We start from the raw sequence: 1099551 nt of genomic DNA, 5'->3' as shown, positions 1-1099551 counted from the left end.
TGTTTATCCTTTCAGCATGTAACCAAAACGTGTACTCAGAAGCACCTCGGAGTTCATCTCTTCCCACAGGCCCTGCAGGTGTTGTTGTTCAGCAGCTTTCCTCCCCAAGCCAGCCTCCTCCAGGGGCACTATTGTTGGGCATGTCCTTGGGTTGACGCCCTCAGCTTTTTTCCTCCTGGGTTTCTGGGCGCCCCTCGCTGGGGGTGGGGTGGGGTGGGGGTGGGGTGGCAGTACTCAGGGATCCCAGGTAGAGGGCGGAGGGGGAAGGGGTGTCTTTCTGCACGGGGCTCTGAGTTCCTCAGGGGCTTCACTGATCAGTGGCGAAGTCCCAACTATTCTTTTTCAATTTGCACCCACTTAAGGCTCGCCGTCTGTATTACCTATCCGTGGACAGTTGGTGCAAAGCTATTTATTGAGTGGGTCCGGAGGCCTCCAGGCACAGGGTGGGCGGCCGGGCCCATAGGCTTGGAGCCACAGGCGACCTTAGGGCCCTGGAGCTGAGAGCTGGCGATAGCGCCCTGGGCACTGAACTCAGGGCAGCGTTGCACTTTCCCTCCGTGACAGCCCTTCCAGTTGTCCCCCGATTTGTTCTGAGGGCAGGTGCTGAACTGAGTGTGCAAGCCGCCTGGGATCACTGGGCTCAGACCCAGACCATTCGGGTAGCCGCCGTGGATTTCCCATTGCAGGGACACGGCCTACCAAGGAACCCAGGGAAAGAGGGAGGGAGCTTGGTCTCATCAGCTCCAGCGGAGCCTGCGCTGGCATGTCTCAGAGGGGTCGGGATGGGTCCCCTCTTTGGGTGCGCTCTGGCCTCCGTGCCCTCTGGTGGCTGTGGCTGCCTAGCACGTGACGGGGCTTAGTACGACTGGGGAAGGGGACAATTTCTGGAGGACAGTGGCCCACCCAAGGCCCCGCCCCAGCGAGGTGGCTAGCGAGACCCGCTCCCGCTAGGCGGGTGCTCGGAGGACTCCAGTGACCTGGTCACCCGCCCCGAAGTAGGACTCCTTCCCAACCCACGGGGAGAGTGCAACGCCGGGTTCTCAGCACCCAGGCCTGCTTTTCCACCCTAGTCTTTGTACTTCTGTTTTTGATTGTACCTGTGTCATTGTGATAATATCAGGGTCAGCTCTTTTCTACGCTGCTCTTGGCTTTCACCGCTCCCTTTCTATCCCTCCCCACTTCCGCCCTCCTCCGCCTCGTGTGGGCAAGTGACCTGATGCTTTAACCGAGATTTTGGTAGGACCCAGGTTTATGCAACATAGCGAACTCATTTCTAAGACGAGAGCGATTTATTGAGCACCTGTGAGGGCGCTTATCAGCAATAGGGCCTGCAGGCGCTTTGTCTGTGATGCAGGCACGTTGTCTGTGATGCTGTCCAAGGCCCTCGAGACACAGATACCAGAAGGGAGAGCAAAGGAAGGACTGACCCTCGTGGCTCTGCTTCCAGAGTGCAGGGTGGCCCGGTCTGTGAAGGGTCACGGTACTCTGGGAAGGTGTCACAAACACCCAGGGCTTGAGAAAGAGCTTGGAAAAATGGGCAGTAATATATTTGTTAACGTTTTAAAGTTATAGAACATCATGAATGAAATAATGCCATTTACAATAACATGGATAGACCTAGAGATTATCATACTAAGTGAAGTAAATCAGAGAAAGACAGATAAGGTATCATATCACTTATATGTGGAATATAAGAAAATGATACAGATGAATTTATCTACAAAATAAAAATAAACTCACAGACGTAGAAAACAAACTTAATGGTGACTAAAGGGGAAGGAGGGGAGAATAAGAGTTTGGGATTAACATGATACACTACTGTATATAAAATAGATAACCAAAAAGAACCTACTGTATAGCACAGGAACTATAATCAATATCTCATTATAAAGGAAAAAAATCTGAAAAAGAATATATATATGTGTATATATATATATATATACACACATGTCTAATTGAATCACTTTGTTGTACACCTGAAGCTAACACAACATGGTAAATTAATTATACTTTAGTAAAAAAAATTGAAAGATATAACATTAATAATATATAGCTGGATAAAATTTTACATATGTGTGTACCCACCTGACAACCAGATCAAGGTACAGAACACTTGGGCACCCCAACAGACATTTGCATAGCCTCTTCCAACAGTAACTATCCCTAAAGGTAACTGCTATTCTGACCTCTCCCGATAGATTAGTTTTGTCTGTTTTTGAACATCACTCAGAAGGAATCAAACAGTATGTACTTTTTTGACCAGTTCCTTTCATTGCACATGATGTCTGTGAAATTCATCCACGGTCATGCATGTAGAAGTAGTCAGTTACCTTTGCCTGCTGTGTGATACTCGACTGTATTTAATATACCACAGTTTCCTTATTGATGATACTGGGGTTGTTTCCAGGTTTGGGGTATTATGAATAAAGCTTCTATGCACATTCTTGTACATGACTTTTGGTGGACATAAATGCTCATTTCAGTTTGGTATATAACCAAGAAATGGAACTGCTGGGTCATGGAGTTTCTTATATTTAGCTTGAGCAGATGCTGCCAATTTCCCAGAATCAGGGTATCAAGTTACACTTCCACCAAGAGGGTATGAGAGTTCTAGTTGCTGGACACTCTCACCAAAACATGGTATTGTCACTACTTTCTTTTTTGGCTGTGCTGTGGCATGTGGGATCTTGGGGTCAAACCCAGGCCCCCTGAAGTGGAAGCACAGAGTCCTAACCACTGGACCACTGGGGAGGTCCTGTCAGTGCTTTTAATTTTAGTCCATCTGGGGGATGCAGTGTGGTGTAATTTGTATTCCTTGATAGTTAATGAAGTGGAACGCATTTTCATATACTTATTGGCTGTCTGGATGTAGCCTCATTTGTGAAGTACCTTTCAAATTTTTGGGTATATTTAAAAAATTATGTTGTCTGTTTTTTTGTTATCAATTTGTGGGATTTCTTTATGTATTATAGGCAAGATACATTGCAATAATCTTCTGGTCTGTGGCATGCCTTTTCACTCACATAATGGTATTTATTTTATGTCTTTTTAAATTGAAGTATAGTTGATTTACAATGTTAAATACTGCTATAGAACAGAGTGACTCAGTTATATACATATATATGTTCTTTTTCATATTCTTTTTGTTCACATAATGGTATTTTGATGAGCATTTTAATTTTAATGGAGTTCAATTTATTAACCTATTATTTTTTTACAGTTAGTGATTTTCCTTAGTAGATTTTATTTTTTTGGAGCAGTCAGGTTCAAAGCAAAACTGAGCAGAAGGCAAAGAGGTTTCCCATACACTCCTGGCCCTCATACATACACGGACCTCCTCCCCATTATCAACATCCCCTCATCAGAGTGGTACAATCAGAGTGGTATCATGCTTTGAATTTCAAATTCCTATAGTTCATTGTCAGTATAGAGAAGAGCAACTGACTTTTGTCTATAAACCTGTATCTTGCAACCTTGCTATAATCCCTAATTAGTTCCACTAATTTTTCAAAATTTTTTTGATTTTCTACATAGATGACCATGTCATCTGTGAATAAAGAGTTCCATTTCTTCCTTGTCAATCCTGGGCTAGTGATTTTTCATGTGTGTCTTGTTTAAAAAAATCTTTGTTTATTCCTTGGTCATGAAGATTTGTCTCTATTTCATTTTTGCTTTTTTAGAATGGAAGCTTTTTTTGCTTTATCATTCACATTTAGGTCTATGATCCATATCTGATTAAATTTTACAAATGGAGTGAGGTAAAATTGAGGTTTATTTTTCCCCTATGAATGTACAATTAACCCCACACCATTTATTGAAAGACTATCACTTCCCCTCTGAACTGTGGTGGTTCTTTGGTCATCTGTTGCTGGTGACCATATATTTATGTCTGTTGTGGACTCTTATTCCATCAGTCTGTTAATAATTCTTGTGCCAATGCCTTAGCATCTTGGTTGCTGTAGCTTTAAAATGAGTTTTGACATCCAGTTTTACCCTTCCATGTCAAGATTGCGTTTACTCTTCTAGGTTCTTTGATTTTACATATACATTTTAGAACCACCTTGTCAATGTCTTTCAAAAAATCTAAGATTCTGATTAGGACTCCATTGAATTTATACATCAAATTAGGGAGATTTGACATCTCAAAACATGGAGCCTTTCAGTCCATGAAAGAAAGTGAAAATGTTAGTCTCTTAGTAGTGTCTGAATCTTTGTGACTCCAAGGACTGTGGCCCACCAGGCGCCTCTGTCCATGGGGTTCTCCAGGCAAGGGTACTGGAATGGGTAGCTATTCTCTTCTCCAGGGGATCTTGCCAACCCAGGGATCAAACCCAATTTTTTGCATTGCGGGCGGATTCTTTACCATCTGAGCCACCAGGGATGCTCCTTTCTGTCCATAAACATGATCTATTCTTCCATTTTATTGGGATTCTTTCATTTTTTTCAGCAATGCTTTATATTTTATATTTTTCAGTGTAGAGGTCTTATGCATCTTTTATTATATTTATTCCTAGGTAGTTTTTGGTTTGGGTGCTGTTATAAATGCTCTTTCCAAAAGTTTATTTTCTATGTGTTTATTGACAGTATATAGAATGCACTTACTTTCTTTTTATTTAATTGTGATAAAATATACATAACCTATAATTGACATTTTAACTATTTTTTGGTGTATAGCTCAGGGGGATTAAGTTCATTCAAGTTGTTGTACAAACATTCAGTTGATTTCTTTTTGGTAACAGCCTTACTGAGATAGAATTCAGACACCATATAACTCATCCATTTAAAGTGTACAATTCAGAAAGTTCCCTGCAGGTCCAGTAGTCAGGACTCTGTATGTTCGCTGTGGAGGATCTGGGTTTGATCCCTGGTCAGGAGAAGGAAATGGCAGCCCACTCCAGTATTCTTGCCTGGAAAAGCCCATGGACTGAGGAGACTGGTAGGCTACAGTCCATGAGGTTGCAAAGAGTCAGACACGACTGAGCAACTTCACTCACTCACTCAGGAAATTAAAATCCTTTAAGCTACACTTCATGGAAAAAACGTGTACAATTCAGGGGCTTTTAATATATTCACAGAGTTGTGCAATCGCCACTCTAATCCATTTTATTTATGTATTTATTTGGTCTCGAGGTTTGTGGGATCTTAATTCCCCAGCCAGGGATCAAACCCAGCTCCCTGGGTCCCCTGCATTGGAAGTGTGGTGTCTTAACCACTGGACCACCAGGGAGGTCCCTACCATTTATTTTACAACATCTTCATTACCCTGTAAAGAAATCTCGTACATTTTGGCTGTCACTTCCCAACCATCCTCAGCGTCCAGTCCATGAATCCACTTTCTGCCCATATTCTTAATTCACAGGTATTTAAGAGTGAGAAAGAGTGACTGGAGCTTTCTTTGTCTTTAGGCACTGCCTCCCTTTCCTCCTTTTCTTTTTTTTTTTTTTTTGGCAAAGGATGGGAGGGAAGGAGTCTGTGGTCTGGACAATGCCCCATGTTGCCAGGAGAGGGCAGAAGTCAGCTCCCTATCCTGCAGGCGCAACCTCAGCGCCATCTAGGACTCGTCCACTCTTCCAGGGGTCAATGAGTGCCCACCAGGTGCCAAACTCTGCTCTGGGCACTGGGGGTGCCAAGCTGACTCTCCGCTCTGGAGGAGTCCATGATCTAAAAGAGTGGGTCGGCATAAAAAGAATGAAATAATGCCCATTAGCAGCCTGCTGAAAAGCTCCAATACTTTGGCCACCTGATGGGAAGAGCTGACTCATTGGAAAAGACCCTGATGTTGGGAAACATTGAAGGCAGGAGAGGGGGACAGCAGAGGACGAGGTGGTTGGATGGCATCACTGACTCGATGGACTTGACTTTGAGCAAGCTCCAGGAGTTGGTGATGGACAGGGAAGCCTGGCGTGCCGCAGTCCCTGGGGTCTTGAAGAGTCAGACACGACTGAGTGACTGAAGAAGAACAAGCAGCGACGTGGATGGACTAGAGACTGTCATACTGAGTGAGGCAAATCAGAGAAAGACACGTATCATGTGACATCACTTATATGTGGAATGTAAGAAAGTGGTACAAATGAACCTATTTACAAAACACAAATAGAGTCTCACAGCCCCCTTCCCTGCTGTTTCAGAACCAGCCGAGTGAGCCTGATCCTCCATGGCCAGCTCAGCTTGAACAAAGGGTGATGGGGAGGGACTGAAAGACTCAGAAGTGGGGGCCACGGAGGGGTCATTGACTGCTGTGCTGCAGATCCTGAGCCAGAGCTATGGAGAAAACAGGAAGCCACAGGGTTTAACTAGGGGTTTAACAGGAGTTAAACTAGGGGTTTAAACAGGGGTTTAAGTAGGAGAATGTTGAATGTGTTACAACATTGCTTCTGTTTTATGTTTTGGTTTTTTGACCCCGAGGCATGTGGGATCTTGGTTCCTTGACCAGGGATTGAACTTGCACCCCATGCATTGGAAGGTGAAGTCTTAAAGCACTGGGCTGCCAGGGAAGTCCCTATCCTCCATTCTTATTACCATTCTTGAGGTCCAAGTCCCTATTGCATTGTCTGGTTTATTGCATAACCTGACTTGTTTGCTTGCTTCTGGTCTCTTTCCCCTCTAAGCTATTCTTCACCCTGCTGCTGGCTTATTATTTCCAAGACACTGCTTTTGCAATTTCACTCCTCTGTTAAAAAAACATTTCAGTGATGTACAAATGGCTTATAAGATAAAGTCTAAACTTGTTAGCTTGCTGTTTAAAGTTTTCTGGGCTTCCCTGGTGGCTCAGCTGGTAAAGAAACCACCTTCTATGTGAAAGACCTAGGGTTGATCCCTGGGATGGGAAGATCCTCTGGAGAAGGGGAAAGGCTACCCACTCCAGTATTCTGGTCTGGAGAACTATACATATACAATCCATGGGGTCACAAAGAGTTGGACATGACTGAGCGACTCACTTTCACACTTTAAAGTCTTCTACAAGCAGACCCCAAGTATTATCATCTTCTATTCCTCCCATGATGGTTCTTAGAGAATTTATACCCTAGGAGTGTGTGTGTGTGTGTGTGTGTGTGTGTGTAGAATGGGGTGGGGGGACTTTGAAGAAATAGACCAAAATGCAATACATTTTCTTGAAGTGTCAAGTTTACCAGATGACAATTACTTTGAGACAATTTTTAAATGTGGAAACAAGCAGTGGTTGTATAGTAAATGCAACATTTACATAAACTTAAGACTGAAGCATCAGAGACCTTTTCAGGATATTGATGGGCCTCATTCCAAAGGGCCCATTCTCCAGGGGCTTCCCAGATGGCACTAGTGGTAAAGAATCAGCCTGTCTTTGCAGGAAATGCAAGAGTTGTGGTTTCGATCCCTGGGTTGGGAAGATCCCCTGGAGTAGGAAATGGCAATGCACTCCAGTATTCTCGCCTGGAAAATTCCATGGATAGAGAAGCCTGGTGAGGTGTAGTCTACGGGACCGCAAGGAGTCGGACACAGCTGAACACAAACATGTATATAGAAGACATTAATCCATGGTTTGTGTTAGGAACTGAATTGTGTCCGATTTAAAAATTAAATGCAAAAAAAAAAAAATTAAATGCATTCCAAAGGGTGACAGTACTTTGCCCTTTTCAAACTACACCAATCAGTGATAGTTGGAAGTACTGACAAAAAACAGACTCTGGAATCATCCTTTTGTAAATTCCCACCCCCAGGTTTTTACACAGCTTGTCACACCGGCTCTTTTTCTTGAAAACCTTTCCTTCAAGCCTCAGAAACTGTCCCTAAGGTTTCTTATCTTGCCAGGAAATCATTTTGCCAAGGTCATTCCCAGGGACCACTTAGCATAAAATGCGCCCAGTTGTAATGTCATAGGCCCATCCTGAGACATTGTGATAATAAATATATTTTTGGCCTCTGTCCCAGCTCCTAGCAGAGCTCCTAAAACCCTTGAAATTTCCCTAGTGAGGAAAGAGATACAGGTGTCTCTTGTTATGTTAACGCTGTGATTCTGGGGAAGCCCCTAGGTAACCAGCCTAAGGCTGTGAGCCAGGGGAACAAACTGGGTGACTGGAAGGTGGGAATGGTCAGGTCCATCCCCTAAGCCTCCTGGGAGGGGAGGGGGCTGGAGATGGAGTTCAGTCACCAGTGGGTTCCTTGGTGGTCCAGTGGTTAAAACTCTGCCTTCCAGTGCAGTGGACGCTAGGCTAGTTCAGTCCCTGTTTGGGGAATGAAGGTCCCATGTGCGGCAAGATATGGCCATTTAAAAAAAAAAAAGAAATGACCAATGATTTGATCAACTTGTGCCTACGTAACGATGCCTCTGTTAAATACATGGAAAGATGAGGTTTGGAGAGCTTCTGGGTTGGTGAACTCATGGAGATGTGGGGAAAGTGGAAACTCCGTTCCCTCCCCATACACTTGCCCTGTGCATCTCTTCCTCCTGCTGCTCCTGAGTTATTTCTTTTTATATAAACTGATGTTCTCGTAAGTAAAATGTCTTCCTCAGTTCTGTCAGTCTCTCTAGCAAATTAATCAAACCCAAGGAGGAGCTTGTGGAAACCTCTGATTTACAGTCAGTAGCAGCTTTCAAACTGTGGTGCTGGGAAAGAGTCCCTTGGACAGCAAGGAGAGCAAACCAATCAATCCTAAAGAAAATCAACCCTGAATATTCATTGGAAAGACTGATGCTGAAGCTCTAATACTTCGGTCACCTGATTCGAAGAACTGATTCACTGGAAAAGACCCCGATGCTGGGAAACACTGAGGGCAGGAGAAGAAGAGGGCAACGGAGCATGAGATGGTTGGATGGCATCATTGACTCAATGGACATGAGTTTGAGCAAACTCTGGGAGACAGGGAAGCCTGGTGTGATGCAGTCCATGGGATCACAAAGAGTCACAAAGACATGACTGAGTGACTGAACAACAAGGTGAGCAGCACAGATGACGACCTGGCCTTGGGGTTGCTGTCTAATGTTGCAGTCCTATGGGACTGAGCCCCTAACATGTGGGATCCCAGTTACCTGCAGGTAGTGTCAAAACTGGATTACTGTGTGGTGTTGGAAAACACACACTGGACATGCCTTCAGAAAAGCTCACAGGGGTCATGCAGTCTAATCCCTGAGTGGACAAAGAAGAACCACGTCCGAGGAGGTGAAGATGTGCACCTCCTGACCAGGTGAACCCCCCGAGGCAGGACTGGGGCCAGTAGCAACAGTCCTCAACTTGGCTTCCAGAACTGAAAGTGTCATTTCACGGGGGCTCTGAAGAGCTTTGGTACCATAGTCCTTTTTGTCTCAGTGCAGAGAAGAATTCAGTAAGAGCAAAGTGGTAGACAAGTGATTTACCAGAATAGGACATGTGTGAGGCTTTTAAGCAGGCCGGCAAGAAATGCCATATGCTGAGGACGTACTGGGCTACAGTTTGATAATCAAAGGAAAAGTGGGGAGGGGGATAAGACCTTTTTTGTCTTTCTTGAGTAGACGTCATTTTCATTATTAGTTCCTCCTCCAGGTTAAGCAGGGGAGTTTTCTTGTCCCTGCATGGTTAATCTAGGTCCACAAACAATATTATTTTTCATCTGTGCAGAGAGCATGTCCTAGGGGTCACTAACTTACTGAGCTCACTGGGCCGGATGTGGGGCTCATGCCACCATTGTCTTATTGTTTGGGGGCATGTCTCGTGCTTCTGTTGCTTGGTTGTGTTGCTAAGCACACCTGCTTTCTTGAGTAATCATTAACTTACAGGAGTCTCCCATCTTTCTACTTAGAATCCCTTTGTGGGATTAACTATTTAATCACTTAGTCTGTCTCAACCCTGCTGAGGTGGGCTGGGGAGGTGCGGTCCATTCTAGAGGTAAAATAACTGGGTCTCACGTTAAGGTCAGACAGGAGCCGGGTCTATGACCAGATTGAACTTCCGGGCTGCTCACCCTCCACACTGCGTGGTGGTCCATGGGATTGCAGAGTTGGACACGACTGAGCGACTGAACAACCACCCTCCACGAGGCAGAGTCAATTTCCTGACAGGGGGTTGTGGTGAGGGAGAGTACAAGGCTGACTGCCGGACTGAGCCGGGAGCACAGCGGCTGTAATCTGATTGGTTGGAGGTGAGGTAACAGGGCAGTGTTTCAGGTTTCTTAATCTTCAACCTTCTGGTTCCAGGCAGTCTGGGTTTCACGCGCTTGTGCTCAGCTTGTAGCCACCATCCTCCCCGGAGTGAGGGTCTCAGTTCCCACCGAACTACTCAAAGATGGGTGTCAGATTATTATGTATACGTCTTGAGGAGGCTCTAGGGCTGTTTTATCAATGAACGATGGTCCTAACTTCTGTTTAACTGCTCTTCCTGGTTCTGTGTTCCTTTATCCGTAATTGCCTGTGCCTTCCCTGTGGAACTCAGGAAGGGTATCAAAAGACCAAAGCCTTTTTCTACAAACAAGAAGGAGAACACGGAGAGGCTTTTTCACCTGGGAGACCCCTGTAGGGTGCTTCTGGGTTCCAATCCCCCCTTTTCTTGGATACTTTTCAATCCTGAGGGCAACAGGTGCAGGATAAGGAAGGGAATAAAGTTTTAGATAAAGAGGTTAATGAAAAACTGGGCAGAGTAAGCTGGTTTTACCAGGCTCAGTTCCAGGGCCAGAATACAGGCTTCCTTAGTCAGCTACGCACCTGGTCCTTAAGTGTTTGATGTGCTAGGTCGCTTCAGTCGCATCTGTTTGCGACCCCCATAGACTGTAGCCCACCAAGCTACATGGGATTCTCCAGGCACGAATCTTGGAGTGGGTTGCCTGTGCTTCTCCTCCAGGGGATCTTCCCAACCCACGGATCGAACCAGTGTCTCTTAAGTCTTCTGCACTGGCAGGCGGGTTCTTTACCACTAGCGCCACCTGTTTGATAAACATGGTCAATTGAAGTCAACCGACTGCGCTCAGTATTTATGGCTGCCAGCTGGCAAAGAAACACCCGCCACGGATGGCGGCGGAGGGCGCAGAGAAGGAAGTGTACAGAGCGCAGATCACGATCCCTCCGCTGGGGTTCCCGCCCCAGCTGAACCCGCCGGGCACGCGCAGACACCAAACGCGAACTCCATCACCAGGAGAGCCAAGGAGCGCGCACGCACAGTGACCCCAGAGCGCAGCGGCGGGGCGCTCTACTGGGCTATGGAGACAGAGCCCCGGACCAACCGGCCGCGCAAGCGCAGTGGCGCAACACGGGAACCCGCCCCACCGAGCCCGGGGTGCGCACGCGCAGTGCTGCGGGGGGCGTGCAGCGCGGCGTGCTGCCCAGGGAGACGCTGACACCGGCGAGGAGCCGGAGTTTCAGGTTCAGCGGCGTCCGCCTGGACTGCTCGCCGGTCTGGCCTCGGCGGAGCAGCCCTGACGACGAGGAAGGTGAGCGCGTTGCCGAGGACGTGGAACGAGATGAGAAAGGGCAGACTGGTGGATAAGCCGGGGAGCGGGACTGGCCGGTGGCGGGAAAGCGTCCTGGGGCGGGGCCGCCGTGTGATCGACAGGCCAGGCACCAATGGGAGGGCGGGAGAGGCCGCGGGGCGGGACCTGACCGTGAGCTGGCGGCTACAAGGCGGTTCCGCCGGCGGTGCTGAGCGCGCTTTGCACGTGGTAGTACCTGCTGGTCCCTGCAGGGCCACCGAATGCGCCGTTCCCCGTCCCCTGCAAGGGACAGAGTCCCTTGGACTGCAAGGAGATCCAACCAGTCCATACTAGAGGAAATCCGTCTGAATATTCATTGGAAGGACTGATGCTGGCTCCAATACTTTGGCCACCTGATGCGAAGAACTGACTCATTGGAAAAGACCCTGATACTGGGAAAGATTGAAGGCAGGAGGAGAAGGGGACGACAGAGGATGAGATGGTTGGATGTCATCGCCAACTCGATGGACATGAGTTTGAGTAAACTCTGGGAGCTGACGTTGGGCAGGGAAGCCTGGCGTGCTGCAGTCCATGGGGTCGCAGAGTCTGACACGACTGAGCGACTGAACTGACTGCCCCCTGCAGCTGGGGAAACGGAGTCAGAGATGTGGACTTAAGCGGGGATACAGGCGGGATCCCAGATTGGGCAGTCTGACCCCCAGAGCCATCCTGCCACTCAGCGAACCCGGGTGGAGCAGTGGCCAGCCAGGAGGCCTGGGACGGATGGAATTGACCAGACTGTGGGAGGCAGTGCCGTGAAAAGTGCAGCTAAATCGTCACACTTTGTGACAGCTCCGAAGGTGTAGCTGGGTGGGAGAGAAGCAAGACAAGGCCGTGGGGTTGGAGCCAGCTGGCACCTCTCAGCCCCGCCATCCCAGATTCACAGCAGGTGGGCTAGAGCCGGGTTGTCTCCCAGGTGTGTGGAGTTAAAGCACTTTAGGGGGGGAACAGTAGGATGGTACCTGGAACACAGGCGTCTCACCTGCTCAGGCTGCCATAGGCTGGGAGGCCTGAACAGAGAACTTCTCTCTCCCAGGTCTAGAGGCTGGGAAGTCCAAGGCCCCCAGTCCTATAGAGGTCAGGACCCCACTATTAGGACTCCATGTGATCCTAATTACCTCCTTCACTTAATGTTAAAATGTTAGTCGCTCAGTAGTGTCTGACTCTTTGCAACCGCATGACCTGTAAGTCCACCAGGCTCCTCTATCCATGGGATCTCCCAGGCAAGAATACTGGAATGGGCTGCCATTTCCTTCTCCACATTTAATATTAATGACTCCCTAAAAGCTCTTTCTCCTGATACAGCCTCATGATGAGGGTTAGGGCTTTTAACACATGAATTTGGGGTCGGGGGAACACCATCAGTCTGTAGCAAGTTTGTACCCAGGTAAATAAGTGATCATCGAAGACTGAAGTAAATGAGCGCTTTGACGACTTGTGTGCACCCTGACGCTGGGAAAGATTGAGGGCAGGAGGGGAAGGGGACGACAGAGGATGAGATGTCTGGATGGCATCACCGACTCAATGGACATGAATTTGAGTTAACTCCGGGAGTTGGTGATGGACAGGGAGGCCTGGCGTGCTGCAGTCCATGGGGTCGCAAAGAGTCGGACACGATTGAGCGACTGAACTGTGTACCTGAGGTGCCTTCACGTGTCAACCCATTGAGTGAGCATGAGATTGCCGTTCCTTGTGTCTTTACACTGGTGGGGAATTCTAGGGACAACTTGTGTGTGTGTGGCCTCATGTCCAAGCAACCAGCCTGAAGAGATTGGAAAAAGTTATACCAAACATCTTTAAACAGCACTTAGTGAATCCTTTATTTTTGGATTTAGCTAAACCCTTTTTTCACTTATGGTTTAGCTTGTGCTGCTCCTGGAATAATGAGATCCCTAATTACCACCCACAGAGAAGTGAAATAATAATTACTTTTGTTCTTTATTGTTTCGTGTTGTCATTCTAAAGTTTGGTAACCAAGTCTTTTCATCCTACTTACCCTGGTGGGAGGAAGATTAGAAATCTACAGCTCAGGAGCTCAGAGGCTGCTGCTGCTGTTTAGTCGCTTCGTTGTGTCCGACTCCCTTGTGACCCCACAGGCTGTAGCCCGCCAGGCTGCTCTGCCCAGGCAAGAATACCAGAGTGGGTAGCCATTCCCTCCTTCCGGGGGATCTTCCTGACTCAGGGATCAAGCCCAGGTCTCCTGCTTGGCAGGCGGATTCTTTAACCACTGAGCTGCCTGGGAAGCCCCGGCTCAGAGGCAGATATACGTTAAAATCTTGGATTCAAGCCCTTGCTGAGCGATTGTGAGCAAATCACTTAACTTTTCTGAGCCCCTGTTTCTTCAACTGTGAAATAGAACTAATAAAAATCCTGACAAAAAAAAAAAAATCCTGACTGCATAGGGTTGTGAGGTTATATGAAAACAGTTTGAAACCATCAAAGAACTGGCCCTTGGACTAGATACTGAAGTCATAGATCTCCTCTCCCCATCCCTCTGAAGAACAGAAACCCCCTCCCACAGCCCCTACCTCAGACTGGCTATTCATTTATCACCTGTTTATTGATTGCCTGCTAAGTGCCAGGGCACCTGTTCTGAATGCTAGGGGGCAGGGAAGAGCAAGGCAGACAAGGTTCCTCCTTTTATGCTATTTATATTCTAGTGGGGGAGGACAGTAAATAAGTTCAGATAGTGCTGAGAGCTATGAACAACAAAAATACAGTGTTTCAAATAATGAGATAAAAGAATGACAAAGAGCAGTGTGTGTGTTTGGAGGGGAGGTGTTTGACCATTAGAGGGTGGCAGATAGAGTGAGAAGCCTCTGAGGAGCTGAGTCCTAAATGTCCAGGACTCCGGTCCCCAAGCAGAGAGGGACGGCAGGCAGAAGGCCCAGGCTGATTAGATCATGGCTCAGCCAGTGGTCTCTAGGCTGTCGAGTGATCTATCTTTAAAGACAGGAGATTTGCAGGGCAGGGATAGAGATGCAGATGTAGAGAACAGACACGTGGACACGGGGTGAGCAGGGACGAAGGGAGAGTGGGACAAATTGGGAGATGAGGATTAACATATATGCACTCCCACGTGTGAAACTGATAGTGGGAAGCTGCTCTTCAGCACAGGGAGCTCAGCTTGATGTTCTGTGATGACCTAGAGGGGTGGGATGGAGGAGGGCTGGGAGGGATATCCAAGAGAGAAGAGAGATGTATCCATATACATGTATCCATGTAGCTCATTCCCGTCATTACAAGTTAAGTGTTAGTCACTTAGTCATGTCCAACTCTTTGCAACCCCATGGACCGTACTCACCAGGCTCCTCTGTCCATGGGATTTTCCAGGCAAGAATACTGGAGTGGGTTGCCGTTCCTTTCTGTAGGAGATCTTCCCGACCCAGGGATTGAACCCAGGTCTCCCTCATTGCAGGTGAAGTCTTTACCGTCTGGGTCACCAGTTAAATGCCAATTAAAAAATAAAAGTAAAAAATAAAAGGGTCGGGCGGTGGGGGGAGCTCAGATTTCTCTCCTGGGATTTAGAACTAGGAAACAGAAGACTTTGCTTGACAGTGGGAGCTGAAGCCAGAAGTTAAGGGGGCTGCAGAGGCAGCATGCAGGCCAGCGTTGGGGTAAAGCTGAAGCCGCGATTGAGCAGAGGAGGCTGGGCAGGCTCCACGTGGCATGTGTTGGAGCAGAAGAACTGGGAATCCGAAGGCATTTATTGCTGGTGGACTTCCTGGAACCGTCTTAAAACCTGAACCACTCTGCAGTTCTGGTCTGCAAGAAGTAGTACCCTGTCCATGGCTTCTGCTCTTGGATTTCCCAGATTGGCTGTATTCTTAATCTCTCAGTATGTATCTTTTCAGTAAATCTCCCTTTTTTTTTTTTTTTTTTTTTAGTAAATCTCCCTTTTATTGATGCTAGTTCTCTTTTGCCGACACATGAGTTGGACTAGAACAGCCATGTGAACCTGGGCTTGGATCCCTGGGTTTCCTTTCTGAGCTGAGTCTTTGAACAGTTATTTAATTTCTGTAAGTGTCAGGATCCAACAACTATATCCTTACAATGTTGTGCAGATTAAACAAGACGACAAAAATGGAAGGGCCTGTGGAGTGTTTTACACAGGGCAGGTATTTGGGGTTTGTTAGGGCCTGTCTCCTTTCCCTCCATGTTTTAGTGGGTTTTTGATTACAGGCCTACCTCTGCTATTGAACTGTCCTGGGTTTGTCATCCTTATTTTTATCGTTCCACCTCAGTTCTTGTTTTAACTATCCCTAAACTCTTTAACTGGAAGAACACCGGGCAACTCCCTCTCCTCATAAATGAATCAATATGGTCACTGGTCTTCCTGAGGCCACTTGTGTAGCAGAGGTGTACATGGGATTTAGATTTATTCGTATTTGTACTGAGGTGAGCTGGTCCTGTTTACCTAGCTCAGAGCAGTGACTTCCAAAGAGAGAGAGCGGGGGCCAGGATGGAAGATGGTGATTAAAGGAAGAAAGGGTGTGTAAAAGCTGTCTCAGAGAAGCCAGGGTCAGAAGAAGAGGAAAAGATGGAATAAACATGGAACAGAGAACTTTTTCTTGGACCTGGGCATGCAGAGGCAGAGCACTGCTGCGACCTCAGTTCTGGGACGCCCTTCCAGTCGGTCAGGCCAGGGCCACGCAGAAAGCTTTCAGGAAGGAGGTGGGACCGTGGTTAGGGGGCGGCTCTAGTTTGTGCTGGAAGTGGGGGCTGGGACGAATTAGAAACAAACTGAAGATGCCTGTCTGGTAGGGGTGGGTGTGTGACATGTGGAAAAGCTATGCTTGTGATGCTCTGCCTGTGGATCACGACCTCTTAGGTCTTCACGGTAGAGGGAGAAAAGCAGTGTCCTGGGATGCCGGGAGGCGTGGCCGGGAGGCGGGGCGTCGGAGAAGAAAGCGAAATGGCTGCAGAAATAATGACAGGCCGTCAGGGGAAATCTCCAGGCCCTTAGAAAGGTGTGCAGGCAGGTGGGGCAGCAGGGGTTTCTGTTAGGGCTGCCTGGGCCAAGTTCCCCTGTGTCCAGTTTTGATGAGTGTCTCTGGATGAACTGCGACTCTGGCCAGGCCTCATGGGGAGGCCCACAGTTGGAGAGAGCATGACTTTTGCTTGCCAAAAATGGTCCCCCCTGGGGAGAAAGTGGGTAACTACTACTGAGGCTGCTCTTAGGAACTGTTCGATATCTCAGGCCAGTACTTGTCCATCAGAGAGCTGCTGGCTTGCTTTCCCTCCAGGATTATGGCCGACAAGACCCAGGAGGCTGGTGGCGTCCACTTCCCGTTTCCCTTCACACCGTATGCCATCCAGAAAGACTTTATGGCAGCGCTGTACCAGGTGCTGGAGGCGGGCAAGATTGGGATATTTGAGAGTCCAACCGGCACCGTAAGTATGACCAGGGGGGGCCTGAGAAGGTCTGGGGAGACGCTGATGACGAGTCAGAGGACGCCAGCATGCCCGTCTGCCTGCACAGAGAGTCATGGTGTGAAGCTTAGAAAGGTCATTCTTTCTATTTATCATTCTGAGTAAGTCACTCCTGTCTATTTATTAAACAGTTAAACACAGCCCCGGGGTCACAGAAAAATTAGGCTGGAGGCACCTGAGAATTTGAATGGTGTAGAAACCACGACTCGGAGCACTGAAACCGTCCATCTTGTTCTGAGCACACAACTGAGAAACAGAAATTACTCTGGCTTACTCACAGATCACACACGGGTTTATTCTCCACAAACTGGGTCACCAAGGGCCAGAGTAACCCAGTCTGGAGCCCCTCAGTTTTCCTTCCTGGCCTGGAAGGAGGGGGTTTGTTAGAGGTTGACCACTGAGGACTGTTGGGGTCCTGCTCCTCTCTCGCACTTTATTGTTGCAGCAAGTGCCGTGTGACAGTGGGCTGCCCGTGTGGGTGTTGCTGTGACCTCCTAGAGGACCTTTCGGGCCTCTCCTCTGTGTCCCTGCCACCTGGGGAGCTTGGCCCAGTTGGCCCGGGATGGTAATGTGTGTGTTGAGTGAATGAACAGAGGAAAGGGACTCATGTCGTCTCATCCGCTGACGGGAGTGTGTCATCCTCTCCTGGGGAGACACAGGTGGGGCTGCTCTCCTGGTTCCGTTTTGTTCCTTCAGACGCAGTGAGTGGGAGGGAGACTCCCTCCTGCCGATTCACACAGTGTGGGTCACGAAGATGCTATGCGGGATGAGGATGTTGTGTGGGACGAGGATGCTGTGCAGGTTGAGGAGTTGTTAAAGCAGCTTCTTGCTGCCAGTCTCCAGCCCTCCATTTACAGCCAGTGCACGTGGGGAATTCCCTTGTGCTTCCACTGCAGGGTTATGGGTTTGATTCCTGGTTGGGGAACTAAGATCCCAGGTGCCATGCAGCGTGGCCAAAAATAAATAAATAAATGCAGTGCATGGGACTTCTCCCCTCCCAACCCACTGATATACTGATTGGGATCAGGAGCAACTTCCTGTAAATAGATCTGAGGAGGTTCAGGTCCTCGTCTGACCATCTGCCTCACCTGATGTCATGAAGCATCTTTTCCTCTCTCTCTTTTTTTCTTTCCTTATTTTTTAAATAATTTTTTGTATTTATTTTTGGCTCTGCTGGGTCTTCATTTGCTGCTTCGGCTTTTTGCTGGTGGTGAGTGGGGGCTACTCTCTAGTTGCACTGTGCAGGCTTCTCACTGCAGTGGCTTCTTTTGTAGCAGAGCACGGGCTCTCAGGCATGTGGGCTTCAGTAGTTGCAGCTCCCAGACTCTGGAGCACAGGCTCAGCAGCTGTGGTGCATGGGCTTAGTTGCTCTGCATCATGTGGGATCTTCCCAGATCAGGGATGGAACCCGTGTCTCCTACACTGGCAGGCGGACTCTTTACCACTGAGCCATCAGGGAAGCTCTGTTTATTTTTGGCCACGCCATGCAGCATGTGGATCTTAGCTCCCCGACCAAGGATCAAACCTGCACCCCCCTGTTTGGAAGCACGGAGTCTCAACCACTGGACCACCAGGGAGGTCCCTTGTCCTCCTCTCTTTAAAGTCAAATCAAAGAACAGTGTGTGTAGTTTAAAAAGTCACATTTATCAAACTTGGTTCCTTGGGCCGGTGCTTTTAACTTTCTTATCTATTTCTTAAATACTCTTGGTTTGCATATGTTGAAATCACAAGCCGATGCTGCTGTTGTTCGCTTTATTGGCTGTGGTTGCTGGGGCCTCTTGCCATAGGTAAGATGGAGCTTTCTGACCGTCTCTTTCCTCTCCCTCTGCCCACCCTCCTGCTGCAGTTACATATTTTCGGTCTCTTTTTCTTCTCTTGAATAACTTTAAAGTCAGTAGTTGTCTTTTAAAGGTTTGCATCACTTTCAGTGTGCTTACACCTGTTCTTCTCTTCACCATCCAGTGGTGTCTCAGCATCGCAACTCATCATACAGTCATCCTCTTTGCCTGCCTGCCTGGGCTGCCGTGAGAACACACCACAGACAGTGGCGTAAATGTGGGAATTTATGGTCTCACAGTCTGCAGACTAGATGTCCAGAATCAAGGTGTCGGCAAGGTCCCTCCTGAGGGCCTGGGAGAAGGATCTGTCCACGCCCCTCTCCTGGGCATGTGGACAGGAAGCTTCCTCCTGTCTCTTTGCATTGTCTGTCTTCGTTGCCTCTGTGTCCACATTTCCCCTTTTTATTATGCAACGGTACTGTTTTATACACAGGCTTCCCTGGTAGCTCAGCTGGTGAAGAACCTGTCGATACAGGAGATGCAAGAGACATGGATTCGATCCCTGGGTCGGGAAGATCCCCTGGTGAAAGGGAGTGGAAACCCACTCCAGTATGCTTGCCTGGGAAATTTCATGGACAGAGAAACTTGCCGGGCTACAGTCCGTGGGGTTGCACAGGGTCGGACACAACTGAGACACTGTCTCTCTGGATCAGGGCCCACCCCCTCTTAACTCAGGATGTCTGTTTTCAAGCAGGGCCACGTTCTGAGATACCGGGGTCAGGGGGACACAATTCAATCCACGTCAAGGACCTCCAGGGAAAAGTCTGATGTTTAAACCAATAGATGTATTCTCCAGAACAATTGGTTTGCTTCAAAATTTCATAGCATTGGGACTCCTGGGGCCGATCACCTTCTGTCTGCGCAGATATGTTGACTGCATCCCTGCCTCAGCAGGTCGTATCCAGGATTTCATGATGTGCCCCTTTTTTTGGGGGGGGGAGCCTTAATTCATTTTCTGGGCTATTTATTCGGTTTCTGCCGTTCTTCTCATTGTGGTGGCTTGCAGTACTTAAAGGTAGCTTGATAAACCTCTTTTATTCTTTGAAGAACACAGTGAAGACATATAATTAAAGAATTTCGCTTTTATTTTTCTTTTGTTCTTAGCTGTGCTCTAGGAAAAAGCCAGTTCCCTTCCCTTTTCTTCCTTTCTGAAGTGGGTCTTGGAGCGCCCTCTGATACTTAATGTCAGATGCTTTATTACGACAGGAAAGGTCATTCGGGAAGCTGGGTCTCTTGGCCTCTATGTCTGAGGGGGTTTTTCTCCCTGTAGGGAAAATCCCTAAGTCTCATCTGCGGGGCCCTCTCCTGGCTCCGCGACTTTGAACAGAAGAAACGCCAAGAGGAGGAGCGTCTGCTGGAGGCTGGAGCCCCCGCCTCGAACGATGGGCTGGCCCCAGCCCCGGGTCTCCCATCCTCCTGCCAGGGGAACCCAGGCACCCCAGAGGCCACCGGAGAGCCCGACTGGATCACTCAGTTTGTGCAGAAGAAGGAAGAAAGGGACTTGGTGGACCGATTGAAGGTGAGATTGGGTTATGGGAGATAGGGCGATCTGGGAACGGGGCATCCGTGGTGACTTCAGGTGAATCCCAAGGCTGGACAGCGTGTGTCCTTGCTGTGTGTCCTCTGGCCACCTCCCGGGTGGCTGGTGCTGCGCCCTTACTGTCCGTGTTAAGCTGACGTCACCAGGCTTTCTCTAGGTTGGCATTCATGAGTACGTGCTAAGTCGATTCAGTCGTGTCTGACTCTGTGCGACCCCATGGACTGTAGCCCACCAGCTCCTCTGTCCATGGAGTTCTCAAGACAAGAATCCTGGAGTGGGTTGCCATTCCCTTTTCCAGGGGATCTTCCCGACCCAGGGATCAAACCCGGGTCTCCTGCATCGGCAGGCGGGTTCTTTACCAGCAGTTCCCTTTCACTGCTGGGAGAGGAACCTCACCGTTGCCAGTGGCAGCACGGACCTGGCGTCCCTGGCATCGGACCCCTTAAGGGCCATGCTGGATGGAGAGTGTGTCCTTTCTACAGTGCTCAGGGTCTGCTGGCCATGCTGCAGCCGACGAGGCCAGCAGGGCAGGGCAGGCTGCCCAGAGGCGAAAAGCCCTGGACTGGGGCACCCTGGCTCCAGAAGGGGCGTGCTCCGGGGCTTCCTGCAGGAGTCTCCCTTCTGGCGTCCCCCCTCCAGGAGGAGCAGGTCCGGAGGAAGAAGCGAGAAGAGCGCCTGCAGCAGGTCCGTCACAACGCAAAGCTCCGGTTCGCGGCCAAGCGCACGGTGAGTGTGGTCCCCGGGACCGCGCCCGGGCTGTGTCCGCCCACGCAGCTGGTCGGGGTGAGCAGCCGGGCCCTCGGCCCCTTCCCCGGGAGTGGGGCAGCCTGAGCTGAAGGACAGGTCCTGGGGCGTTGGCACCAGTCGCTCGAGGCCCATGTCAGTGGTGGGCGCACTGCCATGGCCGCCTGATGCTGCCTCGTCGGGGGCGGGGCACCGGCATCAAGGTTTCTTTCTCTTTGCCCCACAGAGACAGGAAGATGAGGAAACAGAGCGTCTGCTCCGGCTCAGCAGTGAGATGCTGGCCACAGGCACAGAGCCCGAGGAGGTGGCCTCTGGGGAGGAGGAGCTGGTCCTCGCAGAGTATGAGAGTGACGAGGAGAAAGGAGTGCCCAGTGGGTAAGAGCATCACCTCCACCCACTGCCCTGCCTGCGTCTGTGCAGGTTTCCAGGGAGTAGCTCCTTCCTCCACCCCGAGAGGCGGGCCCCCTCTTCATGGCATGGAGGACGCCCACAGCGGCAAGCCCTTTCTCTGCCAGCTCAGGCAGCTCCCTCCTCTTGGCGGTATTTGCATCTTGGCTCTGCATTCAGGGCACCATGGTCCAGCCGGGGACTTGAACCCCACTGGTCTGACTCTTAAGTCTCAGGCTCTAGCACCAAGTCAAGCTGTGTAAGGCTTGTGAGGTAAGCCCTCGAGTTGTCCTCAGGCTGAGTTTTTCTTAACCTAAGGCTTCTGTTGGTCCACACTCATAGGTTTCTAATTTGTGAGCTGTTATTCCTGAGTGAACTAGAAATGCTGGCTTTGATTTGCATTTCTGTGTTGATTAGCGATGTTGAACACCTTTTCACGTTCAGCTCTGCTTAGTCGCGTCCGACTCTTTGCAACCCCATGGACTGCAGCACGCCAGGCTTCCCTGTCCTTCACCAACTCCCAGAACTCGCTCAAACTCAACTCCATTGAGTCAGTGATGCCATCCAACCATCTCATCCTCTGTCATCCCCTTCTCCGCCTGCCTTCAATCTTTCCCAGCATCAGGGTCTTTTCCAATGAGTCAGTTCTTCACATCAGGTGGCCATAGTAATGGAACTTCAGCATCAGTCCTTCCAGTGAGTATTCAGGACTGATTTCCTTTAGGATTCACTGGTTTGATCTCCTTGCAGTCCAAGGGACTCTCAAGAGTCTTCTCCAACACCACAGCTCAAAAGCATCAATTCTTCGGTGTTCAGCTCACTTTATAGTCCAACTCTCACACCCATACGTGACTACTGGAAAAGCCATGGCTTTGACCAGGTGGAGCTTTGTCAGTAAAGTAATGTCTTTGCTTTTTAATATGCTGTCTAGGTTGGTCAGCTTTTTGCTTTTCTTCCAAGGAGCTAGCATCTTTTAATTTCATGGCTGCAGTCACCATCTGCAGTGATTTTGGAGCCCAAGAAAATAAAGTCTGTCACTTTTTCCATTGTTTTCCCATCTATTTGCCATGAAGTGATGGGAATGGACGTGTGGACCACAGCCTTGTCTAACTCAATGAAACTGTGAACCATGCCATGTAGGGCTACCCAAGATGGATGGGTTATGGTGGAGAGTTCTGACAAAACATGGTCCACTGGAGAAGGGAATGGCAAATCACTCAGTATTCTTGCCTTGAGAACCCCATGAACAGTATGAAAAGACAAAAAGATATGACACTGAAAGACATCTACAGGCAACAACACAAGAGACGACTCAACACATAGACATCACCAGATGGCCAACAGTGAAGTCAGATTGATTATATTCTTTACAGCTGAAGATGGAGAAGCTCTATACAGTCATCAAAAAGAAGACCGGAAGCTGACTGTGGCTCCGATCATGAACTCCTTATTGCAAAATTCAGACTAAAATTGAAGAAAATAGGGAAGACCACTAGACCACTAAGGTATGACCTCAGTCAAATCCCTTATGATTATATAGAAGTGACAAATAGATTCAAGGGATTAGATCTGATAGACAGAGTGCCTGAAGAACTATGGACCGAGGTTCACAGCGTTATACAGGAGGCCGTGATCAAAACCATTCCCAAGAAAAAGAAATGCAAAAAGGCAAAATGGTTGTCTGAGGAGGCCTTACAAATAGCTGAGGAAAGAAGAGAAGTGAAAGGCAAAGGAGAAAAGGAAAGACATACCCATCTGATGTAGAGTTCCAAAGAATATCAAGGAGAGATAAGAAAGCCTTCTTCAGTGATCAGTGCAAAGAAGTAGAGGAAAACAATAGAATGGGAAAGACTAGAGATCTCTTCAAGAAAATTAGAGATACCAAGGGAACATTTCATGCAAAGATGGGCACAATAAAGGACAGAAATGGTATGGATCTAACAGAGGAAGAAGATACTAAGAAGAGATGGCAAGAATATGCAAAAGAACTATACAAAAAAGATCTGAATGACCCAGATAACCACAATGGTATGATCACTCACCTAGAGACAGACATCCTGGAACGGGAAAGTCAAGTGGGCCTTAAGAAGTATCACTATGAAAAAAAAAAAAGAAGCATCACTATGAAGAAAGCTAGTGAAAGTGCTGGAATTCCAGTTGAGCTATTTCAAATCCTGAAAGATGACCCTATGAAAGTGCTGCCAGCAAATCTGGAAAACTCAGCAGTGGCCACAGGACTGGAAAAAGTCAGTTTTCATTCCAATCCCAAAGAAAGGCAATGCCAAAGAATGTTCAAACTACTGCACAATTGCACTCATCTCACACACTAGCAAAGTAATGCTCAAAATTCTCCAAGCCAGGCTTCAACAGTACGTGGACCGAGAATCTTCCAGTTGTTCAAGCTGGATTTAGAAAAGGCCTCTGCCAATATCCATTGGATCATCAGAAAAGCAAGAGAGTTCCAGAAAAACATCTACTTCTGCTTTATTGACTATGCCAAAACTTTTGACTGTGTGGATCACAACAAACTGTGGAAAATTCTTTAAGAGATGGAAATACCAGACCACCTTCCCTGCCTCCTGAGAAATCTGTATGCAAGTCAAGAAGCAACAGTTAGAACCAGACATGGAACAATGGACTGATTCCAAATTGGGAAAGGGGTATGTCAAGGCTTAATATTGTCACCCTGCTTATTTAACTTCTATGCAGAGTACATCATGAGACATGCTGGGCTGGATGAAGCACAAGCTGGAATCCAGATTGCCAGGAGAAATATCAATAACCTCAGATATGCAGATGACACCACTCTTCTGGCAGAAAGTGAAGAAGAACTAAAGAGCTTCTTGACGAAAGTGAAAGAGGAGAGTGAAAAAGTTGGCTTAAAACTCAGCATTCAGAAAACTCAGATCATGGCATCTGGTTCCATCGCTTCATGGCAAATAGATGGGGAGACAATGGAAACAGTGAGAAACTTTATTTTTTTGGGCTCCAAAATCACTGCAGATGGTGACTGCAGTCATGAAATTAAAAGACGCTTGTTCCTTGGAAGAAAAGCTATGCCCAACCTAGACAGCATTTTATTTTATTTTTTTCCACCCTAATCTCTTCAATTTTATTATAGGACACACTGGGGACAGAGGAGGGAAGTGGAGGAGGGGTGACAAGAAGGCAGCTGGGGGCCTCCCCCACCGTGCGCCTTTGAGCACAGCAGGGGGTCAGGCAGAGGCTTCAGGAGAGGATGCAAGAAGTGCAAGCGTCACCTTCCATGGGACAAGGATCCCTCATCATGGCGTTGGCCTTCTTAGCCCAGCGTGAAGGGGAAGAGTCTGCTGGGTGGGAGGGCTGAATGTCTGCTGACACCGGGTGGCTACTGGGATGGGCTACTGCCACCCACGCCTGGAAGCACCGAGACATGTTTAGTACCCTCCCTCGCTGTAAGCGGCGTGAAAGCACTGGCCCCCAGGAGGGACACAAAGATCCTGGCCACGCTTGCTGGCTCATGCCTCATTTGCTCTAGAGAAGACAGGGGAACCCGACATTTTGGTTTGAAAGGCTTTCTTTTTCCCCTCGGTGAAAACAGGTGGGGGAGAGGTGGGAGGGACAAGACAAAACACTCCCAACATCAAGACACAAGTGAAAGTGAAGTCGCTCTGTCGTGTCAGACTCTTTGCGATTGTAGCCTACCAGGCTCCTCCGTCCATAGGATTTTCCAGGCAAGAGTACTGGAGTGGGTTGCCATTGCCTTCTCCAGATAGACAGGATTTTAAAAAGCAGAGACTTTTGCTGACAAAGGTCTGTCTAGTCAAAGCTGTGGTTTTTCCATAGTCATGTGTGGATGTGAGAGTTGGACTGTAAAGAAAGCTGAGCGCCGAAGAATTGATGCTTTTGAACTGTGGTATTAGAGAATACTCTTGAGCGTCCCTTGGACTGCAAGGAGATCCAACCAGTTCATCCTAAAGGAAAGGACTGATGCTGAATATTTGTTGGAAGGACTGATGCTGAAGCTGAAGTTCCAATACTTTGGCCACCTGATGTGAAGAACTGATTCACTGGAAAAGACCCTGATGCTGGGAAAGATTGAAGGCGGGAGGAGAAGGGAACGACAGAGGATGAGATGGTTGGATGGCATCACTGACTTGAGCAACATGAGTTTGAGTGAGCTCTGGGAGTTGGCGATGGACAGGGAAGCCTGGTGTGCTGAAGTCCATGGGGTTGCAATGACACGACTGAGCAACTGACTGGATGGATGGGACTGGATGCCATGATCTTAGTTTTTTTAATGTTGAGCTTTAAGCCAGCTTTTTCACTCTCCTCTTTCACTTTCATCAAGAGGCTTTTTAGTTCTTCTTCGCTTTCTGTCATAAGGGCGGTGTCATCTTCATATCTGAGGTTATTGATATTTCTCCCTGCAGTCTTGATTCCAGCCTGTGTTTCATCCAGTCCAGCATGTCGCATGATGTACTCTACATAGAAGTTAAATAAGCAGGGTGACAAATATACAGCCTTGACATACTCCTTTCTCAGTTTAGAACCAGTCCCTTGTTCCATGTCTGGTTCTAACTGTTGCTTTTTGACTTGCATACAGATTTCTCAGGAGACAGGGAAGGTGGTCTGGTATTTCCATCTCTTAAAGAATTTTCCACAGTTTGTTGTGATCCACACAGTCAAAAGTTTTGGCATAGTCAATAAAGCAGAAGTAGATGTTTTTCTGGAACTCTCTTGCTTTTTCTGTGATCCAGTGGATATTGGCAATTTGATCTCTGGTTCCTCTGCCTTTTCTAAATCCAGCTTGAACATCTGGAAGTTCATGGTTCACATATTGTTGAAGCCTGACTTGGAGAATTTTGAGCATTACTTTGCTAGTGTGTGAGATGAGTGCAATTGTGCAGTAGTTTGAACATTCTTTGGCATTGCCTTTCTTTGGGATTGGAATGAAAACTGACTTTTTCCAGTCCTGTGGCCACTGCTGAGTTTTCCAGATTTGCTGGCAGCACTTTCATAGGGTCAACTTTCAGGATTTGAAATAGCTCAACTGGAATTCCAGCCCTTTCACTAGCTTTCTTCATAGTGATGCTTCTTAAGGCCCACTTGACTTTCCCATTCCAGGATGTCTGTCTCTAGGTGAGTGATCATACCATTGTGGTTATCTGGGTCATTAAGATCTTTTTTGTATAGTTCTTCTGTGTATTCTTGCCATCTCTTAATATCTTCTTCCTCTGTTAGATCCATACCATTTCTGTCCTTTATTGTGCCCATCTTTGCATGAAATGTTCCCTTGGTATCTCTAATTTTCTTGAAGAGATCTCTGGTCTTTCCCACTCTATTGTTTTCCTCTGTTTCTTTGCACTGATCACTGAGGAAGGCTTTCTTATCTCTCCTTGATATTCTTTGGAACTCTACATCAGATGGGTATGTCTTTCCTTTTCTCCTTTGCCTTTCACTTCTCTTCTTTCCTCAGCTATTTGTAAGGCCTCCTCAGACAACCATTTTGCCTTTTTGCATTTCTTTTTCTTGGGAATGGTTTTGATCACGGCCTCCTGTATAATGCTGTGAACCTCCGTCCATAGTTCTTCAGGCACTCTGTCTATCAGATCTAATCCCTTGAATCTCTTTATCACTTCTGCTGTATAATGGTAAGGGATTTGACCTTTTCATGTACCTGTTGGCTATTTGTATGTTGCTTTGGGCTTCCCTGGTGGCTCAGAGGTTAAAGTGTCTGCCTGCAATGCGGGAGACCCAGGTTTTATCCCTGGGTTGGGAAGATCCCCTGGAGAAGGAAATGGCAACCCACTCCAATATTCTTGCCTGGAGAATCCCATGGAGGGAGGAGCCTGGTAGGCTACAGTCCACGGGGTTGCAAAGAGTTGGACACGACTGAGCTACTTCACTTGGAATAATGTTCATTCAGTTTCCCTGCCCATTTTTAAATTGGATTATATGGGTTTTTTATTTGGTTTTTTGCTATTGAGTTGTAGGAGTTCCTAATATATTTTGGAAATTAACCTCTTATCAGATGGATGGTTTTCAAATATTTTCTCCCATTCCATAGGTTGACTTTTCATTTTGTTGATTTTTTTTTTCTTTTGTCCGGAAACTTTTTAGTTTGAAGTAGTCCCTCTTGTTTATCTTTGCTTTGTTGCTTATACTTCTCGTATATTCCAAAAAGTCATTGTCAACACCAGCGTTAAGGAGCTTGTTCCGTGTTTTCTTCTAGGAGTTTTGTGGTTTCAGGAGTTACATTTTAAGTCTTTAATCAAGTTTGAGTTAATTTATGAGTGGTATGAGATAGGTGTCTAATGTCATTCTTGTTCTTGTGAATGTCTAGTTTTCCCAGTACCGTTTGTTGAAGACACTGTCTCTTCTCCATTGGGTATTCTTGGCCCCCTTTTCAGATCAGTTGACTGTATACACAAGGGTTGATTTCTGGGCTCTCAGTTCTGTTCTGTCGGCCTGTGCATCTGCTTTTATGCCAGTTGTTGTTTTTCAGTCATTAAGTAGTGTCCGAGTCTTTGCGACCTCATGGACTGTAGCCATCGGGGCTCCTCTGTCCTCCACTGTCTCCCGGAGTTTGCTCAGATTCATGTCCATTGAGTCGGTGATGCTGTCTAACCAACTCGTCCTCTGCCACCTTCTGCTTTACTGAACTTGTGTATTAGTTCTAACAGTTTTGGAGTCACGTCTTCATGGTTTTCTACATGTAAAATCATGTCATCTGCAAACAGAGAATGCAATTCTTCCTTTCCAAATTGGATGCCTTTCATTTCTTTTTCTTGCCTGATTGCTCTGGCTAGGATTTCCAGTACTGTGCTGAGCAGGAGTGGTGAGCGTGGGCCCCCTTGGGTCTGATCTTAGAGGAAAAGCCTTTACCACTGAGTGTGATGGGACCTGCCGGCTTGTCACAAATGGCCTTCATTGTGTTAAGGTAGGCTTCTCTTCAGTTTGTTGAGAATTTCTATCATGAGAGGACATTGATTACTTTTTTAGAGCTGTTAGCTTTTTTCTTTTTTAAACAGAAATTTTATTTATTTATTTTTGGCAGTGCCGGATCTTCATTGCTGTGTGGGTTTTTCTGTAGTTGCAGTGCTTGGGCTTCTCATTGCCGTGGCTTCTCTGGTTGCGGAGCATGGGCTCTAGGGTGTGTGGGCTTCCATAGTTGCTGCTCCTGGGCTCTAGAGCACAGGCTTTGCAGTCGTGGTGCACAGGCTTGGTTGCTCCATGGCATGTGGGGTCTTCCCAGATCAGGAATCAAACCTGTGTCTCCTGCATTGGCAGGTGGATTCTTTACCACTGAGCCACCAGGGAAGCCCCAGATGTTGACTTTTGTCAAATGCTTTTCTTACACCTATTGAGATGATCATATAATTTTTTTTCTTTCATTCCACTAAGTGATTTATGACATTTATTGATTTACTTATATTGACACATCCTTGCATCCTAGGGATAAATCCTACTTGATCATGAAGCATGATGCATTAACATGCTGGTTTGCTGGTGTTTTGGTTGAGGATTTCTGTGTCTGTATTCAGTGGGGATCTTGGCCAGCAATTCTCTTCTCCTCTGTGTCATTATCGACTTTGGTATCAGAGTGACACTGGCCTCATGAAATGAGTTTCGGACTGATCCCTCCTCTTCAGTTTTTTGGGAAGCGTTTGAGAATGATTGGCATTATTTCTTTATTTGGTGGAATTGACCGGTGAAGCCACCTGGCCCTGGGGCTTTTCCGTGTTGGTGCTCAAAGGCCTGCCCTGAGCCACAGGTTTCAGCACCTGGACAAGAACTGACACTTGTGACCCCGCCCAGGGCTAAGGTGCCAGGCTGCTCTCCACACCCCATCCTGCTCTGGGGAGACAGGAGCAGCTAGTGCCCCACGGCCCTTCCCCCTGCCCCCCCATCCCCGGATTGCTGGCCTGCTCTCCTGCTCCTTGCCCGGGGACCCCTGGGGGACACGATAAAGAACTCGAGTGCAGTTTGTCAATATTCAAGCAGAAAGTGCACCTCAGGGTCCAGCCAGGCACCTGATCCTGCAGCTTAACTTCTGTGGCTTCGATGCCCTGCGTCCTGAGATGCCAGCCTCTGAGGACACGCCCCGCTGGTTCTGACCCACAGGATGTGTTTTGCCTCCTCCCACATCCAGCCCCTCACGGAGGTCATGCTGACTTTGTCCTGGGTGGCCTATGGTTTAAATCCCAGAGCTGCCCGAACAGCCCTCCACAGACCAGGAGGCCGGCCCTGTTGATAACTCCTCTCTGAGAGCCTCAGGCAATGCACACTAATGCCTTTAAAAAAAATTGAATTCTGGGTGGATTAAAACAAAAACCAAAGTCTGAGAAGACTTTCTCCGTGTGTGTGTTTTTTCCTCTCAGAGTGGACGTGGATGAGGATGACCTGGATGAAGAACACGTAACGAAGGTGAGACACAGGGTCCTGGGTCCCAGGTGAGCCACCCGGGTCTGCAGATGAGGCAGGAGCTTCGTCTCCATGTCTCCAGCCCCCAAGTTTCCGGGTGCTTGCCAGGCAGGGCCCCTGGGAGATGCCTGCGCCCCAGGGCGTTGAAGGGCAGCCTCTGGGCCAAGGGCCCAGGTCTCCATGGGGTTGATGGGAGGTGGATGAGGGGTGAATGCTCTGCCCCTGGTCTCCAGGGGTTGGTGGGCGGTGGCAGGTCCCTGTCCTTGGTCTGAGTGTGCATTTGCCTGGGGGCTGGGAGGCCTGTGTAGTTCTGACGCTGCTCCGGCTTCCTGCACTGAAGACTTTTGGTTTTCTCTGTTGACATTAGATATCCCCCCCTCTCCTTTCCCTCTCCTGGTTCTCAGAGGGGCACACAGAGAGAACTGAGCTCAGCCTCCTCCTGCTTTATCCCCACCCAGCCCCCAGCCCCTGAGCCCTGGGAGGTGTGTGTGGACCTTCACTCCCACCCCCATACCTCTGACTCTCAGAGTCCTTCTGGTGTCTGAGTTACCACTGAGGGGACACTCCCTCTCCTGACATGACCGAGCTCCCCAGTGTGGCCGGAGCAGAAGCCGAGTGTGACCCGGGGCAGGGGTCACCTGGGGTCTGCCGGGGGTGGGGGGGTGAGGGGTGGTCTCCTTCTTTAGGTCTGAGTCCTGGCCGCCCTCCCCATTCCCTTGGCCTCTTGGGCCCCGGCCCTCCTCCCTGTGCAGAGTGTTTGGGGTGATGGTCTCCCCCGACCCCCACCTCCCCCGGCAGATTTACTACTGCAGCCGGACGCACTCCCAGCTGGCCCAGTTCGTGCACGAAGTGCAGAAGAGCCCCTTCGGCCAGGACACCCGGCTGGTCTCCCTGGGCTCTCGGCAGGTGAGAGCCTGGTGCCATCCCGCTGGTTTCCATCCCAGAAGGCCAGGACCACCGTGGGGCTGAGGCGGGGCGCAGGGCAGGACGGGCCGTGCTGGTCCCTGGAAGGAAGCAGGAGGGCGGGCAGGCCAGGGGGCTCTCTCTGTGTTGCTGAGGCAGCCCCGCTTCTCTTGCCCTCTCCTCGGTCTTACAGAACCTGTGTGTTAATGGGGACGTGAGGAAGCTGGGTTCGGTGCAACTGATCAATGACCGCTGTGTGGAGATGCAGAGAAGCAAGCATGGTAGCTGCCAGTGGCCCAGGCCTCTGGGACTCTCGTGCGGCCCAGGGCGGTGCTAGGAATGGTGGGGGGGAGTGGCTCCAAGGACGTGGGAAATGGTGGGAATGAGGGTAAGGTACCCGGCTTCCTTTCTAAAGAGCCTCACATGGGGAAAAGGGGCCTGTCTGCTTTTTGGTCCAGATCTAGCCCAAAACCCTGGCTGAGAGATGGTTTTGTAGGCCTTTGCTAGAAAGACAGTAAGATGCTGGGATGTTTCAATGAGACCATAAGCAGCAGCTCTGGAAGGTCCCGCCCTGTGGGAACGGGTCTGGATGGTACAGAACCAGTCCTGGCCCCAGGGCAGCTGTGGCTTTCTGCCTTTGCCCCCGTGCCCCTCAGAGAAGAAGAGCATCACTGAGGAAGAGGAGCCCAGGAGGAGGAGGCGGAGGCAGGAGCCGAGGGCCACCTGCCCCTTCTACAGCCATGAGCGGCTGCAGCTCCTCCGGGACGAGGTCCTGGCAGGGGTGAAGGACGTCGAGCAGTTAGTGGCCCTGGGCGAGGAGGCTCGGGCCTGTCCCTACTACGGGGGCCGGTTCGCCATTCCCGCAGCCCAGGTGAAGACCGGGGGTCGGGCGGTGGTGGTTTTATGTGAGTGTATCGAGCCCACTTTGCAGATAAGGAAACCAAGGCTGAGAGGTTGACTTTCCCAGAGTTGCATGGCTCCAGGACTAGAACCCAGGGCTGTCTTGGGAGCACAGAAGGGGCTCTGCAGCCAGGGTCCCAGCTCCCTCCCCATGTCTGCCAGTGGTCCAGTGGACTCCAATTTTATCGGTTTCCCGTTTGGTCCACACAGGCTTTCCGGGCAGGGCTTCGTGCTCAGAGCACAGTGCGCTGCTCTGGCGGTCTCTCTGCTGTGTCCCTGCACGTGTTCTGGGCAGGAAGTGGAACCAGTGCACACTTGGGCTGCAGGGTGGCTGGGCCAACCCCTCTCGGGGAGAGAGGGGGTCCCGCCCCCTCAGGCCCTCTCTCCCCCTCCAGCTGGTGGTGCTCCCCTATCAGATGCTGCTGCACGCGCCCACCCGCCAGGCGGCGGGGATCCGGCTGCAGGGCCAGGTGGTGGTCATCGACGAGGCCCACAACCTCATCGACACCATCACCAGCATCCACAGCGTGGAGGTCAGAGGTTCCCAGGTAGGTGGGCCTCTGTCTTCCCGGGCCAGGGCGTGTGCTGAGCTGAGGCTGGGACCCCCCGCCATCCCCCCCCAAACAGCAGGATTTAGGACTGGGCCCAGCCTGGCAGCGGGCACTCTGCATGGTCCTCCCTGGGCTGTGACCCGAGGCCTCCAGGTCAGAGTGGCAGGGTGTGAGAAGCAGGGGTGATTGTGCAGCTGGGTGTTACAGTTGACACTGCTGTGAGGGATGCTGGAGACGGTTGACAGCCGCTGTTTGCTCATTGCTTGTTATGTGCCCTGCACCACGTTGCGGGGGGGACCCCTGACTCTGCATCAGGCTAATCCTATTGATGCTGAGAGCTCAGAGTCTAAAGGAGGTTAAGCGCTGTCTCTTGAGGGCTTCTGTGGTGGCTCAGACAGTAAAGAATCCGCCTGCAACATGGGAGACCTGGGTTTGATCCGTGGATTGGAAAGATCCCCTGGAGAAGGGAATATGTAGGTACCCACTCCAGTATTCGTGCCTGGAGAATCCGTATGGACAGAGGAGCGTGCTGGGCTACAGTCTATAGGGTCACAAAGAGTCGGACACGACTGAGCGACTTTCAGTTCAGTGGATTTGACCACTGGCTCCTGATCCTTAAGCCCACATGACGCTCCCCTTGACAGACCAGGGTGTGAGGGTCGCCTTGAACCGTCTCTCTCAGCAGATGGCGTGTCCCTCCTGTCCCAGGAGACACTAGCAGAGATGTTTGTTACGTGCGAGCATCACTGTCTGGCCTTTTCCCCGACCCTCACTGGACGCCCCAGCAGTAGTCTGCCTCCCCCTGTCTCTTGGCCCCACCAGCTGAAGGGCCTTGAAAACCCACACCTTGGTCTGCCCCAGCTCCCCCTGCATTTTGACTGCCCCCGAGTGTCCTGGGCTGGCACAGTCAGGCATCCAGGGGTCACTGGCATCACGCAGGGGGGCTCGCCCAGGCCTGCTCTGCCCTCTCACCCATGCTGTTTTCTCCCCCAGCTCTGCCAGGCCCACAACCAGCTGCTCCAGTACACGGAACGATACGGGTGAGATGCTGCCTCCTGGGGGGTTGGGAAGGCCCCGCTTAGCCTTGGTGCCCCAAAGCCCACCTGCAAGAGGAGGCATCGTGGGGTGTCTCTGGCCCGGGCTCAGAGCGGTGGGCTGGCATGCCCTTCACCTCCTGGTTCGTTGGGCTTACATCCCACTAGGCCGTGGAGGCCTTGGGCCCCGGCCAGCCTGTCTTCTGGGAGAGCTGGCTGCAGCCCGTGCCCCATTTGGGAAGGCGGTAGGTGGGAAGGCCTCAGCTCAGACCAGGAGGGGAGTTGGGATCCCTCCCACTGACGTGCTCGGGCTTCCCCCCTCCCAGGAAGCGCCTGAAGGCCAAGAACCTGATGTACATCAAGCAGCTCCTGTACCTGCTGGAGAAGTTCGTGGCTGTGCTGGGCGGTGAGGAGCCTCCCCGCCCCCCCACCCGAGCCTGCCGGAGCCTGGTCCGCAGATGCCAGTCAGCACCCCCGGGGTTCCGTTCGCAGGCATTGTCTGGGCCATTGATTTAGGAATCCTCATCTGTCCCTGCTTAGATCTTTTTTAGAACTTGGATGTGTATGCCTCTGTCCTGAGTCCTTTTTACTTGGCCAGGCCCTCTCCTCGGGTGGCAGTACCCATCACATGTTGTGCTATAAACGTGTATATGACCCTGACGGTGCTGGGACTCGGGGCTCGGTGCTCCCGCGACGAGGGCGGCATAGGCGTGCTCACCCTCAGGGCAGTAACTGAAGCCCAGCGTGGCCGGCCGCTGGTTCGGGAGCCCAGCGAGAGGGACTGGAGCCCCTGGCTCCTGGCCCCACGCGCCTTTGTCTTACTCTGTGCACCAGCGTCCCTTTACTGAGTCGCTTTACCCATAGAAGCTGAAGTGCAGAAGGGCGGGGGAGTTTCCAGGGGATGTCCCAGGTCGGCATCTTCGCTTGGTTTCTGCCCTGCAACCTGGGAGTCTCCTGCTCACGCCTGTAGGAATGGGGTGTGGGGGTCCCTGTCCTTTCCTTGCAAAGGGTGACATCGCCAGGCGTGGGCTGCACATGCAACACTTCCGGGCCCCTGGGACATCCTGCCCACCTCCTGTGGGTCCTTTGGGTGCTGTAAAGGGCAGAAGACCCCTTCAGACAGGAATGTTCTTGCTCGATAACTACAGAGTAGAGGGAGAAGACGGGGCCGGGCCCACTGTCCTGACCTGTTTGATTCTCTTTTTTTAGGGAACATTAAGCAAAATCCCAACACGCAGAGCCTCTCACAGGCAGGTAAGAGCAGGCGGCAGCTGTTGGTGAGCTTCCCTCCGGGATGCAGGCTGTGGTCCCCGGAGGGGATGTCAGGCCCGCATGTTTGTTCTCAGGGACAGAGCTGAAGACCATCAACGACTTCCTCTTCCAGAGCGAGATCGACAACATCAACCTGTTCAAGGTAGGTCGTCACCTTCGGGGCTGAGCACCCCCAGGTTTCTTTTTTGCTCCCCACCCGTGGGCAGGACTCTGCATGAAGACTGTGGAAGGAATCAAAAGTGAGTTCCTTTTGTCCTTGAGCAGCTCAGAGGCCTGAGGGTCTATGGGATAACTTAATCCTTGCACACAGCTCGTGTCAGAGGAGAGGGATCGTCAGCTTGGGGTGAAGGGTCACTATGATGACAGCCGTGCTTTTCTCTGTGTGTGATAAGCCGGTGCTTCCAGGTCCCCCCTTTCTCCTCTCTGCAGTGATGGGGGCAGTGGCAGAGGAGAGGCCCCAGGCTAGAGGCTGATGTGGCCACGGGAGGCTTCGGGCACCGGGGGATGGCGGTGGGCCCGCTCCCGGGTGTATGGAAGGTCTTTCTCCAGCTGTAGCCATTTTCACGGCGCCTCTGGCTGGGTGTGTTTTTGCAGGTGCGGCGCTACTGTGAGAAGAGCAAGATCAGCAGAAAGGTACCCGACCCTCTGCTCAGCCCGAGGCTGCCCTGTGTGCCCCTCACTCCTGCCCTGCAGAAGCGCCAGGGCACCTGCCCCCGTGTTCACTGGGGGCAGCTCGTGGGCGGGCAGGGAGGCCCATCCGTCTCCCCTCACGGCCGCTGCTTTCATCCCATCCCAGCTCCTTGGCTTCACAGAGAGGTACGGGGCAGTCCTGGTGCCCTCCGTGGAGCAGCCCAAACTATCCGGCTTCCAGGACTTCCTGCAGAGCCTGCAGCCCGGGGCGACGGCGGGTGAGTGGGGACGGGGAGCCTGGGCTGTGGCCTTCCTCGCATACGTGGTCTCTGTCCGGAGTCGCTGACCCTCTTCCTCTGCTCTGTGCAGCCCCTGCCGCCCCTGCGGAGGCCGGAGAGGACCGGTCGCCGCGGCCTACTTCCCCGCTGATGCACGTCGAAGGCTTCCTCGAGGCTCTCACCACCGCCAACCAGGACGGCCGGGTCATCCTGAGCCGCCAAGGTAACTGGGAGGAGCCGGTTCACCTCCAGTTGGTGTTCATACCTCGCTGGGTTAGGACATGGAAACGGCTGCCTGTGACCCATGCCGGTGGTCGAGGGGGCGAGGAGGAGGACGCGGAGGTGCTGGGCTGCTGACCGGCCTCGGCGAGGTTACCTGAGAAGCTGCGTGGCCCGGTGTGAAGGTCGGGGGGCTGCGTTGGAGTCGTGGCCCCGTCACCTGCAAGCTGCGTAACTGGGACCAGTTTCTTCCCAAAGCTCAGTCCCTCGTGTGGCAAGCAAGACGATTGTGCGTCTCCCTTGGGGTCGTCCTGGGGATGAAGTGGGTCTCATTTAAAGAGAAAGCAGCATCTCTGTGACTCCTGCGTGGACCCGACTGGACACTGTCTTTGTCTCAGACAGATGGAGGTTTTGGTTGGCTTGCACCTGCCCGCCCTTCTCCACGTGGCTGTCTTTTTTTTTTTGTCTGCAGGCAGCCTCAGCCAGAGCAGCCTCAAATTCCTGCTCCTGAACCCAGCCGTGCACTTCGCCCAGGTGGTGAAGGAATGCCGAGCGGTGGTCATTGCGGGGGGCACCATGCAGCCGGTAAGGATGGGGCCCAGCCTCGCGCCTGGGTATTGGGAGGGGAAGGATCCCTGGCCCATAGGGCCGGGGCTGGAAGGGTAGGAGGGTGGGGTGGGGGTGCAGCTTGAGTTGGCCAAGCGGTGTCCACCAGGTGGCATTGCTATTCTGTCTCTGGGCCAGTGTCTGGGGTCAGGCAGACCCAGATGTTTCTGCAGCCTCTTCTCCAGAGAAAGCCATCCTGCAGTTTCAGACCCAGAATACAGTGCCTTTCCCTTGTACCCACCCTAGATACAACCGTCTCTCTCTCTCTCTTATAGACTTAAGTTTTAATATACACATTTTAGGGGAGTCTAATAGGAAATCAAAAATAGATCGTAATTCCACCAGGAAAAAACTGATTTTGGTGTACAGCAATATTACAGAATTTGCGTACGTAATTGTTACAGATATACAGACACATTTTGAAAACAAAAATAGTGTCTCCACACACTGCTATTGTCATTTGCTTTTTTCACTCAGCAGCAAAACGTCTTAACGTTTTTTCTTCTCAGCAAATTGGCATTTATCCTGCCCAACTCTGGCTGCCCTTCATTCTCTTATGTGACTGTGTTATTATATATGATTGCTCTTCAGTGGACAGACTTAGGACATAGTTTTCTGAAGTTGTGAATCCACAGTGATGTTTCTGTATCAAAACCAGTCATTTTACTTGACTTTACACAGTGCCTCTTAAGCTGCAGTTTGGTTTCTTACAGCACATTAACATAATTCTTTGCTTTGTCCCACAATATACTTAGAACAGTTGTAAAATTACACCAACCCTCAAACACTAAACTGCGGATTGAGCTCGTTTATCTGCATTTATTCTTTGCCCTTGAAGTGCCCCACCAAGGAGGTGTGGTCACTAGGCGTGGAAAGTCACTTGAGAGCCAGCTCTTCTCCGTGCGGTTGTGTTCTGAGTTTGATAGGTAGCCAGGCTTTCTTGGTTTCGGTTTGTTTTCAGTTTCACAGTTTGCCTTTTTACTTTCTTATGTTCTAAGAGATGTCCGCATCTGCGTGGTTCAGAAGTCAGAACTGTAACAACGCATGTTCAATCTCCCTACTGTTCCTCTCCAAACTTCCGTTCCCTGTTCCCATAAGTAATCCTTTAGTTAGCTCCTGGTCTGTCTCTCCAGTGTTTCACTGTGTGTGTGGCTATCACTCCTCAGCCTTTTGACCAAGATGAATTTATATTACGGGGCCTTTCCTGGTGGCTCACTGGTAAAGAACCTGTCTGCCAATGCAGGAGATGCAAGAGACGCAGGTTCGATCCCTGGTTCGGGAAGACCCCCTGGGGGAGGGCATGGCAACCCACTCCAGTATTCTTATCTGAAGTATCCCAGGGACAGAGGAGCCTGGTGGGCTACAGTCCATGGGGTCATAAAGAGTTGGGCACAACTGAGCAGCTTAGCACTCTGCAACAACTATATATATAAAATATATAAACTATATATATATATGTAAGTTTTATTTTTTGTAAAAATGAGCAGATATTTTCCCCTGTCCATCCTTACTTGCCTCAGAGGTAGCACATGCAGCCCTGACTTCCCCGCCCACCCCAGCACGCCCGCCTTCATGCACGGGCTGGTCTGCCTCCCTCCTGGGGCTGCATGTCCTCTGCTGGGTGGAGGCAGGGTCGCTCCTTCAGCCAGACTCTCTCTCAAAGTGCAGATTATTATAAACAACCTCATGGGAACTATCCCCGTGCATGTGTTTGGTTTGTGGAGCTGTGCTTCAGAGGAGATGCCCGGATGTGGGATTATGGGTTAAAAAGTAAAAATTGTCTGACTTGTTAAGTGCTATCAAATTCCCCTCACCAGGAGTTGTTCTGCTCTGTATCCCACCAGCAGCCTACAAGAATACCTGTTTCTCCAGAGAGTACTCAAATTCAGGGATTTTTGCCAGTTTGATAGGTGAAAAAACCTGGAGCTCTTTAAAAAATACAAATGTGTACATCTTCTCACTACAGATTCTTACTCAGTAGTTTGGGCTGGGCTTGACCATGTATATATATTTTTTCGAAATGGTGATTCTGTTGCACAGCCAGGGCTGAGACCCACTGTGCCAGGTTGCTGGATTTCCCCTGCTGTTCCCTCAGGTGGTTGGAATGAGGCTGCCAACACCGGGTATCATTAGTTTTGTCTTCTTTCAGCGAATCTGTTCCCAGGCTTTCCCTGGACCTCTCCCTCCTGTTCTCACACACTTGCCCCCTCCCGGCCCAGCCCTCTGGAAGGTGACGGTGTTGGCCTTCTGGTCTGCAGGTGTCCGACTTCCGGGAGCAGCTGCTGGCCGGTGCCGGGGTGGAAGCGGAGCGCGTGGTGGAGTTCTCCTGTGGTGAGGACCCAGGCCGGTGGCGGGGGCCCTTGTCACAGTCCAGCCGTGTGCTGTGATCAGCCAGGGGCTGAAGCCATGGCGGAGAGGGGGTAAGGGAGGAGCTTCTGGCTCTGAGTCCGTCCGTCTGCACGCAGAGGCCTGGGCGTCCCAAGTTGGTTCTCTGTGGGAGTCAGGTGGAGGGTGGGTGCTGTAAGTTGCTGGTCCGGGTCTGGGAGACAGGGCTGGGTGGGGGGCCGGGGGGACGTTCTCCATGGACTCAGCCTCAATGGGTCTTGCCCAGGTCACGTGATCCCTCCAGATCACATCCTGCCCCTCGTCATCTGCAGCGGGCCTTCCAACCAGACGCTGGACTTCACGTATCAGAAGAGGGGGCTGCCTCAGATGGTCAGTTCAGCCAGCCTGCCCGCCTGTGGCCTTCGTGGGGGTGGGAGATGGATTTAGGGCTGGGGTGCTCTGGCCAGTCCCGGGTGTTTAGGCTCCGGGTCTCCCATCTCAGCTGGCACAGGCTGAGCAGTGTCTGTGTGGACGTCCACCAGGGAGGGTCTGAGCCGCCCCACCCTCATCCAAGCTACGAGCAGGCTGCTCACTACCTTGCTTCTCTTGCCGTGTGGCCCTGTGGGTGCCACCTGGCCAGGCATGGGGGTGCTGGGCACAGCTCTAGGGGCCTGTCTGCAGTTTTCTGTGCCCTATTTGTCACAGAAGCATAAGCTGGGCCTGTGGTAGGGAGGGTGGATGACCCGCTCAGGTGGCGCCACCTGGCCGCACCCCACAGCCCTGATTGCCGCCACCTGTGGTCTTGGTCCGTGGCTTTGAGCCTTCCGGGAGGGGCTGCAGGATTGGCTTTCGTCTCCCCTCGCTAGATGGACGAGACGGGCCGCATTCTCTGTAACCTGTGCAACGTGGTGCCGGGAGGGGTGGTCTGCTTCTTCCCCTCCTACGAGTACCAACACCAGGTCTGCGCCCACTGGGAGAAGAGTGGCCTGCTGGCCCGCCTGACCATCAGGAAAAAGGTGAGTGATCGGCACTCAGCTGGATGTCCCCCTGAGAGGACGGTGGCACCCAGAGTTCCTCCCGGGGTTTCTCGTGTGTGGGGGCTTCCCCTACTGTCTCATCCCTACTTCCAGTCCTGATACCAGCTGGTGGGGGTCTCTTCAGGACCCCGGCTCTGTGGGCTTTTCCGGTCCCCATTCTGAAAAACTTCAGGGCCAAGAGTGACTCAACACCCTTTTCTGGGAGATGTTCTCTGTTTACCTTCAGATATTTCAGGAGCCCAAGAGAGCAAATAAGGTGGAGCAGGTGCTGCTGGAGTATTCCAGGTGCATCAAGGTGAGGCTGCGGGTCCCCAGAGCCCCTGGAGGGGGCACCCACACTCTGGCGCTGCAGCTCTGGGCTGGTGTTCCCGCAGCACTGCGGCCAGGGCCAGGCCCGGGGCACGGAGACGGGCGCCCTGCTGCTCTCCGTGGTCGGGGGAAAGATGAGTGAAGGCATCAACTTCTCTGACGACCTTGGGCGGTAAGCAGTGACTGCTCACCCCTCGGGCTCTGACTTTGCACCTGGGCTGATGGCTCAGGTCCACACCCTTGAGGGGCCTGGACTCACCAACTCTGGATTGGGCCCTCTGGGGCCAGCTGGAAAACCAGGCTGCCCTCACTGGATCAGGACTCGGTTCCTTGGTCTAGATTGGACGTCTGCGCTGATGAGATAACTTGCTCCAGGTGGCAGGGATGAGGGGAGGGAGAGGCTGAAGGAAGCTGGTGACGGTGGGTGAGGACGGGCCCCTCGTCCTGCGCCTTGGGAACCGCCCACGTGCCCCGGCTCATGTGTGACTCCGTCCTAGGTGTGTGGTCATGGTGGGCATGCCCTACCCCAACATCATGTCTCCAGAGCTGCAGGAGAAGATGGCTTACCTGGACCAGACGCTTGTGAGTACCCCCGTGCCTCCCACAGCTGCGGCTACCCCTCGACACGTGTGCCTGTTTGCCCCAGAGGGATGGACGGTGCCTCCATACTGCTGGGTGTTTCCGCACCGTCACCTGTTGTATCGGCTACTGGTGCCCGCGAGGCCCACTGGTCTCGCCCCAGAGCCTCGGTCGCTGTCACAGAGAACCCCTCGCAGGAGGCAGGCATCAACCCCGATGGGTCCTCTCTGCCCTTTGCAGTCCAGAGCCCCAGGCCAGGCCCGCCCCGGGAAGGTGCTGGTGGAGAACCTGTGCATGAAGGCTGTCAACCAGTCCATAGGTAGGCCTGGGGCGGTGCTGCTGGCGGGAGGGGTGGCTGCGGGCTGAGGTGACAGGAAGGAGCAGTTTCACCTGCCGTCTCTCCAGCCTGAGTGCTGAGCTATGGGAGGGGCATAGTAGGAAGACCCGTCCCCATTCTGTCCAGGCAGGGCCATCAGGCACCAGAAGGACTTTGCCAGCATAGTGCTCCTGGACCAACGGTACGCCTCCCTGGCCATCCAGGCCAAGCTGCCGGCCTGGATCCGGGACCGTGTGGAGGTCAAAGCCACCTTTGGCCCTGCCTTTGCTGCTCTGCGGAAGGTCAGTCCTGCCCTTCTGGCTCCCTGAGACTCCCGCCCCTGCCCCAGTCTGGTGTCATGGTCTTTCCCTCTCTGCAGTTCCATCGAGAGAAAGCTGGCCTTTCCTGACTGGTGGTTGCACCAGGGTCGCCAGGCCCTCCCTTCACCTGCCCACGGGCAACATCATCGTGAGCTTGGCCTGCAGGGATCCTGCCTGAGAAGGGGGTGCCGTGGGAGCCCCTCAGGACTCAGTGGGCTGCCAGGATGCAGGAAGAGGTGGACCAGCCAGCAGGAGACAACGAGGCTGACCCCAAAGAAACAGTGACCCCGCCATTCCTGGCCCGACCCCCGGGCAACTGCCCTGCTTGGAACGGAGTCTGTCTTCTGCTCGGCCCAGCCCCGTGTCCAGCTCTCCGCTGATTCCTGGCTGGTCTGTGAGCGGCTGTGGAGGCTGCAGCCACTCTGCCCTGGCCTGTTTCTCAGAATCCACATTCTCAGAGATGGAGCAGGCTCTTCCAGCCTCTCCCTTACTGAAATAGCTGTTCCAGACCTTTCACCCTCGGAAACTCAGAATGTCATCCATTCCCACCCCCTGGTATCCACAGGGCTGTTCTGCCCCAGCTTCGGGTCCTCTCGGCCACCTTTTCTCTAAGTCTTTAAGAACTGCTCCCCAACCTCCCGGCCTCACTTCCTCCTGCACTGCCAGCCCTCACCTGCCCCTGGCCCTGCCAGCAGGATCATCCTCCTGGCCTGGCTCCAGGGCCTCCTGCTCAGCCACAGAGCAGACGCCAAGACACCGCCTCCCCTGACATCAGCGATTATGCCGAGGGCCATTAGGCTCTCAGCACGGCTATTTTTAGAGACCCCGTGTCTATCACGGAGACACTTTCCCGTGTGGAAACAGCCCTCCCTCCCTGCACCCCCCCAACCTAAGCCCCAGCTCCAAGGGCCGTCTGCACAGCCAGGGTTCCTTAATTAAAAGCGCACTGTTGGTTTAGGCTCGCATCTGGCATCACTTCTTTATTGATTCATGTACTGTTTTACTGCAGTCTAAGGAAGAGACGCACACGCTGGTGAAGGCGGGTGGAGCACAGGCAGAGGGCACCCTCACCACCACACCTCCCCCGCCCCCCTGCAATTTGGCCTCCGAAAGCAGCCTCCTTGCTCCTTGAAGATCCTGGCAAGAGAGCTGGAGAGTCCTCCACGACCCTGTCCCCCCAAGGAGCCTGTCTGGCTGTTCTGCATGGGGGCGTGGTGCTTGGGGGAGGATGAGCTGAGCTCTAGGACTCCCAGTCATCCTCGTCCTCTTCGCCCGGGGGCTGTTGTGGGGGAGGCAGGGGCGGGATGGAGTCTGACATCCGGGCGAAGGCTCCCCCTGGCCCCTCACTGGCCCCGGACCCAGGTCCTTTCCCGGAGATACCTGGGAGAGCAGATGCCGGAGTGAGGAGCTGGTCTGGCCAGCCAGGCCCTACAGACCTGAAAACCCCGAGGAAGGAGGCGGCACCAGGGTCCTGCTTCCTACCTTTGCGCCTCATGGCCAGCTTGTTGAAAAGGTCTGACATCAGGTCCCCGCCCTGGCTGGTGGCTCTCACTGCAGTGGGAAAGCATGGGGACAAGGTGAAGGGACCCGGGGTGGGCTCAGTCCAGCCCATGTGACGCCCCAGGGCTCAAGCATGGGGTCCTCTGCACTGTCAACACTCCGGCCCCTCCACAGCCACCAGGCCAGCACAGCCCCTGGAGCACTGGTCAGTGTTACTGGGAAAGCAGGTGACCTCTGAGTAACCGAGTCACTGACCTCCTGAGACAGGCACGGAGGAGCGGAGTCGCCTCCGTCCTGAGCCGGGCACAGGGAGCAGGACTGGGCAGAGAAGGAGCCTGCCCAGGGTCCCCGTGCGCTGCTCAGAAGCACAGCTGGGATGACTCAGGGCTGGGATCCCAGGGAGCACGGCTGCTTTGGGCCCAGACGTGGCATCTGTCAGCACTGGATGCACTACTGACGTAGCCCGGAGCCTCAAGGGGCCTCGAGAAGTGGGACGCAGCCAGGTCCCCGTCTCTAAAAATATCCCTAGCCCCCGACTGTTTCCTTGGACCATTGGCCGAGGCTAAGCAGGCTCCAGCTCCGGGCAGGAGGGCCTGCACAGCCCCTGGAGATGCGGGCAGAGCGCCCTCCCGCAGCGGGTCCGGCCTCACCTTGCTCCTGCTCTTTCTGCTTCTTTTTCTCCAGCTTGCGCTCCTTGACACTGCGGAGCTTGGCCTTGCCGATGCCCCCGGCCTGGCGGATGGACTCCAGCAGGGTGGCCCGGCCACTGGAGGGGTCAACCACTTCCTTGGGTGCTCCTTGGACTGGGGCTGGAGGGTGGAAGGTGCAAGGAAGAAAGGCTGCGGGGGCAGAGCTGGGCTGTGGGCCAGCACCGCCCAGGGTGGGTACCGAGGTAGCCTGGGAAACACATCACTGAAGGGCCACGCGGGGGCTCTGGCTATATTTTCCATGGTTACTAGTAGCCCCCTCTGTCACTGGTTCAAGGGGAATGGGGGATCCAGGCTCCCTCTACCCTGAAGGTTAGAATTTCAGGGCCCCAAAGATACGGTTTGAAACCACTACTTTATGAACTCGGGAGAATGTAATTTTGAAATCAGAACTATTCTGAAAATCTAGAATTGATGACCACTTAACTAAGCTACAGAAAACCCTTCAGGGATCCAGAAGTTGGAGGCACCCCTCCCCCGCCCACATGCCCTGGGACTGCCCCTACCTGAAGGGGACGTGCCCCCACTGTCGTCCCTGCTGGCGGGCTGTCCTGATGGGGCCATGGGTGGGGGCGGAGGTGGGGGGGCGCTGACCAGCACGGCCGGAGCTGGGGGAGGTGGCGGGGGTGGTGGGGGCGGTGGGCGTGCCGTCAGCACCCCATCCTCGAGGTCTGGGACAAAAGGCGAGGTGTCAGGTGCCTTAGGAGGCAAGAGGCCGAGCAGGGGAGCGCCCACCCCAGTCTGCCCCCAGCTCTCGGCCCACCTGGCTTGAAAGGCTGGGCCACCTCCGTGTGGAAGGCGGGCAGCTCGGGAATGGCGCCGGGCGCAGAGGGGGCGATGCCTGGGCCCAGGTCCGCGCTGTACATGAGGTCGTCGGCCACGCCGGGCAGGTCAGGCAGGTAGGACGGCACATCGATGTCTGGCACCTGGCCCAGGTCAGGCACGTAGAAGTAGTTCTCCGGGACCTGTGGGTCGGGAGGGTGAGGGGGGCCAGGGAACAGGCCTTGGAGTTTCCCAGGCCCCCAAGCACAGCTGGGCATGTAGGGGGCTCATCAGACCCCTGGTCCAGACAACACTGGGGGGGCCACGCCCCCCGCCACCGTCTCCATCCACCTGTTGCTCCAGCTGCTCCCTCCTGCTGATGGACAAAGGGGCATCGAACAGCTTCTCCTCTGTCTCGGCCCCCAGCATCATGTGGGTCTTTGTGACGGCACCAGCCAGGGGGTCCAGGAAGACATACTTCTTGTACCTGGAGAAGGTGGAGGTCAGGGCATGCAGCACCTGTGCTCGGCCCTCAGGCTGGACCACCCTTCCCACATCATTAGGGCCACGGCTCAAGTTAGGATTACAGCCTCCCAGGCCTTGCGAGGCAAAACCAACTGATCAGGAGCCTCCTGGCTCCCAGGCCATAGACTTCTGCTGCACCCAAGCCGGGAGCCCCCTGGCCCCCCACCCCTTCCACTCACAGGTTCTCAGTGGTGTTGAAGAGCAGCAGGGAGCTAACGGAACTGATGTTGCTGGGGAGCCCGCCCAGCCCCTCCTCAGCCTCGTCCTCAGGCTCCGGCTTGGTATTCACACACACGGGGAAGAATTTCAGCTTCTCCTGGGGGTGTGGGGAGATGGGAATTGACTGAGGGAGGCGGGTTTTGGCTCCAGGCCAAAGTGATCCCCCAACTCCTCCAGCAGTCAGAATCCTCTGGGGCCTCGGTTCCTCCAGGGTGCAGGGCACTCCCGCAGACCTGCAGGGCCCGCTCATCCAGGGGGCGGTGCTTGCTCTGGATCCTGTGGCGGGGGCGCCTCTGCAGGCCGGGGTCCTGGGCCCCCGTGAAGATGGAGCCGTACTCCCGCAGACGCTCGGGGGCAGGGTACTTGGCGCTGGAGAACACCTGTGGACACACGGCGTCTGGTCACTCCTGCTGGGCCTGAGACGCTCCAGAGCCTGGGGCTGGGGTGGGGGGACTGTGGGCAGGGAGAAACCTGACGGGTAGCTGGAGCAGGCACCCGGCAGCTTCGGAGGCATGGGGAGAGGAGAAAGAAGAGGACTTTTGGGACCACTGACCAGCCAGAGGACAGGGCCACACGCTTGCTACCTTGATGGCTTTCTTGCTGCCCTTGATCTTCTCGATCTTGGCCTGGGCCAAGGATACCCTCTCCCCGATGGCCTGCAGCTGACTCCGGCTGAGCTCTACTCGCTGGGAGATCCTGCCACCAAAAAAAAAAAAAAAACAGAAACTAATCACCAGGGCTGGAGGCTCCTCCCCAGGCCCCTGCAGCCTCTGGTCCCGCTTGTTTCTAACGGCAAACAGGCGAACGGGGACTCGGGTAAGGGCTTGTGCCTGAATTTTTTGTTTTGGCCACACCCTACAACATGCGGGATCTTAGCCCCCGACCAGGGATTGAACCCGTGCCCCTGCAGTGCAAACACAGAGTCTTAACCCCTGGACGGCCAGGGAAGCCCTCGGGTAAGGGCTCTTAAAACCTGCTTGTCAGGGCCGATCCTGGAACTGCCCAGGTGACCTCGGTCAGGACCACCCAACCTGAAGGGTCTGGGAATGGACTGTGTTCCTTCCCTGGAGCTCTGAGCAGGGACGGGCAGTCACCCTGGCACCCAGCTGGCACCCGTACGTGCCACCTGAAAGGATGCAGGGCCTACCCACCAGGGCTTTCCTTCTCAGGCCCAGGTGAGCGGAGACAGAGTGTTCATGACTTACATGGAGGAAACCAGAGCTTAGAGAGGCTAAGCAACAGGCCAGACTGGTCCTGATTCCAGTCCCAGAGCTGACCACAAGGAACCGCCCGACTCAGGGCAGGCGGCTCTGGGTAAACCCTAGTCCCCGCTGAGGTTCTCACAGTTGTGGGTGGTCTGCCAAGGGGCTGCCCCACCCCTTCCCAGGATTAGCGGGCTCCAGCAACAGGGTACCCTGTTAGTTCCTGAATATGCCCACTGCTGCCTTGTCATATGGCCCAGCCGTCTCCCCACACGGCTGGTCCTTCATCTCACTAAGTCCCACGCCAAGGCCTGCCTGAGACGGAGTTTAAAACTCACGGTCACTTTCCAACCCCCAGCCGGCTCTATTGTTACACACTGCCACCTGTCACCATTACAGAGAAGTCATGTGGTCGACAAAGGTCTACAGAATCAAAGCTATGGTTTTCCCAGGAGTCATGCAGGGATGTGAGAGCTGGACCATAAAGGCTGAGCGCTGAAGAAATAATGCTTTCGAACTGTGGTGCTGGAGAAGACCTCTGAGAGTCCCTTGGACTAAGGAGATGAAACTAGTCAATCCTAAAAGAAGTCAACACTGAACTGACATGAAGAGCCAACACATTGGCAAAGACCCTGTTGCTGGGAAAGACAGAGGGCAAGAGAAGCGGGTGACAGAGGATGAGATGGTTGGATGGCATCAGTGACTCCATGGACGTGAATTTGCGTGAACTCAGGGAGATCGTGAAGGACAGGGAAGCCTGGCATACTGCAGTTCATGAGGGTGCAAAGAGTTGGACATGACTTAGCAACTGAACAAGAACCACCTGTCACCATGTGTCTCCTGCCTGTGGGCTCTTGGGCTTGGGGCTCTTCTTTGCTGTGTTCCCAGCACCTGGCACTGTGCCGGGCGCCTGAAGGGCTCCTCTGCGGTCACTGAATGGTATCACCTCGCGCCCCAAGGTAAATGCACACGCGCCTCACTCTCACTATTCAGCAGCACAGGGTTCTTCTCACTTCCCAGGAGCCCCAGCCCACCCCACCAGGGTGTCCTCTGCCCAAGAGCCCCCCTACCTCCAGGAACGCCAGCCCCGACCATGGCCACAGCTGGTGGATGGCAGAAGGGCCTGCGGTCCCTGGTCAGAGACCACACAGTGAGGGACCTCAAGGATTTTTTTTTACCAGCCATGATCAGCCAGTTTCACAAGCCCAGGGTCTCCACCCCTGATGAAGTTTCCTTGATTACTCCTGTGGCTGCTCGTGTGTGGGGGCTTAGGGGTGCAGGGGCTGGGCTCCAAGCAGGTACCCAAACCAGCTTAGTTTTCCTCGACAGGCTAGTCTGAGTGGGGTGGCAACGCAGGCCAGAACAAGAGGCCCAGCTTCCTTCTAGGAGATGTGGAACCAGCGACCTGTCTGGGCCCACTTTCTGGCAGGGAGAACGGGTTCCCTACTTGCACACAGGCCACTTCCTCTCATTCCCAGCTCAGCCCCATGCTGCCAGGAGATGAAGCAACCTCACAGTTAACATAACGGCAGCGTGGAGGGTTGTGTGGGTGGATGTCGGAACTGGACACAGACAGAGCCTGCTCTCTGATTTCTCAAAGTTGCAGACATCAAGCTTAATAGTGAACCCTGGCAAATTTCCAGGATGGATTATTAATACAGGGTCCTAAGCAATCTGAAATGGAAGAGGTGGATCCCCGGGGCCAGCACTGTTCTAAATTCACAGCGTCTTCTTTTGTGACAGGGTTATTAGCCTGGCGTATGGAGGGGAAAACCTTACACGCGGTGCAGCCTGAGTCAGCTGCTGATGGCTTCTTGCAAAGTCCTCTGGACGAGACGGAGCTGGGGGCTGGAGGAGAGCACACTTAGGAAGTATCAGAGCGAGCCAGAGAACAGCAGCACCCGGACAGCACCGTGGGCTGATTTCAGTCGTGCACAAAGGTCTCCGGCAGGGCCCCGCACAGCTCACCCAGTGCTTGATTAGGAAGCTGGGCTATCCAATGGGAAGGCCCCCAAATGGTCTGCATGGCGGAATCAAGACCCACGTGAGCTGAGAGTCCAGGAAAGGTGAAACTGATAAAGAGGGACTGTGAAGCTCAGCACTCAGGTTTAAAAAGCCAAGTGCACAAACACGGGGGACAGAGGTTGAGCAGGAGTTCAGGTGAAGGAGGACGTGACGGCTTTGGTCACCTAGGTGCTAATGGCAGCCTGGACGAAGGAAGTGAGTCCGTGGAGCACACAGCACCATGTTCCTCTCCCACCTTCTTTCAACAAATGGGACGTCCACTCTCTTGGAGGCATGGCAGAGGAAGCAGAGCCCTGGATTCATGAGCTCATCTCCTGGACACCCCACTCACCCACAGCCATATCCCCTTCAAACCAGGTCCACACGTTAAGAGGACCCTGAATACCCTTCCGGGCTACAGGCTCTGCCTGAGTCACGGTTGCATCGCTAGCACCTGGGACAGCGCCTGACACATAACACAACACAGTGGCTGGGTAAGTGAGGAGGTAACGAACGTCCAGAGGAGGGTGAGGAGCAAGGTGAGGAGTGAGAAGCTCACGTCATACAAGGTAAGTGAAGGACATTCGGTCTAAAGATGAGAGGACTTGGAGAATGTAACTCCCTTCCATTACCAGAAGACCTCAAGTGCTGTCAGGTGGGAAAGCAATCGTCACTGCAGAGAGTGGGTTGCATCAGAGTCCGTGGGGGGGTGGGCAGTGTGTGTGACATGGATGCCGACCTCAGTGCTGCAGAGGAGAACGTCCTTGTAAACCACTGACTGGCCGGGGAAGCCATCAGACTCCAGCCGGATGCCCGCTGTCAGGGTGCTCCGGGGTGGATTCCTGTGAGGGACAGGACGGAAGACGAAATTCCCAGGGTTCTATTCTTATCTAAGTAATGTCCTGCTTGTTGACAAAGGCCCTAGGCAGCCCGATCTCAGACCAAGGGTGAGAGAAGAGGTTTCAGCTGGCGGGTCACCTCTCCTGACTGGCAGGGACAGGCTGGAAGGCAGTGTTGTGAAGGCCTGCGGGGCCATGTGGGGCGGGGACCAAGAGCCAGGACTGATCAGCAACATCCACTGTGAACAGGACAGTGCCAAGAGGGCGGCTTGTTTGTTCTGCATCTAGACCCCATGGCTCAGCTTCCAGGCTCATCCCTGCAGCTGCGTCCCCACAGTGTCACCAGGACCCCAGCAGGGAGGGGCAGGCTCAGCGGGTCTGCTCAGAGCCTGGGGCAGAGAGGAATCAGCAACACACTCCTACTCCCAAGGACGCAGACAACTGCCATGTCCCCAAGCCCGGGGGACAGCAGCAGTGTGGCCGTGGGCAGGTCACTTAACCTGGTCCATGTCCCACCTTCTTCAGCTGAGAAGCAAGGCTGGTAACTTCCACATCGCAGAACTCCAGTAAAGGTCAAAGTCTGTGATGTGTGTCTCATGACCCAGAGAAGCCGACAAGTCCCCAGAACACGGTCAACACCTGCCTGGACCACCCACAGACTGGGTGGGGTGACGGGCCCCAGGCAGTGCTGAGTAGACCTGAGAAGAACATTCCAGACTCCAGACAAGGACACAAGACGCAATGCAAGGAAGCGCTGTGGAGGGCAGAGGGCTCCCCTGCTGGGGCCTGGGGCCTGAGGCGGTCAAGGTCAACGAGGCCCCCAGGGGGTCAAGGTCAACGAGGCCCCCAGGGGGCCAGGACAGCACCTGGGTTGCTCCTCCTCCTCCGAAGCTGAAGCTGATCCCCACGACCCTCTGTGGAGATCACCTATGAAGCCAGGCAGGCCCAGGGCCCCCTTGGGTCTGCTGCTGCTCCCAGCCTCACACCAGTCAGCTGCCGGTGGGGGGCAGGGGAAGACCCCCAGCCCTAACTGCTGCTCCCCTCCCCTCCCCGGTGCCCCCCCCCACCCCCATCAGCCCTCTGAGCAGCTCTTGCTTTCCCCTGAATCTTCTCCACTCGCTGGGGTAATTAAGAACGATCTGCTAATTATGCAGGCGGCTGATTGAGGCCTCCTAACCCTGGGAGGCACCAGGTGCCAATCAGCAGGGAGGAGGGGAGCAAGGAGGATGGGGAGAGGAAGGAGGAAGTGAGGAGGAAGAGAGGGGAGGGGAGCTGGAGGGGGGAGGAAGAAAAGACAAGGGAAAGCTCTGCAGAGGGCAAGTGGTCAGGCTGGGGCCGCTGGGAAGGGCCGTCTCTAAACCCACCGTTCACGCAGTCCACTCCACTCCTCCTGCAGCCCCTCTGCACGTCATCTAAGTCATGTGGAGCAGGTGACGTCTCTGGGTAGCTATTTTGGGCCTGGCATCTCCCAGGTGACGAGGGGCAGGTGAGGGCGGGAGGTCTGCTAGGCAGGAGGACAGGCCAGGGAGGGGCTGTGAGGAGCAGTCCAGGCGCCAGCGAGGTCCTTGTCATTCTCTCTAGCTCTGCAGACTCGGCTGCGGCAGAGTGGGAGAAGGACCCGGCTCAGAATGCTAATATCCCATGAGTTCACCTGCCTGCAGAGCTGGGCACAGGCTCCAGGGCAGCCGAGGGCTGGGCCTGGGCCTGGGCCTGAGGGGAGGAGAGGGGGAGGGGAGGAGAGGGGGGAGGGGAGGAGAGGGGAGGAGAGGGGGGGGGGGAGTGGGGAGGGGAGGAGAGGGGACGAGAGGGGGGAGGGGAGGAGAGGGGACGAGAGGGGGGGAGGGGAGGGGAGGGGGCTCTTCTCTGCAAGAGGAGTACATTCAAGGGGAGCGATTCCAAGCTGGGGTCACATCCCTACTGCAAAAGCCCATAAGGACAGAAGAGCTTCAGGCCCGTAAGCGGCTGGGGGATAGGGGGGAGGGCTCAGCACCCCCACTCCCTGTCATCCCTGACCCCTCCCTCCCCTCTGACCTTGTTCCCAATCTGTCACCATGTCCTGTCACCGTTCCCTTTGAAGCGTCTCTTATCCGCCCGCCCTGCACCGCAGCCCCCCTCCTTGGCCCCTGTGCAGCTGCCTGATGACCCCTCCCCAGCTCTCTGTCCCATCACTTCCTGCTCAGAAGGCATCAAGGCTCCCAAAACCCTGGGCTCAAGCTCAAGGCCCCGTCCAGCTGGGAGAAGCCCTCACAGCCCTGACATGGCCCTGCTCTCCCCTCACCCACTCCTCCCACCGGGGACTGTCCTAGCGCTGTGGGGACAGTGGCCTCTGGGGTGGGGTGCTCAGGCCTCTGCACCCTCCAGTCAGGCCTCAAGCCCCTGGTGCCCCTTTCCAGGTGCCAGCAGAGGGCCTCGGGCCGCAGTCCCCACCCTTCAGCAGAACCTGCCCCGTGTGGCCCCCCTTCAGGGGGCCTTCCCTGACCCGGGAGCAGGCAGTCGTGTTCCTCTCACCATCTGCTCCCTCATTTCATCACAGCCAGTCTCCACTGGGGATGCTGCTTCCACAGGCCTGGTCCCCACATTTCGGGTTAAACCCTAGGGCTGGGGGTTAGGCATGTGACTGCCGTGTCATCCCCACCCTGCCCCAGCCTTGGCTCTGGGACCGCCACGAGGCTGGGGCTTCTGGGGAGGCGCCCTTTCCTGCTGGACCTGAGCTGTAGGCTCACTGGTCACCTTGCCAGAGTAAGGCCTGTCTGGGAGTGGGGCCAACCCAGAGGCAGCAAGCAGGGACGGATGAAAGCAAACCAGTTCCTCACATCACCCTGCCGCTCCACAGCCTGCTCTGCCGACTGGTTACTTTTGCTTCAGTTGGTTTGGGGAATCTAACTGATAAATGTGCTGCCAAGTCTTGCTTCTCTCTCCTCTGGATCCCCAGGCGCCCACACAGTGCACGCTATGTGGCTCTGACTCAGCTCAGACGGCGGCTCTCCCCTCCGAGACGATGCCGCCCCTGAGCACAGGGACCATGTGGCTGAGCATCATCGGCATCCCTCGGTCCCGAATGCTGGGTGTCTGCTGGAGAGGGGCAGGGGCACCCGGAAGCTGGCTGTTTAAGGGAGCATCCTGCCAGCCCTGGGCCTCAACGAGCCCACCACCCCTCCCTGTGAGATGGCCTTCCTGCCCTCTGCTCCCATCCAGGAGCAGAGGAACCTGGAAGTGTCTACAGGAAGGAAAAGGAAAGCATGCTCAGAATCCAATGTTCCCCTTACAGACAGGCAGGCCTGTGGTCATGGTCCTGGTGAGGAAACACAAATATCTGACGGACTGTTTCATCACGAGGCGTGGAGTGACCGGAATCTGGCACTAGTGGCTTTTAAAGGTCTGTGTCCTCTTGCTTAGGTGACCCCTGGATATATTTAGCACCTAACACTTTCTATAACTAGGGACAGCAGGTAATGGAGGGCTAGCATAGGTGGCAAATGAGCAGAGATGACATCCCTAGATAACAAGAGGGAACATTTACTGGATGCTTACTATACACCAGGCACTTCGGTTCCGTTCTAAGTTTCAATTCATTTCATCTTAACAACGATCCTCTGAGGAAGGCACCATTATCACTGCCATTTTATGGATGGGAACACCGAGGCTTTATAGGGAGGTTAAGAGCAAGTAAATGGGGAAGCCAGATTGGAGCCGGAAGTCCGCTCCAGAGTCAACCCCCTTAACTACGTCACGGCCCCACCCTCGGTTACATTCACATCCTAGAGAGGCCTGGGGCAGCCAGGTGCATTAGAGGGCAGCTCAGAGGCAGAAGAGTCAAGTGGATCTAACGTTGGGACTGTCCATCTGGAGACAATGGCCCCATTTTCTGCCCCCACTGGGGAAGGCTTCTGGGAAGAGGTGGGGTTCCAACTGGTGGAGGAAGAGACTGCACGTTGCAGCAGTGGGGGTTCCTGGTCTGGGATACGAGCAGGGGACAGTGGGGGAGACTTGGCCAGGAGAGGGACCTGAGTCAGGCAGTCAAATACTCCAGCCGGGGACGCATGGTGGGGGCATCCAAGGAGGAGAAGCGCCAGCCCATCTTAGCTTGCTCATGGCCAGAGAAATAGGACCTTACACAGGACAAAACTAGGGAACCTTTGCAGAAAACAGCAACCACCACTCACACACGTTCAATCAACATTGAATGAAAAATCATAAGAGCCTGAGAGCTGAGCTGGATCAGCGCTGGGGTACAAACAGCCACTACTCCCCACCCGGAATCGCTGAGGATCCAAGGCCACCCTGCCAGCCTCACGAAGCCCCTTGCTCCAACCACAATGGCTTCCACTCAGGCCCCTCTCCACTTTAGCTCATGCCCTTCCTCCTTTCTTGAAGGTTTCTCTCCCAACCTACCCACTCACGATACCTCCCCTTCCACCAGTCCGGCTTTTCCTCACATATGTCTTCCCTGACCCTGCAGACCAAGTCAGGCCTCTTATCACAGAGACAGGGTAATTCCAGAGCCTGGAGCCCATACACCTGGGTGTGACGCCTAGCTCCACTGCTCAGGCAAGTCTCCTGACCCTTCTGCCAGAGTTTCCTCATTGACAAAGTGGAAATAACAGAACCTCAAACAAAAAGTTGTTGAGGGACTTCTCTGGTGGTCCAGGGGCTAAGACTTTGCGCTCCCAGTGCAGAGGGCCTGAGTTCGATCCCTGGTCAGAGAACTAGATCCCACATGCTGCAACTAAGACACAGCGCAGCCAAATAAATAAATACATATTAAAAAAAAACCCAAAAACTGTTGAGAGTATTGAATGAGTGAACACACTCAGGTCAAGGGTGGCACACAGTTAATGTGATACAAATATTAGGTGTTACAAAATAGTAGAGATTGGTTTTCTCACAACACAACTGATCACTTAGAGTCTGTCTCTGCTGCTGGATTGGACCCTCCAGCTGGGCAAGGATGCTGTCTTATTAAAGGGCCCAGAGCCTTGCACACAAGAAATGTTGGATAACCAACCACAGGCTGACTGGGGGAACAGGCGCAGGAGCAGGGCCCCCCAGCAAGGGAAGAGCAGTTGGGAGAGTCATACCACCGCCAGGGCCCGTGGATGCATGGGGAACCCCAGGGCTAAGCAAGACGGTTAAGAGTGAGCACTTACAAGAAAAAGTTCTAAGCGGGGCACCCAGCTTGGCCCCCTGGGCACAGGGAAGCCAGCTGGGTCCCCCTCAGGACCGACAGTCACCACAGAGGTGCTCCGAGAGGGTGCCTTTGGGACTGGAGAGACGACTGCCTGGGCCAGGGAGCAGCACCCACCTGCTGAAGATGTCTCCGGAGACCTTCTGTAGGTACTGCAGGGCATCCGCCACCTGCTGGATGGCCTCCTCTCGCCGCAGGTCTGGCTGAATGAGGGGCACTGCGTAGGTCTGACCGGCCAACGAATGCTGGGTCCCCGTGGGGGTCATGGTGCCTAGAGGAGGGAAGGGAGCATCAGGATCCCCCCATACTTGCCCACACCCTCCCGGCACAGGGCCAGGTGCTGGGAAAAGAGCATGCACGCAGCCCCCCATCCCAATGGTCTGCACGGCTTCAGCCTGGGTGCCAGTCAGGGGCTCCCAGGAGCTGCTGTTCTGGCAGTGCTGGTTGAGGGAACAAGGGAGACTGTAAGGACCAGAGACTGACACAAAGCCTTCAGAGGGCAATGACTGGCTGCCACAAGGTGGGTGCGTGGTACCCAGCTAGGTGCCCCTGCCCTACCTCATCTCACCTCAACCTCCCAAGCCTGGATGAACAACAAAGAAACTGTGGCTGGGGAGTGAAAAAGAGGGATGGATTGTGGGGGAGTGGGGAATTGCCTGTGTCTACTGCTGGGTACTAGCAAATGGTACCAGTTCTGCAAAAGCACAGAAAATATGAACTCTGGGTTCTTCCCCTTCTGGTCCCTGGGACCTGCTCCCAGGAAAGGACAGGCAATGGCGGGAGGCAGGGATGTCCGGGCTCTGCTCTCCCAGACTTGAGCTGGGCGTGGGGTGGCGGTAGGCAGGAGGAAGGAGGGACACATGGGCGGTGGACAGGAAGGAAAAACCCTCCTTTGAACTGCAAGAGGAGGGCAGAGTCAGTCTATTTATACTGGCTTTAATTAACTCCGCTCCCTGGTGCCACCAAAGCAGCAATCACACTGCAGACGGTACTGATGTGATTGGCAAGAGAGGCATGGGGCAGAATATTAAGGCACCAAGCCCCTATAAATAGGCCTAATCATGGCCCCTCAGTAGAAGACCGTGAAGAAGACATTAATCAGGCCTGGCACTGTGCCCCAGACCTGCTCTCCTAGGTGGCAACAGAAGTGTGGGTGGGGCTGGGTAAGTAAGGCCAGGGTAGGTTTAGGAGGCTTTGTTTGAGCTTCAAGTGCTATGTGACCTGGGGTAAGTTACTTGCCTTCTCTGAATCTGATTCTTTCCACTTCTCATCCTACAGACTGAGAATGGCATTGCCCTCTGGGAAGTGGTTATCCTCAGTGCTTCACACCAATATCCTCACCAAGCTGGAGCTTACTCCTCGCCCTCTGCTGGCTTCCCCCACTCTTCTTCCCACCCAGCTTGCTCTCTCCTATCCTTCCCAGGCCAGCACTCTTCCTGGTCTGAGATGACCAGGCTGCTCTCCAAGCTTTTCTCCAGCATGAACATCTCAGCTTCCTACACCTGAGCCTGCCTAGCACCCTCATCAGGATTAACTCATTCCCAGGATTAACTTACATCCTCATCGGAGTAACTCCTCACCTCCCCACCTCTCCTCCCACCATCAAGTGACCAAAGTGGAGCCAACTGATCCCAAACCATCCCCAGCCCTGCTCCTCTTTGCATTTACACTGACGCGGCTCTGCTGGGCATCCTAGCTTAGTTCAGTACCTCAGTTTTCCCACCTGTAAAACAGAGAGGGAGGAAAAGGCAGAAAGAAGTTACTTTCTGTGCTCATCTTGAGATGCACTGCTCATGGTCAGTCACCCACCCAACGTGTGTCTGTCCACGCACCAGGGGGGTGGAACAGGCACAAAGCCCCCAGGCAAGGAAACAGCAGGTCTGTCCAAGAACTGGGAGCCTGAGTACAGGTGTCCAGAGCTTTTACTCATTCTGTCTGCTAACAAGGGCTGATCAACTACCAGGTACCAGCCATGACCACAACGAAGAGGAATAAGACGCTATGCAAGCTGTGAAGACAGCCTGGAAAACAATTAAACAGCAGGTGTTAATGCTCAAATCAAGCTGTGAACCCAGTGCTAGGGGACACTGAGGAAGGAGCAAGTGACAAACCCCTGCTGGGGTCAGGGAGTCTGGAAAAGCTCTTGGCAGAAGCTGTGCCTCCCTACCAGGCCTGGGAGAGAGGGCAGGGAGAGCACCGCAGAGAGAAGGGACAGCTGAAGAAAGGTGTGCAGGGAAGGGCAAGTGGTTTGGGCAGTGAAGATAAAACCATCCTTGGAGGAGGAGCAGAAAAAGATAGTGGCCAGACTGTGAAAAACACCGATGGCAAGGAGTACGACTTGAGCCTGAAGGCCAGGAATGAGATCCTCAGACCTGCCATCTGGTATAGGGGCAACACCTGAGCACCTGAAATAAACGGAGCTCCTCTGAATGCAGATGGAGTCTAACTGTAAAATAAACACGGAATTTCACACTTCCTACCGAAACGAAGAAAACCTCATTAAAAATTTAAATACTGATGACATCGTTGAAAAGACCATACTTTAGATACAGTGGGCTAAGTAAAGTGTATTACTAAGTTAATTTCGCTCTTCTCTTTTAAAGTCACACATGTAACTGGTAGCTAGCACAGTAATTTTTTTCCTGGACGGCGGGGCGCTACCTCAGACTCTACGGCTTAAGAGAATCCTGGTAAACACTGTGGATTCTCATAAGGGAGTGAACATACAGCAAACTGACTCTCACAAGTTCTGCTTATACAATAAATTTGCAAGTGTCGGCATACCGACACCCACACCAGGGGCGGGCAGGAACCCAGGCAGGGTTATAGTGGTGTGGGGTCAACCAGGGGCCGGGAGGAATGGCCACAAAGGGAGGGTTCCGAGAGCCGGGCCGGTGCTGGGCAGGCCCGCGGGGCGGGAGCCGGCCAGGGTTCCCCGGGGCCCCGGGTCGGGGATGGGGTGGCGGGCGAGGACGCCTACAGAGGCCCAGTCCGGACCCACGGGCCAGTCGGCGTCAGAGGCGGAAGTCACCCGGCCCGGGCCTCCCGGCCGGCGTCCCCCGAAGCCGCTCCCACCTTCACCCGTCCCCTCGGAGACCCGCCCCTACCTCCCGCTCTCCAGTCCCGTCTTCCCAGCCAGGCCCTCGCCCTCACCTGCGTTACGCCCGCCGCTTCCGCGACGCGCCGGGGCCCGTCGCAGCCCGCTCCGCCTCCCTGGTGATTCCGGCCCGGAGCTCCGGCCCCGCCTCCAGCCGTCAGTTCCGCCGGCTCCGCGCTGCGGCTCTGGGCCACCTGCAGCCGCCCGTCCCCTCAGCACCGCCTTGCCCCGCGGCCAGAAGCGACCCACACGCAGCCCCACCCCCGTGCCCTCTGCCCCCTCTCCCGGCGCAGCCGCTCCCGCGCGGCCCCGCCCTCCGCGCCCGCTCCACCCACTTCTCCTTTGTGGTGCACTTATTTGTGCCCCTCGCTGCCCGGGTTTTCTGGGCTTGGCCTCTGCGGGCCGAGCTCCCCAGAGTCCGCCCAGTGCCCGCCCTCCCTTAGATAGTAAATGCCAGACACAGAAGGACAAACGCGCTGTGCGAGGTGCCCCGTAGCCGCCAGATCCAAACAGAACCAGAGCGGTGGTTGCGGTGGAAGCGTTATGGTTTAATGGGTTCAGAGCTCCTGACAACCTCTCCTGGACCACACTTTAGTCAGGCTCCTCTGAATCCTCTTCCCAACTAGGCCTCCACTTGCGTAGCCCAGTTTTAGCAAGAATCCTGTCACTCGATTTAGCCGGAAACCTCCGCCCTCTTATCTGGCCAAATTCCTTCCTCCCTTACCTGCCACCTGCCCCACATCCCTGTCCCCAAGTGATGTTCCATTCCTCACCTGCCCGCCTGCGGCAAGAATCCTAGCCTAGAATTACTCGTAACTCTTAAGTAATTTTCTATCCATCCCATCCCCTACCCTACTGTTTGTCCAGAAGTCCCCACTTGTCTGCTGTATTTGGAATTGACCCCGGGTCTCTAATGACCTCTCTTTTCCCCTGTTGCCAAGTCCCGAATAAAATCTGCTTTTACCACTTTAATGACCGTGTGGCTCTGGTTTCCTTTCACATGTCGGTTTGGGACGATGACAGAGTTCTGGATATTTCTGATGGTTGCACGACGAGGTGAATGTATGTAATGCCACTGCACTGTACATTGAGAAATGGTTAAAATGGTAGATTTTATGATATGTCTTTGTTTCGACAAGAAAAAAGGCCTTTTTAAAGACTTAAAAAGTTAAATACATAAAAGCAGCATCAGTGCAAAGATCCTGTAATAGTCTCTCCTGGGGTGCATTGACTTGCCTCAGAATTCTCCTCCCCTCTCTTTTAGGGTTGCCAGATGAAAACAGAAGATGCCAAGGTCATTTGAATTTTAGACGAAAAAAAAAGTTTTTTATTTTTATTTTTAGTACAAGTATGTCCCAAACTAAGCATGGGGCATGCTTACATTAAAAAAAATCATTTTTGTTTATTTGAAATTCAGGATTAAGTGTTTTATATATATTTTTTGCTGAATCTGGCACAATTTTCTCTCTACTCTCTTCCAGTTATTTTCAGAATTTTGTCCTCCTTCCCTACCCATCTCTGCATCCTTCCCTGGGAGAAAGTTAGGATGAAATGTCTTTTTTGCTGCTGCTGCTGCTAAGTCACTTCAGTCGTGTCCGGCTCTGTGCGACCCCATAGATGGCAGCCCACCAGGCTCCACTGTCCCTGGGATTCTCCAGGCAAGAATACTGGAGTGGGTTGCCATTTCCTTCTCCAATGCATGAAAGTGAAAAGTGAAAGTGAAGTCACTCAGTCGTGTCCAACCTCAATGATTTGCAGGCTGCAGCATACTGTCCCCACCAATGATGGGAAAGAGATGGGTTTGCACCTGTATTATAGACCAAATGTACAGCCCCTCCAATACATTAACACCCTAACCCCCAAGGTGACAGCATTTGGGCCGGGCCTTTGGGAGGTAGTTTGGGGCAGATGAGGTCATGAAAGTGGGGCTCTCATGAGGGGAGACAGCCCTGATGAGAAGAGATACTCTGTCTCTCTGCAACACTAAGGACACAGACAAAAGGGAAAAGGGCTCTCTCCAGGAACCAAACTGGCCGGTACCTTGATCTTGGTCTTCGGAACCTCCAGAACTGTGAAAAATAAATTTAAGCTGTTTAAGCCACTCTATGGTATCTTGTTTTTGATTAAACAATCTGCAAGCTCATTTCCCCCTCACTCCACCTGAGCAATGACTGATCGGGTTAAGGTATCCATCAAAGAGGGACCCATGGGGCCTCGGCTGCCACATTTATAAACTGGGGTTAACGGTTGAGCACAGGAGAGAAAGGATGTCTAAGCGCTCTGTGATCTGTGAAAGGTGTTCAGACACGAACGGCTCGGGACGTCTGTCTGTACATAGACATGTGCCCACGTACTTCATACATCAAACCCGGCTATCTTCTCACAAAAGTGCTGCAAGACAGCATACCCAGCCCCGAGCAGCCAGTTCACCCTCCAGACCGCTTACCCTCACTTCGTCCAAGTTCTCTACCTCATCTACCGCCGACTGGCTACCCCATACTTCATTTCAAAATTTTCCCAGGACCTGGATTGCAAAGACATTTAACCTCAGCCACTTGAGCTGTAATGATAATGCTGAGGATAAAGAAAATCTGAGTGTCGTCTTAATACCTGCCGCTGGTGACCCCATCATGTAATTATATTCACACAAAATATCCAAAAAAGTCGATGCAGGTTGGTTGTTTCCAAGAATGAGGGGGAGGGGTAATGTGAAACGGCTGCTATAGGGTACGAGTGTGCTCAGCCGTGTCTGACTCTCTGCGACCCCATGTACTATAACCCGCCAGGCTCCTCTGTCCGTGGGATTCTCCAGGCAAGAATACTGGAGTGGGTTGCCATGCCCTCCCGCAAGTGAGCTTCCCCACCCAGGGATCGAACCTGAGTCTCAGTTCTTACCACTGAGCCACCTGGGATAACCTGCCTAACGGGTGATTTTTTGATTGGGGGTGATGAAAGGTTACAGGGCTACACAGAATGAGGGGTTTCACAGCATTGTGTGTGCACTAAATGCCACTGAACTGTTCACTTTATTTTAATTTGTTTTACATTTATTGAATCTTTATTACAAGCACATCTACAAGGCATTTTGTTCGATGGTTTGGGGAATGAAAAGGAATTTAATGGCCTGACTGGGAAATGAGAGACACAGATGAAAAACAACACAAGGCCATATTTTACAAATTTAGGTGATAAAGAGTAAAGCAAGGCTGTATCATTGACTGCATGATGGTTAAATTTTTTTTTGCTTTCTTTTTTAATATAATTTTTATTGGGATGTAGTTGATTTACAGTGCTGTGTTAGGAGCTGTTCACTTTAAAATGGTCAGTTTGTATGGCTATCACCTCACTCTAAAAAACGAAACTGGCAGACAAGGCTGGGGCATGAGAAATGCTGTCCAAGCACTAGGGGAAGAAAGGAAGCAAAAAGGTAAAATACAGACATGAGCCCAATCTACTTTTTTTTAACAAAAATTCCCTAGGAATCTCCAACAAGCAACTTTCTCTTACATCTTATTGACCAGGTCTAGACCACATGACCTTGGCCAGCTGCAGAGGAGACTTGGGATATGAGTCTTTGTAACTGGGGATATTACTTACCTGAACAAAATAGGATTCTATCCCTGGTGGCTCAGTGACACAGAACTTGCCTGCCAATGCAGGGCACGTGGGTTCAATCCCTGAGTTGGGAAGATCTCCTGGAGAAAGAAATGGCTATCCACTCCAGTATTCTTGCTTGGGAAATCCCATGGACAGAGGAGCCTGGCAGGCTAGCATCCATGGGGTTGCAAAGAGTCAGACACAACTTATCGACTAGACAACAGTTAGGAAGGAGTCGATAGAAAGAGGGTATTCAACTGTGCAGTGTCTGCTAGAGACACCTAACCTTTGCTCATGTTTGCTCAGAGAGGGGTTTCTGAAGGATGTGATGCCAGACTTAAAGGATGAGCAGGAGTGACCCCAGGGAAGGAGGGTGGGGTTATAGGCATTCCAGGACCAGGAGACAGCAGGAGTCTATTCATCAAGGCGAGGCTGGCTGCTGCAGCAACTGGAAACAATCCCATCACTTCTCACCGACGGGACATCCAAATCCATGGAGGGCTTTCCTTCAGGCTTTAATTCAGGTGCCTGAGTTCTTTCCATCTATGGGTCTGCCACCCTCAACAAGGGGCTTCTGGGGTTGGGAAGGGAAAGAACATGAACAGCACATGCAGGGTTTGATGGACCAGGTCTGGCAGCAGCACAGATCACTCCTGTTTATCTTCCACTGGCAGGACTCTGCTCAAGTGGCCACATCTAAGTGCAAGGGAGGCTGGCAAACAGAGTCTATCTATAGATGAGCCAGTTTCTGCTACAGTGATCAGGAGGTGAGAAAGTGCGCAGAGGGGGATGTGACACTAGGCTGTGAGCAGTTTGGTGTTGGTGAAGTTCAAGGTGAAGTGGCTGGAGATAAGATTAGAAAAGAAATAGTAACCAGACCACAGTACTGGGTACATTTTCTGAGCTCCTGTTCTGTACTGGGCAATGCACTTGGTACTTTACATCTATAACCTCAGTTATGATAAGGGGCCTGACCTGAGGAGAAGAGGTGGGTGATCTTCTGTGTTTATTTGTTTTGTATGACAGTTCTGTTGCTGTTCAGTTGCTCAGTCGTGTCAGACTCTGCGACCCCATGGACTGCAGCACGCCAGGCTTCCTTCACCATCTCCCTTTCTCAAACTCATGTCCATTGAGTCAGTGATGCCATACAACCATCTCATCCTCTGTCATCCCCTACTCCTCCTGCCTTCAATCTTTCCCAGCATCAGGGTCTTTTCCAATGAGTCAGTTCTTCGCTTCAGGCGCCCAAAGGATTGGAACTTCAGCTTTGGCATCAGTCTTTCCAATAAATATTCAGAGTTGATTTCCTTTAGGATTGACTGGTCTGATCTCCTTGCTGTCCAAGGGACTCTCAAGAGTCTTCACCAGCACCACAGTTCAATGGCATCAGTTCTTCAGTGCTCAACCTTTTTTGTTGTTCTGCTCTCACATCCAAGCATGGCTACTGGAAAAACCATAGCTTTGACTAGACAGACCTTTGTAGGCAAAGTAATGTCTCTGTTTTTTAATATGCTGTCTAGGTTTGTCATAGCTTTTCTTTCAAGGAGCAAAGTCTTCTAATTTCATGGCTGCAGTCACCATCCACAGTGATTTTGGAGCCCAAGAAACTAGTCTGTCTCTGTTTCCATTGTTTCTCCATCTATCTGGCATGAAGTTATGGGACCGTATGACAGTCCTACTTCCTAAAAAGTGTGTAGTGTTTCCCTGGGTGCAAAGCACATGTTGGTACACAATAGTTAATACTTATAAAAATTTGGTAAGGAAAATATTCCCATCATTCCTATGTACATTTGGAGGAAAATGAGGCTTTGAGAAACTTAAGAACTTGTCCAAGTTCAGCCAGGGCCACCTGTTAGTAGACACTCTCACCCACTCCATTGTATCAACTCCTGAAGAGGGCTGCATATGCCACAGTGGGCAGTCAGGACTTCAGCCAGAAGTCCAGTGGCTGGTGGGTTCAGAAGAAGCCATCTCTTTCTGATGCCAAAATTGGGCTCCCTCAGATTTGCTCAGACTTGTCTGTCATCAGTGGCATCTGGGGGGTGGGACAGACTCCATGAAACCATGAACTCATTCTTTTTGGGTGGCACCAGGTTCTCCCAGCTAAGGAAACTCTCCTTTTTCAGAGGGAGCAAACAGGGGGCTTTCAGGCCTCCCTCTGACCCCCAAATGACCCACTTTGGGACCTCATAGCTCTCCTGACACCCCCAATCCCAGCCTCCTCTGCAGCTTTGGAGGACCAGAGCTGGGAACACAGTGGGGCAGGCACCAGCCAGCCACAGGTGGCGCCAACTTCCCCCATCACGCACAGTAAGACAGCACTTTCAGAAGACCACAAATGTATTTTCATTAAGAATCAGAGGAAAAAATGAACTTAAGATTGAAGAAGATATTTGAGTATTAACATTTTCATCTGTGTACCAACTTAGTCAGAAAATATGATATTTTTTTATGGAGTAAGATTCCCACAAATGTAAAAGAACCCACCCAGTCTATGAGAGTTGTGATGAGGCTGGTGTGTGAAAGTGAGGAGGAGGAGAGGATGTGGATGTGTGTGTGTAGAGAGGGGTGTGAGTGTGAGTGTGGAGAGGGGGGTGTGTGTGTGTGTGTGTGTGTCTGTTTCAGAGCAGAGACTGAGGACCTAAGACCTCAGGCTCTGACTCTCCAGCCTGTAGCCCGGCAAGCTGCCTACATCCTTCTGCTCAACTCCACACTCCAGGATGTGCTTTTAGCCCAGAGCCCAGAGCCTGGTGCCCAGCGCCCCGAGTGTATCTGCATGTCAGGAGCTGCACCCCCGTTCCTGGCCCAGCGTCCACAGTTCTGAAATCCCACCCTGTGGTAGCTGGGCACTGGGCAGCAGACTAATCCTCGAAATAGCTCAGGGCAGATTATCCCAGCTTCTCGCCCGGCTCGGCCCCAGGGAAGGGGAGGCTGGAGCAGGGTGACTGCCCAGAGTGGGAAGACCCAGGAAGGCGAATGAATGCCCAGGAGAGAGCCTTCCCTGCTGGACCAGCAAAAAAGGGACTCCTAAGGGGTGGGGCTAAATATCAGAGGTGGGATTATGCAAATCAGGCCAATTCCAGCCAGAGATCTGAAGCTTGGAAAAACCTAGCCTAGGGGAAAGAATTTAATTTATAAAAATTTAAAAGTATGAAATGTCAAATAATCCCTTAAGGTGCTTATTTAACAACCAAATCATTCTGACACAATGAATCAAATGTAAAATGCTCCTCCCCCCAAGCTCCCCCCACCCCACCCCCTAAGTGGTTTCTCTCTCCAGTGGTCTCCCACCCATGCTGTTCACGCTCCTTCCCATCTCACTAACCCAGAAAATTCTGAAATCCCACCGCCGGGGGTGACTGGAGGACAAGACCCGGTTTCCTGGGGCCCAAGTCAGTGGGGGTAACTGGAGAGAGCCCAGACACCAGAGGCTTACTCCTTGGTGGTCATTGGTCACAAGTGGGTGTGGAGCATTAGAAATGCGGCCTGTGTGTGCAGCTGAGGAACTGACTGAACTCTTAATGTGCTTAATTTTCAGTAAAAATCAATTTAAGGGTCGGTTGCAGATGAACCAGACTGTCACACAGAGTGAACTAACTCAGAAAGAGAAAAACACATATCGTATATTAACGCATATATGTGGAATCTAAAAAAACTGGTATAGATGATCTCATTTGCAAAGCAGAAATAGAGACAGACATAGAAAACAAATGTATGGAATGTATGGGTGCCAAGTGGGAACGGGTGGGGTGTGTGTGTGAGGGATGAACTGGGAGGTTGGGATTGATACATACACACTGTTGGTATATTATGTATAAAACAGGTAACTAATAAGAGCCTACTGTATAACTCGGCGCTCTATGTGACCAAGGTGGGAAGGAAATACAAAAAAGAGGGGATGTATGTATGTGCGTGGCTGATTCACTTTGCTATACAGCAGAAACTGACATAGCAGTGTAGAGCAACTGGATTCCAGTTAAAAAAAAAGAGAAAAAGTTGATACTCCCTCCTTTCAGTTATCAGAAAAAAACATGGGTGAGACAACTTGAATTTTTGATATGTGGTGAAACTAAATACAGGCCATGTATTTCCAATAAGAATTTAGCATCCACACTGAAATGTGCTGTAAGTGTAAAATGCACACAAAACCTCTAGGACTTAGTATGAAAAAATAATTTTTTCAAGGACCTCATTAATCATTTTGTACTTGATTACAAGTTGAAATGATAATACTTTGTATACACTGAGTTAAATAAATATATTATTGAAATTAATTTCAGTTTTAGTTTACTTAAGCATTTTTTAAAAATATTTTTTGTTGTTGGAGTATAGAACCCAGTCCTGGCCAGCACCCTTTTGTTTTTAATCGAGCTATAATCTACATACCATAAAGATTTTTAGTATAGTCATAAAGTCGGCAACCATCCTCAACAGTCTCAGAATATTTTCATCACACCAAAAAGAAATCCCTTACCCATCAGGAGTCCTCCTCATCCTTCCCTCATGGAAACCCCCTGGAAACCATGAACATGCTTTCTTTCTGTCTCAGGACATCTCACTGCAGTTCCTTCCTGCCGGCATATCTGCCCTTCACCAGCTGCAAGATAATAAACATGGGGACTTCCCTGGTGGTCTGGGGGCTAAGACTCAGAGCTCCCAATGCAGGAGGCCCCAGGTTCGATCCCTGGTCAGGGAACTAGATCCTGCATGCTGCAGCTAAGACCCAGCACAGCTAAATAAATAAATAAGATTTTTTAAAAAGATAATGTGTGTGCTGTTTTAAGCTTTTTAGTTTGTGGTTAAATTATTACACAGTGATAACTAATACAGATTTCAGTAACGGAAATGGGGCTGTGCTCTAACAAATCCATAAAAATGTGGGGTGCAGAGGGCAGAGGCTGGAAGAGTCCTGAGGAGCCTGACAGATAGCACCTTGGATCCTCAAAGAGCCTGTTGGAACTACAGGCTTCCAGCACTTGCCAGACAGGCCTCAACAGAAGTGAAGGGTTTACTATGAGAGCTGGAAGAAGGAGACCCTTGCTGAACAGGGGCAAAGAGCTTAGAAAAACTGTCTCCTAGCAGGTACATGGAAAACAGAAAGGGTAAGTGATACACTGGTTAACAGAGTGGAGGGGAACGAGGGCTGCAGGTTGCTTCCTGTTTTTTCCTACTAAAATGTGAGACGAGAGATTAATGGAAGAGAAGCTGTTTGGTTTTTTAAAAAAATTTATGTATATTTTTTGGCCGTGCCACACGGCTTATGGGATCTTAGTTCCCCAACTGGGAATTGAACCCAAGCCCTCAGCAGTAAGAGCGTGAAGCCTTAATCACTGGACCACCAGGGGATTCCCAAGCAGAAGCTGGTTTAAAAAGCCATGGAAAGAGAAGGAGCACTTGAGGATTCTGAGAATTTTCAGCCTCCCCACATGGCACAAGATGCGAACGTTAGGAAACGACCTCCAGGTGGTGACTGAGTGGAGCCCAGTGACAGGATGGCTGGGCACAGATTGGTGTTGGTATTAGGAGTCCTGGACATCCCACATCGGTGCAACAGTTTGCCAGCTAAGTTCAAAAAACTGCTGGTGCCAGGGAAGATTCAGCACATTCTCTGCACTGGAAACCTTTGCACCAAAGAGAGTTACGACTATCTCAAGACTCTGGCTGGTGATGTCCATATTGTGAGAGGAGACTTCGATGAGAATCTGAATTATCCAGAGCAGAAAGTTGTGACTGTTGGGCAGTTCAAAATTGGTTTGATCCATGGACATCGAGTTATTTCATGGGGAGATGTGGCCAGCCTAGCCCTATTGCAGAGGCAGTTTGATGTGGACATTCTTATTTCAGGACATACACATAAATTTGAAGCATTTGAGCATGAAAATAAATTCTACATTAATCCAGGTTCTGCCACTGGAACATATAATGCCTTGGAAACAAACCTTATTCCTTCATTTGTGTTGATGGATATCCAGGCTTCTACAGTTGTCACTTATGTGTATCAGCTAATTGGAGATGATGTGAAAGTAGAATGAATCGAATACAAAAAATCTTAAAGCCAGGACTGTCCTGTTGATTTTTCTGCTGGGCTTTTTTGTTGTTGTTGTTCCCCTGTTCAACTCAAGTAATTAAACATTTAAGAGCCACAAAATTGTATCACTTTTATAATACTTTGCAGTAAAATATATTGTCTTCTGTTAATACAATGTTGGAGCTTCTTGTAAACTATAAGATTATATTTAGTGTAAGTATATGATTTCTATGAAAAAAATGTTCACCACACAGTAAATGGTCACACGTTAAGAAAAATTTATCCTTGTAAATATCTTCATAGTTGATATTTGGAACTTTATTACCAGTAGTGCATGAAGAGGAAGAATCTAGACTTTCTTGTATACATTTTTCTCTTCTCCAGTAATAAACAGCTACCTTTCATTTATTAAAAAAAAAAAAAAAAGAAAGAAAGAAATGACCTCCAGGAAGATGGAATAGAGAGGAGCTGTCTAGAGGAAAAGCAGAAAGTGTACAATTTTCCCTTAAAGCCTCACGAAGGACTTCCTTGGTGGCGTAGTGGATAAGAATCCACCTGCCAATATGGGGACACCAGCTCGATCCCTGGTCTAGGAAGATCCCACAGGCTGAAGAGCAACTAAGCCCATGCGCCCCAACTACTGAGCCAGCGCGCTCAACTACTGAGTCAGCACTCTAGGGGCCATGCACCCCAACTACTGAGCCAGCACTCTAGGGGTCATGTGCCCCAACTACTGAAGCCAGCGTGCCCCAGAGCAGGTGTTCCACAACCAGAGAAGCCACCGCAATGAGAAGCCCACGCACTGCAAGGAAGAGTAAGTAGCTCCTGCCTCATTGCAACTAGAGAAAGCCAGCACAGCAACAAGGACCCAGCACAGTAAAAAAGAAATACATAGAATAATTAAGGGAAAAAAAAACCTCATGGAGCTCAAAGCATCACAGCAGCATTGAATCACTCAAAGGGCTGCTTTGGGAGACTGGGGGTGTGCCTCCCAGAACCAGAACCTCTTAGTCCAAACACAGGGCCTCAAGGCAGCCAGAGGGGGTCAGCCCTTGGTGACCTCAGCTGGGGCTGAAGGGAGGGAGTGCTCATCTCACAAAGATCTGGGGTGTGGCTTTCGACAGGTGGGGTGAACCCCTGTTGAAATCCAGGGAAGACACACACAGTATGTTTTATTTAAGGCTTTGTTGAGTTTGTTACAATATTGCTTCTGTTTTATGATTTGGTTTTTTGATCAAGAGGCATGTGGGACCTTGGCTCCCAGACCAGGGATCGAACTCACATCCCCTGCATTAGAAAGCAAAGTCCCAACCCCTGGACCACCAGGGAAGTCCCAGATGTACAGTCTTGACAAAAGCCTATTCAGCAAAAGCACTGCCTGTCTGGACCGTCAGGGCAATGAGAATGCAAAATGGAAGGAGGCTGTAAGATCTCCCAAATTCTACTGGCAGGAAAAAGCTGAGAGAACGACTTAGCTGCCTTTCAGTGGAAAGATGACCCCAAGAGCAGAGCGTCGAGCCAAGAGACGTGGAATCGTTCTCAGGTCTTGAAATCTAGGCAGGGAACATGCAACATGGGCCCAGCGGATTCCAGAATCACTGTGGACCAGCAGTTCCCCTGTGCTTCCTCTGTTACCCCTTTTCGAGCTGTTGTGCGTGTGTGCGTGGGTAACAGGTATCTTTACTTTTACAGATCAGGTAAGAGGAACACCTCAAACCAGCTCACCGACACCTGCACCTCAAAGAATATGAGTTAGGGGCCTTCTTCTTGCTTGGTGACCGGGCTCAGCATGACCCAGGCCTGGTTGATGGCTCTGGGTTCAAGCCCCAGCTTTCCTCCCTAGTACTGTGTGGCCTTGGGGAAGGCACTCCACTTCTCTGAACCTTATTTTTCTCATGTGCAAGATGTAAGGACACGTGTTAACTGTTGGTGAAATTATCAGTCGACTCCTCCACCGTTCTCTTTTCTTCTCACTCTATCCTTTCCACTCAGTGAATCTTATCTATACTCATGGCTTCAGTTTTTAAATTTTTTTTTTTTAAATGTATTCATAGATAAGCTTTATTCCAATGTTTACATAAAAATGAGTTGATGTCGAACAGGAAAAGGTTTTTATAAAGGGTTAAAATTTATCAAACAACAGAACTTGGTCCTTCCCTTTAGTTTGAATTCAATTGGCTGACACATCATTATTAGTATCCACCCTCACTAATCATTTTCATCACACACAATATCTAAATGCCTTTGGATGGCACTTCCTATTTCTCTGGAAGTCTCTTAAACTGCTTTCAGTTACAAGAGAAGGGCAGGGATTTTATGGGCTCATACTCTACTCCACTGGAGGCAAAGATACACCCCTCAATTCTCTTGTTTAAATTGTGGCTGTTGGCAAAGTGTCCAAATGAAGGATTTAAGGCTAACACACAAAGAACATAGTATAATCTATGTATAACAGTAACTTTGCTTCTTCAAATTTTTTCCATTAAGAATTATTTCTATTATCTCTCCACAAGGAAGTTATAAAAATACCTGTAAAAACATTGAAAAGGCTCTTTAAAATCCTGGAATGAAAAATTCTGAAGTATAAATTATGATACATCTTCTATGATTTGCAAGTAAAGAATAAAATAAATTCTACAAGTTGGAATTTCTGAATGATTTTGGCAGGAATTTACCAGAAGGAGCCAGAACATCAAACCTTAACAATTTTCTATTTTCATCCCAATTGAGTTTTTGAAAAGCTGTATAATCTGTTGACAGGTATAGTCCACATACGAACTTGCTTCTGCTGTTAATGATGAAGTCAATCTGAAGGACAGAGATTTGTACGGTGGATGCGCCAGCCTCTTCCATGCAACTGACTGGTCTTCTCTTATTTTTTCCATAATGTTTTAAATAAAAGTAAATATATATATGGTAAAAAATTTAAATGGTACAAGAAGATTTAAAATAATCAGTAAATATCCTTTTTGCCCATAACCTAGAAAATCTGATGTCTTCCAAATCATCAGTCACATGAATAATTTGCAAAGTGAAGTCAACCTTAGAGTCTCTTCATCTGAAAATTATTCTCAGGATTTCTGGAATGTGTTGATTCTCTCAAATATTACCTCTGTTACAGAGGAAAGCCATGCAGTCTTCTTCTAAAAAAAAACTAACTATGAAAGCAACTCGCACGCTCTGCTCCAAGAGGGCAAGTCCAGGCAACACCTTGTATTCCGTGGATCTGGTCCTGGCTACAGGCAGGGGCTCTGGTATCAACCAGAGACTCGGGCGGGTGGCCAGAGCTCAGCTAAGCCCTTCCTGAATGCCTCGGATCCTCCGGGCCAGCTGCACATCCTTTGGGAAGAGCGTGACGCGGCCGGCGTGTAAGGAGAGGAGATAGGCATCCTCGAAGAGATGAACTAGAAATGCTTCTGCTGCCTCTTGTAGGGCCAACAGGGCCTGGGCTTGCCAATTGAAGTCCACACCACGAGTGAATTGAACACATATTTCTCTTGCCAGGCGGCAGAAGGGGGTCTTTCTTAACAGCAGGTGTGTGGTCTTCTGAAGAGTTCGGATCTCCTTCAGGATTCTATATCTCCGGCGAGCAGGTGAACGGGAGGACGTGCCTAAGGACGGGGCCGGCCGGCGGGCGGCGGGAGCCGGGCTCGCGGGGCGCCTCCTTGGTGTTTCGGGCTTGCGGCTCCGGCGCGGGCCCATGGCGGGCGCGCAGAGCTGCGGCCCCGCGGCTCCTTCTAGATCTTCTGGGTCCGGGGACAGAGGCTGGGAGGGCCGGGACGACCCGGCAGCGTGCCCCGGCTGGGTGCTGTTCGAATTCTAAATTTTTTTTTTAAGGTTTAAAGTTACAGGCAGTAAAATTCACACATTTCCACGTACAGTTCGGAGAGTCTTGACACGCATACAGCTGTGTAACCACCGCCATAATCATGGCACCAAGCAGCCCCATTACCCTCCCAAAACCCATGCCCTCATCCCCATCCCTTTGCAGTCAATTCACGCCCCTCTCTGCTCCAGGCAGTCACTGATCTGATTCCTATCAGTAAAGATTAGTTTTGCCTGTTCTAGCATGTCATGTAAATTGAATTAGGCATATGTACTCTTTTATATCTGATTTCTTTCCCTAAGCGTACTATTTTTGAGATTCATCCATGTTGTTCCATGTAGCCATAGTGTTTCTTTTTGTTGACAAGTAGTATTCCAGAAGGTGCATACCCACAGTTTGTTCCTCTATTCACAAGTGAAGCACATTTGGTTTGTTTCATTTTGGGGTTGTTACGAATAATGCTGCAGTGAACATTATTTGCAAGTCTTTGTGCAGCTGTCTATTCCAGCCTCTGGCATGGCTGTAGTTTTTATTAGCTGAGAACTCCAAACCTCACTTCTGGGCTCTGAATGAAGATGCCAATGGCATTCTCGTTACTCTGTCAGGATGTTCCAAAGGAAACTTAACTGAACATAAAGGAAAACTCATAAACTTCTCTCTCACCCTTCCTCCACTCTCCAAACTTGGCCTCTATCACTAATACATGTCTTGTAAATGACCTCACCACCCACACAGTGGCTAGGAGCAGAAGCTTAGGGGTCATTTCCGATGTCCATTCTCCTCTCTTCTTGCACCCTCCATTCACTCCATCGCTTTTCCTCCTCCTTGCCTCTGAAACCCATTCAACCCTCTCTCCCCACTGCAGCCTAAGACACCATCGTCTCTCACCTGGATTATTGCAATAGCCTCCTTTTTAACTAGACTTACTCCTTTCAGGCTGTTCTATCTGTTGATGAAAAGTCAATTAATTACCAAGTTAAGAAGAAAAAGGAAAAGGGAATTTTATTTGAGTCAAACTGAGAATTATAATCCAGGGAGCAGATTATCAGAAAGTTCCAAGAACTGTTCTGCTGTTAGAAGCAGAAGGCACAGTCATACATGTTTTTGAGACAAATGATCACACATCAAAATGACATACTGATATTTTACATAAAGCTCACCAAGGATGCATAGTCCAGCACATACAAAGAGGGGGTCAGCTCTGCCTGACCCCCTGCAGAGCTGGGAAAGAATGCTCTTCTTTTAAGAAATTACATTGCTAGCGTCAGAAGAAAGGAAAAAAATGATCTTCACAGCTAAGAAGGCACTCCCATGTTTTCAAGGTTCTGGTTAATGGGTAATGTACATGACGGGGAGGCTCAAACACACAGAGAGAATTTTATGTTCTCTCTGTTATTTTTTTGCCCTGCCTTAAAATATAAATTTGATAGCATTACATTGTAACCAAGAAGGAACTTTTCACTTTTTAAAAAAAAATTAAAAAAAAAACAACGCAGATTTTACCCCATTACTCTCTTACTTAGATTCTTTGTGTGTCTGCATGTACCAGGAATCCTATTTAGATTCTTCTGTTTGTTTATGTGTTTTAATTTTAATTTTTTGGCCATGCCACACAGCAGGCAAGATCTTAGTTCCCTGGCCAGGGTTAGAACCCACACCCACTGGGATGGAAGCATAGTCTTAACCACTGGACCGCCAGGGAAGTCCGCTATTCAGATTCTTAATGGCTTTCCATAACTCCTAGGATAAAGATCGTTTCCTCGATGGGACTTATAAGACTGGACCATGTCTAGTCAAGTGGCCTTTTTTTCCTGGGATGCCAGCCTCTGTCATGCCTCAGGGCCTTCATACACACTGTCCCCTCTATCTGGACCACTTATTCCTTTTACTTTACTTCATGAACACCTGCTTATGCCTCACATCTCTGTTCAAACATCACTTCCTCTGACCCCCAGACTAGTTTAGGTCCTGCTACTATGTGCCCTGAGGTAACCTTCTGATGTTTTTTACTTAGCACTGATCAGCTTGTACGCATGTGTGCTGTTACTTCAGTCGTGTCTGACTCTTTGCGGCACTATGGACTGTAGCCCACCAGCCTCCTCTGTCCATGGGATTCTCCAGGCAGGAGAACTGGAGTGGGTTGCCATGCCCTCCTGCAGCAAATCCTCCCAGACCAGGGATCGAATCTGCGTCTCTTAGTTTCCTGCATTGGCAGGCAGGTTCTTTACCACTAGAGCCACCTGGAAAGTCCACTGATCAGCTTATGATGATGTATTTCTAGGATCATTCATTTCACCTGTGTTTCTCTCACTAGACTAGTAGGCTTTATGAGGACAGGGACTGTATTTTGTTGATCCTGGATCCCTGGTGCCTCATCCCTAGGGCTACTATGTAATGTGTGGGCCCCAAACAAAATGAAAAGGCAGTGCCCTGTTCAAAAAGCAGGAAAAAAAATGCCTTTAGAGACAGTAAAACAGACAGCTTTTCCTTTTCTTCTGTGTTCTCTGTCTTGACTTGTCATAGCATTTAAAAAAAGATTGGAGGTCTTTTCCCTGGTGGTCCAGTGGTTAAGACTTCACCTTCAAATGCACAGGGTGCAGGTTCAATCCCTGGCTGGGGTGCTAAGACCCCTACATGCTTCACAGCCAAAAAATCAAAACATAAAACATAAGCAATACTGTAACAAATTCAGTAAAGACTAAAAATGGTCCATATCAAAAATAATTTTGGGGACTATAGTTAATTTACAATGTTGTATTAGTTTCTGGTGTATAGCAAAGTGATTCAGTTTTATAATATATATATATATATATATATATATATATATACATATATAATGGAAAAGAATCTGAAAAAGAATACATCTATATTTAAGAATAAATACATGTTCTTAAAAAGAATATGTATCTATATATACTCTTTTAAGATTCCTTTCCATTATAGTTTATTAAAATTTTTTTTATTGAAGTATAGTTTGTCATAGTATTTTTCTTTGCTATTTAATGCCATCCTAAGCTAAAAGGTTAAAAACATAAATTTAAATGATCATCACGAATTTTCATTCATCTTTATGTCGTACCATGAAAATTTTAAATGGAAATATGAGCATTTGACTCCTATGTGGAATCACCAAAATCACACAGTTGCCAGCTGGTTCACGTGTGTTTCACTCTTCTGGGAGCAGTGGGAATGCTGCATGAACTGGGATGTCTCTCTCTACACTTGCAGCTCCACCCCCACACTCTGCCTGGGGTCACTGATGACTCAGGCAGGGCTGTGAGGACAAGGAGCTGGTGGCTGCTCTGTCTTTTCCTTTCCCTCCATGTCACCATTTTCAGCATCACTGCTGGTTAATAAGGATGTGACATCAGTAGGAAAGGACGTGATGGGGTTCCTCGGTTATTTGCGTTTCTTCGAATATCACTGCCTCCTCCCTGCGCACAGAGCAAGCTCTGGGTTGGATGTACAGTGGCCTCCCCCCCGGCCTCTGAGTGACCCACCCCTCAGTCGGGGACCCCACACCCCTCCCTGTGCTGACGCGAGTCTCCCTATGCTGTGCCCACGTGGGTGTCCCTCGGAGTTCTCTGCTCACAGGGCATCAGGAAGGCTGCACTGGAGTAGGAGGAAGGGATGGGACATGCCTGCTGGCTGTGTGCAGGCTCTTCTGTGCCCAGCTTCCCTACAACCTCACATAACAGCCCTGTCGAGATAAAATGAGTAACGATTTCAAGGTTCTGACAGCAGACCATTGAATCAAATGTGGGTCTTTCTGAGCATGAGACCCTCCCTGTATGACTGCACAGGTCACATGCTTATGAAGGTGGCCCTTCCGAACTTACACAACAGTTGCTCAATAACTGTGTTAAACGAATGAGTGAAGGTTGTCACTTGATGTAAGGGACACAGTGTGTTTGGTTTTGATAAAAACTAAAGACCTCTTCTGCTCTGTCATCTTGGAGATGCAACATAAACTTCAGAGGGGCACCCCTGCCTGGAACTGTCTGTTTGTGGAGACACTTCCTCTCCTGTTTCAGAGTGAGAGAGGGGAGAGGGGGCGGAGAAAGCCTGGTCTCTGGACTCATCTGTCAATTAATCACTGCACCTTGTAAATACAATGTGACAACTTGTAGCCTAATCTCTTAAGACCAGGTCTAAGTGTGAATTAAGCTTCACAGCTCATTGCCTTCATTCACCTCCTCCCCACCTTTCAGCCTCCATCCTTACTTAAAGAGGCCTGAAGTTGCTACTTTGTCAGCAGAAGCCCTCTGGGACCCACCCTTGGGCGAATGGGGAGCAGCACCACTCAGCCAAGGTCAGACCCGCTGGCTGCTGGGTGAGGCTGAATCTTTGTCTCTGGCCTTGCCTCAGGTCCACAGCTTGGCACATGCAGAAAGACCTCTGAGAATTGCAAAGTCCAGGAGGCAGGAGACCTCAGCTCAAGATCTGGGTTTATTCTACAACACTCCATCATGTGACCCTCTAGAGGTCTCTATCAAATGAGAAAATGAGCTAGATAAATTGTCTACAAGCAGCGTTCCCAGAATCTTCAATGTTTCAAGAATTACAATGGTTCGAGGAAGGGAGAGCCTCCCCAAGTTCAGCCATTAGTAATCATCTTCATTATTGCCATCATCATCACCATTGCCATCATCATCACCATCATCACCACCATCGTCACCATCATCACCACCATCACCATCATTGTGGCAGACACTCACTATGCTAGGGGTTCTCTTAAGGCTCTAGATGCAATAACTCATTTAGTTGTCACAATATTCCTATAAGATGGGTTTTAACCATTACACTCATTTGCAGATGAGGAAACTGAGGCACTGAGAGGTTAAGTCACTTGCTCCAGGCCAGTAACTAGTAAACAACAGAGCAAGGACTTGAACCTTGTAGTCGGGCTCTGTAGTACTCCTACATAACCACACCACCCCCACTTTATCTAAGCACCTACCTCTCCATTCATCCATCCAAGTTCCACATAAGAGTCTATTTGATAAAAAAGAATTCTTCTGAAAAAATTATTAAAAATGATAAAAAGGTGAAAACTGCTAAATATTGTCATTCAAACTGGAGAAGCCCCAGGGGGTGAGGTGCTATGATTGCTTCCCACTTCCTGGGTCATTCTGAGAGCAGTGTCAGTGGGTGGGGGGGGGGGGGAGTGAAGAAGAGTTGGCAGCAATCAGAAAAAGAGAATATTTTGAAACAATTTGTCAAACGTGACACCCACAGCTTCTGTGAGAGGTGGAGACAATGCTATATGAAAAATCTCAGGCAGTTTGCAGGTCGTTTACTCCCTCCTCCCTCTCTCTCATCTCCTCTTCCTGGGAAGGCAGAGCTGGAAGATATTGGCTGGTATAATGAGACTTCAGAGGGCTGAGTGTGACCCATGGGAGAAAGGTTAAGGAAGGCAGATCACAGCTCAACATAAGAAGAATCTTCTTTGGATTTCCCTGGTGGTCCAGTGGCTAAGACTCTGCACTCCCAACACAGGGGGCCCAGGTTCAATCCCTGGTCAGGGAACTAGATCCCACATGCTGCAACTAAGAGTTTGCACGCTACAATGAAGACTGAAGATCCCCTGTGCTGCAAGTAAGACCTGGCATAGCCAAACAAACAAATATCTGTAGAAAGGAAGAATCGTCCTAGCCATGTTGTCATTCTGGTATTAGACAACCATGTTGTGGTGCAGAGACTTGTCCATCCTGGGAAATTTGGGGCAGAGCCTGGTGATCAGGGATGACATGGTGGGGTGCTTGGGCTTGAGGGGGGAGGGTGTCCTCGGGTACGTGAGCTCCCAGAACCTTTCTCTGGATCTAGTGAGTCCACCTCCACCCTGACTCCACTCGGAACTTCTGAGGTCCAGAGAAGAGAAGACCTTGCCCCCAGACCATGGGCTTCTCAGGGTCAGAGAGAAGGGTCAGAACCAGTAGCCAGTGTTCTCAGAGCTGTGGCTCCAGCTGGAAGCTTCTCAAATGTTCTCAGTGACACCCCACTGCATGCACACTCCCCTCAAAGACAGAAGATAATTCTCTCTGTGCCCTTCTCACTACAGGGCTTTCTGACACATCTCTGAGAGTCTGTCATGGAGCCTTCTGACCTCCACATTCAAGGCGGGCCATATGTTGGGGCTGCAGATGAGGGCACAGAGGTGAAGGGGTGTTCCCACCTTCGGCTGGTCCCTCAGGTCCTGTTTGGACCTGCACTTGCTCCTTGAACAATGTGTTCACCACTTACAGTTCATAAAGGACAACCACAGGTGCGGTCTCAGGCAGTGCCGCTACTCACCCCTCCACGGACGGGGTGGGGGGGGGGGGGGGGCGAGAAAGTGCCAGACCCCAGGGAATCCTTCACCGCTCCTGCTCCTCAACGAGGCAGCATTTCCCCTACGGCAGGTGTCCTGGAACCAGACGGCTTTCTGGAACATCTCTAAGAGTCTGACGTGGAGGAACCACAGCACCTGCCTGAGACCCACGTACAGGTGAAGAATGGAGACTCAGAGAATGTGACTGATTTCCTCAGGGTCGCCTGGGTAGAAGGGGCAGAATGAGGGATCAAACCCATGTCTGCCTTTTCCAGAACTCATGTTCTTTTTTCATCCCTAAATCCAGAGACACCCCAAGGAAACAGCATCTTGGGAGGAGGGATGTGGGGCTCTGTTTAGGCCAGAAAGCTTGGGGTGCCTTTGGAATGGTCCAGAAGGATTGGAAGGGCTGGGCTGATCCACTGGGGGCAATGAGGCTGACTAGGGCTCCTACAGCCCAAATCCTGACTGCAGGAGGGCCTTGGAGATTCCCTCTGGGCCCAGGCCATGAACTGCATCCCACCCACTGACATTCACTATGTGAGACCCAGAAACACCACTCCCTGGGCCGCACTTGAAAGAAGCCCTGACAGGAAATCCAGGGCAGCCTGGCCTGAGCGGGGCCCTGGGCTCCATCATCTGCTAGCCTTGGGAATAGCCTACGTTATTCCCGTGTGCCCCTGCACCCTTTTCTATAAAATGGGGTTAATACAAATACTTTTTTGAGGATGGAACAAGCCTGTGTATCCTTCAAAGTACTCTGCTCATGGTATGGCATTGCTATACTTATTACGGTATTCATTCAAGCTTTATTAAAGTAAAACTGATCTTACTGGGCATATGCCCTGTGCCAGACATGGTTCTGAGTACTCTGATGGTTTATCTCATTTAAACACACATACAAGAATAAGGTCGGGGCTTCCCAGGTGGCGCTAGTAGTAAAGAACCCGCTTGCCTATGCAGGAGATATAAGAGACTAGGGCTCGATCCCTGGGTCGGGAAGATCCCCTGGAGAAGGGCATGGCAACTCACTCCAGTATTCTTGCCTGGAGAATCCCATGGACGGAGGAGCCTGGTGGACTACAGACCATAGGGTGGCAAAGAGTCAGACAGGACTAAAGTGACTTAGCATGCACACACAAGTATAGGGTCACTGTTGACCACCCCTCAAAGTATTCTTTCCACAACCTGTCAGGATGTCTGAATATGTAGTGCCGAGGAAAAGGAATAGGGGCTTAGAACAGGAGACCTGGGTTCCAGTCCTAGTTCTGACATCATTGGCTGTGTAACTTCAGAAAAGCTACTTGCCCTCTCTGAGCCTCATTTGCCACATCTGAAAAATGTTGATGTCTGGCTTACCATTCCTGAAAGTCAAATAAAATAAATACATTAGTGATTGCACATATCATGCACTATTTATTTAGCCTTACAATACCCTTACAACTTATGATGGGGATTCAGTTATTATTCCCACTTTATAGTTAAGAAAACCCAGGCCCAGAGAGTGAAAGATAAACGCTGGCTAGGATTATCAACACTGTTATTAAATAACAATAAGGCAAATGCCAGTGAAAACAGACCCGAAAGGTCACGGGGAGAGGCCATGTTTGCTTTACTTCCCCGTAGGCTTATAGCTCGATTTCTTCCCATTCCCGGCAACAGTGCATAAGAAGCATGTGTGCGTCCGAGTTCAGGTTTGCATGAAATCCAGAGGTAGAGGGTTGAACAAAGAGCTCCTGAGTGCCCTCACTAGTGATCCGACATACCCTGAATCTTGTGGGCAGCAGCAGACACAGCCACTGTTTCCTCCCCACCCCTACCTGCCCCTCTGGCAGGCTGTCCAGTCAGAGCCAGGTGTGAAATCTGTGTGGGTCTTCTAGGATCCCCCCTGCTCCTCACCCCGTGGACAGAAGGGGCAGTGCCTTCTGCCCTTGTCAGGTCGCTGAGGGATAAGAAAGGCACAAATTCATATCCTGGGCCAGAAAAACTGAATCCCCCACTGTCCACTGGGCATCAAAGCCCTTGTCAGTATCCTTCCTGCTGCCATCATTACCCTCGAATTCTAATCTTACCTGCACACACATCATAGCTAAGAGACAGGTCCTAGAATCTCACCTCCTACAGGAAGTCTTCCTGAACTGATCTCAATGTTGAAACATTTTATTGTTGATTATGCATTGCATATGTGTAGAAACGTACACACACAATTTAACCTGGTGTCCTGCCTATCTTTTTTTTTTTCTTTTGCGGTTTTAAGTAGCAAGAGTCAATCAAGCAAAGCAAAAGTCCACTCCCAAGAAATGAGAGTGGGCTGTCCAGAAACCAGAAGCAGCCCTGTAACTGGGTGCGTGTGTGTGTGCTCAGTTGCATCTGACTCTTTGCGACCCCATGGACTGTAGCCCACCAGGCTCCCCTGTCCATAGGATTTCCCAAGCAGGAATACTGGAGTATTCCTACCATGTCATTTAAAAAGAGAGAGATCTGAGGCTCAAGGAAGTAAGTGCCCTTTTCTATGGCTGGATTCTTCCCTATGACTACCCATAATTGCTCACTGGTGTCTCTCTCACTCCTCCCAACCATTTCCATGACTTCCTCGGGCTTCAACATGCGTGTCCTGAAAGAGGAACGGGAATCCCTGCCTGCCTTTCCCAGCGGGAGGGTGGGAGGATGAAATGATAACAAACATGAAGGTGAAGGTGTCCTGTGAACCACAGAGGCATTCCTTTTGTTGCTTGCTAGCCCAGGATCTCTCCACATTAAGGTGCATCGGAATCACCTGGGGTGCTTGTTAAAAATGTACTTCTTGGCTCCTGGCCACAAAAAAACTGGCCAGAAGCCAAGAACTATAACTGCATTTGTCCTCCTTCTATCAACGGCTAGGGAATTGTTACATTCCAGTATACACATGTATTTGAAAACCAATTTTCAGACATTGGAAAAGCAGCGGCACGGGGCGATGGTTCCTAAGAAAAGGAATGCAAACTAGGTGAGCCCCGATCACCCTGGCTTGTGACCTCGGGGAGGAACATTCAGGATTGCAATGCAGAGTGGGAGGCAGGCTCAAGCGGGAGGGGATGTGTGTATAAATTCAGCTGCTTCGCGCTGTTGTACAGCAGAAACTAGCACAGTATATTCCAATTAAAAAAATTTTTTATGCACCCCCATGTTCATTGCAGCATTATTCACAATAGTCAAGATATGGAAAAAAACCTAACTGCCTGTGAACAGATGAATAAAGAAGATGTGAGATACATGAATATCACTCACCTATAAAAAAAGAATGAAAGTTTGCCATTTGCGACAACATGAATGGATTTTGAGTGCATTATGCTAAGTTAAATGAATCAGGAAGACAAAATCAAATACTGCATGATCTAACTTAAAAAAAAAAAAAACCCTCATAGGTACAGACAGGTGGTTGCCAGAGATGGGAAATTGTGGACAGAAGTACAAACGTTTAGTTACAAGGTAAGTTAAGTCTTGGCAATGTAATGTACAGCATGGCAACTACAGCTAAACAAAAAGTTTTAAAAAAAAGATTGCCGTTCGGGGAGCAGGGAGCAGAGCAGAGCGTGATAGTCTCTGAGCTGAGGACATAGACACTTAGGGAGGCTGAGGCGGCTGGAACTTACAGAGCAGAGTCAGAGAAGGAGTTATATGAAGAAAGAGCTCCAGGAATCCACAGAGAGCCCTTCTTGGGTCTGATGCTAAACACTGAACTGCACACGAATATGGTAAAACTCTGTAAGACTCAATAAATAATGACTGGGATAGGGTGGGTGGTTAAGCTGGACCATTCACAGGGCTCACATAGGATGGAAGAGATTAGAGTTCAGTCGCTCAGTAGTGTCCGACTCTTTGAGGCCCCATGAACCGCAGCACACCAGGCCTCCCTGTCCATCACCAACTCCCAGAGCTCACCCAAAGCCATGTCCATTGAGTCGGTGATGCCATCCAACCATCTCATCCTCTGTCGTCCCCTTCTCCTCCTGCCCTCAATCTTTCCCAGCATCAGGGTCTTTTCCAATGAGTCAGCTCTTTGCATCAGGTGGCCAAAGTATTGGAGTTTCAGCTTCAACATCAGTCCTTCCAATGAACACCCAGGACTGATCTCCTTTAGGATGGACTGGTTGGATCTCCTTGCAGTCCAAGGGACTCTCAAGAGTCTTCTCCAACACCACAGTTCAAAAGCATCAATTCTTTGGCACTCAGCTTTCTTTATAGTTCTGCTCTCACATCCATACATGACCACTGGAAAAACCAGAGGGATAAATTAGCCCAAGAGTTGCCTTAAAAAAAAGCTTACAAACTAGTCTTGAAAGGATCAAGTGGATCCACAGATAATTTAATGACTTACAAAAGCAGAGCCCAACACTCTTCAAAAGAAAATAACAAAATTCTGCACTCAACAAAGTCACGTTCAAAATGTCCAGCATATTCTACAGTGGAAATTAATACAACACTTGCAAAGCAATTATACTTCAATAAAAAAAAGAAAGAAAGAAATTTAAAAGTCCAGTATAGAATAAACAATGACTAGATATCTGAGGAAGTATGAAAATGAGACCCAAATTAGGAGAAAAACATAAACATAATGAGGTGAGAAATGAAAGATAGAAAAAAATAACTAAGTGGAACTCCTAGAGGTGAAACCATCCTCACAAAGCTCAGAGGGAAAAAAAGATTGAGGGTAAAAAAAAAAAAAAATAGACAACTTGGTGACCCATGGGATAAAATCAATTAGTTTGAGCAGTTTCTGTTGCCTCATCTTTTAGTTTTATTGATTTTTAAAATTCTGCAGTGTTTATCTGCTTTAATCCCACCCAGTAAAACTTTCCTTTTAGATACTATATTTTCACCACTAAATGTTATCTAAAAGAAAAAACACTTTAAATGTAAAGACACAGATAAATTTAAAGGATGGGAGGAAATGTAACTTGCTGTATTTGTTTTCTGTGTCTGTCATAACAAATGATCACAAACGGAGTGGCTTAAGCCATTCAAATGTATTATCTTACGGTTCTGGTAGAAATTCAACATGGGTCTCACTGGGCTGAAATCAAGGCTTCAGCATGGCTGCGTTCCTTTCTGAAAGCTTTAGGGTAGAATCAGTTACCATGCCTTTTCTAGAAACCACCCACATTCCTGGGCTCATGGCCTCTTCTTCTATCTTCTTTTTTTTGGCCACACCATGCAGCTTGTGGCATCTTAGTTCCCTGACCACAGACTGAACCCCGGGCCCCAGCAGTGGAAGCCAGAGTCCTAACCACTGGACCACCAAGGAATTCTTTCTTTCTCTGTCTTCAAAGCAAATAAAGTAGGTCTAGTCCTTCTCAAGTTACACTACTCTGACCATTCTTCTGTAGTCAGAAGTTCTCTGCATTTAAGGAACCATGTGGTTAGACTGAACACACTTGGATAATCCAAGACACTCTTCCCATCTCAATGTCATAATTTTAATGGCACCTGTGAAGTCTCTTTTGCCATGTAAGGTAACATATTCACAGGTTCTCAGGGTGGGATATGGACATTTTTGGAGCTATTATTCTGCCTACCACACATGCAAACTAACGGTGAAAAAGCTGGAGTGGCTATCAGGCACTTGCATGTGAAATAGTCATCAAAACTAACTGCAGGGAATTCCCTGGAGGTCCAGTGGTTGGGACTTTGCCTTCCAATGCAGGAGTGTGGGTCAACCCCTGGTCAGGGGGCTAAGATCCCACATGCCTTATGGCCAAAAAAAAGCAGAACATACAACAGAAGCAATGTTTGTAACAAATTCAATAAAGACTTTTTAAAAAATGGTCCACATAAAAAAAAAATCTTAACAAGAAAAACAGACTGTAGATTGGACCATATAAAGTCCCAAACATTTCAGTAAATGAAAGAAGATTGAACTCATATATTCTCTGACCACAAAGGAATTTAATTAGAAATCAATAATGGAAAGATTTAGAAGTAACAGGGAAATTGCAAAATATTTTGCTCTGAGTGAAAATGAAAACGAAATTTGTGGGATGCAGAAAAAGAGTGCTTCATAAAACTTTAAAAACAGCAAAAATTTAGAGTTTTAAGTGCTTACATGAAAAAAGCAGAAAGGTCCAAAGTCATTAACCTAAGCTTCCATCTTAAGAATCTAGTAAAAGAAAAGCAAGAGGAAACATTGCTGCTGCTGCTAAGTCGCCTCAGTCGTGTCCAACTCTGTGCCACCCCATAGACGGCAGCCCCCCAGGCTCCCCCATCCCTGGGATTCTCCAGGCAAGAACACTGGAGTGGGTTGCCATTTCCTTCTCTGATGCATGAAAGTGAAAAGTGAAAGTGAAGTTGCTTAGTCGTGTCTGACTCTTCGAGACCCCATGGACCGCAGACTACCAGGCTCCTCCATCCATGGGATTTTCCAGGCAAGGGTACTGGAGTGGGGTGCCATTGCCTTCCCCGTGCCCTCTGGCTACCAGGTAGCAATTGGCTCACCATGACCTCTGCTTCCGTTGTCACATCTCCTCTCTGACATTCTCACCTCCCTCTTACAAAGACTCTTGTGATTCAATATTCTTAATTTTATCACATATTTAATGTGGCTATAAGTTAATACATTCACAGGTTTTGGTGATTAAGACATCTTTGGGAGGTCATTTTGCCTACAAGAAAGGCAAATTACCAAAATGGATACCCAAAGAAATAGAATATTTGAATAGCCCCATACATACTAAAGAACTTGAATTCTTCCCACAGGGGCTTCCCTGATGTTCCAGAGGTTAAGAATCTGCCTTGTAATGTAAGGGACATGGGTTCAATCCCTCGTCTGGGAAGATCCCACATGCTGCGGGGCAACTGATCCCACAAGTCACAACCAATGATCCTGGGCTCTAGAGCCTGCGAGCCACAACTAGTGAAGCCCATGTGCCTTAGAGCCCATGCTCTAAGAGAAGCGACAAGAGAAGCCATGGCAATGAGAAGCCTTTGCACCGCAACTAGAGAAAGCCTGTGCACAGAAACAAAGACCCAGTGCAACCAAAAAAAAAAAAAAAAAGGCTAAAAATACCAAGTGTTAGCAAGGATGTGAAACATCTGAACCTCTCACATACTGCTGATGAGAATAAAAAATAGTACAACCACTTTGGAAAACAATTTGACAGTTTCTTATTGTTAAATATTTGTGTGTATGTGTATATATACATATATACACATGCATTTTGTATATGACTTAACAATTCCAATTCTAGATTTTTATCTCTTATAAGACACATGTAGCATAAAATATGAAACATATGAAAACATATGTCTGCATAAATAACTGTCCATTAATGATCACAACAGCTTTATTTAAGATAATCAAAAGCAAGAAACAACCAAATGTCCATTAATAAGTGAGTAGATAAATTATAGTGTATCCATATCATAGACGACTACTCAGAAATAAAAGGGAACAAAATATTGATACCTATAACAGAATAGATGAACCTCAAAAGAATTATGCTGTGCCAAAAAAAAAGACAAAAGAATATATTTTCCGTGATTGTCATTTATGTGAAATTCTAGAATAGGCAAAACTAATCTCTCTTGACAGAAAGCAGATCAGTGGTTGACTGGGGATGAGGATGATAGCAATTGACTGCAAAGGGGCATGAGGTAATAACCTCATTTTTTGCAGTGGTGGAAATTTTGATTACACAGTGTATATTTTTGTCAAAATTCATTGAACTGTGCACACAAAGTGGGTGCATACTATCACAAGTGAGTTGTAACTCAATAATTTTTTTTTTAATCAAAGGAAAAAAGTTAAAAGATGAAAACATTTGGGCTCCACTCCAAGTGATTCCAACACAGCAGAATGAATAGGGGGCCCCATAGATAATTATGCTGCAGACTATTTCACTTATAGAAATAGTACTGGCATCTATGAACACCCAACTCTTGTTTAGACAATGAATCAACTAGGCAAGCAGAGAAAATTCAGAAGAAAAGTGTTTGCATTTTGTGTGCTCTCATTCCAGCCCCTGATCTCCAATCTTCAGTGGAAATACTGGTCACCCTCCTGGGTGCTCTGTTCTCCCAACTGTTGGCTCAGCTCTGGATAAGCTTTCTTCACTTAATGTTTACAAAAGGAAGTCTGCTAGAAAAATAAATGGGAAGAAAGCAAAATAAAAATCCAAGTGCAGAGAAACTATTGTATTTGCAGAGCACAGATCTTCCCCAGGTCATTTAAGTCTGGCACCAGATGGGCGTGACTGACCCAGCTCACTGGATTCCTGGTATCAACAGATACACCCACCCTGGGGGAGCAGCAGGTAGACAGGGAGACTGGTGGACTACCTGCGTGGAAAATACAACAGTCCAACATATATGTTAAGAGCACTCCTAGCCCAGAGGAAAGGGTCATTTACTGCCAAACTGGATTGAACAGAGGTGCTGTATTTTCATTCCTTAGTCTTTTCTTGCTGCCTGACATATCTTCCCTACCCTCCCCTATTCTATTTGATGACATACTTCCCATCCTTCAAGGCCCAGCTTGAATAACACCTCCTCCTTATCAGATCACCATAGTTAAACACAACTTCTCACTCCCCCGAACTCCTATGGTACTTGGCTTAAAGGTCCCTTACAGAAACTTTGATTTATATTCTAGTTGCTCATGTGCATGCCATATCTACTCTACTAGGTTGCAATCCTCTTGCATATAGAAATGACAACTTGTGACCTATGCTATGGCTAGCTTGTATACTTCCTAGTATGTTACTTAGCACTTAGTGTGTGTTTTATGTAAAGTTATTGTAGAAATTATTGAGTGATTCAGTCCATGCTGATTCCTGTCTCTGAGCTTTTGCTAATGCTGTTCTCCATTTCTGGAAAATCTTTCCCACTTCAAGTGTTATTTCCCCCAAGGAGCATTCTCAAATCCCCAAGCCAGTGGGCTCCTATAGCACTTGGGGCAATCTCCATCTTATCACTTACAACCACCACTGTATATTGAAATGAAATGTTTATTACCTGTTTCACCTACTTAATCATAAGCTTCAAGAAGCCAAAGAGTCCATCCTAGTCACCCTTATCTTACCACCACCCAGCACAGTGTTCCGTGCAGTATGCCTTTCATAGATGTTTTTCAAACAGAATGATCTCTTTAAGAAGCTTCTGGAAGCTCTTTAGTTCATGACACAGAGGGTCCAGTTTATTTAGTTCATGTTCCTATTAGAAGAGCTAAACCTGTCCTGAGGTCTCATTCCCAGAGAAAATCAAGCATAAACAAACAGCCTTCCCAGCCTAAGTTTCCCTTTGGCTGAAGGAGTAGGACCAGATGTTGTCTGGGGTCTCTCAGTGTCCCATGACCCTCCGGTTCCAGGGGATTCCCCCAGCAGAATACAAGATTGCCGAGTACGCAAGAGGCAAGTGTGGCCTCTCCTCGGAAGGTCTTTAAGATGGACCCTCACTCCCTGGGATGACTGGACACAGGAAAAAAGAACGCGTGACCTGTCAGCCGTCCTCTTTTTCGTACATTTCTGTCTCCTTTCGCCATCCTCTCCTTTTCTGCTTCCTCTTTCCTTATCTGCTTCTGTCCTCCCGGTCCCACCTCACTTCCACCTCGCCGGCTATCCCTTCTTGCCAGATCATGTCATCCATCCCGGGTCCCCTCCGTTTATCCCGAGCCTCTACCCGCTCCCTCACTCGCCTGTCTCCGCCCCTGCCAGCCCTGCAGGAAGCCGAGACTCCTCACGAAGCCTGGAGGGGGTGGGAGGGGGAGGGTGGGAGGGGGAAGGTGGGCCCGGGCGCCGCGGTCCCGCCCCCCGTGCGTGTGTGAATGTCGGTGTGGCGGTGACGCGGCGCCGGCGGCGGGAGGGAGGCGAGCGGACCGCCGGGGCTGCTGGGCTCGTGCGCGCCCTCGCGCTCCCCGCCGCCCGCCGAGGCGCAGGCAGGGCGCAGGCGGCGGCGGGCGGCATGGAGAGCCTGCTGGAGAACCCGGTGCGCGCCGTGCTCTACCTCAAGGAGCTCACGGCCATCGTGCAGAACCAGCAGAGCCTCATCCACACCCAGCGCCAGCGCATCGACGAGCTGGAGCGGCGGCTGGACGAGCTGAGCGCCGAGAACCGCAGCCTGTGGGAGCACCAGCAGCTGCTGCAAGCCCAGCCTCCGCCCGGGCTCGTGGCCCCGTCGCCGGCCACCGCCGGGGCCCAGGAGCCTCTCCAGGACCACGGACAGCTGCCGCCCGCCGCGCCGCAGCCCGCGCCCGAGCAGCCCCCGCTTCAGCACCACGGACAGCTCCTGGCTCAGCCCCAGCCGGGCCCCAGCGGCAGGGCTCACGCGTCCCAGTCGCCCCACCAGCACCCGGTGGCGCCCGGGGCCGTGGCCGACAAGGAGAAGGAGCGTCCCCCGAGTTGTTGCGCTGCTGCTGGAACCCTCCTTCAGCACAAATCCCCCGCCGCCCTCGGCAAGGGCGTCCTGAGCAGGAGACCCGAGTGAGTGGGGAAGAAGGCATGGGAACCTTTGTGGGAGGGAGGGAAGCTAACGGGCGTGAGTGGGTGACGAGGGGGTAATCAGGTGCACCAGAGTCTGGAGGACTAGGGCAGTGTGAAGTGGAGGGGTGAGAAGATGCTTAGGGGCAGAAGTATGTCAAGGAGATTTGGGGGGAAGGAGGGAATGACACCAGTGTTCGAGGGGGTCTGGGGGATGTTGGAGCAAAAGGGGTCAGAGGAGGAAAGACGTGGGGGTTAACTGATTAGGGTTATTGAAAACTGGCAGATTTCAAAGCGGACAAGACTGAGGGGGCTGAAGTTAGGGGGGAAGATTAAACTGAAGAAAAGAGAACAGTTGAAGAATCTTTTTAAGTTAGGGAAAATCTGGATGGGAGTTTGGGTAGTAAAATTATTTGAATGGAGAGGGAGATATGAATAAAAAAAGACATGTTAAGAGCTTTAAAAAGGGCAGGATCCAGGAAGAGTAGAACTGGGGTCTGCGGGGATTTGGGAGGCAGAACATAAGGCTGAGAGGCAGGATGATGTGAGAAGGAAGGGGGGCTGGATACAGAGGAAGAGGAGGGTGGGAGAAAGCATCTCCCAGGGGAACAAGCTAGCTCTTTAACCGATGCAGTGGGAGTCAAAGCCAGGAGTGGCTCGTTTGGGGAAGCTTACTCTGCTCTGACCTGAGTGGGCCCCTTTCTTCTGAATCCCCACAAATCTACAGGGGTGCCAGGTAACAACCCACCAAGCCTACGGAGAATCCCTTTAGAGTGTCAGGTCTGTCTGGTTACATACAGCTCTACCCTCTGATTCAAGGAGGATTTCTATGCAGGGTGTTAGCAATCGTGGAAAGGGAATAATGATGAGACAGTTGGCAAACGGAGTTGGCATTTGGATGTAATTCCTGTTATGGCTGGTGACTGCAAATCTTGTTTCCCCTTGGTTATTTGGTGATAAGTGGAATCTCACGTTAGGTTGAGAGAGAAATATGCTTATTAGCCCCTAACAAGAAACTCTAGGACTTCAAGCTCTTTTTCTTTACATCAACATCCATGAACTAGGGATATGGGAAGAAGGGAAGAAGACTGGAATATTCTCTCCTCTGTGTTGGGAAGGCTGTGACCATGTCAGCTTCCTTTCTCTGAGGAGACAGGTGATGGAAGAACAGCTCATGGGAAATCAGAAGCTAGTCAGCACCTGACCCTGACAATAGGGATGCTAAGGAAGTTGGGGGTGGGAAAGGAGGAGAACCAAGAGTCATCTTCAGTAGCCTTGGCATGCTTTAATCTACGGATACTTGTGAAGATTTGACATAGGCTCATTTCCTCCTCACATCTACTGCAGAGTTAGACAAGTTGGGTCAGGACACAGGGTAGATGTGACCAAAATCTTGGGCTCTTAAGAGGGGAAGATCCAGGATGACTCCATAGCGTTTGATTCAAACCCCAAGAAGATGCGGCTTTCTTTCTAAGCTCCCTCAATGGTCCACTGCTCTCCCTTCAGTGTCACGGTTTTCTTTCCTTATTTGGCAGAAAAAGCATAAAGTCAGTTTTCCCTCACTGCCCATGGCTCAGCAAAAGGTGGGAAAAAAAATTAAAGACAAAAAAAAAAAATCCAGAATACCATGTGTTTCCCCCCCGCCTCAAATGGGGGGGGGTATTATTCCATTCCATTTCCTAGGGCAACCACAGCTTCCAGGGAATCGTGGTTCCTCTCCTCATGCTCCTCGGTGTCCCCCTCCTTTTCCACCACATTCCCACCTTCTTTGCATCCCTTCGGGGACTGTGTGGGCAAGAAGGGTGGAGGAAAGCTCATTTCTCCTGAATAAGGACTTTGCTGTGGCCCCAAAAGCAGCTTAAAGAGCCCAAACTCTCCAGCCCAGCGGCTCTTGCTGGGAACCCAGGGGTTTTAGGTATCATCTGGATTCCTATCCAGCCTCACATGTCACAACTGGAGAGAAACCATCACGTCCTCATCTTCCCCTCGCTCTTTTCCTGCGTTTCCTTCCCAAGGGAGCAGGACAAAAATAAGTAATTAAAATGGTGGAAGAGAGTGGAAGTTGTTGGAAATCTTTCAGGAAGTTGTGCCAGGTACCAAGAGGTTAACACTGCCAGGAACCCCTTCCTTTCTTCAGATCTTCCAGCTCACCCCTGCTGCTCCTCAAGCCTAGACACCCAAGCCTAGACACCCAGAGACTTAGAGAGCTCAGAAACAAATGCCTCACCTCCTCCCTCAGCTCCCTCCCCGCTTGGGAAATCTTGGGCATCCAGGTGGACTAAATGCCTTTTGGATCACCCGTGTCTCCCCACTTTTCTGTTTAACTTCAGCTGAAGTTTACCCCGCAGAACCTCAGGAAGGAATAATCTTTGCTGACTACACATTTGGCCCCATCCTGCTCTCCACCCACGACCCCCGTTTTGCACGTCTGTCCTTTTCTACCCAACCTCTCAGTGCTGTTGGGTTAGATATGGGCAGCACTCCATGGATCAGATGAGACAGGGGAAGACAGAGTCGAGCCAGCAGCCCTTTTCCTGGGGCCTCTCCTGGGAATCTCCCTGCTGAATCAGTTCCCTACTGGGCATTCTGACGTAGGAAGAAAAGCCGGCAGAGGGGTCTCTCCATCATAATTTTGCTGAAATCCGTTTTTGTTTCTTCCTTCCCTTTTTCTGGCCTCAGTAGGGTGAGAATGAGGCCCTGGTGAGGTTGCTGAGGTGGGGGTGAGGGTTACCCGGCAGTGTGAGACTTGTGATCTCACCGCACAGCTTATCTCTTATCCCCAGAACTCATCTTCCTCCTCTAATCCAGGAGAGGAGGGAGCCCTGGGGACCCTGGGACTGGGAAATAATAGATCATTTAATTGTCATCATATCTCCATTAATATGCCGCCCAGCCTCTCCCTCCTCCAGCTAAGGGAGCTACGAAACTGGTGGCCTTGGAAGTCAGGTCAAGGAAGCAACAGTGTGGGAATGGGTGAGTGTAAAGACATCAGGAAGAATGACACCCAAGGGGTTAACATTCTTTCTCTGCTGCTTCCTGGCTCTTGCTAAGCTCCAGCCCCCACTGCTTTTGCCTCTTAATGAAAGCAGCAATCTAGCTTCCTCCTCTTTATTTTTTCAATCAAGGCTCACAGCCTCTACAGAATTGATTATCCCTTTCCTGGCTGGAGTCAGAGCTTCAGCCTGACCCAGCAAAGTCCCCTCCTCACCATGGAAGCATATGACCCAGCCTGAAGCTCCAGGCTTCAGTGTGGCCACAGCTTCTCTGCTTGAGCACGTGTCCATCTGTCCACCCAGCCGTGTTTAGAGCCAGTGGATCCCAGGGCTTGCCCAAGTTCCCACGTCCATGAGCAGAGGATTACTGGAGGCAGGTTGAGATTCTCTCATTATAATTCAAATTCAGCTCCTACCCCAGAGCTACCCATCTCCATGGGGCCATGAAGTCTGAATGTCTCGAATGTCTCAGGAGCTCCTGTCCTCTCCTCTTCCTCCTTTGTCTTTTTTATATCTTCTCTCTTCCCCCTTTCATCCCTCCCCTCAAACACACCCCCTCCCCATATTTTCTTCCTTCCATCCTTTGCTTCCATGTAACCTGTGTAGAGAAGTCTCCTCTCTGCTCCCATCCTAAGCATAAACTAAATCTTGGGTCATCTTCTGAGCACCATGATCTTGTGCTCCCCAGAGTTGGGGATGGCAGGAAGACTACTGGAAGTGACTTTTAGCCTGTTGTCTGAGACCCTGATTGGAGCAGGCATCTGTGCTCCTACTGAATCAAGGCTGACTGCCTGGAGGTGGCAGATCTCCAAGACGAGCCCCTCATGGGAGCTCTTAAGAGTGTGTGAAGGTCTGTCCGTCAACTCTATTGTATCTGTTCAAAATCCTGCACTCTCTGCTGCGAAAAGACAGAAAAGACACAGACAGTCCATGCTCAATGCACTTGAGACATGGGTCTAGAAACGTCTTGGTTAAGTGTTAAGCGGACTGCAGGTGCCCAGAGCCTCCCTCTATCAGAACAGAATGGGGTAAAAAGGAGAGCACACACAGCATATCCAGAGCTCAGAGAGAAGGTTTCCAAGGTTGGCGCCAAGGGTTTATGTGAGGAATAGTGAGATGCAGGGACAGCTGGAGGGGGACAGAGCTGGGAGGAGTCAATCCAAGGAAATGTCTGTGATGCACGCGCTTACCATTCCCCACTCTGACCTACAGCCCCTCCCCCATCACCCCCACCTCCCAAGGCCAAACCCATCAACACAGGAAGATCTCAGCACTGGTCCTTTCTTTCCAGTGGCCAAAACCCCTGCTAGCTGAGGAAGTCACACTACGCTCTTGCTCCCCAGCCTCCCTGTCCTCCTCTTGCCCAATAAGGCGGGGACGACACCAGGCTGGCCAGCCGGTAAAGGAGCCTGAGTGAAGGCTCGCTGAGAGGAGGAGGGTTTGGGCATCTTCTGCTCACCCAGAAGCTGGCACGGGCAGACACTCGTGACGCTCTGCCATCCCCTGCCTCTCTGAGGGCCCGGTCCATGGCTCCTTCCTCAGTCTCAGCCCAAAACAACAGGCCTCCAGAGAAAAGTCACCTGCAAGCCTGTTCCACTGCTGCCTCCTTCCTTCCCCAGCCCTTCTCGGAACCACACGGCCAACACCAGAGGCCCTCGCCAGGCCAACCTGGCACATCTTCCTCTTGGCCTGGAACCCAGTGAGAGGAGCAGCAGTCAGTCCTGCTGATTCAGCAAATATCTATGCGGCCCCAAGTTTCAGAGGTCACTTGTGAAAAAAGGCAGATGGGTCAGGTCTGGGGGGAGGGTGACATGAAAAATCAGGGAAAGCCAGACAACCAGCTGGATCACAGTCTGGAAAGAGGCCTGGATCTTGGACTTAAACCCCACGTCAGGAATTCTAGACACAGACGGCCCTGTTGCAGACCTTAAACGTTTTCCACTGGGGCTCACAAGAACTCTCAGAGGACTCAGAGTGGCAGCAGCTTAGCAAGGGGTTTCTTAGGAGCAGGTCCTGGGGACGCGCTCCTTGCACCTGGCAGACCCCCAAATGCAAGGCCACCACCGCAGTGCCTTCCTCCTCTGCTTCATGAGAAGCGTGCAGTGTGGGTTCCCACACAAACTGCAAAGGGCTTCTCGTGTTCACACAGGGATGGAGGGTCCTGTCCACTTCAGGCAGCAAGGGCATTAACACACGAGTAGGAGGAGGAGGAGTGGGAGGGAGAAACTAGGTTGTTCAGGCCGAGAGGAACGTAAGGAAACCTTGCTGCTGCTGTTCCGTCGCTCTGTCCTGTCTCTCTGCGGCCCCATGGACTGTAGCCCGCCAGGCTCCTCTGTCCAGGGGATTCTCCAGGCACGAATACTGGAGTGTGTTGCCATTTCCTCCTCCAGGGGATCTTCCTGACCCAGGGATCGAGCCTGTGTCTCCTGCATTGGCAGGTGAATTCTTTACTGCTGAGCCACCTGGGAGTTTTCAAGATCCAGGTGGTTCAGAACCTAGGCTTTGCAGGCGGGCATACCTGGGTATGAATCCTGCTCCACCACCTACCAGCTGGAATGCCTTACATTCATTTTTTCAACTGTTATTGGAGTGTAGTTGCTGAACAATGTTGTGTTAGTTTCCACTGTACAGCAAAGTGAATCAACTATTTGTGTACATATATCCCCTCTTTTCTGGGTTTCCTTCCCATTTAGGTCACCACAGAGCATTGAGTAGAGTTCCCTTATACCTTCTTTGAGCCTTTTTTTTTTTTTATGAAATAAGGAATATTATCTACTTTAAAGGGTTGTAAAATTTTTAAAATTTAGATTATATATATTTTAAACTGTTCTGGGCACATAATAAGTGCTCAATGTGCTGTAATATTTCTACAGATAAAGAAACCAGGGCCCAAGCTTCATCCAGAGTTAAGACCATAGCTGTCGAGGAGAATCCAGGTTCAGGATTCCTTCAGGAAGTCTTTCAGGCCACATTTCTACACGTAACCTTTCTTCAACCACCACTCAACCTCTGGACAGTATGCACTAGATACGTGAATGGGAGCCTGCCTTGAAATGCAGCTGGGCAGGAAAAACCCATCATCCCTTAGTGACTTGTGATGAGGTCTCACAACTGAATAGCTGGGAATTGCTTCCTTAAGCCCAACCTGAATTTCTTCAGCTGCATTTTCAGATTGTTTGCACTTTTCTTATGGACACTGAGGGGACCTGAGTCGCCACCCAACACCCCACAGTGGTAACAATGACCTCATCCGTCTTCTAAATGGGGAAACCACAGCGTCATCTCGTATGTGACCTTGTCAAGGACAACAGGGGAGGGTGGGGGATGGAGTCTGAACCAGGAGAATGCCTCCTGTTCACTGGAATGAAAGCTAAATCCATTTCTCCAAATTCTCCCATTCTGGGAATGGAAGGGAGAAGGCAGACCCACTCTTCGCAGGACTCTGCAGTCAGACAGGGAGACAGAGCTGGGAGGGGCTGAGAAAAGTGGGTGGCCTGACCTGACGTGGCGTTTTGGTGAAAGCTGGGCAGTCAGGGTGGCTGGGGGAGGACTCTGCTTTATTCTGGTCAAGCCCAGAGGGTAAAGGAGTTTCATCTTGTAAGGACTCTCTTAGAATAAATACCTTCTAGAAAAAAAACAAGGGAAGACTGGCGTGCTGCAGTCCATGGGGTCACAAAGAGTCAGATACGGCTTAGCAACTGAACAGCAGCAGCAAGAAAACAAATGGAAAAGAGAAGATGGAAAAGTGGTTGTGGCTGTGAGGCCATCACAGCGCCTGTGTGCATGTGTGTGTGTGTGCACGTGCGGGTGCACGCGCGTGTGTTTGGGGGTACCGGGGTGGGCCAGGGCAAAGGCTGCTGGGCTGTTGCTGTTTAGAACATCCCATTGGGAGGGTTATGTAACTGCCAGGCGGGGGCTGTGCTGAGCACTACCTTCCCTCCCCAGCAGGGGGCGGGCTGCTGTGGACAGGAGGCCTGCAGGCCAGGAAGCACCCCACCCCTGCCCCCACCAGGAAGGCGTCCACAGCCCCAGGGGCTGGAGGGCCTTGGCAGCTGTACCAGGGTTCCCCAGACCCTCCGAATGTCAGGCGAATGTCAGAGCTGGAAAGGTTCTGGAAGGTCATTTGCACCGAACTTCTCATTTGGCAGAGAAAACTATGGCCTGAGAGAGAAGGGGCTGGTGCTTCCAAAAACTGGTTAGGGGCCGAACTAGGTTTACATCTCAGCTTGTCCACACTCTTCATCCAGTGCGCTTGTCAATGTGCAGTGAGGGACCGAGAGAAACAGTCAGGGCTGCCCCATGGGTGTGGAGGGCCAAACTTAACCTACAGTTACAGGGGTTTCGGGCACCCAGGGAGGTCTCTCTGCCTTCCAGAACATCTTGCCTAGGCCGGCAATTCCACAATAAGAGACTCCTTTGGGGACTTCAAGGTTATCCCCCTTGTTAAAATGCAAATTCTCCTAGGACAGGAGAAAAACAACACGTTTGGCTCTAAAAGCATGGGGGTTTATCTGAGCAGAGCTGAGGACGAGCTTGACAAGGGAAGAGGATGTCTAACAGCTGGGACAGAAGGCTCAGAAGGTGTTGACGGGCTCACAGGGGAGGCTGATGAAGCTTAAGTGGTCTTCATGTCCACTGTATTTTGCAAGGAATTAGCATTGCCTGGCAAGCAAAGGGAGGGACCCGGGGCACTCACTCCCACACTGGCTCGTCTTGAAATTATCTGCGCTGGAGAAGGAATACTTCCCCAATGAGCCCCATGTGTAAAAGTCACAAGGCAGGAATCTGAGGAGCATCCTGGTGCTTGGTTAAGCAATTTTGATCCTTTCTAGGCCCTTAAAATAATATGTTAGATGGTAAAAATCTCACACAATTCTGATGGGGTCTGTCATGGTGGGGGGAGATGTCGGCAGGCAGTAGGTGGATGTTACGTGAGCCTGAGAAGGGTGGGGGATGGAGGTGAACTCAACACCTAGCAGTGTGTGTGATGAACAACATGAGAAGGAATAAGCTCTCAGTGCGTAGGGCACAGGCAGCCTCATCCATCCTTGAGTGGAGGGAGGGGGTACGGCGTCAGGGCTGAAGAAAGTCTCAGCTGGAGGGAGGTCCATGAGGGGGTGGGCGGTACACACACTCATGGGCACAGTTTCCGCAGCTGAGCACCTGGGAGATGCTGGATAAGAGGCTCAGGTCTGAAGGTCAACTGGGGAGTGTAGATCCCACCCTGATTCTACCCATGAGGATTGAGAGCCCCCTCCTCCTTTGCCCCAAGTCTCTGAGCAGTCCAGTCCTCAGCCTGGGAAGCTTCGGGAAGAATGAAGCATGAGAAAGCCTTGGAGTGTTCCAACAGACACACACACATACACACACTCTCTCTCTCTTTGCACATGCACACTCGCACACAGCCCATCAACAGGCTCAACTAGAAATGGAAAACACGTCTAAGAGAACAAGAGGGAAAGGAAGTCCAACTTGCTGCCGTGTCACCAGGGAGAAAACAGACAAAGGAGAAAGAGCTGGATTCTGGGGTCACTGCCTGGCCTGGGAGCAGCCATGGGAAGCAGCAGCCAGGCTCCAGGCCTCTCCCGTTTCTCCACCAGGCCGTGGCGTGAGCTCTGGCCAGGGAGCCGCTAGGACGCTGACGGGAGGAAGAGTGGGTGTCAGTCTGGCATGGCTGCGTTTGGGGGATGGAGAAGGTGCGTCTGTGCGAGGGTAGGCCCATTCCTGATTCCGGCCGGAGGAGGGGGTGAGGACCCCACCCCACAGGACAGGCTCCTCACTGCCTTCTCACTGCCCAGACTGCGCACGCTGTCCGACTCTGGCCTCCTTTCTCTGTGTACTTGCTTCTCTCTGCTGCCCAGCCAGCTCCTCCTGGTCCCCCAGTGGGGCGAGTCTACAGCACCTCTTCTTTCTCCCCCTCACTTTGCCTGGAGCATGGAGGAGATTCGGCCTCTGGAGGCTGTGAGCTCGGGAAGAAGGAGGTGGGCGGTACAGGGGCAAGGTATTTGGGCCTCTGCAGAGGTGCTGTGTTTGGACGCTCAGGTGCTGGCAGCAGCAAGATGCTGGCCAAGGCGCAGTGATCTGCTCTGAACTGGCCAGGCTGTGGCCAGGGCCTGGCGCCCCTGACCTCTCCAAGTTTGGATGCAGCAGGTCAAACCAGCTGCTTCCCTGTCTCCAATCAGGAATGCACTCCCCATCCCAGCGGAGAGGCAAGGGAATTCCACAATTTCCTCAGTGATAAATGATTCCAATCTACCACGATTTTCATTCAACACATCACTTCAACACAATGATTATTTAAAACAGCAACAAAAACTCAGCAGAGCGATTCGGAATCTCCTGGCTGTGTCTAACGTTTCCGGTGCACGGTGCACAGACTGGTCTTTAGGAACAGAGATGCCCGGGTGCTTCCAAACCGGCTTGCTGGGCATCCTGGATATTCTTGGAGCTATTCAAGTCCTAAGGACCCGTGAGGGAAGGCCAAAGGGAATTCTAGAGGCACGTGAAGGCACCGCGAGGCAGCAGAGGACGGGGTGGGTAGGGGACAGTTTCTTGGAGCAGCTCGACTGAGCCCAAAAGCCAGGACTCTGGGGTCCTGATCGCTGTGTCCACCCTCACTGACCCCAAGTGTGAACTGCTGCAAATCCACCCCGCCTCCTTCAGCGGGCCTTGGTGTCCCCTCTGCCCAGTGGGGACAATCGGTCTTTGCCCATCTCTGGATCCCTCTCTGCCCATGGGTCACCGAGGCTGGGGCAAAGCTGAGCCGTTCAGAGATCGCTGCAACAGGACCAACTTACCTTGGATGAGAAAACTGACTTCCAAACGCTAAGAGCCTCCAGAAGGGAGCTCAGAATCCGCTGGGTTTTTTTTTTTTTTTTTTTTTTTTGCGAGAAACCAAGGAGACAGACCCTGGGGCCCCGTGCAGGGCGGCCAGGGCCCGCAGGTCGGGAGGGCGGGGTGCATTCCACGGGGTCTTCCCGCTCCAGATTCTCGGTATTTGCAGGCTCCCGCCCACCGGAGCGTAAACCCCGGAGCAGCCGGAGGGGAGCGCTCGGAGCCTGGGGAAGCCCTTCCGCGGGTGGCCCGCCCCGGGGGCTCCGCGGGGGCGGGCGTGCCGGGCCGGGCTCGGGGCTGCGTGGGCGGCCTGGCTAGCGGCCGCAGCGGAACGTCCCGGCTCACGCGCCCCTCCGCGCTTCCCGCGGGGGCGGCGGGGCGGCCCCCTCCTACCCCGCCCCGCCGCGTCGGGAAGCTGTGTGCCTCGCGCCCCGCCTGGCGGGGCGGCTGCTGAGTCACGCGGCCGGGGAGCGTGGCCACTGCCCCCACCTGCGTGCCCGGCCCCGCAGGGTGGGGAGAGGCGTACCTCGCGGGTCGGCTGCTGCCCCGCAGCGCACCCCCCACCTTCCCCGGTCTGGCGCGCCGCCCGCCCTCGGTGTCTGGGAGCATCCCAGCCTCCCGCCTCCCGGGGGCCCGGCCCGGGGGGAGGCTTCCGGGCAGCGGTCCCTCCCCAGACACGACCCGCTGCCCTCCTCCGGCGGGGGCTGGAGGCTGGGGGACTGGAACAGGATGGAGGGGTGGCGCTGCCCTGCGGTGCGGACGATCCAAGCTGGATGTCTCAGCCGGGACTGTGGAAAGGGCCATCGTCTTTCTGGGAGAAGCCGCAGGGGCAGCGAAGAGGATCGCGGGTCAGGGAGGGGTCAAGGAGGTCCAGTTCTACGCAGCATCTGCCTCACTAGCCTTCCTTGTACCCGAGTCACCTTGGCAGAAGATCCCAGCCCTGCCTTAGCTTCCCATAGCTAGATCAACCCTAAAGGAAATCAACCCTGGACATTCATTGGAAGGACTGATGCTGAAGCTGAAGCGCCAATATTTTGGCCACCTGATGTGAAGAGCCGACTCATTGGAAAAGACCCTGATGCTGGGAAAGATGGAGGGCAGGAGGAGAAGGGGGCGCCAGAGGGTGAGATGGTTGGATGGCATCACTGACTCAATGGATGTGACTTCGAGCAAACTCTGAGAAATAGTGAAGGACAGGGGAGCCTGGGGTGCTGCAGTCTGTGGGGTTGGGAAGAGTTGGACACACGCAGCGACTGAAGAGCCGGAGAATCACATGGCCTTCAAGTTCTGGCCCAACCTGTGATGACTGTAGTAGTTCAGAGTGTGGCCTCGGGTTTGAGCCCTGACCCCATCATGTACTGATGTGACCCTCAGCAGTGACAGCCTTGGTTTTCTTGTCTCTAAAATGGGAGTAGGAACAGTGAAACCCCCCAGGACCACCGTGATAGTTTAGAGTCGATGCCAATAAAGCACCCAGCGATCTGGGTGCCTGGCCCAGTGGGGCCTCAAGGACAGCTGTCATCTGGGGCCCCCTCTGGCAAGAACTGGGCTGAAAAGTGTTTTTGGAAGGTGGAGTCTTCCAGAGGGCTCAGAACAGGTCTCCTCGTTCTCTGACATCCCCTCAAGTATTTGAAGGCAGTCAGTTCTCCTTGGCCTTCCTGACCACTCTCTCCAGCTGCCTCCTTTGCTTTCAGATGAGCTCACCGAAGCCTGTAATTTCTGTTCCAGGTGGGCCTGTGGGTGGTTCGGTCCCCTCAAATCTGGCTTCCAGCTCCTAGAACATTGGAGCCGCGATGAGCCCTGTAGCTCAGGAGTCAGTTGTGGCCTGGCCAGCTGGGGAAGTGGAGTCCTTTCCCCAGCCCTGCCCCAACCATGCAGGTTCTGGTTGCTACCTGGCTCTGCGTGGCACCTAGGAACTCACTGGCTTTCTCAGCCCTGGGCCGTAGATGGCGAAGCCACTGTCAGAGAAGCTCGTTCTCTGGAATGAGCCCCTGGGTTCGTTCTGCTGGAAGCAGTCTGTCCTTCCACTCTGGTCCCCTGTCCTTCTGCAGGTAGCTTTCATTTTAAAACCCTACATGCTGAACTTTTCACATGTTTGGCTTTTATTTTGTCAATCTGGTTGTGTTCTTTTTAAAGTTGAATTTACTCTTTTCAAATAGGTAGTATCAAAACATCGACATAGTACAAAATTTGAAAGATGCAAGAATTTACAGTGAAAAGTGTTTCCTCACCTCTATTTTGCACCCACTCACCCCCAGCCCCTGTTCCTAGCAGCTACTGTTAGCAATTTCTTGTGCATCCTTCCAGGGATAGTCTGTATGTGTGTGTATGTATATATATATAGGCTTCCCAGATGGCGTTAGTGGTAAAGAATCCAACTGCCATTGCAGGAGACACAGAAGAAGTGGATTTGATCCCTGGGTTGGGAAGATCCCCTGGAGGAGGAAATGGCAACCCACTCCAGTATCCTTGCCTGGAAAATTCCATGGGCAGAGGAGCCTGGGGGTGCTGTAGTCCATGGGGCCTGCAAAGAGTCGGACACAACTGAGCACTCATATGTTTATATGTATATACATTTGTTTAGATATATATATATATATTTCATTTTGGACAAATGGTAGTATATTATACACTTCTGCATCTTGCATTCTTCCCCCCTAATAATCTATCTGGGTGATGCTTCCATATTCAGTATAAAAAGAGCTGTCTCATTCTTTTCAATAGCTATAAAGTATTCCATTGTGTGACTGTGAATCTAGGCCTTTCTTTTCATTCACTGAGCGTGCGGAAAGCACGCTCTGGGCAGCCTGCCTCTGTGTAATCATTTGGGTGGGCTTTTCTGAGAGTGGGGATGGGTTGTGCGCCGGTAGGCAGGCATTATCCAGTGGCTCTGTTTGAACTTGGCCCTCCAGCAGGGAACCTGCTGGTGGAGATTCCTACAGACACTGGTAAATTGTGGTAGAAATAGATTCAGGGAGTGGGCTTTCCTACCTGAAAACTCTCCACTGCTCCAGGCTCACTGTGTTGTCTGCACTCATCAGTGTTGGGGAAGCTGCCGGGATGTTATAATCTGGTTCAACATGAGCTGAGAGTGAGTCCTACAGCCCATCTTCTCCAGGAAGTCTTCCCGAACTGATCTGAGAAATAAACTGAGGTTTTCATCATGTCTTCCCCTACTTGCCACTCCAGGCTGAACACACTCCAGTCCTTGCTGAGGGTGAAATTAATTCTTTATTCCTGTGGCTTATAAGTGCTTATTTTCTTCTCTCTGTAAGTAAATATCTATGGCATCTGCATTCTTTATTTCACTTAACAAATATTTATCGATTGTCTGCTGTGTGCCAGGTACTCAGATATAGCAGCGAGCAAAATACCCCACATCACTTCATGAAGCTTAGAGACAAAAAAAGTAAATAAACAAGGTTGAGAATTAAAACATATGTTTGATAGGATAAGTGCTCTGGGGAGAAAGAGAGCAAGGAGGCCTGGGAATAAAGAGGTTTGCAATTTCAGAAGGGGTGCCCTGGGAAGGCTGGGAGCTAAGGTAGCGCCTGAGTGTGCCCTGGAGAAGGGGTTCTATGTGGTCTGGGGGAAGAGGGCTCCTGGCAGGGTCCGCAGTGGCAAGGGGGCAAGGGAGGCAGGGGGCTTATGGAGCACAGGGAGAGTGGTCTGAGGGGAGGCAGCGACCTTGGAGGGGTGGCAATTGCAAGGGTGGGGGGGCGTGCAGGGCTGCAGCAAACCTTGTAAGAGAGTCTTGCCTGGGATTTCCAGGCCCACCAGTCAGTGTTTGGAAGTGCGTGGGGATGTTTCAGTGGCTGGCAGGGGTGGGAGGGGATCCTTTGCTGGCATTTAATGAGCAAGGGCTATGGCTGACATCCTCTACTGCTCAGGACCATCCCCACCAGGAAGAGTTTTCCTGCCCACAGTGCCAGCGTTGCTTGATGAGAAACACTTATGGAGCCTTGGAACCTGTTGTGAAGCGTCTGGCTTTTACTTTAGAAAAACTGGGAGCTGGTGGATGGTTTTGAGCAGAGAATACTTCAAAGGGACCTCGGCTACTGGGTTGAGCTTGGGTTGAAGATAGACTGAGGAGGAAGAAAGTTGGTGGCAGGGAGAGAAGGTGAAATGTTGTTGCAAGGTCCAGGTAAGAGATGGAAGTAGCTTGGACCAGGGGTTGTGGCAGTAAGTGGCGATAAGCAGGCAAACCCACAGGGCTTCCTGAGGGATTAACGTGGGTAAGAGAGAAAGAGGAGGTGAGGATGAGTCCAAGGGTTAGGGCCAAAGTTATTGGAAGGATGAGATGAGGATGTCTGTAGGGGTTGAGTTTTAGCCATGCTAAGTTGGAGATGCCTGTTAGACACGCAGGTGGAGATGGCCTTTGAATGGACTAGAGATAAAATCTGGGGAGGGTGACACCAGCAAGGAATAAGAAAAGAAAACCAAAGAGGGCCAGTATGGAGCCTTGGAGCACAGTGGTATCAAGAGGCGGGGAGGGGAGTGGAGAAGGAGCAGTCGAAGAAGGAAGAGAAGAGCTGGAGACCCACGTGGTGTCCCAGCAGAGAGGGGTCTCAGTGTGGAGGACGGGAGCGGAGTCACCCCCTGGACAGGGTGAGCAGGAAGGGCAGCCCACTGAGCAGCGTGGAGGTCATTGGTGACCCCAAAAAGCCCAACTTGGGTAGAGCAAGGGGTAGGGCAGAAGCTTGATTGGTGTGGAGAAGGGAAAAGAGACTTAGACAAATTGACCCAGTGTGAAGTTTCGCCTTAACTAGGTTCTGATTCAGATGAAAGTAAAGTGAAAGTGAAAGTTGCTCAGTCGTGCCTGACTCTTTGCGACCCCATGGACTATACAGTCCATGGAATTCTCCAGGCCAGAATACTGGAGTGGGTAGCCTTTCCCTTCTCCAGGGGATCTTCCCAACCGAGGGATTGAACCCAGGTCTCTCGCATTGCAGGCGAATTCTTTACCAGCTGAGCCACAAGGAAAGCCCTAATGAAGCAACTGTAAAAATACTTTTTTTTTTTTTTTAATGTTTTTAGCTGTACCACGAGGTACTTGGGAACTTCCCTGACCAGGGAGCAAACCCACACCCCCTGCATTGGAAGCAGGGAGTTTTAACCACTGGACTGCCAGGGAAGTCGTAAAACAACATTTTTAAGGCAATCAGGGACATTTGAACCCAATATTAGGGCTTCCTAGGTGACACAGTGGTAAAGAACCTGACTGCCAAGGCAGGAGACTTTAGAGATGCAGGTTCGATCCCTGGGTTGGGAAGATCTCCTGGAATAGGAGATGGCAACCCACTCCTGTATTCTTGCTTGGGAAATCCCGTGGACCGAAGAGCCTGGTGGGCTACAGGCCATGGAGTCTCAAAGAGTTGGACACGGCTGAGTGACTAAGCACACAGGAGAAATGTGGGGGTAGAAGACTGGCAAAGTACGTGTTTGAAATTTCCCTAAAAGGAAGTTTAGAAGATGACAGAATGGAAGGATCTATAGAAAGTGAGTATAGAAAACTCTGATGAATTTTTCTAGGAAGGAAAAGTAAAGAAATGGGCTGATACCTGGAGGGGATGAGGGTTCAGGGCAGAAGGTTGTTCTTGAAGGTGGGAGAGATGGGAACGTGCTTGTCTCAGCTAGCTGCAGGGACGGCCATCCACAGGAGAGGCCCTGCTCTGAGCTCTGCAGGGAGATTGAGGACACAGCCTCAGTGCCTGGAGGAGCGTAATAAAAATTTAATAAAAGCTAATATTTTATCCTGCACTCACTGTGGCCTGGGCATTCTCTTAAGTGCCTTACAACCTAACTTTATCTCAATATATGTCTCAGTAACTTTTATGGTTGGTGGGGGGTGAGGCACAACAGGGTCAGGAACCCCTTCTCGGTCAAGCAACCATGAGGCAGCATCCAGGTTCAAACCCAGGGCGGGTGTGACTCTGGAGTCAGTGCTCTCAGCCTCCATGTTCCAGAGCCTTCCTGCAGACAATTGCGGGAACCAGGAACAGGCATGCACATGGCCTTCACCCTGGAGACCATCGTTGAGGGGGAGGTTGCGGGGGAAGGGAAGTACCTGCATGTACTTTATTTGTTTATTTAGTTTTTTAAAAAAGCAGCTTTATTGAGAGATATGATTCATATCCCATCCAATTCACCCATTTAAAGAATATAATTCCTGGGACTTCCTTGGTGGGCCAGTGGCTAAGACTCAGAGTCTCCAATGCAGGGGGCGTGGATGCCGTCCCTGGTCAGGGCCTAGATCCCAAGATCCCTCATGCCATGGCAAGGATCGAGGATCCCACAAGCCCCAGCTAAGACTCAGCACAGCCAAATAAATAAATATTAAGAAAAAGTAAAGTGTACAATCCATGGTTTTTTAGCATCATCATAATCTTACTGCATTTTCATCCCTTTAAAAAAGAAATCCTGTACCCTTTGTCACTAGTCGAATCTTCCAACTCTTCTTAACCTCAGGCAAACACTCATCTCTTCTCTGACTCGAGAGAGTTCCCCGGGTTGGATGTGTCATGGGAATAGAGCCGTGGAAGAAGTGGTCCTGTTTGCCTGGCATCTTCATAGTGTCTTCAGGGTTCATACACACACACTGTAGCTTGTATCAACACTTGGTTCTTTTTCTTGGTAGAATACTATTCCATGGCGTGGACAGACCACACTTTGTTCATCCCTTTGTCCGTGGATGGGCATCTAGGTTGCTCCCACATTTCGGCCAAGTCTACTTTAAAGGAAGTTTTCAGGATTCCCATGCAGCTCCCTGCCCAAGAACTATTAAAGGGACTTTCTTGGTGGTCCAGTGGTTAAGAATCTGCCTTGTAATTCAGGGGATGCAAGTTCAATCCCACAAAAGGCAACGAAGATCCTGCATGCTGCAACTAAGACCCAACGCAGCCAAATTAGAAAAAAAAAGGAGCCATTAGAATAGATCAGCTGAATCAGCTAGCTGGGGGCTGGGAAAAAATGAAATTTATTGAACTAATGAGCTGAGCTGGGCAGGAAAGGGAATGTGGAGAGAGCAGAACTGAGCATATTATTATTGTTCAGGGATGGACGTTTTATTTGGGCTTCTCAAGAGCAGAGTTCTAGCTGTCCATCCATTTAACAAGTAGTTATTGAGCATCTTCTGCATGTCTGGCTCTGCTGTAGGTGCAGGGGACTCACGGGGAACAAGTCAGACAAAGACTCAGCCATCAAGGAAGTCACATTTGAGAGGAGAAGACAGATGTTCAACAAGAAAAGTAACTCATGTTTATACACACTCATTGTGACTGTGAGGAAAAATCAGGGAGGTATGGGAGGAGGGCAGTTTATAGGCAAAACCTCATGTGGGAGGTGACATTGACCAGAGTTTAAAAAAGTGAGGGATGGAACCACAGGAAGACCTGAGGAGAAAATATTCTGTGCAAAGGCCCTGGGGCTGGAAGAAACACATGTGTTCAGGGAATGGAAGGGCAAGATAGAGAGAGACAGAGACAGAGGTGGGGTTGTGGGCCTCAGGGCCCCTCCAGAGGGGTGTGTAGGGTGGAAGCTGGGGGAATTTGAGCAGGGAGCAAAGTCTCCACTCAGACAGGAAATAGTCAGGGGGCTCAAGGGGCACAAGAAAGAGAGCAGCTTGCAGAGAGAACCCTGCAGTGCAACCCACAACCATCTGATCTCCACTCATCTCGTTCATTCAGTCTTACAACATCCACATACTAACTTCTGCTATGCACTCGGCATTTATGTATGTCTTTAAATCTCATTTTATCTCTACAGTCTTAATGGGAAGGCATGATTATCCCCATTTCACAGATGTGGTAACTGCAGCCCAGAGAGGTTAAGTTGACCCACCAAGGTCACACAGCAAACCTGGTGTCTTCAGGATTCACACACAAGCTTTAGCCGCGTGCTCCCTGATGTAGCTATCCCCACTCCAGAGGAGTATAGGGGACTTTCCTGTGGTGGGGAAGTGCTTTCAGGAACTTTGCCAGGGTTCATGATCAGAAAGGCTGGTGGTCCCACGTGCCCCCCATATGACACACCCACATGACAATGGTTCATGCTGCTGAGCTTGGCCTTTGGCCCACTCATCTCTGTTGTGTCCTGAGGACTGGGTTTGAGGACGGGCAGAGTGTCACATGCAGCCATGGATGGATGATTTGCAAAGTCCCCCCAGGACATTGTGGGCTTCCCAGGCAGTTCAGACAATAAAGAATCCACCTGTAATGCAGGAGACCTGGGCTCGATCCCCTGGTTGGGAAGATCTCCTGAAAAAGGAAATGGCAACCCACTCCAGTATTCTTGCCTGGAGAATCCCATGGGCAGAGGAGCCTGGTGAGCTACAGCGGGTTTTAGAAGAGTCAGACACAACTGAAGTGACTTAGCATGTGTGAGACATCCTAGCCTTTCATGGCCACGTGGTCAGCAGGGTTCATGTAAGGGATGAAACATCCTTGGTCTCAGTCCTGTGTGTGCCCATCTGCACATGCAGGGTTGCACATGAAAATATGTGTGTGCACATGCGTGTCTACACAGCCAAGAGTGAGTGCGTGTGCATGCACGACACATGTGCAGGATTGTGTGTGCATAGGTTTAGGGTGTTCACAGACTCGCCAGAGGGGAGGCAGGTACTGAATGAAGCTCCTCCCAAACCTGCAGCTCATAGGGTGTCCAGGAACCCAGCTGCCTCCTGCGGTCAGAGAAGGGATCCCGGTGGAATTCCTCCCTAGGGCATCTGTGGCTCCCTGGCTGCTCCCTGGGGCGCTAGCCTAGGATGAGAGGAACTCAGCCCAGTGCTGGTTTCACCCGTTACCAGCTGTGCAACGTTGGGAAAACCAGGTCACCTCTCTGTTCCTTACCTGCCAAGGGGACTAACTAGATCTAACCCAAAGATGAAAAGGTGTGTGAGAAGATGCTTGTATAAGCTGCGAGGGGCTGGAATGAAGGGAAGAGACGGCAACCTGGGTGCCCAGCAAGATGCTGGTACCGAATGTCACAAGGAATGCACTGGGAACAAAAGCAGAAAGAAACAAGTGTGATGGCAACAGACTGGGAAGCTTTCGCACAGCATGGAAACCATCAACAAAACAAAAAGGCAGCGTACCGAACGGGAGGAGATATTTCCAAATCAGGCCGTGATAAGAGGTGAATATTCAAAGTGTATAAAGAACTCATACAACTAAGTAGCAAAAAACAAACCAGTTAAAAAATGGGGAGAGGGGACTTCCCAGGTGACTCAGTGGTAAAGAATCCGCCTGGTAAAGAATCCGCCTGCCAAAGCAGGAGACATGGGTTGAATCCCAGGTCCAGGAAGATCCCACCAAGGGATCTAGGTGGGAGGAAAAGCTGAGGAAAAGCTAGGGCCATGAGCCACAACCTCTGAGCCTGTGCTCTAGGGCCTGGGAAATGCAACTGCTGAAGCACTCGCTCCCAGAGCCCATGCTCTGCACCAAGAGAAGCCACCACAATAAGAGGCCCACATACTGCAGCTATAGAGTAGCCCTCGTTTGAGACAACTAGAGAAAGCCTGTGTGAAGCAACGAAGACCCAGTGCAGCCCAAAATAAATTAAAAAGATAAAATAAAAAACCACCATGAGACACCATATCACCCCTGTTATTAAGCCGATTGTAATCAAAAGGACAAGAAAGAACAGATGTCGGAAAGGATGTGGAGAAAAGGGGACCCTCGTGCACTGTTGTGGGAATGTAAATTCATGCAGCCGCTATGGAAGACAGTATGGTTCTTCAAAAAAATTAAAACTACAGCTACCGTATGACCCAGTAATTCCACTGCTGGGTATTGATCCAAAGGAAGTAAAAACAGAACCTGAAAGAGATAGCTACACTCCCATTTATTGCAGCATTATTTACAATAGCCTAGATATGGAAACAACCTGCATGTTCATCAATGGAAGAATGGGTAAAGAAGATGGATCCACATATGTACATATGTATATATATACACACACACATATATAATGGAATATTATCATCCAGCCATGAGAGAAGGAAGTCTTGCCTTTGTGACACCATGGATAGACCTTGAGGGTGGGATCCCAAAGCCAGGCAGAGAAAGACAAATAGTGCATGATATTACTTACATGTGGAATCTTAACAAGAAAAAAAAAGTCAAATTCATAGAAACAGAATGGAGAAAACTGGTTGCCAGGGGCTGGGTGTGTGGTGGAGGAAATAGGGAGAAGCTAGTAATGGGGTGTACAAACTTCCACCTGTGAGATGAATAAAGTCTGAGAATCAAGTATAAAACAGAATTGATAGCGCTGTGTTGCATAATTGAAAAGAAAACAAAAGAATGCACTAGACCCAGGGAGACCCCCAGGCCAGCAAACACTGAACGGGTAATGGGTGGCCAGCAAGGGATGGGGGTATGGAGACACAAGATGTGGTGTTTGCTGTTTGATTGGGAAATAGAGCAGCTCATTCAAGAATGAAGCCTGACCCCAAAGGCTCACTTTCAGGATGGTCACAAGCGCCGGCTGGATCAGTTGGTGTTCTTGGACGTTGGCCCCTTCCTTTTCCATGGACTTCTCTCCCCACGGGGATGGGTTCCTCCCATCACCATGGAAACAAGGCAGCAGACCACTTCTCAGGAAGCCAGGGCCAGGGTGTTTCAAGAAGGAGGGTCTGGCCGATGAATCTGTGGAAGAGTCAAGTCAATGAAGCTCGCTGAGGGCTCCCTGGGGGAAGCTCTGTTAGGGCTCCAGGGAGGAGCTACATTCTAGTGAGTTCCAGGAGATCAAGGTGAGAGGAAGTGCCTGTAGCAGCCGGCTCTTTCTCGGGGGCTGTAGAGGAGAGGAGAGGGTGTAGCCTGTGAAACGGGACAGTGTTGAAGACCATCGAGGAGGAGAAAGCCTGATGAGGGGGCTTGAAGAGAAGGGATCACCCTCCCTGAAATGGAAGGGTGGCAGAAGCAGGGGATTTAATAACAGCTGACAGTTATTTAGCAGCGAATATATAAGTGTTAGTCGCTCAGTTGTGTCCGATTCTTTGTGAACCCATGGACTGTAGCCCACCAGGCTCCTCTGTCCATAGGATTCTCCAGGCAAGAATACTGGAGTGGGTTGCCATTCCCTTCTCAAGGGATCTTCTTAACCCAGGGACTGAACTCAGGTTTCCTGCATTGCAGGCAGAGTCTTTACCACCTGAGCCACCAGGCAATCGTCTATTGTGCACCAATTTCTATTGTAAGTGCATGTGTTTTAACTCATCTCACCCTCAGAACAATGCTGTAGAGAAGCTCTATCGTTAACCCCATTTGTAGATGAGGAGACCAAGGCAAGGTGGGTACCGAGGAGTTAGGCAGAATTAAGCAAGGAGGCTTCCTCCAGTCAGTGAGATCAGGAGGGTGGGGGTGGGCCACTGAAGCTCCTCTCCAACACCCTGGAGATTGGAGAGATGGAACAGGCTTAATCACTGCAGGAAGAGAGCTTCCAGTTAGAAGAACAGTTTCCCAATTGTTTCTTAAAACAAGGAAACTTTTTCCCCACCCTCCACATCAAATCTGATGGCATCCTAACATGTAATTAGACCAGATCAGAGCTCCGGTTGGAGTGTAAGTTCCATGCCCAGCCTTCTCCACTTGCCTCCTGACTCCAGGGTGGCCCCTGGGGCAGCCGACGGGGCCCTGAGGCTCCTCAGAACCCAGGAGAGAAACACAGGGTTTCTGCAGGACCAGACTTCTTCATATGAACATCTAAGAGCCAGCAGCCTGTTTTCAGGGGAATCCTCTCTGAGAGGGAGATGCAGGTAGCTCTTCCCCCAGGCTCTGTAACCCCTATTCCTTGGCAGTGGGGGGACACGGACGAGATCGAGGGTCCTCAGCCTCCAGGATCTAATGCCTGATGATCTGAATGGAGCTGATGTAATAAGAATAGAAAAGTGCACAATAAATGTAATGCACTTGAATCATCCCGAAACCATCCCCCCTACCCCAGTCCATGGAAAAATTGTCTTCCACGAAACTGGTCCCTGGTGCCACAAAGGTTGGGGACCACTGGACTAGATGACCTTTAAAGCTCCTCCAAAGGAGACTGGGCAGAGAATGAGCAGGAAACAGAGGCTGGTGAGAGGGAGGCCCACCTGATCTTGCAGCCCTGGTCTGACTTGGGGTGGAACACAGCTGCGGGCCTCCTAGACCAGGGTGACATTTCTGTAGCTTTCTGCTCCTGGCTGCTGGGACATCTGTCATCACTTGCATTGTTATTAAGACCTTTCCAAAGCTTTCTGAGGAGGAGGTACATTTGGCAGACTGCACTGAGGAGCAAAGAAAGTCCACCCTTTCCTTCTTGCCCCTGGCCTGCAGGAGGGGCGGGGGCTGGGAGGAGGAAGTAGGGAAGGCAGCAGGCAGTCTCTGCTGGCCGCAGAGCCAGGGCCGCTGAGTCCCTCAGTTTCCCAGACCAACATCAGTAATAGACGTCCAAGGTGCCTCGAGTGGTAAAGAACCTGCCTGCCAAGCAGGAGACGTAAGAGACGCAGGTTCAATCCTTAGGTCAGGAAGATCCCCTGGAGGAGGTCATAGCAACCCATTCCAATGTTCTTGTCTGGAGAATCCCATGGACAGAGGAGCCTGGTGGGCTACAGTCCGCGGGGTCACAAAGATTTGACAGGACTGAGCGTCTTAGCACAGCAGAGTCATGTTCGTGCGTCTAGGCTGGGCTTATTAGGTTTCTCCCAGTGCAGTTTTGCACTTAAGTCTTACTGAATCCCCACAACTCAGTAAGATGCACAGGGCAGGGATAAGAGCCTGCTTTACAGTGACTTGGCAGGTTTACAAGGTGAGCTTGGTTTACAGTGCTGGCCCAGGGCCAGTGTGTGGAGAGGGGCCTGGGTCTCCATCACCAGCTCCTGCTGCACTTCTTGGAACATCCCCCCCGCCCTGCCCCCGCTGTAGGCCCCCGGCCAGCATTTTCCTGGCTCAACCACCCCCACCCCCAGCTTTCTCATTGTCCTGCTTTCTGGCCCCCTGGCCTCCTTTGGCTCAGCTGCAAGCCATCTGGTCTCTGAAAATCCAATCTAACAGTTGAAGAGAATGAAAAAGTTGGTGTTTTTTCCTGCTGTGTGAGGGCAGGGGGGTGTTTAATAATTAGGTGACCCGGGGGCAATGGGAGGAGGAAACTTAGAAATTATTCTCAAGACCCTTGATGAAGTATCAAGAAGTGAGAAGGGGAAGGAAATATTTTGGTCTTAAAAACATCAGCCATATTAAGATACAGTTACATAAAATAAAATCCTCCCATATTTAAATGTGTAGGTTGTGATTTTTGACAAATGTCTACTGCTATGTAGCTACTTCTCAAGTGACGGAACATCTCCACCACCCAATGACATCTTGTTCCCTTCAGCTTGAAACTCCCGGCTTCCGTGTCACTGAAACTGATCTGTTTCCTGTCACTATGGATTTGCCTTTTCTAGAACCTCATTCGCATGGAATCATGCAGTGTGTGTGTGGACTTTTGTGTCTGCTGTCCTTCACTTACTGTAAGGCTCTTTTGAAATTCATCCACTTGTTGCCTATATGAGTAAGCTTATTCCTTTTTATTGCTGAATAGTATTCCATTGTATAGATATGCTACAATCTGCTTATCTGTTTACCAGTTCAGGACACTTAGGTTTGCTCGGTTTTCTTTTTTTTTAACATGAGCCCCTCTCCCCTTCATTCTAAAAATACTGCCTCTATATACATTTAGAACACGTGTATGGAGGATACATCATTTACTCAACTTACTAAGGCTTGGTGTGCATATGTGTTTACCCTCCTTGAATTAACTCTGGGCCAACTCCATCCCACTCCTACTCCTCTGACCAGGGCACAGAGGCTCACAAAGCGGAAATCACTTTTCTATTTTACTTGGTTGCACAGCATGTGGGATGTTAGGTCCCCGACCAGGGATCAAACCTGTGCCCCCTGCATTGGGATCTCCAAGTCTTAACCACCAGAGTGCCGGGGAAGTCCCTGGAAACCCTCCTGTTAGTCACACAACTCGAGAAATGAATGTTTGAACCGAAACACTTACATGGATATTTAACCTTTTTACATATTTTATTTGATTGTGGTACGAACACACAAGGCAAGATCCACTCGCTTAACAGATTCCTGGGTGTACACTGTAGCCATTGGCGCAACGCTGTGCATCAGGCCGCCAGGAAAAATTCATCTTGCACGACTGAAACTTTATGTCTGTTGACCAGCAATTTCCCTTTTGTCCCCTCCCCTCCCCCATCCCTGGCATTCGTCTCTAATTCTGTGAGTTTGACTATTTTAGGATCCTCATTCATATAAGTGGGATCATGCAGGATTTGTCTTTCCGTGACTGGCTTATTTTGCTTAGCATGTCTTTAAGCTTCATCCATGTAGTCAGATACGGCAGAGTTTCCTTCTTATTTTTTTTTTGTTCCCATTTTTATTTATTTATTTCTCTTTCAGCCGCAGCATGCCATTTGTGGGCTCTTAGTTTCCCAACCAAAGATTGAACCTAAATCCTTGGCAGTGAGAGTGTGGAGTCCTAACCAATAGATTGCCAGGGAATTCCCGGAATTCCCTTCTTTGTAAAGGCTGAATGGATTCCACTTGTATAGAAAGCATTGTCTTTATTTGTCCATCCATCTTTCAGGTTGTGAGTGAATCTTGGCTTTTGTGACTAGTGCTGCACTGAATAATGTGCTGTATGTGTTCCATCCTGTCTGACTCTGTGACCCCATGGACTGTAGCCCACCAGGCCCCTCTGTCCGTGGAACTCTCCAGGCAAGAATACTGGGGTGGGTTGCCGTTTCCTCCTCCAGGGCTGCACTGAATATTGGAGTGCTAATATCTCTTCGAGATCTTGATTTCAATTCTTTTGGATAAATACCCAGAAGGGAGATTTCTGGATCATGTGGTAGTTCTATTTTTAATATTTTGAGAAACCTCCATACTGTTTTTTATAGCACCATTTTTTTCATTCCTACCAACTGTGTACAAGGGTTTTAATTTCTCCACATATTCCCCAATGTTTGTAGTCTTTGTTGTTATTATTTTTTTTAGAATAAACATCCTACCATGTGTGAGGTAACAGCCCCTTGTGGTTTTGATTTGCATTTTCCTGATAGTTACCTCGAGCATCTTTTGATATATCTGTGGGCCATTTGTATGTCTTCTCTGGAAAAATGTTTGTTCAAGTTTTTAGCCCACTTTTAATTGAGTTACTAGGTTTTGTTGCTATTGAGTTGTAGGAGTTCTTTCTGTATTTTGGAAATTAACTGCTTATCAGACATATGGTCTGCAACTATTTTCTCCTGTTCTGTAGGTTGCCTTTTCACTCTGTTGATTTTTTTTTTTGCAGTGCGGGAGTTTTTTTGGTTGAATGTAGTCCCACTTGCCTATTTTTACTTTTGTTGACTGTGGTTTTGGTGTCATATCCATGAAGTCATTGCCAAGACCCATGTCATAAAGCTTTCCCCCTAGGTCTTATGCTTAAGTCTCTCATCCATTTTGAGCTGATTTTGTGTACAGTGTAAGATATGGGTCCAAATTCATTATTCTGCATGAGGGTGTTAAACTTTCCCAATACAATTTGTTGAAGAGATGATCTCTTCCCCGTTGTGCCTTCTTGGCAACCTTGTCCAAGATCAACTGACAGTGTATGTGTAGAGTTGACAGCTTCTTACTTCTGGGAACATTTGCAGCTGTGAACAGTTTCATGTCGATATGTATTTTTATTTATCTGGGGTAAATACCTAAGCATGCCATTAGTGTTAGTCATTCAGTCATGTCCGACCCCTTTGCGGCTCTTCACTCTGTAACCCGCCAGGCTCCTCTGTCCATGGAGTTTTCCAGACAAGAATACTGGAGTGGGTAACCATTCCCTTCTCCAGGGGATCTTCCTGACCCAGGGATCAAACCAGGGTCTCTTGCAATTGCAGGAAGGTTCTTTACTGTCTGAGCCACCAGGGGGGCCCTAGGCATGCAGTGACAGGAGCAAATAGTCAGTGTGTGTGTTAGCTTTATAAGAAATGGCCAGAGTCCTTTCCCAAGAGTTGTGCCATTTTACATTCCCACCGGAAGTGTGAGCGTCCCAGGTGCTCCACAGTCTCCTCAACACTTGGTGTTGTCAGACTTTTGAACTTAGTCCTTCTCGTGGGTGTGCAGTGCTGTCTCATTTTGATTTTCATTCGCATCTCCCTAATGACTAGCGATGTCATTAGTATATTTTCTTTGGTGAAGTATCTATTCAAATCTTTAAAAGTGAAAGTGAAATTGAAGTTGCTCAGTCGTGTCCGACTCTTTGTGACCCTGTGGACTGTATGCAGCCTACTAGGCTCTTCTGTTCATGGGATTTTCCAGGCAAGAGTACTGGAGTGGGTTGCCACTTCCTTCTCCAGAGGATCTTCCTGACCCAGGGATCGAACCTGGGTCTCCCGTATTGTAAGCAGATGCTTTACCGTCTGAGCCACCAGGGAAGTCCTATTAAAATCTTTAGTACACTTTTCTATGAAGTTGTTTGTCTTATTTTTTTTTTAATTTAATTATTTATTTATTTCTGGCCATGCTGGGTCTTCATTTCTTTTCTCCAGTTGTGATGAGCGGAGCTACTTTCCAGTTGCAGCGAGTGGGTTTCTCATGTTGTGGTTCCTGGGCTCTAGGGCACAGGCTCAGTTGTTGTGGTGCATGGGCTTAGTTGCCCCAAGACGTACAGAATCTTCTCAGACTAGGAACCAACCTCTTATCTCCTGCATTGACAGGCAGATTCTTTACCACTGAGCCACCAGGGAAGCCCCTAATTACTGAGTTATAAGAATTCACTTTTCTTAACAGTGTCTTTCAAAACAGAAAATTTCTTTTTATTTCAATGATGTCTAATTTATCAACTTATTTCCTCCATGGTTCGTGCTTTTTGTATCCTACATAGGAGATCTCTGTGTCCTCTAAGTCACAGATTTTTTTCTATGTTTTCTTTGAAAAGTTTTATAATTTTATTTATAAAATCATGCAGTTCAGTTCAGTTGCTCAGTCGTGTCTGACTCTTTGTGACCCCAAGGACTGCAGCATGCCAGGCCTCCCTGTCCATCACTAACTCCCGGAGTCCACTCAAACTCATGTGCATTGAGTCGGTGATGCCATCCAGCCATCTCATCCTCTGTTATCCCCTTCTCCCCCGCCTTCAATCTTTCTCAGCATCAGGGTCTTTTCCAATGAGTCAGTTCTTCACATCAGGTGGCCAAAGTATTGGAGTTTCAGCATCAGTCCTTCCAATGAGTATTCAGGACTGATCTCCTTTAGGATAAACTAGTAGCATCTCCTTGCAGTCCAAAGGACTCTCAAGAGTCTTCTCCAACACCACAGTTCAAAAGCATCAATTCTTCGGTGCTCAGCTTTCTTTATAGTCCAAATCTCACCTCCATACATGACTACTGGAAAAATAAAATCATTAGGTCTGTTTACAAAATTATTACATCTGTTACTTTAGGTCTATGATCCAGTTTGTATTAATTCATGTATCTATGGTATAAGATATGAATTGAAGTCCATTTTCCTGCATATTGATATTCAACTGTTTCAGCACCATCTGTTAAAAAAGTTATTATCCCTTACTGAATTATCTTGGTACTTTTACTACAAACCAATGTACCAAGAATCAGTTGATGTTTGAGTCTATTTCTAGCCTCTGCATTTGGTACAACCAATCTGTATGTCTGTCCTTATGCCAACACCAAATTCTCTTAATTTGGGCAGCTTTAAGTCTTGAAAGCACACAGTGAAAGTCCTATAACTTGTTTGTTTATTTATTTAGTTATGGCTTCACCGGGTCTTTGTTGCTGTGTGGGCTTTTCTCTAGTTGCAGCGAGCAGGGGCTACTCTCTAGTTGCAGTACGTGGGCTTCTTGTTGTGGTGGCTTCTCTCGCTGTGGAGCATAGAGCATGGTCTCTAGGGCGCTCGGGCTTCAAGAGTTGTGGCACGTGGGCTCAGTAATGATGGTTTGCAGGCTCTAGAACACAGTCTCAGGAGTTGTGGTTCATGGGCTTAGTTGCTCCACGGCATGTGGAATCTTCCTGGACCGGGAATTGAACCTGTGTTCCCTGCACTGGCAGGCGGATTCCTAATCATTGGACCACCAGGGAAGTCCCTATAACTTGTTCTTGTTTCTCAAAGTTGTTGGCTTTTCTTTCTCGGTTCTCCTGCTGGCCGTCCCCGTGTCTGTCCATCCTCTGCCGCTTCACCCGCTGCAGGATTGCACATCTCATCAGTCCCTTCGACGGCTCAGCTGTGTTTATGGCTGAGCAGTGGAGTCCTGAGTCTGAATACAGACGTGGGAGGTTGTGGTTGGGCAGCCGCCCCGGTTCGGGGCCTGGCCGGGCGACGGCCTCATTAGCTCTTGGCGTTTGGTGCTTCCTCTCCCTCCGGCCAGCTGGCCTCTCTGGTCTCTGACCTTCCCCTGGCAGTACCGCCGCTCTCTTCTCCACTTCCTAGCTCTTTTGAAATAAGAAATGGGGTCCTCTTCCAGGTGAATCCCAGCTTCTCCTCTTTCAGGCCACGCTGCCTCCTTTTTGAATTTTCTGAACTCCCTCTATGCTGAGACACGCACAAAAAACTGAGCCTCAGTAAATCGAGACATCATCTATGCTCAGATGCTCAATTGTGTCTGCCTCTTTGCGACCCCATGGATTGTAGCCCACCAGGCTCCTCTGCCCATGGGATTCTCCAGGCAGGGATACTGGAGTGGGTTTCCATTTCCTCCTCCAGGGGATCTTCCTGACCCAGGGATCGAACCCGGGCCTCCCACATTGCAGGTAGATTCTTTACCATCTGAGCCTCTATGAGCGCTTTGCATCTTTGCATATGATTAGCCAAAAATGTTCACTGCATGCAATTCTGCGCATCTTGGATGAATAGAGCTAGTTCTGCCTTGCTGGCCAGACCTTAGTGGGCGGCAGGGCTCTGGAGGATTAACTGTGATTGTGACAAAAGTCAGAGCTGAATAGATGGTACTTCCACGTGGAGGAGCCTGCTGCGGGGACCAGCGTGCAGCAGTAGAAGAGGTGGGAGGGCTGCGAGCAGGAGGTGGTGTCTGCACTGATGCATGTCCTCCCCGGGCAGCGTTTGGGACCTTAGAGTTCCCCGGGGTGCAGGATGCCGGGCAGAGGCGCCTTGTGGTCGGAGGGCGCTGACCTTCTCCCTCTGCTCTGCCCTCAGGAATGAGACCGTGCTGCACCAGTTCTGCTGTCCAGCTGCTGACGCCGAGCAGAAGCCCGCCTGCTCCGACCTGGGCCCCCACAGGTGGGAAGAGCCGCTGCGCGTCCTCCCCTCCCCACCCCACTATCCTCCACCCCGAGCAGAGCGCACACCAGGGCCCCACTCCACTTCTTCCCCCCTAGCCTCACATTTTGTTTATTTGTTTTTACCTCCTTCCTCGTGTTTCCATCTTTCCTTCCTTCCTCCAGACCCCAGATGAGCCATTGCTGACTTTTAGGTCATTATACTCTACTGTTCCAATCCCAGACCTATGCTCGTCCCCTCTAAACAGCCTATAAGAAGTTCACCTGTTTAAACATCAGGGGAAATTAACTTGATTCTATCTGTATGTCTTAGTGGTGGGTTGTCTGGCACCCGAAGGTGCCCAACCAATAACAGGATCCATCTTGCCTTTCTTACGCAAGACTTGCATTTTTCTTGATAATTTTTCCAGGCTCTCCTCCTTGCCTGTCCTGGGTCATTCACCTGCCCTCTCTCTTCCCCCATCCTGCCCTGCCCTCCAGCATCCTCCCCTCATTGTCCTCCCCCCAGCCCTCCATCTCTCCTCCTCCCTGCATCTGTACTCTCTCCCTCCATCTCCACCTGGAGCCGCCCCCTCTGTGCTGCTCACACTTTGTCCTCTTCTCATTCCCCCAAGATTTCCATCTCAGTTCAACACCTTTCTCTTTCCTTTGCTCATCCTTTACTTCCCTGGGGGTCAGGACACTCGGACTCTGGCGTGGAGTTGACCCCATCTCCTGTCTCCTCTTGTTGGAGTGAACTTGGGCAAGTTCCTTAACTCCCCTGGGCCCCAGTTTCCCCATCTGTACGAAGAAGGGTTGTTCTATGTAGAGAATAACTTGATGTACCATCTCTCTGAGCCTCTGGGCTGCTCACAGTCCAGATGGGCTTTAGGTCTGTGTGGGAGGGCAGCAGAAGGTTCTGGGCTGTGAGCACCCAGGCCCAGACCTGCGCTAAGGGCCACTTCCCAGTTTAAGCCTCAGTGACCCCATGATCCTGCCCCCTTTATTCCTAGGAAAATAATGGGTAGTCATTAGAGGTGGTAGCTGGTGAGCTTGGCAATGGAAAATCTTACCTGAAAGGTGTTATTGCTTGTTTTCCCTTAGAAGGAGTCGGGGGGTTGGGAAAGGCAGGACTCTGGGCGGGGGGAATGGAAGTGGCGGGGGGGTTGGGTTGGGTTAAATCATGGGCCCACCTTGGGTGCTCACCTCCAGGGCTGTAGGAGGCATGGTTGTTCCCGGAGGCGACCGCACTGGGGATGGAAGCAAGGGGAGGACCAGATGCTGTGCTGATGCCCGGAGGGCTGGGGGCCAAGCTCTGCACCCAGGACCTTTGGAGAGAGCGGCCCCCTGGATCCCAGGGGCTCCCTGTCCAGGGGGGCAGGTGAGCCCCCACATTAGAAATGACCCTCCTGGAGACTGGAAGGAAGATGAGAAATGAGAGAAGGAGACAGTGGGAGAGGACAGGAAAGAGGGCAGGGCGTTAGTGACCCGGAGGAAGGACGGGGAGGGCTGTGCCCTGTCCCATGAGTGGTCACTGCTCAGACACATGGCCGAGTTGTCCTCCTTGGTGGGGAGGAGAAGGAGGGACTGTCTGGTCTGCCCCCCCTGCCCATCAGCCCATGTCAGTCTGGTCCACGTCTCTTGCTGCCACTCGAGCCCTGGCATCAGTGAGGGCAGACGACACAGCGCCCCCGAGACGCTGGCGCCTGGGAGGTGCCCAAGGACAGAAGTCGTCCCTTGGGTCTTCCACGCCCCCTCCCAGTCACCCCCACCCCCACCCCACAGCCCTGACTCCTGGTGGGAGGGGGTGGGAGACTGGGGCAGGGGGGGCGGGAGGGGGCAGGGGGACAGGCTTCTTCTCCAAAAAGGTAGGAAATCTCTTATCTTAGTATCCCTGGGAGGAGGTGGGAGGTTCTCTAAGTCCCCCAGGGCCTGTGTGCTCTGCCCACTGCTGCCTCCCAGCCCCCCACTCTGTGCAGGGCCGGGGTAGGGGCCCCCAGGTGTGTCCCGATCATCAACCACTCTCACTTTCTGCTCCCAGTTGTTCAAGTTGTCCTGTCTGTCTGGTTTGTAATTTCCTGGAGTGTGTTTCTGTTTGTCTGTTCGTTTGTCTGATGTCAGTGTCTCAGCTTCTCTAGGAGGAGCCCCCGGACGTTCAGTAGTCTGTGTGTCAGTCTGTCTGTCTGTTCTTGGTTTCCTGGGGAAGTCCAGCCCAGATAAGTTTCCTCCCGTCAGACACCCAGCACGCCTGTTCCCAGCTCTGCCCGGGACCTTCCCGACCCTTCCCGACCCTTTAGGCTCCAGAGGAGGTACCTGACCACCACCCCTGAGCTTTCCTAAGGAGGTGCTGAGGTCAGACACTGGGCTGAGGTCCCAAGGCCCCTGAGCCACCCTCAAGAGACCCCGGGTGGGGCTCCGGGACGAGCCAGGCTGCCCCCAGCGCTCAGTCTGGGTTTTCACCGGCTCAAGCAAGACTCCAATACTTTGGCCGCCTGATGTGACGAGCCGACTCATTGGAAGAGAACCTGATGCTGGGAAAGATTGAGGGCAAAAGGAGAAGAGGGAGACAGGATGAGATGGTTGCAAGGTACCACCGACTTAACGGACATGAACTTGAGCAAACTCAGGGAGGTAGTGGAGGACAGGGAAGCCTGGTGTGCTGCAGTCCATGGGGTTGCTGAGTTGGACTTGACAGAGCGACAGAACAACAGTAAGGCTTCAGCTGGTGGGCCTCCTCTGGGGTCTCCAGGGAGAAGCCGGATGGTCTCTACACGAGGCCCAGTGAAGACCCCACACCATCAGTCACAGCTCAGGGTCAGGGTCTCTGGTTTGTGAGTGCAGGGTTGGCCACGAGGCCCCTTACCTCCCTCCTCCGAATCCAGCCCAAGCCAGCAGTAATCCGGGTCAGCAGAGTGTGAGGTGCTGTTCTCCGCCTCACCAACCATCCCTTCCCAAGCTGTAGGACTGAGCAGGAGTCCGTTTCTGGAGCCGATGGGCTCATCCTGGCGATGTGGGTGGTGGTGGGGCAGACGATGGCCCATAGCCCCTTTGACTGGACGTACAGAGAAGAACTGCTGGAGTCTGAGGTAAACCCTCGGCCGGGGGAGGCCCTTGCCCCCTCCCAAAGCCCCAGTCCTGGGGGGGCGGGGGTGTGAGCTCAGCCTTGCCCGGCTACCCCAGGGGCAGCTTTGGGGGTAGAGTCAGGGAGCCTCTCTCTTGGGACCCAGAGCCTGCCCGAGAGCGATGCTCCCAGAAGTGGGAAGATCGGAGGCCGGGGGTGGGGTGCCCTGGGGTGGTAACGGGGGCCAGCAAGGCCTCTGAGGCTGGACCACCCATCCTCGTGCCTAGGTTCACGCAGCCCCGCACATGCGTCCCACGCTTCCCAGGTGGGAAGCAGGGCGATCAGCCTCCAGGACACCGAGTGGAGTGCGAGCCGGGCTCTGCCCCCTTCCTCGCGTCCCCCTACTGCCACTAATGACGGGGCTTTATTCTGGGTGACTGAATGGGCCAGTGATTGCAGGCCCTGCCTTTCTTCCCACAGGCTCCCCTCCCTTTGGGGTGCTCAGTAACCTGGGAACAAGCAGCCTCCAGCATCTAGAGAAAGAGAGAAATAGCAGCCCATTTGTCTCTGTGGGTGGCAGCGAGCCCCCCGCAGAGGAGGAAGACTGACTTCTGTTAGAGTGATGACAGGAGGTGGGGGGCGCTCAGGAGGGGGTCCCTGGGCAGGAAGCAGAACCAGCCCCAGCCCTGGGGGAGGGGAGGGGCTGGGGCACTCTGGGTATCGGGTCCTCCAACCAGGATGGAAGAGGCACTGGTGTTACCTAATGCGCCAGGCCCTGGCAGTAAGCAGCCCGGGTATTTTGTCTCCGTTCCCTGTGACCACCTGCAGATGACGGCTTGGGGTGGAGGGAAGTTCGGGGTCTCAGCAGAGGGACCCCTGCCCACCGGTCCTGGGGCTGGAAGGTCAGCCCAAGCTGAGTCCCCGCAGGCAGCCGCGTTACACAGAACTGCCACCGGGGTTTTCTTCAGGAGCATGGGAGGGATTCTTCCAGCCACTGCATTGACCCTGAATAACATCTATTTTCTCTGATTAGAAGTTATACTTGCTAGTTGTTGGAAACGTGGAAAATGCAGAAATATAAAGAAGAAAATAAAAACGGAACCCGGTCGTATAGAATTAACTGCTGTTAATATATTAGTGTGCAACCTGCCAGGGTTTATTTTTCTAGGCTGGGATTTATATCTCCCCCCACGAAAGAAGAAAGAAAAAATGATTCCGTAGTCTACCTTGTCTGCTCAGGGCACCGTGGCCACAAGAGAGCCTGCCCCCCACCCTGGGCCAGTCCCTCCCTGTCCCCCTCACTCCCATCACCTGCCAGTCAGCCAGGCTGGGGGCCCTGCTGGGGACCCCTGAGGAGGGGACACCGACCAGCAGTGGCGTTGCAGGGGGAGCCCCACGTCAGCATCCGCCACAGTGGCCAGAGGCCTGATCAGTGGACCAGCCAGAGTTTACTCAGCGATTACGGAGTAATTGTATTCTCAGTCAATACGGTTTAGGCTTCAAACAGCTGGGCTCAGAGTCCTGTGCCTGCTCCACCCATCACATCAGGCGCCAAGGCTGCCGGGAACACTGCCCCCTCCCCATTCTGGGAACACTGCCCCCTACCCGTCCCCATTCTGGGACTTCAGAATTGCCTGCTCTTCCCCAGACAAGCACAAAAAGGCCTCAGCTTCTGTCAGTGCATGGGTGGAGGCGGGGCAGGGGTAGGGGTGGAAGGATGCGCGCCCAGCCTACTCAGCCCCCAAGCTCCAGGGTCTCCGCATCTTTAGGCCAGGGGGGCAGTGGGCAGTGGGCAGTGGCAAGGCCAAGGGGAAATTGTCCAATGTCCTCAGAGTCCAGAGATTCGATTCCAGAGGCCTTTGCAGGGGCTGGGGTCCGGCACCCTGAGCCAGGGCTGTGAAGACCGCCCCCTGCGATGTGCTGCCCTGGAGTGGAGACTGGGTGGGAGTCCTGGGGGTCGAAGACCACCATCCACTGTGGGCACAGCAAACTGCAGAGCAGCAGGCTTGGGGAGGGGCTGCTCACCCGTATCTGGGCTCCTGTCTTCTGAGGGTCCCCAGCTTGTCACAGAAGAGCCCAGCTTGACTGACTCCATCCCCCAGGGTGGCCTCAATGGAGAGGGCAGAGAATTTGGTCCCGGAGCCGGGGATGGTGGTCTTCCACCCCCAGACCCCCTGTCACTTTACCCCTCTGTGCGCTCTGCCCCACTGAGTCTTCCCTGCCGGACTCTGGGGGCACAAGAGACAGAACAGATGCCATCTGGGGGGGGCGTCCCCTGAGTGGGGGCGGTCCCCCTAACTCCAGTGGGCATCAGAAAAGTTCTCTCCTGTGCTGGTGTCTGCCTTCTGCTCTGTGGGACGTGGGACTTGTGTCTGGAGCAATGTCCCATGTGCTTCCCGCTCAGGCCTGGCTGTCCTCTAAGATGGTCTCTCCTGTGACCTGGGTGGTCATGATGGATGCTCAGCCCCAGGGCTGCGTGGGGGCTTCCCCAGGAGCCAGGCCAGGCTGGGCCACCTCCAGACAGGCTGCTGGATGCTGGAGCTGGATAGAGAGCCCCTGCTCCCTCTGTGACTTGTGTTCCCCACCCACGAGAGGGAAGGAGAATGCTAGCCATCCTGTGCTGAGAGCCTGCTGTGGGCAATAGATACAGGTATGATTTAATTCTCACGGAAAGCTTATAAAATGCTGTTGTTCATGTTACTTATACACAAGGCTCGGAGATGACGGATGACTGGTCCCTGGACCGGTCGATGCCACAGCTGGGATTTGAACCACGTCTGTTGTGGCTTGTACCACTGGCATCAGAGGACAAAGGAAGGGAGGGATTCGTTGGTGCAGGAAGTGAAGTGTGGTCCCCCCAAACTTTGTCCCCCTGAGAGTCTGGCCTATGGTCCAGAGAGTGAGAAGGTGGAGCCCTTCCCTGTCCCCCGCCTCCCCCGACCCTTGAGCAGGAGGTTCGTGCAACCAGGCTGAAGAGAGAAATGTCCAAGAGAATACTTTTAGAGGATAAAAGCTCCAGGCTTTATTGTTTAAAGAAATGAACATGGGAGTTCCGTGTTTGGGAGTTCCCTGGTGGCCTGGTGGTGAGGGTTCTGAATTTTCACACCATGGCCCAGGGTTTGTTTAATCCCTGGTCAAGGAACTGAGATCCCACAAGTCATATGGCATGGCCAAAAAAAACCATGAAAAAAAATAAACATAACTAAGATAATACTTTCAGAACAAGAAAATGAAAGCTACCAAGAGGACCAGCTTTTATTCATGCAGTTTTGTCCAGTTTTGGGAGCAGAAACAAATTTTTGCTCCGTTTGCCGAAAACTTGTTTGAATATTTTAGAGGTTCTCTTTTCACTCCCAGGAGGGAAGGCCTAGAGATTTCTCTAACTTCACTACTGCCTGTGCTATTTTGTTTTCCCCTCTGAAAGGTCATCTTTACCTATTCATGTATCTTTTAACCCGTAACACGACCATGAAAATGACTTATCATTGCAGTAAGTGTTTCTGACGGATGACAAAAAGGGTTTTAAATGCATTTCATCAGACTCCAAACGAGGAAATGATCTTAATCTATGTAGTGAGAGGAATTGCATCAGATCAGGGATTCTTAAAGAATTTACTGCCTTTGGGAGGCCTTAAGAAAGGGGGTTTTTAGAGATTACATTTGCGGTGATTGAGAAACAAAGCAAGGGACTTCCCTGGCGGTGCAGCAGCTAAGACTCTGTGCTCTGAAAGCAGGGGGCCCACGTTCAATCCCTGGTCAGGGGACTAGATCCCACATGCCGCAACTAAGACCCAGCACAGCCAAATAAGTAAATGTGTATATATTAAAAAAAAAAAACAGGGGAGCCAGCTGTCTGTGAAGGACGATGTTTTTCAGTCTGGAACTGAGAGAAGGGTGGGGGGAGGACAGAGAAAGGGGTCTGTGGACATCAAGGTGGTGGAGACATAGGTTGCAGGCATTTGCTGTCTACAGATGGGAGATAGAGGAGACCAAGGTGCCTTGTCCTCGGGACTCAGGCCGCCTGATAGTGCTGGTGCTGACCTCCCCCCAGACTGAGACAAACCACTACCTTCTCCAGGCCTCAGTGTCCTCAGCTATCACATGGGGGCGGGAGGGGACAGTATGAACACTCTAGTCCCCAAGGCTCCTCCCCTAGAGTGATTCTACCTGAAAGCAAGGTGCTGCCTTAGCTGGAGGAGGCTTCCATATGGAGGGACCAGGAGCATTTACAAAGCAGGACAAATCAGGGTGGTGTGACCCAAACAGGAGACCTCAGGTTGGGGTTGGGAGGTGGAGGGAGCACTTATATCAGAGGAGCCTCAGCAGGCCGGGTGTGGGATTTCTCTCTCCCTCCCACTTATTGAAAGTGAAAGTGTTAGTTGCTCAGTCATGTCCCACTCTTTGCAACCCCATGGACTGCAGCCCGCTAGGCTACTGGAGTGGGTAGCCATTCCCTTCTCCAGACAGTCTTCCCAATCCAGGGATTGAACCCAGGTGTCCTGCACTGCAGGTAGATTCTTTACTGTCTGAGTCACCAGGGAAGCCTCATCTCACTTATTGTGAAAATACAAAAGGGGGTTTTAAAGGAGACCTACTGAGAGCACACACAGAGTAACTCAAATCCAGGTTCAGGTCCTGGCTTGGCCACATACAAACTCTGTGACCTTGGTGCAACTACTGAAGCTTTGGGATCCTCGATTTTCTCATCTGTCCAATGGGGACAACATTAGCACTTTAGCTCTTAGGGTGGTTTTGAAAGTTGCTCAGTCATGTCCGACTCTTTGCAACCCCATGGACTATACAGTCCATGGAATTCTCCAGGCCAGAATACTGGAGTGGGTAGCCTTTCCCTTCTCCAGGGGATCTTCCCAACCGGGGAAGCCCAGGGAAGACCAGGGGTCAAACCCAGGTCTCCCACGTTGCAGGCGGATTCTTTGCCAGCTGAGCTACAAGGGAACCCTTAGGGTGGTTGGGAAGATTCAATGACATCATATGTGCAAAGGTATCTGGTATATAGTAGGCACTTAATAAATGTTAGCTTTTTCTTTTTTTTTTTTAGCATGAGGTATGTGTCATAGAGGGCTTCCCTAGTGGCTGAGATGGTAAAGAATCCCCCTGCAATGCAGGAGACTCTGGTTTGATCCCTAGATTGGGAAGATATCCTGGAGAAAGGAATGGCTACCCAGTCCAGTGTTCTTGCCTGGAGAATTCCATGGACAGAGGAGCCTGGTGAGCTGTAGCCCATGGGGTCACAAAGAGCCAGACATGACTGAGCGACTAACACACACACACACGCATGTGCCATGGCCCAGAGCTGCCTTTATTTTTTTTAATTTTTAAATTAAAAAATAATTTAAAATTGTATTTGGCCATGCCACGAAGCATGTGATGTCTTAGTTCCCCAAGCAGGGAACAAACCTGCATCCCCTGCACTGGGAGCTCAGAGTCATACTCACTGGACCACCAGGGAATTCCTGATGCTGCTGCTGCAGCTGCTAAGTCGCTTCAGTCGTGTCCGACTCTGTACGACCCCATGGACTGCAGCCTACCAGGCTCCTCCGTCCATGGGATTTTCCAGGCAAGAGTACTGGAGTGGGGTGCCACTGCCTTCTCCGATTCCTGATGCTAGCTGTTTTAAAACTGGATTTTTCAAGAGCAGAGAGGGAGAAATCAGGTAAGATCTAGGAGAAGGGGTCTAGAAGCTCAGGCATGACTGGGAAATACTTAGAATGGGCAGACTCTTTCAGTGGATGGGGTCCCTGCAGCAGAGACCCTAGCATGGCAAGAGGAAGGAGACACGTGACTCTGGGTCTTGCTCTGGGTTGTTGAGCTGTACCCTTCAGGGAGAGGGCCCAGTCCCTCCTCTGGATGGCAGGCAATGGGCAGGGAGGAGGGGGCCGCATTCAGATGTTTCTACTCCGGCCTGGCCCGTGACACATGGAGAGTTGGCTGGAGAGAGAGAGCAGGGGTGAGGGACTCAGAACTGAGAGATCGGTTGGGGGAAGAGATCAAAGGAGCTAAAAGCCCTGATGAATGCCAATCAGGCAGGACCAGCGGGCCCTGAGAGCGGATTTTCTAGATGTCAGGGCAGGAGAGGAAATGATGTAACCGAGCACCGGGCTGTCACAGTACAGCGAGGATGCGATTAAGCGTACAGGCATTTTATCGGGCAAATCTTCTCACCAGCTGACAGTCTGGCCTCCTTCTGTCCTAAGAGGAGGAGACAGTTTAGCCCCCGCAGGGACAGGTTTGTGGCCTGCGGCTGCCCCCTGCCCTGCCTGGAGTGGGGGGCTGGCTCCCCACAGTGGGAGCTCTGGGGCTTCCTCCCAAAGCTTTTGTGTCCTGCTTCCCTTTTCATTCAAACACCTTTGGAGATGACCCAGGAAACCCATGGGCTTCCCTACAATTCAGATGGTAAAGAATCTACCTGCAATGCAGGAGACATGGGTTCCATCCCTGGGTCGGGAAGATCCCCTGGAGGAAGAAATGGTAACCCACTCCAGTGTTCTTGCCTGGAGAATCCCATGGACAAAGGAGCCTGGCGGGCTACAGTCCACGGGGTCGCAAAAAGTTGGACACAAGTGAGCGACTAAACAACTATTCAGTGCAGCTCTGAGGTGACTGTGAGGTATGTCAGGACAGGCTGCAGGCCGTGATTCTGGAGCGTCATCCTTGGGGTGGGTGAGGTGGGAACATGGGCAGGGGACTAGCTTCTGGAAGGGGGGCGGCAGACAGAGGAGGTAAGAAAGCCTGAGGTGTGTCCTGGGGCTCACAGAAGCCTGGGCTTGTGAGTGTGTGTGGTGTGTCAGGCAGCGAGCTGGGAGGGTGTCCTGAGAGCTTGATTTTGCTACCAGATCTATACCTGTTGGGGAGGAAATAAAATGCTCAAAAATATTAGACTTCCAGTGGCAATAAGATCGCATCATTGGTGTGGCCCAGCCTGTGAGGCTGTGCGGGAGGTGTCCTGAGGAAACTTCTAGATGTAGCCGCCTCCCCAGTGGGCAAAGGTGCTGGCATCCCACCATGAGGTGGGCTATGATGCAGAGATGGTTTCCATGCTGGACTCGGGGGCCCACCCTGCGTGGCACCCTGGGCTTGGTTCTGCAGAGGAAACCCCTCCAGACAAACCAGCCCGTCCAGACCCTTCTGGAACAGCCGTGCAGCCAAATCCTGGAGTCTCCACTGAGCGGACAGGAGAGGGAGTAACTTACTCTCTCGGGGTCCGTGGGAGGAAGGGCGGCCTCTGCAAGTGGACAGCAGGGAAGGGCCTCCTCCTGCGAGCCCCGGCTTCCAGCGTGGATGACGGTGGTCAGGGCAGAGAGGAAGGCAGGGAGGCCTTCACCATGTTCCTGGGTATGGAGGCCAGAGGGGCGTGGATGTGAACAGGAAGCTTCAGGGTGTGGGCCCGGGCCCCGTGGAGGGAAAGGGAGAGGGAGGAAGCTGGCCTCTCCTTCCTTCCTGTTGTCAGAGCCTTTTGCTCAAACGTCCGTCTTATGATGAGAAATCCAACGTGCAGGGAAGTCATGTGCCTATGGTTATAGCAAGCACGGCCTGCGGAGGTGGTCAGACCCTGCCTGGGGCCCAGGGCTCTCCACCACCTCGGGTGGCATTTTCCAGCCTGTGCTTGGAATCAGCACAGGGTGAATTTGTTACAGACGCTGGCCCTCTATTCACTGCAACCCCTCCCCAGCACCGTCTGCCCCCCCGCCCCCAAGGACACTTGACTCCCCTTGCTCGGCCTTTATTTTGACCATCGAAGATCACTTTATCGATTCAGGCAAGAGAGAGAAAGGAGTGTTTTAGTAAAGGCTGAAAATCTTGAGATGTGAGGCGTTTTGTTAGCTTTTGTCTGGAAAATGCCTAGTTTCTTTGTCCCAGAAGGGCTTTCAGAAAGGCTGATGGAGCCAGGATAATCTAGTGCAATTGGTCAGGCCCTCTGGGGGAACCTTGCCACACAAGGAGTCCTCCAGTCTTCAAAACACTTCTGCCTGGGTCTCAGGAACTGCTGCTCTGGCCACTGCCTGGAGGGGAAAGTGGCCCTCCATCCCTCCCTGCCTACCCTGTCCTCAAACCCCCCATCAATACGCCTCAGGCTTCCCCTCATCCCTTTCTCTGCCTTTGTGCCAGGACCACGACCCAAGCCAACCTCTAGTGGACCGGATGAACATGGGCCTGGTGCTCCCTCCCCTGAAGTCTTCCCTGTCCCCCTCACAGGGCTCTTTTATTAATTAGTTAATTTTTGGCTGCTCTGGGTCTTGGTTGTTTTGCGCGGGCTTTTCTCTAGTTGTGGCAAGCGGGGGCTACTCTCTAGTTGCGGAACTTGGGCTTCTCATTGTAGTGGCTTCTCTTGTTGTGGAGCATGGGTTTTAAGGCACAGGGGCTTCAGTAGCTGTGACGCACGGGCTTAGGTGCTCCATGGCACGTGGGGTCTTCCTGGACCAGGGGTCAAACCCATGTCCCCTGCATTGGCAGGTGGATTCTTATCCACCATGCCACCAGGGAAGCCTTCACATGGCTCTTCGGCAGCTCCTGGGCCCTGAGCTCCTGGTGGCGGGCAGGGTCTGCCTGGGAGCCCAGGGAGGCCACCACCGCCAGGACCAGCTCCTGGCAGGGACTGCATGGCCGCCCTCTCTTCCCCCTCATCCTTCTCAGGGATGCATTTTCCCAGCACACCAACCTAAGAGGTCACCTCATCTTCATCACTCTCTTGGAAAGGAGATATTTACACCCCCATTTGCAAATGAGAAAACTGAGATGCAGAATAAATATATTTTGCTTGAAATCAGTGAGTCAGAGGAACAGGGGCTCCTTCCACTCAAGCCTTCTGACCCGTGAGCGAGGACCCATCAGTGTTGAGGGAACAGTGGCTGGCGTCTGAAAGCCCGGTGGCGTGTGAACCCTGACATTTTCTTTCCGTATGACCAGAGCTGAGCTGCCTACAGCTCTTGGTGCCAGCCCTAAGTGCTTGGCGCAGTCCTCAGCACATGGACGAAACCCATGACCATCCCTCCAGAATAGTGCTTTCAGCTCGATCCATGGAGTCTGTAAAGCCTCTGAGTGTGGAGGTAGAACTCAGCATGTATGAAAAGATGCACATTTTCTGGGAAGAGAGCCCAGAGTCTTTATCAAAGGTGTCTGGAGCCCAGAAAGGTTTTACAGGTCTGGGAGCAGGGAGACCAGGGTAATCCTGGCTGACAAGGAAAAGGAAGGAAAAAGAGAAGCTGGGTGCCCATTGTTGGTTGGGTGCTCATCGTTCATTGGTGTCTCTGGGAAACAGACTCTGAGTCCAGCGTGCTGGATGTTGACTAGAGGATGCTTAGGGTCAACACGCATGGGGGGAGGGCAGGAGCATTTGGCAGGACAGGGAGAGAAGTCAATCTGTGACAGATGTCCACTAGGAGCCTGGGCTAATCCCATCGCAAGCTCTGCAGGGAGACTGACCTCTCAGATCTAGACTGGATCACATGGCTGAACCATTATAACCACTGTTGGCCACTGGATGTAGACTGCCCTGAGGAAAACATGACTTTGAACCCAGGAGCTCACCGCAGCTCAGACAATCCCAGGAGGAGCTGGGGGAGCGGACAGCTGAAGGCAAGCTTCAACAGCAGCCCCAGGGCTGGATAGGAAGTCAGTCCTTGAAGAAGGGTCTGGGGCTGTATCACCAAGCTCACCACAGTATCTCTGCCCTTGGGAAAGTGTGAGAGATTAAATACTATTCATTCACCCATCCATTTATCCTTCCATTCATCCATCCACCCATCCATCCCTCCATCCCTCTATCCATTTAACATTTCTTAAACATGTCTTTTAAGCCAGCCTAGGTGATAAGCAACTGTGATAAAAAGCTATACATGGCATTGTCTAGTGGAGGAAAGAGACACACCAGTGAATAATTTAGGCACAAAGTGGTCAGTTATGAAATAGAGGCAAGTGCCAAGAACCATTGGAGCACATTGGAGGGCGGACTCTTCCTGGAACAATGAGTGAGTCCTGAAAGAGTTGTCAAGACAGAAAAAGGATAAGGCATTTTAGGCAGGAGGAAATGACAGTACAGGCATGATGGTCTGAGGGGGTGCAGCAGATTTGAGGAAGGTTTCCAGGTGGCTCAGATGGTAAAGAATCTGCCTGCAATGCAGGAGACCTGGGTTTGATCCCTGGGTCAGGAAGATCCCCTGGAGAAGGGAATGGCTACCCACTCTAGTATTCTGGCCTGGAGAATCTCATGGACAGAGGAGCCTGGCAGGCTATAGTTCAAAGGGTTGCAAAGAGTCAGACACGACTGAGCGACTAACACTCAGCAGACAGAGTGGCCAGGTCACTCCCGGAGATGAGTCTGGACAAGGAGATTTGGTGAAATAATGAACGCCCTTGAACTATATCCAGCAGTACCAGAAAGTCACTGCTGGGTTTCGAGCATCTGCACTTTAGGAAGTCAACTCTGGTAGCTGAGATGATGGACAGCTGGGTGGTTGCTGGAACCTCAAGGAGTCCTAGATGTGCCAGGACCAGGCATGAGCAGTGAGCACCTAGAAGCCCTCTAAGCACAAGCCAGTGCCCCACATAAGTAACCCTTCCCTGATGTGATGCAGAACTTCAACACACAGATCTTTCTGGTCCTCTGGGCACAGAGTGTTCCTCTGAGCAGTTGCTTGATCCCCCAAGTTCGCAAAGACTTTCACATCCCATATTCAAATCCTATGATCTCCTGCATGGAAAAACCTCCATGGGTGGCCTCGGCCCCTGAATGAGTATGAGCCTAATGCGTCTTGAAAACCTAGGGTGAAGAAGCCTTGGGCATCAGCACCAAGGACAGTCCAGAGAAGAGATGGGTGAGAGCAAATTCTGTCCCCTGGAGGCAGGTTGTGCTATGGAGGAAAGGCTATTTCTATGTGACCCTGGGGCTTCCCTAGCAGCTCAGTTGGTAAAGAATCCGCCTGAATGCAGGAGACCCTGGTTCGATTCCTGGGTGGGGAAGATCCCCTGGAGGAGGGCATGGCAACCCACTCCAGTATTCTTTGCCTGGAGAATCCCATGGATAGAGGAGCCTGGCGGACTATAGTCCTTGGGGTCGCAAAGAGTCTGACACGACTGAGTGACAAAGCACAGCATAGCACACGTGACCTTCGGGAAGAATGGGCGTGTTCTATCTCACGGAAAGTTGAAGTTAGACCTTACAAAGAACTTCCTGGTGATACCAGTGAAAAAACCCAATACTTAGAGCTCATCCAACTATACAGCTCGATTGATGGCCACAGGAAAAATGAAGCAAAGAATTATGCAGAGACAAGGAGTCAGGCTCCTTGTTGCTAGGGCGGCCAGTGAACTCATCTTCATCCGTGTTTGAGGGCGGTGGTGGGGTACAGGGGAGGGCTGGGAGGACAGATGGAGCTGAATGAAGGACTCTTCACCCTTGGTTATTTTAGCACTAGGAGGCTTCAAAGTTAGGCAGAAGCAAAAGGAAGCAGTCCCTCTGGCACGATTTGGGGCACCTTACATGGGACAAAGCCTTGGAAGAAATAAATCGCAAGGTTGCTTGGCCCTCCAACCAGAGCCAGCCCACCTCCCTGGGCGGGGGCGGGGGGGTGGAGTTGAGACAAGAAGGATGGGCTAGATAACCTTAGGGTCCCTGTCCACTGCAGAGGCTTTGCCAGGGGTCTTGGGTTCTCTTCAATTCATCCTTCAACAAGTTTTTGCAGAGCCCTCATTGTTTGCTCAGCACCAACTGGGGAGAAAGGGATCAAATAGAATACAAGCCCCAGGCTCCCAGGGAACGGGGTCAGGTGGAGAGATGGGGAAAGAGAAGTTAATGTTTCTGGAGCACTCAGTCTGTGCCTGGGGCCACGCAAACCCCTCAATGTGCTAACTCCTTTCCACCTCCCAGGGACCCTGTAGGGAAAGTACCAGCGCCTCCCGTGTACTGATGGGGACACCAGGGCTCAGAGAAAAAGCAACTTGACCAAAGTCACAAGGGAGGGGGCTTCACTGGAGCCCTCACCGTGAGCCGAGATGCTCCTCTGTGATGCAGGCAGTGACCCTCTGGGGTTCTCGCAGATGGAGCCTGAAAGCTGGAACCACTGGGGAGGCTTCATGCTGTAGAGGGCTCAGCGCGGGGGCCTGGGGGAGGGGCAGAACTCTGAGGCTGGCCGGGGAGGGGAGCAGCCTGAGTGTCGTCTCAGAGGGGGGCATGTGGGCAGCAGCTGTGGCTCCTGTCCGTGGTTCCACCAGAGAGGGGCTGCGGAGGGGCAGCGACTTCATCTAGAAGTATCACTCCTCCCCCAGCCTCATCTCGGCCGTCTAAAAGACAGAGATGGTTCAGCGGGGGTCAGCTTCCTCTCAGCTAGTTAAGCCACTGGCCAGAAAGCAGACCACTGATAACTATGGTAGTTAACACTCTGAGCAGGCAGCAGGAGCCAGACCCTGCCTTAAGAACTCTCTAGCTTACTTAAGCCTTCCAACATCCCAGTGAGGTAGGTTCCATTATTATTCCCATTTTATACCTGATGCGAAGAGCAGACTCATTGGGAAAGACCTCGATGCTGGGAAAGATGGAAGGCAAGGGAAGGGGACGACAGAGGGTAAGATGGTTGGATGGCATCACCGACTCAATGGACTTGTGTTTGAGTAAGCTCCGGGAGATAGTGGTGGACAGGGAAGCCTGGCAGGCTGCAGTCCATGGGGTCGCAAAGAGTCGGACACGACTGAGCGACTAAACAACAGCATTTTATAGATGGGGAAACAGGAAAAGTGAGGTTAAGTAACCCAGATCGGAAGCCTGGCAGTCTACCCTTAGGGCTTCCTTGGTGGCTCAGACAGTAAAGAATCTGCCTGTAATGCGGGAGACCTGGGTTCGATCCCTGGGTTGGGACGATCCCCTGGAGAAGGGCATGGCAACCCACTCCAGTCTTCTTGCCTGGAGAGTCCCCAAGGACAGAGGAGCCTGGTGACTACGGTCCGTGGGTCACAAAGAGTCGGACATGACTGACCGACTAAGCACAACACAGCGCACATATTATGTCTAAGCAAGATCCCGAGCTCCTCTCTGGCCCCTCGGGGACCCTTCCCAAGCTCAAGCTCTCCTCCTGGCCTGGAGTTCTTGCACACCAAGACAGCCCCACCCTAATGAAGACTGCAGGAGGCCCCCACCAGCCCCTCCAGAGGCCCATAGCTGCCAGAGGGCCCCAGCCCCCCTCCCCGCACCCACACGCACCCCGCCCCCCCCAACCGAGCACCGTTGCCTTTCGTTCACAGTGACGGCGCCTGCGCCCAGGCCGGTGGGGGCACGGAGGACTCCGTGGCGGCGGCGGCGGCGGCCGGCAGACCCAGTGCCCACGCCCCGAAGGCTCAAGCCCAGCAGCTGCAGGAGGAGGAGGAGCGGCCGGGGGCGGGGGGCGCCTCCCCGCGGGCCGGCCCCTACCGCGCGGCCTCCCCTGGCCGGCAGCAGCCTGCCCTGGCGACGGCGCTCTGCTCCCGCGCCCCTGCCGCCTCCGATTACGAAATCTCCCTTGACCTAAAGAATAAACAGGTACCCAGGGCCTCCGAGGCGGGCGGGAAGGGTGGTGAAGGGCCCTGACTTGGGCACTGTCCAGGGTCCCAGGGATGTCCCTGTCTGGGCCGCCTCTGCTGCAGGCCCACCTCTTGGCCACTAGTTCTCCCAGCTGAAAGGGGTAACTGCCCCTCCCTGCAGCCAGCTCTTCCTGCAACCAGCCTTACCAGTGGCAGGGGTCACCCGTGGAGTGCCAAGCCCACAGGCAGTGTGTCCAGGGCTCTGCCCCTCTCACCACTGCAGGAAGCCCAGTGGCCCACATACTTCCAGGCAGGCGAAGCCCCCACCCCCAACCCTACTCCAGAGAGATGCCCTGCCTACCTGCCCACCCAACAGGCAAGCCCCCTGCTCAGGCACACACAGGCTCAAATGAGTTTTGAAGACAGTGGTGTCCTCCAGGTAGACTAAAGATTCCTGGGATTAGCCCAGATTGGGAGAGTCCAAGCGAAGGACCAGGGAGGCCTGGCATGCTGCAGTTCGTGAGGTCGCAGGGTCAGACAGGACTTAGCGACTGAACAACGAAAGCCCCCCTATTGGAGAACAAACTTCACTGAGGGGTTCTGGGTCTCCATCTTCCATTCTGTGAAGCAGCAAGAGAAAAAGTCAGTCACGGGGTCCCCGTTGACACCCCCCAAATGACAATGGCACAGTTGTTTTGGTTGAAAATTAAGAGACCTGAAAGGAGATGTGAGTGTGTGTGTGTGTGTGTGTGTGTGTGAGAACATGCTTAGACACAGACTTTATGACTTAGCATTGTTGAGGAACAGCATTGAGCCCGGAGCCACATGTGTGGGATTCAGTGTGTGTTCTTGCTCTAGTGACTTTGGGAAACACCAGTTAAGCACTCTGGGTGTTGGTTTCCTCATCAGCAAAACTGGGAATTATACCTTGAATCATCACTGATGTCCCTTCTAGCTCTAAAATGTGTAGGTTCTAAAGATCCATTCCTTAACCCGATGGACAGTTTTGGAAGCGAAGCTAGTAGAGAAGTCACTAAGACTGGGTTGAGCCCAGGTGAGCCCAGCCAGACTCATTCCTTCCTTTGAGCATGGATGCCAAGCAGTTACCCTGGGTCAGGGGCCAGCTGCCCATGATGCGCCACAGGGCTTTCAGTAAGGTATTTGACAAAGTCTCCTGTGATATCTATGTGGACGGGATAGGAAGTGGTTTAGTTGACAATATAGTCAGGTGGGTTGCTCTCAAATGGAATTATCAAAAAAACACTGGTTTTTCTATCAGCACCGATTCCAAGGTGATTGAGTCGGGACTTCCTTGCTTCTGCCCTGTTCAACCATTCTGAAAAGGGACTGATGCATTGCCGAAAGGGGACAGCTAATACCTTGATAACAGAATCCCAGATTAAAAAAAAAAAATCTAATTAGGACAGAAATGTGGTTAAATGGAAAATGTAAAGTGAAAGAGGGAAAAACCTCAAGTTCTGTTCTTAGCTTTGAAAATCCCGCAGCATAAAACGAGCAGGCTTGGTCCTGGGCGAGAGGCCTTAGGGCTTGAGTTGACTACAAGCTCAAGATAAATCAACAGCCAGTGAAGCCGCTGCCAGAGAAGTGGGCCCAGAGGCCTTCACAGACGTGTAGATAAAACCCCCAGTGAGAGGAGCCTGGCGTGCTGCAGTCCATGTGGTCGCTAAGAGTCAGACGTGACTGAGCAACTGAACAACCAGCAAAAAGGAGGCAGCTGCCTGGAGCCCCACACTGGGTACTGGTCAGGCTGTCTGGTTTTAGGGGCTTCTTTTAAGAGGCAACGGAGAAGGCAATGTCACCCCACCCCAGTACTCTTGCCTGGAAAATCCCATGGACGGAGGAGCCTGGTAGGCTGCAGTCCATGGGGTCGCGAAGAGTCAGACATGACTGAGCGACTTCACTTTCACTTTCACTTTAAGAGGCAACAAAGAGAACCCTGAGGTTCTGAGGTTCTTCTAAGAAAGAAAACAAATTGGCTGGGGTCACATGATGGAAAAAGACATGGCAACCCACTCCAGTATTCTTGCCTGGAGAATCCGAAGGCAGAGGACCTGCGGGCTACAGTCCATGGGGTTTCAGTCGCAAAGAGCTGGACACGACTGAAGTGACTTAGCACACACCCATTCACAGGGTCATATGGGGAAATTGTAGACATGAAGACGAGTTTTAAACATTGAAGAGCTGAATGTGAATTGGCTGGATCAGATTATTTTCTATCATTCCAGGTAAAAATAGTGGTACTTGTCTGGCAGTCCAGCCTTTAAGACTCCCTGCTTCCAATGCAGCGGGCACAGGTTTGATCCCCGGGGAACAGTGATCCCACATGCCGGGACCAAAAAAATAAAAAGTTCTAAAAAATAAAAATAGTGGTACTAGTGCATTAAACTTATAGGAGAGGAAGGTTTTATTTTCTTTTTTATTGCCTTTTTTTTTTTAAGCTTAATTAACAATAAGAGCTGCTAAAGATATAGCAGGTCCTGCTTCTGGGGTGGGGAATGCCCAAGCAGGAGCCGGGAGGCAGCCCATCTGGAGCGACACGGTGTGATGGGGTGGTCAGCTGGCTAGATGAGAGCGTCCTGTCAGTTCCCTGAGGACAGAGACCATCTCCTGTTCATCTGTGCACCCATCGCCCGGCATCCAGCAGAGGGTCTTGGACAGAGTAAGAGCTCATCGAGTGAATATTTTTTAAATAACTTTGATGAGCAAAGCAATGAGGAAGTGGGATACCCAAAAGAAAGAAACATGGAGAAAAAAAAAAAGAAACATGGTCCCTCCCTGCTCCCCGAAGAGATTACCATTCAGTTGAAGGAGTGGCCTGTTAGTAACACCAAAAGAGGCACCAAACTCCTGCCTTGGCCTGGGCAGGGAATTAGTTTAATTCTCACTGACTAGGGGCTATGGAGAGTCATGCAGGGTTCTAACAGGTACCGTGGACCTTTTTCATGTGGGTGTAGTTCTAGTAGATGGGCTTGCGTGTCAGGAGGGCGGAAGTGAGGCAAGAAAGATGAGGGCTGGTAGGGGTGCAGCCGGGTCCTCCTGTCCTGGGGAATGGCCCCCCTCCCCTGGCCCAGGGAACCCTCCAGGCCAAGCACAGGCTAGGGGTGGGAGTGTTAGTCGCTCAGTTGTGTGTGGCTCTTTGAGACCCCATGGACTGTAGCCCGCCAGGTTCTTCTGTCCATGGGATTCTCCAGGCAAGAATACTGGCAAAAAGCGATCGAGGAGTCGGGGCAGAGTGACTGAAAACACGGCATATGTTTACAAAAGATGGAACTCCACAGCTCTCTCTTCTGCAGATGAACTGTGTGGAACTTAGACAAGTTCCTTCCCTTTTCTGGGCCTTGGTTGCTGCCTATAGCCCTTTGCCTCAATTGCTAGCATTTCTATGCCCTGCCCCCCACTCCTGCACTGGTCCACACTCACTCCTTCTGTTGCTTTAGGACTTACTTCCCTGTGCCTTCCTCCTCCACTGCAGCTCTCCCAAGGCTACGGTGGAGGCCCCTTCTCAGTGATCCCCCAGCACTCAGGTACTCCCTGACATTGCCCTCCAGCCCTGGGTCACCATTCCTGTTTACTTGACTTCTCCCTGAAGGCAGGGCAAAGATGTCCATCATTATATCCCTGGTGCCCAACACAGCACCTGGCATGAGAAGATGCTCAAAAGATGAAGAGGGGGAGGTAACAGCTCAGTGACCTGAGGGGATGGAGAGGGGCATGAAGTCTGGGTCAGGGGCTGACTCCATCTCAGGTTTTTTTGAGATCTGGGATTTAGTATTCTGCTCCTGTGGTCCTCACGAGTCACTCACATCCTGCAGTTTTGAGGCTGGAAGGGATCCTGGACAATCCTTATTCCCCCAGTTCACCAACCTGCCTGGCCTACTCCATCAGCCAGTCCAAAATCCCAGGTGAGAGGGCCTGGCTGGGGCGATGTTGCAGACGAGGGGCACTGTAGTGTCCCCCAGGCCTCTGGGTATGGGGGAGGGGAACACACATGGGGCAGGGGCTGGAGTGGTGCAGCCTTTGGCCCCAAGCCTAGACATAGAAGACAGCCTGGACTGCATTCCCCTGGGGCATAGGAGAGGGTTGAGTTTAGTTCAGGGTGCAAACATTGATGAAGCCCCAGTCACAGGTCAGGATGGCGGTGGGCACAGAGAATGATGTTCTGCCTATGGGGGCCGGGAGCCAGGGGTGGGCAGCAGGCATGAGGCTGGGGTGAGGGGAAGCCAGCTATATGACATGATGGGAACAAAAGGTGAGGCTCCCAGGACTGAATTCAGAGGCCATCAGGAGCAGTGGCTCCGGGCCAGGCTCTGGGCTGAGGCCACCAGTGGAGGAGACAATGAGGACACATCGGGGCCTCCAGGAGTTTCTGCTCTAGGAGGGGTCTGGGGGAGGGCAGGAAGGGAGGGAGCCTGAGTTAGATGAGCACCACCAAGATTAGCGGGGAAACAGTGTCAGAGAAGCAGGAGAGAACCTTCTCCAGGGGACTCAGGGCAGGGAGACCCGTTCTGGTTGGGGGACTGGGAGGCTTCTTGGGGGAGGGACACTGAAAGACAGGGGAAACGTTTTTGCCTGGAGGAGAGGGCGAGGGTAGGAGCTGAGGGTGGAGAGGGGGTGACGGTGTGAGGAGGGGTGTGGGGGGGTTGGGGGTTGTAGGGGGATGTGGAGGTGGGGAGGCTGAGCAAGTGCTGGGGCAGGAAAGCCCAGTATGTGGGGGTGCGGGCAGGGGCAGGAGGTGGGGCTGGCATGTGAGCAGTGGACCTCCTGTAGTAGGAGGGGCCGGGGTGGGTGGGGCCAGGCTGCTGAGCCCCAGACCCGCCAGGACAGGGTGTTTATACTTATTTAGGGCAAGGGTCTCCTGCGACAGGAAGGCCCGTGTTTACCCTGCTCTCTGAGCACACTGCTCAGGGGAATGCAGTGCAAGGTGGGTGGTGCTGGAGGAGGAAGCAGGGAAGCAACCGGGGGCTGCCAGAGTGTCCAAGGGGGGAGTCCAGGGGCACCGCAGGTGGTGTGATGGCAGAAGGTAAGGAGGGGTGGCGCTGTAGGACTTTGCACTTGACAGATGCAGAGGATAAGCCAGAGGAGGACCCAGGGACAAATGCCAGGTCCCCAGACTGGAGCTGGGATATCACTGAGAGCTGGTTCCTTTCGGGGAAAGGGAGCAATGGACTGTTGGAAATGTAGGTCTTGGGTTGAGCCTAGGCATGGAGATTTGAAAGTCACGGAATCCACACTTCACCATCAAATTGCTACCACTTATTGAGCTTTGACCTACTGTGTGCCAGGTACCATGTGAAATAAGAATTCTCACCACAGAATGAAATCACAGAGTCAGCAGGATTAGCTTCATTTAACAGACAAGAAAACAGATTCAGAGATGTTAAGAAACGTGTCCAAGGTCAGCCAGCAGGGAAGAGGTGGATCTGGGGCTGGGTGTTTCCCCATGGGCTTGCTCATTCACCTATCGCAGTGCAGTGAAGTTACGATGGAAGAAGACGAGGTTCTCAGACAAGAGGTGAGAGGATATTAGCCCCAGAAACATCTATATAGAGTTGCCATGAAGGCTCTGCCCAAGACAGTTCCCTCTTCATTAGCTGTTAATTATCAGCTACCGGGGCTGCTCTGAAGACTTCCCACATGGAAGTCAGGATGATGTCCAGCATAGGAAAATCATGAAGATGTGCCTGCAGAATGGAAGAGGGCAACGCATATGACTCTTCGCTAGCATGGTTAGGGACCCTGTGGATCCGGGAGCTGTAGGAAGACAGGGAAACCAAGATAGACTGGGTCATGAAGGCTGAGGACAGAGTTTCAAAGGATAAAGTATCAAAGCTGCAGAAAAATTGGGGAGTGGGGGAGTTGAGGATGGGATTTATTGACTAAAGTTCACTTTGAGGTGATCCTTTGGAGAGTCAGAAGGCTGGTGGGAGCAAGAGGCAGCTGCAAGCAGTCAGGGCACACAGGGCTGGCCAGTGGTTTGGCATTCGCTCACAGATTGAGGCACAGGAGGTAGAGGAGTCTGCCTGTAGGTTTAGTGGAAAATAGAGAGTGGGCTAGTGCCCCAGAACGGGGGAGTCAAGCAGTCTGGGAGACTTAGGAGGGTCTGCAGCCTGGTGGAAAGGGACCAATGCTGGGCTGGAGGCTGGAAATGCAAGTAGAAGGGACTAGTGGATGAAGAAAGCTTACAAAAGAGGCAAGAGATGGTGAGATCGTCAGCCTGAGAGAGGAACGTTATGGTGAGGTTAGGAAGCACGTCGAAGGGTTCTGTGTACTGGGGGATGGAATTTGGCCTTTCTGTCTGTACCCCACCTCTCCGTGATCCTGGGGGAGGTTGGAGGGCTAGTGGTCTTGCCTTGAGCTGTCGACCCCAGCCACCAGTCCCGATTCTTAGTTCAGGAATGTCACTCTGTAAGTGGAGTGTACGGCACGTGACTGGCAACAGGCCACAATTTCAGAGCCCAGGAATACTTTCTCACTTCCTAAGCTTCCCAAAGGACTGATGGAACCCACCACAGTGCCACCATTTTGCCCATCCCCTTTGTCCAGTCTTTGTCTGTTGTTTACATGCAAAAAACTGCCCAGGAGGAACCACTGCTAACCTCTCTTGGTCATTCACACCTCAAAGAGAATGTTTTTCTAGTCCTTTCCCCGGAGAGATTTTTGATAAGGGAGAAAAAGTGAGTGCTTAGCCACCCAAGAAGAGAAAAGACCACAGAGTGGGAAGAGAGCTGGGGGGAGAGGACGAAAGACCTTGAGGACAGACTGGCCAGTGCCTGAAGTTTTCCTGGGTCCAGATCTGCCCAAATGAAGTAGCACCCGCTATCCCACCTCACCATCAGCCCCACCAAGCCCTGCCCTGATAGGAACAGCTCCCATTATTGGGAACAGAGGTGACTTTAATTGAAGAACATGATAGCTGGAGGATCTCCCACTGTTGAAATATCCATCCATCACCCATCTGTCTTTTTACTAAATTCACATTTACTGAGCTTTGACATGTGCCAGCCCTTGGGCTCGGTACTGGGAACACAGATGATCAAACCTCAACCCCAACTCTTATGCGGCTCCCAGAAACAGGAAACGACCCCAATTCGTGACATGAATACCGAGAAAGAAAGCAGGTGAACAGGAGTAGTGGCAATGCTTTTTAACCTTTCTATTTAATCTTCAGTTCTATTATTTAAAATATACACAAAAGTAGAAAGACCAGTATAATAAACTTCCATTTAACCATCACCCAGCTCCAATTAATATTGTTTCATCTAACCCTTCTACTTTTTTGATGAAATACTTTAATACAAATTCAAGATACCACACATTTCAGAAATAAATACTTCCATATGTGAATATATGGAAATAATCACCTACTACCATTGGCAACTGCCCCACCCTTGCCGTGGGTATCCCCAACCCCAGAATCCAATCCTACACCCCACACCTTTAGGAGTCTTGGCAGCAACCTGGCATTTGAGGCCATCACACAGAGTTTTCAGAGTTTGGCCCCTCAGTGCCGGCCTAGCTGTGCCTTCCCAGGCCTCCGCAAAGGGTCAGCCAGGTCACCCCCTGCCCTGGTCTCCGAAAGCGTTGTCACATCCCTTCCCTAACCGCGCTCCCACGCCTCTCTGTCCTCACTGCAGATTGAAATGCTAGAACACAAGTACGGGGGCCACCTGGTGTCCCGGCGCGCCGCTTGCACCATCCAAACCGCCTTCCGCCAGTACCAGCTCAGCAAGAACTTCGAGAAGATCCGCAACTCGCTCCTGGAGAGCCGCCTGCCGCGGCGCATCTCCCTGCGCAAGGCGCGCGCGCCCACGGCGGAGAGCCTGGCGGCCGAGCGGGCGCTCCTGGAGGGCTGCGGCCTCGCGGGGCTGCCTCTGGTGCGGTCGCCCTCCCTGCCGCCCACCTTTGCGGGCACGCTCACCGAGCTGGAGGACTCCTTCACCGAGCAGGTGCAGTCCCTGGCCAAGTCCATCGACGACGCCCTCAGCACCTGGAGCCTCAAGACCATGTGCTCCCTGCAGGAGAGCGGCGCTTACCAGATCCACCGGGCCCTGCGCGCGGGCGCGGGACCGCTGGGCCTGGAGAGCGAGGCTCGGGAGCCCGAGGGCGCCTCCCCGGGGGCCGGGGCCGAGCCTGCTGAGCCCCCCAGTCCGCCCCAGGGCCACGGCAGCACCCTCATGATGGCCTTCCGGGACGTCACAGTGCAGATCGCCAGCCAGAACATCTCTGTCTCCTCCTCCACGGCCCTGTCGGTGGCCAACTGCCTGGGCGTGCAGACGGCCCCGGCCCCCACAGACTCCGCGGTGATTAAGGCCGAGGAGGGCGAGGCCAGGGCACAGGAGGCCCCGGAGGGCCCCGAGGCCCCCAGTGCAGACCAGGGGGCCGCGCCCGTTGAGGACCCGAGCGTAGAGGTGGAGGCCGGCGGGGCCCTGCGCGCCAGCTCGCCCGTGGCCGCGGGGCCAGTGGTGGAGGAGGATGAAGAGGAGGAGACCGAGGAGGCGGCGAAAAGGACCGAGGCCGAACTGGAGGTCGGGGACAACTCGGAGCAGCTGAGCAGCAGCAGCACGTCCACCAAATCAGCCAAGTCGGGTTCCGAAGCGTCAGCCTCGGCCTCCAAGGAGGCCCTGCAGGCCATGATCCTGAGCTTGCCACGCTACCACTGCGAGAACCCGGCGAGCTGCAAGTCACCCACGCTGTCCACCGACACCCTGCGCAAGCGGCTGTACCGCATCGGCCTCAACCTCTTCAACATGTAAGTCGGGGTGGGGGGATGGGGGAAAAAGGGGCACCTGCACTTACCATGAGCGAGGTTCCTGGGAATGGGCCGCATGGACCCAGAGGCCTCCCCTGGGGGCCTGGGGGCCTGGGGGACACACCTGCTCCTTGAGATACTGGGTAGGGGAGCACACATTTTATTTTTAATTGGTATGAATTTACTTTAAGGACGAGGGCTAAAATACCTCAAACCGATGCTTTGACCACTAGTACTGCTGGGAAGAAGCAAGGCTTTGAAAAGTGAGAGAATTTACGAGAAAATGCAGTATTAAGTAAATAATAGAAGGATGGAACAGAAATCACTCAGGTGGGACATGAAGTTGGGGAAATGGGGAACATCAGCCCCATGGGGTTGATGATGGGAGAAGAGAGAGAGTGATGGAAGGAGGAAACGTCAGGGGAGCAGAGACCTAGTGCAAGGAACAGGAGAGGAGTGGAGGGGCGGACAGGAGGGGAGTGTGATGCAAGTGGAAGTGGAACAGAAGAGAGCAGGGGCGTGGACATACAGATATGAATGACCGCTATAGCTCAGAGCCCCCAGCCAGACTTTCCTTGCTACCAAGAGGTATACAGCTGGTGGCAAGCAGAGGAAACACACACACCCGTCCTAGGGAGATTTCAAGTACACCTACTCATCTCCACCCTCCACTCACCCCTTCCTTCATAGACCTGAACTGGAAAACACAGCATCTCTCCCACTAATCAGTGAGGACTAGGCAGAAACCATTCACCTGTGTGTTCGTTTCCTCATTCCGCAATGATTTTTGGAGTGCTTAGTCCGGAAACCACATAGATGAGCAACACACATCCTCTGGCCTCAAGCTTATATTCAACAGCCTGCCTGAGATAATACGTTGCAAACTTCAAATTTTTAGAGAGAGCATTATTATGCCATTTTATAGAACAGGAATCAGACTCACACAGTGAGGTGAGCTGAGCACTGTGAAGCAGCTAGTCAGCAGCATAGCTGGGTGAAGTCATATTTGCCTGACCCCCAGCCCAGTGCTCTTTCTTCTATATCAGGCAGCCACTGGGATGAGTGTAACCTCAGCCCTGCCTCCCCAGGCCCACACCGATGCCTGGCCCCGCAAGGCAGTGCTTCTCAAATGATGTGTACTGAAGGATCAGCCTGGGTTTTTACTCAGTATGTCGTGGGCTGATACTTTTGTAAAATTCAATAAACGTGAGTTGCTAGAAAAACAGTCACATGCTTGGTTGTCCTGAAAATGTCAGCCTGCTATAAACGGGTCTAAAGGCTTACCCTCTATTTCTGTCCTTATCTTCTCCTGGACCAGTAAGACTCAGCTCAGGGAGCAGCAGGGATTTGCAGACCAGGCTGGGAGCACATTTGCCTTAAATCACAGCACCCACACCCACATCCACACCCACTCACAGAGACTCCAGCCTGGGAAAGTAATCCCTGGGGAGCAGGGTCTTTCTTGTGTCTACAATGCACAGGGAAGAGGGATGTGGTAGGAGATCCCACCTCCATTTCCCAATTCACCCTCTTCCCGGTTCCAACATGGATCCTGAGTAGAGAGAGCAGGATACAGGTGGGAGGAGGGCTTGGGGGCCTGAAGATCAGATCCAGTGGGACTGATGCTTGAAGACAGAAAGGACGCCCCTCCACCTGCTCTGGAGCCCGCTTTGACCAGCCCTCCCCCAGCCCCGCACCATCCTCAGTCCTGGGCAGGGAGGTTCAGAAGCATGTGCTGAGAGAGCCTTTGGAAAGGGAGGCCCTCTGCAGCAGAAGCAATAGTGGCATTTCTTGGGAATTCTACCCAGGGACCTCTAGGCACGTCTATGGTTCCCTGGGCTAGAAGAAAAGGAGGAAAGGCATCACAGACCATCTTGCCTTACTCTCTACTTCTTTTCCCCACCCCACCCCAGAAACCCAGACAAGGGCATCCAGTTCTTGATCTCTCGAGGCTTCATCCCTGACACCCCCATTGGAGTGGCCCATTTCCTGCTCCAGCGTAAGGGCCTGAGCCGCCAGATGATCGGCGAGTTCCTGGGCAACAGCAAGAAGCAGTTCAACCGCGATGTGCTCGAGTGAGTGGCCGCCTCCGGGCTCCGCCCCACCCTCCTAACCCACCCTCCACTCCAGGATCTCCTGGGTGGCCTGGGACCTCAGCTAGGGAAGGACAAGGGGCAAGACAGGACTTCTGAAGTCTGAGTGGATTCCCAGAAGTCCTGGCACCAGTTCTAGGGGCTTCCTGATTGGTCAAAGAAGCCAGCATCCCCATGATCCTTAGCCAATCACCAGTTTCCTCTCCAGTTATCCTGCAGCTTACTGAGCCAGGGTGCTCCTCCCACAGGCACCTGCGATGAGGATGAGGCTAGGGGTGGGGCTAGCACAGAAATGGTCCAGGGAGACCAAAAGGCAAGAGAGTGAAACTGGAAGAGGGCTGTGTCAGTGCTAGGGCCATCACCACTTGGGGGACTGACCCCTCAGCATCACCTGCTGCCTGTCCAGTCCCCCAGCCCCTGAGCATCCACTTCATATCGTGGAGGAACCATGAGGCAGGAAAGGAAGGGGTTAGGGTTTTTAGAGCCAGAAAGTACATTCATTGTTGTGTAGTCGCTAAGTCATGTCCGACTCTTTTGAGATCCCATGGACTGTAGCCTGCCAGCCTCCTCTGTCCATGGGATTTTCCAGGCAAGAATACTGGAGTGGGTTGCCATTCTCTTCTCCAGGGGATTGTCCCAACCCAGGGATTGAACCCACATCTTCTGCTTGGCAGGCAGATTCTTTACCACCGAGCCACCAGAAACTACGATTGCGTAAAGATAGATTGACCACCAAGATCACACAATCAAAAAATTGTTTTAAAGTCCAATAGATGAGGTATTTGGTGGGGGGAGTGAGGGGGCTGCCTTGGTTCAACTTCATGGGTATGATGCTGTGGGTAGGTAGGTGAGCCTCACGGCAGGGGCAGATTCCCTAGGGCTCAGGAGCAGGACCTTGGAGCCACCTCGCCTCTCCAAAGAGGGGTGAGGCCCTGTGAAGTCTGCCCCGGACCCCTGCCTCCCCTCCTGACTCCATGCTGCTCCTCTCTTCCGCTGGCTCCCTGAGCTCACTTCCTCTCCAAAGTCACCGCTCTGTAGGGAGCCCTCCCCACTTCTCTCCCACCCCCTTGTCCTTGAGCACACTCAGCAGAAGTGTTTCCTCAGGGGTCCTGGGAGAACCCCCTCCTCCTGTACTTGCTCTTGGAGCAGCAAAGGCCCACCACAGAGGGCCAGGGATCCTGCTCCAGGTTTAGAAGCAAGAGGGTCACTGTCAGTATCCCTGGGGTGGAAGCTAGAGACCTGGCTTCTCATTTATTTATTTATTTGTTTATTTATTTATTTATTTATTTATTCTCACATTTATTTATTTGGCTGTGCTGGATCTTCGTCGTGGCATGCAAGATCTTTAGTTTTGGCATGTGAACTCTTGGGCTTCCCTTCTGGCTGCAATGTGGGAGACCTGGGTTCGATCCCTGGCTTGGGAAGATCCCCTGGAGAAGGGAAAGGCTACCCACTCCAGTATTCTGGCCTGGAGAATTCCATGGACTGTATGTATAGTCCATGGGGTTGCAAAGAGTTGGACACGACTGAGCGACTTTCACTTCACTTCATTTCACGTGAACTCTTGGTTGCAGCACATGAAATCTAGTTCCCTGACTAGGGGTCGAACCTTGGCTCTCTGCACTGGGGGCTCCGAGTCTTAGCCACTGGAGCCCCAGGGAAGTCCCGACCTGGCTTCTGTTTGTGGAGCAGCCTTGGTGCTGTGTCTTGGGACAGCCCCTGCCCTCCGGCCATGGCCTGTGCTTCCATACCTAGAGGGTGGAGGGGTTGGGCTATGAGGGGAGGTCAGCTGTCCCCTAAATCCATGATGGGGTAGTTGTTACCTGAATGCCGTCAGAAGAGAGGAGGTGGGACCCATCCGAGGGACCTTGAGATCCCTGATGGCCTTCTCCTGTCTCTGACTTGGTGGCTTTGGACAGTTGGCTGTCCCTCCTGATGCCCAGACCCACAAATGCACATGCTTCCCTTCACCCTCCGGGGACGCTTTGAGGAACTGCGCAAGAGGAGAAAGCCAATTTCCTGTCTCTTTCCTCGCCTACTTTTCTTCTGGTTCATCTCTCCGGCCTTTTCATTTGCCTTTGTCCCCTTTCCACCAATGAGCAAGTGGAGCTGCTGCATCTGATGGCTTCATTCTTTCCAGCTGCCCCACGACCCGGGGGTGACCTGGCTTTGTCCTCTCCTCTGGGGCAGCGGTGGCAGCTTCACTTCCAGGCCCTGACTGCCTTGTCTGTTCTCTCCCACCTTTCCAGGTCTTGTGTGGTCTGGCCCTGGAATTCTAACCTGCTTCCCATCCCCCTCCACTCCCAGCTCCCCCCCACCCCCGGCCTGCACTTCAGGGAACACATGGTTTTTATCCAGCCCAGGTTGTGCTGAGCAGCACATCGAAAACTTAATTGCCCATCCTCCCCGGGAGACTGAGTGTGTGGGCTGGAGACTCAGACCGGCTTCTGTGAGGGAGGGCACAGGGCTGGGGGCTGGGCTGGCGGCTGGACGGGCTCAGGCTTGGATGAGGGGGCAGTGGGGAGAGAGGAGAGTGGCTGGACCCGAGAGGCCAGCTCTGACTCCTGCTCTGCTCCTAACAGTCTCTGGAGCTTTTACATGTCACTTCTGCTCCAGGCCTCAGCTTCCTCACCTGCAGAGAAGCTGGGCTGGGCTGGGCTGGGCTGTGTTAGCTCGGTCCCTCCAGCACCAGGGGTGAATCTATCTTTTTCCCCAATCCTTAGTGCGTTTGTAACATCTTGGCATCATGCAAAATCTTCTGCCCTAAAGCATGCTTTGTCATCATGCCAGAGCCACCCAGAGCGGCACTCAGGAGAACAGGATGGCCATTCACCACTCATTCACCAAATATTGAGTGCCTACTGTATGTAGGGAACCAGGGCTGAGCTGGGTATCCCATGTGTACCTGTGTGTGTGTATATAGAAAGGGGAAGGAACAGGCATGGCTTCAGGAAAGATACAGACCTAGGTGTCAATGGGGAGAGATGAGAGGAGGAACGTGGAAAGAGAGGCGAGGGGCCCAGGAGCCTCCAGTGGGCACTGTGGGCTTGGGGAGGGTGGAGGGCAGAGCCGAGCCCGGATTCTGCCCCAGTGAATGCCCCCCACCCTGCGTGCTTTGCTCTGCAACCACACAGGCCCTGGGCTCCAAGGCCCTGGCACACCCAGCCTGCACGTGGCAGCTCCTCCCCCAAGTCTGCATCACCCGGATGCCTGGTTTGTCCCCTGCAAGGTGCCTGGAGAGGACGGAGAGGCAGAAAGAGGCAGGCATTGGCGGGGCTGCCAGGCCCTGGGAGTTCTGGCATCTCCCTGCGGCTCAAGCCAGCATCCCCTGCCCCTTCCTTCCCCCCATCAGAGGAAACACAACAGTGAGGGGATTCCGCAGCGCGCCCTGCCCCCACCCGTGACATTCAGCCCGTCGCATCCATCCGTACAAAGCTGTTTACTGAATAAAAGACATAAATCACCCCTCCTCTTGGAGACTGAGACAGCCCAAACTGCCACACTCTCCAAGATACAGCCAGACAGGAAGGGGAGAGGCGGGGAAAGGTCTCTTGGAGGGAGAGGGCCTGGGAGGAGGGCGGACAGGGTGAGCGGACCAGACGGAATCTGCCCCTGACGCTGATCTGCGTTTGAGCATCACAGAGGTGGTGATATTTGCCTCCAGAATCAGGCCCTCGGTGCTGTTAAAAGCTGACCTCTCTTTTCATTCCTTTCTGTGCTAGTCCATGAAAGCCCCATTCCAAGAAGGAATGTGTCCAACCAGGCTTTACTGAATAATAATAGAAGGCATTCTGAGCTCAAAGGGCCATGTCCATTCCCGTGTTTACCTGGGTTTTGGCTCTCCCTTTTTTTTCTTTTTTTTTAGGAGAAGCCAGCCTCAAGTTTGTCATTTGTCAAATGGGGATAATAGAACCAGTCATATGAATTAAATTTTAAAATGGATATGAAGTGCTTAACTCGGTGCCTGATGCTTAGTAAATTCTTTTAAAATGTCAGCTATTTCTGTTACTGTATTTTCTATTTAAAACCACAGGGCATAAAAAGAAGCCCAGGGCATTAGACCCCCTCACCCCCCACTCCCCCCACGGCCCCTCCCCTAACACAGGGAAACCTCAGACTCCTCAGGGCAGGTCTCAGTTCACTGCTGGGGATGGGAGGGGCCGCCCCGAGCCTGGAGGAAGCCCTCCTCTGGTGCTGAGAAGGAAGGTCAGTGGGAGCCAGAGGGCTGTGGGGGTCGGAATTCTTGGGGGGGCTGAAAGCGCTCCCCTCTCCGTTTTCACACGGCTGGGAAATTTGCCTCTGCTCTATTTCCTTCCTGAAGTGTTCGCTTCAGCAGGTTTGAAGGCCAGTGGATGGGGGGCTGTTGCGTGCGGGTTCTCAGCAGCCTCCCTCCTGGCCCGCGTGATTGCCGCGCACGTGGACAGCATCTGTCCTTCCCACGGAGAAGCAGGGAGGGCGGTTTGGGGGTTGAGCAGTCCTGGGGAGCAGGGTGGGAGAGAAGCTTTCCCTGGGGGATTCCTTCTTGCACTGCGTCTGCTCCATCCTCTGTTAGATACTGAAGTAGGACGTTTCAGTCAAATTTCATTATTTCATTTCCCTGGAAATGTGTCGGCCAGCGTGTAACAGATTTGTTCTTCTTCGGGGACACTCAGAAATGAAGACAGATTGTCTGTCAAACTCAACAGGCTGGAATGCGCTGGCCTGTCTTCGCTGGGAAGCGTCGACTCCAGAAGGTCCTGGACGTTGTCTGCTTATAGCTTCCGATGGGTTGTCTTGCTCCCGAGGAGGTCCACAGGCAAGGGGAGAGCAGGCCGGCACCCATGCCCACCCTGGTGGGTCTGGAGGGGGATGGAGAGAGGCCAGGGGCAGACACGGATAGGAGGCTTTGCACAACTCTGAAAACTTGATGCTGCCCCCACTCAGAGGGATGGAAGGAGAAGGTCTCTTCTAACAGGGGTGTCTTGGGGTTTTATGACCTCGAGCCCTCCCCTCTCCAGTGCCCTTTCCTCCACCCTTGCCTACATACACACACACACACACACACACACACACACACGGATGAGAGATTCTCCTTAACAGTTAACAGTCACTGGCATTTCAGAATCACTCACTCCTGTACACGGAGACCCTGGAACTCCAAGTTCAAGAGTGGGATGAATTCCAAGTCCAGAGTTGAGACTCCCTTTGGCTTGGTCACGGGTACAGGGAAATTGGGCTTCTGTATAAAAATGAACAAACCCAGCACCCACTCCTTTCCTGAGCCCTCCAGTCCTAGCCCAGGAGGGGTCTCTCTCAATCCTGTGTGATAACTCAGGGGTGGCTCACACTGGCTGCTCAGTGCAAGGGGGCTTCCTGGAGGGGCGTCCTGGGGGGTCACACCCGCCCGGGGTTTCTCAGGAGGGCCGTGTGTGAGTGCGTGGGCGCTCACATGTGTCAAGTGTGTATCGTGTGCCAGCAGGCATGGTTCCAAGAGCCTCATACGCAGAGCCACGTTCTTTCTTCCCGGCAGCGCTGAGGTGAATGCTGGAGTCCGCACCCAGTGAAGGAGCTGAGTACCAGAGAAGGTGGGTTGCTTGCCCACAGAGCTGAGCAGTGGCTGAGATCTGAAGCCGGGCAGAATGGTCCACAGCCTGAGCCCTTAGCTCTGCACCTTCCTGCCTTCTGCTTCATCCCAGCAGGCGTCTGGTCCAGGTGTCTCTACTGCGCATGTCAGACTCCAGTTGTGAATCATGGTGCTGAGAAACACGCCTTGGACAGTCAGTTAGTCCAGCCCCCTCATTTTCCCTGGGCAGGGACTGAGGCCCGAGAGAAGAAACGTCTAGTGCCCTGGCCAAAATTAGATGCCCTCCTGTCCCCGCGTGCGTACTAAGTCGCTCAGTCTGTCTGATTTTATGTGACCCCCATGGACTGTATGTAGCCTGCCAGATCCTCTGTCCATAGGGTTCTCCAGGCAAGAACACTGGAGTGGGTTGCCACTCTCTCCTCCAGGGGATCTTCCCGACCCAGGGATCAAACCCACGTCTCTTGTGTCTCCTGCATTGGCAGGTGGGTTCACTAGCACCACCCGAGAAGCCCCTCCCATCTCTGGTGCACCTTTATTTGCTGGCCCCGACACTCTCATCTAGGAAGAAAGCAGAGCTGAGGAACTGGTCCACAAACCTCCATTGGTCTGAGCCGACTCTGTTTCCTCTCTCTGACAGCCTATGTTATAAACAGTTGATGGGTCTGGTGATGGACTTTCAGGCAGAGTTAATTGGCAATGATGGCAAGGGTGTTTATAGCTCTGCTAGTAGAAACTTCAGATCTGCTTAACCACCGGGCACATCAGCTCTGATTTGGTTCCTAACCAAACTTTCATTTCCTTTTTAAAAATATATTTGTGTATATATACATATACTGTCTGAGTCACTATATATATATATAGGCTTCCCTGGTGGCTCAGAAGGTAAAGAAACTGTCTGCTATGCGGGAGACCTGGGTTCGACCCCTGGGTTGGGAAGATCCCCTGGAGGAGGACATGGCATCCCACTCCAGTATTCTTCCTGGGAAATCCCATGGACAGAGGAGACTGGCAGGCTACATACAGTCCATGGGGTTGCAAAGAGTCGGACATGACTGAGCAACTAAACACACACACACACATGTTTTTTATTTTATTTTTATTTTTTTTATTTTTTATTGAAGTATAGCTGATTTACAATGTTGTGCCAATCTCTGCTGTATAGCAAAGTGACTCCATTATAGAGACATTCTTTTATATATTCTTTTCCATTATGGTTTGTCACGGGATATTGAGTATAATTCCCTGGGCTATACAGTAGGCCCTTGTTGGTTATCCATTCTAAATGTAATAGTTGCGACTACCAACCCTAAACTCCCAGTCTATCCCTCCCTCCCCTACGCCTTGGCAACTGCAAGTTGGGAACTCTCTGTTTCTTATACTCTGTTATAAACTGAGAGCTTTACATACATCATCTCTTCTAAAACCCATAACCCCACCTGCCCACTGGTGGGGATGTTACCTGTAACTAGGTGTTACAGGGTTAGCTCCATTCTAGAGATGAGAAAAGTGAGGCCCAGCAAGGCTAAGTGACTGGAACCTAACAGTTATATGGTGGAAGTGAAGTGAAGTGAAATTTGCTCAGTAGCGTCCGACTCTTTGTGACCCCTTGGACTATAGCCTACCATGCTCCTCTGTCCATGGGGATTCTCCAGGCAAGAATACTGGAGTGGGTTGCCATGCCCTCCTCCAGGGGATCTTCCCGACTAAGGGACTGAACCCAGGTCTCCCGCATTGCAGGCAGATTCTTTACCAGCAGAGCCACAAGGGAAGCCCAAGAAGATTGGAGTGGGCAGCCTATCCCTTCTCCGGGGGATCTTCCCGACCCAGGAATTGAACTGGGGTCTCCAGCATTGCCAATGGATTCTTTACCAACTGAGCTACCAGGGAAGTCTAAGATTCAAACCCCAGGATGCCTGACACCAACCTGACCTCTTCCTGACTCACCCCTGTCATCGGCACAGAGCATGGGTCTCGAATAGCAGCAGCCCCTGAAAACTTGTTAGCGATGTCATTTCTCAGATTCTAGCCCAGACCCCTGGCATCAGAAACCCTGGGGTGGTGCCCAGCCTCCTGTTTGCTGATCAGCCTGCCAGGTGGCTCTGGTGAGCCCTCGAGTTTGAGAACTACCGGGTGGGGCTGCTAGCCCGGCAAAAGGAAAGTGGCCTCGGCATCCTCACTGACTCCCGATTTGTGGGGCAGGTTCAAGGTGCGTCAGCAGCCATCCCCTCTGAGGCCCTCAAATGGGATTTTCTTCATTGTTGTGTCGTCACCAGGGACCCTGGCAGGCCCTCCTGCGTCAGCCTCCTCCAGCTTTGTTTTGTTGGCCACGTCGCCCTTTTGCAGAAGGCCCTGACCTTTGTTAGGCATGTTATGAGTTCCAACTAACGAAAATAACTCTGTGGCGGATGGGGATATTTTTAATTGAATTGTATGAGACGAGAACTGCAGAAATAACTCCCGGGTTCCTCCAGCTCGTGGTGGTGGGTGGTTTCGTTTTCCATCCTAATCTTGAAACTGGCCCGGCTCCGCCTGGAGCAGAGTCCCTCATGGGCAGCGCACACATCTCTCAGCCTTGGCCCGAGCCTCAGCTTCCAGGTCTTCGCAGTCTCTTCTGGCCAATTAAAAATCCCTGCTGCCATCATTACCTATTTTCAGGTCTCATCCAGTGCCTTTGTCTGCCAGACACTGTCTTGCTATCGTTAAAAAAAAAATAGTGGAGGTGACAACATTCATTTTGATCACAGTTGTGTACGACGCTTCATTTTCCTGCAACGCAGACTGATGCCATGCGTGGATCCATGCTAACGAGCAATTTTATGCAAGGTTGTACCTGTTTATACAGATGCAGGGAGTGTCTGTGTTTATGCTTCCCCAGCCCTTGCAAGGGGCTTGCCGCATCCCTGCAGAATCTCACAGGAAGGAGGGCACAGCCCCCGCTTCCCCTGACCTAAGTGGGAGCACCACCGGGATTACCCCCTGTCAGCAGCACCTCACCAGGCAGATCCAGACATCTCCCCGGAAGCAGCCTCATCAGAGCCAGCTGGCTGGGTTCTCATCACTCCCTGGCCTGCAAAGGTGGCCGAACAGTGGGAAGTGTGTGCACTCCACTCTGCCTCACTGCCCGCGGTCTGGAATCCACTGGCCCTTCCCTTGGCAGCCGTGTCCGGGGGTCAGGTCCAGCTGATCTGGGCCACCAGGTCAAAGCCCCAGCCACAGTGATTGGAGAGCAAGGCTGCAGGACGGAGCCAGGATGCTGCAGGGGCGACTGGGAGCTACCAGGGCTGTGCTTTGCTGGGGAACTCGGGTTTCATACAGGGGGTGTGAGAAGCCCTGGAAAAATTATAAGCAGGGCCATGGATGTCCTAGAAATGTTCTTCCGGAAGATGGTTTGGAGGCAGGGAGGCTTGTCCAGAGGCTACTGAAGTCACAGTTGTGGTGAGATGCTGAGGCCTTGACCCTTAGCAAAGGCTGTGGGGAGGGGAGAGGTGGGTGGAACCCTGAGCCAGGGAGAGGCAGCAGGGCCTGCTGACCGGAGTGGGCAGGAACAGAGGTGGCCGATCTCAGGGAAGAGCCTCCTGGGCTGCTGAGAATTCAGAATGCGCAGTCTTTGCTTCAGACCCACTGCAGTACTTTGTCCAGGTTATACCAAATAAACACGTATATACTTTCAGCTTTGAGAAGAGAGAGATGCTAGGTGTGGGGACATTATCTGAAGAATTCCTCAAACCAGACATTATCAAATATTTACTCAGGTCAACTTAAAATATTAAATACTTGGTAAAACATAAAAGATATACACCCTGACTTTCCTGCAAGAATTGCTAACACAGCCTGTGGCCTGGTGAAGGCTGCCCAGGGACTGACTCTCACCCTCAGCAGCCTCCTCTGTGCCTAGTAGCACCGTTATTTAACGTGGCCTCTTATGAACCCTGTAGATCAACCAAATGAACCCTCATCTCCTCCCCCAGTTCTTCCTTTAGGATATCTCTCAGATTCTGAGCTGGCCTGGTCCATTCGGGTCCATTTGATTTGTTCCGATTTAGCCCCATCTCTCGCCTGGCCCTCTGCAGGTGCATCCTGACAGCCCCTGCTTCTCTATTGCTCCTGCCCTTCCCTGTACGTTCATTCTCCCCCAACACCAGAGAAACCATCTTCAAACAAACTGGATTTGTCAATCCTCTGATGGTACCCTTCTATTTCTTTCCCCTGTGTTCAGGAAAAACCCTCCTACTCTCTGCATCGTATGGGAACTAAGAGAGGGCAGCATGGGGCGGGTGTGGGGTGGCCAGGCAGAGAAGAGTGGAGCAGCACGTGTATGCGGAAAAGGACACGTCAGCTCCACGTGGAAGCCTCTGCGGCCCTCGGGGGCATCAGGGCTGCTGCTTTGTGGGGCCCAGACTCCTGCCCTGATCGATGCTCACGACCCTGGGGACAGGGTGCCCCAGGAGGGCAAGGCTGGATGCGCTGAGGACCAGGAGGTTAAGCTGACTTGTCACTTGCTTGGGGGTAGGCAGGCTCCTGGGGTACGAACGCTCAGACACTGGAGGGGTAGTAAGAGGAGACTCCCAAATGAAACGGAAAGCAGGGAGAAAGCCAGGCCCCTGACAGGCTTTGGAGAGGACAGGAGAGGAAACTGTGTTCACCGTTTAAACCTCTGACTTCTGGATGCTCAGGGGCTGAGAGGAGAGGCCCTGGGATTTGGAGGCAGGAGGTCTGGGCTCAGCATCCTCTTAGCCAGAGGTCTTGGACTGCCGGCCGCCGCCCTGGGCCCCAGGTTCTGGTAATGGGAGGAGGACCCTCAGCCAGCACCTTGCAGGGCTGTCTGCAGGGGGAGGCAGGGGGTGAGGAGGTCCTCTTGGGCTATGGCAGGAGACCCTGGCATGGGTAAGTCCCTCCTGGTTGGTCTCAGGCCCCCAAGTCCTGTCTTTCCTTCAGGGAGGGGTTGTCTAGCCAGCAGGTGGGCTTTGCCCTCCTCCCCAGCTCTGGCTGGTGGAGGGAGGTCCAGCCCACTGCCCTTACGGCCCCCTCCCCTCCCGGCCTCAGCTGCGTGGTGGACGAGATGGACTTCTCCGCCATGGAGCTGGATGAGGCCCTGCGCAAGTTCCAGGCCCATATCCGCGTGCAGGGCGAGGCCCAGAAGGTGGAGCGGCTCATAGAGGCCTTCAGGTAGGCTCTCCCCAGCCCTCATATATGCTGGGCGTGGGGAAAGTAGGGGGCTGCCTGCTGGGGGCAGGAGTCCCCCACACGCCCAGGGAATGGAGGAAGCAGCTGGGGCTGTGAGCTGAGGACAGGAGTCCATAGGGGGCTGGTTGGGGCTTGGGGGCGGGGGTGGGAGGGTGGCAGGAGAGGAGGAAAGAAGCGGGCAGACCTCTGGGGCTTTCTGAGCTGGACCAGCATCTGGCCTCCAGATGGCCTGCTGGCACCTCGTGTGTCCCCGTCAACCAGCAGGTCTTTCCTGAGCATCAGTCTGAGGCTGGTACTGGTGGGGAGGGGGTGCCTGGGGTCTGTGGGTGCATTACACCTGCCCCATCCCCTCGGTGGGGGTGGGGGCCAAAGTTTGGGGTGACAGGGAGGCCCCCAGGCCTAAGCCCACCCTCGAGAACCAGACACGTTCCCGAGTGCGCCCCTCTCTGGAGCCTGGGGAGGGCAGGGCCCTCATGCCCCACGCGTGTCCCCGCTGCAGCCAGCGCTACTGCATGTGCAACCCCGAAGTGGTGCAGCAGTTCCACAACCCGGACACCATCTTCATCCTGGCCTTCGCCATCATCCTGCTCAACACCGACATGTACAGCCCCAACATCAAGCCCGACCGCAAGATGATGCTGGAGGACTTTATCCGGAACCTGCGAGGTAGGGGGGAGCTGGGGGGATGGCAGGAGCACTGCTCAGAGTCTCAGTCCCCCACGGAAGGCTGTCACCCCGGTGGTCAAGGGCACTGGACACTGCTCTCTGGGCCCAGGAGGTGGCTAGCATGCTGGGCATCGGGGGAGTCCTTCATGTTCTGAGTTTCATTATCGTGTGCCTTCTCTGGCTCTTTCTCTACCCATTGTGCTGGGAACTAGTTTCTTCCTTTTATTAATAGTCTAGAAACACATGCCTCTGAAATATTGCATCTGACCATTTCCCCTCTCCTTTTTCTCTGGACTGTGTTCCTGGAACTCCTAGTTTTCAGATGTTAGACCTCCCAGTCTGAGCCTCTGACGGTAACTTTCTGTCTGCCATCTTTGTCTTCTTGTTTGACTTTCTCGAAGATGGCCCTCGGTTTTATCTTTCAAATCTCCTGCTAAACTTTTCATTTCTGCTGTCATCTTTTTCATTCTCAAGAACTCTTTTCTGCCAAGTGTTGCTCTTCAGAGCATTTTGTTCCTGTTTTGTAGATGCAATATCTTCTTATGTATCTCTGAAGATGTGAATAATATGTTTCCACTTGTTTGTTTGTTTGAGTTTCTCTTTGCTTTCTTCTAAGTTCCTTTTTCAGTTTCCCCCATACTTTCCCTCTCTTGTGTTGGAGACTTTCCATACACAGTTGATGAAGCTTGGTTGCTCATCCACATTTAGCAGTGAGCCCCTACAAGGCTGATTAAAACTCCAAGTGTGCATGGGGTTACCAACTGGGGGGCTTTCTCATGTCGACATTTCATTAAGTTGTTTCACTGGGAGAAGTGACTGCAATATCTTTAGATACTTTCCCTTGTGCTGCTCAATCCCTCAGAAATGTCCAACCTGTGGCCCAGAGTGGGTGAGTCTCTCTGCCAACACTCTGAGAGCTTCATGGGAAGTGGGCTTGCGGGGGTCTCCTGATACATAGACAGCAGCTCCACCCCCCAGTTTTCAGGCCAGACTCTCACTCTTGGTTATGCTTAGTGTAAGTTGCTCAGTCGTGTCCGACTCTTCGCAATCCCATGGACTGTACCCTCCACGGCCCCTCTGTCCATAGGATTTCCCAGGTAAGAATACTGGAGTGTGTTACCATTTCCTTCTCCAACTGGTTGTGCTTGGGGTCCGCCAGCCCAGAGTTCCTGGTTCAGCCCTTCCAAAGAATGAAGGCTTGGAGTGGAGGAAGGGGTGGGGATGTCTAACTGCCTTTTTTATTCTAATTTTCAACCGATCTTCCTATTTCGAGCCCACCTTCACCTCCAGGCCTCTGCCAGCTCCAGAGCACTTGGTGGTTCTGAGCCTTCTAATCCCTCTGCTGGTTTCCGTTTCCACATTCCCAGGTGTACTGATCCGTGCGCTCATTCACCCACTTTCAGGTCCCCTGCTGCCCCCGCCTCTTCCCCCGTCTCTGCCGATTCCTTTTTCCGCGGCGTTCAGAAGGAGCAGAGGCGTGCAACCTGCCATCTCCACCTGGGAGCCCCGTGTGCTCAGCCCCTGCCCTGCTCCTCTTGGCCACAGCCTGGCTTCTTTCAGGGGCCCTGGGGGGTGCTTCTTGGTTCATCTGCCCAACTCAGAACTAAGCTCAGATGTGGAGACACGGGGTCAATCCAGAGAGTCGCTCATAGAAGGTGAAATGTCCTCTCAACACTTAAGAAAACTGCTTGGAGACCACTTGCCCAAGATGTTTTATTTTTCATTTTTCCCTCTTGAAGAGAGGAGTGTACAGTCGTTAAAAGAAGATTTAGAAGAAGTAGAAAGAAGATTTTGTTTATTGCTTCGGTTTCTACCTCCCGGGGAAAGTTGTTTTCATGTTGGTGTACTTCCTGCTGGTGTTTCTTGTCACCAGAGTCTGATCATTACCATGAAGTGGGAGATGGGTTGGTGGTCTTGTTACTGCATCACTGCGGGGGCTGCCCTGCTCTCCTTCACTTAATGTCCCACCCCTCCTTGTGCTCCCAGCAAGGAGGGGATCTTGTCACCATCTGACAACTAATCACTGAGCTCCCTATGGAGGGGAGGAAGGGGCCTGAAAGAGACAAGACAGCACACAGGCAGTGCCCTCGTGGCGGGGCTGGAGAGGGAGATGCTAGGAGGAGCAAAGGCAGGAGCCCGGAGGCTGTGATCAGAGATGAGGAGGAGGCCCGGGAGGTAGCAGCTGAGACTGGCTGTGGGGCACCTGGAGGTGGGGCTGGGACACATGCTGAGCCCTCGTACAGTAGGTGCTCTGGCCGGGGAGGTCATCTCTAATTTAGCAGGGATGTGGAGCCAGCCGTTGAAGGCTTTGGAGCAGGGACAGGGCCACATCAAGGCCACTCTTGGGGAATGTCACTCAGGTAGTGGACTTCCCCTCTCTGGCTTCAGCCCCTGAACCCCCTGACCCCATCCCGTCCCCACTCCTCGTCCCTAGGTGTGGATGACGGTGCCGACATCCCCAGGGAGCTGGTGGTCGGCATCTACGAGAGGATTCAGCAGAAGGAGCTCAAGTCCAACGAGGACCACGTCACGTACGTCACCAAGGTGGAGAAGTCCATCGTGGGCATGAAGACTGTAAGTGCCCACCGTGGGGTCACAGTGCTCAGCTGGAGGGGGGCTGGGGGAGTGGAAGTGGAAGGGGTGAGGGGTCACTTGCCTCCCCCTCTGGCCACAGAGGCCCTGTCTCCAGCTCCTTCCCTTTCTTCCTTGCACCCTCTTCCTTCCACCTGCCTATCTCCTTATCATTGCCTTGACCAGCTCCTGCAGTAGGAGGGGTGGAAGTGAGATGCTGGGAAAGACTGCCCGGGCTCTTGGGTTGAAGCCTTTGGAAGGCCAGTTAGGGAGGTTGGGGTGGGACGGACCCTGGGCATCCTGGATGATCTACTGAAGAGAAGGCAGGACATGGGCTAAAGCAGGCTCTTGACATGGGGTCTCAAACCCTTGGGGTGCCCCTGAGCTGTAGGCTGAGTCACAGTTTGCTCCAAGTTTGCAGTGGTTTTTAAGGGCAGTCCTCTCTAGGTGTCCACAGAAGTTCCATATACCGCAGACATAAAGGTCTGGCCTCCATCTCCCCAGTGCTGATCTCTCCGGTTCCTCCTCCCCATTAGCTGGCTCAGGGGGCAGTTTGGGGACCTTGCTGGAGGCTCTGTGCTGGACCCCTCCACCCATTCATGTGGGGTCAGCCTTTCCTGGCTAGAGCCCTTCATGCTGAAGTCCCAGCCTCTGTCAGGATTGTAGACGCCCCCCTGGAGCTGGTTCACACACTAGAGCAGGTTCCCAGTGTCCCTGGGACCAACCCCCCCCCCACCTTGCACACTTGTGTCTGGGTGTGCAGCCAAAAGAGGCGCAGCCCAGAATGTGGGGGTGCCCTCGAGGAGGCCTCGGAGGGAGAGGGGTGCACAGTGGTGGGACTTGAATGATCCAGAGGCTCTTTTCTTTTTCTTTTTTTAATGTTTATTTATTTATTTTTGGCTGTGCTGGGTCTTCGGTGCTGTAGGGGCTTTTCTCTAGTTGTGGGGAGCAGGGGCTACTCCTTGTTGTGGAGCCTGGATTCTAGGGTGTGTGGACTTCGGTGGTTTCAGTGCTTGGGTTTAATTGCTCCGCAACCTGTAGGATATTCCCAGACCAGGGATCAAACCTGTGTCCCCTGAGTTGGCAGGTGGATTCTTTACCACTGAGCCACCGGGGAAACCCCCAAGACTTTATTCAATGTCCTTCCTCCACCTTTTATCCTCTTACTTCTTCCCAGCATCATGAACCCCTCTTACCCAGCCCTGCTCCCCAAGGAGCGCGAGGAAGGGGAGAGAGCCCCGGGGAGGAGAGGGGAGGTTCAGGGTCAAACCAGGCCTGCATCTGCTCTTCTGGAAACTGGTGCTGGGGGGTGACGGCCGCGACGGTGGGCCCCCGTCCGCCCCCCGCTGAGCACCGTGCGCCCCCCAGGTGCTCTCGGTGCCCCATCGCCGCCTGGTCTGCTGCAGCCGACTCTTCGAGGTGACGGACGTGAACAAGCTGCAGAAGCAGGCCGCGCACCAGAGGGAGGTGTTCCTCTTCAACGACCTGCTGGTGGTGAGCGGGGAGCTGAGCCAGGAGCTGAGCAGGGAGGGGCTCGGGGACCACTCCCCCAGGGTGCTGCACACCCAGCGGCCGATTTCCACCGCCTGGGGTGTGAGGTGGCCCGGGCAGACAGGATAACCTCCTCTGTAGGTTATGAAGCCAAGGCGCAGAGAGCTTATCTGCTCGGGGTTCCCGGTCCTGGTGGGAATGGACTAGGTCCCAGGGCGTCTGCCTCCCCGTCATGATGAAAAACCTGGGGCTGGAGGGTAGAGGGCTGCACGTCCATCTGTCCCGCAGCCTGGGAGGTGCAGGGGGTCTGAGAGCGGCCGGTACTGTTCCTGGGTCCAGGGGAATGCTGGCATGTGTGTGTGTGTGTGTGTGTGTGCACGTGGGCACACATGCGTGTGCATGTCTGTACATCTATGCGGCATTCAGCCTTCACTCTTCAGTTATGTCTGACTCTGTGTGACTCTGTGGACTGTAGCCCACCAGGCTCCTCTGTCCATGGGATTCTCCAGGCAAGAATACTGGGGTGGGTTGCCATGCCCTCCTTCAGGGAATCTTCCTGATCCAGGGATTGAACCCGAGTCTCTTACGTCTCCTGTGTTGGTAGGTGGGTTCTTTACCACTAGCGCTACCTGGGAAGCCCTTTGAACACAGGCATCCATAGAGTGAATATTTAGTGAGTGTCAGCTGTGTCCCAGGCATTGTTCTAAGTGCTAGAAAGCAGGGGTGAATGGGGTCTGGTCTCTATCTCCTCTCCACCCCCACCACCCTCTCCATCCATGACTCATCCCGGCGCTGCCTCTAACCTTGTCCCACATCTGACGATGGCACCTGAGGTCCACCTCCAAAGAGCAGCAGAGTCAGCCCACCCGCCCGTGGGGCTCACCTCCCTCCACGCCTCTCCTCCATCCCCACCCCCTGACCCACCAGCTGTTCGCCCGAGGCCAGGTTCTTTCCATCTCAGACCCTGACTTTGCTGCTCATCGTCTGCTTGAAAAGCTCCCAGACCTTGCATGACCCCCTCTCTCCCCTCATTGAGTGCAGATGTCCCCCCACCTCAAAGGTGGCCTGCCCACTCACTGCCCAGTCCTTACACTACTTCATCCTCAAAACACATACCGGGGACTTCCCTGGCGGTCCAGTGGTTGAGACGCTGCACTGACCCATTAAGGAAAAAAGTACCAGTTTCTGCCGTCACCTGTATATGCATTTCTTCACTTTGCCTTTCGGCTTGTTAGGGATTAATGGATTGACCCATTGATTGACTTATGGATCCCAAGGGTCCTCCTCCCACAACCCCGGCATCCGGAGGCTGGGATTTTTCTTCTTCCATTTTGTTTTTGTTTGTTAGAAATGGTGGTCAGGGAAGGGGTCTCTAAGGAGGCCATATTTGAGTCAAGATCTAAGCGAGGAGGGGCTTCCCAGGTGGCGCTAGTGGTAAAGAACCTGCCTGACAACACAGGAGACTTAAGAGAGCCGGGTGCCATCCCTGGGACGGAAGATTCCCCTGGGTAAGGGCATGGCAACCCACTCCAGTATTCTTGCCTGGAGACGCCCATGGACAGAGGAGCCTGGTGGGCTACAGTTCCTGGGGTCACAAAGAGCCGGACATGACTGAAGCAGCTTAGCACAACACTGAGTGAGGAGAAGCTACAAGGAAATAGTTGGTGCAGAGACCCGCAGAGGGACCCACCCACCCTGTTCAAGCCACAGAGAGGACAGCTTGGCCTGAGCAGAGCAGGGACCAGATGAGGTGGGGGTTATAGACCAGGCCGGGAGTCTGGGCTGGGTGCTAGATGCAGTGGGAGGGGCCGCTGGACTGTTCCATGCTGTATATTGTGTGTATATATGTATGTGTGCACACATGTGTATATACGTGTGTGTGAATATATCCTAAGTGTGTAAGTCTGTGTCACGGGTATATGTGTGTATGAATGTATCCTAAGTGTGTAAGTCTGCCTGGGCGTGTGTGTCCCTTTCTGCGGGTTTACTTGTGTTCACCAGAGGCCCTGGGTGTCCGTCCATCCAGGAGTGTGAGGCACGTTTATCCCATGAGCGCACACCCGTCAGTGCACGTCTGTCTCCCTCTCTTGGACAGATTCTCAAACTCTGCCCCAAGAAGAAGAGCTCCTCCACGTACACCTTCTGCAGGTCCGTAGGCCTGCTGGGCATGCAGTTCCACCTCTTCGAGAACGAGTGTAAGTCTGCCGCCTGTGGATGTGGCTGGGGGAGGGGAAGGGGCAGGCACCCCTGGGCCCAGGCCTCACCTGCGGCTGCTCACGGCCCATGGTGGCTGGGGTCTGGCTTCCAGATTACTCTCACGGCATCACCCTGGTGACCCCGCTCTCGGGCTGCGAGAAGAAGCAGGTGCTGCATTTCTGCGCCCTGGGCTTGGACGAGATGCAGAAGTTTGTGGAAGACCTGAAGGAGTCCATCGCCGAGGTGACAGAGCTGGAGCAGATCCGGATAGAGTGTAAGGACGGGGCACCCCAGACCCCCGGGTCGCTCGTAGACAGACACCCCTCTGTGGAGTGAGTGTGGGTGATCCAGGCCCCTCTGCCTTCCTGAGCCCTCCCCGCCCGGCCCCACTGCACCATCACGGCTGATGGAGGCTTCACAGTTAAACTGAGGTACTCGGGGGCATGTGCACGTGTAGCCAGGCTGCGGGGCTCCCTGTGGGCCCCTCAGCCACAGAACTCCGCTGGGTTTGAGCAGGACCAGGGAGCGAGCCAGCCCTAAAGACAGGCACGCCCACCAAGGGGATCCGGGCAGAGATTCTCACCCAGTCTTCCTGGACAGCCTCCTCCCTGATCCGGTTCAGATCCCCACACATCACAGCTGGTTGTTTCCTGTCTTTCATGCCTTTTAACCTGTAAGGGTCCCCCCACTTAACTTTTTCATAACGTCGTCTTTCTGAAGAGTCCCAGCTGGCTTTCTGACTGCCCCTCACCTCGGAGCTGTCTTTCCGTCTTCCAAGGAGTGCCTGTTCTCGGTTGCTCTCACTCAGGCATTGTAGACAATCTCGGAGCCTCTTCATCCATCCGGGTGGTTTACCGGTGGCTTCGGGGTTCAAGACAAGAGCAGTGACAACCTGCGGTCTCTGCCCACCTGCACGCTTTCCTGTCAAGAAGCGTTGAGGCAGCTTCAGAGAGCCTTTAAAGGAAATTAAATAAGAATGGATTCAGAAACTCCAACAGAAAATAAAGAGACTCCAGATCTGCCTTGCATGGCCACTTAGTTGTAAAGTAGTTCTAAATTGGTTTAAACCCCTTAGGCAGGAGGAAAGGCAGTGGGAGCTTTGAGGAGGGTGCCGATGTGCCAGGCGGTGCTGTTTCACGAGCATCCCTGGAGCACCTACTGTGTGCCTGGCGGCTTGTTTAGGTGTGCCCCGAGGGAGGCTGCAAGGACTCACGGCCTCACGGGACGAGACAGAGCAGTTAAGGGATGTGTCTAAAGTGCACATTAGAAGCCAACGACCCGACAGTTGCACTGGCGTCTGATTCCGAGGTTCACATACTTTCCAGTCTGAAAATGAGAGGCTAGTTTCTGTTTCTAATTTCCTAAGAAAGCAGTGAAATCAGATTAAAACAGAAAACTCTCCCGCCAGCGCATATAACTCAACTCATTAATGCCTGGTGCAGGGAGGGTGTAAATTCCCTTTCTGCTGTAGGTGGGCAGTGTGACTTCAGGAGCATAACAGGCTCCTTTCAATGCCATCTTAGCTGTTGGTCTGGAACATTCTCAAGGATACACCCTCACCTTGTCAGAATGTCCCAGATGCAGCTGGAGAGTCCAGCACCCAAGGCAGGCACCTGCCTGGCTGCGCATGGAGACTTTCCCCATCAGCCTGGGAGGAGTGTATCTGCCCCTCTGAGAACAAAGGGATTGATATCGCCAGGATCTGGGTGCTAAGGGTGAATATCCTCTCCTGCTGTGCAGAGGTTGAGGGAAGTGGTGGTGGGGGAGGGCTCACTTCTGCTCCTGCTCTTCCGATGGAAAGAAAGGGAAGAAAGCTGAGCAAAGAGAAGGGGTTGCTCAGGAAGGCCGGGAGGAAAGAAAAGAGAAAAAGGAAAACAACAGCCAGAGTTCCTGTTTATCGAGCCCTTATTACGTGCCTGGCCCTGGGCTGAATGCTGCGCCTGTCGAATGATTTAATTCCTGCCACATCTTTCCAGTAGCTGAGTAGTAGTATCTTCATTTTGCAAATAAGGAAACCGAGTCTAACAGAACTTAAGGAAGGGGCCCCAAATTCACAAGATCCGTGACAAAACAAGACTGGCACCTGGGTTCCTCGGGCTCCTTGCTGATTTCTCCGAAGCCAAGGCGGCCCCTCTGGGGAGAGAGGAGCACCTCTCGGTTCAGTAAAATTATTGAGTATCGACTGACGGTGTGGTTCAGACAGTCGGCACAAATGGTTCTGGTTTGGGGTTTGCGAGCCGGTGTCCCCAGATTACAGACGACTAGTTGCTGGAGTGCGTGCGTGTTCAGTTGTGTCTGACTCTTCGCGACTCCATGGACTACAGCCCGCCAGGCTCCTCTGTCTGTTGCAGGAAGGGGGACCCCTTCCAGGGCCCGAAACTGGGCTCTTGTCTAACACTCGGAAATGAATTGTCCGAGGAGACACATGCTGACAAAGCAAGAGATTTTATTGGGAAAGGGCACCCGGGTGGAGAGCAGTAGGTAAGGGAACCCAGGAGAACTGCTCTGCTGCCTGGCTCGCAGTCTTGGGTTTTATGGTGATGGGATTAGTTTCCGGGTGGTCTTTGGCCAATCATTCTAATTCAGAGTCTTTCCTGGTGGCGCACGCATCGCTCAGCCAAGATGGATGCTAGCAAGAGGGATTCTGGGAAGTGGACGGACAGGTAGTGTCTCCTCTCGATCTTTCCCGAACTCTTCCGATCTTTCCTGAACTCTTCCGGCTGGTGGTGGCCTATTAGTTCCGTATTCCTTATCAGGATCTCCTGCCATAAAACAACTCATGCAAATGGTTACTATGGTGCCTGGCCAGGGTGGGCGGTTTCAATCAGTGTGCTTCCCCTAACATGTCCATGGGATTCTTCAGGCAAGAATACCGGAGTGGGTTGCCATCCCCTTCTCTGGGGGAAATCCCGACCCTGGGATTGAACCCACGCCTCCTTCCTTGGCAGCTGGATTCTTTACCACTGGCACCACTGGGAAGCCCCCTAGAGAGGCCGAAAATGGAACCCAAGAGAGTAGCTTTAACACAGGGAACTTTAGTGATGTCTCCTGGAAAAGAGGAACTGAAGAGGGATGTAATAACAGCTGTCGAATCCCCAAGGAGGGTAACTGGCCTTTCTCCAGCACCACTGAGGACCGACAGGAAGGAATCGGCTTTTAGTGTAGAGAGAGGAATTAAAGCTGAGTAGCAGGCAGACCAACTCAATGGACGTGAGTCTGAGCAAAGTCCGGGAGATGGTGAAGGACAGGGAAGCCTGGTGTGCTGCAGTCCATGGGGTCTCGAAGAGTCGGACACCACTGAGCGACTGAGCAACAAAACAGGCAGACATCCACCGGAGCCTCAGCAGCTGGGTAACCCCTTCTCAGGGGAGCTCGACCAGTGGACACGGTGGGCGGACAGGACGCTCCAGCGCTGGTGAGGCGCTAGCTACACCATATGAGCCTTCCATGTCGTCCTAGGAGCTGATGTGTGTTAAGCTCCTGACAAGCCTGAGTGCCTTGATATCTTTTCTCCTGCCACCCTCTTAATGATCCTATGAAGTAGACACTGTTGTCCCCATAACAGAGGCACAGAGAGGTTAAGTAACCTTCCTGAAGCCACACAGCCAGGCAGCATCAGAGCCAAGATGCAGACCCGGGTGGTCGCCCCCCTCTTGTCAACCTCGTCCCCCTCCTCTCGGGCTGTCAGAGCAGGGGCTGGCATCCCTGCCTCTGGAGGGGGAACTGAGGCTTCAGCAGGCACTAAACAGGCCGTGAAGTGGGAAAGTAGGTGCCGTGTGTTCAGGAGACCCTCCCCTCTCCCCCCACTCTCCCCCATCTCTCACTCCTCTGTGTGCTGGGGTCCGGGTTTCCCTCTGTTCATGAGCTTCTCCGTTTCCCAGGGGAGCTGGAGAAGCAGCAAGGAACAAAGACTCTCTCCTTCAAGGCTGGGGGAGCCCAGGGGGACCCGCAGTCCAAGCAAGGATCGCCCACAGGTGAGTTCCAGATCTGGGGCCCCACCTGTGTGGAGGCCCCGCCCACACCCCAGCCTTGGGGTCCTGGGGGATTTGGGTGAGGGAGATGCTGCTTTCCATGGCCCAACCTCCTGGGGCCTCAGCAGTGGGAGTGGGTGGAAGGTGAGAGAAAAATGTGTCCACTGACAAAGGTCACTGTCCTCCTGGAGGTGTTGGGACCCTGGGCCCCTCGCTCTCTGCAGACTGCTGGTGTGCGGGGTGGGGGTGTTTGCGACGGGGAGCAGGAAAGAAGAAAGGTGGCCAGAAGGGTCTGGAAATCTTGGTTTGCCCCCTCTAGACCTTTTCCTAAGGGGCCACCAGCATTCTCTCATCCTAGGTCTGAGTCAGCCTCCTGAAACCCACATGAATCCTCAAACCCAGTGTCTCAAATGGTTTCTCCAGGTTGAATTATTCACTCCATATGAATTCAGCCAGCTTCAGATTTTCTGCCACCTTTGGCCATGTTCTGTAGACTTCTTCCTCCCTTCCCTTGGCCCCCCTCCTACTTTTCTACCTCCAGCCCCCTCCCTTCCCCCAGCCTGCAGGGAGAAGACTGGCCTCCACTCCCGTCCCACCTGCCCCCAAAGAAAAAGGAATCAGAGGGAGAGGTGGCATGAGAATTAAATCCCAGCCCAACAAACCCTAGCAAACCATCCGGGACTCTTTACTAATGAATTAATTCAGTCATTCATCCTTACAGTAATGAACTCTTATTGAGCACCTGCTGTGTGCCTCATGCCAAGCCCTGGGAAACCAGGCTCCCAGCAGGACGTCAGTTTGAGCTGAGCCTCCAGTGGGCTCCATGCTGGTCCCAAACCCCCCTGGTTACAGCCATGGTGCTGAGATGCTGGGACAGCATCACAGGACCAGCCCCACCAGCTGGGAGATGAGATTGGTTTTCCAAGCATGGGTTTTGCTCACGGAGACCCTCACTGTGATGTCTCCTCTGTGTGTGGGTCCGACCCGCCACCATGAGTTCCTGATTGTCCACCTGCTCTGTTGTCAGCGGCCCCTTTATGTCTGAGGTCACAGCACATGCCTGTTTTCACGGCTGTTTAAACCCTGGAGTCAGACCTCAGCTGTGGCTGATTCCCGAACACCCCGCCCCACTCTCTGCAGCACAGCCCATCTCCCGGGGTAGCTGCAGCCCCTGGCCTCCCGCCCACCCACGTGCATCTCCAGAGCCTTGTCCATTAGCTCCATCCCCAGCGGGGTCCTCGGTTCCAAACACTGGCCCGGCTTCCTCTTGTGTTACAGAAAGCAGAGGGGTGGGCATCGCAGGGAGTGGGCGCCCTCCCAGAGGTGTGAGAAATCAGAGGGCCCCGGCAGAGGGCTCTAGGATACTGCTGGGGGTGGGGGTGGGAGTCAGGGGTGACTGAGTTGGAAGAAGTCCTCTAGCTGTCCCCGGGGGGTACACAGGGTGTGCCAGGCCCATCAGAAAGCCCTCATATATATTAATGCATATATATGAAATCTAAAAAAAAAAATGGTATAGATGATCTCATTTGCAAAGCAGAAATAGAGACGTAGATATGTGGAACAAATGTATGGATACCAAGGCAGGAAGGATGAGTTGGGAGAATGGGATTGATAAATATATATATATATATATATACACTACTATGTATAATAGAGATAACTAATGAGAACCTGCTGTACAGCCCAGGGAACTCTACTCAGGGCTCTGCTGTGACCTGAATGGGAAGGGAATCCAAAAAAAGAGGGGATGTATGTATATGTATGGGGCTTTCCAGGTGGCTCAGTGGTGAAAAATTCACCTGCCGATACAGGAGACATAAGAGATGCAGGTTTGATCCCTGGGTTGGGAAGATCCCCTGGAGGAGGAAATGGCAACCCACTCCAGTATTCTTGCCTGGAGAATCCCATGGACAGAGGAGCCTGGCAGGCTACAGTCCATGGGATCACAAAGAGTTGGACACATCTGAGCGACTGAGCAGCAGCAGCGTGTCTACGTGTGGGCGATTCGCTTTGCTGCAGAAACTCACACAGCCTGTAAAGCTGTACTCCAATAAAAAGTAATGGAAAAGAAAAGAAAACCCTCATAGATAGGAATTCTCTGGAGGTCCAGTGGTCCACACTTCCAATGCAGGGGTCACAGGTCTGTTCCCTGGGTCAGGGAACTAAGAACCTACATGCTTCGGGGCTCAGCCAAAAAAAAAAATGTTTAAAAAAAAGAAATCCCTGGTAGCCATCACAGACTGCTCTTACCTGCGCCAGGCTCTGCCCTGGGGCGCGTGCAGCTCACTGAATCCTCAGCACTCAGCTCAGTAGCAGGAACAAGAAAGGAACGGGGCCTCTCCCTCACGGAGTCTGTGCCACAGACACTCAGGAGCCCCCGGGAGCCAAGAACCAAGGCCTCCTCACAGCCACTCCGCACAGTCCGTCCGGGGCTCTGATAAGGGTAAAGGAGATTCGACAATACCCAGCAAGGAGAAAATGGGCCCAGAGAGGCGTAGCATCTTGCCCAAGGTCACAGAGCTGCTCAGTGGCAGAGCTGGGCTCAGGCATCAAGTCCGTTGCCGCCCACAGTTGTGGGGCCCCTGGAGGCTCCAGAAGGATGCCAGGTCGGGAGGTGTGGGGTGGGATGGGGCGGGGGTAGGCGGGGCGGGCGGGGGGTTGGCGGGAGGCAGGGCTTTGTGCAGGAACAGGGCGGTGGAGAGTGAGCCCTGTGCTGTTTGCATTCAAAGCCAAAAGGGAGGCGGCGGCCGCGGGGGAGAAGGCGGCGGAGAGCGCGGTGGAGGTGAGTGGAGGCCTGGTCGCCCAGGTGAGTGTGTCTGCGTGCCCCACCCTCTTCTCACTGTCTCTGTTGTTTCTCTTCTCAGGTTTTAATCAATGCCTCCCCAGCCCGACTCACCATATTACCAATTTCAAGAGATACAATTAAAAGTTACTGCTAGCATGGGTAATGCCACTCTTCCAGCGCCTAATTAAGCCACAGTGCCCCCTCCAGTTCCCCGGACGCCCAGCCCACCGAGCCCCCCAGGCTGAGCTCCCAGACTAACACATGCAGATGAAGCCCCCCGCACCCCCACTGCATCCCTCCACGGTCCCCTAAACCCACCGCCCCGCACATGCTATGGTCCTGATGCTCCGTGTCCCCCTCCCACATCCTGCCAGCCTCTGTGGAGGGAGCCTGGCCCCTCTGAGAATCACCCTCAGGTCCAGTCCCCAAGTCAAAGCCTCTGGGGAAAGTGGGGGCGGCTGGGAGGGTACAGTGTCTGCCCAACACAGCTGAGCCACCTGGAAAGCTGGCAATGGGGTGGGATATGCCAGAGAAAGTGAGGCGAGGTGGGACTGGGGTTGTCTTAGGGCTTCTCCTTGGAGGGGTGGGGTGGGCGCTGCTGTGTCTGAAGACCCTCCAAGTTGGCCGGAAGGGACTGGTGGAGTGACAGTAGCAGCTGGTCCCTGCCAGCCCTGGAGCGCCACCTGGGAGGGGGCGTGCAGTTGCCCTGCAAGCCTGGGGACCCCAGCCCTCCCCACTGGCTCCCCTCGGACCCCTGTGAGCCCCTTACTCATTTCTGCCAGGCCTCCAGGGTCCCTCATGCTCACACAGACCCCCCCCACTCCAAGCTGGAGGAGCCCCCTCTTAGGGCTCTGAGGGAGGAGCCCTGCCCCCAGCCTAAGCTCGGGGAAGCCCCAGGACACCCTCACTCTCCCCGTGGCCCCCCACCCCCCACACACCTGTGTCTGGAGGAGGCACCTTCACACGGAGGAGCTTCCTGCCCCAGCAGCTGGCAAGCCCCCAGGGTGGGTATTCCATCCTCTGCGACCACCACCCCCCTTGCCCATCTTCCTGCAGCTGCCCGTTCTCCAGCCTTGCAGATAAACGCCGCAAGTTACCAGCCCTGCCCGTGCCTTCGAGCCCCTGCCCAGGGAGGACCATGGTCTGGGGGCCCTTCGCCCCCTCCTCCCCTGGTCCAGAGGGCCACGTGGCTATCTGCAAGGCTAGCCCCAGGGCCCTGCCAGCCTCCGCTCCCCTGCACCAAGGGTAGCCTTGCCTCCCACCTCTCTGCTGGACCCCAAGCTCCCCGCGTCCTCCGCTGCCCACCCCCGTCACTGCCTGGCCGCCTGCTGGCAGGCGCTTCTCCAGCTTGTCTGAGCTGTCAGGCTTGCTACTCATGTTCCATCCCTTCCCCTCTCTCTCTTCTTTCTTTCATCAGCAGGGGGTGGGTCAGAATGACAGAATGTTCTGCTGTCACTTCCTGCTTTTCACTTACTATTAAAGATAAGGATGGGCCAGCTTGGGTGGGGCGGAGGGAGGTGCAGACAGCAGAACGGGGATCAGGGACAGGGAGCGGAGGAGGAGGTGCAGGGTGAGACCAGAGCTGCGGCCACAGCGGGACTCAAGGGTCTGAACAGGGCCGTCAGGCGTTTGCCCCGAGAGGGGCTGCGGTAAAGTCTGCGGGCAGTGAGCAGAAAGCTTGACTCCATGGTCTCAGGCCACTTCCTCTCGGGGAATAACTCAGAATAGAGCAGAATAGAGTGGGGAATAACTCAGAATAACTCAAAGCAGGTGGGGAAAAGAGCCGCCCCCCCCCCCCACCCCCAGCGGATGGAAGGAAGCCTTCTGTCCCAGTGAGGACCACAGAGGACTCCTCAAGAGGGAGGGAGATGCAGCCCTGCTCTGCGCTGTCTGGGCACTGAGGGGCTTGGGGACTCCTTTGTTGGAATAGGGCAGGGAGTAGCAGGGGGAAGAAGCTCAGGCCTAGAAAACACTGCCAAGGTAAAGGTTGAGAATGGAGAGTAGAGCCCACGGCCTGCAGACCCTGGAGGTGGGGGCTTGTGAAAACCAAAGAAGCGGGGCTGGAGTGGGGGGATAGGGAGCAGGACTGGAGAGCCAAGTGACCTGTCAGGGCAGCACCCGGACCCAGGAAGGGGGAGTTCTTGACATTGCACCTTTTGCCAGTGAATAGGGTCAGGACCTGCTGGCTTAGGGCTCTGAGATAGTGTAGGGCAGGGCCATCGTGGTTTAGCCTGGCTATAGGGTCCCCTCCTTTGCAGCCTTGGTGTCCCCCATCATGAGCCTGAGGGGTGATGCCCCCAGGACTGTCGGAAGCAACCCCAGAGATAAGAGTCTCAGCCACCCCTGGAAAGGTCCAAGAGTCCAGAAAGGCGTGTGTCTCATCTACAGGCTGGAGTGCTGGAGGGACAAGGAATTAATTAAACCCTCCTCCTTCCAGAATCCTGTTATTTATTCCACCATCCCTGCTAGCAAGAGGAGGACAGGCTAGTCCCCAGTGCCCATGGAGGGAGGGGCCACCCCTCACAATCCAACCCAGGGGGAAAAATGGGGGTCCTTTCTGGGTTCCCCCCTCTGGCAGCAGGACAGATTTCTCCAGGACCCAGGTTGGGCCAGAAAGGCAGCTGAGGGCCTGACTGTGGCTGGACTCTCTCTTGAATGTGTGGGCATGGCCCTGGGGAGTCTGGGAGGATGGGGCATGTCCAGACCGCCCCTTGGGGTGCCTGGAATTTCAGGGTTTAGACACCTTTGTGATTCCACAGTGACGATGAGGCCTTGCTTTAACAAAGCTGGTAGGAGGGGAGGGGCTTGCAAGGCTGAAAGCCACCTGCCTCCTGACCCTGTCCCCATGTCCCCAACACACCCCTGGGAGACAGGGAGGCGGTAGAGATACTCCTGCTTTTCCAGCTTGAGGCCAGTGAGGAGATTGGTGGGTGATCCCATGTGGCCCAGGGCGGCCCAGAAGGTCTGTGAGGTCAGACTGCATAACCTGAGTCCATTGGTCCAACCACCCACCCCACAGACAGGAGCCAGGAGGCTCAGCTGGAGCAGAACATAGCTGTCTCTGGGCTCCGCCCGAGCCCGGCACCTCTGCCTGGCAGCTGGGTGCCCTCTAGGTGGCGGAGAAATGGGGAGCGGGGCCTGCAAACCCCTGATGGGCACAAGAGCTGGGAAAGGGGTGAGGGTGGGAGGGGAGGGAGGCCCGGGAGGGAGGCCAGTCCCAGCAGCTGGGAATTAGTCTTGTAACATTTCATACTTCTCTGGCTGTTTCTAAACTAGGTGTCAATTCACAACAGGCTTCAGGTGTCCCCGCACAGCTCCGGGCCGGGGGCCGAGAGGGGAGCGCCGTTGCCAGACCTGCAGCCTAGCCCCTCGAGGGAGCAGCCCCCACCGCCTCCGCCACCGCCGCCCACGCCCCCCGGGACCCTGGTGCAGTGCCAGCAGATAGTCAAGGTCATTGTTCTGGACAAGCCCTGCCTGGCCCGCATGGAGCCCCTCCTGAGCCAGGCTCTCTCCTGCTATGCCCCAGCCTCCTCCGACTCCTGCGGCTCCACGCCCCTGGGCGGTCCGGGCTCCCCGGTCAAGGTGGCCCACCGGCCCCCGCTGCCCCCGCCCCCACCCCCCTACAACCACCCGCACCAGTTCTGCCCGCCCGGCTCCCTGCTGCACCAACGTCGCTGCTCCAGCGGCTCCAGGAGCCTGGTGTAGACACGCCCCCCACGCCCCCACGCTGCTGCCGCAGAGGGAGGGGGCCACGCCAGGGCCCCCACTGCCCCTCCGCCCGCTGCTCCCCACGCCCGGCACGCCGCGTTCCTGGTCACCCGTCACTGTCATTTTGGAGAGAGGACTCCCGTCCCTGGTACCTGGTTTGCTGGGCCCAAGCTTCCATTCCTCAGTTGAGCAGCCCTCCCCTCCAATCTGCCGGCCTCCCTGGCTCCCTGCAGCCCCACCGGGCCCTTCACAGCTAGGCCTCTTCTACCCCGACCACCCCTCCAGCCGCTTGGACCAGGGACTGAGGGCGACAGGAGCTGAGGGCCTAACCAGCTTCCTGGGCCGGGTCTGCGGGGCCCTGGGCCTCAGGCCAGGTGGACAGGTATGACAGCTATGGGCTGGCACCCGAGCCTAGCACAGAAGGTGGTCTGGCTCCTGCCCCAGCATTGGGCGCGCCATACTGCGTGGGGGCCGGTTGGCCCTGGATCCCTGGAGCCGCCAGGTCAGGGGGAGGCCTGGGGAAAGGGGTAGGAGTCTTTGATGCCCCTCCCCGCCCCTCAGCCCAGCCATCTCAGGAGGCCGCTCCTCTGTGCCCTGGGGACGTTGACCCTTCTGGCCCTGGGGACAGGGGGCCGGCTTCTGCTTCCTCTGGGGCTTGGGTGCTGCCTGCCCCGGGGGCTGCTGAGACTTCAGGAAACGGGGAAGGGAAGGGGCACCCCTCAGCTCTTTCTCAGTCAGGTCCACAGAGCCAAGGAATCGTGAGGTCACATAGCTACAAAATGCACCCTTTATAGAGTTTCTTGTTCTCTAGCCCCAAAGAATGTCAAGTGTGCGCCCGGGGCATAGACACGCACACACACAGGAGAACTGGGTCCTGCCCATGCAGAAGCAGAAACAGGGAGAGGCTGGGTTTGCCCAGGGGCAGACGCAACCAGCAGAGCGATGACTCCCACCCACCCAGGTCAGGCACCCCCTCCCCATCCCCCGTCCCCGGAATGACTTCCGTGGCCTCCACGAGAGCCATGGATGCAGAAGTACCCATGCAGAAGCAGATGCTTGGAGACTTGCCATCTCCCCACCCCCCGCCGTCACCCTCAACTAGCCCTCTTAACTCCCGCCCCCACTCCAGAAGGCAGCAGGCCCGCCTCCAGTAGGGGTGGCTTCAAGCGTCCCTACACCCTCAAAACCACGAAGGAGAGCCACGCAGGGCTCGCTGGTCTCCCCAGGGCCCGGCAGAGCCAGAGCCAGCCTCTGTGCGACCCCTCTGTGTGCTGGCCGGCCTGCCCAGTCACGGCCCTTCCAGGGATGGTCTGTCCCCGCCAGGCTGGCCCCTCCTCTGGTCCTGAGCTGACAGCGCGCTGCCGTCCTCCGTTAAGGGTCCTGCCGCTCGGGGCCCGGGTCTGAGACATCCCAAGAGATGGCAGCTGAACACCGGACCTAGAGTGAATTCACTTCTCCCCAGCCCCACTCCATGCCCCAGCTGCAGGCCCAGGGCCACGAGGAGGCACGATTCCTCCCTCTCTCAGAGATCCCAGGTGACCTAGTTTCGTGTGTACGTGTGTGAGCACAGGCATCACTGTGATGTCACCCAGTGAGTGTATTTCTGGCTCTGTCTTTGTCAGCCCGTGTCCATAACGTGTGACCAATTTACCGCCTGAGCCCGTCTGTGCCCCCCCGCCCCCCCACCGAGTCCTTGTTGTCCTGGCCCCTCTCCCGTGTCTTTTCTGTAACAGGGTCGCTCCAATCAGAGCCTTTCCAAATGGAGCGGCTGACCAGTGGGGTGCATGGGTCAGGTTCACACGCCCGGTGCCTGAGGCCTGGGAGCAGGGGTGTGGGCTCAGAAGGAAAAGGATGTGTCTACGGGGTGGGGGTCGTGGGGACCCTTGTCATCTGCTCACACAGCTGACCAAGTGCCCCCTCCCACTCTGCCGATACCCAGCCTTTCCAGGTCGGGACCAGCAGGGGGCTCAGGGCGGGCGCATGCGTGGTCCTCTCCACTGAGGATGCGAAGCTCAGGGGTCTGAGTGCCCTTCCCCAGGTAGGGCTTCACCCCTAGCGCCCCCTCCACCACCGCCGCCCCTTCCCCCCCAACCCCCGGTCACTGCTGTGGCTGCCCTGGGCCCCAGTGGCGCCCTGGGAATGCCGGCCCCAGGAAGCAGTCCAGGCTGGAGTCAGCAGCATGTGGAGCCCACCCTGAGCTGTGAGGGGCTTTAACCCCCGCAGGCCTGGGACAGGGGGCGGCAGGGCCTCCCCAGAGTCGGGGGAGCAGGGTTTCCAGCCTCTGAACCTCCCTCCTCTGACGGACCAAACGGCTAGGCTTGGGGCCCGCCTCTGTGCCGGGCCCCAGAGCAGACCCCCAGACCACTGGGACAAGCCTCGGGCCCTCCGCACAGCTGTGGCCACGTCAGGGCCCCCCACCCTCCGGGAGGGCCCAGTGGAGGTGCTCTTGGTCTCCTGCCCCCCAGCCCCTACCGAGGGGCCCGTGGGATGCTGCTCAAGCCCCTAAGACACGGCCTCCTGGGCAGATGCACACTGACCCCAAGGTGGCCCAGCTCTGTCCATGCTCCAGGCCTTACTTTGGGGACCCGGCCCCTTCCCGGTTTCACCCATTTGTCCCCACCTGCAGAATCAGGAGATGAACCTAGCTTCCCCCACCCTGCGGGGCCAGCCCACCTCCGAGCTGGAGCTGGCGTGCACAGGTACCCGCCCACGTGCTCAGCCCTGACCCCGCCGCCCCGGCCCCCCACAGCCTGCCAGACGTCCATGTGCCAGTAGGCTTCCCCGCCAACCGCCCGTCTGTCTGTGGCTTCCCCGCCAACCACCCGTCTGTCTGTCCCCGTGTTCTGCTGCACATACATCCTCGCTGCGCCCCTGCCGTCGCCGCGTACGCCCCCTCACCCGTTGAGAGCAGCCTCTCAAGGGAAAGAAAAGCAAGGTGGCTGCACCCAGCGACGAATCCAAATGGCAAATATTTTGTAACAAAATAGCCCAGAGGTATTTTATCTGTTCAATTCATAGAGTTTTAGAGATTATATTGAAATATGTCACTTGAGCAAATGGTGTCGATTCTGTTTCTTTCGTCTACCTCAAATCAGATCTTGGTGAGACCACAGAGGCTGAGGGCACCAGCTGGGTCTCCTCTGGCCATGGGGGTGACCCCCTGTGACACAGGGAGCCCTTCATGCACAAATGGGGCAGACAGCCCTGGTGGTCCAGAGGTTAAAAATCTGCCTGCCAGTGCGATCTGGGAAGATCCCACATGTTGCAGGGCGACTGAGCCCGAGTGCCGCAACTACAGAAGCCCGCAAGACCTAGAGCCCATGCTCCGCAACAAGAGAAGAGCCCCACTCATCACAACAAGGAAAAGCCTGCATGCAGCAAGGAAGACCCACTGCAGCCAAAATAAAACAAAAATGCAAAAACAAATCAATAAAAAAAAAATGGGTCAAGGCACTATCAAGAACTATCTGATGGGCAGGCACTTGGTCAGAGCTTCGGGTGCAGGGCCAGGGAATGACCCCCACCAACACACACACACACACACACAGAATGACCCCCACCAACACAGGGAATGATCCCTACCAACACACACACACAGAATGACCCCCACCAACACACACAGGGAATGATCCCTACCAACACACACACACAGAATGACCCCCACCAACACACACACATGGAATGACCCCCGCCAACACACACACATACACATGGAATGACTCACACCAACACACACACACACGCATGGAATGACTCCCACCAACACACACAGACTCATGGAATGACCCCTACCAACACACACACACACGGAATGACCCCCACCAACACACACACACACACAGGAAATGACCCCCACCAATACCCACACACGCCTAGCCACTTAAAGCAGGTTTCAGTGGAGGCTAGGACAGCTCTGCAGGGAAGAAGCACCATGACAGCCAGCGTGCACCCCAGCAGAGCGGGAGTCCAGGGGCTAGGACTTGGTTGTCCACGATAGAGGCCCTGCTTGGTTTTCTGGACTTGGTTTCCATGATACAGGCCCTGCTTGGTGTTCTGCGACAGAGGCTGGGGGTATGTTGGGTGTCAGGGTCCCACCGACCACGTTTGGTCCTCAGCCTCAGGTGATTTTCTCCAGATGTCAACTCTGAAGCCTGACTTTCTCATCGCAAGGTCTGGGTTGACAAGCCCCAGGTGAACCCTCTTGAAGTGGAGAGGGGACAGGCCCAGGTGAAAGGGTGGGGAGAAAACTGTCAGGAAAAGTGACGGAGCCACAGGCTAGAGTGCAGCAAACCTCTGCTGAGCCCACGGCAGGCTGCTGGAGCTGGAAGGGAAGCCCAGGCCCTGCACAGGCCTGAGTTGCTGAGATGTGGGAGGCAAGACTGGAATCCCAGCTGGAGGGAGACGTGGGGGCCTGGGGCCAGTGTCACACCGCATGCAAGGCCCTTGCCTGCCACCACCATGAGGCAGGGGCTTGCCCAGAGCCATGTCTCCAGGAGGGCAGAGAGGAGAAGCCTTCCAGCAAAGCTGAGGCCCGAGGGAGAGAAGCAACTAGCCCGAATAGCTGGTCCAGGGACACCTGCCAAGAGGGTATCCGGCTCCCCTGGTGACCAGAGTGCTAAGCACCCAAAAATCCAGACAGCACCCCAGGCTGGGCCCCATTATCCTATGGAGGTGCAAAGGAACAGGCCCTCACCCTCCTTCCAGGAAGCGGGAAATTCCAGGAGAAGCCTGGGGCCAGCTCTGACCTGTCCCATCCTGAGAACTTTCTGACCCAGGAAGCTGAGGACTGGTCCCTTGGGAGCACCCCTGAGGGGACCCAGCTCAGCCCACGCCTGGGAGAGGGCCCAGAGCCAAATGGGATGCTGCTGTCCCTGTGGGGACTTGGGAGGGGGCACCATCCTCCAAGTCTTCTGGCCTCTGAGGTCGTCTAGGAGATGGGCAGCCCTCCGGTAGTAGAGGAGACACCCACAGGGGCCCCAGACCCTCTGGGTCACCCACTTAACCACTGGACATGGGGACGGATGGAGCTCTATGGCCAGTGCCTCTTGTTGTGGGACCCTTCAGATGTGGAAACAAACTCAGCAGCCCTGACTTTGGATGCTTCCGACAGGGTGGCCCCGGGTGTTACAGGTTTCTGGCTGAGAGCAAGGGGCCAGGTGCTAGTGCTAGAAGAGGGAAAATCCATCAGGCTTAAGAACACCTGGTACCTGATGTGCTTCTGGTGTGGGTCCAGGGGTGAGGGATGTGTGGTGATGGGCCGAGCAAAGTGCCTGCTCTCCAGGGGTTCACGTTGGGTGGGGTCATTGAAAATACACAAATGGGGACTTCCCTGGTGGTCCAGTGGTTAAGATTCCATGCTTCCATTGCAGGGGGCACAGGTTTGATCCCTGGTCGGGGAACTAAGATCACATATGCCACGTGCCACGGCCAAAAAAATAAATAACAATTTAAAATAGTAATAAAAATACACAAATGGACCAGTGTTTTCACACAGCAGATGGTGGTATGATAGAGTTGATGGCCTCGAGGGGCTGAGGCCTCTCCGAGGAGACATATTCAACAAGGCCCAGGTTGGGTCTGAGGGCAGGTGAGCCACTCAGAGACCACCTCTAGGCATGGAACAAGGTGGAGACCAGGCTAGTCTGCCATGTATTTCCCTTTTATGGGCATCCCTCGTGGCTCAGATGGTAGAGAATCAACCTGGAATACAGCAGACCCGGTTCGATCCTTAGGTCGGGACGATCCCCTGGAGGAAGGCTTGGCAACCCTCTCCAGTATTCATGCCTGGAGAATCCCATGACAGAGGAAACTGGCAGGCTACAGTCCACAGGGTCGTAAGGAGTTGGACATGGCTGAGCGATTAACAAAGTCACTTTCACATAAGCTTACTTATATGAAAATTCTTACTAAATCTTAAGTGCATTTAAAAACCACTGTTACTCAGGAAACAATAAAATGGGCCTCTCCTAGAAAACCCAGGACAGAGGGTCACCATTCTCTTGGGAAAGGAAGTGAGTGGGGAGCGTGCAGTCGGGCGGCTCCTAAAGCCTGAGGGCTTGGTGGGGGCAGTGCTAAGGGCTGGGTCTCTGCAGGAGGACCCCAGAAGACTAGCCAGCAGCGAGGAAAGGTGCCCACACTGGCCACCTCCTCCTCGTCACCCCAGTCCAAGAGGACTCAGGTTTGCCATTTAGAATAATAACAGGATGGACCCCATGGCCTTTAGCTCCAGATTCTGGGGTTGATGACCTCTCACACCTCAGCATGGAGCAGATAAAGTCATCACAGTTTGATTCTGTTACAGCAGGGCTGGCAGATGCCCCCCTCCCTGCCTTGGCTTCCACAGATGTGGTGACTGACCCTTGCTTTTCCGGAGTTCCCACCAAGCACCATATGTTGGACACACAGTAATTAACATGGCACCAACTAGAAGGACGGTGTTCCAATGAGGGTGGTTTAGAGCAGGAGGTGCAGACTCAGGGCTGGGTTGAGATGGGAGTGGGGAGAAGGGCCCCTCGAGGGGCGACCCAGGTCTGCTCATGTGGCCCACCACTCTCTGACTGCTCTGGGGGATGCCTGCTCTGTCTCCAGGCCCCCCACTGCCCAGTCCCTCCATGCATGCGCCTGAAGCTGCTTCCTTCTAGGGCTCCACGTGCCCCCGGCCACCTGGAAGCTGCCTGACAGCAGGTCTGCTCACCTGCTCCTCACACCTCCCAGCAAATCCATGTCCTCTGACCCCAGAGCGAGCCACCAAGGAGGACATGGCAGGCGGGCCAGGTGCAGGAGGCACCCAGAAGAGCGCCCATCCCGGGGGAAGCCTGGCTTGGAGGGGCCTAGGCTGACACTGCTGGCCTTGGGAGAGACCCTGCACCAGGACGGGTCAGGAGAGCACTCCCCCCATGGGGAGGCGAGGCCCAGCTGGAGCCCAGTGGCCTGGAAATGCAAGCTGCCTTCTTATCCTCACCCCTCCCCTTGTCAAGAACCATGGGCTTCCCTAGTAGCTCAGATGGTAAAGAGTCTGCCTGCAGTATGGGAGACCTGGGTTTGATTCCTGGGTGGAGAAGATCCCCTGGAGAAGAGAATGACTACCCACTCCAGCATTCTTGTCTGGGAAATCTCATGGGCAAGGGAGCCTGGTGGGCTACAGTCCATGGAGTTGCATAGGGTCAGACATGAGTGAGCAACTAACACTTGCACTGCTTTACTCCCCAAGAAGGCTGTCCAGTTCAAAATCAGCTCCAAGACCCAGCTTGGAGTCAGAACTGGTCCTACCAGGAAAATTCCACTCTCTGGGAGGCCAAAGGATGAGGGAGCTGGGCTCGGGAGATGGGGAGGAGGGATGGGAACTCTTTCCTCACCCCTCCTCCCATCCCCCCTGCAGGTCTGGTGGCTTCTTTCCCAGGAGAACCAGGAACCCTCACCCCACTGGCTGCCCCTAGCACCTCAGCACTTCCTGCTCCCACGACCCTGAAACCTCAAGGCAAACTCTGGAAAAATTGTGGGAACTGGCCACAGGGATGGAGACCACCAGGAGGGCCAGCTCATGTTCCCACATTCCCAACACCCCTGGACAGGCCTACTGCCCACCCCCAGAAACCCCTCAATCCCCTCTCCTCCCAAGACATCTGGGTGGGGAGCAGCTTCCCCCACCCCGCACCCCAACCCCACCAGGAATGAATGTACAGCAAGCATGAGGAAGCCTTGTCCACCATCACAGGGGGCCACAGAGTCCCTGGATGTCAGACCTGGAAGGAAGCAGGTTATGAGACAGGCAGGGACTGGGAACCTGAGGCCCTTTACTGCAGTGCATGTACCTGGACAGGTGTCCCCTCATCTCTTCAAGCAACAGATACAAAGAAACTGTGAGGAACTGAAACTAGCGGCTTGCCTGCACAGCTGGGGCAAGTCATGAGCCATAAGATGCAAAAAGCCAAAACCCAACTGCCATGATCCCTGTCCACCACTAAGGGGGCGGGCAGACCCCCTAAGCCACTCTCCCACCTGACCCACCATACCCTCACCCTAGCTCATGCCCAACCCGCCCCCCAGAAAGGAGTTGGAGAGAGCCCCTGCCCGCCCCCCGCCCCCCGTGTGCAGAGTTGCCTGCCGCCCACAGCAAGGGTCTCCAGGCTGAGGACCCAGCTGCACAACTCGGCATACTCGGGGCAGGTGGCTGGCCGCTGAGAAGCCTGCTGGCCTCCACCCCACGCCCCCGGCAGCAGGGCTGTCCCAAAGCCAGCGGACCCTCGTGGGAACACCCACTGGGGCGGTGAGGAGGAGGGTGTGGGAAGTTTTCGTTTCCAGAGGGCGCTAGCTTGCACAGGGAAGAGGAAATGCTCAGCCAGTCCATTCGTCCAGCGAGGGCAGGGGCGAGGGGGCCTCAGGAGGTGGGAGGCCAGACCAGGGAGGGGGCCCTGCTCCCATCCGCCACCAGGTGGCAGCGGAGAGCACCATGCCTGCCCCTCTCAGGTCCCCAGTCCTGGAAAAGAATCCGGCTGGAGCCGAGTTCCTCTCCATCCCTGGATGGCCTTCTTCACCCACCAACTAGCCAGTTAACTGCCGCGGTGCACAAGCAGTCCAGAGGGAGGCAGAAGGGGCCATCCAGAACCCAGGAGTCTGGACATCTGCTTGTTCCTGGCGTGCCAGCATCCTTGTTTTCACAAGCTGAGAAGTCCTCGAAGTTCTGAGCAAAGGATAGTGGATGCTCTGAGGATGCTGGGCAGTGGGGATGGAGCTCACCCTGGCTGGACCACAGACTTTTACCCCAGCCACCAGGTGGTGACTTCTACCTACACATCACTGCAGGTGGCTTCCCTTCTTCCAGCCCCCAGGGCCTCCCCAGGACACTGTCCCCAAGTGGCCCACCCCATCCCTGCTCACCCTCCCCCCTTCCCTTTGGAGCACGACCTCACAGCTTATCTAAGCCCTGCCTTCTTCCTCCAGGAAGCCTTCTTCCTCCAGGAAGCCTCCCCCAGCCAGGGAAGGGTCTGGCATGGTTTGGCAGGGGCCTGGGGAAAGGGGCATCCCCACCTCTCTGTGGGAGACTGGGGGTCTCTCACAGATCCAAGGCATCCTCTGGTGGAGAGGGTGGAACGTGGGGAGAAGACAAAAGTCCAGGGAGGAAATCTGGTCAGAGGGGTGTGGGCTGGCGGAAGAACTGCCAAAGGGGGGCTGCCAACTTGGGGGGCTGCTCACCGCCACAGAGGGGACCCTCTCTCTCCCATCCCAAGAACCACAATGGACAGAGAAAAGGTTGGCACAGGCGGCAAGCGCTCCATGGGGCTTGTTAACAAGGCAGGAGAGGGAGGTGAGGGGGGCCACTGGCCTGAGAGCAGGAGGCTTTAGCCGTGTCTCTGGCCCTGAGCAGCTGTGTGAACTGCAAAAGGGACTTTGTCTCTCAGGTCCTCAGTTTCCTCGTCCACGACGTCAGGGTTGGGACAAAGGCAGAACAGCAAATAGCTGCCAGGAGCTCTGTCTTCAGAAGGTCATGAGCTGGGGAATGTCTGTCCCGGGTGCAGGCTGTGCCACCCCGAGCCCCTGCCACCCCCACACTCCATGCATCGAGGACAACGCTGCAAGGCGGGCTGGAGCTGGGGACGCCTGGAGAGCCTGTCCCCAGGAAAATGCCAGACAACAGTGGCTGTGTCTTTCTTTGGTTCCTCCCCGTAGACTCCAGGACGCTAAGCCAGGTGAGGGGTCCCCTCCAGCAGAACATCGGGATCCAGCATGGGTGTCAGTGGTCACGTCTGACATGGCTCTACCCTCTCCAAGCCCAGAGATGGTAAGAGGAAGCCCCCCACAGAGGGCACGCGCCCCCGTGCACACTGCAGTTGTCATAATCAGACAGCGGGCTTTAGGAAGACCACCTCCGGCTCAGATCAGATGCTGAATTCCAACACGGCATGCTCCAGCCCCGGGAGGGGCTGCCCACGGACAGCACAGAGTTTCTCGGCAAGGCTGCGGGAGGGGGCAGAGGTGAAGCTGTCCGCTGGGGGCACAAGAGCCACCTGGCTTCCGGGTACATCCTACAAATGCGTCTCCTTCTCCCCAGCCATGAGGCCCTCCTTAAGTGGGGCAGGCCCGCAGTCCCGGCCACTGCCACCATCCAGACACAGGTGTCTCTTGGGCTGCGGCAGGCTGGGGTCAGGGGTGACGAGCTGCCGCAGGCGCTGTGGGGAGAAGAGGGCATCAGTGGTGCTGTTGGCGAGAGAGGCAAAGACAACATGTCTTCATGTCTGTGTCCCCAGGGCTGAGTTCAGAGCCCGCCCGTGGGGGAAGCTCAGTACAGTGAGACTGAATGAATGAGCACAGATCTCGAAAAGAGAGAGGAGGCAGTGACATGGTGACAGTCCTGACATCTATGCAGCCACAGGCAACCCACTGAACCACTCAGCGTCCCGTCTATCAGATACCACACCTCAGAACAGTGCCTGGCACAGGATCAGTGTTCAGTGTCTATTTTGTTCTTGTTATAACTATTCTTATTGCTACTGCTATCAAATACTCGGTAAATGTCTATCATTTTTCTTCCCAGTATTACTACTACTATTACTATTGCTATTGATGCCATCTCCTTGCCTTGAATGCAGATGTGATGACTGGAATCATGACCATCTTCTTGTGACCATGAGGTGATAAGTATGATGATGAAAGGACAACATGAGCAGAATGGAAGTGCAGGAACAGAGGAAGCGTCTGGTCCTTAATGGCCTCTTTAGGCAGCCGAAACAAATGCTAGATGCCCTAACTCTGATTTTCTTCATGTGTAAGCCTGTTTGTTTATTGCAGTGGGGTTTTCTGTGACTTGTAGGTGAGACAGATTCCCACATATTTAATGTCTTTGTGGGACACTGGCTCTATGTCTTCCAGGAAGGCATGTCCTATACCCTAAGCAGGGAGCCTTTTGCAGAGGGTTCACACAGGGATAAGAGAAGGAGAAAAGCTGGGAAACTGTGTGGATGAAACGTGGCTGCTGGTCACCAATTTCCAGGAGCAGGAATCTGTGCTCTGTGACCCACTGTGTCTGGCACCTTTAAGGTCTTGTTTATAACTTAGTTTCCCAGGTGGTGCTGGTGGTAAAGAACCTCCCTGCTAATGCAGATAGATGTAAGAGACGCAGGCTCGATCCCTGGGAAGACCCCCTGGAGGAGGAAATGGCAACCCACTCCAGTATTCTTGCCCAGAGAATCCCCATGGACAGAGGAGCCTGGTGGGCTACAGTTCATAGGGTCACAAAGAGTCAGACACAACTGAAGTGACTTAACATGCACACACACCCCTTAACCCTTTGAGAGTTGCTCTTGGTCAGGCTGCCCAGAAAATCTGGAGGTCTAGGACTCTTGACCATTTCTGAAAATGAAGCCATGGGTCTTCAAAGACCCTCCTCCTTAACATTCTGTTAGACAGAAGGGCTGCCTGGCCTCAGAGCTGCCCCAGCCATGATGCCCTGCTCATTGTCCAACCTCCTCAGTGCCACTGTCCAAGCCCCTACCTTCTTGAAGGAACCCCGGGTCTTCAAGAGGGTGACGATGATGAAGAGTGGGACACAGCCCATGGAGGAGCCAGCCAGGAACCAGCCGATGAAGTATCCCCAGGCCGGGTACACATAGACGTTGTTGTATTTGAGAGGTGTGTACTTGCTCAAGGAGAAGAAAAATGTGGCCTAGAGAGACAGGGGGAGGGGAAGACGCAGATGCAGGAGGGGGCCTGTGAACCCTCTCATTGGGGACGGAGCATAGTTAGATACACTGGTGCTTCTGGAGGTGGAGAGTAGAAGCCATCGCAGACGGTGGGCCAAGGCGTCAGTCACATCGAGAAGAGAGGGGAGACGGAGATGCTCCAAGCAGACAGGCAGAAGTAGACCAGCAGCTGGAACATCAGGCAGATCGACAGACTGACGGAGTTGCCAGAGGAAGGGATAGAGCTGGAACTAGGCTGGATGGTAGTGCTCATGAAACCAAGAGACAGTGAGAAAACAGGGGCAGGGGAATCAGTACACAAGAGAGGGCACAGACCTGCCCCCCAAGGAGCCCCAGAATTCAGCCCCCTGCCCCTCATCTCCCGGAATTGACTGGAGAGGCAGGAGAAGACACAGGGGGCCCTGACGGGCACATACCAGGCAAAGGCCAGGGGTCAGGAAGAGCCAGGAGATCTTCACCAGGGGCCATGGCCGGTAGCCAATCATGTCTTCAATGTTGTCATAGAAACGGTCGGCCCCTGCCCAGGTGGGTGTAGGGAGAGTGTGAGGACAGGACGGGGGCAGCGGGTGGGTTTGGGGAAGGACTTGCCTGCTCTGTCCTCCCCACCCCACCGTGTGGGGGAAACTGGATCAGGACACAGGAGTGACACTCGGGACCAACAGGGAGCCCCCTCACCTCCCAGGGCATCTCTGGCCTCCCGTCTAGGGATGAAGACCCACGTCCTAACACACGGGAGGGTGTGAGCCAGAGTGGGCTCAGCGGCCACACAGATGCTTATTGCATCACAGAGACAGATTTGGTTTCAAGTAAAAGCAGCAGAATAGCAAGGGGGCCACTGAATTGTGCGGGGGACTGGGCAGGGGCAGCGTATGCAGCCCAGACTCCAGGTATTCATAATTATTCTCACTATTCAAGGAACCCAGGCTTGTCCCAAGCCCAGCTCCGCCTGCTGTAATGAGAAATGCCTGGGTTCCCAGCGATGGATAAACCTCAAGTAAAAAGAACCAGGGCAGAGACTTCCCTGAGGGTCCAGTGGCTAAGACTCGTGTGCTCCCAGGGCAGGGCGCCTGGGTTTTGATCCCTGGTCAGGGAGCTAGATCCCACATGCCGCAACTAAGAGTTCTCATGCCACAATTAAGACCCAGAGCAGCCAAATAAATAAATACAAAATAAATATTAAAAAAAATTAAGAACCAAGACAGCAACTCAAAGAGCCACAAAGACCAGAAGGCCAGCTTGCTGGTCCTTACCTGGGGCAGATCCAGCCCTTCCAGGGACCCCAAGGCTCCCGCCACCACTTACCATACACCCAGCCGATGCAGATCACCTCAAACACGGAAAGGAAGAGCAGGCACGTGCCGCTGCAGGCGTAGTAATCAAACAGCTGAAAGAGGTACATCCCACCCTGCAGGCAGGGGATGGAGCTGAGGCTTCAACTTCCCCTAGGGCGGGGGTGGGTGGCAGGGGACACACCTTGCCCCGCCAGAGAAGACAGATGCCCACCTTGTGGGCTGCCACCCTGCTCGGCCCAAGGAAGTCGTCCCTTGCAGCTAGAGTTTGCCCTGCCTGTCCCTGCCTTCCAGGCCTCATCTGACAACCATCTCTGACCTCAGCGAGGACCCTGGGGACTGTGGTGGAGATCCACTGTGTTGTCTGCCCAGAATCCCACCTTCTGGAAGGTGCTGTGCTGTGGCCACCTCACTGTGAATGTGTGCACCCCACTCCCCTGTTTCAGGCCTGAAGAGGAGCCACGGCTAACTCTCAGGAAAAGGGCCCTGTGTCCCCAGGGTTGGCCGGTGGCACAAGGGAAGCCCGAAGCTGCCCCAGCCATCTGTAACATCCCAGGAGGAAAATCTGCTCAAGAATGACATCAGCAGAGGAAAGGGAGGGGGGGCATCTCTGATGATGTCACTGGGGCTGCTGGATCCAACCGTGCCTGAAACCGAACATCTACACTTATCGGTTCCCTGACTCAAAAAGTTCCTTTTCCTGCTTAAGCCAGCTTGTGTTTGGTTTCTGTCACCTGAAACCAAAGGAGAGGAAACCAATACAGGAAGGCTTGACCGTGTGGTCCCTCCAATCTCACAGGGAGGCTCCGCCCCTGCCGCTCACCTCAGTGACCAGGAAGAGCCCGATCAGGCAGCACGTGACCGCGATGGCAAGGATCAGGAGCTCCCGCCGCCCGCTTCTCCGGAGCTGCCTGGGGAACATGTCCATGGAGGCCGTCACCAGGCACTCCATACAGACAAACTGTGGGCCGGAGGGGGCTGGTGAGAGGGGTCACTGCCCACACCTGCTCCCTGCCCCCCACCCCCATGCTGACCCGCAGAGTCAGGGGCACAGGGGTCAGAGCTGGGGTGAGGCCAGCCCACGTCTCCACCACAGAGGGTCCCAGCTGGAAGGGGGAGGGGGAGGCTGGGTGGCCTGAGCATGCGGGAGGGATGTTTGGGAGGGCATGTCCATGTCTGCGAAGGGTCAGGCCTGGGGGTGGAGGCGGGGCAGGGTGGGCAAAGAAGGCAGCCCCTCACAGAAGAGGGTCCCTAGGCCAGGGGTACCCCCCACCCCAACCTCAAGGACGGGTCCTGGTCATGGGATGGAGGGGGAACAACCCTGGGCTGGGGCCAGGGGGCTAGGGAAAGTCCTGGCAGGGAGCACAGAAGCTGGGAAGGGGACCGCAGGGTGGGGGCAAGGGGGGGGGGTGGGGCAAACCTGGCTGTCCAGCCCGAGGAAGATAAGCATGATGAAGAAGAGGCAGGACCACAGCTGGGACAGGGGCATCATGGTCACGGCCTTGGGGAAGGCGATGAAGGCCAGGCCGGGGCCTGCCGGGCACACACAGCATCAGGGGGGCCCACCCGCACACACGTGTGCACGTGTATGTATGCCTGCGTGTGCTGGCTGAGCCCATCCACCACTCTGGGGAGCACACTTTCCGCTCATCCTCCCATTATCCCATCCGTTCGCCTCTCCCTCCTCCCTCCCCTGGTTTTGGGGTCCTGCTCTGTGCCAAGCATTGCCCCCCCAATGCTGAAAGTTTCCTAGTATCCAGTTTCTGGGACCCCCACCACCCCCCACCCTCTGTTCCCTGCCCATCCTTCCCTCCAGGTCCCAGGCAGCACCCACCTGACTCGGCCACCTCAGAGATGGGCACGCCCTGCTCCCGGGACATGAAGCCCAGGATGGAGAAGACCACAAACCCGGCCACGAAGCTGGTGCCGCTGTTGAGGAAGCAGAGCGCGATGCTGTCCCTGCGGGAAACGGGAAGGAAGAGAGAGAAGGAAGCCCAGTGTGCGAGGAGATCCAGAGACAGCGGTGAAGGGGAGGGAGAAAAGGAGGTGGGGGGACAGAGACCGAGGCCACGTACCGGGAAGGGAGGGACAAGAGTCTGGAAAGCGGACCGCAGGGTCAGATTTGTGCAGCTTGGGCCCCCCACCCGCCCCTCCATCTCCGATCACAAAGGAGGGAGGCCCCCTCCCACCCCCAGGCCCCATCCCCGCTCACCTGTAGCAGTTGTTGCGGTACTTGTTGTAGCTGCCCAGGGCCGTCAGGCACCCCTGGCAGATGGCGAAGGAGAAGAAGATCTGGGTGCCCGCGTCCATCCACACCTAAGGGAGAGAGACCCCAAGGAAGTAGCGAAAAGATGGGGGGAGCCTGCAGGGAGCCTGGTGTGCGTGACCACACAGCCCCCCACGAAGAGCAGCCACTCTGCCTCCCCTCAGAGCATCCCACGTCCACCAGCGGGTCCTCCTCCTCCTCTCCTGAGCGCGCAGCAGACATCACGTGTGTGTGTGCTGTCCGCACTAGCTCCGGGGAAGCAGCTAGTGTGGACCGTGGACTTTTGGAACCATGGTCCATCCTGGCTGAATGAGGGAGTGGAGGGATGGTGGACGGAGGAAACACTATGCAAGTGGTAAGATGACATTTACAAATGGATTTAATAACACAGAAGATGCTTCCACTGTCATTTAACTGAAAATATATTTACCTCCACATATAATTTTCACGACTATGTGAATACACACACACACACGCACCCAGCCAGAAAAAAATGTTGCAAGAAAACGGACTAAAATGCTAACAGAGGTTATAACTGAGTGGTGGGATTAAAAGAGGTGTTTAGTTCCTCTTTTTATAGTTTTCTTCTATATTATCTCTCTTTTCTGTGGTGGGCATATTTTGCCTCTACACCAAGGGAAAAGCAACCAGAGGTTTTTAGAAGTCCGGATCTGGTTTGGGGAGGGAGACGCCTAGGATAAGGGTCCCCAGAGAGGTTCCTACCTGGGGGTCCTTGAGCCGAAGCAAATCTGGTTTCAGGTAGTAGATGATGCCCTCGTAGGCTCCGGGCAGGGTGACACCTCGAACCAACAGAATGACCAGCATCAGGTAGGGAAATGTGGCTGTGAAGTAGACAACCTGCGGGGGGAGGCCAAGGTCATCCCTCTCCAGACAGCGCGAGCCTCCTGTGAGGTGGTGAGCGCAGGAAACTTGCCACCCCTCCCTTGCACGTTCCGGGGGGTCTGGGGCTCCCCGGCACAGGGTAAGACACACATCAGTGGGCCAAACTAGGGCAGGGGGAGGCTGGGGAGGGCTTATTTCACCCTGCAGGTTGCTTGCTTATGTATACAGGCCTTTGACAGTCATATCAAAAAAGAAAGACTTTCCCCAGTGTTGAGCTAAACCCCTTTCCTGGGACGTCCCCTGTTCTCAGCAGGCCCCTCCCTTCACTACTTTCTCTTTCAGGTCTCCAGGGGGATGCCGTGGTGGTGGTGGTGGGGTCCCTGCAGACTCTGGGGGCCACAAAGAGCGTGCCCGGAGCCCGAGCCCCTCACCTTGCCCGTGATCTTGACTCCCTTCCAGATGCAGAAGTAGCAGACGACCCAGGCAAGCAGGAGACACAGGGCCAGCTCCCAGCGCAGGCCGCCCAGGTGCTGGATGCCAGGGCTGATGCTCAGAACACGTCTCCTGCAGAAGAGGGGTGGGGCGGGGTTACACCGCCAGGTGAGGCCGAGGGGACAGCAAGCCGCCTCCTCCGTCATCATCAGGTGTCCTGATCCTCAGAGCTGACCCCACGGACCTCAGCGTCCAGGCCACCCCAAACCCTGCCCCTCCCCTGCCCCATGGACAGCACATTCCCCACTGTGGTCTTTAAGCCCTTGGTCATTAGGAGACCAAATCACGTAATGCCACAAGTATGTCTGTCTAACTCATCCAGCTTTCTCTGTTGTGCAGAGAGAGACAGAGACAGGGTGAGGGCGGCATGTGCCTGAGGAGCCCGCGGTGGGGCAGAGCTGGTGAGCAGGTGGGTGAGCAGATGCCTGGGGAGCAGAGGGACTGGTGTGCGTTGGGGTTGGCAGGTGACGGGTGACAGGAATGTGTGAGCCAAGGGTTGGAGGGCGTGAGGGTGAGTGGGGGCTGGGCTGGTGCCCTTGGGAGAGTGTTGGCAGCTATGTGTGTGCCGAGGTGAGTGTGTGTGTGGGGGGGGGGTAGACTCTGTAAGCACAAAGGTGGACACGTGTGGATGTGGGAGAGGGTGTAAGTGCTCGAGTGGAGGGTGCAGGTGTGAGTGTGGATGAGTGTAGACATTTGCCAATTTGTAAATACTCCCACTCGGGCCAAGTTCAAGCTACTGCCAGGACGTCAGGGCACGCAGAGCCGTAAAGGTGCGCAGGGCTGGTCTCCTGAGCTGCGAGGAGCAGCTGGATGTGTGGGTGCGGGTGGGGGAGGGTGAGCAGGCTTGAGTGGGATGGGAGTCACATGGACACTCGCATGGAGTCACTCACACCCATGTGAGTCTCAGTGGACACGGGGGTGTGGGGTGAGCGTGAGGGTGTGGGCAGTAGGTATGTGAGGGTCCCTCATCTCTTGGTGATGGGGGGTGAGTGCTGGAAAGGCATACACCTGCACCCCACATCCCAGGCCCCGAGCACCCAAATTCCCTCCCCTGGGCCCCCCGGAGGCACATCCAGGCCTGCTACCTACTCCCAGAATTCCATGACGGGGGACGTGACGTTCTCGGACGGGCCCGTGGCGCCGGCTGCGGAGTGGTTCAGGAAGTCCATGCAATGCTCTGTGGGGGACAAGGGGGTGTCCACAGTGGGTCAGGCAGGCAGACATGCCCTCACATCCTGTCCCCCACCCTCTGGCCTGCGGGCCCCATCATCCCAGTCCTCGGGAGCCCCCGCTTTCCAGTGTCAGGAGTTCCCCCTCGGGAAGCCCAGCCCCCTCTCCCGCCAAATCTGACTGCTCCTCTGGGCCCCCCACCGGCCACCTCTGACCCCATCCAGACATCAGGCCTGTCCCCTCACCCACCCTGTGGAACTGCACTCCCCAGCGATGGGGGCCCAGCCGGGCCTACCCTCTGGTCTCCGGGGTCTGGCGTGCAGTAGGCCCATGGTAAACACTGGCTCAGTGGGTGGACGGTGGGGGCAGTTAGCACCTGGCAGCCAGTTATCACCCACAGTCCCACGGGGCTGTCGGTTGTCAGGGCAGTTGGTTGAGTGACCCTCCAGGGCTGGCCTGCAGAGTGGCCCCCCAGCAGCCCCCACATCTTGGCTTGGGGCGGGTTTGGCTGGGAGCCTGGTCACTGTTGGCCCGTCGCCAGCCGCCCCGTCCCAGGCCCAACCCAACAGGTACCTGTGTTCCAGGAGTGGGCGCAGGTGGTCCAGGGCAGCTCGGAGGTGAAGGAGCTGAACAGGTAGAAGAGGGCCCAGGCCAGGATGATGATGTAGTAGATGTTCAGATAGGCCTCGATGACCACGGACGCCAGCCCAATGCCTTGGGGACAGGGTGGGGGGTGCGGGCATGGGGAACAGGAAAGTCTGAGAGATCAGAGTCAGCCCGGAACCCACGGGAGCTGTCAGCGGCGCTGGAAGGACGCGGGGCCACAGAGACACCGCTGGGCTTACTCACAGGCCTGAGAACCCTTTACTCCTTATTTTTCTAAATAAGAAGAGCAGGTGACACCACAGCACGACACGGCCTTAGGCCTTCTCCCATCACCGTGGTCACTGTGATTACACCATTGGACGCCCATGGGGGGCCCGGCCGTTTGCTTGGGAGCACATTTTACCACGAAGCTGTGAAGACTCAGCTCCAGGGCTCCTCGCTTGCAAGCACTCCTCCTAAGACTCCTAAGACCTAGTTTCATGCCTGCGTACGATTTTGTATTGTCCTTCCCTGAAGACTGCCTCCCCCCAGGTTTTATAAGCTTTGGGTCCTACGAAGCCGGATTATACTTCCTGCTGCCCCTGTAGCCCTCAGCACAGCGTGGATGAGGGAAGGGGGCGGTGGGGATGAGGCTCCTGGGGGCCTGCAGGGGGACAGGGGGAGGACACTCACCCTGGAGGAGGGGGCAGATCTTCCGCCAGGCTGTGACACTGCCCTGGCTGGTGTACTGACCCAGCGCCACCTCCAGGAAGAACACCGGGATGCCGCAGGAGAAAAAGAAGATGAAGTAGGGGATGAAGAACGCTCCTGCGGAGAAAGGGGAGGTGGGCTGAGCCTGAAGCCACCCCTCAATGTCCCTCCCGCTCCCCCAGCCCCCAGAGGCCCAAGGCAGTTCTGAGCAGGGCGGGTGGAAAGTTTCCAGTCCTCACCCCACCCAGGATAGGAAAGACCTTCCAAGGAAAATGAATGAAAAGGTAGGTGGAGATCCTAATATACACACTATTTACTTTCTCAGTGTGCTTCACAAATCTGATTCAGTTTATTATTTTTGGAACCAAAAACATGTGTTCTGTATAACTTGATATGCTTATTAAATTATCAAGTAGGTTACTTTTTAGAGGAAAACTAACAAACAAAAATATCTTGGAAAAATTATTTTCCCTCTCATTCAGAGGGTTTTTTTCCCCCTCATATTCAGAGGGTTTTCCCTTCTCTCAGGCTCTGGTCTGAACTGGGCTCCTCTGAGGAGGCCACTCCTCTGCTGGGGGGCTATTCTTGGGATGTGGTTTCAGCAGTCGAAGGCGCTGGCCTGCAGGCCATGGTGGGAGGCCAGGCCTAAAGACACCCTGGAAATGACAGCCCAAGGTGTCCACCTCCATCATCTCAGAAGTGCGTGCCTGGGTGAACACATTGCATAGTAATGCATAGTTCATTGCATAGTAATAACACTTGGCACTTGGGCTTCTGTCTGTAAAGCCTGCTTCTAAATGCTTTACCGACATCAAAACCCTCGCAAAGCAACCTCCCAGGTACTGATGTTATCCCCATTTTACAGATGAGGAAACTGAAGCATAAACTCAGGTGGTCTGACCCTGAGCCTGGGCTTGTAACCACAGTGTTACAATGCTTCTCAAGCATGCTACTGTGTAGAAAAAATAGAAAGTATAATGAGAAGGAAAGAGAAAAGCATTGTATCAGTGAAAGGTGAAAGTGAAAGTCGCCCAGTCATGTCCGACTCTTTGCGACCCCATGGACTATACAGTCCATGGAATTCTCCAGGCCAGAATACTGGAGTGGGTAGCCTTTCCCTTCTCCAGGGGGTCTTCCCAAGCCAGGGATCATACCCAGGTCTCCCGCATGGCAGACAGATTCTTTATCAGTTGAGCCACAATGGATGCCCTTCTATCAGTATATCCTTCCAATTTTCTTATAAACATATACACATATATTTCTTTTTTTTGCAAAAATAAGAACCTACTATGCATAACTTGATAAACACCTAAAAATGTACAGACTTCCCCAGTGGTCCTATGGTTAAAATTCCGTGCTCCCAATGCAGGGGGCCTGGGTTCAATCCCTGGTCAGGGAACTAGATCCCACATGCCACAACTAAAGATTGGGTTCAGTCAAATAAATAAATATTAAAAAAAGAAAATTAATCATGGATGCTTAAAAAAGAGAGCAGGATACATAGTAAATGTTCAATAAATATTTGTCAACTTAAATATAAATGGTGTTTAGAAGGATTTTCTAAACAATGGCTATTTTTAAACAAGACTGTTCCTTCTTTTTTACCTTTCTGGAATATTTCTAATATTCACATACATCGTTTCCACAAAAGAATAAAGGTGTTTTCAAAAGGCAAAAATGGATCTGGCCACTCACAAACAAACTCATGTAAATGAATTATTCCACTGATGTGAAATATTCCAAACAGGTAAAACCACAGCCACAGGAAGCAGATTTGTGGTTGCTGAGGGCAGGCCGGGAGAGGGCTGGGGAGTGACTTCTGATGGGTACAGGGCTTCTTTTGGGGGTGATGGAAAGATTCTAGAATCAGTTGTGGTGATGGTTGTACAGTTCTCTGAATATACTAAAACCACACTTAAAAAGGTGACTCTGGCCCCTCCCCATTACACCCTTGCTCATTTTTACTACTGGTGCTAAAACGTGTATAATTGCTTCTTTAATTAAAAAAAAAATCCTAGATAGGGATCGTGCCTCTTATTTGATCAACATTCCTCAATGGCTCCTGTCTCACTCAGAGCCCAACCTCAGGGTCCAGGTCCATGACCTCTGGTCTCTCCCCCACCCTCCCCCCAGCCCCATCACTCCCCTCCTCATCCCTCCTCAAACAGGCCAGCTGCTCTTCACTTGACCTTGGCCCTTGGCCCTTGCTGTCTCCTGAGTTTGGAGTGTTCTTCACCTGAAATCTACCCTTGGAACTTGCGCCTTCACCTCCTTCAATTCTCAGCTCAAAGGCCACCTCCTGGACAGACCCTCTCCTGGTCCCCTCGCCTCCCATGTCTCACCCTTCCCTTCCTGATCCAATATCTCCCCACTCCATCCCTCCACGCTGCTCTGCTTCTAGCCCGTCCACGCGTCACCACTCGGCAGACTGCGGCGGACGTGTTTGTCTGTAACCTGCTGCCCTTCACTGCAACATAGCCCAGAGTGTGTTCTGTTTTATATCTAGCAGAGTGCCTGGGGCAGGGTGGCCCACAGTAGGAGCTGAGCGAGGGACTGAGTCCTTCAATGTCTGACTTCCTCCTGGAGAGGAGCTTGTTCTGAGGAATCAAGCCCATTTCACGGCGGGGAATGCCAAGGCCAGTGGTGGAACTGGAGCTCCTCAGCTCTCCCCCACCGCGCCCACCTCAAGTGAACTCACCTCCCCCGTTTTTGTAGCAGAGGTAGGGGAACCTCCAGACGTTGCCCAGCCCGATGATCTCCCCGGCCACGGACAGCACGAACTCCATCTTGTTGTTCCACTGGCCTCGATCCTTCACCTGCTCCCTGGCTTCCTGGTCTGGCCTTGGGCCCTCCTCAGGGGTCCAGGGAACCACCGGAAGCCCCTCCTTGGGAGCTGCCGCTTTTCTGTCGTCTGCAGCCATGGATGGGCTGGGAGGCTGCAGATGGGCGTGGGCAGGATGGTGGGAGAGGCCAGCCTGCAGGGACGAGAGGAACGAGCTGGGCAACCCCAGGGGAGCTGTCACCCCTGCTCTCTCCATTCCGACCCTTCAGCGTTGCCGGGAGGTTGTCTAATAGTGTTGGACCAGATTTTCTTCTCAAATTCTCAGTGACATTTGCACCTCAAGTTACCCTTTGCTCTCATGGCTCCAATAATAAATAGGGAGCAGTTTGCTCTCTTTAAAATGTACATATGTATTTATTTATGGCTTTTAAAAAAATTTTATTGGCATAGGGTTGATTTACAATGTTGTGTTACTTTCTGCTGTACGCAAAGCGACTCAGTTATACATATACATACACCATTCTTTTTTAGATTCTTTTCTCATATAGCTTATTACAGAGTATCAAAAAGAGTTCCCTGTAATGTACAGAAGGACCTTATGAATGCAAGCATATTTTTTTTAATGGGAACTGCATCTGGATTTTATTTTATTTTTATTAATTTTTACTGGAGTATAGTGGTATGGGGCTTCCCTGGTGGCTCAGTGGTAAAGAATCCACCTGCCAATGCAGGAGATGTGGGTTCGGTCCCTGGGTCAGGAAGATCTCCTGGAGTAGGAAATGGTAAGCCACTCCAGTATTCTTGCCTGGGAAATCCCATGAACGGAGGAGCCAGTGGGATACAGTCCATGGGGTCACGAAAGAGTCGGACACGACTTAACAACTAAACAACAAAAACGGTAGTTTCTTTACAATGGGAGCAGTTTGTTCTTAATTTGCCCATTTTGCAGATGAGAAAATCCAGGCCTTGGCAGGTGAAGTAATTTGTCTGAGACCACACAGGAACTAGATGGGGATTAAAACCCAGGCTCGGGGACCGTTATCTCAAGTCTCTTTTGATCCTTGCAGCCAGCTGCCATCCCCGCTGGCCCATCTGCCTTAGGTCCCCAGTGTCCAGTAAGTGGCGCCATTCCAGGCATAAGGGGTCAGAGGCTGCTGGGGGCAATAGGAGGTCAAAGGGCTGGTGTGGCCAGGTACAGCATGGTCTTCCCTGGGCCAGCTGCATGCTCGTCACTGTGCCAGGACGATCGATTGCCTCCGGGTAAACACGGGGCCAACTCGCTCTGGGCATCTGATTAGGAGGGCAGGGGAAGGTGGGGCCACCTCATGAGGCCAGATGGGGTCAGGGTGGCCTTCAAGGGAAGCCTGGTTCTTCCCCCTCTCTCAGTTGAACCTCCATCCTGAGAGCTGGCAAGGATCCTGGAGGTGGAGGGGGTCACCAGAGAGATCCTCACGTGGGTGGTCCCCTCCAATCCAAGTGTCCCCTCAAGGGAGAGCCAGAGTGAGTACCCATCACAGGCAGGTCATTGTTCCTCCTGACTCCCTACCCTGAAGGGCTGCCGCTGTCTGCTCTCCCCTGTCCCTCCCGTGGCCCATTTACTGGCTGCCAGGAGATAAATTGATGCCTGCTCTATCCGGAATCCTTGTTTGCCTCCCCTCCCCACGCTCTGCCCAAGGCCACCTCCGATTCTGTTTCCAGGAGCTGCCAGGAAGAGGTACCTAGGCTGCAGAGGGGGGCACTCACCCACGTGCCCCCTCCCTGCCCCTGACTCCGAGGGGCGCTGGGCAACTAAAGTGACCAGGAGCTACCAAGGGCTCTGTCCCTCCAAGGCTCCAGAGAAACACAAGGGATTCTTTTTATTAAAAGAAGCGTCTGTTTACTTGTTGGTCCTTTTAATCCAGGCAACAGCCCAAGCCCAAGTCAGCTAGGAGGGCGTGGCAGGGCCATTTGAGGTTATGGAAATTTTTGAAGGTGACTTGGAGGGTGCAGATTGTCCCAGGAGTGGGGAAGCATGTCCGGGGCAGAAATTCAAGTTCTGGGACCTACGAGGAGGCTTCCCTGGCAAGCTAGGCTCTGGATGGAAGGTGAGGAGAGAGGCACCTGGTGGAATCAAAGACCTCATCCTCTGATACAGGGAAGGGGCTGGGGGAGAAGGGAAGGAAAAACAAAGAGGCCGACCCCTGGGGCTTTGAGAACCAAGTCTCAGGTGGAAAGAACAGGGTGTCTGGCCCCAGGAGACACCTGAACCAATGGTGGATGTTGGTACAGAATTGAGGCTGGGCACCCTGAAAACTGGCCCCTGAATCCTTATCAAACTAATGAATGGACTTGAAAACATGGGCGAAGACGCATCTGATAGGAACTCCAAGGTCTGGTCCAGACCTGGCTCAGAATAACAGAAGCGAACCTTTGAGTCAGCACTGTGCCCAAAACATACACATGTTTATGTGCATTATTAAGTTTCATCTTCGTAGAAATCTTTGTGCTAGGAATTACTATTAACTCTGTTTTATGAATGATGAAATGAAGTTCAGAGAAATTCAGGAACAGGCCCTGACACCCCCAGTAACTATTTTTGAATGATTTGAACAAACTTACCGGTACAGTAAGCGGGGAGCTGTGTCTTCAGGTTGCTGTGTTCTCTTAGGTAAGTCTCACCTCCTCTCTGGGCTTTAAGTCTCCCTGAAAGCGACAATGATGCATGTTCAACTGTGATACTGGGAAGCAGGGGACACAAATGAGATCCACAAGAGCCAAGGAGAGAGATTGCCTGTGTTTGCCACACCATAGGGCCTGAACACAGGGTCACCAACGGGGCGGCCAGGAGACAAGGCTCGCTGTCCCCAGACCAGAGGCAGCTGTTTCAGGGCCAAGTTGTCCCCAGCAGCTGGAGATGGGGAGAACCCCCTAACCCTGGGAAAGGAGGAAATGAAGGGAAAACCAGAGGAGAGTACAGGATGCGGGGGCAAACCTCAGAGCCCAGGGTGGGAGCAGGATTTGGGAGAAGAGAACATATACAAGCTGACCCTGATGTGAAAAGTTTTGCTCTGATTTCTTTTAAAAAAAAGAAAATATCGAGAGGAGCATGATTTATGGGTAAGGATGAAATACAGAATGGCAGGACGAAAGCAAGAACACATGAAAGGAAGCTGGCCCAGAGCCATGGCAAGTCAAGGGGGAAACAGGCTGAAACTGCAGCAAGCAGGCTTCGAGTTAGACTCAATGAAGAACTTTCCAGACAGATGTTAGACATAAAAGCTGTCTGAGCTCTTCCTTTGGGGGGTTAATTTTAAAAGCCAAAAAGAGACTTCCCTGGTGGTGTAGTGGCCAAGACTCCACACTCCCAATGCAGGGGTCCCAGGTTCAATCCCTGGTCAGGGAACTAGATTCTGCATGCCACAATTAAGACCCAGCACAGCCAAATAAGTAAATATTTGTTTAAAAGCTAAAAGGACAGCACCCTGCCCTCCTCGCCCATACTATGCCTTTCCACCTCTGGCCCGTTTGCCAGGAATACTTAAGCAAGAGTGTTACCCTCCGTCTCGATGACTTGCAGAGAACTCCCCCTTCCAAGGGCTCACCCCAGCTCTGTCACCTCTCCAGCTCCTGGCGTCACCTGCCCAGGCTGCCACCTGCTCTGCTCAGCTGGGGCAGAAAGTGGGGGTGCGAACTGGATCTCACCATCCTTCAGTGCCTCCAGAGGCAAGATACCCACACCCACGGCCGGCCCAGCCCTGCCCAGGAAGGAACTCTTCAAGAGGCTGGCAAGCCCCACATTCACCATTTTTAGGGGCTGGGCAGGTAGGTGGAGACCTGCCCAGTGTCCAGCCAAGGAGCGGACACAGGTGAAAACGCTGCTGCTGCCCAACAGGCCCGGCGATGGGGGAGCGGCCCAGGCCCCGGACGCCCAGCCCCGGCTTCAGCCCACACCCACATACCAGCTCCCGCTCTGCACACACACTGGGGCCGCTCCCGTCACGTCCCCGTGCGCTCACATACCTGTGTGCACCGCACCACGACCTGAGCCCCTCCCCCGTCCAGTCCTTCACACCCCGTGGGCTGCCTGGCTCAGCCCTCGTGGACCCCCAGGGCACAAGCCCGCAGCCTCCTCCTCCTCCGGGGAGCCTGCCTGGTGGGGAGTCTGATCAGGTCATGGCCCTTCACCTGCCAGCCTTCCTCCCCACCTGCGGGCACCACCTGCCTGCCTCCCCTTCCCTCTCCAGCCGGTGATCACCTCTCTCTCACCCGCTCCCTGGGGCCGGACCCCATCCAAGGACTTTCCTCCTGCTATGACACAGGCTTGTCCCGAGCAGCTCAGATGCTGCTGATGCAGGGAGCTGGGGAGGATGCTGTGTCCTAAGAGTCCCCAGCACCAGACTTCCCCTCCAGCCTCGCTCATAGCCAGACACACGCTTCCATCCAGTCCTCCTCCCGGGGGTCCCCTGAGCCCTCTGTGGCAGCTCTCAGTCCTCCCCATCCTGCATCCCACTCACCTCATCCCTTTATCCAGCTCCTGGGCTCCCGTGTCCCCAGCAGAGTCCCCAGGAAGACGCTAAGAGACCCAGCCTGAAAAGGAAATTGTCCCACTCCTTCTCCTGTTCCTCCCAGCTCAGAATCCCATCCAACGTGGTCCTGGGACCGCCCTCCACCCCCCAAGCAGGACAGAAAGTGACTGTGTGTGTGTCTGTGTGCGTGCACGTGCATATGAGCCAGTATGTTGGAAAAAGAAGGGGCAGAGAAATGCCGCAAGCAGAAAGAGGGACGGAGGCCAAGAGTCTGTGAACCAGGATTACAACACCCAAGCTCAGGAAGTCTCCTCCGTCCCCAGCCCCCTCCCCCACCTCCCTCCCTCCCTCCCAGCCAGGCTGGTGGTGGAGGCACTGTCTCAGGACGACCCCCCAGAGACCCACCTCCCTCCCCTCCTTTGCCCTGTCCCTTCCCCTCCCCTCTCACCTCGCCCCTCTGGTGTGGCTTCTGCTCCTCTGGAGGGAAGCGGACAGGATGGACAGGGCTGGGCACAGCCCTCTCTCACTGGGCGGTAGGGTGGGTGCTACCAACCCCCAGGCTGCAGGCTGAGCTGTGGGGAGGGCAGGGCAGGGAGGAGGTGAATCACCGCTGGACTTTTCCACCAGTACCTGCCCTCTGCGGTTTCGCGGCCAGGCCCTGGACCTTCCCAGCCACAGCCCGTTTCCTTGGGATTTTCCTAGACACAGTGCCCAGAGCATGCCTTGGGAAGCAGCATCGGCAAAGGACACAGGTTTGCAGGCAGACAGCCCTGGGTCTGCCCCCTTCTCTGTCACCTACCTGTCATGTCAGCCGGGCAGGCATCTGAGCCTCTTATCTCACCTGACAGCGCTCACTCACAGAGCTGCCCGGAGGGCTAAAGGGTGTTGCTGGTGTCTCGGGCCACTTGCTGGTGTTTGCTGAGGGTCTTCCGGAAGCAGGGGCTGGGGTGTAGGAGTCCCATGCAGCAACAATGATGCCCTGGTGACCTCTGGGCAGTAAGCACACAGCCGGGACTTGTCTGACAGCCTGGCAGCCACCCGTGGTGGACTGGTGTCTGAGTTAGCGTCTGTGCCCTCCTGTGTGCCCGGGGAGCTGCTCTAGAACAGGGTCCTCATTGATGTTTCTGCCATGTCCTCACGGTAGTGGTACAGGGCTGCCCATGATCTTTCACTCCGTACAGCCAGGGTCTCTTTCCGGACAATAAAGACGTCTCTCTGGCCCCAGGTGGTTGGAGTGGGGGGAGGAGAAGTTGTGGGGAGAAGGGAAATTTCCCTCGGCCTGGACTTCCCCTTCGTGTTCTAGAACTTCCCCGCAGGGCCGGGGTGTGAAGCTCGAGTCTCAGTCTGTAGTTTTCCATCAGCACCCCACTCAGCGTCTCTCGGGCCCCTTTCAGCACTTCCCCCAGGCTCCCCGGACAGAATCCTTACCCCGTGTCCCCTGCCCCCAGCGGGGATGGAGTGACTGTGCTGCTTGCTGTGATGCCCGGCCACTGTCCCCTGTCCCCACAGGGTGTCAACCGAACAGCAGAGGGGCCCCCAAAGTCCCTGTGATTGATTACCTGGCTGCAGCTACTCAGAACAAACGGTCCGCCTCTCCGGGAAGCGGGGAGCGCAAGGGAAGAAAGCCAGGCTGGGCAGAGGGTGAATTTCCCAGCTCAGGCATTCATTCAGAAATGTTTCTTGGTGCCAAGTGTGTCAGGCATCTCTGCGAGGATGAGAGAAGGGCTCAAAGAGAAGGGCTGCCAGGCTTCACCTGGCTGCCCTGTCTCCCACCCTCCCTGACTCAAGCCCACCGAACCCTTCAGCTTCCAGCCCCCACTGGGCATTTAGAACAACCTGTAAACTTCCATCTTTGCAAAAGGTGAGGATCCCTAAGCTACCTGGAAAGCCTGCCTAAGGCTGAGCTGTCTCCGTGCTGGGCAGGGTTGGGAGTGAAGATGGAGTAGTGAATGCGATATCTTACTGCAGTGAAAACCGTTGCATCGCCGCAGTCATCTTCTACCCCGCGCCTGCTTGCAGAGGGCCTGAGGTGGGGCCTGGTCCCTGAGTGCCTAACTCAGGCTGGATGCTTTACATGACACCCCATTTTGTCCTCACGAGAAACATGAAATGTAGAAATTATTAGCCCATTTTTCAGATGAGAAAGCTGGGGCAAAGAGAAGCTAATGGAGGTCTCTCTAGTAAATGACAGAGCTAGGATTTAAAGCTGGGCTCCAAAAATCTGTGCCTGTTCCTCTGCAGCAATGTTGCCTAGACCAGGCATATCCAGACAGCAGGGATCACATGTCATAATTCTGTGTTTCTCCCTCAAGCATTTGATATAGCGCTGGATTAGAGTAGGCACGTGGATGGATGGATGAATTTGTGGGTAGATGGATGGGTGGATGGGTGGATGGACGGATGGCTGGCTGGCTGGATGGACAGATGGATGGATGGATGGATAGATGGATGGGTGGGTGGGTGGACGGCTGGGTGGGTGGACGGACGGCTGGGTGGGTGGATGGACGGCTGGGTGGGTGGGAGGGATGGATGGATGCAACTCGAGGGAAATACTGATCTTGGTCTTCCCTCTCCAGAAAGTGTATTGCTCTCTCAGAACCAGGGGGTAGATTAGGGCCTGGAGGACTCAGGTCTTGCTTTTCTTAGACAAAACTGCTGGTGCTAAGCAGGACCCTCAGGCCATGGATGTAAGGTTATTTTAACTCTGCCTCTCTCTTGCCTCCTAGCAAAAATGCTTAGGTAATAAATGTGTAGCCTTCTTCCTGGGGTCCCTTGCAACCTGATACATGGGGCTGGGGAAGTAGAGGGGGCAGCAAAGATGTCTCTGAGCTCTTTCTGGGCTTTTCTGTTTCACTGACAACTCAATGCAGGGGTGGGGGTGGAGTCATGGGAAACAGGATGGATTTGCCTGAAATATGTCCCCAAGGCAGCTACCCCTACCCTCTGCACTGGACTCTAACACCACAATGAGGTAAATATTATTATTCTCGTTTTATAGAGGAGAAAATTAAGGATCGGAGCCATGAACTTGCCCAAGGTCACATCGCTAGTAAGACCCATGCCAAGCCTGCCAGCCTGGCAGACTGTGGTGTGTCCAGGTCTGTGCACACTCATTTGCGGAGAGTGAGGGGCTGTGTGTGTGCACACGTGTGGGTCCTAGACCTGTTGTATGTGTGAGCACAGTCTGAGGGCCCACGAAGCCTGGGGACTCAGGGTCCCCTTGGAAGCTCCCCGATCTTAGGGTGGCCAGCCCTAACTCTCTGGGAACTACTGCCTCTCCCCTTTCCTTTCAGCTTGCCCTGAGGCTCTCTGCCCGCCTCACAGAAATCTTGATACAGAGGCATTGATCTGCCCATTTTACAGATGAGCAAATTGAGGGTGAATAGAGTCGGACACAACTGAAGCAACTTAGCAGCAGCAGCAGAAGCTAAATGATGTGTTCTAAGGTCTCCTTCTCCAACAGGTGGGGTCTCTAGACAAAGGGCTCTTCTTCCTCTGGGAACTGCAGGATCTGAATCTCCCAATCAGGGCTCAAGCAGAGGGGACAGAAAGTGGCCCCACCCCAGCCATCCCTTTGAGAGGCTGAAGTCACCTCCAGGTATGGCCATTCCCTTTCCCTGACCTGAGCCCTGACTTCTAGGACAGCTCCCCCTAATCCATTCCCTACTGGTCTAATGACCTCAGGGATGGGCCTGCATGCACATGACCCCATCCAGCCCCACCACAAACCTGTCTGTGGGTGAGGCGCCCAGTATCATCTGTCTGCAAAAAATGAAGACCTGAATTCCAACAAGAAACCCAGCAGGTGTGAGGCAGGAGAGGATCAGAACCCACATCTCCGGATCTTGGTGCTGGTGGGTTATTTTCCAACTCCATCCACCATCAGCGAAGCTCCCAAAGAGGGGTTAGATCACTGTGACTGAAGTGCTTGCCTCCCTCCCTGGGACTTCCCAGACCCCTGTCCTGGGATCCTCAGGGTCCCTCCCACACCCACTTATTCATTCTCAGAGACTTTGCTTGTCTTTCATAGCAGTTGTCATCCTTTGTCCTTAAAGAGATGTCCATTTTTGCTCCTCACGTGTCCTGAGCACAGCGCCCAGTAGTTTGTGTCCTGGAAATGTCCTCAGCTGGGCGAAGACTCCAAGTGTGTATCTGGAGACCCATAAGTTCCTCTAGCAAATTTATTTCTCCCATCTTAGGATTGGGTTGCGCCTGGCACCCTGGGGTGGGGGGTGGGGGCGGCAGCTACTGTCCAGGAATGAGCTGCCATCACTGATATTAATAAACCCTCCAACAATAACAAAGAATAAAACCCGAGGGCTTCAGTGCATTTTCCCACTAGTAGGCTCACTAAAAAGCTAAGAAAATCATCCAGGAAACTCTGTGCACCTGTCTGCATCGCTAAGAATCCTTGGAGGCCCCCAGGACAAGCGCCTGCTCCAGGCACCTGCCCAGGGCTGCAAGGCCAAAGTCAGGCCCGCTGACCGCAAAGTCGCATAGGCTCTGCCTCCCCCCGCCGGCTTCTCTCTGGACGCATCTGCGCGCTCGGGCCGGCCGAGGTCTCTTAACTGCCCGCCTGGAGGCCGCGTCTTGGGTACCAAGTCCGCATCCATCCTCCTGCAAGCTGAAATGCGCGGCGGCCCCAAGGAGGTGGCGCCCTCTGCTGGCCGAGTCGGGTAGTGGCCTGCTCCACCGGGGCTTCGCGGATTGTCTGTGTCTAGAGCCTGGCGCACGATGCCCAGTGCGGAGTGCAGTTTGGGCAGGCCAGGCCAGGAAAAGACTCAACGGGGGAAATCTGACGGAAAGAAGCCCAGCCACTCTCATCCTCCTTCCTCTAATGAGAACTCCTTCTTCTCCCTTCCATCTCCTTTCTCATTCCAGAGTGAAGGAGGGGGGAAGGGACCTGAGAGAGGGGACAGATGGGGAGAGGAGACAACCCCTCTGGCCAAGGACCGTGCCTGGACCCCATCCCCATCTCCCACAGCAGCCCCTCTGCTCCTGGTCCACAAGGAGAGACCCCACTCAATGTTGGAAGGAGAGACAGTGGATGGGGTGGGTGAGGAGGTGGGCAGGGGGCAGAAACCAGGCAGACCCGCTAGCAGCTGGTGGGAAGAACGTGGATTTAATGGAATGAAGGGAAGCCAAACAGAGCTCTCGCCCCTGCCCCCAGCATCCCCCAGACTCCCCAGGCCCCTCTCAAAGGGGTTGCCCTTGATCCTGGCCCTTCTCACCTGTCCAGCCACCCCTGGAGCAGGGAAGTTGGCACCCAGCTCAGAATTGAGTTCTAAAATGTCCCCTATTATCTTGTCTAGTCTCTGCCTGCCCCCCAACCCCCACCCCTTCCCGAGCCGGGTCGGGGAGCCTGGAGAAGCGCAGAGGGGCTGCTTCTTTGTGTTCCTTCTGTAATCGTGCCCGCAGCCAGGCTCACTGGACCACCCAGGGCCTGGCCCCTAGCGGTGAAGCTCCAGCTCAGTCAGGATGAGAAGTGATGTCCTGGGTGTGGTCCGGGCAGAGGGTCCTGCTCGGTGCCCCTGGGGAAGGTCCTCAGCTGGGCAGAGGAGCTGGCGAACTCTCTGCGAGCAGAGTGGGAGCTGTCGTGAGCAGGAGGGGGTGGGCAGCACCCCTCTTCGCTGCTGTGTGCATGCCTCCTCCTACCCAGACACCCTCCTGGTAACCACAGCAGCATCTCGGTAGCCTCTTGTCTCTTTCTGAGACTGTTGAGCACTCCGTCTGTCCCTCCCCGATCCCCACACCAGGACCCCTGGCTCTCCTGTGAACCACCCTCAACCTAGGCAGGCTGCCACCTGTCAGCAAGGACGAGCCACCAGCTCATCCTCTGACTCTTTCCTCCCCTCCATCTCCCTACCTCTCTGAAAGAGCCCTTGAGGGTGCTGAGCTTGTAGCAGCTCCAGGCAGGAATGCAGACCATGGAGGAGAGGGCCAGGAGCCAGCCCAGGGCATCGCCCCACCACGGGTACTTGTACTTCTTGTTGTAGGTCAGTGGGGTGTACTTGATCAGGGAGAAGAGGAAGGTGGCCTGAGGGTGAGAGTAGGAGAGATGGGGCTGGGGGAGCATGGGTCCTCCGACCCAGCTGGGCCAGTCTACCTCCAGCCTCCATCCACAGACAGCTCAAAATCCACACCCCCGGGGAGGTATTTCCAAGGTGCCTACTCTGTCTCTGCAGGGTTCCCGTGCCCCTGGGCATCTCTACACATGGTTGGCCCTCAGTTGGGACTTGGTGCCCAGCTGTGAGCACCTGGAGTGCAGGGGTGGAGCCTCCATCCCCTGGCCTGTCATCAGCATAGTGGGCATTCAGGGGCGCTGCTGACCCAGGGAAAGCCAGAGCAGCAGTGCTTAGGAGCTCAGGCCCAGACTCCAAGCCAGGCTGCCTGGGCTTGAGTCCCAGCTCTCAGCCACCTTCCAGCTCCAGTGAACTGCTTAACCTCCAGGGCTTCAGTTTCACCTGAGAAGCGAATACAGCGGTAATTCTTAACTTCGTGGGGTTCTTGTGAGGACTGATTAAATGTGTGATGTACTCTGTGCCCAGCAGGAAGTTAAGTGTTCTAGAACTGCTATTGTCATCGCTGGACTTTATCAGTGAGTATCACCTCAACAGCCCAAGGCACCTGCCACTTTAGACTCACATTGTGGAGTAGATCGAGCCAGCTGCCCTGGCCCGCAGTTTATCCTTCTGTGAAATGGAAAGGAAGAAGCTATCTGGGTAGCATTTAGCAGAACCCAACAGGAGGATGAATGAAACCTCTAAATGATTTTCAGTCCCCACGGAGAAGTCCCTTCTAGGGTAAGGGCTCGTCTACCCTCCTGGACCACCATCTCTCTCCCTTCATCTGGCTTTTCCTCTGGAGCTTGTCTTACTGTGCACACGGCCGGCGTGAGGAAGAGCCAACAGTATTTGATGAGAGGCCACGGCCTGTACCCAATCATGTCCTCGATGTTGTCGTAGAAGCGCCCAGCTCCTGCCATGAAGGAGAGGAGGGAGGGGGAGAAAGGACCGTCTAGCATCTGAAGCATCAGGACAGGGACCACAGCCACCAGGAAAGGCAAGGACCGGTCAGAAAAAGATGTGGTGGTTGTCTTCTCTGATCGCCCCTGGGAGCTGACTCTTGCCTGGGATTCATAGACATAAACAGCAGTGGGCAGAACTCGGCTTGGGCCAAGGCATAGGCTTTCTGATGATCGAGGTTGTTAAAGGCTGAAAAGCTCTGGATAAGACGTGATATGGGCCCCTAAGGTGGGCTGGGGGCAGCCATCATTAGGAGGGTGCACAAGACCACCTCTTGGGGGCCATGTCGGATTCTTGGGATTTTTTTTTTTTTTGAGGTTGGGCCAGGGAAAGGTCGTTGTGAGCAGTGGTATCTCCTTTGTCTGAGAGCCCTGGGCAGAGGCGAGTGCCAGGGTCAGGACCGGAGGGAGTCACTCACCGTAGGCCCACGCCACGCAGAAGGACTCGAAGACGGCCACGAACAGCAGGCACATGCCGCTGGCTGCATAGTAGTCAAAGAGCTGGAACACGTACATGCCGCCCTGCCCGGGGAGGGGGAGAGACAGAACCTTACCCTCGGGCCATGGAGTGGAGGCGGGGAGGATCACAGGAGACAGAGATGAAAAGAGAGCCTGGTTGGTAAGCTGTGAAGCTCTAGGCAGACACGTGACGAGGACAGGGGCTTCTTATTGTTTTTGGAAAGAGAGCTGAAACAGCCATTGTTAGCTCAGCCCTGAGAACAAGCAGGGGGTGATGCAGAGCCCACGACAGTGTGCATTTTTGGCAGAAGGTCAGGATAAGGGGCCATCCTGGGTACCATCAAGCTACGAGCTCCATCTCCTGCCTTCTCCCCTGAGACATCACCCGGAATGTCACCCACCCCAGGGCTCCCTTTCTGCCTTTGAAGTCTGTCCCTGGAACTTGGGTCAGCTGCCTGGGAACTCATGGGGTCTTGCTGGATGCAGTTTTTTCCAGTCCAACTGCACTGGACACTTTTGATTTTCCCATCTAGGCTTTCCATACTTCTCAGCATCTGGGGAGCCAAAGCATCCCTCAGCCATGACCAGAGCTAAGATGTGCAGTGCTTCCCGGGCTAGGAAAGGACCAGACCTCAGGCCCTGAAGCCCGGATGGCAGAGACCTGGTATCACAGCAGCCCACTCCCTCTCCCCCTGTCCTTCCTGCCCACACTCCACCCCCCACCCCGTGCCTGCTTCCCCTGCCGGGAGGACAGTGACCCCCCCTTGGCTTCTCCGCCTCCCCAGGACCCACCTGCAAGCCCCCACACCCTCACCTCTGTGAGCATGACCAGCCCGACGAGGAAGGAGGTGACAGACACCCCCAGAATGAGGACCTCCCTGCGGTTCTTCTTGCGGAACACACGGGGGTACATGTCCACCAGCGCCGTCACCAGGCTTTCCACGCACACGAACTGGACGAGAAGGCGAGGAGTTGGAGGGCAAGCGCCCCCCACGAGAAGCTCCATCAACCAGCTCTGGCTCATCGCTCCCGGGGGCAGCCCTGCCTGCCTCCTGACAGTCCAGAGCGGCCCCTGCATGGTCGGGGTCGGATCCACCCTCCAAAGCACCCCCTGGTCCCTGGAAAGGCCTCGCCGCCTGACATGCGCCCAGCCCCCAGCTGTTTTAAGGGCCTTCGGGGCATCAGGTTCAATGTTGGGGAACAAGCCCGCTGCTCCCCACCCCCAGCCCCCGCACACCACTGTCTCTCAGGCTCTGAGTGGCCATCTCTCTTGATACCTGGCTGTCCAGTCCCAGGAGGACGACCATGAAGAAGAAGCAGCAGGCCCAGAGGGGCGAGAAGGGCAACATCACCACTGCCCGGGGGTAGGCGATGAAGGCCAGGCCGGGGCCTGGAGAGAGAGAGGGACACGCCGGTGCCACCCCTGAGCGGGCATCCCGGTGTGAGATACAGGACAGCAGGAGCCCTGAAGCTAGCCACCCCCACCACCGTCCTGGCCCAGAAGACACCCAGACCCTGACCTGACCCCTGCTTTTCAAGGTCCCGCCCGCTGTTTTCTCGGGGCAGGAGGAGAACGTAAAAGCTGTGTGTATTTTAAAGGGTTTTAGAAAATAGGAAGGGATCTGTTTCACCCGCCTTTCTATAATTTCTACCCCCAAATCCTCAGCACTCACTCTTCAGATCTATTACCCCAAACCAGAGGTTTCATACTTAAAAAGAGCTCACAGATGTTTGTGGAGCTGGTTGTCCCAGTGTTAAAGGGGGAGCGGGGGAGGTGAAGGATGTGGAGCCTTTGTGCGACCATAAGACAATTGATGGAGAGTGGTTTCTGTAAGTTTCCAAAGAAAATACCTTCACGACTAGACTGGGTCTGGAGCACTGCTGGCCACCTCTGCAGTGGGGGCCTTTTCTCTTGCCCGACAGCAAGCGAGCTGAAATTGGGTGTCATGATACCACCCCCCCCCACCATCCTCTCAAACACTTCATGTTGCCCCCGGCCGGCTCAGATGGCAAGAACAGGGTCACATGCCAGCCCCCGATCATCCATAGGGAGCTGCCTTTGAAAGGAAGGGCATGTCTATGGCCATACCACTCTGAACGCGCCCCATCTTGTCTAAAAGGAAGGGCAAGACTGTGAGCTGGGACGATGGTCAGCTCCTAGCCTGCTTCCCGTGCTGCCGGGGCCTGCCCCACCACTCTCCATCACGAGTCACCGCAAACGCTCAGCACCTCGCCTGGCACAGGGCAGCGCTTTGTAACAGAGAAACGCAAGCGTTCTTAATAAGAGCCCATGATGTCAGTTATCTGGTGCCCAGCACCTTGTGTGACGGGGGAGCTTGTGAACCCCATGATCAAAATCGTCTTGTTACAGGTGCCAGCAGGTGGTCCATGGGCCTAGAGGGTGTACAAGGCAAATGCTGGCCACTTACCCAGATAGGGGACCATCTGTGATTTTATTTAAAAGCAGCAGCAGTGCTGCATGGGGGAGGCAGGCCAGGCACTTAAAGGAGGAAAGCCATGTGCCGGTAATTAACTCACCTCTGAGACACACTTTAAAGGGAACAAGACAGGGCAGGATGCAGGACAGTGTATACCGCACCTTAGCAACTGGGCGTTACAAGATGTAACAAGCAGAAACAGTAATACGTATGTGTGTGTGAATGTGTATGTATAGACGTATGTGTATCCTTTTTCTGATAAAAGCTTAAACCATTCCTGGAAGGAAAAACACAAACCTGATAATACTGGTTGCCTCCAGGGTGGGCTGCTGGAGGCCAGTGTGGGAAGGAAAATGTTCTCTGCACACCCGTTCGCCCTTTGAAGCTGGAATTGCTGCTTAAGTCCACCCCATGTCTTCCCAGGACGCAGCCACCGAAAGGCCACCCAGAGTGTAGGGGACAGTAGAAACGCCTGTGAATCCCAGTGGGCTGGCGAAGATTTAGACAAAGCTCACAGAGTCCCCTGTCTTGGGCCCCCCACTCCCCAAAACACCACCCACCTGACTCAGCCACTTCAGAGATGGGCACCCCCTGCTCTTGGGACATGAAGCCCAGGATGGAGAAGATGGCAAACCCGGCCACGAAGCTGGTGCCGCTGTTGAGGAAGCAGAGCGCGATGCTGTCCCTGCGGGCAAGGGCGGGGCAGGGAACAGACGGTCAGCGGGGCTCCCAGCGCCTCTGGCCGGGACCAGGGACCTCAAGGGACACTGTCTGCCCAGTAGGGGCAGAGGACACCCTAGGGGCTGGTCCTGAGCCCCGACTCCATGGGCTCAGACTTGGACTGACCCACGGTCATCCTGGAAGAGTGAGGCCCCAAGGGAGTAACAGGGGGTGAACCACACCCACGGACACACGGCCTCCCTCTCCCACCGTGCCGTCACCGTGCCTCCTGAGACACCAACCTCATGACTCAGCCCAGCCCACACGTTAACGGGGGGAGAGGGGCACCGAGGCTACAGATGTTCCTTACTCACCTAAGTTTCGATTTTGAAATGCATGATGTGATTTTATTTAGGTAATACTAAAACCGGCTTAAATTCTCTGACATAACCCAGATGGGCCCGTGGGAACCACCATGGGGAGGGGACAGAGCAGGCAGGACCAGGCTGCTCTATGTGATGTCACTCCCGGGCAGGTCTGCTTGCACACCTGTGCCCACTGCCCTCCACGTGAGCCTGGGGCTGGGTTTCCCAGCCAACCTCAATTATCCTGTTTCCCCGGGAAGCAATTGATTGCCCGTGCTGCCCCGGCTCCTCTCATCACCTGGCAGCTCTGGGGGATTGATTGGAGAGTGGGGTGAAGGCAGGTGGGGTGCAGGGATCTCCCCTACACCCTGACATACCTGGACGGTCAGGTGCTCAGGCCCCATGCCCACTCACCTGTAGCAGTTGTTGTGGTACTTGTTGTAGCTGCCCAAGGCTGTCAGGCATCCTAGGCAGATGGCGAAGGAAAAGAAGATCTGGGTACCCGCATCCATCCACACCTACACAGAGAAAAGGCAAGAAAGCTGTTCCCCCGAGGTGCCCACAGGTGCACGGCTGAGCCAGGCTGAGGATGCCGAGCCCTGCCCTCGGCCTGGGCAGAGAGCCCCGAGATCATGCTGTCCCAATGGGCTCGACTTCCTGGGCCCCTAGATGGGGTGTCTTGGGCACCACCAGGATGGCACGGGCATCAGGACTAAAGGACCCACGATGGAGGCCAGCGGGCAGGTGCTGTAGAACCAAGTGAGGCCTGGGGACTTCCCTGGTGTCCAATGGTTAAGACTCCCTGCATGCAATGCAGGGGGGGGGGGGGCCTGGGTTCAATTCCTGCTCAGGGAACTAGATCCCACATGCTGCAAAAAAAAAAAAAAAATCTTCATGTTGAAACTAAGACCTGGGGCAGTCAGATACAAAACAAAAAACAAACAAGCAAAAGAAAAAGTGAGGCCAGGCCCCGTGCTGCCGTAATGGAAACAAAGCCTGGGACTCAGCCCCCAATTTCTCCCACCCCAGACCCCGGGTGATGTGCCCAGTTTGGAAGGAACCCAGGGACAGTCTGGGGATGTGGGTCCTCAATGTCAGAGTGTGTGCCCCACGTGCCTCAAAACCCTCAGAAAACAGAGGCGGGATCCTCAGCTCACAAAACATCCAGAGAATGAAGAGACCTCGTCTCTAAGGGGCTGTGTGCTCCTGGGGGCAGACGGCGCTTGGTGAACACAGGGCACGGCTGTCCCTCTTATTATCTCAGCTGCCGGTCTGGCCCGTGTGCGCTGTGATTTAGATTTCACAGCTAGAATAACATCCCAAAGAGAAAGAAGATCAAGGCGAACGGGGCTCGGCAAGGCTGCAGATCCACAGGAGGTGGGGTTCCTGGGGCCACAGACCCTCCCCAGGCACCTCCTGCCTTCAGGGGACGTGAGCACCGAGCTGCGGCCATGGACATCGCCAGGCCGGTGGTGGGGTCCCCACTTCGGGTCTCGCCCTCCACAGCAGCCCCCAAAGAGGTCCCTGCTGTCCTTCCACTAAAATCAGGCTCCCTGTGCCCACGGGCACCAAAGCCTCAGCTGCTCATGTCCACAGCTCCTCAGCCCCTGCCCACCCCTCCCGCCTCCCTAATCACTGCGACCACCCTCAACCTCCCTTGCTCCTGCTCTCACCACTCACTTCTCCCAAATGCCCCCCCCTTTCCTTGGTGCTCTGGCGGGTCCGAGGGACCCTATGCCAGCTGACTGCCTCTGAACATGGATTCCTCAACCAGCATCCCAGCTGAGACCCTGAACTAGGCCTAGAGCAGAACTCAGAATTTTGTGTGGTTTCAGAGCCTCCTGGGGAACCCCAGCGAACAGCCAGAAGTGGGGATCCCGCCCCTCCAGCCCTTGATAAACAGCTCTCGCTTCCTGCTCTCTTTCCACTTCTGCGGGGGTGGGGACAGACGGGAAAGAGGGTGAAGAGAGGGGGGCCATCCCTGACTGTCTGTGCCTCCTGCCCACCAGGACTCCCAGGGCATTTGGGAGGCAGGGGCTGCCACCCAAGGCAGGGGTCCTTGGCAAGAAGCACAGAGGAAGACCCCCAAGGGGGCAGGGCCAGAAAGGAGCTAGCGGGCAAGGTTGACCACCCCAGGGAAACTTTCTTAAACCTCAGGGGAAATGCTGATGGGGAGAGGGGAGGGGGACCTCGGGATTTATTTCAGAAACTGGACAAGGAAAGGAGAGAAGCCGAGCGCGGCATAGCGGGGTGCGACAAAACTCTGTGGATGCCCCAGGCAGAGGCCATGCCTCAGGAAGCCCAGTGCCTCCTTTGGGGCATCTCAAACCCTTTCTTCTTCTAAAACTGCCCCAGAGACTGTGAGGAGCATCCTCCCAGGAAACCAGTGGTCTCTGGTCTGAAGGTCACTTGTCTGTTCCATTCATTATTGTAGCCTCAAGGGCAGGTCGGTGAGGCAAGAGTCTCTGAGCTCAAAAAGAAAGGATAAGGGGAGACTTCCCTAGTGGTCCAGTGGTTAAGAATCCACCTGGCAGTGTGGGGGGATACGGGTTCAATTCCTGGTTGGGGAAATAAAATCTCACATGCTATGGAGCAACTAAGCCTGTGGGCCACAACTGGAGTCCGTGTGCTGCAAAGAAGGAGCCCGCATGATGCAGTAGAAGCCCCATTTGCTCCAATAAGACCTGCTGTGTGTGCTCCGTCGCTCAGTCGTGTCCGACTCTTTGTGACCCCATGGACTGTAGCCCACCAGGCTCCTCTGTCCATGGGATTTGCCAGGCAAGAATACTGGAGTGGGTTGCCATTTCCTCCTCCAGGAACTAAGACCTGATGAAGCCAAAATAAAATAAATAAATATAAAGAAAGAATCAGGGAGGTCTTTCCAGGCAGGTTATCCAGGACCTGCCCCAGCCTTGGGCCCTGGAGGTCTACTCCCATACCTGGCGGGGCCCATGGTCCACAGAGGGAACTCTCTGTTTCCTTGGAGACATTCCCATGGTTGCCCATGGGCAAATCCCGTTGTTAGGAAGTATTTCAAACTGGGGCTTGGGAAGAAGAAGTAAAGGAAAACTGTGACTCGGCTGTTCGATGTTCACCTCGCCCTCGGGGAACACACTCAGATCAAGCTGGGAGGAGAGGTTGATGAGTACAGAGGAAAAGGAAGCAAGAGGGCTGAGGGTTCAGAGTGCAGGGGTCAACACCGCAATTGTGACCCAGGCCCCTGGCTAGTGAGTTCGCTTGCAGCTGCTCTGGGCTGGCCTGCTGGGGTCGGGGAGCCGCAGGCTGGGAGCGGAGTGGGGAAGGGCCGGAGGACAGCAGAGCAAGCCATTCTGTTCCCACCACATCCCAGCTGCCACCTGCCTAGTACAGGAGCCCTTGTTTCCAGAACAAAACTCCATGTGCTTGGCTGGAGCAGAAGACTGCTCGACAAAACATGTGTGAAAAAAACTTGACCAAGTAGGGGACAGGGGAAGAGAGAAATTTTTAGAAGATCCAGGAAAGATGTTTTTCAACTGGAGTCCAACCCCAAGAACTATTATATTTACTATTTTCAGGAAGGCAATTATGTAACAGAAAAAGCCTGGGCTTTGGAGTCAAGCTGGGTTCATTTCCTAACTCTGTTCATTAATAGCTGTGTGATCTTAGGCAGATCACTTCACCTCTCTGAACCTCACTTGCCTCATCATGAAAATGGTAATAAGTGAAATAAAAGGGGTATATTAACAGAAAAAATGTGTAAAATAACAAATAAAAATAAAATAGTGCATGTCAAATGCCTACTACATAAAAAAATACTAGTTCCCTATCCCACCTCAGGGCTTCCTTGGTAGCTCAGCTGGTAAAGAATTCGCTTGCAATGCAGGAGACCCTGGTTCGATTCCTGGGTCGGGAAGTTCCCTGGAGAAGGGATGGGCTACCCACTCCAGTATTCTTGGGCTTCCCTGGTGGCTCAGATGGTAAAGAATCCACCTGCAATGCAAGAGACCTGGGTTCGATCCCTGGGTTCAGAAGATTCCCCTGGAGCAGGGCATGGCAACCCACTCTGGTACTGTTGCCTGGAGAATCCCCATGGACAGAGGAGCCTGTCTGGTCACAAAGAGTCGGACACAACTGAGTGGCTAAGCGCAGCACAGCACAGTGGGCTGTTTGCTGTTGCTGTCATTTTAAAGAAGCAACTCGCCTTCCAGTGACAATGAGGTTCCCTAGGTCTCAATGTGCGACATCAAAATAAAAAGCCTCATTCTAATTAATGGCTCCAACCTCCCCCCGAAATAAACCCTCCTGAGAAAAGCTTAACACAGAGATTTAAGATGTCCAACAAGGGTTCTCTGGACACCTTGTCCCCAACCCCTGTCCTTACCGATCTACCAAAGTGCAATGGACAGGGTGGGTGAGGGAAAGAAACGGAGTCTGAAGCCAGCACACGCACCAGCGGAGCCCCCGTGGCCGCTCCCCAGTGGGACGGAGTCGGTGCTGGGGAGCCCAGGAGAGGCAGCAGCCCACCCACCGCACAGCAGCCCGGCAGGCAGATAAACCCAGTCGTGTCTCTGCCTGGCTTCCGCTCCCAGACTGAGACCTTGACGGACAGAGGTGCTCTGATCTTTGTGCTGCAGGAATTTTGCACCTTTCTCAAGTGCCAGCCAAATGCAGGTTGGAACTGTCACAATTCCTGGGGAATGCCAACTGGATTTGATTGGGACTCTGGTCGGGACATCCCGCCCCACAGGAGGCCAGGACCAGCAGCTAACATGGTTGCTCGAAAGCTCAGGACCAAGCCTGGCTCTGGAAACATCTCCCTCCCATGGTCTTGGAGGACTCTGAGGGCGTCGGCTCCCTGCATGGCCTGCAGCTGCCCAGGGTTGGAAGGACAGGGTCCTGGAGAGGAGACTGAAAGAACTCTTCATCCCTGCAGTAGCCAGACACACAATTACAGCCTTTTAACTCTCAGAGCTTCATGCTCTCTGGTCCTCCTTCTTCATATTTGCCGGCAGCTGTTATATGTGGTGCTGGAGAAGGCTCTCAAGAGTCCCTTGGACAGCAAGGAGATAGAACCAGTCAATCCTAAAGGAAATCAGTCCTGAATACTCATTGGAAGGACTGATGCTGAAGCTGAAACTCCAATACTTTGGCCACCTGATGTGAAGAACCGACTCATTGGAAAAGACCCTGATGCTGGGAAAGAGTGAAGGCAGGAGGAGAAGGGGATGACAGAGGATGAGATGGCTGGATGGCATCACTGACTCAACAGACATGAGTTTGAGCAAACTCCGGGAGATGTTGAAGGACAGGGGAGCCTGGTGTGCTGCAGTCCATGGGGTCGCAAAGAGTGGGACACGACTGAGCAACTGAATAACAATAACAACAACTAACAAAGGTGGGGATACTTCACTGGCTGGCGGTGAGGATGAGCTGAAATAGTACACATGAACCTCTTAACGATGCCAGGGCTGTGGCAGGCGCTCAGCAGTTGTCGGCTATGCACAGCTGGTCAGCACGAACAGGGCATCGATTACAGAAGCCACAGGTCAGTTCCAGTGATTCTGAACCCTGTGTCCCTTTCTTCTTTCATTCCACCTGCCCATCTCCCTGTCTTTTACCCCTCCTTCTTCCTGCCTGACCCCCAAGCAAAGATACCTTCTGGCTCAGCCACTGGTCCACGCCGTGCTCCAGAACCACAGCAACTCCTCCTGCGTGAAGGATCCACGCCAGACCCACACCCGGCTCCTCTCCCCCCAGGCCTTGCCCGCTCTGCTGCTCCACCGCCTCCAGCTTGCTGCCTGGTCCCACCACGGGGTCCCCTGTGTGTCTCGGCCTGCTGTTACTTCCATGTGAGCCTGGGCCCCGTCTGCTCATCTGTGCTGGAAGGAGTTTGCACAGATGACGTCTGGGGTTTTCTAGCTGCGGCAGCTGCTGTTCTACAGTTTGGCTCCATGGCCCGACTGCACCCTCGGGCCCAGGTGGAGATGAGGCAGCTGCGTCTGTCTCTATCTGTCTCAGAAACGGGGTCAGGAGGGCACGCTCACATCCCACCACAGGTCGGGAAGGAATCCCAGGCTGAGGCTGGGGCAACGTCTGGGCTCAAGTGGTCTGGCTGCTTCTGGGGGCCATTGCAACCCCAGGACCCAGGATGGAAGAGCTTGTAGTCCATCGGGGGGGGGGGGGCGGGATGGCAGGCTGGAGAACAGTCACCCCAACCTCTGCACAAGGAGCAAACGGAGCCACTGCCTCTGTGGGGATGTCCCCGCCTCAAAGGGAGCTGGGAGAGGGGCCGTTTCCTCCTCTCCTGCACCCCTTGCCCCTCAGCAAGACAATGCCGCTGCCTTTACTATTAAAATGTTTGAAAAGCTGTCCAGTTGCTGGTCTGCCCTGAGCTGGGCAACACTTTCAGGGACATGGTCCCTCCCCACCAAGCCAAGGAGGCTCCCGGGAGGTGACCTCTGCCATAGGGATGGGGGCAGGGGGTAGCCGGGTGTGTAGGGCTCTGGGCTTCCCTCACCCATGGCCTGTTCCACCTCCACACCTCCTGGCTTTGCATACATATGCATCCTAAGTCGCTCAGTCCTGTCTGAGTCTTTGTGACCCCATGGACTGGAGCCCGCCAGGCTCCTCTGTCCATGGGACTCTCCAGGCAAGCATGCTGGAGCGGGTTGCCGTGCCCTCCTTCAGGGGATGTAACCCTAGTCTCCTGCATTGACAGGCTGATTCTTTACCACTAGCGCCACCTGGGGGGCCCTTCAAAATGGCGGGCAAACAGGAGGCGAGAAGCCGGCAGAGGCTTCTCACAACAGGCGTTGCTGTGCAAACTCTCGGTCAGCAAGCACCGGCTCCTGGAGGGTGGACCTGAAGGAAGGGCCGGGAGGGAGAGGGAGGCCGGGTGCAGCCCTCTGGACAGCAGGCAGGAAATTCAACACCAGCCAGCTGGCTCCAGGCGGGGCTGGGGACATGGCCAGGGGTGGCCATGTGGGCAGAGAGGGGGAAGCAGAAGGCTGATGGAGGGTCAGGGGAGAGAGGCTGCCCAGTGTGAAAGGAGGTGCCAAGCGGGGCTGGGAGGTGGGGCAGGGGAGAGCTTGGAGAAGGGCTTTTAGGACCTTCAGCCCCCGAGGGACACGCCCTGGGCTCCCTGGCAGCTGTCAAACTAGCAGGGGAGCACAAACAGCTGCCCGCAGATGTGGAAATATCCCCCTCCACGGACGCCGGAGATGGAGCAGAGCCCATACAGAACACAGGGGCAGCCTTCATTGCCGGTGGCTTCTTACCTGGGGGTCCCAGAGACGCGTGAGGTTTGGGTACAGGTAGAACTGAATTCCTTGGGCTGCCCCGGGCAGCGTCACCCCTCGAATCAACAGGACCACCAGCATGAGGTAAGGGAAGGTGGCCGTGAAGTACACCACCTGGGCCAAGGCGATGGAAAGACACGGAAGCTGTGAGGGGGGCGGGAGGGGCTGGAGGAGCTGCGACCCCACAGGAGAGGTCACGGAGCCCGCCAGCTCCCTCCTCCTGCTCACCCCTCATCCCGCAGCTGTTCAGTCCTGTCTGCCCTCTGCCTCCAGCCACAACCTCCCGCCTCCCTCCCTCCGGCTCCCCCGACACAACTCCCGGCAAATATTTGTGGAGTGACTGAATGAATTTAGGCATGCCCCTGACAGGGGGCTTAGAACTGTGGCCAGGGTCGTCGGGGACGACAGCTCTGTCACACGTGACCCCTGTCCTCGCTGAGCTTACGAGCTTAGCATGACTGCGCGGCCCGATTAGGAGAGCAGCCTGGTCAGAGGCCTCGGGGGCCAGAGTCCGGGAGAACTCTAGCTGCCCTGTATGACACGCTCCAGGGCAAGGCGTCTCCCTTGGGCCTTAGGGGGCTGAGAACTGTGTCGAGACGAACAGTCCCAGAGCACTGATGTATGAAAAAGGGTGCGTGCACTGTGTTCAGAGTTCGATGCACCCACTCACGCGGTGTGCTCCGAGATCCTGCCTCCCGCCCTGTCTCTGTCTCCCCTCCCTCTCTCCATCTCCCCCTCCCCCTCTGTCTCCCCCTCCCCGTCTCGGTCTCCCCTCCCCCTGTCTCCCCTCCCCCTGTCTCCCCCTCCCCCTCCCCCTCCCCCTGTCTCCCCTCCCCCTGTCTCCCCCTCCCCCTCTCCGTCTCCCCCTCCCTCTCTCTGTCTCCCCCTGTCTCCCCCTCCCTCTCTCTGTCTCCCCCTGTCTCCCCCTCCCCCCTCTGTCTCTCCCTCCCTCTCTCTGTCTCCCCCTCCCCGTCTCTGTCTCCCCCTGTCTCCCCCTCCCTCTCTCCATCTCCCCTATCTCCCCCTCCCCCCTCTGTCTCCCCCTCCCTCCCTCTGTCTCCCCCTCCCTCCCTCTGTCTCCCCCTCCCCATCTCTGTCTCCCCCTCCCTCTCTCTGTCTCCCCCTCCCTCTCTCTCTGTCTCCCCCTCCCTCCTTCCATCTCCCCCTCCCTGTCTCTGTCTCCCCTCCCCCCCGTCTCCCCCTCCCTCCCTCTGTCTCCCCCTCCCTCTCTCTCTGTCTCCCACTCCCTCTCTCTGTCCCCCCCTCCCCCATCTCTGTCTCCCCCTCCCTCTCTCTGTCTCCCCCTCCCTCTCTCTGTCTCCCCCTCCCCATCTGTCTCCCCCTCCCCCTCTGTCTCCCCCTCCCCCCCCGTCTCCCCTTCCCTCCCTGTCTTTCTTCCATTTCACTTCCCCAAATAGAAGAACATGTGACTGAGCCCAGGAGAGGCACAAAATCAAGCAAGCGAGCACCAAGCAATCTTTGTGGGGGTCATTCCCTCCCAATCCCCGACTAGGAACAACCTGAACCCGTGGGTGGCTGAGGTCCCCAGGAGGGGAGGGGCCTGGGGCTGTCTGACACAGACCTTGCCCGTGGACTTGACGCCCTTCCAGATGCAGAAGTAGCAGACGACCCAGGCGAGCAGGAGGCACAGGGCCAGCTCCCAGCGCAGGGCCCCCAGGTGCTGGATGCCCTCCGAGATCTTCAGGACCCGCCTCCTGGGGAGAGAGGGGTGAATTGCCAGCCTCAGCTCCCTGGGCAGTGGAGCCGGGCCTCTCGCTCTGATCTGAAGAAGGCTCACCGGCTCCTTCACTCTGATCCGTGAGGCTCTCCTTTGCCCAGAGATGGGGATAGACAGATAGGACGGCAAACACAATCTGTCCCCAGGTAAGTTTATTCTGCCAGGCCGAGTGCAACTGAACCCAGAGAAGGGGATGCAAACATTCTCTCAGTCAGACCGTGATGACGGCTTTGATGTTAGGAATCACTTTTTGGGTGAATGTCAGTATTTGGAGGGGGAGGAGCAGTAAAGGTAACTGACAAGAAGCTGGGGAGGAGGGTGGACACTCATGGGGCTGGCCCCAGGGGAGGGGAGGCAGGCCCAGCCCGAGGACAGTCCTGCATTAACCACAGATACAGCCACAAGGGAAAAGCCACTTGGATGGTGGGGCCACCAAAGGGGGAAGCAGAAATTCATCCCTTGCCGTCTGTGGAGTCACCACCGTATGAACCCAGCCCCATGCCCTGGACACACTGTCCACACTGGCTGAAGGGAGAAAAGGCCTCACTTACTCCCAGAACTCGATGACGGGAGAGGTGGCATTCTCAGCGGTCGCATTCAGAGAGCCATTGGTCCTCTGGAACTCCACGCAGCGCTCTGTGGGCAGCCAGGGGTCGGGGGAGCAAGAGAAAGATCACTGGCCAGTGTGACCAGAGAGTGAGGGGAGCTTTAAGAGACTGGGAAGGAAGGTGTCTGGGCTGAAGTTATCTAAACAAAACAGTCTCACAATGAGACACGAAAGACATCATAACCTCATCAAACCCATGGCACCCTTTCCCACTTCTCCATGGCAGAGGGTGTAGGGGGTGGGATGGGGGGCGGGTCGCGGCTGCATGTTCTAATTAAAGCAAGACCAGGCGGCATCAGCAAAGATGCTTTGCACACTGCTTCAAATAGACAAATATTTCTGGGCCGCCATCCTGGATGGACTCACAACCTTTGAGGAACAATCAGGACACCATCTGGGGAAATGGTGCAGTCATGGCTAAGAGCAGGGATACAGGTCAGGAGGCTCTGGCTTGAATCCCACTCCCCACCCACCCCCACTCCCCCCCCCCAACACCCCAGGTTATTCACTGAGAGGCTCTCTAAGCCTCAGTCCTGTTGGCTCTAAATGCACATGAGAAGAGTCTGTGCAGGGCCGATAAGGGGATTAAATGAAGATGAGGCTCCAGGGCGCTCCATAAATAGTGGCTCTCAATTACCCCTCTATGCCTTCAGACTTTTCACAAAGTGTTCACGCCCTTCTTTGCGTTTTATCAGGACAGCAATCCTGGGAAATACTACTATAGAGAGCATTTTCCCCACTGCACACCCAAGAAAGTGAATCTTCTCAGAGATGACTTGTGATCACCCATCTGTGAGGAAGTGAGGGCTGGGGTCCTGCTCAGCAAAATGTGTTAAGTTCCACCTGCAGAGGATCTGGGAGCTGGGGACTGCCCTGGGGGGCCAGTGGTTAAGAATCCACCTTCCAGTGCAGGGGACTCGGGTTTGATCCCTGGGTGGGGAAATGGTCCCTGGTCAGGCTTCCCTGGTAGCTCAGTTGCTAAAGAATCCACCTGCAATGCAGGAGAGCCCACTTTGATCCTGGGTCAGGAAGATTCCCTGGAGAAGGGATAGGCTACCCACTCCAGTATTCTTGGTATCCCTGGTGTCTCAGCTGGTAAAGAGTCTGCCTGCAATGCAGGAGACCTGGATTCCAACCCTGGGTTGGGAAGATTCCCCTGAAGGAGGGCATGGCAACCTACTCCAGTATTCTTGCCTAGAGAATCCCCATGGAAAGAGGAGTCTGACGGGCTACAGTCCGTGGGATCACGAGTTGGACACCACTGAGCCATGAGGCACTGCACAGGGAACTAAGATCCCACATGCCTAGGAGCAACTAAGCCTGTGGGCCACAACTAGAGAGCCCATGAGCAGCAACGACCCAGCAGCCAAAAATTAAAATAAAGGAGGGGACAGATATGGGGGGGTGGGGGAGGGAGGGAGGGGGGAGGGAGGAGGGAGGGGGGAGGGAGGGGGGAGGGAGGAGGGAGGGGGGAGGGAGGGGGGGGGAGGAGGAAACAAAGAGAGGAGAAGAAAAAACACAATAAAGAAAATATCACAAGAGAACAGATTTTTTAAAACCTGATTCACTCCACAAATATGTTTTGAGAGCTCAGGATACAGTACAGAGCACTAAGCACAAACTTGCCTTCAATGCGGGAGACCTGGCTTCGATCCCTGGGTTGGGGAGATTCCCCTGGAGAAGGGAAAGGCTACCCACTCCAGTATTCTGGCCTGGAGAATTCCATGGACTGTATAGTCCATGGGATCTCAAAGAGTCGGACACGACTGAGCGACTTTCAGTTTCACTTCACTAAGCCCAAACCAGACCAACAAACAGAGATAAAGCCAGGTGAATGCCAGGGGCCGGGGCCGGGACAGGCTCTAACAGACACATTGAGCAGAGCCTAGTGGATCAGTGATCCTCAGGGAGGGACATCCAGGACTGGACTTTTCACCTGAAAAGTAGTGGCATGGAGGTGGTGGCAGAGAGGAACAAAGGAAGGAAGGCCTGGAGAGACAGCACACAGTTTGGAGGCGAGGGGGCACCTAGTGGCTGCCGGGTCAGAGAATACCCGGACACTTATCACCCCAGACGGTTCTTCTGGACAGCACTCCCCTAGGTAACTTTTAATTTTATCTTTAATTTCATGTTTACTTTCTATTCATTAGACTCAGTAGTTCTATGGCCTTATGGGCTCCTGTCTTAAGATGGAACCACAAGAGACAATTACTTGCTATTGTAAATGATAGAGATACTGTATAAAATGGTGTATTCCCCGGTTCAGTCCAGATAAACTGGAAGTTGAAAATAGCATCAGAAAGAAGACATGAAAAACAAATAAATGAAATAATATATACATATATGTTATATATACATATATAATAATATATACACATATATTGTATATATGTATTGTATGCAGTATATATGTATTGTATGCAATATATACATATATATATGTATTATATGTAATATATACATATATATAATATATGTATTATATGTAATATATACATATATCAAACTAACCATGTCTCAGATCACATAAAGGGCTAAACTGCACAAAATGAAGTCAGTTCTTTCTTCATGATACTTGCATTGATAATGTGTTTGATGGAACCCATGAATTTTTTACAAAGTCTGTAGGGCTTTTCTGGTGGCTCAGTGGATCCTGGGTTTGATCCCTGAGCCGGGATGATCCTGCGTGCCAAAGAACAACTAAGCCTGTGTGTCACGACCACAGAGCCTGTGCTCTAGAGACCGGGAGCCGAAACTACTGTTCCCACGCGCTGCAGCCACTGAAGCGCGTGCCTAGAGCCCGTGCCCCCCAACAAGAGAAGCCGCCGCAATGAGAAACCCAGGCACCAGAACCAGAGCGTAGCCCCCACTTCCCACAAAGACAGAAAAGCACGTGCAGCAGCAAAGACCCAGCACAAGCGAAAAATAAGTAAGTAAAATTGCTTTTTGGAAAAAAGGTCTGTGACATTTTCCCTGTGATGCTGGTGGATTCTCACTCTTATCTTTGGTGTAAGACCTCCGTGATGTCCTTGGGAGACTTCTAGAGCATCCCAAGTGAGGGGTGGGGGCCTGAGTCCCAGGGTACAGGGCCGATCCCTCTCCCCGGTCACCGCGGCCAAGCAGGAGGGTGTGACCTCACCCGTGTTCCAGTCGTGGCGGCAGCTCCCCCAGGGCAGGTCGACAGTAAAGCTGCTGAAGAGGTAGAAGAGGGCCCAGGCCAGGACGATGATGTAGTAGATGTTGAGGAGGGTGACGATCATCTGGGAGGCGTAGCCGATGCCTGGTGTCGGGGGAAGGGGGCAGACCGGACTGGGGCACCAGGCAGGTGTCTCATTCCCCACCCACCCCTGCTCGGGAGAGGGTTCGTGCTCCACTGGGAGTATCCTAAGATGTGGGGTTCGGGGCCCGGGCCTCCGGCTCTCCTCCCCACCCCTGCTGCCCTGCCCTGCTTCCTGTGAACTCGCATCAGTCCTGGTGCTGAAACCTCACTGATTCCAATTCCGAGCTATTTCATACACATGTAAGGCGAACTCCGAGATTCCAATAGCTAATGTCCCCTGGAAGTCATCTGATCTATTTTTTTTTTCTGATCTATTTCTGAAACATAAAAACACGTGCTAAGAGCAGGAAGAGACAGTTCACAGAGGAGCAAGTGCACATAGTGAATGAACGTCCTCAAAATGCTCTCATGCTCCCTCATCCTGGGTGTGCAAACTGAAACGATGAGGAGGTAACATTCTGCATCCGTAACACAAGTGAACACTTCTACAGAAGCTGTCATTCAGTGATTTCCAAACTTGTCCACATGTTAGGAGAATTACCTGATGATATTTTTAAAATTCCAAAGCCCAGTCTAGATGCCAGACCAATTTAATCACAACCTCTGGGAGTTGGGTACAGGCCTCAGGATGTTTTGAAGGTTCTGGGGTGTTTCCAGTATGCCGACAAGTTTGGGAACTAGGGTTATAACTCAGAGCTGTTAAAGATATGGGAGAAAATCCTTACTCAAGTTCAATGACTGTACGTCAGTATAACACTTTCATAAGCCAGATCAAAAGACATCGACGTGGTTGTCCATTTGATCCTATGATTCTGAACTTGGGAATTTATCCCAAAGAAATAATTTCAAAAAGAAGGGGGCTATCTCTACCTAGATATATGATAGCAGAGTATAACAATTTTATAAGTGATCAAAAATAAGCAAAACGCCCAGAGCAGAGAACTGTTAAGTAAATTTTGATATATGCATCTGATGAAAGTTTATGCAATCCAATGATTGCTGTGTAGAAAATGGAAAAATAACACTAACTAAAACAGAAACACAAATAAGTAGGAAAAATTCTTAAAAATAAAAACAAAAAAATAAAAATGAAGAAAAAACTGTATATTTCAAACTAATAGATACATAAACTTTAATATAGAGAAAGAAATGGTGAAATAAATCTCTCCAAACTACAAACAACCCAAATGTTCTTCAATGGGTGAATGGTTAAATAAATCATAGTACGTTCATCCATTCCATGGAATACAGCTCAGTAATAAAAAGGAATGAACCACTGATACCAAGAGCTTCCCATGTGGCACTAGTGGCAAAGAACCCACCTGCCAATGCAGGAGATGTAAGATACTTGGGTTTGATCCCTGGGTCGGGAAGAGCCCCTGGAGGAGGGCATGGTAACCCACTCCAGTATTCTTGCCTGGAGAATCCCATGGACAGAGGAGCCTGGAGGGCTAGTCCATGGGGTCACAGAGTCGGAAACAACTGAAGTGACTTAGCACACACGCACACACGTGCGTTGATACCAGAGCAATCTGGGTGCATCTCCAGGGCACGATGCTGAGTGAAACGGTGGATCTCAAAAGTCACACACTGCATGAGTCCATTTATATAGTGTTCCCCAATGACAGAACCACAGAGATGGAGAACAGATCGGTGGCTGTCAGCGGTCAGGGATGAGGGCAGGGAGGGGGTGAATGCGACTACAAAGGGGCAGTGTGGTGGAGATCGTTGTATCATGGAACAGTGGTGGTGGTCGCACAAATCCACACAAGTGATACAGTTACACACAGTTACACACAGACACCCTCACACAAGCGAGTGCATAGAAAGGGGTGAAACCTGAACAAAGTCTGTGGGTGGTACCAATGTCCACTCCCAGGTTTTGACGTTGTTCCATAGCTATATAAAATTTTTACCATGAGGGAAAACTGGGTGATGGGTACATGTGACACTCCTGGGCTACTTTTGCAACTTTCTGTGAACACATAATTATTTCAAAATAAAAATTTAAAGAAAATCCTGAAGAGAGAGGAGTATTAAAATAAAACACCCTAAGTAACTGCTGTGTCAAGATAGTAGAATTATTTATTTATTTATTTTTGTGGTGCCTTGAGGCTTGTGGGATCTTAGTTCCCCAACCAGGGATCGAACCCAGGCCCCCAGCAGTGGAAGCGTGGAGTCTTCTTAATCACTGGACCACCAAGAAAGTCCAAAGATAGTAGAATTATTAATGGATTTTTTTTTCCATTAAAATTCTTTTTAGAGACTTCCCTGACTGTCCAATGGTTAGGACTCTGTACTCTCACTGCCAAGGGCCTGGGCTCAATCCCTGGTTGGGGAACTAAAATGCCACAAGCTGCCTGGCACAGCCAAAAAAAAAAAAAATCCCCAAACTAAAAACAAATTAAAAAACAAAAAAAAATCTCTTTTTAAATGCTTTGCATTGATTAAATATCTTTTTAAAAGCACGAAATTATTTGTATGCATTGCAAAATACACACAGGTACAGATAAAATAGCTTTGCACTCTACTTATTAGCTAAGGCCTTTGTGCCGCCCTCAACTCCATCTTCTCCTCCATCCTCTGCTGGGCTGAGTGACTAGTTCTCTCTTGGGCCCACAAGTGGAGTTGTTCAGTTACTCAGTTGTGTCCGACTCTTTGTGACCCCATGAACAGCAGTACGCAAGGCTTCCCTGTCCTTCACTCTCTCCCTGAGCTTGCTCAAACTCATGCCCACTGAGTCACAAGTGGAAGGTTTAACATAAAGACCCAGGGGCTTATCTCCATAAGCACTGCTGCTAAACCCCCCAGTTATTCCAATGCAGTTTATAACCTGGTGCGGAGACTCTGGAGTCAGGCGCGAGCGACTCACCCTCAAAGATGGGGCAGATCTTCCTCCAGGCAGTGATGCCCCCCTGACTGGTGTACTGGCCCAGCGCCGTCTCCAGGAGGAAGACAGGAATGCCGCAGGTAAAGAGGAAGATGAGGTAGGGGATGAAGAAGGCACCTGCGGGTGGGAAACAGGCTGTGTGTTCCTTGGCAGTAGCCTCCTTGTGGTCCAAGTCCAGCTCCTCCCATGACCACTGCTGTTTCCAGTCAGAACCCAAAGCGGGGGTTGGGGGGTGCTGTGCAAAACTGGGAACACTGGTCTAGATGTCTGGAACCAAGCAGAGGTCAAGAGTTACCAAGTTACTTAGGACCTGGCCAGTCCCTTTCTTCACTCTGAAGTTTCCGTCTATACCTACCAAGGGGTACTCCATATCAACATCAGTTATCGCCTAAGAAACACATAACCTGTGGCATCAAAGGAGCTCCTGGAATCCCAGAAATCACGAGCATTCACAGAGCCCACAGTCTAGCATGTGTGTTGAGGAAATGATTGCTCTAAATGTTATAGAGGGACTTTTAGCAGACTGCAGTCAGATTCCCCTTCGGTAATCCTTTCTGTTTTCACAGTCATTGGCTGAGACAAGTCTACTGACTCCACTGGCATTTTCTCCACCCTAGGCCTCTACCTGCTGGCATTAGGGCAGGGAGTTCACAGGACAGAGTCCTAGGGAGCAGAGATGTATACAGAGGGGGACTTACCCTGTGGTCCAGCTCTAAAGAATCAGCCTGCCAATGCAGGGGACTCTGGTTCAATCCCTCATCAGGGAACTATTATCCCTCATGCCTCGGGGGCAGCTAAGCGCACCACAGCTAAAGAGCCTGAGCCCTACTGAAGACTCAGCACAGAAAAAAAAAGAAAAATGTGCATAGAGAGACCCAAATATCTGCAGAGGGTCCCCTACTAGCTTGCAGCTGAGTGTTGGTCAGTAAATGTGTGTGAGGAAACCACCCAGGGAAGGGAAAGTATCTCTCAAAAGGATGGAACCCAGTGGTGCTTATGCAGGGCTGGGGACATTCCGAACGTTTAAAGAAGAAATAATCCCAGTTCTAACAAGCTCTTCCAGAAAATGTGAAAGGAATTCTTTCCAACTCATTCTACAAAGCTAGCATTACCCTGATAACAAAAGCAGGCAAAGACAAGAAAAGAAAATTATAGGTCAAACTTTCATGAACATAGACGCAAAATTCTAAAAAATTTTTAGCAAATCAGATCCAATAACATGTATTAATAAAAAGGATGATACATTACATGGTGGGGTTTATCCCAGGAATAAAAAGTTAACATTCAAAAAATCAATCTGTGTATCATATTAATAAATTTAAAGACAAAAAACCATATAATCATTTCAATAAAAGCAAGAAAAGCATTTGACAAAATCTAATAGCTATTTGTGATTTAAAAAAAAAAAAAAACTCTCAGCAAATGATGAATAGAAGAAAACCCTCAATCTGGAAAAAGGCATTTACAAAACATCTGCAGATAACATCTACAGACAATGGTGAAACACTGCTTAACTTCTGAGATCAAGAACAAGACAAGGGTCTTACTACTTCTTACCATTTCTATTCAATACTATTTCTATCAGTATTGATTCTAGTCAAGGCAATAAGGGAAACAAAAAAAAAAGGATGATAACCTATCTCGAATACCATTTGGGGTCTGTAACAAATTCACAGAAGCAGAGTATAGACTGGTGATTACCAGGGTTTGAGGAAGGGGGAAACAGGGAGGTGTTGGTCAAAGGGTACAAAGTTTCCGTCACCAAAAATGAATATGTCCTAGAGCTCTATTATAACCGCAGTGCCTGTAGTGAACAATATCTAATTATTTTCTTGAAGTTGTGCTAAGGAGGAGGTGGGGCTGCACCAGCTTGGGGGATGCACAAACTTCTGGAACCCCTGCCGCCAGTCACAGGTGAAGGTTCCTATATGTGTCTGATGGAACTACTCAACTGGATTCCTGGACTTCTGCAAAGGCTCTCTCATCTGTGGGTCTAACTGATCTCTGGGGGGCCATGCTGAAGGGCAGAAGCCAGTTAACAAGGCATTGCAGCTTCTCCTGCCAGGACCAAGCCTATATACCTCTTCTTGCTCTGAGGAGATTGTTTCAACTTCTGTATACATCAGAATATGTTAGACCTATGCTATGGTACCTATTATTCTGCCAAATCTAAGTGGTTAGACAAAGCAAAAGTGTATTCCTTGAGTCACCGGGAGCGGCAGAGGCAGTGAGGAAACTGAGGCACAGAGGAGTCAAGGAATTGGCTTGAGCTCATCTGAGTGACTTCTGACTTGAGCTTGCAGTGTGCTTTGAGAGATCCTCCACCAGATCACCTCAAGCTTGGGTCCCTCGGCACCACCCATTAGCGACAGTCATAAAAGATCAATCCCTGAGCCTTTGGAGTGGGAGCACTGACTCCAAGACCCTAGAATACCAGAGAACTAACCCTGCTGCTGCTGCTGCTAACTCGCTTCCGTCGTGTCCAAATCTGTGCAACCCCATGGACGGCAGCCCACCAGGCTCCGCTGTCCCTGGGATTCTCCAGGCAAGAACACTGGAGTGGGTTGCCATTTCCTTCTCCAGAACTAACCCTAGGGAGTATCAAATAGTGAAAACTCACACAAAGGAAATCACTTGAATACAAGACCTGGCATCACCCAAACACCAGTAGCACCCTGTGCAGGATGCCTCATCTAAACAACAAACAAAATAAAAATACAAACCAAATCATCAGCAGACAGGATTACCACCTCACTCAGCCATGCCCATCAGAGGAAAAACAAGCAAACAAAAACTCAGCACAAATCTCACCCTTTATGAAGCTTATACAAACAACTGGACCAACCTTAGGAGGGCAGAAACTAAAAGGAAGAAAGAATTCAACCTTGAAGCCTGGGAAAAGAAGACCTCAAACACAATAAATTTAAAAAAAAATAATTAAGAGGCAGAGAAATACTACTACAAGTGAAGGAACCAATTAGAAACACAGAAGTCCAAATCAATGAAGAGGAAATAGGAAAACTATCTGGAAAAGAATTCAGAATAATGATGGTAAAGATGATCAAAAACCTTGAAAACAAAATGGAGAAAATGCAAGAATCAATTAACAAAGACCTAGAATAATTAAAAAATAAACATACAGAGACAAACAACACAATTACTGAAGTTAAAAATAGTCTGGAAGGAATCAATAGCAGAATATCTGAAACAGAAGAATGGACCAGTGAGCTGGAAGATAAAATGGTGGAAATAACTTCTGAAGAGCAGGATAAAGTAAAAAGAATGAAAAGAACTGAGGATAGCCTCAGAAACCTCTGGGACAATATCAAATGCACCAACATTCAAATTATAAGGGTCCCAGAAGAAGAAGAGAAAAAGAAAGGGTGTGAGAAAATTTTTGAAGAGATTATAGTTGAAAATTTCCCCAACATGGAAAAGGAAATAGTCAATCAAGTCCAAGTGACACAAAGAGTCCCATACAAGATAAACCCAAGGAGGAACACCAAGACACATACTAATCAAGCTAACAAAGACTAAACAGGAAGAAAGAATATTAAAAGCAGCAAGGGAGAAGCAACAAGTAACATACAAGGGAAACCCCATACACTTAACAGCTGATCTTTCAGCAGAGACCCTGCAGGCCAGAAGGGAATGGCAGGATATGTTTAAAGCACTAAAAGGGAAAAATCTACAATCAAGGTTACTTTACCTGGCAAGGATCTCATTCAAAATTGGTGGAGAAATAAAAAGGTTTTCAGACAAGCAAAAGTTAAGAGAATTCAGTACCACCAAACCAGCTTTACAACAAATGTTAAATGGACTTATATAGTCAAGAAATACAAGAGAAGTAAAAAGATCTACAAAATCAACCCCCTAAAATTAAGAAAATGGCAATAGGAACATATATATCAATAATTACTTTAAATGTAAATGGATTAAATGCTCCAACCAAAAGACACAGACTAGCTGAATGGATACAAAACAAGACCCGTATATGTGCTGTCTACAAGAAACCACTTCAGACCTAAAAACACATATAGACTGAAAGTGAGAGGATGGAAAAATATATTCCATGAAAATGGGAAGCAAAAGAAAGCTGGAGTAGCAATCCTCATATCAGACAAAATAGATCTTAAAATAAAGAAGATTACAGGAGATAAGGAAGGACACTACATAATGATCAAGGGATCAATCCAAAAGGAAGACATAACAATTGTAAATATTTGTGCACCCAACATAGGAGCACCTCAATACATGAGACAAACACTAGCAGACATAAAAGGAGAAATTGACAGTAACACAATAATATTAGGAAAATTTAATGCCCCACTCACACCAATGGACAGATCATCAAAACAGAAAATTAATAAGGAAACACAAGTTTTAAATGATACATTAGATGAGATGGATCTCATTGATATCTTCAAGACATTCCATCCAAATGCAGAAGAATACACCTTCGTCTCAAGTGCATATGGAACATTCTCCATATGCACAAGGACAGACCACATCTTGGGTCAAAAATCAAACCTCAGTAAATTTAAGAAAATTGAAATCATATCAGGCATCTTCTCCGACCACAACACTATGAGACTAGATATCAATTACAAGAAAAAAACTGTAAGAAACACAAACACATGGAGATTAAACAATATGTTTCTAAATAACCAACAGGTTACTGGAAAAATCAAAAGGGAAATAAAAAAATTTCTAGAAACAAATGACAATGAAAACATGACAACTCAAAACCTATGGGATGCAGTGAAAGCAGTTCTAAGAGGGAAGTTTATAGCAACACATTCCCACCTCAAGAGACAAGAAAAACATCCAATAGACAATCTAACTTTACACCTAAATCAATTGGAAAAAGAAGAACAAAAAACCCCAAAACTTAGTAGAAAGAAAGAAATAATAAATATCCAAGCAGAAATAAATGAAAAAGAAATGAAAAAAATAATAGTAAAGATTAATAAAACTAAAAGCTGGCTCTTTGAGAAGATAAACAAAATTGAAAAATCATTAGCCAAACTCATCAAGAAAAAAAGAGAGAAGAATCAAATCAACAAAAGTAGAAATGAAAAAGGAAAGGTTACAACAGACAATGCAGAAATACAAAGGATTGTAAGAGACTATTTTAAACAACTACATGGTAATAAAATGGATAACCTGGAAGAAATGGACAGATTCTTAGAAAAGTTCAATCTTCCAAGACTGAACCAGGGAGAAATAGAAATTATGAACAACCCAATTACAAGGACTAAAATTGAAGCTGTGATAAAAAATCTCCCAAAAGGCCAGGACCAGATGATTTCACAGGAGAATTCTATCAAACATTTAGAGAAGAGCTAATGCCTATCCTTCTAAAACTCTTTCAAAAAATTGCAGAGGAACACATCCAAACTCACTCTACAGGGCCACCATCACCCTGATACCAAAGCCAGACAAAGACAACACATGAAAAGAAAACTACAGGCCAATATCACTGATGAACATAGATGCAAGAATCCACAACAAAATTTTAGCAAACAGAATTCAGCAACACATCAAAAAGCTCATACACCATGAGCAAGTTGGGTTTATTCCAGGAATGCAAGGATTCTTCAATATATGCAAATAAATAAATGTGATACACCATATTAACAAACTGAAAGATAAAACCAAATGATAACCTCAATAGATGCAGAAAAAATGTTTGACAAAATTCAGCACACAATTATGATTAAAACTCTTCAAAAAATGGGCATAAAAAAAATGGGCATAGAAGGAACCTACCTCAACATAGTAAAGGCCACATATGATAAGCCTACAGCAAACATTATTCTCAATGGTGAAAAATTGAAAGCATTCCCCCTAAGATGAGAAAGGGGATCCACTTTCACCACGATTATTCAACATAGTTCTGGAAGTCCTAGCTACAGCAATCAGAGAAGAAAAAGAAATAAAAGGAAGCCAGATTGGAAAAGAAGAAGTAAAGCTCTCACTGCTTGCAGGTGACATGATACTGTACATAGAAAACCCTAAAGATAGTATCAGAAAATTATTAGAGCTAATCACTGAATTTAGCAAAGTTGCAGGGTACAAAATCAACACACAGAAATCATTTGCATTTCTATATACTAACAATGAAAAATCATAAAGAGGAATTAAGGAATCAATCCTATTCACCATTCAACAAAAATAACTAGATTTCTAGGAATAAACTTACCTAAGGAGACAAAAGAACTGTACACAGAAAATTATTAGACACTGATGAAAGAAATCAAAGACAACATAAAGAGATGGAGAGAAATTCCATGTTCCTGGGTAGGAAGAATCAATATTGTGAAAATGACTATACTACCAAATGCAATCTACAGGTTCAATGTGATCCCTATCAAATTACCAATGGTATTTTTCACAGAACTGGAACAAAAATTTTCAGAATTCATATGGAAACACAAAAGACCCTGAATAGCCAAAGCAGTCTTGAGAGAGAAGAATGGAACTCAAGGAATCACCCTTCCTGACTTCAGATTATACCACAAAGCTACAATCATCAAGACAGTATGGTACTGGCACAAAAACAGAAATATAGACCAATGGAACAAATAGAAAGCCCAGAAATAAACCCATGCACCTATGGGTACCTTATTTTCGACAAAGGAGGCAAGAATATACAATGGGGCAAAGACAGCCTCTTCAATAAATGGTGCTGGGAAAACTGGACAGCTACAGGTAAAAGAATGAAATTAGAACACTTCCTAACACCATACACAAAGATAGACTAAAAATAGATGAAAGACCTAAATGTAAGACCAGAAACTATAGACTCTTAGAGGAAAACATAGGCAGAACACTCAATGACATAAATCAAAGCAAGATCCTTTATGACCCACTTCCTAGAGTAATGGCAATAAAAACAAAAGTAAACAAGTGGGACCTGATTAAACTTAAGAGCTTCTGCACAGCAAAGGAAACTATAAGCAAGGTGAAAAGACAACCCTCAGAGTGGGAGAAAATAGTAGCAAATGAAACAACTGGCAAAAGATTAATTTCCAAAATATATAAGCAACTCATACAACTCAATGCCAGAAAAACAAACAACCCAAGCAAACAGTAAGAAAAAGACCTAAACAGATATCTCTCCATAGAAGACATACAGATGGCTAACAAACACATGAAAAGATGCTCAATATCACTCATTATTAGAGAAATGGGAGGTTCAAAAGGGAGGGGATATATGTGTACCTATGGCTGATTCATGTTGAGGTTTGACAGAAAACAACAAAATTCTGTAAAGCAATTATCCTTCAATAAAAAAATAAATTAAAAAAACTGTGCTAAGAAGATGAATTGTGTTCTTACCACAAAAAATTAAAATTAAAAAAAAAGGACAGAAGGAAACCCTGGAGGTGACAGATATGTTTATGACATTGACTGTGGAAATGGTTTCACAGGTGTGTGTTTACCTCCAAACTCATCGAGTTGATATGTTAAATGTGTACAGCTTTTTGTAAGTCAGTCATAACTCAATAAAGTGTGTTTAAAAAGAAAAGAAGGACTTCCCTGTGATCCAGTGGCTAAGACAGTAAGAAAACAAACAACCTAATTTTTCCAAATGGTCAAAAGATTTGAACAGGTTTTCACCAAAAAAAAAAAAAATATATATATGTGAGTTGCAAATAAGCACATGAAAAGATGTTTAATATCATTAGTCATTATAAATTTAAATGATAATGAGGTAATGCTACACACCAATTAGAAAAATTAAAAAGACAGACCAGGAATTTCCCTGGTGGTTCAGTGGTTAAGACTCCATGCTCCCAGTGCAGGGACTGCAGTTCCATCCCTGGTCAGGGAACTAAGATCCCACAAGCCTCATGTGTGCATGGAGCAGTCCAAAAAAGTAAAAGAAAAAAAAAAAGACCTAGATAGCATATTAAAAAGCAGAGACATTACTTTGCCAACAAAGTTCCGTTTAGTCAAGACTATGGTTTTTCCAGTGATCATGTATGGATGTGAGAGTTGGACTGTGAAGAAAGCTGAGTGCCGAAGAACTGATGCTTTTGAACTGTGGTGTTGGAAAAGACTCTTGAGAGTCCCTTGGACTGTGAGGAGATCCAACCAGTCCATCCTAAAGAAGATCAGTCCTGGGTAGTCATTGGAAGGACTGATGCTAAAGCTGAAACTCCAGTACTTTGGCCACCTCATACGAAGAGTTGACTCATTGGATAAGACCCTGATGCTGGGAGGGATTGGGGGCAGGAGGAGAAGGGGGTGATAGAGGATGAGATGGCTGGATGGCATCACTGACTTGATGGACATGAGTTTGAGTAAACTCCGGGAGTTGGTGATGGGCAGGGAAGCCGGGTGTTCTGTGATTCATGGGGTCTCAAAGAGTCGGACACAACTGAGCGACTGAAATGAACTGAACTGATTGGTGAAGATGTGGAAAAGCTGGCACCTGCATACACCACTGGCAGGAATGTAAAATGGCACAACCATTTTGGAAAAGCATTTGGCAGTTTCTTAAAAAGTTAAAGGTGCACGTACCGTATAACCTTGTCATTCCACACTTAAGTCTTTACTCAAGGGAGGTGAAAGCATATGTTTATACAAAGACTTGTACACAAAAGTTCTTAGCAGTTTCATTTGTAATACCTAAAATCTGGAAAGAACTCAAATGTCCATAAATGGGAGAAGAGATAAATGGCAGTCCACCCATCTAATGGAATGGTGGTCTAGTCACTAAGTCGTGTCCGACTCTTGTGATCCCATGGACTGTAGCCTGCCAGGCTCCTCTGTCCATGGGATTCTCCAGCCAAGAATATGGAGTGGGTAGTCATTCCCTTCTCCAGGGGATCTTCCTGACCCAGGAACTGAACCCAGGTCTCCTGCATTGTGGGTGGATTCTTTACTGCCTGAGCTACGATACTATCCAGCAATAACAAGAAAGGAACTACTGAGACATGAAAAAGATGGATGAATCTCAAAGTAATTATGCTAAGTCAAAGAAGCCAAGTCATGATTTCATTTATAGAAAAGTCTAAGAAATGCAAACTAGTATACAGGGACAACATAGATATAGAAAATGCTATATGTATAGTGGGATATTATTCAGCCATAAGAGAGAAGGAAATTCCATGCTTTGCAACAATGTGGATGGACCTTGAGGGTATCATGCTAAGTGACATAAGTCATACAGAGAAAGTAAAGTAAATATTGTGTGTTCTCAGTTATATGTGGAATCTCAAAATAGTCAGATTCATCAAGGCAGAGAGTAGAATGGTGGTTGCCAGAGGCTAGGGGTGGGAGACATGGGGAGATAATCAAAGGGTACACAGTTCATTATAAGATGAACATTTCCTGGTGATGGAACTGTATAGTGTAGTGACTACAGTGAATGATACTGTATCATATACTTGAAAGTTCTTAAGAGTGTAGATCTTAAATGCTATCACCACCAAGAAAAGGTAATGATATGAAGGAATGGAATTGTTTACTAACCTTATTGTGATAATGATTTTGCAATATATACTTGTATCAAATCATAATGTTGTATGCCTTAAACTTACATATATTACGTATCAGTAATAAATCAGTAAAGCTGGAAATAGTTACATCTTTCAAAAACAGAGACCTCCCTGGTGGTCCAGTGACTAAGACTTCACCTTCTAAAGCAGGAGATGTAGGTTCAACTCCTGATTGGGGAATTAAGATTCCACATGCCTCTCAGTCAAAAAAAACAAACATAAAAAAATAAAATAAGCAATATTGTAACAAATTCAATAAAGACTTTAAAAATGGTCTACATCAAAAAATCTTTAAAAAACAAAATAGGTTTGCACTTGCATTGAGATGGGGTTGCAGAGGTCGGGGGTGGGAGAAAGGGGCAGGAAGCAGTTTAGGGGGGTGATGGATACATTTACGATATTTTTTCTTTTTTTTAATTTATATTTTGGCCACTCCATGCAGCATGTGGGATCTTAGTTCCCTAGGCAAGGATGAAGCTTGTGCCCCCTGCAATGGGAGCTTGGAGTCCTAACCACTGGATCACCTGGGAAGTCCCCGTTAATTATCTTGATAGTGGTGATTGTCTGAAGGGTGTGTACCTATGGCAAAACTTATCTAGCTGCACACTTCAAATGTGTGCCATTTATTGTAAGCCAATTATACCATACTAAAATTGCTAAAACAAAAGTTGGTGGTGAGGAATCAACTCCTCCAGTTCTCTGCCTTCCGAGTCTCTTGGCATGTGGTCCACGCATAATTCAGGCACTGAGGGAGACACTTGGTGACCACAAGGGCAAAGAAAGATCACAAACAATTCAGGCAAGTAAGAACACAAATCAGTACAAGACTCATTGGGCAGGAGGAGGGAATTAGGAAAGAGAGAATCCAGTAGCCAAAATGAACAGTCACTGCTGAGAGTCAAACATCAAAGAAAGAGAGCAAAGAGAGAGTGGGGGGCCAGGAGAGGCGTTTCCAAGACCCTCCTCCCATCTCTATGCCACCTGCTCTTTCCCAATAAACCAAGCCAATGTTTAACTGCACCGGGTCTGGTGGTCACTCTGTTCCCCTCCTCCTCTGCCTCCTTGAACACCTGGGCCGCTGGCCGTAAGGGATAAAGTCCACACCCCCCAGGCAGAGTCCCTGGGCCCAAACCGGGGAGGGAGTTAGAGAAGGGATGGAGCCCAAGAGGGACCCATGTGCCCACCAGGGAGCCCTGGGGACACCGCCTGTTTCCTCACCCGAGCCCTAACCACCACCCCTGCAAGAGACAGCCAGTCCTGGAGAAGGAGAATGGAGTCACGGTGACCTGCTCCCCCCAAGCCCCCATTCAGTCTCCTCCCTCAATTCTAAAATGTCCTGGCATTTTCCCCCGTGGGATGCCAGAGACCACACCCCCATCCTGGAAAAGAACCATCCTGCTTGACATCCTTCTCAGTAAGAGTGCATCCTGTGGTGTCAGCTGTCATGCTCCAGGTGACAATTTAAAAATTTTCTTATTTATTTACTTGGCAACTCGGTCTTAGTTGCAGCTTGTGGGATCTATTTCCCTGACCAGGAATCAAACTCAGGTCCCATGCATTGGGAGCTCAGAGTCTTAGCTCCTGAACCACCAGGGAAGTCCCTCCAGGCGACATTTTTTTAAAGACAAACTGTTAAATGTTCCACATGAGTAACACAGCGGTGAGCATTCATGAACTATCACACGCTGTAATCAGCACTACTGAACCAATACTTGGCACTGAGTCACTAACTAAAAACGGTAACCAGTCGTCACGTACTAATAACATAACCATGACTCTTACGTGAAGAAATGCGCTCCTCGTCTCTCTGATCCTTAGTATCTACGGACATCCTCAGGGCACAGTGGGGCTGTCTAACACCCTTGGCGTTGGCATCCTATGCGCTCTCTCTCCCTGATGTCTAGAGCTGGGGTTCGCTTGGCTGCGCCCCCACCCCACAGCCTTCCCTCTGAGATCCCACTTTCTGAGTTGCCCAGCGGTGGCACATTCTGCTGTAGTCTCACTCGGGGTCTCCAGCCCTGGGCATCCTGGGTGTTGGGAAACTCAGGGTGCCGGTAGCCCGGGATCCAGGGAGTGGGAGAGGTTCCAGCTGAAGGCCCGGGTTCTGCAGCAACCGGGATCTGGGTATTCAGGTAGAGTCAGCAGTTATGTAAGAAAGAAGGACAGCAAGGAGACTCCAAGATTCTTAGCCTTGAAACTGGTCTGCTTCCGGCCTGAGGCCTCTGCCATCAGTTCTCAGCACCACAGATACAAAGATTGTGTTCAAGTATAAGATTGGCCACTCTGCTCAAACTTCTGCCCTGACTCCCCGTCCCTGGAGCAAAAGCCGAACCTCACAGTGATTGACAAGCCCTGCATGACCCACCCCCGACAGTGACGCCCCTCCTTTGACTCCCCAGACACACCAGCCAGCCTCCTGCTCTAAGACCATTAAAACCTTTTGTTTCCTCTGCCCCAGGGTGCCCTCCCCACCTCCAATATCCCCAAGACCGGGTCTCACCCCCCCCACCCCAAAAGCTGTCACGCAAGTGTTCTCAGTGCGGCTGCCCCCACCCTGCTCCTGTAATGCTCAGGGACTTCTGATACGCTGTGTCATTTTCTTGTTTACTATGTTTACTGTCTGGCTCACCCCCACCCACACCCAGAAAGAAAGCCCCACAAAGACAGGGAGGTGGTCTGTTCTGTTTCCATTTTATCGGGCAGGTAGTACATTCTCGGTGTGTAACCACCAATGGGTGACTTACATGGGTTGGCCTGATTCTAGAAAGTCACAGGGGCTGGGGGTGGGGGGCAGGTGCTCAGGGTGGACTGGCCACAATGTCTGGACAGCAAGGAGGACACTTACCTAGAAGGCACCCCTTTTTCCCTATCTTCTGCTGGATGCTGATTTTATATTTTATTAATTTTTTTTAAAGTTCTTGGTTTTTTTGTTTTTTGGGGTTTTTTTGATATGGATCATTTTTTAAGTGTTTATTGCATTTGTTACAATATTGCTTCCATTTTGTGTTTTGGTTTTTTGACCATGAGGCATGTGGGATCTTGGCTCCCCAACCAGGGACTGAACCCACACCCTCTGCATTGAAAGCCCAAGTCCCAGCCACTGGACTTGGTTTCTTCACACCACTTTCTCAGCGTCTCTGGTTTTCAGCTACTGTGTTTCACTGCCAACCTGTCCTCCATCATATTCTTACCTCAGCCCTTGCCCTGTTCTGGGGCTCACTTCTAATTGGATCTACCCAACCTCCAGGCTGGAAGGAACCAAAGACAGCACTTGCATTTTCAGTTTGGAACTGACACTATGCTTCGGGGATGTCTTCTTCCCTGAGCTCCCCAACGAACAAACATTAGTAACAATAAGGTCCTCCCTCCAAGCAAAGAAGCTTCTATTTTCAGCTGTGAAGTTGGAGAAAGCAACCAGCAGAGGCAGGCTGATAGCACACGTGACCCTGGGGAGTTCACGCCATGACCTCAACATCCTCAGAACCTGCTCAGAACCATCCTCGAATCCCCTGGGAGTCCCAGCCCTGATCTGAGAGCCATGGGTTTAAATAAAAGCACTTAAACCGGGAGGAGGGGATCAAACCAACCTAGGAGGTCTCTGTCCTCCCCCTCCCCGCCCCCTGTCTCATGTCGGCAGTGAAGGGCCCTGTCACAAGGAGGCGTCTGTCCCTTCCAGACCAAGAGACGAGGTGACGAGACGAAGTGTGGGGCCTGTGCTCTGAGGGGGCGAGGGGGGTGAAAGGCACAGAAAAGATGAGACTCGGAACACCAGAAACCAGAAGAGCAGGCCTGTCTGGGTCCCTGCACAGACCTGGGGGGTCCTGGACGGGTCCCCATCACGCCAGCAGAGGCGCCACCCATGTGTCCATCTGCTGGCTCTGCATGACTCAGGGCCTTCAGAGCAAAGCTGGGCGTCGGCCTCCAGCCCCAGAGCCCCTCAGCGCACTTCCTCCAGCTGCTGTTGTCCATCAAGGAAAGAGAAGAGGAAGCCTGAGGCCTGGTGCCCCACTGGAGAAGACGGGGTGAGAGGAAGGGGATGGCGTCAGGATTCTGCAGATGGTCCCAGGACCCCCAAAACGGGTCCTGGGGACCAGCGTGCTGGAGGACAGGCCCTGCCCAGGGAGGAAGCAGCCACGTCCTACCTCCGTACCCCTGCTCCTTCAGTGAAGAATCAGGGGCCGTGGTCATGATCTTGGCCTGCGTTTCCTTTTCTGAGACACAGTCACACGTCCCCAGGCCTCACAGACCTAAATGGGCCCCCAAAGCAGAGCTCAGGCGCAAACCTCGTGGGGGACGCCTCCCGTAGACAGGGTGACCCCATGCTCCTGCCCTGGCCCCCGCTCCCCCTTCCTTCCCTTCCTCAGCACAGGGGTCCCCACAGACACCAGAATCCCTCCCCCACCTCTTCGTGCCAGTCCTGCTAATTCCCAGGCCGACCTCGCGGTCCCATTCCAGAGCGGCTTGCGGAAAGCAGCTCACCTCCTAATCTTCTTGCTGTGTGAGGGGCTAAGCTGGTCACCGGGTCCAGACACAGAGCCCCCAGGCCCAGCTTAGCCCCCCACCCCTCCTCCTCCCCGGACTAGCTGAATCCGACCACCCTAGGGCCCAAGGGTCTGAACAAGCTGTCGGAGGGTCCAGAGCTGGGTGGGGATCTCCTGCCTTCCCTGGAGATGCCAGCCGACCAAGCAAAGTCCTGCAGCTTCAGACTGCCGGCCAGAGAGTCTGGGGGAGGGAGAACACACCGGCCCATTCCCACCCGCTCTGGAAAAATACGAGTTAACCTCTGGTGCCCGGGCCAGTGCCCAGCTGCCACCATCCTGAGAGTAAGAATGGGCTCAGGACCTCCCTACGTTCTCCTCACTCCTGACCTCCCACCCCTACCCTGTGCTGTGGGCTTTCTCTCCCCAAAACCACTTCAATTGGGCTCACGCACAGGGAGGCTCCCACGACCCCAACAAGGGTGAGTATTGCATTAAGGTGCCCTAAAGTCCTCTTGGCCCTCAAAGCTCCCAACCTCTCAGTCTTTCCCTGTGATTTATCTCAGTATTTCCCCTCCTCCAGCCCAGACTGCATCCCCACCCCGCCCCTAAAACCAGACCTGGGAGCCCAGTCCCACTAAGCTTTACCCACCAACGAGGAGAACTTCCGAACACACTGCTCTTCCCAGAGGCCTTCAGCACCTGGGAAATCCCTCAGGGACTCCCCAGAGACCTGGCAGTGGGGGTGGGGGGTGCCTCAGAGAAAGTCCATAGTGGGAAAGTGACCCACATTGCTATGGGGGCAGTGGGATCACTACAGGCCTGAGAGGCAGGAAGGATCCATAAAGGAACTAGAATCCATGCTCCCCCACCCCATACAAACATTTCAATGGGAAAATTATAAATGAAGAGCCACTGGGATCAAAGGAGATACGTTGGGGGGGATGTCACAGTGCAGGTGGGGTGGGGCGGGGGACAGGTGGCCCTGGTTGCAGAGTCTTGAGGCCACGGGACAGCTGGGTGCCAACATCAGCACAGCTATGGTTTCTGAGGCCCTTTGCCCACGACCTCCAGTCCTGACAAACACCTTGAGGGGCAGGAAGAACCGTCTCTGTTCACTGCGCCCACCTGAGATCCGAGGGCTTGCCCCAGGACACAGGAGTGAATAGCAGAGCCAGAACCCAAACCCCCATCCATCTGGTCCCAGCCCACACCCGTGTTTCTCTGCTGCCACCATGGGTACCCAGGAAGTCACCCCCGTCCAGGTGCTCCTCCTGCAGGGTCCTGAGCGACTTCTCAGGGTTTGTCCAACTCCAGCATCCTCCGCATCCTTGGGGCTCCCCAGAGCGCAGGAGGTGCAGGAGGTGGAGACAGCCTTGCAGGGGTGAAGGGTGCAGTGCCTCTCACCTCTCCCTGTTTTTGTAACAGAGGCAGGAAACTTCCATCCACTGCCCAGGCGGGAGGCGCCGGGCAGGCACAGCTCTCCCCTATCGCGCCCATCTCAAGTGAACTCACCTCCCCCGTTTTTGTAGCAGAGGTAGGGGAACCTCCAGACGTTGCCCAGCCCGATGATCTCCCCAGCCACAGACAGCACGAACTCCATCTTGTTGCTCCACTGGTCTCGCTGCAGGGCGCCATCCTCCGCCGCCTTTTCCACACCTGGGCACACTGGTTTGGTCTCTCCATTGCTGGTGGTGCCCGAGACCTTGCTATCCATTCCCCCTGAAAGACAAGCAGGGCACTGTGCTACTGCTGGGGGCCGGGGGGGAGGGTGCCTGGAAGGAAAGCTGGCCCTTTCCTTTCCAGCAAATTCTCAAAGGAAAAGTGCCGGGGAGGAGAGTGACTCCTACTGCTATCCGCAAACCCACACTCCCCTTGGTATCTCTGGTTGGTAAAGGTTGAGTATATATGTTCCTTTCCTGCTTCAGGAAGAGCACTGACTCTGAGGCACAGACATTATACCCCTAGAAGGTGCCTTGGGTGGGGGCTTGTGGACATGGGGAGCCCACCTGCCCCGGGCTGAGTTCTCTCTGCCACCCTACAACCAGCCTCGTCTGCGTTAGCATGTACCTCAGTCTCTCTATTCCATGTTCGAGGACAGTTGAAGGGGTGGGATTTGTATGTATCCTTAAGCCACCGATTCTCCTTTGGGGAATTTACCCCCTGAAGATAACTGTGACTCTGTGTAAAGATTCAGCACTGAGGATGTTCATGCTTGTAGCAGTGAAAAATTAGAAAGTACATAAATGTTCAAATATGGTAACTAGGTTAACAAATTATGGCTCAGACAATGGACTACTATATAATCATTAGAAACTGTGCTGCAGAAGAAAGACAAAGAGGTGTTCACAAAATGTGAAGTGCAAACAGTTACAAAATAGACCACGTGCCATGATGATGCTGGGAAAAATACCTTATAAAGTATTTGGATGCATGAAAATTAGGATATTGACCAAGGCATTTCTCTCTCAGTGGATGGGTTTTAGAGATATTTTCCTTATCTATACTTTCTACATTTTCATCAAAAACATGTTTTTGTAAGAGGAATGTGAAAGTCAGCTTTTTTAGATCCTTGCAAGAAGATGAGAAAGATTGAGCAGAACCAGGGACCCTGAGTAAGATGAGCTGACCTTCCCAGGTACGCCCTGCATCTCTCTCTGAGAGCAATGTAAGAGGAAGACGACCCGTGGGCTCCTTTTCTTTTCTGATGATGCCAGCGCAAGACTCCGTTACCGCAGAGACAACTTAAGATGAACACAGAGCTGCAGGCTACACCCTGCCTGGCCCTATTCTAGACTCGCACTGGGGTTGAAGGTGAGATTGGATGTGGTCACATTCAGAGAACAACTACTGTAGGCCAGGTGCTTTACATGCCTTTATGTCATTCAATCCACGCGGCCCCGGGATGTGACAGAGTTCCCTCAGCTTTGTAAGCAGGGAGCTGCCCGTCAGAAAGGTTGGATGACAGACGTGCAGCCGTGAGGCACAGCCGGGACCTGACCCCACAATGTCGTTCAGCTACCTCCCTCTCTCACACTGGCCGGTGGGTTTCGCAGCGAGTCTAATGTAAGTATCCCTGATTGTATACAGCGGTCCCTTCTCTGCAGAAGTGGGTACATGTGCTTCTTTCTGCACGCACCCCTCCCACGAAAAGTTCCTGGGAACAGAACTTTCTCACAAGAGCCCCATCCGGCCACAGACCCTCTTGCAGCTCTGTCTCCCCAGAGTGGCTGCCCCGGGGGACCCAGAAAGCCAAAGGGAGGTCAGGAATGTGCTGCTTATTTGATGAATGAGGGAGCGGGCTCCAGAGACCATGGGTTAAGAAGGAGAAACCCAAGGTGTTGGTCCCCCAGAAGCTTCCCCAGTCCTTCTGAGATGGTCGCCTCCTGTCTTAAGCAGGTTCTGGGCCCGATGGTTGTCTTCCAATGATTAAACACTACCCCCCTCACTTCTCCACTCCCCGGAGACCCCAGGAGAACAGAAGCCTACCCTAAGTCTCTTAGCCACGTTGGGTAGCAGAGGCAGCATCATGGGATCGAAGGACAGGTCTATACTCAAACCATAGCTCTGCATCAGAGACCACCCGACTCCCAGGAAATGAATTCATCACTCTGAGCCTTGGTTTGCTTGTCTATAAAACGTCTCTTCACTTCATCTCCTGATTCCAGCTCTACTCTCCAAATATAACTACTAACAACCGTGCAGTGAATATTTCTTCAGACTTTTCTATATGCAGATGTGTGTGTGTGTATTTGTGTGTGTGTGTGTGTGTGTATGTATTTGGGAAGTTTTTCTAACTGTCTAAAGTTTCATAATCTACACATCTTTTTTCTAAATCACTGTCCATTCCAAGTTCTAAGCCGTGAAAGGGTAACATAAATGTGCGTTTCAGTTAATCTACACAGCACTTGACCAAAGAGACACTTATTCTCGATGATTTATATAGGGGCATGACAGGATACACTTAGCCATGAGGATTAAACAAAGAGATGTATATATACATACATCTATTTCATATACATGTATTTTTATATATATTTCATATATATGTATATATATTCATGTATATATATATATATGAAAGCACTTCATATATAATAGGCACTTGAATTTTTATTTTCTTTCAATCTTGTTTTATGTTCTTTCAACTTTCTTTTTTTTTTTTCTTTCAACTTTCAATCTTGTCTCAGAGCAGAGAGCCTTCATTTTCTTAGAAATAAACCCAAATATCTATCCCTTTCATCTGGGGTCCTCTTTTTCCAAGTTACATTGGTCCTTGAATCAGCAGCCACCAAAGTTTCAGAAAGTCAAGATAATAGCTAGTCTTTGCGTATCACACACAAATGTCATATTTCTAGGAGAGGATCCCCAAACCCTTTGGCTGTAAGTCTTATGGATCCTACCCACCTGCAGTCTGACACCCAGAAGCAGGAGAAAAAGAGAAGAAACAGCACAAACCTTAGTGTAGTTGCTGCCAGAGGTCCGGTCAGAGGGGAGAAGAATTATCTGGGGGAAGGGGAGGTGATGGCTATTTAAAGTGTGGTTCCCACTCCTCTGGCACTTGTAATTCTAAACTTGGCCCAGCCCACATTCCGCCCTTGTCCCCTCCCCTCAGCTCAAAGGCTCACCCTCGCTCACCCTCAAGTGTGAGCTGGTAGGCAGCACTCTCCTCCTGGGTGACCTCAGGTCTCTCGAGCGGGATCCTGCCTTCTCTCTCTCTCTCTCTCTCTCTCTCTCCCTCAACTCAAGGGCAGCCATAAATCCACCAAGAGTAGGTGTTTCTTTGGTCAGGTGCTGTGTAGATTACCTTAAACCTGTATTTATCTTACCCCTTCACAATTTAGGACTTGGAATGGGCGGTGATTTAAAATAAAGATGTGTAGATTTATAGAACTTTGGACAATGAGAAATACTTCTCAAACATACACACATGCACACACACTTATCTGCATATAGGGAAGTCTGAAGAAATAATTTCTGCACAGTTGTTAGTAGTTACATCTGGAGAGTAAGGTTGGGGTCAGGAGATATGAAGAGGCACTTATCACTTCTGCTTTTTAAGCTTTAGTATTGCTTGAATTTCTAAACAATGTGCTAGAATTGATTTCTTTAAATAATTGTCTAAACCAACACAGAAAAGGATGTGCCAAGATTCACAGCAAAGCAAAGCCCCACCCGGGTCATGGTGCAGGAGCAGACTGATCGGGGGGAGAGGAGCGGAGGGTGGAGGCAGGAGCCCCAGCCCCACCAGGGGCCAAGGAGACACACTGAATGTGTGCGGGGCTCCTCCGGCTCCGGGCTCCGAAGCCAAGGTAGTCCAGGGTCTGGGTCCCACTTCTGACCCTTCCCCGGTTGCTGCGGGGAGCAAGGTGTCCAACCTCCAAAAGTCCTGTTTTCTCATCTAGATAAAGAGGAGCATCCAATGGATCTAGAGATAGTTATACCAAGTGAAGTAAGTCAGACAGAAAGACAGATACGACATGATATCACTTATCTGCAGAATCTGAAATATGATACAAATGAACTTATCTAGGGTAAAGAATCTGCCTGCAATGCAAGAGACACAGGAGATGCAGGTTTGATCCCTGGGTCAGGAAGATCCCCTGGAGAAGGAAATGGCAACCCACTTCAGTATTGTTGCCTGGGAAATCCCACGGACAGAAGAGTCTTATGGGCTGTAGTCCAGAGGGTTGCAAAGAATTGGACACGACTGAGCATGAGCACAGACAGAAGACAGACAGGGACACCCTAGATGTGGAATGGCTAAGACTCTGCACTCCCAGTGCAGGGGGCCCGGGTTTGACCCTTGGTCAGGGAACTAGATCCCACATGCTGCAACTAAAGATTCCACAGGCCACAACTAATATCCGGTGCAGCTGAATAAATAAATAAATTAAAATATTTTTTAAAAAGACCAAAAGAATCCCACAAATGGACTTATCTATAAAACAGAAACAAGCTCACAGACACAGAAAATAAACTTATAGTTACCAAAAGGGAAAGGGGAGGGGGAGGGATAAACTAAGAGATTGGGATTAGCAGATACCCATGACTACATATAAAGTAGATAACAAACAAGATCCTACTATATAGCACAGGGAACTCTATTCAGTACATTGTAATATCCTACAATGAAAAAGAATCTGAAACAGAATATATACATACGTATACATATGTATAACTGAATCACTTTGCTGTACACTTGAAACACTGTAAATCAACTATACTTCAATAAAATAAAAATTTTTTAAAAAGAGGGGAATATTCCTTACCTTGCAAGGCTGTGGGAGGTTCTAGGAGATCTGAGTACATGTAAAGGGTCTATAACACACAGCCAGCCCTTATTTACCCCTAAGGAAGTGTTCACGGTCAGCAGGGACATATCCTGAAGGTGACGGGGCTGAAAGACCCCTGAGCAAAGCCAGCTCCTGCTGGACAAAAGGGACGAGTCAGGGGGTATGAGGGATGCAAAGGGTGGGATTGTACAGCCGTGCCAGAAATGAGGGTAAATCAGAGATGATGAGGTAGCATCTATTCCTCTTATCCTCCACCAGCCTTGAGGGCTTGGAAGCAAATCACGAAAACACAAGCGAGCCTCTAAGAGATGATTATTCTTATTGTTTCTTCTGCCTCTTTCCTCTCCCCACCTATCCATCCGTCTGACTTGAGTGTGTAAGCAATAGATAACAAGGTCCTCCCAGGGAGGCTGCAAACTCATGCAAAAAGACCAAAAAGCAATGAACTCTCATTCTTACTCATCAGCAAGCCGTACTTACTACACAGTAAGTCCCCTAACAAACAACCAAGGCTCCAGAACAGAGTTTATGAAACAAAGCAGACTCTGGAGGAGCAGCCCGGGAGACCTGGGTCTCCCTCAAATTGACCCTGGGCTTTTCAAACACCAACATGCCATGAACTAGTCTCCCAACAATTTTTTTTTTTTTGTCTCTCCTCGGAATGGAACAAGAGCAAATCAGTTTTAAAAGGAGCACAATTTGTTTCAGAAAGAACATTTTTGAGTAGCATTGGTTTCAACATTGGAACGGGTTGGCAAAGGAAGAGGTGGGTTCCTCTCCTCTGTGAATTAATGGGCACAGCCATGTTTAACCACAGCGGGGAGGGAACTTTTTGATTCCTATTGACCTTTTCGATCTCTTTTCAAAGATCATACTGAAAGGGAAGAAAGGAGCAAGCAGAATAAACGAAAAAAAAAATCATAGTTTGCTAAAACTGGAACAATTTGAGCAAGAAAATGGAAAACGATGGTACTGGATTATAACCCAAAGAATAAAATATAGTCACGATTTCATACTAATAGAAATAAACAGTCCACTAAACAAATAAATGGGGAAGAAAGGCCAACTTTTCCAGACAGTGGAATTCCAATGATTAAATCCAGAAAGAAAGAGAGAAATAGAAAATCAGCTTTAGACAGTGACATAATTTTTGTAGGCAAGTGAAAGTTGCTCAGTCATGTCCAATTCTTTGCAACCCCATGGACTATATGGTCCATAGGCAGGCCAGAATACTGGAATACTGGAATACAGAATACTGGAGTGGGTAGACTTTCCCTTCTCCAGGGGATCTTCCCAACCCAGGGAAGGCAGATTCTTTGCCAACTGAGCTATCAGGGAAGTTTGTAGACAAGATCCACCAATAAATCAGTGGGCGCTCTGGTGGCTCAGACGGTAAAGCGTCTGCCTACAATGCGGGAGACCCGGGTTCGATCTCTGGGTGGGGAAGATCCTCTGGAGAAGGAAATGGCAACGCACTCCAGTACTCTTGCCTGGAAAATGCCACGGGAGGAGCCTGGTAGGCTACAGTCCATGGGGTCACAAAGAGTCGGACACGACTGAGAAACTTCACTTCACTTAATCACCAAGATAATAAGACATCAATATTCATACCCTGAACTGTGTGAGACAGTTATTAAGAAGGACACAAGTTCTGCAGTTTTCTTGCCAAAGTTGTTCTTCACTCATAAGAAAATGTAAGACACATCCAAAGTGAGGGACATTGGGTCAAATAGGTAGCCACTCGCTCTTCAAAAGTGTCTTGGACAGGGGACTAAGGGGACGTAACAATTCAGTGCAGCGTGGATGACAGGTGGGGTCCTGGGTGGGATGAGAACAGAAGAGGGACGTTGATGTAAAAAGGCCTTGAGTTTAGTTCAACCATGCTCTACCAACGGTAACTTCCTGAGAAATGACATCACAGTTACGTGATTTGTGAACACGAGGGGAAGCTGGGAGATGGGTATGTGGAGACTCTGTATTATTTTTGCAACATTTCTATAAGTCTGAAATTAATTTAGAATAAAACTTTTAAAAAAGATAATGATTTGCTCTCTCCCCCGTGCTGGTTTCCCCAAACAAGAGAAAAATAGACAGGGCCGCTTCAGACATGCAATGTCAGCACTGGGCATCCAACGCCCACCAGGAGCACACACGTGGTTCACTGGTCATGGTGGGAGGGAGAACGCCCCCCCCCACAACTGTCCGTGAGGGGCTGCGTGGGCCCCGTGGTGTCTCCAGCACTATGATATTCATGGGAACAGGGAACACAAAGGGTTTTCCCCTTAAGGAGAAACAAACTCCTGCATCGGAAGCAGTTAGAGAACAACACAGGCAGGACTCCGGGCTGAATCAAATCACAGAAGGTCAGCCGACAGGGAGGGCAGCTGAGAGCTGTGTGGAGGCTGTGGAGTGGGAGTGAGGTCTCGAGGGGCCAGGTGGGCAGGGGAGGCCCGTGAGACAGGAGCGAGCAAGATGTCTTTGGGGGACATGGACGAGGAGTTTTACTAGAGAGGGAACTGGGGTAGGTAGGGCCAGATCACCACTTGGCCAGATTACTATCAGCTGCAATGTGAAAAAAAGGTGAAAGTGTTAGTCACTCTATGGTGTCTGACTCTTTGAGACCCCATGGACTATAGCCTGCCAGGATCCTCTGTCCATAGGATTCTCCGGGCAAGAATATTGGAGTGGGTAGCCATTCCCTTCTCCAGGGGATCTTCCCAACCAATTCAGGGATGGAACTTAGGTCTCCTGCGTTGCAGGCAGATTCTTGACCATCTGAGCAAGCAGGGAAGCTCCAATGTAAGGATCCCCAGGCATGATGCAGCTCTGGGGGCTTTGAGGGCAAAGGGAAAATGTCAGACGTGCAGTGCTTTTCTTGGAGGGCCTGCCGACGGGAAGACACCTAACGCAGGAGCACAGTCTCCTCCCCTGGAAAGCGATGCCAGCGCTGACTGCCGCGGAATCACCTGTTGAGCCGTATCATTACAGAGGTGCAGTCACTGTTGTTTGTTGTTTAGTCGCTCAGTCGTGTCTGACTCTTTGTGACCCCCTGGACTGCAGCCCTCCAGGCTGTCCATGGGATTTCCCAGGCAAGAATTCTGGAGTGGGTGGCCATGCCCTCCTCCAGAGCTTACTGGCTACCTATGTTCAATACATCCTGTATATAGCATACATATAAACTTACAGTCTGGGCCCAGCCTAAGGAACTCTAACCTTGAAACCTGACTCTAGTTCAGGCTCTGTCCTAAACACCCATAGAGCTGAGAGTCTGTTATCTGCTGACATCATTTCCAGGGAGGAAGGTCGGATCACACGGCATCACTGACTCAATGGACACGAATTTGAGCAAGCTCTGGGAGACGGTGCTAGACAGGGAAGCCTGGTGTGCTGCAGTCCATAGGGTCGTAAAGAGTCAGACATGACTTAGTGACCAAAAAATGACAACAAATGGGTCCTCTCCTAAATCATGCGACCCTTAGCACTTAAGGAGATTTACCTTCACCCTTAGCCTATGTCTTCAGCCATGGCTGGCCATGGAAACCACCCGGGAAACGTTAAAAAGTCTCCAAGGCCCGACTCCCAATCCTGAAGACTCAGCTGAATTGTCCTGGGGTATAGCTTGGACACTGAGGGCTTTTAGAGCTCCCCCTGAATAACTCTCCTGGGCAGCCAAAGTCGGAAACCTCTGCAGCCTAAACCCTCAGGCTGCTGTTACGTCATTGCTTGTTCTGTCCTCAGGGAGGAGGTGTTACAGCTGGTCTTACATTTGAAACTCTATCTGAAAGCCATGCTCAGCTTTTTCCTCTCCAAGAGCAATAAGCACAAACCCTTTCATCTTTCCTAGGCATCCTCACTTCTTACCCCACCCACTGTTTCCTTTCCGGACGCCCTCCAGGCACTCAACAGCCCCATCAGGCCAGAGCATCCGGAATGACCTCCTGACTCCCCCACTCTGTGCCCTGCTGACCAGCTAGGTTGTGTTTGCTGCAGCCGTGTCTCTGAGCTGCTGACTCAGCTCTCAGTTTCCATCGATGAAGATTTTAGCAGTTGAGGAGCTCTGTGTTCGCGCCTGAAGACTAGCAGGCAGGAGCCTGAAGAAGTGACTGTTCGAACAGGGCATTGAGGCCCGCAAGGCAATCACTGTGGGGGGAAAAGGCAGAAAGGAAGGGCATAAATGGAAAATGAGGGACTTCCTGGGTGGTCCAATGGCTAAGACTCCTGCATGCAATGCAGGGGGCTCAGGTTCAATCCCTGGACAGGGAACTAGATCCCACATGCTGCAACTAAAGATTCCACACACTGCAACTAAGACCCAGTGTGGCCAAATAAATACATATTTTTTAAAATGATAAAAAATAAAAAGAAAGTGAGGCAAAAGCACATTTTGGTGTGATGAAAACAACGGATACCCTGGGAGACAGAACAGGAACATTCAGTCCTCAACCTGATGACTTTGGTCATCTATTCCATCTTTCTGGCCCCCGTTTCTCATATGTGAAATAAGAGGATAAGACTGGGTCATCTCTCGGTTTCCTTTAGCTCTGACTCCTCCAGAGCTGATCTCGATAGAAAAAAGAGACCGCCAAAAGAGACCACCTGCTCCTTCCCCATCTACCTGTCCTACCCAGAGTCTGTCTCCCAGCAGCACCAGCTGTTCCAAGAGGGACCATCCTCCCAGTTCTGAGGGGCAGGGAGTAAAGTCCAGACCTAGCACCACTGGAATGAACTTAAGACAGTGCATTGCCCTCTCCTGAACACAGAAGACTCTTAGAGTACTCAGGCCACTCAGCAGACACTTGAAATACTTGAATGAGTTAAAGATATTTTTCTCAGCCCCACAGAAAGCCATCCGTGTTGGCAGCAATGGCCCCATCCCAGGAAATTTAACATATTTCTTCGTTAGTCCTAACTGACCACCAGGAAGACCAGCCTCATCCCTGATTTATAGGTAAGAAACCAAGCTTCCGAGAGGAGGACCAAAGATGCCAAACCTACTAAGATATACAGTTAGGATCTGAGCTCATGTCGCCCCCTGAGACCTGAGCTTTATCCAGTAGAGGTACATACACTGTTAGTAAAAGTTAATGATGCTAACAAAGCTTAAGTCTCACAGCCCCTCCCTTCCAATAAGTGAAGTCTCTCAGTCGTGTCCGACTCTTTGCGACCCCATGGACTGCAGCCCGCCAGGCTCCTCTGTCCATGGGATTCTTCAGGCAAGAATACTGGAGTGGGTTGCCATTTCCTTCTCCAGGGTTTCTTCCCAACCCAGGGATTGAACCCACGTCTCCTGCATTGGCAGGTGGGTTCTTTACCACCAGCACAACCAGGGAAGCCCCATTTCGGTCTGAGGGCATTTTAAAACTGTGTTGGCTTTCTTCTCTGTGAATGATGCTGGAGCTTTAAGGAAACAACAGGGTGTGGCTTCCCCTTGTGCCACTTGAATGCGGATCGCTCACTACTCATTCGTGGTACTCATTTCTCTTGTACCCGTGGGGTTCTTCCCACACAGCGGGTTTCCTTCCTGTGTCCCCGAGGCAGGCCGGCTGGAGGGGGTTTCAGCCTGTAGGAGCTCCAGTCTGGTTCTCACAGCCAGCCTTCATTCTGCCCGAGATCCCGGCTGAGGACCCAGCCCTGCTCCTCTGGCTTTCTGGTTCACATTCTGCTCTCTGGACCAGAGCCTGTGGATGCTGGGGATTGGACCTCAGCTGCTTTTATAACCTTCAAAGCAGTGTCTGTTGAGCCTATGGAAAGGAATGACTTGAAAAGAGAGGCTAAAAAGAGAGGACTTTCTATACCTCAGTGTCTGTAAAATGGGTGCAGAATTTTTCACGTTTCAGTCCAGCTTCTTCTCTAACCCCATCAAAATATCCTAACACGACTTCTTATCTATTGTTCCTTCCTTCATATAGACCTTAGCTACCAGATCCATCTCCTTCTTTAGATTGAAACCAATTTTCCCTCTTTCCTCCCCTCTCTGCAAACCAGAGAGAGTGCAGAGACAACTCTGGAAAAATACAGCTTAGCAAAGAAATACCTTGGAAACTGGGAATTTTGTGTGGACTCAAACCATCATGTTTCCCCTCCTACCCCCACCCCTGCCCACTCACCATTCCCCACAGCCTTGACACCTCCTGCACGACCGCAGCGGTCTCACAAAGTGGAAAAATCTTTGCTTAGTAAACAGGTATTTATTATACAATGGTAGCTTAATTTGTAATGTTATAGCCACGCTTTCCGGGAAACAAACTCACTCAGAAGGACAATGCAGATAGTGGAGTGCAGTTTATTACACCGGCGGGCCCAAGGCAGAGTCTCCTCTTAGCCAAGGGCCCCGACCAGCATTTGTGAAAATCTTTTATACCCCATGTGTACGTGTCCAAACCCACCACCCCAATCCCTTGAGGCTTACAAAGGAAGGGTAAATACAATCACAATAACCCCATCATTCACGTGTTATGTGTTCAAACAGTTAATAATCAATAAGCCCACGGTTACATTCCAACCAGTTAATAACCGATAAGCCTGTGCTTACATTCTGATGGATAGTGTCTGGAGGCAGGGGTGATTAGTGTCTGTTTTCTCTTAGGTGATGAGTAACCTGGATATGATCTTCAAGGTTCCCCTGTCCAGAGGGGGTCTTATCCTTCCATTGTCATTCCCACAGGCACTAAGCAGAGAGTTCAGAGTCCACTGGAGAGGTGGCCGAGCACGATCAGCACAGACAGGCCTGAGATGGAGTCCAGGCCCTATGAATTCCTTCTTCAGTAATATTAGAATGAAAAAGATGGAACTTGGCTATTGACACACAATATTTCCCAGATACATTTTTCATGCAAAGATTAGCTTTCTTTGAGGAATGGTTTAGATAACATCTGTTGGGAGCAGAAGCATGGAAAAGCTGATGTTAGGAGGCTTGGAAATCTTCAGTCAGTTCAGTTCAGTCACTCAGTCGTGTCCAACTCTTTGTGACCCCATGAATCGCAGCACACCAGGCCTCCCTGTCCATCACCAACTCCCGGAGTCCACTCAAACTCATGTCCATCGAGTCGGTGATGCCATCCAGCCATCTCATCCTCTGGCGTCCCCTTCTCCTCCTGCCCCCAATCCCTCCCAGCATCAGGGTCTCTTCCAATGAGTCAGCTCTTCGTATGAGGTGGCCAAAGTATTGGAGTTTCAGCTTTAGCATCAGTCCTTCCAATGAACACCCAGGACTGATCTCCTCTAGGATGGACCGGTTGGATCTCCTTGCAGTCCAAGGGACTCTCAAGAGTCTTTTCCGACACCACAGTCCAAAAGCATCAATTTTTCGGTGCTCAGCTTTCTTCACAGTGCAACTCTCACATCCATACATGACCACTGGAAAAACCATAGCCTTGACTAGATGGACTTTTGTTGGCAAAGTTATGTCTCTGCTTTTTAATATGCTATCTGACTTAGGAGATCTATCTATATATAGATATCTAGTATCTATCTGTTTATCTAGATATCTATGGATATATTTTTGACAACCTGATGCGAAGAGCTGACTCACTGGAAAACACCCTAATGCTGGGAAAGGTTGAGAGCAAAGGGAGAAGGGGGTGACATAGGATGAGATGGTTAGATAGCATTACTGACTCAGTGGACATGAATCTGAGCAAACTCCAGGAGATAGTGAAGGACAGGGGAGCCTGGCATGCTGCAGTCCATGGGGTTACAAAGAGTCGGACACGACTTAGTAACTGAACAACAAAAATGTAGTTAGATAGTACACAGATAGATAGATTAGGTGGATAGCCATAGAGCCTAGTGCAGGGGGATATTAAACATTTTCCAGGAAAGAAAAGCAACACAACATGCAGCTAGCCCTGACCTGCTGAGGGGTAAACCCGCCATGGGTAAGTGGATGTACAGGAACTGCCTTTCAGTATCAGAGACAATCTTACCACCTTGGAAAGAAATTATTATTTATTCATTTACAAATGTGGGATGAGATGCTTTAAAACTCTGAATTCTGCTTCCAGTCTCCTCCCTGACCTTATCCTTCCTTACCACATATCAAGAAATCAATTTACTAAGCTGTCAACTTACCCATTCCTAGGAACTAAATAGAAACTCTCAGGATGAAAGGGAAAGATAAAAGGAGAGTAATTTCCAAGATGAGGGGATCCTCCCATTTCCATATCTCTGAATGGAGCTCGGGAATGGGAAATAATAGGAATTTTTGCTGACAGTCTCCAGAAGCATGAGGCTGCAGAAGTGAAAAAGAAAGACATACAGAGAGGAAACAAATTTGCAAAGACTCTTCATTATGTGTGCTGTGAATCCTATGAATTAAAAAATTCTAGGAGGTCAGATTTCTTCATCTAGAATTGTGATTTAAAGATCAAAAGAAAAAAAAAAATAAAGATCAAAAGAATGCTCTGCATAGACATTAAAAAGGATACGAACAATTTGGAGCGTGTTCAGTAGAGAACTACCAGAAGGGTCGAGGAACTCAGAATAGTAGAAATAGACTTGATGAGATTTGGAGATTTCTGTTTCTCTAAGATGCAGGAAAGTTTTATCCTACTGAATGCCAGAGGGTAGTTATAATTATCTCAAATTGAGGAGGTCTAAGAAACATTTAGTCCAAGGGAAAAAGGTTACTGCTTTTCTTTTCATGAATATTCGAGAAACAAAGCCATTATCCTTCTCTTTCCAAGTCTGGCATGAATAGAATGAGTTTGTTAAGCTTCCCTCCTGGGGCACCACCATGTGAATTCGATCAGGATTTGACTCACAGGGACTACGTGAGGGGGACAGACAGAGCCCAGCGACCCCTGCCTCCTGGGGATCATGGCCTCTGTGACCGCCCTCTTTTGCTGCCTTTGAAGAAACAAGTGGCCCCGTTGGGAAGCGTGTGGGCCCAGGAGCTGAGGATGCAGCCAACAGGAGGACACTTAGCCCTCAGTCTGACAGCCCACAGGAATTAAACACAACAACCACTTGGAAGTGATTGGAAGTGCTTGGAAGTGATCCTTCTCCAGCCAGTTTCTAATGGCATCTTGATGACAGTCAGTGAGATCCCCAAGCAGAGGACCAAGCAAAGCCTGGCCCTGACTCTCCGCACAGAAACTGTCAGGTCATTAGAGGTGCTGCTTTACACTGCGAAGTTTGTCATGACATTGCTACCCAGCGATAGAGCGCCAATGCGGTGGGTGCGTTACAGGTACACAAACACACACACACACACACACACACACACACACACACACGGCAGTAGAGGTTTGAGATGACCACGTTTACACACAGAGACATGCAGGGTAGATGCTTCAGTACTTTCAAGAGTGAATGTGGGCTCTGTAAGACACATTTCTTGGCTAAGAAATGTAGCCAAGAGAGGAAGAATCTAAAGAAACTTGGCATTCCTCCCACCAATTAATTCAAGAAGGAACAAGAATTTAGTATAAATAAAGCTATAAAAGCACGAAGCAAAATCGTGGAGGTATTTTTATTATCTTGTTGAGGAGAGTCATTCCAGGCATGTCAGGAAAATCAGGGATTATAAAATTAAAGAGGTTAAATTTATGGCATGAGATTTAACAATGTCTATAAAGAAAAATATAAATAAGGTTAAAAGACCAATGATAAGTGGTCAAAATTTTGCAATGTAAGATAAAGAAATAACATCCTCAGTATACATGACTCTTACAAAATCATTAAGATTTCATTGAATGCAAAACTACATAGCCATTAAAAACAATACAAATCTACATTTATTGTCATATATAAATGTTGATATTAAGTAAAAGAAGCAAGTCAAAAAGCACTATGTGGAGTGTGACCTCATTTATGTAAAGGAGTACGTATCTATAGATAGCATACCTAAATAGATACAGAGAGCTGTCTGAAAGTAAGTTTATTGAAATCTTTTTTTTTTTTTGGATAAAATCTTAATGTGGTCATTTGGGCGTTGAAGATGATTTTTCATTTATTTCTTCCTTCTAGTATTTCTTAAAACAAATTTGCATGTATTATTTGAAAAAACAAGAAAGATGTTTTTCTCCCCCAGTTTTTGTAAATATTAGCCTGTGTATGAAGAAAAATATATATTTGGCAGAGAAGTTAGTCAGACAGCAAAACATAGGTGAGGAAACACCAACATGAAAGATTCTCAGAGGAAAATAGCTTTGTCTACGGGAGGGACACCGATGCTCTGTCATCACTTCTGGAGACACCGTCTCAGGGAGGAAGCTCTGAGAGAGGTTCTGTTGCTGTCAGTTCATGAACTACAACGGGGAAAGCAGACTAGAGATATTGTTAAATAGCCTGGGGAGAGAATGGGAGGCAACTTTGACTTTGATACTACAAGGCATGTGCTTAGTGATTTAGTCGTGTCCTACTCTTTGCGACCCCATGGACTATAGCCCACCAGGCTCCTCTCTCCATGGGGATTCTCCAGGCAAGAATACTGGAGTGGGTTGCCATGACCTCTTCCAGAGGATCTTCCCAACCCAGGGATCGAAACCAAGTCTCTTGCATTGCAGGCGGATTCTTAACCATATGAGCTACCATGGAAGCCCGCTACAAGGTATAAAGGGAAAATAATAGGACGGTCCATCAATTTTCATTATCAAATTAATGATATTACATTAGTGATGGTTATGTGTGCTGGTGTGGGCACATTGTCACAACTGTGAAAGTATGTAAAATATCCTTATTATACACAGTCCTAAAAATCACTGGTTCCTTTTCATGCGTTTAGAACTGTGATATTCAACCCTGGCTGCATTATTAGAAATCTCCTGGGAGCTTTTTTAAAAACCCTAATGCTTGGGTCTAGAAAAGGCAAATCTGAACAAACCCGGTTTTCCCAACCGGGAGATCAAACCCATGTCTCCGGCATTGGCAGGTGGATTCTTTACCTACTGAGCCACCTGGAAAGCCCCTACTCTGGAATACTCTGATCCAACAGGTCTGGAGTGAGCTCTCCAGATGATTCGAATGTGTCACCATGACTGAGAAACACCAATTCAATTAGATGGAGCCACTTCCCAGAATTGCTCTCAGGTTCTTTGATATGGAGAGTATACAGAACTTTGGATCACCCTTGGTTTCCACTGTCCATCTCTAGCTCAACAATAGAACCTTGGCATAGTCATTGTGAACTCCACCTTGTTGGGGTGACTATACACACAGTTCCACTTTTAGAATGATAGGTTGAAAGCTAAAAGGATGCTCTGAATATAGGCACTAAAGATGGGTGTGAAGAACGTTGGAGTTTGTCCAATTATATCCAGTGAGTTTGAATTTAAAGGCAAAGTCACAGCACATGGGAAAGAATTAATACTATACCAGAAGATGGAGGGTGAAGGTCGGGAAGTAGAAACAATGGCGGTTCTTAACTGTTGAAGGGCTGCCAAGCAAAGGCAGTGGAACCAGCTTCATACCCTCAAAAGAGTCAGGATTGCTGTAGAAGGTCATAGGAGCTGGATCTCAGTTCTCTCTAAGGAAGGTCATTACAATAATCCCGCTCCAGGCATTGTGTTCATCCTGGACATACAGATGCAGTGATGATGAAATAGTCTAGCAGTTCTCTACCTCCAGCAGACATCCAATCACCTGGTGGCTTGTCCAAACGCAGGTCGTCAGCCCTGCCCCCAGAGTTTCTGACTCCGAAGGTCCAGGATGAGGTCCAAGAATCTGCCTTTCTAATGAATTCCCAGGTAATACTGATGCTGTGGATCGGGAGACCACATTTTGAGAAGCTGTATGTCTAAATGTCACCAGAGCTCCGCGAAAGGACATCTGAGTCAGATCCGGAGGAGAGGAGTGACCCAAAAGACTTCTCAGCAGAGATTCAGTGTGTGCTGGATGTTTAAGAAAGAGGAGGTGCGAAGGAGAAAGGGTCAATGAGGACAGGGCAGTCCAGACACAGGGGACAATATTGAGGGTGACTGTCCAGCTTCCCAGGTGACGCTAGTGGGAAAGCTGCTGCTTGTTAATGCAGGAGATGCAAGAGACATGAGTTTGAGCCCTGGGTTGAGAAGATACCCTAGAGAAGGAAATGGCAACCCACTCCAGCCTTCTTGCCTGGGAAATCCCATAGACAGAGGAACCTGGCGGGCTACAGTCCTTGGGGTCACAAAGAAGTTGGACACGGCTGAAGCGACTGAGCGCACACACAAATCCAGGGAGGAACAGAGGCATGAAACTACATCTGCTAAAGTTATTTATCAGACGTTTACTCTACACAGGATGCTGTTCTTGGTGCCAGGTATGGAGGTGAGGGAATGAAGTCCTTGCCCTGGAGGAATTTATGAACGATCATGTTGCATGCCACAAAGCCCCATGAGGAAGCAGCACAAAGGGGGGCCTCTGAAGAGGCAGCACCTACGCTCGCATCTCAGAAATGAGAGCTGGGAGAGCAAGGCAGAGACAGGAGCCTGACATGTTGAAGGAGATGAACGTCCATGTGCGGGAAGCACAGGGACTGAGGGTGCATGGAGGCAGACGCGTTTAATAAACGCCGCAGGTTCCTTAGGACAGTGTGGTCAATGTATCGGCTCTTTACAGACAGTTTGAAAAGTGAAAAGTGTTAGTTGCTCAGTCATGTCTGACTCTTTGCGACTCTGTGGACTGTAGCCTGCCAGGCTCCTCTGTCCATGGAGGTTATCCAGGCAAGAATACTGGAGTGGGTTGCCATTCCCTTCTCCAGGGGATCTTCCCAACCTGGGGGTGGTGGGGTGGTGGGGGTTGAACCAGGGTCTCCTGCCTTGCGGGCAGATTCTTTACTAACTGAGCCATCAGGCAAGTGGTTATTCTGGTAGAAATTTGGAAGATGAACTAGAGATCAGCCTAATGACCATCATGGGAATCCAAGTAGAGTGGAGAGAGCTTCAAGTGATGCTGCCCAAGGAGAACGGAGGAGATCAAGACGAATCTGAAGGGTTCAGTGACCGTCTCACCACACATGGAAGCAAGCAGTCAGCAAGGATTGAGGATAGCGCACAGAATTCTGGCTTTTCTTATGGGAAGGGAATAGACAAACTGGCTTGGTGATGGAAAGGTGGTAAGTTCAGGTTTTGGCACAACGAGTTTGGAGTGATTAAAACAAACACAGGTGAAATGCTTACCAGTTTGATTAAAGAGTAAAACAAGGCTGGGCAGGTGAGACTGATACTGAAACAACTGAATTAAGTGTTAGTTGGTGGGGGGCAGGGGAGAGAAACGAGGCATCCAAGGAGGAGATACAGGAAGAGCCTCTGATGACACTGTCTGAAGGGTAAACAGAAAAGACTGATAAAGAGCAGCTGTAGAGAAAAATCAGTAGGAAAAAGTAGTGGCCAAGAAGCTGACGGAGGACTTGTTAAAAGGGAATGCACGGGTGTTCAGTGTCAGGTACAGTGTGACGTGTCCACCGCACTTGGCAACATGTAGTCACTTACAACTTCAGTGAGCAGCCTCAGTGGAACGTGTAGAGTAGGGTCCAGATTGCAATCGACAGAGGAGGAATTTGAAAATGAAGCAAAGGAAACAGACAGGGCTTGGCTGCAAAGGAATGATGAAGAGAGCCGGGAAGGGAGGCAGGTTCAAGGGAGACCTCTGAGTTCATGTGCTGGAGGAGGAGCGGTAACTGATGGAGTGAGGTCTCTAGGGAGGAAGGTGGGACGGGTCTCACTGACTGGCCTGTTTGCCTACACAGTCTTGTTGCCCGAGGACAGACACCTGTCCCAAGACAGATGCTGCTGGATGGACAGGTGATGGGAGCCAAGAACTCTCCCGCTGGCTTCGGCTTTCTCTGTGTTATAGGACGGCCTCTGCCAAGGGGAGAGAGGGGGTGGGGTGCGGACTGGATGAGAGACCAAGGGCTGCGGCATCTTGAAGAGCAGAAGGGGCTGCCGCCCTGCTCTGAGTCAGCTCGTGGGGCGACCGATCAACGGCATGTGCTCAGCAGTATTCAGCAGAGATGACAGCTGGCCAAACTGAGCCAGGATGAGGCCCTGCAGGGCCAGAGATATGGAGAAAAAACAGACCATAAAGCTTAATGCCAGGTAGAAATGATGGCAGGGTTCGGTCAGCAGACTGGATACTGCCAGGGCCTGGGTGGTCTGCTGCCTCGGCAGGGAGCTGCCCAGTATGGAGGGCTGGGCAGATGCTTTGGGGAAGGGGGTGGATTTCTCACTAAGGCCAGGTACTCTACCCTCTCGGGGGGCTTCCAGGTGGCTCTGGAGGTAAAGAACCTGCCTGCCAATGCAGAAGACGTGGGTTTGATCCCTGGGTCGGGAAGATGCCCTGGAGAAGGAATGGCAACCCACTCCAGTATTCTTGCCTGGGAAGTCCCATGGACAGAGCCTGGTGGGCTACAGTCCATGGGGTCCAAAGAGTTGGACACGACTCAGTTCAGCACAGGTACCAACTCAGGAGGAGGGAGGGGTTAGGGTTAGGTCTGTTGAAATGTGTTTGATGCTCATCTTTCCGAATGGCACAGCGGGGTATCGGTCTCAGGGAATAAGTGGGTGACGATCTCCACAAACTTCAGACCCAAGTGAAGTGAAAACTCTGGCTGTGCTCTAATATGGATGAAGGGAATTAACACTTACATTCTCTAAACACAGGATATTTTCCTTCCTCAAGAGACCTGAACAGATATTTCTATCACTCAGTGGGAATTTAGACATGTCCAAAATTCCTTTAAGTTTTTGGAGAAAAACATCCGTAAAAATCGATTTGTCTTACCTCCCTCAAGGAGCGGGGTAACTTCATCTTTGTATCCACGTGAACTAACCCACATATAGTAGGAAATGGACTCAGAAAAGCCAAGTAACTAAGAAAAGGCAGCCTGAAGCAGTAACACTCAGATTAGCGCATTCCTAAATCTGACATTCTCGCTTATGTAACGCTAAAGTCCTCATCTGGGCTTTTGAAGTTTTTGCTTGTTGGTTTTGGTTGTGGGGGGCAGGAGGGGGAAGAGTGTTTTTTAAACTACAGAAGATCCTGAGTCCATCCCTATGTTCCTGGCAACTCACCAGAGTTCCTTACTACAAGCTGGAACCACCAAAACATCTTTACGGCTTCCTGTGGTGCTTTTTTTTTATTAACCCCCTTTGCATTAATAAGATCATACATCCTGGCTCCAGGGATGATGTGAGAGAAAATTCTCATCTAGTAAAGAATTTTCATGGGACTTTATTGTATGGAAATATGAAACCTTTCTCCCTACTAAAAGCCCAGAGTAAAAACATACTTTAAAAAGCAAATAGGCAAGAAGAGTCAAATCCCCAAATCACTTAGTCACAGAATGCAGTCCTTGCATGGGTTCTCTTGTGCCCCTGGGTCCCTGTATCACATGAGACTTCCCAGTGAAAGATTAAGTATCCCATGAAGAGGTTCTGGGTCTTCAGCACACTTGTATCAACCACAATGCCAAGGCCCCACGAAAAATGTGGTCTGAACTGGGAGGACTCTACACCTCTTTTTAAATGTCAGACTTACAAAGATTCATATGTCTGTTGTCTTTCTTGGCAAAATTCTTTTCCAAGTTGAGATAACTAGACTTGCCTTCTTGCCACTAATTCTACTCCCCAACACATATATACAGTGACACACTTCAAGTCCAATTTCACTGCAAGCAGAACCTTTTTCATCAATGATTGGCCCCTTGAACCTATGTGACCTGGTAACTTTGGCAAAGTGAAAACAAGCACTATTCTCTGAAGTAAATTTGCAGTTTGAACTAGTTTTAAGTACGAGGAGGCCAAAGGGAAAAGGGCCTATTTCTTCATTTTCCCTGCTATGACTGGCTGGCTGCAAAGGGGTACCTGGCTCAAGAATCAGCAGTGGGGAAATGTCTGCTGGTCATCACTGGAAACAAAGTTGAAATCTGCAGGAATCACTTCTACTTCACACTTTCTGAAGACAACTATTCTCAGCAATGTAACAGGCTAATCACACCACTGGTGAAGTTATTTGAGACCAGTTCTTTATTTTAGAGACAGCAAATGCACATTAGAAACTGTTCTGCAGCAGGTTAAAAGTGGCTCTCAGGTCATCAATACGATAACCAAAATCTAGCTTGGCTTGGTTACCCTTGAGAGTTGCCACCAACGTGAATGACAGAGCAGGGGGCCTGAGTTCACACACAAAGCTTTATTTTTTTAGATGTAATGCAAATAACCGTATCTAATATTTTTTTCCAGAAAACAAAAATAAATGCAAAACATGCTCAGAAAACAAGAAATCAAGTTGTACTTTTCATAAGGCACCACCAAAAACCCTGGTAAATTAGAGTCCATATTATATTTAAGTGTCTCACTAACAGGTAAATAAATATGTAAGGGGATAGTCAATAGGTCTTGAGGTTTACAAAAGACATTCCTGTTTGGACATCTTGGAGTATTGCAAGAGTAAGACTGAGCAGGGTGTGGCTGTGAACACCTGTCACATCCTTTTCCAGTGCACGTCATTCGGTCGTTGCATAGTGGTGACTGGATACGGTCCAGGCTGAGAGAAGACGCCAACCCGAGATACACTAATATCCACTTCCCTTCTCCTGCGGTAAATGCTAACTGCCACGGCACACCCATATCCAAAGTAAAGATAAGCTTTGATTATTTGGGAAAAAAAAAAAAAGTGGGGAATTTCAAAAGGCAAAAGCAAACCAAATGCCTGTTTTTAAAAATTTATACTACTGCAAAAGCAACTTTTTACAGACACATGAAGCTAGTTCATATGTAAACCTTTACTGAACCCTGCTACGTGTGGGACTTCACCTTCGTTTTTCCACAATTTTCAAGTTCCACTTCAACTTTCCACCTTCTCCTTCGAGTGGCTCATGCATCCTTTGAAAGAAGGGCTTTCGCAGTTTTCCCTCACCCTGCCACGTAAAAGCACTGGCTGGTTCTCACATAAACGTACTACAGATTCCAGGTATCGACCAGTAGGGAGTTTCTCCTACAGCTACGGAACTGCATCAGAATTTAAAAATTAAGAAAAACAAACATTATTTCTCAGACACATGTTGAAGATAAAGGTAAAGAAAAGCACAGGTGAAATTGTTCCTGGCTCACGGGTCAGCCCTCACTGGCGTTTTGATCATTAAAGTACGTCATGGGCAACCACAGGTTTCACGTTTGACATTTCAATTATCCAAAGCAGGACATGCAGCTGCTGTCACTCCACGAAGCCCACGTCTGAGTCACAGAGAGCTGGGGACTGGCCGCCTGGCAAGGTCCTGGCCCGGTGCCTCCATGTGGCTCTGCTGTGGTCACTGCAGGCAGTGAGGCCACCACCAGCCAGAGGGGCCACGGGAGAGCTGTGGACCTACTCTTGGCCTACCGATGTTCATCTTCCCTTCTATAACCTTCGCCAAAATGCTTTATGGTGAACATAGTGAGAAATGCCTTTGAAAGAATTATTACAACAAGAAAGTTAAAGTATCAGTGGGGAAGAATTGGGACTTGGAGGAGACAGGAAGGGTGAAGAAACATTTTAAATCAAATTTTAATTTGACATGCTACACCACTGCAGAATGGGTTTAAGCTGTAACTATGTAACTTCCTCTAAGTGAAGTTTTATACTAGAGTATCAGCATTTCTTTAAACAGACGAATCTTAGTCCACTAATTGCAAAATTACACATTTTATGTATTTTTCTTCTTCTTTAAACTAATTTCACTCATCTGTTCTCAGCCTCAGTCTAAATGGTCAAAAGTGAGAGTAAATCCCTGTGACTTTCAAATTAATACAGAAAATCCCACAGTATCAATTAAAGGATATAGTTAGGCTTCAAAATGTCTGAAGATGAACAGGAACTATTCATGGTTGGGAGATTGCCTTGCAACTTTCTCAGGTCAAACATGCAGGCAAATGCCGTATTGTGGACGTAAATCATTTCCTAAACAGCCCTCTCTCCCCATCTAACACTCTCCAAGAAGCAGAGCCCCTGAGCCATCTTTCTTAGCATCCTCATGTCCCTCTGCTGACAGGTGAAGGGAAAAGAAGGTATTTTAAAGTGTGTTCCAGGCAGCCATCACTGAAGACTGCAATCAATTTTTAACCCACAAGTGTCTGAAGGCTTTTACAGAGAAGACAAAAAGGCAAAAAAAAAAAAAAAATTGTGCTTTCTTTTATAATATAACCGGATGAAATTCTTAACTAAGTAATAATACCTTTATGTACATTAGCAAAATGAAAACTTATGAAAATAGTTACCTTGCAATTTCCACTGAAAATCATACATACACTTGAGATGAAACATTAAGACCCATGCACATCAACACTGATGAACTTCTTAACACTCAAGATTTTATGATACCAGGGGAAGAGGGACAAAAAGACTGGTAATACGAACTACAGAGAAACCACGTCCAGAAACTGGATTTTACAGGAAAGGGTTTTTTTTAGGAAGAGGTCTTTTGAGTTAAATCTCATACCCACTCAAACTGTGACTCGACAGTACATTTCGCTTCTAGTTACTAGAAGACATTTTAAAAAGGGAGGACGAGAGTTTTAGCTGTTCTCTGGGCCCATCTTTCTCCCCCCTTCTTTAAAAGGAAAACTGATGAATTTATAAGCCAAACCACACATTTTCAACTCAAAATAAAGGGACACAGGATGGTGAAGACGAAACACCGTTTTTAGCTTGTTTGGTGGGTCTTTTTTGTCCTTAAAAAAAAAAAAAAAAAAAAAAGAGTCCCCTTCTAGTAAGAGCTTACCTAACACCTCCACGAGGACAGAACACGGCAGGAAGGAGGACGACACAGCACCGTCATTTCAAACTTCCACAAACAGAACAGAACAGAACCAAACAGAACCACCATTGCAGATACAGCACGATCAGGATTCCCCACAGACAGGGACGAGTCCCAACACACAAAGGAAACAGAATTATCTATTTGGACAAAAACAAGATGGACGATCTGGTTAGGTGAGGCTGGAGATGGAAGTGCTAACTCCTTGTACTACAAGGAAGGAGTGGGACTCCTTTATAAAAAGCAAGAAGAGAAAGCAAGCCCCCAAATGGATTTCTGATGCTGAGACTCCGTCACAAGCTGCTGGTAACGGTAAATATATATATATTTATATATTCATATATGTATATTAAAAAAGGAAAAATAATCTATTTATAGAACAGTCAGTAGTCAGAGACATTTAGAAAAAAGTAAAAACAAGTCCTTTTTTCTTTTTTTAAAAATGGGTTTACTAAAACAACTTCGTCACCAGAGGTACTCTATGCCCAACTCCTTGGAGGAAGCCATGGGGCTGCGGGGCAGCGCCCGTGGCCGGCCTCAGTCAGCAACTGCCAGTCCTGGAACCAGACAGAGGGGCAGGGCTGCAAGGCAAAAAGCTGTTTTGCTGGTTTTGCTGGTGGCCATGCCTGAAGCCTGGTGGCACCTGGTTCACTTGTCAAGGTTTCCCCGAAAAGCATGCATCGCTGGCTCAGTGAAACATTCTGACTCATTGTCTCTGCTACTGCAGAAGCCTGGATCCACGTACCTGCTCTTTTCTAAATGCAGACCCAAGGCAACAAGACTTCTCAAAGCCAAAAAAGGCTGCCTGCCTTTAAAATAAAACCTCTCTTCTTCCCAGAATCCAATCTAGTCAGATTTCTGAACTGGATGCTACTCTCCTCCTTAGGAAGATGGGGTGATCTGCCCCTCACTTGGGGTTTTCCTCTTGGTACACACAAGCACACGGAGCGGAGGTCTACAGGCCGGGCTCCCCTCCCATGGCCTCTAATAGGACTACGTTCGTCCTGGTCCTCTCCGAGCTGGACCTGCCAGGCGTCAAATGCAGGTCAGAATGGAAGGAAGCTGGTCCTCTGACTCCTCCCACTGCCCTAACTAAGGAGATCCAAGCAGTCAGCACCTCCCAACAGTGCTGGCCGCGAACCTCTAACTAGTATCGACTGGCCCTAAAACACACCCTTACAAGCCCCATGAGCACACCAACGCAACGATGCCAACCTGCCACCCTAGAGCTCCAGTGTCTGGCCTTAATGTGACAAAGGACCTCAGAGGAGACATGAACTGAAACCCCAGCTGCTGGACCAAGGCAGACACCCTCGGCACACGAGTGCAGACAGAGAACGCCGGTCCCATGTCCATGCGCAGAGGAAGTCGGCTGAGAGGACTTTCCCAGAAGGCCGTTCATCTTTGGAAGCAACATTCCGAGTGGACCTAAACCACTTTACTCGATGACTACGGTCTCAGTGTGGTCCGTTTTCCCCCGTGTCCCAAACCAACCCAGCGTCTGCTAACTGGTCTCTTTAAGGTCCTCCACTGGTAGCTTGTAGCTCATTATGAAGGAAGGGGGCGGTGCTGGCCCTGGGCTGTCTGGCCCCTGCTTCTTTGCACAGTTTGTACAGATGTAATCTTCACTTTCCGCCATTTCTGGAGAGACCCCCACACAAACTTGGTGAAACCACTCATCGCAGCCACCATCACACTGCACCCAGTCCACCTGTTGGAGACAAGATCGGGGATGTTTAGGTTACACATGCAGGAAGCCTGGGATACAAGCAAACCAAAGAGCTGCCTTGGCTTAAATGATAGCAAATAACGGGGATGCCCAGATAGACAATGACTTCTTATGGAGTTATTTTTTAAAGAAAGAAGCTGGGAAGTTAATCCCCCCGAATTATTTTTTTTCCGTAATGTGTCCAAAAATGAGGCCTCTTAGATACTCCATCACCTCATAAATACCTGGGGCTCCTTGCAAGGCAGAAACATGTTTGAGAAAATTTGACAAAAAAAGGAACTTCTAATAGAGCAGCCAAGTAGTTTTAGCTAATATTAACAACGTCTAGGCTCTAAGACAATGCAATTATCAATCAGGAAAGGCAGAGTACAACAATGTGAAGGCAATCCTGTGTATTAGCTTTATTTCAAAGAGATAAGCCAAAGTACTAAGAGCATTAAATACCTTTTTAGAAAAGCAGTCACATAGGCCACTTTTAAAACTAATATTTTTTATTCTTCTCTTCTTCCGTTACAAATACAACTCCCTATAAAAAGTTAGCAAATATCAGAGGTCAAATCTTACAAATTAACCAATTAAAACAGTCAAAGACACAGGTCAATAGATCACTCTGGGGTTTAAAATTAACGTCTGGGTAACTGACAGGTCAGTGGCAGAGGCCTGGCAAGCTGTGACCCTTCAGAGAGGATGGTAACTATAGGAGGCCAGAAAGGGACTATGGTTTGGTGGCGCTAAGCCTGGGGTAGACACTTAATGGTGAGGAGATCCTGGCTTTGCTATTTGGCAGGTGATTGGGGTGGTTTTTATGGCTATGCCATGGCAGATTAGAACTTTTAAGGGGCTTCTTTCTCTTCTCTACGCGAGATAAAAGCGGGCCATCTCACTAACAACGTCCGAAGTCATGCACAACAATGAACTTTTCTAGAAACCAGAGCAAAGTGAGGAGAATGAAGGGATCCACAAAGTACTCCACAGCACAGCTTGTGAGAAAGGACAGAAGGAAGGAGGAGTGGGCTAGGAAATGAGTTTCAGGGAAAGTGGGCAGTTCTCAAAATCAGTGTCCACAGGCTATAAAACTCATCAAGTATGACAGTCATGTTAGTAGTTTCCGGGTTTTTAATAAAGGGTGGGAGAAATCATTTGTCAAAATAACTTTTGCTTTAGTTGTTCTTAGAGTTCTAGCTCTCAAGGGGCCAATACTGTGTGGCATGAAGATTACTGAATTCACTCCGGAGTCCAGAGTTCTGATGTATGAGCTGAGGCAAGTCATTCAATCTCCCTAAGGCTCCACGTCTCCCTTTGAAAAACGGAGACCAAGTCTTGCTCACAGAATTATTTACAGCAAAGGGGTCCTCAACTTCCAGGATGTAATGTCTAATGACTGGAGGTGGAGCTGCTGTAATAACAACAGAAATAAAGTCTACAATAAATGTAATGTGCTTGAATCATCCTGAAACCGTCCACTGACTCCAGGCCGTGGAAAAACTGCCTTCCATGAAATCGGTGCCTGGTGTCAAAAAGGCTGGGGACCACTAATTTAGAGGATCAAATGAAGTAACGTTTGGCAAGGCACCTGGTCCCCAGGCTGGGACACTGGAGGCATTTCTAAAATCACAGTCTCCCAGCTCCACTCATCCTTCTTCACATGAAACATTCTGCAGATAAATGCCTGCAGCATGACTCATGCCGGAATCACCTGCTGTGTGTAGCTGAGGCCTAGCCCAAACCTACAGACTCAGAAGCACCTTGGGGTTCAAACCAGAAGTCTGTACTGTGATCAGCTCCCGGGTCATTCTCATATATTCTAAACTTGACCATCACATTCACTGTGCGATACTGCTTTCTGCAAGTTCAGAGTGACTTGTTTCCTCAAATGAATCTTGTTTTTGTTCTGTAATTGTTCGTGTGATATTTAGCTTCTGAAGTCTTAACTGGTCAAAGTGTTCCTATTGTGCAAACTGCACTGGAGGTATAGAAAATGGAGATAATAACTCCGGTGCAACAGATTAAAAAATAAAAGATAGCACAAGGAGGTAAAGATTTATAAAGTGCTAACCTGACAGTGGGTGAACACAGAGTCAGTGTCCGGCTGTGTGACGCTGGTCAAGGGAGCTGGGAGAATGAGCTGTGGTCCTCTGGGCTGCTCAGACTGGAGGTGCCGTCCCAGGTTATAAACACCTGAATCGACAGGGAACTAACTATTCTAACCAGTACAGTCCCCACAAGGTAAAAAAGACAATTTGTCATGATTTGCTGCCAAGAAAAGTTTCTTTTAAAATCAAATTCTGCACCCCACTCACTGGTTTCTGGTTTCCCAAAATCAAATCTACTGCTCTCTTTCAAATAAGGAAGATAGCATTTCCCCTTTTGAAATTTTGGCTAGAGGTCCATTCCTAAGCCCAGCTGCCCCACCATCCCAAAAGGCATAGTAACTTTTCCTGAGACTCGATCCCAGCCTATAGGTCAGACAACAATTTGGCCTAATAATGAGCAGGGAAAAAATGGCCCTCTCTATGAATATCTTTTGATCATGTTCATCGACTAACAATCAAAATTATACTTTTGTCTGGAACGCTAACTGAATCCACAGAGGATTCTGACAGACTGTGGCAGCCTGAACACTAGAGAACAAAGAACCTGGTTAACTGCATAGTAAGTCCTAACAGTCGTTTCCCCTTTCATTATTTCTAGGAAATGTACTTCTCAAATCAAAAAAAGCAGTTCCTGAAAAACTTCACAGCTATGAGATGTTCAACTATTAACCGATAAAGAGATTATCGGTTAAATGTGTGTTTAAAAGAGAAATATATTAAACAGAGAAAATTATGTTGGTTTGGCATTTCTTGATTTGCTAAATGGTTTCATATTTATGCTTAAGAAAAAATAAAATGTTTGGCATGTTGTATTTTCTTCAATTCTTGGTGTGTATTATTACACTGGGGAAAAAGAAAACGGATGATTTAGTGATACTCTTAATTACCCAACTGAACTCTATATTTTTGGCATTCAATCTCTTTTGCACCAAACTTTCTTGCTAAAGCCAGACATGAAAATTAAAACAATTTACCAAGTACAACATATGCTTAGAATCCCCATGTATGTTTTTTGGTGCTCTCATCTCTTCAGTCTGCCTGAGATTAACCGGTTTCCAAAGACACAGGAACTTCGGTGCTGAAAGTGACAGCTGGTCACCTTATAGTATCACCATAGTTTGTGTGTGTGAGACTCGCTCATTTAGGTAATCCAACCTTTGTTTATGCTAAAAGGAGATAAGAATGATAAAGGAACTGATAATGCAAATAGTTTTGCCTATATGATTCTCCACAAAAATCTTTTAAAATCAGAGTGGGTAATAAACAGTTAAAGTGAGAGATAGAAGTTTATAATCTCTATTTACTGTATTGGACACCTTAGGGAGGTGGTAATGGTAAGAAAAAAGCCCCAGAAAGAAGGTAAAAAAAGCTAAAGGGGGAAAAAGTCCATTTTCATAGTAAGATTAAATGTTTATTTTAATGCAGAAAAATATTCCTTATATACTGGCTTGAAAGAACTTGCTCCTTCAAGTTAACTTGTTTAACTCTTGGTACCGGTAAGACTGAATGAAAGTGGCAGGGTTCAGGGAGAAAAAGAATCTGAACCCGAAAACTAATCTTTTGATAACAGTTCATTATTTTTTTAAAAAAATTAATTTCAACTTAAAGTCAATTTGATAATGATGGAAGAGATAGTTTGGGCTTTTAAAACCTTTTACATCATTCTGATAATATTTTTCTTTTTTCTTTCTAAAACATCTTTGAAATAGAGGGTGGATACACTTAAGTAATCCTTCAAAGTTTTCTCAATCTGCACATTTTAGGTGAAAGTAATAGTAATTACTTGTTAGAAAAAATGTACATTTACCTAAATATGAATGAATCCTAGAAGTTGTGTTTTTTTGCTACATAGTATTTAAAGAACAGACTTCTTTTAAAAACATTCTTTTCTTGGCATTCTTTTGTAGTGAATATGTCATGCATTAATTTGTTTTCCTTAAAGAAACACTATACTTCAAATTGAGGAAGTTGTAAGATTATTTACAAAGTTTTTAAAGAAATACACAGGTAGTAAAATTGTGTCAGAAATAAACTTGGAGCACCACAAAAATTGCAAAACAGCAGTGATGAGCAAAATGTTTATAATTGAAATAATTCCCATTTGAAATTAAACACATTTAAGAAATAATGTTTCTTTTGTGTAGCTACTGACAGGGTGAGGCACACTTGCTCACCTGTGTGTTCAACAATCTTTTCTACTAATCTTCACAAAGTTCTGTAGTAATCTGTACAAATCTTTGTATATTTTAAACAGTAGACATTTTCTCTAAATATGTGGCTAAATTTCCTTTTGCTCCATCAAAATGGGGATGATAACTTTCCAGATTTTTTTTTTGGCCCTGCCACCCAGCTTGCAGGATCTTAGTTCTCCAACCAGGGATGGAACCTCGGCCCCCTGCAGTGGAAATGTGGAGTCCTAACCACTGGACCACCAGGAAATCCCTTTTCTAGATTTTTAAAAAGTATCTACAATGTTAGGAGCAAATCTTAGGGCTTATATATTGATCACATTATTTTAAATAAGTAAAGCAGGATGTGTTAATGTATCAATTTTATAGCAGAAGAGAGAAAACTGTCTGTAGTGTTATACGCTATAGAAAGAGAACAGAGACAGTAGATCAACTGAACTGTGTTTTAAATGCTAAGCAGAGAGAAGGGAGAGGGTATTAAGTGAAAAGGAGGGGAATAAAAAAAGAGGAAGGTTATGACGGATATAAACACTGTAGAAAGGATGATAGGTAAGCTAAAAAAGAAACACATCTTGCTGCCAATCCTACAACTGCCATAAAATTAGTTAAAGGAGAAAGAAAGGGGAGAAGGTTCTGCCAACACTAAGCTACTAATGTTTCAGGACCCAAAGAGAAATAAGGTAACCTTTCATAGCCTTTTTAATAAACAAATTCAGATGAGAATAAATTTAAATGAAAGATAAAAATACATACATAATGTATCTACTAAGATGCTTTAAAAATGTTTACAATATAGAAAAATGCTTATGAAATAAATAAAGCAAGATACCAAAGTGGACAGTATGACATGATATGAGACAAACCATACAGAAAAAGAACTGGAAGGAAGCATGCTAAAACATTCCCAGTTGTTGTTCTCGGAGAGCTGGACTACAGGGTATGTATTTTACTATATACTCATTTTCCAAAAGTGAGAAAACCTTTAATAATTTAAACACGTCATGTAGTTCTGGACTGTTTTTGTACTTGCATCTCAATTACTACAGGGGTGGGGATATTAGCAGAGCACCTGGTCTGGGAGGCAGGTTTCTTCTTGTGGTTTTGCCACTAACTAGCTCTATGACTTCGGTCACATCATTTATCCTCACTCAGTCCTGGTTACATCATTTGTAAAATGAAGAGGGTGGAGAAGGTGACCTCTTCAATCTCTAACAGTCTTTAACCGAGGAGGGAATAGTGATGCAACTGTTTTTATTCTGTTTATATATTCAAACTGAGGGGTTATTAAAATTCTAAAAACCAAGTGGCGTAAGGAGATAAAGTTAAAACCATGAACTTACTAATAATCTTGACGGGAACATCAAAAGAGATGCCTCCAGACACTTAACGAACTAGGATTTTTCATAAAGTCCATCCATTTTTCTCAGAAGTCTATAACATCAATATTGCCTTAAGAAAGATCATGTACTTAACTAATATTTAAAGTCTAGGGCTGACATTAAAAAAAAAAAAGATAGTACCTTTAAAGATCTTCATTATTTTCTGCAAGAGATTTTTAAAAGTCATGTTCTATTTAGGAGCATATACATAGGCCTGAGTGTGGCTAAGACACAGACCAAAGGGAAGATTTAACCCAAGTTTTACATCTTCACAACAAATCTCCAAGCAATTTACTCCTCGGGTCTTAGAACTCTGGCCCAGGACCTTTCAGGCCACCGTGGCTGACTGACAAGGTGCTTAGTCCTCCGAGGCACTCTACAGGGAGGGCACACAACTGCTCTGAGCCCTGCTGTGGCCTCACGTGGGGTGCACTGCTTCTGGGTACCACACAGCTTCACTCTGCTCATTTGGGAGGTTCGCTCTGTACACGAATTCTAAAACACATTTCTTCTATTAAAACTTCCTAACTGAAAAAAGTTCTAGAAACTGTATTAAACATGTGATGGTGCAAGGCCAAATCCTGGGATCAAAACAGACCATCACTACGTCACAGCCTCATGTGCCTGACTGCTGCTCCGTGTCCCCGCACACACTCGCTGGGACGCAGAGAGACTCACCTTGTCCTTGCAGGGCCTCTGGCAGTTCTGTGCAGCGCACACGGCGTTCTCATCGTCCGACTCCTCTGCTCCAGACCAGTCGTACTTGGAGGGAATGTCCAGCACCTTCTTCTCTCTCTTCTTCTCGGTGCTCTCTTTCACAAGTTCAACTTTGGCTGCGGCAGCCTTCTCCTTCTTTTTCTTCCTCTCTTCTTCTTTTGCTAGCTTCTTGGCCAGTTTGTTCAGCTCCTTTGATTTTTCTGCACTTAATTTTAACTTCTTCTTTTTAGGTTTATCCATTTTCTTTAGTTCCTTGGACTTCTGCTTTCCTTCACCAAAAAGCTGCTCTACTTTTTCTAGCTTCCGTTTCCGTTTCTTCTCTGAAGAGTCCTTTCCTTTTATTTTTAATGGTTTCTCTTCCATGCTGTCATCCTTCAAAAATATAAAAAGAGAAACAATTAAAAAGCAAGACATTCAAGAACAGTTTTATTCTCTTATATGAGGTATCATGGATATACAATTTCATAATGACAGGAAAAATATGAATTACCAAGGCTGTGGGGGGAGGGAAATGGGATTTATTATTTAACAGGTACTGTGGTTCTGTTTGGAGTAATTTAAAAGTTCTGGAAATGGACAGGGGTAACAGTTGTATAATATTATAAATGTGATTAAAACAATTGTGTATTTTAAAATAGTTAAAATAAAAAATTTTATATTGCATACATTATACAATAAATATTCTGATATTTTAAGAAGACAAACACAATATTCAAAGAAGATAACAGTAGAAAATAATGGCAAGCCCTGAATAAAATATCTGACTTATTTTTAGCTTATCAAAGGGGGGGAAAGGCCAAAAAATTGTCAGCGTATATTATACAGTCTGTAGCATCTGTCTGTAACTGAGACGAAAACATAGAAAACTCAACATACTAAATGTATGCTAAGTTATGCAGTAACTCTTTTGGTCTTTATTTACCAACATTAAAGTTCTGAACAAGGGGTGAGGTAGAAAACTAAATACTGAAAATCATAAGCTTGATAATTACTTAAGAAATAACACTTCCTAAGATTCTGCAGGTAGAGGATGAGATGATTAGACAGCATCACTGACTCAATGGACATGAATCTAACAAACTCCAGGCGACAATGGAGGACAGAGGACTGTGGTGTGCTGCAATCTATGAGGTCGCAAACAGTCGTACAACTTAGCGACAGAGCATAAGAATCTGCAAAATCATAAAGAACACTGGGTCACAAGTGTCTTAAATCCATCACACCTTGAATAAGACATTTAACTTTTCAAAACTTTGTGTTTCCTTATATATAAAATCAGATAAGACAGTGGGTATGAAGAAAAAGCTCTGACAACTGGAAGACACCATCTAAATCAGGCACCTTCAATGTGACTTCTTCCAAACCAAAGACAAACTACAGTGTGCCAGCATGACACTATACCTTCCATTTCACAGAAATAATCAGGGAAAATAAAGATGAAAAGAACAGAAATCAAATGCCAGAGTTAGAGCCTGGGTCCCTCTGCTTTTACTGCAAGTGTGACTTCAGGCAAGTTTCTGCATCTCTGACCCTTACCTTCTTCGTGGGTAGAAAGAGCTGAACACTTGTCGTGTCTGTCCCTTTCCCCTCCCGCTCAGGATTATAGTATCACAGATAAAAAAAAACATGGGTCAATTGTATAAAAATATATAAACTATGTAAAACCTCAATAAAGAAAACCATAAAGCAGAAATACTTCGGCTTGGTGAGAGAGCAGGGCAACTAGAGCACCATCCACCGGTCCTCCCCTTGTGGTGACCTGTGGAACCTCCACGGAACTGGGACATTCTAAGTGGTTTTAAACCACTGTGTAATAAGCTTCCAATCCATACCTCCATGATGTGCAGGAATCTATCTTCAGAGGGTGGGTGTGTGGCCTGCAAAATCCGCCATATGTGCTGAGTCTCATCCAGGGACACCTCCAGGAGATCTCCCACCATCATCAGCTCCTCCAGCTGAGCTTTAGCTCCTGGCGACAACTCTAGCACTGGAGGCTCCAAGCTCCGGGGCACCAAAGGGCTCTTCCGAGGCTGTTTCCGTGGGGTGCTAGAACCTTTCCCCCCAAACAGAAGACAGAACAAAACATGCAAACTACTGAAAAAAGTAATGCTTTAAAAGTAAATACTTAGAGGAACGGTCCCTCCTCCTCCAACACTTAGTTTAGATGTTTGGATTCACTGCATCAGTATGAAAGCAAAATTTTTAAAAAACACAGAGCAAAAAAGGCCTAGAATTCCAATGACACTCTAAAAAACTGGTTTAGAGTGAAAACACAGGTTCCATATTGTTTTTCTTGAGACTGGAGGGGAAAGGGAATGCTCTCTCCATTGTAGAAGATACCAAAAGATTAGACATATAACTGCCACGTATAAATAACCCATTACCTGCCTAATTAACAGTAATAACATGCTGTTCCATAAAATCCTGAATTTTACTATGAAGGCAGAGATATTCTCCATTTTCCAGAGGTCTGACCTAAAGCAGTCTGACTGATTTTCATGGGGACAAAGACTAGATAGTGAACACAATAGAAAAATTATTTACCAAGGGATGAAGAACTAATAAAGCTTTTCAAAACCAGAATGAGTATTCTTCAAAAGCAGCAAGTTCCTCAACAACTAATTATAAACAAATAGAGGATAAATAACGACTGATCAGGGGTTTGATAAAAGTGGGATCAGAAGGGGCTGGATGGACTCTAAAGGGCTTCCAATTAGGAGTGAACGATTCTACAGAAATTTTCAGGTTATGACCTAATGACAGAAAAATGCTACCAGAGACTAGATTTTCCAAAGTTGCATTTGTCAAGTTCTACTGCATTTCATGGTCAGGATTCATGCTTGAGGAGAGACTGCCAGTGTGGTGTCAGACTTCTTTTCCCCACACTGCTCCCCGGGGTGGTAATACCTTGAGGGCAGCTCTTAGAAGCGGACGAGTATGCGTGCTCTGCGCAGAAAGAGGGTGCTGTCCACATGTGCGTGACTACCTCCTCAGACTTGATGGGGATCTCTTCATCACAGAAGAGGTTGGGCTCCAGGCTGCTGGAGGACTTCACGCTGGCTGTGTCCTGAAGAAGCAGCCAAGGGGGTGCTGAGAATTAGGAACACTTAACTTGTCCCATGACAATTATCTAAGCACAGGCTTTTAATACAACAGTTGGGGGGGGGGGGGACCTTAAATATCTGGTATTAAATAGGAAAGAAAATGTCCACTGGGGAAAAAAACACTGATCACCACAGTGTCAAGCCAAAAGTAAAGCTCGAGAGCAATCCACAGAGATAATAAATCTACAAGAAAGCTATGATTTAAAGAATAACCTTTCTATAGTCTACAACACATAAAGACTCCTGTAGCCATGAGTTAAGAAACTCTGACCATTTAAGAAAAAATAAAATGGATTTAGGAGGGGAATAAATGTTCGGATGTGGTACCTTAAGAACACGGCTCATCCAATCCTCTCTAAAGGTTTTCAAATCCAGATGCTTACCAGTTGCTGCTTTTACTTACTAGCTAGCTGCCCTTACTTAAAAAGTCTGACTGACAGTGTTTAAGTTATAAATCCTGACAACTCCAAGCAGGTCTCAGAAGACTCGCCGCTGAAGTTAGGCTCTATAACCCACATGTACAGCTTTAACGGTCATAGTGCAATTAGGAATACAGAAATCTCAGGTATTTTAACTAGGAGAATTTAATTAACTGAACTGGCTAAATTATACACTGAAGGCTTGAAAAAGCAAAGAGAAACATCAAAGTAACACCAAGGTAACTACAAGAAAGAGCTGCCATCTCTAGGGCCTGAGGTAACAGAGAAAAGAAGGGGGGTTATTAAAAAAAAAAAAAAAAAAAGAAGGGGGGTTATTAGAACCAGAAAGCTGGAGGCCTGCAGAGCTGGGACCCAGACCTGTGAGGAGCAGGCACTGGCCTGTGTTCTGCTATCTCTAATAGAACACAATGTGGCTGGCTTCTGGGGTGCAAAAAAAAAACAACCAGAACTGGAACCAGCTGCCACTGCCAGGGGAAAAGACAACAAAAAACAAAACTCTAAAAATCAAACAAAAACAGAAAACAGTAAACAAAACAACAACAAAAAAACTGTAGTTCAATGATGGCAGGAATGGAGAATAAAACAGTAAGGATCAAGTCCCTTCTCACTGGGGCCTTTTAATGTTCTCTAATGCCCTCTGCTGGCAGAGAGAGGCTGCAGGCAAAGGATAAACATGCAGAGCATGGGTTGGCAAACAGCCTGTGGGCCAAACCCAGCTGGTGCCTGGTTCTTGTATGGAGTGTGAGCTAAGAACATTTTTAAATTTTTAAAGAGCTGTAAAAATAAACCAACAAGAATACATAACAGAGGCCACATATGGCTTGCAAAGCCTAAAAATAATCTACTCTACATCCCTATATAAAATCACTACACATATCGTATGTTAATATATACATGAGGTACTTTACAGGGAAAGTTTACCAAGCGCTGGGGTAAAGTCCCAGCCCCAGTACCACCAAGAAGAGGACACGGGGGAACTTAGAAGACCAGAGACAACAGCTAAGGACTAACGCAATAGCTGGCTGTAGGGTGCACGAGAGGAAGACGTACTGTCATCAGAGACTATGCTTAATTAAACAGGATACTTGCAAGGTTTCACAAAGAGACTCTGGAAGACAGTTACACTCACTGAGAATTTAGGAACAGCAGTTCACATAGGTCTTCTTTCCTGTTCTAGAGAATCTGAGTCCTAAAAAGCCACAGGCTAGAGAGTACTTTAGTACTCGCCTACTGCTGTCCCCAGGTACTTCACCTCACTGACTGGAACGGTCTTTTCTGACCTTGACTCCACTCATTTCATTGAAACTCAAGCAGGAAATTTTCTATTAAGCTTCTGAACTAGAAATGAAACTGATCAGAAAATTAATAATTGAAAGTAAAGATAGGTAAAAATAAATTTTAAAAAATTACTCCCCTGGGATGACATATGAAATATAATACATAAAAGATCAATTTAAATCCAACCATGTCAACAATTATGTTAACTATAAAAGAAATAAACACCCCCAATTAAAAGACAGATTGTAATACTGCCTAAAAACCCAGACTTAACCATATATTTTACAAATACATATATATGCAGACCGACATGCCAGAAGAATCCTACCACATGTGCTGTCTACAAAAGACGCCTTTCAAATATAAAGACAAGATAGGCTGATGGTAAAACAACTGATAAACAGCAAGCTAAAGCAAATTATACACAGAGTACATCATGAGAAATGCTGGGCTGGAAGAAGCACAAGCTGAAACCAAGATTGCCGGGAGAAATATCAACAACCTCAGATATGCAGATGAAACCACCCTTATGGCAGAAAGTGAAGATGAACTAAAAAGCCTCTTGATGAAAGTGAGAGAGAGTGAAAAAGTTGGCTTAAAGCTTAACATTCAGAAAACTAAGATCATGGCATCCGGTCCCATCACTTCATGGGAAATAGATGGGAAGACAGTGAAAACAGTGTCACTTTATTTTTCTGGGCTCCAAAATCACTGCAGACGGTGATTGCAGCCATGAAATTAAAAGACGCTTACTCCTTGGAAGGAAAGTTATGACCAACCTAGATAGCATATTAAAAGCAGAGACATTACTTTGCCAACAGAGGTCCGTCTGGTCAAGGCTATGGTTTTTCCAGTGGTCATGTATGGATGTGAGAGTTGCACTGTGAAGAAAGCTGAGAGCCGAAAAATTGATGCTTTTGAACTGTGGTGTTGAAGAAGACTCTTGAGAGTCCCTTGGACTGCAAGGAGATCCAACTAGTCCATCCTAAAGGAGATCAGTACTGGGTGTTCATTGGAAGGACTGATGCTGAAGCTGAAACTCCAGTACTTTGGCCACCTCATGCAAACAGCTGACTCATTGGAAAAGACCCTGATGCTGGGAGGGATTGGGGGCAGGAGGAGAAGGGGACGCCAGAGGATGAGATGGTTGGATGGCATCACCAACTCGATGGACATGGGTTTGAGTAGACTCTGGGAGTTGATGATGGACAGGGAGGCCTGGCGTGCTGCGATTCATGGGGTCACAAAGAGTCGGACACGACTGAGCGACTGAACTGAAAGCAAGTTACTTTTCCTAAGGGGAGAATTACCAGTCAGTTCCACTAATGGTAAATACACAGGAAGGAGGAATGGCTTCTCAGTGAGCAATATGTCTTCTAACACATCTGTCACTCCACCGTATCTGGTATCAGCAGGACTAAAGTCTGAGACAAAATCTACTCTATTTTCACCAAAGCTGAAGCCACCCAAGTATTAACAAGGGTAGAAAAGAAGAAAAATCAAAGAATCCAAGTGCTTAACTTGCCATTCTGTAAATTAAGCAATTCCTGGGATTAAAAAAGAACTTCCTAGGAGATAACAGCTACTTCTATTTTATACCCTCCTTTCTGATGTGTGATTCTACACATGTATGCATTTGGAAAATATAAACTGTACTATGGATGAACAGTCTAGTAAAGGTAAACAATATGCTTTAAAAGGAAATAATCATATGAACATCTGAAAAAAATGATATCCCAGACACAATCATACAAATCTGTAACAGACTCTCAGTCTTTGTTTCATTAAATGTATTATCTTCCCGACTAATGAGTTCTTGGAATTGCTGCTCAGATTATTTTCGTGGTGATCACATGCAAAATGAAGTAATCAAGCAATACAATGCACAAACCATCTGCTTTGAACATTTAAATGCTATGATAACTAAGATCAAATGACTGATTTTCATTTTCTAATTACCTACTCTTCTTCCTAAACCAGCAGGGACTCTTCATCTAGCAAAGGTATTAAATTTAAACTATTTTAAGGATAAATTCAGTCACAATCAGGGAAGATCATACAAAGTGAAAAATCACCAAGTCAACTGCAAATAAGTTGGCAAATTAAGATTTTCATTACACAGTAAGTGCTTTCTCTATAGGAAAATACTCAAGAGCACTTGAAAGTTTTTTAGTGCAAAATTTTAGAGCACTGAAATTTTTTTTAGTACAAAGATACCAATGTCAAGGTAAATCTGACCTTGAATTACCACAAGTCTTATCACCATTCTTCTCCTCTCCTAAAGTTGTCAATACACTGCTACCATTATAAAATCCATAATCTTATTTTCTACCCTGCCAACACCCCCTTCTAAGAGACTGTAAGTTAAGAGCCCATATACACTTTGCAAGCAAAGGACTACTCCATACAACCGTATCAAACCACCGTTCTGATCCCTAGCCCTGAAATCATGTAATACTTGCGATGTTTTATTTTCATAGGTTACTGATCTGCTTCCAAGCAAAGTCCATCATGTTGGACAATTCCAGAGTACTGGCTGATACCTAACATGCTAGAAAGACAACAACCCAGGTACTGAAGGTCTCTAAGCCAAAACTGCAAACAGGCAATTTTAGTATTAGCTAACTAACCTATACGTGCTATGGGAAGCATCCCCTTCCAGCTGCTCCTGGTCATTCTACCAGCTTCATACATACAGTCATTAACTTCACATAGCCACTAACTTCAAGGATAACAATGTGTTTCGAACCTCATTTTAAATGCTAATTCAAATTTCAACTTTTCTCAAGTCTTTAATTCATATAATTTTTTAAAAACTCCCTCATTAAAACATCCCCTGGATCCATTTTTATCTTGAGAAAAATATTTTTCAGGAGGTAATTTACAGGCATCTATGATGGATGGTTTACCTTTATATCCTGGGAGTTCTAATGCCGACAGTATTTGTCCTCTAACAGTGAGCTTACCTACCCGATGCATGCTGAAAAGGCAAAGGAAAAGAATGCACCCTAATTTTTTCACACACCAGACTATGAATTCCCTGGCTATAGGCATAGATGCTGAACATTATCTCCACAGAGAAGAATACAAAACACATCAACGGATTCACTGTGAGCTGGCAGGGTCTTTGTCCAGATCACGATGTTATCACCCGACAAAAGATGAACGTCTTGGGCCTGACACAAAACAACAGTAAATGGCTAAGAGGACCCAACACAGAACCTTGCTAAAACCTCCCCTTCATCCCAGTGTGCTGTCACTATCAAAACAATCATACTGAGGGCAAATCCTTTGTTATGTGACTGTAACTCCACAAATTCAAGTCATGGGCCCAAGTATAACGCATCCCTGAATATGACATTCTATCCAGCACCAACCAGATGAGAGATCAGAGAAAAAGACCCAAAGCACAGCTAGAACAGGATTCTTAAAACCTAACTATACAGACTTAAACAATCTAAAGGAAAGAACACCAAAATCAGCCATGAAACCTTTCAATATTAAACATACAATTTTTCCAGCCCTTCTCAGAAACATATATACAGGCATTTTAAAAACATGTCACCCTTTATTAAAAAATGTAGCTTCACCAAACTGTGTTTTTTGAAACACTGAAAAAATGCCATCACCATAAACTCAGGATAGATATGACAACTAGCTTTCTCTTCCACTTTCAGGCCTTAAACATCAGTGTTCAACAGCTTTTTAAACAAACCCAGTGATCAAACCCCCCCAGCCCATCCCTGCATTACCTTCATATCATAGCCATAGGTCTCCCGAATGTCTTCATCAGAATCTGTCTCTTCATCGTCATAGTCCGCTGTTTGTCGAGGGGAAGAAGACACACTGCTCGCCACCCGGTTGAAAGCAGACTGCTGGAAACTAGGCAAGTGTCCCTAAACAACGAGCAACCCAGAGATGAAGAGGGGCACTAAATACACACGAGTGTTAATGCATGCCTAAGTCCATCAAACTGTAATGAACTTGCAAAGTGGCTAACAGAGTTTAACAGTACAGATCAGTATCTGATTATAACGCCAAGGTCCACCTGAGTGCTATTTCCAGGTAATATTTCACTAAAATGACCTAGTACAAACCCAAAGAAAATTCTATGGGAGTCTATGGAAAAGAAGAACTCATGCATAATCTAGTTGCTGGCAACTTACTGTTATTTTCCTAATACTGGTAAGAAACTTGATTTACTGCTTACACACTGACAGATATTACCCCATGAAACAGGGAAAAAAAGAAAAAATTCTCAACTTGCCTGCAAGTCTGGGTTGGCTGCGGCTTTCTGGAGTTCTGCACTGATGATCTTTTCAGTTTTCTCCCGAGCTGCCTGCTCCACCATCCGCTGGCTCAACACGGACAGCTTGGCCAGGGCAGAGGACAGCTCATCTGTGGCCAGGGCTTGCCGGGCCCTGTCCTGCCAGCTCATGGCACGTTCCGTCAAACACTGAAGGGCCTCCCCCTCAGGCAGCCGCACTGGCAACTTCTGAAGGGACACCAGGAGGGACAGAATCGTCTCCAGCCGCGGCCTTCGAGACCGCATGCAGAGAGGACAAAGGAATTTTACTTCCTTAGCCTGCCAGCTGGACCCCTTCTTCTGGGAACTTGACTTAGGAAGAGGAACACAGCTGTTGTGAAACCAGTCTTTGCAGAGCTCACACTGGAGCATAAACCCACTTGCTGTCTTGCGGCAAATGCAAAACTTGACGTCCTCTATGCGGTCCACCATGCTCATCTTGGCAAGGTTGGCTGCCCTGAGGGAATGCATGGCTTCCAGCTCCTTCTGCTCCCGCTCTTTGAAAACTGCCACCTGCGTACAATAAACATTTAACTGAAGGGAGTTGCTGCTAAATGCTCCCAAAATACCAAATCTTCAAGGGTAGGGAACATCTCCACATTGCAGATTCATGTTGACAAAGTACTATCTTTTTTTTTGGCCACACCTTATAGTATGTGGGATTTTAGTTTCCCAACAAGGGATTGAACCCACAGCACCTCCATTGGAAGCGCAGAATCTTAACCACTGGACCACTAGGGAAATCCGAAGCACTGTCCTTAAAAAAAAAAAAAAAAAATATCCATCATTTCCTAAAATTTGGGGCAGCCTGACAGTTTCTATGCAAATACTCCTCATCTGTGAGATAAGCAAATTGCTGTCATATATGACAATGTCCAGCAGTCGAGTAGTTAATTCTTTCATAAGGGGCAGGAGAAAAACAGCATGCCTTGTGATCAAGCCACCTTGGTATCAGGCCTGGCTCTTGTACTTAACAAGACTCCTGATCCAGGATACAGGTTTTCTGAATCTCAGTTTTCCAAAAAAATGAGACTACTAGTAACCTCAATTTGCTGTTTTAAGGATTAAATACGATAACATGTGACAGTGCCTAACTTGACACCTGGCACAAGATAAACATTTCATCAGTACTGACTCCCTACCTCCTTGTAATTCCTTCTCTGGAGGAAGTTCAATACAAATCAATTTTATTTCTTTCTTGGAATTTCCAGTTTATGGAGAAGAGTAGCAGAGGCTGATGACTAATTATAGTAAGGTTTACGTAACTCATTTCAAAAAAATATATAAAAACAAAACTTAATTATCATGAATATAGTCAGGGCATTTTCTTTTTAAACTCTGGTAGCTTTGAAACAATTCTGAGGCAATTTCCAATGCTATTTGTCTGACAAGACTGACTCACCAGGCAGGCTAACAAGAAATTATTTCCATCAGCCTCAAAACAGGATCATTTGCAGGCAGGAACGGCCATATGAAGTCACTTAGTGAATGCAAATATTACATATTGCCCAAGCTCATTTTTATTTTCTACTTCCTCAGGCTCCTTGTAATCATAACATATCCCTCCTACTCTACAATAAAACCCATAATTTTAATTATCGACAAACACTTTTTTGCATACTCACTATATTACTGAATGCTACCGAGAGAGGCAGAGACTGCAAACAGCAGCTGCAGTCAGTCAGCTGGTACCATTCCTTTGAAGAGCACAACAGCATTAAGCACCATTAAACACTCTAAAATCCTAGCCTGGTAATCCCATTACTAAGAGTCAAGTGTAGGAAAACAATCTGAAAAAAGGAAAAGGCTAAGTCCACTTTCCGGTTATCTGTAATACTGAACACAGAGTAACAACAAAAATGATCAGTATCAGAAATGTGTTTAGTAAATTATGGACAGTCTGATGGACTACTGGACAACTATTAAAACAACAATAAAGAGAGAGATGGTAAGGGCAATTTTAGGGACAGAGAACAGTTTTTATACACTTTTGACTCTAAATATTAAAAAGGTGTGAAATATGTACAACCATGAAGTCAAAGATAAACTATACAAAAATAAAAAGTCAGGAACATAAAAATGATTGCTTCACAGAACGCTGCATTCACCAAGCAAATTCAAGATGCACTCTATAACTCTTACCACTGTGGCTGTATCCCTGGTTTCCTCCAGTCCCTCCTCCAGATCACTCAGAGGCTCAAGGTCCAGATCCTTTTCTTTCTCCTTTTCTATCAGTTCTTTTACTTTTTTCCTTCTATTTTTTCCACTCCCATAAATACCAATGTCAGTCCGGGGACTAAGCACCTACAAAAATAAAACCAAACATTCAGCTCTGGTTTTAAAAAATCTCAAAACTGAAAATAAAAGTAACCATTTATTGACCACTCACATGTCCCAGACATATTTTTTACAAACTTCACATGCATTATCGAACTCAAACCTCCCAACAAGCCTCTGAAGCAGGTGGTATTATCTTCACAAACAAGGGGAACAGGTTCAAAAAGGCAACAAGTTGCCCACAGACACAGGGTTAACACCAGGAATTGGTCTTCAAACATGAAACGATTCCAAAGTCTATGCTCTTAACTATGTTCAAACTGTTGAACATGAAAAGGGTAATGAGCATTTGAATTTGTGCTTCTCATTATTTACAACCACCAAGACACGGAAGCAACCTAAGTGTCCACTGACAAGAGGAATGGATACAGATGTGGTGCATATATACAATGGAATACTACTCAGCTGCAAAAAAAAGAATGAAATAATGCCATTTGCAGCAATATAGATGGACCAAGAGATGATTATACTAAGTGAAGTCAGAACAACAAATATCATATGACACCACTTCCATGTGGAATCTAAAAAAAGAAATACTTATGAACTTATTTATAAAACAGAAACAGCTTCACAGACATAGAAAACAAACATGGTTACCAAAGGGAAAAGGTAGGGAGAGGGATAAATTAGAAGTTTGTTAAAAAAAATAAATAAATAAATAAATAAAATTTAAAAAAGAAGTTTGTGGTTAACAGACACACAATACCTATATAAAAAATAGATAAACAAGGCCCTACTGTATAGCACAGGGAACTATATTCAATACTTTGTAATAACCTATAATGGAAAAGAATCTGAAAAAGAAAATGTATAACTGAACCACTTTGCTGTACATGAGAAACTAATACAACATTGTAAATCAACTGTACTTCAAGGTAAAAAAAAAATTTGTTTTTAAAATTTGTGCTTCTGAGAATAAGATGATCTTTCGGTAATAGAGGCCACGATAACAACAGAGATAAGATGCAGGCTGACACAGTGTAAGGTGAACTGGAAGTAAGTCTGTTCAAGGTTCCAGATTACTAGCCAATATCTGATACTACCCAGTAGGAATGAACTTGTATAACCACGACCAGATAAACTGACAACAACCCTCACCTTAAGTAATGAATCACCTACTTCTGGGGAGGGCACTGAAGGGCACATACATAAAAATAAACCACTCCTCACCTGTAGCAGTGTGTGGCTGGAATTCTTCTTGAGAAAGGTCCTCCCTGTCCGTTCTCTCCAGGCCCGAGCTGCTGCCACTTGAGACTCCACCTGGGGCAGTGCATCCAGACGCACGGGGATAGGACGGCCTTTAGCAGATAAGCTCTCCAGCTGCTCCAAGTAAGCATAATTGCTGCCACTCTGGGAAACAGAAGTACAGCCTTACATAATCTGTGATCTCTCATAGAGTCTGGCAATACACTGTTGGTAGATCTTATAAAGAGTTTAGTGCTAACTTCTTCCATTAACGATTAGTCTTTAAACCTAATTGTATCTCTTAAAAGTCTTCCAATGTCCTTTAAAAAATGTTTGTATAAATTCATGTCAAAGGTTTTTAAAAATGAATTAACAAGGGACCCAATAAGATGTAAAAACTAGTTCAAAGGACAATCTAAAAACAAATGTATAAATGCAATTACGAATGAGGAAAAGTGAAATTGAAGTTGCTCAGTTGTGTACAACTCTTTGTGACCCCATGGACCTGTAGGCTACCAGGCTCCCCCGTCCATGAGATTTTCCAGGCAAGAGTACTGGAATGGGTTGCCATTTCCTTCTCCAGGGGATCTTCCTGACCCAGGGATCGAACCCAGGTCTCCCACATTGTAGGCAGACACTTTATTGTCTGAATCACCAAGGAAGTCAGGAATGAGAAAAGGAATTTGCTAATTGATGAAAACAGACATTTGATATCATCCAGGTCAGTGGAATCACCTTTTCTACAGTGTGGAGAATCATTTGTTTCTTACAAATTTAACTGCTTTCCCACAGACTAATTCATTCATATTACTATCATTTTTAAATAATTGACAGTTGTAAAATAACATGGTCGAAGAAAGTCTAAGGCACAGTTCCAGTTCAGTCGCTCACTCCTGTCTGACTCTTTGCGACCCCATGAACCACAGCACCCCAGGCCTCCCTGTCCATCACCAACTCCCGGAGTTCACCCAAACCCATGTCCATTGAGTCGGTGATGCCATCCAACAAACTTACCTTCTGTCATCCCTTTATCCTCCTGCCCTCAATCGTTCCCAGCATCAGGGTCTTTTCAAATGAGTCAGCTCTTCTCATTAGGTGGCCAAAGTATTGGAGTTTCAGCTTCAACAATCAGTCCTTCCAATGAACATCCAGGACTGATCTCCTTTAGGATGGATTGGTTGGATCTCCTTGCAGTCCAAGGGACTCTCAAGAGTCTTCTCCAACACCACAGTTCAAAAGCATCAATTCTTCGGTGTTCATCTTTCTTTATAGTCCAACTCTCACATCCATACATGACTACTGGAAAAACCATAGCCTTGACTAGATGGACCTTTGTTGGCAAAGTAATGTCTCTGCTTTTTAATACGCTGTCCAGGTTGGTCATAGCTTTCCTTCCAAGGAGCAAGCATCTTTTAATTTCATGGCAGCAGTCACCATCTGCAGTGATTTTGGAGTCCCCAAAAATAAAGTCAGCCACTGTTCCCACTGTTTCCCCATCTATTTGCCATGAAGTGATGGGACCGGATGCCATGATCTTAGTTTTCTGAATGTTGAGCTTTAAGCCAACTTTGTCACTCTCCTCTTTCACCTTCATCAAGGGGCTTTTTAGTTCTTCTTCACTTTCTGCCATAAGGGTGGTGTCATCTGCACATCTGAGGTTATTGATATTTCTCCTGGCAATCTTGATTCCAGCTTGTGCTTCCTCCAGCCCAGCATTTCTCATGATGTACTCTGCATATAAGTTAAATGAGCAGGGTGACAATAAACAGCCTTGACATACTCCTTTTCCTATTTGGAACCAGTCTGTTGTTCCATGTTGTTCTAACTATTGCTTCCTGACCTGCACAGGTTTCTCAAGAGGCAGGTCAGATGGTCTGGTATTCCCATCTCTTGAAGAATTTCCCACAGTTTATTGTGATCCACACAGTCAAAGGCTTTGGCACAGTCAATGAAGCAGAAATAGATGTTTTTCTGGAACTCTCTTGCTTTTTCAATGATCCAGCGGATGTTGGCAATTTGATCTCTTGTTCCTCTGCCTTTTCTAAAATCAGCTTGAACATCTGGAAGTTCACGGTTCACGTATTGCTGAAGCCTGGCTTGGAGAATTTTGAGCATTACTTTACTAGCGTGTGAGATGAGTGCAACTGTGTGGTAGTTTGAGCATTCTTTGGCACTGCCTTTCTTAGGAACTGGAATGAAAATCGACCTTTTCCAGTCCTGTGGCCACTGCTGAGTTTTCCAAATTTGCTGGCATACTGAGTGCAGCACTTTCACAGCATCATGTTCCAGGATTTGAAATAGCTCAACTGGAATTCCATCACCTCCACTAGCTTGATTCATAGTAATGCTTCTTAAGGCCCACTTGACTTTGCATTCCAGGATGTCTGGCTCTAGGTGAGTGATCACAATATCATGATTATCTGGGTCGTGAAGATCTTTTTTGTACAGTTCTTCTGTGTATTCTTGCCACCTCTTAATATCTTCTGTTTCTGTTAGGTCCCTACCATTTCTGTCCTTTATTGAGCCCATCTTTGCATGAAATGTTCCCTTGGTATCTCTAATTATCTTGAAGAGATCTCTAGTCTTTCCCATTCTATTGTTTTCCTCAATTTTTTGTACTGATCACTGAGGAAGGCTTTCTTATTTCTCCTTGCTATTCTGCATTCAAATGGGTATATCTTTACTTTTCTCCTTTGCTTTTCACTTCTCTTCTTTTCACAGCTATTTGTAAGGCCTCTTCAGACAGCCATTTTGCTTTTTTGCATTTTTTTCTTGGGGATGGTCTTGATTCCTGACTCTTGTACAATGTCACGAACCTCCATCCATAGTTCATCAGGCAGTCTGTCTATCAGATCTAGTCCCTTAAATCTATTTCTCACTTCTACTGTATAGTCATAAGGGATTTGATTTAGGTCATACCTGAATGGTGTAGTGGTTTTCTCCACTTTCTTCAATTTCAGTCTGAATTTGGCAATAAGAAGTTCATGATCTGGGGCAGGGGCTAAATTAGGAGTTTGGGATTAACATATACCCACTACTGTACTTTCCTGGTGGTTTAGTGGATAAGAATCCACCTGCTAATGCAGGGGATGTGGGTTCAATCCCTGGCCTGGGACGACTCCATGTGACCTGTGTGCTACAACTACTGAGTCCACACACCCTAGAGTCCTTGCTCTGCAACAAGAGAAGCCACTGCAACGAGAAGCCCAAGCAGGGCGACAGAGAGCAGGCCCCAGTGCTGTGGCTACACGAAGACTGCACAAAGCAACAGAGACCCGCAACAGCAAGAAATGCATGATTTTTAAAAAGTACACACGATGTATATAAAATAGGTAAACAGCAAGGGCCTACTGTATAGCACAGGAAGCTATACTCTCTCTTGTAGTAACCTATAATAGGAAAGAATCTAAAAAAGATTTTATATATGTATATATTACCGAACCACTTTGCTGTACACTTAAAATAAGCACAACAATGTAAATTAACTATACTTCAATTTTAAAAAAGTAACTCATGTACATGCCAAGACAGTCAATGAATACAGCAGGAAATAAACTCCCTACTGCTAAGCATTAATTAAATGGCTAATTCTGTCATCTCTCATAGCAAGAAGTCAACAGAAGTAAGTAATGTTTAAATACGTAATACATGTTTAGAAATAAAAATCGGATAAAAGAACAAGTGAATTTCAAGTACACAATTATTTCAGTACAGAATTAAAGGCTTCAAGGATTCAGGTGTGAGATAGCATTCCCTGAACAGTGGACAACTCAAGAGGCTCTTTACCTGAATAGCTTCCACTTTAGTCGTCCATTCTCGGGCCTTCTGTAAGGCTTCTTTTAGGGACAATACATTGGGCAGAAAGGCTGGAATGCTCTTAGCTTCATTCACGATGCTTTCTAAACTCGCCACACTGTGCCGAGGTCTTGATAAGCATAAAAACAGGGAGGACACATGAGGATAAGTCAAACTACTACCAACACTTAAATAAAACTTTACAACATGTAAAAGAACTTTCATACATGTGACTTCACTTAATTCTCACCATAAGCCTATGGGAGAGGCAAACACCTATTACCTTCATTTCCATTTTATAGATAAGTTTAACTCAAGATCAATTATTTCCTCAAAGTCATTTAATGCAGTAAACGGCACACACGAAGCACTGACTCAGAATCAGTGTCAGATCCTGTACTCTTTCCTACACGAAACTACCTCTGTATCAGTTTCCACAGGATCTGAAACTGTCAAAGAGATGCGTAAGAGACAGCAACGTAGGAAGCAATAGTCTAGAAATCCACTGACGTTGACATTTAATTCAACTATAAGCACTAACACCTCGTTACACAAAGATGACCAAAATACAGACCTCATCCTAAGAAATATACTTGTACTGGGAACTAAGAACAAATGACTATGGGTTCACTACTAGGGAAATAGTGATTAATCTGACCTGGGAGAGTTGAGAAGGGTTCTGAACTAGGCCTTAAATAAGAAGTGTGGTTTGGTCATGTGAAGGGTTAAAGGAAAAACATCAGGAATTTAACAAACAAAGACATGGAGAAAAACCTGAAGTTGTTAAAAACAAGTTTAAGATGAGGGATAGTGAGAACGGGAGGTGGGGTGGGAGTAACAGCAAGAAGGAGAGGAATCTGGCAGAAAAGAAAGATGTAGATTAAGAGGTCTTCAGGGCTGTGAATTTAGGTCTTATGTGAAAAATGGGAAACTACTGAGAGTGGGAACTGTTTGAGCACCCATGAACCCTATTATGTGCCAGGCACTAGGCTATGTCCTTGGGACAATTAATGCACAAGATGATATAATCCTTGCCATCATGAAACCTTCTAATCTTGGGGGAGTTGATTATCAATAAAACGTTACAATACACCATAATTGCAATAATAAAGGAAAAGGAAGATGCTGTCAGAATATACAGTAGGGGGACTTTGCTGACTTGGCAGTAAGGAAGGCTTCCTAGAAGTGACCTCTAAGCTCGTTTCTCCTTTCGGAATAGGAAATAGTCAGGAACATCAGGCCCAGGCCCAGGGGAGGGGTGGTGGAGGTGCACCACAGCAGGTAGACAGAGGGGAAAGGTACACCCCAGGGTTGGCGCGGGGAGGGGGGGGGGTGTCAATATGTCTGGAACGCAGAACACAAGAGAAAGAATGGCAAGGGGTGATGGTAGGTATTTAAGCAAGAGGCTAGATTACAAAAAGTCAGGTTGAGGAAGTCTGAACTTCACCCCAAGGGGATTGGGAAACCGTGATGGGCTTTAAGCAGGGAAGTCAAACTGTCACTTCTGCACTTTAGGAAAACACTAACTTCACTGTGAAGAATGGGTGACAGAGGGGTGAGATTATAGACAGAACCTGGTGCTGTGTGCTAAGACAGCTGTAACAACAGCCCAAAGAAAAAGAATGAAAGAGAAAAACACCAAGGAAACAGCATCAGCAGGACTCGGGAGCTGAGTCAGAGGGGAAGGATATGGGAGGGCGGGGCCAACACTAATGTCCAAAGTTCTGGTTTGTTCAAATGAGTGAAAGAGGATTTAATTCAAAGAAAATAGAAACAAAGGAAGAGAACACGGGAAGCAGTGGATGAAGGTTATTTTGAATATGGGGAGTCTGAGGCACCTATAGGACATCCTCTGGAATTATTTAACAAGCAGATGATAGCTACAGGTAAAAAAAACCAATTTGTGTTCTAGATGAGGATTTGGAGTCAGTCTGCACAAAGGTGGTAAACAGAGACAAGAAGTGAGATGAAATTTCCAAGGAAGGGTACAAAGTGAGCAGAGAAGTGGCCTAGGTCAGAATCCTGGGGAAAGTGCTCTAAAAGAGGCAGAGAGAGAGGCCAAAACCAGGAGGAAGAGATCCAAAAAGGAGCAGTCAGCAGCTAACCAGCACTCAGGATGCAGAATGTGAAGGATGCATTTCAGAAGAGCTTTGACAGGAGCTGGAAAACTGACTCCATCAGTCCTCTCTCTACCAACTTCATTTTCTTCATGACACTAATTTGCTAAAACTCTGGGAAGATCTCCTGGAGAAGGAAATGGTAACCCACTCCAGTATGCTTGCCTGGAGAATCCCATGGACAGAGAAGCCTGGCAGGCTACATACAGTCCATGGGATCACAAAGAGTTGGACAGGAGTGAGTGACTAACACTTTCACTTTTCATTCATTTCTTCATCTGTCTCTCCCCACTTGGTCAATTTTAGAACAGACTTTCCTATCAAATGAATCCAAAATAAGTAACTGGCAAAGTAATTAAGCACATGGAGACTTTGGAATGAAGTGGAAAAGGCTTTAAATTTGAGCTGCATTATTTAACAACTATGCGATCTAAGCATCCCAATGGAAATTATATTAATACTAATTTTTGGTGAAAAATACTCTCATACAGAGCATGGAAGTCAAACAGACGGACACCTGACTTCAATCTTGCAAGTATACTGGGTGCTGATGCTAATGCCGCCCAGTCTCCTGCCTGACTCTCATCTCCCTCTACTTCCCAGCGTGAATCCCCTGCTGGCGTAAAAAAAACACCACTCAGCTTCTGTCACCTAGGCACACACTGACACATTCCTTAAGCTGATCTTAGGACATTTCTCTTACCTCCCCTCCCACTTCAGTCCCACTCATTCTTCAAGGCTTGACGTACGTACATTGTCCTCTTTCTCGCAACACCTTTCTCTTAAGTGTCTCTCCTGACCATCCAAGCTACAATGACCTTTCCCCCCGATTCTAGCATTTTTCTGTTCCTCTCAGTTAACAACATATTGCAGCAGAGCTTTGTATTTCTTAGATCCTAACTAGAGTAGCAGTAATGGTGAGGCTGTAAACAAACCACTACTTTGTATCACTTACTGAAGTACTTAAAAAAGGACTCTGCACACAGTGTGCTCACAAGATTTGAAACTGTCCCTGTGCAGGCCCACTTGATAACCTAGTGACCCCTCGGGGAAGGCACAAGACATTCAACTCAACAGACCTTTATGTTCTTCCTTCCTCTCTACTTTCTAACCTACATCTTAAAGAGGGGACAGTCACCAATAGATGTGTTCACCTTGCCTGTAGGCAGACCTTGGCCTTCTCTTCCCACCGCTCAGAGACTGTGAGGAGCTCCTGAAGCTCGGCCATTGCTTTCTCCACAGCATGATGGGGTGCCAAGCCGACCCCAGAGTCTATCAACTTCTTCATGACATCCAAGGTGACCTGCTGTGGGTCCGACAGCGTCAGTCTTACTTCATCCAACCAGCGAGCCTGTTGCAGCTCTTGCTTTAGTCGAGCTAACTCTGGGAGCTCCACATACAGACTAGAGCCCATATCGATCAACATCTGGAGTTTGGACGAGTCTGGGGTCTCGTCCATCATGGCCTCCTGAGCACGCTCGTGAAACTCCTCCACATCATCGAGCAGATTCTGAAAGGTCAAAGTAATGAAGAACAAACTTAGAAGATACAAAATGAGTATGGAATACATATGGTTCTGGCAAACTACCAAATTCTAGACTACTTAATAATCTCACCATCATAGCACCAAACAGACATATGATAAAGACATAAATATGCTTCTCTTTACTTACACACGCCTTTTCAATATGATCAAGTCACTTTATTTTTTGGGGCTCCAAAATCACTGCAGATGGTGACTGCAGCCATGAAATTGAAAGACGCTTACTCCTTGGAAGGAAAGTTATGACCAACCTAGAGAGTGTATTAAACAGCAGAGACATTACTTTGCCAACAAAGGTCCATCTAGGCAAGGTTACGGTTTTTCCAGTAGTCATGTATGGATGTGAGAGTTGGACTATAAAGAAAGAAGAACTGATGCTTTTGAACTGGTGTTGGAGAAGACTCTTGAGAGTTTTGAGATTCTTGGACTGCAAGAAGATCCAACCAGTCCATCCTAAAGGAAATCAGTTCTGAATATTCATTGGAAGGACTGATGTTGAAGCAGAAACTCCAATACTTTGGCCACCTGATGCAAAGAGCTGACTCATTTGAAAAGACCCTGATGCTGGGAAAGACTGAAGGCAGGAGGAGAAGGGGACAACAGAGGATGAGATGGTTGGACGGCATCACCGACTCAATGGACATGAGTTTGAGTAAACCCTGGGAGTTGGTGATGGACAGAGAGGCCTGGCATGCTGCGGTTCATGGGGTCACAAAGAGTCGGACACAACTGAACAACTCAACTGGTCACTCAAAAATATTTCATGACTGCTAACTTAGGTGCAGGCACTAGTCTAGGCACACAGCATTAAACAAAAAATACAACATCCTTGTCTTCAAGGAATGCATGTTTTAATCTAAGTGGCCAGACACTGAAGACATGAATATAATGTTTCAGATAGTTTTCACTGCTATGAAAGTAAAACAGGGCAATTCAATGCAAAAGTGATCAGAGGTGATAAGGTGGTGGGGAGGAGCATGTTACTTCACAATGATGATCACAACCAAAACTACAGTGAGGTGGTACAGGAGGAAGACTAGTTCAGGAAGGGCAAATAATAACTGCAAAAGCTATTAAAGAGAAATGAGCTTGTGTCTTGGTCCTAAGTAGATGATGGAGATTAAAGTGGATACAGGAGAAAAATGGTTAAGGAATAAACAGAGGTCAGATTACACAGTGCCGTGTAGCTTAATTACAGTCACTTTGCATTTCATTCTGATGGCTTTGGGGAACCACGAGAGGATCTTAACCATGGGGAAGTGATATGACTTGGTTTCTATTTACATAATCACCCTGGCTACTGCATGAAAAATGAACTGTCAGGAACAAGAGTAAAAGAAGAGAGACCAGTTAAGGAGCTGCTGCAGTAATCTAAAGAGCAGAGTCCCACGGTTTAGGGCATAATTTAAGCGATGGAGATGATGACCCGCAGTCGACTGTGGAAGACATTTTGGAGGCAATATAATAGCAGCACTTGTTTTGAAACTGAATGTGGTATATAAGGGGAATAAGGCAATCAAGGATTTTGATTCATTTCATCTAAAATGCCTTTCAGCCCACCACAGGCAAATGGAATGGCTGCAACTGGATGGACGAGTCTGTAGAAAAGAAGAAAGGAAGTCAGAGTTGGGCATCAACTGGATACAGGTGATATTTAACGTCACCAAGAAGACATCAGGACCTCGAGAAGAAAGGGCCAAGACTCCCAATATATTCCAAACCCAGAAGCCACGCTGAGGAGAAAACAAACAGCTTCCCTAAAGAGGAAGGAACTGTGAATCATGAACCTGAGATAAACAGAGTGTGGTGTCAGATGTTTAGAAAAAAAGTCTCTCAGGAAGGAAAGCATGGTCAACAATCAAAACACTTCTATGGCATGGGGTTCAGACAATACAACTGACACTGATTTCACTGTTGATAACCTTGACAAAAACCATTTTAGCTATCCAGCCCTGGCCAAATCACAAAAAGACACCACAACTTATCAAAAGATGGCTAACTATGCAGATTAATGTATCTGAGAGACATTTCTGAGATTTTTACTTATTCATTAAGCCACAATGGCCCTGGTAATTTCAGAGCTCTGCATTTTTTTTTATTTATTCATTTATTTTTTTTTAATATTGTATTGGTTTTTGTCATACATTGACATGAATCAGCCATGGATTTACATGTGTTCCCCTTCCCGATCCCCCCTCCTGCCTCCCTCTCCATCCCATCCCTCTGGTTCTTCCCAGTGCACCAGCCCTGAGCACTTGTCTCATGCATCCAACCTGGACTGGTGATCTGTTTCACCCTTGAAGAGCCCTGCATTTTCAAAAGTTCACGATCTAGTAATTCACTGATACACTGATTCCTTTAACTAATTTTTTTCATTTCAATTACATCTACATTAAATGGAGGTTCTGGCCTAAAAGTAACAGAGAAAAAAAATATTTCTAAACTAGCTGTAGTTCCAGAATTTTAAAGGAGGAATTAAAGACTAAGAATGAAACCAAGAGCGTTCTTACTACCTACTGAAAAACCTTAAACAGCAGCACTTATTTGAGAAAAGAAACAGAACCAAAAAAAAAAAATGAATCAAGACACACTATTCTCTTTACCCAAAACAGGAAGGATATTACCCCAAGAAGAACGTGATACTCCACCTTGACTTGTCGAGCTTGGCTGATGACACACGGAAGACTGAAGAGCTGCTGGACAAAGGCCTTCAACTCTTCCACTGTCAGCTTGGTCCGCGTCCTCCCACCATCGGGGCTCTGCCTGGTGTCAGACAACATTGAGACGTAAGTAAGAAAATTCAGTCACTCCAACACCAAGGGGGCTTCTAGTCTCTTCAGGATTCTACCCCAAGAAATCCCAGAATACAAGTGTCTGAAGGATTTCATTTTCAAATGAGATTCTTAGCTCTTCAGTTAATGACTCAAAGATTCAACTCTCTAAGTTACAGTTCTTCCAACCTTACAAGTATTAAACATTTCAAACATTTAATAAAATCTCACAGTAAAATGTTAAGTTCACTGATAAAACTAAATCCTCCATCTCAGGAAACTTAAGATGTAGAACAAAGGCCTTTAACCTGGCTTAGGAGGTAATAAACCCTGTGAAACTGACTCTAGATTACATCTGTACGTACACTTTTCTAAGAAAAGGGTCTCTAAGCTTTGGCCAGATTCTTCAAGGCGGGGAGGCGGGGGTCAGAGACCCAGTGACAGGTGCAGAGTCCTGACTGATGATTGGTCTCTCATAAAACAAAAGATTAAAAAATGTACAAAGTAATTAAAAACCCAATGTGAATTGCTATAGAAAAAACCATTCAGACACAAGGCATGTGTTAGAATGAAACACCACCACAGAAAATGAAACAAATGCGAATTACGTGAAATACAGGGCATATACTGCCATGTTCCTTAACAGCCTCCCCTGCACCCAGGTCACTCTCTGCTGCCACCTGCCTTTAGCCTGCAGTACCATCTACTTACAAACAACTATTACACACCTACTGTGTGCCAGACATGCTTCAAAGCACAGCAATGAGAAGGATGAAAATCCCACATTCTACTCTAGCATACCTTCCAGTGCGGTAGGAAAAGGAGGAGGAGATAAAGACAGTAAGTTAATTCGTCTACCAGGAGAAAATCAAAGCAGGAAAGAAGAATAAAAAGGCTGCAATTTTACAAAGGTTGTCAGAGAAGGCCTCTCCAAGAATGTGATATCTAAAAAAGACTTGGAAGAAGTGAGGGAATAAGCCAGCTGGGTATCGGGCAACACAGCCCCAAGCAGGGTCAAGAGCAAACATGCAGGCCCTAAGCAGAGGACACGGTGAGGGTGAAGGGCAGAGAGAGCATGGTGAGGATGAACGGCAGGGGGAGCAAAGTGAGGATGACGGGCAGGGGGAGGGAGTGCAGGCAGAGCAAGAGAACCAGGAGCAGCAGGAGACAAAGCTGGGGCATTACTCGGGGAGGGATAACACGGCCTCAGAGACAACTAAGACTCTCAATACTCTGGTCAAAATAAAACAGAAAACCACTGAAGAATTCTCAGTCTTACCTGTGTTTCTGCTTTTTGCTCAGAAGCAGCTGAGCCACAGAAGCACACGTTTCAGCTTCTTTTACAGCATCCCTGAGTTTCCGAAAGAGATCATTCTCTGGGTATTTCCTATCCTCAGCATCCTCCAGCATTACTCGTAGCTCAATCAAATCTGTAAAAACAAAGAGAGCCATATGTCATCACCACAGAAAACAAAAAGCCACTCACCGAACAATTAGCAGAAACACCACAGCTGTGAAAATCCCGCCAATACAACTGAAGCTTATGACTTGTTTTCTAATCAGGTGGCTTGTTTTTTAATCCTGAGTTTTTCAGTTCAGTTCACACAGTCGTGTCTGACTCTTTGTGCACTCATGGACTGCAGCACGCCAGGCCTCTCTGTCCATCAACTACTCCCGGAGTTTACTCAAACTCATGTCCACTGAGTTGGTGATGCCGTCCAACCATGACATCCTCTGTCAACCCCTTCTCCTCCCACCTTCAATTTTTCCCAGCATCAGTTCTTTTCAGATGAGTCAGCTCTTTGCATCAGGTGGCAAAAGTACTGGAGTTTCAGCTTCAGCATCAGTCCTTCAAATCAATATTCAGGATCGATTTCCTTTAAGATAGACTGGTTGGATCTCCCTGCAGTCCAAGGGACTCTTAAGAGTCTTCTCCAACACCACAGTTCAAAAGCATCAATTCTTCGGCGTTCATCTTTCTTTATAGTCCAACTCTCATACCCGTACATGACTACTGGAAAAACCATAGCTTTGGCTAGATGGACCTTTGTGGGCAAGGTAATGTCTCTGCTTTTTAATATGCTGTCCAGGTTGGTCATAGCTTTTCTTCCAAGGAGCAAGTGTCTTTTAATTTCATGGCGGCAGTCACCATCTGCAGTTGATTTTGGAGCCCCCAAATATAAAGTCAGCCACTGTTTCTCCATCTATTTCCCATGAAGTGATGGGACCAGATGCCATGATCTTAGTTTTCTGAATGTTGAGCTTTAAGCCAACTTTGTCTCTCTCCTCTTTCACTTTCATCAAGAGGCTCTTTAGTTCTTCCTCACTTTCTGCCATAAGGGTGGTGTCATCTGCATATCTGAGGTTACTGATGTTTCTCCCGGCAATCTTGATTCTAGCTTGTGCTTCCTCCAGTCCAGCATTTCTCATGATGTACTCTGCACATAAGTTAAATAAGTAGGGTGACAATATACAGTCTTGACGTACTCCTTTCGCGATTTGGAACCAGTCTGTTCCATGTCCAGTTCTAACTGTTGCTTCTTGACCTGTACACAGATTTCTCAGGAGGCAGGTCAGGTGGTCTGGAATTCCCATCTCTTTCAGAATTTTCCACAGTTTGTGGGGATCCACACAGTCAAAGGCTTTGGCATAGTCAATGAAGCTAAAGTAGATGTTTTTCTGGAACTCTCTTTTTCGATGATCCAACGGATATTGGCAATTTGATCTCTGGTTCCTCTGTCTTTTCTAAATCCAGCTTGAACATCTGGAAGTTCATAGTTCACGTACTGTTGAAGCATGGCTTGGAGAATATTGAGCATTACTTTGCTAGTGTGAGATGAGTGCAATTGTGCAGAAGTTTGAGCATTCTTTGGCATTGCCTTTCTTAGGGATTGGAATGAAAACTGACCTTTACCAGTTATGTGGCCACTGCTGAGTATTCCAAATTTGCTGGCATATTGAGTGCAACACTTTCACAGCATCATCTTTTAGGATTTGAAAGAGCTCAACCAGATTCCCATCACCTCCACTAGCTTTGTTCATAGTGATGCTTCCTAAGGCCCACTTCACTTCGCATTCCAGGATGTCTGGCTCTAGGTGAGTGACCACACCATCGTGATTATCTGGGTCGTGAAGATCTTTTTTGCAGTTATTCTTGCCACCTCTTAATATCTTCTTCCGTTAGGTCCATACCATTTCTGTCCTTTACTGTGCCCATCTTAACATGAAATGTTCCCTTGGTATTCTAATTTTCTTCGAGAGAGAATTGCTCAGTAAGCCTTTACTCTGAGTCTACTGGTAACAACGGTTCCCTAAAATATATGATACATCTGCTGTGAGTTAGTGGTCTGTCTCATTTTATATCAACTTTTATCACTTAACAAAAGATTCTCACACAGGAAATTAAGTCTACAGTCAACCCCACTGGTCTCAAATCTCTTATGAAGCCTAGGATTTTTCCTTAATAGAGGAAAAACACATGAAACAAAACAAGATCTCTTTCAAAGTGAAAACCATTTCAGTGTCTGCTTAAAAAAGGAAGAAACTAAAAAAAAAAAAAAAGGAAGAAACAACCTTTCTTGTGGTTGAAGTTGGCAGATAATGCTTCTGTAACACGACTGACCCACGTGTCATAGGACTGTGCCCTGACCTTCACACCATAGAGCAGAGAAGGGAGGTCCTCCAATGGGTAGCGATATCTAAAAAGAAGATCACATACAAAAATAAAAACTTTCAAAACCCAACAATAATTTGAAAATAAATTAACACTGAAATACAATCACCTTAACAGGTACACATAAAGAGAAAAACCTAAGAAGCTCATAGAGTTTTAATTCAGAGACAGACAAGGACTGTGTGACATAAACTTGATAAAGCAACTCATTTTATTTGGTAAGTTTAGGGCCAACTTTAACGGGCTGATCCTCAAGAAAGGAGGAGGACGGGTAAGAGGTAACCAGAACAAACACAAGGAAGGGCATTACGAACAAGAGTATTAACAATATTTTTAAAAGACGGTAATGGAAGCTTTACGAGAAACATCTGGATACCTAAGACATTTTTTCTGCATGGGGCAGGGGCACAGGTCAGTCGGATGGTAGAGACACACGAGCCGTTCAGGATTACAGGAGCACGTGAGAGCAGAGAGGAAGCAGGTGGTCCTGCAGGCCGAACACTGTCGCTCATCATCAGGCACAAGCTCAAACACCTCTTCCTCTGACATCAGGACACCCTGAAATACAACTGATGTCACCTGATCAAGTCTTTCCAGTCTTTCAAGCATCAGCAAACTTAAGTTATTAATTTTTTTCCTACTCTGACGATATAAACATGGGAGATACAATGGCACATCCTCAAAATATTTTCTAAAAACATTGCTAATTTTTTATGAGCAAGACTAACCTTAGTATCTAAGAATGCACATATGACTGCTAAAACTTGTTAAAATGCAGGAAATGCTTACAACAAAGAGATTAAAAGTCATTTGTTGAGGGAAGGAAAGGAAGCAGTAATTGGGAAGTACTTTGAAGATGGCTGATAAGTTTTTTTTTGGGCACAGTAAGCCAAGACTTTTATTTGCTAGTATTATTTTTCTAACATATTTTGCTATAAAACCTTTTTTAATATACGATTTTGAAAAGTTATCCCTATTTACAGTTATTACAAAATACTGGCTAGCTGAAAAAGTTCTATTTCTTGATCATATGAAGATGACAACAAAGGTTGCTATATAATAATTCATGAAATTTTATATATATTTTATATGGTTTTGTTTTCTATTTAACATAAGAAAAAGATAAATCAAAAAGTACTGTCCCCAGGGACAATATACCCCCAGGGACAATATACCAATAAAAATTTTAGTAGTCTGAAAATAACACTGATAGGTACAAACATATGCAAGGATAAAGAAATGTAAAATTACTTAAACTATGCAAATGAAAGTATAATCTATTTCAACAAGGCATCAAAAAGAAAGCTAATCTTTTGTATATATGATGGATAAACAACAAAGCCCTATTATATATATCACAAAAAACTATATTCAATATCCTATGATAAACCATAATGGAAAAGAACATTAAGAATGTATATGTATATGTGACTGAATTACTCTGATATACAGCAGAAATTAAAACACTGTAAATCAACTAGACGTCAATTTAAAAAAAATATTAAAACTGGAAAAAAAGCTTATCAAATTCGGTATGCCACTTTAAGAAAGTAAGGGCACCTGAAGTACATTTTACAAAGGCTTCCATTTGATAAATAACAGGGTCCCCTTTATAGTTTCTACTTACCTGAGCATGGTATTTACAAACCAATTCCACTATGAGAGCAATCTTTTTTTTCCCACTTAAACAAGGTAGTGATCTAATAGTTTATTCACTGGCAGACACAACCCAATTCCTTCAGTATTTTCTTGTCTAGATATCTCCTGGCTGAACTCTATCTTTTCATTTTCTCATAGCAGCACTTCGTATTTTCTTTAAAAGTTACTTTAATGTAAAAATGGTTCCAAAATGCATTGCAGGTGTTTCTCATGTTAACAGCTGGCAAACAGAGAATGCTAATACATCAACTGACTAAGTCCTGGCTGCTTTAAGAAATTCTGCACCTCTTCCCAAAGCATACTCCAAGGACCACTAACCCTAGAAGGTATTCCACAAAAAAACAAGGAAATTTAGGCGGAGATAAATACTATGCATTATACCTCTTCCAACTGGAAATTAACAAACACCAGCATATTAAAGGATCAGGTAAGTTTTATAGTAAAGAATTCCACTAAGGGGCCTCCATGGTGGTCTAGTGGTTAAGAATCCACCTGCTAATAACAGGGAACACGGGTTCAATCCCTGGTCTGGGAAGTAAGATCCCACAGGGAACTGTGTATCACAGGAAATAAAGTGAGCTACATGGAAAAGGGGGGAGCATGGTACACACCCAGTGAGGCTAGCTATAGCTACGTAGGGAGGGTTAGGGAAAATGGGCTAAGACTAGTCTGAAGACATATATTTTCTCATTTAGTTCCCATTTCAATATGATGCTTAGTTTATTTGAAGCATTCAAAATCCCAACACTGGGTTATTCAGTGCTTCTTATAATCATTAAAAACTTAGATTGGAGGGAAAGGCAGATTGATTAACTCGGACAATCTGCAATCACCAGAAACACAACTTTTGTTTAATTACAAAGTTGAGAGGAGAACTTGATCTTTCTTACCTAAAGAAATACTATACGTAGGAAAATTTTAAAAATAAATATATACCTAAGAAATTCTACCTGACAGGACTGCATTTTTTACAATCTGGAGATGCTGACATCGAGATTCCTAAAACTTCAACTTAAACCAAAATGGCAGAAACAAAGGTATGAAATCTCCAAACAAGCAATTTCTTTGTTCAACTTCTAGGGGGATTGAAGATGAAAATGGATTCTTTCCACCACAGGTTCAATTTTTAGTGGATTCTGTAAGCAGTGTAATCAGCAAACTCACCATCTGCACCACAGACTCTCTTAACCGTGTCTCCTCCTCAGTCAGGAGCGTCAACTCCTTGCACACCATGGCAGCCAACCCCACGTCTAAGCATTCTGGATCTGCTGCCATCTTGAAGATGAGCTCCTCATGTGAGAAGACACAATGGCGCCTCAGCCGGCGGTAGTGACTCACACACTGACGTCCAATGGGCAACTGAAAACAAGACAAGAGTCTCAAATTAAAGTACTTGCTTATAACACATTCCAGAACAGAACCACTGCTTACCCCCAGATCCTCTTTTTTATTATAAACAACCTAGAACAAGAACATCCATTTGAACATAAGAGGTAACTGTAAATATTAAACCTTTATCACCCAGCAAGAATTTCACGAAGGCCTTCCCACAGAAAATCCCCCTAATTCGTGACACTGAGCTTCTAGCCTAAGCGGCTGATTTCCACTCAGGATTTGCAGTTTTTAATTATCACAAGTAAGGAAGCCACATAAAATAGAACTGATTGTCCACTGAAGCTTATAAAAATTAGTACCATCACTTTATTCCAGATATAAAGCTGCTTTTACTTTTCAATTATATCACACCCTTCTCCTAAGGAGTATCAAGGGCTTTCATATATATTACCTCACTTGTCTGAGGTCATTAAGTGAATCTTAGCATTTTTACATAATAGGTAAAAAAGAGTTTAGGACCAGAGAAATTAAAAGTGCTGCCCAAGATTAGACAGCAGTAATAATGAATGAGCATGTTAAAGGCAGAATCATTTCCAATTCATCTCTGAATCACCTACATTTCCACACTACATCTACCTGGCCAAGAACAAGTAAATCATAAACACTTAATAAATGTAAGCCAAGTTTTCTGAAATAGAGTGCAAGTCCAAGACAAAGTCCTAAGCTCGGTCTTGCTCTTGCTACTTTCTAATAAATAAGAAGTTTAAAACGACTAGGTCGAGTAAGATTGTTCATTATTCATTATTCAATTTCATTCATTAGCCAAGGAAACAATATGACTAATTAGCCCGCCAGGCTTCTCTGTCCATGGGATTCTCCAGGCGAGAAAACTGGAGTGGGTGGCCATTTCCTTCTCCAGGGCATCTTTCCAACCCAGGGGATGAACCTGGGTCTCCTCCACAGTAGGCAGATTCTTTGCTGACTAAGCCACCAGGGAAGCCCAATTAAGAAATTTAACAAACTAAGGTGCCCACAGAAAACATAAGATCCAATATTACTAAAAAAAAAAAAATCCCCCAAATGTCAGGAGAGGTGACAAAAGAACAGAACAGTCTCACTAAAGGAAAAATGAAGTCAAATAGTACATTACAAGTTTGCAGCTTTACATCCCCACCAACAAGATGTAAAAACTACTAATTACTTTTTTATATCTACTTCATTTAAAAGCAAAATAGCAATCAATGGCATCATCATCGACACAAAAGTATAGCCCATAGAGATCTCAGTATCATGGCTACCCTTTAAAATATTCTTTTTTAAAAAGAATATAGAAAACATAAAATGGCAGGAAGAATAAAATCAGCTAATTGTCTATCAGAAGGAAAATAATAAAGGGATATTTTAAGATAAAAATCAGAACTGGATATTTTAAAATAAAAGTCAGAGCTAGCTATTTGATATGGTACAATTAATTTCCAAAAAAGATCTGGTCACCTTTATAAAATCCAAAAAGTGCTCAGAGAAACCAGAGACTTTAGAGGAATTACATTCTCTCAGAGAAGATTCAGAAAATATCAACAGCTCATTTAAAATTCAAACAGAATGAGAAAGTAATGAATGAGAAGAACTATAAAATCTTACGAATAAAAACTACCTGGAACTTTCTAAATTGCTGCAGACATTCCAATCCCTACTGAATACGCATAAACCCTCCCCTCCCAGCTAAGCAAACACAGCAATTACAATGCGTCTCCAGGGGTGTTAGTAGACGTACAACAGCCACTTGCTATAGAACAGACCCAGTCAGCAGTGCAGAAGTTCACCGCCTCAGCGAAGTTGTAGCCTTGGTTAAACCCAGAGTGATAGGCCCGAGGGAACGTCACAACAAACTCGCCAGCACACTGATTGGTCCTGTACACCTAAACACAAGTCAGAAACAGGATATGAAAGCAAAAGAAAACAACAAAAAAGGGAGACATTTCACCAGTTTCAGAAGCGTTTTTTAAACTTGACAACGATAAATTATTAAGCTACACATACCAAAAAATAACATCAGGGTTGAAGAAGCTGTCAGTTTCACCTTCTTATAATATTATGTCACTAATAAATTAAAATAATTCATGACAAGAATTCACAGCCCAAAGAAATTTTCAAGGAGAAAACATTCCTTTCACTGAGCTACTAGTTTCCTAACTTGATGACATTTTTACAATTAAGAGAATTTTTCTTTTATTCCTATGGTGTACATAATGGGAAAGGATGAATTTCATTCTGTTTTTGCATAATTTTGGGAGGGGAACTAACTGATTAGCTCCTATGTCATACGGAGAGATCCTCAAATCAGTTTTCCTAAATCTCTTGGTTTTATGATAATACTATGTCTGTTGAAAAGTTCCAGAGTCTGTGCAAATTAACTCTTTAAAGACAAGGTAACATTACTATCGCCCGATCTTCTTTCTCATTAAGGTTATGATAACTATTTGACTATATGCAGCAAACACTGAATTTATACTTTATCAAATATTAGCACAATTTAAATGTAATAATCATTTTCAAAACTAAATTTAAAAGTAGAAGAGGTATTTATTGTGTGTTTTTACTTCATTATGTCATGCAAAAAAAGGCTATAAAATCTTTATATGAAAGATGGAAATATGATCTCCACAAGAATAAACACCAGTTATTAGAACTACCACTTAAGACACTTCTACTTTGATTAAATGGGGATAATAAAGAAAATAAGATGTTTACTAAAACCAAGATATACTGAAAACAAGGTTATTCGGACAGGCTGCTGTAATAAAGGTATGATTCACATTTTATAACAACCCATTCTTAATCAAATAAATGTTGTTCCCTTCAGAGTATGAATTCTAATTTGGCTAGAAAAGGACACAATTTTATTCATTATAAAACCAAGCATATATTATGAGATACATTAACTTTAAAATATTGAAGGGAGATGCAAAAAGACTCACCGGTACCCCATGCTCCATCAACACGTTGGGGTTCATGATGGTGACCAACTGATGCAGGAGATCAGGTTGGGACTCAAACAGCTCAGGGGCCAGCTCCCTCATCACCTCCTCCAGCTGCTCTGCAGCATGAGACGGCACACCATACCATGTCTTTGGCTCTCCCCTAGCATAGAAATAACCGTTTATCTAGGCAGAGCACGGTGCCCATGAAGCCAGGGTCTCAGACTCAAATCCACTAAATTGTAATTAACTTTGTCTTGCTCTATGGCCATAGATTATGGGCCCTGAATCCTAGCAACCATTTCAAAAATCTGTGCTACTATTCACAATAGGAGGTTGCAGGGAGCCGGCCTGAATGTACAGGCCCCTTACGGCCCTAAGAGAGAACAAAAGGTCTCTCTTTGTCCTGCCACCCCTTCTTGTTAAAAGTATAGACTGGCATTTGTCTCCTTCAGGGAAAAAACACACCGGTGACCTTTTTGCCTGTTTTTCTGGTGCTGATTGATGAAGCCTGTTTTCTATCTAATGTTCTATTGATCTTAATCATGTTGGGCGCTAGGGTAATTAATGCTTTACTGATCTTGAGTGTGGGAATTTAAAACATCTGTAGCTCTGCACGTATGCAAACCCTCGATCTATTCTTAGTAACTCCTGTTAGCATATATCTAGGCGTGGTATTCTTCAATAAAGTGGGCGGAGTCAGACGCAAGCGGACTCCGTCCCTCTCAACCCCATCTTTCTCTTTCTGAGTCTTCTTTCTGAGTCTTATTTTTCCTAGGTACTCTGGTAATTGCGTTCTTGACCAGTTCGTTTGCCGGCAGGCTCCAGCAGGAGGTAAGGCAAGAGTATACAGATAGCTGGGTACATAGTTTTCACTACGGAAAGGCAAGTCGAGTGAACTCTTTAAGGTTGAGCAATAAACAGCATCTTCAAACAGAAAAGATGCTATAGGAAAAGCAAGCATTGTACCAAAGGATACTGACATATTGCCTGATTCACAGGTCCACTGGACATTCCAATTATCCGCACCATGATCAAAGTAAAAGTCAATGCCCTGTAAAATTTGTCTGTAGAACTTCATGGAGTTCAACTTTACTAACCAAGGAAATAAGCCAAGGCGAGACATTGTTGAAATCCTGACTACTACTTAAGAATCTTACAAACTGTTGAAATCCTGAGTTCTATCCCTCATGCTGGGAAAGATTGAGGGCAAGAGGAGAAGAGGATGAGATGGGTTTGAGTGAACTCCGGGAGTTGGTGATGGACAGGGAGGCCTGGCATGCTGCGGTTTATGGCGTTGCAAAGAGTCAGACACGACTGACCGACTGAACTGAACTGAGTTCTATCTATGAATCTTAAAGACCAAACACTTGGCGTTACTAACACATCAGACTTCAGTAGACTAGAGTTTACTTGTAATACTAAATCGAAGCTCAAGGAAATTGATTTAATTAGTCGTGCCATCTACAGAATAGCTTAATCGTAATACAATTCACAGTGCTGTCTCTAATAGAAACTTACAGCAATGACTGAAAATGTTCTGTATCTATGCTGGCCAATACAAGGGCCACCGGTCACAAGTGACAATAAAGCACTTAAAATGTGGTTAATGCAAATGATGAAGTAAACTTTTAATTTTACTTAATCTTAACTAATTTAAACAACCACATGTGGCTAGAAGCTATCATATTGCAAAGCACAGGAATGAAAGAAAGAAAACCATTAGTTTGCACAGTCTGATCTGAGCAGTATCTTTCAAATGGAAAGAAAAATACCATTTGGTTAAGATTGGAATACTGGACAAGGAACTGGGTAAGTAAATAAAAGCTGTAGGTGAAATACAAACAAAAACCAACAAAAAAACTTAATACACATGTAACATAGACATTTCATTTCAAATACTAAAGGTTAGTCAGATCTTGACTATATAAACTTTAAATATGCTGCCTTGCATATCAAAAGTTAAACCAAAGAAATGTTCATGTACACTGAATACTAAGAATCATCTGGTCTAAAACCCGGGGCTCGGCTGCACACACGTCAAGAGTGGAAGTGTCAGACATGCTGTACCCTGAGACCTCTACTCGGTACCTTATCCTACTTTGGATAGGACATGCTTTAAAGTTAGTTCTCTCCAACACATCACCTAATATTATCACACCTTTAGAAAGGTCACCAAGTGTGCATGCTGTTAACAAAGACTGCATACCAGTGCAGGTAGTTGATGGAATAGCTCCAGTGATCTTCAATGTGCCAGCAAAAGGAAGAGAAGCACATCCCCACATAGAGCCATGGCACCTTCATGCCAGAGATGTCCACGTTGATGTGTGCAAGAACAGACTGCTCTAGCACAGGCATGTTATTCAAGTTCCAACCAGAAAGCGCATATTCCTACAGAAGGAGAACAGTGTAGATGAGAGCAGGAATGACAAGAGCCCAACAGATATCTCAAGAAGAGTCTTTAAAAACAAAAGTAAAAATTGTGTTAATAGTCACAATCATCTAGTCCACAGAATCTGTGCTCCTTGTTCTCCACACATACTCATATTCCTAAATATTTAATCATATCTCCTAAGTGATATTTACATTTCCCTTTAATTATTTCAGCTATCTCTGGCTTACTCTGTGCATATAAAGTTTATTATTACTCCCCATCCACCCCTACAGCTTACCAGTAAAATACTGTGAGATTCACTTTAATAGGTCGATACTGTATTTCTACTTTATCCCTGGTAGCATAACTTACCAAAATGTTTATCAGTATATTTATGGTGCCAAGATACTGTGAGGACAAAACAGAATAGGATACAGAATCCTGAATCTGTGGCAACAGTGAAGACCAAGATGGTGCAGAAAGTCAGCACGCCCAACCCCAACTATGTGCTCAGTCATGTCTGATTCTTTGCAACCCCATGGACTGTAGCCCATCAGGCTCCTCTGTCCATGGGATTTTACAGACAAGTATCCTGGGCAATCCCACTACAAACACATCTATTAACACCACCAAAAAATGTTTCACAAATGAGTTTAAAAGAAAAAAGAAATTGCAGTTTCTAAAAAAACAAAGAAAGCACAGTCAGAATGAAAAAGGAAAGGTGCTGAGTTTTCAGAAGTTTCTAACTGGATATAAGCTCTGTAATGTGTTTCCAACACCCACTTCTGAAGCTATATGTGGCAGAGACTTAAAATGCTATCATCCTTGTGGCAAGCAGTTCTCAAAGTGGGGCCTAAGGAACCCAACAGAAGTGTAAAGAACCCAGGAGACCCACAAAGTCAAACTACTTTCATAACTCTAAGACGCTATCTGCCTTTTTCACTGTCATTCTTGCAGGAGTGTGGTGTGAGTTTTCCAGAGGATATGTGATGTGATACTGCAGAAGTCTGAATGCAAAAACAAGAGACTCCAACTGCCTTCCATTAGAAGGCTGGTAATGGTTGAACCTGGATGCCAGGGAGGAAGGGAGAGAAATTCATTACCATGTTAACTTTTAAACATGTGAAAATTTCTATAATACAGAGATTAAAACCCTCAAAGTAAAGAGGTTAAATAACCAGTGACAAAGCTGAAGAGAGACTCTATGAACATTCTCCTAACATGATTATCTTAACCTGTGCTCAACTATGACAGGAGGGGAAAAATCAATAATAAGGCTAAAATAAGAAGACAGCCAAAAGACACAGCTTTTGATCATAAAGAAAACAAAACAAAATGAAAACCCCATTCAGCACATATTAAATAGATATTTCTGAGAGGATGGTCGGCATGATAAAGAATGAAACGGTACCATGAATAAACTGGGTTGGTGATACTGTAAGGAGTTACAATGGACTGGACAGGGCAAGATGGGACTCAAACAAGGGAAGCCAGGGTTGGAATGATATGAGCACGTACACTCCCGGTTCCTGTTTTAGAACATGATTCTGTAGGCATGATGCTTACCTGGTTCACAGAGACACACTACACAGGGAAGGATACAAGAGAAGATCAAACAGTGTCCTCTGTCTAACTACAGACCCAGGTAGGAAGGAGACTTCTAATCATGAACAACTTTTGGAAACAGTGATGTGGGGAGGTTGGGCAATTCCCTCCACAGAAAACAAGGATAGAACTGAACAAAATTATCAGAACAACCATTTCAAGAAACTAGAACACAAAACATCAATACAGTATACTAATGCAGCATATATATGGAATTCAGAAAGATAGTAACCATAACCCTATATGCGAGACATCAAAAGAGACACAGATGTATAGAACAGTCTTTTGGACTCTGTGGGAGGGCGAGGGTGGGATGATTTGGGAGAATGGCGTTGAAACATGTATATTAGTATATGTGAAATGGATCACCAGTCCAAGTTCGATGCATGGGACAGGGTGCTCGGGGCTGGTGCACTGAGATGACCGAGAGGGATGGGATGGGGAGGGAAGTGGGAGGGGGGGGTTCAGAATGGGGAACACATATACACCCATGGCTGATTCATGGCAATGTATGGCAAAACCACTACAATACTGTAAAGTAATTAGCCTCCAATTAAAACGAAATTTATTAAAAAAAAAAAAAAAAAAGAAACTAGAACACAATCAAAAGCAAAAACTTGAGAAGTATTTATTTAGTCTTAAGAAACTAAAAGAAGGCTAAATGAAGACATTCTCACGTAAGCAAAGACAAGAATTCATTGCTAGCAGAACTGCACTACAAATAGAAACAGTCCAGGAGGCTCAAATAAAAAGTATCCTAGACCCAAAGGAATGAGAAAAAGAGTACCAGAAAGGGTATATATGTGTAATGATGTAAAAGACTGTAAAATTCTTTTTTCTGAGTTGTCTTAAAGACCATAAGATGGTTTAAAGCAATACTATACTGCCGTGTTGGTGTATTATACAATATGCAGATACAACACACAATACACAAAAGAGAAAAACAAATGAAGAGACAGTTTCCAAGTTTCTAATTTACCAGAAGCCATTATTAAAATGAAGTAGAATGTGATTAAAGATGAACACCATTGATGAAGCTGTTTTTTTTAAAAAAAGCTGTATACTGTAATTCTTAGAGAACCACTAAATAACTCAAAATATATATCTCTCCCCCCAAAATTTCAGGCCAATTAAAATGATATGATGAAAAATCCCTCTTTAACACCAAAAGAAGGCGGTAAAGGAGAATGAGAGGCGCAGAAACAGGAAAGAGAAAGCAGCAAGATGGCAGATATAAATCAACCACATTAAATTTATATGGACTGGACACTCCAACTAAAGTCAACCTTCACACTAGATTTTTAAAAAGCAAGATTCAAGAATATGCTGCCTATAAGAGACACAGGCCAGATTCCAAAATACAAACAGCTTCAAGGTAAAAGAATGGAAGAGATATACCATGGCAATGGTAACAAGAGACCTAGAGGGGCCATATTTTTAACTGTGTATCCTTCTCCACTATGTACCTTTTTTTCCCTTACCATGTGTAAGAAAACAGGAAATAAAATTCTCAACTATTGCCAAATATAAAGGAAAAGAAAGTGACAAAGACCAAAGTAAGAGAAAAAGAAATAAATAATCATCTTAATTCTGCTTTGCACATAAACATAAAGATCACCCCCATCTGACAGTACTTCATTATATGTTACAATTTAAATGCATATTTGAAAACCTACCTGCCCAGATGTTGAAGGGAAACATAATTGTGGACCTACCGGTGAAATGTAGTAATTTTTTTCTAAAATCATTTTCTACATTTCCAAACAGAGAGAGCTACATAAAATCTTTTAACTGGAGTTAAGTTTTAAACTAATTAAACTGGTTTTAAAATGAAAAGTTAAATGGTTTTTAAAGGTACTTTGAATTTACTGTTTTCAAACGGAAGATTATTTGTAATGTCCAAATTCTACACATTTAGTGTTGTAAATGAATGTGGTCCCTAAGGTTAAAGAAAGGCTGTTTTCTACTAGCAAAGGCTGACTTGGCCACAGGTAAGAAGTATGGATACTACTACATGCTCTGCACCTCTTCTTCCGGCAGCATCTTTCTCCGGCCATCCTTTACAGGAAATCCGCTCCCGAAGTCTTTTGAGGAGATGTCAGCGCCATACTCTACAATAACGTCTTCTTCAATGCTGCTCACCAGCCGCCAGAATTCCTTCTCTACCAGTTCTGTGGGGACCATCTACATGTGGAAAACAGAGATGACAGATTACAAACTCACTACAATCATAACCTACTGTAACATAATACACAGGTCAACTGAATAAAACTCATGAAAAAACAGAAAACCCTCTCAAAATTCTCAGAGTTGAAAAAAAGACTGCAGTCTTGGCTGTTCTGATTGAGGATGGGGAAGGGAAAAGCTAAAGACAACTTAGATGACTTAGATGAAAAACACAATGAAAATTTAAAAAAACACCAAAAACACAATAAACTTGAACTGCTTTCTTCTGTAGGCGGGTTTCCAACTAAGAAAGATAAAGATGACCCAGGACATAATGAAGAAAAAGGAAATAAAAAAATCAAGGCTGCATTTTAATAGCTTTAGAAAATTATTTTGATGGAGATTTTTTTAAGTCCAAGAAGCCCCAGGAAAAGAAGCAAACCTCGTAGTACAAATAACTAAATAAAAGCAGAAACTGCCACACTTTCCACACTTGTGTGAAAAGGACTGCGCTCAGAGGTTCACAAACAAGGGAAAGACAGAAGTCAATTTCTCAACAGGAGAGTGAATACTGTCACAAGAGAAAGTCGAAGAAACAGAAGCAGACCCCAGGCCCCTGATCCTCAGATCTAGTGTTCTGTCATCTTTTTCATGCTGATTCTGTTTTCCACAAAATAATGGAAGTTTTTAAAAAGCAAAGCAAAAGCTTTGGACTCAGATAAATCTTTCATACTTCCCCAAAGTGACCTAAATACTCACATGGACTGGCATATTGAAATAGTCAGACTTAAAATTATCTGCCATCTCTCCAAAGCTCTGAAGTGTATACTCTCGTACGGCTTGTTCAAATCCAAAAGCTTCTCTAGGTTTATTACATTCCTAGGAAGAAAAAAAAATCTAAGATTAACTTACTGAAACTGAAGAAAGTATAAGGCTCTCAGGTATGACCTTCTTTGATCATTTTCCAAGGTGAAGCAAATCCAGTCAACTCTAGACCACAAAACATGTATTAATTACTTTCAGTGTGGAAACAGGAAATAACATTCTGAAACCTCAATTGCATTTTCATGCCTTCCAGAGGAAGATGGCCATGGGACAGCTTCAGGCTCTGGAGCTGGCATTAAGCTCTGGCACCAAGACACACACCTGGAGGGCTACCAACCTGGAATCAAGCCCAGAGATGTCTATCATCCTTGGTGGAAAAAACAAACGTTCAGGGAGGGAGGAAAGGTAACGGAGAAAGGGACAGTCACTGGGTTGCTAGGACACCCAGGGAGAATAATGATTTCTACTACCAATCATCACAATAATGTCTTAACACAAGAACTTAGAAAGGAACTGCTTCTGAATCACTTAATATTGAAAATAATAAAAAATAATTAAAAGATCATACACATATGCTTTGAATGTATCTAAATACACCCAGCCAACTCTTTTCCTTCAATGTTCTATCAGATTTTGTTAAAATAAACAAACACATCAGACATTTCATGACAGTGACATCTACAGTGACATTACTATAATCTTTCAGTAACAAATTTAGTACAATCAAGCTAAAATTTAAACAACGTAATAGATACCACCAGTTTATGTGGTAGCATGAACATGAAAACTGGATGCATAGATCCAAAGTTCTAGAGCTTCATATCTGATTTTTACTTTTTTTTCTAATTAAAAAAGAAAAAACACAAAAAAAATAAGAAAAAAAAGAAAAAACAAATAACCTATGGATTTTCTCCACTTTTATTGTTTTCCCAGAATATGAATAGTCTAGCAAAAGTCTCATTTATCTGCAGCAATAAACAGAATTATCAAACCAGTCAGAAAGAGACACTTTAAAAAACAGAATTGTTACATTTCCAGTCACTATCATTCTTTTAAAAAGCCTAGCAATTTAGAGCTCTGAAAAACAAAGAGGAGAAGCAGCTTCATGGGAAGTGTTAACTGTACACCTGTATGCAGGTTTTCTTCATTTTAAAAGGTAAGGTTGGGCATGTACCTCGGCCACACACTTAGGACACCTCCAGTCGCCCTTGGGCACATCGGGCAGTGGGGGAATTAAACAGAACGTATGGTAGCTGTCATCACACCCATCACACAGCAGCAGCTTATCTTCATTGTTTCCCCGACCACAAAACATACAAACATAGAGATCAACCTGTTAACAACAAAGTAAAGTAACATGAAAGTTTATTAATAAGTTTATTAAAAAGCAGTACTAAATCTTTACCAGGAATGCCTTAATTGAAACAAAATACTGTACACTAAAAAATAAACGTAAGTCCTGAATACTTATTTTAAATAACTGTATATAAACAGCTTTGCATAAAACTTCCTGAATTTCCTCAGAGCTTCTACAAGCAAGTTAATAAAAGTGTATCAAGGTATCAGAATAAATGACCACTACAAATCTAGGGTACTTGAATGTCAATTTCTATAAATAAAACATACCATGTCACTCTTCCTACACACAAATGCTCTTCACTGGTAGAGGGCTGAGGACTGAGCACTGTCTAATACAGCTAAGGGTTGACAGAGTCATCCTCTCACTCACTCATTCACTAGGTATATTACTCAGGAACTGTCTGTGTGTATGCCACAAAGCAAGGTTAATGTGATATACACCAAAGCTGAAGCTTCAGATGCACTAAGTCTTCTGACTAAACGAACTAACTAAACGACATACCGGACACAGCAAGGTAAAAATGCAAAACTAAAATAAAAATAAATCCTTTCCCTCCTAACACATCTCAGAACACTTACAAAGTTAACAGAGAGAGTTCCTTTCCGTTGTCTCATTTGCATGTTAAATGCGTCTGACCTGTTGGTAACTTTTCGTCTTCGGGAGACCTCATCTTGAAATAAAAATAATTATATAATAATAGTAAAAACTAATGTTGAGAGCTTACCATGGACCAGACACTATTTTAAATTATTTAAATTAGTTAAAATCTCACAACACTATGAGGCAGATAAACTATTATCCCCCAGTGAAGATAAAAGAATCTGAAGAACAGAGAAGTTAGGTAACCTGCCCAAACTCACACAGTGAGTCAGCAGCAGATTTGGGATTCTAGTCCAGGCAATTGAGCTGCAGAGAGTTTAAGTACTAATTCTGTATTGCCCACATGTAGAACTTATCAGGAACTAATTTGAGACTAGCATTAAGATCACTGCCAGCCAATAGAACTACAAACATAAAAAAGATGAGGTGCTTAATTTTTAAGAGTAATAGTAAACACTGTAATGATATATCAAGTAAGTCTGATCACACTGAGTATTTGGTGATAGAATATTATCTGATCAACCAGAGTTCAGTCCAGAATTGGAATGATGACTTAAGTCATATCATAAAATGCACAAAAATCAGTATGACTTGTGATTACAGTATTCCATTAAATTCTTATACAGTAAAAACACAGCCAACACAATCTTTGTTAAATTGAGTCTTAAAACTGACATGTACTTCTCTCTCAATTAGCAATTCTACTCACATGCTAATTCTAACATGCTAAGCTGGGAGCACCAGCCATTCTTCAAATAAATCACTTAAATGAAGTAATACATCATGGCAATTACAGAAAAATATAATTAGAGTTAGAATCTAAATTATTAGCTCTCCCTAGTATATTCTGATTCTAAAGGTCAGAGAGACTCCTCTATTTCTTTTTAAATTTAAAAACAGCAAGCTTTAGATCACTAGGTGAGAATCATTAATTTCGCCATTCACTTATAAATTAGCCTTTAGAAAGAATAATTTTTGTGTCAAGTGGAAGGAGGAAATGAAGGAGGAAATTTTCTCCGAAAATAGTATAAAAATTTAACATACTACGGCTTCTCACACCTTAAGATTATCTGCCATTAAAAAGGTGATTTGTCTGGGAATCATGCTGCAAGTCTACAATACAATCCTTAGAAAACCCCAGAGCAGACTACGATTCAAGCACAACCTGCATCTGTTATAACCACACCACTGCACCTTAATACTTTCCATGACCAAATAACAGATTTACCTTCCTTTTCTTTTACTCCCATTGCCAAGCCCACAACCTTAGGCCCAGCCCCAAAAATCCGAAGTTTCTTCAGTTCCGTACTTCTATTCACTTCTCCAGATTCCGACTAAAAAAATAAATAAATAAAAGCCACATTAGTCTAATTTTGTAATGCATTACTTTCTTACCTAAGAAAAGTTTCAAGAGCCAGGTAAAAATAAAAGAAATTTTTAATTCTCTCTAAATTGGCTTGCTACCTTATCCCTGATCCAGGAACTAAGATTACCCCCAAAACAAAAAACAACCTCAAGGACCACAAAAAAAATGGGAATAGGAAAGTGGGAGAGGAGCAGACAAAAAGAAATTATGGGCATTTTTCTTCTGATGCTTTCATTAGGCTTTAAAATTATTCTAGGTCACAAGAACACTATAGAAATTACACTGGAATGATTCAGACACTAAGAAAATTATATTCTGGTTTTTAAAGGAAGGATGTGTGAAAAATAAAATCTCTCCTTCCTACTCTTCTCATTTACAGTAACCATGAAAATAAAATGTACTAGAAATCATCAGCATGTCTGTGAAATTGGTCTAGTATCCAGAGTCACTCTTATTTGCCATCTCTGTCAAAGTTGTTTAATATTAACAAAGAACTCTCTAAATAAAATCAGACCGAATTTTACAATTTCCTCCTTATTTATCTCAAAAGTGAATGAAAAATATGTCTTTCAAGCTTTAAAGAACAGTACGTGAATGAACTCCCAAAACCAGGCACGTGTTCTGCACAGTCAATGAGCTAAAATTCCTGTCAAAATGGCCCATAGAAATTGATACCTGAGACTTGACGCGTCTTGTTCTCTTCGGCAGAATGTTCATTCTTGTTCCTGGTTCTGGCGAAGTCTGGACATCAGTGCTAAGAACCTCAGGCTCCACTGTTTCCTTAAGGTCTAAATTAGGCATCTGTACGCCCTAAAGAATTGAGAGCACAAGAAGAGGGCAGATTCACTGACAAGAAATCAGATTCGAGAATCAGGAGAAAAATAATAAATTTCTCATATATCCCTAAAACTATTAACACATGAAACCAGATGATAATTCTCCTGCCAAATTGATCTATAGCTCAAGACAATCCCTATCAAAATCCTAGCAGGCTTTTGCCATAGAAATGGAGTAGATTCTAAAATTTATGTGGAAGTGCAAATTTTTTGGAAATTTTGAAAAAAGAACCAAGTTGGAGGACTTATACTACCACAAGATACCTAAACTTACTATAAAGCTATGGTACTCAAGATAGCATAGTATTGTTAGGATGAAACATACAGATCAAAAAACAAAATGGACTAGAAATAAACCTATATATTTACAGTCAATTGTTTTCAACAAAGGTGCCAAGGTTAATCACCTTGGTAAGGTAAAATCACCTGGGCAAGGTAAATCACCTTGGCAAGGTAAATGGGAAAAAGGCCATCTTTTAAACAGATGCTGCTGGAACTATTGGATAGTCCTACATCTTGATGCCCTCAAAACAAACTTATAGCTTTACCTAAGACTATACACAAAAATTAATCCAAAATGGGTCACAGACCAAAACATAAAAACTAAAAAAAACTATAAAACTTCTAGATGAAAACAAACTTTTGGCCTTAGGTTAAAAGAAGATTTCTTAGATATAACAGCACAATCCATAAAAGAGGCAGAAAATCGAACCACAGACTAGAAGAAAATACTTATATGAAATCATACATCTGATAAAGAGCTTATATCCAGAATATTTAGCAAAATTTTAAAACAAGTATAAGATGGCAAACAATCCAATAAAAAAAATATTTGAGCAGACACTTCATCAAGATATACAAATGGCTAATACACACATGAAAAGATGCACAACACCATTAGTCATTAGGGAAATAAAATTAAAACCACAATGAGATACCACTACACACCCACTAGAATGGCTGTAAGCAAAAAAACTGACAATACCAAGTGTTGGCAAAGATGTGGAGAAACTGGAAGCCTCTACATTATTGGTGGGAATGCAAGATGGTTCAGCCACTTTGGAAAACAGTTTGGCAGTTTCTTAAAAAGTTAAACACAAACTTACCGTATAACCCAGCAATTCCACTCCTAGGTATCTACCCAAGAGAAATGAAAACATATGTCCACACAAAGACTAGTACATGAATATTCATAGCATTATTAATAATAGCCATAAACTGGAAACACTGAAATGTCCATCAACTGATAAATGAATAAACAAATGTGGTATAACCATACAACAGAATATTATTCAGCCATAAAAATGAATGAAGTACTGATACTAAAATACAGATAAACCTTAAGAATCATTAGGCTCAGTGAAAGAAACCATACACAAAATCACACTGTATGATTCCATCTATGTGAAATTTCTAGAAAAGGTAAAACTATAGAATCAGAAAGCAGATTAGGAGTTGTCCAGGTTTGAGGGTAGAAGCAAGAACCAACTATAAACAAACACAAAGAAATCTTTTGGGCTAATGGAAGTGTCCTAAAACTGGATGGTGATGACAGCTGCATAAATTTATAATTTATCACAGCTTACTGACTGTGTACCTACAACGGGTGAATTCTGTAGTATGTAAATTCTACCTCAATCAAGCCGTTAAAAGAAAAAACATGAATCCAAGTGGAGGAATTTTTTTAAAAGCTTAAGTCTTGCCTAAGTGTAAATATCTTATGTAAGTAAGAAGACATTCTTCACTCCCATTAGCCTTTATCTTGTAAACCATCAAAAAAACAGTTGTGATTTTTTAAACCTGCTCCCCCAAATTTTGGCACCTGGAGAAACCACAGCCAACTGCTAGCTAACCTGTTACAATGAACAGTCTAAAGTGTGTTTCTATATCTGGCAGACACTGCATTTATTCACGCCTAAGAAAAGTGATGCATCTCACCATAAGGCTGACCCCTGACTGGAAAAGCTCATACGGGTAGAGAATTCTTTCATAATGCGACTTCAAAAGGGACCCAGTTCCTTTTCCTGGCAGATATCCCAAGCGGCTACCCACTTTAGACCATTTCTTCTCTTTGGTGACCATTTCAAAACCACCTTTGCTGGCAACAATCTGAAAAGAAAGTAAAAATTATTTAGGGAAAGAGGAAGATTCATGTATTTTGACTCGACATCTTGTCTGCTAAATGGAAAAATTATTCTGGGCCTCAATTTTAGATTTGTTTTCAAGAAATATGTGACAAAATTGAAACTCCTTAATATTTAAAGTATGAAACGGAAACAATGATTTTGCTAAGTTTTAAACACTATTATTCATTATTGTGACTACCTTCAATGAACCAAGCATTCAAAAACATTTGATGAATTTATACACTTTACATAATGCACCATGGAAATTCTAAACACATGTATGTATTCTATATCCACAGGGAACTCAAAGTACAAATAAAAGTTAAGAACAGACCAAATATAGACATAAGAATGTTACATAATACAAAATGAACATAAATACTGATACTAGAAAATAAGCAACTTAAGAGAATTTTTTAAAAATGTCAAGCCAACAGTGGCTTCAGAGGATATTTTGAAAAAGAGGCCATCATTTTTAAAAAAGAGAGAAGTTTTACAAGAAAGATTATAAAGAAATGATAAAGTTCAACTGCAGTAACTATACCACAACATAGGTATTAAGGTAAGAAGTGATGGGAGAAATTGGCCAATTTTTGCTGAATGCTCATATCAAACCAGGGCTTCACTGGCAGCTCAGCTGGTAAAAAATCCGCCGGCAATGCGGGAGACCTGGCTTCAATCCCTGGGTTGGGAAGATCCCCTGGAGAAGGGAACGGCTACCCATTCCAATATTCTGGCCTGGAAAATTTCATGGACTGTATAGTGCACAGGGTCGCAAAGAGTCGGACACAACTGAGCAACTTTCACATCAAACCAGGAGCAGTACAGAATAGACCTGTACCAAGGCCTCCACCTTCCAGAAGCTGACACTGTACATCTCTCACACTTCTAAAATGTACACAGTTTTTGGAAATAAAAGCAAAAATAAACAAATGGGACCTAATGAAACTTAAAAGCTTTTGCACAACAAAGGAAACTGTAAGTAAGGTGAAAAGACAGCCCTCAGATTGGGAGAAAATAATAGCAAATGAAGAAACAAAGGATTAATCTCAAAAATATACAAGCAACTCCTGAAGCTCAATTCCAGAAAAATAAATGACCCAATCAAAAAATGGGCCAAAGAACTAAACAGACATTTCTCCAAAGAAGACATACAGATGGCTAACAAACACATGAAAAGATGCTCAGCATCACTCATTATTAGAGAAATGCAAATCAAAACCACAATGAGGTACCATTACACGCCAGTCAGAATGGCTGCTATCCAAAAGTCTACAAGCAATAAATGCTGGAGAGGCTGTGGAGAAAAGGGAACCCTCTTACACTGTTGGTGGGAATGCAAACTAGTACAGCCACTATGGAGAACAGTGTGAAGATTCCTTAAAAAACTGGAAACTGCCATATGACCCAGCAATCCCACTTCTGGGCATACACACTGAGGAAACCAGATCTGAAAGAGACACGTGCACTCCAATGTTCATCGCAGCACTGTTTATTATAGCCAGGACATGGAAGCAACCTAGATGCCCATCAGCAGACGAATGGAAAAGGAAGCTGTGGTACATATACACCATGGAATATTACTCAGCCGTTAAAAAGAATTCATTTGAATCAGTTCTACTGAGATAGATGAAACTGGAGCCCATTATACAGAGTGAAGTAAGCCAGAAAGATAAAGAACATTACAGCATACTAACACATATATATGGAATTTAGAAAGATGGTAATGATAACCCTATATGCAAAACAGAAAAAGAGACACAGAAGTACAGAACAGACTTTTGAACTCTGTGGGAGAAGGTGAGGGTGGGATGTTTCGAAAGAACAGCATGTATATTATCTACAGTGAAACAGATCACCAGCCCAGGTGGGATGCATGAGACAAGTGCTCGGGCCTGGTGCACTGGGAAGACCCAGAGGAATCGTGTGGAGAGGGAGGTGGGAGGGAGGATCGGGATGGGGAATACATGTAACTCCATGGCTGATTCATGTTAATGTATGACAAAACCCACTGAAATGTTGTAATTAGCCTCCAACTAATAAAAAAAAATAAAAATAAAAAAATAAAAAATTTAAAAAAAATAAAAAAAAATAAAATGTACACAGTTTTCAGTTTCATTGATGAAAGAATAAAGAAGGCTGTGATGAAGTTACCCAAATTGAAAAAATTTTCCTCTTTGAGTATACACTATCATATTCTACTACACCAAACAGCTAAAAGAGAAAAACAGTTACCATAGGATCCAGGAATTACACATATTTAGTGATATACCCAAAAGAACTGAAAGCAAGGATTCAAACAGTATTCGCACACCAGTGTTCACAGGAGCAATCACTCACACACAGACGGTAGGTAGAAACAACCCAAATATCCATCAAGAGTTGAGCAGATAAACAAAATGTGGTAAAGACATGCATGGAATATTATTCAACCTTAAAAATTAATGAAACTCTGATACATGTGACAACATGGATGAACTTTGAAAACATTACACAAACACAAGAAGATGAATATTGTGTGATCCCATTTAAATGAAATAACCATACACAAGCAAATTCGTAGAAAGAGGTTTTACCAGGTGCAAAAGGATAGGGAAAGTTCTGGAAATGGATAGTAGCAATGGGCTGTACAACACTTTGAAAATACGTAATGCCATTAAAATTGTACACTTAAAAACAGTCAATCATGTGCATTTTACCATTTTTTTTTCAAAGACTAAGAACATGGATTCTGGAGCCAGATTGCCTGAGTTCATACCCCAGCTCTGCTAACAGCTGTATGACCTTGGGTAAGTTACATAATTTGCATCTCAGATACCTACTATTAACATAGTAGCAGTATTATTAAAATATTATTAAAATAATAGCAGTACCTTTACCTCATTATGAGGCTGCTGTGAAGACAAATGAAATAAAACATGAAAAGCACCAGGATAAAGTAAGAGCTGTATCAATGCTGGCTGTATTACAAATGTCTGTGTGAGCTGGCAAATTGGGGGTGGAGGAGAAGTGTACAGACTATAAGTAAGGACGCATTTTCTGCTCTCGTGCTTAGCACTTTATTATAACAAAGATGAAACCACAGCCCAAGCAAGACACTTCTCTAGTGAAGTATCTGAAAGTATGGAAGAAATGAATAAGTTCACGTGCACAAGAGTAAAACCCATCTCCAATTCTTTAGCTTTTTTTTTTATCATACCCTCAGAGAGGCTCTTGTCTGTTAATAAGAATCAACCAGGGAAAAATTAAAGAAAAAACTTTTATTTCTCAAATTCTGTAGTGTGGAGGAAGACACACCAAGGGTGGCATGGATAGAGGGCTGTCTGGAAGCAAATGGGTGATGAGAAGGTCTTTCATTCACGGCTCCCAGGGTCTCTACACTGTCAGCTCCGTTGCAGGTGCTGGAGCTACAGCTGTGAATAAAATAAAGACCTCTGCCCTGCTGGAGTTTATATCCTAGTGGGAGACTAAATGTCAATTTTGAAATGACAGCGCCGGTGGAAAAAACCTGAGAGTAGTTTAAAAGCCTCCACAGTAGGAGAATGAGGGTAAACTGAATCATTAAACAGTCACAAAAGCCTCATCATAAAGGTATGAGGTGTGAGCAAAGACCTGAAGGAGGGGAAAGCAGTGACCCAAGCTGATCCACAGGAAACAGCCAGAGTCAAGGCCCACATGAGAAGCCTGCAGAGCATACTGAGAAACAAGAAGGAAACCAGTGAGGCTGAAGCAAGTAGGGAGAAGCAGTACAGAGAAGAAAGAGAAGCCTTCTCGGTAACGTGTGTTACCCAACACAATTACCACCATTACATAACAATCTGCTCTGTATTCTAAGCACTTCCAGCTAAATTTCCATCAGTAACGATAGAGCTCCATGGATCCAGTCATGCTTCTCACCCAGGTCTGCCAATTTCTGACAGCAGCATGATCAGGGTGTTGACCAGAGTAAGACAGAACTGACTCACAAAGACATCAAAGCCACGACTCTGGCTTCATGTTTGCAATACTCCAACAATCTAAGCAGGCCTAATACTTAAAAACACACAAAACCTTAATACTTGCATTCCGCAGTTGAGAGATCCAGAGATTATCACGCATAATTTCATTTACTCCAAACACTTGCCATGCAAGGTATCACACCACTGTCATTAGAAAACATCACATGACCCATGCCCTAAAAAGAGATACATGGCACACACTTAAATTGAACACAAAGAATACAAACCCTTAGTCAAACTTAACAAGAGTAATGTCAATCAAGGCCAAAATTTCAGTCCAATGAAAAACAAAGTCCAGTTAGCAGGGGACAATTTTAACAGACAAAAAAGCAGCAGCAGTATTCAACTTAAAAGCTCCCTCTCAACGTTCCACTAAAAAGTTGAAGGACAAAAAGCCATGCTCCCAACAGGGCAAGAAGACCAAGGAAAAAGCAGATGTCTGAGTGACGCTCTAGCAAGCAGAAACAACAACCAAAAAAGCCCCAAGCAACAGAAGTGAGCCAAAGAGCAGCAACATACAACCTGGAAAGGCTTAAGAAATGGAAGCATCAATATCTTCAAAATTAAATTTAAAAACAACAGTGTTGACTGAAAGCCTGTATAAAACCAGTCAGGCCTCCCCCAGGCAGCACACTCAGGCAGCCATCCCTCTTCAACCCCAGCAGAAGACTACAGATCTACTCTCAGGAGAGTCTGAAAGGACTTGAACCTAAGAAAGAAACAGGTTAGTAAACTAGACAATCAGTCTGACAGTCTCATATCCAACTAATGGCAGTTCAAAAAGAGAAAAAAGATAAATGGAAGAAATTGGCAAAGAATTAACACAAGTTACAAAAACTCAAGGATGGGAGTTCAGATTAGAAAGATTATCAAGTGCAATAAACATATGCAATGAAAATTAACACGTACCAGTGCGTATCACTGTGAATTCTCAAAGTACTGGGAATAAAGATCAGACTTTGTGTCTTAGAAAAAGTCACGTACAAAGAACAAAAATTAACATGGCATCATTCTTCTCAATAACAATACTAGAAGCTAGATAATGGAGTACAGCTTTCAAAATACAATTTTGAAGTGAAATGATCAACAATTTAGACTGCTATACTCACCAAACTACCAATGAAATTTAAAAGTAGAACATTTCTAGACAAGCAAAAAATTTACATTTCGTTTACTTTCTTGCCATCAAACTAGCAGAAGAAATGTTTCACCAAAACAGGAATAAACCCAGTAACAGGAAGACTTAAAACAAGGAGAAAGGCAAATGGAATTCCCAGAATGATGCTAGTGAAAGTTCTAAGCTGACAGCTGACCTTAAAAAAACCACCAATCTGGATTGGGGTAGGAAAGAGAACTCCAGAGGAGTAACTCCAAGAAGGAAATGTACCGGACAGGTTTTCTGCTGGGTGAAACCATACTGAGAGATTTTATACTTCTGGAACGATCTGAAAATAAATCTTTGATACTCAAAGAGAAAACTTACAAAATAAAAAAATATAAGGGGACTATTAACTCCAAGGAAAATAAAAATTGGTTCAAGGAAACAATCATAGCATGCTATTAAGCACAAGGACAAATAAATTTATATTTATGCAGTCACAGCAATAATTAAAAAAAAATTTATCTAACTACATTATAAGGGACTAGGGCACTTGAAGTATGAAGTACATAAGGATTTAATTTTTATACCCATTGCCCATCTCTTATAGTAAAAAATCAGTGTGGATTTTTAAAACTAAAACAATGAAAAAACAGCATGATCATGTTATTTGGAAATATGGAGATCAAAATCAGAAACAGCTAAAAGAAATGAAAGTGATTAGCTCTAAAGAGCGCTAATAGGAGTGGAGAGATGGAGAAGGGAGAATGTTAGTTTTTACTATAAGCCTTTTTAAAAATGTGTTACTTTAACAAAAATTTCTCTTAAAAATGACTAGAATCAATGTTCCTTGCTGCACTGATGATAAACCATAACTGTTTATGTAAAAATTCCACTGAATTATAGGCATTCCAAGTAACACTTTTTACAATCAAAAATAACCACTGAAAAAGACAAAGTGATTTAATCAAAACAGGAAACAATCACACTGACAATTTAACGTCTCAGGAAACTTAAAACCTGCTTCCCATTAAAAAACAGTGGGAATCAAAGTATGTTAAAATCATGTCTAAAATAACAAAAATTCAAGAGATGTTCATCAGTTGTGAGCCAAAGATGACTTTTTTCCCAAAGTAAAGGGCATACCGAACAACCTAAAAATATTATCAGAGCTCTCAGTATTCTGTGCAGTTTTCAGCCTTTGCCTCTTGCTAGAAAGTAAAATGTCCTGTTAATGAGACATTCACCAAGGGACAGAGGGCAGAGCAATGGTCACCTTTGGGGAGAAGTACTGACTGGGAGGGAGAGGAAGGAGCTACAAGTGTTTGGAACACTCGCTGTCTTGATCTGGGCGGTGTTGAGACAAGTATGCACTCCTATAGAAAGATCAACTCAGCTGGACATTTAGGACTTGTGCATCACACTTTTACCTCAAGCCTCAATGTAAAGGAAAAAGTTCATGTGGAGAGAAGCAGCAATCTCACTATGACATTTAAGGAAGAAAAGTATTATAAACTACAAACAAGATAACCACAAGTCAAAATGTCTGCCTTTCAGCTTTAAATCTCAGATTTATAAGCATTTTCATAGGTTAGAGGGAAGAGACATCCATGGGAACTTGAAGATGAAATTCCAATGAACTCCAGGACAAGCAAACTTATCACAAAATATTTGCTAATTAAGATGTACTTCATAAGCAGTAGCCCCTCCTCTATGGTCAATCAAATCCTACCTAGAAAGCAAGCAATGTTTGCCATCAAGTATATCTGAAATTCTAATTTCACAAATTTTCTAGCCTCTGTTCTAGTATCTTAACCAACTACAAGCCTCACCTTGCTCAAAGCATACAGATCCAGAATTTTTCTCTCCACCACAGGGATCTTGAGAGTAGATCCCTGAAGTTCCCAAAATTTTGCTAGTTGATCCAAGAAGTCCAACCTCACTCTGGTCATAGCCTAAGATTAATAAAATAGAAAAGTCAAAAATAGGAACTAAGTTATGGTTGAAAAATTGAGTTTTACTTAACAAAGGTACTCATCTCTCAAAAAAAATTCAGACTTTTCAGCACTGCTTAGGCGAACCTTATAAAATAAGTTTAAAAAAAAAAAGCAAACTTTACTAGGTTAGCTAAACTTTACTAAGGCAAAAAAGTTAATTTATGTGAAAGGTTCTCATCTAAACAAAGCAATTTTTTATAAAAGTTAACTTTAAGCTAATCAGAAAATTTAATAAATCAAATTATTCTGTTTCTAAGCATTCCATGCCTGACATTTCATCTGTAGATAATATGCACACTTCAGGGACACCAACTCTCTACCTCACTGACATTGAGACTCTTCATCAACTATCTTATTATAAGAACCTAAAGGAAAACAATAGGTATTAAAATGAAAAAAATTATCAATGTTTTATGAGCATCATAGAAAACAAACAAACAGGGTAACACGTTAAGCCTTAACGATCTTTAAGATCTCTCTCGTATTCTAGAACAGTTTTTATCCACATTGAAGCATCCTCTGAAAATCTAGCAAGCGGAAGGAACAACTATTTAAACAAATTTCAAGTTGGAAATTTAAGACAGATCAGTAATATTTAAAAAAAGATCTTAATAAATCAGATTAAGAGTCCTAGAAAAGTTCTGTCAGAGGGGGGAAAAAACCCTCTGAAACTAGGTTTTAATAGAAGAATTTTTAAAACTATTTCCCAAAAGACTACAGGATACAGAATCTTCCAACACTAACGACAATAAAAAAATTTAGTGGAATAATAAGCACCGAGGAAAGCAGATAGTTCCCCATAACCCCAGTTAAGTAGAAAAAACTCTATTATAAACAACTTTTTTAAAAATCAGAAGCATCCTTCCATTCAGTCACAATTCACATTAACTCTGAGCCTCAGTTCATGAGTTTCTCAAAGGTCTCCACCTGAAGTCCTGATATGAAGAAATCAGGAGACAAAACAGTGATAAGACAATACTCACCTCAAGTTCATTCAGGCGCTGGACTCTGGGAGTAAAACGGAAGCTTTTGACTTCACATGCAAATGGAGGCTGCCAATCCTAAATAGGGGGAAAAAAAATTCTTCACATTCTTATATTGGTTAATAAGAAAGGAATTCATTCTCTTAATTTATGGGATGAGTTGCCACAAATCATGATGGCAACACACCAACTTACCAGTCTTCTCTAGTGAGAGACAGAACATTTTTAAGATAAAATAATTTATTACTATCTCCAATTACTTACCTCTAACATTCTAATACTAAAATTATCTTATCTGTTTCCTCTTCAAATCTCCCACTCCCATACTGCACAATTATGCTTTCCCCAATCACTCAAGTGGAATCCAATCAGCTCATCTCAATACAGCATCGAATAATCATCCAAGTTTATCAAATTAAAAAGAAAATAGAATTTGAAAGAAATGAAAAAAGAGTAAAATTAAAGACCAAAAGATAACGTTTTAAAAGTACTTATGTAATTGGACAATGTGTTTTTTCATTCATGTGGAATGTGACACAGCACTTTAAAGTCTACGTTACATAAATGTTCTCTTCAAAGCCCAGCTTCTGGGCAACCAAATTTTTTTTTTTTTTTTAATGAAAATAAAAAAAAAAGTAAGCAAACCCACAAAACAAGGACAATTTCCAGATTGGAGACGTGGTATAACTGAAATGAGATAGCACATTTCAAGTAGAGTTCTAGAGACCATAGTTTGACTTGGCCTAAATAATACTAAATCTATTTTAAAATGTGAAAAGAAGTTTACAAAAAATTATCTTACCTTGGAAACTAAAGAAATCCAACAATACTGAAATTAAATTCTGCTTGTAAACATTTATTTTCAGTAATGTGACACAAAGAGAAGGTATATTATTTCAATTTTTTTAAGTAACGAAAAGTAGTCAATTTTTTTTGAACCAAAAGGAGCCTTGAATAGAATTTCTATTTCATTAAGACAACAGAGTAAATGAACATATAGTTCAGGAAAAGCTTCACTGCTTAAGGTTTTGTCAATTAGGGAATCGTGAAAAACAAAGGATTAAATGAAAATAAATTTTTCATAAAAGTGAAGTCCTAAGAGGATGGCAATACACATACATCATTCATGACAGCACTTATTTCTTAATCTTTTGCTTGTGAGTGATGGTCAATAATCTTAACCAAACTGACTGAGCACAAGAGAAGTAGCTTGTCTGGGTTTCAGAATCAAACTGAGTGATCCAGATTCAAAAATTTACTTTGCCCAAGATCACACATCTGATAAGTTATTTAACTTATCCAGACTCACCTCATCTTGTAAAATGAGACCTTATTTACCTACTAGGGCTTCAAAGAATATTAAACAAAAAAATCTGTAAGTGCTACATTAGCTGCTCCTCCTCCTCCCTCTCAGCTAACCTCTTTTTATTCACTGCTCTACATGCTTCTGTGGTAGTAAAAACCGAAACTTTTTAAAATACAACGTGTAAAAACAACAAAATTTTAACTACTAGGAGACAAAACATAAAGCAAAGTATCACTTTAAGAAGCACTCAGGCATGGCTCACAGACCTTCACCAGCACTGCGAGTACTTGCTAGAAATGCAAATTCTAGAACTTCCATATCCAGAAACTGGTTCTAGACTGGGAATGGGGCCCAGAAATCTGCATTTTAACAAACATTCGGGTGCCCCTGGGGCAAGCAGACCAGAAACACCAGCTGGAAAGCACTGAACCTAACGGGCAGAGGAAAAAAAAAACAAAACACCTTCTGACCTTGAGCAAATCCTCAACCTCTTGGGGCACTGAGGCCCACAAAACAAGGCACAGTATCAGCTTTCTCACCGGAAAGATTGAGGATTGTAACCAACCTATGGGCAAACCCAGCTAGCTGCAATAGCTGCGACTCTATATCTTTTAAGATTTCAACGTTTTCTTCCACCTCCATTATGGACCAATTCTTTCTAAACCTCCGAATTTTTACAATAAACGCTGCTCCTTCTCTTCCCCGGGGAAGACTTTTTTCATTACAGCAGTAATCAGTCTGGGGTTCTAGTTTGGTGACACCACCCCAAGGGCCTAAGAGCTCAGATTACCACTTAGTAAAGAAATCTTAGCCCTGAGATGAGGCCTGCGAACATTTAATCAATTAAGCGTCAACAGGGCTGGGAGAAAAGCAGCAGCCGTCGGAACCACAGCTTTTCCTATCGCACAGAAACGAGTGTACAACACACACACAGACACACACACACCCCACCCCACCCCCACCCCCCCACCCCCCGCGGGCCGGGCTGTCGCGTCACAACACTTCCATCACCTCACAAGAAAAACGAAAGGCTAAAAGCCTTTGCCCACAACCCAAGACGGGAAGGAGAGTATCAGTTCCCAAGTTCTGGGCGGAAGGGCCCCGGGGACATCCTTCTCTCCCCTCCGGACCAGCCGGCATTAAAACCCCAAAGAAACCAAAACGGAAACAAACAGAGAAACTCAGCGTCCAGGTGTCGAGAGACCAGGGCGAGCGAACGTGAAAGCACAGGGGACCGGGAAACCGCGCTGAGGCGATCAGGACTCCGGTACCTTGGGAGGTCGGATTTTGCAGATGCCGGTTTTCTCCGCCATGGGCCGGATGCGGCCAATGAAGCTGAGCGGATCTGTGAACTCCTCCCAGCTGGGCTCAAACACCGGGCACTCCGGCGGCGGCACGAACTCCGCCGCGTAGCCCCCCGGCCCCACGCCCGCCATGACGGCACCAGGGCCCGCGGGGCGGGTGGAGAAGGGCTGGGCTGGGGCCCCGCCGGTCGCGCTCACGTCCCCTGACAGGGGCCGAAGCTCATCTTCTCGAGAGAGACCCGCTCCACACTCGCAGACCGACCCCGCTTCCTCTGGCGTTTGTTATTGTTTCCTTCAGAATTTTTCCCCCCCTCTCCGGACGACGTTCGCCGGAAGTAAGCGTGCGACCAAATCCCTCCGCCGACAGAAAACAGGATTCCTCCGCAGTGGCTCTCTCCTGAGCGACCTTCCTTCCCCTTCCCTCTCCCGGCAGTTCGGCTCGCTCCTGAGTTCCTCGTGTGCCGAAGTTCCGCGCTGTCCACGACTCCCGGCGGCACAGCCCCGCGGCCCCTCCTACTGGGCGGTAGGGGAGCGGCCGGCCTCACGGGGCGCTCTTCCGGCGCGGAGGACGCGTAATGCGCCGGGGGCAGAGGTTCTGCTTCCGTCAAGCCGAGCTGGGCCCCTCTTTGTGTATGTACGGACCGGAACACAAGCTGCCTGTCTTCGCCCGGCTGCCTGTTTCAACTTCCGTGTCCGCCTGTTTCCAGATAACTACGCTTTCCAGCGTCTGTTTTTTTTAGTCCTTTCATTGTTACTGTCTCTTTCTCATCCCACTCGGCCACTTTAACCCGCCCCATCTCCATGGCAACAGTTTCAGGTTCAGCCATCCCGGCGAATCTCTCATCGACCGGCCCTCGCCACCATCCAGGAGTTGATTTTCGTTCACAGAGAAGCAAAGGCTGTTGACTTTGCTTTTCCAACCATTGACAACCCCCACAGCTTTTCAACAGCAATCGCTCTCTGGCAGCCACGCGCCGTAAGCCTTTCTCAGCTTTCTGTAACATCTACGCCAGCTGTTGCGGCCCTGCTTGTCAAACATTCTACGCCAGAGTCCATCTCCACTTCCTGCAAGTTGTGGAGAGTAACACAGGAAGGACTAAAGAAGAAACCGTGAAAGGGCAGTTCTTGTATCTATTGGAAGGAAGACTTATTTCCCAGGGCTTGTTCTCATGCTCCTTGTGCAATCTCAACTTTCCCCACGAACTAAATTAGCAGCTATGACTCTCAAATCTGTACTTCCGGCCTGGACTCCTCTCCTAAGCTACAAATCAATATATCTGCCTACCTACCAGACAGCTCCACTCTGGTAAACCATGAACTTGTAGTTCCCCACTGGTTTTTTTTTTTTTTTCCCCAGTATTTCCAGTTTCCATGGATGACTTCATTCATCTATTCATTTGGCCTGAGCCAGAAATCTAGAAATAATCCTTAACTCCTCCTCCCTCACTATGCATAATCTGATGTTGAGGAGGTTGCGAGAGAGGGATGGATTGAAAATGCCCCTGGGGCATTTGAATGGATGGTAACGCTTTGACCTAGAGCTAGAATATAAGAAGCAGAGCGCTGTTAACTGTAGGGGCCACACACGGGGCGGGGCGGGGCGGGGGAGAAATGTTACACGTGGGTTCATGCTTTCTGCAAGTTACTGAGCATCTGCATGTATGTTCCCTCACAGAGCACTTATATTCGGATGGTGGAGGGAGACAAAATCATGAGTACTAGCAAATAAATATACTATTTTCGGTGGCCATAAGGTCTTGAAAAGTAGTGAAGGTAGAGTGTGGAAGGGTGTTAAGTGGGGATAGGGCGACCAGAGAAGTGCTCAAGGCTGATGACATCTGAATAGAGCTATGTTATATATAATGACAACTTACTACCTCAATATCAAGGGGTAGGAGTTACTTCCAATTAAGGAGATGATATTTGCATTGGCCTTGGTAAGAATTTTATGGGTGAGGGTTCATGGAAAGGGTGAATTCAGATTTTTTTTAAAAAGTGTGAGCGAAAGCTGCAAAGTGCATGCTGCATTTAGGAAAAAACTGGTTATTTATTGTAATAGAGATAGGTGGGGTCAGATTATGGCAAAGTTTAAATGCCCTGTTAGTATCTGGATTTCATCCTCTACTCTGGGGAGTCACTACAAGTTAGGAGACAGCCTGGGCCCTGGGTCCCTTTTCTGCAGTGTTTGCACCTGGACAAGTCTCCTGGGCAACAGAATACAAAGAAACCACAAGGGACTAAAAATAACTGTGGTGCATGCAGCAGTTGGGGCAAATTATGAATTTTAAGATGCAACTTTTTAAGATGCAAAAAGACCAAAACCCAACTGCCATGATCCCTGGACACAGTACCACCAAGGAGGCAGGCGACCACCTAAGCCACCCCTCTGGCCCATCCACCGCTACCCTCACCCTCACCCTATTTAAAGGACCTGCTGGGTGGGTGGGCAGGGGTGGCTTTGAGTGAGCCAAGGAAAAGTGTTACTTGTTTTCACTTTATTGAGCCCCAATAAAGCCCTGCTGGAATTTTTCTTCTGGACCCTTTTCAATTTCTATTGATTAAAGGGTCCAGGAACTCAGGTAGGTAATAGTATGACCTGTCCAGAGTATGCTTTAAAAAAAAAAAAATCATCTTTTATAGAATGGATTGTAAAAGGGGGGAGGGGAATCTTTAGGCAAAAATGCCAGTTAGAAATCTATGGAAATAGTCCAAGCTAAAGATAATGCGACATGGAGTGGAAATAAGTAGTAAGATATAAATTTGAAAGCCAGTAGTATGACAAGATCACCATGATTTTTTTTTTTTTTTTTTAATGCGGGTGCCAAAGTGAAAGTCGCTCAGTTGTGTCTGACTTTATGATCCCATGGCCTATACAGTCCATGGAATTCTCCAGACTAGAATACTGGAATGGGTAGCCTTTCCCTTCTGGAGTATATTACTGGAGTGTTCCCTTCTCCAGGGGATCCTCCAAACCCAGGGATCGAACCCAGGTCTCCCACATTAGCAGGCAGCTTCTTTATCAGCTGAGCCACAAGGGAAGCCCAGGAATACTGGAGTGGGTAGCCTATCCCTTCTCCAGCAGATCTTCCCCACCCAGAAATTGAACTGGGGTCTCCTGCATTGCAGGTGGAATTTACCAGCTGAGCTACCTGGGAGACCCCAGGTGCCAAAAGAGAAAAATACTGAGCTAAGGTGTCTGGGAATATCTTGACTGTAACTAACAGAAAATCAAAAAAGAGGTGGAAAAGAAGATTTAGAAGATGGCAAGTTCCTTTTAGACATGCTTATGTGTCAGACCAGTGAAGAGTCCCAGGTTTTCCTTAGCAGTAGTGTTACCAACCAGGGTCCTTGGACTCTAATCAATAGAAATTGAGGCCAGGTAAGAAATTCAGGCAAGGCTTTATTGGGGCTCATTCTGCAGCAGGAGGGAGTGAAAACAAGTGACTTGCCTCTGGACCAAAGGGGTGGCTTATGTGGTCTGTCTGCCACCTTAATGGTTCTGTGTGCAAGCAGCAGTTGGGTTTTGGCCTTTTTGTTTCTTACTGTTCATTATTTTCCACAACCCTGCATGCACAGTTATTTTTATTCCCTTATAGTTTCTTTGTATTCTGTTACTGGAGGAGTCATTTATCAAGGTGCAAGCATAGCAGTAAAGGGTCCCCTGTCCCAGCCCATTCCAAAAGTTGTAGCCCTGAGACTAAAGTGCCTTTCCCCCTACTTCTTGTTCTTCTGCAAAGATGAAACCACAATTGGCTTTTAACTAACTATATGATTTAAGGAAGTTTCTCACACCTCTTAGGAAAAGGAGGTAGTGTCTGCTACCTGATAAAAAGCGCATTCATATACATAATCTTCTGACTGTACAAACTGATCCAACAAATCCTATCTTGGCTCTAAGCCACCAGATCATTGAAGGAGAAGCTATAATGTCTTAGACTCTTCACCTCCGTAGAGATAAATTCGTATATCACAACTCATAATAATCCTGTGATTATTTACTGCATTCATGAAAACAAGCCTAAACTGGGAGACCTAAACTGCGCCAGAACTAGCACGACTGACCTCAAACATCACACCCCCCCGGACCTCCTCCACCAGGAGTGCTGTGTGCAGAGGTGAAACTATATTTCCCAGTAACCTCTGCGGGGCAAGGAGCGCGAGAGAGGGCGGGAAGGGGGCGAGCCTTTGTATGAACAGCTTTCCTATTGGTGCTCAATCCAGGGGCTGTGTAAGCCAATGGGCGATTGGGCGGGCTCATGCCCGCCGCGCCGCCCCCCGGTTTGAGTGTTTTTTTCTGTTGGGTGCTTGGCGTCTGTGGCTCCCGGCAGGGTGAGTGGAGTTCCGGGTTCCAGGAGGGGGAGGTCAGGGAAGGGGTCTGGGGAGGAAAAGAGGGATTGTGCCCGGGGCTGGGGTACTAACTGTGTGAGCAGTGCGGATGGGGAGGGGTGGGAGCCTGAAAGGGCTCGTCGGGAGGCCCGGGCCGTAACGGACAGTTAGCATCTTTAGGGGGAGGATAGGTGGCGCGGGAGGATGGGGGCTCTGGTCTCCAGGGGGTCAAAACAGGACGAAATGGAGAAAGGAGTACGGAACGTAGGCTCCTGGGATTCCCTCATCGTCCCCGCCGGGCTCAGCCTCACGTTCCTCATTTGTGAAGTTGAGGGATAAGATCCTTCACGGAGTTGTGGGGTTAAACTAATAAATGCCCAAGTGCTAAACAGATTTTAGTTTTAAGTAGACAAGCTATAGAAAATGTAAACCCAAATAAAAATAGGGATGGGTAGAAGCTGATTGAAACACTGTAATTTGTGTTATAAACAAGGGCCAAGTTCTTTCAGGAGCTGGGACGATGCTTCCATCTGCAGATAGTACACACGGTCGTGGGAGAGGTGGGAACCCCAGAGAACCTATTCCGTCCCCTCTTAGAGAATGACAAATGCGCTCCCTCTACAGGTAGTTCGTTTTGGATGGAGAGACTCAGGGAAGAGATGGAGGAGGTGGTACTTGAGTTTATCGTGTGCAGATTGAATTTCATTAAGTGAGGTTATGAGTGGAGGGAACTGTGGACCAGCTGAAGGGAAGCTCCTGAACAAAGATATTGACGCCGGAGTACATTAGGGGAGTGGAGGAAAACAAGGCAGGAGAGGTAGGTTTGGGCCATACATTTAAAAAGCCGTGAGGGTTAGGCAGAGTTTGATTTGGAGCATTAGACTAAGAGAAACACCGATGAATCTTAACGACTTTTTAGTCAGGTGAGGGGTTGGGTAGAACAGTTAAGTCATTGTAGTAGGTTAGGTAAGAAGACATGGAGGATCCCTAATTAACACCCGTCCTTGTCAGAAGAGGGTCAAGAGAAGGAGTAATGAAATGAGTACATTTTCAAATCCAGGTTACTTGAAAGATGCTGAATTGGTAACTGAAATAGGAAGGTCAGAAGGAGCATGTTTGGGTGACAAAGGTGATGTATTTGGGGAGCATTAGCTTTAAGATGCTAAAAAATATGTGGCTTGAATGATTTTTTTAATATTAAGGAGTTTCATCAGTCAGTTATGACCACATTTCTGGGTTCATGACCCAGGAGTGAGCTGCTTCATTCTGGTTTTTTCTTTTTTTGAGTTAAACATTTCAAGCTCCAATGGGACATATATAGATGAAAATATGTTACATAATTGAAAATTCAAGTCAGGAGATTGAAAGATCTCATTTATTCATTCTAGAAGTCATTGTAAGTTATTCTTTTCCAGGTCGTGTTTTAGATGATATAGGTAATTATCAAAAAGAAGTGGGACTAATGTTCCCAAAGAAATGGAGAGAGGAAGTAGTAAAGAAAGTTGAAGACAAAGCCTTTTGAACCAAGGGAGTAAAATTTTCAGTGAAAATAGTAATTGTATGCATTTATTGAGTGCTTAAATGTGTTGGACATGTGCTCTGCTCTTTTATTCATTTAATCCTTACACCAGCCTGTGACATATATGCTATTATTATCCCCATTTTCTAATGAGTAACTGAATTTTAAAGAGGTTAAGTAAAAACTTCCTCAAGGCCACACAGCTAATAGGGGACAGAACTTTGGCTCAAACCCAAGTCTGCTTGATTTCAGAACCTGTGCTCTCAACCACAAAGCAATATTTTAAAAAAGAAGTTAACATTGTCAGGCACGCAATCAATGCACTTATTGAATGGAGAAGGACAGAAGCAAAAGAAAATTGGACTTATGAATGTGGATGTCTGCTGATGAAGAAGGCAACTTCAGATGTAGTAGCAGAGTTGAGGTCTTAGAGATTATAAAGCTAAATGAGACCTGAGTGTAGGCAACTTTTTGTAGATGTACAATAGGTCAGGAAGGAGTAAGAAGAGAGGGAGGTGAGAGGTTGCAGGTTGTTAGAAGTTCGTAGAAAGCTCAACTTGCTCTTCACTGATTTGAGGACAGTGGCATTTCAGATACCATCCAGATACATAGACAGGAATGGAGTGCTGCAACGTAGAGGAGCCTTAAAAACGTTAGGCAAAATAAAAGCAGTCAGTCAGAAAGACTACATACCATACGATTCTGTTAGGTAGTTAGAATAGGGAAAAGGAATCCAGAATGGCAGTGCCTAAAAGACCTGGAAGGGAGAAGCCCGCGAAAATAGAACAAAGGAAGGTCCGAGGACCGGAGTGAGAACCTCAGATAAAACAAACAGCACTCCTGGCTGGCCCAATTTACATAGGACAGGCCCAGGGAGAGAAAAACATATAAAAGAGGAGCCAAAGCTAGCTCTCTCTCTCTCCTACTCACTGGGGCTCTCTTCTCTTGGCGTTTTTGGGTCGACATGCCCTCATGCCTCGAAGATGGATTTTCCTGCTATTATCTAAATAAATTAGAGCTGTAACACTGATTTATCTAAGAGCTATAACACGATCTGTTCGAGACCTGAGAGCTATAACATGATCTGTCCAAGACCCAAGAGCTGTGACAACCGAGGGGGGCTTTAATGTCCGTCGCTCCAAATCTTTGTTGTGATGAGACAGAAACTGAGGAGCATACACTCCCCTGACAATTCCATGGGCATGCAAGTCCAGAACAGGAAGCTCTGTGGAGACAGGAAGTAGATTGGTGCTTGCTTACGGCTGCAATGGAGTGGAACTTAGGGGAGAGCTGAAGGTTACCTGGGTTTCTTGAAGTGCTGAAGATGTTCTAAAGCTCCTGATGGTGATGGTTGCATGTGTCTGTAACTCTACTAAACTCACTGAGCTGTACATTGAAATGAGTGAATTGTTTGGAATGTGGATCATACCTCCTGAGAGGGCAGGTTTGGTGGTGGGAGGTCTGTGTTGGGGGGCTCAGTTTGGGGCATGTTAAGCTTGAGAGACCTGCTCAGGCAGAGGTGCATGAGTCTCTTGAGGGCACTCAGGAATAGAGGCTGCATTTGAGAACCACTGGTGTATTCCTGGTATTTAGCCTTATTCCACAAGGCTTCATGAGGTCGCCAAGGCAGTAAAGATGAGAACTAGAGTGACTGAAGATCAGTGGCCAGTGAGGAGGGAGGGAAATGAGGAGCACGTGGTGTCTGGGAGGCTAAGTGCAGGAAAGCTCAAGGAGGTTGGGGGAGGAGGGGGGAGAGCACAGGGTTGTGAGCAGGAAAACGGCACCTGGAATTAACCAAAGTGGTGCGTGCTTTCGCTCCTTTTCACAGAATTCCTCCCAAGGGACTGAAGATTATAGGCAGACATTTATCAAGCAGAAGAGCGCTGGGATAGACCGTTATGTCACCTCTCGCCTGCTCACAGTCACAGTGGAGTGACAGCAGGCTTGATGAGAAAGCTTTCCCCAAAGCCAAGTTTACGAAGAACCCTTCCCATGCCCCATCTTCCCCTCTCCCCCTCTTCCCCTCTCTCCCCTTCACATAACATGGCATTCCCTCTTTGACAGTGAAGTTTATCTTCCTGAAAATTACTGTGACAAGATTGATCTGTGTAGAAAGATGGTACTGACAGTCCTACTTGCAGGACAGCAAAGGAGACACAGACATAAAGAATAGACTTTTGGGCTCCGTGGGAGGAGGAGAGGATGGGATGATTTGAGAGAATAATTGAGACATATACATTACCATGTGTAAAGTAGATGACTTGTGTGAGTTCCATGCGTGAAGCAGGGCACCCAAAACCAGTGCTCTTGGACAACCTAGAGGGATGGGGTGGAGAGGGAGGTGGGAGGGGGGTTCAGGATTGGGGGGACACATGTATACCTATGGCCGATTCATATTGATGTATGGCAGAAACCATCCCAATATTGTAAATATCCAATTAAGAAATTTGATTGATCTGTATTATCAATTGAAATGGAAATTGTGCATGAACTTTTTAAAGATAAAACAATAGATGCAGCACACCAAGTAAAGATAACATCAGTGCCTTTGTATTTAACTGAAATTTACCATGTTGAGTCCTCTACCTGAATTTCCACTTAATTTCTCTTGGTTATTAGAAAGTTTTCTATATTTCCCTATGCTATGATTTCACGGAAAGAATTGTCAATTTGTTTTGCATGTAAATTCATTGCAGAAAACTTTCATACTAGGGCTTTTCTTTTGTGTGCTTGCCATTGAAATGTTAAAGGTCAGTCTGATTGTATTTAAAAACAATGATGAGGAAGAATGCCTGAGTAGGATCCCAGGATTTGGAACTGCTTTAAGTAATACTGCATTCTAAAACATCACATTCTGATGATGTTGGGTGGACTGGTCTGCACATTCTGTACTGTTTTTCTGTTCCTGATCCCTGGTTCTGGATCTTTTGTGTATTTGACAGGTGTGAAAGGACAGCATGAACTTTACCCCTACGCACTCCCCTGCCTGCAGAAAGTAAGACATTTGCTTATTTTTGAGTTGTTGAAATAAAAAACTTAGACGTCTGGCACCTCAGTGCCCACTGGCTTAAGAACTAGAAGGGTTTTGGAAGAGAACTTCCCAACTCTGGATTTGAACTATGTTAGACCTCACTTCTCTATTCTTGTTATGTGGAATTTAGATTAAGAACTAGGACATGGTAAATGTTAATACCAGAATCCAGGCAGTTTGAGTGGGCCTCGATTACAGGAGAAACAACCAACAGACAAAAACAGGAGGCTGTGGACTCAGCCTGCATGACCCCCCCTCTTCGTCACCCTCCTCGTCATCAGCACACTCCTGTTTATAGAACTTCAGAAATCCATTTAGTTAGTTTATCCATTAACCTATTTCCCAGAGGTGTCAGAAGGCAGCACCTTTTTAAAACATGAAACTAAGTAGTATTTCTGTCATGAGCTTTTAATGATTTATAAAGTAGTATTTTTTTCGTCATGCTCATCTATTAAAAGTGCTGCCCATAACTTTCATTAACTACAACTCTGGGCTTGTTTAAACTCTGGTATTAGAAACTCTGGTAGAGTTTCTCTGCTCTGTGATCTATTTTGTTGTAAACTGCAGGCAATTAGCTAAAGTGAATTAATTTTCACATGAGAATTTCTCTGCTTCTGTATCATTTGTTTTCTATAACTTTCATTGTCTCTTGTTTGCTGAAAGCAAACAAACCAAGAAAACCCTCTGATCTAGCCTTTGCTCTTGGCTGGTTTTGGTCTGTATAATTCAGGTCTCTGTTGTTAGACGTTGGGGTCTGATTGGTTGTGTGATTATTGATGAGGCTTTATTTTTTTTAGTTTTTAAAAAATATTTATTTACTTGGCTGCACTGGGTCTTAGTTGCAGCATGCAAACTCTCTCTTAGTTGCTATATGTGGGATCTAGTTCCCTGACCGGGAATCAAACTCATGCTCCCTGATTTGGAGCTTGGAATTACCCACTGGATCACCAGGGAAGTTCCAAGGCTCTATTTTCTAATCCTGAATCTTGATCCACTTAATAACTTATCTAATCTTTAACTCTTGTTCCACTTATATGTCTATCCCTTAAAGTAAACTTTTATTTTGCAAGTACTGATTATAAATGAGTGGTAATATCTTCTGTATATGCATCTACATGCATTTTCCCATTTAATATTCAGATGATTCACTCAGTCATACATGTATCTCAAATTCATGTTTTCTCTAATTTTGAAAATATTCCATTGTCTGAATACACCGTTTATCCATTATCCTATTGAACAGAAATTTGGAAGGTTTACTGTTTTTGTTATCACAAATAATGTTTCTATGAACATTTTTGTGTTGTCACATTATACGTATGTGTAGACAAGAGAATTGCATTTTACTAGATTTAACCAATTTACTTTCTGTAGTTTAACCACATTACCCTCCACCAACAGCATATAAGTGTTCCTGTTGCTGTCTTCTTAATAGTATCAAATTTTCTGACTGTCATTCTCTGGCCTTACTTAGTTGATATTCCTTTTTTTCTTTTAAATGATCTCTTTTTACTGTTTAACTTGTAATTTGAATCCAGCTTTAAGCCTTTAATACCTGGAGAGCAGTTCATAAGATTGATTATTCATGAACCTGTAATATCAAACTCTCAGGTTTGTGAGCACCTTCATTATGAGCACTTTAAGAACATAAGCCTTATTTTTAATTTGAGGAATTGTAACATCTCATAGATGTTCACACAGTTTTATGAATGTATCCTTCCCCTACTCTCACAGGCCTGCAGCTATCCACAAACATGAGGCTGCCGGCAGCTTCAGCAGCCCCGCCAGGTGGAAGGGCGTGTCCTTCTCCGATTCTGTACAGTCGACTCCCCTGCCTTCAGTGGAGGATCGTCTGGCTGTCCTCTGCCCCTCTCAGGAGCTTCTGGAATATTATCAGAAGAAGATGTCTGAGTGTGAGGCAGAGAATGAGGACTTGTTGAAGAAGCTGGAGCTGTACAGGGAAGCGTGCGAGGGGCAGGTAAGGAGGACCCGGCGCGGCCATCCTGGACGCTGAGCGAGCCCGTCCAGTGCTGAGAACACCCGCGAGTGCCAGCTGGCGTCAGAGCACACATGTCCGTGTTCTCTGTAGATCCCTCCCGCCTTGCCAAGCTGCCCTCCTCCCGAGTGCCTCACTGGATCGTGATGCCCCAGACCGCTCTGTCTCTGAAGTCGTGACTCTTCCTCAGCCTTCCTGTGCCTCTGGTTCTTTCCCCGCCCCACGCCTGACTTCACTCCAGTGTTGCCTCCGCAGCTCCCTGACTTCTCAGTTTTCCAAGTGCCGTGTGTCAGCTCCTGGCCGCCCTGTCCCTCTCTAAACGGCACCCCCTTGGCTTCACTCTAGGAGTCGCTGCACTGCCTGCATGTGGCCCTGCTGGTCTGTGCCCCTTGCTGGCACAGCCCGCCCTGTGGCTTACCCCGTCCACCACCTTTGTCCTGGATCAGGGCCTCTCGGCCATGGCCTTATCCACGGCGAGGGCTGGCCAGTTCTTTGTCACACAGACTGTCCTGTGCACAAAGGACCGGTACCAGAATCCCTGGCCTCTGCTCGCTGGATACCAGTAGTCCCCACCCACACCCCCAACTGGTGACAGTCAGCAGTGCCCCCAGACAACACCAGAGTTCTCCTGGGGGCTTAGGCAAACCCCACCCCCCCCACCCCCAACTTGGGTAATGTGGTTACCCAACTTGAGAACCACTGTCCTAGAAAGGTCATTGGAAGATATATTCACAGGAAACAAATCATGGTGTTCTTAGACACCACATGGAAGTTTTACCCTTTAGTGGTAGACTCCCGGTCCCGGCCCCCACCCTTCCAGGCCCGGGCCCTGCCTTCCCTGCTCCTCTTTGGCCCACAGGCCCCTCTCTCCTCTGGCAGCCTCACTTTCCTCCTGACCACGCTCAGTCACCTGCACCCATATCCGTCCCCTCCTCCTCACTGCTCCAGGGAGCATAGTGAGGCTGAACAGATCCAGCAGTTTCTGTTTATTTTTTGGCCATGCCACGCAGCTTGCAGGATCTGATTTCTAACTAGGAATTAAACCCGGGCCATGGCTGTGAAAGCCCCAAATCCTAACCACTAGGCCACTGGGGAACTCTCCTTTGTCTTTGTCTTTAACCTCTTCTGACATTAGCTTTTCCTCCTCAGTATACAGGTAGACTCAAGTCTTTCCCAACAAAAGAGAAAGGTCCCCCTCTAGCCAAGCTTCCCTAACTCTTCTCTTGGGGCAGGGGTAGCTTTCTTTCCCAGCCAGCCTTCCAGAATGGTTTGACTCGGTCACCTGCTCAGCGACTCCTTGACTGCAGCTGCTCCTCCCATGGCTCCAGGACCTGTTGCCTCAGTGACTTCTGCAGTATGTTCCCTATTGACCTCTCTGAGAGGTCTGCTTCCGTTTTGATTCCAGAGTTGTTTTTCTTTCCCAGTGTCTGGCTTGCCTCCCTGACCAGTTCTCAGTCTTCACTAACAGCTTTCTTTCCTAACACCTTTTTTTTTGGGGGGGGGGGGGGGGCGGGGAGAGTGAAGTGAAAAAGACTTAAGTTACTGCCCTCAAAACTGTGTCCCTTTGGAGAAGGTAGGAAGAAGTTCTATCATAATGGTTCAGAGAAGGCGTGGCTAGCTCATGGACATTCTTATGATTGGCTGGCGGTGAGGTCATCAGGAGTCAGCATCATCCCCCTGCTAGTTCCAGCCTGTCTGGGGTCTGTGTACTTGTGGGCAGCATACTGTTAGCATACAATACATTAACTGCTAACTTCTCCCACCTGGAGGGGGTTTTGGTCTTCAGTCTCAGGGCTTAGTAAAACTCAGGTTCTTGATGTCTCATTGCAGAAGAAATTCAGTGAGAGACAAAATGAGACTCAAGAGGTAGATTTATTTAGAGGGAAACTCCACAGACGAGTATGGGCCACTCAGAAGGTGAGAGTGGCCTCTCCTTCCTTAACCTTAAATGTCAAAGTTCTTTGTGATTCTACTGTAAGTGATCTCATTTTGTCCACGCGTTGTCCTCCTGCCTATGGTGTTGTAGCCACGCATTCCGGGAAACAAACTCACTCAGAAGGACAATGCAGATAATGGAGTGCAGTTTATTACACCAGTGGGCCCAAGGCAGAGTCTCCTCTTAGCCAAGGGCCCCAACCAGTGTTTGTGAAAACTTTATATACCCTAAGTGTAGGTGCTCAAACCCTCCTCCCCAAATTCTCTGAAACTAGTCTGAACAAAGGAAAAAAAGATACAATCAAAGTTAACCCATGATTCGTATGCCTTAAGCCTAGGTAGTTAACAGTGGACAGTTATCAATAGGCCTGTGGTCATACCCCAGTAAGCATAATAGAATTTATGATTCTATTCAGTTACACAGATAATTAGGGTATTCTTTAAGGGGAGAGTCTAGGGACCAGCCGTAAAAGCCCTGGGGCTTTTCCATCTGGGGGGTCTGGTTTTCCAGTTGGTATGTCGTTTCCATAGATACTGGGCATATAGCTCAAAGTCCATAGTCCAGCTCAAAATGGAGTCCTGCTTTCAAAATGGAGCCTGTTGTGTTTCCTCTTTCAGTGGGATGGTGACACCCAGGTAACTAGGGCTGACTCTTCCTGCTGAGCTCCATGGTGCTGTGTCCGTATCCAAATTCAAGAACCCCCTTTCCCCCAGCCTGTGCGTACACGTAGACCCCTGTCATCCCCTCCCTCCACTCCTGTCTCTTAAGGCTTCTTTCTTCTTTGTGATGGCGTCAGCGCCTATGGTTCTGCCCAGCCTCCCCCCAGTCGCTTGCTGAGACCCGCTGATCCTGCCCCCCAGACATCCCTCAGTCCCTTCCCGCCACCTCAGCGTCCTTGCTGCCGCACTGTCCAAACTCCTGTCTCGTCTCAGACTCTCAGGCCGCACTCTCACACTCCTGTTCATCCTGAACAGCTTCTCGGATCCAGCCCCTGGGGTCACCCTGCTCCATCGACCTCTCACTTTCCACTCCAGTGATGCTGTGTGTTAGTTCCTCAGTCCTGTCTGACTCTTTGGGACTCCAGGCACTGTAGCCCACCAGGCTTCTCTCTCCATAGGATTCTCCAGGCAAGAATACTGGAGTGGGTTGCCATTCCCTTCTCCAGGGCATCTTCCTGACCCAGGGATGAAACCTAGGTCTCCCACATTGGAGGCAGATTCTTTACCATATGAGCGACCAGGGAAGCCTATTTTTAAGAATACTGGAGTGGGTAGCTGTTCCCTTCTCCAGGGGATTTTCCCAACCTAGAGATCAAACCCGAGTCTCCTGTATTGCAGGCAGGTTCTTTACTGTCTGAGCCATCAGTGATACTGAGGTCCTTGCATTTCCAGCCGTTTCCCAAGAGCACTGCCTTCCTCCGTCTCTGTCTTCCTCTCAAGCTTCAGCTCTCTGGTGGTCTCTGATCCCCCAGCAGCTGTCAGAGATTCTTCGTGTGCCGTGCTTACCCTTCCCCCATGTGTGCTCCTCCATTCAGTCATTCGTTCCTTTTAATCATTGGCATGTGTCTCCCCACACAATTCCTCCTGCTCTGTAAGCAGGAATCACACCTTTCATCTTTGTTTTCCAGAGTTTTATAATGCGTATTACATAAAAAGCATTAAAGTGTGACTTGGGAATTCCCTGGTGTTCCAGTGATTAGAACTTTGAGCTTCCTCTGCAGGGGGCACTGGTTCAATCCCTGGTCAGGGAGCTGAGATCCTGCAAGTTGCACATTGTAGCCAGAAAAAGGAGTGACTATAACAGGTGGATCATGTGGTGTCCTGGGTTCTGTTGTTTGTAAGAGGAGGTGATGTGAGAGCTCTGATGTCATTCACCTTGTGGGTTTAAACTCGTCTGTACACAGCCTGTTGTCATTTGGAGGCTGCATTGCTGAAACTGTCCACTTTGTAATATTTCTACATAAACTGACGCCACTGCATGCAATAAGAGCTACTCCTCTGAAGCCCAATATCTTGTCAGCTGCCTTTTTTTTCCCACCAGCATAAACTGCAGTGGGATTTGCAGCAGAGGGAGGAAGAGATTGCCGAGCTACAGAAAGCTCTGAGTGACATGCAAGTCTGCCTCTTCCAGGAGCGAGAGCATGTCCTACGCCTCTACTCGGAAAATGACCGCCTAAGAATCAGGTACCAATGGGAGGAAGGAGATGCTGGGGGCATGTTTCTAAACCGCATGGAATGAGATGCATTTCTTCCGTGGTCCTCCTCTTGGCTGCATTCCCAGGGATCAGGCTCTGAGATAGGGGTTTGCCTGGACGATGGTGAGTAGGGAGACTCTTAGGGGGAGCAGCTCTGAGCAGATTCGGGTTGAGGGAGAATTTGAATTACAATAGAGTCCACCAAGGAGTTCCCTGGTGGTTCAGTGGTAAAGCATCCATCTGTAGTGGCAGGAGACACAGTTTCGATCCCTGGGCTGGGAAGATCCCCTGGAGAAGAAAACGGCAACCCACTCCAATATTCTTGCCTGGTAAATGCCATGGACAGTGGAGCCTGGTGGGCTACAGTCCATGGGTTTGCAAGAGGTGACACAACTTAGTGACTAAACCACCACCACCAGAGTCCGCCAAGGGACAGAGGTCTTAGTCAGCCCCACAGGGAGTGATCTGTCATTGGATGCGCTCCCACCAGGGAGGGATATAAACTTGGGAAAGGCGGCCCCCTTCAGTCCAGGGCAGTTGCTGGAGAAGGACCGAGCCCCTTGGTGGTGGGCATCTGAGCAGTGTGCCAGGGCACCCGCTATAGCACAGTTCTTTTTTAATTCTGGTAAAATATACTTAACCTAAAATTTACCATTTTAACCATTTTTAAGTGTATAGTTCAGTATACACTTCAGTTAAGTGCATTCATGTCATCGTGCAGCCACACCCCTGTCCATCTCCAGAACTTTCTCACTGTGCCACACAGAGGATTTTTTTAGGACTTGCATGGAATCTGTAGATTGCTCTGAGCAATGTTGACATCTTAATATTATGTCTTCCAATCCATGGACACAGGATATCTTTCCATTTGTTTATTTCATCTTTAATTTCTTACTAGAGTGTTTTCACTATACAAGTCTTTCCTTTTCTTGGTTAATTCCTGAATATTCTTTCTGACGCTGTTGTGCATCAAATTCTTTTCCTAATTTTCTTTTCAGATTTTTCGTTGTCAGCGTATAGAAATGCATGTTGGATTTGTGTTGTGCTCCTTTGCTGAATTCCTTTACTAGTTCTAACAATTTTTAAAATTTTTAAAAAAATTTTTTGTGGAATCCTTAGGGTTTTCTGAGTATAAGATCATGTCATCTGTGAACAAGGATTATTTTATTTCTTGCTTTCCAACTTGAGTGTCTTTTCTTCCTTTTTCTTGCCTACTTGGTCTGGCTAGGACTTTAGTACTAAGTTAAATAGAAGTTTCACAATGGGCAGCCTTGTTCTTGATCTTAGTAGAGAATTTGCAGTTTTTCACCATTGAGTGTGACTTTAGCTGTGGGTTTTTCATTTGTGGCTTTTATTGTGCAGAGGTTGTTTCCTGCTCTTCTTAATTTGTTGAGTGTTTTTATCTAAAAAGGGTGTTGAATGTTGTCAGATGCTTTTTCTGTATCAGATGATGATCATGTGTTTTCCTCCTTCATTGTGTCAGTGTGATGTATTACTTTGATCAACTTTCATATGTTGAACCATGCTTGTATTCCAGGAATAAATTCCACTTAATCCTGGTGTATCCTTTTAATATGCTGCTGAATGCAGGTTTGCTAATGTCCTGTGGAGGATTTTTGTATTGAAGTCTGTAAGGTCTGTAGTGGTTTTCATGTAGTGTCTGTCCAGCTTTTGCATCAGGGCAGTGCTGGCCTCATAGAAAGTAAAAGGAACTGTTGCCTCCTCTTCAGTTTTTGGAAAAGTTTGAGGATAATTGCTGTTAGTTCTTTAAGTGTTCAGTGGAATTCACCACAGAAGCCATCAGGTCCAGGGTGTTTCTTTGTTGGGAGGTTTTTGATTCCTGGCTCAATCTCCTTAATAGTTTCAGCCTTGACCTAATGTAGCACTTCCTTTCAGCTCTGGGATGCAATGAAAGGTCACCTTCCACGACACCTGTTCCATGGGTCAGCACGGTGTCCCAGGTCACCGTCCACGACACCTGTTCCATGGGTCAGCACGGTGTCCCCCGGGTCACCGTCCACGACACCTGTTCCATGGGTCAGTGCGGTGTCCCCCGGGTCACCGTCCGCATCACCTGTTCCATGGGTCAGCGCGGTGTCCCGGGTCACCTCCCGCATCACCTGTTCCATGGGTCAGCGCGGTGTCCCGGGTCACCTCCCGCATCACCTGTTCCATGGGTCAGCGCGGTGTCCCGGGTCACCTCCCGCATCACCTGTTCCATGGGTCAGCGCGGTGTCCCGGGTCACCTCCCGCATCACCTGTTCCATGGGTCAGCGCGGTGTCCCGGGTCACCTCCCGCATCACCTGTTCCATGGGTCAGCGCGGTGTCCCGGGTCACCTCCCGCATCACCTGTTCCATGGGTCAGCGCGGTGTCCCGGGTCACCTTCCGCATCACCTGTTGCCTGTGCAGTGTCCCCGGTCACCTTCCGCGTCACCTGTTCCATGGGTCAGCGCGGTGTCCCGAGTCACCTTCCGCATCACCTGTTCCATGGGTCAGCGCGGTGTCCTGTGTCACCTTCCGCATCACCTGTTCCATGGGTCAGCACGGTGTCCCGAGTCACCTTCCGCATCACCTGTTCAATGGGTCAGCCTGGTGTCCCGTGTTACCTTCCGCATCACCTGTTCCATGGGTCAGCGCGGTGTCCCGAGTCACCTTCCGCATCACCTGTTCCATGGGTCAGCGCGGTGTCCCGAGTCACCTTCCGCATCACCTGTTCCATGGGTCAGCGCGGTGTCCCGAGTCACCTTCCGCATCACCTGTTCCATGGGTCAGCGCGGTGTCCCGGGTCACCTTCCACATCACCTGTTGCCTGTGCAGTGTCCCAGAGAAAAGACATGTTGTCTTCAGACACTGAGCAGTTCCTCTGGCATTAGGAGTCCTTCTTGGTGGTGGTAGGCATGAGGTACAATAATCTGTCCTTCATTTTGAAGGGAGTGTCCTGGCATGCCTAGATCAGACCCCTGAAACCACTGACGTGCTATGTAGGGTTGCCTCCAACCCTTTGGAGCATGCATGAGGGTTCTAACCCACTTGCACTTTTTGTTTGTCCCATCTGATTTAATCTGATAGTTCAGTGGTGAACAGATCCAGGTCCCTTTGGACAAATTTGGTAATGAACAGAAGAGCTAACAAGGTCCTCAGAAAGCCTGTAGAAGTATCCTCTTGTTCACTTCACCTGAACGAGAACTGCTCTGGTCCTATAACTTTTTGAAGGGAGTATGTTTGCTTAACCATAGCCACATGCTGTGTACCCAAGACCAGGTTCCCTGCTCTAGCAAAAATGCTACTGCAGCTGGCGCAGTCACCAAAGTTGTACCTACTTGGTAGCAGTGCGTTGTTGCCTGTCTGGTTTTGCAGGGTCATACTTGTGAATTAATTGGGATTTGATGGGGACCCTCACCCTTACGTCCTTTAGTCTTTGTTTACCATTGTGGCTGGGGTGCAGAGAGGCAGCTTCAGACGCTTCCACTTGCTTTAACACAGAAACCAAGAAAACAATTTGGAGATTTTGCCAACTGCCAATTATGTTCATTTCAGTTATACATTTGGAGATGGGGAAATGACCCCTGACTGGGTTTGGATCCAGTGGACCCACTTTGAGCTGGACCGGAACCAAAATTCTATTTATTACCTGGTTCCTGTATGCCCTAGATAATGCTTCATGTCACTAGGTGTCAAAGTCAGCTCAGACTGTCCAGCAGTCCTTGAAATGTCTGGGTGTTTCCTTCCCCACAATGCACAGTTACTTGAATAAATAGCCATAGGCCCTTGGAGGAAGGGCTGAGGGATCATGACCATGTACTCTCGCTGTGGTCTCACCAGGTCTTACCTCTCGGAGATTCAGCTTCTTCTTTAGGTAGTAGTCTTGATAGCTGGCTGGGGTGTGGGAAATGGGTCAGAGATTGTGAGTTTGTGTAGAATGCAGCCCAACCCTCCTCCTACCTTTACTTTTACTTGATTGTTTAGGCTCTACCCTGTTGACCACTCACCTGTCTTGCTCCTAAGAACACTGTAATAGGTCTGCACATCCCAGGCTCTGAAATCTCATTGTGTTTTTTAAAGATTTTTTAATAAAGTCTTTATTGAATTTATAACATGTTACAATATTACTTCTGGTTTATGTTTTAGTTTTTTGGCTGCAAGGTATGTGGGATTTAGCTCCCTGACCAGGGATCAAACCTGCTCCCCTTGCTTTAAGTCTTAACCACTGGACCACCAGGGAAGTCCCTGGCATCTCTCTTAAAGTTTGCTTCCTTGATCCATTTGTGGTATCAACTGTCTGGGGTCAGTTTCCTGGAAAATGAACTCCACAATGGAGATTTGCTTGCAGGAGCTTTGCGGGGAGTATGCTCAGGAGTAAACCACTACAAGGCACTCAGGAAGGTCTGAGTGGGCAGAGGCTAAGTGGCGATTCAGTGACAGCAGGCCTCAGCCCCTGCCACAGGGTGCCCTTCTAGATGGTCCTCAGATCCTGAAACGAGGTAAGAGGACTGGGCTTCCTACCCCCTCAGTAGCCAGGCCCCGGGTGCAGGCTGCTCTTTGAGCATACAGTTGGGGAGGCAGGCTGCCTGGACTCAGGGCAGGCCTGGGGAGAGATCCAGCTGTGAGCTGTCAGCTCCCACATAGCTGAAGAGGCAGATTTGAACAGTATGCCATGGTGTCTGCCTTCACGCTCTTCAACCACCTGATTGAGTTTTTTTCTGCTGGGTTCTCTGAATTCCTGAATCTAAATGCCTGATGCTCTTAAAATTAGAGCTGAAGTCTAGATAAATCCTATTTAATTTAATTTAGTGTAGTTAATTTTTTGGAGCCTATTGCTGATGCTCTCTCCTCTCTGTTGACACTTTTGATTTTCAATGTTTCAGACATACAGCAAAGTGATTCAGTTATGCCTAGGTATGTGTATATACCTATACACATACATTTATCTACACATATATATTTACTTTTCAGATTTTTTCCCAGAGAGGTTATTATAGAATACTGAGTAGAGTCCCGGCACTACACAGTAGGACTGCTTTATCTCTAGTGTGTATATGTTGATCCAGCTCCCAGTTCACCCTCCCCCCTTCCTCTTTGTTAACCATGAGTTTGTTTTCTGCATCTATTAGTCTGTTTCTGTTTTGTAAATAAGTTTATTTATATCATTTTTTTAGATTCTACATATGAGTGATACCATGATATTTGTCTTTGTGTGACTTCACTAAGTATAATAATCTCTAGGTCGATCCATGTTGCCACAAATAGCGTTATTTCATTCTTTTTTATGACTGAGTAACATCCCATTGTGTGTGTGTAGTGAAGTAAAGTGAAGTGAAAGTCACTCAGTTGGGTCTGACTCTATGGCCTACAGTCCATGGAATTCTCCAGGCCAGAAAACTGGAGTATTCTAGAGTATATTACTCAAGTATTCCCTTCTCCAGGGCATCTTCCCAACCTAGGGATCAAACCCAGGTCTCCTGATTTGCAGGCAGATTCTTTGCCAGCTGAGCCACAAGGGAAGCCCAAGAGTACTGGAGTGGATAGTCTATTCCTTCTCCAGCAGATCTTCCCAACCCAAGAATCGAACTGGGGTGTCCTGCATTGCAGGTAGATTCTTTACCAACTGAGCTATCAGGGAAGCCCTGTGTGTATAGTATATCTTCTTTATCTATTCACCTGTTGGTGAACACTTAGGTTGCTTTCATGTCTTGACTATTGTAAATAGTGCTTCTGTGAACATTGGGGTACATGTATCATTTTGAATTAGATAGTTTTCGTCTTTTCCAAATATATGCACAGGAGTGGGATTGCAGGGTCATATGGTAGCTCTATTTTTAGTTTTTTAAGGAACCGCCATAATGATCTCCATAGTGGCTTCACCAGTTTTCATTCCCACCAACAGTGTAGGAGGTTAATCCGATTTAATTTTAATTTGAGGTTATCATTGCTTTAAAAATAAATGAGTCAGAAGGGAGATCCTTTAAACAAACATTTACTTACTCTGGACACAGTGTATGTTTATTCTCTGTGAGAATTGCAGGGAGCTAGAAGACAAGAAGAAGATTCAGAATCTCTTGGCTCTTGTGGGAACAGACACTGGAGAAGTGACCTATTTTTATAAGGAGCCTCCCAACAAAGTAAGTCCTCCTTTGTATAGCAGAGTAGACAAGGCTTTTACAAAATGCAGGCTGGGGTCCATAATCAGACAACTTTGGTCCTTGCTAAAGAAGCTCAAATGAGAATTAGCTACCATGGTCTCAGTTTGCTTAAGTTTTCAGAGCATTTTCTACAATTACAAACAGGTTTGTGATTTCATTCTTTTTCTTCAAAAGCCTTGGAAAGTAGCATTGTTTACCCCATTCTGCCATTTGGAAACCTTAAGCTTAGAGGAGGAGGTGTCTTGGATGAGACTAGAGAGAGCAGCAGGAACAGACTTAGTGTGGGAGCAAGTTTCAATACTAGGTTCTTTTTAAGTCTTCATTTACACCGATTACAAAAGTAATGTGTGGTCTTTGTTAAAAACAAACACAGATTTCAGGAATCTAATAGAAAAGTGACAGTTTCCCATAATCCTGTACCCTAGAGATAAAGCTTTTTTTCTACTCATATAGAAATATTTCTGTGTATAATTGAGATTTCCACTTTTTCACACTATAAACAGTGCTTCAGTGAACATCTTTATATACATATCTATATATGCATGCTTCAGTGTTTCTGTTACTTTCCTAAAGGACCTTTTCAAAGACCACTTTTCTTTTTTTTTTTTTTTTTGGTAGATATTGCCAAATAACCCTGAAATTTTATTTTTCCATTTATATCACCAGCACTGGTTTTAGTCAGTGTGTATTCAGTTTGTTAGTGGGTTTTATCCAGTTTGTCTTCTCTGGTCTCCCATATGCATGGCATCCTTATATGATTATATAAGTTTTGACTAGTTTAATTTATGAATGGTGTTTGATCTGCAGAACTAAAGCTAAAAAATGAAATGCTATATTTATAAGAAGACTATTTCTGTACTTTTTGTTGTTTTTGCTTCTTCAGGTCAGCATTCTCCAGAAGACTGTCCAGCCTGTAGAAGTATGTGAAAAGAATGAATCTTCAGCTCTCAGAGCAGGTCCCAACTGTATTTTTAGAAATTCTTATTGATGCAGAATTAAAAAGCACAGTGCAAATAATTAGACATTTTTTCCTACTATACAGTGATAATAAATATTCATAATCATGCTGCTAGTGGTCTCAGATCTTACTGAGCTTTTTTTAAAAAACCTTTGTATGATGTTTTAATAAAGTAGAATAAAAAATATATCTAATTAATATGCTTATGGTGATAAGTCATAAAATATATTTGGATAATGTATGGAATCACAGCCTATTAATTATTCTCTCTAACCCTCAGTCTTCTTATCCTTTTCTCTTTTATTAATGGAAAGCCCAATTTTAAAAAAATTGAGATATAATTGACATATAATGTTAGTTTTAAGTGTGCAAAATAGTAAATTGATATTTGTATATACTACAAAATATTCACCACAATAAGTCTAGCTAATGTGTCACTACACATGTGGAGATAAGCACTTTTGAGGTCTGCTCTTACAAAGGAAACAAAAATTCTAACTCGAAATAACATGCACCCTAGTATTCATAGCAATAGTGTTTATAATAGTCAAGATATGGAAGCAGCCCAAGTGTTCATCAATGCCATGAATGGTTAAAGAAGATGAATGGACTACTACTCAGGCATAAAAAAAAATGAAGTCTTGCCATTTGCAGCAACATGGATGGATTTAGAGGGCATAATGCTAAGTGAAATAAGTCAGAAAAATATTGTATGGTATCACTTATATGTGGAATCTAAAAAATAAACTAGTGAGTATAGAACAAACACAGACTCACAAATGTAGAGAACATACTAGTGGTTACCTGCAGGGTGAAGGAAGAGAAGGGGCAGAATAAGGGTAAGGGATTAAGAGGAACAAACTACTATGTATAAAATAAATAAGCCTCAAAGATATATTGTACAGGACAGGGAATATAGCCGGTACTTTATAATAAGTATAGACAGAGTATAAAATTTTTGAATTGCCATATTGTACACATGAAACAAATATAAATTACTGTACCTCAATAAAAAGAATAAATAAGCTTCTTGAATCATCTAAATCATCAAATTATGTTTAGTGCAGTTTTAGCATTGCTTGTTTTTAAAATCATTTTGTCCATTGAAAATTGGGTTATACATGATAGCTAAAATGTTTAGATTTAGTTTTTTTAATTCATTACCCTTTTTCATTAAATAAGATTTTACAAAGAAATTAGATACAACTCCAAAGGAAAATTTAGTAGTTTATTCTTCAGAAAGATCCAGGTGACATCCTAACAGAATTCCGTTAAGAGATACCTCTTTGCACAGTTGAGCATTGTAGTTATTGTATGTTGTCGTTTTTCTTCCTTTCCTTCTCTTCCATATAAAGAAAACCAAACTTCTCTGCAAAGATAATGTTGATGCTTGAAAAGCAGAAAGAAAACCTAAGTGAAGATCTCCACTGTTTTCTGTTTTAGATTCTAAAGGCAGCAGGAGGAAATCAGCAGGGAGAGAAAAGGAGGTCAGCATTGGGCTGCATCAGAGAGACATCCAGACCCTCACCCTCCAGGTATGACTGCAGCCGCTCTGCACACGGGCCTGGAGCGGGTCCTATGCCCTCATTAGCCTGTGCCACATGCCTCCTGGCACACGTGTTTCCTCTGGGCATTTTGGGATTGGAAATTTGAGGTTGTTCCTAATTTTCCAGAGCTCTGTCTTTACAACCGTTACTCTGTACTGCACCATTCTAGAAGTGCTGGTGTGAACCTGCAGTTCATTCAGCTCATAGGCCGAACCCTCCCACCAGAGTCGTCACTGTCAGAACTCCCTGTGCAGCTGGCCAGGGACACGCAGAGCTGCAGCTGTCTGTCCCGAAACGGTGACCTTTGGGGGTACATCCATTTGTCTGGTGCATGTATTCCAAAGTCTAGGAAAGTAATGAGTCACCCTCTCACCATCTAGTCATCATATGTCACCTACAACCGTGATTTTTCATCTAACCGCACTCAAGTTCCTGTCCTTGTCACAGGGCATGTTGATGTAAATGGACAGTTTCTACCTTTGGCCAGTGTCGCCATGTGGGGTCAAGACAGCCTGACTCAGACAAGGAAATCACATTATACTCATTTTGCTGCACCTTTTAAATTTAAAAATGAAGAAATGAGTCTTTCTCTATGCAACTAGGAAGTCCCAAAAGGGAGACAGTCTTAAAAGCCCAGAGAGAGAGATGGTGAGAAGGTGAGCATCTCGGAGAGGGGAGATGGGCTTGTCCAGCCTTTCTGGTGTGACATGGGTGCTCTGCTTGGTTGGACGGAGTATGCTCTTGTGTGGCGTGAGACCATATGTAAGACGTAAAGAGGAGTCCAGTCCAGATTTTTCTCCTGTTTGTTTTGCTGCTGCACATCTGTTTTTTTTGTTTGTGGGATTTTTGTTTTTCTGGAAAGAGGCTCACTGTTAGAGGTGAGAAGTGAGCAAGAGTAGAGCGGAAATGGATGCCTCGCCCCTCCGGCCTGTCCAGGTGGAGGCCCTGCAGGCGCAGCTGGAGGAGCAGACCCGGCTCTCGCGGGAGCAGGTGGCAGGGCTCATGGAGGAGAGGCGGATCCGCATCGAGGAAGTGGAGATTCATCAGCAGAGAAACCGGGACAGAATCACAGAGCTCACCAGAAGGTGAATACTCACGAGCCACACTGGACAGGTTTCACATGTCTCCCATGTGGTTTGGAAGGTCCAGGGGTCAGGACACTCACACTCACTTTCAAGGTCACAGGTTCGATCCCTGGTGGGGGAGCTAAGATCCTGCAAGCTGGCAGTCCTGTCTAGTAGCAGCAAGGGTCCTGGTGCTGAAGGAACTGTCTCAGCAGTTCCACCCCCCGCCTCTCTCCCAGTTCCCTGGTGTGCTCATGTGATGCTTTTCCTACAGGACTGGGGGCTCTACACTCTCCCCTCAACCCCTCTGAGGGTTGTAGTCTGATCTTACCGTCCTGGAATGTCCTTTTCTCTGCTGATGGGTTATCTAAGTCAGCATAACAGTCCTTTTCTCTTTTTTGACTTTACATACCTACACCAGAAAATGGAAACTATCTGTACTGCTGTTTTTACCCCATTCCTGCCTGCCTGTCCCCCACTTTCTGCAGTCTGCTCTTGTTCCCTGTTTTGCTCAGCATGCCGTCTAAAGTCATCACTGAGTTCATTCATGTCTTTCTGTGTGTCTGGGCCTCTGACCACCCCCTCTTTGAAATCCATCTCCCTTGGTTCCTGCAGCACCTGTCTTTCTTGGTTCTTTCCCATTTCACCCTCAACTGTTTGTCCACTTCCAGTGACCAGAGCTGGGCTGTAGAGACATCTTCAATAGAGTATGTTTGAAAACCTCAAATTCACCACGACTGAAACTCAACTTCCTCTTTCCTGACAAGCACCCCTCCCCACCTCAGACCTGCTGCTCCATTCTTTCCCATTTAGCCCAGTGCCGTCCCATCCATGTGGTTTCTCAAGTTTGGACACTCAGGGTCATTTTCTGCTCCCCACTCTCCAATTTCTGATTCCAAACCCCATCGTCTGTGAATCCAGAAGCCTCTCCTGTCCGTTCTCTGCCCTCTCATTCCTCCCACAGTGGCTCAAGCTGTGTTCTGGTTTAAATCATTGCTGTCACCAAGCTGTGTTTCCTGTCGCCCATCCCCTTGTGCCCTGCTTGCTTCCTCCCTGTGAGTGTCTCCTGCTGCCTTGGCCCTTGGGAGTCTCGGCCCTCAGTCTCTGCTCCTCTGGCCGTAGCTCACCTCATTCTTCCGCCGGACTCCTGAGGCTTTGGTTCATGCAGCACTCCCGGTGCAGCAGCCCTTCAGTCACCACCTCTCTGACCTTCCCAGGGAGGGGTGCACTGTTCCTTACACGTCTCCCCCCCATCGCCTGCGATGACCAGCGTGACTCAGTGATGGGCCTTTTCACCTTCTATTTTAATGATGTCTCTTCCCCAAGGTCTTTTCCTTTGTGCAGAACAGGTGCATAATAAATAATTCTTGACTACCTGATAACCTTTATCTTACCTTTTCTATCCTGCATTAAACATCCTACGTTTTAAAATATTTTTTCACAGGAATTCCCTGGTGGTCCAGTGGTTAGGACTCGGAGCTTTCACTGCCAAGAGCCCAGCTTCAATCCCTGGTTGTGGAACTAGGATTCCATAAGCCATGTGGTGCGGCCAAAAAAAATTGTGTGTGTATATGGGCTTCCCTGGTGGCTCAGATGGTAAAGAATCTGCCTCCACATTCAGTTTCAATCTCTGGGTTGGGAAGATCCCCTGGAGTGTGTGTGTATATATTCTTTTTCACCTTGCAATCTTCATCCTGTTGGTTTTTTTATTGCTTCGCAAACTTTTTTAGTGTCTCTTCCTCCATTCTAAAGCGTGGTCACTAAACTAGACATGATACTCAAGTTGAACTCACTGACCAGTGCAGGTAGATGCCCTTGGCCCTTGGCAGGCTCTGTTGCTTCCAACATCATGTCGTGTTTGTGTTTGGCTGGTACCTCTCCATCTTTATTTTTGGTGTTTTGTGCTTAAGCATAGCATCTCCACTTTGTATTGGATTTGAATTGTTTTTAAGGGGACAGTATTTTTAAATTGTCAGAATAAAGTATAATTTTACATCTGTCAGATTATTAATAACCTCCCTAGTTCAACGTATTCTGCAGATCTGAGCATTTGATGTGCTCCTTCCAGTAGATTGGCATCCTGAGGGTGTTGAATGGCAGGAAGTCCAAGGCCATTAATGGCTGCCTGTTAGGTGTCACTTGGAGACCATTTGCAAGAGCATGCTTTCCCTTTTTGTAACTGAGATCATAACACAAGATAGAGTAAAATAATCTGTTGGAAGCAAGAGTGGTCCTTGTGGGAACTGAGTCAGTCTCTCCCTGTTTATACAGACACACACGTACCTGAATGTATTCATCTGATGACGGTTACTCTTCTGACATTATGTAGTCATTGTCCCCTTCTCCATATAGTCTGTTACTCATGAGAAGAACTAAGTGGATCTCACCGTATGTGTTGAGTGGAAAACTGCAGTTTGGTATTTAATACCCTTTGCAAGCAGTGTGATCATTTGATACAGTATATTTCTAGCTGCTGATGTTAAACTGATGAGTTGCTAACTCTTAAGGAAATTTTTTTTTTTGAAGACAGAAACGTCATTTGTCTATTCCCAAATCTCAGCAGGAATCTATTTAGTACCTGTGTATGTCTAGTAGCTGGTACTGTCCTTGATGATCTGATGGCATCTGGCAAAAATAAATGATAAATGAGGTTAAGAAGTGTTGCACTACGCACAGGGGGTAGAGTGAAAGCACTCGGGTTTCGGAGAGTGGAGGGGCCACACGGGCCGAGGCCACTGAGGTGCCTCCACCGAGGAAGCCTGTCTCGGAAAAAGGACAGGGCTTGCTCTGGGGCAGCTCGGCCCAATAGCTCACGGGGGAGCTCGGCCCAGACAGAAGCAAAGCTGTGCTGACATTTTAGAACTTGTGTTAACCTTCAGTCAGAACCCCATGACTTAGTTTATTGTAAAGTCTGGTGCCTTGGAAAAGTCCATACTTAGGCTGTGTGTAAATATTTCTGTGGTCCTTCTAATTATATAACCTGAAATTAGCACCCAGAAAAATACCTGTAAAGACCGGTCTATGAACCAATGTAGATACTTTATACGTTGTTCAGTAAAACGTGTAAGACTGCCAGTGATCAGATAAAGCGTGTTTTTAAAATGCTGGTGGTATTTACAGAATCTACATATTACACAGTTTTTAAAGGACTGCATCTTAGCTGTGTTTGGAGTAACTGTCACATGTACCGGGGAAGCATCTTCATGTCCATGTCTGTACTTTCTTCCCTAGTCTACACCACACCCAGGAGCTGCTCTACGAGAGCACCAAAGACTTTCTGCAACTCAGATTTGAAAACCAAAATAAGGAGAAGTCCTGGATGCTTGAAAAGGATCACTTGATGTCAAAGATTAAGGAATACAGGGTGCAGTGTAAGAAGAAAGAAGAGAAAATGGGGAAAATGTGGCTAGTTCATGAGAGTCATCACAACCAAAATGAATATATTAAGGTAGTTTCTTCTATCTTACAGAATTTTTTTTTTATTCTGGAATTGTTGAAAGAACTCAGAGAATTTCAAAGAACCTAATCATTGTCATATAAGATCCAGTCCAGGAAGCTGTTGTAGCAATGATCTCAAGAAATAGGTCTCAAAGAGTAGCTCTTTGTTACTGTGTTTGGGGATTTAGAACATTAAAGTGTTGACTGATTGATAGATTCATTCAACAGATATTTGTTGAAGTCCTGTAGTGGGCGGGACTCTCAGTGTACGGCAGCAGACAGGCTAAACCAGGTCTGTCTTCATGGCATTTACATTCTAACAGGTGAGAGAGACCAGAAACATTAACAAATAACCAAGTATCGGTTATAGGAAAAGTGGTCCTGGGAGTTCTCTGGTGGCCTAGTGGTTAAGATTTTGGGCCTCACTGCTGTGGCCCAGGTTCATTCCCTGGTCAGGGAGCTGGGATCCCACAAGCCAGGTGGTGCAGCCAAAATACATTAAATTTAGGGAGGAAAAAAGTGGTGTTACGGAAATAGAAGGGATCTGTGAAGATTGTATGTTGCTATTGGAGGTCTGCTTTTGTCGAGAAGCACTGGGACACCGTCTGGAGTCTGGCATTTTTGCTGAGACCTGGAGAATGGAGCTTGCCAGGCAGACCTCGGGGAGGAGCATCAGGCAGGGGAGAGCAGGTGTGAGGGAGCATGTGGCCGTGAGGGGTGCGCACGGACGGTGGAGGGAGGGCGGCCGTCACGCTCCTGCCGAGGACGCGTGGCTCTGAGCGTTGTCGTGTCTGAAGGATCCCGTGTAAGGAAGTGACATCCAAGCTGGGACTTTTGAATCCTAGCTCCTCAGTGGAACATGTGTTTTAAGTGCTGTTGATGTTTCTTTCTTTTCAAAGAAAAACTTAAGAAGCGTATCCCCAAATAGGTTGTGATGTCTTATTTGGTACAATTACGAACTCCATTATCTGACTCTTCCAAGAGCCAAAAATATTTGTTTTATTTTTAAAAACTTCTAAAAATACAAAAACAAAGGAAAAAATAAGATTTTCCTACTCTGTACACATTAATAAAAAAGCTCGAGTATCCTCCAGAAGTAGGTTTTCAGATGTTCTCCTTGATGTCTTGTTCCTTCACTGATTTAGCACTTCTAGAAATCCTTTCTTTCTTTACCTCAGTGCTATTTGGATTACCCAAATTAAAGAACAAAGATGAATTTTTCTCTCCTTCTGACCCACAGTCCCTAAAGGATAAGCTCATACAAGAGAGAAGGCTGTCCAGCATGTACCAAGAGCAGTGCATTTCCTTGGAAGAAGAGCTGGCCCGGATTCGTGAGGAGGAAGGAGTGAGGAGAGAGATCTTTAAGGTGTGGGGTTCTCTGCCTGTCATGGAGGGGGCAGCTGGCTAGGGGTGCCCCTTCTGCTCACAGAGGCCTTCCTGTACCCCATGTATAGGACCGCACCAGCAAGATGGGGAGACGCCTGCAGGCCATGACTAAGCGCTACGAGGCCTTGGAGACCCGGCGTGTCTTGGAGGTAGAAGGCTTTAAGACAGACATTAAGATTCTCCGGCAAAAACTAAAAGATGTGGAGCAGATACTCTATAAGGTAATTGATCCTGAATGACCAGGAGGGAGAAGAGGTGTTGGTGAGCAGACAGGGTATGGGGCCCCTCTGAGGGAGGCTGGGCCGCATCACCATCCTCCTGGTCTCGCTGAAATCAGTGTAAACAGGGCGGGCGTGCCAGAGGGAGACAGGACAGACTGAAGCGACTGAAGGACGATGTCAGCTCAGCACAAGTATTCATCCCTCCCAACTCAAGGAGTGGGTTCAAAGAGCCGTGTCTGTGGGGAGTCCCTGGGGGTCCCGTGGTTAGGACTCTGCATTCTCACTGCCAGAATCCCTGCTCAGGGAACCAAGATCCACAAGCTGTATGGCCTGGCCAAAAGAAGAAGAAGAAAAAATTGTCTATTTTACAACTGGAGAAAGTGAGTAACTGGGTTAGAAAGTACTTCTTCCCTGTGAGAGACCGCTTCACATAGAATGCGAGGTGCCTCCAGCGTCATCTTAAAGAGATGTAACTGTCCATCCACACACCCTGAACGGTCACTCTGTGCCAGGCAGGTTCATACAGAAACAAAGAGATGCTGCCTTTCATGCTTTGGCACGTTTACTAATAATGTCTATATTGGTGTCTTTTTACTCACTGGTGATTGTTGATTGTCCTCTGACTCAGGCTCCTCTCCTGTTGTGTGGGGAAGCAATGGTCTCGAGCCTTTTCTGCCCTAACTCTACATTTTCTTTCTCTCAGCAAGTCTCTAGACTAAGCATTGAATCTACTCTGTGAACTAAGAGTATCAGAGAAAGGAGCTGGTGTCGTTGGGGCTTCATGCCAGGTTTCTCTCCTTTGGCATCTGCCATAATCACTTCTTTTTTTTTTTAATCTCTAGGCCACACTCAACGCCCAGGCAAACCAGGATCTTGCCATTCTCTGTGAGGTTCGTGATAGCAATCGACTGGCACACAAGATACAGGGAGAACTGAGGAACCTCAAGTCCAAAGTGTTTGGCCTAGAGAACGAACTTAGGCTCTGCTGATGTTACATTTAAGGAATGGCACAGGTCTGGAGTAGGTCTGCTTCCTGAAATTCAAGAAGGTCATCTATTCCCAGCACAGAGTTGTCCAGAGTAGTGGTGTCCGTTGTTATGAAGACAGGGGGAAGAATCAACTTTTTTTTTTTTTTTTGCATCCTAAGATTTATGGGTTTTGCTGTCCTGTTAACTGATTTGGGTTTTTTTTTATTATTTGATTTTTTTTTTTTTTTTTTGGTCTGGATTACAACCTGAATTACTTAGAGACTTTCCCACATTACTTGGGAGTTTATAATAATAGGGGTTTTTTGTTTGCTTGTTTTTGTGTTTTTAAGAAGGCAATGACAATAAGTAAAGTGTTTATTTTTGCTGTCAGTTTGGCTGAGTGTTAAGGGAGGAATACTTCCCCCGGGAGGTCAAGATGCCCTCTAAGATTGCCTTTCTCCTGGGCAGGGGGCAAAGGCCACGGAACACAGGCCAGTCAGACATGAACTGGCCTCCATTCTCTCAGCCCTGAGCTGAGGGGCCCTTCTTCCTTTCTGGACAGCAGTCTCAGAAAGTGTCACCGGAGGGCACCAGAGACCCTCCTCTTAAGAAGAATAATCATCTGGAACATAAAGATGCCACTTTGGCAAGAGTGAGTGAAAAATTCAGTATTTTACCAGTACTATGTGTTTTTGTTTTTTAAATGTATATATTTTAAATTAGCTATTTTTCAATAAAACATAATTGAAAATGTTCTATTTGAGCTTTCTATAATTTCTTGTTAAAACCACATTTATACTTTGTTGATGACTCTGCTTACTTACCTTTTCATGGTTTCTGCAGTGCTATACATTTATGAAAAGTTTCCTAAATGCATCCCTTGAGATTGTCTTAGAGGAAGCAGGAAAGAGAATATGAGATGATGGCACTAAAATCATACCCATTTTTTTCATCTCTGTCCTTTTTTCAGCAAATAACTGTGCATCTAGAGCAAAGTAATTGTGAACATACCTAGACAGCCTCTGAGAATTCAGTTGGTCTTGACTTAGTATGGTTTAGCTATGATTTTTCCAGTAGTCATGTACAGATGTGAATGCTGGACCATAAAGAAGGCTAAGTGCCAAAGAATTGATGCTTTCGAATTGTAGTGCTGGAAAATACTCTTGAAGAGTCCCTTGGACAGCACGGAGATCAAACAAGTCAATCTTAAAGGAAATCAGCCCAGAATATTCATTGGAAGGACTGATGCTGAAGCTGGAGCTCCAGTACTTGATATGAAAAGACTTGATACAAAAAGCCTTGATACAAAAAGGTATCTGTACCTGATATGAAAAGCCAACTCATTGGAAAAGACCTTGATGCTGGGAAAGATTGACAGCAGGAGGTAAAAGGGGGGCAGCAGAGGATGGGATGGTTGGATGGCATCATTGATCCAATGGACATGACTTTGAGCAAACCAGGAGATAGCGAAGGACAGGGAAGTCTGGCGTGCTACTATTTATGGGGTCACAAAGAGTCAGACACGACTTAGTGGCTGAACAACAACAATGGCTTAGAATAGCATCATTCTAATGTGCACACGACAGAGGAAAGGACTCAGGTTTTCATATTTGTGTTAAAGAAAACTGTCAGTAGGAGATGCTGCCTTTTATTTTTTTCCCAAAGCTGATGGTAGCAGATCAACACTAATAAACTGAGACAGGTTCCCAGAGGGTCCAGTCCTGGGCTTTCAAGGGATGTTGGTCAGTGGGTGGTACTTCCTTTTGTCCTGACACTCAAGGCCTTGGCTGCCCGTGATTGTTGCTGTTTTGATGCTGGCGAAACAAAAAGGCTTATTAAATCACAGAATTTCAGAGTAAGAAGGAATCTCAGAGATCATGTCGAGATCCAGCATTTTTATTTTATGTGCAAATCAGGCCTGCCACCACTGACTTGAGCAATCAGTCAGTAATGTTTCTAACACCCTAGCCTCAATTCCAATGATGTTCTTCACATTAACCACACACTAAATCTCATCATCACCAAAAAGCAGTATAATGTGGTGGAAAAGCACGGGCTACAGAGAGTCACGGTAGTGGATTCTGCCATGTCTCTCTGGAACTCCAGGCTCTAGTCTCTTCATCTACAGAATCATGGTGAAACTACCTGCTTTAGCTGGGTGATCATAAGTATTAAGAAAGAGGAAATCTAGTACAACTTATCAATAAAAAGACAAAAAGTGGCCAAAGGGTCTGAAATGGCATTTCTCCAAGAAAATATACAAATGGCCAATAAGCACATGGAAAGATGCTTGACATTCGTTACTGAGAGGTAGAGTCAAAAAGGAGATACCACATCCATAGGATGGTTATCATAAACAAGATAGTAAGATAAAATAGATAACTAATGAGGACCTACTGTATAGCACAGGGAACTCTCCTCAGTACTCTGTGATGGCCTTTATGGGAAAAGAATCTAAAAAAGGGTGGATATAGGTACACATACAGCTGATTCACTTTGCTATACAGCAGAAACTAACACAACATTGTAAATAATACTCCAGCTAATCAAACAGCGAGATAGGTGCTGGCAAGGGTGTGGAGAAACTACAGGTTTCGTGCATTGCTGGTGGGATTCTAGAGCGGTGCTGCCACTTAGGAAGGCAGTCTAACAGTTACTCAAAAGTTAAACACCTATCAAAGGAGGAAACGGGAGGAGGGATAAATTAGGAGCTTGGGATTAACATATGCACACTACTATACATGAAATAGATAACCAACAAGGACTTACTGTATAGCACAGAGAACTCTAATCAATATCCTGTAATAACCTATATGGGAAAATAATTTGAAAAAATATATATACATATATATGTGTGTGTGTGTGTATGTGGAGTATATATGTATGTATGTCTAACTGAGTCTGTGCTGTCCACCTGAGGCTAACATTGGGAATCAACTTTCTTCAATAAAAGAAAGTTAAACACAGTTATGTGATCCTGCACTCTGACTCCTTCGGTGTACACCCAAGATAAAGTACCCATCCACAAAAATTGTACAGAAATGTTCAAAGCAGCATTATTCATAGTAGCTAAAAAGTAAAAGGAACCCATGTCCAATTGTAATCAACTGTCTTGTTTTTTGGCTTCAACTGACTTCCTATGAATTTCTCGCCATTGTCATTCAGATTGCAGGGTGTATTTAATACCATTCATTCCTTCATTCAGCATTTCATTTTTAGGTGCTTTGTCCTAGAAATTCTGCTGGATCTTAAGTTTGTAGAGAACACAAAAACTGTGCTCCAAAGGTTGGCCGGAAGGTGAGCGCTGTGGGTGCCGAGGACAGGAGGCAGAGAAAGTGGCTCAAATGAGGTAATGTTTGAGCTGAATCAGCGGTGATTTTGGAGGCAGAGAACTGGGTATTTCAGATGGAAAAACAACAAGAGCAAAGGCAGGGAGAACGGAAAGTTGGGGGAAGTGCGATGTGGGAGACAGAGGCATAGAACATAGGCCATAAAACATAGTATGAAATTTCACTTGATACAATAATATAAATGTTACATATTTCAAAATCTTTTTCAATAATTGGAAACATTTGGTTTTGCTTAAAAATGGGAAAAAAGACCCAATAACCAAAATCAGAAGCATAGTGATACCAATTCATGCATGAAGAAAGAATTTGAAACGCAAACTCACTTTCTTAAAAATTAGGAGTGAAAAGTAAGTATGATGCAATAATATATGAAACATTTATTTCTTGGGAAATCTTTGAGGGTAAGCTACAGTCCAGTGTTCTTGCCTAGAGAACCCCGTGGACAGAGGAGCCTGGTGGGCTGCTGTCCATGGGGTCGCACAGAGTCAGACATGACTGAAGCGCCTTAGCAAGCAAGCAAGCAAGCAAGGTACAGTCAATATCAGGGTTTGCTGCAGTATCTACAGCAACCAAGCAAAAGATAGTCTTTAGATCTTCAGAAAAAAGCCTTATCTGCTTTGTCTTTTAAAGTTTCTCTTTTAGCTAGGTAAAAGAGCTGCTTAGGAATAAATCACTTTTAAAAATTTATTGAAATACAGTTGATTTATAATGTGTTAAATTCTACTGTACAGCAAAGTGATTCACATACATACATATATTATTTTTAAAATATTATTTGTGCTTTATCAGCATACTGAATATAGTTCCCTGTGCTATATATACAATTGTTTAGTTGCTAAGTCATATCCACCTCTTTGCAACCCCATGGACTGTAGCCTGCTCAGCTACAGCCATTCATAACATGGAGTTCTCCTGGCATGAATACTGGAGTAGGTTGCCATTTCCCTCTCCATAAATCCCTTTTTTATCCATGAAATTTATGTGATTTTGCCCAAGAGAAAATAGCTCTGGCTATGTTATTTTTGGTTCAGTCTTATGATTCCCACTGTTCTCCACCCACACCACACTAGGTTGGCTACCAAGATTCACCCTTAATATTTGCAGCATAGCAGACGGTCCTGTCACCACTCACTGTACACAAGAACAGAAGGAAATCGACGGCTGTAGCCCTGATCCAGTAGAGGAATTCAAGGCCAGGTTTCCAGGGAGACATTAGGACTGGAGAGGAAGGGGCAGGTCTGAGGACCATTCAGGAATAGAAAGGACGTCGTTTCTTTGTGATGGAGAAGTGTGTTAGAAAAGAGTTAAGGGGAGTTCTTTTTTTGTTTGTCTAGCTGCATGAGAGATCCTAGTTCCCCAACCAGGGATCAAACCCAGGCACCCTGCAGTGGAAGCACAGAGTCCTAACCACTGGGCTGCCAGGGAGTCCGGAGAGTAGTTCTCTAACTCCAAAGTTTCCAGCTTGGGGCACCACGCATATATGACACTATTAAGTTAGATTTAGCACATATGAGAAGTAGCAGTTTTCCAATAAACTTGAGAAAAGGGATATGGAGGTTCAAAGAGAAGTTAGGATTAAAGATAGAGATGGAGAATTATTAGCATATAGAAAATTACTGAAGTCTTGTATCTAAACCATGGATGCAGATGAGATCAGAGGTGGGAAGCATAGAGAATATGAGAAGGAGGCCAAAGAAGGGAAACCTTAATGGCTAGAGGAGATAAACCTAGAGAAATGAGAACTTCTAGAAGTGAGAGTTTGGCAGGATTGTCAAAGGATGCAGAAAAATAAGGTGAATTAGAATTGAGATAATGGATTTGGCAAGTTAGTAGCAGGTGGAATCAAAGCAATTCCAGGGCACTTCTGTGGTGGTCCAATGGCTAAGACTCTGAGCTGCCAATGCAGGGGATGTGGGTTCAATCCCTAGTCAGGGAACTAGATCCCACATGCCATAACTAAAGATCCTGCATGCTGTGACTAGGACCTAGCACAGCCAAATTAAATAAATAAAGCCATCCCAATGAAGTGGAGACAGGAGTCGACCCATGTTCAGCTCAGGAGTGAGACAACGAGGAAGCTGTGAAACAGCTTTAGAGATGAGAAAACCAAGGAATGGAGTGTGATGGTTTCAGGTTGGGGACGACGTGCCCACATGTAGAGGCTGAAAGGAACAAGCCGGAGGACGGTGTTGAAGACAAAGGGATGGAGGGCGAGAGGGTGTTTGTGGAGGAAGGCACTGCTGGAGGGTATGGGCTGGTGCTGATGGAGGCGATCAGAGCAGAGAAGTGGGTGGACTGTTAAGGCGTGGCTGCCTCATTCTCATATAGGAAATAAAATCAAAGCCCTCCATCGAGAGTGAGAAGAGGCATGGATGTGACAGGGAGCTTAAGAAGTGTGAAACTACTTGGGAAGACAAGAAGGAGGGAGGAGGGGCGAGCGATAGAATTGTTAGGAGTAGGTCTTTGTTTCTTTTAAAGATTTTTCTTTTCTTGATGTGGACCATTTTAAAAGTCTTCACTGAATCCGTGACAGTATTGCTTCTCTTTTACGTTTTGGTTTTTGTCTGCAAGGCATGTGGAGTCTTAGCTTCCGGGACCAGGGACCGAACTCACACCCCGTGCACTGGAAGGAGAAGTCTTAGTCATTGGACCACCAGGCAAGTCCCTAGAAGCAGGTCTTGGTGAAGGCTGTTGAGCTGAGTTGATGGCCAATAGGAAAATGCCTCAGATGACAGCATGTCAGTCAGCTTCCCTCTTCCCTCATGCCGCCCCACCCTCACCCCTGTCCAGCTTCCCAAGGATGAGGACACAGAGCCCCCAGAGGATCAGACTAGGCAGACCAGCAGAACAGAAGGCAAGTGAGGAGATGGAGCTACAGGGAGGGCTTGGCTGCCAAGCAAGGGGAGAGGCACAGCAAAGAAGGTGTTTGGAAAATGGGTGTTTTTTTTTTAACCTCTTTTTTAAAAAATTTATTTATTTTTTAGTTGAAGGATAATGGCTTTAGAGAATTTTGTTGTTTTCCGTCAAACCTCAGCATGAATCAGCCACAGGTACACATACACCCCCTCCCTTTTGAACCTCCCTCCCATCTCCCTCCCCATCCCACCCCTCTAGGTTGATGCAGAGTCCCTGTTTGAGTTTCCTGAGCCATACAGCAAATTCCCGTTGGCTCCTTTACATATGGTAATGTAAGTTTCCATACATCTCACCCTCTGCTCCCCTTTCCCCAAGTCCTTAAGTCTATTCTCTATGTCTGTTTCTCCATTGCTGCCCTGTAAATAAGTTCTTCAGTACCATTTTTCTAGATTCCGTATATATGCATTAGAATATGATACTTATCTTTCTCTTTCTGACTTACTTCACTCTGTACAATAGGTTGTAGGTCCATCCACCTCATTAGAACTGACTCAAATGCATTCCTTTTTATGGATGAGTAATATTCCATTGTGTATATATACCACAACATCTTTATCCATTCATCTGTCGATGGACATCTAGGTTGCTTCTCTGTTCTAGCTATTGTACATGGTGCTGCTATGAACAATGGGATACATGTGTCTTTCTCAATTTTGGTTTCCTCAGGATATATGCCTAGGAGTGCGATTGCTGGGTCATATGATGGTTTTATTCCTAGTTTTTTGAGGAATCTCTATACCATCTTTCAGAGTGGCTGTATTACTTTACATTCCCACCAATAGTACAAGAGCGTTCTCTTTTCTCCACACCCTCTCCAGCATTTATTGTTTGTAAGACTTTTTGATGAGCATCATTCTGACTGATGTAAGGTGATATCTCATTGTAGTTTTGATTTGCATTTCTCTAATAATGAGCAATGTTGAGCATCTTTTCATGTGTTTGTTAGCCATCTGTATGTCTTCTTTGGAGAAATGTCTGTTTAGGCCTTTTCTCCACTTTTTGATTGGGTTGTTTGTTTTTCTGGTTTTGAGTTGTATTTTGGAAATTAATCCTTTGTCAGTTGTTTCATTTGTTATTATTTTCTCCCATTCTGAGGGTTGTCTTTTCACCTTGCTTATAGTTTCCTTTGGTGTGCAAATGCTTTTAAGTTTAATTAGGTCCCACTTGTTTACTTTTGTTTTTATTTCCATTACTCTAGGAGGTGGGTCATAGAGGATCTTGCTTTGATTTATGTCAAAGCAAGTGTTCTGCCTATGTTTTCCTCTAAGAGAAAAAATTTTTTAAGTCTCTCTATTGTCACCCTGCTTATTTAACTTATATGCAGAGTACATCATGAGAAACACTGGGCTGGAAGAAGCACAAGCTGGAATCAAGATTGCTGGGAGAAATATCAATAACCTCAGATATGCAGATGACACCATCGTTATGGCAGAAAGTGAAGAGGAACTAAAAAGCCTCTTGATGAAAGTGAAAGAAGAGAGTGAAAAAGTTGGCTTAAAGCTCAACATTCAGAAAACTAAGATCCTGGCATCTGGTCCCATCACTTCATGGCAAATAGATGGGGAAACAGTGGAAGCAGTGTCAGACTTTATTTTTTTGGGGCTCCAAAATCACTGCAGATGGTGATTGCAGCTATGAAGTTAAAAGACGCTTACTCCTTGGAAGGAAACTTATGACCAACCTAGATAGCATATTAAAAAGCAGAGACATTACTTTGCCAACAAAGGTTCATCTAGTCAAGGCTATGGTTTTTCCAGTGATCATGTGGATGTGAGAGCTGGACGGTGAAGAAAGCTGAGCGCCGAAAAATTGATGTTTTTGAATGTGGTGTTGGAGAAGACTCTTGAGAGTCCCTTGGACTTCAAGGAGATCCAATCAGTCCATCCTAAAGGAGATCAGTCCTGGGTGTTCATTGGAAGGACTGATGCTGAAGCTGAAACTCCAATACTTTGGCCACCTCATGCGAAGAGTTGACTCATTGGAAAAGACCCTGATGCTGGGAGGGATTGGGGGCAGGAAGAGAAGGGGACGACAGAGGATGAGATGGCTGGATGGCATCACCGACTCGATGGACATGAGTTTGAGTAAACTCCGGGAGGTGGTGATGGACAGGCCTGGCATGCTGTGATTCATGGGGTCGCAAAGAGTCGGACATGACTGAGCGACTGAACTGAACTGAACTGAACTGATGAAAACATGGTTTCATGGTTCTGAGCTGTGAAGTCTCCCCCTCCTGCACTGGCTGGTGGCCTAGTTAGCCCTATAAAAGACTGGTGTGGACCCTGCCTGAACTTCTGGAGAATTACTCACCTCCCAAGGTAACTATGCAGTTTACCCACGTCATAGTGTAGAGACGGTCCTTCATTTAGGACTTGACGCACCTTTGTTTTGGAGCTACCAGACGATAAAACTCATGTCTGAAGTGGTGTGTACTGTGTGGAGTAAGATGGTCCCTGAGATACCCATGGCCCTTACAACCCTCTGGGCAAGTGACCTCAAGGGCGGCTCAACCTTGAGTCAGTGCTTCTGTTTGCACATCTTGGCATGTCTTTGCTTCCTGGGCTGCGTGGCCTCTTTATTAAAACAACCACTCATTTTTTAAAAAAATTAACTGTGTGTTGTATTGACATAGAAACTGACTAGTCAGTGGTGAAGAATATGAGGTTAAGAAACAGAGCCAATTAACACTGGAATTTGAGTTACAGAGGCATTTCAAGTTGGCAAGCTAAATATTTGTCTGAAATACATATTTTTTTATTTTGGACAAATATTTATTACAAAATAATATGCTTAATAATGTCAGCTTACCTCTATCTATCTACTACCTACTTACTTACCTATCTATCTATTTTTTAAAAAATATTTTGAATTATCTATCTAAACGTTTTAGATAATTCTGAATTCACATGTGATTGTAAGAAAGAGCAGAGTGATCCTGTGTACATTTTTCCTGGTCTCCCCCCAATCAGCTACTCCATTTGGACATGGTTAGCCTGCAGTTTTTGCATCCCAATAACTCCAGATTAGACCACAGTGTTGAGCTTGCGTTGGTTTTGTGACATTTTCCTCCCTTTTCAGCTCCCAATTGTCTCATACCCACTGAGCACCTTAGTATCTGGCAATGTTCATGCTAATTTTAAATGAGCACAATTTTGATACTGTCGTGTTGACTGCTCCAGAGTCTCTTAGTTGACCACCTCATCTTGACATGTGTAAAGTGATAATTAAATATTAAATGACCTATATGAGAAAGGGATTTTTAAAAGAGTGGATATATGTATACGTATAGCTTTGCAATACAGCAGAAACTAACACAACATTGTTAATCAACTATACTCCAATAAAAACTAAATATTAGAGGGATCCAGAATCTGGATGCTGTAATAGCGTTGTCTTGCAGATTGTTAAAAGATTTCCTTTGGCACCAAGCTCACTGGTAAGTCGAGGCTGAACTGGTCTGTTCAGGGTTCTTTTATTTCGAGCGATTCCCCACTGCAGCACTGCTTCTCCTGTCACTCCCGGCCCCAGCTAGCACCTGATAAGCTTCTGCAGAAAATAGCTCTACTCCCTTGGGAAAAGAGCTCTGTTCTCTTTCTTGCTTCATGTCAAAACAACAAACTCTACCCCCCTAGAAATAACCTTATAAAACTCTTCTTTCCCTATATATTCCCTGCCAGTGTGCTCAGTCGATCAGTCATGTCCAATCCTTTGCAACCCCATGGACTGTGGCCTGCCAGGCTCCCCTATCCATGGGTTTCCCAGGCAAGAATACTGGAGCAGGTCACCATTTCCTTCTCCAGGGGATCTTTCCAACCCAGAGATCGAACCTGTGTCTCCTACACTGGTAGGCAGATTCTTTACCACAGAGCCAAAAGGGAAGCCCTTAGAGGGTAAGATGCCTGGATAAAGAACAGAATCTTTGTCAAGGCAGAAGAGTTTCTCATTAGCTCTAAAGGCTATCACTTTCTCCAAAGACGGGACCTTACACTGAACACCCTCCCTGACAGCCCTCCATCACCTTCACCTACGGGATGAAGGTGGGGAGAACATGAGAGGCCAGGAAAACAGAACCCAAACCACACCCCCAGACTTGTTTCGTTGTCTTGTTCCAAGTTCCTAAACTGGGCTGGTCTCCTTTTTCCAGAGCTTGGCCAGAGGAGAATGTTCTGTGTCAGTCAGTCCTCGAAAATGGACTTTAAATCAGTCTCTGGAAGGAGATGGGAGCTTCTGCCACTACTGAGGGTCAGACGTGGTTCTCCACCCCACCCTAACCCTTCCCAGTCCCAAAAAGTCTCAGCTAACGGAGTTTGCCGCCTGCAGAGGGCGCGGAGAGGGGAGCGGTATTGCTCTTAGCTTTCCCTCTCCAGGGCCAAGCTAAATTCCGGAGAACCACATACAGTGAGGATTTGTGTTTTCTTTCTTCCATCCCCAGTCTGGGCGGCGGCAGAGCTCAAAGAGCAGTCTGTTCTGGGGAAAAGGCGGCGTCTGCCTCTCTCTCAAGCCAGCCCTGATCAAACCCTGAGCAGCCGGTCCTTAGATAACACAGCTGAGAAACCTGAAACCCACAGCTCGCCTGCCTCCCATCAGAGGCCAGCATCGCTGTCTGGAACCCGAGCTGGGCCTCTGAGATGCGGCTGTGATTGAGCGCTAAGCGGCACGGCTGGGGTTCTCGCTCCAGGGTTCATAGCCTGGACCTGTGAACTTACACAAAGAAGGTTTTCAGAAAGTCTGTCTGGGGCTTGAGCACTTGAGCTGTTTGGTGGCACCCTGAACATGTCCCAGGCTTTGGCATCATTGTTCTTCCCCAGCAAAGCCATAAGGTAGGTTAACACGGCCAAGCTGAGCACTTGCCTGGGGAGCCCGCAGCATCCCCAGCAGAAGAGCAGATTCAGTGGTACTTGAGGCAAGAGGAGGAACATCCACACTCCCATTTTTGCTTCATGAGAGGAAGAAGTCCTTACACAAATGGACTTTGGAGGAGGCACAAAGGTCTGTATAGTCAAAGCTACGTTTTTTCTGGTAGTTATGTATGGATGTGAGTTGGACCGTAAAGAAGGCTGAGCACTGAAGAACTGATGCTTTCAAATGTGGTGTTGGAGAAGACCCTTGGTCGTCTTGGCGCTGAGAGTCCCTTGGACAGCAAGGTGATCAAACCAGTCAGTCCTAAAGGAAATCAACCCTGAACATTCATTGGAAGGGCTGATGCTGAAGCTGAAGGTCCAAAACTTTGGCCACCTGATGCGAAGAACTGACTCACTGGAAAAGACCCTGATGCTGGAAAAGACAGGGCCAAAGGAGGAAAGGGAGACAGAGGATGAGATGGTTGGATGGTATCATTGACTCAAAGGACATGAGTTTGAGCAAACTCAGGGAGATAGAGAAGGACCGTGAAGCCTGGCAAGTTGCAGTCCATGGGATCGAAAAGTTTGAAGACTACTTAGCAACTGAACGACAGCAGCCTCCATGAACAGGAACTAAGAATATTTTCTGCGATTATAGTGTTTACTGAATGACTTCTAGGTGGGATGCTTCAGAAGCAGTCCAGATGACAGACCATAAGACAGACGTGGTCACCGACAAGCCCTGTTGGGGAGAAGTGTGAGGTCCAGAGTGGGAGACGCACATGGAAGAGTTTATCTTTCTAGGATGAAAGAATAAGAGCAGGAAATCCAACTTTGCTCAGAGGTCTGGAGACCTACAACTTACTCAGCAAATGCTGAGAACACCCTCAGCGCTGCAGGAGGTGGTGCCAGAGAGCTCAGGCATGAGAGCAAGCTGACATCTGTGTCACAATCCTCAAGGATTGTGCATTCACCTGTGTGTTTGTGCACATGGGGAGCAAGTCTGTGGGATGTGTCCCGAGGGGAGGAAAGCAGGACTGAAAGCTTGCTCAGAGACACGTGGGGACTTCCCAGGTGGCCCTAGTGGTAAAGAATCTGCCTGCCAGTGGAGGAGATACAGGTTCAATCTCTGGGTGGGAAAGATCCCCTGGAGGAGGAAATGGCAATCCACTCCAGTATTCTTGCCTGGAAAATCCCATGGACAGAGAATCCTGGTGGGCTATAGTCCATGGGGTCGCAAAGAGTCGGATACGACTGAGTTAGCCTGTGTGTGTCTGGAGCCATGGCTAGCCACGTGCCTTCCAGACACCACACGTGTACTCTGAGCTGTGGGCTGTCACCCTCATGTTCAGTACAAAGCCTGGCTGTTGTCCGTCAGCAAATAGGAGGCCACAGACAGGAGAGACCATCTTCGCAGAGGTGAAAGAGTATCTTTCCACTGCGTTTAGCGTCAGAGAGACATGGGGTGGAGCTTCAGCAAGTGCTGATTATCTTCTGTTTCAGCACCAGCTGACCAGCAACCAAGACTACTGCTCACTCTTTCTCTCTTCAGTTTCCCAGCAACCACGCAGACCTGAGTGGAGGGAAACAACTGGCATCACTCAGGTGAAAACCCCATGAGTCAAAGTCCGTTTTTCAACTTGGATAATTGTCTGTTGACTTGCTGGGGAATCCTCTTCCCCAGGGCGCAGACTGCTGGAGGAGCATCTGTAATCGTTTGGAGGCGATCACAGTGCCTGAAAGGGGAGCCAGGCCCAGCCATCGATGCCAAACAAGCCTCAAAGCATGTAGCTCTGGTCTGGGTCACGCCTTGCTTTTGAGGGCTGCATTCATGACTGGAGATGAAGTCACAAGCACTCAGTGTGAGCTGCCCGGGATCTTTCCCAGCCAATGAGCTTTGTTCTGACCCTTCAGCATCATGTCTGTGTCCTCTTCTTCAGGTTCCCTTGACTCAGTGGTGCAGTCTTCTTCATCCTTCTACAGTCTTACCACCATGCAGTCTTACCACCATCCTTCTACAGGGGTGGTAAATATTCATCTGTTTCCTATTCTGGTGTGTAGAATGATTTAGGACCACAGACGGTGGAGCTAAGGCTTGGAGCTTGAACTGGGCTCATATGATTCTTTCTACCAGCCAGACAGAAGGGCTCAATTGCATTAGAAATCAGAAGTGGACAAGAAGAAGCATTCAGTGAGGGTCTCCACCTTCTCCCGGGAGTGGCCTCTGCGGTAGCAAACTCTGCAGAAATATGTGTGAAAGATGGGGACTTCCCTGGTGATCCAGTGGTTAAGACTTTGCCTTCTAATGCAAGGGGTGCAGGTTAGGTAGCTAAGATCCCACATGCCTCAGGCAGAAAAAACAAAATGTAAAACAGGTGCAATATTGTAACAAATTTAAAAAAAAAAGACTTTAAAAATGGTCCACATTTAAAAAAAATTTTTTTAAGGAAAAAAGAGATTTGTGAAAGATGGACTCCTGGAAGAAAGGGACAGGAAAAAAGATGTCTTTAGCAATGAGTGGCCCAGGAGGCAAGGATGAGGGTGGGGAGGAGAGGTTGAGAAGAAGGATCATGTGGCTGAGTGAGTTACGGATGTGCTGAGGGTGAGCTCACAGTTTCCAGGGTGAATATATTTCTCCAGGGGAACTTCCAAGGTAGCAATATGTGCAAAGGGGGGAAAAAAAAAGCATTGGGTCTGAGGTTAGCAAGCCTGAGTTTGAATCCCATCTGAGACAGAGTTACCTTTATTGCCTTGAATAAGCTATTTACCATTTCTGAGCCCATTTCCCACGTGCAAAATGGAATCAGAGAAACCTGCAGCATTGGGTACGGATGATTTATGTGAGTTGGTCATGGCCCTTGGGGATTGCACTGTTCAGAGCTCTCTCTCGGAAATTCTCTCCAAGGAACTCAGGCCTCTATGTCTCGGTCTAAGCCACTGGCTTAGTGATGGCCCAGAGCTCCCCATGGACTTATGGTTGGAATTTCCAACCAAGGTATCTCCAAGAAATAACATGTGAATAGCAGGGAAGCTCCTAAAATAAAAGTGAGGAGGAGAAGGAGGTCTGTATAGGCGTAAGACTTTGGAAGGTCGGGCTGAGAGAGGACAATCTGGGTACAACAGAAAGAAGCCAGAGGCCAAGATCTGGTTTTCGTCCTGATTTCATCACTTACTGGTTGAAATACCAGTAAGTATGGTATACTATAAGCTCAAACATGCTACATTATTATTGTTATTCCTTGGCCAACCAAAATAGCCTGTGGGATATTAGTTCCCCAAACAGGGATCAAACCCAGGCCCTGAGCAGTGAGAGCACAGAGTCCTAAACACGGAACCACCTCAGGTGCTGTATTATAACATAGACATCGGGTTTCAGGAACTGAGAAGGCTAGTGCTGGGGTTACAGGAGTTAGTATATTCTGACATCTCTGTAGTCTAGAATAAGAACTGCTCTGGGACTTCCCTGGTAGTCCAGTGGTTAAGAATCTGCCTTCCAAAGCAGGGGACAGGGTTTCAACCCCCAGTTGGGGAACTAAAATCCCACAAAACTGCAGGGCAACTGCGCAGCAACTATAGGAGCCCATACACTGCAGCGAAGACCCAGCACAGTAAAAATATAAAAAATAAATAAAAATGAAAGCTGAGTCTGAAGAGGGAAGCAGAGTCCCAGGGTTTTCCTGACCACCTCACCCCTCCCCACCCTGCGTCCTCTTCAAGGACACCATTCAAGGTGTAAGAACAGAGAAGGAGTGAGAAGAGGCGGGCACAATATTGAGAGGTGCAGAAAAGATCAGTCTTTTTCCTTTTTCTTTCTTGTTTTCTGAATTTCTCTGGAATTCACTATTTGGACTAGAAACTTGACCTTTAAAGTGTTAGCTGTCTCTTTCGGTGGAATATTTTTTTCTCTTAAATGGCATGCTCTGTGTTTTATTTCTCCCCTTGTTCCCACATAATAAACACTTCAAGGCTCTGGTTCATTGAAGCAGTTGCATCCGTCTCTCTGGAGGGCCAAACTTTAAGGAGAGAATCATGGGGCTGCCACCAGTTTTCATGACAAAATCCTGAAAGTGATTCAGCCTAATATCCAGGGCGGTTGCCCCAGTGAGAGAGAGACTTCACATGCAGGGATCCTGGTCATCTCCCTCCTGCCTCGGCCAAGCTTCTACACTCTGGGTGCTCCTGTCTTGGTCTCCTGGAGAGGAAGAAGGGGTGGCAAGTGTCCGTATCTGTGGTCTGGACCTTCACAGAGACATTCCCCTGAGGCTACTGGTACAGAATTGTCCTCCAGACTCACCTTTGGCTAAAGAACTACATGGAGTTCTGGGGATGTTCGCTCCTGGTGCTGCCTTGGTCCTCAAATGGTACCAATGGTACTGAGTGCTAAATGGATGCCGTGCTGTATCCTAAGCATGCACAGTTCCCACTTTTGAAGGCTTACAGCGAAGGTGGAAGACAAATTGTTGTTGATCAGTCGTTAAGTCATGTCCGACTGTTTGCGATCCCTTGGACTGTAGCACACCAGGCTTCCCTGCCCTTCACTATCTTCCAGAGTTTGCTCAAACTCATATCCATTGAGTCGATGATTCAAGGACTCAATCTTGGAAGACAAGACTCAAACTCAAAAGAAGTGTGTACCTATCAGTGAATGGCTATGTATCATGCAGGCAATTGTGTTAAAGCTCCAAGGAGGGTGGGGTTACTCAGGACTGGGCTGGTCCAAGAAAACTTCATAGACCTGAAATGGACCTTGGAGTAGGAGTCAGACCTGACCAACTGGAAAAGAAAATGTCTGGGAGGCAGTGAATAGGCTCTAATTTTAGCTGGAGCAGCTTTCATATGGTCTTAAGAAGTTGGACGAGATTTTGGAAGGCCTTGAATTCTGCACTTTAATTCATAGCCGTTAGACATTTCTGAGCAGGTGTAAAGGAGTTTTATAAGGACGATCTGGTGGTAGTGGAGAAGATGGGGGGGGGGGGGCGGTGCAAGTGGGGAATCTGGAGTTAAGCGCTAGTTAGAAAGTTACAATAGTCCAGTGAAGCCTGTGGGACAGTGCGACATCCAGCTACTCTCAGTAGTAACCTAGAGAAGGGGATCGGCACTCAATTATGTGAGCTTCTGTCTTTGAGCAGTATTTTGCATGTAGTTCATTTGGCTTTAAAATATCTAGGAAGGCTTGTAATCCTCCACTTTCTCTATAGTCTCCTGAGTGTCCTCCCCAGGAGAAAAATGGAAAAAGAAAACTGCACTGTTCCTTTAGATAGTCCACTCTGCCCCTCTGAACTCTTAACCCTCATTTAAATAAGAGGATAAAATTTTACCTTCCTGGAGGAATATCTTGATGAAGTTTTTAATTCAAGGAGTGAGTTTCCTTTTGCTTTTTTGTTTTTTGACTTGTAATTTTTTCCTCAGAACCCTCCAACATCCACTCTCACACCAAGCTCTGTCATCCTAGTCAGAACTGCTTGGGGTCACCCTGGGGGCTGTGTAGCTCTCCTAGGGCCTCTTGGAGATGTGCTGGGAGAGGGGACCGCGGCTGAACGAAGGGGCCCTGGCTCCCGCACTCCGATGTCCACTCTAAGGCAGGAACAGGGTCGCTGCAGGCCACGAAACGCCCCCAGACGAAGCCTCCCCGCGCGCCCCCGCGCCCCGCGTGTGCCCAGTCCGACACCACTTGCACTTTGGGAGCAAACCTGCCGGGTCTCCGTCCCGCGCAGAGTTTGGATCACAACTGCCCGCTGCGCCCCACGCACCCCGATCTGCGGAGGCGCCGGGGAGTGACCAGCAAGGCGGGAGCAGCAGTCCCCCTCCCGCCGCTTCTCGGGGGCGGGGCCCCCCTGTGGCCGGGGGCGGGGCCGGGTCGGGGGCGGGGCAGGTGGGTCGCGGGCGGGGGCGCGGGGCGGGGCGGCGCACCTGGGGAACCTCCTCGTGGGCAGAGCGAGGTCTGGCGGCTGCAAGCCCACAGCCCGCGTGGGCAGGAGCCGGGGGCCGGGGCGGGCGGCCGGGGCGCGGCGCGGCGCTGAGCGAGCGGGCGGGCAGGCGGGCCGGGGGCGCGGGGCCATGGGGGGCCCCCGGGCCGCGCGGCTCCGGCTGCTCCTGCGCCCGGTCAAGCTGCTGCGGAGGCGCTTCCGGCTGCTGCTGCTGCTCGCCTTGGTGTCCGTGGGGCTCTGGACTCTTTATCTGGAACTGGCGGCGTCAGCCCAGGTCGGCGGGAACCCCCTGAACCGCAGTGAGTAGCGCCGGGGCGCGCGGTGGGGAGGGGCAGGGCCGGCGGCCCCCGCCTGGGAGTCGTCCCCCCCATCGCGGACCGGGTGTCCACTCGCGGGGTCCCCAGGTGCCGGGCGCCAGTGGGACCCGGGTCACCCCGGCGGCGCTGGGCTCGCAGACCCGCTACCGGAGACACGCGTCCACGCGGGCTGGGTCCATGTCCCTCTGGGTCCCTCGGCCGCCTCCGCCAGGCCGCGCGCTCCTGTCTGCGGGGCCCAGACTTTGCTCCCTGCCGTGTCTCCACGGCTCGCTGGGTTCGCTCCCCAGGTGCGTTTTCGGGGCGGTTGGGAGGGGGTTCTTTAACGATAAGGCCGAGAGCCACCCTCCTCTCCCCCCTCCCCCCGCCACCTTCCCACAGGCCACTCCCCTCCCAGCCCCTTCCTCTTCCTCCAGTCGCCCACCTCCCGCTGAGTGGCCCCCTCTCGGAGTCCTGACCGCGCACTGTCCCCACACAGCGGGTTGTCTGCAGCCCCCAGACCACCCTGCAGAATGGGCTGAACCCCGGACCCCGGTCAGGGCGCAGTGGGCAGCTCCGTGGACCGGACGGTGGGTGGATTCCTACTCTTCCTAGGGAGCCAGAGCCACTTAATTTTTCTGTGCCTCGGCTTCTTCCTAGGAAAACGGGAGAGGATTGTCTTGAGAGAGAGCTTTGCTTCCACAGGCATGGCTAGCCGAGGCGATTTTCAGTTTACTACTGATGGAGTGAAGTAAAAATCCTCAGTGTCAGGACTGTGTGAAAGGTCACTGTCACAGTTGGGATAAAGAGAATCTTCCAGAACTACCAGGTGTCCTTCCCGGGGCTGAAGGGTGGAGGTTTATAATCCCAGAATGTTGTCTGGAATTCTAGATAAACATTCCCCCCATTCAGGAAACCAGAGGAGCCGCTGGTTCTGAAGCTCTGCTGAGAAGATGCTCTGAGTTCTTGTGTCAGCTGCTCTCCCCCGGGTTGGGCGTGGTGCTTTGCCTCCTCTTGTGGCCAAAGACAGGGAATTACTCGGGTCAGTAATTGAGCCGCTTCAGGATCGAGATAGATACTTGTGGCAGAACCTCTGCCTCTGTGGCTGTGGAAATATTTCTGGCTGTGGTGAGGAGACTGGGGTTCCATCCCTGATTCTGCTGCTAACGAGTTGGGGAATCCAGGGGCAGGTGGCTGCTGCTCAGGCCCAACGGGGAAGTTGGTCCCTTTCCGTGTGGGCAGTCAGATTGTGTGATCTCTCGCCTGAGCATTGCTGGGGTCTGGGCGCTCCGAACGGCATGAGGAAGGGTCTTCCCAGTCAGGTCCATGGCTCTAAGGAGGAGGGTGCTTCCCTCTGAAGACCGGTCTGCCGTCCCGCAGCTGGTCTTCCCTCCCCAAGCCTCGCTCTTCCCTCTGAAGGACAGAGTGGGTGGACACTCCCAGACCCATGGCCACTCAGACCAACCCACGTGGGTGAGCCCGGGTGAAGTGTGGGTGGGTGGGAGGTCCGGTTGAGATCTGCCTTCTCTCCTCCTTGGGACACTCCCTCTTAGTGTGGCCACCATCTTGTCAAACGTGGGAGCCTGTGGGGTCCTCTGCACAGATTAAAACCAGAGGGGAAGGCTGTTGCTTGGTGACCTGAGGTGAATGGCCTCCCTTTCCGCTCCCCCACCCTGTTTCCCTCAAGAGCACTTTCTCCTCAGAGAGCTGGGGTGCCATAGTCATACTCTCTCACACCTGCTCCCAACCTCTGTCTCCTGTCTGCTGCCTCATCCTTCGCCATCCGAAGTTCCTGGGTCTGTTTGCTTTCCCTTCTCGATGCACCGTCACTCTCTGCCTGGGTTTCCTTATTCTTTGTTTCCTTTTCCAAACTGACCCTTCTCCAAAGGAATGTCCCCAGCTTCCTACTCCACAGTCAGCTTTCCGCTTCTCTAACCCTCGTCTTTAAGGGTCCTCGGGGGTCCAAGCCTCTCCTTACCGACTCAGTGGACGTGAGTTTGAGCAAACTCCGGGAGAAGGTGAAGGACAGGGAAGCCTGGCATGCTGCAGTCCATGGGGTCACAAAGAGTCGGACACGACTTAGCCACTGAACATCGAGCCTCTTCTCAGCCTCTTGGAACTCCTCAAGGCCACCTGCTGTCAGGGTGGCTTTTCATTCCGGGCTGTCCCATCATATTCTACTCTTTTCTTCTTCTTTTAAAAGTTATTTATTTATTTATTTTTGGCCATGCTGCGTTTTCATTGCTGCGTGAGGACTTTCTCTATTTGTGATGAGCAGGGGCTACTCTGTTGTTGGGCACAGGCTTCTCCTTGCAGTGGCTTCTCTTGCTGCGGAGCATGGGCTCTAGGGCTAGGGAGCTCAGTAGTTGTGGCTCTCAGGCTCTAGAGCACCAGCGCAGGCTCAATAGTTATGGCTCCTGGGCTTAGCTGCTCCGGGGCATGTGGGATCTTCCCGGACCAGGGATTGAACCCGTGTCCCCTGCACTGGCAGGCAGATTCCTATCAAGTATACCACCAGGGAAGTCCTCTACTCTTTTCTGATTTCCTGTTGGAATGAGATTTTTAGACAGTGGCTGTGATTTCTGGCTCCCTGACTCCCGTCATTTGTCTTTAAGAAGCCGAGACACCAGGCATTAAGGTCTTCTCTTGTCTTCTAGGTCTTGCTCCCAGCTGTTCCTCTGGAGGGAGAGTGGGGGAGGAGGACTTGGGAAGCAGAAGGGTGGGAAGAGGGCTGCAGGCCTTCCTCGCTATATACCCTGGCACACAGCAGCAACCGGAACCCCATCTTGACCACCCTGCCTCCCTCTAGCAGTCCTGCCAACTCACCCCACCACCAGCCTTCCTGTCATCTGTAAGGCCAGCCTCCATTACCAGGAACCTTTCATTTGCCTGTCCCCGTGTGGCTGCCGCCCTGATCTGGCACTGGGAGAAGTGTGGGGAGAGATGGCAGTTAACAGACTCCAGGGTGGTAAGGTAATGACAGGGAGCATGCTTCCTGCTGCTTCTCGGAGTAACCCCATAGTTTGACATGGGCGATGTGCAATTTGAGCTTCATATTAGAAAAAGATACGCCACATGGGGAGTATCCAAAATCGTTCACAAATATAAAAATGGGTTCCTTAAACAAAAGACAGAGAGCTGTTCACTCCTCATTTAAACAAATATTTGTTCAGCACATAGCTCGAGCAGGGCATTATGCTCAGTCACTTAGATGTGGTGATGACTCCGTTATGGTTTCTGTCTCTCACAGCTTTCCCTCTTGGAGGGCAGTTCGGGTGCATGTGTGAAAATAATCACAGTATGAGACAACCATCATGTTTTACATGGGTAGAACCTACCTGTTGCTGTGACACTTGTGAAAATGAGACATGGCTCTTTGAACTAGTAATTCTTGGAAGTGGTGACATTTCAGGAGAACTTGAGGAGTTGGTAAGACTTTAGCAGATGTAGAAAGAGAACGATGTTCCAGGCAGAGAGGTCAGCAGAAGCCCAGACCAAGAGTCAAGAAGTTCGCGTTTGGGAGTGTTGGGTGTCTGGGTTTAGTGAAGGAGAATGGTGCCAGATTAGGGAAGACTTTTAACAACCTTAAAGGGTGGTGTTTATTCAGTAGATAAGAAAACATTTCAAAGTTTTATAACAGAATAGGAGCAGGAAAGGAAATAGTGAAACTGTTTAAGAAGACTGTACTTTGCTGTGGACAGTGGTGCTGGGTTGGGGTGGAAGTTTCCATGCTGTGGCTGCATTGGCCTTTAGCTGTTGGGTCATGGAGCTCCACTGGGGACAGGTCAGGGCTCTAGTGGGACATTCAGAGGGTCTGGGGCAGTCACTATATACCAACATGTTCATAAATGTTCCAGTGTTTCGAGAACTGGCACAGCTGTACTGGTGTGTACTGGCTGAAAGCAACGCTGGGCACAGACTATTACTGGAAGTTAAGGAGTCCGTTCTGGCAGGTTTTAACGAGCCAGACCCATTTGTTCAGATTGGTTTAGCTTCGTCCTGCCCGAGGGCAGAGGTCTGGACTAGAATGGTTTCTAGGTTCTCTGATCTGTAACTGACCTGCTGCTGTGACCAACTTGATGCTGGAACCAAGCAGTCATCTCTGGGCACAGAGCCAGGGCCGAGCAGTCGTGCATACCAGCCTCTTTCCAGATCTCACAAGGCTGGGTCTGCAATGTCCCCATGTAAAGGCCCAGTTTACCTGCCGAACCATCCAGAGTGTCCACAAGCTCAGGAATTCATTGGCTTCCACCACCTGAAACCTAAAACACCTCTCTCTGGCTGGCCTTGCAACTCCTAATGGACTCTGAGCGGACTGGGGAGGTACAGCCACAGAGGTCAGGCTGGCCCTGCAGCTCCTGGGGTCACCACAGCCATTCCGACTTGGAAGGGATGCAAACCCTCCAGTCATGGAGGTAACTCAGGGTAGAAGAGTAATCTGAGACGCAGACTGGGAGAGAGGGAGAAGCAGGAGAGACGGATGTGTGGGCTGAGCCGGGATGCTGAGACTCGGAGCAGCAGAGGCAAGTGGGGACGGAAGCCCAGCTGCTCCGTGGCTCCTTGTGGCCCCTGGAACCTGTCCACGCCGCCCTGGGCTGGGCTGTCCCTCTGTCTCCTGGACGCTCTGGCTCCTGTCCCTCTGTCCTTACGTTGAAGGACACAAGTCCTCTGTCTCTTTATGCTGCCATTCTGGCCATCCAGCTGCCGCGTGCAACTTCAGATCAGTATTCAGTTCAGGGAAAATACTGGGCACTCAGATACCTCCTGGGTATGGATGGTAAGCTCTGAATTTCCAAGCACCTGATATTTTCCACTGGCAGATACTTTGTTTATCAGTGATGGATCCAAGAATAGAACCTAGGAATTCTTGCTCCTCGTCCATAATACATAGAAACAACAATAGCCTTTAAACGCAAATGAAAGGATAAGAATGATGCCTTCAGTGCTTTTTTATTAGAAGTGTGTTTCCTTTGGACCAGTGCGGTCTGCAGCAGGCCTGGGGGAAGCAAGGACAGGGACTCAGCTGTGACCACTCCTTTCCCTGGGTTCTGTAGTCCTCTTTGACGTGGGCGCAGAGTCCTGCCAGCCTGGCAGGCCCTGCTCTCCTCCTGCCAACCTGAGACCCTCTGGTGGGCTGAGCCCCGATCTGTGGTACTGTAGATGCCGACTGTGTCCTGGGAGTCATGTGTCCAAGCAGCATGAGATCTTTGCAGTGGCCACTCCTGTGCTGGCTTGCAGAGGGGCTGGGCTGCCTGCAGTAGTTTTCCAGGCCCCAGAGCCTGGCCTTGCCCTCCAGCCTGGGCTTTATGGAGCGGAGCAGAACAGCCGCCAGGACAGGGCTTGCTTTGGAATGGGGCCTGGAGGCTGCTTTTGGACTTGGCCTCTCACTGCCTGCTTCTCCACTGAGTTCCACCAGTCTCAGGGCCTTCCCTTTAAGCTTCCACGAGCACATTTCCTTCTATCCGAGGATGATGAGGCATCAGCTAGGCCAAGCACACGTTCTGAGCTTTCAGACAATCCTTCTTGGACCTTGTGACCCGCAGTTAATGGGTCTAAATGTTATCTGATGTAGAAAGGACCCCTGGAAGAGCCGAAGCAGTTTGGACAGGGTATATAAAGGCCATTGCACTGAAAGTGTCAGTGCATCTGAGCAAAGCATGATGGATACATCTTTACCTTTCTACAGACTCTTAGGTTCCTACAAGTGCTACATTGTATTAGAAGTATCCATGAGATGAACAAAAATGAATTTAAAAAAAAAAATTATTTATTTGGCTGTACAGGATCTTAGTTGGGCATGTGGGATCTTTGATCATAGTTGTGACTTGCAGGATCTAGTTCTGGGCCAGGGATTGAACCTGGGCCCTCTGCATTGGAGGCCTGGAGTTTTAGCCACTGGACCACCAGGGAAGTCATGAATATTTTTTTTTAATCTCTGTAATATTTTAGTATGTGATTAATTTTTTATGCTAAACTTTTAAATTTCTTAACTGTTGACCAACTTTTTTAGAAAATAAGCATGTGAATTGTCCATGTGGTCCCTGTTTTGTTTGACCTTTCATGGAAGTATATTACATGTACAGAAAAAGGCACATGTAAGGAAGCAGCTTGATGAATCTCCACAGACTGAACATACCCCTGTAGGGAACACTCCAAGGAAGAAACAACCTGACCAGCGCTTTTTGTCACTACCATAAACATAGGTTAATTTTTATACTTTATGGAAGTGAATCACACAGTGTGTGATTTATTTTTTAAATAGTATTTCCTTATGATTATAAAAGTGATACATGTTCATTATACCAGATAATGTCTGTGTGCCTGGACCACATTAACCCCCATAAAATTATCTTTTTGTGCGCTGAGCTTTCCACACAACTGATCCAGTAACTTAAGGAGGGGTCAAGGAAGACCAGGACCTCAGTGCTATGTGTATAGCCCTGTGAGATTCTCCAAGGATGGGATTGAGAGCCATCCAGAAATGTTTCTTCTGGTCTTTATTTTCTTCTTCCCGTTTCAGAGATATAATTGAAATGTTAAAGTATACATCTAATGGGTTTCCCTGGTGGCTCAGTAGTGAAGAATCCTCCTGCAGTGCAGGTGACATGGGTCGGGAAGATCCCTTGGAATAGGAAATGGCAACACACTCCTGTATTCTTGCCTGGGAAATCCCATGGACAGAGGAGCCTGGCAGGCTGTAGTCCATGGGATCGCAGAAGAGTGGGACATGATTTAGCAGCTAAACAACAATAACACAACATAATGGTGTGATATATGTATATGTTGCAAAATGATCACTACAATAAGTTCAGTTTACATCCATCATCACATAATTACAATTTTTTTTTCTTGTGATGAGATCTTTTCTTCTGGTCTTGATAACTGAACTAGCCATGCTCTCTTGAGCAATCCATTCATTTTCCTTTTTATTGGCCATGTAAGTTGTACTACCACTCAGGTTTCTCCCTTTGTGTTGGTTACTAGAAAGCTTCAGTTTTTGGATCATTTGGAAAAATGTGTAAAAGATTTTATGAACTGCATTTTGGCATCAATTTTATGCCTATATCTTTTCATTTTTTTCCCTGCAACTACTCTAATTTATGTCATCTTATCTTCTGTGGTACTTGAAAACCATAAAAAACTTCAGTATTTTTCTAGACTAAATCAGGTTTTAAAGAAATCAGTAAATCAATGGGATATATAAAAATATGAAGAAGAAACTAACCATCACCTGTAATCCCACTACTTTGACATAAAGATTGTTGAAAAGAAAAAATAAAGTATAATAGGTGTGATAACCAGATGCCTGATTCTGGAAAGAATTCTAGATTAAAACCCCCTAGAACCTGAAAAATTATTTTCTCTTCTTTTTTAGTGTATTTAGGTATTGAAAAATTTAATTACATTTAAAAATAAATTCTTGGGACTTCCCTGGCAGTCCAGTGGTTAAGACTCCATATTACCAATGCAGGGGACACGGATTTGACTTCTGGTTGGGGAACTAAGATACTACATGCCATGTGGAGTGGTCAAAAAATAAATAAAAATAAAAATTGGTGCAAAAAAAGAAACTCCCGATGAACAAAAAATCAATAATTAAAAAAAAATTACCTCCTTGTATATGAAGAAGATATCAAAAGCTTGAAATTTACTGACAAATGCTGGGACCTGAGTGATTGTCTTTGAAAACAATGACATAAATGTAAGGAATTTAATAAAGCTTGGGGCACCACTGACAATACTACTAAAACAACACATGGGACTGGACAGGAAGGCCAAGAATCTCGTCTGTCCTGGGGGTCTAGCCCCTCTCCCTGAGGCCAGTCCAGGGAAGAGCGGGAAGAGCTGTGGCTTCTGGATGTCACAGACATCAGCGGTCCAGCGCCTTTACTAACATGAGAAAACAGGCCTGGGGACGAGGTGGTATCTGCCTCCTACCAATCTCTTCTCTTCTTTTAAACTGTTCTTGGGAGTTCCCTGGCGGTCCAATGGTGAGTTAGGACTCATTGCTTTTATTGCCAGGATCCAGGTTTGATCCCTGGTGAGGGAACTGAGATCCTGCAAGTGATCAAAGGTGGAGTTGTGCTTTATGGCACCAAGACTGGGGAACAGGGCCCAGGGTGGAAAAAGGAGAAGGGAGGCTGAGGGAATAGAGAAATGGCATTCCAGAAAGACCAAGGATTTTATACAGGCATGCCTCAGAGATACTGCGAGTTTAGATCCAGACCCCTGAAATAAAGCGAATATTACGAGAAAGTGACCCACACAAAGGTTTTGGTTTCCTAGTGCATGTAACAGTTGAATTTATGCTCACTTGCATCTGATTCTCTGTGACCCCTTGGACAGTAGCCCGTCAGGCTCCTCTGTCCATGGAATTCTCCAGGCAAGAATGCTGGAGTGGGTTGCCATTTTCTACTCCAACGTAACAGTTATGTTTATACTATACTGTAGTCTATCCTGAGAAATCTGTATGCAGGTCAAGAAGCAACAGTTAGAACCAGACATGGAACAACGGACTGGTTCCAAATTGTGGAAGGAATACCTCAAGGCTATATATTGTCACCCTGCTTATTTAATGTATATGCAGAATACATAATGTGAAATGCTGGGCTGGATGAAGCATAAGCTGGAATCAAGATTGCCAAGAGAAATATCAATAACCTCAGATATGCAGATGACACCACCCTTATGGCAGAAAGTGAAGAGGAACTAAAGAGCCTCTTGATGAAAGTGAAAGAGGAGAGTGAAGAAGCTGGTTTAAAACTCAACATTCAGAAAACTAAGATCATGGCATCTGGTCCCATCACTTTATAGCACATAGATGGGGAAGCAATGGAAACAGTGACAGACTTTATTTTCTTGGGCGCCAAAATCACTGCAGATGGTGACTGAAGCCATGAAATTAAAAGACACCTGCTCCTTGGAAGAAAAGCTATGACCAACCTAGACAGTGTATTAAAAAGCAGAGACATTACTTTACTGACAGAGGTTCATCTAGTCAAAGGTATAGTTTTCCCAGTGGTCATGTATGAATGTGAGGATTGGACCATAAAGGAAGCTGAGTGCTAAAGAATTGATGCTTTTGAACTGTGGTGTTGGAGAAGACTCTTGAGAGTCTCTTGGACTGCAAGGAGATCCAACCAGTCAATCCTAAAGGAAATCAACCCTGAATATTCATTGGAAGGACTGATGCTGAAGCTGAAACTCCAATACTTTGTTTACCTGATGCGAAGAACTGACTCCTTGGAAAAGACCCTGATGTTGGGAAAGATTGACGGCAGGAGGAGAAGGGGTCAACAGAAGATTAGATAATTGGATGGCATCACCAACTTGATGGACATGAGTTTGAGCAAGCTCTAGGAGTTGGTGATGGACCGGGACATGGTAATGGCATGCTGCAGTCCATGGGGTTGGAAAGAGTTGGACATGACTGACAACTGACCTGAACTGAAGTGCACAGTAGTATTATGTCTAAAAACCCCTACGTATATAGCTTAATTAAAAATACTTTATTGGTTGAATTCAGGAGGAAAAAAAAATAAATTTTACTAGTTAAAAAGTGCTGGGACTTCTCTGGCGGTCCAGTAGTTGAGACTCCATGCTTTTACTGCAGGGGACCAGATACCTGGTCTGAGAACTAAAATCCTACATGCCATGTGACATAACCAAAAAAAAAAAAAAAATGCTAACCATTGTCTGAGTCTTCAGTGAGTCATAATTTTTTTGCAATAGTAGCATCATTAAAAAAAAAAGTAACATCAAAGATCACTGATCACAGATCACCATAACAAATAAAATAATAATGAAAAAGCTTGAACTACTTCGGGAATCACCAAAATGTGACATAGAGACACAAAGGGAACAAATGCTGTTGGAAAAATGGTGCCGACAGACTGGCTCAACACTCAACAAAGGTTGCCATAAACCTTCAATTTGTAAAAAATGCAATATCTGCAAACTGCACTAAAGCAAGTTATGCCTGTATAAATGCTAGGAAATTGAGTGAGGTGTAGTTTTCAATTCTTTTCTTTTGCAAATCTTGAATGGCTGCAGAGGTGATTTATTTTAAAACTTAAGTAAAAATATTTCTGGAGTATTTACTTTTCTGGGGGGCTGCTGACTGGGATAAAAAGCATGGATAATTCTTGGAAAAACGTATGGAATTTGAAGACAGGGCAGAGTTCGTATCCATGCTTTATCCTTCACCTGTTGCAGGACTTTGTATAAAGTGTTTATTCCTTCTCAAGCCTCAGATGCTTTGTCTGGATAATGGGCTTCTGTGACCTCCCTGCAGAGCTGTTATGATTAAGTAAGACTCAGTGACCCTCACACATGTTAAGCGCCCAGTGAGACTCAACATAAGCCCAGCATATGTCAGGAGCTCGGAGAGTGTGGGTTCCCATTTCTTCCCCTTTGGAGTTCACAGTCTGATGGGAGTTACATACAGAAAGGCTGGACGGGAGTGTGTGGACATGGTCCTCAGCCAGCCCCTTGCTGCTGCCTCTCCAGCTTCTCAGCCCACGACACAGCCATGCCGAGAACCCTTCACCATCACCAGACCCTGCACGTCTGCACCTGCCACCACCTCCTTCCACCAGTCTTCTGTTTTTGATGATCGGTGCCGCCTCCTTCTTTCCATCTGCGCTGATGGGGCGGGGCGGGGTGGGTTAGGAGTCAAGGATTTTGCTGAGAAGGAGAGTCATCTGGGGGCTGGACCAGGGCACCAAAGCTCTGCAGTTGGGCAATATGGCCCGTGGCTCAGCTGCCCGCCCCCGAGCATGCTCAGAGGATGTCCGGGGCTTGGAGGAAGCAACACTGGACTGTATCTCAGTTTTAATCCCAGCTTTGAAACTGACTTATCACGGGCGCTTTCACAGGTCCTGTGTCTCTTGGGGGCTTCACTTGGGTAATCTTGCATTCAGTGGGGTGCCTGTTTCAGGGGCAGGTTTGGAACCTCTCTTGGGTCACTGTCCAGGGGGCCAGTCCATCCTTGGCCTTCGGGCCTTCAAGACTCAGTTGCCTGGTGGAGGGGTGGTCACTGTCCCAGTGCTTCTGGCTATTTGGCCTCCAAGGTCACCCATGATAATGTGGCCTCCACACAAGCAGTTGCTTCAGAGATTAAAGGCCTCTCTGCTGAGATCTCCTTACAAATCCTCTGATCCTTTCCTTTCCACCCTTCCTGCCAACCAGGGTCCAAATGGATGTGTGCAGGCCTGTACACACACACGCCCCCCCAACTACCTGCCAGCTGGTGTCCAGATCCCTCATCATCACCCCTGAGCCAAAGATTGGCAGGGAGAGCGAGGACATGGAGGGGGTCCTGGGGAGTCAGGGCGAACGCTCAGTCCTGGGTCCTCTTTTGTTATATCAGCTGAGCAGAGTGCTGGGAGTACATCTCAGATGAAGGACTTCCAGCAGCAGAAGGAGGGGAAGTTGGACAGACACAAGTGGGAAGTGGAGGCAGAGGCATCTAACCCATTTTTTAAATTTGATTCAGTGACTGTGTTTTTCATATCTGTGAGTTTTATTTGGTTCTATTTCTGATTTGGTTTCTTTTGTAAAACTGTTCTTCTAGGGACTTCTCTGACAGTCCAGTGGTTGAGACTTTGCCTTCCAGTGCAGGGGGTACAGGTTCGATCCCTGGTCAGGAAGCTAAGATCCCATATACTTCATGTGTGATCAAAAAAATAAAATAAATAAAACAGAAACAATATTGAAACAAATTCAATAAAGACTTCAAAATACTGGAGTGGGTTGCCATTTCCTCCTCAGGAGAATCTTCATGACCCAGTGATCCAACCCATGTCTCCTACATTGCAGGTGAATTCTTTGCCCACTGAGCCAGCTGGGGAGCTATATAGTACTGCTCTGTAATAGGTTTATAATATTTTTCACACAAATAATACATGAAAAGCAAGCACAAAAAAATTTTTTTCTTAATTTTTAATCTTACAGTACAGTACATTGCAAAGTACAGTAGTTCAGTATAACAACTGGCATACAGGGGCCAGCATCAAGTAACCAGGGGCAAAGTTACTGACTGGAGAAGGGAGAGGAGGTGGGAGATGGTGGAGCTGAAGGACTGTCAGTGACAGGAGATGGAGGGCAAGCTGCCCAACATTGATGGAATGCGCATTCATGTCTTTGAAAGTTCACAACTTGACGGCTCATATGTAGGGACTTCCTGTAATGGCTGTTTTTCCCTCATTGCAAACTTGGATCCTGAAACCAGGATGAGGGGAGGACATCCTACAGACAGCCCCATGGGAATGAACCTCTGCCCCTCCCGCCCCCCCCCACCCCCCGCACGTTTGGTGCTCTGTTAGCATACTTATCAGAGGCTGCCTTGCCTCTGAGTTATTTCTGTCCGTCTGTCTTCCTCCACGAGATTGAATTTCTCGAGTGCCGGACCTGGGCACTTTCCCCTGGTCTCCTTTGTGCAGAGACTTTTAATCTTTTGTGGCTTGTGTACACTTGCAAGAATCTTGGAAAGGACCTGGAGACCCTCTCCCCAGAAATGTGTCTGCCCCTCATATTTTGAGTGCTATTTATGGGAGGTGCACAGGCCCCTGGCCCCTCTCCATAGATCCCTAGTTGAGAACTCTGCCTGTGTGCCTTGCCTGATACCTGTGGGTGACAAGTTCTCAGACTCTGGTTGGCTTGGAGACATCCTCCCGATTAAATCCACCTATGAGAGAGTTGGACCTTGAAGAAGGCTGAGTGCTAAAGAATGGACACTTTCAGACTGTGGTGTGGATTCTTGAGAGCCCCTTGGACTGCACGGAGGAAGTCAACCCTGAATATTCATTGGAAGAACTGATGCTGAAGCTGAAGCTGCAATACTTTGGTCACCTGATTGAGAAGAGCTGACTCATTGGAAAAGACCCTGATGCTGGGAAAGATTGAGGGCAGGGGGAGAAGAGGGTGGCAGAGTATGAGATGGCTGGATGGCATCACTGACTCAATGGCCATCAGTTTGAGCAAACTTCTGGAGATAGTGAAGGACAGGGAGGCCTGGTGTGCCGCAGTCCATGGGCCTCAAAGAGTTGGACATGAGTTAGTCACTGAACAACAATAGCCCTAGTTGCAGAGACACATGTCAGGGTAGAAAGAGAGCCGGGATGCAGCCCTGCTGCTGGGAGATGTGAGGGATTGGGTATAAACTCTGGGGCCGAGCACCGGAGAGCAGCAGCTTCAAGAGTGAAGAACGGAGCTGGGCCTCCTCTCCCCCAGTTGGTCTTCCCTTGGACTCTTTTTTTTGGATGTGCTGGGTCTTCATTGTGGTGTGTGGGCTTCTCTTGTTGTGGAGCACAGACTCTAGAGCACCTGGGCTCTCTAGTTGTGGTGCCCAAGCTTAGTTGCCCCAAAGTGTGAGGGATATTAGTTCCCCGACCAGGGATCAAACCCGCATCCCCTGCATTGGAAGGCAAATGCTTAACCACTGGACCGCAGGGAAGTCCCTTCCCTTAGACTCTTGACTGCCGCTCTCTAGGCTCGTGCTACCCTTCTGCCTGCCGGTCTTTCAGCCGCATCCTTTCCCTGAGCCTTCCTTGTTGTTTCATTGTTTTGGTACCAACTGACCTCACCCTTTCTGGAATGTCAGTTGAACTATCTGAAACTCACAGCTGATGATTTTCTTTGATCCCTTTCCTTCATCTGGGTTGGGCTTGTGAATGCTGGCTTAGGTTGTCAGAGAAGCCGGAGGTGGCTCTGAAGTGTCTGGGTACCACAGTTGGCTTCATGCTCCCCATGAGCATGGATGGATCCTGGGACAAGGCAGGTGGTCAGGTTAGAATTCAGCTCACACAGACTTCATCAGGCCCAATTCTCCTCCCTGTGGACACTGCCATCCCTCTGCCTTCTGAAGTTGCTGTGGTGTCCTGCATGCCACCTGCTACTGTCTTTACTCCTTCTCCCTCCTTTCCTCCTTCCCGTCCTTCCTTCCTTCTGATTGAGAGCAAGTCTCTGATGTCAGACTACCCAAGTTTAAATCCATGAGCAGATGACTCAGCCTCAATGTGCCCAATTCCTAATATATAAAATGGGAATATTAAGAGTAGTACCCACCTCATTGGGTTTTGTTGTGACAATATTAAGAGAAATAACACATAGAAAGTACTAAGAACAAACACTTATTAAATGTTAGATGCTATTTTTTTTATCACTTGATCAGTTTGTAAAGCCCCTTCGTCTCTCTTTTGATTGGTTTTGGGTGCGTTCTCTCACATATCATAGAGTCCTAGGATAGGAATGGACCTCAGAGATTTTTCAGTTCTGAGATGGAAAATGTTTGGGGTCAGTGGCACACATCTCCAGTAGAATGTGAAATTCTCTTCCTGAGCCCAGATGCAGACTCAGAACCTTTCTCAACACAGCTTACCAGGCTGTCACTGCAAACTGATTGGAGTTGCTTCTTCAAGTGTAATGTTTGCCCAGCCTTACTGATTTTACCAGGGCTTCACAGGTGGCTCAATGGTAAAGAACCTGCCTGCCAATGCAGGAGACGTGGGCTCGATCCCTGGGTCGGGAAGATCCCTTGGAGAAGGAAATGACAACCCACTCCAATATTCTTGATGGGAAATCCCATGGACAGAGGAGCCTGGATGGCTACAATCCATGGGGTCACAGAGTAGGATGCAGCTGAGCAACTGAACAGCTGATTTTACCAGTGAAGGATTTAAGGCCGAGAGTGTTTTCCTCCCCTGCCCAAGGAGCAGTGCTGGGTCCAGAAATCCTGGTGCTCACGCAGTGCTCTCACCATCCCTTTTAGTTTGCTGGGAAGCTTCTTTTTATCTTAAAAATACTTTTATTTATTTATTTACTTATCGCCTGTGCTTTCTCTAGCTGTGGCGATCCCGGGCTCAGCAGCTGTGGTGCACGGTCGTTGCTCTGCCATACGTGGGATCTTCCCGGTCCCAGGGTCGAACCCATGTCCCCTGTATTGGCAGAGAGATTCTTAACCACTAGGCCACCAGGGAAGTCAAGAAACTTCCTTTTAATATCTGGGTTTCATGCGGTCCTTTTCCCCCCCAATGTGCACTAAGTATATATATATAATTGGTTCTCAGATCTGTTTATCTTTTCTTGCCAGTCAGCTTGCTTTGAAGTTATTGCCACTTGGCTGGGGGTGGTCATGTGCCTGACTCAGAGGCTGTTGTGGGTAATCTGTGGCTTTTCTGAACTTTCTCCAGTGACGCTGTATATTGATACTCTACTGTTACCTGAAAGTCAGCTGCCAGGAAGTTCCTATTGATGTTAAATTCTCATATTGCAAAGGATGGTCAAGACATGATGTGACATTCCTCATCCAGCAGGTCCCTTTGTCCCCTGCACCCTTCCGTTCTCAGAACAGAGCCCATTCTGCTAAAGAAGCATAGACTTTTAAAAACAAAAAGAAGCAATTGGAATTATGACTTCCTATCTCACCTCCTTGAGTTGAGGAGGGACGGGAATAGGAATACACAGATGAAGCTGATTTTGCTGATTTTTAAAATTTTCTTTAGGTATTTATTTGCTTTTGGCTGTGCTGGGTCTTCATTGCTGTGCAGGCTTTGCTCTGCTCTCCAGTCGTGGTGCATAGGTTTGTTGCAGTGGCTTCTCCTGTTGCAAAGCACAGGCCTAAGGCAACTGGGCTTCGGTAGTTGCAGCTCCCGGGTTCTAGAGCACAGACTCCGTATCGTGGCCCAAGGCCTTAGCTGCTCTACAGTGTGTGGGATCTTCCCGGATCAGGGATTGAACCCATGTCTCCTGCCTTTGCAGGTGGATTCCTTACCACTGAGGTACCAGTTCAGTTCAGTTCAGTCGCTCAGTCGTGTCCGACTGTCTGCGACTCCATGAATCGCAGCATGCCAGGCCTGCCTGTCCATCACAAACTCCTGGAGTTTACTCAAACTCATGCCCATTGAGTCGGTGATGCCATCCGGCCATCTCATCCTCTGGCGTCCCCTTCTCCTCCTGCCCCCAATCCCTCCCAGCATCAGGGTCTTTTCCAACAAGTCAACTCTTCGCATGAGGTGACCAAAGTATTGGAGTTTCAGCTTCAGCATCAGTCCTTCCAATGAACACCCAGGACTGATCTCCTTTAGGATGGACTGGTTGGATCTCCTTGCAGTCCAAGGGACTCTTAAGAGTCTTCTCCAACACCACTGAGGTACCAGGGAAGCCCAAATGAGAAGAAACTGGAGCCCTTGAATCACGAAAGTCTTTGGTAGGAAAGTATGTAACAAGTTTTAAAAAGATGTTATCTTCTTTCTTTTCTGTAGAAAGATCCTAGCTGATGCGGGCTGATATTTTTGTAATCCTAATTTTAAGATTATGGAACTGGCAATTCTTTGTGGTGTTAAAAGATGAAATGGATGACACATTGAAGAAAAAATTGCAGATAGGTAGCAATAAGTGGGGTCAAACACCTTTGAAAGAGTTCAGAGAGGAGGTGGAAAAAATAATACTCAAGCTTGATTTAGTATGTTGAATAAGAATTCAACTTTATTCTGATGCATGAAAATTGCAAAAATATTTGCATAGGGAACATTTTACAATAGTGAAGCTTTCATTATACACTTAGGAAATACTACCTGTTTGGGGGCAATACTGATGGAAGAGAGCGCTATTCAATTGGAAGTTGATATTTACCACTTTGAGGAAAAGAAGTGGGCACACACTGTCCACAGTGCTTGTTGATATAAAACTTAGTGGGGGTTTGATTTCTGGGAAATGAGAATATAGTGTCATATTTTTAGGGAAACAACCATGAAATACTTTTGGCACCCCTTACAGACCCAAAGTCGTTTTCTGTTAGTTTAACAAGATAAATATATATTGTACATAACTTGGTTTGCTTCAATGATTATGCTTGGTATATTTAGACATTGGAAAGCTTGAAAGGCAGAAAAAAACCCTAAAGTTGTTTCTTCTAAAACCAAGAGAGAAAAAAATCCCCCAGAAAGAGTTGTTTTTCTATACTTTTCTTCTCCTTTATGTCTCTGAGAAGGTCTGGAAAGTTCTAGAGTGATCAACACTTTCCCTAACTGGCAGGGCACTCATGAATAGGTCACGTGGGGGATGCAGTGGCCGCCCCACAGAACAATGGCTCTTGTTTCACCAGGCACTTTGCTCTGGGAGCTTGGAGCTACTCCGGCCACAGGCTAACTTTAGGACCAGAGGCTGCCCCTTCTCCTGAATGAAGGTTGGTCCTTCCCACCTGTCGGGGAAGGTGTCCTCGGCTGCAACCTGTGGGTGGGGGCCAGGTGAGGGGACATTTGCATGCTGGGCCCTGGCGTTAATGGGGAAGACTGCTGCTCCTTTATTAGAGAAGAAGGGAGGAGGAGGTGCCTGGCACAGAGACCCACGAGGCCCCTGAAGGGTTCTGACTCTCAGATCAGGTGAGAGGTGTGGATGGGTCGGGAGTCTGTGGTCCAGACTCTCTCCAGGGGCAGCTCAGCTCCTGCTCAGGACCTTTGGCTGTGCCTTAAGGGTGTCACCATCCTTTCCTGCCCAGACCTGTTCCCTCCACCAGCTGATGGATGCTTCCTGGACTGCCAGAGCTGGGGGGGAGGGGAGCAGGACATGGAATCTGGTCTTCAGGAAAAGGGGCTGCACCTGGGGGGTAGGGGGGCAGGGTTCTGGCTGCCTGGCTGTGAACAGCCAGGCAGTGAGGGAGACAGAATGAACTGTGAGTGGGGGCATCATACTGCTAAGGAGAAGGTGAGCAGGGGTGTCAGGTGCAGAAGGGAGGCCTCACATGCTTGGCCGAGGAGTGGGAGGTCACTGCTGAGTGGGATGATTGACTGGGTGTGTCCTAGCGGAAGAAGGAAAGGAGAAGCCAAGTTACAGAACCAGAGTATCTGGGCTGGATGAGGACTTGGGAGGGGAAGGACCCTGGGCTGGAGTCAGGGGACCTGGCCTCCAGCCTCAGTTCTGAGATGAACTGGCTCTGTGATGTTGAGCGAGTTGGTTTCACCTCCTGGGCCTCAGTTTCCTTTTCTTCAAGTAGGGCAGACTCGGCTCCTTGGTCCACGAGATGCCCTGTTGCTCTGACATTGTTCCCAAAGGAAGCGGTGTTTGCACCAGCACTGGGGATTCTGCACTGGAAGGGGCTGGAGAAAGATTGGGGAGCTGGAAGCTGCCTGGACTCAGATCCATCTCCACTCCCTTCCCGGCCCTGTGATCTTGCCTTCCCAGGCAGGCAAGGCTAGGAGGGTGCTGGGTCCTGTTCCCACTCTGGAGACAGTGGCCGTCCCCCACCTCCCCTCCTGCATTCTCTCCCACTTCCCTGGGTGGAGTTGATGAGGGAGGGGTGAGGCTGGGTGAACCCTGGGCAATGATGTTTTAGGAGGTGGTCTTGGAAGCTCCTGGATGGAGAGGCTTGGTGACCCTGAGGGCCTTTCACAGGCCCTGGTGACCATGGGCATATCTCTGTTGTGGCCCCCCTCTCCGCCTCTGCCCTGCTGGCCAGGCCCCACCTCGGAGCCTCACCCTGCCCCTCTCCACCTCGGCCCAGCCCTCACTAAGTGCCTCTGTGTGCTCCGCCCAGGGAGGCAGGCCTGCTGCCCAGGATCTGTCACTTGTTTTGGCCAATCCAACCACAGGCTCCCTGACCAGACCGTCAGAAGCCAGGGACCTGGCGGTGGGGGTCTTGGGGTCTCTGGCTTGGGCTCTGCCTTGAGAGATGCCCCTTCCCAAGAAGGGGGCGGGCGCTTCTGGACTCCCCCTCCCAGGGTCCCAGGCTCAGATCAGCGGACACAGTGAACATCCCATCTCTGAGGCTTCCGTGTGATGGGAACAGTGTCTCTGACCCCACAGGACTGTACTGGTCAGTTGAGGCCCTGGCACGTTCATCAGGAAAGCATGTGTTCCTCTCCTCGTGGGCCTCCAGTGCAGGTCAGGGTGGATGCAGAGGTACCCACGAGGAGAGGCTGAGGTTGTGCACAGATGCTCCTGGGTCCCCAGCCTGGTGGGGGGTGGGGGGCGCCCACTGGGGAGGAGGACCCTACCCCGTGCTGTCGCCCCACCCGCTCGCTGTCCCCGTGATTACCTCACCGCAGGGCCCGCCTGCCAGAGCGAGCTGCCTGGGTGGAGAGCAGGAGGCTAATTTTAGACCTGGAGACTCCCTGCCAACAGCTGCGGCTGCCGGCCCGCGGGGAGCCCTGGACACGGCCCTCCAGGTCTGCTCTCCCAGTGGCAGGGACCACTGGGGCAGGGACAAGTGTTCCTCTGCACAGGGGTAGGATCTGAAACCCTGGCCTTCTCCAAGTCTTCCTTTCTCCTCCTTGCCTTTAGATAGCTCAGTCCTTGGGACGTCCCTGGTGGTCCAGTGGCTGAGACTCAGTGCTTCCACTGTGGGGGGGCTGGGGTTCGATTCCTGGTCAGGGAGCTCGATCCCACACGCTGCAATTAAAGATCTCATAGGCCTGGAGGAAGATCGAAGATCCCTTGTACTGCAAATGAGACTCAGCGCAGCTGAATACTTTTTTTTTTTTTGCAAAGGAATGGAGGATAATTCAGTCCTCCATCTCTTTCTAGGTCGCTCTGTACCCCGCAAGCTACTGACGGGCACCTGCATTGTGGGCCAGTGGGCCTCTGAGTGGGGCATAGGGGGCAACGTGGAGAAGAGAGAGAAGCCCCAGACTGTCCTGATCTTGGGCTAAATCTAGCCTCCTGCTCGCCACCAGCCTAATAGTCTACTATTGTGCTTCTCAATCTTTTCCCTATGAAAGTGTTAGTCACTCAGTCATGTCTGACTCTGTGACCCCATGGACTGTAGCCCACCAGGCTCCTCTGTCCATGGAATTCTCCAAGCAAGAATACTGGAGTGCGTTGTCATTCCCTTCTCCTTTTTTTTTTTCCCCCTATGGGCTCACATAAAAAATGATGGGAAAATGTATTTGCATCATACATGGGGTAAAGAGAGAAGCATATTTGTGGTTGAAGTCCTGCTGCTCCAGGAACCCAAGGGGTTGACACTAAGCAGGCACCTGTGTCACCCACGCAAAGTCCACTAGCGGCCAGAACACAGAGGTTGGAACCTGTGAGGTCATCTCCAGCTTGCTCAGTCCCAGCCCTAGGAGACAGCTGCTGGGTTCACTGATGACTTAGGCTGGAAGGGAGGCCAAGGAGCAAGGAAACCGTGGACCAGAGAAGCTTGCCCAAGGTTAAACAGATGAAAATTTGTTTACTTACTTTTGGCCATGCCATGTGGCATGCAGGATCTTAGTTCCCCGACCAGGGATCAAACCCAGGCCCCTTGTCTTAACCACTGGACCACCAGGGAAGTACCCAGATGAGAATTTAAAAAGCCTGTTCTGGTTCTACTTCTGCTAGGACATTCCTTCATTTATCCAATATTTATAGAATACTGTAAAGTTCAATATTCTGGGGATACAAAGATGAAAAATAGTTGCTGGGAGACAATCTATTTTTCTTTAAAGAAAATCAAGGAAAAAACAACAGCAACAAAAAGATACTGTTTTTTCCACCATCATGTTGGCAAAAATTAAAGATTTTGACCTTCAAAGGAAAAATCAAGGAAACCTGCAGGAAGGTGGTTATTTTGTGGGAGGAGATGAACAGAGGCACAAAGGGCTTCACAGGAGTTGATTATGTCTATTTCTTTGGTATAATGATGGACACATGGGTGTTAACTAAACCATTTCTGAAAGTGAAAGTCGCTCAGTCGTGTCCAACTCTTTGCAACCCCATGGACTATACAGTCCATGGAATTTTCCAGGCCAGAATACTGGAGTGGGTAGCCTTTCCCTTCTCCAGCAGATCTTCCCAACCCAGAAATCCAACAGAGGTCTGCATTGCAGGTGGATTCTTTAACAACTGAACTATGAGGGAAGCCCCTGATCTCTATCCCTTTATATGTATGATATGATTCTTATAAAACATTGAAAAACTACAGGGAGTTTAGATAAATGTTTAGAGAGTTAGGTAAGGAGGAGAGAGGTAAATGTTATCACCTAGCAGGTGAGAAGTGCTGTTGTAAGAAGAGCCCACTGTGTGTATGTTGTACCGAGCTCATTCCGTGTTCACAATTGCTCTGTAGGGGATTTGAGCCTTTATATAGATTCCATTTTATGGGTGAGAAAACTGAAGTTCACAGAGGTTACTTACCTTGTTCAGGGCTTCATGGCAAATCCTCTTCACAGTCAAGTTTGAGTGCAGATATCCTAGCCATTCCTTGGGTTGATGTCTTAGTCAGTTGGCCTGTGGGGTGGGATGGAGGTTGGAAAGATGGATAATCTCAATCTCTCTAAGCTTGTGCTCCCAGTGTAGGATATGGAACTCATTTTACTGGGTGCTCCTTCTTGTGCAAATAATTTGACTATAAAAGCACTGTGTCAGGGTGAAGCTGACATTTATTGAGAACTAAAGCTGTGCCAGCTGCTTCTCTAGTGGTACCTCCTCTGATCTTCCGGCTCCCCTCTCCCCGCTCCTTCCCCCACCCAGAGCAACACAGGATTCCTATTTTACTGAGCAGTCTGCCTGACAGCTCAGAAAGAATCTGCCTGCAATGAGGGAGACGTGGGTTTGATCCCTGGGTCAGGAAGATCCCCTGGAAAAGGGCATGGAGAGTCCTGTGGACAGAGGAGCTTGGCAGGCTAACAGTTTATAGGGTCCCAAAGAGTCGGACAGGACTAAGCGATTACACTTTCACTTTTTTCCTGCCTCCTCCTCCTCCTCCTTCCTCTGTTATATCTCTCTTCTTCCTGCCTTCTCTAGGGGGAGCAGCTTCAGCTTTGCCTTGACATCCATTCTGGAGCTGAGTTGCTGAGGGTTTGAAGCTCTGTCATTAGCCCACCCCCTAAGCTAGTGCTGCTGTCTTTTTGGCCTACGCCAATTTCTATGGTTATCTGTGGGAAGGGACCGTCACCCTCAGCTGAGAAGGTGGAGCTTTCGAAGTCCTTAGTCTGTCGCAGTGGTTCTCAATCTGGCTGCACGTTTGAATCACCTGGGAGCCTGAAGCACTGTTCTGACTAAGACCTCACCTCAAGTCAATCAGCTTGGGGCGGGGTGGGACCTGAGCATCAGCTTCCCTGGTGAGTCTAACGAGCCGCCAAGGCAGACCACTTAAGATATGCGCTTCCTCTCCAGATGCAAAGAGCTAAGAAATAAAGGGCGGCGATGAAGGAAGGGAGAACACAGCTGAGCAATGATCAGGCTCCCCCCGGGCCCCAGACTGGTCCAGGGTTAGGCCAGGGAGGACTGGAAATGGGACAAGGAACAGGGAAGGAAGGAAGGAGACCATGAGCAGGAAAGAAAAGAGAAAATGAAAAAAATTCAGAAAGCTTGGTGATTGAGGATGCTAGGTTGCCCCCTGTAATGGCCTTGTACTTGTGCAACACTGCCTGTTCTGTGAATTCAGGTCCAGCCAGTGAGCTTTCGATGAGGCAGTGTGTGAGAGCCGCAGGAGGCACAGAGAGGGTGAACCCAGCCCCGCTGGTGTCCCAGGACCTCTGTTTTTGCACAGCCAGATATAAACATCGGAAATAGTGCATGCCTTTGACTTGTTCTCCCCAGCACCCAGCAACCCCTCACCTTGGGCAAAGCTTATTACTCTTGTTTAGAGTCTGTCATGTGAGAGCAGGAACTCTGTGTATTTTGTGTCTTAGTCCCCATTCTATTATTGTCCACAACCCAGCATTATGCCTTGTCCAAGGAAAGCCCTCAATTGATTCCATGTTTGTTTAATTGAATTTGATTACTTAAAACAACTAGAGCAAGGTGAAGGCCAAGGGCATCTGGAGTGTGATTATGTGCTCACGTGCCTGGTACCAGTGATTCTAGCTGGGGGAGGAAGGCTTCATGGTGGAGGTGGGATTTGAAACGGGACTTCCATGAGACAGAGAACTTAGATTAAGGGAGGTGAGGGAAGATGAAGACAGAGGGTCAGCCCAGGCTGTTCATTGTGCCCTGATGGGAGAGGAGGTGACTGCATTCCCCAGGGAAGGTGAGCAGGAAAAGGAAAGAAGTTCTTACAATCCAAAGGCAGCTAAAGTTGAGAGGTAGGGAGGCAGGAGCCAGCAATGGGAAATTGGTACAAGCTCAACACGTGTGTGAAGGACTGATGAACTGGTTTTTTTTTTTGGCCACACCACATGGTATGTGGTATTTTAGTTCCCTAACCAGGGATCGAACCTGTGCTCCCTGCATTTGAAGTGTGGAGTCTTAGCCACTGGACTAAGGAAATCCCTGTTGAATTTTTTTTTTTTGTCTGTCTCTCTTTAAATATTTATTTATTCGGCTTCACTGGGTCATAGTTGTAGCATGCAGGATCTTTGATCATCATTGAGCCATGCAGGATTTTTTAGTTCAAGTTCGTGGGATCTAGTTTCCTGACCAGAGATCGAACCCGGGCCCTGCCTGCGTTGAGAGTGCAGAGGCTTAGCCACTGGACCACCAGGGAAGTGCCAGGGTTGATGAATTGACCATGTAAGTAAATTTTCTGTGTTCACTTTTAGCCTGATTCTATAACATTAGGGATCAGCAAATTGGTACTCTTGTGGTGGGCTTGTGCTCACAGATGTCCCATCCAATTTCAGAGGATATGAAGAAACTAAGCTCCAGAAATAAGTGAATAACCTCAGAAGTGGTAATCCCAAGCCCTCAGTTGTCAATGAATGACAGAGAGTAACAGAGTGTGGTTCTCAGGCCTAGCTGCATACTAAACCATCCAGGAAGCTGAATAATCCAGGCAAAGGGGTGGAGGTTACACAGGCATATGTACGTTTGTCAGCACTTACGCAACTGTTTACTTAAAATGGGTACATTTTATTGTATATAAATTATACATTCAGTTCAGTTCAGTCGCTCAGTCATGTCCGACTCTTTGTAACCCCATGAACCGCAGCACGCCAGGCCTCCCTGTCCATCACCAACTCCCGGAGTCCACCCAAACCCACATCCATTGAGTCGGTGATGCCATCCAACCATCTCATCCTCTGTCATCCCCTTCTCCTGCCCTCAATCTTTCCTAGCATCAGGGTCTTTTCAAATGAGTCCAATCTTCACATCAGGTGGCCAAAGTATTGGAGTTTCAGCTTCAACATCAGTCCTTCCAATGAACACCCAGGACTGATCTTTAGGATGGACTGGTTGGATCTCCTTGAAGTCCAAGGGACTCTCAAGAGTCTTCTCCAACAGCACAGTTCAAAAGCATCAATTCTTCAGTGCTCAGCTTTCTTTATAGTCCAACTCTCACATCCATACATGACCACTGGAAAAACCATAGCCTTGACTAGACGGATCTTTTTTGGCAAAGTAATGTCTCTGCTTTTTAATATGCTGTCCAGGTTGGTCATAACTTTCCTTCCAAGGAGTAAGGTTTTTAATTTCATGGCTGCAGTCACCATCTGCAGTGATTTTGGAGCCCAGAAAAATAAAGCCAGCCACTGTTTCCACTGTTTCCCCATCTATTTGCCATGAAGTGGTGGGACCGGATGCCATGATCTTAGTTTTCTGAATGTTGAGCTTTAAGCCAACTTTTTCACTCTCCTCTTTCACCTTCATCAAGAGGCTCTTCAGTTCTTCTTCACTTTCTGCCATAAGGGTGGTGTCATCTGTCTATCTGAGGTTATTGATATTTCTCTTGGCAATCTTGATTCCAGCTTGTGCTTCCTCCAGCCCAGCATTTCTCGTGATGTACCCTGCATGTAAGTTAAATAAGCAGGGTGACAATTTACAGCCTTGACGTGCTCCTTTTCCTATTTGGAACCAGTCTGTAATATAGTTAATTTAAAAACAAAACATAGCGTAGCAGAAACCTCCATGGGAGCCAGTGACAGTGTAGGGAAACCTAACCTGTAATTGTCAAATTGCTGGAGGCTCAGTGTGGACAAGCCTGAGAGCTGAAAACTTCAGGTAGGAGAGGTAATGCATCACATAGTGATTACGGTCCACAATACTGAGTCATAAACTTCAGAGTTGCTAAGAGACTAGATCATAATTGTTCCCCCCACCCCGCAAAAAAAAGAATGATAATTATGTGACGTGATAGAGCTGTTAGTGAACACCACGGTGATAATCACATTGCAACATATAAATGTATCAAGTCAACATACAGTACACTTAATTATGACAATTGAATCTCAGTAAGAAAAAACAAAAACACATTCTAAACTTCAGGGGTGCCCAGTCACTGGAGGTGGAACTTACACTTTTGTGAGTTTTTTATTTCCTGGAGCTCCACCAGGTCCTCACTCATCTGCAGTGAATAGTGAAAGTCGCTCAGTCGTGTCTGACTCTTTGCAACCCTATGGACTATACAGTCCTTGGAATTCTCCAGGCCAGAATACTGGAGTGGGTAGCCTTTCCTTCTCCAGGGAATCTTCCCAACCCAGGGATCGAGCCCAGGTCTCCTGCATTGCAGGTGGATTCTTTACCAGCTGAGCCACAAGGGAAGCCCAAGAATACTGGAGTGGGCAGCCTGTCCCTTCTCCAGCGGGGAATCAAACCAGGGTCTCCTGCATTGCAGGTGCATTCTTTACCAACTGAGCTCTCAGGGAAGCCCCTCCAGTGAATACTGGAGGAAAATGCTTCCAGCAGGAGGAAGGGAAAGGACCACTTTGAAATGTGCCAGAGACTTCTGTTCTTCTCAACAAGGTCTGCTGCAAGGAGAAGCTATTTTCCCAGAGCCTGACCTACCTGGGGGAAGGGAAGTACCAACTCCAGGCCAGTCTAGCTATGCTGTCCCACCTACGGGTGGGGAGTGAGAACCGAGAAGCAGCAGTGAAGGGCATGGTCCAGGGCCACCAGCTCACCAAAAAATTGAGACCTGATAGCAGGATTATGCAACACTTCCCTACTCCAAACCTTAACTCTCACATCACTAAGGGTCTGTTGACTGCAATGTAGCCTGTCTACCTAGTATATCTTGTCTACCTTTCAGTAAAAGTTTACAAGGCATTCTGAAAGGCAAAAACATAGTTTGAGGAGACTAAGCTTCAGAACCAGATATGGTGGAAATGTGGGAATTATCAGATTAGGAATTTAGAAACCTACAGTTAATATGTTAAGAGCTTTAATGGGAAAAGTAGACAATATGCAAAATCAGATGATATAAAGAGAAAGATGGAAATTCTAAGACAGAATGAAAAAGAAATGCTGGAGATCAAAACCACTGTCACAGAGATGAAGGGTGCCTTTGATGGGCTCATTAGTAGACTGGACATGCTGAGGAAAGAGCTTTGAGCTTGAGGGTATGATGCTAGAAACTTCCAAAACTGAAAAATAAAGAGAAAAAAGACTGAGGAAAAAAATCTCAAAACAGAACAGGACAAACTATCCAAGAACTGTGGGACAACTACACAGGTATGACAGGCGTAATGGGAATACCAGAGGAGAAGATAGAAAGGGACAGAAGACATGTTTAAAGCAATAATGACTGAGAGTTTTCCCCGATTAATGTCAGACATCAAAGTACAGATCCAGGAAGCTCAGAAAACACCGAGCAGGATAAATCCCCTCCCCACAATCATATTCAAACTTTAGAAAGTCAAATATAAACATTCTGAAAGAAGATGGGGGGGGGAACGCCTCACTTATAAAGGAGAGAGGTAAGAATTGCATCTGACATCTCAGAAACCATGCAAGCAAGCAAGAAGAGAGTTCAGTGAAGTCTCTAAAGTGTTAAAAGGAAAAAACAAAAGCAAAGCACCAACTTAGAATTCTGTACCCTGTGAAACTATCCTTCACGAGGGAAAGAGAAATACTTTCTCAGACAAAAATTGAAGAATTTATTGCCAGTATACCTACCTTGCAAGAACTGTTAAAAAAGTTCTCCAGACAGAAGGAAAACTATATAGGTGAGAAACTCAAATCTACATAAAGAAAGGAAGAGCATTGGAGAATGAATACATAAAAATAAAATAAAAGCTTTTATGTTTCACAGATAAGTTGTTCAAAATAATAATAGCAACAGTGTATTTGACTGTGAATGTTTATGTATGCTTTAAGTATCAATGGTCTAAATATACCAATTAAAAGATGGAGAGTCACATGGATTCAAAAACAAGACCCAACTACAGGAAACCAACTTTGAATATAAAGATATTTAGATTAAAAGTAAAAGAATGGAGAAAGATGTATCATGCTAACATCACTCAAAAGGAAGCAGGAATAGCTGTATTAACTTCAGACAGAGAAGAAATTTCAGAGCAAAGAAAATTATCAGGGATAAAGAGGGGCATTATATATTAATACAACAGGAAGACATAACAATCCTTAATGTTAACAACAGCATATTACACTTTCTTCTTACGCTTACACCAAACATTCACCAAAATTACTTTCTGGGTCATAAAGCACACTTTAACAAATTTAAAAGAATGGAAACCATACAGTGCCTGCTTTTGGACCACAGTAGAATTACACTAGAAATTAATAACAAAAAGATTGCTGGAAAACCTCAAATACTTCGAGATTAAACAACATACTTCTAAAGAGTCAAAGAAGAAATTTCAAAAGTATTTTGTACTAAGTGAAAGTTAAAATACAGTCTATTGCAATTTGTGGGGTACATTGAAAGCAGTGCTTAGAGAATTTCTAGCATTGTTGAAATGTATGTATTTAAAAGGACTTCCCAGGTGGTGCAGTGGTGAAGAATCTGCCTGCCAATGCAGGAGACTTGGGTTTGATCCCCGGGTTAGGAAGATCCCCTGGAGAAGGAACTGGCAACCCACTCCAGTATTCTTGCCTGGGAAATCCCATGGACAGAGGAGCCTGCAAAGCTACAGTCCACGGGGTCTTAAAAAGTCAGACACAACTGAGCGCATACACACACACACACACACACACACATTTATTAGAAAAGAAAAAAGATCTAAAATCAATAATCTAAGCTTCCACCTTAGGATACTAGAGAAAGAAGAGCAAATTAAATCCAAAGTAAGCAAGAGAATAAATTTTTAAAATTACATCAGAAATATAAGTGAAATTGAAAATAGGAAGTCAGTAGAGAAAATCTACAAAAACAAAAGCTGCTGGTTCTTTGGAAAGATCAATAAGGTTGACAAGCCTCTAGCCAAGTCACTAAGAAAAAACAGAAGACACAAATTACTAGTATCAGAAATGAAAGAGAGGGCATTACTGTAAATTCCATGGGACATTAAGAGGATAATAAAGGAATATTTTGAACAACTCTCTGCCTACAAATTTGATAACATGGGGGAACTAGACCAATCCCTTGAGAGATCCAGTCTGCTAATACTAGCTAGAAACAGACGATCTGAATAGGTATGTATCTATTAAAGGAATTCAGTCAATAATTAATAACCTTCCAAAACAGAAAACACAGTACTCAGATGGGCTTACTGGTGAATTCTAACTAGACATTAAATGAAGAAAGTATACCAGTTCTCAACATCTCTTTCAGAGGATAGAAGCAGAGGGAACACAATTGACCCTTGAACAATGCAGGGGTTAATTGGTGTATAACTTCTAGTTGGCCCTTGTATCTGCAGTTCTTGTGTATCCAAGGATGCATCCATGGATCCAACCAACCACAGATCATGTGGTATTGTAGTGTTTACTACTGAAAAATATCCATGTGTAAGTGGACCCACACAGCTCAAACTAGTATTGTTCAAGGGTCAACTTTATTTAAAATTCATTCTATGAGGCCAGCGTTCCCCTACTACTAAAACAGGGCAGAGGGGCGGATTATAAGAAAAGGAAACTTCGGACCATTATCTCGCATGATCAGGTGCAAAAATCTTTAACAAAATATTAGCAAACAAATCTACAGTGTATGAAAATAATTATACACCTGTAGTAAAGTGGAATTTATCCTAGATATGCAAAGCTGGTTGAGTATTTAAAAATCCATTAATGGGAGACTTCCCTGGTTGTCCAGGGGTTAACAACCCAACTTGCCACGCAGGGGACATGAGTTCAATCTCTGGTCGGGGAGCTAAGATCCCTCATACTGTGGGGCTGCTGAACCCACAAGCTGCAAATAGCCACAACAGCTGAGCCCGTGAGCCACAACGAAAGATCCCACATGACCCAGCAAAGATCCTGTGTGCTGCAATTAAGAACCAACATAGCCAAATAAAATAAAATTTTAAAAAATCAGTGTTATCCATCACATCAACAGGGTGAAGAAGAAAAATCACATGATCATATGAATACACACAGAAAAAGCATTTGACAAAATTCAACATCTATTCATGATAAAAAGTCTCAGCAGTAGAGATGAACTTTGTGAGCTTGATAAAGAACATTGACAAAACACCTGCAGCTAATATTGTACTTAATGGTGAGAAGCTCGATGAATCTCACCTTGGATATAACAATGATTTTCAGTACGACCCCAAAGGCACAATCCCTGGAAGAAATAATTGATAAACTGGAATTCCTCAGCTGGTAAAGAATCTTCCTGCAATGCAGGAGATCCCGGTTCGATTCCTGGGTTGGGAAGATCCACTGGAGAAGGGAATGGCTACCCACTCCATTATTCTAGGGCTTCCCTGGTGGCTCAGCTGGTAAAGAATCCACCCGCAATGTGGGAAACCTGGTTCCATCCCTGGGTTGGGAAGATCCCCTGGAGAAGGGAACAGCTACCCACTCCAGTGTTCTGACCTGGAGAATTCCATGGACTGTATAGTCCATGGGGTCACAAAGAGCTGGACCCTACTGAGTGACTTTCACTTTCACTTTTCAGACTTCATTGCAATTAAAATCTTCTGCTCTGCAAAAATCAGTGTCAATAGAATGATAACACAAGCCACAGACTAGGAGAAACATTTGCAAAAGACATATCTGATAGTGGACAGTTATCCAAAATATGCAAAGAACTCTTAAAATCAACAATAAGAAAAAGAATAGCTCAATTTTTTAAAAATGGGCAAATTACCCAGGCAGTTACCTCATCAAAGAAGATATCCAGATGACAAGTAAGCAAATGAAAAATATGTTCAACATCTTTTATTAGGGAATTGCATGTTAAAATGACAGTGAAGTATCACTACACACCTGTCAGAGTAGCCAAAATAAAAGAACACTCAGAACACAGATGCGGGTGATTCTATGGAACAGCAGAAACTCTCAGCCATTGCTGGGGGAACGCACCATGGTGCAGCACTTTGGAAGACAGCTTGTTTGTTTCTTATAAAACAAAATCTACTTTTACCATCTGCTCCAACAGTCATGCTCCTTGATTTTTACCCAAAGGATTGTGTCCACACCAAAACCTAGTCACAGATGTTTATAGCAGCTTTAGTCATAATGACCAAAACGTGGAAGCAACCAAGATGTCCTTCAGTAGGTGAATGGTTCAAATAAACTGGTATATCCAGGCAGTGAACTAGGAAGAAATGAGCTGTCAAGCTATGGAAAGACATGGACGAAACTTAAATGTGAATTATTAAGTGAAAGAAGCCAGTCTGAAAAGGCCATGTGCTGAATGATTCCAAATATTTGATATTCTGGAAAAGGTGAAATTGTGGAGACTGAAAATGTCACTGGTTGTCTGGAATTAGTCAAAGGGAGGGATGAGTAAGTAGAGTGAGAGGAGCCTTTTTCTTTTTTTTAACCTATCCTTTGGTTGCCTCTTTAAAAAAAAAGTGTTTATTTATTTTTTTTGGCTGTGCTGGGTCTTTGCTCCTGCACAGGCTTTTCTCTAGTTGCAGAGAGCGGGAGCTACTTTCTTGCTGGGGTGCTCTGGTTCCTCTTGTTTTGAAGCATGGGCTCTAGGCACAGAAGCTTCAGTAGTTTTTGTAGTACAGTCTCAGTTGCTCTCTGGCATGTGGAATCTTCCTGGACCAGGGATCGAACCGGTGTCCCCTGTATTGGTGGGTGAATTCTTAACCACTAGAACACCAGGGAAATCCCCAGAGGCGTCTTAGAACAGTGAAGAAAGCCTCTTTTCAATCAGTTCCTCCCAGGCTACCACTGTTCGGATTTCTCCAGTAGATCTACTCTGTCTGTTCTTGAACTTTGGTTAGACATTCCCCAGCTTACGATGGTTCGACAATTTTTTGACTTCATGATGGGTGCAAACGCAACAGGCATTCCGTAGATTGTACTCTGCATTTTGAATTTTGATCTTTTCCAGCGGTAGCGATACGTGGTCCACTACACTCTTGCGATGCTGGCAGCGGCAGTCCTGCCATCTCAGCGTGAACCACTGATACACTCAAACGATTCTGGACCCAGACAGCCATCTGTTCTTCACTTTAAGTACAGTAACCAATAAATTACATGAGATATTCAGCACTTAGGCTTTGTGTTAGATGATTTTGCCCAACTGTTGGCTGATATGTGTTCTGCACTTGGCTAAGCTGTGATATTCGTTAAGTTAGGTGTATTAAATGCATTTCTGATTTATGGTGTTTTCAACTTAAGATGGGTTTTTTGGGATGTGACCCCATCACTAGTCGAGGAAGTTCTGTCCATGAATGGAGTTATACAGTAATGGACTCTTGTGTCTGGTACTCTCATTAGAAATGGTTTTGAGATTTGTCCATGTTGTTGCTTGCATCAGTTTTGTTTTGTTTTGTCTTTTAATTGATGAGTAGCATTCCTAATTTTGGCTAAACCACAATTTGTTTATCAACTCTTCTCTTGATGGGAATTTTAGTTCTTTCCATTTTGGGCTATTATAAATAAAACTACTATAAACTTCCTTGTATAAGACTTTGTGTAGACACACTTATTTCTCTTGGGTATATAAGAATAGGATTGCTGGATCATAGGGTAGGCATATGTTTAGTTTTCATAAGAAATTGCTAAACTCTTTTTATAGTATCTGTATCATTTTATACTCTCACCAGCAAGGTATAAGCAATACAGTTGGTCCACATCCCTGCAATGTTGGGCAATATCAATCTTTTAATTTTAGTAATTCAAGTGGGTATGAGGTGGTATCTCGTTATGGTTTTACTTTGCATTTCTAAGATGACCGGTGAGGCTGAGGATTTTGCCATTACCTGTTGATTATTCCTGTATCTTTCATGAAGTATTTAAATCTTAGGTCATTTTTAAATTGAATTGTCTTCTCATTGACTTTTAGGAGTTCTTTTTATTTTCTGGAAATGAGTCCTTTGTCAGTCATGTTTTACGCATTTCCTGCTCACTTTCAGCCTTTTTCTTTGTCTTTTTTTTTTCCATTTATTTTTATTAGTTGGAGGCTAATTACTTTACAATATTGTAGTGGTTTTTGCCATACATTGACATGAATCAGCCATGGATTTACATGTATTCCCCATCCCGATCCCCCCTGCCACCTCCCTCTCCACCCGATCCCTCTGGGTCTTCCCAGTGCACCAGCCCCAAGCACTTGTCTCATGCATCCAACCTGGGCTGGTGTTTTCTTTGTCTTTTAATGAGAAGTTTTTAGTTTTGATGGGGTCCAGTTAATTTTTTTGTCTTTTATCATTAATGCCTTTTATGTCTTGTGTAATAAATCCTTTCCTGCCCCAAAGCTATGAAGATATGATTTTCTAGATATATTTTCTTCCAGAAACTTAGCTCTTGACTTTAGTTCTGTGGTCCATTATGAATTAATTTTTCTGTATGGTGTGAGATATGAATTAAGGTTAATTTTTTCCATACAAATATCTATATGTTCTAACTCTGTTTTAAAATATTTTCATATTTTCCTTTCCCCACTGAATTGCATTAGAATCCTTATTGAAAACCAACTGTGACCAATAGACTCCCTTTTGGACTATCCAAAAAAATTTTTTTTCTGGTTGTGTCATGTGGCCTGTGGGATCTTAGTTCCTGACCAGAGATTGAGCCCACACCCCCTTCAGTGGAAGCCCGTCTTAACCACTGGATGTGGGAAGGGAAGTCCGTGGACTATCCAAATTTGATACCCATATGACGCTGTCTTAATTGCTGCCTCTTTATTTTAAGTTTGAAATCTTATAGTATAAGTCTTCCAACTTTTTTCTTTTCCTTTATGATAGTCCTAGCTATCTGTGGTCCTTTAGCTTTCCAGAAATTTTTAGAATCAGCTCATTAAGTTCTAGAAAATGTCTGCTGGGATGTTGAATGAAATAAAATTGGGAGAGAATGGACATCTGAGTAATATTGAGCCTTCCAACTCACAAAAATGGAGTATTTCTCTACTTACGTAGGCTTTCTCTTTTCTTAATGACACTTTCCTTCCTTTCCCTTTTTTCTTTCTTTTTTTTTCTTATTTTGGCTGCACCCTGTGACTTGCAGTCTTAGTTCCCTGACCAGGGATTGAACTTGGGTTCTGTCTGTGAAAGGGCCAAGTCCTAACCATTAGGCTGCCAGGGATTTCCCTGTAGGTTTTCTTTAATTTCTCTCAACAATGGTTTGTGGTTTTCAATGTTAAGCTCATGCCCATCTTTCACTAAATGTATTCCAATGCATTTAATGCTTTATGATATTCTCATAAACATTGTATTTTAAATTTCATTTTCAATTGTTTATTGGTAGTATATAGAAAATACAATTATTGACTTTTGTATATTGACCCTGTATCTTGCGATCCCACTACATTAATTCATTAATTTTAATAGTTTGTCAATTACTTTAGGTTTTCTAAGTATATAATCTTTCAATTAAGAATAAATGTAGTTTTATTCATTCCTTTCCTGTCATTATGCCTTTTATTTATTTTTCTCGCCTTACTGTGGTGACTACGACCTTCAATGTTGAAATACAATGAATGTTGTCTTTTTTTTTTTTTACAATGAATGTTGTCTTGATCCTAGAAGGAACGCTTTCAATAATTCACCACTGTATTTATCAAGACTTTAAAAACTGTCAGTATCTCAACCAATTTCCTCAGTAGTTCCTGCCTTTATCTATGAGCTTTAACATCACTTCAGGTACATTTTCTATCTCATTTAAACATAAATCATGAAGATTGAGAGGTGGTTTTAAAAATTAATAAAAGTAACAGCAGTCATCGAGGTAGGTGGTGGGTTTTCTGGCGCAGCGGCCATGGAGTTCTTGCTGGAAAGGTTTGACAGTGCTTCTCATTGGTCACTTAGTCTAAAGTCTTCTTAATGCAGTTCTCATCTTCATGGGCATAGATCAACTTTAGAAAAGGGTCTTAATGCCCATTCTCCAAAATGCACCAGCAGTCAGAGAGTCCACATTGCAGGCAGGCTCTGGCATTTCACACAGCCAGGACTTTACGTTAAACTGAACTCTGCTTGTTGTTCAGTCACAGCCATGTCTGACTCTTTGGGACCTCACGGACTGCAGCATGCCAGGCTTCCCCGTCCTTCACTATCTCCCAGAGTTTGCTTAAACTCATGTCCATTGTGTTGGTGATGCCATCCAAGCATCTCATCCTCTGCCACCCACTTCTCCTTTTGCCTTCAGTCTTTCCCAGCATCAGGGTGTTTTCTGAGTCAACTCTTCGCATCAGGTGGCCAAAGTATTGGAGCTTCAGCTTTAGCATCAGTCCTTCTGATGAATATTCAGGTTTGATTTCCTTTAGGATTGAATGATTTGATCTCTTTGCAGTCCAAAGGACTCTCAACGGTCTTCTCCAGTACCATAGTTTGAAAGCATCAATTCTTTGGCTCTCAGCCGTCTTTATGGTCCAACTCTCACATCTGTACATGCCTACTAGAAAAATCATAGCTTTGACTATATGGACTTTTGTTGGCAAAGTGATGTCTCTGCTTTTAAATACGCTGGCTAGGTGCTTACCCAATCCTGATCCTGACTTTAAGAGCCAGGAGGTCACAAGGTGAGTCCTCCGAAGTCTCTTCTCCCTCCTCCTCATTCTGCAGCAGTCCTGAAGGATTGGAAGGATGGTGGCTTAAGGCAGGGAGGCCCACATTCAGGTAAAACTAGTTTGACTTGGGACAGCTTCCCGAGGAATGTGGCTTTCCTTGCCTCGGAGATCCTGTGAGTAGCAGCAGAGGCTGAGACCCACCCTTTGATCTTAGGCTAATGGTGGTCCTGACTGTGTTGGAGCATTCAGGGTTAAGTCTTGCCTTCGGGTAGCACTTTTTTCTTAAAGTTGTGTCCCAAGGAAATGATGGAAGCAGGGGACTCATGGTTACTAAGAATGACGAGAATATCAATGCTCTTGAATGATTTATTTTAATTAATTAGTTGATTAGATTGCATCAGGTCTTAGTTGGTGCACTCAAGATCTTTGTGTCAACGCACAGACTCTCGAGCTGTGGCACGTGGGATTAGCTGCTCCGTAGCTTGTGGGATCTTAGTTCCCTCATCAGGGATCGAACCGGCATCCCCAGCATTGCAGGATGGAATCTTAACCACTGGACCACCATGGAAGTCCCCATGAATGGTTTATATCATAAAAGTATGTATACATTAGTACATACTTTGCTGGTAGTGTATATTTTTTGTTTGCATCAGTTCAGTTCAGTTCAGTTCAGTTCAGTCTCTCAGTCATGTCCGACTCTTTGCATGCAGACCCATGGACTGCAGCACGTCAGGCTTCCCTGTCCATCACCAACTCCTGGAGCTTGCTTAACCTCATGTCCATCGAGTCGGTGATGCCATCCAACCATCTCATCTTCTGTCGTCCCCTTCTCCTCCTGCCTTCAATCTTTCCCAGTGTCAGGGTCTTTCCCAGTGAGTGTTTACATGTGTATCTGTAAATTATTGATAAAAGCTATTTTGTGTCCTTTTCCCTCACTTGTATTCCAATACCTTTTCTTGAGGCCTGGAGAAAAGGATGGCATTTGTTAGGTCCTTGGGAACCAAGGAGAGCCCCAGCTATGCTCACAGCCAGGTACCCTGTCTGTGACTGGGGCAGAGAGAAGGCTGAGTGCTGTGGACTCAGACAGCAAGTCGTGTTGACTCAGTCTCTGGCCCACCTCTAGTTCCTGTTTTCTCTTCTGTCATCTCTCAGCCTTGTTCCCTGGGCTCCCTTACTGCCTCTATTCATTCATTCATTCTTCTTTCTTTAACTGAAGTGAAATTCATATAACACTGACCTTTTAAAATGTACAGTTCAATGGCATTCAGTACACCCTCCATGTTGTGTAACCATCACCTGTGCCTGGTTCTGAAACGTTTTCATCACCCCGCAAGGAGACTCTGTACGCCTCAGGCAGACACTCTCCTCTTTCTCCCAACCCTGCCACCTTCTAATCTGCTTCCTGTCTGTGGATTTACCTGTTCTGCATATTTCGTATAAATGTATTCATAGAGTATGTGACCTGTTATGATTGGCGTCTTTCGCTTAGCATCATGGTTTCAAGGTTCATCCATACTGTAACATGTTATTAGTACCTGTTTCCTTTCTATGGCTGAATCATACTCCATTGTGCGGGACAGACCACTCATCTGCTGATGGGACATTTGGGTGGCTTCCACCTTTGTCTGTTGTGAATAGTGCTGAACACTGGTGCATAAATATTTGTTTTGACACCAGTTTTCAGGTCTTTTGGGTGTGCACTCTAGAAGTGGAATTGCTGGGTCACGTGGTGACTGCATTTTCTTCTGGAGGAATCTCCTTTGTTCATTCTGTCTGAGCACTGAACCAGTGCTTAGCTGCCATGCTTAGCTTTCCCGTCCCCATCCTTTCCCCTTCACCTGTCTCAGTGCTGGGAGGTAGACATCCTGTTCTTGACGAGGTCTGCCTGTCATCTCCTCATTGCTCCTCTCTTGTGCAGTAGAACGGCCATCCTCCAGGGAGTCTGGGTTTCCTGCCCTAAGCACCTCCTTGCCATTGTGATCCTTGAGTCACCTTCTGGGTACAGTGTCCTCTGGCTTTCTTTTTTCTTTTCTTTTTTTGGCTGTTCTGTGCAGCATGTGGGATCTTAGTTCCCCTACCAGGGATCAAACTCGTGCCCTCTACATTGGAAGCGTGGAGTCTTGACCACTGACTGCCAAATTTCTTAGTCCCTGCCCTCCCCTATCCCCCAACTGGGATGCCCACCCCAGATTTTCAGAGCAGCGGCTAAGCACTAAACAGACCTCCCTCTGCTCCTCTGGTTTAATGCCCCTCCCCTGCCCTGGCCACTTGCCAGGTCCTCTGTGCTTTCTGCTGGGCTTATTAATACCTTAGCAGTGCCCCACAGTTGACCCGAAGAGAGATTGTTTTCCCTCTTCCCGCTTGATGCTGCCTCTGATGGGTATCATGAGGCCTGCCTTTATACCTTTATGCCTCTTAACGCTGAAAGGTGTTTTGTTGTGTTTTGATATGGACCATTTTTACAGTCTTTACTGAATTTGTTACAATATTGCTTCTGTCTTTCTTATGTTTTGGTTCTCTGGCCACAAGGCACCTGGGATCTTAGCTCCCCAACCAGGTATTGAACCCACACCCTCTGCACTGGAAGGTGAAGTCTTAACCACTGGACTTCCGGGAAGTCCCTGAGAGGTGGTTTTGAATGAGATCCTGTGTCCCCACCCTCAGCTCCCACACCCGACGTGGTCACACACTGCTGGCTTTGGATGCTTCAAACCAGTGTCCTGGACTGTGTACTCGAGGGATGTTCTTGGACCCAAGATAAAGTTTAATAGTTACATCTGTGGACCCATGTGATGCTGATTTCCTGATTCCTGTTTGTTCTTGATATGTTTCTTATTTGGGGGTTTTTGTTTGTTTTGGTCCCCTCCCATGTCAGTTTTCAATGAGCTCTTAGGAAGCAAAGGGCTTCCCAGGTGGCACAGTTGGTAAAAACATCTGCCTGCCAACGCAGGAGACATAAAAGACACGGGTTTGATCCCTGGGTTGGGAAGATCCCCTGGAGGAGGAAATGGCTACTCACTCCAGTATTCTTTGCCTGGAGAATTCCATGGACAGAGGAGCCTGGTAGGCTATAGTCCATGGGGTCACAAAGAGTCGGACACAACTGAGCATGCACACACACTCAGGAAGGAAGGATTCCTGCATGTGTGGGATCATGGGTCGGGGTAGGGGGATTGGCAGGTATGGCTGGAATGGAACCTACAAGGAAAGAAAGTTTCCTGCCTGGAACAACAAACTGAGGGAAAGCAGATGTGTGGGGCTGAGTTAGAAGACCTAGGACACCAGAGCTGAGGAATGGATATTGATAAGTCTGCATTTATAACTTTGTCTTCCTGGATGTTCCCAAGTCCATCCTTAAATAGGCTCCTCCAGCATCTGGATGGCCATGGGGGCACTGCCCTGCCCTGGACGTACAATTGGGAAAACCGGTTCAGTGGTGAGTTGGTGAGTCTAGGAACCCAGCAGTGGAGCTTTGACTAGAAGATACAAAATCTTGGGGGGTGGGGTGCTCTGGGTCAGAGCCCAGAGACCCCAACAGTGTGTTAATAAAATCTGGGGACAATACTCTGAGGGGCCTGGGGAGGTTTCTAGAGGCTGGTCTTCCCCCTCTGGAAGCTTGAACTAGCAGCAGGATGGGCTAGCTAGCATCATGGGAGTCTCCTGTCTGGCTATGGCCCTTCTGACCTTTGTTTAGGTCTGGGGTTGGGGTGGTCAAAAAGTTAAGGGCCAAGCAGGTGACTTAAGTAAGGATGCTAGCCCTGTGTGGATGCAGGCACACACTGGGTGTGGCGTGGGTGGTGTTTCAGCCAGCTAGGGTAGGACCTTCTTGCACTCTTTGCCGCTCCTGTCACACATATTTGCCCCAGCCCCGGAAGGGATCTAGGCCCCCTAAATGCTGACAGCAAAGGCCCGAGGAGAGGAGTCCGGGCATCTTGGGCTTCAGGATAAACCAGACACTCAGGGTGAGGATTGGGTGTTCTTCCTGGAGGGGAGATCCGGTCCAGGCAGAGGAACTCGTTTATGGGCGGTTTCGCCATTGCCTCTCATGGGGCATGGGCCCAGTTGGCTGGCCTGTGCAAGCCACCTGTCGACAGGGCTTCCTGCACCCTGGTGCCCCTGCCCCCTCGGAGTTCTGAGAAGCAGCTGTTGCCGGGCCCCTCGCCTGCCCGTGGCCGGCCTCCCGGATGGAGGATATTGTCACAGCCCGCGGGGACAACTTGTTAGTTCCCAACAATCAGGACATGGAAGGTAGCAGAGGAGTCGTGGGGTGGAGACCCTGCTGCAGAGGACTCAGAGGAGGGAGGAGGGGCCAGTGGGAGGAAGGACAAGAGGGACAGAAGAGCCTCAGGAAGAGAGGCCACGCCAGGCCTGGGAAGGAGCTGGGGGAGTCTGGGATGGGGGTGTTCTCAGTGCTGACGTGGATGGAGGGTGTGACCACCCCTTCGCCTGATTTCAGGATGGGTGACATCTTTCCTTTTGTTTAAATAAGTTCCCGAGGGACAACTCCTAAATGGATGGGGTGACTCAACAGAGGCCAGCAGTTGGCCTGTGGGGTTCACCCACTGCTCCCTGGCATTTCCCATGAGATCTGGGTGCTGCGGGGAGTGCGTGTGACTCATGCCCCGGGGCCTCCCTGTTGGATGGCCACACCTGGCCCACCTCTTTCTTTTAACTACACACCGGTCCTCCACCTACCCAGTGGCCACACCTCCCAGCTCTGCCTCCCCTGCCAGGGCTGTGACTTTGGCTCACCCCCACCCCCCAACAAGCCCGCCTTTCCTGGGAGCCCCGACATTGCTGCCATCGGGGTCAAATCCTCCCGGCTCTGGCACAAAGCGTCTTTTCCTGTCTGTGTCTCGGATTTCTGACCTGTAAGATGAGCCTCGGGCTCACTGCTCACGCCTCCTTGCTGTGTGGAGCTGTGAATTCCTGTCTTTAAGGAGCTTGGAGCTTGTCAGAGGTTGGCCAAACTCGGCTTCTGTCCCCCAGCAGCCCTGCCTCCCTTCCTGACCGCCTACCATGCAGACAAGCGCTGACTCTGAGGCAGGGCCCCCGGGGGCCTCAAGCCTCAGCAGTCTCCCCTTCTCCAGGTCTCACTCTGCTCACCTCCAGAGCATCTGAATGCTGCTTACCACCTGTGTCCTTCTTGCTAAAATTATGCAAATAATACATGCTCACTGTTTAAAAAAAGAGAGAAAGAAAAAGGAGAAAAATCCAACATTGTTGACTTATGTTTAAGTAAAATGTAAGAATCACTACTTCTCCCACGTCTTCTTGTAGAATCATGAAATGTGCCTCAAATCCAGCCCCCTCTCTCCACCCGCTTCTCTCAGCATTTACCAGATTCTCATATTCAAGTGTCTTTAGCTCGTCTTTGAGGTCAGGGACTGGTCGTCTCTCTCTATGTCTTCGGTGCTGGGCACAGTGCCTAGTGTATTGTGGGCATTTGTTAAGTATCTTTTGAAAGAATAAGTGAATGAAGGAACAAGTGAATAAGGAGAAGATCTAGCATTCAAATCTCTGCTGCTTCCTTGTTGAGTGAACCTCAGTTTCTTCACCCTTAAAATTGGGATAATAATTCATATTCTTTTGAAGTTAAATACAATGCCAATGATGGTGCCAACACAGTACCTGGCACAGCGTGAGCCTTCAGTAAGTGCTATTGAATTCGATTGTGAGGGGACCCAGTTGCCCTTCCTCCCCAAACCTGGGCTGCCCCCCGCTACTGAGTGTCCCCTATCCAGCCAGCCACTCCCCTTCTAGTGTAGGGCCTGTGAGGCCAGCTATTGAAAAAAAGGATAAGAAGCTGCCAGCTGCCCTCAGGGAGCTCATGGTTGGGCTCGGGAGAGGTAAGCAAGCCCCAGCCAGGGGAATGGTATACAGATGCTGAACCTGAGCCCAAGGGTGGGGGAGGAGGGGCGCCTTGGGGTGATGGGCCAGGGAGTTTCAGAAGAATGGACACATGAGTGTCAGGCCGTCACCTATAGATTCAGACAGGATATTCCATGTAGGAGCCAGGTGTGACATCACCTGCCACGTCTTCCCCAGATCTTAGCTGATCCTTCTGTGTCAAGGTCTCAAACTTTGCCATGATCCACAAAAAAGTACACTTTGCGTTGCCAGTACAAACACACACACCTACGTTCTAGATATAACAGGAGCAAGCTAACAGCACAATAGTTCCTCCAACTACAAGTTAGGGGGTGACAGTGATGTTTTCCTTTCTGTACAGATACTGTTTGTGTCCCACTAAAATGATTTCATGGACCACTTATGTGTGGTGGTCCTCAACTCGGAATATACTGCCTGGCTCAGCAGTTCTATATGAGGTTGTCTTCCAGTCCCTTTCTGTCAGAGTTCTTGATCTCCAGTGTTCAACTGAGAAGCCCACAGCTCACAGAGGGTCAGAATTTATCTGGGATGTACACCAGCTAAGTGGCAGAACCAGGAGTCACATGCAGGGGTATATGACTCCAAAGCCCACCACCGGGTCATGTCCCTTTCTCTGACACTTTGCATGGGGGTTCTGCCAGCCCTGCACTGGACTGCAGATCAAGGAACATTCAACGTGGCCCATTTCTTTGTGCCCCAGGAAGCTTGGCCGAGATGACAGCTAAGCCTGCCGTATATTATCAAGTGCCACTCAGCCTAAAACTGAACAAGCAGCCCTCAGGAAACAAAGTCTTAATACATACCCCACCCCCACCAACATGCAAGAGTTGGTTATTGAGAAAAGGTGCAGTAAGATGAACCTACTGCCCCATAGCCAAATATAACATATATAACAGGATCAAACCGTGTCTTCACTTCCCACTGGGGCTTCCCTGGTGGCTCAGACTGTAAAGAATCTGCCTGCAATGCAGGAGACCCGGGTTTTATCCCTGGGTTAGGAAGATTCCCCTGGAGAAGGGAAGGCAACCCACTCCAGTATTCTTGCTTCAAGAATCCCAAGAACAGAGGAGCCTAGTGGGCTACAGTCCGTGGCGTCCCAAAGCGTCGGCGATGCCTGAGTGACTAACACTCTCTGCCCACAGCACTGGCCTCATGACTCTCTTCCCCTCCTTTGGAACCCCTAACTCAGAAATTAGGGGGTGGTCTCCTGTGCTACCCCAAGGAAAGAAGGAAAGCTGGGGAAAGGCAGGGAGAGAAGAACAGATGAGTTGGGAGGAAAAGAGCTGAGGAAACCAGGAGTACAGATGGGCCATGGGCCTCTAGTATCTGAAATCCTAAACCCGTGGAAGGCAGTGAGTTTTATACGAAGAAGGAGGGGATTAAAGGGGTGTCCTGTCACAACTGTAAAATCATGGGCGGGCAGAGGGAGAGGGGTCTGAGTGCCCTGTTGAGATAAGGGCAAAGCAAGTGAGACTGTGAGCAGGACTGGTGTCCTACTACGCTGGTCTGTCCTCTTCTTTGTGCCAGACAGCGCGGGTCATTGATCAGATTATCATGCATGCTGACCGGCACGGGCTGGAAGTGTAGACCTTGTAATGGAGACCACTGTTATATTCGGTTTGCCTTTGTATATATATATATATATATATGTTTTTTTAATTTAAATTAATTCATTTTTGGCTGCACTGAGTCTTTGTTGCTATAGTTGGGCTTTCTCTAGTTGCGGAGAGCAGGGGCTTCTCATTGTGATGGCTCCTCTTGTTGCAGAGCATGGGCTCTAGCTGTGGATCACGGGCTTAGTTGCCCTGAGGCACGTGGAATCTTCCCGGACCAAGGATAAGATATTTTAAAAATGTTTTTATTTATTTATCTGGCTGCACCAAGTCTTCTACTTATTTATTTATTTGGCTATGAGGGTCTTAGTTTCAGCATTCGGGGTCTATAGTTGCGGCATGCAAGATCTGGTTCCCTGACTGAGGATGGAACTTGGGCCCCCTGCATTGGGAGCATGGAGTCTTAGCCACTGGACCACCAGGGAAGTCCCAGTACTTCCCTGGTATGTACACGGTATTGTGTACATCCCAGTACTTCCCAGTACTTCCTTGGAATGTACACGGTATTGTGTACATCCCAGTACTTCCCAGTACTTCCTTGGAATGTACACGGTATTGTGTACATCCCAGTACTTCCCAGTACTTCCCTGGAATGTACACGGTATTGTGTACATCCCAGTACTTCCCTGGTACGTACACGGTATTGTGTACATCCCAGTACTTCCCTGGTATGTACACGGTATTGTGTACATACTATGTTAATTTCTCTCTATTGATGCTTTTGTAACATCTTTCCCCTTTGTGTTCACAAGGTTAAGCAGACTTCTACGCTAGTTAATTCACTCCTAAGCAGTGAGTTAGCTGGTTATCTGGTAGCTCTGCTTTGACTCTCTGTCTGGGATAAATAAAAACCAAGTGAAAGGGTAAAGTGGGGGACGAATGAGCACCATGCTGACCGTCCCCAGGAACCAGCGTTGACCCCAGTGTTCTTTCCCACCTGGGACCCCGAGAGCCCAGTGAGGGAAAGGAAGGCCTGTCTACACTGTCTCCCCAACCCCATCCTCCTTGGATCACAGAGTTTCTTTGGATAAACCCCAGATCGATTAAGAATTGGCTCTTGCTGAAATTTGCCAGGAAGAGACATTTGTCTCCATCCGTGGGGTGATCTTTTGCAATTTCTGGCCTTTCTCACGCTTTCTCGCCCCATTTTTGTAATGTTCCAGTGGATGAGATACTGTCTCCCCACCACCCTCCTTTGTCTCTGGGGGAGGATCCCGAAGACCCTCGTTTCACCTGGCCCAGGATTGCTGTCTGCCAGGAGATAGCTCTCTGAATGGATCTGCCTCTCAAATCGCTGGCATCCGGAGCTGATAGGAGTTGGGGGCGGTGGGTGGGGAGCTGGAAACAAAGCTGTGTGGAGCCCGCCAAGCGTTTTCACTCCTCTCGCATGAAGAGCCCTAGATCAGTGACAAGCGGGAGGCCTGCCACCTGCAACTCCATCCATGGTTTTTTGTCTTCTATTTGCATAGATTTGAGCCAGTTAAGCCTCAGCCAATACTCTTCGTTTAAATCAGATTGTAACCCAATTTCTCTTGCATTTTTTAACCTCAAAAACTATACTGGTACAGTGTGCCTATAGAATTGTCCCTGAAAAATTCTGTGTAGTTCAGAATGTTTTTTAGGGACCAAACTATTTTAAACGTATCGTGTTGTTGTTGTTGTTTAGTCTCTAAGTCATGTCCACTTCTTTTATGACCCCATGGGCTGTAACCTGCCAGGCTCCTCTATCCATGGGATTCTCCAGGCAAGAATACTGGAATGGGTAGTCATTCGCTTCTCCAGGGGATGTTCCCCCTGAGGGATCGAACCCATGTCTCCTGCATTGCAGGTGGATTCTTTTCTGTCTGAGCCACCAGGGAAGCCCATTAAATGTATTGGGGGACTGTAATCTGTAATATCTAATGGAACCCATGATAGATCTGCCAACAAAATGCAGTTTTCATTTATGTGTGTTTATCACCGAATCTCAGAAGGTAACATTTGGAATATCCCTTTTTTTAAAATTTATTTTTTTAATTAATTAATTTTTTTATTGAAGGATAATTGCTTTACAGAATTTTGTTGTTTTCTGTCAAACCTCAACATGAATCAGCCATAGGTATACATATACCCTCTCCCTTTTGAACCTCCCTCCCATCTCCCTCCCCATCCAAAAAATTAATTTTGGTTGGAGTGTAGTGGATTTACGTTGTGTTAATTTCAGCTGTACATCAACGTGAATCAGTTATACATATGCATAGATCCACTCTTTCAGATTCTATTCCCATATAGGTCATTATAGAGTGTTGAGTAGAGTTCCCTGTGCTGTATGTACAGTAGGTTCTTGTTAACTGTCTTTTTTTTAGTTATCTATTTTATATGTAGTAAAGATGATTATTATTAAAAATGCTTATTTATCATTTATTTGGCTGCGTCAGGTCATCATGCAGGATGTTTCCTTGCAACAGAAGCACTCAGTATTGCAGCGTTCGGGTTTAGTTGCCCCACGGCATGTGGGAGCAAACCCCGGTCCCCTGCATTGGAAGGCGAATTCTTAACCACTGGATCACCAGGGAAGTCCCTGGAATATCCTTGAAAGTCATCATTTGATAGAGGAGAAAAGCAAGGGTCAGAGAGGTCACAGAGCTCATGAGAGAACAAGGACTCCTATCCCAGTGCCCATCCTATCACAGGACAGTGGAATACAGCACCGGTTTCTAATTTTGATTCTCCTCTATTTTATTTCTATCTCCTTCCATCTATTTAAAAGCTATATTTTTTAAAAACTTGAAGGCATATAATGCAAACAATGTCTTCTGAGAAGTAACCAGCACAGAGGTCTGGCATGCCTTCTGCTTGGTTTTGTTTATGCCTATACAAACCCCTTTATTTAAAGACAAAGTGCATTTTTAAATAAAGCTTTTGTTTCAGAATAGTTTTATATTTACAAAAAATATAGATAGTACAGGGAGTTGTAATTTACCTCACATCTCCATGCTAAGGCGCTTCAGTCATGTCCAACTCTTTGCGACCCCATGGACTGTAGCCCACCAGCCTTCTCTGTGCCTGGGATTTCCCAGGCAAGAATACTGGAGTGGGTTGCCATTTCCTTCTCCAGGGGATCTTTCCAATCCAAGGATCCAACCTGTGTCTCCCGCATCGGCAGAAAAGTTCTTTTCCACTGAGCCACCAGGGAAACGCACCTCACATCTAGTTTCCTTTATTATTCACATCTTAAGTTAGTTATTACGGTACATTTTTTACAATAAACCAATTTGGGTACATCATTTCTTTTTAATACTTTATTTGGCTGCACTGGGTCTTAGCTGTGGCCTGTGAGATCTAATTACCTGACCAGGGATTGAACCCAGGCCCCCTGCTTTGGGAATGCGGAGTCTTAGCCACTGGCCCACCAGGGAAGTCCTGGGTACATCATTTCTAACTGAAGGGCACACTTCACTCCTGTTTCCTTTCAGAGGGCCCTTTTCTGTTCCAAGGTCCCATCCACATCACCACACGCCATCTACCCACCATGTCTCCTTAGGCTATGACGGTTGTAAATGTTGCTTGGCTAGCTTCACTTCTGTAATATATGAGATGACTTTTTCCCACATGACTCAGATGTGAGCATCTTTCCAGGTGAGTGAGTGAGGCCTTCCACGCCTTCCTAAGTCACCAGTGTTCTACTGAAAGGCTCCTCCCCATCCCTTTATCTGCTCTTGGCAGACAGCCCGACTGGCAGTGTCCTGGGGCCTCCTCCTGGGTAGTGAACTAGACGCTTCCTGCTGCCTCGGAGTTTTGACATGACAGGAAGCAGAGACCCAGGGTGTAGATGGACTGATGGAGCTTGGAGGAAAGGGTCTAGGAGCCTGCAGTGCTGCCAGGCAGCCACCTGCACCCCCTGCCCATACTAGCTCCACCAGTTTGAAGGTCTACACCGCTGGTTGAAGTGCTTCCCCATAAGAGGGTTGGGCTTGTTCTGGGAAGTCCTTCAAAAGGAAGGGATGCTGACAATGGGAACCACCCATCAACGAGGCCACCACCACCCAACCACGCACGCAGAACACCCCTGACTGGCCCTGGGCGTCTCCAGCAGGGGCTTGGTGGCCACCTGTCAGGAGCACTTGAGTAAAGGCTTGGTATTGATCTGTGAAAGGAATTTCTGATGATTATCAGTTTTTGGGGTGGCGGGGAGCATGGGCCTCCCTAGTGGCTCAGACAGTGTAAGAATCTGCCCAAATTTTTTAGTTTTTGGTGTGGTTTTTGTTTGTTTTTTTGGTTGTGCCAAATGGCATGCAGGATTCTATCTCCCAACCAGGGAATCAAACCTGACCTCCTGCAGTGGATGCACAAAGTCCTAACCACCGGATTTCCAGGGAAGTCCCTGATGATTCTCAAATGAAGTGGAAAAGAGCTGAAAAATTATGTAGCCCAGGTCCCAGGCAGTGGGGCCAGAATGTCTCCTCTTGCAGTCACTTCTCACTTTCTCTGCAGCCCCAGGCTGGTCCAAGGGTGGGCGTTCAAGTAATCTTAGTTGATAAATGGAAAGCTTCCAGATCTTTCACATTGTCTCTGGATCCTCAGAAGGGCCCAAACTTACCTTCAGACATTTTCTATTTCACCTGTTGAGCCCAGGCTGGGTTCTCTGCAGACATCCCCTGGAGCATCAGAGCCTCTGTGTGTGTGCTCAGTCATGTATGACTCTCTGACTCCTTGGACTGTGGCTGCCCCAGGCTCCTCTGTCCATGGGATTCTCCAGCCAAGAATACTGGAGTGGGTTGCCATGCCCTCCTCCAGGGGATCTTCCCTACCCGGGGATCGAACCTGAGTCTTCTGCATTGGCAGGTGGGTTCTCTACCACTGAGTCACTCTGATCTGCCTCAAACCCTCTCCACCATCCCAAGTCCCATACCCACCTCCTCAGTTCTCAGTTCAGTTGCTCAGTCGTGTCCAACTCTTTGTGACCCTAGGCACTGCAGCACGCCAGGCTTCCCTGTCCATCACCAACTCCTGGAGCTTGCTCAAACTCATGTTCATTGAGTCGATGATGCCATCTAACCATCTCATCCTCCGTCATCCCCTTCTCCTGCCTTCAGTCTTTCCCACCTCCTCAGCCCTGGCCTTTTCCCTCTGACCTCTGACCTCTCCTTTACACAGTCCCCTAGAGCAGAGCTCCACAGTCCTTGCTCCCCTGACCAGGGATTACACACAGACTCCATTTAGGCCTGACCTTCTCCGGCTGGGGACTTAGGCAAGCCAGCATAAGGGAAGAAAGAGACAGCCCTCTGTCTCCTTCCACAAATATCCCCCCAGGAGGCTTCCCACACTGCAAAATAGAACAAGTTCTTTCTCAGAAGGGAGTGAGGGAGCCGAAGTCCTTTCTCCCACGCAGCCCAGGAAGGCTGACTGGACATTGTGTGACCCATGCTGGTTGGAAGCGCCAGGCTCCACTGGGAAAGGTGGAGACCCTACTGGTTTTTCTCACCCGACCGGGAGTCTCTGCCAGCTCCAAGCAGATGTCTGAGGCAGACACACTCCCGGGATGCTGCTCTGCAGCCCTTCACAGGTGAAGGACACTTCGTCCCGAGGATGTTTGTACCTACTGATCCCTTTGGTCCTCTACGCCCCCTCCTTCTGGAACCAGGACCCCATTTAGGTGGGGGGGTGGGCTCCTTTAGCAAAGGGCTGACAGCCTAGAAGTACTTTGCAGAGTGTGTTTGCTTAATAATAAATGAGCATTAGAGGGCTTCCCTGGTGGCTCAGGTGGTAAAGAATCCACCTGCAATGTGGGAGACCTGAGTTTGATCCCTGGGTTGGGAAGATCCCCTGGAGAAGGGATCAGCTACCTACTCCAGTATTCTGGTCTGGCTTCCCTGCCCATGGGGTTGCAAAGAGTCGGTCACAACTGAGCGACTTTCACTTTCTGGGGCCACTGTGTTTTAGGAAACTCAGCATTGAGAGGACAGTGGCGGGGGTGGGGGGGCTGGCCAACAGGAGAAGCCGCCCTGGATTGGGAGGGAGCTCTCCTGGAGGACTGGGCTGATCCTGAAACCCGGATGTGGAATGGGAGGACTAAGAGCAGCTTTGCTCCAGGAGTCTTTACTTTCCCCAATGCTCATTTCATCGACCCGAATCAGGTCTCTGCTCCTGTTTGCTGGGACCTATTTTAAGAGAGTCTTATAAATATACAAAGGCGGAAATGTCTGGATCAGGGCGGGGTGGGGGGCAGGAGGATGTGGTTCACTCTAGGACAGGATCTGACTCAAATCACACCTCCCTCCCGGATTCCAGACTGGGGGTGGGGGGGAGGTGGTGGCTGCCTCCGAGGTGGTGTTTGGAAGGAGGTGGTGTTTGGAAGGAGATGCTGAGAGCAGGTGGAGAAGGAAATGGCAACCCACTCCAGTATTCTTGCCTAGAGAATCCCAGGGACAGAGGAGCCTGGTGGGCTGCTGTCAATAGGGTCACACAGAGTCAGACACGACTGAAGCGACTTAGCAGCAACAGCTGAGAGCAGGACTGGGTGGTTCTAACTGTGGTCTCCATGGTGCGTGTCCCCAACCAGAGCCCTAGACTACAGGGCAGAGAAGGGTGCTGTGGGCTGAGATGGTAGAAGCAAGGAGCAGAAGGGACCCCAGACCCTCTTGTCCTCTCTTCCAGAGAGCCTGTGTCTTGTCCTGAGAGAGTCTCCTTAGGGATCAGCCCTCTTGTCTTCCCCAAGGATGGAGACTTTATGACAGTGGTCCCGTCCAGGACCTGGTGAATGTAGTCTGTGTAGTCTGAGTCTTAGAAGCCGGAGAAATAATCCAGCACCCGACCCTTGTTTTTCAGGTAAGGTGAGTGAGGGTCCCCCGCTCCTTTCTTAGCCAGCCAGCTGCAGGACCTCTGCATGCCATCCAGCCCAAGCACATTTTGACAGGCACGGAGCAGCCGTGGACAGGGCAGTGGGTGCCCTCTGCGCGGGGCTAGCTGTGGCAGCAGAAGGCCGGCAGGACAAGGTACCCTCCTGGCCACGTTGCACCAGGACAAGTGTTTTGGAGAACTGGGAATCCTACGTGCATTTGCCCAGAAGCTGAGCTGGTGGCCTGCTGGCTTTGTGAGCAGTGGAGATAAGACTGTTGTGTCAGCTCTTTGAGGGGTTGGTGTGGGCTTCCTAGGGGGAGAGAAAGCATTAGGTGGGGGCGGCATCTCATGTTTCCTCCCGCCATCTGAGAAGCTCTTTGTGGGGGCTGCTGGGAGTTGGGGGCAGGCGCTGGTAAGGAGAGTCTGGGCTGAGACAGAAACAGGCCCTTTCAAGCAGTGCAAGTCAGACTCTTTGTGAGCTGTTTACCTCCCTCCTGCCTAAGGGTGCGGCAAGAGTCATTTAATCTAATTGGTTTAATAAGTAAATGATCTGGGCACAGAGAGGAGGGGGTGCGTCTGAGAGGCGGGCAGCGTTATCTACAAACCCTACTGCGCAGCTTTGAAAAGAAACCTGTTGCCAGCTCTCTAGGGATGAGTATCCGGAGCCAGGGGGGAGATGCTGGGGTGGGGGGGCGGGGCAGTGGCGGAGATGCTGTGGAAGGGAAGGAGGGAGGGCAGCGGGGAGCCCCAGATGTTGGGTGGAAAGAGAAGTGGAGGTCTTGTGGGTGTATTTGCTCATTAAAGTGTACAATTCTGTGGTTTTAGTATATTCTCGAGATTGTGCAACCATCACCACTATCTAATCCCAGAACATTTTCATCATTTTCAGAAGAAATGCAGTACCGGTCAGTGGTCACTCCTTACTCCCCTCCTGCCCACCCCAGCACTGGAGACCTCTCATCTACTCTCTATCTCTTGTGGACATTTCACATAAATGGGATCACATGTTACATGACCTTTTGTGCTGGCTTTTACGTAGCATCATTGGAGGCCCATCCATGTTGTAGGCTGGACCTGCATCTCATTGCTTTTTATGGCTGAATAATATTCCATAGTGAACACACTACTGCATTCTGTTTGTTGTTCATCACTGATGGACATTTGGGTGGTTTCCATTTGTAGGCCACCTGAGTAATGCTGCTGTGATGTTTCTATTTCTCCTGGGTATACATCAAGGAGTAAAGTTATGGTATTTATGTTTAACTTTTTGAGGAACTGCCAGACTGTCTTCCCTAATGTCTGCACCATTTTGCATTCTCCCCAGTGGTGTATGAGGGTTTCGATTTCTTCCACCTCTTCCCCGGCACTTGTTGTTGTCCATCTTTTTGCTGGCTGCCGTCCCAGTGAGTGTGAAGTGATTCTGTACTTGTTTTGAAATAATTTCTACCTTCTCCTGCCAATTAAGGCAGGTCAGCAGCAGCATCCCCATTTCATGCATAAATCAGCTGTCCCAGGTGGAAAAGAAATGTGTTCCAAGTCACAGAGGTGAATCTGTGACATAAACGGCAGCGTTTAGAAACAATGGAAAAGATGGCCTTGGTATTATTGTTGAGGGGAATAAGGCAAGTTGCAGGATAATGTTGTATACATAAACCCATCTGTGTTTTCAAAAACACATACTTCCATCAGATTGGCAGAAATATTAAAGATGAATACGTGGTGCTGATGAAGTTGCCTGGAAACACACACTTGTAAATAACACAGCTGACAGCATGGATTGTTTTCAAACCATATTGGAAAGTAATATGACAATTACTAAAATTTAAAAAAAATGCTGTACCTCGACGTCTAACTTTGAAACTTGATCTGTAAAAATTATAACAGCCACACAAGCTACAGGCATCATTTGGAAACCAGTTAACATCTGTCAGTAGGAAAACAGTCCGCTAACTTGTGCTATAGCTGTATACATGAAATATTGTTACAAGTATTTTTTTTAAATGGATTGCATATTTTTAATTATTTATCTTTAACTGGAGGATAATTGAATCCACCTTGGGTTCAAATCCTGGTTCTGCCCCTTATCAGTTGTGTGGCTCTGGCCAAGTTACTTAACCTCCCTGCATTTCAGTTTCCTTATCTGTAAAATGGAGCTAATAATAGTGCCTACCTCAAAGGGTTTCTATGAGAATTAAATGAGATGATATTTATAAAATGTTTAGTACACTGCCTGGTACATAGTAAATGCTAAATGTATTGACTCTCATTTTTTCTATTATTATCTCCAGTATTTCGGTGCACTTATATGCTCCTCTCATTTGATCCTCATAATCAGTAACCCCATAAGGTAAATCCTACTAGTGTCATTACTGTAGAGAAGGAAACCAAGGCTTAAACATTGAGGTCGCATAGCCAGATACCATCGCATCTGACTCTGGACCTTTTCTTTAAAAAATTTATTTGGTTCACTGGTTTTTGTTGTGGCATGTGGGATCTTCAATCTATTTCACGGCATGTGGGATCTAGTCCTCTGACCAGAGATCAAACCCACACCTCCTGCATTGAGAACTCAAGAGTCTTAACCACTGGACCACCAGGGAAGTCCCCTGTAGGACACTTTTTAAAAAATTTTATTTTACTGGAGTATAATTTACAGTGTTGTGTCAATTTCTACTGTACAGCAAAGTGACTCAGTTATACATAAGTGTGTGTGTGTGTATATATATATATTATTTATATTCTTTTTCAGATTCTTTCCCACTGTGGTTTATCACAGGATATTGAACACATTCCCTGTTGTATACAGTAGGTCTTTGTTGTTTTTCCATTCTATGTATAATAGTTTGCATCTGCTAGCCCCAGACTCCCACTCCTTCCCTTTCCCTCTTAGCAACCACAAGTCTGTTCTCTGTTTCATAGATAAGTTCGTTTGGGTCATATTTTAGATTCCACATGTGATATATGATATTTGTCTTTCTCTGGCTGACTTCCTTCACTTTGTATGATAATCTCTAGCTCAATCTGCATTGCTGCAAATGGCATTATTTCATTCTTTTTTTGTGTCCAAGTAGTTCAGTTCAGTCGCTCAGTCGTGTCCAACTCTTTGCGACCCCATGGACAGCAGCATGCCAGGCTTCCCTGTCTATCACTGAATCCCGGAGCTTGCTCAAATTCATGTCCGTCGAGTCGGTGATGCTATCCAACCATCTCATCTTCTGTCATTCCCTTCTCCTCCTGCCTTCAATCTTTCCCAGCATCAGGATCTTTTCCAAGGGGTCAGTTCTTTGTATCAGGTGGCCAAAGTATTGGAGTTTCAGCTTCAGCATCAGTCCTTCCAATGAATATTCAGGGTTGATTTCCTTTAGGATGGACTGGTTTGATCTCCTTGCAGTCCAAGGGACTCTCAAGAGTCTTCTCCAACAACACAGTTCAAAAGCATCAATTCTTCGGTGCTCAGCTTTCTTTATAGTCCGACTCTCACATCCATCCATACATGACTACTGGAAAAACTACAGCTTTGACTAGATGGACCTTTGTCGGCAAAGTAATGTCTGCTTTTTAATGTGCCGTCTAGGTTGGTCATAGCTTTTCTTCCAAGGAGCAAACATCTTTTAATTTAATGGCTGCAATCACCATCTGCAGTGATTTTGGAGCCCAAAAAAATAAAGTCTGTCACTGTTTCCATTGTTTCCCCATCTATATGCCTTGAAGTGATGGGACCAGATGCCATGATCTTAGTTTTTTGAAGCTGAGTTTTAAGCCAACTTTTTCACTCTCCTCTTTCACTTTCATCAAGAGGCTCTTTAGTTCTTCACTTTCTGCCATAAGGGTGGTGTCAGCTGCATATCTGAGGTTATTGCTATTTCTCCCGGCAGTCTTGATTCCAGCTTGTGCTTCATCCAGCCAGGCATTTCTCATGATGTACTCTGCATATAAGTTAAATAAGTATTCCATTGTATATATGTACCACATCTTCTTTATCCATTCATTTGTCGACGGACATTTAGGTTGCTTCCATGTCTTGGCTATTGCTGTTTTGAACATGGTGTTTATTTCTTTTCAAATTATAATAGTTTTGTCTGGATATATGCCCAAGAGTAGAATTGCAGGATCATATGGCAACTTTATGTTTAGTCTTTTAAAAAATATTTAGTATTTTTAAAAATATTTATGTATTTATTTAGTTTTGTTGAGTCTTAGTTGCAGCTCGAGGGATCTTTGCTGGGTCATGTGATATTTTTCATTGAGGCATATGGACTCTCTAGAAGCAGTTCATGGGCTTAGTTGCTCCTTGGCATATGGGATCTTTGTTCCCTGACTGGGGATCCAACCCACATTCCCTAAATTGCAAGGCAGACTGTTAACCACTGAACCACCAGGGAAGTCCCTATTTTTAGTCTTTTGAGGAGCCTCTGTGTTGTTTTCCATAGCGGCTGCACCAACTTATATTCTTTGAGACACTTTTGACAGTGAAACTGGATGCTGATAATAACTCTGCCAGAACAAACAATGTAGCCCGGGCCTGCCCCTGGCAAGCCTCACCTATAGGACCTAAAGGACCTTGGATTGTACTCTGAGTGAGCTGAGAAGGACTTGGCGTGTTCTGAGCAGGAGGCTGACGTGGCATGCCTTTTAGTGGGGTCACTCAGCTGCTGGACTGTAGGGTCTGAGGGTGGAGGCACACAGACCAGACAGAGGTGTGGTGGCCAGGACGAGGTGGAGGCTGTAGAGGTGTCAGAAGAAGTTGGGTTTGGGTAGTTTTTGAAGGTTTAGATGAAGGGACCTGCTGATGCATTAAATGTGGGGAGAGGAATCCAGAATGATTCCAAGATTTGTGATCCTGGCAGTTAGAAGTCTGGAAATGCAGTTACTGAAATGGGGAAGATGGGGAAGAGCAGGCTTGGCAGGAAAAATCAAGAGTTTGATTTCAGGCCTGTTGAGTTGGAGATGTCTCTTGGGTCTCCAGGTGGGGGAGTGGATTCGTCACTCAGAGACACAAAGGTGGACTTCAGGGGGCGTCCAGGGGGCAGCTAGGGAAGCCATCGTCATTCAGACGGGATTCCAAGGACTGGATGAGATTGGAAAGTAGGGGTGTGTAGACAGGTAACAAGGGGTTCCAGACTGAACCCCAAGGTGGGTTGTGCAGATGTGAAAGTAGGAGAAACGAGGGGTGCTATTAGCCATAGGACTGGGCAGTGGCTGGAAGTGGGGCAGTGGGTCTGGCAGGGGTCATCGGCTTCTACCTGGTACATGTCTGCACTGGGAGAGGGTGGTGCTCATAGGCACTTTCATTTTAGTGAAACGCTTCTGTGTTCCAGGTGGAAACCAAAGCAGGTGCCTGGGTGGGGCTTAGAGCTGGAGACAACCCAGGTTGCCCCATAAAAGTTGTGACTCCTTGGGAGCAGTGACTCCCTTCCCTTCCCAGGCCCAGCAGCTCCACCTGCTTCCCAGAACACCTGCTCTGGATGCTCCTCCACCACGAGGTCTTCCCGGACTGCCAGGATCCTTCTCTGTGAACTCCAGGGGCCTCGCTGTACCCTGAGTGTGAGGCAGACCGGGGTTGAGGAAGCAGGTCTCATGGGGCTACCAGGACGACTGTGAACTTTGAAGCCAAACAGGACTAGTCTAGTTGGAATCCCAGTTGGGCCATTTACGGGATCTTGAGCAAATCTTGTAAACTCTTTAACCTCAGTTTTATTATTGGGAGAATGGGGAGAAAAACATTAACCTTACGGGGTTAGTGTGTGTTGGATGGTAATGAATGAAATATGCGGGGGTGGAGTAAACAATCAGTAAACAGCAGCTGGGGCCCCCGGTGCTGAGGAAGCTGTCTCTTATCCTGCCTACAGGGAGGAAATGTTGCTTTAATTCATTCACAGACCTAATTATTAATAATCTTCCCTAAGTGAACAATCAGTGGTGGTGGCGAGGCGAGTGGCCTGAGGCCCTGAGAGGTTAAGGAACTTGCCCAAGGTCACACAGCTAGAAGTGATGGGCCTGGGGCTCGATTCGATTCCAGATCTTCCCGGCTCCTGCACTGGTACTTCACGCAGAGCTGGGCAGAGCGGCTACTGTGTACATACTAGATGCTTAATAAATCCAGTAAGTGACCGCCATGCAGCTTTCACTTTCCTTCCACAGGTCTCTTTTTAAGCTTCCTTCCCACTGTGAGCCATTTAGTGTAGCCCTTGCAACTCTAACAAGCTGATCCAAGAAGCCACTTCAAAATAAACATGAGACTGTGCCTTCTTTGTGTGAAGCCTGCATGTGTTTTTGTGTGCTGGTGAGCTCCGAGGAAACCTAGTGCGGTGCTCAGCCTGCTCAGGGGAATATTTGCATCTTACTCTCCAAATTGCCTACAACAGGCTCTTTGAAAGACGGAAAACATATTCCCCTAAGACCTGGGAATGCTAAACAGTTAATAGATCCCCAAGGGTCTTCTGTGTTACTAGGATACCGACCGCTATCATGGGTCATTAAATATCAAAGTTTAAGCTCAGGAGGCCAAAAAAAATAATCTAAGTTCTCTGTGCCTCGCTTGTCTTCACAAGTACCCCAAGTGGGAGAATATTCTAGAAACCATTTCAGTATCACGCAGGTGAAACGAGAGTTGCTCGGACCGAAAGTCTAAGATCTAAGAGGTTGTGATCATAGCAGGTCTTGGCTCGGTGGTCGCAAGCTCCCCTCTCCTAGTCTTTGAAGTGTGCTTGTGGTCCTGGCTCCTCTCCAAAGTTCTCTCTCTCACTTTCTCCTTTTTCGGGAAGGATCCGCATTCTGTCCAGTTCGGAGCACGAACCCTTGAGTTCCTCCTTGGTCCCTGCTGGACCTCGATGTTTTGGCTTGCTGAGGTTCTTTTCTTTTGAAGATTTTTTTTTTTTAATGTGAACCATTTTTAAAGTCTTTATTGAGTTTGTTATAGTATTGCTTCTGTTTTATGTTTTGGTTTTTTGGCCTCCAGGAAAGTGGGATCTTAGCTCCTGGAGTGAGGGAATGAGCTAAGTCGCTCAGTTGTGTCCCACTCTTTGTGACCCTGTAGACTGTAGCCCTCCAGTTTCCTCTGTCCATGGGATTCTCCGGGCAAGAATACTTCAGTGGGTTGCCATACCCTCCTCCAGGGGATCTTCCCAACCCAGGGATCTAACCCGCATCTCTTAAGTAGCTCCCTGACCAGTGATCAAACCTGTACCCCCTGCATTGGAAGGCAGAGTCTTAACCACTGGATCACCAGGAAACTCACTCACTGAGATTCTTTAAGACACTGGGCAGATGGATTCAGGTTGGGTGACTGTGCTTCTCAGCTCTGTTGTTGTTCAGTTGCTAGGTTGTGTCTGATTCTTTGAGACCCCATGGAGCTCAGTATCCTCAGCAAAAAGCAGGCAGACTGAAGCCCCCGCCCCCTTACATAGTGCCACTCTGGGGACGTTTATCCTGGAAGTCTTTGCTGCCAGGGGAGCCACTTTGACACCCTTGGCTTTCCACCCGCTTCACGTGTCCTTGACATGGGGGGATTTCAGAACTCATCCAGCCTCTCAGTAATTCCATGCTGCCCCCACTTCTGTGCCCTGCTGGGGCCGGCTGTCCTGTCCATTGCGGTCTGTGGCTCAGAGGAGGAGAGCGTGGGGAACAGCTAGGGGGTGCAGGCTGAGGGCACAGCCTGGCTACAGGGTCTTGAAATGAACTTTATCCTCTGGAGCTATTTGCGCATCTCTGGCCAGCATTCCTGTTATCCTGGCTATACATAGGCTAGACAGAGTAGTATAGATTGGTCCTGCTGGTCATTTCAACAGCAAACATAGCCAATTTGGTGAGGCTAAGACAATGACAATCTGTGAAACCTTAGTGTCAGATAAACAATGTGGCTGTTTGGCCTGGGTTTCCAGGAAAGATGAACTGTGGCAGATGTGCTGTTGCCTTGGTCAGACCACAGAGCCTGACTTTGGGTTCAGAAAGTTTGGTCACTGACACATCAGATGATCAGTGGACTTCATCAGATTTTCAGTCTTGTACTCATTGCCCTTTCCCCTGTAGACCTGGAGCTGGTGTTTTCACTGTTTGAGATATAAAAACCCTATATTAATACTTTGCTTTTTAGTACATTTATTTTTTAATTGAAGGATAATTGCTTTACAGAATTTTGTTGTTTTCTGTCAAACATCAACATGAATCAACCATTTAATCAACCATCGTAGAGGGTTTCATTGCATTTGTGAAGCCGAGAGTAGCGTGGGAGAGACTCTCTTGGGGTATTTAGTTCAGTAGTGTCAGTGCTTATGGAGATATTTTAATAACTACACTGCAGTCCAGTGAGCAGAGTCTTATTTGTGAAGGTAGAAAATAGACAAACTCAAGTTTCTGCTTGAGTCCTTTCCCACCAATTCTATATTCCTCCTTATTATCAAGTATACTTACATTTGTTCATTTATTGTAAATTTTAAAATTAAAAAAAAAATTTGGCCATGCCGTGAAGTGTGTGGAACCTTAGTTCCCTGACCAGGGATTGAACTGGCACCCCCTGCAGTAAAACATACAGAGTCTTAGCCACTGGACCACCAGGGAAGTCTTTTTGTTCATTTATTTTAAGAAGTTGTTGTTAACCCAGAGAAAAGGGTATTTTTTCCTTCCATCTGTCAATAGAATGTAGATAGATAGCCTGGCAAAGGAATATTTAATGTGCTTGTGGATATTTCTGTGAAAGTGAAAGTCTCTCAGTCATGTCCAGCTCTTTGGGATCCCATGAACTATACAGCCCATGGAATTCTCCAGGCCAGAATACTGAAGTGGGTAGCCTTTCCCTTCTCCAGGAGATCTTCCCAACCTAGGGATTGAACCCAGGTCTCCCGCATTGCGGGTAGATTCCTTACCAGCTAAGCCACAAGGGAAGCCCTGTATGTATAGATAAATGTTTTTTAATAAAGATGCTTAGAGGACAAGCTATGGTAAAAATGATGAAAGTTATTTCAGTAAAATCATCAGTCATTCATTGAACATCTTCGTTTTTTTTTATGCCATTAGTTTATTTAGAAGTGTATCTAGTGCAGCTGGATTTGTTCCTTAAAGTTGCTTTCTTTTGCACTTTACTTCAACCACTTTTTAGATCACCTACTGGAAAACATCATACAAAAGTAAGTTTGAATAAACATTTGAGTATTATGCATTATAATAGACCAAGTTTATTTTATTTTTTACTAAAAATATTTATATTTATTTATTTGATTAATAATTAATTAAAAGATGCTTGCTCCTTGGAAGAAAAGCTATTACCAACCTAGACAGCATATTAAAAAGCAGAGACATTACTTTGCCAACAAAGGTCCATCTAATCAAAGCTGTGGTTTTTCCAGTAATCATGTAGGGTTGTGAGAGTTGGACTACAAAGAAAGCTGAACACAGAGGAATTGATGCTTTTGAATTGTGTTGTTGGAGAAGACTCTTCAGAGTCGCTTGGACTGCAGGGAGATCCAACCAGTCCATCCTAAAGGAGATCAGTCCTGAATATTCATTGGAAGGACTGATGCTGAAGCTGAAGCTCCAATACTTTGACCACCTGATGCGAAGAACTGACTCATTTGAAAAGACCCTGATGTTGGGAAAGATTGAAGGCAGGAGGAGAAGGGGATGACAGAGGGTGATATGGTTGAATGGCATCACTGACCAAATGGACATGAGTTTGAGCAAGCTCCAGGAGTTGGTGATGGACAGGGAAGCCTGGCATGCTGCAGTCCATGGGGTCAAAAAGAGTCGGACACGACAGAGCGACTGAGCTGAACTGATTTATTTGAGGGCTTCCCAAGTGGTGCAGTGGTGAAGAATCCTCCTGCCAATATAGGAGACAGGGGTTCAATCCCTGGGTTGGGAAGATACCCTGGAGTAGGAAATAGCAACCCACTCCAGTATCATGCCTGTGAAAATTCCCCTGGACGGAGGAGCCTGGCGGGCTCAAGTCCATGAGGATGCAAATTGTTGGACACGGCTGAGCAAGTGAATAGCAGCAGCAGCATTTATTTATTTGGCTGCACTGGGTCTTAGCGGTGGCATGAGGGATCTAGTTCCCTGACCAGGGATTGAACCTGAGCCTCTTGCATTGGGAGTGTGGAGTCTTAGCCACTGAACCACCAGGGAAGTTCCTCCTAAGGATATTCTAAATAATCCACTCTCCCATCTTCCCCATATTCTGTAAAGTCTCTTAAGCATTATGGAACTAACTCCATGGTGTGTCTATGTCTATACTTTCAGCTGTATCTGCATTTATGTGCCCCTGCTTAAAAAATATGCCTCTCAGACAAGTCTCAGATACTTTTGTTTTAGGAATCATGGTCAATTATTGAGTTAAGCTATTTTCACATGGAAGATTCAGAAAATCCCCCATGATGAGACTGCTCACTCCCCCTACCTGTTGTTCTAGTGAAACCACAGGGGTCTTACCCCCTTTGACACCATAGGGACACCCGGCCCAAGCTGAGGCTCTTTCCTGGGAATCTGTGTTCCGAGCGGAGACACACAGGGTTTGGAGCATTGTTAGCTGGTGGGGACTCCATCGCTGCCCTGGTTTGGCCTGCTTGTGTGCTTTTCTTGATTCTGTGTGCCACACTTGTAGTCTTTCCTGAAGTCACCTCGCGTCTAAGTTAGGAAGGGAGAGAGAGAAGGAGGGAAGACAGGCAGGCATGCCTCTGATGCTAACTGGACATACTGTCTTGAGGAAGAGCCGGTTTTTCCAGTTCTGGATTTTGGCTCCCGACTCATCACCGTTGTGGCCACATTACACATTACAGTATGTGGCTTGCAGCCCACGCGACTCTCCGGGGGAGTTCAAGACATCCCAGATGGCCTCCACCCCCCTGTACTGTGTTGATGTTACAGAAACCTCAGCTTGCACTCACGGGTTCCTAATGCTTGCTCTGAGCCTCCGTACCTGTCTCCCTGAGGACCAGTTTGTGGACTGGTATTGGCACCAGGCTGCAGTTCCAGGGGCCCAGGCAACTTCGCCTCTCTCTGAGGCTGGGTTGTGTTGAAGCTGCTTGTTTCCACACAGGCTGGTGGACTAGGACGTCACTGTCCCTGAGGAGGGCCCATCCTGGGTCCACTTGGCAGTTCTGTTCTCCCTCCTAACCTGTCACCTGGGAGGCTGCTCTCTGCTCCCACCAACGGTCCCCAGACCACCTGCATCCTCAGGTGAACACGAGGTTCCCACCATGTCTCTACCATGAGGGTGGTAGCCTGATCCCCGCCCTCTGGCCTGTCTCTGCAAGAATGTCAAAGATTTAAGCAGTTTAAGAGAGTGGGTTTTCTTTTAGTATTTATTTATTTTTGGCTGCACTGGGTCTTTGCTGCTGCATGAGGTCTTTCTCTAGTTGTGATGAGTGGAGGGCTAATCTCTAGGTGTGGTGCGTGGGTTTCTCATTACCGTGTTTTCTCTCGTTGCAGAGCATGGGGCTCTAGGAGCGTGGGCTTCCGTAGTTGTGGCTCGTGGGCCCTAGAGTGTACAGGCTTAAGTAGTTGCAGCTTGCAGGCTCTATAGCTCTGGCTCAGAAGTTGTGACATAGGGACTTATTTGCTACTCAACATGTGGAATCTTCCCAGGCCAAGGATTGACCCTGAGTCCCCTGACTTGGCAGGTGGATTCTTATCCTCTGCGCCGCCAGGAGAGTCTGTTTTTAGCAGTTTAAAAGACAGTGCCTTCTGAAAAGAAGGCAGGGATTGGAACAGACACTCGCCCACCCATGTTCACAGCACAGTGGCCGAAGGTAGATATGACCCATGTGTCCATCAATGGATGAACAGAGAAACAAAATGTGGTCCATCCATATGATGATATGTGGTCCAGCCTGCACAAGGAAGGAAATTCTGACACATGATACCACGTGGATGAACCTTGAAAACATTAAGTGAAAGAAGCTGGACACAAAGGTCAAATATTGTATGATTCTACTTAGATGAGATGTCCAACGGTTACATTCATAGAGACAGGAAGTAGCATGGTGATTCTAATTCCAACGGATTTACATGGTGGGAATATAATAATGAGACCTAGTTCCTGCCAGCATGGTGCTAATGGTCAGCTCTCTTCCAGAGTGGGTGCAGACAGGTCTTCCCCCACCCAGGCTCTCTGTAGCCCACTGAATCCCACAGCCTCAGGTGAGTATGGTGCGGTGATGTGGTGAGCATCGAGCCCTTGGCTCTAGCCTGGGCTTACCCAGGCTCCTCTTTGACATTGTTAGGCAAGTCCGTTAACTAGGTCTCTATGACCCGTCAGCAAGGTGGACACGACTCATAGTGTAGAAACCCGTAATCAAGAAACCAAGCACCACATTCGGAGAGTTGGAAAACTCAGGTTTATTACACCAATGGGCCCAAAGGAGTTAACACCCCAAGCTCTGAGCCCTGAACAAAGGGGTTACAGAATTTTTATAGACCTATCATAGCGGGCAACACTAGCTGCTAATAGATTGGTTTAAACTAAGGGGTTTCACGTGTGGGAACAGCAGTCAAGATGGGGAAGGGGATGCCTAACCTTTAACTAGACAGGTGTGATTAAGCAGGCTTGCGGGGCTGGACAATTTCAAAGAGCAGGACAAGGGTGACTGAGATGAGCTCCAGTTCCTAGTATTGTAAGTCCCCACTTTCTGAGACTAGGTAACCTACATGATCCAGACTTTGTAAGGAGCAAGCTGAGTTACAGAGGCAGAATGAGCAGGAGGTTATGTAAAATTTTAACTTTCCCTCTTCAATAGGATCGGGATGCACATATAAGAGAGAGCTCTGATCTGATGGATCCCACAGATGCATCTGGATGGTATGGGATGCCAACTTGGGGCTGGGGGTAGCACATGGAGATGGCCTCCATCCTAAGTGTGGTCTTACCCTTGAGTGATATTCCAGGCACGAGGAATGCAGGCCCCAGGTTCTCCGTTGGAGATCAGAGCAGCTGTGGGCATGCCCTTCTTCCCCACTCTTTGCCTTCCTTCCCAGGACAGGTTACAACAACCTCAGCTTGACTTTGGCAAGTTAGCTCCGTCAGACCTCCCCACGTGGCAGCTGGCAGCCCTTCAGATCAGACCCTGCATCTTCCTTGTCCTCAGGCTGATGGAGAAGGGAGAAGCAAGATGTTTGAAAGAATATATTGTTTTCAGTGGAGACATCCGGGGGGAGGGGCCTTCGGTTCCGTGGCTCCAGGTACCAAACAGAATCCCTCTGTGGACCTTTGAAACTGTCTTAGCATCAGGGTTCCTCTCTCTTCGTCCTTCCTTTGGATTCTGTTGTTTTCCCACTCAACAAACAAAGGATACTTGTTATGAAATATTTTTTAAAAATGAGCTGGGGCTTCCCTGGTGGTTCGGTGGTAAAGAATCTGCCTGCCAATGCAGGAGACAGAGGTTCAATCCCTGATCTGGGAAGATCTACATGCCGTGGCACAGTTAAGCCCATGCACCACAACTACAGAAGCCCGAGTTCCTAGAGCCCATGGTAGCTCCAAACGCCAGGGCTTCCATGGGCCACGTCAGGTCTTCAGGGGGGTCCTGTCTGCTGGACTGACTCCAGGGTTTTCTTCCATCTGTGTTGCCTCTCTTGAACACTGGGATCCTAGAGACTGGTTCTCTGATCCCAAGAAATGTTTGTAGAGCACTTTGTCTGAGGTTCCTGCAAGTCTGGGAGATAGTCACAATGCTGTGCCCTTAGCTCCTGTGAACCTAGCAGCCCGAGGTGTACCTGTGTGTCGTCTGCTGTGCACCTGTGTCTGCTTGTGCTCACCCTGCATGGGGTGGGGCCTGAGTCCAGCGCAGGCACAGGAGGCCACAGACACGTCGATCCCTTTATTCACACGATGCCCACCCCAAGTGCACCCGGAGTGGAGGGAGCGGAAAGACTCCGCTTCTACCTTTTTCTCCATTGCAACACTTAGCTGAGCTCCAGGGATATAACAGGTGCTCAGTAAATGCCTGGGGATTGGTTGGTTCATTGATTCATGCTCTTCCCAGTCCCCTGACTGCTTACCCTTTACCACCTCTGAACTCCCGCTTTTCTCCAAACAGGAAAGGGTCGTCCCTCTGCTCCTCCATGTTTAGAAGCTTGTCTGTGTCCCGGTCCAGAGGGATGACTGGACAAGACAGTCTGACCTGAGGGGTCCTCATCCATGTCCACCCACCTGAGGGTTAAGTTGATGTGGGCCAGTTTTAGAAATCCTGGACCCTGTTTTGTGTCCATGTGCTAAGTCGCTTCAGTCGCGTCTGACTCTTTTCGACCCCATAGATAGTAGCCCACCAGCTTCCTCTGTCCATGGAATTTCCCAGGCAAGAATACTGGAGTGGGTAGCCATTTCCTCCTCCAGGGGATCTTCCTGACCCAGGGATCAAATCTGAGTCTTTTACGTCTTCTGAATTGGCAGGCAGGTTCTTTACCGCTAGCACCACCTGGGAGGCCCCCCTGGACCCTGTTACCTCTAGATTTTCCAGAAACCATCTCATTTCATGAAGCGTCTTTGTCAAAACTCCCCCCAGACAGAACTGTGTGTGTAGCTATGACTGTGCTATATTGATCTGGACGTGTACCCCGGGCCTGAAAGGTTGTCAGTTCTGTTTTGTTCTTTGTCACGGTGATGGTGGTGATGACAATGTCCTGGAGGTGCCCTGGGGGCCTGGTCAGACCTTCAGGGGGGCTGATGTGGGTCAGACCACGGCTGAGGGCTGGCAGGAAGTTACAGGGCGGGTCCGTGTGCTGGCAGATCCTGTGCTCCCCAAGCGGAGCACGGAAGACAAAGGGCATTTGCCCCCTCCCTCCATCTCCTTGCCTCATCCACCCCCTTAGAGTCTTTCACTCAGATCTGGGGGTCCAGGTGAGCAGGACACAGGCAGCAGGGCTCAAGTGCCCTGCACAGCTCCCTGCCCCCTTTGGGTCCCCTCAGGTGGCCCAGGCAGGGCGGTAGGAACAGTCCCTGGTATCTGACTGGCACGCCCCTGCTTGCCCTGCTCATCCAAGCCCCACAGCAGTTCCTGGGTGGCTTGGCAGGGTGCTGGGGGGTGAGAAGCTAGCTTGGCAGGGAGGAGGGGGCAGCTGGCTGTTTGAGTGCAGCAGCTGGGGGGGCAGTGGGTGGCAGGCGGCGGGGGAAGAGGCTCTTTGGGGTCCTTCCTATCTCTGCTTATCAAATCAGAGGGTCTGGGCAGACATTGGGGCCCCACCCATCTCCCATCCCGTACCCCCTTCCCTCCCATCCATGCACCTGAGCTCCGAGGGAGCGTGACCCGTGGCTGCTGCATGGTTCACCCTTGTGTTGAAACAGACAAGGCTCAGAGACCAGGGCAAGGGTAGCAGGCCTGTGCGCAGAGGCTTTCTGTCTGGTTTTCCAGCTCTTTGGGGGTGTTTGGGTCTTTCTGGGCTTCCCTGGTAGCTCAGATGGTAAAGAATCTGCCTACAATGCAGGAGACCCCAGTTCAATCCCTGGGTTGGGAAGAGCCCCTGGAGAAGGGGTAGGCCACCCACTCTATTATTCTTAGGTTTCCCTGGTGGCTCAATGGTAAAGAATCTGCCTGCAATGTGGGAGACCTGGGTTTGATCCCTGGGTTGGGAAGATCCCCTGAAGGGAATGGCTACCCACTACCATATTCATGCCTGGAGAATCCCCATGGACAGAGGAGGCTCGGGTCGCAAATAATCAGACATGACTGAGCGACTAAGCAAGCAGGTATGGCTGTTCCGGAGCTTATTTGGGGAGGTGTTATTGGCCAAATTGGAGGGGCGGGGAGCTAGTATGGGATGTGTGGGGGGTGAGTAGGAGGTGACGGTGATGGTGGTGGCAGAGTTGGATCAGGTTCTCAAGTGTGTCCCGTAGAGAGCATGGAATTTAAGACTGAGGGTTCAAACCATCTGTCACCTACTATCCCTGTGACTTTCAGCGAGGTTTTTTATCCTCTAAGCCTTGTTTTCCTGTAGGCTTGTTGTCCTGAATACAATCATCTATGTTTCTTTTACCATAAACATAAGTATGTGTATGACCCGTACATGCTAAAGTTGCAGTAATAATCGTTTCTCTTGCATCAGGTCCCCAGGGTGTCACGACTGGAAAGGAAAGGTATTGTCTTTGCCGTCTGAGACTCTCTCCCAGGTGACAGTCCCCGGCTCCATCCCTGGCGGCCTGTGCCACCTTGGGTTTCTGGTGGCGCCCGGGGCCTGCTGGCGTCCAGCCACAGCAGCTTTGCTTTGCAGGGCCCATGTGACTGGCCCTCGGGTGCACGTCAAGGTCAGAGCCAGTCTTGCTTTCTGGTCGCAGGACGCAGTGCTGGTTCCCAGCCTTGGTGGAACAGTGCCCGGGTGTCACAACCTCTCGCCCCCTGGACAGCCTGCTCTTCTCTGGTGGGACGAGGGCTCTTTCTCAGCTCGGCTCCTCCAGGCTTCATCACCTTGTCTCTGTACAGATGCTGAGTTTCTTAGCAAATCGTCTGCATTTACCTCGGGTTCTCGGTCGTTTACCCGCCCTCTTGGCTCATCCTTCAGCCCCACCTTCCTGTGGCCCTCGAGGGCTCAGGCCTTCCCGTCTTGCAAAGTGCGTCTCAGCTCAGGGCAGACGCCAGCACTTGGCAGTGCAGCCCTGCCCAGGCCGGAGGTGGTCTGTTGCCCCTGCCTGCCGGAGGCGCGCCCTCCGCCATGCTCGCCCCTCTCATTTGACACCCGTCCTCCCCATCTCAGGGATGGCAACTCCAGTTTTCCAACAGCCAGGGTACAAATCCAGAATCGGTTTTTAAAATTGGAATTTAATTGCTTTACAATATTATGTTAGTTTCTGCTGTACAACGAAGTGAATCAGCCATATATATATACCTGTAATCTGCTCCCGCCTGAGCCTCGCTCCCTCCCCACCCCCCTTCCCACCCATCTCGGTCATCACAGAGCACCAGGCTGAGCTCCCTGTGCCGTAGGCAGCTTCCCGCTAGCTCTGTTTTACACCTGGTAGTGTACACGTCAGTGCTGCTCTGTCCGTGTGTCCCATCCTCCCCTCTCCCCGCTGTGTCCACAAGACCATCCTCTGCATCTGTGTCTCTAGTCCTGCCCTGCACGTAAGTTCATCTGTGCCATTTCTCTAGATTCCTCGTATATGTATTAATGTAGGATATTTGTTTTTCTCTTTCAGACTTACTTCATTCTGTATGACAGACTCTAGGTCCATCCATGTCTCTGCAAATGACCCTACTTCGTTCCTTTCAGTGGCTGGGTACTATTCCATTGTCTATGTGAACCGCATCTTTTTTAACTATTTGTCTGTCATTGGACATTTAGGTTCTTTCCATATCCTGGCTATTGTAGATAAAGCTGCAGTAAACACTGGGGTACATGTGTCCTTCTGAATCATGGTTTTCTCAGAGTACATGCCCAGTTGTGGGATTGCTGGGTCTTATGGGAGTACTGTGGTTGTTTTTTTTTAGGGAACCTCCATACTGTTCTCCATAGTGGTTTGCATTCCCACCGACGGTGCAAGAGGGTTCCCTCTGAGTCATTCTTGATTCCTCTTCCCATGTCCAGTCCATCAGCTGAACCTTCACCAATGACCCCAGATCTGTCTAAGCAGCCAGAAGATGCCTCTCTCCCTCATGGGAACATCTCTGTGGACCACGTGACAATACCAGCAAGAAACTCAGACCAGAGACCAGGAGAAACAAATGCAAGTTTCAGATCTGCCACAAGTGCATGTGTGCTAAGTCGCCTCAGTTGTGTCCAAGAGGAGCCTGGAGGGCTACGGTCCATGGGGTTGAAAAGAGTCAGACACAACTGAGCAACACATGACCAATGTTGAAATATTGAACTGCAATGTGTTAACTGCTTGTTGTGTTCCAGACACCGAGTCCTTTACACAGATGATCTTATTCACTGTGTGACTTCACTTTTGTGTCCTCTCATCTCCAAGGAAGATGACAGTTCACAGGGAGGTGGTGAGGATGCAGTGAAATAATACACATAAGAGTTTTTTGGGAAAAAAAAAAAAAGATAATAAAGCACCATGGGCTGTGTATATGCCATGTTTTCACCAAAGAGCTGAAGAGATGGTCTCTAGGCCTTTGAAGAGTCCATGCTGTGCAGAGGAGGGGTGCTGGCAGCATGGGGGCTGATGGTGAATTTGATAGCCCAGTTCTCTGAGGGCAGAATGTGAGGCCCTTTGCTGGTGCTTTGTCACCTGAGATCGGGGTGTCTGTCTCCTGGCACAAATGTGACACCTGGTGAAGGAGAGACAGGCCCTGGCAGCTGGCTCTCTGGCCAGGAGTGGGAGTTCACTTAGCTGAGGGCAGGTGACAAGTGTCAGTAGTTGAATTGGCACATTCTTTAGCTCCTGATCCCTGCAGAGAGGCTGATCAGGGCTGGGTCTCCACTGGCAGGGTGAACACAGGAAAAGCCCCACACAGTGCCGGATGCCTACTACGGACTCAGTGAATATTAAAGGGACGGAGGGTAGGGGGGAATAGGTGGGTAATGGGAGGGGTGCAGGGAGCAGCCGGGCAGCAGAGAGGAGACTGTCTGTACCCCTACCGTGGAGTCACTGCTGGCCTGCAGTCTGCCTGCTCTGCACAGAGAGGAGAACAGTGGCTACTGGCCATCTGTGGTTCGCAACATTCTGAAGTGGCTGGAGTTCACATCTTCAGCAGATATTGTTGGAGGAAGGAGTGCTAACTGTGTCCGATTGCACACCAGGCCTGACGGACATCACTGGCTCCTTGTGGCATTCCTGTGGGGCAGGCGTCATCACCCCTACCAGCCGGAGGAGGAAACCGGGCCAAAGAGCTTCAACTAGTTGCTCACGAGGTCCGGCCACCATTTCTCATGGAGGAAAGCCAGAGAGACCTTTCTGACTCCAGAGCCTTCTTGTCTTTTCCATACTGTGACATCTGGAAAGACCATTTCCTGCTCCTTGAATTGCTAACCTGGGCTGTTGACTGTCTCGCTCCAGGTATTTCAAAGCCATGTACCTAACTGGGTCCTGCGTCTGTGACCCAGGCAGGGCCCAGTTAGGTTTAACCACTGGCCTCCCCTCCACTCAGTGGATTTGTCCTTGTTCACTGGGAAACCCACCTCTTACCCTCTTTTATTTTTTATTTTATTATTTTTTCTTTTTTTTCTTACCCTCTTTTAAAGAGAAATAAAAGGACTTCCCTGGTAGTCCAGTGGTTAAGACCCCACACTTCCACTGCAGAGGATGCAGGTTCAATCCCTGGTTGGGGAACTAAGATCCTGCATGCCATGCAGTGCAACCAAAAAAAAAGAGAGAGAGAGAGAAGCAAAGGAGACACCAGCATAAACAACAGACTTTTGGACTCAGTGGGAGGAGATGGTGGGGATGATTGAGCGAATAGCATTGAGATATACACATTCAGTTCAGTTCAGTCACTCAGTCGTGTCCGACTCTTTGCGACCCCATAAACTGCAGAATGCCAGGCCTCCCTGTCCATCACCAGCTCCTGGAGCCTACCCAAACTCATGTCCATTGAGTCGTTGATGCCATCCAACCATCTCATCCTCTGTCGTCCCCTTCTCCTCCTGCCCCCAATCCCTCCCAGCATCAGGGTCTTTTCCAACGAGTCAACTCTTCGCATGAGGTGGCCAAAGTATTGGAGTTTCAGCTTCAACATCAGTCCTTCCAATGAACACCCAGGACTGATCTCCTTTAGGATGGAATGGTTTGATCTCCTTGCAGTCCGAGGGACTCTCAAGAGTCTTCTCCAACACCACAGTTCAAAAGCATCAATTCTTTGGTGCTCAGCTTTCTTTATAGTCCAACTTTCACATCGATACATGACTACTGGAAAAACCATACCTTGACTAGATGGACCTTTGTTGGCAAAGTAATGTCTCTGTTTTTTAATATGCTGTCTAGTTTGGTCATAACTTTCCTTCCAAGGAGCAAGCATCTTTTAATTTCATGGCAGCAGTCACCATCTGCAGTGATTTTGGATCCCCAAAAATAAAGTCAGCCACTGTTCCCACTGTTTCCCCATCTATTTACCGTGAAGTGATGGGACCATATGCCATGATCTTAGTTTTCTCAATGTTGAGCTTTAAGCCAACTTTTTCACTCTCCTCTTTCACTTTCATCAAGAGGCTCTTTAGTTCTTCTTTGCTTTCTGCCATAAGGGTGGTGTCATCTGCATATCTGAGGTTATTGATATTCCTCCCTGCACATTACCATATGTAAAATAGATAACCCATGTGAGTTTGGTGTATGATGCTGGACACCCAAAGCCAGTGTTCTGGGAAAACCTAGAGGGATCGGGTGGGGAGGGAGGTGGGAGGGGTGTTCAGGATGGAGGAGACATATGTATGTGTATTCATACATGATTCATACATTCATACATGATTCAAACTGATGTATGGCAAAACCCATCACAATATTGTAAAGTAATTATCCTCCAATTAAAATAAATAAATAACTTTTAAAAAAAGAGAGACAGAAGTAGAGCCAGGCACAAGTTAAAGGTGACGGACAGATTGAACTCAGAACTGTCACAGTTTGGGAGAAAAACCATGGTACAGAGCTAAGCTCAGTTCCAAAGACAGCAAAGGCAGCTGGGGATTCACAGCGCATAGGCAGAGTGAGGGTCAGTGGATGGGAAGTGACCAGGAGGAGCCATCAGGCTTGGGGACTCCTGCCAGCCTAGCCTAACAGGACCCTGGCTATCAGGTTCAACTATCAAGGATAGGGGGAATTCTGTAAGCAGACTTAACAGTATTCTTCCTAAAACCTGGGCTGGGCAGGCCAAAGACAGGGCCCAAGGACAAGGCCTAGTCAAAGAGAGGGCTCAGAGGAGCCCATCCAGAGTTTGGTCCAGAAGCAGGTGTTCCTTGTCCCTTCCCAGCAAACGCAAGACAGGGCACGATGAGACCACGGTGAAACTCTGTTGACCATGGAGCGAGTCATCTCGCCTTCTGCGTGACTTCCAGGAGCCAGAGAATTTGGCTGGAACTGAAGACAAGTCCATGGCAAAGAATGTGGGTGTGAGACACACAGGAACTCCGAGGATGGGGTGTGTTGTGTTTTCAGTGTTGCGTCCTCACGCCTGTGTCTACAAGGAGATGGTCTTCAGTCACCACACAGAGTCCAGGAACAGATGACCCAGTTGTCCCCAGGCAGCGACAAGGCAGTGCCTGTCCACCCCTCCCCTCTCACGGTGTGAATCACATGGCACCTAGGCCCCCTGCCCCAGCCACTAACCCAGAGCCCCCAGGGCCTGGGCAGCAATGGGGCTCCATCATTAGCCGTGTCTGAGTGGGGTTAGTGGGGGACAAGCATCTCTCCTGTGAGCTCGTGCAGAAAGTCAGGAGCAGATCCCGGAACATTCTTCCTCCTTCCGCCCCGCTCCCCTGTCCTCACCTCACATCACCAGCCCCAGAATCCTGCTTCCCTAAAACATCTCTCTGCGTTTGAACTAGTCTGACCTGTTTCTGCCTGCCAGCTGGCCCGCCATGGAAACAGCAGAGACCTTGATGCGGTGGGATAAACCTGCAAAAGTCTCGATAAACACAACACCAGCAGACGGCTAATGTCTGCATAGAAACCCAGGGGCACTGATTTCCAGCTACGGCCTCTGCCCACCGGATTCCGCACAGTCTGCCCTGAACAGCATCCCCAGGAGAAAATGTAGCCTGGATAAGGAAACACTGGCTGTTGAGACAGACAGGCTCTCTGTCTGACCCCGGCTTTGCAACAACAGTGGACTCTGTGACCTTCAGCTCTCGGCGTCTCTTTCCCCATCTGTGCAGTGGGAGTAAACAGACCTGGCCCATCTCCCCAGGTTCTGCAAGGCTCAGATGAGATCATGCCTGGGAGGTGCAAAGGAAACCCTGAAGGGCCACCCCCAGGGCAAGAAAAGCGTCCACTGCACCCCACTTTCCAGCTCCCTCTCCCAGAGTCACTCACACACACACCTGGGCAAAATGCTGGTGTCCACCTGCTGTGGCCTGTGTTTGTGGGTTGTGCTCTTTCCTCTATGTCTGCTTGGCTGGCAGTGTCTCTCCCAGTGCTGGTGTTGGGGTCCTAGGACGCTTCGGCCTCCGGGCAGCTCTTGGCTCCTAGTGGCCAGTGATGCCAGTCTCACTCCAGTGCAGCACCCGCTATGGCGTCCTGGGGGGATCATTTAAAAACATTTTTGTATTTGCTTCTTTGGCTGTGCTGGGTCTTAGTTGTGGTACACGGGATCTTTAGTTATAGCATGGGAACTCCTCGTTGCAGTAGGTGGGATCGAGTTCCCTGAGCAGGGGTAGAACCCGGGCCCCCTGCATTGGGAGCGTGGAGTCTTAGCCACTGGACCCCCAAGGGAAGTTGCTCTCCTAGGGGCATCTTGAGGAAGTTGTTGCAGAGGTTCCTGCACCTTTGCAGCAAAGTGGCTTCCGTCCGAACTATAGTGGTCGCCCCAATCCATGACTGATTTCACTTTTCATGTTCCCGTTACCCAAGGTCAACCACAGTCTGAAAATATTAAATTGAAAATTCCAGAAATGGACAATTCATAAGCTTTCGGTTGTGTACCGTTCTGATCAGTGTGATGAAATCTCTCACCATCCAGTTCCGTCCTGCCCAGGAGGTGGGTCACCCTCTTTCTCCCGCACATCCTGCCGTTGGTCTCCTAGTGGCCATCTCGATTATCAGACTGTCTTGGCATCGCACTGCTTATGTTCAAGTGACCCTTATTCTACTTAATACTGTCCCTGAAGTGCAAGAGTAGTAATACTGGGAATGTGAATTTGCCAAAGGGAAGCCGTAACATGTTGCTTCTTTTTGACCATGCCATGTGGCATGTGGGATCTTAGTTCCCCAGACCAGGGATCGAACCTGTGCTCCCCGTAGTGGAAGTGCAAAGTCGTAACCGCTGGACCACCAAGGAAGTCCCTTAAGGTGCTTCTTTTAAGTGATGAGGTGAAACTTAATAGAAATCTTAATAAAAATAATGAAACTTAAAAAAAAATCATATACTAAGGTTGCTAAGATCTACAGCAAGAGCAAATCTTCTACTCCTGAAATTGTGAAGAAGGGAAAAGAAATTTGTACTGGTTTTGCTGTCAAACCTGAAACTGCTCAGGTTATAGCTTCAGTGCATGAGAAGTAAGTGCTCAGTTAAGATGGCAAAGGCATTCACTTTGTACAGTAAAGTATTTTGAGACAGTGACTCATATAACTTGTATTACGATACACTGTATTAGTGTTCTATTTTACTTTTCATATCATTAATCTCTCACCGTGTCTAATTAAACTTAATCATAGGTACGTAGGGATAAACAGCATATATATGTAGTTTGATACTATGTGTGGTTTCAGGATATCTGTTGGGGGGGGTTCTTAAACGTACCCCTCATGGACAGCAGGTTGACTGTGTTTGCTGAGTGAGCCTAGATAAGTGGGGTTCCATTTCCTCACCTGAAATGAGGACTAGGTGGTCTTGTTTTTTTTCTCGGCTGTGCCGAGTTTTAGTTGTGGAATGCGGGATCTAGTTCCCTGACCAGGGATCAAACCCGGGGCCCCTGCACTGGGCGTGCAGGGTCCCAGCCACTGGACCCCCAGGGAAGTTCCATGTAGGTGGTCTTGAAAGCCTCTCCCAGTTCCTGGAAGCCTGTGATTCTGGCTCATGTTTCCACATATCAAAGTCTCTGTCCTGCTCAAGTGTTCCCCTCAGCTGGGGGCGGCTGCAGCCCCCCGTGGGCATCAGTGCTGACGGCTGAATTCTGACTCTCCCACCCCACCCTTGGCAGCCCCTTTGTGTGATGGTGAATGCAAAAAAGCGCGTCCCCTTCTCACTGTGGTGTGGCTGTTACCTTCTCAGATTGCGTGTGAGGGCACAGGCGTCAGCTGGCTCATAGCCTCCAGGTCAATCCAGGAGGAGCTGGTCCTCGAATCTCACATCTCCAGCTGTTACTAGATCCGATTGGTGGGTGCCATGACCGGGCTCACCCTTTCCTGCCCCCACCCCAAGCTCTGGTCCATCCAGCCACCCAGCAACTAGCGGTGGGTGGGTGGGGGGGCCTCACAGTCAGACAACCCTGCAGGCTCTCTGGCTTGGAGGAGGGAAAGTTGTGGAGGGAAAAGCTAAGCTCCACCGTTCTGCGAGACTCATCCTTCCCCATGATGGTTTTTGGGCGAAATAGGCCTGGAGAGGTGGCCTGCGGTGGTCACCGTGGCAGGACAAAGCTCTGCTTTCACCCAGCCTGGCTCCCTCTCTGACTTAGGAAAGACAGCAAATCCCAACAGGAGATGAGCTCATGTCCTCGCTCTCTGCCGTGTTGACCTTGGCCGAGGTGTAACTGTCTCCTGACACCCCCACCCCACAGCCAGCCGTGAGGAGCAGCAGAAGGAACGCCATTCCCTCGGTTCTCCCGCCCTGAGTCTCACGGATGTATGTGGCCTTCGGGTCATACTGACCTTGTTCCTCTCTTCCTCTTTCCCCTCCTCAGGGTACGGCAGCTGGAGGGAGCTGGCCAAGGCTCTGGCCAGCAGAAACATTCCGGCTGTGGACCCGAATCTGCAGTTCTACCGTCCCCAGAGGCTGGGCCCCAAGGTAGATGGCAGGGTCAGCCGTCCCCTTGCTTCTGCCTTAACTCCAGTACCCCCCCCCCCCACGCCCACACACATAGCCTTGAGGGCATCCTCCGCTTTCCCGTGTTAGGAGAGGCAGAGCTGAGGGACGCCCTGGATGGCAGACTGGCATTCCCAGCTCTCCTACCTTGTGGGTAGAGATATCCATCCTGCTCTCCCTCCTCAAAGCCTATGTCATGTCTTCAAGATGCCCAAGTCTGAGCTGTCCATGGATGTGGCCTCCATCTCTGCAAGAGCAGGGGCTTGGAGGAAGGACCAGCACATCTCGCCTCCCGCTGGGATGACTGGGTTGGTCCTCCAGTCACTATCCCAGATGCTGGCAGCCAAGAGTCACAGATAATGCAGGAGACAGACACCCCTCCCTGCAAATAGGTGCAAATAATGGAGCATTTTCCTGATAGCGTTTACTGGGCTGCTGGTCCCTAGAAGCAGCTCTGGGTGGGGGTTTGGGAACTCGAGGCCAGTTCAGCCTGGAGCCCTAAGATTGAACTTCTGAGCCTAGAACAAACACTGCCCGCAACGCTGGACCAGAGCCTAACTGAGCCTGTGAACCTGCAGGGTAGGGAAGAGTTGGGGTGTCACCAGGGGGACAAATGTTAGGATAAATGAGTTGCACCCTAAGCAGGTGTAGAGGAAGAGGGAGGCAGGTCAGGAGAGCCTGGTCTAATTAGAAAAAAATAATTTTGATATGGGAAGACTGAGAAAAGTCAGGAAAGCAGAAATATCCCAGGAATATACATTGGAGGCAGGTTGGTGGGGGACGGAGTGTGGACCAGAAAAAGGAATGTCCTTAAGTTGACAAGCTTCCGATGGCAGAACTGTGTCTCTTGAACCCTTTGCATCTCCTCAGGCACGTTTAAGGGGCCCTGGTCCTATCGCCCCCTTTATATTTCCACCAAGTTCATTCTTCTCTTTTCTGTCAGGACCCAGGCTCAGCGCGTGGTGGGAGTGGAAACAGCAGCTACCTGAAGTGGAACAAGCCGGTGCCCTGGCTCTCAGAGGTGAGGCTGCTCCTTGAAAGGCAGGGTTAAAAGAACAGTGTTGATATTAGTAGGAAACTCCAGAGGCCACAGAGCATTGTATTCTAGTGGTTATTATTAAAGTTTTTCATCTAGGGGCTTCCCTGGTGGTCCAGTGGTTAAGACTCTGCACTTCCACTGCAGGGGTTTGGGTTCAATCCCTGGTTGGGGAACTAAGATCCCACATGCTGCTCAGTGCGGCCAAAAAAAAATTTTTTTTCTCATCTAATTTGAAGAAAAAAATTAGAGTTCCAGGCTCACTGAATTTTCTTCCTTAACTAACATAGAGAAGTGCTAACATTTGCAGGGAGGCTTCCCAGGTGGCTCAGTGGTAAAGAATCCACCTGTCAATGCAGGAGGTTCAATCCCTGGGTTGGAAAGATTCCCCTGGAATCCACTCCAGTATTCTTGCCGGGAAATCCTGTGGACAGAGGAACCTGGTGGGCTACAGTCCCTGGGGTCACAAAGAGTGGGACATGAGTGAGCAACCAAGCATAAATAGGGTGCCAGGCTTTGTGTGTAACCTGTCAGCTTTATGACCATGTAGGGTAGCATCGTGTCCTCATTTTATGGGTGAGAAAAGTAAAGCTCAAGGAAGCTATGGGACATTCATGTCTATGCCAGTCCCCAGTCATAAAATTCGGCTTCCCAAACTGTCTTTCTTGGACCATGAAGTCCCATAAGCTATTCCAGTCAGAAAATAATCCATTGTGAAATATGGTTTAACATCTATAGACATCCACTTCCTGAAAATACATGTTAGCACATGAAAGATGCTGAGTTCTGCCATCCTCTATTTGACTTGGTTTCTCCCAACACATACCAAACTTATTCACCTCCCGAACTGCCTTTTTCCATTAAACTTTAGTGCTCTATGAAACCAGTGCTCTGAGGGACTATATACTAGGAAACTCTTGCTTTAGAAAATTTTTATAGGAAGCTGTCCAACGTGTGAATAAAAATTGTCACAACCATCATGACACCTTTTGTTTATGTTGAACTGGACAGATTCTTTTTCTCTTGGTATAGAAACAGAGGCTCGGAGGTTTATTACAGACAACAAGATTACCTGGAGTAAATGCTTGTGCAGACATTCCAGAGCAGCATGGTGATTTGGGGGTGAACATTTTAAATTTGGGCGTCGGACCATGCAACTTGTCCAGGCCTTTCTTGGCCGGGTGGTGGCGGCCAGCCAGTTGTCTTCATCCACACCTATCACGGGTTGGTCTCTACTGCCTGGGTGATTTCATTTCTAGTCCGCCCATTTGCTGTGGGGCGAGAGTGAAGGAGGTGGTTTCATGCGAAATATGATGGTAGGTTATCTACCGTGAAATTGCCTCTGGTTAAATCCTGAGAGAGAGTGGATTACATCACTGGCACACCTGTACCAGGTGACATCATTGGGTAATTAGGCCCCACCCCACCTGGAGATAGTATTGTGAAAACCATTGGTCCAGCAATTCCGTCTTCTCTCCTTTGAGGCCAGTTTGGATCATTTTTCTTACTGAACCAATTATTTTGAAAGATTGTAACTACATCATAGTCTGCATTTATTAATCATTAATTTTCCCACTTTTCTTGGCCAGTCAAGGATGGAGATATATATGAATTGCTTGAGTGCAGTGTCCAACTCTTTATGACCCCATGGTCTATAGCCTGCCAGGCTCATCTGTCCATGGGATTTTCTAGGCAAAAATACTGGAGTGGGTTGCCATTTCCTCCTCCAGGGGATCTTCCCAATCCAGTGATCGAATCCCCATCTCTCGCATTGGAGGCAGATTCTTTATCACTGAGCCATCAGGGAAACTCCAGAGATATATCTATGTATATCTCGATGAAAACAGTAACAAATAGTAAACAGTGATTAAAATGTGATTAACTTTTAAAAGAAATAGTTGATCTTTTAGTAGTGTGTTTAGCCTTTTGGTGGTAAATGACTGATTTCCATTGGCTTTGGTATTTTATTATTAAAAGTGGCTTTTTACAGTGAATTCCCTGGCAGTCCAGTGGTCAGGACTCCATGCTCTCACTGTCAAGGGCCGGGATTCAGTCCGTGGTTGGGGAACTAAGATCCTACAAGCCACGCAAAGCAGCCAAAAAAAAAAAAAAGAAGAAGAAAAGAAAGTGGCTTATAAAATCCTCATCACAACCCTCATGAATCTTCAGGGAATCACCAATCCAGTCTTTTCATTTCACCATTGAGGGCACTTAGGTCCTGACAATTTAGATAGCTCACATATGCAATCACCCAGCTGCAGTGGTACCCTCTCCTCCAGCCCTTCGTGGGGACTTCTGTTCCTTCTCCTTACCTGTCTCCTGCCTTTGGACCTACAGTTTCAGCAGGAAGTGCTTTATTGAGCCTCTGCTAGCTGTTGGGGCCGTCAGCTTGCACTATTATCACCCCTTTCTGGGCAATGGCTTCCAAAGGGGTTGACCAGTCACTCCCCAAGGTGGCAGAGCTCCTGCAAACCTGCCCTGTGGGTGAGCACGGACAGAACCCGGGAAGGCTGCCCGTGGTCTCTTCTTTGACCAGCTCCCATGCCCAGCCTTCAGCTGGCAGCTCAGAGTCTCAGAGGCCAGAAGTGGCTCTCGAGTGCAGCAGGCTTAGTCATTGCTCTGCTGTTCAGATGAGGAGTGGACGGCTGGCAGGCTGGGCTTCGTGAGGTAACTGCCCTCAGAAACCGTCTCTGTCAGCCCAAATCATGAGACTCTGACTAGCAAGCCCCACTAATTAACAAACCTCAATGGCAGTGCATTCACTTACCGTCGGTATTCGGTCCACTGACCGAACATTGTCTGCTACTCTGCTCCCCCTACAAAGCCAACATCGTTACAGGAAAGAAATGTGGTGGATACGGAGTCGGATCAAAGCAAGTTGGAGTCCGCGGGTCATGTAGCGTTGGCTCGGTGGCTTGGTGTCTCTCCCGAGGGCTGGGATCCTGACTTCCCTTCTCAGGCTCCACCCCCCATCTTTTGTCCTCTAACAGTTTTATTGAGATATAGTTCACATACCATATAATTCATAATTTTAAAAATGTGTATTTAATGTCAGTGCTGGGTCTTAGCTGCAGCACTCCGGCTTAGTTGCTCCAACTGCATGTGGGATGTTGGTTTTCCAACCAGGGATTGAACCTGGGTCCCCTGCACTGGAAGGCAGATTCTTAACCTCTGGACCACCAGGGAAGTCCCTATAATTCACCCAATTAATGTGTATAATTCAATAACGTTTAGTATATCCATAGAGTTGTCATCCGTAACTACCAATTTAGTATTAATCGGTTTTCGTCACCACTAAGGGAAACCCCTCACCTGATAGCCTCACTACCCCCAGTCCCCAGCTCCCAGGAAATGTTAGTCTAAACTGTCTCTCTGGATCTGCCGTTCAGTTAGACTCTCTCTATGTGAAGACTCTCGTCATATAGGGAGACTTGTACTATACGTGGCCATTTTGTCTGACTTCTCTCACTTAGCATTACATTTTCAAGGCCCATCCATGTGGCAGCATTTGTATCAGAACTTTGTTCCTTTTTCTGGCTGAGTAATCTTCCACGGTGTGGATGGACCTCATTATCTTATCCTCAGAAATAGGTGTTTGGGCTGTTTCTGCTTTCAGCTCTTGGGAGTAATGCTTCTGTAGACATTTGTGTGCAGATCAGACCTGCCTTTTCTCAGGGCCCCGAACCACCACCGTCATACACGTGGTCACCATGGGAGACACAAGTGACATCCCAGTTCAGTTACAGAGCATCTATTCAAATGGGGGTCATGTCCCCCACTAGGATTTCACCAGATGGGGCTCTGGTCCCTTCTTCCATCTAGAGCAGTCTCTTATCCTCATAGATAAGAGGTGGGAGCCCCTTGATTCCCAAGGGGAGCTCACTTGAGGGGCAGGTGTGAGCAGGAATCAAGGGGCTGTAGAGACTCTAAACAGGAGTCCGGAGTGCAGGCCTCATTGTCCTGTTGGGTGGAGGTCACATGGTCCTGCCAGGTGTGCTGGTCTTGTAAGCGTGAATCTGGCTAAGCAGCAGCCTGGTCCATGCTCACACCGGTGCTGGGCTGCCCCACAGCCCCCGGGGGGGTGGACAACCTTCATGCCCTCTGCATCTCAGCCTCTGTAGTAACCCTGGCACAGGCGGCTCGTACTTCTGCAGATCTCCTCCTCCAAGGACCCCTTTCCATCTTTGCATCAACACTGGTACAAACATCTCTAGTGCTTATAGGGTAAATGAAGCCATAAATATGGCTCCAGGTTTAGCGTCTCTGAGCACTTGTTCCCTTGGATAATTAAGATGTGCAAGGAGCCCCAAGGAGGGAGCCGTAACTCTGCCTGGAGAAATTGTAGATGCCTAGAGAGAGATTTGAAAAGAGCCTTAAAGGATGAACTGGAATTTGCTGGGTGGGGAAGAAAGGAAAAGGCCTTCCAACCAGGAAACTGTCTGCAAAGGCAGAGAGGAGTGTGTGCGGTTGGAGGGAGAGGGGTGAGGCGAGGCGGGGAAGACAGGTTTTGTCCAGAAGCTTCTGGGAACTGTCAGAAGCGGCAGAGTGGCGTGGTCAGATCTGTCTCTAGAAACTTTTTTTTTCAGTTTTTATTTATTTATTGGGCTGCACCAGGTCTCAGTTGCAGCACGCCGGGTCTTAGATCTTTGCAGCCTGCAGGATCCTTAGTAACAGGGTGCAAACTTTTAGTTGTGGTGGAGTCTTAGCCATTAGACCGTGAGGCAAGTCCCTGGATCTGTCTTGGATCTGTCTTTAGAAAGAGAGTTCTGCAGGCTGTGTGAGGAAATCAGTGATGGGAGACACCTCCACCCTGTTGGGAGGCTCTGTGAGGCCTGGCAGAGGCCCTGTCGTGGTAGAAGGCAGTGGACATTCCTGGGTGAGCACCCACAGGCTGTATTTGCACCCCTCGATGCCCTCCCATTTCCACAGGGTTCATTGCTGTGTGTCCTTGGGCTGTCAGTTTACCTCTCTGGGCTTTAATAATGTCAACCCTGAAAGGAAAAGGTTCAACAGGTATTTTCTCCGCTGCTTGTGACTGGACATTTCAAGTCCGTCTTTGGCCATGGATGTGCTCTGGCCCTGGCAGTAACCAGTGCTCTTCCCTGGGCCTTAACCCTGCTGGACGGTGAGAAGGGGGCAAAGGGCAGTGCTGACCAGCCTGAGTCCTACATCCCTGCCCGACACAACGTCTCCAAAGCGTGGAGGGACACAAACCAAGGTGGGGTCACCATCAAGGCCTGGGGAGGAAGAAGGTGCTGACTAGTCCCTCGGGGGACCCCCGCCTAGAGCCCAAGAGGGGTGAGGGGTGGCTAGAGGGTGGGCTCAGCACTGAGTCAGGGCTTTACCCCCTGGGATGTGGACAGTTCCGTCCACCTGCCTGGGTTTCCCCTGCAGCTCAGGCCATGAGGGGCAGGTGGGGGCAGCCAGCTCCACCCTCCCTCGTCCTTCCCCTGTCCCAGCCCCTGTGGCCTCTGGCCCCCTGGCTGAACAAGCAGACTTCCGGGGGTGTCCCCCCGCCCTCGGTTTTCTGTGGACGCGAGTCTCCCGGGGAGGGGCAAAGAGGGGGGCAGCTTGGAGGAGACAACTGAGTCTTGTAAACTGGACTCAGGAATTTCCCCAGAAGTGGCACAATGTCCCCATTCTTTCCTTCCAAGCAGCCCCAGGCCACCCCCAACCTACGAGGCCCACATTCTCTCTCCCACCCACCCCAGCCCCCCACTCACATTCCAGGGAGCGATGGCTGCTCCCCAAGGTCCCCAGGCCACCGAGCCCAGGAAGAGCCAAGTTCTGAGGGGATGGGGAGACAGGCCCTCCAAGTGGGGATGGGGGACCCCTCCAGCTGCACCTCAGGTCTTGGCAGTCCCATCGGGCGTGGGGGGGGGGGTGTTCTGCCCAGCCCCTTCCCTCTCCCCCACCACCATCCCTCCCTCCAGAGCTCTTGCTGAAGGCCTTCTATGTGGGAAGGCCTTCCAGTTCTGGTACCCCCTCCTCTGTCTCCCTAAGGCCACTGGGATTTGGTATCTGATGCGGGGAAGAGAGGGCCTGTTCGTGTGGCCTGATGGGGTTCAGCTCCCATACTCTAGAGATGGGGGGCATGGGGAGAGGGGAGAGTAAGATGGGGTCACCTGAAGCGCTGTGTCCAGATGACTTGGCACAGGTTCCCCTCCTCCCCTCCCCGCTCCCCACCCTTCCACCCACTGGGGTCCTGGCTTCCCGGCCATCCCCTCTCCCCCCGGGGGTCCCTATGCCCACCAGCCCCCAGCCGAGGAGGGGAGGGGACCTGCTCCCTCCTACTTTCCCTTGGCTGCCCCTGAGCCCCAGGCACCTGGGCGGTGGTCCATGAGAGGCTCTGACTCTCGGGAGAGCCAGCTGCAGGACCCTCTGCCAGCTGAGGGGGCAGCTCGAAGACCAGGGAGGTGAGGTTTCACCCAGGCCAGACAGCCACGTGGCTTTCCTCTTTGGAGACTGAAGGCGTGCGTATGCTATGTCGCTTCAGTCGTGTCCGACTCTTTGTGACCCCATGGACTGTAGCCCACCAGGCTCCTCTGTCCATGGGATTCTCCAGGCAAGAATACTGGAGTGGGTTGCCATGCCCTTCTCCATGAGACTGAAGGGAAGGGGCCAAACCGGCTAAAACCCAGCCTGGCGCCTCCCACCTGCCACTCTGTCCTGCCCGTAACTCCCCCTGCCTGGGGGATGCAGACCAGCCCCCTTCCTGTGTGGGAAGAGCCTGGAGTGTGTGTGTGTGTGTGTGTGTGTGTACATGCATGTGTGTATCTTCGTGTGAACACATGCAAGGCCAGATAAAGAGACCCAGGCTTCAGGGCCAGGCCACGCAGCCATGGGGCCGAGGATGTGAAAGGGGCCGACGCAGACCGTGACCTGGAACAGTGAGGTGTGCTGGCCTGGGCGGGCCAGGCCTCTGTCTCACACTCGCTCCGCCCCATCCCCGCAGTTCCGCGGCCGCGTCAACCTGCACGTGTTTGAGGACTGGTGCGGCAGCTCCATCCAGCAGCTGCGGAGGAACCTCCACTTCCCCCTGTACCCCCACGTGAGTGCCTCCTGCCCCCTCCTGCCCGGCTCCTGGCTCTCACGACTCCTCTCCCCCCGCAACTTCTGCCTTCCTCCTCTTCCCTTGCTTTTTCTGGTTCACTTCCTTTCCTTTATCCCATGGACGCCCTTCGTCTGCCCACACTATCTCCCTTGTTCCCTCCTGAGAGATCCTGTCCATTTCCCTACCTTCCTCATGGCTCACAATACAGTTTCCCCAGGGGCTACCACATCCAGTTGTGCAGGTTCAAGGTCTGGATAAAGTAGCACATGGGAACCTGTACCCGGGTTTCACCTGCCTCACTCCCTCCCTGTCCTTCCGCCAGCCCTGAGCAGACCCGTCGCTTCACTTTCCTCTTCCCTCCCTGGGTAACGATCCCCTGATTTCCTGGCATAGATCCGCACAACCCTAAGGAAGCTGGCCGTGTCTCCCAAGTGGACCAACTACGGCCTCCGCATCTTTGGCTACCTGCATCCCTTCATGGACGGTGAGGCCGCCCCACATCCTGCTGAAGTTCTCAGGGTACCTGGGCATGTCACCTGCCCTGTGCTGGCTGGCTGGACCATTAGCCCACTTTCAGGGGAGCAGGGTTTGGACATGGTGAGGCCTCATGCATGCCCCCAGGTGGCCACTTCACACCTTGATTTGCAGGGTCCAAAACTAGCTTATCCCTCTCATGCCCTATCCATGGAGTCTCCCAGGTGTAGAAACCCCTGCTTTACAAAGTGGGCAGGCTGGGCACAAGACCCCACAGAGAATTTAGTTTCTGAGATGTGAGTGCCCGCTAGGGGAAGTTTCGTCCTGCTCTCACCTGGGAAATCACCCCCCATGCCCAGGGGAGATCCAGTTTGCCATCGCTGCCGACGACAACGCAGAATTCTGGCTGAGCCGGGATGACCAGGTCTCCGGCCTGCAGCTGCTGGCCAGCGTGGGCAAGGTAGGGTCTGCTCAGCCCCACAGACCCTCTCATCCCCTCAGGAGCCAGGTCACCTGGCCTCCATCAGGACATTCTTACAGAGGGATGGACGGGATGTGGGCGGGAACAGACCTGGAGAAGACTCAGGTCTAGGCCACACCTGTCCTAGTCCTGGTGCCAAGGATTTGTGTGGCTTCTCGGGTTGCATTGGAGGGAACACTTCGAGGAAAGCCGGCTGCTTCTCGGGTGGTCCTGAGCCCCCTCCCATTCCTCAGCATCTCCCCTCCCCCCCTCCTCCCACCTCCCTCCTTTCTCCTTGTCTCCTCACTCATCACTCCCACCCTGCCTCTCTCCCCACATCTCCAGACTGGAAAAGAGTGGACTGCCCCTGGAGAGTTCGGAAAATTCCGGAGTCAGATTTCTAAGCCGGTCAGGTGAGTATGGGTCATGGTGAGCAGCAGATCCCTCAACCTCCTTCCCGAATGGAGGCAGGCTGGGAGCTGTCCCCTGGGCGGACCCCTCTGCCACCCACCAACCATCACAGAGGTCCAGCAAGCCAGGGCCCCCTGCATTTCCGGAGAATGACAGAGACCTTCTGGCCCATCCTTCTTCACTTTACAGATGAAGACCTGAGGCCCAGAGAGGGCTGTGACTTAATGAGGGTCACACAGGTATTGGGTGGCACTCAGGGCTGGGAAACAGAATGGGTCTCCTTTGTCTCTGCCCGTTTTCTCCATCTCTGGAGAGATCTACAGCTGTGCAGCCCAGAGCCCCGCTGCGTTTTCTGTGCTGCACAAAATTCTGGATGGCAGGGACCCCTGGGCAGGCTGGAAGGAAGGCCCGTAGTGGCTGGGGCGGGAACTAGCGCAGCCTCAGAGCGCCACCTGGTGGTCTGCACACACACACACGCATGCAGGACCGCGCGCACGCGCGCGCGCGCGCACACACACACACACACACGCGCACACACACACACACACACACACACACACACACACACACTCTTGTGGGCTTGATGGTTCCTGGAGTGGCTAGGGCCGGAACTAGCCTAGTCTCAGAGCGCCACCTGGTGGTATGCGCGCACCACCCCCCACCCCCACCCCCCACGAGAACATGTGTGGGCTTGATGGTGCTGGTGCTGGTGTTGATGGTGGTGAAACAGGCCAGCTTGCACAGAGCACTGGCCGTGCCAGCCCCCATGGTCACCACTGCCCATGCGGCTCAGGAGAGTAACTGAGAACTGGGGTTGAGACCCAACTGCCTGGGTCCAAACCCCAATGTGGCCACTTATTACCTGGTGACTTTGGGCAGATTACCCAAGATTTCTGTACATAGCATTCATATCTACAGTTAGGGGTTAAGTGAGTTCGAATGTATAAAGCACTTAGTATGGGCTCCCTAAGTGGCTCAGTGATGAAGAGTCCTCCTACCAATGCAGGAGACACAGGAGACTCAGGTTCGATCCCTGGGTTGGGAAGCTCCTTTGAAGTAGGAAATGGCAACCCGCTCCAGTATTCTTGCCTGGAAAATCCCGTGGACAGAGAAGCCTGGCGGGCTACAGTCCATAGGGTTGCAGAGTTGGACACAATGAAGTGTGCACACACACACGGTGCTTACACGTAGGAACAGCTCCCTGAGGGTTAGCACTGTTATTTCACATGACTCCCCGAGTGTTCTGGGAGGTTTGTGCTGTTATTATCCCATCTCATGGGAGGGGAAAACTGAGGCTGCCCCGTCAGTAAGTGGCGATGGGGATTCTGACCCAGACACTCAGCGGCAGGTCTGAGAGACCAGGGGCAAGGAGGGAGGGACGGGGCATGTGCGGTGCTGGGAGGAAGCCCTGTACCGTCTCTCCCGCCAGCCTGGCAGCTGCCCGCCGCTACTACTTCGAGGTGCTGCACAAACAGAACGACCAGGGCACCGACCACGTGGAAGTCGCGGTGAGTGCTCGCTGTCCCCTCAGCGCCCAACTGGCCGCCCCTCTGCCTGCTCCTTTGAACCATGTTCCCAGTCAGCCACCTCCAACCCTTCATGTCCACCCTCCCCTCTTCCAGTGGCGGCGGAATGACCCCGGGGCCAAGTTCAGCATTATCGACTCTGCTTCCTTGTCCCTCTTCACAAGTGAGTGTCCTGCCCAGCCTGGGGACGAGGCCAGGTGGGCCAGCCTGCTGGGCTTTGCCCACTGGGGGGCCTGGCATGGGGAGGCCAGAGCACAGATGTGAAGGGTGCAGGACGAGGAGCAGAGGCCAGAGGGACACCATGGTCAGAGGTCCTTAGCCCTCGGGGGTCAGTGACCTGGGAGAACCCTCTGCACGCTCTCGGAGTCCTCGCCCCAGAACAATGCCCATCCACCCCCAGACAGCATTGTCTGCATGATTCCAAGGGGCTCCAGAGACTGTGAGGCTCAGTCCAGGTGAAAACACCTCGGAGGGAGGCCAAGCCCCTTCTATGCAGATGAGCTGTCACGGTTCTTGCACAGCTGTGGCCAGGGGAGAGAAAGCATGCTGACCCGCGTTCCGGCTGCAGCCGTGGACTCTCTGATCACACTCATCATGGCTTGTGATTTCCTGTCTGGAGGCCCCGCAGAGCAGTCTCCATCAGCGAGTGTAACCCGCGTGGGCCCAGGTGTAGGAGGAGTGGGCGCTCCAGAAGCCCTAGCAAGAAGGGAAGGCGGGTCTGGAGGAGCCCAGGAGATGGCGGGCAGTGTGTGTGTGGCAGGCAGGAGAGAGTAAGAAATGGCACACTTGGCTGACAGAAGAGGGTGGTCGTGGGGAAAAGATAAGGTGGGTGGATGAGGCTGCCAGCGACCAAGCAAGAGGCCACAGGGTCAAGGCAGAAGGGCCAGAAGAAGGGAGAGTTGGAGTCAGTGTGAAGCAAGAATAAAGAAGCCCACAGCAAATTCAAGTAGGAAACCTATAAATGGGCCAGAGGTTCCCAGCCTGTAGCATAGAAGGAGACCGCTCTGTGGGCCAAGGCAATTGAACCCTCAGACAGAGAGCAAACACCCCTGGAGGCCAGAGGGAGGTGCTGAGCTGGAAGTCTCATGGCGCCCTGCTCACCTGGGCATGGGCTTATCCTAAGCCTGCTGGGGAGCCTGAGGCAGACACCCTGCATTCAGACTCAGCTTTGCCAGCCTGTCAGCTGTGTGATCTCAGGCACAAGACTGCTTCCATTTGCGCGAGTTCCTTGTCTGTCAGGTAGGACTCATGATGTATTTAAGCCACAGTGATGACGAGGATTAAAGGGGTTGATATTTGCAAGACATTTTTTTGTCTTACAAATATTTTAAGAACAGTGTCTGGTTTATTATGTAGTAAGTGCTCTTCATGTATTTGTTAAACTGAACATAATTCTAAGGACAGATTTCTAGCAGGTGGCAGTAAAACATTTTGAGCAAGAGGTGGCTTTTTCCAGTTCACACAAAACTGTGGTGTGTGCCAGCCATGGGGCTGGTGGAAGGGGTCCAGGGGAGATAAACAGCTGAAACCACAAGTTGTGGGGGCACGACTCAGGCGGGCAGGGATTGGGCACATCCTATACAGTATCAGGCCTCCCTGATGTCTCAGCAGGTAAAGAATATGCCTGCAATGCAGGAAACACAGGAGATGCAGGTTCAATCCCTGGGTCGGGAAGATTCCCTGGTGGAGGAAATTGTAACCCACTCCAATAGTCTTGCCTGGAGAATCCCATAGACAGAGGAGCCTGGAGGGCTACAGTCCAAAGGATTGCAGCGTCAGACACAACTGAACAACTAAACAGACACACGCACACATATATACACACACATACGGTACCAGGTTGTGGGGCAGCTGGTACCGGAGCCTTGACCTGGCCCCTTCCTGGCCCCTCAAGAAGGCAGAGGCCTGGCTTCTGGTCTGGCTTCTCCGGGAGTCACAGCTGTCCTGCTCTTTCCTCCCTGGGCCCAGATGAGACCCTCCTGAGAATGGACGAGGTGGACCACATCCCGCATACAGCAGCCAGCCACATGGGCTCCCCAGACCCACTTCCCACTGATGAACAACCACCCGCCGATATGCTGCGGCCCGACCCTCGGGACACTCTCTATAGAGGTAAGACCTTGCCACGCACTTGACCTCCGGTCTGGGGATGTATTGCCAGGCCCATGGTGTCAGGGAGGAGACTCGGGAGGCCTCTGTCCTGCACAGTGTCCCCAAACCAGAGCCTCTTTCCCTTCACATGTGTGAAATAGAACACATGTACAGAACAGTGCAGAAATACAGACGGACCGCTTCACAGTCATACCAATCATTACAGAGCAAACGTGACAGGACAAGATGTAGAGCCTGAATCCAGACATGCCTCTGCAATCGCAGGTATCAGTTTCTTACTGGATTCTAGCTCTTGTCCGCTGAGAGAAGTATGTCTCCACCAAGGCGTTGACATCTTAAACTGTCGGGGGCATTTACATCTTAAAAGTTGACGTGGACTTCCCTGAGGGTCCTGTGGCTAAGACTCCTCGCTCCCAATGCAGGGGGCCCGGGTTTCATCCCTGGTCAGGGAACTAGATCCCACATGCCACAACTAAAGAGTTCACATGCTGCAGCTAAGACCCAGAGCAGCCAAATAAATAAATACTTTAAAATAACAATTACGCACCCCCCCACCCATGACAAGTGGAAGGAAATTCAGTTACTGACGCTGCACTCAGGTGAGGCTTTGTGGCCTCTTGGAAGTTTTGAAAACTGTTTTGAGACTGGCCATATACAGGGATCCCAGCGTTCTACTGTTCCTTGAGCCAGGGGCCGTGTCCGAGCTCCAAGGTGCCCCGTGAATGCCACCCCCACCCTCAAGGGGGGCCAGCTTGGTTTAGCAGCCTCAACCATCGGATGTGGGCTCTCTCACGAGCAAATACAGACACGTGCAGGCTCCAGGCTGCAGTCCGCAGCCCTCAGCCACCTCCTTCCACTCCCCAGTGCCTCTGATCCCCAAGGCTCAGCTCCGACACGTCTTGCCCGACTGCCCCTACAAGCCCAGCTACCTGGTGGACGGGCTCCCCCTGCAGCGCTACCAGGGACTCCGGTTTGTAAGTCTCGCCTGGGCGACAGGGGCTGGAATGGGAGGGGCTGGCTGAGGTTGACCCCCTCCTCCCCATGCCACGCCACTGGTGTTCCGTGGGTGCCCAGCCTGGACGGGCAGCCCTGCGGAGCCCGGTGCTGTGTGTGGCCTGGCCGAGGCCTCCTACCCTCTGCCCGAGGGCCGTGGTATTTATTAAACTATAGACGAGGCACTAGGGAGGTGAACTGTGGAGGGGCTTGGCTTTAGAGAACCCAGAGCCCGTGTGGAGGCCGAGAGACGGGGTGATTCTGGGCTCCTGGGCCCAGAGATGACGGCGGGGGAGGCTGGAGGCAGGACAGAGGGCCGGGGCCAGCTGTGGGGCAGGGTTGAGAGGGTTTTGGTGGCCATGTTAGAGCTGTGTTTGAAGGGGCACAAAAAGCAGTGTAGGGAGTAGCGGGGGTTGGTCCCGGGGTGCAGGAGGCGGCGGGAAAGGCCGCAGGAGGAGAGGTGGGTGGTCTCAGCTGAAGCTGGATGAGCTGCGGCAGAAGACGGGAAGTGGGCACTGGGGAGCCCGGCTCAGGGGCACGTGCCACCCAGGTCCCAGGAGGGGGTGTAAAGAGTGGCCGGAATCCAGAGGCTTGGTCCACAGCAGCCCCATGCCTTCCTCCTCCCCACCCCAGATTCACCTGTCTTTTGTTTACCCTAATGACTACACCCGCCTGAGTCACATGGAGACCCAGAATAAGTGCTTCTACCAGGAAAATGCCTACTACCAAGACAGGTGAGGCGCTGAGTGGGGGGAGCCAGGAGAGTTCCCTGGACCAAGGGGGCTGCGAGGGCGCTCCACCGTGGGCCTTGGCTTTTCCTGGGTGCTTCACACACACACGTGCGCGCATACACACATATATGCACACATGTGCACACACACTCACACCCCTCTCCCCTGTAGCCCCCGCCAGCTGTGACCTCAGAGCTCCCCTCCTCCCCACTGCAGGCTCAGCTTTCAAGACTACATCAAGATTGACCAGCCTCAGAAGCAGGGCCCAGAGCAGCCAGGTACAGAGTGATGGCCGAGCCTCTGGGCCAGATTGGAGGGTGACAGTCCAGACTGGGCCAGAACCGCCCCCAGGAGCTTAGAGTGCAAACCCTGCAGCCCCTTCCCCCAGGCCTAAGAGATGGGGAGCAGCCCTTCGCCCCCTTAATTTCCAAGACACAAGTAGGGACGTTTCAAAAGTGGGGTGGGCCAGAGGAGGAGATTCAGGGCCCTGGCGGAAGTGCCCTGAAGGCCGGAGGGCCTCACCTGCCCTGCACTGAGGAAACTGCCCTACAGAAGCACTGTCCTCCCACGGCCTCTCACCTTGCAGGGTTGGGGCCTGACCCCGGCCATCCGCTGGGCCCCTGCTAGCACTTTCTGTCCCTCATGTCACCACCCTTGACAGCAGCCCTTTATGCCGATGGAGACGCTGGGTTAGTTGAGGCTGAGTAACTCACCCTGGGTCTTGCCGGGGACCCCTGCCCATCTCACCTACCTGGTCCTCAGCTGTCTTCTGGATCTTGTTGGGGAGAGGTTGAAAAGCCCATGTGAGGGATGGTTTTAACAGCAGGTTTTGAGGACAGCCTTCTAGAAGAATCCCAGTATGGAGAAGTGGCAGAGGACACCCCTGCCCCTGATGGCCAGAATGCCAGGATGCCAGCGGGGAAGTCGGACACCCCTGACCGCCGCCTCCGAAACCTGCGGAGACTCCTGGCTCGGGCCCAGGAGGGCCTGGCAGCGCCCCCTCCCTGGCAGAACTCCACAGCCTCCCTCCCTGTGAGGCCCAGTGCCGCCCCTGCCCAGCCAGCAGACAAGAAGGCGAGGAAGCCTAGCCTCGAGCCCCACCAGGCTCCGCAGCATCCTGACAAGTGGCCCCCGGGTCCCCAGGCCGGGCGCTCGCCTCCAGCTAAGAGGCCCAGGCCCCGCAGTGCCAGTACTGGGAAGATGCTTGGGAGGTCCCAGTGGCTGAACCAGGTCGAGTCGTACATCGCAGAGCAGAGAAGGGGCGATAGGATGGAGCCTCCAGCCCCCAGAAGGGACTGGCCTGAAGAGCAGGATGTGGTGGTGGCAGTAGCCAGCCAAGAAGGACAAACGGACGGCGAGGCCGAGGGGGAGGACGAGGGGGAGGACGAGGAGGATGTGAGCGAGGTGTTGGAGTACCTGTCCATGTTCGACCCGGTGGTGAACTGGGAGCAGACCTTCAGCGCCCACGACCTGGATTTCCAAGCACTGCGGACAGATTGGATCGACCTGAGCTGTAACACGTCGGGCAACCTGCTGCTTCCAGAGCAGGAGGCGCTCGAGGTCACGCGGGTCTTCCTGAAGAAGCTCAACCAGAGGAGCCGGGGGTAAGGTAAAGGGCTCTCTGGGGCTGGGCGGGGAGGGGCGCCTGGGAGGATGCGTGCCTTTGGGTCTTGGTCCCACCGTCGGGCAAGGTCTGAAACCCTCAGGGCCTGGCCCTGGGCACGGGCTGAGCTCTGGGAAGGCGCTCGTGCAAGGAGCCGGTAAAGAGGTGGAACTAGCAAAACTGGCATTAAAAAGACACCCTGAGACCCCAGATGTGGGCTGGAAGAGCGGCGGCAGAAGGCACGACTGAGCACTTGGTTTTTTTCATTCATTCATTCATTCATTCAACCCACTGATATTTTTCTGCTTCGGATAAAAGGCATATATCATTAAATTCACCATTTAGGAGTGTACAGTTGAGTGGTTTTTAAGTATATTTAGGAATGTTGTGCAGCCACCACCCCTATCTGATTCCAGAATGTTTTCATCACTTTTAAAAGAAACCTGGTTAGCGGTTTGCCTCCTTCCTCCCAGGTTCTGGCAAGCACTTCTCTGCTTGGTCTCTGTAGATTTGCCAATGCCAGACATTTCACACGTGTCTGACTTCTTTCACTTAGCAAGTGCTTCCAAGGCTCATGCACATTGTAGAATGTATCAGTGCTTCATTTCTTTGTACAGCTGTGTAACATTCCACTGTCTGGGCAGACTACATGTTGTCTGTTTATTCATCAGCTGATGGACATTTGAGTTGTTTCCACTTTTTGCTCTTATGAATGATGCTGCTATGAACATTCATGTACAGGATATTTGCGTGACCCTGTTTTCAGTTCTCCTGGGTAAATTCCTTGGGATTGAATGGCTGGGTCATAGAGTAACTCTAGGTTTAACATTTTGAGGAACTACCAACTCTTTTGCAAATCATCTGTACCATTTTACATTCCATCAGCGGTCTATAAAGGCTCCAGTTTCTCCATACTCTCATCAATTCTAATTTTCCTTTTTTTAAAAAATAGCCATGCTAGTGGATGTGAAGTGGTATTGCACTGTGGTTTTGATTTGCATTTCCCTAGTGAAACTAATACTTTAGCCACCTGATGCGAAGAGTTGACTCATTGGAAAAGACCCTGATGCTGGGAGGGATTGGGGGCAGGAGGAGAAGGGGACGACAGAGGATGAGATGGCTGGATGGCATCACCGACTCAATGGGCATGAGTTTGAGTAAACTCCGGGAGTTGGTGATGGACAGGGAGGCCTGGCGTGCTCCGGTTCATGGGGTTGCAAAGTCGGACACGACTGAGCGACTGAACTGAACTGAACTGAACTGAGTGACTGGTGATGTCGGGTCAACCAGTCAGCATTTCCAATCGTCTGTTGTGTCTTTTCTTTTAAAATTATTCTTTTATTAGCCATATATATTAAAAATTTTTTTTAATTTATTTGTTTTTTAGCTGTTCTGGGTCTTCGTTGCTGCACACAGGCTTTCTCTAGTTGCAGTGAGCAGGGGCTACTCTTTAGCAGTGGCATGCAGGATCAAGAGTTGTGGTGCATGAGCTTAGTTGCTCTGCGGTATGTGAGATTTTCCAGGACTAGGGATCGAACGCGTGTCCCCCACATGGGCAGGCGGATTCTTAACCACTGGACCACCAGGGAAGTCCCCGTTGTATCTTTCGCACTATTGACTGAACAGAGTTGTATAGTAATGAGGGTCAGTTTCTGAAGGAATCTCTTCACTATGACTCATGGCTCTACCTTACGTGCTGAATACTTAGGGTCTTAGAGCTCTAAGAGACTAGCTCGTCCATCTCTATGGATCCTTATTTTAAAGATGATGGCAGTGCTTACTGGAGCTGGTAAGCATCGTGTGTGTGTTAACCAGCCGTGAAGCTGGGCAGAGCCCTGGGTCTCCTTACACACGGGGTGGAGTGACAGAAGCCCCCCACCCTTCCTTCCAGGAGGTACCAGCTTCAGCGCATTGTGAATGTGGAGAAGCGGCAGGACCACCTCCGCGGGGGCCGCTACCTCCTGGAGCTTGAGCTGCTGGATCAAGGCCAGCGCCTGGTGCGGATCTCCGAGTTCGTGTCCACGCGCGGCTGGCAGGGCGCCGATACCGCGGGCGGGAAGGAGGCTGAGGCCCGGAACCTGCAGGGCCTGGTGTGGAGCCCACATGACTTCCAGGGGCACGTCCCGGGTGCCCGGGCCCCGGAGCCCAAGCTGTGCTGGCCCCAGGGCTTCTCCTGGAACCACCGCGCCGTGGTCCACTTCATTGTGCCGGGTGAGCTTCCCACTGCCTAGGCGCCTTCAGCTGAGCAAAGGCCTTGTGAGATTGCGAGCACCTGGTCTCTGCTCCCCGACGTGATCTCACAGAACCTGGGGGAAAGGCTACTTTGGGAAACTGGGGCTCACGGGAGAAAAGTAACTGGTCTCAGGTGACCTGGGCCGTCAGGGCGGGGAGCTGAGAAGGACGGCTGACCGGCAGCTCTTCCCATGGAACCTGCATGCAGGGTTGGGTGTGAACAATGGGCCTGGGCTGCTGGCCTGGGGCAGTGAGACCGGGAGAGGCTTGGGGAGCGGGCTGGCTGGTTTTCACAAGGAGAGAGGGAGAGGGGAGCCGATCACAGGAGTAGAACAGGTTGGAGGGGGTCAGACAGGAAGTGCAGGGTGATCGTGGGATGGACAGCTGGTGGGTTGGACTGTCAGGGCCCAGGAGGGTTACTATGAGAGCAGATGACAAGCCCCAGCTCCAGGCCTTCTGCAGGGGCCCTGCCTGGGAGGCTGTGCAGGGAGTGGGTGGAGAGGCCCCTGTACTGGGAGCTCTCCCGCTGCCCTCCGACCCCCATTGCCCTGCTGGCCCTTCTCATAGGCACATTGCCCTAAGCAAAGGTCCAGTGGGACTCCTGAGCACGCAGGACCAGGAGTGGAGGGCACTCCTTTGCATTACTCTGCTTCTTTCTCCCCACCCGCCCTGCCTACCCCTCTGGGCAGTGAAGAACCAGGCGCGCTGGGTGCAGCAATTTATCAGAGACATGGAGACCCTGTCCCGGGTCACCAGTGACCCACACTTCAATATCATCATCACCGACTATAGCAGTGAGGACATGGATGTCGAGATGGCCCTGAAACAGTCCAAACTGCGGAGGTGAGGGTGTTCCCGGTGGGGTGCAGCCTCAGCAACCTCTTCCTGAAGTCCCATCAGTGCCCTGATTCCCAGTCTAGCTTTTCCCAGAGGATTCACCCACCCAGAGTCCCATCCCAGGAGCCTGCATCACCTCTATGCTGCCCGCCAGCTTCCTCCTGGGACCATCACAGCTGGGTCCTGAGGCTCAACCTCTCTTTTGCTCTCCCCGCAGCTACCAGTACAAGAAGCTAAGTGGGAATTTTGAACGCTCGGCTGGACTCCAGGCTGGTGTGGACCTGGTGAAGGTAAGCGGCCTGAGAGAGGCCTGGGAGACAATGAAGGCTGGTGAAGAGATCCTCAGCTCCTCCGGGAGAAAGGCACAAGACACATGGTCCTCTCTGCTACTCTGCAGGGCCAGGGCCAGGATGGGAGCACTTGTCCAGAGTCCCCAGCGTCCACGAAGACAGTCAGGCTTCCCTCTGTGATCACGAGAACTGTGCCCCAATGCCCAGGGCTGTGGAAATCCGTCCAGCACTTTATTTCATGCAAGCTTGTCAGTCACTGAAATGGGAGAGCCTGAGGATGGTCCTAGAGTGTCCTGAGCTCCTCACCCTGGTCTAGGGGGACTGCTGATGCCCCTATCTGTCCTCAGGACCCGCACAGCATCATCTTCCTCTGCGACCTCCACATCCACTTCCCAGCTGGCATCATCGACACCATCCGGAAGCACTGCGTGGAGGGCAAGATGGCCTTCGCCCCCATGGTCATGAGGCTGCACTGCGGGGCCACCCCCCAGTGGCCCGAGGGTGAGCCTGCCCTGGGCTCGGGAGGGTAGGAAAGACCTCTGTGCCTTGGTGCTTAACCCGGAGCTGGAGATAGTCCTGTCTACGGCGGCAGCACCCGCTGTCCATCCCTTCCCCTTCCCTGTCTCCGCTCACCTGGCTGCCCTGCTCACCTGGGCAGACCACGAAGTGCCCCAGGGCTGAGCTGACGGCAGCGGCAGCAGCAAGGCTGAACCCTTCCTGCCGTGTCTTCCCCTTCATTTGTTCATCAGACATTTACCAAGCACTTTCTATGTGCCAGAATGTGTGCCTGCGGAGGATGCAGGGATGGGAGGTTTCCTGCCTGGAGAGGGAGCCGGACATGGCTGCACCCTTGGGGGCGGCTGTTGTCGGAGCCTCCTGGGCCCTGTCACCAGCGCTTGGTCCCTCCCTGGGGGACTGCTGCCTTCCCTGGACCTGGAAACTTAGCTCAGAGGGCTTTCCCTACAAACAGGAAAAGGGCTCATTCCGATGAGAATCTTCTGCCTCCCAGAAGATACTCTAGGGCTGCGACCCCGGAGCCCCCTCGGTCCACCTCCTGGCCCCGGTTCAGTTCCCCCGGGGTTTGTCTGTCTGCAGGCTACTGGGAGGTGAACGGATTCGGGCTGCTAGGCATCTACAAGTCAGACCTGGACAGGATCGGCGGCATGAACACCAAGGAGTTCCGAGACCGCTGGGGCGGAGAGGACTGGGAGCTGCTGGACAGGTGACTGGGGAGGGGCCTGGGGCAGGGGCGGGGCTAGAGCCCCCCAGGCCGAGCCCCCTTGGCCCCACTGGACTGGATTCCTTTCCCTGCTGAGTCTGAGCTATTGGAGGGTATCCTGCCTCTGCCTGTGTGGCAGGGCGGGCGTGGAGGGTGCTTGGCAGACTGTTAGGGAAGGGCACAGACTCTGAGCTGTGAGGGTGTGAATGGTAATGTTGTCCCCTGGGTACCTCCCTGCCCACCTGGGAGAACACGGCTGGGGAGGAGGCCGGGGTTTTGGGGGGTTGATGAGAGAGACAGCACAGGGTCACCATAACAGCCAGTGTGGACCGTTAAAAGCATCGAGTATCCAGGAGGCTCTGGGTCCCTGGAACCCCGAGAGAAGGGAGCTTTGGGGAAGAGCACAGGCTAGCAGGACACAGGGAGAGGGCATTTCAGAGTGTGTGGGTGGTGAGGAACTGGAGGCTTAGTTTGAGATTCCTCCTCAAAATTTCTCAAGAAATTTGCTGCCAAGGGGAGGAGGGGGAAAGTGGATGACACCTGGAGATTTGAGCTTTAGGAGTGAGGGTGAAGGAGAGAGAGGAGGAGACTCCAAGAGAGAAAGGATGTAATTGCTGACGCCGCATCCAGAGGAGGTAGATGGGGCAAGGTCAGGGACTCCAGGGGGAGGGGACCCTGATGAGGAAGAGACACTCTTCTCCCTGGGAGACTGGGCACCTCCTCACCGCCTAGTCACTGGGCACCTGCCTGGGCAGGTGATGGACGTCCTCCACTCCCTTCTTAGTGGACACCCTCCACTCCCCAGACCCCGGGAGGGAAGTGTGGTCATCTCCGGTTCCCAGATGAGAAAACTGAGCCTCCAGGAGAAATTAACGACTTGCCCCAAATCTCTCAGCTCTGACTGTCTTGAAAACCCGATCTGAAAACTTGAAAATTGGATCTGTTTGATTTTCCCCCTAGAGGGCAGTCAGGCAGGCAGGAAGGTGACAATACTAAGAGAATTTAAGGTGCAAACGAGGGTGGGTGAGGGAGCTTGTGTTAGATAATACAGCTCCCATAAAGCTCCACGGTCAGATCCCAAAGCGGAGAGAAGCCTGGTGTTACCTCCACCCCTGGGGGAAGGCAGACCTCCACAGTTCTGCCTCCTCTGAGGCCCAGGGAGTGAGAAACTGCTCCAAATTCCTGTTACTTCCACCTGCTGGGAACACAGGCCTCCCAACAGACTTTGCCACTGTGCGGGTGGAAATGGGGAGGTGGGGGAGCTGGGACAAGGTCTGCTTCCGGACTCCCCCTCCCTCCATCAGACAGGGTGGAGGGACCCCTGCTGGCTAGTCTACAGGTGTGCTGAGTACTTGCGTCCTTCTCTGGTCCTCACCGCATCCACCACTGTATCCATTTACTCTTTCTAGGGAGAGAGGCTCTGAGACACGGCCGAGGCCGTTTGGCTCTCTTTGTCCCACCCCTGCCTCATGGGAAGCGGCCAGGGCCTGGTGGGGTCGTGGAAGGGGGGCTGGCCCTCTCCCCACTTCCCTCGGTGCTTCTGTGGCTCATCCCACCCCCCTCCCACCCAGGATCCTCCAAGCCGGCCTGGAAGTGGAGCGTCTCTCCCTCCGAAATTTCTTCCATCACTTCCATTCCAAGCGGGGCATGTGGAACCGCCGCCAGATGAAGACGCCATAACCCCGGCAGGGGTGGGGCGCCCGCTGGACCGATGGCTTCGGGCACCTGGACCGTGGTGGCCCGGCCAGTGCCCGCTCGCTGCCGGAGCGGGAAGGGAGGGGAGCAGGGGCCGTGGTGGGCCCGAGCAGCCTCCGAGTCGGTCACCCTTGCCCCGGCGGCCGTCCTCCACCTCTGGGCCTCCGGGGCCAGGAGACGAGACAGAGGTGGCAGAGTTCTCAGGAAGGGCAGCGGGACCAGGTTGAGGGAGGTGAGCCCAACCTGGGCAGACCACACTGACCAGGAGGCGCCTTCCAGGGCCCACCTGGGGCTCCTCAGGGGGGCAGTGACCATGGACTGGAAGCTCTTCTATTGGGCGAATTTTATTGGGGTTTTACTTTTTTTTTTTAACAGAAAACCAAAACCACACATGTCCAGACCCAGCATAGACTGTGAGGGGGGGTGGAGTTGTGCATTTAGGAAGGGCACCCCGCCTCCCCTGCATACCTCAGACCCACAGGTGCGTCCCTGGGCCCTGGGGAGCTGGCCCCACGTGGAGCTGTTCCCAGCTCCCCTGCAGATCCATGCCTCCAGGACACACACACCCTCCCAGGTAGCCAACTGACAGCTGGCCGCGGATCAGGGCATTAACCTCACCCTCCAGCCGCACTGACTCCAGGCTGGCTGGAAGCACAGAGGGGACCAACTCCTCCCAGTGCCTCAGGGGTTTGGGGCCAGGGAACCAACAGGGGGTGGTGGGCTCCTGGCTCCCCTGTGCAGGGCATGGCTCCCACATGCATCACAGGTGAGGGAGGGTGGGGGGGGAATGGCAGGGACGAGAAGCCCCCTTCTGTCCCAGCCACCTGTGAGCTGGGCCTTGGGGACCACATGAAGCAGAGCGGAGAGAGGATGAGGGGAGGTGTGAGGTCCAGGGGGAGGGATGAGAAGGGAAGCGGGAAGCCTGAGTCCTCACAGCTCAGCTCTTCCTGCTGCCTGCAGGGAGGAAGAGGAGAAAGACCCTCTGAACTGGGGAACGGGCCCCGGGGTGGGGGGGGAGGTCTGGGGAGGTCAGGCGAGGGTGTCCACAGAGCCGGAGCAGGACTGAAAAGTGAAGCCGTTTCAGGGAGCACAGCCCTCGGCCTCTGTGGCCTGGGGCGCCTTTTCTGTCACCTAGATCACATCGCACATTTCTCTTGCACTAATGATCCCAGGCGCCTCTAGGCTGGGGATGTTTCTACTGCTGCTGCCTTCTGCGCTGCTCTGACTCACCACCGGTGTGCTGGACGCGGCCTCGCAAAGCCCAGCATCTGTGAGGAAGGGCCCAGAGCGGGTGCGGCGGGGCCCGGGAGGCCAGCCCGCTGGGCCCAGGCTCGGTGTCCTGAAGGAGTCCAGGTCTCGGAGTGTGGAACTGCAGAGTCCGCCCGGTGGGCCCCGCGCTCACCCAGAGCATGAACTTGGCCTCCGGGAGAATGGAGCCCCGCAGGAACCTTCTGGAGGTTGATGAGAACCCCTGCCTCCCTCCTAAGAAATCAGGAAGGACATGGATTTTTTTGGTTAATAGATCGTGGCTTGTGGATGCTCCATCTGCCCTCAGGCTATGGCCTTTTATGGTCCTGGCTCACACGCCGTGCCTTCGGAGAAGGGCTGTAGGGGGGAGGTGAGAGCTGCGGCTGCCTGGGCGGCCAGGTTTCTTTCTGGGGCTACTTTTATCCCTGGGCGTTGCCCAGCAAGGCCTGAGTCCACCCAGAAGGCCCTCCTGCTTCACTCCTCCTGAGGACAGGTGTCTGCCCAGCCTCCCCTCCCCGGCCTGTCACCCTCTCTGCCCCAGCCAGTGCCTTGCATTCTGTGTTTATTACCTCCACACCATCTGCCTTAATGGAGGGGGCTTGGCATGGCCCCTACTCGGTAGGGAAATGTGTAGGGTGCGGGGAGGGAAAGCGTTAAATACAGCATCTTCTCAGAAAACAAAATGCCCTTGTGTCTTCCTGTTGCCCATCGGGGCGGGAGAGGCTGGGCAGAGGGCCCAGGCTCACGTGGCCATCCCTAAGTTCTGAGGCCTCTGGTGGACATGCCAAGGACGCTCCATATTACTCTTCATCACCTGTCTGTCTGTGTGTTGGAGGGGGCAGCCTTCCCTGCACTGTGGTTTACTCAGGAATGGGACCACGATGTTCCCGTCTGAGGAGCATTTTTTGTGCAATAGATTCATGCGGGTTGGAGCTTTCAGTTGAGAAACGCTGGTGGACACAGGAAGGTTGGATGAGGAGCTGAGGTGTGGCTTATTCTAAGAGAGCAGACAATCGAAAAGTATCTGTGTTTGAGCTGGGCGTGCCCTGTTGATGCATTACAGTACAAAGGTACCATCCTGGTCATATCTGATCTAGGCAGAGAATGAAATTAGTTTCTTTCCTTAAGTACATGCCCAAGACAGGGTGCTGCTGTGAAAGCTGGGGTGGCCAATTTGTTGTTAGTCACTCAGTTATGTCCAACCCTTTGTGGCCCCATGGACTGTAGCCCGCCAGGCTCCTCTGTCCATGGGATTCTCCAGGTAAGAATCCTGGAGTGGGTTGCCATGCCCTTCTCCAGGGGATCTTCCTGACCCAGGGATAGAACCCTGGTCCCCTGCATTGCAGGCAGATTCTTTACTGTCGGAGCCACCATCGAAGCCCAGGAGCAGCCAATTGGAGGTTCTCAAAAAGCATACAGAGCGGACTAGTCTGCTGCTAATGCAGCAGATGGTAATTATCCTAGGCAGGGAAACTTGACTCAGAGCAGAACCCAGAGGATAGGGAGTGACTTAAAAGCCTTTTCCCCCTCCAGGCTTGGGGTTGCTCCTTTGAGCCATTTCCAAGACACAGATGGAGACAGCCAGCCGCCCTCCCGGGTGCTTGAACCTTCACAATCAAAGACACAAATATTGACTCACGGTGGATCTGCAGAAAGCTTTATGGAGAGAAATCATTCCATCCTACAGAAAAGAGAAAACAGGCTGGAGCAGAGGGAAGGAACAGGGTGGGGTCAGAAGCAGAGTCCTTAAGCTGGGCAGACAGCCTTCCGTAGGCACGCCAAGGCCCAGGAGACAGGTGGGTGGTACTGGAGTCTGAGCTCAGGACTCCAGGCCGAGATGACTCCACTTAAGCCCGGAGAAGAGCCCGTCTTTGTTCCGGTGCCGAGGGTAGTAAGCAGGGATGTCTACACTGCCCTCCAAGTCTAGGAGCTCTCCCTGAAGCTGTACGCTGTGCCCTTCAGCCTGGCAGACCAAGGTGGAGAGAAGGAAGCAGTTCCAGGCCCAGCACCTGTAGGGGAAGCAAAGAAATGAAGAGAAGGCCAGGCCAGACCAGCACCTCAGGCCCAAGTGTCATACAATCCCCCTGGCGCCTTCCCAGGGTGCAGCTGCGGGTTCGGATGCGAACCTGAAGCAGGGCCTGTGGCTCTGTGCTGCCGGCCGGCTCCCTGTGGTCCTGTTGACTCTGTCAAGAACACCCGAGTCTCCCTCTTCCCCCACTAACCGCAGCCTCCACCCTCCCGGGCTGCAGAGAAGCTCAGCCTAGGAGGACAGAGCACAGAGGACTTTGGTGAGTCCCAGCCCACGCTCCGCTCCAGGACCTCATCCCTGTCCCAGGTCTACACTCTTCCCCTTCTGCCTAGCAAGCATCTCTCTCAGCCCAAACCCACAGAGGTGAGAAGGGCCACCTGGGCACCTCCCATCTTCCCTCACCTGGGCTCCAGGCCGTGTTCAGAGAGCGGTCCCGGCAGCCAGGAGCCCAGTGTTTTGTGCCCCGAAGGCCGTGATGAGGATGTTGATGATGACAGTGATAAAGATCAAGGCGGTGGCCGCATTGTTGAGCTGATTGAGTCGCCACTGCCTTTCTACCTCATTAAGGTTCAGTCCAGCTGTGGAGAAGAGGGAGAAGCAAATGAGGGCCTGGGGGGTGGGGGGACAGCCCGTCCAGGTGGGGACAGCCTGGAGCTTCCCCCACCACAGCCCCTCAGAGATCAGGAGTTGGTGGGTGGCCAGTGTGTTGAAATGCCTTCTCCCTCACTGACCAAGTGGGGTGTCCACGCCACCCACACCCATGTGGGGTCAGTACTCAATAGAGCCGACTTTGGAAACTTACACTGGGTCTTCTCAGAGTGGGGAATGCACGCTCTAAGGAATGCTGCTACGAGTTTGAGCAGTCATTTACCAGGCATTGTACTGGCTACTAGACGGGATGCCAGGAGGTAGGTCAGGGTGCCTGCCCGCACCGTGTCATTGTTACTTGGGCACTTGAAGGGCTGACAGCAGGTGAGTGTATGACTGTGGCAGGGAGGCATTCGGGACTTTCCTTCCCACCCACCCCCCGAGGCCAGCTCCAGACCCAGGCCCCTCACCCATGACCACGAGGAGGATTCCGATGACCGCCTGCAGGAGCAGAGAGATGCTAAGGAGGGTGACGAGGGCGGAGTAGTGATGGGAGGACGGACCCTGATCTAGCACCACTTTCAGCTGTGCAGTGTTGGACATGAAGAGTGCCATGTCCAGCAAGCTCTCCGCCAGGCTCTTCTTGGTGGCATAACGGTTCAGGTTGATGGGTCGGTTCCTCCCTGGGCTGGGGCTCCCAGGCTGTTGAGGACAAAATACAGGCTTACCGGGAAGGCTCCAGAAGGGAAGTGGTTGAGAGGCTGGGAAGGGGTGTGCTAAGTCGCTTCAGTTGTGTCTGACTCTTTGTGACCCCATGGACTTAAGCCCCCCTGGATCCTCTGTCCATGGGATTCTCCAGGCAAGAATACTGGAGTGGAGTTGCTAATCCCTCCTCTAGGGGATCTTCTCAACCCAGGGATTGAACCTGAGTCTTCTGCATTGGCAGGTGGGTTCTTTACCACTTTCACCACCTCAGTTTTCCCCTGAGAGGAGAGGGTCACAGAAGACAGGACGAGGAGTTCTGAGGCTGGGTGGGAAAGGAAAAGGCATCTTTCCTCCCAGAACGATGTGGGACCCAAGGCGGGGTGCAGAGTGCCACAGATGGAATGGGAGCTGCGTGCTAGTGGGTCCTGCTCCAACTCGACCTCGTGGGGACCCCTGGAGCCGCAGCCCTGCTGGGGCACACACCCCAGTTGTCATACCTGGCCCATCATATATACAGGTCTGTGAGCACGCATGTATGCACACAGCAATGCAGGCCTGTCAAAAGCTCTTCATTTGTTTGTTATTACTTTTTAGCTAGAATTTATTGATGCGAAATTTACATCTGATTTGCTTTTGAAATATTAAGATGAAGTTTTATTCTCAGGAAGCCACTTACTCTGAAAGAGAGGGTCACAAGCAGGGCTGTGGGGTCAGGGGGCAAACTGAATGCTGCAGGCAACCTGCAGTCACTCAAAAGAACTGGAGTGCGTTTTGAGGCGATTCATTTAGGATGGCGCTGGGGATGGATGCATGGCCTAATGAGGGCCCAGAGCAGAGGAGACACGTTGAAAGGTTCTGGTCCTGCAGGGCACCGTTGCCCCCTGTCCACGTGGTGGCGCTCGGTCAGAAGCAGTTTGGGCAGCAGGGGTGGGGGCGCTGGGGGGGAGGGTACAGGTTGGTGTTTCTCCGGGAGGAATCCACTGACAAGGCAGGGTTGGTGTGATACCTGGACCCACGGAGGCTAGGATGGGAGCCGGTTCACAGGTCTGCCTCGGCTGACCTAAAACCCACCAAAGGTGTGAAACAGGGGGTAGAAATGACCCAATGCTGACTTGGGTGGGCCGGTCACCCTGCAGGATAGGGACTATGGTTAGAGGACAGAAGGCTGAGAGACCCAGGGAGGCGCTGCCTAGAAAGGGGTCCCCGTGACAGTCATGTCCAACTCTTTGTGACCCCATGTACCAGGCTTCTCCACCCGTGGGATTTTCCAGGAGTAAAAGAGTACTGGGGTGGGTGGCCATTTCCTTCTCCAGGGGATCTTCCCGACCCAGGGACTGGACCCGGGTCTCCCGCATTGCGGGCAGATGCTTTACTCTCTGAACCACTGGGGAATCCCCCAAAGCGGGGGAAGGGTTTTCTTAAATTCCTCTGGACGGTTTAGATGCAGCCTTGCCCTGAGGCAGAGGGATGGCTGAAATGACCAGAGGGTGCCCTCCCTATGGCCTGAGGATCCGATTGGATGAACCCCCGAATCCTGATGGATGCCCCCCTTTTGTTGACAGCCGGGAGCCCAGGAGCGACCCCTTCCCCCCTCCCCCGCCCCGCCCAGCGGCCGGTGGGCGGGGACGGCCGCAGGGCGCGCGCCTGCCCCGGGCGCTGGTCCTTTAAGGCCGGGCGTCGCGGGAACAAAGGCCCGGCCTGCGCGCACCGGCCTGAGTCACTTCAGTTCCTCTGCTCGCGCCCGCGCCCGCGCCCCCCCCGCCCGGCCTGGCCCCTCCTTGCCCCTCCTGCACCTAGGAGTCTGAGGAGGCGGCGCGGTGGGCGCAGGCTGTATTTGTGGCCCCTGTATTTGTCTGGCTCCTCTGAGCGGGGGCCGGGGCCTAGGCGCTCTGCGCGCCCCCTGCCCCGGCTCTGGACCTCCCACTTTGGGGCTCAGTTTCCACACCCACAACCGGGGGTGGGGGCGGCAAAAGCCATTCGGGAGGCGTCCGAGTGAGACGGAAAGAGTTCTCCGAGTCTCGTTTTTCCCATCTGAGGTCTGTATCACCGGGAACCCGGCCCCTCAGCGTCTGTCTCAGCCCCCCTCACCTCCGCCCTCGCGCCCGCACTGTCCCTCCAGACAGGCCCCCCAGACCCCGGGGTCCTCCTTAGAGATGCGCGGCCCCCAGCCTGCCCACCGCGCCGTCTGAGCACCCAGGCCGGTTCTGCGGACACGAAGTGGGGGCTCGGCGTTCTCGGCGGCAAGGGCACGTGGGTGTGGAGAGCGGGGGTGGTTAGACCCCGCCCCGGGTCGCGGGCGCCCCACGCCGCCGCCGCCGCCGGCGGGCACAGCCGGACGCGCACTCTTCCTCGCCCTGCCCTCGGTCCGTTTCAGACTGCCCTGTCCCCAGCCCGCTCGCCAAGTCCAGCTCCCCAGGCTGGTGTGGGTTCCAACCCTTGAAACCGTGGACTGCTCCATTGTTCCTCCAGACGGTTATTTATCCCTTAATCCTTGCTGGCCTGTATTTTTGTTTCTTGAGGAAACTTGGGTTGGATAGGAAAGGAAGCCTTATTGAGTAGAAAAGTAAACACAGTTTTGCAGTTGTTTATTGACCCAGTACCTGGGTGGGCTTCCCTCGTAGCTCAGTTGGTAAACAATTTGCCTGCAATGCAGGAGACCTGGGTTCGATTCCTGGGTTGGGAAGATCCCCTGGCGAAGGAAATGGCAGTCTACTCCAGTATTCTTGCCTAGAGAATCCCATGGACAGAGGAGCCTGGCAGGCTACAGTCCATGGGGTCGCAAAGAGTCGGACACAACTGAGTGACTGAACTGAACTGTCCCTAAAGCCTTGATAAAATAATAATGCACAGTGTACAGGATAGATGATTTCTTGTGTCCCTTCCAAGCCAGGGCGGTCTAGGTGCAGGGAAGTCCCTTCTCTGAGTGGAGTCTCAGGGGCCGGGGATTTACCCTCCAAGAGGCAGAGTTCAGGTGGCTGGGCACCAGGTCAGGGTCAGAGGCCCTGAGTCACTCACTCTAGGCAGCTCCGGGGCAGGGACGACCCTCCATTGAGTCAGTCGACCCTGAGAAAAGCCACATGGCAGTTTCCTTGTGGATCAGCTATAACACAGGGCATCAGACACAACAGGCCCAGAGGAGCCGTGGGCTGTTGGCCTCAAGATGCCTGACTACCCAGAAAAGCCACCTGGCAGGAGATGGCAAAGAGCCAGGCTGGTTTCAAAAAAGGGAAAGGCGGATCCTAGCCCAGGAAGAGTGATTCCTTCAGGTGTGTGGATTGGGGCGACCTACTATGCCAGCTCACCTTTAATGAGGTGCTGTAAGGCGAGTGCAGAAAAAAGCAATCCGGGCAGTCAGGCAAGAAAAGGGAAAATCATTAGAGGGAAAAGAGAGGGTGACTGACTCTTAAGGAGAACCAGCGTCCTCCCTTTCTGACAGAGTCCTTCTTATACCCCGCCAATGAAAAATTCTCTGAAGGGATGGTCATGTAGCCGGAGGTCTGGAATCTGGTGGTCTCGAAGCTTTGAGAATATAGGCACCAGCAAGATAACAGTCTGCCATTTGGGCAATTTGGTCAATCTCAAGGATCACTGTGATTTATTCTTTGTTTGCAAGGTCAACATAATGAGCCATCTTAACTATGAGCCCCCATGTAGACCCTATCACCCGTGAGCCCTCAGCCTCTGTCAGGGTTAAGTGTGAAAAGGTGCCCGGGTCTGTCCTACTGTGGGCATGCACAGTAGGCCCCGGAACTGGGGATGACACAGTTTCCTCTTACAGATTACGGACCTTGTGCCTGACTCAGCTAAACACAGGACATGAGTCATCTTACCCATTCCTCACACAGTCCAGTGCAGTTGGTCAGGGCACCCTTAGGTTGGTTGGTCTGTCAGTCGCTCAGTCGTGTCTGACTCTGCGACCCCATGGACTGTAGCCTGCCAGGCTCCTTTGTCCATGGGATTCTCCAGACAAGAATACTGGAGTGGGTTGCCATTTCCTTCTCCAGGGTATCTTCCCCACCCAGGGATTGAACCTATGATTATTGTAGTTGAAAGAAACGGAGGGTCTCCGAGAGCCTAGGTAACTTGTTCAAGGTTTGGCAACACAGGCTTTACGCCAGTTCTCTATTTGCCAGAGTCTGTAATTGTAACTCCTACACTTCAGCCTCCCAGAAGATAGACTCCCAGCCTCCAAGGAGTTTAGGATCTAAAGATAGACTCATGTGGCTTCAGATGAAAGAAGACCGAATGTACACTTACTCAGGGGAGGTATAATACCCCTCCAGGGGCGACACTTGCCTTGGGCTCCCCTGGTCACAGCACGGCTGTGTCCTGAGCCCCTGCAGAAAGGGCCCAACACCCATAATCAAAAGGCTAGAGTTCACACTGCTAAGAGGTGACCCGGGCAGCTGGGAGAATAGGGTTGACAAAACTTTCATCTGGATGTTTTGGGTTTTGATCCCTCTGAGTGTTTGAGCTATCATAAAACAACAGCAAAAATTAAAACACAGTATGCAAGACTTCCCTGGTGGTACAGTGGATAAGAATCTGCCTGCCAACCCAGGGGACATGGGTTCCATCCCAAATCTGGAAGATTCTATCTGCTTTGGAGCAACTGAAGCTCGTGGACCACAACTCTTGAAGCCTGTGAGCCTAGAGCCTGTGCTCCATAACAAGAGAAGCCACTGCAATGAAAAGTCCGCTCACCACAACAAAGAGTAGCCCCCTGCTCAATGTAACTGGAGACCCAGCACAACCAAAAGTAAATACATTATTTTCAGAAAAAGAAGTATGGACCCCAGGAGGCCAATAATTAATATAAAGCAGAATTTATAATTCTGTCTCACCCAGGCCCCAGCTTCTCCATATGTAAAATGGGGAAAATAGGCCCTGGTTAGCTCAGAGGGCTATCCAAAAGATCAGTGAGATAACCTGGGTGAATGTGCTTTGAAGACTGAAGCCTTAGAGCAAGGAGATGAGAGGGAAGTCCCTCCCACACAGGCCCACACTCCCACCTGTGGGCGGAGAGGCATCTGAGTGCTGGGTTCTGACTTGGCCAGGCCCCGCCCACACTTCAAGATTCCCTTTTGTCATCTCAGCAGCCCCTCACACCCATCTTTGTAATGGTTCCGCACCCAAGGGGGGCTTCCCAGGTGGCACTAGGGGTAAAGAACCCACCTGCCAATGCAGGAGATGTAAGAGACGTGGGTTCGATCCCTGGATGGGGAAGATCCCCTGGAGGAGGGCATGGCAACCCACTCCAGTATCGCTGCCAAAGCCCGTGGACAGAGGAGCCTGGCGGGCTCCAGTCTGTGAGGTCACTAGGGTTGCCAAGAGTCAGAACACTTAACACTCACACACGCCCATCCCATCGGAAAACTTTCTCTTCACCCAGGGGAGCCTCTTTCAGGGTGGGGGGTTCTCAGACAAGCCCACCTACCCTGGGTTCCCTGCTGTGCAGACCCGACTCCCCCCCCTACCCCCTGCCTGACTGGCTCCCACCTCCCTCTTCAGCCCTCCCTCCCGGGAGGGGCCGAGACTCACCCTCCCTCCTGGGCCATACCACATGACTCACGGAGCCTGAACACACCCCACCCTTCCGCCAGCTCTGCTCCCTCCAGGACTGAAGGCTTTTCTTCCCGGTGCCCACCCCCCAACCCCACCCCCAGGTCAGCCCTCCCTTCTTAGACCCTCTTCTCCAACAGGCCCCTCCAGTGCTTGCTTTCCTGGGGGAAATGCATCTTCCATGTTCCTGGGTGCCCGGCTCAGTGGCTTGCCCACATTAAATGCACAATAAATGATGACAGCATTGATCTTTTTTATATGAAGGATTTACTTCAAGGAATTTTTCCAGAAAAGGCAAAAAAAGAAGGGATCTCTGAAGGTGGTGTTGCAGACCCAAGAACTGCTGGGTGAGGGGCATGGTGCTTGGACAGTGAATATCAAACTGAAGCCCCTGGCCCAGGGGCAGCCCTTTTTCCTGGCCTCCGGGAACCAATGACTCAGGCTGGCCGCTGCCACTGGCCTTCAGGCCAAAGCCCGCACAGGCCTAGAGCCCCGAGGCCTGCGTCTGGGGCCGGCACTCAGCCTGCTGCCTTGCTGTGCCAAGCACAGTGGGTCTCGCCCTTAAAAGTCAACAGTCTGTAATCCACCGCGGGTGGGGTGTCCGCGGGCTGTTCCCGTAATAACACCCAACTGGTCCAGAAGTCTCCTCTCAGGCCGGGGGCGCAGCCTTGCGAGGCGCCAGCCCTCCCCCAGGTGCCCGCTGGCCTTGCTGCCGGCACTCCGGACTCGGGCCGCTGAGAAGCCGCCCCGGGAGTGTGTGCAGCGCCTCCTCGTCCGCCAGGGGGCGGCAGCGCACCGCGCGGCCAGGCCGGAGGGCGGCTGATCCCGCTGAGGTGAGCTGACTCTCTGACAAAAGGGGGTTAGAGGGACTTCCTAGCGCTTCAGCGCTTCAGTGGGTATGGCTCGGAGTTCCCAATGCAGGGGGCCGGGGTTCGATCCTTGGCCGGGGGACCAGATCTCACGTGCCGCAGCTCAGACCTAGTGCAGCCAAATTACTCCCCCACCCTGCCAAGGTTCTGTGTGGATTTGCCACACAGATACTTCCAAAGAAATGCAGCAGGAGTTCTTTCCGAATAAGCACATTGCTCTGGGGCTTCGAGACCAGCACTTTGCTCCCGGCTTTGGCGTTCTTGGCAGCATTCCCCAAGCCCGCCTGACCCACCTCTGCTCATGGTAACCCTGCCCCATCCTTCTAGGACCAACACGCTGGCCAGAATTTAAACAATGATAACCGAATACTGAGAATGCCGTATACCGGGCATGACCCCCATGAAGTGGGTTTTTCTCTTTTTTTTGGCCACACCAAGCGACTTGCAGGATCTTAGTTCCCTGACCAGGGATTGGATTTGGGCCCTTGGCAATGAAAGCCCGGAGTCCTAATCACTGGACTGCTAGGGAATTCTTGTGAAGTGGGTATTAACAGACTCGTTTTACACGTGAAGATATTGAGGCTCAGAGATTAGCTGCCCAAAGTCACCAGGTAATAAGGGACAGTCCTAGCTCCAGAACCCTACACCTGAATTCTCTTTTCTGTTACACATCTGTGGTTCTGAAAGTGTGGTCCCTGAAGCAGCAGCACCTGGGCACTTGTTGGAAACGCAGATTCTCAGACACCACCCTAGACCTTCTGAGTCAGAAATGCAGGCTGGAACCCAGCCATCTGTGTTTTCACAAGCCTCCAGGGGATTCCAACACGGCTAAAGTGTGAGTGCCATCCATCTACTCCACGCTACCACACTGAAGCTGGCGCTTCACATGCCTGCCACCGTCTAAGCTCTATGCTAGACCCTTCCTTCCGTTGACTGTCCGTGAATTCTTTTAACAACACCCATTTTAGAGACGAGATGGGTGAGGCTCAGAACAGTTCAGTACTTTTTGCCCTGGGATCACCCAGCTGTTGATCTTAAGAGTTGGGATTTGAACCCAGACAGGCTCTGGAGCCTGTGTCCTTAACCACTATAGTCTTTGCATGCATGCTCGGTCGCTCAGTCCTGTCTGACTCTTTGTGACTGTATGGACTGTGGTCCACCAGGTCCTCTGTCCATGGACTTTTCCAGGCAAGAATACTGGAGTAGGTTGTCAAGCCCTCCTCCAGGGGATCTTCCAGATTTAGGGTTTGAACCCACGTCACTTGCGTCTCCTGCATTGGCAGATGGGTTCTTTACCATTGAGCCACCTGGGAAGCCCATTATAGTCTTTAGTCCCTGGAAACCCCTCAGAGGTGTACCCTAGTCTGAAGGATGCAGAGGGAATCTTCCCAGCTCTTCTCACGGAACAGGGAGTGAACCCAACCCTGCGTTTGGCTCCAGCTGGCAGCACAGACAACCAACCCCAGTTCCCAGTGCCAGGTGCTGCCCACCCTGTTTATAAAGCCTGACCTGATCACCCTCAGACTGTCTTCATGCCTTCACTCAAACGTTTACAGAACCTTTCTTGGTTTTGTAGAACCTTAGATTTTGTGGTGGAACGTGAGTCCAGATGGGCGACGGCACACAGGTAAGAGAAAACAACTCTCAGAACAATTAATCATAAAGCAAGTAGGTTCATCAGTACCATTTTGTAGATTCCATATATGTGCATTAATATACAGTATTTGTTTTTCTCTTTCTGACTTACTTCACCTAGAGTGATGGGAAGGGGGATGAAGGCTCAGGAGGGAGGGGAGATATATTTACATACATATATTTGTGTGAGTGTGTGTGCTCAATCCCTCAGTTGTGTCCGACTCTTTGACCCCATGGACTGTAGCCCACCAGGCTCCTCTTTCCATGGGATTCTCCAGGCAAGAACCCTGGAGTGGGTTGCCATTTCCTTCTCCAGAGGGATCTTCCCAACCCAGGGGTCGAACCCACGCCTCTTGTATCTCCTGCATTGGCAGGTGGATTCTTCACCACTAGCACCACCTGGGAAGCCATTATAAACCACCTGTATATATATATGGGCTTCACGTGGCTTCAATGTGGCTAATTCATGTTGTACAGCAGAAACCAACACAACATTGTAAAGCTGCTATCCTCCAATTTTAAAAAGTCATAAAGCAAGATATCAACATTCCACATGATGGTGCACCTTAATTTTTCCCTTCCCACTGGATGATACGTTTGCAGAAGGTGAGAATTATTTCCTTGGAACCTCAGGCAGTTAGAAGCCGCGAGGGCAGTGCCGACAGTCCCTGGCCGCCATCCAGGGGAGCAGACCTCATCGGGAGATCATATCTGACACAGAGATGGGAAAAGGGAAGGTGGTGAATTTCCCACCCCACCCAGCCATAAGCAGAGCCTGCCAAGATCCAACATGTCCTCAGCTCCCTGGCATGTCCAGAGATCCCTGCCTCTCCCATATACCCCTGCTCCCCGCATCCCCTAACATAACAAGGTTTAACAGAGAATCAAGTGCCTAAAGGGGGAAGCAGAAAGGGAGATAGCAGGGCCTTTTAGTCCCACCCCAGTAGATAAGCTTCACGGGAACAAGGACTTATCTGTCTTGCTCACTGCTGTGTCCCAGAAATCAGCACCTAGCCCAGCGCGCTGAATGACAGAATGAGGGCTCTGTCACCCCTGTGTTCATTCAGAAGGGGCTGAGGAGGCAGGACCACCGAGCAGCGCTCCCTGGACCTCCCACATGGAGCTCTCCACGGGGACAGGAGGTGGTCATCTTCCACGGGCGTGTCCACTCCTGACGCGGCCCTGGTATGACTTCACAGCCTCTGTGTGTGTGTGTGTGAGTGTGTGTGTGTCCTCTGTCTCTGGGGTGAACTGTGCCTGGTGCCGGCCCCGGACAGGCAGGCGCAGGGCAGGAGATGCTATTGTTCTCACTGCTGTACCCAGCTGCCACTCCAGGCGGGTGAGACCCAGAGAGTGGGCACTGGGTGCCCATGAATCAAAGCCAGTGCACACGGCCCTCAAGGTCAGCCAGCCCTGGGACTTCTCTGGTGGTCCAGCCGTTAAGACTCTATGCTTCCACTGCAGGGAGCGAGGGTTCCATCAGGGGTCAGGGAAACTAAGATCCCTTAGAGGCTGCACAGTGTGGCCAAAGAGTAAAAAAAGAAAAAAAAAAAAAAATCAGCCATCTCTGAGTCATATGCCCCCTTGGGCCCAGCGCCTAACTGCCCCAGCCCCAGGAATCATCAGCTCTCCCTCCAGGCCCAGCAGAGCTGAGCCATCTTCCCTCCTTAGGATCACAGCTCCCGGCCCCAGCTCCTGCAGCCTGAGCAGAGGCTCTGGTGTCGTGGGCCAGGGTCTGAAAGAGATGAAGGTCAGGGGATGGGCGGTTCTGCACTTGGAGCCAGGGCTGCCATCTCTTCCTCCGGTGACCTCAGGCAGCTCGCGAGACCCTCTGCTTCCCGGCCTCCTCTTTGGCAAAACGAGAGGATGCCAGCCCTTCAGCTCCTTTGTTGTGAGGAGCTAGTGTGTGATTAAAAGAGTGAGCCACTGCTGAACTTGGTCAAACCCTCGGCTAAGGGGCCATGGAAGCCCCAGGCCCGTCCTCACCCAACCCCCCGGGCTCCTCGGGAATGACCCACTGGGGTCACTGCCCATGCGGGACAGCCCGAGCTCCAGAACACTTAACATGTTCAGCCTCTCTTTCCATAACTGCATTTCTCCAGCTCTTATCACATTCCAGGCCCTCTTCTAAGCATGTTTATGTGTTATCTCAATTCCTTCTCATAGACCTTAAGAGGGGACATGCAGGTTTAGAGAAATTAAGCAACTTGCCTGAGGTCACACAGCTAGAGACAGGGGAGTCGAGATTTGAACCCTGGTCTGTCTGGAAAAAGTGGAAGCAGTGACAGATTTTATTTTCTTGGGCTCCCAAATCACTGCAGTTGGTGACTGCAGCCACAAAATTAAAAGATGCTGGCTTCTTGGAAGGAAAGCTATGACAAAGCTGTACAGCGTATTAAAAAGCTGAGATATCATTTTGCCTACAAAGGTCTGTATAGTCAAAGCTACGGTTTTTCCAGTAGTCATGTATGGATATGAGAGTTGGACCCTAAGGAAGCCTGAGTGCTGAAGAACTCTGGTGCTGGAGAAGACTCTTAAGAGTCCCTTGGACAGCAAGGAGATCAAACCAGTGAATCCTAGAGGAAATCAACCCTGAATATTCATTGGAAGGACTGATGCTGAAGCTGAAGCTCCAGTACTTTGGCCACCTGATGCAAAGAGCTAACTCATTGGAAAAGACCCTGATGCTGGAAAAGACTGAGAGCAGGAGGAGAAGAGGGTTACAGGAGAGGAGATGGTTGGATAGCATTGCCGACTCAATGGACATGAGTTTGAACAAATTCTTGGAGACAGTGAAGCATAGAGGGGCCTGGTGTGCTGCAGACCATGGGGTTGCACAGATTCGGACACAACTTAGTGACTGATCAACAATAAGAACTGTCTGATGCCGGAGTTCCTGCTGTTAACGTTATTTATTTATTTTTACAGAGACTCTTACTGCCGATGAGGAAAACATGCCCCTCTTTTTTTTTTTTTTTTTTAATATTTATTGGTTGTCTTGGGTCTCAGCTGCAGCTTGCAGGCTCTTTAGTTGTGGCACTCAGGCTGAGTCACTCCACAATATGTGGGATCTTGTTTCCCTGACCAGGGATTGAACCTGCGTTGGGAAGTTCTGTAAGCCTCTGGTCAGCTCTTGTCCTTTTACCACCTTCGTGGAAGGCCAGTGTGTGTGTATGCTAAGCCGCTTCAGTCGTGTCCGACTCTGTGGCCCCATGGACCACAGTGGAAGACCAGAGCCCTGAGTAAATCTTGCCTCTAGTGCCCAGCTGAGTATCTGGCCAGTAGTGTGTGCTGAGGAAAGGAGGGAGAATGGAAGGAAGGAGGGAGGAAAGGCAGGCGGGCGACTGGTCCTGCCCTTCACCACCAGCCGGGACCCAGGCTTCAAGCCCCTTTCCACTGCCCAGGGTGATGTGCAGGCCGTGAGGCGGTTGCTGGGTCACTGCTGTGCCCTCACTTTTTCTAAAAATACAAAGAGATGAGCCCTCTGAGGCCACCAAACAGATCTCCAGCTGCCCTCTGGGGCCAGTGCCTGCCACCGGGCACCCGCTCCCTCTGGGCCCCACCTGACAGCTGACCCCGTATCCCTGGAGCTGTTTACTGCCGGGCAAAGTCCAGATGTGTGGAGGTGGGAGCTCTGAGCGGCCTGTGCTGAGCTGTGGGACACCGGGGCGGTTTCAGGGTCTTTTCCCCAAGCCCAGTCAGAGCAAACCCTTCTTCGCTGGGGCTCCGTTCCTGCCCCTTTGGAGTCTTAGGAGCAGCTGGGTTCAGAGATAAGGACACCGGCCTCAGAGTCAGTACACCGGAGTCAGGCTCCAGCATTGCCCCCAGCATCTGCGGGACCAGTGACCTCTGTTAACCTCCTATACAACTGGGAGTAATAAGACGACAAAGCAGTGACAGTGTCATCCTGTTTTGAAAGGTATATTTCATGTGTGGAGATGAATCTCATGAGATTTGGACTGAAATGTTAACAGCATCATTGCTGGGCTCTCAGACTGAGATATTCTTTGGGTTCTGTCTGTATTTCCAAGTTCTTCCTCAAGGAACACACGCAGTAAAAGAGAAAAATGTTAGAACAACAACCCCACAGTTGAAATTTAAGTGTTTGTCTTGACTTACTCCTTGGAAGGAAAGTTATGACCAACCTAGATAGCATATTAAAAAGCAGAGACATTTCTTTGCCAACAAAGGTCCATCTAGTCAAGGCTATAATTTTTCCAATGGTCATGTATGGATGTGAGAGTTGGACTATAAAGAAAGCTGAGCGCTGAAGAATCGATGCTTTTGAACTGTGGTGTTGGAGAAGACTCTTGAGAGTCCCTTGGACTGCAAGGAGATCCAACCAGTCCATCCTAAAGGAAATCAGTCCTGGGTGTTCATTGGAAGGACTGATGTTGAAGCTGAAACTCCAATACTTTGGCCACCTGATTCGAAGAGCTGAGTCATTGGAAATGATCCTGATGGTGGGAAAGATTGAGGGTGGGAGGAGAAGGGGACGACAGAGGATGAGATGGTTGGATGGCAACACCAACTCAATGGACATGGGTTTGGGTGGACTCTGGGAGTTGGTGATGGACAGGGAGGCCTGGTGTCCTGCGGTTCATGGGGTTGCAAAGAGTCAGATGTGACTGAGCGACCGAATTGAACTGAACTGAACTGAACTTGACTTAAAAGGACAGTTTGGGCTTCCCTGGTGGCTCAGTTGGTAAAGAAACACCTGAAGTGCAGGAAAGGTGGGTTTGATTCCTGGATTGGGAAGATCCCCTGGAGAAAGAAATGGCAACCCACTTCAGTATTGCCTGGAGAATCCCATGGACAGAGGAGCCTGGCAGGCTACAGTCCGTGGGGTCACAAGAGTTGGACACGACTTAGCATCTAAACCACCAAAGGACAGTTTGAGGAGAAAGTTAATGAAAGCAGGTTGCAAGCTTTAAAGGGCTTTGCAAGTGTTGGGGGTTCTTATCTTAATATTTATTTTTATTTATTTATTTGGCTGTGTTGGGTCTTAGTTGGGGCACTCAGGATCTTTGACCTTCATTGCAGCATGCGGGATCTAGTTCCCTGAACAGGGATAGAACCCGGGGCCCTGGCACTGGGAGTCTTAGCCACTGGCTGGACACCGGGGAAGTTCCAGTGTTGGGGGTTCTTAACACTCCTTCCTGCAGGGCATTTAGGAACTGGGACCCCAGGTATGGGGAGGGACTAAGTCTTCCAACTCTGCACGAGGAAACCCCATATATCAGCTCTGCCGCCCTAGGGTTACCCATCCTCACCAGGTTGGAAGGGGAGAGAATGACGGTCCGGTTTGTGTGACGCCCTGGTTGAGGATGGGCACGGCCATGGAGTGGGGTGCCCCAGCCTGCTCGGCGCGTGAGTCAGCAGCACTGGTTGAGCGCCCACTGTGTGCAGTGCCCTGTGCCCTGTCCTGAGAAGATAGCTCTGTTTGCTTTCCTCGGTCAACAAGTGTATCGAGCATCTCTCTGTTTTGAGGAAGTCAGAGTACAGAGGGCGTGGCCTGGAGGTAGGGAGCCTGGGCCGGGTTACAGAGGGGGGTGGGCGCCAGGTGGGAGAGAGGAACGAAGCGGGAAAGCAGGGGACCACCCCTCTGGGGAGCCTGGAGGACTCTTGTGGACTTAAAGGTTGTCTCCGTTGGATCATGAAGGACGAGAAGAGTCCTCCAGAATGTCCTTTGTCTGGAGGGGTCACAGAGCCCTGCCTTGGGAAACGGCTTCCTGGGGGAGAGGCTAGTGGACTGTTTAAGTGGTGTTCATGTAACCCCGAGGGACCCCTGGTACAAAATGTATTAAGAATTTCAAGATGGCAATGGCCTTCAGCCAAGCACAGGGCCTTTCTTTTTTTTATCAAGGGGGGCCCTTTTGAGCAGCCCCTTGAAGCCAGCCCAGCCTGCTCACCTGCGTGCGTGCTAAGTCACTTCAGTCGTGTCCAGCTCTTTGCGACCCTATGGACTGTAGCCCACCAGGCTCCTCTGTCCATGGGATTCTCCAGGCAAGAGTACTGGAGTGGGCTGCCATGCCCAGCCTGCTCGCAAGTGCAGGGAAAAGGCTGAGGGATTTCTTTCATTGGGAGGACCACCAGCCTTGGGAAGCCCAGCAACTCTTCACAGCATCTCGGGTTAAGGTTGGGCTCCAGAGGCGAGCTAACCCGACCAGATCTGGTTCTGTACTTAACCCTTCCTGTTGGTGGTTAGGGATGTGTTCTCTTCTCTAATGGTGCCCACAAAGCTGGAGGCACCAGGCCCCCTTCCCAAGCGCCCGGACTGGGGAGCAGCAAAGAACACAAGCACACACGCCTTCAAGGGTGGACATGGCAAGAGATGCTTCTGAGGGAAGTGCTGGCCTCACGTTAAGGCCTCAAAAGATGCACACTTCTGTCTGCCAACAGGGCATCTGTTTCAGCCCTATGCCCCACCCTCTCGTCTTTCTAATGAAGAAACTGAGGACCGGAGAGGCCAGGGGGACTGTCCAAGGTCACACGACTCGCCAACACTGAAACCAGAACTCAGGTTTTACAAATGCCCTGCCAAGCGCCCTTCCCCTAAAGGAGCCCTCTGCCCTGGACTGTGGGGGCGGGAGGTGGGGGCTGCCCTCGGCAGTGGTCTTCAGGCCTCCAGACTCTCCAGGGCTGAAGAAACCACTGCTGCCCACTGGAGGACGCTGCTCACGGGGCTCTAGTGGTGTGGAGAGGAGTTGAGATCTGGGTGGAAGAGGCTCATGACCTTTTCACCCTTAGGCTCATACCCTTTCACCCTTAATTTGAGCAGACAGTAGAACAGACGGGGAAGGAGAGAGCCCTGAGCCAAAGATAGTCCTGCTGCTAAAACCTGTCGGGGGCGGAGCCTGGGCCCTTCCTGTGGGGGAAGGAGCCCTGCTGTGTCTGGTTAAAGGTGCCGGAGGAGAGGCCTAATGTGGGTCAACAACAAGACTGGGAGAACCAGGAGTGGAGACTCAGGACACAGGAGCGGGTGTACACATGGGGGTCTGGGTCCCTGTGGTGCTGCCCCCGCTTCAGACCTGAGCCCTAGGGAAAGCAGCCAGGCTGAACCCATACACGGCCCCCAGGCAGAAACAACTCCAGTCTCCAATTAGCAGCAGAAAGTGCCCAAGGGCATCAAATATTTACCTTGTACAGGGCAGAATGTTTGCACATGTGTGATCGAATAGAATTTGCACAGCCGCCTCAGGACACAAGCTGAGGCTGTGTTGTAAGGATGGGCAATGAACGCAGAGCAGTGAAGTCACTTCCTAGAGACCATCTGACTAGTTTAGTCCTGGAACTGGGAGAGAAGCTGGGTTTGCTGCCTTGGTCCAGCTCCCTGCCCTGGCCTCTGGCTGGTCTCCACCTCTCTACCTCCTCCCAGCGCTGCGCCCTGGGGCCCGTGGGCAGAGGTGGCAGGAGACGCTGGCAAGTGTTTGTGGAATCAGGATGGCACTTTCTGTCCCTGCGTTGAGAATGTTCTCTGTACCCCGACTCGCCACCACCCACTGAACCTCCTCCCAGCAAGGATGTTGGCCCCCACCCCCCCTGGAGGCCTTTGATGATACCTTTGGTCTGCTGACTGGTCTGTTCTCTCATTGGACCGTGAACTCCTTCAGGGTCAACAAATTACAGACAAACAAAGCTGTTTACAGTAAGTTCCTGACATAGGAACGAGTCCCATTCCAAGAGTGTTCCATGGCCATAACACCCTGAACGCGCCCGTTCTCCTCCAAGAGCGTGTTTGTTAAGTTCAAAAAAGTGATCCTAGATACCCAGCTAACACAGGAGGCTGTCCTGTAATAGGTTTATAATACTTCTCACACAAAAACTACATAAAAAACAAACGCAAAAATAAACACTTTTGATCTTACAGGACAGGATGTTGAAAGGTACGCCAGACATGTGAACTAACTTATGTGATTGGACGTGTGAACGCACGTTCGCATGTTTGAAAGTTCACAGCCTGAAGGTTCGTGTGTAGGGGACTCATTGTAGTTTATGAAGCAGGGTGACCTGCCTAGGCCCCATGGCTTCAGACAGGAAACAATAGCTACTTGTCATCCATTTCCCAAAGGGCCATGCGTTCTTCCTTCCCTGGCCCTTGCACACAATAGACACAGGCAGGCCTCCCCTTTAAAAACATCTTGAATTCACTTAGAAGGAGCACAGTGAGGGAGGGCTGGAGAGGGGTGATCTGTACGGCAATGGACTCCCCACAGTTCAGTTCAGTTCAGTCGTTCAGTCATGTCCAACTCTTTACGACCCCATGGATTGCAGCACGCCAGGCTTCCCTGTTCGTCACCAACTCCCAGAGCTTACTCAAACTTATGTCCATCAAGTCAGTGATGCCATCCAACCATCTCATTCTCTGTTGTCCCCTTCTCTTCCCACCTTCAATCTTTCCCAGCATCAGGGGCTTTGCAAATGAGTCAGTTCTTCACATCAGGTGGCCAAAGTATTGGAGTTTCAGCTTCAGCATCAGTCCTTACAGTGAATATTCAGAACTGATCTCCTTTAGGCTGGACTGGTTGGATCTCCTTGCAGTCCAAGGGACTCTCAAGAGTCTTCTCCAATACCACAGTTCAAAAGCATCAATTCTTTAGTGCTCAGCTTTCTTTGCAGTCCAACTCTCACATCCATACATGACTATTGGGAAAACCACAGCTTTGACTAGATGGACCTTTGTTGGCAAAGTAATGTCTCTGCTTTTTAATATGCTGTCTGGGGCTTCCCTGGTGGCTCAGTGGGTAAAGAGTCTGTCTGCAGTGTGGGAAAGCCGTGTTCGATCCCTGGCTTGGGAAGATCCCCTGGAGAAGGAAATGGCAACCCACTCCAGTATTCTTGCCTAGAGAATTCCAAGGACAGAGGAGCCTGGTGGCCTACAGTCCATGGGATCACAAAGAGGTGGACACAACTGAGTGACTAATACTTTTCACTTTCAGGTAGGTCATAGCTTTTCTTCAAAGGAGCAAGCATCTTTTAATTTCATGGCTGCAGTCACCATCTGCAGTGATGTTGGAGCCCAAGAAAATAAAGCCTGTCACCATTTCCATTGTTTCCCCATCTATTTGCCTTGAAGTGATGGGACCAGATGCCATGATCTTAGTTTTCTGAATGTTGAGTTTTAAGCCAACTTTTTCACTCTCCCACAGACTCCTTTAATTGTCAAGCCCCCTGGATATTTTTCTAATCTCAGACTGAGGAAAACCTTTGTATACATAATGTGAAATCCAGAGGTCATAACATATCAGTGAATGTGATCATGTAAAAAGTAAACCTGAAAAGTGAAAGTGAAGTCACTCAGTCATGTCCGACTCTTTACGAGTCCATGGACTATAGCCTACCAAGTTCCTCTGTCCCTGGGATTTTCCAGGCAACAGTACTGGAGTGGGTTGCCATTTCCTTCTTTAGGGGATCTTCCCGATCCAGGGATTGAACCCAGGTCTCCCACATTGTAGGCAGACGCTTTACCGTCTGAGCCACCAGGGAAGTCAAAAAATAAACCTATTTGAATACAAATAATTGTAATAACAGGGCTTCCCTGGTGGCTCAGCTGGTAAAGAACCCACCTGCAGGGAGACGGGAATCCAGTCCCTGGGTTGGCAAGATCTCATGGAGGAAAGAACGGCTACCCACTCCAGGATTCTTGCCTGGAGAATCCCATGGACAGAATCCCATGGATAGCCCTGGTGGGCTACAGTCCACGGGATCACAGTAGAGTTGAACACGGCTGAGTGACTAAGAGCGCACGTGATCATAGTAACAACAGCATATGCCCTCACAGCGGTTTTTTCATGCGAAGTGCTGTGCCCGACCCTTTCTATACATTAACTCATTTTATTCTCATAAAAACCTGTGAATCTGAGGTTCAGTAGCTGAACCCGTGGTCACTGAGCTGCTAAATTAGACAAACCAGGATTACTAAGCAGTCTGCCTTCAGAGAGGCAGCAGAGGGCTCAGCCCAGGACTGAAGGGTCCTTGGAGGTGGCCCGACGGTGGGAGGTGAGGCTGGTGGGTTGGGGGTGGGGCAGATGGGGCAGGGCCCGTAAGGAACTTAGACTTTATCCTGAGAGCCCTGGGGAGCGGTAAGAAGATTTTCCTTGGCAAAGTGACATCCTTACACTTTAGCAGGGTATCCACGGGCAGTACCACTTCCAAGCAGGTGGCGAATAGTGCACCGCGATCTGGGTTGTGAGGGTCGTGTGGTGGTCCTGGCGCTCTGGCTCCTGTCTGGATATCAGGGTCATGGGAGCGTCTCTTCTTCCCACGGCTTCTGTGAACCCACAGCGGAGCCAGCTTTAGGTCCTGCAGGCTGAAGGGCCCCCAGCCCTCAGCAAGGTCCCAGCAGGATTGTGTCTAGATTTCACAACTCCCTGCAGTCTCACCCCTCACCTCCTGCCTGCTGACAGCAATCTGCTGGGGCAGAAATAGCCCCGCACGTTCACAGCGCCTGCCTCATACATGTTGTATACGTCGGCCAGCCAGAGTGCTGAGCCTCCTGATGCGAGGCCCCTGCTCTCTTCCAGCCCAGGACCGAAGGCTGGCTGGTCTGCCGCCTTGGCCAAAGGCTCGGGCACCTCTGATTGCAGAAGTCTCTGGAAGGGCAGCACTATTGGAGCTCCAGGAGCTGGTCCTAAACAGAGGCCTCCTGGCTGAGCCCTGAGCCCCTAGGGGGATGGTGTCTGCAGCGGACGGACGTCACTGAGGGAGCTGTGGGGCGTCACCAGGCTGGCTTCTCTCCCCGGTCGCTCCTCCTGTCTTGTCTTATCATGCAGCTGGGCTGCCCGCACTGCCAGACTTCGTGGGAGCTGCCTCTGAAGGCCAGGGGTGGGGGGCGGGGTCTGGGCCTCAATGTAACAGGAGAGGTTTCAGAGCAAAGCAGCTAACCGCAGGTGTGGTCTGTGACATAAGCTGTCAGTTTTGGGCAGAGAGAGCCCTCCTCCATTCTCAGCTCTGCTCATCCCTCCAACTGTCTAAAATTTAGGTCAGGCTGTAGGAAAATGCTTTTCTTATTTGCATTCTTGTTGCATTCTTGCAAGAATCTATGAAGAGAAGTGAAAGTTAGTCGTGTCTGACTCTATTGTAACCCCATGGACTGTAGCCTACCACGCTCCTCTGTTCATGGGATTTCCCAGGCAAGAATACTGGAGTGCGTTGCCCTTTCCTACTCCAGGGGATCTTCCCGACCCAAGGATCAAACCTGTGTCTCCTGCATTGGCAGGCAGATTCTTTACCACTGAGCCACCAGGGAAGCCCCCCCAAAATCTGCAGTGAATAAAAATGTGGACTTTGAACTGAGTGGTGTCTAAGCCTGGCTTTCCTGCTCGCCGGCCTGGTGACTGTGGACAAGCTGCGTTCCCTGATGGAGACAAACTGGTCCTCACCTCACTGGGCTACGTGCCAGTGAAAAGGGAAGATACGTGTAAAACGATTGCAGTGCCCTTGGAGCAACACTGGAGATATCAATACCAATGATGATTGCTGTCATTGTTGGAGGGAGTCAGGGGTGAGCTTTTTGTGCTTTTCCCACCATTTCCAGAAGCTGTTTTGTCAATTTGTTAATCTTTCCAGGTTATTTTGGTAGTCTCTGTTCTTCCTCTCGCCTTTGAATCTTCAACTCGGTTCCTTCAAGCATGTTAGTAATTCTAAGTCTCTAGAATTCAGTGTGTGCTTTATGCTTGGAGCGCATCTCAATGGGATAGTTTTATGCAAATGGCTGAAGTTGGGCCCTGGTCTCACATCGTACAAAAAATTAACTCAAAATAGGATATAGACCTACATTAAAGAGTTGAAACTATAAAACACTTTGAAGAAAATATAGAAGTAAATCTTTGTGACCTTGGGTTAGACAGTGTTTTTTTAGATATGACACCAAAAGCATAAATGATAATAGAAAAATTAATTGGATTTTGTTGAAATTAAAAACTTTTGAGAATTCGCTGGTAGTCCAGGAGTTAGGACTCTGCGATTCCACTGCAGGGGAGAATGGATTTGATCCCTGGTCAGGGAACTTAGATTCCATTTGCCTTGCTGCATGGCCTAAATAATAGATGAATCGTTAAAAAGTAAAAAAAAAAACAAAAAAAACTTTTGTGTTTCAAATGACACCATCAGGAAAATGAAAAGAGAATAGAATGGGAGAAAATATTTATAAACCATATATCTGACAAAGGGTTAATATCCAGAATATATAAAGAACTCTTCTAACCCAATAGATGAGACGAAAACCCAATTGAACATGGCCATTTTCTTAAAAAGCTGCACAAACAGTTGATAAGCACTTGATGCTGACATAGTCATCATTAGTTATCATTGCAAATCAATGAGACACCACGTCACACCCACTAGAATGACTGCAATAAAAAAGGTTGAGATACCAGCTGTTGATGAGGAAGTGCAGAAACTGGAACTCTCATTGCTGGCAGGGATGTGAAATGGTGGGAGCACTTCGGGCTGCTTGGCAGTTCTTCAAAAAGCTAAACATAGAGTTACCATGTGCGTTCAGTTGCTCAGTCGTGTCTGGCTCTTTGAGATCCCATGGACTACATGTAGCCTACCAGGCTCCTCTGTCCTTGGAATTTTCCAGGCAATAACAATACAGGAGATGCAAGAGACATGGGTTTGATCCCTGGGGCAGGAAGATCCCCTGGAGAGTTAACCATTCTCTCTCTTGTTGCTAAATCGTGTCCAACTCTTGCAACCCCATGGACTGTAGCCTGCCAGACTCCTCTGTCCATGGGATTCTCCAGGCAACACTACTGGAGTGGGATGCCATTTCCTTCTCCAGGGGATCTTCCTGACCCAGGAATCTGCATTGCAGGCAGATTCTTTACCAACTGAGCTACGAGGGAAGTGAGTTACCATATGACCCAGTAATTCCACTCCTAGATATACACCCAAGAGAAATGAAAACATTTGTCCATGTGAAAACTTGTACATGGAGGAACCACCCACATGTCCACCAGCCAAAGCAACTTGATATAATAATCCTATTGTTCATTGGGCAAAATAGTAAGGCATGATTGCTAAGAACACTTAGAGAAAAAAAAAAGACTGAAGAGGGAAGACTTGCCCTACAAAATAACATCTATTAAATAAACAGATCAGTCAACTTTGAAACAGGTCTTAGTATAAATAAGAACCAAATTTAATGTTAAGGAAGTATCACAAACTTACCACAGGAAAAGAGATATACTATTAATGAAATAAATGTCAAATAGCTCAAATTGCTAAAGATAAAAAAAGAAACAATAAAACCAAAAGACAAGGGCTTCCCTGGTGGCTCAGTGGTAAAGAATCCGACTGCCAATGCAGGAGAAGACATGGGTTCGATCCCTGATCCGGGAAGATCCCACATGCCTCAGAGCAACCAAGCCCATGAACTACAACCACTGAGCCTGTGCTCTAGAGCCCAGGAACTGTGACTGTTGAGCCTGTACTCTTCATCAAGAGAAGCGGCCGCAATGAGAAGGCCCCGCCACAAAGAGTGGCTCCTGCTCGCCACAACTAGAGAAAGGCCCGTGTAGCAACGAAGACTCAGCACAGCCAAAAATAATTAAAATTATTTTTAAAAAAAACCCACAAACCCAGAAGACAAGACAGTGACCCTGTAAGGGGGAAAGATTTTCCAAACATTAAACCAAGTGGCAGAAATCACTAAGAAGAAGACTAATAGATATCAAAATGTTAAAACTTCTGCCACATGAAACACTTCTTAAAAGGCGAATAGTACAGATTTATATTCTGAACAAAGAAACACACTTAACACCTTTTAAGTATATTTATGATCCCAGTTTTCTAAAATAAAGTGGTTTACATACACAGGTAAAAAGTGCAGTTGGAGGCTGTGAGCTCACTAGTACTGTCTGGTTTTACCACCTGTGTGACCTTGAGGGGGGCAGTTAACCTCTGTGCCTGATTTCCTCGCAGGTGAAACAAAAGTAACAATAGTCCCTTCCTGGTAGGGTTGTTGAGAGGACTAAATGGGTTCATGCACGTCAAGGACATAAAAAACGGCACCTGGCACGTAGTAAGTGCTCAGTGACTCTAGAATCGATGTTCTCTTACATACAGGCTTCTTTTTGGTTGACCAGGATACTAAGGGTTATACTGAAAACTTGGTAACACGTGAGAATATTGACATTGACAGACTTAGAAGTTACAAGGAGTGAACAAGTGAAAATAGGTCAGGCACATCAAGGAATAACAGCAGTGCATATTATATTACATACAGCCAAGGAGATGTTTTATACTTGTGATAAGTTGCGATTGTCTGCAAAATATGGCCAAGTGGAATTCCCACTTCCTGCCAGTGGCCAAGAAGATGTCATGGAGGAGGTAGGATTTTTGAAGACAAAGAAGGGGGTTTCTTAGTTGGAATTGTGCCTGTGTGTGTGCTCAGTAACTCAACCATGTCTGACTCTGAGACCTCATGGACTTTAGACTGATGGATTCTTCTGTCCATGGGATTCTCCAGGCAAGAAAACTGGAGTGGATTGCCATTTCCTCCTCCAGGGGACCTTCCTGACCAGGGGATTGAACCTATGTCTCTTGTGTCTCCTGCATTGGCAGGTGGATTCTTTACCACTGTGCCACCAGGAGTAGTTAGCACTAGGAAGCAGCTTAGGACATGGAGGGAATTCTGGAAGGTGAGGATGGGCTGGGGTGTGGCTGGTCTGCCAGGCCACTGGACTGTTACACGCCAGAGGGCCCCAAGGCCTTTGCCTGGCTGCCCCTCTAGTGTAATGACCCTTCCAGCATAAGGGACCTCTTCTGATCACCATTTGGGTTTTCTTTATGACTCTGGGCTCTTCTGTGTAGGTGTGAGGTCCCCTCCAGAGACAAATTAATCTCTCATATATAAACACATTTCACAAGCATCTGCAGATAAGTTTTCCGCAGAGAAACGAAAACGTGTTGATGGATGGCAGGGGTGGCAGGTGGAGGTAGGGAGCTTGGGGCACAGAATCCTGGCACTGACCCTGTGTGTGAGCCTGGAGCTGTGAACCCTGTGTGCGTGTGGTTACGTGCAGACGGGTACTTTCCAGTGACCTGCTTCTGGTGTGCCCAAGGAGGATTGCAGACTTGGCTGCATCTTAGGGGCTTTGGCTCACTCCCCACCACTCCCGGCTGCGGGGGCAGGTGCCAGAGCCTGTGTTTACTGGGGGATGTCTCCTCTGCTCTGTCCTGCTGCCCCTTCCTGGCCTGGGCTGTGCGGGGCATGTGAACGGTACGGCCCTGGCCACAGGCCACCTTCAAAGAAGGAGCTCACTCATGACTCAGCCTGGGCTTCTGAGAAATGAGGAAAAAGGTGGGGAGACGTTTAAAACCTGGCTATCCATTGAGTCCAACCACTTGATGTTGTGTGTGTGTGTGTGTGTGTGCGTGTGCGCGCGTGCGTGTAAGTGTGCGTGCTCAGTCGTGTCTGATTCTTTGCGACCTCATGGACTGTAACCCACCAGGCTCCTCTGTTCATAGGATTCTCCAGGCAAGAATACTGAAGTGGATTGCCATTTCCTTCTCCAGAGGATCTTCCCATCTTAGGAATTGAACCCGTGTCTCCTGCGTCTCCTGCATTGCAGACGGATTCTTTACTATTGCACCACCTGGGAAGCCCATCATATGAGGTACTCCTAATATACACCAAATGATTAATAGCATTATCTCTAGATGGTAGAATTCAGGGAAAGTGTAAATCCTTTTTAATACATATTTCTGCATTGAAGGAAAATTTTGGATGAGAACATACTCTTTTATAAGTAGAAAAAGAGATAATATTAAACAGATAAAACACAAACATAAAAAATATTTCCTCCCCAGTTCATTCATGAGTGGGTCTCAAAAGCTTGAGGGTAGTTGTTCCATTTTAGGAATTCATCCTGGGAAAATAATCAGAAATGTGTGCAAGGATTTAGCTTTAAGAGTGTTCATAAAGAAAAAAAAAAGAGTGTTCATGACGGTACTATCTATAATAGTGAAAATTGGACATAGCTAATAGTATTGGATTGGTTAAGTCATTACGCTCTAATCATACTGTGGGATAATAGCATTTTAAATGCTAATTATTTAAAATGCTTTTATGTAAGATTTATTTTTAATATAGGTTTAAAAAATATTTGTTTGTTTATTTTTGGCTCTGCTGAGGCTTCCTTGCTGTGCGTGGGCTCTCTCTGGCTGCGGTGAGTGGGGCTACTCTTCGTTGTGGCGCCCAGGCTTCTTGCTGGCTTCTCTTGTTGCAGAGCACAGGCTTTAAGGGGTACATGCTTCTGTAGTTGCATCACACGGGCTCAGTAGTTACGGCTCGTGGGCTCTAGGGTGTGGGTTTCAGTAGTCGTGGTACAGGGGCTTAGTCCTGGTGGCTCACGGGCTTTAGTTGCTCCGTGGCATGTGGAATCTTCCTGGACCAGGGATCAAACCTGTGTCCCCTGCATTGGCAGGCAGATTCCTATCCACTGTACCACCAGGGAGATCCCTGAAATTTATGATGACATGATTAGTGTTCAAATAATTTCATTAGGATACAAAGTAGGATGTTAAAAGATGCGTAATTTATCATGTTGTGCACACAGAGCAAATAATGGGACAGTCTACATGACAGTGTTAACTGGTTGTTTCTGAGTGGTCAGATTATAGATTATTTTGATTTTGTGTTGTTTTTCTGAAAGTTTCAAAGAGTCTATAAAAGGATGTATTACTTTGTAGTCATATTGTAAAATAAGCATTTTAAGATTATAAACAAAACCCAAAAAAAACCCAGTCCCAAAGTGCTGAGAATAACAAAGCTGACTCCCAGAAATTTACGGGGCTCACAGCCCCTGAGAACAGGGTAAGGGTCATAGCACAGCACAAGCTGCCATTCCTGAGAACCGAGGCTGCACCAGGCTTTATTTACATCATGTCTCTGACCCTTGAACCTCCTGCCAGGCAGATCCTGCCTCCACAGAGCTGGGTGCTGGAAGCCCTGGATACCGCCAGGGTGGGGAAGCATGGCAGCTCTCTATTCCCCTCCTCTCGCCCCCCACGTCCTGGTTTCTGAGTGGGTAGGGAGGCGCCCAGTAGCAATTTGGCGCTGGGCTTCAACTTTACAGCCTCCTGAGTCTTGGCTGCCACCAGGCCTCAAAGCCCCAGGTCTGAAATTCTCAGTGAATCTCAGGAGTTACTTTGAAGGGGGTCCTCCGAGAGACATGCAGACAAGGTGGCCAAAGCTCTGTTGGACATGGAGCTGAAGCTGTAAGAAAATAAGGTGGAGCGGAGAAAAGGTTTGAAATTAGATGGATGGGCGGGGTGGGGAGGGGCAGGTGGCAGAATCATTGTAAACATTTTCCCATTGCTGTTAGTCTTCTTCTAACACTTATATAATTTGAAAACCTCAACCTTGAGTTCTCAAAGGGAAAAAAAGCGTGTAGATAGTTCTCTGAACCTCTTGATAGTTAAGAAACACCACCAGGTCCTCTGGCAGGGAGACCGCTGTCCTTTGAAAGCTGTGTCCACACCGACCTGAAGGCTTGTTTATTTAGCCTTTTCCTCTCTGTAATTTGCTCATCACTGCCTTCATGGTATCTGGCAGAGCAGCCAGTGCACAGTGATCGCTCGATAAATATTTGTTGAATAAATGAATGAACTGGGTGTGTATCCTCATTCAGAATGCATTCCCCTGCTGGCAAGTAGGCAGGCGCTTTTTGTATTAGTTGCTATTCATAAAAAGAGATACCTTCCTTAAAAATAAAAGAAACCATTTTCTGCCTAATGAGATAGAAAAGTCAGGCACAGTTTATTGATTTGTCTGACTCTGTAAACACCATTTTTAGATACATCCCCTAATGAACCTAATAGCAACCCTGTAAATTACCATTAGATTAAGAACGAGCATGTGACTTCAGATATGATCCCTAACAGGGTGGTAACTGAGAAACCCTTGCGTGAGACATGCTGGAGATGCCTACAGTCATGGCTGATGGTGTTGGAGACCTGCAGTTAGACGTGGTAGACTGACTCTTTTATAACTGCTTTATTGACAAGCCATATAATTTACCTATTTAGAGGGTGCAGTTACAGTAGCTTTTAGTATATCCACAGAGTTGTGCACCCATCGCCACAGTCAATTTTAGAACATTTTTATCACCCCCAAAAGAAACCCCATGCCCATTTCCTCCCACCCACAAGGCTCCAGCCTAAGCAACCAGTAATCTACTTTTGTGTCTGTATAGATTTCCCTATTCTGGACATTTTATATAAATGGAATCATACAAAAGTGATCCATTGTGACTTCTGCTTAATATGTTTTCAAAATTCGTGTTGTGGCATGTATCAATGCTTCATTTCTTTTTCACTGTTGAGTAATAGTACTCAATATTGCCATATTTTATTTGTCTGTTCTTCAGATAATGAGCATTTGAGTTGTCTCCACTTTTTAGCTGTTATGAATAACATTGCTTTACAGTCATTCACTGTGTGGATGTGTATACCTAGGAGTAGAATTGCTGGGTCATATGGTCTATGTTTAACATTCTGAGGAGCTGCCAGACTGTTTTCCAAAGTGGCTGGTTTGGAAAGTGGTTCACATTCTCACCAGTAGTATGTGTGGTTTCAGTTTCTCCATATCCTTAACAACGACTGTTATGATGTCTTTCTGATAATAGCCTCCCAGTGAGTCCTGGAGAAGGAAATGGCAACCCACTCCAGTATTCTTGCCTGGAAAATCCCAATGGACAGAGGAGCGTGGCAGGCTATGGTCCCTGGGGTTGCAAAGAGCCAGACATGACTGAGCAACTGACACTTCCCAGTGAGTATGAAGTAGTATTTCACTATGGTTTCAATTTGTGTTTCCCTGATGGCTAATGCTGTTGAGCAGCTTTTTGTGTGCTTGTTGTATATCTTATTTGGGGGAAAAAAAAAAAAAAGTTCTATTTAGATCTTTTGCCTATTTAAATATTGTGTTGTTTTGTCTTTTTGTTATAGGTTATAAGAGTTTTTTAAAAAATGTTCTGCATACCAGTTTCTCGTCAGGTATATGATCTGCAAATATTTTCTTGCACTGTGTCAGTTCTTTTTTCACGTTCTTTTTTAAATTCTGATTTAATTAATTAATTTATTTTAAAATTATTTGTTTATTTATATTGTGGCTGTGCTGGGTCTTTGTTGCTGTGCTTGGGCTTTTCTGTGGTTGTGGCAAGCAGGGGTTACTCTCTCATTGCGGCGAGTGGGCCTCTCAATGCGGTGGCTTCTCTTGTTGTGGAGCGTGGGTTCTAGGTACATGGGTTTCAGTAGTTGCAGATCCTGGCCTCTAGAGTGCAGGCTCAGTAGTTGTGGCACTCGGGCTTGGTTGCCCTGCATATATGGAATCCTCCCAGTCCAAGATTGACTCATATTTTTTTCTAAGAGTTTTTAAATTTAGCTCTTACATTTAGGTCTGTGATGCATTTTGAGTTAGTTTTTGTGTATGGTGTGAGGTAGGGGTTCAACTTCATTCTTTCGCATGTGGGTATCTGGTCATCCCAGCAATACTTACTGAAAAGAGTATTCCACACCCCGCCCCCCCCCCCAACTGAATTGTCTTGGGACCACTGTTGAAGATCCATTGATCATAGAGCTGAGGACTTATTTCTGAACTCTCAATTCTATTCCACTGACCCATATGTCTATCCGTAGGCCACTATCACACATGATTACTCAATTACTGTAGCTTTGTTGTAAGTTTTGAAGTTGGCAGATATGAGTTCTCCAAACTTGTTCTGTTTTTTCAAGAGCATTTTGGCTAGCCTGGGTCCCTTGAAATTCCATATGAATTTTAGAGTCAACTCTGCCAAGAAGTTCGGTGAGATATTGATAGGGATCCCTTAAATCGGTAAACCAATGTGGGGAGCATTGCACTCTTAGCAGCAGTAAAGGTATTTTTAAATGTTTAAACTACAAGGAGATCGCCAGTCCAGGTTGGATGCATGAGACAAGTGCTCAGGGCTGGTGCACTAGGATGACCCAGAGGGATGGGATGGGCAGGGAGGTGGGAGGGGGGTTCAGGATGGGGAACACATGTAAATCCATGGCTGATTCATATCAATGTATGGCAAAAACCACTACAATATTGTAAAGTAATTAGCCTCCAACTAATGTAAATAAATGGGAAAAAAAAAAAAAAAAAAACTACAAGGAGAAAGAGACTGGGAGCAGAAACAAGTAGAAAAAGGAGGAGTACACAGTTCGGCCGAGCAGTAGAAGCTGTGTCCTGGTGCCTGCAGAAAGGACCCAATAAAGGGACATGAGCCTTCCAGGAGGGCACTAAGTTTGGAAACACAAGGTACCAAGGCAAGTGGGAGTGACATGCGAGCCGAGGCGGGGGATGGGCCTCAGGTCTGTTTACAGAGCCATTCAGCCGAGATGGGTAAACCAGACCACCTGACCTGCCTCTTGAGACATCTGCATGCAGGTCAGGAAGCCACAGTTAGAACTGGCCATGGAACAACAGACTGGTTCCAAATAGGAAAAGAAGTACGTCAAGGCTGTATATTGTCACCCTGCTTATTTAACTTATATGCAGAGTACATCATGAGAAACACTGGGCTGGATGAAGCAAAAGCTGGAATCAAGATTGCCGAGAGAAATATCAATAACCTCAGATATGTAGATAACACCACCCTATGGCAGAAAGTGAAGAAGAACTAAAGAGCCTCTTGATGAAAGTGAAAGAGGAGAGTGAAAAAGTTGGCTTAAAGCTCAACATTCAGAAAACTAAGATCATGGCATCTGGTCCCATCACTTCATGGCAAATAGATGGGGAGACAGTGGAAACAGTGGCAGACTTTATTTTTTTGGGCTCCAAAATCACTGCAGATGGTGACTGCAGCCATGAAATTAAAAGATGCTTACTCCTTGGAAGGAAAGTTATGATCAACCTAGACAGCATGTGAAAAAGCAGAGACATTAGTTTGCCAACAAAGATCCATCTAGTCAAGGCTATGGTTTTTCCAGTAGTTGTGTATGGATATAAGAGTTGGACTATAAAGAAAGCTGGGCACCGAAGAATTGATGCTTTTGAACTATGGTGTTGGAGAAGACTCTTGAGAGTCCCTTGGACTGCAAGGAGATCCAACCAGTCCATCCTAAAGGAGATCAGTCCTGAGTATTCATTGGAAGGACTGCTGTTGAAGCTGAAACTCCAATACTTTGGTCACCTGATGCAAAGAACTGACTCATTTGAAAAGACCCTGATGCTGGGAAAGATTGAAGGCAGGAGGTGAAGAAGATGACAGAGGATGAGATGGTTGGATGGCATCACCAACTCAATGGATATGAGTTTAGGTAAACTCCGGGAGTTGGTGATGGATAGGGAGGCCTGGCATGCTGCTGTCCATGGGATCGCAGAGTCAGACATGACTGAGCGACTGAACTGAACTGAACTGACTCAGCCCTCCAGATTTCCTCCCCCTCCCCTTCTCAGCCTGGGGGCAGCTCCTCCTTCAGGCAAGAGATTTGTTCTTTTCCAGGGCAGCGCTTGTAGAGTGTGGTTGTGAACTGGCTTAGGTCCATGGACTTTGTTAGTAGCCCCAGTAAGGTATAGATGTACAAAAAAATAAGAGTGTTTAGAATTTTTAGAGAAATTTGAAGTTGCCTCCACATTCAGGTGCCTGCTCAGTGGTCTCCTCTTGCTGAATAGTGTGGTTTGGATGTTTGACCTCCTACTGTGAGTCATGTGTAGTGGTGGGTCATATGTACCATCACGTCCTGTAGGACCACTGTTGGTGCTGCCAGATTGGGAGATTAACCATCAGTGTCCAGCACAGATAGGTTGAGAAGCATGTTCTAGAGGCTGACAGGTCAGTTGTCTGTGTAGCTGGGAGAAGGCTGTTGTCCCTGGCTGAATAACTGTGTTCTTAACAGTGGGCTATTCAGCCTTCCTTCCACCCTCGTTTAAGAAAACTGTCAGCCAAGTGTATACCCTCCGCCAACATCTGTCCCCAGGCAGGAGTCCAGAAAATTCTCATCAGAAAAGACTTGATGACCCAGAGAGAAGACTCTTAAACACTGACATTTAGAAGTTCCCGCCATTTACCTACAGTGATGTTCTTCAATGGACGAGCCAGACTCACACACACGAAGCTTAAACTCTAAGAACTTTTGTTTTTTGAATAGTCTTTCTGCTGATACAACTCAGAATTCAAAAGATTCAAAAAGGTATAATGAAGAGGGCTTCTCTATGTCACCACTTACTTCCCCTTCCAGTAAACTCTTTAGTGACTCACTCACCCTTTAACATAAAGTTACATGAAAAAGACCATAATAAAGAAATCAGAAACTCAGAGAAAAGATTTAAGGATATAGAGATTTAAGAAGTTCAAAAAAGGAAAACAATATCCCTGGAGACAGAAGAGAAGCTATTACATCAATCAAATAAGAACAGTATCCTATTAAAAGAAGGAATATTCCAGAAACAAAAAAGAGAGAGAGAGCGAACTCTTAGGAATTAAAAATATGAGATATAAATATATTTAAAACTCAACTTGAAAAGTTAGGAAAAAAGGTTTATGAAATCTCACAGAAAGTAAAAAAAGAGAGATGGAAAGTTAGATACAGAAGATAAGAAGATTAAAGGATCTGGTTAAAAGATGCAACATCCTAGTAACAGGAGCTCCTGAAAGACTGAACAGAGGAGAGGGGAAAGAAATAACCAGATACATAATTAACGACTTTTTTTTTTTTTAAGAGCAGAAGCATGTAAGTTTTCAGATCAGAAGGACTCCTCAAGTGCCCAGGATAATGAAACGAGACCATCACAGGACACATCCCTGTGAACCTTGAGAGTACAGGAAGCCAGAGAAGAATCTGAACACTTTGAGAGACCAGATAAAAAAAGGACAGAGAATTGAAATGGCCTGGGTCATCTCAGCAGCCACTCTGGAAGCTAAATTTCTACACTCAGGCAGACTGCAATCAAGTGCATAGACATTTTCAGTTATGTTAGTAGCAAAAGTTTTACTTCCTTTGCTCACCTTCTTAGGACGTCCCTGGAAGGTATGAATGATCAAAACAAAGAGTAGATCAAGGATGAAGATGTGGAGTCCACAAGTGGGGAGAGCTACTTGGCACTAGCCAGAGCAGAGGGGAAGGAGGGAAGGGATAGAGGAAGAATGAAGCCGGGAAGTGGGTGCATGGAGAAAGCAGAGTCAGGAGGCTGGGAGAGGGGCTTCTGTGGTGGTACAGTGGTTAAGACTCCACGCTTCCACTGCAGTGGGCACAGGTTCAATCCCTGGTCAGGAAACTAAGATCCTGCATGCAATGCAGTGTGTGCCCCCACCCCCCCACCAAAAAAAGAGAGGCTGGGAGAGTCCTCCCCAGCTTCTCGTCTTCCCAAGGCTCAGTGTTCATCCATAGCTGGCCTTGCGAGACACTTGACATCCTCGTATTGAGTTCCCCTTCCTGCTTAACCAGTTCACGCAAGATTTCAGTCTCTTGCAACCAAAATGTTCCTCCTGATACCTCAGCTCCTCAGAGTTGGAACCAGCAGCATCAGCATCACCCAGGAGCTTGCTAGAGATGGAGGCTCACAACCCTCCCTAAGACCCACTCAACAGGATCTGCATTTTAACAAGATTCTCAGATGACAGCACTGTCCTAGTAGATCGACCTTGCGAGGATGGGCAGATTAAAGATAGTATGTAAAATACCTAACCCCATAGCGGGTCCTCTGTGAGGTGTTCTGTAGGTGGTGATGGCAAGGGTGTTGGCGGGGCTGAGAACACTTGGAATGACAATCTAGGGAGGCATTCCTGGGACCATGGCGCATGGGAGCTCAGCACCTAATTACAGAGACAAGGCAGAAGGCACGTCTGTACCAGAAAACGGGTTTCAACTCCACTCCAGGAACCTGTCGGGTTAGTCAGACCAAGTGTCAGCATGGGAAGCCATGAAGAAAACCGCCTCTCAGGTGTGGCAGCTGGCCGTGAGTGAGTGACAGGCTGGCTCAGCACCTGGGATGACATCTGATGGGGTGGGGTGGGGGGAGATGTTGGCTAGGCCACTTTCTCAGCAGAGTGGGCGGGCGTCCTGGCCCAGCGCTCAGGAAGCGGGTCAGGAGGACGTGTCCTGAATGAGCAACTCCTAAGTGCCTCTTCAGGCCGAAACTCATGGCCCCGTGGGACGGCAGGGCTGGGGAGGGGTTTAGGAATGAGAGGTGGCTGGATCGCCCTACGGGGGCAGGGGATCCCTTCCCATCTTGGCAGGAGCAGGGTAGCCTTGCACATGGTTTTCTTGGCTCCAGTCCTTTTAGCTTTCAGCCACCTTTTTTGTGCTAGGGATTCTGTTGATTTTCCAGTACTGAGCAAATGTGACATAGAGCTGGGATTTTAAAGATTTTTAAAGGAGAAGGTGATGTGCTCATGGGAAGCTGGAGTCCCATGTGAACCCTCAGCACGAGTGGATAGAGGGCGTCATCCCAGGGGCCTGCCTCATCCGGAGTTACCAGGCAGGCTTTCCACTGTCCACCAACCAGACGGTGCTATATCAGTCCTTGTCTAGCTCTACCCAGGAAGCACCCAAACCCTCCCAGTGTTTGCACAGTAGAGCCCCAGGCCTTTAGAACACCTGTAGGAATCTCACCCTCGGAAACAACAAACTGTCCTCAGCAGAAGTCTGCCCTGTACAGGCTTGTTGTGGTCACCACCTGCATAGACAGCAGCTATAGAGGCCTGACATTAGCCTCAAGGAGCTGCGGACACAGGCTGCGTGCGCCCTGAGTGTCAGGACTTCCTTGTGAGCTGAAATACAGTCTTGGTCCCATTTTACAGATGAGAAAACTGAGGCATAAAGGGATGTGACAAGGTCACACAGCTTGTGAGTGGCAGAACTCACAAGTGGTAGAACTGGCAAACCCAGGCAGTCTGGCTCCAGAACCCCTGGTGGACAGGGGTCCAAGACAGCTCCTGTCCACTAATGCCATTCTGGCCTGAATGGTGTTAGCCAGCTGAGCCTGAGGCAGTGGGGTGAGGCTGGGAGCAGAGGCATCCCCGCTGGCCCATGTAACACCTGGCCTGTCTCTATCCCTCACTGACTTCCAGTTTCCTTGCACTGTAAGTGGAGTAGGCGATCCTGCGGATTCAGGCCACACAGCGTGCACGGCAGGGTCACTACACACAGGGAGATGCGTCCACTTGTAGGTGTGGAAGGACACAGGGACCAGGGAGCACAGACCCCGCCTTTGCCGGCCGCATTCAGCAAGGCAGTTAGTGTCCCATTTTTTAAAACGGGGAAAGTGGTATTTGAATGTGGACGGTTGCTCAGTTCAGTCGGAGCCACGTAGGTGAGGCCCCGAGTGGACCTCCAGCCCAGCTCCATGCCACCAGCTCTCCTCCCACCGTGGACATCATTGTGACCGAGAGCTACGAGGTCCACCCCCAGGTCCTGCTCCTGCAGGCATTTTATCCCCTGCACTGAATCAGTGCTGCCTGAGAACTGGCGTCACCCCCGGCTCCTTTCTTGCCCAAAGTGGTGTCTGCTTGGCAACAAAGCCACCTTGTGCAGCGTCACTCCTGACACATCCATCCGCTGATACCAGCCAAGCCTCACACCCGTCATGTAAGGACCGACCGGTGAGCCGGAAGTGCGTGGCTGAAAAAAGGTCGGGCTGGAGGCTGAGAGGAGGATCAGCGGGCACAGCCTCCCCCCCATATGGCATGTGCCCTGCATGCAGAAGGCGCTCAGCACAGCCTCACTGCTGGATTCGCTGCTCCCATCACAGCGGCAGGATGGGCCCCGCGCCTGCAGGAGGTGACTTCAGCCCCCCAGGTGAGCAGCCTGCATGGGCTGCCAGAACCGCAGCCCTGGAGCCATCTCTGTACAGAACTCTGTGTTATCGTGTTATCGCAGCAGCTTCTGCAATCTGCTCAAGAACTTCCTGTTCTGCACCGGAGTGAGGGGAAGAGGCACTTCCTCCCTACAGCTTAAGAGAGCAGGAGGTTTAGACATTGCTGGCATGTGTGTGTGTGTGTGTGTGTGCACGCGCGCGCATATGTGTGGAAGAACCCTCTCTGGTTTCACTGTGATAATAGAACTGACAGTCTCTAGTTGTCTCCCATTTCAACGTTGTTCAGTTGCTCAATTGTGTCCAACTCTTTGCAACCCCATGGACTGCAGCACGCCAGGCTTCCATGTCCTTCACTATCTCCAGGGAGTTTGCTCAAACTCTTGTCTATTGAGTCAATGATGCCATCCAACCATCTCATCCTCTGTTGCCCCCTTCTCCTCCTGCCCTCAATCTTTCCCAGCATCAGGGTCTTTTCCAGTGAGTCAACTCTCCGCATCAGGTGACCAAAGTATTGGTGCTTCAGCTTCAGCACCAGTCCTTCCAATGAATATTCAGGGTTGATTTCCTTTAGGATTGACTGGTTTGATCTCCTTGCAGTCCAAGGGACTCTGAAGAGTCTTTCTCCAGCACCACAGTTCAAAAGCGTCAATTTTTCAGCATTCAGCCTTCTTTATGGTCCAACTCTCACACCCGTACATGACTATTGGAAAAACCATAACTTTGACTAGACGGACTTCAGTGAGTGATCTCAAAGGAGAGATGCAGGTCTTATGATGAAAGGACATCAGAATCTCAGAAGTCAGAGTGATAAATGACAATATATATATAGTTGTTGTTGTTGCCCTAGGTCTTCGTTGCCGTGCAAGCTGCTGTCTAGTTGGGGTGAGTGGGCTTCTCACTGCTGTGGCTTCTCTTGCTGTGGAGTGCAGGATCTAGAGCACAGGCTCAGAAGTTGTGGAGCACAGGCTTAGTTGCCCTGCAGCATGTGGGGTCTTCCTGAACCAGGGATTGAACTCGTGTCCCCTGCATTGGTAGACAGATTCCCAGCCACTGCACCTCTGGGGAAGCCCAGTGGAAACCTATGTTTAACAAAAGGAGCATGATTTTTTTAAAGGACTGACCCTGCCCTTTCAGAAGCTGTTCCTGTTCTTTGCTCTACTTGAAGAAACTCCATTTACCCCTTGGAGCCCAGTTCAACCAGGAAACCTTTCTCAGCTCCATGGGCTAAATTTCTCCCTCTTTCTCAATCGTCCCAGAGCATTGGGTTCACACACACACACACCCGCCCTGGGACAGCATGTCCTGTCGGTAGTGCAGAGGGCCACCTGTGGGCTGCATGCTCCTGGAACACAGGAAGCGTGCCCCACAGGACTTCCTGTACCTGATTCCGGATCCACAGACATGCAAGAGCAGGCCCTGCTGATTGACAGAGAGGTGGTGTGGGTGTAGGAAGCATGGGAGGGACAGGGCTGAAAAGTGAGGACTACTGTCTGAGACACGCATTGTCCATCCCAGCGGGGTAAAAGGTTACAGAGAGCTCTTTTAACACGATGTGCTAGAAGCAAACTGGTACAAAAGGTAATGAGAATTTCCAGAAACAGAGGAAGATCTCAGGAAGGTGAGGGACTAGTTCAAGCAGATTTCTAGATGTGGAAACCCAGAACCACACCACCATCCTGAGTGGCTACCTGGCCAGAATGGGGGCAGAGTCCTATAGGCAGAACAGCTCTAGGAGCAAACTTGGACTTCTCCAGGAGTGGGAGGGACGCAGGAAACAGAGGCCATGATGATGACCTGGTCATTGGGGCCAACTGTGTCACGCTGCATTGAGCAGCTGGGTGGTGCACTTACAGATTACTAACCTCCTCTGGTTTGTGCCTCACAGTGCCACACATTCTACTGATTGATTATGGGCTGCAGAGGAGACAAGTGTGTGTGTGTTCAAGGGCCTGACCCTAGACCCTTGGGTGCGTGCCTGTTCGGTAGCTTCAGTTGTGTCTGACTCTTTGCAACCTCGTGGACTGTAGCCCACCAGGCTCCTCCTTGCGTGGGATTCTCCAGGCAAGAATACTGGAGTGGGTTGCCATTCCCTCCTCCAGAGGATCCTCTCGACCCAGGGATCTAACCCACATCTCTTCTGTCTCCTGCATTGGCAGGTGGGTTCTTTACCACAAGCACTGCCTGGGAAGCCCGGATCCTCGGTTGATAGCAGCACAAAGTTTCCAGGGAGGGAATGTCGAAAAGGCATCCATACGTCTCTTTAGGACAGTGAACATGTACACTCTGTCCCAGAGCAAACAACAGCGACAGTGTTACAGTTACACCAAGAAACCCACTCCCCCCCATCCCCAAATAGATTGGGGCCTCTTGATTATGAGGTGAGCCTGTCCCCCAGCATCTAAATTAGAAGCTGAGTATACTACCCAAAGCAACCTATAGATTCAATGCAATCCCTATCAAGCTACCAATGGTATTTTTCACAGAACTAGAACAAATAATTTCACAATTTGTATGGAAATACAAAAAACCTTGAATAGCCAAAGCAATCTTCAGAAAGAAGAATGGAACTGGAGGAATCAACCTGCCAGACTTCAGGCTCTACTACAAAGCCACAGTCATCAAGACAGTATGGTACTGGCACAAAGACAGAAATATAGACCAATGGAACAAAATAGAAAGCCCAGAGATAAATCCACGTACCTATAGACACCTTATCTTTGACAAAGGAGGCAAGAATATACAATGGAGAAAAGACAACCTCTTTAACAAGTGGTACTGGGAAAACTGGTCAACCACTTGTAAAAGAATGAAACTAGAACACTTTCTAACACCATACACGAAAGTAAACTCAAAATGAATTAAAGATCTAAATGTAAGACCAGAAATTATAAAACTCCTAGAGGAGAACATAGGCAAAACACTCTCCGACATAAATCACAGCAAGATCCTCTATGACCCACCTCCCAGAATATTGGAAATAAAAGCAAAAATAAACAAATGGGACCTAATTAAACTTAAAAGCTTTTGCATAACAAAGGAAACTATAAACAAGGTGAAAAGACAGCCTTCAGAATGGGAGAAAATAATAGCTAACAAAGCAACAGACAAAGAATTAATCTCAAAAATATACAGGCAACTCCTGAAGCTCAATTTCAGAAAAATAAACGACCCAATCAAAAAATGGGCCAAAGAACTAAACAGACATTTCTCCAAAGAAGACATACAGATGGCTAACAAACACATGAAAAGATGCTCAACATCACTCATTATTAGAGAAATGCAAATCAAAACCACAATGAGGTACCATTTCATGCCAGTCAGAATGGCTGCTATCTAAAAGTCTACAAGCAATAAATGCTGGAGGGTGTGGAGAAAAGGGAACCCTCTTACACGGTTGGTGGGAATGCAAACTAGTACAGCCACCATGGAGAACAGTGTGGAGATTCCTTAAAAAACTGAAAATAGAACTGCCATATGACCCAGCAATCCCACTCCTAGGCATACACACCAAGGAAACCAGAACTGAAAGAGACACATGTACCCCGATGTTCATCGCAGCACTGTTTATAATAGCCAGGACATGGAAGCAACCTAGATGCCCATCAGCAGACAAATGGATAAGAAAACTGTGGTACATATACACAATGGAATATTACTCAGCCATTAAAAAGAATACATTTGAATCAGTTCTAATGAGATGGTTGAAACTGGAGCCCATTATACAGAGCAAAGTAATCCAGAAAGAAAAACACCAATACAGTATACTAATGCATATATATGGAATTTAGAAAGATGGTAACAATAACCCTATATGCAAGACAGAAAAAGGGACACAGGTGTATAGAACAGATTTTTCGACTCTGTGGGAGAAGGCGAGGGTGGGATGATCTGAAAGAATAGCATTGAAACATGTATATTATCAAGTGTGAAACAGATCGTCAGTCCAGGTTGGATGCATGAGACAAGTGCTCAGGGCTGGTGCACTAGGATGACCCAGAGGGATGGGATGGGGAGGGAGGTGGGAGGGGGGTTCAGGATGGGAAACACATGTAATTCCATGGCTGATTCATGTCAATGTATGGCAAAAACCACTACAATATTGTAGAGTAATTAGCCTCCAACTAATATAAATAAATGAAAAAAAAAAGAGTATAAAAAAAGAAAAACAACAGCATATGTCCATATTTATACACAAACTTTACACAGTTTTTTAGGTAACAGCTCCAAACTGGAAACAACCCACATGTTCAACAATAAATAAAAGAATAAATAAATTGTAGCATACCCATAATACTATTCAGCAATAAAAAGGCATGAAGGTCTAAGATATGCTACAACATGCATGAATCTTGGGAGGGAAGGAAAAAAAAAAACAGGCTGAGTGAAAGAAGCCAGACCACAAAAAAACTTCTAGAGACTAACATAAAGTGACAGAAAGCAGATGAGGGCCTGCCTAGGGAATGGGAGATACAGGGAGGGAGAATGGAAGGGAGGAATTACCAAGGATCACAAGGAAACTTTTGAGGGTGACAAATATATTCATTATCTCAGTTGAAGTGATGGTCTCAGGAGATATAAACATGTCAAAACTCATCAAATTGTACACTTTCTCAACATGTGCACTTCATCCTATGTTGATAATACCCCCAATAAAGCTATTATTTATTTATTATTTTTTTAAAAGCTATTTTTTAAATTAAAAAAAAAATTAGAAGCACAACTTCTGAACACTCTGGGGAAACTGCATGGCGCCCTCCTTCCTCGTACCTTTAAGATGAGTACACACGGAACACCCTTCCATGCAGCAGCCTCTTCAGTGACCTCTTCTGAAGATAGGAATCCCTGGTTAGGTTGATAAAGGACTAAAAATCCCTCAACGTTCACCTTCCCAAGTGAACGTGCCAAGTCTCTGGCACTCGCAGCTCTCAAGCCGCCTGTGTTTGATTAAGAGTGTGGTCCCCGCCGCTGTTGTCCCAGGTCCCCTGACCTAGGGAGGGGTTGTCGGGAAGCCTGGTACCTGCTTTGATGGCATCAGAAGAAAGAGGCTGGGGACCATCATATGCTGGCAGAGGCTCCCAGGCTCGTCCCCTTGGAGTCGAAGCCCTGCTGAGCTGAGAAGCCCAGTCCAGCACCTGACCCCCATCCCCACCGCCCAGTGTCCCTCGGCCTCCAGACCTATCCTCACACCAGCTGTAGAGTCCCCAGTCCTGCCCAAGCACAGTCCTTGTGCCCTGCCCTCCCGGATGTATCATTAAGGGCTTTTGGTAAAGCTCTCCGGCTCCTCGAGATGAAAGGACTAGCCTGGCCCTGGGGGTTTTCTCCCGGGTCCCCGAGTCTCCCAGTAGGTGGCTGCAGGCAGAGGCTTGCAGGGTGTCCTCCACCCCCATGGTGTCGACGGATTCTCTGCTCCTCGCGTGCTCCCCAAGCAGGATGTTCTCATTTCCTCACCAGCTCTCTCTGTTGAACTGCAGAAAGTGGGCGACTACCATGGGGTGGCAGAGCCAGGCCCTTCTCCCTAGGAACTGGCTTCTGCTTCCCAAGTCCACCGGAAGCCACCACTGTCCAACGGGCGGTCTCGGTCACCACCAAGCCCTGCTGTCCCCAACTCTGGGCGCTCCTCTGGTGTTGCAAGTCAAAGACCCCACCACCACGTGGAGGCAGTGCAGGCTCCGGGGTCATCCGCTCCAAGTATGAACCCTGGCTCTACCCCAGGCTAGCGACCTTGACTTTTACCCGCTGTAAAATGGGGCCCAAAAGAGTTCCTTCTTACAGAGATAGTTTGAGGATTAAGTGAGATAATGTTAAAGTGTCAGCCTTCAGTAAGGACGAGCACAGTGGTTTTCTTTTCTGAGAAATGTTGTCTATGTTAGCCCTGTGGTCACCCTATGGATTCTGGTCAGTAGGTCTTCCTTGGACGGCCCAGGCGAGTGGCCTTCCCTGCCTGACCCAGGGCCCTTCCTGCCGCAGAGCAGCTGACTTCCTGCCTGGGCCCGGGGACAGTGTAGACAGATGCGGAAGAGCCGCCCCGGGGTCACTGACCTCCCGCTCCAGACGGGACGTGCTGTGGGTATGGAGGTCTTGCGTCACCTTTCTCAATTTCTTTCTTTATTTTTCGGCTGTGCTGGGCCCTTGTTGCTGTGTGGGCTCACTCCAGTTGCGGCGAGCAGGGTCTCCTGTCTCGTTGCGGTGCACGGGATTCTCACTGCAGTGGCTTCTCTTGTTGCAGAGCACGGGCTCTAGGTGAGCGAGCTGCAGTCGTTGCAGCTCAGCGGGCTTTCAGCAGTTGTGGTGCACAGGTTCAGTTGCCTCAGTCACGTGGGATCCTCCCGGACCAGGAATCGAACCATGTCCCCTGTATTGGCAGGTGGATTCTTAGCCACTGGACCTCTAGCGAAGTCCTTGTGTCACCTTCTTAAGGGTCACCTTGTTTTCCTTTGCCCAGTTTGGGTGATGACATAGTTTAACTCAGTCGCCATCTTCAAAGTCTTTCTGGAGAGAAGGATTAGACTTTGCCATGTGCAGGTAGGAGGCTTGGTCCCAGCACCTGGTCCTGGAGAGTCAGAGCACGTGGATGGAGCGTGGAGGGGCCACAGCCCAGCCTCCCTCCCTCCCTGACTTCCTGTGGTGGGGGTGGCTTCGAGAAAGCTGTCACAAGAGATCCTTTCTCTTTTCCCGGCCTTCACCAGCCCAGATCCCTCCCTCCTTCCCTCCCCACAGCCTCTCTCCCCAACAAGAACTGTCAGGAGGAAGAACAGGGCAGCCAGGAAATGGCCCCATATCCTCTCTCTGCTTCTCTGAGTCCCACCTGGGGAAAGGATAGAATGAGAGCCGCCCTGTCCTTCTGCAGTGCCTCCAGGGCCACCCCTCGTGTTGTTGGCATAGCGCTTATGTATTGCTGAGCTTGGTTCTTCAGATGCTCCGCTGACTTCTCCCTGACACAGTAAGCTCCCATAAAGGGGTGTGTGTTTGTTCCTGGCTTCCAGGAACTTGTGGTTGTCACTGGGATACTCATTCTCAGCTCTGTTACTCTGGTTGGGTAACTTGGGTTAATCTGACCATTCATCTGGCCTATAAAATGGAAACCCCTGTCTTCTACATGAGGTTGTCAAGAGGATTTTAAGTTGAGTTAGTAGAGGTAAAATCATTTCATAAACTGTCAAGATGAGATAAAAGTTCCAGCTGTTATCATTATTAAAATTATTCAGCAAATAACAGTGCTGCAATCGTCTGAAAGGAATAAAACACTTTCCAGAGGCAACTGAGGATCTAACTTACTAATTCAACGTCCAACTGAGTGAAGGCCCCACGTGCCCCACCACTGCCAAGTTCTTTAGGGTGCTGGACCACAGCAGCCTTATTCTGTCAACGGGCCTGTCCCAGTGTGTCGGAACCCCTAGCAGGAGAATGCCAAGGTTTTGCCCTGACTGCCCTGTGGTCAGAAATCCTGGGGAAGTCAGTGTCAGAGTGGGGGTAGCAATGGGGTTGGTGTTGAGAAGGCCTCACAGTTTTAGGCTCCAGAACATCACTGCAGGAGGAATCTCATGTGCAGTGGTGCCCAGCCCCTCCACTTTACAGATGGAGAAACTGAGGTTCAGAGAGGCCTATGGCTGGCTCAAGACTCTGCCAGGCCTTGGTTAGCAGACTGGGTGGACCCAGTGAGGTCCGTGGGGCAGCACCCCACAGCCGAGGGCCTTCTCAGCCTAGCTGTAGCACCAGAGCGTGGGCTCAGGGGAGACGGGGCTGTTGGCTCAGCCGCTGAACTGCCTCTTACCCGAGACGTTCCGTCTTGGTCTGCAGAGGAAAAGAGGCTCTTGTCCTCCCAGGGGAGCAGAAGGCAAACACACTCGGTTCACAAGAGCCCCTGAGAAGTGACAAGAGCTAACTGCCCACACCTCTCTGGGCTCTGCCTGACCTGCCGTCGCCGCCCTGACTCCTGAGCCACCCATTCTGGTGCAGAAAAGCAGGTCTCATGCCCTCCAGGCAGAGCCGGGGGCCCACAGACAAGAGGTCCTCAAAAAGGTCAGGTTTCTTTCTGACAAAAACAGATGCCAGCAGGCTCATGAGCCCTGTGGGGACAGGGCAGGGAATGGGGTCCTGTAGTGTCTTTGGAGAGAGGGGAAGCCTGAATGACATTTCTCTCTGGAGTGGGGACGTTTGTTCTCAGGACTGTTGGGTTTAATTCAGCAAGTCCTTGTTTGCAGGCCACAGTGTGTCCAGCCCTGAGCCGGGCGCTGGGGGTAAGGGAGACAGAACATGTCTAAGACTTGGCGCCCGCTTCCAAGGAGCTCGCTGGGGTTTAAGACTCTCACGTGGGAGTCAGAAGAGACAAAAGGCAGGTGCTGTGTTTAAGACCAAAGAGAAAATGCTTTGGAAGGAGTGGAAAACCAGTGTGGTACCACATGGTTCTGAAAGTCATCATGGAAAGAGGCTTTTTTCAAAAAGAAAAATAAAAAGGTGAGGGGAGGGCTTTTTTATTTATTTAAAATATTCATTTAGCTGCACGGGCATGGGGAGCTTTAGTTGTGGCCTGTGGAGTCTAGTTCTCCAACCAGGGATGGACTCCGGCCCCCTGCATTGGAGTGCTGAGCCTTAGCCAACGGACCCCCAGGGAGGTCCAGTTATGGGTCTTACCTGAGCCCGTCCATTTTAGTTAGTGAGTTAGTGAGGGAGGGGGCCTCTTAGGACAGAGAGCAGCCTGGGTTCTCAACCCAGGTTTCCTCAAACCCACAGTTTCCTCATCTGTGACATGAAGAGCTGAAATTAGACCCATGATTCCTGCTCTGTGAGAGGGGAGGGTCCTCAGTTACCATACAGGGTCCTTGAAACCCGATGCCCACTAAGCATTGTCTCTAGAACAAATAGATCGCCTCACACAGAGCTGCTGTGCTGTTTTCCAACCACACAGATGCTGCTGTAATTTTAAGACGCATTAGAAGAATTATTGAATGCCCTGTGGCTTTCTATCATCACGCAGCTTTTTGTTCACAGACACTAAAAGTACAATTACAACTACTTGGAGGAATCCAAAAGAGTGTTTCTAAAAAAATATTTATTTATTTGGCTGAACCAGGCCTTAGTTCTGGCATGTAGGATCTTTAGTTGTGGCATGTGGGATCTAGTTCTCTTGACCAGGGATCGAACCCGGCACCCCTGCATTGGGAGCTCAGAGTCTTAGCCACTGGACCCCCAGGGAAGTCCCCAGAAGAGTTTCTGAAGTGTTCAAGAGGTACAGGCTGGAAGAGTTTGGCTCCTACAGGATGAGATGAAGGGTGAGCGCAGCCTCTCCTGGACTGGTTCCTAGTCCAGCCTGACCACTGACCCCCTCCCCTCCTGGCCTCCGTCTCTCTGCAGAGGGAGCAGAGACTGGAGCAGGTGGTGTGTGGCGGTAAGGACAGGACGGAAGGAGGGGGACAGGCGAGGAGAGGAGGACAGCTTCTGTAAGAAAACCCAGGAAGCCTCAGGATGCTGCGCATGTGAAGGTCTTTTTAAAAAAGGCGACCTGTCACTTCCCTGCATTTGTCATTGTTTCCCACTGCACATGTCCGCAGCACGTGGGAAGTGGGAGGGGTTGGAATGTCCTACGAATTCCCCCGACACCCGGTTTCCCACCTTTATCCTCTAGAAAAATGCCTTGTGTTGTTTTGTTTAACTTTTCAGGTCACAGGCCCATTAAGAATCTGATAAAGGTTACAGACCCTTGTTCCAGAAAGTATGCAGCCACACCCACCAGTGCAGGGTTCATTCTGACTGTCTCAGTGGGAGCCCCCGTGGCCCTCCCCGCCCCCCGCCGGGGTGAGGGGGTCCTGCTCTCACATGGGCTGCTTTCAATATGTTTGCATTTACCTTCTCCTTGTTTTCCACAGATCCAAGCCCTAAAGTCCCAGAGGACTTTTATTTTATTTATTTATTTAAAAAATTTATTTGTTTATTTGGCTGGGCCGGGATTAGTTGAGGCGTGAGGGATCTTTAGTTGCAGCCTGTGGGACCTTCCTTGTGGTACACGACCTCTCCTTAGTTGGGGCACGAGTGCTCTTGGTTGTGGCATGCAGGATCTAGTTCCCCAACCAGGGATCGAACCCCAGCCCCCCTGCATTGGAAGCACAGAGTCTCAGCAACTGGACTACCAGGGCCATCCCTCAGAGGCTATTAATGGGACCTCGAAGTGTCCCCTTTCCCAAACTGGTTATTACAGGCTCCTTAGGTTTGGGAGACTTATCAGACCCATGCTCCAAGATGGAGTTTCGCACACACCGGCCTCCCCTGGAGCCGGGCTCTCTGGGCGGCTGGTGGGAGGTGAATGGAGTCAAGACAGGGGCTTGGGAGCAGAATCCACCCCAGAGCCAGGAACCCCCGACAGTGCTGTTTTTGTACATTTCTATGCTTGAAACTATGGATCTGCAGTGCTGTGATCCCTGGAATAGCAAGAAGGTCTTGTCTCCAGGAAGGACCCCAGCTCCCATGCCCCTTCCTGCCCCTACTCCGCAGGGCAGCTCCCCTTTTGCCTTCAGATCCAGGTGAAGACACCTGTTCTGCTGAGACAGCCTGCTCAGTGCTGTGAGACCCCGAATGAATGAGCCAAAATCAGGGAGGGGCTTCTCCCATCCACACAAGACATTGCTCTGAATCTGAAGGTCCAGTGGTCACTTATCAACCTGGGCCCAAGCTCAGTTGGCCCAGGAGCACCCATTGTCAGACTTAGGTTCCATCCATCTTGTTCCCTGGGTGAGGGAGGGGCAGGAGGCCTGGAGGGGCTTGGAGGAAACCAACCAGGGAGGGTGTGGGCTGCTGGGCTTGGTGAGGGTGTCATGGTTCACACTGCACGGGGGAGGGTCATTCCCCAAATGCCAGGATGTTGGACAACATTGCAAAGAATGAACTTCATTTCTATTGCAGCCCTTCCTCTCCCCCCTCCCTGAACTCTGATCCCATCCTTTTCCTCTACAGTGAGCTGTGCAAATGACGCATTGTTCTCCACAGTCTCACCCTGCAGGGCCTTCTAGGACCCTAATCGCATCGTTGCCTAGACATCTTTTCAGGTTGTGTAAAGCCAGGAGCACCTCAAGGGCAGATTGGCAGGGGGATCCACATACCAATCACCCCCCTGGATTATTTTATTCTTTGATTTAGAAAATTTAATTTATCCAGTAAATACTTATTGAGTGCTAATCAGGTCAGGATGCTAGGATACGAGGAACACAGAGCTATACTAGGATGTGGGCAAATATAAGAACAAATGAGATTTGGGTTCAGCTTTCAGAGAACCAGCTGTCTGTTGGAGGAAATAAGATGCTTAAATAAGTTGTTGTTGTTCAGTTGCTAAGTCATGTCCAACTCTTTATGACCCCCATGGACTACAGCACACCAGGCTCCTCTGTCCTTCACTTTCTCCTAGAGTTTGCTCAGATTCACATCCATTAAGTTGGTGATGATATCTAACCATCTCATCCTCTGCCACCCACTTCTCCTTTTGTCTTCAATATTTTCCAACATTGGGGTCTTTTCCAATGAGTCGGCTCTTCACATCAGGTGGCCAAAGTATTGGCGCTTCAGCTTCAATAGCAGTCCTTCCAATGAGTATTCAGGGTTGATTTCCTTTAGGATTGACTGGAGGAGGAAATGACAAACCACTCCGGTATTCTTGCCGCAAGAATCTTGGCACTTACATAGCTTCTTATACCAAGTAGTCAATCAATGAATATGAAAGAAGTAGATAACCTGATAGTGAGTAGCTAGAGTGTGAGCAAGATTTTTATTTAACGTCAGAAAACCTGTCCCCTTGAATAAGGACTGGTATTTTCTTGCCTGAAGTGCTCTCTGTTCTCAGACGTACAATCCCTCTATAACTTGGCAACTCTGGTGAGACACCACGAGGCTACTGGAGGCTGGACACCTGGGGTGGCTGAGTCTGTTCTCAAGACAACGTTGTTCTCAGTGCCAGGCATTGTTAGGGTTTCCATGGGCCTGGGGGGCATTAACCTGAAGTCACTACAGCTTCTGGGCCTGTACCCAGTGGGCCTTCGTCACACAAAGTCCTCCTAAGGCCGAGCTGGTCACCTCCGTGGCCTGGTCCGGAGGAGAGAACCGGGTGTGTAAGAAAGCAGTGTGAGCTAAGGGTCAGTACAGAGTGTGTCTGGGCTCTGGCCTCCTGGACTCCTTTCCTAGTTCTGTCACCCCAGGACTAGGAACCTGTGGACAAGCCCTTCTCCCCTGCAGGCTCGGCCTGTTGGCCGCAGCTTCCCAGACACTGAGCGCTCATGACAAGTACGGGCCTCCTGCTCACAGAGGCTGAGGTGCACCAAGGGCTACAGTGCTGAGTGGAGGGATGAGGCAAGGCGCCTGCCTCCACGGGTTTCACTCTTGTTGAACAGAGAAGGTGAAACCCAAGAAAATCATGGCACAGCAGTTACGAGCACTACAGCAGAGGCTGCCTGGTTCACGTATGGCTGTCTCACGAGCTGACGCTGGGCAATCACCTGACGGTCTTACAGATCAGGAGACTAAGGTACTCAGTATCTTAGTCTCCTAATCTATAAGATAATAACACTTAACCATACAGGAGGGCTACTGCAGGTCAACCAAACCATGTGAAGTCCTTAGTATAGGGCCAGCACACATGAGAACCCCCCCCAATTGTTTATTATTATTACCGAGTTAAATAATAACATCAGACCTGAAAACATATGGCACGAGGGAGTTTTCCAGGCCATCCCTTTAGAGTATAAGTTTTTTTGTTTGTTTGAATTGTTTTTGTTTTGGCTATGCTGCATGGCCTGTGGATCTCAGCTCCCCAACCAGGGTTTGAACCTGGGCCCTCGGCAGTGAGTGGGCAGTGGTCCCACTGGACCACTGGGGAATTCCCCATAGTCTAATTTTCCTGATAGAAGATGGCCCTGTCCTTTCCTTTTAGAGATTGCCCCAACACATACCCAGGGCCTGGCAGTCAAATAGGTGCTCGAACATTGGGGGAAATGTAATGAAGCCTGTTTCTAATTTCCAAACGAATGGGCACAGATAATAGGGAATTTAGGACTGTGAGACTGGTGGTGTGAGCTGGGCAGGCAGGGAGGGCTTCATGGAGGAGGTGAGACTGACATAGACTTGACAGATGTGGGTAGGATTTGGATGGACAACGCAAAGCAAGGAGGACTCCACTTGTAAAAGCCCAGAGGAGACGGGATTCAGGACAGGTGGGGCAGACTTGGGGCACACGGCTGTGGCCCTCCACACACACACACACAGGGTGGCAGTGGTGAGCCTAGAGCCTGGTCTCTGACTGTGGGGCCAGGCCCAGAGGTGGAGCCAGAATTCTGTGGGGCAGATTTCTGGCCCAGCAACAAGAGCCCATCAGCTGCTCAGCAGACCCTGGCCAGAGCCCTGGGCAGTCGGCAAGGCCAAGTTCTGTCTGTCTGGCTCCTCTTTCACACCAGACAGCCGGCCGCCTGGCGTGAGGAGCAGCTGTCAGCAGGGCAGGGGTGCAGACCCCACACCAAGGCCGGGCGTGACCTGTCCGCAACTCGCTCCGATCCTGGGCTGAGCTGTGTCCTGCTCAGGGTGGAGAAGTGACCTCGGGCCCGAGCCTCTGACCAGCCTCTGTGTCACAGCCCTTTCCCCAGGGGTGGGGAGCGGGTTTTCTCTTCCTGCACATGCTCTGAGCATCTCTCTGAGGGGTCTGTACACAGGGCATCTCCTCAGTTTACTGACCAGGAAAGAGAACGCGTCATCACGGTGACGCTCATGTGCTGCAGACCAGGCCCGCCCTACACACTGTCGTCATCAAAATGACCCTATGAGGCCAGGGCTGCCGGGGAGGAGTTCACACAGCTAGTAAGCAGGTCACACAGCTGGTAAGGAAGTCACACAACTAGTGAGCAGGTCACACAACTGGTAACCAGGTCACACAGCTAGTAAGCAGGTCACACAAATAGCAAGATGGGGTTTAAACCCAGGCCGTCTGGCTCTGCTGGCCGGCGTGCCACCCGGCTGGAGGCAGCGCAGGTCCGCACAGCGGGCAGCAGCCTGTCTTCCTGGTCCGCCCACCAGCAAACTGAGACTCACTGACCGTCCAGGTGACAGAAACGAGACCCCAGTCCCTGGCGCCCTGCAGGCCCCTTACCTCTGCTCAGGGAAACTGAACCAGACCAAATCCTCCCAGGCTCCTTCCTAGAGATGGAGCGCATGGAGCCCGCCTGCCTGTGAGGATTTAACACCTGAAAGTAGAGTTTTTGAAGGAAAGTGACTCTCCAGTCATAATTATAACTAGAGTGGCCCGCTGCCCTCTACAAGCAGGAAAGCTGATTCTAAACATAGTGGGACGCTGACCCTCCCCTTTGTAGGTGCCCTCGCTTGGGGTGGGGGGTCGGCTGTGTGCCTGGGCCTTGGGCCCTCTTGCCTGAGACCCCAGTTCAGCCTCTCCCCTCCTGGGCAGGCGGCAACTGAGCTACCAACCCCCATAAGGGCGGGAGGAGGGGGTCGGCCTCATGCCTGAGGCTCTGGACAGGAAAGAGCTGCTGCTTAAGTAGGTGTCCAGATCCAGGGTGCATCTGAAAACAGAGATGCCTTCAACTTTTGAGCGAGGAAGGGGTTAAGCTTGGGATCTGGAGGAGAAGGGAGGCAAATGTGGGTCTGGTGGGAAGGAACCATAGCTCCTGTCTCAGGCTTGGGGCCCGGGGCTTTCAGCTCCGCTTCTATTTCTAACCCAGCGCCAGGCCCTTGAGCACCGCTTGCTGTACTCAGCCTAGCAATTTGGCGATGGCCACAGGTATGTATATAACAGAACAGGATGCTCTCAGGACAGAAGTTCTGGAAGAAACCCCAAACGGAAGGCCAGCCCCCACGCCCCCGCTGTGCAGTCTCTAATGACCCCTGGGGAATGTTCTGGACATGCGTGGGCATCTGCAAATTTACTCACCTGACAGTCGCCTCTGCCTCCTGACCCCTGGGAGCAGAAGTGGGAAATATAGACTCCTCATGTTGTGCATGATGCTTTTTAATCATTCTGATTCCATCTTCAGTTAAGGAGAAAAGGTGGTAAAAATAATAACACCAAAGCACAAAGGTTTCTAGGACATTTTGACTGAAACTCCTGGAAGGCTGGAATTAGGTATGAATAGGGTAGAACCCCAGATTTCTGCAACACCCCTTAGGGGACTGAGCTTACTCTATGCCCTTTAAAATTAGAGGAGATTTTTCACCACTTCAGAATCATAGCAGAACAGCTTGCAGATTTGAAGATAACATAACTGCATTGTGACGAAGCCCAAAATATTTGGTAAGGATGCTCAAGTTAGGGGAGTTCAGCTGAAATAGCAATTTGTGGGTGAAATATTAGCCAGGAAATTGGCTGCAGAATCACCCACAGATTGAAGGAAGGTTGGGGGTGGATGAAGTTTGTACCAGGTTCAGGACATGGAAAAGGATTCAGTAAAGCTAGGAGTTGAGTGTGCTCAGGGTTTAAAGTCCTAACGAGCCCCAGGGTGTCTGAGGCATGACCAGTAAGTAGAGTCAGAGATTCCATTCAGCAGAAGCAGACAGGAAAACAAATCTCTTTTCTTTGTTTGTCCTGGTTGAAAACCAAACACAGTAGCCATGTGAAGAGATGCCAGAGCCGGGAGTGTCCAGGCAGGGAGGGGAGGGGCAGCCAGCCTCTGACCATGGGGGATGCCAGCCTGATGGCCCTCCCCCTGCCATCGTCCCCATGCACTGCGCTCTGGAATGGTCACTGGTGTCCTTGCATCTCCCCGATTCTAGCCCACAGGACACTTCCTGCTTAGCCTTTCTTCCTGTGATCCCCCAGAATGTCACCTGGCAAGACTCAGCCTCCCTGTCTGGGACTGAGCAGCTTGAACCCCTTGAGTGTGTCCCAGGTAGTTCTCAGCTGTTGTGGGAAAGCACTGGATGAAGAGGAAGCCCCAGGTCCTGTTGAGGTGCAGCATCTTGGGAAGGGAGCCGGGAGGAGGTGGGGGGAGGGAGGAGAAGTGGGGAGAAGGTTCTCAGGTCAGCTGTAGGGTCCCCCAGTTTTCACCTCAACACAGACAAGTTCCAGCTGACCCACTAATAGCTTTAGAAAACTTGACCTTTTATAGAAATGAAGAAACTTTGTTGTTTCTTCCTTGCTTCAGTCTGTAAAATTATAGCCCTCCCCATAGCTTGGAAGTGCTGGGAGCACGGCACCGCAATGAGGCGATCTGGGAGGGTGCCAGCAGGACCGACGGTGGAAATTTTATGCCATTAACACAAAAGACTAGTGGGCTGGGTTGAATGTGGGCAAGGCGTCATAGGATCTTAGGTCAAGCACGTTTCCTAACAGCAGATTTCAATAAGCAGGGCTGTGTATACACCTCAGTCTAGAGTCGGACTTGGGGCAGAGATGGACTGCGTTTCTTTCCAAGGAAGCCCTATGAGAAATAAATCAGTTCCTCTTCTCCAGTAATTTCGCCCACATCCCCTTCTGGACCAACCTACCTATAAGGGGCCCCACACTCCTATTCAAAAAATTAGTCACACCTTTTAAGAACTTTTAAGGCTGACCTACTGTCTAAATAAATCAAGTGCACATTCCTTTGCCTGGTTATTTAAAATCCTACATAACTTAGCGCGCCACCCCCGCCCCAGCCATCCACTTGAGCTCTCTCCTACATACCTGCCCATCTAGTCCAGCTGCCTTCCTCACGTCTCCGGAGGGCTCACTCCTTCCTGCCTTTGTGTTTCAATACCCAGTATCCTTCACTTTCAACCTCGAATCTTTTTTTTTTTTTCCAAATAACTTTTCACTTTTATACAATTTTAAAGGTTACTTTCCATTTACACTTATGACAAAATGTTGGCTATATTCCCCGTGTTGTACAATACATCCTTGAACCTATTGTACACCCAGTAGTTTGTACCAACCACTCCCCCACCCTATGTTGTCCCACCTCCACACTGGTAACCCCTAGGTTTTTCTCTACATCTGTGAGTCTGCTTCTTTGGTTATATTGGCCACTTTTCAACCCCCATTTTTTTTTTTTTTTAAATTTTACTTATTTGTTTATTTTTGGCTGTGCTAGGTCTTTGTTGCTGTGAGGGCTTTTCTCCAGCTGGGGGGCGCAGAGGCTTGTCTCTAGTTGTGGTGATGGGCTTCTCGTTGGCCTGGCTTCTCTTGTTGAGGAGCACAGGCTCCAGGGCACATGGGTTTCAGTACTTGCAGTCGGAACTCTAGAGCACAGGCTCAATAGTTGTGACACATGGGCTTTGTTGCTTCGTGGCATCTTCCCCACCCAGGGACTGAACCTGTGTCTCCTGCATTGGTAGGCAGATTCTTTACCACTGAGCCACCAGGGAAACCCTTAGTCCTGAGTCTTAATTTACTTTTCCCCTTTGCCAATCCCCTGAAGACCCCACCTCTGGAGATTTTCCCAACTATTTCCATTTTCATCTCTCCGATCTCCAAGTACTCTTCAAGACACACACACACACACACACACACACAGTGCCTCTCCAACTATACTGTAAGCTACCGCGAATATGAATTTAATGTTACAGTACTCCACACAAAGTAAATAATTGTTGGTTCATTGTCATCCTCCTACTTCTGTGAGTTAAAGGCTAAACACACACCACCAGTCCTGTCCCTGTTGTGTGGAATTTCAAAACAACATAACTTGAAGCATATTTGGGTCCTCTAAGTTTGGTAACAGGGCAAAAAAATGTAGAGAATGTTTGTGCCCAAGATAGTAAGTGGATGGATTCAGATAGTATAAACAGCTTGCTCAACACTGACAATTTGGATGCTTATCAAAAATTGGGCACCTTGAGAATGTGGTACTCATGCTGGCATTCAAATCCAGGGCCCCCTAACATTAAATCCCTTTGAGGTTAAGACTTTTCCTCCTCATTCTCCTTCTCTTTGAGGGAGTGGATGCAAGTATTAGGAGGAGATTGGAAAAAACTATATATGTCTTAAAATAGAACAGAGCAAGCATATAGACCAGTGGAGTAGAGAGACAGAAATAATTTATTTTTGACAAAGATTCTGAGACCATTCAATGGGGAGAGGGCAGTCTTTTCAGCAAACTGGAAAAAGCGGATATTCTCACATGTAAAAGAATGAAATTGGACCCTTTCCTTACACCACATACAAAAATTAACTCTGAATGAATCAAAGACCTAAACTTAAGCCATAACTGTAGAACTCTTAGAAGAAAACGCAGAAGGAAATCTTTGTGACATTGGATGTGGCAATACTTTCCAAGATATGATACCAAAAACACAAACAAATAGGTAGTAAAGAAAATAGGTAATTTCAACTCCATCAAAATTAAGAACTTTTATGCACTAAAGGACAAACAAAAACAAACAACCCGATTCAAAACTGGACAAATGACTTGAATAGGCATTTCTCCAAAAAAGATGCACAAATGGCCAATAAGCACATAAAAAGACATTCAAAATTATTAGTCATTAAGGAACTGCAGATGAAAATGGTAAAAAGATACCACCTCTTACCCATAAGGATGACTATTATAAAAAATAAATACAAAAAAAGAGCAAGGAGGTGGAGAAATCATGAAATCTCAAGCCTCAGGAGAATCGCAAAGTGGTAAGAATTTAAAATGATGCAGTTGCTGTGAAGAACAGTCAGGCAGTCCCTGCAGAAGATAAAGAGTCAACAGACAATCCAGCAATTCCTCTCCCAGGTCGAATTTCAATCCCAACCCCAAAGGATTCAAAGCAGGGACTCAACAGATGCTTGTGTCCCAGTGGTCATACCAACAGTGTTTACAACAGCCAGAAGTTGGAGGATACCCAAGTTGTCTGTCAACAGATGAATGGACAAACGAAATGTGGTCCATACATACAATGGAATATTACTCAGCCTTGAAAAGGAAGGGAGTTCTGACTCATGCTACAACATTGAAAACATGCTAAGTGAAATGTCAGTCACAAAAGGACAAACATCGTATGATTCTACTTATGTGAGGGACCCTAGGAAAGGTAAAGTCATAGAGACAGAAAGTAGAATGACAGTTGCCAGGAGCTGGGAGTTAGTGTTGAATGGGTATGGAATTTCTGTTTGAGATGATGAAAGCCTTCTGAAAACAGAGTGGTGATGGTTGTGCCCTGTTATTAATGTATTTAATGCCACTGAATCGACACTTCAGCATGGTTAAGATGGTAAATTATGTGGTATAGATGTTTAAGAAAAAGAAATAGAATATAAATTCTATCATGAGGAAACAATCAGACAAATCCAGACTGGGGGTCATTCACCAGAGTGACTGACCTATACTCTTCAAAAATGTCAAGACGATGGAAGGGAAACAAAGGGGAGTTGGGTAATGTTACAGATGGAAGGAGATGTAAGAGACAGGACACCCAAATGCAATGACTAATCCTTGATTATATATATAATGTTTATTTATTTATGTGGCTGTGCCTGGTCTTTGTTGCAGCATGTGGGATCTATCAATAGTTACCTGACCAGAGACCGAACCCAGGCCAACTACATTGGCAGCCCGGAGTTGTAGCCACTGAACTACCAGTGAAGTCCTTCCTTGATTACATTTTAATTTACAAATAGAGGTCATTGTGTGGACAATTAGGAAAAGTGAATATGAGCTGTGTATCAATGTTGAATTTCTTTAGAATGAACGTGACACTGAGGCTGTGTAGGAGAATATTTATGAGAGCCGATCTATGTGAAGTGTTTAGGGATGGTAACTGCAGCTTACTTCCAACTGAGGGAGTAAATGTGTATCTATGGAAGGAGATAAAGTACTTATGACAGCACTGATGAATGTAGGTGAAGGGTTTAATGATATTATTGTACAAGCCTTTCCACTTTCCTGTACTGGAAAATTAAAAGTTAGAGGAAAAAGTGGTATAGTCATTCAGATGAGGGGGAAACGCTGACTCTCTGTGACCCCGGGGGGAAACGCTGACTCTGTGACCCAGAGAACAGAATGTGGATGTTTGCCACATTGGGCCATCCTGTCTTACCTCACTCCCTGGAGGAGCTGCTGTGAACTCTTTCTTTCTTTTTAACATTCACCTATCTATTTGGTTGTGCCACATCTTAGTTGCAGCATGCAGGATCTAGTTCCCTGCCCAGGGATCAAACCCCAGCCCCCTGCATTAGGAGCTCGGAGTCTTAGCCACTGAACCACCAGGGAAGTCCCATGGCGTGAATTCTTTAGGAGGTGAGAACAGAGGCCTGGCCAGAGGCCCTCCACCTCCAGCAGCGTGGCTTCTCTGCCCCCCTCAGCATTCCGTCCACACAGCCCACTTTGGTCACTTGAGTATCTACTGTGTTGTGCTCCTCTACACATCGAAGTTGTAAGCCCCTGTGGCAGGACCACCTCTCTCTTTTCCTATAACCCTCCCTCCCCCAACACCCCTAACCCTAGGCTTTGTACAGAGCTAAATCCATATTAAGTGCCTAGTAAATATTTCTCTGTTCATAGACTATTGACTTTGTCAACACAGAGGCATGTGTGGAAGTGTAAGTGGTCAAGGCTGAGGTTAAAAGATTTACCGCCACTAAGGTATTAAAAGGCTGCTGGGTAGGGCCTTGCAGAAGGAATGTCAAGTGTAGGCTTTGACACCCCCTAATTCTCTGAGGCAGCCAAGTGTGACTGATTTAGGTAGTGACTTGAGCTCAGGGGTGGAGTAAAAGAAATACAACCTTGGCAAAAGCTTACGAGTACCTACGCACAGAATGTCCCCAGCCTGGCCTATGGGGCAGCTATTCTCACGACCCAGGAAGCAGGGCCAGACAGGGGACGGAGGGCCTGTCATCCTGGCTCCTGGAACAGACTTGCTGTGCCTGGAGGGGTCTGCACCCCCTGGGATTCAGGCACAGCTGCACGGGCCCCCAGCAGAAGGTGGAGGGGAGGACAACCCCCAGCAGCACGTCGGCAAGAAAAGGCTGCCCACGCCTTCGAGCTGCAGGAACCACCAGGCCTGCTGCATTCCACCTCCGGCTGGGACACCAGTGCTGCTGTGTTGCAGCTTGTAAGGGAGTGCAGGCGTGTCCTTCCTGCCCTGAGTAATCTTTCAGTGAGGCTGGAAGAACTAATGGGTAAATTTCCTCTCTGTCCCTCCCAGCCAGGGCTTCCAGGAGGCAGGCCCTCAGCTGCATCGTTACAATCTATTGTTATTCCTATTAAATCACTAGCATGGACACTTAAATTTTAAATTCAGTTGAATATTTTATTACATGCCTTCTTGTATTGGTCTCTGATTATTTCATCCAAGTCCTGGGTTCCCCCACAAAATTACCAGCTTCTTGGGGAATATGCTCTGTGTGACTTTGCCATCTACGCCTCCTCTCACATCCCGTATGGACACAGTAAATATTAGGGGCCCAATAAATATATGAGAATGGATAAATAATCTATTGTATATCCATATTGTGTAATACTGTGCAGCACTTCAAAAGAATGAGATGGTCCTACACATTCTGATATGGAAGGATTTCCAATTCATATTATTATGTCAGAAGAAAAATGAAAAGCAATCAGGCATTGTATGAAACCCTTTATGGGGGCTCCCCTGGTGGTCCAGTGGTTTGAGAATCTGCCTTGCAGTACAGGGGTCACCAGTTCAATCTCTGGTCTGGGAGGATCCCACATGCTGAGGGGCAACTGAACCTCTGCATCACCACGACCAAGTCTAAGCACTTGTGACTGCTGAAGCCCGTGTGTCCTAGAGCCTGTGCTCTGCAACAGGAGAAGCCACCGTAAGTAAGTAGAAGCCCCCATAAGTAAGGAGAAGCCCCTGCACCCCTACTAGAGAGTAGCCCCCGCTTGCCACAACTAGAGAAAAGCCCTTGCACAGCAATGAAGACCCCGTGCAGCCAAAAATAAAAATTAAAAAAAAAAAAGAAAGAAACCCTTTATATAGAAAGGACTAACAGAAGTAAGGGCTTGGTCCAAATATCTGTTTATTTCCTTTCTCACGTACACCCCCAGTCACAGACATTGTTATAACTAGTGTAGAATGCAGTTATTTCCTGGATTTTCCTTTTCAAAAGAAATTGTTGTTAATGTTAAATAAAAAATATGTGTAAGGTAGCTAGCAGAGGACTTGTCATGATAATGGTCACACTCATAGAGCACTTACATGGGGCAGGCATTTCTTAGTGTTTCACCAGAATTAATTCATTTCACCCCCGTAACAATCCTATAAGAAACTGAGGCACAGAGAGGTTAAGTAATTTGCCTTAGGTTAGACAGCACAGCAAGGAAATGGAAGACCCAGGATCAAGTCCAAGGCTTCCAGAGCCAGAGCCTGCTTTCTTGACCACTGTGCTGAACGTGTTAAAATGTGTGCCCCTTCCTCACCCTTTCCCTTCCTTCTCCTTCGTATGCTCAGTGATGACACTCAAAACACTGTGTGACAGTTAACTGAAAAGAAGAATCCTGTTTCCCACCCTAACCTGTGGCTTCATCTGTGGATTTAAAGGTGTGAGGTACCCATAAGGAGCTCCTGGTACCTTCTGGAAACTGTGTGTGGGTGGTTACTGAGAGAACATGACCACCTACCACGATTGTGTTTGTTGTTTAGTTGCTAAGTTGCATCTGACTCTTTGTGACCCCATGGACCCCGCCAGGCTTCTCTATCCATGGGATTTCCCAGGCAAGAATACTGGAGTGGGTTGCTCTTTCCTTCTCCAGGGGATCTTCCCAATCCAGGAAACAAACCTGAGTCTCTTACGTCTCCAATGTACGTCTCCAATGTTGGCAGGTGGATTCTTCATCTCTAGTGCTATCTGGGAAGTATGATTGTGTTTGCGTGTGTGGTGTACACAGATTCTCTAGCAAGTGCCTCCTGAGGACAACTTTAACCCCAACTGTGGATTCTAAAGGGGCTTCCCTGGTGGCTCAGACAGTAGAGAATCTGCCTGCAATGAAGAGACCTAGGGTTCTATTAAGTAGAATCTCGGCTTAGCAGACAAGGTTGATGATTATGGGTATAATGAACCCTACCCGATGGAAGGGGAGGGTAGACTGGACAACTTTTTGAGGATGGTAGGTAGTTAGGTGTATGGTTCTGGGCTCTTCCAAGCCCTGAGGCATGACAACCAACACCACTGGCAAGTGAATCAGGGGGCTTTGCCCCAGGCTCAGGCCCCCAGGAGCCTGCATTATGTGCTGTTTCACATTAAACTCAAATGCCTCAAATTTGCCAGATCTATCATCACAACAACATGTAGCCCCAGCTCACACATGGAATGTTTGCTCTCTGGCAGCCAAATGCATTGGAACAGGCAGGGGTGATCTCATAAGGCAGGGAAGCTGAGCAGTCAGTCAGATGATTCACACATTATTGAGATGGAGGAGGCGAGCATCATTTAATGAAAATATCTGGGTGCTGCAGAATCAGGAGTCCCCAGATGTGTGGCAGCTTAGGAACCATCTTATCTGAAGTCCTTTTACAAATGTGGAAACTGAAGCTTTACAAAAGGGTAGGGGTTAGCTTCCCACCTGAGAAAAGTTAAACTGTTGTTGGTTTTTTTTGGGTACAGTACCCCTGGACCCCAGCACTATGGGCTCATATCTTCCCCTCTCTGGCTCCAGGGCCTTCAACTACAGCCATCAATTCATCTCAGGTGCCTGATAACTTTTTGGTTCCTCCTTGCCTTTTAACGGTGTTTTTACCTTTTGAATACTCTGTTCATATCATTTTACTCATATGTAGAGGGAGAATCACCCCCCACCCCACCCTCTCTGTAGCTCTGAAGTTGCAGATGCCCCCACCCATCCCTGCTAGATGGAGGGCTGGAGGTTGGACATGAGATAAGAAGGGATCTGCATAAGTTGTCTGCATCCCCTTTGTCTAGGGATCTGAAGGTATGGGTCCTCCAGGTGGTTTTCAGGCTTCTCTCTTATGTAGTTATGTTTACAAGGTGGAATTACTTGGTGATTTGCTTGTACTACTTTTAAGTAGTAAAGACCAGCCATGGCCTTACAGATGTCCCATCAAAACACAAAAACCCTGTCTTCCCGGTGTACAGCATGTCTGACTTTTAAAGCTGCCACTTTCTCACACTTTTCTGTCCTCCCACTGGGAAGAGGTTTCTCCAGGGGACATGAGATGTGTCTACTACAAGGGGACAAGGAGAGGACCTAGGACCCTGCTGTCTTTCTCAGGCACTGAGCACTGGAGGGTGATTGTGTCCAAGCCTCGCTTTCTCCTCCTCTGGGTTCCCGACCTTTATGCCTGATTTGCAGATGAGCTTCAGTGGGAGAGGTCTTGGACACATGCGGGGCCTTACCTTTCTCTGCTGGGTCAGGGGGCAGGAAGGGGCATGAGGCTGGGGGGAGGAACGTGCCTTAAGCCAGGATGCTCCTCACAGAAGCCAGGAAAGAATTCCAGATCACTCGCTTTGATTAGATCCCTGCGCTGAAGAAAACAGGCTCCAGGGGAAATCTTTTTCAACAACTCCCTAGAGCTAGGTTATTTCCTAGCCTGCTCGGCCCACGCACCCCCCCCCCCCGCCCCCGCCCCCCGCAAATGTCTCTGAAGACAGTGTGACTCGAGGGTAGAATCTGGCAAACCACAACCATTCTTCAGCAGGGTCCTGGCTTGGCCTCACCCAGAGGGAGAGCAGTGCAGGGGGAAAGTGTACAGTGCTGCAGCCAGCCAGCCAAGGAGGTGAACCTCAGCTGAACCACTTCCGAGCTGTGACATTCAGCAAATTAAGTTCCCTGAACTGCATGTTTTCTCACCTGTAATGGGGGGGGGGGGGTAAGGATATCCGCACCGTTGCCCTAAAAAAATCAGCACCCCCCCCACCCCAAAAGACGCAAACAAGACGCAAATGGTCTGTTTGACATAAAGCAAGTTCTCTGAAAGCGGCGTCTGTGGTCACTGGTGAGCTAAGGGAAGCCTAGGGAAACTCAGCAGGAAGCCAAGGCCGCGGGGCGGAGAAGGAACCGAAATAGCCCCGGCGGTTCCACGGTCAGCGCGTCCGCCCGCCCCAAGGGAAGAGGCCCTCTACCATCGGGCTTGAGCCGCCGAGTGGGGAGGGGGTGTTTCACTCTAGAAAAGGGTTAGGATTGGCCTCGGCCTTCAGCGGGGGAAGGAAGCGATAAAGCCACGTAACAAAAGCTCAAGGCCAAACCCACCGCCCGCCCAGCGGAGCACCGCCGCTTCCTCCCGAAGCTCAACCGAGTCAGCTGACCTCGCTGTCACGATGCTGGGCCCCGCAGTGGTCCAGCGGTCTCCTCTCAGCCAATCGGCGGCGGCTCGGCCCCTTGCAGCCAATCGGCGGCGGTCCGGCCTCCTCTCAGCCAATCGGCGGCGGCTCTACTCCTCTCAGCCAATCTGGCCCTGCGCGCGGGCCTCTCGTGGCACTTGGGGCGGGAAAGGCCCTCTGTAGTGCATTGCTTGTAAAGGAGGCGGTCGGGTCCGTGTAAAGAATATTGCTGTTTCCACAGTGCCGGAGTCCGCAGTGGTCCTAGTCTGCTCTGGAGCCCTCAGAACACTCGTTAGGAACTGCCAGGCACGGGAAACACCGCCCATTCTCCTCTCTCCAACATCAGCCAGCCACCAGAGACCCTGGCTGGCCCCAGCTGACGGCCCCGCATCTTGCTCGCCAACAGCCTCTCAGCCCCGCAGCCTGGACTGGGGTGGGGGTGGCGTGGTCTTTGCAAGTACACATCGGAAGAAATGCTTGTAGCCCTGAGGTCCAGCCCGCGCGGGCCCAGATGCTGCGCGGGCCCGAGCCGAACTCGGGAACCTTGGCCTCTGTCTTGCTGTGTGGCCTGGGAGTGGACCTCTGGGCCTTCACTTTATCCCGACAGGAATGCTGTAGGGGCGGATCATTGTTTTCGTCCTGCAATTGAGGAACCCCAGCTGCCCAGAACAACAGTTCTACTACTGAGGGTTGGTTTGCAAAGAAGCCAGAATTAATTCTAAGTGACTGGGCTTCATACCGGCACACCACGTAGGGTTCAGACTCAAACCCCCAGGGCTCCCTTGTTTGCATGGGGGAGCAAACCGCAAAGCCAGTGGATCTAGATCTACACTTTATGTCTTATGGCTTCTGAGGTGGAGCAGTGGTAAAGAATTCACCTGCCAAGCCGGAGATGCCTCTTTGATCTCTGGGTTGGGAAGATCCCCTGGAGAAGGAAATGACAACCCACTCCAGTATTCTTGATTGAGAAATCCAACGGACAGAGGAGTCTGGCAGGCTACAGTCCATGGGGTTGGAAAAGAGTTGGACATGACTGAGCACACGTACACACACACACACACACACACACACAATAGGGCTTTGCTCCTTGGAGCAAAGTTGAGGGTCTTTAAAGCTCCTCTCACACTGTGGGAGCAGTCAGTCCACTGTTTAAGTGGGGACCACATTGCCACTTTTGGGGAGAATCCTGAGTTACTAGCTCATCTTTCAGCTCTTAGATTAAGTAGAACTTTCCTTGACTCTCCCCTCAACCCCCACCGGCCCGCGCCTGGATCAGCTGCCTCCTGGAGCACCTTGGTAGCCCTTTTCACCCCCAGCTGCTGCCCTGCTGCAGCTGCCTCTATCCTTGTGTCTCTTGCAGATGGAGGGAAGCTGCCAGAGAGCAGGAGTACCTCTTGATGGCGCCTCAGCGTTTAGCTGGGATGCACCAGGGAAGCCAGTGTTCCCCAGGAACTCCATTTGAGAACCACTGAACTAGAGTTTGGAAGTTAAAAGTAAGTCAAACAGGGAAACTGGAGACAACCGTAAAAGCTTGACTACTTTAGTAGTCATGATGATAGTGATCAACACAGTTGTCACTGAGTGTTTATCATGTAACAGGCGTTGTGGTCAGTGCTTTAGCGCAGGGCTCCACAAACTGAAATGGCATTTGAATCTCAGGGGGATCTTGTTCTGATTCAGTCCATCGGGGTGGGGCCTGAGATTTCTAACAAGCTTCCAGGTGATGATTCCTGAATCTCATTATTATGTATGAACTTGTCCTCTTAAAAGCCCCATGAGGTGGGTGTCACTATAATTCTTGTTTTACATACAAGGAAACTGAGAGGTTAAGTATCTGTGAACTTGGGTCAAAATAAATAAACTACAGAGCAGTGTGGCAGGGGACAATGGTGTGAGCATTTACAGCTATAGAAGGAAAAACAAAAGCAGAGGAAACAGTCTTTACAAAGGCCTGGTATGTGGGGTGGGGGGGGCGTGGCCCCAGCGCTGCACAGACCACTCCTTCGCCCCTTAGGCATCATGTGCACTATACTAGCCTGCCAATGCAGGAGCCAAAGGAGATGAGGGTTCGATCTCTGGGTTAGGAAGATCCCCTGGAGAAGGGAATGGCAACCCACTCCAGTATTCTTGCCTGGAGAATCCCATGGACAGAGGAACCTGGCGGGTTACAGTCCTTGGAGTCGCAGTCAGAGGTGACCAGCATGTACGTGTAGTAATTAAGTGCTTTCCAAAAACCCCAAATATTTGAGGCATGAAAAAAATGTATTAGCACCTGTGTATGAAAACTGAGTATTTTAATTGATTTTTCAACGTTCAAATGATTAAAAAGCCTTTCAAGATTTTTTTTTACATGAAAGCATTTGTATTTAGTGAATGGTATGGGTATATTTTCGTACATTTGATAAAAAACAGGATAGGGCTGCCCCCCCGGCCTAGGACCTACTGAGGATAGGTCAGGCCCTGGCCGCACTAGGTCTGGATGAGATCCTGAGGGCAGCCGGGAACCACGGCTAGAAGCAGGACAGTGTTCTCTGTGGCTGCAGTGAGAAGAAAGGGCTGGAGGGGGGCCAGACTGGAGGCCCGGCGGCTTGAGAGCAGATAGTCACTTACAGCCTCCAGAAGGCAAGAGGATAAAGCCACAGCATTATACAAGCCAATTAGTCTTTGATTCCTCCAGCCCCAATCTGACTCAGCATTCTAAATTTACTTAAGATTTGGGCACATGGGTTTTGCCAAACCCTTTTTCATTAAGGCCAGTGATATTCCAGTGGGGGTTGGGGTGGATTTGAGAGCACATGTCTGGAGCGGACAGTCAGGAATGTGAACCTCAGCTCTGCTCCTGGCTGTGTGACTTTGCATAAATGATTTAACTTCTTTGAGCCTCAGATTCCGTGCCGGGTCGCTGTTATCTTGTGGGTGCCATTGTTCTGAGACCCAAGTCGAGTTTTCTTTAGGAAGGAACTGAGGGTGGGGTACATAATTTCTCTTTTCATCATCTTCTGAAGTAGAAATTATTATCCCTGTTTTGCAGATAAGGATATGGGCTCAGAGGTGAGATACCTCAGGTCAGTGCTCTCGGGGCAGTGTGTTGGAGAGCCTGCAGGAGTTGGCAGTTCTATGTGATTTCCCTTGGGTCTGTGCACTCCCTCGACTGCTCCAGCCACTCCTTCTGGCCCCATATCTCTTCTCCTTAGTCAGGCTGTGACTCGGGCCTGATGGCCAGCAGCCACAGATGAGCACTGTCCTTGGGAGCCACGAGCCTCCATCCCCCTTCTTACCAGCCTTGCCCGACCTCCCTAACACCTTACGGGTCTAGCATTCATCGCTCAGTCATGTCCAACTCTTTTGTGACCCCATGCTCTCTATCCTGCATGCCAGGCTCCTCTATCCACAGGATTTCCCAGGCAAGAATACTGGATTGGATTGCCATTCCCTTCTCCAGGGGATCTTCCCGACCCAGGGATTGAACCCACGTCTCCCACATTGCAGGCAGATTCGTTACCATCTGAGCCACCAGGGAAGCCCCCTTACAGTGTCTTGATTTCCCTTATTAGAGAACTCATCTTTTTGACACTCAGACAGCCCTGCCCTGGACTGGGATGCTGTCCAGGGTCCCTCCCTGTAAAGGGTGTAGGTAAGTAGGTCACACTGGGGTGGCGGGGGAGGATGCTGACTCCTTACAGGAGGAGGAAAAATACTGCAGGTCCCTCCCATGGAGGATGGAAAAGGCAGCAACAGGGCTCCCCTCCACCCTGTCTCTCCATCCCTCGGTGTCTCTTTCCCTCTGTCCCTCACAAGAATGGTCTCCTGCAGGCTGCTATTACTGTGAAATGCCTGTGGGGACAGCACAGGCAATCCTGGACTCCTGGGGTCTGAGGACACCAGTGGACACTGTATTGAACGAAGCTTGTCCACCCTCTGCTCTCCTTCCCCACCCCCACCCCCGCCTCCTCTTCACTCTTTCCTGCCCCCACAACTGCCAGATTCTGGAGAGGAGAAAGCTCAGCTTTCACAGAAAGTCCAAAGTCTGCTCCTTGAGCCCCATAGCCCCTGGAGGCCCATGGGACTGGGAGGGCACTGGCTGTCTGGCCAGTGATTGCCTGGAGCTGCTGCCAGAATCCGGTTCACAGAGACTGTTGTGGCAACAGAGCGATCATGGGTTTAGCAAGATCTCTGTTCCCCACTCCCAGCCCTCACCCTGTTGAAAACCGTTCACAGCAAGGGGTGTGGATGAGCATTCAATTGTGTGGATTTCTGTGAAAACCAGAGAGGCAGAGACAGGGAGTGGCCTGAAGGTCCAGGGCTGCCAGCCCCACCCTGCCCTGGCACCCCTAGGGACTGAGCCCTGTCTGAATCATAACACGGGGCGGCCACATTTCTAGGAAACTGCAGCTGAAGGAGAAAGTTCCCAGTTGTGTGACTGAGACTAGCTAGCTGCGTGCAGAGGACTGAGGACCTGTGTCCGGGCAGTCTTCGGGTCCCTGGACTTGCTGCCCAGGCAAGCACACAGAACAAAGACCGAAGCCTGACCCCGCACCTGGGGCGGGGAACTCCCCTGGTTCCTGGATGGGGGCTGTGGAAACAGGGAGTTCACCTCGGCCAGGCCCACAGGTTTTCCATTTTCCTGGCGTGGGGCCTGGCAAGCGCCCAGCTCTGAGGCTGGCTGTCCAGGACACTGCAGCCCTTTTGCAGAGACACTCCATGTTGCATGACCTCATCTGACTGCCCTTCCTCCTCCTGTCCCCAAGACCCTGGGCTTTTTTTCCCCACCCCAAGAAAAAGCAAGCGCCCCCCAACTCAGGGCCATGCAGATTGCCCTGTGGGAAGTCCCTACTCTTGCCCGGAGTTGCCCTCTTGGTGTGAGAGGCAGGGCTGGGTAACAGAAGAGAGACATCCGTCTTCACAGTGTCTTCACACTTAATCTTCCCAGTGGGGTTGGCCTGCCTGACACCTCCCGGACTGCAGTACCCCGATGCGTCTCTCATCAGAGTGGGTGTGAATCCCCCAGCAGTAACAGTGCAGTGGTATCCGCCTCAAAACAAGAAGGTTGGACTGAGGGGCTGAGGCCTTTGTGCTCTCAGAAGGTTCAGAAGGCGACTGACAGCCCCCCTCCCTGGCATCTGCTCCAGCCTGGGCCCTGGCCTTGCCCCCAACCCTTCTGGACCTTGGGTGGGCTGCTCCCTGCAGGTCTGGTGCAAGTGCTCCTTCATGGATCTAGGAGTACCTTGGAGAAAAGAGGCCAGTCTTGGAGCCTCCATGCCGCCTCCCCACATGCCCCCCACCCCCACACCCCGGTCTCCCAACATCAATCAGCCATATCTGTAAACAGTGGCTCTGAAACTTCACGTCCATCAGAATCACCAGGGAATGTGCTAGGATACAGATTACTGGGCCTCATGCCCAGGGCTTCTGATCATGTAAATATGGAGGTGTTCAGTCGCCAAGTCTTGTCCCTATTCTTTGTGACCCTCTGGACTGCAGCACACCAGGCTCCTCTGTCCTCCACTATCTCTTGGAGTTTGCTCAAACTCATGTCCGTTAAGTTGGTGATGCCATCCAACCATCTCATCTTCTGTTGCCGTCTTCTCCTGTGTTCACTCTTTCCCAGCATCAGGGTCTTTTCCAGAGTCAATTCTACCCTTCAGGTGGCCAAAGTTTTGGAGCTTCAGCTTCAGCATTAGTCCTTCCAATGTATATTCAGGGTTGATTTCCTTTAGGATTGACTGGTTTGATCTCCTTGCAGTCCAAGGGACTCTCAAGAGTCTTCTCCAGTATTGCAATTAAAAGGAGCTCAGCCTTCTTTATGGTCCAGCTCTCACATCCATACATGACCACTGGAAAAACCATAGCTTTGACCAGATGGTCTGGAGTAGACTGAATTTGCATTTCTAACAAGCTTCCAAGTGACCGGAGGCAGCTGCCCCAGGACTGCATCTCAAAACCACTGAGCCAGAGCAGGGCAGAAAGAAAACCTGGGTTTGAGTCCTGACCCCGCCACCCTCCTGCCCTGATGCGGTGTTTGGCCTCCCTGAGCTTCAGCTTGTCCCCTGTTAAAGGCGGAGTCATGGTTGATGGGTGGGTGGGAGGTGGGTGGGAGGATTATTTGCTTCGTGTTTTTGAAGGACCCTTTCACTGTGCCTGCAAATTGAATATGTCGTTAGTCAGCAGACACCGTATTTACTGAAGCGTTGTCTGCTGTCCATTGGATACTTGGCTCAATGTGGGGCTGATGTGGACAGACTGTGTGTGTGAGGATTCTAAGGTCCAGCTGAATATCTCATGTCTCTGGACCTCAGTTTTTTTCCTCTATAAACAAGGCCTTCATTCTGCTGGGTCTGCTAGGTCTGCCCTATTTCAATGCAGGTAGCCATTTCAAACTTGGCTCTGGGAGGAAGTTAGGTTTTAGGAGGCATGGCCACGTTTTTCATCCTTGCCGACCCCTCTCCAGGGCCTCCATCTGAAAGCCCGGGTGCTTCTGCAGAGCTCAGAACATCATCTGTCACCAGAGTCACTGGTCAGTTTACCCCAGAGGAAGGTGGCATGGCCTTCAAGGTCCATCATGGTCTGGTTCCAGCCTACCTTTATAATCTTATTTCTCACTATCTTTTCTCCATTCACCATGTAGTCTAGACAAACTGGGCTACTTGTCCTTCCCCAAAGATGCCCCATGATGTCCTGCCTTTGTTCACAGTGTCCTCACGGCTAGAATGTTCTCTGCTGCTCAGTCCTGTTCATGCTTCTGAGTCTACCCAGTGACTGCCCCCTCTAAGAAGGTATCCCAGATCTTTCTGTCATCTGTCTCTCTATCTAGCTATCACCTCTGTATCCCTCTATGTAATGCAGTGATTTTTGCTTTTTTCTGTGGATGATAGCAGATGTGTTGCTGTGGTCGTCAGGCATGAGACGTAATTCCATCAGGGATGCAGCCCCCACCCCCCACCCCCCGTTTATGTCTGATAGTGTTCCTCTGAAGGAGTTTAGTGGCCTGCAGGCCTGTCCCTGGACCTCACATTTCTGAAGTCTGTTCTCAGAACATTCTCAGATGTGAAAAGCTAGAGTTGAGATATTAATACTACATAAAAATTTTAAAAAGTGGGACAACCACTTCAAAGGAGAAACCAGCTAACACAAATTAGTCAGCTGTTTATTTCCATGGTAGTCAGAGATGGGAAATAAATATCCATGTATGTATGTATCTGCTGTGGCTCATGTTCACAAATCTCATTTGCATGTAGGCACAGCTACTTCTCTTATTTTTCTTTTTTAACTTGCAGGGTTTTTTTCCTACTCTAAATATAATATATGGGTTAGAAGAAAGTGTGTAAAGGAAATAAAAAGTAAAAATAAAAGCAAGAGAAGAAAATAAGTATTTATAAGTCAGAAGTAGCCAGTATTAACATTTTGGTATATTTCTTGTTAATACTTTTCCTGTACATATTTATCCTATATGATTTTTAAAGTCAATTAGGATAAATGTTCTGTATAAACATTCTCTATAAATTAATTTTTTGACTTAAAATATAGTTAGCATTTTGCTATTCTTCCTTTAAACTTTTTGTTTTATATTGGAGTGCATGCATGTTAAGTCACTTTATTTGTGTCCGACTCTTTGCGACTCTTTGGACTGTAGCCCACCAGACTCCTCCATCCATGGGATTCTCCAGGCAAGAATGCTGGAGTGGGTGGCCATGCCCTCCTCCAGGGGATCTTCCCAACCCAGGGACTGAACCCATGTCTCCTGCGTCTCCTGCATTGGCAGGCAGGTTCTTTATCACTTAGGTGCCACCTGAGAAGTCCCATCCTGGAGTATAGCTGATTAACAATGTTGTGATAGTTTCAGGTGGACGGAAAAGGGACTTAGCCATACATATGCACGTATTCATTCCCCTCCAAACCCCTCTCACATTCAGGCTGGTATTTGTTGAAATATTCTTCCCAAACACTGAAAAAAAAATCCCATGATATCTACTTTTTTATTTTTAATTGAAGGATAATTGCTTTCAGAATTTTGTTGTTTTCTGTCAAACTTCAACATCCATGATATCTATTAACAGATGTGTCAAATTTTATTTTGGGCTTCCCTTGTGGCTCAGCTGGTAAAGAATCTACCCACAATGCAGGTGACCTGGGTTCGATCCATGGGTTGGAAAGATCCCCTAGAGAAGAGAAAGGCTACCCACTCCAGTATTCTGGCCTGGAGAAGTCCATGGACTGTTTAGTCCATGGGGTCACAAAGAGTTGGACACTGAGCAACTTTCACTTTGACTTTTCACTTTTAAAATTTATTTAACCATTCCTTCATTTTTGGTTACTCCATTTTTTTATATGAATAATATTTCAGTGAACATGCTTGGACATCTGAACATGTGTCTGATTATTTTCTTAGGCTGATTCTAGAAGTGGGGTTACTGGCTTGTTTTTAAGCCTCTTGATATGTAAGACCAAATTGTTTTCTGGATGTCGATTGCAAGATACTTGCCAAGCACTTTCTAGGCCTCCTGTTCATGAGTCACTTTTACCTCCACTCCCATTATATTCTGTCTCTTGCTGTACTACACTCCTTCTATACTGAGTTTGCATTTGATATGTACCAGTCTTGAGGGCTTCCCTGATAGCTAAGTTGGTAAAGAATCCGCCTGCAATGCAGGAGACCCCAGTTCGATTCTTGGGTGGGGAAGATCTGCTGGAGAAGGGATAGGCTACCTACTCCAGTATTCTTGGGCTTTCCTTATGGCTCAGTTGGTAAAAAACCCGCCAGCAATGTGGGAGACCTGGGTTCAATTCCTGGGTTGGGAAGATCCCCTGGAGAAGGGAAAGGCTACCCGCTCCAATATCCTGGCCTCGAGAATTCCATGGACTGTATACAGTCCATGGGGTCACAAACAGTCGGACACAACTGAGCAACTTTGGCGTTAGGAGACTGTCTCCTATCATCCTCCTGTCTCCTTCCACCTCCAGCACAGGTGGAAAAGAGGGGGCTGAGGACTGAATCCATTTAGGGGAATATGCAAGCTGGAGAAGAGCTCAGTTTGGGAAGGAGAAGGGAGAGCATCTTGGTGTCCACACTCTGGGTGGGGACGCATCACTGGTTCAAAGCGAAGAAAGGGCTGGTCCTCAGCCGTTCATGCATCCAGACTCTGGGAGCCAGGGAAGATGGAAAACAAGTTAAGTCCAGAGCCTGTGAGGGGGCAGTTCCTGTGATGCCTGGATAGCGGTAGTCTGCCTTAAGGACCCGGTCACCCTTTCCCTTGCAGCTGGCCCACTGCAGCCATCCCATGCTCATGGTCCTGACTTCGGAAAGCACCTGCATTGCTGATTGCAAACGCTTAAATTTCTGATTTTTAGGTCGGCATTTCCCAAACTTTAGCTGTACTTTATTCAAGATTTCGGGTTTTAGCAAAAGAAATCAGCAATACGCACAGTCACACACCCCCTGATTCATATCACCCGAGCCATCACACTTCGCTACAGTTAAGACGATGACTGAAACATTCAGGGTGTGCCCATGTCAGTCACAAGGTCTGCCTTAAAGCATATCATGCCACTTGCTTTAGCCTCATCCTAAGCAGTTAAAATTTTGAAATCACAGGTTTGGTAGATTTGTTAGATGTTCTATAACACACACTAAAACTATAACGAAAGCTGTGACAAAAGAAAATTGTCAGCCATTACGAATACTTTTACTACCAGCTGGTGGTAATTGCACCACATCTTTGGGAAACAACTGTTTTAACTAAACAGTTTCTTTATATTATAGTTGACTATGTGTATTTCCTTCACTTAATCATAAGCTTTCCAAAGTCAGGTATCATGGTTTCTTTGGTGCTTTGAGTGTTGAGGCTCAACAAATATTTTCCCTCCTCTAGTTTGGTTTGTTTTGGTGATGGGATATTGGGCAATACGAGTTAATCTAGGTGCTTAACATAAGTGAAGCCTCCAAGGTCAGGATTATAAAGAGGAGAGCAACATTTATATGGTCAAGGAAGTTGCCCTGGGGCTTCCTTCGTAGTGTAGTGGTTAAGAATCCACCTTCCAGTGCAAGGGATACCAATTCGATCCCTGGTCCAGGAAGGTTCCACATGCCTCAGAGCAGCTCAGCCCATGCGCTGCATCTACTGAGCCTGCACTCTCTAGCCCATGCTCCACAACAAGAGAAGCCACCGCAATGAGAAGCCCAAGCACTGCAACTAGAAAGTAGCCCCTGCTCACCGAAACTCAAGAAAGCCCATGTGCAGCCACAAGCAGCCCACATCCAGTACAGCTAAAAATAAATATTAAGAAAAAAATAATGAATAAATATGAAAAAAAAAAGCTTCCCTGGGATTTCCCTGGTGGTCCAATGGTTAAGAATAGCCTTGAATGCAGGGCACTCAGGTTCAATACCTGGTTAGGGAACTTAGATCCCATCTGCCACGGGGCAACCAACACCACACACCACAACTACTAAAGTCCATGTGCTGCAGTGAGAGATCCCACACGCCACAACTAAGACCCAATGCAGCCAAATAAATATGTAAATAAATATTTAAAAAATAAAAAGTAAATAAAATGGTAAAAAAAAAAAGGTCACCCTGATTTAAATACTGTGTCATCATAATTTGGACTGGAGTGATCAGGCTGGAAAACAGTAAGTCATTCACATTCTATCTATCCTTCTTGGAATAAATAACACCTCTACACGTTTAAGAATTAATCTTGGAGCAACATTTAGCTCATGGAGAAATTGAACCCACTATACTGACCTCATGAAATAAGAGGAATTTTCCATACCTTGAAAGCACGGAGTGCAGTATATGGCCATTGATCAGAAGACACGAGTTGGATGAATGGATAAGGTGCTGACCTACAGTCAGCAGAGCTTAACTACCCCTGGAAAAGCATCCTCAGACAGAGCAAGAACTGTTTACTCAGTACGTGACATGCCGTGGTCTTTATACGCATTGCTCCTCTAGATCCCATGAGGTAGCCACATGGGAGGAGAAGGTGAAATTCTGCCAACAGGTGACAGAGGCCCCACCACTGCCTGCCACCTCAGATGGCTGAAGTTTCCTGAAAGATCCAAGACTTAGTGTGACCCAGAAGCAGGTCAGGAATTTGTGGAAACTAGTGGATAGCCTTCTGACCAGCCAAATAAACAAAGATGACCAAAGGGAAGTGTGACTAAGATTCCAGAATAAAAGAGTGTATTAAGAGAGGGAGAGAAGGGCACCCTTGTGTCAGTCACCTGCAAGAGGTGGAGACATTTGTCAGGGTCTGGCCAACCCTGCCTCCCCTGTAGCCCTGTTTGCCTCTTTCTTTCTGAACCTCTCTCCCAAGTGCGGAGTCCTTAGCCTGTAAGTTAGGATAGCTTAGCCCAGTCGCACATAAGAAATTCGTTCTTCAGAGACTCAAAATGAGCAATACTGTTTCCCCAGCTACTTAGGATCCAGTGGAGGCAAGAACCAGATGAAGTACAAAGAGAGTACACCCCTGGGTCAGAGACCTGGGTTGGAGCCCTGAGTCTTTCATGACCTTAGAGTTGATCCCCTCTAACTCATGGTTCATTTAAAAGGTATTTTCTCCTATCCAAGTTACTAACCTGCTTAGCTTCTGAGATCAGATGAGATCGGGCATGTTCAGAGTTGTATGGCTATAGACCATTTAACAGGTATTTTCTGAGCAAAGGCTATGTACCCAGTACAGCCCTGGGCACTAGGGATCCGGCAGTGAATAAACAGGAGGTCCTGCTGGCCTGGACTTCACATCCTAATGAGAGTGATTAGGTTGAATAAGCAATAAACAGGCAGTGTAACTGCTTACCTGGTGGCTTAGATGGTAAAGAATCTGCCTGCAATGCAAGGAAACCCGGGTTCAATCTCTGCATCAAGAAGATCCCCTGGAGAAGGGAATGGCAACCACTCCAGTATTCTGCTTGGAGAATCCCATGGACAAGAGGAGCCTTCCAGGCTGCGGTCCATGGGGTTGCAAAGAGTCAGATACGACTGAGCGACTAAACACGTACACGCAAGGACAAATCAGAGGAGGTTTCTCCTGAGAGCGAGGAGGGAAGGTCTCCCCAACACAGTGACATTTGAGCTGAGACCTGAATGTGTTAGGAAACCAGTCGCGGGCAAGAGCCTTACCGGCAGAGGGAGCAGCCCACCCGAGATGGGACCACATCTGGATGGACGACAAAGAAGGAGACACAGAGATGAGATGCTGCTGCATCAGTGGTTTGGACACAGTTTTCCAGGCAATCCTAGGACGTCCCCGGTTTTGTCCCAGGAGTGGCGGAGCCAAGGCGGAGGCCCCCCTACCTGGCCCGGCACACATTACAGCTCTGCTTCAATGTGAAGCATGTACTGGGTGCTACTTAAGATTTTGCTCAAAGAACAGATTCCATGATCACAAATTCCTGATCTCCAGACTCCTCCATCCTTCCAGTTGCTGGACTCTGAAAAGTCCTCCTCCAGCCTCTACGGTCCGACTCTGTTCAGTAGACAGAGCCAGAAAGTACAAGTTCCAGGGACCTGACCCTCCTCATCGGAATCCCCTCTGCCTCCTCCTGTGGTGCTGGACTGGACTTGCTGATGCCCCCACACCCATCCCCCTGGGGAGGGACTCAGGTATCTCCCTCCTCCTGATCTTGCACTGTTGGAAGGAGACGCTGTGTCCCACGCCGGAGAGCTTTACCCGGAGATGGGGGAACGACTCCAGTTTCTTCCAACCTGTGCTATGGAGAGCTGGCCAACTGCCCCCTCCCTAACCCCAAACTCCTCTCTTTCCTCTTCTCCGGAGCAGAACGGCCCGCAGCCTTCACAGAAGCTCTGGGGTTTGGGGAAAGGCCCCAGGAGGGATGTGCAATCGTCTTCTGGTAACAGCAGCATAATTAACTTTGACTGGCGCGAGAAAGCAGAGCCCAAGAGGGATTCAAACAGTCCCTTTCTCACACATTTCAGAACAAGTGGAGAGTCTGGCAGGGAGACAGGGAGAAAAGGGATAAACCGGCGCAAGGGGAAAGTATCCAGTACCAGAATGTCCATCCTTGCTCCCCAGCATCCCCCCTCTGCCCCCGGCCCCTCTCCCCTCTGTCCCAGGAAGACCTACCTGAGGGTCGACGATCCCTCTTTCTGGTTCCATCCTGCTGCTCTCACCGTCCGGGTGCTGGTCAGACTGCGTGGGCTCCAGGCCCTGCCGTCTGGTCTCTGCCATTTCCTCCGGGTGGGAGAGATCTCCCAGCGGCAGGACAGACATGCTGTCTGCCCGTCTGATGTGGGATGCTGTGCTGGCCTCGGCCCCTGGGGAGCATACACGTGCATACACGTGTGTGTGTGTGTGTGTCCGCTCCTGGCAGTGGCATGTGGCACATTGGCAGGTGGCCTTTTGAGTCGGTGGCGACAGCACCGTTGACCCCAGTGGCCCCAATGCCCCAGAGGCGCTGTCTGAGGTCACTCATCCTGCTTTTAGCAAGAGCGTTTACTCCTGGCAGAGAAATCCTGTGGGTTTATCCCGGAAATTGAGAAACAGCCTGAAGACACCATCTGGCTTCCTGCTGGTGCAGCCAAATAGGGTCCCCAGTCACCAAGGCCGGGGGGCCTCCAGCTTATTTCGAAGATTGAGGCTCAGGGATTTCCGCTTTCCTTAGTTCCCTCTGCCCCTAAACGTTAAAAAAAATTGTCGTTTACTTAATAGAGCCAAAGCATAAGCCTTACTCTACTAAGTGTGTGAACAATACATTTGTATTGACAGTTCAGTTGTCATTTTCTCCCTTGATTAGCTAGAAAGAGAGGAGGAAGAAGTTGTACTTCTAAATTCTGTTTATGCAAGGAGTTGCATTTCCCCTGTTTTTAAAATAAAGCTACCAGGAATGAGTCTTTTTTTGGAAAGATTTTCTTCCTCTTGTTTACCTTAGAGCCAGAAACGCCTCTGGTTTGTTCCCAAAGCTGGTTTTAGACATCAGCTTGTGCGTGTGTGGGCGTGAGAGGCCGCGTGAAATGTATAACCCAGTTTAATGGTGGGGGGAGAAGGGCAGAGTCACAAGTGTACTCCCACCACCCTCAAACACAGCAGTAAAAGGGCAATTTCTCTGCTCGTATGAAGTGATGTAACGTGTTTATAAGTCCCCATCCTGCTGGACAGGTGCTGAGAGGGAGGGTGGACCGTGGGATGAGGGCTAATCTAACAGACACACTTGCATTTAATTTAAATGACAAACAGTCCAGCCGAGATAGAATACACAGTCTTGGGACTTCCTTCGTGGTCCACTAGCTAAGAATCCGCGTTCCCAATGCAAAGGGCTCGGGTTCGATCCCTGGTCAGGGACCTAGATCCCACCTGCTGCAACTAAGAGTCTGCCTGCCACAACTGAGACCTTGCACAACCACATACATAAATAAATATTTTTAAAAAGAGAATACACAGTCTTTCCAGTTTCCACTCCTGTCCCCCACAGGGGAGGGGTGTGATTTCTGTATGCTTGTTGGCAGAGGGGTGATGGCCTGTCCATCTCTGCTAGTTTCTACTCTGGAGCTGCTAGGCAGAGCCCGACTGGGTCTGCTCCTTGCTTCTGCTGAACAGCCTTGGTGGCTGGTGTCTGTGGCCAGAGTACCTCCTGGTCCTTCTCTCTTTGCTCTTACGGACCCCAGGGGCTCCCTTGCTGACTCTCCCCATCTGGACTCTGGTGGTGACTGGACCACCTGAGACTTGCTATGACTCCCATGAGCTCCTCTCCAGGTGGTCTCAGATTAGTGGTCTCCTCGCCCCTCTCCCCAGCCCCCAAGATGGTTCCCTCTAGAAACCCTCCTACCTGGCTCTTAGTCCTGAGTTTCTGATGAAGGCCAGGCCCAGCCCCACTTCTGGTGAAGAATTTACTTTGACAGGGGTGCTCCAGGTTGGTGCGGGGGCAGCCTTTAGGGTGACCTCCTTCCAGACCCCAAAATGGGAGTGAGAGACAGAGCCCACCATCTGCTGAGCCTTCTTTCCAAAATCTACAGCAACACCCACCCCCCACATCTCCACTACAAGGCCACTAAGTGACCAACACTATTCTAAGCACTTCGGCACTCACTCAGTCACTCGGTTCTCATTACAATTCTGCGGGGCAGGTGATACCATGACCCCTGTTTCACATCCGAGGAAACAGAAGCACAAAGAGGTTACGCTGCCAAGGATCGAACCAAGATTTGAACCCAGGAGATCTGGATTCAGAGTCGTGCTCCCACCCATGATTTCAGCTCAGAGAGGGGAGATTGGGACTCATGTCTGAACACCTGCCTTCTCTTTCTCTGCTTCCCTTCTTCCCATAACCCACATAACCTTGGGTCAGAAAAGGTGGGCTTTCTCTTCTTTCTCTTTCTGTTTGATTGGGACTTGCCTTATGTGGAACACCTTGATAATAATTCAAAAAGGAAATAAAGACATTTAGAAGATCCTCATTCTTGGGACTTCCCTGGAGGCCCAGTGGTTAAGAATCCCCTTTCTAATGGAGGGGTCATGGGTTCCATCCCTGGTCAGGGAACTAAGTTCCATATGCCATGGGGCAACCACTGAGCTCACATGCCAAAATTAAGACCTAATGGGGTACATGTGCTCACTCAGTCATGTCCGACTCTTTGCGACCCCATGGGCTGCAGCCCGCCAGGCTCCTCTGTCCATGGAATTTTCCAGGCAAGAATACTGGAGTGGGTTGTCACTCCCTCCTCCCGGGGATCGTCCCCACCCAGGGACTGAAACCACATCTCCTGGGGCTCCTGCATTGGCAGGCGGATTCTTTACTACTAGCCCCACCTAGAAAGACCCAATGCAGCCAAATAAATTAATATTTTTTAAAAAATCCTTATTCTCAACAAAACCTGGCTATCAAAAATACAGTCTCAGTGGAAAACCTTATTTTGAATGTAAGAAGCAAAATATTAATTATTCCTTTCTCCTTGCAGTTCTGTTTGTAACAACCTCAGTCATCCTTTAGACAGTATGATACATCTGGCTCAATAGAGGGGAAATCATAACAAAAAAACGCAAAAGAGAAAAGCACCTGAAGATATTTTCCCTCCAAACCCCTATTAAAAGCACATTGGTTTTAAAAGGAAACAGCTGTAATTGGCTACAGTAATGGTTTCGGTTTGGCAAGATCTTCTTGGATTTGGACTTTCCCCACCTCATAAGCATCGTTTGGAAGTAAATAGCAAGCAGGATTTGGGAGATGGTTTATCTCTTTTGACTGGACCAGGGCTCAGCAAACTTCTGTAAAGAGATAAAAGGGACAGAGAACAAATATTTTTTACTCTTATAGGCCCTCCAGTTTCTGTTACACCTAGTACATATGTCTCAGCTCTGCTATTGCAGCCTGAAAGCAGCCGTAGACAATATGTAAATGAAGAACTATTGCCATGTTCCAATAAAACTTTATTTACAAAAACAGAGAGTGGACCTGATTGGGTCCCGCAGGTTGTACAATCTGCTGACTTCTGTTTCTAAACAGAAAGAGGATCTAGAGTCTTCATCATCGCAACTAGGTCCAAGTTCCCAGACCATGTCTTTTTTTTTAAGAAAAACTTATTTATTTTCTATAACCTTAAAAATATTGAAACATAATTAATTTACAGTGTTGTGTTAGTTTCAGGGGTACAGGAAAGTGATTCAGTTACACTATACATATATCCATTCCTTTTCAGATTCTTTTCCATGATGGGTGATCACAAGATATTGAATGCATATATTCTATTTCAGATTCTTTCCCATTATAGGTCATTACAAGATGTTGAATATAGTTCCCTGTGCTAAACAGTAGGTCCTTGTTGTTTATCTATTTTTATATAGTAGTGTGCATATATTAAATCGAAGCTCCTCATTTATCTCTCCTTCCCGCCCCCCCCGCACCCCGGCCATCCCCCTTGGTTACTCTAAGTATGTTTTCTATGCCAGACCAGGCCTTTCAAGTCTTAGTCCCACTTGAGAAGTGCCAGCTGAGCCCCTACTGCAAAGATGTGAAAGTGTTAGTCCCTCAGTCATGTCTGACTCTTTGCGACCCCATGGACTGTAGCCCACCAGGTTCCTCTGTCCATGAAATTCTCCAGGCAAGAATACTGCAGTGAGATCTTCCCCACCCAGGGATTGAACCTGGATCTCCCGCATTGCAAGCAAATCTTTTTTTACCATTTGAGCCACTGGGGAAGCCCTGCAAAGATAATATGATATCAAATAAAAATACATGCCCTTGTGAGACACACATGGCAAGTTAAGCTGTAGTGAAGAGTACTTCTGACCTTTGTTTGTAATACTGAAACTGTACCTACACGAAGGCTGTTCAGTCTGTTTCTCTTTACTGCCAGGGTGACTTCTGCAGTGGGAAACCCATGGGACATTTTTAGGGAAACTGCCTCTTGGAAAGTATGTATTTTTTTTTTTAATGTGCTTGAACTTACAGGTAAGTAAATACTCAGAGCAACTCAGAAAGTGGTCATGGAGTAGGAGGCCCACAGTGAGACCCTAGGGCTAGCTTACCATGTAGGAGGCACAGAGAGGAGACCCCCTTAATGTTGAGTTGATGAGACAAACCCTGGGTGAAAACTGGGTGACCTGGGATCGTGTGTGCTGAGTCACCGTGTGTTCTCAGGCACGTCACTGAACCTCTCTGGATCTTAACATTCTCCTTCTTGAAAAGTAATGCTGTCCCAAAAGAGGATTCCTAACATCCCTAAAGCTCTTAAATTCTGTGTCTAAAGTGTATTTTTATCGAACACTTCCTGTGTAACAGCATACGATCTCAGATCCAAGTCTGAATTTTAGTAAAAGTTAAGAATCTCTAAGGGCTTCCCCAGTGGCTCAGCGGTAAAGAATCTGCCTGCCAATGCCGGAGATATAAGAGACCTAGGTTCGATCCCTGGGTTGGGAAGATCCCCTGGAGAAGGAAATGGTAACCCACTCGAGTATTCTTGCCTGGAGAATCCCATGGACAGAGGAACCTGGTGGGCTACAGTCCATGGGGTCACAAAGAGTTGGACACGACTGAACAATTGAGCAGTCACACCAGTGCAGGGACTGATGAGGAGCCCAGCTGGCCAAAAGGGTCATTAAGAATGAGGCCGGGTGGCTCTGGCACCATCCAACAGAGCATTTACATCTTCAGTGTTTTGTGAAAGCAGCCATTAGCCACATGTAGGGACTGAAATATGACTCGAAATATGAAACATACATGAAATATGACCAGTGTGACTGAGAATCTGAATTTTAAATTTTGTTTAATTTTAATCCGCTTACATTCAAGTAGCTGGTAGCTACCATATTGTACAACAGCCAGGAGCTTCTGAAGCAAAAATCACATTTTCAAAGCTTTGCTGAGCAATGGCCACCACTATTAAACATTCCCATCCTGGACACGCATCTAGCAATGGATGTTCATTAGGTGAAGGCTGATTTGACATGAATAGGAACCCAGGGCACGCAGGTCTCGCAGGAATGCCCCAGGAGGCCTGGGGATGCTCTTGGTTGTGGTCAGTAAAATTCCCCTTTGTTCTTTTGCATTCAGAGTACGGGGATTTTAACTGTGACTCAGAGCTCTGTGAATGATTAATACCTGGTTCTCCTTGCACTGGCACAAAACACCTCTCAACTCATGATGAAAAGGCTCCTGGCACTCTTTCGGTGGCTCAGGGGTGAGAATAGCTCATCTCTTCTTAGTCATAGGAGAGAGAGACTTCAGCCTCTTCAGAGCAAGGGGATCTTTCCTTAAATGAAACCTTGTAGAGACATTACTGTCAAGCGGCTTAAAGGGAAGCTGGTGGGACCCTAGGATCATATCACTCCTGTCCCTGCTAACCCACCGTCTGTTTCTCAAGTTATCCCTAAGGTGCCTCCTGGGAACCACTCGAATTCTGGGCAGGTAGTGTGGTTTATACACCTCTAAGCACCTCTGGGTATGTTGGGGCTGTGTAATCACAAGTCACACAGGATCACGTGGGGTTTTTCAAGTCTTGAAATGACACATTAGGGAAAAAAAGAGAGAGAGAGAATGGGAGGAAGTCGATTGTAAAAGCACAGTGAAAATTATGACTGTTTACCCCAGCAGCAGGTGGGATACTGGTCCACAGGGCCTCGTTGCTGACAGGGTCCCCAGACAGTGACGTCTGCGTGTCGCTGTCATACCAGGACTTGGGTAGGGTGTGGGGAGGGTGAGGCCAGCAGGCGCCACAAGGGAGCAGGGGCGAGGGTACAAGAGCTGCGCACACGGCCCGGGGACCAGCGGGAAGGGCGGGGGCGGGGGCTCAGACGGTACCGCTGCGGGTTCTGAGTAGACTGGAGGTCAGAGCTCACAGGCTGAGATGGAAGTGCCAGTCCAGCCACTCCATGTTACAGGTGGCTGGGGGCTCAGTGGGGAAGGTGGAAGTGGAGGTTCCTGGTTACCCTTCAATCCCATGGATGTGTACGTGTGATTGTGCGTGGGTATGTATGGGTGTGTATGTGTCGGGGGGCACCAATATGGGGAGAGTTGCTTATGGTTTCAGAGTACTCTATACACACTTTATTTCATTTGAGCCTCCCAGTGACCCACTTGCAATTTACAGATGGAGAAACCAAAATCAGAGTGACCAACCCAGGATCACTCTACTTTCAGGTGATGGAGGCAGGACTCGGTTTAAGATTTCTGCTTTCCAGTTCTTTCTCTTTTCTCTGTGGTGACTACTTAACACGCACACAGACACACCAGTGTAATCTATAATAGGATGTCACACACACACACTATCATTATTTCTGCCTGTGCAATGCAGCTCAACGAGTTTTTGAAGACAGTATTTCACCATCACCTAAGGAGACAGACCTAGCTTTCTTTTGTTGTTGTTTTTTTAAACTTTTTATTTTGTAATGAGGTATAACTGATTAGCAAACAATGCCATGATAGTTTCAGGTGAATAGTGAAGGGACTCAGCCATACAGATACATGGATCCATTCTCCCCTAAACTCCCCTCCCATCCAGGCTGCCACATACCATTGAGCAGAATTCCCTGTGCTATAGAGCAGGAGACAGACCTAGTTTTAACTCCTGGGGCTTACCAGTTGTGTCTGTCTGTGTTTAATAGACTTTATTTTTTAGAGCATCTTTAGGTTCACAGCACAATTGAGTACACACAGTGTGGAGAGTCCCCATAGACCTCCCCGCCCCTTGCCCCCGCCACACACACAGAGCACAATCTCCCCCGTTGTTACATCCCTGCTGCTGGGGTGCATTTGTTACAAATAATGAACCTATGTCACAAGTCATGATCACCCAACATCCCAGGTGTGAAATGGGGTTCCGCCTTGCTGTTGCATGTTCTGTGGGTTTTGACTCACTGTGTTTTGAGCACTTTGCCTCTTTTCATCCGGTAAGAATGGGGGCCTTAGTACCTGATTTATCAAGATCATGGTGAAGATTAAACTAAGTCAGATCATGGATGTAAAGCCAACTACCTGCCTGGATGGTGTGAGAAGGACTCCATAATGGAGCTAATGTTAATTTTCGTGTGACCCTCACCAGTGTGAGCCTGGCTATTGAGCTCCCCCAAGTCTTTCCCTTATTCTCTTGATCTCAGCCCAGAGCCTCGAGTCTGAGCCTAGAAAATTCTACCGGAGATGAGTTCTAATGGTCCTTAAAGATTGCTAGTCTATGGAGATTCAGGGGGCTGCTGAGAGCAGGCTTGGTTCTTGGAGGAGGAAGGGTTGGGTGAAGTAGGAATGAACTGTAAGGACCTTCAAGGGGCATTCATGGGGCGGGAGTGGGGGAGTGCACCAAAAAATCTAATTTTGATGCTTGCCAAGAGACACAGGCGGGGAAGAGAAAGTGCAGGAGGGAAAATCAGAGCACACGGGAGGCTGGGCTCCTGTGAGCGTGAAATAAAGAAACCATCCTGGTGGCATTTGTCGGATGTTTAATACTGTGAACTGTGGGGAACACAGTGGGATTATCCCAGCGTTCACGTCCCCTACTCCTTCATACTGCTCACCTCTGGACACCTTCGGGTGGGGAGGGAGGTTCAAAGGGAGGTTCATATTTTCCTTGTGGAGAACCTGACCGAAAAGACTGTGCTCAGTGCTCTCGGCTGCTCTTTTTTTTTTTTTTTTTTTTAATTATTTATTTGGCTGCACTGGTCTTAGTTGTGGCGTGCGGGATCTTTGATCTCCATATTCACTGTGGCATGTGACATGTGGGATCTAGTTCCCCGACCACAACTGGAACCTGGGGCCCCTGCTTTGGAAGCACAGAGTTTTAGCCACTGGACCCCCAGGGAAGCCCCTCAGTTGCTCAACCAGGTCCTCCCCGCTATTTTCACAGCATCTAGAGTGTGCACAGCCTCCTCATGCACAACTCAGCTGGAAGCCCTCTGGGAGCAGGACCGTGGCATCTGCTTTCAAAGCTCTGAGAGCAGTCAGCCTGTGCACATGCTCACAGGCCAGGGATCTGGGGCTCCCTCTGCAGAGTGTGGAGCTGGTTCCCCAGACCAGGTCAGATGCCCAGAGACATTCGTGCTGGAAACGCTGGGTAACTCAGACCGTGGTGAAGGGAGCAGGACCAGAAGGGGTTCACTTCCCCTGCCCTTGTCTTAATGTGCCCTGGTGTGAGTCATTTCCTATTTATCTGTTACCTTGGTTTCACTCATCTGCAAAATGGGGAGAACTGTTTTATAAAAGAACATGTGTTCACTTTTTTTCCCCTCAAAACCAAAGTAATAGACATTCAAAATGGAAAATGTAGACTATACAGAAGAATAAGCAATGAAACAGAAATCACCTTTAAAATAACCCAAAGATAAACTGTTAACATTTTGATGTATTGCTTTTCAGTCTTTTCCGTGTGTGTGTGTGTGTGTGTGTGTATTTTCTCAGAACCAGTGATGTAATTTGTAAGTCCCAATGTGAAAAGGTGGAGCCCCTTGTTAAAAAATCGTTACGCATTTTAAGATGGCTGCAGCCCAGCTTTAAACCAAGTTCAGAGCCCTTGCCAGGTACCAGGCGTTGTGTGACCCATGAATCTGGCTCTATCTAGTCCCTCCTCAGAATAATAACAAGATCAGTTACTGAGTGCTGTCTATCCTCAAAGTGTTTTACTTAAATTTGTTCTAATTTAATTCAACTTTCCAGAAATAAATGTAGCTCTTTCCCCACCCTTCCCATGTTGCAGATAAGACAACAGGGGAGCAGAGTGTTTATGCAGCTAGTAAGTAGCAGAGACCATATCCACACTTTAGTTCTTCTGACTGCAGGCCCATGCTTTCTCCAACTACAGCACACTGCTTCTCATACTAACTTATAAATTAGTAAAAAAAAAAAAATTCATAAAATTGAGAATATACTATATGTAAAACCTTGTATTCTTTCTGTTTTTATACCACCCGTACCTTTTTCCTAATGAGTCTGAGTCTATTCCAGCTGCTATAAGCAAAAAACACAGACTGGGTAGCTTATGAACAACTGAAATTTGTTGCTGTCTGTTCTGGCCGCTGCAGGTCTGAGATCAGGGCCCCAGAGTGGTCAGGTGAGGGTGGACTTCCAGGGTGCAGAGACCTTGCTTCATAACCTCACCTGGTAGAAGGGCTGGGGGCCTGTGTGCTTTTTTTGTTTATTTCTGGCTGTGTGGGGTCTTAGTTGCCACACTCGGGATCTTCGTTGCATCGTGCAGGGCCTTTCATTGGTGTGCGGGCTTTCTAGTTGCTCCGAGGTATTTGGGATCTAGTTCCCGGACCAGGAATTGAACCCCTGTCCCCTGCCTCGCAAGGCGGATTCTTAACCACTGGATCACCAGGAAAGGGTCAATGTTCTTTTATAAAAGCACTGATCCCACCCAGCAGAGCTCCATCCTCATGCACTAATCACCTGCCAAAACTCCACCTACTGGTATCACCTTTGGGGGTTACTATGATTTCAGCCTGTGAGTCTGGTAGGGGACACAGACATTGAGACCACAGATGGTGGCATTAGATGTAGGAGAAAAATAGTGGCTATTGGTAGGCAATAGTTCCAGATGACACAACATTGAGAACAATTCCATTGCAAGATGATGTTAAATACAAAGTGTTAGTGAACCAGAGCAGGACCACGTGGCCAGTGGAGACAGTACCTACCCCCCGCCCCCCCGCCATCTGATAAATAGACCATGAACACCTCACTGTCTCTGCTCTGGATGCCCTCCATAGTAAGGAAGATGTCTTTGCACGTTCCCAAGAGCCAAGAAGAATTCTATCAGACTTTATTTTCTACAGTTTGCAAAGGAAGTCAGTAGGGTTTGTTTTCCAAGCACTCATTAAATTATTATATTGAATATGATTTCAGCCTTCCCCTTACACACACACACACACACAAATATCCCTGTAAGTGGTGTGCACTCATCCTCCCCCCTTGGCAATCACAGAGATACATGTAAAAAGGACTGGTTCTGAAGCTCATATTAAAAGTCTCACCATACACCATTCCAGACTCTGGGGAATTCAGTCTGAGTCTCAATAGCCACAAATGTAACCTGGGGCTCTTAAGAGCTACTCCACCAGCGTAATGAGCCTTTTCCCAAAGCAGGGGGTTTCTAAGAGCCAAGCAGAAGTCACTGCAAATTAGAATTGCTTTGGAGGCCTTAACTTTTCATTGAAAACTGCCACCATATTTGTGGTCCCTGGGATTAGGAATTGGGGGTGGGGTGGCAAGTAAGGCCTGTTACTGTACACACTTCCTCTCACATGTTACAATCTGGTGTGTGTGTGTGCTGATGAGCTGTGGTTTAAAGGGAGACAGTGTATAGTTACCTTTTAGGGGAAAGAAAGATCACCCAGTGCAGCCTTAGGGGTGTGTGAGAGAGAGAACACAGGTCATCATGTCTGTCTCTGGGGTCAGTGGAATCTTGGGCAGCTGAGCAGCTGAATGAGGGACACCAGCCTGAGGCCAGTTTCTTTGTTAACAATATCTGGTGGTGTCACCCCTCCCCTCCAGAAGCCGAAGGCATTGGGGTAGGAAAAAAATCCTTCCTCGTTTGGTTTTAAGTTTCCACCTGTCAAAATGCATCTTTCTAGATGACATGGTGCCCTTTTAACCCAGTGTTGCACAAAGAAATCTAATGAGGGGACGTCCCTGGCAGTCCAGTGGTTAAGACTTCACCTTCCAATGCAGGTTCAGTCCCTGGTTGGGGAGCTAAGTTCCCACATGCTCAGGGCAAAGAACCAGACATAAAATGGAAGCAGTATTGTAACAAGTTCAATAAAGATTGTAATGGTCCACATTAAAAAAAATCTTAAAAAAAGATTTAATGAGGAATAGCATCATTAGACTTTAGACACAACACAAGAACAAAGTATTCTTACCCCAAAATGCCATGTCCTAAGGGTGTCCCCCAGGAGGATGGCCCGGGGTCAGTCACAGTGAAGAAGGTGGAACAGGCATGGGTTGGTTCCCATGCCGTGTGTGCCGTTCTGTGCCATGTGCAGCCCTCCTGTCCTGGCCCTGGCTTGCAGCTTTTTTCTCTTTGCTGTTTGCTAGCACTGGCGCCCTTTTCCCACTAATAATAACTCACATGAGTTATCAAAGGGAGCTTCAGTGTCTACCAAGTGCTTTCAAGGACATTGTTGCGTTTGGGGCTCACAACAACCCAGAACGTCACCTGCATTTCACAGTGAGATTGAGCAACCCACCCACAGTCTGTCAGAGCCCAGGCTTACAGTCGAGGCTTCGCGCACCAAATCCCCTGGCCCTCTTTCTCTGTACATGCTGCCCTGCTCAGGCAGGTGTGAAAACTCCTCCAGCACCCCCCTGAACCTGGCCCCCTCACTCCATTCTGATCCCCCTCCTCTATCACAGCACTTTTTCTCTGCGCTTTCGGTTATAGCATGTGCCCACTTCCGCCCCATCCTGGGTGAGCCTGCAGGTTTTTAGCACTTTCAAACTGACTTTGAAAAACTTACAAATGGGAAAGGCCCTTAGACTTTTCTGCCTTTGATTTCTGCCTCCTCTTGAGATGAACACCTACATGAGAAACCAAGAATCCTTGTAATCACAGTGGGTCACATTTTGGTTTCGTTTCTCATTATGATTTTTTAACTATTAATATAATATAGGTCTACTGTATCCACACTCTAGGCTCAGACAGTAAAGAATCTGCTTCCGATGCAGGAGATCTGGGTTTGATCCCTGGGTCAGGAAGGTCCCCTGGAGAATGGAATGGCAACCCACTCCAGTATTCTTGTCTGGAGAATCCCATGGACAGAGGAGCCTGATGAGCTACAGTCCATGGGGTCCTAATGAGTCAGACAGGACTGAGTGACTGACACACACAGGTCTATTACAGGATATTTGGAGACTAGAGACAAGAAAAGAAAATGCCATAAAAACATCATGATCCTAACATACGACTGCACAGAGTCAACTTTAACAATGATGATGTTTTAGGTAAAATTTGAAACTCTCCTTATTCCTATAATTTTGTTGTCATTGTTCAGTCACTAAATCATGTCCGACTGTCTGCAACCCCATGGACTGCGGCATGCCAGCTCCCTCTGTCCTCCACTATCTCCTGGAGTTTGCTCAAATCCGTGTCCATCAAGTCAGTGATGCTATCTAACTATCTCATCTTTTTTTTTTGTTTGTTTCGTTTTGTTTTCCCATTTATTTTTATTAGTTGGAGGCTAATTACTTTACAATATTGTAGTGGTTTTTGCCATACATTGACATGAATCAGCCATGGATTTACATGTATTCCCCATCCCAATCCCCTCTCCCACCTCGCTCCCCACCCCATCCCTCTGGGTCTTCCCAGTGCACCAGCCCCGAGCACTTGTCTCATGCATCCAACCTGGGCTGGTGATCTGTTTCACCCTAGATAATATACATGTTTCAATGCTGTTCTCTCAAAACATCCCACCCTCGTCTTCTCCCACAGAGTCCAAAAGTCTGTTCTGTACATCTGTGTCTCTTTTTCTGTTTTGCATATAGGGTTATCATTACCATCTTTCTAAATTCCATATATATGCATTAGTATACTGTATACTATCTCATCTTTTGCAGCCCCCTTCTCCTTTTGCTTTCAGTCTTACCTGGCATCAAGATCTTTTCCAATGAGTTGACTGTTCACATCAGGTGGACAAAGTATTGGAGCTTCAGCTTCAGCATCAGTACTTTTAGTGAATATTCAGGGTTGATATCCTTTAGGATTGACTGGTTTAATCTCCTTGTAGTCCAAAGGACTCTCAAGAGTCTTTTCCAGCACCATGATTAAAAAGCATAAATTCTTTGGCACTCAGCCTTCTTTATGGTCCAACTCTCACATCCGTACCTGACTACTGGAAAACTCATAGCTTTGATTATATGGAACTTTGTTGGCAAAGAGATGTCTCTGCTTTTTAATACACTGTCTAGGTTTGTCATAGCTTTTCTTCCAAGGAGCAATCATCTTTTAATTTTATGGCTGCACACTGTTTTTAATAGCCAGGACATGGAAGCAACCTAGATGCCCATCAGCAGACAAATGGATAAGAAAACTGTGGTACATATACACAATGGAATATTACTCAGCCATTAAAAAGAATACATTTGAATCAGTTCTAATGAGATGGATGAAACTGGAGCCCATTATACAGAGTGAAGTAAGCCAGAAAGAAAAACACCAATATAGTATACTAACGCATATATATAGAATTTAGAAAGATGGTAACGATAACCCTATATTCAAGACAGAAAAAGAGACACAGATGTATAGAACAGACTTTTGGACTCTATGGGAGAAGGTGAGGGTGGGATGATCTGAGAGAATAGCATTGAAACATGTATATTATCAAGTGTGAAACAGATCGTCAGTCCAGGTTTGATGCATGCGACAAGTGCTCAGGGCTGGTGCACTGGGATGACCCAGAGGGATGGGATGGGGAGGGAGGTGGGAGGGGGGTTCAGGATGGGGAACACATGTAAATCCATGGCTGATTCATGAACATGTATGGCAAAAACCACTACAATATTGTAAAGTAATTAGCCTCCAACTAATAAAAATAAAGGGAAAAAAATAAAATAAACTTTTAAGTTTGACATGTTAAAATATTTTTTTATGGCTGCAGTCACCATCTGCAGTACTTTGGAGCCCAATAAAATAAAACATGTCACTGTGTCCATTGTTTCCCATCTATTTGCCATGAAGTTATGGGACCATGATCTTTTTAAATGTTGAGTTTCAAGGCAGCTTTTTCATTCTCTATAGTTTTACCACACTATTATTTGCTCTTAGAATGTCTTTTAAGCTAATATTCCCTTTGCAAGATACTATTGCCAACGCATGAGCCCAGGGCACTGTTGACTGCTCTGTTGGTCTGTTAGAGAGTAACCACAAATCCAGTTTCATTTAAAGGCCTGGTCTGCTCATTTTAAGCAGTTCCATTGTCCAGTAGGGCAGAGAAAGCCTCCGTGAAGAGGGCATTTGGACTGGCTGATCTTCAGGTAACAATAACTGTAACAAACACAGCCATGTCCAGATCTGGCCATTCCAAAGTTCTCTGTAATTTAGGCAAATCCAAGATATGTCCCCTGTGGAGGGAAGAGATTGCTTAGGGATAGAAGGAATATATATAAAATGCATCTATGTATTTAGTAGAACTGTTTGCAATTTGGTTTAAAATAACTTAGCTTTGGGTATATATATGTATCTGTATCAAGTCATGACATGGATACATAAAGTATTAGAGATGAAAATGACTTAAAAAATGCTATAAATGACTTTAGTGGTGATGGGTTATATGTAGGTGGAGAATGTACTAGAATTGCCTCAAGATGCCACTTAGTAACAGTTGAATCATTAGATTCAAAATGTATAACAAATACTACAAATCCACATGAAAAACATAAACCACCCGAAAGATAAATGGGCAAAGAGCTTGAACAGTGATGCACAAAAAAAGAAATGCAATTGCTAAATTATTAAAAAATGCTCACTAAAAACAACAATGAGATGCTGTTTCCCACTCATGAGATTGGCCAAAAGTAAAATGTCTGACAATAGCAAGTGTTGGCCTAGGATGCAGCAATCCCACTCCTGGTCATATATCCAGACAACAACTATAATTTGGACCCCAGTGTTCATAGTAGCACTAGTTACAGTAGCCAAGATATGGAAACAAGCTAAATGTTCATCTACAGGTGAATAGATAAAGAAGACGTGGTACTTATATACAATGGAATATTACTCAGCCATAAAAAGAATGAAATAATGCCATTTGCAGCAGCATGGACGGAACATAGAGATTATCATACCGTGTGTCTCAATCAGAGGATTTGATGAAGTTTGTTATAACACTTCACATGTAGAGTCTGACAAGATCAGGATGTGAGCAAGGCTTGCAGTCCCTTAATCTTAGGTGGTTGGTTTCCTTGTTTTTTCATTTGTTTTTTTTATTCAGTCTCCTAATCCCGATGAGCTTCTCTGGTTGCTTAAATTTTGCCTCAGGTGTTTGCTGGCTGCTCCTCCCTTTATTAGCAACTGTTGGAATCCAATCTGGGTTCTTCCTGTGAGCCAGGGAGCACAGTTATTTGAGTGTTTTCTCAACTCTTCCAAGAATTACATTTATCTGGTATCATTCTAGATGCTTGCTATTGTTGTTCAGTCGTGAGAAGCAAATGGACTTTTCGAAACCATGGACTGCAGCACGCCAAGTTTCCCTGTCCTTCACCAACTCCTGGAGTTTGCTCAAACTCATGTCCATTGAATCAGTGATGCCATCCAACCATTTCATCCTCTGTCATTCCCTTCTCCTCCTGCCTTCAGTCTTTCCCAGCATCAGGATCTTTTCCAGTGAGTAGGCTCTTTGCATCAGGTGGCCAAAGTATTGGAGCTTCAACCTGAGCATCAGTTCCTCCAATGAAATTCAGGATGCTTAAGAGAGAAGTTAACTCATTACACATAGCAATTGCATTTTGACATTTGTCTTGTTAAACCCAACTGAGAAAGACTGCCAGGGGATGATCCCAAGTATGTTTACAATACACACTACCAGTAATTATAGAAAGTTAGAAACAGTGTGTTCGTGTGTAGGGGAGTGAATAAATAAGTCACAGTCTATAATAATATGGAATTCAATGCAGCAGATTAAATAAATAAGCTAGATCTATATGACTCAGCAGAAATAAATCCTGAAAGCAAAATGTTGGTTTTAAAAATTGCAGGGCTATATAAAAGTGTGTGTCTTCAACCAATGTTTTGTAAAATACATAAACTGGTGCTATACTATTTACAAATGCTTATTTGTAGTAAAAACATAAATAGGGTCTAGATGTGCCCCCTAGTTCATGGCAGTGACTGCCTCTGAATGGAGAGGAAGCTTGATCTGGGGATATTCATCGTGGGTCTGTCCATGAATATTCTGGTTTTCCTCCAAGGCACAGGGGGACCGCACTTGCTCACATTCTCAGCAGGTAGGCATCATCCTATGACTTACCTTAGCTAGAAAAATGTGAATAGAGGTGCTACTTCTGGGTGGAAGCTTTTTTTTTTTTTTGGCTGCATTGGATCTTAGCTGTGGCACGTGGGATCTGGTTCCCTGACCAGGGATCAAAGCTGGGCCCCCTGCATTGGTAGCACAGAGACTTAGCCACTGGACCACCAGGGAAGTCTGGTTGGAAGATTTGAGAAGCATATGGACATGACTTGGTGACTGAACAATAACAACTTCATCAAAGACCAGTCTGATGCCATAGCCACTCGACTTTGATATAAGAATCTTAACTCCAATCCAAACTTGTTATAGGAAACAGTCCTATGAAAACTTTCTGCATTTATTATAAAGCTACTGTCCTGGACATTGTTCATTATATTGCATAGTAGCCAGTAAAATAAGATCTTAGGTAAAAAAAAATTTTTTTTAAGAATTTAACTCCAGGAAAATCTTTTTCTGTTGTGGGTAATTAGTAGGCATCCACTTTTCTTTATTTTTTTATTTATTTAAATTATTGTTATTATTTATTTTATCTTTAAAAAAAAACTTATTTTAGCCCACATCCCATGACATGGCATGTGGGATCTAATTCTCTTACCAAGGATTGAACCTATACCCCCTTCATTGGGAGTGCAGAGTCTTAATCACTGGACTGCCAGGAAGCCCCACTATCCAACTATCCACCTATGTTTATGACATGTTTCCCTTTTTGCCGTGGTTGCCAGGAGGCTCAAAGACAAACGTATCCTCAGTAGGTATGATAGCCTTCCTGCTTCACTTCCTCGTACTTTCAGAAATCCTGATACTAATGTTATGGTGTTCACTGTCCTTTCCTAAAGCTGTCTCACACCTCTTGAGAAAACAGAAGTGCATGGAGCATGAATCCTCTGTCACACCACCTCCGCTTCAGGCGCTGTCTGTTGACTGTGCCCCACTTCTACAGGGAGGGAGCCTCGGCTTCGGGAGGTGGGGGACTGCTCACTGACGCTTAGGCCAGCCACTAGGCTAAGGAAGAGCCTGACGCAGCCCCGGTGACTCTCTGCTGGGCCTCGTGCTCACCTTTCACAGCAGTATAACAAGGGGGTTCCCCTGTAGAGATGTATTTTGGGGTCCATTTGTATTTCTAAAGCAAATGTTTCCACAACTGTCTCTTTTTCCTTCCCCACACAGTACTTCACATGAAGCATAAGATGAGAGACACAGAGTCCCCGTAATTCAGAGGGCTCGGTCATACCCCTGACCTGCATGTTTAAGTTGAGGAATCATTTCAGTTGTGTAAAGCAGCCTTGTGCCTGGAGACAGGGTATTTCACTTCTGTTTCTAGGAATGCTGTGGTCTTGCTATGAGACTTGGTCTCCCTAGGATTTGGCATCATTTCCTTGTAAAATGGCATATCTCCTCTCTCTTTCTATCAATATTTTATTTTTTAAAATTAGAAATAATTTTATTAAAATACTAAAATCATGCTGATAAATGTAATATAATATATAATTAATATATATTAAATAATAATTTCTTATATTATTTTAAGTTCTTTAAAAAATTAACAAAATTTAAAGTTGGGGAACTTTTTTGGTTGTCCAGTGGCTAAAACTCTGTGCTCCCAATGCAGGGGGCCCAGGTTTAATCCCTGACCGGGAAACTGGATCCCACAAACCACAACTAAAGATCCTGTGTGCTGTAATTAAAGAACTAGCATGCCTCAACAAAGATTCCACGTGGTGCAACTAAGAGCTGGTGCAGCCAGGTCTTATTTATTAAATAAGATCTGGTCTAGTTTATTTAAAAAATAACTTTTTTGAAAAAATGAAAAAATTTTTGTTAAGTTGGTCTTTTTTTTTCCTTTTTCTTTTTTAATTTTTTTGGCCATGCTACACGTTATGTGGGATCTTAGATCTCCCATCAGAGCTATAAACCATGCCCCTTGCAGTGGAAGCTCGGAATCTTAACCACTGGACTTCCAGGCAAGTCCCTAAAGTTGGTTGTTTTTGATTTTAAAAAGGACCAAATAAGAGTTGAAATATTGCACATTAGCAAGCATGTGAGGTGAGCTGTGGAGGGACTCAGCTCCCAGGGTGTATAATGGCTGTGTATTATGGGGTGTATTATGATACAGGAATGAGACCATAGTCTCTGAGGTGGGACCATGGGAGTGTGGGGGTGGAATAGCTTCAGACATGGCTATTTTTCAGCATTTTAAGAGCAGCTTAATCATATAAGGGAGTCACATGAGTAGAATTCATGCCAGTAAGATCAGCTCAAGCTCTGTTTCCAAACAAGAGCTCTGAGGGTATGTATCATAAGAATTGCTAAATAGGTAGGGTTGTGGTCATTGGAAGGACTGATGCTGAAGCTGAAGCTCCAATACTCTGGCCACCTGATGTGAAGAGTCTACTCATTGGGAAAGACCCTGATGCTCGAAAAGATTGAAGGCAAGAGGAGAAGGGGGTGACAGAGGATGAGATGGTTAGATAGCATCCCCGACTTAATGGACATGAATTTGAGCAAGCTCCGGGAGATAGTAGAGGTCAGAGTAGGCTGATGTGCTGTAGTCCATGGGTCAAAAAGAGTCGGACATGACTTAGCGACTGAACAGCCACAGGGTTGTGGTCACATGCACTAAAGTAAGTTCTCTCTGTCTCTCTGTTGGAGAATCGTAATGCATATTAGCATATGAACAATTGAAGTCTCACAGAAAAGAAACCTGTCTTAACTGTGTTTGAGTCAGTGTTCATGTATATTTTTAAAAATTTGGCTACATCAAGTCTTAGTTGAGGCATTTGGGATCTAGTTCCCTGACCAGGGATTGAACCCAGGTCGCCTTGCATTGGGCATGTGGAGTCTTAATGACTGGACCGCCAGGGAAGTCCCCAGTGTTCATATCTTATTTGTGCACAGAACCCCCTCCCTGCTCACTTCCAGAAGGCTCACAGGACCTTCCACGTCACATGGGAAGGCGGTATGGTGGCCTCTGAAGGGGGTCCTGGACTCCTCTTTGAGGCTCTGCCACTGTTGCTGAGTAACCAGACCAGGCCCATTAGGGTCTTGATTCCCACACCTGATAAAGGAGGAAGATAATGCTTGTCCACACTTACTGGGGTTGCATTCAATTATGTCCGCGAGGCTTTGAAAACCTTCAGAACAAGGTTCTGTGGAGGCAATGTCATTATCTTGGCCACTGCAGCAGGCAGAGTAATAAGTCACCTCATTAGATGCCACCAATCTGGACCTCTCAGAGGCTGCACACTTAGCTTTCTATCCTGGCCTCTGGGAGGGATCTGTATAAATTCCCTACACTTCAATAAACAAACCCACTTCATGCTGGTGCCTTGATTGAGAACAGAAGAAAGGGAAGAAAGAGGAGTGAATGTAGTGAAGAAGTGGGAGGTGCAGGGCCAGCAGCCGTGCCAGGCAACATCCACCCAGCGTTTCCTGTATGCTGGTACCATCTGCAAGCTGAATACGCTGTGTGTACCACTACCCCATTGCATCCTCACCAAAACCCTGACGAGGACACAGTTACGCTTTTATTGTTGTTGTTGTTTTATTATTTATTTTGTTTTGTTTATTCAGTTATGTTTTTATTTGTCTGCGCCAGGTCTTAGTTGCAGCATGTGAGATCTTTAGTTGCGGCCTGTGGGATCGGGTTCCCCGACTAGGGGTGGAACCCAGCTCCCCTGCATTGGGAGTGCCGACTCTCAGCCATGGACCCCTGGGAAATTGTGACAAAATTGAAGTTTACAGAGATTGAGTGACTGGTCCAAGGCCATGCAGGTATTAAATGGCAGAGCTAATACCTGAACCAAGCCTAGCTGATCCAAAACCCACATGATACTAGTGTTTCCTAAGGTGGTACACATGAGATGATCTTAGGTGGTTAAAATAAAATACATTTTTTTTTGGTAATAGTTTTGCATTTAGGTATTTATTAGAAAAAATATAATATACCTTATAAGCCCATGGTTTTATCAATGAATATTACAGGTTAGGATAAACAAAAAAATTTATGTATATATATTTTAAATAGTAACGAAATAGTACCAGTGGTATGTGGAAATATCAAAAATCATAAAAATAGTGCTAGTGACTGAGGTGGAGAATCTCTGCTCCCAACAGAAGTTAGAGGCAAAAAGCCAAAACCAGTTGGATTCCCTTTTTTCTTTTTTTCATGTTTATTTATTTATTTGGCTGTGTAAGGTCTTAGTTGCAGCATTCAGGATCTTTTTTTTTTAATTTTCTTTCTTGTTTTAGTTGCAACATGTGGACTCTTTAAGTTGCAGCATGCTAACTTAAAGCATGCTAACTTTAGTTTCGCCATGTGGGCTGTAGTTCCCCAACCAGGGATTGAATCCAGGGCCCCCCTGCACTGGAAGCATGAACTCCCAGCCACCAGACCTTCAGGGAAGTCCCTGGATTCACTTTAATAAGGTTTTGGGCTTGCTTTTGTCCCCAAACAAGCAAAAGTGTCTTCTAGGTGCTTCAGAAGGAAGTGCATGAGGGGAAGTTAAGTTCTGTGAATGCTGAGGGCTGGCGACTGCTGCTCTGTTTACCTGGATGGGGTTCGGAGTGGACAGAGGAGAATATCTCAGGTTGAGAGCCCCGATGCACAGAAAATCCAAGCCTGACCAGCACCTCTGCCTACAGAGAAGGAAACAGTCACCACCTTCCAGTCCTTGGCCAGATCGCCCTGACTTCCTAGCCAGGGTCGGCTGCCTGGTTCACCTTTCAGCTCTGGAAGGGAAGGGTCTCAGTCCAGACTTCTCTGTTGCAGAGGAAACCCGCTCGACTAGTTCAGGTAAAGCAGCAAAAAAAGAAAGAAAGGGGAATAAACAGGTTTGGTGGACTTATTGGGTTTCCTGCAAACCACAAACAGGCTTCCCAGGTGGCTCAGTGGTAAAGAATCTACCTACCGATGCAGGAGACACAGGAGATGCAGGTTTGATCTCTGGGTCAGGAAGATCCCCTGGAGAAGGAAATGGCAACCCACTCCAGTATTCTTGCCCGGAGAATCCCATGGACATAGGAGCCTGGTGGGCTGCAGTCCATGGGGTCGCGAAGAGCTGGACACAACTGAGCATGCATGCATACAAGTCACAAAGAGATGGAACCAGGAATGAGAATCCCAAATGGCTGTCTGTTTCTTTGAGTGTCTCACCTCTGCTTCTCTGAGGTTCTGCTTCATTCCCTCTTTCACAGTATCATTAGGCAAGGCCACCTGGGCCCTAACTTTGCATTACTGCATAATTCTAGCCTCCAAAGGACACGTACCAGTGTGTGAAGCCTCAATTCTAAATTGTCATGAGAGAGTCTGATTGGCCCAGCTTTCGGCAGGAGTTCCTTGCTCCCAGTGCATTATAGCTGGGTCATAATGGTTCTTCTGAAGTCTGGCGCCTTCACACTAGTGGGTATTGGGTCCTGTGAATCCTATTAGAGGAGCCTTGGGTCAGTATCCACAATATGATGTCCCCTGTGAGCCCCATCTGTCAGGCTCTTCCAGTTCAACCAGCTGTATTTTGATATTTCATGTTTCAGATAAAGGAGTGGATTTCCTGCATCAGTAGCAGTGTTTCTTTTGTTGTACCAACTCTGGCCTCCTTAAGGCTTGAGGGGGATGGACCGTCTTTGGAGGATAAAGCTAGAGTCATTTGGGACATGAGAAAGAATTTAGGGAGTGGGCCATCAGCAGTGCCACTGTGGGTCCCACGTAGGGTATTCTGGGGAAATGCTGAGTTGTGATATTGATTGAGATTTATCATGTCACCAGTAATGGTGACAAAGGAAATTTGAAAAAACAACCTCATGTAAAGATATAAGAAGAAGAATATTTGGACTTCCCTAGTGGTCTGGTGGCTAGGACTCGGCGCTCCCAATGCAGAGGGTCTGGGTTCGATCCCTGGTCAAGGAACCAGAAGATCCCATGTGCTGCGACGAAACACAAACAAAAAAAAAAGATCCCACAGTGGGCAACAGAGATCCGGAGTGTGGCAACTAAAACCTGACACAGGCAAATAAATAAGTAGATAAAGAAAAAATTTTAAAAGACATTAGAATATTGATGGAGAAAAGAAACACAAATAGACACTTTCATGTAATGAAAACAAAAGCCTGAACTGTGGACTTAGAGGCATGAGTTTTAGACTTGACTTTGTTCCCAGCTTAGGGACCTCTGACTAATGACATAGCTAGTTGGGGTCCTTATCTATTAAAAACTGGGATAATCCTCCAAGTCAGAAATGTTGATGGTCCTACTGTGTATCATTCTTTGCCTGGAAGAGAAAGAGAATCTTGGAGTAAATGGGATGAACAGAGTCTGATGATGATCAGAAAGGTCTGATTGCTCGGAAAAGCCAAAGTTTCAAGAGATTTGAAAGGTTTAAGGACAGGTTTTGGTAGAAAGGAAAAAGCAAGGTTTGGGGTTTCAGGGTGGAGAAGGAAATGGCAACCCACTCCAGTATGTTTGCCAGGAAAATCTCATGGAGCCTGGCGGGCTACAATCCATGGGGTCACAGAGTCAGACACAACCGAGCAGCTAAGCACACCCAGGGAAGGTTACAGGGAAGGCTTAAGACAATGGCTTAGGGGTTGGGAAGAGAGGAATAATGCTGGATGGAGAAGGAGCCCTGGACCCAAACATGATCTGGATCAGTCACCTCTCTTTGCTGGGTCTGAGCTGCCTCTAGCTCTGTTTTCAGAGAAGGAAACTGCATCAGGAAGGAAATACTATTAGGCTTGTCTAGCTGAAGCAGAGCCTGAGTTGACGTATAAAACAATTAAGGTGAGGAAGGCTGATGAGACATCTCGAAACCTGCATTCAGGAATCTCCCTGGCTCAGAACAGGGCAGTTGGTTTTTAACTGCTAAATTCCTGTTGGTTTTTACCAATAAAATTCCAGGACCGTAACCATCTCTTCCTCACTGTAAACATTGGTTAGTTTGCTGAGTGTTACCACTGCTCGGGGGCAAGGAATCAAGACTGTGATAAACTATTTTAGACACTGGCAGCCGCAGCAGGTCTCTAGGAAGATAGTGTCTGGGAAGGCAGTCAAAGAGGGACTGCAGTCCTAGGAGGAACCAAAAAAAGAGGCAACTTCTGGGACTTCCCTTAGTCCCTTGTGGTGTAGTGGTTAAAAATATGCCTTCCAATCCAGGTGATGCCAGTCTGATCCCTGGTCAGAAAACTAAGATCCTGCATGTTATGGGGCAACTGAGCCTGCCTGAGCCTGTCTGCTGCAACTAAGACCCAGTGCAGCCAAATAAATAAATAATTAAAAAATTTTTTTTCCAACATGCAGAATTAGATTCTCTGAATATAACACCTTGCTAGGCTCCTCTTTGATTTTGTGTGCTAAGTCACTTCAGTTGTGTCTGACTCTTTGCGACCCCATGGACTGTAGCCCACCAGACTCCTCTGTCCATGGGATTCTCCAGGCAAGAACACTGGAGTGGGTTATCATTTCCTTCCCTAGGGAATCTTCCTGACCCAGAGATCGAACCTGTGTCTCCTATGTCTCCTGCACTGGCAGGCGGGTTCTTTACCACTAGCGCCACCTGGGAAGCCCCTCCTTTGATTTTAGTGACTTCAAACTCAGGATGAAGGAAGGGCTGGTGAGTTGAAACCTGGATTCTCCCTCAGCTCTGTCTGGGGGGTCGCAGGGGTGGTTGGCAGTAGTCTGCAGTCACCCATTGGTCAAAGTCTTTGAAGATCCTAGCAAGCCAGCTGAAAGGAGTTTCTAGTTCCTTAGGCGGAAGGAAAGCAGAATGAGGAATTGCCTGGTGGAGGCAGCAGACAGGAGGGAAACCGGAAGGATGTAAGGAGTCTAGGGACCGGCTTTTTCACTGTTTATGAAGGTCAAGGAGCTCAGTAAAATAGTGTGAGTTCTCTTTAAAGGACCTCAGTGTGTTTTCGCCCCTCTAGCCACACTGACACCAGAGTCTCAGCTTTCCAAACATACACACACACACACACACACACACACACACACACACACACCACACACACGCACACACACACACACACACACACACACACACACACGGGGTAGTGGGGGAATAAGGGGAGCCGTGGAGTGGAGGGAGAGAGATGAACATAGTAATTGTTTTCTCTGAGATAAGCCCCAAGCTCTATTCTATTCTAAAGAAAGAACACTGTCTCTCTGGTTTTTTTTTTTTCTTTCTTTCTTTCTTTTTTTCCTTCACCCTTCATGTTTTGTTCAGGGATGAATACTGAAAGGGAGGGAAAGAAAAGAAAGCTAGCATTTACTGAGGGCCTCGTGTGTGCTGAGCACTTTTTCTCATCTACTGTATTTCTTTTCATCTCCATGTTTTCATCGATGAAGAAGCTGCAGGGTCAGGGTATTTCAGTCCTTTAAGGTCTCCCCGTTGTAAAATGCAGAAGTGGGATGTGACCTCTGTTCTGACTTTTAAGCCATGACTCTTTCCACACGGAAGGAGAATGAGTCAGGCCCACTGCAGGCCAGGAGCCACTGGGGACCAGAGGAAGCTGCCTGACTTAGAGAGCACTGTTCTCAAACTTGCGCATACAGCAGGGTCTCCTGGAGGGCTTCTTAAAACCCAGATTGCTGAGCCCATCTCCAGAGATTCTGATCCTATAGATCTGAGTGGGGCCCGGGAATCCACATGTTCTTATTTTAAAAATGTTTTAGTTGGAGTAGAGTTGGTTTTCAGTGTTGTGTTTATTTCTCCTCTACAGCAAAGTGATTTAGTTATGCATATGTGTGTGTGTATATATATATATATATATTTTTTTTTTTTTAATTTACTTACTTGTTATTTTTGGCTGTGCTGGGTCTTCGTTGCTTCCTAGGCTTTTCTCTAGTTGGGGAGCACAGACTCCGCGGTGCATAGGCTTCAGTAGTTGTAGCTCTCCAGCTCTGGAGCACAGGCTTAGTCGTGGTGGCACACGGGCTTAGCTGCTGTGACGCAGGTGGAATCTTCCTGGACCAGGAATCGATCCCATGTCTCCTGCATTGGCAGGTGGATTCTTAACATGGGACCACCAGGGAAGCCATATTTTTGTTTTTTCATAGTCTTTTCCATTGTGGTATATCACGGCATATTGAATATAGTTCCCTTTGCTGTACAGTATGGCTATACTGTACAGTATAGCCCACCAGGCTCCTCGGGCCATGGGGTTCTTTAGGCAAGAATACTGGAGTGGGTTGTCATTCCCTTCTCCAGGGGATCTTGCTGACCCAGGAATCGAACCTGGATCTCCTGCATTGCAGGCAGATTCTTTACTGTCTGAGACACCAGGGAAACCCACAGTAGGACATTGTGTTTATCTTATAACAGTTTGCATCTGAATTTCTAACAGTTGCATCCAGGGCCATAGTTTGAGAATCGTTAACTTTGAACCAGTGCATGGCCAGTAACAGGAAAGCATCTCCCCGCGTAGGTGGTCTAGTGGCTGTGGAGTCAGGGAACGTGGCAGTGTCACTTCTGTGTACAGTGGCCAGTGCCTCCAAAGTGGCCCTGGAATAGAATTCTCCATATTCTGAAAGCTGATAGGACCAGGATTTCTTGATTTCAGGTTCCATACAGGTTTGCCCACGGGCTTTCCTGGTGGCACAGAGGTTAAAGCATCTGCCTGCAATGCAGAAGACCTGGGTTTGATCCCTGGGTTGGGAAGATTCCCCTGGAGAAGGAAATGGCAACCCACTCCAGTATTCTTGCCTGGAAAATCCCATGGACAGAGGAGCCTGGTGGGCTACAGTCCACGGGGTAGCCAAGAGTCGGACACGATTGAGCGACTTCACTCATGGGTTTGCCCACAGGACATTCTCTACTTCATGCAGTTCCAGGATTCTGTACCTGTGAATTTGTCTCCTTGTTAAAATGTACTTGTGACCCCAGAGTCACAGCACCCTGGCAGGGCTTCTGAGGATATATGCAGATGCACATAAGTGCTGCCCAAACACATGCGTGTTCCCAGTTGCAGTGTAGGGGGGGTGGTGGTGATGCTCACCTTCTCAGTTCAGCCGCTTCTGGAAACAAGTGTCCTATTCCGTGTCTCCTCGGTGCCATGTTTTCGTAGTTGTATTCTGGTCATTGATGTTTCTGCTGTCGAGAATGGGCGTCGTGAGAAAGTGCTGCCTGGGGTTCTCAAGTGCAGAAAGGTTGGGCCAGGCCTCTCGGAGAAAATCTGTGTCCCTGGTAAACTCCAGTTGTGTGCTGTGGGCCCTAGGTTCAGTGTTAATGACCCAGCAACACGTGTCTAAGAAGATGTCTTTAAACAGAAACACACACAGTTGGTCAGTTGACAGAAATGCTGTGGCAAGAGACTTGCAGGTCCCTCATGTGGAGCGACTTCACAGAGCATGTGGACCCCAGGAAGTGCAGATTTACTATGTATCTGAGGAATCCGAGGGGTAGGGGGCCACGAAAGTTAATTAGAAATGGAGAAAAACTTAACCATTGACTCAGAGACTACATAAGGCTTTGTGTGTGTGTGTGTGTGTGTGTGTGTGTGTTTTGGTCCTTCAGCCATGTCTGACTCTTCGCAGCCCTACAGATCCTGTGGAGCTCACCAGGCTCCTCTGTCCTTGGGATTTTACAGGTGAGAACACTGGAGTGGGTTGCTGTGCCCTCCTCCAGGGGATCGTCCCGACCCAGGGATCGAACCCAGATCTCCTGCATTACATGCAGATTCTTTATCATCTGAGCCAGGCAGATGCAAATACACATATATAAATTATGCAGAACTATGTCGTTCCTCTAGTTACTGCGTGTGCAGAATATAGGAAAATATTAGTGATGACGGCTGTTGTGACTGCCCAGCCTTTCCCTGCAGAGGATGTTCTGTGTTGAACGAGTGGTCTGCTGTCCCCACCTCCTCAGCTCTCTTTGGAGAGCAGTCAGAACCGGCTGTACTAAGGCCGGGCTTCTCACATTCCATACCCGGGCCTCCGAGGAGGAAGGGCAGGGGCCTCACAGCTGCTGTTTATCCCACTTGCATTTGCAGCCGGAGGACAATGGACCTGCTGGTGGAGGGAGGAGAGGAGCGCTCCATTGTTGGCGCAGTGGAAAGCGGGGCTCTGGGCGTGGGGATCTCTGCATGTTCCTCTCCTCCCATCCCGCGTTCTCTCAGGAGCTCAGCCGCTTTTCAGAGATGTGCTATCATGCTGGAAACTCAGAGGAGAAATCGACTGTCCAGTGCAATGCTGAACCACACAGGCGCTAGGAACACAGTCTAGAACTCGGAGCACGCTTAGCCCAGAGGAGCCCCTCTCGCAGGCGTGGGTGGGCTTGCTGCGCAGGGGTGAGGCGTCTGCAGGGAATGGCCCTGCTCACGTGGATGGGATGGAGCAGACTCCTTCGAGTCAGGACAAGGAAAGCTCACCTGTCAGTTCAGTGTACACGAGTGCTCTCACTCCTTCCTTTTATTTTGTCTGTGTTCTATCTTGAAGGGTTTGTGACTTTTATACACATTGTCCGTCTCTGATCGGTCCCAGCACCAATGCTGACCAAGCTCCTGACTGTTCCCTTACTCCCACCGTTATGGGCACCTGATGCCCATGTGTTCGGCTTTGCCTGGAGCCCCTGCTAGATGGAATGATGTCTTAGTCTCTTCTTTGGTGCATCGATCTTCTTGTCCCACCTCTCGCTGACCCTTTGCATGGCATCTTCCAAGTCCTACTACAACTTGTAATAGATGTGCCTACAAAGGCAGTCCCCCATGTGGATCCGTAGGGGTTGGGACTTGCAAAGCCAGGAGGAGGAAGGAGAAAAGTAGTGGGGTCACTGGAAAGAGGAGAGGGAGCCGGAGTAAGAAGTGATTTTGCTACAAGTAAGATCCTGGAAATATTCAGAGAACCAGCTCCCAGGTCATGTTTCCAAACTGTTTTGTTTGTTGCCCTTTGATTTTAAAGTTCAATCGGATATTCTACCCAGCCATTTGTGTTATTTTCTGAGTGTCTCATTTCTTACCTCTGTGCTGCCTTGCTCATCTTTCATTGTTCATTTTAGCCTCACTCTCTGAATCCTCACCCTCCTAGTTTCCCGCTGCTTCCACAGGTTCTAGAACCCCACCTTCACTCCAAGCATCTGTGGTGATATTACACATACAGAGCTGGTGATGGGTGTCATGTGACGGTGAGTGCTTATATGAGGCAGATTCTAGCATGACCCTTGTCATAGGAGGAAACCGGAGCACAGCGGGGGTCAGTAACCTGATCAAGGTCACCCAGCTGAGGAGGACAAAGCCGAGGGTTCCTACCTAGTGCTCTGTGCTCTTCACCAACCCACACAGACCCTCTTCCAGCAAATGACCTGCTTTGTACTAACATGGCCACATTTAAAATTTATTGTACTAAAGTATAGTTGATTTACAATGTATCAATTTTTTCTGTACAGCAAAATGATTCAGTTATACATATATATTCTTTCTCTTTCATAGTCTTTCCCATTATGGTTTATCACAGGATGTTGAATATGATTCCCTGGCTATATAGTAGGACCTTGTTGTTCTTCCATTTTGTGTGTAATAGTTTGCACCTGGTAATCCCAAATTCCCAATCCATCCTTCCCTCAACCCCTAACCCCACCCCCTGCTTGGCAACCACAAGTTTGCTGTCTGTAGCTGTGAGTCTGTTTCATTGTTGTTTTTCAGTCGCTAAGTAGTGTCCGACTTTTTGTGACCCCATGGACTGCAGCACACCAGGCTCCTCTATCCTCCACCATCTCCTGGAGTTTGCTCAAACTCATGTCCATTGAGTCAGGGATGCTGTCTAACCATCTCATCCTCTTTCGCCCCCTCCTCCTTTTGCCTTCAATCTTTCCCAGCATCAGGGTCTTTTCCAATGAGTCAGCTCTTTGCATGAGGTGGCCAAAGTATTAGAGCTTCAGCTTCAGCATCAGTCCTTTCCCTCGGCTTGGCAGTCACACACCCACTCTGTGTCTGTTCCATAGACAAGCTCATTTGGTCATGTTTTAGATTCCACATATAAGTGGTATCATATGGTAGCCTGGCCACCTTCTCGTTGGTGCTTGTGGTCAGCAGTCTTTCTCAGAAACTACTATGGTGGACATGGTGATCTGCCGCACAGACTCTGCTTCAAGGATGGAGATGTGGCCCCAGCTGCTGGCTTCAGAACCCATCTCAGCTGCAGAGGGTCCCCAAGCTCAAGGTCATGTTCTTTCCTAGACAGCCCACATCCAGTGACCAAGGAGGGTGTGTAGACTGCTGTTTCGGCCCAACACAGAATTATGTGACAAGGTATTTTGGTTCCTGAGTGCCCTGCCGGGCTGGGCGAGACTGCCATCAACGCCTGCTTGGCAGCTCAATTCCTCCTTCTGCTCAATCCTGCTTCCTCCTCCACTATGGCCCCCAAAGGCATTCTCCAATAAACTGAGACTGTTACCATGGGCCTCGGGCACTTGGAGAAGAGTACCATCTTCACTCTGTAGCCTGAATTAAAGGAAAGGGACAGATCTAAGGAAAAGCCAAGGCCAAAGGAAATATTGATGATGAGTTTTAAAGATGCCAGACTTATCACCTTGTGTCACTTTAATCCAGTCTCCTCCACTGATCATTTCTGGGTGATTTTGTTATCCTCTGAAACTTTTATGTAACAGTATGGCAGTTCCTCAAAAAAAAATAAAATTAGAATTACCATATGATCCAGCAATCCTGCTTCTGGGTATGTACCCGAAGGAAGTGAAAAAATATTTAATACACCCATGTTCACAGCAGCATAATTCACTGTAGCCGAAAGGTGGAAGCAACCCCAAATCCATCAGCAGATGAATAGGTAAGCAAAATGTGGTGTATGTGCATGCTGGAGTATTATTCAGCGTTCAAAAGGAAGGAGATTCTGACACATGCTGCAACATGGATGGACTGTGAAGGTATTATGTCAAGTGAAACAGGCCACACACAGAAAGACAGCTATTGTATGATTGCCCTCAAATGAGGTATAGACCAGTCAGATTCACAGAGACCGAAAGAAGAATGGTGTGCCAGGAGCTGGGTGGGGGGAGGGGAGTTGCTGTTTAATGGGGGCAGAACTTCAGTTTTACAAGACGCAGAGGGTTCTGGGGATTGGTTGCACAATAGTGTGAATATACTCGATACTACCCAACTGCACACTTAAAAATGCTTAAGATGGCAGATTTTACGTTTGGTCTATTTTACCGCAATTCAAAAAAAAAAGGAAAAACTTTCATGTGGCAAGATGTCAAAATTAAATTTCAGCAAGGGAGCATTTTAGAGAGCATGTCTCAGACTTTTTCCTGTGTACACAGTTCTCTGAAAATGGTCACGATCTGAGATCCTGCCTGGCGTAAGCCTTTGAAGGAGAGAGGTGAATCCCCCCACAGGATACGGCCGGAGAAAGACAAAGCCCTGAAGAATCACGGAAAAGAACAAGCAGGAAGTTCTCAGGGGAAACAGGGCCAAGTGCAGGAGGGCCCGCCACAGGGTTGGCCGTGCGGTGGCTGCAGAGACAGGCACTTCTTGTGTCCAGCGAAGACGATCTGAAGGCAGGAATAGAGCGGGGAGAGCACCTGGGTTCCTGGCTGCACTCCCACTGGGGCAGGGGATGCACCATGGTCAAAGGAAACAGCCAGGAAGAGTCATTTTCCGTGCCTCTTGCAGGAGGGCAGTCACAACAGCAGGTGCTAAACAGGAAGAACCAGAACAACAGTTTTGAAGTCCATTCAGCACCTAGAAGGGCTCAAAGAGTGAGGTTTTAAAGGCAGAGGTGACAGGGGGTGTGGGGGTGGGATGAATGGAGAGACTGGGATTGACGTAGATACACTACTATATGTAAAATAGATAACTAACGAGAACCTCATTAGTTAACAGGAGTTGGTGATGGACAGGGAAGCCTGGCGTGCTGTAGTCCATGGGGTCGCAGAGTTGGACCCAAATGACGGACTGAAGTGAAGTGAGAACCTGCTCTGCAGCACAGGGAACCCTACTCAGGGCTCCATGGGTCCTACATGGACTTGGTGTGAGTCGCTCAGTGGTGTCTGACTCTTTGCGACCCCATGGACTGTAGCCCGCCAGGCTCCTCTGTCCGTGGAGTTCTCCAGGCAAGAATATTCTTGGAGTGGGTTGCCATTTCCTTCTCCAGGGGATCTTCCCAACCCAGAAATCGAACCAGGTCTCCTGTGGCTCCTGTATTGCAGGCAGATTCTTCACCATCTGAGCCAGGGAAGCCTGACCTAAATGGGATGAAAATCCAAAAAAAAAAAGGGGGGATATATGTGTACATATAACTGATTCACTTTGCTGCACAGCAGAAAATAATAACATTGTAAAGCAACCATACACCAATAAAATTAGTAAAAGCAAACAAAATGACACAAATAAAATAATACAAAAATATACAAATAAAAGCAAAGATGACAGAGCAGGATGGATAGTCAAGTGTGAGACTGAGGATCACTCAGTCACCTGCGGTGGAAGCTGAAGAGACACCTCGATGGTGCATCTGAGTGTCTCCTGAATCAGGCGGTAAGCTGGCCTTGGCCTTGGCTCATTACAATGAAAGAGCAGCCAAACAAGGAGGTCAAGAGGGGAGCTCAACCTTGAAAGAGTTGGATTTCAGAGTAACCGGAGCCAACCACCCAGCCTGAAGCTGCTTTTCTCAAAGCATCATCGTCACCAGGCACGGATGGTAGCTGCAGATGCCCCCACCTGACACACAGGTATGTACTCATCACACACCTGTCCTGCTCATCACACACCTGTCCTGCTCATCACACACCTGTCCTGCTCATCACTTGGCCTTATCGCCTATTCCAGAGGCCTGTAAAAATTGCTTTATTAAAGACGTTATCTGGGTGCCCTGGATGTTACTGAAGGGGTTCCTTTGAAGGGCTTTTGACATTTTTCTCTTTCTTCCTTCCTTCCTTTCTTTTGGCACTTTTCCCTTTTTTTCAAATTGTGGCAAAATACATAAAGCATAAAATTTGCCATTTTAGTAATTTTTAAAAAAAATATTTATTTGGCTGCACTGTGTCTTAATTGAAGCATGCAGAATCTTATTTATCTGCAGAATGTGGAATCTAATTCCCGGACCAGGAATTGAACCTGGGGACCCTGCTTTGGGAGCACAGAGTCTTAGCCACTGGACCACCAGGGAAGTCCCTGTCTTAACCATTTTTAAGTATGTAATTCAGTGACATTAATTACCTTCATCATATTCTACAACCATCACTAATATCTATTTCCAAAACATTTTTGTGACCCAGCATGGACACTCTGTACCCACTAAACAGTAACCATCTCCCTCCCTCCCCAGACCTTGGTATAACCTCTGGTCTGCTTTCCATCTCTAGGAGTGTGTCTGCTTCAGGTAAGTCACATAAGCACGTTCACTCTTTTGCGTCTGGCTTAGTTTACATAGAGTAACTTCTTCAGGGTTCATCCCTGTTGTTGCCAGCACCAGGATCTCCCTCCTATTTAGGACTGAATAATATTCCTGTGTATGGATGGACCACATTTTGTTTATCCCTCTGTCTGTGGAGTTCCTTTTGACTGTGGTGAGTGATGCTGCCATGAACATGGGTGCCAAATATCTGTTTGAGTTCCTGCTTTCAATTCCTTTGGGTGTTTACCCAGAAGTGGAATTACTGGATCATATGGTCGTACTATGTTTAGCTTTTGAGGAACTGTCAAACTGTTTTCCATGATGGCTGCACTATTTTACATTCCCATCAGCAATGAGCAAGTGTTTTAATTTCTCCACGTCCTTACCAACATTTGTTACTTTCGTTTTTTAAAAGAATATGTTATGTATAATAGCCATTCCAGTGGCTGTGAAGTGATATCTGACTGTGGCCTTGATTTGCTTTTCCCTAATGACTGGTGATTTGATCATCTTTTTATGTGCTTACTAGTCATCTGAGTATATACTTTGAAGAAATATCTATTCAAGCCTTCTGCCCATTTTTATATTGAGTGGTTTGTTTTTTTTTTTTTTTTTGGTTATTGAATTGTAGGCATTCTTTATATCTTCTGGATACTGATTCCTTATCTGATATATGATGTGAAAATATCTCCCCCCATTCTTTTTTTTTTTTTTTTAATGTTTATTTGTTTGGCTGCACTGGGTCCTAGTTGCAGTAAGTGAAATCTTTAGTAGGGGCATGAGACTCTTAGTTGCAGCATGTGGAATATAGTTCCCTGATCAGGGTTCAAAGCCGGGGCCCCTGCACTGGGAGCTCAGAGTCTTAGCTACTGGACCCCCAGGGAAGTCCTTCCCCCTATTCTGTAGGCTGTCTTTTCATTCTCTTGATAGTATTCTCAAATGCACAAATGTTCTTTTGTTTGTTTGTTTCTGAAAAATAACTTTTATTCTGAATCAGTGATAAGCTACATATTCATCTGCCACTATTTCAAGTCACAGTTATGTTGACATCTCTCCTTTGAAACACTGAACTGTTTTTTTCTACAAAAAAATATGGAACGCTTCATGAATTTGCCTGTCATCCTTGTGCGGGTGCCATGCTAATCTTCTCTGTATCATTCCAAATTTTAGTATATGTGCTGCCGAAGTGAGCACGCACAAATGTTCTTAATTTTGATCAAGTCCAATTTATTAATTTCTTTTGTTGTCTGTGCTTTTGTTGTCAGGTGCCAAGTCACTGTCAGATCCAATGTCATGAGAACTTCCCTTATGTTTTCTTCTAAGAGGTTTACAGTTTCAGCACTTATGTTTAGGTCTTTCATCTATTTTGAGTTAGTTTTTGTGTATGGAGTAAGGAGAGGAGCCAGTTTCAGGCATGTGAATATCTAGACTTCCCAGCACCATTTGTTGAAAAGACTATCCTTCCCATTTCTTATTTTCTTTTATGTTTACATATTTTTAAGTTCCCTGCTAAGGTAAGGAAAGTGGGGATTACTTAAACTGTAAGCAGTCGGTGAGCAAAATATATTACATTTACGTAAATACAATATTGAAACCAGATAACTCTTCTGTGGATCTGTGTTAATATTACAGATCTAAGTCTCACCTCTTCCATGATGCCCTACTTCTTCAACCTAAAGCAATTCCATTCTGTATCAGACTCTTAGCTTTCATGGCCTATATTTTTTTGCATGAATTTTTATTTTTTAAAGAGTCATCATTACTATTATTATTTTAATGTTTTATCTAGTTACTTACTTATTTGGCTGAACCAGATCTTTGCTGCAGTTTGCGAGATCTTTTTTTTTTTCTGGTTGCAGCATGTGGGATCTAGTTCCCTGACCAGGGGTTGAACCCAGGCCCCCCTGCATTGAGAGTGTGGAGTCTTAGCCACTGGACCACTGGGGAAGTCCCTTGTGTGAATTTTAAATTGAAATGTATTTGACATTAGCACTGTGTAATGTTAAGGTGTTTTAATTTGTAAAAAATTATCAATTGGCCACTTATTACTCCAGGACCCCAATTATTTTTCTCACAAACTCCAGAAGTTTATTTTTCACAGTGTTTGATGAGGACTCACTTCCTAGACTACACCTTCTCTGTAGCTGGCAGACTGATGCTGGCAGGAAACCCTAGCTCTTCTCCGGTTTTCTCTATAAGGATTCTCAAGTGTCCTCACAATGTGGTACCCAGCTGTCCCCAGAGGAGCGATCTAGGAGACCAAGGAAGAGGCTCCCATGATCTCTTAGACAGTTCATTATGACTCACTGAATGTCAGGCTGAGGATCCATGTTAGGCATGACTTTGCATGCATCCAATGTCCTCTAATGCAAGGTCAGGCCGAGAAGGCTCACCGTCTGCCATCTGCAAGATGGAGGCCCTGGAGAGCTGGTGCAACAGCTCCATCTAAATTTGAATTCCCGAGAACTAGGGGGGCCAATGGTTTGAGTCCTGTGGAGAATCCACTGGCTCTTCTTGGGCACAGTTCTTGGGGACCAAGGTGGGGGATACCCACAGAATCACCTCGGCGCTCAGGCACACACCGCCTGGGAATGCAGGTGAGTTGGTGCCCCGTGGGGTGAACCTTGTCCCATGGGATCAGGAACCAGTCCTTCCTGAGCGAAAGGGGTAGATGATTCTGAGGCCCTTTAGCTCAGCTCCTTGGAAAGTGCTAAGGACATGCAGCCTCAGTTCCCTACAACAGTCTTCCCGAAAACACACCTTTGTGTTGGGTTTCCTCCTTTCCTGTCTCACCCTCCCCAGTTCCTACCCACCTACTCCCACCCCCTACCACCAAAGCTTCTACTCAAACTTTGGTCTCAATCCTTGCTTTCCAGGAAGAACACAGGCTAACACAGTAGCCCTAGTCTTCTGATAGCTCTTCTTCTTTTTTTTTTTTTTTTCAGTCAGAAACAAATGATTTCTTGTAAACAGTGATACAAGACAAAAGTAAAGTAACTGTTAAGAGTCAGCAAGGAAGGGTATGGCTCTGTGATCAAGATAGAAATACTTGGTTTCTGTATCAGGCTCAGCAAAGGCAATAGCCTGAAAATAGCCACTTTTATGGAATCAGCTGTTCTGAAGACACTGTCAGTTGACCGGAAGCTGTAATTTCCCTGGTCTGTCCTTACAGCGCCTCCGCCCAGGGCATTGTTCTGTGCAGAGGCCGCCGGTGTGATAACTTCTCTTGTGTAACTTGGTTACATACCAGCCTTTTGGTTTTCTAATCAAAGGTTTATTTCCTTATTTATTTATTTCTTACTTGGTGGCCATGCCATGCGGCATGCAGGATCTTAGTTCCCTGACCAGGGATCAAACCCATGCCCCTGCAGTGGAAGCTTAGAGTCCTAACCACTGGACTGCCAGGGCAGTCCCATTCCTTATTTTTTCTAAAATGTAAAATTTAGTGGTTTTCAGTATATTCACAAAGTTGTGTAATCGTCTCCACCATCTAACTCCCAAATCTTCTCATCTCTCCGAACAGAAACCTGTGTCCATAACCCATCACTCTCAGATCCCCGCCAACCACTTGGCCACTTTCTGTCTCATAAATTGGCCCATTCTAGATGCCTAATATTAGTGGAATCATATGTGACCTTTTGTGTCTGGATTCTTTCACTTAGCATAATGGTTTCAGGATTCATCCATGTCGTAGCCTGGGTCAGTACTTCTGGGTTCTTTCTTCCTGACACCAGCCAATTCTTTGCCACCAGCTGGTTGCCCAACAATTTTATTCAGTTATTGAACTAACCCCTGGAGTTAGCTCAGACCCCACAGACGAAGTACTCAGTCCCACAAGACTGCCCCCACATGAGAAACCAGCTGCACATGGGGTGCCCAGGCTACCCACATTTCTGCCCAGGCAGCTACAAATTCAGAGGTTCCTGTGATCCCCTCCCCCACTTAAGTTTGATACTTCACTGGGATGACTCCAGCTCACAGATCGGGAGAGTGCTTGACTTACTAGTTTGTTGTAGAGACCACAGCTCAGCACACACATGGAAGAGGTTCAGGCGGTGAAGTGTGGTAGGCCTCTCAGGGCATACCTCCTGCCAGCACTTTGATGTGTCCATCAACCCAGAAGCTCTCTGAACCCTGTTATTTAGAGGGTTTGGGGGAGTTGATGATGCGATTGATTCAATCATTAGCCATTGGTCATTGAACTCAATCTCCTGCCCCTCTTCCCTCCTTGATGTTGGGCATGGACCTGAAAGCTCCAACCCTCTCACAATAGGTTGGTCTTTCCTGCTGCCAGCTCCCATCCTGAAGCCATCTAAGAGCCACCAAGAGTCAGCTCATTAGCATAGACTCAGATGTGGTTGAAAGAGGATGGTTATCAATAACAGAAGACTCTCCTATCACTTAGGAAATCCCAAGGACTTTAGGAGCTCTGTGCCAGGAGCCAGGGACAGAGACCAGACATATTTACTATTGTTCCATAATACTTTATTCCTTGTTATGGCTGAATAGTATTCCATTTGTTTATCCATTCCTCAGTTGAGAGACATTTGGTTTGTTTCTACCTTCTGGCTATCGCAAATAGGGACGGCGGAGCCTGGTGGGCTGCCGTCTATGGGGTCGCACAGAGTCGGACACAACTGAAGCGACTTAGCAGCAGCAGCAGCAGCGCAGAACATTTATATGTAAGTTTTATGTTTTCTTTTCTCTTGGGTAAATACCTAGGAATAGAATGGTAACTCCCATGTTTAACTTTTTCAGGAACTCCTAAGTGGTTTCCCAAACACTTATATATATATATTTTTAATAATAACTCTCTATATACATTATTTTGGGCTTTCCCAGTGGCTTAGCAGTAAAGAATCTGTCTGCAGTTCAGGAAATGCAGGAGATGTGGGTTCGATCCCAGGTCGGGAAGATCTTTTGGAGAAGGAAATAACAAACCACTGAAGTATTCTTGCCTGGGAAATCCCATGGACAGAGGAGCCAGCGGGCTATGGGCCACAAAGAGTCTGACGCGACTGAAGCGCCTGAGCACACACTGTTTAGGCTTTATCTTCCCATGAACCTTATAAACTCTTTGAAAGAAGGATCAGTGTTTTCCACTCTCCTGAACCCACCATCTTTTATCCTAACACCTCAGTATTTGTGTGTGATCATTTTCTTAGGACAGTGTTTCCTTCACCTTGGTTGTTGTTGCTCAGTTGTGTCCGGCTCTTTGTGACCGCCTGGGCTGCAGCACGCCCAGCTTGCCCGCCCTTCACCATCTCCCGGAGCTTGCTCAGATTCAGGAGCAACACCAGTCTTACTACCAGCGGGTTGGTGGACATACACATGGCTTTCTTTGCTTCCTTGCTCTCCATGGTGGAGGAATGCAGGCAACGGTTGGTGTGTGTATGTTGTGGAAACGGTCAGAGTGTGGTGATGGTATTTGGATGGTGGTTAAGAGGGAGTGGGCTTCCTTTGTAGCTCAGTGGGTAAAGAATCTGCCTGCAGTGCAAGAGACCCGGGTTCAATCCTTGGGTTGGGAAGATCCCTGGAGAAGGAAATGGCAACCCACTCCAGTATCCATGCCTGGAAAATCTCATGGACAGAGAAGCCTGGTGGGCTGCAATCCATGGGGTCACATAAAGAGTCAGGCACGACTAACATTAACACTTACTTAAGAGGAAGTGGGATTAGAAAGAGTGGCTTCTTTAGTTCACGTGCTTGTTCAGACCCCAGAGAATGTTGATCAGTTCTCACTCAAAGTGATGTGTACACTCATGTGAAATATGTGTACTTTGAGGGGATCTATTTATGTTCCACCGGGAGTCATCCTTTCCTGTCAGGAATCTCACCTGCTGCTTTGTCTGTTTGGTCATATTCCTGGGACATTTTTGTTTCCTGTTGTTTAGTAAAGGTGCTTTTTCTGGGATGTACCAAACCTGGTGATTTTTTTGAAGATTTTTTTTTTTCCTTTTGATTCAATATATTGAGAAAGAAATGGGAAGGTCAGATCCACTCTAGGAGTGTTTCGGGTTGTGTGTTAAATAGCCATTCATTTTGAAACACAAGGACAGGATTGTAATAAAAGGACATGGAATGGTAAAAGCAAAAAAAAACCCAACAACAAAACAAACAACAAAAACCAAAGTGATGTGTCCAGTTCTACTGTACTCATGTTTGGCAGTATCTTCCCCGTACCATCAGCTCATCTCAGCTCTCCATTCATGCACATCTCAGAGCCTCACCCCAGGCGTTAATCAGGCAGGACTCTTTCATTGGCACGTGACAAAAAAAACCAACTTCAACTTCCTCGTGAGAAAAGACAAAAGCAGAGGAGCAGTTTCTTGGCTGTAGGTCTCAGAGTTACCGTCTTCAGTGAAGCTGAGTCCGCCATCGTCAGATGGATTGCTCATGTCCACTGTCCCCCTGAGTCTGTGGGCTCTGTTTTCTTCTCTCTTGACTTTATTCTCAGAAAGATTCTTTCCCTGGCAGTACGTCGTCCCCTGGAAGCTCCCTCTGCTGCTCACTGTCTCTTTGACATAAATCCTGGGAAGTGTGGCAGCGACCAGGAGCTCGACGGGTCAGAGGAGCCCATGGAACTCACACTCCTCGTCCCACCACCCACCGGAAAGGGGAACGGGAGTGAATGAATGAAAGAAAGAGGGGGCAGGAAAGAAACGAGGAGAACCAGCGGGCCTTTACTTGGCAACCAAGCCACCATCTAGGAAACCACCCTCTCAAGAGAAACGTGGCTCCTTGTTGACCTCCTCACTGCGTTAGAGACAGGAGGCTCTGTGTACCAGGCCCGTGCTGGGCTTTGGCAGGAGCGGGCAGGACACTGGAGCTCGGGGGAGAAGGACAGCTGGTTGCTGGTGAGGCTGGAGGAAGGCCTGGAGCAACTCCTTTGTCGCTGGGAACCTGAGCCTCTTGGGAGCAGTCACACGAGGATGGCCTTGGCTGGGGATGTGCAGAAACCAGCCAAGTTCACAATCAGCCTCCCTCAGCCTGGACAACCTTTGAGAGAGGCGTGTCTCTCTTGAATTTGCAGAAATGAGCTGCAGCAGAGGGGAGAACCAACGTTTCTCATGGTTGCAATGTGCAGACTGTGTCAAAACGTGTTGCTGCATCTGTGTTGCTCCAACCTTGAGAAAGCAAGGCTCAGCTCAGCCATGAACAGAAGACATAATTGTAGGGTTGAGAACTTAAAGAGTTCCAGAATGGCTCCTCCAGATAAATTTATCTTTGCTAGTCATTATTTACTCCACTGCATTTTTCACTTTTTTTATTTGAGTGGAAATACACATTTTCCTGGTCATTAAAAAAATAAGACGTATAAGGTTTAAAATTCAAGCAGTACAGAAGGGTAAGCAATGCTAAGCAATGTTATGGATGCAGAGAGTGTCCATTATACAAACATGTACAGTCTTGCTCATTCATCTATATATTTGGTGTTTAGTTTAATAGCTAAGTCATGTCTGGCTATTTAGTTTAATAGCCCACCAGGATCCTCTGTCCATGGGATTTCCCAGGCAAGAATACTGGAGTGGGTTGCCATTTGCTTCTCCTGGGGATCTTCCTGACCCAGGGATCAAACCCATGTCTCCCGTGTTGTAGGTGGATTCTTTACTGCTGAGCCACTGAACGCTATTCCAATGAAAATGCCTTCAGAACATTTTTACAGCTAGACAAGGTGATGCCAAAGTAAATGTTGAAGGGTAAAGGTGCAAAAATTGTGATAAAATTCTGAAAAAGAAAAATAGGGTAAAGTTAGCCCTAGAAGATTGAAATATATTATAAAATTACCATTATTAAAAGTTTGCAAGTGACACAGGTATAGACAGATTAGTGGTATAAACTAGCTATTCAGAAATAGATCCAAACATACGTGTGGGCTGTATGTGTATAAGATAAACGTAGATATTTCTATCTAAAGATAGAATTTCAGGATTTGGGTGGTGGGGAGATTACTAATAAATGGAGTTGAAACATTTAACATACTATCTAGAAAAACAAAACTGGATCCCTACCTCATTCCTCATATACCAAAACAAATTCCAGATGTATCAAATGTGTTAGTGTTAAATTGCTTCAGTTGTGTCCTACTCTTTGAGACCCTATGGACTATAGCTTGCCAGGGTCCTCTGTCCATGGGATTCTCCAGGCAAGAATACTGGAGTGGGTTGCCATTTCTCCTTCAAATACTTTTTCAAATCCTTAGATGTTAAAAATAAAACCATAAAAGTAAAACACTGGGAGAATTTAAGAAAATAATCTTGGGTGATATCATGGGCTGAACTGTATTTCCTCAGTATTTGTATCTTGAAGTCCTGACCCCCAGGATCTCAGAATGTGACTGTTTGGGGAGATAGGGAAGGTAATTAAATTTAAAATAAGGTCGAGGCAGTGGGCTCTAATCCAATATGTTGCTGCTGCTGCTGCTACTCGGTCCTCAGTAGTGTCCGACTCTGTGCAACCCCGTCGACTGTAGCCCGCCAGGCTCCTCTGTCCATGGGGAGTCTTCAGGCAAGAGTACTGGAGTAGGTTGCCATGCCCTCCTCCAGGGGATCTTCCCAACCCAGAGATCAAACCCTGGTCTCCCGCACTGCAGGCAGACTCTTTACCACTGAGCCACCAGGGAAGCCCAATCTGATATAACCGGTATCCATGTAAGAAGAGATTAGGACATAGACACTCATAGAGACAAGACACAGGAAGAAGGCAGCTGTTTACAGCCAAGGAGAGAGACTTTAGAAGAAACCAACCCTGATAATACCTTGTTCTTGGACCTCCAGCCTCCACAACTGTGAGGAGATAAATTTCTGTTATTTAAGCCACCTTGTCCATGGTACTTTGTTATGGCAGCCTTGCAAGCTCGTACAGGTGACTAAAATCTTCTAAGTGGTGTATGACATTCGGAAGCTATAGAAGAAATGCTTGAAAAATTTGGCTACATAACAGTTTAAAATTTCTGCACACAGAAATAAAAACCTATGACAACAATGAAAAGCCTCCCCAAATTAAAAAGACACCCAAGGGCTAATTTCTTTTATTAAAAAAAAGAGCCCTTGATTGCCAGATCTTCCTTCCTTTCTTTCGTTTTCTTCCTTCTTTCCTTCCTTCTTGATGGTTTCCTGTTGAATCCTAATTTCAGTTGTAAGCACCCTGTACAACCTGACACTGTGGGGCTCCTAGTTTAGAACCTGTAGTCTAGACACCCACCATAGGGTGGTGGATCTTTAGCAGATCCGTGGACCTACATCCTTGTAAGTTCTCATGCCATTAAGAGATGGAGAATTGGGGTTTCTTCCTAGACACCCAGAATCATACGTACGCGTGTGCACACACACACCACGAATATTAACTCTCCAATACAGTGCTCTTTGGAGCAGCCTTATACTGAAGAAACCATTTTCTTATAAGCACCGTGATGCTTACTCACCTGGGTGGGAGTAGCCCCCGAGTCGCGGAGCAGAGCCGAGTCAGCCACTTCCTTTGCTCTCACCTACGAGAGGCCCACCTGCCTGGGAAGCAGCCTTTGTGGAGCTGTGGTTGATGGATGGCTGCAGAGAGAGCCTGAAGAGGCTCTAAAAAAAACCCCTTCTCTGTGCTTTAGGCCGAATCACACTCCCAGGCAGAAGTCTCCAGAAGGGAAAGAGGAAGCAGGAGAATCTGTGATCCCCAGGATCCCCCTCCCCTGAACAAACGTGAGGGGAGGGGAGGGGCAGTGTGCTGTCTGTGGGGGGCAGGGAGGATGAGTGGGTAAAAATGCATACTTCACACAGTTAACTGTGGTTAATCTCAGGCAGGGAAACTTGGAATGATTTTGATTTTCTTCTTTTTAATTTTCTGTATTTTCTAGGGTAAAATTGGATTGCTTTTCTAACATGAGAAAGAACAATAAATGTTATAAAAATCGTTTTGTATGTGAATCTTACCTTCCTAACTAGACCATATAAACTCCGTAAAGTCTTGACTGTTTCCCAGACTGAAGTCACTTGGACAGAAGATGCCTTGCCCGGGGTCAGAATGACCCATGGAGCCATCTGGGCAGCAGGATCGGGGGACTGGGTGTGTGTTACCTGCTTCTGATCTCAGAGGCATGTCATCATGCCCAGTGTGCACCTGGCCTCATGGTGCAGTGTTGCAGGGCTCCGTTACTTGGTGGTGTTTTTTGTTTTATTTTATTTTATTTACTTTTGTCTGTGCTGGGTCTTTGTTGCTATGTGCAGGTTTTCTCTAGTTGTGACAAGCAGGAGCGGGGGCTGCTCTTTGTTGGGGTGCATGGGCTTCTCATTGCAGTGGCTTCTCTTGTTGCTGAGTGTGGGCTTCAGTAGTTGCAGCACTATGGGCTCAGTAGTTGTGGCTGGAGGGCATTAGAGCATAGGCTAAGTAGCAGCATGCGGCCTCAGCAGTCGTGGTGCATAGGTTTAGTTGCCCTGCAGCATGTGGAATCTTCCTGGACCAAGGATCAAACCTGTGTCCCCTGCATTGGCAGGTGGATTTGTTAAAACTGAGCCACCAGGGAAGTCTGGTGTAGTTTTAAACTTTGGGTGGTACTTCCTGGTCCATTAGAAGTTTGCCACTCACAGGTTTAAGACTGGTTGGTGTGAATATCATTCATCAACTTGAATGCTATTTTATGCAACATGTCTTCTCTGATTTCCTCACAGAGAAGTAATCGTTCCTTCCTCTTAAGTTTCATCACATGTGATTCCTACCACCATAGCATCCATCACCTTCTAAATTTGTGTCAAGTCATGTACACACACATCTTATCTCCTCTCCCAAATGATGTGTTTCTTGAATCAGGATCCATCCTTCTCTTTACAAGGACACCACTCTATGAGGTGGGTGTGTTATCTTCACTTTATACGTGAGAAACCTGAGGACCCAGAAGGTTAACAACATCTAGTGCAGTAGATTAATATCTAGTATCTAGTATAGTAGGTCTTTGGGCTTCCCAGGTGGCACAGTGGTAAAGAATCCATCTGCTGATGCAGGAAATGCAAGAGACATGAGTTTGATCCCTGGGTCAGAAAGATCCCCTGGAGAAGGGCATGACAACCCACTCCAACATTCTTGCCTGGAGAATCCCATGGACAGAGGAGCCTGGCGGGCTATGGTCCATGGGGTCACAAGAGTTGGACTGAGCACACACAGCACACACATAATAGATCTTCAGTAGGTCACGCTGCTCCTGAGTGATGGAGGCTGGACTCACGTTCAGGTTGTCTGACCCGAGTCCGTGCCCTTCCTTCCTGGGCCTCAGCATCCTGCTGCCACGCTCCCTGCACCGCAGGCAGCCACAGTACAATAGACACTCGTCCAAGGAGTTCATTATTCCGTGATACAACAAGAAGACTGGGCAGCTGGTGGGAGACCCTTCCAATTTCCCACACCTCCTCTGGTGGCCAGCGTTAGGACACTTTAGACAGTAAAGAATTTCAGAATAAAGTCAGGGAATACTAAAGGGCTAGATCTGCCTCCAGACCACCATTAGACCAAGTCTGACCAATGTGGACATGAGTTGCATTAACCTAGGGCACTGCTTCACAATCATACGGAAACCTAGCTAAGCCAGTAACTTCCTAAAGAGGAGAGGTTACATATCTCAGAGAACTAAATTATGTCACTCTTTGAACCTTGGTGTTGACTGTGTGTTGGGGGTCGGGGGAGGGCATATATATTGTACATGTTATACACACATACTGGAGTAGAAAACATTCTTGCCTGGAGAGTCCCATGGACAGAGGAGCCTGGAAGGCTACAGTCCACAGGGTTTCAAAGAGTCAGACACAACTGAGCATACACTATACACACACACGTGCACACACACACACACACATATAGTGAGGTTTAATGAGAGCATGTGAAGGGCCCAGAACAGAGTGTGGTATACAGAGGAACTGCACACCTATGAGCCCTGCCCTCCGCTCCACCCTCATTTCCCAGCTAGGATGCAGGAAGGCACACAGCCGGGGAGAGATGGGTGCTGGTGATAAAACAGATGAGGACAGCTAGTGATAAGAGAGATGCTGGTCCAGCTCCACAGGACTCAGTGGATGTGAATCAAAGGTGGTGGGGTCCACTGCCAAGACCCCATAGAGCAGCTTTTATTCTTGTGAGAAAGGTCTGTCAGGAGAGGGGTGAGGGAGAGGTCTGCTGGAGGAAAGTGGGGGCAGTTTTCTCCTGGCAGAGGGTAAAATTGGTTCCTGGGATGTCTTCCCTGTAACAAGTGACTGGTTTGTTATCCAGGACTGGATTAGGTCAGGCATGTTTAGCCATCTACACCTCTCGCTGGGTCCTCGGTACCTTAGTGAGGAACAACAGGAAGATTAATTGCAGGCACCTGCCGGTCTGCTCATCCCACATAAACCAACCAACCCTGGATGGTTGCTCTCATTCCAGAACTGCTCAGTCTCCAGCCTCTGTGAAGTGTGTCCATCTGTCTGGAAGTAGGCAGTCCAGGCCATGTTTTTCCCAAGCAGTAGAAAAAGCCAGGCTGAACAAAGGAAGAAGTTTGTCCTAAGAAACTGGAAGTTTACTTAAGAGATATTTCAACAACTTATGTCTTTGGTAAGTCTCCCCTGAAACAGACTCCTAGGAGGAGACATGCATGCAGGGTGTTGGGGTTGTCTTTATTTTTGAAGTTTTTTTCTTTGATGTGGACTATTTTTTAAAGTCTTCATTGAATCTATTACAATATTGCTTCTGTTTTATTTTTTTGGCCATGAGACATGTGGAATCTTAGTCCTCCGACCAGGGATTAAACCTGTACACCCTGCGCTGGAAGGTGAAGTCCCAGCCACTGGACCACCAGGGAAGTCCCAGTTATTTTTGTTGTTCTTGTTGTTGTTTGGGAGGTGGAGTGTCCTCTCAGGAACGACACATGAATGGCGGTAAGGGAAGCAGGTTTGGGCAGAGGGAGGAGGTGAGTTTGCATGCTACAGCACCAGGGCCTCTGCTGAGCCCACGGTGGCTGGACAACAGTGCAGAGTTGTCCCCAGTAAAAACACGGTGTGGCCTTGCATCCCCAGTGACCAGCCATTGCATGCTGGCCGCCCCAGAGAGGGGTAGAGCCTTGTGCGAGGCAGTGCCCTCACCCTCCCTGACCCTTCGGAGAGGGCTCAGCTGTGAACCATCAGCAGCTAACACCTCAGCGGCTGGAACCTTCTCTAACCCACTGTGAGGTGGTGAGCCACGTTCAAAGTTCAAAATCTAGGGAACATGTCAAACTGTCAAGATTTTAGAGAGTAGTCATGAAGGAAAAATGAAGAGAAGCCCACTTAGGAGCGAAGATTTGGGAAGGGGAGGAGAAAGGGCCATTGTGTAACTGGCAGCTTTCCAGAGTGCTGACGGGCTAGAGCCTGGCCCAGGTGGCCTGACTACAGGCCAGCGAGGTCTGGGGTGTGATGGAGAAATCTGCATGTTCCTTGCCAATTAAGGAAGCAGAATCAATGGACTCCTACACCTGGGAACTTATCCCGTAGCCTAGAATCAGAGTAGTCACTCAACAGATGTCTTTTTGAATTGAATAGCGTTTCACTGGTTTGGAGTTTCTGTCTGAGGAATCCATTGGTGCTCTTAGTGGAAAGTGTGGGGTTTTTTCCCAGAGTGTGGATGCACCAGTATGCTCACCTTGATTTAACTGTATAGGGATTTAAAAGTCCTATTCATGACACGTGTCAAGCCCTAGGAAGAAAAGGTAAGAAGATGAGAGTTTGTTAGATCTTGACAAAGGAAAACAAAAAACCACAACTGAACAAACAACCTTATCCATCCAATGGCTCCCTCTGAGACTGACCCTTTACATGCCCCAAAACAGGCACCAGCCAAATCCAATGGACATGCATCTCGGCAATTGTTCAGCTATGCTGGTGCATATGGCTGAGTATCTCTTCTGCACACTGAAGGCTTCCAGTAAATGATTGTTGGATTGAATTTCATTGCTTTGGTAGCCCTGGCCTTGGCATCTGATGGCTTTCTTTCAGAAGTCAGGTTACTTTTTCTTGCCAAAATATGACCATGACCATTTTTCCTCCTTAAAATAATCCAATGGGAGTCGTCCTGTAATTTTAAAGAAATTTAGGGCAATCCATTCTTACCTGCATTGTCCAATGTCACTAGCCACACATTTAAGGTTGCTGAATAAAAAACAGGACACCAGTTACATTTGAATTTCAGATAATTAAAGACTAAATTTTTAGTGTAAATGTGCCCCATGCAATATTTGGGTTATACTTATACTACAAAATTATTGGTCGCCTACCTGAAATTAATAATTAACTCTGCATCCTATGTTTTGATTTGCTTTTTCATTCCAATCCCAAAGAAAGGTAATGCCAAAGAATGCTCAAACTATTGCACAATTGCACTCATCTCACACGCTAGCAAAGTAATGCTCAAAATTCTCCAAGCCAGGCTTCAATAGTATGTGAGCTGTGAACTTCCAGATGTTCAAGCTGGTTTTAGAAAAGGCAGAGGAACCAGAGACCAAAATGCCAACATCCATTGGATCTTCGAAAAAGCGAGAGAGTTCCAGAAAAACATCTGCCTCTGCTTTATTGACTACACCAAAGCCTTTGACCGTGTGGATCAAAGCAAACTGTGGAAAATTCTTCAAGAGATGGGTATACCAGACCACCTGACCTGCCTCCTGAGAAATCTGTATGTAGGTCAAGAAGCAACAGTGAGAACTGGACATGGAACAACAGACTGGTTCAAAATAGGGAAAGGAGTACATCAAGGCTGTATATTGTCCACCTTGCTTATTTAACTTGTATGCAGAATACATCATGAGAAATGCTGGACTGGATAAAGCACAAGCTGGAATCAAGATTGCTGGGAGAAATATCAATAACCTCAGATACGCAGATGACACCACTCTTATGGCAGAAAGCGAAGAAGAATTAAAGAGCCTCCTGATGAAAGTGAAAGAGGAGAGTGGAAAACGGCTTAAAACTCAACATTCAGAAAACTAAGAAAACTAAGTGATGGGCATCAGGTCCCATCACTTCATGGCAAATAGATAGGAAACAATGGAACAGTGAGAGACTTTATTTGGGGGGGGGGCTCCAAAATCACTGCAGATGGTGACTGCAGCCATGAAATTAAAAGACGCTTGCTCCTTGGAAGAAAAGTTATGACCAACCTAGACAGCATATTAAAAAGCAGAGACATTACTTTGGCGACAAAGGTCCATCTAGTCAAAGCTATGGTTTTTCCAGCAGTCATGTATGGATGAGAGTTGGGCTATAAAGAAAGCTGAGCACCAAAGAATTGATGCTTTTGAACTGTGGTGTTGGAGAAGGCTCTTGAGAGTCCCTTGGAGAGCAAGGAGATCCAACCAGTCCATCCTAAAGGAAATCAGTCCTGAATATTCATTGGAAGGACCGATGTTGAAGCTTAATCTCCAATACTTTGGCCACCTGATGTGAAGAACTGACTCATTGGAAAAGACCCTGATGATGGGAAAGATTGAAGGCAGGAGGAGAAAGGGATGCAGAGGACAGGATGGTTGGATGGCATCACCGACTCAATGGACATGAGTTCGAGTAAATTCTGGGAGATGGTGATGAACAGTGAAGCCTGGCATGCTGCAGTCCATGGGATCGCAAAGAGTTGGACACGACTGAGCAACTGAACTGAAGTCTGGTAACCCTACACAGGTGGCTAGCTAAACTTAAATTAATTGAAGTGCATAAAATTTTAAAATGTATTTTCTCAGCCTTGCTCGCTATATTTCAAGAGCTCAATAGCCATCTTGAATAGCACAGATATAAGAAATTTCTGTCATTGCAGAAGGTTTTATTGGACCCTAATTTGCCAAGCAAAAGATCACAGGAAAGGTTTCTTTTTACACACTTAAAAAAAGTTGTATTTGGAGCCTAGAGGAGGACCCCTTGTAACATAGCCAAGAAGCCTCAGTCTCCATTTGTTACTTTTACTGAACATGCAGGGTATTTATTTATTCCCAACAAGTGGGTCTCTATGACTGAAGCAGTTCCCGTACACTGACTTTTGTGGAGGCAGGCATCCTGCTTTTCTCCTGGGACTACCAGGAACTAAGTCAGCTCTCAGATCAGAGCAGATCAAAATTTAAAGTGTCCTAAATGAAAAAATGAATGTGTTGTTATTTGACTTATCAGTCTCCTCACTCACAGATTTTTCTTAAATTGATAATCAGATGACATCATCACCTAGATTATCTGTTTATAACCCAAGTCTGAGATGAGCTTGGAAAACACAGAAGTCGTCCCTCCCTTAATTAGCCTTTTGGGAGAAAACCTGTTTTGCACTGCTGCCTGAAGTGCTGGGAGTCTTACAAGGAGCAGGAGTCAATTAAACTTCATAAGAGACACTTGCCAAAAGTTGATTTTTCACATATGACTCGGTGGATCTTAAGTAGAAACTGGCCAACATGCCAAATGTGACCAACTTAAAAGTGAGAAGACTATATCAACATAAAGGTCAGGAATCTAAAGGATTTTACATAGTCAACAGTTGTACACCAAAATATTATAAAAAACAAAATTGAAGACAAATGACTTAAGTTTCAAAATATTGCTACATGTGTCACAGAGTTGATGCCGTCTATATATGAGAAATTCTCATAGATCAATAAGCAGAAGACAAATACCTCAGTAGAAAAATGACCAAATGATTGGAAAGTCACAAAATAAATACAAAAGTTACAATACAAAATAAATACAAATAAATACAATACAAAATAATACAAAAATAAAAAAATAATACAAAATAAATACAAATAAATAAATACAATACAAAATAAATACAAAAGTTTAGTGTCTAGGATAGTGACTGTCACACAGTGGACACTCAGTAAATACCCACTGGATGAATGAATGTCTATGAAAAATGCTTGATTTCAGGAAAAATAAAAAACTGCAAATTAAAATGACAGTGAAATATCATTGGTTGTTGCTTGTTGGGTCAGTCTTTTAATGTACCCTCCAGGGCTTAGTGGTTGGTATCTAGACATGTGCATGCATGCTCAGTCACACAGTTGTGTCTGACTCTGTGACGCCATAGACTATAGCCCACCAGGCTCCTCTGTCCATGGGATTCTCCAGGCAAGAAATACTGGAGTGGGTTGCCATTTCCTCCTCTAGGGCATCTTCCCGACCCAGGGATCGAACCCACATCCCCTGTGTCTCCTGCCTTGGTGAGTGTGTTCTTTACCACTAGCACCACCTGGGAAGCCATACACAGACATGGGATGAATCCACATCAAGCCCTTTCTCACACCGAATTTTCCTAGTTGGAGAAGGAAAAGGAGGTCTGTCTTTGTCTTTGGCATGCTGGCTGTCAGGGTGAGCTCTAGAGCCAACAGTGGCTGTAACCCCCACTTGAATGTGGCCAAAATATAGAAGTAGAAATGAGACGGAAAAACAGAGGGAGAGAGAAAGAGAAAGTGCTCTGGTGAAACTTGAGTCGATATATCCAGTCAGCTTTAAGGCTAGTGTACTTTCTTCCTTTCTGTGGTTTTGTGAACCAGTTAATTCTACTTTTTTTTTTTTCCTAAATTTAGCATGAGCTTGGACTTCCACTTCCTATCAAGATGGTGGTCAAAGGGACCAAAATTACCCTCCCGCCAGAAGCAACAAGAAAATCTGGAGAAAGTATTTTTTTAAGTAGCCATTTTCAAGATATTGGATATCAACACACTGCTATATTCAAAATGGAAAACCAACAAGGACCTATTGTTTAACACATGGAGCTCTGCTCAATGTTATGTGGCAGACTGGATGGGAGGCAGGTTTAAGGGAAAAATGAATACATGTATATGTAGGGCTGAGTCCCTTCACTGTCCACCTGAAACTACCACAACATTGTTAATCGGCTGTACCCCAATATGAAATAGAACGTTTAAAGTTTGAAAAAAAAAAAAAAGATATTGGACATCAGACCTGATGAAAGGGGAAAAGAATGAGTTAAGCCCTATGCGCGCGCAGCCTACTGCCTTGAGAGATTTTCCAGATGGTGACATGGAAAGGTGGAATCTGGGTAGAGCCTGGCAGATTCCCTGAGTTGAGAAGCTGAGCTAGAGTCCAGGGAGACCAAGACAGCCAGAGTTTGCAGGGCAGAATATCAGAGAGGAGAGCACTACACACACACACACAGAAAAATGACAACCACCACCAAAGTCTAGAGATCTGCAGAGGGTCCCCCTCAGCTGTTCAGCAAAATTGTCACCAGCACATGAATGCGAGGGAACTGTTCAAGACTAGGAAAGAACCACCTGAAGGTATTGTAGGAACAGGAACTCATCCAGGGCCTGCAGAGTGCCTGTTCCCGCCAACCAGACTGGAAATCTTATAACTCACGGATCATTAAGCAAAGTACTCAGAAGGATTTTACCTCAGTTGTAGGGGCAAAGTTGGCTCTCAATTAAATGCAGGTCTGGTCCTGCCTAACAGATTTTTAAAAATAAGATGAAAGGATCAGATTGTTTCCAAATAACCGTGCTCCAGAACATACTCAAAAATTAAAACTACAAAAATATCCAGCACTCATCAAGGTAAGTTCATGATGAATGGCATTAATGAAAAATTACTGGGCATACACACAGATAAGTGGGGAATATGGCTGGTAATGAGAGAAGTAAATAATCAAACTGACTAAGAACTGATGCAGATGTTAGAATTAGCAGGGAAGGACATTAAAATAGTTATTGTAACTCTGTTCCATAGGTTCAAAAGGCTAGAGAAAAGATTGAATATGTTAAGTAGAAACATGGATGATATTTTTAAAAGATCCAAATTCAGCTTACAGAAGTACAAACAATAGTGTCTGAGATAATGGGTATATTGGGTGGAATTAATGGCAGATTATTCATAATGTTTTCAAAGTTTGTCCATGTTGTAGCATGTATTAGTACTTCATTTTTATGCCCGAATAATATTCCATTGTATGGATATACCACAATTTATTTATTGATTCATTGGTTGATGGACATCTGTTACTACCTCTTGGCTGTTATAAACAACACTGCTATGAAAGCTCATATACAAGTTTTTGTGTAGGCATGTTTTGTTTCTCTTGGGGATATACCTTGGAGTGGAATTTTCCTAAGCTTCTTTATCCTCAGTCCCATTTATCAAGTACATAAATAGTCCAATTCCAGCTGGAATTGCTGGAATTACACGGTAACCCTGTTTAACCTTTTGAGGGAGCAGCTGCACCACTTTACATTCCTAACAGCAGTGAAGTCCAGTGAATCTATTTTTTGCTGTTGCTGCTTGTGCTTTTGGTGTCATATCTAAGAAACCATTGCCTAGCTACAGCTCATAAAGACTCACTCCTAGGTTTTCTCCTGTTTTCTTTTACATTTGGATCTATGATCCATTCCGAGTTAATCTTTGTGTGTGGTATTCACTTTCTTTTTTGTTTGTTTGTTTGCCTGTGGCTATCTTGTTGTCCCAGCACCATTTGTTGAAAAACCATTCTTCCCCATTGAGTGGTCTTGGCATTCTTGTTGAAAATGAACTGATCACAAATGGGAGGGATTATTTCTAGTCTCTCAATTCTATTGAGCTGTATGTTTATCTGTATGTCAGTTCCACCCTACCTTGATTACTGTAGTTTTGTAGTATGTTTTTGCAACCAGAAAGCTTGTTTTAATTTTATTCTTGTTTTTCAAGATTGTGTTTGCTATTCCCTTGAAATTCTATACACGTTTTAGGATCAGCTTGTCAGTGTTTGCAAAGAAGCAAGCTGGGATTTTGATAAGGACTGTGATAATCTGTAGCTTAATTGGAGAGTATTGCCAGCTTAACAATATTAATTCTTCCAATCAATGAACACAGGACATCTTTCTGTTTATTGAGGTCTTCCTTAATTTCTTTTTGTAATATGAGGACAAGTTTTACACTTCTTTTGCTAAATTCTAATTACTTTATTCTTTTTGATGCTATTGTAAATGGAGTTGTTTTCTGAATTCAGTTTGTTCATTGCTAGTATATAGAAATACAATTGATTTTTGTATGTTGTTTGTGTATCCTGCAAACTTGCTAAATTCGATATTAGTTCTTATCATTTTTTAGTAGATTCCTTAGGATTATCTATATCATATCACTTGCAAATAAGCATAGTTTTACTTCTTTTCTAATCTGTTCTTATTTAATTGCTCTAGCTTGAAACTTCAGTACAATGTTGAACAGAACTGACAAGAGCAGACATTTTTGTCTTGTTCCGGATCTTAGAGGAAAGCATTGTCTCTCACCATCGAGTATAGTGTTTGCTGTGGATTTGAATTATGTTTACTTTTAATTAAGCATTTTGGTAAATTCATCCAATATTTTACACACAGTTTTGACATTTACTAATCTCTCAATTACCTATTGAGAATGAACAGAGCTAGTTTTATCTTCTGAATGTGACTTACAAACACGTGAGCCCTTCTGCAGATTTGTTTCTATTTGGTGCTGGCAGTAACCAAAGAAAAAAGATATCTGACCTTACATTAACAATCCTCGAGGCTGTCTTAAGCCTGATGCTAATTTGGTGTAGTTGATAGTTAATTTTTATAATCCCTTTAATGGCTCTGTGGATGATCACAATGCTCTGTGCACAATAGGTTCTTGATAAATATTGATATATTGTTGGGAGTTAATTGATCATAGGGGAAGGGATAACATGGAAAAATAAAACCCAAAGATAATCCAATATTCAAATTTTAGCCACTAATTTTTATCCCAACATCGCGCTCCAATTTCCCCTCTAAACGTCTATATCCTTTTGTGCCCTTTATCGAATGTATAAGTAGCCTAGAAGATAGACACTCTGAGAAGAGAGGAGAAAGTTCTGATTAATCCACAGACACTCCAATTCGAATGAGTTATGAAAAGGGGTTTGTACACAAATCTGTGATCTTAAAACAAATCCTTATTATCAGGATTTGGCACTCAACAAATATTTGGCAGTTTAAAAAGTAATATTCTAGATTTAATATACCTGGATAGCAGACGAATTCTTGGGATGACAGTTTCCTTAGGCCATAGTTTCTACTTTTTAGAGTGGGGTGGGGTAGGGTAGGGTGTGGTGTGGTGGCGGATGGGCTTCCCGAGTGGCACTAGTGGTAAAGAACCCGCTTGCTGATGCAGGAGCCACAAGAGATGTGGGTTTGATTCCTGGGTGGGGAAGATCCCTCAAAGGAGGGCATGGCAACCCACTTCAATATTCTTGCCTGGAGAATCCCATGGACAGAGGAGCCTGGTGGGCAACAGTCCAAAAGGTCACAAAGAGTCAAACACGACTGAAATGACTTACCACACACACACGGGGTGGGGAATAGGACCAGATTATCTCTAAGGGTTTTTCAATTTTCTTCTAAGACCCTATTTTAAAATTCTATTTAAGTCATCTTTCTTTCTTGGAAGCTACTGCTTTATATGCTCCATTAATTGTAACCAAAAAACACCAGGTAGATAAAAACACTTCTCATTCTTATTTGGGGGTGGTGCAAAGGGGTGCTAAGGAAATCTGCCTGACATTGTCAAGGATCAGGGAATGAAAAGAATGTTAAGAGTTGAGAGTCCTTCGATCAATGCAAAGAAATAGAGGAAAACAACAGAATGGGAAAGACTAGAGATCTCTACAAGAAAATTAGAGATACCAAGGGAACATTTCATGCAAAGATGGGCTCAATAAAGGACAGAAATGGTATGGACCTAACAGAAGTAGAAGAGATTAAGAAGAGGTGGCAAGAATACACAGAAGAACTGTACAAAAAAGATCTTCACGACCCAGATAATCACAATGGTGTGATCACTCACCTAGAGCCAGACATCCTGGAATGTGAAGTCAAGTGGGCCTTAGAAGGCATCACTATGAACAAAGCTAGTGGATGTGATGGAATTCCAGTTGAGCTATTTCAAATCCTGAAAGATGATGCTGTGAAAGTGCTGCACTCAATATGCCACCAAATTTGGAAAACTCAGCAGTGGCCACAGGACTGGAAAAGGTCAGTTTTCATTTCAATCCCAAAGAAAGGCAATCCCAAAGAATGCTCAAACTACCACACAATTGCACTCATCTCACATGCTAGTAAGGTAATGCTCAAAATTCTCCAAGCCAGGCTTCAACAATACATGAACCGAGAAATTCCAGATGTTCAAGCTGGTTTTAGAAAAGGCAGAGGAACCAGAGATCAAATTGCCAATATCCACTGGATCATTGAAAAAGCAAGAGAGTTCCAGAAAGGCATCTATTTCTGCTTTATTGACTACGCCAAAGCCTTCAACTGTGTGGATCACAATAAACTGTGGAAAATTCTGAAGGAGATGGGAATACCAGACCACCTGACCTGCCTCTTGAGAAACCTGTATGCAGGTCAGGAAGCAACAGTGAGAACTGGACGTGGAACAACAGACTGGATCCAAATAGGAGAAGGAGTACGTCAAGGCTGTATATTGTCACCCTGCTTATTTAACTTATATGCAGAGTACATCATGAGAAACGCTGGGCTGGAAGAAGCACAAGCTGGAATCAAGATTGCCAGGAGAAATATCAATAACCTCAGATATGCAGATGACACCACCTTTATGGCACAAAGTGAAGAGGAACTAAAAATCCTCTTGATTAAAGTGAAAGAGGAGAGTGAAAAAGTTGGCTTAAAGTTTAACATTCAGAAAACTAAGATCATGGCATCTGGTCCCATCACCTCATGGCAAATAGATGGGGATACAGTGGAAACAGTGTCAGACTTTATTTTTTTGAGCTCCAAAATCACTGCAGATGGTGATGGCAGCCATGAAATTAAAAGACACTTACTCTTTGGAAGGAAAGTTATGACCAACCTAGATAGCATATTAAAAAGCAGAGACATTACTTTGCCAACAAAGGTCCATTTAGTCAAGGCTATGGTTTCTCCAGTGGTCATGTATGGATGTGAGAGTTGGACTGTGAAGAAAGCTGAGCACCGAAAAATTGATGCTTTTGAACTATGGTGTTGGAGAAGACTCTTGAGAGTCCCTTGGACTGCAAGGAGATCCAACCAGTCCATCCTAAAGGAGATCAGTCCTGGGTGTTCATTGGAAGGACTGATGCTGAAGCTGAAACTCTAATACTTTGGCCACCTCATGCGAAGAGCTGACTCATTGGAAAAGACCCTGATGCTGGGAGGGATTGAGGGCAGGAGGAGAAGGGGACGACAGAGGATGAGATGGCTGGATGGCATCACTGACTCGATGGGCATGAGTTTGAGTAAACTCTGGGACTTTGTGATGGACAGGGAGGCCTGGCGTGCTGCAATTCATGGGGTCGCAAAGAGTCAGACATGACTGAGCCACTGAACTGAACTGAACTAATGGTCATCCAAATCAATCTACCATCCATTGTGGGAATTCCCTTCAATGTCATGTACAGATCAGTCATCTAGCTTCTGCCTGAATGTTTCCTATAGCAGGGAGTTCACTGGCTCACAGGACAGTTGATCCCAATTTAGGGCAGTTTTAATTATTAGCAAATTCTTGCTTATGTTAAGCTGAAATATGTCTCCTTGTACCACCTACCAGTCTGGCCTTTGGAGACAGCCAGTTCATTTGCCTGGAGAATGCATGTGCTTAAACAACCTTGTGGGGCTTTTGTTGTTGTTATGTATTTGACTGCACCATGTGGCATGCAAGATCTTTGTCCCCGATCAGGGATCAAACCCATGCCCCCTGCAGTGGAAGCACAGAGTCTCAACCACTGGATGGCTGGGGAAGTCCCCCAGCCTTGTGTCTTAAAAATCCCAAATTCAGTGTTAAGGAAAAGTCTTGGATCATCATCTGCAGATGTAGTTTTCTCTCTCAGGATTTCGGCTCTGGTTCCAGATTGCATATCAGTCAAGGAGAATGAAAGAGCAAACTTGGCACTTCCTATTTGCCCAGAAAAGTTTTGTTTTCAGGTAGGTGAGTGTCTTTCTCACTAGCAAATACAAAGGGAAAAAAAAAATTCATAAGATACACTAAGATCCAATGCCTTGGTCTAGCTAGATGTTATAATTTGGACATAAGAGAACCCACTGGTCACTGACTGGGTGACCAGGGCATCACGCTTTCCTTTCTGTGTATTCGTTTTCTCACCTGTTTTATCTGCACCCCTCACCCCTCCTCAGAGGAAGTTCAGGAAAATAAAAATAATAGTATGACTATGTGAAAAGCTTTGAGTTTGAAAGAAACACACAGACATGCAAACCCAGCTGGAAAACCATCTCATCCTAAATTAAATGTGAGGATTAGGACTGTATTCAGGTTGAGTCACATGGATTGCCCCTGCAAGTTTGGTGACTACTGTCAATTTTAACTGTCCAGTGGACTCTTGTCAGGATTAGGCAGGTCAGACTTTACTGGACACAACATTGACTATTCCTGGTGCCTGTATTTTTACCTGAAAAAAAAAATAAAGGTCTTTAAATAAAAACTCCAGTTAATAATAAATACTGAAAGATTACAGTGTGTTAGAAGCTGGCAAATATCATAATATCTAAATGAATTTATTGACCTTTAAATGGAGTTTGGCCCACATGTCTGTCACAATTTCCTACTTATTTCCTTCCCTACTTTTTCCCCATTGTCAACTTTTGTTATTCTCAGTGGTCATGGAAAAAGAAATATATTAGTTTGAAGGCCTTAATGTGATGAAAACAACATAGGCTGGCAGGTTCTCTCTCTTCCTTTACTGAACTATTTTCTTTCTTTCTTTTAAAATATAACTGACATACAACATTATATCAGCTTCAGGTGTCCAACATAATGATTTGGTATCTGTATATATTTCAAAGTGATCAGGGCAGTAAGTCTAGCTAACATCTTTTAAGAGCTATTTCTAATTAGACTCATTACAGAGCTTCTAACAGTAAGAATCAAAGGCTCCGACACAAGCTTGTACTGACAAACACAATCTCAGGAAGAAGTTCACTTTAGTTCTCTCCCCAACTCAAGAGAATGTGCTAGTGATGATATCCAGTGAAATAATATCCAGTGAAAATACTATGTATTTTCTATGTGTAATTACAATGCAACAGTACTATCAGATTGCATTAAGTTTGAAGTGTTCTTTTCATGAAGGAAATTGGCATTAGTATTAGTGGAGAGAGAAACCAGTTTTGGGGAAGGAGGAATGAATATAAAGATGTAGGGCAAAGTGGACAAGTGAGGTTAGAAAGGCAAATAAATTGAAGCTTTATGTCCTATAGGTAGTACTTAAATAATAATAATTTTAAAAGCTGTCTTAAGGGAAGTCTGTTGATGTGCTAGTCCTGGAAGAGAGGAAGGAGGTCTCTGTCACAGTGGGGTCAGCTCACATTTTACCCTCTCTCTATTCCCCACCACAGGTAGCTTCCCCTATGGGACTGGGGATAGTGACAGACCCTCCAAAGGCATCTTGTTTATGCTTGTATATGGGGGTTAAATGTTGGTAACAACTTCAAAGTCCAAAACTGAAGTTCAGCCATGTGATGAAAGATTATTCTGACACTTAAAATAATATTGTATATTTAAAAATTAGTGATAATTTTGATGGAAATATGATTAGTGTTAGGTTAAAAATAAAACAACACATACATTTTAAAAACGAAAAGTAAGAAATATACCAACAAATAAAAGCACAGATAAAATATTGGAAGCAAATATATCAAAACATTAATGTGGTTATTTCTCTATGGTAGAATTATGAATGGTTTTTACTCCCCCCCCCCTTATATCTATTTTGTAAATTTTCTAAAAATAACATGTATACTCCTGGAATAATAAAAGTGAAGCTTGGTTTTTAAAGAGTATTAACAGATAAATAAAATGGTTTTCCATTCTTTAAAGAGATAATGTAATTTTAAAATATATGTCCTTTGCTGTTCCAATTGAATAGAATTTATTATAAACCTGGTTTGTTATGTGTGAGTATGTATAAATGTGTGTGTAAATATGTGTGTGTATAAATGTGTATAAGTGTGTATAAATGTGTCTGTGTGTGTATAAATGTGTGAGTGTCTATAAATGTGTGTGTGTTGTGGGGGTGATCTTGGATACACAGAGTTAAATTTAACCTTTCAAATTAACCACACAGTTGACATCTGCTATGACCAGGGCCCCTTCCCAGGTATTGTACAGGATACAGTTGTTAGGAAGCACATACCTTGTTTACAGAAGGCCGACACCTGATGTGGAAAAAAGGCTTAAATATGTGGGAAAGTCAGTAACAATCCCCATAGCAAGCTTATGGGTTCTTCTGCCAGTTGTTACATGATGTTCTGTTCATGTAATTTGATGAGCAGAAGATGCTTTTTTTTTTTTTTTTAGAAGATACTTCTTGAGAGAACGTGTCCACTTGAAAACATCTTAGTCAGTGTTTTTTGGGATGTTATCTGTCTTTAGGTAATAACCATGTGTCACAGGAATTTGCTGAGGTAAGACATTTTCCCCCATTTATAAAAAATTGAACTAAAATTGATTTGGCAATAAGATAGGGGCTAAGTCTTTACAAGGGTTTTAAATTTCTCTTCGGGCCAGGTTCAGCCTCTGGGCCTCCTTCTAATTACTACCTGTGACAATTTTTTTCTAACCAGGGCCTAGCACTTATGTCCTGATTCTTGGGTAGCTAATCCAACACTTCAATCTGTCCTGGTTTGTTATAGGCAGAGACAAGTGATAAGATTGCCCAGTCCTGTTCTGTCATAACTTAATACCTCTGTTGAAGCTCGGTGATCAGGGCTGCAGAGATGCGCAGATAGAGAGCTAAAATCAGCCTAGCAGTTGAAAAGGTCTGTTTTGACAAGCTGCTCCCAACATGTGCTAAGCTATGAAGCAATACTGTCTTGTCTTTTTCTAGGAAAGCCCTACATCCAAATTTAGATACCACATGCACATCCCTAACCCGGCCCTTAGTAGCACCATGACTTTTGTTACTGTTTAGCACCCTTATTCAATAATTAAAATCATATTGCACATAAAGTGTGAAATCAGACATACTCTCTCTCCAGTGGGAAGCTTATCAGGAGATGCACATAAAAGAAACTGGCAAGTGCTTTAGGGGGAGTGTGATGGAGGGGGAGTCTTGGAAGGGGAAAGAAATAATCATTTTAGGATTTTCTTAAGAGAAATTATAAACTTCACTGGAAGTCCAAAAGGAAATAGGCTGAAGTAACTTGCCACTCTGACAAAGGAAAACCAACTTGTTATGAATTCAGTTCAATGAAGAGTCCAGCTCTGCTAGAGTCTCATCCACTGTAGCCCTAGGTGGTCCAGGTTCCTCTCCCTTCATCTTTCCCTATTGTTGCCTTGTGCATGTGTGTGTACTAAGTCGCTTCATTTGTGTCTGATTCTGTACGACCCTATGGACTATAGCCCGCCAGGCTTTTCTGTCGATGGAATCTCTATGCAGTAATACTGGAGTGGATTGCCATGCTCTCCTCCAGGGGATCTTCCTGACCGAGGGGTTGACCCTGCGTCTCTTGCATTGGCAGGTATGTTCTCTACCACTAGCGCCACCTTGGGATCCTTGTACTGTGTATAATTTTAGGAGCTTTGTGATTAAACTGGAGAAAGATGAGACTACTACCTAAGGACTATTAGTATTGTCTAAAAATAATGTATACTTTTGTCTACTGTAGATCATTACTCAGTGTAGAACTTGGAGCTCTTTTCCTAATTCTCAGCCATCCTAAGAGAGCAAATTTACAATGTCTTCAATTGGTCTAAACGCATACAGACATTTGGAAGATGAACTATTATTGCTGTTGTTACTGAACTTGCTAAATATTCTTTCTAGTTACAGAGTTAATCTGACTGTGGAGATTAATAAGCAAATTATGTTCAGTAAAATCATCATCTTAAGAGAAATGTTATTAAATTATGAATGTTAAAGTAGCACATATACTTTTCCTTGATCATAAATGACTGGTTTGGCATTATTATATGCCACTGAAAAAATCTTCTTTGTGTAGTTTTTGTTGTTGTTCAGTCACTAAGTCATGTCCCATTCTTTGGGACCCCATGGACTACAGCACTCTAGGCTTTCCTATCCTTCACTATCTCCCAGAGTTTATTCAGGTTCATGTCCATTGAGTTGGTGATGCTATCTAACCATCTCATCCTCTGTTGTCCCTTTCTCCTCCTGCCTTCAGTCTTTCCCAGCATCAGGGTCTTTTCCAGTGAGTCAGCTCTTTGCATCAGGTGGCCAAAGGATTGGAGCTTCAGCTTCAGCATCAGTCCTTCCAACAAATATTCAGGATTGATTTCCTTTAGGATTGACTGGTTTGATCTCTTTGCAGTCCAAGGGACACTCAAGAGTCTTCAGCACCACAATTCGAAGGCATCAATTCTTCAGTGCTCAGCCTTCTTTATGGTTCAACTCTTACATCCATACATGACTACAGGAAAAACCATAGCTTTGACTATACACACCTTTAGTGGCAAAGTGGTATCTCTGCTTTTTAATATGCTTTCTAGGTTTGTCATAACTTTCCTTCCAAAGAGCAAGTGTCTTTTAATTTCATGGCTACAGTCCCTGTCTGAAGTGATTTTGGAGCCCAGTAAAACAAAATCTGTAACTGTTTCCACTTTTTCCCCATCTTTTTGCCATGAAGTTATGGGACCAGATGACATGATCTTTGTTTTTTGAATGTTGAGTTTTAAGCCAGGTTTTTTTTTCACTCTTTCACCTTCATCAAGAGGTTCTTTAGTTCCTCTTTACTTCCTGCCATTAGAGTGGTATTATCTGCATATCTGAGGTTGTTGATATTTCTCCCAACAGTCTTGATTCCAGCTTGTGATTCATTCATCCAGCCTGGCATTTCACACGATGTATTCTGCATATAAGTTAAATAAGTAGGGTTTCAGTATACAGCCTTGACGTACTCCTTTCTCAATTTTGAACCCATAAGGTTATTCCATGTCCAGTTCTCACTGTTGCTTCTTGACCTGCATACAGGTTTCTTAGGAGACAGGTAAGGTGGTCTGATATTCCTGTCTCTTTAAGAATTTTCCACTTTGTTATTTATTTTCTGCTTTTTGAGGTATAATTTATGTACAGTTAAAATTCACCTGTTTAAGGTGTACTGTTTAATGAGTTTTGAATGAATACAGCCCGTACAACCACCAAAATCAAGATAGAAAATATTTCCTTTACTTTAAAAGTTCTGTGTTCCTTTGCAGTCAGTCCCCTTTGCCCCTTCTCACCCCTGACCCAGGAATAGATCAGTTTCTATAATTTTACGTTTTCTAGATTGACATGTAAGTGAAATCAGTCACCTTTCACGTCTGACTTCTTTCAGCTAGCATCATGCTCTTGAGATTCATCCATATTACCGTACTCATCAGTGGTTTGTTTGTAAAGCATTCCAGTACATGGAAATACCACAGTTTACTTATCCATTCAATTCAATAGATATTTGGTGTATTTCCAGTTTTGGGCTATCATAAATAAAATTTCTCTGAAATGTCTTTGTGTAGACACACATTTCCATTTCTCTTGGGTGAGTACCCAGCAGTGGATTTGTTGGATTATATGGTTAAGTGTACATTCAACTTTATTACAAAGTCACACTATTTTCCATACTGGCTGTACCATTGGATGTGTGATAGAAACAGATGCTTTGCATTTTCGCCACCACTTGGTATTCTCTCTTTTTAATTTTAGCCATTCTAGTTCAGTTGAGTTCAGTCACTCAGTCGTGTCCGACTCTTTGTGACCCCATGAACTGCAGCACGCCAGGCCTCCCTGTCCATCACCAACTCCCCAAGTCCACCCAAACCCATGTCCATCGAGTCAGTGATGCCATCCAACCATCTTATCCTCTGTCGTCCCCTTCTCCTCCTGCCCTCAATCTTTCCCAGCATCAGGGTCTTTCCCAATGAGTCAGCTCTTCGCATCAGGTGGCCAAAGTATTGGAGTTTCAGCTTCAGCATCAGTCCTTCCAATGACTATTCAGGACTGATTTCCTTTAGGATGGACTGGTTGGATGATCTTGCAGTCCAAGGGACTCTCAAGAGTCTTCTCCAATACCACAGTTCAAAAGCATCAATTCTTCAGCACTCAGCTTTCTTTATAGTCCAACTCTCACATCCATACATGACCACCGGAAAAACCATAGCCTTGACTATACGGATTGGCTGCAAAGGATATAATCAAGCTCCTGGGTGCTCTAATTGCCACTTAAAATCCTTAGCTCTTGTGAAGGTATTTTTGCATGTGGATATTCATTCAAATTGATATTTCTGTGAGGTAGCAGTCATTGGAAACTTGTTGAAGTCTGAAAGTCAAATGACATGTTTTAAAATTTTTAATTTTCAATTGTCCATTGCTTGTATATAGAAATGCAATTGGTTTTTGTATATTGGCCTTGTATCCACTATCCATGTTAAATCACTTAGTTCTAGTAGGGCTTTTTTTTTTTTTTTTACATTCCTTGGGCTGTTTCTTTAGTCTGCATGTATCTCATCTTTTTTCCTCTCAGCACATTGGGTAGGACTGCCAGTACCATGTTATATAAAGTGGTGGGAATGAATATTCTTACCTTATCTGCCATCCTAGAAAGCATTTGTTCTTCCACCTTTAAGCATGATGTTAGCTCTAGGTTTTTTGTAGATATACTTTATCATGTTGAAAAAGTTCCCTTTTATTTATAGTCAGCTGAAGGATTTTATATATATATATATAATGAACAGTTGTTGGGTTTTTTGTTTTGTTTTGGCTATGCCATGTGGCTTGCAGGGCTCTTAGTTCCCCAATTAGAGCTTAAACCCTCAAGCCATGGTAGTGCAAACCTGAGTCCTAACCACTGCACCACCAGAAATTCCTAGTAGTTGAGTTTTGTCAAGTGATTTTTATGCATCTCTTGAGGTGATCGTATGATTTTTCTCTTTTTTGTTTGTTGATAGGGCTTCCCTGGTGGCTCAGTGATAAAGAATACGCCCGCAATGCAGGAGACACCGGTTTGATTCCTGGGTTGGGAAGATCCCCTGAAGGAAATGGCAGTCCATTCCAGTATTTTGCCTGGAGAATCCCATGAACAGAAGAGCCTGGCAGGCTACAATCCATGGGGCCTCCAATGAGTCGGACATGACTTAGTGACTAAGCAAAAAAATTAAGTATTTTCATCCTTAAAGAAGAAGGAGATCCTGTTATATGCTACAAGATGGGTGAAACTTGAGGACATTATGCTAAGTTAAATGAACCAATCACAATAAAAAAAAAACAAAAAATGGCAAATCACACTGATTACTTTTGTTTTATGTTTACTGTTAAATCTTGAGATAAACCCAACTTGGACATGATGTATTACCCTTTTAAAAAAATATCTCTAGATTTTATTTACTAAAATTTTGTTCACGGTAGGTATTGAACTGTAGTTTTCTTTTTGTGTAATATTTTTGTCTGGTTTTGCTAACTAGATAATGCTAGCCTTATAGTATGAGCTCACAATTGCTTCTATGCTTCTGTTTTGGAAAAGTTTGTGTAGAATTTGTATTATATGGCTATATTTCCTTATGTGCTTGATATAATTCACCAATTAAGTCATCAGGTCTGGAGTTTTCTTTGTGAGAAGATTAACCATAAATTCAGTTTCTTTGATATAGGGCCACTAAGTTTTCTTTTTTCTTCCTTAAGTGAACTTTGATAGTTTGTGCTTCAACATACTTGTTCATCTTATTTGTCAATATATCAACATAAAGTAGTTCAGCATGTTCTCCAATTATCCTTTTAATTTCTGTAGGATTTAATATGATGGCCTCTCTTGTGGTCCTGCTATTAGTTAGCTGAATCTTTTCTCTTTGGGTATTGCCCAGACTTTAATACATACAGAAACATAATTTTAAAATATATATGATCTTATAATTATTCTGAAACTTGAGTTCTTTACTTACTATTTTTATGTGACTACATATCTATTTATTTTGTGCTCTTCTATGGCTGTATGGTATCAAAATTTATACCGTACTTTATTTTCTTGTCAACATACATGCAGATTGTTTCACTTCTTGGTTATAGACAAAGCTGTAGTGGACCTTCTTAGAGTTATTTTTAGTGCATATGTGCAAGCATTTAAGGTGGGTACCAAGAAGGAAGACTACTGGGTCAATGGCTATGCACACTGCACATTTTAATAGGCACTAACAAACGGCCCTCAAAAATAGTCGTACTAACTTATGTTATCATTAGTAGTGCATGAGTTTCTCCACACCTCTGTCAAAGCTTGATATTATAAATCCGTAAAAATTTTGCCAATTTCTTTGAGGGAAAAATTTATATCTTATTTTAACTTGCACTTCCCTAGTTACTGGATTTGTGTTTTTTTTGGTCATATTCATTTCTTCCTGCCTCAGTTAATTTCTCCCCCTTTTCTATACAGCTATCTTTTTCTTTATATTTAAGGTGTTATTTATGTATTTTGGCTATTAGGCTTCTGGTATACAGGTTCCAAGTTTTTCTGCCAGCTCATCCTTGTGCTTTATCCATCAGCACTGTCAATTCTAACATAGTCAAATGTTTTTCTTTATGGCTCTTGGCTTTTTCTTTGAAGTCCTTTCCTATCCCATGTTTCCCTATGTTTTAAAAATTCAGAGTTCTTTTAAAAAAAAATAGCTCCCTGTGTGGATATCAATTTGTAAATGGTGTGAGGTAGATATCTAATTTCTTTTTCAAAGGAGTAACTAACTGTTCAAACACTGTTTATTAACCTTTTCCACTGACCTGAATCGCCATCTTCCTCATTTATGGACCTCCCATGCACCCAGTTTCTGTATTCTCTCCATTATCGGTGCTTATCACAATAAGCAGATTTAATCTTATGGTTTTCCAATATGCTCTGATATAGGGCAAGTCCCACCCCCCCTTTATTTCCTTTATAAGAAAAAAAGGTTTCAAAATCTGTTCTTCATTGTTTAACTGCCTGATTCTCCCTTCTTCCTTGGGTTGCAAGTGACAAAGAGGTGAAATAAGAATTACCATAGGCAAGACAAGGGAGCATGAAAAATGGGGAGAGAGAGAGACAAAAAAGCACAATTCTCTTAAGTTGGTATTTTTTTTGTTCCTCTACACTTCAAGATGCTACCCTATGAATATGCCAGATAAACATGAAATAAGTTTGTGTGTTAAGCCACTGTCGGAGTCATAGGTGGTTTTCATTGCTGTCCAGTTACCAATGGCAGGGACCACATAAACATCAAATGGGAATGGATGGGAACTAGAAAGAAACATGAATCAGGGTGAGAAAATGAACAGAGACTAAATGAGTAAAGAACATGGTGAGAGAAAATAAAATATTTGTATTATGGACCCATCTGCCAGGCAGTCCAGTGTCTGCTTAGAGCATCCACTGGGTTCTTTCTGCTACCTCTTGATGCTTTTTATATATGGATTACAGAGAGATCGATTCTTTACTGGACACCTGACGTTACAGAGAAAGGAAAAGAACGATTTGGGATATAATAGTAATGACTCATAGCAAACACCACTGAAAGTGGGTAGGTGTTAAAAAGGGAGCCCAACAAACAAGTGTGGTAGTAAAATATTCACATAAACACTTTAATCTTCAAATCTAACACTGTACCTGTTTTCCCGGTGAAGCTACCATTACACAAGTCAGAAAAGCCGTCACATGGGTTTTGAGTTAACAGTTAAATTATTTACAATGAATTTAGCTGTTCCTGACTGTCGATAGGGCCTGGTGGTTGTCATAGGGCTTGTGCTCAATGCAGTGTGGCCAGAGCTTCACGGTCCAGTAAGTACGACCAGGTAGTAACAAAGGCTTTCAATGGCCGTTCACATAGAAACATCCTCATTTTTTATGGTGCCAAAACACGAACATTGTTAGTTACTGATCTTCTTTTAACTCATCGATTTTATAATCAATTGTCTCATGTTTTAAAGTAGGCTATTTTCCCTAGTAAAAAGCAACAACTGCGTCAAGTTCTAAGGAGCTGCCTCAAGAAGTCCCATGCAAGAGGCATTTCTCCCCTTTGCACCAAGTTTACAAATGAAGACAAACCACTTAATACACCGTAATGATATTTACTATTACCACAGCAAACGAGAGAAGGGGATAGTCTCTGAAACAATGGAATTCGAACACTAAGACTTCAGTGGCCCCTACTGAACTGTGTTTTAAAATGCTGATAATCTGCTAGCTTCATGAAACCTAACAACCCCTGGTTTTAAACTTTTTTGTATACCTACAGGGTAGCTTTTGATTAAAAACATTTAAAAAATAGTGTAACTGTTCTACGTATCAGATAAATCGCTCTGGATTGTAGAGCCAGACTTCTCTCTCTTAAGTGGAGCTCATTCAGCTAGCTTTGGGCATTTGCTAGGAAACGAAGCGCTAACGAATCTTCCGTCCGGCTGCTTCCAACCGCTGCTTTTCCAATGCGGCCGCGCGGCCCGTGCGCTCCGGAGCCGGTCCGCGGTGGGCTCGGGGCCGGAGCTGGAGCCCGGGCGGAGCGCACGCGCGCTCGGAGCGGTTGCGCACGTTTCAGCGCTTCCCGCTCGTACCGTTGGGCTTAAGACTTTCAACCGCCGTCTGGGTCCGGCTTCCTGCTCCGTCGGGTGCCCCCTGGTGCTCATCACCTGCACCATCTTGAGTGGCGGCTGCGCGGAGCAAGGGGTCCAGGGAGACTGAGGATGCTTTCGAGAAAGCCGCACGTCCAAAGCCGAGGTGTCGATCACACGGGCATACTCAGGCACCTCCAGAGGAAGAGGGAGGCTGTTTTTACTAAGCACCAAGAGAGACAGGAGCACATTAAGTTTCATCCAAGTCAACTCAGCTCCCTCAAGTTTGTGGTAAAAGCCGCAAAGATACGTAGACCTCGTTTCTTCTCGAAGCCACCCCCTCCCGAGCGCTGTGCGCTTTTTCCGGGCGGAGTTCGCTGTGACCCTTGACTGCAGTGGGGCGGCCCGTCTCTGCGAGTCAGAGGATCTGTCCTGGGCTTCGAGCCCAGGATGCGGCCTTAAGTGCCATGGAAGGAAGCTTCCCCCCTCCCCCAGACAATCAGTGTTATGCACAAAGTCTGTGGCCCGAGCGGAGGGGTCCGGCACCACCCGGCTCTCCGTCCACGCTCCGGTCGCGACACCGTATTTAAATAGGAACAGCAGCTCGTTTTCCATCCATAGCAGTCCCAAGAGCTCGCTCTCGCCTCAGCACAGCATGGTGGGAGCCTCTCCCCTCTTTCTGAGTCCTTCTCCTGTTTTCTCTTCCCTTCTTCCACAATTAATGCCTAAGTCATGCTTTTCCTAGCTAGCGCCCACTAAAGGATGAGGCTTAGCGACCCGCGGTGACGCTCCCATCCGCCTTCCAGAAGAGGCGGTTTGAAAAGGAACTACAGCTCCCGTGGGGCCTCAGGCTAAGCCACCGCAGGGCATCACGGGAGTCGTAGGCGCCTTCCTGCTCAGTCCCCTTCATTACTCAAGGTGTTAACTACAAGTCCCAGAGGGTCTCGGGACGAGACAGCCTGCGCGAGAGCCCGGAGAGCGGAGTGGGGGTGGGGCGCCCCGGGCGGCGGGGGGCGGGGCACGAGCGGGCTGTGTGGAGGCTTCAGATTCCCGGCGCCATTTAGCGCGGAGTTTCGCCGGCGGACGCGGCTCTTCTTCCGCGGCCTCTCTGCACTTATCTCCGTGACAGAAGGCGCCCGACCGGGTGACTGGCCTTACTTCTCCCGGCCCTCCTCGGCCCGGAGGAGCACCGGGCTCGGGCCCTCCCCTACCGGCTCTCCCTCCGTTAGCCCCCGGCCCCGGCCCGGAGAGGAAGGGGTCCGCCCGGCCCGGGGCGGGCGGTGAGGCCCGGGGCCGGGGGCCGCTCCTCCGTGTCGCGCTTCGGCCCCTCGCGTCGGGCAATGGGCGGCCTCTGAGGCCGTCCAGCAGGGCGGAGAGGAGGAGCGGCCTCCCGCCTGGCCGCGAGCCCCAGCGCGGCCTCGTCCGCCTCCGCGCCGAGCGGCCGCCGCTCGGGGGTCCAACCCGCCTCGGGCCGCGGCGGTGGAGAGCCGGCCGCCGCCTCCTTGACTCGGTGCGGGCCGCCGCGCCGCCCCCATGACCGCGCGCCCTCGGCGCTCCAGCCCGCCCGTCCGCCGCTTGCCGCACGATGGGTGCGGGCCGTGAGGCGCCAGCCCCCGTGCCTCCGCCCCGCCGCCGCCCCCGACAAGCGCGCCTCGAGAGCCGCAGCGGCCGCCGCAGCCGGGCCCGCGGGCCCGCCTCCCGCTCGGGCCGCCGAGTCAGTGCCGAGTGAGGGGCCGTCGCCCCGCCGCCCCGGGCCGGCCCCCTTCTTCCTCGAACTCGAGCCGCCCGCCTCGCTCCCGCTCCCACCATGTCTGGCGGCGCCGCCGACCAGCAGAGCAGCGCGCCGGGCTCGCTGTTCCTCTCGCCGCCGGCGCCTGCCCCCAAGAATGGCTCCAGCTCGGACTCCTCGGTGGGGGAGAAACTGGGCGCCGCGGCGGCCGACGCCGCAGCCGGACGGACGGAGGAGTACCGGCGTCGCCGCCATACCATGGACAAGGACAGCCGGGGGGCGGCCGCGACCACCACCACGGAGCACCGCTTCTTCCGCCGCAGCGTCATCTGCGACTCCAACGCTACGGCGCTGGAGCTGCCCGGCCTCCCTCTGCCGCTGCCCCAGCCCGGCGCGGCTGCAGTGGCCCCGCAGCGGAGCCCCCCGGAGCCCCCGCGTGAGGAGACCTTGACCCCCGCTGCCGCCGCCCAGGTGGCCCAGCAGCCGCCCGCCGCCGCCGCCGCCCCCGAAGAGCCGGTCGCCGCGGGCCCGGCCACCTCTTCGGCCCCGGGTAGCGCGGGCAGAGACCGCCAGGCTGTCCAGCCCGGCCCCGTGGGGAGCCGAGAGGAGCCTCCGTCGTCTAGAAGTGGCAGCGGCGGCGGCAGCGCCAAGGAGCCCCAGGAGGAACGGAGCCAGCAGCAGGATGACATCGAGGAGCTGGAGACCAAGGCCGTGGGCATGTCCAACGACGGCCGCTTTCTCAAGTTTGACATCGAGATTGGCAGGGGCTCCTTTAAGACGGTCTACAAGGGTCTGGACACCGAGACCACCGTGGAGGTCGCCTGGTGTGAGCTGCAGGTATACCCCCACCTTTCTCTTACAGTGCTGTGGGTCCCACATTTGGTTCGGCCACTTGGCCGAATTCTCCCTTTACGTGTCTTCCTCTTAACTGTTCCCTGCGAGTGGGGGGGGAGGCCAACTTTCGAAAGAGTCACCAGGATTTGGGGTGTTGGGACAGGTGAGGCGTTAGTATTTGTAGCCAGAGATTCGCTTCTAGGGAAGGAGTGGTGAAAGTCATCCGGATACCAGCGCACTGCCTCCTCGTCATTGTTTTAGCGTCTGGCAGGAAACGAAAAGAGCGGGGAAGTTTTTGAGTTCGGAAAGTACAGTCCTCCTGCCTTGTGTTCATCAGAGGTCTGCAGCGATGAGCTGCTGGTGTGTTCGATGCCTGTTTCCATTCCGGAGAACAGGCTGTCTTTTTAAATTAAGAACGACCTTGTTCACGAATGACCTTTTCGACGTATCTTAGTTGGTGGTCTCACCGGCATCTAATAAACTAAAAAAGGCTTCCTTCTCTGAATAGTTTTGAGACTAGAGAGTTACAGTTGGGTGTTTGATATCGTTCCTCCTAACGATGTTGAAGCAAGTTTTTGATAGCCGTGAGCTGACGTTGTTATTAAAACTAGTGTGTCTTTAGCCCACTCAGCTGTACTGTGGGTAATACAGGAGCTTATGTAAAATTGTATGTGTGCTTTGAGAGTTGTAATATCATTATCATTGTTTTAATCTTGTGAAAGATTTTTAAGCTAAACTTTCTCAAGGGTACAAAAGAGTGACAAAGGCTTCAATTTTAACCTCTAGGAGATTTTCATGGTGTAAATTAATGGTGTGTCATCCTGGTTGACAAGGATATAACGGGGTTTGGGCTACTTGTTGCTTGATCTGTAGCAGCTTGACTGAAGTTGTCCTCCCATAGGTTATTGGAAGAAGCGGAATTGAACTGAATGAAAAAACCGCTGATATTATATGTGAAAAATGCCAGTATCCATATTCTTCTGGCAAAGGAAATGAACCAAGCTGAAATAGGATATGAAAATACCTGAGTGATCTAGGAATTTATCTATTATCCGTGAACCAATATGTTAACATTTAACCTTTTGAATGTCACCTTCCAAATGACCAAGGTCATATCAAGTGTGAAGGAAAATTAACATGTGGAAGGAAGTAAACTTAAAAAACTGATAAGTTTTTTAGGAATATAATTTCTTAAGTTTTATAGTTAGTGATACAGAACTTCTAAAGGCATTGTGAAATAAAAACTACTCAATTTTGTAGTGTTTTAGAGTTGGGAAGGTGGTAGACTTTTTTTTAATTGTCAAATTATAACTTTATTCCTTGGTCATTCTTACTTAGAAATTTAGGTCTGATTTGTTTTGGTTTACAGGCAGAGTTTTAGTTACAAGCAAACAAACACCTGTTACTTTTTTAATACCTAAGGTGCTTATTGCTACTGATCCTGGATTGTATTTTTTATAGTTTCATATTTGAATAGGTGCTTTTTAATAATTTTTTCCCCTCAATTAGTTACCTTACTCTCAAGACTAGACCCAAGTAAATGTTGAGCACTTTATGGATTAATTTTGTTAGTTTCAATTTTTAACTTTTAAGACTTCTCAGAATGTGTATTTTTTTTTGTCACCTGGAATCTTCAGATAGTTTATTATCTTGAAACTAATGATACAGTAGGGGAAAAAACCTCAATTTGTCTAATGTCACAATAATTTTGTCTGAGCTTCTCATTTTTTTCCTGGAACTCATGAATTTATGATTTTTGTTCTCTAGGCATGGTCATGGTTAAACAAAAGAATATCTTCTATGTGTACCATTGCCGTATTATTTTTATGCTAGTTTGGAATTTGACTGGAGAACCGAATGAAAATGCATTGAGTGGTACCCTGCTTTGGAACCTTCCTTATATGATCCTACTTCTACAGTTTTTCATTTTTGTTTTTAAAATGTGATTATCTTAGTCCCAAGATCTTTTATAGCAGTAGTTGGACAGTATTTATGATGTTTTGGCCAAAACACTTGCCTAACAACCTACTCAGTAGGTTAGTGTTTGAGTTATTGTCTTTGGATCTAAATTAAAGGACAAGCCAAAGGATTACTAAATCATTGGGGGAAAAAACACTTTTTCCACTAAAGGTATACTTACTACAAATTTTTCTGTAGGAAGATTGGAGGAATATTGTGTTAAGTTGTTGACTTAAAAATATCATGTATTTATAAAACTGGAAGAAATCTTAGGCTATTCTGCCCAGCTTCTTATTTGATAAATGAAGAACCTGAAGTTATAGAGTTACTTGTAAATGACTTGCTTCGGTTGATAAGGAATAAAATTAACTGGTTAGGATCTAATAATTTGAGAAATGTTGAAGTATTTGTAGTCTAGTAGATGGTTAATTAGTAAATCTCAAATCAAGCAGTCCTGTTTTGATGTGGAAGTTACTGTCAGATTTTTGGAGAAATCTGATCCTGTAACCCTGGCAGATTCCAGACTTATGGGTAGTGATTTTATCACTTCAAATGGAGAAATAAATAGGCTTTTGGGGATGAAGGATGGGTGAGTGTGGTATGCAAGTCAAATTTGTTTCCATCAAGCCTATTTTTAGAGTCACAATAGCCATAGTTATCTGTTAAAACAAATACTGACTCTTAATATGTGGGTAGTACTTTGATACTACAGGATCTTAAGTGATAACAGAGATTTATTAAGATGCATATTTCCTTACCCGGTTTTACTAGGCAGGTGATGTGCCTTAATATTACTTCTCTTTTGGCTTGATCAGAAAATGTTGTTACTGCTGGACTTTACAGAATTTACATTGCCTATTTTAGGGAGGGTTTGTTTTTTGTTTTAAAGAAACATAGTATAGTTGCTTTAATAAAACATAATTACACACTGCGATTCAAGAATGATTCATTTACTTTAAGCACTTTTCTGCCCATGCTGCTTCTAAATACAGAGTTCATTGGATATATTGATAAGATCGTTTCCAGATCTGCATGAAAGAAGTCAAATCATAAATTTTGATTAAACTCCAAAATACTTAGTGTGTACTTTTTTCTGGCTTTTAGCAAGTTAAGGCTCATGTCTCATCATGAGTATATGATATCAGTGCTTTATGACAAGTTTTTCAATGGTGTAGAAAATTGTTGTGGTTCTGTGATTAAGAAACCATAACTTATTCTTTGTTCTTAATTCATTGAATACTGTTATTCCTGTTTTGAATAGTGAGGATTTTTCTTACCTTAACTTTTTAAATTTGTTCCACATTCCTTGGTTTTTAGGAATCTGTACTAACTTTTAGTCTCAGAAACTAAATTTCAGAGAATAGTCTTCGGAGTCTTTTTGTTTTTTAATTCTCAGAGCCACTGATCTGTTGGAGTATGAGCAAAATTCAGGTAGCTCAAGGGTAGCTGCTGTGCAAATTAAAGAATGATTGGTGACTTGTTTGAAGGAATCCTTTGTCCCTTCTCAACAGGCAGAATAAGAATTAAAGACAGGATAATTTTGACTAGGTAAGAGTTAATTTAAAATACATGTATATTTATTGTTTTAAGAGTAACCTTTGTACAGGAGAAAGTTATATTTAGTTTTTGTTTTTTTTTTTTTTAATATAGTTCTTTGTCTTAGGGGCCTAAATGTTTTCCATTTTTCTTTTTTACCTTTTTTCAGACCCTTAGTATCACAATTGCTTGTAGTGTAAGAACATGGAAAGAGAGATTGTTTTTGTGTAAAACAAATTGGGAATCTATTGTTGCCTGGTGACTGAGTTCATTTCTTGACATTCAGATTCTAGTGCAAGATCCTGGTTGTTTAAAGTCATCTTGGTTAATCCCTGTGGAAACATTCAACTAAAACTGGGCTCTCATTTTCAGAAATCACCCTAAGTGTGTTGTTTGTGTTTCCTGACAAGTTAGTGTTTTAGATAAAGCTGTAAAAGCTGCAAGAATGGTTATGTTCAAAGTATAATTTCTGAAAATGTTCATATACTGTGAAAAATTCACAATAATTGGTTAGTGGGTTTTGCTATGCCAGTTCTTTATATTTACTTATTGTTCACATTTTGCATTTTGTTTGGTCCCGTATTAAAAATCAAGTGTGCAGGATTAGGTGAGACTTAGCATGACCTGCACTTGGATTTGGAAAAGGCACTCTTTTTCTGCAGTGTAACACAGTGATTAAGAACTAAGGAAAGCATGACTTTCCATTCAAATCCTGGCTCAGCTAATGATTGTGTATGTAACCTTGGATAAACTTCTGTGTTAGTTCCTTACCTGTAAAGTGAAATGTAATGAGTGCCTATTTTACAGAGTTGTTGTGATGATTAAATGAATTAGTATATATAAAAAACCTTTAGGACCGAGCATGGCACATACATATTAACTGTGATGATGCAGCATCTTTTTTTAGGCTGCCTTTTTGAGGGTACTGATGAAAATTTCGATTTGTTTACATTTATACCTGAAAAATATAGCAAAACTCCTTTCTTACAGGAGAAATGTTGGAATTGAATGTGGCGTCATCAGTGTTTTCACATCCTTTAGCTTTACCTGTCCTCTGCCTAACTTCCTCTTGCTAATTTCATAACTTGTTGCTCCCAAATGGCAGTCTTTCTGAATGACTAGTTTCCAGAATTTGCTGAGATCTTTGCTCTTGGGATCATTCTTACAGTTTTCTTCACATTGATTAAAAATCATTTACATTCTTTGTCTACTCCATTAGTCTTTGAGCTAGACATAAGTAGATGCTCCATATACTTTGGTAAGTACTAAATTTTTTCTGTTATTAAGTTAGAAATAGTTGTAGATCTCAGGAGTTTTTCATCCATATTCCTTGCCTTTCATTGGTCCACAGCAGATTCTCTAATCTTGTATCTTGAGATTTCACTCTGGTATAATACAACACATATAGCAGAAACCAGCTCTGAGGCAGAAAACTTGGGTTCTGTGTTACCCAATTATCTGATCCTGAGTAAGGAATTTAACTCTGTAAGAGTGATTTATTAGCAACATGTCTTACTGACTTCACAGGATTGCTGAGGAGCAACTGAAATACTATGTGAAGGTACTTTGAAAAATGTAAAGTATGATACTTCAAAGAAAAATCCATTTCGAAGGCTATTATCATTTGTTACAGATGAATTATTTTAAACTTCGTAGTTAGTTGGGTTTTAGGAGCATTTTGTTCAGTTTAAGGGTTTCATTAAATCTTAAGACAGCTTTTAGACTGAAGAGCAACTTTTGGACTGAGAAGAAATTGCCAGAAGCTTTTCTTAAGAGTTTTTTTGCTTGGAAGAGGATTATGCCTTTGACAACTGGCAGGCTTAATTTTGTGTGTGGCTCTAAAAAGATTAGTTATTGATATGTTCTACAGGAGAGAAGAAACTTTAGTATTTGCTTGGTTTTGTGGTTGACTTGATTGTAGAAAATCTCTACCTTAATTTGTATTAATTTAGCTTTTCAGGTGGGCTTTCATAAAGAATTTAGTTTTTGATGTTCTGAGTTGAGTCTTGGCATTGTAAGATTGACATATTAAATGTGCTGTGCTAAATTAATGTGCTTAATGATTTTTAGAAAAGAATCATCAGATAAGCTTTGTCATCACAAACAAATACAGTTTTCCTTGAAATTTAAGAAGTATTAAGAAATTAAGATTTTAAGAATAATTTAAGAAAATATTTGGAAATCTGCTTGGTATAATCGTATTCAGATTAGTTTAAAAAATCCACTGTTTTTGTAGATGCCTTTTGTGCAGCTAGGTTGCAGTTTCTCAGACACAGATGATCTGTGTTTTGGTCATTATGTACCTGGTGAATGGTGTTGAGTTAATCGAGCACTAATATATAAGCCAAACAGTGATAAGTGAAATGAAGTAGTGAAGCACATCATTACTGTTGTGCATTGTCTCTATTAGTTGATAGAAGTAAACATGTTGTTTGAGGTAATGATAGGATTCTCTTCATGGTTAATGGTTTTGAGCCAGACAACATGATGTGCACTCACCCTCCATATCTGCAGGTTCTGCATTCACAGATTCAACTAATTGTAGATGGAAAATATACTGGAAAAGAGAAATACCAAAAAGTTCCAAAAAGCAAAAGTTGAATTTTCTGCACTTGTAGCAACTGTGTGTATTATATCGTGTTTACAACTCTTTATGTAGTGTTCGCATTGTGTTAGGTATTACAAGTGATCTAGAGATGATTTAAAGTATATGGAATATGTGTATAGATTAAATGCAAGTAATGCACCATTCTATAGACGGGACTTGTGCATCTGTGGATTTTGTTATCCATGGGGTGGAGGCTGGGGAGTGTCCCTGGAACCAGCCCCCTGAGGACCTTGAGGGGTGACTGTATTCATCTCTGTGGATTTTCTCTCTGCTTGGACTGGGTTACGGTCTAAGCATCCTGGGTTATGGTAGACTTGGGAAATGCAACATAACATCTCTTTAACATGCTAAAGAGTTCCTAGACATTATCGTATTTACATACTCTTTGAACTTTCCACACACCCTTCCCACACAAATACTCAGTTGTAGGCAGTGGAGAGAATTTGAAGCAGAGAAGTAGATTTGCATAAAATTAATTGTGGAGAATTATTTAAGGAGTACGAATATGTAGGGTTTAGTTTTATGTATGAATGTGAGATTTCTAGGGCCTGAACTAAGACAATAGAAGAGGAGTGGAATTTTTAAATATTTAGTAGAGAAAATGAGGGCAGGGTTTATTGATGAAGTGGAATTTGGAGGAAAAATGAAGCGCAGGTGAGAGGGTGGTAATAGAAAATGGTACTGTCAACTGAGGGAGGGAATAGGAAAGAATGGAGGGTTGGCCTTTGAGGGGAAGGGGTGTGGAGATGTATTCAGTTGACATGATGAGTGTGAGGTGCTTGTGATACCTCCAGGAGGAAGTTCAACCAGGCCACTGGATACATTCCTGAAGCTCAAAAGAATGGATCTGAGGTAGAAATAGAGGCTGTCTGTATTAGTCATAGCTGAAATAATGGAAGTAAATGCAGTTATCTAAGGAAAGGATATATATGAAGAGAAACAGAGGAAAAGACAGGGAAGAATGGGCCTACGACAAAATAGGAATAATTAAAGGGTGGGTAAAGGAAAAAGGAGCCCAGGGAGACTAAACAAAACAGCAGGAGAACAGAACAGAAAGAATAAAATTTCCAGGAAGGAATATAGCAGAGAAGTCCAATTAGCATAGTAGTAGTTGTGGAGAGTGGATGTTAGGAAATGTAGGGAAAAAGTGTGGAGATAAATTTAGGCTGTTGAAATTGTTTATTGTTTTTGGCTATTAAGTCATTCACAATATTCTGGATGGTACCTAAATGAGAGGGGAGGTTGCATAAGGGGGGGCGCACATAAGTATCTCTAAGTCTCTGGTAATGTCCAATAAAGTTCTTTATCCATAAAGCCTTATGTGGCTATTTAAATTTCAGTTCGGTCGCTCAGTTGTGTCGGACTCTTTGTGACCCCATGAACCGCAGCAAGCCAGGCCTCCCTGTCCATCACCAACTCCCGGGGTTTACCCAAACTCATATCCATTGAGTCGGTGATGCCATCCAACCATCTCATCCCCCTCTGTCGTCCTCTTCTCCTACTGCCCTCAATCTTTCCCAGCATCAGGGTCTTTTCAAATGAGTCAGCTCTTTGCATCAGGTGGCCAAAGTATTGGAGTTTCAGCTTCAACATTAAATTTAAACTAGTTAGAATGAAACAAAAACTTTAAACTTAATCCTTCAGTTTTACTGGCCATATTTCAAGTGATCAAAGCCATATGTGGCTGCCATATTGGATGGCACATATAGAACATTTCTATCATGGCAGAAAAAATTGTGGGTTAAGTTGTGCTTTAAAAAGCAAAATAGCTTTATTGAGATACAATTCACAGCACAAAGAATATACAGTGTGATGCTTTTATAACTGAAGTTATACATTTTAAAAAGCTGTATTCTATTAATAAAACAGTATTTCCTTTTTTGGAAAAGATACACAAAGGATATTACCACAAATTCACATACACATGCAGAATTAACAATAACTAATGTTATGTCACATTCGCTCCAGATATTTGGTGATCTTACAGTTTCAGAAGATTGCAGTGAGTTTAAAGAGTGGCTGAGGAAGACGGGCATGGCCGCCCACTGCAGTATTGTTGCCTGGGAAAATCCCATGAACAGAGGAGCCTGGTGGGGCATGGTCCATGGGGTCGCAAAGAGCTGGACATGAATGAAGTGACTGAGCACGCAGGCGCGAGGGAGGTTAAGAAGTAGAGACGAGAAGAGTAGGCTATTTCTTTAGACAAGTTTGAACAAACATGGAGCAAGAAAGATTGGGTAAGTAGAAGGCATGATCGTGGAGAACACAATAGATGAGCAGGGAAAGCTCTTTAAAAGTTAAAGCATTGAAATATAATATTTTGTCTGCTTTCTCTGCCTTAGAACAGATGAGAGTCTGTTCTAAGCCAGTTACTGTTTTAGTTTTGGTTATTCTTTATGGATAAATTCAATGCAAAATAGTTTTCATACTTCATATGCAACTTACTGTAATACTCAATTGTTGGGTGTGATGTGCTGATTCTTAAAACAGCTCATTTCTCTCTATAGTTAGTCGCTGGCATTAATGCTGCATTTGCGTGTTAATCTGGTGATACAGACTTTATTAGTGGGGCATCTCTGAAATGACCGTCTTTGTGTGTCATTTGAGGAAGCAGATTTGACATGAAACTATTACAAGAAAGATATCTTAATTATTGTACTATTTCTAGAATATGGTTGAAATGGACATATCTACAACAAAAAGCCTAAATAACTGTGTGAACTTCTTTAAACCCTTGTCTTTTTAAAGATTGTTCCTTGCTAATTAATCTGGAAAAGTATTAATAATTACTAATACTTAGCTATTAGGACTTTTTTGGTGATAAGCATAGTCATATGCCCATAGCATATTATTTGTAATTCTCAGAGGAACAGTACAAGGCAGATTTTTAAACATTTTATATTTGAGGAAACAAACACAGGCTTAATAACATGTTTAAGATCATATGGCATCTGAGTCCTTGTTTTTTCCACTGCAAAATACTTCAGTTAAACTAGGAAGAAGTTTGAGTTATAGTGGAATTGAATTTTTTTGTTCTGTTTAGCGATTACAATTTGTTATTGAGCAACTTACACCTTTTATACTTTGAGTTCATGAAGTAAATCTCCATTTCAATAGCCTTTTAACCAGTTTACATATGTAGATGCTATAAGGAGGGAGGTGGTGTGTTTATTAACTTCTTGGTGTGTTCTAAGTTTTTTAGATATTATTTACATTGGTTATGATATAGAACGTTCTGTTTATCTTTGATTACTTTTGTTTATTTTTAATTTTTTGGCGACTCCCTGCGATATGCTGGATCCTAGTTTTCTAACCTCGTATCAAAACCACAGCCTCTGCAGTGAAAGTGTGGAGTCTTAACCACTGTATCACCAGAGAAGTCCCTTGAACGTCTGTTTTAGACTTAAATCTTTGAGAAGGGATGTTATTTTTAGTGGCCTCTGTGTATCAAATTTCCACCTAATATAGACAAATTGAGTGGTTATAGTGTTGGTGTGTGCTCAGTTATGCAGTCATGTCCAACTCTTAGGCAGGAATACTGGAGTGGATTGCCATTTCCTTCCCTAGGGGATCTTCTGGACCCAGGGATTGAACCCAAATCTCTTGCTTGTTAGGTGGGTTCTTTACCACTGAGCCACCTGGGAAACCCCTATAGTGTTGGTAAGATCTGTCTGTCTGTTGAAAGCCATGAGTTCACATTCATATCTCCAGTTCTAGACTTCTTTCTAGCTTTACCCTTTTCCATCTATATATACACCCTACTTCTGAGAGTGACAGACTTACTTCTTATTATCCTAAATGTCTGGATGAATTGGCATAATCTAGAAATACATATGTGGTCTTTATTCCTGATTCCTGACAGAGCTCCTAAAAGCCTTGAAAGTTCCAGAGGGATGGGAGTATCTTGTTCTAATGAGGTGACTCTTGACTGACTGGCTCAGAGATAGCTTTAGGGTAGGTACTAGTCACCAGGAAGACCATGCCATGATTAGAGGGTTGGAGCTTTCAGCCCTTCTTCCACCCCCAACTTCTGGGAGTGGAGGAGGAGAGGAGCTGGAGACTGAGCTACTCACCAATGGCCAATGATTTATTCAACCATGCCTAAGTAGTAAAACCTCCACAAAACCCCCTGATTTACAGAGTTTAGAGAGCTTCTTGGTTCATGACCACTTCAGGTGCCAGGAGGGTGGCACACTAGAGGGAGAGCATGGAAGCAGTGTGACCCTTCTCAGAGGCTACACCTTGCCCTGTGGATCTCTTCTGTTTGGCTGTTCCTGAGTTCTCTGAGCCACTCTGGCAAGTTCTCAAACCTGAGGAGGGGGTTATAGAAACCCTGCATTTATTGGTTGGTCAGAAGTGTAGGTGGCAACCTGGGGACTTGCAGCTAGTGTCTGAAGTGAAGGCGGTGTTGTGGGACTGAGCATCTGCACGGGTCCCTGCTGACTCCAGGTGGTTAGTGTCAGAAATGAATTGAATCAGTAGGACACCCAGTTGGTGACCAAAGAGCTGAAACATTTGTTGGTGGTGTGAAAAACACCATACAGTTGGTGTCAGGGAGTTGAGAATAGAACAGTTCAGAATAGCCAGTCTCTTAGCTCCTCTGGGCAGAGGTCCCTCAGGCACCCTTCTCACTCCAGCAAGGCTCTTTGAAAATTAATTCACTTTCTGTCCTTTTATATTATATCTGCTGCTGCTTTTGGGGATATGGTACTGCCTTTTTTTTTTAAGCCTGCAGTAAATCAGGTGACATAAATTGCTATGAATTTGCTTTGTAATTGTAGGAGAATATTGCAGTAATCCAGGAGAGTTTTTCCCTCACCCACATTCATAATCATTTCCTATAAATACAGATAACATCTATATTTAATTTCTACCAGGAATTAATTACATTAATTATTAATTCCTATTAGGTTGGTGCAAAAGTCATTGCAGTTTCAAACATGAATTTTAAATCATTATAACTGGGCTCAAACACATCTTTATTAATCTAAATAGGAACCATTACAATCAGCACGTTTTTGCCAGTAAGAAGTAAGTTTATTCCTGTAGCATAAAAACAGAGCAAGACCAGGAGCTGACTGTGGCTCAGATCATGAACTCCTTATTGCCAAATTCAGACTTAAATTGAAGAAAGTGGGAAAACCCACTAGACCATTCAGGTATGACCTAAATCAAATCCCTTATGATTATACAGTGGAAGTGAGAAATAGATTTAAGGGACTAGATGTGATAGAGTGCCTGATGAATATGGACAGAGGTTTGTGACATTGTACAGGAGACAGGGTTCAAGACCATCCCCAAGAAAAATGCAAAAAAGCAAAATGACTGTCTGAGGAGGCCATACAAATAGCTGTGAAAAGAAGGGAAGGGAAAAGCAAAGGAGAAAAGGAAAAATATACCCATTTGAATGCAGAGTTCCAAAGAATAGCAAGGAGAGATAAGAAAACCTTCCTCAGCGATCAATGCAAAGAAATAGAAGAAAACAGTAGAAGGGGAAAGACTAGAGATCTCTTCAAGAAAATTAGAGATACCAAGGGAACATTTCATGCAAAGATGGGCTCAATAAAGGACAGAAATGGGCTGGACCTAACAGAAGCAGAAGATATTAAGAAAAGATGGCAAGAATACACAGAAGAACTGTACAAAAAAGATCTTCACGACCCAGATAATCACGATGGTGTGATCACTCACCTAGACCCAGACATCCTGGAATGTGAAGTCAAGTGGGCCTTAGGAAGCATCACCACAAAAAAAGCTAGTGGATGTGATGGAATTCCAGTTGAGCTATTTCAGATCCTAAAAGATGATGCTGAGAAAGTGCTGTACTCAGTATGCCACCAAATTTGGAAAACTCAGCAGTGGCCACAGGACTGGAAAAGGTCAGTTTCCATTCCACTCCCAAAGAAAGGCAATGCCAAAGAATGTTCAAACTACTGCACAATTGCACTCATCTCACACGCTAGTAAAGTAATGCTCAAAATTCTCCAAGCCAGGCTTCAGCAATTCATGAACCGTGAACTTCCAGATGTTCAAGCTGGTTTTAGAAAAGGCAGAGGAACTAGAGATCAAATTGCCAACATCTGCTGGATCATCAAAAAAGCAAGAAAGTTCCAGAAAAATATCTTTCTGCTTTATTGACTATGCCAAAGCCTTTGACCGTGTGAATCACCACAAACTGTGGAACATTCTGAAAGAGATGGGCATACCAGACCACCTGACATGCCTCTTGAGAAACCTGTATGCAGGTCCGGAAACAACGGCAAGAACTGGACATGGAACAACAGACTGGTTCCAAATAGGAGAAGGAGTACATCAAGGCTGTATATTGTCACCCTGCTTATTTAACTTATATGCAGAGTACATCATGAGAAACGCTGGGCTGGAGGAAGCACAAGCTGGAGTCAAGATTGCCAGGAGAAATATCAGTAACCTCAGATATGCAGATGACACCACTCTTAGGGCAGAAAGTGAAGAAGAACTAAAGAGCCTCTTGATTAAAGTGAAAGAGGAGAGTGAAAAGGTTGGCTTAATTTTAATGCTCAGCATTCAGAAAACTAAGATCATGGCATCTGGTCCCGTCACTTCATGGCAGATAGATGGGGAAACAGTGGCAGACTATATTTTTTTGGGCTCCAAAATCACTGCAGATGGTGGCTGCTGCCATGAAATTAAAAGATGCATACTCCTTGGAAGGAAAGTTATGACCAAACTAGACAGCATATTAAAAAGCAGAGACATTACTTTGCCAACAAGGGTCCGTCTAGTCAAAGGTGTGGTTTTTCCAGTAGTCATGTATGGATCTGAGAGTTGGACTATAAAGAAAGCTGAGCACTGAAGAATTGATGCTTTTGAACTGTGATGTTGGAGAAGACTCTTGAGAGTCCCTTGGACTGCAAGGTGATCCAACCAGTTCATCCTAAAGGAGATCAGTCCTGGGTGTTCATTGGAAGGACTGATGTTGAAGCTGAAACTCCCAATACTTTGGCCACCTGATGTGAAGAGCTGACTCATTGGAAAAGACCCTGATGCTGGGAAAGATTGAGGGCAGGAGGAGAACGGGACGACAGAGGATGAGCTGGTTGGATGGCATCACCGACTCAATGGACATGAGTTTGGGTAAACACCGGGAGCTGGTTATGGACAGGGACGCCTGGCGTGCTGCAGTTCATGGGGTCACAAAGAGTCGGACACAACTGAGCGACTGAACTGAACTGTAGCGTAAAAGTCCATGCTTCAGGATTCAGCTAATTCAGGAAAGCATTTTTTGCCTCCTGCTGGTTGTGGAAGCATTTTCATGGAAGAAAGTTGTTGAGATTCTTGAAGAAGTGGTAGTTGATTGGCAAGAGGTCAGGTTAATATGGCAGATGTAGCCGAGGTCATTCAACTTTTGAAGTGTTGGGTGTGCCATGTGTGGTTGGTGGTGGTGTGGAGAAGAATTGGGCCTTTTCTGTTGACCAGTGTTGGCTGCAGGTGTTGCAGTTTTCAGTGCATCTTATTAAATTTCCTGAGCATATGTCTCAGATGTTATGGTTTCACCAGGATTCAGAGAGCTATAGTGGATCAGTTGGGCAGCAGACCACCAAACAGTGACCACGACCTTTTTTTGGTGCACGTTTGGCTTTGGGAAGTGCTTTGGAGCTGCTTCTTGGTCCAGCCACTGAGCTGGTCATCATCAATTGTTGTATACAATCCACTTTTTGTCGCACGTCACTATCCAATAGAGAAATGGTTCATTGTGTAGATTAAGAGAAGATGACACTTCAGAATGCTGACTTTTTCAATTTCCGGTCAGCTCACGAGACACCCACTTATCAAGCTTTTTCATGTTTCCAATTTGCTTCAAATGCCAAATGACCATAGAATGGTTGAGTTCTTGGGCAACTTCTCTTGTAGTTTTAAGAGGATCAGCTTCAATGACAGCTCTTAATTGTTCATTGTTAACTTCCCATAGCCAGCCACTGTGCTTCTCATCTTCAAGGCTCTTGTGTCCTTTGCAAAACTTCTTGAACCACCACTGTACTGCACCTTTCTTAGCAGTTCCTGGGTCAGATGTGTTCTTGATGTTGTGAGTTGTCTCTGCTGCTTTATGACCTATTTTGAACTTGAGTAAGAAAATTGCTCGAAATCACTTTTTGTTTAACATCATTTCCATAGTCTAAAATAAACAGCAAGTAAAAAAGTCTTTAGCAAAAAAAACAAAACGAGAGATGTGTATTAATGTATAACATAACCACATTTATTTAAGAATGTATTCCAGTATCAAATGGCTAATTTCAACAATGCAGAAAATGGCAATTACATTTGTATCGACCTAATAATTAGTGGGTTTTTTTTCAGTCTTTTTCTGATGAAAATTTAGCATCCGAATTAATATATTCTGAGTATTAAAAAGAGCTTCCCTGGTGGCTGTGTATTAAAATAAAGACTCATTGGATTTTGAAGACTTTGTATTTTTTTTTAAAGTTAAAAGATTCCAATTTAAAAAATTGATTACATGTTAAAATGATAATGTTTGGGTATATTGAGGAAATAAATGTTAATTTTTTTTCTTTTTAAAATATGGCTACCTGAAAATTTAAAATTGAAAAATTGCAGCATAGTTCACGTTATATTTCTGTTGGCTACCACTGACCTAGACTGTTCTGTTAAAATGTTGTAAGAGAGCTGATGCTGCAGTAAATTAAGTTTACTACTTCCTTTTAAAAAAATATCTTAGCACCTTCCTTTTTGTGGTTTCTTTCATTAGCACCCTTTGCAAAGCATAATTCTTTTGCTGTTGCTGAACACAGAAATTTGGGTTTTTAAATGTCTTTTCTTTTTGGCTTGTGGTGCTTTTAATACCTGATTATTATGAAAATTGGCATCCAGTTCATTAAAATTTTATCTTTTGTTATTTACCAACATGTCTATATCAGAAATATTTCTTGTGATCTTACTCTTTGAATACTTTATTTAGTTGTTGCCAGGAGAATGTTAGAAGTCAGTCTTTCAGCAAATATCTTGAAATATTTTCTGTAAATATTTTATTTCAAATAAAGTGCATGTCTGGATGTATATTGAATGTGTAAACTTGCTGCTTTATTTATATTCTTTCATCATTAATAGCCACTGTGGTTTCTTAAAGTTGTTGGCTAATTTGGTGTCCATATTCCTAGTTTAATGATATTGATAAATAGGTTACATTGATGTATTGGTATCTTTTGCTTGTAAAAAGAGACATTATTTATAGTTCAACTTATTTGCATTAAGTTTCTCCAAAATAGTTAATGTTTTGACTAACTGTTCCTGTACAGTAAAGAAGGTTGAAAAGATTAGTGAAGATGTAGCTACCTGCTTTAATGAAGTTGTAAAATATTTGAGATACCAAGACAAAGCTTTTCAAACTCTGTATGGTAGTTTAATGACCATGGAAAACAGTTTTTCTTTTTGTATAAGGACATTTTGGTAGTCACTTTTTAGAGCTACCCGTTAATTTGATTTTGACTCAGTTATCTGAATTATAAGCTTCATTTATTTCCACCATAGATTTTACAACCTTCCTTAAGGCACAGACAAAAAAAGGTTTATAAGAAAATTTTATAAAAGTAATGCATTCTCATAAAAATTAGTAAATTAGAGGGCAAAGAGAAAATATAAATTACCTGGAATGTGTCACTTCCTCTACAGATAAGCATTGTTAGGATTTGTAACAGTCTAATTTTTATGTGTTTGATTTTTGTTTTTATAGTGGTGATCATATTGTATGGTCCTACAGTTTGCTGGTTTCATTGCATAGCAGAAACGTTTTCCTTAAACATTTGAGGTCTTTAGATCAAAACCAACAAATTCTGTTCAAAGTTATAATTGGCATGTGTGTTAATGTCGCTGTTAATATACTGTTAAGGTCACACAATTTTCATGATTTATATAGAAAAGAGCATTTCTTATGTTAAAAATTTGAAATTTTAGATTAAAAAGTACTAAATATTTAGATAAAAATATTATTTGTGCACTGTTAAAATTGTTTTTGATACTTTTTAACCACTACATGCAGTTATGACATCAGTTTCGGAACTCATATTTTAATAATAAGTTAGTATGTAAAACACTTGAATTCCTACTTGAGTGTGTATTAATAATTCTCCTTAATTTTCAATAAGAGAAAATCAGAATGTTTGTCTCACAAATACCTACATTAAGTGGCGGCTAAATCTTGGAAACCGATCACTGATGCATTTGATCACTCAACAGAAGTTTAAAAGTCATGGTTGATACATTGCAAAGCTGATTAGTTTTTCACCTTTAGCCTTTGTCAAGAGATGAGCAGAGTTCATTCACTGCCTCTTATGATTTTGGGAATGGTCAGAGTATTATTTTAAATCAGTCATTTGCTTCTAGAACAGTTACTGTGGTTGAGAAGTTTGTAAAAGTTGAGTATTAGGGGCTTTAATAACAGTACATTGAAAGTTTTTTGAGGAAGTTTAGTTTTGTACATTGACTAAATTGCAGGGGAAAAAGCCTTAGTGTGCTTTTTTTTTTTTCTTCCTATCCACTTCAGATAACTTAAATCTGCTTCCTTTATTTAAATTTTTAGCAAAGTCTACTCCCAAGCTACTGTAGAGCTCTACAGAGAAGTTTTAAAAGTACAGGAAATTCTTAATGCCTTTAAAGTGCACTGCTTCCTAATTGTTTTTTCCATTATACAAGTTGTGTATGCTCAAAGACATCTTAGAGGACAGGGAAAAATTGGAACTAAATCCTGCTGAAATTCTATCACTAAAAAAGTAATGCTGATGTATCATTTTGGAATACTTTCCTTTTGTTTCTGCCCAAGGTGGGTTTTATATTTATTCAACAAATATTTACTGATAAACTCTTTGTGCCAGGTACTTAGTTGGCAAATAGAGGAAAAACCCTGCCCTCGTGGAACTTATGTTCTGCTGGGATCATAGGGGTGTGTGTGGGATCATGGAGGGGGGAGGGTGTGTGTGCGCGCGCGCATCCTATTCACTGGTATAATTGCTTTTTACTGCTGCATATGCTTTTGTGATGTCAGTTTCAGAACTGACATTTTGATCTTAAGTTAGTATGTACAACACTTGAATGACATGCTCCTTTATGTTAAGCCTGGAAGGTTCTTTTGAAGGCCAAGTTATAGGGACTGTTGGGTAATAGGATCTTCTCTAGAATTTTCTGAAGCAAAGTTACCATCATTTTCTCTCCCCTTACCAGCTCACCTCCCAGTCAGTGTAAGGGTACCGATAATGGTCTGGTGAATCCTCCTGTCCCCTTCTTTCCCTCCCGTCTCTACCTCCTCAAACTCCTCAGTGCTTTCACCACCCCTGCTTCTGGTGTCTCTCTTTGGGCTGTGCTTTCTCAAACAGAACCCAGTTGAAGGGATTGCCTTCTAATTGCTGGTTCTAAAATAACACAAAAGACCTGGAGGCTAGGGACTTCAAAGGCTGGGAATTGAGGCAAAGAATTTACCTATTGCTTTGTGAACAAAACATGAATTAATACCTCAGATTTCACTGTTCAGAACTATTTTCTTAGTATTAAATTCAGAAATGGAATTACTGGTTCTGAGAGTATGAACATTTATGTACTTTCTACACATAGTGAGATTATTTTCCAAAAGAGATTTGGTGACCTCAGTGAGACTTCACTGCCCTTATTATCATGAAACTCTCATTGCTTTATATTTTATGTCTCCAGAACTTTATTCTGTTTTCTTCATTACTTTTTGATTGTAGCAAGTCTTCCCTCTGAAGTTAGGTAACTATTTCTAATTTCTTATTTTTCTATTCTTAGTATTAAAATTTATTGTGTTGTTGTGGGCATATTTATGCTATAGTATTGATTCAAATTTTAATTTATACACAGATTTTTGATGAATGTATAGCTTCTTGTCACTGTTTAAAATTTTACTTTTGCAATCACATTAGTGGTTATTTCCTCATTTCTGTTTTCTTTCAAATAGTTTCAGAGAGTAAATTAAGACATTACTTAATGTGATGAGTTAAATGGCATGTCAGGTAATACTGTTTTTTTGTGACACAGTGATTTTTAATTCAGTTTGCTTTAGATTTCTGTGTTTTTATGACAAAGTTGAGTTTTCATTAGCATCTCCTTCTAGGACCTACTTTTTATCGACCAGGCACTATGTTTTATATACAGTCTCATTTAGTTCTTGTGACACATAGAGATCAGTCACCATTTGCAGGTGAAGAGACTGGAAATTAAATAATTGGCCCAAATCACAACTGGCAAGTGATGGAAGTAGGAGTTGAGTCCAAGTCATTCTTGTTTCTGTTTTTTCTTTTTGTTCTTGTTTTAAAAGCCAGTATGCTTCTCTTCAAACTTTATAATTATCTAGCAGTGCACATTAAAATGGATAATGTAGGTAGTCTGTGTGTGACCCAAAAGCCAAATTGGTAATTTTTCAGTTTTTAATCTGGCATTTGATGTTGTGTCTTAGGTACATGAGGTCAAAGTTGAATCTCAATGTATTGTTCTTGCTTTGTATGAAATTTGTAACAGGGCAGGTGCTTTGGGAGAGAAATTACTTGTTTTCCAAGGATTTCCAAAGGCAGTAAAAGAAAATGGGATTTAGAAAAGAATATGGACTATAGAAAATTAATTGGTAATCCTCTATTTGAGAGTCGTAATTGTTGACTAGAATGCAGAGACCTACTATACAAAGTACGTGCTCATTCAGAAGAAATGTGGAAGGTAAAGGCTTGGATTACATGACCATAGATGGCTCAGCAGTAAAGAATTGGCCTGCCAATGCAGGACACAAGGGTTCCATCCCTGGGTCAGGGAGATCCCCTGGAGGAGGAAGTGGCAACCCACTCCAGTACTCTTGCCTGGGAAATCCCATGCACAGAGGATCCTGACGGGCTACAGTCCATAGGGTCACAAGAGTCAGACGTGGCTGAACAACTGAGCATGCCTGCACACAAATATAACATAAACCTAGAAAAGTTGACATATTGTGACTAGATTATCATATCAGGTGAGTAATTTGTTAAAAAGTGATTTCTTGAAATTGGAAGGAAACACTCTATGTGATTAGGGTTTAGGATTATGAATGATTTAATAATGTAGGATAGGACATACCCATTTTGTAAAGAGATTAACATAACCAAACTATGGAAAAATAAAAGATTAAAAAAAAAACCCAATAGGAATATATATTCTAAACTGCAGAACAAAAATTTTAAATTCTTAGTAAACTGGTAGTAGTCTAGTAACAGGTATAACATCTCCCTGGTAACATGGTGAACCCCACCAGAGGGCCAGGGTGGGGTTCAAAAAATATTACTGTCAAAGTCACATATTGCCAGGAAATTAAAACTTAGGAAAATCTTGGAACTGAGGGAGGAATAAACATGAGAGAGGAGTAAGCAGCAGCGGGGAATATCGTTGGAGGAATGGACATGGGCAGCTCTGCTGATTTCACTACTGTAAAATGGAAAAATGAATTGATTCCTCTTGCTCCTGCCCTACCCCCACATTCAGGAGGATAGCATTCTTTTCTGTTAAAACTGCCACTGATTATATATTTCTCCTGACAGTGATGATCATATTGTCAACTCTCTCAAAAGAGTTGAACACTGTATTTATTGTTATATTTTAGAAGAATTAGTATGTGAACTTTGGCAACTCTTTGTATTTGCATATGAGGAATCCCCTGCTGGGAAAATAAGATATGTTGCTGTGAATATAATTTTAAAATATACACATACATATCTTTATTTATAAATTCTCTTTCACTTAGTATTCTAAGAGAAAAATCCATATACAGTCTTGTGAATTGAATGGACTGGAATAAAAATACTGTTTTTAAAAATATCTCTACCATTACCCTGGAAGTTTGAGAAGTAAAGAATAACTAAGACATTTTCTTTTGTTTGAGTGTGAAGGACACTATCTCAGTCAACTCCCATTTCCTCTTCCCTGCATTTGTTTGAAATATTCTATGTACTACACTAATTTGACTACTCAACATAAGGCTCAGAAATCAGAAGAAATAACTTCCATATCTCAACCATTCCCAGTGTTTAGCAATTTTTTAAATCTGGAATTTTGATGGTAATCATTAATAGAATTGTTTAAGGGTGAGCAGTTAATATTCTTTATAGAAATAATTTTGAGGTATCTTTTTTTGGGATTCCTTGCAGATGATATTATGACTTTATGGCTGTTAGGAGAAAGAATGTGGAGACCAGTCACTGCTTGTATGACCACTCCAGTATGGAGTGGTGATGATACGCCCACCACGGGCAGGGTTTAGTGTTTCTTGCTCTTTGTAGAGAGGTCACCCTTGTTTAGACTGCAGTCCTTGCACATTTCTTTTCTTACTGACTCAGTTAATTGATGAAGATTTGTTAGTAGATGGGAATGAAGTCTTTTGTATTTACATCCAGGTTTATTGTTCTGAACGAGACCACTTAAAATATTTATAATGTTTCATACTGAGTGAGATACACAGATTACCAAAACCCCCCATTTGAATTTTGTAGTACTTTGCTTCTAAAATTGGGACAGAATGTAGAAGTTTAGGAAATTTTCATTTGTATTGTGGCCCTGGTCATGCATTTTCCAAAGCAGTGAGTTGCATTCCTAACCTTAGTGTGTTGCATGCACTGCTGAGCATAATGGGAAAAGGAAAGTGCCATAAAAAGCTAAGTACCAGGTAACTAGCTGGGAAAAACTCTTAATGGGAGAGCTGGTGTGGTCATTAATCCACTAGAAGAGTGCTTGAGGAAACGGCTGCATGTGTTAAACTGCAGTTTCTTTTGGTTATTAGAAACCAAAATAGGAAATTCAGAATTAGCACTTACATACTGATAACATTTTTTCTGCTGCCTAATACAGTGCAAAGAGAATTAAAATGGGAAACTTGGTCCTAATGCTAACTATAGAAGAATGACCTTGGGTGAGTATGTTGTCTTACTGATGAAATGAGTGGAGAAATTGTTTAAGGGTCCTTTCAGCTTTCGTTTGTTGCCTTAAATATGCTTTGTTTCCGCATGAACAATCAAAAAGGAAGATTTTTACTTTGATTCAGCCTGATTTCCTCTAGTCACTTGATGCCTAGAAGGTTTGATATACACAGACTGCATTGCAGTGCTTTCAAACCTTTTTTGTGTGTTAGTCACTCAGTCATGTCTTACTCTTTGCGACCCCGTGGACTGTAGCCCCCCAGGCTCCTCTGTCCATGAGATTTTCCAGACAAGAATACAGGATTGGGTTGCCGTTTCCTTCTCCAGAGGATCTTCCCAACCCAGGGATTGAACCTGGGTCTCCCTCATTGGAGACAGACTCTTAACTGTCTGAGCCACCAGGGAAGATTCCTTTTTAACTTTTAAAGATTTCAAACCTTTTTAACTGAGCCCTATTCTAAGAAATACATTTTACATTTAGACCAGGCGTATACACATTTTAAATGACAGAAGTTTGACAAATTACCTTACCAGTGAAGAGTTATGTATCTCTTCAGTTTCATTTGTGTGTGTGTGTGTGATTTACAGTCTACTCTTTGAAAACACTTTATTTAAAGTATAAACTTGAAACTGGGTTCTTTTTTTCCTTAATAAACTGAATTAGTTAAATCAAGCAGTAAGTTGTTGATAAATATTTTCCCCAAAATTAAAAATATAGTGGCCATATGAATTTTAGCCCTGCCGGTAACACAAGCTCTGAACATAGTGTTCATTCTTAGTGAGGAACAGATGATAATGATTTTTAATAACATCTGAAGTTAGGCATATGTAAAACCTATAGTTGCTTAGTCTTCAGTATAGATAATTTAATGATGTTAGTTTTATTTCTGCATTTTCTTTAGTCCCTTATTAATAGATTGGCATTAGCTGTGACAGAAACTGGTGGCACGAAAACCCTTAAGCACCTTTTTGCATTTGAGTTTTTAAAGGTATTTTGTAGAAAACATATACAATTTTAATGCATACATGTGCTGCTATTTTAAATAAGTTCTTTCCTTTTGGGTTCTAACCCTCAAGATAGGTAGAGAGATTTAACTCAAACTTGCCAGTCTTTTAGTCCTGTCAGATTCCTTCTCTCCCCATCCTTCTGCTCCCAGGTTTGCATTTTTATGGAATTTGTGGCTTACTTTTTTAATGTAAGGATTAAAATGAACTTCTCTTGGAATATACTGACTATTGGTGACTCTGGACCTCTCATTTCCTTAAATTCTAAGTCTTTTTCCTCATCTCAAAATGATAATTTGTGTACTTGACTGGGTTTTTTTTTTTTTTTTTGGACTGGGTTATTTTAAATATCAATGAAATAATTTAAAAATGGCAATATACTCATAGTACAGTGTGATATTTTATGTAATTTAAAGTCATAATCATATGCTTCTCTGGTGGCTCAGACAGTAAAGAATCTGCCTGCAATATGGGAGCCCCCAGGTTGGGAAGATCCCCTGGAGAAGGGAATGGCAACCCACTCCAGTATTCTTGCCTGGAGAATTCCATGGACAGAGGAGCCTGGCAAGTACAGTCCGTGGGGTCGCAAAGAGTTGGATACAACTGAGAGACTTAACACACACACAATATGGAAATTAACTTCTGAGGTTAGACTTTGGAAATTAACTTCTGAGGTTTTTTCATGACCTGATTTTCATTTCACTGAGTCTTGGATTTGAATCCTGAGAGAAAATTGTATAGTATCAGTTAACATAGATAACTGTTTAATCTAGTAGCTCTGTAACAGTACTACTTTACATGTTCTGTAGTACATCATTTCATTCAGTTCTCTAAGTAACCCTGTATGTAGTATCTTGTCATTTCTATTTTATAGCTGAGAAAACCAAGGAAAATATTTGGTGGAATAATGTTTATAAAATTGAGGATCCTCCTATGGGGCTTTGGTGTATGTCATTGAGTATATCGCTGTGGGATTCCTAAGTCAGTGAAATTGATTAGAATTTAGATGTTGAAGTGAAATTCAAGGAAAATAAGACATCGAAGTAAAATTCAAGGAAAACATCATGGAAGTGAAATTCAAGGAAAACAAGGTGGAAGTAAAATTGTAGTGAGAGACTTCATATTAATTATATTTATGTATAACAAATTACACTCATCTCACATGCCATTAAAGTAATGCTCAAAATTCTCCAAGCCAGGCTTTAATAGTACGTGAACCATGAACTTCCAGATGTTCAAGCTGGTTTTAGAAACCAGAGGAACTAGAGATCAAATTGCCAACATCCATTGGATCATCGAAAAAGCAGTAGTAGAGTTCCAGAAAAAAAATCTATTTCTGCTTTATTGACTATGCCAAAGCCTTTGACTGTGTGAATCACCACAAATTGTGGAAAATTCTTAAGAGATGGGCATACCAGACCACCTGACCTGCCTCTTAAGAAACCTGTACGCAGGTCAGGAAGCAACAGTTAGAATTGGGCATGGAACAACAGACTGGTTCCAAATTGGAAAAAGAGTACGTCAAGGCTGTATATTGTCACCCTGCTTAACTTATCTGAGAAACGCTGGGCTGGAAGAAACACAAGCTGGAATCAAGATTGCTGGGAGAAATACCAATAACTTCAGATATGCAGATGACACCACCCTTATGGCAGAAAGCAAAGAAGAACTAAAGAGCCTCTTGATGAAAGTGAAAGAGGAGAGCGAAAAAGTTGGCTTAAAACTCAACATTCAGAAAACTAAGATCATGGCATCTGGTCTCATCACTTCATGGCAAATAGATGGGGAAACAGTGGTAGACTTTATTTTTTGGGCTCCAAAATCACTGCAGATGGTGACTGCAGCCATGAAATTAAAAGATGCTTGCTACTTGGAAGAGAAGTTATGACCAGCCTAGACAGCATATTAAAAAGCAGAGACATTACTTTGCTGACTAAGGTCCATCTAGTCAAAGCTATGGTTTTTCCAGTAGTCATGTATGGCTGTGAGAGTTGGACTATATATAAAGAAAGCTGAGCGCTGAAGAATTGATGTTTTTGAACTGCAGTGTTGGAGAAGGCTCTTTTTTTTTTCCCCTTAAGAAATGGAATAATCCTATTTTTAAAAAATTTTTGTTTCATTTTTTATTTTAATTGGAGGCTAATTACTTTACAGTATTGTGGTGGTTTTTGCCATACATTCACATGAATCAGCCATGGGTGTACATGTGTTCCTCATCCTGACCCTCCCTCCCACCTCCCTCCCGGCCCCCCCACCCCATCCGTCAGGGTCATCCCAGTGCACCAGCCCTGAGCACCCTGTCCCATGCATCGAACCTGGACTGGCGATCTATTTCACATATAATATACACGTTTCAAAGCTATTCTCTCAAATCATCCCACCCTCGCCTTCTCCCAGAGGGTCCAAAAGTCTGTTCTTTATATCTGTGTCTCTTTTGCTGTCTCGCATATAGGGTCATCATTACCATCTTTCTAAATTCCATATATATGCGTTAGTATACTGTATTGGTGTTTTTCTTTTTGACTGACTTCGCTCTGTATAATAGGCTCCAGTTTCATCAACCTCATTAGAACTGATTCAAATGCATTCTTTTCAATATCTGAGTTTTTAAAAAGAGTTTTTGTTGAAATATAAGTTGATTTACAGTGTTGTGTTAGTATCTTGTGTATAGCAGAAGCGATTCAGTTATGCATACACACACAAGTGGGCTTCCCTGGTAGCTCAGCTGGAAAAGAATCCGCCTGCAATGCAGGAGACCTGGGTTTGATCCCTGGTTTGAGAAGTCCATGGAGGTGGGCATGGCAACCCACTCCAGTATTCTTGCCTGGAGAATCCCCATGGGCAGAGGAGCCTGCCGGGCTACAGTCCTGGGATGGCAAAGAGTTGGACATCACTGAGCGACTAAGCACAGCACACACACAGATATGTATTCTTTTTTTACATTCTCTTCCATTATAGGTCATTATAAGATACTGAGTATAATTCCTTGCCAGCAACATTTCAAAGAAGTATTTTACTAGCCATGTTTGGCTAGTGGCTACCATCACTGGACAACTCAGTTCTGATAGTCTAAGTTTTTCTTTTTTATCTTCTGAATGTTAAGGACCTCTTGTTAAATTGTTCTTGAGCGAAGTTTCCCCACCATCTCAAGACGTTCGTGATAAAAGTTTTAGATTATCCCATATGATGGGCTGTGATTGCAAGCATAGATGAAATCTGATTCTCCTGAGTTCTCCTCATTTTCAAGTTGAAGAAAATGTTTTTAAATATTTTCATTATTAGAATAGTAATACTCTGTGTACACGTTTTGGAAGATCTAGAGATGAAAAGAAAAGCACTTGTGTTATTTATATAGAATGAAATATTATTCATAAAAAAGAATGAAATCTTGCGATTTGCGGCACCATGGATGGACCTTGCAGGCATTATACTAAATGAAATAGAGAAAGTGAAACACCATATGACCTCATTTGCATGTAGAGTCTTAAAAAGAATAACAGAGATTGAACTTGTATATAGAACAGATTGGTAGTGACAAGAGTCAGGGTCAGGGGAGTGGGTAAAACAGATAAAGGGGATCAAAAGGTACTGACTTCCAGTTATAAAAAAGTCATGGGATTTAATGTACAGCATGGTGATTATAATGAATAATATTGCATTGCATGTTTGAGTATTACTAAGAAAGTAGATCTTAAAGATTCTTGTCAGAGGAAAAAAATTTTCTTGTGTTTGGTGATAGGTATTAAGTAGATTTACGATGGCGATCATTTGTCAGTTTATACAAGTATCAAATCATTATGTTGTTTATCTTTGTGAGCCACTTCCAGGTGGCTCAGTAGTGAAGAATCCACCTGCTAATACAGGAGACACGGGTTCGATCCCTGAGTCAGGAAGATTCTCTGGAGGAGGAAATGGCAACCCACTCCAGTGTTCTTGCCTGGGAAATCCCAGAGGAGCCTGGCGGACTAGAATCCATGGGGTCGAAAAAGAGTCAGACTCGACTTAACAACTGAACAACATATTGTCTGTGTCAGTTTTTCCTACAGTTTTGTTTGTATTTGCTTTTCATGTGTTATGAATGTCATATAATTCATCACTTAACAAGAATATTTCTGCTATGATGTTTTCATTTTAAAAGTTTTATATGACATACAGTAAACTGCACATGCTTAAAGTGTATACTTTAACAAGTTTTGATGTATGTGTAGATCCATGAAATCATCTCAGCATTCAGGGTAATGAACATACGTGTCACCTCCAAAAGTTTCCTTGTGCCTCTCTGTTGGTTTTTTTTTTTTTTCCTTTCATTCTCTGTAACTGTTTAGAGTACTATCAATGTTGTGTGGAACCGTAGTTCATTCTTTTTTTTATGACTGAGTAGTATTTTGAATGGCTGTATCACAGTTTGCTTATCCATTTACTTGTTGATGAATATTTGGGTTTCTACAGTCTTTGCTGTTTCACATAAAGCTGATATGTATGTTTGTGTTCAAGTTTTTTGTACTGTTATGTGCCTTCATTTTCCTTGAATAAATACTGTGAATGGAAAGGTGGGGTTATATGTTAGGTATATGTTATATATATATTTTTTGAAATATCGTCAAGCCATTTTTTAAGTGTGTTATTTTACATTTATGCCTGCAGGATATGGGAATTCAGTTGATATCGCATTCTCACTAAGACATGGTATGGTCAGTCTTTAATTGTAGGTATTTTGATAGGTGTATAGTGGTATGACATGGTTTTTATTTGTGTTTCCCTAATGACTAATGTCGTTGAGCATCTTTTTCTTGTGCTGCTTTGCCATCTGTGTATCTTTGGTGACATGTCTTGTTAAAATTTTTGCCCACCTTTTAAAAAATCGGTTTTTTTTTTTTTTTTTTGAGTTTTTTATGTATTCTAAATGCAAGTCTTTTAATAGGTGTAAGAATTTATAAGTGTTTTCTTACAGTCTGTGGCTTTTCTCATTTACTTAACATGTCTTTAAAGAATCAATAGTTATTAATTTTGGTGAAGTCAGTTTGGTTTTTTTAGATTATCCTTTTGGTGTCATGTCTAAGAAAGCTTCACCTAACCCAGTGTTAGAGATTTTGTAATTTTAGGTTTTGCCTTTAGGTCTATTTGAATATGGTAAGAGGTATAGAGTGAAGTTCACTATTTTGCATGTGGCTATCTAATTGTGATAGCACCATTTGGTGAAAAGACTGTCCTTCACTAAATTGCTTTTGTACCTGTGTTCCTCATTCGTTTTTTCGGTAGCTTTACTGAGATACTAATATAGCATAAATTCGCCCATCCACAGTGTACAACTTTGCTTTCAGTATATTCACAGAGTCGTGCGGCTTACACCGCAAGCAATTTTACAACATTTTTACCACTCCAGAAAGAAACCCTGTACACATTATAGCAGTCACCAATGAATTTTTCTATAAATTAACAACTTTCTGCAAAAGTTGAAATATTGTTACCACCCCTACACCTTCCTGCTTAAATTTAAAACTTGATAATTTTCTGTATCACACTGACAGTTTTACAGCTTTTATTGTATAATAGTATAACCATATCATAAATTACTTCATCACTTTGAGGGAACATTTAGTCGATGTATTCAGATTATAACTGTAACAAACATATATAACTGGGGACGCATGTTTAATTTTATGATAGGTTGCTTGCTTACATAATTGGTAGAGATAAATAGTTCTGTGAGGCTTATTGCGGAAAAAGCAGCCACCATTCTCTTTCCACCTTCCTCTTCCTATTTCCTAGTCCTCAGAGGTACCTACTTTCAGGGTTCTTTTTTTTCCTTTTTTTTTTTTTTTTAAGTTATTTCTTTAGATATTTACCTCCATATATCTACTTAACATACTACAGTTGTTGTTTTTTTCAATTTTTGATACCATCTTTTTGATTCTCACCATGGGTTACTCTCACATCTGTCATGCATCCTTTTCTGTCATCTCCTGCAAAGAAGTTGAAATATTTAGTGTTTACATCCTTGTTCAGTTGCCCAGTTGTGTCCGACTCTTTGTTTACATCCTTATGACTATGGAAATGCTCTGCAAAGTTGAGCCTAGTAATATATGATTAGTTTTCATGTATTGTACAACTTTTGCTTTCTCTGGAGTTAAATGTCTGGGTTTTTGTTTAGTTTCTGTGTATTACATTTTTTCCCCCAAGTTCTTCTCCTGGCTATTTAAATCTCCTGTCAGTGTGTTGAATCTTCTAGATAGTCTTCCATTTTGGAGATTCCTCATTTGGAGACTTAACAACGTTCACCAATCCACATTGCTTGCTTTCCAGGTTGATGCCCGAGTTAGGGGTCTCCTTTCGCTCGTTCACTCAATTTGTTTATCTCTAGCTAATGGTGGGTCCTGTTTCCAGAATTCCATTTCTTTCTCTTGGTCTCTTCCCTCATTTTTGAAGTGTACCTTAATATTTGTCTGAGAAAGGGTATTTGGGAGATACATATATTTTTGAAACCTTGTATTTCTGAGAGTACTTTACTTTTCTTTTCCTCCCTTCCTTAATTGGCAATTTAGATACCAAATTCTAGATTGGAAATAGTTTTCCTAAAGAATCTCTAATTTGTTCTAACTTCCAGTGTTGCTGTGAAGTCTGATACTGGTAGGATTCTCTGTCCCGTGTAACATGCTTTTTCTCTAGCAAAGATTTTAGCTTTCTCTGCTTGTCCTCAGTGATGTGCCTTGGTGTGGGCCTAATTTGTCCATGTGTCTCTTTGTGTCTGAAAATTCCTTGGCCATCAGCAGATAATTTTCACTTTGTTGCTTTATTTCTTACCCTTTATTTTCCATGAAGTTGTTGAAGGACAGGGAAGCCTGGCATGCTGCAGTTCTTGGGGTTGCAAAGAGTTGGACATGACTGAGCAACTGAACTGAACTGATTTTCCCTGTTGCTCCTTCTGAACCCCTGTTATTACATATGTATGTTGGTTCTTCTAAAACAGTGGTCTAATAATTTCCTTGTCTTTTTTCCTCTTGTATTTTAATGTCTTTTGTTCTCTAGTTTGCTTCTTAGAAAATCTTGGCTTGACCATGCTATTGCATTTCACTTTTGCTGTCATATTTTTTAACTTCCAAAGGGTTTTATTTAAACAAAAGTCATCTTGTATCATATATACAAGATTTTCTCATTTGAGAATTTTCTCTCCTTTTTACTTGACGTTTTCAACTCTTTTCCTAGCTTTTACTTTTTTCCAGTTACTTTTTTTTATTGAGTTTAGTTGCTCCTTAATTTTAAATGTTTTCTTCAAGTTGATGAGCCTTAAGGTGCTTGCCGGCATTGGAATTAGGCATTGAAAAATGAATAAGCAGTTAAATGGCTGGGGCTTGTTTACTATGGGCCTCACTGTGATCTGACTGGGCTGTTGGAGAATCTTTTGAAACGCAGATGTTAGTATTTAGATGTTTTCATTTAGGCAAGTCAGAATCCTAGGTTTATTGCATATGGCCAGAGAATAACTTATGGTTGGTTTCTGTCATCTGCTTTAGAGGAAGTTGAAGTTCTATGATCATGTGCTCTGTTATTTATTAGAGGAAAATATTCTGCATTTGTTCATCATATTGCTTAAATCCATATATTCTTAGCCTTGTTAGACTACTTGATTAGCTAATGTTTGAGGATCATGTGTCAGCCACTGTCTTCATGTGGGCTGCCATCTTATCATGATGTTTGGATAATCTGACTGACTCCTGCATTTGGCTGCGTTAACCCTTGCATATACCCACCATATTTCCCCACCCAATCATACATAAAAATCTTCTGTTACTGTGCTGCCACGATGTGTTTTTATGAAACAACTTGATGTTCACGTTACTTTCCGTTGCCTGAAATTGCTTTTTCCTAACATTTGGGAGTTGAGTGGATATTGTGTATTGTAGATTCATTACAAGTCCTGCATTAAAGAAGCCTGTTTAACTTAGTTTTTGCCAACATTTCCCAAATGTATTTGGTACTCTTTCTTGGTATGTTTTGTAATATGTCAGACATATACCTTACACACGTGCACTAGCACAGTTATTCACGGAACATGTATTGAGATTATATTCTTAGCTCAGACACTGAGAAAATCAAGAAGCCATTCTAAGTTGCAAATAGTCTGTGATAAGTCCTGTGATAGTGTTTTTAGATACACGTACTGTGGATCACAATAAACTGTGGAAAATTCTGAAAGAGATACCAGACCACCTGACCTGCCTCTTGAGAAACCTGTATGCAGGTCAGGAAGCAACAGTTAAGAACTGGGCATGGAACAACAGACTGGTTCCAAATAGGAAAAGGAGTACGTCAAGGCTGTATATTGTCACCCTGCTTATTTAACTTATATGCAGAGTACATCATGAGAAACGCTGGGCTGGAGGAAGCACAAGCTGGAATCAAGATTGCCGGGAGAAATATTAATATCCTCAAATATGCAGATGACACCACCCTTATGGCAGAAAGTGAAGAAGAGCTAAAGAGCCTTTTGATGAAAGTGAAAGAGGAGAGTGAAAAAGTTGGCTTAAAGCTCAACATTCAGAAAACTAAGATCATGGCATCCGGTCCCACCACTTCATGGCAGATAGATGGGGAAATGGTGGAAACAATGGCTGACTATTTTTTTGGGCTCCAAAATCACTGCAGATGGTGACGGCAGCCATGAAATTAAAAGACGCTTACTCTTTGGAAGGAAAGTTATGACCAAACTAGACAGCATATTAAAAAGCAGAGACGTTACTTTGCCAACAAAGGTCCATCTAGTCAAGGCTATGGTTTTTCCAGTGGTCATGTACGGATCTGAGAGTTGGACTCTAAAGAAAGCTGAGCACCGAAGAATTGATGCTTTTGAACTATGGTGTTGGAGAAGACTCTTGAGAGTCCCTTGGACTGCAAGGAGATCCAACCAGTCCATCCTAAAGGAGATCAGTCCTGGGTGTTCATTGGAAGGACTGATGTTGAAGCTGAAACTCCAATACTTTGGCCACCTCATGCGAAGAGCTGACTCATTGGAAAAGACCCTGATGCCGGGAAAGATTGAGGGCAGGAGGAAAAGGGGATAGAGGATGAGATGGTTGGATGGCGTCACCGACTCGATGCCATGGGTTTGGGTAGACTCCGGGAGTTGGTGATGGACAGGGAGGCCTGGCGTGCTGCGGTTCATGGCGTCGCAAAGAGTCAGACACGACTGAGCAACTGAACTGAACTTTGATAAAAGTGTCTTCTGAAAGTACGATAAAGTGTCTTCTGAAAGTGCTGAGAGTTTTCAGGATGTTTCTGGCAGCAAGTAGCCAAAAGGCCAGCTTTAGTGAATAAAGATTTATAATCTTTAACAAAAGATAGGGCATTTCCAGATAGGTTGATTCAGTCACGTCATCAGCAGTATCTTTGACGTTCTCGGGCCAGTGCCCATTATGGCGCCAGTCTCAGGCATCACATGTGTCCTGGATGGTATTTAGCAGCAGAAGAAACCATTTCTTTCAGATTGTCTTTTGTTTCACTGTCCAGAGTTGTGGTCATGTGCCCATGCCTAATTCAAATCCCAGAAATGGGACTCTTGACTGGTTTAGGCCAGTCGTGATTCCTTTCCTTGGACTGGAGGTAGGACCTGCTTCTCTTCTGTCACAAGGCGGATGTTGAACCAAGTAAGTGAACACTGTTAGCAAGGAGAAGGAATGGTGAGTAGGCAGTGGGCAATGCCTGCTACTTAGTCTTGAGGGATGGGAAGGAACTTCGAGTAGGAGGAGACAGACCGCTTGTGGATAAAGTGGTTTCTAAACTGAAGTTTTGTGAACAGGGGAGGTTGGTAGAGAGACTTCACCTTAGCCTTCTAAGCCATCCTCTTTGCTGTTTGTCTTTTCTTTGTTAAGAATGGTAAACATGCTTAATATATTTCCCTGTGAATCTGTCTTCACTTTCTATGTTTGTGTGTCTAAAAGCTGTGTGGTGGGCTTTAAAAGGAACATGTAGCAACTGGTTTAGTTGAATGAAATGTCTTCTGTGAGATAGAGGCCTTATAGGAAACTGCTGATCACTGTTTTAAAGTGACAAAAATCTTTCGATGTCCCATACCTTAGTATTAACTTTTTTTTTTTAAACTTTGGGAGATTCCAGTTTATAGCCTGAATGTTACTTTGTCTCTTTCTTCCTTCCCTCCCTCACTCCCTTCCTTCCCTCTTTCTCTTCCCTTCTCTTCATTTTCTTCCTTTCTCTCTTTTTTTGGAATGCAGCTTAAGTACATCTTTGGCTCTGCCTGATCTTGTCCTTCTAATTTTAGAGGTGAAGATGTAGAAATCCCAAAAGATTAAATGACTTGCTTGATATTATTTGGCGAGTAGAGCTAGGTTTAGAAACTGTGGTGTTTAGGGAGATGAATTGCAGCTGCAGTGGAAAACTAAGGAAAATGTGCTGTTAAGATGCGAAAGATGATTGTCTTTCGATCTTTTTAAATTACAGAGAGCTAATATTTTAAAAAGGGACATAAAATTGTTTCTGTTAGGGTTGGTGGGGTATTATAAATTTTGTGGACGGCATAATACCACAGTATATCGTTATGAAGTGGCAAACTTGGAAAAGAAACGTAGAAATGTCAGTAATAGAATTTTACTGTTTTTAATTATGAAACATATTAAAAAATGTCTTTCTTGTAACTAAGAAAAAGAGGCAATTACTGCACAAATAGGCTTAAATGGAAATTTTCATGTATATACTCAAAAATTTAGCCATATCAGAATGCTGTTACAAATGTTAGTTGTTTGTAAAACTTATGTGGTAAGAACTTCTTGTACAACACAGTCCTTAATTTATCCAAAATCTAGATCTGTGCTTTTCTGTAATTCTGGTTCAAGTTTATATTTGGCCAAGAGGTACTTTGCTTGAAAGAGGTTCTTTTTTTTTTTTTTAAAGAAAAAAGCAAAAGGAGGAGGGGGAGTACACTTCATGCATGCAGTGTTAGTCACTCAATCGTGTCTGACTCTTTGCAACCCCATGGACTGTAGCCTACCAGGTTCCTCTATCCATGCAATTTCCCAGGCAAGAATACTGGAGTGGGTAGCCATCCCCTTCTCCAGGGGAGTTCCTCCAGCCCAGGGATTGAATCTGAGTCTCCTGCATTGCAGGTGGATTCTTTATTGTCTGAGCCACCATGTTGTTGTTGTTCAGTCACTAAGTCATGTCCGACTTTTTGCATCCCTGTGAACTATAGCGTGCCAGGCTTTTCTGTCCTTCACTATTTGCCTGAGTTTGCTCAAACTCACGTCATGATGCCATCCAGCCATTTCATCCTCTGTCACCCCCTTTTCCTCCTGCCTTGAGTCTTTCCCAGCATCAGGGTCTTTTCTAAGGAGTCACCTCTTTGCATCAGGTGGTCAAAGTATTGGAGCTTCAGCATCAGTCCTTCCAATGAATATTCAGTGTTGATTTCCTTTAGCATTGACTGGTTTGATCTTGTTGTCCAAGGGACTCTTGAGAGTCTTTTCCAACACCACAGTTCGAAAGTGTCAGTTCTTTGGCACTCAGTCGTCTTTATGGTCCAACTCTCACATCCATACATGACTACTGGAAAAACCATAGCTTTGACTATACAGACTTTTGTTGGTAAAGTGATGTCTCTGCATTTTAATACACTGTCTAGGTTTGTCATAGCTATTCTACCAAGGAGCAAGCATCTTTTAATTTCATGGTTGCAGTCACCCTCTGTATTGATTTTGGAGCCCAGGAAAATGAAATCTGACACTGTTTCCACATTTTCCCCATCTGTTTGCCATGAAGTGATAGGACTGGATGCTTTGATCTTAGTTTTTTGAATGTTGAGTTTTAAGCCAACTTTTTCACTCTCCTCTTTCACTTTCATGAAGAGGCCCTTTAGTTCTTCTTTGCTTTCTGCCATAAGGGTGGTGTCATCTACATATTTGAGGTTATTGATATTTCTCCCAGCAGTCTTGATTCCAGCTTGTGATTCATCCAGCTTGGCATTTCACATGATGTACTCCGCATAGAAGATAACGGTATATAGCCTTGACATGTTCTTTCCCAATTTGGAACCACTCTGTTGTTCCATGTCCAGTTTTAACTGTTGGTTTTTGTCCTGCATACAGGTTTTTCAGGAGGAAAGTAATGTGGTCTGGTATTCTTATCTCTTGAAGAATATTCCACAGTTTGTTGTGATCCACACAGACAAAGGCTTTTAGCATAGTCAATGAAGCAGATGTTTTTTTGGAATTCCCTTGCTTTTTCTGTGATCCACTGTATGTTGGCAATTTTATTTCTGGTTCCTCTGCCTTTTCTAAACCCAACTGGTACATCTGGGAGTTCTTGCTTCATGTACTGTTGAAGCCTAGCTTGAAGGATTTTGAGCATAATCTTGCTGACATGTGAAATGAGTGCAATTGTACATTCTTTGGCATTGCCTTTCTCTGGGATTGGAATGAAAACTGATCTTTTCCAGTCCTCTGGCCACTGCTGAGTTTTCCAAATTTGCTGGCATATTGAGTGCAGCACTTGAACAGCATCATCTTTTAAGATTTGAAATAGCTCAGGTGGAATTCCATCACCTCCACTAGTTTTGTTTGTAGTGATGCTTCCTAAAGCCCACGTGACTTCACACTCAAGGATGTCTGGCTCTAGGTGAATGATCACACCATTGTGGTTAACTGGATCATTAAGAGCTTTTTTGTATAGTTCTTTTGTGTATTCTTGCCGCCTTTTTAAAATCTCTTCTGCTTCTGTTAGGTCCTTCTGTTTTTGTCCTTTGTTGCACCTATCTTTGTATGAAATGTTTGTTCCCTTGGTATCTCCAATTTTCTTAAGGAGATCTCTAGTCTTATTCCATTGTTTTCTTTATTTCTTTGTGTTCGTCACTTAAGAAGGCTTTCTTATCTCTCCTTGCTATTTGCTGAAACTCTGCCTTCAGTTGAGTATATCTTTCCCTTTCTCCTTTGCCTTTTTGCTTCTCTTCTTAGCTATTTTAAGACCTCCTCAGACAACCACTTTGTCTTCTTGCATTTCTTGATGGTTCTGTCACCATAACTTGTCACAAAATGGTGAGCCATTTTAGTTTTCAGGTATTTATTATTTACTTTGTGAAAAATATTGAGTAGGGCAGATAAAGTTGTCTGTTTTGTAGCTTATTTAGCACAGAACATTGTACTAAAGTATATAATGTTAACTATTAATATGATTGGGCTTCCCTGATGGCTCAGATGATAAAGAATCTGCCTGCAGTGCAGGAGACCCAGGTTCAATCCCTGGGTTGGGAAGACCCCCTGGAGAAGGAAATGGCAATCATGGACAGAGGAGCCTGGCAGGCTACAGTCTTTGGCATTGCAAAGAGTTGTAAATGACTGAGCAACTAACACACAATAATATGACTGATGTGTCCCTTCCTGATAATTTTCTCTCCATTTCTAATCTTAAATTGGAAGAGTGTTGGCTGTTTTTAGTCTTTGTATTTTTATACATGTGGTGATACAGGAGTCATTTGTTAGTCCAGGTTTAAATGCATGTTATAATGTCCCACTTCTGGGCTTCAGTTGGGAATAGCAGTTTGATTTTACTCAGACTTGGAGCCAGAATGCCCACAATGGAAGAGAAGAATTGTGGGATTTCCCATTATACTGAACTGTCTGTCTTCCTAAGGACAGGAACTTTCTTAACCATGTGGGTAAATCCGAAACACTGCTACTTCCTACCTCCCCCTCAAAGTGCAAGAGTTTGTCAAGGACGTTTTCTGGCGGAATAAATTAGCCACATGAAAGCAGGGAGGGAAATACATGTGTTACAGGCTGAGGAAGAGCAAAGATATAAAGGTGAAAAAGCTTAGCACAGAACCATAGTAATTTTACTTCTGGTTAATGAGACTTTTTTTTTATTATTATTTTTTTAATCTGTGACTCTTGTAAGAGAAAACCATACAAATAGGAATAAATTTGAGTTGTTTAATAATAAAGCTATATGCAAATGTTTACAACAGAACCTGAAAGTTTCTCCTTGTCTGTTCCATCCTGCTTTCACTGCTTTTCCCAGAGGCAACCATGTATTTTGTACATTTTCATGTGCTTCCAGTTCTCCACGCCTTTGCACAAATACGTATTCATTTTTAAAAAATTGTAACCATTTTTCTGTGACTTTTCTGTCCTTAACTTGCAGAGTTTTTATGAAAGTCGGAGGAAAAGAGACATGATTTGGATTCAGATTCCAGCTAGGTCATTAAAAGCCTCCATTTTCTTCATTTGTAAGATGAAGATAATGATAGCATCTACCTTTTAGGGTTGATACACAGATTAAATGGACTCTTCAGTATGGTAACTAGTTCTTGGTGAGTAACACATGGTAGCTACTGTTATAAAGAAATAAGGCCAGAACACTTTTGTGTCATCCTCCTATAACTAAGGAATAAACTTGTAGCAGGGCAGAGGGCAGCCAGCCCTCTCCATCTAAAGAATAAAATCTCTGGGGTCTAGCAATGATGGCTGTTGCCAAGTGATTAAAGGGCTGTGTCATGAAGAACAAATCAGACCTTTTCTTTGTGGTTTTTAGAATCATTAAGATACCAGATTGTCAGCTGTCTATGGAAGAACTATTTAAGGCAGAGCTTAGCAAAGTTGGATGACCAGAAAAATCTATAAAATTATGAAGGAAAATGTGTTATTATATTGGTCTCCCTGTTGTTTGTTAAAATGAGACATGTACAAGAGAACTAAATAGTAAATTTAGGATAAAAATAAGGTTACTGTCATATAATACACTAAGAAAAAATGGTCGATTTCCTTTAGAAAAGATTATGGAAAGCATCCTAAAACCATAATATCACTCATGTAAATCCTTTAAAAATCTGTTATCAGCCTCTACTAACTTGGAATAATTGGTTCTCATGAGCGTCCTTTTTGTTTTTACCTTTTCTCTGCCATCTGTTGTGTTGGGCTGTTTGTTAATGGACCCTTGTAAATGTTTTCCTGCTTTGGGGAATGTTCTCATTTTTACTCCTGTTTTTTTCCCTATTCTCTTTTTTTCCTGGGGCATATTTATTTGTATGGTGGAAGGACTGATGCTGAAGCCAGAACTCCAGTACTTTGACCACCTGATGGGAAGAACTAACTCATTTGAAAAGTTACCCTGATGCTGGGAAAGATTGAAGGCGGGAGGAGAGGAGGACGATAGAGGATGAGATGGTTGGATGGCATCACCAACACAATGGACATGAGTTTGAATCAACTCCGGGAGTTGGTGATGGACAGGCAGGCCTGATGTGCTGCAGTCCATGGGGTCGGACGCAATGACTGAGTGACTCAACTGAACTGAACTGAACTGACAGTTCTAAATCCTTTTCTCTCTCCTGCCTTCCTCTCCCACCCCACGTTTTTGGCTTCATCTTTCTTGATCACCTTGCAATTTGGCAGTGAGTTTATAATATTTTAAAGAGAAAAAATAACATCATTGAGCTTTTCTCTAGCATTCAGGTTTCCTGCTGCCTGGCTGTCAACTTTTTTTCCCACCCAATCACCTGCCTTCCACATGTGTGGCTCACAGTGGGGCTATAAACAGAAGTTTGGAAGATCTGTCTTCGTTCAAGAAAAAGCCAAAAGAAAAAAGCATGGGGAAAAAAATTAGAAAAAAGCATGGGTATAAGAAGAGAATTCGGAAGAATCATGCGGGATTCAAAAATATAAATTAAAATGCTAATGTATTCAGTAAGATGCATGGAGACTTGGGTTTCTGGCATGAGAGAAAGAAGATCAGACTACTTTAAGGAGGGCTTGAGAACACAATTTAAGACAACAGTAGCAGAATTTAAATCTACATTGAATATCATTAAAAAAAAAAAGCTGATGCCATAAAAAGTCAGTAACGAGAAGTGAATTCAAAGAAGAGAGAAACAATTTATGGATAATTGTGTTTCTAAAGGGACCAATAATTGATAGCCTAGAAGATGATTTTTCTGAGTTAAAAAAGTTCTTTGCATACAGACAGAACTCATTACTTCATTCTCATAAAAAACCAACACATACACATCTTAGACAGAATCTAGCAAAATAATTGAACTCTAAAGATTTGGAAGAAGGGCAGCTTATAAATGTCTATGTGGAAAAATACAGTTATTTATTAATACTAAAGATCCAAAGTCAGACTCCCAGAAGACCATGGCATGTACTATTTAAAGGAAGTAGAGTATTGAAACAGGACTTAAGGCATCAAGAATTGAAGCCATTTTATAATGACTGACAGTATAAATGAAGTTGTTAAAAATGTAAACATGGCTGTAAAGGGAATTTGTGATGAATAATCTATGGAATCAAAAAGGAAGCACTAGTCAATCTCCAGATAACTGTAGCAAGAAGAGGTAAGGAAGGTGGTAAACATGGTTTAAACTCACTGTAAGGCACTCCAGAGAGCCTGACTCTAGATGTAAGGTGAAGAATGTTGTTGGACAAGTAAAAGGAAACTCTGATAGAATTAAATAAGGTACCTACCAAACTGCTGGGAGAAGACACGAAAAGGAAAATAATTCAGTCATACATTAGATTGACTCATACGACTGTCTGTATTCAGCCATTATGACTGACAAATCTGACAGTTTTATTTGGTTCAATAGTATTCCATTTTACATGTTTACCAGGTTTTGTTTTCCATTACACTGTTGATGGGCAGTTGGGTTTTCACATTTTGTCTACTGTGAATACTGTTGCAGTGAATAGTGGTATAAAAGTTGTTATCTGTGTGAGTCTCAACTTCAGTTTCTTTGGGTATAAACCTAGAGGTGGAATTGCTGGATTATATGGTAATTCTGTGTTTAGATTTTTGAGTAAACTTGCCAGACTTTTCCACAGTGGCTGTACCATTTTACATTTCTATCAATAATACCCAAAGGTTCCAATTTCTCTGTATTTTTGCTAACACTTAAATTTCTAAGTTGTTTTTGTTTTTTGTTTCTATGGTAGCCTCCAAATGGGTTTGAAGTTAACTTAAATTGTTAACATATTATTTGCATAAGTAGAAAACTATATATATTCCTTGTGCTTTATAGATCTTATACAACTATAAAATCAAAATATACTTTCAGTTTTGCAAATTAAACTGAAATAAAATTAATGTTTATTGTTGCAGTCTTACTTGATAAATACTTTATTCCTATGAGAATGTCTTTTTAATTACAAATGATAACTGCAGAAATACTCCCTTTAACTGCCAGAGGAATTCAGAGTAACTCATTGGGAAATTTGCTGACATTTTAGGGCATGCCAACCTGCTAACAGCCAAACTTAATTTATTAACAAAATTAACAATGACTTGAATTTATAAATTGCCACTTAGTTATCATCTGGTTGCTAATGTAATTAAAAAAGCAAACTGCCTTTAGAAATCTTTTGTTCAACTAGTTGAGCCAGAATATACATATATAACTTGGGAAACCCATAGCTCAGACAGTAAAGAATCTGCCTGCAATGCAGGAGACCTGGGATTGATCCCTGGATCAGGACGATCCCCTGGAGAAGGAAATGGCAACCCACTCCAGTGTTTTGTCTGGAGAATCCCATGGACAGAGGAGTCTGGTGGGCTACAGTCCATGGGGTCACCAAGAGTCCGACTGACACTTTCACTCTCATATGTATATAAATTTGTAATTCATTGTCTTAAGTCAGAGCACAGAATTCTTTTCAGTTCTCTTCAGTCACTCAGTCGTGTCCGACTCTTCATGATCCCATGACTGCAGTATGCCAGGTTTCCCTGTCCTTCACCAACTCCTGGAGCTTGCTCAAACTTATGTCCATCGAGTCAGTGATACCATCCAACCAGCTCATCCTCTGTTGTCCCCTTCTCCTCCTGCCTTCACTCTTTCCCAGAATCAGAGTCTTTTTCAAATGAATCAGTTCTTTGCATCAGGTAGCCAAAGTATTGGATGGAGTTTCAGCTTCGGCATCAATCCTTCTAGTGAATATTCAGGACTGATTTCCTTTAGGGTGGACTGGTTTGATCTCCTTGCAGTCCAAGAGACTCTCAAGAGTCTTCTCCAACGCTCCTGTTCAAAAGCATCAGTTCTCCAATGTTCAGCTTTCCTTATAGTCCAATCGTCACATCATACATGACTACTGGAAAAACCATAGCTTTGACTAGACAGACCTTTTAATATGCTGTCTAGTTTGGTCATAGCTTTTCTTCCAAGGAGCAAGCACCTTTTAATTTCATGGCTGCAGTCACCATCTGCAGTGATTTTGGAGCCCCCCAAAATAAAGTCTGTCACTGTTTCCATTGTTTCCCCATCTATTTGCCTTGAAGTGATGGGACCAGATGCTGTGATCTTAGTTTTCTGAATGTTGACTTTTAAGCTAACTTTTTCACTCTCCTCTTTCACTTTCATCGAGAGGCTCTTTAGTTCTTCTTTGCTTTCTGCCATAAGGGTGGTGTCATCTGCGTATCTGAGGTTATTGATATTTCTCCCGGCAATCTTGACCCCAGCTTGTGCTTCATCCAGCCCGTGCTTCATCCAGCCCAGCATTTCACATAATGTACTCTGCATGTAAGTTAAGTAAGCATGGTGACAATATACAGCTTTGACGTACTCCTTTCCCAATTTTGAACCAGTCTGTTGTTCCATGTCCAGTTCTCACTGTTGTTTCTTGACCTGCATACAGATTTCTCAGGAGGCAGGTCAGGTGGTCTGGTATTCCCATCTCTTGAAGAATAATCCACAGTTTGTTGTGATCCACACAGTCAAAGGCTTTGGTGTAGTCAGTAAAGAAGTAGATATTTTTCTGGAACTCTCTTGCTTTTTCAGTGATCCAACGGATGTTGACAGTTTGGTTCTTCTGCCTTTTCTAAATCCAGCTTGAACCTCTGGAAGTTCACAGTTCACGTACTGTTGAAGCCTGACTTGGAGAATTTTGAGCATTACTTTGTTAGTGTGTGAGATGAGTGCAATTGTGTGGTAGTTGGAACACTCTTTGGCATTGCCTTTCTTTGAGATTGGAATGAAAACTGACCTTTTCCAGTCCCGTGGCCACTGCTGAGTTTTCCAAATTTGCTGGCATATTGAGTGCAGCACTTTCACAGCACCATCTTTTAGGATTTGAAATAGCTCAGCTGGAATTCAGTTCCATCACCTCCACTAGCTTTGTTCGTCGTGATGCTTCTTAGGGTCTACTTGACTTCAGATTCCAGAATTCTTTTACCCATTCCTGATATTTCTTGTGGTCCCAAATTAAGGAAATGCTAACTTCTCCAGATGACTTCTTCAGTAGTCTGTTCCACTGCAGTGTAAAACTGGCCAAATGTGAATTATATTCAGGACTATATAGAGAGGGGTAAATCCCTATGAATGGAGTATCTGACATAAAGTTTCTGTTCTTTTGTATAATGATTTTCACAGTTTTAAAAGTTTGCATGCAGTACGTTGATTCCTCAGAATAACTTAGTCAAGAAGGATGTTTGCGTTTTACAGCAAGAAAATTCATGGCAGTTTCTTTAGTTACAGAAGTGCAGAAAAAGAGAGGAGTATGCTGTGTGAGATTACAGGATTCATTCCTACCTGTATGGGTTGTTTTGGAAAGGGTGGAAGAAAAGTTGGATCTGAGTGGCTTTGGAATATGGATTTGATGTACCTGAGGGTTTCCCAAACTTAGTGGTCGTTAAGAAATTCTTTCCCCTGTTGATTGATTCACTAGGGTGAGGGCAGTGCCTGAAAATTCTTGGCTATGAATACCACAGAAGATTCTTGTAATGAGGCAAAATTGGCTAATTTTACACTCACTATTTCAGAGCAGGGGGCTTGGTGTGATTAAAAAGTGTTTTGGAGAACATGTGAATCTGGAGAATAGAATGAGGTGGAAAAATGTGTAATTAGGCAATAGTTATTTTGATAGGACATAGTTGTACCTTTTACTGGGTTACAATAATGTAAATGAAATGTGGAAAATGATGAAATTTCAGAGATTACAGGAGATTCCACCTTTACTACTTGGAAAGACAAAGAGAAACAGGGAAATTAAAGTGGATAAGCTGATTTGTGGAAGAAACTTTGTAGAGTAGGAGATACATTGAGTTTTTGACGGTAAAATGTGCAGTAGACGTTTGTAAATAATAATTTGTACTCCAGAATTAGTAAAACAGTACATTAAAATAGTCTGACCTTGAGAAGCATGAGGATATCAAGTATTCATTCTCCATATAAAACTCTAAAGCTGGATGTACCTGTGCAAATCAGGCTTTCTGATTTTGTTTTTCATTCCTTACTCTTCAAATCTTACTGCTGTCTGTACTTTTGAGTTTCCTTGGAAAGCTGAAATATTTATTCACTGCCCCTGAAGTGGGTATGGTAAAGAGAAAGGTTAAGGCTGAGCTAATGAGAAGAATTTAGAAGAAAAGAGGGGGTATAAGTATTTAAAAGTTCATATGAATGGCTATGTTAAAGAGTCTTCTCTCCTTTTTTTTAATTAAAAGTTTTTTTTCTTTGTTCTTATTTTCTTGGGTTAATATCTTGTCAGGAACACAGAAAAGCTCTTGCATTGTATTCTTATATGCTTAGTTGTGTCTGGCTCTTTGTGACCCCATGGACTGTACCAGGCTCCTCTCTCCATGGGATCTACCAGGCAAGAATACTGGAGTGGGTTGCCATTTCCTTCTCCAGGGGATCTTCCCAACCCAGGGATGGAACCCGGGTTTCTTGCATTGCAGGTAGATTCTTTATCACTAAGCCATCAGGGAAGCCCATGTTCTTATATATTGGACTTTATTTTATTGACTTCTTTCCTGAACAAAACAAAACAGTTCGGATATCAGACTCTGAATTCTGTGATGCGACTCTGGCTGTTTTGTGATGTGTACCTACCACATTTAAGTTCCCATGCTGGTCAGTTCTTACCAGGATGACCCACTAAGTTTTTGTTTTGTTGGTCTCTCCCTTGGTGACCATTCGTCAACCCTATTTCATTTGGACTTTGTTTTCGATATCCATTGCAGAGTAACTTCTGTCTCTGAAGTGTAAAATTTTCTTCCTGTAAATAATCAAGAGTTTTTTGATCTTGGCATCCACCTTCAACTCTCCTTGACCCCCCTTGGCCTTCTTTTCTTTGCTTAGAAAGTTTTAGAATAAGTTCCTACCCTACAACAGTTGGAATTTAGCCCTCTCAGTTAACTGCATTCACATTCAGATAAATATGATTTATCTCAATGAAATCTTTTTATGAGACTAGGTAGTGTTCTGAATTTTGCTGTATTATGAACAATAGATATTGTAAGTCATTTAGTGAAAACAGCTATTTTCTGATAGGACTAAATATGTTTACTCTTTTGTGGTTCAGCTATTACAAGTATCTGCTATATTTTTTAGCCTTAACATAAAGCTTTCTATATGTACCAGGCTTTAGATATTTTTAATTTCCTTTTGGTTTTGTGCCTCTGAAAAGAGAAGGGTGGTGAGAATCTGAAGCCCCACATTTACTTATTTGTGGCCCAGATTTGGGGTGAAGTGGAGGATGCTTAGTGGTAGAACTAAATAAATTAGCACAAGTCTGGTTTGAGAGAGCACTCTAGACTTTCTTGTGTAAGTAGATTAGTTTTTCTTCCTGCTTTGAAACAGAGAATGTTTTGTAAGAAAATAAAATGCTAATTAAGATGAGCCAGAGGGAGAAGGGAGCGGTGGAGGAGGAGTTAGAACAGCTAGGTTCTTTTCTGCTCTTCTTTTGATGACCTTTTTTTTTTTTTTTTTTTAAATCTAGCTGTTGACCTATTGAGGAAAATTCAAATAGACTCTCTTCTCTACAGGATAGACCCTGTTCCTAAGGGTATCATATTGGAAGGTCATAATGAAATTTGTAGAAGGAGTTTGTTGTTTAGTTGCTCAGTCGTGTCTGACTCTTGCGACTCCATGAACTGTAGTCAGCCAGGCTTCTCTGGCTATGAGATTTCGTAGACAAGAATACTGGAGTAGGTTGTCATTTCCTCCTCCAGGGGATCTTTCCGACCCAGGGATCAAACCCGTGTCTCCTGCATTGCAGGCAGGTTCTTTACCACTGAGCCACCATGGCTTTACTCTGTAGATTTGGCCATGTAAAACTCAGGTTTAATTTTCACATGGTATTTCACAACACTTTAAAAGCCCTATTAATCTTTGTTGTTGTTAACAGTTAAGAGTTTTTGCATGAGCATCCTTATTTTGCTTCTATTAGTTATTTTCCCCACCTTTCCTCAAGCCTTCAAGCCTCAAGTCTGATTATTTGGGGATTTTCAAGAAGAAGAATATGTTACCTGTAGTTAAAAAGCAAAGTATTTAGTAGATAGACGTCTTTAGGAGTACAAAATACTTTTCTACTATCTTTGAATTGTTATTTTAGACCATGAAGGCCTATAAGAGAGAAGAATCTGGACTTAGTCATTTGCATGAAAACTTTATGTGATAACTTTCTTTCAAAATACAGAATAATTCTTTTAAATTTTTGGTAAATAGTTACTGGAACCCATGCTGCGTGGGCCCAAACAGTGGTTCAAACTGCTGTTCTCTATGCCTGAAAACAAGTTTTCATTTCCGTATTCCAGCACCCAGCAATTAGTATCACTGTAAAAGATGGAATACGTGCTCAGGTCTTTGCGAAGTCAGTGTGGTGCAGATAATGATAAAGAGGGAGGACTCCAATATTGACCTCAAATATTCTAATCAAGGAGTTCCAGACACTACTCTCCACCCATATTTTGATGTGTAGACTTATCATATGTGTTCTTATTTTAGTAGTAAAATTTTGAATATTGCTAAAAATAAAATGCAATAGAAGTTTAAATGTTAATAAGTCTCAAGTGTCAAATTTTCTGGGGGTACAGATGTTAATTAACTAATAAAAGAAATATTTCTGATTTGATTTTATGAAAATCAAGCTCACTGTTTCAGTTAAGCAATTTGTTTGGAAGGTTTGTTTCTGGGGCTGATAAAATAATCAATAGGAAGGCATAGGATTGCCATTTTAGAGAATACTGAAATTTAGGGATGAGAAAATGCCCCCAGAGGATGTTTAAAATATACAAAGCAAGGAACTGAAGATGTCAAATTGCTTTAAGCCATTATACATTGCATTTCTCACCCAAGAAGAAATTGCATCAGCAAATCTCCTGAGCACTGTTATTTGGATGGCACTGAGATGAACAATTGTTTCAGTTGTTGTTAGGCTCCCCACCTCCGCCCCTTAGCTGCCTGGAACTGTGCATGTTATGGGAGGTCATGTGACAGTGATCCTTGGTTTTGTTCATTTAGCCTGTCAAAACAATTTTATGTAGGTGGAAAGAAATGAATGAAATGAATAGAGTGGGTTAGCTGCATCAGCTCTCATTTACACCGAAGGTAATGAGTGTTGCAGTAGGGATAGTGTATCAAGCTCCCAGAAATACCCAGTTTGATAATGTTGGAGAAGAAGATGCCAAAAAGCAACAGCTGTGGTAATCTGCTCAAAATTTTCTTTGATACTTAAAGTTAAAAAGAGGGACTTCCCCAGTGGTTAAGACTCTGCTCCTAATGCAGGGGCCTTGAGTTCAATCCCTGGTCAGGGAACTAAGATGTCACATGCTGCATGGTGTGGCCAAAAAATAAAATAAAAAATAAATTTTACCATTGACTTCATGATAATTTGATTGTCACTTAGCAATGTTTTTTTTAAGTGTCCAAGTCTTTTTTTTTTAATACAACTTTTAAAGGTTACAGTCCACTTACAGTTATTACAAAATATTGACTGTTTCCTGTGTTGTACAACACATCTATGTAGCCTGTCATATACCCAGTAGTTTGTACTTCCCACCCCCCCCATGCCATATTGGCCCCCTCCCCCACTGGTAACCATGAGTGTGTTCTCTGTATCTGTGAGTCTACTTCTTTTTTGTTATGTTTGACAAATGATAGTATTTAAACAATATATACTCTTATTTTGCCTTCAACTATACTTTATAATTTAGTAAAGTTCCTAGTTCTTTTTAATGATCCCTAGTTAATAACAAATATCAACATGGCTCTTCTGAGAAGATAAATGTTCTAGGAGCTATATAAAAATTAAGATATATTTGTCTAGTTTAGTGAATGGAACATGAGCTATGAATCAAATCTTCATTTAATTTGTGCTTCTGCATCTCATTGTGAATTTGAAGAAGACACTAAATTTCTGAGTCTGTTCATCTGTTTAAAGTATTTCCTAATATCTATGGGTTTTCTGAGAATGGGAACAGAAGTAAAACAACCAGTTTTACTCTTCAGTTAGTGTAAATAGCAAACACTTGACAAATATTAATTAAAAAGCCCCAGGTGTTCTTATGGTCTGTGTGCTTATGTTAGTTTTGATCTCTTTTACATTGTTTTACAAATTCTTGTGGGTGCTAAAATAGTGTAATTCTCTGAGATATGAAATTGTCCTAGATTAAGAAGTCTTATAGATAGAACAAGTTAACAGATGATTTAAAGAAACACCAAATTACCTGGTAGGGCTTTTTCCCTACTTGGTTGGTGATCTGTTTTCATAGTTGTTGTTGTTGTTGTTTTGATTTACTCTGTATTTATTGATGCTTTTGAACTGTGGTGTTGAAGAAGACTCTTGCGAGTCCCTTGGACTGCGAGGATATCCAACCAGTCCATCCTAAAGGAGATCAGCCCTGGGTGTTCATTGGAAGGACTGATGCTGAAACTGAAACTTCAATACTTTGGCCACCTGATGCGAAGAGCTGACTGATTTGAAAAGACCCTGATCCTGGGAAAGATTGAGGGCAGGAGGAAAAGGGGACGATAGAGGATGAGATGGTTGGATGGCATCACCGACTCAATGGACATGGGTTTGGGACTCTGGGACTTGGTGATGGACAGGGAGGCCTGGCGTGCTACGGTTCATGGGGTCGCAAGGAGTCGGACACAACTGAGTGACTGAACTGAATTGATACTAATTTTTGGGTGTAGTGAGTGTTACATTGCTGCACATGAGCTTTTCTCTAGTTGCAGCAAGTAGGGGCTGCTTTATGGTGTGTGGTCTTCTCATTGTGGTGGCTTCTCTTATTGCAGAGCACAGGCTCTAGGGCCTGAGGGCTTTAGTAGTTATTAGGTGCTGGCTCAGTAGTTGCTGCAGGTGCTCTCAGTAATTGTGGCTTACGGGCTTAGTTGCTCCACGGGATGTAGAAATCTTCCTGGACCAGGAATCATACCAATGTTCCCTGCATTGCAAGGTGGATTCTTAACCTCTAGATCACCAGGGAAGTCCTGTACTCATATTTCTAATGTTAAAGACTTAAAGCAAGGTTCCCTTAAAATAAGTCATCAATAGCTTTCAGGGAGGATAAAAATCTATAACAGACACATAAAATAGTCTCCATTTACAGTATAGATGACTTTGAGGCAAAATTAGGTAAAAGTTGCATTCAGTGTTTTTATTCTGTAGAAGAAAATTGATTGTAGATTTTTGTCGAGGAAGAAGTCCCTGTTTGGTTACTAGCACGCCTGCCCCTCTTTTATATTTTCCTATAAATGAGTAGTTGGCAGACTTTACAATGGCTTTTAACAAATCCTTTTAAAAATCAAAATGGTGGCAGCCTTGACCTTTGCAGATTGGCTGTAATGTTTGAGTTGTGTTAAGTTACTGAGTCTCAGAGGCCCAAATTTAATCCTTACCTTTCTTTTAAGTCGTAAGAATTTCTTTTATTCCTTAGGAAATGCTAACTACTTGTTAAGAATGTACACACACTTTTTTTGGGGGGGGGGAAGCACACACACTTTTTTTTTTTGGAAAGCACTTTCATGAATTCATTTAACACATGGCAGTTGAACAATGCTAGGTTATCAGATGCTAAAGATAGAACACTGAAAAAACATTTTGTCACTGCTTTTAGAATAAGCCTCACTATAATATTACTTTGTGACTAAGAGCTCTGAAAGAGGCATATACATAGTTCATGTCACTGTACAGATAGGTGGGAGGGGATGATTTAACCTAGAGTGCGGGGCAGTCAACAATTCTATCCCTGTGGGAATGGCTGGACATTAACCAGGCATGAAAGGTCCATGGAAGGGCATCCTTTATAAAGGAAGCATGTGTGAGGGACCCGAATGGGAAGAAGCATGCCATGCTTGAGAAAGGAGACATGAGAGTGACAAGAAATAAGGCTCTACGAGTGGGCAAGGATTGTATTGTGTGGGACCTCTTAGGTCATAGGGGTTTTCCACCTTTATCCTAAAGGCTGCAGAAAGCTATTGGAGAGTTTTAAACAGGATTATGACATATAGTACTTCACTGAGTCTAAGATTCCAATTATATGATGCACTCTAATTTCAGAGATGTTAAAAGTGTGGAAAATGACATTTCTAAGAATCAATGAAGTGGGCATACCATAGAATTGATTAAATTGACGTTAAGATATTCTGACTGCATTTGGACAGAGTGGAAAACACATTGTACAGGGGTAACAAGATTAGGCGTGTGGAAACAGCTAGTAGGTTTACTGCAGAAATCCAGGCAGAGATCCTGATGGCTTGAATGAAATAGGATGGTGGCAGTAGAGAAAGACATGAATAAATTACTTTGGTTTGAGTTTTCTGCAGAAAAGGTTTGCAAACCTTGTATAGGTTAAAACACTTGTGAATATCATAGAAACAATCTTTATGTAGATTTTAAATTAAAATTTAAGTAACAATGTAGAGTGATTATGCTACAGTCTTGGTTAACCTCTAGTGAGTTTCTGGCTATACCAGTTGAGAGAAAACATTTTGTTTACTATTAAGTACTGTAAACTACCTTATCCTGTACAATGTAAATTCCAAGTTTCAGCTGCAGTGGTCTACTGTAAGTGATACACTTTCCAGAAGCTCTAAACTCTGGTTGAATAAACAAATTTAAGTAAATAAGTTTAAATTGCGTAGCTCACTGTTATTAAAGTTCTGAGCCTCCTTGCCTCCAGTCTGTATCCTGCATTTCCAAGCTTGCCTTTAGCACTTTCTGCAGACTCTTTCAGTCTTAAGCATTTCAAGTATTATAAAACTAGAGCTTCATGCCCATGATTTCAGTCCTTAGGGTAGCCTGCTGATGGTGGGGGCCAACACTAGCTTGTGCACACAGAGTTGGGTCTTATATCGAGTACTTGCTCTTGAAGTGCTCGTTTTATAAATAAAAATATCTTCTCTTTTTAATATCTAATAAAGTTAGCGCCTTTTCCTCTTACATTGGAAGGTCTATTAGCAGGACACTTGTCTCTTATGTTTGTTGTATCCTGTTGCCTGACACAGGGTGCTCAAGTATTTAAAATTTAATTAACCATTTATGAAGAGATGGAATAATTGCTAAAACTGAAGTGAATGTTGCATGCCTCAGAAAATAAGAGTACTTATCAAGACAAGTAGTAGACTATATATGAAAAAAAAAGTATAAAAATTAAATATCACTTAATGGTAGTTAGAATATTATAATTAATTTGGCTCATGTGTGATTAGTCTTCTGATTGTTCTGAGAGTAGATTAACGTTACAATCTCTTTCAGTTTTCATAATTCAGCAGTAATGGCAACAGGGGATCTAGGTTTTCTTTTTTGAATAGTTTCTTGAAATGAGGACGTGTAAGAATATATAGTAAACAATATTTTTTTAATAAAACATACATTAAGAAACCCTATTGTCAGTAATGGAAAACGAAACAAGCTGAAAATTCTTCCTACTGTATAATACCAGATACTTTGAACATTTTAATGAGAAAAACTAAATCCTATCCTTTAAAAACTAAAAATCCTATCCTTTTAAATGCATAGTTGAGCTTGTGGGGATGTCAGGATGATTTCCAGGGTTTAAAAACTAAGAAGAAACTAGAAACCAGAGTAGGAAAAGTGTGAATTGACACTGGGTTTTTTCTGGGATAGTTGCCAGTCTTGTTGACAAAGAGGCATGGTTTAAAAGGAAAGATATACCCATTTGAGTGCAGAGTTCCAAAGAATAGCCAAGAGAGATAAAAAAGCCTTCCTCAGTGATCAGTGCAAAGAAATAGAGGAAAACAGTAGAACGGGAAAGACTAGAGATCTCTTCAAGAAAATTAGAAATACCAAGGGAACATTTCATGCAAAGATGGGATCAATAAAGGACAGAAATGAGATGGACCTAACAGAAGCAGAAGATATTAAGAAGAGGTGGCAAGAATACACAGAAAAACTATACAAAAAAGATCTTCACGACTCAGGTAATCATGATGGTGTGATCATTCACCTAGAGCCAGACATCCTGGAATGTGAAGTCAAGTGGGCCTTAGGAAGCATCACCACAAACAAAGCTAGTGGAGGCGATGGAATTCCAGTTGAGCTATTTCAAATCCTGAAAGATGATGCTGTGAAAGTGCTGCACTCAATATGCCACCAAATTTGGAAAACTCAGCAGTGGCCACAGGACTGGAAAAGGTCAGGTTTCATTCCAATCCCAAAGAAAGGCAATGCCAAAGAATGTTCCAACTACCACACAATTGCACTCATCTCACACACTAGCAAAGTAATGCTCAAAATTCTCCAAGCCAGGCTCCAACAGTACGTGAACCATGAACTTCCAGAGGTTCAAGCTGGTTTTAGAAAAGGCAGAGAAACCAGAGATCAAATTGCCAACATCTGTTGGATCATTGAAAAAGCAGGAGAGTTCTAGAAAAACACCTATTTCTGCTTTATTGACTATGCCAAGGCCTTTGACTGTGTGCATCCCAGTAAACTGTGAAAAATTCTGAAAGAGCTGGGAATACCGGATTACCTGACCTGCCTCTTGAGAAATCTGTGTGCAGGTCAGAAAGCAATAGTTAGAACTGGACATGGTTCCAAATAGGAAAAGGAGCACGTCAAGGCTGTGTATTGTCTGTCACCCTCCTTATTCAACTTATATGCAGAGTACATCATGAGAAACGCTGGGCTGGATGAAGCACAAGCTGGAGCCAAGATTGCCGGGAGAAATACAAATAACCTCAGATATGCAGATGACACCACCCTTATGGCAGAAAGCAAAGAAGAACTAAAGAGCCTCTTGATGAAAGTGAAAGAGGAGAGTGAAAAAGTTGGCTTAAAGCTCAACATTCAGAAAACTAAGATCATGGCATCTGGTCCCATCCCTTCATGGGAAATAGATGGGGAAATAGTGGCAGACTATTTTGAAGGGCTCCAAAATCACTGCAGGTGGTGAGTGCAGCCATGAAATTAAAAGGCACTCCTTGGAAGAAAAGCAATGTCAAACCTAGACAGCATATTAGAAAGCAGAGACATTACTTTGCCAACAAAGGTCCATCTAGTCAAGACTATGGTTTTTCCAGTAGTCATGTATGGATGCAAGAGAGAGTTAGACTATAAAGAAAGCTGAGTGCCAAAGAATTGATGCTTTTGAACTGTGGTGGAGAAGACTCTTGAGAGTCCCTTGGACTATAGGGAGATCCAGCCAGTCAATCCTGAAGGAAATCAGTCCTGAATATTCATTGGAAGGACTGATGGTGAAGCTGAAACTCCAATACTTTGGCCACCTGATGTGAAGAAGTGACTCATTTGAAAAGACCCTGATGCTGGGAAAGATTGAAGGTGGGAGGAGAAGGGGACGACAGAGGATGAGGTGGTTGGATGGTATCATCAACTCAATGGACATGAGTTTGAGTAAACTCCAGGAGTTGGTGATGGACAGGGAGGCCTGGCATGCTACAGTCCATGGGATCAGAAAGAGTTGGACATGACTGAATGACTGAACTGAACTGATGGTTTTATCATCTCCCCAAGAGCAGATAAATCTCAGTTCCAAGCAGGTTATTGGAACTGAGATCCAGTAAACTTATTGCTTAAAGAGGTACATATGTGCTAAGTCACTTCAGTCGTGTCTGACTTTGTGACCCCATGGATTGTAGCCCACCAGGCTTTTCTGTCTTTAGGATTCTCCAGGCATGAATACTGGAGTGGGTTGCCATGCCCTCCTCCAGGGGATCTTCCTGACCCAGGGATCAAACCCATGTCTTTCATTTCCTGCCTTGACAGGGGGTTCTTTACCGCTAGTGCCACCTGGGAAGCCCTAAAGAGGAACAACACCTTTAATATAAAGACAGACTAGAGAAAATTTCAGTTTCTGAGTCAGGGAAACGACAGTTTTTCCCAAGTCACGTGAAAGAAAGTTTACCCTCAGAGTTCATGGTCTGGGAGCTGTGTTCATGCAAGTATGAGATAAGGATTTGAACTTGAATTACTTGGAAGTCACAGAGTCCAGCAAGACCGAGCAACTGACAGTGTCACTTTTCACTTTTAAGTGGAGTCATGGCCAAGACTAGTGATAGCACTGCAGTGCCAGGCATGGCCCCTTTGAAAAGCAGTCTCTTAATACCTGTTCCCTGTGATCCAGCAAGTCTACTGCTAGCTTAGCCTAAGAGATGTACTTACAGAGTTTTTTATGCCCCAGAAGGCTAAATAATGAAAGCTAGAATAATGTTTTAAGTTCATATAATAAAATACATAGTATATTGAAAACAAATTGTATTAAAATAGTTATTAAACCATTTGAATTTGTGATATATAGTATGCATTATTAATGTATATATTTATAAGATCTCCTATAAGATCTAATGACTAGCATAGTTTCAAAGAATGCCTGGTGTGGTATTTTGAGATAGGAATAGTAATATCTAATCAGGGTAGTAGTAATAGTAGTAGTAGTGGTGAAAGTTGGTACTAGTGCTGCTGGATCGAACCCAGGTCTCCTGCATTGCAGTCAGATTCTTGACCATCTGAGTCACAAGAGAAGCCCAAGAAGACTGGAGTGGGTAGCCTATTCCTTTTCCAATGGATCTTCCCGACCCAGGAATCAAACTGGGGTCTCCTGCATTGCAGGCAGATTCTTTACCAAGAGTTATTCAAGGGTAGCAATGGGAAAGGCCATCTGGTTACACAGGAGAGTTTACATTAAGTCTTTAGTGTTTAGACACATGATGTTATTGTATGCCTGGAATAGTTTGCTAAAATATGTATTACGTGCTTTGGTAGTTGACAGTTTCAACTTTAATTTACAGGGCAGTGCAGAGTTTGTGTGTATGGTGCTTTGTTTTGTCAAGGGAAGAACATCAGATTAAGTGCTTTTCTCCATTTATCTCAGATAAGAAGTGAATTAACCTGTAAGGTGCCAGGCACTTTAAATATGTGATAGAAATATGCCTAGTAGATTACTTCTTAAAACAGTCCTATGAGGTGAAGGCATATACAGTCATCCCTCAATTTTCTTGGTGGGGAGAGGGGAGAAATTTAGATCTCACCACTTCTAAAATACAGTCTTGTTTCATTATTAAATTGCATGTCTCTGTCAATAGGTGGCTTACATTAGAATTGGTAAGTTAACTGTACCTAAGAACTGTGTATCTGAAGCACACAATAACCGTAAAGATACCAAAATAATCTCAAGCATGACTTTATAATCGAGAGTTTTCTTAAATACACTTTAGCCTGTTCTCACACTCCTTGTAACAGGCTAATGAAGTTATTATTAGTAACTTCAGTGTTAGGATGTTTTATTTTAACATTGTTGGTCATAATATAGTACATGTTTAGCATATAAGTGTGACTATGTGGCTTGGTGTGGTTTTTTTATTTTAAATCATATTCTGTTTTGTTTTTTTGTTTTTTGTTTTTTAGTTTCAGATATACAGCAAAGTGATTCAGTTATACATATACATGTATGTATTCATTTTCATGTTCTTTACCCTTTTGGTTTATTGCAGAATATTGAGCAGAGTTCCCTGTGTTATACAGTAGGTCCTTGTTGGTTATCTGTTTTAAATATGGTAGTATACCTATTAGTCCCAAACTCCTAACCTTAAACCATATTCTCTTTTGCTTTTTGATTATAGGATCGGAAGTTAACAAAGTCTGAGAGGCAGCGATTTAAAGAAGAGGCTGAAATGCTAAAGGGTCTTCAGCATCCCAATATTGTTCGATTCTATGACTCCTGGGAATCCACAGTAAAGGGAAAGAAGTGCATTGTGTTGGTGACTGAACTGATGACATCTGGAACTCTTAAAACGTAAGTTTATCACTGTTAGAAAAGCTGACCAGGAAATAGAAGAGAACTTGAATCTCTTATTTCAGGCCTTATCAGTTCTTGTTGTTGCCCAGCATCCTAAGGAGGAAACATTAGTAAGGGAGCACAGTCCCTGCTCACAGGGTCCTCTGGTGTATAAAGTGGTCTGGTAATTATGTGTTGGTAAGTATGAACTGAGACGTCGCAGAGTAAGCCTAGTTACTTTTAAGTCATGGTGATTGGCGTTTCTAAAGTTGAGTGGCTGAGAGATCAGAAATCAAGTGACAAGGTAGCCCTCTAGTGGTTGAAATGAAGCTGAAGCTTATTGACAACTTTTACCGATTTATTTTATCACTTCATATTGGGCAGTTTTTGCTATGTCCTTGCAATTTTGTATTGAATGCCAATTGTGTTGGCACATTTATACAAATAATTCAGTTTCCCACAGGAGCATCAAAATTGAAGCCAAACAGCTAGACCTATCGCCTCTCCCGGGAATATGTAGGTCAGGTGTGGGCATCCTGTATCTCCTGGGTGTGCCCCTGTGCTCGTGCTTGTGGATGCATAAGAGTGACATGTGGAAAGCCAACAGATTGTCTCCCCCTGCAGATTCTAATTTCCCTTCCAACTTTTCTAATATTTATGGCAACATCTTTATTCTAAGTTGTCCAGAATTCTTCTTAGTCACATGTCTATTTCTTTTCTTAGACTGTGCTCCTGGTGCTGTACGTGAGACTTGATGAATATTTGAATGAATTAAGGAAAATAAGGAAAATTGTGTGGTAATAGTTATGTATATCTTCATCTTGAGATTCTTTTTCTGGTTTGAATACTTAGTGGGTTGTCATTCTGTCAGTACACAGTAGTTTTTTTAATTTTCATAAAATTGTCCTGTTTAAGGTGTACAACTCATTGGTATTTATTACATTTACAGTGTTGTATAACCACATCTGTCAAGTTCCTAAACATTTTTGTCACCCTAAAAGAACACCCCATCCCACTTCACACGCAGTATATTTTCTCTTTAATTGCACACAATTAAGTGTTTAGGCATTTTTCTTTTAAGTTTAACATTCTCTTTTCCCATCATCATCTCTTTCAGTTTCTGAGCCTCATAGCAAAGGCAGCAAGAGGTAAAGTAGAAAGAGCTCTGGACCATAGTTGGAGTCTGCTCCCTGCTCTGACTTCGGCCAGCTGTGATTTAGGGCATTGAGAGCCCCTTCTTTGGGCCTCAGTTCTCCATGTGTAAAATGCATGGTTGGACTAGCTGATCTCTAGGATTTATGGATGGGAATTTTTTTTTTTTTTACTGTGGTAAAAACACATAAAATTTACTGTCTTCATCATTTTTAAGTGTATATAGTTTAGTACTGTTAGATACATTCATGTTGCTATGTAAACAAATCTCATGAAGGTGAATTCTTCATCTTCTGAAACTAAAACCCATCAAAGAGCTCTCCATTCTCCCTACCAACTATTTTGTCTCTAAGGGTTTATCTGATCAAGATATTTCATATAAATGGAATAAAAAATATGTGTCTGTTCTTGGCTATGTTCATTTAGCATCTTGTCAAGGTTCATGTTGTGGCGTATATCTATGCTTTATTCCTTTTTATGACTAAATAATGTTTTGTGGATAAACCACAATCTGTTTATCCTTTTACTTGCTGATAGATATTTGGGCTGTTTGTACCTTTTGGCTATTGGGAATAATGCTGCTCTGAATATTTGTGTACAAGTGTTCTAGTACCTGGTTTTATTTCTTTTAGATCTATGTTCCTGTGAGTAGAATTGCTGAGTCATATGGTAATTCGTTACCTTTCTGAGGAACCACCAAACTGTTTTCCACAATTTTACATTCCTGCTGACATTCAGTTCAAAAATGGGCAAGTAATTTGAATATATATTTCTCCAAAGAAGATACAAAAATAGCCAATACACACATGAAAAGATGTTTAATGTCCTGTCATTAAGGAAACACAAATCAAAACCACAGTGTGATAACCTGTTAGGATAGCTATTATCAGGGCTTCCCTGAGGATCCAGTGGTTAAGAATCGCCCTTGCAATACGAGGAATACTGGTTCAACGCCTGGTTTCGTAAAATCCCACATGCCGTTGGCGACTGACCCTGTGTGCCACAACTAATGAGCCAGTACTCTGGAGCGCATGGGCTGCAACTCCTGAGCCCACGAGCTGCAGTTAGTAAAGCCAGCATGCCCTAGAGCCTGTGCTTTGCAACAAGAGAAGCTACAGCAATGAGAAGCCTGTACACTGCAACTAGAGTAACCCCTGCTCACCACAGCTAAAGAAAGGCCACGTGCATAACAAAGACCCAGCAACCAAAAATAAATAAATTCTTTTTTTTTTTAAAGAATGGCTGTTATCAAAAAGACAGGTAACAAGTACTGTGGAGAAAAGGAAAATCTGTTGTGCATTGTCGGTGGGGATTAAATTGGTATAAGCACTATGGAAAACAGTACAGAGGCTCCTCAAAAAATTAAAAACAGGACTACTGTATGACCCCACAATTCAGTTTCTGAGTATTTATCCAAAGAAACTGAAACACGGACTTAAAAAGATAATATGCACCCCCATGTTCATTGCAGCATTATTTATACTAGCTAAGTCATGGAAGCAACCTACATGTCTACTGATGGATAAATGGATAAAGAAAATATGGTATGTATATCTGCAATGAAATACTATTCAGCCATGAAGAAGAAAATCTTGCCCAAAACATCGATGGACTCTTGAGGGGTTTGTGTTAAGTGAAATGAGAAAGACAAATACCATATGAACAACACCAAAAAGCCAAACTCATAGGTAACAGAGAACAGATTGGTGACTGCCTGAGGCAGGGGCAAGGGCATGGGAGTATGAAATGGGTGGGTGGACAAAAGGTGTGAACTTCCAGTTGTAAATAATAAAAGTCTTAAGAATGTAATGTACAGCATGGTGACTACAGTTAATAATACTGTACTGTATATTTGAAAGTTGCTAAGAGAGTAGATCTTAAAAGTTCTCATCACAGTAAAAAAAAAAAAAGCTGGAGTTTTGTAATGGATTTTAACTATATTTACTGTGGCCATCATTTCACAATATGTACATATTTGAATCATTATGTTGTATACCTTAAACCAATATATGTTAATTACATCTCAATAAAAAAATAAAAAATGGAAAAGAATATGAAAAGGAATATATATATATGTATAACTGAGTCACTTTGCTGTGTAGCAAAAATCAAAGCAAGTTATCAACTGTACTTCAATAAAATTAAAAAAAAAATAGAATTAGTATATGGTTCAACAATTCCACTTCTTGGTATATACACAGAAGGATTAAAAGCAGGGTCTTAAAGAGATACTTGTACACCCGTGTTCATAGCAGCAGTATTCACAATGGACCCAAAGTAGAAGCAACCCATGTGTTCATCAGTGGAAGAATGGATAAGCAAAGTGTGGTGTATATGTACAATGGAATATTTTTCAGCCTTTTTAAAAGAGAAGGAAGTTTATGGTATATGCTACAACAGGAATGAACTTTAAGGGCGTTGTGCTACCTGATATAAGCCAGTCACAAAAAGATAAATACTGTATAATTCCATTTACATGAGATACTTAGAGTAGGCTAATTCATAGAGACAGAAAGTTGGGTGGTAGTTGCATGGCCTCAGAGGGAGGGGAAGTGGAGTGTCATTGTTTAAAGGGTATAGCGTTTCAGTTTCACAGGATGAGTTCTGGAGATGGATGGTGGTGATGTTTGTACATAATAATATGAACATAGCTCAGATAGTAAAGAATGCCTGCAATGTGGAGACCCAGGTTCAATCACTGGATTGAGAAGATCCCCTGGAGAAGGGAACGGCAACCCACTCCAGTATTCTTGCCTGGAGTATCCCATGGACAGAGGAGCCTTGTGGGCTGCAGTCCATGGGGTCACAGAGTTGGACACAACTGAGTGACTAATACTTCAACACTTCAGGTGGTACATTTTTTGTTCTATGTATTTATCATACTTTATTTTAGTGGAGGGGAAACAAGTGTGTTGACTTTTCTCAAAAAGACAGTGCAAGAATAGTGTCCAGTTTTTTTGAAGCCAGCATAACCCCAAAACCAAAATCCTAAGACACAGCACAAGAACTTTATAGAGCTGTATCCCCCATGAATATAGGTACCAAATTCCTTTACAAAATAACAGCAAATTGGATTCTAGCCATCACACTGTTATTCAGTCGCTCGGTCATAGTCGACTCTGTGCAACCCCATGGACTGCAGCACACCAGGCTTCCCTGTCCTTCACTGTCTCCCAGAGTTTGCTCAAACTCATGTCCGTCGAGTCAGTGATGCCATCCAACCATCTCATTCTCTGTCGCCCCCTTCTCGCCTTGCCCTCAATCTTTCCCAGCATCAGGGTGTTTTCCAGTGAGTCGTCTCTTCGAATCAGGTGGCCACAGTATTGGAGCTTCAGTATCAGTCCTTCCAATGAATATTCAGGACTGATTTCCTTTAGGATTAACTGGTTTGATCTCCTTGCTATCCATGGGACTTTCAGTATGTCAGTGACAAATAGGGTTTATCCCAGGATCGCAAAGTTGGTTTGACATAGAATGAATTAATGTTTTTCAGCACATAAACAGAATAAAAACTATATGATCATTTAAGTATATGTGGGAAAAGTATTTGACAAATCAGAATCTATTCCTTACTAAAAACTCTTAGTAGACTAGGGGTGGTAGGAAACTTCCTCAGACTAAATAAGAGCATCCATGAAAAATCTTTATACATCACTGATTTCTGGGAGATGAGGAACAAAGCACAAATGCCTGCTTTCACTGCTTATATTTCGTACTGTTCTAGAGGGCCTGCCCAGAGCAAGAATGGGGAAACCCGGAGAAAGCAAAAAGATGGGAAAGGAAGAAATAAAACTGCTCCTGTTTGCAGATTATGTAATTGTTTACCTAGAATATTCTAGTGATTCTAAACAGGTTTAATAAGGTTATAAGATAGAAGGTTAATAGACAATCTATTATATTTTATCATTTTATAGATGTGAAAGAGATACAAGCTAGCCTCATCTTTTTCCCAATAGTTTTTCTCTTAAAAAGTCATAATTTTAATTCTTATCTTTCATTGTTTTCTTCATGCATATACAAGCTTAAATGTACGTATTTATATATGTGTGCATTCTTTGTTTTTTCTTCCAGTTGTAATGAGAAATAATTGACATTTCCCAACATTTTATCTAAAAATTATTCAATTGTACAGAAATGTTGAAAGAATTACATAGTGAACACATACATGGTCTCTCCCTAGATTCTTTAATTTAGTTAACCTCTGTTGTGTCTGCTTTACCAAATATGTTCATCTAGTCATTCCCCTCTTTTTTCATTCCAGATTAAGTTGCAGACATCCATAAACACTTGAGTACACATTTCATCAAAGTTCCAATATTTGTATGCTTGATTTTTCCTTATAATGAAATTTACAGGCAGTGAAAATATTAATCATAGTTCTATCATTTGATGAGTTTTGGTCAAAACTTTAAAAAAACACCAACTGTTAACATACAGAACATTTCCTTCATTTCAGTAAATGCCTTACTCTTTTTCTTTGACAGTCTTTTCCTCATTCTCCAGGATTAACTCTTTATATATTTTTAGACCATAAAACCAACTTTCATCATAAGTTTTCTTTAATTATCTCATATCCCCCCCCAAGTGAAGCAGAATTTCATTTTTTAAATTTGTTTTTAAAATTTCGTATTAGTTTCTTTATTAGCTTTTTAGTTAAACTTCCTTGTGTGTATGTGTACATTTTAGGTATTGTTTTCACAGTTTAAATCTTCAAATCTTTATTTAAATTTAAATCTTTATCTTTTCACAGCATGTTTATGGTTGATACAGTATAATTTCATGTAAAATAAAACTTGCACAAATACAGGCCCATTTATCCATAGTACTTATAATTTACTATAAGCTTTATGTTATATATGTCTATTGTATAGATCTGGTAACACAGTGTTATAAATTTTCCTTTAGGTAGTCACATGTAACATAAAGATAGTGCTAGGAAAGTGTATTCTTTTATATTTACCATTTGTGTGCTTCATTTTTTCCCCTGAGTATTTTCAGATGAAATAGCATCTGGCCTCAGTTCATCAGAAAACTCTGTTCCTTTAGCGTCAGCTGGGTTGCTTGTAATCTGCATACACACATATTTCAGAGGGTAGCCAGAGATGTGGGCAGAGTGAATATGCAGAACTTTGGAGCGCCCCTTCTGTGCCTCCTTTCTGGACCCCCCACCCCGGCCACCTTTCTAGGTCTCTGCTGTCCAGCAGAACTGTCTGGTGATGGAATGTTCTATAATCTGCACCATCCAGAATGATAGCCACTTGCCATGTGCGGTTGTTGAACACTTGAAATGTGACTGGTGCAGCTGGGAGATGACCTTTTTAAGTTTAATGTATCTAATTCATTTAAATATAAATATTCTCATTTATCTAGTGGATATTGTATTGGACGAACTTTTGTTGTAGAAAGTTGTATTGAACACAGTGTTTTAGATGCTGCGGTCATCTTGAACTCTGTCCTCGTATTTCTTCCTCAGCCAATAAAGCAACAGGGTTGTGTACAGGTTTGAGCAACCTGCACAGACTAGTGCTTACCCTTTTTTCTCATGTGTCCTCCCTTCCAGTTTGTGCCTGATTCTGATTGGTCTGTAGAATCTTCAGGGGTGTGTGTGTGTGTTTGCTCATGCACATGTATTCACTGGAGTTTATATCTGCATCCAGTAACGGTTGCACCACCATTTACCAGAAGTCAAACTCTACCTCTTGTCAGTCATCTTGGCAGTGATCTAATTTTAAGGGATTTGTTTTTTGTGCTTTGTTATCAGAATTTGCTTGCCAACTACTTGTTATCCTATCCTCTTTTACCTTGCTAAAAGTAGTACTAACCTTAGGTTACTGAATCTTAATATTCTAAATTTGATATTCCCATCTCAGATATGCTAGAATTTAATGGAACTCTTCAAAGCAGTAAACACGTATCATCGATAACCGTTTGGTGTACCTTGCCTTCTCTAGGTACCTGAAAAGGTTTAAGGTGATGAAGATCAAAGTTTTGAGAAGCTGGTGCCGTCAGATTCTTAAAGGACTTCAGTTTCTTCATACTCGAACTCCACCTATTATTCACCGGGATCTTAAGTGTGACAACATCTTTATCACTGGCCCCACAGGCTCAGTCAAGATTGGAGACCTAGGTCTGGCCACCCTGAAGCGGGCTTCTTTTGCCAAGAGTGTGATAGGTATGTTTCACAGGTACCTTGTGAAAGTCTAACTGGCTTTCTGACATTCACTGTATTTAGAAACCTGACTCTGTCAGAGCTTTTATAATGTGAAATAAACCTTCAAAAATTCATAGCTTGAACCCAGGAAGTGATACAGAGTTCTCTGTGTTTATGCCTTTAGAAGCATCCTGAAGACAATTGTTGTTTTGTGAAGTTATATGAAGAGAAGTAAGGTGAACTTTGTCGACAAAACCTTACGTAATAGAACTATCACCTTCCTGGGTCATTTTGTTGATGCTTAGTATCATACACTTAGTTATATAATAGATAAACTGTGTTAACTTTCCCCATGAAAGAAATTGAGTTTATATATAATTTAGTTTCTGAAAAGGTCTGTTGCATATATTTGTATTCAAAAAATCTGCCTTTTAAAACTTTTAAAATGTAAAAATATAATGGTTCATTATCAACTTTTTCTTCTACTCTTCAAAAGATGTACTTAAAACAGTTTTCAGTCTCAGTACTGTTTACACTTTGGTTTGGACAGTTCTTTGTTGTAAGGACTGTCTTGTGCGTTGTAAGATGACTTAACAGCATCCCTGGTCTCTGCTCTGTAGATGCTGGTAGCATGCCCACTTGTCCATCTCCCTCCTGTCATGACAGCCAAATATGTCCCCTGTGGGGCAAATTGCCCTCCTCGACAGTCATTGATTTACAGGACAAGGCTGTGTGTTAGGGCATTGCAGCTGGAAATATAGTTCAGTGCCTATTGTTTTATAAACTTTCCCTTCTGAAGAGCGTGCGACAGTTAGAAAGCTTGAAATTCTCATGAACTCTATTCTCTCAAAAGGTGACGATGACAACAGCAAGAAAACTACTCATTTTTAAGTGGGCTAGAATCCTGTGTTTTAATAAGAAAGAACATAGAATACCAGTAATTTGCACATCCTTATAAAATAGTGTTCTGGGGAGTTATTTAAAGCTGTATTTCCCTTCTGCCTTCCCTGTTGCCTATAAAGGAAACAGTTCTTTGTCTTTGGTATGTTAATCTCTGGCCCAAGAGTTTTTTCTTTTTTCTTGTTTAAACTGTATTATGCAAGCCTGTTCTTAGAAATGTTCTGTAATTTGAGGTATCTGGGCTTAATTTCTTTGGAAACATTGGAAACTTGGTGTGTGGAATCACACACTCCACACTCTTAATTCAGCATGAGAACACAAATGCAGACTGAATGGTGTGTTGTGTGTCTATAGGGTGTCCCTCACTACATTTCTTACATCTGCAGTAGATTTGCGAACTATGGGGAGGGTGAGTGGCCTCACAGACGTTTACACTATGTTATTTTAAAAAATGCACTGAATGTCAGGTTTTTGTTACTGCACAGCTGTGTTAAGTGAAATTGATCAATGGACTGTTATTGGCAAGAGACTAGCTCTAAATGTTAACCTTACAGCTCTCATACAGTAGGGGGCAGACAAGTATTTTTGTCTTTTTAACCTATCATCCTGTCTTACAGATAGATGCCATTTTCTCTAGTTTACTCTTTGCTGTTCTCACCTTTTTCTTCCATTTGTTTTCACATGAGTTATATCAGTTTATCTTTTATGTGAGGCTCTATTTTGACATTGTATAACAGTAATCCACTTGAAACAGTAAATAAACAGATGCTTGGTCCTCTTCTTACTTTTTATAAAGGAATTGCTGTGAGAGGTCTGTAGCAGATTTGATGGAGCAAACTAATGTGATTTCTCTCCTCTCCCCCCACTTCCTCCCTGTCTTTCTTTTATCTTTACCCCTTCCACTTTCTTCTCTCTCACAGGGCAGCCCCTCTGCTGCGCACCGCCCACCCCCCCACCATGAATACATCTGCAGTTTCTCCTCACATTGAGTCTGAATCCTTCTTTTAATTTAAGGTACCCCAGAGTTCATGGCCCCTGAGATGTATGAAGAGAAGTATGATGAATCCGTTGATGTTTATGCTTTTGGAATGTGCATGCTCGAGATGGCCACGTCTGAATACCCGTACTCAGAGTGCCAGAACGCTGCACAGATCTACCGTCGAGTGACTAGCGTAAGTCCTGTCAGAAGTGACTGGTGATCTTAGGCCATATCTAAGAAGCTGGGTAATGTCAAACCATGCAGAAGGGAACAATAGTAGAAAGCATCACATGGTGTTCATCCCTCATCTCTCTGTGTCTCCTCTTTTTATAAGGACACTGGTCAGATTGCGTTGTGTCCAGCCCACTCCAGACTGGCTCTTCTAACTAATTGCACCTGCAGTGATCCTGTTTCCAGATAAGATCACATTCTGAGATACTGAGGGTTAGAATTTTAACTTATCTTTTGTGGGGGTGACACTGTTCAACCCATAATAGCTCATGAGTTCATCCAACAAATATTTAAGTCTCTGTTATAGTCCAGACTTCTTTTTAGGTCCTAGGTATTGAATATTATTGCTAAGTAAGACAAACCTGTCTACCAAGAGCTTACTACTCAGTGAAGGAGAAAAAATAAGTAAACCAGACAGCTACCATAGGGTATAAAAACAGTTTTCCTAGGGTCAGTATGTAACAAAGCATGTAGTAGTTGTGCCTGATTGAGTTTGATCAGATTAGGAAAATTATGTGAAATAGGGAGAGACTAAGATAATACTGCATGTGAAGAATTATAATTTGTGTGTCTGCAGTTTGGAAATAGGAAAAAGAAGAGACAAGGAATAAGGGAGGAAAGGAAAGTTGAGACTGTGCTTGAGCGCTGGGAGAACCACTGCAGCCAATATAAGACGTGGTAGTTGTCATGGGACTTCCCTGGCGGTCCAGTGGTTAGGACTCTGCGTCTTCACTACTGAGAGCATAAGTTCATTCCCTGGACTGGGTACTAAGACTCCACAAGCCACTTGGTACAGCCGAGAAAAGAAAATCCGACATTTGGTAGGTGTTGTAATATCAGACCTAAATTTTTAAAAGATTATTTTGACTGCAGGATAGAGGATGGGTATATGAGGAAACTCTAATAAAAGCTGAAAACCCAGTTAAGAGGTATTGCAGTATTCTGAAGGAATAACTAACAGACTGAAATAAAGGATTAGAGGTGGCCAGAGCGGATGGATGAGAGATCAGTTTTCTTTATAGATTAGAATTCAGTTAACCTAAGGTGTTGTTTTCCACTTAATCTTTATGAAAACAAAGAATAATATGAAAATACCCTTTGTAAATACATATCCTCTGAACGGAGATCAAACTAAATATTGAACTTGATTATAAGGTTAAATATCTTAATTTTAGGGCTGTGAAATTTACAGTTTGTATGTAGAATGGTTAGTGTAATATATTTACTCACTTAAACCATCTGTAACTTTTCTTCATTCCATTATACTCTAAACCAGGAATTAGCAAAGGTTCGTGGGCCAAATCCATCCTGTTACCCATTTTTGTACAGCCCATGAGCTAAGAGTGCGTTTTGCATTCCTAAATGATTGAGGCTGGAATCAAAAGAAGAATAATATGTGATGACATGTGAAAATTATATGAAATTCAAATTTCAGTATCCATGAAGAAAGTAAAGACAGCCACTCATTTGTTTCTGTATTTTCTATGTCTGTTTTCACATATTACAATTAGTAGAGTCGAGTAATTGCAACAGACTGTTTAGTTCCAAAAGCCTAAATTATGTACTCTTTGGCTCTTAACAGAAAGTTGCCAACTCCTAAACATATGCCACCAAAACTTAAAAAGTTCTCTGAAGAGTTCTGTAAATAATTACCAATCTGCTGAAGTAGTGGTAATGTTCTGTTAGAATGCCGTTAGCTTCTATACTTGGAGTAGACAGGAGAATCTCAATGTGCACAAGTAGTTACTTCAGTAATTAGCTCTGATAATTTGTAGGCAGTCTTTTCTCTTAAGAGTAGAATGATCACTTCAGTGGTGAGAACATAAGAGATTTTAATGTAATAACCATTTTTCACTGGCCATATTTATTCTTTCTATTGCCGAAGAATAAATAGCATCTTAAACCTAGTATTACTGCTTGAGGTGATCATTCTAGATTTTAAACACAAAGACCTATTCACAGAAATACTTTGTTTACCTTCCAGCAATGCCGAATGTTTTGATAGTGAACAGACCAGAAGAGTGAAGTACACATAAGCTAGCCATATACTTAAACATTCTCTACTGTCTCTTTCAGCTACTGCCCTTCTTTGTGGATCTTGCAGTATTCTAACTTGAAACTTGGTAGATTTTGTTAATAATTAACAGATAGTGCTTTGCTGTCAGAGACACTGCCCAGGTATAACTGGGTGGTCTAGGGGTAGGTGTCTCTGATTAATCTTTTGAATTCAACTCCTGATTATTTCTCTAAACAAATACAGGTTGGTACTTAAAATATCTCAAGGGGTCATGGAATTTTAGGGGTTTGTTTTTTTTTTTTGTTAAATGAAGTCCAAAAGATAACTCTGCTATGTAAAGAAATTAAGTTATCAATTACATGGTAGTACCAATTTTTTTTTAATGCAGAATGAAAAAATGACCTGTATTAAATTCTACCCTGTTCCATATTTACCCACCAAATATGCTTACCTAGTTAAAATAATGACTGTGTAAGATGAGTACGTGACGGATGTAGTCAGCCCTATTGGGTAAAAACCTGTTGACTAGGCTCAGGGCTGAAACCAGTGGTTTGAGCTCTTTGACTTCAGACTGTCAGGCACAGATAGCACTGCCATAAAATTAAGTAAAAGTTTATATGAGCGGTTATTTGGTAAGTGTAAAGAAAAAAAATTAATTTGATTTTAGGATAATGCATTTGAAACACTGTAATCAATTAACAGATGAATCTTTATTTGCAAATTCGAGCTCTAGCTCAGTTGAGAGGAGAATCCCCTTCTCAAATGAAAAAGTCTGGTGTTAGCTTAATAGACCGTAGGAAGACCAACATTACAGTTTCCATAGTCTTAGTATGGTATTCAATCTTTTTTCAGTCTTTCAATGGGTTGTGTGGGTTTTTTTTTTTTTAAGATAAAAATTTACATACCATAAAATTAACTGTTTAAATCATTTTAAGGTGTAAAATTCAGTGGGTTTTAGTGTATTCAGTGTTCTGCAGTCATTACCACTAATGCCAGAACCTTTCTGTCACCTCAAGAAAGAAGCCCTATACCCATTAGCAGTTGTTCCTCTGACAACCACTAATGTGCTTTCTGTCTCTGGATTTGACTTACCTGTTATGCACATTTCAGACAAATAGAATCATTAAATATATGGCCTTTTGTGTTACACTTTGTTTTTGTGTTATGCATTGATATAGCATAGTGTTTTCAGGGTTTATCCATGTTTTAGCATGAATTGGTTCTTCAGTCCTTTTTATGGCTGAATAATATTGCATTGTATGCATGTCCTTTACATTTCTGTAGTTTCTTCCTTCTTTTCTCATTGTTTAAACTGTTTGAACCTATAGCCACCCTCACCTGGAGAGGAGTTGGGAACAGAAGGGATGAAATGTACAGTGTTTTAAAAGGTACTGTTCTAGAGCCTGATTTATTAAACCTTTGCTTACAATGTTGTGTTTGTAGCATAGTATTCAGCGTGTTGTAGGTACTCAGTGATATTTTTAAAAATAAATGATTCAGTTAAAGGAATCCCAGATACAGTCAAGTCAGACACTAGTAAGTATCGAGGAGTTGAATTTACCCTGCAAAATAAGGTCACCTTAGAAATATTAACTTTATCCGACTGATGTGAAATCAAGTAGTGGCTTAGAAACCGATACACTTTCTATATGTACATACACAATTTATTCTGTAAAATGGGAAGAACTATTTGGTATAAATCAAGCAGAAAACAGTAACTTTGATAGAGTCAGAATTCCAGCATTAGAAAGGCATTTGATAAAGTCGTCTGTTCATGTGTTCTTCCATCAGTTCTCACATCACTATTTAGATCTTTGCTCTGCAATGTACAGTCCCCAAAAATGTAAAATTTTGGCCCTATCCCAGACTGATTGGATCAAAACCAGCATTTCACAAGATCCAAAGATACTTTGGGTGTATGTTAAAGTTTGAGAAGTGTGAGCTGGAACAGTGATCACCACAGGTCCCTTCCAGGACTATATACCTTATTTTTGGTTAAAAAAAAAAAAAGATTATTGTAATAGCAAACATTATTTGAATAAATTTTTGTTCCATTGTTCATGGAACATTTTTACTAACATAAGTAACCAAATTGACTTTGAAATCTAACCCTATTTAATTGCTTTTTTTCCTGTGTTATTCAGGAGTTGCTTTTTAAAAATGCAAAATAGTAAATAAGTCAAGCTGCAGAAAAGTTGGAATAAAAAGCTTGAGGCATTAAGTCAGTTAGAACTGTTGGAATCCTTAATTTCTAAGGATACTGAAAGCATTTATTTGTTCTTTATTTTTCTCTTAGCTGTGAAAATTGAGTTCCATATTACCTACAGTTCATTATTCTGTACTGTCAATTATTATATTTCTTATCTGGGAAGTGCTGTCTTGGTTTCACCAACCTCCATTCCCATTTTCTGACTTTCATTGGAGAAATAAAAGGGGCAATTTTTATTAGTCCTTTTTTAATTTTCTAGTGGTTTTTTTTTTTTTTCCATGTTTTGGGTGCTGAGATAAATGTGTGGGGAGTTTTTAAGTACCTAGGCTATACAGTGATTTATATGATTATATAAGCGATAGTGATGACTCTACTGAAATACACCTTGAAATAGTATACTACATGTCTGACCTTGCAGTGGTACAACTGCCATGTAAATAGCAGATGTTAGCAGTGTAAATATTAACGCATGTACATGCTAGTCTTAGACATTGCATTAAGCACTTTGCATGTATTATGTAATTTAATTCTTCCAACAACCCTGGACAGGAGCGATTTGCTAGTAGTATTATCTACATTTTGTAAATAAATAGTCTGAAGCTCAGAATGGATAGCCCATGATTACATATCTAGAATATAACAGGGTTATTTGTTACTCTGTTATTCCAGGTCCCCTGCTCATATCAAAGTTCTGTACTGAATCCATAAATGTCTAGGGCAGTGTCAGTCTGTGACCTGAGGGCCTTTAAACCTGTCTGTAACTGCCAGCTTGAAGGGTGGAGACGTGTTATTGACCAGTTGAGTGATTATATTCTGTGGTGCACTGATGATAAACTGTTGCGTGTCATTGTTGTACACGTGCATTTCATTCAGGTTCTATTCTCCGGGCTTGCTCAGAGAGGCCTTACCTGTCCATCCATCTAAAATGACCTTACATGTGCACACACTTTACTTCTGTCTCCTTATGATTTTCTTTTTCTTCATGACCTTTGTCACAACCTTACCGTGTTTACCTAAAGCCCCAATTAGAACACATTCTGGGGCTGGCGCTGTTATTTGGCTTATTCTTGGCTATATTCCTAGTGTTTAGAGCCAGCGGATACAAGGCACTCAGTATTGGTGAGATGAATGCATGAATACAGAACTACAGGGAGTGAAACACAGTGTTGCTGTGGAGGAAGTGGGCTCTGGAGGTGGGTCTACTTGTGATCAGATCCCACCACTGTCATTTCCTGGCTGTGATACCTGGGGCAAGTTAATTAACTTCTCTGAGCCTAAATTGGTAGTGAGGATAAATGAGAGAAGTGCCTAAATACAGTTAGCAGTCAGTACCTAACTCACACGCTAGTAAAGTAATGCTCAAAATTTTCCAAGCCAGGCTTTAACAGTACGTGAGTCATGAACTTCCAGATGTTCAAGCTGGATTTAGAAAAGGTAGAGGAACCAGAGATCAAATTGCCAGCATCTGTTGGATCATCAAAAAAGCAAGAGAGTTCCAGAACTCTGGAAACATCTACTTCTGCTTTATTGACTACGCCAAAGCCTTTGACTGTGTGGATCACCACAAACTGTGGAAAATCTTCAAGAGATGGGAACACCAGACCACCTGACCTGCCTCTTGAGAAATCTGTGTGCAGGTCAGGAAGCAACTGTTAGAACTGGATATGGAAAAACAGACTGTTTCCAGATAGGAAAAGGAGTATGTCAAGGCTGTATATTGTCACCCTGCTTATTCAACTTATATGCAGAGTGCATCATGAGAAACGTTGGGCTGGAAGAAGCACAAGCTGGAGTCAAGATTGCTGGGAGAAATACCAATAATCTCAGATGTGCAGATGACAGCATCCTTATGGCAGAAAGCAAAGAAGAACTGAAGAGCTTCTTGATGAAAGTGCAAGAGGAGAGTGAAAAAGTTGGCTTAAAAGTCAACATTCAGAAAACTAAGATCATGGCATCTGGTCCTATTGCTTCATGGCAAATAGATGGGGAAACAGTGGCAGACTTTATCTTTGGGGGTTCCAAAATCGCTGCAGATGGTGACTGCAGCCATGGAATTAAGACACTCCTTGGAAGAAAAGCTATGACCAACCTAGACAGGATATTAAAAAACAGAGACATTACTTTGCCAACAAAGATCCATCTAGTCAAAGCTATGGTTTTTCCAGTAGTCATGTATGGATGTGAGAGTTGGACTGTAAAGAAAGCTGAGTGCCAAAGAATTGATGCTCTTTTGAACTGTGGTGGAGAAGACTCTTGAGAGTCCCTTGGATTGCAAGGATATCCAACCAGTCCATCCTAAAGGAAATCAGTCCTGAATATTCACTGGAAGGACTGATGCTGAAGATTATGCTCTGATACTTTGGCCACCTGATGTGAAGAGCTAACTCATTTAAAAAGACCCTGATGCTGGGAAAGATTGAAAGTGGGAGGAGAAGAGAATGACAGAGGATGAGATGATTGGATGGCATCACCAACTCAGTGGACATGAATTTGGGTAAATTCCAGGAGTTGGTGATAGACAGGGAGGCGTGGTGTGCTGCAGTTCATGGGATTACGAAGAGTCGGACACGACTGAGTGAGTGAACTGAACTAAGTATTACCATTATTATTAGCATTAGCATCATTATGGCAGGTAGCGAAATAAGCTGTCTCTTGTTCAATTCTTTTATCTAGTGACATTCAACAAACAGCAGTGTTTAAAATGTGTTTAATGAACTAAGTTTTAAATGAGTGCAAATGAGCTAGCATTTATTATCTTGCCTCTTGCCAATCACCTTGCAAAGTGCTTTACATATACTATCTTATTTTCATCTTTTATATTCTGATAAGTAGATAATACTTTCATTTCATGGGTAAGAAAATAGATTCAGGGGTTAAGCATTTTGCCCAGGGAAATGAAGGAGAAATACTAACTGTAGGATCAGAAATCCTTAATGTTATGCATGTTTAATGCATGCATAAAATCCATGTTAAATGGAATTTAATCCATTTAAGATTTAATCTTAAAATCCATTTTAAACATCTGTTAACTAATACAAACCTTAGAATTTATTCCTTTGCTTGCCTTTGTTTTTAAACTCTCAGGTTTTCTCACCTGAGAGTACATGGGTTCGGTTCAGTTCAGTCACTTAGTTGTGTCCGACTCTTTGTGACTCCATGGAATGTAGCACGCCAGGCTTCCCTGTCCATCACGAACTCCTAGAGCTTGCTCAAACTCATGTCCATTGAGTCCGTGATGCCATCCAACCATCTCATCCTGTTGTGCCCTTCTCCTCCCGCCTTTATTCTTTCCCAGCATCAGGGTCTTTTCCAATGAGTCAGTTCTTCCCATCGGGTGGCCAGAGTATTGGAATTTCAGCTTCAGCATCGGTCCTTCCAATGACTATTCAGGACTGATTTCCTTTAGGATTGACTGGTTTGATCTTGCAGTCCAAGGGACTCTCAAGAGTATTCTCCAGCACTCCAGTTCAGAAGCATCAATTCTTTGGTGCTCGGCTTTCTTTATGGTGCAACTCTCATATCCATAGCTGACTACTGGAAAAACCATAGCTTTGACTAGATGGACCTTAGTCAGCAAAGTAATGTCTCTGCTTTTTATTACACTGTCTAGGTTTGTCATAGCTTTTCTTCTAAGGAGCAAATGTCTTTTAATTTCATGGCTGCAGTCACCATCTGCAGTGATTTTGGAGCCCAAGAAAATAAAGTCTTTCACTGTTTCCATTGTTTCCCCATCTATTTGCCATGAAGTGATGGGGCAAGATGCCATGAGCTTCGTTTTTTGCATGTTGAGTTTTAGGCCAACTTTTCCACTCTCCTCTTTCACTTTGATCAAGAGGCTCTTTAGTTCTTTGCTTTCTGCCATAAGGGTGGTGGTATTTGCATATCTGAGGTTACTGATATTTCTCCCAGCAATCTTGTCTCCAGTTTGTGCTTCATCCAGCCCAGCGTTTCACATGATGTGCTCTGCATAGACACTAAATAAGCAGGGTGACAATGTACAGCCTTGAGTCTAAGATTGGTGAGTCTAACATTGGTGTCATCGGTTTGAGCCCCTATTCAAAAGAGAAAAAGTTAAGTTATCTTGAAATTTCCCACTACTGGCAATGAAAAGATCCAAATAAGAGTGCTGATGTACTTAGCACAATTTTTGTCTGCAAGTAAAGGAGTCGCAGTGGCATCAGTTTTTGATGTGGAGGAGAGTGCATCTGTGTTTGGAGCAGTGCACAGGCTCCCGTGGATCCAGAGAGGAATCAGCCTCAGGGAACCAGGAGGTCAGCTACTTCCCTTGGATAGAGCCAGTCAGATTCGGTCGGGAGCTTGAAGGGCTTGTTTTCCAGTGGGATCATAAGGTTGGTTCAAATTCCTGTAAATTAATGGCTCATACCAGTGAGAATCTGGCTGAATCCAGCCTTCTGACAACCAAGGTAGAAATAATGGGGATTTTTAATTGCTTTGTGTAATTTGACTTTGTCACTGATTCCATTAGCCTTTGGATTGCAAGATTCGAACATTCTGTCTAGGAAAAACAAAATTAAAGCAGTTGGAGTGAAATGCCTTTTGGTCTTTATATAACAGATTGCATTTCAGCCTACTTTTTTACAGAAACACGTGAAGCTGATTCCTGATTAGATAGGGATTGAAAAGTTGAGGAAAACTTTGTATTTTTTTCTTTAGCAGTTGGAATTTTTTTGGTGATATCCCAAAGATGTAAATCCCAGAGATCTAGATCTGCTTGAAATTAGCTGAAATGATTGCTTTATAAATTTTATTCCTATTTCCATCCAGTAAATTTAGATTACACACATAGGCAAAAACTTTGTGTATCATCTGGTGTATCCTGGGAACATTTTGCATCATTTTCAAAGTCATTCTAATACTCTCCTGTGATTTGATTAGTATTAAAGGGTCTTAGTATTCAGATGTAATAGATCAGACCATTAACCTTAAACCACAGAGTTGGAAGTCATTGCCAACATTTTAGATGCTAAACAATAGTTGTGAAATCCTTGTTTGAGAATTTCTCAGAAAAAGTAACTTTACTTCTCCCAGCTAAATGTTGATCTGTAATTCTCACAGCATTAGACTGCAAATAAAAAGTGATAGGATGTAGAAAGATGGTTGCTGCTGTGTTTTAAGTGCAGTATATAGAGTGTTGAGCTTCCTGGGATCTTGTAGATAATCTATGTGCCAGAAGGTTGATACAATTACGTTGTAGTTGTTCCTTGTCTCTGGGTGGTTTGAGGTGTACCTTGAATACTGAGGTAGGATTCAGTTGACTAAAAAGAGGGGCAGTAGAAAGAATATGCTTGTGAAAATGTGCAGTATTCAGTGAAAAAGTAACCAGTTTGACTGGATTTACTTGGGGAGATAGGAGTAGGTAAGAAGTTGGCTTGTGAGGGCTTTCTGCCCCAGGTTAAGTTAGTTAAAAGTACTGTAATATGGACTGAAACATTGAACTAGACATTATTGAATCTGGATTCTCGTTTTTACTTTACCATGGACTAAGCCCTTAGCCTCTAGAATATATTCTGTTGTATTCTAGGTGCTGCTGCTGATGCAATATATTTAGTAGGTGTCTGATACATACCAGACTGAACTGGACATGACTCCTCATAGGTTCCAGGAGGTACTGAATTCTGCCCTTGACATGGCATTAATCTCTCTGGCCTACAATTAGTTGTCTGTGTGAGCAGGTAGGGACTCTAGCTCAGATTCTTTCTAGTTCTCTGATCCTATGGCCATCTTGTAAGTGTGGGGAATTATTAACCACATTTGAGTCATGTGATACGAATTAAATGATATCAGACAGTTGGGAATGGTTAAGTGTCAGATGATTGGATGAAGCTAGGTGATTGAATAGGCCATAGTGTAAAATAAATACTGGAGAGAAAAGCAGCAGTGAGGCCCATCTTAACTTGGTCTTAGTTTAAGGAAGTGAGATGTTGACAGATGTAGATGAAGATCTACAAGACCTTCTAGAACCAACACCAAAAAGGATGTCCCTTTTCATCCTAGGGGACTGGAATGCAAAAGTAGAAAGTCAAGAGATACCTCTAACAGGCAAGTTTTGCCTTGGAGTACAAAATGAAGCAGGGCAAAGGCTAACAGAGTTTTGCCAAGAGAAAGCACTGGTTATAGCAAACACCCTCTTCCAACAACACGAGACGACTACACATGGATGTAACTGGGGACTCAATAGTGAAATCACATTGATATATTCTTTGCAGTCGAAGATGGAGAAGCTCTATACAGTCAGCAAAAACAAGACTGAGAGCTGACAGTGGCTCAAATTGTGAACTCCTTGTTGCAAAAATCAGACTTAAATTGAAGAAAGTAGGGAAAACTTGTAGACTATTCATGTATGACCTAAATCAAATCCCTTAGGATTATACAGTGAAAGTGACAAATAGATTCAAGGGATTAGATCTGATAGACATAGTGCCTGAAGAACTATGTAGGTTCGTAGCGTTGTACAGAAGGCAGTGATCAAAACCATCCCCGAGAAAAAGAAATGCAAAAAGGCAAAATGGTTGTCTGAGGAGGGCTTACAAATAGCTGAGAAAAGAAGACAAACTAAAGGCAAAAGAGAAAAGAAAAGATATATCCATCTGAATGCAGAGTTCCAAAGAATAGCAAGGAGAGATAAGAAAGACTTCTAAGTGATCAATGCAAAGAAATAGAGGAAAACAATAGAATGGGAAAGACTAAAGATCTCTTCAAGAAAATTAGAGATACCAAGGGAACATTTCATGCAAAGATGGGCTCAATAAAGGACAGAAATGGGATGGAATACCGACAAAAGCAGAAGATATTAAGAAGAGGTGGCAAGAATACACAGAAGAGCTATGCAAGAAAGATCTTAATGACCCAGATAACCACGGTGGTGTGATCACTCATCTGGAGCCAGAAATCCTGGAGTGTGAAGTCAAGTGGGCCTTAGGATGCATCACTGTACAAAGCTAGTGAAGGTGATGGAATTCCAGCTGAGCTATTTCAGATCCTAAAAGATGCTGCTGTGAAAGTGCTGCACTCAATATGCCAGCAAATTTGGAAGACTCAGCAGTGGCCAGAGGACTGGAAAAGGTCAGTTTTCATTCCAATCCCAAAGGAAGGCAATGCCAAAGAATGTTCAAACTACCACACAGTTGCACTCAATCTCACATGCTAGCAAAATAATGCTCAAAATTCTCCAAGCTAGGCTTCAACAGTATGTAAACTGAGAACTTCCTGGTGTTCAAGCTGAATTTAGAAAAGGCTGAGGAACCAGAGATCAAATTGCCAACATCCGTTGGATCATAGAAAAAGCAAGGGAATTCCAGAAAAACATCTACTTCTGCTTCATTGACTATGCTAATGCCTTTACTGTGTGAATCACCACAAACTGTGGAAAATTCTTCAAGAGATGGGAATACCAGACCACCTGACCTACTTCCTGAGAAACCTGTATGCAGGTCAGGAAGCAACAGTTAGAACTGGATGTGGAACAATGGACTGGTTCAAAACTGGGAAAGGAGTACTTCAAGGCTGTATACTGTCAACCTGCCTGTTTAACTTATATACAGAGTACATCGTGCAAAATGCTGGGCTGGATGAAGCACAAGCTAGAATCAAGATTGCCAGGAGAATATCAATAACCTCAGATATGTAGATGACACTACCATTATGGCAGAAAGCAAAGAAGAACTAAAGAGTCTCTTGATGAAAGTGAAAGAGGAGAGTGGAAAAGTTGGCCTAAAACTCAACATGCAAAAAACGAAGCTCATGGCATCTTGCCCCATCACTTCATGGCAAATAGATGGGGAAACAATGGAAACAGTGAAAGACTTTATTTTCTTGGGCTCCAAAATCACTGCAGATGGTGACTGCAGCCATGAAATTAAAAGACATTTGCTCCTTAGAAGAAAAGCTATGACAAACCTAGACAGTGTAATAAAAAGCAGAGACATTACTTTGCTGACTAAGGTCCATCTAGTCAAAGCTATGGTTTTTCCAGTAGTCAGCTATGGATATGAGAGTTGCACCATAAAGAAAGCCGAGCACCAAAGAATTGATGCTTCTGAACTGGAGTGTTGGAGAATACTCTTGAGAGTCCCTTGGACTGCAAGATCAAACCAGTCAATCCTAAAGGAAATCAGTCCTGAATAGTCATTGGAAGGACCGATGTTGAAGCTGAAATTCCAATACTCTGGCCACCCGATGGGAAGAACTGACTCATTGGAAAAGACCCCGATGCTGGGAAAGACTGAGGCAGGAGAAGGGGATACCCAGTCAATTCTGAAGGAAATCAGTCCTGAATATTCATTGGAAGGACTGGAACTCCAATACTTTGGCCACCTGTGTTAAGAACTGACAACTGACTCTCTGGAAAAGACCCTGATGCTGGGAAAGATTGAAGGCAGGAGGAGAAGGGGCAACAGAGGATGGGATGGTTGGATGGCATCACTGACTCAATGAACATGTGTTTGAGCAAGCTGTGGGAGTTGGTAATGGACAAGGAAGCCTGGCGTACTGCAGTTCATGGGGTTGCAAAGAGTTGGACATGACTGAAAAACTGAACTGATGTTGTCAGTCTGGATTGGTGGTCACAGTTGTTATGCAGAAAAAGCAATGATGTTGAGAAGTAACAAAGAAGCCAGTAAAAATCTCACTTTTGTCCAGCCAGACACCTTTAGCCGTTGGAGGGAAAGTAGGAGTACTAACAGCTAGCTGTTACCTGCTGTTGTAAATGTTTCTCTTTGTTTAAGGAGCTCCCAGAGAATAATAGCACTTAAGTGTTGTGAAGAAGCATCTGAGAATAAGTAAGGTTTTCTGTTCTGGATCATGGAAATAATGATGGCTTTGAAAGAAATTGGTGAAGTCCAGAGAAAGGCAGAGTTAAAGAGAAGGACGATTTAGACCTATAAACTGTTACATGTATGTGAATGGTATTTTATTGTACATAGTGAAAACTCAATTTTGGTATATTAAAAATGCTGGTCTTCACAGAATTAGATATTTGTGCCTACATTTTACCTCTGTCCAAAAGCTGCCTCAGTTTTGGTTTTGTTTGTTGCACAGTAAAGTTTAAAAACATTCTCACATACTTATATATAAACCTATGAAGCAGAGAACATACCTGTAGTCCTCTGTTTCGTTTTCATTATCTAAGCATAGTCTTGAGCAGGCTTGCTCAAACACCAAAGTTAAAGGTAGTGGTGAACTGCATGCTATAGTTAGGACCAGTATTGGCCTTCTGCACTACCTACTTGGTGTGCTTGATAGTGATGAGTTATGTTGAGCAGGAAAATTGTTAGAATTAAGTCATTTCCAGCCTTTAGAATAGAGATCTTCCTATCAAATAACTTCTAAGCTGTTACGTTACTGTTCTTGAGTGATTGAAGCCTTAGTATCCACTGTCTTGATGGGGATTCAGGCTTACCACATTACAAGGGACGGCACTTTGTTATGTTACCCAACCTAACACTGCCATGAGCAGTGATTTTTCTATCATCTTTGTTAAATTCCATGAGGAAAAACCTTTCCTTAATCACCAGGATTAAAGCAGTAGTCATTGGGTCCAAGAGCTCTTCCTGGCAAATGGAGATGTCTTTAGGTAGATCTATATGTTAAGGCTTTTAGGGAAGAAAAGCAGAAGAATAAATTCTTATCACTTCTGTGTACTAATTCGCAGCTGTTTAAATTTTTTTAATGTACCATGAGACCGTGGTAAGACAGTTTACCTTAATGTCACCACTTTCTAAATTAGGTAAACAGGAACTGTTAGGCTCACTTTTCAAGTGAGTTTAAAGAATATGGCTCCAGTCACACAGACTTGGTATCTATAGGCTGAACTTTATGTACGGGGAGCTCAACCCCGGTATTGGGGTTTTCTTGTCCAGTGTTCTTTAGGCTGTATATTCTGAGTTTACATTTTGGTCACTGAATTCATTCCCCATTTTCTTTTGAAGCTTAGTTTCAACATGAGGAAGGGGAAGAGGGGTGTTTAGATAAACAGATTTCTAGTGTAGGTATTGGTGTCAAGGAGGCAGAACCTGTGGACATGGCAGGGGTGGAGCTTTGAGCAAGTGAAGAATCTTGTTTGTCTAGGGACCTGCTGCTGTTGGAGGAGAGGCAGGAGGAGGAGTAGCAGAATAAGTTTGCCTGCTATTCAGCATGTAGTTGTGTTTAAAGGGCTGATCAGTAAGTAATAAGGAGATTGTTGGCTGAGCAGAGCAAACCCATGTTTGAGAGTCGTGGAAGCATGGCTAGTGTTAAACAGGAAATTCAACTTCAGCCTGATTTTGACGTCTGCCTTGCTTATGCTGTGGGCTAAGTTATTCTGTTAACTTACATCTTATATGATCCCCTCCCCCCTCCATTTTCCTCTAACAAGTCTGTTTTGCCTTTTCTGATGGATTTTACAAAGAGAGATTTTTGCTCAGTGTTTGTCTTCGTAAATTCTCATTGCTGCTGCTGCTCTCAAAAGGATTGTGTAAATGAGGTGGGTAAGAATTTCCAATATATACCAAAGGTGTGTTGTGATATTTATGTATGGAAGGTTTCAGTTAAAGTATTGGGATTGTTAATTCAGAATGCTTTTCAAAATAGTTCTGCAATTTAGTTAACTTACACAGCATTTTCTATGAGGAGGAAGGAGACTTTTCTCAATTCTGAGTGGTTAGGAAAATTTTTACTCTTAGGAAGAGAAAAATGTTACCCTGACACACTACAGCTTAAGTTTTTAAGAATTCAAGTGCTGACAGTTTTTAAGAGCCAGAAGACTGAACCGGAGGATACTACATTATGACTCACTTTTATTTTTTATTATGACTCACTTTTATTTTTCCAGCAGATTAGCTGCAAACTATGAGTATATAGAATTGACAGAAAACTCAGTCTGTGAGATGCGTATATGTTTGGAGTTTTTCTTAGTTTAAATAAAGCAACATATTTTATAAAGATTTATGTCAGTTTTTTTTTTAAGTATCAACTCTGATGTACCCTTGGAGAATCACAACTATTGTTTTTTTCTTTTTGTTCTCCATTTAAGATTGCATAAAAGTCACCTTTTTTGTTTCGTTTATGAGTATATATAATTTTAATCCCAGAGGTGTCTTAAATGGATATACATTAGCTGTTGAAGAAGTACTTTTGTGTAATGCAGAATAACAAGCTGCTGTTTCATGTCAAAGAAACATTTTACGGCACTTCTGCCTGAAGAGAGGTCTTGTGAATCACAGCAGTGAGGAAGAGTGTTTCTGGAGTTGGCAGCTTGCTGACTCTGGAAGGGTGAAGGGACAAGGCACCAGTCTTTAACTTAGGTTTTCTAATGTGTAAAACATTAGCCCAATTTATCTTCCTTAGTACTCTTTTATGTTTTGTGTTCTTGAACCTCATTCAGAATAGATGAGCAAAACTTTGCTTCTGCTGTTCAAAACAGGAGTGAAAAAAGACTGTGTGGGGCTAAATCAGAGAGTATAGAAAAGAGGTGTCATTTGAAGGATTTTTAGACTCTTCATCATCTTTTTTGAAATAAACAAATTCAAGGAAAAGAGATGAAATATCATCATGAAAACATTTTCTTATCATTGTTCTGTTTGGTGCTTAAATGATGTTTTAGAGTAATCTTAAATCAACTTTTTAATTTAAAAATTTATCAATTATTAAAAAAACAGTTCTCGTAGAACAAGAAGCTTCTGAGTATGATACGTCTTATGTATTGAAACATGTGTTTGTTAATTTTAAGTGGCTTTCCATCAGGTGCCCCAGATGACTTCAGTAGGTCACATTCCAGGTCATTGATGTTTTATGCTTATTTTTACTTTTTTGGGGGGGGGTCACTTTTAATATACAATTCCTGTATATCCTTGCTTCTTTCCAAATGATTCAGAATACCTCTGTTTGATAGTTTGATAAGATATGTGGATAATCCTGGCTTCTTGATGCTTGGTGAAATGTCTTGTCTTTCTCACTGTCTCAGTGGGTGATGGTTGAATACCAGCCGCTGGGCTGTCTCGTGCACTGGCTGTCTCGGCGCCTGCGGTGCTCTCTAAGGCGGCAGTAGCAGCTGAGCCTGGCGGTGGTGGTTGCAGTTGTACAGCGCCGGTGCAGAAAACTTGAATCTTGGCTATACGTTGAGAAAGAGCTTACCCTAGTAGAGTCAGTGTGTTATATGATGCATAGTTGCTGGTTTTGCAACTGTGATCTGGAATCTTGATTGTTCAACTAGCTTTTTTACCTGTAAATAGAAATTCCTGTTTGTGAATGTGTTTGTCTGCATAGGTTGGATTAACAAGAGGATTGTTTTTAAGGATAAGCAAAGCTGAAAGCATGTTCACTGTGGATCTTGGTGATTATTTTTCAAAGAGAATTTTATGCTTTCTTTTTAACTCTAAGCCTTATTACCATTGGTGATTACTTTTGAAGTCAAAGGTGCCTTAGGTCAGCAAACTTAATAATTCAAAGAGCTTTCAACCTGGACAGTCACACATGAGTCTAGTTCCCATGAATATAGTTAAACAGGTATTATCCCCCTTTGCTAGACAGGGAAATGAAGCTCAGAGCTGCTTCTGCTTGTCCAGGTCGCACTGAATTCAAGTCTTATGCTCCATCCTTTCATCTTTCCAGTATGCCTGTGCTAAATTGAAATGGAGAAGTCTTAATATAGTCAGTATATGTGTGATTTATTAACTCAATATGTAGAGTTGCCAGAAGGTCAGACTCATTCCTCTAAAATGTGTGTGTTTATGAACGTGGGAACATGTTTTCTAATCCTATTCTGTAGCCTCTTTAGCTTCTTTCCTGTACATTTGAAGTGTCCTTACATGAAAGGCCAGCTGTGTATTACTGTCTAATTTTACCAAAGAACAATCTTTCAGATAGTTTTCTGCCAATAGTGAATGTTCTAGGAACTTATACAGTGTCTTATTTTATTTTTTTTAAGTATTTTAGACTGTTCTTCCCATTATATTTGTAAATGGCATCTTAAAAGTTTGCTTTTATACTTTTACATGTTTATTGTAAAAATTAAAAGCAAATATAAAAATCTCCAGTGTTTCTGCTACCAGAGAACTTTTAGTGAGCATCATCCTTTTAAAAAAAAAACAAAAATCAGTTCCTGTTTTCTTTAGCTTTAATTTAAAATATCATGCCATACCATACCAGCTTGCTCAATTAAAGCAGGCTTTTCCTTCAGTGACATTGTTTTTTGTTTTTATTAGAATGATTATGTGATGACAAGGACTGGTTGAGAAGACTTAGCTAGACTTGAAAAATAAGAAGATTGAGGAAAAATTCAAATAATATGTATTGTCACCGAGACATTGGGTGATTATTTCTAGTCCCTGTCTCCTCCTCGCTGTGTGTTAGGTGGTCATAGACTTACCTTGCCTCTTGGAAAGTATATCGTGTTGCTACTTCAGCTCAGTCTGTGTGACTTAGAAGAGGCAGGAATAGATAATGAGATGTTCTTCTCCACACCATCTCTCAGACAGGAGTAGATTGTTATTCTTCTATCTTGTATACATTTTCTACACACTGCTGAAATTTTCATTTGCAAAGAATTTACCTTTTGTGAAAATTCTAAAATATTACAATGGTGCTGTTTTATGTAATAGTGATGTTAAATTTTTTTCTGAAATTAATTGGAAAGTTTGTCTTTCAGATGTATCTGATATGTTATTTGTCATTTTATGTTTTCGTATGTACAAGACAATTCGCTCTTCAGTTACCATGCCAAACCAGTCTAAATTCTTCACTTCTTACTGAGTTTGTTAAGGAGTACTATATTGATAGAATACCTGCCAGACTAAGCATGTGAATTCATGCCCACACATGGGTCCTCTGTTCAAAAGAGTTGCATGTTACGTTGATTAATGTGTTAGGGAACAAGGTTGAACAGAAGATCTAACCAATTAGAACTTTGGGCTTTGTTTTAGCCAAAATTTCCATTACCTGAAACACAGCAAAAGATGCTAATGATAGCCTACTTTTATCACTAACAGTGTGGTGGCCATGGAAGTAAGTGACTCCGCTGTCTTAACTATTCCCTATTGTTACCTTGTAGGGGCTAAATAGCTACTACCAGCTCTGACCCTGCATGAACTAGATCCTGCAGGCAAACCAGGAAAAAGCCAGGATGGTGAGAAGGCAGTTGAGTAGAACCTTAGGAGGCAAGTTCAAATTCAGGTTCAAAGTCCCTGCCTTCATTAATGTGTTCCTGTTGCTATTTTTATGATTTTCAGGGAGTGAAGCCAGCCAGTTTTGACAAAGTAGCAATTCCAGAAGTGAAGGAAATTATTGAAGGATGCATACGGCAAAACAAAGATGAAAGGTAAGTTGCCTCTTTTGACCTGGATATTGCTTAAACAAAAACTTCAAGTATAATATGCTCTGAATAGAACCCTCAACCTAAGGTGTATGTAATACTTTACTTGTAAAAGTATTAGTTTTCTAATACTTAGTTTCTCTGTTTATGTCATTTAATATCTTTGAAAGTGAACTTCTGTCCACTCGAGGTAGTATTCAGATTTAGTATACTGAAATATTGTAAAAGTGTGGTTTGGTAGACTTTGAATAATCCAGAACCACCTTAAATGTAGCTGCTGCATTCAGTAAGGGCTACTTATACCATCTACCTGATTTGTAAAACTCACTAGGTTCTATCCTGACACAACAGATCTCTTCCTTAGCTGTTTACCAGTTGAATTCTAAAGATGAAGTAAAATTTTTGGCTCTTTAAAATCAACTCAGCTATGCAGGTATTGATTTACTGTTGCTATGCCAGAATTGAAGAAGAGCAAAATGTCAAAATTCCTTTGAGTAAGAAGAGACAACTTCACCCAGAGCTTGGGAGGAGATCTGGCTTAGTCATTATGCTAACAGAGGGCTTTTCTCAGAGGAGTGGCAAGTATCTGATCTGCCATATAGCTGATTCATCACCCGTTAGGCATGGCAAAGGTCCAGTGTCTGTTTTTGAAAAATAATCTACCTTCACCATCCCCCGTCACCATCCACAAAAGAAAAAGTAGACCCACTAGTACAAAGTGTAAATTGAACATAATCTACCTCTTGAAGAATATGAGTGATCAGGTATTTCAGCCAAATTAAAGAATTCCATATCTTCTCTTCTCCAGTCTCATGTTCTTTTCATAACTTTGTTATTTGGAAGAGCTTAAGATCTTGATCTTTAAAGCTTTTTAGTAGAAATTTAGTTTGGGTTTCTGTTTTTATATACACTGATTGAAAAAGAGACACCTTAATCTCTTTAAGAACATTTTTTAAAAAAACTATAAAGGAATATTTGTCTCCAGTCATAGAATGTGGTACTCTTGTTTCTTGTCTTGATGGAACAGTTTACTAGATTACTGGTATTTTGAGAGGATTTATCTAGAGAAAACTGTTCCATAATCAGACTTCTGCTTGCCTAGTACACTAGGTGCTGAACCAAGAATTGAGAGGATTTATTGTGTAAAGAAAAATTGCTATATTAGAAGGTAATGTACTATAGAAATAAAAAGGTTTTTGAGTTTTGATTCCATGATTTATGACTTTTATAATTGAGCAAGATGGTCAGTCTCTCTGAGAATCCATCCATTTCCTGCTGATCAGGAAATGGTATCTCATTGGATACCAGAAATCAGATGAGATCATACATACAAGAATTTGGTTAACTATTAATATAAGCACTATATAAACACATTTAAAAGTATCACTTCCAGGGAGAGTAGCACTGACATGTATACACTACCATGTGTGAAATAGGTGCCTAGGAGGAAGCTGCTGTGTGGCACAGGGAATTCAGCTGGGTTCTCTGTGATGACCTGGAGGGGCGGGAGGCTCAAGAGGGAAGGGGCCGCACGTGTACATGCAGCTGGTTCCCTTTGTTGTCCAACAGAAACTAGCACAACGTTTTAAAGCAATTATACTCCAGTAATAAGAAGTATCACTTTCAGCCCTTATTCATAATTGAGATTGTTTTGATGTTCCATAACTTGAATAAAACTATAATCACTGCTTAAATGAAGCAGTGTAGAGATGAATTAGAAAATTCCTGTTCTTCTTTTTGCAGTCCTTTTTCATTATTCTAAACATAACATACTTGAGAAGTATCTTTTAAATCTAATGGCATTTTGTTTTTTGTTTCTTTCCCTTCTCTTTTGAAGATACTCTATCAAAGACCTTTTGAACCATGCCTTCTTCCAGGAGGAAACAGGGGTACGGGTAGAATTAGCAGAAGAAGATGATGGAGAAAAGATAGCCATTAAATTATGGCTACGTATTGAAGATATTAAGAAACTAAAGGGGAAATACAAAGACAATGAAGCTATCGAGTTTTCCTTTGACTTGGAGAAAGATGTGCCAGAAGACGTTGCTCAAGAAATGGTAAATTAGCACCGATCAAGCCATTTAAATTTTATGCTGATTTATGTACGTTGATACTGTTGATATACATTGATACTGTTGAGCAGAAAAGCAGTTTATGAAGCAGTGTGTATGACATATTCTATTGATATAAAATTCCATTAATGGTCCCAAGATTTATTCTTATTTTAGAAGACATGTATATGCATAGATATGTATAGTGATAGATGGATGGACAGGCAGGCAGGCAGGCAGATATACAGAGAAGGAGTGAACTGGAGGACATTTTGAAGTCATTTTCAAAGTCTGTAGGATTGACTGACTTCTAATTAGTGTAACCTATTTAGTTAGAATGAAAAATTGTTTCTACATACTGATACATTAGCCTTTGGTCACTCATCTGGGTAATAAACCCAATAATCAGTTCACACATTGTTTTTACTTTAAAGGAAATTTTCAGGATCACTCGTTAGTAGGCAGCTTTTGGCCTGTCGTTTTCAGGGAAACACTTCGCCAAGCTTAGGCTTTTCATGGTGCCTTAATAGCCATTTACTGTGCAGAGATGGAGACAGTCTCTGCCCGAATGTGTCAGAGCCATTCAGTACTTACATTTGAGAAGGGTTCAGCATGAGAGAGGTACTTATTTTTAACTGTCAGGTTTTTATATTATTTGAGTTTTTATTTTTAACCTTCACATATTTACCACAGTTGTTTTGTTTGGTTAAGTGGTTGTCTAGTGAAAAGACGGTAAAGCGTCAGCCCACAGTGCGGGAGACCTGGGTTCGATCCCTGTAACAGGAAGATCCCCTGGAGAAGGAAATGGCAACCCACTCCAGTACTCTTGCCTAGAAAATTCCATGGATGGAGGAGCCTGGTGGGCTACTTTACTCTTTTCTTTTCTTTCTTTCTAGTGAAGAGAAGTAAAAGCAGCACAGGTTCATATTGATGGTTACATGTGAGTGGGAAATTGAGTATAATAAAATAAGCCTTTTGGTTTTACCACTTGGATGCTTAGGTTCCCTATTGATTTGTTATAATTAGTGAAAGTACATGTACTTGATGAGTTCGTATAAAGATAATAGCATCCACCCCATGAGTATCTGCAAAAATGGTGGGCACGTGCATAGTGCAGACCAGTAGTTTCACTGTTTGGTTAAGGTCAGTGCTCGGACAGTTCTTTCTTCCTCTCCTTCTCTGTTTTTCTTTCTCCAAAGACTATTGTTTGTGTTTGGTTTGTTTTCTTTCGCTATCCTGCTGTTTCCTGATGTACCCTTTCATCCTGTAGGTAGATTCTGGGTATGTCTGTGAAGGTGACCACAAGACCATGGCAAAAGCCATCAAAGATAGAGTATCGTTAATTAAGAGAAAACGAGAACAGCGTCAATTAGTGCGGGAGGAGCAAGAAAAAAGGAAGCAGGAGGAGAGCAGCCTCAAGCAGCAGGTGGAGCAGCAGCCCAGCGCCTCCCAGGCCGGAGTCCAGCAGCCCCCTGCCACCAGCACTGGCGGACCCGCTGCCTCTGCTGTGTCTGCATCCGTCTCCACGCAGGTAGAGCCAGAAGAGCCTGAGGCCGACCAGCACCAGCAGCTGCAGTACCAGCAGCCTGGTGTGTCTGTGATATGTGAGTATCAGGGGCCCAGTGAGGTTGCTAGGCACGCTCTTAGCTGATGCTCTGTCTTCCTGGTCATCATTTTGCACTGGCCTCTTGGTTTTGAATTGTGAATCTAACATATAAATAAGAGGTTTGAAATGTTTGCTGTCTCCTTTTCCTTTTGGTTCTTATGTTCACAGCTAATAGCATAGAAGAATGGGACAGTGAGGAAATGGGATTAGGATGTGAGAAATTCTGCAGGTTCCAGCATCTTGGATGTTCTATTTGTAGATTCCTACCTTTTACAGTTTCTTAAATTAATAGTGAAATGTGACAAGTTTATCTTAGCTACTTAATATTGAACCTGTTAATCTGGTTCAGCTCTTTTAGCAAAGCTGAATAACATATAAACTAGAAATTAATGAGGCCACTAGTTACTAATTGAGCCATCTTAATAGAGCCCACTGGTCTCCATGGTTAAGACTTTGGAAGCTGTGTCAAACTTCAGGCCTATTAACAACTTTCTGTTTTATTCCCCCTTGTTCATTGGGTGGTAAATTCTGTGATGGCCAGGGGATTTTTTTTTTTTTTTTAAGATGAAACTTTTCTATATGGATTCGTCAGTTAAACATAGAAATCTGCTTAGTAAAACTAGTCATTCTTTATTTAGTTCAGGTCTGTGCAAAGATAAGACCAATTAACTCTAAAATCAGGGGTTTGTGATGGGAAAAGATGAATCTCCTTTTCATGATTTGTCTCTCTGTCTTGTATTTTGGCAACGTCTCCTTCAGCTGACGGGACAGTTGACAGTGGTCAAGGGTCTTCTGTCTTCACGGAATCTCGAGTGAGCAGCCAACAGACAGTTTCGTACGGGTCCCAGCATGAGCAGGCACCTTCCACTGGCGCCCCCCCAGGGCACACAGCATCTGTTGTCCAAGCACAGGCTCAGCCCCATGCAGTATATCCACCCTCAAGTTTGGTGAGTAACTGTGCAAGAGCGCGCACACCTGTAACATGCTCAGGGCACACTCTGCCACTGAATGAGTGACAGCACGAGTCCAGAGTAAAAAGTGCAAGTGGTGCCTTTCCAGAGGAGGCAGGTTGTTTATTATAGAACCGTCAGAGTGATTCAGGCAGGGTGGGGTACGTGCCTTACTCTGTGAAGACACTGTTCACAGGATTTAAACTCATCAGCGTTTGATTAAAGATAATGCTCTCTAGCACTTTAAAGTTGAAACTGTTCAAAGCAGTCTAAGTTAGACATACAGATGGTTTGGGAGTTGGGGGCAAGGAGAGTTTTTCAGAAGTTACTTGAAAGAATTACTAAACATTTTCTGTAAGACATCTTATTGTATAAAACACAGGTAAGACCTTCAAACCATTATAGAATGCTGCATGTGAGTACACCAGAGAAAAGGAATGACCATTTAATTTAGCGCTTGTGTTTAATCATCAGTTGCTATGCGTGTTCTTGCCTTAAAGTCTGTGTTGGACACAAGTTCTTTCCCCAGTATATGTTCATTTGCTTCTTCCCTTTATTTTGGTATCTGTTTTATGACTGATTTATTTTCAGATTCAATTTGTAGCAATTATATCCTGATGTATATATTGTACATTTGTACCTATGCATATATACACACACACACACACATTATTACCCATGTTTTACATTAGCCACTCTTGCTTCTCATACAGAGAATATTCAAATAGACCAGTAGATAATACCCCATTTCTTTGGTCAACCTTCCATGAAGTCTTCAGAAGTGAACAAGATGCATCTTCTGCCTCAGGACGGAATTGAGAATTACTGGTCACTACAGTGCTCTTGTTTAGTGAGATCTTTAGGCAGATAGCTTGCCCCTCTGTCTCAGAAACTTTGAATTTGTGGAACTCTTGTTCTTCATTGAATGAAACCCTTTCTCTGGTAAGAAAATACTTCTGCTTGTTCTGGTCTCTTATCCTACAGCTTGGAATAAAAGATGTTTGCTTGTTTTAGAGTCCATTAGTTAGTTCTCCATTGGCTACATGTTAAGATGAATGGCCACAGTTACAGAAAGAAAACTTCCAGTGTAATAGCAATCTACTTCTCTGACCTTTAAAATAAGTAGGTAGGGTAGAAGAGCTTTATACAGACTGTACAGGTGTATTTCTGTGATGTAACAAATATTATTTGTCAGCATTTCTTATCAGTTTCTACTCTTGTTGATTTCTTCTGGATCATCATAACTATAGATTTCTTAAAAACTTTTTAATCTCTTGGCTTCCCACATCACAGGATATGAACTTTGGGTCTCTATTTTAGAAATGGAAAAGGACTGACCATTTATGAAGATGTTAAATATTTGAGCCACAAATATAGCTATATTTATTAATGTTCTAAAAGCATACCATTAATTAAATGAAATGAAAAAAGGCAGACATTCTTGCCTTTTAATGATAATATTCTATGGAAGTCTCATGAAGAATTACTAAATATTGAGGATTTTTCAAAGCTTTTATAATCAGTCCTTTCTAATTCCAGAAAGTATTTACCATGGCTTGCAATAGGATATCAATTACAAGTAAAATTTAAAAATACAAGAGAAGCAAGAGTGGGGAAAAAATGTAATTAATTACACAGTTCACAGTTTCTAAAAGGAAACAACAGACATGCTCAGGACAGCCTTAGAGCTTTAGATTTGCTGCTTTGTGGCTATATTGAAGCCTTTATATTAAGATGCTTTAAACTTTTAAACCAAAGTCAACTTTGTTGTGGCTGAAAAAAATTTAACGTTATTCTTTAGAGATTCACAGTTTAGATATTTTTCCATTGACTACTTTAGTAAAAATACAGAATATTTCCTGTATCTACTATGAATTATGTCTAGAAAACTAATGCTTTTCCTGGAATATGACTTTTAGCTTTATTGACAAAGATAGGCAAATGTGATAAACTATTCTATCAGCCAACAACTTTTTGTTTACTGCCTTCTAAAATAGGACTGAGAAATCCTGTATGTCTGAGGTTCCCAGAGCTCCAGAAGAGCAATTCAGTCTTAAGATCTTCTGTATCTTGTAATGTGCATTAAACTGATAGAATTTATTAACAAGTTTGCAGAGACTACAAGCCAGTATTCATCGTTTTCCCAGTCTGCTTTGCTGCCTCAGTCGGTCATTCTTACTCATACACTCATAACAGTTAATGTTATTTCAGAATGTTTAGGAAGGTACTTGATCATTATTTTGGTGGTTAATTTTTAAAAACCTGCACTTGACCAACAGTGTAGAGAGAATAGCATGGTCTGCCAAGTGCTCTTTGTGGAGTTCTGTCTCCTCAGAAAATGACTTCGTGGAATGGGGGGAGGATGGAACATTTCTTTATGTCAGCTGTGCCCTGTTACCATTGTACATTTTGTTTTGTTTTCAGAGTGCTGTGTTTTTCACGTGTGTGTTTGTTTTCTGTTTAGCCTCGTCGTGGCCGTAGCATGTCGGTTTGTGTCCCCCATCTTCCTGCTGTCCCCTCTCTGTCCCGCATCTCTCCCAGTGCTCCTTCCACCCCACCACCAGTGCTGTCCGCACCTCTTTCTCCTTCCCTCCTCCGGACTGCCCCCGAGGAAACTTTTGCCGAAAAGCTTTCTAAAGCATTGGAGAGGGTCCTGCCTATGTACTCTGCCTCTCAGCGCAAGTGCCGACGCTCCAGCCTGCCTTCCCTCTTTGTCAGTGCTGTATGTAACACCAACTTCCTGACAGATGAGCATTTATCACCAATGAATACATCCAGGCATCAGGAGTTGTAATAATGATTAAAGAACAGGACTGAACTTAGTAATATAGTACGCTTTTAGGAAATAGGTTTTTCTTGTAATTTGTTTGTTATAAGACTGTAATGGGGAGAAAAGCAAGGAGGTAATGAGAGAGAATGCTTATAACACCCTTGGCACATAGCAGTCTGTGAGCAGAAAAATTTAGCCTTTATTATAATCTCCTATCCCCACCAGTGTATTCAACTCCTTGCATTTTCATCTTAGCAAAGAGTATGTGTATTATTTAAACTCGTTGGCTTTTTTGAAAGCAAACTTTCTCTTTATCAGAAGTTATCCAAATATGTTTTCACTTTGTTCTAGATAGATACCAATAATACTGCTTGAGTCCATTTTTTCCCGTAGTCAGTGAGGAATAATTGAAGAGAGAAAGTTGCTTTTAATTTGTTACCTATTTAAAATGAGGGATCAACAACCTAAAAGGCCACATAATGTTCCCTCTTGGCAAAATTTTTTTTTTTTTTTTTTTTAGATTGAATAGTGGACCTTGACTGTAATGCAGTACATTAAGGCGCACATAAAATACTTGCAGTTTGTCTTGGCCCCATTAATGTCTGTAGATGTGTTTATCTCTTAAGGTTATTTCAAACACTGTGGGACTTTGCTGCTGCTTTTCCAGATAGAGGATTTGGTTAGCATTCTGATCTAGAAATCCCAAAACTTCAGATTTGTACCTGGGAGAGTGATTAACTGTATAGTGTCTTGTGGCCTCGGGATACTGTTGAATAAACAACAGTAAACCAGAACATTCTGATTCAAAATAGAAACCTCCTTTTAAACTGTTGTGAAGAAGTAACAGTGGAGCCGTTTTGCAATTTTGATAGGATCTTTCCTATTGAAAAAGTGAAACTGATCTACCCTTTAAAAAAAGGGCCCATGAAAGTGAACTATTACAGTGTGTACCATTTGCATTTGACAGGGTAGAATTCTAATTTTAGAGTGTTTAACCTAGAACTGCTTCTATGACCAAAAAATGCTGTCAGATCAGGGTGGCTGTTTACATTACCCTTTTCACCTGATTTGAATAGCAAATTAGTCGATCCTTAAAATGGTATCAGAAAAGTGGACATTCAGTGGTTTGGCATCTCTAACATGTTTCATGTAGTAAAACTAACTGTGTATGGTTTGGTTTCCCAAACCAAATGATGGTCACTAGCCAAGCTGTGTATCTTTTATTACCCATCAGAAATCTCTTCTGATTTCTAGTTAGAAGACATGACGTTAGTTAATCAGAAATGAACCCTGGAGCCTCTTAACACAGCAGAAGATGATAAGGCTTCAGGGTAGGAAGATTTGGTACAGTCATAAGTGAGCATGTTACTTGTGGGTAAAAGCAGAATAGTCACTCGGAAGGTTAAATTCTTCATTTCCTTTGAGGAGGGGAGTGTTGTGGAAAAGCAGCTCTTATCTAATGCAAAGATGCCCACAGAATAGTTTTATTAACCCTGGATGTATTTAATGGGTTTTTACTATGCACATAATTTCCAAAAGCATTATATTTCTTTATTAATTATAAATTTGGTGTAACCATTTTGTAGGGTTACACAGAGCTGCCCAGTTGTGCATGTCTGATGTAATTTCACATATGAATGTATGAATTACTTGTCTTATTCATGTTGATACAGCCTCAGTCCATGGCGCATCCGCGTGGGGGGACCCCAACATACCCAGAATCACAGATATTTTTCCCAACTATTCATGAACGTCCAGTTTCTTTTTCACCACCTCCCACCTGTCCACCGAAGGTGGCCATTGCCCAGCGGCGTAAGAGCACCTCCTTCTTGGAAGCCCAAACTCACCAGTTCCAACCCCTGCTGAGGACTGTCGGCCAGAGTCTTCTTCCACCTGGTGGCAGCCCACCTAACTGGACTCCAGAGACTGTAGTCATGTGGAGCCCTGCAGCCAGTGGAGTCGCTGGAGAGCTGTGTGAGGTGCAGGCCCATCCTGTGTTTGAGCCAGCTCCAGTTTACAGTGACTACAGAGCTGGACTGGTGCTTCCAGAAGAAGCTCACTACTTCCTCCCTCCGGAAGCAGTGTATCTAGCCGGGGTACATTACCAGGCCCAGGTGGCAGAACAGTTTGAGGGTATTCCATACAGCTCACCAGTCCTGTCAAGTCCTATGAAGCAGACACCTGAGCAGAAGCCAGTGCACGGGGGCCCCACCTCCAGTTCTGTCTTTGAATTTCCATCGGGACAGGCTCTCCTGGTAGGACACCTCCAAAATGTAAGATTAGATTCGGGACTGAGCCCAGGCTCTCCCCTGTCTAGCGTTTCTGCACCTGTCAGTACAGATGCCACACACTTGAAGTTTCACCCTGTCTTTGTTCCTCATTCTGCACCTGCTGTGTTAACTCATAACAACGAAAGCAGAAGCAGTTGTGTGTTTGAGTTTCACATTCATACTCCAAGCTCCTCTTCAGGAGAAGGAGAGGGAGGAGTTTTACCTCAGCGCATTTACCGAAATCGGCAGGTTGCTGTGGACTCGAACCAGGAAGAACCACCTCCTCAACCTGCAGGATTACACAGCCGCCTGCAGCCTGTGACTGAAGAGCAGCAGACGCCCCAGGCCCCAGAGTTGACCATCTCTGTGGTGGAGCCCACCGGACAGACCTGGCCCATAGGAAGCCCAGAGTACTCCAGTGATTCCTCCCAGGTCACTTCTTCAGACCCCAGTGAATTTCAGTCACCTCCCCCTACAGGGGGAGCAGCTGCTCCTTTTGGCTCTGACGTCTCATTACCCTTTATCCGCCTGCCTCAGACAGTGTTGCAAGAATCCCCACTCTTCTTCTGTTTCCCCCAAGGAGCCACCTCTCCGCAGGTTTTATCCGCCTCATTTTCTTCAGGAGGATCTGCACTCCATCCACAGGTTACAGGAAAACTTCACGGTTCTTTTACACTACCCTGCTGTGACAGTTACATTTAAGTTTTCTGTCCCTCTTTTCCATTCATCAGGGATATTGTTTAATTTATTGTGGAGTTTCTCCATTGAGTGGGGAGGGTGATTTTAAACTACTTGTATTTAAGACCAAAATATGAGACCAGAGCTTCTTGATTTACCTATAATGTGTACAAACCCTTGGAAAAAAGAACACAAAAACTTAGAATTTTAATTGCTTGTCAGAATCAGTTATTTCTGTCCATACGTATTGGGTTGGCCAGAAAGTTCATTTGAGTTTTTCTGTATGATGGTATGTGAAAACCCGAACAAACTTTTTGGTCAGCTCAATAGAATGGATGGAGTTTTCAACTAGTTATGAACATGTTAGTGTCTATAAAGTTGACAGAGCATTGATTATTTACAAACAGTATTGTAAAATGTTTCTTTCTCCCTAGAAACAAACATGGCTAGTTTTTAAAACTTGGAGGAGATAATTTTTTTTCCCCTAAAATGAAAAGAATGGAAAATAGGGAATCTTTTTTTTTTTTTTGAAGTAGTGTTAGGAATATATAGAGTTTCCACTAGTATGAAAGGATCTTAAAAAACAGGAAACACCTTAGGAATTTGTCTTAACAAATGAAGATGCCTTTTAAAAATGGCATCCAACAAGTCACCATGTGTTATATGTTCAAATAAAATGTTAATCCATAAAATTGACTAATTCTAATTTTTAGTAACTAAATTAGAATCTAGTGTGGGTGATGGGGCTTCTTTTGTCTTAAGAATTTGTGATATATGTTGCAAGGTAAGGAACATGAGATACCTCAGTTCTTAGATTTTTCCTCAACAAATTAAATGTTGTTTATGTATGTGAACATACGCAGCCTCTTACAAGTAAAGACAAAGTGATGGACATAATAGGATTCAAGAAGTGGAATCAGTATTGACTGTTTCATATATTCCCTTGATACATTATGTCAAATGTATAAGTCTTATGAAATCTTTGTAGGAGACTTTGCAGTTAATTAGGAAACTTTGCAGTTATGTATTCAGGATGTTATTTAGATGTTTTAAATGATCTCATCTCACTCTTATATAAATTACTATATGTTCTTCATACTTTCTTCCTATGTTCTTCCCTCATCTGAGGCAAAAGTATCCCCCAAAATATGCATCAAATATTAGTTACTTAGAGCAATACTAAGCAGCAGAAAGATGCAGAGCTTGAGAATTTGTACTGCGAGCACATGCAGTGTGATATGCTCACGTTGACACACTGGTTGCCAGCTGTACTGTAAATGTGTGCACTGCCACTTTCACTCTGGAAACTTCCAAAATGAAATTTTAAACATCAAGTACTCTACAGGAAAGGTGCAGCAGGAATGTATGCTCAGGTGGTTAAGATGCAGTTGGATTGGATGTCCTATCCAAGTAGGCTTCAAAGAAGTGCCTCTGAACTGAGATGAGACAGCAGAGGTGGGACTTCTCATCTTCATAACTCACCTCTGTCAAGTTCTTCTTTCACTCTCACCTTCCCGGTTAACTTAAGATCTCTTCTAGGTGAGAGTTCCTCAGATTCACCCTTATTGACATTTTAGGTTAGGTGATGCTGAGTTGTGGGGGCTATTCTCTGCGTTTGTCAGATGTTAGCAGCATCTGTGGCCTCTACTCACTATAAACACCAGGAGCAGCTACCTCTCCCAGTTGTGCCAGCCAAAGACACATTCAGATATTGCCGAATGTCCCTGGGAAGGGTGTGGGGCACCCAAAGTGACCCTGGTTGAGAACCATTGCTCTAGGTACTTGGCAGTTAATAGTAACAGGTTTTTGTTTTTTGTTTTTTACATTTTTGACAAAAGTCACTATATCACTATAAGAAATAGCAAAAGGAACCAAAGTCACATTATCCAAATAACCCCTTTTCTTTGTTCAGATAGGTTTTTCATATTGATAGTCTGGTTACTTTTTTCCTCATTTTCAGTAACAATTTTATTATGAATCTTACTATTTAGGTCAAAGTTATAGTCTGAGCAATGGGATAGGTTAGGTTTTAACCATCAGTGGTTTTTTGCATGGTATGTTCTATAATATGATCCTTCTCTACCCTTCTCTTTAAAAACCTTCCCCAGCCATCTCTCCCTCCATACTTGATCAAGCTAATGTTTCATCTTGCTCAGTCAGACTCTCAGGAACTCATATGTTTATTGCAGAACCCTGACCTCTGTATACGGGTACCTTTGGGCTGCTCTAATTTTTTGTATTCACTTCTTTCCTTCAGGCACAGGGGCAGAGCCAGGGTCAGCCATCTTCAAGTAGTTTAACAGGGGTTCCATCTTCCCAACCCATGCAGCTTTCTCAGCAGGTGAGAGCAACTCATTGCTGCGCTTTATCCAGAGCCCTGTTTACATCTTTCATGAACTGGGTTCCTGATGTAAGTGGCTTGCTAAGTTTTTGAAAGGAAAATCAAGAAGCATAACATTTCTTGTCTTCGGTAACATTTTAAAGAATCTTTCGTTTAATGTATTTTTGAACAGTCTATTAGATTAGACATATATTGATATTCAAAAGAATTTTTCCTGAAATAATTTATGTGCCTTCTTAAACAGATGATTCTATGCTATTTTAACAATGTGGTTGACCCTTGAGCAACAACAGGGGGTTAGGGGCACAGGCCTTCTGTTCAGTTGAAAATCTGTGTGTAACTTTATAGTAGGTCTTCCCTGTTCATGGTTACATATCCATGGATTCATTAATCTTGGATTATATAGTACTGAAAGAAATTCACGTATAAGTGAATCCGTGCCATTCTAATCCATGTTATTCAAGGATCAACTGTACAAAGAATATCAGTTTTATTTCTGTATATTTCATGATTTGTCCTTTTATGAGCATTTTACCATTGCTTTCCTTGTGCTTGACACTAATGATTCTACACACCTTTTTAATTATTTCTAATCTGTGGGATGAGGTGTCAGATTTTATGCTAAAATGAATGCAAGCCTAAGGAACCATTTTCAGAAACTTTTATAACATGTTCTAAACTTCTGATTGGGGGAGTTTGTTCCCAAAGGTTCAGAGAGCTTAAGAGATTGGTACAGTGCTAAAGTATTCAACAGCAAAACTGCTGATTCTAAAATTAAGAGTCTGTAGATCATCATTGCTATTAGTTAACAATAGTTAATTATAAGGAAATAATGCTTTAGGGGCACAATTGAATATTTATTATCCATTACAAATAAAATTTATAGTCACTACGTGTGTCATAAAAACTTCCCGATGAATTATATTGTTGATAGTTCCCTACAAAGTGTGTTTTCAAACCACCAAATTCTGAATTGGCTTGTTTTTATTAATTTTTGAAACGTAAGTTTTTAATTCTCATTATAAATGGCCTGCTTACCTTAGCATGTGACCATGTAGTCATGATGCTGGCTTAAGATGAGGCATTCTTTGCACAAGATTAACTTGGCTGTACAGCCAAGCCTTGTTTTATTGTGCTCGTAGGTACCACTTTTTTTTTTTTTTTTAAACAAAAAATTGAAGGTTTGTGTTAACCCTGCTTCAGGCAAGTCTGTTGGCACCACTTTTACAGCGGCATTTGCTCACTTTGTGCCTCTGTGGGTATTACATTGTGGTAATACCCACAGTATTTCAAGCTTTTTCATTACTGTTCTATTTGTTATGGTGATCTGTGATCAGTGATCTTTGTTACTATTGCAAAAAGATTACGATTTGCTGACGGTTCAGATGATGGTGATCATCTGTTAGCAATAAAGTATTTTTTTTTTTTTTAGCAATAAAGTATTCTTAAATTAAGGTACGTACATTGTCTCTTTAGCCATACTGCTATTTCACACTTAATAGACTACAGTAAGGTATAAACATAACTTAAATGCGCAGGGAATTCAGTCCAAAGAATTCATGTGACTCACTTTATTGTAATATTCACTATATTGCAGTGATCTGGAGCCAGTGATCTGTATTATCTCTGAGATACCTATGTAATCCATTTTCTCTGTGACCAACATCTCTGTCTTATAGAATGGAAGGGCTGGAAATAACTTGTTTTGTCTTGCTCCTGTCCTTTCTTCCAGACAAGTATCTTAATCTGTATGTAATTATAGTTAAATTCAAGTAGTCACATTTTTGCCACCCTTAACAGGTCTAATTATAATAACAACCTCTGATAAGAACACAGATTTAAAGTTCCATAAAGCTGGATGAGAACAGACACTGTCGTTGGTACCAGTTTCCTACCAATACCAGTAAAATGTACAGGTGTCAGTGTATGCTGTTTCTCCTTTTCAAAGGAGTTTGGTAGATGTCTTATATTCAGGCATGCAATGAAGCAGACAGTGCAGGAAGCCCTTGAGTGTAGCAGTGATAAGAGTGTGCTCAGTTAGGTGGGCAGCTCCGCAAACCCTGTCAGCTGAAAGGAATTAGGTGGTTGACTCTGGGAAAAGGTGTGACTATCTCTGCAGTACAGACGAAAGTGCCTGTTTCAGTGATGCTTTCTTCAGACACTTTTATTTTAAATATAGGATAAATTAAGTAGAATCACAGTCTGCATGAAGGTATGCAGTATGGACTAACTTTTCCAGGGTTGCACAGCCAATAGGTAGATAGAATGAAATGTTACAAACCAGAACCTAAGGTTTCTTCCAGTATTCCCCAGCCCCCCCCCCCCATACTAAACTTCCACAGGGACTCACAATTATGCAGAGGTGCCCAAGAAGCTGCATTCAGTTAGTTTTATCTTCTGGGATTCCATATATAGAAAAGAAAGATGGTAAATCTTCTGTAGTATTCAATTAGAGTGTCTTTTTAGATGTGATTTATGTTTTACATACTGTCAGGACCCAGTGCCTCCTTAGGAAACCATATCTCTAATTTTATTAGTGTAAGGAAAGAGATGAACTTTAGCTGAAATTTTCTTTATTTCTGTGTTTCTGAAATAAAATGAATAAGGCATTGCTTCTTTTCAGGTTTTCCTCAGGAATCTCTTCTAATGGTATGTTGTGTCTTAATGCGGTACCAAAAATAGATTTCTCCTGGAAAACAGTATTTTGCTGCCAAGAAGGGTCATGAGCTACACTACTGACTTAATAATTTCATCCAGCAGAACACATGTAGAGACTTAGGTATTTCTTACTTTCTGTTCAACTCGGGTGTAGGAGTATTTTTTTTTTTTTCAAGCACCCTTGTCTGACAGATAGTACAGTCTGTATAGGTTATGTGAACTGGTTTCATGAGGCAGTTTTATGCAAAGCATGATATCAAGCTGTTATGCTAAAACAATATTTGTTTGGCTAAAGTGTTGATTACTAGCCAGAGTGATTGTGCAAAAAAAACACCCTATATACTCCTGGCTTATTCAGAGGTGCCACTTTTCTATAAATGCTTTAAGGGTTAACTGGCATACATGCCTCTCAGTTACTTTAAGCAAGGAGTGAGGGTATGTCTGTAAAACTGCTTATTTTTGACAGTCCACACACACACACACAGCAACTAATTAAACAGTTTTTTTCCAAACTGAGTTCATGCTCTGAAGGACCATGTGCTGAGGGGGCAGTGATGGATAGCAAGATGGCCTGTGGAAGGTTAGTTTCAGGGAGCCTGAGTCATCTGGTAAACATGTATGTCAGCTTCTACAAAAGGATTGAGGATAATAGTAACATTATACATAATGCGTGAAGCACTCTACCTGGGTTTTTATTTGGTCCTTATATGAACCCTCCAAGTACTGTCATTTCCATTGTACAGATGGGAAAGCTGAGACGAGAGCTGGAGAGGAGAGGCTGAGTGCTTTACCCAGATGTACGCAGCTTCTCAGAGAGGGTATTTAAACCCAAGCGGTCTGGCTCCATGAAAGGAGGAAATTATATCTCTTCTGAGCAGAGAGGGGGGATATCAGTAGGTTTATGAAAGCCTTTGAACTGGACTGTCATTATGAGTTAGATTCAGATGAAGGATATAAGGAGTCTAGGCCCAAAGAGTGGGCTAGGGGGCAGTATAAGCAAGGTAAAAGGCAAAAAGGTAGACAGCTGTGAGACAAACAAACCTTGGCTTCAGTGTAACCAAAATACAGATAAGTCAGGACTTCCCTGGCAGTCCAGTGATTAGGACTCAGCACTCCCAGTGCAGACCAGGGCAGGGGCTCAATGCCTGGTCAGGGAACTAAGATCCCACATACTGCCTAAAACATGGTGGGGGGGGTGAAGATGTAAGTTTTAAGAAGAGCTAATTAAGTCCAAACCTTGATGTAAGCAAGGTTCTGCACTGATGGAGGTCGGGGGAGAGGTAAATCATACATACAAATATAAGGCGGAGGTTTTCCTCAAATTTACCCCTTATAACAAAGGGGACCACCAGATAATCAGACCTTGAGCCAGTGTTCATATCAGAGGGCTCTCACTGGTCTTTTTTGAAAAATAACATAAAAAATATGAATGGACTAAAGTAAAACTGTTGAGAACAGATGTGCCTGTAAGGACCTTAAATGGTATGTGTATGGTTGGGAATGTTTGTAGGCAATGTCTAACAGAGTTGGTTTTATATAAGCCAAGACATCATACATCTTATTCTTAGGGGAACAACCTCACTATTCCAGGTTCACTGTAAATAGCTTACAGATCACTTAAAGGTTACATGAATATGCTCCTGTGAAGCAGTTGCAGAACACTATAGCTATCCTAATATTAACCAAACAGATGTCAGACAAATCTGCTATCACTGCAAATTTCACCTCAAGACACAACTTAAAGGAAAGGCACTGTGTTGTGTGCCAGAAAAGCAAGACCATTCCCAGTGCAGGTCTCCTGAGGATAAAGGCGCTGATGTCCTACTTGTGGAGAACTAGAATGAGGCAAGGGGAGCAGTATTTCTGAATTACTCTGCTTATATAATACGCAGTCTTATTTAGCTATGTAAATTAATGACTTAGGTAACTTAGATAGTTCCATGTGAGTTCCTTAAAGTTTCAATATATTCAGGTTAACCAAAAGCATTTTCTACTTTTTTAGTTTTTAGTGCGAAAATGGGCATAATTGTCTTATATTCCGAGTTGCCTTATAGTTGGGTATAATGATATATCTTAGTTGCTGAAAATAAATTTTTTATAATTCAACAGCCATTGGTTCCTTATTTTTTAAAGTTAATAAGAATACATTATCAGAGATAATTAAATAAAAATAAAACATGATTACTGTCACTACTACACTTCAGAATTCTTTTGAAGGTTTTAATTGGTATAATAAGAAATAAGAAATAAATATCATGGAGAACAGAAATATTATTTACCGATTATTACCTAACAAAATCTAGGATGCTTATTGAGGTGTCCAGATGCATAATATAAAAACAAAAATCTTGGAAGTGCAGTATATAGCATCGTGACTATAGTTGATAATACTGTATTATATGTTTGAAGGCTGCTAAGAGAAGATTGTAAAAGTTCTCATCACAGGAAAAAAATATGATTTATATGTCGTGATGAATGTTAACTAGACTTATTGTGGTGAGTATTTTGCAGTATGTACATATATCAAATTTTTGTTACCTGTCAGTTGTATCTCAATTAGGTACATATACACAAACACATACACACAGATAGCTTATCTTTATACCAGCAATAACTAATTAGTTGTATGGACCAGGAAATACGTGAAAATCTGTTATTGTTTGTAGCGTTATTTTAAGTAACAAAATATTGAGTCAACTGAAATGTTCATCATTAGGATATTGGTACCATAGATAAATGAAATGAAAATGGTAGGTCAGAGAATAGTATTTATAAAAATGGGCTTTTTTTTTTTTTTTAAATCAATGTGTGTAAGTGACCACTTATGCATAGCAGAAAATCCATAAAGCAAGTGCACCGGACCACTAATTGTGGTTATATCTGGAGAAATGAGGTTGGGTTTTAACCCTATTTAATTAATCATTTAACTCTATTAATGTAATATAATGGTTAAAATTTTATTACAAACAAGTGTTTGTTTTGTATTTAAAAATTAATTTTTAAATCACTGATAGGTATTAGAGAATCTTGAAAGTCAGCTGTGAAGTACAGAGTTTCAGCTAGAGGGAGCCATTAATTTTACTGCAAAATTTAGTATTTGGGTACAGTTACATGGCAGCGTTGAGTGTAGATGTATTATACCAGAGTGTCCAGCACATGCTGGATTCCCAGATGTCATTCACTTTGCTTCACTTCAAATTGAGTGATTGTGCCCTTGTTTTCAAAGAAAGAAACCTCATTTTGTCAGTAAAATGAGCAATCACAAAGGTATCAGAGCTAGTCTATGGTGGAGTTCAAAATTCAGTGCTTTTTTTCTATTTTGTAGCTATTGTCAGAGCTGTTCTTTAAGCAAATTAATTATACAGTTGAGAAACTACACTAAGAGATTACAGGAAGAGATTCAGCGTCAGCATTAGTCGCTCAGTCGTGCCTGACTCTTTGTGACTCCATGGTCTGTCCATGGAATTCTCCAGTCAAGAATACTGGAGTGGGCTGCCATCCCTTTCTCGAGGAGATCTTCCTGGCCCAGGGATCAAACCTGCATCTCCTGCATTGCAGGCAGATTCTTTACCATCTGTGCTACCAGGGAAGCCCATTGGGTTGGTTTAATATGAACCGCAGTGAGAGCTGCTATCGAGAAATGGGAGCAAAGAGGGGAGGGCATTTGGAGGAGAGAACATCTATTTGAACCTGTATCTGAGCTGTTCCTGGGGTAAGGAGCATGTCAGGTGAAGAACCAGTGGTGACTCAGACTGGAAACATGGGTTAGTTCTTGGTTGTCCCATCACACAGAGCAGCAGAGGAAAAATGAAGATGTATAAAGGGGAATTGGTGAGTTTGACTTTGTGCATGTCTTGATTACTAAAATTGCCATCTCTTACAGACACTGATAAGCAGATGTACTGCCTTAGAAACGTGCTATTAACGACTTGAAATAAAACTGAGTGGTGGTTTTCTTCTCAGCAGCAAGGAGTGCAGCCGACAGCCCCCTCTCAGCAGGCGGCGCAGTATCCGCTCCCTCAGGCATCGGCCCCCAGCGAGGCCGCGATTGCTCAGCCCGTGAGTCAGCCTCCACCTCCACAGGCCTTGCCACACGTGTCCGCGGGAAAACAGGTGAGTGCCACATTTCTGGAAGGAGCACCACATGACTTTTGCTTCCCTGGTGGTAAAACTGCTAAGTGGAATGAACATTACTTCTGTGCATTGTTCCCGTTCAGTCGCTCAGACCACAGCCCGCCAGGCTCCTCTGTCCATGGTGTGTCTTTTGTATATATGAATTGGTTAATATAAATGGGTGTTTATACAGCAGTGGTAATCCAAGAATGTTCAGCTTTTAGGTTGAACAGAAAATAAGTTTGACAGATGTAGAACTGATAAGGGTGCTGCAGTGATGACATTTTCTAGAATTGTCAGTTGTATCTGTTCCAGGTTTGCAATTATGCTGTTTTCATGTAGACTTATGTGTTATTCCCTGCCCTTATTGTCTTCTGACAGTCATAAAAAAAAACACTATATGATTTTTTTTTTTTTCCTAAATAATCCTTCTAGTCACTTGAAAAGTAGCCCTGTTGAAGATACACCTTTCTGAAGGACATTTTTTCAACTTTAACCTTGGGACTTGGGCTTGTATTTTGATACAATGTATTGTTTCTGTCATATTTGGTCACATCTGAGACTCTTGTCAGTTGTAAAATGCACCATTATTTTAGGTAACACTGAGAGCTGACGCACCGTTAATTGTAAGGTATATCTTAATTTCATAAATGTTAAAATGACCATGTGGAAAGGCATGATTGCATCCTGCAATTAGTGGAATATGGTCATAGACCTACTCTTACAGGCTTGGGTGGGACATGAGAACTGTGGAAGCAATATGGATGAGCTATAAGTCCACTGGGGAGGAAGTCCTTTGAATTTCAGCCATTACCATAACAGCAGTTGTAAGTTTAGTGACAGCAGACGTGCCAGTGGATCATGGCTTGTGAAACATGCCTCATTCAGGATGTGAAGGAGACGTTTCCTATGCAAGAGCTGTCTGTTGTTGATGGTAAAGTGTGAGCGGAGTTTTCTAGCGCAGATTTAGAACAGCAGCAGTCCATCAGCCGCCCGTCTGCAGCTGCCTCTCCCTGCTCCTGTTGGCACGTTAACTTACACTAATGTATGCAGGGATTGGTGTTTGTTTTAATTTTCTTTCTTTTTGGCTAATAAACAAGTCTTGCTTTTGGCAGCCTTGCTTTTTTTCTTTTTTTTTTTTAAGTCTATCTGTTTTGTTTTTCTTTACCTTCCCAGCTTCCAGTTTCCCAGCCAGTACCAGCTCTCCAAGGCGAACCTCAGATCCCAGTTGCAACACAGCCCTCAGTCGTTCCCGTCCGTGCTGGGGCTCACTTCCTTCCTGTGGGACAGCCGCTCCCCCCCTCTTTACTGCCCCAGTACCCCACCTCTCAGCTGCCGCCCGTCTCTCAGCTCCCCTCTGCTCCTCCTCACGTGTCCGTGGCTCAGCCAGGCTTCCCACCCCTGCCCGTCACGATGGCAGCTGGCGTTAGTCAGCCTCTGCTCACCTTGGCCTCATCTGCTGTGGCGGCCGCCGTCCCAGGTGCACCCGCTGTGGTCCCTAGTCAGCTTCCTGCCCTCCTGCAGCCTGTGACCCAGCTGCCGAGTCAGGCTCACCCGCAGCTCCTGCAGCCAGCAGTTCAGTCCATGGGGATCCCCGCCAGCCTTGGACAGACTGCCGAGGTGCCACTTCCCCCTGGAGATATTCTCTACCAGGTATTGTGCTGGCTGGCAGAAGAAGGGCCACGGAGGGTTTGGTCATAATGACAGAACATCAGGGACTTAAAAAATGAATAACTGAATATCATAATAACCAGCAATAACACAGGTTGCTGTTCTCAACCAGACATGCCAAAACAGTCCACATCTGAGAAAGGACTGGGTAGAGATGTCTGGTTCATTTGCATCTTCTCCAAGACCCCTCCTTGAGAGAAAAATGGCTCTCCACATTCACTGTGAGTGAGAGCTTGGTATGACTCACAGTACATTGTATCAGGCTGCATTTTTTTATGGGAGGAGTAATGGTTGGGTAGCCAACATGGTGTCGATGGAAACCTTCAGGGTTTAGATTTAGAATACTAGCAAGTCGTTATGTGACTGGCATGACTGATACCTTCAAGAGTTTTTGCATTTTCGTGTTGGACTGCCTGGAAAGTAGATGTTTTTTTGGAGGAATTATGTTTGTTCTTCCTATTTAAAATCATCTCCAGAAGGGAAAAAAAGCAGCAGTTTAAAAGTTCAGTTACGTGCAGTCCTATCCTCTAAATCGAAATCAGTCAGTCATTTCGTTTGAAAATGTTTAAACTATTAGAGATTGGGCTACTTTTCTTTGCTGTGTGCTTTCCTTTCTTTTTCTTTTTCCCTTGCATGTCTTGCTGTTTTGCTCATTTGATGACCCAACCTGCACTAATTTCCCTTCCTCGTTTCTGTCACAGGGCTTCCCACCTCGACTGCCATCACAGTACCCAGGAGACTCAAACATTGCTCCCTCCTCCAGCGCAGCTTCTGTGTGCCTGCCTTCTGCAGTCCTGTCCCCTCCCATGCCAACAGAGGCGCTGGCTGCCCCTGGTTACTTTCCTGCAATGGTGCAGTCCTATGTGGAGTCCAGTCTCTTGGTTCCTGTGGGCAGTGTAGGAGGACAGGTCCAGGTGTCCCAGCCGGCAGTGAGCTTAGCACAAGCCCCCACCACATCCTCCCAGCAAGCAGCTCTGGAGGTAAATGGAGTTCCTGCATGTTTACGTCTGAAGCGTACGCACAATGGGATAGAAATGACAAAGGAGAAACATAGGTTCCCTGACGTAGGATTCATTTGGAAACTATTTCAAACTAACTTGTGAATGACTTTTTCTTACAGCAGAATGAAATGCCAGTGTGGGGGCCTTGTTGCCACTGGCTGTTCTGTTGGGAAGTGAGTGTGCCTTGAGAAGATTAACCTCGTTAGCACTTCACTTCTCTAGCTGGCCCTCTAGCCGTCGTTCTTAACCCTTTCTTTCACAAGTTCCTGCCATGGGCAGTCACCAGAATAGCTTCCCCTGCTATGCTCCCAGTGGCCTTTTCTGCCCCACTCCGAGAGAGCTCTGAGCCGTCTTCTGCGCTTTGCTCTGCCTGCCCTGTTGCACCTTGTGGTGAGATGCTGGCTGCATGGCAGGTTGTAGTTCCTCACTACCTAGCCGCTCCTCTGGCTGATGACACACCATGCAGTCTGTACCAGAGACTAGCTTTAGAAATTTCCTTCGCAATTTAAGACAACTGTCTGTAGGTGCTGATTTTGAGAGTTATTAGTAAATGTAGTGCTTCTAGGACTTCGGGGAGGGATAAGGAAAAAAAAAAGACTAGCTAGTTGGGGATGGTCAGTAATAAACTGCTTTACGGCCGAGGTGTGAATTTCCCTTTCTGTTCACAGAGCACTCAGGTCGTCTCTCAGGTGGCTCCTTCAGAGCCAGCTCCCGGGGCTCAGCCACAGCCTGCCCAGCCAGCCACGGTGGTCTCTTCTATAGACAGGTATGTGACAGGGCAGTTGTCCATTCTTGATGGGAGGATGGAATAGAAGGAAGGTTGAAATCGCACCGTAAACTTTGGTTTTGCAGCGCACACTCAGATGTGGCTTCAGGCATGAGTGATGGCAACGAGAACGTCCCCTCGTCCAGCGGGAGGCACGAGGGCAGGACGACGAAGCGGCTGCATCGGAAGTCTATAAGGAGCCGCTCTCGTCACGAGAAGCCTTCCCGCCCCAAACTGAGAATTCTCAATGTAAGTGTTGCTGACTTCTGGCTTCATGCAGTTGATTAATAACGTTTAAATATTTCTAAAGCTTGTGTATATTGATGAAAGTTTGGGATCTTTTTTTTAATCACCCAGATGATATTGTTAAATTCGATATTTCTATGAGAAGGCACTGTCTTATCTTTTAGGAAAAAAATAGGGTTTTATTTGTAGAACAAAGACCTTACATTTCTTCCAGACCCTTTAGTGAAAGATGTATACAAGTGCATGCTAAGTTGCTACAATTGTATCCAACTCTTTGCACCCTATAGACTAGCCCAGTAGGTTCATCTGTCCATGGGATTCTGCAGGCAAGAATACTGGAGTGTGGTGCCATTTCCTTCTCCATAAGAGGCAGTGCTTGGCCTGTGTTACCTGTCACATTAAGTCCCAGAGCTGAGTGTGGTGTTCTGAGATATGAAGTACCTTTCCTTTTTTCTTTTTAGGTTTCAAATAAAGGAGATCGGGTGGTAGAATGTCAGTTAGAGACTCACAATCGGAAGATGGTTACATTCAAATTCGATTTAGATGGTGACAACCCTGAGGAGATAGCGACAATTATGGTATGTCTCTGTCTGGAGTTCCAGACTTTTCCTGTGTCCTTGATCTTCATATCCACTGCCTTAGGCGCATGTGCAGTATTCTGTGAACTATTTTGACAGTAACGAATTTATTTCAGTGTGAATTTAACCAGCACACCAAACCTGTGATGTACAGGTGTTTTTTTCCTAGGGCGTGTGTAACTAGGTATTGAAGAACTGACTCACGTAGTAATCAAATCACAGTATGGGTGTTACACAGATGGGCAGAAGTGGTGATGGGATGACTAAAGCTCCAGCACTATACGAAAGGCGGACGTCACGTTCCTTTTACAGGTGAACAATGACTTTATTCTGGCACTGGAGAGAGATGCGTTTGTGGAGCAGGTGCGGGAGATCATTGAGAAAGCTGACGAGATGCTCAGTGAGGATGTCAGCGTGGAGCCAGAGGGTGACCAGAGCTTGGAGAGTCTCCATGGCAAGGATGACTATGGCTTCTCAGGCGCCCAAGTAGGTTCATCATTCCCATGGTGAAGCTCTGTTTACGGTAAAAGTATGCCGTATTTGCCTTGCAGAGTCTGAGCCATCTAGTCTGACACTTTGCGAGTGTCTGGTGATACCACATCACACCTGTAACTGAGATGATCAGCATTTATATTCTTTTTGCATGTGGCTGTTTGCTTTGCTTGATCATTAAGATTGAGTTAGAGAACACATTTAATCCCTTTTGTTTGTTGTAGAAATTGGAAGGAGAGTTCAAACAACCGATTCCTGCATCTTCCATGCCACAACAGATAGGTGAATTTCTTTTCTTTTTATTTTTCTTACCTTTTACCTAAGAAGTTGTGTGCTAATGATGAAATTTTGAAGCTTTGTGTTGGTGACAGTGTATGTAATAATAGCACAGTTAAGTGGTTTGTTTCTTTTTAAGCAGGCGTTCCTGCCAGTTCTTTAACTCAAGTTGTTCATTCTGCTGGAAGACGGTTTATAGTAAGTCCTGTGCCAGAAAGTCGATTACGAGAATCAAAACTTTTCACTGAAATTTCAGATACGGGTAAGAAATTGTTTCTCCCACATACATGTCTCTCCCTCATAGATTGGAAGCTTGGTCAAATGATGACATAGACAGTACAGAAGAGTAGAAAATTGAGACTAACCAACAGATAAACATATGGAGAAGGGAAATAGATGATGAATAGAGTGGATTTAAGCAAATGGGCCCGGAAGGGTGGCCGCACCAGACACAGCCTGTGTGACCTATGCTGCGTGGGATCAGCACCATGTGTGTCTCCATTTAGCGCTACCATGGATGGCTTGCAGTCCCTCCGTGTCTCTTTCAGAAGTACACATTCATACGAGATGACCTACTCTGCCCGAGCTCCCCTGTCACATGCTGACACCTGCTTGGGAGAGCTCGTGCACCTTGTGGGTGTGTGGCACTGTTAAGAAGCCCAAAGATAGGTGAGGGCACCCTTCTGAATTGGCTTTTTACAACGGACTGAGTCTGAATTTTCCTTTTCATTTGCAGTTGCTGCTTCCACATCTGCGGGCCCTGGAATGAACTTGTCTCACTCTGCCTCGTCCCTTAGTCTGCAGCAGGCCTTTTCTGAACTTAGACACGCTCGGATGGCAGAAGGGCCGAGCACGGCTCCTCCCCACTTTGGTCAGACAGGCCCCGTGTTTCCAGCAGTGCCTCCCGCACTGAGCAGCGCCCCTGGAGCCCCGGCCGCAGCAGCTGCAGCCTCAATGTCAGCCCCTGCCCCGAGCCACCCTCTTAGTGACGTGGCCACGTCGGTCATTCAGGCTGAGGTGACAGTGGCGCCTGGAACAGGTGTCATGCCTCCCAGTGGTCTCCCTGTACCCCCTGCATCTGAGTCCCTGGCACCTTCCAGCGTGGCCCCCAGCATCACCATCCCTGCGGTTCTCTCGGCACTGCCGGTGCCCCAGGCAGCGCAGGCTCCCACCCCCGGCGGCGGGGCCTCCAGTGCAGGCACTTTCCCCTCTGCACCTGCATCCCTGGCACCAGCCTCTGCTGTGGGCAGTGCTGTCGCCTCTGCTGCTCAGCTTCCACCTGTGCCGTCTCAGCCCACAGCAGGCAGCTCGGCCGGGGTGGCCACGCTGACAGCCGTGCCCGCTGCCGCTCTGGGCCCCAGCCTCATGGCACCGCCGTCCCTTGCTCTCAGCAGCAGCACCTCCGCCCCGGCTCTGGCGGAAACAGTGCTGGTCAGTGCCCACGCCCTGGATAAGACGGCTCACAGCAGCACCACTGGACTGGCTCTGCCCCTTCCTGCCACCTCGTCCTCTCCCGCCCCTGGAGCAGGAGTGTCCAGTGCTGTTTCTCAGCCTGCTGCTGCGGCTCACCCTTTGGTTCTCCCCTCAGTCATAGCCTCTACTCCCGTACTCTCCCAGGCAGGACCCGTGTCAACACCCCTGCTGCCCCAGGTACCCGGCATCCCACCCCTGGTACAGCCTGCTGTCAGCGTGCCTGCCGTGCAGCAGACCCTGGTTCATAGTCAGCCTCAGCCCGCTCCACTCCCCAACCAGCCCCACACTCACTGTCCTGAGATAGACACCGACACTCAACCCAAAGCTCCCGGGATCGACGATATCAAGACTTTGGAGGAAAAGCTGCGATCTCTCTTCAGTGAGCATGGCTCATCTGGAGCCCAACATGCCCCCGTCTCGCTGGAGACCTCGCTCGCTGTGGAGACCGCGGTCACAGCAGGCCTCCCGACCGCTGCTGTTGCACCAAGCAAGCCTCTGACTTCCTCTGCCAGTACTTGCTTGCCGCCGGCCAGTCTGCCCTTAGGAGCAGCTGGCTTACCAGTTATACCAACGGTCACTCCTGGGCAAGTTTCCACCCCAGTCAGCTCTGCGCCAGGAGTGAAACTGGAAACTCCTCCAGCAAAGCCACCTTTAACTAAGCCTCCAGTAAGATTCTTATTTTGAGATAGTCTGGAGAATACTGCTCTTCCCTACCCCCACCCCAAAGTACACTTTTTCGGTTCAGCCTTGCAGTATAGTTATAATGATGCTTGGCTTCCTTATAGTAGATACTTATTAAATTAATTGAAGGTAATTTTAGAATATATGTTCCTTGAACTTGAGATTTTTCTCTTTTGAAATGTGGCAGGATTTGGGGTTACCTGTAAGATTTTCTAAGAATGTATAGTAGGTAAAATACAGGCATTGTTTCTGAATCGGTACAGACTGGTACTGAAGAAACCCATATCCCACAGGGCGTGGGATGCTCCTGCTGGCAGCTGCACCTGGTGACAGCAGTTCACAGTCTTTGTTTCCATGAGAATGAAGCAGGTTTTCTGCTTTGCTCAGATTCCATAGACACACAATTTGGAGTTTATAAAAAGCTGGAAGTTGGTGGTAAATTTGATGGAAGGAGAAGGGAATCTAATGTGAAGGATACGATTACTAGAATGTGTTTGCTGGTTCTGCTGTGGTGCCTTCCTCTGATTCTGCCATCTCCAGTCTCTGCTCTTCTCCAACAAGGCTGTGTTTCTCCTGTTGTATGCCTCCCCCTCTTTCTGCCTTGCCTTCCGTGTGAGATCTCTTGTACAGTGGGGTAGTACAGCGGCTTCACTCAGACAGCATACAGATGACTTGATAGCATTAGATTTCTGATGCCTTTTGCTGTCAGACCTGCCCCATGGTTATTTCTGAACTGTGCTGTGCCCTCAGACACCCTGATGACACTGTGCCAACAGGCTTGCGAGGGCCTGTCTGTGCCTCGTGTCCGACAGCCTTCATCCGCTCTGCTTTCCCTCAGGAACAGCCTTTTACTAAGTTCTGTTCCTTGTGTTGGTATATCATGGTAACCCCTCTACGAGTGCCATGGTTATAATGTCCTTTATTTATGATAGATACCAGATTGTGACCCAGGCAACAAACTTCCCTTAACCAATGCGTCCTGTTCCTACGCTTCTGCATTTGAATTAGTTGGTTTGCTCTCTGTATGCTGTCTCTGCTCAGCATCTCACGGACTTGAATTTGCCTTCATTGTCTGTAGGTGCTGCCCGTGGGCACTGAACTTCCAGCTGGTACTCCGCCCAGCGAGCAGCTGCCACCTTTTCCGGGACCTTCACTAACTCAGGTGCCCTTCAACTTGGCAGATTTCTGTTTGTGCCTCTCCTTTCTTTCTCAAAGCTTATTGCAGTTCTCCACTGCATGAACTTGCCTCTGGCTGCCGTTTGGTTTTGACTTAGTAACAACTTGCTTTTAAAACACCGTAGCTGACAATATAGGTCCTACTTAAAGTCAGAAGTAAATCATCTAGAAATCATTTGATGTTAATATTTTTTCATATCTTACGGAAAAAAAATAGTAAACGTGACATTTTGCCAGAAAAGATATAATTGCTTTGTCATTCATACTTCTGTAGAATACTGAAAAGATTACACCATTGGGCAAGTGAAAAATTTTTATGTAATCAAAATTAATGGTGAAATTTCCTAAGAAAAGGGTGCCACCCTGATAACTGATAATGGCCTGTTTTTTCTTGAATTTTGACATTTCTCTCAGTGACCTCTTCATGAAGTAATTGGGTATGAGAGGGTCATGGTTACGAAAAATAGATACTAATCTTAAAATCCAAAACCCAACAGAGCTCAGCTAACATGAGATTGCTCAGAGATAAGTGAGACCAGTGATGCAACAATGAGATCCCATCTCACACCCATTCTGCTCACTTGGGGTCAGAATCACCTGCAGTCTGTGAATTAATATGGCTTTTCCCAATCTACCCCCAATCCCACACATGAGTCAAATTCCTATAAATAAAGTACTTGGCATGAGCCCATTATAACTATGTAAGAGCTTGTGACACGGGACAAGCTAGTAAACAGTGAAACTAAATTAGGGACTTACTTTAGAATAAGATGTAAGAAAAAATATGATAAATTGCTAACTTGAAGTCTGAGTTTATCCTTACTTCTTTAATCCCAGATACACAGTAAAACATAATTTAAGCAACTTGCTAAATAAGTAATAACTCCAATAGAGAACCCACTCCATCAGCTGCTAAACTTTGAAAATGAATGTGAAAGTCTTGAACCTATTATCATTAAAAACATGTATTCCAATTCCTCAGAAGGCCCAAAATGTGAAATGAGAAACAGCAAATTAGACCTATGGGAGTGAGGCTAAGGGGACGAACGCTAGAGAGGCGCACGGTTGATGGAAGCCGAGGCAGTGACAGTGTGCTGCTGCCTCCTGTTATTCACAAGGACAGGTCCTCGGGGAGGTGGACCAAACTGAAGAAGAAAATAGGGGACCATACGGCTAATCTGCCCATCAATCTTGATACATGTTTTAAAATATATTTTTACGGAGAGGACAGATATAAGAAAGAAGACCTCAAAACTGTAAAAATATAAATGTAAATGGGTTTTTGTGTGGCTTGAGAACTTGATGATACTGTTTTGAGAGCTTGGTTAATCATTCAAGCAGGAAAGTTAAGGTGAGTGTAGATTATTGGGTTCAGTACTGAGTGAGCAGAGAAGGTCACGCGTGTGGTCTGAGCAGGAAGCAGTGTGTCCCGTGTGTGTTGGCACTGGCCGTGCCCGAGAGTATGCTCACCATGCTGTGTCCTTCAGCCCCCGCAGCCCCTGGGAGACCTGGACGCTCAGCTGAGAAGAACCCTCAGTCCCGAGACTGGTGTGCTGACATCTGCCGTTGGTGTGAGTTCTGACAACCTTGATATAATCTCCCCATAACCCTCATGTCTTAACATTTCTGGGATGTAAGCTGTGACCTTGACCACTTTGAATACCTTTAGCACCAAAGCAGAGTCTTTGCTTTTGTTCCAGTCAACAGAAATGAGATGGTTAATGAAGGAGTAACACTGACCTAGCAGCGTAACCAAGCAAGACATTAGTTTTGATTTTCTTATCTTCCCTGTAGTTAGAGCTCTCCCACAGACCAGCCCTGTGGATGCTGTGTTTATGCCTGGCAGGAGGCCACACTTTTAAGTTTGAAATCTTAACGTCTTCCTTTTAGGCTTGTGACAAAATAATGTTCTGAATCAAATTACCTTTCTGTGAATCTCCATGTTTAAGCATTCCATGAGAAAAATTAAGAAAGCAATTTGGAAAGGTGAAGACTCAAAATCTCTTTAAAAAATCTCTAAAACATCTGTCTTTCTTTACATCAGACTAGTTTTTAGGTTATTAAAGAAAAATTGCCTTAGACAAAAGTGTTTCTTTACATATCCTGTCTTTCTGCTCTTTCTGACCAGCGGAAAGGCAGCAGGGAAAAGACCCTCTTACCGAGCCTCTGACACTAAAGCCGTCGTGGTGTCTGTGTGTGTCTTGCAGCCCGTGTCTGTGGTGGCTCCAGCAGCAGTTGTGGAGACAGGAGCCCAGCTTCCGAAGGATGGTGAGAGCACCCTTCTTCCTCCCTGTTCCCATGCCAGGCCTTCCTGTAGTTGATGGTGGGAGGTACACGTTCTTGAGAGTTTGCAGGTGTACTTGAGCCTGTCAGAGGACATTCTTATGTATTTCCTGATTGACAAGAACCGATACTAACATCTAGAGCAATAGTGTCAGTAGGGTCATGAGGTTTTTACTTCTTTTAGAGCAGTCGCTTGCCAGGGGGTAATGATAGTTTCTTAGCATAAGACTCTTTGTTTTTAGCTAGGCCAGATCCTTGCTAAAACATGACAAAGAAATTCAAGCATATTTATAAAAGTTAATTTATTCGCAGCCTCTTGGCTTTTGAGATGTATAGAAATATAGAAGCTTAAACAGCATGGATGGTGAAAATGCACATGTAAGAGTTCAGATTCTCAGTTTTAAACATTATTTTTATCTATTTCTGAATTGTTTAGAATTGGCATGTCCATAAAATAATCTGTTTTAAAAAGGTACATTTCCAAAAAACTTTAGTTCTGTAAAAATTATCCATACCAACAGCTTAAATGTTTTATTAGAACTTTTATCATGATGTTACTTGTAAGTTCATATCAGCTATTGTTGCTGTAAAGTTTTGCTGTAAATCTCTCTTCACCATCAGTCCCACAGAACATGGGAAATTTAACACCTTTTTTTGTTGCCTCCTCAACACCACCTGACATAAGTGTAATTCCCCGTATTACTATTAGTAAGATTGCCTGAATGCTCTTACTACTTCCTGTCTTCCTTAAAAGTGCTAAGTTTCACTTAAGACCTTTCTAAATTAAATTATTTTCAAGACAGTCACACTATGAATTGGCTCTTATTGTAAAAGAAGTGACTTGAAAATGAGTGGAATAGACTAAGAAGTGACTTGAAAATGAGTGGAATAGACTAGAAAGTCTAGAAATGGACAAACTAAAATGGAATGTAGAATATGAAAAAGGTAGCCTTTCAAATCGATGAAATGAGATGGGGTATTTCAGTAAGTGGTTTGGACAACTGGACAGCCATCTGGAAGAAAGTAAAGATGTATCACTAGCCTAGGCCAAAATAAATTCAAAGTGGATCTTTCTTTATTTTTTTCAACTATCTAGAGCAGAGCTGACAAACTTGTTCTGTAAGAGGCCAGAGAAGGAGATATTTCAGGTGTTGCTGGCCATACAGTCTCTGTCACAACTACTCAAATATCTAACCTATTGTAGCCCCAAAGAAATAATAGATAATAAATGAATGAGCTATGTTTCAATAAAATTTATTTATAAAAACAATCTGTGGGCTAGATTTGGTTCACAGATCATAGTTTGTTACTCCCTGATACAGAGAAAGATGTTATTATTATGTTTAATACCCAACCCAGAAGCATTTATAGATTTTCAATTTCTGCATGGGGGGAAAAGGACTGTTATGTCCAAAGATAAAGATAAATGAAAACCTGGGAAATGTGTGTGTTGTATATGCCTGTCACAAAAAGGACTTAGTTTTGCCAGGAAAAAGAATTTCTGTAAATTTGGCATAGACCCAAATTTTAAAAAAGATAACGGGGGGAAAAAAAACATAGACATGAAAAAATTTGACTTCCTTCATGAAACAGAACAGTAGAATAAAACTACAAGTCATAATATTTTTCCCCTGTCCTTAGTAAATTCAGAAGTTAATAACCACTGGTGACTTGGTATATATATAGCCTTTTTGGAGATCAGTTTATGTCTGTCAGAGTTTTAAATGGCAGAGATTCAGTACACCCATTCTTAATTTACTCCATGGATTTTTAATATAAGAATATACATATTAGAGCAGTTGCTGCTATAAAAATCTGCTACAGCTAGTTCCCATTTAAAATGGGTCTTTAGTGTCCTCAACAGACTCTCATGGTTTGCTTCATTTATTTACATCGTTAAGTTACAGGACAGAGCTACAGTGTCCCTGCCTGTCAGCCTTAGTATCTCTTCTTGTGTGAGTTAAGCCGGGAAGCCGCATTGCTGCTGTGTGGCTTTTATTCCCCCACGTGGTACGCTGTCCTGTGTGTGGTATACGGGGAGGCAGAGGGTTACACAGAAGGTGTCTGGTAGGAAGCCGAGCAGTAACCGTTTCCCCTTGTTGGGCGCAGTGAGGGGGGACAGATACAAGGAAGTGTTCCTCTCCTCTAATGAGTTTTTTCTTGGAATGCACAGTTTCTATTTGCTGTGTTTCTGGCTAGGGAAAGGAAGCTGCTAAAAAGATGCTGACATTCGTTCCTTTCCTCCTCCGTGTAGTTGTTTCAGTCTCTCAAGTGACAGAAGCTCCTGTCCTTGCACCCACTTCCACAGCTGGTGTTCTGAAGATGGGGCGATTTCAGGTGAGACTCTCGCTTTTAGAGGGTAGTGTGTGTGTAATGAAAAAAGGATCCCCAATACGGGGGGTAGTGGTGTATGTATGATGAAAAAGGAATTTCCCATTTCGGGGTGGGAGTGTGTATATAAGAAACACATCTGTCTTTGGGAACCGAATTGCCATCAATGACATGTCTTTTTTATAGGGAGCACTTAAGAGCTGTTTATCATTTTTCTCTCTTAAAATAATAGCTGCTGATTAAGGAAAACGAAGACTACTTAGAGTGGCAGAGAAACAGTGGACGGTTGTGCCTCTGCCTGTCCTCCTCTTTGCCCTCTGCTCTGTGCTGTGTGGGCCTGGCGTTGACCCTGCTGCTTTCTGATGGCTCTCTGTGGCTTTTCCCATTGAGGGCTAGGGTTATCCAGCCATTCTCCTGTTGTCAGTCATTAGGCTGTTTCTAATTTTTTAGTAAGTAACAGTAAACATCTTTGTATAAAAACAGTTTTCATGTTTAGGATAACTTTCTTAAGTTTGATTTCCATAGTGAAAATACTGAGTCAGCATCAAATGACACTGTGTAATTATGTTTTCCCAGTTGGGAAACAAATGAATATTTTCTGGGTTAGTGATAGGAAACAGTGCAGGCTGTAAAGATCTTTTTCTGTTTTCTTAGCTACTTTCTAATTATTCTCAGGATAGCACTTGAAGCTGGGAGTATTAGGTCATGTTCTTCTCATTTGTAAAGTGTTCTAAGAGTTTGTGGTTGCCCTGAGTTTGTATTTATAATACATTGTCAAACTAGACAGAAATATGGATCCTTCCTTTAGCACTAACTAGTTGTGTTGTTTCTTGAAGCTCAGCTGGCCTTTAACATTTATTGGATTTAATCTTTGTAGTTTCTCTTGTTCACAAGCAATCAATATTCTGTGACCTGTTGTTATTTATATTTTCACAAGATGTGATCTGAGTCCTGTGCACAATGGGAGATAATGGAAGTAGCAAATTTACTCGGCTTAGCCAGCCGCTCAGAATCTGCATCTGATCGTACATCTCAGTGCAGACATGTCTTGCTCTACAGTGCGGTTCCTTGTGTTTTCACAGTCCGAGGTGGAGGGCCTGTGCAAACAAATAATCCGCCTACTCAGACTGGGACGTAAAGTGATTCACTTTTTTTTATCATCCATTGTAAAAATGGAGTGTTCGGGAGTTTTTTAATCTCACTTTGGTCTATTTATGTCAGGTTTCCGTTGCAATGGATGATCCCCAGAAGGAGGGTAAAAGTAAGTCAGAGGACGTCAAGTCTGTCCACTTCGAATCTAGCACGTCAGAGTCCTCAGTTCTGTCAAGCAGCAGCCCCGAGAGCACCGTGGTGAAGGCAGAGCCCAATGGGCTGGCCATCCAGGGCACCTCTGCAGATGTGCTGGACAGCGCCCGCCCGCCACCCACCTCAGAAGCCGGGCAGCCTAGCAGGGTTGGCCGCTTCCAGGTGACCACCACAGCGAGCAGAGTGGGCCGCTTCTCTGTGTCCAGAACCGAAGACAAGATGGCTGAGGTGAAGGGAGAGGAGCCAGTGGCCTCTCCTCCTCTCGTGGACTCGGAACACGACCTTCCTCCCACCGTGACGCCAAAGAAAGAGAAACCCGAACTGTCGGAGCCTTCGCATCTGAACGGGCCGTCTTCCGACCTGGAGGCTGCCTTCCTCAGCCGGGATGCGGATGCCGGCTCAGGGAGCCCACACTCCCCTCCACAGCTGAGCTCCAAGAGCCTTCCTGCCCAGAGCCTCAGTCAGAGCCTCAGCAACTCCTTCAACTCCTCCTACATGAGCAGCGACAATGAGTCAGACATTGAAGACGAGGACTTAAAGTTAGAGCTTCGCCGACTACGGGAAAAGTGAGTGTGTTTCTCCCATGAGGGTGGCGACAGAGCTGTGTGAGGACCCAGCTCCTGGTGCTGGAGAGGTGACGCAGGAGCGGGGCCTCTGGATGTAGTTCTCGGGAGGACTCGGGGCATCCCTAGTTACAGAACTGCCTCAGCACCTGTGCATGACTGCTACCGTGTGGTTTTTAACAATAGCACTTTAGCGTTATTAACCTAATCTTAACCATTTCCTGGCCTACTGAATGAATCTGGTAATGGCACTGGGGTGTAGATTACCTTAGCAGGTTTTCTTGGTCACAGTTGAAAAACTGGATTTGAGTTGCCAATGTAGTATCCTGTATAGAGCCTCAAAGTCAGGAAATCCTTCTGGAACATCATCATCCATTTGTGGTTGGCTAGGAGCTTGTTGGAATTTGGCTTGGGTGATGGAGGCCAGCAAGAAGAGCTGAAAAACTAGAATCGCAAGCTAGTAGAAATTAGATTAAGTGCATTTGAGGGACAGATTCATTAGTAAGTAAAAATGTGGGTAAAGGTGAAATAATGTTAATTTTTGTTGGAACAGAGTTGGTTATTTTATTTTTAAATTGTTTGGTTATCTTTTGTAGACATCTTAAAGAGATTCAGGACCTGCAGAGTCGCCAGAAGCATGAAATTGAGTCTTTATACACCAGACTGGGCAAGGTTCCTCCCGCTGTCATCGTTCCCCCGGCAGCCCCCCTTGCAGGGAGAAGGAGGCGACCTACCAAAAGCAAAGGGAGCAAGTCCAGTCGCAGCAGCTCTTTGGGGAATAAAAGCCCTGGACCAGGTCAGCCGTGGACATCCTGTCTTATGTTTCTGTCTCCATCTGTGTATACAGTCTTTTGAATATTGGCTACTTAAGTTGACTTAATTGTGAAGGAGATTGACTTTCCCGTACTCTCACTTCCTTGCCTTCTGCTCCCCATATTTATAGCACCTCTTTTTGAGCCTGGGAGACAGGGTAGTGCTGTGACCTTTTCCTGGGTTGTCCACATCGCTGTCTTGTGGTTGCCTTCACGTGTAGTTGTTCTTGACTCACAGAACTCACATGTCCCCAAACTCCTAGGCGGCCGGAAGAAAACACGCTGTTCTCTATTTAGTAAAGTCCAGGTCAGTTCTCTTTTTAATGAGTGAAGTGGTCATAATCACAAGTTGGGATGAATGTAAATTTCATATAGGTGTTTGGGTATGTCATGTGGTAATGTCCTTGATTAAAGTTGTGTTTTATTTAGCTATATTGGAATAAAGAACACGCTAGTATTTATAGTTAAAAAATAGTTAAATCATAATTTCTTGAATTGTGATTTGCCTATTTTTTTAATTATGTAGAGAGTTTCTACCCTTTGGTGAAGTTAATGGTAATGTTAGATAACAGTTGTAAGTAAAAGCAGCTGGAACACACTTTCACTTCACACTGGCTCTTCAGTCCTCATGGAACTGTATTGGAAAGCACTTGCAGGCTTGACAGTTTCCCACTCTCGGCAAGTTTTCAGGGGCCCAAACCTTTCCTCTGGGGTGTTAGAGCCAATTCATTATGAGATGTGAGCTCATAAGTCACAGCAGGTAATTTAGATTCTGATCCCAATTTAAACCTTCTTTTGGAGTGCACTTCTTTCTGTTCCACTAGTTGCTCTAAGGAATAGCCAGGTGTCCACACTTTAGGACATCTGGCTAATGAGTGAAAGCCACTTATCAAAAATAACTCTAAATATGCATTACTCTACAATCCCTGTATCATTTCTGACACCTCTTTGTACTTGGTTTGACACATGTACCAGAAAGATTGAGGAGAGACTGTCTCTGGACCAGTCTCAGCTATAAGAGGGTAAGGGCAGGGCTGAGGCTGCACAGGGGAGTTCTCATGTCTCGTACATGTGCCGTCATCTTACCCAACTTGGCCTCCTGAGTCCCCCAGGTTATCTGCAGCTCAGCAGCTTCAGGGATGGGGCCCTGCAGCCCTGTTGCCTCTCCTCCGTCTCTTACTTCCCATCCCGTCCGGAGGCCTTTGCCCTTTGGTCTATAGCTTTTGACCCATCATCACTCCCTCAGTGGGACAAGCAGTGGACAGTAGTTGTCCCGTGCAGGGGGAAAGCGGCGCACCTCCCTCACACCACGGTATCTTCTGACAGGTACCCTGTCTGGTCAGAGCGCAGCTTCAGTCTTGCATCCTCAGCAGACCCTCCCTGCTCCTGGCAGCGTCCCGGAGACAGGGCCCAACCAGCTGTTACAGCCCGTGAAGCCATCTCCTTCCAGTGACAACCTGTATTCGGCCTTCACCAGTGATGGTGCCATTTCAGTACCAAGCCTTTCTGCTCCAGGTCAAGGTGAGAGCCACGAGCAGCCACCATCCTCTGAGAGCCTTGAAATGGAGACACAGCCACACGCAGGACAGAAGCCTGGGACAGGCGGGTGGCTTGGGGGAGCAGTGGACCTAGTACCAGCCGCCTGCTGCCCACACGGTTCTTTGGGCTATCAGGGGGGTGGGTGGCAACCCGCTTGAGTGAGATCACTGCTTCCTTCTGGTGGAAGTAGGTTTTCTTCAAGGGATTATAGCAGAAAGTGCCTCTGTGATGCCTCAGTGCAGTGCAGGACTCCTTTGGGATTTGGAACTTATGATTTAATACTGGACTAGGGTTTCCTGCAACCAGATTCTTAGGTGTTTTAGCCCTTGCTGAAAGTTAATGCATTTGTTCAGCCAGTGTAGACTTTAATAATTTCCAAGTGTGAGAGAGACATACTAAAGTGAATAGCCCTAAAATTCAAGTTGCTTCCTTTAACCTGCTTCCCAAGTGTAGGTCGTTTACTAAACCGAGATTTAATAAAATGATTACTCAGAACATTCCTGTAGAGGAAAGACCTTTTAGTAACATTAGACAGAACTTAAAAGGTGTTGGGCATCTGGGTGGAAGAGAATGAAGGGGACCAAATGGCAAATGGAGGTGCTTTTGCCGCAGCTTTGCGGAGGCTAGAGGTTAGCCTGTCTCTCGCAGGACGCGCGTGCTGGCGGGTGGTGCAGTCTGGGCCGGTGGGGGACAGGCCTGACCCCTGCCACTGGCGTGCAGGCCTGTCCTGCAAGCTCGTCCCTCTGTGTGCCGTCCTAGCACATCTGGCTCTCAGCTCGGGTTCTAACGTCTCGTAGCTGTGTTCTGTCTCTTCTCTCCCTGTTCTCCCCGTTCTTCCCCTCTCACAGGCTGTGCCAAGTTTAACTGTGCGTCCGAGCAGGTGACGTTCAAAGCTGGCGGCAGGAGGACGCGATTTCTGAGTACGCCCTGCTTGGCTCTTTGTGTGTAACACCTTTACTCCTTCCTCGTCCTTGTGTCTGCGCTGGGTCTGTTTCACGCACTCCATTTTCATCTGTGTCTGTGCGTCATCTCCGCAGTGGCTTGGCTGAACTAGTATCGCCCTCAGAAGTTTGGGCCTCTGTTAATTATGATAAAAGATGGAGAACTGATCATAGGTTTCTATAAACGTCAAAATGAATTTTCTGATAGAACTGTCTCTTCCTCAGCCTGTGCCAGAGGGCAGCCTGGTGTCCAGGGCAAGGGACTGCTGGGTCACTCAGCATAGTGATGTCTGTGCACCCAGCCATGCATAGTGCTGCCCGCTGATCTGGCATTAGAAGTCACAGAAAGCTTCCTGATCACTGGTGCAGGGAAAACTGAAACCCTGTTTTTGTATTATTTTTCAGAGTAGATTGAAAGTTGTTTTTTTTTTTTTTGTAATGTCAGTTAAGCATAACCATCTTATCAATTGTAAAGATGCTGGAATTTCTTCACTGGATGCTTTCACCACCACTGCCCTCTGATTCCATAAAGTCAGTATTTCAAAGAGGGTTTCAGTGCAGTTCGTCTTATAAATTATGCTCATTAAGACCGAGGGCCAGCACCTGCAAGCAAAGATGGGCTTTTTAACAAAATTGCTGGGACTTCTCAGCTTTCTTCCCCAAAACAAGGCATCTGCCTCTCCAGCCCACCTCCCTGTGTGAGGAGTGAGGGCGGTCCTGCACAGACCCGGTGAGATCATGGGCGCAAGACAGGAGCCCAGGGAAGCACACATCATTGCTCTCTGATGAGCCTGGCACGTTCTGGTAGTTGATAAATGTATGTTGAAATGAGAATTTTAAAAACAAAACTGAGGTTTAAATAGAAAACCTTCATTCGAGCTGAAAGATCTTCTCTGTTAAGGCCTCAAACTTCTGATGTGGTTGTTGACATACTTTTTAAGTGCATGTGTTCTGGACTGTCGTCGTTTCTTGAGTGTGGTTCAGAGATCCTTGGGCCTCATGCAACACTAGTCCAGGACTGTGTGGCCAAGAGGGAGGTAGAAGGCCTGCCCCGCTTGGTAGGTCGACAGCTTTCCTGGCAAGGCTGAGTGGGTGAGTGAAAGTCGCTCAGTGATGCCCAGCTATTTGTGACCCCATGGACTACACAAAGTCCATGGAATTCTCCAGCCAGAATACTCGAGTGGGTAGCCTTGCCCTTCTCCAGGGGATCTTCCCAACCCAGGGATCGAACCCAGATCTCCCGCATTGCAGGCGGATTCTTTACCAGCTGAGCCACAAGGGAAGCCCAAGAATACTGGAGTGGGTAGCCTATCCCTTCTCCAGGGGTGTCTTCTGGACCCAGGAATTGAACCATTGTCTCCTGCATTGCAGGCAGATTGTTTACCAACTGAGCTATCAGGGCCTGGCAAGGCTAGGTTGAACCAAGAATGTTATGTCCTCGACACTTAAGTAAGCATTTAAGTCCTGTGTCCAGTTAGAAAGATGACTGAAGAGACAGTAATAGCAGGAGACAAGTGTTTGGAGGTGTCAGTCTGTGTTATGTAGCCTGTAGTGTCTCGGGGAAGGAAGAGCACCAGGGCATTTTTGTGAGGGATGTGTCATGTGATAGGGACCTCTTCTGTTAGCTCAGAACATTCTCATCACACTCTGAAAGGTAGGTGGTGTTACAGTGTTGTTCAGATGAAAGTGGTTTGAAGTATTAAATCTGATCGCTCCCTTAGGTCTAAAATGAGAGGCCCTGCCTCCGTTGGCGGCACATCAGCGTCCATCATGTAAGCCTTTGTGAGCAGATGGCAAGATGCAGATTTAAAGCAAACAAACCCAGTGGTTTAGGACTGCCGAGCCCTGGTTCAGTCCCTGTCGGGGAACTAAAGGCCACAAGCAGTGCGGTGTGGCCAAAAAGAAGAAAAAAGGCGAAACAGCAAATATGGACGGAGATCGGGCTCTCGGGCATGGGGTCTTAACTAGTCTGGGGTGCTTCACTCAATGCTCAAAATAGATAATGGTTTGGAAGCACGGCTTGGCTTCATGCTTTATTTTTGTTCAAAAGTTGCTCGTTTTCCACATACTTTTTAAAAAAGATTTTTCTAGGGGGGACGGGGTTAGTATGTATGTCTAGGGTTTGGAAATAGTGTGTTAGCCAGTTTAAATGAGAACTGTAACAATGGTACCATCTGTCAGCCTCCTGTGGTAGAATTGCTAATGCATTTAATGCAGTGCGTCTTAACAGCCCAGCAGGAGAAGCAGGAAGGGGCCTGGGCGTGGAGAGACTGCCTGGGTACTTGAGGTTCCAGTAGTGAGGCCAGAGCCCCAGAGGCCTGGTGCAGGGTCGCTCCTGCAGACAGAGAGTGGGGTGGGGCTGTGGGCTGGGAGGGGGCCCCCTGCACAGCCTGGCGCCTGTGCCAGTCCCCGTCCTCTCCCCTCCTGCTCTCTCCTGCTGGGCCCTGGTGTGCTGTTTGGAGAGTCTAATTATTTTATACTTCTGTTTCCTTATCTTTAACACACTGCTCTCTCTTTGTGCTTCAGGGAAGATGGTGAAAAAAGTCTGCCCTTGCAACCAGCTCTGTAGTAATTATCCTTTCTTTCTGTTACTTCTGGTCCCTGACTGTGAAGCGTGTCACCCTGAGCTCTTTGCGCCCCGCAGCCTCTCGACTCCCCGACCCCAGCCCTGCACCCTTTTCTGGTGTCGTCTTCAACACGCTCAGTGGCTGAGCCACTGGCTGTCCTTCCAGATTCTGAGTCCCCTCACAGTCCATGCTCTCGGTGGCAGCCCGCACCCAGCCCTGTGACCGCTGTGGGTGGGGGCGCCCACGGGGGTGTATAGGGTGAGTGGGGCTGCCTCGCGCCCCCCGAGGAGTCAGCCAGCTGTGTAGACGGTGCGAATAGTAGCAGCTGCCGCCAAGGGACTCTTCCAGAAAACGGTGCTTGGGAGGCAGCAATAAGCGTGGCTCATAGTGGGCTCTTGTTACTAGGAGGGGGCAGGGGTGGGGGGCAGACTATGGCAGGAGAACATTTTGGTGGGAAAGCATGCACTGCTTTTAGAATTTTCGAGCAGAACTGAGAAGGGTTTAAAGGACAATGAGTGTCCTCTGAAGGCTGGCCGTGTCTCGGAAACGCCTGCTCTGCCGGTCTCGTCACCGCTTTCCTGCTGCCACGGACCACATGCACCTCCATTCTCCTGAGTTTAGTAGCCAAGCCAGCTTTTCCCAGAGTTAATTTCTGCTTGGAAAGGGGTGTGTGTGTGTCATCGTCTCACGGGAAGGCGGTTTTCAGAAGCCAGAATGAGAAGGTTGCCTGTGTGGCTGACGCTCCCCCGGTGTCCACCCCGCGCCATGTCGAGGGGCCTCGGCACCCAGCTGAGCCCAGCCTGTGACCAGCAGCACTCCCCTCCGCGGGCTGCTGACAGCTATGCTCACTTGTGATCCTTTGTGTCGTCCTCATCGTCTCACTCGCCACCAAGCTCACGCCGCCGTGGTCACTCACCCCGGGGGCGGGGGGTGAGATGGTCCCCATGCATGTGCTGCGACACCCATCCCCACTCCTGTCCCCCGCCTATGCTGTCTCCCTCCTGCCTTCCCGGAAGCCTGTGTCCTGTGCGTCCCACTTTTCCTCCTGGGTTCTGCTTTGTAGGGAACTCAGCCCCCACCCCCTGCCCCCGTGTTGCCTGGGTGCTGAGAAGCACGGGACCTCTGCGCCGGGCAGCCTCACCTCACGACAGCTGTTCCTCCCGCACTTGGGCTTGGGTGCCCAGCCCAGGCGGGTGAGCCTCCCCGTCGTGGGGCCTGGGGGTGGGGGTGGAGTTGCTTCTGGCACTGCTGGACTGTGACAGCGGGCAGTGTCCGCGTTTAGACATTCAGCCCTGGCTTTGACTGGGGATCTGAAGTCCTCTTGGCTCACACCTTACAGTGGCCGCTTACAGTTACTCCGCAGCACATGTGAGATCTGGTAAGAAAGTGGGGGTGCGGGGAATACACGAGACCCTGACTCTTCTTTCCCTCTTCCCTCAAACCTGCCTCTCGAATAATCGCCAGTGTGCCCTCCAGCAGAGCCGAAATCAGGCAGGACACAGACTCCTTTCTTCCTCATCAAACCATAGAGTCCCTTCATCACAGCCCCAGAGCCTCCTGCTCCCCGCACCCCCCACCTCCCTGGGTGCACAGAGAGTGCCTGCTCTTTGCGAAGGGGCAGGGTGGGAGAAGCCAGCCACGGTGCAGCCGGAGTCGTCCTCGGGGATGCCGCGGCTTCCTGGAGCCAAGAGGCTCGGGCGCAGCAGAGAGAACCTTCGTGTCCTCGTGCTGCTTCATTCATGGGGAGCTGGGAGAGGTTGAGCCTTCACTCTCCCAAGTTCATGTTTGCGTTCATGTTTATGGGCCCAGGTGAAGAAGCTTTCTGAACAGAGCACGCGTTCTCTCGTCTCCCTCTATGTGGAAGAACGGCTGAACGCGTCCCAGACCCCGGCCCCCCGTGGCTGGGGAGCCCAGCCCCCCTCAGGCCTGTGCTCACAGTGCTTCGGCTCCCGCGGGGACCCTGCCTGTACTCGGGGGGCCCTCGTCGCGTGCCCTGTCCTGCAGCGTCCAGAGCAGCCGGGCTTGGCGGCTACAGCACACAGCTCTCCTCAGCGGGTGCTGGGCACAGAGGCCCAGAGCAAGTGTCCGTGCTCCCGACACCGCGGGGACGGGCGCAGCGAGGCCCCCCGCCCTCATCCCTCCCCGGCAGCTCCTGAGGAGAGCCTCCCCCGGCCCTGCTCCGCCGCGGCGTTTGGCTCCTGAGACCCTGAAACCTCCTTTCTGCATGGCTCCCTGGTTCATCCCCCATCCTGGGCTTGCCGTTCATCATCGTGGGAGGTTTCTCCTCTCCCTGAAGTCACCACCCAAGTCCCTGCTAACGGGCGTGCCTTGTTGCTTCTTCTGACCTCAGGGACCAGCAGCACCAACGCCGTCGGGGGAGCTGTGAGCAGCCAGGCCGCCCCGGCTCCGCCTCCTGCCGTGACGTCCAGCAGGAAGGGCACGTTCACGGATGACCTGCACAAGCTGGTGGACAACTGGGCCCGGGACGCCATGAGTCTCTCAGGCAGGCGGGGAAGCAAAGGACACGTGAGCTATGAGGTCAGCGCGCCCCTCGTGCTTCCTCCTGCCTGTCCAAGTGTCGCTGGGCACACGGGACCCTGCCATGACCACCTCCAGGGGCTCCTGAGTTCTAGCACTTCCGGCAAGAAAGAAATCAGCCAGGTCCCTTAGTTTCTTTCCCTGGATTCCTTTCTCTGAACCGAGTCAGCCCAGCCTTTCTTCCCCTTTCCTTAACTGAATGGCGTGTGCTCGCACCACTCACACGAGGCATGCGACGCCACCCCCTTCCAGTCAGAACAGGTATGTGGTGAGTGTCAGGAGCCAGTGATGGTGACCGAAGGCTGTCTGGGAGTTGTTCCCCCGACTCTGGAAGGTCAGAGCAGCCCAGTCCTAGAACTCTCCCTCACCCTGTGCCTGTCCCACCCGCACGGCTTCACCGGCCTATTCTCTCCCCAGGGCCCTGGCATGGCAAGGAAGTTCTCCGCGCCCGGTCAGCTGTGCGTCTCCATGACCTCAAACCTGGGCGGCTCTGCCCCCGGCTCTGCAGCGTCAGCTACCTCTCTAGGACACTTCCCCAAGTCCATGTGCCCCCCTCAGCAGTACGGTTTCCCTGCCCCCCCATTTGGCACGCAGTGGAGTGGGACGGGTGGCCCGGCACCCCAGCCGCTTAGCCAGTTCCAGCCTGTGGGAACAGCCTCCTTACAGAATTTCAACATCAGCAACTTGCAGAAATCCATCAGCAACCCCCCAGGTTCCAACCTGCGGACCACGTAGACCTGAGGCGATCCTGGGGCAGGTTTGGGGGCAGGAGATGGAATGTGGGGGGTGGGGGGGAATAGCCTGTATGCTAACTACTAGTGCTGCATTTAACTGGTCATTTCTTGCCAGAAAGGAATGTTTTAATCCCGCTTAGAGCCCTTGGAGTGGACTCTACCCTGCCCTCACCGCCGCCTGGAGTGGGAGGAGGAGAGAGGGCAGCTGTCTTGTGTGCTTTGTCGTCGCCCAGACCCAGCAGTGAGCGCTTGGGAAGTCGGGTTGGTCAGAAGGCTCCTAGAGAGCTCTGGAAAAGCAGAGCCATCTGCATTTTCATGTGGTGGGGCTCTTCATTTTGGGAGCCACCCCAACCCCTTACTTACTCCCTCAAGAATATAAACCACAAGACAAAAAATTTAAACTATCGGGCTCTCTCCTACCCTGTTGCCCCCACTGTTTTTTTTTCTCCTGTCTCCCCCTACCCCCCACCTCAATCCAACCAAACTTTAGAACCCAGTGAAGACACCAGGGGAGGGATGGAGGTTTCAGCCCTTTCTTACAATAGGTCATTAGTGCTTTAAGCAAATGATACTCGCAGCTTTGACTGCAGCATTAGCAATTAGGAAAAAAATTAAGTTCCCTGCGGACATGTAACTTTGCCATCAGTTTTGATGTGGAAACACTGTGATGTATAAATGTTGTTGGACAACAGTAGTTTAAGAGTAAAATATGAAAGGCTTAAAAAGGCTAGCTCTGTCCTTACTTACTGAGGTTTCACTTTTCCCCTTTGTATCTCCATTGTACTAGATAAATAAATGTGAATGTACACTTGTAAAGTCACTCGACTTGAATCCTTCCGTCCTCCCAGTGCCGCTTGCTGGACGCTTAGTGCCTTGGACTTCTGTCGCTTCTGCCGTTGCATCAGCTTCTCGTCAGACCGTGGTCCGCGAGGGCGTGTGGAAGGACAGCGTGGGTCCGTGTGACCCAGCAGTGGACTATGTTGTAAGGAAACTGGAAGGGTATTTTTTTTCAAGTCATTTAACAATTTTGTAAGATGAGCAGGATGAGAAGTTAAGTTGACATCAGTGGTTAAAGTAGAAAACTGTTTCAGGACAAGTGAGGAGGGATGCTGTCACCAGATCGGGCAGTTAACAGACTGAGTGTGGTGTGCGATAGGTGCTGAGAGGCTGGAGGCTGGAGAACAGACATGTTCTGAAGACTTGGTGCTTGGCCAGCGGCTGCCCTAAGCCTTACTTAACCTGCGCTGGGCTTGAACACAGAAGATTGAGAAGAAATGGCTGAAGAGAAAGGAAGGGGGTGGGGGCTAGTTTTTAAGTTGGGAGGTGTGATAGTGAAACGTCTCACATGGAGAAAGTCGCTCTAAGAAAAACTGTTTGCTTGCTTTCCTCTTGGTGCAAACGTGCCGTGTATTCTCACTGAGGGGTCCTGCAGTTTGTGGGAGGTGGTCCCACATCTGAAATAAGCACTGCAGGAATGGCTGCTTGTTCCTCCTCACTTCTGTGTGATGTCCAGAGGGCTGCAGGGTCATAATCTCCTGGCTACCTGTGTTTCTAGAATGACAACGGATACTCTATTCATATAAAGAGAGACTCCCCTCAAGTAATAACTGCAACCAGCCAGTATTATTTAGTGCTATGTCTAGTTGTGATGGGCAGTTCTATTTTCAGAAACTTCAGGAAATACTCTCCCAATTGCCTGTTTTGGGGATCTCTGTTCTCCCAGCAGATGGGGCAAGAAGCCAGGACTCTTAATCTTGGGGTGCTGCTTCTCTTGACTCTCAGCCACCTCAGTGGCCCACCCCAGGAAGAGCCTGGCTGTCCCGTCCTTCATTGGCCATTTTCTTTATTAAGTTAGCAAGGCCCCAAAGATACAAACGAAAGCTGAGGTTTTAGGAAGGTAAGAGATGAGAAGGGCAGGTGCTCCAAGCTTTGCTTTGAAACTTTACTTTTTCTCTGCCTATAATCCTCGGGAAATGGTAAGAGTAAGGACAGAACAAGAAGTGCCGAGGAAGTGGGAAACGGACACCCGGACAGAGGAGACAGGACTTTGTACCAAAGGAGGGAGCCAAATGCAGCACGACTGTCTTGTCACTTTGGTTTAATGATTTTGAGGTCTCTTCACGCACATGGAGAGTAAGAACTGGTTTTACTTACTGTTGATTTTTTTTCCCCTCCTGTGGATGAAATAACAAGCCTAGAGGAATGAACCAGTGCTACTGAACTGTTTAAATTATTTTCGTGTTAATAGTACACTTTGAGTATCTTTTTCCACATTAAAAAAATCTTTCTGAATTATAAATGTTTTCCTTACATTATTTAACAATGTACACTGTTTAAACAAAAAATAAACTGAATTCAAACCTTAGGGATTCTTGGCAGCTGTCACTCCTGTTTGGCACTAACTGTGGGTTGCACTTTCTGCTTGTGGACATGTGATGAAGCCATTCGAATAAACCGAACTTGGTTTTGTTGAGCTGTGGGGATTCATTTTCAGCAGGTGCCTTTTCGTGATCACATTAGCTCTGATATGACTTATGTGCAATTTATAACTGGATTCCTATCTCCAGAAACTTTTTCAAACAGCAATTCTGACCCGAACTAAGATGTTGCAGATGAGGAAGATCGTGGTAACGATACCAAAACCAGAAAAAAAAAATCTCTGCAGCTCAGGTGAGGGGTCGGGGGTGCTGGCGTGGCCAAGGCCATGGCTCCAGCTGCCTCTGGACTGGATATGAGGCCCCTTTGCATCTGAAACAGGTAAATGTAAACAGCTGCTTACATCAGATTTTTGGTTTTCGGCTACATATGAACACTGTTGACATGACACTGTAGTTGAATGCACTAGCACTGTATCTTTAAAAAAGAATCTTTAAAATGCTCGACATGGGGTGGCCAAAAACCTTCCGTTTGTTTTTAAAAAACAATGTGAAGTGCAATAAGAAGAGATATGCCTGTTATATTGTTACAGGGTAGGATTTAATTTTGCTTTCTTACAAATGCCTTTTCTTTGGTCTTAGGAGAAAAAGGAAGTTGTTTCATGATTAGCTGATGAACGATAGTGATGAAGACTGCAATCTTGCGTGGCAGCATTAGAAAACGGGGGCCCCATAGCAAGAGGTCAGAGGTCACTCAGGGATTTACCACAGGCCGAGGTGATTTCTGTCTTCATTAACATAATAGCTTAGGAATAAAGGGAGTGAGGAGCCCAAGAAAAGGCACTGAGTCTCTGCAGAGCTTCCCAACTGCCCGACTTGATGTGAGCAGGTGCCAAGTCCTCCGGCAGAGTTCAGGATGAAGCAGGCAGGGCCCTCTCCTCCTCAGGCAGGAGCAGTCATTTCAGGACCAAAATGAAGTCCCATCAGGACCGAGTTCAGGAGGTGACCTGAGCCTTGGTTAAGGTGGATCCAGTTTCCTCTTCTTCATGTCCTGATTCTTCCTAGAGGAATCACAGTCCCCTGTGGAAGAGGAAACTGTTCAAACATAACTGCGGTGACTTTAAAATGAGGAGTAAATAACAACTGATAGAATCCAGAAGTCATTAGCTAACAGTCCTAGTTTACCTACTTTTAACCACAAAAGCCCAAGAATGAGAATTGTTACATGAGGACAGATCCCTCCATTAACACGAGACCAAGTTGCAGGAGAAATCAAGATGGGCCTACGTTTAACCACAGCTGTTAAATATAGTTGAGGAGTTACCCCAGGGGAGCTTCTGGCTCTTAAACTAGTTGTCCTCCACGTTCTTACACTGCTGCCCCTCTGGCAGGAGTCCACCGGACATCTTCAAATGGAATGTCATCCTGCTTTTAAGATTCAGTGAATCAATCACACACACCCAGGTTCCCTTTGGTGTTAGCTCCTAGAACACTCGGCTACCTGTGGCGTGTTGTTTAAGGCTGGAAGTTTGGAGGTGCCAGGGTCCAGACTGTGCCTGTGGAGTCTGGTGGCAGAGGCTTTGTGGAATCCTGTTCTGGGTCTCCATGTGGTTCTTCAGGACCGAGATGGTAGGGGTCTGCAGTGGTTCTGGTTTCAACAAGGGCTTGAGCACGCTGTCCTCTGCATCCATAGCCATGTCCCACATTTCAAGACTGTCTGCAAGGACGGCGGTCACGGGAAAACGTAACACAAACGAGAGAAAAGAGCAGGTCATGAGAAGTTCTGTGTCATGAGGGCCCCGTGACGGCATCTGAACTCCTCTGCCCGTCCTGTGGAAGTACACCAGGCCTCCACGGTGCCGCAGAGGAGCTGCACACGCGCTAGCACTCAACCCAGCACCGGGCCGCTCGCATCCCCGTGGAACAGAACCGACAGAAGTGAAGATCCCTGTGCCTCTTTTGAGATGTGTGCGTGACGGCCAGGGACTCACAGGCCCCTGACCTGTTTGCTGACTAGGCCTTAGTCCTCTAGCTCCGCCTACCTGGGAGCAGGTCTCTCTGGGTGAGTGGCTCCGAAGGTGAGCGGGTCCTGGGGAGGCTGGGCTTGGCAGGAGGCACCGGTGGCGGCTGCGCTGCAGAGGGGCGGCAGGCTGAGCTCCCTCATCATCGGGGGGCTGGGCAGCCTCAGGGGTGCGTGCAGAACTGCCCGGCTACCCCCCCCGCAGCCGCACAGCCACATCAAGCTCAGGGCCCTATGTCCCAGTCCCACCTACTCATCTGTATAAACTAGAGCTGAAAACACCATGTTCTCATCAAACTAGAGAAAAAACTGAAGTCTGGGTTGGAAGCTAGAGACTCAGAATAATAAGTCTAAGAAGAGCCCCAGCACAATCCATTGTTGGCTTTTCCTTTCATTAATTTCGGCTGGCCAGTGCTGAGGGGAGTTTTAAAGAACTAACAGGAACCAGGTCGTCAGAATCTTACTAATTTTTAAGGAGACGCTGGGAAAAATCCGTTTTGTCTTTGTTTCTAGTCTCTGGAAAAGACTTCAAAGCAATCTGTATCTACTACTCCCAATGAATCTGGACTCTGAAATAAACACAAGTTCATGAAGAAAGAACTGCCAGAAGCCCCATCACCTGCACACCCAACTTCCTGCCTTACAGTCAAAGAGCTCATGTCCATGTGGCCAGAGGAACTGAAGCCCGAAGAAGCTCTGGCACCGGAGCGGTCCAGCTCTGGTGACGTCACGGGCTGTCTGTTTCCTTCCCCCGGGGACCACTGTCTTCACCCACGGGGAAACGCAGGGCAGGACCCGGCGCTCTGAAGCCGTGGCCCCATGTGTGCCGAGCCCTGGTCTGGACCTAACCTGCCACTCCAGGCAGAGGTGCCCCCAGTCTCTCACCCTGGTCCGTCCTTCCGGCGGACAGGGCAGAGGTGGCAGCCTGCTGCTGTCTCTCCATCTGTTCCCGGAACTGCTGCTGCAGCTGCTTCTGCCGGAGCTTCCGCTGGAGCGTGGCTTCGCTCTCCGTGGTGCCGGGGGCCAGGCTTCTGCAGCAGGAGACCAGTGGGGTGTTGGGGGAGTTCCGAGTTACCTGGTCAACAGCACACAGTTCCCAAGGGGGCTCACGGCCCCACGTGCTGCTCAGAAGGTGCAAGTGGAGGGAGGAGCAGAGGTGAGGGCAGGCGGCCGTACCGGGAGCTGCTCTCCTTCTCCCCCTGCGTCACACCGTGGGGGCCAGCTGAGTGGCTCAGTCTGCACGGTGAGGTCACCTCCCGGGCTTTAGGGGGTTCCAGAGTCACATTCTGCTGGCAGCTGCTGTATCTGGCTTGTTCAACAGATGGTTCAAAATCTTGTCTCTTTGCATTAGTTAAATCCACTTCAAGAGGCGGCTAATAAGGAGAGAGAATAATTTCCTTCAGTTGCTCCTGCCCCTTCCGCATTTCTCTGCCCTCATTCCTTCAAGGTCCTAAGAAGCTGAGACAAAGGATCCACAAGCGCAAGTAACTCCAACTCTGTGTAGAGTAAAACAGCTCCATTTCCCACCTGCGCCATTCTGTGTTAACGGGGTTTTCATATGAAGGAATCACACTTAAGTTTTTATTTAGGGCAAAATACTCTGTAAAATCTAACTTCAATCTTTCCTTGGCAACTGGGCCTGACACACTTTTCTATGGAAATGATCGTGCATCATCACAGTACAGAAACCCAGAGCCTGTGCTCCACAAGCGAAGTCTCACTCAGTAATGTGAGGCTCACGGAAGAACAGAGTATTGGGTGGAGATGACTACATTTTGGTAAAGATAACCTGAAAATGAACATTACACTGTGAAATTTCTTATCTACACTGGGAAGTCAGTCAGTCAAAAAAAAATGAGCTTCTGCAGGGAGTTCCCTGGTGACCTAGTGGTTACGACTCCAGGCTTTCATGCCAAAGGCCTGGTTTCAATCCCTGGTCAGGGAACTGAGCCCCCACACGCCACATGGTGCTGCCAAAAAATAAAAGAAACTCAAGGGCAAATGAGCTCATGCCAGGAACCTTGAGGATGATGCGCTCAGTGAACAGGCCAGGAACAAACAGATGACTCCACTGACAAGAGGCACCGAGGGTAGCGAGCAGCAGAGACGAGGCAGACGGTGGTGCCGGGCTGTATGGAGAGGGAGCTGGGGTGACTGGACAGTGGGTACGAGTTGTTTTATAACAGCAAAGAGCTACAGATACAGATGGTAGTGGTGAGTACCCCACGTTAGGAATGTGGCTTGTACAACTGAACTGCACCCTTAAAATGTCTGAGAAGGTAAATTTTATGTTTATTTTACCACCACAAAAAAAACCTGAAAATGAGCACTGAAAAAAATTTTAAGACTGATAAAGCTAAATGCTGTTGAATATACAGAATAATTGGAACTCACATACTGCTATGTGCCGTACTGAACAACTGGAAGTAGAACCTACTAAAACCAAGCATATGCCGAACCCTCTGAGCTTCGCTAATAATTTCCACAGTAAATGGGTGTGGGAGCACCGAGGCATGCTTAAGAATGCTAACGGCAGCCCTATTCAACAACCAAAAGCTATGAAGATCTCCAGCGTCTATTAAGTCAGAATGGGAAAACCAACTGTAGACTTGCGTCACATAAAACACCACTACATTCAACACAAATGTATCACACAGGTAGAATGAAAGCCAGACACAAAACAGTTCATAATGTGAGTCCAAAAAGTAAAGAACAATCAGAACTAGCCTGTGGTGCACGTGGTTTCCTCAGCAGTGACAAGGGAGGGGGTGGCACACCCGGAGACTCTGGGAAGCGGGGATGCTCGACCTGATGGCAGGTGCTGGCTACGGCGGTGTCTGCCTCAGAATTCATCCAGCTGAACATTTATCACGTGTCCATTGTCTATATATCTGCTGTACTTTTTAACACAACCCTTTTTATAAAGTGCAAACCAAACAATTCCATTTATATAAAGTTTAAAAGCAGGAATAAACCTGACTAAAAGACTAAAAAAAAAAAAGTTACTTTCAAAAAAAATAGACTTCCCTGGTGGTTGAGTAGTTAAACTATGAACTCTTGCAATACAGGGGACATGGGTTCAATCCCTGGTCCGGAAAGACACCCCATGGAGCAAGTAAGCCTGAGCGCCACAACTACTGAGCCTGTGCTCCACAAGAGAAACCACCCGCAGTGAGAAGCCTGTGCACAAAAACCGCGGGGGTCCCCCGCTTGCTGCAACTGGAGAAATGCTGAGCACAGCAACGAAGCTACAGCATGGCCAAAGGTTTAAAAAAAAAGAGAAAACTGAATGGAGTGGGGGGAGCAAAAAAGTTCTAGAGAGCTGGCTATGTCCTGTTTCCCTAATCTGAGGTGTAAACAGCTATGTTCACTTCCAAAAATTCACCAGGCTGTGCCATTATGACTTTCGCAGCTTTGTGTGTATATGTTATACTTCATTTTAAAAAAAGTGAAAAAATACAGTCATGTCAACAAAACGGCCGACTAGGAAGCTCCACGCCCTCCCTCACGGAGACACCAAGGTAACAGTAAACAGACTAGAATCCCCCTTTAAGAGCTCCAGTGACCAGCTAAGACCAGCACTCAGGCCAATGTGAAACTGAAACAAAGTTACAGCAAGCAGGTGGGATGTTCATGCCACTCGCCCCCAGCCACGGCCTGGCACAGAGCAGAAGTGGAGTGGGTTGCCATTCATTTCTCCAGGGATCTTCCCGACCCAGGGATCAAACCTGCTTATGCAGTGGATTCTTTACCACTACTCCACCAGGGAAGCTCCTATTTGTTTCTTACTACGGTTACAAAACAAAACTACAATATCCCTCATGAATACAGATGCAGACACCCTAAACATTATTAATAGCAAACTGAGTCCAATGATACATAAAAAAGATTTTAAAAAAGGAAAGAAACAAACGAAGTTCTGCCAATTGACACCTCTGTGAGGGGCAGCACAAGAAAAAGGCCCCCAAGGACAGCAGAGGGAGGCTGCCCGGGCGGGTGGTGGCCCTGCAGGGGCCCGAAGAACCACAGCCACACTCAGCAGCATCAGGGGCATTCCCGCGCCTGACCGGCCCAGGTCACGCTGGGCTCCAGACCCCACTCTCCGAAGGCAAGCGTGCAGATCACGTGGCACGCACCTACACAAACAGGAATCCAGCCCTTCCAGACAGAGAGCTGCGGAAGAGCAGAAGGCTGGGCCGCTGAAGCTCTAGAGGTCTGTAAGAAGTGGCAGTGGGCTGAGAGGGCCCTGTGCTCCCATCCCGGACCTCTGCCAAGCACGCTCCTCTGCACCTTGGACTCTGGGCCTCATCGTCCTCGGCTGTAAACGAGCCCACTGGTCCCTGCTAGCTCTTATGTTCAAAGACGGTGGAAGTGCACATTCCCGACCCTCTCCAGAGTTGGCCGTGTCTTCACGTCCCTTTCCGTCACCACGTACTCAGACACAAGGGCAGCAGAGTCACCATCCCCACTTCCAACATACCTGGCATGGAAGCTTGTTCAGTGACCTCAGATAGTCTTTGTCCAGAATACAGTTTCCAAGTGCGTTCCCAAAACTTCTAAGGGTAAGACAGAGTGGAACCGGGTTGAGAACAGTTTTGTGTACACAGCGGAGAGCAGGGCTACAGCCTCTGTTCAGGCTGCTTCTCGCTGATGTTCTGAGAAGACAGCAGTGAGCGGGACAGTCGTAGGTCCCTGCCCCAGAGCATAGGGCGTGAGTCAGCCACTCACAAAGCCCACTGGTCCTCCCTGCCGCGGAACACAAGCTCCAGGGCCGAGATCCCTTCCCAGGGACTGCTGCGACCCCCAGTGCGTGAGCACATGTGCTCGGGGGCACAACCGTCACGACTAGACTTCTGTACTGGGAGGCTAGGATCCCCTACAGGCTGTGGCACTGCGAATTTTTAAAGCAAGTTTTACCTGTATTTTTTTCTGGTAATTCAATTCTCAAAGGCATCTTTAACCACCAAAAAGGTTAAAACCCTGCTCTGTGTAACTAAGTTAACTATGTTACATGCACATAACAAAGAACCACACAGGTGCGCTACAAGGAGGAAGCAACCTGTGGCGGGGAGGGGAGGGTGGGGGCGGAGGCAAAGTCCCGCACAGAACGGGATCCTACCATGTATTCCCCAAAGAGGGCCTTGGAGTAAAGGCGCAGCAGGGAAAGACAGGGAAACAGGCTGCCTGGGGCTAAGGGTGGGGCGGGGCTGGGGACAGCTCTGAAATGAATGGTGCCTGCCTACCTCAGCGCCCGCTTCAGCCCATCTGTTACTGCCTCCTTCCTGGCCTTTTCCAAGGACAAGGCTTTTGACTTGAGGCCCTCGCTGACACCGTAGCCCACATCTTCATGATACGAGCCGTCCTGGGGGCAGAAAAGGCGGTCAGGCCCCACCGTGAGGAGTTAGAGCCCATCCCTCACGGCTCTCTTCGTCTCCAGGCAGCCATGCTCAGACAGGGACAGTCCTCCAGGGCCGCCTCCTGGACTGGATCTGCGTTCTCCCCTCTCTTCCTCTTTACCTAAAAAGGCACGAGTCTAACCCAGCCCAAGTCTCACTAAGATGCACTACCCACAGCAGGAAAACCTTGTGGGGGAGGGATAGTTAGAGTTCGGGACGGACATATACACGCTGCTGTGTTTAATCAACAAAGAGGTACTGTCCAGCAGAGGGAGCGCAGCACAGCATCCTGTAACAGCCCAAACAGGAGAACAACTGGAAGAAGCAGGGATGCACGTATAACTGAGTCCCCTCTGCTGCACCCCTGAAATGGACACCATTACTGGTCAACCACACTCCATATGAGAAAGTTAAAGAGAAAACCTTTGGGATACCATTTGAAATATTATATTTAACTGATTCTAACGACTGGATAGCAAATCCTCTCACAAGTCAGGTGGAATCTGCTTCTCGGCTTCCACCAAAAAGCAAAGGTAGGCCTGATCAAGCTGTTAGCTGACAAAGAGCTGAATATAACTTCTGATGATAACACTGTGATTCTGAAATATAACTCAGAAGCAGTCAATGAATAACACTAAAATGAAACTCTTTCCAGTCCCAGTGTATGTGAATAAGGATTTCAATCTGTGTGTGTGTGCGCTCAGTCATGTCCAACTCTTTGCGACCCCATGGACCATAGCCCACCAGGCTCCTCTGTCCGTGGGACTTCCCAGGCAAGGATACTGGAGTGGGTTGCCATTTCCTTCTCCAGGGGATCCTCCCGACCCAGGGATCGAACCTGTGTCTCTTGCGTCTCCTGCATTGGCAGGCGGGTTTCTTTACCACTGCACCACCCGGGAAGCCCAAGGTTTTCAGTACTATTTACAAAAATAAGTCAGAACAGAATTAATGCTAGATGTTTAGGAATAAGTAATATTAACTATACATATATTAACAATAGAAAAAAAGCTTCATCCATCTTATTAAGAAATGCGTTTTCCATAAAATTTTATATTTTGATGCAGTTTTGCTGTCTTCAAAATAAACACAATTGACTCTATTGTGTGTTAATAATACCTGTAATATTAACAGTATCTCAATCCAAAAGAAATGTTTTAATAGAGAGCCTTAAAGTCACTGGAAATTTACTCCCCCCTCCAAATTTTTACACATACACAGACGGACACAGGCAGAAAAGCGTAATAGTTACTAATAAAAGATTTTCAACCATATAATATAAGCCAGTAGGGGACTTCCCTGGTGGCGTGGTGGATAAGAATCCGCCTGCCAGTGCAGGGGACACGGGTTTGATCCCTGGTCCAGGAAGATCCCACATGCCCTGGAGCAACTAACCCCATTTGCCACAACTGAGCCTGAGCTCTAGAGCCCACAGCCGTAACTGCGAGCCTGTGCTCCACAACAAGAGAAGCCACTGCAGTGAGAAGCCCAAGTACGGTAACCAAGAGCAGCCCCCACTCACTGCAACCAGAGAAAAGCCCTTGCAAAGCAATGAAGACCCAACGCAGCCAAAAAAAAAGCATCACTTTGCATTATTTAAAAAAAAAAAAAAAAAGCCAGTGGGGAAATGGAATGGAAATATGTGTTCGAGAAGAAACAACATAAAATTTCTAATGACTAGAGTAACTTGCTCAAAAGAAAAGTAGCTTGTATACATATTTTTTAAAATAGATGACAGCATGTAATCTATGGTATTAATATTTAGAATCCATTGGTACATTTTAAAAAGATGTAGCAGATTTATTTTAGAACGTAGAATTTTACAATATGCCAAAAAATGCACCCTTGCAAATATTTGTCTATATGGTGAAAATTCTTAGTCACTTAAAAATGTGCAGGAGAACGAGCTCCTCAAAATTTTCTCGGGCGCCTGAGTAAAGCCGAGTGAATGCACAGCCTGCTCTGGCCCAGAGCCTCCGCACGCGCTCACTCTCCCCCCGCACGTCTCCTCCATCACCCTCACCTTCAGCTGGACTCGCACAAACGCACAGACGCCCACGTAGAACTTGCCATTGTTAAGGTCAACAAAATCTAGGGTGGGAAAGACAGCCAGGTGAGGGTGTGCTGATCCTGCCTCACCCGTGTTCCTCCTGCCAGAGACGGAGCACACCCACCAGGCCCTCACCCGCAGCCCATCCGGCTGGAAGCTGGCCGATGCCAAGAAGGGACGCACACTCACCCACGTTCTGCTGGGTGATGGAATGCGCCCAGCCATTGTAGCCGAACATCTCATTGGCCAGATTAATGACCCTGTGACCCTCAATGTAACACACCTGGAAAAAATAAAGAAGAAAAAACACCTTGTTAAAATTCCTCGCCATACCTAACTGTGGATCAGAATTTACTTATTCCTTACCAGCTCTTTTGTCAAAATCACCCTAAACACTCCAGGGAAATTCCCAGTGAACTTACCTCAGAGAACTAGGGTCTGAGACTAGAGTCTCAAGGCTGTGGCTCGGCCACTTCAGAGGACAATGAAGGATGGATCCCATCCCTTTCCAGAGATGAGAAGTGATAGTGAATGAAAGACCTACTGAATCCATGAGGACCAGAGAGGGAGCCGGCAAGTTCGTCCAATAGTCAGCATCATGGGCCCCCACTTTTCAGGCAGTAAACTCGCCTACCTTCTGGCCTCCTCCAGCTATGCGGCTACTGATGTACTCTGGGCCCAGCCTCTGCCTCAGGGCGTTCTGGATGGCCTGGTGTTCTTCCACTGTGTACTGGTACTGGAACCAGAAAGGGGAAACTGAACCGACATTTCTGCCATCCCTACGCTCAGATCTACTGAGGATCCTATGAGCTGTTGTTCATGTGGGTTGTCTATCGATACAAGGAATTAAAACTTCACAGGAACACATTCCAGTAACTACCAGAGCAATGACATCGGCACATGCTATGCAGTCTCTAGAAAACTCCACCCTCACTCATGAAAGAATGAGAGTGAAAAAGGCACAGTACTTCAGTAGTATTATGAAAATAACTTTGATTTCACAGGCTCTGGAAGGTCCTGTGGACCCCAGGGGTCACTGGACCACATTGTGAGAATCACTGCCTTAGATGTGACTAGTGTGCTACCACAACTCTCTCCAGCCAAAACTAGGAAACTAAGACTTCTTGTCTCAAGAGTCTCTCGTGACATTTATGTAGACGTGCAAGAGGAGAAAACAGGACAGGAAGCCTTGCTTCCATGTGTCCTCCAATTCAGCCATTTCCCATCCTGCACACAGTGAACTGCACCACTGTTTGATTAGATTTTCATTCCCTTGGTAGTTTTCCCCTGGCCCTATTAAAGTAGAACAAATACACACAGATCTCTGGTAAGACAGATAGAATGTGGGTGGACAAAGCAAGAATCTCCCTTATAAGCACAGAGTATCTCCATAAACCCCAGAAACTTGATGCCTCCAAAAAGAGAGATCCAAGTGTCATGGGGACAGGAGTGACAGGAAACACTGAGACTTTTCACATAGAGTCTGTTCCACTTGGAATGTTAAAAGCATATGAAAATGCAACCTATCCAAAAACAGTTTATATCTAAATGTAGCCCCCAGCACTGCTAAAGCTCCCATACACGCTCAGAGCTCAACAGAAACGCCCAAATAATGTCTCTAGATGAAAACAGCAGCTTCCATACATGATGGCGCTTACTTACTGCTTCCCCAGACCGTCTTGGTTTCCACTTACCCTCATCCCTTCCAGGGAAGAGGGGGACACACTCACCTGACCAAAGCATAGCACGGGGCTGCCCCCAGCAGGCTGGCTGCCACGGCCTCCAAGGACTGCTTCCTCAGTCCCGGACATGCTGATGCAGGTGGACTCTAAATAAACAGAAGAGCAAGACAGAGATTTCAAAGGATGCTAATGGTGAAAGGCAAGTCTCCGCTACAATCAGATGAAGTCACTTTCTCCACGGACCTTAAACACAGGTCAGGGGCACAGCTCCTCAGTGCCTGGCTGTCACCAAATAGGCCTCTGAATCCCTCAGGGCCTAGTCTACCTTTCTGCTGAGTTCTTCCAGCGTGGTGCTGCTACTAAAGGTGATTTTTGCAGTAAGAATGTGTTATATGGTATAATTACAATGTCTGTAATAGAAAAAGTCAAAACTACAAAAGCATGCCAGGGAAGAGCCAATAACCAGCTTATGATCACCTACTGTATGAGCATCATGACCTTGACCTCTGTGGGGTCAAAGAGGAAACACATGCCACAGCAGCTGAACTGTCATGGAGACATGATGCCATGGGAGAGTCGCGTGGCACAGAAGACCCCGTGTTCACAAAGGACACAGCACTGAGCCCTCATGGTCCCCGCAGCTTCACTATCTCCTGGGACCGTGCTCAGGCCCCACCCCAGACCGACTGAATCAGAAGCCAGAGGCGAGGTCCAAGCCCACCCAGCGATTCTGCCACCAGCTCCAGTCTGAGGGCCAGTGTGCAGGCTGGTAGCGCACAGCCTCGCCTCAGGAGAGTCAGCTGCTCTCTGAGGCCCGGCGCCCGCCGCACACCCAGCAGATCCCACGTGGGGCCTCAGCCGACCTGCGCGTGAATCTCTGCATGTAAATCCTCAGATTACCTATAAAAGCACACATCTGTGACCATCAAATAGCACATGATTCCACACATGGCATTACAGCACCGTGTTTCAGAGCTCACATTCCTACTGCTGACTTCTGGCCCCATCACCCATGAGGTCTTGACCAAGAGAAGTTTCACATAAGCTCTCCAATGACATTTCATCATCTGGAAGATGGAGGTAACAATAGTACCTACACTTCCTAGGGGTTCTGTAAAGATTGTGAAACTGAACAAAACTGCATCAATGCAACTAGAGATGATCATACCAAGTGAAGTCAGTCAGAAAGAGAAAGATAAATACCATATGGTATCACTCACATGTGGAACCTAACATATGACACAAATGAACCTATCTCAAACTGAATCAGGGACACAGAGACCTGACTGGTAGTTGCCAACGGGGTGGGGGGGGGGAGTAGGAGGCTGAGGTTAGCAGATGTAAGATTCTCCAAACAGACTCGATAGCAACAAGGTCCTACTGCACAGCACAGAGAACTATATTCAATATCCTATGATAAACCATAATGGAAGACAACATTTTTTAAATGTTTGTATATGTGTCAGTGCATCACTCTGTAGCACAGCACTCATTAACACTGTAAAGCCACTACACTTCAGTTTTAAAACCTGCGTTAGAAGAGTGCCTAGCACATATGAAGTATTAAATAAACGTTAACTATTGCTGAGTGGTTGTTAATTTCTTTATGTAATTATGAAAATGCAGAAAACTATTTAAATGATCATAAAACATTACCTTTCAGCTAAGAAATGGTAAATTTATTTATAATCTTGCACTAAAAAGTAAAGAGTGGCCTATACTAGTCAATAATTAGTGTCTAAAATTATTAAATCAAAAAATAGTGCAGTGAGAATATTATTAGAATGTAACTGTAAATGCCAAAAAAGACAGTTAAAAGAATGAAACGTCCCTGAGAGGTGGTGCCAGTGTGAACAACAGTGCATCAAGGCTCGTCTTTTTATTTATTTATTTTTCATTTATTTTTATTAGTTGGAGACTAATTACTTCACAACATTGCAGTGGGTTTTGTCATACATTGACATGAATCAGCCATGGATTACATGTATTCCCCATCCCGATCCCCCCTCCCACCTCCCTCTCCACACGATTCCTCTGGGTCTTCCCAGTGCACCAGGCCCGAGCACTTGTCTCATGCATCCCACCTGGGCTGGTGATCTGTTTCACTATAGATAATATACATGCTGTTCTCTCGAAACATCCCACCCTCGCCTTCTCCCACAGAGTCCAAAAGTCTGTTCTGTACTTCTGTGTCTCTTTTTCTGTTTTGCATATAGGGTTATCATTACCATCTTTCTAAATTCCATATATATGTTAGTATGCTGTAATGTTCTTTATCTTTCTGGCTTACTTCACTCTGTATAATGGGCTCCAGTTTCATCCATCTCATTAGAACTGATTCAAATGAATTCTTTTTAATGGCTGAGTAATATTCCATGGTGTATATGTACCACAGCTTCCTTATCCATTCGTCTGCTGATGGGCATCTAGGTTGCTTCCATGTCCTGGCTATTATAAACAGTGCTGCGATGAACACTGGGGTGCAGGTATCTCTTTCAGATCTGGTTTCCTCGGTGTGTATGCCCAGAAGTGGTAAAGAGGGTTCCCTTTTCTCCACACCCTCTCCAGCATTTATTGCTTGTAGACTTTTGGATAGCAGCCATCCTGACTGGAGTGTAATGGTACCTCATTGTGGTTTTGATTTGCATTTCTCTGATAATGAGTGATGTTGAGCATCTTTCACGTGTTTGTTAGCCATCTGTATGTCTTCTTTGGAGAAATGTCTGTTTAGTTCTTTGGCCCATTATTTGATTGGGTCATTTATTTTTCTGGAATTAAGCTTCAGGAGTTGCTTGTATATTTTTGAGATTAATCCTTTGTCTGTTGCTTCATTTGCTATTATTTTCTATCAAATACATACATGTATTACTTAAAAATTTAAAAAGCAGGGGTCAGCAAACTTTTTCCATAAAGGGTCAGGAAGTAAAAATATGTTAGGTTTGACAGGTTATACAGTCTCTGTCACTACTTCTTTGACATTTTAGCATGAAAGCAGGCATAATGTTGGGTCATGGTGGAGAGTTCTGACAAAATGTGGTCCGTAGAAGGGAATGGCAAACCACTCCAGTATTTTTGCCTTGAGAACCCCGTGAACACTATGAAATGGCAAAAAGATACAAAACTGAAAGATGAGCTTCCCAAGTCAGTAGTGTCCAATATGCTACTGGGGAAGCGAAGACAAAACTTCAGAAAGAATGAAGACGTTGAGCCAAAATGGAAAGGATACCCAGTTGTGGATATGTCTGTGATGAAAGTAAAGTCTGATGCTGTAGAGAACAATACTGCACAGGAACGTGGAATGTTAGGTCCCTGAATCAAGGTAAATTGGATGTGGCCAAAGGAGACGGCAAGAGTGAACATCGACATTTTAGGAATCAGTGAACTAAAATGGACAAGAATGGGAGAATTTAATTCGATGACCATCAGCAAGAATTCCTTAGAAGAAATGGAGTAGCACTCATTGTCAACCAGAGTCAAATGCAGTACTTGAGTGCAATCTCAAAAATGACAGAATGATTTTGGTTTGTTTCCAAGGCAAAACCACTCAACATCACAGTAATCCAAGTCTATGCCCAACCACTAATGCCAAAGAAGCTGAAATTGAACAGTTCTAGTGAAGAAAGCTGAGTGCCGAAGAATTGATGCTTTTAAACTGTGGTGTTGGAGAAGACTCTTAAGAGTCCCTTGGACTGCAAGGAGATCCAACCAGTCCATCCTAAAGGAGATCAGTCCTGGGTGTTCATTGGAAGGACTGACGCTGAAGCTGAAACTCCAGTACTTTGGCCACCTCATGCGAAGAGTTGACTCACTGGAAAAGACCCTAATGCTGGGAGGGATTGGGGGCAGGAGGAGAAGGGGACGACATAGGATGAAATGGTTGGATGGCATCACCAACTCGATGGGCATGAGTTTGAGTAAACTTCGGGAGCTGGTGATGGACAGGGAGACCTGGCGTGCTGCGATTCATGGGGTCGCAAAGAGTCGGACACGACTGAGCGACTGAATTGAACTGATGAAGACCTACAAGACCTTCTAGAACTAACACCAAAAAAAGATGCCCTTTTCATCATTGGGGACTGGAATGCAAAAGTAGGAAGTCAAGAGATACTGGAGTAACAGGCAAGTTTGGCCTTAGAGAACACAATGAAGCACGGCAAAGATTAACAGAGTTGTGTCAAGAGAACACACTGGTCATAGCAAACACCCTTTTCCAACAACACAAGAGATAACTCTACACATGGACATGAACAGAGAGTCAATAGTGAAATCAGATTATAGTCTTTATAGCCAAAGATGAAGAAGCTCTATACAGTCAACAAAAACAAGACATGGAGCTGACTGTGGCTCAGACGATCAGCTCCTTATTGCAAAATTCAGACGTAAAGAAAGTAGGGAAACCACCATGCCATTCAGGTATGACCTAAATCAAATCCCTTATGATTTACAGTGGAGGTGACAAAAGATTCAAGGGATTCGATTTGGTAGACAGAATGCCTGAAGAACTACGGGTGGAGGTTCATAACACTGTACAGGAGGCGGTGACCAAAACCATCCCAAAGAAAAAGAAATGCAAGAAGGTAAAGTGGTTGTCTGAGGAGGCCTTACAAATAGCTCAGAAGAGAAGAGAGGTGAAAGACAAGGGAGAAAAAGAAAGATATATCCATCTGAATGCAGAATTCCAGAGAACAGCAAGGAGAGATAAGAAAGCCTTCTTAAGTGAGCAAAGCAAAGAAATAGAGGAAAACAGTACAACAGAAAAGACTAGAAATATCTTCAAGAAAATTGGAGATTCCAAGGGAACATTTCATGCAAAGAAGGGCACAATAAAGGACAGAAACTGCAAGGATCTCATAGAAGCAGAAGAGAATAAGAGGAGGTGGCAAGAATACACAGAAGAACTGTACAAAAAAATGTCTTAATGAACCAGATAGCCACGATGGTGTGATCACTCACCCACAGCCAGACATCCTGGTGTGCAAAGTCAAGTGGACTTTAGGAAGCATCACTATGAACAAAGCTAGTAGAGGTGACAGAATTCCAGCTGAGCTATTTCAAATCCTAAAAGATGATTCCGTGAAAGTGCTGCACTCAATATGCCAACAAATGTGGAAAACTTGGCAGTGGCCACAAGACTAGGAAAGGTCAGTTTTTATTCCAATCCCAAAGAAAGGCAATGCCAAAGAATCTTCAAACTACTGCACAACTGCATTCATTTCACAAGTTAGCAAGGTAATGCTCAAAATTCTCCAAGCTAGGCTTCAACAATACATGAACCAAGAACTTCCACATGTACAAGCTGGATTTAAAAAATGCAGAGGAACCAGAAATCAAACTGCCAATATCTACTGGATCACATAAAAAGCAAGGGAATTCCAGAAAAACATCTACTTCTGCTTCATTGACTATGCTAAAGCCTTTACTGTGTGGATCACAACAAACTGTGGAAAATTCTTCAAGAGATGGGAAATACCTGACCACCTTACCTGCCTCCTGAGAAACCTGTATGCAGGTCAAGAAGCAACAGTTAGAACTGGACATGGAATAATGGACCGGTTCCAAATTTGGGAAAGGAGTATGTCAAGGCTATATATTGTCACCCTGCTTATTTAACTTATATGCAGAGAACATCATGTGAAATGCCAGGCTGGATGACTCACAAGCTGGAATCAAGATTCCTGGGACAAATATCAACAACCTCAGATATGGAGATGATACTACTCTAATGGCAGAAAGTGAAGAGGAACTAAAGAGCCTCTGGATGAAGATGAAAGAGGAGAGTGAAAAAGCTGGCTTAAAACTCAACATTCCTTGGAGAAGGAAATGGCAACCTATTTCAGTATTCTTGCCTGAAAACATTCTGTGGACAGAGGAGCCTTTTGAGCTACAGTCCCTGGGGTCGCAAGAGTCAGATATAACTTAGCAACTAAACCACTATAGAAAATTTATCAGTGCTGCCAGAAGCTGGGGCAGGAGATGCAACAGAGCAAATGGGGAGTAACTGCTACTGGATACAGGGTTACTTCTCAGGGTGATGAAAATGTTCTAAAATCAATGATGGTGATAGTTCCACAACTGTGCAAGTATAAAAGCTATTGAATTATACACTTAAAGTGGGTGAACTGTATGGTATTTAAAACATACATCAATAAAGCTACTATATTAAAAAAAAAAACAAAAACAAAAACTCAACATTCAAAAACAAAGATCATGGCATCTGGTCCCATCACTTCATGGCAAATAGATGGGGAAACAATGGAAACAGTGACAGACTTTATTTTCTTGGGCTCCAAAAATCACTGTAGATGGTGACTGCAGCCATGAAATTAAAAGACACTTGCTCCTTGGAAGAAAAGCTATGACAAACCTAGACAGCATATTAAAAAGCAGATACACTACTTTACCAACAAAGGTCCATATAGTCAAAGCTATGGTTTTTCCAGTAGTCATGTATGGATGTGAGAGTTGAACCATAAAGAAGGCTGAGCACTGAAGAACTGATGCTTTTGAACTGTGGTGATGGAGAAGACTCTTCAGAGTGCCTTGGACTGCAAGGAGATCCAACCAGTCAATCCTAAAGGAAATCAGTCCTGAATATTTATTGGAAGGACTGATGCTGAAGTTACAGTACTTTGGAAACCTGATGTGAAGAGCCGACTCACTGGAAAAGACCTTGATGCTCAGAAAGACTGAAGGCGGGAGGAGAAGGAGATGACAGAGGATGAGACGGTTGGATGGCATCATTGACTCAATGGACATGAGTCTGAGTAAGCTCCGGGAGATGAAGGGCAGGGAAGCCTGGTGTGCTGCAGAGCATGCGGTCGCAAAGAGTTGGACATGACTGAGTGAGTGAACAACAAGCCACCGTCAATATGTATATGAATGAGTGTGGTTGTGTCCCAATAAAACTTGATTACACAAATGAACTTATTTACAAAACAGAAACAGATTCACATCACAGACTTATAGAACAAACATATGGTTGGGTGGAAGGGTGGAGGAAAGGGATAGATTGGGACTGACATGTACACGCTGCTACACTGATAGGTATCTATTAAGACAGAAAACCAACAAGGACCAGTTACTGTACAGCAGAGGGAATGTTGCTCAATATTCTTTAATAACCTAAATGATTATTTGATTTGATTATTTCAAAACAATTTGAAAAAGAACAAATACATGTATATGTATAACTGAATCCCTTTGCTGTCCACCTTAAACTAACACAATATTGTAAATCAACTATGCTCCAATATAAAATAAAAATTAAAAAAAACAATGAAAACCAAAAAGAAACAAACAGAAACTTTACCACAGAAGAGGCGGCAGCTGCGGCCCGCAGGTCACAGTGTGCCATCCCCTGTGGTAAAGCAAGCTATGAAGGTCACAGTCCAATGTGGCTCAGGACTGAGCTCCAAGGGCTTAAACAGGACACTTACTTAACCTCTTTGGGCCCCAATTTTCTCATCTGCAAAAGGGAATATTAATAAAACCACCCTCAAAAATGTACCTTATTAAATGATGTGGCAATAACAGCATAATCATAATCCTACCAGACTGTTTTGCGGAAACTGCTAGGACGATGATTCAAACATGTATGTGGAAAATGCAAAGGATCTAAACTAACCAAATCAAATTTGAAAACCAATGAAGTTGCTGACCTACAATGCATGACTTCAAGATTTACTATACTTAAAACAGTGGGGCAGGGAGGCCTTCCCACTACCTCAATGGTAAAGAATCTGCCTGCCAATACAGGAGATACAGATCCGATCCCTTATCTGGGAAGATCCCACATGCCATAGAGTAACTAAGCCTGTGGCCCACAACTGAGCCTGTGCTGTGAAGCCTGGGAGCCGCAACTACTGAAGCCCACACGCCTAGGCCTGTGCTCCCCGATGGGAGAAGCCACCGCAATGAGAAGCCTGCACACTGAAATTGAGAGCAGCCCCACTCACCACAACTAGAGAAAGGCTCGAGAAGCAGCGAAGACCAGCACAGCCAAAAATAAGTAACAGAACAAAAAGCAAAAAGAAAAAAAACCGTGGTGAGGACTGGAAAACTGGAACAGAAAAGAGGGTCCAAAAATCAACCGTCATCTAAATTCCAGCAAAGGTACCAGTGCAGTACAATGGCATTTTCGACAAGCGATGCTGGAACAACTGAAGATCTGTATGGGAAGAACATTTAATATTTTTCACAAAATAATTTTTATATCATCCACAAAAACTGGAGATGGATTTTAGACTAGACATAAAAGCTAAAACTAAAACTTCTACAAGAAAATACAGGATATCTTCACAACCTGGAGGTAGGAAGTTTTCTTACTTACGACCTAGAAACCAATAATTATGAAAAGAAAAAAAAAGACAAATATGACTACATCAAAATGTAAAATTCTACTTATCAAAACAACTCTAAGAGAATGAATAGGCAACCGCAAAGACTGATATCCAGGATATAAAAAGGACACATAAAAAACTCCTACAACTCAAAAATAAAGACAATTAACCCAATTTTAAATGGGCAAAAGATCTGCGCAGGCACTTCACAAAGGAAGCTATAAAATGTCAACGAACACAGGAAAAAGTGCTCAACATTGTTGGTAATCAAGGACTAAAATTAAAACCAAACATAATTCCACACCACTTTTCACCCACCAGAATGGGTAAAAATAAAGGCTGACAACACCAAAAGCTGGCAAGGATGTGAAGCAGCCCGAACCCCCACGCAGCGCTGACCGCTGTAAACACAGGACGCCCTTCCCAGGAAGAGCGTGGCTGGGAGACGGAGCCAGCGCCCCAGAGAGTCCTGGCTCCAGGCCTTGAGCCCAGAGGCTCTCTCCATACCCTGGATATCAGCGCTTTGTCAAACAGTGTCAGTGCCCACTCATTCGTAGAGTTCCTTACCTTCAATGAGAAGTTGTCACTTTTGATGTTATCCAGCCTATCTTTTTTTAAGCGGTTATTGCTTTCTCAATCTTGTCTAAGAAACCTTTGCACTCCTCCAGATCATGAAGCTATCTTGTTTTTTTATTTTTTTCTAGAAGCCTGATGGTTTTATAATTTTGCAAACAAATCTGATGATTTCTATAGAAATTAAACTTGAATTTGCCATATGACCCAAGTATTTTCTTCTGATAGGTATTTTCCAAAAAAAATAAAAACATATGACCAAAAAAAAAGAATTTTGGGGCTGGTGGGTAAGAGCCTTAACTAGGACAGTGGTTGTAAGCAAGAAATCGATGAATTCAAGTGATATTAAGAAGAAAAGGAGTACGTCAAGGCTGTATACTGTCACTCTGCTTATTTAAGTTATATGAAGAGTACATCATGCAAAATGCCAGGCTGGATGAAGCACAAACTGGAATCACGATTGCAGGGAGAAATATCAATAACCTCAGATATGCAGATGACACCACCCTTATGGCAGAATCGAAGAGGAACTGAAGAGCCTCTTCATGAAAGTGAAAGAGGAGAGTGAAAAAGCTGGCTTAAAACTCAACATTCAAAAAATGAAGATCATGGCATCTGATCCCAACACTTCATGGCAAATAGATGGAGCAACAATGGAAACAGTGACAGACTTTGCTTTCTTGGGCTCCAACATCACTGCAGATGGTAACTGCAGCCATGAAATTAAAAGACACTTGCTCCTTGGATGAAAAGCTATGACCAACCTAGACAGCATATTAAAAAGCAGAGACATTACTTTACCAACAAAGGTTCATCTAGCCAAAGCTATGGTTTTTCCAGTAGTCATGTATGGATGTGAGAGCTGGACTATAAAGAAAGCTAAGCACTTAAGAATTTGATGCTTTCGAACTGTGGTGCTGGAGAAGACCCTTGAGAGTCCCTTGGACTGCAAGGAGATCAAACCAGTCAATCCTAAAGGAAATCAGTCCTGAGTATTCACTGGAAGGACTGACGCTGAAGCTGAAACTCCAATACTTTGGCCACCTGATACGAAGAACTGACTCACTGTCAGGCAGGAAGAGAAGGGGATGACAGAGGATGAGATGGTTGGATGGCATTACTGACTTGATGGACATGAGTTTGAGCAAGCTCTGGGAGTTGGTGACGGACAGGGAAGCCTCACATGCTGCAGTCCATGGGGTTGCAAAGAGTCGGACACTAGAGAACAACTGAACCGAACTAAGACTGCCCCAAATGCTTTTATTCTTATCTATTTCCTTATCACCTAAAAGCACTTCCAATTAATGGTGGAGGGAGGAAGGAAGGTGGGAAGGAGACATGCCACATAAGGATGGTTTTCTCTTTTGTCTGGGCTTCCCAAGTGGCTCAGTGGTGAAGAAGCCACCTACCAATGCAGGAGACACAGGAGACACAGCTTTGATCCCTGGGTCGGAAAGATCCCCTAGAGAAGGAAATGACAACCCACTCCAGTGTTCTTGCCTGGGAAATCCCATGGACAGAGAAGCCTCGCAGGAGGCTTTGTGCATGGAGTCACAAAGAGTCAGACACAACTGAGTGACTGAGCACACTCTTTTGTCTGACTTCTTCTCATCTTTATTAAAAACAAGACAGGGCATTACTGAAACAGAGCAGAACCCTATGGTCCTTGCCCCCCACTATGTCCTCTGCCTGACTTTTGTCTGGGGAAAACTTCGGTCAAACTTCGGTCAAAGACTAAGTTTAATCAGAAAAGTGAAAAATGAGGAAACAAATGAAACAGTCAAAGGAGACTAAAGAATAATAATGTGGTCATTAAGCATAGTCAAAGACCTTTATCTCTTTTTCAAGGGTTATAGATACTATTCTGAGGCATATCCTATGAGCTGTCTTATAAATACTAAAACACCAGGTGGAGAAGTTAACTATATGATGACCAGACTGTACCCAGGACATGAGCTGCCACAATTCCAGGAATTGAACACCAAGTTCAGTTCAGTCGCTCAGTCGTGTCCGACTCTTTGCGACCCCGTGAACCACAGCACACTAGGCCTCCCTGTCCATTACCTACTCCCAGAGATTACCGAAACTCATGTCCATTGAGTCGGTGATGCCATCTAACCATCTCATCCTCTGTCATCACCTTCTCCTCCTACCTTCAATCTTTCCCAATATCAGGGTCTTTTCAAATGAGTCAGCTCTTCACATCAGGTGGGCAAAATACTGGGGTTTCAGCTTCAACATCAGTCCTTCCAATGAACACCCAGGACTGATCTCCTTTAGGATGGACTGGTTGGATCTCCTTTCAGTCCAAGGGACTCTCGAGAGTCTTCTCCAACACCACAGTTCAAAAGCATCAACTCTTCTGCACTCAGCTTTCTTTATAGTCCAACTCTCACATCCATACACGACCACTGGAAAAACCATAGCCTTGACTAGACGGACCTTTGTTCCAAATAGGAAAAGGAGTACGTCAAGGCTGTATATTGTCACCCTGATTATTTAACTTATATGCAGAGTACATCATGAGAACGCCAAGAAATGGGAACAAATGGATCCTGGAACTGTACCTAAAACAATCAAGATGATGCTCGTCAGACCACTGATGACCAACTGAAGATGACTGTCAGAGCTGACTGTGCTGTTTCTACATGGAGGCCCCCCCCCCAACTCTGTCTATAAAAGCTCTCACCCACTACTTGTGTGCCAGGGGAGGGGGGATGGCCTTCAGACAGATGTCCTCCGCCACCCACCCCAGTTGTCGGCATCTGAAATAAAGCAAACTTTCCACCAAACCTGGCCTGTTTATTGACCTTTTGAGTGGTGAGCAGCCAAACCCCACCTTCCACACCCTTTCGGGTACAGATTTTTGGCACCCAGTGCAGGGCTGGCTCTGGTTGCCTCTTGTGCTATCACGGCACCAGGCTCTCCTGGGTCTTCCAGGGGAGAGCTGTGGCCATGACGGTGTATACACCTGCTCGTGGTAAGCGAGCCAAGTAAGGCATTTGGGGGATATTCCCAGCAGCTGCCAAAACCTTTTGCTTTGAGGATCCTCCCTGTTTCTCCCCTGCTCAGCACTGGTTGCCAATGTACGCTTTTCTTTGGTGGAATAAAAACTTACATTTGGGACAAGCTGATGATCTCCAAGACTGGGTAAGTCCACCGGTGTGTACATGGGCAACCTTCCATTTGTGAGTGCTAGTAACTTAGACGGTAAACCATCAGCCTGCAATGCAAGAAATCCAGGTTCGATCCCTGGGTCAGGAAGATCCTCTGGAGAAGAAAATGGCAACCACACCAGTATTCTTGCCTGGAGAATCCCATGGACAGAGGAGTCTGGTGGACTACAGTTCATGGGGTTGCAGAGTCGGACACGACTGAGCGACTAACACACACAGTGTTACTTGCGTAACACACACACTCTGTCTATAAAAGCTCTCACCCCTACTTGTGTGCCGGGGGAGGGGGAGATGGCCTTCAGACAGATGTCCTCCACCACCCGCCCCAGTTGCCGGCATCTGAAATAAAGCAAACTTTCCACCAAACCTGGCCTGTTTATAGACAGTTGGTTACTTGTGTAACTAACACACACAGTGCTACTTGGGCATTCTTGACAATTGGTTCTGATGTCTGACTACCACTGAGTACAGTTTGTTCTGGGGAAGTATTTGTTTGTGACTCCGTACTGGTCACCCTCAAAGAGGGTTTTTGACAGATCTGTCAATCGGTGTGTGAGTGTGTATTGCATCTGTGTGACTGGTATTCTTGTTGCCTTGTGTGAAATGGAAATTCAGGTTCAATTCATTAAGAAAAATTTTAGCTGGAAAATTATGACTAAAGAAAGATGATTATTTTTTGGACCATGTATGGCAACAGTATTCTTTAGACTCCAGAGAAGATTGGTTAAAATGGAACTCTTAAAATTCAGTAAAAGCCAGTTTTTTTTACATATACAGTTAGGAAAAGCTGGCTTGATAAAATGCTTTTTTCAGACCCTGAGGAAACAAAAGTAAGCCTAGGGGAACACGTCCCTAAAATACAAACATAATCCATGTTGCTTGGAACTCCAGCCTTGGATTAATTGTAAAATTTAAAGCTAAGAAGAAAAAAAAGGAAAAAAACTCTTTAAAATTGAGTATGTAAACTTGGCTATTCTATTATCCATAAACTGGTGAGATTAATTGCAATGCCTAATTCATAAAATGTAAAAAGATAAAACAAGGAGATCTCTGTTTGGATGTTTCCATGTCTCAGTATGTGTTTTTGTCTTTAGATGATACTGCTGAGGTTAATTTGTAAAGAAGCTCTACATAATAGGTTTAAAAAAGTATAAGCGCTTACAAATCAAACAACTCTAAATTTACCTACTTTTGTCTTCTTATAAAACCAAGAGGAAAACTAAAGATGTTTGGGTTCATTAAATATACATGTACTATTTTAAAAAATTATGCTATTAAAAGTGTATGTTTTTTGAGGTTATGGAGTATGTTCTTAAGTTTGCCAATCAGAAAATGCTGGTATAACATTTCAATCACTTGTTTCTTGGTTTTGTTACAGTTTCAAGGCTTAAAAATTGTAACATGTAAAAATAATAAGGAAAGCATTTCGGTATGTAAAAACAAGTAGGACGTGTTGTTGGCAAAAAAAGGTATACAAAAATAATTTTTATTGAAAACAAAGATGATAGTAATTTTGTCCTACAGCTGTTTCTGGATGGGGAAAATACAGGAGTAATTTATTCAAATCCAAAAAGTGATAAAAGGTTTATTAAAAAATTTTTTTGAAAAAAATTTATGTTGTCAAGATTAAGATTAGACTAAATTTAATTAGGTATATAAATTTTGCTATTAACAGTAAACTGATAGAAGACTAACTTTCTTTCTCTTCCCCTCTGTTAAAAAAACAAAGTTCTCCTGGAATATTGATCTGATTTTGGTAACAGAGACACCCAATGGAAAGTAACTGCTTTGTTTCTAATGATATTTTTGAACTAATGTTCGGGATAGAAAAACTGTCCAGTAATGTTGTCACAAAATCACTGCAGATGGTGACTGTAGCCATGAAATTAAAAGACGCTTGCTCCTTGGAAAAAAAGTTATGACCAACCTAGACAGCATATTAAAAAGCAGAGACATTACTTTGCCAACAAAGATCTGTCTAGTCAAAGCTATGGTTTTTCCAGTAGTCATGTATGGATGTGAGAGTTGGATTATAAAGAAAGCTGACCGCCGAAGAATTGATGCTTTTGAACTGTGTTGTTGGAGAAGACTCTTGAGAGTCCCTTGGACTGAAAGGAGATCCAACCAGACCATCCTAAAGGAAATCAATCCTCAATATTCATTGGAAGGACTGATGCTGAAGCTGAAACTCCAATACTTTGTCCACCTGATGTGAAGAACTAAATCATCTGAAAAGACCCTGATGCTAGGAAAGATTGAAGGCTGGAGGAGAAGGGGATGACAGAGGATGAGATGGTTGGATGGCATCACGGACTCAATGGACATGAGTTTGAGTAAACTCCGGGAGTTGGTGATGGACAGGGAAGCCTGGCATGCTGCAGTCCATGGGGTCGCAAAGAGTCGGACACAACTGAGGGACTGAACCAAATATTGTCCCAGGATATAACTACTCATGATGTGTAGGACTGCTGGCTTTAAGTTTAATGCTTGGGGGCGGGGGCGGGGGGGCGGAATTGAAATGGAGCAGGACCATATGGTCCTTGCCCCCCACCCATGTCCTCTGCTTGCTTTTTGTCTGTGGAAAATTTCAAATAATAAGTTTAATCAGAAAAGTGAAAAATGTGGAAACAAAGGAAAACAGTCGAAGGAGACTAAATAATGATGTAGTCATGAAGCATAGTCAAGGACCTTTAGTTTTTTCTCAAGGACTATAGGTAATACTCTGAGCCATATCCTGTGAGCTGTCTTACAGATACTAAAACACCAGGCTGAGAAGTTAACTTCTTGATGACCAGACTGAACCCAGGACTTGAGCTGCCACAATTCTGAGAACTGACTGCAAAGAAATGGGAACATGTGCACCCCAGAACTGAAGATTAACTGTACACAAAACAACCGAGATGATGCTAGGAAGACCAGTGATGACCAATGTGAAGATGACTTAGAGATGACTGTGCTGTTTTTGCATGTAGCCTCCCCCCGCGCCCAGCTCTAGCTATAAAAGCTCTCATCCCCTGCTTGTGGGGGCAGGGGGTGCAGAGTCAGTCTTTGGACAGATGTCCACCACACTCCCCCTCAGTTGCCAGCATCTGAAACAAAGCAAACTTTCCTTTCCACCAACCTGGCCTGTTAATTGGCTTTTGAGTGGTGAGCAGATGGACCTCCCGTCACACACACCCTTCCGATAACATTATCATGAATAAGCCACCTTTAAAAGCTTAAAACTTTAGTTTATAAACATGGGAGAGCAGTGGAAATTTTAAGTTGAGAATGATACAATATTTTCGCCTGGAAATATTCCTTGTCAGCAGTGAATAACTGCAGGAGAGCACAGGTGGAGTCTACAACAGTCGGCAGAGGAAACCACAGAGGCTCGACCAAAGCGACAGCCACAGATGACAAGCATGGATTCTGTATGTGCGTCACTGAGGCAGAGCTGACCAAGCTCAGTGACCTGTGAAGTGCTGACTATGAGGCTCAAGACCACCAAGACTAGAAACCAAAATTCTTTATTTTCATTTACGTACATGCTGCTCACATGTTTGTAAAACTTTTTTAAATTTAGCAAGAGTAGAAAAAGCATTATTTAAGTAAGAGGAAAAAAGATCTCAAAATGTCCTCTCCTCCTTGAAACCTGACACACCTCACTACACTCTAAACAGAATTAATCCTAAATTCCCATAGCATTTAGACAGACATCACAGCACATGGGTTTCCCAGGTAGCCCAGCGATAAAGAACTGGCCTGCAAATGCAGGAGATGCAAGACACATGGGTTCGATCCCTGGGTTAGCAAGATTCCCTGGAGGAGGAAATAGCACCCCACTCCAGTATTCTTGCCTGAAGAATCCCATGGACAGACGGCCTGGTGGGCCACAGAGTCAGACACAACTGAGCACACAGCACAGGTAACACTATAATCCATTCTACCGCTGAGAACACAGGGGCCGTATACCAACTACTGACTGGATCTCTAGGACTTAGCATAGTCCCTACCCAACTTGTAGAATAAAGAGAATGGTAGCTTTATTTTTAGCTCTTTTCCACTTCAAAACTGCCAGGACTTTACTAAAAATGAATATCTTGTGTGGAAAAATGTTAGAAGTCACAGAAATGGAATAAATATCCCCACAAAGCTTTCTGAGTAATTAAACTGGTCACGTAGTCCGCTCTCACTGTTGGTGGTGGTCTGTTCTACAGGTACCCTGAGCACTGACTGATTCAAGACCCAGCCACTGCTCCTGCAGAAACACTGGGCTAGGTTCCCTCGAGCCTCCGGCTGCTTCATTTCCATCAACCAGTCAGTACAAAGCCTTGCTCTTCATGTTTCTATCAAAGGCACCCTATTGAAGTAAGACACTGCTGATTCCTTAACACTGAACTCACAGCCGACAGCACCTAACTCACACCTGAACAAAGCTCATCAGAAAGAAGCCTGCCTTCCTGCACCAACAAGCTTGGAGGACCTTCTAGACAGGGATGGACTTGGGAGGGCGTTATACTAAGTCATTCAGAGAGAGAACGACAAACACCATGTGATGTCACTCACAGGTGGAACTGAAACAACACAACACACTAGTCAACAAAAGAGAAGCAGGCTCACTAGTGAACTCAGTGGTGGTACCAGTGCGGGAGGGAAGGAGGGAGGGGCAAGGCAGGGGTAGTGGGAAAAAGAGGGTTGTTACACAACCTTCTGTGCACGATCTCGTGCGAGCGAAACTGGAAAATTGTAAAGAATTACAGAATTTAAAGAATCTTTGAATCAATTTTTTAGAAATGTGCTAAAGAAACAGTGGAATCACGAATAAAAAGCTTAAACTGTGGCACTGAAGGACAACGAGGCCGCTGGTTTACAGTCTGAAATAAGCAGGCAGAGGGGCGGTCCGCCAGACTTCGGCAGGGACAGCGCGAGGGTCACCCCGCGCCCTGAGTGCTGGTTCTGTTCGGGGGCCGGTCCGTGAACCCACAAACAACGAAGGCGCGCTAGGTCTGCTCGGAGAGGAGCCCCCCCGCCCCCGACCCCCGACTCTACTACATCCGTCCGCTCCTGTCCAGCCCACCCAGTGCCCATCACTGGACGGCCGGCCTGGCGGCGTCTCCAGCGAGCCCCGCACACGAACGCTGCTCCACCCGTGACCACCAAGCCAAGGGTCCAGGAGTGCTGTACTGAGAAAAGAAAACTGTACAAACCTTTCCGAAGAAACCAGACCCGATGCCGCCAAAACACCTGACCCGGACCCAGAGCTCCAGGCTGGGGGAGAATTTAGATTTCAGAGGTTTGTGCCTCGGTCTGTGAGTCCCCGGGAGGAACAGACCTTAAACGGACTCGGAGACCAGAAAGCGCAAAAGCCCAAATGCCCATCAGTTAACGGAGAAAGAAAGCAAGGTTCCCCCGCCTCGACGAAACGCCGCCCAGCGGCCGTGGACCAAGGAGCGCTGACCCCGGCCGGACCAGGTGAGCCGCGTCAGCTAACGAGCTCGCGGGGCTCCGGGTGCCCAACACGCTCCACACTAGCGGCGACTGCGGCGCGGCCCGGCCCGGAGAACGCGCCGAAGCCACGCAGCCGATCTCTTCAGACTGAGGGATTCCACCATGTGTGGATTCCGGCTCGGTTGTTTGAAAGCGCCACAAGAGCTGACTACGCGCTGACCTGTCAAACTCCGCCGAAACGCCAACGCATTTCCCGCCGCAGCCGCTCCCGCCTGGGGCCCGTCGGCGTATCAGCCCTCGGTCCCCGCCCCGGGCATCACTGAGCCCGCGACCCCGGCCCCGGCCGCCCGCCCGCTCGCCCGGCCCGGCGCCCTCACGGCACATCACACACCGCTGGGCGCAGAACTGCTAAGCCGGGACCAGCGACGCGAACTCCCACCCGGCGGCGACTCCACTTACGCGCCTCAGCCGCGCAGGGCGGACAGAGATCTGTCCAGACTGAACGCACAGAAACTCCCTGGGGCACGGCCGCCTGGAGAACCCTGGGAAGAAGGTCTGGGCAAGAACGCGCGGGCGGAGGGGACCTGAACTTGCGGACCGGCACTAGGCACGGCCGCCAAGAGGACTCTGGGAAGAAGGTCTGGGCGAGACCACACCAGCGGATGCGGTCTGAACGCGCGGAAGGGCACTAGGCACGACCCGCAGAGGATCTTGGGAAGAAGGTCTGGAAGAAATCGCGCCAGCAGTGACGGCCCCAATACGCAGCAGGGCGCTTGAACGGCCGCGCAGAGGATCCTGGGAAGAAGGTTTCGGAAACACCGCGACGGACGAGGAGGCCTGAAGGGCACGCAGAGGACCATTGGGAGAAGGTCTGAGCGACAACGCCCCGGGGCGGGGCGGCCCGAACCCCACCCTGCTTAGGATGGCTGAGCGGAGGACCGTGGGAAAGGAGTAGGTCCAGCTGAACTCGCGCCGGACCACTGCGGGGCATAGGAAGAGAAGCCGCAAGTCAAGTCGGCAGATGGGAGCAGAGCCGTCTGTTGAGAGCCGTAAAACAAGGTGGCAGTACGAGCCGGACCTCCGTGCCCGCCGCTCGGCTCCCGCAAGCCCTACGTCGCCGTGACCTCTGCTGCCCCCTGGCGCCCAGCGAGCTCGCCGCACCGCCCTCTGCGCCCCAAGCCCTGCAAGGACTGCCCGGTTGCTTGGCGCCCCCGGTGCTTCGAGGCTGCTATGGTCATCAGAGCCCGGCAGGGACTGCAGGGGGACGGGCCCTCCGGAACATGCCCCTTGCCGCTCGGTCCCCAGGCCAACGGACTGGTTTCAAATTGGGAAAGGAGTCCGTCAAGGATGTATACTGTCACCCTGCTTATTTAACTTATATGCAAAGTACATCATGTGGAATGCCAGGCTGGATGAAGCATAAGCTGGAATCCAGATTGCCAGGAGAAATGTCAATAACCTCGACATGCAGATGACGCCACCCTTATAGCAGAATGACTTCCCTGGTGGCTCAGACGGTAAAAGCGTCTGCCTACAATGCAGGAGCCCTGGGTTCGATCCCTGAGTTGGGAAGATCCCCTGGAGAAGGAAATGGCAACCCACTCCAGTACTCTTGCCTGGAAAATCCCATGGACAGAGAAGCCTGGTAGGCTACTATCCATGGATGGGGTCGCAAAGCGTCAGACACGACTGAGTGACTTCATTTCTTTCTTTTTCTTTCCTTCCTTCCTTCCTTCCTTCAGCAAAGAGGAACTGAAGGGCCTCTTCATGGAAGTGAAAAAGAGTGAAAAAGCTGGCTTAAAACTCAACATTAAGAAAACGAAGATGATGGCATCCGATCCCATCACTTCATGGCAAATAGGCAAACAAGGGAAACAGTGACAGATTTTATTTTCTTGGGCTCCAAAAATCACTGCAGATGGTGACTGCAGCCATGAAATTAAAGACGCTTGCTCCTTGGAAGAGAAGCTATGACCAACCTTGACAGCATATTAAAAAGCAGAGACATAACTTTGCAGACAAAGGTCCATCTAGTCAAAGCTATGGTTTTTCCAGTAGTCATGTATGGATGTGAGAGTTGGACCATTAAGAAAGCTGAGCGCCAAAGAATTGATGCTTTCAAACTGTGGTGTTGGAGAAGACCCTTGAGAGTCCCTTGGACTGTAAGGAGATCAAACCAGTCCATCCTAAAGGAAATCAGTCCTGAATATTCATTGGAAGGACTGATGCTGAAGCTCCAATACTTTGGCCACCTGATGTGAAGAGTCTACTCAATGGAAGAAAACCCTGATGCTGGGAAAGGTTGAAGGCAAAAAGCGAAGGAGAGGGCAGAAAATGAGATGGTTAAATAGCATCACTGACTCAATAGACATAAATTTGAATAAACTCCAGGAGATAGTGAAGGACAGGGGAGCCTGGCATGCTGCAGTCCATGGAGTCACAGAGTTGGACATGAGCTCAATAACACATAAAACATATACAATAACAACAACAATAACACATAAAACATATAAAAATAGGCAGATGAATATCTGAACTCCAAATGAAGAAAAGCTTTCTAACTGTAAAAGCTGATAAATTAATCATAAAGTAAAAGATGAATAAATGTAGCTGCCTATATTTAACTTCTTTAGCTTCTGAAGAATAAACAAGAAAAAGGGGGAAATACAATTGACATGTATGATGAAGTGAATTCATATATAAAAAGTTCTAAACTCAAGAAATTAGACAAATGAAGTTGAGTGGATATTTTGCAAAAGGAGAAAGATAATAAATAGGAAAAAATGTTTAATAAAACCAAAAGAATACATGTTGAAATAAGTGTACAATTTCAACCATTTCTTTTTAAATTAGGAAATTAAAATGTTTTATATAAATTTACATTAATAAATTCTTACTGAAAAATACAAATGATAAAAATTCATCTAGCATTTTACATAACCACTTGTATGGCAAAACCAAAATTATTCTCACAGTTGACCACTGTTATCTATTGATATATATAGTCTTTCTGACCTTGTATTTATGATCATACATTGAAATACTTTTGTCTGATAATATGCAGTACAGATGATACTTTCATACTGCTAGTAAGAATATAAACTGATGGAGGTTTTCAGAAAAGCAATCCTGCAATACGTATCAAAAACATACCCTCTCATCCAGGAATTCAACCTCTAGAATGTTAGCCACTAAAGAAAATGTAGCTAGCAGGGATGTACACAAAGATTTCTTTATAAGAATATTCTATATAACATTATTTATACCTGAAAAATGACTGAACACAAAATGTTATCATTATGAAATCTGTTAAATAGGACAGCCATTAAAAACCAGGTTTTAAAAAATGCCTATTGACATGGAAAAAAAAATGCTCAAGATCATTTTCTGTGGAAAAAGCAGGGCCTAAAACTATACACATATAACTGCTTGCCTACACTCATTAGGATGGCTACTATGTAAAAAAAACAAAAAACACCAAATGTTGACAAGGATGTACGAAAACTGGAATACTGTGCACTACTGATAGGAATATAAAATGGTGCAAATACAATGGTAGGCCTTCAAAAAATTAAAAATAGAATTACCATATGACTTGACAATTCCACTTCTACCTATATACCTAGAAGAACTGAGTGGAGTCTTCAAGAGGTATTTGCACATCATGTCCATAGCAGCATTATTCACAGTTGTCAAAAGACGGAAGCAGCCCCAGTGTCTGTGTCACTGACAGATGATGGACAGACAAAATGTAGTGTGTATACACAAAGGACTATGTTTCACAGCCTTAAAAAGGAAGTAAATTCTGACACGTTGGACAATATGGATGAACCTTGAGGCCATTATGAAGCCCGTCGAAAAAGAGAGACATAGTACGATTACACTTATAGGACCGGAAGAAGTCAGATTCGTAAAAACAGAAAGTGGAAGAGTGGTTGCCAGGGTCTGGAGGGAGGGGGAAACGGACAGTTGCTGTTAAGTGAATACTGAACTTCAATTCTGCAAGAGGAGAAGAGCTGGAGCTTGACTGTACAACCGTGTGAGTGTCCTTCACACTTCTGAGATGTACACTTGAAAATATTATCATGGTAAATATTATGTGTATCTTATTGCAGTTTCAAATTTTTAAATTAAAATATTTTTTTAAAAGTTTGCCTACAGTGAGGCAAATCAGAGAGCTTCCATATGAACTGATTGACTACCTTGTTCTTAACTATGAAGACAGTAAAGGATCACAAGGAATATCTTTGAGATAAAAGCTATTAAAACAAATGAAAAAAGAACCCAAGCGAGAAGGAAAACAAAAATATTTTTCCAAAGAAAACATAAATAACATTCTAGGATAAGGAGATATATGTATTCTGTTCACAAGACAGTATGCTCTAAAAAAAAGAAAGAAAAGAAAAAATATATTAGATGAAGAAGGCATTTAGAAACTTAAAATACAATACCCAACATAAAAATGTCACTAACAAGTTTGGAAGATAAAGTTAAAAAAAACAACTCCCAGAAAGTTGGTTGAGATGGATAATAAAAAAGAAACAATATGAAAATTAAAGCATTAATCAAGGAAGTCCAACATCTGAATATGTGTTTCAGAAAGAGAGTAAGAAAACGCTTGGAAGAAATGAACAAAGAGAAAACAAAAAACCTCTTACGACCTGAAAGACATAGGTCTTCAAACTGAAAGTTCCCACCCCAGAGTTCAGTGGGATGAATTAACAAGGAGCTACACTGAGAAATTTTAGATCATAAGAAGTAGAGGAAACAAGAATCTTAAATGAAAATATGCAGAATGAAAACAAAAACTTGATATACAAAGTCTCAGTTTACTCAAAAGAACCAGGAATCAGACTGGCTTTGGGCTTCCTGTGCAGCAAATAGTAGAAGCTAAAACACACTGAAGCAATGTCTTCAGGAGTCTCGGGGAAAATGACTTCAAACGCAGAATACCCAAATTATCAATAAAGTGAGAGAAAAAGCAAAGACATTTTGAGACACACATATGCGCCAAAAAACAAAAAATGTTGCCTGCCTTTCTCAGAAGGTTAGAGAAAAATGTCTTCTCTTCAAAACATAGAAAGAAACTATGAAAGAAGAAGGTGCAGGTTTCAGGAAGCATGATCCAATACAGGAGAAAAAAAAAAAAAGAGGCCTGAACTTCCTTAGAAAGTAAGAAGTGAGAATCCCAGGGAGGCAGCTTTGCGGCAGCCAGCAGACCACGGGTCTGAAGTGGAGAAGAGAGGAAGAGCTCCCTCCAGGTGAAGGATCCATAGGGGGATGTGGTGCTGAGAGATTATCTGACTGTTTTGGATGTCTGAGAATTGTGTTGAACAGAACTAATGAGTCCTTACCAATTAAAAAAAAATAGAGTGATAAGGGCCAACTGGCAAATGTTGAAAAGGCGCAAGAGTGGATCTGGCAACTATCATGGTCAAGGTTGAAGCAGGCAAGCATCATCAATAGATGCTAAATCTCAGGGGAGATTTTGGTGAGGAGCAGAATATTTGCATGATCCTAAACTGTCTCCCCCGGAGAAGGCAATGGCAACCCACTCCAGTACTCTTGCCTGGAAAATCCCATGGACAGAGGAGCCTGGTAGGCTGCAGTCCAGGGGGTCGCACAGAGTCGGACACGACTGGGCGACTTAGCAGCAGCAGCAGCAGCAAACTGTCTCCCCACAGACATAAACTGCAAAGGAGGATTGGAAAACACACAAACAGTAACGGCACAGTGGAGAAACTGGGCAAACACGAGCCCTGACTAGGTGATCAGATTAACGTCATCAGTGAGGATAGCAGGACAGTGTCTCCAGGTGTGTCACCCCAAGGAGGACACAGCTTCACCTACTCGGTATCCAATGGAGAATGCATGGCCTCAGTCGAATCACAAAGAAACCCCAGACAAATGCAGAATAAGGAACATTCAGTTACAAGGGAAAAGCTGTGTGTTAGGGGGCAGCGGTGGAGACACTGCTTTCTTCAAATGTCAGTGTCACAAAAGGTAAATATGTGAATGTCCTGGCTTCCCTGGTGGCACAGTGGTAAAGAATCCGCCTGCCAATGCAGGAGATGCAGGTTCGATTTCTGGGTTGGGAAGATTCTCTGGAGGAGGAAATGGCAACCCATTCCAGTATTCTTGCCTGGGAAAGAGGCAAGAATGGAGGCTCCTCTCCCCCATGGACAGAGGAGCCTGGCGGGCTACAGTCCACAGGGTCACAAAGAGCTGGACACGACTGAGGGACTAACAACAACATGAAAATGTCCCAGGATCAGGAAGGCTAAAGAGATCTGACAATCAAATGTAGTACCTGACCCTTGACTGGATCCTGTGCTGGAGGGAAAACTGCCATAAAGGACATTTTTCACTTAATTGATTACATTGGGATATGGATGATAGATTAAATTATTAAATCAACATAAGCTTATGAATTTGTTAGGCTGACAACTGTGGTCAGGAGAAAAATCCTTTTCCTTAGGAAATACACACTGAAGTGTTTAGGGGTAAGAGAGCCTTGATAGATGAAACTCACCCTTTAATTACAGATAGATGAATATATGATGGATGGCTAGCTGGAGACAACACAGATAAGGCAGATGAGGTAAGGGTACACAGGTATTCTTTGTGCTGTTTTATTTTTGCAACTTTGTGTCGCTTGAAACTATTTCAAGTAAAAGTTTTAAAATACTGGTAATACAATATGATACTAGTTTTGTATCATATGTATTATGTATTACTTACCTTTATAAGATGAAAAGGAAACATCAAACTTTTCTGGGGGATGGGACTATATCAGTTCAGTTCACTCAGTCACGTCCTACTGTTTGTGACCCCATGGACTGCAGCACGCCAGGCTTCCCTGTCCATCACCAACTCCCGGAGCTCACTCAAACTCATATCCTTCAAGTCAGTGATGCCATCCAACCATCTCATCCTCTTGTCCCCTTCTCTTCCTGCCTTCAATCTTTCCCAGCATTGGGGCCTTTTCCAATGAGTCAGTTCTTCGAATCAGGTGGCCAAAGTATTGGAGTTGCAGCTTCAGCATCAGTCCTTCCAATGAATATTCAGGACTGATTTCCTTTAGGATGGACTGGTTTGATCTCCTTGCAGTCCAAGGGACTCTCAAGGGTCTTCTCCAACACCACAGTTCAAAAGCCTCAATTCTTTGGCACTCGGTTTTCTTTATGGTCCAACTCTCACATCCATACATGACTACTGAAAAAACCATAGCTTTGACTAGACATACCTTTATTGGTAAAGTAATGTTTCTGCTTTTTAATATGCTGTCTAGGTTGGTCATAGCTTTTCTTCCAAGGAGCAAGCGTCTTTTAATTTCATGGGACTATATAGGTGACATTATTTCTCTTTAAACTTACACATTTCTGTATCCTCCCATAATAAGCGGGTATTATTTTTATAATAATAAAAATATAGTTTTATGGTAGTGGAGGCATTCACGTTTTCAGTGCCACCTCCACACCTGGAGCCTGACCCTTCTGCAAGTCTTCTCACAATGACTGAGTCAGCGATATTAACGCACCTGGTGTTTATCGAGCAACTTCCTTCTAAGATGCTCCAGGATTTTATAATTACACTTTATCCTGAGCCTGATTCTTCGTAGTAAGAGACAGGCCACATTGAATCATACCTGAAAACAAGAGGATTATTTTATCAACTTGGAGCCCACTCTGGCAAGTTGTGTAAATTCTCTGCTTCCCAGTACCACTGATTGTTTTTGTGAACCTGCCTGCAAGCACACACTTAAACCAGCCATAATGAAAATTGATTTTCCTTATCTGGGTTGTCAATCTGGTGTAAATGACAGAATCTTCATACTTTTCGAGCCAGAAATGAAGGAGCTGGAGAAGGGTGGATGGCAATCTAAAATACTTTCAGAGCTTACTGGTCCTTCATGTCTTTATTTCACTGGTATCCTGGGATGATAGAGCTGGCAGGTCTCCCGAGACCCTCGACTTCTTCCCCAAACCTTGGAGCCTTCCCCCGTTGCTTGACCCTCATGAAGCTCTGGCAGAAGTGAACTTAGTGCTTGGAATAAGACAAGGGACATTTTAACCAATGACTGGCTAACTGCTGTGTGCTGCAAAGCAGGGGCTGACACGCTAGAAGACGCAATATACAGGTGTGAGTCTCAGCCCAGGCGGTACACATAATGAGCCCTGGTTCCCTATGCATTCTACTGCCTATTTCTTAACAAGGAAGTAAGAGGCTTTAAGAACACAAGAGCAGCTGTCAAAGGGAAATCTCCATATTGTGTTCTTTCAATAATTATCATTTCACACCCAAACAGGTGTTCTGAGATGGAGCCGGCTGGTATCAGAACCACTCTGTTTCAATGCAAATCATCTTTTCCCAACTAAGCTACTTCCTGGGAACAGGTAGCTTTGCTGGGTCTGAGGCAGGGGCAGGCAAGGAAGTGTGGAGAAGCACTGGCTTTCTCCTGTTGCTGCAGGGTCAGTCGGTGTTTAGAGTGAAATTGAGTCTTTTATAAGCGGTAAATCTTTGGAATGGTGGAATCCTTGCCAGGCTGTGACGTGGTAGAGGGAAATGTGGGTCAGCACAGAAGCTGCTGAGAATGAGAGAGAGAAGGCCGGTGCTGCCATAACCCTGATTTTTAAAATTTAATTTTGGTTGGGCTGGGTCTTCGTTGCTGTGCCCGGGCTTTCTCTAGTTACAGAGCAGGGGCCACTCTCTAGATGTGGTGCACGGGCTTCTTGTTGTGGTGGCTTCTCTTGTTGTGGAGCACGGGCTCTAGGGCTCATGAGCTTCAGCGGTTACGGTGCTTAGGCTTAGTTGCTCAGCAGCATGTGGGATCTTCCCAGATCAGGGATGGAACCTGTGTCCCCTGGCATTGGCAGGTGGATTCTTAAACACTGAGCCACCAGGGAGGCCCCAACCTCGATTTTTTATTTCCAGAGTCTTCTTTTTCGATCAGTCTCGTTGAGTTTAAAATGTCTGGTTCTGTAAGAACTTCCTGTATTGTCAGAGGCTTTCCTCAACTTCAGCGGCATCAACTCTGAATTTCTGAGACTCTATTTTAGAGAAACCCTGACTGTCCTTTCGCAATCTCCATTTAATGCTTATGGCACCCCTTCAGAAGCTAGATGAGAGGCAGCAACTGTTGAAATCAATGATGACTAAGTATTTAAAAATAAAACAACACAGTACTTGCATGGTGCTGACTTTGCACCAGGCCCCATTCTAGGCCATTTACAGATAGGTGTTAATCCTTACAACTTTACAACCTTTATAATAACCTCAGGAGGTAACTAGTGAGATGCCACATTCACTGAATCTCAGATGCTGTCAAGTTCGAGACTTATCATTAGGTTATTAACCCTGAAGAAAAGAAAAAAATCTAGTCAACAGTAAACAGCATTCACTAATCTGAAATTTACACCCCACTGCTGTTCCCTTATCTTTCTGCATACACACACAAAAAAATGTTAATTTTCAATACCGATCTATGCCACAGTCTTTTCAAAGACCTTTTTTAAAAGACAGTCAAGCTCAGTACACATGGATTCCTACAACTGCACACAGCTCATTCCAAGTATGCCCGACACGGGTAGACAACTATGCCACTGCTACCATCTGGCTGACAATGACTGTGATCAGCATCCTGACTTAGAAATGTTGAAATAACTGCATCTTAGCATCAAAGAAAGCATTCCCACTTTGTAGACACAGAGCCTGGCACAGCCAGATTTAGTGATTTGCCCCAAAACCTCCCAGATAGTAGGTGGCTGAGCCGGACTTTGAACTGGGGTGGTCCGGCCTCAGAGCTGAGAAACATTCAACTCTCTGCATCTTCAGTGATCTCCCAGTTTCTGCTGGTGGAGACCTCACTTCATGGTAAATCTATCTTTGGACAACCGGAACTGGAAAAACAGAGCTTCTCTATCAGAGTTCTGTACTTCCTGATCCGTCCTTCGGGACCACACAGAACAAGCTGAATGTCTCTTTCACGAGACAGTGGTTTCGTTTTCCCAAATAAAAAGTGAACGGATTGTACTGCATTCATTCAGCAAATATTTATTGATCACTTAGTAGGTACAAAATACTGTGCAGGGAACTACTTGTTTATTGCTCTTCACTTATCTGTAGTTTGCAGACACTGCAGGTTTGTTTTTATAAATTGAAGAACTGTGGCAACCTTGCATAGAGCAAGTCTATTAATCCATTTGTCCAACAGCATTTGCTGTTACATTTTGTGTCTCTGTGTCACTTTGGTAACTCTCACAATATTTCAAAAATGTTCACTGTCAGTATATCTGTGATGGTGAACTGTGAGCAGTGGTCTTTGACGTTACTGTTGTAGTTGTTTTGGGACAGCGTGGACTGCACCCGTGTAAGACAGTGAACTTAACGCATAAATGTTATACATGTTCTGACTGCTCCACTGACCCACCCTTCCGCATCTTGCTCCCTCTCCCTGAGCCTCCCTAGAGATCCCCTGAGACACAATTAAGACCCCTACAATGGCCTCTAAGTGTTCAAGTGAGAGGAAGAGTCACACTCTTTTTTAAATCAAAAGCTAGAAATGAACTAAGCTTAGTGAGGAAGGCATGTTGGAAGCCGAGATAGAAAAGCTAGACTTCTTGCACCAAAGAGATAGCCAGGTTGTGAGTCCAAAGGGAAAGTTCTTGAAGGAAATTAAAAGTGCTACTCCAGTGAACACAAGAATGATAAGAAAGTAAAACAACCTTATTGTTGATATGGAGAAAGTCTGAGGGGTCTGGATAAAAGAAACTAGCACATCTTTTGACAATATGGTTTACTAAATATTTTAATGCCACTGTTGAGACCTACTACTCAGGAAAAAAGAAAAAGATTCCTTTTAAAATATTACTGCTCATTGACAATGCACCTGGTCACCCAAGAGCTCTGATGGAAGATGGGCAACGAGATTAATAGTGTTTAGATGCCTGCTAGCATGACATCCATTCTGCAGCCCATGGATCAAGGGGTAATTTAAACTCTCAAGTCTTATTATTTAAGAAATGTATTTTGTAAAGCTATAACTGCCATAGACAGTGATTCTTATTTTTAAAATTTATTTATTTAAATTTATTTGGCTGTATAGGTCTCAGCTGTGGTACTTGAGATCTTTGATCTTTGTTGTGGCATATGGGATCTAGCTCCCCGACCAGGGATTGAACCCCGGGCCCCCTGTCTTGGGAGCATAGACCAGCTGGTGGCTAAGACCCAACAGTGAATCCTCTGATAGATGTGGGCAAAATAAACTGAAAAGCTTTTGGAAAGGGTTCACCATTCTAGATGCCATCAAGAACACTTGTGACTCATGGGAAAAGGTCAAAATATCAGCATGAACAAGAACTTGGAAGAGCTGGTTCCAGCCCTCATGGATGACTTTGAGGGGTTCAAGACTAGTGGAGGAAGGCACTGAAGACTTGGTGGCAATAGCAGGAGAAGTAGAATTAGAAGTGGAACCTGAAGATAGGACTGAATTGTCACAGTCTCACAATTAAACTTCAAGGAATGAGGAGTTGCTTCTTGTGGATGAACAAAAACAGTGATTTCTTGAGATGGAATCTACTCCTGGTAAAGAGGCTGTGAAGTCTGTTGAAATGATAACAAAGTATTTAGAAAAAACTTGGTTGACAAAGCAGCAGCAGGATTTGAGAGAACTGGATCCAATTTTGTTTTTTTTGTTTTTTTTTGTTTTTTTTTTTTTTAATTTTTTTATTAGTTGGAGGTCGATCCAATTTTGAAAGAAATCTTACTGTAGGTAAAATGCAAACCAACGGCATTGCTGCTACATAGAAATTGTTCACAAATGGAAGAGTCAATCAATGTGGCAAACATCACTCTTGTCTTATTTTAAGAACTTGCCACAGCCACCCAGCCTGCAGCAACCACCACCTTAATCAGTTAGTAGCCACCGACACAGAGGCAAGACACTCCACCAGCAAAAAGTTTACAATCTGCTGAAGGCTCAGATGATGGTTAGCATTTTTTATCAATAAAAGTACTTGTATTTTTGAAAAAAAAAAAGTACTTGTATTTTTGGTGTGTGTTTTTAAAAAATTTTTAAATTCTACATTGGGGTACAGTCGATCAACAATGTTGAGAAAGTTTCAGGTGAACATCAAAGGGGCTCAGACATAAATATACATGTATCCATTCTCCCCCATGGGGTTCTCAAGGCAAAAATACTGAAGTGGTTTGCCATTCCCTTCTCCAGTGGACCACATTTTGTCAGAACTCTCCACCATGCAGAGTACATCATGAGAAACGCAGGGCTGGATGAAGCACGAGTTGGAATCAAGATTGCCAGGAGAAATATCAATAACCTCAGATATGCAGATGACACCACCCTTATAGCAGAAAGCGAAGAAGAACTAAAGAGCCTCTTGATGAAAGTGAAAGAGGAGAGTGGAAAAGTTGGCTTAAAATTCAACATTCAGAAAACTAAGATCATGGCATCTGGTCCCACCACTTCATGGCAAATAGATGGGGAAACAGTGGAAACAGTGACAGATTTTATTTTGGGGGGCTCCAAAATCACTGCAGATGGTGACTGCAGCCATGAAATTAAAAGACACTTACTCCTTGGAAGAAAAGCAATGTCAAACCTAGACAGCATATTAAAAAGCAGAGACATTACTTTACCAACAAAGGTACGTCTAGTCAAAGCTATGGTTTTTCCAGTAGTCATGTATGGATGTGAGAGTTGGACTATAAAGAAAGCTGAGCGCCGAAGAATTGATGCTTTTGAACTGTGGTGTTGGAGAAGACTCTTGAGAGTCCCTTGGACTGCAAGAAGATCCAACCAGTCCATCCTTAAGGAGATCAGTCCTGGGTGTTCATTGGAAGGACTGATGTTGAAGCTGAAACTCCAATACTTTGGCCACCTGATGCGAAGAGCTGACTCATTTGAAAAGACCCTGATGCTGGGAAAGATTGAAGGTGCGAGGAGAAGTGGACGACAGAGGATGAGATGGTTGGATGGCATCACTGACCCAATGGACATGAGTTTGAGTAAACTCTGGGAGTTGGTGATGGACAAGGAGGCCCGGCATGCTGCAGTCCATGGGGTCACAAAGAGTCGGATACGACTGAACTGAACTAAACTGATTCTCCCCTAGAATCCCCTCCCATCTAGGCTGCCAACAGCATTGACCTGAGTTCCCTGTGCTCTACAGTGGGTTCTTGTTGTTTATCCAATTTAAATATAGCAGATGTACAAGTCAATCCCAAACTCCATAACTATCTTTCTCCCATCCTTCCTGCCGGAAACTGTAAGTTTGTTCTCTGTGAGTCTGTTTCTGTTTCGTAAATAAGTTCATTTGTATGATTTCTTTTTAGATTCCACATGTAAGAGATATCATCTAATATATCTCCTTCTCTGTCTTACTTCACTCAGTATGACAATCTCTAGATCCACCCATGTTGCTGCAAATGGCATTACTTCATTCTTTCTAATAGCTGAGTAATAATCCACTGTATATATGCACCATATCTTTACCCACTCCTCTGTCCAATCCAACCATATTATATATAATACCATTTTCTTAAGATGAACATTTAGGTTGCTTCCATGTCTTGGCTATTGTAAACAATGCTATGATGAACACTGGGGTGCATGTATCCTTTTGAACCATTTTTCTCTGGATTTATGTCCAGGAGTAGGGTTGCAGGGTCATATGGTAGTTCTATTTTTAGTTTATTAAGCAGAAGAGTTCCACACTGTTCTCCACAGTGGCTGTACCATTTTGCATTCCCACCAACAGTATAGGAGAGTTCCCTGCTCTCTTCTCCAGAATTTATTTTTTGTGGAATTCTTTTTTTTTTTTTTTAACTATTTATTTGGCTGCACTGGGTCTTAGTGGCAGTTCTCATAATCTCCAACCTTCTCTGTGGCATGTGGGATCTAGTTACCTGACCAGGGATGGAACCCGGGTGCCCTACATTGGGAGCTCTGGGTTTTAGCCACTGGACCATCCCTATTGTTTATGGATTTCTTGGTGATAGACATTTTGACTGGTGTGAGGTGGTACCTCATTGTAGTTCTGATTTGCATTTCTCTAATAACCAGAGATGCTGAACATCTTTTCATGTACCTCTTCACCATCTGTATGTCTTCTTTGGAGAAATACCTATTTAGGTCTTTGGCCAGTTTTTAATTAGGTTGTTTGTTTTGATGATATTAAGCCTCATGAACTGTTTGTAAATTTTGGAGACATCCCTTGTTGGTCACAGCATTTGCAAGTATTTTCTCCTGAATGTGGGTTGTCTTTTCATTTTGTTTATTCTTTCCTTTGTTGGAAGAGGGTGTTTGCTATGACCAGTGTGTTGTCTTGGCAAAACTCTGTTAGCCTTTGACCTGCTTCATTTTGTACTTCAAGGCCAAATTTGCCTGTTACTCCAGGCAGCTCTTAACTTCCTACTTTTGCATTCTAGTCCCCTATAATGAAAAGGACAACTTTTTTGGGTGTTATTTCTAGAAGGTCTTGTAGTTCTTCATAGAACTGTTCAACTTCAGCTTCTTCAGCATTACTGGTCAGGGCATAGACTTGGATTACAGTAATATTGAATGGTTTGCCTTGGAAATGAACAGAGATCATTCTGTTGTTTTTGAGATTGCATCCAAGTACTGCATTTTGGACTCTTCTGTTGACTATGATGGCTACTCCATTTCTTGTAAAGGACTCTTGGCAACAGTAGTAGCTATAATGGTCATCTGAGTTAAATTCACCCATTCCAGTCTATTTTATTTCACTGATTCCTAAAATGTCAATGTTCACTCTTGCCATCTCCTGTTTGACCACTTCCAATGTGCCTTGATTCATGGACCTAACATTCCAGGTTCCTAGGCAATATTGCTCTTTATGGCATCATCAGATGGTCAATACTGAAATCAGATTGATTATATTATTTGCAGCCAAAGATGGAGAAGCTCTATACAGTCAACAAAAACAAGACCAGGAGCTGACTGTGGCTCAGATCATGAGCTCCCTATTGCCAAATTCAGATTTAAATTGAAGAAAGCAGGGAAAACCACTAGGCCATTCAGGTATGACCTAAATCAAATCCCTTATGATTATACAGTGGAAGTGACAAATAGATTCAAGGGATTAGATCTGATAGACAGAGTGCCTGAAGAACTATGGGTGGAGGTTTGTGACATTGTACAGGAGGCAGTGATCAAGACCAGCCCCAAGAAAAAGAAATGCAAAAAGGCAAAATGGTTGACTGAGGAGGCCTTACAAATATCTGAGAAAAGAAGAGAAGCCAAAGGCAAAGGAGAAAAGGAAAGATATACCCATTTGAATGCAGAGTCCCAAAGAATAGCAAGGAGAAATAAGAAAGCCTTCCTCTGTGATTAATGCAAAGAAATAGAGGAAAACAATAGAATGAAAAAGACTAGCGATCTCTTCCAGAAAATTAGAGACACCAAGGGAACATTTCATGCAAAGATGAGCACAATAAAGTACAGAAATGGTATGGGCCTAACAGAAACAGAAGATATTAAGAAGTGACAAGAATATACAGAAGAACTATACAAAAAAGATCTTCATGACCCAGATAACCATGATGGTGTGATCACTCACCTAGGGCTAGATATCCTGGAATGCAAAGTCAAGTGGGCCTTAGGAAGCATCACCATGAAAAAAGCTAGTGGAGGTGATGGAATTCCAGTTGAGCTATTTCAAATCCTAAAAGATGATGCTGAGAAAGTGCTGCACTCAATATGCCGGCAAATCTGGAAAACTCAGCAGTGGCCACAGGACTGGAAAAGGTCAGTTTTCATTCCAATCCCTAAGAAAGGCAATGCCAAAGAATGTTCAAACTACCTCACAATTGCACTCATCTCACACACTAGCAAAGTAATGCTCAAAAATCTCCAAGCCAGGCTTCAACAGTATGTGAACTGTGAACTTCTAGATGTTCAAGCTGGATTTAGAAAAGGCAGAGGAACCAGAGATCAAATTGCCAACATCCGCTGGATCACTGAAAAAGGAAGAGAGTTTCAGAAAAACATCTGCTTTCTTAAATATGCCAAAGCCTTTGACTGTGTGGATCACAACAAACTGTGGAAAATTCTTCAAGAGATGGGAATACCAGACCACCTGACCTGCCTCTTGAGAAACCTGTATGCAGGTCAAGAAGCAAGAGTTAGAACTGGACATGGAATGATAGACTGGTTCCAAATCGGGAAAGGAGTACATCAAGGCTGTATATTGTCACCCTGCTTATTTAACTTACATGCAGAGTACATCATGCAAAATGCCAGGCTGGGTGAAGCACAAGTTGGAATCAAGATTGCCAGGAGAAATATCAATAACCTCAGATATGCAGATGACACCACCATTATAGCAGAAAGTGAAGAAGAACTAAAGAGACTCTTGATGAAAGTGAAAGAGGAGAGTGGAAAAGTTGGCTTAAAACTCAACATTCAGAAAACTAAGATCATGGCATAGTCCCATCACTTCATGGCAAAAAGATGGCGAAACAGTGGAAACAGTGAGAGACTATTTTTTTGGGCTCCAAAATCACTGCAGATGGTGACTGCAGCCATGAAATTAAAAGATGCTTAGAAGAAAAGCTATGACTAACCTAGACAGCATATTAAAAAGTAGAGACATTACTTTACCAACAAGGGTCCATCTAGTCAAAGCTATGGTTTTTCCAGTAGTCATGTATGGATGTGACAGTTGGACTATAAAGAAAGTCTAGTGCTGAAGAATTGATGCTTTCGAACTGTGGTGTTGGAGAAGACTCTTGAGAGTCCCTTGGACTGAAAGGAGATCCAACCAGTCCATCTTGAAGGAAGTCAGTCCTGAATATTCATTGGAAGGACTGAGGCTGAAGCTGAAGCTCCAGTACTTTGGCCACCTGATGTCAAGAACCAACTCATTTGAAAAGACCCTCATGCTGGGAAAGATTGAAGGTGCGAGGAGAAGGGGATGACAGAGGATGAGATGATTGGATGGCATCACCACCTCGATGGACATGAGTTTGAGTAGGCCCCAGGAGTTTGTGATGGACAGGGAAGCCTGGCGTGCTGCAGTCCATGGGGTCACAAAGAGTCGGAAACGACTGAGTGACTGAACTGATTCTTTCCTTTGCTGTGTAAAAGCTTCTGAATTTAAGTAGGTCCCATTTGTTTTTGCTTTTATTTCCATTGTTCTGGGAGATGGACTGAAAAAGATATTGCTGCAATTCATGTCAAAGAGTGATCTGCCTGTGTTTTCCTCTGAGAATTTCATAGTGTCCAGGTTCACATTTAGTGTTTAATCCATTTTGAGCTTACTTTTGCGTATGGTGTTAAAGAATAATCTAAATTCATTTTTTTACATGTAGCCGTCCAGCTTTCCCAGCACCACTTGTTGAAGAGACTGTCTTTCCATCATTGTGTCATCTTGACTCCTTTGTCACAGACTGATGACTACAGGTTAGTGGGTTTCTTTCTTGGCTTTCTGTCCTGTTCTAATCTAACGTTATATCAACTTTGCATCCCTGGGGAAAAAACTCACTTGGTCATAAAGGTTTTTATTTTGCTTCAATTTTCTAGAGACCTCTGCAGTATATACATGGGAGATATTGGTCTAAAGTTTTCTTATATTTGTCTAGTTTTGACATCAGGTTAAAATTTGTCTCATAACATTAGCTGGGAAGTGTTCCACCTCTTGAATTTTTTTTTTTTTTTTTTTGGTAACATCTGCCATAGCAGACTTGGGCCAGGACATGACGTGGTTGGCCGGTGGCTGGCCTATTATGGACTTCACATTTAATGCAGGCTGCAGTTGGAAGCATCTGGGTGGTGTGGAGCTGACATGGTGATTCACAGTTTCTTCTGTTTTACGTGAAATGGGAGAGGGCAGTGCTTCAGTGACTGGGTGGAGTCTGGCTGCTGGAGGCTGGGAGGCGGCTTTCTCAAGCATCACTGTGTTAGTGTGCATGACTCAGCTAGGTTCCCAATCCAGTAATAACATTCTGCCCCTCTGAATACAGCCATGATCCCCAGGGGATAGGGAGTTCTTTCATTTCCTGTCCTTGTCTATTGTATGATGGCAGCTCCACTGCTTACCAAGTCACTGCCACTCCTCTCGCCAGAGAAAGAAGCATTTAGGCATATGGTTTAACACCTACACGGAGAAATTCCAAAGACATAAAAATAACGTTGACATTAATTGTTAACTCAACAGTATGCTGTGCTTAATATGCACTGTCATGCTAAATTTTCAAAATACTCTAAGAATTAGGCACTGTTACTGCTATTCATAGTTAAGAAAAGTGCATTTCAGAGAGGTGAGGTAACTGGCAAGGCTAGAAAGCATCAGAGTAGAAGTCAGGAGAGAGGTCAGAGCTAGAAACATACACACAGGTGTTGCTGGTATGTAGGTGTCAGACTGGCCAAAAAGTTCCTTCAGTTTTTAGGTAAATTAAAAGACACATTTTCATTTTCACCAAGAACTTTATTGAACAACATATTCACCATTTTGTTCCACTACTTTCTGCCATTTCTCAGGCAACTTCATAATTCCATCTTCCCAAAACTTTTTATCTTTTTGAGCAAAGACCTGTTACAGGTGACTTTTACAGCCTTCTGGGGAACTGAAATTTTTTTCCTTTAAGAGAATTTTGTAAAGACCAAAACAAATTGGAAATCCAAGGGTGCAATGTCTGGTGAAAATGGTGGATGAATCAGAACTTCCCAGCCAAGCTGTAACAGCTTTGCCTGGTCATCAAAGAAACATTCAGCCTTTATCAGCTGAGCCACAAGGGAAACACACACAGAAATCCCTTGCATTCCTATACACTAACAATGAGAAAACAGAAAGAAATTAAGGAAACAATACCATTCACCATTGCAACAAAAAGAATAAAATATTAGGAGTATATCTACCTAAAGAAACAAAAGACCTATATACAGAAAACTATAAAACACTGATGAAAGAAATCAAAGAGGACACAAATAGATGGAGAAATATATCGTGTTCATGGGCTGGAAGAATCAATATTGTGAAAATGACTATACAACCCAAAGCAATCTATAGATTCAATGCATTCCCTGTCAAGCTACCAACGGTATTTTTCACAGAACTAGAACAAATAATTTCACAATTTGTATGGAAATACAAAAAACCTTGAATAGCCAAAGCAATCTTCAGAAAGAAGAATGGAACTGGAGGAATCAACCTGCCAGACTTCAGGCTCTACTACAAAGCCACAGTCATCAAGACAGTATGGTACTGGCACAAAGACAGAAATATAGATCAATGGAACAAAATAGAAAGCCCAGAGATAAATCCATGTACCTATGGACCTTATTTTCAACAAAGGAGGCAAGAATATACAAGGGAAAAAAGACAACCTCTTTAACAAGTGGTGCTGGGATAACTGGTCAACCACTTGTAAAAGAATGAAACTAGAACACTTTCTAACACCATACACAAGAGTAAACTCAAAATAGATTAAAGATCTAAATGTAAGACCAGAAACTATAAAACTCCTAGAGGAGAACATAGGCAAAAGACTCTCCAACATAAATCACAGCAAGATCCTCTATGACCCACTTCCTAGAATATTGGAAATAAAAGCAAAAATAAACAAATGGGACCTAATTAAACTTAAAAGCTTTTGGACAACAAAGGAAAGTATAAGCAAAGTGAAAAGACAGCCTTCAGAATGGGAGAAAATAATAGCAAATGAAGAAACAGACAAAGGATTAATCTCAAAAATATACAAACAACTCCTGAAGCTCAATTCCAGAAAAATAAATGATCCAATCAAATAATGGGCCAAAGAACTAAACAGACATTTCTCCAAAGAAGAAATACAGATTGATAACAAACACGTGAAAAGATGCTCAACATCACTCATTATCAGAGAAATGCAAATCAAAACCACAATGAGGTACCACTACACGCCAGTCAGAATGGCTGCTATCCAAAAGTCTACAAGCAGTAAATGCTGGAGAGGGTGTGGAGAAAAGGGAATCCTCTTACACTGTTGGTGAGAATGCAAACTAGTATAGCCACTATGGAGAACAGTGTGGAGATTCTTTAAAAAACTGGAAACAGAACTGCTATATGACCCAGCAATCCCACTCCTGGGCATACACACCGAGGAAACCAGATCTGAAAGAGACACGTGTACCCCAATGTTCATCACAGCACTGTTTATAATAGCCAGGACATGGAAGCAACCTAGATGCCCATCAGCAGATGAATGGATAAGAAAACTGTGGTACATATACACCATGGAATATTACTCAGCCATTAAAAAGAATACATTTGAATCAGTTCTAATGAGATGGATGAAACTGGAGCCCATTATACAGAGCGAAGTAAGCCAGAAAGAAAAACACCAATACAGTATGCTAATGCATATATATGGAATTTAGAAAGATGGTAACGATAACCCTATATGCAGGACAGAAAAAGAGACACAGATGTATAGAACAGACTTTTCGACTCTGTGGGAGAAGGCGAGGGTGGGATGATTTGAGAGAATAGCATTGAAACATGTATATTATCAAGTGTGAAACAGATCGCCAGCCCAGGTTGGATGCATGAGACCAGTGCTCAGGGCTGGTGCACTGGGAAGACCCAGAGGGATGGGATGGGGAGGGAGGTGGGAGTGGGGATCAGGATGGGGAACACATGTAAATCCATAGCTGATTCATGTCAATGTATGGCAAAAACCACTACAATATTGTAAAGTAATTAGCCTCCAACTAATAAAAATAAATTAAAAAATTAAAAAAACAAAAACAAAAACATGCAGCCTTGCCTTATCCTGATGGAAGACTATGAGTTTTCTGCTGACTAATTCTGCATGGTTTTCATCAAGTGTTGCTTTCGGTTGGTCTAACTGGGAGCCGTACTTGTTGGAATTAACAGTTTGGTTTTCCAGAAGGAACTCGTAAGAGAGGACTCCCTTCCAATCCCACCATATACGCAACATCACTTTTTTAAGATGAAGACTAGCCTTTGATGTGGTTGTTGGTGGTTCATTTTGCTTGCCTTATGATCTCTTCCATTCCATATTACTGCACAGTATCCACTTTTCATTGCTCATAGTTTGTTTTAAAAATGGAACATTTTCATTAGCTTAAGTAGAGAATCATATGTGGAATTACAGTCAAGATTTTTCTCACTTAACTTTCATTGAACCCAAACACGAAAACAATGAACATAACCAAGCTGGTGCAAATGATTTTCAATGCTTGATTTGGATATTTAGAGTATGTCAGCTATCTCCTGCATGACAGATTGTTGACTTTCTCAACTAGTTTTTCAATTTGACATTATAAACGTCAATTGGTCTATCCCACGGTAGAGCAACATCCAGTGAGAAAGCTCAGCATGAAACGTCACAAATCAGGTTTGACAGGTTCAATCTTTATACACTACACAAAATCTTGTTTTGCATTTCAGTTGTGTTTTTACCTTTCTTGAAACAATAAAGCATAACATGTCAAAAATGTTGCTTTTTCTCTTCCATTTTCAATATTAAAATAGCTACACAAAAATTCATCAATTTTGATTTTTTTTTAAAAAATGCATGCTGATCTGATAGCTGTCACAATACAATCTAACAAAGTTGTTTCAAATGAAGTTAAAGACACCTAAGGGCTACCAGAGCCATCTTACAGAAAAAGGGAAACAAGCATTCTGGCCAACCCAATAATATTTAGAGCCATGAGAGTAGATGAGATAACATAAGAATAAAGTGTAGATAACAAGGAGAAGGGCCCCCAAAGACTGAGTCCTGAGCACTGCAACATTAGAGGCAAAACAAGAGAAGGAACAAAGAAAGCTCAAAGGGAATGGCCAGTGAGGTAAGGAGGGAAGCCCAGAAGCTACTTGTTGTGAACTGATTTGTGTTGCGCCAAAATTCATGTTGAAGCCTGCACCCCAGTACCTCAGAGTGTCACTGTAACTGGAGATAAGGCCTGTAAACAGGTGAAAGGTGAAAGTTCAGTCGCTCAGTCGTGTCCTACTCTTTGTGACCCCATGAACTGTAGCCTACCAGGATCCTCCGTCCATGGGATTTTCCAGGCAAGAGTACTGGAGTGGGTTGCCATTCCTTCTCCAGGGGATCCTCCCAACCCAGGAATCGAACCCAGGTTTCCTGCATTGTAGGCCGACACTTTACCATCTGAGTCCCCAGAGAAGTCCAAAGGTATGATGTGTCCTCTCTGAGGCACGAACTCAAGACCTTCAGATTATGAGACTGATGCGCTCCCTACTGTGCTAAGAGGACACAATGAGGCTGTTAGGGTGGGTCTTGATTCAATCTGTCTGGTGTCTTTGCAAGAGGAGGAAACAGAGACACCAAGGCGGGATACAGGAGCACAGAGACCACGTGAAGACAGAGAGGAGGTGGCCACCTGGAAGCCAAGGGAAGAGGGAAGAGGCCTCAGGAGAAGCCACACTAGATGTGAGGAGCACTATATGTAAGCTGTAAGAAGCCAGACTAGAGTAATGAGAGACTGGAACAAAAATAGAGCAATTTTACTTTTCACTGAAGTATAATTGATTTACAATGTTGGATTAGGTTCAGGTGTATGGCATGGTTTGCTTTTTTTTGCAGATTGTATTCCATCATACCTTTCTTGGTTGCTGTTTAGTTGCTAAGTTGTATCTGACTCTTTGCGACCTCATGGATGTAACTCCTCCATGGATGCCAGGCTCCTCTCTCCATGGGATTTCCAGGGCAAGAATACTGGAGTGGAAAAAAAAAAGAATACTGGAGTGGGTTTACTCTAGGGGATCTTCCCGATCCACGGATCAAACTCCTGCTTGGCATGGAGATTTTTTACCACTGAGCCACCAGGGAAGCAAGACAAATAATTCCTGGTGCTATAAATTTTTGTTGCTTATCTATTTTATGTGTGGTAGTTTGTATTATTAATCCCATACCCCTAATTTGTCTCTTCCTCCCACCCACCTCTGGTAACCACTAGCTTGTTTTCCACATCTGTGAGTCTGTTTTTTTGCATATACATTAACTGGCATTATTCTTTGGATTCCACATATAAGTAAAGTCATACAGTATTTGTCTTTCTGATTTATTTCACAAAGCATAATATTCTCAAGGTCCATCTGCATTGCTGCAAATGGCATTATTTCATTATTTTTATGGCAGAGTAATATTTAATTGTGTACATATATGTATATATATTTCATCTTCTTTATCCATTTATCTGTTGATGGACACTTAGGCTGATCTCATATCTTGGCTACTGTAAATAGTGCTGCCATGAATGTTGTGGTGAATGTATCTTTTTGAATTAGAGTTTTCATTTTTTCCAGATATACCCAGGAGTGGGACTGCTGGATCATATGGTAGCTCTATGTTTTGTTTTATAAGGAACCTCCATCCTGCTCTCCATAGTGGCTGCGTCAATTTACACTCCCACCACCACCTTTCCTCCACACCCTCTCTAGCATTACTTGGAGACTTTTTGAGATGGTCATTTTGTCCTCACTGTGGTTTTTGAGTTGGCATTTCTCTAATGAGCAATGTTGAGAGTATCCTTTCATGTGCCTGTTAGCCATCTGTATATCTTCTTTGGAAAAGTGTCTATTTAGGTCTTCTGCCTAATTTTTGATTGGCTTGTTTGCTTTTTGATGTTGAACTGCATGAACTCTTTGCATATTTTGGATATTAACCCCTTGTCAGTTGCATCATTTACAATACTTTCTCCCATTCCATAGGTTGTCTTTTCATTTTGTTGACGGTTTCCTTTGCTGTGCATAGAAGAAAAAGGTTTTAAAAGAAAAGTGCTCATTTATGTAGTTTAAATGGTCTTAAGCTTCCATGTGAGATGTGTGGGGCTTTGCAGGTGGCACAGTTGTAAAGAACCTGCCTGCCAGTGCAGGAGACACAGGAGACTCAGGTTCAGTCCCTGGATTGGGAAGATCCCCTGAAAGAGGGCATGGCAACCCACTCAAGTATTCTTGCCTGGAGAATCCCACAGATAGAGGAGCCTGGAGCACTATGGTCCATAGTCTCACAGAGTCAGACATGACTGAAGTAACATCACGCACGCACACATGAGATGTGCAGGTTTCTTCTGTTTTGTGTAGAGTGCTGTGTAATATGTCACTTCCAAATATATTACCAGTCAAAGGCTCCCATAGTATAGTAAATGGGTAGTACTTATTATTCATTCATTTATTCATCTTTCATCAAATAAATATTTATTAAACCATTCCTATGTGAGAGGCACTAATCCAAGAGCTGAGGATGGAGCAAAGAACAAAGCCTGGGCTCGCCTGGAACTTGTATCCTAGAAGGCAGAGAGAGGATGAGCAAGCAAAGTTATAAAGTCTGGCTGGTAGAAGGAGGTGCCATGACCAAGACTGAGGCAGAAGCCAGAGTAATGAGAACGGTGGTGCTGTTTAGATCGAGGGATGATGCGGGGAAGGCGTCTCTGATAAAGTGACTTTGCAAACAAGTAAATGAAATGAGTGAGAAGGTACATGAGAAAACCTACCCTTCTCCTCCTGTGCATTTCTCCTTTATTCTCATAATACTGACACACTCACTCTTCCAGCATCAAGTGTGTGGGTTTCCCACAGATCATGCAATTCTCTACACTGCTGGCTGACACTACAATTCCATTCAATCCTGACACTAACTGGAGTTAGGCAGGCTCTATGGGTTAAGGGTTCAGTCTCACAAGACTGCCCCTCACTTCAAATGCCATTTGCAAGTAATAGGTCCCCAGGTTACCCAAAAAAGCTGTCTGAGCTGGCTACAAATCAGAGGTTCCTATTGCCCACCTCCTTGATTATTTCCTAGAACAGGTCACAGAATGCAGGGAGACAGTTACCTACATTTACCAATGTATTATGTAACAAAGGACACATATGAACAGCCGGATAAGAAGATACACGGGGCCCCAAGCATGAGTGCTTCTGTCCCTGAGGAGTTGGAGCATCCCTCCCTCCCAATATGTGGATGTGTTCACCAACCAGAAGCTCTCTAAACCCTAGTTTTGCGGGTTTTGTGGAGGCTTCATCACAGAGTCATGATCAGTCATTAGCTCCGTCCTCAGCCCCTCTCCCCTTCTCAGAAGGGGTGGGGGGTGAACTTCTAATCATGGTTTGGTCTTCCTGGTACCCAGCACCGCCCTTGCCCCATCCTGAAGTTATTGAGAAGCCCACCACAGTCGCCTCACTAGAACAAAAGACACTCCTGTCACACAAGAAATGCCAAAGGATTCCTAAGTCTCTGTGTCAGGAACCAAGATCAAAGATCAAATATTAGAACAAAAGATGCTCTGACACTCTTACCACTGAGCAAGATACAAGGAGGTAGGGACAGAGACCAATATATATTCATACATTTTTCTCACGGTATGGCCAAAAAAATCCAGGGCTGTGGGACTTCTATGGTGGTCCAGTGGTTAAGACTCCCTGCTCCCAATGCAGGAGCCTGGGGTTCCATCCCTGGTCAGGGAACTAGATCCCATGTGCTGCAACTAAGAGTTTACATGCCACAGCTAAAGATTCTGCAACTAAAACCCAGCACAGCCAAAGACAGAAAAAATACAACTGTATAAAGTATACTCAAGTGGTCATATATAATCTATACATATGTTCATATTAACAGGAAAAAGAAAATATCGTGGGGAGGGACCTGGTATTTTTTTAAAGGGCATAGTCAAGGAGGCAGAAAAAAATGCCTTTCCTTCCAGTGTGAGAATTCTATAAGTAAGATAAATGCTAATAAACAGGACTTAGAATCCAGAGCTTGTGAGGCCAATATGACCTTTAGTGCAGGAAAACAGGAAGGAGTGTTTAAAGTAGGTTGACAAGTTCACCTTTAATTAAAGTCACTACGGATAGGAGGAGAAGGGGACAACAGAGGACGAGATGGTTGGATGGCACCACTGACTCGATGGACATGAGTTTGAGCAAGCTCCGGGAGACGGTGAAGCACAGGGAAGCCTGGCGTGCTGCAGTCCACGGGGTCACAGAGTCCGACACGACTAAGCGACTGAACAACAACAAGGATAGGTCAGAACCAAAAAGGTGAATGAACATGAGAAAGCCTGTGGGTGAGATTTTAATTTTTTAAAGTAATATTATATTAATTTATTTAAGTATACTATTGATGTTCTCATCAAAAGGAAACCAGTTTGTCTTTAATTTTTCTATCTGCTTTCGGTGATGGGTGTTCACTAGACTTACTGTGATTATCATTTCATGATGTATGTAAGTCAAATCATTAGGCTGAACACTCTAAACTTACATACTGCTGTATGTCAACTACATCTCAATAAAACTGAAGGGAAAAAAAACAACAGCACTGTTGATGGCTACAGATAAATATGGAAAAATAATCAATTTTGCTAGTCTTTCCTACAAAACATATGGAAAAGTTTCAACCAAGAGTGTCTATCAGGAGCATTACATAACTGGTTCCTTCTGCTTGGGCTCAGTCGTGTCCAACTCTTTGTGATTCCATGGACTGCAGCCCGCCAGGCCCCTCTGTCCATGGAATTTCCCAGGCAAGCATACTGGAATGCGTTGCCATTTCCTACTCCAGGGGATCTCCCTGACCCAGGGATCAAATCCACATCTCTTGCATTGACGGGTGGATTATTTACCACTGCACCACCTGGGAAGCCCCCATCTTCTACTTAACTGGCTTAAATATTTTGAAAAGCAGTCTGATAACTTTTACTAGAAGCCAAAAAATGTCTTTACCTTCTCATTTTGAGAATTATTCACAAAAGGTATCAACCATAAAATATGGAAAGAATATGCACAAATCTTTGTACAAAGCTTAAATAACCCGAATGTTCAGCATTGTTTGTTCATTCATTTAGCAATGTTTTCCCCCAAGTGCCTACCAGGTTTCAAGCACTAGGGTTAAAACAGGTAATAAAAGAAAGTTCCTTCCCTCACAGAACTTACATTTCTGTGGGAGAGATAGGAAAAAAGTAAGGAAGCACACTGCTGCTGCTGCTGCTAAGTCGTTTCAGTCATGTCCGACTCTGTGCGACCCCATAGATGGCAGCCCACCAGGCTCCCCCGTCCCTGGGATTCTCCAGGCAAGAACACTGGAGTGGGTTGCCATTTCCTTCTCCAATGTGTGAAAGTGAAAAGTGAAAGTGAAGTCGCTCAGTCGTGTCCAACTCTTAGCGACCCCATGGACTGCAGCATACTAGGCTCCTCCAACAATGGGATTTTCCAGGCAAGAGTACTGGAGTGGGTTGCCATTGCCTTCTCCAAGAAGCACACTACATCCTTGTATATAAATATACATACACAGCAAGTCAGATGGAGAAAAATAAAACAGAGGGGAGGCAGGGAGGACAGGAAAAGGTCAGGGAAGGTGGCAATAGTGGGGACAAGGGGGCCTGAAGGAAGCGGGGGAAGGGGTCAAGCTTTGTGTGCTTATCAGGAGGAGCGGGTCTTGAGGTGGGACAATGCTCAGCAAGACTGAAGAACAGCAAGGAAGTCAGTGCAGCTGGGCAGAATGAGCTAGAAGTTGAGGAGCAGGTGAGGTCAGAGTCAGGAGGACTGACTCTCTTAGAGGAATTGTAGGCCATGAGAAGAAACCAGGTTTTACTGAGTGAGATTGGAGAGTTTTGAACCAGAAGGTGACATAATTATGATCTAGCTTTTAAAAAGACAGTGGGGGTAGGGAGAAAGCAGAGAGCAGTCAGAAAAGGACGGAAATAATGGAGGTGAGGCATGATGGTGGGTTGGGTCAGCACGGTAATGACAGGGGTGATGGGAGTGACTGGATTCTGGATAGAATCTGAAGGTAGGTCTGACAGCATTAATTAACTAGTTGAATGTGACGTTTAAGAAAGAGGAGTTAAGGAGGACTCCAGCATTTGGTCTGAGTAACTGGAAGGATGGAGTGTCAGCTACTGAGATGGGGAAGAGCAGATCTGGCGGTAGAAATTAGAAGTTTGTTCTTGAATCTGTAAGATTTCAGATGCCCTTTATTTAAAACATGTTTCCACATTATAGTTCATTATAAGATACTGAATATAGTTCTCTGTGCTATACAGTTGGACCTTGTCGTTCATCTGTTTTATATATAGCAGTGTGTATCTGCTAATCTGAGGCTCCTAATTTATCCCTCCCCCACTCCCTTTCCCCTTTGGAAACCACAAGTCTGTTCTCTGTCTCTGAGGCTGTTTCTGTTTCGAAGATATGTTCATTTCTGTTATATTGTAGATTTCACATGTGGGTTATATCACATGACATTTGTCTTTGTCTTGATTTATTTCACAAAGTATGACAATCTCTAGGTCTATCCATGTTGCTGCAAATGGCATCATTTCTTGCTTTGTGGCTGAGTAGTATTCCAGCGAGTACACGCCCAACACCAGATGCCCTTTCAGTGGCAAGTGGGTGCCTCGTGCATCTTGCCCCTTACATGGACCATATCAGTGCACTTAGGACCATCAACAGCCAGCACTTCCATTTCTTAGTCAGAGGGCTTTCTCAAACTAAGACAGTCTTCAAAACAGAACACAACTCACCGAGAAGTGGTTTCCTTCCTAGTAAGAGAAAGGCACCAGAGCAGAAATTATTTCCTTGCCTTCTGCTTTCTGCCTTTGAATGCCTCTGTTTGAGACTGCGGTGATTGGCGGGAGTGTAATCACAAGGGAAAGTTTAAGGGAACTGACATGGGGCAAAGCCCTGGCATTGTAGAGATGAGCTGGTTTTAGCACCACCTAGCTCCAGGGTGCCTGCTGGTCATCTGAACAATCTCTTCTTATTTAAGCCACTGTAAGTCATGCCTTCTCCTACTGACAGTCGATTCACTGCTCAGTAATAACACACTGGCTAACTTTATCAAGGACTTACTATATACTTGTGTACGTGTGTGCCTCAGTTGCTCAGTTGTGTCTGACTCTTTGCAGCCCCATGGACTGTAGCCCGCCAGGCTCCTTTGTCCATGGATTTCCCAAGAAAGAATACTGCAGCAGGTTGCCATGTCCTTCTCCAGAGGATCTTCCTGACCCAGGGATTGAAGCCTCATCTCCTGCATTGGCAGGAGGATTCTTTACCACGAGCGCCACCCGGGGAAGCTCCACTATGTACTCAGGAAGAGTTTACTAGTCCATAGAGTCACAAAGAGTCACATGCACTAGTCTGAGTACTTTACATGCATTGATCTTTTCCTATTTAATCTTTATAACACCTTTACTATTTTTGTCTCCAGTTTCAATAAAGAAACTGGGCAAGGATAGATTAAGACACAATATGGACCCCAGCACTCATCTTACACACTAGGAATGTAATGCTCAAAATTCTCCAAGCTAGGCTTCAACAGTATGTGAACTGAGAACTTCCAGATGTTCAAGCTGGATTTAGAAAATGCAGACGAACCAGAGAAATCAAATTCTCAACATCCGTTTGGATCACAGAAAAAGCAAAAGAACTCCAGAAAAACATCTACTTCCGCTTCATTGACTAAGCTAAAGCCTTTGTGTGGATCACAACAAACTGTGGAAAATTCTGATAGAGATGGGAATACCAGACCACCTGACCTGCCTCCTGAGAAACCTGTATGCAGGTCAAAAAGCAACAGTTAGAACTGGACATGGAACAATGGACTGGTTCCAAATTGGGAAAGGAGTACATCGAGGCTGTATATTGTTACCCTGCTTATTTAACTTCTATGAAGAGTATGTCAAGCAAAATGCTGGACTGGGTGAAGCACAAGCTGGAATCAAGACTGCCGGGAGAAATATCAATAACCTCAGATATACAGATGACACCACCCTTATGGTAGAAAGTGAAGAGGAACTAAAGAGCCTCTTGATGAAGGTGAAAGAAGAGAGTGATAAAGCTAGCTTAAAACTCAACATTCAAATAACTAAGATAATGGCATCTGGTTGCTTCATGGCAAGTAGATGGGTAAACAATGGAAACAGTGACAGACTTTATTTTCTTGGGCTTCAAAATCACTGCAGATGGTGACTGCAGCCATGAAATTAAAAGACGCTTGCTCCTTGAAAGGAAAGCTATGACAAACCTAGACAGCATATTAAAAAAGCAGAGACATTACTTTGCTGATAAAGGGTTGTCTAGTCAAAGCTATGGTTTTTCCAGTAGTCATGTATGGATGTGAGAGTTGGACCATTAAGAAAGCTGAGCACCAAAGAATTGATGCTTTTGAACTGTGGTGTTGGAGAAGACTTGAAAGTGCCTTGGACTGCAAGGAGATCAAACCAGTCAATCCTAAAGAAAATCAGTCCTGATTATTCATTGGAAGGACTGATGCTGAAGCTGAAGCTCTAATCCTTTGGCCACCTGAAGCAAAGAACTGAATCACTGGAAAAGACCCTGATGCTCGGAAAGACCCTCAGAAAAGGGGACAACAGAGGATGAGATGATTGAATGGCATCACCGACTCGATGGACATGAGTTTGAGCAAGCTCCGCGAGTTGTTGATAGACAGGGAAGCCTGGCCCACTACAGTCCATGGGGTCGCAAAGAGTCAGAAATGACTGAGCGACTGAACTGAAATGTGTTGCCCCTGAGACTGCTATTAATGCCTTCTATTATTTGTGCCTGCTTAATTTGACATAAAACTGTTAACTATTAACCTCACTGTGGCAAATCCTTTTTCACATACACATAAATACAGACATTTATCAGGTATAAAAACTTCAAATATAATGGGTAAAGTTAGGTAATACTGTGTATGGTGAAATAAGGATTAAAAAAAACCATACTCATACTCCTCCCTGCAGCTTTGGAGTTAAAAAGTGCTGTAGGAGATACTTATTACTAAAGTTTAGTTATCATCTTATTATGCAAATAAAATAGGTAATAAAGGGGGATCCCAAGCTATCACACCAGCCAGTATGCCTCCATGTACAAGTCCCAAACCAGAAGTGTAGAAGTGGATGATGTCAGATGGATCTTGGAAGAGGAGAAAGGGACATGGGAGCACAATGCTGACCTCCCATCTCCCCATTCCTGTTTATAACAGAAATTCTCTGAAGAACTGCTAATACTCACAATTCTATTTCCACCCATTCCAGCCTCCCTTGAACCAATTAATCAAAGTTTCGACTGACTCACCTAAATATCTGCTCTTGTCATGGTCCATGTGATGCCATGTGGCTGGACCATACTGACTCCATTTTGTCAGCCCCATCTTAGGCCCCCAGTCCAACCCTCCCCTTTCCATGTGATTGAGCTGCAGTTCACTCACAGGCATGCATCTAAGTCCTCTAAGTTTCCTATCAACATTTACCCTTGCCTTCATCTGATATGGAAGCTGGAAGAATGCCTTGTTCTGATGCAGGTGGTTAATGATCACGAGACACCCCTGGGGGAAGAAAAACCCTGGGTTCCCATCACTATGGACGTGCTTCCCACTTGGTAGCAGGTTCTATTTTTAGCCTGGCCCCTTCCAGGCCCAGTATCCCTTCTGGTGACACAGACTGCAGCTGTGAATGCCCCTGGATGCTGGTCCACAGAATCATGCCTGTAAGTGGCAAACATAAACTTTCCGACTGCATTTCATGGGGTTGCCTCCTTCGTGTTTTGGTCACAAAGCTCCTTCTCAGATTGGAGGACATTATTCAATATCTTTGGGTCCCAACAGATGTTCACAATGTCAGTTTTTAATGTGTGTTGATTTATCAGCAGCATATGATACAGGCAGTGCCCAGTCTCTGCTGCTGGCTCTTCCTCAGCTCGATGGCCTCTTACTATTGGAAGTTTCAGAGCTTTTAGCTCATCCCCGTTGACACCTTTGGTTTCCTATCTCTGCTCACAGTTTTACCTGCAGAGGCAGCTGAATACCATGGAATGACTGACCTCAGGTGATGTCCTGTGGAACAGAAGAATTGCCTGGCTGACAGGCTTGAATTTCTGATCCACAAAAGTGTGAGTTACAAAAAAAAAAAAAAAAAGTGGTGTTTTCAGCCATGAAATTTTAGGGTAATCTCTCGTTGCAACAGATAACTGGAACAAATACCATCTTTCTGCTGATGTCTCACAAATTGTGTGAACCTCTCCTCTGAATTCCAGACTCATATCTGACTGCATGTTTGACATTTCCACAGGGACATGTCTTATTTTGAGTTCTACTAGAATGGACCTGAGACAAGGATTCAACTAGAAGTAGCTTATTTGAGAGGTAAACTCAGGAAACACCAGTAATGTCACAGGGAAGAGAGACAGGGAAAGAGACCAAACAACAGGGTGTGTCATCAAGCCAGTTATGATGGAAGGAAGTTGCTTTCTACTGTTGGGGAACTCACGGAGTTAGTTACAACCTGTGCCTCAGAGTCACCCACACAGAAGGCAAGGGACCTGGGGTAATCTATGTTCTAACTTTTATCAGTCATTGGTCATGCTGCTCCTAAAGAAGCTGACTCCCCACCAGCCTTACACAGCAGCTCAGGCATAAAACACTCAGGCAAAGAAATGCAAAATCTGGAAGAGAGACACCAAGAGAGCACACTGAGGTGGAAACGTTGAGGGAATGTGGGCAGGACACTAACAAGGTTTGCTTGGACATTAATATTTTTAAAATGCTTTTACTTCATTATTATTATTTTTGACTGCAGTGGGTCTTTGTTGCTGTGTGGGCTTTCTCTACTTGTGGCAGATGGCCTTAGTTGCTCTGCAACATGTGGGATCTTCCCAGACCAGGGATTGAACCCATGTCTCCTGAATTGGCAGGTAGATTCTTATAAACTATGACTGGTTGCTTAGAATGACCCACAAACTGGCTACTGGGAGATAGTTCTCCATGACTGAATGTTTCTTCATGACTTGTGAGTGGAAAGCCACAAATTGTCCTTTTGTTTTGAATTATCTTTTCAAAGTATTTGAATAATGATGTGAAAATTAACACAGGAAACCTCAACTACAACTAAAGTCAGGAAGTTCTTTAGAGGGAACTCTCGTGCCCCAACACTCCTTGTCAACTACCCCAAATAGGACAGATCTGTTTGCATCTCCAGCAAGAAGGTCCCTCTACAAGCCAGCAGGAGGAAGGAAGGTTTTCTTCTCGCCCAGCAACAAGCCCATCCAATGGGACACTCTGCAGCTCAGTCAATGAGGCATTAGCGCCACCATGAACTCTTACTTTCCTCCAGTGAGCTTTCATTTAGAACAGCCCCTCCTAAACCCCAATTTCTCTATAAAGCAGGTTCCCCACCTTTGTTCTCTGATGCCCATGGTCTGCCAGAGCTTGTATTCCTGAATTGCAATTCCTCTAGCTATTCCCAAATAAACCCATTTTGCTGGTGACATAATGACCTATCTTATTCTTAAAGTTGACAGTGGAGAAGGCAATGGCACCCTACTCCAGTACTCTTGCCTGGAAAATCCCAAGGACAGAGGAGCCCAATAGGCTGCAGTCCATGGGGTCGCTAAGAGTCGGACACGACTGGGCGACTTCACTTTCATTTTTCACTTTCATGCATTGGAGAAGGAAATGGCAACCTACTCCAGTATTCTTGCCTGGAGAATCCCAGGGACGGGGGAGCATGGTGGGCTGCCGTCTATGGGGTCACACAGAGTCGGACACGACTGACGTGAAAAAAAAAAAAAAGAAAAGAAAAAAAAAAAGTTGACAGTGAGTAGCCTTGGAGTTCAGAGGTAATGTACCCCACCAGAACAAGATTATTATTATTCAGTATAATAAGACAATATCTATAAGGCATAAGGCAAAAGTCAGGCATGTCTGCATGCAGCCTGTTATAAAAACCTGGAGCCCCCTAACTCGGGATTCCTCGTCTGCGACCCACCCCACAGTGTGTGCAGGTATCACCCGGCTCTTGCTGTGTTGTCCCTGCTACTGGAACTTCTCTGCTTGCAGACCCTTTGAGTGGACAGGTCCGGGGGAAAATCAGTTCACACGGACACCTTCAATCCAAATCCCACTGCAGGGTTCCTCTTCCTCTTCCCCCATTCCACATGTGAACTTCCTACCTCACATAATGACATCAGTATAGTCACTCGTTTGCTCTGTTCTACAAAAAAAAGATGAACTAGTCCCAGAACTGCTATTCCACCGATGCTACCAATAACAAACCGAAGTAACTTTCAAAATTTCTTTGTAGTTGTTAGACTATCTACCAGGGTGTACATGAGAACACCTATGTTCAAAAGTGACTTAAATGAAACTTTTGTCAATGTGGTTACATATCAATTTGATAAAATTAGGTTCATTTGCTTCATTGTTTTTTGAAGTCATACATTTAAAATATGTAAACCATTTATGTTACTAAAAATGTAAAACTTATAAATAATGATACGCTCCTAGAAATCTCATTCCTGTATCCATCCATTCCACTCAAATCCCAGAGGTAACTTACGGATTTGTGTTCCTCCAAAATGTGTATTGGGCTTCCAGAATGAGTTGGGCTTCCCTCATAGCTCAGTTGGTAAAAATCTGCCTGCAATGCAGGAGACCTGGCTTCGATTCCTGGGTTGGGAAGATCACCTGGAGAAGGAAATGGCAACCCACTCCAGTATTCTTGCCTAGAGAATCCCATGGACAGAAGAGCCTGGCAGGCTACTGTCCATGGGGTCACAAGAGTCGGACACGACTTAGTGACTAAACCACCACCAAAATGTGTATGGTGAAGCAGGAATCCCTAATGTGACTCTATCTGGAAACTGGGCTTTTACAGAGGAAACTAAGGTTAAATGAGCTCATACGGGTGAGTCTCTGATCAGAGAAGGCTGGTGTCCTTAAGAGAAGAGACATCTGAGACTCTCTCCCTCCTTGTACACTTGCACGGGGAAAGGGCCAAGTGAGGACACAGCAAGGAGGCCATCTGCAAGCCAGGAAAGGACGCCTGACCAGAACCCAAAGTTTTCTGGCACCTTGTCCTGGGCTTCCAACCTCAGAACTTCAAGAAAGTTTCTGTTGTTTAAGCCACTCAGGCTGTGGTATGTTATGGCAGCCCTAGCAGGCTTATATAGGAGATAATTTATATATGGTTTATCATACTAAATAATTAACAATTAATATATGGTTTATCCCTCCTGTGTTTCTTTTCAGGAAAATAAGCAAACACTTCCTTTTTTTTCTTACACAAAAGGTAATATACTACATGCTCTTTTGCACTTAACAGTGTATCCTATACAGCACTCTTTTATCAGTCTACAGAAATCTCTCATTTGTTTTTACCCCTGTATTTTTACAAATTGAAGTACAGTTGACTTACAATGTTTCAGATGTACAGTAAAAGTTAATATATATTTATACACATGTGTATGTATATTTTTCCAGATCCTTTTCCATTATAGGTTTATTATATTTGCATTTCTTTATTGTGTATATTTATCATAGTTCATACTATGTTTCCAATGTTTTACTACTACAAATAATGCCTGAGTGGGTAACCTTATGTGTATGTTGTGTAATGTTTGTGGAGGTGCCTATTCAGGGTAAATCCCTAGAAAATGGATAGAGGAGTTAAAAGGTGCACACAGGTAGTTTTGTTTGATAATTCTTAACGACCCCTTTGAGGGGCTGCACCATTCTATATCCTTACCAGCTGTTTATGAGGGTCTCTCTCTTTTGTTTTTTTCCTTACTGCCACACCCACAGAGTGTTGTTAAGATTTTGAATTTTTCCCAATCTACTAATTAGAGATATTTCACTGTGCTTCTAATTTACATTTCTTCTATCATAAGTTGCAGCTTGTCATATGTTTGTGTTGTTCAGTTCTCAGTCGTGTCCTACTCTTTACAATCCCATGGACTGCAGCACGCCAGGCTTCCCTGTCCTTCACTATCTCCCAGAATTTGCTCAAACTCATGTCCATTGAGTTGGTGATGCCATCCAAACCATCTCATCCTCTGTTGTCCCATTCTTCTGCCCTCAATCTTTCCTAGTGAAGTGAAGTTGCTGAGTTGTGTCTGACTCTTTGCGACCCCATGGACTATAAGCCTACTAGGCTTCTCCATCCATGGGATTTTACAGGCAAGAATACCGGAGTGGGTTACCATTTCCTACTATCAGAGTTTTTTTCCAATGAGTCAACCCTTTACATCAGGTAGCCAAAGTACTGGAGCTTCAGCTTCAGCATCAGTCCTTCCAATGAATATTAAGAGTTGATTTCCTTTAGGATTGACTCGTTTTATCTTCTTCCTGTCCAAGGGATTCTCAAGAGTCTTCTCCAATGCCACAATTTGAAAGCATCAATTTTTCATCACCAAGACTTCTTAGTGGTCCAATTCTCACATCGATACATGACTATTGGAAAAACCATAGCTTTGACTATATGGACCTTTGTTGACAAAGTGCTGTTTCTGCTTTTTAATACACTGCCTAGGTTTGTCACAGCTTTCTCCAAGGAGAAAGTGTCTTTTAATTTCATGGCTGCAGTCACCATCTGCAGTAATATGTTTATGGGTCATGCATATGTATTTTTCTCAGGTTATCATTTTTTAAAACTAGATTTTCTAATTAGGGTGTAGAATATGCTTGATTCTGTATATTTATCTTTTATACAGTACTAAATTATTTTAGTAAGTCTGATTTCAGTCTGTCAATTTTGTGTGTTTTTTTGGCCATAGCACCCAGCGTATGGAATCTTACATCCCCAACCAGGGACTGAATCTGTAGTGCAAGCATGAAGTCTTAATCACCGGACTGACAGGGAAGTTCCTAGTCTGTCAATTTTTTAATGCAAAAAAACCCTAAGATGACAATCATATCATCTGTGAATAATAATAGTTATATCTCTTCCTTTATTATCCTTATAAATTTCCTTTCCTGTGTTAGTGTGCTAGTTAGGATGAGGATAGACCACTGATGGAAGTGACAGAAGTGGCTTTGTCTTATCCCTAAATTTAAAGAAATGCTTTTTTTGTGTTTTTCCATAAAAAAAAAGTTTGCTATACACATTTATAAATAGCTTTTTATTATAGCTTTCCTTCATAATCATTTTGCTAAGTTTTCTTTGTCATAAAAATATTTCTTCTGCATCTATTGATATGATTTCTTCAATATATTATGGTAAATTGCATTGATTTTCTAATATTAATTCACGTTTGTACACTTGGGTAAACTCAACTTAGTTATAAAATACTGTTTTTTAAATACATTTTATCAGTTTGCTACTAACATCTTTGCACCTTTCTTCATATGATTGCATTGTAATTTAATGTTCTTATACTATCTCTGTCTGGCTTTTGCATCAATATTTGATAACTTCACTAAATGAGCTGGAGTGGAGAATTTTCTCTCACTCTATTTTTTTGGAGGGGCGTAAATTCTCTAGAAGACTTGGAATAAGTTTAAAATGAACTTTTCCTTGAATATTTCCAAGAAACAGATCTATAAAACATTCTGGACATTTTTTTGAGTGGAAGATTTTTGATTGATTTACTACCAACCAAATTTCTTTTCTAAAGGAACATTTAGACTTCTACTACTTCTTCAGTCAGTTTTGGGAAGTTACAGACAAATAGTGTCTGGTTAGATACATCCATGTTCACGAATTTTTCTGATCACCATCTTGCTGTCTTTCAAACCCTTTTCTAGGATTATTTTTCTCTGAAGTATCATTTAGATTTTCCTTTAATGAAGATCAGTTGGTAATAAACCATGTGCTTTTGTTTATTAGGAACTGTCATTATTCTGTCCTTGATCTCGTCCATCAGTGTTACTGGGGACACAATTCTGATGACAGTTATTTTCTGTCAGCACTTGGAGGCATTATTCTACTATCTTCTGGCTTCCCTTGTGTGTTCATAAGTCTGCCATCAGTCTAATTACTATTCCTTTGTAAGTGAGTCAATCTTTTATTTGATCTCCTGTTATAGGTTGAACTGTATTCCTCAAAAAGACAGGTTAAAGTCCTAACCTCCAGTGTTTAAGAATGCGACCTTATTTTGGACACAATTAGTTAAGGTAAGGTTGTACTGGAGGAGGATGGGTCCTTAATCCAATATAACTGGGTTCCTTATCAGAAGAGGAAAAGAGACAGATACACAGATGGGAGGCAGACAGTGCTGCAGATGCAAGCCATGGAATGCCAAGGACTGCCTGCAGATTACCAGAAACAAGGGAGGGGCAGAAGGGACTTCCCCTCCTGTTTAGCGGGAGCAAGGCCCTGCTGTCACCTTGATTTTAGACCACACACCTCTAAGGCAGAGGAACCAGAAATCAAATTGCTAACATCCACTGGATCATAGAAAAAGCAAGAAAATTCCAGAAAAAATATCTGCTTCATTGACTATGCTAAAGCCTTTGACTGTGTGGATCACAACAAACTGTGGAAAATTCTTAAAGAGATGGGAATACCGGACTACCTCACCTGACTCCTCAGAAACCTGTATGCGGGTCAAGAAGCAACAGTTAGAACTGGACATGGAAGAACCGACTGGTTCCTAATTGGGAAAGGAATTCGTCAAGGCCGTATACTGTCACCCTGCTTTTTTAACTTCTATGCAGAGTACATCATGTGAAATGCCGAGCTGGATAAAGCACAAGCTGGAATCAAGATTGCCGGGAGAAATAACAATAACCTCAGATATGCAGATGACACCACCATTATGGCAGAAAGTGAAGAACTAAAGAGCTTCTTGATAAAAGTAAAAGACTGAAAAAGCTGGCTTAAAACTCAACATTCAAAAAACAAAGATCATGGCATCCGATCCCATCACTTCATGGCAAAGAGATGGGTAAACAATGGAAACAGTGACAGACTTTATTTTCTTGGGCTCCAAAATCACTGCAGATGGTGACTGCAGCCATGAAATTAAAAGATGTTTGCTTCTTGGAAGAAAAGCTATCACAAACCTAGACAGCATATTAAAAAGCAGAGACATTATTTTGCCGACGAAGGTTCGTACAGTCAAAGCTGTGGTTTTTCCAGTAGTCATGTAAGGATGTGAGTTGGACCATAAAGAAAGCTGAGCACCAAAGAATTGATGCTTTTGAACTGTGGTGTTGGAGAAGACTTGAAAGTGCCTTGGACTGCAAGGAGATCCAACCAGTCAATCCTAAAGGAAATCAGTCCTGAATATTCATTGGAAGGACTGATGTTGAAGCTCCAATACTCTGGCCACCTGAAGCGAAGAACTGACTCATTGGAAAAGACCCTGATGCTGGGAAAGACTGGAGGAAGGAGAAGGGTATGACAGAGGACGAGATGGTTGGATGGCATCACTGACTCGATGGATAGGAGTTTGAGCAAGCTCCTGAAGTTGGTGATGGACAGGAAGCCTGGTGTACTGCAGTCCATGGGGTCACAGAGTTGGACACGAGTGAGGGGCTGAACTGAACTGAACTGAGCCTCGAGAACTGTGACTCTTAATTCCTATGAAGTTAAGCCACTCAGCTGTGGCATTCTGTTCCAGTAGTCCTGGGAAACCAACACAAGTGAATTTAAGACTTGTTGTCCTTTAGGTTCTCAGTTCCATTGCATTGTATCTAGGTTGGATTTCTTTTGACTGATTCCGTTCTTAGCAACTCCTGATCTGTAGATTTATTTTGCTTATTGGTTTGGAAAATCCTCACCTATTATATGAACAGACACTCACCTCCTTCCATTATAATCTCCTTAAAGTACTCTTAGTAGGCTTGAAGTAGGAGACTGCCTTTTCTACCCCCTCTTTAAACTCATCATATTTTCATCTCCTTGTCTCTCTGTGCTGCATCCTAAGCAGTTTGAGAGTTTATTAAGCAGTTTAATTTTTCCATTGCATCTTCTACCTCATTTTGTTCTTCAGATGCATCTAATGTCTATTTACAGTTTTTTTTTTTATTTACAGTTTTTAAATATCATTAATTGTTTTAGAGGCTTCCCTTGTGGCTCTTTGGTAAAGAATCTGCCTGCCAGTGCAGGAGACATGGGTTTGATCCCTGCGTCAGGAAGATCCCCTGGAGAAGGAAATGGCAACCCACTCTAGTATTCTTGCTTGGAAAATCCCATCAAGAGCCTGGTGAGCTATAGTCCATGGGGTCACAAAGAGTTGGACATGAGTGAGCAACTAAACAATTGTTTTAGAAGTTTCTGGCAGATTGATAGTTGTCTCGCAATCTATATTATTGTTGTTAGAGAGTAGTCTCTATACTATTTCAGTAATATAACTTCTTAATTTTAACTGGATACATGCCCATCCACAACAAAATCTGTTTTTCCAATTTGCCCTTCAGCAAGGAATGACCATGAGCTAAGCTCTTACCATGGGATATAAACAGAAGTGGTGTGCACAATTTTTTAGGCAGTTTTCTGAAGGGGAAAGGCATATACTTTCCTACACCACTACGCTGGACCTTGCTGAGTGACTTACTCTGGCTAATGATGTGTGAGCACACAGGACATACGACACACCTGAGCGGAGGTGACAGTGAGTTTCCTCGGCTTACCTCCTGTGTGCTTGTTTTCCATCACGAGGAAAACGAAATGCAGGTGACTACTACTCCTTTAGCCTGGCTCCTTGAATGGGAGGCAGGTGGATCTGGTACAGCACAGCAGCTGACTGCCCCTCCCTCCAGCTGTCAAATTCCAGCTAAGTTAGAAATAAATATTTGCTTTCTTATAAGCTACTGAGTCTTTGAGAACAATTCCTTTACTTTCTTGCAGGCCAGAAATTAAAAATTATACTTTTTGGTAATTTATTCATGATTTAGTTTCCACTGCTCAGTGACTGTGAATAATGATGCTATAGCATTCATATACAAAATATTGTGGTTTTGTGTGGATATTTTAAATTCTATTATGTATACAGCTAGGTGTAGAATTGCTGGTTCATTTTTTTTTTTTTTTGCCACACCATGTGGCATGTGAGATCTTAGTTCCTGGAGCAGGGATCAAACCGGTGCTCCCTGCAGCAGAAGGTCAGTCTTAACCACTGGACTGTCTGGGAAGTCCCTAGAAGACAAGGGTCAGACTGTTTCACAAAGTGACTGCACCATTTTACATTTCCACCAGGTGTCTATGAGGGTTCTGATTTCTCACTGACAGTTACACACCTTTTTGGTTACGGCCATCCTAATGGGTGTGACACCACCCTTCTGGCAGAAAGTGAAGAAGTAAAAAGCCTCTTGATGAAAGTGAAAGAGGAGAGTGAAAAAGTTGGCTTAAAGCTTAACATTCAGAAAACTAAGATCATGGCATCTGGTCCCATCACTTCATGGGAAATAGATGGGGAAACAGTGGAAGCTGTGTCAGACTTTATTCTTTTGGGCTACAAAATCACTGCAGATGGTGAGTGCAGCCGTGAAATTAAAAGATGCTTACTCCTTGGAAGGAAAGTTATGACCAACCTAGGCAGCATATTAAAAAGCAGAGACATTACTTTGCCAACAAAGGTCCATCTAGTCAAGGCCATGGTTTTTCCAGTGGTCATGTATGGATGTGAGAGCTGGACTGTGAAGAAAGCTGAGCGCCGAAAAATTGATGCTTTTGAACTGTGGTATTGGAGAAGACTCTTGAGAGTCCCTTGGACTGCAAGGAGATCCAACTAGTTCATCCTAAAGGAGATCAGTCCTGGGTGTTCATTGGAAGGACTGATGCTGAAGCTGAAACTCCAATACTTTGGCCACCTCATGCAAAGAGTTGTCTCATTGTAAAAGACCCTGATGCTGGGAGGGATTGGGGGCAGGAGGAGAAGGGGACGACAGAGGATGAGATGGCTGGATGGCATCACCGACCTGATGGACATGAGTTTGAGTAAACTCCGGGAGTTGGTGATGGACAGGGAGGCCTGGCGTGCTGCAATTCATGGGGTTGCAAAGAGTCGGACACGACTGAGTGACTGAACTGAACTGAATGGGTGTGAAGTGGTTTCCACTGCATTTCCCTAATAACTGATGATGTTGAGCATTTTTATATGTACTTATTGGCTATTTATATAACTTCTTTAGAGAAATATCTATTCAAATCCTGTACCTATTTTTTAAAGCGTTATATTTTATTGTTGAGTTTTAAGAATTATTTAAATGTTCTAGATAAAATATTAGGTATATGGTTTGCAAAATTTTCTTCTCATTCTGTGAGTTGTCTGTTTTTTCCTGGTACTGTCTGAATCAGTCTACTAGGGCTGACATAACTAAATACCACAGACTGTATATGACCTCATTTAACCTCAATTGGCTCTTTAACAACCCTGTCGCCAAATACAGACACATGTGGGTTAGGGCTTCCACACATAAATTTTCAGAGAACGCAGTTCAGTCCAAAACACTCTGTCCTCTGGATACCCCAAATTCTTGTCCTTCTCACATGCAAAACACATTCACCCCAATCCCAAGCCTTAACCCATTCCAGCATTGACTCTAAGCACAAAGTCTCATCTGATCCTTGGGTATGGTTGAGACTTGAGATATGATTCATTCTAAGGCAAAATTCCTCCCTAGCTGTGAGCCTGTGATACAAGCTAAGTGCTTCCAAAATACAATGCTGAGACAGGCATACAGAGATATTCCATTCTGCAAGAGAGAAATCAGAAAAGGGAATGGGTCCAAAGCATACCCCAAACAGCCTCTTTTAAGGCTCAAGAAGAACCCTTTTGGGCTTAATGCTCTGCCCTCTGGGCCCACTGGGGTGGCAACCTTATCCTCTTGGTTGGGAGTGGTGGCTCCATCCGCTCAGCCCTGGGCAGCAGTTTTATTCCTGAGGCACTGGTTGATAGCGGGCTCCACTAAAACCAAGGAGACAGCCTTGCCCCCCAGACTTGTATTCTGTGGGCTGGTGGCTGGAGTAGCAGCTGTGTTGATCTCTGAATCCCGTTTCTTGTCATTTTCCTGTTTTCTTGATGGATAATGTAACTGGCAGCCAGATAGCTCTAGTGTCCTATCCTAAGAATCTCAGAAGTCTGACAGCATCCCTCCATTTTCTTGTTTCTATGCCCTTCGTCCAAATTGGCAGCGTTTCTGCCAGTATAATCTTAGTTCTATTCCTGGCTACTTATGAGATAACTGATGAAATCCATGAATTGGACCCATGATCTCTTTATCTAATGGTTGTCCAGCTATACCCTTGACATGTTTCCCAGGACATTTTCTTTTTGTGTAATATGGATAGTAACTGGGTTCTGTGCATAATTCCAACATGTGAGGAGTGGGGTGGTTCCCCATACCAACAAGGAGCAAGTCTCAGGTACCAGCTGGGTGTCCTACATCTCGACTCAATTTTGACATTATCTACACAGAGACAGCATCAGGCTGTGCAGGTCACAGACTGCTGTACACCACTCTCCCCCATCTCAGGATGCCAGGTGCAAGCTAGGTTGTTACCTGTGCTTCTGACCCACTGGCCACAAACTATAGGTTCCAACAATCTCTCCCAACTCAGGATGCCAACTGTAACTCCAGGCTGTGACCTGTACTTCTGACTCACTGGGTTATTAATCAGAGATTGTCACAACTGCCTTCTTGTGTTTGATTAATTTGCCAGAGTGGCTCACAGAATTCAGAGAAAAATTTTTACACACTGGATGACTGGTTTATTATAAAAAGAACAGCCAGATGGAAGAGACGCACATGGCAAGGCGTGGGGAGAGGGCGCAGAGATAACAAGCCCCCTCCAGCTTGCCTCTCCCCACTTCTCCAGGCAGTCACCAACAGGCAGCTCTCTGAACCCTGTCCTTGCGGAGGGTTGTGGAGGCTTCATTACTTAGATATGATTGATCAAATCACTGGTCATTGGCAACTGATTCAGCCTCTAGTTTCTCTCCCCTCTGTGGAGGTAAGGGGGTGGGGCTGAAGTTCCAACCCTGTATTCCCTGGTTGGGTCCTTTGCTAGCGATCTCCATTCTTAGGGCTTTCCAAAAGTCACCTCATTAACATAAACACTTAAATAACAGGATATCCATTTCACCTTTATGGCTCTGAAAGTGATTTCAGGAACTGAGGAGCAAGGACTGAACACTACAAGAGAAGTTCCTATTGCTCTTGTCCCTCCGGAAATTCCAAGGGTTTTGGGAGCTGTGTCAAGAACCCTGGATGAAGACCAAATATATATGAGAGATATATTTTAGTTGTCTGACCAAATGTGTATTTCTTTTTTTAAAACTGAAGTATAGTTGATGTACATTATCATGTTAGTTTCAGGTGTACAACATAGTGATTTGACATTTAAACATGTTACAAAATGTTCACCAATATATTTTTCTTGCAAATTACAGTATTGCAGATAAGCTAAGAATTTTCCAAATCTTCAACTTCTGGTTCATTTTTGCTTAACAACTCCTTTAATTTCTCTCTCACCTCCTGTATACTCTAAGGAGTAAGAAGAAATTTGGCTGCACCACAAACACTGCTCAGAAATCCCTGCAGCTAAATATCAAAGTTTATTACTTTTAATTTCTACCTTCCACAGAACCACGAGGAAACAGTTTGGCCTTCTCTGCCACTTTATAGAGTCACCTTTCCTCCGGTTTCCAATAGCATGCTCCTCATTCCTGAGATCTCATCCCAGTCACCTTTTAACTTGCATTAATTCTACCAAGAGTGTCTCTTCAAGGTAATCTAGGTTCTTCCCAAAACGCATCTCAAAAACCTTTCAGCTTCTGCTCATTGCGTGCTGTGTTGTGCTAAGTTGCTTCAGTCATGTCCAACTCTTTGGGATTCTCAAGGCAAGAATACTGGAGTGGGTTGCCATGGCCTCCTCCAGGGGATCTTTCCTACCCAGGGATCGAGCCTGAGTCTTCTGCGTCTCCTGTGATGGCAGGCGGGTTCTTTATCACTAGTGCCACCTGGAAAGCCTCTATTCATTCCTCACTAGCAAAGCCCTTTCCACATTTTTAAGGTATTTGTTATAGTGGTACCCCACTTCTCAGTACCAAAATCTGTTATTAGCCTGGTAGGGCTGACGTAACATCACAGACTGGGCAGCTTAAGTAACAGTAAAGTATTTTACACATTTCTGGAGGCTGGATATCCAAGATCAAGGTGTTGGCAGGTTTGCTTGGTTTGCAAATGGCCATCTGCCTTTCCTCAACCTATGGCAACCACTCTTATGCCTTCTGTCTCTATGACTTTTACTATTACCAGTACCTCATGTACATCCCACGTACAGTCCCTTTGTGATTGGGTTATTTCATTTGGCATAATGTCCCCAAAGTTCACCATATTGTAGCATGTGTCAGAATATCCTTCCTTTTTAAAGCTGAACATACAAAAGTTTTGAATATTCCATTTTGATGGAGTCCAGTTTTAAAATTTTGTCATAGTTTTGGTTTCATAGTTAAGAAACTATTGCCTAATCCAAGGTCATAAGGATTTATACCTGCTTTTATCTAAAATTACTATAGTTCCAGCATTTATATTTAGGCCTGTGATCCATTGTGAATTAGTTTTTGTGTTATGAGGGAGGGGTCCGATTTCATTTTTTTTGCATGTGGTTATACAATTGTCCCAGCACCCTTTGTTGAGAAGACTATTAGTTCCCCAGTGAATCAAATGCCCACAGATGTGTGGGTTATTTTTGAACTCTCAATTCTTTTCCACAATATATACTTCTATTATTATTCCAGTACCACATATTACCTTGATGATTGTAGCTCTGTAGTCAGCTTTGAAATCAGGAAGAATGAATGTTTCAACTTTTTTCTTCATGATTCTTTCGGCTTTTCTGAGTCCCTTGCACTGCCATGTGAATTTTAGAATCTGCTTGTCAATTTCTGGGGGAAAAAAGCAACTGGGATTTTTGATAGGATTGCATAGACCCTGTAGAACAAATAAAGGAGTACTGCTTATTATAACAATATCAAGTCTTCTATTTCTTGATCACAATTTAGCTTAATTATAAACCCTATACTTTGTGTCTTCCCATCCTCTCAATAAGCCAAATAATTCCTCACTCCTTCACTGGCCACTTTTCCTACTTCTTACAGTACATTTTAGTAACTGTTTCTGATTCTGCCAACTACAGACATCTCTGGAGTGCTTTTACCTTTACCTCTACCTTTCCTCTCTCTGTTTCACATCTTCAACTGCCAGTCATATTTTTTACCTTTACATTGTCAACATCAGTATGCTTTAACTACAGCAAGATTAGAAACCTGCACTAAACTTTCTATCGAGTAATTATTCAGTTCAACTCTTTTTCAGATTTCTCTCCCAAAATGCCTATCCTTCCACTCCAATCCAGCCTAGCTATTTATTTATTAATTTTGGCTGCGCTGGGTCTTCACTGCAGCACAAGGGGGCTTCCCTTGCCGCAGAGCACCAGCTGTAGAAGGCGCAGGCTGAGTAGTTATGGCACAAGGGCTCAGCTGCCCTGTGGCTTGTTGGACATAGTTCTGACTAGATATCACACTCATGTGCCCTGTGTTGGAAGGCAGATTCTCAACCACTGGACCACCAGGGAAGCCCTAGCCTAGCTCTTGGGACATCCCTTTACTTCTGAATTAGATCCCCTGATTCCTGGTCAGTAGTGTTGTCAGATACCTCATTTCTACCTCATTGTTAAGTAACTTTGAAAAAAAAAGCCTATGTGGGCGCTTGACGTTTTCAATCTCTGCATATCTGAGAATGTTCTCATTCTGATCTTTTAATGATAGTTCAGCTAGGAATAGTTGTTGTTGTTGTTTTAATTTAAAAAATGCCTAGAATTTCAAGCTCAAGAAGTATTTCCCTCAGAAACTTGAAGGTCTTTTTTATCTTCTCATATCTATTGTTGCTGGTAAGAATTCTAATCACAGTCTTACTCTTTTATGGGTCACTTTTTTCCTGGGAAATTCAGGACCTTCCTGTATCTTCAGCGTTTTAACATTTCATAAGGTTGTTTTCTGTTTTTGCTCTCCACCAATGGACATTTTTTAGCTCTGGGAAAGTTTCTTCCATTATTTTTGGGATACTTTTCCATCTTTTACTTATGGTTTTCTCTTTCTCTTGTAATATTAGTCCTGTTGGATTGACTTTTTAAAATATTTTCTCTTGCAACTTCCATCTCTTTGCACATTCTATTTTCCTTAAAACTTCATGGACTTTACCTTTCAATAAAAGTGAATTTACATTTTGGCAATTTCTTATTTCTAATTTAAGATTTACTTTTTGTTCCTGGTGTGTTAACTTATATGAGTATATTATCCTTGTTTCATAGCTGTAATAAGTTTGGGAGCATGCTATATTTTTTTAAGTTCTCTGAAGTTTCTTTTTCCTCTATGGTCACAATTTCTCCTCTGTCAGCCCCAAGTTGGAGACTTCCCTTAAACACCTAAAAGCCCTTGGTTATCTGTTCGTATTTAAGATGAAATAGCTGGACGCTGATGACTAATCTTTAGAACCTGGGAGGGTCTTGCCAACTTCACTCTAGGGTGAGTGGGTAGGAAGCTGGCTATTGTGCCAGAATAAAGAATGCTTTACTCTTAGTCATTAAATGCTCCCCAGAGATTATAAGAACTTGACTTTTAGCTCGGGATAAATGCCTAGCTATTGTATCTGAGGCATGGGGTGGGGAGGGCTGGGGTACTGCTGTTCTACATAGAAACCTTTATTTAGTTTCCTTGTTTTCATCCCTGCTTCTCCCTCTTGGTCTGTTGTGCTGATGTCTCCAAATTTCAGTTTCTTTAAATCACTTCTTGCTGCTAGGCCTCCTTCCACAACTGCAGTACCCATTCCCTACACCTATTCCAAACTATGGTTTCTTCCATTTTGTTTAATCAGACCACACTCTCTCAGTGTAAAATTAAAAAAAAAAATTTTGGTGGCTCCCTTCCCATTTTCTGTCCTGTACTGGTTTGTATCATTTTTCATTTCTTTATGAGCATTTTAACAGGGTTTTAGGAAGAGGAGGCAATTAAAGAACTTACTCAGCCAGCTTTAATTAAAAAAAAAAACAAAAACAAACCCTGGGACTTTCCTGGTGGTCCAGTGGTTAAGACACCAAGTTTCCAGTGCAGGGGGAATGGGTTCCATCCCTGGTCAGGGAACTAAGATTCTGAATGCTGTGTGAGGTGGCCAAAAAAAAAAAAAAACCTTAAATGTAGATTTAAAAAAAAAAGACATGTAGGGCAGAGTAGGGAATAAGAAACAAGAACAGTGGAATGACAAAAAAGAGAAACCAAAAAATTTTCTAAGCCTGTGATGTGGACAGTATTCCTGTGTAGTCAGAACAATGCTTAACTTAGCATCTTCCACTCTTCAAACCCACACATTTCAGGGTTTGAAGATAAACCTGAGACATCTCGTCCACACCCCACTTTACAGTTAAGAAAATCAAGACCCAGAAGTCCTGTGATCTTCCCAAGGTCACACAAGTAGAGGATGGGCGAGGGGAAACCAAGTAGATAGCATCAAGTCCACTTTGCTTTCCTTCCGCCTCCTCACACTGCTAGGGAGCTTACAAGAGGAGCGGATCGGTAGTCAGGTGAGGAGGACCGTGAGAAACGGTCACAGGGGGATAGGCTTTTCCTGAGTGAAGAGTCTGACAAAATCAAATACTTTAGGACGCTTCGTTTGGCAGGACCGCGCTGTCCCCCGGCCGCGGTCCTGACCGTACAGAAGGGGGCGACTGTGTAGCAGGACCCGGGCCGGGGGAACCCGAGGGCGGCGACGCTGGGCGGAGGGGGACGCGGTGACGAGCGAGGACCCCGAGGAGGGGCGCGAAGGTGGCGGTGGGACCACGAGAGAACTCGCTGCTGTGACTCAACTGCTCTCAGGGTGTTTAGTTACTGATAAAACACTCGCTGGCAGGGGCTGCAAACAACCCACATCATCACTCTTGGGGCGGCGACAGCTTACCTACAGCCTCACAGTAACGGTGCGCGCCTCAGACTACGAAACCTGCCAGCGCTTCGGCACCACAATCGGGGGCGCCCGACGCGGGGCCGCCTGCCACTCGCGAGGACAGGGAAGGCCGCCGAGGTGAACCGCGGACAGGCCGCCGGCAGTGTCTCCCGGGCGGTGCGGATAGTCCGAGGGCCTCGGGGCGGGAAACCCACCTGCCCCGAGAGACCTGGGCCCTGGTTCCGCGGCACCGGTCCGCCGAGGCGGTGGTGGTTGCCCACTGTCGGTGCCGCGCCGCCTCCTACGGCAAGCGGGAGGAGACAGACGCCGAGCGCCCCGCGCAGGGAGTGTGTACGCGTGTGCACCCGCACCCGCCAGCCCCCAGCCCACCGGCCCCTTAGAAGGGGCCCGAGGCCCGCGCACGGCCGAGTCGCCCTCCCAGGAGGCTGCGGGACGGCCAGCGGGCGCGGCCGGGCGGGGGCGGGGCTCGCGCTGACGTCGGCCCGGGGCGGGGCTGAGGACTCGCGCAGGGGGCGGGGCGCGGTGACGTCGGGCGCCCGGGCCGAGCTGTGGCGGCGGCGGTAGTGGCGGCGGCGGCGCCCGGGCGGGCAGCGGCATCGGCAGCCCAGAGGAGGGTGAGACGGCCGCGGTGGCGGCAGCTCGGGATCGGGCGGCGCCTGGAGCTTCCCGCCCGTCGCTGGCGCCAGGGCCCTCGTCTCTCCTGCGCCCGCTCCTCCCCACGGCCCTGGCTGGGTCCGGGCAGCGCGCCCCCGGGGAGGGCGGAGTCGTAGGTGAGGCGCGGGGACCCCTCCCCCTCCGCGCCCTGCCGGGGGGGATGGGACGTCCGAGAGGGCGGCCCCACCCAGCCCACCGGCGGGTGCCCGTGGACCGGCTGGAGGGGCGGCGACGGCGGGGACCCGCGGGGGCTGCGGGCGGCCGGCTTCAGAGGCGTGATGTTGCGGGCGAGGTGGGGACGTGCACGCCTCGGGGAGCCCCGGGAGGCTGGGGTGCGGTCGGGTGGGTCTGAGGTTTGGGTACCGATGTGCAGCGTTGAAAGAGACGAGGATTCTGGTCTCTCCTGTGAAGTAGTAAGATAGGAGATGGAGGGTTGGCTTCCAGAAAGGAGATGAGCTGTGGATGTTGCCTTTTAGGCAGTTGGAGAAGCTATTGCACTAGGTCTCACGTTTCTACTTAGGGCTTGGGGTCTTTTTTTACCCCCCTTTAGGCGGGGTGGGGGTCGAGGAAGGAAGCGACTCCCTCAGCTTTTGGCTCAGGGTGGGGAAATTGTGGAGCGTGGACGGGTTTGGAGTTTTACAGCCTTGAAGAGGAGCAGAGATCTTGGGTTAGACAACTTCATTCTGGCAGCAACATTAGGTGATAGGTCCCTTTACACTTAATTCCTAAAAGGCGTTATCTTCCAGTCTTTTATTTATTTTGGTCCCTAAACGATCTGTGTACCTCATCTTCAAGTTTTATCCTGGCCCCTTAAGAGAAGGCCCGAGGATCTGGTGGTTCCTTTGGAAGTCACGTTTCTGAGGAGTAGTTGCAGGTGGTTGTGGTTGACTGCTTTGGATGGATGAAATGAACAATTTGCACATTCCTGTTGGCGCTAATTACTTGAAACATACTTAAATGTTTTAAAGCACTGCTGTCTTTTGCAACTCAGTTTTTAGTAGATCTTGACAGTTAGCTATTCTGTGTTTGATAATTACTGGAGATTTCTGAAGTTTCTCAATTGCATGTCTTTATTAGACACTTAAAATGAAGTGGAATAAAAATTTTTGGTAGGTCCCTCCATTTTTGAGAAACATTCTTAAAGTCAGGTGCTCCTAAAATGTTTTTGGGAGCATGTGTCTGTCACTGCATAGGGAGAGGTTACTAAGAGTAAAGGTTCTTCACAGCAGTGTTTCACAACTTAGCACATTAAATCAGAATCTCCTTTTCTGGATTTCTGCTCCCCATCAGATTACAGAACTCCCTGTCCTTACCTGTCAGTTAATATCATTTAAGCTATTTCTTGCTGGGAAAACAGGCCCTGAGATGGACATGTATTATGTAATGGATGGAAGTAGGTATGACTCTCTATAATTGATTTATGGAGGAAGAGAAACCGTCATGAAATGGAATTTAAGCAGTGACTCTCCCAAGGCTTATTCAATTTATTTGGGAACATAGCCAGAGAAGTGCTTTCCTGTAACCCAAGAGAGAAATATACAGGGTGAGTGTCAGTGGTTGCCTTTTTTAATATGTCTACTTAATAAGCAGACTGTTACCCTCCAGCAAATACTTCTGCTTGAAGAAACTTATAGGAAACAGATGACATAATAGCTATTAAGTGAAAATAGGTGTGGTCCACTTGTAATTATAAACAAAAGATGTAATTAAATATTCAGACAAGTCAAATTACAAGTTGATAGAATAATGATTTTGATACTGGATTAGTTACTTGGAAAGATTAACATTCACATACCTGGTTTTGGCTTTTGTCTTATATTTTGACTTAATTGAGTATATATGGGGACAGATGTGAACTGAGATACCAGGTGAAATTATGTGTGTATTTTGCTAAAATGACATTTCCATGGCTGACAGTGGGAGGTAGTTCTCCTTGTTGGAATGCAGTCATATAATTTCAGAAAAGTGTAGGGTGATCTATTTCTCTTTAGGATTTCTTATGCCTGAGAAAATCAGTATGTTTTATTTTTAAGAAATGTCATTTACTAGTCATTACTGTGATATCTTTGTTGAGTCTACTGGGGTATTCCCCGCCCCCCCCACCCTTTTTTGAATTACTAAAGTCAGATAAGTATGTCAGTCCGTGAGGTCAACTTTAATACTGAAATGAAAAGCGAAGATTCTTAAAGCAACAACTGCTCTTTTTCTATGCTACATTTATGCTTTTAGAAGCAGTATAAGAGATATTACATGTGTTTTGCACATACTATGACAAAAATGGAGAAAGATGAGGGAATGGAGTATTTTGGCTAATTACAAGCAGTGGATTGATTATGGATTTTCAGACATACAGTGTAATAAAGTAAATTAAGCTTAAAGGTATGTGTAATACAGTTTATTTCTATAACTTGCTTTTTCAAAATGTGAGCCTTTGGGGTGCTGCCTTATTCATTTATTCATTCAACAGTTATTTTTTAAGTATGGTTCTGGGTACATTTTTTAGCCATTGGAAATATAGTAGTGAACAACACTGATGAAAATTCTAACCTTCATAGAGCTTACCTTCTGGATACCTTCTAGGGAAATGAAGAGGAACTCAGCAAAGGAGATTAATAAGGAAATTAATAAGAGACCATTGAGGTAGAAGGAAAATCAGGAGAGTATGATGTACTGGAAATGAAGGAAAGGAAGTTTTCAAGGAGGAGGGAATGATCAACTGTGTCATTGTTTAAAGATGTGTCAGACTGTTGGGCAGGAAAGAATTCTGACTGATGTCTAATAACAGAGAGATGACTAAATGCTTTTTAGTGTGAGATGGAGGCAAATGGAAGAATCAGTTTTTTACTTCCTTGGATTGATTTAAAATAAATATATGTATATATATTTAAATTATATATAAATCATATATTTTATGATTTATATATGATAAAATAAATAATATAAAATGTATATTTTATATTTAAAAATAAAATCATATATATATTTAAAAAATATATATTTCACACTTTATTCTTTTCAGAACAAAATATGCATCCTGGGAGTTTAGTACTTGTACTAAGGAGAGGGCTTCCCTTATGGCTCAGCTGGTAGAGAATCTGCCTGCAATGGGGGAGACCTGCGTTCTCTCCCTGGGTTGGGAAGATCCCCTGGAGAAGGGCAAGGCTACCCACTCCAGTATTCTGGCCTGGAGAGTTCCATGAACTGTATAGTCCATGGGGTCACAGAGAGTCAGACACGACTGAGCAACCTTCACTTCACTTCAAGGAGAGGTATGATGTTATTGTTATTGGTCATATATACCCTTATTTTTTTAAACACATATATCAAATCAGAAGTTATAAAAATACACAGGGAAAAAAATAAGTCTCTTCTCCATTCAGTTGTTCCTGAAGGCAGACACTGTTTTCAGTTTCTTGTTTTTCCTAACCAGTGAAATTTTGTGCAATAATATGGCATTAAGCTATTTTAAAATTGCATAAAAATAACAAGTATTTTATCCTCTAGGTATTTTTTTTTCACAGGCTTAATATTTGTTTTTATAATTTAAGTCTTAACTACCCACAGATCTTTTTTAAATATAATGGCTTTATTGAGGGATAATCCACATACCACAGAATTCACCCATTAAAGTGTACAGTTAAGTTTTTTTTTTTTTTTGATACATTCATCACCATGATCAATTTTAGAACATTTTCATCCTCTCCAAAAGAAGTCCCAAACCCATTAGTGGTCATTCCCTGACGTTTGGTTTTTAAGTATTGTTTTGCATAGTATGTGGGAAAAATGTTTGTGAATTACTTTATTTTCAGTTAAGTGGCAGTGAAGCCATTTAGTGTTTACTTTTAAAATTCTCTTTTTAAAAGCAATTTTTTAAAATATCTATTAACTTGGTTGCGGGTCTTTTAGGTGGGATCTGGTTCCCTGAATAGGGATCGAACCTCAGCAAGAGTTTCGTTGTAGTGGGAAAAGAGGAAAAGTTAACAGGCTTTTGTGGTCTGCTATGTTAAGTGCTTTGATAGGTGACATACAGGTTTCTACATCAGCTTATAGGATGGATCCCTAATAGGATTGTAGGAAGATCTAAGATGAGATCTCCTAAGGATAAGTACGATTTGGCTAGATGAAAAGGATGCACGTGGAGGAAACAACATGTGCAGGACCCAAAGGCAAGAAAGCGATAAGGCAGGTGAGTGATATGAAGATGGTTTGACCGGGCTGGAATGTTGTGGGCATCACTTTTCCTTTCTATGAAAAGGTGTGCTGTCTTAAAAAAAGCAAAATAATTATAGTATTAATTTGCTTAACCTGTGGATTGCTGTCACTTCTTAGCTATAGAACTTTGGGTGAGTTACTTTATTGTCTAAAACTCAGTTAATTTTCTCATCTGTAGGATGAGAATAGTAGTCCTATCCGATGTGACTGTTGTGAAGAATAAATGAGATAGTGCTCATAAAGCTTGGAATATAGTGAGTACTCTAAATCCAGCTGCCCTGATAATGACATTGGGGTGGTGGTTTTGATGATATCGTGACACTGATCCTGAAAAATGGAATTCCTTAGGGTATTTTGGAGCCTCACAGAGTGCTCGGGAGACTGGAAGATGACCTGTCATTAAAATTTTTTTTTTTTTCCTGGGAAGAAAGAAGTGACTACCCAAAACTTGAGACTAGCACCGTTTAGCGGAACTTTGTGTGATGGTAGGAATGTTCTCTTATTCACCATCAAATACAGTAGCCACTAGTCACACGTGCCCTTCTTTTGTAAAGATTATTTGGTGTGAACCATTTTTATTTTATTTTATTTATTTTTTTTTTTGGTGTGAACCATTTTTAAAGTCTTCATTGAATTTGTTACAACAGTGCTTCTGTTTTTTATGTTTTGGTTTTTTGGCCCCGAGGCATATGGGATCTTAGTTTCCCCAACAGGAATAGAACCTGCATCCCCTATATTGCAGGGTGAAGTCTTAACACCAGGAAAGTCCCCTTATGGGCCTTTTGAACACTTGAAATGTGGCTAGTGTGACTGACAGCCTGTATTGTTAATTATATTACAATTAATTTAAATAGCTACTGTGACTATTGGCCACTATACTGGGCAGCACAGTTATACACTTAAAGGATGAGGAATCTCATATTGAATTGTGGCAGTATTATAGAGTCGATAATTCTAAAAGTTAAAAAGTAGTTTTAGAAGCCTCACCAGGGGAGTGGATTACAGCATGGGTGAACTAGGTCACATCAGACAATAATGCTGTAGTTTCCTAGAATTGACATGGCTCCTAGACTGATAAAGGAAATGTAGTAGTTGTAATGTGTCTAGACTTCAGCTAGATCTTTTCATGTTGTCTTTGTGGCAAATATGAAAAATTAAGTCGGAGATTTCATGAGAATAGGAACTATCTGTCATGTGTTCTCTACTGAGCAAATAATAGATGCTTACTAAATATTTGATGACTGAATGGATAATGGTACACTTAAGCGAAGTCCCAACTGGCTGTAAATGGCCCTCCCCAGAGAACAAAGAGTAGCTCACTGAAGATGATGGATTAGGGGAGCTGGTGTTAGATGGCACCTCATCCGTGTGTATAGTGTTGGAATGATCCAGGAGCAGTGGCACAGGAGGTAGTGGCCATGAGAACCAGTGGCCAGCCTACCCTTACTGAGCCTGGAGGATGTCCAGGTCATCACTAGCTGATGGTGAAGAGGCGGCGGTGGAAAAGACTGTGTTGCTGAGTAGCATGGAAGGTAGACTCACAGGATTTTTATACAAGGGTTCAGAAATAGTGGTCTGGAGGTGGCAGTGGAAGAAAGGAGGGTACCAGCCTCATTGCCCAGTATCGGGCGTGGCACGTGGGTGTCTTCACAGCCTCCACTTGAGAGGACTGCGTGGGAAGAGCATCCTGGAAGAGCCAGTTCTCCGTGAAGGCAGAGGTACTGAGCACCTTCAGAGGAGTTCTTTGGTAATAGAGTGAAGTTCCTTGAGAGTGTACTTCCCCACCCGAGTGGCTTCTTTTTTTTCTTTTTAAATCATCACTTAAACTTTAAGAGAAGCCTCTCTCATCTTAAACAGATTCTTCAGCTCATACTTTCTCTGTCTCTTGCTTTAAGTTGACTTTTGCTCTTTGCTTTACAGCCAGACTTTGTTGAGAGAGTTGTCTGCCTTTGCTTTATGTTTCCATTTCTTCACCTGCAGTTTTCTTCTCTGTTTCTGTCTGGCTTCTGTCTCCACAGTTTCACTGAAACTGTGTTGCTTGAATTACCAGTGTCTTTCTTTAAATGCACTGGCTGTTTTTCTATCCATTTATTTAACCTCTTAGCAGCCTTACTAATAGTCCATTGGTATGCAATGAATTACCCCCAAACTTAAAACAACAAATATTTATTGTTTCATAATTTCTTTGGGTCAGGCATCTGGGTTTCATGTGTCTGATTCAGGGTCACTCAGGAGGCTGCAATCAGGTGTTGACTAGGACTGGTTATCTCAGCACTCCACTTGGGGGAGGGTCTGCTTCCACCTCAGTTGTGTGACTGTTGGCTGGCCTGAGGTCCTTGCTGGATGTTTGAGGGAGAAGTCAGTCTCTCTGCCATTTGGGTCTCTGTGTAACATTACTCTAGCAACTTGGTACCAGTTTCTCCTTGATTGAGGGGTCTGTGGAGGAGGAGGGAGGTACTAGTCCTTCTTTTTGTAACCTAACCTGGGAAGTGACATTGTATCACTTCTGCTGTATCCTGTTCACTGAAGGAGTCCTAGGTCAAGCACAGGCAAGCGAAGATTACACAACAGCAAGAAACTGAAAGGTAGATGTCATTCAGAGCCATTTTCAGAATTGCGTACTACAGCTGCATTTGACACGGTCAACTTCTCCTTCTTGGGTAGAACTCTCACTTTTTTCAGAGCCTTTAGATCACACTTCTGTTTTCCTTTCTGGTTCTCTGGGCTGTCTTTCCAGTCATCTTTGTTGAACCTTTTTCTCACAGTCATTAAATGTTTGAATTTCTCTGGGTGATCTCATCACCTATTCATTTTTCATGTGTGTGCTGAGTATTCCTGTTGCTTTACCTCTCTCTCGTGTCAAAGAGCTGTTGTCCAGTGTTTCCACTCGAATGCCTCTTATACTCAACAGATCCAAAACTAAATGTGTGTGATTCCTGCTCTTCTCTGGGGTTCCTTAATTTGTTAAATGACACTACCAGAAATATGTGTAGTGTTAGTCACCTTGCGGCATGTGGGATCTTAGTTCCCTAAACAGGTATTGAACCCACATCTCCTGCATCAGAAGGTGGATTCTTAACCACTGGACCACCAATAAGTGTAACTGTTAGTCACTCAGTCGTGTCCGAATCTTCATCACCCCGTGGACTGTAGCCCATCAGGCTCCTCCGTCCATGGGATTCTCCAGGCAAGAAATCCGGAGTGGGTTGCCATGCCCTCCTCCAGGGGATCTTCCTGTCCCAGGGATCAAACCCACATCTCCTGCATTGCAGGCAGATTCTTTACTGTCTGAGCCACCAGGGAAGCCCCTGACAGTGTCTTTTGAACAAGGTTCTTAATTTTAGTGTAATCCAGTTAGTGTTTATGTGGTTAGTGCTTAAAAAAAATTTTTTTTTGATGTGGATCATTTTTAAATTCTTTATTGAATTTGTTACAATATCATTTCTGTTTTATGTTTTGGTTTTCTGGCCACGAGGTATGTGGGATCGTAGCTCCCCAGTCAGAGACTGAACCTGCACCCTCTGCACTGGAAGCAAAATCTTAACCCCTGGACCGCCAGGGAAGCCCCTGGTTAGTGCTTTTCCTGTGTAAGGAATCTTTCCCTACCCCATGGTCCTGAAGTTACTCATTTGTTATTTTCTTGGAAATGTTAACTATACCTTTCCCATATAGCTCCATGATCTGCCTATAATTGATTTTTGCAAAAGCTTCAAAGTTTATTTTTGTTTTTCTGATATGGTTCCTGATATTCTCAGCATCATTTATCGCCAGTTCCTTCCTTTTTCAACTGCATTGTAATAATTCGAGGCTCTGTTCTGTTCCACTCGTTTCCCTGTCTTGGTTCAGGGCCAGACTTAGTTACTGTAGTTTTATAGTAAGTCTTCATGCCTGTTAAAGTGTTCCCACCTTGTCTTTTCCCAAGAATGTCTTGACAGGCATCGTCAGTGACCATCATGGTCAGTGATCAGGAATGGTATCAACATAGGGATAGATGTAGACATCAATGGAAATGTCCAACTATGGACACCTATTTATAGTTAATTAATTTTCAACACAGGTGGGAGGGTAATTCAGTGGAGGAAAGGATAGTCTTTTTTTTGGTTATCTATTTTTTTTTTTTGCATTGGAGTATAGTTGGTTTACAGTGTTGTGGTGTTTTCTGCGATACAGCCGAGTGAATCACCTATACGATGGGCTTTGTCAATCATGTTAGAGTCTAGAGTTTGACCTTGGGGCAATGGCAGGACTTTGGAGACTTTTGAGTAAAGGAAATAGCAAACTTTATTTACATTTTACAAAGAGTGGGTAGGAGGAGGCTAAGTGGAGAGGCCGATTAAGAGGCTGGGCTTTAATCTTGTTAAAGCTTGAAACAGAAAGTAGTGACAGTGAGGATAGAGAAGCATCTGGAATTGAAAGCTTTAAAGAACACAGGACTGGCTGGCTGAGTGTCTATGTGTGTGTGTATATGTACGTGTACGTACATGTACTTTTGGGGAAGAAAGGGCAGTTGGTGGGGAGGGAGGAGACAGGTGACGCCCAGACTTTTGGATGAAGCAGATAGGTTAGCAGCTGTGCCGTCTTAATACAGTAGTCACTATATATGGGTATTTACATTTAAACTGATTTAAATGAATTAAGATTTGAAGTTTAGTTTTTCAGGCACACTAGCTGTATCTCATGTGGCCAGTAGCCAAACGGGAGTCATGATATCTGTATCAGACAGTACAGATAGAGAATATTCTCATTGGCACAGAAAGGTCTGCTGCAATTTTTGGTAGCAACTAGCTCTTTCCCCCAGAGAAGGCAATGGCACGCCACTCCAGTACTCTTGCCTGGAAAATCCCATGGACAGAGGAGCCTGGTAGGCTGCAGTCCAGGGGGTCGCTAAGAGTCGGACACGACTGGGCGACTTCACTTTCACTTTTCACTTTCATGCATTGAAGAAGGAAGTGGCAACCCACTCCAGTGTTCTTGCCTGGAGAATCCCAGGGACGGGGGAGCCTGGTGGGCTGCCGTCTATGGGGTCGCACAGAGTCGGACACGACTGAAGTGACTTAGCAGCAGCAGCAGCAGCAGCTCTTCCCCCAGAGGAAAGTCAAAATAATAGGTGGTGTTTGCCAGTCTCCAAAGAGCTCTGGCTCCAGAGTAACCTAACGGATTCTGTGAGTCAGACACAATTACTACCACCACCACCATCATCCAGTCATTGGCAGATACACAACACTTTGATGATCAGATAAGGAGCCAGAGGGATGGTGATGCTGTTCAGTAGGCTGTTGGTGACTGTGGCGGGGCAGCAGGAACCTCTGGGAAGACTGCTGTCCAGTAGACAATCGTGTGAGCCACTTATGTGATTAAAATTTGAGTAGTCACATTACAGAGTTAAAAAATAATGGTTAGAGTTCATAATCTTACAATGTATTTTATTTAACCCAGTGCATCCAAAATGCCATTTTCAACACGTTGAAACATGTCATATTTAAAATGAGCAACTTTACATTCTTTCTTCATACTGAGTACTGAGTATTTAAAATCAATTGCATACTTTAGCATAAATTAATTCAGATGCTGTGATTTATCAGAAATAACTTGATCTGTACTTAGAGTTCATAACATCTACAGTTGGAAAAGTAGGTTCACACGCCCAGCCCATTCCAAACATGCTTAAAAGTTTTCCCCGTAATTATCAGGTTTTTAAATTTAACTTTTAATTAACAATGAAATAACAAATTCAGTTCCTCAGTCTCACTAGCTCTTTTCAAGTAAACAGCCATGAGTGACTAGTGGCCACTATATTGGACAGTGCAACTCTGTAACGACCAGTGACATTCACTTGATAGTTGGAAATTCAGGTCTGGAGCTCAGAAGAGAGGTGCAGGGACAGACAGGTGGATGGTAGGGACTGTGAGGAATGTGGAAATGAAAAAAACAAGCTTGATTTTGGACAAACCATATTAAGTTCTCTGTGTGTTAGTTGCTCAGTCGTGTCCAACTCTTTGCAACTACATGGACTGTAGCCTGCCAGGCTTTCTCCATCCACGGGATTTTCCAGGTAAGAATCCTGGAAGTGGAGTTGCCATTTCCTTCTCCAGGGGATCGAACCCAGGTCTCCTGTGTTGTAGGCAGACACTTTACCATCTGAGCCACCAGGGAAGCCCTAGTTCTGGGTACTCCCTTAAAAAAATCTGGAAGTCTGTCTGGTGAGAGTAAGGTGGTTGATGAGTGTGTGGCATATTGCAGTGGTTGAGTCAGATGTGTCATCTTGGGCAACTCACTGAGCCTTTCTGAGCCTTAGTTTCCTCATCTAGAAATGGAATAATACAGTCTCTGCCTAAAAGGTTTCTTGGGAGTTTTAAAGGTAGCCTTCATGGCAGGTATTACCTATGTATAGCGCTGCGTCTCCCCACTTCTTAGTTGACGTTTCTTGTGGAATGTGATCATGTGCTCAGTCGTGTCTGACTCTGTGACCCCCATGGACTGCAGCCCGTCAGGCTCCTCTGTTTAATACTTTATTCTTTATCTGTTTGAAACTTCATTCTTTTTTTAGGGAAAAAAACATTTTCATTATGCACATTGTTATGAGCTGAATCCCAATTTCTGAAGCTTTAAATTATGAAGAAAAGTATATCTTAAAGGAAATATACTTATTATTCACATGGATGAATGCTCATTATGGTCTACACTCTATGTTAAATGCTTTATATGATGCTGTGAAAGGTTTTTTTTTTTCCCTGTAATGTGCGATGTAACATGATATTTCTTTTGTAAAGTTTCACTTAAGTAGAGTTTGTAATAGAAAATCTGTTTTCATTCTGGAACTTTGGAATGTATCATGGTCTCATTCTTTTTCTTAGTTATTCCAGGAGCCACTGTATTCTGCTTGAATCTTTTTGGATATTTTTAAAATTATGATTTGATTGTATTCTGGGCTAAATCTATAGAGTCTCTAATTCTACATATGGGTATAAACATGTAAAAAATTATGATGAAAAAATCCCCACGTCATTCATGGTATTTAGAGAGGCATGGTAATGAGAGGAGAAAAATGGACTCTACTGGGTCAAAGAGGAAGGAACTGTGATTTTTTTTAACGGCTCTGCAGATTACTTCCTCTGGTCTGTCCCTCTGCTCCCAGCTTGCACATTATATCTGGCAGTGTACCATTTCTCGAGTGTGTTGGATAAGATGACAAACATTTTTACAGTACCCCCGTGTACTGCAGACCTAGTGTCTGCTGGAAAGTCTTGCTGTCTTTTTCATATCATGTCCTGTGTACTTCCTTACATCTGATGTTAGGCATCTGTATCTGTGTTGTAAATAATGAAACATTTTAATGACGCATTTCGGGCTAGCAGATAGGTTTGCTGTTACGTGCCAACCGCATTTTGTGGTGGCAGCTGGAAGTGCTGTATGGGATGGGTTTTTGAGCCCAGATCCCAAAGGAAGAAATGCTCACCCTAAATGACAGTGGCCTTTCCCTTTCGTTTCTGTTTAAATATTTTGAACATTTTTTTCCTTTTAAAAAAGCCCTATATGCCCATTTGGAAACATCTGACAACTGTTAAGAAGAAAGCGAACAGATTGCCTACCATTCTTTGGGATGAGCTTATGTGTATGCAGTTGACCCTTGAACCAATGGGGGTGGATATGAGGGGCTCTGACCCTCCCTGCAGTCGAAAATCTGTGTATAACTTATAGCTGGTCCTCTGTAACAGGGGTTGCTCCATGTCCACAGATTCAGCCATCTGGGTATTGTGTAATACTGTAGGATTTACCGTTGAAAAAAAAATCCATGTATAATTGGATGCGTGAGGTTCAAACCTGTTGAGTTCATGGATAAACTGTATTTGCAAAATGGAGAGTATATGTGCAAATGTATGTTCACTTTTATTTACTGTATTATAAACATTTTTCATGAGACATTGGTTATAAATGTGTTTTGTAGATGGCATGTAATCATAAAGATTTCACTTAAACATTTCCCAATTGAACAAGTACTAATAAAGTTGGTATATCATAATGTAGTGTTTTTTCCTACATTTTGGATCATTTAAGTATATAGGATTTCCTGGTTTTGGAATTACTGGATCAAAGGATGAATGTTTTTAAGACACTTAACCATTTTCAAACTTATTGCTTCCCAAATGCTCTTTATTTTTTTGAGGATGAAAGCAAGCACTTAGAATACAAATACTTTTATTATTTTAAGGAAGAAAATAAAACATTGGATACTTACAGTTTTTCACCTAAACTTTTAAATTTATGAAATGTTTCTTTTCAGACATACAAAAAAGATTGAGTTGTCTAATAAATACCTGTGTACTCACCACCTAGTTTAATATATAATTATATAGTTAAAAACTTTGTGTTTAGTTCTCCCTGGTTATAAATGTGTTTTTACCAACAGTGATGTGACTGTTTAACCTTATCCCATAACACAGGTCTATATCCAGACCTTTTGGGCCAGAATTCAGAATTTCTTAGGTTTCAGAAAGGTGATCGGCTGCGTCTACTATGTATTATCTAACTTTCCAAGCAAGGTCAGGGGGCACCCTCCAGTTCCTTCATCAAACACATTAGTATTTCGATATCAGTTCAGGTGTGATTTTTGTCATGAAATTACTTAAAGAATTTGGTGGTTTTCAAAGGTTTTTAGAATTGAGACACATGGTCGTGAACATGTGTGTCTCTCCAATATACTTGTTCAGTGTGATTGGTCTGGTAGCATTTGTTGAACTCATCGTAACGTAGTATGAGATGTGCTATAAAATGGAAAGTAACTGCTGTCTAAACCGTTTAGTATTTTAGGATTTGTAGAAATCAAATAGCAGTGAGGACTGGAGTCACTGGGGAAGGCTACACAACCTAGAACTTGGCTCTTTTGAACTAAGTAAGTAGTTCAGGTCGCTCACTTAAGTAGAGAACAGCCATGATTAATAACACTGTGTTTACTCCAAGTGTCTGCTTGACAAGATATTTGTCATGGTGAGAGCTTTGATAGACCTTACAATTAGCTTAACTGATTGATAAGAATTATTAAAAGCCATCATTAAGTTGACCGTAGCTGAGTCACTCAACCTTCTCACCCTTCCATAAAAAAGAGTGAAGTGACACCTGTGACGGATGTGGTGATGGCTGCCGTTAGCAAGGGTCCTCTCTTCCCATCCGTGTGTGATCACAACATGCCCGGCCTCACAGGTCTGTAATTTTTGGTCTCCAGGAGGATCAGATCAAGATCATACAGCCTGATGTCTGGTGTTAGCAGAACTGTTAGGCCCCATGCCGGGGGTGGAAGCAGAGACATCTGTGCTTCTTTAACTTGTGGGTCTGTCTTTAACCTCTTACTCACCGCAGAGACCTTGTCAGCTTAGGGCCTAGCCCATTAATTACCATATTATAGTGTTGAATGGTCGAGGGCCTTATTGAAGCCCTTAGTTGTGGTGAGACTGTGAGTAAAAGTAATATATGCTCTCTGTTAAAACAATTGAAAAAGAAAAGAAAAAGAAATGCATGTGTACAAGGGAAAGAGTGGCTCTATTTGACCTTTGAGAAATAGCTCCTTGCCATCCAAATCATTGCTGTATATATGCGAACATACATGTCTCCTTTTGTCTGCTGTTGGGATTGTATTTTACAATTCTTCTGTAACATGATCCCTACCCCACACTTCACAATACATCATAGATGTCTTTATAGAAATTGTCAAATATAGAGATTTACTTATATGTTTGTTTGGTTTTTTTTCCACAGCAGTATTTTATAGTGTGGAAATAGGATTATCTATCTAACCAGTCTCTTGGTGGTGGAAATTTAAGTTCTCTCTTCTTGATGGTACAAAATAATACAGTAATTGAATATCATTGCACTTGTATCCTTAAACTTGTAAAATATGTTTTGCAGAGAATAACTTTAAAAGCAACACTTCTAGGTCAGAGGGTATGCACATTTAAAATTTGATAGATTCCACCAAATTGTACTTGAATTGGATTTTAAAATTTTGGTCTATTGTTAGTCTTTTAATAGAGGGCTTAATATAGCAGCACATTTCTAGTCCCTAGTGACATTTTTAACCCTTGAACAAAATGAACAGAATCTTAAAAGTTGCAGAGGAGGAATAAATTAGTTTGGGATTAACATATACACAATACTATGTATAAAATAAATAATCAACAAGGACCAACTGTATAGTACAGGAACTCTACTCAATATTTTGTAATAACCTGGAAGGGAAAAGAATCTGAAAAAGAGTATGTGTAACTGAATCACTGTGCTGTACATGAAACTAACACAACATTGTAAATCAACTATACATCATTTTAAAAAATGTTGAAATGTCTTTAAAATGTCTTTTAAAATACTCATTTTCTGATAGTTGATGCTACTTAGTAATAGTGTGACTCATCACAGCAGGTTGGAATAGTAATTTTAGGATTTGGGTCAGAATTCCATATGTAAAGCTTTAACTAGCCAACGGGCGCTGTGTTTTCTAGTTCCCCTTATAAATATCTGCTAGCATGTGTGTGTCAGCCTTTCCAGCTGTCATTAACTGGAAGTAGGTTACTGTGTTGTGTTAGAGGGTTTTCTGCCCTCCTTTGATTTATGAGTACTTGGTGCTCCGCTGGGGACTCAGAATGTGGAGCGCTGTTACTATCCTTTAATCTGCAAGGAGAGGGTGAGGGCGGCTGTGATGCCCACACTGTTTGCAGGAAGAGTGAGCGTGGAAGGCTAGGACACGACCGTCGTGTGTGTTAGTGTGTTTTACTTTCAGGCCCCTGGTTGGACTCCAGGATTCTCAGTGGGTATGTATTTGTATGTGGGCCGGAGCCGGGCTTGGAGGGTAGGTGTTCTTTATCAGCATGTATATAGATTTTTGAACCAATGCTTTTCTTGTAGGGAGAAATGATCCTGGAATTTTCCAGTATTCTTCTCTTTATGGTTTTCCTGACCTAGATGACAAGCTTCGTGGTGTGAATATATAGGAGTGGCCAGGTCTGAACTCCATTTTGTTGCTGCTGTTTTAAGAACTCACAGAAACATAGTAGTGACTATGAGAAGTAGGATTTAAAATGTTAAGAAAAATCTTCGATGACAAAGAATCGACCTCTTGTGCCTTCCATGTTCTGCTTTGTCTCAGCAGCATTTATTCCCCTCATTCCTTTTGGGGTATCAGAGTGGATTATTCTATCACTGCTGCTTTATGGCCATCTATATATTCTGGTTAAGGGAGAGAAAAAGCAGTTTTCTTCTTGGCAGTTAAGGTGGACGTTTTTTAGAAGGAACTGTACGAAAGAGCTACGGGAGTAAATCTCAAATCCTGCCCCCCATGTGTAGAAGGGTTTTTAGAATAGAAATGAGTTATTAAAACCAATGAAAGTTGTAAAACTTTTATAATTACAGAAGCAGGGTACCACATTTTTTATTCTGATTTAACCTTTAGTTGCCGTTTGCTTGATTGAGAGATCTCATAGGATATGAAGACCCAGCATAGCCCCAAAATAAATAAATAAAAGGTGAGTTCATTGTTTTAAAAATTAAGTTCATTCTTTCAGATGTTTGATGTTTGTGATTTTCAGGGCATAATATGAGAGGACAAAAATATATCACAGTGCACACAGAGAAGAAGGTTGTCAGTTTATGGAATTTGGTTAAAATTAAAAATGAAGTTTGTTAATATGAAGGAAATGACAAGTTTTCTTTACAGTTGTCTTAATTGCTTTTATTTGCCGTTTCCATAAATTCATTTCAAGGTTACCACTACCTCCTGAATGTATAAGAACTATCTTAATGAATTTACTAGAATTTAGGTTAACTTGTGGAGTTAGCAGACACTTTTGCTGTCTTGTTTTAGGCACGTTGCTGGGTTTTGAAGATAAGACTCCTTTGCCTGTAAGGAAAGTAGTTAATTAACTGAAACACAGTAAATGTATTGTTTTAAAAGTCCCTGGTACTTTAAGAGGGGCGCCTAAATTAGACCGGGGTTAAGGGTTTGTGTAGGATTGTGATGACTAAGCTTACTTTGGAAGAATGAGTTGCAAGAGGCTAGTTGATGGGGAAGAAGCAGCTCATGGAAACAAAAGAGAGGATGGTATTTCAAGAAATCGCAGGTACCTGAGCATGGTTGTTACACGGAAAAGGAGAGTGGTTAAGAAGTGACCCATCTTTAGAGAGGCAGGCAGGGCCCAGATCGTGAAACGTTTTGTCTGCAGTGCCAAGGAGTTTAGATTCTTATTTTGGGATGCCATTGCAGGAAGTATGTAGGTGTGTGTGATTATGTCATATTTAAATTTTAGAGCAGTGGTTCCTAGTTTTTTTTTTGTTCCAGCATCTGTTTGCACTCATAAATTATGCAGACTCTAAATAGCTTTTTTTATGTGGGCTGTATCCATTACTGTCTACCATATTAGACAGTAAAACTGAGAAAATTTAAAAGCATAGGACTACACATTCCATTAGCCGTCATGTAGCCTCTGGAAAACAAACACTACTATACCTTTGTGAGAATGCACAATGGAAAAGCAAGTAATGTGTGAAAATAGTTCTGCACGCACGCATCTCCTGTTTGGGCCCCTCTGTGTCACCCTGTGGGCTTGGGGGGAGCAGGGAGGCTGACTCGCTTGGGAAATCATCGCGTTAGAGGACCATTCTGGCAGTGGTGTACAGCAAGCACTTTCAGTTGTGATCCAACGTGCACATGTGTGTTCATGCACACCCCAAACAAGTTTCAGGAAACAATACTGTCTGTGTTAGTTATCTCTTAGGTAAAAAGTTATCTAAAAACTTAGCTGGATTAAGAAAATACACGTCATCTCACAGTTTTTGGAGAAGGAAATGGCACCCCACTCCAGTATTTTTCCTGGGAAATCCTATGGACAGAGGAGCCTGGTGGCTACACAAAAGAGTAGGCTCCAACTTAGCGACTAAACAACAACACAGTTTTTATGAGGAGCACAGCTGGGTGGTCCTGGCTTAAGGTGTTTGGTGAGGTTGCCGTCGTCTGAAGGCTTGACTGGAGTCAGAGGGTCCCTTTCCAGGCCTGCTCACGTGGCTGTTGGTGCTCTCTGTAGGGGAGCTGGAATACCCTTACAGCGTGGTGGCTAACTCCCCCCAGAGCCAGAGATCCAAGAAAGGGACCAAGACAGAAGCCGCTGTGTCTTTATGAGTACATTTTGGAAGTGATACATTGTCAGAAGCAAATCCTTTAAGACTGGTGGTACACAGAGGAATTTTGCCTCCCCTCTTGAAGGGAGGAGTAGCAGATGATTTAGGCAGGTACCTTAAAACACCACGGGGTACTTGTCAGGAGGGCGTGTCCTCCACGGGTCTCTTCTTCCCTGCATGCCCTGAGTGCAAGGCCCTGACTGTCTTCATCTGGGCCATTGCTAGACGATCATTCTGGCAGTGGTTTACAGCAAGCGCTTTAAATTGTGATCCACAATGGTTCATGTGTGTTCCTGTCTGTGCACGCCTGAAACAAAAGTTTCAGGAAACAATACCATGTTAGTTATCTCTTATAAAGTTATCTAAAAACTTACTGGATTCAGAAAAAGCATGTCTCAGCATCGTGTTTGCAGCAAGCCACCTTGAGGGGTGAGGTAATGCCTCCCACTGGGAGAGATCAGGCTTGCTTCCTGCTTACTGTCCGGGGGCGGGCTCCCTGAACTCGGTGTTCCTCTGCAGACCCACTGCATGCGTAGTGTCTGCCCAGGCCCCGCGGTGCCACCTTGTGGGACCTCGAGTGGGTGGGTAAGATGCTCAAAGTGCTGGCTGTGCTGTGAGTAACAAAGTTCTTCCTCTCTGACCTGGGAGGCTCATGTGTGCTGTCTGATGAGCAGTGAGGAGGTGTGAAGTAACCACAGCAGATACGGGTTAGGGAGCTAACAACATGTTGGATAGGAAGCCAGCTGAGGGGCTTGGAGAACTCTGGGGCCAGTTTATCATGAGCTCAAACTGAACAGCTGCACGTGTGTTGTTTTTTTTTTTTTTTTCCCCAGCAGCAGTCAGGAAGCCAGGTAGGTAGTCAGAGAAGGTGTTTCTTTGGATTAATTCAGGGCAGGGGAGTTTGGAACGTGAAAGTATTTTTTTCAAGCTTTTGTGGTATAATTTATGTGCAATACCCTGAACACATTTAAAGTGTGCAGTTTGAATTTTGACCTGTGTACCCCTGGGAAGGCTCACTCCAGTCAAGATAGTGAACATTTTTGTCACCACAGAAGTTTCCTTCTATCCCTCCTTGATCCCTGATCCGTCTTCATGATCCATTGCTCAACCCCCAGCCCCAGGCACATACTGATTCGCTTTCTGTCCTAATAGATTGCTTCTGGAATTTTATATAAATGGGATCATATGGCTTACTTTTTTTTTTTTTTTTGGTCACTTTTTTTTTTTAATGTGTGTGTCAGTTGTTTGTTAAAAAGTACAAGGATTATTATCTTGTGGTTGTGGATCTGGCATATTTTTAAAAGAAATTTGAATTTTTTAAACACTGTCTTCCCTGAAGCTCATATTAGAAAGCCAGGATGAAGCCTTTGGATAGAGCTAGTGGGTTTTCTTCTTTTGTGGTGTTACTAGAAATGAACACGATTCTAATAGTAACAAAGACTCCACGTGCAAATGCCGTTTTGGGTCTGAAAGTGGCTTGAAACTCTGGAGTGCACCTGCTCACGTTGAACACTCGACGTGGATTTGTGCTCCTGATCTCAGCCTCTTTAGTGTGATTTAGTTACTCGACTACAGGACAATAGAGTTTTGCAGCAAAGCACAGCTGGGAATTTTTTTCTTGAGCATGACAACTTCAGAGTTCTGGTGGCACGATTCCTGAGACTGAATTACTGCTCTTTATTTTGTTAGTTTTCCTGACTCTGTTCTTCTACCCACCATCTTTTAAAAAAGACTTTCTCCTTAATAGAGGGATACGTATGATTATTTAAGCATTATACCCGAGAATACCTAAGGTATGCCTTAAATTTTAGGTTTAGCGTCCTAGATTAGCAGGACACACTGCCTTGAAACTGGACAGTTGAGATGAGCAGATGATGGCAGATAAGCACAGTGTAATAGTTGGGAGCTCCCAGGGCTCTGGAATTAGATGCCCTAAATTCAGATCTTGGCCCTACCTCTTAAAAGCTGTGTAGCTTTAGATGAGTCACTCAACACCCATAGGCATCACCATCTTCATCTGTAAAATGGAGATGATGGTAACACCTGTGTTGTAGGAGGCTTCCCCGGTGGCTCAGTGATAAAGAATCCGCCTGCAAACGCAGGAGGTGTGGGTTCAGTCCCTGTGTCGGGAAGATCTGGAGAAGGAAATGAAAACCTACTCCAGTGTTCTTGCCTGGGAAATCCCATGGACAGAGGAGCCTGGCATGCTGCAGTCCATGGGGGTGCAAAGAGTCAGACACGACTTAGTGACTAATCAACAACAGCGAGGGGGCTTATAAATATTAAATCTTATAAAATTCTTAGCACAGTGCCTGACATATGGTAAACATTTACTGTACGTCAGCTTTTGTTATCATTTAAGGGGCTCTGGGTAATGAGTAGCTCTCTTGTTTTAAGCAATATTCAGATTACTTTAAAGAGAAAAAACTTTGCAAACCTCTTTGATCTTGAAGATGAATTTGCTTGAGCAGTAGTATGTAGATTACTGCTTGTTACCTACCTTACAGTCCAGATTGTTGCTTCCTGAGCTAGATTCCTCCTGGGAAGGAATTTCCTAACATTACTAGCAGAGTATTGCAGTGTCTGAACTTGGTGTCCTGTTGCTATTTCTGAGACAAGACTGTGTGTTTCCTGTCCTGCTTATTGTTACCTCAGGGCTGTCTTTACTGGATCACCAAAGTGGAGATGGGATTGCCAGTGTATTCACATTTCTGAAGATCTTTAACTCGTTTGAGTTTGGCTGGACTATATAGACACTTTAAAATCTTATTTTTGACCATGTGATTTACTTGGATTGTATTTTCAGTTGCTTATTAAAATATTATTTAATATGTTGAAGTCTGTTACTTGATTTAAGCCAGTTCTTTGATAGAAAGCTATTAGGAAATGACAGAGATCTAGTTTAGATCTGTATTGTTTTATGTTTGAGAGAAGTGTACAATAGATGGCTATGCTATGTGTGTTTAAATTTTGTCTTAATTACTATACTTTAGAATTTGAACATATTTTCCTATTAAAAAATTCAAGTATTTGTGCATTATGGGTATAAAGCTTTACAAGTGAAGCTAAGAGCCTCCACAGACATTTCCCCCCAACCCTTTGAATTTCCCCTTGCCTCTAACCACTGATGTTCAGATTTGGCATTTCACATGTAGGTATTTTGTATATATTTTGTATACAAATCTTTATACATATGCTAGATTTTTTTTCCACCAAGAGTTTGGGTTTTCTTTTCATTTTTGGTATACTTTGTCATTTTGACATAATTGAATGTATTAGTTGTTTTTCTTTATGTATTTTTGCCTTTTGTTTCTTAATTAAGAATCCCTACCTTTACTCAGATTCACAGGGATTCCTGTAAGTTTTCTTCTAGTACTTTTAATAGTTTAAAATTTTCTATCTTTAAAGTACATAGAATTTATTTCTGTGTACTGTGTGAAGTAAAGATGTAACTTATTTTTTTTTTTTTCAGGCACCAGTTGTTCAAACTCCATTTATTGAATGATTTATCCTTTCCTTACTGTTTTGAAATGTTACTTTTAGCATGTACTGTACTTTCATGTATAATTTAGATTCTATTCTTGGGCCAGTTCTGTACAGTTTTAATCACTATAGCTTTAAAAGGCTTCGAGTCCTTATGAGAAATCCCAGGGTTCAGATGTGGTTTTGGAGTCCAGGTTTTTTCTCCACAATGTCCAGTGGGCGTTATGCAGTGTCGTGTAATCATGTTGTTTTCTCAGTGAAGTGTATGAATAATTACACTAGGTGAGGTACCTATAAATGATAAGTGACCTCATATAAGATCATGCCAGATATTGCTCCTAAATGAGTTAAAGAGGGGAAAAAAATTATTTTCAGAGTTTAAAAAATTTTTGCATTGTAAAGAAAGGATCATGGACCTATAGTGTATCAACATCTTGCCATTTAGGGGACATCTTCCTTTGTTCTTCTGTTTCAGATTGTTTTGGTGGTGGTTGTGCCTTACTCTCCCATTTGAATTATAGAGTTTGTCAGGTTATGTGAGGAATCCTGCAGGGATTTTCATTGACTTGAAAGGAGGAGTTGGAGAAGAAACGACACCTCGGCAGTGTTTGTCTTCTCATCTGTGAACATGGATAACTTTCCTTTTGTTCAGGAAAGTTTTAGAGTTTTTCCAAAAATTTCTTGCACATTTTTGTTAGATTTATGTCAGAGCATTTTTATGGTTTTGCTGCTATTGTGAATGGAATTTAAAAATTGTGTTTTCTAAAAAAAAAACAAAACTGTGTTTTCTAACTTTTATTGCTAATGGACAGTAAAGTCTCGATATTTATATATTGATCTGTGCGTAAGTAGTTTGTTGAGTCCTGTCTTTGTCAGTTGATGACCTTGGATTTTCCAGTTAGAAAACGATATGTTGAAACATTGAGTTTTATCTTCTTTTTGCCAGTCTTTATGCCCCTTATTTCATTTCCTTTTCCATTTGCTTGGTGTGGTTTCGGTGTTCCGTTCTGAGACGTGTTGGATGTTTTAGGAATGGTGCTTACTGAGAAGTAAGTTGTGCTGTGAACAGACGCACCCGTCAGCAGATGATAAAAGGGGAAATCCTCAAGTGGGGGCAGTGAAAGTGTCTTCGAGGGGAGATGTTTCCTCCTGCAAGAGCTAACGTGCAGTACCTTCCATTACAGATAATGGCATGAGCTGTTCCTTCAGGGTTGGACAGCGAGGACCTGATACTTCCGATGAGCCTTAAGCCGACTTAGAGCCACAGCGCAGCCTCCCAGAGTTCTGTGTTTTGCTTCCTGCTGCACACCTTTCCCGGCCCCTGAACTCATCTTGCAGCCATGTATGGAAGTGCCCGCTCAGTGGGGAAGGTGGAACCGAGCACCCAGAGCCCGGGGCGGTCCCCTCGACTTCCACGTTCCCCTCGCCTGGGTCATCGGCGAACCAATAGCACCGGAGGGAGTTCTGGAAGCAGTGTTGGAGGAGGCGGCGGGAAGACCCTCTCCATGGAGAACATCCAGTCCCTCAATGCTGCCTATGCCACTTCCGGCCCCATGTACCTAAGTGACCACGAGAACGTGGGTTCAGAGACACCCAAGAGCACCATGACCCTCGGCCGATCTGGGGGCCGTCTGCCTTATGGCGTGCGGATGACCGCTATGGGCAGTAGCCCCAACATAGCGAGCAGTGGGGTCGCCAGCGACACCATAGCGTTTGGGGAGCACCACCTGCCTCCAGTGAGCATGGCCTCCACTGTTCCTCACTCCCTCCGTCAGGCCAGAGACAACACCATCATGGATCTGCAGACGCAGCTCAAGGAGGTGCTAAGGGAAAATGACCTTTTACGGAAGGACGTGGAGGTCAAGGAGAGCAAGTTAAGTTCCTCAATGAACAGCATCAAGACCTTCTGGAGCCCGGAGCTGAAGAAGGAGCGAGCCCTGAGGAAGGATGAAGCTTCCAAAATCACCGTCTGGAAGGAGCAGTACAGAGTCGTGCAGGAGGAGAACCAGGTTAGTGCGCATGTGTTCTGGTATAAATGAATCAGAGTTCATGCAAATGAAACGATTTTTCTCTTCTTGGTTCATTTATTTTCATTTTTCCTGTTTTTCTTAGCACTATATTTTGCACCCCCATTCTTGGCCTTTTCCAGACTGGTTCTGTGCCTTAACTTTTTTCTGGTTACCATGTCTGCTTGCTCATCATTCTTTCTCATTTTGCTTCTCTTTCTCTTCCTGTCTTTTCTATCAGCACATATTTTCTTTTTTCCGTTCTTGTGAGGATGTACTTTTGCCACATGCTCTAAGATTTACCGTGTGTGTGCATGCTTATTACTCCATCATGTCTGACTCTTTGTGACCCCATGAGTCTGCCAGGCCCTCTGTCCGTAGGGATTCTATAGGCCGGAATACTGGAGTGGGTTACCATGCCCTCCTCCAGGATATCTTCCCTACCCAGGGATCAAACCCAGGTCTCCTGTATGGCAGGTGGATTCTTTACCATCTGAGCCACGAGGGTAGCCCAAGAATACTGGAGTGTGTAGCCTATCCCTTCTCCCGGGGACCTTCCTGACCCAAGAATCAAACAGGTCTCCTGCATTGCAGGCAGATTCTTTACCAGCTGGGCTACCAGGAAAGCCCAAGATTTACCATAGCAAATGTTTAAAAAAAAAAGTGAAAGTCGCTCAGTGTGTCCGACTCTTTATGACCCCATGGACTATACAGTCCATGGAATTCTCCAGGCCAGAATACTGGAGTGAGTAGCTGTTCCCTTCTCCAGGGGATCTTCCCAATCCAGGGATCAAATCCAGGTCTCCCACATTGCAGGTGGATTCTTTACCAGCTGAGCCACAGAAAGTCAGTCTTAATAAAACCACCACAAGGCAAATCTGTGTTGACAGTACTGGAGGACGGAAATTAATTTTAAAAGTTGATGATGTAAATGTTTGTTAAGTACCAACACGGAGTAGCAGTTCTTTCTGTTGACATTTATAAGAAAGTTTAACTTCTGAATCTTTTTTAAAGAAAGATTCTTTAATTAGTCAAATTTGAGGATTTTAGGTGGAAGAAAGACAGCTTGGTGTGATTGGTTATGTATGAGATATAAATTACACTTTGATAGAAGTTGAAGTTAAATTGATATTATTGAATTTATCACTGAGTTAACTAGCCATCAATATACCTTTCTGTTGGTGCTGAAAATATGCCCATCACCAAGATGGTTTTTATCATTAACCAACCTGAAAAAGTCCATATTTACGAGGAAAAAAATTATCAGCTTCTTTATTTTCCAATAATTCAGGCAGCTAATTATGCCTGTATTTAAAAGCTGTGTGGATAAAAAGCAAATAACAGTAACCTTTTTAATTATCAAGCTACATTCAAAGGGAAAATATTCAAGTCTTTCGAAATGACTATGGTGGGAACTTAGCACTCGAGTCCAGTGGACGTGAAACAGTCCACAGGGCTCTGGTGCCAAAAATACCATATGCGCTGAAGGAGGGTGAACACTGCCTTATCTGGATTCCGCCCCTTGCCCTAATTAAACACCCGTGTTGGCAGGAACAGATTCTTCCTGCACCCACTATAATTACCACACAATCCTAAAATTGTATAACTTTGCTCCAAAAAACGAAGGGTGCAATTTTAAAGTAAAGTGAAACACAGCAATGAGATATAGAGAATTGAGAATGCTAATGAATAGATTACAGTGAGCCAGTCTGGGCCCTAATTAAACTCTGCATTCATCACACCCTCTGCAGCCCTCAGAGGTCGGAGATTTCCACTTTACAAAGAAGATTGGTTTAATAGGATTTACAGTAATTAAACAAATTTCCCCATTTCAGTTTGAGATTGGGGATTTAGATACATTCTCGATGTTTGATCTGATTGGACCACAGAGATCTTGGTCTAGAATCCTATCAAATGGAAAAAACACATTGCTTAGAATTGCCTGATGTGTACAGTTCATTATTATGAAGTCCTTTTAGAAGATTGGTTCAAAAATGTATATCCAGTTGTTGCTATGTTTCATACTCCTCTTGTTACTGAACTTTCAAGTACTGGTGATTGGAGAAATGGAACAATATATGTTTTCACAGGAGAAGTCTTTTCTTTTTCTTAAATTGAGAATGGGGAAGGGTTTTGGTGTGTTTATTTGATGGAGAATAAAATAAAAATCCAGCTGTGAGCTTGGCTGAACTACAAAACTAAGACTTTGGATGATTTATATTTTTTAATTTTGTTCTAATCAGTATCTAATAAGATATTGTCATACTCCTTTTTTGCTTATAATGCCTTCCTTGTAATATTCCTGCATACTGAGTTGAGTTGGAAGTTTATTTTAAAAATAATTGTTTTAGTGCTCGCTTCGGCAGCACATATACTAAAATTGGAACGATACAGAGAAGATTAGCATGGCCCCTGCGCAAGGATGACACGCAAATTCGTGAAGCGTTCCATATTTTTAAAAAAAAGAAAAAAAAAAAAAGAAGAAAGAAAAAAAATAATTGTTTTAAATCACTTTCATTGGCATTTTGTGTGATCAGAGTAATTTTTAAAAAATTACAATGTAGCAGGTGAGTTTAATGTTTTGTTCTGTGTATTTTTTTGCTTTTGGAGTTTGATTTTATTTGTGTAGACAGCAAGAGAAACTTACTATCTGTAAATCTTTGCTTTGTCATTTGTTCTCACTCTTTGGACCCTGGTGACTATTAGCATTTTAATAATTTTAGGTTCTGCCTTGATTTTTCACATGGGGAAAGCCATTATTTGAATTTAAATCAGTTTTTCCATGAGGTTGCTAATTGTTTCCCTGTCATTTAAAGTCTGATTTGAAAATATGGGATCTCTGTCTTGGACTGTTTGTTTAACTTTTCTTTCTGCTCATCCTGTTGTAACATAGAGATGAATTATGAATGATTTTTCAGAGTACTGTGGATAGATCTGTATTACAGTCTATTTTTTCAGATAGATTTGATCTTTTCTGGTGTTCCAGAAATGAGATGTGTTAGAGGCACTGTGTGGGATGCCCTGAGAAAATTAAATGTAAGATAGATATGCTCCTTTTGGGGAATTAACAATCCTTTTGGGAAGCGGAATTTGTCCAGCTTATAGATATAGAAGCTACCCATCCACTGGACTTTGTCTTGTGCAAAGATACATGAATGGGATGGCAAATTGGTTTCTTGTAGAGCTGGTAAATTTGCTTACCTGGGTTGTAGTGGACTGTTATGAAAAACGATCCAGTGAATCTAATAAAAAAAAAAGTATGTACAAATGCCTGATAAGGCTTATCTGTGAGGAAATAGAATTTGCTGGAGGACTGCAGTCTCTCTTTCCCTTTCTCTGTTACAGTTCACAGTGCAGTGTCATGGGGATTTCATCTCAGTGATGGAATTGGTTTTACGTGTCTGCTTATTTACACAGTCTTTGCAGGTGGCAGCTTAAATACTAGTTGGGAAACCCATTTTTTATTCTTTTGTGCCAAAGAAACCAGAAAATGCACTGAGTTGTTGATCAAGAACACTACTGTTGATCAAGGGAGGTCATAGTTCCATTTTACTTTGATATCATGCCACGGGTCCTCTATTTGCCTGTAAGAGTATTGGAGGGGCCCAGAGACCCTGCTTTCTAACAAGTGATGGGGGTCGGGGGGAACTCTTAAGAGACTTGTGACATTTTACTTATGCTCTGTGTTTTCAACAGGCAGCTGTGAGGAAGGAAGTTTTTTTTCCCCCAGCCTTTCTTTCTTTTTTGGCATTTTTTTGGAAGGTCAGTACTGGAAAAATGAGTGCAAATATGAAGGTTTTAGGTTCTGGCTTCGTGGAGGAATGTATTTTCTCCCAGAGCTATATCCATTTGATGGATGAGTCAGCTTCACAGAACAGTGCTTGACCACCGCTGGTCCTGGTTCCTGGGAGGCCAGATTGCCGCTGACAGTGGTGTCGGCGCGCTGGGTCTTTCAGCTCTGCAGGGTGACTCCTCCTACCCTCTGTTGCTGCTCCCTGCCTCGCTCCCTGCCTCGCTCCCTGCCTCTCTGCCTTTGTGACAACTTTATTGAGGTAAAATTTAATTGATCCTTTAAAAGTATATAACTTCTTTCTTTCTTAATATGGCTTATTCAGAGAAGAATTTGAGGAAAGGAACAGAAAGTTGCCCTAGGGAGGGAGGGAGGAAAGTTGCCCTAGAACATAACCAAAAAATTGTTTAGGAGCAGCCTTTATTGCTGATCAGCAGAGAGGACTGAAGGCAGGCAGGCAGGCAGGCAGGAAGAGCGAGTGAGTTTGCAGCAGAAAGTCTGGAGTTATTTGGGTTATAGGACTGGAGAAGAAGGTGCACATCCATGAGATGTTTTCAAAGAAATCTTTGAATATAGATGATGAGGCAAGAGAGGACTCTTTGAGAGTCCCTTGGACTGCAAGGAGATCAAACCAGTCAATCCTAAAGGAAATAAACCCTGAACATTCACTGGAAGGACTGATGCTGAAGCGCCAATCCTTTGGCCACCTGATGCACTGAACCAACTCCTTGGGAAAAACCCTGATGCTGGGAAAGATTGAGGGCAAGAGGAGGAGGAGGCAACAGAGGATGAGATGGTTGGGTGGCATCACTGACTCAGTGGACATGAGTTTGAGCAAACTCCAGGAGATGGTGAAGGGGACAGGGAAGCCTGACATGCTGCGTGCAGTCCATGGAGTCACAAAGTCAGACACAACTTAGCAACTGAACAACAACAGTGAGCCATGAGAGAAGACTAGGATGCACTTAGTGATGTGACTTAGGAATCACTTAGTGACTTAGGAATCACTAGTGAAGATTTTTGATTGAAACTGTGATTTTTAAATTTGTTCACTCTGTGGGAGCTTTTTAATATCCATAACCCTAACTAAATAAAGGAGGACTTAACGTCTTCAAGAATCACTGCATACTTTAAAAACTGTCTTGTAAGCAGTGCTTGCACGTTATAATTTGTTGCTCAGAAAAAGAGAGCAGATCATCAAGAATTCCTTGACAGTGGGAATCTATATTCCTATTGCTTAACTATTAGAAGGCAGTGTAAAATTCTGGAAGAGAGAGAGCTCAACTTTAAAGACTAAGAATATTGCCAGGCAGTGCATATGAAGCCATCCTCATGGAGAAGTTTGTATAACTTTCTATTACCTACTTTGTGCTTGAGGCATACCCATTAAGCTTAAGATGGGGAACTGCTGTTGAGTACAGAGCCCAGGATATGTGCTTTTTCTGCGGAAGTTCCATGGTGTATCTGTAGACCTGTTGTTTTGTGTGTTTCATCTTGACTTGGTTTTTAAATTCTCTGAATGGTAAAAAAGAGAAAATACATACTTTTATTTTCTGATACTGCCAGCATAAGATATGAAGAGAGGTTGTTGCCCACCAGTTTATCATACTTCGGATAAGGTTAATCTCTTAAGTTTTCCTCCATGCTGTAAAATTCTGTGATCAAGAAGAGATATGTGTCTGTAACTCAGGTATACTCATTGTTAAAAAATATCAATAACGGTACATTGTTGTTGATCTGTTTGAGGTAAAGAGTTTTGGACAGGTATTTATATATGTGTTATTCTCTGTGCACTAGTATCATTCCTGTTGTTCATCTGAGATAGTGGTATTAAAATGAAAGCAAAATTGCTTTGATTAGCTGTTCACAGATAAATCTTTGTTTAAGCATAGTATTTAAAATTTTTTATTACACAGCTGCACTATTTACATTATCAATATCCTATAGTATTCACTCTATTTCAAAGGACAGCATTCTTTGGGAGCTATGTGAAAACTTGTGTAGGATATAAAATCTACTGAGAAAGTAGAAGAATATGTTCAGAAAATGTTCCCAGTTTCAATTCTCTTTCGTAGATTTGATAATCTGAGTAATTAGTAACGTATTGTTGCCACATGGCTCATCATGGGCACAGGAACTTAGAATAGGTGCCAAGTTCCTAAGAGAGAAGCATACTTTAACGAGCTCCAGTCTTCTCTGTCTTGTGATTTCATGAAGTGTATTTCTTATTTCTCTGTGTAAACATGCTGCCCATGGTACAGAGCATTTTCAAGAAATGAGGCAGGCAGAAGATAATCTGTTTAAGTTGTATTGGATGGATTCCTGAATTTCTCTTGGCGTTTTTGGTGACAGGTGCTTGTTTTCAAGAGTAGCACGTTGGTTCTCAGTTGTTCGAAAGTCATGGGCACATTGGCTGTCAGCATAGTTTCGAGGCAGAAGGCATTTTTTAGATTTAGGGTAGAGAGGGCCTGGGATTGCTAGGTACCCTGCGATGCTTAAGGCAGTCCTGCTCTGAAAAAGTCTCCCTCATTGCAGGTGGTTTTCAAACATCTCACCCAGAAATGTGTGTAGATGAGAAATCTGTTTTTAATGACCTGAACCCATTTCTAACTACACAAGTGTGTGTAAATACATTAGCATTTTTGGAATAACTTCATTATACACTGAACTTTCCAGCATCAGAACTACTGTGTAAGTTGATGGCAGATAGTACTTTTTTTTTTTCTTTTACAGTAAATGTGATGTTTGCTGTTAATTAAAAAAAAAAAATTTACTTTGTTTTGTTTGGAACTTGACGTAGAGTTTTGTCATTTTAGAAAATGACTTCAGCATTGCATTGTTGACCAGGATGTCCGCCAGACAGTCTCTCTGTGCATGTGCCCGTGTCTTTTGGTGTGGCCATGTCTCAGCATTTCACCTGTTAACATACATGTTAGTTTCTTATAAAACTTTTCTTTTTTCTTTCACAGAGCATTATATTAATTTTTTGGATTGCCTATGAGAGTAGGCTTATTATCTATGAATTTTATTTTGAGATAATAAAGGACACATTACAAAATATTTGTTAGAAGAAGGGGGACGGGTGGCATTGGGTCTGATGAGCTTGAGAGTTGCTGGTGTAGTGGATAGGATACCTGTTCTAGAAAAGGAGACTTCTGTGTTCTCATTTCTGTCCTGGCTCTGCCAGTCAGTAAGTAGCTGTGTGACCGTGGGTTCATTGTGTAATCTTTTGGGGCCCGTTTTCTCATCTGTGATCCCCGGAGGGTTGGACATGGTGGTCTCTAGGGATTCTTTCTTTCTTGTACAGGTATCTGACTTGTTTTGACCAGTTTTCCTAATGGAATTCTCTTCAAGAATCTCTTCATTTTGATTTTAATGCCCTAGTTCGAGTTTGACTCACATAACTGAGTTAGGCTTTTCTGGGAATGAGAAGTACTTGACAGTAGATCTCCTTTTCAAAACCAGTGCTTGTATATAAAGTGCAAAGAGTTTTCATGGAGTTTCATCAGTTGTCACAGGGAGAAAGGCTTTTATGATTGTTGTGATAATTAAATGAGATTAAAGGAAATAATATGTATAAAATTATGGATAAGGCTAAATGGCACAGTAGGTATTTGTTGTTGACTGGCTAAGTTGTGTCTGCCTCTTTGTGATCCTACGGACTGTAGCCTGCCAGGCTTCTCTATCCATGGGATTCTCCAGGTAAGATTACTGGAGTGAGTTGCCATTTCCTTCTCCAGGGAATCTTCCCAACCCAGGGGTCGAACCTGCATCTCTTCCTTGGCAGGCAGATTCTTTACCACTGAGCCACCTGGGAAACCCCGTAATAGGTATACAGAGCAATAAATGTTACTTAGAATCAAGTCAAATATTTCTTAACTTCAGAGAATACTGTAGAACATTTTTGAAGTGTGGCATGTATCTTACAGTCTGCTGCAAGGAGGGAAGTGGTAGCCTGGGACCTGTACAGTGTTGCTAGAAAGTGGGTCACAATAGATAAGAAGTCTCCTTTGGATAACTCATCACAACCGATGTAACCTTAATATTCCTGAAGGAGTTACCAGAAACGTTGAATAGGGTAATTAGCTCTCAGGATTTTCAGTTACAGTCTTATCCATTATTTAAGATTTTTATTTCCACAGTGACTCATCCGTGAATTATAGAGTGCTTTCCCAAAAGGAATGTAATATTGCTGGAAATAATTTTTTTTTACCACTCTATTTTCTCTCTGTGGTAAGGAGTTTCTGGCTGGTTAGTTGGACCTAAAACCCTCTGTAAATAATTTAAACTATGTGCCTTTGTATGAAGAAGACTTAACCATTACGAAACGATGGAGAATTCTTGAGAATGGGCCACATAGAATGTTTATATTTACTCATTGTGTTTATTTAAAACTATTTCTGTGCTGTCACCTTTCTTCTAGCTGAAATTTTTATGTAACTATGTCACGAAAAAGTGCTCTTTGCTTACATTATCTCTGTTGTTACCTCACTGACATAAAAAATGTCACATTGCATCTGATGTTCTCTTTGGTTTCTGGGTGTCATCTGTTGTACCTTTAAAAGTAGTGTAGTAGGTTTGTCAGTGAAAATGAAGTCTTACAGTGACACTGTTGTCAAATACGTCTCTGAGTATTTCTAGAAACCCGGTGAACATGTTAATAATAACTGCTTTTGTAGAGCATTTGGGCTTCCCTGGTGGCTCAGCTGTAAAGAATCTGCCTGCCAATGCAGGAGATGAGGGTTCGGTCCCTGGGTTGGGAAGATCCTCTGGAGGAGGAAATGGCAACCCATTCCAGTAGTCTTGCCAGGGAAATCCCATGGACCAAGGAGCCTGGAGGGCTGTATAGTTCATGGCTTCACAAAAGAGTTGGAGATGATTTAGCGACTAAACAAATAGAGCATTTACAAATACCATACTAGCTTCTTTTGTATGTTATTTCTAATTCTGTCAGCCCTTCTCTAGGGAAGTGATACCGTGCTCATTGATAGGTGAGGAAACTAAAAATCAGGAAAGTACTCTGTTCACATCTCACATCTGGGAAGTGACATAGCTTCATCTCTCTGGTTACAAAGCCCAGTAAAATGTCGTAGTGGCATTTTCAACTAAGAACAGCTGAGTGAAATCCAAATACTCATTTAAAATATTTATTGAAAAATTAACACGTGTGCAGTCATTTATTAAATGTGAAAGTAAAAGTGTTAGTTGCTCAGTCATGTCCGACTCTTTGAGACCTCATAGACTGTAGCCCACCAGGCTCCTCTGTCCCTAGACTTTTCCAGGCAAGGATACTGGAATGAGTTGCCATTTCCTACTCCAGGGGATTTTCCTGACCAAGGGATCGTGCCTGGGTCTCCCACGCTGCAGGCAGACCCTTTTCTGTTTGAGCCACCAGGGAAGCCCATTAAATGTGAAAAACTACATTAAAATTCCTGTCTGTTTTAGTTGGAGGAGGAAATACAAGAATGGACGTCAGTAGAGGATCTGAAGGCTCTGGGAAGGAGTTAACATTAAGAGAAGGGACCGAGGAGAGAGACACAGGTGGCCAGCTTAGCAGATGCTGAAGATTGACTTGATTAGCTTACATATCAGCAGGTGCCAGTGATACCAATCACTACTCTTGCTTCAACTAGGCAGAAAGCTTTAGGTTAACAATTCCTAGACTTGGGTCTCATACACCAGTAAAATAAGAAATGAACAACAGCTACCCTCCCTGCAAAAACGTGGGAAGGGGGCAGACTTGGCTTGGGATTGTCAAATAAAGACAATTAAAAAAACTTAAATGACCCGATACTCTTAGCATCATTTTATAAGATGAAAAACATTGTGAAACCAAAGGAGTTGAAATTGCGTCATCACAAAGCAGAGGACAGTCCTCCCCAAGAAAATACAGCTTGTAAGTTTACCGTGATGACTTTATGAAGGATTGGTGGAAACCTGGTAATGGATGTGCATTTAAAAGGCACTGATTTACACCAGGAGTTTCATATCACAGCCTGTGGGCCAAATCTTGCCCACAGGATTCTTATATCCCCTGCAAGCCGAGAATGGTTTTTACATTTTTAAGTGATTGAAATAAAAAAAAAATCAAAAGAAGAGTGATGTTTTGTTAATGTGAAAAATTACATGAAATCTAAACCTCAGTGTTCATAAACAAAGATTGATGGGCACACAGCCGTGCTTATTTATTTGCCTGTTGTCTCCGGCCACTTTCCCACTACAGCGGTGTAGCTGAGTAGTTTTAAACAGAGCCCATGTGTTCTGGTAAACGTGAGGTATTTCATCTCGCCATTCACAGGGAAAGTTTGCCAACATCTGGTCTACATAGCAGGATAAGTAGTGATAACTTGCAGCTACTGCCACTCAAAGTAGTAATAGTTGTGTGGTGTTTGCTAAAAGCAGGCCCTGTTTTATGTGCTCTGCCAGCATTATCATCATAACAACCTTTTGGAGGTAGCTACTGTTATCTGTCTATCTATTTATGCCGGTTCTTAGTTGCCGCACCTGACCAGAGATCGAACCCTAGCACCCTGCATTGGGAGCTCGGACCACCAGAGAAGTCCCTGGTACTGTTATCTTTATTTTACTGATGTGGAAACAAAGAGGCTTAGAAGGAACACTGAACTCGGCCAAGGTCACACAGCTGTAGAGTGTCAAAGGCAGGATTCAAGCCCAGGTATGCTCCACGTCTATGCTCCTTCCTGCTAAACTAGGTGGTCACAAAAAAGAAGCAAACGGCACTTCAGGACACTGGATGCATGCTTCACATTTACTTTAATTTTTTCAGGAACAGAGGGGAGTAACCTTGTGCTGTAGCTGATCAAACGTTATCAATGAGGAGCAGAGTGAAGTCAACACTGATGGCTTCATTATTCATGAACTTTTTGGTTTGACTCAGTAGATTTTTTCCATAGGTTTGTTGATTGAGATGATCTACTTAGCTGACATCCTACTTAATGAACTTTTGAGCAAGTGAAGGTCATTTCTGGACCATATTGTCCAATTTTTGGTATAATTAGAATAATAACTATTAACGTGGAGAGTAACTATGTTCTTCATCATCATAAATATTTGTTATTTTGTTCTTGAGAGAAGGTATACCCCCCAAGCCACTGATTATATTAAAAGATAAACTTTTGTTGACATATGCAGATATATTCTAATTAAAAACTAGTGATATTCTTTAATTATTTATTTATTTGGCTGTGCTGGGTCTTAGTTGTGGTATGAGAACTCTTAGTTGTGTAGTGACTTTTTAAAAATAGAATAAATATGGCTTTGCAAGCCAAAGTCTGGGAAAAAATTGAATCCACCAGCAGGTGGATATTTAGGTGAATCTATTCTAGAGGAAGTAACTATTTTCCTTTTAGGTAAGAAGGTCTGAAGGGAGGAAGTGAATTTTGAAGAGTCACTTGAATGAGGAAAGGAATATTAACAAGCAAGGGACTAGACTGGAGTTAGTGTGACCAGTTGTAATTTCACAAATACTGTATTATATTCAAAAGCAGCATTCTGTCATGCATCATGCTCAGTAGTGTCTGACTCTTCTGTGACCCTGTGGACTGTAGCCCACCAGGCTTCTCTGTCCATGGGATTCTCCAGGTAAGAATACTGGAGAGGATTGCCATTTCCTCCTCCAGGGGATCTTCCTGATCCATGGATTGAACCTGAGTCTCCTGTGGCTTCTGCTTTGCAGGTGGACTCTAAGTGAGTTGAGATCTAGTGGCTACACTTAAGTTAAATGTCACCTGTATTTCGAGATTTTAAGATGATGGTAACACACTCAGTGTTGTGATCCCCTGCAGCCTAGAAACCTCCTGTGTCCAAGATCAATTTTAGTGGGCTTTCGGACCATAGGGAAGATAGGCCTGACACTTGAATAAGGTCATTTTTCCAAATCTTTTAAATTGCCCAGTGATACAACTGGTGTTCCAAAGTAGGGATCCTGGTGCTCTGCAGGGCTTGGGGTGTGACTGGGGTCTTCAGAGGGGGTTAGGTGGTGGGTGGGGCAGTCGTGAAGGTTGATCTTTGACTTGGGGTTGACTTTTACTCTCATATTTGGAAATTTGCTTTCTTTTTTCATTTTGGGCCAATGTTTATTGGCTAGAACTATAATGCAAATAAAACTTCCAGTCACTTTTATACTGGGGGACATTGAATTTGTCCAAGTGTTGACTTGTTCCTGATGTTTGGGTGTGGGTGGTTTCTCTCTACTGTGTTGTTGCTCTTCCTCATAACAAGGCAAGTGTTCCAGTGTTGGTGGGTTTTCTTCCTCTTAGCCATTCCATACATGAAGTGAAAGTGAAAGTCGCTCAGTCGTGTCTGACTGTGACCACACGGACTATGCAGTCCATGGAATTCTCCAGTCCAGAATACTTGAGTGGGTAGCCTTTCCCTTCTTCAGGGGATCTTCCCAACCCAGGGATCGAACCCAGGTCTTCCGCATTGCAGATGGATTCCTTACCAGCTGAGCCACCAGGAAAGCTCAAAAATACCAGAATGGGTAGCCTATCCCTTCTCCAGCAGATCTTCCTGACCCGGGAATCAAACCGGGGTCTCCTGCATTGCAGGCAGATTCTTTACCAACTGAGCTATGGGGGGAAGCCCTTATTAGACCATCCATAATTTGACACTAATCATTTTGAAAACTGTTGCTTATTACACGAGTTAGCTGGAATTGGAGTCTAAAACTCAACGCTGCCCAGGTTGGGTTGGAATGTTTCAGTCCTTGAGAGCTGCCACCACCTCTTTTTCTTGTGACAGATGGCTTCCCCTCCTGGTTGTAATCCACTGCTGACTTTTTTTTTCAAAGAATGAATGCCATGTGTTCCCCATGTTGGCTATGATTTTTTTTTCCTGCCCACTCATTGGTTTCAGAGGAACTTGAAATTGGATGTACTTGCTCTTGGCATTTATGGCAGGAAGTAGATACAACTGTGACTCTCTCTGCCAAGTGTTCATTTGTTAGAAGCATTGTAGCTTCCTAAAATTAAACATCATTTCTTTGTCCTATCAAGAGTTAAATGAGCTTTATTACTTTAAGAATATGCTTTTCATTTGATGTTGTATAGTAAATATTTTTTGTGGCTAACTTATTAATCAGATTTTAAAGTCTAAATTTCACATACTCAAAAGATTTATAGTATATGAGACTGCAGTCTGTTTGTCCAGGCTATTGAATGACTAGATCTAGTTGTACTGAGTATAATGAGCATAAACATGAAATGGATTTGTATCACAGACACTCCAAAAACAGTGGAAATTGTTTGTGAGTATGGTATCGAACTTTGAACTTCTGTTTAAAGACACTTTGTGGTCCACGTGGACAGTCCTGTCTGGTTGTTTTAACCTTCCTGCTCAGTCTCTGTTGTCCATTGGTGGGTGTGAATGAAATTGTGTTAGGCACTGAAGATAATCTTAAGCCTAAACCTGAGCCAATTTAATTCTATAAAAATTCTGTTTTTATTTGGAGGTCTGGTGTTTGACTTTAGAAAAGCGCCTGCCACGTCAGAGTAAACAATGGAGGGCATTCCTGACCAGAAGAAGGTTAGATAAATATAAAACAGATTTGTGCATATTACCTTCATTCGTGTTGGGACTTGGGATTTTTGTCCTCAGAAGTCCCTGTTCTGTCGATGTCCTGTATTCGGCTGAGTGACTCTCTTTGTAGGTCTCCCTAGTGGCTCAGTGGTAAAGGATCCACCTGCAATGCAGGAGACTCAGATTCAGTCCCTGGGTCAGGAGGATCTCTTGGAGAAGGAAGTGGCAACCCACTCCAGTATTCTTTCCTGGGAAATCCCATGGACAGAGAAGCCTGGCGGGCTACAGTCCGTGGGGTCGCAAAGATTCAGACATGACTGAGCAACTAAGCAACAAAGAACCTCATGCAGTAATGTCAAAAGTGTTGCCTTCCCATGGGCAGCCTCTAAATCTGTCTTGTAATCTTGCTAGATGAACCCAGGTCAGTGACTATCAACTTTGGCTGCATGTCCACGTCACCTGAGAAACTTAAGTGGGGGCCGGGGGAAGAGATGCCTGGTCTCACCCTCATCCCTGGAGATTCTGATTTAGTTGGGGCAGGGGCTTCCATGTAGGGAGTTTTAAAAGCTCCCCAGGTAGTTCTAATGTGCTGTCAAGGCTAGAACCACTAGCTGCTTCTAATGGATAAGAGCTGGTGGGTGATCTGAAACCTCTTCTTTGTCCTCTGTCTAGTAGGTTACCAAGCAACAATACACAGATAGTCAAAACCAATTTCAGTTTGGATGGATAGAGAATGTTTATCACTGGAATTTGAGACACAGATATAACCTGGAGGTGATTAGATGATGTTAGTATTTTTCAACATTTTAAAAGCATTAGCTTCACAGGGTACTGGGAGACGTGGGTGAGTGGGAGGAGACAAGAGGTCTGATTGGAGTGGAACTGCTCAATGCATAGGGCTGTTGTTAAGGAGGATGAGGGAATGAAAAGAAGAGAGCAAAGTTAGAAGCTCTTACAGAGCTCTGGCTTCTGTGAGACTTGCGATAAAGGGATGAAGTGGAAAGTCAGGATGGGTCTTCAAGTAGAAACTGCTTCTTCCTCACCCAGCAGGTGTATCTGGGGCTCATCCTTCTGTGAGGCCAGGAAGGGACAGTAGTGAAATGAATGGAGTGAGAGGGTCCTTTATACATCCAAACTTGTTTTCTGCCTAGTGACACAAGGCTCAAATACCTCTTACTAGAGTGTTGCTAAGCTTTAGTGAATAAGAATCATGAGGGAGCACTTGATAAAAATGTAAATTTTGGACCAAACTCCCAAGTTTCTGGTTTAGGACTGCTGGGGTATGACTTAGGAATCCATCTTTAACAAGCACCTTGGTTAAGGTTAACAAACTTTTTTTTTTGGTTTCCTTAGCATCTTCACCATGTTTGCCCTATCCCTTGTGTTATTCTTTTAGTTTTTTTTTTAAGTTGGCACACTTTAAAAAGTGGAATCTTATTTTAAAGTGAAATTCTCACTGCTCTATGTGGAAATCATATCACGTGCAAAAAAAAAAAAAAAAACAACCCCAAAACCCCCCTATAAAAGTAAATGCATAGCTATTTGGGGGAAAAAAAAAGTCAAACGTATGTATCATTGAAGATCATCTTAATTATCATTTTGAGAAATGTGCCCCTGGTGATTCTGATGCAAGTACTTTGCTCATCATACTTGGAAATACATCAAATAGAGACAAAAAAACGTTTATTTAGACTGAGTGGTTTTTCTGCTGACTGTACACTAGAATTGCCTGAGGAGCTTTTAAATACTTTTGGCCAGGCCCCAGCCACAGAAGATCTGACTTAATTGGCATGGGCTAGGACCTGGGCATCAGCTTTGTTGTTTGTTTTTTAAATAAGCAGCAGACACTCTACTTTTCACAGTTCTGGAGGTTGGAGGTCAGGATGCTGCATGGCAGGGTCGGTTCTGGCAAGGACCCTCTTTGGGGTTCTTTCTCTTTGCTTGTCCTCACGTGATAGAAGCAGTGGGCATCAGTATCTTTGAAACACTCTCCCAGGTCATCATAATATAGATTTTGTGCTGAGAATTTAGAGATTAAAACAGAAGTAGGATGTAAATAGACTTAAGCATAAATTTATGAGTCCTAAATAAATTTGTCTGGTAGAGTTAGAAGGAAGACGCTGGCCACCTGGGGGTGTGGCAGGAAGGAGAGAAAGAAGGTGAGTTGGTAAGGCACACATTATTTATCTGTATTTATCCTCAATATCTCCTCTGCCCCAGCCTGCTTCCCTTGTTCTCTGTTCTGGGTGAATGTTAAGGTGTTTTATCTAATCAGATGGTGCTCAGACTTAAGTGTGCATCAGAACTACACAGTTGTTCAGTCGCCAAGTTGTGTCTGACTCTCTGTGACCCCATGGACTGTAGCACCCCAGGCTTCCCTGTCCTTCACCATCCCCCAGAGTTTGCTCAGACTCATGTCTTTTGAGTCAGTGGTGCTATCCAACCATCTCTGTTGCCTCTCTCTCCTCCCACCCTCAGTCTTTCCCAGCATCAGGGTCTTTTCCAGTGATTTGGCTCTTCTTGTCAGGTGGCCAAAGTATTGGAGCTTCAGCCTCAGCATCAGTCCTTCCAATGAATATTCAGGGTTGATTTCCTTTAGCACTGACTGGTTGAGAGTTTGTTAAAACATGAATTGCTGGGCCCCACCCTCTGGGTTTCTGATTGAATGAACCTGGAGCAGACGATGTCCCAGGTGATGCTCATGCTGCTGGACCAGGCATCACACTTGAAGAAACTGTGAACTAGTCAACTGAGCCGGAAACCGAGCGCATTAACTTAGGTTTGTTTTCTCTGTGTGTGTCTAGAAAACTTGAAAAACAAAAAAACCCGGCACAAACCCATGTATACATTATGTAGAATTAGCAGATGTTAATGGTGTGTGGAGATATAGTCCTTATGAATTAGTATTCTCTTTTTGGTTCTTAATAAGCTGCTGTATCTTATTTCACACTTTTCCAGTTTATTTCACAATTTCACCGTATTTCACAACTTTCCAAGGAGTTAAGTATGGCAGGTTCCCTGGGCTTGAGGTCAGTGTTCCTTCGGGTAAACTGTCACGATCTGGGAGAGGTAACTGTGCTGTTAACTTGTTCGATCGGTCTTGTAGGCAAGAGTGAGATAAGGACAGGGGAAAAGTGCAGTCAGAATCATTATGCTCAATCTGAGAAAAACATGAAAAAGCATTATATATTTAAAAGTGAAATTGTCATATACAATCATTTTATCGTATTTTACACTTACATAATTTATTTGAATGGTTCACAGAATTAATAAGCCAAATTTATTTGTATGTTTAGAAACCCAGGAGCAGAAAGAGTAACCTGCTATGTATGGTGGTATAAAAATGTGACAGTTGTGAAAACATAGGAACCCAGAACCCTGGGTTCTGGGATGTATCATTTGTTCAGTTCTGAAACAGTTTGTTCTTCCTTAAATATAACTGACATTCTGTGCCAAATAAGGGGAAAAAAAACAAGAGGAAAAAAATCTCTGAATTCATAATCAGTGCTGTCAGCTTGATTCTGGAATAATTAGAGTGGTTTTGGTTAGTCTAACCTACCTTTTTTTGTCCTGCTTTAAATAGATGGCTCATTTTGGTAGAGACCTTCCCAGCCAAGTTAGTTTTGCTAGATTGAAATAATGCTGTTCTTCTTGATCAGAAGAAGCATTATTGATCGCCTCTCTGTGTGTGTGTGTTTTCTTTCATCTTGGAGTTAGTAACAGGATTCCCTGAACTTGCTAGGTTCTATCAGTTCTCCTCACCATTCTTTGAAGTGAGGATTTGTATGTGGCTTTGGAAAATACGGGATTACTACCTTGAGGAAAAGCTTTGTATGGCTTCAGTTCCTCTTCCTCCTTCCCATCCACCCACTTTTCTGTTGATTCTTTCTGAATGTCACATATTTCCTGTAATTATCCTGTGTACACTCTTGTTTCTTTCTACTTTCCACACTCTTTGTGTTTGTTCTTCTTCTTGGAATATTTGTTCCCTCTTGCTGAAAGTCTGTATCTTCTTCATAGAGTAGACCTTAGGAAAATGACCCTTGACATTTTCCTTTTAACAAGGAGGCAAGCTCGTATTTGCAGCTCCCATTCTGAGTATTTGTAGGTAGTAGAAGACAAAAGTAGAGTCTTTGCAAGTTACAGAGGTGTTTGCTCCAGTTACTACATAGTCTGGGAGATTGGTCTCTTTTCTCTGGAAACCCTTTTTTTTCCCCCCTTGGAAATGAGAGTGTGGTCTTTAAGCTACCCTGCCCTTCTAGGCAGTATTTGCTCTCATTATGTTTCCAGTAATTTGCTGTGTTTTCTCTAGTGCCCTGGCCTTCTACATTCAGGAAAAAAACAGGCTATTTTCTTAAAGAGAGAATTCCCTGTGTTCATGGATAAGGATCTGAAAATTCAGAGAGAGAAAATTATTTAAATGTTACATGCTATAAAAATTCCATATTCAAAGTTTGAACTGTGCTACTTCTCAGTTCCAGAGGATTAGCCAGACTTGAATCATCAGGAACTTGCCTTCCCTCGTTGCAGAGGGCTGCTTCCAGGCCATGTGGTTCTCCAGGACCCCGCCATGCCCTGCCGTGTGACAGACATCACGGAGCGCCTGGATTGGCGAGGACTGCATATTGCAAGCCTTTGCCCATCGCTTGTGTGTGACTAGGACTGTCACCTCACACCACCACTCCATCCCCCCTCCACCACCCGCCTTTGAAAAAAACTCTTCTAGTCTGTACCTTGCCTGTGTGAGTATTGACTGACCTTAGATTGTGTGGTCAAAGTTCAGCATTTACTCCAAGTGAGGGGCAGGTTGGCGGTTTTCCTCGTGGTGTGTCCCTGCGCGTCCGCTGGGATGGACTCTTGTCCACGGGGTCCATGTGGTTTCCCGATGAGAGAAAGGAGGTTCAGCCGCCTTCACTATCACAAGATGACCTTTGTTTCTGCCTGTTCTCTGTCCAGCAGGGCATTGTCCAGCTAGTCCATCAATAAGTGTTTATTGAGTGCCTACCATGAATGCCCAGTGTATGCTGGTGCTTTGAGAGTTTTCTTAAGAAAGAGAAGGGAGGAGAAGGAGAAACAGTGACAGCATTTGAGGACTTTTAAAAGCATGTTATAAAATAGATATGCTCTGGGGTTTCATAAAGATGAAGTTTTGGAGGGTCCAGAATTCTAGTGTATTTTGGCCTAGGCTATTTTTAAGAATTGAATTATTCATAAGGATAAGTATTACTTAATGGTAAAGGTTTCTTAAAATTAATATCTATATACAACTTTAAAAAATTAGCATATCAAAATATGTAGTGTATGTCCCACAATTTCAGGATTTAAGAACATTATTGGATTGGAAAACTATTCATAATATATTAGGCAATACAAATGGTATATAGGTATACTGTGGTCAGTTTTTTTGAGGCAGTGTAGAGTCATTGTCATGTAGTATTACAAGCCCAAAACTGTTGGGTCAGACTGCTGGGTGATGTGCCACTTATGATTCAGGTGACCTGCTGCTGCTGCTGCTAAGTCACTTCAGTCGTGTCCGACTCTGTGCGACCCCATAAACGGAAGCCCACCAGGCTCCTCTGTCCCTGGGATTCTCCAGGCAAGAACACTGGAGTGGGTTACCATTTCCTTCTCCAATCAGGTGACCTAGGGCAGGTTAATTTTCTTCTCTGTGTCTTGGTTTCCTCATTTATAAAATGAAAATAGTGCATCAGGGGGAGATATGAGGACTTTATGAATGAAAATACACAGTGCATTTATGTGGTAAGCATTATAATCTTTTTTTTTTTTTTTCTTAAAAGGTGAATTTCAGCTTAGGAAAAATGTTTTGAAGGATACCCAGCAGAATATTTTCAGTGATTTTTCTCAGATGGAGTATTATGGATTTTTTTTCTTACTGTTTATCTCTAATTCTTTCTTTTTCTTACAGGGACATGCATTCATTATATAATAAAGTAAAAGAGAAGGAAGAGTAAGATTTAGTCTGAGCATTTAAGGGAATTGTTACAAGACAAAAGCTAGAATCAGTTGCTAGTAAACTAGTAACTGAGTGATACTGAACAGGCTACAGACCTGTGGTTTTATCCTTCAGTTGTCCACAGTGTGGCTCAGGAAACATGGTAGAAATACAGAGGTGAAAGTCCCGAAGGCCAGCTCTTCTGCTGTCCGTCCACCTTCTCCACGGTCTGTGACAGATGTCATACTAACGTAAAATTTGGTTGTTTACAGTAATGTATTCAATTTAAAAAAATTTGTTTGGTGGACATCTAAGTGTTAGAAATTTTCTTAGATCAAACTAGACCTGCCCCTGTGTAACTCAACGTGACATTTATCTTCGATTTCTCTTTGGAGCTAGGTGGGATAAATTCGATGCTTCTTCCAGAACAGTGATATAATAGAAAAGGAGTTTATCAAATGAATATTGAATAACTCAGAGAATTACTGGTAGGGCTGGAGAATTAGGCTTGAAGCTTAGCTTTTACAACATGGCTACACGTGCTGATGAGGGACCTCCCACTATTCCTGCTGCTTTACCGAACCTTTCAAGTGATGGCAGATGCCACTTCAGAGCCAAGAATCGACCTTGTGATCCCTGGGAAACTGCTCTGTTCCCATCTCCCAGAGCCAGCTTCACCTGTCACCATCTGTATCAGTAAAAACGGAAGTTAGAGCCTCTTGACTCTTGTTACTCAGTTCCACCTCAGTCTTTGTGCACATATCCAACTGGCATAGTCTGGGTCCTCTGCCTGGGTCTGGCTACAAGGCAGTGTGGGGGTTTGAGTCTTCACTCTTGATGGGAAGCAGACCTCAAAATGAAGGGATTTCTTCACACGTAGAAAGACTACTTAGACGATTACGAACACAAACATGTGAAAAGATGTTCAGCATTACTAGTCAGTTGTTATTCAGTTGCTGAGTTGTGACTAACTCTTTTGTGACTCAATGGACTGTAGCCCATCAGGCTCCTCTGTTCATGGGATTTCCCAGGCAAGGATATTGGAGTGGGTTGCCCTTTCCTTCTCTGGGGGATCTTCCTGACCCAGGGACTGAACCTCTGTCTCTTGCTTGGCAGGTGGATTCTTTACCACTGTGCCACCAGGGAAGCCCCACTGGTCATTAGGGAGATGCAAGTCGAAACCCAGTGAGGTACCACTTCACACCCCCTAGCTTGGCTATAATAATGATTTTTTAAAAAAGGAAAAGCACTAGTGTTGGTGAGTATGTTTAGAAACTGGAACCCTGGTACCCTCCTGGTGGGAATGTAAATAAAATGTTTCAGAAAACAGTGTGACAGTTCCTCCAAAAGTTAAATATAGAGTTATGATATAACTTTGCAGTTTCACTCCTAAGTATTAATATATACTCAGAAGAACTGAGAATTGAAGGACAAGTACATGTATATGCATGTTTATAGCAGGATAATTCACAAAAACCGGTAACCATAATTCACATATTTATTGTGGATGAATGGATAAATAAAGTGGGTATATACAACAGAATGTTATTCATAAAAAGAAATTAAGTTCTGATACATACTGTGATGTGGCTGTACTGTGCTCAGTCGCTCAGTCACGTCTGACTCTCTGTGGCCCCGTGGACTGCAGCCCGCCAGGCTCCTCTATCCATGGGGATTCTCGAGGCCAGAATACTGGAGAGGGTTGCCATGCCCTCCCCCAGGGGATCTTCCCAACCAAGGGATCGAACCCAGGTCTCCCACACTGCAGGCAGATTCTTTACCGACTGAGCCACCAGGGAAGCCATCAGTGATGTGGGTGTAACTCCAAAATATTCTGTTAAGTGAAAGAAGCCGGATATAAAAGGTCACCGATTATATGATCCCATGTACATGAAATGTCCACAATAGATTAATCTAGAGAGATAGAGCACCAGTTGGTGCTTACCAGGGGCTGGGGAAGGGTGCGATAGGGAGATAGTACTTAGTGGGTAAGGAAGGAATGTTAATGTTGATGTGTTGGAAATATTTTGGAACTAGATAAAGGGGATGGTTGCACAACATTGCAGGTACATTAAATGTCTGAATTATTCACTTTAAAATGGTTAATTTTATGTGATGTGAATTTCACGTGAATAGATTATTTTTTTTTAAGTTTACAAACAGCCATTAATAAGACATGTTCTTACAAAGATGATAACTGTCATTTGTTGAGTATTTAGTAAAGGCTAGAGTCTTCACATTATTTATTCTAACCTTTATGGCAGCACTGCAAAATAGGTATTAGGAAAGGAGAAACAAAGAACTATATCTTGGGCTTAAAAAGTTCTTTAAGATACTGACTTGAATCACTTTAACCCTAGTTTATCAATCAAATTGAAGAGTGAGCTTGAAATCTAACCAGAGACTGGCCAGTAGGGAGCAGTGTTGTTCCTTACCTGGCTCTGGTATGTTTAGAGCATCTTAAGTCATAAATTTACACCTGTTGTGTTAATTTGATACTTTGGAAATGGCCAGTTTGAAGCATCTGATCATGAATATACACTGTTTAAATTCTTTTTTTACCTTCAAGTTTTCAGTATTGTAGTTGAAAAGATTTTTTTAATTTAAAAGAAATTATGAAAATTAAAATTAAAATTTTAGCAAAACTACATATATGTTGTATTAAATACTTTAAATGGCTGATTTGTTTAAAAGAAATAGTAATTTTTTTTTTATCTCTGAAAGGAATTTCCATTTTGATAGTTTATTTTCTTTTTTCCTTTTTTGGCACACAGTTCTAACTCCTGGTTAAATATATTATTTGCAGGTTTGTCAGATGTCGATATTTTAGACATGACTGGTCCATTGAGAGCATTATATGAATGAATGCTTGCCTTATTCAGTAGCACTTAGAGTTTAAAAACTGGGTCATTTTATGAAAACTTTTAGTAACTTGCAGTAGTTAATCTTCCTTTTTAAGCTGTTTAGTTATAGCTAGTATTTTGAATTACTTTAGCAATGTATATTTGGCATTAGCTAAGCACTTTTAAGACGTCCCTGGTGGCTCAGACAGTAAAGAATCTGCCTGCCGTGCAGGAGAGTTGAGTTTGATTCCTGGGTCAGGAAGATCCCCTGGAGAACGAAATGGCAACCCATTCTGGTACTCTTGCCTGGAGAATTCCATGGACTGAAGAACTTGGAGGGCTGCAGCCCATGGGGTCACAAAGAGTCAGACAGGACTTAGTGACTAACATACGTATATACAAGCATTTTTAAAATCATAATGCACTATAGAAATATTTGTATTTATATCATGTAATAAAATATGTATGCCTTAATTATCAAAGCATAAGTTTCATGATAAAACATTGGCTGTCTCTGTGGGAGATGTACTTAGGTATTTTTAAATTTTATTGTTTAACTGAAAAATACGTAGGTTGTCAACTACCAGATTGATTTTACAGCTCATGATTAATAAGGCAGGTTGAAAAGTCACCAGTGTCTCTGAAATTTTTCTGTAGGAAAGTAGTTAAAGTTTGGGGGAGACTCCTCAGAAATCTGTGCAACTTTGCAGCCACAACAGTTAGCAGAGATAATAATAAATGGTACCTCAGGAGACATTTCCAGTGGCCCCAGGATTGCAGGTCCTTGTGGCTGGAGACTGCTCCGGTGGGTACTGAAAACTCTTAAAAATAAGCAAGTGGAGGTGGAGACGGATCTCTGAGCATAAGACCAAGTGCAGCCTGGCGGGAACAGAGAGTTGAGGGTGCTTGGGGTGCGTTCCTGTCCAAAGAGAGCCCTGCTGTGGCTGTCCCAAGAGAAAGCTGGAAGGATTCCTGTCTGCGGGTCCTGCTGGGGGGTGTGACTCTGCGTCTGTTCCCTGTTGGCCCTTTGCTCTGGAAACACTGCTTATGAACCAGACGAGCTTTGATGTAATGACAGTCGTCTGTTTACCATGATTGTGTATGAGCTGATTCACAACATAAAAACACGCTTTATGGCAGAACAGACTGTGTGTGTCCTATGGAGCCTGCCACACTCAGCGTGTTCCATCGTAGCTACTGCTTTTTGCAGGAATTTCTCTAGCTGGTTGTGTCAGCTTGACATTTTGATTTCAAAGATCCTATTATAGTCTTTTTCCAAATGTCACACAGGGACTTCAGACTTTCTGAATGATAGGCATAAACTCTCCACAGTGCTTTTGTTAGGAGCAGAAGATGATTTCACAGTTTCTTTGTTTCTGTCTGTGTCTGTAAACTCTGAATATTGCTTAAGTGAGAATTTCTCTTGAGTCTGTGGATCCCATTGATTTTGCCTAATGAAGCTTTTATATATTGATCTCATGTTGTTTGCTGCCTAAGTTTTAAACTTCTGTGAACTTTGAACTTGATTAGGACCTTGATGACACTCAATGGGGAAAGGACTTCCTAGCAGGCAGATTGTACATATAGGCCAAATCTCAAGGAAAACTGTACCTTAATAGCTTCTAAATGTCCTTCATTAGTGTGTATTTGAAAGGTCAGTGAATTGCATAGTTTATGTGGTTATAATCAGTTTCTTGACTGGAGACTGACTTTAGAGTATATGGCAGGCATATTATCAGAGAAGTGCTGTTAAGAATATTGCTCTTTGTGTTCTTTAATTCAGTCTCTTTTATGAAACACAATTATGTCATCTTTAGCAAGCAGATACTGTATTTTTGCAGTGTTGCTTCTTTCTCCAAACACAGGGTAGATAATACAGTGATTTGTACAAAGTCATTTTTAGAACATTTTTTCTCATTACAAAGTAATAAATACATACGATACACATTTTAAGAATACATAAACGTGTGTAGGAAAAAATAAACTCCTGTAATTACATACCTAGTTGGGATTGTATTTATGTGTGTACTTGTCTATATGTGTACACACACACACACTCTCTCTCTCTCTCTGTACTATCTTTAAAATTTAATGTGAGGTAAATAAGCATTTCTCTTCTGTTAGTACATATTCTTCAGGAGCATTATTTTAAATGACTACATAAAATCATCATATTTTTAGCCATTCTACTGTAAGATGTTTAGGCCTTTTCAATTTTTTTGTTATATGTATTACTGTGATGGTCATCTTTATCAACACATTTTCGCATTTCTGATTATTTTCCTGTGATAGGTTAAAAAAAATGGAACCATTAATCAGAGGATTGATGTAATTATAGGAGAGTTTTTCCCATATAAATTTATGTATTCTTAAAATGTTTAACACATGTATTTATTAACTTTGTAGTGAGAAAATGTTATGAAAATGACCCTACAAATTACTATATTATCTGCCTTATATTTGGAGAGAAAAACAACATTGCTAGCAGATAGGTTCTGCTTCCTAAGGGTGACACTGTTGTGCTTGTAAAATGCAAGAGATGAGTACTGACACACTTCCCAGAAGGATTGGACCACTTTAGATGATCACCAGCAGGTGTATAAAGAATGCATGTTTTACCTTACCTGGTCATAATGTTCAAAAACTTTCTGCCTGGAAAAAAATTAGCTATTTAGGACTAGGTTAAACATATTGTTTTCCTTTGCAATTCTTTGTTTACATTTTCATGTGTTTATTGACAGTTTGCTGTGATTGGTACATTCTTATTTGTTAATCTCTCTTGGGGACAGGAAGGTCTTAGTATTTCATTGACTTATATGGGCTTTGTCAACAGTGAAGATAAGGTTCTTTCACCGTTGTGAATAATTTTTAGTTTTGTCATTTGCTCCTTAGTTTTTGATTTTTGATGTATGTAGTTCTAGGTTTCTTTTTTTATTTTTATTTTTTATTTTTTTTTTATTAGTTGGAGGCTAATTACTTCACAACATTTCAGTGGGTTTTGTCATACATTGATATGAATCAGCCATAGATTTACACGTATTCTCCATCCCGATCTCTAAGCAGTAAAGCGTAACATCCTTTTCTTACATTTGTATTTGTAATTTTTTGGTAATTTCTTACATTTATTTTTTTGTTTAGAAATCCCTTCTCTGAGTATCATTAAATGTTTATATTTTCTTCTTTTTATTTGCTGATTAATTTACATTTTATACCTAGTTCTTTAATCTTCCTGGAACTTATTTTTTATTGCATATGGGGAGAACATACTTATTTTATTTTTTCTGATAATTGAAAAGCTTTCTAATACTGTGATCAGTCTCTTTCCTTTTTGTGTGGCATTTCCTTTTTCTTAAGGGCTTAATTATTGTGAGATTTGTTCCATTGATCTCTTTGTTGATATTTTTCCCAGGACCATATTGATGGATTATAACAGGTTTATAATTTGTATTAATGACTGATTGGGCATTGAAAAAATTTTCCTTTATACACACACAGACATGTGCACACACACACATATGTATACACACATGCACACACATATACACACATACACATGTATACACACATACATATATATACACACATGCATATATGTATATATATTGCCATTCTCAACTCTATTCTTATGTGCTGTCAGACATTCTTACCACACTCTTCTTATATGCTGGCTGCCTCAGGTGTCAGCTTAAATGGTTCTTCAAAGAGACCTTCCCTGTCTAAAATAGGGCAGCCTGCACCAGTATAAGCACAAGTAAATCAACCACCCTTTCAGAGGTCATTTCATTTTATACCAAATCTTCTAGATGCACTTCTCTTGTTCTTCATCATTAGGTGAGCTGTTAAAATGAAGACAGCTGTTGATCATCATCAGCTCCTATTTAATTGCTCAGAATTTCCTTTAGGCACTATGTCGTAAGAATATCAAGAATATTTCAAAAGCATAGTTTTAAAATACATAAAAAGAAAGCTGTAACTAAGGCCTTTAAAAAAAAAGGTACAGCCTGTCTTAATATTTGCTGTTTAATCTGCCACTGAAAATTCTAACCACTAGCAAATTCTGTCATTTAAGAGAACTGACTTTTACTATATAAATTCTAAAGTTGTAGTTTAAAAATGATGTTATACAGTACATTTTTAAAAATATAGTACACTTTTGATCATGTTCTAGATGAAAAAAGGCAACCAGTGTCTGGGACAAAGATCAACAAGGCTCTGTAAAACGTTTGTCCCACTTGAAGACGAAGTATTAGGACGTCTGTGTCATGGAGCTTCCCTGAGAATTTTCAGCTGCACCAGAGCAGCCATTGCTCAACAGAATAAACTGAGGAGTGTGGGGTAATTAGCCAAGAGGACCAGACACAGCAATGACAGAGAAAGTGATGAGTTAAAAACCATCAACAGCACAAGAAAAGGACACTGAGTTTTTAGAGGTACCGATTTCAGTGAGAAAAGTCCAGGCAGATGTTCTGACGCTCTCTTAAGCGGTTCCTTCACACAGGGCTTATCGAAAAGAAAACAAGTCATTTGCACACACTAGCCAACATTACTTTTCATGGAAGAGAAAGCCCTATGTGATTTTAGTGGTGCTTAACTCTTTTAACTCTTTTCCTCACTCTTCATGGCAGTTGTAATCTTAAGCAAACAAACAAAAAAATTGCTGATTTTAAGACTGTGGTGCTTCAGTGACAGGAATGGCACTGACCCCAGTACAGTTTTCAGTAGATACACAGAGCTAGTTGATTTATAACCTTTATTCTCATTAAGTAATTATCATAAATTAAAAGGTTCATGTTAGGGATTATGCTACCAGACAAGTTGTTTTGTTGTTATTTCTTGCATATTTTACTTTGGTGTGAAGTGTTATAAGCTAATAGTGTAGATAACTTGAAAGGACTATTGAGATGATCCAGTCAGTGCTTTGGGAAAAACATTTTAAGCCACAGACCCATGTTTTCAAATGGATATTATTCAGGTATGGAAATAAAACTTCTCTGAAGGAGTAAAATGAGAAAGAAAGCAGACTGCTCGTATTGAGGCAGGACTGGGGGCCCAGGTGCCTGGGTGTGGCCCTGCCAGGCTGTCCTTGAAGATGGTCTTTAGAACCCCTGGGGCTTCTTAGGGCCGGGTTCTATGAGCCGCTAACCAGACCTTTTGATTTTATTAGAACAAACAGCAGCAGCAGCTGCCACTTATTGACAGTTGGCAGTGGGATAGGTGTTCTCTCTTACTGCTGATTATTGTATAAACCTGTAGTGCTCATAGTGTAGGTCACTCAAGTAGGGCTCAGAGTGTTTAAGGAACTTCACTCAGCTTGTCCTGTTGGAACCAGGAATCGAACCCAAAGAAGCCCAAATTGGCTTCAACCCAATTGAAGCCAAATCCTTCTTGCTTCGTGTTCTCCCCTAACCTTGAGGAAGGGTCCTTATTCATGTCCTTCACCTTCTGTGATGCTGTGTTCCTGATTTCTGCTCACTTTCCAAACTGCTCTTCTTGTCTCCTTTGCCAGCCCCTCGTCTGCCTGCGTATAGTGTTGAATCAGGCCCGTGACTATCTCCTCTTACTCTGTTTTCTTTTCCTAGGGAGGCTCCTTCACTACTTTGGCCTCAGTTGACAAATCTGTGTATCAGAGCTTCCACAACTTTTATCTTTATTTTTTTTTCCCAAGAATTTTAATAATTAGTTTAATTCATTTAAAAAAAAAAACTTTTTATTTTACATTGGAGTAGAGCCGTTAACACTGTTGTGATAGTTTCAGGTGCAAAGCAAAGCGACGCAGCCATACACACCTGTATCTTTAGCTCATTTCATTCCTCGAAGCTCTAGACCCACGTGCACAGTTGCTCCCTAAACCTTTTCTCAGCATCTCAGAAGCACCTCACATTCAGCTCAAGATCTCGTCTCAGTTCTGGTCCTTGCTTATTTTCCCCCATTTTTGTTTATGGTTCCACCAGCTTGTCCGTGGTGTTTAAGTCAGAAACTTCAGAATCTTCCTTGATTGCAACCACCCTCCTTTCCCACCCTGCCAGTCAAATCCTGATATTTTTTTCCTCTGAAGTATTTCTGTAAATCATCCGTTTCCCACCCCCAGAGTACTGTCATATTTCGGTCCTGTCACTGTTGGCTGAGGTCTCCCGATTTTATCCAGTCTTTCGTTCCCCAAGTGTGCAGCCTCATCGCAGCCAGCTGGAGCTTTAGAAAATGCACTTGTGATGTGTGAATCCTGGCTCGCTCACTAGTTATGTGACCTTCACAGGCTGCTGAGTCTCTCCAAACCTCAGTTTCCTCATCTGTAAAATGGATATTCAGTCTTACCTCATGTGACTCTGTGTGCCTGGCACGTGGCTGGCACGTGGTGACTATTAGTGACGATGGTGGAGATGGTCATTCTCTGCTCAGAACTTTCTCAGGGCTTCCTGTTGCCCTTAAAAGCCATTACACCTCTTGCCACACTTCCCTGGTGCTCATCCTCCTTCGTTCCTCTGCCCCCTCCTCCTTCAGAGTCTTTACCTAAGTAAGGATACCTGTTGTGTCTTTAAATAGTTAACAGAAGTTAACTTCTTCAGATCTCACCCAGCCCCAAATCTTCTCTTATCTCTTACTACCTTGAATTTATAGCTTTTATCCCTGTTTGCAGTTATAATTGTGTGCATGTGTATGTTTGTTGTTGCTGGGATTAAAAACTACCTTATCTACCTTGATGTGGACACAGGCTGTGTTTGTTATGCCCATCTGCCATTGTGTCTCTGGTAGGGAGCGTAATGCCTACTGCATGGTAGCTGATAAAGATCTTTCTTCCATCAGAAAGGGGTTAGTTACACTTTTATTTTCTTCTCTGTTCTTCAGTGTTTGGTTAAGTTTATTTTTCAACAGCACCGCCTCTGTGGGCAGAATTGTCTGAAATGGACTCTTTCAAGTTAATTACTAGCTCTTGTTGATGGAGAGAACTCCCAGGGTGGCCAGAGTCCTCTTAAAATCCGTTTTTCTTCTGGTACTGAAACACACTCGGGGTTAGTTTTTCCTCTTAGGAGAAAACACTCTTCTTGGGTTCCCGTAGGTTTCATGTTTTTGTGGCACTTGTCTGTAGGTTTGGATTCAAATTTTCTTCTGCTTAAATCTGTGTTAGAAATATGAAATATTTTAGGTTCACTAATGTCATCAGATATTCCTTTGTGAACCTCTTTCTTGTTTCAGTTTAGATAACCTTGGATCAAGTGTTATTTCAAAAAGTCAATTTTGCTTATAATACGGAGATCAAAGAATTTGTTCTTAAAAGTTGTCAGAAAAAAAATTACATAAGCATCTATCCCAGTTCATAATTTAGTTTAAAAATAATTTAAACATTGATTATGAATCAGGTATCCCTGTATGACTTTTTTGTTTTTTAGATACCTGATAGAAAAAAGAAACTTGCTTATTTAGTTTTTCAGTAAATAGGAAGAGGACAGAAAGGAGACTCTTGAAAGTACTGGTTATTGTTGCTTTCAGATTTTCAGTGTCCTTATCTCCAATATAATTTTTATAGGAATCTTTGACATCAAATTTTTGGTAGGAAGATAGAGGTAGTTGTATTTTGTGGGAATTCTCAGGGAAAGATGCCATTTCAGGATGTAGGATGAGAGGAGAGAAGTTAGGATTCTTCTCAGTCTTTTCTATCCTTTCTCTCATTGCTTCTTTCAGAGAGAGAAGATCCTATGGGTTGAAATTTTTTTCTTTTCTTTAAAAAGAAAAAAAGCTTTTCTTGCCGTAGAGCAAACTTTAAGCAGTCTTCCCATCTTCCAGATCAAGCTGAGTATGAGAGTGAACAGAAGCAGGCCTGTGAGGGTCGGTATAAAGTCTGGAAGGTGAGAAGTGTGAGATCACTTTGGAGAGTGTCCTGAGCGGAGTTGTCAACTAGCACGTCTCCTATTACCTGACACGTGACATCCTCCTCCGGAATCCAGCACGTCTCTTTTTGGTTGATTGTGGTAAATGTCTGTGCTGTGTGTAGCTGTGCTCACTTCGTCTTCTGTGTCACGTGCTAGAGCAGCCTGGCTTCTCGCCTCTGCCGCTTTCTCCTCCAAGGTTGTTGGCAGGGATTCTTACAAAATGAAGCTAGCTTGAATGTAGCCCGAAGAAGAAGGGGTGTTGATTCCCATTTCAGTGGAGAAAATTGCTGCATAGCCTTCGAGGTCACCAGTTCAGAGCATCGTTTTCATTCTGTATCCCAGTGGGGTGGGCGAAGCAGAGCTGAAGAAGCAGGGCGCACTGGCAATTGTATTTTCTTCCTTCACCAGAATAGTGGTTGCCATGCTAGTTTAATCACAAGTGGGTACGTGACTCCATGAGCTGTGGTCAACGTCTGTTTCTCCTGAATTAAATGAATTCGATGATGGATGTTCAGAACAGACAAACAGCTGTAACTAGGAATCAATTTCGTTGTTAAATTTAACTTCTGGTACATCCCTTTGGGGTAAATTTGGTCAGAATTTGGATTTTTTTGACTTCCAAAGATGATGAAACTAGGAATTGATTTGACTCCAGCAACTGTTGAAGAATCTTTACAGTGTGATATAGGCAGTTAAATGTATTTAAAAATGATATTCCTGAATTCAGATACCAATAATTTTTTTGTTAATTCATTTTTCACAAGAAAAAGCAGTGCTTTTCAAGAGTTTGAAGACTACCATAATTGAATCTTTACTACTTGCTAAGCATAATACTCAAATCAGAAATTATAAAAGAAAAGGCTCTTGGCATTAAAAAAATGATCCATTTAAACTTGCCATAAACTATGTTAAAAGAAAAACAGATTTGGAAATATATTTGTAACATGCACAGCACGTGGAACGTTATTTTCCAAATATAAAAACCTCTTGAAGTGGGTTAGGAGAAAGGTTAAATGTCCCCAAACAAAATGGGAAAGAACAGGAACAGGTGAGTCACAAAGGCACCTGTAGATAGATGAATAGATGTTCAGTCTCACTTGTAATCAAAGAAAAGCCCGAAAAAGAAAGAGAAGGAAGAAAATACCCTGCTGTCAAAAATATGGGAAAGTGCTCAGACATTGTTTGGCAGAAGCTGATACAAACCTTTTTAGAGATAATTTGTTGTCTGTGTTAAAATTATAACTGTTTATACCCTCTGATCCAGCATTTCCACTTTTCAGAATTCATCTCCAATAAAAATCTGGATTTATGTGCATAGAATGTACATATGAAGGTGCCTGTTACAATAGTGAAGAAGGAGGACCAACCTAATTATCAGTAGTTACAAGTAAATTATTAATATCAACACATTGGAATTCTGTGACAAGCATATTTTTTCCCCAGGTTTTAAACTGCCATAAAGTACTTCAGGCTTTCCTGGTGGCTCAGTTGTGAAGAATCTGCCTGCCAGTGTCAGAGATGCAGGACACTTGAGTTCCATCCCTAGGTTGGAAGATCCCATGGACAGAGCAGCCTGGTGGGCTACAGTCCACGGGGTCGCAAAGAGTCGGACACAACTGAGTGCACTCACGTGCGTGCGCACACGCGCACACACACATCTTACATTAACCGTCTTGAATTTACCATCTTAACCGGTTTTCAGGTGCACAGTTAATAGGTGCATCCACACTGGTGTGCAGCCGTCACCACCGTCTACCCCCGGAGCTCTTGTCATCCTGTAAAACTGAATCTCTGTGCCCATCAAGCAGTCACTTCCTGTCTGGCGCCTCCCTCCTCCTTCCCAGCCCCTGGCAGCCACTCCTGTACTTTCTGTTTCTTTAAATCTGACTGCCCCAGATCCCTCATGTAAGTGGAATTGTATAATATTTGTCTTCTGTGACTGGCTTATTTCATTTGACATAATATCCTCAGGGTTCACCCATGCTGTAGCATGTGTCAGAATTTCATTCCTATCTGAGGCTGAAAAGTATTAGTAGGCATTTTTTTTTAAAATTTAACTTTTGAGTGGCTAGTACATCCATCTATGTAGTACATCCTTCCGTTCTCTTGAACCCTTCAAATTGAAGAGGAGGGTTAGGAGGCAAGAAAGATGGGAAGTGACTGCAAATGTCTGTCTCTTAAGGGTCACGTGATGGCAGTGTTCTCGAATTAGATAGTAGTGATTGATGTAGAACTTTTAATACCCTGAAAACTGCTGATTTATATACACACTTTAAACCAGGGAATTTTATGGTATATGTGAATTATGTCTCAATACCCAGGTGGTGCTAGTGGTAAAGAACCTGCCTGCCAATGCAGGAGACATCAGAGATGAGGGTTCGATCCCTAGGTTGGGAAGATCCCCTGGAGGAGGAAATGGCAACCCACATCAGTATTCAAGGAACCTGGTGGGCTACAGTCCATGGTGTCTCAAAGGGTCAGACATGGCTAAAGCACATTAGCACACATGCACAAAGCTATCATTAAAATTTTTTCAATCTCAACTTTACCTCAGTTAAAAACATTTTTATGCAGAGTAGAATAAAGTTCCTTACAGGTTGTTCCTGTCGTTCCAGTCCCTTCCGCCTTCCTTCCCTCCTTCTCTCTCTCCCTCCTTGCCTTCTGTCCCCAAAATAACAACTAAATTGTGTGAAATTCCAGAGGTATTTTTATTTCTTATGAATATTTTATTTTTTACTTACAGTAAATACTTATTGTCTGTCCCGTTTCACCAAAGTGGTAGTAAATTGAACACAGAGAAGCAGGCATCTCTGAAGTCTTTTTCTCTGTGCATGTATATACTTTTATAAAAATTAGAATTGAGATCATCCTATACTTGCTATTATGTAGTCTGCTTTTTTTTTTTTTAATACTTAATATGTTGTGATTTTAGTTTTTATCAGTAAATATAAACCTGCATTTTAAAACATTGATGCATGGTATTAAACTGGGTGGTCATTTCTCATTTACTCAACTCATCACCTATTAATATCCCTTTAGGTTGTTTCTAATTTTGTCAGTGGTTTAAACAACAATGAGCATCTTTGTACACTTGCCAGATCATTTCCTTGAGCTATTTCTACTGTTTTAGAGTTTGCCAAAAATACTGAACAATGTATGTTTTAACGTACACTGGTTTCCATGATGTTATTAGCTCTGTGAAAACATGGTGCAGGTATTTCTATCCTCATTTTAAATACGAGAAATCTGAAACTATAAAAGATGACCATATGCCCAAATTAGGTAGCTGTTTGGTACGAGAGCTGGAACTGAAGCTGGTGTCTTCTGATTTGGGGCTAGTTTCCGTCCAACATGGCACACTGCCAGGCTTGAATACCTGCCTACAAAGAGTGATTTTCTCTTGTTGCTTCTTCATTTCTAAAAATAGGGTTCTCGATGTAACTTCCTTTTGAATTCTTTGTATAGTGTTCTAGGGGCTTCCCAGGTGGCCCAGTGGTAAAGACTCCGCCTGCTAATTCAGGAGATGCAGAAGACGCAGGTTTGATCCCTGGGTCAGTGAGATCCCCTGAAGGAGGAAGTGGCAATCCACTCCAGTATTCTTGCCTGGGGAATCCCAAGCACAGAGGAGCCCGGTGGCCTACGTTTCATCGGGTCGCAAAGCGTTGGACACGACTTAGCGATTAAACAGCAGCAGCAGCATAACGTTCTAGAATTTATCAATTCAGATTAGAGGTTCACATACTGTCTTTAGGGATATAGCTAAAGATACACCCTCTGCAACGTTTTAGGAGTTCATCTGCACAGACATCTTCATATAATTACTCACCTATATTGTTACCCTCTTCTGAATCAATAGCTCCCACAGTCTCGTTATTTTGTGTTTTGTTTTTTGTGGTTAAAGCTTCAAGTTATCTTGGTACTTGTGGGTACTGGCATCCACGGGCTGGGAGGGTCGCTTTAATTCGATGCCAGCCCTGTTGCTGTGTGATCTTGGGGTGAGTTATTTAAGTCTCTGTATGATTGGTGTCCTCATCAATAAAATTCAAATTATAGTGCGTGTGTTACAGTGAGGATTAAATGAATGAACATTTAGAGTGCTAAGCACATTCTGACATGTACTTTTTAAAAACTTTTCTTATTTTCTATTGGGATAATGTTGTGATAGTTTCAGGTGAACAGTGAAGTGACTCAGCCATGCTGGCATGCACTCTTACATTTATTATTTACTGTGGAAATTTAATTGTAAAGCACTTAAGAGTCATTTTGTATTTTGGTATCCCTTGTGGTGTCTGGTGAAACTTTTTTATGGTATGTTTGCATTCCTATAGATTTCCCCTGTCTTCTCCCTTTCCTTTCCTTCAGTTCTAGCTGATACACTCTGTTAATTTTGAAGAGTATCTTCATTTAGTCGTAGCTTAAGCACAGTGAAGAGTTGCTGGAGTCACCTTGTTTCCTGTTGATGATAAACACAAGTTAAATTACTGACATTTTACAGACTGTAAGGGCTTCCCTGGTGGCTCAGATGGTAAAGAATCTGCCTGCAACGTGGGAGACCTGGGTTCAGTCCCTGGGTTGGAAAGATCCTCTGGAGCAGGGCATGGCAACCCACTCCAGTATTCTTGCCTGGAGAATGCCATGGACAGAGGAGCCTGGTGGGCTACAATTCATGAGGTCACAAAGAGTCAGGCATGACCGAGTGACAAACACTACAGATAGGAAAGACAGTGTGGAACAGAATAAGGCGATTTCTGGTTTGTTCAGTGCGGGGTTCTCAGAGCTGTGGTAGCCGCCTCCTGCCTCCCCTGATCCCGCTCTGTTTGTGCTCCTGGAGGAGGAGAGCTGACCTGGGTCTTCTTTTCTGTCTGGACCCAGCACATGCAGATGACCATCCAGGCTCTCCAGGACGAGCTGCGGATCCAGAGGGACCTGAACCAGCTGTTCCAGCAAGACAGCAGCAGTAGGACCGGCGAGCCCTGCGTGGCGGAGCTGACGGAGGAGAACTTCCAGAGGCTGCACGCGGAGCACGAGCGGCAGGCCAAGGAGCTGTTCCTGCTGCGCAAGACGCTGGAGGAGATGGAGCTGCGGATCGAGACTCAGAAGCAGACCCTGAACGCACGCGACGAGTCCATCAAGAAGCTGCTGGAGATGCTGCAGAGCAAGGGGCTGTCTGCCAAGGCCACCGAGGAGGACCACGAGAGGACACGCAGGCTGGCGGAGGCGGAGATGCACGTGCACCACCTTGAAAGCCTGCTGGAGCAGAAGGAGAAGGAGAACGCTCTGCTGAGAGAGGTGAGGGGCCACTTTCTCAGCCGTAATGACACTCTGTCTTTTTTCCCTGATTAGTTAGCATCTTGGCCTAGAAGAATTTATGTGCTCTCTTGAGCTAGTGGAAGGGGAACTCCTTCTTTGGTACTTACATTCTGCACCGATTTCTGTTCTGATTTGCTGTCTTGTATGAGCTGACGTATACCAGCTTGTATACCATGTATACCAGCTTAATGACTTTCTGGGTTTTTCTTTTCCCCTCTTGTAGACTTATTTTGTTGCTTAGAGGGGCACAGAATATTCTTGATTGGCTACTCATCTCTTGATTTGTTCATAGAGACACACACAACAAAATCAGAATCAGAGTAGCTAACTATTGCTCAATTTTTAAATGTATTAATCTTTGAAAGTGAGCAATGACCTCAGTTTTAAGTATGCCTGTAAAGTCCTGGGCAGCAGTAATGGATGTTTGCCCTGTGGTTTCTATGGAAACTGTTGCCTTGCTGTAAAAGATACGTGATAAAAATCATCTGCTGCCATGGAGGCACAGCGGGAGGAATGACATAGAGGCAAACTATCACTTATTTTCTAGAGAGGAAACTTGGGCTTTAGCTGACCACTGTGACTACTGGTAATGTTTCACTTTTCTATGTAATACTTCATTTTAAGAAATCATAACTGAAGAATTCATCTTACGTCGAATTAAAAAAAAATTGACAGCTCTGATTCTCTCTATGAGGTCAGAGACTTCAGCTAACTTTCACATTGTGAACAATTTGAAGAAACATAGTTTCTTCAGTATTGGAACACTTGTTTTTTTTGTTTTGTTTTTTTTTTTTACTTCCCATTTTTATTTTTATTTTTTAATTTATTATTATTTTTTTGTCATACATTGTGGAACACTTGTTTAAGCAAATGTATTTTATATTCAATGATATTAAAATGTGTGGTACTGGCACAGTAATAGATAGCTAAATTGATGAGACAGAATTTCTATTCTATTCTAAAAAATAATGTAGTTTTTAAGTTATGATGTATGTTTTGGAATAATGGCCATTGGAAAATAGTTTACATAGTCACATCAAATTCAATTCTAGATGAAATAAACAGTTACTTTTTAAAAAATGAAAACAGCTAGAAGAAAATGTAAGTAAAAAGCTTTTAATATAATCTTGAAATAGGAAAAAGTCTTTATTGCCATGGCAAGACACTTGAATAATTAAATGTGTATATGTTAGAAAAAACAATTAACAAAAGTTAAAATGATTGTTTGGGGTGGAGTTTTGCAATTTGTGGCTCGACTGTTACATAAAGATTGTTTCCAAAATAGTAAGGTGCTAGAGGCACTTAGCATCACCTTTCTGTTCCCATTTACTCAGCAGGTGTCCATGGAGCCTCTAGTTTATATTCAGTCCTGGGATAGGCACTGGGTATACACTTCTTAACATTTTTCATGTCAGAACACATGGTCTGTGCCATCCCAGAACTTAAAAATCTGGTGAGAGACAGTGAACTGATAATTATGAGATGACATAAACTAGTTGAGTCTGATTATGTCGAGAGAAGGGATTAACAGGGTACGCAAGCATCTTTGAGGAGGTGCCCTTTAAGGGAACACTGAAGAAAGATGAAACGGTCTTTATGAGCATTTGTGTAAAAATCATGTCCTAACCCTAACACTAACCCAGAGAAGGTTAACGGTTTCAATGGCCTGAGGGGAAGGAGTTTGAAGAGACAGTGAGGAGACGAGAAGGCAAAAACCATATTGTCTCTGGGAGGTGGGCATGAGATTGGATGTTGAAGAGGTCGCCGGGGCCAGGTCCGTTCCTTCCACTCATCAGGTGTCCATTGGGTGCTCACCCGGTGCAGAGCACGGGGAAGCCACAGTGAACACAGTCCCTGCCCTCTGGAGACAAAGTGCTGGTCTCCATGATCTTTGCAGGTAATGCAACAGTTTTATTCAAAGTCCAAGGGAAAACTGCCACAGTGTTTAATCAAGGTAGTGATAAGATCTGGTTTAGCTTTTAAAATTTACTCTGGTTGTTTTGAGCATAGATGGGGGAGAGCGTGTTACAAGTGATCAAGGAAGTCTAGTAAAGACTCTTAATGGCTTTAATCTGTTGAAGAGTGGTGACTTGAAACGACTGTTGTACATTATAGCACCAGTGTGTGAAGAAAGGTAGAAAGAATTATAAGTTGACAACACTGAGACATCCATAGGTTTTATTCTTATTAGATTATCATCCACCTCTGAAAAACACCATTAATTCATCAATTCCAAGACTCAGTTTTCCCCATTTTAACATCGTGAAATTAAGTCTTACCTTTGATGGGGCTTCCCTGGTGGCTCAGACAGTTAAGGGTCTGCTTGCCATGCAGGAGACCCATGTTCAATCCCTGGGTCGGGAACATCCCCTGGAGAAGGAAATGTCTACCCACTCCAGAACTCTTGCCTGGAGAATCCACATGGACAGAGGAGCCTGGTGGGCTACAGTCCGTGCGGTCGCAGAGTCAGACGTGACTGAGTGACTTTCCCTCTCACTTTCCCTTGGTGGTATCTTGGAGTCCCTGTCAGCAAGGCTGCAGTCCTGCTGGAACTGGGCCCTCACACGGTCACAGCTGCTCATTTTGTCACCACTGAAGCCCATGTCCTGAGCATTGTTGCTATTTTTCTTGTTAACTTTAATTGATGTTCAGTGCCCCCTCAGTAATACTGTGGTGTGAATCTGCACTGAAACAAAAAGTTATTGGTATGAGGAAAGTTGTAAAAACAGTTTAGGGTTGTATATGGTTAAACTTTTATGGTTAAATAAGTAAATAAGAATCTTGCAATCAATATAAAATAAAAATTCTAAATGAATCTTTGAGTCACGATTTATTTGGAGGCATTCCCTTCTTTTCTCTCCAGCACATTGAACAGTAGTTTGCCATACAATTGGTGACGTCTTAGATTTGAGATACAGTAATATTAAAATGGTTTTCCCATCCAGAAATATTTGTGATTAGTTTTCCATTTTGTTCGTGACCATGATTCCGTCAATAGCAGGTAAATAATTCCCCCAAATAAAAGCTAAAGAAGGAAAAATAAAATTTAATCCTGTATTTTCTGTTTGTAGTGGAATTACATTGTTAGGTGACTTATGGTTAGATTTTGTATTGTTTACTGGAGTGTCTTTCCTTTGATGGGTAGAAGAGTGAAGACATCTATTGGACAAATACTGAACTACAGCCCAGATGTGGTTAGGGCCTGGGGCCTGGGCATGTGGGGTTTTAACAGACTTTCCAGGTGGTTCTGTGACACACCAAAGTCTGGTTCTCAATCTGTTGGCAGACCGTACCTAATCTGGCTATGGAATTCTTGGATCAGCAACCCATATGCATTCTGTGCATTGTCTATAAATGGAATAAATATTTCAGTTCTATGCGTGCGGGTTTGTTTTTTTTTTTAATGTAGATCCTATTGTGATGAATAAAATACTGGTTTGTATAAAAACATTTATTTACATGTATGCCAATTTTTGTCTGTATAATATTTCAGTCAGCAAATCTTGTTTAGAACAATTGTATTGTTCTAAAGTATTTGAGGTTAAAAGACCTATTGTGTGCCTAATTCTAGGTAGGAATTCTGACTGACTGACTAGCACATCTGAGGAATGCCTGTCTGTATTACTGGCAATTATAAGGTAAAAACAGAGGACTTGAGAGGGAAGAAAGAGAAACAAATACACATAGAGAAAAGATGGAAACAATGGACAAGGAGTAGGGAGAATTAAAAAAGGAAAAGGGTCCCCGGTGAGCATGTGCTTCCCTAGTAATTTTGGAAACTGCAAACAGCTACGTTGCTCACCTTTGTGATTCAGCTTATCCTGTCTCATTTTGTGTGTGTGTGTGTGTGTGTGTGTGTGTGTGTGTGTGACTTTGCCTCATTTTGGCAGGAGGGTGTGTTTTCTCAAAATGATGCTGTCGGTCGAGATGGTGAGGGGTTGCAGTGCAGTGCCCCCGCCTGACATCTGGAGTTCAGGTGCAGGCAGAGTACTGAGGGTTCTTTCCCACGTGTCTGTGTTGAATACAGTCAGCCCTGAACTTGTGTGGAGAATTAAATCTGGTGAAGGGACATCTACCCGAGAACCAGGGGTGCTGGAGGCTAAAACCTGAATGTTGAAAAAAAAGAAAGTTCAGACATAAGTGCTGCTTTTCAGCCCCGAATACTCCTTTCTCTCAGCTGTGTAAGCAAGTGTTGACTGACTTTGAAAAAGAAAGAAAACTACTAACAAAAGAGAGATTTTGTTTCTACCTTATTTGTTTTCTTTGTCTAGTTATTATTCTTTAGGGCATGAATGAGAGGAATTGAAGGCATTTTCTGGTGTGCACCACAGTTGACAGTATGACAGGATCCAGATAATTCTACCTGTACTTGAATTTGTTTTGAATGAAAATTTTCAGGCTAAAGAGAGTGAAATAAAGCAAGCACATAGCATATTCTGCTTTTTACATTTGTCTGAATAGTACTTTCACTTTTATTTCCAGAGCCGTCTCTCTCTACTGACAGTGCCCCTGTCAGAGGGTTGATGTGTCAGTGGGAAGGGGAGTTGATGAGTCTATGGACTGCAGGACATGTTCACAATGAGCGTTAATGTGCAGGCTGTTGAACGGAAATCTGTTACAACCGATAGGTTTTAAAATGTCTTAGTTGGAAGGTTTTATGCCTGCAAATGGTTTAAAGTACACCTAAGTTCCTTGTTAGACGAGGGTTTCTTTTTATTCAAATGGGTTTTTTTCTTTATATACTACAGGTATGCTTGCTGGAGTTTAAAATGAAATTGTAATAGTTTCACCTTAAAGCATTTGGAAATTTCCCAAAATTGGAAGTCGGTTGTGGGGAAAAGGTCAGATAAAATTAATTCAGTGTCTGAATTGTGAGATATTTCTAAGAAATGCAGTTTTAATATTTCAAGTAGATAAATGTAAAGTGTAGGGTCAGTCAGTCAGTGTTAGTCGCTCATTTGTGTCCAACTCTTTGGGACCCCATGGACTGTAGCCCGCCAGGCTTCTCTGTCCATGGGATTCTCCAGGCAAGAATACTGGAGTGGGTTGCTATTTCCTTCTCAGGGGATCTTCCCAACCCAGGGATTGAACTTGGGTCTCCTGCATTGCACGGTGGATTCTTTACCATCTGAGCCCCCAGGGAAGCCCTTAGAAGACTTTATTAATAGGTGAAGATTAGTTAACAATTAGCAGGATTCATTTTCTTTTTGTTAATACATTTTAAAGTTCTGTGCTCATTTATTGAACATATGTTATTAAATATCCATGCGCCCACTTTATCACCTGTTGATGGTGTAGGGCGTGTGGACAGACTGGAAGCCGGGAGGTCACTGATGAGTTTGTTGTCTTAATGCAGGTGACAGGTGATTATGATCTGAACTCAAGGGTTCAGATTTTGTCCTGGATTAACGTGTTGTGGATTTTTCTGTCTTTCTTAGTGGAATGTTTTGCCTGGCAAGAGTTAATTGTGGATGAACTTGACTGTTAATGAGACTTACTTTTACACTCTGTTGGGGCTGGCCCAGGTGGTTGTCTCTCCAGGGCTAGAATGTCTCTGCTCAGCGCCACTGACCTCCCCACTGGGCTGTTTGGAGCTTGACTCTCGCCAACCCCTGTGAACTCAGGCGGTTGCTCACTCATCACTCTCTGATCATTGTTCTGCCCCCAACAGTCGCTCTTTGTCTGACATCATGGAGTCTTTCCCTGTGTACCAATACTTAGCTTATACCTGAAGACTCCAGGGGACCCTGTCGGATCAGACGCTTTACCAGCTAGCTTCTTCCTCTCTGTTACTCTGCTTTGCACATTGCCAGCATCTTGGAGACTTGGACCCACTGGTCTGTGTTCCAAGCCCTGCAGGACTGCTGTTTTCCATTTGCCTTCTTCTCTGCACATCACACATCAGATAGCAAGTCTGGATCATAACCTCGTTAGTTTCTCTTCTCTCAAGGATCATGGTCCTCTGCTGCTTGTCTTCTCAATGTCTGAAAACAGTTGCTTCATGCTTTTTTGTCTAATTTTAACATAGTTTACACCAGGAGGCCAGTCCTCTGTCCGTTACGGTCAGATTGTGTTGACCTTGTAGAGAGTGATAAGAAAATGGGAAACTCATTGAAGGATTTAATGTCAAGTGCCATCATCTGTTGATGCTTTATCAAGATTACCCCATGGCTTTCTTTAAAATGGACAGAAGAAATGGAAAGAAGCTTAACTTGAGGCTGTTGTAGTAATCTAGGTTCAAACTAGACTGGAAATGAAGTGAAATGGTAAATTTGAGGAGTATTTTGATGATGGAACAGTTAGGATCTGCTCTGGAAGGTGGTAGGAGATGAGGATCTGGGAGGACCCTCTGGTGTTTGGCTTGAGCCACCAGGAGGCTAGTGCCCTTTAAGGAGATGGGCAAGACTCACCAGTCTTCCGAAGAGGGACCGGGTTAAGTAGGAGGAAATCAGAAGTTTTGTTTTGGATGAAGTAAGTTTGAGTGACCTGGTAGACATCTATATAGCGATGTCAAACGGGCAGAGCAGAGGGCAGGTCTGGGCATTCAACAACACTGTTGAGATGGAAGGCACCCATTTACCTTCCCTGTGGTCACTTGGGCTATCTCAGGGGACCTGGGAAGTACCAGCTGACTCAGAGACAATCTCAGAGTCTGACAGGAAAGGTCCGTAACCCCAGGGGGAATCTCTTGAAGATCGTAACTGTGATGTTCTTCTGCCTCCTTACTTCTTTTCTGATCCTGAACTCAAGGAAATTTGGATTAAAAAAATAACTCTGTTTTTTGACACTAGCTAACCATAGACTACTTCGGACACTCATTCAGCAGCCTTACTCTCTTTTTCTTTCTGACTGTGGCCCCTACAAAACAGGAGACGTCCATCATGGTCGGCCAGGGGCCTGTGGTTCTCGGGCAGATGTTATGCAGAGGATGCTATCAACACAGATGCTCTCAGTAGCTCGTGCCGTGCGTACTGGACTGCTGTGACTTCCCCTTCTGAAAAGGGACTGTTTCTGATCCCCTTGTTAGATTGCTTGGCGTCCTGAAATATGCTGCCGAGTCGTGTGGAAGAGTGATACGGCAACCTGGAGGCATGCCAGAGTATCACCTGTTATGATGACTGAGGCCTCTGGGACGCATTGTGTGTAACCAGGTGCTCAGAGATGGGGGCCCTCCTGCTCCCCTTAGCTGAGAGCAGTCTGTGGGCTTCCTGGTCCGCAGGGAAACGGCAGGGAGACAGGAAGTGATCAGTGTCTCACAAGCCTGGGGAAGTCATCTCTGCATGAAACTACTACTCCCTCGCCACCCCTACCTTCTTTTGAGAAAATGGGAGTGAAGAGGAGGACGCTTACTCTCTTTCTTGCTTTTTGTGTGTAGGAGATGCATCGGAGATTTGAGAACGCCCCTGATTCTGCCAAAACTAAAGCTCTGCAAACTGTTATTGAAATGAAGGTAAGTGGGAACCTAATGAGGAACCTTACTGTATCAGTTCGCACTTTCCAGTGATCACACTTTGATGTGTGAGTTTTAGAAAGTGGTACTTAGTTCACTCACATTGTAGACGAAAAAATAGTGAGACTTCATGAACACGACACATGAAAAGACCTTCAGTTTCATTTCCTCTTGCCCAGCATTTCTTGGAATGAGCTCTTCTCAAACCTTTTAATCTCAAGGTCCCTTATTCTCTCTCTTTTTTAAAAAAAATATATGTTTATTTATTTATTTGACTGCATGAGGTCTTAGTTACAGCACATGGGATCCTGTTCCCTGACCAGGGTTTGAACCTGGGCCCCCTGCATTGGAAGCACAGAGTCTTAGCCACTGAACCACCAGGGAAGTCCCCCCTTATTCTCTTAAAATGACTCATTTTGCTTGTTTTTAAGAAATTGTCTGCCAGGGACTTCCCTGGCGGCCCAGTGGTTAAGACACTGCAGGGTACCTGGTTTGGATCCCTGGTTGGGGAACCAAGATTCTGCATGCTAAGAGGCGCAGCCAAAAGAAAAAAAGAAAGGAAAATGTTCTTCTCTCAAGTAAGGCTGTGCTGTGCTTAGTCGCTCAGTCGTGACCGACTCTTTGCCTCCCCGTGGACTGTAGCCCACCGGGCTCTTCTGTCCATTGGATTCTCCAGGCAAGAATACTGGAGTGGGTTGCCATGCCCTTCTCTAGGGGATCTTCCCAACCCAGGGATCAAACCCAGGTCTCCCACATCACAGGCAGATTCTTTACCATCTAAGCCATCAGGGAAGCATAGGGTTTCATGAAAAAAAAGTACCTGATTCAGTTGCAGCCCATCGAGTGTCCTGGGAGCCGTGTCATACTCAGGACACAGCAGGCGGACCTGGCCCCTTCCCATTTCCTCACACAGAATGATGAAAAGATACATACTTAAGGGTTAAGCGTATGAAAAGTAACAATCCGGGACATCTAAGTGAGCCAGTGTTCTGAAAATGTTCTTTCTTTCTTTGTCTCTCTTCTGAGAGCTGTGACCCTGAGAACACGCTGCCTGCTAGCGCGGTTTCGTGCTGTTGCCATTGTCCTAAGGCACCCAGTCTGTTGCCTGTCCTCTACCTCCATTGCACCTATTAGCACAGTGGAAAAGGCCCGCAAGTCAGAGAATTAGTATGAAAAGACTTTCAGCTTTTCAAAAGGGTTGGGAAGCACCCCTGGGGTTCCATGGACCTCTGCTTTAAGTTACTGAGTAGTTAGAAATCTTTAGGCTGAACGTTATGGTGCTTGGTGACAAAGAGCTTGCCTTCTGTATGAAATTCCCTGTATTAAAAACCTGGCTTTATGTAATCAGCCAAATGATGTAGAACAGGTAACCTAACTTCTCTATAGCTCAATTTCTTTATTGATAAGTGGTGATGATACTAGTACCTATCCCATGGGTTGTTTTGTCATTTAAATTAGTTAAAACAACTAAAACACTTTGAACAGGGCCTGGTACATAGTAAACATTCAGTTAGTGCTAGCTGCTGCTGCTATTATAGTTTTTATTAACAGCATATTCTTTCTTACAAGAACTGAAGACTCTTTTAGACAGGGACCTTCCCTCCTCTCCTTTCCCCCATGTCTGATTCTCCTTTCACCTTCTTCATGTCCCTTAAATAGTTTGATACAATGTTTTGCATTGTGCACCTTCATTTAATATTTGTTGATGTGACACGAATATTTAGCCTTTGGTATATAAATAGTTCTGTGTAAATAGATGCTTCTTAAGTACAGTTATGATAGCTGTTTTCTTAGATGATTTCCTCTTAAAACTTATATTGTATACATCTGTATTCTTGTTGGGGAAAGGGTTTTCCAGACAAATTCCAAATTAGTGGATTCTGGGTTCTTTGTAGTCAGACAATTAATAGTCCTGAACATAATCTTGATAAGAGCCTTTAGGAGGGATGGACTGCACGCTCACGTTCCCCACACGGTTATTTGTGCATATTATTTACTGAGTTGGAACCTAAAAGTAAAGCACACGAGAGTGCCCATGTTCACAGAATCATTTTGCTTGCTTTTGACAGCATGGAAGTGCAGTGGATCTATTTTAAGTTGTGTTAACCTCCAGCCATGTTGCTAAGAAGCAAGAGACGGAGATTCCGGTGGCCCAGTGGGGTCAGGTGGATGTTATGTTGAAATCACGACTGAAGAAGCTGAGATGCAGCTTAGACACCTTTTGAAAAAAGGTTGAGGATTTGAGAAATTTAACAAGGAGTGGAGGATTTCAGTGGGCTCAGTTGATTATTGTTGGGAGATCCAGGACTAGGGAAGAACAGAGTAGTAAGATGGTAGAGAATTTATTTATCTAGTTATCATCTGTTCTAAAACCTCCTTTGGAAGGACTGTCCTCAAATAAGCCCAGCCTGAGGACCAGTTGCATTGGTGCCAAAACTAGTCCAGCTTATCAGGTATGGCAGGATCTCTTTCCGGGCAGTCAGAGCTGGAATCTGGTCCCTTCTGCGTGATCTTATGGTGCGTGAAATGGCAGCAACGGTGCTGATCCAGTCCACAGCTGCCCCCCCCCCCCCCCCCCAGTGTGTGTTGGGATTCAGGGAGAAGACGGGAAATGTGTCCTGGCCAGGGCCTTGCGGGGCTTCATAGAGGAAGGGGCTGCTGATGTATGGGGCCGGAGTTCTTAGCTGGAGGCTGTTTCACTTGTGTGGCACCCAGCGGTGCTAGAAATACCCCCCGCCCCCTGCTTCCCCTTTCATTGCTGCCTAGGCTACTGTCAGGAGAGCCATGTATCCCTTTCTTCATTGGCAAGTTAATTACATGCCTGTGTCTATTATTTTAGTCTTTTCTTGAGGGACAACATTTTGATCTATCCAGGAAGATTTATAGTCATCTTAATTTTCAGATAGTGCATTTGAAGTCATTTATTTATTCTCTGTGAGCTGAGATAATTGTAAGCAAGTAAATCAAAATCCTAGTTCAAGGGGGTTCCCCTGGTGGCTCAGTAGTAAAGAATCTGCCTGCCGAGGCAGGAGGCGTGGGTGCAGTCCCTGGTCCGAGAAGACCCCACACGCCATGGAGAAACTGACCCTGTGCCACAGCTACTGAAGCCTTTGCGCGTGGAGCCCAGGCTCTGCAAGAGAAGCCGCTGCAGTGAGAAGCCCACACGTCGTAGCTAGAGAATAGCCCGTGCTGGCCACAACTGGAGAAAAGCCTGAGCGGCAGTGGAGCCAGCACAGCCAAATATAAATAGAATCCAAAAAGTAATGGCAGTGTTCCATATGTCAGGCAAATATTAAAAAAAATCCTAGTTCAGATTTAGAATGTCTCTGACTGTATTAATACAATATGTTTAATTTTGAACCAAATATAAGTTTTATTTGAATAGTTTTATAAAAGAAAATGTTTGTTGTATTATTTTTAAAGGTAATTCAATGCAAGTCGAAGGAATTGAGCCCTTACCTCTCCCCTGAACCTAAAAATAGCTAGTTACAACTGTCTAATGATAAGTTTTTTAACTCTTATCTGCATGCATTCAGAGAGCAAGAAAAGTCAGTCACGACAGCCTGGAGGTAAAGTGAAAAAACAAGTCAGTCTCAAAATTTCTTCCTAAAGGAGTGGTTTCTCTGAATTTCCAGATAAAATAAAGTTCTACTGAATTTAATGCTCTTTAAGGTTTTTATTTCATAGGTGAATAAGCATATGCAACTATCGATGTAAAAATATCTGTTATTTGTTGGAGTTTTTCCGTAACTTATGTCATCTAAAGTAATCTGGGGATAAGTTAGGTACTGTGACAGACAAAACCAAGAAAATGGTATAGAAGGTATTGTACTGGGAGGTATTTGTGGTGAGGCTGATTTACAACAGTGATGTTTCTTCTTAAAAATGACTATGAAATATTTCAAACTCATGGTAAAGTATAGAGAATAAGTAAGATTACTAACATATTAGCACTCCCCCTTGTCTATGGGGGGTATGATCCAAGACCCTCAGTGCATGCCTGAAGCCACAGATAGTGTAATACCACACCCTGTATATTCTGTATTTTCCCCTGTACATTCCTTGGATACATTTTATAAACTAGGCACAGTGTAAGGGATTAACAATAATTAATAAAATAGAACAGTTATAACAGTATACTTATGAAAAGGTGAGTAGTCTCATGCTCTCTCTTGGTATCTTACTGAACAACTCTGATGCTGTCTCCATCTGAACTAAGTGCTTATCATGCACAGTACCCTTAACTTTGGCAGTTTGAGGTGCAGCAGCAAAGCTGGCACGAATTTCTTTTTCCTTCATCACAGTTTCACTGATGGAAGATTCATTTGTACTATAGATCTTAGCAACCTCAGCATATGATTTTTTTTCCTTATTGAGAACTTCCATTTTTTCAGTTAAAAGAAGCATCTTATGGCTTCCCTTTCGCTAGTCTGAGCTGCCAGCATCACTATGCTTGTGCTGTGGGTCACTTGAACACAAGCACTGTGATGCCAGGACAGTCCGTCTGATGACCAAGGCTCCCACTGGGTGACCAATGGGCAGGGATACAGTGGACGAAGAGATGACTCACGTCCTGGGGCGACAGAGGTGTGAGACTTCGTCGTGTTGATCCGAACAGCAGCATGCAGTTTAAAACTGATGAATCGTTTCTTTCTGGAATTTTCCATTTGATATTTTCAGACCACAGTTGATCTCGGGTAACTGAAACCATGGAAAGCCAAACCACAGAAAATATAACTGTGGATAAGGCAGAACCACTGTAGGGTAAACTGCAACTTTTGATGTAATTAACAATTCATCCCTTTGCTTTTCTGCAGTGGGATAAAATCAGGTCTTTGTGATTGTAGATAGTTGGACATATTACTGTAAGTCTTCAAAACCTTCTTACTCTTCTCCCTACTCCACTGGGGGCAGAAATAAACCTTTTAAGGTTGCCAAGTAAAATGATAAAGTATTATAACCTGGAAAGGTTTTCCCGTTAATATTACAGATGTTTTCACCAGAAGTTTGTTGGCCATAAAGTGCTCAGAAACTTGAACTAGTTGTCCATTGCTTCTGCCTCTTTGATTAATACTGTTAGCTTTAATCAGAAGGGCACAGAGGAAGGAATTAAAGGAAAAACATACTATGGTCAGGAAGGATATATTTCAGAAGCAGGGCACCTCTTGTAGTTTTTCTACATATGTGTTGATCTTTATTAAATTTCACACTGTAAAGGCCGGCTTGTTCAGCCTTGCTGATTTTTCACGAATACTTTAATGTCTCAAATCTTGCGTTGCTCTCAGGATTCAAAAATCTCCTCTATGGAGCGTGGGCTCCGAGACTTGGAAGAGGAGATCCAGATGCTGAAATCCAACGGGGCTTTGAGTACTGAAGAGCGAGAGGAGGAGATGAAGCAAATGGAAGTCTACCGGAGCCATTCTAAATTTATGAAGAACAAGGTAATGGTGTGAGATACCTGATTTTTAAAGGGGAGGGGGTTGAAAAACTGATGTGTATTCCTGCCTCTTTAGTGATGATGGACCTCACGCTGCTTTATCAGGCTTCAGGGAAGAATACTTGAAACATAATTCTTTCAGATAAAACTTTCCCAGTATTAACATCAGAATTACTGATGTTGTATGGATATTTCAGATTTCACTTAAAATTACTTGTGTGAGGCTAGGTGTGTATTATCATGATTTAGCTCTTCATGTCTGTCAGTACTTCTGAGGCAAGCAGAATTACATCCAGATGAGTTTTTCTCCCTGTATGAAACGTCACATTCTCTTGTGAAACAGTTTAAAAGTCAGAACACCAAAAGGCTGAACCCACACCTCTTTTTTCCCCCCTGAAATGGCTTAAATAAAATCGCACCTTCCCTTCAAACACAGCTCCTTAAAGGAAAGTCCTTTGCGCTTCTCCTTGGGGAAGAGCCGTGTATATCAGGTTTATTGTTTGCCACGTGCACTTGGCTATATGTACAGTAAGGAAGGCGCTGAGACACATCAGTCTGCGTTATAACCTCCATCACAGTATTCCTTCCTTAGATCCAAAGGCACTTAGTTTGATTTTCTCAACTATTTTAGGCAAGTTGGAGGATTTAGTTTATTACCGTTATCAGTTTATCAGGTTTGTGGTATTTTAATTAAAGATCATAATTTCAATGACAAAATATTAGCTAGAAAATAAGTATCCCCCCAACACCCCCCCAATATGCCAATTGTGTCAGTTCCTCAATTTCTCAGAAGTGGAAACTGTTCCAACCTCCCCCCCAATGCCCCAATATGCCAATTGTGTCAGTTCCCCAGTTTCTCAGAAGTGAAAACTGTTCCTCTAATGGTCCAGTTTCTGGCTTCTTGCTGTGATCCCCATACCTGCATATAAGTCAGTAGAATATTCCTCTGTTATCTTCAGAATCTGTTACGTGTGACCACAGCCAGTTTCATATAACTTCCAGAACTGAAAAATCCACACATCCAACTTTCTGTTAGCTTGATTTGTCCCTCTCACTTGAGAACAAAATAAAATATCGTCTCTGCTTCCCATTTGCCGGTTAGCACATTCCAGTCCCTGAAAAATGCCCTGTGAAAAGAGCAAACCCATCCAGGGGTCCTCTGAAGAGGGAATTAGGGGAACCAATCTGATTGTGTTCTATGAGTTATTGTTGCTTCCAGTTCCTGCTCTGGCTCAAAAGCAGGTAAGAAGACGACCCAGGTTGACACCTGAGTGAAAAGGAATAACGATGTCGTGACAGGTAGAGCAACTGAAGGAGGAGCTAAGTTCCAAAGAGGCCCAAGGGGAGGAGCTGAAAAAGAGAGCGGCTGGTCTGCAGGCTGAGGTCTTTGCCGTAAGATTTACCCTTTGCGTGCCGTGGTCCCGCGGCGGGACCCGCGGCTGGCTCTGGGTGCTCCCCTCTCCCTCTGCGGTCGGCATTTCTGCCCGGCGCTGCACTAACCAGCCCGCTCTGCTCTTTAACCAACTCCTCTTCTCCCCCTGTGTGCAGTCAGCCGTGCGCGCTCCGAAGGGCCTGTCCTTGGTTCTCCATCGTTGCTCTGTCACTGCGTGGATGGCGCTTCAAAGCTTGTTTTTTTTTTCCCTCGGCTTCTTTCCTGTCATCAGACACTTGATGTATGTGGATGGTCTCTTTCTCTTCTTAGGTACAAAGGATGTGCACATGTTCTAGGTCCATGACCCAGGATTTGTTTGAATCTCACTTCTTGAGTGAAGTGCTTTACCCTCCTAGGTAGACATCACCTCCTAAGTCCCTGATAGGTGATTTTCGCAACACATTATACTTTTCTGTGGAACAGATGTCTAGGAAGTAGTTAGCTTAATTTATAATTATCTAGTAAATTAGTCTCCAAATCTAGTTCCATCTCCTGTCTAGAGAAGTTGGAATTCCACTTCAAACTGTGATAAAATGATTATTAAAAAATAGCTAACACTCGAGTACTTATTATAAGCATTTTGTAACCTGCTAAGCTAGGTATAGGTAGATACATTATCAACCCACTCTATAGATGAAGAAGCTGAGGGCACACAGGGATGCTCAGGAGACTCAGCTATAAGAGGCAGTTTGATTTTTACACCAGCCCTCTGGTGCCAGGATCTGTGCCAGCAGGGCCCGCGCGCCACTGCTCTGAGCTCGTCAGGCACACGTTTATCTCACAAGTGTCAGGGGAAAAAACGCATCTGAAAATAATGGTGGGATAAGGCTGGAATGCAGCATTTAAAGAAACAAAAACAAAACACTTGTACTAATTTCGTGTGTTTGCTATTTCCTTATTGACCCCTTTATAGTGTAGACAGAAAAGTGAGATATTTTGTCTAAAAGGGTCCAATTTGGTTTGTGGTAACCATGAATTGTCCAGAGGAAAAGTTGGTCTGTAACTTTTTTTCCCTCAGCTATTATTTTTAATATCTTTTTGTGTCAAACAAAAGGCTGAACATTCCATACATTTTTTTCTTGTTTGTTTAATCTGTACACAGTACAGTGGCACAGATTTGGTTTCTCCTTATCTTACTGATTAGGAACCAAGGCTTAGAGAGGAAATTATTCTAGAGGACACATTTATCCTTACTTGGGATTGACTGCAAAGCCTTGTACTCTTAACTTTTTTTTTTTTACTTCTTATCTTATATTGGTGTATAGCTGATGAACACTGTTGCGATAGTTTCGGGTCAACAGCGAGGGGTGCAGTCATAGGTGTCATTATCCTTTCTCCCCCAGATCCTCCTCCCATCCAGGCTGCCACATAACGTTGTATGCTGTTAACTTCTAAGGAAATTTTGTGCTTCCAAACTCCTCTGTTTAGAATATTTTCTTCTCTTTCTCAGTCTTGATGGTCAGTATAGCATTATTTGAGGATTACTTAATAATGCAGATGAGGAGGAAACTGAAATTTTATGTTTATTTTTGATCACATGGTCAGAGGTAGCTGGAAATTTGAGTAATCTGTAAGCCATGGGTTCTTTTTGTTGTTGTTACCTTTTTTTTTGTTTTTTTGTTTTTGTATTGTAATTAAGCCGTGGGTTCTTTAGCTGATGAGGTGGGAACGTTCCTTCTGTATATTCATTCATACAACAAGTGCGTTTTTCATGCCTTCTGTTTGTTAGGGATGGGATAACACAGTGTGTGTTTTTTGTCGGTAAAGGGATGTCGTGAAAGATGCTACACCACCAGTACGTGGTGACTCCTGGGCACCTTTCTGTATTCCAGGGTGGAGACAGCTGCTGTTATCTTTCTCTGATGTCAATAGTATCAGCCAGTACTTTGCATTCAGTAAGCTCACAGGAATACTTGTTGAATGAATGAATAATTAGATTTATAAATAGAGATTTCATGCATATGAGGAAAATGCTTGACTTCCTGCTGAAACAGAAGAGCAAGTCAGAAATTTATTTTTAGTGCCCCTTAAAAAAGTCTAATTTTAATTACAGTAAAATTTATTTCATACTTTCTCATGGGCAGTTGTTCTCAAGTGCTTTGGCCCTGCTGCTGCTGCTGCTAAGTCGCTTCAGTCATGTCCGACTCTGTGCGACCCCATAGACGGCAGCCCACCAGGCTCCCCCGTCCCTGGGATTCTCAAGGCAAGAACACTGGAGTGGGTTGCCATTTCCTTCTCCAATGTGTCAAAGTGAAAAGTGAAAGTGAAGTCGCTCAGTCGTGTCCGACTTGCAGTGACCCGATGGATTGCAGCCTGCCAGGCTCCTCTGTCCATGGGATTTTCCAGGCAAGAGTGCTGGAGTGGGGCGCCATTGCCTTCTCCGGCTTTGGTCCTAGTGCCTAAGATTATTGCAGCCAAAATAGTTTAGATACATTCAACTTTAAAAAAAAGTATTTTTTGTTTCCTCAGTGATACTGTGGTTATTGACTTCTTACCAAGTGTATACTTCCAGTAATTAGTCTCTATTTTGGTGCATGAATGCCTTGCCAGGCAGTAGACATAATGTAAAAGCAGATGTCATTACTGTTAGGTTGGCTTACATTTAGAATAAAAGACTAAAAATTCTTAGAAACACAGTAGAATGTAAAGGAGATGTTTGAATTGAAATGTTTTCTAAGTCAAGGTGGGACTTCTCTGGTGGTTCAGTGGTTAGACTGACTTCCAGTGGACGGAGCACAAGTTCAATTTCTGGTCAGGGAGTTGAGATCCCACGTGCCATGCAGCACAGCCAAAAAAAAAAAAAAGCAAAATTGTTCACCATTCTGTCAGTTAATCAAATCTTTGGACTTTGCTGGTGGCTCGGTATTAAGGAACCTGCCTGCCAGTGCTGTAGACACAGGTTTGATCCCTGGGTCAGGAGGATCCCCTAGAGGAGGAAGTGGCAACCCACACTCCAGTATTCTTGCTTGGAGAATCTCATGGACAGAGGAGCCTGGCAGGCTACAGTCCACGGGGTCGCGAGGAGTTGGACAGAAATTAGCAACTAAGCAATAAACATGTCAAGATGAGAAAAATTTGTGGGAGGGGGTGAGTGGCACCTGTTGATTTATGGATTACTCTGTCAGAGTAATTCAACTTCAGTTTACACATATAGACTCTAACAGAATGAGATTTTATGCATTCTTTATTTAGGTTATATACTTTTATCCATTTAGTTGATATGACATGTTGTAGGTGATACAACTTTGTAGGTGGAGTCTTTTTTTTAGATCAGTATCCCTAACTCCTCAAAATGATATGATTTTTTTTTAAAGCATGTTTATAATGCCTTATAACACTAAAAGTGGCTTTTTGAGACAGAGACTTCATGTAAACTTTCATTTCAGAATGAAAAGATAAAAGAACTGCGATAGCAGCTTTTGAGTTTAAATAGCAGTGCTAGGAAGTTTCTTTTTTCTCTCTGTATTACATCTATACTAATCCTGCTTTATTTACGATTTGAAGTTTATTATGACTTAATAAAATTAAAACTGGTTTAGTCATGATCAGATGCTTATTGTTATCTCATCATCATCTAAGTGAATTGGGATTTTTCATCATTCATTCCTTTTCTAAAGGATTTCAAAAGTTTAGGAGACAATAAATGAAAGCTGGGAATTTTCCTATTAGTTGAGTAAGCTTTGATTTTTTTTGGGGGGGGGGTGGTCATCTAAGATTAGATGATGCAAAAAGATGATTTGTGCCCTGTCCTAAAATTAATGCTGCATATTTTGACCTGGATCTGTCCGAGATCCAGATCAGAGGTTCTTGGTTTTATTCCTTTTTTCCTTACACTGTTTTATTTTTCTTCTCTAGATTGGTCAGGTGAAGCAGGAGCTGTCCAGAAAGGACACGGAACTACTAGCCCTGCAGACAAAGCTGGAAACCCTCACCAACCAGTTCTCAGACAGCAAGCAGCACATCGAAGTGCTAAAGGAGTCCTTGACGGCTAAGGAGCAGAGGGCTGCCATCCTGCAGACCGAGGTAAAGGCGTGCTGGGGTCTGCAGGGTCACCGTTCCTGGGCACCTTGGCACTTGTGTTACTTGTACACTTTTTGTTGTGTTGAGATATGGGAGCCATGGATACTGTTATGAGGGTTTCTATAGCAGTGTGATCAGTTATTGTACTAAACTATAATCATCTTGTTTCTGTCATTCTTGGATCTAAGAAATTAAAAACCAGTGCAGTTTACATATATTTCTGATAAGTATACTTTAGGACTTCCCAGGTGACTCTGGTAAAGAACCTGCTTGCCGATGCTGGAAACAGGAGACGCAGGTTTGATCCTTGGGTTGGGAAGTTTCCCTGGATAAGGGAATAGCAGCACACTCTAATATTCTTGTCTGGAGAATTCCAAGGACAGAGAGGAGCCTGGCGGGCTGTAGTCCATGGGGTCAGAAAGAATCAGACCTGACTAAGCATGCACACACGCGAGTATACTTTAAACTAACATTAAGAAATGAAAAGATAGTTGTAAAAGCATTTGTTCTCACCCATGGTAAATCTTGCAGTCATTAATGACCATGAGCTTGGGCTGCCTGTGTTGGGTGATTAAGTGTCCTTAATTTTTGGTACTATGAATAGCTTTAAGTATGCAAACTGCGGAATACAGAAATGTTCAAGATTCATCTTGTTTTGAACTGCAGATTGTTAGATACGTGCCTTCACGTCCTTTTTGAAAATAGGGTTAGCGTTTTTAGAAATCTTAGAAGATGATCTAGGCTCTCAGCCTAGATTTAGCTAAGAACATACTGAATAATTTCATACAGATGAGAATCTGTCATATTTGCATTGATCTGTTTGGATTTACTGTCTAAAGGAAAGTATTTTCTAAAGAGCTCAATGATGTAGAGAATTTAGGTAGGAGTAGGTAAGCAGTTCTGCTTTCAGTTCATTTCAGTCAGTCATGACTGACTCTTTGCCACCCCATGGATTGTAGCACTCCAGGCTTCCCTGTCCATCACCAACTCCCAGAGCTCGCTCAAACTCATGTCCATCGAGTCGGTGATGCCATCCAACCATCTTATCCTCTGATGTCCCCTTTTCCTGCTGCCCTCAATCTTTCCCAGCATCAGGGTCTTTTCCAATGAGTCAGTTCTTCACATCAGGTGGCCAAAGTATTGGAGTTTCAGCTTCAGCATCAGTCCAAGGAATATTCAGGACTGATTTCCTTTCGGATGGACAGGTTTGATCTTCTTGCAGTTGTGCTTTACAGAAGAAAAAGCAGTAATGTGGATTAAGGTTTTCTTTTAAAGAACTGGATAATCGACAGAGGTATAGTTTAATGAGAAAAAGGAACGGGTAGTAAAAAGAATGCAGAAAAACATCACAGACCCAGAAGTTCGGTATCTTCAAGTGAGGAGGAAGAGAAAAATGACCAAAATATTTCACATATTATTTTTATACTGTGAGATTTTGTTGAAAATGAGCGATTTAGATGGTGTGTTTATAATTTTCCTTACGGCTTACTTAGGCCTTTTCTATTTTGATCATGTTTCATTTAATCATGGCATCAGCTTCCTACCTCAGAAGCATGTTTTGGGTGTGAATACAGCTCTGGCGTCAGCGTTACCGAGTTTGACCACTGGCCAGCAGGTGCAGATTCTGACCTGTTGCTGAAGTTCATTGTGCCTCGTTTCACATCTGTAAGGTGAAGAGGACTGCCGGCCTCGTTAGGTTGTTAGCATTAAGCCAGTTTATTCACCCCTGGTTCCTGTCACATAGTAAAGTCTTCGTACGTCAGCTGTCGGCATCAGCATAGTTCTTAGGATACTGTCAGCTCATGTATGTAAACTGCTAAAACAGTGAGAGAACGTGGTCACTTTTCATTGGCATAAATTTTATGTGGAAGTTCTGCTGTTTACTATTTTATCAAGCAAAATTAAGGTTTACTCACAGAATTGCAGATGCAGAACTACCTGGAAAATGTAACCTGTAAATGTATTAACTTAGAGCTTTATTAAAGAGTTTTTCACATCAGTACCTGGTTGCATGCAGTTCTACGAAAGAGTCAGAAGAGGGCGCCCTCGCTTTAGAAGTGAGCCTGCTTCCAGGCTTGCTGCTGTGATGGCTTTGGATGGAGGTGGCAGGTGCGCGAACCAGAGTCCCAGGCAGTTGGTTAGTGATGATGCAAACACTTAAAAGCTTGTCACAGTCTAATAGATGACTTCTTCCCCTTGGCAATTCATCCTTCTCTTTGTACCCCTCTCAAATAATGTTCTCATTAACTGGGTCTCACACAGATGGGCTTGTGATTGGCTTCTTGTACCGTAGAGAACAAAGACTGTATTTGTGGTCATTCTTGAATGGTTTTTATATTTGCTTTTAGCCATGTGGGAATAACTGAGTTTCATCAATTTACCCCCACAAGTTATCAGGACAACTGCCCGAATATAAGTGTCTCATTCTGAACAATAACAGTAGGAAAGCTAGCTTCCTTTTGAATTGGGGTGATTTTATGAATGTTACATGCCTGTTTATTAGGATTTCCTTTTTTTCGTAAATTACTTTGATGACACTTGACAACAGCTTTCTCCTGTTGGATCCCCTAAAAGTCAGTTTGAACCAACTCTTGAGAAGTTCTCATCTATTTCTGTAATTACTAATATTTCTCTTGCTCTTAATTGATCTCGTCTTCCTCTCTGAAGCTATCTTGGACTTTCATCTGGCTCTCAAATCACTAAATTAAGCCAGGGATTGAGGTCTTTGGGAGCAGTGTGTATTAATAATACCCATGGAATTGTTCCTGTTTTGTGAACACCTCTGTTGATCTGGTAACCTCCACAGAGCTGGTCTGGATTTAGTAGCATTGTGGTCAAAAGCCTGGGCTTTGAAGTCAAACCTTGGCTTGAAACACAGCGTCCTGCATTTATTAGTTATGTGGCCTAGGATGAGTTATTTTACCTCTTTCCTCTTCCATTTTTACATCGTTCCATGAAATTAATAATAATGCCAGCTTCTTAAGGTTGATATAGACGTTTAATGTGGCTAGAATAGTTTTTTAATTATGATGCTCTCATCTGAATTTGGAGGTTAATATTAAATATCACTGGGTTAAAGTATTGCCATTGGTTTTTTGTTTTAGACTATACATTTGCAACCCCCTCCTACCCTTGTACAAATAAACTGTGGAATGACACATCTCTGCCTGTGGTCTTATTGAAGTTTCTCTGAGCTCTTCAGCTTTTCATTGGGATGAGGTGTCAAACGAACTCACTGAGTTTGTTGAAATAGACTTTTTAAAAGGTCTGCTTGTGTATGGTATTGGTCTCCTGGCCCAGTGCCCTTCGTTCATCCTTCTTTCTAGGTGGAGACAGTGGGAGATGTGGTGACAGGAGGTTATGCTATGATCTTGGGTAGGTCACTTAGTGTGGGCTTTGCTTTTTTTGCATTCTTAAAATTAGGAGTAGTTTATTTAATTTTTTTTCATTTATTTTTATTAGTTGGAAGCTAATTACTTTACAATATTGTAGTGGTTTTTGTCATACATTGACATGAATCAGCCATGGATTTAACATGTATTCCCCATCCCGATCCCCCCTCCCACCTCCCTCTCCACCCGATTCCTCTGGGTCTTCCCGGTGCACCAGGCCCGAGCACTTGTCTCATGCATCCAACCTGGGCTGGTGATCTGTTTCACCCTAGATAATATACATGTTTCGGTGCTGTTCTCTCTAAACATCCCACCCTTGCCTTCTCCCACAGAGTCCAAAATTCTGTTCTGTACATCTGTGTTTCTTTTTCTGTTCTGCATATAGGGTTATCGTTACCATCTTTCTAAATTCCATATATATGTGTTAGTACACTGTATAGTAGTTTATTTAATTTTTAAAAACCTTGCAAAATACTGTCAAATACAGGAAAAATGCAGAAAATAACGTAATAGACATCATTAAGATTTAATCTGCGTTAATGTTTGACCACTTTTAAAGGTCCTTTAAAAGCAAAGATTCTTAAAAAAAAAAAACCTCATTCTAAGCAGAATATTCAGTGGAATATCTGATTTAAGCAGAAACTTTTGTTAGAATCTCCGGTTTTTAAAACTGGTTGGGACCAGGAATAAATATATGGGCGCTGTTGTTATGGGGGTAGTGGCTAAAGCCTTAGGAATGAAGTGGTTTCTCCAGAGGAAGTTGAAGGGAGTGAGACATAGAGGGAAATGACAGAGGGTCCAGTGAAGAACAGGCTTCCCAGGTGGCGCTAGTGGTAAAGAACTCACCTGTTAATGTAGGACCTGGGTTAACATAAGAGACCTGGGTTCAATCCCTGGGTTGGGAAGACCCCCTGGAGAAGGGCATGGCAACCCACTTCAGTACTCTGCCTGGAGAATCCTGTGGGCAGAGGAGCCTGGTGGATTACAGTCCATGGGGTTGCAAAGAGTCAGACATGACTGAAGTGACTTATCACGCACCAGTGAAGAACATGGAAAAGGCGTGGTCAGAGAGTTGGAAGCAGAGTGAGTTCTGTAACTCCAAGAGAGGAATTATAGGAAATACACCATTGTTTCCATGCAAATACTACTGTGCTCTTAGGTAGATCTATTTATTGATATAAAACAGAAGAAGGAAAAAAAAAAAAAAACAGAAGAAGGATAAGATGGGTTTCGATTATTATTATTGTTTTTTTTGGTGGGAAGGGAGTTGAGCTTATTAATAGTTTTGCGATCAGAAGTAAAAGACCAGAACAACAGGATAGCCGTTTTTCTGTTCATGTCCATTGGTAGAGAAAGCCCTGCAGAGGAAAAGCCTCCTACTTTTGTTGAAGTTGGCATAACCTGCTTGCCACAGACCTTGATGCTTGGCAAGCTGGATAGATGCTGTTCCTCCAGCCCAGCGGACATGAATAAACAAGGCATTATTCCCCCTGCCAAGAATGGTGTTAGGGTGATGACTGTGTATCCTGCTAATCTCTGAGGGGTTTCCCTGAATATGCTTTTTTTGTGTGTGTGTGTGGTTTGTGAAATACAGACCTCACGCAAAATTACACTATGAATTTAGTTCAAACCAAAAGATCAGTGTAGAATTCAGAGCGATTAATCTAGTAGTAGCAAAGTGGTTTTTGTGGTTATTTTTTATCTTAGATCTCCAGACCAGCACATTTAAATTCTGCGTTGCACGAAAAAGCAGACCAAGAAAAAGTGTACACAGGTGACTTGACTTGAAAAGATCATTTAGTGATTAGGGTAAATGTGGGCGCGGGTAGTTTGTGCCTAATCTTTGGGATATAAAATATTTTGAATATCAAAGCTGGCATTTCCCACTGCAGTAACACCAAAAGTTTATGTGTCTATAACAAGAGTTTTCACTCATTACCTTTTTCAGTCACCAGTTCCTGTGGGTCTCATACCTGACATTCCCTCAGAACAGCACGCAAGCTTTAATGAGTGGTTAGCACAGGCCCACCTCCAGGTCACTTAGCGGAGTCAGGGATCTGATGCAAAAGTGCAGCAGGGCATCTAGGTGCTTTTCGCAAAGCAGCAGCACTCTGAGGTCTCACAGTTACTGTCCTCAGAATTCTGAGGGCTTTCGATAATACTCTATATGTGGTTGACAAGCACATACATGACCCCATGCAAGAAGGTTCAGAAGTGTGAGGGTAGAATGAAGAAAACTGGTTAATTTAGAAGTAAAGATTTGTGCAATAAACATGACTGCAAAAAACAAAACAAAATGATGTGAAGCTGTATTTGAAATGATTGCTCAGGCTGGGAGAGAATAAAACCACAATGGAGGTGGATAACAAAAAGGGTGATGGGTCAGGGGTTATGCTATGAACAGTGAATAGGCTTAGCAGGCATAGAAGAAAGGAAAGAGCTGAGTTTCAGAAATAAGATTTTCAGAGTTTGAAAGTTCTTAGGTGAATCTTTGCAGAATATAAGAAAGCTTGCCATGTGTCATTTATTAAACCAGAGGAAAGTAACAGATGTAGGAATGTTTATTGAGGGGACAGTGGAACTTGTGGTGAAGAATTATAAATGAGCCTGAAAAGATGGCTCCCCAATATCTGGCTTGGCGACACTGGTGGCATTGAACTGGTTGAGAGAAATAGAGATTAGCAGAGTGAAATCTTTTCGTTTATACGTTTTTCCTCTCTAGCATAGTTTAAGATAATTCGTAAGTGCATGATGGCTTATCTATAGCAGTTTCAATGAGACTAGTTTCCGAGGAAAATTTCCTAAATATCTGTTGCACAGTAAATGCCACTACACACAGTATTGCACACACAGTATTGATACTCAGATACCATATTATTATTTTTTTTTTTTTTTTCCATATTATTTTTATATAATGTTAGATTTTTTTTTTTGCTTTGTTGTTCAGTTGCTAAATCATGTCTGACTCTTAGTGACCCCATGAACTGCAGCACACCAGGCCTCCCTGCCCCTCACTATCTCCCGGAGTTCACCCAAGTTCATATCCATTGAATCGGTGGTGTCATCCGACCATCTCATCCTCTGCCACCCTCTTCTCCTTTTGCCTTCAGCCTTGCCCAGGGTCTTTTCCAGCATCAGGGTCTTTTCCAGTGAGTTGGCTGTTCATATCAGGTGGCCAAAGTATTGGAGCTTCAGCTTCAGCATCAGTCCTTCCAATGAGTATTCAGGGTTGATTTCCCTTAGGATTGACTGGTTTGATCTCCTTGCTGTCCAAGGGACTTTCAAGAGTCTTCTGTAGCACCACAATTGGAAAACATCAATTCTTGGACGTTCAGCCTTATTTATGGTCTCTCTCTCTTATTTTCTTTGTTTTTTTTTTTTTTTTTTGCTAATACTGGTTATTTATTTAATTTATTTTTAATTGGAGGATAATTGCTTTACAGTGGGGTGTTGGTTTCTGCCATACATCAATATGAATCAGCCATAGGTAAGCATATGTCCCCTCCCTCTTGAACCTCCCTCCATATCCTTTTGATATGATATAGTTTTGATATATTATTAACATTATAGTTATAATACTATTATTTGCAGATGTTTTGGTACCTGGACAGCAAACTTTGGCTGTCTAGTCTGAGGAACTGGTAGTAGAGTTGCTTTGCCTCACAGATCTATAAGTGTGTGATAACATTGTCAGCTGCAGGTGGATGGTAGTATCTGATACAGCAAGTGTCATGTTTGATGGCAGTTACAGTTTTCTTTGTAATTTTTAAATTTTCTAAAGCAGTGTGGCATCACTTGGGCACTTGTTAGAAATACTGATCCTTGAGCCCCAACCTTGCTGGATTAGAAACTCTGATGGCTTGACCTGGCATTCTTTTCAAATCTTCTGAAGGATTCTAATGCACGTAAAATTTGAGAAACATAATAGATCATACCTGCTTTTGTAGAAGTAGCAAAGCTCGGCCTGTATATAACAATTCTCTATTTTGTCCCGTTTATTCAGATCTATTTATCTTGATACCATCGTAATTTAACTGATGTGAAATATTTATTTCATTATGAAAGAGTTCACAAAATTTTAGAATTTAATTTCTAAGTAGTCATGTTTATATTTACAGTGGTATGTAGCCTTTCCCTTCTGCAGAAAGTGAAAGTCACTCAGTCTTGTCTGGCTCTTTGCAACCCCCATGGACTAGTTCTCCAGGCCAGAATACTGGAGTAGGTAGCTTTTTCCCTTCTCCAGCAGATCTTCCCAACCCAGGAATTGAACCGGGGTCTTCTGCATTGCAGGCAGATTCTTTACCAACTGAGCTGTCAGGGAAGCCCCGTTATTTGATTCTAATGTAAGCTTGCTACAAAAATATCACTTAGTCAACAGCGCACATCTATTGGGAAGGAATTACATTCCTTTCTTTTCAGTTGTTGTTGTTTAGTCACTAAGTCATGTCCGACTCTTTGCGACCCCCGTGGACTGTAGCCCGCCAGGCTCTTCTGTCCATGGGGATTCTCCAGGCAAGAATACTCGGCTGGGTTGCCATGCCCTTCTCAGGGATCTTCCCAGCCCAGGGATCGAGTTGGAGTCTCCTGCATTGGCAGGAGGGTTCTTCACCCCTGAGCCACCTGGGAAGTCCTTCTTTTCAGTTAATCACTTGTAAAAATCTCCACACTCGTAGGTGGACGCTCTGCGGTTGCGTTTGGAAGAGAAGGAAACCATGCTGAATAAGAAGACAAAGCAAATCCAGGACATGGCTGAAGAGAAGGGGACGCAGGCTGGGGAGATCCATGACCTCAAGGACATGCTGGACGTGAAGGAGCGGAAGGTCAACGTTCTTCAGAAGAAGGTGAGGTGCAGGTGTTCTGGATCCAGGGCCCTCTGCGTTGTACCCGCATGCTGTCCAAGTCTGTCTCATTCCTCTGCTGATGCTTTTGCAGGTAGGAATTAAAAACTGTTGTTGAAGGAGGTAGGTTGTTAAAACTGCTCTGCAGATTCGGTTCTTAAAATTTCCAAGTAAACACTGTCTGGTATCTTCAGGCATGTTCTTCGTGTTACTATTTGTGCACAGTGGCTTGTAAATGGCCCGAGCGTTTGCACTGACATCCCTCTGCCCCTCCTGGTCTTCGTATGACAACTGTGGTGACATGTTAGTGTAGCGCGTGGGCCGGGTGCTTGCTGCTCCATCCTTGGGGTTAAGAGGACTACAGTTTTGAATAGAGACACGTGCTAGTGTCCTGACATGTAATGTGCATGTCTCAAGGAAAAGAAGACTTTCTTTCTTTTTTTTACCTTCATCACTCCTGGGAAGAGGCTGACAGTTTATAATCAGTCAGGAAAGTACTATTGATCATCTGCCCCTCCCACATTTACCTTCATTAAGGCTGCCTTTGAGGTGACAGAGTAGGCACTGCTGTTTATTGTTCCTTTCCATTGAGGGGATGGATGAGAAGTATTTGATGTTGTCCCCATTCATTTTTAACCTCTAACGATAGCCAGGAAAGATAACTCACCTTATTAAACTTCAAACTCAGCTTTTCCTTGGTGTACAGAGGACCGTGTTTAGTATTTGTCCTCTGTTACATTAGTTTGGTTTTCATCTGCTTTCAAGTAAACATAAAAGTTAGATCACCCTAAATAGTTGGCTATGATATCTTGTTAGTGGATGCTAATTTGTTGTACGTTTTTGCTAGTTTTAAATTATGAAAGTAATATATGTTCAAGGTAAAAAAATTCAAGAAGTACAAAAACATTGGAAACGAAATTATTTTTTCTCATTCTTTGGCCCTTTCAGTGTAGCTCCTTAGATGTAACTTGCTGTTAATTAGTGTATACTCTTTTATTAAAAATCTGGGCATATATGTAGGCCTGTATGTGTCACACACCTTTTTTAAAAAAGACAATGGGATCATACTTTTTTATTCGTTTAAAAGTAAACATGTTTGTGTCTTTTTATATGTATCTTTTTCTCATTGTTTTTAATGTCTGCATAGCCTTCAGTGTCTTACACCATAATTAACTGATGTCCTATAGCTGTGTCAGTAGATATTTATAGATTTTTTTCCTTATTTACATATTTGTCTTGACAGCATAACAGATAGCGACATAAGTATACCTCATTCAAGAATGACACTATGAATCAAAAAAAAAAACAGGATGCCCAGTTGTTCTGTACAAAGCCTGTGGCTTTTTTATATTCGGATGACTTTCTTCACAGCTTTATCAGACAATTGTTGCCAAACCTCTAAAAATTTCCATTGACCTGGTAGATAGTTAAAAATGTCTACCTTCCTGCTTAATATTTGTTTAAATCTGAGTGCATTTCACAGTTTTCTTTGGGAACCTACATGTTCCTGTCACTTTTACATTTTCTATCACATGGTTTAATTTTTTCCCATGTTGAATTGGCCTCTTCCCTCATGCTTTGCAAAATATGTTTTGTTTGTCTTTTTCTTCTTTGTTTCCTTGGTAGTGTTTGTCTTAGAATTTACACTTCAGACTTAGTAGTCCTTTCCTCTGTGTCCTCTGAATTTTTGGTCGTGCTCAAAAAGCCCTTATGCCCGCCAAGGTTATTAAGTAACTCACACATGCTTTCTTCCGGTTGTTTAAAGTTTCTTTTTTCTTTACATCTAAAAGTTATTTTATAAAATTTATGTATTGGCTGTAATGATTCAGCTTTTTGTTCTTATATGTGGCCAGACAGCCATCATTATAATGTTTATTAAGTAATCTATCTTTTTTCTTCTGACTTGAGATGCCACAAATATTGTCCTGTAAATCTGGGCCTGTTTCTGGCCTGTTCCATGTATCTGCCTGTCTGTCTGTCCCAGTAGCAAGTTTTATTAATTATTGTACCTTCCTCATGCATTTAGTGTTCAGTAAGGTTGTTCTGCTTTATTCTTTTCCTTTTTTTGTAGCAATTTCTGACTTTTCTCACTTGTATCTTTCTCCACATGAACTTGAGCATCATTTTGTCAAATTCCTCTCTTCAAAGAATAAGTTAATGACTTTTCACTGGAATGTGATGTCTCAGAAATCAAGTTAAGGAAGTTTCAAGGGGGTGATGATTAGCCTTGTCAGATACTTCTGATGAGTTAAATAAGATGAAAACTGAGAATTTACCATTGGGTTTAATACTGCAAAGGTCCCTTGTAACCTTGATTACAGCAGTTTCATGGAGTAGGGAAAGTATAATTTGTGTCTAGTTTTCCTAATCTTCATATTACTTTTAGCAATGTATTTAATTTTTATGTCCAAATTTAGCACATTTTAAAGTGAAGCAATGTCTGTTGACTACTTTCTGTGAAAAATACTTAGTGTATTTATAATCACCCTTCCTGATTTTTGCTGGTAAGCTTTGTTGTCTTTCGCTGTGTCTATGGTACTTTTCATATTTATATTGTGTCTCTTGTTGAGGGGAAAGATCAGTCTTTGCTATCATGGTAATTCACATTGTGTAGCCTTCATTTCTGTGTTTTAGTGAATTTAATGTTTACCTCTAGTTGTTGCACCACAGCCTGCCTTGTTTCCAAGGTTTACATTTCATTTAATTCTTGGTTCCCCAAGAAATCCTTTGAATGCCTTTCCCAGAGTGGTCATGAGTGCTTGCTTGTTGACCATGCATTTATATTATTTTTTACATTTCATAATTTAGTTATTTGAGAGATACAAAAAGCATAGAGAATAACATAATAAGTAATTATAGTTATTCGACTTGGGAAGTAAAATTTCAAATACAGTCCAAGTTCTTTGGCATACCTTTTCTTGATAGTATTCCCCTCTGTTATCTCCCAGAAATAAATACTTGCTTTGGTGTTTATGCATGCACCCATACCTTAGGCCAGGATAATGTGTTTTTGTGCAACTTATGTATGTACTAAGAAAATACATGTAAGAGGATATACACATGGCAAATAAATATGAACAGTTATTTACCCATTTACCTACACTGTCATCAGGGGAATGTAAAGTAAAAGATTTAAGAAATCATTTTATACTTATCATTTTAAGCTATATTGGCAAAAATGAAGAAGTCTGACAGTATCAGGTATTGGTAAATATGGCAACTGGATTTCTTTTTCATGCAGTGCTGTTGGGGTTTTAAATTAGATGCAGATATTTTGGAAAGCGCGTATTAAATGTAAAGGTACCCTGCCATATACATATACTTTAGATGAACCCCAAGGTATATATAGGAATGCTCATAGTAACCTTGTTTGGGTTGAGGAAAAATACAAAACTGAGGAAACACTGCGCAGATACTCACTGACAGAAGTGAGTGAGTTGTGGCAGGGTCACACGGTGGAACGATACCATTCGTTTCAGGGCAGGGAGCATTTGTGGACACGGGTGTCTCCTTGGCTCCTCTCCTTCCTGAGGACATCTGTAGTCACACCGTCACTCTCTGTTCTGTTGGGCTTCTGGGCGTCCCAGGCATCCTCAGCCGTCTTCACTCATGCCGACAACATAGCGCCTGGTGCTGCGCTGAGGAGGACGCAGACCAGACAGGCCCCTGCTCGCAGGCCCTCAGAGCCGTGGGGGTTACAGAGGCTGCTCCACGGACGGCATGTGTGGGCGCAACGCCGAGCATTTCACATTTGACCTTGCGTGTCAGGTGTCTGAGAGAAGTCACAGCGGCCGAGTCTTGAAGATGCGTGAAGGTTGCTCAGCAGATGGGGAAGGGGTGAGATGTCCCAGGCTGAGGGAGCGCTGTGAGTGAAAAAGGCGGGTCGTGTCCTTGCCGAGAGGGTCATGTCCCGGAATTGCACCTCCCTCCTTCATTCATTTGTAATACAGATTCTTAAAAATTCCTGACGTATCTCTATCTCTGAATGCCTTTCTTCTCCCCGCCTTATGAACTCTCTAGAGAGGTCTCTGGCAAAGTTATTCCCACTTCTTACATCATGAGAAGCTTTTCAGTGAATGCACTCATCTTTATTATCCTGTTACTTTATTTAGGAAACTAGTAAGTAGAGTTCAACTTTCCTTTCCCCTGGCCCTGAAGATTTTCCGTTAGAAACTTTAGAAATTGAACTGCAGTGGGATATTAAGCATAACATTTTAGGTATTGGGTTGGCCAAAAAGTTTACTTTGGTTTTTCCATAGGATCTTAAGGAAAATGCAAATTGAGCTTTTAAGCCAACCCATGGAACTTGCGATATTCCTGAAGACATGTCTTAATTCTACACAACACTTAACCTGCTTGGCTTCTTGATTTAGACACTTACTCCATAAGGAAGAGGGAGATGGTAACTCTGCTTTCATCTTCTTCTTGTTCTTGGCATCTGCATTCTCTGATCATCTTTTCACAAATATTACTTATAACCATTTATTTAAGTAATATCTTAGCTATTTTAATATTTAAGGAGAATACCAGGAAATAATGTACTGTTTGGCCTGTTACTTTGGCCTGTTAAATATGTGTTAAACTTTGTTTTTTGAGAATAGTAGCAGCTGTGGTAATGGCTGGATTGCCCCGCACTCTGGACTCGTTTGGGCTCTGTCTGGACCATCCCTGTTCATTGGGTTCTCAAGGCAGGAATACTGAAGTGGTTTGCCATTCCCTTCTCCAGTATATTCTCCAAGAATATACAGAAGAACTATACAGAAAAACATCTTCATGACCCAGATGTTAACAGTGGTGTGATCACTCACCTAAAGCCAGGCATCCTGGAATGTGAAGTCAAGTGGGCCTTAGGAAGCATCACTACGAACAAAGCTAGTGGAGGTGATGGAATTCCAGTTGAACTATTTCAGATCCTAAAAGATGATGCTGTTAAAGTGCTGCACTCAATATGCCAGCAAATTTGTAAAACTCAGCAGTGGCCACAGGACTGGAAAAGGTCAGTTTTCATTCCAATCCCAAAGAAAGGCAATGCCAAAGAATGTTCAAACTACTGCACAATTGCACTCAGTTCACACGCTAGCAAAGTAATGCTCAAAATTCTCCAAGCCAGGCTTCAACAGTACATGAACCGAGAACTTGCAGATGTTCAAGCTGGATTTAGAAAAGGCAGAGGAACCAGAGATCAAATTGCCAACATCCACTGGATCATCAAAAAAGCAAGAGAGTTCCAGAAAAAGCATCTGCTTCTGCTTTCTTGACTATGCCAAAGCCTTTGACTGTGTGAATCACAACAAACTGGAAAATTCTTAAAGAGATGGGAATACCAGTCCACCTTACCTGCCTCCTGAGAAGTCTGTATGCAGGTAAGGAAGCAATAGTTAGAATTGGCCATGGAACAATGGACTGGTTCAAAATTTGGAAAGGAGTATATCAAGGCTGTATATTGTCACCCTGCTTATTTAACTTCTGTGCAGAGTACATCATGTGAAATGCCAGGCTGGATGAGGCACAAGCTGGAATCAAGATTGCTAAGAGAAATATCAATAATGTCGGATAGGAAGATGACACCACCCTTATGGCAGAAAGCAACGAACTAAAGAGCTTCTTGATGAAAGTGAAAGAAGAGAGTGAAAAAGTTGACTTAAAATTCAACATTTGGAAAACTAAGATCATGGCATCCGATCCCATCACCTCATGGCAAATAGATGAGGAAACAATGGAAACAGTGAGAGACTTTAAATTCTCGGGCTCCAGAATGAATCACTGCAGGTGGTGACTGCAGCCATGAAATTAAAAGATATTTGCTCCTTGGAAGAAAAGCTATGACCAACCTAGACAGCATATTAAAAAGCAGAGACATTACTTTGCCAACAAAGGTCCATCTAGTCAAAGCTATGGCTTTTCCAGTAGTCATGTATGGATGTGAGAGTTGGACTATAAAGAAAGCTGAGTGCCGAAGAATTGATGGTTTTGAACTGTTGTGTTGGAGAAGACTCTTGAGAGTCCCTTGGATTGCAAGGAGATCCAACCAGCCCATCCTAAAGGAAATCAGTACTGAATATTCATTAGAAGAACTGATGCTGAAGCTGAAACTCCAATACTTTGGCCACCTGATGTGAAGAACTGACTCATTGGAAAAGACCCTGATGCTGGGAAAGATTGAGGGCAGGAGGGGAAGGGGACGACAGGAGATGGTTGGATGGCATCACTGACTCAATGGACATGAGTTTGAGCAAGCTCCGGGAGTTGGTGATGGACAGGGAGGCCTGGTGTGCTGTAGTCCATGGGGTCACAAAGAATTGAACATGACTGAGTGACTGAACTGAACTGGGCTATCCCTGCCTGCCCACCATCTCTCGCTTTCTAGGCAATGAACGTATTTGTATGCATGGTGATAGCCTTGTGCCCCAAGAGTGAAATGAGACAATAGCAGATGGCCAGGCGTGCTGTACAACGGGATTAGCGTCGGCCCCTCCTTTGCAGGGCTCTCCCCAATGGTTTAAAGTAGTTTTGTGTTACAGTAGATCCCTTATTTTTATAATAAACCACTGACCTGGAAAATGTAACTGAGCATTTGCATGTGAGCTGCATTCAGAATGTGTGTTAAAATTGTACCGCCCCTTGCTTGATGGATTATAAATGGTAATGGAGCTTGGAGTTTAATTTGCTGACGCAGGTGTTATCATCTCTCCCGTCTCTGCCCGGTAACGTCTGTTTTTTTCGCCTGGCCTGCATCTCCAGTGTCCTAAGTTTCAGTATTTAGAGTTCAGATCTAACAGTAACGGAAAGCTACTGATGTGTAGAATTAGAAGGTTTCCCCTTTCTTGGTTCTAGATTGGTTCTTTAAGTCTCCTATTATTTTGTTTTCAGTAGGAAGTCAGGAAGAACATGTTCTTTATATACTTTGTTTTCTGTGGAGTCTTAAGACTATGTTAGTTTCTTCAGTTTTTCCATATCATAAACTGAAAAGATATGTTTTATCATTGAAAACAACATTTACTAATTTATTCTAGGAAAATTAATATTTTAAAGATTGTGCTGCCTTGTCTTTAACAAGGGATTCCCTGGTGGCTCAGTGGTGAAGAATCCACCTGCCAATGCAGGAGATGCAGGTCCAATCCCTGGATTGGAAAGATCCCCTGTAGAAGGAAATGACAACCCACTCCAGTATTCTTGCCTGGGAAATTTCATGGACACAGGAGTCTGCAGGAGCTACAGTCCATGGGGTCACAAAAGAGTCGAGCATGACTCAGTGACTAAACAGCAAGAATGATTTTTAATAAGAATTACTTGCAGTGTTTTCTAAATATTGTTTTAAAGTCACAAGCTATTAGCTAAGTTAGAAGAAAACAAGGTCAGGCCCTAATTGCATTTAAGTTGAAAGCTTAATATACTTAGGCATTAAGATTTTCCCTTTTCTTTCTTTTACTTATTTTTTTAAAAAATTAAAATTTTTTTCTCAGCGGAATATATATATAGCTAAATTCTTGCAGTATTTTATTGAAAATACATAGTCAATGAAATCTGATTGACGTTGGTATTTTTGCTGGGGAGTGTGCTCCATGTGGATTTATTTTGCTTATGTAACTTTTTTCACCTCACCTTTTCAAGTAAACCTTTAAGGAGGGTAGATAGTTGAACTTGCAAAGTCTGATTTAACTTCGTTTTTGTCAGCATCATCTATGTGTGTGCTCAGTCATGTCTGACTCTTCTGTTGATTGATTTTTGTATGTTGAATCAGTCTTGCATTTCTGGGATAAGAGTGGATGCGTTTTTGAAGAGCTTTGTATTTTTCATTTGGGGAAATGTGGAGCCCTGTTCTCCCAGCATTATCGTGGAGGCACTAAGGGTGGACCTGAGAGAATGTGGCCTTTGGATAAATTCTGTATATTTTCAATGGCTAAGGCATAATGTAAATAAGAACCACTCCAAGGCTTATATTGTAATGCTTCCTACAACATAGAAGTAATTTTGACCCTTATTAAAACATCATTTCTTTGGACTTTTGAGCAGCTTAGTAAATAATTTGAGGATTTATGGAATGTGTCCATTTTCAGTTGATCGTGTGCCATATAAATATCCTCAGATTCTTGCAGGCTCTAGTTTGAAGTATCCTGAATTCTGTTTTGACTGAACACACATTTTAAACTTGAAAAATGGTAATTAACAAGTCAATAGAAAAGGGTCAGGTCCCTTTCGGGACAAAGGTTCTTAGTAGTCTCTCAGGAGACCTGGTAGGAGGAACTAGTCAGAGTATAAAGACATAGATAGGTATCTGGAAAGGGACAAAGGATTTGGGGAAAAAACAAACAAAAAAAAAACACTTGATCAAAGTTTCAAAGCACAGTTAATATTCTGCTTAAAACTGCCTCTCGTTTGACATGAATTAACTCACATTGCCTTCTCACCTGTGGGAATCCCGGTTTGGATAGATGCCTGGGTGCCTGTCAACTCTAGTTGAGAAGCCGAAATAATGAACCGCCTGAAGAAGCTAGTATGAAATCAAACTTTGCTGAAGTCACTTACTGTGCCCTTCCTTCTCTCTGCCACACCAGAAAATACCCTTCTCATACCCTTACCAGAAAATAGCTTCTAGCATCAGACATGTATTTTATCCTTTATCTGTTTCATCTTCCTGTGATTGCCAGACCTCCTTACTTTTTTCTCCTCTAACACTTCTTCTTTTCCTGCAGGGGCTTTTCAGCTTAGAAAAATGATTCAAGTTGACCAAGGAAAATTCACTAAATTTGATGAGGTTCTTGGGTTTCCGTTGCTTATAGTGAGGACCTGCTGTTCCTGTTGTTCTGTCCTCCCAGCATCCCAGCCAGACCAGAGTCTGACATAGCACCTAAGCAGGCAGTTCTAAGTGAAGTGACTGTTCATTGTAGACAGTATTGTGGGCATTTGAAAAGAATGCCACCGATTAATGGTTTTTAACTTTTCTTCTACCCGTTTTGACAATCTCAGGAAAGCAGTTGGTGCTCTTCATGTAAAAATGCCCATGGCTCATTTGTGTGGACTGGAATGTGAGACATACCTTAAGGTCATCACTGAACTCCTGCTTCAAATACCCAGAATTTGTGAAACAAACAAGTTGGGATACAAGGGTTCCTGTGTGCATCTGCTCAGTTGCTCAGTGGTGTCTGACTCTTTGCAACTCCATGAACTGTAGCCCACCAGGCTCCTCTGTCCGTGGAATTCTCCAGGCAGGAATATCGGAGTAGGTTACCATTTCCTACTGCAGGGGATCTTCCCAACCCAGGGATTGAAACTGCGTCTCCTTCATTGGCAGGGGGATTCTTTACCACTGAGCTACCACGGAAACCTAGCAAATACAGGTACAGAAGGATAATTAGAATAAACCCAGGATATGCTGATAATTAATGTCAGAGAAAAGCACCAAGTAAATACATGATTAAAAAAAGAAAGGAAGAGCCTAAGATTCCTGAACCTGCTTCACACAATAAAATTGACACTGATGACTGCTTAGAATAAGTGTGGAGGCATCATTGAAAAATTCTTTTCCTTCAGATGATGCTCAGAGTAGGTAGGTGACTGCGAGAAGTATTTGGGGATTTCTTATCCTTCGTGCTACAACCTATAGAGAGTCTCCTCTACCTTCCCTCAGTGATTAGGGCCTGGCAGAGTAATCAGTTCCACTCGACTAGGAATAAATCACCCATGTTGAAACATGATAGTTTCTGACAACTGGCAATGCTGATAAAAGCCAAAACAAAAGATGTTAAGAAATCTGTGCCAATATGGAGCTGCTGTGCAGATCGATGGATTCACGTGCGACCTGCATTCAACATCAGTCTTCATCCTCCTCCATCAATTTTCTTCTCTCTTTGTAAAATAGAAATTGTGTAAGGAAAAGAAAGGCTCTATATAATAGTTATATTATTTCTCTTTTCTTTCCAGCCTGGTTACCAGGGATATACTTTAATTAGAGGGATCATTTTAAGGAAAATGTCTTCTTTCTCTAAATAATTATTTAAAAAATATTTCCTTCTTGAATTCTTCATTGTTAGTTCTTTCCTATGATATTAGACTGTTTGTATTACCTAATTGGACCTCCCCATTAATCATCAGGTCCACAGCTTCCCTGGTGCTCAGACAGTAAAGAATCTGCCTGCAGTGCTTGAGACCTGGGTTTGATCCCTGGGTTGGGAAGATCCCCCAGAGAAGGGCATGGCTACCCACTCCCTCCAGTATTCTTGCCTGCAGAGTTCCCTGGATTGGGGAGCCTGACGGGCTACAGTCCATGGGGCCACAAAGAGTCGGACAGGACTTAGCAACTAAACAACAAACAAAGCAAGGATATATAAGAGGAGTTCTTAGTAGGATTAACTATTGTCCATCCCGATGCTGGATAACTAAAAATGTTTTGTATACACCCTCCTCCCGCCTAGGAGGGAGTTTGATTAATGCCTGTGCAGCTAGTTTGCACATATCTGCGTCTATTTCAAGTCTGTTTCAAGTCTTCCTCACAGATGGCAACTTGCCCAAAGAAGGCAGTTTTAGTGACCACTGTCCTTTCTTCATTTTGTCAGTTCCTTTCACCATGGAATGTTTATTTCTGCTCTTTAGAAGTAAATAGGAGTCCAAGAATAGCCATCCTTTTCCTTCCCTCCAACTCAACAATCTGTTTAGACAGCTGAGTGATTGAATAAGAAAGCAGCTTAGGGGGAACTTGTTAATGGGTATTTTACCTAGTTTAGCAGCTTCTGTACCCGAGTATATCAGGAAAGGTTTGTTTGTTTGTTTGTTTTTTACCAGCAGAGAATAAATGGATTCCTTTAATAGTTGGACTACATATAATTATACAAGTGAACTTGTTAGCCATTAACGTTTTAATTTCTTAGATGTTGATGATGGAGGAGAACGAAGGGTACTGTCCTTATTAGGCATGTAAGGGCTGTTTACATATTAGGCAGGCTCATAAAACAGACCTCTTGTTTTCTTACATGTAAAACTTAGTTGGTTTTGGAAAATTTCATTTTGTAAGAAAAGCTGTCGTATTGCTCTTTCTTGGTAAGAAGGTCTAATCGATACCATGATTATTCCGTTTTATTTGATTAGGGTTAATATGTTAGCTTTCTTGGTAAGAAAGTCTAATCGGCAGCATGATTGTATCTTTTTATTATGAGTAGGGTTAATACGTTAGCAACTAGAATGACGTGCACAGCTGGTTAAACATATAAACACTAGGGCTTTGCGTTCTCTGTGTATATGACGTACTCTAGATTTTTAAGTGGCAAAACTGTTTAGTGGTTGTGAGTTTACCTGAATATTGATCCATATGAGATTCCAGTAGGAGGATCTGATTAAACTAAAGGAAACTAATGCTTCTTCATATGTGATATACTTTTCTCAGACAATAGGCTTGGGACTTTATTGGCGTTGAAAAGACTGGAACCAATTTCAGTGGTTCACCTGTAGGATTATTTCCTTGTTAAAGAATAAAAATTCAAGCCTTACAGTATTCATGGTTCCCTATTGTAAGTTCACTGAATGTTTTTTGCTTAGCTTATTTCTTCTGCTGTGAAATTCTCGTTGACTCTAGAGAGGGGCCTTTGCTTTTCTTCCCCTTCGGAATGAAGCAGACCCTTAAAGAGCTTATAATACAGTATTAAGTTGATTGAGGTAGGAAATTATTTTAAGGTTGGATCTAGGGTTCTTTTGTTGTTCCTTTCTTGGCAAAAGTTTATGCATATGCCTAAATACAGTTTATAAAAGTCCAAGCTTATGTATTCAATTCAGTCTCTCAGTCGTATCTGACTCTTTGTGACCCCATGGACTACAGCACGCCAGGCCTCCCTGTCCATCACTAACTCCCAGAGTTTACTAAAACTCATGTCCATTGAGTCGTTGATGCCATCCAACCATCTCATCCTCTGTCGTCCCCTTCTCCTCCTGCTCTCAATCTTTCCCAGCATCAGGGTCTTTTCAAATGAGTCAGCTCTTCGCATCAGGTGGCCAAAGTATTGGAGTTTCAGCTTCAACATCAGTCCTTCCAATGAATATTCAGGACTGATTTCCTTTAGGATGGACTGGTTTGATCTCCTTGAAGTCCAAGAGACTCTCAAGAGTCTTCTCCAACACCACAGTTCAAAACCTTACGTATTATTTACTGTTTAATGAGCCAGATTTATCATGGACATGGCGTATGCCAGATATGAAGGTACAAAACTGGAGTGGAGAAGTAAGATTCAGTCTACTTGTGGAGATGTGCATAAAATGAATAATTGTGGTTGGAGATTAGCATTACAATGTATAGATCCATGGATTAATGGGGATAAATGTGATAAAAGTATAGATAGACAAAGAACGTGTATGTGTGTAAATATGTTCATGTGTGGAGGAGTGTAGACTGGTCATCTTGTTCATGGGGGTAAGACATGTTGCATTTTGAAAGCTGTGTGAGATAAACCAGCTAGTTCAGCAACACACGACGACTGTATTCTCCTGCTTCATTGTTCTCTATAGGACTTACCCGCCGTCCTGAGGACTATGTTCATTTCATTTATTCATCCACTGTCTACCATGTAGGTAGGATGTAAGCTCTTTGAGGATGGGGTTGTCTGTTTTAATTAATTCTCGGCACCTGGATAAGTGCCTGTCCTGTAGCAGGAGTGCAAATATATGCTGAACAAAAGAATGACATGTATGAGTTTTAGGAGTCGCCTTATTTATTATTTTCCTTTAGCTTATCAAGAACATCTAAGTTCCTCCGTATCTTTTCTTACTGTTTTTTCACTGTACCTACACCTGTCTCCTTACTGATAACATGCTGTTTCCACACTTTCACAAGCCCATCCCATCTTTTCCATCTCTCTTAGCTCATTTAGTTTCCAGACTCTGTTACCTGCATTGATACAGTCTCCTAATTGTTGTCATGTCTCTACATAAGTCCCCTTAGATATCTTCTCCACAGCCATCAGAATTAATCAGTCTAAAACAGAAAACTCGACTAGACCATTTCTTTGCTTAAAAGTCCCTCATAGTTCCCGTGTGACTATCCATGTCCATGCCCTGGGTTCAGCTTCGGAAAGTCCTCTTCCCGTCTTCTAAGGAAAATGGGTCTGTTCACTTTTCTTCATGTCACCTGTACCTGGCATATAGTAGAGAATTCAGCACTACTTGTTTTGATTAAATGAATACGTGTAAGTGTATATGAAAGAATGAGTAACTACCATAATAAATTTCATTGAAAATCCTTGCTGTTTAGATAAAAGGTGATACAAAAATCCAACTGGAACACTATCACTTAAGAACAATTGCTCCTTTACACGCTGGTTTGTTTTTCTTACTGTCCCGCTGTTCCATTCGCTGTCCTCTCTCAGCACTTTTTAGAGGAGTCCCTCTGGGCATCCACTCCATTGCTGGAAGTAATCCAGTTACTGCTCATGGCTCTTCTCTTTAGGTCTTCTCCTTCTCCGCATCCCTATATGTGCGGTCTTTCCTCCCTAGTTACTTCTTGAGAGAGTCATGACTCTACATGTGTGCCCACTAACTCCCCCTCTGTCCTCCCCCTTGCCAATGTGTGTGTCTTCTCTATCGGCTATAAATTCTCGGCTTAAAGGTTTGCATGAAATTCTGAAACCCTTAGGATTAAATTATTTCTATAGAACACACACAAACAACCCTGACCTGTCTGTTTCCAACTTAAAATGACTTTTATTCACAACTCAGATCGAAAACCTCCAGGAGCAGCTTAGAGACAAGGAGAAGCAGATGAGCAGCTTGAAGGAGCGAGTCAAGTCCTTGCAGGCGGACACGACCAACACCGACACCGCCTTGACCACTCTGGAGGAGGCCCTTGCCGAGAAGGTGGGTGACCGGCCCAGGTTCCTCACACACACACGCACGTCTGCCTCCTTGTGAATCCAGAAGTCACTCGGGTGATGAGACTTGGGTGGAGAAGACAGAGGAAGGCGCTTTGGCAGAAGGGAGAACAGCTGCCCGTACTGCTGACAGTGTGAGGGAGAGAAGATCGATTTTATCGTTGGCGGTTTAAGCATCTGTTGCTGGGCAGAGTGGAGTCCATACTGGAGGGCAGGGGCTAAAGTTTCTAGAGAATCAGCCATGTGCTACCTGTTGACTCTCTTCTGAAGGCAAACTTTTTTTTATTTGAATAATATTTTAATTACAGGATGGAGTATAATTGCTTTACAGTGGTTTCTGCTGTGCAACAAAGTGAAACAGCTAAATGCATACATACACTTCCGCCCCCTGAGCCTCCTCCCACGCCCGCCATCCCCACTCCCCATCCCGCCCCTCCAGGTCATCACAGCTCCGAGCTGAGCTCCCTGTGCTGCACGGCAGCTTCCCACTAGCTGTCTGTGTTACACGTGGTCGTGTATCCATGTCAGTGCTGCTCTCTCAGAAACGTCCTTGTGTTTGAAGATCAGCTGGACTTGGTCAGGTGGGCATGTCAGACACTGACCATTGAGAGGCATCGTTGGTCCTCTTACTGTGCCACATTGGGACCTCTTATCTTTATGGGCTTTAGTTTTTAATACAGTGTACTTGCTGTTTTTCAAGTTGTGGCCTTGCCATTTCATTTTGCCTTTGTGAGCAAACCTAGTTTTTTCAGGTATGATTGAGTAAATAAAGAAGTAACCCAGTGTGACAAGTATTAATGTCTTGGAAAAGGTTTAAAGACTCTTGGTGGGACATTGGAATTGGAATTTTTTTTTTTTTAATTTAAGGAATAGAGTTACTGTTCTTAAGCCTCTTGGATGCAGAATGCTTCAGGCTGCCTGCCCAGGGATCATAGCTTGATCCTCAAATCTATTCAGAAATAATACCCAGAAATATACTTAATTGCTTCAGCTTTCAAACTTCCTGAGTATCTGTTGACAGAAGTTTTAATGGTTTCTTTTTTCTTTATCTTTCTTGATGCTTTAAACTCAACAAATCATAATCTCTCCAACCTCCTCCTCTTTGGTGTGGGAATTGTTTCCATTATTTTGTAGCAACATGTGAATTATATATAGAGAAGAAATATTTGGTACTTACTGTCCTTAGGGTATATATACATGTAAGTTTTTTGTTACTTAGAAATTGAATAAACGAAATTATTCAAAAAGAATACTTTAGCGGTATCTAATACTAAGATTATAGGGAAAGAAACCTAAGGGAATCAAAAGAACAAAGCCAGATGTATGTTACAGCAAGATAGGCAGGAAGGATGAATTCTTTAAAAAGTAAATTCTTAACATACGCTTTTTTAAGTGGAGGATGGAAGTGTGAAACTGCGTGAGCTCAGACCTGAATTGTAGTCATGAGGTAGAAGTAGAAAGGAATTTTCTATGCACTGATGTCCTCTCTTAACAGGAGCGGACGATTGAACGCTTGAAGGAGCAGCGCGACCGAGATGAGCGGGAAAAGCAGGAGGAAATTGACAACTACAAGAAAGACCTTAAAGACCTGAAAGAGAAAGTCAGCGTGCTGCAGGGCGACCTCTCAGAGAAAGAGGTCGGGATCACATCCAGAGGATTGCGTAATCTGCTTAGTCAGTGTGCTGTGTGTATGTTGTTGGTGTGGACGTAACGCATGCAGAAAAGGGTCTGATGGAAGGTTTACAGAATCTTCTTAGAGCCAAGGCTATTTCAGGAAGCATGGATGAAATGATTCATTTCCTAAGCCTTACCTCCTGCCTCTTCCAGCTATTAGGAGTTGGTTTCTTAGTTGTTAATGACACTTTGTAGATTCCAAAATAATAGTACTTCTCCAGGTACATTTGGAGAATTATTGTGCCAGTGGTAAGAAAGGTGACAGATGGAAGGAATATGCACCAGGAGGAGTCTGTTTACAAACAGTCTTAGGGATCACCTCAACACCAGCAGGGAAACCTTAGACAACTCTTGACCAGATAGGTGCCTGCATATATTTCCATCTCACTTCTGGAGAACCTGATGTATGCCACCTGAACAGCAAAAGTGCCTAATGCCTCATGATCAGATAATCATGAGCTTTAAGGACATTCTCAGGGTTTTCTTTCTAATACCTTTGGTAACATGTATAGAAATTGAAGTTTCTAATAGAATATTTCTTTTTTTTTTTTTAATTAATTAATTAATTAATTTTTTTGGTCATACATTGATATGAATCAGCCATAGAAATGAATGAAAATGAAAACACAACAACCCAAAACCTATGGGACACTGTAAAAGCAGTGCTAAGGGGAAGGTTCATAGCATTACAGGCTTACATCAAGAAACAAGAAAAAAACCAAATAAATAACCTAACTCTACACCTAAAGCAACTAGAGAAGGAAGAAATGAAGAACCCCAGGGTTAGCAGAAGGAAAGAAATCTTAAAAATCAGGGCAGAAATAAATGCAAAAGAAACTAAAGAAACCATAGCAAAAATCAACAAAGCTAAAAGCTGGTTTTTGAAAAAATAAACAAAATGACAAGCCATTAGCAAGACTCATTAAGAAACAAAGAGAGAAGAACCAAATTAACAAAATTAGAAATGAAAGTGGAGAGATCACAACAGACAACACTGAAATACAAAGGATCATAAGAGACTACTACCAGCAGCTCTATGCCAATAAAATGGACAACTTGGATGAAATGGACAAATTCTTAGAAAAGTATAACTTTCCAAAACTGAACCAGGAAGAAATAGAAGATCTTAACAGACCCATCACAAGCAAGGAAATCGAAACTGTAATCAAAAATCTTCCAGCAAACAAAAGCCCAGGACCAGATGGCTTCACAGCTGAATTCTACCAAAAATTTAGAGAAGAGCTAACACCTATCTTACTCAAACTCTTCCAGAAAATTGCAGATGAAGGTAAGCTTCCAAACTCATTCTATGAGGCCACCATCACCCTAATTCCAAAACCAGACAAAGATGCCACAAAAAAAGAAAACTACAGGCCAATATCACTGATGAACATAGATGCAAAAATCCTCAACAAAATTCTAGCAAACAGAATCCAACAACATATTAAAAAAATCATACACCATGACCAAGTGGGCTTTATCCCAGGAATGCAAGGATTCTTTAATATCCGCAAATCAATCAATGTAATACACCACATTAACAAATTGAAAGATAAAAATCATATTATCTCAATAGATGCAGAGAAAGCCTTTGACAAAATTCAACACTCATTTATGATTAAAACTCTCCAAAAAGCAGGAATAGAAGGAACATACCTCAACATAATAAAAGCTATATATGACAAACCCACAGCAAGCATCACCCTCAATGGTGAAAAATTGAAAGCATTTCCCCTGAAATCAGGAACAAGACAAGGGTGCCCACTCTCACCACTACTATTCAACATAGTGTTGGAAGTTTTGGCCACAGCAATCAGAGCAGAAAAAGAAGTAAAAGGAATCCAGATAGGAAAAGAAGAAGTGAAACTCTCACTGTTTGCAGATGACATGATCCTCTACATAGAAAACCCTAAAGACTCTACCAGAAAATTACTAGAGCTAATCAATGAATATAGTAAAGTTGCAGGATATAAAATTAACACACAGAAATCCCTTGCATTCCTGTATACTAACAATGAAAAAACAGAGAAATTAAAGAAACAATACCATTCACCATTGCAACAAAAAGAATAAAATACTTAGGAGTATATCTACCTAAAGAAACAAAAGACCTATACATAGAAAACTATAAAACACTGATGAAAGAAATCAAAGAGGACACAAACAGATGGAGAAACATACCGTGTTCATGGATTGGAAGAATCAATATTGTCAAAATGGCTATTCTACCTAAAGCAATCCATAGATTCAATGCAATCCCTATCAAGTTACCAACGGTATTTTTCACAGAACTAGACCAAAGAATTTCACAATTTGTATGGAAATACAAAAAACCTCGAATAGCCAAAGTAATCTTGAGAAAGAAGAATGGAACTGGAGGAATCAACCTGCCTGACTTCAGACTCTACTACAAAGCCACAGTCATCAAGACAGTATGGTACTGGCACAAAGACAGAAATATAGATCAATGGAACAGAATAGAAAGCCCAGAGAGAAATCCACGGACCTATGGACACCTTATCTTTGACAAAGGAGGCAAGGATATACAATGGAAAAAAGACAACCTCTTTAACAAGTGGTGCTGGGATAACTGGTCAACCACTTGTAAAAGAATGAAACTAGAACACTTTCTAACACCATACACAAAAATAAACTCAAAATGGATTAAAGATCTAAATGTAAGACCAGAAACTATAAAACTCCTAGAGGAGAACATAGGCAAAACACTCTCTGACATAAATCACGGCAAGATCCTCTATGACCCACCTCCCAGAATATTGGAAATAAAAGCAAAACTAAACAAATGGGACCTAATGAAACTTAAAAGCTTTTGCACTACAAAGGAAACTATAAGCAAGGTGAAAAGACAGCCCTCAGATTGGGAGAAAATAATAGCAAATGAAGAAACAGACAAAGGATTAATCTCAAAAATATACAAGCAACTCCTGCAGCTCAATTCCAGAAAAATAAATGACCCAATCAAAAAATGGGCCAAAGAACTAAACAGACATTTCTCCAAAGAAGACATACAGATGGCTAACAAACACATGAAAAGATGCTCCACATCACTCATTATTAGAGAAATGCAAATCAAAACCACAATGAGGTACCATTACACACCAGTCAGGATGGCTGCTATCCAAAAGTCTACAAGCAATAAATGCTGGAGAGGGTGTGGAGAAAAGGGAACCCTCTTACACTGTTGGTGGGAATGCAAACTAGTACAGCCGCTATGGAAAACAGTGTGGAGATTTCTTAAAAAACTGGAAATAGAACTGCCATATGGCCCAGCAATCCCACTTCTGGGCAAACACACTGAGGAAACCAGATCTGAAAGAGACACGTGCACCCCAATGTTCATCGCAGCACTGTTTATAATAGCCAGGACATGGAAGCAACCTAGATGCCCATCAGCAGATGAATGGATAAGGAAGCTGTGGTACATATACACCATGGAATATTACTCAGCCGTTAAAAAGAATTCATTTGAATCAGTCCTAATGAGATGGATGAAACTGGAGCCCCTTATACAGAGTGAAGTAAGCCAGAAAGATAAAGAACATTACAGCATACTAACACATACATATGGAATTTAGAAAGATGGTAACGATAACCCTATATGCAAAACGGAAAAAGAGACACAGAAATACAGAACAGACTTTTGAACTCTGTGGGAGAATGTGAGGGTGGGATATTTCAAAAGAACAGCATGTATACTATTTATGGTGAAACAGATCACCAGCCCAGGTGGGATGCATGAGACAAGTGCTCGGGCCTGGTGCACTGGGAAGACCCAGAATATTTCTAAAAGAGAAGGAACAGTGTAGCCACTAAGGTTGACTGCTTATATTCACAGAGCTTGACCTTCTTCCATTTATTTTGTGAAAATGGATATGTATTGCTAGAACTCCTTAAGTCATTATTCAGTTGGCCTTTCTGGGGGATTCATTTTGTTTCAGTTAGGACTTGAAAGCCAGTAGTAATGCGGCTGTTTTATATTTTGTGTTCTTGGAAATATGTCAGTATATGGTAATGGAAAGAAACTAGAAACCACCAGGAAAATAAATTTAAGAAGTTCAGCCTCCTTTTGGTTAATAAATAGTGTTTATTGTAGATATGCGTTGCCTCTTTTAGGCTTCACTGTTGGATCTGAAAGAACACGCCTCGTCCCTGGCTTCCTCAGGACTGAAAAAGGACTCACGGCTTAAGACTCTAGAAATTGCTTTGGAGCAGAAGAAGGAAGAGTGTCTGAAGATGGAATCACAGTTGAAAAAGGTTAAAGAATACATATCCATTTTCTTGCTCTGCTTTTAAATAAGAACATAGTAGAAAACTTTATAGTATTTGGATGGAATAACTTACTAATGGAGTAATAATACTATTTATACCTTGATTAATTTTTGCAGCATTAATATCTTTACTCCTTAGAGTCCTCAAACTCTTAGAAAATTAATAATTCAGAGTAAGATTCAAATATGCAGCTCCTTTGTAGAGAAACAAATGTAAAAGACCACCATGTAAAAGTCTCAGTTGATATTTTTCTCCCATTAGCTTTAGGCTTCCTGGAAAAAGGTAATTTTACAGTGATAATCACCCATATGGTGAATATTAGAATATGGTAGGGATACTTACTATCCATTTCATTGACTTATTCCTCTGTAATATTTATACAGCCATTTGTAGTTTTCAAAACACTTGCATATTTGTTATCTCTTGAGTTATCAACTCTGATTAACTGGGTCCACTTCATATGACTACTGATGAAAGGGGGATCAAGCCTAGTGTTGACACTTTGGGTGATGTTCTTTTTCCATAATCCGCTTGCAGTGGAGGAGACCTGGGTTCAATCCCCAGGGTGGGAAGATCCCCTGGAGGAGGAAATGGCAACCCACTCCAGTATTCTTGCCTGGAGAATCCCCATGGACAGAGGAGCCTGGCAGGCTGCAGTCCATGGGGTCGCAAAGAGTTGGACACAGCCAGGCGACTTTCATTTACTCACTCTTCCCATGTATTGGTTGTATTCAGCATGAAACTCATAATGAGTCATTTTTTAGGATATGCCAAAAATAAAGTCATATTTTTAAGCTAAAGAAAAGAAGAAAAGCCATTATTTTAAAGTTCATTTCAGTTCAGTCACTCCGCTGTGTCCGACTCTTTGCACCCCATTGAACCGCAGCACACCAGGCCTCCCTGTCCATCACCAACTCCCAGAGTTCACCCAAACTCATGTCCATTGAGTCGGTGATGCCATCCAGCCATCTCATCCTCTGTCATCCCCTTCTCCTCCTGCCCTCAATCTTTCCAAGCATCAGGGTCTTTTCAAATGAGTCAGCTCTTTGCATCAGGTAGCCAAAGTATTGGAGTTTCATTTTAAAGTTACTTTTGAATAAGAAGAAAAATCCTTTTTTTTTTTTGAGATTAACTAATTCAGACTTGATAATTGACTTCCCCCTCCCCCATCACAAAACAAGTGGAGATAATTTTCTATTTAATACCGGAATATTGAAGGTAAAACTGTTAGATATATTTAGGATTATAAAACTAAGCAGTAACTATCAAGAGCAGTAATTGTTGTTCACTAATAATCCAAACTCACCTGTGTATGACAATCCCACGTTTTCTGTTTGTTTACTTTTAATCTCCTTGTTACCATGGTAGTTCTACAGCTGGTTATTTCTGATGATCTCTTACACTTTGTGTTTAGGTTCATAAGAAAAATTAAAGTTATCTTTGGGTAGAGGAGTTGGTGACTTCTCCCTTCTTTGATTTATTAGTTGTTTTTCTGCCATTGCTGTTTTTCTTTTCATGTTTTCCCTTGTTTCATTTACTTTGTAGCTAATTTGTAGGTTTACTGGAAGTAGTATTGGCATATTTTCTTTTTGCTGAAAACCATATCTGGTGTAAGGTTGGTGTTTATATTTATTCAGAAGGCTGTGCTTATTGTTGAAATTCTTTAGCACTTAGCCTTCTTTATGGCCCAACTCTCACATCCGTACATGACTACTGGAAAAACCGTAGCTCTGACTGTACGGACCTTTGTCAGCAAAGCAATGTCTCTGGTTTTTAATATGCTGTTTAGGTTTCAGAGGTGTACTGTTTTAAATAACAAATTTGTTCAGATTCTAATATAATTATTTCTCTCTGTATTATGAATGTTTTGTCTGTGTAATGTTTAAGCAGAGAAAAACCTTATAAATTAAAGACTAGCTATTAGGGATTTGATGATGTCCTGTTTACACTGGAGTATAGGTGGCTTCCAGGGACTTCGTTTGTCCTCTCCCACTCTCTGCTTGTCTCATAGAATTTGGACATTTTCTTCATAGGCACATGAGGCAACATTGGAAGCCAGAGCCAGTCCCGAGATGAGTGATCGAATACAGCAACTCGAGAGAGAGATTGCCAGGTACAAAGATGAATCCAGCAAGGCCCAGGCAGAAGTTGACCGCCTCTTGGAAATCTTAAAGGAGGTGGAAAATGAGAAGAATGACAAAGATAAGAAGATTGCTGAGTTGGAAAGGTAAGGAGGGGAAGGCTGAACGGGGATTCACTGTGTTAGGAAGGGTGAAGCATGGTTTTAAAACCGTGTAATTTGGGGTCATGTTTTTCCAGTATGTCTGCCTCTCCAAGTTTACATTCTTGAGTGCCTAGTGTCTTCATTGCCTCCATTTTATTCCAAGTCAGTGTGAGTCTCTAAAAGGCCACACAGAGTGGGAGTAGATGGGAAAGCTGTGGACTTCAATATCATTGATTGGACAGAGAAAGTATCCCTTTATTTTATCTATTTCAGGAGCAAAGGAGCCTCAAGTTCAAGCAGCTAGCATTTTTTAGTTCATTCAGGCCTTTTTCTGAGCCGATGGTCTTTTGGGCCATGAATTTTTAGACTCTGTGTTGTGGAGAAGCAAGCTGTTAAAGCAGCTCAAGCTTAGAAGGAGAGACATTTTGAGGACAGTTTGTGAGACATGGATGTGTTTGCTGAGCTCTACCTTTGACTACTTGAAAGTGACCTCTCTTTGAACAGAGCCAGCCAGACCGCTCTCTGGGAGTTTTCTTTGCCTCTTTTTTTTCTTGTTAGGGTATTTTGTACCAAAGATAAAGCTTATGCCTCTTGGCCTCTTCCTTTACACCATGTATTTGACATAAATTCATGAGTGCATAGAAATAGTTCTTCCAGTAGAGCTAATCACTGTATTCTAAACAGAGAGACTAGCAGGACAGTGTGAACTCACTAATCCTGAGGCTCCTTTGAGCCCGTTTTAATATTTTTGTGCTCTGGAATGTCAAGAGGTAATAGACTACTTTCATAAGTTGTTTATTCAGTTTTAAATTTTAGGGTTAGGGTAGATTTGATATTTTCCCCTGGAAGTCATTTTTTCCTTTTGTTCTGTACATGTAGGATTTTGATTTTTCAAGAAACTATAAGTCCAACCCTCACGGTTCTTCTTCAGTAAGGTTTAAAGTATGAATAACATGAGCTGATCACTTACTCATTTGTTTCTTCTTATTTTGATAGTAAGTCTGGAGAAAATGGGTGGATAACGTTCTTTAAGTCAGAATTAATAAATTATCAGAGTCTCAAGATTAGATTTTATACATTTCTGTGTGTCTTCTCCCATGTTTGCCTTGTATCTTTGCCCCCCAAATGGACACACATGCCCCTTGCATACTTGTCTCTCTTTGCCTTTGTATCAGCCTGAAATCAACAGCAGTACTTCATCTTCATAGATTTTAAAATGCAGTACTTTTTATGGATGATGACTTTCCACTAAATCCACTAAATGTATTTCAATATTTCAGAAAAGAAATTCCTTGATAAACTTTTATTTTTGTTTGATTTTTTAAAAATTAGAATTATACATTGAAATTATCACTGGCTATTCAAGATAGTTTTCTTGAAAAATGTTTCAATTCATTTTGGGACCCAGTACTGATTTGGGAGAGAATGTGATTTCAGTGAGAGTGAGAAATAGGATTAAATCTTTATCTTATATGCAGAGCACGCCAAATAGCTTTTATTAGTCACTGCATTTTTCACATTTTGGGAAAGAGTTGTTAATGATCTGCTCTTTCCACAGAATATAATATACTATAGAGTTTTGTCTTCGGGTCATGCAGTGTCATAATCTTGTTTTAAGATTTGACACATAATTTCTTGGCTACCAAGAAAAGATACAGTCCTAAAAAACTCAGTTGCTCCTGGCTTTGTAATTTGTTTACTGAGCAGCACAGTTCAAGACAGGAATAAAAGATGATTGAAACTATTTTCTGCCTTTTGTTCCCAGATTTAGTGCATGTGTTTGGCTCCCGCGTGTCTTACTAACAATTTTGCTTCTCGTGTTGCCATTTCCACTGTTTTCCTGTGTGTGGGTGTCCGTCTCCCTGTCACTTATCATTTGAGTTTCTTCACCGTCCTCTTGATTTGGCTTACCATTGGGGTTTTGGTCTCTGTGTCTGTCTGTGTCCACGCCCCTCAGAACGCCAGTCTCCCGCCCTTTGTGGCTTCCACGCCAGGCTTCTGTCCCTGCATCGTCGGGGGGCTTGGTTTGGGACTTCCTGGGAAAGTGAGTGTCGAGTAAGGTGACAATTCTGGACTTGAGGAGTTGCTGCTGCCGCTCTGCTGCCTCGGGGGGCTTGCTGGGGAGTCTGCTTGATCAGAAATAAAGACCAGCCCGTTGTATGTCCAGCTGAACAGTACCTGTTAGGTCCACCACTTGTGGATTAAGTATGTGTCCTCTCTGGTAAGGTTCAGATATTGCTGGTTGTAATTGTCTCATTCTTGGCTTGAAGCCCGTCTTTTGTGTGGTGGTTCTTTTGCTGGAGTGCCCGTTAAGGAGTAGCCTCTTAGCCAGTGTGGCTGTGATGCCAAACGCCAATTCATTTGGGAAGCAGATGCATTTTTACAGGGCATTCAGCAACCTCCTAAGTGCAAAAATGAACACAGGCTGTTAGAATCATTGGACTAAAGAAAATTCTTATTATTCTTTTAAAATTTTCTCGTACTTATATAAGATTCTCTAACATCGAAAGGTTTAGATTAAGTCATAAAGAATTCCCAGACGTATTCTTTGTGGTCTTGGAAAAAATAGCCCCTTTCACTGCTCGTACAGAACAACAGGAGCTTCTGTCAGATGATCTAGTGTTGTACCAGTGTCTTGAGCTACTGAGGATTAAGTAAGCCTACCCATACATCCTCAGATATAAAATGTTTTTCCCAATTAAATCTAAGAAGTACTGTTTCTAAATTTATATTCTGTCCTATGCTGTGTATCAGTTGGAGTTCAACCAAAGAGGCAGCCAGTAGAAGAGACACATACATATATTTATTTATTTAAGGTACATATGGGCTTCCCTGGTGGCTCAGTTGGTAAAGAATCCGCCTTCAGTGCAAGAGACCCAGATTCAGTCCCTGAGTGGGGAAGATTCCCTGGAGAAGGAAATGGCAACCCACTCCAGTATTCTTGCCTGGAGAATTCCATGGACAGAGGGGCCTGGTGGGCTACAGTCCATAGGGTCACAAAGAGTCAGACACGACTGAGCGACTAAACCACCAGCAAGATATATGCATATATATATATCTGATTTATTACAAGGAATTGTCTAGTGTGACTGTCAGCAGCTGGTTAAGCAGGTCTAAGACCTATACAGGAAAGCTGTTAGGAGGAGGAGACCCCTGCAGAATAGACTCCATAGGCCTGGGCCATACTGTGGTCCACAGGCAGAATTTCTTCTCTTTCCTTGGGAAGCCTGCTTTTAGGGCCTTCCAAAGGATTCAGATATGCCCACTTCGATTATCTGGGATAATTTCTTTTACTTAAATGGATTATAGGCTTTAATTATATTTATAAAATACTTTCATAACAGCATCTAGATTAGCGTTGGATTAAATTAATGGAACGCTATAACCTAGCCAGGTTGACACTTCCAGAAAGTCATCACCTGGTGGTTCTGGGTAGTCTGCCTAGATCAATTTAGGTAAGAAGAGAATAAAAACAAACCTGGAGATTGACATGTTATACAGGGTACAGCATTACTATAGAAAAGACTTCTTGTTGACCTTCGGGCTCAAGTCTGGTCTTTTAATTTTTGTGGCCAATACTAAATGATGATGGCTTGAGGGGATGTTTAAATGGAAGGCTAGTAGGTTATTTTGGATCCTAGACTGCTCATCTTAGGTCCTAGAACTTCAGTGTACATAGAGATGTGAAACGGAGAGGAAAAGGCAAGATGGTGTACCACTGCTGTAACTGTTCTGACAAAGACAAGAGAACCAGGGGTTGGTGGTGTGTTATTGACACACACACACACACACACACACACACATTTTGGGCCAGGCTTGTGAGTAGTTTTACTGTTAGGAGGAAACTTACTTTTTCTATTTGTGATGGTTAATTTTATTTCCTTTGCTAATTGTCTTTTCCAGACCTCATCTAGAACTATTATTAATTCTAGGCTTTTGCATCATGATTAAACTTAGATTTTGTGGACTAGCAAGAATACTTGTGTTTATAATGTTTCTAAGGGAACTGTTAATACATTCTAATTTATAAACAACTGGCTTTATTTAAAAATTGATATATGATCTGTTCATAAGATTTGGAGCTACTTGATTTTTTTTTTAATTTTATCATTTTTTTAGTCCTTATTGAATTTGTTACACTATTGCTACTGTTCAGTTTTTTGGCCCTGAGGCATGTGGGGTCTTAGCTCCCTGACCAGGGAGAGGGAGCAACCCTGCACCCCCTGCATTAGAAGGCGAAATCTTAACCACTGGACCACCAGGGAAGTCCCTTGATTTTTTTTTTTTTTTAAAGCAAGAGTGTTTCCTGTTTGCTCAGAGTTCAGGCTCAAGGTAGCCCCTCAAATTAACAGTCTAAATGGCTGAAGCAGTCATTTTTAACCTCATTTTGGTGAGAAGAGTCTATGCTTCTGTAGATCAAGATCAACATGATGAACTGAGCTTGAACCCAGAGAATGGGGTTGTTTTCCCATCACACCACCCTTAAACCTTGTGACTTGAGGATGTGGTCTTTTGTGGTTTTTTATTTGCTTTTAAAACCTACCAATACCTGAATTTCATGTAATGAAAGTGGAGTAAAATTTTCTTTCCCCTTATTCATTTGTGGGAATCTGACGCTTTGTAACTGTTACCTTTTTCTGGAGGGGAAGCTTTAAAAACCTCCCTTAGGTAGTAATTTCTTTCCTTCTTCTATGCCTTTCTGATAGCATCTTTCTCAGTCTCTCCCAGCACTGTACATTGTTGAGGACCCAATGAAGATATATGTTAAAACAGAGATGTGGCTCCTTTCTCATTTCACTCTCTAATCATCCCACATTTTATCTTCCCATTCCCTGAACATTCAGACCTTTCATTAAATAGATACTAGTCTTCTTCCCTGTTTGTTATATTGAAAATAATCTTATGTTCATTTCCTGTATATGTTTGTAATATGTTTACCATTGCACATATACTTTTTTTCTGTAAAAATATAAGTAAACCCATATGCATTAAATAGTCTTATTTAATATAATTCAGTAGGGTTACTTTTCTTTCTTCAGGTTAAACAAACATGTAGATAAACTCTTCTGTCACAATAAAATACCACTTCTAAGTTTTATTTTTATATTTTAATATCTCTGAAACCGGGATACATGACTAAATAATGGCATGATTTAATTGGTATATATTTTTTATTTCTTAATCATACTGGTCATCTTCTCTCTCTGGTGAATTGAAGGTGTCTGCAATGAGAGTGAATAAAATTGTTTCAGTGAGTGTGGGGATGAAAGACAGTATTTCCAAATCAACATTATTTTCTCATGTATTCCATTTTAAATGTATGTAGCCAAAGGAATGTGTTTACTGTTATAATTAGGTATTTGACTTTTGTGACTGCATCCTGAAAGTTTGTTTGTTTAGGCTGACCTAAAATTTTTTGACATTTTCCTTGGGAAAGTGGGTTTCATGTTTGTGATTTATTTTGGTATCACGGTGTATTCAGGCCTCTATGGCACAGTGTAACCTGGAAGTATAAACCTACATCTTTAGTCTTCATATTTGTAAATATGTTCTCTGTAAAGAAATCCTGAATTGATCATGCAGCTTAATGTCTTCAGAAATCTCCCATAAGGAAATTAAGCTATATGTAGATTTGGCATAAATTAGTATACAATTCATGAGGGAAAAGATTCATTAAAGAATTTCCTTAAAGTTTGCAGTTGTGTATCTTTGATCCATGAAGGACAGTATTGGGTCTTGATGTAGTTGGAAAAGAGGAAAAATGAGCATGGTGGCTGTATGTTCTTTCTTGAGGGAGAATGGATGGTGTTTTTAAAAAATGAAAGAGGAAAAGCAAGATGCTTTGAGTGGCATAACTGGAAACGACTGTTCTTTATCTGATCCTGCTTGCTTTAGCCTGCTTTCTTCTTCCTCCTTCTTGATGAATTTCACTGATTTTCGTTTTAAAGAAGAATAAATTATACAGCTTTACATAGTCAATTCCACTACGCCATCTTTCCACAGTTTCTTGTGGGCACAGCACCTTATAATTTATTACAGTCTCGATAGAAATTTTGGTGTTACAGTTTAAAATGTAAACATTAGAATTATATATAATTACTCTATATGCAGATTTTTTTCCTCCTAAATTTATTTCCCAAGAGCTAAACATGCCAACATAAACTATGACTCCTGAAGTATAAAATAGGTAAAAAGATCCTTAAAGTTGCTTACTCTTGACAAGAATAAACTTAATTTTTTTTCAGGGATTTTCCCATGTTTCATATAAAGCCTTGCATCTGTATGAGATCTCAGTGAGTGTCATTGTTGATTTAAAATTATTCTAACTTAATCTGTCATAACCAACAAAAATAAAAAAGATCATTGGGAACAGTCATTTAGATAAATGATTGACCTCACTTTGACTTTGAACATTGTCTGCGTTCTGCTAGAGATGCATGGATTTTTAATAGATTCCTTTCAAGAACCTGTAAGCATCAGAGAACAGCTAAAAGTACGTCCAGGAGGTGTGTTTGCAGACCTGCATTCCTCTCCGGGATTCACCGAGTACTCGCTGTGTGGTTGCGAGGAATTTTGTTTTCATTTTTTGTTTTTCTCTTTTTCTCTTTTATAATGGCAGTCATACATTTTATCCTTGACTTCCCATTATTCTAACAATGAGTTTTGAAAAAACTCATTTTAGTATTGAAATGTTAGAAAACATTAAAGTACAAGTTGAAATGGTGCTGGCATTCAAGAAATAAACCTCTTGTTTTAGATTCTTAAAGTAAAATTTCAGTCCTGAAGACAAGCTGGATGGCCCTGGTTCTTAGGAGTCTATAAGTGTTTGGAGAAGACCACTTTCAGTGAAATTGATTAATTGTTAAAAAGGGAAAGCTGCCTGTTACTATGAATATGAAAGCAATAATGAACCTCAGGGGTTTGTGCTCGGTAAGGAATACGAAGCATGACTACTTTGCATCTCTGTCTGCTGAGCAGTATCAGAAACGAACTGGTATTTGTAGAGCCATTTCTTCTTCATTATTGCTGTTAGATTGCACCATTTGGGGACAGATTTGATCGATTTGAAGTGAGACATAATGGGTGTAATTAGCAAAACATTATTTTCACATTTGAGAAAATTATGTCAAATTTTCCAAATGAATGAGAGTTCTGTATTCTACAGAATCATTTCTGTGTTTTTCTGCTTTTGCTCCTAGGTAAGTTGGGTCTAAGAAATGGGCTGGGGTGAGTAAAGGAGTTGTCAGTTCTAAGACAACTTGGGTGTGTGTAAACCCAAGCTGACTAACGTTGTTAGATCACAGGTGGCTATTAATACTCAAACAGGAAGGGGAACGACAGCTGGCCTTCCCTTCTTTTCCTTTGTGTTTGAGAAATTATTTTTTCTTTTTCCTGCCCCAGGAAATGGTAAATTTTAGACAAAATTCATCCCTTTAGAAACTTACATTAAGGTACAATGGTGTAATCTAATATGAAAATACACTTGTTGAAAGTCTGAGGTTACTCACTTTTGGTGTCTGTGCCGAATCTGCGTGGCTCCCTTCCTTTCTCTAACCCTGTGCTGTATGTTTCCTCTGTGTCTGTGAATAATGCGAATTCTGAATACTGCCCTCATTGACACTTTCTAACTTTTCTCTTTCACATTTCCTTCCTGGATTGGCCGTTTCCTTCAGTCTCACCTCAAGGTCAGTATGCTTGTCCTAAAACAAAGATATGTAACAGAACGTTGTATATTGGCATTGTCTTGAATCCTCGTAAGCAGCTGAAGTGATAAAAGTTACCCCAGGAACAAGATGTCTAGAAATTCAGGTATGAGTGTAGAAAACGTCATGAGTGTTAGATTGATTGGAAGAGTGGCATTACAGTTCTACCGTTCAAGGTCGTGAGAGTGGTCAGAGAGCAAGAATCAGACCAGCTGGGTTTTGACTGAGAGAAATGAAGGTGAAAAGCAGTCACTGGGGGAACAAGGAGGGGAACATACTGCTTTAACTTTGTTACAGTTTCATCAGAGACATTATGGCTCTTACACTAGCAGGTAAAGTGCAGCATGGACACGGGAGGGAGAGTAGCCACAGTCTAGATGTGTGTAAGAGCCTTGGAGTGATTGCACTGCACAGACCTACGCATACCCTTTCAGTTTGGGAGTTGTTTTGTTACTGCCGAATGCTGGCCACAGAAACAGCCCCCAGTGCTGCTGTTCATGTGTCAGGGGCTTGTGGTGGAGGCTTCACAGGTTTTATTTCCGTTGATCTTCCCAGCAGTCGTGTAGCATGGTTTGTGATTTCCACTTTTCAGGTGAGTAACACAATTACAGTGCCCATTAAGTAACTCAACCATCTTTATTACTAAGTGAATTAGTAACAGAAGCTGGCAGAAAACAATCATAAATCTTCATTTTAAAAGTTGTTTATTCTGCCTGTGAGCCATGGCAGTGTAAATCGTGGTATGAGAATTTCTGATCAGGTTCAGGACATGATATTGTTAATACCACATGCATTTTACCTTGGTGTTCAATCATTCAGTTGTGCCCAACTCTTTGCGACTGCATGGACTGCAGCACACCAGGCTTCCCTGTCCTTCACTATCTCCCAGAGTTTGCTGAAACTCATGTCCTTTGAGTCGATTGTGTCATCCAAACATCTCATCCTCTGTCACCCCCTTCTCCTGCCCTCAATCTTTCCCAGCATCAGGGTCTTTCCAGTGAGTCAGCTCTTCGCATCAGGTGACCAAAGTATTGGAGCTTCAACTTGAGCATCAGTCCTTCCAATGAGTATTCAGGGTTGATTTCCTTAAGGGTTGACTGGTTTGATCTCTTTGCAGTCTGGGGACTCTCAAGAGTCTTCTCCAGCACCACCGTTCAAAAGCATCAATTCTTTGGCATTCAGTCTTTTACCTTTCTCCTAGCAGCAGTTTTCTAATATGTTTGCTGTTTATAAAAGCACTTGTCTCTGATTCTCACAAATAGCATATGGATTACACAGATCAGATCATTATTCTGATGAGGATCTGAGACTAGGGAACATGATTTCTACATCTAGGGTCAGCTGACTACTTGGTAGTAGTCCTCAGATTTGAAGCCAGATATTCTCACTTCAGCCTCAGGGCGTCTCATGTGATACACAGTCTAGCCTAGGAATTAATCTGAGCTCTGGGGTCCCATACTGCTCAGAGGTTCTTAGGCACTTTTCTCACTGTGATTTTCCCATCTGTAAAGTTGGGGTGGTTCTCTCCAGTCTGAAGGGCTGTTGTGAGTGTTGAATGAGTTAACACAAATAGCCCTTGGACCAGCATCTGGCACAGGCTGAGCAGGCAGTAAACGGAGCTGTTGTGATCACTCCTTTGTGCTTTTCTCAGAGTCCTGTTTGGTCCGGGGTACCACCACATGGTGCCATACACTCCAGGTTTGTGAAACACCACACGCTGCCCTTGATTCCTGTCAGGATTGATAGCAGGTACAGAGGAGAGCCCGCCGCAGAGTTGTATATGTGCAGAAGCTGAGGAAAGAAGCCTTGTTTCTTCTGTAATGATATTTTCAGGTGCTGAAATTTCTGTTATAGGTAGAAAGATGAAGTTGAGGCTTTTTTGGGGGAAAAAGGTTGTCTTTCCCATTTCTGTTCCCTGATATTTATTCTCAAGTCTTAACGATATTTTTGAAAAAGTCCCCTTACCTTTGACTCTTTTAAAAAATAAAGAGTTTGTTTAGGGTATGATGAGTTTGTTAATAAAATCAAATCTTTGTTTTGTAATTACTTATCGGAATCTGGTTCAGGAAGGGGTTCTCCAGTCACTTCCACCACCCTCTGCTTTCTCTCTGCACGGTAGCAGTCTCAGAAGGTCTGTCTGTGCTCCTCCTCCTCCTGCTTTTGTCAGAGGTACTCACGTCCCAGCTCTGTTCTGAGGCTAAACTTCCTGTTCACTCCTTCCCTCTGACCAGTTTTCAAATCTTTGTTCCATAAATTGGATCCTCCTCTTCCTCCTCCTCATTTCCTTTGTTTCTCTTCTTTCCTTCCCACAGACTCCCAAACATAAAGCATAATCTAGTCTTCCCCATCCTTAAGGAGACGTGTGAGCAAGCATTCCATCATCATTCTCTTGGTTTCAGTTCACCACAGTGTCTTACTTTTACCTTTTACTTTTTCTTTCCCATTTGCACAGTTTTTGAAAGAATCATTTATGCTTGATGCCTCCACGTTCACACTTCCCATTCATTTTCCAGAGCAATATAATTTGGGATCTTCTCTCATTGCCAGGCTAAAATTTCCTCAGTGATGTACTCTTTGCCAGATTGAGTAGCCTTGTTTGTCTTGAACCTGTCTAAAACCTGTCGGTTAGGTTAGGTTAGGTTAGTGACCATCTCCCTTCTTTTTGTAACTGTGCTTCTATAGTTTATGTGACATTGTTTTCTGCCAGCTCTGTTACCACCTCCTTGACAGTTTTTAGCCTATTTTGCTTTTCATCTTTTACACATTTCTTAATGTTCTGTAAAAAAAATTCCTTTTTTCATCTAAGTTATCTGTCACTTGACTTGTTAACCATCAAAGACTTGTTAACCACCTTTGACTCTTTTTAAAAATAAGCAGCTTTGTTAGTATGATGAGTTTGTTAAAAAAAATAAAACTTGTGGAAACATTTTTACGGAAGTGTCCGTGAATAAACCGTTTTCATTATAGAAGAAATCCTAAGTGTTTGCAATAAAAGTAGCAAGCACAAATGGTGCATTTTAAAAGTGATTTTCCAATTTTCTGCTTTAAACATTTTCTCCACGTTGTAGTAAATCAGTTAGGGTACCACATAAGTAATTCCAAATCTAAACACAAGTCAGCTTTAGTAGGAAAATATCATGAAGGTTTTTGCTTTGTGTGTGAGGACTTTCTAAATTAAGCTTCAAGTGTGCTCGTATTTTTACTGGGAAGTTTTATTGCTTTGTCCCACATTTTGTCTTTTGCATGTTTTGATCTAAATGTTACTAAACAAACCTAAATTATGAAAGGCTCCAGGAGAATCTTTCCATGGAAGTCATTGGTGTAGACATAATTCTCTGAGTTAACAAGTGTATGTTAATTATAATATTGTTAGCTGTTCATTTTTATTTGGTGGTAAAAGCCATTAAACTATACTTATTCCGAAATAAGTTTCTTCCAAGTAATAAAAAACGCAACAAGTTTTGTTCTTCCAGTGGCAAGGGTCATTTTGGCTGTATAGTATATTAAAAATCCTCTTTTCACTTCAGAGTAGAATTTAGTGCAGTATTTTTTTTTCTACATAGAGGCATTTTAATTACGGTTTGGTTAAGTCCAGGTGAATAGGCCATCAAGAGAGTCTTAATTTATTGATGGATTAGATGTTTAGATTACTCTATTATATGACTTTGGGCAAGATGCTTAACCCTCCACTGTTTGTTTTAGCCTGTTTGTGTTAATAGTGAGTTACCTGTAGTGTTTGTGTTTTTGTGTCTCTGCTAAGCTTTTCCAGTTTGAATGGGTTGGTTTGTTTCTGCTCTTCCTCGCTTGTCCTACCCTGCCCTCCTCTGTCCACCTTTCCATTCAGTACAGAGCAGAAAGATTTTATTTAGAGAGATGACGACTCAAGGTTTACACTCAGAATCCTTAGATACACATCTCGTTAGTTCCTGTTCAGTGACATTAACCCCAGAGAATGAATACAAAGAACAGATTCCATGTATTGACGAAAAGATAGGATTCAGTCCACAATTCATCTTTACTTTCTATTGTATAACAGCAGCTTCAGCTAAAGGCAAGACATTGAGAAAGTGAAGCCTGTAAATGTCGTCTCTGTCACTCTTAGATCTAAACAGATTGGGCTCAATATTATTATTACTCATGCTTTATTTAGCTGTGACCTCTGCAGACCTCTGTTCACAACAAATGTTTGCAATCTGTGGGATGCTTCCTACTGTGTTAAGCCCAGAATCCCTATTTTGTTATGTAATAAAAGTTAAATAACATAGTCTTACTGTTTTGAATGATACATTGGTAGAAATAAGCGTGTGAACATAGACCTGTGCTGATCCACCAAAGTCTTCCACTGAAAAGAGTTGAGTTTCACGCCATCACACATTGAGAAGTGGTAAACGTTGTTTTTCTAGATCGCAGTTGTAGATATCTACCTGGTGTTCTGTAGGTGAGCTAAAGCTGGTGAATCCAGTAGAGAAGGGAGGAAAGACTAATTTTCATTTGGTCACGATTTGAGTTCCTGTGATGGACAGGGAGGTCTGGTGTGCTTCAGTTCATGGGGTCGCAAAGAGTCGGACACGACTGAGCAACTGAACTGAACTGAACTGAGTTCCTGTAGGGGGGCCAGATTTAGCAAATAAAAATTTGAGATGTCCAGTTAAAATTGAATTTCAGAGATGGAATGAATACATTTTTTGTATTAATATATCCTATGAATATTGAGATATTCTTATCTAGAATATTATTTGTCATTTATCTGAAATATGAATTTGCCTGAACGTCTTGTACTTTATCTGAGAAACCGTGGAGATCTAGTTTGGAGATTAAGCAATGAGTGTGAGAGAACGTGCCACAGGCTGTCATTACCTGATTTTAAAGGATGTTAATTAGGTATAAACCACGGTGGCTTGTTTTCTCATTGTTAGTTCAGTTTATTGATGCAGCTTTTGGGCAGAGTTGAGTGGATTTTTCTAATTGTCACATCCTCCCCACTTCATCCCCCCTTCGATTTGTTTCCAGAAGTTTGGAAATCTGATTGTATCATTTCCCTTCTTTAAGTCTTTCACACTTAGGATGAACTGCAGCTTCCTTGCTCAGCAGGATACAGTTATATGGCCTTTGTTTACTTTCGGCTTCCTTTTTCTTTGTTCTGCTGGTCCAACTTTATGCCGCAGTCACACTGAGTGTGGCTTCCCCCAGAGGGACACACTCTCCTTTTTTCAGGGCTTTATCACTGCTCTTCTCTCTGCCTAGTAGCCTGGACCAATCCCTCAGGAAGTTCAGAGGCAGGTCATTTTCCAGGAAGCTTTTCCTGATCCCCACTGCCTCCCCTGCCCCCTTCCCGGGGTCCTTTCCTAGCACTTAGCATATCCTGTATTTGCTCGGATGCCTGGGAGATATTTGAGAGCAGAAACTGTTTTTATACATGGATTGATATTCCTAGTGTTTGATACGTGAGAATGTAGTTCCACTCGTCTCCTTAATGAGTAAGGAAAATGTGATGGGCTTAGCAGAGTGTCAGAGCTCAGGTAGATGTAGGTCCTCTTGCATTGCAGAGCCCAGGTTCTCTTGGGCTGCGCCTTACATGTATTTCTTGATCGTTAGTCATGATTCCACTCTTGAATGAGATTAATCTCTACCTATGACCTGGAGTTTGGTCTGGTCTTCTTATCTAGTGTGGAGGCAGTGGAGTCCAATAGGGGGCTTCAGAAGTAGATGGAATGACCTGTTGCTTAAGCTGTGGCCTTAGATCTTTATGCCATAAGTTTATATACATATATGTTACATAAGATGGTTGCATGGCATCACCAACTCAATGAGCATGAGTTTGAGCAAACTCCAGGAGACATCAAAGGACAGGGAAGCCTGGCGTGCTGCAGTCCACGGGGTTGCAAAGAGTCGGATACAACTGAGCGACTAAACAATGTTACATATAGCTTTTGAAAGTTGAAAATATTTAATAAGAGTAAAATTAGAGTTGTGTTACAAACCTTTCTTCATCAGCCATTCTGCAGTTTCATCGCATTGATGTCAAGAGCCTGTTTTCATATGCCAGCAAAAATCTCTGAATTGGTTTCCTTCTTCTGCCATCTCACTCTGTCCCAGGCCTCTTTCCGTTCTGTGTTTCATCACAAAGTACTCACTTGCGCAGGTGCTCCCGGAGCACTCTGGTTAACAGCTAGCTGCTGTTGGCATGGAGAGCTTGGCCAGGTTGGGAGGATTTCACATCAGGAACTCTTGCTGCTTCTCAGCTCTTCCTTGCATCGTGGTGTCAATTAATAAACACCTTTCCTGTGCATGTATACGAAGAGTTTGGGTTTTCTCCCCTTATCCACAGGCAGGTGAAGGACCAGAATAAGAAAGTGGCCAGCCTGAAGCACAAGGAGCAGGTGGAGAAGAAGAAGAGCGCCCAGATGCTGGAGGAGGCCCGACGGCGGGAGGACACCCTCAGTGACAGCTCCCAGCAGCTGCAGGTGGGCGAGGGGCCAGGCGGGGGACTGGGCAGGGGACCAGGCCTGGCGGGGCCCTCTCCACTGGCAAAGCGGCTCTCTGCATCCTCACCTTCCGCGCTTTTTCCTTCTAACCTCTTTTTCCTTCTGCCTGCTACCTTCCTCTCAGTCCAGCTGTTTAACAGTAAAGGAGAGGCTTTCAATAGAAAAGGCCAGTTTTATTGCACAGCTTTGTTGAGGAAACCTGAGCAAGGGAGAAAATCATCTCCTGGAGGGAATCTGCCTGCTTGGTGAGTTCAGTGTCCACGGGCTCAACGGGGTCTTCAGGTGGTCAGCATCAATTGGCCTTTTCCTTCAGTAAAGCACATCATTCATCTGGTGTGTGTCGGGGTGTTTTGCACTTTTTATAGATGAGGAAACTGTCTCAGAGAAATCAAATTACTTACCCACATGCACACAGCCACTTACAGCTCAGCTGAGACTTGAACTGAGATTTGAATTGAGACTTCCAGGATCTCTAGCCTGTCTGAATGAAGGTTTAAGGTTTAGAGCATGCCGTGGACAGTGGAGATCTCTAAAGCTCCTGCCGAGACCACTAGCCACTGCCAGTTTGTGTTTCTCTAATTGGTATGATAGAATGTTTATGCCACACTGCATAGTCACAAAATCTTTACTGGAGGATTTGGAGGAGTTATCTGTTATGTAGAAGCCATTTTTAGGCTTTATAACAAATTCACTTCAGACATCAAAATCTGACTTTTTAATTCCTTTTTTCATTCTTCTTTTATATAGCTTTTACTGATAACATACTCCTTATAGAAACAGTATGAATTTCCTCCAATGTACCAACTTTTGAAAAAAGCCACTACCAGTTTTCCCTCACTCTTGCCAGCAACAGTTGGTACTATAAACTTTTTCCTCTTTTTTTATTTTTTAGTGCCAATCTGATGGGTGGAAAATATTTAATTTTTGTTTTATATTTATCTGATTTACCAGTGAGGGCTGAGTGTTTTTTCATGTCTTATATTTTCATTTGTTTAACTAATATAGTTAAAATCTCTCTTTTTCATGATGGCTTTTTCCATGTGGGTTTTTTACTTAGTTTATCCCTGTTTTGAGAACAGATATATATTTACCTATGAATATTTTTAAGTTGTTTCTGTCTTTCATTTCTAACCTTTTAATTTAAATAATTTTAGGTTATTTTGTGTGGTGAGGATCTTATGTTTTTCTTCTTTGCTAACAATTTCACTAGAGTATTTATAGAAAGTTATTTCACTGCTCCTAAGTTTGAATTGATATCTTTGTGTTTTATGAAATTGTTTAATAATTAGGTTGTTTCTGGATTTCAGTTTAACCTCATTTCTGGACTAGGATCACATTGTTTTTAACTGTAGAGAATATTTGTTCGTTTCGTAAGACAAGCCCTTCTTTATGGCAGCCCCTTACCTGTTTCATGTCTCATTCTCCCCTTCCATACTCCTACCTACTGTTCTCTGCTACCATCCTGTCTTTGTAAACCAAAATGTGCCCTGTTCATCATCTGTTAGGTGGTACGATAACACCAAAAGTGCCCTCATGTGTCATCTATTATTTCCTCTTTATATAACTGGGCAAGATAAGTAAGTCAGATTATCTGTTTATGTATTACATACAGATAAGACTAATTTATAGTGGATGAGGACTTTCCAAGGTTCTCGGTAAGTGGCAGATGTTAAGGTTATGAAAAATGATAACTGATGGCCATTTGTGGGATGCACGTGCATGCAGTTCATTCGAACATGTGACAAGAGCGCTGGACTGAAGTGGGGTCCTGCAGTTCTGATCTCAGCTCTTCTGCTAATGAGCTCTGCTGCTTGTTTCTTAACCATGTCATTGCAGGTAACACCCCAGTGGTGGTGAGTATCACTTGCACCCTAAGGTCACCTCTAAATGGAAGTCCCCACTGAGGGACCCTGAGGACTCTTGGAGAAGCGACTGAGGGTAGAACCCTTGGCGGGGACCAAGGGGTAGGAAAGCAGTTGATGGAAGGTTTGTGTTGTACAAAGTTCTCGTTACCTGAATTTGTTTTTAAGTTTCTGAATATACATACAGGTCCATCTATTGATATTTTCACGAAATAGGTGAGATGGAGGGACGGAATTATTTTAGTGTTTGCAGTGTAGGTATCATAATTCTAGTATTACAAAATATTCTTCATCATGTTAAAAAGACATCCTTTATAGTAATGACTAATGTTTTGAACTTTGATGATTAATGATTAATTTTTATCAGATGCCACCTTGGCTTCTAGAGATTAATTCTGCTAATCATGTTAATAAACTCATAGTATTTTTGTTGTTGTTCGCGAAGAGGAAAGCTTGATTTAAACTAGAAGGTTGGTTTTTGCCTTTCCTTATTCAGCGACTGTCAGTTATGGTCTTAAGTTCATTGGTGTCCTCACTCTTTCTGGCTACATTTTGCCACAAAGCAATGCTATTAGTTTTCCATTTAACTTTCTTTATTCTGAAGAATAATACACATTTTTAAAAGTACATAAAACACACACATGCACAGTGTGAGTAATACATGTAAAGTAACTGTCTCAAGGAATTGGAACACGACTGACATCCAAGAAGTCATATGTATATTCCTTCCCAGTCATCATTTATTCCCTTCCTTCATCATTGACTTTGATTGCTCTTTGCCATTCTTTACAATCTGTGTATGTATTTTTGAAAGTATAGGTTGGTTTCGCAAAAGAAAACAGGAACAGTAAACTAGAAACTAAAGGGATCAGTTGCCTAAGGGGGAGTGGTTAGAGGATTAGTAGAAAAGGAGGAAAAAGGGATGGGCAGTCAGTTGAAGGAGAAAGTGACTCTTCACGTATCTCTGTGTAGTTCTGACTCTTAACAGCCGAAATTGTTTCCCATCCTCTTAAAAACTAGAGAAACAAAACCAGTCGAGATGTGGGGTTGGGGGAACCCCACGGGGGAGGACAAACACTACCCAATGGACCAGTTTTATAAATGAGCAACATAACCACCCTCACAGGAGTGGGGAAGGCAGGAACGAACCTAAGGAGCTTTGGGAGCCATTTTCCTGAATACTGTGAAGCTCAAGACAAAAGAGCATTATTAGAATATAAATGTTGTGATAAAGAAATACATTGTAGACAATGAAGGCTGGGTTTTTTCATTATTCAAGAAGGAAGTTGCAAGTGAGTAAAGTGGGAAGACATAAAGCGCTGGAATTAGAAGTACTTGTAAGAACTCACAGTGTTAAATTTATGTGCAGACAAAGAAGTACAGAGATGCTGGTGTGTGTCTGCACAGGGTTATTATAAATCCATGTATTTCCTGCCTCTGTACTTGAGAAGCCGTAAGTACACCCAACACCCAGATTTTGGTTTCTGCGTTCCTTCCTCCAGTAAAATGAACTGAGGCATCTTACAGAAGCAATCGATTGCAGGGCTGGGGTAGGGAAAGACACGTGAGTCTTGACCACCTTGTGGTTTCAGAGCGTGGGAATGAGCTCAGCTGAAGGATGATGGCTGTGGGAAGACCATGCAGCCAACCTGGAGGAATATGTCCTGTGCTGAAATAAGCTGAGTCAAGAACAAGCAATGGTAGTTTTTTAATTTAATCCATCCTATGAAATAAATATCCATGAGTCTGTGCCCATGTAAGTAAAGTTGAACAGGATCTGCTTTGCATTTTGACAGTACTGTTTTTTGCAGTATTTGGATATAGATTAGAATAAGTGTGGTTATGAAGAATTTATATACCAGGACTTCCCTGGTGGTCCAGTGGGTACAACTCCATGCTCCCAAAGCAGGGATCCTGGGTTGTTTGATCCCTGGTCAGGGAACTAGATCACCCAGGCTGCAACTAAGATCCGGTGCAGTCAATAAAATATTTTTTAAAAAGAAAGTATATGTGAATAAATATGTATTGCACATGTGCTTTGTGTAAATAGTGATGATGTAAGATGATCAAGGTCTCAGCTCTGAAGGAGCTCAGATCACAGTAGGAGGCCCCGTAGTAAGAATGAAGGTGGGAGTTGAGAGAGCATTCTGGTAGTGAAGAGAGGAAAGAAGAGAGAGCGAATTTGAGATGTGTTACTTTTAGGTCAAAAGGCAAGACTGTCTTACAGATTGGAATGTGGGCACTAAGGGAGAGGCAGGAACGGGAAAGGCTCATAGGCTCTTGGTGTGGGGAACTTTGTGTGTGCCGATGCTCAGTGATAAGATGGGTTAACCCCAAGGCTGAGATCACCAGGTTCTCCAGGGAAAGAGAACAAGTCCATTTCCAACAAGTGAAGCTGTCTGAGAGCTTTCCTAATGGAGGTTTGAGCCAGCGGTGGGGTGTGCAGATTTGAAGTTTAGAGAAGCCTGGTGTCAAGTTAATTTTGGAGACTTGAGCTCAGAAATCGTATTTTGACCTGTAAGAATCAGACAGCTTCTAGAGATAAAATACTGACAGAAAAACATGGAGTTAGAGCTGAACCCTTGGCATCCTTACTGTTTAGAGCCAGAGTAATTAGGAGAGGCGCTCAAAGCAAACGAAAATGAGGAGGCCAGACGAGGCAGGAGAGGAAGAGGAGGTACGGCATCCCTGAGGTCAGGGGAAGACTGGGGATGCTTCTGGGAGGCTGAGAAGGAGGGCAGCATCCATGCACGCTCTGGTCCACCGTGTGCAGGATGGTCAAGAGAGGGTACTCAGCAAACCCTCGGGGCTTGGCAAGGGGGTGCCTTCCATTCTGACCTCTTGACCTTGGGTGTCATAGATGGTCCCGCATCCATCCAGACACTTGCCTTGACCAGTTTTCTGTCGGACGCTCACCTAGATTCACTGCACCTTCCAAGATCTTTGGAGTATCTGCTTAGATGTATTGAATATATGTGACTGTTCTAAGACATGGTTACACAATGGATCTTTAAAGGCTCTCTGCCACAACCCATGCATACTAACATTTAAACCGTTTTGTGTTTCCAGTCGGTACTCACAGATGCCAGGCATGGATGATAAAACATTGAGCACAGCCTGGAGATGAGCCTTTCCCTCTGTCATGTTTTTTGATCATTGCTCCTGTTGACATTCTGCAATGAGTTTCGCCAAACTTTCCACTACTCAGGAATTTAGCTCTGTATTAGTTAAAGTCAGTTCTAAGTTGTTTCATTCATTTCTGTAAGCCATGTTTCCCTGTAATTGGCTATGGAAAATGGAAACCCACTCCAGTATTCTTGCCTGGAAAGTCCCATGGACAGAGGAGGCTGGCCCATGGGGGTCACAAGAGTTGGACATGACTTAGTGACTAAACGACACCTGTCGTCATCCTCAGTAAGTGTTTACTGAGAGCCCGTTATGGAATTATCATTTCTCTGAGTGCTGTGAGGAGAGAGATAAATAAGAATTATTTTACTCCCTGTGAATATTAGATATGCTTATTAAAAGCACATTTTTGTGTGCTGGATATGTGAAAAGATGTGACACAGTGCAATTCATGAGTAATTGCCAAGTGAAGAGCTGGAATTACATAAACCCCAGCAATGGAAACCTCCCAGATAAACAGTATAGGGAAGCAGGTCTTAGCTGATTTGACCGATAGTCATTTTGGGATTAGAAAAGCTTTGTATTGAAAGCCTACCCATCTTTTAAAGTTCAGATCAAATGTCCCCTGCCTGGTAAAGCCTGCCTAACTCCTCGCAGTGGGAATTAATCACACTGTGTTGCAGTTCCATTACAGTTTCTGCTTTAATTCAGAGCTCGTTTTCTTACCTTGTATTTATTACATGCTGTTAGTGTGTGTGCTCTCTTTTGCATATTTGAGTTTGGGAACCCTGTCTTTGTACTTTGCACGTTGTTCTTTACAGAAAACTGTTCACTGATTTCGGTTTCATCAATAGATGTCAAGAACTGTTCATTCACAAGCATCTTAGCCTGGCCTTGGGAGCTTCAGTCTTTTAAGTATTTTCTAGCTCATTTTTAGGTGAGATACTCACCAGCATAGCTACCCTATTCTATACAACCTGATGGTGTTGGTCTTCCTTAAATATAGTTTACTGGTTTTCTGATGTACACTTTTTTGCTTAGGCACAGTCTTTCTGTGGTTTTCTAGTTTTACCACCTAAAGGTCTGGCTTAAAATGAACTTTTGTTGGTGAACTCTATTCTTGTTACTGTCTTCCCTGTTGTTCCTCAGCCTGTGTGTTTAATTATATTTTATTGCTTTTTATTTTTCAATACCCTGTTTTAGAAATCTTCCTTGGTGATTTAATCCTCCCTTCCCTTCCCCCGTTTTGTCTAGTTTATATCTGCCTTAGGTTAAGGGCTATTTTTTAAAATTTCTTTTTAGCCTTTCTTAATGTTTTGCATATGTTAAAAAAAAAAAACTGAAAATGTTAGTGGCTCAATCGTGTCCGACTTTTTGCAACCATAGGATTTCCCAGGCAAGAATACTGGAGCGGGTTTCTATTTCCTTCTCCAAGGGATCTTCTCGACCCAAGGATTGAACCCACGTCTCCTGCATTGCAGACAGATGCTTTACCATCTGAGCCACTAGGGAAGCCCCAAGCTGTTCATTAATTACAGCTATAGTTATTATAAATATTAAATTTAAATTTTAGTTACAGATTTTAAAAATCATGTATAATGATCTTATATTTAGCATCCTAATATTCTTGAAAATTTCATAGGTTACCCGTTATGAGCCTCTCATATTTTAACGAAGGACACACCATCCATCCTCCCTTGGTTCAGAATGGTCGGTCACCTTACGTATTTTTATTCTTTCAGCCATGACACTTACTTTGTCTTTTGACAGAACTGCAGGTTTTAGCCACATTCTAATATGGCAGGGCAGACTGAACTGGGGGCAGGGGGCTCACGTCAATAGCATTTGGTGCTCTGTTTTTATTTATAACAAAGGTGGGTATCTGGATTTAACCTTGAGAGAGGGCACTGTCAGGGAGACTGATGGGCCTGCTGAAAAGACATGGCGGCTTCCACAACCAGCTCTCCTGAGACCAGGGAATATTAAGGACAAAGTTCAGAGAAAGTAGAGATGGAGATAGGAAAAAGCAGTTTTTCATGTATTTAGGCCTTTTCTCCTCTTGGTGCAGAATCAGTGAAGCATCTGTGTTTTTCTTCAAAATTATGTTTTATTTGCTCTACCTACAAAATTTTTTTTCCCTCCATTTTGGTAAGAGTTTTTTTTTTTTTTTTATGAAGACTACTTATCCTTGGTTTGAACGTTGGTCATGGGGATAATTATTTAAGAAAACCATTTAAAAAATTAAGATAAACATCTTTCTAGAAACAGTACATGATGTGTCACATGCCAGATGTTACTGTTCTTCTTGTTTTTGTAAAAATAAATTTTGGCTTCTTCTTAACAGATCTTCTCAACCTATTTAAAGATTTAATTCTACATCATTTCTTCCATTTTGGTTAATTTTCCTCTTAGGGCTTCTTCTGTCTAGAATGTGAGCATAGGTGGGTTTTATGGAGTTCTCAATACATATTAAATGGAATTAGGGATTACACAGGAAAAGTGTAATACAAATCAGCATCTGTTTTTACACATGGGTGGATAGTTGCTGAAATTAATCCGAAAATTGTGTTTTCCTGCAGGTGAAGCACCTACTCATACTGTTGACACGTGTGTAACTTTTTAAAGCTTTTAGCTCAAACTGTGCCCTTTCTTACATTTAAGGAAAAAAAAACAAGTCTTAAAATTATTTAAAGAAATTCTGCCATGTCTGAAATATCCTCAATAGATACATTTCCCCCTGGACAGAATTCAGTTCCATCTGATAGCCAGTGGAATTTACTGAAAGAATGTTTACTGATAGTACAGTTGTGTGGCCTGCTAAGCTGTTTCCTTTAGTTAAGTTTAGCCCTATTCTATGGGAACTTTTAGTCACATCATTTGAGCTTATTTCAGGAATGTGCCCCATAAAACGATGAGTGGTTAACGTTACATTTGGCAGGAAAATTCTGAAAAGTACTGGGGTCTCCTTCAGTGAAACAAATGGTTTAATCCTTTCCTTTGTGTTATTGTGGAAGCTCTTCCTCTGAATTTTGAAGGTGAAATCTCCAAGGAGAGCCCTTAACAGCAGAAGCCAGTGTCTATGCAGCCCCTTTGCCAAGACCTCAGAGACAAGAGACACCCTCTTACAGATGACATCAGTTTTTTATTTTTTTTTTTTGACATCAGTTGTTTATTACGTTAAGTAAAAGGTTGTCTTTGGGGTTTTTGGTGAAGACTTGGAAAAGGTGTGCTTGTTCTTTTTATAAGCATTATTGATCAGAGGAGATGTCCTACGATTAAGTAAACCACACGTCCTTGCCCAAGCTTCTGATAGTCAGCTACCAGAATTTTCAAGATGAGAACCTGGCCATCCATGGGGGCTGTTTGTCCTAGATGTTCTATACACATTATATATATATATATATAAAGCATTGCTTTTCATGTATATGTTTCCATTTCTTTAATGAAATGCACCTACTTTTGTTTTGACTTTGATTTTCAACAAATTGAACGGTGGGAGATATTTGAGTGACTTTAAAGAGAGCGGAGAAGAACATATCTTTTGTTTTAACCCAAGGCATTTCCTTAAAATAAAAAGTAGTCTGTGTGAAACCAAATTCTGTCCCTGTGTTAGGCTAGCGTTCCTTTCTTAAAATTGACTTCATCAGTGCATCTGGCTTCAATTTTTTACACCCCCCCGCCCCCCACTAAACATCTGAGAAGTTGGCCATTGAATTCTGACATGTTGAATGATTTTAATGAAATCTTCCTCATGTGTATTTGTGCTTGGGGGTTGAGAAGGAGGAAGGAAGGGTAAGCAGTGGGGTGGAGGACGATAAAGAAGTGCCGTCTCTTCACATTAAGGATGATGGATAGCGGTTAACATTAGTATCTCTCAGCGCAAGTTAAACTCTCTGGTGAGTGCCGTTCACCCCAGAGGAAGCGGCTCTCAACGATTACCCGTTTACCCGAGTGAGTGACCTCCACCGGCAGGACCAGGGACAGGGTGATGAGTGCGTGGGGCTGTTACCTCCAGTGTCCTTCATGAAGTCTGCACTGCCCTTCCTTCTGCTGATGAGAAAAGTTTAATGAGATCCGTCCGTATCAAGTGATCTCTTTTTATGTTACTGTATTACTGAGTCTTTTCTTTTAATTTTGAAGGAGATGTTTGAAGGGAGCAAAAAATTAATTTTTAATTGCCGCTGTTCCTTTTTTTTTTTTTCCTTTTTCCTTTGTTTTTCTTTCTGAACGTTTGATCTGAAGGCCAGGCAGTGGGGAGTAGTCTCACAGCTGGCACAAAGCTGATGTTGACAGAACTGATGTCAAGAAGCAAAGTTCAGAGGAGGGAGGCAGGGGGGTGGGATTATGCGATTTGCCAGCGGGTCCGCCCTGTCTTCTTGTGGAATTGCCTGAGCAAAGTTACAGCTGTGGCAGCTTGTGCCTAATCTTGTGTGAGTGTAGGAGGCTTGCTGTTTAAGGTTCTGTTCTTCTTTCTCCCTCTCCCATCTCCAACCACCGCCCCCCCACCCCACCCAACTAATCACAGAAACCTCCTCCTCCAACCCTTTCCTCTATGCATGAAGGGGCCGCACTGGATCCCCGCTAGTAAGGAGAGCTGGCATAACAGCAGGCCACAGTGCCTAATCCAGAGCCAGAGAACTAGCCTGTGTTAGTATTGATGAGCATACACGTCATCTGTAGCAGCTGACATAAAATTCTACAGGTACCATACAGGTTCCGCTTTCATTTGAAGTGACAGCAGCTACTTAAAATGGTAAAGCGTGTTCCTTTACTGTCTCCACCTGGCTCTTTCCTGAGTTGTCTGTAGCGCACAGGACACGTCTTAAGTTTAGGATTTCACGGATCAGTTTAACCATGTGAAAAGTCAGTTTGAGAGCCAGTGAATGTACATTGCTTTCTCTGCTTAGCTTCCCTGACCCCAGGCTGCCAGTTTCATATTTTTCTTCCAGATAGTGAATGCTAAAAAGTCGATTAACTCCAAACAGGACAAATCAGCCCTCTTTTTGCAGTTTCCAATTAGATTTGTTTTTGGCTGAATTTTGTGACTTTACCTCCTGTCTGCCTAAAGAGTAGATAGACTTTATGCTGAAAATTCATGAGGGATCAGGAGATTACAGAGGGCAATACCTAGGGGGGGTCAACAAAACTCTGAATATTTCATTCTCGTGTTTTCTTTAAAAAATGGGTCCATTCCCCAAAGAAAGGAACTTCACTGAAATGTGGAGGATGGAGGAGCCCAGCATGCTACAGTCCATAAGGTGACAAAGGGTCAGACACGACTTAGTGACTGAGCAACAACAACTTATTAATAAACCTCTATTGTATAGCTATCTAGACAGTGACCCAGTAGTTTTTTTTTTAGTTGAACTATGATTGGCATATTGTTGTGTATTCCTAGGACTGAACTGTCATTGAATTAAGTTGGATTACTCTATTTTTTACCATAGCCACAACACCTCTCATTAGAACTCAAGCCAATTGCAGGTTTTCTTCTAAATCTTGACAGAATGTGTATTTTGCTAATCTCATATCCAATGATATGCTGATATATAACTCAGTTTTATGAAGTCTTCTGAATATCTGCCTTTCACAATTTCGGTATATTTGGATTTCATTTTAATTTAGTGTTGTTTGGTTTCCACGCTAAAATAATCTCCTAACCAAAGCTGTCTTTTCAGTAAGGGCTCTGTTGTCCAAACTGTTAGGTTTCTCTCAGAAGCACTTTTGATAATCTCTGTCTTCATTCTTCATTAGTAATCCACTTTTCTTATACTGGAGCCTTATCCTTGGGTACCATGAAAACTGTCTTCCAAGATGGCCCCAGAGCATCCTCACCTTTTGGTTCTCAGGCCCTTGTGTAGCCTTGTGTCAGGGTCAGCCCTCGTGCATAGTAGAAAGTGTCAGAAAGGACAACATGTGACTTCTGAAGCTGGAACAAGAGACATGGACGCCCTGCCTTCCTGGGTCACCTGCTCTGAGGAATGCCAGGCACCATGGGGAGAGGAGCCTCAGAGGCCCTTTGCCAGCGGTCATCACCACCTTGCCCCCATGTATGGGGAAGCAGAAGGCTGAACCCTGGCTGACATCTCAGCTGTTCCCCATCAGAGAACCTGGAGCCAGAGCTGTTAGGTTAAACTGCTCCTGACCCACAGAAACTGTGTAGACAAACAATTTGTTCTCCATTATTATAAGCTGCCAAGTGTTGTGGTAGCTTGTTATAGAACAATAAATAAAAAATAAGCACTTTATATCCTAGGTATTAAAGTGATCCACCACAAACCTGAATTCTTTTTCCTTGCAATTCACAGTTTGGTCTTCTCTATTGGTAGAAGAATAAGTGCTATTTGAATTTGTTAATGTTACCATTGCAGTAATTTTCAGTCACTTGTTAGAGCTTTGGACAGTGTTTGCCATAAGAATTCTCAGCTAGTAATTCATATTTGTGTGTAATAGGCTATATTTGCCTTTCTGATAGAAATCCATATTTACCTACCCAAAACTTCCTTCTTAATTTGTATAGATTATCAGGGCTAGTGGTTTTGGTTGGCTAACCAAATTACTCATCCTTAGCCAGACCAGTTACCTACATCCAGTTATCATTTGTAGTTTTCTTGTATGAGATTGAGAAAAATCTTTGCTCTATTGAATTCATTAGGGAAAAAAATCTTTTTCATTTCTTTCTTTTAGAAATTAGTTTGCCAACAGTATGTATGTAGAATATAATCTGTATGTAGAATATAATCTGACTGATCATGCTGTTTACTTAACTTTTTTCATCTAGGCTTAACTTCAGAGGGAAAGAGAATGTTTTGCTATTGAGTCTTATTACTTTGGCTTCATCAAAGCTGGCCTTGAGCCCAGTTTAGAGAGTAGTTCAAAAACAGCTTTGTGTTTTTACCTAATCAAGCCGTATCTACCTATCTGCCTAACACAATATTCTTCTGTCTGTCGATGGAGAAAGTCCATCACAGGTTTCTCTTGCTTAATTCACTTGACGCTTTGCTTTCAATAACAATATACTTCTTGAGCTTCTTTACTGTTTCTTCCCTTGTCTTACTCTCTCTTTTGTGTCCACATCTTTCTGCCCTAGATTTACGTCTGAAGGGAAGAACATTTTATCAGTAGATAGCCCTTTTCTTGATAAATAGGCTCTCTTTGGGGTTAACCAATTAGCCTCCTTCACCGAGTCTTCCATCGTTTTCCAGGACAGTCTCCGTAAGAAGGATGACAGGATTGAAGAGCTGGAAGAAGCCCTAAGAGAGAGTGTGCAGATAACCGCAGAGCGAGAGATGGTGCTGGCGCAGGAGGAGTCAGCCAGGACCAGTGCTGAGAAACAGGTCTGCGATTCTGTGCAGTTACAGGCCATGCTGCTGGGTAAAGGAAAGGTAAAACCCAACCAGTGTAGTGTAGGTGAACTGTACATAACATGTGTTCGCAGGGTTTCAAATACGTGTCATCGAGTGTAAGTATTCAGACTTAAATAAGCATTGAAATACAGTCGTGTGAGAATTGATTCATGTTCATGCAGAGGTCTCTGCTCTAAGTGTCTGGGGCTGACTTGTGTATATTGATGTGTATGTAGACACATACATCTGATGAGATGAAATGGAATTTGCCTGTTTGTTACCAGACTAAGCACAACTCTGCTTTTAAATGGGATGGGAACACATACACGTTTCTGAGTCAGACATATTGATTCAGAGAGCAAAAAGTTTCTTTTGTAGTCTGTCTTGTCCACAGGAGCAGTTAAAAGTTGTAGCAAGTTGAGGTTGATGACAGGTGTGAGGGACATAGGTGTCATGACACCTGGAGTCCCAGATCAGCATGTCTCCACCTCGAGGTGACTTGGTAAAGAATTCTGCTCTCAGTGTTGTTTCCGTCTCTTTGTTGGAGAAACACAAGTGCTAAACTGGGTGAAAAGTGTTCACTGAGAGGGTAATGTGAATCTTTGGGGAGCCCTTTGCTCAGACCACCATGGCTCTTTATGAACTAGGGTAGCTCATAGCTGGGAAGAAGGGTGCCTTGCAAAGCAGACATGTCATAGTGTCCACCAGGCAATCCCCTCATATGTTAGACACAGGCATGTGGCGTCTTTAGTGTCAAGTGTAGAAAGACTGACATTTATTAGCAAGGTTGACAGAAAATCTGTCTTTCCAGAATGAGTTTCTTTTAGCGCCCTATTCTTAGATAAATGCCGTGGTCCGCTTTCTATTTGAGTATTTATTAATGTACTATTAAACAGATCCTGGGGTAGTGGAGAACCTCAGAGAAGGGAGTGGTGTCAGCCATTGTTCCAGGGCAAGGAGGGATTTTCTTGGGTATTACCTTTTTTACATTCTTCCCTTTTCTTTTCAGAATGCCCCCCCCCCCCCGCCCCTGGTTTGTTTGTTTTCCTATCAAGATTTTTTTTCTGCCTTGGGATCATTATTTAGTGACTAGTCTTCCACACCAGGGGCTTCCCCTGGGGGCTCAGATGATAAAGAATCCACCTGCAGTGCAGGAGATGTGGGTTCAATCTCTGGGCCGGGAAGATCCCCGGGAGAAAGAAATGGCAACCCACTCTAGTATTCATGCCTGGGAAATCCTATGGACAGAGGAGCCTGGCAGGTTATATAGTCCATGGGGTCGCAAGAATCAAACATAACTTAGTGACTAAACAACTTTTGTACCAAAGATCATGTAGAAATGTTGACAATTAGTAATAAATCATGTATAAAGACCACTGTTACATGTTCTTTTTTAGGCTACTGTGTGAGCTGCTTGTAATTTGCTTTCTGGGGCTGATTGATAATTAGATCAGTTTTTTAGTTTAGAGAGAAGTTGAGCAACGTACAGAGAGTTTCCACATCTGCTTTCCTAAACCTCAGTTTCCATTTCTGTTAACATCTTGCCTTGATGTGATGCAGTTTTTAAAATTGATGGGCCAGTATTGATATTTATTAACTAGTCCATAGGTGACATCTTGGCTCACTCTCTGTTACACCTGTTACAGGTTTTACTGAGTCCTTAATGGCATGTATCCATCATCTCAGGATCCTACAGAGTAGATTCAGTCCCTAAAAATTCCCCACGCTCCTCCGCTTCATCCTTCCCCCTACATCCCTGCTCCCTAATCTTTTTCCTGTAGCCTTTTCTGACTGGATTCTTTCCTTCAGCCTCTGCATTGAAAGTTATCCCACATCTTTTTGTGGTCTGAGAGATTATTTTGTTTTTTCTCTGAATATATTCCACTACATGGATGTGTCACGTTTTCTTATTCCTTCACCTATTGAATAACACCTTGGTTGCTTCCAGTGTTTTGCCAATTGTGAATAAAGCTGCAGTTAACATCCATGGTTTCTGTATGGACATCAGTTTTCAACTCATCTAGGTAAATACCTGGGAGTGTGATTGCTAGATTGTAGGGAAGACTATATTGAGCTTTGTAAGAAACTGGAAATATCTTTTGAAGTGGTTGTAAATAATTTGCTTTTAATTGCATGCCTTTTTCTTTCTCTCTTTCTTGTTTATCCTTTCCACCATTTTGCTTCTCACTGCCTGTCTGAAGCTGTTCAGTGAAATATTGCATGAGACCCGTCATTTGGGCTTTAAGTGGTTTAAGGTATGAAGACACCACTTTTATGTCTGTTCTGGACCTCATAACCCTCATCCACTGTCCTTCAGCTTTCATCATCTGTCCTTTTTTTTTTTTAAATCTGTCTTTTACTCCTGCTGTTAATTTGCCTGAATGTATTAATTGTATGCACCAAAGTAATCTACAAGTATTTGTTTGAAATATCTTAAAATGGCTTTTTTGGCTAGGGACATTCTGTTGGGTTGGCCAAAAAGTTCTTTTGGTTTTAAGTACAAATAAAAGGCCTACATTTCATTTTCACCAAGAACTGTATCAAAGAACGTATTCCCTAACCGAACAAACTTTTTGGTCAGCCCCAGTGCTCATTATCTTCCTCAGGTCCAGCATCTCTGTCTCTTACCTCAATTTAGCCTCTGACAAGAAATGCCCCTCCTGATAGAAGGAAGATATGTGCATCTTGAATTTCTCAAGGAGCAATGGGAAATTGGGAACCGTCTCTCTCATTAAAACAAAATACAGAACCTTTTAAAGCACGAACAGAGGAAACCCATCAAAGGAAGATGATCCTTCCGCCTTTACTGGGTTCTTACAGGACCCCCTTACTTACCCGTGTTCCTGCTACTTGCTGCCCTATATGGAGACCACGCCTCACAATTAGGGAGGTGGGGCGATGATCCAGGGAAGGAAAACCTCCCCTCACCTGTGTCTGCAGATGGAGAGGATGAAGGGAATCATTCTGAGGGGAAAACTCAGGGAGTCCTCTCACCTTCGCTTTGTTCTCTTTCACATGGTTTTCTTCTCTGAAACTTCACTCTGCTCAACTTGTGGCAGGTTTTGTGTTTTGTTCAATTCGAGAGTCTGTACGAACACAGAGTAAAAAATTGCTCTCTTGTAAACCAGTTTCAGAGTTGCCAGGGGTTAGAAGCAATGTCTGCCTTCAGCAGTGTTGCTATGAAGTTAAAATTTTGGACATGGTTTTGTTTTTGTTTTTTAGTTCTTGAATGTTGTAAATATCTTTGCTAGTATTCTTCCAGAGTGAATTTATTTTCTGAAAGAGCACATTGCTAACTAAATGTTAAAGAACACCTCTAAAATAGCAAGACTTTTTCCTTGTCACTCAGTAAGGTGGGTTTATATCTGTTCCTGAAGTATATTTTTTAATATTTTGAACAATGAAAAGATCTACTCTCAACATGACTAATGTGCACGAGTTCTGAGTTTTACTTTTTTTAAAATCGCTTTGTCTTTTTTGGGGGGGAGTATAATTGCTTTACAATGTTGTGATGTATAGCAGTGCAGTTCGTGTGATATATAGCAATGCTGTACAATGACGTGACTTGGCTATATGTATACACCTGTCCTCTTGGACCCGCCCCCCCATCCCATCCCCGTCCTCTCTCGTCCCACCCATCTAGGTCATCACAGAGCACCAAGGTGAGCTTCCTGTGCTATATAACGGCTTCTCACTAGCTGTTTTACACGTGGTAGTGTATATGTGTCAGTACTACCTATTTTAGTTTCAAAGCTCATTTTTAACAGCAGTATTCTTTTTTTTTTTCTCAAATTGCCATTTTGCCATTGTTTGGCATGTATGTTAAATGTAAATTCTTGACCTAGAAGATAATGAGGTTTTACCAATGGTTTGCTAGATATCTTTTTTATTTTTAACACAGATTTTTAAAAAAATTTTATTTGTGTATTAAAATTGTGCAGATTTTAAAAATTATTTGAACTAAGAAGTGACAGTTGACTGAAGTGCGTTTTACAGCCTGCAGGCCACCTTGGACCAGTGTCGTCTCCACTCCAGGTCTCCCTGTTATCCCCCGAGGTGCTCCCTTCCGCTTGCAAGTCCTCTCCCTTCCCGGTCAGCCAGGCAGGCAGAAGGGAGAGGCAGGCGCACCTCCTTGCCAGTAATTTTTGGTTCTTTGACGTGAAAATGGGCAGCACAGTCCCTTAAACGTGATGCAGCTTCCTTTTGTGGATTGCCTGGCGTGAATGGACAGCACACGCCTCATTACAACTCACCTGCTTGCTTCGCCTGCTCGACTGTTGCTTCTGAAGGCAGTAAACGTTCCTCTGCGGTTCTGTCTTCCTCACTGGTTTGTCAGGTATGACTGCAGAGGAAGTGGCGCTGGACGCAGGCGGGTGGGGTCTGCAGAGTGGCTGCCGCCGGGTGTCCTCTTTTTATTCTTAGGGTCTTATTGAATCCCCTGTGGCTGTGAGTCTACCCAGTCAGTTTCAGAGCAATTATCACCGTGACACGGTGAGCACTGTTTCACACGGACCAGGCAGCACCACGAAGCAGGACTGGTAGCCGGGCGGCCTGAAGAAGACCGTGTGGCAACAGGCCTGTAACTGGACTCCCCAGCCTTCCCATCACCTTCTTTCAGCTGCTGCCAAAATGGACAGCTTGTAGCAGCTTGTAGTCTGGTTTTATAAACCTAATCCTGTACTGATCTGAGTATTTATAGCAAATTATATTTTCCTCATTTTTAAATTGACAGTCATGCTCAGAAAATAAAATCCTTTCACTTATGCTGCCTTTTCCATAAGCATTTATTGAATACCATGTATTTTTCCAGATACTGAGCATTGAAAACAAGAAGGTATGGGATACAGCCTGTGCCTCAGGAAGTTCACGTTTATTGGGAAGGACTGGAGAATGAACCTGTCTTTAATCATGGTTCCGTTTGTAAGTGCCACTGGTCAGGATCTGAATAGAGGGCTTTACAAGTAGAAGAGGAAGGGCCACTCTCGCCTTCTGAGAGGATCAGCATTGTGCCCGTGGAATGTGTGTGTCTCTTTAAATAAACCTGCTGTCACTTAAAAAACAAAAAAAACTAGAAGCGGAAGGGCAGCATGTAATCCAGTGCAGAGAGATCCACAGAAGGCTTCCTGGAGGAGGTGGCTTATGCACGCGCTCAGTCTTATTTAGTGTCATGCAAAGAAGAGGTTTTGTTTATTTATCTATTCTAGGTTATTCTTTAGGCTTTGCTGAAGAATGTTAGCTGTATTATATGGTAGTAGAATTGTGACCACCTCAGGTTTATATTTTCAGCCCAGTTCTCTCTGAGATCCAAGCGAAGTCTCCTTCATATCAGCCATGTATCTTTACTCCAGTATTTCACTACCATCTCAACTAGAAACCGTCCAAATTCAGAGCTCTTGGTTTCTCACCCTCCAACCAGTCTTTCCCTCAGGCTTTTTCATCTCATCTGAGAAAGCGCTCTCATCCTGCAGAACTCAGGCGCCTTTGGTGGGAGGGGAGTCAAGTCCAAGAAAGGCAGGATTGACGGCTCAGGTGCTGAGACTCTGTGCTGTGACTCTGGTTCAGAGGCCCCTCCAGAGCTGCGGGGAAACCGTCGTGCCTGGTGCTTTAAGAAGTGGGCTCTCGAGCTAGACGCCTTGGTTGGAATTACAGATCCATCACTTACAGGTTGTGACCTGAGGCGAGCTGCTTTGCCTCAGCTCCTTGAGCGGTCAGAGAAGGACCGCTGGCGTGATGTGGTGCACCTGCCACATCAGGAGAGGCTGTGTGTATACAACCCTTAAAGACAGGTAGTCCGTAGACATCAGCAGCTTTGACACTTCTCTTGTCTCCACCATGGCCCTTGACAGCCCCACAGGGAGGGCTAGTCCCACCAGTCCAGGGCCCCAAAGAAGCTCAGAATCCATAGACCCTACCTGGTTGATCTGGCAACAGTGATGACATGCCTCATTTTCATACGTATGCTTCATACAAGTTTTCATCCTTGTCACTTGAGAAAATACTTGTCCCCTCCCCTCACCTGGCCTGGAATCTGTAGCATCTTCATCAGCCGAGGCTGCCACAGCCTACTAACAGGCAGGCCGTGTGGGCATCATTCCAGCCACCAGATTCTTCTTTCTCTGAGAGCATGTCTTAGGTCAGTGCAGGAGCGTAGTCTGTCCATAATTTTCCAATTTACTTTCAGGTTTTCCTCTTGGAGATAGTTTGGACAGCTTTAGTAAATGACGAGAAACATGTGCTGTGAAATAATGGGAAAATATGAGATGTCATCTGAATTGGTGCTTTCAGACTGTGGTGCTAGAGAAGACTCTTGAGAGTCCCTTGGACAGCAAGGGCAGTCAGTCCTAAGGGAGATCGACCCTGAATACTCATTGGAAGGACTGATGCTGAAGCTGCAGTGCTTTGGCCACCTCGTGGGAAGAGCCGACTCATTGGAAGACTCTGATGCTGGGCAAGATGGAAGGCAAAAGGAGAAGGGAGCAGCAGAGGATGAGATAGTTAGATAGCATCACTGACTCAATGGATATGAGTTTGAACAAACTCCAGGATAGGGGTGTGTGAAGTGAAGGACAGGGAAGCCTGGCGTGCTGCAAAGAGTTGGGCACAACTGAGCAGCTGAACAGCAGCAATGGAAGGAAGTTTGGTTGTCAGCAACGTAAGCTCTGCTTTTAAAGTAGTTCACTGATTTCTGCAGCCTTCATCACTTTTCATCAGTGCAAAGATTGAAGATGCTGTTGTCATGAAACATTTTATTGATAAACATATGGAAGCTGCATGTTTAACATTCAAGGGTCTGAGGAGATGTGATAGTTAAATTCGCAGCCCTGATCTCTTTGCCGTGTGTAATCATTCCAATATTTAAATCAGGCTCCTTCAAGATGCACCTAGTAAGTTCATTGTAGATGGTTGCTCTGGTGTCAGAGAGTTCGGGTCTCCTTTGTTATGGTGACTGGTTATGAAATGAGGCACTTGACAGACTGAAGTGAGACTGCTGCAAATACGTCATGTCTGCCTTCATGGTGACAGCTGGCTACAAGACAAGCCCCACCAGAGCCTCTCTGCAATTGACAGGGGGCTTCAAAGGACACCAGTGCTGCCACTTCAAAGGGGGGTCCTGCCATCTCTGGCTGGTTGAAAGAAGCAGTTAAACGGCCGTGCCCAGCAGTAGCAGAAATCTCTGTGTTTAGACTTCTCCTTTTGATCTTAGAGAGATGTATGAAATGCATGTTAAGTTAAAGGAATGATACAGTCTGCAGTGATGGCAACCCAATATTATTCTGCATTTCAATCCACTTATTAGTGGAAATCACCCAAATATGTTCAAATAACAGCAAGTCTAAAGACTCAGGTGTCTCAGACAGAGAACATTCAAAAAAGAGTTGAAACTGTTTGAATGCTGTAGTCACCTTCACAAATGCGGAATAAGTCAGATGTAAATTAAAATGAAACTCTCAGTGTGTTTTAAAAACTGTCCTTCAGTCTCTCCTTGTAATTTTTATCCCCCTTTAGTTAGAAACTAGTTCTGAATGTTGATAGTAAGAATGAGAGACAGCAATCAAGGCTGATTTGCATAGTTTAAACTGACATTTCTCTGTATTTAGCAACTCTGTACTTAAAAACCTAAGTTTGTTCTATTTAAAATCTTACCCAGTTATGCTGGATACACTTTTGAAATAATTAATCTTTGTATCACTATTGAACAAGCAAGCAAGCAGAGATCTCAGTTTTAATAAAACTTGTAATAGCAGATCAGAATCCTAACAAGCATCTTTATGATAACAAGGAAAAGGCAGCAACGTGAATTCTTCCAGTTATTACTGGAATACCGTGACCTTTTGTTATTTACGGAGTTCCCCTCTTACCATATGTATTGTAGAAGGGTTAAGCTAAGAAACCCTCAAATTCTTCCACCCTGAGCTTCTGTTTTCTTAGTTTCTTCCTACATAAAATGAATAATTTAGACTTGTCAGAAGCTTGGGCCAGTGTAACTTCCTCTCTAGTTTTGCCAGATGGGGTCAGTAGACAACAGCTAAAGAAATTAGAAAGGAAAACTGAATCCCCCAGGAAATAACCACATGTGATGGTTATGATTCCTCCCCCCTGCCCCCTGCAAAATCCCTATATTCATCAGTAATTTGTAAAGTAATTCTTAAAAAGAAATTAAGAATCACTTTAATTCATGAAGTAATTCTTTAAAAGACAACTTCTGTTTATCTTTCTCTGTTCCTGTCTTCCTTTTAGAAACTTTCTGATAAAATAGTGCATGCTTATATTATCCTGGAACTTCAGGAAATATCTGTTTCTGAATTTCAGCTTGTTTTTTTTCCTTTTATTCAACAAAAAGACCACATCTGCGTTTTCAGAAGTTAAATGAAAATAGTGACTGCAGTGGAGACGGACTAAAACTTTGGCATGCCTCACGTTGAGCCCAGAGTTGAGGGCCGCAGTCTGTAGATACTGGATTTCCAAGCAGGCAGTTTTTAACGCTTGTGTCCACCACATGTGACTGCTGCTGTACTGGGAGGCGCTTGTGGAATCTTCCTGGCAGGTCTGTGACAGATGATGATCTGTTTGCTCGTACTGCGTTCTCGGGGTGTTTGGCCCTTACCCTGGGCTCTTCTCCTGAGCAGTCTGATAACCCGAGTTATTGACGACAGAGGCAGTCATCCAAAATGCAGACAAAGGTACAGTCTTGGGAGCCAGATGGCTTCCCGCTGGTGTTTATATGCAGTTTATGTTCCCCTTGGCTGCGCCTTCCTGGATGTTTTTAATGAAACCTATTTTCCTAGAGAAATCCGCACAGCAGGGCTGGTCTTGCATAGCAGAGAGTTCTCATGTATGTGTGTGTGGCGTGGCCCAGGCTCTGCCTCGGTGCTCACGGGTCTCTTCCTATGGCCTCCACCCTCTTAAGGGAATGAAGGTGTGCAGGGCACTGAACTAGAATCAGGTGACATGGGTGCTGTGTGTCTTCTGTTTATTAGCTGTGATGGAGGGTGAGGCCCCTAGTGCCTCTAGGCCTCTGTGCTCTCACCTGTGTGGAGTCAGTTATCACCCCCACAGGTGTTCTGGTTTTCTGTAAAGGCAAGGCACAGATGTTGAGCCTCATTTATTATGGCCAGACCAGAACAATCCTGTGTAGTGTGTGTGTGTGTGTGTATGCTCACGTGTGAGTTCCCTCTTTGTGTCCTTGGGTTGCCAGATACTAAATCTCACACTTTTACTTTTCTCCTTTAGCTAATAATAAACTTTTTATACAGACAAGCAGCTGTCTTTTGCCAATATTTTCTTTGTAACCATTTTTCAAGGGTTATATTGAAATAATGTTTTCTCCACAACATGTATCTCTAATTAATGAAGTGTAGTGCTTTTTACTTCTAGGTAGCTGTTTGATTTTTTTTTTTTTAAGCTGTGCAAATGATAAGGATTAAAATTTCCAGTTAAAATGTCAGTAGTTTTTTGTTTTTATTGGTGAAAACTTAAGGAAACAGTCTGAAACTGTTTGATGCAGATTGTCCATTTGACCTTAGAGGAGGGGCTCTAGCCCTAAATGCCCTGACTTCGTGCTGGGAAGAGGACTGCTGTTTTCTGTAATAAAGTTGAATTAAGGTTTTCTCCTTGTGAAGTGACCATATAAATTTTTAAATTTCTTTTTAATTTGAGGATAATTGCTTTACAATGTCATGTTAGTCTCTGCTGTAGAGCAAAGTAAATCAGCTGTCCATGTACGTGTATCCCCTCCCTCGTGAGCCTCCCGCCCACCCCTCATCCCAGCCCTCTGGGTCATCGCAGAGCCCCGGGCTAAGCTCCCTGTGCTGTAGAGCGACCCCCCACTAGCCGTCTTTCTGCACAAGATAGTGTATACATGTCAGTGTTGCTCTCCCAGTTCGTTCCATCCTCCCCGTCCCCCACTGGGTCTACAGGTCTCTTCCCTGTGTCTGTGTCTCTATTCCTGCTCTGCAGATAAGTTCATCAGTATCATTTTTCTAGATGCTATAGATATGTGTAGCCAACTAACTTTAAGGAAATGTCTTCCCAAAACCTAGACAGCTTGCACAGCCCTCCTAGCATCTTCTGTATCCTGGTGTGTTCTGTATCTATACCCTGGTGGTTCAAGTGGTAAAGAATCCACTTGCAATGCAGCAGACCCGGGTTCAATCCCTGGGTCGGAAAGAGCCCCTGGAGAAGGGAATGGCTACCCACTCCAGTATCCTTGCCTGGAGAATTCCATGGACAGAGGAGCCTGGCGGGTTACAGTCCATGGGATCGCAAAGAGTCTGACTTGACTGAGTGACTGACATTTTCACTTTGACTTTCCAGCAATGCACAAAATTTTTTTTTTTCAGGAGAGAACTTACCAGAGCTTGAAGTTCAAGGAAAAGTCTTGTCCTGCTTCTTTTTGTGTTTCTCTTCCTGAGTTAACTCACCCAGGTGCAGAAGAGGTAAAATGACGGTTGCTACATCTTCTTCACTGGAGAGGAAAATGTAATGTCATCTAGATTATTTCTGCCCTCCTTTCTCACAGGTTCTAGTAGAAGAGGAGCCATGCAGTTTATATGGACCCAGGAAATTATTAATTTTGTATTTTACTTGATTCTGGTACAAGTTATTTGTTGCTAAAATAAGCAGTTTATAGGAGAAATTAATCAAGTAATGGTCTCCGCAAAAAAAATAGTTTTCACTTCAGATTTTGAGCTCTTAGTTTTGATGTGTTACCAGGAAATCACCTAAATAGAATCGATCATGAGATAAACATTGGCCCCTCCACAGCCTCTTTCCAGCCTCTGTGACTCAGATGATGAAAGTCCTCCCAGCAGGGGGGTGTTTTCACTTTGCTTTGATAACATGCACCCACATTTTATTGATGCCTGAGTTTTCAGGCTCCACAGTGGAGTATTGAGTACTTATTATAGGATTTATCTACCCACGCCCTCTGCGAAAAGTAAGACGGCTTGAAAAAGAACCATTTCTTTCACGTTATATTTCCACTCTTTTCAAATTCATCTCCAGTTGAAGATGTGTCAGCCACAGCATGCTATTCCTGGAAACGTAAAGGCAGCCGCCAGCGGAGGGGCACAGCCAGTCAGTGTGAATCTAGCTCCTTGGCAAGTTGGCCTTAACTGTATGGGTGTTCGGGAGCCACATGCAGAATCAGACATTATGGAGCATTCTAGGGGAATGTGAAGCCTATTTTGAAGGACATTAAAAAAAACTTTTTTTGTACATTTCTCACCCATGGGAGCACATTAATTATTTAAAGTGTCATTTGCTGATTTTTTAAAAATATATATATATTTTTAAACACATGTCATGGCACCAGGTTGTAGTTGGGACATGTGAGCTCTAGCCCTCTGGCCAAGGATCAAACCCAGGTTTACTGCATTGGGAGCATGGGGTCTAAGCCACTGGACCACCAGGGGAGTCTCATCATTTGCTGATTTTATTTGGCACTGTTGAATGTTGGAGAAATCCAACAGTGTATCAGAAGGCAAGAAATCAAGGGATTCCCCGAGCCAAACGGTAGTTTCTGCAGTTTCTTCTTTGCGACTTGTGCTAAGGTTTGGGTTCCTCATAGTGTCAGGAGAGTAACAGACAGCACTGGCATCTGACAGTTCCCAGATTTAACACACTGCTTAATTCAGTGCTCTTTGTTACCATTAGGTCACTTCAAGAATCACTTATATCTTATTTTCAATAAACAGAATAGGAAGTTAAAACTAATGCTATCATATAAGTCATGTGCATTAAAATGGAAACTAAACAAACAAAACTTTTAAGTTCCTATTTTGGTAGCATCTCATTCATTTTGACGTGCCCAATCTCTTCAGGGAACCTAGTGGAGTTAGTTTTACTGTTCCTCTCATCTTGGATTTTACTAAACCCCACCCCCCTCAGCCCCTGATAATCTGAGCTTTGCTCCATCACCCCCACACTGTTGAGGGCTTTCTTGCCTTAACCTAGCTCTTCAGATCCTCTTTTCCCTTTTATGTTTCCTACTAGATCACCAGAGTTTACAGATTCATGTCTCTTTCTTCACCCCTTCAACAAATATTCACTGAGTACCTACTCTGCTCCAGGCCCTGGCACTTACATTCTTACTTTACCTCTGGAACCACTTTCACCTTTTTTCCCTGAAATATAATCGTCTCTCCCCTGGGATCTCCCGACAGCCCTTTCTGGTGATCATTGTCGCTGTTTAGTTGCTAAGTTGTGTCTAATGCTTTGCGACCCTGTGGACAACAGCCCACCAGGCTCCTCCAACCGTGGGATTCTCCAGGCAAGAATGCTGGAGTGGGTTGCCATGTCCTTCTCCAGGGGATCTTCGCAACCCGGGGATCAAACCTGTGTCTCCTGAGCTTTGTCTCTGAGCCACCTGGCAAGCCCTTCTGGTGATCAGTAGATGTTTATTCTGCACCTTGGGGTTGGAGGACGGACTGTCAGCTGTCCTGTTTCCTGTTGCCCTTTATACCGCTGTCCATCACAGCCTTACGGGAACCTCTGCTTCCTCAGGGCTCAGGCTGTTCAGCTGTCGTGTGAAGCTTTTCCGTGAAGTGTTTCCTGCCTCACTGACTTGAGCACCCACATGGATGACCCATCTGTCTGTCCTCCCCAATTCCTGGCCCGAGAGGTCACTGCCTCCATGGCCTTTCTTCATCCCACATCTGACATCCTTGACCTTATTACCGTAGTCCACCTCCAGCCACCTCATGACAGCGCCTTCCTCTCAGATCACACTTTGCTGTCATCTCAGCTTTCGAGGTCCCACGACAGCTGTCTTTGTGCGTCGTTAGAGCCCCTGTGTCTTTTTTCACTTTATACTAGCCCCTCTCTGTTCAGCTTAGATTCCTTGGTCCATTGTTTTAGTCATTCTGATTTTAACTGTAAATCCTCCTGTTCCTCCGTTTTGTCCCGTCCTTTGGTACCTTCTTGTTGCTTTGGGGAGAAAAGCCCAAACCCCTCGTAGGGCCTTCTTGATCCTTCTGCGTCTGACCGCTTCCTGCTTCTCCTGCATGTGGCCTCCCTTCTCCCCATATTCTCAGGGCTTTGCTTTCATCTTTTTTATCTTCTCAGATAGGCATGCACTTTCGCACTTCAGGGCTTCTAAACACACCAGGCCCAGGGGCTGGAGTGCAGTTATCCTCCCCACCGGCTGCTTGACTTCCTTGGGGGATCTTTCCCTCGGTCCCCCACAGCATAGATGAAGGCCACATACTGCTTATCCTCATGGCATCCTGTGCTTCCTTACATGAATCTATTCATGATTACACATTGCTGAATGTGATTAATGAATGATTGTATCTCTGTGTGGACTCTGAGCGCAAGGGCAGTCGGGAAGTGTGTATTTCTGTTAAGCCCTGGCAGTATAACACAGTGCCCGGCACATGGGGGAGAATTAAGTATCTGGATGGGGGAAGAAAGGGGGAGAAAAGAAGGATAGAAAGATGCAGAAGTGGGCCTGGGAACACTCCCCGGAGGAATCGTTAGGTGCAGTCATGGAAAACTGTCTTAGGACTTTTTTGGACGCTGATGCCCGCCCCCCACCCGGCAGAGCAGCATCAGCTGTGCACGCAGGAGCGCCTCACTGCCTCTTGGAATCCCAGCTCTGCCTCCTCTGGCCGTGTGACCCAGAATAAGGCACTTAAACCCACTAAACCCCATTCCCTCTTCTGTAGAATTGAGGATAATATTAATACCACCTCATAGGATCCTTGTGAGAATTTAATGATACAGCACATGCAAAGTGCTTAGAATATTTCAAAGGACTCAGATAGTATCAGTCACTTTTATTCTTACTGTAATAGCTGTAACTCTTCCATGTTCATAAAAGAGTGTGCTGCTGGTGTATATCTTACCAAAGAAGTACCATGCATTAGCCAGAAGAGCATACTGGGATAAAGAGAATATTTATTATATAAATACTAGCATAAATCTCTTGGGAATTCTCTAAATTCAAATTCTCATATGAGTTACTGATTGTAAGACACCTACAACAGTTTGTTAGGAGAAGGTAGTGGAATGTGTATGTGTAGGTATGTGTGTCTGTGCTGATTCATGCTTCAGTCAAGCTTCTCAACTCAGGAGCTAGGTGACTTTTTCTTTTTTTTTTCTTTTTGGTGATTGTGTGGCAGAGTGAGTCTTAATCTAGAATTTTGTTGAAATCAGGAAAAACAAGTGGACTTGCCGTGTGAAAATCTGACTTGCGAGTGAATGCCTAACCTCTAAATAATCTTCTTTTTGTGCCCTTCCTTTTTTTTCTGATTGTTTTCTTTTTCTCTTTGGAGACTTAGGCCGCTTATCTTCCCAAGAAATTCTAACAAGATTTTCCAGAAGCGTCCTGAAAACTGCAGACCACGTTTTGCTCTTGGTTGTGGGAAACATGGAGACACAGCTTTGCCAGCCCTGCAGCACCCAGGCTCTTTGCTGTCCTAGGGAAACTGGCCCGTGCTGAAGCCATAACTTGTTCCCTTCTGATTCTGAATCGAAGTTTATTAGCTTGTGATTTAAGCAAACCATCTGGTGCTGCTGGCAATGCACACTGTCTGCCTGGAGCTCCCTCCTTAATGTCTTAGTGGAGGCAGTTTAGGTTACATACTTGAATCCCTGCTCTGGTCTGGGCTTTTTTTTTTTTAATGTCTTAAAATATGTGCTTTTGAAAATTGTACTGTGACCCGAAGCACATTTTAAAATTGTGGAGAATTTCTTCATTGTTTGGTGTGGTGTGTATCACTTCTTTTCTTCTACTCAGCTTTCATTACCTTCATGTCTCAATTGTTGTTCAGTCGCTAAGTTGTGACTCCATGGACTGCAACATGCCAGGCTCCCCTGTCCTTCACTATCTCCTGAAGCTTGCTCAGACTCATACCCATTGAGTTGGTAATGGCATCCAGCCATCTCATCCTCTGTCACTCTCTTCTCCTCCTGCCGTCAATCTTTCCCACTATCAAGGTCTTTTCCAATGAGTCAGCCCTTTGCATCAGATGGCCAAAGTATTGGAGCTTCAGCATCAGTCCTTCCAAGAATACTCAGGACTGATTTCTTTTAGGATTGACTGGTTTGATCTCCTTGCAGTCCATGGGACTCTCAAGAGTCTTCTCCAGCACCACAGTTCAGAAGTGTCAATTCTCTGGCACTCAGACTTCTTTATGATCCAACTCTCACATCCATACATGACTACTGTACGGTGTCTGTATCCAAAACTACAGAACAACTGTTGTAAGGTGGGCATGAAACGGTATGAATGTCCGAGTGGAGACAGCTGACTGTGTTCTCTGCGACTGTGGAAAAATAACAGAAAGTGAAGAATTTCAGTTTGGCTTTGAAGCTGTTTCCCTGGCTTGGAGCCAGAGTATAAATCAGGTGATTAGTTGGAAGTCCTGGTTTACGGGACCATTCTTGCATTAGATGCCAAAATGCTTTTGGATAAATGTATGATCTGAGGTGGAACTACCTTGAGGGTCTGGCACTCAAATGGATGGGAAATTAAGCGATCCTTAAGAAAGCGATGTTTTACTAACAAGCAGAATTCTGTAAGTTTAACTTTGGAATGAAAGGTAACACATGTCTGTAACCATGGCAGACTAGATGCTGGGAAAATAATTCCAGAGAAACAATTGAGGATGGCTAATAAAATATGCATTCATACATTGTTAAGAATGTGGGAAATTCTCAGGCCAGGGGGTGAATTGAGAGGGAATTCAAAGATAAGTTATTGTTAAGCTGTTGAACTTAAATGCTGGGTTTTCATGTCTTGGCAGGATGGAAGAAAAGGTCCATGGTAGCCCAAGGTGAAGAGTCTAACAGACAATCAGTTCTCCATTTTTCTAAAAAGGGTCCATGATGCCCAAAATTGGTCCTATGAAAACACTAAGAAAATTAACTGGCCTTTGGTGAGACTAAAGAGAAAAAGAAAGAAGGCTCAGTGAGCAACTGTTGGAATGATACAGGGCTCATAAGTCCTGCAGGTATTAAAAAGAACAGGGATATCATTGCCAGTATATTTGAAGGCTTAGGCTAAATGAACAAATGCCAAGAAAAATGAAACTTTAGCAAAACTAGCTAAATATGAAAAAGAAAACCTGAAAATAAAGAATTGGTAATAAAATTTTTTCCAACAAATTTCAAGCCCAGAGAGTTATATTGGTGATTTTTAATAAACATAAAGGAGCAGATAGTTTCATTCTTACAGTAACAATTCCAGAAACTAAAAAAGGAGGGACATGTTTTATAAGGCCAGCATAATTTCCCGTTAAAACTTGACAAAGCTAATGCGGGAAAGGAAAAGTTTAGGCCTGTCTCAACCATGAACATAAATATAAAAATTCCTAAACAAAATATTGCCAGTCCACAAGTAGTATATGTGAAAAAGAAATGCTTGAAGTGAGGTTTATTCCACGGTTACAATACTGGTATCATCAGAAGATGAATTGCTGTAGTTTGGCACAATAAATTTCACTATTTTCACACAGTGGAATATCATACAGTCATGAGAACTACAGAACTACAGTTTTACCCAGCAATGTAGATGAATCTCACAGATATAACACCAGTGCTTTAAAGTATATACTATGTAATTCCATTTGTATAATGTTAAAACAAATAGACTAAACTAGTGTTGCAATAATGGTTACACTTTACCTAGAAAAGGGATATGAGGGTGGGGGTTCTGATGATATTCTGGTTGTTGGTTTGTGAGCTCTTTACATAGATTTGTTCACTTAGAACTCTTCAGATTGTACATTTATTATTTGTGTGTTTTTAGCTCAATGAAGGTTTACTAAAATTTATAGATACATAAGAGTATGTGTAGAGTGGGCTTGGGGCTTTCCTGGTGGCTCAGTCGGTAAAGAATCCTTCTGCAATGCAGGAGACCTGGGTTTGATCCCTGGGTTGGGAAGATCCCCTGGGGAAGAGAATGGCAACCCACTCCAGTATTCTTGCCTGGAGAATCCCATGGACAGAGGAGCCTGGTAGGCTACAGTCCATGGGGTTGCAAAGAGTCAGACATGACTGAGCGACTATAGCTTTCACTTTTCAGAGTGGGCTTACCTTTGTATAGAAAGAGGAGGAATAATGTACTATACATGCTGTGTATGTATAAGGTATCCCTTCAAGTTACCTAAGAAACTGATACCATAGCTTGCCTAGAGCAGTGAAAGACAGAATATGAATTAAACTGATAATGCGGAGTCATCTTTATTGACAGTCTTCAAAAAGGCAAAGCTTTTTTGTTGTAAAGCTTGCAGATATGTAAGTGCATATCCGAGGAGATCTGCATAATAACAGAAGTCTCAGAGCAGGTGGGACAGTCAGGATGCTATTAGCTGAGAACAGTAACTTGACCACTTCTGAAAAGATACTCAAAGTAATTCAAGCGCCAGCAAACTAAATGTATCTGTTTACTGTTAGTTTTTAACAGCTATATTTGTTGTTGTTCAGTCACTCATTCGTGTCCGACTCCTTGTGACCCTATGGACTGCTCACGCCAGGCTTCCCTGTCCTTCACCATCTCCCAGAGCTTCATCAAACTCATGTCTGTTGAGTCAGTGATGCCATCCAACTGTCTCATCCTCTGTCGTCCCCTTCTGCTCTTGTCCTCAGTCTTTCCCAGCATCAGGGTCTTTTCCAGTGAGTCTGCTGTTACCAAACTACTTACACTCACCTCTACCTCTGAAAAGGATTGTATTAATAACCAAGATTATTTCTTGTCAGTAATCTTCTGATTGGTATACTTGGCTGTTTGGTTATCTTGCTGAGGTTGCTTTTAGGTGATAACAGATACTTTTTGTCTGCATATTTTGGCCTCTGAATTAAGGTGGACTTGTTTATTTAAATAATTCTAATTTTTGGAACCACATGTGGAAATAACTGATAAAGTGCTTACCTTGCTCTCCTAGTTTCTTCTTTCTTCTCAGCATCTGTCCTCTTTCTCTCTGGTGTGTTTACAGGTCTTTCTCAAGCATCCTGTCTCTTCTCCATCTGGCCATAGAGATATATTTCTTCTTTTCTTCCTGCCTTTCTTGAGAAAACTCTACCTACCTGGCTTTAGAGCAAGAAATTATCTGATTGAATTCTAGCTGTTTTTTTAACTCAAAATTCTTGGTGATGGTGTAAACAGAAGAACCTCAGTTTGAACAAATAAAAGTGACTCATTTATGTTTATTCTGCATCTGGTATTAGTCAAGTTTATGGCTTTTATGTCCTAAAACCCTTCTAGAAATGTTTATTATGATTTTGGGCCTTATATTTTTATCTGCATTATAGTGTTATTTCCATGGAAGTTTCTGGACTATTTCCAAGTAAGTTCCTTTAAAGGGGTTGTCTGTGGCAGGGTGTTACTTCTTGAACTGATACCCTTGCATTTATCAAAAAGAAAATGAAGTTCTTTCTGTCCTGAAGTGAAAACGATTAAGAGCAGGCGTGAGAGATGTAGTTCTTTACCTGCCGTGTGTGTGTGATACAGCGGGAGAGCAGGATTTCCGACATATGTGTCTTCAATGTTGTTGGCCCAGGTGTTGCCCGCCGCCCAGCTCCTCTGACTGTCTCCAACCTGGGCGCTCAGTTCTGTCTTTTCCGTATCTCTCGCAGGTGGAGGAGTTACTGATGGCCATGGAGAAGGTGAAGCAGGAGCTGGAGTCCATGAAGGCGAAGCTGTCCTCCACTCAGCAGTCGCTGGCTGAGAAGGAAACGCATCTGACCAACCTCCGGGCTGAGAGAAGGAAGCACTTGGAGGAAGTTCTGGAGATGAAGTAAGTATTTTTACCATGTTCTCCACTCGCTAGCAGTGCTGGTCCTCATCACTTTCATCTTCTGACCGTTGGCTACCCCGACCCCCTTAAGGCTAACCTGCTCCTTAGATTTGGGACAAATCCTGGTCAAATAGAAACAGGTTTTGCTTCCTTCTCGTTGAAAAATAAGTCCTCTAGAGTAAGTATCTGTGTCCAATTGTACCTCTGAAATTCCTAAAACCTTCTGCAAAGTTCAGACAAGTTGTTGTTCCTGAGGTCTCTTGACGGCTGCGCGATTTTAAAACTATTTTTTATTGTAAACATTTCCAGAGGTTCACAGAAGTAGAGACAGTAGTGTCATGAACCTCCTCATACCACCCCGATATGTAATCATTAATATTTGCCAGTCTCCAGTCAGTTTGGCCACGTCAGGTGGCATGCAGGATCTTAGTTCCCCAACCAGGGATCAAACTTATGCCCCCTGCAGTGGAAGCCTGAACTGTTAACCACTGGAATGCCAAGGATGTCCCCCAAATTGTCAATTTTAACAAAACCTTTCTTTACCTACTTTTCCCCTCCTCTTGTGGCTTTCTGAGATGGTCTGTGTGAAGCTGCAGACCTTTGCTACATGGGGTACAGCTGCTGTTGCTCTATGATTCTAAAGAGTCTTGGTTTCCTACTGTCTAGAACTGGTGTGTCTCTTTTGAGTCCCTTTAAGACTTTCTCTATCACTGTTCCCAGCCCCCGGCCCTGGGTGATTGTCCTGCTCTCATTTTCCCAAAACCAAGGCTTTTCTGGGACCTCTCGGCCACCTTCGTGACCTCTGACCTCTGCAGTTGCCCGTGATCTTGTTGTCTTCTCTTCTGACCCAGGGGAGACACTGTCCTTGAGTAGGCTGCCTGCCTGCCTCTATCTCAGGTTTAAACTCCGGTTCCCTCTTCTGCAGTCCTTCTCTGTTCATTTTCTTTCACATAGCCTTTGCTTGCTGTTGGTTCCTTCTCTGCCTAAATCCACAGTCTCCTTGACCTAAAATAAATAGAGGTTCTGAGCCCAGCCAGTGCTTAAAGCTGACATCATCTCTTCTTTCCTCCTCCTTTGAACCATAAGTGAAGGTTGATGGTGAGAGTTCAGAGGAGTGAGGGTCTGCTGTGATACCTCAGTGTGCATTTTCGTGGGGCGTGATTGTTGTGATGTCATGACAGGGACCAGGAGTTGAGGAAACAGATGATGAAAGTTGAACACTTTCCCATTGTAAAGGAAAGGACCCAAAGATACCCACTTCAGTCCCTTGTTTATTATTACATTGGAGAGCTTAGTTTTTTAGTACATCAGGAAATAATAAAATTCAGAAGGAAGTAGCAGAATTGTCCTTATTCACTGACAGTATGATCATCAAGCAACACATAAAAATCAGTTGTTTTTCTCTGTGTTCACAACCAGCAAATGGAAACTGAAATCTCAGGAAATGTTATTTACGATGACATCAAAATGTGTAAAGCACTGCAGAATAAATTTAACAGAAGTGGCACGAGATGTCTACATAGAAAACCACAAAATATTACTGAGAGAAAATAAAAAATATCTAAACAAATATAAGGATATACCTAGTTCACGATTTGAATTATTCAGAGTTTAAGCTGCCCATTTCCCCCAAGTTCATTTATTATTGCAGCACAGTCCCATCCAGTGTCACAGGGAGCTTTTTGTAGAAACTCACACAACTGGAATTTTAGATTTGCATTGAATTGCAGTGGATCTAGCCAAAAAGAACAGAGTCAGAAGACTTTTACTGCCTGACTTGTAGTCTTGGTATACAGTCAGTAATAAAAAGTATGGAGGGGTGTGAAGGCTGACACATGGAAGAGTGGAGCAGAATAGAGAATATATTACAGACCCACAGGTACACAGTCACAGGCACCAATGTAATTTAGCGGGGAGCACTAAATGGTGCAGATACAGTTCAGTGCTACGTGGCAGCCTGGATAGGAGGGGGTTTGGGGGGAGAATGGATACATGTGTATGTGTGGCTGAGTCCCCTGGGTGTTCACTTGAAACTATCACAACACTGTTAATCAGCCATTGTCCAATACAAAATAAAAAGTTAAAAAAATAAATGATGCAGAAACAACTGAATGTCTGTAGGGTAAAGTGAGGTAGGGGCCTCATACATATGCAGAAATTAATTCAAAGTGAATCATAGACCTAAACATAAAAGGAAAAACCATAGACTTCTGGAAGAAAGTGGGAAACTTTGAAACAGGCAAAGACTTTTCTTTAGTACACATAATATACTAACCATAAAAGAAAAAAATTGATGAGTTGTACATCTTCAAAATTAAAGGTTGTTCTTCAACAGATACCATTAAGAAAATGAATGATAAAGGTATAAGGTATTTACATAAAGAATTTTCGTATGTAACTTTGCAGATGATTGTTAAATTTCTATGCTGTCTGTTTCTGTAGGATTTACCCTATTGTGTTAGTCATTGATTTGTAAACTTTGTCACCTTCCTCTATACTCCTGACATTCGGCAGTGTTGCTTATCTTGAATTCTGAGCAGCAAGCACAGTACCCAGCACGTTGGCACTCAGTAAATATTCTTTGAATTGTGCCGAATTACTTTTCCATTATGTGTTCTAAGAGGATTTGTAACCAGATCACTGATGGTTTTAAACAGCTTTCATATTGTTTGTCCTTTCTGCACATTAAACCTTCAAGACAGATGGAACGTTGTTTAGATCCAGAGTTCTTCTTTTCTCCCCGGCTTAATATTCTAGGATGCTATTTGGTTAGGGTGCCTGTTAGGATAGGAACAGTTGCCGAGAAAACGTCTGTAACGTACACCTCAAGTTTTATACTGGAGTCACTGTTGGGGAACAGGTGAACCCCTCCTCTTAGCAGAGGATGTCTTTGCTGTGTGTGCGAAAGCAGTTATGTCTGGCTTCATTCTGTTGCTTCTTTGCATTTTCTTCCACATAATGACATTCTCCCAGGACCCGTGGACGTTGGTATAATTTTTCACAAAGAATTAAGTTATTTATTCTCAACGTTTGTGGCCATGCATGTTTGATTAGAGATACTGTTGGTCTCCAGAGCAGGGTGGTTACTGCCTAGCAGAGGCAGCAGTTTGATCTTGAAGTTAAGCTTAGCTTCACGGAGGGGACAGCATACACATCTGCAGTGAGCCTACCAGAGCACGGCTGCCCGCTTGGGCCCAGGGGTTGGGATCACTTTGGTATTGTCTCAGGCTCGCAGCATTCCAGACAGACCGCAGTCTCATTGGTCTTCCTTGTCTTCAGCCACATCCTCCCTGCACACCTTCCTCCTCTCTCACCATTTCTTGTTTTTATCATCCTGTCTTGCTTGTTTATATTTTCTATGTATTTGCATTTTCTTAGCTCACTTATAAAATATTTATAATCCTCGAATGTGTCTTAATTGCCTTTATCCAGTGTTCCAAATCTGGAATTGATGGTTAACATTATCAAAAGAGACAGTTAAAACAGGACAGTTCTCTCATAAAAGTGTGATTGATTCATTCAAAAAAAATCTTACACATTGGGGAAATATTCATGATACAATGTTAAGTGAAAGAAAAGGCAGAACCCACACCATAAAACTGATTTTTCTGTGCATATATGGGTGTATCTTTAACAAAAATAATAATAAAAACTGAGAAGAATAATCATCAAAATGTTAAAAGTACTCATCTTTGAATGGTGGAAATATGGATCTTTCTCTTCTTTCTTTCTCATACTCGTTGCATTTTCTAATTTTTCCATAATAAGCATGTATTAGTCTTAGATAAAATATGGCTCTCCGTTGGGACAGAACAGGGGTAGTATGGTTGATTCAGATGCGTGTATGGATATTATTTATTTACTTTTTAGAAAAAGAATCAAGCTCTCTATGCATTGTCGTGTGTGTGTGTGTGTGTGTGTGTGCGTGTGTGTGTGAAAGGCAGATTTATAGAATTGTATTTGTGTTAAGGTTTTGTTTCCTGAAAGCCTAAAATACCTGAAATGTATTAGGTGAAGAGAATTTTTCATTTCAGTTTTTCTCTGTGGAAAGCATGTAGTATCATCCATGTAATATGGTAGGTACCTGTGTGTGCCTGAGTCTCTTCTGGACTCTGTACAGTTTTCCATTCACCTGTATGGCCGTGTTAGTTGGTCACTGTTTTATATACTGTTCTTTAAGTTCTGGTGTATGACAGGACAGGGCTTCTGCGGTAGCAGAAAGTAAAGAATGGAAAGATGGTCAGATGGTAAAGAATCTGCCTGCAATACAGGAGACCCTGGTTAAATACCTGGACAGAAGTCTCCTCAGTGTTCTTCAGTCAGAATCACCTGGAACTTTACTCTTTCATAGAAATTTTATAGTGACACTGACTAGGTTCTTCTTGAAAAAAATTCCTTTTGGGACTTTGATAAGGATTCGCGTTTTTTATAGACGTAATAGGCAAAATTAGATATTTTTATAACAGCAAGTCTTGCCATCTACTTACATAGCCTATTTATCCATTTACATTTTCTTCTATGACCTTCATTGGTATTTTGTGCATTTTGCCAGCAAAATTCTCACACGTCTCTATTAGATTTATTTCTAAATAGCTCATTTGCTGCTATCATGAATATGGGCACTTCTGGTTTATTTTAGCTCATGCTTGATCCCTCATTGTCATTTTCTATTTTATGGAGTGTTTTCATGAGTCTGGAGCAAGAGGTAAGGGTCCTTACATGTTGGCTTGGTTCATAATATTTATCAGAAATTTAAGCTCCCATTTAAACCAAATTTATTTTCAAAATTTTGGTTTTTTCCTTCTGTCAATTTTTTTTTGCCTTTTATTTTTTATATATTTACATATTTTCCCTTCTTGAAGTCTTCAAAATCCATAGCAAGGACTTTGATTGCTACTTTTTAGACAGAACATCTGTTGCAAAGTTTTTGCCATTTCTTCAGGGATGGGGTAAATTACAACGCTCTTAAACCAAAATTTTATGTGGAAAGGCAGCAAGAGGGAGTGATGAAAGATGTGCCAGCCCTTCTTCATCTCTGTTTCTGAAATGTTGTTTTGTTCTCTTAAGTTTCTGTGAGGTGGGGAGTTGATTCTGCTTAAGAATTTTCACCTTTACCCAAACTCTGTGTGTCCTGTGGAATAGTTTATTTTTCCAGTATACTGTAAAGAAAAAAACCTTTCTGTTCCCAGTCTGCTCATGATACGGAGCTCCTGTTGCTTTGGCTCCAAGTTCCATTCTGCCTCATGATAAACACCTTCGTATCTTATTCTGTCTTAGACTCTGTGGGCTCTGGGAGCAGACCCACAGAGGAGACTCACTGTGCTGTCCAAATGAGCCATGACAAGCATGGGAGTGGAATTCACTGCTGGGAAGTAGACCAGGTGGTATTCAGGGGGCTAGTTCCATGTGGTAATTGCACAACCCATTTGTACCAAAGCAGAAACTAGAGGAGTGACGCTTTCTGGCCACTAATCTCTTGGAGAGATAAGACAGTCACACTGTGCTCATATGTTTCCATTTCTCCACGTGCAATTGTGCTGGAGGACATTTCTTTTTATTTCTAGGTCTGATTTTTTTAAGTTGTTTTATTTTTATTTTATAGGCGAGCTTAATGTGACTAAACCCCTCAGTTTGAAGACCCTAAGACACCAGGGTCAAGTCGTTGTGTTATTAAGTGGGTCCTCCAGCCCCTTCTGCTGGGGATGAAGCCCCACTGCGATGAAGCCCCATGGCTCAGGCTATCAGTGGCTCCGGATGTGGAAGAGGATCTCATCAGAGGGCTTCTTCACCAGAACAGATGTACACATCCAGCTGGGCCTGTGCTACTTAAGGGAGTGTTTTCTTCCCCTCTTATTATTGCTCCATCTGTTAGAAAGTATCCAGATAATTGCACAACACATGCAGACTTTGATGTATCCATTACATGCAAACAGTGGAAGTGCTTCAGCATGCTTGTTTTGAGGACAGTTCATCCAAGGACAGTGGGCAGATCCTTCTTACCAGGCACCATTCTGGGACTCCCGGATGGGTCCAGAGGAAGAGCAGCCCCCAAGCCTGTGTGTCACCCACCAGGGGTCACTCACACCCATCTCTGTTGTCATGGAGACAAGGGCTATATTACCAGTGTCAGAGGTGGTCCGTGTCTTTGTGTGAGACACCACCCCAACCTTACCCCACCTCCATACCCCTTCTCTGAAGTTTTGAACAGAATGCTTTAGTGAGACTGTAGAATCATATTAGCTAAGGTATCTGTTGCTTTTTAGTGCTCAGGAGTTGGGGAGCACGGGCTTAGTTGTTCCCTGGCATGTGGGATCTTCCTGAACCAGGAATTAAAGCCATGTTCCCTGCCTCGGCAGGCAGGTTCCCAAGCCCTGGACACCAGGGAGGCCCTACACGTTGGACTTTGAATGAACTGACTCTTCGCTTTAGTTCACCTGGGGTGTTGGTGTGAAGGCATGTCTTGGCCACAGCAGCATCTTCTCTTCCTAACACGTTTTAGCATTGGGGGCTTCCCCATCTCGTCTTAGTTTTCACTTTTAAAGCATAAGAAAGATTCCAGAGCTGTGCTTTGTTTTTATTTTAAACTAAGACCAGAGCAGCCTTTCAGTCACCAGTCATTGGTTAGTTACGTCAATGATTCTTTTATGCTTCCCAAGAGTTTTTATTTAAAACTGAGCATTTTTACTTGCTCTTTAGGTCAGAGGGATCATATCCTCTCTGGGATTCCTTCTCCTCAGCTTCTTAAAGAAGTGCTGTAAATAGAGGCTTTTAACTTCGACCCGTGCATTTCATGGGTTCAATCGGAACCGAACCGTAGGCTAATAAAAAGTACCAGGTGAAATTACTGTGGTATCCTATTGCATTCTGGCCTTCCCAGGTGGCTCAGAGGTAAAGAATCTGCTTGCTGTGCAGGAAATGCGGCCACAGGTTTGATCCCTGGGTCAGGAAGATCCCCTGGAGAAGGAAATGGCAACCCACTCCAGTATTCTTGCCTGGAGAATTCCATGGTCAGAGGAGCCTGGCGGGCTAACGTCCTTGGGGTGGCAAAGGGTTGGACGCAACTAAGCGACTCAACGACAACAGCATTCATACTGATAGAGCTGATTAGAATACGTGACTATGTTTGCGGCCAAGACCAAGCCTTCGTGATGTTTCTCTCCTGAATTAGAGCACAGCCGATGACTGCAGGCAGAGAGAACAGGACGTACATTCTGTGTAGAAGGCAGGAAAGCAGGACTGAAAGGAGCCTGTTTATCTCCCTCTTCAAAACTTGCCAATCAGATAAGTCTCATGGGAGTGAGGCTGGGAGCTGAGGGGCAGACGTGGAGAATGAGGAATGTTATCCTGAGAGGAGGGGGAATGTTTCACAGGGATTCAGGAGGCTCATAATCAAGTTGGTGTTTCATAACTTGTAGCAGCCAGGTATCTTTCCTGATGTGAACTTTGCGAATAGACACACAGGGTCTGAATCCTGCCTTCTCACTTAAGTGTGCTCACTTGGGCAACCTGGGATTTCCAGGAGCCCTAAAACAGATACAACTGCATTCCAAGAGAAAGGGACCACTAACTTCTCTTCCCTGTTCTATTCATACAGTGTTAAATATATTCATGTTTGCTCTTCTCAAACTGCAGTGGAGTTAGGGGCATGAGACCTACCTTGGTTGAGCAGTAGTTACTCTGATAGTGTATTTCTATCAGTCTGTCCCTGCATTTGATGGTTTCTGGGAAGATGTAGCTAGTAGAGTGGTTGTTGTCAGTTGCTAAATCTCGTCCAGCTCTTTGTGAACCCGTGGACTATAGCATGCCAGGCTCCTCTGTCCTCCACTGTCTCCCAGAGTTTCCTCAAATTCATGTCCATTGAGTCGGTGATGCTATCTAGCCATCTCATCCCCTGTCGCCCCATTCTCCTCCTGCCTTCAGTCTTTCCCAGCATCAGGGCCTTTTCCAATGAGTCAGCTCTTCATATCAGGTGGCCAAAATATTGGAGCTTCAGCATCAGCCCTTCCAATGAATATTCAGGGTTGACTTCCTTTAGGATTGACTGGTTGGATCTCATTGTAGTCCAAAGAGTGGTACATAATGCTTAGTCCAGCTTATTAAATTTTGCCATGTTAGTATATATACAGCCCATCTTTTTCATTACAAAAAGTGGTGCAATATCTTGGCTTATTTTTCATAAACATACTCAACAGTGGAACAGTTTTTCCAGGAAGTGTTTTAGTTAGTTCCTACTTCTCCCATCCTCTTCTCTCCCTCCCTCCCTCTCTCTTCTTCCTTCCTAGTCTTTGTTTCTTTCTTCTGTTTTAATAAACATCTATAGTAGTACCTGTGTTTCAGGGATCGTACTGAATCAGTGTAATTTTGAACAAGATATATTCAGTCCCTTTATCTAATACTCTATTGATAAGAGGGCATGTTAAGCAGGTAGGAGTTTAGTTATGATTGTAATATCTAATTAACAATGTTTAGTATTAAATTAAAATTCTTAACAAGGAATCTGAGCTCCTCTGCAGTGATCTTCCGGGTGAGGTGGCATTTAAGACCGGAAATGGTGTCAGCACAGTGGTGACCCGGGGCTCCCTAGCACTCTTGTCTCTGCCAGAAACGTCAGCTTGAACGACTGTCCCTGCACAAAAGTACCGTCACAAGAGTCGAGGACTCACGTTGAGGGATCCAGCCTCTATGTGAATGAAGCACAGAAATAACAGTGCATTGAGGAGCAAAGGAGTCTTAATACATTAGTAATAGCTCAGTAAGCTGGAAAACCACTGGAAATCATTGAAAGATCTACATTGAAGAAGGACCCGAGGCATGGGTAGGAGTGCTGTCTGATGGAGAGGTATTGGAGAAGAACAGAACTTCCTAGGCGTTGGAGTCGGCATAAGGAGAGGCCCAGTGGTGGGTGGGCTGAGAGTGCTCTAGGGTCTGATGGAGGCCAGTGAGGTCAATGTGCAAGGTGGGGTGGAGTATTCAGGACTCATGAGGAGGGCAAGGTTTACATCATACAGGGCCTCCGAGCCGATGTCAAGGATGTTACGTGTGAATCCTGAGGTAATTTGCTTAAATTGTAATCTTCGCCATCTTTGGTGTTAAATTTTATGATATGACTTCGTATAATGTAGTGATTGACATGGATACGCTGCTTTCTTATTTTCCCATTGAGACAGTCTTTGGTCTCATTTGTAATGAATGAACCAGACCCCTTGGATTACTGTTTCAGCTGCATCATGTGAAGTAGGTTGGTAACTGTCATTAGAAATCTAAGGTGGCAGTGTTTCTTGGTTCATAGAGTCAGTTGCAGAAACCTCAGATAGTAGAGCTGAGATGATCAGGTATAAGGAATTTTTTCTGGTCGTGAGATACTAAAGGCCTTATGAACTTAGAGAACAAGAGGGACATACCTTTGGTCTTTCTAGATATGTCTAGGAAAATAGTTTATCAGTACAACTTTTATTGTCACTTGTAATCTAAATCCATTGTTGCTTTATTAAAAGGAGTCTTTCTTTCTTTTTTTTTTTTAAAGCAATGGAGTTTATTTCAGTGAAATTACCTGAAAAGGAGCCTTTCTTTTGCCTGCACGTATCAGACTTTTTTTCCCATATGGGTTCTGGGTTACCAGAATTTAATGTGTACAACTTATTTTAGACTAGGAATTTCTTGGAGTGGGACTATATAAGCACTATTCTGGTTTTGTGTTTTTGTTTTTTTTTTAATTTTTGCTCAAAAAAAAAAAGAGTAGTTGCTTTGTATAGAGTTATCAGTTATCTTTCTGGCTGTTTCTCTTGAACTAATCATGCCTTTCTTCCTTCCTGTGGAGATACATTATATAACCAAAAGTGTTTTCAACAGCTGAGTGGACTGGAATTTGATTATATTTGAGTAATATAAAAATGTTTCCATTGACTTTGTGATTGGATTTGTAGTATGGAAAATTAAACCAGTTATTGGTTATGCTACCCAGGGTTACATAATTGCATTTTGTCTTTTGTGTCTCAGCTTGGATGTTGGATAGCATAATTTCTTCCGTTAGCAGTGCATTTTCTTCTGTCTGTGGCTACCATTTTTATGGTTCCCTCAGTCATGGGCGTAAGCGGGACTGTATATCTGTGATAGGGCTGTGGTGGCATACAGCAGTAGAGTTTTTGTTCTGAATTTAGTACTAGTGAATGCCCTTCGGTGCCTTTTGCTTGACCTCTGGTTTTAAGCAGGAAGGATGTTAGAAACAAGTAAAGGAAGGTGGTATGTTTGCTTATGGACCTCCTAAACCATTTCGGGTGATTTTAAAATGTGTTTGTTTCTCAGAGAAGAAAAGTGGTTGTTTTTAAAAATACATTTTAATCTATTTAAATACGTAATTGAATATGTTGACTTTGGCTGATTGTTTCATTACTCCTTAAAAAAGTACCCCCTGTCTGTTAAATTATGTGTATTTTTAGGCTTGAATCATCCACCCTCTTTTTGAGTTGTTCCATTCTTTCACAGGAATTGAATTTGGTTTTAAGCTTTTCACTGTTCTTTCCCATTCACAGTCCAGATCCCATTAGTAAACTAGGGTGAGGGAGTGGGTTTGAACAGGCAGCCAGCCCTCCTGTTGAGAACTGAGTCACAGCTCCACTGTGCCCAGCAGTTCTACTCCTCGGCTTAGACGGGTTTATAGGACCAGCATCAGGCCTTCAGAGGCATCCCCAACTCACCTCCCATTCCTAATTCAAACTTTATACAAAATTGAGCAGGATATGTGTGAAGAGGATCCTAAACAAAAAAGTAGACTTTTTTCCCATGACTGTTTCAGTCTTTTGCCAAAATATCAAATATTCTTTTCAGGTATTGCTCTGCCTCCTTGGTTGTAGTGGTGGTCGTAGACCTAAGGGGGTGGTGAGCATCCTTCACTCAGGCTGGTGCTGAGATTATCACCCATCAGGACTTCAGCCTGCTTCCTGCACACACTCTGTTAGAAAGATGAGAAGGATACCAGAACTTTAACTCCAGGAATATGAGTCATTCACTGTAAGAGCCTTCAGAAAGTTATTTAACCTCTTTGGGCCTCTGTTTCTTCATCTGTGAGATGAGAATACCAGTGCTTAATAGAAAACTGGGCAAAGAATATGAATGAGTCATTAACAAAATATGAATGCAGATGGCTGGTAACACTATGGGAAAATATTGTGTCACGTATGACAAAAGAAAATTAAAAGATGTCTTTCTCAAATATCTCACACAAAAGGACAGATGTGATAATATCCCCATTACAGTAAGAATATGTTTTAAAGTGTATACAGTTAAGTTATGAGTCTGACCAAGCTAGTAAGTATTTCTGCAGTGAAGTTGGGTTTATTTATCAGAAGCTTTAAAAGCAGACCTTTTGACTTTGCAACTCTACTTCAAGGAACTTGTCCTTAAAAATGTAGACAAGTGCACAATGACTGGCCTACTGGACTGATAACAAGTATTTTAAACTAGTTTTTTTTTTTTCTTTCATGTAGTAATTAAATCACATGGAGCGTTATTATAAGACATAAATATATAATTTACGGTCAAACGTTTCTCCTTCTAGAGAACATGTAAGCCGTGAGCATTTAGTTTATTTTCACATTCATGTTAGAAGGATAATGGCAACCATCTCTAATTAGATTCAGATGTGTAACTTAAAAAAAGTAATTGTGGCGGATTTCTTTGTTCATTCATCTATTTTTGCTTTAATCTGTCCACTGGTGTTGTCAGTTTTACCTCTTGTGAAGCCTCCACATTTTTCCAGATGAAACTTGCCTAACTGTCTGGTTCCATGAGAGCCTTATGCCTCTGTCTTCTGTTTCTTCTTTGGTTTTTAGAGTAAGCAGCATACTCAGAGGGTTTTCTTTAAGTTTTTAAAACTTGAAGCTGTGGCCCGTCCCAAATTTATCCTCAGACTTTTTCCTTTCTGTGTGCTGGTCTACCTGTAAAATAGCCTGTTCATTTATTCTTTATTTGGCACATTGAATGATAGAAATAGATAGGAGACAAGATGGTGTAATGAAGTTTACAGGAAGACAAGAACATGAATCATGGCTTCTCCTCTCATCACTTCATAAAACTGATAGCAATTATTTTATCTCTAGAAGCACAGACCCACAGTTTGGAATAGTAACTTTTTTTTTTACCCTAGTGGGCACTGTTAGGGTAACTGAGCACTACTGTTAATATTAAATATATGAGAAGCCTTTGGGACCAGCTTCCCCTTAACTCTTAACCTGCTTGCCAGGTTAATTGAGGCTGTATTTTCTCTCTGTTCCAGACAGGGACTAATAGCTAGGACAGCTGTGAGACCACTCCTCACACACCCTCAAGCATTGCAGCTGACTTGCTGAGTGACTACTAAAGTTAGTTTCCATTCTTGTTTATTCCACTTACTCAGGATATTGTAATCATGCTGTTTTATCTTTTATGAAACCAATGATATTCTTGTAAGAAAAAAAATGTTTTTGTGAAACTAAAGCTGAATGTTTTGGAAAGAAGATAAAAGTAAAAATCATTGTTTAAAAATCGTTGCTGAATTAGGTAAAAGTGAGGTAATTGTTGACTAAGGAGGAAATTTTTTTTTTTAATATAAAAACGTTTGAAATTGAAATTGGTTTCAAATGTCTTTAAGTACCAACCCTTCTTTAACAGAACTGGGACTTGAGAGGGTGCTTTCTCTACAATGCAGGGCTTAAGGCATTGGATCACACAGTGAGCTTTGGACCTTTCCTGCATCAAAAATGCTAGCAGTAAAGAACCCGCCTGCCAGTGCAGGAGATGTAAGGAATGCAGGTTCAATCCCTGGGTCGAGAAGATCCCCTGGAGGAGGGCATGGCAACCCACTCCAGTATTCTCGCCTGGAGAATCCCATGGACAGAGGACCCTGGTGGGCTACTGTACACAGGGTCACACAGAGTCAGACACAACAGAAGTGACTTAGTACACATGCATGTACGTTTGTTCATTCTTTAATGAACCTTTTTTAATCAGCAGAATTGAGTTATCACAAAGGGGCAGCTTGTGCAGTTTCCTATAATTTGTTGATTCTGGCAGCTCCAGGAGGTACAATTTTTATATAGAATATTGTCTTACAAATGATCTATAGAAACATTGTAAATAGCTGATTCTCAAATAGTAAATAATGAAAAGCTACAGCAACTTTTCCACAATGTGTTAAATCTTTTTTTTCCATTGCTGTCACATCATTTATTCAATAATTGTTTCTTTTTTTTTCACTTATTTTTATTAGTTGGAGGCTAATTACTTTGCAGTATTGTAGTGGTTTTTGTCATACATTGACATGAATCAGCCATGGATTTACATGTATTCCCCATCCCGATCCCCCCTCCTGCCTCCCTCCCCATCCCATCCCTCTGGGTCTTCCCAGTGCACCAGGCCTGAGCATTTGTCTCATGCATCCAGCCTGGGCTGGTGATCTGTTTCACCCTAGATAATACACATGTTTCGATGCTGTTCTCTCGAAACATCCCACCCTCGCCTTCTCCCACAGAGTCCAAAAGTCTGTTCTGTACATCTGTGTCTCTTTTTCTGTTTTGCATATGGGATTATCGTTACCATCTTTCTAAATTCCATATATATGCGTTAGTATACTCACAATGTGTTAAATCTTAAACACAAACTAGGTTAAATTTATTCATATAAATTTGGTTTTAATTCCAAAGACAAATTTCTTAAAGCAGGGGTCCCCAACCTCTGGGATCTAATGCCTGATGATCTGAGTGGAGCTGATGTAATAAAGTGCACGGTAAATGTCATGTGCTTGAATCATCCTGAAAACCTCCTCCTCCCCGGTCCATGGAAAAATTGTCTTCCACGAAACCGGTCTGTGGTGCCAAAAATGTTGGGGACCGTTGTATTAAAGAATATTGTAATTTCTTGCAGTTTGAAAAGTCAGGTTTTTCCCAGCCTTTCACAAACACTAATTCTAAACCCAGGAAGTCAGGACAGCTGCGTTGGGACATGACTTGCCTGGGTTTGGTAATTTACTGAGATAACCTGCCAATTGCAATTAGAACCCTCCGAGCTTAACCAGGATAGACTTAATTATTGGCTTGCTATATTTAAGTCAGAAAGAAAAGCTCATAGAGGAATTTTGTACCCATACCCTGAAAAAAAAAAATGTGAAGCTGTTTTTGGACTAAAATTTCATCGCTTTTGTGGCTAATGAGGCATGCAGTAAATTGGCAGGCTCAGCCCGCTCCGAACACAGCGGTGCAGTGTGCGCCTTCTAATTCCCAGCCCTCGGGAGTCCGGCAAAGGTCACAAATTAAACAAAGTCAGGATTAATCAAAACTACAATCAAATAAAACCCAATCATTAATCCTCTCCCGAGTTACAGAGGAGCGATTGTGTCGGCGTGTGAGAAACAGCCGGAGAGGGCTCTTTTGTAGTCCGCAGGAAAGTCCACATTAGGCGTCAAACAGAAAAATGAAACCCTGCAGGTGAAGGGGCTGAGAGACACTGGCAACTTATGCAGGGTTGCAAGTGAGCCTGTGGAAGATTGAATGGGCTGTTGGCAGGGGCTGGAGAACCTGTAGGGCTCTGGGGAGGGGGCCTTCTACTGAGACGAGCACCATTTGCTGGGAAGCTTCGTGTTTGGGGCTAGCAGCTCCAGGCAACAGTCTCACCCAGGTTCACTGCCAAAAATGTACTGTGTGATTCTCAGCTCTCAGTAATTGTGAAGAAGAGTTCCTGGAAAAGCATTTCCTCTGTGGGAGTCATTAAGTGTTTGGAGTATGTCAAACCCAAGAAAAAGGGAAAAGTTCCCAAAGAAGAGAACTTGCAGTCTGTATTTCTTTCATGTTTCTGACTTTTGACCTGACTGATGCTTGCTTTATTGTTATTGTTGTTCAGTTGCTTAGTCATGTCAGACTCTTTGCAACTCCATGGACTGAAGCACGCCAGGCTTCCCTGTCTATCACCAGCTTCTGGAGCTTGCTCAAACTCATGTCCTTTGAGTCAGTGATGCCATCCAACCGTCTCATCCTCTGCCACCCTCTTCTTCTCCTGCCCTCAATCTTTCCCAGCATTGGGGTCTTTCCCAGTGAGTCAGCTGCCTTGAGTATTGGTCTCCAACTCCAGAGAACTGAAGTGATGTTAAGTGTGATTCTTTGTGGTTTTTCTTTTATTTTCTTCCCAAAATTTTGCATCTGGTACATTATTTGGGAGTGTTTCAGTTTATCCAGTTCAATCTCTTCGTCACTTCAGATGGTCAGCAATTATAAAAGATAAACTATTTACTGACACAAAGTAGCTATGAAAGTCCTTCTTTTTATATTTACTTCTTAACAGAATGTGATTTTAAGTGACTTAAAATGACTTCATAGAATATTAATCTAATTACTCTCTAGACTTCCTTCTGGGATGTTGTAAGAATTCATATTCAGAAGCATGCTCAAAGGCGGTAACTCATTCTGAAGTTAATACGCTATCTATTTTTCCTGCAAGTCTCTAGATGACCTTTGCTTAAATTCAGTGAAGTATCTAAACATGTCATATGTATAGGCACACACACTGAATTCTGTATTACTGAAGGAAGTCTCACTTAATAATACTTTCCTTTCTATCGTACATATAGAACATTTTGATATTTTATTTCTGTTTCACTTATTTCAGCAGTTAGAACAGCACTAAGTTAACGGATACTCCTGTGTTCTTCACTTTGTTTATCAAGCATTCTGGTGTCCACGATTTCTAAGTCTTTGAAGATGTTGCAGTGCTTGAGGGTTTTCACATATTTTCCTTAGGAGGTCAGCCTCCACATGGGCTGCCTTATCTAGAAACATTACAGTTTCTACGTGTGGACTACAGCATGCACAGTTATGCCCCAGGTCTGCAGTTTGTATTCCATTCTACCTATGTAATATAGAAGAACCATCCAATGTATACAACATACAAAAATATTTTGGGGGGGGGGTAACTTTTGCAGTTTTCATTTAAAAATTTTTTGTGTGTGCAAAGCTTAGCTAGCGATTAAGTCTTATTCTTAAAAAAATTGCCAATTTAGGGGTGCATATTTAGAGCGTAAAAGCAAGGAAAAGCAAGCAGATCAGTAGTTACTTCTTGAGGAAATGTATTAGGATAAGGGATGGAAAAAGGCATGAGGACTTCTAGGCACTTACTTGCCCCTTTCTTGGTAGTTATATGGGTGTTTGTTTTATGATGTGTCAGTTTACATATTTATATTTTATGCACTTTTCTGTATATGCTGTATTTCTAGTAAAAATAAAGATGTTAATTAAAGAAGAGGAAAAAAAAATGCCATGCACTCCTTCCAGAATGATTCCGGGACACCTCTGACTCTCCTGCTCACTTGCCTTTTGATTATGTGTACTTGACTTCTCTCATCTTTCTACCATAACTTGTACCTTCACGCTGATTCTTGCTGGAATTTCCTTTATTGTCTCCTGTGTGGTCTTCTTGTCTTATTGTAATACATGCATCACATCGCCTGACGTAATGATTGGTGTAAAATTCAGATCTCCTGAATCTTCAACTTAATATCTTTCGGTGTCCACATCTCCTCCCTTTATGTCCCCACAAAAGACTTACTTGCTTAGTATGGTGTGTGCAGCTCCCTGTGAGCTCTCTCCTGCTTTCTGCTACCCCCACAGGTGGTTGTGGTTCATTTATTCTCGTTGCTTTGTAGTATTCCAGTCTGTGGCTTTACTTTCTTTATACACTTCAATCATAGATAGAAATTTGGGTTGTTTCCAGTTTGGGTACCTTAGAGAAAGACCACATGAGATTTTATTTACCTCTTTACTTGCAGTCTCTTCCAGTAGGTTCTGAATTTATTGAGGCTCTCATTTTAATCTTGTACCTTCTCGCATGTTACATGGCATGTGAGTGTTTTTTGAAAAAATGGAGAGAGGGAGGAGGAAGTGTAATCCGAGGAGATAAAGAATTGAGAGTTCCAGGTTTTTGTTCAGATCCGTTCATAAACGGATCTGTTTTGTTCAGATCCGGTCTTGACTGAGTTCATCCACAATTTTCTTTACGTGTTCTCATTCAGGAAGTTATAATGTTGTGACTGAGGCATGGGAAACCCTCAGGTATTTTGTCCTGGGTTTAGCTTAGTTTCTTCATGTGCAACTGCTTTGTTTCTTTTCTAAACTAGAAGCAAAACTGAAGCAAAAAGAGATGCCTCCCCCACCCGTTAACTCAGTCACTCTAATAGGAAGCAGGATTGATTAATGGGGTGGAAACTACAGGTTTGTTTTCTTTTAATGCATTTGAAACAAGTGAAGTCAACCACCATGATCTGTGGGTGTTCCGTATGTGCCAGTTCACCTGCTGCTGACATTTATTCATAACTGCACATGCGGTTCTCAGACACAGCCGTTCATGAACCTGGGAGGGCGGCCGGGCTTTGAGACTCACCTCCATGCACATCCCAATGGGGCTGAGCCAAGCGCTGTCTGCCTGCTCTTTCTGGCACTCATGCTCAACACAGGTCCTCCTCGCGGCCTGTGGGGGCCCCTTGCTCCCCTTCTTTGCACGGAGGGCTGTGCAGCCTGGCATCCCTGTGATGCATCTTATGGAAGAAGCCTGTGTGCTGGCTAAGCTCCATTCAGGGGCAAGCAGTAGTGCCGTTGGCCATGAGTTCAGTGTTCATGAGTCAGCAACACACGTTAAATGCAGTTGTGATTATTTAGTCGCTCAGTCATGTCCGACTCTTTGCAACTCCAGGGACTATAGCCTGCCAGGTTCCTCTGTCCATGGGATTCTCCCGGCAAGAATACTGGAATGAGTTGCGATTTCCTCCTTCAGCATATCTTCCCGACCCTGGGATTGAACCCTCATCTCCTGCATTGCAGGTGAATTCTTTACCACTGGGCCACCAGTGAAGCCCATTGAATACAGTGCCTTTAACGAAAACACACAGAAAACAGTTCGGTGTGGATTGGTTGATGTAAATGTTGTAATCAGAAGCTCATGGGAACCTCATCCTATATCTCCCTTAGGAGCAGCAGTCCAGGATTTGCTAATTCAGTGGCCACACCTGCTTTATAGATCATCACCACCACGAATAAGGAGCATTGTCTGTGCTTGACTACCTTTTACTTCTGCTGGTAACAAAGTAGATTTACTCCTATTTTCCCAGTCTCTTTCCTCTACCACCTGTTACAAAATCAGTTGACCTTCACTTTGCTACACACATTATGTAACTATTTCAAGCTGAGATTTCCTTTGCTGCATCTTCTCCTGGAGACACAAGTGCCCCTTGGGAAAGTAGCACTTGCCTGCTACTCATGCACCATGGAGCCTGATTGTCAGTGGTGTTTTTAAGTCATCGATTGTGTGTTGACTTAGCTTAGGAAATACAGCTTCTGCTTTGAATGATCTGTTTTACTTCTGAGTGTAGTTTAAAGGCAAACTGGCTTCATTCCCGGAAACTTGAAACCTTTAAAGGTTGCTCTTCTCCCAGTGAAGATTCTCTGTGGGCACTTCGGATGGGGTATTTCTTACTCGTGGTTTCAGGTGCTATAGTGTGAAGGCAGGCAGTTGCTTTAGAAATCTTTATAAAGAACACTTGGGTGTTCACATAAAAAAATGTTTGTCTTCCTTTACTGTTCCCTGCTCCCATAAGCTCATTGAATTCATTGTACCCAACTACACAGCATGGACACTTCTCTGCTTTCATGCTAATAAAATGAAATAAAGGCTAGGAATTCACTCCCACGTTAATAGCGTATTCCTAGAAATAAGGAATTAAGTTTTTTTCCACACCAGTCCTTTTAGAAGCAATGATCAGATCATTTTCTGGGTTTTAATGCATTGAGAAGTAGTCATCTGCTTCCAAGTTTGTGAAAGGGGAGTGCACAAATGTCCTTGTGCTGTTGCACGATTATATACCCAAATTGATATCTGCCTGCTTGATGCAGTGAGGGACTTAAAGTCCCATTGTTAGAGTACTTGACGTTGAGTTAGTCTAGTCATATGCAGTGTTTAGAATTATGGGAATTTCTGATCTACACCTGCGGGGGAATAGTGAGAGTGTTAGTCACTCAGTCATGTCCGACTCTTTGCAACCCCGTAGACTGTAGCCCGCCAGGCTTCTCTGTCCATGGAATTCTCCAGGCAAGAATACTGGGGTGGGTTGCCAGTCCCCTTTCCAGGGGATCTTCCCAACCCAGAGATCGAACCAGGTCACCTGCATTGCAGGTGGATTCTTTACCAGATGAGCCACCAGCGAAGTCCTTACACCTGGGTTTTGTTAAGTAAACAAATTCTGAAATTTCATAGTGAAAAAGGTGGCGTCTCTAATTACACCTCGGGAAAATACCTAAGTAGAGACGCCACCTTCTTCACTATGAAATTTCAGAATTTGTTTCCTTAACAACAGTTAAGAAGCAAACTATTACCTTTTCCGTCCTCCTTCTCTGTGGATGCTGTGTAATATATGGTCCCCTACTAATCAGCCCCACCGTTTGTCCTGGAAGCTGTTTCTTCCCTCTGACTCTGGTACCTTGCTCTCTCTACGTCTTGTCTCTGATAATGACCTCTGTTGTTGTTGAGCCGTGATTCGGTGTGTTAGTTATTTGTTTGTAATCTGTTTTCCCTGCTTAACTGTGGATTGCTGCTTGTTTATCTCTGCACATCTCAACACCTAGTGCATGTTAAATGTTCTGTAGCTGGTAGGTAGTGAGTACCTGTTGGGGTGAACTGTCTTCACCCAGAGATGCTGGTGCTCCCTTCGTGTGGCCGGAGCTTGCCCATCTCCCGTCTTCTCTTGCTCTGATCAGGCTCCCTCCCTTCACTGCTGAGAGGTTCTGCTGAAGAAGGGGAGCCCTCTGTCTTCAGCCTGTTTCCACCTTTGAATTCTGACTTCAGTCTGCTGCCCAGCAGCTTTCCGCATCGGAAATGTGGCCATGTCGTTCCCCAACTTAAAACCTCCTGTAGGGTCAGCCTCAGCTGGTTGCAGGCCCGGCACAGTCTAGTCCAAGCTGTCTCCTTAGCTCGTTCTGCCCCCTTTCCTCCTCCCTGTCCCTTGCCCCACGCATGGAAACACCCTAGGTAGGATGATGTGTGCCCTTTCTTGGTTTGATGTTCTGCTGGAGATGGGCCACTGCAGTGTCGATGAGGAAGCAGAGGTATTTACTGATGAGGAAGGCATTTCCCCCCCTCAGATTTACTGATTAATCTCAACAGACTTTAAGTCAAGACTGCTTTCCAGACACTGTGACAGGTGGTAAGAGGAAGAGGGGGCAGTGAGACTAAAGTAAATAAAACCCCGAGGGTTCCCAGTAGAGAAGATAGTCTCACCGTGCGTGTCAGATGGTACCTTACCAAGGTGTGGAAGCTCAAGGCAAGAATCCGCTCATTGGGGATTTGATGCGAGGAGGTTGAGGAGGGGATGAGCGACAGCTGAGCTGCAGTTCAAAGATCTCTGCCACGAGGAGGAGGAGGAGGATGATGTTCTTTCTGGACTGGCCAGCACGGTAGCCCCACAGATGGAGGGAAGCGCGTTCCCAGGTAGTGTGCAGCACGACAGGCAGAGATGTGTTTGGGCCGCGGCAGGCGGCCCGTGTTACTGGGATGATCGGAGACTTAGAAGCATTCTACAAAGACACTGGTGCATGTCTCCAAAGCTTTGGGCATTTCCCCTGTACTTTGAGCCTTTACTGTAAGGAGTCTGTATCTCTTAGAGGACCCTCTGGTCACTAGTGGGCACCAGGCGAGGAAGGATGGGGACAGGGCAGCAAGAGCCTGTCAGCAGTGGGTACAGGTTCCCAGAAGAGGCGCCTGCAGTGAGGAATCGGCGGGAGGGCCAGCGGCGAGATCAGAAGAAAAACATAGAAAGTCAAGGTCGCTGGCAGCTTCTGAGGCTGCCAAGGGGCAGGACGGTGTTTTTTACATTATGGACTTCAGAGCCAAACAGAGCTGGACACACAGCCTGGCTCTGCTGCCCACTCTAGGTGTGACCACAGGCGAGTGGCCCTTGGAGCCAGCTTCCAAGGAGGAACCGCGCGGTTGCCCCCGTCCCGGGTGCTGTCGGCTCCTGGACAGGGTGCTGTCCTGTCTTCCCGTCTCTTCGTTTGCAGGCAGGGCCACTGGTGCTCGGAATGGCTGGGTGATTCACACACAGTCAGAGCCAGCTTAGTGACAGGACTGGCACAAGCGCCCACTTTGGTTGCCACCAGATTCTTCCCACTATCCCAGGAAACATCCGTGTTTGTTTATTCTCGTGTGTATGATTTTCAGTGAGAAACAAACAAAAGCTATTGATTCCTCTTTTTTTCTTTGCTCTCTTGATGAGATCTGGTGCTTATAGAAATTGCTATGGATTAAGCATTCATTACACTAACCCCATTCCAGAGAGATGGGTGCTGAATTCCAACCTGTGAAAATCTCCAGGAATGGTAATTCCACAGTTCTCAGCAATTTCTTTTAGGTTCATCTCTTCCCAGCTGACAGAGTTTTCCAGTTCTGCACTTTTATCCTTATTGAAAACCTCTGTGACTTGCTTCAGTAGTCGTTTTCCCATTTGGGGCATGTTTGTATTTTCTAAACTTTTGATCTCTAACATCGTTTTCCAGTTTGCCAGCCTAACTTGTCCCTTTTAGATTTTATTGCATAAATTCAGTTAACCTCTTGCAGACTTGCTTTTTCACACATGATTTTCTTTACTCTTGTTGATTAAACACTAATAAGAATTTGTGTGCCTTCATAGTGGACTGGTAGAATTCTAGTCTGGGAATTGAGAGAACTTCTGTTTCTTCCACCTCTCTATTGCTAGGCTTCTTCAACATCAGACTGGGAAAAAATTACATTTCTAAAGTAATCTTTTGTCTTAAAAAAGAGAGTCCAAGTTGGTGTATAGTATGTGTTTTGTGAGGAATGTGAATATTCTGGATACTTTTGACAATAGGGCTTGAGTGTATAGTGTCTGAAACCTGAATAATTCTAATTTTAAAGTCTGAGTGTGGGCAGAAAGAATAGTAGTTAGTTACAGAGAAATTGTGTGGCCATGTTTTACCCAGAGAAAAATTAAAGACTTAACCCACATTCTAAAATAGAAAAGACTCTGGGAAAATTTTTGCTTAGAAGGAATAATTGCTTTTTGTTTTTGTCTTCTTTAAAAAAAAAAAAAAAGCAAAACCCCACATTTCTGCTCTTAAATGTGCAACACGAGTTGTCAGCTGTTTCTCCCTCCCACTGTTCTTCTTTCTCTACCACGATTTCACTTCTGCTCTGTCACCTTCTAAGCTCTGAGTCTCTGTCAGGCTTGAGCCCACGCTGTTAGTCGCGCTTCTCTCTCCCCCCAGCTCCCCTGTCAGCTTTCCTGTCCTTAGTCCTGACCATAGTGTATTCGAATGGTGCCCATGTAATGACAGAACCACTGTTAGTCATTTCCAACTCTGAGCTGAGTTAACTGATCCAATAACGTGGATAAATGGGTGCAGTAGGTTTAAAATGTATCCATCTGTTCCGGATTTGCTTTTGCTTTCGAGAAGTCAGAAAGTCCAGGATGCCGTGAGAGGCCTGGTCTCCTCTCACCCTTGGCAGCAGACAGATGTACTGGTGAGGAGATGATGAACCCGAGAGTCTGCCCTCCTGGCCAACCAGGAGCGTAACCCACGCAGGGTGCTGGCCTCACTCGGAGCCTGCCAGTATTTTTACTTCTTCATAGGATGCATCTCAAGGAGGTTAACAGGTGGACTTTTCCAGGTACCTGTCACTCATGGAAACCAAAGAAGAACATATGTTGTGTTACTCTTAATGTGCCAAGTCAGAGGTCTTAAGTCGCAGTGACTGTAATCCAGGCAGTGGAAACACTGGAAGGAGGGTGTGTGTGTGTGAGAGAGAGAGAGAGAGGGAATGAGAATGAGAATGAGTTTCTTACAGTTAATTAAATAACTGTGGCCACCTTTTGCCCAGGGTGAGGATGGGGGAGATGCATGTATTTAAAAACTATATTGATACTGTATACAATATGCCAAATGAGACATTCCAGAATTATTAGGTACTCCTGTTTATCTGATTTCTGGAAATGTTTTCAAACCATCCCAAACCCAATTGAAAACAACGTCAGAACTTAAAAGTAAACTTTCCAGTGTTGTTTTCAGTTTCAAATGCTAGTGAACCTCTCATTATTCTAAATTCAGTTTCCACTGAGCATTTTTTTTCAGGTTTCACAACAATGAAATATTTGCTCCCTCTCCATCCATCCATGGGACTTCACTGATGGCTCATCAGTAAAGAACCAGCCTGCCAATGCAGAAGACACGGGTTCCATCCCTGGGTTGGGTGGATCCCCTGGAGGAGGAAATGGCAACCCACTCCAGCATTCTTACCTGGGAAGTCCCATGGACAGAGGAGCTTAGCAGGGCTATAGTCCATGGGGTCGCAAATAGTTGGATGCAACTAGGCGAATAAGGCTACTACTACTCCTCCCTTAATTTTTTTTAATAAGTTGATTCTTAGATTTACAGGTTTGTCAGATTAAATTGTTTTCAGTAATCCTGTTCTTGCTGGTAGTATTGAAATTTAGTGATATAGGTCAAAATGAAAGTTAAAACCTCAGCCATTTTTTAACTATGACAGTTCGAATAAGTTAATTTATCTTTGTCTTTCCCGTCTCTGAGATGAAAATAATTATAGCACCTCTTTGGGTTGTTGTGAGAATTAAATCATTATCAGTATCAGTCATGATTGTGATCATAATAATCAAAAGATTGATCAGTGGCTTGAAATTGATTTCAAGCACTAATTTCAAGAAATATTTGATAGACCATTTCCTACTCCCTATTTAATGAAACAGTTTTTTGTTTTTGGTGTTTATAGAGAGGCTCTAAAGCTTCTCTTCTTTGATTTTACAGCATGAACTTTGGGAACTTTTTAAAAAATTATTTTATTGTATCCATCAGTTTCCCTTTGTCTTTGATTTTCATAGTGGTCCAGCAAGGAGACTTGATAAGACCAGAAAATCACATTTTAAGACAAAATTTTACAAACAAAAGCAATTTATGTATTAATGTGCATCTCTATACTATTAGACATTAAAGAATAGTCTGTTATACAGTCAAGTCAGGGCCTTTCTTGTTTAGCTTCCCTTAGTAATTTCAAGGAACCCATAGTGTGCTGTTTTTAACTAGATTAAAGGTTGAAAAATGCTAAGTGGTTGTGGATCCAAAGGTTAAGTCAGATTTGCCAGTCTTGTCCAGTAAGCGTTGAGTTTGGCTTTGTTTCTTATTCTGCTTAATCGCATTTTCTCTGCTGTAGTAAAACAACCCACAGAATCCAAGACGACTGATTTTATTGTTCAGCATGTAAATGAAAGCCCATTTCATAAAATTTGGTAAATATTAGAAGGACAGAAATTGGAGAGGACAGCTTGTTCCATAAAGGGAATATTGTGTATATTTGAACTTTTTTCGATTCCATTTGCTTTTCAGATTAGCTTTTTTGTTGTTGTTTTGGGGATTTTTTAGTTACCGAATCTTACCCTGCTGCTGCTGCTGCTAAGTAGCTTCAGTCGTGTCCGACTCTGTGCGACCCCATAGACGGCAGCCCACCAGGCTCCCCCATCCCTGGGATTCTCCAGGCAAGAGTACTGGAGTGGGGGCCGTTGCCTTCTCTGGGGTCTACCCTACCAGCTATTAAACCGGTCTGTCCTGCATTGAAAGGATCAAACCGGTGTCTCCTGCCAGAAAAGTCCCTAGATTAGATTTTTAAGGACTGAGGTTCTTATAATTGACCACACTAATCACCCATTCCTCTTTCTTGAGGGAAAAAAGCAAAAATAAGTAAAAAATTGTGTAGACATTAAAGAATAAGGGTTAGAGTATCTGCCTGCAATGTGGGAGACCTGGGTTCGATTCCTGGATAGGGAAGATTTGGAGGAGGGCATGGCAGCCCACTCCAGTACTCTTGCCTGGCGAATCCCATGGACAGAGGAGCCTGGCGGGCTACAGTCCATGGGGTCGCACAGAGTCAGACACGACTGAGCGACTAAGCACAGCACAAGGGTTCCAAAGCATCATTTATCGCTCATGAGTGTAGTGCATCTTTCATTTCTTTCCTAACAAAGGTACAGATTGCCTTATCTGCTCATCCGTCTCCACTTCCTCACACCTGCTTGCTTCTTTGTGTTGTTTCTTTACTTGGTCATTAATCGTTACCACTGTATACGGTTACTTCAATTTGACGTTGCTTTGATTTAACAGCATGCAGACTCATATGGAGTCAGATTAGCCCATTGGTTTCAGTGACCCGCCTGTGATATAAAACCACCAGGCTTCTACTTTGAAAATCATGATTCGAAAACTTCTCATTCTTTTGGAGAAAATGAGCCATCAGTGTGGCATCAATAGTCCTAGAAATACACTTGGATTTCTTTTCTGAATCTTTTACAGGTTGATTTATATCTGAATCTTTACTTTGTGACAGGAAGTTAGAAAGATTCTCACTATACTGATTTGCAGCCTGTTGCAAAGTGGAACAAGGTTAGATGCAAGGCATTTTTCTCAAAACCCGTTCATTGAAAAGGGGTAAGCCAGAGTCCGGCCAAATGGTCCTTGACCTGACAACTAGACTGAATAGCTCACTGTATTATGTCCTGTCATTCCACCTAAATTCCCTGACTGTCAGGTGCTGGACTCTAGTTAGTCTTGGATAATCCTGAAGCTGAAGGTATTCATCAGGATCAGGCCTCTGATGCAGAAAAGAAGTTCATCTGTTTCTCAGAAGGATGCAGACTCAGTTTTGGTCCTGCATGATAGCACTGTTTCCAGACTAAACTTGGTTAAACCTTCTTTATCAAAACCAAAATGATTACATACAAGAAGAACTTGGGACAGATTCCGTGCCCTAATTCTTGATGTTTGCAGCTGATTCTTGAGACAAAGAAAAAGCTGTCCCTTTAGTTTTACTAGGAACTGCTCAGAAGGACAAATGTTTTAAATTAAAAACTAAGTATTTGTTGTTGTTGTTTCCTGTTTATGAATAGTTCACAGGGTAATTTCTTCAGTTATTTAAAATTCATTATTTCTCCCTCTTGGAAAGGCTTGACATTGCCAACAGGAAGTAGAACTTCCTGTTTCTACATGCCTTTCTCCCAAATGAAGAGTGTGGCATAATCACTCACATTACTCCAGGCTCAACTTGATGTAAACTTTTACCATGCTGTTTAAAAATAATACTGATTTCAGAAGTCTGTGGATATGCTATGACAAGTTGACCTACATTCTACTAGAACCAAAATGTTTTAGTTGGTGCTGAATGTGTAGCAGATAGCTTGCTAGCTCATGTATAGTTGTCTCTGTGTTGTTTTATTTTTATTTTTTTTCCATTTATTTTTATTAGTTGGAGGCTAATTACTTTACAATACTGTAGTGGTTTTTGCCATACATTGACATGAATCAGCCATGGATTTACATGTGTTCCCCATCCCGATCCCCCCTCCCACCTCACTCTCCACCCGATCCCTCTGGGTCTTCCCAGCTTTTTTTTACTTTTTATATCTATTACTGAAAATCAACACCATTTAAAATCATTTCACATCTAATGGCCTGGCTGTAGTTTTAAACCTTGTGTGCTCCGTTTACTAATCACTCCGTTTATGCAGAGTTACAACCCCTTTATGTTTTAGGGGCCAGTTTCTCTGGAGAAGTAAAGTATAGGACGTTCCTGTGAAAATCACTCTTCTCTTACGTCTTTGGGGACCCATCCCTTTAGAGTCATTTCTCATATCTTTATGTTCTAACAATGAACTTCTTATAAGTTTCTTTTAGCAAGATAAATGTGTATTTACAGAAGCATTTTAGTTACTTAGAGTAACATTTAGAGGCCTTTTACCCTAGTGAGTATAACGTGTTTAATGATAGCCAGCCTCTAAATAAGTTCTTATGTTGAAAATTCTTTCCATTGCTGGAAAATTGATCTTTGGTTCTTTTAATTACTGGTTTCCCTGCCGTCTCTTTGACCTTTATTCAAAGGACTCATTTTTCTCCCCATTGTGGTTGCCTCTCGCAAAGAGTCCATTGTCAGCTCTGTCCTCTTTCTGTACTTCGTCCACCTTCATCCGCCCCCACCAAGCAACTTAGCTATTTAATGGCTTCTGCTACCATCTATAACTGCTAATGACATCCAAGTAAAAATAGACTCTCTAGCCCATGTCTCACTCCCAAGCTTTGGACCTCAGGTTAGCTGCCAACTGGAAGTGACCTCTTAAATGCTTCACAGACAGTCCCAATATGTCTAAAATTATGCCCACCATTTATTTTACAAAAACACTCTTCCTCCATATTTTCAACATCAGTAAATGTAATCTGCTCACTCACTGAGATAGACACTAGTAAATAATCCCTAACTTTCTTTCTTCTGTGCCCCCCACACAGCTTTTTCAGTTGTAATCCTAGAGACTCGGCTCCTCTGAATTATATTTCCACATCGTTTTATTTTCCCCATAATCGTATTTCTGATATTTTATCACTTTCGTATTTGCAGCAGAATCTTAATTGACCTTCTAATTCATGTTGCTCTTTCCTAGCCCTTTCTCACTGTTACTTCTAGATGAATACTTACTAAAACACACAGGCATCACATTATATCTGTTGAACTTTTCTGAAGGCTTTGCTTTCAGGGTAAAATTCAGGCTCCTTAGCAGGTTGTTCAAGGCTCTCGTCTGTCCCCTTCCTTTTGTCCACATTTCCTGGCCCCGAGTACCTCAGCCTCTCTGCGTCTCCCTTTCCTCCCTCGCTCCCCTGTTTCTTTCTCTCCTCCCACCCCCTTTTCCGTCAGGCTGGTGCCACAGCAGGACCTGATCACCACTTTCTCTGAGTGTGACAGGAACCTCTCTTGTTTCCTACTATTTTCCGCCACGGCTGAAGTGATCTGTGGCATGTTTTCTGTTATTAGCATCTTGAGTCAGTGTTAGGAACTGCTTTGCATCCTGGCAGTATAAATGTGAAGATCAGTCTCTCATCTTAAGGAAGAAGGGAGAGTTTCTTGTGTTTTTCATTCTTAGAACTCCTTAAGAGTTTGTTTCATAAACAAATAAATGTCTGTTTAAAAATTAAGGTGTTAAAAAAAAATTAAGGTTTTTTTTTTAATCTTCAAAATAAGTTGTATTTTCCCTCAATTCTTCAATATAGACTCATTTAGTATCACAAAAATAATTTTACATGCACCTAAAACAAATCAGCCACACATCACGAATGCTTAATGATAGCTCTCTATAGATGAAATCCATTTTGGTATGCAAAAAGATGTGATAAGTACAGTAATAATAAATCATTGCATTGTTTCATATTGTGCAAGTATGTATTATGTTGAATGAATTTCGGGAACCCTTGCAGGTCTCACTCAGGACCCTGAGTGAGAGCTGCCTTCAAGCTTCTCATTTCAGGGTGGAGGCTATGGAGGCCACAGTACAGGAGTAATTTTACCATTTTTCCTGATAAGTGACAAGGAACAGATCTAACACCTTGGTTTCCTTTTGCCTAAATCCTACCTCATTGAGGAAAGTGAGAAAATGTGTGAGTAATTAAGATACTAAAAGAGGACACCTTAAAGTAATTCAGGCATGAAATCATGAATTAGCATTATTTTGTAGACAGAGGGTTCGATCCCTGGGTTGGGAAGACCCCCTGGAGAAGGGAATGGCTACCCACTCCAGTATTCTTGCCTGGAGAATCCCATGGTCAGAGGAGCCTGGCGGGTTGCAGTCCATGGGGTCACAAAGAGCTGGACACAACAGAGTGAGTTTCAATAGATAGATAGGTATAGGCAGAGGATGAGCAAAATATGAGGAAGTAGAAAGAACAGAAGATTCTATGATGAGAATATGTGGCATTTGAAGGAAAGGGATGATCAAAGATGATTTAAGCGAAAAGCTCCCAAGACTTTTGACCTCAAGTTTTCTAGTATGCTTGTTGTTTTTTAGTCACTAAGCCGTGCCCCTCTCTTTGTGACCTCATGGACTGTAGCCTCCCAGGCTCCTCTGTCCATGGGATTTCCCACCAAGAATACTGGAGTGTGTTGCCATTTCCTTTTCCAGAGATCTTCCCAACCCAGGGATCCAACCTGTGTCTTCCTCATTGCAGGCAGATTCTTTGCCACTGAACCACCTGGGAAGCCTTCTAATATGTTTGGTTTCTCCTTAAAGAAATTCTGGAGGCTAGCTTAACAGTTCCCAACGGAAGCAAGTTATAAGAGCTGAGGCGGGGAGATGTGCTCAGGGCCCAGCGGAAAATTGCTTTAGCCATCACTACAGTTAAGGGTGTGGGGCAAAGATCTACCGTGTGCTGCTGAGGAAAGCGGACTGGACCTCACCAGGGGAGCGAGACAGCTCATCCTGGGACTAGGTGCAACGGGTGGTCACCATCATGCAGAATCCACACCAGTACAGGACCCCAGACTGATTCTTAGACAGACAGAGGACCTGACAGGTGGAAAACACAGCCAGGTCCTGGCCAAGGGTCTGGAGGAAAGCCCTGGGAAGACCCAGACTGATCAGAGAAGACTCAGGCCCCCAGACTGAAGTCCAGGGGACTTCATGTCCGAGGCCAGCACTCCAGGTTGCTGTGGCCACACCACGGGTGTGTCCAGGAAGAAATAAGTGTGTGGAGGTTGTTGGTTAATAAATAGTTTATGCAGTTAAAAACTTGCATAGCATACAGTTTTTTGAGCTGCTTTTATCACATAGCATGATGAACTCAGGTGTCATTCATGTTGTAGCGTGTGTCAGGAGCAATTTGAGGCTCCAAGATTAGCCTGGCGTTCTTAAGGCAATTCTGTGGACAGGTTTGTTTCTGAACCACTGAATGGATATTCAAAACTTTGAACTTTAGAAAAATATTTATAAGAGTTTCTTCTTGTATTTCACAGAAAGGTAAACAGTTTGTGCCTGTTACTGGTTTGTTTTGGTAATTCACATATGAAAAGCAGGAAATCACAATATATTATGTTAATAGATACAAATGAGATAAGAGCTGGGTTCAGTGGCAGTTCTTTTTGTTTTTAACCTAGGTAGGTCCCTTAAGAATTATGGGACTTCTCTAGAAACAGGTGATAAGCTGTTTATTTTATTTTTTTTGGCCACATCCTGGCATGTGGTATCTTATTTCCCTGACCACGGATTGAACCTGTTCCCCATGCAGTGGGAGCACACAATCTTAACCACTGGACCACAAGGGAAGTCCCTCAGTGGGAACTTGAAGCAAGGGCGGGACCCAGTCTACCTGGGATTGTTGAGACTTGTCAGGGACCCATTAGCTATCTCTCAAGCAGAATACAAGAAGAGAACATTGAAAGGAGTCTTGATAGACAAGATAGAATATGAAAAGTCACAGGGGTGTGAATACTAAGGTGTTTTTGAGGAACTATGAAAAATTTAGTATTGCTGGAGCAAAGTCTCAGTTCAGTTCAGTCCCTCGGTTCTGTCTGACTCTTTGCAACCCCATGGACTGCAGCATGCCAGGCCTCCCTGTCCATCACCAACTTCCGACTTGCTCAAACTCAGGTTGATCGAGTTGGTGATGCCATCCAACCATCTCATCCTCTGTCGTCCCCTTCTCCTCCTGCCTTCAATCTTTCCCGGCATCAGGGTCTTTTCCAATGAGTCAGTTCTTCGCATCAGGTGGCCAAAATATTGGGGTTTCAGCTTCAGCGTCAGTCGTTCCAATGAATATTCAGGACTGATTTCTTTCAGGATTGGCTCATTTGATCTCCTTGCAGTCCAAGGGACTCTCAAGACTCTTCTCCAACACCACAGTTCAAAAGCATCCATTCTTCAGTGCTCAACTTTCTTTATAGTCCAACTCTCACATCCGTACATGACTACAGGAAAAACTGTAGCTTTGACTAGACGGGCCTTGTCAGTAAAGTATTATCTCTGCTTTTTAATATGCTGTCTAGGTTTGGCATAGCTTTTCTTCCAAGGAGCAAGTGTCTTTTAATTTCATGGCTGCAGTTACCATTTGCAGTGATTTTGGATCCCAAGAAAATAAAGTCCATCACTGTTTCTATTGTTTCCTTATCTGTTTGCCATAAAGTAATGGAATCAGATGCCATGATCTTAGTTTTTTGAATGTTGAGTTTTAAGCCAGCTTTTCACTCTCTTCTTTAACTTTCATCAAGAGGCTCTTCACTTCCTCGTTGCTTTCTGCCATAAGGGTGGTATCATCTGCATATCTGAGGTTTTAGAGGCAAATTCTGAAGGACAGTGCTAAAAGGGTCATATGAGCTGTGCTACACGTTGAAAATTTTATTCTGTAGCTACAGGGAACGGGGATGCGACATGATCCGATCCACATTTCAGGAAGGCAGTGCTGGTTCTATCTGGGATGGGTTGGAAAGGGGAGAGACCAGAGCAGAAGACCAGTAAGGAATCCATTGGATGAATGCAGACAGGAATACTCTTCTACATTTAAGAATCAAGCACACTCGAACTTCAATGAAATAAATTTCTAGGTAATCTATCTTTTTTACCTGCCACTCATGCTGTCCACACCTCCTGACAGCCCCTGAACTAGCCAGTCCTGGCCCTCAGCAACTTTAAAGTGTTTATTCAGAAACATCCCTGTTTGTACAGACAAGCATGGGAGCTCCTGGCTCGAGCAGATATTGCCACTGTTCCGGGTTTTCTCACGTCGGTGCCAGGAGACCCACGGGGCCCGGTGCAGACCAGCATCCAAAGCAGAGGACGGTTCTCTCCCATCACAGCCCAGTCCATCACCCCAAGGAGAGAACCGTTTGTTACACTTCATTTCCCCCCTTTAAGCTGTATCACTGATTTTAAAATATTTCACGGCACATTCAGATGACAGCAGTTTTGGTATGAATCTTGGTATTTTACAGTTTGGGAAATAACTGCTTCTCATTATTTTGGCATGAAAATATCCCACCCAGTCATCATGCTGCTTGCGATTTAAAAGGTTTCTTCAGGAAAACTGTGTCTACCATGGAAATTACCTGTCTAGTCTTCCTTAAAGCAGGTTGTGTTGTAACTTTGGAGTTTAGCTATGTTGATACTGATACTGAGTCATTTTTTTAAAATTGGAGAATAATTGCTTTACAGTGTTGGGTTAGTTTCCGCCGTACAACGGTAATCAGCCAGAAATATACATATGTCCCCTCCTTCGTGAGCCTCCCTCCCACTCCCCATCCCATCCCACCGCTCTAGGTCATCACAGAACATGGAGCTGAGCTCCCTATGCTATACAACAGCTTCCCACTATCTATCTATTTTATACGTGGTAGTGTACATATGGGAAGGTCCCCTGGAGAAGGGAATGGCCACCTACTCCAGTATTCTTGCCTGAAGAATTCCATTGAACAGAGGAGCCTGGCAGGCTACAGTCCTTGGGGTTGCAGAGAGTCGGATGTGACTGAGCGACTTTCACTTAATGAATTTAAGTGAAATCAGTGATACATTTCACTTAATGTCAGCGCTACCCTCTCAATTCATCCCACACTTTCCTTCCCTCCCTGGGTCCACAAGTCCATTCTCAACATCTGCATCTCTATTCCTGCCCTGCAGATGGGTTCATCAGTACCGTTTTTCTAGATTCTATATACATGTGTTGTTGGTTGTTGCTCAGTCATGTCCAACTCTTCACGACCCCGTGGACTGCAGCACGCCAGGCTTTCTCATCCTTCACCACCTTCCGGAGCTTGCTCAAACTCATGTCCGTTGAGTCGACGCCATCCAAACATCTTGTCATCTTTGCTTTTCTCTTTCTGACCGACTTCACTGTATGGCAGACTCTAGGTTCATCCATCTCAGTACAACTGACTTGGTATTGAGTCGTTTTTTAAAGGAAGTCACATCACTGATACTGACTCACCTCTCAGTCACCTAGCCGCTCCTTCTCCCCTCTGCACACGGGTGTCGGGAATCTTCTCCGTCCCCACCCACCTGACTTGGGTCTCAGCACCTCCCCTTTCCTTCCGCTCAGCTCTGGCTCTGTCCAGGCGCCTCCATCTCCTAGCGCTTCCCGGCTGTGTGCTGAAATGAGCTGTTGTCTGAGACTTCTTTTCTAAATTACAGATTTCATATGTTCAACTATTTTCATCTTTGCTTATAAATAAAACCTCTGACATGTTAGTTGTTTTATGGACCTCAAGGTGGGGAGATTGTCCAGTTTGGATAAGGACTTTTTTTTTTTTTTTTTTTTTAAGATAACGTGATCAGTTTTGTGGTGGTGGTTTCTCTTTGCTAATCATGACCTTTACTCTCAGAATCCAGTAGATCCTGTCAAACTCTCTGTGGAGAAAAAGATATTTTTAATACACTTTAAATGTGATATTCTCTTTGCATTGAGTCAAGAAGATACAGATTTCTCAAGAGGGAGGAAAGGAAAGACTGGAACCACATGGAGGTTTATGTTGTTTACATTGAAAACTCGTTCTAGTACATTTTCATCATCATGTTGTAATAAAACTAACAGCCCTCAGCCACACTAATCTTCGGAGATAAAACTCATATCCATTTGGCTCTTGACTAAAGGTTAAAAAGTATAATTGAAGAGAAATACAAGACCAAGAGTATAAGTGGGTTTCTTCTTTCTACTTCTGTTATCACAGCCTGAGCTTTCTAGGAAATCTAACACTTGTGAAGTGCCTTCCACGTGCCAGATTCACAGCTGTAGTAGAGGTGCTGTATTTTAAACTGTCAAAATCTTGACTCCTCTGGGAAGTTTAGACATTTGTGTTACCATTTCTTTTTCTTTTCTTTTTTTTTTTTTTTACCACTTCATCGATAAGAAAAATGAGGTTAGAGAAGTTATTGTCTCAGACCACAGAGCAAGCATATGGCAGAGTTGAAGTCCAGACACTTGCTTTTTCTTGTCATACTGTGTCTTAAGTCAGGTTTTTAATTACGTATTTATTATTATCCTTTTATTTTAAAACATTTTTTGCAATAGCAAAAGTAGAAGAAAGTAAAAAATAGCCCCAAACTCAGCTGTTTGGGAAGTAATCATTTGTAGTAGATATTGATTCCTATCGTATTTCTAAACATATATTGTTGTTCAGTCACTAAGTCACGTCTGACTCTTTGCAGCCCCATGGACTGCAGCACACCAGACTTTCCGGTCCTTCACGATCTCCTGGAGTTTGCCAAAACTTATCTCCTTTAAGTCAGTGATGCCATCCAACCATCTCATCCTCTGCTACTGTCTTCTCCTTTTGCCCTCAATCTTTCCCAGCATCAGCATCTTTTCCAATGAGTCAGCTCTTCACCTCAGGTGACCAAAGATTTGGAGCCTTAGCATCAGTCTTTCCAGTGAATATTCAGGGTTGATTTCAGGAAAGCTATGACAAACCTAGACAACATATTAAAAAGCAGAGACATCACTTTGTCGACAAAGGTCCATCCAGTCAAAGCTATGATTTTCCAGTAGTCATGTATGGATGTGAGACGTGGGCCATAAAGAAGGCTGAGCGCCAAAGAATTGATGCTTCGAATTGAGGTGCTAGATTGGAGAAAACTCTTGAGAAGAGTCCCTTGGACAGCAGGGAGATTTCAAACCAGTCATTCCTAAGCATATATACAGATAGAAAAAGATGAGAGAAATTAATGGGTTCATCAGAACATGCCATTTTAGATAAAAGTTGAGTTTAATTTTATTTGATTGTAATAGAATGAACAAATGGAGTTTCAGCTGACTGTTTCTTTCCAGGAGAAGAATTCCTGAGACATCTTCCCAAGGATAAGAAAAGACTAAGAGATTAAGTCATGTTTTTCAGCGGCATGTAATCATGCTCTCAAAAATGAGGGAGTTACCGTTTCTCACCAATTTTTTTAAAAAATATTTTTATTTATTTTTTGGCCTTGCTTTGTGGTATGTGGGATCTTAGTTCCCTGACCAGGGATTGAACCCGCATCCCCTGCATTGGAAGCACAGATTCTTAACCCCTTGACTGCCAGGGAAGTCCCTCTCACCAGTTTTTAAAGTTACTTTTTAATTTCAGCTTCATGGAGGTTTACAGTATTTTTATTTATAGCTGTAATTTCCAATTTTTACTTAGTGTCGGTTTTGCATCTAAATTCTGTGCTTTAACACCTGCCCTTTCCTGAATTTTCTCTTTACTTTCCTGAATTCTTTGGGGGTTTTTGTCTTATTTTGTTTATTGAATGTTTATCTTTAATTGGCTTTTTCAGCTAAGACTTATAGATATTGAATTTTTTTTTTCATTTTTTTGTTTTTGCACACTTGATAATGTTTATCCTGCCATTGTACTTGAAGATCTAGGTAATCATGAAATTCCCGGGTCTGATGCTCCTGATATGGAGTGGAATGACTGCTGCCTGATAGCTTTGCTACCTACCTTGTCTGAAACCTCGTTGCTTCCTCCTCTGAGAGTGGTGTGAGAGCTGGAAGCCGCCTTTAGTCTGCTCTTCTGGGTCTTAGGGTGTGTGGAGAAAGGACAGTGCCTCCACTGGGGCAGTGCAGAGTCTTTGTCAGAAGACCTGGGCTTGTTCTTTTTCTTCTGGAATTTTGATAAAGGGCGTACGTTCATCCTGGTAAAAGTGAGTAGGGTTCAGATCATTTGCTAAATTCTTTAGTGCTCCCTGTTTGTCTCAGGCCACTCAGTGGTAAAGAATCCTCCTGCCAAGATTCAGGAAAGATGGATTTGATCCCTGGGTCAGAAAGATGCCCTGGTGGATGGCATGGCAACCCTGCCTGGTATTCTTGTCTGGGAAATCCCATGGACAGAGGTGCCCAGTGGGCTACAGTCCATGGGGTCATTAAGAGTCAGACACAGCTGAGCACACACTCACGTTAGTGTTCCCTAGAAAATAGCTTATCCTAGTAGTTTCTCTTGCCTCCACCGAGGTTTCCAGAGATAAGTGTTCCTCCTGACTTTCTTCTCTTGAACTGTTAATGTATGTTTTCAATCTTTTTTCCTCCAAGGTTGTGACCTTTGTGTTGTTTGGTTCCCGCGGGTGAATGTTCTGCAGACTTTTGCAATGTTTTCATTATTTCTTCCCAGTATTGGCAGGGGTTGGAGGGAGATTCTGAAATCTGCCACTTTTAGGTAAATTTGCCGTGTTTAATTACAAAGGTGATCTGAGAGAAGACCGGGTCCGTGCACCACGTAGCCCCAGCTCACTGCCATGTCCCAGACAGGCTTCAGTGCTGGGCCACAAGCAGCCTCAGCCTTTCGCTAGTTTTCTCTGCAAATATTATCACTTTCCATGTGCTTCACGGGGCTTACCTGGTGCCTCAGATGGTAAAGAATCCGCCTGCAATGTGGGAGATCTGGGTATAATCCCTGGGTTGGGAAGATCCCCTGGACAAGTACATGGCAACCCACTCCAGTATTCTTGCCTGGAGAATCCCATGGATAGAGGAGCCTGGCAGGCTACAGTCCGTGGGGTCACACAGAGTCGGACACGACTGAGTGACTAAGCACACACAGCAAAACACACGTGCTTCACGACGTGAAAAGGGACCTAAAGTTTACATATTTTTTTCCATTGACCACAAAATCCTTTTCTGTTCGGGACATGAATTGCCTAGTATATACTGACTGCATCTCTACAATCTGTTCTTTTTCCTGTGAATGAAAAGTTTGTGTCTGGAGTTAGAATTTAAAATAGGAGATGAAAGTTTTTAATTGCTAATATTGCTAGTTCTACAGTTCTTGTTCTTTACAGTTGTATATTTTAAGTGTTTGTGTACTATGGTTATGTTGAAATTTTAACACAAGTCTGTTCATTCAAGTGTTTATTGAATACCTATTTTAGGTGCTAAGGAGAGGTACATAAACAAATACATAGAAGAATGATCAAGTTCAAAAACGGGAGCACGTACACAAAGATGCTGTGTGCTTGGTTCACATGCCGTCTCCAGCTCCAGTTGCGCCCTGCAGCTGGCCCTGGGTGTTGCCGGGGGTGAAGGTAGCAGAGTTGCAGCCGTGCTCAAGTTATATGAGACATCAGGGAGATGGGAGCTGATGATCAGGGCGACTTCTCGGCAGCTACAATATCAGGAAAGGGTTGTGAAAAGCTGCTGACAAGACATGGAGAATTACAAGTGCTTCAGTAATGTTGGAGCATAAATTATAATGGATCATGGGAAGAAGACAGGCAGTGTTCTGGCTCGCGAAGGGCCTTCTGTACTATCCTATGGAATTTGGCCTTTATCCTCTGTATTCGTCAACAAATTATCCCAAATGTGGTGGCTTAAAGCAGTTATCATCTCAGTTTCTGATGGCCCGGTGTTCAGGAACCATTCGGTTGTGAGCTTCTGGCCCAGGTCCTCTCATGAAGGTGCCGCTCAGGTGCGCCCTGGGCTGCAGTCCTCTGAGGCGTGCTTGTGGCTTCAGGAGCTCTGGCCACAGTGCCTGCCCCACGTGACTGTGAGAAGAGTTGTTTCCTTAGTGGCTTTAAGCATTGTTTGCAAAGAGTTCAGAACAACAAAGCTAGCTTGGTGATTATACTTGGCGCTTAATGTCAAAAGCCCTTTTCCACCAACACATAACCTTTACAACCGGTTATTATCTCCTCTGTTTCCTAGACGGGAGGCTGGTACTGAGGCCAGTCTCGGTTTGAAGTATCTGTACTGTCTGCACGGGTCACACTGATGGCAGTGCAGGTCTCCAAGCAAGGGACGCCCTGGCAGGTTCATCCCCAGCATCACTCCAGCTCACTGCCTTACCTAGATGGAAGCCAGGCTCTCAGTCCCTTGCTTTTTTATCTTAAGCAGCAAAAGGTGGCCTTCTTGGTTTGAGTTTTAAAAGCTGCAAAAAGGCTTGAGAGAGATTTGACTCGAAGTGCATGTGTGCTGTTGTGGTCATCTCTTTGCAACCCCATGGAATGTATCCCACCAGGCTCCTGTGTCTGTGGAATTTTCCAGGCAAGAATTCTGGAGTGGGTTGCTGAACCCTCCTGCAGAGGATCTTCCTGACCCAGGGATCAAACCCCTGTCTCTTGCATCTCCTGTATTGGCAGATGGATTCTTTACCACTGCGCCACCTGGGAAGCCAAATTTGACTTGGGGAATATGGTTTTCTTGAATGGATAATTAAGTCAGGAAAAAACAAAGGACAAAGGAGATCAGAGGCCTGGATACATTTTGGTTTGTTTTGTAGTTCTCTCACCACAGTGATTCACTCAGAAATGATCGATTTTGAACAGTTTTAAAAGGAGCTGGCCTGGGGCAAGTGTAGGCCAGCCCTGAGGAACCAAGATGAGTTGAGACCTAGTGCATTTTTTAAGTGATTTCCAGGGCTGTCCAGGTGTCCTGATTTAAAGGCTGCTTTTTGAGTCAGGAAATTGTGTCTTGTTCCGAGGTTTACTGTCATAAAGCACACAGTCCTGGGGGGTAGTGCTTCAGCTCCGTGAATCACAGGCTGGCCACGCAGACCCAAGCCCATGATTTATTCATGCCATGCCATAGTAGGAATGACAAATATATGAGCCACACGTGGTTCCTGGGATGGGTCTTTAACTGGGGAGGGGCCATAAATCCATAAAGTGAAATGAGGCAGAGCCAGCCACAGCTCATATCATGTCCAGGAGATCTCTTCCTGTTTGATGGGGATGTTCATTCCAGACCTGGTGAAGTTCAGCATCCTTGGAATGTGTCCCTGGGCTTTTCGTGTGCTGTTTCAGTCTGTCGATCAACAGTCTTTGATCCGTTGCTTACAAACCTAAAAAACAGCTCTGAAAAGTAGTTGTTACTAATATTTTGTCTTCTATAAAGTAGACCTGACTTGAATATTTGCTCATAGGCTTTTCAAGAAATTTTTGCTTAGAAAATTCTTCATTGGACTGCTAAGCCATGATCAGTCATCCTTCTTTGCATCTAAGTTTGTGATTGCCAGTGTTGCAGTAAGCTTAAAGTCCTACCTAGCTTTATGAGCTTCATTTAATTCCCCACCTCTGATAAAGAGGTTCTGTTAGAATTGCGCTTGATTTGTATGAGTAATACTCAGTTGAAGAGAAAGAGATCCAGGGGCCGTGTCAGAATAGGAACACTCATTGCTACCATCTTCTATAGTTTTAGCATCTTTACTGCTCTAGGTACTTCCCTGGAGATCCGGTGGTTAAGACTTTGCCTTCCAAAGTAGGGGGTATGGGTTTGATCCCTGGTCAGGGGGCTAAGATCCCACGTGACTCAGAGCCAAAAAAACAAAAACATGAAAAAACACCCAGAAGCTTTTCGGCCGGAACCGCCATCTTCCAGTAATTTGCCAAAATGACCAACACAAAGGGAAAGAGGAGAGGCACCCACTACATGTTCTCTAGGCCTTTTAAAAAACATGGAGTTGTTCCTTTGGCCACATACATGCGAATCTACAAGAAGGGTGATATTGTAGATATCAAGGGAATGGGTAGTGTTCAAAAAGGAATGCCCCACAAATGTTACCATGGCAAAACTGGGAGAGTCTACAATGTTACCCAGCATGCTATTGGTATCATTGTAAACAAACAAGGGCAAGATTCTTGCCAAGAGAATTAATGTGCCTATTGAGCATATTAAGCACTCTAAGAGCCGAGATAGCTTCCTAAAACGTGTGAAGGAAAATGATCAGAAAAAGAAGGAAGCCAAAGAGAAAGGGACTTGGGTTCAGCTGAAGCGCCAGCCTGCTCCACCCAGAGAAGCACACTTTGAGAGGACCAATGGAAAGGAACCTGAGCTGTTGGAACCCGTTCCCTATGATCATGGCCTGAAGGGTGTAAAAATAAAGACCTGGACTGAAAAAAAAAAAGAAAAATACCCAGAAGCAATATTGTAACAAATTCAATAAAGACTTTAAAAATGGTCCACATCAAAAAAAAAAAAAAAAACTTTAAGAAAATAAAATCTTTACTTCTCTTGTTGAAATAAGCAAAGTTTAAAAACTTTTTTAGTTTCCATGGGGGCTTCCCTGGTGGCTCAGACGGTAAAGCGTCTGACTACAATGTGGGAGACTTGGGTTCGATCCCTGGGTCGGGAAGATCCCTTGGAGAAGGAAATGGCAACCCACTCCAGTACTCTCACCTGGAAAATCCCATGGACGGAGGAGCCTGGTAGGCTACAGTCCACGGGGTCACAAAGAGTCGGACACAACTGAGCGACTTCACTTACACTTTATAGTAAATTCTAAAACTTCTTTTGAAAGAATATTTCCAATTATCCTTTTCCTGTATCTTTGAGAAGTACAGTGATAGTTGTTGCTTTATTAGTTTCAAACGTATTTCCAATATTATAAACACTACCGTTGCTAATGCAGGAAAATGTCAAAATTTTTAAAAAAATTTTATCAGAAGATTCTACGTCTCCCCCTCCTTCATTGCCTTCCATCACCATATACACCTTACATATATATATGTGTGTATATATATATATATATATATGTACATTTATATATACACACACAACGGAAGGATGGGTGTAGGAACCCACTTCCTAATTTATGTCTGGCACTTGACAAGTGGCTGGAACGTGAGGGAGGATGCAGAGAAGACGAGATTCTAGCTGATGGGAGTAACGATTCATCTAACATGCAAGCAAGCCACTTGCCTTTTCTTTTCCTATGGAATTTCCCCACCAGATGTTTCATTCCAAACCCATGTAGAAGAGGAGTTGGTCTTATGATTTTCACCAACCTCTTGATAGCAGATGAGTGATGGAATTGTTGAATCATTAATACAGGAAGGGAACAAATTGCAGAGTTTGTCTTCATCTGTTTTGGTCAACAAACGCCTTGGTGATCTTCAGCATCTCCGAAGCCCCAGCATCTCCAGCACCCTAGCAGTCACGCAAATGTGTCCCTAGAGCTTTCAAGGCTTCATAGGCAGCTTGAAGAGTATCTGGGATGTTTACTCATTGGAACTCTTCCTACTCTTTTTTTTTTTTTTTTTCAGACAGTGTACCCAAATCCAGACATGAGATGTTCTGTGTAATGTCTGCTGCTTTATGAAACTGAGGCACACTTAGTCCTCAGTTGTGCCTGAGATGGAGAGTGAGGGCCATGTACCCTGGCATTCTTCTAGCCAGTGTCCCAGCAGGCAGATTGGAGTGCCGTGTGAGCTAAAGGCAAGGCAGGCAGCCCCACGGTAGCATCGTGTGGACAGCTGGCATGGACATGTTATCCATCTCCAACTGGAAAAGGTTAAGTAAACAGGGGGACAGTGACAAAGTGCAGGGATTAATTGCTTAAAGCATTCAGTGATTCTTAAAACAGACATCTAAATAAACGGAAGGGTTCTGGTATTTGAGTTCTGAGGCACAGTGTAAGAAGACTTTATTTTCCTTTGGAAGCAGAAACTTCCTAAGAAAAGAAGACACAGTAAATGATCCAGCCCAAAGTAAGAATGTGACGATAACCAGCAGACTGTTATTTTGAAGGGACTGTATCTTTATAAGGGAGGTTCGTGTTCTGGAATGTTCTGTTCGCATTATACCATCAAACATGCGGCAGGCCTAAAGGACATACTATTATAAAACAGTAAAGACAAAATGAAGGAAAAGGCCATATAAATCTTTTTGTACACATCATCCCCAGATGTTACTATGAGCCCACTACTTAACTTCATCTCTTGAGGCTCATGCTAAGCTGTTTTTACCCCCCAACCCCAGATTTCCAACACAAATCATTGGGTTTAAGACATAATTCACTAGGGATTTTGGTAGGATTTGAGTAAATCCCCAACAAAAAAATCCCTGGGCTTGCCAGCTATTTTTAAAGGCAGAGATTAGAAAGCAGAAGATCCTCAAGTTCACCTGTCCTGTGATGGCCCTTGCCATGAAAATGGCAAGGAGGAAATTTGCCTGTAAATACGTTATAAGATGCTTGCCTTCCAAACCGTCTGTTGGCTGGAGCCACACCACAGGAGTCCACAATATTTTCAAGCCCAGTGATGGTCCATTTTATGAGGATCTGCAGTGTCGTCAGAATTTTAGAGTAAAATAACTGATTGTTTTTACAATGGAATTGGAAGGTTTTGATGTACTTAGTGAATTTGGAAAAGCAAATACAAATATTAAAAATGCAGTCTTGGCAAGAGTGTGGGTCTACTGTTGGTCTTTTAAGTCAGTTCTTTCTGTAAAGTAGTGTGTCTCAAGTACCTTCTTGAAAGATTCTCAAAAGTATAGAAAGCCATCCTCTGAGATTCAGATCCCATGGGTCAGGAGCAGAGAACAGCCTTCTGTTCATAGTCATTTCTGTTATGTTTGAGAACCACTATTTGTAAAGCAAGCCCAGTATACTTCTTTGGCTCACACACCTTTCCACTGCTGTGGACTTGAGTATCTTTGAGGTCTTCTTGGGTTCTACAGGTAAACCCGCTTCCTTCTCAGCAGACACTTTGGGTCAACTTTCAGGTGCTGAGAATTTGCATGTCTGTTTTCTCTGTATGTGCTGTACTTCGGTATGTCGTAAACCTTGTATCATCAAAGGTAGGGTTTGTCTCTGCATTTTGTTGTCCTGATGTTCTGGGATGGTTTTCCAGAGGAGCGGTGGGGGGCTGACAGGTCTTAGTTCTGCCATCTTGAAATCAGGGCTCCAGTATTGTATTGAAAGTCTGAAAAATTGTGACCAGGATGGGGAGAAGGAAGGCACAGCAGCTTTAGGGGAAAGTCAGTCAGTGGAGGCTTGTTTTTCTTTTAAGACGACCATCCATAGTTGTGGTATGAACAATTCATTTTAGATCAGGTAAAACACGTTCTTCATTTTTATGTGTTCTCTCTGGAAACAGGTGAACATTAGGTGGAATTCGGGAATCACATCTACACTGAACCCGAGAGAAAGCTCACTAACAAGCAAAATCTGTGTAGAGAACCAAGCCTGGGACTCTCACCTGAATGTACTGTCTTCCTTCGTGGTGTAATGTTTCACCATAAATTCCCAGCTTAATGTTATCAAAAGGGGCTTACCTGGTAGCTCAGACAGTAAAGAATCCACCTGCAATGCCGGAGACAAGGGTTCGATCCCTGGGTTGGAAAGATCCCTCTGGAGAAGGGAATGGCAACCCACTCCAGTATTCTTACTTGGAGAATCCCATGGACAGGGAAGCCTGGTGGGCTGCAGTCCCATGTGATCACATCCATATCTGTAAGCAAAATGACCTATTAAATGAGCAGATATTATATCTTAACAAGGTATTCCCTCCTCCTCTAGCCTTTCCCCACCGCCCCCCCCCCCCTTAGGGCTGTATTCTGAGGCTAATTCTTGTCTCTTAATTTCTTTTCTAATTTTTAGATGCCAGTTATATGTGTGTTCTGCTATTTGCAGGTTTTTCATAGATTATCCCTCATGTATACAAAATGCTAAGTGGATTTGAAACATTTAATTAAAGTAGTTAGGACATATGGTCATCTGCTCCAACAAAATTAACGGAGAATTTTGTCTCATTTCCATTTGAGAGTCCAGACTGGGATATTAATTCTGTAAAGTCATTTAGGGGTTCAGAATCATCCTCTCGTTGCCCTGCCATTCCTGCAGTTTTACCTTCATCCACATGATCCACAGTGGCTCACGGCAGCGTGACACCCCAGCAGCCGTGGGGCGGGGGGCAGGGGGCCATGCTGAACTACACACGAGGAGCAAGCTCCTTTAAGTAAAATTCAAAAGTAAGGAAACTTAGAATATCAGAAACAAGAATATGGATGTCCTACCTAGAGAAGGGAATCTCTAGGTACAGTACTGTTTAGAGGAGATTTGAGTTATCCTGATCTGTTGTGAAGAAGTGGTGAGAATTTTTTTTTTTTTTTTAAAGTAAGAATGTTGCGAGCTTTCCTGGTGGTCTGGTCTTTAATTAAGAATCCACCTGCCGATACAGGGGACGCGGGTTTGATCCCTGGTCAGAGACCTAAGATTCCCGCGTGCCATAGGGCGACTAAGCCCCATGCTGCACAATTACGGAGCCTGTGCTGTAGATCCCAGGAGGCGCAACTGCTGACGCCGGTGTTCCCTAGAGCCCATGTTCTGCAGCAGGAGAAGCCGCCACAATGAGAAGCCCACGCACCGAAGCCAGAGAGTAGTCCCCGCTGTCTGCAGCTAGAGAACAGCCCACGTGCAGGGACGAAGACCCAGCACAGCCAAAAGTAAATAAATAAGCTTTAAAAAAAAAAAGAATGTTGGAACAGAGGATCCAGCTGAGCCTCAGAACAGTCGTCTGGACAGTTTCACACTTATTCCCTTAGTGCCGTCGTTGCTAAAAATATATTTGTAATTCTTTTCTCGAGGGTTGCTTCCAGAGCCAGTGTACTAGGTGCCTCTGAAAATAAACATATTCTTAGACCTCACTGTGGTCCTAAAAACATAACGTCTTGATTTGTTGTCTAACTTCAGTGCCCAGATTTGAGATCAGAACTTAAATTCAGTGTAATAAAAAGAACGTTTGCCATAATTCCAAATACTTGAATAATGTAACAGATTTTGCAGCCAGTTTTAAAGAAAAATTTGGCAGCATTATTAAATAAATGTTTTTATGTATTAATAACTTCCTAAAATGAATTCTTTGAAGAACTTATCTCTCACTTGAAGTTTAAGTACAGGTATATTTTATGAAGGAAGCAAATGGATAATGTTTGCTGTATTTTAAGGAAATACAGGATAAAAAGGATCATCTTTAGATACTGGTAATACTAAACTTTCAGTGGTCTCAGGAGAGCTGGAATCGAGGACATTTATTTTGGAGCAGGAAGACTTAATCATGGAATGTAGTTTATGCCGTATTTATGGTGCCCGTGTGTACAGTATGGTGAGTTTTGACAAATGTGTACACTGTGTAGTTGCCACCATAGTCAAGCTGGACTCCACTTCCGAAGGTCCCCATGTCCCTTTCCAGGTATTCGGCAGCCCCCACCCGCAGTCCCAGGCGCTTACTGATCTGCTTTCTACCTCTTTGTGCATTAGATTACAGTTTTTATATTTAAACAAATGGTAAAGGTACAGGCTTCTGGGTTTTGTGCCCCCCCCCCCACACACACACATACAAATTGGAGATACAGTCATCAAGTTCTTGCCCTTTTCAGAAGCAGGCAGAAAGCTCTATAACCGAAGTGTCGGTATCACAACAAAAGTCGGGTTTTCCAAAATTGTCATAATCTGTGGTGGGTTGGATATATCAAAATGTTTATTTTTCAGAAAAAAAAAAGTGAGAAGAAAACCTGAACTCCGCTTTCCTGCACAGAATAGTGTTCAGTTAGCCTCCTGGACTGAGCCCTGGGTGCCGTGTTTAGTTGCTCAGTCGCGTCCAACTCTTTTCTACCCCGTGGACTGCAGCCCGCCAGGCTCCTCTGTCCACGGGGATTCTCCAGGCAGGAATACTGGAGTGGGTTGCCATGCCCTCCTCTAGGTGATCTTACTGAGCTCCACCTGCCAGCAGTTTCTGCCTTTGTGTTAATTTTGATTCTTCTCAGAGACTTCTGAAATACTGGATGAAGTCCATCCACACCAGAATGACGTCTCTTCCCCTTTCCCTCACCAGTGTGTCTCTCAGCAGAGATCAGTCTCTTCCCCTTGTTTCAGGAGTGGAGACCTGGGACACGCACCACAGCTGTGTGGGCAGAGGCCTGGCCACTAGCTGGGAGCAGGTCACAGGAGCCGGGACCCCCGCACACGCTGCTGGACCCAAGTGTCCTAAGACAGTCTGTGTTCAGTGATGTTTGCAAGTTTCTTTCCAGTGGCAAAACAGAAATGCAGTACTGATTCTATGTCCCATATTCTTTGAATAGAGTAGTGATTCGTCGCAGTCCTCCTGTTGGTTCAGGAATGCAGAGTCAGCAGCATTCTGTTCCTTGTCCTTTAAACCATGTTTGTTTGTAACGTGAGAGTTCTCCACATCTGTAACATGAGAGTTGGCGCATCTCTAGCAACAGCCTCCTGACCCTTCTGCTTCCAGAAGCATCTCTCTCCTTGCCTCTGAGTCTGTTTCTCTAGACCTCACTGTACTTTTCTGGAACTCTTGATGCTTCTGTATTATATTCAAAATCAGATCATTTCTTCTTCAGCATCTTGAGTACCCTCTGTCTGCCGGGTTCTGGTTAGAACCCTCAAGAATTTCACAGCCTGTGTTTACTCCTTCCTGCTATCCCAGACCATCTGTGCTCCAGTTCAAAGCTACCTTCAGCATCCCCCTCAGTCCGTCCTTCCTTGTAGAAACCCATTCATCCAGTCATGTAGTGTGTCCTCACGTGACTGCTTCTATGGATGTCACTTTCTCTGTCTTTATTATTATCTCTGCCAAAATAGGCCCACTGAATTGCCGTGTCTTCAGCCCAAGGCAGTTTTCTCTGTCTGGGGTATTACCTACTTCAGTACTTAACAGCCCATACGATTTATTGGCACTTACCATTTTTGTTTCATCTCACTCATTGTACTGAAATCTCACAGTTAAAAGAAGTGAAGTTGCTCAGTCGTGTGCGACTCTTTGCGATTCCATGGACTGTAGCTTGCCAGGCTCCCCCGTCCATGGAATTTTCCAGGTAAGAGTACTGGAGTGTGTTGCCATTCCCTTCTCCAGGGGATCTTCCTGACCTGGGGATCGAACCTGGGTCTCCCAACATTGCAAGCAGACGCTTTACCTGCTGAGCCTCCAGGGAAGCCCTAAAAGGACAGACTTTTTAAAAAAAGTACAAAAAATTAGCAAGCCAAATAAATTTAGAGATCAATAAACTCGTAGAAACATTAAAAGGAAACTTTAAAGACCCCGTATGTGGAGATGGGTTGAAGGACACCCACAGTGCAACTACCCATTCACCTGAACCATGAATGCCCTGGAGAGGAGTGCAGAACAGAGAGAAATCAGCAGCCCAGGAGAGAGCCCAGGCCTTTCAGGTGGAGCATGACCCCACGTGGAAACACACGGTCCTGGAGGACATTCATGAAAAAGTGGGTTGAAAATCGTCGCTGGTCCGGTATTAGGCCCAGGTGTTTGATGTGGAGTAAAAAAACCTGATGAGGCTGGACAGTAGGAAGGGGGCGAAGTCAAAGCAGGCATTTTAAGAATCTCGCAGGCTGGTGATAAAAGGCAGGTGGGACCACAGTAGTGAGCATGCCAGATACACAGCAGTGGGCTAATTAAAAACTGTTCAAAAGGAGGATCCAACCAAACTTGTGTATTGGTTCTGGGGAACAAGAGGAAGTCAAATCATTTCAGTGTTGGCAGTCTGTGGGCCTCAGATTCAGTTAACATTGAATGAGAGTTTCGTTATAATGGCTGGAAAATGTGACATTTACATTAAAGGTAGTTCTGGGTATCTTAGTAAAGGCGGCTGGAGAGGACAGAAGACGCTCAGGAACCAGAGTTTGGAAGATCAGGCATTTCAGCCAGGCTCACCCTCCCAGGCCCACCGACAGCCACACTCACTGAGCTTTCGCAGGTGGTGTGTCTGCCCTGCTCCCCGAGACTTCCGTCAAGGGAGGCTGGAGGAAGCAAGTCCTGAAGGGGACCTGCTCACCAAGTGAAATGAAGAGCGAAGGATTTCACTCTGGATAGTTAATTGGTTAAATTTGAGTCAAGGGGGCCTTTGTGAGAGAACCAGGACTTCAGATTTACCTTAACATTGGGGTAGATTTAGACTCTGCGTGCACATCCTTGACAGAGGTCCGTCCAGAGCCACCAATCTCATTGTTGCTTCATCTGCTCGCTCTCCGGAGGTTTTCTGGATTATGGAATTTATGAAACATGATGATATAATCAGGCCATTTGAAATACCCAGTTGGAGGAAGAGGGAGAAACAAACCCTTCTAACATGCCTTCAGTCTTACTCCATTTCTGTCTTGCGTTTCTGTTACACCCACAGGCTTATCTAGGACTCTTAAATTACTAGTCACCGTCATTCCAACACTGCGGTTATTTCTCTCAGTCACTAGTGAGAGAGGGCTCATGGATCATCCTCAAAGGTTCAGGAATCACCGGAGGATTTTGAGCCTCACTTGCCGTGGATTTTTGCCTTTTGCTTATGAAATCTGCTGGAAGAGGGAGGGGACAGAGGAGGTGGTCTTACCATTTCTTGAAGCTGAGTTGCCACAGCTGAACTTATTGAGACATATTGATTCTGTTAGCATTCACAGGTCAAAGGGCAGGTTCAGCTGTTCGGGTAGTTAAAGCCCCAGGGATGGAGTGACCAGACTAATGACTTAAAGTTAGATTTCTGTTACTGCCTCCTCATTATGCAGGTCAGGTGGCCTGTTGGTCATGCAGTGGGAGGTCACTAATCACCTTGAAGGGTTTCGTGTGCACATTTTTCAGTTTTTGCTTTATAACTAGGAAAAGCCACTAACAGAACAAGGGGAGTAATTTGGGTGGGAGAGCGTTTTGGTTCCTGTTTTCTCTGTGGTCTGTGTACTTTCCCTTTTCTGTTTTATGTGTTACTGCTGTGGGCTTATGGAGGCTGAAGTCGGAAGGTGTCCCACCAGCAAGTGCTCTTTTCTGTAGAGAGCCTTCAGTTAGCAAAGCTGCTGAGGTCAATTATCCGTCCCCACCAAGCCTCATTTTCTCTGAAATAAGCCTTAGTAGTATTAGAATAGCTGACCTTAAGATCACAAGTCATTGACTCTGATTAGAAAGGAACTGTTTATTTTTTTCGTCTTCATACTTTTCTGTACCTTTCCATTTTTCTCCAATGAATGGATGTGACTTCATTGTCAGAAAGTATCTTGTTTTTCAAAGAAACAATTATATTAAGAATGCATGCATGCATGCTAAGTCGCTTCAGTCATGTCTGACTCTGTGCTACCCCATAGACGGCAGCCCACCAGGCTCCTCCATCCACAGGATTCTCTAGGGAAGGATACTGGAGTGGGTTGCCATTTCCTTCTCCAATATTAAGAATAGATGGCTACTAAAATAAAATTTTTTGCTGTTTGTCTTTTTTTTTTTTCAGTCTAAATTCCGTTCCTCTGAAATGCAGGGTATTCTTAAAATTTTAATTTAGACACTTGAATGCTCCCTGTAAAGCTTAGCCCTGTAAGTTTACCTACTGATATTGTCTTTACTATCACTTGTACTGAGGGAACAGGACTTTTTCTTATTCCCCAAAAGTTAGATGAATTATGGTTTATCACCTTTACATTTTGTGCCCATCCCCCAAATTATTCTCAAGAAGTTCTCCCCTGTGGTGTCTGTTGCAAATTTACCAAAATCTAGATAGATTGATACTATCTCTGTCTTCTTCCAAAAGCAAGAGAAAAACCCAAAAACTAATAAACCCACAAAAGATACTGACATTACCAAGTTAACATCATCATATGTACAATGTGTGATCAAAACCTTTTATTCTCTTGACCTTGAATTGCCCTTTTTAGGCACATACACATGTAAGAAATCAATATCAAGAGTGTACTTTTAAAATGGAAAGGACAGTGGTATGTTAATCTGCTAGGGAATTTTTAGAGGGTGAGAGCCTTGGGTATTGGGAGAGAAATTTTGATTCTGTGCAGTTCATAGCATATTATCAATGAGCTATATAATGAACACTCAATAAGAAATAAATAGCATCCATGACATAAAATTTCTATTTGAATCATATAGAAAAAGGAAAAAGTCTACAAAACATGTATCTTATTAAGGAGGCACCATTCCAATGGCCCAGACGCCAATGCCACATCCTTTATTTTAAAATTTAGAGTCTGAGTTGTCATCTGTTATATTGCATTTGGAGAATGTGACATTTTACCCCAGAGAATAACTCTACCATATTAGCTGGCCAAGCATATCGTTTATAAGAGTCAAGATGCTTGAATTCAGTCAAGATGCTTCAACAACATAGGCTGCTTATTAGTATTTCATATTGTCATGCTTCTTTCCTTAAGCACAGAATGGAACTCAGATCCCGTGGCCTTTTGTCTGGCATTGAGCAAGCATTCTCATGACTTGGTCTAACTGGACAGAATAATTTCTCTTTCACTCGTCTTCTGTTACTTGCCTGTTGCTAAATGTGTGATTCTGACTTGGATGCACAGAAACGCAGCCCCCTTCTTGAAAAAGTGCATTTCTCATTCCAGCTTGTCAGTCTCCGTGCTCCCCGAAAGGGAACAGATGACAGCAATCAGCAGGAAACCGCAGAGCGAGACCATCTTGAACTCCTTCACCTTTAAGCTCATTTCACCACTTAACATATTTTTTTCAAGTGGTCAGTGGATATATTTAGACTGTCGTTATCCCTTTGGTGTCGACTAGAGCTTCATGGGATAAGCCATCTGCCATTTCTTAGAGTCACAGAAAGTAGGGACAGTGGAAAGTTATCCTGGGGTCAGTGAATCTTCCCTTCCAACAGCAAAGACTCATTAAACAAATCTTCATTTCCGTGACGTAAACTGACCTACATCTTCCATTTGTTAGGACCGCTTGTTCAGAGTTCCCCAGACCTCCCCATCCAAATACGGAATATCCTTGTCAGAACATTCAAAAGAGAGCCTTCCAGTTTGTGGCTGAACTAAAACTCTTCCATATGACTGCTATTGAAGCCTAATTATCTTAACAAGAGACAGAAGCAAGGTTAAACTTGGGCAGTGCCTTCTCAGATTCAGCACTTCCTCGGGTCAAAAGCTCAGGCCACTTATATAGTTCCTGTAAATCAAAGCTGTCTTCTTCCAGATGACTTGTTCCATAAAAGATGAGCTCCAGAGGAATTCATTTGGACTATGAGACTAATTGTTCACCAGCTTCCTTCTGATTATTTTGTAAATTTCTTAGTTCAACATCCCACCCCCACCCTAAAATCCCACCTTCTTTTCCTTCTGGATATGAACCAAAAATAGTTTTTAGCTAAACCACGTGGAATCAGTAGAGTTTAAATTGTTGTTTCAAAGTGTGCAGATCATTGCCAAATAAAGCCCCGTTGTTGTTCAATCACTAAGTCGTATCTTTTTGCGACCACCATGAACTGCAGCACACCAGGCTTCCATGTCCTTCACTGTCTCCCGGAGTTTGCTCAGACTCATGTCCATTGAGTCGATGATGCCATCCAACCATCTCATCCTCTGTCAGTCCCCTTCTCCTCCTGCCCTCAGTCTTTCCCAGCATATGGTCTTTTTCAATGAATTGGCTCTCTGCATCAAGTGACCAAAGTATTGGAGCTTCAGTATCAGTCCTTCCAATGAATGTTCAGAGTTGATTTCCTTTAGGATTGACTGGTTTGATCTCCTTGCAGTCCAAGGGACTCCCAAGGGTCTTCTCCAGCACCACAGCTGCTCAAAAGCATCAGTTCTTTGGCGCTCAGCCTTCTTTATGGTCCAACTGTCACATCTGTAACTGCCTACTGAAAAAACTATAGTTTTGGCTAGATGGACCTTTGTTGGCAAAGTGATGTCTCTGCTCTTTAATATGCTGTCTAGGTTTGTCATAGCTTTCCTTCCAAGGAGCAAGCGTCTTTTAATTTCATGGCTGCAGTCACCATCTACAGTGATTTTTGGAGCCCAAGAACATAAAATCTGTCACTGTTTCTATTGTTTCCCCATCTATATGCCATGAAGTGATGGGATCGGATGCCATGATCTTCATTTTTTGAATATTGAGTTTTAAGCCAGCTTTTTCACTCTCCTCTTTCACCTTTATCAAGAGACTCTTCAGTTCTTTGCTTTCTTTCATAAAGGTGGTATCATCTGCATATCAGAGGTTGTTGGTATTTTTCCCAGCAGTCTTGATTCCAGCTTGTGATTGATCCAGCCCAGCATTTCACATGATGTACTCTGCACAGAAGTTAAATAAGCAGGGTAACAGTATACAGCCTTGATGTACTGATTTCCCAATTTTGAAATTGGGAAATGCATACCACTTCAATGTTCTTGCCTTGAGAACACCATGAACAGTATGAAAAATACAGCTCTGACTGGAAACTTCTTTGTATTGATGAGATAAAGAGATCCATAGATGCCCCAGGAACAGCTGACTGGGTTCCTAAATCCTGTTTACTAATGTTTGCGGTTTGTTATACATTCTGTACATAAAAATGTGTTCAGTTTTAGTGGTACCTGGTTTCTCTGGAAGCCACAGAATACTTATCAAAAGGATGAGTCAAATCAGTAAAACATGTAAATGACAGGATAGTTCTTACCTGGGGAAAAAAAAAAGTTGTTAATGTTGTATACTTTTCCAAGTTTAACTACAACTGGATCTAAGGAACTCTTTATTCAGATGTCAGTGTAACGATCTGATAAAAACATTTAGAGTCAAGAGGACCTGAATGGGATTCCTGCCCAGACCCCAAGCTCAGGTGTGAACTTGGGCAGCTGAGACCTAGCTTCTACCCCCATAAATGGGGTGATGATGGTAGTTAGCCAAGAGGATGGCCGTGAGGGCTGAAGTCTGGGCGCGTTCTCTCTCATGCAGGCAGGAAGCCCTTCTGGCCGCCATCAGTGAAAAAGATGCCAACATAGCTCTCTTGGAACTGTCGTCCTCGAAGAAGAAGACTCAGGAGGAAGTGGCTGCCCTGAAGCGGGAGAAGGATCGGCTGGTACAGCAGCTAAAGCAGCAGGTATGACTGATGGGGGGCAGGGGGTGGGGGCTGCCCGCATCTTTGCCAGCTGTGCCCGCAGGTCAGACGTCTGACCCATGTCCAGTTCGTCTTCCCCAGCAGAGCCCTCAGCCTTCAAGCCTCTGGCTCCGTCCAGGAAGCACAGAGCCTTCTCGGTAAGAGGACTGGTTGAGGAGGTGTCACACATCTTAGGAGAATGTTTCTTAACTTTTGCAGTGGCTGGGGGAAATTAGTGCAGTTCTGCCCACTTGAATTGAAAAGGGTGTTTTTGGTTGGTGGTGGTTTTTATTCATTTCTGCACGTCTCTCTGGGTCAGGCCCCAGGGGTCCACAGCACTGGCCACTGTATGGCCTTGGCGAGCGCTGTGGGGTATCTTCAAGGGTTGTCAGAGTCCTGAGACGTGCCTCCAGGTCCAGAGGCCACACATGTCAGGGCAGGCGGCAGTGAAGTGGAGCAGATGCGCTCATACCACCGACTGGCGAGAAGGTTTGTTTTTTGCATCTCATCAGATGGCACCAAGTATATTTTCATTTAGCTGATTTCCTGTTCTTCAGGGCTCTGACAGGGAGAGAAACGTCTTGCCCTTTTCTCTTCCACCCAAAACCTTCCCCAGATTTAATGCTGGATACTTTGTGAGCCCATTTATTTGTGAAAATAAAAACTAGAAATCTCCTCTTTGATGATGGTTGCACAACGATATAAATATACTTAACAGACATAACTATACACTGCTTTAAACAGGGTTAAAATGGTAAATTTTATGTATACTTTACCACAACTTTAAAACTGGGTGGGGGGGAATGTTTTCCCCTTTGAAAGTAAGGAGAAAGCTGACTGTTGAAATCCGAGTCCTCTTTATCTGTGCTGCTCCCACTTCAGGGGCCAGTCCTGCACCGCTGGCAGGGTCCGCTCCCACCTGCTCACTTCCTCCCCTGCTGCTCCATCACTCTTCATGTGCACTTTGGCTGCCCACGATTGCTCTTCTGCCTGAAGTGATCGGAGTAGAAAAGAGTTTGTCAAGTTAAGGAATTTCTTCTTTTCTACTTCTCGAGGATCAGTCGTCAGTTGATAGCATAATATTTAACATTCGAATTAGCAGAAATCAGTATTTACATAATAAGGAAATTTTCTCTATTTGTAGACATTAAAATTGCTTATCAATAGACTTTATTTGTGTGACTGATTTTGCTGAGAAAACACAAGAAGGTGTCCCCTTCTACAAGATGGAAGGGTGACCAGCAAAAACAACCCAGTCTCATGAACAAAAATATTTGCCGCTTACGCAGGTAATACCTGCAGCTCAGCTGATAAAGAATCTGCCTGTAATGCGGGAGATCTGGGTTCAATCCCTGGGTTGGAAAGATCCCCTGGAGAAGGGAAAGGCTACCCACTCTTGTATTCTGGTCTGGAGACTGTATAGAGCGTGGGGTTTCAAAGAGTCAGACATGACTGAGCAACTTTCACTTTTATGTAGGTAATACCCACTTAAGCACTGGGACCCCTGGATCATCACCCCTTTAAGAGACGGAGTCACGTGAACTTCTGTCCTCTTCTGGGTGCTGGTGATGCAGGATCAGGAAAGCTTCCCCTTTGTGGAAGGTTCACCTATTTTATTCAGCATTTCTAAGAATTCTGACACATAAGCATTTTCATATCACCTCGTCTGACCAAAAAGACTTCTTTCATAGTACAGCAGGAAACTGAACAAAGAAAATATTGCTTTGTCACTCAGTCCCACGTTGCTCATTCTGTCTCATTTTAAGAGCCATGATTGATTCTAATTGGTCCTTATGTCATATTTTCTGAACAAATGATCAGTTTCTGTTACACTCAGTAGAAGAATTTCAAATGAATGAGCCTGCTCAGCTGACTGAGGAGTCTGAGGGGTGGTAGATAACATACCTGTGCTTCTGCAGCGGCTGCAGAAAACTCAAGTGAGCTGCCCTGTGTCTGTATGTTTATATGTTATTCATCCCTGCCGCACCCCGCCCCCATTTTATCAGGGGACAGCTAGTGGAGATCAGTTAGTGTCTCCAGAGAGAACCAAGATCTCCAGACAGGCAGTGCGTCCCACACAGCTGTGTGGTAAGCTGAGGTGTCCCGGTGCGTGTCCTGCAGAAAGGTGTCTCCCCCGGGGGAAGCGAGCTGATGCCAAGCCTCCTCGGGCTCTCCCAGGCCAAACATCACCTTCTGTCCCTACAGTCTTTTCACAGTGGTTTTCACTCTCCTTCCTTGCATCCCGCCCCCCCACCCCGCCCCCCGGCCACTCACAGGGTCCTTTCAGAAGTTGGAGACCCTGTCCTCTTCAGTCGGGTATTTCCGTAAGCATCCTTAGTTTTCTGTTGTGGTGTGTGTGTTTTACTTGTCAAGCATTACAAGGCCGCTTAATTTCCCTGATCTCTTGAAGTTCTCAATGGAAAAGAGGTACTTTACTGTTGCCCCAAGTATTTTCAGTAGATCCAGCATGGAAAAGCATCTGAATTCGGTGAGTCATACATTAAGTAACTGTCTGTTACCACGTTGTGTCTGCCACCTGGTTACCAGGTGACCCGTCCCAGGGAGCTGCTGTGACCCGTGGGCCAGCTTCACGGTGCTCCCCCAACTTGTGGCTTCATCAGGCAGAACTGAGGGCTCTGACAGCCGCCACGCAGGCCCAGGATACCGGCTCAGGCTGGCTATTCTCACCCGGCACCCCCATGAACACGCAGTCCAGCTCTTGGCCAGGCCTGCACTTACCTGGCTCGTGGCTGGGGCCACAGGGCTTCCTCCCAGAGTTACTCCCATGGCCCTGGGCTCTGTTCCATTTGGGCTCCTCTATGGGGTGGCTCAGTATGTGGGGTTGGATCCCCCTTAGGCAAGCAATCCAGGGAGGGGAGAGAGCAGCCAGGATGTTATAACCCGTCTCAGTGGGGCCACCACCACTCCCCTCATCCTGTGGACCATGTCCACCTGCCCTACAGCGTCAGGGTCATTGCAGGCTGGCCACCCTGAGCAGTGAGTGAGCAGCAAATAGCAGTGTCTTCCTGCGTGAGACACTGCTCAGCCCTGGACAGGAACACATGTGACAGAGGGGGCACGGCTCGGAAACACTGAGACGTGGAGAAATACGTGCTGTGTGATTTCAAGTGTCTGCTCAGGTCTCGGGAAGACTGCTATAACCTCAGAAAGCAGATGAGACGTCACAGCAGAGCCCGCTTGTCTCCTGCCGCCTCCGCCCCCAAGAGGCCTGTGGGGGCGGACAGGTGTGTCCTCACCAGGCCTGTCGCCCTCTTCCTCTGTGTTCAGGGCCTTGCTCCTTGTCAGATCAGTAGGTCTGACCCCTGAGTATGTGCTCATCTCCGTTCCCTCACTCACCCCCACATCCTCAGGACTGAAGACTCTAGGACTTAGGACTGAACGCTCTGAGCGCTCCCTCTCTGAGCAAGGGGCCCTCATGCGTGACTGTTTGCTCCCCATGACATCAAGATTCCTTCTGCCAGACTCAGCATCACCCACACACCAGTCTCAGGCCAGAGGAGGTGTGTGCCCAGGGCCGACCTAGCAGACAGTGGTGCCCCTGAGCAGGCTCTGTCTGGGATGCGACCTCCTGGGCACTCCGTTGTCCCCAGCGTTGGGCCCTGGCCACCAGCTCTGGAGCAGCTGGGAAAGCCATTCATCTGAGTATTAAACTAGCTTAAGAGTGACATCTAGGGCCTTCCCTGGCAGTCCAGTAGTTGAGAATCCTCCTTCCAGTGCAGGGGACACAGGTTCCACCCCTGGTACGGGAACTAAGATCCCACATGCCATGGGGCAACTAAGCCTGAGTGCTGCAACTAAGACCCAACACAATTAATAAATTTTTTTTTAAAAAAGTGACCTCTGTGGACAAAACTGGAGCCTATTATACAGAGTGAAGTAAGTCAGAAAGAGAAACACCAATATAGTATATTAATGCATATGTATGGAATTTAGAAAGATGGTAACAGCAACCCTATATGCAAGACAGCAAAAGAGACACAGATGTAAAGAACAAGCTTTTGGACTCTGTGGGAGAAGGGGAGGGTGGGATGATTTGAGAGAATAGCATTGAAACATGTATATTACCATATGTGCAATAGATGGCCAGTGTGAGTTCAATGCATGAGGCAGGGCACTCAAAGTCGGTGCTCTGGGACAACGCAGAGGGATGGGATGGGGAGGGAGGTGGGAGGGGGATTCAGGATGGGGGTACACGTGCACCTGTGGGTGATTCATGTGTGGCAGAAACCACCACAATACTATAAAGAAATTATCCCCCAATTACAATTAATTAATTTTTTTAAAAGTGACCTCTGATGTTGAAGGGAGAACAATAAAATGATTTTTTGTTCTATGAGAAGAGAACAGAAACAGGAAAGCTACAATGTCAGTGAACAAAGAAAGCAAGCAAGCAGCAAGTGCAGAGGGAGCATGAGTGCTGTAGCAGGCACTCTGGACGTGTGTCCCTCTTACCCAGCACCTCCTCCTGATGACGAGGCCAGCCTTGGGACCGTCCGTGTATCCACTCCCCACATGTTGCTGAAGTCAGGTGCTTGGCCAGGGCAGTCATTCCTCGGAGGACACACGGTGCCCAGCATGGCCGAAGGACCCTCCTCCATGTGCGGCTCTGGCCTGCCTGCTCTGTCCTGGACCTGCTGTGTCCACAAGCCACCCTCCCAGCTATCCTGTGAGCCCTTATCCCCTCTGTGGAGAGTGAAACCTGTCTGGTTAGGATATACTGCATCCAGAAGTTGACAGCGTAGACAATTACAGGTCAATCCCTATTTCATGGCTCAACTGCCTGTGCTGACTTGGTCAGATAAACGTGCTCATCTCGTTTTAATTATCCTGCCTCCGTTCAGTCCTAGATTCTTACATATTAAGTCTTACATAAAGTCTTCAGTATACATACTTCTTCCTCTTAAACCACCACAAACATTAGGATCAGCTCCATGTTTCCTGCCAATGGCATCCAGATTTATTTGAAAGGAACTGGATGCAAAGCGTTTTCCGTTCCCCATCCTCCCCCCTGGAATTGCCTCCTACTTCCTCAGCTTAATCTCTGCTTTAATCTTCACTTCAAGACTCATCTTTGTAGTTTGGAATTTCCTAGCCATGGAATCAGTTTTCTTCCTTGCCTTTGGAAAGCCATCCTTTGCTTATTTGCCCTCACACATTTGCCCTCTCTTGGGCAAAAGCTGTCCAGGGAGGCAGGCGCTTTGTTTTATTTTTGATTGGAGTACATTTGCTTTACAGTATTAGTGTCTGCCGTGCAGCAAAGTGGATCAGCTGTGTGTACACGTCTGTCTCCTTCTTTTTGTACTTCCTGCCCACTCATGTCACCAAGGAGCAGTGAGTGGCGTCCCCTGTGCTGTGCAGTAGGTTCTCATCAGTTACCTGTTTTATGTATAGTAGCACATTTGTGTCAATCCCAGTCTGCAAATTCATCCCCCACACACACCCCACCGCCCCTCTTGGTGTCCCTACATTTGCTCTCTATTTCTGTCTCTGTGTTTCTGCTTTTCAAATAAGATCATCTACTTCCAGCTCGTTGTGACCGTGCAAGACATGAGCCCCTGTTACCCAGCACCCATTCCCCCCACACCTCGAATCCACACGTGACACTCTTTTTTAAAAACCGAGATGTAATCAACATACAGCATCATGTTAGTTTTCAGTGTGCAACATAGTAATTGTATTTATGTGTGTATTGTGGTCAGTGTACATCTATCACCACAGTTTTTTCTTGTGATGAAAACTTTTAAGATCTTGACTCTCAGCGGCTTTCAAATATACAAGGCAGTGTTGTTAACCGTTATCACCATGCTGTATATCACAGCCCCAGGATTTAATAACTGGAAGTCTCTACTCTTTGACCCCCTTCATTTATAAATCTCTTGATATCTAAGTGTTGGACACAAATTTATTCTTTTGGTTTTCTTAATCAAGTCACAAGCTTCTTCACTTAACCTTTCTGGGTCTTATCTTCCTCATCTGTAATATTGGATGGATAGATGAAACTGATTTTGAGGTCTAAAGTCTGTATTTTCCAATTTTTGACAAGTCGGTATATTTACCTATAGCTGTATTATCTGCTAACTGCTGAAATTAGGAACAGTTTTAAAAGAAGCAGTTGTAAAGCGTAAGGAAACAATATGTAAGGATTGTATAAATCTGTCTATAGACATTTGCTTATCTTACGAAAGTAGTAAATATTGCATTTTAAAGTTTGAAAAAAAATCCTGGTTACTCACTATCCCTCTGAAACCTTTTTCATATCCTACAAAGAAATGGATCCCATTTTGATGAGTTCTGCCTGCCTGGAGTTTGGTGAAGTCCAGAGGCTGGGAGACACGGGGAAATCTGAATTCCTCCCAGTCTCCTTCCCTCCATCTGTTCCGTCTCTTTTGTCATCAGTTCCAGATGTAGGCAGATTCTTCACAAAATTTGATAAGACCCTCTCTTCCCCTCATTTCGAGCATCACATCTCGCTTGCCGTTCCTATTGTCAGACTGCCGCCTTCTGTGATGCCGCAGGGAATTTATAAATCTTTCTGATCCCTCCTGAATTGTCTCAATGCAAATAAATCAGCCTCGATTTCCTGCCCCTCTGCATGTGCCCCTCCTGTTCCTGCCCCCTCGCTGTCTGTCAGGTGGCATGATTTATAGCTGCTTCCTGAGCCCCTTGACCTTGGTCTGAGGATCTCATTAAGTGTGAGTAAGAAGACAGGTTCAGGGTGGTTCACCTTTCTCCCACTCAGCTTCTCTTGGTAGGAATCAAATCAGTACTCGCCAGAGAATCTGTTCCTGCTGCTTTTGGTCTCTTTGAAAGAATGTGAATACTTATTAAAATCGATTATGGAATTAAGTGATACTTGTAATCAAGGAAACAAGAGGAGTGATGTTAGATAAACGGCAGCACTAACCGTCACAGAGTACCCTTCCCATGGACAGCCCACATGACCAAATTAAACCATCTGTACTACTGTCTGGCTTTCTTGAAAAAGCATTCACAGATACGAATGTCCAAATTTTATTGAATTAAAGCTTGTTTTGAGTGCTTCACACAAATTAAGTCATATAATTTCACAGAAACCACCCTGTGGAGTACAGTTATCCTTATTGTACAGAGGAGATGCTGAGAGAGCGAGAAATTTGCCCAGAGTCACATGGCTGGTAAGTGACAGAGCTAGGATTCAGAACAAACCGTGTTACTCCACTGCCAGCGTTGATGATTGCTACACCAAAATGTGTTGCCATCATCACGGGCTTTTGGTTAGAGATTTCAGTATCCTTTGTGTGTATTAGTTGCTCAGTCATGTCCGACTCTTTGTGACCCCATGAACTATAGCCCACCGGTCTCCTCTGTCAATGGAATTCTTCAGGCAAGTATACTGGAATGGGTTGACATTTCCTCCTCCAAGGAATCTTCTTGACTCAGGGATCAAACCCAGATCTCCTGCCTTGCAGGCAGATTCTTTACCATCTGAGCTACTCAGTAGCATTTAGCTATATCATTAATAACCCAGTAATTCTGTCTCATGATAAATAACACTTTAATAAATTCTTTCCTAAATTACAGTGACAATAAATTTGCATAAAGGACTGTGCTCAGTCTGAAAAATTCAGAATCTCGACAGATTAAATCTCTTCCCCACCTTATATCAAAAGATATCTTCTCATTTCAACAATTATCCGAGAAATTGTTGACTGAATGAGAGAGAATTCTAATTAAGAACTCAGTATCTGAAATCAGTTAGACTGATTGATTCTAAGCAGCCAAATTTGAAAAGCTATGTACTTAAAACCCTAAATTACCATTACAAATAACTCTGGTAATAAAATACTGTTACTATCATATATGTACATGGACAGAGAAATGGAATGGATGTGTCAAGAAAATGGTGTGTGGAAAAAATGGAAATATCAATAGAGAAAAATCTCAAGAGAAACCGTAAAGAAATTCTGGAGCTGAAAAGTACAGTAGCCAAAATGAAAAATTCACTTAGAGGAAAGTGAAAGTGAAGTCGCTCAGTCGTGTCCGACTCTTTGCGACCCTATGGACCGTAGCCCACCAGGCTTCTCTGTCCATGGGATTTTCCAGGCAAGAGTACTGGAGTGGGTTGCCATTTCCTTCTCCAGGGGGTCTTCCTGACCCAGGGATCAAACCCAGGTCTCCTGCATTGCAGGCAGATTCTTTACCGTCTGAGCCACTCAGTAGCATTTAGCTATATCATTCAGTTCAGTTCAGTCGCTCAGTCGTGTCCAACTCTTTGCAACCCCGTGAATCGCAGCATGCCAGGCCTCCCTGTCCATCACCAACTCCCAGAGTTTACCCAAACTCATGTCCATCAAGTTGGTGATGCCATCCAGCCATCTCATCCTCTGTCGTCCCCTTCTCCTCCTGCCCCCAGTCCCTCCCAGCATCAGAGTGTTTTCCAATGAGTCAGCTCTTCGCATGAGGTGGCCAAAGTATTGGAGTTTCAGCTTCAGCATCAGTCCTTCCAATGAACACCCAGGACTGATCTCCTTTAAGATAGACTGGTTGGATCTCCTTGCAGTCCAAGAGACTCTCAAGAGTCTTCTCCAGCACCACAGTTCAAAGGCATCAATTCTTCGGCGCTCAGCTTTCTTTACAGTCCAACTCTCACATCCGTACATGACCACTGGAAAAACCATAGCCTTGACGAGATGGACCTTTGTTGGCAAAGTAATGTCTCTGCTTTTTAATATGCTGTCTAGGTTGGTCATAACTTTCCTTCCAAGGAGTAACCGTCTTTTAATTTCATGGCTGCAATCACCATCTGCAGTGATTTTGGAGCCCAAAAACATAAAGTCTGACACTGTTCACTGTTTCCCCATCCATTTCCCATGAAGTGATGGGACCAGATGCCATGATGTTAGTTTTCTGAATGTTGAGCTTTAAGCCAACCTTTTCACTCTCCTCTTTCACTTTGATCAAGAGGCCCTTTAGTTCCTCTTCACTTTCTGCCATAAGGGTGGTGTCATCTGCATATCTGAGGTTATTGATATTTCTCCCGGCAATCTTGATTCCAGCTTGTGCTTCTTCCAGCCCAGCGTTTCTCATGATGTACTCTGCAAATAAGTTAAATAAGCAGGGTGACAATATACAGCCTTGACCAAGTACTCCGTTTCCTATTTGGAACCAGTCTGTTGTTCCATGTCCAGTTCTAACTGTTGCTTCCTGACCTGCATATAGGGTTTATCAAGAGGCAGGTCAGGTGGTCTGGTATTCCCATCTCTTTCAGAATTTTCCACAGTTTATTGTGATCCACATAACCCAGTAATTCTGTCTCGTGATAAATAGCACTTTAATAAATTCTTTCCTAAATTACAGTGAAAATATATTTGCATAAAGGACTGTGCTCAGTCTGAAAAATTCAGAATCTCAACAGGCCAAAATCTCTTCCCCACCTTATATCAAAAGATATCTTCTCATTTCAACAATTATTTTAGAAATTGTTGACTGAATGAGAGAGAAGTCTAATTGAGAGAACTCAGTATCTGAAATCAGATAGACTGATTCTTAAGCAGCCAAATTTGAAAAGCTATGTGCTTACAACCCTAAATTACCATCACAATAACTCTGGTAATAAAATACTGTTATTATCATATATGTACATGGGCAGAGAAATGGAATGGGTGTGTCAAGAAAATGGTGTGTGAAAAAATGGAAATATCAATAAAGAGAGAAAATCTAAAGAGAAACCAAGAAAGAAATTCTGGAGTTGAAAAGTACACTAGCCAAAATGAAAAATTCACTTAGAGGTGTTCAGAACAAATTTGAGCAGGCAGAAGAATCCGTGCACTTGAGGATAGGATAATGGGAATTATCAGGGCTGAGGAACAGAAAGAAAAATGACTTAAGAAAAGTGAACAGAGCCTAGAGACCCCTGGGGCAGAATCATGTGGACCAGCATGCACATCATGGGAAGGAGGAGGTGCGGGGAAGGGGCAGGGAGAATATCTGAAGACATAATAGTGAAAACGTCCCATATTTGCTGAAAGCAGATTCCAAGTTACGTGAATTCAAAATGAGACACATTGTAGTCAGACTTTGAAAAGATGAGGAGAGAAATCATCACATACAAGGGATCCTCAATAGGATTTTCAGCAGATTTCTTATCAGAATCTTTGGAATCCAGAAGACGAAGACTTCTTTGGGGAGGCTGATATATTCAAAGAACTAAAAGAAACCAAGAATCCTATATCCAGTAGAGCTATCCTTGAAAAACGAGGGAGAAATTAAGACATTCTGAGTTAGGCAAAAGCTGCGGGAGATCGTGACCACTAGATCTGCCCAACAAGAAATACTGACAGGCGTCCTGCAAGGTGAAATGAAAAGACACTAGACAGTAGTCTGAAACTGGCATGGAGAAATAAAGACCTCAACAGAGGTAAATACTTGGGCAATTATAAAAGCTAGTATTGTTGTAACAGTGTTTTGTAACTGTAGTTTTTGTTTTCTACATGATTTAAGAAAGTGAAACCTACATGCACATGTGTAGGCAGTCCAGAGGTGACTTCGGTCCTCGGGTGGAGTGTGACTGCCACCAAAATAGAGCTACAGTTTGGGGTGATTAGATGAACCCAGTTGCAGACACGGGTACCCATGGTGATGTGGCTGCAGAGATGTGAACTGGATAGGCTGTTCTGACCCAGAATGTCCTAGAAGCTGTTGCTAAGAGTTGGGTCACCTTTGGACACATGCAGGGCCCACTTCCTAGTCCCTACGCCCCTGCCCCAGCCTGAGTTCCCAGTCTGTCCTGGGACTGAGAGGAGATGGACCAGGACTTGCTGGTGGAAGAGAGGTGCTCTATGGCAGGGCTTCCAGGGCACCTTCCAACTTCTGACCCTCACAGCCCAGCTGTGGTCACTAATCAGCTACTTCCAAATAGCTGTTGGGAGGAATTTTCCGGTCCCCCGTGCCTTTAACCACAGTTGTCTTTGCTCATTCAGTTCGAGAACCAGCTCGTTGCTGGTTCTTACTTTGATGTGTACTTTTTTATTGACTCCTAGACGTTTGGAGTTTCACGCTGTGTGACTCTGGATCCTGTGTAAACTTCCTCTTCACGTTTACTCTATCCCCCAGCCCCAGTTCCTTATTGATGTGTTTTAGAAAATGATGCCTCCAGTAGCAGGTGTGTTTTGCTGTCTTCTTGTTGTTCATTCACTCAGTCGTGTCTGACTCTTTGGAACCCCATGGGCTGCAGCACATCAGGTGTCCCAGTCCTTCACCATCTCCTGGCGTTTGCCCAGACTCATGTCCATTGAGTCAGTGATGCCATCCAACCATCTCATCCTCTGTCGCCCCCTTCTCCTCCTACCCGCTGCAGTCTTTCCTAGCATCAGGGTCTTTTCCAATGGGTCGACTCTTCTCATCAGGTGGCCAAAGTATTGGAGCTTCAGCATCAGTCCTTCCAATGAGTATTCAGGGTTTTCCTTTAGGATTGACTGGTTTGCTGTCAAGTTTCACTAATTTATTCAGCCACTAATTCCTTTTAAATGATCCTTAATGAGTATTCATTCCTTACTAGAATCAAATCTATGCCGAGTACTTCTTGTTTACTTCTAGAAATCAAAGTTTTTCAAATACTTGAGTTAATTGAAATGATCAGTGAAGTATTTCTACAGTTTTAAGTATAGGAGATCATTTAAGATACTTTTTTAAATTAAGATTTTTTTTTTTAAGAAAGGCCTGATTTTAATAAATGTCAGGATTATTTTCCTTTACACAAAAGACTAAAAGCTATTTAGCTCAATTTCACACACACACAAAAAAGTAACTTTGGAGACTAGAGAAGATACCTAGAATGCGTTGGTCAGTGTTTGTTGATTCCAACAACTTAACCACGTATAAAAGTTTGTGAGAGCCCACAGGTACAGAGAAATCCTTTTGTGGTGAGGTCTCAGAACAGGAAGACAAGCTGGAGCTGAGGGTCTGGCCCTATGTCAGTTGCTCTCAGCGTGGGTGGTTTCCATTAAGAACCCAAATGCGTTCACATCCCCAGGTTTGTTTGAAGGTACTTCAGTGTACGTGCATGTGAGTGTACGATTTATAGTTAACTCTGAGTCAGTTCCATTCATTCCTTTTCCATACATGGACCATGATTTTGTAAAAAGAAAGCATAAAATTCCCTCAGACCTTCTCACTTTAAGAATTTTGATCCTTCTTATCTAAAATGCATCTTTTTTCTTGTGTGTGTGTGTGTGTGTTTAAAATGCTTAGAATTTTTGAAGATTACCCCGTTGCCTGCTTAGCTATTTCTCAGACGGGAAATGTTTTTTTTTTTTTGTTTTTAATGAAAAGCATTAAATAAATGTTTACTAAAGGAAAGGGTGTCTTGTTTGAAAGGAGAATACTGAACTTTTCTGCTTTGCAGCACGAAATTGTTGGGTTAAAATGCATTGTAATTGATACCTGTGGTTTGTGCCACCATTCTTGAGAAAGTGATTTTTTTAAGATTCTGTTTGACACCATCTAAGATTTCTTTTTTAACGGAGGGATCTGTCTTTTCTGTTACATGTGAAGGAATTTAGTGTCACTTCTCTTTTTTTGTGGCCCCCATATCTGTAAAATTTTAACTGTGTGCTTAGCCACCCAGATGGCCTGATCCGTAGACAAAACTCTATGGGAAATGCTCTCGGACCCTGGCCTCTGTTCACTGGTTTCTAGAATAACAGAAAACACCTGCCTACATTGTCGTCTTTCCTTAGATGTGACGGTGAGTCTCACTGTATCTGGCTAGCATTCCCTTAAATATTTTGCAAAAGGTGGGGCTTCTGTTTCTTTAAGGACACACAGAGCTGGAAGAAATGATGCTGGTAACGTTAAAACTGGAATAGGGTTGCTTCAGGTTTACTGCAAAGATGAGAAGTGTGTGCTCGAAAGTGAGGCAGTGATCAGGAATAAAGTTTCAGTCGCACTTTGTTTTAAACAGTCTCATTTCAGACACTGGTTTGGGTCAGTTTAGCAAGTTGGCCTACGAGCTATTTCATTCCTGGAACGCTGTGGCTTTGTGGATCTGGCTCTGAGTTTTTACCTTGGTGTACTGCTTCCACACCACAGCCCTGCCAGAAACAGGACAGCACTCAAAACTTAGAAATTCTTACAAAGTATCTTTTAATTTTTAAACACTGGATATATCTTTATCTTCATGTTAATGTTCATTGAAAAAGAGAAAGTATAGGCTGCTGTCCCTCCAGAGTTCAAAGTTAAAGTCTGCATGGCATATAGGAAAGAGTTAGACGTACCTAATAAGCAGGACTATGTATTAAGATTAATAAATACTTTCTGGTGGCTAAAGAGGAAGGAATATGTGATTGTCTGTTGGGAAGGCAAGGAGTCCCGCACAAACCTTTCTGAGAACTAAGGAATTATTATAATAAGATGAAAACACCTAAGCTCCTTTTTTTTTTTTTTTTAAAGGAAAATAGAAAGTTTGCTGTGTGTTTGTTTTCTTTGCTTTCTACCGAGAGTGGGGAAAAAAGTAGGGTTTTGATAGGAAACACAGAATATGTAGAAAGAACAGACATCCTATGAACCTAAAGCCATAAATGGTGACATATCCAAGAATACCCTTGAGATGAGAGAGGAAGATTACATGAAGCCTTAAGGAAAAAAATCCCCTAAATACCAAAACAAATACCTGAATATCCATAATCAAAAGTTCTCCTTTTTCTTACATAAATCAATTTGTATACGAGGAAATCAAAGGAAAAAACTTTGTGAAGCTAGGAAAACCAGAGCGCCTGGATTCTGGGGTTCTTTTTGAAGCTATTGTAAGTAGCAGCAGTTATGTTTTTATTTGAGATAAAACTTTGCTGGTTAGTTAAAATGTCCATTTTCTTTTGGCTGAGACAACTCATTGTGGTAATAATGCTAGATTTTTTATAGTTTTGAGAAATTCTGTTTGGTAAGCATGTCTATTTTTAATTAATACAAATGGGGAGACAGAATTATTTAATAAAGATAATTTCATAGAAAATGCTTTCAAAATATAAAACTCATTGCTGGAACAATAGTAAAATACAATCCCAAATGTACCAACCTTAGGAAATAGATTCTTGAATTTGACAAACATGTGTTAAAAGGACTATATAGATACATATGTGTGTACACACACACATGTACTAGCGGTTTTACTAGGCACTAGGTTGACACATAGCTGAAGGAGTGCTTGTCCCAACCCTCACAGACTCAATCCATGGGAAGAAAAGACATGCAGACAGGTTGTTAGAATCTGACTGATTCAGATAATCTGAAATGCTTTTGTTCCCAACCTAAAGATACTGGATACGCTTTAACCCCCTCTCAGAGTCTGTGATGTGTGTGATTGAACTTATTGGCAGAAGAGGAAATCCGCAGGTGTCAGAAGCAAAGACGGTGTACACGAAAGCAGCAGCAGCCCTAGGGTGCTGTGACCGGCTGTGATCAGGTCCGCACGGCGAATGGAGATGGAACATGAGGATGACATGAGCCGGGAGCTGAAACAGAACCTCTGCCGGGGCTGGGACATCAGAGGAGCGCTGTTCAGGGGGAAGGAAAGCAAGGCCAATTCAGCCAAACTTTTACTGCCAGTGAATGAGAAAAGCTTTCCTCTGCTGTGACCCTGGGAAGATGCCAGAATTTCCAGCAGATTTAGAGTACCGCTGGGTGTGGGAAGTTCCTACCTGAAATACAGATACATTTTCACAATTACAGAGTGACATTACACAGAGTAACTCAGCACTGCTACTGCAGTGTTTGCGACAGTGTTTGTAATAGCAGTAGGGTGGGAATAACCCGGTGACCGACAGTGGGTGCCGGTTGATTATAAGAGCAGTAGAGTGGAGGTAACCCAGGTGTCCCGCAGTGGGTGCTGGTTGAATCAGTTATGGTACATCTAACAGAATGGAGGGAGAGGTGGAGCCATCTCTCGAGTACATTGGTAAATGAAAAGGCAAGATGCAGAATAGTGTATTTAATGTTCTTCTTTTAAGAATATTATTTATTTGGCCATCCTGTGTCTTACTTGCAGCTCCTGGGATATAGTTCGCTTGTAGTTCCCTGATTAGGGGTGGGACCTAGGCCCCCTGCACTAGGAGCACAGAGTCTTAGCCACTGGACTAGCAGGGAAGTCCCCAGTATTCTACTTTTCATGTAAGAAAGGTGGGTGAATGCAGAAATGTTTGTGAGAGTGAATGCCTGCTTACAGTACATAAAGAAAGATTTAAAGATGAATTTAAAATTTACCCCCAAAGTTTCCTATGAAAAGAGGAAATGAGTAGAATGGAGAAGCAGGGTTGAAAGCAAGTCTTCCCTGAAGGGACCTAGTTTTATATATATAGTTTTGACCCTAGAATCATATGGATGTTTTACATAAATAAAAATAAAGTCATATCAGAAAGCGGGGAAAGCAATTCTTGAGTTTTGTAAACAGATGAATCTAGTTATTTGTTAAATTGTTGACATAGCCACATAGAGCCTAGGATTATTTCAGCTAACTTTATATATTACGTATCTTTCTCTGTACATTCTCAATAAGATACACGCCAATGAGAAGAAAAATAACACAAAGAAATTTTAAAGCTCATCCTGAAGGCATATTGATAGTGGTTACATTGGTATTGGTATTTTCGAAGAATTATTCTGATGGATAAAGCCAATAAAAGCCAATCACATCATTATTGTGAGGAACCAAGGTTTTTCAGCTTAACAGGAAAAAGGATATATGAAGTATAAAATAAAAGAAGTTAAGTAAAAACTTCTTCTTTAAGGGTCAGATCTAGACTCAAATCTAAATTGAAAATACTACTGTTCATTCATAATCTTCTTCATCTTTACAAAAAAAAGTTTTTCCCAGCTCTGAACTGAAACAGCCTGGAAGCAGCGATAATCCTGCAGCCCTGAGCATCCTAACCTGCTGGTGTCCCGCTGACCAAATGAGCTCTTTGGTAAAGTGGCTGATTCTAGATCTGGAGCAAGAAATGGACAGACAAGATGAGCTTAGCACATATTTGCCAGAATGCAGGAGTGATGTCACATCCAAGGACACAGAAAGTCTGCCACATAGAAAGTGCGCAGGATGGTTCTCCTTTCCTGTTGTGATCCTAACCAGGACCACGATTAAGCTACCAAACTCATTTCTCTAAAAAGCAAAACAGGATCGTTCAGGGGACTTCCCTGCTGGTCCAGGGGTTAAGACTTCACCGCCCAATACAGGGGTGCAGTTTCCATCCCTGGTCAGGGAGTTGGGATCCCACATGCCCCATGGCCAAAAAGCCAGAATGTAAACAACAGAAGCCATGCTATAACAAATTGACTAAAGACTTTAAAAATGGTCCACTTGAAAAAAGATCTTACAATCAGTGAGAAATGCATTTTTCTATTCTAGACCTTGCCCTCTAGTTGAGAAAATAAAATAGGATATGAAGGTAGCCTGACAGTGACAGCTGTTGGGCTGAATTCAGTACAATTCTCTCTTCTGATCCAGCTCTTGTCCTCTGCCTCCTGCACTCTTCCAAGGGAGCCCCCAGAGCTGTCCAACCAGCGGAAGAGGAACTTTCCCAGCTGGAAAGATAAATGAACAACTCAAGAATAATTCACAGGGCTTCCCTGGTGGCTCAGTGGTAAAGAATCCGCCTGCCAGTGCAGGAGACACTGGTTTGATCCTTGGTCCAAGAGGATCTCACTTGCCCCAGAACAACTAAACCCATGCACCACAAGTACTGAGCTTGTGCTCTAGAGCCCAGGAGTTGCAACTACCAAGCCCACACACTCTTGAGCCTGGCCCCACAAGAAGAGAGGCCCCTGCAATGAAAAGCCAACACACTGCAACTAGAGAAAAGCCCTCACAGCAGTGAAGACCCAGCACAGCCAAAAATGAATTTAAAAATTTAAGAAGAAGAATAACTAATTTATACTTTTTAATATAATGAAGCTTAAAATAACACTCAAAGGTAATTTGTTGAAATTTTGTAAAATTTATAGCCAGTGTTGAGTCTGACCCACCTGAAAATAATGGAGATTATGCTTTTTTCATTTTATATATCAAGTACCAATATAACAAAGTTTAACTGAAATTCACTATAATATTAATAAAATGATTTCCAAGGTTCAACAAATGTAGGCAGAAATCATTGTATTGCTTTTTTCAAGATAATTATAACTGGAAATAACCCTAATTAGTAAGGTTAAGTTTTATTTATATGTTTTCTAAAATATCTCAGAGTATTTCTAAGTATTATTCTTTCTAAAGCTCATTTAGGTAAGTTAATAGCATTCTCACAAGCCAAAAAGCAAAGATTAGTGAACAATCAGATAACTGATCAGAATTCAAACATTTTTTAGTACCTGGGTTTGGATCACCAACATACACTGTTTCTGAGCCTAACATACTTTTCTGTGAAGTGTTGTTTCTGAACTACTGTGTCTGAGCACTGACATCTCAGTCTCAGAAGAAAAGGTTAGCCGTCTAAAGGAGGAGCTCCTTTTCCTCTGGGAGGGTGGTGGTGGTTTAGTCGCTCAGTCGTGTCCGACTCTTGTGACTCCATGGGCTATAGCCCGCCAGGCTCCTCTGTCCATGGGATTCTCCAGGCAAGAATACTGGAGTGGGTTGCCATTTCCTTCTCCAGGGAATCTTCCCAGCCCAGGGATCGAACCCAGGTCTCCTGCACTGCAGGCAGATTTTTTACTGACTGAGCTACCAGGGAATTCCCTGGAAGGGTATGTATAACTGTATACAGAGGTACACGTTTATGGCTTACAAAGTTTATTTCAGCAAGTTTCTTCCCATCTTTTCTTTTTTTAATTCCCTCTCTTTACTCCTTCAAACAATCTTACTCTTCATGTCAGGGACCAAGGGCGTCCAGCTGTCTGCACAGGCACGTGGCATGGTTCAGGAGGGAAGATATTTGGCTATAAAGCAGCTTTCATGCTTGCTGGCTTATCTTAAGAAGAGCGGTACAAGAGCTCCTTGAGAACAGTGTTGTTTATAGGGTCTGTGTAACATCTACTACTCTGTGAGCTGTCGGGTGCTTAGCGTTCAGCCTCTGTCTGAGCAGGGAACAGACTTCACACCAAATTAATGAACCTTAGGCCTGGGAACCCTGGCTCAACTTGGATACACTGCGAGTCTTTTAGAGATGGAGACGTTCTTGCATCTACTTCTTCATTCGCTTACATGAAATAAGTAACCTTTGGTCTTATCTATCTCCTATGATCAGTTCTTCTTGGAGGCTTTCAGTCTCATGCCTCAGAGATACTTGAGATACATCCTGCCCTGAAAGGGGATTTGCATGTGCTTTATCCGTTCTTCTCTAAGTTTCTAAACTCGCACTGGGTATCAGGCCTTCGAGATTGTGTGTCACGTTCTAAGATAGTAACTGTTCAAGTGTGCTGCTGCCGCACGTTCCTGTTAAAGTTGCCGTGGAGGTGTTTCTGGTGTGCCCCTGCCCTTTGCTCTTCCCTCCCTCACTACAGAAGGCTCTCCCTCGGTCACGCAGCACCACGTGACGTGAGAAATGTTCCCCTGCGTGTTTTCAAGGTTCTCTAAGTCATCTCAGAAAAGAAATTTGATATCACAGGCAATTTTTTGATAAGGATTTTCTCTGCTGTCATTATATCCTGGAGGGAGGAATTGGCTACAAATGTATGTGTATTGTTATTCAGTAAAAGTCTGGAGAGTCCAAGTGCCCAACAGTATGGGGCTCATTAAGCATCCATTCAACTGAACACCGTGCAGCCAGTTAAAATTAGAGTTTGTTGTTGTTCAGTCTCTCAGTCGTGTCTGACTGTCTGGGGGCCTCATGGACCACAGCACGCCAGGCTTTCCTATCCTCCACTATCTCCTGGAGTTTGTTCAAATTCATGTCCTTTGAGTTGTTGATGCCATCCAGCCACCTCATTCTCTGCTGTCCCCTTCTCCTCCTGCCCTCAATCTTTCCCAGCGTCAGGGTGCGTCAGCGTCTTTTCCGATGTGCTGGCTCTTCACATCAGATGGGCAAAGTATTGGAGCTTCAGCATCCTTCCAGTGAATTCACAGTCCTTCCGGAGAATATTCAGTGTTGATTTCCTTTAGGATTGACTGGTTTGATCTCCTTACAGTCCAAGGGACTCTCAAGAGTAGATTTTTAGAATAATATTTAATGACATGGAATTTTCATAATAATGGGGATAGCTAAAATTAGTTGGGTATTGATTTTGTGCCAGGTGCCTTTGTAAGAGCTGATGTTAGTAACGCAGTTGGTTAAGCCTCACAACAGTCTTATGGGGAGAAGGTATTGCTATGCACATTTTAAAGGAGAGGAAACTGAGGCTCAGAGAACATGAGCAGCTTGCCCCAGCTGAGTTGGCTGGTTAAAGGCAAAACTATAATCCAGGCCTGGGCAGTTTGGCTCTAAAGCTCCTGCTTAGGCATCATTATGTGAAAAAAACACCAAAGAAAAATCTCTGCAAGCTTTTTTATGGAACTAGACAAAATGTCTTACATTTACCAAGAAAGTAAAATGTTTTAAAGATACCCAATCAGATTTTGACAAAGCAGAATTGGTGAAGAAGGCCATGTCCTATCAGATGTCAAAATATACTACATGATAATCACAATTTTAAAATACTGCATTATAGCAAAAGCAAAGAATAAATCGGAACATACTACTATTTTTGTTAACAGGAAAGAGACTGAACAGATTCATGTAGATATTAACAATGATTATCACTGGTTAGAGGGACTTAGGAGTAATTTTTTTTTCTCTGTATGTTTTAAATTATCTACAATGAACATTTTTGAATCATATAACATTAGCAAATATATTTTTAATGCTTTCAGAACCTCAGATTTTTAACAATATTGCTGTTTGATCATATGCACAGGGTTCTGTAGATTTTCTAAATTGCTTGCTCTGCAAAGTAAATTCTCTAAAATGTTTTATAGATGTGTGTGTGTGTGTGTGTGTACACATACATACATTCACTTAGGGCTTAAGTTAACCAACCACACAGAATCCAATCTGCTCCTCCATTCTGGTGAACTTGGAGGAGAGGCCATGAGAGAATAATCCTCTTCCAGTCTTAGGACTGAAGCAAAGGATTTCAGAATCTTCAACTCATTTCCAAAGTCTGAATTGTTTATTGATGGTATAAAGAAAGTGGTGATGTCATTGAGTTTTAATATGTCACTTCTGTCCGATCACCTTACTGAACTCTATCGTAAGTTGTAATCATTTTTCAGATGATTCTCTGGATTTTTCTCGGTATATAATCGTTTCATTTACAGATAAGGATAACTTTTCCTCTGGTATTTATGGTCTGTGTGTTAAATAACATCTCCCCGAAATGGAATAGTTGTTAAAAAGGATGAGTAACTCTCACAGTAACCTGGCAAGATGGGTCCTGCCCAGCACGAGGTGAAAAAATAGGGTCACAGCATTCTCTCCCAAGTGTGGTGTCATCCACTCTTTATTTTAAAAAGTAAAAACAGGCACTGCATAAAGTGCTTAATTTAAGGAAATTACTCTTCCGTCCAGAATTCCCGTGCCAGTTCAGGCACCTGTCGTAGCCTGCTTGGGCTGCTGTAACAGAATACCACAGACTGAGTCACTTCAACAGCAGAAATTTGTTTTCTTACCCATCTGGAGGCTGGGAAATCCAAGGTCAAGGTGCCAGCTGACCCAGTTCCCATGAGAGCCCTCCTCCTGGCTCTCGGAAGCCCCCTCCCCACTGTGTCCTTCCCCCTTCATAGAAGGCCACAGTCCCATCACATCAGGGCCCCACCCTGATGACCTCACTTCACCCTAATCACCTCCCGAAGACTACCTCCATACGCGTGGAGGCGGGTGAGGCTTACGACCTCAGCATGGGTTTTGAGGGGGCACAGTTCAGTGCGTGGCAGTGCCTGAGCTTCCCCCCCACCACCACCCGGTATCCTCAGAAATCCCATGTTTAACTCATTTCAGACAGGATTCGTTAGACGCTTTCTCGGTACATTTTTAAAGTGTTTGTTACTGTACAGTGTGTCCTAGAGATTTTGCCTGAGCTTGACCTTGTGGATTGTTTTCCTCCTAGACACAAAATCGAATGAAGTTAATGGCCGACAATTACGAGGACGACCACTTCAGATCCTCCCATTCCGGTCAAACCAATCACAAACCCTCCCCAGACCAGGTAAGGCTGCTTTCAGTTGTCTTCTAAAAAACCAGCGTGCTTTTGTTTTGATGTATTTTGTAGTAGCGTGTTACAGACTCTGGGGTACAAGTTAGAAAAATAAAAAGAATCAGTTTCTGAAAACTTTTTTTTCTAAATACGGAGTCCATTTCTGTATAGGTAGGTGGTGCCTGATGCTGAGTATTTTCAGAGGAGTTACCCAACAGGTTTGAAAGGAACACTATAAAGAATCCTTAAATTGAGATGAGAAAAAAAATTAATCTTCTCAGAGAAACTCACTAATTTGTATGTGTCCTGCTTCCGTAGAAAAAGAAAACTTTCCATGTAAGCTCAGTGAGGCACAGACAGCTCAATGTAGCAGTAATCAATATTTAACTGCAGATTTGAAAATCTCTGCTCATCACCTGTTAAACGGGAAGGTTGAAACTTAGTTTCTTCATTCCTGGCTCCTTGGTGGACCTCTCCATCTATGTCCTTCTCAAACTGTTGCCTTCAGCTCCTCATGAGTGCAAAGGAGGCACTGAGTCAGCCTGAAGGGAGCCATATCCAGCGTCAGTTCTTCTGGAAGAAGGGAACTCTCCCAAGATCTTGAGTATGATGGATGGGAGAGAGTAGTGAACAGATTACCTCATATCCCATTGCCAAAAATCAGATTTCAACATCTCCATCACACTCAATCTTAACATATACAGCTGAGGGAGAAAAATAATAGTTAAGTAATTACATCCATATGATCGAAGAGTCCAGAGGAACTCCCCCACTAAGCCCCTCCTCTAGATGATAGCATAGCTCCGACTTAGGAGACAAAGAAGAAACATTGCGCATGAAAGCACAATAATATCGAAAATGCGATTTTTTTCCTAAGGTTTAGAAGGTTATAAACATTGTATGATGACATTCACTAAGCCCGTAGAGGCGGCTTAGACTTTAGAGGGAAAAAGTGCAGTCTTTAATGTAGGCAAAGCAGAGAACTGTCTGCCCAATGGCAGCAATCTGTCCTTGCCAAGAAGCCATTTGCTTTTCTCTGACTGTTTCTTGATACCTGGAACTAAGTTTATGCCAATTTATGTAGGATGAGGATTTTAGGGGGCTTCCCTGGTGGCTCAGTGGTAAAGAACCCGCCTGCAATGCAGGAGATTTGGGTTTGATCCCTGGGTTAGGAAGATCCCCTGGAGGAGGGCATGGCAACCCACTCCAGTATTCTTGCCTGGGAAACCCCATGGATAGAGGAGCCTGGCGGGCTAGAGTCCATGGGGTCGCACAGAGTCAGACACGACTGAGCAACTGAGCACACACGTAGGGTGAGGATCACAGCCGTCCCTTGAAACAGGTTTTGCTAATAAATACCAGGATTGGATGCCTGGGAGGAGCGGGAGGCAAACAGGAATGGGGAAGGGTTGAGGAAGAATAAAGAAAAGGCTCCAGCTTGGTCGTTTTGCCCAATAGACAAGAGCGTGTCAAGGAAGTGGGGAGGTTGGAAGTGCGGGGACAAAGTGAGGGCAAGTCAGCGCTTGGTGTGGGGGGTCGGGAGCCGAGAGACCATTCTCTGCGGCTGCATCGTGCCTGTGTCTCTGTCTTGAGTACTAACCAGCTCTTTTTCGTCCCCACGCTGCTCTGGGCCCTGCGTCCTCCCCGTAGGATGAGGAGGAGGGCATCTGGGCGTAGACCCCACGTGCTCTTAGTGCAGCCATTTTGTTCAGAACGGTGAGAACAGCTTTCCTGAACTACAGAAATGTGTTCTGTTTGCCTTCACTTTTTTTTTTTCTTCCTTCCACACAATCATTTCACGTCCTGTTTCTCTGTAATTCACTGAATCCTTGGATTGCTCTCTGCTTTCTCATCTCACCTGGTTCCCGTGTGTATCGCTCGCTTGTGACATAGCGGGGTTTGGGTTCTGTGGCTTTTTTTCTTTTTCCTCGTTGTATGTTAATAGTCACTTTTGTCATTTCTTTTTGTACATTTTGGAAGAACTTCCAGGGCATGTAGCTAAATTTCCCCCGTTGTTATTTTGTTTATAAACTACCCACTCTGGCATGATTTTACAGTGTCCTGGTAAGGTTTATAGTGACTCACATCAAATAGAAGAAATCAATCAGATACTCTGCCAGTAGGTTTGGGATGTACTTTTTATGATAATTAATACTATATAGTCTTAAAAAAAAAAAACGAACCTGCACTATGGACTAAAAGCTGTAGTTTCTGTGTGTAGAAGAATGCTCTGGATTCTCAGGGTCAGTGCTTCTTCCACAGTGCCCACCCGGGACAGTCCCCTGGGGCTTGGACATTGCTCCCAAACTGTCTTAAGCAGAAAGAGAAGTGAAGAAGCGATACAAGACTTTTTGAATAAAGAGTCAGTCTCCAGAGTTCCTCTCCCCTCCTCTGTGGATTGCTGCCGTGTCAAACAGTTGCCAGGACACTGTCTAGATTCTGCTATACCGGCCAATTGGCTAGAAAATGCGGTCCAGCTGTGTCAGCCTCTCTCTTTGATCTGATGCCCTGGAGGTTTGACTGAGGAAATCCTTTGCTTAGAAAAAATAATAATGATGATGAATAAGTTCACACATCCTGATGGCCTCGCACCCCTTGGATTCACTGCCCATGCTTATTGGCCATCTCGCTCTGCTGAGGTCAGTTCTCCCTGAGAAGTCTGTGTCTCGATATTACCCGCCCCCCTTAAAATCACACGGGTGGTGTAGAGCTCTCGTGGCAGACACAGCCGAGGAGAACGATGAGGTAAGTCATGGCAAGGAGCGTGCATTGTGAAGATGGGAAACCTTCCACGTGGCTTCACCCTGAGGCTATGGAAGAAGCTGAAACACACGCTGCCAGTCAGGAAGCTCTTGGGGCTGGAATGCTGCATGCCAACCAGAGCTGAGGCTGAGCGAGTCAGCGCGCTAGTTCTCTTAGTCTACACTGCGCCCCGCGAGGGGCGGGATTGTCACCGTGGCGCCTTGGGGACCTTGCCGGAGTAGGGCGGAGATCACCAGGCCCCTCACCTAGAGCAAAGCCGCCTTTGCTTTGCTCTGGGAGAACACGGGCTGGGAGAACACGGGCTTCCGTGCCACCCGAGCAGGGCACCACTCCCCACATGCGGGAAGGAGGCTGGGTTTGGATTGCTGACCCTTTATCCAGCCATAGAAGAAGACCTGATGGTGTCAGAGGAAATAGGGCCCATAGGTCCTGAGCCTCCATCCTCCCTGTCTCCTCCCACGGGAGAATCTAACTCCTAGCAAGTGGGGCTTCCCAGGTGGCACTAGTGGTAAAGAACCTGCCTGCCAGTGCAGGAGACATAAGAGGCGCGGGTTTGATCCCTAGGTCAGGAAGATCCCCTGGAGGAAGGCATCTCCTAGAGGAGGAATCCACTCCAATATTCTTACCTGGAGAATCCCCATGGACAAAGGAGCTTGGTGGGCTACAGTCCATGGGCTTGCAAAGAGTCAGACACAACTGAGCATGCATGTAAATATACAGTGGAGTATTACTAACCGTACACACCATGCTTTATATCCCCAGGACATGTTTATCATCTTAAACTGGAAGTTTACACTTTTTGACCTGCTGTTGACTGTTTCGCCCACTCCCGAACCCTACCACAGTCAACCACCAAATCTGTTCCCTATATCTATGAGTTTGGCCTTTTTTTTTTTTAGATTCCATATGTAAGTGCGATTGTGCAGTGCTTGTCTTTCTCTGAGTCATTTCACTAAGCATAATGGCCTCAAGGTCCATTCGTGTGGTCACAAATGGCAGGATTTTCTTCTTTTTTATGGCTGAGTGTATTAGTGTGTGTGTGTATGTGTGTGTGTGTGTGTGTGTGTACAGTTGGCCCTTGAATAGCACAGGTTTGAGCTGCACAGGTCCACCTATGCATGGAATTTTTACAATCGTAAGTACTACAGTACTGCATCGTCACCATTGGCTGAATCTACAGGTACGGAATGAGGGACACACAGGCTCCGCAGGTACAAAAGGCCAACTCTTGGGTTAAACATGGATTTTTGACCATGCAGAAGGTCAGTGCCCCTAACCCCTGCATTGTCAAAGGGTCAGCTGCATGTATACCACATTTTCACACATTTACAGACCCCACCACATTTGGGGTCTTAAAAGGCCCCAGTGCAGTTTCATACGAATTTTAGAATTCTCTGCTCTGTTTCTGTGAAAGATACCACTGGAATTTTGGTAGGGACTGCATTGAATCTGCAAATTGCTTTGGGTAGTAGGAACATTTTAACAATATTAGTTCATTAAATCTATGAGAGCAGACTATCTTTCCATTTCCCTCTCTGCTTTATTGAGAGTTTGTTTTGTTTTGTTTTGCTTTTTAGTAAGGGGATGTTATTCTGTCAAATGTTTCTTCTGCACTATTGAGATGATTATATAGCTTTTTTCCTTCATTTTGTTCACGTGGTGGTTCACACAGACTGATTTCAACCATCAATGCAGGTGTTAAACCATCCTTGCATCCCTAGAATAAACCCCACTTGATCGTGGCAAATGGTCCTTTTAATGTGTTGTTGAATTTAGTTTGCTAACATTTTGTTGAGAACTTTTCCATCTGTGTTCAGCAGAGATATTGGCATGTCATTTTCTTTTCTTACAACATCTTTTTCTGGTTTAGGTATCAGGTGATGCCGGATTATAAAATGAATGTTGAACAGTTCTCTGGTCTTGTATTTTTTGGGAAAAGTTTTCAAAGGATTGGTGTGTATTTTTCTTTAAATGTTTCATAGAGTTCACTAGTGAAACAAGCTAGTTCTCAGCTTTTATTTCTTGAGAGGTTTTTAATTACTGATTCATTTCCCTTACTTGTCATTGGTCTGTTCACATTTTCTATTTCTTTGTGATACAGATGTGGTAGGTTGTATGTTTCTAGGAATTAATTTGTTTCTAGGTTGTCCAGTTTGTTGAAATATAATTGTTCATAGTAGCCTCATAATTCTTTGTATTTAGTATCAGTTATAACGTCACTTTTCTCATTTCTTTTTTTTTTTTTAATATTTATTTATGTATTTAGCTTAGCCAGGTCTTAAGTGCAGCATTCAAGCTCCTCCATCTTCATTGTGGCACGCAGGATCTTTAGTAGCAGCATGTGACCTCGTCTTTGCAGCATTTAGGATCTAGTTCCCTGACCCAGGGATCCAACCCAGGCCTTTGGGAGCGCAGAGTCTGAACCACTGGACCAACGGGGAAGTCCCTCTTTTTTCATTTCTGATTTTATTTATCCTGCCTTTTGTAGTTTCTCTGTTATATCCCACCTGTGAAACTGACAAAACATGTTTTCTTTTGTGTCCCTTGTATGGCAGGTATATTATTTTATGGCTGTTTAGTTTGGTGTTAAATAACATGCTTTGCCTCTCAAACTAATTTGAGCTGAGTAGCTGTGGAATTTCCCTCAAGTCACTTCACCTCTCCTCCAAACGTCAGGTTCCCATCTGCTAAGTGGCAGCGATGAAACCTACAGCGAAGGTCCTGGTGGGGTTACAAGTACAAACGTGCTCAGCGCACTTAGCCCTTGGCCCGGCACCCAGGAAGTCCTCAGTCAAGGGCTGTGTGATGTTGGTAGTGATAGTGCTTAAAACCCTCTAGGATTCACAGGATCCTCTGATGCTACTGTTTCCTTCATAGATTTCTCCTAATACAGTAGCATTCCTCTCATTGCACAAGTCACGCACAGTCCTAGTAATTCATTTTTCCTGCAGCAAGAGAAACGCCTTCTTTTCGGAATCTCTGAATTGCTGATGACGTCACCCGTCTTGCCTGAGCAGCAGCGCAGACCCTTCCTCCACCAGGTGTCCCTGCAGGAGGTCAGCCGCAGACCTTAAGTCAGACCCCATCGCCTTCTAAGAAGCAACCACGGTGGCAGGCGCCTTTTCCTGCTAAAGTTTTCTCACCTGAGGATGGTTTACAGGCTGCCCCGACACAGAGGCTCTGAGTAATTCTTGAGAGACTTGGTGATCACGTGAGCTCAGTGAGGCAGGGGCCTCTCGGGCCACGTGATCAAGTTGTAACTACTCTGGGGAGAGACCTTTCAGTGTAGTTTTAAGACATATTATACAGTGTTCCACAGGATCCCCCCTACATTTTTATAGTTTCTGCTGAATGATTTAAGGTGACGTTGTCCTGAGACTTACTTGATTTATTTCTTAAACTGAAAATTGCAGTGTTTTAAACATCTCTGGAACATGGTTCCTTAACAATTAGGAGCATTTGACTAATGAGAACATGCCCTCTTCTTCCTGTTTGTGGCCTTATTTGTAACTCAGACATTCTCCCTGGATAATAAAAATATTCTTGTACTTCATGCAAAATAAAATCCTTCACATCCTAATTGTTTTTCACAGTCCTCTGGGTAGACCCTGCGGAGCTCAATAAATAGTTTTTGAAAGAAAAAACAGGGGAGCTTTTGCCCTAAAGAGAAGTTGCATGTATTGGAAGTTTCATGCATGTGTAATAGGTATTTTTAATCTTTTAATTTATTCTGTACCCTGGAAAGATGCTGATGCTGGGAAAGATTGAGGGCTGGAGGAGAAGGGGGCAACAGAGGATGAGGTGGATGGTATCACTGACTCAGTGGACATGAGTTTGAGTAAACTGTGGGAGATGGTGATGGACAGGGAAACCTGCAGTCCACAGGGTCACAGAGGCGGACATGACTTAACGACTGAACAACAGTTCTGTACCCTGACAGGTCATCCTGTGATCTGACACAGTTCATGTGTGGGGGTCCCAGTCAGTTCCTAGCCCACCTTCTAGGATACACTGTCAAATTTATCACCTACTCCTCATCTAACATGTGATAAGACCCCTTTTAATACCAGTTCCAGGAGACAGCCCTCATGCTTGCCTATTACATCATGTTTTTATTTTATAGAGTTATGTTTTGGAGGATGTGATCTGACTCGCATCTTATCTGAGCTATTAAACAACAGTCGTGTTACAATAGGGTTCTGCAGTATTTCTTTCATTAACTTGTCCTCAACTTCTCCCTAATTTGTTATTTTCTGTACATTTCTCTCTGTCTTTAGGATTACTGTCTGTTTTGGGTTAAAGGACTATTTTCTTGAACCCAAAAATGCATCATCAACCAAAACAAAAAAGCCATTCCCTCTTGATGTCTCTGTCCTTCCTCCTGGTCCTGTGATGACGAGGTTGAAGCTTGCAGCTGGACCTGGCGGTCGGCGTTTCTGGGATGAATTAAATGCACACACTTGATTGAGGTGTAGCTGGACTGTATCACTGTCTTCCTATTATCCTAGGAGATCAAAGCACAGCTCAAATAGAGGCTTAGTCTTTAAAATATTCAAAACAGATGGCTGGTTCTTTTTGGTGAAAATTCAGGTTTTAAGGCAAACCACTTGTTAGTGAGACTTCATGTCTTCTCATTGAAAGATAGCACGGACCATGTACCTCCCTCTGTTCCTCAGTTTCAAGACTAGAATCACAGACTTTCTGCCTGAGGAGGGATTTGGCAAGCCCAGAAAACTCTGACACTGTCTGGGTTCCTTTTCATGTGACTGTAAGTTACTCAGCTTTTTCTTAAGGCATCTTGGGTATTAAACGAAAGCCTCTTAAATGTTTATATCTCATAGTCATTTGTTGGTGGGTCACTATTTAAAATCCAGTGTTCACACTGTGACATCCTCCAGAATTGAACCAGGCTGTTTATCCTTGACGTCACGTTTTTACAAATTAAAATACACATTCTCCATCCACTCTCCTGCAACTGACTCCTGGGTCCAAAGGTACACAGAACAAGTCCATAAGTGTGGTCTGAGGTTCTTATCGTTTGGTTTAAAATGGACTGAAATGAGAAAATTAGCTCAGAACTCTTTACTGGGAGTCTTCCCGTGTACCTACACTGCACTAGGTAGGTGGGTTGAAATACACGTCTCAGGACTATGAAACAAATACTGAACAACAGATTTTCTCCAACAGAAAAAATGATTATCCGAGGTGCAGTAGAAAAACCCAGGTCTGCACCAGAGACTCGAGGGTCACAGAGGAAGGGGCGGGTAGTGGCGGGCTACAGGCCATGGGGTCGCAGAGAGTCGGACATGACTGAGCGGCTAAGCACGGCAGGCGTGCGCCAAGCAGTCGTCATGTGAATCTGGGGACCTCTCGGTGGTTCCCTGTGGGTGCTGCAGAGGGGGTGTCTCTATTTCTCTGTTAATGAATTAGTTCACTTCACTCTGTATAATAGGCTCTAGGTTCATCCATCTTACTGGATTAATTCTCTATTTCTGCATAATGCATTGCCCCAGAACCTGGCAGCATTAAAAAACAGTACACCTCTGTTATCTCGGTGTTTTCTTCGGGTCATGAATTTGGGAGCAGCTTGGCTTGGTAGCTCTTGCCCGAGCGTCTCTGGGTCTGCAGGCAGGATGTCAGCTGGGCCTGTGGTTTAAAGCTCGACGGAGCCAGAGCCCACGTGGGTACACATTCACTCACGGCATGCCAGCTGCTGGCGGGTACCTTCAGTGCCCCTCCATGTGGACCCAAAGTGAGCAATGAAGAGAAGGCGGCAAGGAGCCACCGTGACTCTTAGGACCTGCAGTCGGAAGTCACACACGCCCACCTCTACTGCATCCTGTTCCTTCAGGGCGAGTCACCGAGACCTTCTGTCGCGGAGTAGGGCAGAGCATCTCAGGCTTCACTTTCTGAGGGCAGGAATGTCAAAGAATAGGTGGACTCACCGTCACCCTCCACAGGTGTCGGGGCAGGTGACAAGCCGCGAGCCTGGGGCTGCCCTCAGGGGGTGAATCTCCATGGCCTTCATGTGCTGTGGCAACCGGTAGACAGTGGGCGGGAGGGGAGCAAGCCAGAGACACACCAGCCTCTGAATTTTCTGCTTATACCCATTGCCACATCCAATTCTCTATTCAACCAGTGTTTTATTTTGTGTTGATATTACTATTTTTTGAAAAGGAGGACGCCACAGAAGTTTATAGGCATTGGGAGATAGGAAGCAAATTGTATGTTTCTTTAAAACAACCAACCAACCAACAAAACTGCTGTTGTGCTTGTGCTCCATCGTGTCCGACTCTTTTGTGACCCCCTTGGACTCTAGCCCGCCAGGCTCCTCTGTCCATGGAATTCTCCAGGCAAGAAGACTGGAGTGGGTTGCCATTCCCTTCTCCGGGGGATCTTCCCGACCCAGAGATCAAACCCACATCTCTTGCATCTCCTGCATTGGCAGGCAGATTCTTTACCACTGTGCCCCCTGAGGAGCCCCTGATATTACTATTGATAGCAGTGATATTCATTATGAATTGAAATTTTAACTGTAATTATTTACTTCTTAAATGATCTGAGAAGATTGTAAGCATTTCCTCTCTGATATTATATTCACCCGTTATCTGGAATAGGTCTGCTTTAGGGATTGGCAGACCTTTTTGTAAAGGTACAGAGGGTAAATGTTTTATCCTTTGTGATCTATACTCTTTGTCAGATATAGCCAGCTCTGCTCATGAAGTAGGGAACCCACCACAGACAACATGCAAATAATGAAGGTTAATATCATTGTTATTCAGTCACTAAGTCGTATCCGGCTCTTTGCAACCCCATGGACTGCAGCATGCCAGGCTTCTCTGTCCTTTACTATATCCCAGGGTTTGCTCAAACTCATGTCTGTTGAGTTGGTGATGCCATCCAATCATCTCATCCTCTGTTGTCCCCTTCTTCTCTTGCCCTCAATCCTTCTCAGCATTAGGGTCTTCTCCAATGGTCAGCTCTTTGCTTCAGGTGGCCAAAGTATTGGAGCTTCAGCTTCAGCATCAGTAGTTCCAATGAATATTCAGGACTGTTTTCCTTTAGGATTGACTGGTTTGATCTCCTTGCAGTCCAAGGGACTCTCAAGAGTCTTCTCCAACACCATAGTTCAAAAGCATCAATTCTTCAGTGCTCAGCCTTCTTTATGGTCCAGCTCTCTCATCCATTCATGACTACTGGGAAAAAACATAGCTTCGACTAGACGGACCTTTGTCGGAAAGTGATGTCTCTGCTTTTTAATATGATATCTATTTGTCATTGCTTTTCTTCCAAGCAGCAAGTGTCTTTTAATTTCATACCTGCAGTTACCGTATCAGTGATTTTGGAGCCCAAGAAAATAAAGGTAACCCTGGCTGTTACCTTGTAAAATATCAGTCACAACTTGCAGGTTTCTATGCTGAGCCTCTTTTGTCATAGTCACTTGTGTATCCTCAGATAATAAAGCTTTGCTTAAACCTTAGCAACTAGTAATTGAAATGGTGATGTCTATCAGAGTTTGTGTTATGCCAAAGAATTTTAAGAGACTAGGGGGAGGAGAGATTAATTCAGTGACTGTGCGGGAGGTTTTATTCTCAAATAGAAAAACTGGGTAGGGAAAAACATAACGGAAAGCAGTCTTCCTAATTTTTGTTTTTCCCAAATCTTTTTCTTCCACCCAAAGCCTGGATGACTCCCAAGGTGAAGGGGGTGATGTCTGGAAATCGTTAATCCATGGGATTTGTTCATGGTGTATAAAATTTTCAGAAAGCATTTGCTTTTTCAGGATGATTTCCTGATTGACTGTGGCAGACCTAAATCCAGGCAGGACCGCTCAGAGCAGCCAAGATCCTGCTTGGGTTCTCAGATTCATGACACTTCCGGTGTGTGTGGACGGAGAGGAGATTCTTCATGTGGGGGGGAGGGGACGAGGACCCAGGCAGAGCAGAGGGTGGAGGCGGGGTACTGGTTCAACCTGGAGGGGTGGAGGCCCCACCCTGATGCTCCTGCCCCCCACCCCACCCCACCCCCGTGCTGTTCTCTGTCCCTGAAGGGCTGATGGGTGATGTCCTGGAGCATTTCCTGCCTCTCAGTCAAGCAGGTCCTGAGCTGTCCTTGAGCTTAAATATGAGCTCAGGGCCATTGTGCACAGGTCTTTCTCCCCATCTTGCCCCCTGGCCCCCCGTTGCCCCTACAGGTTGTATACAGGTGTGTCCTTACACACGCCGAGTCACAGATGCTTCTGACCTGTCACAGGACATGCCCTGGCTGTCTCCAGCTTCAGCATCAGGAGATTCAATGCCTGTATGTAGCTCGTCTCTGACACCTCGGTTACTCGTCTCTGATGTGTACACAGGGATGCAGATACATTTTCGTCTTCCACTGCCTTCCAGGCTATAGGAACCCCCCCCTCCCTTCTATACCCTCCCAGCCCAGCTTCCTGTCTGATGAGGCACCAGAGGGCACAGTGACCTTCGGGGGCCCGGGTGGTCAGGAGCTTTCAGCTGGAGACACTGGCGTCAACACTGGTGCTGCCGTCACATGGGACTGGTGGTGAAATCGCTTGTCTCCCCTCTGGCTCCTCCGCATGTACACACACACACACACACACACACACACATACAGCCTCTAAATAACTGCCCATCACAGAAGAGTCTCCTCCAGAGGCTGGCCTCCACTTGGGAGCCCTTGACAGGTCAGCCGTCACATCTCCTAGTCACTAGATAACCGCGCTTGCCTCTTTCCTCCTCTGTCTTCCCGTGGACCGTGAGGCAGACGGAGTGGCTGGGTGCCCAGTGACCTAGAGGCTCCTCTCCGGTGACTCATTGAGATCCTAGCTAGGTCAGCCTTTCATGCCTTCCCTTCACTCCCAAAGGTTAGAGAAGAAAACAAAGTGTCCTGATGAGGTCGGCACTGGGTTCCGCCCAGCAAGCAACAAGCATGTTGCTGTCTTCTCAGATCCATTTTTCTGTCTTGTAAACATGTGATAAGCCAAGAAGTGATTGACCGCAGCAGCAGTCCAGCAGGAGCTGGACTTCAGGCCCCAGAGGACCGGCGGGGTGGGAGCTGATGTGGCACACGGTGTATGCACAGAGCTGAGGCCGCTGTTCTTGCCTGTGGCCAGCTGCCTACCTGGTTTTTCCTGTGAAATTCAGTATCCACCTTCAGCTGGTCCGCCGCTCAAAAAGTGTGAGCTTCTCCCTCTTTTGCCTCATTTTCTCTCCTGTGCCCAGACATTTTCCCCATAATTTGACATTCATTAGTATACAGCCCTGGAACTTTGCTGTGGGAAAGTTATGTAAAATATATATATATTGATGTGCATGCACACACACACACACACACACACACACACAAGTATTTAACCCCTACGCTGTTTACTAGAATGCAATAAATAATTTATTGTGAAGAGGCAAGCCTCAAGCCAAGAACTAAATTGAAGATGCTTCTTTCCCATCTTTATTTAAAGAGCAGGGAAGAGGAATCTTGGAACGCATACCTGCTCCTAGCAGCTCTGTCTCACAGAGTGGGGTGCTCCCTTGACTCTGTGTCCCGTCTGAGCACCCCTTTAGGGTGCCCGCCGTGCATCCCCTGGTGTCGCCTCCAGGGGTTAGCTTGTCCGGCTTCTCTGCCTCCTGCAGCATTCTGTCCACTTGCTGCCCTTTAATCTGCCCCGTCTTCATCTGGATGTACTGTCTGCCCTCTTGTTGGTGAGTCACCTCATTTTCATGTATTTTGCAAGTTTCCAAGTACTGAAGCAAGAACTTAGAAAACCTGCCCTCTTGGCTGCGGGGAGGTGGGCTCAGCCGGAGCCTCCTTCCCTCACACTGCTCTCTGTTAAAGTGGAATTTCTGGATCTGAATAAGATATGATGGTTTTAACTGAATAAGGAATAAATCGGCACAATGCAGTTAGCAGTCCTGTGGTTCAGATTCCAAGATTCATCTTATTCTGAACCGCACTCCCCATCTCCATACGACTCTGAGTACAGAATATCTGGATCAGGAAATAGGGGAGGTTCTGTTTTGTTCTGCTGGAGTGGTAATGTGCGCTTAAAGGAAAATTGACAACAGATTTCTGAGCTGTAAAACTGAGAAGAAATGATTACATTTTAGTTTGTATAAGATTCCCACTGGTTTTTGTTTTTGTTTCTTTTTTTCATGTTTCAAACCTATAACCTTTTCCAGTTTTCCTAAACACACTGACACTTTAACAAGCCATGAAACCCTTTAAATATGAAACCTTTGGAGAGAGTTTTTACTCTTAGAACCAGGTATTTTTGTATATAGTAAGTTTTCTGATTAACATTTATTCATATCAGTGACCACGTGTCACCAAACCAAACTTGGGTCTGCTCACCCGCATGCAGCAAAGCCAATCTACTGACACCAGTTTGTGGTGAGGCAAGAGGAGTGTTTATTACAGGGCCAAGCAAGGAGAATGGACAACTCATGCTCAAAACCCGCAGTGAATATTTATAGTAGAAGTAACGTCATCCTGGCTTCCTTGGTGGCTCAGATGGTAAAGAATCTGCCTTCTATGAAGGAGACCTGGGTTGGATCCCTGGGTCGGAAAGATCTCCTGGAGAAGGGAATGGCTACCCACTCTAGTATTCTTGCCTGGGAAATCCCATAGACGGAGGAGCTTGGCAGGGGTCACAAAGAGTCAGACACAGCTGAGCAACTGACACTTTCAATGTCATTCTGGCTTTTGTATTTGTCATGACTTTCTGTTTTGAAAAGAGGAATGCAAGACAGTTTCCCATTCTGTAAAGTTTGTGTGGGGAGTGAAGTAGACACACATGAAAAATGGTTGTGACGTTGGGGGTCAGGACTTAGAGCTCTGAACTTGTTTGCATTTAACTCTAGGTTACCTTTTAACTTTTCATGAAATTTTTAGAAGTTTATTGACTTTCCCCTAAAAGAAATTTTTTTTTGTTTTCAATCACTGTAGTCCTCTAGCTAGGCACAAACTCAGGCTAATGCTGCTGAAACGTTCCTGGTTTTCATTGTTAACAGTGAAGTTTGGTTTTTGATGAAGGTCATGCGGGTGTACAGCATGAACCCTTCTTAGTTTGGCTTTATTGGTTATTGTGAGGGTGCAGCCCCACGAGGCTTGTGTTTGCCCAGCGTCTCTCTTGGGGATACATAAGACAGAAGGCTGTTCTGGAATGCACAATTGTCTTCAGTTTGTTAGGATTAAAGATGACTAAGGACCACCACACCAAAAACATGCAGGGGATCCACTGAGTGTCTTGTTTGTGCTGCAGATAGGAAGGCTAAATAAAAGGTTGGATCTCAGAGAACATTAAAAATAAAAAAGTTGTTGAATTTTATAACCTTATCTGTGAAGAACAAGTCAAACCAAGCCTCGAATTAAGATTAAGAGGTTTATTTAGCAGTTTGAAGGTTTGCCTGAAGGAAACCTCAAAACTAAAGTTAGAACAGAGATAAATCCTGAATTAACACATTTTAATTCTCATATACACTCAACACATTAGCTCCATTATCTCATGATTTTTTTCAATGCAAAATAGGACCACATCTCCCTGGAGGAGGGTGTGGCAATCCCCTCCAGTGTTCTTGCCTGGAGAATCACATGGACAGAGGAGCCTGGTGGGCTACAGTCCATGGGATCGCAGAGAGTCTGACACGACTGAAGCGATTTAGCGTGCATGCATGCGGGACCACATGTCATTCTTAATATTCCTGCCAGCAAAAGCTGTGTGTGGCCCGGTATAGAGGCACTCCCTAAATGTTTGTTAAGTCAAATATATAATTTTTTTAGTGTCAATAATACGTGTGAGTTAATATGCAGTATATCTAATTAATGTAGCAAAAATGTCATTTCTTTTCACTCTGTTTCTTTGAAGAACTGCATTGTTTCCCAAAGTAGCTGCATTTAAGTGAGAAAGTTAACACCTGCTCCAAACCTTTGTGAAGAGACCTGGTACCATCCTTCATCTTCCTGGTCCTGATGCACATTATAACCAAGAAGATAAGCTCAGTTCTTGACACGAAAAAGGACTTTGAGGCCAGGCTGCCGAATTTTATTCCTGTGCCTCTCTTTTTTTACCCCCAGACTTTTAAAACTTCTTATTTTGTAATGGGGAATAGCCGATGAACAATGTTGTGGTAGTTTCAAGTGAATATGGAAGGGACTCAGCCATACACAGACACGTATCCATTCTCCCGCAAACCCGCCTGCCATCCAGGCTGCCACGTAACGTTGAGCAGAGTTCCCTGTGCTGTCTGGTAAGGTCCTTGTTGGTGATCCATTTTAATTATCCAAGTGTGTACATGACCTTTCCAAAGTCACTAACTGTCCCTTCACCCTGGTAATGATAAGTTCGTTCTCTAAGTCTGTGAGTCTCTTTCTGTTTCTTTTGTATGTAAATTCATTGGTATCAGTTATTTTTAGATTCCACCTAAAAGGGATGTCATACGGTATTTCTCCCTCTCTGTCTGACTTACTTCACTCAGTATGACACTCTCTAGGACCCTCTATGTTTCTGGTGCTGTGCTGTGCTTAGTCACTCAGTCATGTCAGACTCTTTGCAACCCCATGGACTGTAGCCCACCGGACTCCTCTCTCCATGGGGATTCTCCAGGCAAGAATACTGGAGTGGGTTGCCATGCCCTCCTCCAGGGGATCTTCCCAACCCAGAGATCAAACCCAGGTCTCCCTCATTTCAGGCATATTCTTTACCATCTGAGTCACCAAGGAAGTCCCCCAGTTCAGTCATTCATTCATGTACGATTCTTCGAGCCCATGGACTGCAGCATGCCAGGCTTCCCTGTCCATCACCAGTTCCCAGAGCTTGCTCATACTCATGTCCATCGAGTTGGTGATGCCATCCAACCATCTCATCCTTTGTCGTCCCCTTCTCCTACTACCTTCAGTCTTTCCTAGCGTCAGGGTCTTTTCTAATGAATTCAGTTCTTTGCATCAGGTTGCCAAAGTATTAGAGCTTCAGCATCAGTCCTTCCAATGAATATTCAGGACCGATTTCCTTTAGGATTGACTGGTTGGATCTCTTTGCAGTCCAAGGGACTCTCAAGACTCTTCTCCAGCACCACAGTTCAAAAGCATCAATTCTTCAGTGCTCCACTTTCTTTATAGTCCAACTCTCATATCCATACATGACTCCTGGAAAAACCATTACTTTAACTAGATGGACCTTTGTCAGCAAAGTGATGTCTCTGCTTTTTAATATACTGTCTAGGTTTGTCATAGCTTTTCTTCCAAGGAGCAAGTGTCTTTTAATTTTATGGTTACAGTCACCATCTGCAGTGATTTTGGAGCCCAAGAAAATAAAGTCACTGCTTCCATTGTTTCCCTATTTGCCATGAAGTGATGGGACCAGAAGCCATGATCTTTGTTTTTTGAATGTTGAGTTTTAAGCCAACTTTTTCACTCTCCTCACTTTCATCAAGAGGCTCTTTAGTTCCTCTTCACTTCCTGCCATAAGGGTAGCGTCATCTGCGTATCTGAGGTTATTGATATTTCTCCCTGCAATCTTGTGCAAACCTGTTTCCCCCTTGTGCTTCATCTAGCCTGGCATTTCACAAGGTCCCTGGTGGCTCAGATGGTAAAGCGTCTGCCTGCAATGCAGGAGACCCAGGTTAGATCCCTGGGTTCGGAAGAACCCCTGGAGAAGGAAATGGCGACCCACTCCAGTACTCTTGCCTGGAAAATTCCATGGACAGGGGAGCCTGGTAGGCTACAGTCAATGGGGTCGCAAAGAGTCGGACACGACTGAGCGACTTCACTTTCTTTTCACTTTCACTCTGCATATAAGTTAAATAAGCAGGGTGACAGTATACAGCCTTGACGTGCTCCTTTCCCAATTTGGAACCAGTCCGTTTTTCTATGTCTGGTTCTAACTAGAAACCCCCATGTTGCTGCAGATGGCATTATTTCATTCTTTTTCATGGCTGAGTAATATTCTGTTGTGTATATGTACAACATCTTCTTTATCCATCCCTCTGTCAATGGACATTTATGCTGCTCGCATGTCTTGGCTACTGTAAATAGTGCTGCAGTGAACATTGGGGTCCACATATCCTTTCAAATCATGTTTTTCTCCAGATTTTTGCCCAGGAGTGGGGTTGCAAGGTGATATGGTATCTCTGTTTTTAAAGGGACTTCCATACTGTTCTCCACAGTGGCTGTACCAATTTACATTCCCACCAACTGTGTAGGAGCATTCTCTGCTCTCCATACCCTCTCCAGCATTTGTTGTTTGTGGATTTTTTGATGATGGCCTTTCTGCCTGATGTGAGGTGATACCTCATTGTGGTTTTGATTTGCATTTATCTAATAACTAGTGATGTTGAACATCTTTTCATGTACCTGCTCCCTTTTGCTTGCCTCCTTTTTTACTTTTCAAAGTTCAGCTTTCTGCTGGGGCCTCTGGACAGGAGCATCGTTAAGAGAATAATGTTTCTGGGAAGTCAGTGTGTTGGTTGTTCTGGGACTTTCTTGATGAGCCTACCTTGGGGGACAGCAGTGTGATGGTGACCCAGTGAGAAATCAGAACTGCCTCTGGTGTTTATGCAGTAATTCAGGTACATCTGAATGTGCCTTCCAGGATGTCAGCAGACAGAAGGAAGAACAAGAGGATCTTTTAGTGACAGAGAAGTCATCAGTACAAAAATACTTTGCCAGGAACACAGTAAATGATAAGTAAGTGTTAATTAGCTTAAAAAATAGTGGCATCTTTTGAACAGTAAAACATTAATACCACAAGGGCAAATGCATTAAGTCCCACATAATGTTCAGTACAAGGTATAAAACCTATGCTCTCAAAATGAGCTCCCAGAATGTGTCACAACCAGCCACCATGTACTTATGAAGGTCTAATACAGAAACAGTGGGGAGAGGAGAGCAGGCCGTGGACTTGATCACATGTCCCATCCTGGCGTAGGCAGGTGTGTCCCCATCTCTTAGACGAACAGGCTGCAGAAACGGGATGCTATAGAGTTTTCCATTACAATCTGTATCACATAATGCAGGAGCAACTTGCCTGTCTTCTAAAACACCTCTGGCCATCCAGCCATACTCAAGTGGAGGGGAGGTTAAGATAAACCCCTTCCAGAGGTCACTTTATGTCATCACACACTGGCTTCTGAAGCCAATTTGAGGATCTGATTCATAAGCAAGTAAATCCTTGCCAGAAGAAACAAAGCTTTCAGGACGTCAGCTGAAAAGCTCTCATCCATTCTTTTAATTTAAATGATTTTTCTTAACAACTTGGTAAATGTAGGATTCGGAGAATGTTGCACCATTTTGGCATTCTGTTTGATAGAAGCAGAGGTTATCTCGACAAGTTCATTTTTTAACTTCTTTTTGCCAAAAGAAGAAAAATAAATAACTCTAGTTCTGCACAGCTGTAGAACTGTGATGTGGCCTGACCACCTTGCTTTTGGTGGGACTTCTTACCAATCCTCTGAAGTTTGTGTGGACCAAAGACTTAACTTCTGGGTCCTGTGAGCATGCTCTTCCTACTTGGCAAGTGTCCCTCTTCCCTCCTGAGGTTAGGCAGTCACAGTTCTTCCTTGTGGGAAACACAGTTTCTTTTCTGAGTGGTCAGCCCAAGTTAGACTTGGAGGGGGAGGGGAGAGATAAGGGCGTTTTCCCCATGATGGACATGGCTAAATGTGTCTCAGAGAGGCTACAGTGACTTTTCTTTTAATGGACACATTCAGAGACTATGCTGGTTGGGCAGTTTCATATGCTTTCATGGAGTAAGCGCTCTAGTTTTTTGTTTTGATTTTAAAAAGCAGTTCCCTTTAACATGAGAAAAAAAGGGTGTCTCGGCCATTGCATAGAAAGAATTTTTATCCTGGAAAAAAATTTTCAAATTCTGTTATTTTTGTAACTTTTCAGTTGGACTTTGAAAAATTACAGAGTGCAGAACACTACGTATTTTGTTATCAGTTAGCACCTGAGCATGAAATATATTTAAGTCAGTGTGAAGTTCATCTCTGATTAAGAACAGAGGCCTGAGAGTCCGCTTTTTCATTCCCAGCCATAGAGCAGTGAGCTAGCATGTTTCCAGATTCCATTTTACTATAAGAAATTTGACCTTCCCCTTACCACCATTTATCAGATTGTCTTCATGCTTTTTTAATGTCAGTTTTCCAGCTCAAACAGTAATTACCCAGGGTATCAGCTCTTTCTGCCTTGTAGCCCAAATGTGATGGCAACTATATGCAGACACACACACACACATGAAATGGGAGTAAGTTGCACAAATCCACTGAAAATCCCGAGAGTGATTTTTTTTTTTAAATCAGTGTGTCCATGAAACAGGCTGGAGGAGGCCAGGCTGGAAACACGGCTGCAGTGCATGGCGGCGTGAGGGGTGTGGAAGGGACGACCGGACAGTTGGCTTGTTGACGTGCACGGTGGGCACGCACTTAAAGAAGTACGGCCTGGAACTTGCCTTTAAAGATGCTGCTTTAAAAAAAAAAAAAAAAAAAAAAAGATGCTCCTTTGAAACTCAGTTTCTGAGCTTTCTACAGTGTGAATATGCATTTGTGGCCAGAAAGAAAACCCGAGTCTTTTTCTGAGAGATTACCGTTGTTTGTGAAAAGCTGTCCGATTTCCCCACTCTCCAGACCTTCTGCTTTATTGAAACAGCCCTTCCTTCTGCAGTTGGCAGTGTTGACACCACAGGCAACACAGGGCTCGGACCTGGAGGGGTCCCTTAAGAGCCCAGAGCCTTCCCCCCACCCCCAGCCCCTGAGTGTATCACCTTTGTTCCCAGACAGTTGTGTGAGTGTGTGTGTTTCAAAAATAATAATGCTAAATTGATTCACTTGCTCTGGTTTTCCTAGCTAGGCTCCAGCTTCTCTATTATATGCCACGTGGGTCTGCACTCTGATCTGTCTAGTAAGTTAGAGATTGTTTTAGCCACTAAGCCGAGGCTTTTGCCTGTCTTAATTATTTCACGGAAATAGCATTAGAAACAGGAAATGTGATATATTTATAAAGCAACCATTAAAAATCATGTTTTCCAGGAATACGTAATGTCATGAATAGGACTGACAATGTAACATTAAATGGATAAACAGGGTCTTAAGCAAAATGTGAAGTATGATACAGTTAAAAGTTGATTTATGTAAGTTTATAAAAAGACTTGGAAGAAAATCAGCAAAATGTTGCAAGTGCCATTCTTGATGGAAAACCTATAGACTGTTTATTATTTCTTTCCTGTTTTCCCCCATACTTTTCAGAGTAAAATCTGCATTGATTTCTTAATAAAAAATATATATAAAACTGTATTTTAGAAACTCTTAAAAGGAAATAAGGAAAGCAGCAGGGGAGTCCTCTGGAGAGAGGGGGGTGGCAGAATTCAGCATACCAGACATCATTTCTCCTGACTTGAAGATTAGCGAGCTCCTTGTCAGGGCGTCCTACTGATGAAAAATGCCAGCCCGGCGACACCAGCAGGTACAGACTCTGCCCTGAGCCCAGGGAGCGTCGGGTATGTGCCAGCATCTGCTGGATTGGCAGCCCCCACGGGGGCTGGGTGTCAGGCAGACGCTGTGCCTGCGGTTCAGAATCGGAGACGGGGGGCCCACCCAGCTCCCCCTCCACCCCCAGGTTCACGCAGCACCGGGGACCTGGCCAAAGCTGTCCCGAGAGCTGTCCGATGGGGTTGTGTGTCGTGCGATGTGCTCTCCGAGGGAGCTGAGGGGGTGGTCGTTCCTAGAGTGAAGGGAATGCGAGACAGCGCTGGCCCGTCTCTGGAGAGAGGCTGACCCAGCGTGGAGCTGGTCCCGCCCGGCTGGGGCTCAGGTGTCAGGGCTGTGCGAGGATTCGTCCGTCACCGTCTAAAAGGAGGGTCGATGCCTCTGTGAGACGAGCGCGGGGGCTCCAGCCAGGACAAGGCAGATCCCGTCGTGAGTTCACTCGTCACCCTTCCTGTAGCCGAGAGGATTACACTCCCTCCAGGGACAGAGGCATCCTTTGTTCCAGGAGGTGGAAGGACACGTGTGTGCATCAGGCTTTCAGATGAGCATGTTTCACTTGCAGTGTTTGTGTGTGTGTGTGTAGTTGTGTAGTTGCTAAGTCGTGTCCGACTCTTTGCGACCCCATGGACTGTAGCCTGCCAGGCTCTTCTGTTCATGGGATTCTCCAGGCAAGAACACTGGAGTGGGCTGCCATTTCCTCCTCCAGGGGATCATCCTGACCCAGGATCGAACCCACATCTCCTGCATTGGCAGGCAGGTTCTTTATCAGTGAGCCACCAGTGAAGCCCCTAAACCTGAGTTTGTTTCTGTTTTTCGTGTCTATTCATTTGTATGTTTTTCTTTTTTTTTTCCCCCAATTATTTTGATTAGTTGGAGGCTAATTACTTTACAATATTGTAGTGGTTTTTGCCATACATTGACATGAACCAGCCATGGATTTACATGTGTTCCCCATCCTGAGCCCCCCTCCCACCTCCCTCCCCATCCCATCCCTCTGGGTCATCCCAGTGTCATTTGTATTATTTTTAAATTGCACATAAGAGATGTCATACAGGATCGTACACGTCTCTTCTCTGCTCTTGGCTGCCCTAAACCCAGTGCAGTGCTGTGGCATGGAGGTGGTGGGAACAGAGCATTACCAGGTAGATAACAGGATCATTCACAGGAAAGCCATGAATGTTGCTTCCCGATGGATAATCGTGACCACTGTGCATGGAGTGCAGTGTATGAGCAGGACTCTTGAGGAGGGGGGAAGGGACAGAGGGTGGACTAGGTATTCTTTGAGTTCCCAAAGCTGGGTTGGAAGGAAAAGACAAGGGGACAGGGGAAGTCTGGTCACTGTCATCCTTTTTCCCTTCCAACCCAGCTTTGGGAACTCACAGAGTAGCTAGGGTTTTTGTAGCTGCCCGTAAATAGGTGGATGAGCAGCTGTGAGGGGACTGCAGTCTTTCTGTAGCAGGAATGTCATCTCTGCAAAAACAGGCCAGTCCTGTGCTTAGCCCCCGCCTGAACATGGACTTCCGTCTCACGCTGATGTACATGCCCGTGTCCCCACGTGGCTCCCAGCGCGGTGGTGGGTGGGGGTGGCTTCGTAGACACGCAGGCAGGCGGGCAGAGAGGGCGGTTAGTGGGTACCAGAGCTCCAGTCTCACTCTGTCTCTTTGCCTTCAGAGGCACGAAGAGACTGGAGCTTCTCGTTTCAGACTGGCCTTGACTTTCCTCATTTTTTTTTTTTGCCTCAGATCATCCAGTCCCTCCTAGAACTTGACCAAAACAGAAGCAAGCTCAAGTTGTACATCAGACACCTGACCGCCCTCTGCCATGACCGAGACCCCCTGATCCTCCGAGGACTCACTCCACCAGCCGCCTATAAGCTGGACGACGACCAGGCAGCGTGGGAGAATGAGCTGCAGAAGATGACCCAGGAACAGGTAAGACCCCCACCTGGGTTCGGACGACAGCCTCACAGAAGCCAGCTGCTCTGTAAGTTGATGCAGCAAAAGCTGCCTTGGGGAATTCAGGGTTCAGAATCAAGATTCTTAACAGGGGTTGGTTCTTCAGAGCAATTAGGAGCCACCATTTGAAGTAAGTCCCATTTTGTTCTTCCTCTAGTGTAACTTGCTAAAGAATCCGAAAGGGCTGGTTGAGAAGGCAGAAGGTTGTGCGGGGGTGGGGGGCAAGGGAGGGTGGAACAAGTAGCACTGACATATATACACAACCACGTGTAAAACAGAGAGCTAGTGGGAAGCTGATATATAACACAGGGAGCCCAACTCGGTGCTCTGAGATGACCTAGAGGGGTGGGATGGCAGGGGGAGGGAAGCTCAAGAGCGAGCATATGTGTTTACATATGGCTGATACACTTCATTGTATAGCAGGGACTAACACAACATTATAAAGCAATTATGCTCCAAAAAAGAAAGAAAATAAATTTTTCTTTCTTCTCTCCCAAAAAAAGAAGGGAGACAGTTAAGGGGCGTGTGATGGTGGCCACGGACGGGAAGTCTGACCTGCAGGACCCCTGACAGGTCAGCTGTCTCTCAGGAACTGTGGGTCATGACCTACTGAGTTTTTCAAATAAGAGAACCATGAGATGAATGAATTTAGGTGATTCCCCTCCCCTTGCCCCCCCGTCACTACATTTTCTGTTTAGTGTTGCCCGTAAAATCCATCAGTTCTCTTTTTTCCATGTTATGATTTTTTGAGTTCAGTAGAGAAATGAGACGGCTAGTCCAGAGACAAAAACCATGAATAAAAGAACCAAGGAGAAAACAGGATGAGGACAGAGGTAGAGAGCAGCTGTGGAAAGTGAAGGAAAGAAAAGTTGAATCAACACTGAGAAATAAAAATAGAAAAAGAACTGGAGTAGTGTTCGCATGTTTATCTTCAGCTGCTTTCGCTCCTGGCTGCAGAGCCGGGGTCATGGTGTCCAGCCCCTCGTAGACGGTGGTCGTGTTGTCAGTCGGCCGCGCCTCGGCCCCAGAGGGTTGCAGCCGTGCTTTGTCTCCCAGCTGAGTGCATCCTGTTTGTTCACCGGTAATGCGCGAGGGGAGGCTGTGTCAAATAGGACACTTCTGTGGTTCAGGGTTGTGGGCAGCGATGACACAGCAGCGGTGGTCGCTAAGTATGCTGTGGGGTCACGGTGGGACTGACTCCCAGCTGTGGACGTTACCTAAGACCAAGCACATTTAAGGGCCTGTCAGCCACCCACCTGATTGGTGTGATGGAAAAGGCAAGGCCTCCCTCTCAAATTTAAGGTGTTACCATGGAAATTTTACTTTCTTCTTGAAAGAGGGAAAATTCTACAGGACAGATTTAAATTTAATTTCTGATAGGTTCTTTTGATATTAGTAACTATGTAGTTAAAATACCACTGGAAGCCCACTGAAAACAGAGCACATGGCTAGTTAATTTTAGAAACTTTACTTCAAAATCTTGCAGAGATAGGGCATCTCAAAGCAGGAACAGTGATGTATCAAAGTTTGTTGTTGTTTTTTAGTCGCTAAGTTGTGTCCAATTGTTTTCAACCCCATGGACTGTAGCCCACCAGGCTGCTCAATCTATGGGATTTCCCAGGGAAGAATACTGGAGTGGGTTGTCATTTCCTTCTCCAGGGGATCTTCCTGACCCAGGGATCAAACCCGGGTCTCCTGCTTTGGCAGGCGGATTCTTTACCACTGAGCTGCCAGGGAAGCCCCATACAGTCGATGACAGGTGAGGAGATGAACTCCCTGTAGACAGCCTGTTTACCCCACATCCGTGAGTAGACATCATGAGAAGGCAGACTTCGGCAGAAAGAACATACAGGTCTGTCCACAGGAAGACTGGACAGCACGTGTGGGATAACTTCTTCCCTGGAGGAGAAGGTTGTGCAAGGGACCAGCACCAGGAGGTGATCGCAGTCAGATTAGTTCCTGGCTCTTTTCCAACCCTGGTTGTCGGTTATTCAAGTGTAAAAGGGATGTACACTAACCCCTCCGTTTAGGGCTGTATTCGAATGTGACCTCCTAGCCCAGACTTCACCAAAAGAAAAAAACTTGGTAAAAGACTTGAAGAAGATGAAGAAGATTGGAGTATTAAAAAATAAACATTTTTAAAGGGTGCATTACTTAGAAAAATTTAAAAGAAAAAGCATGGAGCTCAGTTACCGGATGGAGGTTTTTGTCTCAATGGTGAGGAAGCCTGTGTTTCTCTTTTCATTTTCTCCTGAGGACAGAAGATGAGAGTATACGTGCATGCTAAGTCGCTTCAGTTGTGTCCAGCTCTTTGTGACCTCATGGACTGTAGCCCTCCAGACTCCTCTGTCCATGGGGTTCTCCAGACAAGAATACTGGAGTGGGTTACCATTTCCTTCTCCAAGATGAGGGTATATTCAATTATAAATATTTCAGTTAGACATAAAAAAGAATCTGAATGTAGAATTGTGACCCTGGGACAAATTGCAAAGAAGTGTGTTAATAGAATTTCCTTTCAGAGAGATTTAGAAACTACGATTGAGCCCCAGACACTCTGTGGTCCTCCCCAGCCCTGGCATACCTGTCAGCACTGTGCCTGATTGATACAGATCATCTCATCCTGCCAGCAGACATGTGTTACCTACATGCTGAATGAGTAAATATTTTTTAAAGGGCACTTTTTGTTTTTAAAACCTTAGTAGCCCTGGAATTTTAGGCAAAGTCAGTGTTTTGGGTTCTAAAATTGAGCGTTTGTAAACCAAGACTTCCCAGGTGGCTCAGTGGTAAAGAATCCACCTGTCAATGCAAGAGCCCTGGTTTCTATCCCTGGGTCAGGAAGATCCCCTGGAGAAGGAAATGGCAACCCACTCCAATATTCTTGCCTGGAGAATCCCATGGACAGAGGAACCTGGCGAGCTGCAGTACATGGGGTCGCAGAGTCAGATAAGACTGAGCGACTAAACACAAACCAAGGATTAGCAATGGGTGGTTGTTTTCAAGCCTTACTAAAGAAATGAAGTTCTAGATATTAGCAAAATGCTGAGATTACCCCCAGTTCAGCAGACATAGAGAGAGACATAAAACAATAAACATGAAAGGAGAAAATGAAAGGTTGTACTTCATCAAAACTTTAAATTTCTGTTCATCAGAATACTGGGAGGAAATTTTCACAGTATATATATCAAACTAAGGACTTCAATCAAGGAGATATTTTTAAAATCGGGAACAAAAAGACAAAACAGCATAGCTTTTGAATGGGCAGAAGACATCAACCGACACTTCACAACAGAAAATACACAAACCTAGCACATGAACAGAGTGCCCACATGCAAGCGAAAGCCACAAGGAAATACCACAGCAGTCCCACAAAGGTGGCTAAAATTCACCAAGTGTCCATGAGGACACAGAACTCTTGCTCACTGTGTTGAGTGTTTAGAATGGCCCTGATGTTGAGAAAGACTGAGGGCAGGAGGAGAAGGGTGCAACAGAGGATGAGATGGTTGAATGGCATCACTGACTCAATGGCCATGAGTTTGGGCAAACTCCAGGAGCTGGTGATGGACAGGAAGTCTGGCATGCTGCAGTCCATGGAGTCACAAAGAGCCAGACACAACTGAGTGAACAACAGTAGCCCAGGGGGCTCCTGGGGCCCTAATTGCCCCTTAGGTGATTGTTTCAGGCCTTCGAACAACTAGCTTCCAGACCGACTCTGGAAATGGCCCTCCACATGAATCCCGGGGCCTGCCTGTTGGAGAAGGGGGTGCTGGAGAGCCCTGCTCACATTCATTGATTATGGCATCCTCCCCAGAGGCTGCAGGATCTGCTGGTGACATCGGTGCAGAGTGTTCTGAACAGAACTTAGTAGCTGAGCCTTTCCCTAAAGCTGCTTCACAGACATCAGGGCATAAAGTGTGGCTTCACCCACGTTTTCGGGGACCTGGACTCCCCGTGTGCTGACCCTTGAGCATCCACTGAGCCAGACTGGACTGGAGGGTCCCTGGGGTCTCCCATCTTGAGCTCTAGTGGCTGTGGGAACGTTTTCCTTTCAAACCCAACGTTTCCCAAGAGCTTTCAAATCACATCACACACACTTCCCTTTAACAATCCCAAATGAATGACTGTCTGGCCCGCTGCAGCCCTCTCTGCATCAGTACAGCTGCTGTATTATCGCGTTGTGCCTGCCCTCCACCACTGTGCGTGGTCCTCTCCACAATGGTCGTGGGTCCCCGAGGTCCCCCAGCAGCCCACGTGACCCCAGAACTTTGGTCAGTACTGGAGCCCCTTCTGTAGCCCCTCTGAATTGCTGGGCCAGGAGCTTGTAAAAGGTCATTCTGTCGTCTCACCAGGGAGCCAGGAGACCACCCAGGGGAGGTGTCGAGTGGGTACTAAGAAGGCAAAATCAAGCAAGGGAGGGAGCCTGGCCCTCCTCCCTCCCTGTCACAAAGCCCTGGAGTGGGGGCCACGTGCTGGATGGAGAGAGTGCCCTGACCACACGCCACTGCCGCCAGGGCCACGGCCCTCTCTCCTGCTTGGCCAGGGACTCGTGGGCGAGGGTGAGCCGTGTGCTGGTTTAGCACTTAAACCTCAGCCACGGCAGAGCCTTGCTCTTGCCGTCCCGAAGGCTTCAGCGTTAGAGGTCTCACTAGTTGTCTGGGTGGTTTGTTATCTGTTTCTGATCCTCCCCCTCTGACATGCTCAATTCTGAGAGCCAAACCAAACCCGCTGGACTGGCCGGCCGTGTCTGTGGTTCCCAGCTGCTGCCCTTCGACCCCTGTGGCAGAGAGAGACGTTGTCCTCCGTAGGCAAAGCCGGCTCTCAGCATGAATGTCTCTGCTCACGTTAGTTAACAGTCTTGTAGGAGATGGTGTGACATGTTACCCATTGAGATTCTGCCGGGCAAGAATCCTGCTTAAACTTCCACACTGTAGTGTTTGGGGTGCTGCATAAACTCCTTTCAGAATGAGGAAACGTTTTTAAAGAATGGGTCATGGCATACATATATTTTATCCATTTTGGAACTGAGTCCAATGTTATAAATATTACAGCACTAAAAGATTGCATAACAAAGTATAAAATTAATTCCTAGAGCTGTACAATGCTCACATTCTATGGTGCTGAAGAACCATAGATATCAGTGTTGGATAGTATTGTCTTCGAAGGTATACAAGAAGCATGGAGAAACAGGCAATAACATTGACATATTATAGAAAATGTGTTTTAACAAAATCTGTGCCCTAAGACTTACAAAGGAAAAATGCTTCCACACGTTCTCAAGCTCCCAGCGCTGTGCCAGCAAGTGGGGACAGGGAGGCCTGGCACAGGCCAAGGTCCGTCTCTGCCTAAGGATGCGCTGCATCTGAACGCCCCACCCATTGGGTACCTGGCTTGTTTTTTCAGATTCACAGGGAGACAGTTGACAGATAAAATTGTAAGATGTTTCAAGTGGGCAGGGTGGTGATTGCTGACTTTGTGAAAGTGTTCCCCTCATCAAGTTAATGAGCACATTTATCACCTCTCATTACCTCCCTTTTTTAAAGTTCTATGTTCTTAGCAATTTCAGTTACACAAGACAGTGTTAACAACTGTAGTCACAACTGGCTTGTTTTTTGAACAGGACGATACATCAGTCTTTGGTGTTCTGGGACATTTTTACATGAGAGGATTCCACCTTCTCCTGACTCTTAAAATTCAGTATCTTGGGAGCCAGTCAGATGGACATTAATGCCCCGCTGTGTGTGGAGGGGTGTCCGTTCCCACTTCCATCTTTCATCAGCATGTCTTCCATCTATTTCTCTGTTCACTCCCTTCCCCAGCTCGTTCAGAGAAAGTGGACCACCTGTGTCAGGATGGAATCTCTCAGGAAAGAGAGTAACCTGGGAGGTCAGATATCACATAGAAGAATCCAGATTATCTCAGTCAGAGGTGAATACTTCAGGCAGGAAATACTTTAGAAGTGTCCAGACTTAAGTAGGCTGGAGATGAAGACATTAGTACGTTAGTGACATCTGCAAGTCCAGCAGAGAATTATCAGGAAGCAGGAGTTGGTGGTGGTTTATGGCGGATGACTGTCTAAACCCGGGCTGTCCCATCACTGTCCGTGCCTGGGTCCAGCCCCTGCTGTCCCCAGGGAGCTTACTTTGGAGGAACAGGTGTCAGCAGCTGTGTTTCAGTCCCGTACGTCCATTGACCCCAGTTCACATGGGTTGTTTGACTCCAAGTTGTTGACTCTCAAAGAACGACGACTGACTGTAGCCTTCAGAAGACGATAAGCGGCTGTGAGTGACATGGGGGCTCTGAGGCACTGGGTGTTTAGCGGGCAAGACCAGATGTCCTGTGAAACTGGCCTCTGAGGTGGGGACAGGCCCTCTGTTTCTCTCCGGAGCACTTGTGTCTGAAGACAGCAGAGTTTGACCCCCTGGCTGCTGGCTGCCAGGACATGGAGGACGAGCCCTGGGTTTCCTGGGACTCAGGCTCCGTCAGTCTACACGACATTGGCCACTCAGCCTCCTCGGGCCTCACGCACCTTCCCTGAAGGTTAGAGAACTGAACTGCGAGTCCTGTTAGCTCCCTTCCAGGCGTATGAGTCTCAGTTTTGGAATCGGCCTGCTTTTAGGTCTGGTGGGTCCACCATTGGATGTTTTGTCGGGGAGGGGGTTAGTGTAGAAAACTAAACTGTGTGCTCTGTACAGATACAGGGTCACCACAAACCTGATGTGCTTTATTCTCTTCAGGCTGCAAAGTTGCCACAGGGTTTTCAATGCTGGGCAGCAAAGACGCCTTTGGTTTGTTTTTATCTTTGCTCAGTTTTTAACCATTGAAAAGCCTAGCTCCTCCCCCAGGGCACATGGCAAGTGTTCATCCAGAGACTGTGTAGGGAGCACCTCCCCTATGCAGGGCTTAACTTAATGTGCTCTTGACAGTCCTGAGATGGCATTTGTGATATTCATGCTTCAAGAGGTTTCAGGGCTGGGCTTTGCTCCCTCCTTGTCACCTGACATGAGGGAAGAAGAGGAGGACAGTCCTTTAAGTCCCCAGGCGCACCTCAAGAAGGTCACCGTGCAGTCATGTGTTATCACTGGGCAACCAACGGTGATGGATCCTGATGGTGGAGTGAGCGGACTCTTGCCAGATTCATTCTGGAGGAGCCATGACACCCTGTTCACTTCTGGCCTAAGCAGCAGCAGCCTCTCCTCCTCAGGAAGACAGACCCAGCGTTGCCGGGCAGAGGGTTTATTGCGAGTCAGGGAAGGGCGAGGAGAAGGCCCAGCAGCAACGTCCCAGCCACCAGCATGGCCAGTCAGTTTGCAGAGTCCAGGGCAGGGTGGCCAGCAGCTGGGGTTAGGGAGACCTTGGGAAGGAACCCGGAAGGTTCAAGCCGCACGCTCAGGCTTGAGAGAGAAGGAAGAAAGGGCTTCGCAGTTTACTGTAATCCATGGGAAGTGACTGTAGGCACGTCCTTCAAGGTCACCTTCCATTTTCCCTGTTAGCAAATGCCAGGGGGATGCCACAAAGCACAAAGGTGACCAAACTCCTGTGGAAAAGTAAATGAAGTATTTACTGCCTGGACATGAATTGTGCACTATGCTGTCAGGTCCCTCTGACCACGTAAGCTTCATGTTTCATTCAGCAGATAATTGGGTGTCCCTGATGGCCCAGATGGTAAAGAACCCGCCTGCCAATGCAGGAGACTTGGGTTCAATCCGTGGACCAGGAAGATCCACTGGAGAAGGAAGTGGCAACCCACTCCAGTATTCTTGCCTGGAAAATCCCATGGACAGAGGAGCCTGGCAGGCTGCAGTCCATGGGGTCACAAAGAGTCGGACATGACTTAGTGACTAAACAACAGCAGCAGCAAATAATTATGGCAGAATACATAGCAGTTTATTCTAGTTGTTCAAAAATCCAAACTTGGATTGTTTCATGTCTTCATGTCTCCTGGGTCAGTGTAGCTTAAACAGCTTGCGAATTGGGACTGGGCGCTATAGCCTAGATCTGACCAGGATAGAGGACCACTCCGATAGAAGACCATCACCTCTACAAGGCTCCAGTCATCATGTCCATTGACAGCTCAAACCTCACGGCCTCTGCATCCTGGGACCTCGCTGTTAGAAACCTCAAGTTCAGATTCCTGTCTGCTAAAACCAAACCAAGCATCTCTGTGTGATTTTCCCGCCCACCACCAACCCAGCTACAAACACGAATGAATCTGAGTCACTGCCAGGGACAGCAGTATTTGTCCAGTCACTTCTCTTATAACCATCCCTTCTGCCTTTATACCCACCCCTCCACCCTCTTCTCTCTCCCCTATCCTGTGTCTGCAAACACAGGGCTATTTGCCTTGAAATAAGGTTTTTCCTCTCATTTAAGACCGTCCTGTTTCGTGGGTCTCTGTTAGCTCTCCCTTGGCCTTGACTGGGCTGTGGAGAGAAGCCGTCCCCGCCCTGACTCCCTGACCCATGCTGGGCGGTGGAGGTTCTGGGCTGCTTCCAGGGCCTCCAGCCTGTCCTCCGCTGCCCCTCTGCCTCTGCATCCCACCCACAGGGTCCTGATCCGTCTCCCCCCCATCAGCTCTGCTCTCTGACATGGAAGGCAGCTTCGGAGCCCGCACGGTCTCCCTCACAGCCAGCCTGTCGTGACGTGTTTTTGTGGGTTGTGGGGCATCTTCTCCCTGCCCTTCCCTGCTCCATCCCGTGCGTGTTGCTTTGAGAATCCAGATTGAGTTGCTGTTGCATTTGTGATTCTTGGCCCGAGTCCCTCTAGAAATCATATTACTACTATGAATTCAACGAGGGCTGGAATAGCTACTAAGAACAGAATACATTATCATAACATTCAGCAGACAAAGCCAGAAAATTCGTGCCAGAGGCCAGCTTGGTATCCTGTACTGGTCCCACGGTCCATCTTTTGAGAACTTTAACAGCGTGGGTGTCTCAGTGATCGGTTGACACGTCCTGCTACAAGGCCTTTGCCATCAGACAGTCTTGACTTGGAGATGCTTCAAGTTTATCTTTAAGAGCTCTTGGAAAAGTTGCGGGTGTTCCCCCTCCCCCGACATTAGCATCTGTTCCTTCAGTTCCTCCTCCAGTTGTTTTTCAGTTGTCTGCTCTGTGCAGGCCGCTTTGCTCGGCAGCCTTGGTATGTAAAAAAGAATTCATTGAGGAACTTGCCAAAGCATTGGGGAATTAAACATGTAGCCAACTCCTCAGACAGGAGACAAAATGAATACTTCAACAGCAGTGTTCACTTCTGACACGGGGCGTCTCCATTGACGAAGGATAAGTTAGATGGGAAGCAGGGGTGTTGGAGGTAAGATGGTCCATGTCCCAGGGTGAGGGAACCGCATCAGAGCGAAAACACAGAGGATGACCCGGATATACTGGGAGACGAAACTGGGAAAGTAGGACGGGACGGATGGTGGCCACCGTACCAGAGGGACTGGACTCTGTTTATAAGAAGGAAATCATGTAAGATCTTGGAAGAGGAGGAGCAAACTTAACCCAACCCATCTTAGAAAGGGTTGAGATGGTTCTGTATGCTCAGTCACTTCAGTTGTGTCCAGTTCTTTGCAACCCTATGGACCATAGCCCACCAGGCTGCTGTGTCCATGGGATTCTCTAGGCAAGAATACTGGAGTGGGTTGCCATTTCCTTCTCCAGAGATGGTTGTGAAGCTATTGCAATAAGCAGAAGATGCTAAGATCCAAGAGCCAGTGTCAGGTTTGTGACCAGGAGATCAGAGAGGGAGAAACTAAACCAAAAGAAACGTGGCCTGAAAAGGGCGTTCACAGGAATTCCTCAAAAGAGGAAATGGCCTTATAAACATATTTTTAAATACTTCGCCTCTGTTTTTAGCTTCACTACACAGAACTGTGAATGAAAACAGCCCTGTCGCACTGGCAAGGTTGTGGGGGAGGTGGGTGTGACCCCAGAGGACCAGAAGGATGGGAAATGGTCACCCTTATTTGTTGACTAAAAGTTAGTGCTGCTGTTCTGAACAGTTTGGTGACATGTCCAGAGCTTTAAGAAGGTGTATACCCTTTGATGCAGGGTTCTAAGAAGACAGCCATAGATTCGCACAGATTTATGTTTAGAAAATTTCAACACACTAATATTAATAGTAGTGAAAACTACAGACTACATTTCTAATAATTGAATTAGTGAAATAAATTATAATACATCCGTAAAAAGGATTACAATGCAGCCCTTTTAAAATCTGGGTTCTAGAGGAATATTGAATCATGTGAAGAACTATTTTGTAGCACTGTTTCTCCACGGTCGTTCTGCTCCTCCGAGCTCTTTACGTTTCCTCTCGTGCCCTGAATCAGCGTGTCAGTCACACGCACTCACACACACACACCTGCCGCAGCTGTGATCCGAGTGCACTGTATTGGCAGGTGGTTTGGGCAGAATTAACACCCTTAGAATGTTGAGCCTTCCCATCTGGGATTGTGTTGTATCTCCATTTAAGGTATGTGGTCCTTCTGCACACAGTGCCATGTGGCTTTTCAGCACACAGGTCTTCGTTTGGTCAACTTTTGAGAGAGCAATTTTGGTGAAATGACAAAAAGCTAAATTCTTAGATGTTAAGGAGGAAAATGGGAAACAGAGGTAGGAAATGTAGCGTTATTTTAGATATTTGATGGTGAATGAAAGGAAAACAACTTAGCACACATGCACATGACAGAGGCAGGTTCAGAAAGCTTGGGGTGAAAGAGCCCCCGGAGGCCGTGGTCAGAGGCCGGGGAGGGGAGAGGTTGGGAACAGAGTTAGTTGATGGGCCAGGGCCGTGGGAAATGGCTCCAGGTGACCTGGAGGAGGAGGAATAGGAGCATCATGGGGTTGTTTTGAGATCGGATGTGTCACGTCTGTGTTACCTTAGTAATGAGTTCCTCAGGCTCCCATCTCCTTGCCAACAGAGGTCCATATAGTCAAAGCTATAGTTTTTCCAGTAGTCACATACGGATGTGAGTGTTGGACCATAAAGAAGGCCGAGCACCGAAGAATTGATGCTTTCAAACTGTTACTGGAGAAGACTCTTGAGAGTCCCTTGGACAGCACGGAGATCAAATCAACAACAAGTTGCTCAGTCATGTCCAACTCTTTGTGACCCCATGGACTGTAGCCCACCAGGCTCCTCCATCCATGGAATTTTCTAGGCAAGAGTACTGGAGTGGGTTGCCATTTCCTTCTCCAGGGGATCTAACCAGTCAATCCTAAAGGAAATCAACCCTGAATATTCATTGTAAGGACTGATGCTGAAGCTCTAATACTCTGGCTACCTGATTCAAAGAGCCGATTCATTGGAAAAGACCCTGATGCTGGGAAAGATTGAAGGCAGGAGGAGAAGGGGACGACAGAGGATGAGATGGCTGGATGGCGTCAGTGATTCAATGGACATGAGTTTAAGCAAACTCCAGAAGATGAAGGACGGGGAAGCCTGGCGGGCTGCAGTCCATGTGGTCAGGGAGTCAGATAGGACTGAGCAACTGAACAACCGCAGGCTCACAGCTCCCAGCCCCCTGAGCGGTCTGTCCTTCGCCATGGACACCAGTAGCACCCACATGCAGGATGCCACCCTTCCAGTCATCCTCAGCCACATTTCCAAGTCCCTGTTTCTTTCTTTCTTTTTTCTTTTTTCTTTTTTTTTTTTAATTTTTAAAAGCTATTTATTTGGCTGCACCAGGTCTTTGTTAGTTGAGGCACGTGGGATCTAGTTCCCTGACCAGGGATGTAACCCGGGCCCCCTGCATTGGGAGCGGAGAGTCTTAGCCACTGGACCAGAGAAATCCCCCCCATTTCTTTTAGCCAACCCTATTTTATATCTTCTCTACTAGAGGCAGATGGCTGTACACCTCTTACTCCAAGATTCCCTTCCTCCAGAGTATCTTAGGTCTCTTAAGGTTAAGTAGGAAGAGGCCCAAGGCGCTTGGGGAAGATTTCATGTTAGGTGTTTATTTATGGAGAAAGCAGAGATGCTGAGGTATGGGATTTGATGTTGCTGTTACAGGAGCTTATGGGATTCATGGGAACACGTTTGTTTTTTAAATGTATTTGGAAATATTCTTAGGGTTGTTGTTGTCTGTCTTTAGATGCAAAGCTCTCAGCACATACCCAGAAAATTGCATCTCTGGACCTAGAGAGGGATATTCTGTGAACCTACATACTGCATATGATTATGGTATTTTTAAGAAAATAAACAAGACGGTAGTGTTTTTTCACTGTAGTACTTGTGAGGATAGAACTGGCCTGCCAGTATTAGAAAGAAGAGAGTAGGAAATGGTAGATGTTGTTGGCTTACTCGGCTGAGTTTATATCCACTAAATTGGGATTTGTCACTTTAACAAGGAAGGGAAGAGGGACAGAGGAGCATTGCAGCTAGGTTGGAATAAGCTTTTTCATTAAATCCCCAATATTGCATGTCTGTATGTTTTGGGAAATCCTTCTCTGAGCTAAGACTAAGGGACTTTTCTTTGGGGAGGAGGCAAAGGATGGAGAGACAAGATGGTAAGTTCAGTTTCGGAAGCCAGAACACATCTTCTCTGATTCGTCCACGGTGTCTACTATATGCTGAAACCACACAGAAACTGCCTTTTTTTTCCCTTTTTTGCATGTGCTGTGCATGCTAATGAAATACTGTTAAATAACGAGGTACTAATCCCCCTCAAGGTTTGTTCTCACACCTGTGCTTCAAGAGCACAGCTGTCTCAAGTCTTCGTTTGGTTTCTTCACGTTGCCTTTCTTCCCTAAGTGGTCTGAAGTTTTAACGACACTTTTCCCAACACTCAGCACTCTTCGGACCTCAGATGACTAAAGCTTTGCATTTCAGAGTCAAAACAGAAATCCTCATTTGAGAAGCAGTTGCCATTTCACAGGAAAGGTCGATCTTTGAGATTTTTTTTCAAGACAGGAAATAACTAGCGTGTAATGGATCGCGTGCCAGTGGAATCTCTCTCTGCCCCGCTGTGCCGACGCGTGGTGCTGCTTCAGATCAGGTGCAAGCCAGCCTCGATCCCCGGAGACGGAGAGGGACCTGCCGGTGAAGGAGCACTGCCTCCTGTATTCTCACCCCTCTGTGTCTGAGCACCTTTCCCCAGGCAGACCATTCATTAGATGTTGGGAAAGCGTAGCCTTTGTGGCTGACCTCTGGTTTTCCCCCTGATCTCTTCCATCACTCCTGACTCTCTCTGGTCCTCCTCCAGTTCTGTTACCCCTCCCCCCTCCGCTTCCAGCCCTGATGATGGCGGGTCACGATCACGTGTCCTCTCACCCTGCATCTCAGTCGCACCTGCATCGCCCTCTCAGCTCGCTCCAGTCTGTCCCCACTGTTCCGACAATGAGGTGCCCACAGTGAAGGCCAGAGCCCTCAGTGGGCATCACAGAGAGCGTGGAGAGGTCTGGGGGGTCCTGGGGGCAGTGCCCATGCCCGGTCAGCCTAGGGAGACCTGCGTTACTTCTGCCAAGACCTAGTAGTTTCCATGTCCCCAAACCCCGGGGCCCAGCGGAGCGCATCTCCTCCTGCGCCGCGCCTCCTTCGCTCTTGCTGGTGTTCTGTCTGGAACGAGCCTTCTCTGTCTTTGAACATCTCCCTCCACCTTCTCAAGGGACTCTCCCCTCTTCTCCTCTTTTCCACCCTGGCTGAAGCCGTAGTACTTTCTCCCTCGCAGCGGGCATTTGCTCTGCAGCACTTTGCAAGCAGGACTCTGTGTCCTTACAGTTTCATTGAGACAGAATTCACACATCATGCAATCCACTCATTTAAAAGGCATGATTCTCAAGAGTTGTGTGGCCATCACCACAGCCAGCTTTCAACGTGTTCATCAGTCCTCAGGCCCTCCCACCACCCCATCCCGCCCTCGCCCTGGGCAGCACTGGCCGCCCCCTCACTGAGTTTGCCTTGTCTGGACATTTCCTAAAAATGGAACCGTCTAGAATGCGGCCTTCTATGACTGGCTTCTTTCACTCTGCATAGTGTTTTCAGGGTTCGTGTGGTAGCCTGGATCAGAATTCCATTCCTTTTCATGGGCAAATCAATCAGTACTTTTTTAATGAATGTTTTATACATTTCTGTTGGTTTCTTCTCTTAGTCTTAGAATATATAACAGTTACACATTTGAAAAATACATGTGGCTTTGAATATTTATATTACATATTTTTATTCGTATTTCTTTTAGTAAAATCGACAGTGCTTATGGGTATTAAACAGTACAGAAGTATACAGAGTAAAATACAAATCATTCCATCCACTCAGACTAACCACTCTTCACAGTTCTGTGTTTCTTTGTCCATACATTTTTCTATACATAAGCCCAAACATACAGACCTCTCTCACCTCTTGTTTGACACTGAGGTCGGTAAAAAAAAAGTTTCATTCTTACAAATTGCCTCGGTAAACATACCTGTGCATACCTTCTTGAATTTCTTACTGGTATTTTCTCTAGAATATACTCTAGAAAGTGGAATTATTTAGATAAAGTATGCGTGCAATTAAATTTGGTTGAAGAGACCAGAGTGCTCCCCAGTCTATATTCTCATCAGTGGTATATATGAGGGCCCACTTCCTCAGGTCTTTACCAACAACTGATTGTTAACAATCTTTGAAGCTTTTGTTGCCAATATGATGGGAGAGGGGAAAAAACAAAACCCTATCTTGCTTAATTTGTTATTCTTTAATTATTAATGACAGCTGACTCATTTAATGTGCTTATTAACCATTTACATTCCTTCTGTGAGTTTTTGGTTCATATCCTCTGCCCATTTTTTCTATTAGATTATTAGGAGTATTGTTATCACTTTCCTAATATATTGATAGCAATCCTTTGTTTTGTTTTATTTATTCTAAATGTTTCCCGAGCAAAAATTTGTATTTTTACTTACATCTTTTCTGTCTCCATACAAATGTTTTAAATGTTCGACTAGCCAAATCCTCCCCCTTTTTTTCCCTTTCATAGCTTTCTTTAAAAGCACTGCTCGCTATGTTAGTCAGGCTGCTATAACAAAGTGCCATAAGCTGGGGGTGGCTTATCAGCAACAGTTTGTTCCCCAACATTCTGGAGGCTGCAGGTCCAGGATCCTGGCACACAGGCTGGTTCTACCTGGGGCTCTGCTCCAAGCTACAGATGGCCCGCTTCTCCTCAGGTCCTCACGAGTGGGAGGGAGACCGGTCTCTGAGCTCTCCTCATTCACGAGGGCTCCACCCTCACGTCCAAGCATCTCCAGAAGGCCCCCACCTCAGACCATCGCTGCGATGAGATGAGAATTTCAACATAAGGATCTGAGGGGGGACACACAGTCAGTCATCACAGCCCACAAAGAATAAGATAAAGAGCATTTATCTATCCCCAGCCCAAGATAAGCTGAAGCAGCAGCACAACCTCATAACCTCCTCTCTCACCCTGCGTGATGGGAGAGAGCTAAGCATCGCAGCCCAGGGCTCTTGCCCAGGCTGCTGTGTTCACAAGGCACCCGACCCCTTGCTTTCCCCGTTTAGGAAACTCGCAGTTACGTGACACAGCCAGAGCTCGGGAGACACCCGACTTCGCCCGGTCTAAACCTGGCCCTTGCCAGACACTTGGGACCAGACGTCCTGGTCTTTTTTCAGCATTTGACAGAATATCACCAGCTCTGAATCTGTCCCCGGCTCTTTGATATATTTGAAAAAGCCTGCTCCTTCTTGGCTCAGAGCATCTAGATTCTGTCAACAGTGTAACTGAAACTTTGCTTCTTTTTTGCATTTTAATACACATGCTCTTTCTGGGTTATCTTATCTGCTTCATAAAAAACAGCAGTAACAGTTTTGATAACAACATCTAACATTTCCCAAGCACTTTCTGTGTGTCAGACATTGTGCTGTACTTTATACAAATATTAAGGCATTAAAACCACCCTGTAATATCATTGCTCCTTTTTTTTTTTTTTCATTGCTCCTTTTTACAGACGAGGAAACTGAGGCTCCAAGGGGTCCGGGTCACGCAGACCAGCCATTGGCAGAGCGGAGCTTGAGTCCCAGCCAGCCTCACTCCAAAGTCTGTGTGTTTAACCACACTTTAAACTCAATTTTCAGTTTCCTTCCTTCCCTAAAACTTGCTCTGCCTCCTGTATTTTCAGGCTCATCTGCCTTGTTCTCTGTCCTCTCTCGTGTAACCCCACCTCCCACCAGTCCAGCCTTAGGAAATTCTCCCACCCACCTGCCCGTCTTTGTTCCCACCCACCCAGCCTGTATTCCTCCTCCATTCTCCCCTGGGCTCGTGACAATGACCTCCCTGGACATGCTGTTCCGTCCACACATGTGACCTGCTTGAACTTCATACTGTCTTCTGAGAACACGACACCGATCACATCACTGTGCTGTCTTAAAGCTCTTGGGCTTCCAGTTGCCGCTGTCACCCTTGTGGTTCTCACCAGATGAAACCTGAACCCTTGGCTCTGTGTACGCTGCTTGGCCCCAGTCTGTCCCTCCAGCCTCACCTCTGCCATTCTGCACTCCGTCCCCTGCCTGATACTCAGCTGCTGGGGGAGGGGTGTGTCTCACCGTCCCTAGACCCGTACCCCTCGATGGCTTTGCACATCTGTACCTGTTCTATCCGCTCGACCACTTCTGTTTCTGACCTCCCGGATGCACTCCTGTTCAGCCTTCAGGAGCATCCGGGACTCCCCGCCCTGGGGTGACCTGGGCACCCTCCTATCTGCCCCGCCGCGTGTTCAGGCCTCGGTCACCGCCCTTTCTTGGCTGGGTCATAGTCATCTGTGTACCTGCTCGTCTCCTGGGAGGGCTCCAGGGCAAGGGCCAAGTCAGTCACATTTCAGCACCGAGCACAGAGTAGGCGCTCATACACACTGGTGCAGTGCATGGAGGAATGTCAGAGAGTGTTTAAACAATAGGAGATACACTTCTAAACAAGCTCAGTTTCTCTTTGGCTCAGGCAGTGGGCCTGAGGTAGGGAGTCTCGTGCACTGAGCCGGAGAAGCCCATGGCGGGGCGTGGGGCCCTCCCTGAGGCAGGGACCAGTGTGCACGACCCTGTCTGATCACGCATGCGCGCCGCCCCCTCCTGGGCCTGAGTGTGACAGCGTGGCCCAGTGGGAGGACACCCGGAGTGAGAGCACCTGGGTGGGATCCCAGCTCTGCAGGTCACCCTCTGGGGGCCTTGGGCCAGCCTCTAACCTTCATCTTCAAGAGGAGACATTCGATACTCCCATACTTTCCTGATTGTTAATTCTGATACAGGAAGACTTCGTATAGAAACTGACTCTTCTTCATCACTTTTTTTTTTTAGCTTCACTGAGCTAAAATCAACAAAATTATAATATCTTTAAGGGGTACACCCGATGGTATGATGCACGCAGACATCGTGAATGGTTTCTTCAGCCTTTCGGTCAAGTTATTAACACACATCATGTCATGATTTCCTCCTTTTCTGTATGAGAACCCCTAAGCCCTGCTCTTCTAGCAGATTTCAGTGTGTGACACAGAATCATTGATGGTGGTCACCAGGTTGTACATTAGACCTCAGACCTCATTCATCTCGGAACTGAAAGTTTGTGCCTTTTTACTGCCCGCTTCTGTTTCTCATGCTTCCAGCCCCTGGCAGCCACTGTTCCTCTCTCTGCTTTTCGAATTTGACTCGACGTTTCTCCCTCCAGGTTCCATGTGTAGGTGACACCACGCAGTGTTTGTCTTTCTCGGTCTGGCTCATCTCACTGAGCGCGATGCCCTCCAGGCTCATCCACGTGTTTGCCAGCATCCTTCCTTTGTTGATGAAGGGTAATTCTGAACTCAGTGCAAACGGGCTTGATTTATTTCACCTGAATCCCTCTCTCCTTTCAGCTTCAGAGTGAGCAGGAGAAAGGTGAGCGGGACAACACCGAGTTGCAGGAGTTTGCCAACGCCGTCCTGCAGCAGATCGCGGATCACTGCCCCGACATCCTGGAGCAGGTGGTCAACGCCCTGGAAGAGTCATCCTGACCCCTCGCGGAAGCGGCCAGCCCAGCAGCCCGAGCGCTGAACCCAGGAGCCAGGAGAGGAGGCGTGCAAGGAACCGGGCCCTAGGCTTCTGGCACCAGACACACTACAGACCCCGTCCCATCTCGCTTAGTCCCTCCAGCGAGGCGCCAGCACCGTTTCTCGTCTGTCTTCTAACCTGCTTCCTTCTTCGGGTGTCGTCCCCACACTAACTGTCCTGCCGTCCCGGTCGGGCGAGCAGCCAGGCCTCCGTGGAGAGCTGCCCTCCGGCCATCAGCAGTGACACTGTGGACGCTGGCGGCTATGCCCTGATGGGGACATGGGGAGAGACCCGCCCCCCAGTCCGTGGCACGAGGATGGAGTCTGGACGCTGCGGAGCTCAGCTTTCTGGGGGGTGCCTCACTGCGGACCCAAGAGCTGCGTGTTCTGATACCAGGACAGGTGCTTTCCCCTAAGAGGGTAAAAAAGAAATCCCCAAAAGAGTATTAACAGAAAGAAGGGGGAGAGGGACCAGGGACCGAGCCGACCAACTCTTCTCCTCTCCTGTCCATGCTGGTGACTGTCCACGAGGGGCATCTAGGCAGGCCTGTGGGCGGGCGCTCGGGGACCCGGCCTCCCTGCCTCCTGGTCCTCATGCTTGTCCTCAGCCTCTGGGTGAGTCCCTCTTGCTTGGTGCATTGGATCACATCCGTTGCTGAAAGAGAAGAAGGCAGTGTGGCCACGCCCACAGCTCTGCTTCTGTAGAATATGACCAGTCCTCTGGGTCAGGCTGGCTTCCCCAGAACGTCTCCGTCTCACCCCTGAAGAGTGCTTCTGCCTCCCCCCACCCCACCCCCACCCTGCACTCCAGGCTCGGGCACCCCCTCCCCACCCCTGCAGCCTTCATCCTGACCTCTGCTGCACATGGATGTCGCTCATCACACATGTACTCCTTCCCTTCTGCTCAGACCGTGTTTATGAAGTGCCTGTGGTGTGCACGAGGCTGCCAGGCACCAGCCGTGAAGACAGTCTCTGGGAGGGGCAGGGTCGAGGATTCTGTGAGATGCACCTGGTCCAATCTTAAGTCTTAATAGAGGGCAACTTTTCCAGAAAAATCTTCCACAAATCAGCGTTTCTCATTATAGTGGAATTTATGGGTTTTGGGGGGCAGGAGGCTGCATCAGTTACTAGCCTGTAGGATAGGATCCCATCTGATAACTCAGAATTTGGGGATTCCCCCGAAGGAGCGTGCTGTGTAAAGGGCTGTGACGGTGGACGGTGTCTTCTCTGCACATCCACGTGCTTCTCGATGAACTTGGCCAGCTCCATGTTGCAAATCAGAAAATCGACCCCAAAGTTGCAAATCCAGTTGAGAGTACTGACGTCTTCCCCAAGCATAGACGGTGGCAGTCATAAACATCAGGCACCGAGAAACAGACCACTTAACCCGAATCTCGCCCTTTGATCACCTCTCCGGCCAGACACCCAGCAGACGCTCACATCCTCTGATAAAGAGTTGCTGGGCTAAATGGGTTTTCTCCTTCCCCTTCCCCAGTTACTCACCCAGAGAATCCGAGGCTGCCTGTCAGGTCGTCACAGTCGTCAGTCCCGTATCTTCCCGCCAGCAGTCCGTGACGGTCCCATTAACTTATATGGTCACATCTCCAGCAGCCCCCACTCCCCTCCATAAACCAGCTTCCCCCTGTGAGAAGTTGTCGAGTGCTCCTTATCGAAGGTTTAAATGGACTCTGTTCATAAATTTCTTAGTGAGATGCTTCCTGATAGCTGGGCTGGCCAGAGCGGGGCTGCCGCAGGGCTCAGACAGTAAGTGGTGGCTGTTCGTGGTCAATTACCTCAACCCCATTTATTTATTGCACTGCCCATAAATCACGTAGAAAGCCCCTGTGTTTTAGGGCCGGAGTCCTGGAATCTTACATTATCCGCCACAGTGGGAGAACCAAGGTAGAAGGACCTCCTCCCTGGCCTGCAGAAAGGAGGGGCCCCATGCAGGGCAGCGGCCCAGCTGGCTCTTCTGGTGGTCCGCCAGGTCCACCTTCCCCGTCAGATACGGTCCCTGCTGCCTGCCTGTAGATACCTGTAGGGTTACTCTGGGCGGACACCATCTGTCTGTCCCTGAACCAGGCAGGACTCTCCTCTGTCTCCTGGGTGGTCCTCCTCGCACCTCAGTGGTTCTGGGGGCTGTTTGGTCCTGGATGAGGGTCAACTCTGCCTGAAGTTTAATAGTGAGCAAGGACCTGCCTATACCACAAGGGCAAAGCGAATGTAATCTCCAGCATTTAGCATCTTACTGAGTGTAGGTCTCTCACTGAGCCAACGTTTGCTGAAGGCGCAGTTCCTATCACACGAGCCTTGTGTCCCCTGACCTTACCTGGCTTCGTGGTTGTATGAGGTCACAAGCTGCTCCCGAAGGTCTGTGACCTTGGGGACGCACTGCAGGCCACCTAGGATGCCCACCAAACCCTCCATCCCATCGTCATGTCTTGTTGCCCTGAGCATTTGAGCTCTGTCCCCAGGTAACAGTTGTCACGGGCGGCAGCGAGGAGAGTGAGTGGCCCCAACCTGGGGCGCAGGGCAGAAGCTTCATGCAGTGCCCGTCTCCTCTTCCTGGGTCCTGCCCCTCCGCTGCAGGCACTTGCTGGGCTTGTGATGAAGCGTCTGGGTGCAGGTCTGCAAGGGTGTGGGCACCGTTTGAAATGGAAAAGTCGTCAGGTGGGCTCTCACGTGTGAAGAAGGGAGTGGGGCTCTGCAACTCCATCTCGGCTCTGACCTTGTACCTTGACCGTGTACCTGACCATCTGAAGGTGGCCTGAGAGCTTCGCTCTTCCTAACTTCGTCTTAGGAACACAAGTGAAGCAGATGGGACCCAAGGCGTTTCCAGCGTGGACGGCGACAGCTCGGCCCGCCCTTTGTGTCCAGAAAGGTCTGTTGGGTTTTCCAGCAGCTCGCCCGCCCCCCGGAGCGAGAGGAGGAGAGGAAGTCGTCTCCAGGTGTCGGTGACTGCTGATGGTCAGGATTTGCTGCTGACCCAACCCGCGTGCCCTTCCCTCCCCCCCCCATGGACTCCACCATGTGAGCAAAGGCCCCAGGGCGGGGAAAGAGCAAGGGTGGACTTGGGCTCAAATGGCTCTTCCTGAGTCCCCATGGACCCTGTGTGGGCCCCCAACCCCACCCCAGCCTCATCTTCCATCCGCGGCGGAGCGCAGGGCTGCGGGGGGGTCGGGGGAGGAGAGGGGGGGCAGTCAGCCATGCAGACTGAGGCCCACCCACCACTGCCATCCCTGACCCCTCAGCAGGGGCGCAACCATCAAAGCAAGGTTTTGAGAGGAATCTGGTGTTTCCTCCCCGGAAACTAAGGGAATATTTAACATTTGTGCAAGAAGAAAACGGGAAATCCTTCTGAACAAAATGGCTGTCCTGTGCTTTTTAAGCAAAAACTTTCCAAACTTTTTAGTGTCAAAACTGTAACCAAGTGTCTCCTGGTTTTTCCCAGCGTGTGTGGCGAGTGCTGTGACCCCCATCGTAGGTGTTTCTCCTCCCGACCCCGGGGGAGCGGTGGATTAGGGATTGATTTACAGGGAGTGGGTTCCTCTCCCACCCCACCTCCTCTTTCGTTTCTCTGCTTGTCGATATTGTCCGTGTGGTTCAGAGAATCGGGGCGGTTCCATTGTGTCCATTGTTGAGATTATTAAGATATTACAGAGTAGTTGTAGAACTGAAAAATTAAAGAGCTGTGTTTCTTAAAAAAAAAAAATCCAACCAATATCATGTTAACAAAGGAATTCAAGCTCTGGGGCAGCCAGACACCGCCCCTCTCCCCATAAGGTGGCTGAGGTGGCAGCCGGGCCGGCCGCTGGGGAGACACCAGGTCCAGGTCCAGGCAGGCGACCACCCGCTGAGCTCAGGAGGGGCTCCTGGGGCCCAGCTTGCCTTTCCACCCTCAGGGCCTCTGCCAGAGGCTCCCAGATCCTTGACCCTGTAGCTGCCCTCACCCCGACACTGGCCCCCGCCCAGCGTGCAGGGTCCCGTGTGGTCACCTGAGCCTGGCGCTGGTCCCTGAGCCCTGCACCAGCCACAGAGCCTCCTCCTACCCACTTGGTGCTATACTCTCCGGGGCCCATCCAGGATGGGCCAAGCCCCGGCCAGTCTGGAGTTTGCGGTCTGGGTGGGGGGCGGGCTCAGAGCCCAGCCCCTCTGGCTTCAGTCCCTGCAGCCTTTCCCTGAAAGCTTTGGAGACCCCCCAGGCTGCCCGTGTGGGCCCCAGCAATGGCCTGGCCAGGAAAGGAGGTGACCTCCACTGAGCCAGAGAGCCCGGCCCTGGTGGGGCTGCCTCCCCCCCACACACTCAGCAGTATTGCACACACCCTGGGCCCCCAGGGGCAGCCCAAGGCGCTCGAGGCCAGCGGGTGTGTGGGTCGTAGACTGGGGTTTCCTAGGGTTCCCTTGCCCCCCCCCGCCCCCCCCCCCCGGCTGGGCTTCAGGAGGGAGAGCCGCCCCTGCTGAGGAGCCGGGGCCCTGGACACTGACCCTGCAGCTTGAGTCCTTTTGGCGACAGTAGCGGCCGAGGGGGTGGTGTCTGAGCGGGCCCACCACTGCCGTCCACTGCACGCCGGCCTGGCAGTGTCGCTGACACGATCATGACGTTACAGAGAAACTGTGTTAGAGTCGACTTTGCCTTGATAACTATTGTAAACACTTTGTTCATTTTTTTTTCTTTTTTATTCACAAACTAAATCCATCAGGAAATTATAAAGTTATTTAAAAATTGCGTGCTGTTTTTCTTTGAGCCTCATGCAGTCTGCTCATCCAGGTAGAATGTGTCCTCAGATGCTAGAAAGGCAGGAGAGCAGGCAGTCCCCGTGCAGTCAGCCCCACCAGGAGTCCCTGGGAAGCAGGGGTGCCCAGGTCACGGGAGGGCAGAGGAGTGGACAGCACCCTGGCCCTGACAGGCTGACAGTGGCTCTCTGAAAAGGGGGAGCCCCTCTGGACATCCACCTGGACTCGAGGCTGGCCGCCCCCCTTACTGTGCGTCACGGTTTGCACACCGAGGCCCGAGCTGAGGTCCCCACTTCACTCTGTCTCAGAGCAGTGCCCATAGGTCTGATTCAGATGGCTGGAGCCACCCCCTCCCCCGACCCTGGGATGTGTGGTGGCATGTATACCCTGGACCACATGAGCTGCATAAATGGACAGAACGGGGGTCGGGAACAGGGGGTTGCCAAGACCATCTGCTGGGAAGGTCGGCAGCTCTGAGCCTGATGTCCAGAAGTTTTTCTGGGGACTTTGGTGAGAGTTGGTTTTTTCTGCTTCATTTTGTTACTTTGTCTCCCGCACAAGGGACTCCGCCCGCTCGCTGCGTTCCCTCCCTCTCCACACAGGTTCTGAAGCCCACTGACGTTGGCACATGGACCAAACACCACCCTCCTGTAGCCCTGCCCATGCCCGGCTCTGCCCAGCCTCGCTCCCTCCAGCAGGGAAGGCCTGGGGTGGGCACAGTCTCACTGCAGGATGTGTGTTTTGCTGCATAAATGAAATCGCCACCACGCGCCAATGTGTCCACCACACAGCTGCTGGGTGACACGGGTCGCTGTCCCCAGGGTCTCCCATTCATCCTGCCTTGTTGCTTGCTGATTTGCCCCGTGGTCTCCTGCTCAGGTGCAGAAAGAGGGACGCAGAGGCCACGAGGTGTAAGGAGAATACGTGAGAGGAGAACTTGCAGTGGAGAATTCCGTCCGTGAACTTGGTTTCTTCCCTGGACTGGGAGATGACTGCTATGATTTGGAGCCTCTTGGGCTGGTTCGAAAACGATTAGGTGCTGGTTAGACCCTGAGGGAGCATTCCAAGGAAGCTGGCTTGAGAGCCACACGCTTTCCCAGGTGTTGGGGGAGTGTGGGAGAGGGCCCCGGATTCACAGCCCAGAGCCTCGGCTGCCCTTGACCTCAGCCCTGCTACGTTCTCCAGGTCACAGGCCACAATGAGGACAATGGGCAATTGTGTTTCTCCTGCTTGAGAGCGGAGACCTGCATTCTTCAGGTCTGCAGCTGCTCTAAGACCACCCAGCAGGTGCACCAGGAGGCGGCCCCCAGCAGGACGTGGACACGGAGACCGGCCCGTGAGTGTCGCTGAAGCCAGCGGCTCCTGCCGGGTCAGCTCAGGCTCCAGTTTCCTCTTCTTGTGACTTTATTCCTCAGGGCTCCTTTCGGACTTTGCTGGGAAGCTGTGGTGTCCGTCCCCGCTCCAGAGCTGTGGGTGGGCAGTGAGTGGGAGCTGGGGGCTCCATCTAGCTCTCCTTGGATTGTCACTGCAGTGCGGAGTCAGGATGAGCCACGGCTTCAGGATCCTCCTGACACTTCAGGAGAGAAGAGAACACGAGTAACCACTCGGCCTCTGTCTGTGGGGCCACTGTGAAATGTCCCCGGGGAACCTGACGGGCGGCTGTCCAGGAGAGGCCAGGCCAGCGTGGGGCTTGCAGGGGTGTGAGGAGCAGGATGCCCACCCGGCTGGACGGGCGGGGAGCCAGGGCAGAGCAGGGCTTGGCCTGTGGTAACCTCGGCCGTGCGTGCAAATGCAAGGGTCCAGGGATCAGATGATGGGATCGCCTTCTGGTCTATGCTGTGTGGCAGGCTGTGGCCTCGGGAATTCACCTGGCTTCTCTCCTCTTCAGTTTCCTCATTTTAAAACAGATAAGGATGCCTGCTCCCACAGGTAGAGACACGAGGCCTGGAGAGGGGGATTCTCCAGTGGGGGTCACCAGCCTCTTCGCCTACCCTGCTCCAGCACCTGCCCTGACCCCCTGCCAGACTTTGGCCACGGTGCCCTCACCCGGGGGCGTCAGATGCCAGCAGTCACATGGCTTCTGCTTTAGAGGGCAAAGCCCAGATGCCAATGTGCTGTTTCATCGGCTGGGCCGCGCCGATCTCCCGGAGATGGGCTCCTGAATGCGGGCTTTGTCCGCCTGCCTCTTAGTCCCGGTGACAAAGGACACCCGGGAGACGGGAACCCGACGCCAGATTCTTGAGCCAGGACGTCAACGCTGCGGAGCCCAGCCTGCGGCCCCCAGCGTGGACTGGAACCTGCAGACGCTGCGGGGACGCTCTGACCCCAGCTCCCCGCCCAGGCCGGCAGCTGGAAAGTCCCTGGGGGCGGGCGTCTGCTCCTTTGGCCCCGAATGCAGTCGTGCATACTCAGGCTCACAGCAGAACCCACCAGGCACTGGAACGGGCCTGCTCTCGTCAGGTCTCCCAAGAGCTTTAACTCCAAGACGGTCCCACAGCTGTGTCGCTGGACATGCCTTAGCTGGGCATCTGCTAGAAGGTGGCCTCCCCTGCGAGCCAGACCTCAGAGCCAGCCTGCGGGGCCCTGGCTGCCCCCTGCTCAGGGCCAGGTCGGCTGGGAGAGGGCAATCTGGGCCTGACCCTGGAGCTCGGGATCTTCACTGTGCAAGGCCTCACCATCCACACACCCTCAGCTTAGGTCCTCGGGGTCGTGGGATTTCCTTCAGTGGCCCTGAGCTGACTAACGAGGCTCCTTCCTACCTCACGGCCAGGGGACAGAGACCTCGCATCTAAAGCAGGTGCTGCTGCTTCAGAAAAGAATCTCCATACTGAAGGCTCGATGGATGTTCTGGGAACTTGCCAGGGACTGAGATGCAACTGGTCTTTGTAAAGTTCCCTCCCCTCCCCAGAATGTGTGCGTGTGCATGTGTGCACATGTGTGCACTCCGGGTTCATGCACCCCCATACAGGCTTTGGCCCAGTGTGAGGGTCTCCCTGCGATGAAGGAAATGAGTAAAAAGCTTCAACATTTTTGTTCCCCTTGGAGGCCTGCAAAGAAGGTGTTAAGAGCACAAGATTTAAATCATAAATTTTATTAAAAGCCAAGCAGCCCAACATGTGGCTGTTGCCAACTTGGACGGTCTTTGGGGTGAAGCTGCCCTGAGCTAATCCAGAAGGAATCAGAGGGGGAAGCGGGTGGAGCCTCAGCCAGCAGGAGTGGGGAGGCCCGCACCCCGGGATCCTTCCCTCCACCCTCCCTCACGCTCCTTCTTCAACCAGTGGAGCCTCAAGCCACCAGGACTCCAGGTAAGGAGGAGGAGCGTCCACTCCAGCTGGCCCAGAACTGGCCACAGGTGCCCCCTGAGTGCCATTTGGGAGACACGCAGGACACGGAGCCCCAGCTGACCTCCCATCCTCCCCACCCTCCTGCAACAGCTGAGGTTCTGTGTCCAGGACACCCAGGAAATGCCCCTCCCCAGACCTGCTAGAATGGGAGACCCCACTCTTTCCCAGGATGGGGGCCCTAGCCGGCCTCTCACGAGACACAGGAAGCTATGTGAGATCCTCTGACCTGGGAAGCAGCACCTCCCAGGACGGATAGGGTCAGGGTGCAGAGATTGAGCAGAGGGGCTCCCCCAAAACAGCCTCGCCTCCAACCCAAGCCGCTCCCGGACACCTCCCAGGCCCCAGCCCGACCCTTGCCCCGGCTCTGTGTCAGCTCTGAGGGGAGCTCAGCGTCACAAGGGTCACCGTGACTTTGCGCCTTGAGCTCTCCAGCCCACTTGCCAAGGGTGGGAGCACAGCTCTGCAGCATCTCGGGAGGGGGTTCTGAAGCCCCCACCCCTGAGCTGGACCCAGGGGGCCTCCGCCGTGGACCGGGACCCTGGATCTGTCCGGCCAGTCAGACTTCCTGTCTTTACTAAAACGTTGGTTTTATTATAAGGTGTTAAAAATCACCAGCATGGCTTGGAACCAGCCACAACATCTTCCAAGCCTCCCAGTGTTGTCGGGGAGTGCAGGGGTCTCCACCCAGAACCTCTGGACCCCTCAAAGCTCCCAGGAGCAGGGCGGGGCCATAGAATCCCCCTGGTGATGACTTCCCACCTATGTGTATGTAGGTGATTCTGTGAACAGCGATTTAATATTCT

At 45.8% G+C, this 1099551-nt stretch overlaps 15 protein-coding genes, 2 long non-coding RNA genes, 4 other non-coding genes and 1 pseudogene across 91 annotated transcripts; 11 read left to right on the top strand and 11 right to left on the bottom strand.

Moving 5' to 3' along the window:
• Positions 1-11228: 11228 nt before the first annotated feature.
• Positions 11229-42004, top strand: DDX11 (DEAD/H-box helicase 11). 3 transcript variants are annotated; one of them, XM_043881623.1, is made up of 27 exons: positions 11229-11373; positions 16659-16806; positions 19954-20202; positions 20863-20949; positions 21194-21342; positions 29718-29763; positions 30559-30666; positions 30857-30944; positions 31320-31534; positions 31959-32111; positions 33108-33154; positions 33475-33554; positions 34358-34402; positions 34495-34562; positions 35015-35053; positions 35217-35328; positions 35420-35551; positions 36020-36132; positions 38412-38484; positions 38765-38868; positions 39345-39494; positions 39742-39810; positions 39890-39996; positions 40322-40406; positions 40644-40722; positions 40867-41021; positions 41099-42004. In XM_043881623.1, exons 2-27 carry the CDS (start codon positions 16663-16665, stop codon positions 41126-41128), a joined length of 2727 nt encoding a protein of 908 aa, XP_043737558.1. In that variant the 5' UTR covers positions 11229-11373; positions 16659-16662; the 3' UTR covers positions 41129-42004. The 3 variants fall into 3 exon arrangements, with proteins under 3 accessions (XP_043737558.1, XP_043737559.1, XP_043737557.1); XM_043881622.1 differs by lacking the exon at positions 11229-11373 and adding an exon at positions 16194-16382; XM_043881624.1 differs by lacking the exons at positions 11229-11373; positions 39345-39494; positions 39742-39810; ... (3 more) ...; positions 40867-41021; positions 41099-42004 and adding an exon at positions 16191-16382 and having other exon boundaries at positions 38412-38573; positions 38765-38872.
• WASHC1 (WASH complex subunit 1) lies at positions 41993-57375 on the bottom strand. Its single transcript, XM_043881625.1, has 11 exons — positions 57136-57375; positions 54100-54253; positions 45337-45448; positions 44986-45132; positions 44713-44849; positions 44360-44495; positions 44010-44211; positions 43753-43917; positions 43190-43348; positions 42522-42590; positions 41993-42419 (listed from the first exon to the last, which is right to left on the bottom strand). Exons 2-11 carry the CDS (start codon positions 54246-54248, stop codon positions 42280-42282), a joined length of 1416 nt encoding a protein of 471 aa, XP_043737560.1. The 5' UTR covers positions 54249-54253; positions 57136-57375; the 3' UTR covers positions 41993-42279.
• Positions 57376-66145: 8770 nt separating this feature from the next.
• LOC122680369 (vacuolar protein sorting-associated protein 29-like) lies at positions 66146-67138 on the top strand. Its single transcript, XM_043881667.1, has one exon. The coding sequence runs from the start codon at positions 66169-66171 to the stop codon at positions 66706-66708; it is 540 nt and encodes a 179-aa protein (XP_043737602.1). The 5' UTR covers positions 66146-66168; the 3' UTR covers positions 66709-67138.
• Positions 67139-68744: 1606 nt separating this feature from the next.
• LOC122680784 (histone H3-like centromeric protein A) lies at positions 68745-70496 on the bottom strand. Its single transcript, XM_043882470.1, has one exon. It carries the CDS (start codon positions 70404-70406, stop codon positions 69993-69995), a length of 414 nt encoding a protein of 137 aa, XP_043738405.1. The 5' UTR covers positions 70407-70496; the 3' UTR covers positions 68745-69992.
• Positions 70497-86654: 16158 nt separating this feature from the next.
• IQSEC3 (IQ motif and Sec7 domain ArfGEF 3) lies at positions 86655-174967 on the top strand. 9 transcript variants are annotated; one of them, XM_043882383.1, is made up of 15 exons: positions 86655-87291; positions 116291-116374; positions 132665-132938; positions 140575-141689; positions 143603-143764; positions 154389-154511; positions 155029-155195; positions 157630-157769; positions 159135-159260; positions 161353-161452; positions 161566-161727; positions 165335-165427; positions 168154-168206; positions 168289-168368; positions 171503-171636. In XM_043882383.1, exons 1-14 carry the CDS (start codon positions 86774-86776, stop codon positions 168361-168363), a joined length of 3192 nt encoding a protein of 1063 aa, XP_043738318.1. In that variant the 5' UTR covers positions 86655-86773; the 3' UTR covers positions 168364-168368; positions 171503-171636. The 9 variants fall into 9 exon arrangements, with proteins under 9 accessions (XP_043738318.1, XP_043738317.1, XP_043738315.1 ...); XM_043882382.1 differs by having other exon boundaries at positions 171486-171615; XM_043882380.1 differs by lacking the exon at positions 168289-168368 and having other exon boundaries at positions 171486-174967.
• Positions 174968-181168: 6201 nt separating this feature from the next.
• Positions 181169-198913, bottom strand: SLC6A12 (solute carrier family 6 member 12). Of its 7 annotated transcripts, none has more exons than XM_043882154.1 (17): positions 198705-198913; positions 198245-198317; positions 196350-196433; positions 193668-193966; positions 190952-191086; positions 190247-190387; positions 189593-189680; positions 188443-188575; positions 187892-188026; positions 187115-187218; positions 186737-186861; positions 186323-186435; positions 185726-185863; positions 184916-185018; positions 184030-184130; positions 183406-183576; positions 181169-182083 (listed from the first exon to the last, which is right to left on the bottom strand). In XM_043882154.1, exons 4-17 carry the CDS (start codon positions 193888-193890, stop codon positions 181940-181942), a joined length of 1854 nt encoding a protein of 617 aa, XP_043738089.1. In that variant the 5' UTR covers positions 193891-193966; positions 196350-196433; positions 198245-198317; positions 198705-198913; the 3' UTR covers positions 181169-181939. The 7 variants fall into 7 exon arrangements, with proteins under 7 accessions (XP_043738089.1, XP_043738084.1, XP_043738088.1 ...); XM_043882149.1 differs by having other exon boundaries at positions 193668-193944; XM_043882153.1 differs by lacking the exon at positions 198245-198317 and having other exon boundaries at positions 193668-193944.
• Positions 198914-203359: 4446 nt separating this feature from the next.
• SLC6A13 (solute carrier family 6 member 13) lies at positions 203360-243492 on the bottom strand. 4 transcript variants are annotated; one of them, XM_043882145.1, is made up of 15 exons: positions 243443-243492; positions 240500-240706; positions 224977-225111; positions 221964-222104; positions 218769-218853; positions 218062-218194; positions 216459-216593; positions 209617-209720; positions 208738-208862; positions 207017-207129; positions 206554-206691; positions 205700-205802; positions 205134-205234; positions 204123-204293; positions 203360-203829 (listed from the first exon to the last, which is right to left on the bottom strand). In XM_043882145.1, exons 2-15 carry the CDS (start codon positions 240699-240701, stop codon positions 203707-203709), a joined length of 1809 nt encoding a protein of 602 aa, XP_043738080.1. In that variant the 5' UTR covers positions 240702-240706; positions 243443-243492; the 3' UTR covers positions 203360-203706. The 4 variants fall into 4 exon arrangements, with proteins under 4 accessions (XP_043738080.1, XP_043738079.1, XP_043738081.1 ...); XM_043882144.1 differs by having other exon boundaries at positions 207017-207162; positions 243443-243487; XM_043882146.1 differs by having other exon boundaries at positions 208738-208832; positions 243443-243487.
• Positions 243493-261375: 17883 nt separating this feature from the next.
• Positions 261376-329060, bottom strand: KDM5A (lysine demethylase 5A). 2 transcript variants are annotated; one of them, XM_043882677.1, is made up of 29 exons: positions 328533-329060; positions 325956-326033; positions 324808-324930; positions 317691-317861; positions 315592-315726; positions 314779-314884; positions 313529-313620; positions 312765-312923; positions 311525-311644; positions 310625-310783; positions 306830-307011; positions 304621-304783; positions 303442-303561; positions 301472-301666; positions 299025-299206; positions 298549-298673; positions 296255-296405; positions 294853-294967; positions 291816-292171; positions 288536-288674; positions 284735-284914; positions 283370-283531; positions 281189-281740; positions 280674-280817; positions 275007-275166; positions 273932-274152; positions 272061-272471; positions 267778-267899; positions 265579-265703 (listed from the first exon to the last, which is right to left on the bottom strand). In XM_043882677.1, exons 1-28 carry the CDS (start codon positions 328695-328697, stop codon positions 267825-267827), a joined length of 4941 nt encoding a protein of 1646 aa, XP_043738612.1. In that variant the 5' UTR covers positions 328698-329060; the 3' UTR covers positions 265579-265703; positions 267778-267824. The 2 variants fall into 2 exon arrangements, with proteins under 2 accessions (XP_043738611.1, XP_043738612.1); XM_043882676.1 differs by lacking the exon at positions 267778-267899 and having other exon boundaries at positions 261376-265703.
• Positions 329061-329097: 37 nt separating this feature from the next.
• Positions 329098-359579, top strand: CCDC77 (coiled-coil domain containing 77). Of its 3 annotated transcripts, none has more exons than XM_043882680.1 (12): positions 329098-329871; positions 337353-337405; positions 339176-339419; positions 343414-343556; positions 349592-349688; positions 350593-350665; positions 352111-352202; positions 353151-353299; positions 356510-356726; positions 357957-358082; positions 358171-358323; positions 359166-359579. In XM_043882680.1, exons 2-12 carry the CDS (start codon positions 337368-337370, stop codon positions 359310-359312), a joined length of 1479 nt encoding a protein of 492 aa, XP_043738615.1. In that variant the 5' UTR covers positions 329098-329871; positions 337353-337367; the 3' UTR covers positions 359313-359579. The 3 variants fall into 3 exon arrangements, with proteins under 3 accessions (XP_043738615.1, XP_043738613.1, XP_043738614.1); XM_043882678.1 differs by lacking the exon at positions 329098-329871 and adding an exon at positions 332831-332894; XM_043882679.1 differs by lacking the exon at positions 329098-329871 and adding an exon at positions 333150-333708.
• Positions 359580-375724: 16145 nt separating this feature from the next.
• Positions 375725-474738, top strand: B4GALNT3 (beta-1,4-N-acetyl-galactosaminyltransferase 3). 2 transcript variants are annotated; one of them, XM_043881523.1, is made up of 20 exons: positions 375725-376624; positions 450023-450126; positions 451088-451165; positions 458136-458231; positions 458628-458718; positions 459068-459168; positions 459514-459581; positions 461009-461087; positions 461202-461268; positions 463074-463217; positions 464082-464191; positions 464844-464944; positions 465158-465219; positions 465768-466545; positions 468436-468755; positions 469466-469619; positions 469831-469903; positions 470251-470404; positions 470999-471125; positions 472694-474738. In XM_043881523.1, exons 1-20 carry the CDS (start codon positions 376456-376458, stop codon positions 472800-472802), a joined length of 2985 nt encoding a protein of 994 aa, XP_043737458.1. In that variant the 5' UTR covers positions 375725-376455; the 3' UTR covers positions 472803-474738. The 2 variants fall into 2 exon arrangements, with proteins under 2 accessions (XP_043737458.1, XP_043737457.1); XM_043881522.1 differs by having other exon boundaries at positions 375726-376624; positions 465765-466545.
• A 968-nt stretch (positions 474739-475706) lies between these two features.
• Positions 475707-549847, bottom strand: NINJ2 (ninjurin 2). Its single transcript, XM_043881524.1, has 4 exons — positions 549509-549847; positions 477153-477384; positions 476497-476672; positions 475707-476074 (listed from the first exon to the last, which is right to left on the bottom strand). Exons 1-3 carry the CDS (start codon positions 549653-549655, stop codon positions 476515-476517), a joined length of 537 nt encoding a protein of 178 aa, XP_043737459.1. The 5' UTR covers positions 549656-549847; the 3' UTR covers positions 475707-476074; positions 476497-476514.
• Positions 478768-501097, top strand: LOC122680303. Its single transcript, XR_006336675.1, has 3 exons — positions 478768-479423; positions 485395-485445; positions 500928-501097. It is a non-coding gene; the product is annotated as an uncharacterized LOC122680303 (long non-coding RNA).
• Positions 549848-583244: 33397 nt separating the features above from the next.
• LOC122680881 lies at positions 583245-583352 on the bottom strand. Its single transcript, XR_006336801.1, has one exon. It is a non-coding gene; the product is annotated as a U6 spliceosomal RNA (small nuclear RNA).
• A 34950-nt stretch (positions 583353-618302) lies between these two features.
• Positions 618303-746916, top strand: WNK1 (WNK lysine deficient protein kinase 1). 25 transcript variants are annotated; one of them, XM_043881868.1, is made up of 32 exons: positions 618305-619197; positions 673043-673215; positions 680301-680521; positions 682415-682572; positions 701059-701147; positions 702979-703198; positions 704463-704796; positions 705558-705745; positions 710192-711433; positions 713724-713807; positions 720432-720578; positions 721755-722231; positions 722951-723229; positions 723370-723423; positions 723919-724016; positions 724103-724265; positions 724724-724840; positions 725153-725326; positions 725557-725614; positions 725748-725870; positions 726345-727747; positions 728841-728924; positions 730426-730509; positions 731146-731206; positions 733476-733558; positions 734774-735423; positions 736017-736216; positions 737559-737753; positions 738620-738712; positions 741239-741280; positions 743630-743817; positions 744235-746916. In XM_043881868.1, exons 1-32 carry the CDS (start codon positions 618439-618441, stop codon positions 744550-744552), a joined length of 8559 nt encoding a protein of 2852 aa, XP_043737803.1. In that variant the 5' UTR covers positions 618305-618438; the 3' UTR covers positions 744553-746916. The 25 variants fall into 25 exon arrangements, with proteins under 25 accessions (XP_043737809.1, XP_043737803.1, XP_043737802.1 ...); XM_043881867.1 differs by having other exon boundaries at positions 720429-720578; positions 725751-725870; XM_043881869.1 differs by having other exon boundaries at positions 720429-720578; positions 738620-738691.
• Positions 746917-747508: 592 nt separating this feature from the next.
• RAD52 (RAD52 homolog, DNA repair protein) lies at positions 747509-821240 on the bottom strand. Of its 8 annotated transcripts, none has more exons than XM_043881914.1 (12): positions 821061-821240; positions 758120-758217; positions 757024-757125; positions 756579-756672; positions 756363-756430; positions 754190-754308; positions 753427-753502; positions 750123-750319; positions 749832-749977; positions 748969-749058; positions 748428-748643; positions 747509-748006 (listed from the first exon to the last, which is right to left on the bottom strand). In XM_043881914.1, exons 2-12 carry the CDS (start codon positions 758198-758200, stop codon positions 747945-747947), a joined length of 1251 nt encoding a protein of 416 aa, XP_043737849.1. In that variant the 5' UTR covers positions 758201-758217; positions 821061-821240; the 3' UTR covers positions 747509-747944. The 8 variants fall into 8 exon arrangements, with proteins under 8 accessions (XP_043737849.1, XP_043737848.1, XP_043737847.1 ...); XM_043881913.1 differs by lacking the exon at positions 821061-821240 and adding an exon at positions 775981-776229; XM_043881912.1 differs by lacking the exon at positions 821061-821240 and adding an exon at positions 776049-776228.
• Positions 797777-797849, bottom strand: TRNAM-CAU. The gene has a single exon. It is a non-coding gene; the product is annotated as a tRNA-Met (tRNA).
• LOC122679928 (atherin-like) lies at positions 798077-833082 on the bottom strand. The gene is made up of 3 exons (XM_043880790.1): positions 833037-833082; positions 824259-825321; positions 798077-798311 (listed from the first exon to the last, which is right to left on the bottom strand). Exons 1-2 carry the CDS (start codon positions 833080-833082, stop codon positions 824267-824269), a joined length of 1101 nt encoding a protein of 366 aa, XP_043736725.1. The 3' UTR covers positions 798077-798311; positions 824259-824266.
• Positions 824776-1095396, top strand: ERC1 (ELKS/RAB6-interacting/CAST family member 1). Of its 17 annotated transcripts, none has more exons than XM_043881894.1 (20): positions 824776-824878; positions 846956-847780; positions 882641-883057; positions 890454-890528; positions 895814-895969; positions 897265-897357; positions 901253-901420; positions 909483-909650; positions 923343-923480; positions 924990-925130; positions 929303-929443; positions 931492-931685; positions 939356-939367; positions 945714-945849; positions 958064-958195; positions 976784-976944; positions 1029185-1029329; positions 1050390-1050488; positions 1072462-1072650; positions 1090497-1095396. In XM_043881894.1, the coding sequence occupies exons 2-20, from the start codon at positions 847112-847114 to the stop codon at positions 1090632-1090634; spliced, it is 3372 nt and encodes a 1123-aa protein (XP_043737829.1). In that variant the 5' UTR covers positions 824776-824878; positions 846956-847111; the 3' UTR covers positions 1090635-1095396. The 17 variants fall into 17 exon arrangements, with proteins under 17 accessions (XP_043737829.1, XP_043737836.1, XP_043737839.1 ...); XM_043881898.1 differs by having other exon boundaries at positions 824824-825034; positions 897265-897348; XM_043881893.1 differs by having other exon boundaries at positions 824824-825034.
• Positions 850128-850234, top strand: LOC122680934. The gene has a single exon (XR_006336843.1). It is a non-coding gene; the product is annotated as a U6 spliceosomal RNA (small nuclear RNA).
• On the bottom strand, positions 890840-890912 carry TRNAG-UCC. Its single transcript has one exon. It is a non-coding gene; the product is annotated as a tRNA-Gly (tRNA).
• On the top strand, positions 1015426-1016673 carry LOC122680482 (annotated as a pseudogene).
• LOC122680483 lies at positions 1029348-1046843 on the top strand. Its single transcript, XR_006336704.1, has 3 exons — positions 1029348-1032219; positions 1039282-1039287; positions 1046833-1046843. It is a non-coding gene; the product is annotated as an uncharacterized LOC122680483 (long non-coding RNA).
• Positions 1095397-1099551: the final 4155 nt, after the last annotated feature.

This window comes from Cervus elaphus, chromosome 22, assembly GCF_910594005.1.
Source record: "Cervus elaphus chromosome 22, mCerEla1.1, whole genome shotgun sequence".
Taxonomy (NCBI): domain Eukaryota; kingdom Metazoa; phylum Chordata; class Mammalia; order Artiodactyla; family Cervidae; genus Cervus; species Cervus elaphus.
The sequence above is the reverse complement of the archived record's forward strand: the minus strand, read 5'-3'. Positions and strand labels throughout refer to the sequence as shown.

Excerpts from the sequence above, each read along its gene's own strand:
- ERC1 (XM_043881894.1), top strand. The coding sequence starts at position 847,112 with ATGTATGGAAGTGCCCGCTCAGTGGGGAAGGTGGAACCGAGCACCCAG. Across the intron at positions 847,781-882,640 it reads TCGTGCAGGAGGAGAACCAG|CACATGCAGATGACCATCCA; the intron begins GTTAGTGCGCAT and ends GTCTGGACCCAG. Across the intron at positions 945,850-958,063 it reads ACAGCTCCCAGCAGCTGCAG|GACAGTCTCCGTAAGAAGGA; the intron begins GTGGGCGAGGGG and ends ATCGTTTTCCAG.
- SLC6A13 (XM_043882144.1), bottom strand. The coding sequence starts at position 240,701 with ATGGATAGCAAGGTCTCGGGCACCACCAGCAATGGAGAGACCAAACCA. Across the intron at positions 207,163-208,737 it reads CTCTGAAGTGGCTGAGTCAG|GGGTGGCACCGGCGTGTCCC; the intron begins GTGGGTGGTGTT and ends ATGCCCGCTCAG. Across the intron at positions 205,803-206,553 it reads GGCTGGTCATGCTCACAGAG|GGCGGCATGTACGTGTTCCA; the intron begins GTGAGGGTGTGG and ends CTCCCCGGGCAG.
- DDX11 (XM_043881623.1), top strand. The coding sequence starts at position 16,663 with ATGGCCGACAAGACCCAGGAGGCTGGTGGCGTCCACTTCCCGTTTCCC. Across the intron at positions 35,054-35,216 it reads AGAGCAAGATCAGCAGAAAG|CTCCTTGGCTTCACAGAGAG; the intron begins GTACCCGACCCT and ends ATCCCATCCCAG. Across the intron at positions 35,552-36,019 it reads GGTCATCCTGAGCCGCCAAG|GCAGCCTCAGCCAGAGCAGC; the intron begins GTAACTGGGAGG and ends TTTTGTCTGCAG.
- WNK1 (XM_043881866.1), top strand. The coding sequence starts at position 618,439 with ATGTCTGGCGGCGCCGCCGACCAGCAGAGCAGCGCGCCGGGCTCGCTG. Across the intron at positions 711,434-713,723 it reads GATCTGCACTCCATCCACAG|GCACAGGGGCAGAGCCAGGG; the intron begins GTTACAGGAAAA and ends TCTTTCCTTCAG. Across the intron at positions 735,424-736,016 it reads CTTCGCCGACTACGGGAAAA|ACATCTTAAAGAGATTCAGG; the intron begins GTGAGTGTGTTT and ends TATCTTTTGTAG.
- LOC122680784 (XM_043882470.1), bottom strand. The coding sequence starts at position 70,406 with ATGGGCCCGCGCCGGAGCCGCAAGCCCGAAACACCAAGGAGGCGCCCC.
- LOC122680369 (XM_043881667.1), top strand. The coding sequence starts at position 66,169 with ATGGCTGGGCACAGATTGGTGTTGGTATTAGGAGTCCTGGACATCCCA.
- NINJ2 (XM_043881524.1), bottom strand. The coding sequence starts at position 549,655 with ATGTCTGTCCTGCCGCTGGGAGATCTCTCCCACCCGGAGGAAATGGCA. Across the intron at positions 477,385-549,508 it reads GAGGGATCGTCGACCCTCAG|CCTGGGAGCCCCAGCCCAGG; the intron begins GTAGGTCTTCCT and ends TGTCCTCAACAG. Across the intron at positions 476,673-477,152 it reads AATCCTCCTCGTGGTCATGG|CTGGACTGAACCTTAATGAG; the intron begins GTGAGGGGCCTG and ends TCTTCTCCACAG.
- CCDC77 (XM_043882680.1), top strand. The coding sequence starts at position 337,368 with ATGAACTTTACCCCTACGCACTCCCCTGCCTGCAGAAA. Across the intron at positions 352,203-353,150 it reads TCCAGACCCTCACCCTCCAG|GTGGAGGCCCTGCAGGCGCA; the intron begins GTATGACTGCAG and ends CGGCCTGTCCAG. Across the intron at positions 358,083-358,170 it reads TGAGGAGAGAGATCTTTAAG|GACCGCACCAGCAAGATGGG; the intron begins GTGTGGGGTTCT and ends CCCCATGTATAG.
- LOC122679928 (XM_043880790.1), bottom strand. The coding sequence starts at position 833,082 with ATGGTCACTGACGATGCCTGTCAAGACATTCTTGGGAAAAGACAAG. Across the intron at positions 825,322-833,036 it reads CATTCTTGGGAAAAGACAAG|GAGAGACCAGAATCCTCGTC; the intron begins GTGGGAACACTT and ends ACTACTTCACAG.
- B4GALNT3 (XM_043881522.1), top strand. The coding sequence starts at position 376,456 with ATGGGGGGCCCCCGGGCCGCGCGGCTCCGGCTGCTCCTGCGCCCGGTC. Across the intron at positions 463,218-464,081 it reads TCGGGACACTCTCTATAGAG|TGCCTCTGATCCCCAAGGCT; the intron begins GTAAGACCTTGC and ends TCCACTCCCCAG. Across the intron at positions 469,904-470,250 it reads CTGGTGTGGACCTGGTGAAG|GACCCGCACAGCATCATCTT; the intron begins GTAAGCGGCCTG and ends ATCTGTCCTCAG.
- IQSEC3 (XM_043882378.1), top strand. The coding sequence starts at position 86,774 with ATGGAGAGCCTGCTGGAGAACCCGGTGCGCGCCGTGCTCTACCTCAAG. Across the intron at positions 116,375-132,664 it reads TCCGACCTGGGCCCCCACAG|TGACGGCGCCTGCGCCCAGG; the intron begins GTGGGAAGAGCC and ends TTTCGTTCACAG. Across the intron at positions 154,512-155,028 it reads CGGCTCATAGAGGCCTTCAG|CCAGCGCTACTGCATGTGCA; the intron begins GTAGGCTCTCCC and ends TCCCCGCTGCAG.
- WASHC1 (XM_043881625.1), bottom strand. The coding sequence starts at position 54,248 with ATGACCCCCACGGGGACCCAGCATTCGTTGGCCGGTCAGACCTACGCA. Across the intron at positions 45,449-54,099 it reads TCCGGAGACATCTTCAGCAG|GATCTCCCAGCGAGTAGAGC; the intron begins GTGGGTGCTGCT and ends TTTTGGTGGCAG. Across the intron at positions 43,349-43,752 it reads TGGGGGCACGTCCCCTTCAG|CCCCAGTCCAAGGAGCACCC; the intron begins GTAGGGGCAGTC and ends TCCACCCTCCAG.
- KDM5A (XM_043882676.1), bottom strand. The coding sequence starts at position 328,697 with ATGGCGGGCGTGGGGCCGGGGGGCTACGCGGCGGAGTTCGTGCCGCCG. Across the intron at positions 326,034-328,532 it reads GCAAAATCCGACCTCCCAAG|GATTGGCAGCCTCCATTTGC; the intron begins GTACCGGAGTCC and ends CCCCCTATTTAG. Across the intron at positions 315,727-317,690 it reads AGTCAGGGGTCAGCCTTATG|GGCGTACAGATGCCTAATTT; the intron begins GTGAGATGCATC and ends TCAATTCTTTAG.
- SLC6A12 (XM_043882154.1), bottom strand. The coding sequence starts at position 193,890 with ATGGCTGCAGACGACAGAAAAGCGGCAGCTCCCAAGGAGGGGCTTCCG. Across the intron at positions 184,131-184,915 it reads CTGCATCGGCTGGGTGTATG|GGGCCGACCGTTTCTATGAC; the intron begins GTAAGTGGTGGC and ends CCACCTGGGCAG. Across the intron at positions 182,084-183,405 it reads CCCGGGGTTCCTTCAAGAAG|CGCCTGCGGCAGCTCGTCAC; the intron begins GTAGGGGCTTGG and ends TTCTCCCCACAG.
- RAD52 (XM_043881914.1), bottom strand. The coding sequence starts at position 758,200 with ATGTCCGGGACTGAGGAAGCAGTCCTTGGAGGCCGTGGCAGCCAGCCT. Across the intron at positions 754,309-756,362 it reads TTGTGCGAGTCCAGCTGAAG|GACGGCTCGTATCATGAAGA; the intron begins GTGAGGGTGATG and ends TTCTGCCCCCAG. Across the intron at positions 753,503-754,189 it reads GGGCTGAAGCGGGCGCTGAG|AAGTTTTGGGAACGCACTTG; the intron begins GTAGGCAGGCAC and ends TCTTACCCTTAG.